General features: G+C 35.5%; 85 protein-coding genes, 10 long non-coding RNA genes and 1 other non-coding gene across 197 annotated transcripts; 50 read left to right on the top strand and 46 right to left on the bottom strand.

Annotated features, from left to right (window-relative positions):
- The first annotated feature begins 4,360 nt into the window (after positions 1-4,360).
- On the top strand, positions 4,361-8,885 carry LOC106159010 (5'-nucleotidase). Its single transcript, XM_013535165.2, has 8 exons — positions 4,361-4,531; positions 4,773-4,958; positions 5,448-5,642; positions 6,132-6,260; positions 6,628-6,747; positions 7,026-7,175; positions 7,422-7,625; positions 8,725-8,885. The coding sequence occupies exons 1-8, from the start codon at positions 4,429-4,431 to the stop codon at positions 8,883-8,885; spliced, it is 1,248 nt and encodes a 415-aa protein (XP_013390619.2). The 5' UTR covers positions 4,361-4,428.
- A 7,017-nt stretch (positions 8,886-15,902) lies between these two features.
- LOC106179316 (5'-nucleotidase-like) lies at positions 15,903-22,257 on the top strand. Its single transcript, XM_087001979.1, has 9 exons — positions 15,903-16,388; positions 18,415-18,628; positions 18,898-19,092; positions 19,498-19,692; positions 20,161-20,289; positions 20,754-20,873; positions 21,109-21,258; positions 21,420-21,623; positions 21,859-22,257. The coding sequence occupies exons 1-9, from the start codon at positions 16,023-16,025 to the stop codon at positions 22,062-22,064; spliced, it is 1,779 nt and encodes a 592-aa protein (XP_086858105.1). The 5' UTR covers positions 15,903-16,022; the 3' UTR covers positions 22,065-22,257.
- Positions 22,258-27,766: 5,509 nt separating this feature from the next.
- On the top strand, positions 27,767-32,356 carry LOC106159008 (ciliary microtubule associated protein 1A). Its single transcript, XM_013535162.2, has 4 exons — positions 27,767-27,994; positions 30,180-30,281; positions 30,643-30,753; positions 31,729-32,356. Exons 1-4 carry the CDS (start codon positions 27,940-27,942, stop codon positions 32,202-32,204), a joined length of 744 nt encoding a protein of 247 aa, XP_013390616.1. The 5' UTR covers positions 27,767-27,939; the 3' UTR covers positions 32,205-32,356.
- A 4,832-nt stretch (positions 32,357-37,188) lies between these two features.
- LOC147764072 (uncharacterized) lies at positions 37,189-40,379 on the bottom strand. Its single transcript, XM_087001328.1, has one exon. It carries the CDS (start codon positions 40,109-40,111, stop codon positions 38,459-38,461), a length of 1,653 nt encoding a protein of 550 aa, XP_086857454.1. The 5' UTR covers positions 40,112-40,379; the 3' UTR covers positions 37,189-38,458.
- A 787-nt stretch (positions 40,380-41,166) lies between these two features.
- On the top strand, positions 41,167-43,181 carry LOC106159014 (uncharacterized). Its single transcript, XM_013535172.2, has 2 exons — positions 41,167-41,199; positions 42,237-43,181. The coding sequence occupies exon 2, from the start codon at positions 42,270-42,272 to the stop codon at positions 43,179-43,181; it is 912 nt and encodes a 303-aa protein (XP_013390626.2). The 5' UTR covers positions 41,167-41,199; positions 42,237-42,269.
- Positions 43,182-43,337: 156 nt separating this feature from the next.
- On the bottom strand, positions 43,338-54,387 carry LOC106159013 (T-complex protein 1 subunit theta). Of its 2 annotated transcripts, XM_087012522.1 has the most exons (17): positions 54,212-54,387; positions 53,794-53,884; positions 53,333-53,412; positions 49,685-49,816; positions 49,483-49,552; positions 49,091-49,219; positions 48,627-48,688; positions 48,261-48,398; positions 47,948-48,019; positions 47,551-47,724; positions 47,136-47,223; positions 46,898-46,924; positions 45,680-45,795; positions 45,326-45,397; positions 44,800-44,964; positions 44,379-44,498; positions 43,338-43,943 (listed from the first exon to the last, which is right to left on the bottom strand). In XM_087012522.1, the coding sequence occupies exons 1-17, from the start codon at positions 54,269-54,271 to the stop codon at positions 43,878-43,880; spliced, it is 1,662 nt and encodes a 553-aa protein (XP_086868648.1). In that variant the 5' UTR covers positions 54,272-54,387; the 3' UTR covers positions 43,338-43,877. The 2 variants fall into 2 exon arrangements, with proteins under 2 accessions (XP_086868648.1, XP_013390625.1); XM_013535171.2 differs by lacking the exon at positions 46,898-46,924.
- Positions 54,388-54,480: 93 nt separating this feature from the next.
- Positions 54,481-78,476, top strand: LOC106159011 (macoilin). The gene is made up of 12 exons (XM_013535166.2): positions 54,481-54,710; positions 58,160-58,301; positions 66,824-66,950; positions 69,327-69,456; positions 70,037-70,103; positions 70,819-70,927; positions 71,227-71,620; positions 71,913-72,071; positions 72,430-72,612; positions 73,103-73,223; positions 76,400-76,574; positions 76,799-78,476. Exons 1-12 carry the CDS (start codon positions 54,631-54,633, stop codon positions 77,044-77,046), a joined length of 1,935 nt encoding a protein of 644 aa, XP_013390620.1. The 5' UTR covers positions 54,481-54,630; the 3' UTR covers positions 77,047-78,476.
- Positions 78,477-78,607: 131 nt separating this feature from the next.
- On the bottom strand, positions 78,608-86,484 carry LOC106159012 (lysosomal acid lipase/cholesteryl ester hydrolase). 2 transcript variants are annotated; one of them, XM_013535169.2, is made up of 11 exons: positions 86,313-86,484; positions 84,455-84,617; positions 83,428-83,629; positions 82,795-82,909; positions 82,309-82,459; positions 81,970-82,056; positions 80,832-80,987; positions 80,150-80,221; positions 79,787-79,858; positions 79,464-79,550; positions 78,608-79,069 (listed from the first exon to the last, which is right to left on the bottom strand). In XM_013535169.2, exons 2-11 carry the CDS (start codon positions 84,608-84,610, stop codon positions 78,923-78,925), a joined length of 1,245 nt encoding a protein of 414 aa, XP_013390623.2. In that variant the 5' UTR covers positions 84,611-84,617; positions 86,313-86,484; the 3' UTR covers positions 78,608-78,922. The 2 variants fall into 2 exon arrangements, with proteins under 2 accessions (XP_013390623.2, XP_013390621.2); XM_013535167.2 differs by lacking the exon at positions 86,313-86,484 and adding an exon at positions 84,827-84,992.
- A 4,657-nt stretch (positions 86,485-91,141) lies between these two features.
- Positions 91,142-97,353, bottom strand: LOC106151409 (gastric triacylglycerol lipase). Of its 2 annotated transcripts, XM_013524655.2 has the most exons (10): positions 96,837-97,353; positions 96,256-96,451; positions 95,463-95,577; positions 94,120-94,270; positions 93,700-93,789; positions 93,264-93,416; positions 92,989-93,060; positions 92,598-92,672; positions 92,275-92,361; positions 91,142-92,084 (listed from the first exon to the last, which is right to left on the bottom strand). In XM_013524655.2, the coding sequence occupies exons 1-10, from the start codon at positions 96,990-96,992 to the stop codon at positions 91,938-91,940; spliced, it is 1,242 nt and encodes a 413-aa protein (XP_013380109.2). In that variant the 5' UTR covers positions 96,993-97,353; the 3' UTR covers positions 91,142-91,937. The 2 variants fall into 2 exon arrangements, with proteins under 2 accessions (XP_013380109.2, XP_086868671.1); XM_087012545.1 differs by lacking the exon at positions 93,264-93,416.
- A 123-nt stretch (positions 97,354-97,476) lies between these two features.
- Positions 97,477-122,365, top strand: LOC106151408 (uncharacterized). Of its 3 annotated transcripts, XM_013524653.2 has the most exons (22): positions 97,477-97,920; positions 98,020-98,113; positions 98,659-98,756; positions 107,916-108,079; positions 108,707-108,925; positions 109,311-109,378; positions 109,573-109,645; positions 109,800-109,894; positions 110,031-110,107; positions 110,401-110,482; positions 111,180-111,276; positions 111,513-111,722; positions 112,039-112,209; positions 112,776-112,884; positions 113,196-113,330; positions 113,547-113,656; positions 115,827-116,012; positions 116,557-119,035; positions 119,329-119,458; positions 119,793-119,975; positions 120,331-120,422; positions 120,659-122,365. In XM_013524653.2, exons 1-22 carry the CDS (start codon positions 97,829-97,831, stop codon positions 120,840-120,842), a joined length of 5,148 nt encoding a protein of 1,715 aa, XP_013380107.2. In that variant the 5' UTR covers positions 97,477-97,828; the 3' UTR covers positions 120,843-122,365. The 3 variants fall into 3 exon arrangements, with proteins under 3 accessions (XP_013380107.2, XP_013380108.2, XP_086868584.1); XM_013524654.2 differs by lacking the exon at positions 115,827-116,012; XM_087012458.1 differs by lacking the exons at positions 97,477-97,920; positions 98,020-98,113; positions 98,659-98,756 and adding an exon at positions 105,484-105,639.
- On the bottom strand, positions 122,345-124,613 carry LOC106151410 (uncharacterized). Its single transcript, XM_013524657.2, has 5 exons — positions 124,466-124,613; positions 123,869-124,027; positions 123,626-123,730; positions 123,292-123,364; positions 122,345-123,100 (listed from the first exon to the last, which is right to left on the bottom strand). Exons 1-5 carry the CDS (start codon positions 124,562-124,564, stop codon positions 123,009-123,011), a joined length of 528 nt encoding a protein of 175 aa, XP_013380111.2. The 5' UTR covers positions 124,565-124,613; the 3' UTR covers positions 122,345-123,008.
- Positions 124,614-124,780: 167 nt separating this feature from the next.
- On the top strand, positions 124,781-152,896 carry LOC106151399 (DENN domain-containing protein 5B). 2 transcript variants are annotated; one of them, XM_013524641.2, is made up of 23 exons: positions 124,781-124,998; positions 125,916-126,025; positions 130,379-130,919; positions 131,848-131,973; positions 136,201-136,385; positions 136,794-137,652; positions 138,033-138,180; positions 138,391-138,481; positions 139,277-139,312; positions 141,006-141,131; positions 141,421-141,576; positions 142,166-142,262; positions 144,685-144,841; positions 145,168-145,296; positions 145,688-145,809; positions 148,110-148,255; positions 148,442-148,560; positions 148,838-148,935; positions 149,199-149,270; positions 149,644-149,726; positions 150,114-150,240; positions 150,702-150,870; positions 151,221-152,896. In XM_013524641.2, the coding sequence occupies exons 1-23, from the start codon at positions 124,902-124,904 to the stop codon at positions 151,402-151,404; spliced, it is 3,978 nt and encodes a 1,325-aa protein (XP_013380095.2). In that variant the 5' UTR covers positions 124,781-124,901; the 3' UTR covers positions 151,405-152,896. The 2 variants fall into 2 exon arrangements, with proteins under 2 accessions (XP_013380095.2, XP_013380096.2); XM_013524642.2 differs by lacking the exon at positions 139,277-139,312 and having other exon boundaries at positions 124,782-124,998.
- On the bottom strand, positions 152,893-156,186 carry LOC106151401 (inter-alpha-trypsin inhibitor heavy chain H4-like). The gene has a single exon (XM_087012493.1). It carries the CDS (start codon positions 156,040-156,042, stop codon positions 153,997-153,999), a length of 2,046 nt encoding a protein of 681 aa, XP_086868619.1. The 5' UTR covers positions 156,043-156,186; the 3' UTR covers positions 152,893-153,996.
- A 207-nt stretch (positions 156,187-156,393) lies between these two features.
- Positions 156,394-160,187, top strand: LOC106151404 (uncharacterized). The gene is made up of 5 exons (XM_013524648.2): positions 156,394-156,761; positions 157,261-157,406; positions 157,609-157,849; positions 158,224-158,352; positions 158,717-160,187. Exons 1-5 carry the CDS (start codon positions 156,515-156,517, stop codon positions 159,025-159,027), a joined length of 1,074 nt encoding a protein of 357 aa, XP_013380102.1. The 5' UTR covers positions 156,394-156,514; the 3' UTR covers positions 159,028-160,187.
- On the bottom strand, positions 160,188-170,269 carry LOC106151406 (TIP41-like protein). Of its 2 annotated transcripts, none has more exons than XM_013524650.2 (8): positions 170,246-170,269; positions 169,009-169,143; positions 168,514-168,693; positions 162,835-162,937; positions 162,462-162,593; positions 162,166-162,261; positions 161,390-161,452; positions 160,188-161,074 (listed from the first exon to the last, which is right to left on the bottom strand). In XM_013524650.2, exons 2-8 carry the CDS (start codon positions 169,119-169,121, stop codon positions 160,949-160,951), a joined length of 813 nt encoding a protein of 270 aa, XP_013380104.2. In that variant the 5' UTR covers positions 169,122-169,143; positions 170,246-170,269; the 3' UTR covers positions 160,188-160,948. The 2 variants fall into 2 exon arrangements, with proteins under 2 accessions (XP_013380104.2, XP_013380103.2); XM_013524649.2 differs by lacking the exon at positions 170,246-170,269 and adding an exon at positions 170,046-170,136.
- On the top strand, positions 163,373-167,398 carry LOC106151403 (uncharacterized). The gene is made up of 2 exons (XM_013524647.2): positions 163,373-163,470; positions 164,713-167,398. The coding sequence occupies exon 2, from the start codon at positions 164,745-164,747 to the stop codon at positions 166,668-166,670; it is 1,926 nt and encodes a 641-aa protein (XP_013380101.2). The 5' UTR covers positions 163,373-163,470; positions 164,713-164,744; the 3' UTR covers positions 166,671-167,398.
- A 4-nt stretch (positions 170,270-170,273) lies between the features above and the next one.
- Positions 170,274-182,523, top strand: LOC106151400 (putative E3 ubiquitin-protein ligase HECTD2). Of its 2 annotated transcripts, none has more exons than XM_013524644.2 (26): positions 170,274-170,455; positions 170,941-171,031; positions 171,214-171,306; positions 171,539-171,593; positions 171,794-171,850; positions 172,356-172,452; positions 172,745-172,860; positions 173,367-173,749; positions 173,958-174,186; positions 174,722-174,823; positions 175,638-175,727; positions 175,939-176,028; positions 176,348-176,556; positions 176,829-176,957; positions 177,313-177,424; positions 177,630-177,707; positions 177,927-177,967; positions 178,182-178,344; positions 178,677-178,794; positions 179,001-179,051; positions 179,492-179,679; positions 179,849-179,926; positions 180,182-180,250; positions 180,582-180,680; positions 180,885-181,096; positions 181,634-182,523. In XM_013524644.2, exons 1-26 carry the CDS (start codon positions 170,413-170,415, stop codon positions 181,752-181,754), a joined length of 3,114 nt encoding a protein of 1,037 aa, XP_013380098.2. In that variant the 5' UTR covers positions 170,274-170,412; the 3' UTR covers positions 181,755-182,523. The 2 variants fall into 2 exon arrangements, with proteins under 2 accessions (XP_013380098.2, XP_086868602.1); XM_087012476.1 differs by having other exon boundaries at positions 170,295-170,455; positions 170,938-171,031.
- Positions 174,930-175,227, bottom strand: LOC147764071 (Nuclear RNase P). Its single transcript, XR_015332597.1, has one exon.
- A 383-nt stretch (positions 182,524-182,906) lies between the features above and the next one.
- Positions 182,907-186,737, bottom strand: LOC106151407 (uncharacterized). The gene is made up of 5 exons (XM_013524651.2): positions 186,734-186,737; positions 185,211-185,366; positions 184,483-184,875; positions 184,102-184,281; positions 182,907-183,819 (listed from the first exon to the last, which is right to left on the bottom strand). The coding sequence occupies exons 1-5, from the start codon at positions 186,735-186,737 to the stop codon at positions 183,599-183,601; spliced, it is 954 nt and encodes a 317-aa protein (XP_013380105.2). The 3' UTR covers positions 182,907-183,598.
- LOC106151397 (uncharacterized) lies at positions 185,200-192,081 on the bottom strand. Its single transcript, XM_087001957.1, has 8 exons — positions 191,837-192,081; positions 191,078-191,316; positions 190,988-191,046; positions 190,480-190,956; positions 190,021-190,200; positions 188,380-189,805; positions 187,900-188,062; positions 185,200-185,366 (listed from the first exon to the last, which is right to left on the bottom strand). Exons 1-6 carry the CDS (start codon positions 191,948-191,950, stop codon positions 189,588-189,590), a joined length of 1,287 nt encoding a protein of 428 aa, XP_086858083.1. The 5' UTR covers positions 191,951-192,081; the 3' UTR covers positions 185,200-185,366; positions 187,900-188,062; positions 188,380-189,587.
- Positions 192,082-195,743: 3,662 nt separating this feature from the next.
- LOC147764070 (uncharacterized) lies at positions 195,744-198,839 on the bottom strand. The gene is made up of 4 exons (XM_087001644.1): positions 198,674-198,839; positions 197,818-198,018; positions 197,414-197,593; positions 195,744-197,182 (listed from the first exon to the last, which is right to left on the bottom strand). The coding sequence occupies exons 2-4, from the start codon at positions 197,984-197,986 to the stop codon at positions 196,965-196,967; spliced, it is 567 nt and encodes a 188-aa protein (XP_086857770.1). The 5' UTR covers positions 197,987-198,018; positions 198,674-198,839; the 3' UTR covers positions 195,744-196,964.
- Positions 198,840-201,439: 2,600 nt separating this feature from the next.
- On the bottom strand, positions 201,440-203,440 carry LOC147764069 (uncharacterized). The gene is made up of 4 exons (XM_087001744.1): positions 203,279-203,440; positions 202,346-202,546; positions 201,959-202,138; positions 201,440-201,728 (listed from the first exon to the last, which is right to left on the bottom strand). The coding sequence occupies exons 2-4, from the start codon at positions 202,512-202,514 to the stop codon at positions 201,511-201,513; spliced, it is 567 nt and encodes a 188-aa protein (XP_086857870.1). The 5' UTR covers positions 202,515-202,546; positions 203,279-203,440; the 3' UTR covers positions 201,440-201,510.
- Positions 203,441-205,728: 2,288 nt separating this feature from the next.
- LOC106151398 (uncharacterized) lies at positions 205,729-207,009 on the bottom strand. 3 transcript variants are annotated; one of them, XR_015331697.1, is made up of 3 exons: positions 206,774-207,009; positions 206,466-206,555; positions 205,729-206,210 (listed from the first exon to the last, which is right to left on the bottom strand). It is a non-coding gene; the product is annotated as an uncharacterized LOC106151398 (long non-coding RNA). The 3 variants fall into 3 exon arrangements; XR_001237221.2 differs by having other exon boundaries at positions 206,825-207,008; XR_001237220.2 differs by having other exon boundaries at positions 206,836-207,007.
- A 603-nt stretch (positions 207,010-207,612) lies between these two features.
- Positions 207,613-210,010, top strand: LOC147764068 (potassium voltage-gated channel protein Shaw-like). Its single transcript, XM_086997754.1, has 2 exons — positions 207,613-208,326; positions 208,638-210,010. The coding sequence occupies exons 1-2, from the start codon at positions 207,724-207,726 to the stop codon at positions 209,676-209,678; spliced, it is 1,644 nt and encodes a 547-aa protein (XP_086853880.1). The 5' UTR covers positions 207,613-207,723; the 3' UTR covers positions 209,679-210,010.
- A 603-nt stretch (positions 210,011-210,613) lies between these two features.
- On the bottom strand, positions 210,614-229,594 carry LOC106151411 (serine/threonine-protein kinase TAO1). 2 transcript variants are annotated; one of them, XM_013524659.3, is made up of 18 exons: positions 229,407-229,594; positions 222,517-222,747; positions 222,166-222,237; positions 221,823-221,924; positions 219,195-219,240; positions 218,740-218,889; positions 218,217-218,369; positions 217,780-217,955; positions 217,357-217,545; positions 216,803-216,988; positions 216,353-216,514; positions 215,970-216,104; positions 215,727-215,855; positions 215,204-215,401; positions 214,619-214,858; positions 214,115-214,327; positions 213,272-213,454; positions 210,614-213,033 (listed from the first exon to the last, which is right to left on the bottom strand). In XM_013524659.3, the coding sequence occupies exons 2-18, from the start codon at positions 222,646-222,648 to the stop codon at positions 212,770-212,772; spliced, it is 2,730 nt and encodes a 909-aa protein (XP_013380113.1). In that variant the 5' UTR covers positions 222,649-222,747; positions 229,407-229,594; the 3' UTR covers positions 210,614-212,769. The 2 variants fall into 2 exon arrangements, with proteins under 2 accessions (XP_013380113.1, XP_013380112.1); XM_013524658.3 differs by having other exon boundaries at positions 229,403-229,585.
- Positions 229,595-230,671: 1,077 nt separating this feature from the next.
- On the top strand, positions 230,672-238,384 carry LOC106151414 (uncharacterized). Of its 6 annotated transcripts, none has more exons than XM_087001120.1 (6): positions 230,672-230,834; positions 235,195-235,282; positions 235,434-235,769; positions 236,119-236,280; positions 236,644-236,731; positions 237,040-238,384. In XM_087001120.1, the coding sequence occupies exons 1-6, from the start codon at positions 230,802-230,804 to the stop codon at positions 237,470-237,472; spliced, it is 1,140 nt and encodes a 379-aa protein (XP_086857246.1). In that variant the 5' UTR covers positions 230,672-230,801; the 3' UTR covers positions 237,473-238,384. The 6 variants fall into 6 exon arrangements, with proteins under 6 accessions (XP_086857246.1, XP_086857250.1, XP_086857249.1 ...); XM_087001124.1 differs by lacking the exon at positions 230,672-230,834 and adding an exon at positions 233,577-233,864; XM_087001123.1 differs by lacking the exon at positions 230,672-230,834 and adding an exon at positions 233,579-233,939.
- A 4,137-nt stretch (positions 238,385-242,521) lies between these two features.
- Positions 242,522-251,229, top strand: LOC106156562 (uncharacterized). 4 transcript variants are annotated; one of them, XM_087000952.1, is made up of 19 exons: positions 242,522-242,648; positions 242,953-243,140; positions 243,380-243,457; positions 243,587-243,674; positions 243,928-243,978; positions 244,183-244,218; positions 244,401-244,459; positions 244,849-244,901; positions 245,203-245,330; positions 245,585-245,686; positions 245,961-246,040; positions 246,272-246,424; positions 246,824-246,957; positions 247,256-247,375; positions 247,682-247,711; positions 248,341-248,438; positions 248,762-248,880; positions 249,222-249,308; positions 249,611-251,229. In XM_087000952.1, the coding sequence occupies exons 2-19, from the start codon at positions 243,058-243,060 to the stop codon at positions 249,690-249,692; spliced, it is 1,581 nt and encodes a 526-aa protein (XP_086857078.1). In that variant the 5' UTR covers positions 242,522-242,648; positions 242,953-243,057; the 3' UTR covers positions 249,693-251,229. The 4 variants fall into 4 exon arrangements, with proteins under 4 accessions (XP_086857078.1, XP_086857076.1, XP_086857079.1 ...); XM_087000950.1 differs by having other exon boundaries at positions 246,824-246,999; XM_087000953.1 differs by lacking the exon at positions 247,682-247,711.
- Positions 251,230-252,628: 1,399 nt separating this feature from the next.
- On the top strand, positions 252,629-255,474 carry LOC106156571 (uncharacterized). Its single transcript, XM_087001726.1, has 2 exons — positions 252,629-252,751; positions 252,873-255,474. The coding sequence occupies exon 2, from the start codon at positions 253,195-253,197 to the stop codon at positions 254,605-254,607; it is 1,413 nt and encodes a 470-aa protein (XP_086857852.1). The 5' UTR covers positions 252,629-252,751; positions 252,873-253,194; the 3' UTR covers positions 254,608-255,474.
- Positions 255,475-257,826: 2,352 nt separating this feature from the next.
- LOC106156565 (rho GTPase-activating protein 190) lies at positions 257,827-300,698 on the top strand. Of its 13 annotated transcripts, XM_087001366.1 has the most exons (32): positions 257,827-258,001; positions 273,497-273,555; positions 274,033-274,108; positions 274,474-274,735; positions 276,401-276,544; positions 277,394-277,951; positions 281,215-281,887; positions 282,253-282,462; positions 282,663-282,956; positions 283,905-284,051; positions 284,325-284,442; positions 284,755-284,878; positions 285,473-285,674; positions 286,054-286,230; positions 286,480-286,746; positions 287,036-287,214; positions 287,427-287,637; positions 287,862-288,142; positions 288,700-288,909; positions 289,923-290,021; positions 291,006-291,103; positions 291,515-291,676; positions 292,061-292,211; positions 293,038-293,235; positions 294,031-294,192; positions 294,820-294,878; positions 295,180-295,344; positions 295,576-295,828; positions 296,207-296,338; positions 297,100-297,117; positions 297,607-297,712; positions 298,045-300,698. In XM_087001366.1, the coding sequence occupies exons 6-32, from the start codon at positions 277,543-277,545 to the stop codon at positions 298,232-298,234; spliced, it is 5,295 nt and encodes a 1,764-aa protein (XP_086857492.1). In that variant the 5' UTR covers positions 257,827-258,001; positions 273,497-273,555; positions 274,033-274,108; positions 274,474-274,735; positions 276,401-276,544; positions 277,394-277,542; the 3' UTR covers positions 298,235-300,698. The 13 variants fall into 13 exon arrangements, with proteins under 13 accessions (XP_086857492.1, XP_086857501.1, XP_086857491.1 ...); XM_087001375.1 differs by lacking the exons at positions 274,033-274,108; positions 274,474-274,735 and having other exon boundaries at positions 292,061-292,184; XM_087001365.1 differs by lacking the exons at positions 274,033-274,108; positions 274,474-274,735.
- Positions 300,699-300,818: 120 nt separating this feature from the next.
- On the bottom strand, positions 300,819-321,403 carry LOC106156567 (dynamin-binding protein). Of its 2 annotated transcripts, XM_013531876.2 has the most exons (19): positions 321,294-321,403; positions 318,409-318,686; positions 315,766-317,712; positions 315,425-315,510; positions 314,987-315,128; positions 309,319-309,551; positions 308,925-309,048; positions 308,519-308,610; positions 308,066-308,215; positions 307,548-307,653; positions 307,256-307,386; positions 306,924-307,028; positions 306,383-306,514; positions 305,856-306,017; positions 305,295-305,477; positions 304,506-304,685; positions 303,675-303,879; positions 303,151-303,425; positions 300,819-302,753 (listed from the first exon to the last, which is right to left on the bottom strand). In XM_013531876.2, the coding sequence occupies exons 2-19, from the start codon at positions 318,671-318,673 to the stop codon at positions 302,568-302,570; spliced, it is 4,704 nt and encodes a 1,567-aa protein (XP_013387330.2). In that variant the 5' UTR covers positions 318,674-318,686; positions 321,294-321,403; the 3' UTR covers positions 300,819-302,567. The 2 variants fall into 2 exon arrangements, with proteins under 2 accessions (XP_013387330.2, XP_086857505.1); XM_087001379.1 differs by lacking the exon at positions 304,506-304,685.
- Positions 321,404-322,946: 1,543 nt separating this feature from the next.
- On the top strand, positions 322,947-328,379 carry LOC106156568 (uncharacterized). The gene is made up of 3 exons (XM_013531877.2): positions 322,947-323,981; positions 324,450-324,870; positions 325,110-328,379. Exons 1-3 carry the CDS (start codon positions 323,836-323,838, stop codon positions 326,937-326,939), a joined length of 2,397 nt encoding a protein of 798 aa, XP_013387331.2. The 5' UTR covers positions 322,947-323,835; the 3' UTR covers positions 326,940-328,379.
- On the bottom strand, positions 327,476-338,197 carry LOC106156569 (uncharacterized). Of its 2 annotated transcripts, none has more exons than XM_013531880.2 (17): positions 337,853-338,197; positions 337,155-337,250; positions 336,871-336,924; positions 332,708-332,761; positions 332,457-332,508; positions 332,113-332,230; positions 331,740-331,799; positions 331,311-331,383; positions 330,845-330,914; positions 330,580-330,628; positions 330,228-330,313; positions 329,909-330,055; positions 329,550-329,654; positions 329,277-329,390; positions 328,904-329,034; positions 328,516-328,650; positions 327,476-328,085 (listed from the first exon to the last, which is right to left on the bottom strand). In XM_013531880.2, exons 2-17 carry the CDS (start codon positions 337,245-337,247, stop codon positions 327,861-327,863), a joined length of 1,566 nt encoding a protein of 521 aa, XP_013387334.2. In that variant the 5' UTR covers positions 337,248-337,250; positions 337,853-338,197; the 3' UTR covers positions 327,476-327,860. The 2 variants fall into 2 exon arrangements, with proteins under 2 accessions (XP_013387334.2, XP_086857514.1); XM_087001388.1 differs by having other exon boundaries at positions 330,845-330,916; positions 331,328-331,383.
- On the bottom strand, positions 333,593-336,852 carry LOC147764067 (UDP-glucuronosyltransferase 2C1-like). The gene has a single exon (XM_087001387.1). The coding sequence runs from the start codon at positions 335,717-335,719 to the stop codon at positions 334,118-334,120; it is 1,602 nt and encodes a 533-aa protein (XP_086857513.1). The 5' UTR covers positions 335,720-336,852; the 3' UTR covers positions 333,593-334,117.
- LOC106170801 (radial spoke head 14 homolog) lies at positions 334,228-342,771 on the top strand. 2 transcript variants are annotated; one of them, XM_087001391.1, is made up of 11 exons: positions 334,228-334,399; positions 339,368-339,474; positions 339,748-339,853; positions 339,998-340,084; positions 340,326-340,460; positions 340,657-340,733; positions 340,951-341,099; positions 341,333-341,449; positions 341,725-341,836; positions 342,085-342,147; positions 342,459-342,771. In XM_087001391.1, the coding sequence occupies exons 2-11, from the start codon at positions 339,382-339,384 to the stop codon at positions 342,540-342,542; spliced, it is 1,023 nt and encodes a 340-aa protein (XP_086857517.1). In that variant the 5' UTR covers positions 334,228-334,399; positions 339,368-339,381; the 3' UTR covers positions 342,543-342,771. The 2 variants fall into 2 exon arrangements, with proteins under 2 accessions (XP_086857517.1, XP_013406254.1); XM_013550800.2 differs by lacking the exon at positions 334,228-334,399 and adding an exon at positions 338,353-338,459.
- An 89-nt stretch (positions 342,772-342,860) lies between these two features.
- On the bottom strand, positions 342,861-351,441 carry LOC106170765 (uncharacterized). 3 transcript variants are annotated; one of them, XM_087001381.1, is made up of 15 exons: positions 351,316-351,441; positions 350,915-351,008; positions 350,559-350,657; positions 350,180-350,232; positions 349,889-350,069; positions 349,018-349,381; positions 347,936-348,710; positions 347,530-347,676; positions 347,206-347,310; positions 346,756-346,889; positions 345,539-345,737; positions 345,172-345,226; positions 344,076-345,013; positions 343,609-343,787; positions 342,861-343,320 (listed from the first exon to the last, which is right to left on the bottom strand). In XM_087001381.1, exons 2-15 carry the CDS (start codon positions 350,964-350,966, stop codon positions 343,299-343,301), a joined length of 3,303 nt encoding a protein of 1,100 aa, XP_086857507.1. In that variant the 5' UTR covers positions 350,967-351,008; positions 351,316-351,441; the 3' UTR covers positions 342,861-343,298. The 3 variants fall into 3 exon arrangements, with proteins under 3 accessions (XP_086857507.1, XP_086857508.1, XP_086857509.1); XM_087001382.1 differs by having other exon boundaries at positions 351,309-351,331; XM_087001383.1 differs by lacking the exon at positions 351,316-351,441 and adding an exon at positions 351,270-351,292.
- A 109-nt stretch (positions 351,442-351,550) lies between these two features.
- On the top strand, positions 351,551-381,180 carry LOC106170820 (chaperone Ric-8A). Of its 2 annotated transcripts, none has more exons than XM_013550831.2 (14): positions 351,551-351,727; positions 356,483-356,530; positions 357,640-357,865; positions 359,560-359,629; positions 363,448-363,523; positions 367,079-367,131; positions 373,892-374,072; positions 374,325-374,419; positions 374,725-374,908; positions 375,195-375,358; positions 376,142-376,224; positions 376,646-376,790; positions 377,510-377,629; positions 379,928-381,180. In XM_013550831.2, the coding sequence occupies exons 1-14, from the start codon at positions 351,647-351,649 to the stop codon at positions 380,052-380,054; spliced, it is 1,653 nt and encodes a 550-aa protein (XP_013406285.1). In that variant the 5' UTR covers positions 351,551-351,646; the 3' UTR covers positions 380,055-381,180. The 2 variants fall into 2 exon arrangements, with proteins under 2 accessions (XP_013406285.1, XP_013406271.1); XM_013550817.2 differs by having other exon boundaries at positions 375,192-375,358.
- A 36-nt stretch (positions 381,181-381,216) lies between these two features.
- Positions 381,217-383,329, bottom strand: LOC106170854 (succinate dehydrogenase assembly factor 2, mitochondrial). The gene is made up of 4 exons (XM_013550852.3): positions 383,154-383,329; positions 382,695-382,888; positions 382,398-382,507; positions 381,217-382,128 (listed from the first exon to the last, which is right to left on the bottom strand). The coding sequence occupies exons 1-4, from the start codon at positions 383,205-383,207 to the stop codon at positions 382,019-382,021; spliced, it is 468 nt and encodes a 155-aa protein (XP_013406306.2). The 5' UTR covers positions 383,208-383,329; the 3' UTR covers positions 381,217-382,018.
- Positions 383,330-383,742: 413 nt separating this feature from the next.
- Positions 383,743-394,739, top strand: LOC106170843 (ethanolamine kinase 1). Of its 2 annotated transcripts, none has more exons than XM_013550842.2 (8): positions 383,743-383,930; positions 389,379-389,638; positions 390,301-390,462; positions 390,977-391,119; positions 391,564-391,647; positions 391,974-392,137; positions 392,388-392,461; positions 392,719-394,739. In XM_013550842.2, the coding sequence occupies exons 1-8, from the start codon at positions 383,802-383,804 to the stop codon at positions 392,789-392,791; spliced, it is 1,089 nt and encodes a 362-aa protein (XP_013406296.2). In that variant the 5' UTR covers positions 383,743-383,801; the 3' UTR covers positions 392,792-394,739. The 2 variants fall into 2 exon arrangements, with proteins under 2 accessions (XP_013406296.2, XP_086857516.1); XM_087001390.1 differs by having other exon boundaries at positions 383,801-383,930; positions 389,428-389,638.
- Positions 384,137-386,367, top strand: LOC147764066 (uncharacterized). The gene is made up of 2 exons (XR_015331964.1): positions 384,137-384,375; positions 386,073-386,367. It is a non-coding gene; the product is annotated as an uncharacterized LOC147764066 (long non-coding RNA).
- A 1,091-nt stretch (positions 394,740-395,830) lies between the features above and the next one.
- LOC106170771 (transforming growth factor-beta-induced protein ig-h3) lies at positions 395,831-405,181 on the top strand. Of its 2 annotated transcripts, none has more exons than XM_087001385.1 (14): positions 395,831-396,379; positions 397,532-397,627; positions 398,520-398,642; positions 399,073-399,167; positions 400,085-400,251; positions 401,458-401,643; positions 401,936-402,086; positions 402,240-402,377; positions 402,576-402,791; positions 403,111-403,247; positions 403,520-403,702; positions 404,067-404,309; positions 404,652-404,730; positions 404,941-405,181. In XM_087001385.1, exons 1-14 carry the CDS (start codon positions 396,078-396,080, stop codon positions 405,162-405,164), a joined length of 2,340 nt encoding a protein of 779 aa, XP_086857511.1. In that variant the 5' UTR covers positions 395,831-396,077; the 3' UTR covers positions 405,165-405,181. The 2 variants fall into 2 exon arrangements, with proteins under 2 accessions (XP_086857511.1, XP_086857510.1); XM_087001384.1 differs by having other exon boundaries at positions 395,832-396,379; positions 401,455-401,643.
- A 109-nt stretch (positions 405,182-405,290) lies between these two features.
- Positions 405,291-433,434, bottom strand: LOC106173650 (uncharacterized). Its single transcript, XM_087001389.1, has 12 exons — positions 433,313-433,434; positions 432,722-432,959; positions 431,870-432,025; positions 431,170-431,359; positions 420,225-420,293; positions 419,635-419,766; positions 418,818-418,922; positions 418,412-418,539; positions 417,942-418,007; positions 407,417-407,513; positions 406,933-407,034; positions 405,291-406,527 (listed from the first exon to the last, which is right to left on the bottom strand). The coding sequence occupies exons 2-12, from the start codon at positions 432,880-432,882 to the stop codon at positions 406,468-406,470; spliced, it is 1,266 nt and encodes a 421-aa protein (XP_086857515.1). The 5' UTR covers positions 432,883-432,959; positions 433,313-433,434; the 3' UTR covers positions 405,291-406,467.
- LOC106170872 (E3 ubiquitin-protein ligase TRIM56-like) lies at positions 408,723-411,389 on the top strand. The gene has a single exon (XM_013550870.3). It carries the CDS (start codon positions 409,040-409,042, stop codon positions 411,011-411,013), a length of 1,974 nt encoding a protein of 657 aa, XP_013406324.2. The 5' UTR covers positions 408,723-409,039; the 3' UTR covers positions 411,014-411,389.
- Positions 421,532-431,115, top strand: LOC106173661 (uncharacterized). The gene is made up of 2 exons (XM_087001380.1): positions 421,532-421,741; positions 424,064-431,115. Exon 2 carries the CDS (start codon positions 425,719-425,721, stop codon positions 429,691-429,693), a length of 3,975 nt encoding a protein of 1,324 aa, XP_086857506.1. The 5' UTR covers positions 421,532-421,741; positions 424,064-425,718; the 3' UTR covers positions 429,694-431,115.
- On the top strand, positions 433,433-460,875 carry LOC106173663 (multifunctional protein CAD). 5 transcript variants are annotated; one of them, XM_087001360.1, is made up of 46 exons: positions 433,433-433,783; positions 436,941-437,210; positions 437,616-437,674; positions 437,904-437,987; positions 438,664-438,805; positions 439,106-439,277; positions 439,486-439,671; positions 439,921-440,022; positions 440,227-440,383; positions 440,682-440,813; positions 440,966-441,199; positions 441,473-441,694; positions 441,875-442,063; positions 442,346-442,579; positions 442,782-442,925; positions 443,189-443,356; positions 443,607-443,683; positions 443,995-444,241; positions 444,471-444,569; positions 444,774-444,875; positions 445,141-445,446; positions 445,792-446,010; positions 446,239-446,406; positions 446,589-446,771; positions 447,098-447,202; positions 447,450-447,725; positions 447,929-448,010; positions 448,293-448,459; positions 449,750-449,914; positions 450,199-450,330; positions 450,887-451,088; positions 452,435-452,550; positions 453,347-453,562; positions 453,898-454,192; positions 454,482-454,520; positions 454,813-454,875; positions 455,182-455,253; positions 455,903-456,093; positions 456,388-456,465; positions 456,761-456,902; positions 457,077-457,147; positions 457,329-457,454; positions 457,659-457,814; positions 458,072-458,173; positions 458,394-458,488; positions 458,965-460,875. In XM_087001360.1, the coding sequence occupies exons 1-46, from the start codon at positions 433,699-433,701 to the stop codon at positions 459,065-459,067; spliced, it is 6,975 nt and encodes a 2,324-aa protein (XP_086857486.1). In that variant the 5' UTR covers positions 433,433-433,698; the 3' UTR covers positions 459,068-460,875. The 5 variants fall into 5 exon arrangements, with proteins under 5 accessions (XP_086857486.1, XP_086857487.1, XP_086857488.1 ...); XM_087001361.1 differs by lacking the exon at positions 454,813-454,875; XM_087001362.1 differs by lacking the exons at positions 454,482-454,520; positions 454,813-454,875.
- Positions 460,876-463,789: 2,914 nt separating this feature from the next.
- LOC106173649 (C2 domain-containing protein 5) lies at positions 463,790-483,257 on the top strand. 5 transcript variants are annotated; one of them, XM_087001350.1, is made up of 31 exons: positions 463,790-463,962; positions 464,311-464,478; positions 464,800-464,893; positions 465,178-465,264; positions 465,628-465,668; positions 465,828-465,958; positions 466,188-466,283; positions 469,214-469,369; positions 469,569-469,629; positions 469,968-470,090; positions 471,689-471,885; positions 472,741-472,758; positions 473,434-473,531; positions 473,876-473,984; positions 474,297-474,411; positions 474,529-474,747; positions 475,250-475,342; positions 475,935-476,024; positions 476,196-476,256; positions 476,439-476,492; positions 478,409-478,483; positions 478,748-478,798; positions 479,364-479,465; positions 480,063-480,290; positions 480,558-480,638; positions 480,833-480,922; positions 481,187-481,343; positions 481,588-481,634; positions 481,752-481,874; positions 482,177-482,323; positions 482,491-483,257. In XM_087001350.1, the coding sequence occupies exons 3-31, from the start codon at positions 464,804-464,806 to the stop codon at positions 482,755-482,757; spliced, it is 3,207 nt and encodes a 1,068-aa protein (XP_086857476.1). In that variant the 5' UTR covers positions 463,790-463,962; positions 464,311-464,478; positions 464,800-464,803; the 3' UTR covers positions 482,758-483,257. The 5 variants fall into 5 exon arrangements, with proteins under 5 accessions (XP_086857476.1, XP_086857475.1, XP_086857478.1 ...); XM_087001349.1 differs by having other exon boundaries at positions 478,748-478,810; XM_087001352.1 differs by lacking the exon at positions 471,689-471,885 and adding an exon at positions 470,507-470,661 and having other exon boundaries at positions 478,748-478,810.
- LOC147764065 (uncharacterized) lies at positions 483,239-485,127 on the bottom strand. 2 transcript variants are annotated; one of them, XM_087001357.1, is made up of 3 exons: positions 484,960-485,127; positions 484,446-484,614; positions 483,239-484,075 (listed from the first exon to the last, which is right to left on the bottom strand). In XM_087001357.1, the coding sequence occupies exons 2-3, from the start codon at positions 484,611-484,613 to the stop codon at positions 483,410-483,412; spliced, it is 834 nt and encodes a 277-aa protein (XP_086857483.1). In that variant the 5' UTR covers position 484,614; positions 484,960-485,127; the 3' UTR covers positions 483,239-483,409. The 2 variants fall into 2 exon arrangements, with proteins under 2 accessions (XP_086857483.1, XP_086857484.1); XM_087001358.1 differs by having other exon boundaries at positions 484,980-485,091.
- A 119-nt stretch (positions 485,128-485,246) lies between these two features.
- LOC106173660 (kelch-like protein 36) lies at positions 485,247-491,652 on the top strand. The gene is made up of 5 exons (XM_087001354.1): positions 485,247-485,446; positions 486,087-487,171; positions 487,469-487,649; positions 488,046-488,269; positions 489,263-491,652. Exons 2-5 carry the CDS (start codon positions 486,146-486,148, stop codon positions 489,524-489,526), a joined length of 1,695 nt encoding a protein of 564 aa, XP_086857480.1. The 5' UTR covers positions 485,247-485,446; positions 486,087-486,145; the 3' UTR covers positions 489,527-491,652.
- Positions 491,653-491,826: 174 nt separating this feature from the next.
- LOC147764064 (uncharacterized) lies at positions 491,827-493,872 on the top strand. The gene is made up of 2 exons (XM_087001356.1): positions 491,827-492,045; positions 492,759-493,872. The coding sequence occupies exon 2, from the start codon at positions 492,774-492,776 to the stop codon at positions 493,662-493,664; it is 891 nt and encodes a 296-aa protein (XP_086857482.1). The 5' UTR covers positions 491,827-492,045; positions 492,759-492,773; the 3' UTR covers positions 493,665-493,872.
- Positions 493,873-494,232: 360 nt separating this feature from the next.
- LOC106173657 (uncharacterized) lies at positions 494,233-496,830 on the top strand. Its single transcript, XM_013554854.2, has 2 exons — positions 494,233-494,405; positions 494,940-496,830. The coding sequence occupies exon 2, from the start codon at positions 494,973-494,975 to the stop codon at positions 495,639-495,641; it is 669 nt and encodes a 222-aa protein (XP_013410308.2). The 5' UTR covers positions 494,233-494,405; positions 494,940-494,972; the 3' UTR covers positions 495,642-496,830.
- Positions 496,831-498,070: 1,240 nt separating this feature from the next.
- LOC106173655 (ribonuclease H2 subunit A-like) lies at positions 498,071-510,530 on the bottom strand. Its single transcript, XM_087001359.1, has 8 exons — positions 510,266-510,530; positions 501,153-501,224; positions 500,821-500,947; positions 500,381-500,468; positions 499,946-500,083; positions 499,463-499,544; positions 499,184-499,307; positions 498,071-498,432 (listed from the first exon to the last, which is right to left on the bottom strand). The coding sequence occupies exons 1-8, from the start codon at positions 510,390-510,392 to the stop codon at positions 498,267-498,269; spliced, it is 924 nt and encodes a 307-aa protein (XP_086857485.1). The 5' UTR covers positions 510,393-510,530; the 3' UTR covers positions 498,071-498,266.
- Positions 510,531-513,170: 2,640 nt separating this feature from the next.
- LOC112042335 (FMRFamide receptor-like) lies at positions 513,171-520,612 on the top strand. Of its 4 annotated transcripts, none has more exons than XM_087002070.1 (2): positions 513,171-513,595; positions 518,665-520,612. In XM_087002070.1, the coding sequence occupies exon 2, from the start codon at positions 518,666-518,668 to the stop codon at positions 519,905-519,907; it is 1,242 nt and encodes a 413-aa protein (XP_086858196.1). In that variant the 5' UTR covers positions 513,171-513,595; position 518,665; the 3' UTR covers positions 519,908-520,612. The 4 variants fall into 4 exon arrangements, with proteins under 4 accessions (XP_086858196.1, XP_086858197.1, XP_086858195.1 ...); XM_087002071.1 differs by lacking the exon at positions 513,171-513,595 and adding an exon at positions 515,024-515,132; XM_087002069.1 differs by lacking the exon at positions 513,171-513,595 and adding an exon at positions 518,138-518,416.
- A 1,756-nt stretch (positions 520,613-522,368) lies between these two features.
- LOC106177472 (uncharacterized) lies at positions 522,369-539,239 on the bottom strand. Of its 6 annotated transcripts, XM_086999448.1 has the most exons (11): positions 536,152-536,334; positions 535,554-535,615; positions 535,301-535,352; positions 534,484-534,978; positions 532,825-534,156; positions 529,035-530,072; positions 527,717-527,828; positions 527,352-527,460; positions 525,651-525,809; positions 525,217-525,329; positions 522,369-523,212 (listed from the first exon to the last, which is right to left on the bottom strand). In XM_086999448.1, exons 4-11 carry the CDS (start codon positions 534,839-534,841, stop codon positions 523,074-523,076), a joined length of 3,360 nt encoding a protein of 1,119 aa, XP_086855574.1. In that variant the 5' UTR covers positions 534,842-534,978; positions 535,301-535,352; positions 535,554-535,615; positions 536,152-536,334; the 3' UTR covers positions 522,369-523,073. The 6 variants fall into 6 exon arrangements, with proteins under 6 accessions (XP_086855574.1, XP_086855575.1, XP_086855573.1 ...); XM_086999449.1 differs by lacking the exons at positions 535,554-535,615; positions 536,152-536,334 and adding an exon at positions 539,200-539,239; XM_086999447.1 differs by lacking the exons at positions 535,554-535,615; positions 536,152-536,334 and adding an exon at positions 539,076-539,193.
- Positions 539,240-539,428: 189 nt separating this feature from the next.
- LOC106177474 (dual specificity mitogen-activated protein kinase kinase 5) lies at positions 539,429-549,648 on the top strand. 2 transcript variants are annotated; one of them, XM_013560256.2, is made up of 19 exons: positions 539,429-539,624; positions 540,236-540,284; positions 540,849-540,916; positions 541,175-541,244; positions 541,457-541,497; positions 541,854-541,915; positions 542,396-542,506; positions 543,093-543,132; positions 543,322-543,390; positions 543,884-543,965; positions 544,291-544,401; positions 544,604-544,677; positions 545,103-545,153; positions 545,399-545,470; positions 545,635-545,667; positions 545,983-546,030; positions 546,181-546,242; positions 546,452-546,497; positions 546,734-549,648. In XM_013560256.2, exons 1-19 carry the CDS (start codon positions 539,526-539,528, stop codon positions 546,851-546,853), a joined length of 1,308 nt encoding a protein of 435 aa, XP_013415710.1. In that variant the 5' UTR covers positions 539,429-539,525; the 3' UTR covers positions 546,854-549,648. The 2 variants fall into 2 exon arrangements, with proteins under 2 accessions (XP_013415710.1, XP_013415711.1); XM_013560257.3 differs by having other exon boundaries at positions 539,449-539,624; positions 540,240-540,284.
- Positions 549,649-551,699: 2,051 nt separating this feature from the next.
- On the top strand, positions 551,700-565,660 carry LOC106177466 (uncharacterized). Of its 3 annotated transcripts, XM_087018607.1 has the most exons (10): positions 551,724-551,889; positions 552,384-552,447; positions 555,358-555,577; positions 559,110-559,225; positions 559,490-561,489; positions 561,647-561,727; positions 561,957-562,076; positions 562,496-562,640; positions 563,084-563,197; positions 563,593-565,660. In XM_087018607.1, the coding sequence occupies exons 2-10, from the start codon at positions 552,420-552,422 to the stop codon at positions 563,667-563,669; spliced, it is 2,901 nt and encodes a 966-aa protein (XP_086874733.1). In that variant the 5' UTR covers positions 551,724-551,889; positions 552,384-552,419; the 3' UTR covers positions 563,670-565,660. The 3 variants fall into 3 exon arrangements, with proteins under 3 accessions (XP_013415689.2, XP_086874733.1, XP_086874744.1); XM_013560235.2 differs by lacking the exon at positions 552,384-552,447 and having other exon boundaries at positions 551,700-551,889; XM_087018618.1 differs by lacking the exons at positions 552,384-552,447; positions 555,358-555,577 and having other exon boundaries at positions 551,728-551,889.
- A 1,487-nt stretch (positions 565,661-567,147) lies between these two features.
- LOC106177458 (spondin-2) lies at positions 567,148-572,303 on the bottom strand. The gene is made up of 4 exons (XM_013560223.3): positions 571,920-572,303; positions 570,199-570,410; positions 568,230-568,680; positions 567,148-567,999 (listed from the first exon to the last, which is right to left on the bottom strand). Exons 1-4 carry the CDS (start codon positions 572,128-572,130, stop codon positions 567,788-567,790), a joined length of 1,086 nt encoding a protein of 361 aa, XP_013415677.1. The 5' UTR covers positions 572,131-572,303; the 3' UTR covers positions 567,148-567,787.
- A 9,400-nt stretch (positions 572,304-581,703) lies between these two features.
- LOC106177463 (putative E3 ubiquitin-protein ligase HERC1) lies at positions 581,704-625,193 on the top strand. Of its 3 annotated transcripts, none has more exons than XM_013560228.3 (78): positions 581,704-581,906; positions 584,385-585,197; positions 585,423-585,564; positions 586,072-586,170; positions 586,424-586,630; positions 586,960-587,188; positions 587,324-587,403; positions 587,601-587,697; positions 587,956-588,099; positions 588,382-588,509; positions 588,949-589,096; positions 589,269-589,440; positions 589,733-589,867; positions 590,090-590,255; positions 590,670-590,795; positions 591,141-591,320; positions 591,618-591,770; positions 592,036-592,168; positions 592,493-592,684; positions 592,961-593,182; positions 593,421-593,606; positions 593,826-593,940; positions 594,171-594,637; positions 594,888-594,974; positions 595,334-595,479; positions 595,848-596,129; positions 596,581-596,805; positions 597,126-597,246; positions 597,473-597,710; positions 597,977-598,170; positions 598,498-598,662; positions 598,950-599,056; positions 599,243-599,554; positions 599,843-600,082; positions 600,397-600,480; positions 600,733-600,958; positions 601,325-601,422; positions 601,696-601,859; positions 602,021-602,946; positions 603,152-603,377; positions 603,643-603,782; positions 604,172-604,288; positions 604,591-604,798; positions 605,120-605,283; positions 605,492-605,709; positions 606,020-606,122; positions 606,353-606,583; positions 606,855-607,046; positions 607,301-607,472; positions 607,759-608,047; positions 608,622-608,841; positions 609,097-609,406; positions 609,851-610,053; positions 610,206-610,223; positions 610,434-610,637; positions 610,964-611,088; positions 611,561-611,760; positions 612,047-612,146; positions 612,506-612,766; positions 613,132-613,230; positions 613,600-613,773; positions 614,019-614,151; positions 614,447-614,601; positions 615,023-615,211; positions 615,514-615,834; positions 616,259-616,414; positions 616,791-617,016; positions 617,286-617,530; positions 617,760-617,990; positions 618,475-618,644; positions 618,978-619,143; positions 619,426-619,502; positions 619,897-620,068; positions 620,510-620,590; positions 620,884-621,036; positions 622,010-622,143; positions 622,333-622,504; positions 622,871-625,193. In XM_013560228.3, the coding sequence occupies exons 2-78, from the start codon at positions 584,401-584,403 to the stop codon at positions 623,054-623,056; spliced, it is 14,874 nt and encodes a 4,957-aa protein (XP_013415682.2). In that variant the 5' UTR covers positions 581,704-581,906; positions 584,385-584,400; the 3' UTR covers positions 623,057-625,193. The 3 variants fall into 3 exon arrangements, with proteins under 3 accessions (XP_013415682.2, XP_013415681.2, XP_013415683.2); XM_013560227.3 differs by having other exon boundaries at positions 603,640-603,782; XM_013560229.3 differs by lacking the exon at positions 610,206-610,223 and having other exon boundaries at positions 603,640-603,782.
- Positions 625,194-628,516: 3,323 nt separating this feature from the next.
- LOC147764063 (uncharacterized) lies at positions 628,517-630,168 on the bottom strand. Of its 2 annotated transcripts, none has more exons than XR_015334967.1 (4): positions 630,040-630,168; positions 629,386-629,438; positions 628,832-628,914; positions 628,517-628,705 (listed from the first exon to the last, which is right to left on the bottom strand). It is a non-coding gene; the product is annotated as an uncharacterized LOC147764063 (long non-coding RNA). The 2 variants fall into 2 exon arrangements; XR_015334968.1 differs by having other exon boundaries at positions 629,419-629,438.
- Positions 630,169-632,011: 1,843 nt separating this feature from the next.
- Positions 632,012-674,152, bottom strand: LOC106177469 (cytochrome P450 3A24). Of its 4 annotated transcripts, none has more exons than XM_013560240.2 (14): positions 673,984-674,152; positions 648,008-648,085; positions 640,119-640,221; positions 639,790-639,842; positions 639,524-639,620; positions 638,927-639,052; positions 637,272-637,360; positions 636,977-637,128; positions 636,609-636,739; positions 635,919-636,461; positions 635,642-635,788; positions 635,004-635,092; positions 634,527-634,670; positions 632,012-633,925 (listed from the first exon to the last, which is right to left on the bottom strand). In XM_013560240.2, exons 2-14 carry the CDS (start codon positions 648,064-648,066, stop codon positions 633,667-633,669), a joined length of 1,992 nt encoding a protein of 663 aa, XP_013415694.2. In that variant the 5' UTR covers positions 648,067-648,085; positions 673,984-674,152; the 3' UTR covers positions 632,012-633,666. The 4 variants fall into 4 exon arrangements, with proteins under 4 accessions (XP_013415694.2, XP_013415696.2, XP_013415693.2 ...); XM_013560242.3 differs by lacking the exon at positions 673,984-674,152 and adding an exon at positions 661,843-661,990; XM_013560239.2 differs by lacking the exon at positions 673,984-674,152 and adding an exon at positions 654,357-654,518.
- A 580-nt stretch (positions 674,153-674,732) lies between these two features.
- Positions 674,733-687,889, top strand: LOC106177476 (uncharacterized). 3 transcript variants are annotated; one of them, XM_087013525.1, is made up of 24 exons: positions 674,733-674,891; positions 676,336-676,485; positions 676,881-677,034; positions 677,286-677,420; positions 677,715-677,796; positions 677,951-678,026; positions 679,359-679,426; positions 679,640-679,718; positions 680,048-680,166; positions 680,551-680,681; positions 681,115-681,194; positions 681,341-681,516; positions 682,030-682,145; positions 682,539-682,758; positions 683,160-683,195; positions 684,079-684,159; positions 684,395-684,487; positions 684,700-684,807; positions 685,137-685,289; positions 685,752-685,877; positions 686,384-686,573; positions 686,883-686,987; positions 687,127-687,217; positions 687,546-687,889. In XM_087013525.1, exons 2-24 carry the CDS (start codon positions 676,458-676,460, stop codon positions 687,613-687,615), a joined length of 2,517 nt encoding a protein of 838 aa, XP_086869651.1. In that variant the 5' UTR covers positions 674,733-674,891; positions 676,336-676,457; the 3' UTR covers positions 687,616-687,889. The 3 variants fall into 3 exon arrangements, with proteins under 3 accessions (XP_086869651.1, XP_086869640.1, XP_086869645.1); XM_087013514.1 differs by lacking the exon at positions 674,733-674,891 and adding an exon at positions 675,876-676,043; XM_087013519.1 differs by lacking the exons at positions 674,733-674,891; positions 683,160-683,195 and adding an exon at positions 675,876-676,043.
- Positions 687,890-688,551: 662 nt separating this feature from the next.
- Positions 688,552-691,820, bottom strand: LOC106177459 (UPAR/Ly6 domain-containing protein bou). Its single transcript, XM_013560224.3, has 4 exons — positions 691,654-691,820; positions 690,306-690,393; positions 689,951-690,124; positions 688,552-689,435 (listed from the first exon to the last, which is right to left on the bottom strand). The coding sequence occupies exons 2-4, from the start codon at positions 690,370-690,372 to the stop codon at positions 689,179-689,181; spliced, it is 498 nt and encodes a 165-aa protein (XP_013415678.2). The 5' UTR covers positions 690,373-690,393; positions 691,654-691,820; the 3' UTR covers positions 688,552-689,178.
- A 1,039-nt stretch (positions 691,821-692,859) lies between these two features.
- On the bottom strand, positions 692,860-713,949 carry LOC106177465 (TBC1 domain family member 12). 2 transcript variants are annotated; one of them, XM_013560232.2, is made up of 11 exons: positions 712,588-713,949; positions 704,144-704,392; positions 701,275-701,357; positions 700,311-700,428; positions 698,891-698,997; positions 697,696-697,779; positions 697,238-697,395; positions 696,410-696,538; positions 695,972-696,081; positions 695,511-695,614; positions 692,860-695,024 (listed from the first exon to the last, which is right to left on the bottom strand). In XM_013560232.2, the coding sequence occupies exons 1-11, from the start codon at positions 713,814-713,816 to the stop codon at positions 694,825-694,827; spliced, it is 2,571 nt and encodes an 856-aa protein (XP_013415686.2). In that variant the 5' UTR covers positions 713,817-713,949; the 3' UTR covers positions 692,860-694,824. The 2 variants fall into 2 exon arrangements, with proteins under 2 accessions (XP_013415686.2, XP_013415687.1); XM_013560233.2 differs by lacking the exon at positions 712,588-713,949 and adding an exon at positions 705,030-705,200.
- LOC147764062 (uncharacterized) lies at positions 708,734-712,579 on the bottom strand. Its single transcript, XR_015334119.1, has 2 exons — positions 709,642-712,579; positions 708,734-709,233 (listed from the first exon to the last, which is right to left on the bottom strand). It is a non-coding gene; the product is annotated as an uncharacterized LOC147764062 (long non-coding RNA).
- A 194-nt stretch (positions 713,950-714,143) lies between the features above and the next one.
- Positions 714,144-717,973, top strand: LOC147764061 (uncharacterized). 4 transcript variants are annotated; one of them, XM_087012031.1, is made up of 9 exons: positions 714,144-714,317; positions 714,822-714,940; positions 715,268-715,373; positions 715,610-715,662; positions 715,886-716,416; positions 716,751-716,866; positions 717,092-717,227; positions 717,379-717,461; positions 717,810-717,973. In XM_087012031.1, exons 2-9 carry the CDS (start codon positions 714,839-714,841, stop codon positions 717,844-717,846), a joined length of 1,164 nt encoding a protein of 387 aa, XP_086868157.1. In that variant the 5' UTR covers positions 714,144-714,317; positions 714,822-714,838; the 3' UTR covers positions 717,847-717,973. The 4 variants fall into 4 exon arrangements, with proteins under 4 accessions (XP_086868157.1, XP_086868140.1, XP_086868145.1 ...); XM_087012014.1 differs by lacking the exon at positions 717,810-717,973 and adding an exon at positions 717,607-717,688; XM_087012019.1 differs by lacking the exon at positions 717,810-717,973 and adding an exon at positions 717,607-717,688 and having other exon boundaries at positions 714,151-714,321.
- A 4-nt stretch (positions 717,974-717,977) lies between these two features.
- Positions 717,978-724,180, top strand: LOC106177473 (uncharacterized). 4 transcript variants are annotated; one of them, XM_087011979.1, is made up of 10 exons: positions 717,978-719,102; positions 719,583-719,711; positions 719,908-720,007; positions 720,345-720,378; positions 720,518-720,621; positions 720,856-720,910; positions 722,024-722,125; positions 722,313-722,566; positions 722,811-722,862; positions 723,065-724,180. In XM_087011979.1, the coding sequence occupies exons 1-10, from the start codon at positions 717,978-717,980 to the stop codon at positions 723,699-723,701; spliced, it is 2,592 nt and encodes an 863-aa protein (XP_086868105.1). In that variant the 3' UTR covers positions 723,702-724,180. The 4 variants fall into 4 exon arrangements, with proteins under 4 accessions (XP_086868105.1, XP_086868110.1, XP_086868117.1 ...); XM_087011984.1 differs by having other exon boundaries at positions 723,048-723,358; XM_087011991.1 differs by having other exon boundaries at positions 722,811-722,866; positions 723,065-723,238.
- Positions 724,181-724,712: 532 nt separating this feature from the next.
- Positions 724,713-734,737, top strand: LOC106177471 (V-type proton ATPase subunit B). The gene is made up of 14 exons (XM_087001672.1): positions 724,713-724,894; positions 727,841-727,896; positions 728,082-728,180; positions 728,445-728,538; positions 728,740-728,817; positions 729,509-729,648; positions 730,403-730,507; positions 731,131-731,228; positions 731,446-731,569; positions 731,802-731,952; positions 732,599-732,681; positions 732,919-733,023; positions 733,220-733,349; positions 733,639-734,737. The coding sequence occupies exons 1-14, from the start codon at positions 724,771-724,773 to the stop codon at positions 733,776-733,778; spliced, it is 1,527 nt and encodes a 508-aa protein (XP_086857798.1). The 5' UTR covers positions 724,713-724,770; the 3' UTR covers positions 733,779-734,737.
- Positions 731,560-732,714, bottom strand: LOC147764060 (uncharacterized). The gene is made up of 2 exons (XR_015332046.1): positions 732,550-732,714; positions 731,560-731,972 (listed from the first exon to the last, which is right to left on the bottom strand). It is a non-coding gene; the product is annotated as an uncharacterized LOC147764060 (long non-coding RNA).
- Positions 734,738-738,614: 3,877 nt separating the features above from the next.
- Positions 738,615-763,106, top strand: LOC106159387 (antiviral innate immune response receptor RIG-I). Its single transcript, XM_087001663.1, has 18 exons — positions 738,615-739,023; positions 739,380-739,721; positions 740,083-740,349; positions 741,615-741,956; positions 742,200-742,253; positions 743,400-743,621; positions 743,810-743,986; positions 744,196-744,353; positions 744,630-745,019; positions 745,263-745,425; positions 756,844-756,939; positions 757,101-757,264; positions 758,536-758,671; positions 759,246-759,485; positions 759,723-759,890; positions 760,272-760,739; positions 760,977-761,144; positions 761,526-763,106. The coding sequence occupies exons 1-18, from the start codon at positions 738,756-738,758 to the stop codon at positions 762,125-762,127; spliced, it is 4,425 nt and encodes a 1,474-aa protein (XP_086857789.1). The 5' UTR covers positions 738,615-738,755; the 3' UTR covers positions 762,128-763,106.
- On the top strand, positions 745,432-747,053 carry LOC147764059 (uncharacterized). The gene is made up of 3 exons (XR_015332044.1): positions 745,432-746,119; positions 746,627-746,727; positions 746,987-747,053. It is a non-coding gene; the product is annotated as an uncharacterized LOC147764059 (long non-coding RNA).
- LOC147764058 (uncharacterized) lies at positions 746,726-748,724 on the bottom strand. 2 transcript variants are annotated; one of them, XR_015332043.1, is made up of 3 exons: positions 748,191-748,724; positions 747,758-747,849; positions 746,726-747,525 (listed from the first exon to the last, which is right to left on the bottom strand). It is a non-coding gene; the product is annotated as an uncharacterized LOC147764058 (long non-coding RNA). The 2 variants fall into 2 exon arrangements; XR_015332042.1 differs by lacking the exon at positions 748,191-748,724 and having other exon boundaries at positions 747,758-747,864.
- Positions 762,845-765,249, top strand: LOC147764057 (uncharacterized). The gene is made up of 4 exons (XR_015332045.1): positions 762,845-763,008; positions 763,267-763,488; positions 763,749-763,826; positions 764,160-765,249. It is a non-coding gene; the product is annotated as an uncharacterized LOC147764057 (long non-coding RNA).
- A 922-nt stretch (positions 765,250-766,171) lies between these two features.
- On the top strand, positions 766,172-777,022 carry LOC106159386 (ATP-dependent RNA helicase DHX58). Of its 2 annotated transcripts, none has more exons than XM_087001669.1 (13): positions 766,172-766,490; positions 767,493-767,834; positions 768,109-768,162; positions 768,682-768,903; positions 769,363-769,520; positions 769,789-770,175; positions 770,432-770,594; positions 770,762-770,857; positions 771,021-771,184; positions 771,525-771,660; positions 772,275-772,514; positions 773,471-773,638; positions 774,577-777,022. In XM_087001669.1, exons 1-13 carry the CDS (start codon positions 766,223-766,225, stop codon positions 775,176-775,178), a joined length of 3,000 nt encoding a protein of 999 aa, XP_086857795.1. In that variant the 5' UTR covers positions 766,172-766,222; the 3' UTR covers positions 775,179-777,022. The 2 variants fall into 2 exon arrangements, with proteins under 2 accessions (XP_086857795.1, XP_086857796.1); XM_087001670.1 differs by lacking the exon at positions 766,172-766,490 and adding an exon at positions 766,776-767,164.
- Positions 776,672-793,416, bottom strand: LOC106159389 (sorting nexin-27). 2 transcript variants are annotated; one of them, XM_013535664.3, is made up of 14 exons: positions 793,137-793,416; positions 786,500-786,582; positions 785,854-786,002; positions 784,322-784,514; positions 783,751-783,818; positions 783,082-783,186; positions 782,576-782,654; positions 780,758-780,918; positions 780,421-780,510; positions 780,034-780,183; positions 779,709-779,837; positions 779,030-779,092; positions 778,685-778,728; positions 776,672-778,552 (listed from the first exon to the last, which is right to left on the bottom strand). In XM_013535664.3, exons 1-13 carry the CDS (start codon positions 793,394-793,396, stop codon positions 778,720-778,722), a joined length of 1,539 nt encoding a protein of 512 aa, XP_013391118.1. In that variant the 5' UTR covers positions 793,397-793,416; the 3' UTR covers positions 776,672-778,552; positions 778,685-778,719. The 2 variants fall into 2 exon arrangements, with proteins under 2 accessions (XP_013391118.1, XP_086857797.1); XM_087001671.1 differs by lacking the exon at positions 778,685-778,728.
- LOC106159385 (uncharacterized) lies at positions 793,409-814,899 on the top strand. Of its 4 annotated transcripts, none has more exons than XM_087001665.1 (23): positions 793,409-793,530; positions 797,075-797,166; positions 798,246-798,289; positions 798,865-798,930; positions 799,398-799,569; positions 799,781-799,867; positions 800,068-800,209; positions 800,571-800,603; positions 801,328-801,445; positions 801,787-801,937; positions 803,127-803,231; positions 807,678-807,797; positions 808,192-808,279; positions 808,849-809,511; positions 809,831-809,948; positions 810,297-810,414; positions 810,749-810,853; positions 811,095-811,199; positions 811,404-811,485; positions 811,653-811,727; positions 812,045-812,762; positions 813,192-813,330; positions 813,689-814,899. In XM_087001665.1, the coding sequence occupies exons 1-23, from the start codon at positions 793,467-793,469 to the stop codon at positions 813,707-813,709; spliced, it is 3,426 nt and encodes a 1,141-aa protein (XP_086857791.1). In that variant the 5' UTR covers positions 793,409-793,466; the 3' UTR covers positions 813,710-814,899. The 4 variants fall into 4 exon arrangements, with proteins under 4 accessions (XP_086857791.1, XP_086857790.1, XP_086857792.1 ...); XM_087001664.1 differs by having other exon boundaries at positions 800,565-800,603; XM_087001666.1 differs by lacking the exon at positions 799,781-799,867 and having other exon boundaries at positions 800,565-800,603.
- Positions 814,900-823,250: 8,351 nt separating this feature from the next.
- LOC106164220 (transient receptor potential cation channel trpm) lies at positions 823,251-840,318 on the bottom strand. Its single transcript, XM_087014109.1, has 18 exons — positions 840,167-840,318; positions 839,203-839,275; positions 838,558-838,658; positions 837,071-837,205; positions 836,505-836,558; positions 836,054-836,185; positions 835,582-835,602; positions 834,857-835,125; positions 834,275-834,503; positions 833,704-833,880; positions 833,069-833,305; positions 832,559-832,687; positions 832,058-832,306; positions 830,959-831,133; positions 829,691-829,814; positions 828,933-829,123; positions 828,231-828,363; positions 823,251-827,738 (listed from the first exon to the last, which is right to left on the bottom strand). Exons 2-18 carry the CDS (start codon positions 839,258-839,260, stop codon positions 826,061-826,063), a joined length of 4,092 nt encoding a protein of 1,363 aa, XP_086870235.1. The 5' UTR covers positions 839,261-839,275; positions 840,167-840,318; the 3' UTR covers positions 823,251-826,060.
- Positions 840,163-855,354, bottom strand: LOC147764056 (transient receptor potential cation channel subfamily M member 3-like). Its single transcript, XM_087014118.1, has 7 exons — positions 855,052-855,354; positions 850,411-850,490; positions 845,123-845,291; positions 844,634-844,847; positions 844,186-844,310; positions 841,460-841,631; positions 840,163-840,353 (listed from the first exon to the last, which is right to left on the bottom strand). The coding sequence occupies exons 1-7, from the start codon at positions 855,202-855,204 to the stop codon at positions 840,163-840,165; spliced, it is 1,104 nt and encodes a 367-aa protein (XP_086870244.1). The 5' UTR covers positions 855,205-855,354.
- A 551-nt stretch (positions 855,355-855,905) lies between these two features.
- Positions 855,906-865,669, bottom strand: LOC147764055 (uncharacterized). Its single transcript, XR_015334807.1, has 3 exons — positions 864,843-865,669; positions 864,325-864,428; positions 855,906-857,484 (listed from the first exon to the last, which is right to left on the bottom strand). It is a non-coding gene; the product is annotated as an uncharacterized LOC147764055 (long non-coding RNA).
- Positions 865,670-865,776: 107 nt separating this feature from the next.
- LOC147764054 (uncharacterized) lies at positions 865,777-872,503 on the bottom strand. The gene is made up of 4 exons (XR_015334813.1): positions 872,351-872,503; positions 870,078-870,140; positions 866,747-866,788; positions 865,777-866,161 (listed from the first exon to the last, which is right to left on the bottom strand). It is a non-coding gene; the product is annotated as an uncharacterized LOC147764054 (long non-coding RNA).
- Positions 872,504-873,390: 887 nt separating this feature from the next.
- LOC106164163 (rhodopsin kinase grk7-a-like) lies at positions 873,391-879,157 on the top strand. 2 transcript variants are annotated; one of them, XM_087001584.1, is made up of 9 exons: positions 873,391-873,552; positions 875,483-875,557; positions 876,046-876,152; positions 876,408-876,509; positions 876,681-876,822; positions 877,167-877,345; positions 877,625-877,744; positions 877,962-878,009; positions 878,596-879,157. In XM_087001584.1, the coding sequence occupies exons 2-9, from the start codon at positions 875,513-875,515 to the stop codon at positions 878,618-878,620; spliced, it is 768 nt and encodes a 255-aa protein (XP_086857710.1). In that variant the 5' UTR covers positions 873,391-873,552; positions 875,483-875,512; the 3' UTR covers positions 878,621-879,157. The 2 variants fall into 2 exon arrangements, with proteins under 2 accessions (XP_086857710.1, XP_086857711.1); XM_087001585.1 differs by lacking the exon at positions 873,391-873,552 and having other exon boundaries at positions 875,204-875,557.
- Positions 879,158-879,843: 686 nt separating this feature from the next.
- Positions 879,844-888,949, bottom strand: LOC106161584 (carbohydrate deacetylase). Of its 4 annotated transcripts, none has more exons than XM_087011965.1 (6): positions 883,639-884,007; positions 882,921-883,094; positions 882,302-882,447; positions 881,938-882,037; positions 881,410-881,581; positions 879,844-881,163 (listed from the first exon to the last, which is right to left on the bottom strand). In XM_087011965.1, exons 2-6 carry the CDS (start codon positions 883,090-883,092, stop codon positions 880,854-880,856), a joined length of 900 nt encoding a protein of 299 aa, XP_086868091.1. In that variant the 5' UTR covers positions 883,093-883,094; positions 883,639-884,007; the 3' UTR covers positions 879,844-880,853. The 4 variants fall into 4 exon arrangements, with proteins under 4 accessions (XP_086868091.1, XP_013394034.2, XP_086868081.1 ...); XM_013538580.2 differs by lacking the exon at positions 883,639-884,007 and adding an exon at positions 888,807-888,949 and having other exon boundaries at positions 879,845-881,163; XM_087011955.1 differs by lacking the exon at positions 883,639-884,007 and adding an exon at positions 888,571-888,800 and having other exon boundaries at positions 879,845-881,163.
- On the bottom strand, positions 884,167-888,483 carry LOC106164253 (uncharacterized). Its single transcript, XM_013542109.2, has 2 exons — positions 888,282-888,483; positions 884,167-887,213 (listed from the first exon to the last, which is right to left on the bottom strand). The coding sequence occupies exon 2, from the start codon at positions 887,204-887,206 to the stop codon at positions 884,534-884,536; it is 2,673 nt and encodes an 890-aa protein (XP_013397563.2). The 5' UTR covers positions 887,207-887,213; positions 888,282-888,483; the 3' UTR covers positions 884,167-884,533.
- A 1,480-nt stretch (positions 888,950-890,429) lies between the features above and the next one.
- Positions 890,430-892,912, bottom strand: LOC106161586 (uncharacterized). Its single transcript, XM_013538587.2, has 4 exons — positions 892,768-892,912; positions 892,057-892,274; positions 891,544-891,679; positions 890,430-890,974 (listed from the first exon to the last, which is right to left on the bottom strand). Exons 1-4 carry the CDS (start codon positions 892,804-892,806, stop codon positions 890,651-890,653), a joined length of 717 nt encoding a protein of 238 aa, XP_013394041.2. The 5' UTR covers positions 892,807-892,912; the 3' UTR covers positions 890,430-890,650.
- Positions 892,816-896,293, top strand: LOC106164205 (tubulin delta chain-like). 4 transcript variants are annotated; one of them, XM_087011947.1, is made up of 5 exons: positions 892,816-892,948; positions 893,378-893,439; positions 893,657-894,325; positions 894,532-894,696; positions 894,946-896,293. In XM_087011947.1, exons 2-5 carry the CDS (start codon positions 893,391-893,393, stop codon positions 895,338-895,340), a joined length of 1,278 nt encoding a protein of 425 aa, XP_086868073.1. In that variant the 5' UTR covers positions 892,816-892,948; positions 893,378-893,390; the 3' UTR covers positions 895,341-896,293. The 4 variants fall into 4 exon arrangements, with proteins under 4 accessions (XP_086868073.1, XP_013397489.2, XP_086868065.1 ...); XM_013542035.3 differs by having other exon boundaries at positions 893,378-893,487; XM_087011939.1 differs by having other exon boundaries at positions 892,819-892,948; positions 893,375-893,439.
- On the bottom strand, positions 895,825-912,548 carry LOC106164183 (matrix metalloproteinase-17). 4 transcript variants are annotated; one of them, XM_013542004.2, is made up of 9 exons: positions 911,325-912,546; positions 908,811-909,088; positions 906,228-906,412; positions 904,258-904,356; positions 903,902-904,063; positions 902,716-902,888; positions 901,043-901,187; positions 899,346-899,621; positions 895,825-897,861 (listed from the first exon to the last, which is right to left on the bottom strand). In XM_013542004.2, the coding sequence occupies exons 1-9, from the start codon at positions 911,460-911,462 to the stop codon at positions 897,614-897,616; spliced, it is 1,704 nt and encodes a 567-aa protein (XP_013397458.2). In that variant the 5' UTR covers positions 911,463-912,546; the 3' UTR covers positions 895,825-897,613. The 4 variants fall into 4 exon arrangements, 3 of the variants coding, with proteins under 3 accessions (XP_013397458.2, XP_013397449.2, XP_013397466.2); XM_013541995.2 differs by lacking the exon at positions 901,043-901,187 and adding an exon at positions 900,509-900,656 and having other exon boundaries at positions 911,325-912,541; XM_013542012.3 differs by lacking the exons at positions 901,043-901,187; positions 911,325-912,546 and adding exons at positions 900,509-900,656; positions 909,258-909,720.
- A 2,401-nt stretch (positions 912,549-914,949) lies between these two features.
- LOC106164145 (stromelysin-1) lies at positions 914,950-922,241 on the top strand. The gene is made up of 11 exons (XM_013541951.2): positions 914,950-915,989; positions 916,647-916,732; positions 917,518-917,657; positions 917,869-917,944; positions 918,166-918,302; positions 918,544-918,789; positions 919,075-919,245; positions 919,470-919,640; positions 920,048-920,172; positions 920,844-920,998; positions 921,265-922,241. The coding sequence occupies exons 1-11, from the start codon at positions 915,843-915,845 to the stop codon at positions 921,362-921,364; spliced, it is 1,554 nt and encodes a 517-aa protein (XP_013397405.2). The 5' UTR covers positions 914,950-915,842; the 3' UTR covers positions 921,365-922,241.
- A 2,385-nt stretch (positions 922,242-924,626) lies between these two features.
- Positions 924,627-929,436, top strand: LOC147764053 (macrophage metalloelastase-like). Its single transcript, XM_087011886.1, has 10 exons — positions 924,627-924,815; positions 925,043-925,116; positions 925,382-925,618; positions 925,970-926,106; positions 926,300-926,551; positions 926,903-927,046; positions 927,537-927,710; positions 927,882-928,006; positions 928,681-928,841; positions 929,060-929,436. The coding sequence occupies exons 1-10, from the start codon at positions 924,681-924,683 to the stop codon at positions 929,139-929,141; spliced, it is 1,521 nt and encodes a 506-aa protein (XP_086868012.1). The 5' UTR covers positions 924,627-924,680; the 3' UTR covers positions 929,142-929,436.
- LOC147764052 (E3 ubiquitin-protein ligase RNF10-like) lies at positions 929,171-932,307 on the bottom strand. The gene is made up of 4 exons (XM_087011972.1): positions 932,239-932,307; positions 931,889-931,971; positions 930,876-931,101; positions 929,171-930,515 (listed from the first exon to the last, which is right to left on the bottom strand). Exons 3-4 carry the CDS (start codon positions 931,099-931,101, stop codon positions 930,427-930,429), a joined length of 315 nt encoding a protein of 104 aa, XP_086868098.1. The 5' UTR covers positions 931,889-931,971; positions 932,239-932,307; the 3' UTR covers positions 929,171-930,426.
- Positions 932,308-932,653: 346 nt separating this feature from the next.
- LOC147764051 (macrophage metalloelastase-like) lies at positions 932,654-937,463 on the top strand. Its single transcript, XM_087011892.1, has 10 exons — positions 932,654-932,834; positions 933,035-933,108; positions 933,369-933,605; positions 933,963-934,099; positions 934,293-934,544; positions 934,896-935,039; positions 935,529-935,702; positions 935,903-936,027; positions 936,710-936,870; positions 937,086-937,463. Exons 1-10 carry the CDS (start codon positions 932,700-932,702, stop codon positions 937,165-937,167), a joined length of 1,521 nt encoding a protein of 506 aa, XP_086868018.1. The 5' UTR covers positions 932,654-932,699; the 3' UTR covers positions 937,168-937,463.
- Positions 937,464-938,234: 771 nt separating this feature from the next.
- Positions 938,235-940,603, bottom strand: LOC147764050 (E3 ubiquitin-protein ligase RNF10-like). The gene is made up of 5 exons (XM_087001943.1): positions 940,588-940,603; positions 940,290-940,319; positions 939,940-940,022; positions 938,896-939,121; positions 938,235-938,534 (listed from the first exon to the last, which is right to left on the bottom strand). Exons 1-5 carry the CDS (start codon positions 940,601-940,603, stop codon positions 938,446-938,448), a joined length of 444 nt encoding a protein of 147 aa, XP_086858069.1. The 3' UTR covers positions 938,235-938,445.
- A 105-nt stretch (positions 940,604-940,708) lies between these two features.
- On the top strand, positions 940,709-945,508 carry LOC147764049 (matrix metalloproteinase-18-like). Its single transcript, XM_087011819.1, has 10 exons — positions 940,709-940,885; positions 941,086-941,159; positions 941,420-941,656; positions 942,011-942,147; positions 942,341-942,592; positions 942,944-943,087; positions 943,578-943,751; positions 943,951-944,075; positions 944,753-944,913; positions 945,132-945,508. The coding sequence occupies exons 1-10, from the start codon at positions 940,751-940,753 to the stop codon at positions 945,211-945,213; spliced, it is 1,521 nt and encodes a 506-aa protein (XP_086867945.1). The 5' UTR covers positions 940,709-940,750; the 3' UTR covers positions 945,214-945,508.
- Positions 945,243-965,093, bottom strand: LOC106168177 (E3 ubiquitin-protein ligase RNF10). 3 transcript variants are annotated; one of them, XR_015334041.1, is made up of 17 exons: positions 964,921-965,093; positions 963,906-964,063; positions 963,397-963,584; positions 963,032-963,122; positions 962,430-962,614; positions 961,991-962,130; positions 961,231-961,343; positions 960,858-961,019; positions 960,242-960,572; positions 959,830-959,963; positions 959,407-959,524; positions 959,026-959,127; positions 958,711-958,869; positions 950,320-950,402; positions 949,940-949,973; positions 946,948-947,173; positions 945,243-946,587 (listed from the first exon to the last, which is right to left on the bottom strand). XR_015334041.1 is itself a non-coding variant. In XM_087011788.1 (16 exons), exons 1-16 carry the CDS (start codon positions 965,027-965,029, stop codon positions 946,499-946,501), a joined length of 2,388 nt encoding a protein of 795 aa, XP_086867914.1. In that variant the 5' UTR covers positions 965,030-965,093; the 3' UTR covers positions 945,243-946,498. The 3 variants fall into 3 exon arrangements, 2 of the variants coding, with proteins under 2 accessions (XP_086867914.1, XP_013402589.2); XM_087011788.1 differs by lacking the exon at positions 949,940-949,973; XM_013547135.2 differs by lacking the exons at positions 945,243-946,587; positions 946,948-947,173; positions 949,940-949,973; positions 950,320-950,402 and adding exons at positions 955,632-956,966; positions 957,328-957,553; positions 958,354-958,436.
- On the top strand, positions 951,077-955,898 carry LOC106168179 (matrix metalloproteinase-19). Its single transcript, XM_013547137.3, has 10 exons — positions 951,077-951,266; positions 951,468-951,541; positions 951,807-952,043; positions 952,398-952,534; positions 952,728-952,979; positions 953,331-953,474; positions 953,964-954,137; positions 954,338-954,462; positions 955,145-955,305; positions 955,521-955,898. The coding sequence occupies exons 1-10, from the start codon at positions 951,132-951,134 to the stop codon at positions 955,600-955,602; spliced, it is 1,521 nt and encodes a 506-aa protein (XP_013402591.2). The 5' UTR covers positions 951,077-951,131; the 3' UTR covers positions 955,603-955,898.
- Positions 965,094-965,286: 193 nt separating the features above from the next.
- LOC106168183 (uncharacterized) lies at positions 965,287-969,166 on the top strand. 3 transcript variants are annotated; one of them, XM_013547146.2, is made up of 8 exons: positions 965,287-965,424; positions 966,185-966,358; positions 966,747-966,851; positions 967,122-967,245; positions 967,433-967,683; positions 967,876-967,928; positions 968,123-968,209; positions 968,373-969,166. In XM_013547146.2, exons 2-8 carry the CDS (start codon positions 966,209-966,211, stop codon positions 968,578-968,580), a joined length of 978 nt encoding a protein of 325 aa, XP_013402600.2. In that variant the 5' UTR covers positions 965,287-965,424; positions 966,185-966,208; the 3' UTR covers positions 968,581-969,166. The 3 variants fall into 3 exon arrangements, with proteins under 3 accessions (XP_013402600.2, XP_013402601.2, XP_013402602.2); XM_013547147.2 differs by having other exon boundaries at positions 965,289-965,438; XM_013547148.2 differs by lacking the exon at positions 965,287-965,424 and adding an exon at positions 965,444-965,570.
- Positions 969,167-971,800: 2,634 nt separating this feature from the next.
- LOC106168175 (uncharacterized) lies at positions 971,801-983,431 on the bottom strand. 3 transcript variants are annotated; one of them, XM_013547133.3, is made up of 21 exons: positions 983,183-983,431; positions 982,238-982,381; positions 981,934-982,007; positions 981,514-981,647; positions 980,983-981,166; positions 980,462-980,748; positions 980,117-980,293; positions 979,643-979,809; positions 979,250-979,397; positions 978,844-978,999; positions 978,460-978,576; positions 976,972-977,474; positions 976,737-976,829; positions 975,891-976,248; positions 975,546-975,643; positions 975,105-975,250; positions 974,907-974,970; positions 973,966-974,287; positions 973,293-973,700; positions 972,738-973,040; positions 971,801-972,476 (listed from the first exon to the last, which is right to left on the bottom strand). In XM_013547133.3, exons 2-21 carry the CDS (start codon positions 982,373-982,375, stop codon positions 972,202-972,204), a joined length of 4,152 nt encoding a protein of 1,383 aa, XP_013402587.2. In that variant the 5' UTR covers positions 982,376-982,381; positions 983,183-983,431; the 3' UTR covers positions 971,801-972,201. The 3 variants fall into 3 exon arrangements, with proteins under 3 accessions (XP_013402587.2, XP_023933270.2, XP_013402588.2); XM_024077502.2 differs by having other exon boundaries at positions 978,460-978,573; XM_013547134.3 differs by lacking the exon at positions 978,460-978,576.
- Positions 983,432-983,538: 107 nt separating this feature from the next.
- On the top strand, positions 983,539-988,890 carry LOC106168181 (guanylate binding protein 128up). 2 transcript variants are annotated; one of them, XM_013547143.3, is made up of 10 exons: positions 983,541-983,762; positions 984,452-984,617; positions 985,053-985,183; positions 985,419-985,488; positions 985,628-985,797; positions 986,491-986,676; positions 987,104-987,216; positions 987,654-987,776; positions 988,012-988,107; positions 988,343-988,890. In XM_013547143.3, exons 1-10 carry the CDS (start codon positions 983,724-983,726, stop codon positions 988,347-988,349), a joined length of 1,101 nt encoding a protein of 366 aa, XP_013402597.1. In that variant the 5' UTR covers positions 983,541-983,723; the 3' UTR covers positions 988,350-988,890. The 2 variants fall into 2 exon arrangements, with proteins under 2 accessions (XP_013402598.1, XP_013402597.1); XM_013547144.2 differs by lacking the exon at positions 988,343-988,890 and having other exon boundaries at positions 983,539-983,762; positions 988,012-988,111.
- A 665-nt stretch (positions 988,891-989,555) lies between these two features.
- LOC106168190 (uncharacterized) lies at positions 989,556-994,495 on the bottom strand. 2 transcript variants are annotated; one of them, XM_087011827.1, is made up of 5 exons: positions 994,351-994,495; positions 992,633-992,898; positions 991,569-991,790; positions 990,692-990,962; positions 989,556-990,498 (listed from the first exon to the last, which is right to left on the bottom strand). In XM_087011827.1, the coding sequence occupies exons 1-5, from the start codon at positions 994,382-994,384 to the stop codon at positions 990,044-990,046; spliced, it is 1,248 nt and encodes a 415-aa protein (XP_086867953.1). In that variant the 5' UTR covers positions 994,385-994,495; the 3' UTR covers positions 989,556-990,043. The 2 variants fall into 2 exon arrangements, with proteins under 2 accessions (XP_086867953.1, XP_013402610.2); XM_013547156.3 differs by lacking the exon at positions 994,351-994,495 and having other exon boundaries at positions 992,633-994,029.
- Positions 994,496-995,317: 822 nt separating this feature from the next.
- Positions 995,318-1,008,614, bottom strand: LOC106168199 (E3 ubiquitin-protein ligase TRIM56). 4 transcript variants are annotated; one of them, XM_087011805.1, is made up of 4 exons: positions 1,008,482-1,008,614; positions 1,000,811-1,000,894; positions 999,464-999,607; positions 995,318-998,189 (listed from the first exon to the last, which is right to left on the bottom strand). In XM_087011805.1, exon 4 carries the CDS (start codon positions 998,042-998,044, stop codon positions 996,401-996,403), a length of 1,644 nt encoding a protein of 547 aa, XP_086867931.1. In that variant the 5' UTR covers positions 998,045-998,189; positions 999,464-999,607; positions 1,000,811-1,000,894; positions 1,008,482-1,008,614; the 3' UTR covers positions 995,318-996,400. The 4 variants fall into 4 exon arrangements, with proteins under 4 accessions (XP_086867931.1, XP_013402623.1, XP_013402624.1 ...); XM_013547169.2 differs by lacking the exon at positions 1,008,482-1,008,614 and adding an exon at positions 1,001,167-1,001,325; XM_013547170.2 differs by lacking the exons at positions 1,000,811-1,000,894; positions 1,008,482-1,008,614 and having other exon boundaries at positions 999,307-999,468.
- Positions 1,008,615-1,009,580: the final 966 nt, after the last annotated feature.

The following is a 1,009,580-nucleotide window of genomic DNA, read 5'->3' as shown; positions in this document are numbered from 1 at the left end:
CATTAAAACCTTGTTTTAAGTATTATATCTGCTTATGTTGGTGCCGAACCTGCTCCTCAGCTCTTTGTCTTTCTTGATGGAAGTGTTTTCCCAGCATACTGCGTGTGTCATCAAAGTTTTATGAGAAACGTTACGTGGCCCTACTGTAAAATACCTTCTAGCATTTATAAGCGTTGTCCTACCAGCTTATTGGCCGTATATTCTTACCGTATATCTAGGGTTTGAGCAACTTATAACTCATACGTTTACCAACGCACGTCTGAAACCTTGCGTTTGTCTGTGTACTATATGTATGCGTACAATGTATGTCTTTTTCTATCGTTGAACCGTTGTATAGAATTAGTATTTCTACAGTGCGGAGGGGACAGACATAAAATGGGAACAGAATAGTAAAATTTAAAAAAAGATAATGAATAATAATGAAAATACAATATCACCTAAAATAGAATATTAACTTGGACACAGTGGAGCGGTGGTCACTGCGATACACAGGCATTACAGCATGCTGTATATGGTCTGTCTGTGAACAAACGTCAGAGAAAGAGCTAGTTTTTTTATCGGGTGTGGAAAGCTTTGAAAACTTACAAAATAACTGTATATTATTCTTTAGCCTATCATTCCTTGGCCCCGGCCTTTACGTCCCTGGCATTATTTTTTAACCCGTTGCGGCGGGTTAAATGATAGCTATCTCAAGGTGCCTTTCGGGACAAGCTTTGCCCTCCTCTCACAACAATATACACATTGTCAAGGACAGTATACGCACAAAGGCCCGACGCCGTTTTTTTTTTCTTTTTATTGTTTACTGCAATTACTACCCTCAATCCCGAACTGAGACACTATAATTATGTGACTGAGTGAAAGACCTTTGCCTGGATTTTGGCCGAGTTAAGAGAGGCTGAGGAAGGACATACCTGTCAAACCTGTTTCTTCAAATTTCAAAATGAATTGTTTTTGATCTCTGGAAAGAAACGCATCGGTGATTACTTTTTAAGCCGTTTCGGTGGTTTGAACGATCGCTTTCTCGGTTCCTTTGGGGAGAATTTTACTCTCTGACAACAACCTACACAATCTTTAGGACAGTTTTCGCACAAAGAAAATAGTTTGTCTTTGGCATTTTTTTCCTTATTGTTTACTGCAATCACTACCCTCGATCAATAAATCTGGGAAAACAATAATATGTCTGCATATTGTCGCGTATGATGTTTTCGAGCGTTCTAACGTAGGGTAAAACAGAAAGGTGTAACGTATCGGGAGACTCCCGACGAGATAGGGAGTGTTTACAGGCATGTCCAAGAAGTGTATTCTTCTATCTTTGAACCTTTAAGTGAAATTAGAATTTGAATCTACAGCGCAGAGAGTCAAAACAGACACAGAATGCGAAAAGAATAGTAAAATTGAAGAAAATGATGCATGATATGATGATATTATATGATAATGATAATATCCAACTTAAAGTCTATTCTCGAGGTCAGTAGTGTTGACAGGTATGCTGTGTATTTTGTTGTCGGGTACAAAACTTGTCCCAAAAGAAACCCAGATACCAGTCATTCAAACCGGAGCAGGGGGTTAAAAAATAATGACAAATGCGTATTTTTCCAAAGATTAAAAAAACAACTCATTTTGAGAATAAAAGAAACAGGTTTGACAGGTTTGTGCTTCCCTAGCACTATATATGAAACGGGTTAAAAGACAATGACCGATGCGCACCAATTCAAAGATAAAAAACATTTTTATAAAAAATAGTGACAAATGCGTATTTTTCCAAAGATTAAAAAACAACTTATTTTGAGAATAAAAGAAATAGATTTGACCGGTATGTCCTTCCCCAGCACTATAAATGAAACGGGTGAAAAAATTATGACCGATGAGCATATTTTTAAGGATAAAAAACAATTCATTTTAAGAATAAAAGAAACAGGTTTGACGGGTGTGTCTTTCCCCAGCACTATATATTCTGCCCTCAGCTGGAATATTATTATCACAGGTTTTGCTTCAACCTTGTGCCCTTCTCTCGCTCACTACTTGGTGACAGTGCATGTACTAGTTGAATGTTTGGAACCACCAAAGCCAAAGTTTTACATAAAGCATTAGATATGAAAAAGCTGATCGTTTTAAGCATTTTTTTCACGCTGAGCTCCGGGTTTGATTTGACTATTTTACACACCAACGATGTCCACGCACGTTTCGAACAGTTTGATGGAAGAGGCACGCGATGCTCGGACAACGAAGCTCAAGCGGGAGTATGCTTTGGAGGAATCGCGCGTCAATGGACCAAAATTCAAGAAATTCGCAACTCTGAGCAGAACGTGATTTTGCTGGACGCCGGAGACCAGTTCCAAGGCACTTTATGGTATACGTTGTACAAGGGCAATGTTACAGCTTACTTCATGAATCTGTTTAGATATGACGCAATGGTAAGTGATGTTTCAATGTTTAATCTTCTTAATCTGCGGCGTATTGATAAATTGTAAAATCTTGGCTTTAAGCGATCTGTGTTTGGCACTTGAAATTCAAAGTTGCATAATGATTCATATTGATTTCTGAGACATTTTGCCAACCCCTTCTGGCGCAATTTACTTATCAAGAACGCTAGACAAGTAAAGGTACTGCACCATGATATACCGAATAAGAATGTTGATTGCTTGTTAGTAATGGAACATATCATTTCGTTTTATATAATTTTTATATATTTATAGATTACATGATCGAAACATTCATTATAATGCATTGATTTGGCTATTCATTGAGCCTTTCGTAGGCACAGGCTCTTCTAAACCTTACACTTACATCCAAGCTAGCTGGCTCGGCAAAAGTGGCGTAAGCTGGCAAGCCCCATATCCTCCCTCCCCCCAAATAGGAATAATAATTAAACCAAGACAGAGTCAAGTGAGATTTTTTAATCTCCATAAATCTCTGTACATGTATATCCTACAAAGTATTATTTCACTATACAATTCTCGCCGATGGACCATAGCACAGGGATCACGTGCAAAATGATCTTCAAATAATTGCACTCGCACTCTCAAAATTCAATTGGCGAACGCGGCGGGGCAAAAAGATCTCCCTTCTGCACTCCACCCCATTCCTTAGCGAAAGCTTTTAAAATCTAATTTTCACCACCTCCATTTCCATTACGAGAATGGCTCATATATTAGAAATTCAAAAACGGGGTACGCTGTAGATCGTCATTTTGTCCACGGCTCTTACTTTGAAGATTATATCAAATCATGAACCGTTTTGATTTTTAAGAAATAAATAAGTTGTTAAAATGATCTATACGGTATAATGTGGCAAAGTGGTATAATGATTCATATTGATTTCTGAGACATTTTGCCACTCCCTTCCGGTGCACTTTACTTGTCAAGTACTTCACCATGGTATATCGAATAAGAATGTTAAATGCTTTGAGTAATAGAGCATATAAATTCGGTAGCCTACAGGCGAGATCATCTCATAGCATTAACGTGAAATTCGAAATATTCCGAAATATGTATACAAAGTAAATTGCTGTTGCAAAGGTAAAATTTGCATCCAAGCTGGCACGGCAAAAGTGGCGTCAGCTGGCAACTTTCGTCGATGGACCATCATAGCACAGGTTTCAGTCAGGGGCGGATTGAGGGAAGACCAAGAAGACGGTCAGATTTTCAAGTTTACATTGACAAGTATCTTATTTTTCCTGCCGAAAGACGGTCAAAAATATAGGATCGATCAACAAGATTATTTGGAAGACTGTCTCTGCATCCGCCCCTGAACTTCACGCGCCCGTTGATCTTCAAATAATATAGATCGTCGTTTTGTCCATGGTTATTACATTAAAGATTCATATCAAATCATGAACCGTTTTGATCTTTAAGAATTGTATAAGTTATTATAATGATGCATCTATAAAGATATAATATAAAGATATAACATCTTATCTAAATTTTCGGCCCCTAGCTCCCTAGGCCTTCTTCGGGGATATTGGTCAAAACCCAGGCTCAATACCCTAGGTTCTAGATCTCCGTATTGCAAGCTCGATCTTGATTACATATATAACCCATATCAGCAATACGAAACTCTAGCCACTAGCGGCAGATTGAGGGCGTGTTTGTCAAAATTTTGCCTGGGGCGCTTCCATATTTGGAAGTCACAAGTCTCGTACGTCACAGATGTATCCGCTTGGGACACTTCCTTATTTGGAAGTCACAAACCTCGTTCGTCACGTTGGCAAAAATGCGAATCCTCCTCTATTCGGAATAAACGGGGAATTTTCAAAAACAGCGAATCCAAAGGAACGAAAGTTATTTGAAATCCCCAATATATTCTGTTTAATCTCAATAATTCAACATTTTAGGCTTTCGGTAATCACGAGTTTGCTTATTGCATTTTCTTCGAAACGTCACTTTCCCCGTTTTGAGTGCTAACATCGACGCCCAAAACGTCCCAGAAATGCAAGGGATGTATCAAAAGTCCACGGTGCTGAATGTGAATGGGGAACAGATAGGAATAGTGGGTTACGTGTTCAGATACACGCCTCTAGTTTCAAACCCAGGTTAGATTAATTTTTGATCTTCTAGAAACAATGTCCATATCATATTATACATATTTGTAAAAGGCCATATTCTGAAACCACTTTTTTTCAGACTGTATTAAGTCAATTAATTTTAATATTGTGATCGTCAGATTGTTATTACTATTATTATTGTGATAGTGCATACATGTAGCCTACATGCTACAATTTGATAAATACATGTTTAGGGTCACACACAAGTTTAGTTATCAGTTTTTTTCAGGCGCTTTAATTTTCACCGAAGAAGTGGCTGCAGTACAGGAAGAGGTTAATAAACTGAAATTACAGGGCATTAATAAAATTATTGCACTGGGTCACTCCGGCTTTCCTGTCGATAGAAAGATTGCTGAAGAAGTTGATGGGGTGGACATTGTTATTGGTGGCCGAACGAACACGTTTCTTTATACCGGTAAAATGCCTTTTCATTTAATTGACAGTGAATTTTTTAATAAAAGAGAAGATGGCACATTATAGCTATACAACCTCTATTAGGTGGTAATTGGTATAATGTTGAACGCATGTCAAAGGTTGAATTATAGAATTATCTCCATAACTTTGATATCTTGAGAACTTTGTTATTGGTGGCCAGGCTAACGCGTTTCTTTATACTGGTAAAATGTATAGATCTATACAGGTAAATCTTTTAATTGTCTTGCAAGTGAAGACTTAGATATAAGTGCAGATGACATATTATTGTCAGACAACCTGTAACAGGGTGTTATAGATATAATGATGAGCTCAATGCAAATGTAGAGTTTTCTTTGATATGTTAAGAATAATTGTTCATTAAATGAATACTAAATGTTAAAGGTACTTTTTTAAAGAATTTTATTCTCTCTCTCTGTCGCCATTGCAATATTTGCAGTATAACAATAAAAAGATCCAATTATATTTCCAGGCACTCCTCCATCCACGGAGCAACCCGATGGTTTGTATCCTACTGTGTTGAGAAGAAGAGGAAGCAACGTGCTGATAGTCACAGATTTCATGTTTGCCAAATATCTAGGTTACCTACAAGTAACTTTTGACGAAGCAGGGGAACTTACGTCATGGGGTGGCAATCCAATCTTATTGGATGAAAATGTTACACAAGGTAAAGTTATCATTGTTTAACTTTGAGAACAATCGAAGTTTTCTCAAAATAATAGAATAAATGTAGTTGTATGTTTTTCACAATAGTTTACCGGGTAGTTAATCCTTTTATCTTTTTCATTTTGAATATGAGAACGCCTTAAATCAAACACATAACATCGAACTTCTTGTCTGGAATGAGTATTCTGTCATCATTAATTCATAAATTGATGTCAAATAAAATGATTTAAAATAAGAACAATCGAAGATTTCTCATAATAATAGCTTTCGTGTTTATTTTCACAATAGTTTAATAATCTCTCAATTAGTTTAATTTTGAATGAATTTTAGTGAATATAAGAATGCCTTTCATTCACATTTACCTTCAAACTTCGTGACTTCAATGACCATTTTGCCATAATTAGTTCATAAACTGATATCTTTTTTAAATCACCCGATTTCTTCAAATTGTGCATTTTGTTGGCACTGTTTCTGTAAATTCCTGTTTCAGACAGTGGAATATTAACTGAGATGCAACCATGGAAACAACGTGTGGTCGATTTAGGTCAAACAAAGATCGGAACCACTTTGGTCGAGTTAAACGATGTTATATCTTGTCGTAGAAATGAGTGTAGTTTAGGTAGGTAGCGTTTTGTTCTCTCTTCTTTTTTCATGACCTCTCCTAAGTAGCTTTCAGTTCTGAGGGATCTATAAATGAGTAATGCGTCACTGAGTCGTGTGGAGTTCGACATTCGTGTTGTCTATGTCTCCGATGGTCTTGCAGAGAGTTTCTAATAATTCAAAGGCATTAATACCTGATTCCGTTATATAGAGCGATAGGGCAGGGATAATATTCTTTCCTGTATGGTGTATGGTGAGGTGCCAGATAATTTGTAAATTTTGCCAAATTGTCGTAAACGTGCTTTTTACACCCGAACAGAAACACCTGGACATAATTTATCCCAAATCTTTTGTACCTTATGATAAAAATACTGGTCATTTTAAAGGGAACCTCATAGCAGATGCATTGGTGTACAAGTATCTGAAACCCAATGACGGAACAAGGTGGACCAATGCCTCTATTGGAATGTGGAATAGCGGCGGGATACGTGAGCCAATTGAAATAGGTAGACGCCAACATGCACCTATATCTTATAGATACTGGTAGACGTCTTAGTCCTTTTTGCCATTACACTTTTACTTTTTCTTTGTCGTTTGTAAATCCTGAAAACCTGTGGGTTGGGTTAAAGAGCACCTTTATGCGTTTTTTTCCTAAAGCAATACTGAAACGTCAATTTTTCTATTAGAGTACGGTTTAGGAACTGTTCGTGATACTGGGGTACCTGGCTGAAATATCCGCTGCAACCATGTTTCTTTAGGATGAACATTTCTATTCTTATTTCAGGTGACATATTAGTGTCAAACGTCCTGAGAACTATCCCGTTCGAAAATACGGTTGACATTGTCAAAATTAACGGTAGTACCTTGTGGGCAGTCATGGAACATTCCGTTTCCTTACAAGAGAGTAATACGGGTCGCTTCCTGCAAGTCTCGGGTAATTGTTCCATCTCAGTTAAATATAATCGTTTTCATTTAGTTTCTATTAAGAAAGCTAAACATTACCCTTACTTAAATTAATAACCATATTTAAATGCATAATTGAATCAATATAAGGAATTTATGATATAGTAACAATAAGTTGCCGAGAATTTTGAAAATTTCTATAATTCAAAACATAGCAGTCCCTTGTATAATTGTGTTCTTTGTTTGTTTTATTTTTATATTGTTTGCCTATACCCAGGTCTTCGGGTTGTGTATGACCTGTCTAAGCCAGTAGGCAGGCGAGTGGTCAGTATTGACGTCAGGTGCGCTGACTGTACAGTCCCCGAGTTCCAGCCCCTCGTTAAGACAAAATCGTACGATGTGGTCACCAACACCTATTTACTAGAGGGAGGGGATGGTTTTTCTATTTTCGAAGACAACATATTGTACCGATATGGGATAGGTATGGTTGTTTTTCAGTTTCGAGTGATTTTAAGTGAAGTGTGCTTTCCATGCTTGGTCACACAAGAAAACATAAATTGCTGTGATTATGAATTATGATTATGTACTGCATACGTCTTAGAAGTCATTTTCACCCCTGTTTGTCTGTCTGTTTGTTTGTCATCAACATGACTCAAAAAATTATTAACCGATTTTGATGAAATTTTCAGGATAGGTGGGAAATGAGTTAACTTAGAAGTGATTAGTTTTTGGTGGTGATCCGGATCAATAATCAATCAATAATCAATAATAATCAAAAATCGCTGCCTTGGCGGAGGTCTGCGCTCTCGGAGTGCTTTTCTAGTTCATTAAAGGATTTATTAACCCTATATTATCACCCAGTTTTGAGTTTTATCCTGCATCTAATTATTCATGCTGATTTAAAATGCTGATTTAAAACAATGAAAAACCCCCTCGAAAATATCCAATATAAGCGTTAATTTTTTTCGTTCCAATGTATAAGCATGGGCAGCTCAAATCTTTAATCGTCAATTTAACGCCTTTATTTTTGAGGTGAGATAGCAATTTGTATGGGGTGTAACTTCATCCCTGAACAAGATTTTATCACGAAAAATGGCAGAGTTGACCAGGAGTGTATAGGCTACAATACTGTGCTGACATTTTGGTTTTCATGTTTTCGCTATGGAGTTAAGAGCTCCCAATTACAGATTTTCATTAAACAAGGGTATTATTTTGCTTTATTAACGACAAACCTGAACTTGAACTTTAAGAAAATCGCTGGCAGGGTTTTGGAGTACTTAATTGTGTTTTTAAATAGGCGTTGAAACGGCGATCATGGTTGCTCATGTAAAAGAGAAATTCGAGAAACCGATTTTTTCAGTTTTTACCCCAAAATCGCAATTATGACGTCCCCCGTAAGATGACATATGTATAAACGTTAATCAATTTAGTCACTGAACACTGAAGATTTATTTATTATCAAAAAGAATGTAAGGCAGTAAATATAAAAAATATTGGACGAAGGGTGATAATATACTTAAGTGTCATTTTAGACTCACGTAAGGCGCTTGTCTTAAATAACAAATTCCCGACTTTTTCAGAGGACTTGGATGCAGATGTTATGATGTCCTACATCACACAGTACTCGCCGATAATTCACGGGTTAGAAGGTAGAATTCGCTATGTCAGCGACATCAGGTGCAATTTTAAGAAAACACCGCCGAGGAGACCTGTAAATGTACCAGCACCGCCAGCACCGTAAAGGTTGGGTCACACTGCGCTTGCAACCTTTTGGCAACCTCTTTGCAACCACAAAATCTGGTGGTCGCTTGCGATCACTTTGCGACCTAATTTGCATATTTTGATCGGCAAGCAGTTGCTTACCGGTTGCAACAAGATTACAGTATGGTATCTGCAACCTCTTACAGACAATCCTCAAGTCAGAGGTTACCAGTCGCACACCGTTAGGCGAGCGATAAACAACCTGTCAGCAACCACTTGGAGACTGAAAACCGGTTGCAGGACTGTAGCGATCGCTTGCCAACTGGTAGCAGCAAGGTTGCACAGACTATATATATTTTATAAGTTGTGACGATAGCTACCTTCTCGTAAATTTCCCTCTCGGATGACAACAGAGGGAATATTTTAAACATTATTATACAACGATTGGATCCGTTCCGTAGCAGCTTCAAATGATTTAATATTTTGAATATTAAAGTACGATTCTGCTATGAGATTCTGTTATAACGTCACAGTCGATTTATGTACTACCAATATTGTCAAACTTACAATAATAAATAAGAAATATATTTGTACTATATATTGGCATTTATATCAAACCAGTGGTGTAATAAAACACATATTTGGATGTTTTTTCAGCCTTATTAATGTAATAATAGGCATGCACAGTTTCTTTTTTCAATACTTGGTCTCTTTGAGGTCGCAAGGCCTGTGCAGTTACGGTCACACTGAACAAAAAACCTCCTTGCGACTTGCAGCTGTCACCGGTTGCAGAAAGGTGGGCGACAAGTTGCAACAACTCGCAAAGTGGTCTCCAAATGAACGCTGGGTTACTATCCGGTCGCGCCGGTTTTCGGTGCAGCACCGAAAACCTCCTGGCGACCGAAAAGCCTATTTGTGGTATCCAATCGGTTGCTAAAAGGTCGCCGACTGCTTAGCAACTGATTTGCGACCGATTGTGTGGTTTTCCCTTTGTCTTTGTAGCCCCAAGCGTTACACTTACAATACAACATCATTAAATAGTGAAGGATCCTGCGGGTCATCAATTTGTTTCCGTCCTTGTGGTACGAATTCTAAGTACTGGGAGGAAGTTAATTTGTATTTATTTGACCTTCTTTATAATGGTGACACTGATTTACTGTTATAAAAATGCCTGACAATTAAATTTATTGTAAAAAGTATGTATCATACTTTGCTATTTACTTTTTTCTCTGCGCCCGCCTATTTGCTTAATTTTTCTTCCATTGTGACTTGGCAAATTATGACTTGGCAAATTAAAAAGTAAGATATTTCCGGCTGCTTTAGTCATTAAAAATGTTTCCAGTAAATTTAACAACAATAGTTGTCAAAAATTAGCCATGATATAGGAATGGATAAAAAGATAACAGTTTATCGTTTACATTGTGATAATCATTATTGATTGTTTTGGCACTTTCTTTGATTTGTTTTTAAAGTCTTTCAATTGTTGGTTATAGAAAAACTCGTCTTCCTTAAAAAAACTCAACTAATTCTTCTTCCTCTTTAATAGTAAATTTAGCCTCCCTGTCTCCTCCGCGTTCATCATCTTTCGGTTGATCCTCTTCGTGGGAAGCAGAGTCTGTGTTGGAACTTTGTGAAGAACTTTCTTCACGGGCATTTGCTTTCTCAAAATACATTCTGGCCACCCTTCCCACGCTGTTGGATGACATACTGGGGACTGAAGACACGGGCTCAGCGGCTTCTATTTATAACACTTTAAGTCAAGTATGGTGGCTGATAGGGACTCATACATTTATTTATTTTATTGAAAAAAAAAATACTTATGAAACCTTGTAAATGAATTTAAAAGGATGACAACAAATACAATCTACGTTTTAATAGAGAAATAACGACTTTTGTCAAGGTATTTAGAAAGCCTTAATGGCATGACATAAATGAAAAATATATTTATATGTTTAGTGGCCACCATCCTACGCTTATTTTATCACGGTTGCTTGCGACCTTCTCGCGACATGTTTTCGAGTGCGTGCGAGCTGTAAGAAACCTGTTAGAGACCAAGCGACTAAAGACCATTAATCGACCATGAAGTTTCAACCGCAACCTCCTTGCGACCTGCTGCCCACCGCTTGCAACCGGTTAGTAACCTGTTTGCAACTAAGCGACTAAAGACCGTCAATCGACCGTGCAGTTACAGGTTGTATGCGACTGGTTTTAGTCTGGTTACAGCGACCTACTGGCAACCAAGAGGAGACCTATAGGCAACCTCTCAGTTACCAATCGTTTTCATTATCAGTCGCACTGGTTGTCGGTGCAAAAAAAATGGCCTTCGTGTGTCAACGATCGCAGGCGACCTGTTTGCAACCTTATGCGACCACTTTAAAACCTATGGCAACCTCCTTGCGACTGAGGTTGCAAAGAGGTTGCCAAAAGGTTGCAAGCGCAGTGTGACCCAGCCTTAAGCACCGCCATTTGGCATTATAGGAAATTTCCTTCAGAATTTCCTTGGCTAGATGGTGTCTTACCTTTTGGCGTAGTTATGAAATCTTGAGAGTTTACTGCTAAGAATTATTGAGTTAGGCTAGGCTGTTAAACAGGCCACAGGTACCTTGATTACTGTCGCATTGTGTACTTCTTTTAAGTCCAATCTTAATCTTACAGATTTCTCACTTGGAGTCGTTTAGATGATTTGAGGTCTATTGCTGTAATATACATTCCACTGAAGCGAGTACCGACTTTCTGGAGTTCTAAAGATCTGTGTGTCTTAAAAGATGTATATTTAGTCAATTCTTACCCCAATACTATTTAAAGCAAGATAGAATTTATCAATATTTTTAAAATTAATTTAAGCTTTAGATACGTGGGTATAGCCCCCTATATTGTCTGAGTTTCCTTTATGTGATATTTAATGTTTTCAAACATTTGTCTTTTATTTTAATTAAGATAAACATTTAATCATTGTAAACAAGTGTACGTAAGCACGCGAATTGGATCATTGTACACTGTATAATGGACCAATCTACTTTTACGTGTTTGGTCTTACGTGCTTTAAAATAGCAATAGCGTGACAAAGACCCACATGGTGTAAAAGTGCATCGAGCGAGCTTCCTTTGTCACATACTCGAAGCATCGAAGGGTTTGACTTGAAAGCTTATAACTTCATAGACTTTTTAATCAAGTGTTCTGTCCAATAATTAATCTTTTTTTCACTTTGATAACATTTAATCAGATTTTTCTGTAAAGAGTACTAACATATACAATATAACATATCCAATATCAAGTCACTATTTTTCTTTTGTGGGCAGTGGCCCGGCAGCATTTTAATTTACTGATAGATTTTAATGCATTCCTATCTGATGCCATACATGTTCTTCAGTTTACTCGATTCTTTTGATTGATGAACACTAATTATAATATACAATGTAGTGTCCTTCCACATTCACCGTGTTATCGTTATAATTTTTATCCATGGCTTATTACTTTGTGGGTCCAATATGATCAGTTATATATTGTTATATCCCATTCTGTTTGATTAATTATGGCTGTATCATTTTCATAAAATTGGACATGGTCTAGATCAATATTGTACACGAATCAGGATTGATAACTTCAACGAAATCATGGCACGGTCTTTCAACATAATATTCAATGACTTTGCCATCTTTACATACCCTCGTCCCTTGGCACCTCTCTTTTCTGAACTAAATAGTGGAACTCCATTCCTTTATATCTAAATCTCTAGTTAAATCTCGAGCTGTTATTTTCTTGTAAAGTACTTCGATATAAGAAACAAAAAGAACAGCCACAGAAACGGTCTTGACGTTCATTTCTGATTATTTTTCTGTATCTGTGAGATCCCCAAGCATAAAGAAACGGGTTCAAACAAAATGAAAATCGAAGAAAATTGATGCAAGATACAAGTAAGCCAAGTAACTCATGTCTGGTCTAATTATTCCTAGTGTTAACGATGGAAAGCGACATATTATGTACATAATTAAGAGTATGAACGCTGTTTTTACAGTAAAAAGTTCTGCTTTCATCGATTGTTAACCTGAGAGTGGCGAGTCTGTGGAACATTGCTTTTACAGGAAATCTGTTCTTTGTTAGTATACAGTATATACTGGTACATGCGCAGGCCTGTAGCCAGCAATTTCAAAAGGGGGGTTCTTTTTCTGAAAAAGTGGACCTTTTCTCATAAAAACTTCATGTACCTAGATCAAATTTTACCCAGAGTGGACCTTTTTCCAGCTAAAGGGGCGGTTCTTTCGAACCCCCCGAACCCCCCTGGCTACGGGCCTGATGCGTAACAGATGAGAGAACTGGAGACGGAAATTTGTAAGCATAACTTTGATCGTATAAAAGTCCTGTCACATCAAGAGTAAAAGAGATTCGTGTGAGTATCGTATGTGAAATTCATAATACGTACAACTTTGCGCGTAAGAAAAACATCCCTTTCCATCGTATGAGAAATAATATTACAGGGCCCTGTCACACTAAGCGTGTTTCACCAATGTATGAGGAAATTTACTCATACGCAGACAAACACAAGGGCCTCGTTAGACTTACGTCGCATACGTTTCAACTGTGCAGGTAAACGTTGGTGTACGTTCACATACGCCGAAGAAGATAAGATTTTTGGAGAATGTTCAAAATCTTTCAGCGTGTACGAGTGTTTGAATCGTACGTTATCCATACGTTACGTAAACGATATAGATACGCCAGGCATTCTGCAGAATGCCGTTAAAATTACGATAAGTTAAGTTTCTCTCTCTATAGCTTGGCTTTGCATAACAATAAATAACGTAGTGCTCGTGAACGAGAATTAGAATTTCTACAGTATAATGAATAATAATGGAAATGCGATATAACCTGAAAGCTAATATTAACTTTGACATGGTTGTCTGACTGCGGTGCAGCGGTGGGCACTGGGTATTACGACATGCTGTAAATGGTCTGCCTGTGAACAAACAAAACAATAAAATAACTGCTTATTATTCCTTGGCTCTGTCATTATTTTTGATCCGTTGCGGAGGTATAATGATCGCTATCTCGGTTGCTTTCGGTGCAACTTTGTCCCTCTGACACCAACGTACATTTGTATTCGCACAAAGACCGGATGCTGTTTTGTCTTTAGCGTTTTCTCCTTATTGCTTACTGCAATCACTACCCTCAATCAATAAATCTAAGAAACTAATTATGTGACTGAGAGAAGGGGATATGTCTGGATTGTGGACGAGTTAAGAGATGTTTGTCTTACAGTTGACTTATATGAAGAAACGTACTTTAAATTTCCGTTTTTCGAGAAAAGGTCTCATGACAGAGAAAGGACGCCACATTAATTTAAACAAAGACCATAGATTTTGCCCAAATTGTTGAAGATTGTTGTAGAAGATGTAAATATGTTGTATAGCGATTTGAGGGGAGATACTTCTTAACAAGAAGAACAAAGCAGAGTAAAAATAAACGCTTTTCTGCTTTGATCATGTTTGACATTAGTACGGATGGCATCTTCTCACTGACAACATTTTAACCAGCGCATTTGCAGAGACAGAAGAGATTTGTTTCCTATGAGCTGAGGTTTGATTCAGAGTGTTGACTTAGAAAATAACCATTAAAATGCTCATAATATAATCACTTATAATCATTGATAAGAGAACTAGCTATTACGGATGTATATTATTATCACCTCCGCCAAGGAGGTTATGTTTTCACCCCTGTTTGTTTGTTTGTTTGTCTGTCTGTTTGTCATCAACATAACTCAAAAAGTTATGGATGAATTTCGATGGAGTAAAAAACTAAGTAAAGGACCGATTTTGATGAAATTTTCAGGAACTGTCAAAAGTGGGCCAAGGAACAGATTATTAGTTTTAGGTGGTGATCCGGATCAATAATCAATCAATAATCAAAAATCAAAACACTAAATCATTATAGAATGAAAATTTAGGGATGAAACGGCATTGGGTGGAGACTTTGCCTTGGCGGAGGTCTGTGCTCTCGGAGTGTTTTTCTTGTTGTGTATGTGACGTCCATGCACTTTTTCTGTGTACATATATGTACTGAGTACATTACATTTAAAAATAGTGGAATCGTATATTGGGTCGGATGCCTTGTACAATGTATAACAGAATAAAAATCTTTGTATCCTGATCATAAATATAACTTAAAAGCAAATACTAACTTTGGCACGGTTGTCTGACTGCAGTCGAGCAGTGGGCACCGCGATACATACTGTGGGTATTACGGCATGCTGTAAATGGCGTGTCTGTGAACAAACGTCAGAACAGGAGCTACTTTGTTCATCGGGTGCGGAAAGCTTTGGGAATTTACAAAAAAAAAAAAAAAATACTGTTTTTCATTATTTGGAAAGATACGCCTCGGTATCGTGCTGGCGCAAGACGTACTTGTCAAACCTGTTTCTTTTAATCTCAAAATTAATTGTTTCTGTGGTCGGGAAAGACACATTTTCCAAACCTGTTTCTTTTAATCTCAAAATGAATTATTTTTAATATTTAGAAAGATACACATCGGTCATTTATTTTTGGCCCGTTGCGGCGGTTTAAATGATCGCCATCTCTGTTCTTGACCACACACAACATACCCGTCAACACTCCCGATCTTATTAGAAGTTAGATTGAATTATCATTTTTATTATTAATTTTTTTCAAACGTAAGGTAAAACAAAATATATATCGGGAGACTCCCGACGAGAAGGGGGTGTTTACAGTCTGTTCAAGAAGTGTCTTCTTCAATGTAAAAAAATTAGAATTTGAATCTAAGTGCAGAGGAGCAAGACAGGCACAAAAATGCGGAAAGAATAGTAAAATTGGGGAAAAATAATGAATAATAAAGATGATAATTCAATCTAACTTAAAATCTAATTTAGAGATCTGGAGTGTTGACAGGTATGCTTTGTATGTTGTTGTCGGGGACAAAATCTGAACCTATATGATCCGAGATAGCAATCATTTGAACCGTAGCAGAAAAGATCGATGATGATCGATGCGTAACTTTCTAAAGATTTAAGATAATTCATTTTAAGATCAAAAGAAACAGATTTGACGGGTGTGTCCTTCTCCAGGACTATATATGCTGCCCTCAGCTGGAATATTATCAACACAGGTTTTGCTTCAACCCTGTGCCCTTCTCTCGCTCACTACTTGATGACAGTGCATGTACTAGAAGAATGTTTGGCACCACTACAGCCCAAGTTTTACATAGAGCAACAGATATGAAAAAGCTGGTCGTTTTAAGCATTTTTGTCACGCTGAGTTCCGGGTTCAATTTGACTATTTTACACACCAACGATGTCCACGCACGTTTCGAGCAGTTTGATGGAAGAGGCAAGCGATGCTCGGACAACGAAGCTCAAGCGGGAGTATGCTTTGGAGGAATCGCGCGTCAATGGACCAAAATTCAAGAAATTCGCAACTCTGAAGGGAACGTAATTTTGCTGGACGCCGGAGACCAGTTCCAAGGCACTTTATGGTATACGTTGTACAAGGGCAATGTCACGGCATACTTCATGAATCTGTTAAGATATGACGCAATGGTAAGTGATGTTTCAATCTTCTTAATCAGGGGCGTATTGATAAATTGTAAATTGATTTCTTTTTATCATTTAAGCGATTTGTGTTTGGTGCTTGAAATTCAAAGTTGCATAATGATTCATATTGATTTCTGAGACATTTTGCCAAGCTCTCTGGTGCATTTTACTTGTCAAGTGCGCTTGACAAGTAAAGGTAATGCACCATGATATACCGAATAAGATTGTCAAATCAGTAATGCGTCTTCCAGAAAAAAGGCATTCATGCATTCATATGTCGGCAGATCACATGTATACAATGTAGAGTGCTCTTCTAAACTTTACACTTGCATCCAAGCTGGCACGGCAAAAGTGGCATCAGGTGGCAAGCCCCCTTCCTCCCTCACACACGCAAAAGTATAATAAGCAAACCAAGACAAAGTCAAGCGAGATTTTTTCATTTTCATGAGTCTCTGTATCCTACAAATTACTATTTTACTATACAGTTCTCGTTGATGGACCATAGCACAGGGTTCAGTCAGGGGCGGATTAAGTCCGTCTTCTGGGTCTTCCCGAAGACGGTCAGATTTTCAAATTTGCATTGACAAGTATCTAATTACTTCTGTCGAAAGACGGTCAAAAATGGGGGATGGATCAACGAGATAATTTGGAAGAATGTCAGAAAATATCTCTGGATTCGCCCCTGAACTTCACGCGCCCGTTGATCGTCAAATAATTGCACCCACACTCTCAAAATTCAAGTTGCGAACGCGGCGAGGCATAAACATAAAGATCTTTTTTCGGCACTCCATCCCCATCCGTAGGCGAAAGCTCTTATTATCTGATTTTTACCGTTACGAACGTATTTCACCACTTCCATCTCCATTACGCACCCTGAGCTTCAGAGATAACTTGGCACTAACCTCTTCACAATAGCCTATCTTCATCGTGTCAAGTTGACACGATGAAGATAGGCTATTGTGAAGAGGTTAGTGTCAAGTTATCTCTGAAGCTCAGGGTGCCATTACGAGAATGGCTCAAAGATTAGAAACTTCGAACTCAAAAACGGGTATACGTTATAGATCGTCGTTTTGTCCATGGTTATTATTTTGAAGATTCATATCAAATCATGGACCATTTTGATCTTTGAGAAATAAATAAGTAATTATAATGATCTATACGGTTCTTACTTTGAAGATTCATATCAAATCATGAACCGTATAGATCTTTAAGAAATAAATAAGTAATTATAATGATGCATCTATGAAGATATACTATAAAGATATAACATCTAATCTAAGCTTTCGGCCCCTAGCCCCCTAGGCCTTCTTCAGGGCTTTGGGTCAAAACCAAGGGTCAAAAGATATGGGCCTAAATCTTGTATTAGATATTATATCTTTTATAGTAGTTCTTCATAGATGCATCATAATAATAACTTATTTATGTCAACGGTTCTGGAAATGGTAACCTTCATGTTGAAATTTCCAGTTTAATTGAATTTTAGCCATATAAAGGTTCTACGCTTATTGTGTGATTTCCAATAAATAAATAAATAAATAAATAAATAAATAAATAAATAAATATGCTCATAATAACCCTCCTAAGAATACTTTAAACCCCTTTATCACGGCTACTTTTCTGGGTCTGTCACTAGGCTGACATGAACCAATTATCCAACACGTATCACTCGAACGTATTTTAGTCTCCATCCTCCTCAATACTTTTTTGTAACTTAGGATGTTATACTCCATTTCTCATATCACGTACTATTCTGTATCTCATACCACTACTCTGTACGTAATAGCACTGTTGTTATCCATTATTTAAGAATCTTTGGGAAATGTTTGGTGTCAGTGACCGTAAAATGCAATAGAAGCTTTTACTATTACTTTCGACTAATTGGAGAACGTGAATCTTTGTCAATAATGCAAAACAAGCACTATGCGGAATAAATGGAATTTTTTCAAAAACAGGAAATCCAAAGGAAAGAAAGTTATTTGAAATCCCAATATATTTTGTTTAATTTCAATAATTCAGCAATCTTTGATTTTAGGCTTTCGGTAACCACGAGTTTGACAGCGGCATAGACAGCTTATTGTATTTTCTTCGAAATGTCACTTTCCCCGTTTTGAGTGCTAACATCGACGCCCAAAACGTCCCAGAAATGCAAGGGACGTATCAAAAGTCCACAGTGCTGAACGTGAATGGGGAACAGATAGGAATTGTGGGTTACGCGTTCAGATACACGCCTCTCGTTTCAAACCCAGGTTAAATTAATTTTTGATCTTCTAGAAACAATGCACATATCGTATTATATATATAATTATTATATAATTAATTTAATTATATATAATTATATTCTGACACCACTTTTCAGACTGTATTAAGTTGATTAATTTTGATATTGTGATGGTCAGATTGTTATTATTATTGTGATGGTTTATACATCCTGCAATTTTGATAAATACATGTTTAAGGTCACACACAAGTATAGTTATAAGTTTTTTTTTTTTTTTTTTTTTTTTTTTTTTTCCAGGCGCTTTAATTTTCACCGAAGAAGTGGCTGCAGTACAGGCAGAGGTTAATAATCTGACGTCACAGGGCATTAATAAAATTATTGCACTGGGTCACTCCGGCTTTCCTGTCGATAGAAAGATTGCTGAAGAAGTTGATGGGGTGGACATTGTTATTGGTGGCCGGACGAACACATTTCTTTATACTGGTAAAAGCTTTTGATAACAGCTTTTATTTTATTGACAGTGAATTTTTAATAAAAGAGAAGATGGCATATTATAGCTATACAACCCGCATAAGGGTATAATTGATATAATGTTGAACGCATGTCAAAGGTAGAATTATAGAATTATCTCCCTAACTTTGATATCTTCAGAACTTTGTTATTGGTGGCCAGACTAACACGTTTCTTTTTACTGGTAAAATGCATACATCTATACCAGTAGATCTTTTTTGTCTTGAGTTTTCTTTGATATGTTGATATGTCTTAAAAGAATAATTGCTCATTAAAAAAAATACTAAATGTTAAAGGTACTTTTTTTAGAATTGCATTTTCTCTCTCTCTCTCTCACCATTGCAATGTTTGCAATATGACAATTTAAAGGTCCAATTATATTCCAAGGCACTCCTCCGTCCACGGAGCAACCCGATGGTGTGTATCCTACTGTGTTAAGAAGAGGAGGAAGCAACGTGTTGATAGTCACAGATTTCAAGTTTGCCAAATATCTAGGTTACCTACAAGTAACTTTTGATGACGCAGGGGAACTGACGTCATGGAATGGCAATCCAATCTTATTGGATGAAAGTGTTCTACAAGGTAAAGTTATCATTGTTTTACTTTGTATTGTTTAAAATTAAAACAATCGAAGTTTTTAATAATAGATTGAATGTAGTTGTATATTTATCACAATAGTTTACCCTGTAGTGAAGCCTTTTATCTTTTTCATTCTGAATATAAGAATGCCTTAAATCAACACTTACCGTCAAGCTTCATAAATCAATGTCAAATTAAATCATTTGAAATGAGTAAAGTTTATAATAATAGCTTTCGTTGTTTATTTTCACAATAGTTTAATAATCTTTCAATCATTTTAATTTAGGACAAATTATACTGAATACAAAAATGCCCTTTATCCACACTTACTATCGAACTTCATGTCTCCAATGACCATTTTGTCATAATAAGTCCATAAACTGATGTCAAATTACGTCTTTTAAAAACTTTCGCCCGTTTGCTTCAACCTTTGCAATTTGTTGACACTGTTTCTACAAATTCCTGTTTCAGACAGTGGAATATTAACTGAGATGCAACCATGGAAACAACCTGTGATCGAATTAGGTCAAACAAAGATCGGAACCACTTTGGTCGAGTTAAACGATGTTATATCTTGTCGTAGAAATGAGTGTAGTTTAGGTAGGTGGCGTTCTGTTCTCTATTTCTTTTTCATGACCTCTCCTAAGAAGCTTTCAGTTTTGAGGGATCTTTAAATGGGTAATGCGTCACTGAGTCGTGTGGAGTTCGACATTCGTGTTGTCTATGTCTCCGATGGTCATGCAGGAGAGTTTTTAATAATTCAAAGGCAATATTACCTGATTCTGTTTTACAGAGCGATCGATAATATATAAGGTCGACAGCTGTGACGGGGAGGAAATTCCATCATGTATGGTGGATGGCGAGGTGACAGATACTTTGCAAATCTTGCCAAATTGTCGTAATCGAGTTTTTACACCCGAACAGAAACACCTGGACTGAAATTTAGGTACAAAAGACCGAATAAGTCTTTTGTACCTTAACTCTTATGTTTTTGCCTTTAAAATAAAAATTTAGTTATTTGCCACAGTGTAATTATGATGATAAAAATTTCCATCATTTTAAAGGGAACCTCATAGCAGATGCAATGGTGTACAAGTATCTGAAATCCAATGACGGAACAAGGTGGACCAATGCCTCTATTGGAATGTGGAATAGCGGCGCAATGCGTGAGCCAATTGACATAGGTAGATGCCTACATGTACCTATATATTATAGATAGACGTCTTAGTCCTCTTTGCCATTACACTTTCCTTTTCCTTTTCCTGTGCATTGGGTTTCTCTAAAACAATGCTGAATCGTGAAAGGTGATTTTTCTATTAGAGTACGGTTTATGAACTGTTCGTGATACTGGGGTACCATCTGAATCACCCGCTGTAACCATGTTTTCTTAGGATGAATATTCCTATTTTGATATTTCAGGTGACATATTAGTGTCAAACGTCCTGAGAACTATCCCATTCGAAAATGCAGTTGACATTGTCAGAATTAACGGCAGCACTTTGTGGGCAGTCATGGAACATTCCGTTTCCTTACAAGAGAGTAATACGGGTCGTTTCCTGCAAGTCTCGGGTAATTGTTTCATCTCAGTTAAATATATTTGTTTTTATTTAGTTTCCATTTAGAAAACTAAACATTTCCCTCATCTAAATAAATACCCAAATTTTATAATTCAAAGCATTGTATAATTGTATAATTTGTCTGTTTTTTTTATTCCGTTTACCTATACCCAGGTCTTCGAGTTGTGTATGACCTGTCTAAGCCAGTGGGCAGTCGAGTGGCCAGCATTGACGTCAGGTGCGCTGACTGTACAGTCCCCGAGTTCCAGCCCCTCGTTCAGACAAAATCATACGATGTGGTCACTAGCACCTATATACTTGAGGGAGGGGATGGTTATTCTATTTTCGAAGGCAACATATTGTACCGATATGGGATAGGTATTATTGTTTTTCTGTTTCAAATGATTTTAAGTGAAGTATGCTTCCCATGTTTGGCCAAACAAGAATGTGCTTATATCTTATAATGATACCACTGATATCCGTTGTGTCCAAAGAATATATGAACATATTTATGAATAGTGAACTGCATACGTTTTATGTGGCATTAATTTAAGCGTCATTTCAGACTTACTTTAAATGCTTGTCTTAAATAACGAATTCCTGACTTTTTCAGAGGACTTGGATGCAGATGTTGTGATGTCCTACATCACACAGTACTCGCCGATAATTCACGGCTTGGAAGGCAGAATTCGGTATGTCAGCGATATCAACTGCAATTTTCAGGAAACACCGCCGAGTGAACCTATAGGGGGACCTATAAGCCTACAACCACCGCCATTGGGCTTTTTAGGAAACTTCCTAATAAATTTTCTTGGCTAAATGGGGTGTTTTACCTTTGGCAGTGTTATGAAATTTTGAGAGATTACTGTTAAGAATTATTGGGCTTGACTTGGCTGTTAAACTGCTCAAAGGTACCTTGATTAGCACCACACCCGTTAATTCTTTTAGCCCAATCATTATTTTATGCATTACTCATTGGAAGTCGTTAAGATGAATGGAGTTCGATTGCTGTAATATACATGTATAATCCAGTAAGGCAAGTACCTACTCTTTGGACTTCTAAAGATTTGCATGTCTTAAAAACTGTATATTCAGCAATTTCTGCCTCCAATACTACGTGAATCAAGACAGAATTTATCGATATTTTTTTTTCAAAATTAATTGCAGCTTTGGATGCATGGGTAACCCTCTATATTGTCTGTGTTTCCTGTATGTGATTCATTAATACTTTTTAAAACTTCTATTAAGATTAACATTTAGTCATTTTAAGCATAAGTGCACTTAAGCACGCATCTTGGAGGATGCAATTATAGTATATTTGACCTATCTACTTTTACTTGTACCTACATATATCTCTTACTTGAAGAATAACGTGACAAAGACCCACATGGTATGCAATTGCATCGAGCGGGCTTCCTTTGTCACATACTCGAAGCATCGAAGAGTTTCTCTTGAAACATTATAACTTCTTAGACTTGTTAATAATCTTTTCTGCCCAATAATTAATCCGCTGCTGGTGTTTCTACCTTTTTCACTCTGAAAACATTTGATCATACTTTTTTTAAGTACTTAAGGATTCTGTAAGAGTTTATTATCATCAAGATACTGACAATGAGGTTTTTCCTGCATTAAATAATTCAATAATGCATCTACTTTTGTGTTGATTTCAAAACAATAAAAAACCTCGAAAATGTAAGATATTGGCGTTTATATTTTTCGCTGTATAAGCATAGGCAACACAAATCTTTTCTCATCAATTTAACTCCTTTCTATTTTGAGTTGAAAACAATCAGTACAGGGCGCAACGTCATCCCTGAAGAGGATTTAATCCCGCAAATTGGCATAGTTGACCAAAAGTGTATGGGCTACAATCTAGTGCTGTAATTTTGGTTTAAATGTTTTTGGTATTGAGTTATGAGCCCCTAATCACATATCTCCACTAAACAAAGGCATTATTTTGCTTTATCCATGATAAAATCTGTAACAAGCCTCTTAGAAAAAAACGCTTGCAGGATTTTGGGGATCTAAAGGACGTCATTAATTGGCGTTAAAACGGTACTCGTGGGTGCTCAGATGAAGGAGAAATTTGAGAAACCATTTTTCTCCATTAAACCGCCCAAATCACAATTATGGCGTCACTCGTCAAATGACATACAAATGTATATTTAGTCACTGACGACTTAAAGATTTCTCAGTTATCCAAAAGAATGTATGTATGGCAGTAAATATGGAAGTTTTGGCAAAAGCTGACAGTTTCCTTAAAAGTTTAAGATGTGACCATAATATAATATAATATAATATAATATAATATAATATAATATAATATAATATAATATAATAAAGGTCAATTTACTAAACTGCTGTGATATTTTGGGTACATAAATTTGCGTGTGTCAGCGACACAAGTAAAGCAACACAACAGCTACATATACCAATACAAATAATTGCAATTCAGACTATGTCGATTTACTGACAAAGTGCAAATACTTATAATGGCAATTACAATTTTACGTTCTTCTCTCAATAGCAAGCTGAGAAAAACAACGCATGGTCAAGTCTATTTTTTCTATTGAGCGTATTAGCCCTGCAGCATGGTAAAAAAACTTCTCCTATCGTATTTTACTGATAAATTTTAACGTAGTTAAATTTCATGGAATACATGTCCTCCAGTCTATTTGATTCTTTTGATTGATAGGTACTTTACCCAGATAAAATACAGTTTCCTCCTACATCCACCGTATTATTGTTATATCTTAAACGCATGGCTTATTACTTTGAGTATCCAATATGATAAAGCTATCTATTGTAGTATCCCCTTCTCTTTGGGTAATTATGAGTGTATCATTTTCACAAATTGCACATGGCCTAGATCAATATTGTAGGAGAATCAAGCTTATTGAATTTAACTAAATCATAGCAAGGTCCTCATCTTGGTGTACAGTGACTTTAACATTTTTACATACCCTCTTCCCTTGGAACCTTTCTTTTCTAAACTTAATAGCGGAACTTAATTCCTTGGTATCTAAATCTTTAGTACTGTCAAATCTCGAGCCGTTATTTTCTTGTAAAGTACTTCGATGTGAAGAACAAAAAGAACAGCCACAGAAACGGTTTCGAAGTTCATTTCTCACTATTTTTCTGTATCTGGGAGATCCCCAAAGATAAAGAAACGGGTTCAAACAAGAATGAAATTCGAATAAAGTTGATGCAAGATACCAGTAGGCCAAGTAACTCATGTCTGGTCTAATTATTCCTAGTGTTAACGATGGAAGGTAACATATTATGTAAACAACAACCAGCATAAATGCCGTTTTCACGGTAAAAAGTTCTGCTTTCGATTTTTTTCCTGAGAGTCTCGAGTCTGTGGAACATTGCCTTAAAGGAAATCTGTTCTTTGCTAGTTTACAGTATATAAATGCGTAACAAATTAGAGAACTGGCAACAGAAATTCCGCTAACGACTGGCACTATTGCCCATGTATACCAGCTTGATGGTTTTGCAAACATGAAAGGAGGTTTTTCGAGCCTGCCAACATAATGAAAATGAATGCAACAAATGTATCCAACGGATTCATGCGAAACCACAACGGTGGCAATGGCGATTCCAAGAGCGACTTGAAAGCCAGATATGAAGGCAATTTCTTTCATGTTTACTTGATAACGGTTTAAGTGCCCCACAGAACTCCCGACGGCTCTCGCCTGCACGCTGGCAATTACTAGTTTTGAAGTGCAAGAACATACCACAAGGAGCGGCTTGAGAAACGAAGTTGCTTTACAGAGAGCAGGTGGTACTGGAACACCTCCTTGAACAGTCAGAATGAGTTGGGCAAAATGCACCGGTAAGACAGTAGCGATCATCACCGTGTCCACTCCTGCGATACACGCCGCGTACATATTCAATGGTGTATGGAGTTTCTTGATTGTGGCTATGCTGATGACGGCGAGTAGGTTTGCCAAACCAAAGACGATGTTCACTGCCGAAATCACGGCGCATATCGAAAGAATAGCGGCAGTAGCTGGTTCTGATGTTGTAAGCCACCATTCTGAATGGTCACCATCCGTGGCGTTAGTTTTCGATGGTGGTGAGGGTCCGTAACAATTTTCGAAGTCCACGGTCGTCAGAGAGATGTTCTGCAAGTATGGCATTGCAGCGATATGGCATTGATCTGGTTCCCTAGGTTAGTGACGTTCCCGATTTATACATTACGTGAACTCCTGTATCAAAGAGAGCATAGAACAGACAAGGCCAGCAAAAATAATGAGCCAGACGACTTAACGATGAAGAATATATATTGCTTGGAGGAAATATCTTTGATTAAACCATGATCAAAGACCGGTTTGGCGTCAGACCAGCTAAAGAACCAAAAGCGATGCTCGTGCTATTATTCCATTCATCTCATAGGAAGCCTTAGGCAATTTCAAACTCATCATAGTTGGCAGTTTACGGAAAAATTGTGTAATGGTTTCTGCGAAAGAAAAGGCCAAAGGTCACGCCGAGATTAAAATCTATAAAATTCTCCTTTTATTTCTAAACCTGTATAGAACAATGTTTCTTTGTTTGCATTGACAATGCTTTATTTGTTTCTCATTGCCCATATGCCAATCCGTTCCTATTGCTTTAATATCTTTTTTTTACTGTCTAATGGCTACAATTGAAAAGAACGCCTTTTTTCTGTGTTCCCCTGTATGCTAATATCGATAAGAAATACATCATTTTCTATAATTTACCAAAGACCCTCTGTTGAACCCAAAAGCTGTCAGCCACCGATTACACAGGTTTCGGAAGTCATGACATTGCTCTTTGAGCGTGAAAATGAGAAGTTTTGTGGCCTCAAGAAGACGATGTTTTGATTTGATACGGTATCACCCAGGTTTTTTCGGTGCATTTATTTTTTTACTTAGGATGGTATGGTTTTATCGCTGTAGGAGTGGAAAAGCTCATCAGAAGCCATATAAGCAGTGATAGATGTAAACTGAAATTAAAACATTAAATTGAAAAATTAACACACTCACATGCAAAAGAAAAATACAAATTGGTCAGTTTTATTTCCAAATATCTCTACTTTTTCATGCTTTTATTCCTCTGACAAAGAAAGACGAGTTTCGTGTATTTATAATATTTGAGAATGCGAATGAAAAAAGGCAAAATAGTTTTGCAAAATAACATGAAATGTGAATAATACGAGATCTGGCACGCCAAGGCAACAGGGATAAAACCTCAAAGAAGCACTGGGATTATTGTGCGCCAAATTCCTATTAGTTATTACGCAAATGTGTACGTTATCGATCTTCGAAAATTTTTCATTACTAGCTTACGATGACATCGTCAGACTAGAGTTCAGGAACAGAAAAAGTATCCCCGAGAACTTACATGGTGTGTCTTTAAATAAAGTATGACAATTAAAGGTGTATTACGTGATTCAGATAAAGGGGTAATCAAATTTTGGTTTAAGTGAGTTTTAAGGAATTAAAAAGGCGATGTTAGGGATGGAAATAGTGCCAGTTTCATAATAGATAAGTATTGGGTAACTTGGACACCAAGTCATGTTTAAAATAACCTACATGTACGAACAGAGCTATTTGAAAATACTCACGGAGGCTCTTTGTGGCGAAAATTGAATAAGAGAACATTGGCCTCGAAGAGAAAGAATAGGGAAAATGTAATCCGTTAGACGTCCACTTTGTTTGCATTTTAGTTTTCCATTTTAAAATCGTTTTTAATTGGACAAACTATAAAGTCTTTGGAAGATTTTGTAATTAAAACATTGAATGAACGTATCTCTATTTGCATCTTATTTGATACGATTTTGTAAAGAGGTGGAAGGCTTTGGTCCATGGTCAAACCCGACAGACTTAAGACGGATTTTAAAACGAAGCAAATATGATCCATACGCTGAATGATACAATGGTCCTATTGTGAGTACACATATTTCAGATGAGACGATTAAAATGCAGAGTCAGCTTTGCGCCTACTTCAAGTATCCACTTAGTCAATCACAATACGGCTGCAGTACTTGATGGCAACTTTACTCCACACAAGTACCTCACAGTTCTTTCTTGTCATTAAAATGTCGAATTTGTCGTTTTACTCAGCGGTTTAAGTGGTTTTGGACAAAGCACCACTGACATAATTTCGGTTTGACCATACGGGCTGTCTATAATGTGACAATTACGTCTTGTAATTTCACAAATACTCCATGCTAGTTGCTATGTTCCCCACCAACGTATAAGGGGCTTTCGCTAATGACCTTGTAACTATAAACCGAGTAGGGCTGGAATCACTGGGTCTTAGTTCATTTGATCTTCCATCCATGTTTAATTAGGCAGGGCTTTTGTCTTTCTCTAGAGCATTTGACGTAATATCATACAAATTGCAAATCTTCCCATGCGGAAAGTTTGAGATTGCAGTCTTTAATACATATCGGTAATCGATTTTCCACAATCAATGAATTACAGATACAAGCCCGATTATTAGTAACCATCGATCTTGCCATATCTAAGCAAAAATTCGATTTTGGGGTGCGCGACCCTTACACGTGAAGTTGCCGCGGAACTGACAGGGTTGGTTGGAACGGAGGCAGGCCAATTTGTGGAGGATTTTTTTTCGTTTACACAGTACAACCAGCACAAGTTGCCACTGGTGAAAACGAAAAGAGAGAATCACTCAAGGAAGAAATCTCGTCCCTCTAGTCATCATGCCTCAAGGCTCGCCCAACCCAGCAGAGATTCGGATAGCAGCTGCGTACGGAGGTATGTCCTCTTTAATAATTGAGTTGGTGTAAGGACGAAGTTTTACCAGTTAAATGTCTTTTGCAATTAGTTTAATTAGATACCTGCTGTTTTACTATTCTGGCTATGCAAGCAACCTGTTGGTTACTGAAAACGTTACTTCGACATTAGTTTCATCCATTATCAGTCCTATTGATGAAGTCGAGGCTTTTTTTGTTCGAAGACATAACAAGTCAAAAATAAACATTGTTAACTATTTTTCAAACTGATATTTTAAATTCTAGTATTTACTGTTCTTGAAAATATTGTGTATTCCTGCTTGCTTCTTAGCATGGCTGCCGTTGTAATTACTGAAAAATTTGGATATGAAAAGGTGGATTTCCAATAGAGCAATCTACTTTTTAGGCCCTCTAATCATTTAACAAAGCGAAAAATGTTTAACAAATATTGGAAATCTATGATAGAGCACATGACGCAACTCTCTTGTATTTCGGCGTCTTTTTTGTGTATTTCATTTATTCTAATGGACTGGAATTTTGACAGAATCTACGTGTTATATTATTGTTCTGATAAAACAAGCTGATCTCAACAACTGCCTTAATTTGGCAGGTTCGACCGGTCGTGAAGCATTCATTTGATGAAGTAGTTCTGAATTATTTAGTTTATTGGTTTGTTGGCAACGTCTGCTGACAATACCTACAATATCTTAATTATATCTTGTTCCAAGAGTTTTGTCATCGTTGTTTTTTTTTTTCAAGTAAGTAATATACATCGTATCTTTATTTGTTACGTCTGGTGTTTCTTTCAGAATTTTTCTGATATTTTGAAAAAGTGGTTATGTCAAGAGTGATTACACTTTTTTGTTCCATATTAAAACGCATGTAATAATGTATTAACATGACATAATGTTCGTTCTCTTTCGATTATTCTTCCCATAATTTATAATAATTTACGCTTAAGGACTACAAAATAAACCCCTATAATAAAAAAGGGTCATTATAGAATAGCCGTTGAAAGTATTGTACATAAGTTGTATGTCTTTTGTCCTCCGTGCGTACCGCACCTATTCTTGTAATTTAAGAGTAGATAAAGATCTTTAGCAACACTGTTTGATAGAGTTCAGATAATTTGTCTGGGGTTAATTTTATCGTCCAAATTCTAATTATGAAGCTTTTTTCCTTTTTTTATTCTATGCATCAATTAAAGCAATTCGCTTATGGAGTTTTCTGTTAAGCAGACTAAGAATATAACTTAAAAAGCAGTGGTAGACAAAAAACACTCTGCATGCGTATTTGCGATATAAATTTGGGCATTTCATCTATGATAGTCACTTGTCTAGATACTTTCTGTCGTATTTTTAGTAGCATGAAGCGGTTACATACTTTATCTCAGCGGTGAAGTACTGGTTAATTACACTGAAGATCAATCCGTATAGTTGATCTCCGCAATTTCCTAGGCAACCACACAAGTTCTTGATGATCTAATTAAGGAGCTCGATCACACGCACACATTCACAGTGATCGAGTGGATTATGCCAAACCTGAATTAAAAATCACGCCTTGATGCAAGTTCAGGCATTTTTAAAATAATATGGCACTCACATTTTTGTGGTATGAGAATACCAGTTTCAAATAGAACCAGTACCTGCTAAGCCATTTAATGCAAAGTTGTTCATTTGTAATTTTGGCGTGTTGCTTTTATCGCGCCAAGCTGTAAAGCCATCCATCTTCTGAAATGCACTGATGGGGTGCATTGATGGGATGTAACGTGGGGAAAAAAGAAAATTTATTTAGTTCGGAAAAATAGAGAAATCAAATAGATATGTTAAATAACTTTGTTATGATATAAAGAACTAACAACGTACTTTCAGTCATTCTCTCAATAGAAACTTCGGCAGAAACGTGGTATACATAGCTAACTGCTTCAATATCTTCATTATTGACTGGATTGATCTGAAACTTACTTCATTGTTTTATAATGCACAGATTACCATTGTGTGAAATGTAACCAATTATCATATCGACCGTGCTGGCAAAGAACAAAGTCATAATATAATACTACCACAGTGGAATTCTACTGGGCATTCTACTTTGAATATATACGGAACCATATGTTAGACTAAATGACCCATACAATTGGCGGTCAACCTAGCAATTTGGAGGGACTTTTTCTCATTCTTTTTTATGTTTCATATTTAATTCTATAGGTCCAGGTCCCGCCTATATGTTGCCTCCAACCATCGGGGCCAACGGTCACGATCCAACCAGAGTCAAGAACCCAGGGTATTCATTTGGACAGAAGTTTGCTCGTAAGTTTTTTTTCAGAAATCATATTATGTTCACTATCAATCACAGGTACAAATTAGGCAGATCTCGTTTGTAATATAAAGATCATATCTTTATCACTTCATGGCAATGATCTTTGTTATAATATTGATAGGAGAAATGTTAGGGCCAAGTTGAAACCACAATTAATTCTTATTCCGATGCCTGTTCAGATAAAAATCAAAATCTTATCTTTTTTATTTTAATAATTTATTTATTCATTTATTTTAATCGTAAAAGTTTTCTTTGCTTCTTAGATTTAGCATTATTGTAAAGCTTTACTCAGAAAAAGATGATATTTTAAAGCAAACCTTTGCATTAATGCTTATCATTTTTCCTCTCCAGCTAATACGGACTGCTCCCCGGGACCTATTTATCATGTGAACCCCTCCCTCACGCGTAGAGGAGGCAATGGAAACCCCAGATATTCGTTCGCTGGGAGACAAAAGGAGCTATGTGAGTGAGGGGTATAAATTGGACATACCTGTATATCTTAACAAGTTCTCCAAAATGTGATCACTGAAAAAAGAGCAAAAATATAAATTGAAGTAATCTGGCAACCGGTGGCATTGTTTAAGGTACCCTACAAGTACCAGGTATTTTCCCGTAGAATCGGATTTTTCTTGAAAAAAAAAAGCAATTTTCTGTTATTCACGAATAGCTGATGGCTCCTATGTTTTATGTCATCTTAATCAAATATTTCACTTGAAGTCAAGTCTTACTGTACATTTCAGAAGGAAATAGCTACATCAATTTTTTAAAATTTTATTTTTATTTATTTATTTATTTATTTATTTTTTGGTGGGGGTATAGTTTTAAAGGTCTGAACTGGAAAAGATATGTATTTTGTAGCTTTGCAGGATATTTAAACAGCTGACAGGACATAAGCAAAAACCATGGTCGATATTTAGCTTAACTAGTTAAGCAAGATGAAGTGGATCTAAAATCCCTACTTAATGTTTGAAGAGGGATCCGTTTGCACACTAGATTGACCGAGGTGGCAGGCCTGATAACATATCTTGTTCAACTTACCTGAATGAGACTCAAAACATTCACTCATTCAGTACCTGAATGAATACAGCACATTGTAAAGATATCTTTTGGGTAGAAAGCGGGTTCTTTGTGCTTTCAACTGTGATATTGAGGACTTCATTGATTTGCCATTAATTGGCCTACTTGAAAATCCCAAAACGCAATGGGCTCATTATGACGATTCACTAACCGCAATCGAATCACCTACCACACTCTACTCATCCCCAATGAATAAAAGGAAAAGTAAAACGATACACAAGTGAACCAGTCCCAATTTTCCCGTTACGACAACAAACATCTTAGATTCCGTACAGAATCCATTGCAAAAAGGCAATAAAACAATAAATATAACTATACCTTTAGATGAGTAGCCTAAATATTTCCACCCTGTCATTGCAGCTAAATTCCATACTCCGGGTCCAGGTGCATACAACTGCGACAAAGTGAAACCTGTGAAAGAAAGGAAAGCACCTGCTTACTCCATCGGTCTGAGAACCCGATATCGACCCACCGACAACATCCCAGCTCCAAACTCCTACTCTGTTCCATCCACTCTGGGATCAAAAGTGCCTGACAAACGCGGAAATCCGAGCTTCACCATGACTGCACGAAACGCCAATTCTTACGACACGAAAACCCCGGGACCGAATCATTACAAGATTGTCGACGCGAGCGTGTATAAGAAACGGCCCGTGCATTTCAGTCTGAAAGGGCGCACTTCCCAGCCTGGGGACAAGACACAGAAGCCAGGCCCCGGGGCACACAATCCGCAGTTAGTGACTGTGCACATGAAATCTAATCCAAAATTCACGATGGGAACACGGCACTCTCAGTTCGTCATGCCTATGATCACATTGGCGGATGTGTCAGACTAACAAGTGGAACGGACTAGCTCTTTCTGTGACTTCTAACCTATATAAACTGCGATTAACTTTTTGATATAGCCTAATCATTGCTCAATTAATCATGACATCATCTATTTGTTAAAAATGCACATAATAAAATTGACTTATTCATAATTAGTGATCACTTTGGTTTGTTCGCTTTTACAAGAAAAATCCAGATCCTTGCACAACAGTGCTGGCTTCTCTCCTCTCCTAAAGGCCTACTTCCTGGCTACACGTAGCAACGCCAAATAAATCAGAAAACAAAAAGCAACAAACAAAAAAATTCTTAAAAGGTCATTTAAGTAGTTTTAAAACCCTTTTTTATTTTATACATTATCCTTATCGAAAAATGAAACCAAAATATACCCAAAGACGAACGGGTGGCTTTACTTTATCGAAATGTATCTTAAAATCAGGATATATTTTAGGAACATACATTTATTCACTTCACTCATATCGGTAAAATCTGGTTCAAGAAGGTAGGTGACGTGTTTATACTGCAACAGAACAGCTATGCACTTAAACTCCTTCCAAGAACTTAACTGCACCTGTTTAAAGAATAAAGAACATTAAATTTCGCGAGGTCATCATTAATTTCAGTCTGATACAAATCCTCTGACATTGTGAGTTAAGGCCAGTCGAAGTTCGTATTTTAAATCGTTTAAAAAACTAGATAAATACCCCTTGATCATATCAAGCTCATCGGTGTATTGATCACTCGGGTAGTGTTTTATTCCTTGATAAAATCAGCCTCCTATTTTTGAGCATGAAATAATAGCTAGATTTTTCGGAATGGATGTCGTTCTTTTTATTGTGTTAGTTGTGCCAGGTGCACAGTGAGATGTATATATGTTGTCCTTACAAACACATTCTTATTTTGGAAAAAAAGGAGTCACCCTATTTTGAATCAAAACAGTCCTAGAATAGTGTAGAGGCCTTTGTTGGCCGAAAAAGTCCATGTTTTACCATTGACATATTTGTTTGTGAATAAATTTGATCTGCTGTTTTCTTTTTCTGCCTCGGCACGCTTCAAGGTTTTCTAAATAAGCCAGGTCGCTCCGAGTCAAAGGGCCCATTACGAACAAAAATAAACTGAAATGCCAGATGATACGAGTTCAAGGTGATGCTATCAAGCATACATAAATATATAATAAGTCTAACCTGTGCATCAGAATTAGTATTTCAAGATATTCTAATGGATAAATTACTGGATAATGGTGTTACATGACAACATGAATTTAAGTCTGCCATTTTAAAGTAGCACTGTTAGCATTTCAGTGAATATTCCATTAATTTTTTATTTGCAAATAAAGACAGAGGAAAATCTTGTTTACGTTTAATCAGTTATAAGTAAACTGGAATTTACACGCTGTGTGGTTCTTTTTTAAAGTTTAAAAAAATAATATTTTCCCCAACAAAAAAGAAAGAAATGCGTGGAGACAGAGTACTGACAGGATAAAAAGTGAGGAGTTCATACTCAGCAAAGGCAAGGTGTCTGAGAGCATTATTTCCCCAAAAGAATTACTAATTAATATTTTAGGAGCATTTCACTAATTGAGCTGCAGAGAATATTACAAGTTTGATGATGCAACTCACCGGCTCTTGGCAACCCCGCCTGTCCATGTGCCCGACATGCCAAAAGCAACTAGAACCTTCTCATTTGTTATGGGAATACGTTAAACAAATATTTCATTTCAGAAAAACCCGAATGAGATATTCTAGAAAAATACTTTTAGTACGAAAAACATCTTACATTTTGCCTGATGTAGAATCAGGGGCATTAGTGATATTTATCAAACAAGGTGTGTTCTACTTAAGTCTCGGAACATACCCCCTGATGCGGATAGTATTTGTTTAATCCACTACTTTTCCTTTCAGCCAATGTCCAGCGTATTACAATCCCTGTCCATTATTTATGAAGGTCGAGTGGTCAGCAAATATTTAATAAGTTTCCCAACCTGTCTAAAGACACGTGTGCTTTCTGTAGTCTTCACTTGTGACAAACTGGTAAATAAAATTCGCCGTTTAAGTCCTTACTTTCTACGCTCGGTGTGTTTTCGGAGCCTTTCCTCTAGGCAGAAGGGGGTATTAATTTGTCATTAAATTTAGTTGTCAGTTAAAAGGAGAAAGGCTTCTTTATCTATGATAGAAACCTTGATACATCTTGTGTAAAATAAGATTACAATTGAGAAAATCGGGGAGAGCGAGCTAGACCAACAAATTTAAAGAAACTGACAAAATATGGCCCAAAAGGTGTAAAACGAGCGCATTCCATGCGAGGCGTCGTCAACCATTGCTTGAAAAACACTACTTACTTAGGAAAACACGTTCGAAAGTGCTAATGAATTAAACCTTAATCCCCATATCGCCTCTTGGGTTATTATTACCGCGTCAGCACAGTATTAACGCCGTTAGGCACGGCCCTTCATTAAAATGTTGCACCTTGCGAAAAGGTGTTATTGTTATTGTAATAAGTCACTCATTTTTCGCTTGTGTGTTCCAAATAAAAGATGTACGCAAAAGATCCGTTCACGGGTTATTTATTGTTTATTCGTGTGCGGTGTTCTCTGTTTTCCTTTCAAATACACGTTTATTTGAAATGTTTGGTGACGGTCAGTTTGAAGTATATAGTATTGCACTTGAATAACATACCATATTTTGTGACCTAATAGGTAACTGACCGTGACATCATTTACAAGGGAAGTGCCAGTACCTCGTGGTAAACATAAAATGTTATTAATTGTAGAAACAAAAAGCTTGCTTTGTTCCTAATAATTTTCACCCCGAATTGCAGTAGTTCCTATTACGCATTTACAGACTCGCTGAAAATTACGTCGTTTACATTGCCCAATCATTATGAGATATGGTGCATTTATTCACAAATGCAATTCAACACAACTGCCCAAATTCCATAAACCCTTTTCCAACCCAGACCACTAGGCTATATGTTTGTCCTGGGTTAAAAAAAAACGTTTTACCCTATCAGAATAACGGTGCTTCCAGTTTCCTCTTTTTGTCTTTGAATTTCCTTTTCCGAGTTTAATGTCATTCTTGATATGATGGTAAACATTCAATGTATCTCGCCATTTTGGGAATTTGAATTGATAGTATGACAAGGACTGGGAACATGTCTGCTCGACATTGCTAGAAATTAGAACTGATTTGCAAGGCCAAGGCCCACGACATTTTGACCTTGGATACCAGTTTTACATTTTCCCCAACAGTTCAAAGCGGTGTTAGTTCTGTCGTCTGCGCTTATTTTAGCAAAGCACCAAACGCTTCAGACGCTTAGTTTTTACAATACGAGTTTTATAACTCCTTAGTTTAATTGATATCAATTTGCAAAAATGACAGTGGACGCAGGATAGATATGCCAATAAATCGAGCTACCGAGACAAGAGTAAAACACAAAGGGAAATTTTCACTAGCTTTGTACAATATTTTGCACTTTTTCCACGTGTTTTATGTACACAAGGACACGTTTCTTTAATTGCGTTCTCTTGTGCTGGAGTGCACTCACTTAACAATATATGAGGAGCAGCTGTTAAGCAGAGCACCATTGTTCCTTTATTTCCGCAGATCTTGGAGATACACGGCTAATAAACTCCACGCCATTTGAGATAATACAAAAATCGATCGAAATTGTTATGAAACATATTTTCAAATTATAAAAGAAATCGATTTTAATGTATCTTCCGAGAGTTTTGCGTTGTTTATTTGTACCTTGATGTTTATGGGCCCTCATATAGTGATGCGTCGAATCAATACATTTTTCTAATGAAATGTCGGAATAACAAAATAATATTTTAGTTGCACTCCAGTGTGTTTTTATTACTTCAACAAGGCTACAATCAATCTTACAGCATTTCATCTACATTTCCGAGTGAACTGCAATAAATTGAGCGTCTCATCCATGAGAATTCCCCAGAAGGAAACTGCTAAAAAAATTACATCAATTCAGTTCTGACAGACGATGATGTGGTCCACGACAAATAACGCTGAAAATGTGAAAATAAATGGCCTTGGGAATGTTTTCTTACCATATACCGGCATGTTAGCCTGGACTTTGTTTCAATTCCCTTAATATTGACGTTGGCTGAACAATAAACGGACCTTCATCAAATAATGCATACTGATTTATTTTTTGAGGGGCGATCGAAAGTTGCATCAGTTTTATAATGGTCGAAAGCATGGTCTTGTTCTTATATTTGAACTACAGTTTCGATTTATTAACTCTGCCCCTTCCTCCAAGCAGAGATCAATTAGCCGTGTTGAATCAGTATTTATTAACATAGCCACTGAAAGGTGAAATGTCAGTGTTGCTTTATTACTGTGCACGTAACAGAACAAGACCGCGACTATTCCAATATCTTTAATGCAAAAGGCATTGTGTTTTGTATAAATTACAATAATTGCGCAAAACATTGACGCAAATGCACATGCCTTGGAGATGAAGTCTGACGTTTCCGGCTTTTTAATGCAATGTTCTCGTCAAATATTGTACAAGGAAAATGGAACGGTATGAGACAAACTGATAGGCCATATCCCTAGGCTCCCGTTTGTCTCAACTACAATAGTGACCATGGCAGTTACCTTACGTTTTGGCAAAATGCTTATCGTAGCCCTGGGTCCTGGACCTTTCTTATCAAAACGCATGTTTCGTTTCATTTAATAATATATGGAAATCTTATCAATAGATAATGTATTGAGAAGGCTGCTTAGAGTCCGTGGCGTTTTAAAGATTTTAATTTTAATCCTTATTCGACATACACTGCGAGCTAACTTGGTCTTCGTTGCCGCACGTTTATGCCAACATTGCAATTTGAAGCTGCTACTTGTTACTATTGTTGCCGCTAAATGTCACTGCCACTACTACTGCTGCTACGATGACATTGTGCATGAAATAGTCCTTTGAACCCAAGAATCTGATTTCAAACCTTTCAGACAAGATACAAAAACAGAAGACAAACGATAAAGGTTGCATAATTTAATATTCAATAACTGAATGTCGTCATATCACAGTTTCTGAGGACGGACAATTCACATACACGAGTAAATGTCATGGCTTGTACAACCTAATTACACAATGGAAGATCAAGATTTCAAAGTTTCATTAGACAAGCTCAACCAGACCTATGCTTTAGTTAACATGCGTAATTCATATGATTCAACACAAGTGGCCATTTGCTTCTGCTGGCATACCTCTGTGAGAAAGTATCGCTAATCAATGGCGGTAACTGCAATCACAATTTGCTATAATTAACGTTTTGTGTGAACCGCTGAATTATTAATCAAACCTATCAATAGTTCGAATGCTTAATTCCCTCAAATGTGTCTGATTTCAAACTTCTTTTCCTGGTCTTCGTTTCGATGGGATTCTTGACATTTAAGAGTTGTTCGAGTAAGTTGAAATTAATTTCATATCATTCCAACGTTCCATATTCTGTCATTAATAACATTAATTTCAAAGTGACCCGTATAATTATAAAATAGTCCATATTACTTTGCCTTACCATTCAGATTCGCTCTTTCGTGTCATTTTTATCAGAAATTCTAAAAAATGAAAACAAGATTGATTTTCCAGAAATAAAACTAAAACAAAATTATGCATTGTAAATGCATCTTAACACGATGTCTGTAACACAAATTGTAATATGATTTTTTTTTAAATTGAAGCATGACATGTGTCATGTGCTAGTGACATCACAAACACAAAATAATTGGCACAGGTGCTAGGTAGGTAAAAATCCTGTTGGCATATTATACATGTACATACTGAAAAGGTCATTGTCATGTTTAAGCATAATCCGAAACAATTAAAGATAAGTCGTCAAAATTTAAATAGAAAAGGGGTGAAAAAGAAACCTGTGAACACAGCTCGTGATACAAAACACATAAAAAATTGGCACGCGAATCGGTGTAATGTTCTGCACCTTTGATAGCGAAAACTGAATCTTGTCGCTTTTTCTTTGTACATAAATGCTAACTAGTCATCTACAAAAAAGGGAAAATAATCAAACTTGAGCTTAATATCAGTCACACAAAATATCATACTTCATTTACACTGATTATGTTTATATACCAAAAATGCATCCTCCCCACTCCCCTCTAAATGTAAAAAAAAGGGAAAGAAACAAGAAAAAAAAAACGAAAATGTGAAGATGAATCTCCATTTCTAATACTGAAACGTATTATCATATGTATACAACAGATATCACAGCAACAGCCTTCGTCATTAGTAATCAGTTATCACCTGATAATTCAATGGGAAGGTCTGTGCTACTGCTAACTGGTCTTGGTGTGTTTGTTGGGGTATCCTTGTTTGTTATGAATGTCTTACTGGTGACATGAGATTTAGCAGCAGAAGCTGCGCGTTCGCCTTCAATCGGATCGCCGTCATCACCATTATTATCTACCGGGATAACGTCAATTTCTAAATCGTCTGCTTTTTGAGCGTCCTCGACAGCGAGTTCTTCCAGACGAGCGCCTAGGTCGTTTGATAAAAGTTGAGCATGAGCTAAGTGATCGTCGTCCGCGTGACCGTCTACTGGACTTTGTATACCAGAGTCATGATTGTCCATTTTGCTCCGAGATTCTTGGGCACCACGGTCATTGTTTTCATCAATATAATCCCGCGATGTGGAGATTGCTTCTATTTCTGAGCGTCCTTTCTTTTGATTTGATTTTTGCCCCTGTATGAGCATCATCTCCCCCGGGGTAGGGACCCCCGATGTAAATCTTGGCTGTCCCGCCCTGACGGAGCCCGCGAGAGACGGGGGTGGGGGGTATGCAGTTTTGGTCTTCCTTAACTGCTCTAAAGTTGACTTCATTTCCAATGTCAGTTGCTGTTCGATCCCTAAAGGTCGACCAGTTTCGTTCATTACCTGTAAGGTATTCTGTATACCCCCGGTTCTATACGCGTCATAATCAGGATTTCTTTGCTGATGTTTTCGGCGATGTTGTCTAAAAAGTTGTTGCTGCTGCTGGAATTTTTTCCTTAATTTCAAAGGAGTGTTTCTTATTTCTATCAAAGGAAGAGTGTGAGATCTAGAAAAGTTTCCATCGTATGTGTACGGTGTGTGTGGGAACTCCGGGATACTTTTGCCGTAGTCTCCCATAGTCATGGGAGTAGAAGCTCCGTATATACTTCGGGCTATATAGTCTAGTTCGTTTGTCATGGACGTAGGCGGCATAGTGTACGATCTCTGGTAGGAGGTGTATAGGCTCGCCGGCAGAGATTTGAACGTTAGGCCGGGTCTAACTCTCCGACCCGACAACCGAATCATCTGCTGTTTGGCTATATCTTCATCACTCATGGATTTCTTTAGAAAACTGTAAGAGATATTTTCGCTCCTGCCAGTTTGAATTTCAGACAGAGTCGATTTCTCTCGGTCCGGTTTTGTAGCGAAACCGAATTTTGGCAACTTTTGGAACATATCTTTGGTGTGAGCCCGAGGGCTGCTGTAGCCACGGGGACTGACATTACTGCTACTCCGAGCAGAGTTAATATTCTTGTCCTCCTGCTCATCCTCCTCTGAGATAAATGTCTTCTCGTGTTCGCGGTGCGTGGAACCTCCGCCTATGGAACCGAGCATGTTACTCATTAGTTCCCTCTGTGCGATGAATTCCATTTTATGAACTGCCATAGCCGCAGCAGCGGCCGCCTCATTCTCTTGTGCTGCAAAACGTAACATTTTCGTCTCCCAGTAGTTTGGCAAACTTTTTGCCCGCCTCCACTCCTTTTGAACGAAAGGTTTCAGTTCCACCACTGGGAGGTCTGGGACGCTGGAGGGATTCGGTTGGCGACCCTCGGGAGGCCGTATTCCCTTTCCGATGGCCATGAACGCGTCTTGCCTCCGACTCTCAACCTTACAACCATCCCCAGGTTCCGCCATCTTGAGCAGAAAAAGGTTAAATGTTTTTAGGAGCAACTTGTTAAGTCTAACACCCCTCACAGGTGTTAATCTCTCCTAGTTGACCATCGACTGAGCTCTCCTCGATACTGCAAGTCCGTTTACATGTTACGCTAAGATGATTGCCTCAAACTTATGCGTTTTGAAGCCTATTTCTCATTCGCCAGCCATGTATTTGCGCAGGCATTAACATCACATTCTCGGCCAATACTCCACATAATACCGTCAACTTAAGCACAAAGCGCATAGGTTGCTAAGTATGAATGGGGCGACCCCTTACCCCTAGCAACAGCTAAACAATATGGCGGAGTGTGCTGAAAGCTTACCAAGTTAATCAACGATAACGCGCTATTGATATTCTAATGCAAACCGGCTTTGTTCTGTGACCTTTACGTGATAGAAATATAGGCATGTTGTTTATCATAAATAATCACACATGACCTCAATGCTGAATAAGTATTTTCTAAACAAGTTGCTTTTGTTCCTTCCTTCCTTTAAACTGCACAATTTTTCCGCCTTTGAAAATCCTTAGTTAAGAGATCGTAAAGTTCTTTTCTTTTTTATAATTGCATAACCGCTTTAGTTCTCGAAAAATAATGGATATTGCCATTTTGAGGAGGATGAAAACAATATAGAGTCTGCGACGTGATTAACTAAGGAGAGAAAAAGAAAAAAAAATAGAGAGAGGGGGGGGAGAGAGAGAGGGAGAGAGAGAGAGGGGTGGGGGATAAAAAGTGCGGCTGCTTTACTGAAAAAAGGAATGTACCTTGTTATAAGACAAAGTAGTGTGTTATATAGAGTGTTGCCAAGAGAGAGAAAAATGGCAACTTTATAGCATTTTGATAAAGTGACAATTCATACATATTCTTTGTACAGTGTCAATAGTTAAGCGTATGATTGACTGCAACAACTGTTTGCTAATCCTAATCGTTGGCGATAAAGCCTGAAAGTAATCTTGCGAAATGCTAATGATAAACGTTTAATTTATATGACAGCAACCAAAGACTTGAAATAAATCTCTTGCAATCTTAGTTTTGTCCCACTACGAAGCATTTTTGTTGGAGAACAAGGTGAGTTTTAAAATGCGTAAAAAAATGAAAAAGCTTTTTTTTTGGTTTGCAACTTCATGTAACAAGTCACAATATAATCTCAAACGAGAGAGTTAAAAGGGTACAGGAACGCTAAACAGCTAAGCTCTGGTGATTGTTGTTGTTCGCATATACAAGAACTAAATACACTTCACGCTAAAAATTCTAACTGTAGTGGTCGTGGGAAACTGTTTAGAAGCGTTTATGTACATACATATGTCATCTATGTCCGACATCAGTTGCACCGGTGATAAATTTCGCTACCGTAACAACAGACAAGATTAGTCGTGTATATCACAGATAAATATGTGGTCTTAGTGTGTATCTTAGCATAACTCAGTACACCTCTGCCAGATTGTTTTACCGTTTATCTGTGGATTTATAAATCTGAAGAGACACTTAAACGGAGTGCTCTCAGTAAATATATGCAATAGCGCTTACATCAAAGATATAAGTTAAAAAAAGGATTAGCTAAAGGGCTTACATAAGTGTTTAGTCTTAGCTCTCTCTCTCTCTGGTTGTGTGTGTGTGTGTGTGTGTGTGTGTGTGTGTGTACGCGCTTCCGTGTGTATTATCTCTTTTATTGCAAGAATGCAGCAGCTGAGCATCAGGTAAATGTCCCACTGAAGCAATCACCTTCTAAACAAGCCATCAGGGCCTGTGGGTGTTTTCTCCTAAATACTGGTAAATTTCAAGGTCAATTCAAATTTATAAGAACGATAAGAATCTAAATAGACTGAGTCATAAGAATATTCTTATTGACTTTTGTCATAACTTCCAAGTCACACATCCTTTGTTTAGAGATACGTTTTTGAGGGTTTTTCTTTTTCATAACTTATCAAATGCAAGCCATATGGCTCTTCTGAAAATAAATGAAAAAATGCAATTGAATATGTCAAGTCACAAAGTTACAGCCTGTTTACTGTTCAATATACTGGTTGAAGCTGGATAAGTCACACATTATTGCCATATGGCCATTTTATATGTCAAGTGACCCCATATATCAACTTTTCTTTCAGAGGTTAAAGCTCACTCTAGATGTTTCAAGAAAAATGGATACCACATTTCAGCAAGTGGGAAAATCACCAGTTTTTGCCTCACAACCAAGAAAACATCGACTGGGCCAGTCAAAAGCTCACATCTGCAGCCTTATAGGTGATCTGGCCTTCGAACAGTTTAAGGATGGGCGAGAAAATCTGTATAGAAACCGCAGAAAATACAGATTGCCGTCAAAATTCGGCCAGGTTATTGCCAAGCCGGACTTCGAGTCCAAATTTGTGGCCTTGAACAACGCCAAAGAAGCTGGGCGAGTCAAAGTGGTTCCGTGCCACGCGAACAGCGCGAAAGGCGTTCGCGGGGGTAGCGTAGGTAACTCAAGACTTCAAAACCTCACTTTTCCGCCTGTGTGCCATCGCATGACCAGCTCCTGTCCTTTGGTCATAGAAACTGGACATTACTGCGACGTGCTGGGGCACTTCTCCTGCGTGGACTGCAGCCGAACAAGAAAGCGTTGCCGCTACGAGGAAGGACACAGGCGCGCCTACGCCGGCATACACGTGAGCCCCAAATTACTTTGTGCGCCGAAGAAGATAGAAGAGCAGTTAATTTGGGACCTCCTGTCTCTCCCAATGGAGCGTACACCGCTACAAGAGGTACCCAGTGGTAGAACATGCTTTATGTGCCGTATGCGACAGGGAACCTTTACAATGCGCACACATTTCTGTGGCCATTTGGCTTCGGAAAATGATATCCTCTTACGTGTGATGAAGAGAAATTCCGAAGCTGCGGAAGTTAAGAGACAGGACACATGTATAGAAGAGGTGGCAAAAAGTAACAGCATTGCAAAGGCAGCTGTAGACTTGAATACTTATCCCGTGCACAATTTCGCTTATACCCCAAGAAACAGTTTTGCAGACTTAACGCCTGCTCCACCTATGGTTGATAAAACGAAGCAGAACTATTGAAAAAGACGCCATGAATAATTCCAACTTTTGCAAGATAGATCACTTTTAACTATTTTGGAATGGAATTTTACGTTTTATCAAATATTGTAACATGACTGTAAATGTAGCGGTTATTTTTCTCTCGACGTTCAAATAAAGTCATATTAAAAACAAATGTTTTAAGAAGTAGGTACATTTTTATTGGGAAAGCACGATTACAAAACACAGCAGGCACAGTTCTATTTCAGTCTATAAATAATTGTCATAATCTCAGCCACTGACTTGTATCAAAACCATTTCCATTCTCTATCTAATAAAAGAAAATTGTGCGAGTGTGAGAAAACAACACCCATTCAACACATATTTAAAATTGGCCAAATTTGTTCCTATTGACTTTTTGAAGTGAAAGTTGTTGACTAATGTTTTCTCTCATCCAGAGAGTTAAGTGATCTGATGCCCCAAAGGAATGCATGAATATACATTTATCACTCTCCTTCCTACAACATTAGGAACTCCCAAGCTCTCCTTCATCATTCCTAAGTCTGTTCTAGTGAACTAGAATCCTAGAAGGCATGTCCTGAACCAATTGCCAGTTTACGCATAGAACAAATTTCCATCCAGGTGTAATCCAATATATTCTTACATACTGTATTCAAGCCTTGGACACTTTCACAGTTTCTTACACCCTTTTTTAAAGGAAGATTCGTTTGGACCAATTTAATCTTCATCCCAATCTTGGTTCTTTTTTGCTTTGGGTCCTCCAGCTGCTTTGGCCATAATAATCTGGGGACAAAAATGGAAACTAATTAGTTAATTGAACATGGGTGTTATTAATTTCATAGTGGACCATGTAAATATCCTGTTGCCATCACAGCTGCAAGCAAGTTTTCTTGGTTTTACGTTAACCTATAGCTGCAGCATACAACAACTCAAGGTGTTTGTAAGAAACCCATAGTGCCTTCAATCTTTTTCTAAAATTCCATGAAATTTGAAACCACTGAATGAGTTAAAATTGAAGCACCCACAGTAAATCACCAATGTTCTCAACACAAAAATATTGTGAGAAAGAGGGGGGCTTTACAGAGAGTGCAACATCCTATCAATTGACATTATCCCACTGTTACATTAAATAGCACTGCTCTGACAAAACAATGGAACTGATCTGCTGTACAACAGCCTGTGGTTTATACTGAAGTATTACAAGTCTACAGTCCCTACCTGGTCCACTTTGAGCACAGTATTGGCAGCATTGGTGGCAAACTTCAAGCCCCAGTACTTGGTGGTGTAGAGATCAAGAATGTTGGCTTCCAAAGCATCTCTGATAGCTGCTCCCTCGCCCTAAAAAGTAACAAATTTCAACATAGGAATTCCAAGTTCAAACTGGTACTGGTTGTAAACTGCTATCATAAAATGAAAATCCAGATGTATCTAAGCTATTCTTTTAAATTACACTTCGATTTTATAATTCCTACTTCGACCTAAACACTGACTGCAAGAGATAAGAGTTAGATGAAAGCTTCCTGAACTAGTCTTTGGTATAATCTTACTAAATTTGAACCCATGCCTTCCCACTTTGTTAGAACTATAATTATTGACCCATCAAGTCAGTATCTTAAAATATCAAACATCAACAACATACCCCAATATCAAATCCCATATTTTTGCCTCCCTCTTGGTGGGCTGCATACAGCTTGGAGATGACCTCTGTCCCCTTGACGCCAGTGTTCTCAGACAATGCCTTGGGGACCACCTCAAGCGCCTCAGCAAACTTCTTGATAGCATACTGCTCTAGACCAGGACAGGTCTGGAGGGGAAAAAAAAGATGCAAATTTAATATGCACTGCTTCAATTACTATTAACTCTGCATAGATTAAAAAAAGTAATAATAATGAATAATAAATGAATAAATAAAAAAAGTTTTGCATATTATGCTTTCCCAGGTCAAGACAATTCATTAAACACATAAGTTTAAAATACAAAACTCAATTATATATAGAATGATACAGGGCAAGGATTTTGGGCTTGTTTCAGGAACAAAAAATACAAACATGTAAGATTTCATTACACAAATATTTCAAAATGATATCAAACAGAGACCCAACTCAGACCCAATCACCACCACTGCAACGAGATCTGCAGAGGATAGTAAAATTTTAAAACATTACCTCTCCATACGAAGTGAGCTGTTTGGCCAGCTCAATCTCTGTGGCACCTGCTCCAGGTAGCAAACGGTCATCCTGCAAATATAAAGAGGTAGACAAATTACATCAAAACAAGCCTATAGCTCTCTTGTAAATGTGCTAATATGAAATGTTGCATAAAGCATATATCATGACATTGTTATCACAGGACACTAAAATAGTTTAATTTCAAAGAAAATCAACACATTCACACTGGAAAAATTGCATTGTAATCAAATATGTTCAAATTTCAAAAATAATATCTCAAACCTCATGACACGATAGATTTTATTTCCTTTTTTTAAATGGTAGGAAGTCTTATAATGTGATAAAACTCACCTTGGTGAGTGCTTTGTATGTATTGACCCCATCATCTATGGCTCTCTCAATGTCGTCCATGATGTTATCAGTGGAGCCTCTTATCACAATGGTGGACACAGTGCTCTCAGCAGTATCTGAAAAATTAAACATGTTTGTATCTACCGTATACCTTTTTTTGCAACAGAAATATATTAATATAGCAAAAAGATCATGTATCTCTCACAAGGAAGCCTACAAACAAAACTGTAAATACTAACAACAGTTTCCGGTAGCTGAATTTGGATGCAACAGTTTCTGTAAAAAAAAAAATATGCATAATCCATTAAAAACATTAAATGATCAGCATCCTGAAAACTTGGGAAAAGCTGTAAATATGAACCAAGTCCTGCTTCAAAAAATTGCAATCACCCCACACTTTAAGGCAGGGGAGGGGGGGGAGTGAAAACTCTTTTGCTGCAAATGAAATGTTAAAAATTGGTAAACAAGGACTGTACTTATCCTGAAACTTCTAATTCGGTGTTATAGCCTACTGGGACAGCCTTGCATCAGCCATTACAACAAATGAGCAACAAATTACCCATGTCACTTGTACTACAAAATGAAATACATTGAACAACCCAAGAGAGATTGATTTACTTACACAGGAGGCTCAATGATAGGCCACTTAATCATAGCAACACATTACAGTAGTATTCACAAGCTAACTATACAGGATCATTTCAGGGTCTGTTAACTACCAACCCAGTAGCAAAAACTTATAAAAATGCAATTTGCTTTAGTACTACCAGAGTGAAGCAGTTTATGGATTAAATATAGATTAAAGATTTTGTTGAGGTAAAAATCACAGCGAAAATTTGGCTATCACACTTGGTAATTATGTCTATGTGGAGTAGAAAAAATATGTTTTGGCGAGTGCAAAATATTTCAGGGGAAACAAAACACTGCATGTCAATGTTAATACTTTAAGCGAATGTTGTCTGAAATGGACATATTCAAGGAACAACTGGAATGTAATATACCATAATCCAATACTGGTAAGCAGTGCTAATGAACATTATCCATAATGAAATGTGCACCCTACACAGTGTTAGGTAACATTGTCTGTTAAAGTGAAACAAACACGCAACATTATACAAAATGTTATGATCAGTAAGAAACGATCTATACATATGTAAAACCACACGCTGTTTGCAAAGAAAAAAAGTGTTCAAAACCACAGTTTTAACCAATGATTACCTTCAAAGCGAAGTGCAGGATTTAATCCTATAAAACAAAAGTGTATCAAAAACTCGATGCGTAACCAAAGCACAGACATTAAAAAACAAATATGTACCATTTTAAAGCAAAGAGAAGGGCTAGAAATTCATTTTCATTCATATATTTTTTTTAATTCTAGCACTTAGAAAGTGCTGAGCCAGCTATAGTGGGCAACAATGAACTAAATATCAAGTCAGTGATAAACTACAGCAAATACCTTGTTTGAAGATGACCACTGGAGTTTCGCCTATCTCATCTATGTAGACATGGTCACAGTGTCCAGCTTCTTCTGCCGTAGGGGCAGTCTGAAATAGAGGAAGAACGGCCATTGGACAGCGCAAACAAACAAGCTATACATCAATGATTTAACAACCAAGTGCTCCCAACATGTCAGACTTTTTTCACAACAAACATCACCAGTCATATATGGGTTAATGTCTCAAAATGTTTATCACTGTCAATAGTTATTTCATTTCAATAAATACCTCTGTAAAAATAGATGTGTTAAATTTGGCTTGCATAATCCGTGAAATTATTCCCCACAATGCTGTCTCTCATAAGCACTGTTTCTTATCCGAAACAACTTTATATGCTGGCAAAGATAAAAGTACTAACAAAATCAAGAGACTTACCAAGCGAGGTAGAGGAGTGGCCCCAATTGCTCTGCATAACCTCCGTAAGTCCCATTTGGATAACAATCTTACTACCATCATTTTGTACTTGTTGGCATAGTGGAGAGCCAATTCGCCAACTTTACCTCCAGACACTATCACTTTGCAGCCAGTCTCTGCAATGGCTTTAATTTGCTGGAGAACGAAAATATAATAAAGTTATCACTTAAAGTGTTGATGTGATTTGATAAAATGTTAATGTGATAGAGTTGTCTAGCAGTCCAGTTACTTAACAGCATGTAAATGGAAATTATAATACTTTTCATAGCTAAATGAGGTTTTATATCTAATACGGCTGGGGGGAAACCTGCAAGTCAGCAAACACCACAAAATAAGCCAAACAGTTGACCTTACTTACCTCTTCAATCTGGTTTTCCTCTCCTTTATTGAAATCCATCAATTCTTTAGCAGTCTTAATCAACACAGTTCCCTGAAAAACAATTTACGTGACATTTACTGCACCCAAATTGTCCTCTCACAGAACAAGCTGCAAGCACTCAAAGCATATCGCCCTCAACATCTCTCTTCAATCAATCTGTTAGTACAAGTTATGAGGTGAAAAACTGTACATTCCTTTTCCATTACATTAATTTTCATTTCAAACAATGAGGACTTATATTACACCTACTGTAAAGACACACGCAAATGACACCATCTCTGAACTGCCTTACCTTGGTCTCTGTTTGAATGATATCTAATGGGCAGGAGAAGACGGCAACTTTAGCATCTGATGCCTTGGTGACCTCTCCCTCAGCCTCACGCTTGAACACCATACCGCTGACAACACTGGAACTGTGTATGCCAGACCCCTAGGAAAATGATAACACTGATTAGAGTGGATCTTAATTAAATTAGAGCTTACAAGGAAGCAAAAACTGCTGCAATCTAATTTCTGTTAGAATAAGTGAACCCATAAAAAAATTAAAAATTAAACAAAACAAAAACACATACAATACATAATAAATAAATAATAAACTAAGATGCCACAAGAGCGACAAGTGCTAGATGCTACACATCAGCAGAAAAGTTACACTTACCAATATTTTACATACTCTAATATTATCAACGCTGAAGCTCAATTTGTTTTTCATTACTGATACTGAAAATGAAAGAAACACAGATAAGTAAAACAGATCACGAGAACACTCCTTTCCCCTTTTGTTCCACTTTTCAACTAGTTGTTGTAAAGTTTTGGTCTCTTTAAATGTATCCTAATAAGAGCTTTCGTAGTAGAAGATTCTTAAAACTCCTCAATGATTAAACTGTAAACAATAAATTTTAAACAACCACACAATACTGCATTTGTACTATCTAATAGTTGTGGCTCAGGTTGGCCTCTATTCAAAAACACGAATGTTCTGAATTGTCACAAAACCAAAATACCAACTATAAAGGTGCATTTAGATAAAAAAAAAAAACATGATTCACAATTAAAACCACCAGATAAAGCTGTCAAAGAGTTATAATCACTCTAGTTTGGTGGCACTTTCCTGATACTTACTACATGCATCTGCTATTAAATCAGCCAAAAAGTCTTCGTTGCCATACTGTTTACTCATCACAGAGGTGCGTATTGCCTTTATCACTTCAGACTTGTTCTTCATGTCCTTTACACTGCCAACAACTAAATCTGTAAATAATAAGTTACACACATTTAATTGGACTTGAGGATATTCCCATCTTGGTTTCATCAAAAAATATGTGGCATGTAAACAGTTTATCTTGGATCCATATGTCATTTAAACATAATTGTTATAAATATTTGGTATTGGGGCAAATCAATGGTGGAATATGAAAATGAAGACCAGTACTTTCTCACTCTTGCTAAATGTTTGCTTTTCATGTAAAAACATGTCAATGAACATAAACACACCTTTTGATCATTTCACTTACCAGGAATTATTTCTAAAGCTTTCTGGCAAGCAAGCTCATAACCTTCAACTACCTCTGTTACAGAAAGTCCCTGGAAAAATGAAACAATTACACTGAAGCAATATTTAGCATCAATAACAATACAATAACATAAATTTGACCATTTTCCACAACATGGTACATATATAATAAAATAGCCATCTCTAGTTCTCGTGATTCTTACCAATTTCAACAACTCCTCTGCACTTTCTAGTAAGGCCCCTGCGAACACTAAGACAAAGTTGGTTCCATCTCCACATTCTTGTTCCTGCTGCTGAGAGGCTAAAACCAGCATTTTTGCGGCTGGATGTTGTACCTAATACATAATGAGTAATATATGAAGTAATGGCAAATCATATGCTGCACTTAGTGCTTTACAATAAATACTTCCTGTTTCAAAATGAAAAAGAAAGGTTAATTAGACATGCTCTTACCTCTCCCTTAAATCAGAACTTGTCACAAGCTTTTTCCTTCTATATGGAATATTCAACTGAACAGTGCAAGAGACAACAATAAGAGTGCTGCACGGAAGGTATTATTTCTAACTTCCAGGTCCTCTTTAACATTTATGATTTTCTCCAATTACTCTGAAGTGCCAAATAAACGTGCCGGCACTATTTTTTTTTCGGAAATTTTCCACCCGGCACGATCTTATTCTCCCCGGCACGATTAATAATTTTCCACACGGCACGGTTATTTGGCACTCACTGTGCCGGTTGGAAATGTTGTTGATCGTTTCGGAAATGTTGATGATCGTTTCATTGGACAAGTTAATAATTATTAATGAACTGTCGCAAGCACTACACTCGAACTTGTTTTTAGCGTAAATAAAAGCCAGTGTTTCTCCAGCATATAACAATGTAAAGAGCGAGGCGCCGTGCTTATATTTGTCAAAAGCACCGCCTCGCTGGGCTGAATGGAACAAAAAAGTATATTTTCACTCATGTTAACTGAAATTTATATTTATTTCTAAGCAAATATGGCATTCTATTTACATACTGTACGTAATCCCATGCTTCTGAGCACTTGATTTAGTAGTAACGAAAATACGCATGCGCGTATGCTATCTCCCTGTGAGTGCCTCATTTTCGCAGTTCTGTGCTTTATTTGAAGTATACGAGACAGAGCAAAACGAGGCAACTCCTCTCGACAACATTTAGTCACATGTCACAAATACACTTTCTCTGTCACTTCGTCATGTTCCGAAATTAAGACCGCCTGTTGTGTTTTTATAGTTTACGTTTATTCACTGATAAAAATGGAGAAAATTAAGTGCACTTTGTTGATTTTATAAATTTGGAGAAGATTTTCTACCGATTTACGGGTTAGTTTTGTGAAAGCAGTAGCGTTGTAAAACTGGGTCACGTCAGTATTTCGCGTGCATTGAATATGAATTTCCATGAATAGAATCATATAAATGAACAAACAAAGAACTCAAATTGGTGATATGTGTGATTTAAATCTCTTTAATTCTGAAAAATTCATTTCACGGTGTTTGAAGTTGTTGATTATAAATTACATCTCAAACTACGTATAATTAGTAGCGGGAGTCGCTTTGCGCTGAACGACAGGAGAGAGAACATTTTTTGCGGCAGTTTTATTTAAGGATGAAGCGCTCCCACACGCAAAGTCAATTGACCAGTTACTTTCAGAAAGGTGAAAAATGGTAAGAAAAACATATTATATCACTTTTTTGGTCAATCCAAAAATAATTCAATATAGGAAGCCCTCTTTCTTGATTCCTGTAAGTATTAAAGCAGTAATTTTTTTTTTTTTTTAGTATGTTCTATAATTTTTGAAAGTTTAAATTAGCATTATAGGAACTGCAGCTGCTGAACCTTAAACTTCAAGATTGACTAAACTGACTGAATGCATAGACAGGAAAATAAATTTTGTCTAAACCTTTGTTATGCAGACTTTACGAAAGGCGTCGGACCGTCGGACATGCCTGGCAAATTTCGTCTCGGTCCGATAAAAATTCCTCTATCGTCGGACCTTATGTACGGCGAGTTTTCAAACTGACTGGAAATGTGTAAATATAAGGAATACCTTGTTGTTTCTTTTCTGGACGATATATTTTACTTCATTCGAAAAGAGACGGGGTGAAAATCTCGGGGAGTTCCCAGCTAATTATACATAATTTATTAACCTCAGTTTCACTCACAAATACTATTTTGTGACTGGCTGAGGTTGGGGGATTCCTGGATGATGTAATGTATAGTCTCGTTTTCGTTTTTGTAATACCCCTAAAAATGGCCGCAACACATGTGCTCGTGCTATTTGCGTTTTTACAGACTTGATCCTCTGTTTTTAGTCATTATCAGTCGTACACAGTACTCATGGATAAGCCTTTTGTTTAGAAAATGACTTTGTTGAACTTTAAACACTTCGTTGGTGCAAAGCGTGGCAAAAATGAAAACGAAGCGAGGAAGAGAAACGGAAGTTTACTAAAATTGGTAAGAAGGTAGACCCTGGCGGACTTATGATCTGTAGGAGAGGAAAATAGTGTGAGCCAAGTGTCAGGAGTACTAAAGTTTTTATTTTGATCAATAGCAACATAACTGTTACAGCTTTATTACGGGTTCTTAAAGTATGGAACATATGTACGTATTTGCATGTACCGTTCACCACGAATTGGAGAAAGAGCACATGAACTTGAGAAAAGCTCACCGTTTGAGTTTCTTTTTATAAAAAAGAAATAAAGTGAAGAAGGGACTTACACTCGGACTGGACAGTCCCTGTCAAAGCTTCAATTGGATGAAAGAGACCGCCTTACTATGCTGTTTCAAAATGCATATGTTATTGCCAAAAACAACGTGTGAAATGGTTATCTGATTAACGGACGTTTTTATGGACATACATTTGATATTACTAGCTACACATTCTTCATACTTGTATTGTTTTTAGTCCTTGTGTCATTCCACAATGTTTTTTTTCATTAAATAAAAAAACTCGTTATGCAAGTAATTTTTTGTCTATTTTTTTTCTTATTTTACTTTTTTACAAATAAATATATATCAAAAATTTAATATTTGATTTAATGTCAGTGATTTAAAACCTTAGAAAATACACATGAAAACATGTATAATGGTTCATATTTCTATTATTTTACTTCGGTCTGACAGATTTTGTTTCGGTCTGACAGAATTTTCAAGCTTGGCAGACTGAATGTCTGACAGATTTTTTGGCCTTTCGTAAAGTCTGGTTATGTGATTACTAAATTAATTCCTCAAAACATCTAAAACAAGACAATTCAGTGACACATAAGATGTAAAAAAAATTACATAAATACCCTAAAATGCACCAAATTGCACCTCCATTGAAAAAAATTTCCAGGGGAGCTTGGTGATAGAGATTACTCTAAATAGTTAAACTATGTGTATAAAATCAAAGGTAAATTTGTCTAGATATTGTGTTTTTTATGTTTAATAGTCAAAACATAATTTTCCCAGATTGTAATATAATTTAAAATTGCCATTACAATTATTCATTTAAATTATTAAAATTGATAAAATTTTCCGGGGGGCACAGTTATTCCGCTACGCACTGTTATTAAATATCGGGAATTTTTCCAGGGGGCACAGTTATTCCGCTAGGCACTGTCATTAATTTTGGAAAATTTTCCAGGGGGCACTGTTATTCCGGTAGGCACTCTTATTCGGCACTTCAGAGTACTCAATATCATTCAACCTTGAAGAAACTATTTGGAACAAAGTTTACGATTCATATATGATAATCAACAATTTTGAATAGATTGAGCCCAGCACAAGTTTAATGAATGTCATTTAAGATAGATCATACAAATATTTATCTTAGTGTGCTTTTAACAAACCTCCAACTCCCTTAGTATTGTGGCTGCATCATTTGTTACAAATAACTTTTCTAAATGATTGATGACCATTTTGTTTTGCCCTGAAAATTGAAAAGATTAAAAATTTTAATTGTTTAGTATTAGAGAAATACATATATAAATAAATAAAAATAAAAGGCATACATTAAAACATAAAAAACTAATAATGCACAAAGAATGGATGCTTCAAACTTTACATAAATTTAAAATAATACTAGTACATGAAAATGACATTCTAAATACCAGGCCATTTGTAAACAATAATACAGCATTTTTTTACCCATTTTGGAAAATTTGATAAAGTTGAAATTTATGCATTTGTAAATACCGGAAAGTAGTGAGCTAACAACACAAATTTCTAGAACATTCTTTTCTTAAACCCAAACTAACTCTTTCTCGTTCTGATACTTTTCGTTATAAATGATAAAAATACAACTCCATACCATGGGGCCCATAGGCTGATCGTGTTGTCTTTGCTAGCTCTCCACAAGCTTCTATATTTCTGTAAACTGCTTCTTCCAAGCCTGAGTAATGCTGTATAAAAATGATTATAATTCATTCTTCAATTTTTCATGTTGAATAGTGGATTTCAATGATCTTAATGCAACTCTATAAATCTTTATTTTGCAAATAAACCCACTATATGGACAAACATATTGGTCTTATTTAACGACAAGAACAATAGTTACGAATACTTAAAACGTCAAAATGCCAAATAAGGTGTTGACCATGTGCTATCTGTACTGCACGTGTTCTATTTGTTTCACCTATACAACTCCTGATAGTTTTTGTCTTATTGAGGAAATATATTAACAGCATCGCCTCACACTAAATATACACATTAAATAGTGTTAAACTCACCCTGGCTCCCTCTTTAAGCATTTGGGCAAAGCCCGGGGGTTTTGGGATATGCATCGCCATTTTCAGTTGCCTTGGATGTACCTAAAACAGAGATTGGATTCATGCTTTATCATAGCTAATTTTAAACTTCAGTAATAAGTTGACAAATAAGAAAATAACATTAAGCTTTTATTTTCTAAAATTACTTTATATATATCATATTACGGGTTTAAATTGAGCAATATCAAAAAGCATTTCATGATCCGTATTATAGCAAATTTCTTTCGAGTATTTCCGTTGGTGTCACGGAAATAAACGAGAATGGTTGCGCATGTCGATTAGCTGCGGAAGACTAGTATATTTGTAGCCAAATATCTGGACGATTCGAAGCAATTTAATTCAGTTGACAGGTGTATACTCATCGTTAGCTTTTGAAGAATATGAAGAGACGAAATGCCGAGTGCGGCAAGCTTCGTCGCCCGCTAAAAAGACCTAAGATTACAGAAGGGATTTACGGCAGGTAATAATCCATTTGTCTTGTTTTCATTTTCAATATGGCAGGAAGTCTAGTCGTGTGGTGCAACTAACCTGAATACAGTCCAAACAGCGCCCGAAAACACGTTTTTGACGAACATTACGTCTTTTTGTTATTATTCCGACTTAAGATACTTTTGATAAGGACATCAAGTGTGTAACATCGCTGATATTAATGGCTTATTTAGATAGGTCAAGGCAAAACGTAGCCGGCTTTCGTGGAAAAAATCTCATAAGACATAACTCCACCTGAACGGATGTTAACATATAACCTGTAATTTTGTGCAATAATATAATCTTTATTTCCTATGTGAAAATTGAAACAGATCGGAATAACATTTTCTGGTGAAACATTTTTTCCTTCAATGCTAGCTGTTTTAAATAAGAGCACCATAATCATTCATATCCCAATTCACCATGGTTACGTCTTGCTAAGAGGCTTTTTAGAAAACGTTGCCATTACTGTTGCAGTTGATTGAAAAAAATTTTAAGTAATGAGAAGTTATTTGTGAAAAGAAAATATAGTAATGGATATGAAGATGGTGAAATTCCTTAAAAGATATTCCTATAAGATATTAGAATAAACTTCACAAAAATAAATGTTAATAATTTTTTTTACAAGTTTATGGAATGGTTGGTAGTATTGTTAAGTTTTTAAGAAGAGAATCTGATCTTAAGAGATGATATTTTCATGGAGGATCAGTATTCTGAACTTAAGTTACAATGTATCAGCTAGACAACATACCATGTAAAAGATGTCTTCAATCTGTCAACTTTATTTGTATGTTTCGCAGTAAGGTGAGCTTTCATTTAAAATCACTTAAATTATTATTTATAACACATTTCTCTTCGCACTGAACATGTCTACATTGACAGCCGGAGAGACTCATTTGAAAACAAAGAAGCTTTTTGTTCCCGTGCATATCAAAATTATAGTGTAAATTAATAACAAAATTGATTTTTCCCTATTTACACCTTTGTCATGAACAAGCATTTCTGCATCAAATTGATATTTGATGAACCCTCATGATGGCTCCCATTATTTGGTCTAAGTTGAAAATAACTAAAGCTGTCTGTGATCTGAATGATTGCAATAAGCATCAAATATACAGCTAGTTCAAATACTAGTGTTGCACTAAGTTCAATCTGTTGATTTCACCAGTTTATTTCTAGACTCAGTCCTATCAAAAGCTTGTTTATTGAATTCTGCTTTTACCTAACATGTTTATGAAGTCATGATTTGGTCTTTTTTAAATATCTGGATTGAATCACTGCACTTATTATTAAAGATTTACTTCATAGCATATATAATGTATTTTCACTATTTCATTTCGATATTCACTTGATGTATCAGTATCTTCTGTATATTGAAATTACAATCTTGAATAGGCCAATTTAAAATCTAATTGGAATGAATGTTACCTTGTATGAACTTCAGAACTTGACTATCTTTATTTCACTATTTGGAATTTTTCAAAAATATACTGCTAGAAGATTGCTTTTTGTATGATTTTATGGAGGATGCATTCTTAAAGGATATACCAAAGCAATCGGGCATAATTTCTACTAAGGCAATCCATGCTCAGCTTACTTTTCATGCAAATATTTCTTGTGCCATTAGCTGAAAATCACCATTATCTGTAATATGGCTTTGTGAATAGGGTGCATTTTATTCTGTTACTATGGCACTATAGGTTTGCTTCCCTTGCAGTCATATTTTTTAGTTCAATGGTTTTGATTTATATCGAGTCATTTCATGTGAGATGCACGATGTGTCACTATGTTATTATATCTTATAAGTGCCTTTCTCCTTTATGTTGGCAATATATTGACAGCACACACTAATCCGTTTAAAGCTGTCTGGAACAAAGGAAGCAAGCAGCGTTGATATTAGCATATATGAAACAATTAATTTAACCAGCCATCCTTAAGTGCCAATATGAGAGTTGATATCTCAGTGTCATCTCAGTCTGCATAGCAAGCAGATGTATAATTGTAATTAAACTTATATCATATATTCATGAAAAAAGAGCCACATAAGGTTACCTTGATGAAGCTGTGTCTTATTCAGTAAAGAATATCTCAGAGTGAATGCTTTGTCTTTGTGGCAATAATGAGGAAAGTCCTTAATATTTAGAACTAAAGTCATGTTGATGAGCAAATCCTTATTAGCCACTGATTGTATGAAACTTATAGGTTAGAGCTATAAAATTAAACAGTTTGATATGTTTGATTTTAAACTCCAAACGAAAAATAATTTTGATACAACACATTCAACTGTTCTTTGAAAGTATATTTTATAAGGTATTTTTAAGGAATAAAAGTGGGTCAGTAATAATTGTGTCATTGTTCAAGTCACAGCTCTAGATGAAACAACATTTGTTACTGTACATAGTTTCCTGATTGATAATAACAGTAATGAGAGGTTGGTTGCTTGTATGTAGGTTGTTGAAGTGCATATGGATGGCTTTGACATATTATCAGGGATGTTATATTGCAGATGTCAGGCAACATCATTTAAGAGTGCTTGCTGGTAAAAAAAAAGTGCAATTATTGGTAATATCAGTGTGACTCTGGATGTGATTGAATTGGTTCTGATACTTGTTAATTATAGATTTTACACCTTAGTGGGCAGATTTTCAGGTGGCAGTTTATGCACAATGGGATCTTACTTTCTGGCATAGAGATAGAGGCCCTTTTCAGACACCTAAAGTTTGAATTGTCTACTTTAGAACTGTATTTCTATTACCATGCAATCTTTTTAGACAAAAACATTTTGATAACACTGCTTTTGAAGTTTTTTTTGTTTTTTTTTTTTTGTTTTTTTTTTTTTGCTATGTTCTGTGAATTTAAAAATTTCATGCAAATGTCAGGTTAATCATAAATATACTGGATCAGTGCCACACTTTTACACCCATTTTGACAGTTCAAAAATACTTTCGTATGTCAGGTACATAGAATATTTATCATTACCAATTAATTTTATGGTTTGTTTTTATCTTTTTATGATGATAGTAATTGTAAGCTTAGAGGTCAGGCCAGAGAGGGGAAATAAAACAGTACTGTTATGTAGACTTCTTTTAAGATCGGGTGAATTTTTTGTTTATCCGACACGGGTGAATGGTGTTTTGATCATTTACTACCTAATATTTTAGAAAAAATGTCATTTCTTAATTAGATTTTTTTTCTTATCTTAAATCTTTCTTTGGACAAAGGCATGCAGATTATTTTTTTTCATAAATTTTTCCTAATTTTTTCGTCATTCATTGGAAAATCGCTCTGTACGTCATTTACTGTTACTTGAAAAACCTGATTGTGGAGGAGTTTTTATTACAAACTGAATGTTCATGGTTGCAAAACTTAATTATAAGATTTAACCTGTATCGAAGTATACATTGACCTCCAGTTATTTATTTATTTTTTTTTTCATTACAGTGCTTTCCTGTACTTGAAGTTTCTGATGGTCTGGGGTCTGGTCCTGATGGCGGACTTCATTTTGGAATTCCGATTTGAGTACCTCTGGCCTTTCTGGTTGTTACTTAGGAGTGTACATGATTCTTTTAAGTACCAAGGACTGGTAAGTATTAGTAGAAGCCACAAACTACTTACCGGCAGTATCAGGTGGCCGTTAATTATTTGCAGTAAAAAAAGAGATTGTTATTATTTATTCTTATACTGCCTAGGTTGCCAGAACATGAAGTGCAGAACAGTGCCAAGCTGAATAAACCTACTTTGCCAAAGGCACAGATTTTCTGAAAAATTGGGTAGTCACGCTTAAAATTGTCTATTTGGCTGGATATCTTTAGGTTTAAAAGTGGGGATACTGTGCAGTTAAAGCAATGAAAAAACTGCTGTTAATATAAATGTCAAGCTTTTGACTAACCACCTTAATTGATTGGCTCAAATTAAGTAGGAGAAAAATGTGCACCTATGCATTTACTGAATTGGATGAACAGTAGATCTCAACAGTAAAGATCCACTTAATATGGCTTCAAGCCACCTACCCAAGGCTAGAAGCATATATAGATTTTGCTTTTCAGGATGTTCAGGTACAGGCATGGTATTTATGTAATAACCTGCAGGTTGAGCGATAACCTTTCCTACCTCTTGTAACATAGGCATTGTCTCATGCATATTAGTAAATTGATTTTGTATGGTAATGTATGTGATTTATATGCAGAAGGTTACCTGCCCATAAAGTACTTATGGTGATGGTTTTGTACACAATTGGACACTGTGCTATCTCAGGTAGGGTATATGTTAGGTATTATGCAAATGTGACAGAAGGAAGATGCAATTCCCAACATCAGTGGATATAAATAGCAAGTTATTTTATTATGGAAAATTGAAAGCATTGAATCTCTTTGACAGCCATGTCATAATTCAAAGCATGGAGTTATCCTTAAAGACATCAAATAAAACATGTAGGACCTACAGCTTGGCAAGCTGAATGTGGATGGGTATTTTTCACAAATGTGGAATGATTTATCACTTTACTTCTTTCTATCTCTCATTCAAAAGTGCAAAAGTTACACTGACTACTACATAAACCATCTGTAGGCAAAGGGTGTTAAAGATGAGTGACGGAGAATGTTGCTGTATAAACAAAAACATGACACTTCAGGAAGCTGCTCTTCAGAAAAGCCATGGAATTTTAGTAGAGTCAGAAATGTTAGCGTTAAGCAAAATGTTCCTTGTGGCTTAAAGAGCAAGTGTCTTAAAAGTAATTTCACAAAATGGACTAGACAATATTGCAGATGAGCAGCAGTAAACATAAAGTAGCACCATTCAGTTGGTCTGTACAGTTCTCATGCTTCTTCCAACATTATACATTCCTTGTTCAGACCATTTGGCTTTTGCTCTTATTCCATTTGTCTCTGTATTATGCAGCTGATAAATTACATTATTTTTAGTATGACTAACTTATTAACTGTGCAGAATAGAAATTGCCAATTTGTCATTGGTTTGGTTAATTGTATCTGCTGTGACAAGTTGATCGTGAACAGCCTTATTATTGCTGACTTTGGAGCTACCAGGTCTAGACATAGGGACCATTCTCACAGATATTTGGATCGATCTGTCTCCCTGGGGAGTCTCACTAAATTGCTGTTAAACTAACTGGCTTAAGCCTCTGTCACACTTTGATCGCATTCACAATGAGTTGAGCCATGGCTTTACAAATCCTGGAACTAAATATGGCATACGTACATGAAAGAAAAAATGCGCAATCTTTTAATAGTCTCTCTGCCTCTCGGGCCCCCCCCCCCCCCCCCCCCCCCCCCCCCCCCCCATGCATCATCCTTGCGGGGGTATGGTCATTGTACCACCAGCGTTAGCGCTGGCAGTACACATGGTTTCGGTCCCGTCCGGATCGTTCCGGAAAACTGTCTCTAATTCGGGAACCGTTAATGCTAGAGACCCATTCTTTTTTGCATTTTGTAGAGCATGTAAAGCCCACCACTGAGGTGGTCTCCGTTCTTTTGTATTCCAAACGGTTTTCGAGTTACGCTATCAAAAAGTACATATTGATGGTGAAAGCAAAATGTGCAGTACGGTATAGTCAGATGGCTAAGTACAAATTTTATCCAGAATTGTGCAATAGATGATAAAAGCATGAAACTTTCCACGATGAATAACCATTGGGTGTTCGTCTATTTTGGATCAGGAGGTTGACAAACACCCAATGGTCATTCATCGTGGAAAATTTCATGCTTTTATCATCTTTTGCACAATTCTGGATAAAATTTGGACATGGCGGCCTGACTACTTTTCACCATGAACTAAACTTTGCATATTTTGCTTCCCTTTTTTCTCCAAAACTGGCATAGATAGGTCCATAGTTACTATTGAAGTCATATACTGGCAATCTAAATGTGACCTTGAAATTGACCTTTGACCTACTTTTCACCATGAACTAACCTTTGCAAATTTTGTTTCCCTTTTATCTCCAAAACTGGCAGAGATAGGTCCATAGTTACTATTGAACTTGAATGGGAAGTCATATACTGGCAATCTAAATGTGACCTTGAAATTGACCTTTGACCTACTTTTCACCATGAACTGAACTTTGCAAATTTTGCTTCCCTTTTATCTCCCAAACTGGCAGAGATAGGTCCATAGTTACTATTGAACTTGAATGGGAAGTCATATACTGGCAATCTAAATGTGACTTTGAAATTGACCTTTGACCTACTTTTTACCATGAACTGACCTTTGCAAATTTTGCTTCCCTTTAATCTCCAAAACTGACAGAGATAGGTCCATAGTTACTATTGAAGTTGAATAGGAAGTCATACACTGGCAATCTAAATGTGACCTTGACATTGACCTTTGACCTACTTTTCACCATGAACTGAACTTTCCAAATTTTGCTTCCCTTTTATCTCCAAAACTGGCAGAGATAGGTCCATAGTTACTATTGAACTTGAATAGGAAGTCATACACTGGCAATCTTAATGTGACCTTGAAATTGACCTTTGACCTTCTTTTCACCATGAACTGAATTTTGCAAATTTTGCTTCCCTTTCATATCCAAAACTGGCAGAGATAGGTCCATAGTTACTATTGAAGTTGAATAGGAAGTCATATACTGGCAATCTAAATGTGACCTTGAAATTGACCTTTGACCTACTTTTCACCATGAACTGAACTTTGCATATTTTGCTTCCCTTTTATCTCCCAAACTGACAGAGATAGGTCCAAAGTTACTATTGAAGTTGAATAGGAAGTCATATACTGGCAATCTTAATGTGACCTTGAAATTGACCTTTGACCTACTTTTCACCATGAACTGAACTTTGCAAATTTTGCTTCCCTTTCATATCCAAAACTGGCAGAGATAGGTCCATAGTTACTATTGAACTTGAATGGGAAGTCATATACTGGCAATCTAAATGTGACCTTGAAATTGACCTTTGACCTACTTTTCACCATGAACTGAATTTTGCAAATTTTGCTTCCCTTTTATCTCCCAAACTGGCAGAGATAGGTCCATAGTTACTATTGAAGTTGAATAGGAAGTCATATACTGGCAATCTAAATGTGACCTTGAAATTGACCTTTGACCTACTTTTCACCATGAACTGAACTTTGCAAATTTTGCTTCCCTTTTATCTCCCAAACTGGCAGAGATAGGTCCAAAGTTACTATTGAAGTTGAATAGGAAGTCATACACTGGCAATCTAAATGTGACCTTGAAATTGACCTTTGACCTACTTTTCACCATGAACTGAACTTTGCAAATTTTGCTTCCCTTTTATCTCAAAAACTGGCAGAGATAGGTCCATAGTTACTATTGAAGTTGAATAGGAAGCCATACACTGGCAATCTAAATGTGACCTTGAAATTGACCTTTGACCTGAATAGGAAGTCATATACTGGCAATCTTACTGTGAAATTGACCTTTCACCTACCTTTTGATGAACTTTTGATATATTTTTTTGCATATTTTGAAAATTCTTGTTGATTGCATTTTTACAGCTTGTCAAGCAAAAGACTGGTGGCTGTGTCCCTTATTTTGTGTATGTGGGGGGTCTATACGAATGCGCTTGCTCCAGCTGTTGGTACAATATTCGGAGGCGGTATCGCCTCTCTGATCCTCTAGTTAAATCTCGGCTCCATTGGGAGCTAATAGCAATTTAGCGTGAACCCCTAGGGAGTTAAGTCGATCCAAATGGATCGATCTAAGTATGGAAACCCAGTCACAGAGCAGACTGTGAAGGCTTGAACACTACCCCTACAGTGAATTTATTACAAAGCATTTGAATTTATCATATTTTATGAAGAATATGTGTAAATTTTGCGTTTAATTTATGAAATCAGAAATTTTCTTTGAAACCTGTTTTAAGGTGTTTAAAAATGTCTCAAAGTTGTAATTTTTTACAGCAAAGCTTTTCATCATTTCCAATTCAGACCTTGGAAAAAAAGCATTTATAAAATCATTAGTTTAGATTTTAAAGTCCTTGCAAGGTCCAAACCATGGCATTATCCAAGACAATACTAATTTCTTTTGTGTTATGAAGTGAAAACTAAGCCAATCCTGTTGTTGTGCAGTTAGTTTATTGTTAATGTCAGAAAGGATGTTTTTAATGACTGGCCAGTCCTTTCTAACTAAATTATTTAATTATAAAGAATGTATAAGACCCCATTCCCATACCTATATTGATCTAACAGGATCAATTCATCTCCCAGGGGCTTCTCGCTAAATTGCTTTCAGCTTAAGCAGCTTAGATGTCTGGCAAGCCTACTGAAGCTGCTAAACAATAGTTAATTACCACCTTACAGCTTCAGTAGGCATGCCAGACATCTAAGCCGCTTAAGCTAAAAGAAATTCAGCAAGTAACCCCCTCAGAGATGGATCGATCCTGTTAGATCAACCTAGGTACTAGTATGGGAATGGGATTTAAAACATTCATTCCAAGTGCAAGGACGGGTCAAGCAATGATTGTGAGCAAGAAAAAAAATTTTTCTAGGGGAAAATTTGATTGGCAAGAAAGTCCCTCATAGGATTCCTTAAATATTTAATACAGTGATAACCAATAATGGAACGTTTGCAAAATTATGCTTTGAAGTCCAGATAAAGAAGGATAAATTGCACAAAACTTCTCTTTTACAGTCTGTTGATCTGTTAGCAGTTGTCCCTCGTTAATCAAAGTGCACATACTACTTGACTTGGGTGTTTGTGACAGGTAACATTTCATATAGTTGTGTGTTGCATGTTAGCAACACCAGTCTCTTGGACATAATTGCTCATGTGAATGTTTACCATTTTTGTCAGTCTGTTACACAGGTGCAGTACAAATTGGTCTGGTCGGTATTGTGATTTAGAATGTGTTTGCTTGCTGTTTTTAAGAGGGAGAGAAAAAAACGAGCAAGCAAAATGCTACTTTACATGTTTTGTGGTGAATAGCTGAAAGAAAAAAAAAGATAATTTGCATTTTGTATCTTTGTTGATAATTTATGACCATACTCTTTCAGTTATAGAACTCTGTTGGTTCTGATAATCCCTTGAAAAAGATTGGCCTATTAGCAATATGGTCTATGTTTTATTCAGTAGAATGTGTTTGCTTTGTTGATGTTTTTTATTACACAAACATTAGTATGGTTGATCTACTGGGATGTTTGTATTTCCTGGTGACCCAGTGACCTTTACAGGTAAAACACAGTTGATGAAATTGTATCCTCTAAAAAAGAAGCAAATACTATGGTCTTTCAATATATACAGTCCAATCCAGCCCAAACAAAGCTTTGGCGAACCAAATAAATGACATTGTAGTAAAAAGTGATTGAAACCATTTCTTCAGGAAATATCTTGCAGCAAAGTTTCAATTACACACTTGTCTTCTTATTGCACTGTATCACTGAGTGGTTCTTAAGAATCCTGCTGGATGGGCTAGGTGTGTTCATGTGCTCATATCATATTGAAGATGTGTGTGTATATGAAAGCTAGGGCCGCCTCCAGAATAACCTTGAAAGTTGCCTAGGTTAAGGTCGTGAAAATGTTGTTTACCTCAAATGATGTTGAGTGTTACATAATTTACGAAAGAGAATAATTTTTATTACATCAGCATCAGATTTTTTTCAAGGAAATATTGAATAGGTGGAGGGGTTTTAGTTTTTTATCTGGCCCTACCACATTCTTTTATATGATTTGGTAATCTCAGGGAATGATATTCTGACCCAGTCAGGTCCATGTTTTTTGTTAAGACATATTGAACAGATTAAAACCACATCAGGATTTCATATTTGATTGTTTAACATACTGACCAGTTATTATTCGCTAATAGAAAGTCTTTGGAAATTGGTCTAGGGCATAAGGTAGAAGAATGTGTAGTTTTGTTTGCATTGAATTCTTCACGGTAAGGTGGAGATTCAGTATTTCTATTGGTGGTGAGTATTTTAGAATAAGTACTGTTTGACCTATGATAAAAATTGTAAAATTTAGTACAGTCTTGATTTACATGCAAAGTAGTTAAATTTACCAAGCTGTGTGGAAAAGTGCAGGCCTGTGGCTATTGGAATGAGATTGAAAACCCTGACATTGGGGATTCAAGCTAATAATGATGGTGATTAAGTTGTTAAATGGCTCGTTTCTTTCCCCCCCCCCCCCCCAACCTTTCCCTCCTTGAAAGCCGTACCTGGTGTTTTCAATTTTCTAAAGTAGGCCCACCTGCCTGGGTAATACCAATGTTTTGCTTAGTTTGTCGCCTTAGTCTTCCCAGTATAACATTCACAATCGGGTTCTGTGGATTAAGGAAAAAGATACTCTGCACCAGTGGCTCTGCGTTGATAATGCGAAAGATGATTTGCTGTTAAATCTGATTTCGGTATTGTAGGAAGAATTATTTCATCATTTATGATATCACTTTGCTTCAAAACAGTAAAAGTGAATCATGAAAGCAAGTGCAGCAGCTGATATAAGTTTTGGGATGTGTCCAGGGTAGATTTTGTTGCACTGATAAAGATATGATATTGTCACAAATATGGATAAATAATATGATAATGACCCAAACTGCTACCATAGTTTATTTTTAGTGACTTGCATTTATCTTTCCTTATCATAGTTTGTCTTTGTTTTAATAATGATGATTCATGATTTTTGGGTAGTATTGCATTTTGGATCATGTTATTTGGTTAATAAAAGACTAAATTGACTGAAGTACACGTATTAACCTGAATTGCCCTGAACAAATGGTTTGTCGTGAGATGTAAATCTGATAATTAGTACCACCAGCGTGTACGCTGGCGATACTCATGGTTTTAGTCCCGACCCGTCTCGTACGGCTCCTGCGGCTCCGCGTTCTGGCGCCGGATACAAGTCACCGTTACCGCTTCTCCTCCTAGACTGCAAGGACCCGTGTCCCCATCTCTTGGCTTTAGGTCACATATAATCTCAACTTGAACCCCCTGTTTTTTTTGTCTCAATTGGTGTCATGGCCTGGGCGTGGCACTCGTTGAAATGCACCCTTGTCAAAATTTTTGAAAATTCAATGCCAAATATCTCCCAAACTGAAGGAATTATGGGAAAAATTTCTATAGAAGTCTGACCAAAAGTCATATGTGAAGATTCCAAATGTGCCCTTGCATTTGACCTTTGACCTTTATTTCAAGGTCAAATGGGCCAAAATTTTCAAAAAAATGGGAATTTTTTGCAAAAAAAATATTTGTTTCTGCCAGTTTTCAGAAACTACACAGACCTAAGCTCTCATATTACAGTGGTGGGTTACAATTAGGGACTTCTTTCATTTTCAAGAGTTTGGGGTCAATCAGTGCATTTTCACGGGGGAGACAGCCATTAGAAAATCTAATGGCAAAACTGAAAACTCTCCCTAATTCTTAAACCAAAAGTGCTGTAGACCTATGGTTTTTTGCATTTTGTAGAACTTGATAAGCGCAATACTGAAGGTGATAGACTTTTTTTAAATTTCGATATGGTTTAGGCACTATATCAAAAAGTACAATGGTGCAATATTCAGTTGTGAAAATAAAATGTGAAATACTCTAAAATTGGCAGAGATATGCCCATAGTTACTATTGAACTTGAATAGGAAGTCATATACTGGCAATCTAACTGTGACTGTGAAATGGACCTTTGACCTACTTTTCACCGTGAACTGAGTTTTCCGTTACGTCTCCAAAACTGGTCTATCAAACCATTTTTACAAAGGTTATGCAGTTTTTCGCTTCTTTTGGCATATTTTAAGAACTGGTTTATTGCATTTAGTTTTGTCAATCACAGCACAGGTGGTAGTGGTGGTGGTGGTGGCGCTTACTCCAGCTGGTGGTACAATATCCAGAGGCGGTATCGCCTCTCTGATCCTCTAGTTGTAGTAGTTATTATTAAGCCTTTGGTTTTGAAATATACTATCTTATGTTTTTTTTTTTATCTTTTGATTTTATTCTAATTTGGAGTTTGCAATTTATGTCTTGAAATCCATTTTAGATTACTAGTAATTATGTCAGTTATATATGTTGCATCCTGAAGTTAAGATAACTTTCAAATCAGCATTGATTGATAGAAAAGGACATAATTATATACATTCAATCTTAAATGTTTATTGAATAGTATATATGACCTTTGACAACTTTTTTTCTTTCCAGGCATTTTCCATTTTCTTCGTCTGCATTGCCATTACCTCGGATGTTGTCTGTTACCTGTTTATCCCAGTACAGTGGCTGTTCTTTGCCGCCAGTACATATGTATGGGTTCAGTATGTTTGGCATACAGGTAAGTGAAATAAATGAAATTTGGAACATAGAAGAAGTTTTGGTGGCTATTCAGCTTCAAGGGCAAGAGAAAATAAAACCTCACCTGGTTTTGTGCTAAAACTTTAAAATACTGAGGAATGGAACATACCCCTCATTCCCCCCCCCCCCCCAATCATGCACACACACATTGAATGTTTGAATATGACATTCAGAAGTCGGATATTAAATACCAAGTCTGAAGAACTGCTGTTCTAGCACGAAAATATTTGTTGAAGGTTTTACCACAGCCTGTCTAACTATCTTGAGAAAAAGCACATGGATTTGATCACGACAATTATACCTTACAATTTGAAGTTCAAATGCAAGAAGTGCAAGGAAACCTTGTGTCAAGCATATCTGTAGCCAATTTGGAAGCATTTGAATGAGAGCCCTTTATGTTTACCTTTGATAATTTCTTGAAGTATAGATAAATATATATTTAAATGTAACAGACTTGGTGATAAATGGCATACTTCATTTCCAACTCAATGCCTTGCAATCATGAAAATACTTTATGGTACTCTAAGGTCACTGATAAAGTGATTATTGGGATGCAAATGATTTTACAACCAAGGAAATGCACCCATAACTGAGACAGCAGGAAAATTTGGAAGTGGTCTTGTTTTTTATCCTCACAGAACTACGTTCAATTGCTTAAGGGCTTTATGGGGTTTATGTTGCTAGAGGACTTGCTGTCTTGATAGTTTAGTCAATTTTGGATAGTCTGAGTGTGAAGTCCTTTTAGTGTGAAGATCTTCAATTTGAATTAATGCAGTTGTCCTATTCTGTGTCAGGTTGGCTCCAGTTTTTTTTTTTTTTTTTTTTTCAGAATAAAAAAAATTGATGTTGATTTAATGCATGTCACTCTTACTGATTATGTCAAAAAGAATGATATGTGATCAGGCCAGTTGATTGCATAGCACTTGCACTAATTACAAAATTAGATTACAGGTTGGAGTGCAACTTGAGAGTATCTCAGTTTCCCCACAGAAAACATTCATTCATTTTATTTTAACATCATCTAGGCAGAGTTCTGAAAATTATTGAAGATGTACCTAAAAATACACTGTTTGAAGATCATTTTGCAGATATTCTTTATAACTGAACAGCAAGTTGAGGTGTCATTTAATTCACAGCATTCAAACATTATGTACAATATGCATTGCCACAGTTTATTGATGCTGTGCCAATAAATCAGTAGTTATATCAGCACTACTGGGGTTTAACATTGCATATTTACTGGTAGGTATGGCATACAATAAGCTGTACATGTATGTGGTGTGAAGACTACTACAATACCAAATTGAAAGTGAAAATCAGATCAGTTATCAGTTTTCTTTATTATTCACTAAAGTCATGCAATGAGTGATAGGTCTTCATACTGCCAAATGTGATTTTCCAGGAAATTTGGACACTTTTCCCTTAATATCAAGACGTAATCTAAAATTGTTTATCAAATTCATACATAATCCACATTTTAATTAAACAGCACTAATTAACACCTCATGACTTCACAATAATACCTGATTATAATTAGAGTAGAGAAGCCTGATTAAATCCGCTCTCGTTGGATTACTTTGTTGCTGCCTTGGTCACCTGCCTGTCAGGTGTCTTAATATCTAGTCCACCCTGGACTTTCTTAAAATTTGGTTAAATCAGTAAAAAATCTCCTCATATAGATGAAATCTTGAAGCGTTATCAACAGTGCTTTAAATTGCATGTGGTCACAAGTTACATCAGGTGACAAGTGTATTATCCACATAGTGTGGGTTTTGGTGGACTTTCTCCATGCATTTGTTATTGGTACGCAAGTTGCAGAACAGACTGAATTGGCAAATTTTTATGAAGCCTAAAATGTTATGATCGCACTTTTTAGGTTCTTTCATTCTGCCATGTGTTTGGATATGGATGTGATAATATAATAAGTCTGGCATTATAAAGTATTAGTAATCTGTCCAGGGGCTTTCCTCATTGTGTTTGGATGTGGCGACATAATAGATCTGGAGTTATACAGCTGTAGTAATCTGTCCAGGGACTTTCCTCTTCTTAATTAACAAGGTTGCTATCCAAGGAGCTCTGGTGTTTTATTATATCAAGGCAAATTTAAGGTGTGATGTGGTAAATGATAATGTGCATGTTGTTGTGTATGTCATGACAGCATGAACAGATTTAATATGAACCAATTTGTTGGAAATAAGCTTAATGATGCCTTGGCAGTCCATAGCATGTCGTGGACGTTTCTTGGATTAATCATATGACTTGAGGTTAAATATTTCTTTTAAAAAATTAATCATCTTAGTGAAATGAATGTAGTGGGAGTATTGTTTACTTTATTTACTGTTTCTTTTAATTTCAGAGAGGGGGATCTGTCTTCCCACTGTCTCACTATGGCTTCTCTTTGTCTACATTGAGGCCTCAATAAGATTAAGGGAACTTAAAAGTCTACCATTCAACTTAGACCTCTGTCGGCCATTTGCAGCTCATTGGTAGGTAGATTTCTCCAGTTTGGTTACACTATCCATATTGTGTCACTATTGCTCCCAGTAGTGATAGCATTCCAATTTGGATTGCACTGTGTCCAGATTTATATCAATAACAGTATCCACAGTAGCCTTATTAATTAATATTTATATAAATGAATAGATTTAGTGTCTGTCAAGTGCAGGGCTGACACATTGTCTGAAATTGATTGTGAAATGTACCGGATGAATTAACAGTAGCCTTTTGATTTCAATCTCATGGAAGTTGCATGCACACCACAGGTGATATTTTTATGAAGTGTTCATATTGCAAGCTTAGTGATTAATACATGCAGTGGCTTTACAAGATAACGTGTCATTTAAGCCACACTTTATAGATTTTGTCACAGCTTTTAGCTTTGATCAGTACAGGTGTTTTTGCCTCTTTAAGTAATATTAGTAATGTTAAATTAATAAGTTACCCCAAAGAAGTAGGGATTTTTATGGAAAAATAACAAGAAAAAATGTATTGACAAGCATGGTATTTGGCATATGTAGTGAATGTGACTGTTGCATTGTTTCATAATGTGTTATATTTCTATTTCAGTATTGGATATCCTGTAGTGACACTTGGTTTTGGCTTCAAAAGTTATATATCTTATAAACTAAGATTGGTGAGTATGATTCTGTATAAGTGTCTGTAGAATAGCAACGCTAATCTCGTGCTGCGTAGAAAATCTCATTAAACCCACTACTGAATTCCATGCCTTACTTTAGCCTTAACCTTTACTTCATACAGTTACCTATGCATTACTTACGGTAATTATTCATTAAAATAGAATGAAATTAATTAATAGTTTACTCCAAAACGGTGTTTGTTAGCAATACTTAAAATTGTTGGTTTGATAATCCTGAAAACTTGGCTGTATGTCAGAAAGTACATTTTGCAAGAAATTAAAAATGATAAATCTTGATCAGTTGAGGTATTGAAAAAAGTGGTGTTTGAAAATTTGAAGCAATTACCGTATCATATGTTCTGTAAATGTTAGAAATTGCATAACATTGTATGTGACATAACATGTACAGATAGAAAAACATGAGATAAACAGTTATCCATGATGCATAGCCTGTAATTTGCAAGGCATAGGTTTTGGTTTTTCTGGGTAACAGTAATGGCTTCTAAAGCTGAGATATCTTTGTGGTGTCAAGAGTGTAGGAAACCAACAGTCTTTTTGAAATAGTAATTCATGTATGCATCCATTCTATATTAAGTGTTGTTTACATTTTCTAAGAACGGCGTAGAATTCTGGTAAATTCTGTGTTGCTAAGAATTTTGCCAATAGCTCTTGAAAAACCTGATGTTAAGTAGGTATTTCTTGGCAATTTCAGCGTAAACAGAAAGACGTCCAGGCGGATAATGATTTTTATATGCAGCTACTGCGAAATGCTTTACCCCCTGAGCAGCAAAATGTCATACCTGCTGCTGAAAAAGTAAAAGGTGAGCCCAAGTGCAAGTTTACCACTGAGGTTACCCTTGCACAATTTTGTTGAGAGTTGCATAAATCTGTTGAAAAATCACTTTTAGAACTGTATATATTTATATTGACTCAGTTTGATGAGAATCTGTCGCGAAATGTTTTGAGTAAATGCAGTTAATCATGTCACTATGATGTGTAAACTATACCAGTCATTTGACTGAAAAGAAAATGAAATGCTTTACATTGACAGGATTTCCTAGAAGAATTGGTTTCCTAGAGGAATTTGATTTTAAAAATTTTATTGCTTCTTCTATTTCAGCATTACCTAGTAAAGAGGAAGTAATCTCCAATGGTGTGACACATGGAAAGAAAACACAGGTTACATCCAACAACAGCAGCAATTCTAGTAGCAGCAAAACAGACACCACAGATAGCAAGCAGCAACATATAGAAGATTTTGAATACATTGAACAGAGTCCATCAAAAAGGCCAAATGTCAATGACTACGATGAAAGTGTGGAAAATTACATAAATGACCAGCACGCAAAAGGATATAAAGCAAATGGCGTCACAAAAACGAGTAGCAAATTAAATTCCTCCAAAGATAATGTTGTTTCCAGCAGTTCGAAAAAAGGAAAAAGTACAAACACGTCTAAAGATAGTTCCACAACAAATAACAGTGTTCCCCTAGACAAGGATGCATCCTTGAATAGGTTTGTATTTCATTTTTCAAATTTGAATCATAAAAGAGACTTTTTTAATGTCGTCTGAAGCTTTGCAGTGATGTCTTAATTCATACTTTGCATTCATACCTTTATTCAAGTAGTGGAGCAACTAGAAATTATTTGAGCAGACACTAATGTGATTTTTTTTTCCACAAAAGGCCATTATAATCCCTGTCCAAACTTAACGGATTTTAATTTGGACTTCATCATTGATGTTATTTTCCTGAACCAAACAGCACTTCGTTTTTAATAGTCCAAAGAATAATGATATATTTCTCAGGTTGGAAAGCGATGTTAAAAAGTTGAAGGCTGATCTGCAGAGCAGTCGAAACACAGAGCAGGAATTGCGATCACAGATTAACACATTACTCATCGCAGATAAACACACAAAAAGTGAGATGAATCAGCTACGACAGGATAACGAACAGCTTCAGGCAAAGTAAGTGGTTAGGTATGGAGACTTAAGCAAGAAGAACAGTGGTAAAATGAGAGAAATGATGTTGTCGAGAACCCATTTTACGTAAGAAATGCCTACCAATTATGAAAATATGATGTCTGAATGTTCACTGGATTTTCCTGTATTCTAATGAGAAAATGTAATGAATTCATTAGTGGTCTGGTTATGAAACAGATCGCACAAAAGGGTCTTTCACATGCTCAGTCGTGTCTCCATTTTCTTGCTTGGTTTTGAAATGTGTAAAAACTAATTGAACCAAAAAGAGTATCATGCAGCTCGTGGGATGTTTTGTGTTATGTTAGCCATTTTAAGTGAAATCAGTATCTTTTCTTTCGTTAAGGCTACACAATCTGGTCACCAGTCGACAACAAGACAAACAGAATCTTCAGTTGTTGGAAAAGAAACTCCAGGAAGAACGCAAACAAAAGGCGGTCATAGAGACACAGCTAGCTACAGAGAGGAAGGCAAAAAAGGCTGAGGAGGCGGCAGCAGCACGGGCTGTGGCAATTGCAACTTCAACAAGGTGATTACCTATTTATTTGGAGTGTTGGTTCTGGCCTGAAAGATGTAGTTTTATGGAAACACCTGTGCAGCCATTGATAAAATTACACATCAAGGATCCAACATTACATTTGTTTATGTAAAAAAGGACAGATCTCTTCAAGTGTATTTTGTGCTTAAAATGTTTGGACAGATGGAGAACAACACTTATCAGTGGCATTTCAAATGGATTACTCAGGATTTTTTCTACTCAGTGAAAACATTTTACCCTTTAACGTTATATATTTGATGTTAAATCATGTGGATAAGACAAGAAAACCTGTGTAAGAAATTTAAGCTACCATTTGTCAGTCAGTTGACTTAATTTGTCTGCTGACACACCCAAGTTTTTGCCAAAAAAAAAATCATTGTTCTTTGGTTTGAATTTAATTAAAATTAGAGGTGTGTGAAATCTCTAGCACATATGTCATCCAGTTGTAAATACATCGTTGTGACAATATTGTCTGTTTTAGGGTTGAGTGCACAGAAAATTGCAAGGCACGTCGAAGAGATCTAGAAAATGATGTGAATCAAATACACAGGGAGTTAAAATTGAGAGAAGACCAATACAGGCATTTGGAGCAAGAGAACCGGGTAATTTTTCCCCGCACTTTTAAGTCTTAGTAATTAAAAAAATAATAACTGCTTTGGAAAAAATGAATCACTAAAAGGTTTAGAGTAGCTAACTATCAGCTGGTGTATTCTGAGACTAAGACCAGTGTTTGCCCATTGATTTCATTTTAGATCTATAATACACACATTTTTATGTACAGACACAGATGTGTCTGTACATATTGCCATCACCTGCGTCTGTCGTCGCCGTCGTCGCCGATGGCGATGCCGATGCCGATGCCGATGCCGTCGCCGTGCACTTTCCTTGTAAACACCATAAGTGGAAGGCAGTTTTACTTTTTGGCTTTATATTTACAGAGCTGATGAATATTCATAAAACGCAGGTCAAGTTCGAAAATCAGCATGATCGGGCCATTATTGTAGAAGTTATGCTGTTTTTTCACTTTTCAGCATATATGCAACCTTGTAAACACATTTTAAGGAAAACCGTTTGGCCTGTTGTCATGAAACTCACAGGAGTAATCAATCTTACTAAAACGCAGGGCAAGTTCGAAAAACCAGCATGATCGGGCCACTATTTTAGTAGTTATGCGTTTTTTTCATTGTTCAGCATATATGCAACACTGTAAACACAATATAAGAAAAACAGAAAGCCCAATTGTCATTAAACTCACAGGAACGGTCAGTCTTACTAAAACGCAGGTTGAGTTCGAAAATCAGCATAATTGGGGCATTATTTTAGAAGTTATGCTGTTTTTTCACATTTCCTCAGATTTCCTCAGATTTAATTCTTAGGCATGTTAATAGCCTTATTATTTAAGTAATAAGATACGTAAAAGTGTTTGTTTGACATTTCCTGAATCTTTACAACATTGTTAGTTGATTATGTAAAAATGATGGTAAACTTGTTATCGTGTATTGTGTAATAAAGTGTCAAAAATGGAAATAAACTCATATCATTGCAGTTTGTCAGATTCAATCATTCACTATGTTCAGAATCTCAGAATGGAAGAAATTGGACATTTAACACTGTTCTATTGATATTCTTCACATCTCATCAATTTTCTTAGTTGATCTTATAAAAATGGCAGTAACCTATTAATTTTGTTTTATGTTAAAAAAGTGTTAAAAATGGAAATAAACCCATTTCAGAACAGTGCAGTCTTGTTTACATTTTGGCATTTTTAAGGCGTGACTTTGAAGTTCCATCGGCCTAAAAACATTTGTTAGTCATGTTTACTATTTGTCCATGATACTAATATTTTATTATTAAAAATTGATGATCATTATGCTGTTAAACATTATGTAATATTGCATCAAAATTTGAAAAAAACCTATTTTGGGCACTGCTCCCATGATGACCATTTAAGAAAAACCATGTCACTTACTGTTCTCAAACAGTACAGTTAATATGTACAGATGTGTCTGTACATATTGCCATCACCTGCGTCTGTCGTTGCCATCACTGTCACTGTCGCCGGCGCCATGCACTTTCATTGTAAACATGATAAGTGGAAGGCAGTTTTACTTTTTGGCTGTATATTTACAGAGCTGATGAATATTCATAAAATGCAGGTCAAGTTCGAAAATCGGCATGATCGGGCCATTAATGTAGAAGTTATGCTGTTTTTTCACTTTTCAGCATATATGCAACACTGTTAACACATTTCAAGGAAAACCGATAAGCTTTTTGTCATGAAACTCACAGGAGTAATCGATCTTACTATAACGCAGGTCAAGTTCGAAAACCGGCATGATCGGGCCACTATTTTAGTAGTTATGCTTTTATTTTCACTTTTCAGCATATATGCAACACTGTAAACACAATATAAGAAAAACAGATAGGCCAATTGTCATTAAACTCATTCCTGCTAAAGCGCAGGTTGAGTTCAAAAATCAGCATAATCGGGCCATTATTTTAAAGAAATGCAGTTTTTTCACATTTCCTCAGATTTAATTCTTAGGCATGTAAACAGTTTCATTATTGAACTAATAAGATACGTAAAAGTGTTTGTTTGGCATTTCCTGCAATTTTACAACATTATTAGTTGATTATGTAAAAATGATAGTAAACTTGTTATCATGTATTGTGTAATAAAGTTTCAAAAATGGAAATAAACTCATATCATTGCAGTTTGTCAGATTCAATCATTCACTATGTTCAGAATCTCAGAATGGAAGAGATTGGACATTTAACACTGCTCTGTTGATATTTTTCCCATCTCATCAATATTCTTAGTTGATAATATAAAAACGGCAGAAAACTGTTAATTTTGTTTTATGTTAAAAATTGTTAAAAATGGAAAAAAAATACATTTCAGAACAGTGCTGTCTCGTTTACATTTTGGCATTTTCAAGTTGTGACTTTGAAGTTCCATGAGCCTGAAGACCTTTGCTAGTCACATTTTCTGAATATCCATAATACTAATATTTTATTATTAAAGTTGATGGTCATTATGCTGTTAAACATTATGTAATATTGCATCAAAATTTAAAAAAAAAAACTATTTTGGGCACAGCTCCCATGATGACCATTTAAGAAAAACCATGTCATTTACTGTTCTCAAACTTACAGGAAAGAAACATGGGACTAAAATACAGCTTCAGTAGGAAATACAGTCTGTTTAGTAATTCTTACTGCCAGTTAAACAGTTATTTTGTGAAAATTTCATTTTTCACATATTGGCATTTTCAAGGTGTGACTTTGAAGTTCCACGGGCTTGAAGACCCATGCTAGTCACATTTTCTGAAAATCCATGATACGTATATTTTATTATTAAAAATTGACGGTCATTATGCTGTTAACCATTATGTAATATTGCATCAGAATAGAAGAAAACACAATTTTGGGTGCTGCTGCCATGATGACCATTATGGGAAAACCATGTTACTTATGATTGCCAAACTTTCAAAAAAGAAATACAGGACTAAAATGCAGTCTGAGTTGGAAAAGCAGTCTAAGTGACTTCTTTTTCTGGAAGTTATACATTTTCAAAGTGTAAACTTGTCACATATTTTAATTACATTGGTATTACCTGTTGAGGATAATTAAAATTTGATGTTGAATTTGCAGTTTAACATAATGTACTTTTGCATCAGAATTGACAGTAGCCTATTTTGTGCATAGTTATTTCCTGTTTTTTGTCTGTACATTTGACAGCTTTGCTGCCTTGTTATGTTATGTATTTTCTTTTCAGTCCCTCCGCCAATACAAAGATGTTCAGAATGAGACAGAAGTCTTGATGTCTGCACTCGCAGCCATGCAGGACAAGAACTCTCATCTGGAAGGCAGCTTGAGTGCAGAGACAAAGTTGAAAATGGACCTTTTCTCTGCCCTTGGAGAAACTAAACGTGAGGTGGAAATTCAGAGAGGTATGTGAAAGCAGAGTCGGCATAGTTTGCCTCTTTGGTGTAAAGAACTTTTTAAGGGCTTTTTTCTTCAAGTTGCTACTCACTTTCTATAATAAATATTTAACTGTTCTTTTATGCATTATAAATGAGTTGGGTGCTTTTAAGATATTTAATGCCTGAGTATTTAAAATGGTAAGAAGTTAATTCATACAATATTATTCACGAAAATGTCTGCTATTTTTCAGAGTACATCAACCAAAAGGAGCGTGACATCAAAGAGCTTAAGTCCCGCATTGCAGAAGTCATGGCTCTCATCCCCTCCACATACTCCAACGGCTCGATTCCAGCGAGATCTGAAGCAAATTATTTTGCAGGGGGCGGCGGTGACTTCACAGGCGGTGAGCGCCATCTTGCCAACAAGTCCAGCCTGAACCCCCACGCTGCTGACTACACTCCTGTCAGCACCCCAGAATTCACACCTGTCAGTAAATGAAATGTCGTCTGCTCCGAAATTGGAACATTGGAATCTGATCTGAAGAAAACAGGATGGTCTCAATGATAAAATTTTGTTTTCTAAACAGTACCAGACTTTGGTATTTGTTTCTGATAATTTTTTTAATTTTTTTTTTTTTTATTTTTTATTCCATTGGATCTCCTCGTCTTCTTGATTAGTCATTATTTTTGTTTAAAATAATGGAAAGAGGGAGGGTGCTAGTAACATCAAGGAAATGAAAAATAGTAAGATACTATTGCTATGGTATTATAGGTTGTCAAGTATTAGATTATGCCATGATAAGTTTTTGATGTATTCAGCTTATGTCAGCTCTGGTTGTCTGTACCCATGCCATATCACCACAACTGTCCTTGTGAAAAATGGTCTTAGAATTAAAATCACCACTGCGTTAAGGTTAAGAGTTCAAATTTTATTCCAAATCACTTGTCTGTTTTGGAAAATTCACAAGTTTTTGAAAATAGCTTGCAGTTCAGTCCTACAGTTAGTGATACACAATTCAAACAGCACTGAAGGATCTTTCATTTATATTTCATATAACTGTACTTTGTCAATATAATTTATTTACAGTTCATGTTATTTGTTGTTTAACCTTTTCTTTTGTTGTTTGTAGTATTGTTGTAGAAGTAATACCTTGGATTGTGGTTAGCTGTTGTATTGGTTAAAACTTTTTCTCTGTAATTTAATTCTTATGTTACAAAGGATGGATCTTGACTGAATAGCAGCACTTAAATAAGTCAAATAAGAAGAGTGCTCATTGGGTGTTGTGGGTACTACTGTAGGTCATTATGAGTATAAGTAAACTTTTAAGACTACAGACTAACCCTTAAGTACTTTAATGAAGAAAAAACAAACTGCTTTTATTCCAAATTCTGAATGGTGCAGTGCTTATAGTAAATCTACCTGATAATTTAGCTGTGTATTTGTTCTGATTTTCAAAATTTAAGTTGAAATTTGACTAAATCCAGGAGATTTTTCTCTTCCATTTAATTCAATTGAAGTTCTGATTTTCAATTTATTCCCTTTGTCAATTTTTGTTTGGAATGAAGGGAAAGAACTGGGCATGAAACCCCATTATGACCAGGGCAAATTGGAAAGTTGGAAGTAAGAGAAAAAAAAAGATTTATTCAGAGTACAAAAGCTTCACATCATGTGATTTGACATGGGTACAGACTGGATTTGATGTTTGCTGTATATCATTGGGTCAGTTGAGGCATACATATTACGCTTGATAGTTTTGTGTGTTACAGGCCGAGTTTAAAAAAGGCCAAATGTACTATTACTACTTCCTGGTCCGCCAGAGACATGACAGGCCATCATCAAAGTTGTCTATTTTTGCTGTCATGATTGAAAAAAGTGGATGCTGTTTATTGGTAATAAATGGCAATAGAAACTGCAGTTGTTCATGCAAACATGGTGTTTTTGTGATTTTTGAAGTGTTTTGAGTTAAACAAATGGTGAATAGATGAGTATGAACACATACACTTTCTCAGAAATCTGTCAAATATGATGAAGGCAAAAAAGAAATGTGAAATGCACCAACTAAAACTCAAAAAAATAATTTGATGTATTAGAACCTGGCTTTTTTTCACACAAACCATATCAACGAAAGGATTACATTGATTGCCATGAGGTTATTACCTTGAAGCAAATGTGATTAGTGCAGTTGAAAAGTCATCCATTTTTATTGTGACATAAAGCAGTTTGAGCTTACTCCTTTCAGTTTTCTGTTAAAATGAATCATTGGCCCAAAAATTTTTCATGCTCAAGTTGTCATCTTTGAATAGTCAGGATACTTGCAGATTTGTCAACAGAGGCAACATTTTGTGATTGCCACTTGCCTCTTGTACCCTGTCTGCTAGTTTTGCTTCATGATACCTATGAGTTTATCATACAGCACACTGGGGGCGTCCATTGCCCAGATGAAGTCCATGTGCTCCCATTGGGGAATTTCTTGCGATACCTTGATGTTTGGCAGGAAAGGCACAAGAGTGTCCTGTACATCCTGCAAATGGACAGAGATGTTCAAAATTTGCAACATGTTGGGACTATTTTTGTACGCAAACTCCAAAACCCCCTACCTATCGCCACATAAGTACAGTTATGTAATTGGATAGAAAAAACGAAAGTGAAATTCTTTCAGATCCACTCAACTTCAATATTTTGCAAGACAAAATTTATCTTTTCCTACTATCATACCGATAACATAGAAGTTTGCCTGATCAGAGAAATTGCTAGAGACCTCCAAATTGGAAGAACTTGCATGAATGTGTACATTAAGTGAGATAAGATAGACAAGAGCAGTAACAGTGATTGAACTATCACAAAATGATAACAATTGGCTTCAAGCTGAGATATTTGCACATCAGAAGTATGTGAAAAAGAGAGCCATTGCCTACCTGTGGGTCAGCTAGCCAGTCATTCTGCCCATAATACAAGTATGTGGGAGCCTGTGCTTTTGCAGGGTCATATTGGGGGGCTGAAGACTTGAAACAAACTAAAGTTGCTGAATTGAAATAACATTTAGAATTGCCAGTCATTTAGAACTGAATTATAAATTTAAAATGTAATAATGAATGAAATCCAAGTGCAGGGGCAGGTTGAGTAATGGTTTATGAGTAGGACAAATTACCCATTTCTCGAGAAAAACTCATTTTGGCAGGTAAATCCCATGGAGATACTTTTTTGGGGGCTGAAACACTTCTGGACTTTTCTAGTTTACCTGATTGTAATGTTCCTTGTTTGCTGCTGCAGAGCCAAAGTCAAACATCTGGAACTTGCCTGATCTCGCCATCTAAAATGGAGGCACCATAGCTAAAATGTCTAATCACATGGCAGTAAATTATTGGTTAAAATACTACAAGAAAACTAACTTTTTGGGGCCGTTTTCAATCCTTTTCTTTAAAGCAAGAAGTTGTAATGTACTACCACATAGGCTGCCCCTATGCACATAAGATTTTTCCATATCCATATTCATATAGTATATGTTACTTAATCACAATAATAATGTTATCATTTTACCTGATTCCATCTCAAGACAAAAAACCAAAGCTGTTATGAATACCAAGTCTAATACAATACCTACTTGGGCATAATGCACCATGTTCTTCACAGATGTTCCTGCTGGCACGTGAGAAAAGTAGACTGGAGTTCTGGACTATAAAATGACATGAAATATGAAATAATTTTAATCATCCTATGCTTAAGTCATTTGTACCTGTGTTTTAAAATCAGCACTGAAGCCCTGATTGCATTTAAAAAGTAGATAGTGTACACTGTATATATCCAAATGTACTAAATTATTACCTCATTGGTAAAGTTGTCTACAATAACAAGGGGGTTGCACTCCTGGCCAATTTTAATGTGCATTGAAATCAGGGCACAATTAAGCTCAGCATCAGTGCTTTATTTTGAAAAGCCAAGGTTTGTAGTTACTCAGTTCACATATTATTCTAAGTGTACTTGTGTGAAAAAGACAAAATGTGAGGGCTATCAATGAACTCAAGGTACTTTGTCTTGGAAGTTCAACTCCCTTGAATAAAGCCTCTTCTTACTACACACAATTGCATGCATTTATACAGTCTTCAAAACACTAATAAAGTAAATTCCGAATACAATGTTTAACGGTCCAAAAATGTATAATGCATTTCACTTGTTGTTTCAGCTCAGATTATAAATGTATCTTAATAAATTGGCAATTTCTCTGGGACTTTCATCATGATTGCATTTTTTACTGAAATTTTGGAATATTTTTTCATGAAACTCACCACATTGAATTGTTTTGAATCAAATCCACAAAGCAGAAATAATATATTGGAACAGAGAATATTGATATCTTTATGACCACAAACTTCTTTGGAAATCCAGTCCATCAGCTTACTATTGGGTGCAAAATCCTTCCTTCCAAAAAGGTCAAAAATGTCCTGTTCAAAAGAAAATAAGAAATATTTTATTTATTGAAAAACCCAGGTGGACTTTTCCTAGTGTCATTTACAATTTTCTTATACCATTAAAATAGTGGGTTTTTTTAACTTTTCAATAAAAGGGAAAATGTATGATTAAATACCATCCTAATTTTCCACTGCAAGAAAATTTTATGCGGTTGTAATTCTTTTATCAAGGTTTTTAACCCTCAGTTTCAATTTCTTTCATTGAAATATTCCTATGATATCTTTTTGTGGACAATGGGCTTAACCCTAAACTACCCTCTACCAGGGTGGCAGATTATATCCGGAAAAACGGAAAAACACACAGAGCCAAATGACTATTTATCTAGAGACATATCTGTGAATATCTGTGAAAAATCAGTATGTCAGCCTGGTAGAGGGTAACCATAAACAAGGTTTTAAACTTTACACAGAATAATACTACCCTGATTTAAAAAATCATTCAAAACAGATGTGATGATACAGTTGAAGTTAGATTTTAACATTTTGTTGTGTCAATTCTGTGACTGATTGTTTAAGACTGGGTTCCCATACCTAGATGGATCTAACAGCTAGGATCGATCCATCTCCAAGGGATTTCTCGTTAAATTGCTTTCAGCTTAAACAGCTGAGATGTCTGACATGCATACTGAAGCTGCTAAACGATAATTAATTTTGTCCCCTAGCAGCTTCAGTAGGGGTGACAGACATCTAAGCCGCTAAAGCTGATTACAATTTAGTGAGAATCCCCACAAAGATAGAATAATCCGCAGTTAGTACAAAAGGGTCTGGAAATGGTCCTTAAGAGATCTGATAAAGGATGAGGAAGAGATATAACAGATGAAGAGAGAGTAAGTGGTAAAAACAGAAATAAAAAAAGAAGTTAACAGGAACAAGAATTTAAGATTTAAAAAAGCAAGAAAAGGATAAAAAGGCTTGGGTTAGATTTTAAATAACGATGGTCTGCTTTTTTACAAACCTTATCCGAGAAGTCAGATAACAGAAGTAAGGGTCCTTTTGCATGTGCAATGGTGGCCACAGGGCCCATAGCAATGAATGACTTAAACTGAAACATAAATAACAACAGTTATCACCTTATATTAGTCAAAGTAATAATAGTCGGTCAAGATTATGGACCATACATAAAATTTAATTGCTGTTGGCCACAATGGAATACTGTATATTCACCAACAGCATACTTTTTATCAAATTTAGTCAGTCCTAACTCGTAGTACATAATAATCAAAGCTGAAGCTGAAGCTTAAAATGTCAATGAATCATAAATATTTTTTTAAAATACTATTTTATCTTAAATTACCTTCTTGGCAAAGTCAGGGTTCTGTGAGGTGTGTGCAAACATAATCAGAGTTCCCTGGGAGTGACCAACATAGTGAATTTGACTGACTCCTGTAACCTTCAGTGTGTAGTCAATCATGGCTGGTAAATCATACTTGGCCATTTCATCCCAGCTAGAAAATCACAACCAGAAAATAGTGTTGCATATTTTGTAAATGGCTTATTGTCTTAGCTATTCTGAGTTTTAAAATGATGTTCAGAAAATTAAAATGATAGCCAATTATTTTTTATCATACCCATCACATATAGCATAATGAAGTGGTATAATACCACATACGCCACTGTTGGATACTTGGCATTAATCAATCCATCTTCCATATGAGAGAGAGAGAGAGAGAGAAAGTGAGAGAGAGCAGTTTAAAGTGTACAAACATTCAATAAATCAACTCTCTGATTGGAAAATATATTTCATGGAATATCTACATGCTTGATAACATAATATAAATACCTCCAGTCCCAGAACTCCTCAGATTTGGGATCATATTTTTTATGTTTGCTTGAGTATGTATTGCCTCTTACGTTACCCATCCATACATCAAAGCCTGCATCGGCCAGAAGATACCCTGCACAATATAATGCAACTAAAATAAATTCCAACAGTTTGATACAGATTTAATTTTAAATGTTAATCAAATTACTCACATAAATATTTCTAAAAATATCAAAAGGCTTGTCTTATTATGAAACACATTGAAAAAATATATCAAAGTAAGACAATTTTTTGTTACCCGAAAATTGCTAATATAATTCATTTTGAAATTTTAGCAAGATAATGATTAATATACTGAACTTATAAAAACAAAGGAAGGAAATAACAAGCATATTATAAATTCTCATTGAAATGAAATTGATTACAAATTTCCAAAACAGTTGTTTTGCTAATTATTCTTTATATAAACATTTCGCTTTTTAATAAAATGTAAATATAAAGAATAATTATAAAACCTCTTTTAATTCTGAATATTTATTTGCGATAGTGTTGTCAAATAAATTAATTAGCTAATTAAATATCAGGAGCCTTTTTTTAAAACTGCTTGGAATTGGAATAAATGAGGCATCTGGAATATGTAACTACAGTCACCTAAGCTTTCATTTCTTAAGTTAGTCAGCCACTGTGTGGAGGAGGCCACCAAGCCATGCTGTAGGAATACAGGTGGTCTGGGCCCAGCTTTCTGTCTCTTCTTTAAACCATGTGGAATTCTGTGAATGGTCAGAATAAATCCATCAGCAGTGGTCACTGTGTGGGTCTCACATGGATAGCCTTTGCTGGTGATAAGTTCTTCCTGAAATAAGTTAGTACATGGGGCTTTATAGCATTAAGTCATTCACCTGATTTTTTTCTAATTACCTTTTTTGGCAATGTCATATATAATTACTGACACATAGCCAAATGTTGGAGCTTGAGGGCTAATTCAACTATATTCTTTTATCAGGCAAAAGTGTTAGTGCTGTACAGTGTTTGAGTCCAGTCACTAATAAGTGGCAGCACTAATGCTGATGTGGTTGAAGTATATGTCACATGGCCTATCAGCAGTGCAGTTTTGGCAAGTCATCACCTGCACCAACTTTTAGGCAGATTAAATAACAGGATATAGACATCAATCTGTATAATATCCACAGTGCATAATATTCCTTCAGAACAACCTACATAACACTTAAATAGTCTACTGATAAATTTTGAAAAAGAGACAAACACATAAAAAAAATCAGAGATAACATTTGAGAACACAAGTGAACTTTGAACCATTCATATAAAAAAATCCCTTCTGTGTAAACACTGTTGACATCAACAGACAAGGAAATTGAAAATTAATAAAAAATTAAAAGAAACTTTTAAGCAGCAATGTTTAAAATCTGTTGTTATAAAATCTTATAAAAAATAACAAATACGATAATGCTATAATAATTCCTAGTGCCATAAAACACTTTCTGGTTCTTAAAAAACTTATAAGTATGAATTTTAATTTTTAGGTTAAATTCATTATTATATAATTAACACAAAAATTCAAACTTCAAAAATATCTGTTAAGTGCTAATTTCTGATATTTGATAAATAAAAATGATTACAAAATTTTCCCAGACTACATATGCCAAATGAAACAACTTACTGCATCCATATTGACTTCTGGGTCAACATGCACTGCTACTTGATTTTGTTTCCAAATTTCTTCTAACTCACGAAAAACGAAACCTCCACTGGCACAAATCACTAGTCCCATGTGGAACACAAACAGAAAGGAAAGTGTTTGCCCCTGCATCTTCATCTAAAAGCTACAAAAATTATTGAAATCCAATCAGTTGTAATATCTACTTGGCTTTAATAAAGTGAATAAATGCTATTATTTAAATACTTTTTAAGACTTTGGACAGTCAACATAAAAAAGCACCATATCGCAAATGGCATGAAAATATCAATGATAAATATACAAAAAAAAAGTTGGAAAGGAAACTAAAAGTTCGATAAGCTGTCATGCACCTACCTTGTGTACTCTTTAACTGACGGGACAGGGAAGCAGATAGGAACATGGGGATATCATGAAGTCTTATGACACATTGGCAGACAAGGTTACAGAAGGCTAATTTCCAGTCAAAATGGGTCGACCTAACTTAGTGTATGCTATCTCAGCAACCCAAGGGATTAAAATTTCTTACCATAGGAAGCCAATATAATCATAAACAAATACAATGGCCATGAGTGGGACATAAGAGACGCTACATTGTACACCTATGGTTATAAGTTGTTGTCATACTGTCTACTTTGATTGCAAAACAAAGACAGGATGACCCAGCCTGACTGGAAATACACCCTAAGTCAGGCTATCAGGTTTCAACATCCAATTGGTTCAAGCGCTGCTAGCTATTTATTATTACCGCTTTTCACTTAATTAATAACAGATTTCGATAATATGAATATAGATAATTTGAATTTATCTTTACTAACCATGTGCGGATGTGTTGTTATCAGATATGAAAATGTTCAAGCTGTTTATATATTAAACAGAACAAACCACATGGTTTTGAACGATGTTAATATTGAATTCGTTGATGCCCTGCATTGACGCAAAAGCATTATTAATACAGTGATACATATATTGGCTTCCACTTGCAGTAATATACACAGCAGACTTAATTTACTGATAAAAACAACAAATCAAGAAAGCTTATCTGTGCTTCATTGACCTTGAAAAGTAGACTGGCATTTACAGATCGGCAGACAAATCTTCAATATATGACACAAACAACATATATATATGACACAAACAACATATCTATCTTAAGATGGAGATGGGGTAGTACTGTATAAAATATGTGACTCGATAGGTGCTTGGCACCGGCGTGGTCAAACTACGCTCCTTTAATTTCTTAATTATCATCGCTGATTGCAGAGATCACCCTGAATTTCCCAGGAAATTCAGTTTTGCTTTATCAGCATGCATACGCTGTTTTCAGATATAATACTGGCTGAAAAGGCAGTCTAAATCAAGCTATAAGAGGTGTCAACTTGAACAGTAATTTAAAACTGGACAGGCCTGGTGATAGTGGAGAGGAGAATTATTTTTTCACACTCCTCTTAAACTCAGAGTGCCAAGTTGCTCTTTTAAATCTGAGGGCCCTTTACCAATCCAGCTGTGAAAGGACCCTCGCCGAATGCACCAGTTTAAACTTCCTGCCGTTGAGAGGAATACAGAAAACCTAGTGTTATATATTTTACACAAGACATTTCGTTTCACTATTTACTGTAGATAACAACAAAAACTATATAGACTATATACGGAACCTGTTGAACAGTTTGATCCAGCCTTTTTTCCCCTTACGTTTTTTGACACGTGGTCTAGGCCTACTTAAACATTTTGTCGCCAATTACTGCATAACTTCCCAAAGCTTCATAAGGGAGTCCAATTCACATATTCCACCCGCCCCTCCTTCCCCTGACTTGACCTGAGCGCACTTTTATGTAAGTTTTACCTGTATGACACAGTTGAGTGGCCGTATTAAAATCTCAGCCTGGAAGTAACATTCTTCATGCTGAATGTCTAATTTCCTCTTACTTGCCAAACTACTGACATGTGCTTCCTTTGGCTCTTACAACCAGTTTACTGCCAGCAAAGCAGCCCCGCCGATTCTGGTTGAAGCTAGGTTTGAGCAAGGAGTTATAACTCCTTGGTTTGCGTCGGAACTCACTTTAACCCGTCTTGCTTCCTCGACTTAAAATATATTTAATATTTTCCTACATACCAAACGCTAAGAACGAAACAATTTTGGCGGCTATTTTCGATAGCATTATGTTAAATTTGTCTTGCATACATACCAACATAAATCACAACAGGGCAAACGAATCTTAATGTATTTTTCTACCATGGCCCATAGGAGCCTACGCGTGCGTCTTTTAGACGCCCCTTTACATGCGAAAACGACAAGGCCTATGCCGAGTTCGTCTTTTACTACAGAGCTTTGAGAGCCGAAAATGACATGGCTGTGTCTCTTTCGCCACTTACTGAACTCCACAGATGCGAGATTGACACGACCCATGTCGCGTTTGTCTCTCAAATGACACTGTTATAAAACATGAAATAGGCATAACGTGTGATTTTCGCAGCTGAATAAGTAGACCCTTATAAACGAAGTTGACGTAACTTGAGAGTCATGTCGCTTTCAACTCTTACAAACCTCCAACAAAATCTATCTCCACACAGACGCGCGCGACATGTACTATTGGACATGGGTCAGTTGAAACCCTATTAACCTAAAGGGCTCATGTTACTTTCAGCCAACTCTTATATGTCGAATCCAATTAATTTGAAACAGTGTTGTGCTGTCCCAAAACATTTTTTTTCATTTGAATCCCATCATAATTTAGTGCTATCTAGATAACGGTGTGGCTAATTGCTTGTAATAATTATATGGCCTCATATTTTTATTTTCAAGGATTCAAATATAAAGGGTTTTAAGACGGTCCTTCTGTTTCAAATTAATTGGCTGAAAGTAATATGAGCCATTTAGGTTAATGTCGCTTTCAACTGACCCATGTCCAATAGTACATGTCGCGCGCGTCTGTGTGGAGATAGATTTTGTTGGAGGTTTGTAAAAGTTGAAAGCGACATGACCCTAAGGTCACGTCAACTTCTTTTATAAGGGTCTACTTATTCAGCTGCGAAAATCACAAGTAATGCCTATTTCATGTTTTATAACAGTGTCTTTTGAGAGACAAACGCGACATGGGTCGTGTCAATCTCGCATCTCTGGAGTTCAGTAAGTGGCGAAAGAGACACAGCCATGCCATTTTCGGCTCTCAAAGCTCTGTAGTAAAAGACGAACTCGGCATAGGCCTTGTCGTTTTCGCATGTAAAGGGGCGTCTAAAAGACGCACGCGTAGGCTCCTATGGGCCATGGTATTTTTCTTCCCAATGAGGTGCTGTCTGGAGGACGTGCCTTTAACTCCCCCCCTTCCCTATACAGACAAACACACTTTGACTCAGAACCAGAACTGAGATCACGAGATGGATATATATATATGTTGGGTTACGTTGTCTAGATAACTCTGCGATGAAATCTCTGATAAAAGAATGGCTGTTGGCTAAAACCCATCAAACGAAGTCAGATAAAAGTAAGATGGATAGAACTTGATATACAATGGATTTAGAGGCGCTGGTGTATCGTGGACTGAACACAGACAGTGCGGGGATGTGATTTTTGATTAACAAAATTGGTTTTACTCAATACAGAAAAGAAAAACAGAAAATTAAAAAGGCTTTTTAAGAACATCAATAATTTTATTTACTGTTCTGATGGGACTAAGTAGTACTAAATGTTATTCAAATAGAAAGAACACTGTCCCTTTTGACTTCTGAAGGCATGAATAATCTTTTTTCAGCATCAGCTTGCATAATGCGTAAATAAACATTGTTATGATAAAAGGTAATGCTGTATCATCAAAATTCACCATGGTAAACTTTTCAATTCAAGCTGATGGGGTAACAGTAGCGCTTTAAGGGTGAAACGGCAATAACAATTTTAAACAAATCTCCACCAAAACAGCTATCAACACTTATCATAACAATACGTACTACGAATAGCTACCAGGAAATTTTCTTGAAAGGCTGATTTTTTAGTTATTCAGTTAAGAGGGTAAATAATGCCTTTTTAATGAGACATCGTTAAAGGGTTAAACAACAACAATAAAGAAATTAATTAATTAATAGATAAATAAATAAAATTGAAAAATGTTCAGTCAAATGATGGCACAGGATTGTAATTCAAACCCCAGTCGTCAACCTTACACATTTTTATGATTATAAACACGCGAATTACAGAGTTACCGGAACCCGATCACTATAATATACCAATATACTTTGTGGCAAAATTAACGATTAACGCTAGACCACCCTGTGTTTAGAAGCGCGTGCAACGGTGAATTTTTGCTCCAATAGTTTTTATTTTCTTTGCACTAACATAAAGCATTTTACAGAAAAGAAAAAAATTACCAGATGTAGGCCTTTATCACATATCGAGCTCCCTTAAAATGACCCAAGAGATCAGACGTGTTCGATACCATTTACAGCGCACTACACTAACGATAAAGTAAAAATTCATTGTGGCCCTTCGCAGTGAAAAGGATTGTATTGTGCTATGAGAGCACAACACACGATGACAAATTGACATGTCGTAACTGCTGCGGTTAGATGAAAGGTGTCATTAGAACCAATTTGTCTTTACAGTGACAGTAATGCAAAATATTGTCCTTCATGAGATCAAGTGCAAAAATAATATTATATGCACGAACGGTTGAAAAAGAGCTGGGACTATGACATCTAGAAATGGTCACAATAGAACACGCACTGGTTACTTCAGTGTTTCAAATGCACAGAAAAAGTGAATAGATTTGGGTATCAAATGTGGTATTTCACGATTCTCTCTTCAAATTAAATTAAAAATAGAATGATATGAATATGATGCCGTCTTAGAAGATACATATTCCTTGAATTGTTGTCATTGGGCGCTTTGAAGCCTAGATTACATTTGCAACTGGCGCCCTACGATGAAATCGTATACGATTAATTGTACGTTTTTTTTTTTTTTTTTTTTTTTGACGACGTAAGTAGCTACGGGCTACGGCGAGTACGTTTACATTACGTGAGGGTGCCGTGACATTTCTCCAAAATGACCTTGAGACCACGTAGGAAAAGATCGGTTGCCTGTTAAAAAGTGATCGAATAGAGCCCTTTTAGTATAAGTGCAGTTGGCGTACGCCTTCCGTGCGGCTTCCCAAAGGTAGAAGATTGAGACGCTATCGGTGCAGCCCCCCCCCCCCCCCCCCCCCCCCCAAACGGACAATTCTAAATCATGCAAGCTAATTACTCCAAGTCTTAAACATCACAGCCATTGTTATGCCTCCTAAAACGACCAAAGGTGGAAGAGAAAAAGACCAACAACACCTGTCCAATCGTTGTCACGATTACCGCAAGTTCACCCATACTGCGCGAGTTCATCTACGATAATGACGGTACGGCCTACGGGCTAACTGCTAATTTGTCAAAAGTTTAATTTGTCAAAAGTTTCGTTAAATCGTAGAGGCTACGGAGGACGTGAATCCAAACGAAGCCTAAAGATTTACGGACAGTACACGAGCACTGTGTACTGATACACAGGGCAAACGTAATCTAATCTTTACTGCCGAACAAGCGCGATAAACTGTGTTTGCTATTATTTTTTACAAATGGAAAATTTGATAACAATCATTTTCTGATATACTGAAAATGAACAATATTAAAACCACACTGTGATTAAAATAGGTAAAGTCATTAAAAAGGCTGCGACGAAGAAGATCGTCGTTTAGTCGAACTTCTATTCACGACGTAAAAAAAACCTCGTATTCCTCTGAGAAATCAGACGCTGACTACTTGAGGTAAGATGAAAGTGAAAACGAACCCTGGAGTCATATCATCATAATAACGATGTAACTGAAATTCAAATTGACAGAAATCTAGGTTTACACTTCTATGGATATTAAAGTGCAGGCCCGTAGCCAGCAATTTCAAAAGGGTTTTTTTTTCTGAAAAAAAAGTGGACCTTTTCTCATAAAAACTTCATGTACCTAGATCAAATTTTACCAAGAGTGGACCTTTTCCCAGCAAAAGGGGCGGTTCGTTCGAACCCCCCCTGGCTACGGGCCTGAAGTGTTCATTTTCATCTTAAGATACACTTTTTTCTTTTAAATAATTTATTTCATTTTATTTATTATATATATATATATATATTTTTTTTTTTTTGGGGGGGGGGTCGTAGTTAAGACTCTTTCCCTTTTAGAAGACGAGTTCCATGATGGGAAACTTTGCAAGGTGAAAAATATTGGTGTTTTTACTATCATTTCATTACGTTAAAGTTAATTATTATTTTGAAATAATTACCAAAGAAATATTAATTCACAACGCAACAATAGCAAAAAAAAAAGTCTTTCAAATGACCATTATCCAAAACAAAAGACAGACCAAAAGTGGCTTTCATATTTCATAAAACCTTTTTTTCATTAACACAGGTATGTTATACTGATACCTATGTAATAATCTCTTGTTCATTTTGCATAGTTTTCTAAAATTTCATTCTAAGCCAATCACTCAGCATCGATTTCATCGGTACTTACTTGGCTCTAGAAGTATGCCAATTCCTTACAATTCTACTACAGAAGAATATGCGCTTGCAGCAACAAAACCTGCTGCAAATTAAGTGCCTTGACTATAATGGCATTTAACAACCTATAATAGTGGCATAAAAATATATCAAAAACAAGCAATCACCTGTTTGTCCAACTTAGAATTTAATGAAATAAAATACTTAAAAATTTTTCTCACAACAAAACAATTATTAAATTCATCATATAAATCTCAATGTTTATCAAATTTCTGATTTCCTTCCAGGATAACTACACAATACAGACAATTATGTATGAGTAATCTATTTTCCTGGAATGGGCTTTACTCCTACTTTTACATAAAGCCAATTCAATATTGCAATATTATCCCTGATTAAGAAAAAACTCAAAAGAATACAAGGAAAACAAACAAAAACTCACACATGGATGCCTACTAGTATCAGTACTCTCAGCTGCAACCTAAATGACTTATGTGTATGAGCATTTCCAAGTAATGTTAAAAAGAATGATGGCCTCCAGGGCGACCCACTTATTTTTACATTGGCTGTTTAAAATGAAGAAGTACTACTAGCAATATCCACAAAGCACAGTCTAAATTGTGCAAAATTGTCAAAAATTAATGCTGCAAGAATATCAAACTTAGATAAAATTTTTTCAGATAAATTTTCTGATTAATAAAAAACAGTGCTTAAATGCAGTATGATCATAATTATCAAATCTTTATGGTTGATGTACTAAACTTAAACAAAGAATATTTAATCTCCAGTTCTGGAAGACATAATCTGGTTCAAAATTTGACAAAATATGACTAGAGTTCTTATTAAATTGTTAATAATTATATTATTATGTTAATTATTACAATTTGCATAGAAATATACCAGTAGTTTTTAATCTCATTACATATTTTAGGCTTTGAGCATTTACTTTAAATCAATTATTAATAATCAATCTAAAGATTTCATAGCTTCAATCACATTTTTGTAGACAAAGTCATAAGCATCCATTCCCCAAATGAAATCCAAATGGTCAAATGAAGGGATAAGCTGACTGCCTTTGAGATTAGGTAGGAGTGCCATCAATGATTTGACATCCTAAAAACAAAAACATCCCATTTTAAAAATCACTTTTGCTGAGACAACACAAAATGTTTTGATAAAAACTATTCTTTTTAAATTTCTCTCTTCTTTCTTGACACACAAACAGGAGAAAAGGAACAGTTATAAAAACGATTTAAAACTTGTCATTCATTAACATGTTGCATCAGACCAAAGCTTAACTGACCTGCGGATCTGCCAGCAGATCCTTTCCTCCATAATACAAGTATGTGGGAGCTTGAACTTTCCTTGCATCATAATATGGAGGAGTGGACTGTGGAAAAAGCAGTATTAGTTTTCTGACATTTTCATCAATGAACTCCTATTTTCTTAATCCTTTGCAAATCAAAATGTGAGTCATTATTTTTCTCAAGTTTTTGTCAAGATGCAAAATATTATATCATGTTTGCATGTAATTACTGACTTAAAAAACAAACATGATGACAATCCCAGGGAGAATAAATAAATTTCAAAGAAAAACAGCCTTTTTAATAACGTTTTTAAATATACCTGTCCATTATAATGCTCCCTATTTGCTTTTGGTGATCCATAGTCAAACATCCGAAATTCACCGTGTATTACCATCTGTTCAAAATTAATAAGTTTCATTAGAAGTGCAATACTTTACAAGTCATTATATGAAAAGCTATGTTTTAAATGTCATCTGGTATTATGCCTCTTGCAAAACTAGTAATCATTTATCAATATGAGGTCAACCCCAGTTGCAATAAATTTAATAATTACCTATAAAATGTTACTTACACAAAAACCAAAGGTACTGGTATGGTAATATTGAAGTTATGAAACACAAGTAGAGCAACTATTAAACCCCACCATAAAAACGTTTTCTCATTATATGTGCAAGTGTAACTGTAGACATTATTCATAATCCGATACAAACCTGCTGAAAATGAATCATGTTTTGTGCAGAGGTCCCTGCTGGAGTATGTGCTATATACACTGGAAGACGAGTCTAAATATAAAGCAAAATAACACTACAATCAGGAAAACTGATGGATAAGTCTTAAATTTACAAAGATTTTATCTGTAAATTCAAAATATACTAGCACCAAAAGAGATAAATATTAAATATCATCATGCACTAATTTTAATTAGAGCAAACGGATTGTGAACAGGATGCAACATACTGGTTGACACAAAAATTGCACAACTTGCCATATTTAACTGTGCTTTGTCATAGCCGGCTATCACAAAGATGATGTCACTGCAGATAAACCTAGTTGCCTCATCACACACAGTCTTTGCCAAGAAATCTATCAACTCATTATTTGGCAAAAAGTCCTTTTTTCCAAACATATCATAGAGAATCTAAAAAGAAAACTGTTAGTATTATTTTGAATCTTTAATATTGATTTGGTAGATTTCTTTCTTTTCTTTAATGACTGATGGACTTAAATAAAGATTTGCAGCATAAAACAATTTGTCTGACATTATGAAATATGAGCATTATATAGCAATTTCAGTCTTGTGATCTAATCACCAACTTCACAATTAGCAAAAGGAAACACATTTAAATAGCAAGTTTTATATAGCTATATTTTATGTTAAATAAGTGGCTCCAAGCCCCATTAATGTTATTACTTTAACTTACTGCTGTTGGTATATCTGATAAGATCTTGAGAGGTATACTTTTCATATGGCCAACAGTAGCCACTGGACCAAGTGCATAGAATCCTTTCAACTAAGGATTAAGGAAAAACATTAAGGTAAACAAGTGGCACATAGAATATGCATTACTATTTAACACAATGAAATTGTATCTGAATAAAATAAGAAATTTCCAAAACTAATGATCAATGAAGTAAATCACCTTTTATTTGTCTTTAGTAAAAATCATACAAATGTCAGCAACATTTTCTGGTGGTCCACATCTTTAAAAAAAAAGCATCAATTATGTAATAAAAATGAGTATAACTGACTTCATGTGTAACAAGAATTATAAATTCAAATTGAAACGGAATTACAAATCACTGTTGTCAATTCAAGACTCAAACAATCTGCGGCAGCTGACCTTTTTGGCAAACTCTGGGTTAGTGGACATGTGGGCAAAAGCCATCAACGTTCCCTGTGAGTGACCAATGTAGTGCAGCTGACTCTGGCCAGTTTTGTTCAGGACAAAGTTTACCATAGCTGGGAGGTCTGAACTAGCATGGTGATCCCAGCTGAAATAGAAAAGTGGAAGTTCAGACACACCAGTATTCAAAGTTCAAGGTAGTAGATTTATATGGAATACTTTATCAAATATTTAAACATAATAACAAATTTCCAAAACAAAGAGGCCAACAGTAGAATTAAGAACAATTAAATATTTTGATAATTTATATTAATATTCTAGTGATATTTCTATTCATTATGGCTTACATATGCACTCATTGTTTTTTTTTCTATTATCTTGGAGTTCATTTCCAATCATATAATGATGGTTTTATCTCTGCAGACTATGTGATGTAAATTTATAACCAAGGGACCCCAATCTGATGTTCACACCCCATCTGTTGGCAAAAATAAAAAGAAAGTCAGAAATTGAGGATGTATATTTATATGTATAGTTATCTTGTAAACAATGAAAGAAAACACATTAATATAAAAAAGTTCACCCAATCACTTCCACTATCTAAAGTATATGGTTATCTAACCCTGCAGGTTACCACTTTTATCGTAAAAACCACCAACGTCACTGCTGCATATGTGTATTGTATTGCTACACTGATAACATATTTGGTTGAAATCATCAATACACAACAGCTGTGGGTTAATGGCTGGATGTCATTATCGCGAGGCTTGCTGAGATAATGCATAGTCAAATAAAGTTGTCACAAATGATTCTGAAATGTTTCCAACAGCACTTTATCAAATCAAAGAAAATTGCTTTTAATGTGGTATGGGTGACATTTTTACTGCCCTACTTTTTTCTGATATCATTTATAAAATATCCCATACTGATGCCAAGAGACTGCTCTAATAATAGAATTACTTCATACTGATTTAAAATTGCATTTGTAAATTAAGTGCTCATTTATTTTAGTTATTTTCAACAATATTAAGTGATCATTTACTTTAGTTATTTTCAACAATGAATTGGGTAATTAGGTAAATTTCAAATTAAAAACACCAAAAAATGAAACCAGCACACACTGCAAAACTGATGGGGACCCTAAAATATATTTGTAAAATTTGTAATATTTAGTATCCAAAATCAATTTTAAAGTAGACTTTGGTTAATATACTTCCTTAGTTGTGTCACACAATGGTATAGAACATTATATTTACAACTAAAAAGTAATTACTCGAGGAAAAATACAATTATAAATCCAGGCTACTTATGGATATTACCCTACTGCAGCTTTCACTTACCTAAAAGCCCAAAACTCCTCTGAATTAACGCTGTAGTTAACATGTCTCCTTGAATATGTGTTACCTCTTACATTACCTAACCATACATCATATCCTGCATCTGCTAAAATAAAGGCTGAAAGAAATGCAATATGTTATACAATATGCTGCATTATACATAAATATTAAAATCACTGAGTGACAGTACCGGTTTTCTCAATTCTCTAGTGCAATGTCTTATCAAAACAACTTGTGAGAAAAACAGCATGCTTTTATTAACTTTAAAGGTACATACGAACCGAGCATCGGTGGAGTGTGGATTCCCAGTAACACATGTAAACCACTTCTACTAGATTCTCATATGTCTCAAATAAATTCGACATGCCAAGGGAAAAACTGAATAGATCACTCGATCAGCCATAAAAGACCTTTAGACTGCTCCTTTCTTCAAATTTATGGTTGTAAATTTAACCTACTTCCGTGACCTACTTTCCTGCCCCATTGACATACAGCTTAGAATGCCAGCAGAAAAATCTGTTCAAACATCATATTCGGGTAAAATTAAACAATGCCTTTTGGTAATTCTCTTAGTTATACTACTAGAGACTATATGCTGGCATTTGGTTGGTTTTTGTGACAAAAAATTGACTTTGTATGCATCTTTAAATTATAGTTGCAATTTTGAAAAAAAAAATACTGATTCAGGAGGCATATTCAAATTCAAATTAAAATCAGTATAATGGAGGATGATGACATTTGTCAATAACAAATTGATCATTTATTTATTTTCTTGATTACTATCTTTCTGTCGTACCTAGGCTTTCATTGGCCAAGTTAGTCAACCAGTTGGTGGATGTGCATAATAAACCGTGCTGTAGGAATGCAACAGGACGTGGGGTAGAGGAATTTTTCGACCCAAATGGAATGCGCTGTATTCCTAACAGATAGCCATCTCCTGTTTTCACAGTGTATTCTTCACAGGGATATCCCTTGGATGTAATAAGTTCTGACTGAAAATAAAAATTTAACCATATTGAAAGTTATAAAATTTTCACATGAAAACAGCATGTCCACATTTAACCATGGCATTATCTAATATTCAATAAAATGCAAAATGTATGTTTGATAAGTTATTATCCAAAGACTCGGGAACATACATTAATCAAATTCTGGAACTTACATGGGCTGTCTCACCCTGACGACCTTTCACTTGTTGAATTTTACCAAGTACTGATACTAATTTGATTATTATATATAACTGATTCTAATTGCACTAGGTAACTAAAACATTTACTCAAAGAGACTGAGCCATGAGTATAAAGCTCCGGATTGTGACTAACTACCGGTACACTGTACCCGTTTAACTGGACTCCAATCCAACATCCAAAAACTTACCGCATTCATATCGATTTCTGGATCCAAGTGCCTCCACCTGCGTATATTTATTTGTTTAGAAATCCCATTGCCACTTTTCAAACCAAGTCCTGCAGCTGGTTTATTTGACCAACTTAACAGTATCACCAGAAAAATAGATGTCGACGGTTTCAACATCACGACACTTCTGGCAGTGTGGAGCAAGTTTGATTATGTCACATGACTATCAGCTGACCTATTGACCTACTTATTTCGTGTTGAAATATTTTAAATCTACAAAGAAATAAACAGAGGAGAATAACAACCCTGCCTTAGTTAAGCATGTTTCTCAACTTAGAATATAGGGATTGATGTCCTTGAGGAAAAATGAAAGTTTAGGTGTGGCATTATCACGCGCGAAACAAAGACCTTTGCTCCCAATTCTCATATTAAAGCCCCTAGACATTCCTCGTATTTATTTTGATAGAAACCATATTTTTGATCCAATAAAAAAGGCAAAGGATAAAATGTAACACCTCAAGGCAATATGGAAGGGAGCGATTTGCTTCTTTTGTTTCACTCTATCATTTCAAGGGCGCCGCCATTTTGTCAGTCTTCCTGACGATTTCTCATTAGAAAGGCACCCCCTCTACCGCACAATTGCTTTTCGGCATGTTCATTATGTTTTTTGTTACGATTCTGTGACTGCGATTCTCATATGGTTAATACGATGGGGCTTAATCAGCCTATCTGAGGCTGTATGAAGGAACGGTCGACGCAGTATGGATTTTGAAAGAGTGATCCTCAACTTGGATCAGCTTTATTTATTTGAAAATTAGGAGAAAGGGATTAAATCTAGCTGGAAAAGAAGGGTGTCCCTGAGAGGATTCCCCCTCAGACCCGAGGATTTTCCCATTATTTCAACCCGATTTTAGAGCACGGGTGGTGTTGTGAAAGCGAGTTTATAAACTTTAAGTGAACACATGTAAAGATCGGGATAACTATACCAGTCTTAGTGCAAAGAATTCGTTACAATGGCGAAGATTTTAGACAAAGACCCAGAGACTTACCGGAGGGAGTATTCCTGTTTTATCAAGGAGTTGCAGGAGTTTCACGTCAACCGCGGGTAAGCTCAACGATTCTATTTCTATTTTTATCGTAAGTTTGCCGATTTGGGAATCACTTTATTGTTCAGCTTAATTGAATTGCTTTCTTTATGACACAGGTCGCCGTTTTCAAAAATGCCGTATATTGGAGGAAAGGCAGTGGACCTTTATCTTTTATACAGCAAAGTCACTGCCATGGGAGGCTGGAATAAGGTACGCATGGACTGTCTTTTGAATTTACCTCCAAATTTACGCTTATTAATATCAGTTTACCTAATCGGTGAGATATATTTGATAGTAGTGGTGTAACCAGTGTAACATTGTAAAAAGGGGTCACTTTCAATTTGCATTCTGTAGTGTAGTGTTTGAGTTTTCAATTACTGTGAAAGATGGGGTAGCAGTTTGGGTTAGATAGTGATGTTGGAATACAGTGTGTACTACATTGGACAAAGGTATCACCAATAAAAGCAGCTGTGCAGTGTTTGTTTATGTTTAGGCGAAGTGTTACTCATCCCACATTGATGGGTATCTGTATTGCAACTGTTCAAGTGGACATGAAATGAAGGGGTGTCCCTAATAAAAAGTCCCATATTGCCAGTGCAAAGTCATATGTTTATTTCGTTATTTTCTTCATCAGTTCACACATCTGGCTGCTCATTTAACAAGGGCACTTATTACAATTGATTAAAGTAAAAGTGTTAAGATGTGAAATATTTTTTGGATTTGGATTATGTCGAAATTATACATTTTATGAATAGGTGAATGATGAATTTCGCTGGGAGGAGATTCAAGAACTGTTCCACATTCCCAAGTCTTGCAGCAATGCGTCTCAAGCACTGAAGCAAATTTATATCAGGTGAGTTTCAGTATTTTCAAGCTTAGTTATGATTTGTCAATGGTATATACAAAAAATTGAGAAGAATGATAGGTTATGTTATTTGAACAACCAAGTTGGAGGCAGTCTTGGTACATCCTTAACAATGATGTCTAAAAAAAGATTAATAGCAGTTTAGTAAGTATATTTATCATGATGTAACAAGTTAAACTGATTTCATTGCTATCTGATAAGTTATTTGATATAATATGTACTAGTAAACATATTAATTGATTATTTGATTAGAGACAATTTTCAACTAGAAGAGAAACATTGATAAAGTGTTAGGACGATTGGTTTGAAGTATGTGGACATTTAGTAATAGCTACAGCAATTTATGCTATAATTATCTGCAGCCACTTATATAATTATGTCTTATGATCAGCTAAGATTAATCAACAGATAGCTATTTATCTCACAAGGAAAATTACAGATTTTTATTTGGAGAGTTCATTGGTAAATATTCTAATATTCATTGTGGTGTTTGTATAAATGCAAAAAGAATGGACAGATATGTTGAAATATATGGCATTATATATCATTGAAGTGCAATCTGTAGGAAATAATGTTTTAGCATATTTATAATTGCTCTACGACGGGTCTGAAAATTCTTTGTAAATGTTTGTGACTGATATTTAGTGTTCATGACAACAAGGTTGGTCATCTCTTTTTTGTAACATTGATACTGTTGATTGTAAGGTATTTATTTCATTTGCACACTTCATTTCATACATCAAAAGATATTTCATGTGTAGGAGAAATAAGCTGTAAGGAATGTTATTTTTGTTTGGTCAGATAAGCTGGGATTTGATTTTGTCTAAGAATGGGTTCCCATGCCTAGATGGTTCTAACAGGATCGATCCATCTCCAAGGAGTTTCTCATGAAATTGCTTTCAGCTTAAGCAGCTAAGTTGTTCGGCATGCCAACTGAAGCTGGTAAAGGATAGTTACCTGCTAGCAGCTTAAGTAGACGTGGCAGATATTTAAGCTGCTTAAGTTGATAGCATTTTAGCGAGAATCCCCTCTGAGATAGATCGATCCACAGAACTTAGTACGATAGTGTCAGGAAATGGTCCCTTAGTTCCCAACTGTTAACTGGAATTGCTTTTGAACTTGTAACCCTTTTTTCGAATTTCTGAATATGCCATCAGAAGTTGCTTGTATCAGAGAGCTTTTAGAAAAACTCATTCTGAACAAAACATTCAATCAGACAGACTGCCTGCCTTGGTATAATTTATTTCATAGATAATGATGGATATATGTCTTTATGCCAGGTAAGTTTTTGGTAGCATCATTGAAGTCTTTGTGGCTGGAAAGACAGTATTGTGCCTTGGTCAAATTGAAGCAGCGTTTTGGAGTGTTTTCAAATGGCATCAAACTGGGTAGTTTGCAGAGGAGAGTTTCAGGTAGACCCATTCTTGTTGCTATAAATAGAACTGGGATTTTCCCCCACATAATGTGAAAAGAGATTACAAGCTTGCAGCACAGTTACCATAAGGAAAAGCTGTTGGGCTTTGTCAAAGAGGGTTTTTACAATTTTGGAAGCCAGTGTTCTTTTAATTTTTTGTAACAAGATACAATTACAAATCCTTTTTTTTTTTTCTGTGCAGTGTTCATGATTCATTATTATGCATTAGTTGTTTTTCCCCTTGTGACATTCTCATGAGCAAGTTCCACATTTTGTTGAAGTGACTCTGATTCAGTTTGTGATATTTTTTATTTTTCTATCATGGCTCTTCGCCATCAAGCATAAAGGTTTCTGCTCAACTTCTGTGTGCAGTACCTTAGAAATACTTTGTGTGCCAGGAATTATTAGCTTATAGATATATATATTTGCTAATTCAAATGAACTGTAGTGAAGGGAGAGTCTTAATAGATGTGTATTGAAGATTGTATCGTTTTATGTGCTGCACGACTTCAGAGCTGCATCATGTTAAAGTACAAGATGACAGATTAATGTATTATTTTTTCCACAGTTAATTGATTTTACTCCACAGGATGGGATATATAGAGCGTGAGTTCATCATGGATTGATTCACAGAAAGCAACAAGCTAACATTTTCTTTTTATTAGGGTTTTTAGTTTGCATTATTCACAGAGGTTCTTCAGAATTAGAGACTGCAATTTGATAATCTTTCTAGATTTCCTGCGTATATTTCCTAGTTTTTTTTTTTTTTTTTTAGCTCCCAAGCCAACATAGAAGTACAGGTTCTCTTTTAAGGGAAACTAATGTTATATTTGAAGTGCCTGATATATATTTTGCTTTCGCCTATATAGCAATGGAATTTCTTTTTTACTTCACTTGCAATATTAAAAAAGAGAAAGAATGACTGAATGATACTGTGCAGAAAGAAAGGGATAACTTTGAACTTTTTTCAGCAAAGAAAGAGATATCTGGTGAGACTTTAAGTAAAGAGAGGTCACTGATACAAATACTACTAGGGGGAGCGGATGCCATTTTTGCAGACTTTTTGGACTGTTTGCCACATATTGTGCAGGGCACTGTTCATTGAAGATTTTCATCTGTTCTTTGATGTGATTTATATTAATACTGAGATAATTTAAGTATTCTAATATGCTTGTTGTGGATTTTAGCATCTTGTAGAATTTATTTGAATGGACGACTGCTTCTGACTGCATCAGCCATGGTCGAAGTCTAGGTGATAAAATTAATATTGTTAACAGTAAGTAAAGGCTACAATTAAGTCTTGTAGTCTTGTTATTTGGACATGGTGGTATTGGTAAGATGAATTTTTTGTAATAAGAAATGTTGGAAGTCAGAAGCATGAAATGCTATGTTGTTTTGTGATGTTATAAAATATTCAACTTATTAAGAATTGATGTTGATGGATGTAGGCATGGAACTTCATATATGTACAGTGTGTGTGTATGTGTGTGTGTGTGTGTGTATGTGTTGGCATAATGTCAGAATTTGTTATTTGTCAAAGCTTTGCTATTTATATTTCTATACATATAGTCATTGGGATGTACTGTGTACTTATAACTGTGGGAGATAGTATACTTGTTTCCATGAAAATGAGAAATAATTCAAATTATCAGGGTATTATTGTGATTTCCTAGTAATAACTTCCAGGTTTTGTTGTGATTTCCTGTATAACCAATGCATGTCTCCAGTAAGTCACATTAAGATTCTTTGCAACACTCACTGCCCAGAGATTTATTCCTGAGGTATATTTACCACATAATTTCATACTCATTTTTTTGCGAATTGTCTGAGTGAATTCATGCCAAATTTTAATGCAAACCAAGTTAGCCAGACATGGTATGTTGTGCTTTGAGAGGCTTGTTCTGTAGATTTTGGATTATTTGAAATTTAGTAATAAGCCCAATAAACCATTTATCGACATGCAGATTGTAATGTAGTCCAACTTAATTTAACTGCCTTTTCACCTGACACAGTGGTCTGTAAGGGCTCATTCCCAAAGACACTGTCAGTCTATGTAGATCAATCCAACTTCCTGGAGACACTCTCTGAAAGCAATCAGTTTAACTGATTAACATGTCCTCTTGTTCCCAACTTTCTTGTATAATCACCAGTTTTTCTGTTCTACTCAATGACAGGAGGAGGCATTTTAATCTGCCAAATGATTGCATCCAGCAAAGAGTCCCCACGGAGTTGGATCGATTTACGTAAACCGGGAGTTTCATTGACAATGAGCCCTAAGACACACAAGGAGTGCTTTTGATGTGATCTTGAATACAATGTCATTTGCATAAGAAAAAGTTCTTTTCAATATGTGATCTATTGCACGCTATAACAGATTTATGATATTTTTGTCAAGTGTCAATTTATGTTTATGTCCAGTCAGGCAAGCAAGCTTGGTTGTTGAATGTAGAAACTTGGATATAGATGGATTTTCTATATAGAACTTGTTGTGGAAAGATGTAACTTAGTATAAATCTTATGTACCATTCATACAGTTTGTTGGAAGAAATTCCTATATATGAATTCTAATGAGTAATCCAGATGAAATAGGTGATAATGGATAGATATCAACAGCTGGATAACAAAGATTGACTGAATATAAATGAATTGAAATAGTTTTACAGCTCTCCACATGCCCATATAATACAATTAATTAATTAATTAATTAATTAATACAAGTAACAGCTGATTATCATCAGGCGGTGGTTTGAGTCAATGAATGCTTTATTATTTAATGTTTTTGTGTAAATGTTATTTACTTATATTGCTGTATTCCATGTTGCATATACCTACTTGTGTACATGGCATACTAGTGTATACATTCAGCATAGGGCAAGCCTCTCAGAGGATAGATAGCATTTAGCATCTCATGTTATCTGGCCAAGTCAGATGTGAAGGGAATATATGTTGGGTAGCTTGATTTGTACACTGGGTGAGGTAAGATGTAGCAGCTCTGGATAGCTGACAGATTGCTTGTTTTGAGAAACCAGTTTGACATGAATTTCTCTAGTTGCAAGTTAGAAACTGCAAGCAAACTTGTGGTAGTCATGTTTTTGAACTAAGAATGGTATGGAGGTCCATGTACAAGTAATAATTCATAGACGCATATCATTCATGATGATGCGTTATGTATGTTATTTTGGAAATCCACATTTTGACTAATCTATGCAAAAATATATGCTTTATCACTTTCTTACATTGTGCATTTTCTTATTAGTGTCAGTAAGACTTTGGGGTAGCGCTAACAGTGGCCTATATAGCCAAATGCTTAAACTGACCTCAATTGGCTAAACAAAGTAAGGTTGATTTGACTTCTTTTAGTCAATTGAAATCATTTGCAAAAAAAAAGTAATGAAAAAGTAGTGATTTGGCTAAGTGAAAAAATTGCTAGCGCTACCACAGAAGACAATGTATTACTCACTGCTCATTAAAAAGAAGTGTTAAGAATTTGTACACAAGATGTGTGCTTTGCTTGTTTGTTTGGCTTTTGCAACCTTTAGTCCGGGACAGGTATTGTGTGTTTGTTGTGCATGAGCAGGATTACAAGTTCTAGTAGATAAATTGACAACCAAATATGCGATATTGAATAGTGGTAAACCAAGCAAAATATCCATTTGACTTTTCTCTTTGTTGTTCACACTGTAAATGTAAATGGACCCTTTCTGTAGTTGTACCTATTTTCACCTACTTAGAAAGGCGTGTGCATATTTTGTAGACTAAGGAATATGAGCCCCCACTGGTGGTCGAAGACTAGTCTATTTCTTACTTGACTATGAAACTTTCCTTAATCATAAGCTGAAATGATTGTTGAAATACATATATAATATGGAGAGACCGATTAAGTGTATTGTTTTCTGTTGCTTTCAACTAATGTGGTGAACAGGATTGGTGTTTATTATTGAACAGTTAAAAATTAGCTGTCTTTTCGTTAAGCAAAATTTGGCCAAATGGCAACATTAAGTGTAGAGCACCCTAAGAAGCTGCCTGTAATACTTCTTTTCCATATGGACTGTCACTGTGACATAATTTCTTCTTTTTTTAATATAGACAGAGATGAGAACATAAGGTGATGTTTAGGTAACTTCTACTGATCCCAGTCTGTTGAAACGATTGTATGTAGTATTCAGGTTCATGTAGCATGTGAGCATATCACGCTGTGTTAAAAGTAGTATGCATATTGTCCCTATACATGCATTCATTGCCTGTGATCTGTATGACTGTACATTCGCAGCTGCACATGATTTTCTAGAAAGCAAGGTAATATTCAATTTGGAACCCCCAAGAAGGGATACAAATGTAGTGAGTGCAAGTTGAACCTGGCATTGAATAGCTACTCTGTGGTATCAGCATCTCTTGACCTCTAAAAGGTGTGTTTGTCCTTTATGCTACAAATGTGAGCTGTATTAATATGTGTTTAACATGGAAAGGGAGTCTTTAATCAGAGTTCAACTGTGTTTACATGTTAAAGTTGTTACCATAGGAATGACCTCTTTCGTCTGATTTGATACTGTAAGGGTAGTCCTGTCTCACTCCATGTACACAAAAAATACATGCATAGCTTCACAGTGTAATATTATAACGGTATGTATAAATATCAGAAAAATAAGTTGTGAGAATTATTTCATTTTGGTAGAAAGAATTTTAGATCCAACATGAGGAGAGATGTTTTTACAGGCTTCCCGGAGGATGGAAGAGTATTGGAAAATTGGTTGTTTGAAATGTCATTGTTTATTGGAAAAACAAATGCACTCAATCCACAGGTCTGTTTTTAAACTGCATTGATTTGTTGCTAATTAAGATGATAGGAGAGCTAATGCTATAGAGAATATTATTAATGTGGAATAGTTTTATATTTTCTGATCCGATCTGTTGCCTAATACTTTGAGGAATACATATGTGGCGCTGAGTGTTAAACAGCAGCTGAGTTGTCAGCCCAGCAGCAGTCCACCTGATTATTGCAAAGAGATGGACTTCAACCAGATTGATTGTCTGATCACTGGGACAAGTTGAAATCAGCAGAGCTGGTTTTGCCTTTGCAGAATAACAGTGCGTCAGAAGAAATGCTTAACTTTATTCTTATTCCATGGTGCGAAGTTGCCATCTTATCAGGTACAGTTCATCTAATGAAAGAGTTGATGCAGTCAGTTATTTAATGCGTAGGAAGTGTTAGGAAGTAATTCCAATCAGATTCCTGACAGTGTGTGTTATTGTGTGTAGGATCAATATATAATTGCACTGACTCCTGGTATAGCTTGGCAGCAGTTGTCTGTTTGTTCTATTTGGTGGCCTGTTTAATATTTCCACCTTAATCAGCTGTGTGTACTTGTACCTGAAACCAGTTGCGAGACCTTTGGTGTCAGTTCTTGGTATGGGGAGCAGTATTAGTTAAGTACTTTACTAGACAACCGTTGATTGTGGGTGAGTAAATAGGAGTAAAAATTTTGAAAGATTATATTAAAAATTATGTGAAGGGGAATATATGTTTTGCTGGTCTAAGAGAATTAAAAGATCTAGAAAGTTTGTTTTCTTCTTGCAGCCTGCAATTAGTTTTGATTAACATTTTGTATCAAACTGAGAAAAGGATCATTATACACAATGTCGTGATAGGTGATTATTGAATTGTAAAAAATTAGTTTGATGTCTGGCTTGTTTACGATTAATATTAGAGAGAGAGAACTAAGAATGTCAAATATAGAAATATCTTTCAAGAAAATTATTTACAGTGTTTTGATAACTTATTATATACTTTGCAAGAGTATGCCCGAGTATTGGTCTGTATAGTGACCTCATGGGTCATGTCAGCATTATATTAAAAGTTGACATTAATATTGGACAAGGTAGGGGCACATTGATGTATGTGTGCATGAGTTTAGTTAAGCTCAAATTCCCAATGAGAGAGAGATAGAGAGCATTTTATTATGCCAGTCTGACCAAACAATCTGCAGCTGGCAATTCCTGTGTATGTGAACCTGCATTTTCTTTGTGTTGCATATGTTAACAGAGTCATAACTGTTAATCTCACCTGTCCGAGGATGTCTTTGTTTGAAATCGTGACAATAAGCCTGTCAATGTAGGCCACGTTTAATTGTGTTATTATTTCTTGCTGAGGTTTTATGCTCAAAGGATTAAGAATTTCTCTCTGTGTGTCGATTTACCTGTAAGACCGTGGAGAGAAATGGTAATGGAGCTGTTGTTATAGGGTTGTTAAGAATGGAATTAGGTTGACTGTGATAAACAGTCACACTTAGGTCAAAGGTAAACAATTCTGTTTTGCTTAAAGTCACGTTAGGTCATCATTAGTCTGGTGACTGAGTAATTCATGATTTTTTAGAGGTTTACTTATTTAATCGTCTTTAAAATGAGGAAGCCTTATCCAATTGATATAAAGAAACTACATTTATGTTAAGTCTTTAAAATCTTTAGAGCAGTATAGTAAAGGCAATATTTTTATATGGAATAAGGAAGTTAACACCTGTTTATATCCTTGAATCCTTGTATGGGATCCTAGCTCTATCCAAGTAAAAATTATATTTTAGTTAACAGTTAAACACTAACACTTCATAATATTTTTTTCTCTATTAACAACAACAACAAAAAAAAAACATATATATACATATATATATATATGTATATAAATATATACTCTATATGCGTAATGTTAAACTGAGAAGACGGACTCATTGTTGTCCACCAAGGCTTGGCAAATTCATTTCAATTATGTGTTTGATATTTGTACAGCACAGTGGCATATTCATAGAGAAGGTCATTGTCTTCATGCAGAGCATCTATTTTCATAGTTGGTGACCTAAGATCATCTTGTTCTCAAGATGTGTAGTTTGATGCAGTTTATACACATTTATAGCAAAAGAGGTATGCGTAAAGGAAAAATCTGTCTGGGTTGATATGACGAGGAAAGAAAATAATTAGACTTTCCAGTCTGTTAGCATTATTAGCAAGTTGAGTGTCTGCATTAGGCACTGGGTGCACTAGATAAAAACAAACTTGTTTAGCTGAGCATAAAGCAGACAATATCATGCATACAGAATAAACTTGGGGGGAAAAAACAATCCAGGAAGGTTATGCACATTTAAAGGGAGTGCATTTGATGGTTCCACCTTAAAGGAAGATGGTTGATATGAACTGTTATTCTGAAATAATTATCATGAGACAAATAACTATATATTATATATATTTATATAATGTAATTATCATCATATTTTTACTCATGATTTTGTTGAGCATTTCAGTGCATCTTTAGCTATTTTATAGGTATAAAACACATAGTAGCAACAGTGAAACCAAAACAACATGTTAGACTGCATCAATCACCATTTATACTGCAGATGTTTTGAGACCTCTGGCAGAAAGTAGATAAAGTGCAGTTATAAAGTCTGAATCATTTCTAGAAGCTGTGCTATCCCACAACCTACCTAATCACTCATTGCATCAAACAGTTAATTTTAGGTTTAGATGAAGTGTGGGTGCCAGGCAAAGCCATTGTTTGGAAGGGATTTTTTATTTGCTAAAACGGTACTGGATGTGACTTCACATGAGAAACTGCTTTGAAAACAACACCCTATGCTCCTTCATTCACTGGTGCAATATGCTGAGGCTAAATTTTAATGGTGAATTTTTTCATCCAGGCACTTCAATCTATCTGTTTTTATAAAAGAAATGTCTTATTTGTGTTCTAGGTACTTGGATCTCTATGAAAAAGTACACTTCCAAGGAGAGGATCCAGATCAGCCCTATTATTTTGAGGAAGATGAAGCAGTGGCTGTTCAAAGGAGACCCAAGATACAGTCAGTTCATGGAGCCTTGTCTCTCAGATATAACTATAGGCAGCATGATGTGCCAGGTGAGTTTAGTAACAGAAAATCATTTTGTTTTTCTATAAAAATCATAATCTCCCCCCACATCCCATTTTTCTCTGTTTTTTAAATGTTGACGATATAAATGTTTAAATAAAATGATAATTCACACTTTTCTGTTGTGAAGTTTTAAACTTGACATTTTGGGTTAGGTAAGATTGCATTTTTTTTTTTGTTGTTGTTAAAATAAAAACTTTTAAGGCTAATTATGTCTTGATGCAGTAGAAAACCAGTTCAATGATGCCTTGTTATCACCAACATAAAGGATTAAATGTTTCACAAGATCTTGTGAGTGTTAGCCTGCATCACTCATACATTACTCCAACATTGTGAAGGAGAGGAAATTACATTCCAATGGCATTAAGCAATGTATTGCCAACTCATTTCCATTTTTGTATGGCCAGATGCACAAGTTTAACACATTTGATTGTATGGGTTTCAGTTACTGTGGAACCCCTGTAGATGATGCATGTCTAAATAGGTTGATAAAATAAATGCATCCTGTGCATTAAATTTTAAGCCAATTCTTGTCAGAAATCTATATTGAAATAGACATTAATTATGGTCATAGAAAAAGAAAATCACCAATTGCCTCATTTTATTTCCTGACCTAGATTCAATCCGTACCAACGTGGGCATGTCAACAGAATTTGCTGCTATAAATAATTATGAAAAACTTGAGAAATCTCTCCTGTCTGGGTTGCCAAATGAAGTAGACTTTGCCGTCAATGTGTGCACGCTCCTTTCTAATGACAGTAAGAGGACACTTAGATTAGACAAGTCTCCAAAGTTGCTGGCCTTACTGCTGGCACACACAGGGATATTTGAAGATGGTATGTGATTAACTTGGAGGTGTAGTAAATATTGTAAAGAATAGATTTTACCATGTGATCTAGATTTCTTTACTTTAAGATTTCTTAAAGTTAAATTAGCTATGTCTTGGTTTAGCCATGGGATATTTAAGATAGTTGTCAATACTACCCAATGTAATGTGAATGTTTTAAACATTTAAAATATGTTTTATAACTGGTTTACTCAAGTAGCCTGCATCCATATGCACCCTCATAATGTTGTGATGTCATTTTTTTTATTTGTACCATGTATCGCCTGCAGTATTCTCACTAATTTGGACAGAAATTCAGACTATGTGGGCTATTTTATGTTTGCAGTAGTATCTTGCCCTATAATATATTTAACTGACTGTGTTATTTCCAACAGGTGAAGATTCCTTGCGGCCTCTCTATGAAGGAGGCTGGAGACCTGTTGTGAAGAGAAATTTCCTGAAGGTACGTATGTTTACATAAGGTTGTGTATGTTACAAAGGCAATCTTTTCCATCACTAGGATATTTTTTAAATTGTGAAATAAAAATACTTGTTTCTTAAAGAATTAACATTTTGTCTGTCTTTCGGCTCTAAAGCTTAAAAACTTTTTGTTTTCTTTCAGAAGATTCCCAATTTAAATTTGATCTTTTTTTCCAGTTTTGGTATGATGCTGTGCAAGAAAATGATATCAGGGAGCTGATCACTCTAAATAAAGAACAAAGAGAGAAAGGTAACACTGCTTTATTTAATACAAATTGTGCATATAAACCTTGCTAGAATTAGTCGAATGTATTGCTTTATCCAATGCCCCCAAAATATGTTCTTATATCTAACTAGCACCTAATCCAAGTAAGTAAAATTGATGGTTTTTATTTTTTCTACAGAAATGTACCTCCAGAAAGAGTTTGTTGGGGATATGGTGCTGCATTTAGGACGTGACCTTGGTGTCAAGGATATTGAAGGTCACAGGGTGCTTCAGGTAAGATGATTACTTGTAGATTCTCATATATTTGGAATGTCTTTCTTTAAGTACTTTCAAAATTACCTTTCCATTTATATAATTTAATATATTTTGTTAATTTATATTGCATCATCCTATGTTTTTTCTTTTACAGATTGCTGTTATATTAAGGAATTTGTCATTTGATGATGAAAATGCTGCATTTTTAGCCAAAAGCATTTTGGCATTTAGGTAGGTAATTAAGATCATCCCATTAGTTTGGTGCTGTATAAGATGTATTTCATGATGCGGTGGTAATGTGTCTCAGGATGCAGACAGCCGTTTTATTTTACTGTTGAGTCATAGTTGTAATTTTTAAATTTGTCACCTGTATGGTTTCACAATCTACCTGTTATAAGGGAGCAATGAAGTATATCAGCTACCTTGACACATGCAGTGGGATCAGTTTTATATGTTGCACTATAGTTGCTTGCAGCATACAGAGATAGTGTATTTGATCATTGTTTTCATTATGCTTATTGTAGGTTCCTGCTATTGTGTTCATACAGTAAATACTTCTCCATAAAACAGTTGGCACTGGACACACTGGGGAATATTGCTCCAAAGGTCAGTAGTCTGCTAATGTCACATAGTCATAGGAACATGTTCATTTGAAAATCATTTCTGGTCGACCACATATACCATTTTGTTTTTTATTTCCCATAGATAAAATGTTTGAGGCAGGACTGATAATTAGCTCTTGTCTGGTATCCTGTCTAGCCTTGGTAGTTAAGTCCAGTATATATTATTTGTGACATTGTAGGGCATGATTGTTAGAGATTTGATCAGATTTTTGCTGGTATATTTTGCCCACACAAGCAGTGCTGTTGATAAGGCTACAGGAAACTGTAATTTGCCCACACAAACGGTGATCTGGTAGAGTTACAGGAAACTGATTCCCCTACTCAAAAGATATCAGTTTATACACAAATAAGCAAATGTTCCCAAGCATGACAATGTGACCCAGTTACTTAAAAAGTAAGAAAGAAATGAGATGGAATACACCAGTATTTTTAGGTTATTAAGAAGCAAATGTAAACATAAGGGATTTGTTGTGTTTAATGCAGTGCCACAAATTTTAGACACAAAGGCCATGCAGACAATGGAGATTGTGGGAATAAAACATTTCCTGTGTCAAATTGGTTGTCGTCAGTAATATAGCTTATAAAGATAGATAGATGTGTGTAAGAGACTTCAAATGTGCAATTTGGCAGACCAACTGGTATGATTTGTGTTTTGTATTCAGATTTTTTGTTCCTTCCAGATGGTGCTAGATCCAATAGATTTTGTAAGCACTCAGTTGCTGTTCAAAACCATTCATAAATGTCTGACTTCACAAGATAGATTTGAAGTGGTGCGAGGTAAGGAAAATTATGCCAACATTGCAGTGTAATTGTAAATGACTCTATTTTGAGGAATGAGGGAAATTGTGAAGTTTTTATTCGCAAACAAAGGCTAATGTAAGTTGTATAAACTTGAGCAGAATAAAAAAGGGTGATATGCAATTTTGGATACCATGTTCTTTTTATTAGCAATTAAAAGGTAATGATAATGCTCAAAGTAAGTGACTATGAATGAACATTTTGCTTTATTTTAGGCATGGAGATATTGTCCAAATTGTGTCAGGTGGATGCCAATGAAGACATTCTCACTGAAGGGTTAGAGCTTCCTGTATATGAGCAGATCGTGTCCATGTTAACAGTACAAGACATAGAGCTGATAGTCTATACCCTGGATGCATTGTACGAGTTGAGTGAATTGGGAGAGATTCCCAGCACAAACATAGCAGATGTCAGGTACAGCGTAGGTAAGTTCAGCAGCCTAGGATCATTCATCAGCATACTTGGTGTCTGTCCTTCTAATTCAGTAAAATGACTTTGCCTACAATTTCACACCCACTGATTACAGGCAATTCTTTGATCACATTTTCTCTAATCTGTTAACTATATACTAAAGCTTGGCTGGGTTTTTCTGTAAAAGATTTGATAAAACTAACATGTACAGGTTCATATGTGTGTAATTATATGTGCATATAATGTTTTTTGTATTTTTGCCACTGTTTACATGCGTTAAATTGTTTTTATCCATATTGTTTACATGGGATATCTGGTCCATTATTTCAGACACCTTGGTAAGCTTGGTCACTATAGAGGCACAGACATTTGGTGCAGGGGCTCTCATAGGAATCAAGGTAGTTGAGCATCAGGAGGCAGTGCCCTTCTCCCCAACGCCCCTTTCCCCTCAGCCACAGATAAGAACACAGCACTTGCCAGCTGCACAGATGCAAGTACAAAGTAAGGATATATATATTTCCTTTTAGTTGAGCTTTTATAAGATTGTCAGATCACATACAACAGTGATCAGATTTCTAGCTAAAAAGTTTGTTTATCCATTGGCATGTCACAATTTCTAAGTCCAGTGTCTTGAGAAAAGGTGAACTGGGGCCATTTAATTTGCTGCATGGTGGCATCAGCTTTGGCAATTGGATGAGCATTTCAGTTTCTCTTCACCTTATCTTCAGGTCCCAGATTTGTTGTCACCAGGCAGGAGCTTTGTGACCTATCACCTGGTTTGATACAGAGAATATTTTCAAATGTAATAGTGATAAATATGAAGTAGTTGTATTTTTTTTAAAATTGGACTACATTACAGTAATGAATTATGCAAGATATATGGGTATTGAATTGTTAATTTTTGTGGGGGTGGAAAAAATCAGTTTATATTTGAAGTGTTTTGTATTTTATTTTCTTGCTGTTATTCTTAAATAATTTCTTTTTAGTCAGTGCCAGATTTGTCAGGTCCTCATTTGATGGCCTTTTTTTGTGCATGAAACTATGACATTTGAATTTTACTTTGCCAGGGCCAATTCCTCAGGTGGCCGCTGCACAACAGACACAAGTAGCGCAGCCACAACTGCAGCAAGCTCAGCAACCAGCGCCTGTGGATAGGGAAGCTTTTGCTTGTAACTGGTGAGTCTAAATGATGGAAGTGATTTCAAATTAATTTAAAGGGTGGCTGCTTATACAACATTTGGCCAGTAGATAAATGATTGATAAAAATGAGGGGGAAAAAAACTGAGATGGGGAAAATTGTTTTCAGTTAACTTTTAAAAAGGTTCTGGGCGTGATTCCATACTCTGACATGGATTATTTCTAAAGAGGATGCTTTTGCTGTATCTTTTAGTCCTACATAAAAAAAATCAAGAAAGATTATTTTGTCACTGTCTTTAATGGCCACTTAATATGCTGGAGAGAGTGTAATATGTGGTTCCACACTTCAGGCTCCAGTGTTACTATGAGTACAAAGCCAACACCAGTGTGTCCAGAGTGGAGCTGTATGCAGACTTTGTGAACACTTGTCAGAAACTCAGTGTTGGAAATGTACTCCCTGCGCTGAACTTCTGTAATTGTGTTAGGTGAGATTTGAAAAAGGACACTTTTCTTATAATTTTAGAAAATGATTAAAACAGAGGTCCAGAAGATTATATATTTTTAATGTGTAACTTTCTATATCTGATTTGTTGATATTTTTGATTTAACATTTTACTTGTTTCAATTATGTTCAGAATCAAACTTAAATTTTATATATGATTATACAATTATAATAATGCACCAATATTATTGAATTGCAGAGTGGTGTTCCCAAAAGTGGAAGTGTTAAAGAAGGAACAGGATGGAATGGGGGAATTCCGCTATGGTGGAATTGGAAGAAAAATGGTGCCATTGCCTTTCCCTCCACCAGGTATTCATCTCAAAATTTGGCTTACAATTTTGAGGCTAATTTTGGTGTTCTTTTTCTGTATTTGGCTTACTCTGTTTGCATGCTAGGAGATGTGGGACTTGCTTTTTATTGAAAGAGATGTTAGTTGCACTTAAAAACACATTTGTATTGCACTATCTTTTACATATGTTGCTCTTGCTTATAAAACTATTTTGTATAAAATATGGCTTTTTGGTGTTTCAGTAGTGTTCGTTTCTACTTTGGTTCTATCTGAAGCTTTTAATGTACTTTTCAGTAACTCACATTTAAGTTTCTTTCTTAATGTTTTTTATGTACAGACACAGATGTGTCTGTACATATTGCCATCACCTGCGTCTGTCGTCGCCGATGGCGATGGCGATGGCGATGCCGGCGCCGTGCACTTTCCTTGTAAACACGATAAGTGGAGGGCAGTTTTACTTTTTGGCTTTATATTTACAGAGCTGATGAATATTCATAAAACGCAGGTCAAGTTCGAAAATCAGCATGATCGGGCCATTATTGTAGAAGTTATGCTGTTTTTTCACTTTTCAGCATATTTTTCACATTTCCTCAGATTCAATTCTTAGGCATGTTAACAGTCTCATTATTAAACTAATAAGATACGTAAAAGTGTTTGTTTGACATTTCCTGCATCTTTACAACATTGTTAGTTGATTTTGTAAAAATGATGTTAAACTTGTTATTGTGTATTGTGTAATAAAGTTTCAAAAATGGAAATAAACTCATATCATTGCAGTTTGTCAGATTGAATCATTCACTATGTTCAGAATCTCAGAATGGAAGAAATTGGACATTTAACACTATTCTATTGATGTTTTTCGCATCTCATCAATTTTCTTAGTTGATAATATAAAAATGGCAGTAAACTGTTAATTTTGTTTTATGTTAAAAATTGTTAAAAATGGAAATAAACCCATTTCAGAACAGTGCTGTCTTGTTCACATTTTGGCATTTTCAAGTTGTGGCTTTGAAGTTCCATGGGCCTGAAGACCTTTGCTAGTCACATTTTCTGAAAATCCATGATACTAATATTTTATTCTTAAAAATTGATGGTCATTATGCTGTTAAACATTATGTAATATTGCATCAAAATTTGAAAAAAACCTATTTTGGGCACTGCTCCCATGATGACCATTTAAGAAAAACCATGTCACTTACTGTTCTCAAACAGTACAGAAAATATGTACAGATGTGTCTGTACATATTGCCATCACCTGTGTCTGTCGTAGCCGTCATCGCCGTTGCTGGCACCTTGCACTTTCATTGTAAACACGATAAGTGGAAGGCAGTTTTACTTTTGGGCTTTATATTTAAAGAGCTGATGAATATTCATAAAACGCAGGTCAAGTTCGAAAATCAGGATGATCAGGCCATTATTGTAGAAGTTATGCTTTTTTCTTTCACTTTTCAACATATATGCAACACTGTAAACACATTTCCAGGAAAACCGACAGGCCTGTTGTCGTGAAACTCTCAGGAGTAATCGATCTTACTAAAACGGAGGTCAAGTTCGAAAATCGGCATGTAGCCCGAGTTGGAAAAGCAGTCTAATTGGCTTCTTTTTCTGGAAGTTATACATTTTCAAAGTGTGAACTTGAACTCTCATGGGCCTGAAGCCTTATGCTTGTTACACATTTTACTTTCATTGGTATTACCTGTTGAGCATAATTAAAATTTGATGTTGAATGTACTTTTGCATCAGAATTGACAGTAGCCTATTTTGTGCATAGTTATTTTCTTGCTTTTTGTCTGTACATTTGACAGCTTTGCTGCCTTGTTCTGTTTTGTTTGTTGATTCTGCTCTGTAAAATTTGATAGTTCAATTGGTATCTCTACATATTTGGACATGCTTGAAATATTATCAAGTTGGTTGAGATATTACCTACTTAAAATATTAACAATATTACCGTTTTATTTAAAAAGTTTTATAAAATGGTTTTCCTTTCTAAATGTTGAAAATGGAGCCATATGTGTTCCACAAGCATGCAAGATATCAATATAATATCAAATTGGACAGAGCAACTTGCACTTGGTGTCATTATCATGGATGAAGTGTTCACTCCACATGAACAGTCCAGCCATGGTGGAAACCTTGTAGTACACGAGTAGGGTAATATTGGAACTGTCTTTTATCTGTGGTTGCTTTCAGCTCATCTAACTCCACAATCATCATGTGCACTTTTTGCACCGTCTTCATCACACCACCACTCTGCAGGTCACATGGTAGCACCACCAAACCCACCACACCGCCTCTCTTCTCTTCCCATGCCTCAGGCGCAGTACCCGCCCAGGCCGCCATACATGGGACTACCGCCTGAGTACTCACAGTATCCAGGTTAGATTTTTAGTGGCTCTAAGTCACTTGAAAGGAAGGCAAAATATGGATGAAAACTGATCCCTGAGTTAGTAAAGTGGACAAAAAAAAAGGGAAATTTTTTTTTTTAATTTATTTATTTATTTATTTTTTTTTGGGGGGGGGGGGGGTCCACACAATGCAGATAGAAAAGAAAATGCTGCTGAAAATTTCTGATGCAATTTGTATATTAAGTTAAACTTCTGAAACTTGTGGCCGATGAACTGAGTCTTTTGTTGTTGTAGTTGTTGTTGCTGTGTTCCTTTGTAGATATTTTGTAAGAAGGGCCTGCTGTTCTTTCCTTGTTGCTTACCAACTGTTGTAATGTTCTGTACATTTTAGTGAATAATACATTGTGCAGTATATTGAGGCAGGGCTTTGGAAAACTTTTTTAAAAAAACCTGTCCATGGGGCTTCAGTGTATATAAAATGGGTATTAATGGGTGTTGACTTCCAAGTGATAAATTTTAATTGTCCCAAGGCTCTAATTATCCCACATAATACTTTATTGAAACTAATTTCTCAGGTATGAAGCAGCAGTCCAGCGTGGCACCAGGGATGGGTCCTCCTATTGGTCAGCCTGGGGTCAGCTGGTCATCACCAGGGGCAACAGCATCAAGTCCAGCAAGCAGCAAGCCCAAGTCTGCACTACAGCAGCAGCTGGCATCTCCTGTCCTGGCCAATCAAGGGGTGTGGCAGAGGCCAGGCCAGAATCATCAATATGCTTCCATCCAGCAGGCCTTAATGAACAGAGGCCCTACACCAAGTCCTACAGGGTCCCCAGCCCCACCTTCCCCAGGGCCCAACTCCCCACAGCTCTCCAGGACACCCACACCCCCTGCTGGACCTGGACGGCCTGGGGATTCTACATTAATCAAATCCCTGTTGGCCAATAAAGTGAAGATGCAGATGGCTGACAGGCACACTACAGTCTCGCCTACAGTGGTCACTGTCTCGAGTTCCCCCTCTGGTGCCCAGCCGCAGTCCATGCCACCCCCATATAATGCAAGGCACAATACAGCATCAGTTGGACAACAAGGTTACTATGGCAATCAACAAAACTTCCAACAGTTTCATCCCATGTCAACTCAGGGTAGCAGTTCCTATGGTAACCAACCACCACCTCCACAAAACAGTCAGTACCCCTCTCCTTCCCAGTGGGGGCAACCTATGGCTAATACACAGGGTCAGAAAAATGGGGTCAAAAGTCAGAAAAAGTCCAGACCAAATTCTCCACGTAATTCATCACCATCACACTCTGCCTCTACGCCTCCAAGTAGAACTAAATCACCTCACAGTTCATCTGAGAAAATATCTCCATCTCATGCAGCATCGCCACATTCACCAAAGGGAAATAGTCTTGAGGTTTGTGGCAGAGTTGAGAGAGCCAGAGAGGTTGTTATGCACTCTGATATGATTGTAGAGGCTAGAATTGAACGTGTTGAAAATGAACATGCTAGGTCAGATCAAGTCACTCCTCTCAGTTCTAGAACAAGCAGCTGCTCTGAAGCTTCTTCTGTTACACAAGTGGTTGGGGATACTGGCATAGAAGAGGCCAGTCACTTTCATCACTCAAATAATTCAGAAAGTGGAAAAAATGGTCCTAGTAACATTTCACAAGTAAGTCCAGCAGATAGACATTCGAACAGTAGTGAAAGGACTACCTCTTCTTTAACTGATAATGTTTCTGATGTTCAGAATAGAGTGAGTTTGAGAGATGAAGCAGAGCAAGCATTTAGACAAAAAGAGAACGATGGAAAAGATTCTTCTGAGAGGACAGAAAAATTAATAGAAAAAGATGCAGAATCTCATCTGGTCAACCATATTGCAGCTAACAAAGAGAATTCTGAGTCCAAGTTTCATGAAAATATTCTAGTGAATGGAGAAGTGCCCAGTCCACCTTGTGAACCAAACCTACCTCAAAAGGACAATCACAAAGTCATGAATGGACTTCCAGAGGGTGTAATAGATACAGGAGGAAAAGGAGATGATATTAAGAAACACACAGAGGACAAAAGAGAAATGTTGGAGAAATACTGGTCAAAGGAGCATGTCAGATTGAATGGTATTGTGAACCACATTGGCAATGGAGATATTTCAGACAGTGAAAAGAGAATGTCATATGAGGAGAAAAAAGATTTACTGAGAATGAGTTGTGAAGATCAAGAGAAATTACATTTGGTTAATCATTCAGGTGGAAAAGGTGATTCTATTGTTCAGGAGGAATTTTCACCTGCTACTACAAAACCAAAGCAAAATGGCTGTGTAGCTACTAAATCGGACATTGCAAACAGAGAGTTTATAAAATCTGAGCCAAAGCAAATTGAATCAGAGCAGCATTTATCTTCAGAATCTGAAAATGTTAATAGTGCCATCAAAGAGAATGACATTAAAGAAGGGGTGGAATTAAAAGAGAAATCAAAACACGGCAGTGTAAGTGACATTAATTCTGACAAGCCTTGTGTTGAAATTGCCATTCCACAGGAAACCTCACCAAAGGGAAAAGATGCTAATTCCTCTGTATATTCAGACACTAGTTCTACCAAACAGCCTGTGTGTGTGAATGATGCAAGTAACCCATGCACTAAGACTGAATCGGGTGAAGAAAAGGTGGTAGCTGAGGCATCCGAGACATCCATGCCAGATTCAAGAGTCTCACCAGAAAACATGGAAGTGGAACAATCATTAACTGAACAACAAACACAAAACAGTAATTCTGAACCTCAAACAAACGGTCCATCCAACCCAATATTGCCCTCTAATCCGTCTTCAACTGGAAATCCTGCAACTACCACATCACCACCAGCAGATCTTTCATCAAGTAGCTCCCCTAACCCAGCTAAGAAACGACCAGCAACAGAGGAAGGAGGGAGGACCACACCAAAACCAAAGAAGAAAAACAGAAGCCGAGCCAGTAGCATTGAGTCCAGGCGGTCTTCCTCCACCAGTATTTCAAGTCTGAGTATGGGACCAGAGTATATGTGTGAATGGAAAGGATGTGGAAAGTAAGTATTCTGTCAATAATACATTAAAGTGAAAGTTTGGCAGAAATTGAAGGTGCAAACAAGGTTAATCTTGCATACACATATTTTCAAAAAGATGATCTACTTTAAAATGGGGATATGATATTTAGTTTAAAAATTGTATATTATTGTAGAATATTTGTAAAAATCATTTCTAGGTTCGATTAAAGATTTTCATTCGAGACATTCTTTAGTCAGAGAAATTTGATCATAAAAATATAACCTAAATGTGCCCAATTTTGCTGTTACTAAACTTCTTTTATTTATTATTCCAGGGTGTTTGATTCTGCCAAGGCTGTTGGCCACCATGCTTACAAGTCTCACTGCCCTGCAGATGGCAAGTGCTTGTGGGAAAACTGTGATAACATACCAAGAAAGAAGTGGGCCCATGTGACACATGTGCAGGTATCAAATGAATTGAAAAAATATATGCCAGGGATATATTGTTATTGTCATATTTGATGAAGATTATCATAATTTATCTTTAAGGATACAAAAAGAGAAGTGAAATTTCATGGTTAACTTAAGTGTGAGAATTTTATTCTATCTGAAGGTTTTGTATTGTATCATCTTCAGTTGCACTTAACTTGAATACTGCAGACTTTACCATATTCTTTTTAACTTGAAGAATAAAGAAAAGAAGTTGACTCAGATTTATGAGTAAACTTGGTAACATTTGTCTTTGGATTATGTCATCAAAAGGGGGAAAATCTCATAAATTTTTTTTTACCATTTCCAGGAACGTCACTGCACTGAGCATGCCCTCAAAGCAGCAGCAATGCGGCGTCACCAGGTGGCTCTGACAGGAGCCAACCCACCCCAGCCTCCTCCACCCCCACCACCCGCCCACACATACCCAGAGGATGCTGCATGGCAAGCTATCAAGAGATTTGTCAGCAGAAGGCCTTATCCAGAGCTCACAGTAAGAATTGTTATTATTCAAATCTGGTAGATAATCATACAAACAGATACCTAAGACAAAAATCATGTCATACATCTTCAGGTATCACTATAAAGATTAATTTAGCATGCAGTTTGAAAATTGCATCTTGTAATCGAGTTGATTGCAGTGTAAAGTGAACAACTGGGGTACTTTAAATTTTGTATTAGTTTATTCAGATTATGGTATGTATTAGATGAACATGACCAAATAACTGTTAAACTTAAAACGTAGAATATATAGTATTTATCCAAAGGTATCATTGATAATTTGTTTTTTGCAAAGATTCTGTTTCCTATTTGATATTTGAAATCACAAAATTTGTCTATTTTTCCAGGAACCCAAGGAAGGACCAGTAACCAAGCACATCCGTCTAACATCTGCATTGATTCTCAGAAACCTGTCCAGATATTCTGCTCATGGAAGAAGGTACTTATATTTATTTTTACAAAGTATTTTCTTATGCAATGAAGATTTTCTTTGCTTGGTTTATCAAAGTTTCATCAATATTCACAGAATATTTTATACAGCCATTACTCTTGAACTTGTTAAATGTCTATAAAGAGCTTATAGTTCATTAAATTTTAGTCAGAAAAACAGTTTACAATTGATGTGATTGCTGAAATGTGAAATTCTTCACACGTTTTGTTTTGTACCTTTCTTAGTGTCCTGAAGAAGCATGAACACCTGTTGACTTATGTGGCAATGAGCAGTGTGGAGGCATCCACACCAATCTCTAACTGCTTATGGGAGATCATCACCAATCACTCCCCTTCAGTCTCCCAGGGGGGACAGATACCACACAGTCAGACCAATGCCACAGGACACACTGGAGTGATGAATCAGTGAACTCCATGAAGATGGGCATATATCTAGGTCTGGGTGGATAAGCTAAGATTTGATTATTGTGAAATCAGAAAGCACAAGGAGACTCTGATAGAGCCTTAGCAGGAACTTAGCTGTTGGTAACATCCATTGCGCCGGTCATTACTATATATCAAACTTGAAGGTAGAAAGGATACATTGGTGATACTTATATAGCTAAGGACCTAGGAAGAAGAATGTCTTGGGATATCACAAGAAAGATCAACAATATAGGCTGCATTGCAGGAGCTAATTGTGTTTCAAATCTGTCATAACTTGCTACTCATGCATTAAAATGATCAGTGGAATTGTTGTTTCCTGGTTATAACAAGGTCATTTAATTAAAGCTTGAGATAAGAGTTTTCCTTTGGAAAGGACCCTAAAGTCACTGTGCCAGAATAAACTCCGAACTGAAATATGGTAGGGGTGATGTAATACCTAAAAACTACACTTGCTGCAATGCTTCTATCACCTTCTTACATTTTGATATTTGTGGGCATTGTGATACTGCCTTATAGATCTAAATATCAGCTCTTGGTATATTGGTGCAGATGTTTGAAGCCTCGTAAAGACTGGTTACACTTTCAGTATGAGAAATTATGTTACCTTTTTTTTAGTCGGACATATTCAGTGAAAATTTTTTCTAATCTACAGGGTGACTGATTTTGTTTGGTGTTTGTTGCTTACTTTGATAGACTTAGGGCATAAGATAACTCTTTGATGGTCATATACTGGTTATGTTGGTATTGGTTCCCAGTTCAGTCTCGAATTTAGTTGCTGTTAATGGCTTGAGTATTATATTTTATTATTATTTTTTAATACATCAGCCATTTGTTATGTTGTAAATGTTGAAATGTGTGAACCAGCATGATTTGGTAATTAGAAAGGTATTAACAGTGCAGTGTAGACAGTGGGGTATAGATTTGATACTCTTATTAAGGGTCTGAGTGAGAAATATGCCAGGCAAATGGAGTGTCCAATTCACAGATTTTTCTGAATAATATGGAATTATCCAGGTGCAGAGCAATATGGCTTTGTAAATTTCAAGAAGTAAATATATTTTAGTATTTCAGAGAATTAGCTTTGATATGTTACATCGATGAATCCCATGCTGTTATATTTGAATTGCATTCATTGCTGTATAAACAAATGTTGCTATTAAAATTGTATATACAGTATTTTTGCACATAATTTGGCATTCCAAGCTATTTTGATAGGGATGCAAGTGCATTTCTCTCTTTGGACCATTTAATAGCACACAGAGTTCTAAGGGGTTTGTATATTATTAATTGGTAGTTGTGGATAAATATTTATGTAGCTGCATTTGAAGTGAGAACTAAGGGCTCATTCATCATTCAGGTTTCCAGTTTTCTATTTATTTATATTAAATAATTATGTTGTACTTTTTCCAAACTTACAACAGGAGTTATAGTGTTGCTGTGTATAATAGATTTATGAATAAATGTAAATTATTTGACATAAATAAATTCAAGCTTCCAATTCTTCCATTTATTATTTTTTTCAATGATTTGAATTGTACAATGTGATCAACATTGTTAAAATGTTCTAAATACTTATTTGAAAAAAACTACAGACAGCAGAAACTGTCAGATTAATAGTTTGCAAATAATTAACACTGCAAACTCTTGAGAGATGAGATCTATATTTTCTTGTAAGGCATTAATTAGGCCATCACTACTTACCAGTAGGCATTAATTGCCAATTAATGCCTTGCAACTGGGACATTAACAGCTAAATCTTCCAAATGCCATTTACTTCCATGGGACTTCATTGCAAGTTTTTTTTTTTTTAAATAAATACCAATATGCATGTTATCACAACCAGCTGCAGTTGCTTAAAGGCATGTCTAGCAAAGGAGGCTTTAAAAGTTTCACAAGGAATATTTGTTTCACAAAATGTCGTATACAGTCTAAGGAAAAAAGGCAGTTGTCATATTTATTGTTCTAAGTAATTTGCTTTCATTGGAAAAGTTTAAGAAAAAATTATGAAATTTATTCTGCATTATTACCTATATAAAGCTGCCTTCTTGTTTACCTGATCTTTCTTTGAGAGGAGCATTACTTATGTTATTCAAATGGCACTCCTGGATTAACCATTGAGCTAAATGTTAAGTTTGAAGAAAGTTTTATTTTATCCTGGAGGCCATCCCATCTGCCTTCCTCCCAGCACATGAATATGAAGATGAAACACAGATTGTGCACCGTCCTTGCCATCATTTATAACTGAAAAAAAAACATTAAAAAGCATAGGTATCTTCTTGCAAAATATTAAACCAATGTTAAACTTTTAAACAATTCCTATTACTTGTGTAATAGCTACAAGATGCATTTTATTCTAGATTTAACCTGAAATTCACTGGCGCACATACTGTTAGCTCTTTCGTTGCTACTGAACCTTCTTATCTGTAACTTACCAATTCTATAACCATTGCTCAACCCTTCAGAGACTGCACATTGCCTGGCTGTGTTCAGCAAGTATCCCAGGAGCTTTTAATGAAAATAAAGTTACTATTATTTCTTGGTTGTGATTCCCCACTGATTCCCCACTATTTTCAAAAATACAAACAAAGGCAGCATAAAAACACTGCACATTTTATTATTGTCATTGCATTATCAATAAAACATATCTGTCACAAAAACCCATGATCAGATTTTAGAAGAAAAACATTATTATAGATCAATAAAAGGTAACATAAATATCTAACAGATAAATAATGATTTTTAAAAATTGTCAACTCTGAGTAATACCTGTGTATCCTCATCTGTGGCTTTGCTGATGCCTATGATTGGTTCCTTGGGGATAACCAAAAAATGTACTGGTGCTTGAGGATTAACATCTCGAAATGCAAGCACCTGAAACCTCAAAATAAACTAAGAGCAATTATATGAATTCCGTGTTATAGACGTTGTTTGAATGTGATGTGCAGTGTATGTGTAAATCATTATAACAATCAGTAAAATAAATATAAAAAATATTTAACAAAGTTTCACCTTATCATCTTCATATATGATATCAGCTGGGATCGTCTTGTCAATTATTTTACTGAATATAGTTGGCTCTTGTCCATATTTTTCCCTGGCTGCTGCTGCCAGTTTTGCCTTCTCTACTTCATCACTTCCTGAGCTGAAAGTTCTGGTGGCTGAACATGCCTGTAAATTGATACAGAGAAGCTTCAGACATAGACATTATTACTGCCATGTTATGCCTAGAAGCTTTGATGTTCTCACAGCTTTATAATAAAATGAAAGGGCCTAAAAGCATATTGGGGGGGGGGGGGGGGGGGGGGTAAAGCAGGGAGGCACAAACGAAGCGTCATTTTTTTTTGGCAGCAAAAAGGCTAAATTCCTTACAGGACATGACTACAAATTTTCTGTCAGCTTATATGTAGAGTGTAACGTTTTAAAGTGTTTACGGGCTCTGTTACTTTTACTACTACAGCTAGTTCTAATAGTTATATAGTAGTAATGTTGATTTTATCGCTTTTATTAAGTTCTAGTGTGGGAAATGTCAACTCAGTCTCTGCATAAATAAAAAGGTTAAATATCTTGACAGCTTCAACACATTTAAGATCATGTGCACTTTAATACCTGTGCGGAAGCAGCTATTCCTGGAGTGACGCTTAACGCTGCTAAACAACGAAACACTATGTTTTTCTGCAACAAGGACGTGCTCCTGGACAAAGCCATATCCTCCAGATGGGGGTGGTGCAATATGGGTTAACCAAGATAAGACAAAACGTATTTCTTGCTTGCTTTCTTGAGCAACGAGCTGTAAAGGTTGCATTTTCGGAATGATTCAATAGAAAATTATTTTTCTTAAGTGGATAGATAGAAATTACTAGTTTTTTAATACATTTCACTTCCTTGTATTTTGTCTTGAATACAGAGGCCTCTAACGGGAGGAAATCATGACGCATTTTTCGTCAGTTGTTTGCGCAAGTCATAAGACAAGGCAGCGTAAGGATGATGTCTTTGGAAACTAATTCACAGTTATTCCCATTCTAAGTGTGGAGAAAGTTTAAGAATGTCCTCAAGTCCAGCAGGAGGGAGTCGGTTCGCCGATTACTTCGTAATAGCGGGGTTGGACCTTGCCTCTGGACTAGAGCCCGATCAGCTGTCAGGTAGGGAATTCCCGTTCCAAGTTTTGAACACAATCAAAGACAGACACCCTAATCTTTGCGCTAGATCTACATGCAGTCGTGTGTAGACGTGTGTACAATACTTACAGGGAAGATGGTTATTTTTAGACAGAATTTGTAGGGCTATCCCTTAGTCTGAACATGGTTTTTCATCTATATAACACTGAATGTGATTGATATACCATTGCATGTATCAGTGTAAAGATTTGTTTATTTTACTATATCACGTTTTTGATGACATTAAGCGCAGCCCAGATATTTCATAGGAGTTAGTAAAGGAGTAACAAGAAAGACTTGCTGTGAAACCTGGTATATGGCAAATACTTTTTAATGCGTTTTATACAGCATATTACATTATTATGGACAGCGTTTTTCCTGAACTCTTCAACAATTTTCATTTAAAATTTTGTTTCTTTGAGACATAAATTTACTTCCCAAAAATAAACAGAGTGGCCAGGCTTTATACCACTGGACAAGCTGGCAAATGCTAAGTTTGAACCCTAGTCTATTTATTGACAAGGGCAACCTATCTTTATATATCAATAATAATGTCCTGTGGTTAAATCAATATGTAGGGCAGTATAACTAGCTAAGATAACAGTAAATATCCATAGTTGAATATCATAGCAAGAGAGCATTATATTTATTTTCTGAATTTATCATTATTTACTGTTTGTTAGTGCTTACAGAATACTGGTAGTAGTGTACGTATTACGTGTCTGTTTGTTTACAGGTATTGTTTTGTTTTTTTAGCATGAATACAAATTTGGGTTAATGGGGACAGGTAATGAGTGGCACATATAGATCTACAGAGGTACTTAGTATAGCCTTTGTTAATGTATTATCTATATTTAGCATAGTTATTGATGGTTTTGGAAGGCATCCTGTTTTTATTCCAGGCGATAATCTGCACTGCTTGCCACTAGATAGACCTTACAAGTCCAAGGTGTTAGCACATTTCCCAGAAAATGTTCCTTGGAATCCATTCGATAAAGATGCAGTGGGTATGGTAAGTATGAAACAATTTCAGGTCAGGTTTTGAGTTTTTTTTTTTAATGATTAGTCTGCTTATTTGGCAGCAAAATTTACTCATACCTGACACATATGACATTTTCACAAATGAGAATCTTTCAGCAAATTATAAGACCAAAACGGGTTTTCTGTCTTCATAACATGTGAATCAAATGGACATCCTTTTTTCTACAGAATAATATAATCACTTTAAAATGTTAAGCAAAGACCAAGAAAAAACAAAAAAAAAAACAGTGTTTAAAAATTTTGTTTCCTGTTGGTTAACATGTTATCTATGATAACAGTGTGGAGCATGGTAAACTGAATGACAGCTGTGGTTTGGTTTGATATAAGTAGATATTTTTAGTGACGTTCAAAGTCGTTGGGGGGGGGGGGGGGGGGTAGAGAGCATGTTTCTTTCCTTTTCTAACTTCTTTAGATTAAACAATGTGTTTGGTTATGTAGTACCATAGTCCTTTAATAAGATCTTGTATTTCGCTGAAAAAAGTTTGTGTTTATTGTCTTCTTAAGTTGACAACACCCTCACTGTCACTATCTCAACCTGAGAGACAGGCATGCAGATATACAGTGGGTACGTAGAATAATATATCATTGTGAATTAACCTATAGTAAATGAATTTGTGATGGATATCGGGATGTTGCTCATGGACTGGCATGTTGATTAGTGTGAGATATTTAAAATTGACCAATGGATTTTTTATGTTTTAAACATGTTCATGGTATATTGTTCCATTGTATTGATTAGCAGAATTGCCCTGGCCTTCATAATGTAAACCAACCAGCTTTTGTAATACATACATGATTGATGTTGCTTGAATTTGCACATACATATTCTGAAAAATACTTCACCAAAGAATTCAAAAATTATGTAAAAAATTACTTTATCCAGAAATAATAATGCAACGTCATGATCATAACAATAATGTTGACAATAAGAATGATGATTATCATTGAAAAAAATAATAATGACAGTAACTTTGTTTGACCAGTTAAAGCCTTACATATACTGTTATGTTTCAACTTACATGATATCCCACCCATGTTTTTGCTCCTAGGTATTATAGAGCAAAGTGAAAAATGATCTGCTAGTTAGGTATATAGTCATCTGACATTTATAGTTTCCAGTCTGTCACTTATTTTTCAACTCCTGCTGTTTTGAAACTTTAGCTGAATACACTTTCCTGGTTGAAACTTAATACACTTTTCAAAAGGTTTGTTTACTTTATACACTTTTCGAAAGGTTTGTTTACTATTTTTATTTATGCTATTTCACTGAAAATAAATGCCATAAAAATGGGTAGTTTGGGAAGGTAATTGTAAAATAAATCATACAAAGCTTGTTTCTTCTAAAGTTATTACTCTGTAGTCCTATCTTTTGCTTATAGCAATTTAATTTATTGAAAAAAACTGTAATACTAATTCTTGATTTATTTATACAATGTTCTCTGCATATGAAAGATGTACACCAAATTATTTTACTGAAAGTTTTTGTGACTATAACTTACCACAGAACATATATGGTACCCGATTGTTTTAAACCTTAGGTGGTGAACAATTTGCATATGAGAATGATCTCATGAATATTTTGGTGAATTAAAATAGGAGGAGAAACATAGCATGTCATAGATAGATAGATAGATAGTTAATGTGTTTAGTAGCATTTAAAAAAGTAATTTGAACATCAGCTGAACAAATTTATTGTCCTATATGTTTTAATTAAAAAATGGTTTCTTAAAATTTACATGAACTAGAATTGCAGAATTTATAAAATTTATTATATTCCCAATATTACCACAGTACATCTTGTGTAAGTATTGTTGTTAAGTGTCTCTATTTCTTGTCTTTTGAAATGTCTTTTGCCTGCAGTGTTTTTGTTTGAACATTGGTACAGCTGATATAAAAGTGCAAGCAGAGAAAAGCAGCTAGAGAAGTGTAGTGATAAACATAGGTCCAGAATAAAAACACAGCTGCAATCAGAAATCATTGTATTGTGTGAAGCATTTGTTTTCATTTATCAGTACCATAGTTACATCCTGGAGTGCTTTATTTTAAGCACAGAATGCATTGCTTTGTTCAAGTGAGTTCATCTGGTACTTCCTGATTCCCAGTTGCAGGATATTTTTCTCAAAGAAAACATGTTAAAATATATTTGTAAATGTTGCATAACAAGAATATATAGAGGCAATTAACAAAAACTTATACTCTTATGTTGTTTCTGAATATTCTCTCAGATGAGTTCATGTTCCAGTGCTTATATTTTTGGTGCAGTCTGATGTCAGTGGCTATTGCTCCATCACTGAGTAGCCAGACAGATTGTGGCAATGTAATTGGACATAGGCTCTAGTGGTGCTTGATGTTAGACATATCCATCTTTTTATTATTGGCCTCATTTAGTGCACCCTTTGGTCATTATAAACAACATAGGCCTTAATGTCTCTGCAAGATGCAAGGCGATGACGTTCATCATATTATTCTCTTGGCAGACATGGTTTAGAGATTTATTTGAAAATTTTGAAAAGAACAGGAGTTCTCATTAGGATAATCAGATTCCCTTAGTAGTAACATTTTTTTTTTTCAAAATATATGTTTTTAATCAGAGAAATGAAATTTAGTGCCAATGATGCAATTTAATGATAGTTATTTAGTACAAGTACTGAGACCTGTCACATAAATATTACATATATATGCACATGAACATTGTTTGACATAAAAAATTTGAAGATGATTTAAGTATTCTTTTATACCTTAAGTTTTAACATATCACAATCTGGGGTAGCGCTAACACTCGCCAATTTAGCCAAATGCTAAAACTGACTTAAATTGGCTAAAGAAAAGGGGCTTGATTTGACATGTTTAAGCCAAATTATAACCATTTTGATAACAAATTGACAAAAATATGGTGATTTGGCTAAGTGAAAAAAATTGCTAGCGCTACCCCAGACAATGTATAGATATGACACCTCATGATACATAAAGGATATGAATAAACTTAGACATGTTTGCATGGATACCCTTACAGAGTATTTCTTTGACCCTGAGTATAGTCACCTGTCAAATCTCATACAGTGGTATTCATTGATATCCTTGCAGATAAGCCAGCTACAGTTATTGCTTTTGGTATATATTTATTGAATATTTGATATCAAGTTAGTTCCAAGTCAATAATTTCAGTTATTGCTATATCTTACTTTTCCTTGATGTGATTATCTATAGTAGTGGCTCCTATATAACCCACCCACCCATTGCCTTCCTGACATGGAACTTACTGGGAGTTCTTTTATATTTCATATTTATTGCTGTCTGCTTTTTATGCTTCTTTTTTAAAAGAATGTAAAAATGCAAGCAATATGTGTATTCTACTCTTCCGATGACATTTGATCAAGCAGAAGTTGTACAATTACAGCATTATTATTTTAAACCCACCAGAACTGAATATGTGTTGTTTCCTTTACCAGCACAGGGCATTTATCTCAGATAATACATATGATATGTTTTCCGGTGAATATTTCACTGCCAACAATAGGTTTGTTTTAGATGTTTCCTCTCCATTGAAAATGATTGTAATGGACTTTGGTCTGAGCCTCTCCCCCCCCCAATCCCCCTGAGTTTAAAATATACTAAGAAAGTAAATTATCAACAGTATTGACTTGTTTTTGTCATGGTTGTGTTCAACTTATTTTTCATCTAAATACATTTTGGCAGGTTGACTTGATTCTCATTGCTCATTAAATGAAAAATAATATGTACTTGGGAAGAAATATATTTTAGTACTGAAGATTTTGAAAACCTTGCCAGTGAATATCTAGTTAATCATTGACACTACCCGGTTTACATGCATATTGATTATACATCAGAATGCCACTGTGGCTAGGGCTCTCATGTATGGTCTCACTTGAACTATTGATTCCAAGCTTACTTAGTAGTATGATTCTAAAACATCTGTTGCTGGAATGGTATTTTTGGAGTCTTATGGCCCATAAACATGAAAACTCTTTCAGGTTTTGAGAATCAGAAAGCTTTTAAAGAGATATCATGGCAGTCATAAAATTTAAAACCTGTCGGTAGGTCTGAGATGTATTAATTGGTGGCCATTATTATTTACCATCTTAAAAGCAATGTATTTAAAAATATTTGAGAAATGGATATACAGCTTTGTTATCTGCTGATGACAACTGGGCTTTCCTTATTATCCCTTAATTATAAGACTTGTCCATCCGCTCATTAAGGGATGTTATTTGAGATTGATATGAAAATTATTTCTGGGATTTCAATAATCATCATATTTTGATATTTTGCCTACAATTACCCAAATTTGATTTGCTATTTGCAGCTTTGTCTACCCAAAGGGCTGACATTTCGCACCCTGAAGCAGAAACGCCAGCCAAGCTTCCACACCTTTATCATCACCAGGGAAGATGGGTCACGAACATACGGGTCTGCATATCTTTTTTACGAAGAAGTAGTCAACCAACAAATATGTGCTGCCATGAAGACATTACATTCGATGCACTTGGCAGAGCTGAGCAATGACCAGTCAAGGACATTATATTCGCATTTGGGTTCAGTGTACGATCCCAGCACCCCTCGACCACAGCGCAAACAACATTTGCAAAATCCCGACAACTTGTATGATATGGAGAAAGACCATTTGTTTGTCACCAAATGCATTTGTCTTCTGACTCCTCTCCCTTTTGTAGCTGCCTGCAAGAAGTATCTGACATTACTCCACATGGCTATCGCTTCTAGAGAACCCCCAACATTGCCACTGGAGAGTTATGTGTATAATGTTCTGTATGAAGTGCCTCTGATGCCCCCAGGACGGAGCCTCAGATTTCATTGTTTAGACAGAGAAATTGTGTGCCAAAGACCAGGTAATGGGCTATCTACTGAAAAAAAAAGATATTATGATTATTAGAAGTGAAGGAGTGTGATACTCTATTCGTAGGGACGTCTCTTTAGCTAGTGTCTTGAGATAATGAGAGAGAGAGAGAGAGAGGTATGCACTCTATTGTAGAATTCTGTTATGAAATGTTGCTAACCAGAATTAAAGAGAATTTGTCTCAATTTGTATGTCATTTGCAGGTTCTATAAATACCATTCTATTTTTAATTCAGTCATTCTTAAAGCAACTGCATAATTCATTAGTTTAATTATTTATTTATTTATTCCTTTTTAAGGTCTATTTAAGTATCAGTTTCTTGGATTCAAAGAGTGAAGAAGAGAGAATAATGCTTAGACATGTGCTTCTGAACTTGCAGATAATTTCCATTATCTTTAGATTAGCCTTTCATACCCAGTGTTATTGTCCATTGACATTTGTCTAGTTCAGCATCAAATAGAGAGCAAAAATGACCTTTTCCAGATAGAAACTGGGCACTTGCAATTTGTTCTATTACTGTAGACATTTGTAAAGTTTCTTTGAAGTGACACTGAGAGAAGTGTATGTGGGTGTGCATGCATGCTTCTGGATGATATGTAGAGTGTGTGTGGTATTTGCGAGTGCGGTGATTATTTATAAAATTATATGTGATTGTGATTTCTGCTTCATTGTCAAGTTAGATAAACTTTTATTAATGAATTAATTTTATGAACCTTCACATAGTTATGAAGCTATAATTAGAACTAGAGATTTATTGTTAAAAAGTACCAATTCACAAGAGGTGTTCCCTCACACTCATTCAGCAAAGGAATTCATTTTGAGTTTTTGAACAGCATATACTTGCATAAAAAAATTAGATCAAAAATGTGTGTATTGCACATGCTCAGTTTCAAACTAGATACTTTTCTTTTGCATTTCAGGTATTAATGAACTGCCACTGTTTGACTTTCCTCTAAAGGAGATGTTTGAATTACTTGGTGTAGAAAATGTGCTCCTTGTTTTCACCAGTATTCTCGTGGAAAATCAGATTTTACTGTATTCAAATGGTAAGTAGTCAGTCAGTCTGCTCATTGCCTTTTCTATGAAAAGTTAAACTTACACCTTTGAATAAAAATGAATGTTAAGAGCCCCTGGAAAAAGAATTCACCATTGTATGTATGAACATTTGGATATTTCAACCTGGCCATTCTGACCCATTTATAAAAACTATAATTAAATTTACCATTATGAATCACTTTTCAAACCAAAAAATCGGGGACTAGGTATTGACAGGACTAGACATATGCAGCAACCCATACCCTTCACACTAATTGTCAGCTTTATATTTCTTCTACCCATCGTACACTCTTTATCACAAGTTCTATCTACTGGTAATACTCTCTGTCACAAGTCCAGTTAATACTTATGAGGACTGGTTATGGAGGAAAGTTTCCAATAGATTCTGAAACTTAAGGTGACAAGCTGACATTCTCAAAAGGAATTAGTATTTGAATGGTTGTTATTATTGACCGTGACTTTTCCTGGTAAAAGGACAGTTAAGGGAAATGATTACTCAGTTACAATTCAAAGGGCTCTTGTTGTTAAAGGGCATCGGATATATTTCTTGCTCTTTAACACGTACACAAAGCCTCACACAGGATATTGTGTCTACAACAATCTTTTCAGTAATTGTTCATCATGACATTGTAACTGGAAAAGTGATCACTTTACAGAGCACTTTTTCAGAGAAGAAAATTGGCTGTTTTATCACAAAAGACCTGAATTCATGGAGCAAGAAAATTAAAAATTGATTCTCAGATATGTTACTCGTCCTCACATAAGCAAAGAATAGGAAGGAACAAAAAGAGTGATAATGAAAAATTATGACATAATCTCAGTGATAAATAGGGATGAATTTTTATGTAAATACCATAGGTTGATGAATCTTGGAAAAAAGGATTTGAATTGGTGAAATAACAGGATAATTGTGTATGCTTCGTGCTTTTGTCCTTAGATAACGTTATTCAGCAGCATTGATTGAAGGCTGTTTTCTTGCCCGTACATTGATTTTTTATGCTGCTCTTTCTATCCGGGGTAGTGCATTCTCTGTTTAATCGCAGATTGCTCGTGGCCTCTTTACTTTCCACACCGATTACGCTCAGGAAATTTCAATAGCCATACTAAGATGACTTTGATTCTAGTTTAGTGGCTGTGCCAACAACACTGGAGACAGTTTTCCGTGGGTTATTGTATAGAGAAGAGAAATTCATAGAATAATTTCAGACACGCTGGCACCATGCCTCCTCCCTGAACCCTGTTTTCTTGGTGCATTCTATTCTTCTTCACACTAAGCTGAACAGCGATGCTATGATTTCCAGAATGTTTGTCGTTATGTCCACTTTACAAACATCATTTCTCTTTTCCCATTGCTTGATCAAATTCTCCCAGATGATGACTTGTCATAGATAGTACTAATATCCCCATAAATGACCATTTCTGCCATTGTCTGTGTGTTTTTTCTCTGCAAGCTGGGGTTATTCCAGTTCACTTCATCGGACATCAGGTCAATCGTCAAAGGCTTAATGGGTGGGAGTTGTGATTTTTTATAAGTGGACCCCAGAAAAAATTATTAATTTACTTTTTTAAAACATTCATTGGTAGAGTTCTTTTCGAGTAAGAAGATGTATGGAAAAAATGAGTCAATAATAAGCAACAGTTATTGTTCACAATTAAACATGTTGCTTTTAAGTCCTTTTAAAGCAGAACTGGAGAAGTTCTTAGGACATATCTGCTGGGGCAGAGAAGTCCTGTGGGGCACCACACCTAAACTGCCTTTACTACTTGCTGCTGCAAATTGTATGAAGTTGGTATATATATCATGCTGTATGGCACTTCTTCATCATGGGAACATATGTTCTGTCACTTTGGTTGTTGTGAGGCTTTCCACAAAAGTATAGCAGAAAGGGGTTGAAATGTTAATAGTAGTAGGTTGCTATATATATATGAGTGCATTATCTGTGGTATTAATGCATATATGCACTTTCTATACTGGGATTCAAGGTCACCACCCTGGATATTTCCATAATTTGATTTTCTTTATTTTTGTTTTACATCTGAGTCCTGGGCCAAGCTCAGTGTTTCCCAGACAGACAATAATTCTCTTGAGTATCTTTAACAGTGTACTAATATAGAAGAACAGCAGGGCTCCCTCAGACTGGAGGAAATAATTTTCGATCATCCAGAACTGCTTAGGCGGCTAGGCCTAAGGTGTTCTTGGATAAACTGAAACAGATATACCTTTGTTTCTTTCTCAGGCTTTTGTTGTCTCAGCTTACAAATGCTGCAACATCAATTCATTTTTTATCTTAGGACTATCAGTAATGCTTCAGGTTTTATGGTTGCACATTCATGCATTTTTTTAAAACACAAAGTGGTTGTTAAATTGCTTCTGCTACATACTGATTACAAATAAGATACCATGCATGAAATTGTTGCTTTAATGCTTTCAGTAACATTGGATATGGGAAGACACATTGTAATTATGGTTCTATGGTTGTATTTTTGCTGTTGATGGAATTTTAGAAATAAAGGAAAAGAATACAACTCAAAAGTTGATCTGTGGTAATAGATTTTAATATCTGAATTGAGTTGATACAAAGACATGGAAATTGAATCCACTGTTTAAAAAAAATGGTCAAAATGCAAATGTTGAGCAGTAATTCTTGCTGGACAATGAAAAATATGATGAAAAAAATAATTTAAACCTTATGTATTTGTTTTAAATATATGAATTTGAATATGTTATATGGGAAGATATTTGTTTCCTATTTCACTAGCTTTTTTCCTTATGTTGAAGTAGTTTGCTGGGTTGTTTAAGTTGTTGATTTATGGTATTATGGTCCAATAAAAAACTCATTAAATACGCTTGCAATAAATCATTTATTATGTTTACTGTCTATAATGCTGGGTTGTTGGTAATTTTCAAATAAATTTTATGCATGCATCTCTCTCTCTCTCTCTCTCTCTCTCTCTCTCTCTCTCTCTCTCTCTCTCTCTCTCTCTCTCTCTCTGCATTTCACTATAACATGCTTCTAAGTACAACCCCCTTAAGTACCACACAGTTGTCAAAGGAGCCTTTCTCATTTCATTGATTTGCAAACTCTGTTTTCTGGTGAAAGCGGTATTTGCAAAATTCCTAATTGTTCACTTATGACCTTCTTACAATAAAACTGTCTAGGTTGCAATTTCCCAGAAAATCAACACACATTGATCTAGTCTTGGATGTCTCACATTTTCTTCCTTAAAGAGCTTATGTTATTGGCATTAGAAGGAACTGCCTCCAGATATTTTTTTCTGCAATGTCAGTGTTGGTGTCAGATTTGCTACAGCTGTTTTCTTTCTGTTCATACTAAAATACTTGAAAAGTGATATGTCAATAAGAGGATTGGCGTGGATGTGATCAACAACCCTGAAGCTGGATTAAATTGCAAAATTGGTTGACTGTCAAATATTTTATAAAGAAACCAAAGAAAAAAGTGAATGGTTGATTAATTTGTAAAAATGTCCATTTTTACTCTGGAAGTATAGTATTGCTAGATCCTGATATTCAGTAGAGTAGGCATTATATTGATGGGCATGATTATGAGATGGCATGCAACACCAATAAAAATGGATCACTTTAGAGACAGTTTATTATGTTATGCACAGGGTGGGAGAAGGGGATGGTAGTCTGAAGCCTTGATTTAGTCCAAAATTGGTTTGAATTTACCTTAAGTTCACCAATAATTTTTATTGCCTTATCAATGAAGTGTTCTGTCTAGGCTGATTTCAATTGCATCTAGAATATTTCTGTTCAGAGTGGGATGCCAATATGAATGTCTGTTACTGGCACCAAGTCAATTTGATCCCCCCACGCTTGTATGATTTTTTTCCACAGAATGATTATTTTACAACTCATTTGATGGCTGTCTTTTAATATTCTGACTTTTCTTGGAAGCTGTCATTTGAAGTCTCTGTGTCTTGTAGTGTTGCAAAATGCCAAATTATGCAATCTTTTGTTCAAAAATAGCTCCTTCAGCCAGAAGGCTGTCATAATGCATATAGCCAGCCTAATATCATTGTAAAACCTTCTACAGAGCATTTCATAATTTTTTTCTAGCCTATCCCTAATAACTTCCACAAACTGCGGTAATTTTTTCAGCAAGGCAAAATCTTTAAGTAAATTTCAAAGACATTATGAATTGCCACCAATTAATTTATTGCAATGAAATAAATTCTTCACATTTTCATTGCAGACTATCAGCGGTTGATGCTGGTTGCGGAGGGGATGACAACCCTGATGTTTCCCTTCATGTGGCAACATGTGTACGTTCCAATCCTGCCTGCTTCTCTCATTCACTTCCTTGATGCTCCAGTCCCCTTCATCATGGGACTACATCGCGGGAATGAGAACAGGTCACAATTACAGTTACCAGGAGAGGTGAGCAGTTGACATCTTAGGTCTTTGGCTGTATTTGAAGTCAATTTGTGGTGGGATAATTTAGTACCCGGGATCTCAGTGATTTTATCTTATTGTCAAAGAGAGCCAGACTGATGGCATTTGACTTGCCTCAGTGACAGTGACTATAGGTGGGACAGCAGAGGGATTAGATGAAAAATCCAGATCACTTAAGTCAGCTGAGATAGTCTGCATTAATTGAAGCCATCACATCATGACTAGAAAAGCACCTTCTAGCCGAGTTCAGACCAAGAATAGTTAAGACTAGAATGTTATATCTTGCATCATCCCAAGTTTTAGTGGAAGTTGAGTTCATTTCACATGAGTGAGATTATAGAAATTTTTAACATGTGTTACACTTTACAGACAACATTTTACTTCTAATTTCAGGCAAACATGTGCTTTGTGGACATAGACGCTGGCACAGTGGATGCTCCAGAAGACCTCCCCCAATTTCCACAGAGACAAGAACTCACTGAGGAGATTAAATCTATACTTGCACAGTTTGGAGTCATGGATCGTAAAGAAAAAGATGCAAAAGAAAAGGAAAGACGTGAGAGGAGAAGAGCAGCATCTCGATCAAGATCGCGGTCACACAGTAAGACAAGACAAGGAAAGGGAAGTTTTGAAAATGACTCTGGAATGAGTAGTAACGATGAGTCAGTTTCTAGTCCTTTAATGGCAGCTAACATTCCAGGCAAATACAATAGCCTTGAAAAGAATGACACTTTGGCCAAAATAATGGCCATAGCACGGCGGACAGGTGTCCTAGGCGACACAGAGGATATTCATGATGTCCTGAGTGACCGAAGGAAGAAAAAAGACAAGAAGAAGCCTGAGGATGAAATTGAAAGTGAAGACAATCACTTAAAAGACCTCAAGTTTAATAATGCTGTGAGAGAAGTTTTCTTGAACAGATTTCTTCACATATTCAGCTCATACGAAGCATTCATCATTCTACCGTCACAAGAGCTTGGTCCAGAAGAGTGGCTGACCAATCGGGAGTCCATGCAGAACTATGACAAGGCTGCTTTCCTCAGTGATCAGCCAGATACTTTCTTGCCGTTTTTGTGTCGATTTATTGAAACCCAGATGTTCACGACGTTGATAGACAACAAAATTCTTGCAATCTGGGAAGACTGTGATTATAATCTGCGTGTGTATGAGGCAAGGCTCAAATTACTTAAAGAGAAGTATGGCGAGGCCAGAACCCCTACTTGCTGTGATGCTTCAGTATACCAAGAGACAGGTTAGTCAGAAAAGGATACAGGACGCTACTGTTTGTATCTTTACTTGTCATGTGGGGTATATCTGAAATGGTGATATACTTGACATTAAAAAGACATGGTGGTTTAGTTATTACAATCTGTTTATGATCTTCAAAATGTCAAAGAAGTACAGTTTACATAAACAGTTGTTTTGGTTTTCATTCGGTCACAGATTTAAAGAAAGGTTTACTTCAAATTAAAAGATGACAAAATCAAATAATGGACAACTGAGAAAGTTATTAAAAAGGCTTGCTGACAATTTTTTTTTATAATATCTTGTTACTTAATCAAAATGAAGGTGAATATGACAGTATTTAGTCTATAAATGCAGTCTCAATGTGTCATTATCCCTTCATTTCAGAGGCAATAATAGAGAAACGTGGGATCCACATAGACCATTCTTCCCCCATTCCTCATTCTCTGGACGATGTCCAGCCTAGACCACATCACTGCGGCTACTTCCCTGACCTGGATGCTGTTGCCCTCAACAAACAACCCATTGTACAAAGGTAACAAAATTCTGAAGGAAGAGCATTGCTTTAAGATAATAGGATTTAGTTGCAATAAAAATATTTAATATACTCCCGTGAGTTGACTAGATTACCCTGTGTTTGAAATGGCTTTATGAAACTGTCCTTAGACCACCTGTTTTACAGGCAAGCCTTTGTGTTTACTGGGATATATGATATATTGAATATGATATCTTTTGATATATTTAGCAAACCAAAGAAAGACAGTGCTAAATGGAGGAGAAAAGATCGCTATCTTCAACATTCTGAGCACCTGCAACTGAACTCGGATCAGAGAGAAGTAAGCACATCATCTCCCCATTTTCTATTACATTTTAATCAGTGATTATTTAGTTTTGGTGATAAATGCATATAATTAAGGGGACTTATCCAGACTATATATTCATAGCAAATTAAAGTAAACATTACATACCATGAACAGTGTCAATTTATTATATGTGCATTGTAGGTTATTACTGTTAGCTTCCATTTGATTGCTGTGTAGAAAAGGCAGATGGTATATATATATACATTGGTTAACATTTCTTTTGGTTGATATAACAAAAAATGTTAATTGCTGGCATGGCTCAGTGCATTTAAAATTGATAACTGATGAAATAGAAGGCATAAGTATGATTTTTAACTTCTGACATCAAAGAGTTGATTCATTTAATGTCAGCTTAAATGCGCCCACTTAAATTCCAACTACAAATTAATTTATACTAGTGGCTTGCAGAAGTGGTAATCTCTTGGGATAATATCAGAAGTCATGATTTGTAACCTGAGAAAAATTGCGTGACTTTGTGCCAGAGAAGAAAATTGTTCAGTTTGAGGTTTATCATAAGTGCTCCTCACTGTGAAATGTCAGAATTCCAGTTGAACCCCCACATGACTATTATAGCTTTATGGAAAGGGTAAAATTGAAAGGAGATGACTTTGCATGCACAGCACTGAAACGTTCTTACATTGCACCATGATTGAAGACTTCTCAGTAAGATGCACATTCTTTGATGCACCTTCAAATAGTTCTAAATACCAGTAGAACAAGTAGAAAATTGCTCATTACTAACATGTAGTATCTTTTCATTGTACAAAGTTTGTCATAGCGGAGAAACACTTCAAAATGTGGAGAGTGAGTAAATATATTTTCCTGCATAGCTCTATAATGCTTCTTGTTCTATCCCCAACAATGTAGTTATCGTGCATATAGGCATCAATATCAAGTACTCTGTGCATGGTGGTATTTCACTTACTACTTAAATGTAGCAGCATCCTGTACATACTTGTATATTGTAGACTTCCCAAATTATCAACTTTTTATCTGAGATGAACTTGAATTGGGAGATGGTTTCTACTTCTAATTATAGCTCTTAGTATGGTTTTCTTTCGCACCAGACATTTTTTTTTTTTTTTTTTTTTTTTTTTGTGAAACTTTCATAGTAATAACTGTCATCAGTCAAATTTTTGTAGTGCTCTTCTCACTGTCTACATTGTAAAATTATTTCTTGCCTCAATCACACATATATTTGTGACATTTATATGTGGACAGGTTTAAATGTATGAGAAAAAGTCAAAGTGTGTGTCTGTGTGTGTGTGCGTGTGTGTATGTGTGTGTTTAAGTTAAAATAAGCATGCATGTTATTTACATACGTGTTCAGGAGGTCTGGAAGCTTGCATGTTTCTATATTTACTCACTAATGCCATCTGATGCGTGCCTCTTTATTCAGAACTCTACACACCACCAGCTTATACATAGGGCTTGGGATTTAACATTGAAATTATCAGCTGAACGTAGATCATCCTAATCATAGAAAAGGGCAGACACCTTGGCAAGGGCACAACATGGAATATAATTATGAAAAAAATATACCACAAGTATTCTTCCTTTAACACAATGTCAACAAAAATATGATTACCTATGCTTTTTTCTTAGAAATTTTCATTCAGCTTTTTCACACAATTACCCATATGAAGCACTAAGCCTTGGGGATTCCTGCTTTTGACATAGAGGGTCTAGATATAATCACATGATATTCTTGTCAAAATACAACCCAATGCCCAGGAGGAAGAAAGGGATACATTTATTGGAACAAATGCAGACTAATGTCATGTAATTAAAGATGAGGGGAGTCTAGGGTACTAAATAAAGGATAAGGGACAACGATGATATGATGGTGTTGCATATAATAGGGTTTGTATTTGATACAACTGCTGATGATAGCATAACCACATTGGTAGCATTACCAGAATATATTTATGGTATCATATATGCAGGGAGATGGTCATGATCAATAACCAGGTTTGACTCTATCATAGAGTGTGATTGTAAATGGAAAACAGTTATGCCAGCTCTGCGTATTATTATATTCAATTCACCTGCATTTGAAGAGTGAGTGAGTTCAAAGTAAATAATGTATTTTACATCATATCTTACTGTTTGGGGCATAGTAACTGTGTTAGTTTATATTAGTCAGTATACTTCTTAAATTCATATAAACAACATGGCTGCATTGGTTTAACCTTCCACTACCGTGTAGTCCAAGCTGTATACTTTTCTTATAGCCATTTCTTTTGTCTTGTGATATAGTAATGTTTCACTGAGTCCTCCAGTTTACACATTGCTAACACAACAAATTTGAAATAAACTCTTAGTATATTGAAGAAAGATTTTAAAAGATCTCAACAATGTAAGGATTATAAGACATGGACATTAATTAAATTCTTTTAACTGAGTGCCGAGAGAAAAAAATTAACTGCATGGTTTTAATGGTGTTATTTTTAAGTGGAGTATTCTTAAAAGAAGATGTTTTTCTCCATAATTTCAGAAATATATCCAAGAAGCCCGTGCCAAGATGGTTCGTCAGCCACGGCTGTCAGAGCTGGCCCAGACTGGGATGATGGCTACAAACTGGAAGTTCGTGGAAACACTGCTCAAAGAGGCAAAAGGAAAGGTATGTAATAGATCAAGTAATAGATGGAAATGCTGTTTGTTTCACTTATTGCCAAAGCCATTGAAAAAAAAAAGACGGTTAACGTTTTTAAAAGACTGGTTTGTTTTGAATATAAGAAATTTGGCTCAGACCCGGTATACATCGGGACAGTGCTAGAGAGCTTGGTTTGTCCCCAATGAGAGCTTTTATGCTTTAGATTAACTTTGTTTTTATTTATTTATTTTTCAAATGGTTAAAGTAAAGATGTAGGTACACAAACATTACACAGGTCATCTTTTGCAAATTGCAGACCAAGAGGATGTTAGTGGAGAAGATGGGTCAAGAGGCTGTGGACCTTGGACATGGTGACCAGGTGACACTGACCGGCGTGGAGGAGAACACTCTGATAGCCAGCCTTTGTGATCTACTAGAGAGAATATGGAGCCATGGACTGCAGACTAAGCAGGTACATTTGTATTAATTTAGGCCGTGCGGTTCAAATCGGGGGTCATTTAGTGATGTTGATGTAAGCAGAAATTGAAAGACACTCAGAGTTTTACTTAGCGAATGTTTTAGTCTTGTCATTTTGAAGACATAGTTCCAGAGTTTCATTAGAGATATAGTTACTATGATTTTGTTCAAATAATTTTATCTATTATTGCTTAAAAAGCAGTTACTGCAATGCATTGAATAAATTCTGTGTAAAATATTCCTACTAGCAATTGAACATTGATAAGTGATCACATGTTTCATTGTGTAAAGAACATTGATATTACTATTGTGTTGCCAATTTTGGAAAAAGTGGGGCATTTAGTATTATTTGTCAATTTTTTAAAATTGTTTTTACATTGTTTGCTATGCAAAGATATGTGATTCAGATGATTCAGAAAGGAAATGTAACGTAACCTGTCTTTTGTTCTGTTCCAGCTTGGCATGCAATCTAGAACATGATAAAATCAAAACTTAAGATGTTTTTGTTGTCTTTTTTTTTTAGGTTTGTTGTATTTGCCATAGCATTTTCACTTGTTTATTTTTCTTATTCCTTGTTTTTCCAGGGCAAGTCTGCTTTGTGGTCTCACTTGCTCAACTTTCAAGAAATAGAAGAGTGCAATGACAACAGCAAGCCTATTGATCCAAACTTCCTTACTCCAGGTAATGGAAATCCCTCTCTGGCTTGGAATGTGTTCTTATTTATATGTTATCCCCTAGAGGTTAAGGTACTATAATGAAAATAGCGCCTGTCCATTCAGTACATTACTGACATATTGAATTATATTGGTGAAATTGTAGAAGTTATAGTATTGATTTGTTTGAAATAAAACCTGGAAGGTCTAATTGCTTCAATTAGAGACAGATTAATGAATATGGAGGACGTTATCAAAGATACATTTTCAGAAGTTGATCATTGAATTTTCCTTACTAGTTGGTCTCAGAAAAATACTCAACCAACTAAAAGAATATAAAATGCTGCTGTATTTAAAAGTCTATACTGGTTGTATAACAAGTGTTTTAGGACTACAATAACTTTCCAATACCCATTGCCATTGAAACCAAAATTCTTGTAAAGTTTGTCATAGAATGTCTTGTTAATATAATGTAATGTCTCATCTTGTCTTGTCTAATGTCATGTTTCCAGTCAAGCTGGGCTGAAGCGCCTTGTTACAGCCTGATCTCAACAAGTCATCTGATGATGATTAGCTCACCATAGGCAACTTAAATTAACTGATCTTGTTCCCACAGTTGTTGTAATTAAGGCAGGTGGCAGGCTGATAGATAAGTTTCCCTGGGTGGGTTTATCATTATCAGGTGGTGCGAGATGGGTTGTATTAAGTTGGGAAGACTCAGCTCTGCTGGAAACCTGACACAGAATATATAGAAAAAAATTTGTCTATCATTACGTCTATTTATCCTTCACCATTGTGCAGCACTAGCGTGGTGTATTTTACGCAAGAGATTTCAGCGTAGGTTTGATCTAGATGAGTGTTAACCAAGTGTAAACCCCCTCTCCCTGCACACTCAAGCAAACACACACATGTGCGTGCACACACACATACACACACACACCTGTTCCATCCACCTCAGTGTCAAAGATGTTTGCCTTTTATTTATTGTATGCTGGAAGTTTTACCACAAACATACTGTGTCAAAGTCTGTGAAATGAGAGATTTCTGTTCTCCTTGTATTTTCAGCATGTGACAAAATAGTCTTGAATAAGCTGTTTTATTATACGTTTTTTTTTTTTTTTTTTTTTTTTTGCCATACATTGTCTCTCAAGAAAATGCACCTTTAGGATGTCCGTGGTCAGTTGTGACTGATGGAAACTATCCATGATATTACTGAAATAAAAGGATGACTCTCTCATTTCACAGTGCACCTCCTTATACATGGCTTATATTACATGTTATATAAAAAATGCATTGCATGACTATAAAGTGTTGCTATTGCTTTTCAAATATTGTTCAAAAAGTTGGCTCTGGATTTTAAAACAACTTCTGTTATTGGCACCAGGGTTCATATCGACCATCGATGTACATATGTCACTTTTGATTTTGAGACTGGTATGCCTGTTGTGTCTCTAAGGAATGGATTTTACCTGCTTGATAACCCAACAACCTTTCATCATTTTGGGCAGTTTTTGTTTATTTGATTTCAAGATCCCTCTGTGTCAGTGAATAATCTTAAGCTTTTGTTAATCCTTGAATTTTTTTTAGTTGTTTAGATAACTGGTATTGGAAGTTGAATCTTACTGCCAATTATGAATGAGGATACCGTAAAAAATTATAAGATTAAGTATTTAAAGGAAAGACAAAAAATCAAATGAGTGTTTTGTACACTGGTGATAAAAGTATATAAGTTTGAGAAGAAAAATGGTCAATGTGCTTGCTGATAAAAATTAAAATCTTGTGCTTCAACTGCATTTGGGAATGTGCAAGGATCCCCATATTGCCGTTATCTGTGCAGTTTGCAAAAAAATGTGTTAAGATAAAATCTGCTTATTGTTTTGATTGTTTGTCACCCAGTTTAGGTTGCTTCTCATCCATGTTGGTATCACCACAACTGAATATCTTTGTTTTGTGTATTTAGACTCATTGTCTTGGTCTCGCACTCAAACTGATAACTAAGAAAGCATTCCATCTGTGTATTAACAAAACACATTTTTGATAGAAAATTATATCACAAGGAGTGCTGTGCTATAATCACTGTTCGATGATTTGAATGAAAATATGAAGTCAATTGATAATCATAAAAAGAACAGTAATTCCCACATTACACTTGCAAGGTATAGATGGATTCATATACAAAGCTTGTGATACAACAAATGATATTTTTGAGTAATAATTACATTATCAAAATTACATTACATGCAGGAAGAGGTCAATTGAAGAATGATTTTATATACTAAGGAATACAATACAGATGACTTGCAGCCTTGGGATGGTTCACATAGAGGACATCAATGTATTTAAAATTTATAGGCGAACAAAGCAATTTGACTATTAAATAAGCTGTTCAGTGTGAAGGAAAAATGGCCTTTGATCACACCCAGTGACTGAAGAATTCTGTTCTATTTCAGATATCTCCACTTTAGCCTTGGATGGGGATGGTAGCAGATCAGGTACCCCAGAGGCCACACCCCCAGGGACCCCTAAGAAACACAAGAGAAAGAACAGCAGGGGGCCTGAACTCCCCACCCTCAACCCGCTCAGAGAGTCTGTCACCTTTGATATGAAGTATGTGACATTGTTAAAAAACATTTTTTCTCTAAACTTTAAAACTGCCCAATGGTAAATAGAAATTCTTGACAGTGTCAGTAATATCTCATGGTGTCAATTATCCTGAAAGAGGTCGTCGTTTGGTCACCAGGATGTATCAAATTCTATCCATTTGTATTTATATCAGTTGAATTGTGATAGGCTTATATCAAAATTCACTAATGACGAGCCTGAACTTCAGGTATCTAAAGTGTGGTATGGGTGTGTTTAGATTAAAAAAAGCATTAAAAAAGGCAAGTCATACCATAAACACATACTTATTTCATATTTGTGTTTCTTTTTAGAAATATATTAAAGATGAAGGACATCAAGACAGATGTAGGCTATGCCAGAGCTTGGGTAAGACTTGCACTGGAAAAGAAACTTCTCTCCAGACATCTGAAAGAGCTGCTGTCTGATACAGATTTACTGAGGTAAGCACTACATTGCTCTCTGATCATTCAACATAAGAATGAACATCAGATTTAAGACAGGGAGATGTAAACTATATGTGTTAGTCCAAGAGTTGTTTATTATCAGATTTTCAGGTAAGTCAATTTGGAAACCAAATTTAACATTGCCCTAACACAAGAAAACCTTTGAAGCTGCTTTTTGGAAACTGAAAATTAAACAAATATATGCAGTATATGTAACAAAATTGATCTTTTGTCTTAGTTTTGAAAATTCACCTTTTTTCCTTTTTTTTTAACACTGGTGAAAATAATATATATGTTTGACAAGGGACATGGTTAATGCTCTTGTAATAAACAGTAAATGGTATGCGTATAGATAACCATCAAACAATCATATATTTTTCTAATGCAGGAGCAGCTACAAGAGATATGCCTTTCTACGCTGTGAAGATGAAAGAGAACAGTTCCTCTGTCACCTCCTCTCCCTCAATGCTGTGGACTACTTCTGTTTCACAAACACATTTACAAGCACAAGTAAGAAGATTTTTATTTTTATGTACAGACACAGATGTGTCTGTACATATTGCCATCACCTGCGTCTGTCGTCGCCGTCGTCGCCGATGCCGATGGCGATGCCGATGCCGATGGCGATGCCGTCGCCGTGCACTTTCATTGTAAACACGATAAGTGGAAGGCAGTTTTAGTTTTTGGCTTTATATTTACAGAGCTGATAAATATTCATAAAACGCAGGTCAAGTTCGAAAATCAGCATGATCAGGCCATTATTGTAGAAGTTATGCTGTTTTTTCACTTTTCAGCATATATGAAACACTGTAAACACAATATAAGAAAAACAGATCGGCCGATTGTCATGAAACTCATAGGAGTGATCAATCCTGCTAAAACGCAGGTTGAGTACGAAAATCAGCATAATCGGGGCATTATTTTAGAAGTTGTGCTGTTTTTTCACATTTCCTCAGATTCAACTCTTAGGCATGTTAACAGTCTCATTATTGAACTAATGAGATACCTAAAAGTGTTTGTTTGACATTTCCTGCATCTTTACAACATTGTTAGTTGATTATGTAAAAATGATGGTAAACTTGTTATCGTGTATTGTGTAATAAAGTGTCAAAAATGGAAATAAACTCAAATCATTGCAGTTTGTCAGATTCAATCATTCACCATGTTCAGAATCTCAGAATGGAGGAAATTGGACATTTAACACTATTCTATTGATATTTTCCCCATCTCATCAATTTTCTTAGTTGCTCATATAAAAATTGCAGTTAACTGTTAATTTTGTTTTATTTTAAAAAAATTGTTAAAAATGGAAATAAACCCATGTCAGAACAGTGCTGTCTTGTTTCACATTTTCTCAGATTCAATTCTTAGGCATGTTAACAGTCTCATTATTTAATCAATAAGATACGCAAAAGTGTTTGGTTGACATTTCCTGCATCTTTACAACATTATTAGTTGATTATGTAAAAATGATGGTAAACTTGTTATTGTGTATTGTGTAATAAAGTTTCAAAAATGGAAATAAACTCATATCATTGTAGTTTGTCAGATTCAATCATTCACTATGTTCAGAATCTCAGAATGGAGGAAATTGGACATTTAACACTGTTGTATTGATATTTTTCCCATCTCATCAATTTTCTTAGTTGATCGTATAAAAATGGCAGTAACCTGTTAATTTTGTTTTATTTTAAAAAAATTGTTAAAAATGGAAAAAAAAAACATTTCAGAACAGTGCTGTCTTGTTTCACATTTTGGCATTTTCAAGTTGTGACTTTGAAGTTCCATGGGCCTGAAAACCTTTGCTAGTCACATTTTCTGAATATCCATAATACTAATATTTTATTTTTAAAATTGATGGTCATTATGCTGTTAAAAATTATGTAATATTGCATCAAAATTTGAAAAAAAAACTATTTTGGGCACTGCTCCCATGATGACCATTTAAGAAAAACCATGTCACTTACTGTTCTCAAACTTACAGGAAAGAAACATGGGACTAAAATACAGCTTCAGTAGGCAATGCAGTCTGTTTGGTAATTCTTACTGCCAGTTAAAATTTTTTTGTGAAAATTAAATTTTTCACATATTGGCATTTTCAAGGTGTGACTTTGAAGTTCCACGGGCTTGAAGACCCATGCTAGTCACATTTTCTGAAAATCCATGATACGTATATTTTATTATTAAAAATTGACGGTCATTATGCTGTTAACCATTATGTAATATGGCATCAGAATAGAAGAAAACACAATTTTGGGTGCTGCTGCCATGATGACCATTATGGGAAAACCATGTTACTTATGATTGCCAAACTTTCAAAAAAGAAATACAGGACTAAAATGCAGCCTGAGTTGGAAAAGCAGTCTAATTGGCTTCTTTTTCTGGAAGTTATACATTTTCAAAGTGTGAACTTGTTACACATTTTACTTACATTGGTATTACCTGTTGAGCATAATTAAAATTTGATGTTGAATTTGCAGTTTAACATAATGTTCTTTTGCATCAGAATTGACAGTAGCCTATTTAGTGCATAGTTATTTCCTGTTTTTTGTCTGTACATTTGACAGCTTTGCTGCCTTGTTGACAATTGAGCACCAACTTCATTATAATGACTTGTTTGTTGACTTATTGTCAGGTTAGATAATTTGAATTCCTTAAATACATGGCTGTTCATTAATGTGTAAATTCATTCATACTTAACAAAATGTACATGAATAAATAGACCTCGTCTGTTTTATAGTAACATTTATAACAAAATAGATCTGTCAGTTAGACTGTGTACTGAGAGTTATATTTCTATTTCCTTCTAGTCATCCCATACAGAGTGTTGATCTTTCCAAGTAGAAAGTTTCAAGGTTATGCTACCTCAGCCAACCCTTACATCTGCCTGGCAGGCAACCTGGGAGACACGGGGGTAGTCCAGGTGGCCAGACACACCCTGGAGATCTTAGTAGAGGTAAGTAGTATCATTCTTACTTAAGCTTTTTCTAAGTCTGACTGGCAGGCAACCTTTGAGTCGCAGGGGTGGTACATGTTGTCAAGCACACACTCCCTTTGAAGAACAGGTCATAGAATTTTACAATAAAGATAAATGCCATAAAGTATGTTTTTAATTGCCCACTGTAACTTTTGCCTAATTTAGCACAAGAACCTTGGCATGCTGACCACCCTGAGGATAGGCCATGATAACAGTGGAATAACACCTAAGTGGATGATAGAGCATGTCTTGGTCAGAAATGATATCACTGGACATACTTACAAGTGAGTTGTTTATGCTCTTTACAGAATTAATAGGAGCACAGAATTAGAATTATTTGTGAGATACCTTTGTTTTGTATTAGTTTGAACATAAGGATGTTGTATGGTATAGGGAAGAAGTATGGTCAGAGATCTTGATCAGACTTACAGTAATACACAATGTTCTGTTTAGTGTCTGTATATTTACCATCTGTGCAGACTAGATAATTAGTCTTTCTTCTTTTCTTCATTATCCAATACATGTTTCATAGAGTCAATTTGTGCATTTGTGTAATTTCAGGTTTCCATGTGGACGATGGCTAGGAAAAGGAATTGACGATGGCAGTATTGAGCGACTACTGGTTGGTGAGCTGGTTCCTCTCACAACTGATGGAGAAGGTAAGAATGTTTTCACTTACAGAAATATTACTTGGTTTATTGCTGTTTATTTTAAGTCATGTCAGTTTTATTTTAAGAGGTATATCTTTTCTCCACCTTGATATTTTAATGATGTAGACCTAAGTAGATAAATCTGAAAAAAAAAAAAATTAAAAGACAAGAAAGAAATCCACAAATTTGTTATCCTAGAACCTTAACAAACGCCTTTGTATACAGGTGCCTCACCTTAAAATATGTAAGATCACTTTGGAGTTTTTTTCCAGATCTATGCTATGCATGCAGCACTCCACCCAGGACAAGGTCACCTATTTTACCAAGGAAGGCACCAGAGACTAGTAAGTTGTTTTAGCCAGTCTCAGTGGATACATTATTTCAAAATTTGGAGACACATTCATGAAACTTATCACAGAATATTAAACACTTGTCAGATTGAATTTTATCTTTCATAAAGATTAATGTAATGAACAGGGTACTTCTATAGAAAGTATTCTATGTGTCTGTGATCTCAGTATCATTATTTAATTCTTGAAACAGCATTGAGTCAGATTATTTTCGTAGAGTAGAATTTTGACAACATATAGTGTGTAGGATCAAGTAAAGCATCTTTTGTTGAGCAGCACATGGTATCCATACTCGAGTAAGTTTTAAAATGATGGTTTGTATATTGTGCATATGCCACTGGTATTAATTTTGATATCTTCTTCTCAGAGGTCAGACTGCCAGAAATACAGCAGATGTTGGGGGAATCTGTCAACAACTTGGTGAAACATTACTACAAACCAGAAAAGGAGGTAGGGAGAACTGCTAGGCATTTTGTAATTTTTATTTTCATTCAGTAGGAGATACAGAACAAAGTTTTGTGTGTGCTGTTCATAGGTTACCCCTGCAATGTCATTGTGACCCATATCATCTCTTGGGAAAATAAACAATTTGTGTTTTTCATTCATGTATACAAGTGAGCACTGAATTCAACTTCACCAGTTTCTGGTTTCTTTATGTCAAGTACTATTCATAGCATGCAGTGCAGAATTTTCTTTTAGAAAAATACAGTCATTCCAGATGACCTAGTTTCATGTATGTCTCTTTGTACAATTTTTAAGTGCCTTCTTTAAAAAAGTGGATGTTTGCCAAACTTCAATGTACTTTGATAATAATAGTTTATTGATTCTTTTATTTAGCGAGGCAGCTTAACTTACCTGTTGTGTGGAGAAGGTGGGCTAGTGGAGTGTTTAGACAATGTGTTCCAGTATGGTTACAAATCTGCCAGGCTGTTCAGGAATAGACTATATGCATGGGACTACATAGGTCGGGTCTTTTTCCCTTAGGAAGTGATTGTGTCAAGGATTCCCCTTCGTTATTTTAGATAATACAATACAATATAATACCATACAATAACAGGGGCGGATCCAGAGATATTTTCTGACAGTGTTCCCAATTATCTTTGTTCATCCATCCTCCTTTTCTGACCGTCTTCCGACAAAAAAAATTAGATACCCGTCATTGTAAAGTTGAAAACCTGACCGTCTTCTGGAAGACCCAGAAGACGGCCTCAATCCGCCCCTGAATAAAAATGCAGTAACTTTCCATCATGTAAATGGACTTTGATTTTTTTATACATATTATAAATGTTTTATCAAGTTAATGCTGTGCTAAATATATTTGAAAAGTGAAATGTTATAATTGCTTTTAAATATTTGAACAAAGAGAGAGAGATACTTATAGGTGTTTAAAAAATGAGAATTTTATCCAGCTGTTCATGATTACAGAAAAATGCCAAGCTTACTTTGCCAGTGCATTGAAAGAGGATGTAAAAGTCTCCCAGATGAAAAGAGCAGCATACATGTCTTATTGCAATGTGGTTGCCAGGATAAATGAAGCATCACAGAGTGTAGGGAAAGATGGGAAATTTCAGCTCTTTGTGTGTGTGGGTCTAAGGTGAGCATATTCTAGGATCCATGATTTATTGTACTCAGGCCATATCCAAAGCATATTTGTAATTGTAATACTAGTAGTACTTTCTGGTAAAAGTGAACACAAGATTGGAATCCAGTCAGTCAATTTACGCAAAGATTAAAGATACATAGTGATTTCACATTCAAATATCTATGTTGTAATATTTTATTGGACTTTTGACTAGATATTATATATATGAGTAGAAGTTTCGAAAAAATGCAAACAAGTGTTTGTATACAGTTGTATACACTGTAACAGTACATGATTTCACATAATTAATGATAAGAAATACTAATTGTGATTTTGATGTTAAACATTTTTCAATCTTTCAGGGATCATGTTCTAGAGCGCTGGCTGCCTGTCATGGCTGAGGCACCAGTCACTGCCAGTATGTATGAGGAAAATTCCTTCATGAGAGAACCAACCTTGCTGAACTTTGTTGTTCATTTAATTCACTCACTCAGAGACTTCACAATAACATTGGAGGCATCTCTTGTCAAAGGCTTGGATGTTTAGAGCTTTTACTCCAATAAGGACATGGGTCAGTAAGTGGACATCGAACTAGAGAAAGAAAATTATCCTGATAGTGTAGAATGAAAAAGCACACTTCTCTTACAGTGGACTGCATGTCTAGACATTGCGGTGGTCAGTATGAGAGTGGACAATTGGCAAATTGCTAATTATAAGGCATTAAGGCCAGAGGTTAAGGAATTTTCTAGAATGATACTGAGTTATAGGATATGCTAACCCACCGTATAGTAATATTTTGAAGAACAGTGCATTAGTAGCAGTTTACATCTGGGCGGTTATCGGTATCTTGTTGAGGAATGGTGTCTTTGGTCTTGCCACATGTCGGACCACTGGTTAAGAAATACCAGGCAAATATAGCAGTAAAGGGTTTTACCCTAAAATGCATTATGGGTTTGAATTTTTTTAAGAAGATCGTTGCCCTTGTGTGATATTTAAATGTCTTCTTGTTTCATTTGATTTTTAATGGTGTTTAATCACAGAAGTGGACAAGATGTGATCCCACCTCCTAGTCCATGGTAAGATGACAGTGACTTAACTGATATTGAGATAGTTATGACATTGGGTTGGGTTTTTTATATGCTTTGAAGTGTTTGAATACTGATGAATTACTTGTCTAATTAATTGAAAGGCCCACACTTTTTATGTGATTTTGTTTAGCAGTTTTCTATATCGTATGACATCTGTTATATGTATAAATATAATTACAGACTGAACCAAAGCTGCATGGCACAGCTATGTTTAAGTTTAACAGCACAGTTAAGTTTATAGTTGAAGTCTTGAGGATGAGTATCCTTGCTCATATGATGTACATACTTTTTAAAGCCAGTATTACTGCCTCACAAGGGTGCTATTGAGATTACTTAGAAAATTGCCTTGAAAATGGTATTTCTCATTCATTCTGTCATTTTATTTGTGAATGAGTGGTTTAATGTGTTATTCTGTATAAGCATTTAAGTCTCATTTTATTAGATGCATTGGGTTGATGCAATATTGCAGTTTTATTTTTTCTTAGCGTCAGTTTGATAGCAATTCTGCTGTGAATGATAAATTGTATACCATTCTCAGTTCTCTTTTAATTCAATATTAAAATGTCATGGATTTAACTTAAAAAGTGAAAATAATAAGGGCAAAAAAGCACACATCATCTTGTGCACTTGACGTTCCTTATTTTCTTGTTATAAGTTATACCGCTTTTAACTTGCTTACATTAGGTGCTGTAAACAAAATCTTTTCCTCTCTGTTGAAGGTGAAGAAATATTTAATTTTGTCTTAAGACTTTTCTTGAGGATTTTATAAAATGATTGTTTTATTTATTATTAATGGTGATAACTATAAGTCTAAAATTACACTGCCAGAACAGTATAACACGATTCTAGTCATTGTGCTCTGTATTCAGTATGTTGATCTCTCATATTATCTCATCATTTGTATATAAGTGAAAACCATGACTGGCAATAAATTCATTTCTTAAAAGGCATTTTAAAATCTTGAAATTTTATTCACTACACCGTTTTCCTTCTAAAAAAGTTGAGTGATAATTTTTAATTTGCAGTGAAGTTTACATTATCAACATAAGATATATATATCCAAGCATTATCAACAATAAATTACACCTATAAAAATCATGGAATTTAATTACTAGCAAGAGATATGGCACAAAGACCTGATGGTCCAAGTTTTTTTTTTTTTTTTACCTGAAGTCCATTCAAAATACTTAAATGCTGATGCTTTGACATTTAATTTAGTAATTAACAAGTCCTTGTAAATTATCTAAGACATTTTCCCTTCACTCCTGAAATGTTTGTACAGCAGAGGTTTCAAGTACATGATTAGGTAATGTGCACATTATAAAACTTTTAAATAATTAAACATTCAAAAATAAATCTCTGTACAATAACTATTTAAACTGTCTACAATTTTTTACAAATAAAATTGAAGCTACAGTATAATTATCACAGAAGCACTTGATTAAGAAGTATACAGTATTAAAGATTTGGGGCATCAAACTAAACTGGCCAAATTCGGCCTTTCCTATCTTACACTCTTTATACCTCAGTGGATATCAATTACACACAAAATCTGGTGACCATATTATAAATGTTTCTTTTTTTCAGATGGATCACATTAGTAAGAATGATAAGCTGGTATTTAAATCCAGCCATATAAATCTATATCTGTAAACAAACATGTTGGATTCCATATCCTTTAGTGTGTAACAAGAACTTCATTCTGCTCCCATAGATTTCTGTAGGGATGTATTATGACATAAATATCAGCCTTAAACATCTTCACAGATTAGCTGCCTTCAATATTACAATGCTGTACATAATATATATATATATATATATATATATATATATATATATATATATATATATATATATACACACACACATAATTTTCTAATTCAAAATATGACAATTCTGACTTTAAAAGTGTAGTAACAGACACAATAATACATACACTATTATTTTATCTCAAAATAATAACTCATTTCAGCCACAACAGATAAAGAGATATGATTACAATGAAAGAAATTCAATTCATTTTCATATATCTAAAAATAATCCAACCTAATTAAAATCCCAGCTGGACATTTAATCCCATATAAGACATCACTGCGACAAAAAGAACAAGTGACAAACACTTGGTAGAGCTTCTAGATCCAGTAATACCAGTACCTTTACTGTTAATCCGACCACCAAGTGACTGAATAAATAGGTCTTCCTGATTCCTAACCTGGTAATCTGCCGACTGGACTACTACCATTGAAGTCAGTGGTGTCACAAAGTTGTACTCCAAAGACATGTTTAAAGCCTTGGCTTCAACTTCTTTTTTAAGCACATCATTATCACTGAGTGCATTCATCTGGTCAAGTAAGGAATTAATCTTTTTGTACGCCCATAAACGCTCCAAGAAGGCTTCATTGGTGCACGTTGCAGCGCTGCTGTAAAGATCAATGTTGGTCGTTTTTCCCTGCCCTGTTACACGGCTCTGCCAACTGCTGGGGCATGTTGGACTCTGAAGTTTCCCAACCACTACCATCTCACTGCCACTGAAATGGAGGCACTTGGTCGTGTTGCTAAGGCTGGTCTGGTCCACCAAATTATTGGAATACTCAACCTGGACACCTTTAATAAGAGGCGATCCCAATTGCCTGAAGAAGTTTTCCAATTCTTTGCTTGCCTCTGCGTCATCTGCTATGAACTGATATCTGCCACAATTTTCATAGGACACTGCCCTCATGAAGTCACTGTTCACTCCAGTCCCAAAACCAATGGAAAAAATCCCGATGCCTGTGCCACTGGTTTCTTGCAGGATGTTCTGTCGAATTACCTTTGTGTCGTAAACACCAGAAGTTGGTTGTCCATCAGTCAGGAAGACGATGATTGATGCTCTGCTACTGGGTTGGTTTTTCAAAGCCTGGGATGCTGCAACTAAACCACTGTTGATGTCTGTGCCTCCACGAGCCTTTATTTTTTCATTAGCAAATGACTTGGCACTGCTGATTCTCTCTGAAGTGGCCTGAACTAAAGACTTAGTATCAGGCCAGTATTCCAAAGTGTCATCAAACAACACAATACCAAAGTAATCCATAGAAGTGTCCAGCTGATCTAGTATGGCTAGCATGGCATTCTTTGCTTGTTCAATTTTCTGCCCACTCATGGACCCGCTAACATCGACCACAAAATATACCGATTTGGGAAGGGCATTAAGTCCTGTGGGAGCAATGTATTGGACAAAGTATCCACCATTTCCAACCAAAATTACACCACCATTATTGGTGTCTTGAAGCACGTATGTCACGATGAAATCACCATCGATCCCTTTGACAGCATTCTGAGCTTGTTGTTGAGCCACTGTAGGGCTGTACTGAATCTTCTTCACCATGCTGCTCACTGACTGTACTGATGCCTGGGGAAGAGAGGGCTCATCAACTTCCAGACTCGTAAGTCCCTGGGGTTCATCAATGTCCACTGCTATGGTCAAGTTGGCTACTGTCTGATTAGGGCGAACACTAATGATATGATCATACTTCCCAAGTTTGCGCTCCAAAAGTTCCTCATAGGTTAACACAAAGGTTACTCGGCTTCCAGGGGCAATGTTGGTGTTGACATTGAATTTTTTCCGATACTTAACAGTTTCTTGAGAGGAACCGGAGGGGCCTGCACTGCTCACCATTCCTGCATTCTGACTTTGATTTCTCGCAGCATCATAAATCTTCTGTGCCTCTGCTTTGGACAGGACAGCTGATGCATACCATGTGCCGTTGATTTCCATGTTAAAAGAAGAGATAAATGCCTCTTCGGGGATCTGAACCATGAAGGATGTCTCAGTCCCGTTTCCACTGGTAGCCCCGTTTTCCATGACACTGGTTATTATTGTCTTGGCGTAGTGAGACTGGATGGTTGAAACGACCTGGAGGTTGGTCATCGTCACCGCACCTGAGCTGGAGGTGTCCCTCTTACTTCTACTTCCTATAACATGGTTGTCAGTGTCACCATTTCCAACACGCAGAACCAAACTCACGTCATCATTAAAACGTTTAGAAGCAGCACACGTTACAAACCCGCTTTTAATGATGAAGAAGAGCACGAGCACCTGTTTCGCTGTTAATGACATTGTTGGACACTGAAATGGCTCTGCTTTTTACGTCGACCTGTTGAATTTCTAGACCCGTTTTCACGTCATTTTATGACTCGCTGCACCTTTTCATCCACTTTTGTAAACATTTCCTTTCAAAGTCACATGTAGAACGTTAGGTGGCACTGAAGAAAATCCAAAACACCAATATGAAACAAATCAGAAAGCGCAGGAATGCTACAGCTGGGTTGATAAGAAATCATCCAACCATCACATAACAGATACATAAATGGGCAAAAATGACAAATCATAATTCCACGGGCCATGTAACATTAACAACTCGCTTTCATACCCGAAGAACGGATTTGGCTTTTCTTGGGTTGCCAAGCACGTGGCTATGCGTATCTAACTTATGGCTAAAGCTAAACACGCCTGAAAGCCAAAGGCACCCAGCACCTGTGCTATTTCCCTCCAGTTTGTACCACCAGGGCGTTTTCATCTCGGTAGCATCATGCTGGCATCTGCACGTCCAGAGCAGAGCGTAAACCACGCTTTGTTGGGTTCTGTGCACACTCTAAAACATGATGTCAATGACGTTTTGAGGAGCGGACAGTACTATGTCACCGACGAGCTCGCGCGGAAAGCATATGATATAGACAACAGTCTCAACCACCTGAAGTTCGACCAAAATTTATTAGCTACATCCAAAGAATGGAAACAAGGGTTTGATCAGGACAAGCTTATGCAGGAGCACATGGGTATGCCCCCTAATTAATATTTAATATTATATTAATGTCTGTAATTGCAAGGCAATTAAGGCAACAGGTGCTTGGTTTGAAACCACATTAATTATTATTATTACCATTAAGTAACTGACTGGATTTTGCAGGTTTTGAATTTTTTACAGCGTAATACAACACCATGCTGGTTGAGCAGAATTGCAGTGCACAAATAATTTAGGTTTATATATATAAGTCAGCCCAGAGTAGTTAAATCAATATTAGATCATATGCATTGTAAATTGAATTATTGATGATAAATAGGATATGCGGTGAGTCAGTTATGTCCTTTTGGTTTTGATTGTAGTGGTTATTGAATAAACATTCCACCAGAAAACCTTATAGCAATTAATCTGTGTAATGCAAAGTGTCAGTATCACTTGCTTCCAAAGTGTTTGATCAATGGATGGATAGAGAGAAACGTTTTCCAATATGTTTCAATCCACACATTTAATTGTCACATTTTCTCCTTATGTAGGGGCAACCCATGCTGGCCAGCATGTTCAACAAGCTTTCTTTGACCTCAAGAACTCCATGAGTGGAAAGGCTTTGGATGGGAAGCAGGAAAATGAGATCCGCGAAGCACATCACTGGGCAGATAAAACTTTAGAAGCAAGTCAGGAAGTGAGTGTTGGAGTAGTTTTACCATTTGCTTTATAACTAAATGTAATTTTCCAATTAAAAATGATTCAATAAATTTACAAATATGCATGGAATGTAGACATATTTCCACCACTGATTAACATTTTATGAGTAATTTTTCTAATTAAGCAGTGTTTTTTCATTTGGATCAATAACTATATTTTCCAAATCTCTCATGTTCCAGGCACTGAGTCCATATGCATTGAATGCCCACAACCGCATCCAGCAATTTTCGGACCACATAGGTGTCACTGACCGTTTCAATGGGTACCGCCACATGCTGACCAGAGGTTCTCGGGACCCAGTGGTACTGGGCATGAGCTGGCTGGACACCAAGAGAAATGCTTATAACAGCAGTTTGAATGTTGGCTGGAGAGCAAACCATCCTAGCAGTGGGCAGCAGATGTCTTATGGAGCTGTCCCAGGTTACTTTTAATATTATTCTTATTAATTAAGATATATTCAATATTATATATACATGTACATTTATTTCAATATTATTATCTCAAAGAAATTATTTATCAATGGCCTATATTAACAAGGATAATTTGAATTGACAAAGGTGAACGCGTGCACAGACCTGCCATGTAATAATCAACTTAATAAAACGTATGGAGAAATTAAACATTATTTAAACCTGTAGCCAAGAGGCAAGCAATTTTGACCATTCACCAAAGAGTAATTAAAAAAGAAACTGTTAATTTCTAATTGTAATATACAGAGAATTACTGTATGGGGACTGTAGTTTTGAGCATTTTGTCAGTATGAAATCAAGATCATTATTGCTTCATTTCGGCAGGAAATCAAAGAGGTTACTCAACAGACAAGGGTCACATAGGCGCTAGAGAACTTCATCAAACATATATGGGCACAAACAAAAGCCTGCAGAGAAGAGTAGGATCCACTGGCGGAGAAAGGCAAACTTCAGGTATACATATCCCACATATTATCATATATGTAAATGTTATTTTAAAATTTGTCATGAACTGCTTTATATTATGCCAACATGTCAGCAGTTATATTGAAACAAAATACATATTTATGGATACTTAATTCAAAGAATAAAAACAAGGTACACATTTAGAAAATGTAGTTGGCAAAGTAAAATGCAACACAACAATATAAAGCTGTCATCACTGTTTTCCAAAGAAGATAGAATAGACAAGTACAGGAAGACATTCAAAAATTATCAATTCTCAAAGTTTAACATCATGGAATGATATTGAAATGTAATTTTTTTTAAACCAATACCATGAAAATGTCAACATCAACATGTTTTTTTTTATTTTCAGGTACCATGGATCACCTTCAAGCCTATAACACCACAATGATCACAGCAAATGGCCCCAAGACACAGAGCGTCCAAGAATCCTGTGGTATCAACATGACATTCCCAGGGAAGACGGAGTATATGGTCAGGTACAAGCGTCCACCTCTTGACCCAAAGACCAGTGACTTTCTTATCAACCCAACACCAAATTTCATGGCCAGTGGACGTCCACTCATGAAGGGGCAGTACGAGTCAAGTTTCACAGAATACCAGACACGCTTTGAATGGCCTGATTCAAGGAAAATTGTGAAATTGCCATGGTTACGCAAATAATGATCTCATTTGAAAAACTTATGATGATAATCTGCACATAGTGTAAAGATATTTTTTTACTCTACTACATTCCTTAATTTAAATGTTATTGCAGGTATAAGTGAAAGATGTTTTTGCACACTGTTGTTCTTTTCAAATCTTTAAGATGCTTTTTTTAATTACCAGTATCATGATATCCCTTTTCTCAGAAATGTATGTAGAATAAGCTTCTTCTTCTTGCAAATTCATTTCATACAAAAATGTTTATTTATTGTACAATTAATTTCTGGTTACTTTCTCCTTAGACCCATGGGTCCCAAGTTTCATCACATCTGCTAGTGCTCATATTCTTTAAAAGAGAGGACAACTTTGTGCCAATGCACCAATTTGATTATACATATTGGACTATAATGCTAAGAAGTGTACTGTACATACAATTTGCTTTATTTTAAGAGAATTTGTTCTAAGTCCCCCTGTGTCACATGTAGATATATACCAGTAGGAAATGTGCCTGTATCTTTATATTGCATAGGTCCACTAAACTTCATGGTCAAATGTGTCGATTAGCTTTAGCAAAACTTAAACATCATGAAGCATGGTGAAATTTCTTGCTCATAGATAACAAGCCAAGCTTAATAACTTGCCTTTGAAGGTAGACAGTTTGTACTAAAGTTAGTGCCACTGATACTTTATCCAACATGCATACAACAGTCTTTTTGAGCCAGGCTTTTAGCCTCCAGATAGTTTTTTGTTACATGTTATTGCCAATGCTGTGAATTGTGCTTAACAAAACGATGCCAAATTTTTAAATTTTTTTCTATTATAATATGGTTAACATTTTTTGTGTGACAAAAGTGATGCCTTTATGTCCATAATGAAAAAAAGCATGCTATATTTTTAGTGTTTACTCAGGTACAATGAGGATGGTTTGGAATGACAAAGTATTTTATTTCCAATTAAAATTTCTTTACTAGGGTTGAGTGATTAAATTGCATTTTAGAAAGACAAATGCATTAAATTGGTAATCAAATTTTTTTCTTTTGTATCCTCAGACACCAACATCATTTTTATAATATTTTGTCTGATGTCCAAACTAGTACCTCTTTAACAAAAATACATTTGTGATATAGTGATAACTAACATTTATACAAAGTATACAATAAATCAAATCCTGAAAACTCTTTGCTTGTTCTCACCTTTATTGTAAATTCATATCCTTGAAGAAATGCAAGTTGCATAATTGTTTTTCATCTCTTACAATTTTTACATTATTTCCATCACACGATACTAAACAAGAATAAAATTATCAAATATACTCCTAATACATAATGCTTTGGTCATCTAAGAATAGGATATAATTTCCACATAATTACCTCTCTTCAAATTGCATAAAAACTACCCCGAACAATCTTTGCAATTAAGGCTAGAAGACAAATGCCTGAAAGAGCAAAAATCGCAACTGTTAACTATGAATAATTCACCAGGCTCGGGACTATAGACAACAGAAAAAAGAAAGGTACCAGCTTAACTTATTCCTGCTCTTTTTAGGTAATCGTCCATTCAAAGCAGGAACAGTTATGTTAAAATTCTTAACATGTGCACACTGTTGATTGGAAAAAAGCACAGGTGTGCATGGATTAAGAAACACCCCACTAAACACATTTTAGAAGCACAGCAAAATATTTCAACTTTGCTATCTACTGAGACCCTGGGAAGAGGATTCACAATCCTCACTGGGGAAAATGGGAGGATGCAATCTCATGCATATGGTTTTACATGCAATTCACCCATAAACAGCATCAACAAGGTCATTTTATGAACCTGTTATCCCAACTCTAAACAAGACACATTTTTGATATGCTCTGCTATCAGAAACAGTCTTTCTTAATAGTGGCATTTTCCACAAATTATACAAGTAGATCTCCATTTCATGAAAATTTCATCATCTTGGTACTTCAGCTGCTTGTGTACATGAAACTTTGGGAAATTCTAACTTTTCATATCTATATTCTTTCAAGTCCAAAAAATTACTGACTTCTGCAGGATCTATAATAATATGAAGTGGTGCCTGGAAAAAATTAATCAAAATCATCATTTTAAAATAAGAAAATAATATTCAGGCATCATTTTCCATGATGTCTATATCTTAATAGTAATATATCTTAATAGTAATTTTCCATTATACAGATAACTAATTCCTTGTTCTCTTTTAAGAGAATTAAAATTTAATTAAAATTTCAAATGATAACAATTAAATATGTTAATTTATACCAGATCTTAAGTTAGAAGCATGTTTTATTTCAAATTAGGCTCACACATGTAAATATGTTTTTTTAGCTCTTTTAGCACTCTGAACATATAACTTGTTTCAGATTTAACATACCTTTATTTCTGTGAAGGGTTTCTCTTTGCAAGTGAATTCTCGTAGGATGTAGTTTTTGCCTCCCTTAAGAAAATAAACAGATGGATGTATTTACTGAAGTGCCCATTCCTACATTTTCAGTACTTACATCATAACACTTGGGTAAAAGATTGAGAAAAGGGCTTGGGAAGGGGGCAGCCGCTAAAGGCCTAATATACAAACAGGTTATTTGCAGGCCTTCCACCTGTACCAGTCTACAAGTAGATTCTTAAACCCCCTTTACACTGGAAGGTATCCTTTCTGCTTCCTTTGTGCAACCATGAAACTGGCATCACTGTGGTTGTAGAAAGGAGGCAAAAGCATGGCTTTAGTTGCAGAATGAATGCTCAACAATTGGCCAGTTGTTGACACATAAAGTATTTTTTTTATTCTCAAATGGGACCACACTACAGGATGAAGAGAGGACAGTGTCTAGTAGAAAGGGAACTTTACAGAAAGAAAAATAAGATACTCCTATACCAAATTTTATAAAGGGATGGACTGGAAGAATGGCAAGGGGCATGTTATATCACTGAAGTACAGAACTTCTGTGGTTTTATGAAGAGCCCACAGAAAATTATCTTTCAAAAATCTCTGGGAGGTCAGCAATTGTCTCTCCTAGCCCTAAGCAAATTTTAATCTCTTTAAACCACAAAATATGTCACAGATGCATGTTTAGTTTTATCACACACACTATTATAATGAGAGCTTAAATAAAATATTTTAGAATTATACTTCTTCTTTATTAAATTTCTCACCTCATGGTAAATCCTGGTATCATTCTCTCTTATGAGTAAGTTGTCCACCCTCAAGTAAAACCTTTGAAGGATGAAAAAACTAGAAGGCATCACCCTCTGAAATAAAAGAGAAGGGAATAACACAGTTATGGGAATACATTTCATTCTTTTCTATAGTACTGTTTTTCTGTAAGTTGGTGGGTTTTTTGCTGTTTTAAACTGCAGAAATTTTGATTAATAATTTAAATTTAATGGCTACAAAATTAAAATATACACACTGTATCTCCCAAAGGATACAATTTTCCACCTCTACTTACAATTTTCACACTTAACATAGAGCTTCCATTGTCTGACAGTTCATCTTCAAATAATAATAGATCTTCATAAAAATATATCTTTTCTTTAACTTTTAACTTTTCAAGGTCTATTCTTTCAGTCGTTTCAGTAACCTGAAAAACATTATCATCATCATCATCATCATAGCATTATTAATTCAAGCAGGTGGCTACATATCATTTTTCACAAAAGGTCATTTCTTGTGTTGTACTCTCTAAATTACAAAAAAAAAAAAAATACCCTGCTTTTCATTTATTTACTTGTTTATTTCTATATACATTTTTTAATTTGTGATTATTTTGTCATATTTGTAATTACAATATGTTTTGATATGAGAACTTAAACCTGTCTTACTTGCAATTTTGAATCTTCTTCCCCTAACAGAGTCCCTGTATAATTTGATGAATATGTCCAGTCATAAGGTTTGGCAATGTGGTTAATGTGTTCACAATCTGCCCTAAAAACCAAAAAATAAAACATATCAAAGTAGTATACTAGTATGTGCTTAGTAAGTCATTCGATCTTTTACAATAATAATAATAATAATAATAATAATAATAATAATAACTCATTCATTTTAACTGTAGGCAAAATGGGAAAACAATTTAACTTTCTGTCAATTATTTTGGTTAAAAAAACGTAATACAAAAGTGAAATACAAAAAATATGTATGACATTTAATGTGAATGGTGTTTTATTTCTAGTATCTTTGGACTGCTTAGTCAGAAATTGCACAACAAATGTTACAAGCCATGCAATGAACATGGTGTCTAAGAAATTTATTGACAACACCTGTCACTGGTTGCCCTTTTGTTTATTCAACTGATGCAAGTCCAAGCATGACAACAAACCCCAACCAATCAAATTGCATTAAATGTAGGTCATACACACTTGTATTGTATATGCGTACTCCAGCAGCATAGTATGACTCACAGCAATCTACCCTGTAGACAGACGGCATTTAATCAGTATCATGTCCTAATTTCAAAGGTAAGTGTACTACCAATGATGTTTTTGCAATGGCTGTGTGCTCGGGCATGTTTTTTGGATGAAATTCATGCCCTGTATGGTATATATCTCCTGGCATATCATGTGAGCCTTAACTTGTGGGTGAATTAGAATCACGGCAGTACAGTATCACAGGATATCCTGCACTGTACACATTTGTATTGACAAAGTTCAAAATAACTTAATCTCATAATGTAATTAAACATAACTTATGTTACAAATTTGACCTTCCAGCCAGTGGTGTGATTTAACTGATGTGATCACCATCCTTAGTACTTAGTACTTAATAGTACTTAAGTATAAAAACACTATTATGTTTGACGAGTTCATTAACTCAATGATTAAGCCTATATTTACTCTCTTAGAATTGGGTGAACTCAATATATGATATGTTATTGTTACGCCTATAACCCACCCATAGTGGCTATATCAAAGTGTTGTACATCAAAACTAAAATATTTTTCACAGCTGACCAGATAGCAATGGTGGATTCAGTAAAGGAACATGCTGGTCCTTCTTAAAACAGGATAGCTAGCTGTATTAAACAAATCCATGTGGCTTTTCCATCCAGATACCCTACATATTAAATTTTTTACATAGTAAATTTGTCCTCCTCCACTATTTTTAATATGCCTTCTTTTGCCCAGAAAAACCTTATGCCCCCCCCCCCCCCCCCCCCCCCCCCCCCCCCCACTTACAAAATCCTGGATTTGCCAGTGGAGTGTATAAATATCTCATTAACTTTGATAACTTTGTAATCATTTGCACGTAGTGAGTATGTTATTCATACTAACGTATAACTCAATTACTCAATTCTTATTCCAATTTCATCAAGTATTATAGAAAATCCAAATACTACTAATAGTAGGCTTCCATGAGTCACATAATGTAACGTCAAATGATTTAAAAAGAGTAAGTAGCAACAAAGGTCATACTTTGCACTAAATGCCTTTTTCTTAAACCAACTTCCATTTGATGATCTGTCAGGAGAAATTTCTAAATAATTTTTTTCTTTGCCATTATAATATGTACACTGCCATGGAGATCTAACTAGTGTATGAGGATGTTACTTATTTCTCAGATTTTTAATTATGATAAAGTATAATTTATAAGGACGCAATTATTCAAAATGGTTATTTATCTATTTTCAGAATGAACAGTTTTAACAAGAACTGGTACAAATTTTCAGTAATCTTAATCAATTTTAATTCTTTTCATTTACAGAGTTCTTTCATGTAAGGCAGAGCACATAGAAAATGGATTCAAGTCCCGAAAGAGACACCTCTGCCAATTTAGAACTATGGCGTGGTTTCCTGAAGCCTCTCCACATCACCAAGTATGTGGCCAAAATGCCAGAGCTCAAGATAAAGCCAGGGGAGATCAAGAGCCACTGCCTTGCTTCTGAAGTAGCCCTGAAATTAGCTCTGGAGGGAAAAAGAGAGATGGCACTTGAGAGAACCCTGTCCTCTGAGACAAACTCTCCAAGTTGTTCTCCACCAGAAAATTTAAGTCAAAATTCAAACAATAGTGGCGGAGGTGTGGGCACCAGTGGTGGACTGTTTACCAGGAGCCATAGTTTCAACAGAATGGGATTCAATTCACCAGATTCGGGTTATACCAGTGAGACTTCTGGGGAATATGTGTATGAACCTGTTACTTATTTCTTTAACAAAAGTCCAATAAAACGAAATGGACAGTCTCAAGGTAACACACCTGTGACAAAAGAAAAGACAACTTGTTCATTTTTTCATCCAAAGCAGGAATTGAAAACTGACAGTAAATGTGGTCTTACTTTTGAAGCAAACAGTACAAAACAAGGCGTGGATAGGACAGATTGTAGTAGCCACATATCAAACACACAGTCCTACTTCACCATCAAGCCAGAAGCTATGGCAGATGGAGAAAATTCTGATATTCAGATTGTGGAAGAAAAAATTGGTTATTCCCCTCACCAATTCCAACAAATGTACAGCACTGGTAAAGGGGACATAATCATTGAAGGCCATGATGGAAGAATCTCAAGAAGTTGTAGGCTTATCAGCAATGAAAATGAGAAGGTAAATCTGATGAGACAAAATGGACAGCCTGCAGAAATCACACCTCCAATGAAAAGAGCCCACTCAGATCCCTCCCCTGTCCACAACAGAGTGAAAAGGGCTAGAACTGATTTAAGTGTTAGACTTCGAACTCAAAACCAGATGGAGGTAGTTGAGGAGGAGAGTGGAGAAGAAGATGATATTGCAGAATTGGTCACAGAAACAGCCAACCTCTCAGCTTCCTCTCAGCCTTATGATGATCATGAGGAATTCAACTACTCCTCAGCTCTCTCTGCGCTAAAAGAAGGAAAAGCTGTAAAGATCAGTGCTGATAAAACACCAAAGCCAACCCGACAAAAAAGACCAAAAAGGACAGACCAAAATACCCCAGGAAGTGAGTGGGGGTTGGACATGTTAGCTAAATACATCAGCTTCAAACACACAGTACGGGAGCTCATCATGCCGTTTGGTATCAGTGTCAATGAAGAAGCCATCAAGTCAATTAGAAGAGAAATCAAGGCCAAACAATCAGTTTTGCAAATGGCTCCTCTGGATGGGTTTCAAACACAAACCCACTTGGAGCAGTTTAGTGCATCAGAAAATGATGCCAGGATCATTTTAGATACTATTCTCATGCAGCTCTGCCTCAATGTGGGTCTCAAGATGACCACAGAACAAACAGTGGACAGCACATGTATGCCAACAAACAAATACGACTACAGATTTTACAAGGATGAGATCTGCATTGGCTGTCTTGAAGCTAAGGGTAAGACTAACTTCAATGAAAAAGGTGCAGTGCAGGCCATCATGCAGCTATTATTACTTCAGCTTGAGAACCAATCCAAAGACCTCAACGTAAAAAGGATGCCATTTTTTAACATTCTCTCAGATGGATTTCATTTCATGTTTGTGCGACTAGAGGGAAAGAAGTTGTGTTTTGAAACTGATCAAAGTTCTCCCGACTCCTATGGTGGGGTGTTGTTAAGAAAGGCAGACACGTGGCGCTCCCTGGAGGATATTATGAGAAGCATTGCATGGTGTATGGATGAGTCGGCCAAAGCATCAGTGTATGCTGTAGAATCAGCCCAACGCAAACAGATGGCAGCCCAGGCTTCACCATCAAGCAGTCAACAACTGACATCATAAAGCAAGCCTGATGCACTAACTTCAAGTGTATCTCAATATGAAAACCCAATCCAAAAAAAAATTATTTCATGTTCAAATAAAAGGGAAGATTCACAAAATCTATGGCATTATCGCACACAGTGGGGAATAAAAATGAATGTAAAAGCCCCCCCCCCCCCCCCCCAATCAAATAGCAACAGTACACCTGTCAAATCCTGTAATAGACTTGTTAAGGAGACTTAGTGACATGGCCTGTTAGTCCCATAAAGTCAGTCCATTAGCTGGGTTGACAAATTAATTGTGAACAGTCCCTGACAGTAATACAAAAAATTATTCAACACCCTGAAGACGACATCAGCAATATTGAATTTCATTTATCTGCCCAATAATTTTATTAAGTTGATGGGAGAACTTTTGATACCATGGAAGTCTGACCTGTACGTTTTACCTCATTTTGTATAATTCTCATATTATATCTTTGCTTGGGATATATTTTATCAACTCAATGAATATGTTGTACATACAATGGCATGCATATTGTCAATTCTTGGTGTTACTGAGATCCAAAGACAGCAGGTAGCTATAAACCATCGAACATACCTGTTACTATAAAATGTTTCTGTAATTTATATTATTTATTTTCATAAAAAATTAAGACTTACTTGCAAATAGCAGGTGTATGTGTGTATCTGAGAATGCTTAGCTGTTAATAAATGACTGAATAAATACATGAAAATACATAATTAAATCTCAGTCAGTTTTCCATACAACCAAGCTACTTCTTAATACTTTCAAGTCAAGAAAGTAGAGTTTTCTTGCCACCAGCCAACTTAAATGGCAAACAAAAATTACTTGAATTCCTAATTGACATGATTAACTTTTCCAAGACTATAGAGATTAATACTGGCACGCCTCAGGGCTGCGTCATCTCGCCTCTTTTATATTCACTGTTTATATCCAACTGTGTTGCTTCGTATCCCGATTGTTTGATTGGTAAGTTTGCGGATGATACCACCTGCGCTGGCCTTATAAGCACTTCCGAATTTGATTATCGAAATCAAGTTTCGGCCCTCATTTCATGGTGCTCTGAAAACGACCTCGAGCTTAATGTTGAAAAGACAAAAGAAATTATTGTAGATTTTAGGAAAAAATCCAACAGAAATTAGCCATCTTATACTGAATGGTTCTGAGGTTGAAATAGTCAGACATTTCAAATTTCTTGGCAAACATATATCTGATGATCTTAAATGGCACATTAACATAGATGAAATTGTCTGTAAAGCTCAGCAAAGACTTTACTTTCTATGGCGATTGAGGTCGTTCTATGTTAACCAAGAACTGCTGGCAAAATTTTACTGGGCAGTGATTGAGAGTGTACTAACACAATTTTTCACCATTTGGTACGGTAGTGCTACAGCAGAGGACAAGAATCGCCTCAATTGTGTAGTAAAAACTGCCAGGCGCATTGTAGGTAGAGACTTGCTGTCAATTGAATGTTTGTATATGATACGAGTGCTTAAGAAACTCTGAAAGTGAAGTCAATCACGGGTGACCCTGGTCACCCAGCGAATAGCCTACTTATGCATATGTCATCAAGCCGACTATGGTCATTAAAAGCAACCTCCACGCGCACTAAAAATAGTTTTTATCCATCAGCAGTACGTATTTTTAATGAACAAAATGTATTTTAATAATTCCATTGTATTACATTTTATCGATGGATCATACCAATTTTCATTTTATACTTGTATAAATATGACAATAAATTATCATTATTATTATTATTATAAGTGCTTTAGCTTTAAGGTTTGAACAAATTGGCAAAAATGACATAAATGTTGTTATCATAAGTTACACAGCTGACCTTGCCTCTCTCCATGCATCTGCCACAGCAACTTTCATCAGATCATGTTCAGCATCTACAAGTCTCAGTGCATCCAGGGCATTGAACTCTATCCCAAACCCATCTGTGTGTACCAGGCGTAGCTTGTTGTTGGCAAATATCATTTCTGGAAGCTGTGGTAGTTTGAGCTCTGTTTCAAATCTGAAATACAGTATGCAAAATACATCAGTCTTTTCTATAACAACAGAAGCACAAACTGTTGAATATTACAGTAGCTTGTCGTTGACAAAGATCATTTCTGGAAGCTGTGGTAGTTATGCAAAATACATCAGTCTTTTCTATAACAACAGAAGCACAAACTGTTGAATATTTCATTTGAATATAAAAACCATAAAACTAAAAGATAATGGCAAACATTACAGATTTATGGCAGTGTCAGATATGAGTTTCCCCCTCTTCAATTTACAATATTCTACCTTAAAACTTCACCATCATAAAAAAGGGGACAGCACCCACCTCTGTCTCTCTGGTCCATCAGATTCCAGAATATGATCCTTGGTGGAAGTCACACACCATTGACCAAACTGAAACTCTTGCTTCAGAGGACCAGCTTTTGCTGTCACTGACATGATGATCAATTTTATGTATACTCTGAAATAACATGACTTTCTATAAATTACATTTTCATGATATATACTATGCTAACATATGAAAAAATGAAAATAGGAATGTCAACACCTGAATTTTCAAGCTACTGGTAGTTGAATCAGGGCTTTGATTTGCCTCAGTTTTCAGCCTAACATGCTTTGCAGATAAGGCGTCATTCAAACCTATGTATGTATTCAAACCAAATAAAAATATAATAAACTCTCAGTGTTTTATGTGACTTCATTTTCAATTGGTAGCACTGGTGTGCTTAACTGCATGGACATCTTATTCATCCAAGTTAGCTAGAATAAAAAGACTGAAACATCATCAAAGTGGTTCATAAATGGATACAAAAGAACTTTTAATCCAGATCTTATACTACAGGGTGTGTCAGAGACTGGACGGGGACATTTATAGCCTCAAGAGTTTATACCACAGAGTGGTATTTAGCTGTGGCAAGTATGTATCTACTCCGTTCATGAAGCATGTACATGTAACCTGGGGGTGTAGTATGGTGATAACTGAGACATGGCTTTGACTGAACACACTGCCCGACCTTTAAAGTGTACAACCTCCCATGAAATAATATCTACTTCCTTCTTTCGGTCTGATGTATTAATGATATTTAGTGCAAATTTTGCAAAGACAATGTACAGTGTGGCGATATAATCTAAAATAACAAAAAATTAATAAATGAAAACAAGAAGAAACATCTCCAGTGGCAGTGGCGCACAAAATATAACCGAGCTCAAATAATTTTCTCTTGAGCAAGAATCGTTCGCATTCCACAAGGTATTGGGTTTGCTTTTGAAAAAGAATTTTATACTGCCTAAAATCAAAATCATTAGCTCGGGAACGAGAATTTATTGATATTGTGCTAATATATCACATTTTCCATTACTCACCGTGCATTACAAATTAGGTCAAACTTACTGAGTTATAACATAAATGACCTATAGTTTTTTAATACTGTGTGGCCGTCTACAAAATTTCTTTTTTTCCTTACTTTTTATAATTTCATGAGATATAATGTAACCGTCATCAAAACAAAAACAAAAACAAAAAATGTTAAAAGAATATTGATGAAATGAATAAAAACATTTACCTTGAAAACTGTTCTTTATCTTTTCCTGCTAGCTCCATTCTCATCTCGCAGGTTGTCGTCGGGTACGAGATCTGCCAAAATTGTAACCGATGAATGAAGCGTACTTCGTTACATGTTACACCTGTGACAGAATTATGTGATCACTGAATTATTTTTTCGGTCAAATTATGGCCACTGCGGGCGTATTAGATGCTGAGATTCGAGATGCGGGTTTGTATCTCATCAAAATTCCTTGAAAATATTTTTGTAAATGCTTTCAGTGCAGTTACTAAAGAAGCTGAATATCGTGTACTATAATTTGTAAACATTGATTGCACCAGTATTGATATTGACGTTTAATTAATGGTGTTGTTGCCAAAGAACGTCTGATAAATTTGTTGGAGTGAAAGCAACAGGTGTAATATTTGTAATGATTACTTTGATAATAGTGAAGTTGACAAGAAAATTAACAAATATTTCAATCAGGCAATCATAAATATTCCATGCTACTGGGGTCCCATCCTCCTGTGGGAGGGGAAATGTAGACATATCCAACTATAATCATGTCATATTTTCTAAATTTTTATTTACGTATTATAGCTTTGTTTTTGGAGCATACTCTCTCCCTGATAATATGACAGATTGATTGTGCTTAGATCCTATTTTCCCTAGTTTTACATGTTGAACTTACTGACAATATTTTCGTTCCCAAGCAGAAGGTTTTGCTGTGCCCTTTGGTAAACCACCTGCAGCTCGAAGAGGTTCGCTGCCAAATGTGGCAAGGAAAAGAAAAGAAAAAATTTCAAGGTAAATTTATTGACTCCAACCTTGTTTATTCATATTTTATACAATAACATGTATTACATTTAACTTTCAGGTTAATTTCAAACGGTACCAGTTGTGGGTACATATTTGACATATCTCAAATAGTTTATTTTTGACAGAGGGTTTTTGTCATATATTCATGTTTAAAAGATATTTTTATCCAGGGCTCATCTGAAACTTCCTTTGAGTAATTCTATGACCAATCTTACTCCAACTAAGAAAAAGGAAGGTGCAGTTTTGGAAACGCTGAAAACCAGGTAATTTTTACTAAAATTAGGTTGTAAAAATCTGATTATGATACCCTATTTAAGCACAGTATGTGTATGTTTGGTCTGAGATAAGATGTCATTAATGTCTTATTAAAATCTAAATAGTAATTTTTTTTTTATTTATTTATTATTATTATTTTTTCTTTGATAAACATACAGATCTAGTTTTCTTTATATATGACCTCATAGTATTTTCACAGTTACACATTTGTCCTTTCAGAGCTGTGAGTGCCAGTAACTTAGCTGCTCTATCAGATAGCAACTTGTCTATAAAGGTAAAAGAATGTAAAAGTCTTACAGAAAGTTTGTGTCTGTTCATAAGATATTTGTTAATATTATGTACTCGTGATGATGTTGTCATTACAAATTATGGATTTTATATATTACATGTAGTTGCACATACTTATCCAACAGACAATTGCTGTGTGACTTGTTAGACTCAATTGTCACGGCTTTTCTCTTGTCTTCCTTGCAGGAAGCTTTACCTCCTAGAAGTTATGACAAGCCAAACACAGAAGGAAATGTTGCAAAGGTTTGTTATTATCTTGTGTCGAGGAGTACATGTGAGATAATTTAGTATACTATAATATTGATTTTATTAACCATCTTATTGTCAATGAATTATTTTGCTTCTGAACTGTTGCTGTATATCAAAAACATATTTTGTTTCCTTCACAATGTTCATTTTTAAGCTTAGTCTTCATGAACTTATGATAGATCCTGAAATTTTTATTTACCTGTTGACTGTTTAGTCTGTTCACTCTGACAGACTAAGATCCAATGCAACTATTTTCACATCTTCATGAACTGTTTACCTGCCAGATTTTTTATTTTTGTTTTTATTTATTTATTTATTATTATTATTTATTATTATTATTATTTTTTTTTTTGCTGATTTGAATATTTCAGATGTTTGATACAAAATTCTTTTCAGTGTATATATTAAAAGGAATGTATTCAATCGTTAGAAGCAATAATGTTTTACAGCCCCAGTTTTAATAAGGGTTTAGATAATGTTCTTTTGTTACTCCTTTCAGATAATATTTGAAGAGTCTGTCAAAACTTACTTTTATCAAATGACTGAAGGATGTGGAAATGATAATTGTAAAAACAAGTTTTGCAAAAGTTCTAAAGGTAAGTTTGCCACTTTTTTCTTCCTTGTTCGTCAAAAATCTCAGGTGATGCAAGTTTGAGTAATAGTCAGTTATTTCCTAAGTAATTTCATAAAGAAGCATTCACATTTTCTTAAATGTTCGGTTCAGTTGAATTCACATTATGTATTGTAAACGTTTCAAATAAATTTTTAGGGACAGCGTTAAATAAATTGTGGTAATGTTGGAAGACCACACAGAATAATAATCAGAAACACTTAAACAAGGCTATAAATTGATTTATTTTATTTTCATTTATTTATTTATTAATTCAGATGGGAAGAAGTTTGACCTAGCCACAGCTCTTGTGTACAGTGTGGAGCTGGCCTCCACCAACAGACCATTCATGTGTGCCAAAGACAGATTTAAGGGAAGAGTTATTCCAGATAGTGTAAGTTTTCACACAATATTTTTGAACAATTTAACTTTTATATTGATGATAAATTTTTTTTATTTGAATTATTGTATTATATAGTGGACAGCATGTTGACTGCACAAAGATGAGTGGAATCTTCTCTGATGGGGTTAAATGAAAATGCAAATTTTACATACAAAATAGTAATAATTGCTTCAATAAATGTTTTTTTTCTGTGGCTGCGTGAAAGTGTGTATTCTTAAGATAACTGATACTTGCTTGATATTAAGCCACAGAGATAAAAGTGGATAAACCGGCAGGATGCTAAGTTAAACCAGCATACTGTGTGAATAACCACAACATTTGAATAATTTGGATAGAAACTGCCTGCTTTAAATTTTCTTATGATTTTAAGAATATTGTAACACCAGTAAAAATGGACCATAATGGCTCATGAGTTAGGTCATGTTTCCACTTTCAAACTTTTTTGTGTAATATCATGGTTTATTTTATCTTATATTATTTTTATTTTCTATATTTAGATTTTAAAGGGAGATGATGCACAGGAACCAAAACCTTTCATGCAAGTATTATTGAGCACAACACCGTTTGACTCCTTGTTCAAGACACCCAAGCAGCTGGAAAGTGGGAAACCAACAGTTCAGCCATATGACTTACCCAAATTTGATGCCTCTACCTTATATCAGACCAGTTCAAATGTGCGTTACCAAGACTTACTTCCAAGGGATATGATCAAACAAAGAGCAAAAGACTCTGTGCTGCTGAATAGTTACAGCTTGACCAACTTGTCTAATGCTGGAAAGACAATTGTAAGCAAGACGGGAAAGCTGATAAAACAGAGTATTAGTTCAAGCTTTGGGAATGTGTTCAGAGGAGAGAAAGAGGATCTTTCTAACCAAAGCAGGTAACTTGAAGGTTCATGAAAAGTGTTTCTGTACTATTTATCCTTTTCTCAAAACATTGTTAAAATGGTGCATTGTATTAGACAACACATTTGAACTTGCCTAAGAAAGTGTAATCAAGTAAGAAATATGCTTAGAAGCTTGATGTTAAGTTTTTATTTTTTTATTATTATTTTATTAAATTTATTTATTTAACATTATTTTCTCTAGCCTGGACAGCTTAGGAAGTGGTGACTTTGGACTCCCAGGTTCTCCATGCAGTAATCTAGGTAGCTTATCTCCTAAGAACTCTAGCCCAATGCAGGTGTATGGCTCCAATGAAGATCTTGCTCACGCTCATGCTCAACTTGATGAATTTGAAAGACAGCTTAGTTTGGAGATGACAGTTGGGGACTCAAACGAGTTCTCTCTCACCCACCTGACATTGCCTATGCTAGAGGTATTCCTGAGACTCTTAAGACTTTTTAATAAAACTCTATTAAGAATTGGGTCATCAAAAAATTTAACAGTTTGGCAAAGACAATGTTAGTCTGATCCTAGCATTTTTATTTATTTATTTATTTATTTATTTATTTTTTATTTTATTTTATTTTTTTTTTTTTTTTTTGGGGGGGGGGGAGGGTGATACTTGTGATTTAAGACAAAGAGCAACCTTTCAGTTGAAGATTAATTTGTGAAAATATTATCTTTAAGGCTTTGATGTAAAATCATTGTGGTAGTATAAGTTTAAAGTTGATACCTACCAAAATGTGACTGACTCTATGGGTGTGTATGCTGAGAACACTAATACACTCCCTGTTGGTCACAGAGAGTAAAATGTGGATTTGCCGACAGGCCATGTGAAAGAACCTGTGTACTGTGCGATTGTCCACAACATTTCACTTTACATATTGCCAATCTATTGAACAGTGTTATAGTGTTATATTGCTTTTATGAATTTTTACAACCAAAAACTCTCTCTTCTCTCTTTGTAGGCTGCTGCTCAAAAATATGAAGAAACTTCAGATTCCTCATTTTTGCTCAACACTGTGAGAACTGTCTGCACATCTCCAGCATCTGTGAATAAAAGTTTTCTAGTAAGTAACTGTGCTTTTACATTGTAGATCTAACTATGGACCAAATACTAAAAATAACCATAGGCTTCACCCTATAATTATTTTTTAAGAATAAAAGGAGGGCCCAGGTGGTAGAGTAGTCTGAATTGAGTTATGATGCAGTGCATCATCTTGCATATTACACTTCGTCAGCCAGCCATGAACCTTTCCAACTAAGAGCACAGACATATGGCATCAACTGCCCACAGGGGTGGAACAGTATCTTTTGCCCAAATGCCTCACCCAGCCAGTTTCTAGTGGGTTCACCTGTCCTTTTAGACAGCCCCCTGCTAGAGGGACCCCTTCAAATACAGTAGGGGTTGGTGACTCTAGTCTCAGACCTTCCCAAGGGTGATGGGTACACCCCTAAAGCAAGCATTACCACCCAAGACATCATGAGATGTGGATTTGGGGGGTTTATAAAGCATGATAGTGAATGAATATTTCATGAAAGATGTGAAAGATCAGAATTTATTTTCTTGGTTTCATGTTTCAAAATTTCAATTGAAGAACATTTGCAACTGGAATAGTGTATGGGTATGCTGAATGTTTATCAAATAATTTTGATATATAGTTTTAAATTCTTTACTTGTATTTTCAACAAAAAATCTTACTTTTGACAAATAATTATATGTGCAGTGTATTTATTTGTATACATTATGTAGATTAATTGAAAGCAAAACAGCAATGGATTTCATAAGTCACAAATGTAAGAGCATGAAATTTTGCATATTTTTTTTTTTTTTTCACAAATTTCTCCTGTTATGTTACATTTATGAATTATGGGCTTTTTCAGATAAATGATCAGAAAGAGGCCAGTCCTACTAATTTGAACTTGAAAGCAGTAAGAGAGGCATTCACTTTGTTAATGACTTTAGCACCATTTGTAAGTAGCAACGCTTTTTTAAAATACTAACTTTAGGTGTAATTTAATGTTAACTATGTTTTATTATTCAATATTGTTCAAAAACAGAAACTGCGTCTTCCTTTTTATTAGGTGAATAAAAGATCTAGCTCAAAGTTTCTGCTGTGTTCCTTTCACATGTTGAGAAGATAATTAGATGGAATCATAATTTTTTGGTTGGTTTTATTTTCAGGATCAATTCCACTCAGTATTATCCAACTCCATAGACATATTGTTGACCACACTAGTCCAGCAGGGGATGGGATATATAGGGATCAATCCAGTGAGTCTGAATATTGGTTTTCTTCAAAGTTTCTTAAATTGAATAATGTATGAGATATGTCTTGTACTGTATTATAATTTTTAAACCATTGTGAGTTTGGTCTTCTTGCTTTCACTACATGTATTTATTTCAAGATCATTTAAATTGTCTTTTAATACAAGAATAGCGTAATAAAAATGCTTTTTCACATAGCCAGATATTTAGCTACACTCTTTAACTTTTTTCAGTAAAAATTGGCAGTTTCTCTTTTTTTTAACAATTAAGTAGGCAATTTTGTGCTTTATTATTGTTTTATTTTGTTTACTCATTTTTCTTAAAGATTTTAATCCTGTTGGAGTGCCCTCTCTTCAGAAAGAGAAGGAACCATGAGCTGAGACAAAAGTTATGTAAAGTAATAGCCAACCTTGGTGAGATGGGCAGGGTATCTCTGGTCAGAGCTCTGTCCACATATGACAGCGAGATCTTTGAGAGGAGAATCATGGGGATATACAAGGACCATTTCATGTTGTCACTGAAACCAAACCAAAGGTATTTTTTTCCATCTTAGCATTGTGCTGAGTTAATAATATGTCTTACTGCCATTGAATTCAATTAAACGAAAGGCATTTGATAGTGCTATTACTCTTCTTGGCTGTATACGAATCACATCATATTGAATTCCCTGTTATTATTATTATTATTTTTTGTTGTTGTTGTTGTTGTTTAGGCTTTGGAAATTCAAAATTTGGGCTTTCAAGTTGGTTTACCACTGACATTGTGAAATTTCCCACTATTAATTAAGTATCCATTTTATATCATAGGACCAATGCTGACCTTATTGATATTGCTCAAACCCTTGCTGTGTTCTTTGAGGCCAACCTATTTGCAGCTGAGACATGTGGGAAGCCTCTAATACCATCCAAGTTATTTTATGTCACAGAGTTATCAAGGTATGCAACATGTTATTTCAATTTTTTTCCTTTGTTTTACATATTTTCTTGACTCAGGAAATGCATGTGAGTCTCTTCATACATATTATGTAAGTTATCCATGTAAGAATCAGTCTTGCTGATATTTTTTAAGATGTTACAAGGAATCAGATTGTCCTTAGCTCACTGTATTATATTTGTTTTTAGCAAAATGAAAACTAAAACAGAGTGGTTGTTTCTAAAATTGATTATTAATTCATTTATTTGACTTTTGACCATTGAGTAAAATGCAATTGCATACAAACAAAATACCTCTATAAATGTTGGGGTGAACCTTCCATTCTACAAAGTGGTTTAAAATATTTTAATTTTTTAGGAAACTAGACTACAGAGCCGAATATGAGCTCTGGTACTCTAGAGGAGAGGGATCAGACCAGACACCAACAAAGCTGTGTCTTCTTGACTTTCCCTTCATCATGGACCCATCGGTAAGAATGTGCTTTAAAATGAGGGCAAGGAATCAAATAACATATTTTAAATTTTGCATCTTAATTGGCCTTAATAGCTTGGTTATCACAGCAAAAACGAATCTTTGGATTATAAAACCCGTGTTATTGAGAGATTGGTTTCCACTTAAATGCTGTTATTTGAATGTTTAAAGAGTGTTAAAAGTGAGTTGTTGCTTGATTTTAGTCCAAGGTCCATGTGTTACACTTGGATGCTGTGGTACAGATGAGGAAGGAGTACCAGGAGGCTATATTACACCAAGCTGTAAGCATGCAGAATGACTCCATGTTTAGTCAGTACAAAATATCATACCAGAGCTCTAATTGAAAGTAGTTGTTTTTATCTCTGTCTAGTGAAATTAGGCGTGATTTTTAACTTAACAGAATTGAAGTTTTAATGTGAGGCTACATTTCCACATCTCTCAGTGATCTCTATCAGTTGTGGTCATATTTTTTTAAAGGTTTATTATTATTTTTATTGTAGAGAGTGAACCAGGTGTTGAAGTATTTGAGAGAAGTGAACAGGTGAGAATTTTTTATTAATAATGAATTATATAAAGAAAATCAATCATTAAATTATTTAGAAGATCAGACTTCTATTTAACACTTTTATATTAGTTATTATTTTTACTATTATATATCCAAATACTCTATTCAGCAAATATTCCCTTGCAAAATGTGCCATTCAGGACACTTATTCTTATAGCTTCAACTTATGTGAAAAGATTTTTTCTTCCAGGAAGCCCAACCTTACAGACTCGGTGAAGTCTGCAATGTGTCCATATCTTGTACTGAATGTGAGAAGAGAGAATCTCCTGGAAGATGCTATCAATGAAATAAAACTGAAAGCCGTGGATCTGAAGAAACCATTGAAGATTAAATATGTCGGAGGGGGCGAGCAGGTAATTGTGGAGAAGCTGTGAAGAAATTAATTGCAAAACAGGCTGTAGAAATAATGTAATAATTCTAAGAATTTAATAAAGTTTAAAATGTCTTTTTTTTTATTCAGCTTTTATAGACCTTTCTTTCTGATCCTCTTCCAAACAAGTTGAGGAAGATTCTGACTCTTTGTTTTCATCAAAATGAAGTTAAGTGATCTGAGCCTGTGGCCCTTAACGAACATTTTTAAATGCAGTACACCCTATTTAAAAATATATGTTTCAAAAACTAAATTAAAATGTTATAATTTTCATTGTATATTCATATATTAATACTTGTTATACTTATCCTTTAGGGACTAGACATGGGAGGTCTTCAGAAGGAGTTCTTCCATTTGATCTGCCAGAAAGTCTTTGATCCTGCTTATGGAATGTTTGCTTACTCAGAGGAAACAAGGAGCTTGTGGTTTAAGAGTAAGTTGTTTTCAAGTGATTGGACTTTTATCACAGTTTGAGATTAAGCTTATGCCAGAGTAGACTTAGAATTAGATGTATTCTTACTATGATTTGGACAGGTAGATTAGGCCAAGTCATGTACGACACACAAGAAATCCTTAATGTTGCATATTATATTTAATGCATCCTGAACAATTGAAAGTCAAAATTCCGTCTTTTAACAGGTTCTGAGACTGACAATGAAGATGAATTTGAGATGGTTGGTATTGTTTTGGGTAAGTAATAGCTTTTATGGATCCACTTTGACTTAAGATTTAAATAGCCATATATTGAATGTGTCTATATATTCTAAGTACTGTCTGCATGTCTTTGCTGTCTGTTGTTCACTCTATATAATTTTGATTTACTTACATTGGCTCTGTTTGATATAAGAGGCAGGTTCCTGTCAAAAATCAGCATGATCTGATTACTTTTGAAGAAGTTATTCTTTACTGGAATGTGCCTTTTTATGTTAAAATGGATTAACATGAATTACTTTCTTTTAAGTTTCTGTATATTTGCCAACTTAACTGTCTATTTTTTCCTTTATATGGTGCGTTTTATCAAGTCATTGGAATGTTAGAAAAATTAGTGTGTTGTTTGTCAAACAGTCAGGTGTTGGAAAGGTTATTTTTTTAAAAATCCAGATAAGTTTTCTCTTACTCTTCCTCTCTAGGCCTTGCTCTGTACAATGGTGTGATACTGGATGTCAGGTTTCCCAATGCCTTGTATAAAAAACTGCAGGCCCTGCCACTGAGCTTGGCTGACCTGATGGATGCAGACCCTGCTCTTGGCCATGGTTTAATGGAGCTGCTGAACTACGAGGGAGACGATATAGAAGACGTGTTCTGTCAATCATTCCAGGTATGTTATCTCTATGGAATTTTCTGGTTGGTCATGATTTTTTTTCCCAACTGCTTCGGATTTTGAGTTGTTGCTTTGGATGATGCAAATTAATTCATGATTTAGTTGTTTGTACTTGTATTTTGTGTAATTAAACCATGTATTGATATCTTGTTAAATATTGCTGCAGGTATCCGTCCAGTCTTATGACCTCACCACAGAAGTAGACTTAGTTCCCAATGGAGCTGACATTCCAGTTACACAGAAGGTATTTATGACATTATATAAAATTTATGCACCCATTAACTGAGAAAATATTTGACCTGGGGAAAACCATTTGTTGACACAAATTTGCATAGGTGGGAAATACAGTTGACATTGGTCTTTGTGCAGAAAGAGTATTCACAATGTTTAAAATCTTACTGTTTTCGTAGAGTAATGTTTCTCACCTTAACAAAAGCTGTTTTATACAAAACCTGACATTGATTCTTGAATTAGAACCTAATGTAATTCAATATTTCAGAATAAACACCACTTTGTGAGAAGATATGTGGATTATTTACTCACTGAGAGCATTGCCAAACAATTTGAAGTAAGTTTATATGTCCATCTAAACTAGCTGCTGCATTGAATTGTTTCTTCCATTCTTTGGATAAAAAACAAACCAAGTAAATAAAAAATTGGAACCATTTCAATGGTAACATTATCAAAATAACTTTCTGTTTGTTTTACTATCTCTAGCCAAAATAAATCGTAATTAGAATAAGGTAATAGTTAATATGGTATAGAAGGACATCAAAATTTCAAAATACAGGAGCAAGATAGTCACTTCAAGAAAATGCTTTCATGCAAAAGTTCCCACCACCCCAACCCTGGTCACAGGATCCTCTTTGTGTGTGTGGTTATTTTATGATATCTTACAGGCTTTCAGCAGGGGTTTCCACTCTGTGTGTAGGAAGGAGTCCCTAGCACTGTTCAGTCCTGATGAAATAGAGTTGCTTGTGTGTGGAAGTACAGAGCTTGTAAGTACTGCATGAGTTTTTTAAGATGTTAAATGAAGATGTCAGAAAAAATGCAGCCTAATTCTGTGATTGTATAATAAGGGGAAGATGAATTTGTAGTTTTTTGTCCCAGGTTTTTGTTAAGCTTGCATTCAACCTTGAGATGTTGTTGACTGCAGCATGAATAAGTTACCTTATAAATCACATTTTGCCTTCATTCTTCAGGATTTTGAAGCATTGGAGAAATCTGCAGCATATGATGACGGATACTATGTGAGTCACAGGACAGTCAGGGCATTCTGGGAAGTAGTGCACCAGATGACCCAGGATCAGAAAAGGCAGCTATTACACTTTATCACAGGGAGTGATAGAGTCCCACTCAAGGGACTGTCCCATTTGCCAATAGTCATACAGCGTAATGGCGGAGACTGTGACAGGTAATGGTGGCGTAACACCCAGTTATAGATTCTAAAGATTTGCATCCAGTTTCTTACAGTGACAATGACAGTGTTAGGTAGAATTAACAATAATCAGTATAGATAAAACAGGTTTTTGTTCCGATATTTTCAAAGGTATTACATAAAATGATAAATTGATCTGATCAAGCAAACATCAGTGATTGCATCACCAAACCAGAGGGATAATGATTAATACAACTATGGTATTTCAATTTTAGTATATCTCAGTTTTATAACTATATAATATTATGTATAATATTATGTGAATAAATTAAATACTTACCAGGGGCGGATTTAGGCCGTCTTCTGGGTCTTCCGGAAGATGGTCAGATTTTTAAGTTTACATTGACGGGTGTATGATGTTTTCTGTCAGAAGACGGTCAAAAATGGAGGATGGATTAACAAAGATAATTTAGAAGACTGTCAGAAAATATCTCTGGATCCGCCCCTGCTTACAGTAACTTAGACTTGGCCTTGATCCCCCTGGCATGATCTTGTTCTAATTTATTTTTCTAGGTTGCCCACTGCAATGACTTGTTTCAATCGTCTTCTGCTTCCATCTTACGCCACCAAAGAGAAACTACAAAGTAAACTGATGGTTGCCATAGAGCACGGAAAGGGGTTTGGATTGACTTGATTGACAACTTACGGGTCTCTTTTTATCAGGCAGCAACATTTCGTCTCAGATGCAGCTGACTTTGTGATCAGGGGAAACAATTGTGTGTTTTATAGTGCATGTACTTGTTGCCTGCTTGTATAAATAACTATGGAACAAGACAAGAATGACATTTTTTCATTGGTTTGTTTGTTTTAATAGTTATTATTAATTACTGTGTGCAAGGTTCTCTTGCCAGTGTGAAGTGTAGGGACAGGGGTGAGATTAATTATACATTACTCATTATATCATTATAAATATGTTGTTTTTATTCAAATGTACACAAAGCAAAAGTTATGCATATGTATATATATTATTTATGCACTTGGTCACCAGCTTATGGTTGATGTGAATCTCACAAAAGAGCTTGACTTTGTTATTTAATTTATTTATTGCAGTGTTAAGGTTTAAGTCATTTTTGTTTAAAAAAAAGCTTGTTAAAAAGTGATTTTATATGAAATTTGCAACAGTTTATTTTATTTTTTCATTTTTATATACAGACACTGTGTGCGTTTGTATTTTTTCTGACCATAAACCCCAGTGACATGTCTGTAGGTTGTTCACCATATAAGTGCCAAACTGTATTTTTTTTTTTTTTTTTTTTACTTTCAATTTACAGAGTGGCTTTGTTTGGCAAAAAAATAGGTTCATTTCAAAAATCATGATTTTTTTTCCAGCTGTTTACCCTATTTTAAAAGTGCCAAACTTTACTCTAAATTCATGAGGAAATTTAGTGCAGCTTGAAAATCTGCAACATTTGGCAACATTTGCCCCATAAATTCCAACTTTAGTTTTACCTCAAATTTGCTAGATCTGAACCTTTCAGCTAGGACTTTTTTTTGCCATTAGTGTCTGTGTATTTTCCAGCTTTGCTGTCTTGTTAAATGAAGCCATCATTTGAATCAGCTGAATGTTTTTAATTGTACTTTTTTATATGATATAAATCATTGATGAAAATATTGTTCACAATGTGACAACCAGAACAAATTAAACAGTTCCGAAGTTTCTTAAGGCCAGACAAATGTGATAAGTTGTTTGAGGAATGTAGTCATTGTAAGTGAGGTTGGAACACCAAATCCATTTGAAAGATATGATTTTGAACAGGTGTAGCAGTTAAATTTAAAGGTCAGTTGGTATTATTTGTTATATGTATATATATTTTTGGAGGAGGATGTTAAGTCCACAGTATGGGATATTTTTTAACATAAAAACGACTGGATAAAGTTTTTTCCTAGGTTATTAAAAATTTTGCCATTAGCCAAACGAATGGCAGATGAATTTTTTTCTTAATTTTCAAAGTTAAATTTGTGTAATAGAAAAATGATCATTTCCTCAAAATCTAGGGCAGCTACATACTTTAATTAACTTATCGCTTTTTCTTGCCTTAATTTTTGTTGACCTTCATTGTAATTGAAAAAATGCACTTAAATTAACTTGCCAAACATTTTTCTCTTTAATAAGAATGAAAGTAGTGTGTAGTAATTGAAGAATTATGCATAATGAATATTATGAACAATACTTAATATTATTCTATATAAAGATGATTAAATACAAAATTGCACTATTTTTATACATAAATATTACGTCAAACTTCAGTCTGGAATCTCACAAGAAATAATACTGTTTTTATTTAGAATTGCTTTAAAGTGTTTTTTTAATGCAAATCACGCATGTTTTATATTCTGCGTGTTGACAAAAGAACCACACTGTACGCATTATGTCATCATAAAACAGAAAAATGTACTAAATCCTTATTTTGTTTTTGTTTATACGCTTACGTTGGTAAAACACTGCACGTGTGCCTACATATTTCAATTAAGTAGTTTTTATCCACATTTTCGGAGGCGAATAGAAAGGGTGGCCCCATATCGCGACATTTTTCTTTGTTCGAATAGTCTGCAGCGATTATGCCCTCCTGTAAATGTGTTGTATCCAATGCAGCGTTCTCTGTCAAAGCATCGCGTTGCACAAGTACTGTTATCCAAGGAGTACTGGACTGTGTAGTATATGCCAAGATTTTGACCCACTTCTTCTAAGTAACAAGAACCTGAAAAATATATGGCATAATCAAATGTACAATATACAAAATCATTTCAGCAGTAATAAACGAAATATCATCATGAAAACATCGTCACTGATTACAACATACGTGTGTACGTGATTCACGAAAGATGATCTATTGAAGCAAAAATATTTGAATCCATTGAGCGAAAAGAAAAAAAGCAAAGCTGCGTGTGAAATACGTTTTACTTGAGGGTTGTCTTCTAATTTTAAAAATGTAAAAATAATCTCCTAACTTATGAAAACGATATACTCTCTCACGACGTACTCAGGGCCTCATCCGTGCAGTATCTTCTGTAGGATATTGCAGAGGGCTCAACGTAGGGACTAAAGCCAAAGTGAAGGCAGTACCCATGGCCATAACCGTAGTCGCTATAATGTATTGTTGCGGTGCAGTGGAACGTGTTCTCCGCAAGACAAAATGCCTGACAGTCCGCCACGGTATACCCTTTGAAAGACAACAAACGAGTCATTGCGTAAAATATTTTCCTTTAAAAGACTGACTATGTTCTTTCTGTGACCTGCTTGTCTAGATTACCCAGTATCAACACAAGTTATCAACAGTTTTAGGTGTAATGAAATAATTAAAACGACTAGAGAATATGGCAAGATGGAAGACTGAAGATAGAGAAAATTACTTTTTTCTTACCAGTGCCACTATTATCATATTTAGCAAGGGAATTAGAACCATCGGTTGTGACCATATGATCATATGTATCGAAGGCAGAACAGTTTCCAGCAGCGGCACCAGCTGCATTGGTGGCAGTAGTGGAATAAGCTGAAGTGGTTGTAGTATCTGGTTGAGCACTGGTTGTGGTAACAACTGCTTCAGACCCGGATGTTGTGACATCAACTGGTTGAGCGCCGGCTATTGTGGCAATAACCGGCTGAATCCCGCCTGTTGTTGCTACCACTGGTTCAGCCCCGGCTGTTGGGGCAACAACTGGTTGAGCCCTGGCTGTTGTGGCTACCACTGGTTGAGCCCCAGCTGTTGTGGAAATATTTAGAGTGAAAGGGTAAGTTATTGCACAAGGATTGTTTGCTTATACAAAAAAATATAAACGACGTTGTTTTGGCCTACAAAGATATACTGACAGTTGCGTGTTTAACTTATCCTAAATCATAAGGAAGGGGTTGCATGCATTTAAATTTTAAATCAACAGGTTCTTGTTTAAAAGAAATTAAAATTTCAGAAATACGGAATAAACTAGGCCTATACTAAAAGCACATATACTATTCTGTACACTTTACTTTTTGCCATTTCACATCATATGGTTTGGTTGGGGTGAGGGATAAAATATCCTGTTTTTGAAAATAATAAAATGTAAATCATCTAGTTTACGGTATTCAATATAAAAGTTACCTTGTGTCGTGTACCCTTCGGTGACTGGAGATACTGCGGAGATTTTGCAAGCCGTCGTGGAATAAATTGCATATTTTCTATGATATTTTCTGCAAGCTCCTCCCGCAAGCACATCGACGCTGTAAAGTTTGCACTTGCTGCCCGACTCTTTGTATGAGAACGACTGGCAGCTAAAAAAATGGAAATGCAAAATGATAACGACAAATTATGTGAAAGGCATACAATATGTTACAGGCAAACTATATTAAAAGAAAAAAACTCGATATGTGAGAATTATTCTCTGTAGATTATCAGCACCCATTTAAATCCATCCAAAGGATCTATAAATGCGCTTGTAAGTATTGAATTTTCATTTTTGCCGTCTATAGTAAAACTCATTTGTCCCCATTTCCAAAGTGACTTGAACTTAAAATTTTATTCATAGAAACCTGTGGATTGTTTTGGAATTTCTTTACCTTGGTGGTAAAGGCTATGTAGGCTTATGGTATTTTTTTTTACAAATAACAAATATGTAAAAAAAATGCAATTACAACATCATGCATATTCTTTTTTGGAAGTCGCACTAGTAAAATAAATTAGCAAGATAATCAAGTGAAGAAACAACAGTCAAACTGGTCAAAGTTCACAGACACACCTTAATTCCAACGCCAAATAAACCTAGAAAAGCAAACGATTATTTGGTGAGTGCTTTCATTTCCCTTTCTCAGTGACATTATTCAGGTGCCATTCCACGATAGATGAGGTAAAGAACACACGTTTCTTTATGCAATCAGAAACATCATATCTAAATTCTATATTTGTGTTGGTCTGCTAAATGAATGAAAGATATGTGCAAATCTGTCGATAGGGATGAAAGGATGCAAGGTAACCGTAAAGCGTTTCTTGTGAGTGAACAAATTTATCCACCGCATCACTGAAATAAGCTATAATTAAGACTATCGATCGCTGCAAAACGTGGATAAAAGTCATCACCAAAGGCTTAATGGTAAGTTATTATCTGTTTATCATGTTTATGTTAAATTATTTCCTTCTCACTTCACTTAGCTTTGGTCTCTGCAACGTCAATATCCCTCTTTTAGTCCCTGTAACTTATATGGTAAATTGCCAGCATAAATAGATCAACTGAATACGATTTAATGATGTATAAGCGCGTTTTACATACATAAACACAATGAGTAAGTTATGATGTACCAGTTCACATAAGTAGACCTAAAGGCATAGAAGATAGTGAATTATTCAAGCAATATGTATAAGCAGTATTAAAGCACCATGAAACTGATTCAAGTTGCATTTTTGACACCTCTTAATTTAATGCTCAGTTAACTTTTTTAAAATCTATTCATTCAAAAATCAGCAAAAACTTTTAAGATGACAACTTGGTATGAGCTAAGAATGAAAGAGTATTTCATTTTGACTTAATTCATTCTCATTTTTTCGATGTCAACAATATATCATTATGGTGATAAAAGATCGACGGGGTGCCATCCATCCACGAGTGGCAGACTACGGGGAGAGTTGTTTTTAAACGTTTACTCACCCATCATTCCACATGAGATGCATTCTCTTGAAAAACTGAAGGATCTTTTCCAGAAAAGTTATCGTTTAGCGCCAGAAGTTTTCCGTCACAAAAAACCTACCATTCACATGGATGTGTTTGTATAGCTTAGGCCAGGTCTTACACGATTTTAATGCTAGATTTTAATGAATAGCTTCTCAATGTGTAGCAGAGGTTCCTTCGGCTTCGAAATTTGAATTATATAGCACACGAGTTGCATGAGCTTAGCACTCAAGTGTAACTGCAAAATGTGATGCTCTTTCAGTGAATCTTCTACTGCTTGTATCTGCGATTGGATGCATGTATAAAGAAGTTACCAAACAATAAAATCATCTAAATGTCTAATACAATATATGCAGCATCGTCGTTTCGCTTTTGATTTCGCTTATATGATTATCTTTACTTTACATGTTTTTAATATTTTTCATATTTAGGGTTGTTTTTATTGGATCTTAAAACTCATTTTAGAATAAGTATGAATTAAGTCAAATCCTTTAAAGGGATAACAACCGTTCGTACGATATCCATATTTCACAATAAATACATTGTAAATAACTCATAGAAATACAATAAATTCTATTTTACCCCCAAAACGGCGGTTAACACAATTATTTTCTAATTTCTGCTTGCCATCACATCACGCGACCTCCATAGATGGCTACACTCTGTAATAATCTCTTAAGAGATTATAACAAAAAACCAAACATTTTAGTAAAAAAACCAGACTTATTTTGAATGTGGGAATGGATTCATTTACCATTGGTAAGTATGGGAAAATTGTTCTTTACCCCAGGAAAATTCATTTTTTGGCCAAAATGAACAGTTGTCATCTCTTTAAGCGATAAAGCGGTAATTGCATAACATAGTCGTTTATTCCTTTACGACAGCTTGTAAGCACTTCTTGGTCTGTACACGAATGACTGGTCAGATATATCTCTCATGTAAGTGTTAATAAGTGAAAAAAAGAGCAAGTCAAATTTGCCATACTTTATGACAAAATAAAACAAAGAAAAAACTTATTACACCAAATTGATTTGGTTTGATCTACAAAAAATGAAGCTCGTCCATAAAATCTGCGCGCAATATCCTCTCCCAAAAAAGACAAATACCCAAAATGTATGTTAAAATGCATGCAAAACTCAACTTGCCTTTCGTCTTGTCCACACCTTTGCATGCAGTACATAACAGTTGCATCGTTGATCACTGTTAGCAATTGGTTACTGTGTCCATCCGCGGTGCAGTCTTGTAGCTTACAGAACTGTCGACACCCATGTACTACTGTGCCAGTGAGCAATACAACGGCAGAGAGGACTAAAATATGGGAATTACATACACATAAGACCCACATACATTTACTTAGGTGTCAAACTGATATGTTTTAAAATTATACTTCTATCTGCCAATGTGATGGACATCAAAAACAAAATGAATGAGAGATTTAAGTCTAATACAAAGAAGAAGAAAAATGATAAATGAACATTAACTGTTTCTAGATAAGATCACGTATGCATGAGACGCACATGACTTGCTTCATCGAAAGGGGAATAATCCTATTATAACAACGATTTCTTAATAGTAAACTTGCATGTTAAAATCAAATCTGTGCAACGTTCTTGCATAACACTTACCCAACAGCGGAGCGCTGAGACGCATTTTAGACACAGTGTAATCACAGTCAAGATCAAAACTGGTGTTTTTCCTTCGGCGCCCGAGTTTTAGACACCACACGAGTAACTGGATGCAAATTTCCTTTTCCTTGAGACAAAACAATATGAATTGATCATAACTCCCTAAGCCCCACTAGTGGCCACCGCCTCGTCCACTAATGGTCATCTTCCTGGGCTTTTTATCGATCTAGTCAAGGACCTAACACAAATAAACAGACGGTCAACGGAGTGTATGATTCCTGACTTCTGCCCTTAAGGTGTGCATGCAATCACTACGTAAATTGTGGAGTTGTTTATTGCGTTTTATAACTACCACGCGACTTGTTAGTTTAATCTATTTATCAGACTATCACTGAAATTTGTCTCGTTTATTGATTGTCGTTGACTGAATGGCCATGAAAATAATTGCATGAATGAACACTTTTTTAAATTGGTAGTTATCCATGTGTACATTTTGCAGTAAGAAAATATACTCTCTGCTGGACGTTATATATAGCATAGTGCGAAAGTACAAACAATACACGGCTATTTATTCTATAAAGTAGAAGGTCAGTAAAATAATTCCAACCCGAAGAATAACGCATAATTAACAAGTTATAAATAATATTTTATCATTACATTTATATAAGATAGTAAGATACAGAGTCGTACTGGTTTTTATAAATATTATGTTAAAAGTTGTATTAAATCTAACATTGCATAAAACTATTTTCATTAAGAGCTCTTTGAAGTGTGGTCTCTTTCCAAAATAATCCAATGTTGACAAAATAGTCGCACTGTATACATATCCTTATCTCAACACATCTAAAAAAAAACTAAATCTTTCTGTATGTAACTTGTACAGTATAATCTTCTTCGAGTTGCAAAGTGAAAGTGAAAGTAATCAGTATCGTCTAATTTTTCCACTCTCCGAGAGAACCTAGAAAGTGAAATTGATTAGAGTATGTGGAGTTTAAACGGTTGAATTCTGGTTGATTTTTAGTGGCCGTTATAACTGAAGTGTTGGATATTACTTATTTTTCATTCACTTAGGACCAAGACCCGTGATTTGGTGGGATCAAGGTCGAGAGCAGGCCACTTTGTGCAAGGAGTGTGTAGATGCGTTTGAGTATCTTGTCTTTGCTTATACGTTGGCGTATCTTCACGCATTTTTTCAACTGTGGAAGTTTTTATCCACATTTGCGTACGCGAATAGAGAGAGTGGCCCCCGATCGAGAATTTTTTCTTTGTTCGAAAATCCGGCAGAGATTGTACGTTGTAAATGTGCTGTATCCAACGCAGCGTTCTTTGTTAAGGCACTGTGAGGCACAAGAACTGTTGCCCACCGTGTACTGAAGAGTGTAATATGCGGAAAGATTTTGACCCAATTCTTCTAAGTAACAGGAACCTGAAAAGAAATTATGTATGGCAATGTCAGAGTTTGTCAGATTATATCAGAACACTGATTAAAATAATTACATTTTCAAGCAAGATTATTTGAAAAGCATCAAAAAAAAGCACGCTAAATACGTTTATTTTATAAAGAATGTAAAACTAAATATCCATCTAAAACAACGAAAACAGTTGCTTCTCAATAACAACGAAGTATCTTAACAGACGTACTTAGAGCCTCATCCGTGCAGTATTTTCTATAGGAAATTACATAATTCTCTGTGTAGGGAACGTAACCAAATAGTTGGCAATAGCCGAGGCCATAGCCATAGTCGCTAAAGTGATTCGCTGCGGTGCAGTAGAACGTGTTCTCCGCGAGACAAAACGCCTGACAGTCCTCCACGGTATACCCTTTAGAGAAAAAAACAACAAAGCGTTGCATTTAAATACACAAAACAAAAGACGCAGGTGTGCAAAATACAATTGTCTTTAAAAAACTGACAGTGCTTTTTTATCCAAGTTGTAGCAAGTAAGCTACATATTCAATAATGTATACGGCAGATTATCCAACATCAAGGCAAACCAAACACATAGCAAGCCAGTAATAACATTTTGGTGTAATAAGATTTAAGGTTTAAGAATATGGTAAAATAGAAAACTGCCGATAGAAAAAAATTAGACTTCACTTACCAATGCCACCAGAATCATATTTGGCAAGGGATGTAGAGCCATCGTATGTGATATGGTTTTCATACCTGATGAAGGCAGAACAGTTTCCAGCAGAGACATCAGCTACAATGGTGGCAGTAGTGGGACAAGCTGAAGTAGTAGTAGCATCTGGTTGAGCTCCGGCTGTTGTGGTAACAATTGGTTGACCCCCGGCTGTTGTGGCGACAACTGGTTGAGGACCGGCTGTTGTGGCGACAACTGGTTGAGCCCCGGCTGTTGTGGCAATGACCGGTTGAGCTCCAGCTGTTGTGGCGACAACTGGTTGAGGACCGGCTGTTGTGGCGACAACTGGTTGAGGACCGGCTGTTGTGGCGACAACTGGTTGACCCCCGGCTGTTGTGGCGACAACTGGTTGAGGACCGGCTGTTGTGGCGACAACTGGTTGACCCCCGGCTGTTGTGGCGACAACTGGTTGACCCCCGGCTGTTGTGGCGACAACTGGTTGACCCCCGGCCGTTGTGGCGACAACTGGTTGACCCCCGGCTGTTGTGGCGACAACTGGTTGACCCCCGGCCGTTGTGGCGACAACTGGTTGACCCCCGGCCGTTGTGGCGACAACTGGTTGACCCCCAGCTGTTGTGGCGACAACTGGTTGAGCCCCGGCTGTTGTGGCGACAACTGGTTGACCCCCGGCCGTTGTGGTGACAACTGGTAGAGCCCAGGCTGTTGTGGCAACAACTGGTTGAGCCCCTGCTTTTGTGTTGACAACTGGTTGAGCCCCGGCTGTTGTGGCAATGACCGGTTGAGCTCCGGCTGTTGTGGCATCAACTGGTTGAGGTCCGGCTGTTGTGGAAATATCTAGAGTAAAAGAGTGAAATTTGTTGCCCCAGGATTGTTTTCTCAAACAAAAGAAATCGAAACTACATTGGTCTGAATTAGATAGATATATTAACAGTTGCACGTTTTACGTATTCTAAATCATAAGGAAGGGGGAGGCTTATTTTGTAAAATAGCCTGTTTTTGAAAAGAACAAAATGCAAAATCCTTTGGCTGTTGGTTTTCAACAGGCCAGAACTCCGTAGCAAAGTAAAACAAACACATGGCCTCGCACATCATCAATGCAGTTAAGACGTCGATTACGTCAAAGCCAATTCAAAAATACGCATCATAATTTTTATCAAAATATTCAAATACTATAAAATTGTGATGTTTGCAACGTTTATAATGTTCCTACGCAAATGAATTAACTTTTTTGGTAAATAACCCCTTGTCTAATGCACTTTGATTATATCAAGTTGCGTTTGTTTTGTCGGAATCCCAAACCCTCCTGGAACCTACAACTAACCATTTTACATTTACGTAATATGTAAACATTCACCTTGTGCCGTGTATCCTTCCGTGACTGGAGATACTGCGGAGGTTTTGCAAGCCGCCGTAGAATAAATTGCATATTGTGTACTATATTTTCTGCAAGTTCCTCCCGCAAGCACATCGACGTTGTAAAGTTTGCACTTGCTGGCTGATTGTTTATATGAAAACGACTGACAGCTAAAAATGCAAAAGCAAAATGATAATGAAAATTTAATAAAAGGCATACAGTACGAGTTATGGTCCATAGCTAAGAATTTCTGAAAAATTTAGCATTATTTTCTGTGGGCCTTTCAACAAGTTATAGAGTCTACCTTATTCAAAACCGTTAAGAAAAATTCCGATTTATTGATTCGTTTATAAGTTACAAATTTCATTTTATCCGTCATAAAAGAAATTCATTAGCCCCAACTTCCATTACGTAAATAAATTAAAAGCTAAAAGATTGGACTTAAATGGCTTTATAGATAGAAACCTTTGAATAGTTTTGGGGTTTCTTTACCTTGGTGGTTACGAAAAAAGCGATGGTATTTCTTTTATAAATGTAAAAAATTGCAATTACAACCTAACCTCTTGTCTCTTTTGTAAGAAAGTTGCATAAGTAAAAATATTAACAAGATTCACAAGTTTAGTAACGACAGATTTTGGTCAAATTTCACATTGTGTTCTTCCTATTTAGTGACACATATCTTTATTCAAATTCCTTATAAACTTAGAAATATGTAAACGATTATTTTCTTAATATAGTCTACTACTGACATTTAAAAAAAGTTTAAGGTTATTTAATGAATAAAAAAGCAATTTTTAAATCCCGTTTCATTTTTATTTAAGAGTAAGTTTTACAATATGACCTAAACGTCTCACCAGACTCAAAATCTACGTCACAAAAGAATTTTGTCAGAAATGTGAAGATTTGCCATAATCATGCACAAAGCAAAACAATTGATCACTCACCCATAAGATGTGTGCAATACTAGGAAAATGCAATGTAATTCGCACTGACAAAACAATATCAAGTTTAGTGAGTATTTTCCTTTCTTTTCCTCGGTGATATTATACAAGGGCCATTACGCGATAGTTGAGGTAAAGAACACGTTTCTTTATACAAACGGAGAACTCGTCTCTAAATTCGATATATGCGTCGACATTATGTGTTGATCTGTTAAATGATACAGTGAATAAAAGTTTGTTCATGTCTGTCGATAGGGATGCAAGTTATTTTCATTCTATTTCAAAAACAAATTGGTGTTTGTGGAGATGCAAGACACCAGGTGAAGCGTATGTGACGAGTGATCAAACTCAGCCACCGCATCAATCTAATGTGCACTGAAATGTACTATAATAGAGAATATCGATTGCAGCAAAACACAGATAAAAGTTTGCGCAAAAAGCTTCATGGGACAGTAAGTTATTATCTGTTTATCCTGTTCATTTTAAATTACTTCCTTCCTTCTGTGTTTTGGCCTCTGTAACTACAATGTGCTTTTAGAAACTTTAACCAATATGGAAGATTACCAACACAAACAGATCAATTGAATGTGATAAAATGATGCATAAGCTCGATTTGCATGAATAACGCAAGAGTCAAATATAACGAAACTACCAGGGAGACCAGTTCAAAACCATGCAAAGAACTGATTTTATATCCAGTGGTGTTTAAGTCAGGGTTTTAATTCATTTGTTTGTTATACGTAATAAACAGTGAAATTTATTCAAGCTTTTTTATAAGTTAAAAGTTAATGTAGACTAGGGTAAAAGAAAATTGGCAATCGGTTTCTTTGACATCGAACAAGCAAACATTATGGACCTCGAGAATGTTGGTCTTAAACTTTAAGTCTCCCATCATCATTACAAGATTTGGGGGAACGTGAAAATTTGCAAAATTTAAAGAAAATAGCTCTTGTGATGTGTAGTAGAGGATCCATCTGTAAATTGTGAGTCGCCAAGAGTTCCGTGAGCTTAATGCTCGAGTGTAGCTGCAGAATTTGATGCTTTTACAGTACATCTTCTTTGGTAGTTTTCCGCGATTGAATACCTGTATAAAAAACTCATTACCTCCGCCAAGGAGGTTATGTTTTTGGTTCCGTTAGTTTGTCTGTCTGTCTGTCTGTTAGCAACATTACAGAAAAAGTTATGGACCGATTCTGATGACATTTTCAGGAACTGTCAGAAGTGGGCCAAGGAACAGATGAATAGTTTTTGGTGGTGATCCAAATCAATAATCAATCAATAATCAGTAATCCGGATCAATAATCAATCAATAATAAAAAATATCGAACATTTAGGGGTGAAACGGCATTGGGTGGAGCCTTTGCGCTCTCGGAGTGCTTTTCTAGTTAAACAATAAAACTATCCAAATGTCTAATAGAGCATCTTTGTTTCGCTCTTAATTTATAATAATAATAATAATTTATTGAGCACATGAAATGAGTGTACATTTATAGGCTCTCTACACTACTAATTATAATATACTTAAGTTTAAATACATGTACATAGTAATAATAAAGTTAAAGTATAATACCAGGTGTTATCTCAATTTGGATAGCTTAATTTTGCTTTAATTATTCTATTCTGTAAATGTTTCGTTTTTTTTATTATAGTTTTTAGTTGTTTAAATGCATCTTGAAATCGCATTTATGTTAAACACTTAAGCGGTAAATGCATAAAATAAGCAGTTATTAGGCTACCAAGCAACGTCAGTTTTAGTTTATATACGAACGACTGGTCAGATAGTTCTATTAAGTTAGTATTGATTACACTTGAATGCAGGGGCAATTCATAACAAATAAAAATTATTGATCATGTATTCATCAACTTATTACTAAATGAAAAACTAAAAGATAAAAAGAAATTTTGAACTATGTGATAAACACGTTTGCCATAACTTATGACAATAAAACAAAGAAAATATAATCTTATTATACCAAACTGGTTCGGTTTCATCTTTAAAGAATAAAGCTTTGCGCGCAATGTACTTTTTTCTTAAAGGCCCACTACCGAAATGTAAGCTAAGATATAAGCCAACTTGCCTTTCGTCTGGTCCACACCTTTGCATGCAATCTATCACAGTTGCATCGTTGATCACTTCCAGCAATTGGTCACCGTGTCCATCCGTGGTGCAGTCTTGTAGCTTACAGAACTTTCGACACCCATGTACTACTGTGCCACAGTGCAATACAACGGCAAAGGGGACTAAAATACAGCAATGACACCCGTGTAGAACCCGCATACGTCCGCTTAGGTATCAAAAAGATGTTTAACATTATATTTCTATTTACCACTATGAAAGTGACATTAGGAACTAAAGGGATGTGAGATTTAAATCCGATATAAAAGTTTCACGAAGCAAAAATGGTAAATGAACATGAACTGTTTCTAGGTAAGGTCAAGTAAGAATGAACCGCTCATGGCTTGTTCATCGAATGGGATTCTAATATTGCCAAAATAGCTATTTGTTGAAAGAAAACTCGCATTCTAAATCAAATCTGTGCAACCTTCTTGCATCACACTTACCCATCAACGTAGCACTGAGACGCATTTTAGACGCAGTGTACAAATTAAAGCCACAATTAAAACTGGCGTTTTTCTTTCGGCAATCGAAATTTAGGCACCACACAACGGGTAATTGGATGCAAATTTCCTTTTCCTTGAGACAGAACAAAATTAATTGATTACCGCATAAGTACAAACAGTGGTCGCAACCTCGGCCACTTATGGCTATCTTCTTGCGGTTTTTATCGATCTTGTCAAAGACCTAACTCAAATGAAAGGCCGTCAGCGGAGCGAGTGATTTCTGACTTCTGCCCTTCAGGTGTGCATGCAATCACTATATTAATTGTGTTGATTTGGTCATGGAATCACCGCGTCTTGTTAGTTAAATCTATTTAATAGAATATCATTGAAATTTGTATCTTGCGTATAATGAGAATTTCAGTCCAATATTTACTTCGTTGACTTGAATGACCATGAAATATGAGCGTAAAGATGAACACTTACTTAAATGATATTTATCTATGTGTACATTATACAATAATAAAAGATACTTTCTGCTTGACAATTTGTATGACAAAGTACAAATAATGCATGGCTTTTTCGCCGATACAGTAAAAAGTAGGTAAGAATAATTCCAAACTGATAAATTATGTTTTTAAACATAAAAAATTCTGACAATTCTGACAATTAAAATGAACATTGTAAATACTATTATTATTATATTGGATAGTAAGATGCAAAGTCGTACTGGTTTTTATACACAGATATTATGTAAAACAATTTAAGTATAGAATCTCACATTACCTCACATTCTCACATGGAATAATGCTATTTTCATTTAGAATTCTTTGAAGCCTGATCTTTTTCAAAAAAAAAAAAATAATAATAATAAAATAAAAAAATAATCCAAATCACGCAAGTTTTAAAGGCTGTATGTTGACAAAATAGTGGCACTGTACACATTTTCTCATCTGATCAAATCTAAAAAATCTTTTGTAATATTCTTATAATATTCTTATGTACATTAAAATCCAATTCAAGTCTCCTTAAAGTTATGGAGTGAAAGTAATCTATATCATCTATAAACAGATGTATAAAAAGGCTCATCACTTTTGTGGATGATAATAGGTAAAATACTCTTATGCCACAAACTGCATATTTACTCACGTGACATCTCTCACAGATGGCGTTGTGTCACATAGCGACAAATATTCTCGACTATGTGACACAATGCTATCTGTGTCACTCAGCACCTGACAAAGATGGCCAACAGTCAATCCAAATAGCTCACGTGAGTAAATTTGCAGTTTGTTACAAAAAAGCATTTTTACTATCAATATCATTTTATTTCTTCTCTGTCACCGAGATAATCTAAAAGTGAAAGTAGAATATGTGGATTGCCTAAAGTTTACACGTGTGGTTTGGATTCTGGTTGATATTTTTAGCGGCTTTTATAAGTGAAGTGTTGGATATTACACATTTTGCATTCGCTTAGGACCAAGACCTTTAATTTGATAGGATCAATGTCGATAGTATGGGACTGTGCATGGAGTGTGCACGTGCGTTGGAGTGTCTTGTCTTTGTTTATACGCTCGCGCGTGAAAAATAGTGCACGTGTGTCCAAATTTTGTCAACCTTGGTGCTTTTTATCCACATTTGCGGAGGCGAATAGAGAGGGTGGCCCAATTTCGAGGATATTTTCTTTGGAAGAAAAGTCGGCAGAGATTGTACGTTGTAAATGTGCTGTATCCAATACAGCGTTCTTTGTCAAAGCACTGCGAGGCACAAGAACTGTTACCCACCGAGTACTGAAGTGTGTGATATATGGAAAGATTTTGACCCAATTCTTCTAAGAAACAGGAACCTGAAAAAAATTATGCGTGAAATTGTCAGACTTTGTCATGTTATATAAACAGTAATAAAAAGTATATGATCCAAGAAAGAAAACATTATCAAGCAAGAATATTTGAAAACAATTGAAAAAATGCAACACGTGAAATATGTTTCAGTTCAGGGTCGCCATCTGATTTTATAAAGAGTAAATTAAATATCCATCTAAAGCGGCGAAAACAGTTGATACTCTCTTACGACGTACTTAGAGCCTCATCCGTGCAGAATTTTCTGTAGGAAATTACATTATTCTCTGCGTAGGGAACGAAGCCATATAGTTTACAATAGCCTAGGCCATGACCATGGTCGATTATGTGATTCACTGCGGTGCAGTGAAACGTGTTCTCAGCCAGACAAAATGTCTGACAGTTCTCTACGGTATACCCTTTAGAGAAAAACGAACAAAGTGTTACATTAAAACACAAAATACAATATTTAGAATTTAATTGTCTTTAAAAAAAACTAATAAATGTATAGATTATCCAATATCGAGGCAAACTAAACACATAGTACACCAGTTCTAAACAGTTTTAGCATAATAAAAATATAAAAACGGTTTAAGAATATAGTAAAATAGAAAACTTTCGAGGAAAAAACTATTTCACTTACCAATGCCACCAGTATCATATTTGTCAACGGAGCTCGGACCATCGGATGTGACCTGGTGGTCATACCTGACGAAGGCAGAACAGTTTCCAGCAGCTACATTGGTGGCAGCAGTGGGATAAGCTGACGCAGTTGTTGTAGTATCTGGTTGAACTGTGCCCGTTGTGGTCATAACTGGTTGATCTCCAGCTGTTGTGCCAATATCTAGAGCGACGATTAAGTAAAATTAAAACTCGGAGTAGGAGGAGGAATCCATAACATCCAAAATAATTTTATTTCTAAGCTTGTAAATGTCAGAAAAATGTCATAGATGAATGACCCTTTAAATGTTATATGGAAGTTGTCACGAAAAGGCTAGGCTAGGCCTATATCGTACGAGCGACAGATGGTAGTAAATTAAATTTTGTTCAATTAATATTAGCCCAAATTCACACTGGCAACAATATTACCGACTAGCAAAACAAGGCTAAGACTGTCCGCGCATAATTTAGAAAAAGTGAAACGAAGGTGGACAGAGATGTGAGAGTATACAGTCTGAAAGCCACGTGGTTTGTTTCTGTGTAAAAACAGCTGCAATTAGAAATAACTTTCCACAAGTAGTTGCTAATGTTTTTATTAATCCATATGTGCGAGACATCTCTAGGTGTATTAGGTTATGCCAAAAAGCATTGTCGTAAAACAAGGCCAGATAATAGATGGTTGTTTTTTCGGTTAAGCCTATGTATATACAATCCTTCTGTTTTGCCCGAATTATTTATAAATTTGTCATAATTTGTATATTATGGAATTCTATCTATCTATCTATCTATCTATCTATCTATCTTTACATTTTACATTAAAGTCATATATAAACATTTACCTTGTGCCGTGTTCCTTTCAGTGACTGGAGATACTGCGGAGATTTTGCAAGCCGCTGTGGAATAAATTGCGTATTGTTCATTATGTCTTCTGCAAGCTCCTTCTGCAAGCACATCTCCATTGTAAAGTTTACACTTGCTGACTGATTTTTTGTATGAAAACGACTGACAGCTGAAAAAAATAAATGCAAAATGATAATGGCAAATTATATGAAATTGTATGAATTAGTAATTGGACAGAGAATTTTCAAAGTGCTTGATGCAGTAAATTCCAGATGCCGTTTCCTGATTAAGCTAATAACCCGGTAATACCGAATGCCGTTTCCTGACTAATAAAAGTTTGCAACAGCCCACAAAATCAATGACTTAACCGTAGCCATAAAACGTGTTTCGCCAGAACTTTTCGTAATTGCAAACCTGCCATTTACATGCCTGTGTATAGCCGAGGTCCGGTTTTGAAAGATTTGGAGGAACGTGAAAATTTCCAAGATTTAAAGATAAAAGCTTCGCAATATGTAGCAGAGGATTCTTGGGCGCGTCCATCATCGAATTGTTTTTTTACGATGAATGGTTTATATCAACAATTGAGTATATATGTATACAGAACTTATCAGCAAAAAAACTATCCGAATGCCTAAGAGCATCGTTGTTTCAGAGTTGTCTGGTTTGATTTGAAAGAATGAAGCTTGTTTACAACTCTTGCACAATATATTTTTTTCATTTTAGGCACACGATGCAAAATGTAAGTAAAGATATAAGCCAACTTGCCTTTCGTCTTGCCCACACCTTTGCATGCAATCTATCACGGTTGCATCGTGGATCACTTCCAGCAATTGGTCACCGTTTCCATCTGTGGTGCAGTCTTGTAGCTTACAGAACTTTCGACACCCATGTACTACTGTGCCACAGTGCAATACAACGGCAAAAGGGACTAAAATACAGCAATGACACCCCTGAAGGACCCGCATACGTTCGCGTAGGTATCAAAAAGATGTTTAAACATTATATTTCTATTTACCAATATGAAAGTGGCATTAGGAACTAAAGGGGTGTGAGATTTAAATCCGATATAAAAGTTTCACGAGGCAAAAATGGTAAATACTGTTTCTAGGTAAGATCCAGTAAAAAAGAAACGCTCATGGCTTGTTCATCGAAAGGGATTCTAATACTGCCAAAATAGCTATTTGTTGAAAGAAAACTCGCATTCTAAATCAAATCTGTGCAACCTTCTTGCATCACACTTACCCAACAACGTAGCACTAGCACTGATATGCATTTTAGACGCAGTGTACAAATTAAAGCCACGATCAAAACTGGCGTTTTTCTTTCGGCAATCGAAATTTAGGCACCACACAACGGGTAATTGGATGCAAATTTCCTTTTCCTTGAGACAGAACAAAATTAATTGATTACCGCATAAGTACAAACAGTGGTCGCAACCTCGGCCACTTATGGCTATCTTCTTGCGATTTTCATCGATCTAGTCAAAGACCTAACTCAAATGAAAGGCCATCAGCGGAACGTGTGATTTCTGACTTCTGTCCTTCAGGTGTGCATGCAATCTCTACATTAATTGTGTTGATTTGGTCTTGGAATCACCACGCGTCTTGTTAGTTTAATCTAAATTTCATAGAATGTCATTGAAATTTGTATCTTGCGAATAATGAGAATTTCAGTCCAATATCTACTTAGTGGACTTGAATGACCATGAAATATGAGCGTAAAGATGAACGCTCTCTTAAATGATATTTATCTATGTGTACATTAGACAATAATAAAATATACTTTCTGCTAGACAATTTGTATGACAAAGTACAGATAATGCATGGCTTTTTCGCCGATACAGTAGAAAGTGGGTAAGAATAAATCCTAACTGATAAATTATGTTGTTAAACATAAAAAATTCTGACAATTCTGACAAATGAAATACTATTATTATCATATTGGATAGTAAGATGCAAAGTCGTACTGGTTTTTATACAGCATGTATTTATGTAAAACAATTTAAGTATAGAATCTCATATTACCTCACATTGTCACATGGAATAATACTATTTTCATTTAAAATTCTTTGAAGCGTGATCTTTTTCAAATAAAAAAAAATCCAAATCACGCAGGTTTTAAAGGCTGTATGTTGACAAAATAGTCGCACTGTACACATTTTCTCATCTGATCAAATCTAAAAAATCTTTTGTAATATTCTTATAATATTCTTATGTACATTAAAATCCAATTCAAATCTCTTTAAAGTTATAGAGTGAAAGTAATCTATATCATCTTAGACGTATAAAAAGGCTCATCACTTTTGTGGATGATAATAGGTAAAATACTCTTATGCAACAAACTGCATATTTACTCACGTGACATCTCTCGCTTGACCTGTCGTTCATTTTCATCAGTGAGTGACACAGATGACGTTGCGCCAAATATTCTCGACTATGTGACACAATGCCATCTGTGTCACTCAGCGCCTGACAAAGATGGCCAACAGTCAATCCAAATATCTCACGTGAGTAAATTTGCAGTTTGTTACAAAAGAGTATTTTTACCATCCATATCATTTTATTTCTTCTCTGTCACCGAGATAATCTAAAAGTGAAAGTAGAATATGCGGATTGCCTTAAGTCTACACGTGTTGGTTGGATTCTGGTTGCTATTTTTAGTGGTTGTTATAAGTGAAGTGTTGGATATTACACATTTTGTATTCGCTAAGGACCAAGACCTTTAATTTGATAGGATCAATGTCTTGTCTTTGTTTATACGTGTCTTGTCTTTGTTTATACGCTCGCGCGTGAAAAATAGTACACGTGTGTCCAATTTTTTTCAACCTTGGTACTTTTTATCCACATTTGCGGAGGCGAATAGAGAGGGTGGCCCAATATAGAAAATATTTTCTTTGGACGAAAAGTCGGCAGAGATCGTACGTTGTAAAAGTGCTGTATCCAATGCAGCGTTCTTTGCCAAAGCACTGCGAGGCACAAGAACTGTTACCCACCGAGTACTGAAGTGTGTGATCTATGGAAAGATTTTCACCCAATTCTTTTAAGTAACAGGAACCTGAAAAAATTATGCATGAAATTGTCAGACTTTGTCATGCTATATAAACAGTGATAAAAAGAATACGATCCCAGAAAGAAAACATTCTCAAGCAAGAATATTTGAAACCATTGAAAAAATGCAGCATACGGAATATGTTTCAGTCCAGGGTCGCCATCTGATTTTATAAAGAATAAAATTAAATATCCATCTAAAACAAAGAAAACAGTTGATACTTTCTTACGACGTACTTAGAGCCTCATCCGTGCAGTATTTCCTGTAGGAAATTACATTATTCTCTGCGTAGGGAACGTAGCCATGAAGTTGGCAGTAGCCTAGACCATGACCATGGCTGCGAAAGTGATTCGCTGCGGTGCAGTAGAACGTGTTCTCCGCAAGACAAAACGTCTGACAGTTCTCTACGGTATACCCTTTAGAGAAAAACGAACAATAAAACAAACAAAATACAACATTTAGACGTATAAATTTTATTGTCTTTTTTTTAAATTGACAATGAGCTCTTTCAAGTAAGCTGCATATCCAAAATTTCCAAATGTATAGATTATCCAATATCGAAGCAAGCTAATTACATAGTACATCACACAAACTTTCGAGAAAAAAAGAACTATTTCACTTACCAATGCCACCAGTATCATATTTGTGAACGGACCTCGGACCGTCGTATGTGACGTATTTGTCATACCTGACGAAGGCAGAACAGTTTCCAGCAGCTACATTGGTGGCAGCAGTGGGATAAGCTGACGCAGTTGTTGTAGTATCTGGTTGAACTGTGCCCTTTGTGGTCATAACTGGTTGAGCTCCGGCTGTTGTGCCAATATCTTGAGCGACGATTAAGTAAAATTAGAACTCGGAGTAGGGTCATTATCAGCAGGAGTCCATAACATCCAAAAATTATTTCTAAGCTTGCACATGTCAGAAAAAATGTCATAGATGAATAACCCTTTCGATGTTATACGGAAGTTGTGTTTTCACGAAAAGGCTATAGGATATGAGTACTTTCAGGGGTTACCAGACATCGAAAGTGATATCTTTAATGCCGACACCCAAAAACGTAAATCACTCGTACGAGCGACAGAGGGTAGTAAATTAAATTTTGTTCAATTAATATTAGCCCAAATTCACACTGGCAACAATATTACCGACTAGCAAAACAAGGCTAAGACTGTCCGCGCATAATTTAGAAAAAGAGAAACGAAGGTGGACAAAGATGTGAGAGCATACAGTCTGAAAGCCACGTGGTTTGTTTCTGTGTAAAAAACAGCTGCAATTAGAAATAACTTTCCACAAGTAGTTGCTAATGTTTTTATTAATCCATATGTGCGAGACATCTCTAGGTGTATTAGGTTATGCCAAAAAGCATTGTCGTAAAACAAGGCCAGATAATAGATGGTTGTTTTTTCGGTTAAGCCTATGTATATACAATCCTTCTGTTTTGCCCGAATTATTTATAAATTTGTCATAATTTGTATATTATGGAATTCTATCTATCTATCTATCTATCTATCTATCTATCTAAACATTTTACATTAAAGTCATATATAAACATTTACCTTGTGCCGTGTTCCTTTCAGTGACTGGAGATACTGCGGAGATTTTGCAAGCCGCTGCGGAATAAATTGCGTATTGTTCATTATGTCTTCTGCAAGCTCCTTCTGCAAGCACATCTCCATTGTAAAGTTTACACTTGCTGACTGATTTTTTGTATGAAAAAGACTGACAACTGAAAAAAAAAAGAAATGCAAAATGATAATGGCAAATTATATGAAATTGTATGAATTAGTAATTGGACAGAGAATTTTCAAAGAGCTCGTTGCGGTAAATTCCAGATGCCGTTTCCTGATTAAGCTAATAACCCGGTAATACCGAATGCCGTTTCCTGACTAATAAAAGTTTGCAACAGCCCATGTAATCAATGAGTTACCGTAGCCACAAAACGTCGCTTGTCATCAGAACTTTTCGTAACGGCAATTGATGCATCTGTATAGCCGAGGTCCGGTATTGATAGATTTGGGGGAACGTGAAAATTCCCAAGATTTAAAGATAAAAGCTTCGCAATATGTAGCAGAGGATTCTTGGGCGCGTCCATCATCGAATTGTTTTTTTACGATGAATGGTTTATATCAACAATTGAGTATATATGTATACAGAACTTATCAACAAAAAAACTATCCAAATGCCTAAGAGCATCGTTGTTTCAGAGTTGTCTGGTTTGATTTGAAAGAATGAAGCTTGTTTACAACTCTTGCACAATATATTTTTTTCATTTTAGGCACACAATGCAAAATGTAAGTAAAGATATAAGCCAACTTGCCTTTCGTCTTGTCCACACCTTTGCATGCAATCTATCACAGTTGCATCGTGGATCACTTCCAGCAATTGGTCACCGTTTCCATCTGTGGTGCAGTCTTGTAGCTTACAGAACTTTCGACATCCATGTACTACTGTGCCACAGTGCAATACAACGGCAAAAGGGACTAAAATACAGCAATGACACCCGGCCGTTTAGGACCCGCATGATGATATGTACGTAGGTATAAAATGGGTTTTTAATATTACATGTCTGTCTGTGAGTGTGTCGTTTGATGGTGACATCAAAAACTAGATGAATTGAGATTTAAATACAAGATACAAAAAATAATTTAAAAAAAAATACAAAATACGAAAAATTTCACGATGACAAAAAGCTAAATGGACTTTTACTGTTTCTAGTTAAGATCATGTACGCATGAGATACTCATGGCTTATTTCATCAAAAGGGATTACTGTTAAAACAGCTATTTGTTGATAGTAAACTCGCATTCTAAATCAAATCTGTGCACCGTTCGTGCATCACACTTACCCAACAACGGAGCGCTGAGACGCATTTTAGACGCAGTGTACAAATCAAAGCCACGTTCAAAACTGGTGTTTTTCCTCCTCCGAACGAGATTTAGGCACCAAACAACCAGTGCCTGGATGCAGATTAGATTTTACTTGAGAAAAAAACAATATGAATTGATTACTGCATAAGTTTCGACTTCGTCCCTAATGGCGCTCTTCCTGTGATTTTTTATCGATATAGTCAAGTACCCAACTCAGATGAACAGATGGTAAACGGAGCGTGTGATTCCTGACTTTTCTCCTCAGGTGTGCATGCAATCACTACATATTGTGGACTCGTTAAATTTCATTCTATAAGTACAACGTATCTTGTTCGTTACATCTATTAATCAGACTGTCATTGAATTTAATTTTGTGTCTCGCGTAAACTGAGAATCTTGTGCCATTTGGTATGAAATGAGTCGGAAGTGGATATACTTTCTGTATGTGGCTGTCATTTAAGCGTTTGTCTGTATGTGTATACACTGCTTTTTAATTTTACCTTGCTTACTAAGCCATTCAATACTGTTTTGACGCACTTGGTGTTGATTTATTTTAAGAAAGTTTATTATTGCAAAATGGTTATTTAAATCAATCGCTGTTATCCCTTTTTTCAAATTTTTGGTAATGAAAACAAAGCATAATACTGATTTTATGAAATACGTGCGTCACAATGTAAGGTGTATGTGAAAAAGTTTTCCCGAACATCTTCAGTTTGTCACAAAGATAATGTGCCGATCGAAATCTAACCTTAGAAAAGCATTCACGAGCTCATTCACCCAAATGATTCGCAGGATCAGAGATGTTTATACAATTTGGATTAAGTGTAACATAACCACGATGTTAATATTACGTGCTGTATTCAAGATATACTGGTCGTTACAAATTCATTGTTGGTTGTGTATTATCGGTAAATATCCAGTATTTTTTCCCCGTCATCAAAAAGCGTTGACAGTGTGCATTTTCGAATCTTACCGATTTCATTTTTGAAAAAGAAAACTTGCACACTTTTGAATATGAACAAAGTATCGACAGAGGATCAACAGGGCATTAATATGTCGATGAATGAAAACAAAGTCATGGCCTTTGAACACACAAAAAGAAAGGGACCAAAAGCAATATTTCATGAGCACGAAAGGCGAATGTTTCTAATGCTTTATTTGCGATCAACGATTAACTCATGTTTGGAATATCCTTCATGTTTAGACATTTTCATGATAATATATCTATAAACGAATTCTTTAAGATATTATATACCCTTTTAAATGAGGTCTGTACATATGGTTTAGGTAAATGAATAGCCGAGAAAGGTCTTCATGACTTTTAATAACTATAGGCCATACTAATGATCATTGATTGATTCGGTCAATCTCAATTCTACCTCATTGCATCAAACGGAATCATCCGAAGTATGACGGACGGCAGTCAGTTAATTATGGTACTTTGGGCAACAAAACGCCCACAGTTTGTGCTGAGGGACTTGGCAGTAGTAGCCAGAAGGACACTTCTGGGGCTTTTTGCAGGTCTCCCACCTATCAACGTCACAGCAAATTGGAGTGTCGTTCTCGTCTTTCAGTGGGAGACCACGTTCACCGTTTGGTTCCTCACATGGTATCAAAATACCTGCAGATATTAAAAGTGTTTCACTTACACCCCTTGAATTGAAGACAAAGTACCAATGAAAGTCAATGTTTTGGAAAGTAGCCAACAGACATAAGTGGTTTTTTAAAATTAAAGTCAAAGAACGTGTGGCTGTGATAATTTTATAGGTGAACTTTCTGAAGGAAAGTATACTTGCGGTTATTACTGCATAAGAGATGAAAATATGACAAGAGGTGAAATCCGTGTCCATGCAATTTGCATAATCGTATGACTTACCCATCACAAAGTTAAACAAGACAAATCCAACTATAAGATGGTATATCTTGCGACCCGCCATTTGATGTTGATATTGATGTACGTATTTCTCTAAAATATAGTAAAATTTGATGTATAATATCCAATGAAATCCAAGAGATAACGCATGTCTCCGGTTTACAACATCCATTTAAATGGTGACTAGTTCATGAATTTATTACTGAGACCAATGCAAACGCAGACATTTAAACTTTCTTAAGGGACTGGATGAAGTCTGTTATATAATATTATTGTTGTTTTCTTATTCGCTTATATATTTGTTTATTTACCTGTTTTGGAAACCAAAGCTTATAGTACCAACGACCACTAAATATACGTACGCGGTATATACCTATATAACTTGCAGGTCTTCTTGTTTATCACGCTGCTGACAATCTATCACGCTGCTGATAGCACTCCAACTATCTGTGTCTAACTTACAGATGTGATAGTTCTCAATCATCTATGTCCGTAGTACCTACTGAGATTGGGAAGCTTAAATGCTATTTTAACCCGGATACGTCTTGACATCTCAAGGTCTCTTAAAGACATATTTAGGATACAGTGCCCTACAATTCATTATAGCATTTGAGAAAAGATCCAGTAATGAAAAATTGCTTTATGTCCTAGTAATTTACACAAATACACTATCTATCTATGCATCCATCTATCTATCTATCTGCACGTAGGGTGGCGCGCACATTCATACTTTTGCCCATGCAAACGTACTGTAGTATACATGGCTATGATTATATTCTAATATAAAACTTCAAAAGATTTAAAAACAATGTGTTTAACCTTTGCCAAGCTATAAAGCAACACGCCTAGCTTTTATTTAGCGAAATAGACCCGTGGGTAAAGAGTGTTCGGGGGGAAGGGGGGGGGGGATCGAAAGAGTCGGTCTTTTAGTTGAAAAAAGGTCCGCTCTGAATCAAAAGTTGTTTTCGGTTATTTGTCATTTTTATGTTTAATCAAGACACCTCCTTTTGAAATTCTGGTGACATGTTTGCGTTGCGGCGGCTGCAAATGCTGGATTGGTATGGTAACGGAAATGTAGGTACAGCTGTGACAATACAGCCACAACACAGACTACAATACCAGGTACTCGGTACGGACGTCGCTGCATTACATGCAGAGTGGACGCATCTGCCCTTACAGAATTTTTTGGGGTCAAGACTTTTTGTATTAAATATTGTTTGTTGACATTACTTTTGAAGCAACTGAACAATGGACAAAAACAATGACAGAATACAGAATGGCAGAATATGGTAGTTTTGACGCTGTAAGGTCTCTAGAATCTGGTGTCTCTTCGACCTTTTTACCAGATGGAGAATTCTGCGACGATGAGGACATCGTGTTTCTCAACGTTGGTGGTGTCCGTCATGTTACCACCATTAAAACACTGCTTGGTCTGCCAGGTACCAAACTAGGCGATTTTGCCGCCGAGCTCCACAGATGCCGCGAAAGTGAAAGCCATTTTAACAACAATGTTAAAAAAAGAAAGGAATACTTTTTCGATCGTCACCCGGAGATTTTCAGTTATGTCTTGAATTTTTACCGGACAGGTAAACTTCATTTTCCCCATAATTTGTGCGGCCCGGTGATCAGAGATGAGTTGGATTTTTGGCAATTTGACGAGCAGCATATCGAACCGTGTTGCTGGGTTGAATACCATGCTTACAGTGAGACAAAAGAAGCTCTGGCAAAGTTTGAGGAAATCTCCGACAAGCCGGATGAAGAGAGGTCTGTTGTATCTTTTGATGTTGGCAAAAGCTTTTGGCAGCGCCTTCGTCCGGAAATATGGAGATTCCTAGAATACCCGCGATCTTCAATTGGCGCGCAGGTATATGTAACAGATAACATGCAGCTTTGCTATCACCGTTTGTTTAATAGAAGTGCCTAATTGTAGGGTTTAAGTTATCAGTTAAAAGTAGAGTGTCAAAGACTGTGGTTTGATATGCTAAATGTTTCATTTAACAAAGAGCAACAAGTGATTCTGCGCGCAAGAGTATAAGTCGAAAGCATACAAGTCAGAAAAGTTAGGTGGTTCATTTATTTTGATCAACATTTTTATGATTTACTTTTTTATCGCCATCACATAAGAGAGAATAAACACCCATTCAACTGTACTTTTTTCGTATTGACTTTTTTCAGGTATTTGCCATAACTTCACTCGTTGTCGTCTGCATCTCGATCATTGACCTCTGTCTGGAGAGTTACGAACCGCTCCGTGTCTATGAAGCCAAAAATGGAAGTGAGGCTATATACGTAGCAGGCATGGATGACCTCAAAGCAATGACACATGCAAGGCCTTTTGGAATACTGCTTTTCGTTGACCACGCTTGCAATATATTCTTTTTCTTAGAATTCTGCGTGAAATTTGCGTCCTGCCCAAACAAACTGCGCTTCCTTCGCTCTCCGTTCACCATTCTGGAGATGGTTTGCATTGTCCCCTACTACGTCGCTTTCCTATTGGTTGTTTTTCATCCAGACCCGGCCACATTATCTGGTTGGATCCATTTTCTCTATTTTTGGCGGGTTTTGCGTATCTTCCGTTGTTTTGTGCTCATGAAACAAGTCTATGCTTTGAAGATTCTGATTTTTACGATCCGCTCTAGCATCAATGAACTTTTCTTACTGATTCTCATTTTGGGTATTGGGGTAATCATTTTTGCATGCATAGTTTATGAAATTGAAAGGGCGAGCCTTACTGATGACGAAAATCAAATTAAGTCAATCTTTGTTGGATTCTGGTGGGCAGTAATAACAATGACAACCGTCGGTTATGGGGAAACTGTTCCAAAATCCACCTTGGGTCAGATTCTTGGAGCAGTTTGCGCAACGTCTGGGGTTCTGCTTATTGCTCTTACGGTGCCTATTATAGTGAATAACTTCACTTTGTATTACACGCAAGCCCAGTCAAACATAAAACTTAAGGAACGCAGGAACCTTACAACCAAACGCAAGGAGACGACTCTCGCTGTCCTAAAAGACCACGTGGACGCGCCTCTGACAGCAAAAACTCGCTGGAATTTGGCGGCAAGGAAAAAAAGGTCAGGTTCTGTGACCCCACTCACTGGAGGCCAAGATAAGCCCATGGAAACTGCGGAAATTGGTAGTAATACGGACGCTGCATCAGCATCTACGACAACTACAAATAACACTGTTGTGTATAGCTTAGATGGGACAGGATAAATTATAAACTACGCAAAATTGTTCACACACATATTGAAAACTGAACTTTTGTAACCCGTTCTTCTTTTTAATGTTCTATCGGTGACTTGCCTCTTTAAGGCCATTCGTTTGCAGTTGTCGTGCAAAACTTGCTACAACCGCATGCTGAGGGTTATCGTCCTTTCTTCAAAACTGAGCACTTAAATGCTTTCAAAATAGTCTTGAATTTCAAGATAATGCATTTTCATATTTGATTTCTTGTGATGAAAGGTGGCAGTTTATTTTATTTGTTCACATTCAGGTTATATTGTCCTGATAATTGATTAATAAGAGAGGTCTCGGGTAAAACAAAATGTCTGTTTCCGTCCACTCATTTAGTTTAAACATTCGAGGGGTATCATATTTTGAGATAACTAACAGTTTGAACAACCGTTTAAGTGTGCTTTGTTTACTTCTTTCGTGAGACATTTAAGAAGTAAATGGTTCGTTTTCGTGCGAGGTTAAGAAAAAACACACCAGGAGCTAGACTGAAAGTAGACCAAAAATTCACTTCTGAAAAAATCAAAACTTCCCGTAGAGGCTGTGGATTGGAAACCAAACATATCCTACATAATTTGAAACTACCACACTAGGACTTACATTGCAGTCCATATGAGTGTTTTTAAAATTCACGTACATGCTTTGATATTTTAGGAGCAAGGCAACAAAATGTGTTTTCAGCTATTCCATCTCACAGAATTAGCAAAGTCGAAGTTTGCCTGTAACTACACCAACAAGTACTTTTTAAAGGAACCAATCGCGTTTTGGGACCAACGCCCATCAATAGATATAACGAATTTTGAATAGTGACGCTGTACATTTGATTCTTAAAAACGCTTGCTCTTGACACAGAAAAGGGATGCAAAAATCAATATTACAATAAGATTATGACGTATATATAAAAACATACGCAAGTGTTATTTTCAAGGTTTATTTAAATATTTACTGCATGTAATTGCAAAATAATGTAACTTTATCCCAAGTTAAATAACTACAAGTTTAATACAGTTTTTAATGATCTACGTGTATTAAACTTCTGTAAATATGTAATGTACAGAGAAGTGCACTATATTACACGATATTTAAAACGAATTGTACATGTACCTGTACAATTATTTAATTAATCATACAGTCTTCACCATCTATCTCATATCAGTAAATAATACCCAACTGAAGCAAATAATAATTAAGTAAATAAATAAACAAACAAACGGTCTCCTCTCTGTTCCTGTCTTCAGAGGCATTTTGATTACCGTGATTCAAGTCCAATAATTCTCTCCATTCTATCATGAGTACCCCTACTTCTTTTCTACAGGCCACTTGATGGTTACAACGAGCAGATCATACACGTGTTATAATCATTATTACTAATGAACGTCCTGGCTACACACATAGGTAGACGTGTTAACAATCCAACAAGGCCATACCTTATTACCAATGGCTGTTTATATAAAATGATTGCAAGTAGCACCATGAATTAACTGTAAACAGCGGGTTAGTTTGTTCTGCTCTATATGGAAATCTCTCCCAGTTTGTTTCATATAATACAGTACAGGTTGAATTTTCTAAACATCAACCAACCCCCAGTGCTTATTCTCATACATATATATATCAAACATTGCAATTTTAAAGTCGACCATTTTCGCGTCATAGATGCGAGAATAATGCATTTTAGGTCTTGGGGTTGTTTTATGAAATAATACTGTTGTAGGAACATTCAAGAGATGTGACACTGTGACTTTTCTAATCTATTCTATAACTGCTTGGAAAGTTGGTGATAGTGTAATTAAATTTACTTATATTAGTTCATTTTGCAGATGGCTTCCAGAAAAGCTGGGACAAATTTTACAATATTATGATCTACTTTTAAGAGAAAACATTACTAAGCAGTTATATAAAACAGACCCGTCTTCAAACTAGTCACAGGCTAAGTAAGGCAATAGTTATTTCTGTTTAACAGTATGTTCAGCTTTATAATATTGCAAACATCAACTTCCTAAAATATTTAACAACCACTCATGGACCAAAATGAAAATTGCTTTCAAGTTGGATTACCCCCAGCTATAATTTGATATCCAAGCAAACTGACTAAATTATAACCCCTACATTTTTCCTTTTATGATTTCAAATGCAGCATATTTTTACATCACATATTACCTGGGGTTTGTTTATTGCACATGCTATTTATATTATAAACCAGCTGTACAAATACCATACTAATACACATTCAATTTACTGCTATAGCTAAGAGATAATTTATAGTGGACACTGGTATGATAATATTTCACCAATAAAATTAATCATTAGTGTCGAAATACCCACATATTGAATTTCAAGTAAGGAACATCTATTATGCTTGCTTTGTATACTTGTAAATTCAAGAGGTTAGAATGGCGTATGTAAGAATAATAATAATGATAAAGCAATCCAGGGATGCTCAAGTGTTGATGGAAGTGAAATCGAAGTTTGTCTGTAATTGTGAATACAGCGTGATAATGGGTTGTTTATATAGGCTGACACAAAAAAACATATCTACTACCAAATGTCTTGATTTGAACATTGATGAAGATGAGTATTAACATCACAGAGCCCCAGACCTATATGGAGCACATATGTAGACACAGGACTTGGCCAGTACATACGCTGCCAAAGGCAGCATCTTCATATATGCATTTATATACTTAAGTTACCTGAACTATACATAGCTGGTACAATTGGTATAATACAAAAAAAAAAGATGTCTACAAAACTGCCTCAGTGCCATTATTTGTTTAGTAGTGCCTTGTGGGAAGAAGTTATTTCAGGGAAAATTTCCCCTTTACCATGTTTTAATTATACCAGACAGTACTAGAGAGAGCAGTAATCTGACATCCACCCATATTGAGGGTGCTTCATCCTGAAAGAAGAGGCTTTTCAACCTCAGTTACATAGAGAATGGTTTTTCGTCTTCAAGTAAATACTGAGGAGTGCTTTTGTCCTCAGCCCAAATGTGCCAGGTACGTCACCCTTAATTCAATTACAAGGTGATTCCCCCTTACTGTCCAGTCTCAGCATTTACTATTGCTATTAGCCTTCATGTAGCCGACTGCTGCTGTTGCTGCCACTGGCTAAAAGAGCTGCTGCTGCTACTGGTGCTGAGACTGAGGACACTTCCCCTAATACTGACTTCGTCTTCTTGAAACTGCTCCTCCATAACTGACTCGGCAATTTCTATAGCATTTAGTCCCATAGTTGTCGTTTGTAGGTCAAACTCCTCTATCTCTTGAGCCTGGCGTTCATGGAGTTTACGCACTCTCTCTGACCTTTCTGCTTGGAATTGATTTATATCTTCTTCCATCTAAGGTGAAACAAAAAAGCATATGCCAGAGAAAAAATACACTGCTAGATGGCTATATCTGCCAATTCTTTTTAAAAACAGAGAAAACCAAATACTCAATTCTCAGTGGTATTAATAAGAATTCAAATCAAAAAGATTTAAATGCAAGCAATAGTTTCATAAGAAACTGCTTCACAGCATCACCCTGCTTGCTTTAAACTAATATACTTGCCCACTTTCATTCTGTTATGATTCTTACCTTCTGTTCTAAGAGAGCTCTCCTCAATGACACTCTCTCCTCTAACTGTTTCTTCTCCCTCTGGTGCTGGGCCTCCAGCTGCATTTTGATTTTACTTTGATAAGCCATCAGCAGTTCCAGCTCCTGGTCCAGCCTGTGTTTCAGCTCATTGGCTTCAGATATCTGGCATTCATCTAATTTAATCTGTAAAAGAAATACATAATGTCCTTATGTTATGTAAGTGTATATTTTGATCCACTTAACTGTAATTTCAAACAATGAAAGAATGGAAATTATATCACATACTAGACGAATAAAGTGTGATTCATTTCTGTTCTTTAATTGCACTTATGACATGCTACTAATTTTATCCTAATTATGTGAACTTTGAATGCCAGGTGTTCATAGCAATGGCAGTGTAAACCTCAAACAGCTGTTCAAACTGAAACATATACTGGAAATTAGTGGTGTGTACATTCAAACATGTTCAATATCCAAATACTAGAGTAATCCATTTAGCTAACACCTTGTGGTTTTCATGTTCACGATTCCTTTGTCATAATTCAAACATTCTTCTAAATGCCTTGTGACATTCTACTGTTTTAAAGTAAAGCTTCTAGCTGAAATAATAGCACTTTTTACAGACAAGTTGTGACAGCTTAACTAATCCTGTGATCATGTTTTCTAACCACAAGAGTCAACGGAATCAGTATGTCCCACCTACCACCAGTATAATGAAGGTACATGGCCATGCTGCAATAAGCAGTGGTGGGGATGGTAAGAAATTGTTATGACAAGGTCTGATGGGATAGACCCATCTTAAGACAGGTCGTAACTGAATTGGAACTGCAGCCTTGAACTTACATTTTGTTGCTGCAGCATCTCAGCAATGCTATTCTCATACTGTTCTCCTAGCTGAGCTATCTTTCTCATTTGTTCTTCCTTCAGCTTTTTGATCACCTGTTTCTGCTCATTTTTGGGAGTTGTTTGAAGAATTTGATCTTTCAGTGCCTTGTACTGTCTCTGCTGAATTTTTATGGTGTCATTGAATTGCTTTCTTATTTGCTGCTCTTTTTGCTGAAAACATTACAGTAGATCACATATGAATAAATACCCATTCAAAGACCACTCTTCATGATAAATGAATTATCAGTTTACAGAAATGGTTAACACTGTTGATACTGTGATATTTGTCTTATTTATTTATTACAATCAAACAACATTTAAAGGAAAAGAATTCAAAACATTTGTACTTGCTAATTTCAGCAGTTTAAGACTAATACTATGACTCAACTGCAAAACTTTAGTCCTTTGTAATCTTCAGTAAGATTTTATTCATACTTATATGGATCTATAAACAATTCTTACCTTCAAGCTCCTTGGCTGTTGCTTGACTTCTAAAGCATGTTTCTTCTTCAACTCCCTCTCCATCCTGCCGTTATATTCTCTCTGGTTGGCCAGTTCAGTCTGGTGTTGCTTGCGCATCTGGTCGTCGCGTAACCTATGCACTGCTGCCATCTGCTTGTATTCCAGATCCTGTGTGGACTCGTGATGCCTCAGCAGCATTTGGTGGGAGAACTCCAGTTGAGCTTGACGCCTACTTATTTCCTATAAAATGAAAAAATTAAATAAAATAAAATAAATAAATAAATAAATAAAATAAAATAAATAAAAAATACTTGTAATTTAACTAAAATAAATTGAGATATTTAAACCAAGCTTTGAACTTTTTTCATACCTTCTTCATACAATTTGCCCAAGATAGAGGAAGAAAGTAATCTACTGTTTCTACTGTTATTCAGATGATTATCTAGAATATTTAAATCTCCATACATTAAGCCTGAAACTACATTCTTTAGAACCCAAATTTCTGCTACTCTAACAAACATGCGTAAAATGTTGCTCTGAACTATCTTCACTTCTCCCAAACAACAAAGCCACCACAATGCCTACTTCGCGTAACAATTCCTGTTCCAGAGTGTGATACTGAAGCAGCTTCCGTCTTCTGAACTTGCGGATTTCCTTTTCTAATACGACCTTCTGTTGGTTGATCAGTTTGCCTTCCTCCTGCTGCTGCTGTTGTTGCAGTGTCTCCTTGTGTGTGCGAATATTCTCTTCACGAACCTTTTTAGGGGTGCCATCATCAATTTGCTGTAAATAATTAAAAATTTTGAATATAGTCAAACAGGTTACATTTTACAAATGAATCTGCTATAATCTTATTGTTGCGAAAGAATAGTTGACCTTTCAGCAAATCAATTGCCTGTCCCCAAGATTCCACAGAATTGCATTCAGGATATTAAAAAGAAATTCTTTTTAATGTATTATTTGAACTATATACAAGCTACAAAGTTAATATGAAGATATATGGTATCTTCTCTAAGTCATATAAGAAACTGCACTGTTTTTTTTTTTTTTTTTTTTTTTTTTTTGCATGTATGTCTACAAACTAATAATTCTAATTTATAAAACATACTTTTTTAATTTGCTCCTTATTTAGTTTATAATCTTTTTTCTGCTGTTGCACAAACATTTTCATATCCGTCTCCTGCTGCTGTGTTATGTTTTTCCACAGTTTCTTCTCTGCATTCTGGTTGTGTCGCGTCTGAAAAGAATATTTCATAAAAGATAAAAAATTTGTCAATGACAGAGGGTTTATTACACCAAAAACATTCAAAATAATTTTCTACAATAATCCAATAAATGTTGCTCAACATACCCTCCTGTCCAGTTCTCCAAGGTGCTTTGATCTCAGCTTTTCCAGCTCTTTTGTTAAGGTTTGTATTAAAGTCTCATATTCTTTGTCTAATTTCTGTTTGTGGTCTTCCATCTCAACTTTGAATTTACTTTCAACCTAAAAACCAGAAATATAATAATTTAGAATGCCCATGAATTTAACATGCTATTTATCACACAACAATGGATATATCTATCAGAGCAGTTTTTTTTTTTTTTTTTCAAAACTCATTCGCTTCACCCGTCTCACAAAAAGTATGATCAAAACAATTAGGTAAAGAAACTTTTACTTACTTATCCTATTTCTTATTTAGTCCAAAGTTTGTATGTCACCTAAAGACTTGATTTAAATATATCCCCACTAACCTGCTGTAATATCTTCTGGTGTTGTCTCCTCATTCTCTTGTACCCAGACATCTGTTCTCGTAACTCGTTTTCATGTTCATGCTCCTTGGCTTCTTTATTGAGTATGTGGGTCGTCCTAATGGTGGCAAAGTTATTGGAACGTTCTACACTCCCACTGGTGGCCTGGAATCCAGAACAGTAACAACACACATATTTGAATTCTTTTCTTTAAATGTGAGACATTTATATCCATAATAAAGGTCAAGCAAAATTTTCAATGCATTGCTTATTCCAATATTCTGTCATTCTGAGAGGTTATACGGCATTAACTATTTCTTTACCTTTACCAAAGCAGAACATAAAGGAAAGAAATCTTCACTACATGAAAATCTACACCAGATACATTTCCAAAATGATATGCACTAATTCACATTATGGACTCTTCATCACTTTTCAGACCAGTGCACTCACCCTAGATCTGGACGACTTGGTTCTAGGCCTATGAAGACTTGTAACTTCGTGATCATCCCCGGCCCCTGCTCCTGGAAGACTGTTTTGGCTACCACTATGGCTACTGATCTCTTCGCTAATGCTCTGTGTGCTGTTGATGCTGTTAGCACGGCTACTGCTGTTGTCACAGATTGAGGAGTCATCCTCCTGGAATAACAGAAACAATTATTGTAATGACTGCAATACCATTAATTTTGACAGTAAAAAAAGGTGTTTGATATCTGAATGTTTTGACATTGTGTGAGATGTGCATTAAGGCTAATTGCCAAAAAAAAAAAGAATTAAATTACTTAACAAACCACTTACAATTAACTCATGCAGATAATTTGTAACATAGTTGTCAATTACAAACTTCATCATTTCCATAGGTTCACATATATCTTAGAAATATTATAACCAATTTGGTTATTAATATTTTCAATGTTGAAACATTTTTCATATCTGATCTAGTCCTACAATTTTTACATATTACTATGCAACACTACACCCAATAATTCTACATAGAAGTATTTTACCTGTATATCACTTGACTCTTCTGTTATTGTTGAAATGGGACCATTCACACTTCTCTCTTCAGTATCTGCCATTAGAATTTTCTTCATCCTGCGATACTGTAAGTTATCTAACTCACGCACTGCATTCTTTGTCCTTTCTATTAAATCTGTGAGCACATTTGGAGGCCTATTACTTGTTATGAATGGATGCTGAAAATTAGACAGGGTAAGATGACTATTTGCTGTTTATGACCATGAAACTTCAGACCTATACTTAATATCTCTCATGACAAAAATCTATTTGAACACTATTCAAATACTGTCATTTCATCTTCACATCTTTATACACCAAACTACAATATTTTCATAAATAAATCAAACAGAATACTGGTTCAATAATAGGTTTCACCACACCAACTATTTTCAAACTGTACAAATCCCTACCTCTTGCAACTCCTCTGTAGTGGGTCTTTCAGTTGGACTTTTCAGTAAACAAGAATCTACAAACACTCGAAACTCCTCGGACCATTCCCCTCCAGATAGACTAGGCGAGTCATTTTGTGCTATATGATACAAGGCACTCATTGCATTCATGTTGAACAGTGGGGGCTTCCTCTCAGCTGAAACAAAAACTTACAAGTGTAAATACAAACATTCACCTTATCATCTATCTCAGATTTTAACTGTTAAAAATTTCAAAGGCATAAAGGTACCTGGAATATAACTATAAAGTAATTTATACTGCCTTACATCTGGGAAACAAAATGACTCAAAATTTCTGGAGATGTGGACTGTAACGATGTTGATGACTGGATTTCAGTAATCCACATTTGAAATACATACATCTTACTGCATTAGTGTGCAATTCAACCTAAACTTACCCAGTTCTATACATGTGATGCCCAATGACCAGACGTCCACTTTGCCATCATACTGACCCTCGTCCATGGCCAAGATGACCTCTGGGGCCATCCAGTATGGGGTGCCCACAAAACTGTTTGCTGGACACACTATGGAAGCTGAACCAAAGTCAGCTACATTGAAGAAAATAAAATTTCAATGTATTACATGTAACTTGAAATTATGAACTGTGACAGAAAACTGTACTGCAACATTTAAAAGACTGGATATACTGAAAAACTCTATGTGAAAATGTCTAATCACAATAATTCTTATAATCAACTGACTATCATTTTTTCAAATGTCAAGTTATTTCCATACCCACAAATTAAATATCTTAACAAATTTTAAAACAATTATTTGTCACATTCACCAATTCATTGATCATTTCATATCATTTCTATGAACTTAGTAGTTTTGAACTAAAAATGCAGTTGTCACACCAACTGTACAACCAAGACCAAATTTGTCACATTTGCCTACCACAAATTTGTCTCCACCTACCTAGTTTGACTATCCCAGCGTCTGTCAGTAATATATTGCCTGCTTTCACATCCCTGTGTATTCTTCCTAAGGAATGGAGGTAGGAAAGACCTAACAAACATTCTTTACATATGGCTCCAATTTCATCTTCTCTCAGAGGTTTTTTGTGCACTGCAAAAGAAAAGACACTGTGCATATAATGTCAGTGATATTAAACAGAAAAGTGATATCTGTCCACTTTATTTCACAGACATTGATATCAATAGCAATATTTTAAAGATTTTTTAAAATTATATTCATCTCTTTTCTTTTTAATTTTCTCACTGACACAACATGACATTTCAACTTCTACAGCTTAAAACATCTTTTAAATGATATTACATTTAAATTGAAGATGTCATTTAAAAAATTTAACACTACATAAATTAATCTTATTTATCTGATCTGATCCGTTTCACTTTTCTAATCCTATGTACCTTCTAGGATATCTGACGCAGAACCAACACAATATTCCATCACAAGCTGAAATATGAAATCACAGGTAACATTTTTCTCTTATCTCGAGTGTGTGTAAGTAGCAGGGTAAGTATTCTAAGGAGTAAAATCAAGTGACCTTATTGCTTCAAGACAAGGAAGCATTTACTATTGAACAGACTTTTGTAATTCAATAAGAAATTCTTTCTTATCTAAATTGCTTTAGTAGTAGGTGTGCCCAGGCTTTAGTTCTATAAATGACAAAAAAGATGATGTACAACCTCTTTAATATACATTCTGTGCATAGAAAAAATGTGAATAAGAAAACAAGGCAGCAAAGCTGTCAAATGTACAGACAAAAAGCAAACAATAACAATGCACAAAACAGGCTACTGTCAATTCTGATGCAAAAGTACATTATGCTTAACTGGAAATTCAACATCAAATTTTAATTATGCTCAACAGGTAATACCAATGTAAGTGAAATGTGTAACAAGCGTAAGGCTTCAGGCCCATGGGAGTTTAAGTTCACACTTTGAAAATGCCAGAATGAGAAAAATGAAAATTTCACATAAAACTGCTTAAATTCAATAATAAATGATAACCCATTTGAGCTGGCTTTCTAATTTGAACTGCATGCCAATCCTACAAATCATACTTGTAAGTTGAAAATAATAATAAGTAACATAGTTTTCTTTTCATAATGTTTGTAGTAGCAGTGCAAAAAGATTTTTGTCAATTTTGATGTAACATTACATAATAAATTACAGAATAATTATCACCAATTTTTGATTATTGACTATAAATAGCATGGACATGTAGAAAATTTGATTACCATTTGGCTTCATGTCCATGGGAGCTTCGAGTCCCACAATGAATATGCCAACATGATAAAAATGAATATTTCACTAAAATGTATAACTTCCAGAAAAAGAAGCCAATTAGACTGCTTTTCCAACTCAGGCTGCATTTTAGTCCTTTGTTTCTTTTTTGAAAGTTTGACAATCATAAGTAACATAGTTTTCCCATAATGGTCATCTTGGCAGCAGCAACCAAAATTGTGTTTTCTTCTATTTTAATGCAATATTACATAATGCTTAACAGCATAATGACCATCAGTTTTTAATAATAAAAGATCCGTATCGTGGATTTTCAGAAAATGTGATTAGCATGGGTCTTCAAGCTCGTGGAGGTTCTAAGTCACACCTTGAAAATGCCAATATGTGAAAAATTAAATTTTCACAAAAAACTGATTAACTGCCAGAAAAATTTACCAAATAGTCTGCATTGCCCACTGAAGCTTTATTTAAGTCCCATGTTTCTTCCTGTAAGTTTGAGAACAGTAAGTGACATGGTTTTCCTTAAATGGTCATCATGGGAGCAGTGTCCAAAATAGGGGTGTCTTCAAATTTTGATGCACTATTACATAATGTTTAACAGGATAATTACCATCAATTTTTAATAATAAAATATTAGTATCATGGATATTCAGAAAATGTTCCTAGCAAAGGTCTTCAGGCCAAAGGAACTTCAAAGTCACACCTTGAAAATGCCAAAATGTAGACAAGACAGCACTGTCCTGAAATGTGTTTTTTTCCATTTTTTAACAATTTTTTAACATATAACAAAATTAACAATTTACTGCCATTTATATATGATCAACTAAGAAAATTGATGAGATGGGAAAAATATCAATAGAACAGTGTTTAATGTCCAATTTCCTCCATTCTGAGTTTCTGAACATAGTGAATGAATGAATCTGACAAACTGCAATGATATGAGTTTATTTCCATTTTTGAAACTCTATTATACAATACATGATAACAAGTTTACCATCATTTTTACATAATCAACTAACAATGTTGTAAAGATGCAGGAAATGTCAAACAAACACTTTTACGAATCTTATTAGTTAAATAATGAGACTGTTAACATGCCTAAGAATTGAATCTGAGGAAATGTTTAAAAACAGCATAACTTATAAAATAATGGCCTGATTATGCTGATTTTCGAACTTGACCTGCATTTTAATAAGATTAATTACTCCTGTGAGTTTCATGACAACAGGTCTATTGGTTTTCCTTGAAATGTGTTAACAGTGTTGCACATATGCTGAAAAGTGAAAAAAACAGCATAACTACTAAAATAGTGGCCCGATCATGCTGATTTTCGAACTTGATCTGCGTTTTAGTAAGATTAATTACTCCTGTGAGTTTCATGACAACAGGCCTATCGGTTTTCCTTGAAATGTGTTAACAGTGTTGCATATATGCTAAAAAGTGAAAACACAATATAAATACTACAATAATTGCCCAAACATGCTGATTTTCGAACTTGACCTGCATTTTATGAATATTCATCAGCTCTGTAAATATAAAGCCAAAAAGTAAAACTGTCTTCCACTTATCGTGTTAACGATGAAAGTGCACGGCGACGGCGACGGCGACGGCGACATCGACGGCGACAGGGACGGCGACGACAGACGCAGGTGATGGCAATATGTACAGACACATCTGTGTCTGTACATAAAAATTGTTTGCTTTGAAAGTAACTTTGGCTGGCTGTTTTTATTTTATCTTATATCATTTTTACGCCTTGTAGAATGTGTAGTGATAAGTGTATGGACTTACCCATGCTGTGTGTTCTTTAAGATAGCACCCTTTGTAGTCAATAGTATGGTCATGCTTTAGTTCTTTCAAAAATCGAACTTCTTTTATAATATCTTGCCATTTCTGTAAGTAAGAAGAGAAAGCTCAGTTGACACACATGCAATGTACACACACTCTTGTAAGTATTGCTGTGAAAGTTATGAAAATTATAACTTTTATTAGTACCATATTACAGACCCAAAAGTAAAAGCAACTATATTTTTTACATAAAAACATGGTTTGTTCAAATATATATAACATTTTATCCATTGTGGTACAATTAAAAAAGTCCAATAATTAAATATCCAACTTTTAATCAACTTGCCTCATTAGATTGCTTTCCACTATAGGACATCTTCTTGACAGCCACAACTTCTTTAGTTGGTTCATGTCGGGCCTTGGAAAAAAAATTAATATATGTAAAATGTTAATCTAGAAATATCTGAATTAATAAAAATACTGCATGTCCAAACAGTGCGTTAAGATAGGACCAAAGTAATTCATTATGAGACTGACACCAAGATAAACATTTTCTCCTAATTGAAAAAACGATATTCAGTTAGCTTACATAAGAAGCAAGTTCCCAAATGTGATTGAATTTTTTAACCTGCTATTTTATACAACTGCACTTAATCTCAGTCTAAATACATAATCAAATCCAATTTATTATACTCACATAATACACAGCCCCAAAGCTTCCATGGCCAATTTCTCGCAGGTCCAAAAATAATTTTTCTGGGTCGTCAGTTGCGAAAAGTGCAGCAACCTCTGGGTCTTTAATGCTACCTGCTTTAGGTAGGGAAGGCATCACGAGGCGCTCTGACACAACAGGTGCCTTCTCTACCTGCTGCTCAAGTAGGACAGCCTACACTGTTCACATGGAGACATCAAGGATTTTGTTCTACAACTGAAAAAAAATGTTATATTTAAGTATAATTTTGTAATAATAATAATAAATGTTTGATATACCTATTCTAGTGGTTCAGCTACTGCTTTCTTTAGGAGAGACCCCCATCACCCTCCCCAATACACACACACACACACACACACACACAATCCCCCACAAATTACAGATATGTTAGTGCTGAAACATTACATCCCTATCCATCTACTCTTAATATGTTTGTCAGTTCAAAATCAAAATCAAAGAGATGACAAAGTGACAAACAGAGAGCACAAACCAATTTAGCTGCTCTTTGTTTCCACTGTGAATCTTTATAGTGAACTTCTGCAGTTCACTGACATCAAGACCTGAATGCATTACACACATGTACAACAAAACAAATAAATACCAATCACTATAGAAACACTGCACCATGTAGATGCTGGGGAATCCGATAAATACAAAAGGGGCTAGAGCGTGAATGGTTGGCCTTACTTGTTATTGTTCTTGTGACTGACGCCACAAGTGAACTTTGAAAACCTTGGGTATGGAATTAGACCAAAGAGTAAGAATTCGCTGAATAACTGCATGAACCCTGAATCAATGTCATTTGATCCAGGATATGAAACATTTAAAATCATCAGGTTATAAACACTCCCCAATATGGATCATTCAATGCTCATAATCTTAACATGCAAAAATAACAAGTCTTTAATGATCCTCATTTGCCCAGACTGTGACACAAAGACTGCACTCCTCTATCTAAAGCATTATCGATGCCATGTTATTTATACCTTTACATTCATATCACTACTGCACTCATGCAAACAGAACTTCATTTATTGCTAGAATCCCAACAATGTGGAGGTATCCCAGGCAGATCCCTGCGGGGTGTTTCCCTTGAACATCATTTGGCCTTCATAAAGAACATTTCTGGAAGGTTATTTATAAATGGAGTATAATCCATGCACTGACAGGCCATTCCTAATGGTCTTCAATATGGTAATGTGTACATTACAGGTTCAAAGAGATCCTGTACAAAGCCTTTAGTCCTTATAGGACACTCAAATATACAATGTTGCCAACTTCATGCAATTATGCACGTTCTTTCTTTCTTTTTGCTATTCAGCTGTTCTATTTACAAGTGTTTGTTTATTGTTTTTAAACAACATTAAGCATATTAAAATATGCAAAAAAATTATATTAGAGCTATACTGTTTGCAGCTCTGACTACAAATCACAGACCACATGTAATGCTACCCATCCCAAAGCAATTTGTTTGCCCTTAGTGCACACAATTTGGACTGTAACATATTAATTTGAAATAAGTTAACTATTGTTGATCATGAAAATAAATACTGTCTGTGACACCATAGATTTTACAGACAGCTTTGTGTCTGTACATTAGTAATCATTTGGCACTAATTATCTGCAGAGAACACAAAACAATTCTCAAACCCGTCACCTGATGTTTCCCCCAAATACCGAGGACAAGACTGAAAACCGCAACCTTCGCTTCACATCATTTGATAGTCTTCCCATCTTCCAACTCCTGCTTTATGAACTTCTGTCATCTTATCTGCTCATGCCAAACCATAACAGTTGAACTATATACAGTATGAACGGACTTCTTATTGTGACATTTATCAATTCTTCGGAGATAACCCACATGATCAATTACCTAAACAAGCCATCCTTTGTTTAAGGTGGGCTTACGGCAGTGGCCCTTGTTAGTCTCCAATGGTTTTAAAACAGCTATATGACCAGCAGGTGCAGCGAAGTTGGTTATCACAGACTCAACCAATACCAGTTATTTGAAAAGATTTTAATGACATAATACTACTTCTCATATGGGATTTGTGCAGCGTAGCTATATTAATTACAGGATCTCAATTACTATGAAGATCACTTAATTGGATTAGTATACAAAAGATTTTCTACATCAGTAACATTTGCCATTCTGTACTGGACTACATCACTTATGACTTCAATTCAGCAGGCTTTTTCCCATCATTTTCCATATCCCAGAATAATGCCATCACGTGGCAATCCTATCCCAAACCTACTGATAGAAGATTATAGGTTTATAGGTACCTTCAACCATCCTGTTAAATAACATTCTTTACCTTTGACTGCAGCTTAAAGAATCAATATGATTCTATTTTACTCTTTTGACTGTAGTTTAAAGGCTTAAAACACAATCCCCTATACTCAATGCAGGATGTATGACCAGGTGAATAGAACAGCAAATAAAGGCCTCATGTCACACCTTTTGTCACCTTGTTTTCTTTCCTAGTCCTCTGACATGTAGCCCGATCTGTTTGGATTGCACATTCCTGAAATTCAAGTGGCGTGTCCAAAAGAACAATCACAAACGACTAACTTAACACACTGTCACAAACAAGCATCTTGTGTAAGATTTGCACTTAAACAATACTGTCCTATTTTATAGGTGTGCCCTTCTTTAGTCATTGTTACTACCATGTAAAACCCAGGACATTAATTCTGTCATGTTTTTCTGCATCCCTATCTTCAGTCACTGTCCCACACCTTATTACTTATTGTTATTATCACTGAAAAACAAATGACAATGGCCAGCCTCCCTCCCACCACCAGCAAGAAAAAAAAATTACAAAACTAGCAACTCTGATAAGCAAAAGTGAAAATGTGTCGCATGTACACCATCACCAACATTTTGTTTTGCTTATCAGTGATCCAATTTCCATGCAGCATGTCAACTAAAAAGATGCTTTGTTGAATTTTTTTTACATTTTTTTTCTTTAAAAAGAGGGGGAGGGGCAGGGGAAATACCCTAGGGCTTATTTGACAATCCTATATATTGGAACTAAAGAGCTTAACTGTGAAAAACATTCTCAAGCTATTAGTCACAATACTTAAAATTCAAGTCAAAGTTAAAAACTTTAAAATACGCTCATGTTCCCCTGGATATCCCAACTGGAAACTTTAAGGTATATGGAATATCTTCTTGCCAATCAGTATAACTTCCAAAATTTAAGTATGACAAGGCTTTATATATATTGAAACCTAAACCGTCTACAATAGTCAGTGGTGCACAGAGTCTCGTTGGTGTAACCATTTGCTACTGATAAAAAAGACAATTTGCTTTTAACTTGTGGTTTTGAAAGAAGAACATATTTCTTTATTATAAACAAAACCTCAGCATTTTTTACCAACCAATTAATCTGTGGTGGAATGAATTTAACACCATTAGGAGAGAAAGCGACTTCCTATTATGATGGGTCGGCCATATTTGATCTGCGGATCAGTTCATCTGAGGATCATCTGTTCTGAATGGGCTCTTTGGTTAAGCTGTCACAGTAGAAAATCTGAAGGTTGTATTACTAAGCAAGAGATACAGCACTGTTTCTTTTTTTCAAGGTGTTATCAAGAAACTTAACTAATGAGATAATCACTGTCCAATTGTGTTATTAATTATGTATGTGAATTTGTTGCTGTATTTCATAAATTTAGAAAGGAGTTTTCACTTCGAGCTATCTGAAAAAGTTCATGTGATGTGATAGTCAAGTGATAGGAATCATGTGACACTTGGATTCGGGTATCAAAAGGCACTTTTATAGAGCCATTTCGACCTGTTCCCTCTTTTTTCATACTAAATTAAACTGTTTGTAAGTCTTGACGCAGACTTCTTTCCTTTCCTTTTTCCCTGTGATCAAAAACTGGCAATTTTAAAAAGACAAAAATATTGCAAGCATGTGCTTAATTGAATATTACGGAAATAAATCATGCATAATTTCATACAAATGCGCACAAACAAACAATTGTAAAGTACACCAACATAGTTCATTGCAGTACTTAAATATGACGTTAAGTCTTAAAGATGCTGTTGTACCAAAACCATGCAACATAAATGTAGGAATGCCACATGACGATCAGTGAATCAACTTTTGGAGCAAAGATAGTTATCATGTTTTACTGAGTGTTAAAATAGACTCAAGATTACAACGTTCAGGCTAGTGCTTCATAAAATTTGAACTTGCTTCTTTTTGCCTAACTTATAAATAAAATGATACCAACTTAGATAATGATTTTAGATAATAAAATCACCAAAACATATCCACAATTTTGCTTACACATGTCAAATTTCTTACATGTCTAAATAAAGCACCACTTAAACAAAAACTTACTTTAAATAAATAAATAAAATAATTTAATAAATTAAAAAGACATCTCTAGAGATCCACTTGGAAATGAATAAAACATATCCGATAATTTATCCCAAGATAATATTTTTCACTTTGGACTTATAATGAAGCTGGTATATAGCATCTGGTCATTTAATTGCTACAACGTAGATCACAGACTAAAAAAGATTAGGTTTATTCACAAAAAACACTAACATGGCATGCCACATACTTGATAGAAAATTTCAAACACCCCAGTATATCACTTAATCAAGATTAATTATTTTAAGCTTTTACCTCACAAAAATGCACTTTGACATGATACCAACCTAGTATTTGGAACTTCTGAGTCAATATTTGTACGTTTTATGTTAACAAAACACTGTTTCAAAGAATACCATTAATTCATTTTGTTCAAATTTAAGAAGTAATTATAATATAGCTAGAATAGACAAACTACCTTCACGGGTGATCAGAATACATAGGGACATCCATAGCACCTTAATTAGAACTTAAAATTTCAAACAGTCTGGTGACATATATTGGTTCATTCTTTGTCTAGGTTTGTCAGACTGTGAACATGCCAGAAAAGATTGGTTTGTACATCAAATGGACATCCCTTAAATATTAAATACCAACTGTGTATTTGCCATATAAAAAAAGGATCCAAAGTCAGGCCAGGTTAAACCAATGAAAACCCTTCACAGGAACAGAAGAAAATCAATGTTTCATCTACTGTGCCCTCAAGAGTCATCTTCTCAAACTTCAACGACCAAATAACAATGGATCTCTGATTTTTGCAAGAACTCTAAACAGATCTTATACTCACTACAGAAATGTATTTATAGAAAAGTGTGTATCTAGATGAGTTTTATGAATATTAAAAATTGTTATACTTGCTTGGACACAAGATCACAAAAGGCAGAATATCAATTGGTTCTCAGGTACAAAACATGTCAAAGCAACAGAACAAACACAGGACCCTTATCACAACCTAAAAAACCTTTCAAGTACTCTTTATTACAAATCTCTATAAAACATGAAATCTGTGATCAATCACATTTTTCTAGTATGCTTCCTTCAGAAAATGTCTTCTGTAAGCCAGTGTTCAGCAGTTCTCAGCAAACAAAATGCTTTGCTTCAAACAAAACTGGTATATCACTACAGAACATCATTACTATCTCTTGCATTACCACTGCTATAAACAATGCCATATAGCATGGACTTTAACAGCCGGCTTCTAACAGCAATCTGATCACAAATCCCAAGTCTAAATGTATTGATTCAATTCTAACCCTGAAGGACTGTGCAGAATCAAGATATGAACTTCAGACCATGTGCAGTTCAAAAATGGATACTGATATTGATGACTGGATGTGACCTCATGAAAAAATATACTTAGTAGAGCACCATACATACAAATACACAGCTGATTTCTATTACTTTATTCTTTGATTTTAAACATTTATATATACATCATACCAGTGCAATATATTATTCATAAAACTACTGCTGCAGAAAATGAATTGAATAAATCAACTGCAATCAAAATCACTCATATCAAGCTTTCTAGGAAAATTTTGATTCAATCTGATGTGTAACATCAAGTTTGGTATTATCACAACAACGTGAAATATAAGATTTTAGATCATTAGTATAAAAAAAAAGGGGGGGTACTTTAATAAATTAATTTAGATTGAAAACATTACAATTTCTCCAAAAAAACTGGTGATGACATGCTGGACTTACCATTAATTACTTTAGAGAACAAACAAGTGCAGTTTTAACTCTTTAGAAACGGTTTGGATTCTCAGTCAATATTGTACACCAAAAAGAATGTCATTCTTGGCAGTTGTCCATAATATGACGAATTCACCAATGTAACTACTGTCTGCTGCGACATTACAAACTGTTCACAGGCAGAAAGTGCAATGAAATGGTGTGATTGTAAGCCAATGTGTTGGACCTAATGGATTTTCAGTCCATATTAAACCAGACCAACATTTCCTGCTTAAGGTTTGGAAATTCCTTTTGAAATTAAACGAAAATAGATTTCAACAATAACAATCAGCTTTTTTTGGCCATTCATCTAATTCAATTTACAAAATCTATCAAACGTCTTTTTCAAATTAACTCTTATCACTTCAAACAGAATTGACTTGATTTCCTCAATGAGGAATGATGATATTTAGTTCCGTAACAGTAATTCTACAAGGTTCAATTATGTAGCATCGCCAGGGAGTAATAAAATATTCCAATTTTCATTTCCCCCTGACTTAAACAGCCATAAAAACATTTATTAGAGAATTTCTTCTAGTTATACATCAGAAATCCCAAACACAAAGCGATGAATTTTAGCTAGGTCTCGTGGGCTTATTAAAATAACTCTTTAAGAGTGGGCAGATAGAAACGGGAAACCAACCGACACCACACTGTCGAATGCTAGGGCCTTTGGATAAAGACTAAATCCTCCCACATGATCATTCTACTCTAATATTCAAGTTTAGTTTACGTACTTACTCCTCCCAAGGTTTCTTCCACATCCAATATGGCTGATTTTAGAGCATGCGCAGTAATTACAGACGAACTGCCACAGAACTTTTTCAGTTACCCCTTTTACACTATCTAATTACAATCATGGGTCTATGAAAAGGAACAGTGGTTATTCCAACGTCTGATATGACACTAAAGGCTTTGTAACTTTTTATTTAGTCTAAAGTACTTGTATGTGACGTCACCAAAAGGAATGTCAGTTTCCACACGGAGCGTTTGGTATTCTTGTTTCCGATTGGTTAAAAATACATTGGTATTTGAGACCGGCTAGATTGCTCTCAGGTGTAACATTATCAACGGCGGTTTATGAGTGAAACAAGTTATTTGCTCATGAAATAGAACCACACAAACTTGACACAGATTTGAACTTCTATAAACAAGCTATGACTTCAAGAGTGTTTTTGTCTGTTTTTGGAGCAGAGCAGCAGCAGCTAAAGTCCCTCGATCTCATGGGAAGCGGTATGATTGTGATAGCGCTGCTAGTTTCCAATAAATGCAATTAAATGGCACAGGCGTACACTAAAATCTGTCAGATTTTACAGCTTCTTTACCCAACACACACACACACACCTTTTTTTTTTTTTTTTTTTTTTTTTTTTTTTTTTTGTAAAATCGTGAAAACAATTTTGTCGTAAAGGGGCTAATTTAATTAACCAGATCAACTTTAATTAGAATATATGCCATATTATTTAAGTTTATAATTATTAGTTTTGTTGGAAATTATTTTTATAAGGGTTGTAGGGTTTTGTCCCTAACTGCATGGCCCTATTTCTACCGTTTTAGAGTGGAATGAATTTATAGGGCCTTTTCAAAACCCATATTTAAAAATGCTACTCCTAAATTGCAAGTAAAATTCATCGAAATTATAAAAAAAAATCGACTGAAAACTTCTGTCGACTTAGAATTGCTTAAAAATTGTTTTATCGGGCAATAGATCCCATGTGCAGATGTGCAGAAAGACTAAAACTAGCATCCTTTCCGGGGTCTATTAGTATGCATTTTAGTGATACCTGAAATTGTGCTTTCGTATCGCCACAAACACATTTCCTGTGATTGGTGGGTTACTTACATTTTTAACTCGTGAGGAACCCATAGGCCTAAATGTTGATAACAAAAAGAAAATAATTAAGACAAAAATAAACATGACTATAATCTAGACGAATCAGCGTTAAAGAAATGCTGTAAAACAGGGGCCAAGGTCAGAATGCATCTCAACAAATTTTATCCTGATCTCAGTAAAGTAAATAAGTGGAATAATAAATATAGGCCTACTGTAGAGAGCCCATTTGCGGTCAAGAAGGACCAAAAAGTTTTCCGTGCCTGAAGATCAGGGTCCCATACATCAAAAGGCTGGGTGGACCAATGCATAGATTGGTCTTTGCATACTTGTATAGTGTTAGTCAAGTGGCGGCTAATGTCACATCTCTAATGTCACATTCTCCCATTTCTAAATCTATATACGTGAGGTAATGCCGCCAACCCCTCATCCCAGATTTCAAATATTCAATTGTGGTGGATTCCTTGATTGTCGTCATTTTAATTCTTATTTGTTTAAATATTTGACTGCATTACCCAGGACAGATAGATCGACAAGGTAGGTTTGAGATCTAGGCCCGTAGCCAGGGGGAGGGGGGGTTCGAAATAACTGTCCTTTTTGCTGGGAAAAGGTCCAAACTGAGTAAATTTGATCTAGATAAACAAAGGTTTCATGACAGGAGACCCACATTTTCATAAAAAAAGCACCCACTTTTGCAATTGCTGGCTACGGGCCAGACATCAAATCTTGTTTATAGTTGTATGTTTATTCTTTTCTTTATGTAATCATTTAAATATTTCAATTTTGTCCGTTGTCATCTATTTCTTCATAAATCTTTTTCTTAATTGATCTTTACATGTGTCACTAAACTGTGTAGAGGATATATCGATCGACAGAAACGTCTTATCTTTTTCTCTCGGTAAAATAGTGTCGTGAAGAATTATTCGACGAAACTGCTTTGTTCTCACGGAGGTCCTGCTATGTAAACGTTCATGGTACTATTGGTAGAGCGAGCTCTTCTCTTCTTGCCCCGCACCAGTGCTGAGATTAAATATGGCCTAGACAAGGTACTGAATGTGTACACTCTACCAAGGTGACAGATTGATTTTCCACAGATATTCACAGATATGTCTATAGATAAATAGACAGTCATTTTGGCTTCGATTCAGCAAAAAATGTCCACAATAATGACTGCGGCCCTGGTAGAGGGTACTGAATGTGTACCTTCTGATAACAGAAGTCCGTGTAGTTTGTTACTAAATTGAATCAAACTATTTTATTCAATTTTGTAACAATCAGAGGCCCCTGTGATTGGAAGGTACTGAATGTCAAGCGAATTACAGTCGCTTAAATTAGCCCATAGAACCTATTACATGATGAAATACTGGTTTTCTACAGAAGTTGAAAATCTCAGTCCGTCATTTTTGTAGTTGCTTGGGATTTCTGAAAAAAAAAGCACGAAAAAAGCTGCTAGCATGTGCAGTGATAATGTTTTATGTGCAGTCGATTCAGAAGGATGGTTTTTAGGGTGTGGCATTAGCCGGCTCACATTCTTTCAGAAGTTTCAACAGAAAGCGCGCTGGAAATGGTAAGTCTTGAAGCCAACCCGTTCACGTGTTTAGAAAAGTTGAAAAAAATTCATGCAGTTGTTTTAGATATGTATTTGTGTATTTCAATCTGTTATCCCTGACTACAGTTCCCGTACACTAAAAGAGGTGGCTGTTTAACGAAGAAAATCTTTAATACATAAAGATAAAGGTTAAAAGGTTACGATAAATCCGGTACAAATCTTTACAAAAAAAAAAAAAAAAAAAACGTAAATAGAGAGAAAATTTCCAACCCGGGATCCCACTACTAATAATACTACTGCATTATCAGTATTAACAACTAATATTACTACTGTGTTATAATATATCTTATAGTGTTTGCATATAACTTATAACCTTAATTCTATGTATTTGATAAATGTATTAAGTTCGGTAACTTGTAGACCCATAAAGCTGAGTGATTTATATATTTATATTTATTCACATGCATGTCACATTAATAAATAAATAAATATTAAATGCTTAAAAATGGTGTTTTATTTTACCCATGACGGCTCAATTTACTGTTTACATGATTGCAAATAATCAGAATCATGAATTTACAGGTATCTGTCTTACAGGTACTTTATCGCTTAGTTTGCCAGTCACGAAATCAGACGCTTAAAATAACTGACAACCGACGTCTGAGTTTTAATAGAAGCTGTCATTTCTTCAAACATGGACCACCCATTGAATCAATCATGACTGTTTTTATCAACCACTATTTTTTTTATGAAAATGCCATTGCATTCAGTCTGCAATCTCTGACAACAGTAGCCATTCAAAAAAGTGCTTGTTTGGTTTAGAGTGAGTGTTTAAAAAAAAAAAAAAAAAAAAAAAAAAAAAAAAAAAAAAAAAAAACGCTTGTTAAAATCACTGGTGTAGATGTTGTTTTCAATTTAAAAGAGGATAAGAGGTGAAAATCCGCGAAGGAAAACCTCCAACAGGGATAAGACTTCAAATCCAGGAACATGATGTTTATACCGTGTTTTCTTTCGCAGTGTGTAAATTGTGAAAAGCACAATATACTGCTACTCTCTACCACAGGTTGATTTCTCACTTCTTGACAAAATTTTCTTCTCAGTTTAATATATGCCTTATTTAATACATTTACCTTGTCACTTCATTTACCAGTTATGAAATCAGATGCTCAGAATGCTAAAAATAAAGAACTACATGACGTCTATTTTTTGTCTTAAACCACCTATGTAAAATCAGGCATGACGTACTGTTTTATCGACATTTTTTTGAAAAATGTCATTTCATTTAGTCTGAATTCCGAACGTATCCCATGTCAGGTACAGCATGCGGCCCGACCGGCTATGATTTCACAGATTTCATTCATCTCTCAGTCTGTAAAAGCGGTCAGTATTATTTGTACACGTGCGTGCATAACCATATAAACTCTATACACTGTCTATAAACGGCTGTATAAAGTTGGTCAACAATGGGAAGGGCGTGCGTCATAATTTGCACTATATACAAACACATTGAACACAGAAGAGAAGGCTCGCGACCCATTTAGTACCAATGCCTTGTCCCACATAAACCCTAGACGACCTCAACAGCCACAATTACCGATCAAACTGAGCCGGCGGAAGAGGTTTTTGTCCTTCAACCACCCTGATTTTCTTAGGGAGTGCGGTGACTCACCAGTACCCCAGTTACATATCTGAATTGTGCTGTAAGGGCTGCAAGTGGACGTGATTCAACGTGTGGAAACCCACGCACCGTGACTTTGTATCTCTGCACGTCAATGCTTATTCACAGGGCAAGACCGTTCACTATAGCCACTACTATTTGGCAATTTTGATTTTGTGACTTTTCTTATAGTTTAGATCGTGTCTCAGGCACCTGCGTGAAGACTTTGAGCAACAGGTAAGGCATAAGAATACCTAAAATGCGTATTCTCTTTGACCCATACAGAGGGTCCAAAATATAGGGTATCATTTACATCTCAAAAAGTCATGTCCATTTTGAAGATTTTACAGGATTTGACCTGGTAAGTTATATAATGGTGGGTTAGATATTGGTCAACCTGCATATTTGACGCGCGAAGTCAGTGCTTCATATCACTGACGACCACTGAGAGAGCTGGGGTTAATATTCGGATATTAGATCAACCTTTATCTTGACAAAGACTGACTTTACAATAGGTATTAAGAACGGTGGTTACAATAGGCCCTGCTGCTGACATAGACTATTACACATATACTTTCACCTCTAAAGGGATTTTTAAAAAGCTTTGCACGCCGATGGTAAGTTTAGGATTGATTGGAAACAATGTGGCAATGGAATGCTTTCTTTTTTACGGTGTATTAAAGGAGGGGGGGTGGGGGCGTTACCAAATAATTCATAAAGATCCCCCAGATCCATCCCTTTTCCCAATTTCGTTTACATTGTCAGTCCCCTTACGAACGTAGGTGCATATTTTTGGATAATGTTTCAGCTCGGTTAACAACATCTGCTGTCATTGTCTTTTTAAGCAAGAAAAAAAGAAAAGGGGCACAATATAATATTAAGTTGGCTAGGGTGTTAAAATTCTTGCCAAATCCACCCCAAAAGCCAGTAACTGAACGAGTCATACAATAGCTTCATTCCACAGCGTCGCCTTGGATTGTCGCTCTTACTGGCACCTTGTACCGCGAAGGATGTGATTTCGTGATAATGAATTAACTTTTGCACGAAACAGAGATAATAAAATCTGAGTCACTATTTTAGTGTCAAGTTAAGCTGATGAGTAAAGCATTTAGTTCCGCTTTTCGGGCTTTTGTTTTTATTGGAGACGGGTTGATACGTGTTTATCATAAATAAGGAAATAGATAGGTATGTTTATGTTTTAGATGGCAAAGGATAAGTAATCAAAGTGTACGTTCCCATGGGCTGACCTAGATGTAGAGAAGTAAGGGCTGAGTATGTTTTGAGTGGTCCATTGTATGTTTGCTCTCCCACTTAACACCGGACACTGCTTGCGGTTTAAATGACATTACAGGTGATATGACGGATATGATAAAAGCGACCGGCAACGTCAGATTTCTGATGGCTCGGATGCAAGTATTTGGAGTCTCTCTCCTTTCTCTCTATTTCATATTTATGTAGTTATCTGTGAATTAAGACCGCCTTTTAATTTCAGGTACATACGTTGGATGTAAATATGCAGCTGTTAGCTTCAATTCTTTTCGGTCTTCTGCTCGTGCCAGAGTTGGTGGTAACAGAAGCAGGTAAATGTTTTATAAAAATATAAATTGCTTTATTTATTGAAATTTTATTTTATATGGCGGAATTTAATATCTGTTATAGATTTGCTAGTGCATTTGGCCTCTTTTATCAAATAATGAATAAAATTAATTAATGAGGTGAAATTTATTCCAGCCGGTCCTTGCAGTCGATATTACTTGGAGGGAAGCAATGAGGCACTGAAATTCCAGGAGGACAAAGTGTTTAAATACTATTACCTGCTTGATCCGCAATCCACGGGTGATCCTAGTCGTCCTTCTTACAAAAGAGAGTTTTTATACAGGGATATATTTGTGTTCTTTTTGGAGGGCAAAGGACAGTGGCTAGTTGGTAAAACTCTTGGGGGAAATAATGCTGGAATTTATGTGACTGACACAGCGCAGGAACCCCATTTGGTGACCAATACTTGGAAGTATTACAATGGCACGGATTTTGTTAAAGATCCTTCTTTGAAATTCACATGTGTCGCAGGTGCGTTTTGTAACCAAACTGTAGTTATTTACGCCTATTACTAAAAAACCCGGAACGTAATGTTTTATTAATAAGCATTAATTCTAAACGGTTTTGCAACAGGACATTAATAAAGGGAAATAATCACTTGCACAAAAATTTTGCAATTATGACCACGTGGTTTTTATGTAAATACTCTATGTTACCATATGTTATCTCGAAAAAAAAATTAAAATACGTATAATTCGCCCGTTTCGCGAAAAACGCATTTGGAACATCATCCTTGGCTTATAGTTTGGTATTGTAAACCTAGTTTCAGTGTCGCGTTGTGCGTATGCAGAACATTACCGAAGGTATAAATATCTTTCAGAATCTAGTACAACGTCAAACGCACCGCGACGAGACACTTCAACCACAACCAGTGTTCCGCAACCTCAAACTGTGGTGCCGGCATCGAACCAGAGCAGACAAAATTCCACAAGCAATGGGACTGTAAGGGAGTTGGAAGAGAAAATCGCGGCAATGAGAACAGGTGAGATGAAGCTGTTTGAGATAATTCTCTAGTATGGTAAATGTAAAAGTATTAGGGCATAAATGAAAAATCTAAAATACGACTAGGTAAAATTGATCAGTTGCTTAATGACCGATCCTGATTTTGTGCAAATCAATTTTTAATCCACACGTTTACAGACCGACCCTATTTTTAGACGGTCGCCACTTGTTAACCAACTTATCAGTTTTGTCTGGCCTTACTGTCTTTTCTCACTTTCTGAAATATTATTTTGCGAATATTTTGAAAAATCCATATGTATGGTTCCCATGTGTTTATACTAATTAAACAAGTTGAAAAACAATAGCATCACGCCGTCCCAACATAACTGTATTTTCATTTCAGCTACAATAGCAGCTGCTGTAATCCCTTCTGTTCTTTTAATCATCGTTTGTGCCGTTGTGGGATTGTGCTACTGGCGTGATCGTCGAAGGTACGTTTTATTTTCGGGCGTTCTCTTTCGCTGCTGTCTCTCACTTTTTACTTATGCCCTGTGATCATATGGATTCACATTGAGCCCGTATATACAAATACTTATATAGCTCATAGGTTTACAGTATAGACACATTAAATGAATGGCAAATGTGTACAATGAAAGTCACGAAACCTGAAACTCTGTGCAACTGGTAGTTTGGTAACACTATAGTTTTGTTTGAGATTCCATTATAAGCTGGTGCAAGCACTCCGCATTTAGTAAGTATTATTCTACAATTTGAAACGGTTTCTTCTTTTTTTCTACAGGAGAAGGAGGAACGAAACTCCAGTTTGCAGCATTGCGAAGAAACGACCATCAGAAGCGAATGTCTACACTGGCCTTGAGAAAAGTGACATGAAAAATGACGAACAGGGACACTACAGAGTTTTATCACAGTTTTCAGTCTCTGAAAATAACAAAAGTGACGATGAAAAAATTTCACCAAAGGATCCCAAACCTAAGAGGAAAACGAGACGTAAGGAAAAACAGACAACAGCGGACAAAGACGAACAAGAACAGCAGCAAAAACTGCCATTGAAACTTCAAGAAATACTGGATGAAACATCACAACCACATCACGTTGTCACAGTTGACGACAACGATGAAGGGGCATATGAAGAAATGAATCCATACGAAGGGGGTTATTTAGAACCGATGTCTACGGTCAAAAGTCACATAAGAAAGTTCGAAAACGTTTAACATGACAAACAGTTGATCGTTTGATCGTTTGGAATTTATTCAGTCGCAGACAGCAAAAAGACGGCCAAAGGGTAGTAAGGCTACTCAACTCGCTGCTCTGGCTAACAACACATGTCTACATTGCTTGCACATTCTATAATGAGAATATTATTTTCTCGTGAATAAGAGAAATCTGAGTCCAATACATACAGGTTTGTCTGAGGTACGTTGTGCAGGATTTTAAATGCAATGGTATTTACTAGATATGTAAATGTAAATGCATTGAGAATATTATGGCATAGCTGTGATTGAGGTTGATCAAAAAACGTGGCGACTCAATATTACTTTGGTAGGTGTTCGCATTCGAGCATGTATGAACGCGGTATGGCCCGGTGCGGTCAAATTCTACGAGGTATGATTATTAAGATTGTCTTTGTTGCTATGCTAGCAACATGTTGTTCTTATAAAAAAGTAGGAAGTTTTATTGTCAAAACATAGTGTCTTCACTTAGTTAAGATTTCGCACAATTATATGATGGCATTAAGTAGCTATACAATAAGTACGACTTAAATTGGTTATGGCTTGATTTGAATCAAAGTCATTTCACGGGCACTTAATAATTGATTTTAATGACAGGTGAAAAAAATACAGAAAATGGTTATTGTTTGCATCAGAGATCTGTATAAACATACATAAAAGTAAAGAAAAATAGGCCTACTATTTTATGAGGTATAAGTAATAGTTTCAGGGAGCTTTGAGTAATATGAGTAACTAAAAAAAATACTAACGAATCAACCAACAATATCTAATTTCCACATTTTCATATGTTAATTTATATTTTAATAGTTGATATAACATTTATGACTATTCATCGTTTATGCAAGTCCCTTTACAACATTTTACTGCATTTAAAATAAAATGATTTTATGAATAGATTGTCTCTGCAGACTTTTCAGTGGATACAATTGCTACAATGATATTAGATATTGCCTCACAAGTAAGAGCAAACCCGCTCTGCTATTTGGGCCTACCATATTTTTACTTTTTATATTCATGGTACGCAAGTTAACCACAATATTGGGCTGTCTCTGATTCACAATATCACTCAGGGAGTGGTTGAAATGGCTCTGAATATTGCAGAGATACTGTTTTTGGTTTGGTGGCAGTGAACACATCTTCCACATTCCATGTTTTGTTATTCTATTTAACAATGACAGTGTATATTACAAAAAAAGGGAATTTTGACATTTCAAGAAACACATTTTATTCGGTGTTATGTTAAGAAAGTGCGTTCACTCGGATTTGATGACGATGAATCACAAGATAAATGATGATGAAGGTTAGGCCTATCCATTAAACATTAAAATTAGAACAATATATCACCAACGGAATAAGTTATCTTTGCATCCGTGTTCAAAATAAGTCAAATTTAGAAACACTTTATGATGAATTCCACAAGTATGATATCAGTTTTAAGTCTGAACGAAACTGCATCAAACCACTTCCTTGCTGCACTATTTTTTCTTATCAAAGTGTACCGATAAACTCAAACAGTCGCAACTGTGTTCACTTTGTCCTCAATGGATTAACTAGATTTCTTAGTCCCATCCTTCCTTTTCGAGATATTCAAACAGCTAACCACGTGAAAGCCACATGCAAAAATGGTAAGTTGTAATCTATCTGTTGGTGATCCCCCCCCCCCTTTTTCTTTTTACTAATATAGCAATAAAAACGGTAATTCATCAAAATGAGAATCTGTCACATTCTCAGAACATCCATCTCGTATCTTATTGTCCATATTGGCATTATTGCACGAACAGGTGGGTCAGGTGTCCATTTTACTTTCTCCTGTTTTGAGTATTGGGCTTGAGAATACTCACATTCTCAAGATTTCCGTGGCAAGATCTGGGGGCTGTCTGCACGTCCGATTATTCGGGATTCTGTAGAACGGCCGCCCGTCTGCTTACAAAGCCTTGGGGCTGATGAAGACCTCTAGGTCGGATCTTCTTTTCTCTGAAATACTCAACGTGCTCCCCCAGCGATCTTATTGAAGAGTTTCTCTTGCCTCCTTGAAAGGAACGTTGAACACATGCAGGATCTTGCTTACCAAGTTGTGGTCGAGCCCCAATGTCTGCTGCGACGACATGTCTACCCAGTGGCCTGAGGACTTCTGGGCGTGGCTCTGTGGGGCGATGAGGATATCGGGCAATCGGGACCAAACTTGGGAGGCCCTGAGTGGCTATTCCTCTCATGGCTATTGGCAAGGGGCAGGGGTGTCTCCTTCCACCCTCCTCCAGGTGAGGAAGCCTCACCACAGCACCACTTTCCTTTCTGTACAAATCAGACAAATTAAAAAAAATAATAATAACAATATAATTGACTAAATATAAATTAGCAATATAGACAACTTGAATGCAAAGTGTACTTTGTATTGAAATTAATTAAGGACATAATTCCTGAATTAATTTCAATACAAAGTGCTCATTAAAGGTCACTTAACACTACACACAGAATACGGAATTTTCTGTCTGTTCACAACAATTGTGCTCAAAGTGGAAATGCTAATATTGTTTACATCGCTGTAAAACGATAAATATAAAGTTTGACATTAAAAAAAGAACAAAATATCTCTTACCTTGTTGGCAAATACCTTGAAATTGTTTTCTGCAAGTTATTCATGTTTTCACAATTATTTAGATAAATGTCAGATTATTGACGATTCAGTCGAACTATATAAACGTGAATATGACGTCACAATAAATTGAATGAGAATAACGCTTTGCTTTTCCGAGAAAAGCGTTAAAAGTTTTTCCAACCGAACCTTAGCTTAGCAAAAAGAATACTTCAGGTTATTATTGCAACCATTTACTTAAAAAACTATCAATATCCTTTAAATATTTTATCATTTAGACCTATCGTATTTCAGGGAGAAATGGAGTGAATTTTTTTTGTCTCCATTGAGGCATTGTGACGTCATGTTGTGACCAAGATGTAATAATGCCGATATTATTAGGTCTATAAAATAGGAAACTATTGTGACGTCACAATAGTTTCCTATATTATAGGCCTAATAATAATAACTATAACCTGAATTCTTGATTTTCAGTCATGTCTTTCTTATTGATTATTATTTGATGTCTCATCCTTATTGTGAGCTCTACGTCCAAACTGTAAGAATTGGTTGACAGGGTGAGAACAGAAAGCGAGAGAGTTGGTCTTTTTCTAAACGCTAAGTAAGCAAAGGTGATGAAGATACAGAGACACACTGAAGAGGATGTAGGAAACGGTCATATCCTGATCACTGCTGAGAAGGTTGAAAACGTGAAATAATTTATCTATCTTAGTGCGATATGCACTGATAAATCCGATGACACTTCAGATATAAAACGACGAATTACAATGGTCTGGAAGGACATAAGCATTTCTCTTAACACAAAGGAGACAAATCAGACAGGAAGAGATTAGAAAGTTTTGAATTATGGTGCTCTCGGCCTGTTCTTAGAATCAGCTGGGTTACCAGGTCTATGATAAAGTGCTGAGACACAGAGAGAAAGCTTACCCTTGTGGGACACATTCTGAGAGGCCAACAAAGGAAAAAAATCATTATTTATTAGAACAGTATACGGACCTCGGGACGCGGTAGACCTAAAACGCGATACAGCGACGATTTAACGGACCTATGTGAGTCCATGGTTCAAGCAGTCAGAATGGCACAAAATCGTAACCATTGGAGAGCTTTTGTTAAGGGGGCCACGGCTGGTCGGCTCCGACCCAACCGTTCATGATGATGATGATGACGACTTTTTAATTTTCATTCGCCGTGTTTTATTTTCAAAACGGCCATTTAATACAAAAATGTAGGAAATGAATCTTTCAAAACCTCCGATTTCTGTAAATATGTTTTTCTTCTTTTTTGTGGAGTAAAAAGACAAAAGCAATTTTTTACGAAACAAATTTCATCCCTTAGGGCTTCTGGGGTAGGCCCTACTGGTATGTACAGTATAATTCAAAAACAGCACAGATTAAGACAACATACCAATAGGGACGATTGAATGTACCGGATATACGGCTGTAAGTGACATAATAAAGGTAACACAGTCGGTGCTTGCCTTTTAGCAGTTAGCAACAGTAGCCTCGGATGCATGCTTATACAATAGCGCAAGTTGTTCTACAAGTTGTGTGATTAAATATCCACAAAATATGATTTCGGTACTAAAGCGATAAAGCTATGTAAAATATCCTTCTTTTTTTTTTTTTTTTTTTTTTTTTTTTTCTACGATTAAGGATTTTCGCGACAACCTGCACGAGTTCATCGAACAATTTTAACATTTAATTTTTTAGGCAGCGTAGACTAGTTATTTTATACCAGTATTTTGAATGCAAAACATGACTGAATATAGGCGAGAGGGACAGAAATACACCTTCGAACCAATTAATTTTCGTAGCAGTGAACCTTAGTTTTACTGAAATGTCGGAGTAACGAGGATTTTGGTTAGAGATAAAAATCGGCACAATGAATCTTTTTGTAGGTACCTGAATGACTTTCGGGTTAAAAACATAAAACTTATTATTCAGTATAGATTAGAGATTATTAAGGATGGGAGATGTTAATACAAAAAGACCAACAGGAGATAAATGTCACTCAAATGGCTGTGTGTACAGAGTGCAAGACTATCAAAAAACGTTATAGGCCTATATGTGAGAACATGGAAATGTATGGTGAAAACAAGAGCCATTTTTGAACGTTTTACAGTCTATACATATAGCTACCAAAAAGTATTTCGATGTCCAAGCAGTCTAGTCAAACATAGGCCTAATTACAAAACCAAGGAGTTATAACAGAAGGTTCTGTTATAACTCCTTGACAAAACTATAATTAATCTTTAAATGAACATTGGGGATCAAAATAATATCCACATTTGAATAATTAGAATTTAGTTTCGTTTAGTTTATTAATTTAGTTTAATAAAGAGGATTTATGAAAACTTTTAAAAAGTAAGGCTAGCTCCAAGCAAGGAGCTTCTGTCACAACTCCTTGCGCCAAGTAAGCCTACTACATCCAGGGCACTTCCTTGACCCGATTTGTCGGTATCGGAGTACACATTTATCCTTTTTATATTTGTAAACAAGATGGCGGAAGAGCTTCTAAACTTCGGAACAACTTGAATTGCACAAGTTTTAATTAGTTAAATTGCTGGTATGAGTTTTAAATCTTACGTCATATGTGCTAATTAAACTCGTTTTGGCCTTCAATTCATATAAACTAAAAACTAAGATCATATAATTTCTTTAAAAACTTGACACAAGAATCAATAACATTCCTTTGTCAAACGGTGGCACTAAATCGGGAAATTCAAAACAGCGATGAGTCAGAAAGTATTTGTGTATGGTTCACATTCCTAAATTTCCCCAACATCGTCCAGAAGAACTCGGTATTTGTGTTCTCAATGTTCTGCTAGTAAAGTTAATATGAACGCGCAATAACTTTTTATTATTTTCAGGTGTACTGTGGAGCTGGAGAAATAGCAATGTAAATGTGACTCTTATGAAATAGAACAAGGAGTCATTTGGTCAGTGTTAGGTCAATACATATATCATTTAAAATCATGGATAAGTATGAACGAATACACTCCATTGGAAAAGGGGCATGTGGAGAGGTGATGCTCGTGCGAAACATGACTACCAAAAAGTAAGTGTGAACTTTAAGCTACTGGAAGTTTAAATCTCCAGTCTTAATTGTCTCTGACCTCACGTAAGTTTGAGAAAAATATATAAGTAATAATAATAAATCAAGTGAGTTGCTTTTACTTTAAATATTTTTGTTAAATGTAGAGGTGTAATAATTTGCAAAACTGCAGAGATGATGATGCTGATGCTGATTATTGTATCCATGTAATTAATTTTTGTAACATTCTTGATATTATGTAGGATGTTAGCAATGAAGAGGATTGAGCTAGATGAGAAAAAGAAAACTCGTACAAAAGAAGCTGTTTTACGTGAGGCTAAGTAAGTAAAGAGAGAAAAAGAAACACACACACACATTTTTATTTTCCCGTTGAGTTATATTATATGTGAAATTAGTAAGGTTGTTGATTTAAACAATATATACATTACATTCTTTTTTTTATCTTACAGTATCCTAGCTGAATTGAAGCATCCTCATATAGTGTCATATCATGATTCCTTCTTTGATGAGAAAGAAGAATATCTCTATATTGTTCAGGTAAATTCATTGCGCTTTCTTCCTTTTTTGTTGAGCTCAGTGAAGTTTTTCCAGTGTTTTTATCTAATGTGCTAATGAATATGATTTTGTGCTGATTGTTTGTTTAGGTTTTTATCTTTTCTTTATCAGTCTTTTTGAATTGTCCATATATAATATGGTATTTTATGATTTAATGTTTTTTTAACTTTATGTAAATTATTAATAATTTAATTTTGTAAATTTAAGGAATAAGAAGGTATTTAATTTCTTGTAGGATTACTGTGATGGAGGAACTCTAGATGACAAGATTAAAGCTGCTGCTGTGGTAACCATATCATGCATTTTTGTATTATTCAGACATATTACATATTTAAAATACTTGTTCGTAAGAGTAAAGCTAAGTCATTGTTCTATGATAAATTTGAGACTATTATGCTGTTTTCATATGGGATGTATTAAGACCAAAATGAACAGTTTTCATGCTTTTTATATACTGGATATGATAAAATGAACACATTATTAATTTCAGACACAGTCCTTCTTCCCTGAAAAAGATATCATGCATGTAAGCATAACCTGGGGATCACCATATATGTAAAAATGTAGTTAATATTAAAAAACAACATAAACATAATGTATGATTATAAAGGTGTTTTTTGAAGAAATGATGAAATAGATAAACAATGTGTTCTTTGTTTGTTAGTTTTTTTTCTCAGGATTAAAATATATCCTGTTGTCTTTTTTCAGTGGTTTATTCAGATTGCAATGGCTGTTCAACATATGCATTCCAAGAAGATTTTACACAGGTATTAAGAACTTATTTTGGTCTAGATTTGAACTTATTGTTTGAACAGTCTAAGTAATGAATATGTTACATTTAAATGCATCTATAAAGATCTACCGTGTTTGGCACAATGTCTGAGCTTTTGGCTTGCTGCCTTCTTCAGGGACTCAAAAAAAAAAAAAAAATCAACCCTATAGACACCCATTAGAAACCCTAGTACAGTCCATAATTACTTATACCCAGAACCTCTTTGAACAGTCTAGTATCACAGTTGTGGTTTTGTCCTCTGAACAATGTAATTAAATCTTTAAATCCCTTTTTGGTGAAATGTCTATTACAAAAACTTGATTGGTCCATTATATTTGTTCAGTGTTTTTTAAAACTGATAAATTGACATATATTTCCTTTCAGAGATTTGAAAAGTCAGAATGTTTTTCTCACCAAGAAGGGTGTTGTTAAATTAGGTTAGTGAATTTGAAATATTGAAATTGTGCCTGAACATCTATTCTGAATGTTATTGATTAGCACACATAGACACACAAAGCAGTCTGTCTTGTAGAGCATTTGATGCATCAATATCTATTTGTTGTGAATCAGTTTATTTAGCCTTTTGATCTCAAGTATCAAAATCTTTATCGTTTGTCACCTTAGCAACATTTCATGGTAAATTATTATTGTATTTAATGTCCATGTGAGGTGTATAAATAAACAAATAACCTAGCATTTGTTTCATATATATATATATATATATATATATATATTCAGGTGACTTTGGCATATCAAAAATGATGGACAACACATTAGACATGGCCATGACTTGTGTTGGTACTCCATGTTACCTTAGTCCAGAACTATGTCAAGACATTCCATACAGCTCAAAGTCAGATATCTGGGTAGGCCAATATATTGATCTTAATTTTTAGGAGTGTGTGTGTGTGTGTAAAAATATGTCTTTTCGGTAGAAATACAATTGAGTCCTAGCAGACAAATACTCATACTAAGCAGTGTATTCTTTGTACAATGCATTTTGCTGTTTTTTTTTCTTTTCCTTTCAACTTACATTTACTTAATGAGAGATGAGGGTCATTTGGTACTATACTTCATACAAAATTAGCTGTTGATGATGTTGTCATGTGTTGTATTTCAGGCCTTGGGATGCCTTCTCTATGAAATGTGTGCCTTAGCTCCAGCCTTTGATGCATACAATCTGGTCAGCCTGTTCTATAAGATAGTCAGAGGAGAGTATGCAGTAAGTGATATTACATTTACCCCAAGAAGTCTATTTAAAATGTCTTCATATAGGCATATGCACATATATTTTGCTTTTCTTTTGGCAAAAGTTAAGTTTTTAAAAGTTTTGTTTTATGTTAAAAATATTTATTTGTTACATTGCATTTGTTGATTCCTAAATGGTAAGGATTATATTGATGTTTTCTCAATAGTAATTTTGATTACTATTATCCAGAATTGTTTGTGCAAGCAATTGTATGTCTTAATTGGTAAGTTATGTTAATTTATCCTAGGATGTTCCTGATATTTATTCTGATGCTTTCAAAGATCTGGTAAAAACCATTTTAAACAAGTCCCCAGAGGAAAGACCAAGGTAATATCTTTGATATACAGCATAAGTTTTTTGTCATGTCGTTTCCAAAATAATTATCAAAAATTTATATTAGTACTTGTGAAGCATTGCTTATCTGATTTAAAACTGATTTGATTGTTAAAAATAAATGTTATGGTAAATATCTGAGTAACAATTTTAAGATGTTTCATGTATATTATTTCTGTGATGTTAAAATGATGATGGCAGCAATTATCCTTCTTTATTTTTTAGTGCTAGTGCAATATTGAATCTACATTTTGTGAAAGAGCATTTATCTGAGTTTATAGAAGAGAAGGAGTATCTTCTGCAGCAGAAAATCATCAAAGATACATCCTTGCAATTTTCTAAAGGTGCTTCAAGTCGACCAAAAAGCTCCCCATTGAAGTAAGTTGTTGATTTTTGTATTCATCTTACTGTTATTTTTTTCATATTAAATGTATCATAATCTATATTATTGTACAATTTATGTAATTTTGTTTATAACTGTAGATTTCAATAAAAGCATCATTCACAAACTTGTGTGCTACAGTGCTTGATAACGTAAAGTTATATATCCTGTTAGCTAAAATCAGGCTAAGGAGCCTAAAGATTTTATAAAATGATTTTTTTTTTTCTTCTGAAAATGTCGACTTGCCTAGAAAAATGACGTAAAATCTACATCAAAATGTTCATTGTGGTTCTTCTGAACTCCCAGTTCCAACACGACCTTAAGTATTTGTTAGTTATAACCTGATCAGTATTTGACATGTCTGATATTAATATGCACAAATTAATGCAATTTAGCCGCAGCCTCTCAGTAGAACCCACCCCAGCCAAAGAAGGCCCGCGTCTGAGAAGGCAGAGGCCAAGTACAGCTCACCCAGACACAACCAATTCTTCTTCCTGTGACAGCAGTTATGTCAAGAGCAGTGGAGACAGTAATGATTTTTCTGTAGATGTGCTTTCAGATGTTAATAAAGGTATAATTTGAAGGACAATTATGATGAATTTAGTTGTTTGAAGTTTCCATTTTTGATACCTTGTGCTTACAACGTAAAGGCATCTTGAACCCTTAATGAAAGAAAAAATATATCTACATCTTCAGTCAAACTCTAGTCTATCTCTTGCCTATGATGAAATTTGATATGTTCGCATGAGCCTTGCACTAGAATCAGGGACAGTTTTTTATTGTCTCTCAGTCTTCTGAGATTGTTAACCGGCTGTTTATTTACTCAGACAGTGAAATTGTAGAAGAAGTACTGCCAGATGTGAAAACAAGTAATGAGGGAGAGGAGTCAGACTACTCAGATGATTTTGATGAAGAGGCAGTGAATTCAGCTTCAGATGTGGAAGAAGGTTTGTACCCTTGCTTGAGCTGTTATTATGTACGTAGATAATTTAGTATCACACACTAATAATGTATCACCAAAAAATTGCCAATCTAACATTGTTTATGAAGGCCTAGGGATGCAGGTAAATTTGTAGTAGCAAAGTAAACATTATGATGGTTATTTACATATTGCAAAGGCTTTCCATTGCCATAACATGTAAAACTAGAAGTTCAGTTGCTTCCATGGCATATAGTGTGCAATATTGAATTTATGTTGCTTGCTTCTTGTTATAACAATAGTGAAGCATTGTAAAACCATTTGTCCCTTGTAGCTTACAAGCAGATTCTAAGTAACATGGATGGTGAGTACGTGTGTATGCATGTTGACTTTCCTATGGCAAAATTTGATGTTAGCTGTCAATTTTAGAAAAAAAAAAGTATTCAAACTTCTCCAAAACAGTTTTCACCATCTTTCATTCCCTGTGTTGATCACAATTACAAAACTTATATTTCACAAAGTGTGGTTGTTAGATGTAAATGCATACTGGTACATGTTGCTCTTGTGATTTACCCAGTAGTAAATCTTATATGTGCTAACTTAATTGTGGTTAAAAGATTTTCCAAATTATTTAGGGCAGATATAGATATTTTATTTCATTTTTGAATGTGTGTGTCTTAAGTTTGGGATTGGGCTTACTTTTATGGTTTGATATTATGTTAAGTCTATTTATAAGAATGTGGCTATTTGATACATATGATTGAAAATATGAAAAGCCAGCAGTAATTATTTTAAAGGAACACTTAAGATTAAAGTAAAGACTAATAGAAAGCAGTAAGAAATGTAAACTTGCTTTTTGTGGCTTCAGTAAAGTGATCTCACACATCAAGAAGTAGAGCTAGTTAAGTAAAGTTTGCTGTAAATTTGGATGAAGTTATACATCTAGTACATGTTAAAATTCCTGTGTACAAAAACTTATCTTCTCTTTTACAGAAATTCCAGAGGAACTGCCAGAAGTTGAAGATAGTGAGAATTCTGACTCAGCCCAGGAAGATGACTATGATGATGATTTTGAAGATTATACAGAAGGGGTATGTGAACTTGATACTTTCAATCGCCTAACTATATGAATTATTGAAACTGTATGTTCAATTTACACAAAAAGAGTTTTATCAAATGTTATCCTTTACTTACTAAATATCCTTTACCTGTACTTACTGTGGATAAGACTACAGTTGCAGTAGAAAGCTTACTTCTTAAACTTTTATCCAAAGTTCACAAAATAATATCTTGTTTTTCGCAAATCCTCCCAGAATTTGCATCATTCTAGTGCTAACTCAATTGTTTATTTTTATTCACTCGTTCTGTTTGTTAAAACTCATTTACATGATACATTTAAAACAACTTATTTCAGGACCTTGATAACCTGTTGGCATCTGCTAAGGAAGCTAACGAACTCCCAGCAGGAAGTGATGAGATGATTGTAGATGAACATGGAGATGGATCATCATCCTGCAGACATTTTATTAGAGAGTAAGTTGATTGAATATTATGTATATGATATTGAAAAATTAAATTAAAAAATACTTCTTTGACTAAAATCTAGCCATGAAAATGAAATGAGGCACAAAAATACTCTACTAGTAATTGTGCAGTTAAACTATGAACTAAAACCTTTGGGATAATGAATATGTTTCAAATAGTTACCTTCATCACTAAGAAAAGTAAAACTAAACTTCCACATATATTAGATAAAATAGATGATTTTTAGAAATAAAGTTCTTGACAGTTATTTACTCCAAATATAAATGTTCACATTTTGTATTTTATAAAAAAAATACACCATTAAAAAGTTTTGTAATTGATCATTTCAGGCACTGCATGCAGGCTTTGGGGAAAAACAAATTTGAGGAAGTCAAGAATTTCTGTGAAATGGAAGGCATAGATGAGGAGGGATTTGGGTAAGTCTGAAAAGAATATAAAAGGAAACTTGACATAGGTTGAAGGATTTCTATTTTATTAATTCTTGGAAGTGTGAAAGAATTCAGTATTGATAAAGATTAAAGAGCATTTTCTATTTAAAAGCATCTAATTTGTATGCATTTAGCCTGTGTTATTTTTCTGTTACAAGTTAATACCGATAACAAGAAAAAAGTCATTCTTTATTAAAGCCCTTCTACATTTTGAGAAATAATAAAAAGATGCCCTTTTGTATACAATCTCAAATGAATAAAATCTCAATATATTTTTCTTTATTTTGCAGGCCAAAATTTGAACACATTGTGGGATCAGATCACATGGAAACCTGCTACTTACTCAATGAGATATGTAAGAGCAATTCTTAGGTGAAAATCTGTGATGGGAAGGCATAATAGAGCAAATATCAATATGGATTTCATGGTTACTGAGTTTTTTAAAATTCACTTGACTCTACCGTCCAGACAAGAAAAACTGTGAGTTAAATGAAGTGATAAGACTAAGAAAAAACACAACAAGTGCAAACCAGAATCAGGGTAGCTAAAGAATATGCCTTACCATATATATGACAGATCTGATGAATAATCTGTGTTTGCGTTTGTCGTATGATCTCAACCTTGAAGGCAGTAGCAGGCAGTATAAAATTATGTATATGTGCTGCTGGTAAACCTAACAGAATATGCATTTATATATATATTGTTTTAAGAGTTGTTTTGCATGTATTTACATGTACATTTTCAAAAAGATACAAATGTTACTTAAGAATTATTACAACTTGAAGGCACACCCGAGCTCTGGCTACTGCTTAGATTCTTCATAGTTTTCCTTGTGACTGAAATAAAAGTAACAGTAAATTGCTGCCTGCAACTTGCCATATCTGCTAGCACCTACTGGTATCAAACACGATAATAAGTTTAATATTGCCTTATAAATGGAATGTACAAAATTAATAATGGTTTTATGCCTCTAGATCATGCTCATGCAAGAATATTCAGTAGATTTTTGTGAAAACTGAAATATCCTCCCTCTTTCATTTATACCTCATGTGCATTTGTTTTGGCCAAATATAAATTTTGGACAGGGCACACAATGTAGATGATTTTTAAGATATTTGATTTACTCCTTAGAAATTTATCTTTAAAACTGGTATTTTAGCACTTGAAAGTAAATACTCTTTTTCAATGTTTCAAAACCTAGAAGCATGCGGATTTAAAAGGGTAAAGCCTGTTAATTTAATTCTGAGAAGGATTAACACTGTGATGATATTGTATTCATCAGCTTAGGTATAATTATCATACTGATATCTTTATTTTATATATTCCAATATCAATATGGATTCATATTACATGCACCTTGTTTGTACTAAAGGTGAATTTTTAGGTAATTTGCAAGTGTTATCTCGACTTACCCACATAGTTTGTTAAAGGAGAGAAGTAAATGATAAGTGCTTTGCATAAAGTGAATATATGCACTGGTACACTGTATATTTTACTTAAATTTGTACTTCTTATTCTGTATGTTTTTGTTTTCTTTTTGAAGATGAACATATTAACAAAAGTAGTTTGTTAAGAGCTGTTTTATATTAAAGATATGACTGGAGGAAAGTTTTGCGGTGATGAGAAGATTGCCTTTTAAAAAAGAAATCCAAAATTAAAAATGAAAATGTGCTCAAGTAAAGGTTGTATACAGGCTTTGTTTATATGTTTGTTACCTGATCAGCATGATCAATTATATAATGATTATTTTAATTATGAAGAACAAATTATACCTGTGTGATGACTGACATATTATAGAACTGTATGTGTAAATATACTATCATGTATATATTGTGTATTCTATTCTGTTACGACTGTAGTTAACCATGACCTGTCTGAATAAATGGACAAATAAAAATTTTGAATCTTTCTATTGTTTTGAATGATTTGATAGATTATAATGACAAAACACATTTTGATATTCCATCAATCCAAAGGTACCATGAATTTGCTCCCCTGTCTGCCGCGTTTGTGTTCATCGCACCTATATTGCAGGTTTACGAGTTTGACGCCCGGGATCCCTCAGTAATACGGTGTATAGAATGTTGTTCTGCATAATGTCATATAATTTTGTTTCAGACGACCACAGTGTGTTATTGCGAGACCTTCACTTGTCACCGTCTCTGGGTGCTTTACTATCGCTGTGCAATCTTTATCTGTCAGAATCTTGGACCCATTGTGTGTACGTAAGCTCCTTGAACAGGTGGAAGAATTATGACCAACCTTGGTCAGGCAAGCAAAAGTAATCGCAAAAATTCCTTAAAGGTTAACTACAGAAAGAAATCCACGGTCCAGTAATTCAAAATTAGCATAAAACCCCTGTATAAGTAGATCCACTGAAAATATATGAAGGTTTAATACATGTGATTGTGTCCCCTGGAATGTGTATCTATTTGGAGTATCAGAGGGCCTGATTTTTCCATGGTCACATATTGAAAAATGTTCCCATTATTTTATCTAAAATAGATGTAAGTCCCAACGTTCTTGTATTGCTTTCTAGACTATATTATATAAATGTATCGACCCGAGGTCGTACATTTAGACCCATGTAAACATTGCAAAGAATTTCTCCATTTCAATTTTTTGTCATATAAATTTTTTTCTAGATTATCAGTCCTTAGCATTTCTGACCAACTCCATTGTGACAAGCTGGACCCAAATTATTTGCTCCAGTCAGTCGGTTAATAAAGGATCCCATCACGCATTGTACTTTAAAAATAGCCTACATTGTGAGAAATTCGGTTTTAGATTGCCGGGCCTAATACCGGCAGTTTCAACTGAACATATTTACAACTCACATCTCTGAGTAAAAAGGTACAGTTAAAAGAGAGGGAAAGAGAGAGTAACGGAAATATTTTAAAAATTTGAGTTTTCTTATTACTTCAACTTTTAAAACTTTACTTAAAACGTTGACATTTTGCTCAGTCCATCAACTTTCTCATTGAGAGGAAAAATGTTTGACCCCTGTTAAACAGACGTATATAGGTGTGTGTATATACAATGCATCTCGTGACCAAGGATCATTTAAGCCCGATTCTGGTTGCTTGGGTAAATTATCATACATTTTATTTAAGTATGTTGGCCTATTCGAGAACTACCGAGAATAATAGCTTCCCAAACATGTTTATAAATGAACAGCATACAGAATGTCATAATTAAATATCTGTCTGGTTTGGAAACTGATTTTCTATGCATAAGAAATTCATTTAAGATTCAATCTTTGACAGCGCATATTCTTTATTTGACATTGATTTAAGGGCAAGAGCTAGTTAATTCATTCAGGATTTTTGTCAGGTGGTGACTCAGTTTTAAAATACTGGTATCATTCCAACCTCGATTGTTATAAAACAATCGGTCCATTGGAAGTATGGATGGTTTATTCACATAATCAGGTAATCTGTTTCGGTCAGGCATTAGCCTTTTTTGTCAAACTTATGCAATGTAATATATTGTCGTCCTCAGTGAACCTAGACGGCCGGAAAGACGTGCATAAAAACGATTTTTATATTGTAGGTCTATATGAAGCAGTTCAAGCGGGTCAGCTTCATCTCACGTCACTGCGGTGTGGATAGTACATAGCTGATCGGATGGTTAAACTAAGGTAACAGGCACTGTGAAGGTCTAGACGTACACAAAGGACGATAGAACGGCTGAGAGTGGACACGACAGAGTCATCAGGGCAAGGCTAAGATACGTGCAGATACTATGTTGCAACCATCAAAGTAGGACAGCCGAGGTTGCAGTCTGTCATTCAGAGGAAAGTGGAAATTTTTTCATTTATATCTAGATGCCGTGACGATTTTACCGATTTAAATCTGAAGGAGAGACAGGAACTATGTTCACATGCAAACGTTTACTGCGATGGATTTATCACCGCAAGAGAATAGTTAAACTGATATCAACCCCGGGTATACTGTTTGTGACATTATTTATCATACATGCATGGATTGAACCAGAAAACCACGAATTAAGGAACGCAAAAGTACTTGAACAAAAAGTGGATAGATTTGCCGCGGAATCTCAAAACGCAGATGGTCAAATCTCTTCTCTAAGAGCAAGTAAATTTATTATTGATAATGATAAGCGTTTAAATGAAGATCAATTGATAAAAGCAACCGAAAAAGGTGAACCGACCCTTATACAAAAACACACGAGTAAAAAGTTAACAACAAGTGCTTCGAAAGCAGATATTGGCTCCAACGTTCTTGCTGTAGGGACAAAGACGGCTGCTTTCTCAGGTAATCAAAAAGAAATTGAATTTCCTGTATTCTATGGGACGCATTCCGTCAAGAAGTTATTGAAAGAGGACAAATTACACGTGGAGAACGCTAACAATTATGCAGATACTTTTACGTACGATTTACAACCCAGGGAAATGTGTGCTCAGAATAAACCGTTCATGGTAATAATCGTCCATTCAGCACACTCAAATTTTCACCGGAGGAATATTATACGTCGTTCATGGGGACGCAAGGATTATCTCCCTGCAATGAACTTAGATTTTAGGGTTATCTTCGTACTTGGACAGTCTTCATCGCGCAGTGACGATTTACAGGTGACACACGAAGCGGGAGTATACGGGGACATCCTGACTGCGAATTTTACCGACTCGTATTTCAACAACACTTTCAAGCATGTGGCATGGTTTCAGTGGGTGTGCGCAAATTGTGATAAGGCTGCTCACATTCTTAAAGTCGATGATGATGTCATGGTTGACATATTTGAAGTTATTCGATATATCCAGTCTTCAGTAGAAGCTGTAGTTGCTAATTCCAAACCAAATTACATTCACGGATTTTTACACAAGAACCCGCGTGTGTTACGAGACCAAAAGAAGAAATGGCATGTGGATAGAACTCACTACTTAGATGATCGCTATCCCACGTTTCCCGGTGGTTTAGCTTATATTACTAATGTGGATACTGTTTGTAAGCTATATCAAAGTTCAAAAGTCGTGCCTTTCTGGCCATTCGACGACGTATACGTCGGAATCGTCATCGCAGTTGCAAAAAGAATTTATCTCAAGGATATATCAAAGAAATACAGCGTGTTTCACTGCTGTGCAAATATCGAAAGAGATTTTTTCTTAAAGCAGTTGTTTTTTGCTCATTTAAAGAGAGGAGAAAATGAAGCGATTGACTCAATGGTCAGTATGTACGACAGGCTTATTCAACGTGAAAAAGACTACAGTGGATTTCAAAAATGGGTTTATAGTGAAAATACACGATATCTAAGACATCAGATCTAAGTTAAATAGGTGCATAATACGCAGCATTATGATGATGATGACGATAGACATACAGAGTAATATATGGAATAGTTAATATATTTATATTTATTAATCACCAAGAATTAACCTCACATATAGCTGGTGAGGTATTTTTAACAGTTCTAACGATTTTTAAAAGGCTGTTGGGCATTGTAGTTTAATTTTTGATATTATATAACTTTTCTGTGTCAGATGTTGATATTTTAAATTTCACTTCCCGTGTTTGTTTAAAAGACTAAATGAACAAGTCGCACATTTCAACTACGCATAATAACCAATCTAGTCGTACTATAGTCGTATATGTAGGTATATGTAAGACAGGGAACAAATTAAAGGTAACACTATGTAATATGCTCATATTACTGCATTTATTATTCCAGTTGAACGAGCAATTGGAAAACATATTTTAAGTATATTGTAGATTATCCGTAGTTAGGCGAGTCATAATAACTTGCAGTTCGTAATTTATCAGAAAATCAAATACAATGGCGAAAACATCCATGTTTAAAATTATCCGTTGAATCTTGTCTATGGTGCTGGATCCAGCTGTAATACATAGGGACGCCAATAAGTAGTCCTCTAGTAACAGTATTGTCTATATATATGCATAGAAAACGTCGTTGGTGCCCCATCAACTAGTTAACCAGATAACATTTCTAGTCAATTATATCATAAAGCAATTTCATGTTAAGTGATCGATAAACACGCGATCAATTATTTTTTATTGATTTGAAAAGAAGTTTTCTGACAAATGTTTATTTATTAGGGTTCGAGAAATACGTTTCCCTACATTTTACATAGAAATTCTTAGAATGAAATAATAATAATAAAAGCATTTATTCCAAGCGTCATTTAGTTTTTATTACATCTGATACCCGCCATACCATCCATAGTTTAAGACCTAAATGGATCCAGGGGTTAGGGGGAGGGGGTAAGACCGTTTTTCAAAACAAAATCGCAGATCTAGCCTCCGCCCCGTTCCCAGAAAGAGAGAAACAACTCACAGAGTCGTACTTTGTAAAATGAATTTTTTCTTTTTCATTTTTATTCTTATTTTAGAACGAAAGGGTCTAAAACGGCAAGCGCCCTGCAACCGTTACATGAATCGAACTTTTTAGAAGAATAGACATTATTGAGGGACGAAAAAGCAAAAGAAACAGATCCAAATATCACGAAATTTATATCCTCTGTTATCTAATAAAACATTCCTTATTACTGCTACCCGCCATTGCTATATAAAAACACCTAAACAGCTGATCAAATAGATTTTGTTACCTCTCCGTGGACCTTTATTAAAAAAAAAAAAAAAGAAAAGAAAAACATAGACCATGCAAGTCCCAATTAACAGATATTGGGTTATTGTGCAAAATAGATTTATCGATCCTGGGTCCACGATTTGGCCCGTGTATACATACCAAATGTTTTGTTTTTATCGATATTAAACCGTATGATTTATACTTTAATTATCAGAGTGGCTGATCATTATTTAAGTAACGTGTGTTTAAGCTCATTGTTAATAGTGACTACATCTCAAGATGTACGACTGTAGGGCCTAACCTGAAATTTGGGGTATGTTAGCCAAGCCCAATTTTGTACCCTAGACATACCGTCTTTCCATTTAAGCTAATTATGACATGCTGACAAAAGAAAGAAAAAGACTGACACTACTATCCATGCGGCTTAATTAAACTCTATTGTTAATAGCTCAACAATTTGTTTTTTGTCTTCTTTTAATTATTAGGATAATATCTACAGTTCAAATGGAAGTGTTTCACTGAAAACTGAGATGACATATATTGTAAACCCATAGCAAGAAGGGGGGTGCTTTGGAGTTCACCTTGCCAAAATGCAAAATGGTTAGTACTGTGTAGAGAGAGTAAACGCTACAAAATGCCATAAAGCGATATATTAAAAGAGGATGTCTGGAGAGGAAAATACAACAGTAGCCTCTTTTGGGGTTAACCTCACACACTACATTTTTGTTCTTTAGTGGAAATCAGCCGGTTGAGTAACACGCATAAAACCCATAAGGACGTTTTTATACTCAATAAACGTGCACTAGATCAGTAATTCAGTCGGGTCACCAAGAATATCATCTCTCTCGTAGATGGATGGAAACGGTTGCTTTGAAGGGCGAGTAAGGTGAAATGATAGATATTTGCTGAAGAAAAGAGGCACAGGGGCGGATCCAGGATTATTTGAAGGGGGGGGGGCTTCAGCGGGCCCCGAAAAATTCTGGTATTTTAGAGGGCGAACGGTGCCATTTGGTACGGTTTAGAACTATGATTCAACTAGTCAAAATTCTAAGTTCAAGAGGGGGCCATTGGTGTGATTTTCTCAGAAATCGAAGGGGTGGGGGTGGGGGGTGGGGGGGTCAGGACCCTCTTGACCCATCCCTAAATTCGCCACAGGTATAGGCCTACGAGAAGAAGGATTACATGTATGACATCTATAAGAACGTTTTATTAATTTCATTGTAGAAAAGAAACTACAACGTTAATTACCATAGTTAAAAAATTTGCCGATATATCATTTGCCCATGCATCATAATGAAATAGGGCCTATCTATTTTAGATGTCAATAGGCCTACTGTCAGATGTTGACGCAAAAAATTCCAAACGAAAGAAATTCCCTATGGTCTCCGACCCCTTCTTAAAAGATGTTATATCCGGGATTTTCCCTCGAAATAGAATTTTCCTTGAAACAAGGCAATTTTCTCCTAATTACGAATTAACAATTTTCTTTCTTATTATAAATGATATTTTGTTCGCTTGGCCTAGGCCGAGGTAAGATTTAAGATAATGCTTGGGAAATCACAAAATAGAGGCAAAATAAAAGCAAAATAAACAACTTGTGTATGTGTGTGTTGGGGGGGGGGGGGGGAGGGGGGGGGGAGTGTCTGCACGAGCTCACTACACCTCCATTTCATTGCATTTGTGGAACATCATGACAGCATAAAATACTAGCAAAATGTTTTAGATGTGGTAAAATCTCAACAACCGCATTCAAAGGGCGTGATCACCATGTGAAAGAACGCTTTCTTTAGTTAGGGTGCACTTCTGGTGATATTATTTTCTATTTGCCATCACATGAACTGGATATCTTCTTAGAGTGGGACTAATCAATAAAACAATTTTTATCGGAATTTTCTCAGCTTTGCAAACCGTTAAAAGATGTACGAAACTAAATTTATTTTGACCTCCTAACTCTATATCCGGCAGGAAATCGGTTTTAACATGGCGGCGGAAAATTTCATGCTGCTAAACGTGTAATATTTTTATCTTAAAGAATATATCCAAAATCGCAAAAGAAAATTTCACTGTAGCCAGAGGATAAAGTATATCGTTGTGTTTCCATGCGGCTGATTTGCCAGGTACGTATCAATCGCACTCAAGAAGTGTACGCCGGTTGATGAGAAGGCTGGTCGGTCTCCCCATTATAGCACTTGCTGGCAACGCAAGCACATCACACCATGCCTTGTCCGCTCTAGTCCTTAAACCGCTCCGTTCAGGTATTTTACTAAGTACTACGAGTGAGATGTATATATTTAGGTTATATTTAAAGACGTAGACTTATGTATGTTTACTTTTATGTGAAAAATTATTAAGTTTTGAACGTATGTTAACTTGTGGTCTGCAGCCGCTGGATTTGGTTACCTCTAAGTTGTTTACATATTACAAATTAACTGTTTGGTCGTTTTTAAGCATTTTTGCAGCTACTATAGTTTTATAGTATCTCTTTTAAGATGTTAAAATATATCATCCACTCTTACTAAACACTGGTTGTGTTTAAGCCTGAAGGATTATGAATTTTACTCTTATGAGCTGTAATGAGCTAGAAGTTGAGGTATAATGTCCATTTTAAAGCATATTCATGAATGTAATTCAAGAGAAACAATATGGTGGGTCTTTTATCTCTCCAGGGGTAATATTGAATAAAAAGGGATTTTGACAGTGAAAATACCGGTTAAAGGATACGATTTTAAAGCAAATTGTTTATGTTAAATGTTTGAAAGGAAATACATTATGTGGCATTTTATTGAAGCTGTGAGCTAAAAACATAAGTTTGAGAAAGTGGACATGAGACTTATCATGCTCTGACTTCTTATTGTCTATGTAGGTATCTCCTGATGGCATGTCACACTCTGCCATGGTCAAAGATGGATTTTTCTCTAGAAATTCACAGATGTCTTTTGCTAATTCATGACACAATTCTTCTCTCAGATAGAGAAAATAAATGGTACTTGAAAAAGGAATATAATTGTGTATTATAATTATTTTGAGACTTGTTAGTTGAAAACTACCATTTAACAAAATTAATAAATTGTAAAACATAGAGAAAAATGAAATGAAAAGATAATAAATAAAATCAGTTGCATGTGACAAGGAGATACATCAATGATGAAAATTTCTTCACATGGCTAGTTAGTGAAGTGCTTGAAAAAGAAACATTATATACTAAGAGATTTCTATGCATTACTCCAGTATGCTGTTTCTTAATGAAAAGTTTGTTTTTTTTTGTAAATTACCTGCTTGATTGAATAGGGATGCTTTTCTAATCATACTTAAGAATTATTTTTAGTTCTAAAATTAATTATTGAGTCTGACCATGTTATGCTTTTGAAGATATAAGTCGTGTCTGAAACAATGTTGTCAGAACCTCTAAAGACAGGGAAATGTCAACTGTGTGGCTAGATAATTGTTAGTCTTATATTATGCGTTAAATGATTTCATGAACATTTAATGCATAACTTACAATGATAATAATACTTTACACTATATGTTAGATTTAGGTATATGTCACTGTTGTATAAAATGAAAATAGGAGGAAGAAAGTGAACTCACACCTTGCATTTCAGGGCAATAACACAATTACATAATAGACACCCAAGGTTTATTTAACATTAAGCTGTCAGCATGGCCAGTACACAAACACAGTACATCAGGCTGGGGTTTACAAGTGCACAGCTTTCACTTTGAAATTCTGGTCACTCCAGCATAATTTGGACAGTCTTGGGATAATTGGATAAGTGATTGGGAAGTTTTCTCCACCTTATTTGCCAAGCTAATCAGAAGGTTTAGGTTTGGTTTGTTTGAACAAGGTGAGAAGCAGAGTTTGTTTGGGTCAAAGGTTTTAAACGGTTTCTCCATTTAGCACTGATTGTGTAAATAAAGGCTACTAGTAGTCTTCTATGGGGGTCTATGTTAATGCAATTCTGTGTAATGTGATGCAATTTATCAGTCATGTTGAACAATTGTAGCATGTTTATTTGACAAAAGAGGATATCAACATGCATTTTTATTATTTTTCATTTGGATTTTTTTCTTTTTCTTTTTCTTTTCTTTTTTTTTTTTTTTTTTGAAGTGGTAGGTATGAAGTGGTAATATAATTTGGTCAGGTAGATTAGTTTTACCTTACCCTCCTGAGGACTTATAAATAAACCTAGTTTTTGCTAGTGATTAAATCCCTAAAGCAAATACAAATGGTTTGAGGTTTGTTAAGTATGAGTAATGAACATATTAAAGATACAGGTTCAGCATTGTTTTTATTGATATTTTTTTCTTTTGCAAGCTGTTCTAATATTATTGTCATACACTATTAGACAAACTTTCATTTTAGGGGCTTGTCCAATCAAGATAACACCACTTAACGAGAAAGCTATTCATTTACAGTTGTGACATGTGCTATAATATTGATTGTCAAGCTCAGAAATATTGGCAGTATCAGTCACATGTTTATTTCTCCATTTATATACAGCTATCCTCCCCCCTATAGCAAGCTGTGTAATGGCTTCGACTGGGCATGTTGTTTCAGAGAAAGACTATTTTTATCCATAGTCCTTGGCCGAGGGTGATTCATTCCTCTAATACTCTCACTAGTGAGGTTAAAATGAACATAACATTATATGCCCATAGCCAGTGGATGGTGTACTAAACAAAGCGTGCAATATGGAAGGGAAGTCAATAGAATTAGATACCACTCGGCCAACAGGAAACAAGCTAGTGTCATAACAACTGGGACCTGAGGTGAAAAGGTAAAATGTTAATGTGTTTGCTGTGTGTATGAATTACAATAGGAGGGAAACACAATGAAATAGCGGGTAAAATGGCCTATAAAGTATAATGAAGAAATTCTTAAATGTGCTCAGAATACTCTTGTGTGGTCAATAAATGTGTGTCTGATTTGAGTGGCATTTAATCATTATACAAATTAATTTAAATGGGAGAGTTTATAGCATGAAGATGGAAAGAAAGAAAAACATGTCAGACAGTTTTTGAAAGACTTGCGTACTGGCACAAAGTACTAGTTATTGACTTTCGTAAATGCTTTTTACCAGTTATGTAAAAACTGTGTAGTAAATGAATTGTGGCTGAGGTCATAAACTTACTAGTATTGGTCATCAGTGTAGTATAGTTCAATCTCCACAGGGAACAATGAATATGGCACTTTCATCCATAGGAGTTTTCCAAAAGATGAAAAAAAAAAACAAAAAAAAAAACAGCTGAATCATTAAATATGTTGTATTCATGTTGAATGTGTTGTATTTGTTTGCATTTAATACAATCACTTTTGAAATTTTTTCTCACAATTTTTTTTTATCATTGCTGAATATATATATTTTAATATGTCATGACTAAAGTCCAGATGTTTAACATGTTGAATGAATAATGCTCCGGTTTGTATTGACCAATTTTTGATTATGAGTTATGAGAAATGAATATAAATGGCATAGATTTGTAAACGGACCCTGGGAATTTAATGTCAGTGTGACAGGTGACCTGTGGTATTGTATTTTCCTTGCCGCCTCTCATTGCTGCTGCCGAGATAGGCTGCTTGCTGCACTACTACATACATTCAGTAGAACATTACAAGTCCATAATTTTATTGATTTTTGCTGGCATTCTCCACAGCCAGGCTCTTGTCATTGTATAATGCCATGGAATGCTTCCATGGATATATTATGTATGTCTTATATGGAATAGCAGCAACCAGGCTGTGGGAGAGAATAGGAGTAGGAATTGTATTTTTACCCACATCCAGATTGGGCTTGAAGAGATAGCCCGTGGCTGTAGAATTTCAAGGGGATAAAGGCAGTGTATGATAATCCCGTTGGAGATGTGATCATCTATAGTATGGGAAAGTAGCTGATGTCTTTGACGTCGCGGAGATGGCGGTATATATGGCTTTGGCATAGGTGTGGCCTCGGTATAAAATAAACCGTTCAGTTAGAAAATGCACTTATCTGGGTGGTAAGTAGCTTATTGCACTCTTATACAGTATATTATGTGAGAGATTGATGTTTATTGGGAATGATGCACAATGTTTTTCAGTTAAATTGAGGAAAAGACACTGAATTATATGGTCAGTCATAACTGGGTTAAATATTGCTTGATAAATATGCTGCAATGTTGAATTATGTAATTAGCCAGTGTAAACTGCTTGAAGAAATATTTTTTCACCAGTCAGTTTTAGAGAAGAATTAGATGAAGTTCAATATTTTCAGTCACATGAATGGTAAAGATTGTGACTTTTCAAGATCTGATCAGTGTATATTTAGAATATGTATGAATGGAGAAGGAATAATATGCTTGGGGTGACCTGGAGTGTGGATAGGCGCTGTTGATTTAAGGGCCGGAGTCTGTTTTTTCTCAATCTCGTGTAGTTTGTGTTCTTGTATCAACCAACGTGTATCAAAGGAGGAAAAGTCAATACAAGTCTGGTTAATACTAAATGGCAGAGATCTTTGTCAACACTGTTCATGGATCGGCTATTTTGATAAGGACGCCATGGTAGGCATTTTTCTGCGTAACAAGCAGTAATCGGCCTTATTTAGCATACATGTCAGCAAGATTTTATATTCTATTGAGGTGTAGACAATAATAAACTTGGTCGGAATCAAGTTTAGACTTGCACAGTGATTATTTGCCGGTGTCTAACTGAACCCGAAGACATACTTAGGAGTGGTAATAGGGCCTATGCAACCCCCGCCATTTTGCTCAGGCCTGCCTCCCACCAATTTATGAATGAATCGGGATGTGTATTGAATAAGGAGGAGGGGGGCACTGAATTGTGGCAGCACAGTAAAATAACACAGTCCCCATTGTAGAAAAAGAATTTGCGAACCACAATGCTTCTTGGTTTCAGGTAAAGGTAGGACTGATTTACAAAATTGTTGAAGAGTTTGATTTAGTGGTTTGCAAACAAATGTAAAAGATGAACTTTTCATTCATGAAGGTGGTGTAGGAATTCAAGAAAAACATCTCTTTTGTGGTCAGGTTTTGGTATATATGTCAGACCATGTTTGAAAGCTGATGAATGAGCACCTAATAGTAAAGATATTTGGTTAATAGTAGAGGGCTGTCAGGGATCATATTTAATTTGTAAAATACACCTTGAACATGGAATATCTTTCTTAGGATGGTCTTGTAGATTTTCTGCACCAGTGTCAGCAAACCACATTACTGGACATATTGGACAAGTAGAAGATGAAGTACTTAAACACTGATTCTTTTTACAAAAGTGGTGGCACTTTGTGGTTTACAGCAACTTCCTAGCCCCTGCTTAAACATATTTTTTAAACATATCACAGTATATCTTGTAGAGCTGCCAGTGCTTCCCTGTTCAGTGTCCCGTTTTCTATCTCCTCTCCCAAATTCACTATACCCTTATCCCCATTCCCCACTGATTTAGAAAATATCGTTTAAATTAGAGTTGTAAGGTATTTATAAATTTAATTTCCTATCATGTCTTATTAAATGAGTGTGATGGATTTTTCAATATTTAAGTGATAAAGAGAGAACTGTTAGCTGAAAAATAAATTGATCAACATATGAAGTGGGGAAATGTTGTTCAAGTGAAAAAGTCTTCATAGTGGGATTCAGCATTGATCTGGTGACTTATTTTTTGATACATCAAGTCCATATTTAGATCTCAGAATATCGATTGGAATCTATTATCACTGATAAACCTGAAATATATTTAGGGCGTGATTCATGATAAAGAGTTATGTAGCTTTATATCTCATTTAAATTGCTCAATTTAAACTGAATGCGTGAAGAAATTTGTGGGTCTGCTGAATGGGAACTTTTAATTTGATACTGTATTTTTTTTCCTTACTAAAAATGTAATTTTTAAAAAAATCACTTGAAACCTTTTGTTTCTAAAAGCAGCCTATTTAAAGAATGGCACATTCACACACAAAAAAAGAAAGTGTTGAGTTTCAAACGTGTTGTACCCACACTAAAGAATATACAGAGAGTGATGTACTTTAATGCTCTTGCGCATATTCATGTGATACTGTGTTATAAACTCAAAATAACCTTAGGCTGTAAAATTGGGGAAAAAAACAGAAAAAGAAAGTTCAACTATTGACTACAAATTATCATCAAGAAATTGGACTCTGTCATTCTTTACAATTTTCATAGATTGATATATAATGTTTAATAAGATGTTCTTTAATCTAACACCACCTTAGTAAATGGAGCATACCTGCGCAGAGGTGGACTACTGCTAGGCTGGTACCTGGGTCCTAGTAAACTTGTGTCTGACAGAATGGCAAGAAACTTCTGCTCATTAATTGTTTACCTATTTTTTACTTACCTTGTTGCTATCATAGAAGAATTTGAGTAGCTAGATTACGTTCTGTTTAGGTAGAGAGATTTTAAAATTGCTTGTTAGAAAATACTTGTCCAATTTGAAATTGTTCAAAATATTAGTTTCTAATGGGATTTTATGAATGTGGGTGGAACAAAGTATTATGTCAGACTGTTCCCTTTGTTAGGAAGTATTTGATATGTCTTGTTTGTTCTAAATGTTTCTATTTCAAGACTTATTTTGTTACTTGGAAGTTATGTAAGCATTGTTTTTTTAAAGTGAAAAAAAGCATCAGGAATAATTTTCTTCTAAGAAGATGACTCATATTTTTTTTTGACTACACATTTCAGTTTTGCTTGTAATTTTCTGACATAAGATGTTATCAGTACCATATTTCCAATAATTCAAACATTGGTTCATCTGATTGTTTGATTTTTTATAAGTAGCAGTCTAATGAGGTGTGTATGAGTAGTATTTCATCATGTGTAAAAAAAAACTTGATTTTATGAACTAGATTCTAGATTGATTTTGGTTTGTGGGGAAAAGGGGATTTTATATGGCTTAGTTGAAAAACCATGAACCAGGAATTTCTAATATTGATCAAGCATCATGGTTTATATATTAATTGTATGCCAAGTTTTAATGTATAAGACAATAGACAAAAGGTACAGTTATCAAGGTGGATCATGTTATCTCAAGTCTGTTTATTACAAGATGCCTGATTATAGTCAGTTAACCAAGAGGGGGTGGATAGGAAATCATCGTGTCATTTTGCTTGGCCCATTTTATTTGTAGGAAAGGTACAAGCTGTAAGATTGACCTCAAATAATGATTAGCCTCAAATTACTATCTTAGTTAGGACGTACCAAGTACCAATATTAATCCACCTTGACTGGAGACATGACTTGGTTCTAGTTCACCTAGTACATCTATGGGTAGCTCAGTTGATGAGATGTAATTCTGATAGTTTATCAGCTACTGTTACAGGAAGAAAGGTGCTACTTGGGTCACCACTCCTTGTTATTGAGAACCCTAAATTCTTGACCCGTAGGGAGGATTGTGTGAAACTTGGTGCACTGAACAGCTCGGGCTGATCATTCTTAAGAGAATATAGGTTGTAGGTATTTCTGTATTTGCATCTGTGCATGAATACTTCAGTGTGAAAAAAAAAAACAAAAAAAAAAAACAAAAAAAAAAAAAAAAAAAAACACCTAAATCCTGGGTAATACATTTTTTCATTTACCTCATTAATTTTCATAAGAAGTTTATGTGGTGATCAATGATAAATCATCTGATTATGATAAAGTGATAGTAGCATTATTACCACTTATTAAAAATTTACTGTTTCAAATTGTTAATTTTATGCAATTCTTCATATTTGGAAATGAATTCAGTGGTTAATGGCAGTATTTATATTGATAAGGTCTCTGTTGACCAGATAGAATACTAAGCCTGGTTCTTTAGAAAACAGTTCTTACCATATTGTATTATTTTTACCATATCCCCGAAAAATGTCAGAAAAGAAAAAATCACCTGCTAATTATCTTTAACACTGGATGAAAAATTTGCTTTATAAGCATGAGTCAAACCAAAAGAGAGTAGCAGATTCCATGTTAAAAAAGTGAACAGTGGAGAAGAGGTACACATGATCACAGTGACCCACATTGGGCTGATAGAAGTTTGCAGTCATGTTTTAGGCAGATGTATCGCTATTTTTTCTTAAATAGGCTATTCACATTAGAATGTTAACCGCAGTTGAGTTTACTCCGATTAAACCGCTGTCAACCAAACCGCGTTCACACTGACACCGGTAGCGATCAGTAGCGGTAGAATCTCAGCAAGCGTACTTCCTGTCAAGCATGCGCTTTTACTAGAATCTGTGAAACATGGCGGGAGCTCAAATGACGATACACTTGTGCGCATGCGCTTCACATGTAGACATCCGGTCTTGACCGCGGTCAGGAGTTTACTCTGATTATACCCACCTCACGATCTGGGTTTATTTTGACTGCGGTCAGGGCTACGTCGTTCGTTCACATAAGAAAAGTTAACTGCGATAGGACCGAGGTCAGGCCTTGACCGCGGTTAAAAGTGCTAGTGTGAATGTGGTATAACTTGTGTTGAAAGCCAGACTTGTGTTTTTTACAGGGAAACTGCTGTTGTAAGCTTGATAAGAAGGATGCACTACTGAGATGGATTGAAATTGCATTCAACACTCTTGACCAATTTGCTCCAGACACATTTTTTTTTTTTTTTTTTTTTGTAAATGAGTATGTGTATTATCTTATGTACCTGGTAAGCTTAGATAAGATTATATAGCTATTAATTATTAAACATGCAGATGATGAATATCCAGATCTTGAAAATTTACCACTGTTGAGGAAGGCAGGGATATGTTTGTTTGTTTCAGATCTGTACACATTTTAGTTTTAAATTATGACTTGGTCTGTAATCTAGCCTATCGTTATCAAGGAGATTGAATATTTAAGTAATTATTCTTGGAAACGCCACTTATTATCAACAGATTTATGACTTATTCGCCTTATGCTGAATTCTACTTAATTATCTAGTTATTCTTACACCTATTTGACAAAAGTTATCCCACTTACCCTCCATTCATATGTGTATATGTATTTGTTATTTCTGCTATCTCAGACCTCTTCCTAGATCATTAGATAGAGGAACTTAAAACTAAAGGGATTGATAGAACTAACATCAGGGATATGTATAGCTATAATACGGCCTTAGATTTTTTTTTTTTTTTGCAACTGAGGGTTGGGCTGCCCTTGGGGGCGCTTCTATTTCTTCACTTGGTATTTTTTTATTATCTTCTCCTGGACCATTTAATTGAGGAACTTGAAACTTTAGGGATTGAGAGACTTACAATTGGGGATATTCATGGGGCCTTCACACCTTTACTTACTTTGAATCCTTTTTTAGTCTACAAAATATATGTATTTATAGTGATTTCTCACAGTTTTGTGAAATTCAAGTCTCTGAAATTAATGTTTAGAAGACATGCTGTGAGTACTTTGAAATATGTAACGCATATGTATTTGTAATCATACATAATACCGCAACTTAATCAACTGTCATTGTCTCCAATAATGTCATGCATTGAGTATTTCATAGATCCTGATTTGACCAATAGACAAGCAACTCAAAGGAGATCAATTACGTTATCTCAGTCCAAGTGATTCTTCCACAGATCGAGCTACACAGAGATCTATATAGAAACCACCACTATATAGGGTAATATAGTCCAGAGATTACTCACAAAGTCCACAGCTAGTGGTTGTTCCCTAGGGGAATGTAAAGTTATGATGTATGCCTTAAAAGACCAAAATACATAATTGATGAAGTGTGCCAGAAATAATTTGCAGAAGGGATGACAGTGTTAATATTGGGATTGCATTTTTCTGTGTACATAGCTCCGCTGTGCTTGTACGCCTTGCTGTAATTTTTATATGACTAATTTTGCAGTCATTCTGATTCAGATTACATGCACATGGTGAACAAAAAATGTAACCTAGGCTTGAGCTGAATAGTATTTTAATTAAACTTGAAAAATGAACTTGTTGCACTATTTTTATTTAATTTTATTATAATTTGTTAAAAAAGTAACTACAAGTTACCTGTAAGTCAGACCTAGATATTTCTAAATTTCATCTCAGTACATACAGGCCCTATGTAAGCATATTTCAGTTAGTTCAGTTTCATTCGTTACTATTAGTTTGACTAATGTATGAATTAATGAACGAACCAATATATTCTTGATACTAAGAAGATCAGTTTTTGTTACAACTTGCTGTACATTAATAGGAGAGAGAGAAAGAGAGAGAGAAAAGAGAGGAGGGTGAGGGGTGATAGCCAGATAGTTTGATGACATAGAAGACATTTTTTCAGAAGAAAAAGAAAATCTTCAGTAGCACTGTCACAGAGTGGCTAGAATTGAAACCAGGTCAGCTGGGTTTGATGTTTTTGTGTACTCGGTTATCAACAGGAAGCACTGGGGACTAGTGGCTCACTACTTGCAATATTCATGTAACCTTACTCTTTGTACAACCACCGCCAAATAGTAGACCTGTCAAGCCTTCTGTGTGACATTATTAGAGAGTAGGCGTGGGGTGTTCTCACCCCACAAAATTACTGCTGGGTTATGGGATTGTGATGTAATGAAGACCCAATGAACTTGTCATATTTTATCAGAACTATCTGAAAAAAAATAAATAAGAAGAAGAAATTGAATGCAGTATATTATTGTTCAAGTTGGAACCAATTTTATTTCAACGTTGTTTCGAGTGAATGGTAAACTTAGCAGAAGTATTGCGTTTTCATAATAACCATTCGGCATAGTGACTAAGCCATTCAATATGACAGACAGCCAGGATTTAAGTCAGTTTTGTCTTCCTCTTTTGTACTTTTCATTGACTGTCAGAAAAGCCGTGAGGTCTACTGGAGTCCTTACATAAATATGACCAGTCCCCCTCCATTGGACTTTATCTTTGACTGACAACCCAGTATTGCACCTGCTGAGAAATTAATTTACAGTCAAGGCAAGTGGTCCCAGTTGACCCATTGATTGCAATACAGGCAGGCAGAGTCGAGCCTGAGAAGGGTGGGTGGAAATCAACACAGGAAATCAACGCAGTCTGACCTAGTTTTGAACAGCCTGGTGTGCTCTCAGTCATCAGCAATTGTTATCTCCCCTCTAAAGATAGTTTATACGGCAAGGAATACAAGGACTTGACCCCTCGCTTTGATGAAGAATCGTGCAGTAAGAGGTGGTGGCAGTGGAGGCCGAGGCAGAGGCTGGGCTGAGTCAGTCAGGAGATCTAGCATGGGTCTGCCTATTATTATATGAATACATTTTCATGCTGTATGCTCTCTTGTGTTTTGGAATTCAGTGGCTTAAACGTAAGTACATGTGTTATGTATTTAGAGGAGAGCCTAATAACATGTGCCGTACTGTACTATAGTCTGCACATCATCTTTAAATTATAACGCAACACATGAATGAATGTATGTATGTATGGTGGCTCAGGGAGTCTAATGGCAACTTGTGAATACTAGTACTGGTAACATGTTTTGCCATGTATAAGGTGCACTGTCTCTTTTAAAGTCCATACTCTTAACGCCAGGGCAATGAAGCATGTCATATTGTTGTGGTGATACATAGTTAATGCTGCTATATAGCAGGGCAGTGACCTGTGTTTCTGAGGAACATAAAAGATCGCACCATCAATGAAACTTAAAATCTATATCATAGCTTGCATCAAGAATTGATTCTTTGTCACCTAATATGATATGGGTTATATCATATATATATGGTTGCCCCCCTTGCAGTTTGTGTATTTTTGTATAGTGAGACATGATATGTGCTGAAATTCTGTGTTGCTTTGAACTTAAAAAAGATTAATATGCTTGAGTATCTCCTCTAAGTATAGAGGGAATCAGAAGTTTCTAGATTAATTAATGGTTTCTTAAAACTTAAATGCTTGCGTTTTTTGCAGAACCCACCTTATGCCATGGTAATTATCAGTTTATTCAGTTACTTTAAATATATATATGTTAAAACCAAAAAACAAACGCTCAGGCACGGTCAGCTCATGACTCCTATCTTCCAATTCAGTAACAGTTAACATAAACTGATCCTGGCATAACCGAGCTATTTCGAACAATAAATGCTTATATTGTGTTGGAACATGTAAGCTTGTACCTGTCAGTGATTTGGTCTCCAGTTAAGTTTACATTAGAATTAGTAATGTTAATTTAATGACAAGGTTGAAACTGCAGCAAATTATTTAAGTTGGGGACTGGATGTCTGTCCTCCATATTTATACTCATCATTCAGGCCTTTTGTACCCCCCCCCCCCATATGCTATTACCATAGAACACATTGTATGCATTACAATGAGCAAATAGAATATATACAGAAGGAGGGGCAGGGAGAGGTCGTAAAAAGAAGGGTATACTTAGTGTAGTCTTGATAATTACTATGATGGTCACATGCTTAAGTAAAGGTGATATTTACCTGAATGTTAACCTGTTATTTTTAACAACACTTCTTGTGGTAACTGTCTATTTGCAACAACAGTGCACTGTGTTTATCTGCTGTTTATAGTGAAGTGGTCAGTAGATTTACGCAAATATTTATGACCAGGGTTTTTCTCCAGTGCTTCCAACATTATTGTTACAGGATGCATAGATGTGTTGTTTATTATGTTGTTTACAATAAAATAGCTTCTGACAGTTAAAGAAAGATAATCAATAGTCAGAAACGTGTACATTATGCAATTTATGCAATCTTGAATGAGTTTCAATCCCATTTCCTTTAAGCGTAGAGTCCCTATATAATTTACACTGAATTCTGCTTTTAATCTCTCAACATAGGGACTCAAATAACCATCACCCACATGCCTAGCACATTATTCTAACCATCCTATTGAAGAAGCACATGTATTGAATATTTACTTAGGTTGTGCTGGTTCAGTAGAAAGATGACTTGAAGCTGCAGAGTTATACAGGTGAAGTTGCTTAATATGATACGGAGGTATCCTATAAGTGTCCCAGCAGTTTCTTTACGAAGATGGAGGTGACAGAAAAGGACTGCAATCTGCCGTGCATGATGGTATTTCTGGTCTTCCCTAAAATGGGTCATTAAATTGTTTTTCGATAACAGGCAAAGGAAGTGGCTTCCCTCCTCTCTTCGTATTTTGAACATCCCAACCCAAGAAATAAAGAAATAAAAAAAAAAAAAAAACAAAAGAAAGAAAACCAGCAACATGATTAAAATTATTGTTCATTAATAACATCTTCAATTTCCTGTCTATCCTCTAAACATAGCTATCTGGTGTTAGTCAGGTGCAACATACATCTTTAACGTCCTCAAAATAATCAAAACACGGCAATCATCGGATTATATTTATGATGATTGCATCACGAGCATTTCACATTTGATGGCAGGGAGTAAGGAAATGGGGATGGGTGTCCTGTTTATGTAGCTTAATGGACCTTTCCAGTTATAACAGTCCAGTTGTAAAGCTGTCCAGCATCTTGTGACCAGGTGAGTCTAATAGGACTTGACCAGGTGAGGTGTATGTAACTGGATCAGTTGGTTTGGGTCAGTTCCAGGAGTGGTCAAGCTGTCTGGAAGAAATGGACCCAGATGTCAGGAAGCCTGGCCACTGTCCAAGTTGCTATTAGGTTCATGAGGCATCTCTGGCCCTAAGGAGTTGGTATTATTAGATGTTCTTTTTTATCTAGGGGGATCATGCACTTTAATGCACTTGAATACATGCATTCGTGCTTGCGACTAAGGAGGAAAGTAGTGCTAATAATGCATTTGTGCTGAAATATTTCACTAACACGTTTGGGGACGCATATACACAAGTGCGGAAGAAAGCGCCCCAAATATGTCTACTACATGATGTTATTTAATTGTGCATCTGTCCTCACCACGGCTGTGTGATACAGTTTTCCGCGTTAGATTTTATTCAAGCTGTGACCATCCCTTGTGACGTCACCAAAGGAATTGAAGATTTTCTTGGAAGTTCCCCTTTTAATGTTTGAACTTTAACCATACAGTTCAAGGTTAAGATAACGTATCTTTATAAATGATGGGATTATATATTATGCCAAGTCTATGTTGGAAGTGTCAATATCTGGTGGTTGAAAGAACAAATGCCTGCATCTTAGCAAAGGTCATTATTTAAGTCTGTCTAGTCTGGTAGATAATGCATGTACATCATACTTTAAGAGGCAAATTGTATAGTTCATAATTTTTGTACCAAAATGTTTGGAAGTTCAGTACCATTATGTGGCATTTTTAATGCTTGTTAACAACACTTGCACTGAATTAGTGCTAGGATGAAATACTTGGAAAGTAGAGGTTTTGCATAGAGGTACATAATGGAAGAAGATTGCAATGAATTTTGTATTTCCCAAGCAAAGTTTATATATACATGTATACTATAGTGATACAGAAAATGAGATAAGATGTGTATAGTGTTTTGAATGTAAGAAAAGTGAAGTTGACATAAGGCATTTTGAAAGGGGAAGACACGCAATCAAACACATACATACATACATACATACATACACACACACATTCATACACACACTTAAAAACCTGTAATTTTGTATCAATATTTTGCTCCCTATGCAACAGAAGATTCAGATTTATTATCCAAAATTATACAGGTTTTTCATATCTTTTGCTACATTGATGATCCATTATTTCACAGCCTGTGTTTACACAGTGTACACAAGAGAGCTCTGTATCTCATAGCAGTGATAACTGTTATCTGTCTATACATTAACAAGGGTCATCATCCCCAAATATCTAACTGACTTCAGGGGTCAGTCTCATTATGTTTGGTTAGTCTATAATCAGTAGTCTGACCAGAGGTCATCCTATGTCCAGAATTAACAGGAGACAGGTGGGAGAGTTGGCAAGTTGTAGACAAATTATCAGCTTATCTGGTATTAATAGTCTGATAGTTATCAAAATGACAGTTATTTGTCATTCATTTATTAGACATAATGTTAATGAATAAACCATTCATTTTGCTTGTGTAAGTAGTGAAGTTGGGGGGGTAGTGACTGTTGCTGCGAGCTATTGAACTAACTTGCAAATGCACAACCCTATGAATAATCCAGATTTCACTCTGTTTTTTCTTTGCCCTTAAAATGTGATTTGATAGTAATATTTTGAAGTCTGTCTGAAATGTTTCAGGCAGGGCTGAATAGATTTCAAACTTTCTATAAAAAAATAATCCGTGCAGTGCAGTGGCATGTGTCATTAATACGAAAGTGCAGTGAACCTTCAAAGTTTGCTTGCACTTCCCCCGCCTACATAGAAGCTGTATAGTCCCTGCCAGCACACTATATGTTAAGACTACATGCCATATTATTTGGAAAATATATGACAAGTTTTCTTTTCTATTGGAATGTCATGTTTTCTTGTAGATCAGACATATTTAGATGGAGGGGAATTTTCCTCAAGGCCCTCCTACTATTAGTCATGACTATAATTGTCCGGCCTGTTTTATATGCTGGATGTTTGAATAAGTTTTGATTATGATATGCTCTTTGGCTGCTTGACTTCAAGGATGTGATACCATGTGGATTTAATTATGTTTTGAATGCCCTACTTAAAATTCTTTCATATGTTTGATGCCCCAGAAAACTTGTATCTTGTTTACTGTTATTGAAGCATATCTTATGTCAGTGTCATTGAAAGTGATCACAGTCACTGTTTTTGTATTTTCAGACCTTAGACAAGATAATTCAATATTACAAGATAGGGGGACACTAGTAAATCTGAAAAGGGTAAGCAATTTTCTTGTGAATTTTTAAAAAATTGCTCCTGTGAATATCTTAGTACATGAGAAATCAGTTTTTTATTAAGTTAATTAATTAAGATTACACACCATGTGTTAAATGAAGTTTCAGTGACATTGTCATTTGATGTCCACACTGTGAGATAATATAATTGTTATACCATAAATGTTTGTGAATATTGGATACAAGAGTGTTAAATAAACATATTACTGAATCCATTGTCTTTAATATCAGGCTTATTCTAAAATCCAGGAAGTCAGTGGACCTCCAAGAAAATACATATGGTTATAGTTGATAATGATTGATATTGGGTAGAACATTATAATGGGACAATGACAAGATAATTGCAATTTTATTAAAAACAGTCCATGGAATAGGAAGTGATTCAGCCCGCATGTATAATGAATGTTTACCTTCATTTAGACTAGATCCTGTGAGTTACTGTGTTAAAAAAAGCTTTTATAGTATTGTAGTCCAGAAATGCAGTCATTAATGCTGTGCCACAGGAATGGGGAAGTGACGGAGGAAATCATTCATAAGTGTAGGTCAGCTTGGTATGCCTGTCCCTGTTTACAACTGCTAAAGAAATATATATCAACAATATCAAATGTCTGATAGAGGGCAGTAAGTATTAGTGGGACACTCAGGGTGGGAATAGTTGAGAGACAAGGTCAAGGTCATTTCTTTTCTTTTATAGACTTCTGTACATCTTTTGCATTTGTCTCTTGGTCAGTTTTGATTCTTTTTTATAAAAGAAAAGGCAACCTTTTGTATTTCATGTGTGAAAGTGAAAAAAAAAAAAGCTGGACTGAAGATAGTACATATACAGATATTTGAGTTGACTTTCGTTACTGCCAGAAACTCAAGTAGCTGATAGCTGATAATTTCAACTTCTCTTACTGATAGAGGAGAGTCGGTGCCAATGTTGTGTCAGTCAGGGTGGTAACAGCTGATAAACCAGGACATTCCTTGGCCTACATTCCTATCTCAGACCAGAAACTGGGCTGTTAGCATTTGACTTGTTCCACTGTGATACATGATGAGGATTGATATTCATAAAGTGAAGAAGTGTTAAGAAGAAAGTGAAAAACCTTGGAATGAATCACCATGTTAGGTTCAAGAAAACATGAGTGAGATGACAGAATTCACCCCAGAGTTTTTGCTGCAGGTGGGTTAAAGTTGTGGTTTAGAGGCAGTTTCAGAGATAATAGTGGACATATGAGCATCTTGACATTTATACCACATGATGTTGCTTGACCAGTAATGACATGTGATATTTTTTTGATTCATCACAATGGTTACGGGGCATGGTTTACCACCTTAATAAATGTTGGAGTACTCACGTTCAGCTAGCTTGTAGACTGTTTATATTTAGAAGTTAGCAAGATTAAAGTTAATACCTTAGGCATTTTTTCGAGCTCATAATCAAGTTATCATTCAAATATATTTTTTAATTACACTTTTGTATCTGGAAATTCACCAAGCCCTTTAAATAACAAGGCGACTGAAAGAATTGTGAATCAGTTATGCTGTTGATAAGCTTAAGGCCCTTCATATGAAAAAAATCTAAATAACAGTTTAGTTCCTGCTTTGGCAAGTTAATCTTTACTCTAGTACAGGATGGCGTGCACTGTGGGGGCATTTGAGAGTTGGGCATCTTGTCTTTTTAAGGAAGTATGCAATTACAGTTGTTCAGTACAAAAAAATCATTTGTGGGGAACATGTTGTGAGGTTTGGGCTAAAATTTGTCCTGCCTCTAAGTAGGTGCTTTTTATGGGTAAAAAGGGCACTTAAAGCACAAGGACCATTTGTTAATGGACAATAACATCACCCCCCCACCACCACCACCACCACCACCACCACCTCAACACACACACACAACAAGAACAACAAAAAATGTTGCACACATGCTTTTGCAATGGGAATCATTTGAGACTGCCAAAATTCTCATAATTTAACATCAAGTGCGATTTCATGGAATATGAAGGAGAGTAGGTCCATATCAGTGAGTGCAGTGAACAATTAAAAGTTGACAATTTACTGTGGATATTTTTCTGGTTGTTTTTCTTCCCCTCCAAGTCTTGTTAAATAACAGTTTATTGCACAACAGTTAAAGTAAACCATGCTTTGTGTTTCACTTTTTCTTAATTGCTTTGTAAGACTTCCTAAGAGTTTTGTCCTTATCTTATTTTTTTACCACCTCCTCTACCTAACCAGTTAAAAAAAAAACACACACAAACACACACACATGTATGCACATATACACAAAGCAAAACAACAATCATTCTGTTGCAGTATAAAGTTGATCTGTAACAAAAATCCCTAAGATCAATATTTTAAATTGTGTATGTAAGTTATTGGTATATCATTGAACATATGACATAAAAGATATAATGACAAGGATTCATTGACAGACTTTTTTTCCATATAATCATTTTTTAATGGCTGTTGTGCATAAGTGATAAATAAAGTGGAGTGGGTAGTCGGTTGCTGTAAGTTATTGTCAGGAAGTGTTTGTGATTATTGTTGAATCCAGTATCATGACTCAGGCTTGTCACATTGCCAGTATCATTATTTATAAGATCTGCTGGGCAGATTCAAGTGCACAAATTATTGAATTTGATGAATTATATAGATTTATACTTTGGGATGACTGATCAAGTTAGATGTTCAAAAACAAACACTATTGGCAATGGAAAAGAATTTCTGTCTGCTTTTAAGAACCATTAATTTTTCAGTGTAACCCTGCACCAATTTTGGTTGTGGAACACCAATATGTTATGTGTTAGTTAACTCCTTTCATATTTTGATAATTGTTCCACATTCTTTTCAGAACTCAATGTGTGGTATGTGATGCTATTGGAGATTTGTGGTCTCTTCGAGTCCTTCTGTCATCCTGACTAGACTGCTCCAGACAACAAAATTAATTATCACAGGAAAAAATGATCATTTGTTTCAAGACCGCCTCATGATCCAGGTAAGATGTGAAAATTAAGTAAAGGCATCTTTCACTGAAATCAAGAGGTTATGTCTTCTTGTTAATATTTTTCCATTTGGAATCTTGATTTCTGATTTCTGGTAGAAAATGAATCCTTATTAAAGTATACAGTGAAAATGAAATACCGCAAGTGCAAACATCAGTGAATATTTGTAAGAACTTTTTTCAGAAATGACCAACATTAAAACTTTTTTGCTTTTGGTTCTTAACAGTAAAAATGTTTGAATATAACATAAAAAGTCATTTGATCAATATCATTTTTACATGCTATTGACTTCCATTCTCCCTTAAGTTTTCTATATGAAACAGAACTGATAAAATAGAAGGCTGTCAGAAAATTTAAGATTCTTATGTTATTGATCATCTTACTGTATAGAGATAGTTGGGGATAACCATGACATTTATCAATCTATATTTCACAGTTTGTGACTGGCCTCCAATAGTGTTGCCCATAATGTTGTATTTAGAACTATACAATGTCCAATGTTGTTTAACTTCTGAAATTACTTTTCTGGTTCAGGGTGACTGTATGTGACCAAGTGTTGGATAATCCATGTTTCAGCCCAGATGTTAATGTAATGGGCCTCTAAACAGCAAAAGGTGAAAAAGTACGATCATGAAATCATGCTGTGCTTACATGAGCCAAACATTTTCCCTCAATTTGCTCTGCTCTGGTTCAGGATGACTCTGCTTGATATAGGGCTAGATTAAAAGTATTTCTGGCTGCATATCAGTAGAACATACCCCTGAATAGACATTTCCCAATCCTGAAACAGTCCTGCAAAAGCTGGAAAAGGAGATTAAAATGGTATTGATTTCTAATTTCAGCTCTTTGACTTGAACATGGCTGGTCACACCAGACTGGTGTGCAGATAGAGTGCGTGGGGTGAGCAGCAGTAGTAGTGGAAGAGAAACTGGGAACCTATCTATCAATCCAAGTAGAGTCCATCTAACAACACGTTTCAGAAGGACTAAACATGGCCAAGAAGGCTGAGCACAATCGCACCTTTAATATCAGCGTGGTGGGGCTGTCTGGGACGGAGAAGGAAAAGGGAGATGTGGGAGTGGGCAAGTCTTGTCTCTGTAATCGCTTTGTGCGCCCTCTCGCGGATGATTTCTACACTGACCATATCTCGATGCTAAGCCAAAGCGACTTTGGTGGATGTGTTGTCAACAATGACCACTTCTTATACTGGGGCGAGGTGACCAAAATGGCTGACGACGGCTCTGATTTGACGTTTAATGTCATAGAACAGACAGAGTTCATCGATGATTCCTCTTTTCAACCTTTTAAAGGTGGCAAAACGGACCCATATTACAAGAGGTGTGCAGCTACCAAGGTTACTTCTGCAGAAAAGTTGATGTACATTTGTAAAAATCAGCTAGGTAGGTATTTTTCACTTTAATGTGATTGCTATAATATTTAGAGTGTGCTTACATTAGCCAAACATTTTGTCAAAATTAATAATCTTAAAGTCAGCAACTTTGATTAATTAGCTCTTTAGTTTGGGCATCATTTTGTACAATTTTTTTCACTGGCATCACTAACACTGCAGTGGGGTTTATCGAAACATTTACACGTGCACCTATTTCTCTTCATGTAAATCTGACAAAGAAAAAAGGAAGTGGATGCATGTTTGTGTGGGCATGTGCCTGGCTACGCCTCCATGTATACACTTATTATATATATATAACAAATCAAGGAAGTCAGATTTGAGTTGACGTGGTTTAAGGAAACAGAAAAGAAAGTCTATTAGAAGTAGTTTTTACCCACAGCTGTTACTCAGCATAGCAAACTATGGGTGGAGTGCTTTAACTTTGAAGTAATCGTCTCTTTAACTGATTTCATCCTTCGCAGAGAATATCCCGCCCTAGCTGCACAAATTAAAAAGTTTGCAATTCGCTTTTATGTGAAGGTAGAAGAGTGTGATTTTGTAAGGGTGGCTTCAGATTTTGTTAACAGTTCGGCCCTATGCATTGAATGTATTAGGGTTGTTATTTATTGGAAAGTCAGTGATAGGATGCCCAAGATACTCTTGATTAAATTCCTAATTAGGGTTGAAACACAAATAGTTACTTCATAATATATTGTATAAAATGTCAAATTAGTAAGCACAATCTGTTAATCTGTTTTGTCAAAAAAAAAAAAAAAAAAAAAATGCTCAATTTGAGTGAATCACTACATGCCCATTCTGTCATATAAATTCCTATAATTTCTCTTTGCCTAGAAAAAAAAAAGAATATATCTAGGTGATTGCTTTGGCTGTGGTAATATAAAGTTAACTGATACTAGATCTTCCTATGCTGGTCTCTTAGCTGCCTTTCACCCAGTGTCTTTTTTATTTTTCACCTTTGAATAGTGTGCATTGTGATAAAAGCCCTTTGCTATGACTGATGATCTCCAGGTGGTTATATAAGTTTTTGCCAACTTTTCACTTCTCTGGGGGTGTTGATCTGGTGTATGGTTGGGTGCTTTCAATAGTATTATGTGGCAACTGTATGTGAAATACACACAGTTTGGATCATGGGATCACATGGCAACCCCTGAGCATTTATGAAGAGGTGTTTTCCCATACCATAAAATGTGTCAGAAGGCTGTCATTCTGCAAACCCATGAAATAATAGGGTTGCTTTGGGGGATGTTAGAACAGTTATAATTCTTACACAAGCAATTCACGTGGGCCTGCGCATGCATACATGCACCCAAGCATATATATTAATACATGAAAACTTGCATGTACAATGTACACACACGCACGTACACACACACACACACACACACACACACACTAAATATTATAGCAATCACATTAAAGTGCTCACACATTTTAATTGCCATAAAAAAAAAACATACTTTGCATGTTTAGATCTAAAAGGGTATCACCCCAAGGTTTCAAATCCACATTCCGTTAGTTTTGTATCAAGAAAGAGCATGTGCTTGGAATGGTTGAAAAACCTCCTCAATGTTGTGATAGGGGTGTAAATGTCTTGACTGTTTTCATTGGAAGATCTGCCACCAGCCCGAAGTTTACATTCCTTGTTGATGTTCACATCAGAAATCTGCTAGACTGTAACATTATAGGATGAAACAGTTTTGTTGCTGTTTTAGTAAAAATAGCAGAAGGGAAAAACTCCAGCTGAAGGAAATGTAACATAGCCAGACCACCATTGTTCTTTAGGTTTATATTTTATTGGAATTTTGCAGGGCTTTTGCTGTTTTTTTATTGTGGATTGTCTTTTCATGTATAGATCAACTTAAGGATTAAGCAAGCGTATTGTGATAAAATATTTGTATTTAATTGTATTGCTGATGCACTGCAGTGCACTTCCATTTGTGTTGTCACTCTTATCTCTTTTTTGATGAAATATGAAAACCATTGGTGTAACTTCTGTGGAGTTAATAGATATTGCGTTTAAATCAAATTATAAATGAAGTGGGATAAAATTGCAATATGCTGCCAGTGGTGCTGGAGTCATTCCATCCTCTTTACTAAGTAGAAAAAGATATTCCACACTGTCTCATCATCATGCTGTTGTTTTTATTGCTGTAGGGGTGTCACATGTTTTCAGTTCATACATACATGCATGTGATGAATAGGTCATTTGACCTTTGAACATTCTAGTCAGGGCATTAGTAACCTGTATTAATAAGGTAAAGGAAATCACAACCTCAGATATCCTGATAAAATGACTGACCCCCAGACACACAGACAGACAGACAGACGGACAGACAGACAGACAGACAGACGGTCTGACAGATGGACAGATTAACAGAAAATGGACAGACATCACATGCAGATAATGCTGACAGAGTTTTTCTCCCATAGTTATTGGAAAAATGAATTTTAATATGTTTTTGATTAAACAAAAAGAAATTTTCTCTGTGTTGGCCCTCATTACTCACCAGTTCTTGGTAGCTAGATAACAGACCAGTATGGGGTTCCTAACAGTTCAATACCAAGCTTGATGAATCAACAAAAGTTTAGGGTGATAACACATGTTCTTATCAGTTTGAAGTCAATTGATAACAGCCCACGGAGCTACTCTGCATGCTTTATGTTTGATTATCTCAAGTTTGAAACACATTTCTATGAATCAGCATTAGGGGTGGGAAGAACTGCAACCGTGCTCTTTGTCTTCCATGCATCTTTGTTGTCAAATTGATGGAGTTGGAGAAAATACAAGGACTAACAGTTAGGTTATAATTTGATTCCTATAATACTTAACTGGAAAGAAGGCCCAGTTAAGAGTATACATTCAACATTAAAGCCCAATTGAAATATATATTAATCTTATTCACTTTTACTATTATTTTTTTAATGAACAAATGCAATAGATTAAAAAATGGAGGATTGTGCTTAGTAATGGGTGCTGAACACACCAGGATATAGCATTCTTTTCTGTTAAAAATAGTAATAGTTTTGTTTATATATAGTAAAAATTGTCTTAGAAGTAAAGACCTGGGCAGTATAAGTGTAAATTTATTTAATGTAAATGTAAATTCTACAATTCCAAAGTAGGCCCATCCTAAGTTAGTGTCATCAGAAATGATGGTACTATAACTTGTGTGCTTTGTTTATTTATTTGCAATATGCTGTAAACAGTAGAGATGTATTATAATGTGCAAATTTGTTTTGTATTTTTTTCAGGATTGGAGCATGATTTTGACAGGGTTCTGATGCCGGATGGCAAACTAACAGTGGATGGATTTGTATGTGTTTTTGACGTCAGTGATGTAAAACAAAGACCTATTGAAAGACAAGTGGAGTATGTTGCACTTATTCTTAACAGTCTCATGAAAACCAAAAAGCCAGTCGTTTTGGCGACAACCAAGAATGACGAAGTTCGCTCCCACAACAGCAAAGAGGCCGAGGCATTAGTTGCTAGGAAGGAATACAAAGGATCAATCCCAGTTATAGAAACTTCTGCCCATCAAAATGTCAATGTCGAACTAGCCTTTACAACTGTAGCACACATGATCGACAAAACCAGAGCGCGACCCAAACATGTGCCCTTTAGAGAGGCTGCGAAAGCCCGTAAAGAACTACTGGATGTAGCCAAGAGTGCGTACTTAAATTTACTAAGATCTCAAGTCCTGGACTACAAAGCCTTTTGGGGTAACGCAAGCAAAAAGTTTCAGGATAATCCCGATTTCATTCGATTTTTGGAATTTTTTGGGTCAGACAGTGCAAAAACCATTTTCAGGAGGCACACAAGACAATTGAAGGAGCACTTGATCAGGAAGAGGGAAGACACGTTCTTGAAACAGATCCCAAATCTGTTAAAGGAGTTTTTACCAGATCTTACAACAATAGGTGATAGGTAGGTAGCATTTAATTTTTTAATAGGAATAAACAGTCCCTTCCAAGAATAGTCTTTTATGGTTCAGTGATTTTTTTTTCTTTTGAAGATGAGTTTTAGAAAGAATGGAAAAATCCTTGAGTTCTTAGAAAAATTGTTGACATTTCCTCAGCACTGCTAGATGTATGTGAATTCCATCTCCCTTGGTATTTATGAAAGAATAATTAGGTTAATATTTTATATAAAGTACTTAATATACTCATCACACATGTAAACCACATATTGAATGTTGCTTTTTCCATTCCATTACTTGACATTTTAAATTGCAAAAGATACCAGATAGTTATTAGGAAAGTGTGTTAAATGTTTATCATTTCTACATCCAGGCAATGGGGCAGCTGCAGGAATTTGATCAAGCAGCACGGAAATTTCAATGACCATTTTGTGATGCTAGACCAAGATGTGTCTTGGTCTGACACAGAATACCTAGACAGCACAGACGAGCGTGTCCCCTTTACCTTACTTAGTTTCCCAGAGGCTGAGACTAGCTTTAGAAACCATGTCAATACACTCCAGGCTGAAAGTAGAAGGCAGGAGTAAGTATAGTCCACAGATGTCCTCTGCCTTGTATCATGCATGAATTTTAAGCATACAGGATGAGAGACTTTCTTATTAATTTTAGGTTTTCCTATTGCAGACCAAAAATTACAGTTTTTCATGTCTGTTGATCTAGATAAATTTTGAATGCCAAAGATGTTTTGCAGACTTGTAATTCTGTTTTCTTTACTATTTCAAGACTTCGAAAGCAATTCAAGCACATTCTAGAAGACAATCCACATGTTACACCAGGGAAAACATTACAAGAAGTGTCAATCTTTTTCCTCGGTCGTGAGAGTTACGACTCCTTATCTGAGGCTGACAGGAAAGAAGTCTATGACAGACATCAGCAAGAAATACGTGAAGATGCTAAAAAGGACTTTGTAGAACTTCTGTATGAGCGTGCAGAAGTTTTTGCGAAATATGATCCCAATGAAACCATTACCACTGAAGATTTGCAGAGCATTATACAGGAACTGAAGGAAGAGCAAAGGTGAGAACTGATGTTTGTATGTTTAATGTGATCAGCTTTAGATTTTATCCCAGGTATATGTAGTTTTTTATAAGGAAATTTTAATAATAAAAAAGTGTTTTTTTTTTGTTTTGATATAAGAGACATTCGTAGATAAAGCACTTGTCAACTACCAAGAGCTGGTACTTTTCTGCTTTGGTGAGTGTTAACCGACCAACTCCCCCTTCTTTTTTAAGCATTTAGTAGGTGTGCCAGTCTCTACTCAACTTGATTATAATGTCTGTGTGTGTTTGTGCACACCTGTGTGTGTGTGTGTGTGTGTGTGTGTGTGTGTGTGTGTGTGTGTGTGTGTGTGTGTGTGTGTGTGTGTGTGTGTGTGTGTGTGTGTGTGTGTGGTGAGCACGTGTGTGTGTGAGTGTGCAGGTTCCTTACCATTAGATACCTCACAAGTGGCCTTATAGTTTAATTTGATTATTCATGTAAATTTTAATAAAAAATGAACAATTACCACGGACGTTTAGAATAAAATTAGGAGCTTGCTGTTTAGATGAGAATACAGCATTTTGAATGTTAGAAACTTGCCTGAAATATTGATAAAAAAAGAAGCCAGCTGTGTCCTTTACTGTGGCAATATGCTGCCTTAATTAAACTTATTACACTTATTAAATTGGCAGAAGGTTGTATATTTTAAGCTTTACATCAAGGCCACTTTTTATAAAGGTCAAACCACAGTAGAAGTCAGAACATTGTGTCAATTAACCTGTATAACTTCATTATAAAGGTGCAAAGTTGTAGTGAAAGAGACCAGTGTTTAAAGGGAATTTTGTAAAATCTTGTAAATGGCAATACCAGCAGTGGTGGTTTTTCTCACTTTATGTATGAAATAAGGCATTGGTCTAAATGACCTGAACAGTGAGGATATAAAATGTCAAGAATTGTAAATTCATCATCTTTTTCCTCTATATATAGGTACAAGGCATTAGGCAAATTAGAAGAAGTAAGGAAGGTCATGCTGTTGAACCATCTAGGGTTTATCCAGTGGCCTTCTAAGGATCGCTGCCCTTTTCGAGACCACTGTATGGAGAATAGTATAGAAGCTACCTTGAAAAGGCATAGGCAAGTGTTTTTGATAGACCGATTTTTAGTTAATATCATTTTTTTTATTTATTTATTTATTTATTTATTTATTTATTTATTTATTAATTTTAGTTATTTCATTTTCCCTCTGCTTCTGTTGCTTGGTCAGAACATATGGGTTTGAAGGGCATCTTATTAAATAAAATCTTTAAAAGAAGTAAATATATGCTTTATGCATAAATCAATTCTCAAAACTAGAATAAAAGTTTCAGTAATCATAAAAAGTAATGTAGTCTATTACATTGTCAACAGGACTAAGTCTGGCAGTACCAGTAGCTCACAGTTTTTCCCAGACCTAGATGATAACAGGCTCAACCTTGTGTTGCTAGGGAGAGAGGGGCTGGCAGATGAGCTGGCTAATGACATTCGAGTAAGTTACAGGTCACAGTTTGGTATAATGTCTATATGAAGTGATTGTCAGCTGGTGTAACTTTCATGGTATCAAGCCATTGTCATTATGTCACTGCATCATGTCAGTCAACATGTATGATTATATATTGTAAAAAAAGTTCAGTCTTATAAAGTGGATTGACTAAAATTGAAAGTAATCACTTGCAAAAATTTTTTAAAAATTGATAGGTGTTTAGCATTATTACATTATGTTCAAAGATCATTGTGTTATTATAAATATGGTGTTGCTGATGGAAGAGGTATGCTTATCACAATTTTTTTCTGTATATAGCTACAGTGCATTGATGACGAGTTTGCTTACGAGGGCTGTGTGTTCAGCCTGGACTACAGACCAATAGATGGCGATGTCTCCCTGCCACAGAATGCCTTCTCTACAGCAGATTTCAGACCACATGGTTTGTATAGAAAATATTTTCCCTCAAGCATATAAGCAAGGTAGAAGCTTGCTTTTGGACTGAGTGTGTGTGCATGCATGCGTGTGTGTGTGTGTGTGTGACATGTGTGTGTGTGTGTGTGTGTGTGTGTGTGCGTGCGTGCATGCCTGTGTGTGTGCATGCATGCGTGTGTAGCCAGAGAGAGAGAGAAAGTTGCCTGTTGATACTTCATTAAGCACAGAGGGGGAAGAAGGAAGTGAGGATGATTGCCTATTAATACTCTGCTAATCATTATGGGTTTATTTTGACAAACTGACTTAATTGTCAAGGAAACTTAACCTTATTTGAATGGCTCTGTAATATTTATAAATGACACTGCTAATAAGTGTGGGTGCTTTTTGACAAAATGGTTTAATTACCAAAGAAACTTCAATCACACAATACTGAATCTTGTAGGATGCAAAATTATAAGGTGCAGTTTAGAGATCAAGTCTTCAGTCACTTACTAAGCCTCTGGAAAGAAGGGTTACACAAAATTAATTGCACTGGAGTTATCAGTTCTTCCCCCTTTTTAATTATCAAATTTACACAGAAAACTACCTTCTCTGTTTCCAGGGTGCTTTTGTGTGTACAGTAGCTCAGAAACCTTGGACTATATCAAAGTTAGCCTAGAAAAGACTTTACTACTGGACCTAGAGAGTGAGGAGAGACTTCCATTTCAAGGCCTGCCTCTGGTGATAGTGCTGGCTTATGACCAAGGGCACACAGAGAAAGGGTTAATGTTACTCAGAGAAGAAGGGCAGGAACTAGCTCAGAGGTAAAGTGATTATATGTCTTCAGATATTGCTATTCTCCTACTTCATTTATTCATTAATTTTATTATTTATTTTTTTACTACACTCATTTACTTTAAATGAAAGCAATTAAGATTTGTATGCATCAAAGTACTGCAAATAGGTCAATGTTCAGTTCAATTACTGACAGAAATGGTTGCTATTAGTATGTTGAATGTGCTTTGTATTTTTCCCTAAATTCCTTAAACAAGAATCTAAAAAAAAAGTAGAGACCCATGGAGTAATTACTTAAAATAGTTAGCAGGGAAAATATCCTCAAATCAGGGTTTATTTAAGCCAGTGTATTTATTCCCAAGGGAAGGGAAGAGGAAGAAAATCAAGTTGTTGTCATTTATTTTCCAGTTTGCGTTGTCCGTTCATCGACATTCCAGAAGACATGATCAATGAGGAGATGTGCAAATACAAGTTCCACCCAGTACAGATCAACCAGGCTCTCAATAAGTTAATGGACTGTGTAAGAGACAGACCGGGCCTGGGCAATCCTTACAGCATAGTGGAGTGTGCAGAACCAGATATCAGGTATTTCTTTGTTTTGTTTTTTTTTCTTTTTATAGAATTATTATCCCCTCCCCTTCCTCCCTCTATGTTACTACCACAGAAATGGCAAATACAGGTCAACAGAAATAGTAGAGCCTTTCTCCCTGCCCTGTAAGTTTTAAAGGGGAGATCGGATAAATCATCTGCATCTTTAAAGAATCATTCAAAATTAATCATACATTTACTATAATTGTGTTGAAAACATTTCTGTAAATTTTTTCTCGTCTCCAGGGTAGTGTTATGTATGATGTGTGGTGACCAGTACAATGTAGAACTTCCTCTCGGCCCATTCCTTGGCCATCAGAACTGTGTGGTCACTGCAGACAAGGAGAAATACCAGCTGGTCACTATAGAGACTTACGTTGGGGACTCGTGTAAACGGAAGGTGGAAGTGACGGTCACTTCGTACCATGGTGCTTCGCTACTTAAAGATGAATTTGTGCATGGGTTTATTTTAGTGTATTCTGCCAAAAGGAAAGCATCCCTGTCAACTTTGAAGTAAGTTCTTTTTATAAATATTACTAGTTGATATGAAATCAAAGTAAACTGTCACTGCATTTGATCAGTTTACATGTGGAATAGAAAAGAATAGACAAAGACATAAAATATTTGCGAATTTCTTTCAAATAAAGCATCTGGTTACATTTTTTCATAAATATATTTTAAGAATTACCATGATTCAAATATAGTTAAAGTTTCAGTAGGCAACTTTTAGGTTCTTCAGAAAAAAAGACCTCACCAGTATTGAATTTGATTAAGCAAATGCTGTTTCTCTTTCTAATTCCAGAGCTTTCACTGATGGCATTCCAAATGTGCCAATCCAGATTTTAGCAGTAACTGAAGGTGGTGGGGCCAACGCATTCTTCTCCAATGATTCCTCTCAGAATATCATCACAGAGGGCAATGCCATAGCAGACAAAGTCAAAGCTCATTTCATGGTCACTAGTCTTAATTTCCCACAACAAAGTAAGCAGTCTTTGGAAATCAAATTAACCTTATTTGGTAGATGTGATTTGCTTGCAAGTGAAATTGAATTGTAGTCTTCAAAATTTGTGTAATTAGTTTGAAATTGCCATGGCAAAAGTCTAGCAAATACAGAATTAATGATTTTTATCACTTTTAAAGGACATTGTGATTTTAGATGTGTATTTGAACTTTGAAATCCCATCTTTTTCCAGCTGCAGTTTTCAGCCCATTCTTAAAGGACGTCTGGGACAGAAAGTCTGATATTGAGGCCAGTTATGTGTTCTCTGGAGATGAATCTTACAACACAGTGCGCTCTGAGCCCAGTGAATCAGAGAGGCTAGTAGACCTGGACAGGAGACCCCCCGCTACCCTGCCAAAGCCATGGAGAAATGACTCGTACAGTGCTCCTAATGGCAGCAACAGGTTAGAGAGTTGAATGTAGAGAAGTGCCAATGAGTAGGGGGAAGTTGTATTCATGAGACTTCAAAATATGATAGCTTGAAGCAGATTATGAAGATAATTTTTTGGTTTGTTGATAAATGGGAGATTAATTATGAAGAGGCCTGAAGACCTGTCTATATGTTAAATATCTTTTACTTTAAAAATGGTATAAAATATTTGTTCATTAATGATGAACTTTAATTTAGCACCGAAGATTCGGAGCCAATCTACGACCAGCCAGCAGCTGGCCAGCAGTCAGACAGTGAGCAGGAGCGTGCTTCCTCCACCTCTCCGCCATATTATGACAAAGCTGGGGACAAGGTGTATGATAAAACGTACGACAAAGCGTATGATAAAACATATGACTCTGCTTATGGGAATAATATATCACCCTATGGGACTACAGAGACTGGGCCGTATAGTGAAGTGAATGCGGAGCCCTTAGTCAAACCAAGTCAGTTGAAAGGAAGGAAGAACCAGTATGCAGGTAAAATAGATTTAAAAAAGATTAATGAAAAAACCAACCCTTTTTTTTTTCAAATGTCTCTGATCAGTTATCAAAGATCTGAAATTATTGGCTGGACTTTTGTAATGGCCTGCGCAAGCTTTGCCAAAATGCTGTGAAAAAAAAAAAAAAAAAAAAAAAAGAGAGAAAAATGATGCATTTTGTGTATCTTTAACCTGAATTACTGCATTTTTTTTTGTTTGTTTTCAAGTTAAGAGAAAGTGTATGTCTACGTGTATGTGCGTGTGCATGTGTGATATAGCATTAGTGCTGCAAATGAGAGGAACTTAGCTGTCAGTTAACAACTAATTAACATCTCTATATGGGGCAACACCTTAACAGTGCAGAAATATAATTAACAAGCAGAGGACTAAAAATAGAGATTGTGTCTGTATGGCATGAGCTGCAATATGTAAAAGTTATTTAAATAACATGCTTAGAGCCATAGGAACTATGCATAGATGAAGTTTACACTTAGAGAGGGCATTGCGTTGTAGCACCTGAGCTGGAATTCCTATCAAAATAAAAATTATTTTCAGAGCACAGAAAATCTTGCCCGGTGGCTAACATCTTTGTCACCAAGAGTGAAGATGAGAATTTGCAGGCAATAGCTTCTGACGTGCCTAAACTTGAACATTCATCTACAGTAGATCAGATAGACCTAAAAGCCTCTGACCCTGAGCGCCAGCCTCGTTATCAGTTCCGCAAATCCAAAAGTATGCGTCTTGCATTGAAGGAAGATGTTGAAGGTGATCTCGCTGTGTTTGGGCAGCCTCGGTGTTCCCTCCTGATGTTTGTTTACTGCTGTTGTTTTTTTTCCATTTTTGTGAAATTTTATGTTGTTTCTTTATTGATCACTGATTTGTTTGAATTCTTTTTTCAGCTTTCCATGTACTGCCAGCAGTTTCTTTTATGTTCACATTTTGTGTCTCAGTGCTTTCCATTTAGTCTGTCTGTCAATTTTAAAAAGGTTCTTCTTTGTTTGTGCATGTTTACTATTAGATTTTTAAAGTGATTAATTAAAAAATATATATTTTTTTCTTATAAAATCTGACCATGCATAAAAGATTACCTACATGACTGTTTTCTGCTTTTATGTCTATCTTTAACTTTATTAAGTCTGTGATTTAGTTTGGAAAGACAGAATATTTGGATAACATTGACATGTTGTATTTGTAAAAGCTTCACCCTTATGTCACTACCTCCCTAATTTGTCCCACTATTTACTAGTTCATAAATGATAAAGTTACGATATGTAGTGAATAGAAACATTTATATTTATTTAAAGTCCATATATACATATTTGCACGTTATTTTTTATGTACATTAGCTAGAATTAAGATGTATTCATAGACATTTATTGTAGTTTTTGTTTAACTTCATCTCATATGAAGTCAATTATCACATGAATGCATGGTGTTTTGCAAGGGTCTTGTGTTGAACTAATGATGACCATTGTTAGGAACATGGTCGGAAGGGGGAAGTTACTGTTTGTAAATGTTTGAACTCTCGAGTGGCTTTCTGAACTCTGTCACGGAAGCTGGTGTTTTCAACTTTATTTCATCCAGTTGTATGTTATTCTTATGTTTCTTTGGATATCATACTTCAACATAGAACAATTTCACAGAATTGGAATTTTGTGTCGCACAAGTTTCACTTCATTTTTAACTGCAATTGCCAAATGTTGTGTGTTGTTGTTGAGGAGGAGGAGATTGAAAACCTTTTTGAAAAAAACTTTGACACCTTCCTCTTCACATATCAGGTTGGGCAGTTAATTCTCTGTATGAGAGTGCAGACGGCAGAAAACTCCAAAAAGCCTCAACTTTACCAGATGCTAGGAGACAAAGAGGAGATGAAGAGGGTGATTATCTTAATTATGTGTAGTGGCATGAGTATTCCTAGTTTGTATTTGTATTAGAAAAATCTTTCTCTTTGGAATGACATGCATGTCTGTTCTTCTACTTGGACGTTTTCTCTTGTTGTATCTCCTATCTTTTAATAGTGTCATGTTTGGATAGACTGAGGTGGTTATAGTAGATGTGTAGAGGTTCCTGTTAATTTTCATTTGGTTGGAAATTATATTCCTAGGTTTCTCTTCTGTATTTAGCTATAGAATGTTTTCTTGCCCATTGGGATGGATTGGATGGATTGCACATTGGTGTTTAGTGTCTTTCTCTGATGTTCCTTAATACACTGTTTTTCTCTCTTTCCAACTTTCTTCCAACTGTATCAACACTGTATTGTAAGTAAGGAAGTTGACAGTGTACACCTTATATGTGAATGTTTAAAATGCTAACTCTGCAGTATCTGCACTGTCTAACTTACATAGTCTGTGATATGTTGCACAGTTTCTCTCTTCGTGGTCCATGCCCTGCACAGTATATTGTGTTGCAGTTTGGATTTTGATTGTAGGTTTTAATGCATGTTTTTAAATACTAATGTGAATTATTCAGATAAGGTTTTTGCCGGAGGTATACAATGTGTACGGATGGGACATATTTTCTGATTTTGAATACTGCTTGCAGAAAAATGATGATGGTTGATTGTTATAGGCTGATGTGTGTTGTTGATGTCATAGTATTTCTAGTGTATTGTATTGCGTGGAAATATCTAAGTTATGAAAAAAGATTGTTGTATATTGCATTTCTATTCTCAGATACCCAACAATTGAGTTAATGACTGGATATTTTTATTTGCTGTGTGAAACATAGTTAACATCAGCTAAGAATGTTTCAGTTTTTGGGACTCACTATTATAGAAGCATAAGACCACATTTATTGAGACATTGGCTAATTTTTCCTAGTTAACAAGAGTTAAAGGCACTTAAATCAATTGTTTCTTTCAGACTGGGAGAACTCCCAACCTGAGGCACCCCAGTATGACTATGCAGGGGTTCGACTCACTAAATGGGCTCTAAGACCAAAACCTGCAACTAAACCAAAGGTGAGTGTTCACTAACATGAGAAGAAACAGAAATTAATCAGATTGTTTTGGTCTTGGTTATTGGTTATGAAATAAGTTGTATATGATAATGTTACTATAACATTGTGTAACACTATTACCTTTTGGCTGCAAACCTCTATAAGTTGGGATGCCACAAGAACAAAAATGATTTTTCTTATCAGATTCACAATAAAGAAATATGCTTTCAACTTGTAGTATCCAGTTTGAATTTGATTAACTTATTCAAGAAAAAAAAAGAGAAAGGGAAAGAATGAAATTCACAATAAAGAGATATGCTTTCAACTTGTAGTATCCAGTTTTAATTTGATTAACTTATTCAAGAAAAAAAAGAGAAAGGGAAAGAATGAAATTCTCATGAATAACTACCAAGTATTTTTCTTCTTCTTTCAGCCATTAGATTTGAACAGGTACCAGAGTGTCACAGACAGGTTGTCAAAGAACATGAGTCAGAAGAGACCAAAGAGAGACAGCGTACAGATGGATGGGAACAACATCCAGGCTCCGCTGGCCACCCCAGAGAACATCGAGATTGCTGATTATGCACAGGTTCTGGTAAGTAGGCTGTTGAAATGGACAGTCAATTACTTGATTATTTCAGTGGGCAAAAATTATTAAACTTTCAGGTACATAATTATATAATCACAAAATATTTCTATGTGGCATTTCGGGTGTTTTTACTGCATAGAATAGAACTATAGTATAGCCTGCTTTTTAATATTTTTTCTGCTCAATAGAAATGTTATAATTTTCAGAAATAATTTCTTAAAAAATACATTATCTGTACAGTTTTCCCCCCAATGAAAATATTGAGTAGTTACTCTATATCTCTATGTTAATAAAACAATCACATAACATGTGGTTGGGTGGGTGCTCACACTCAGTGAGAGACAAAGTTCTTGATTTACAAAGACAACATGTTTCACCTTATCTCTTCAGGATGCTGTGAGCCCAGAACACCCAGAGCACGACAACGACTACGCCTTGGTGCAGGACGCCCTGCCCCCTGGCAAGTTCCACAGAATACGGTCCACTGTGAAGAAACAACAACAAGATAACAAAGGTGACACAGTCAAATATGTCCCTCTAAGTATGTCGCCATTTTCAGTTCCTTTATGCATGCGGCTCATAGTTGGTATGGTTGCTTAATTTGTAAGGTTTATTTATATCTGGATTGTCTTGGGTTTGATGCTCATTTAGGTGTAGACTAACTACCCAGATGTCAGTCACCAAGAAAAATGGATGGCTTCTTTTATAAAATATTCATTTGCAACAATTAATACTCTGCTGTGAATAATTGATGTATTTATTTGATAGAATTACATCTAAGAACTGCCTTAATATCTACATTTTACATGTTTGATAAATACTTGAGATAACATAATTGGTATTTTTTGAGAAAATAAATCCCAAACCCACCTCAGATGTATTTGTCTAAGAAGCAATGTTTTTCAATAAAATTGGTGCTCTAAATCTATATTTCACTGATAGTCCAAGTCTGTATATGTTACCTGGTTTGTCCTAAGATAAATGGCATGGCTTACAGTTGCTTGATTTTAGTAGTTGGGTGTTTCTGTATATTTAATGAAAAATTTCATAAATGTTGACTGTAAGCTAAGAAAGCATAATATTTACCTACTTGTTATTAGAAACACTCATTATATGCTTAAACTGGTTCTGAACAGATGAACCCTTTTAGTTTGTTTCTATACATTTTTTTAAAATTAGTTTGTGTGGAATTAATTTTTTTCATTCACTCTTAGTTGACAGTGTACATTTTGTTTTAATTTCAACGCCTAACTTATATTGAAAAATCTTTAAAAAAAAAAAAGAGGACAAACATTGTCCAGTTTAATAAAAATTAATACTCTAGGACATATTTATGATACTGATATCAAGATCATTAACAATTTCAGCTGGCACAGAGTCCGACTCAGAATGTAGTTCACTAGAACGCCCCAAGCAGGACATCTATACCAGGGTGCACAGAAAGCCTACCCCACATAAAAAGAAACACAGGCAGCAGAGGAAGAGTGACCCATCTTATGATAAAGCACCTCTCATACCAGCATATACCCCTGACAGGCTGAAACCCCCTGATGAATACAGAAAATGTAAGTTTAAGCTGTGCATTTATTTATCTATTTATTTTGCAGTGCAGACCAATGGATTTATTAGATTGCTCTGTGTGAATTTATCACTTAATTACTAGTTCATTTAATGAATTTGATTGAAATTATCAATTTGAAAAATTGGGAGTTAGAAACATTTAAGACTAGACTAGTACAGCTTAATGATATCAAAAATTCAATTTTAATTAGATCTGATTGCAGCTCTGAATAAAAATGTCATACTGTATAAATGCAGATTAGAATGATATCTTTGGTGCAGTGTCTATCTTAATCATTTTGTATGATCTATTGTATAGCTTAGTGTATACCATATGGGAATCATTCTCCCACATAGAAAAACAACAGTCAAAGGTCAAAAACAGTCATTACACCTCTGGTTTTATTTAGGGTTAAAAAGAAATTAAAGAAATAATCATAGTAGGGGTTGTGAAGGAGAAGGGTTTACTAAATGGCTATACAATAATCTTACAAATTTGTTTGAATTGTAGAATAAACTTCAGTAGTCTCCACAGAGTTTACTAACCCCATTTACCAATCTTTACTTTCTAGAATATTTTGTTTTTAAAATTGTACTAAAATGTGGTGTTTGCTGACCTTTCTCTTAATCTGTGAATTCTTATCCTCGTGTGGATTTGTTATTAGGAAAATTGTACAAGTTGGTATACGTTCATAAAATTATGATTGGTCAATTTTTATTGGTCCAATGAAATCCTCTGTGGAGAATTTTGATTGGTTGATTAGCAGTAGCTTGTAGCGCGGCTTCCTCTCTTCCTGCAGCTGTGCAGCACTCGGCCTCGGAGGGCAGTGAGGGCACAGGAGATGAGTTACAAAACGGTAAAAAACAAAGGAAGAGACGATCCCTGAAGATCAAGAAAAAGAAAGCTGGTAATGACTTGGTCCCTCTTCTTGCTAGCAGCCCACCAACAGAAGATGTTTGGTGTAAGTAGACCCCAAAGTTGGGTGCTTGCTTGCTTCCTTCCATTTGACATAGGATGTGGTGATAGGTGAATGAAGAGATTAAGAGACATATACTCACTGGCAGTGTACTTCTGTAGAGATCGTATTGCTGATCATATAGCCTCAAATATCCTTGCTGTTAGCCCATTATTAAAAATGTATACAGAGTTATTAGTACATTTCTGGCCATGGGTTTACTGCACCTATGGGTGCATTTTTCATCCATCCCCCCTCACCTGCCCCCAAGTATGAAATTTATTTGGTATTTAGATATTCTTTGGAAGATCCAATTTTTTGGTTTTATTGAGTTGCTTTTTAATTGGAGTGCCCTGTGTAAAACTGACCTGAAAATGTATAATGATGACCTGTTTCTGTTGCGTCGTGATATTATTTTTACTTTACCCACTGGTTGCCCATGTGTAGGTCTTTAGCTGTTACAGTGGTGAATTTTTATTTTGGGTTTTTGCTCTAATTATGTTTTATGTGATTTGGTTTCTTTTCGTAACTGGTTTGATGAATGACATGAAACTAATAATTTTTAACAGCACTTATAACATTCCATTGATAAATTTCCAGCATATTATACTTTTAAATTAAATTTTATTCCAGTACGGAATGATTCAGTGGCAGATGAGAATCCATATGAAGACGTTAAACCTGACTCAAAGGTAAGACGATTTGATATTTTATCTTGAATTATAATCAATGAACTTTTGCTCTTTAAAAAAGGAACAGAGATTCAGACCAAAATTTCTTACTGAATAAAAATTATATATCTAGTAAGGCTGGAGGAGTTTTATAAGCTTAGCTGATTAATTGCTTTAACAGCTACGTTAGACTCCCAGACTACTGTTTGGCAAGTGGATGGGCCAATACTGTGATGCAATTTAACTACTACTATCCCCATAATAATTTCTGTCTTGTTTTAAATGATTAAATGATTAAATGCTGATTTTCAATTTGGTACAGCTTCCTTTCTCTGGTGATGAGCCTTGCAGAGAGGAGCTAGGAGACAGTGGGAGGTGGAAACCCTTCAACTTGAAGGTGCTAAGAAGGCAGGATGACCCTGAAAAAATGAGAAGGAAGGAAGAGAAGAAAGCGCTGGATGAGGAAAAACGGAGAAAGAAAGAAGAGGTAGTATGTCTATTTGAGCAATGGTTTTCATGTTATGTTTATTTTTAGTGGCAATTGATATTTTTATATTTGTTTGAACCAACTTGGTAAGATCATCTTAAGACCTTGGATTCATATTAGTGTCTCAAAATAATATTTTGTGTATATGCTTCTCAAGTGCTTAAATGAAACTGCAATGCTACTAGTTACAAAGGTTCACTTCATATATAACAATTAAATTTTTTTTCATAGGAGAGGAAAAAATCAAAATCTGTTGGGCGGTCCTTTAGAAGAAGCAAAAAGAAACCCAAGAATGCCCCAGGCAGTGAGATCACCACTAAAATGTCTCTAGATGACTATGTGCAAAAAGAACAACGCCTCATCCCAGTTTTTGTAGAGAAATGCATCATGCAGATAGAAGAGGAAGGCTTGACAGCCGAGGGCATCTACAGAGTGCCCGGGAACCGAGCCCATGTTGATTTACTGCTTGAAAAGTTCAAAGAAGGTGAGAATCCCATGGTGTTTTTTCTTAACTGGTTATTTTTGGTGCAAATTTGTTTTTATGGTGCCCCTTTACCTTGTCAATCTGTTTCTTTCATTAAGGGGATTTGTTTTGGCTTCTAAAGACTTTTAGCAGGGTGAATTTTGCTGAACTTGACAAGCAGTTTTCTGGGCAAGAATGGTGGTCTGGGTCTGCCTTGTGAAGCTTAGAGATTTAGTTGAGGGGGAAAAAAGATGACGATTGCAGATGTTAGAATGATGGAAAGCATATCAGTTTTGTTATGTTACATGTTTCATCTCATTGGGCAATAATATTTTTGAATTTTATGGGCGATTTTCATTATGGTGGAGATAATTTTTTTCTGTGTGAATGAATTTCCAGATCCCAATATAGACCTCAATGCCTTGGACATTCCCGTGAATGCAGTGGCCACGGCTCTGAAAGGTTTCTTCAGTGATCTCCATGACCCTCTCATACCCAGCAAACTTTATGATGAGCTCATACATGCAGCAGGTAACATAGTAAAAAATTTCATTAGTTGGGTTATATGCTCAGTTTTTATATTAGACACTTCATAATGACAGCTAAGATCACAGGTATTTGTACTTTAGCGTTTTCATGTCACTGAAGTCACTTACTTCAGTTAATGAGGCTATAGGTGGTATTCTCACTGGTAAGATAGCATGTAACTGTATTTTTTTTCCAGGGCCTGATTATTTTCCAGTTTTATATTTTTTCAAGAATTTTCAAATTTTTATGGGGGATTTTGGTGGAGATCATTTTTTGTTTTCTTTTTCTCCATTTCTGGTTAGTTGTGATAAATGAAAAGAGTTGATTTTGTCCTTAAACCAATGCATCTATACTTATTCAAGAATGGTACAGTGTAAAATGACATGGTGAAAGTTGTATACATAGACTTAGGGTGAGCGGAAAAATGGGAGGAAGAGAAAAAAGAGAATTTAATGTGGAAAAATTGGGTGTGATGAATCATTTGAACAAAGGACTTGATTGACATTTTGGTAGAATATTTATCCCATTACCAAGCATTGTTATATGTTTGATGAAAACCATGATAGAAAAAAATGTGCTTGTCCCTAAATAAAGCTTTGTGTCATCTAGGCATTAAAATAATCAGAAGTACAATCATAGAGAAAAAATTAAGTTAGAAAAGTTATTATTTGTATTTTATATGTTATTGGATTCAGCCTGAGGGCAAATGAGCAGCTTTCATTTATTTATCCCTATTGAATTTGGTGTTTCAAATTTGCGGCTAGTTTGGAAGGAAGTTGAAGGTAACAGTGTTATATGTATAAAGTTTATTGGGCTTATGTTCTGTTGTATTGAATAGATTGCTCTTCTTTATCTCTGTTTTTAATTTGAATGTATTTCCTTCATTCTCTTAGTGATTAGTTAAAGTGCAATTGGCATAAATATAATTTAAGAAAAATGCCCATTGCTAATCCTAGAGTTTAGCTGCTTTTATGTTTTAGGCTTGTGTATAGTTTCTGTTCATTAATGTTTTTTTATAATGAAATTTATCCTGAATGCATCAGAAATAGATGGTGAATATTTTTTGGCTGATTTTGTTATGTAGTTCAAGGTAAACTGATATTTTTTATTTAGATGCTTGGTTGAAAAATGTTTTTGATGCAAAACAAAACAAAACATCCAATTTTTTGCATTTTCAAATTCAATTTAGTTAGTAGCTGAAAACAATATGTTACTGTAATATAAACTGTAGAAAACAAGTCTTAGTAAATACAAATGTATCGTCATTTCAGGAATTCAGGATAAAACTGGTCGGCTGCTAGCTCTTCGAGGGGTACTTAAGAAGCTTCCTGCAGTTAACCATGAAGTGCTCAAATACTTAGCCACACATATGCACAAGTGAGTCTACCATTAAAAAAAAGTATTTCTTGGTACAGTTTCAAGGACTAGAAAATTGTCAAATTTTGGTCCGATCTAATTTTTTTATACAAATTTGTACTTTTTTGAAATTCTATGTCATTACAACTTGGGCAGTTTATTATAGAGAAGGTAACATGCAATGAATTTAAGTTTTTTTTAATAGTTTGAAAAATTAATTGAAAATTCCATGAATAACAACCCACAAAATTAACCATAGATCACATGAAATGTATTTTATCTGCAATTCAACAATTATCACATCTCAAATCAAAAGTGGTTTCTTATCTGTGCTTGTTCTTTCTTTTTTCCAGGGTCACAAAACAGAGTGATGTCAATTCCATGGACAGTAAAAATTTAGCCATTTGTTGGTGGCCAACATTATTAAGGCCAGAATTTGCCTCATTTGCTGACATGGCATCCAATGTTATGTCACTGCAAGACATTGTACAAACTATTATAGATCAACATGGGTTCTTTTTCTATGGAGAGAACGAAGTGTAGGAGGATAGTTTTGTGTTTAGAGCAAACCTCACAACAGGACAGCCAATTCGGGGAAAGAAGTTTCTTGATAAAAGGGAGGGGGATGGAATTCAGGAAATGTGACCAATGATGATTTTGAAATTCATGACGAGTTTTATATTCAGATCTGATCAAAAGCGTCTTCAAGATAATGGTTGCTGATTATTTGTTGGATGTTCTTCTCTGCTATCCAAGATATGAAATTAAGGATGTTTGGAGCCATCTTTCTCAAGAGTGGAAGTGACTGAGAAGTAGAGGATTACAACTGGATCTGCATATCTAACACTGGGAAAAAAAAAGTGAATTCAGTGCAAAAGACACAGGCTGGTTGTTTACTGTGACATGGAAATTTTTTTGTCATATTTTAAGAAAGATAACTGAAAATATAACTAAAAATACAGACATTTATACAAATTATTTGTATGTATGTGAACTTGAAAATTTTTGTAATTGTGAATCAGGATATTTTTTTGGGCTCGAATAGTCAGTTCAAACAATGAAGTGTTGATTTGTACTTGTAATAAAAAATCTGCTTCAACATTTGATTTGGACATAAATTACTGTAGGACTGCTTTTATTTGTGTGGTTCATGTAACACATTTGGACATGAATATTCCAGTTTTCACATCATTTTCTATTTGTCAACATGCATGTAAATGTATATAAAAAATTACTTTTTTTCTTCTTGCTTGTCGCGACTGCCATGAAGTCGCTATCTTCATCAGCAAATCACAGACCTATGCAGCATGGAATTATCTGCCATGTGCTTTAGTGCTTACTTACCTACACATTTGTAAATGTTCTACATACAAGGTTCATTGTCAAAACTTGCTCATTACTTCGCAAGAACCTTTATTGATTGATTTTATGTACCCCTTATTATAACTCTTGAATTATCCTCAATTTGGACAAACATTGTATTTAGAAGAATGGATTATGTGCTCATCTCCTCATATTTTTTTACATGTATCAAACTTGTTGCATTTTATTGTCATATAAAAATGGAATATTGTGTTCTGAGAGTTGGATCTGTGCACCATGGACTTTCTCTCAAATAGTGTTGGTTGGCATTTACTAGTCTAGCGAAGGTTCATCACAGGCTCCGAAACCCGGGGGGTAGCTTATCCCGATTATGTGCACTTGTAAACAGTTCACAAAGTAGTCATCTTTGTAGCATTGAAATTACATGGTGATTGTTGTCTTAGTTGTTATGGATCCAGTGTAATCCAAGCTTTGTAAAAGCAAAAGAGGAATTTCAAAGAGAATATATTTTTTCTTCCCATCTGTAGAAATTATTCTTGACTGACATTTCATCTGCAAACTGATGATGGATGGCCTTGTAACATTCAAACCTCAATTGTTCCCAGAATGGAATAGCTTTTACATTTGTTCTATGTGTAATTAGGTATGTGCAGTATAATTCATTGCTTAGGGTGCCAGAGGACACATTACTGGTGTCTGACGGGTCTGGTTCATTCGGCACGTGGATCCAGAAGTGTTAATTTCTGTGTGCCTCATTCTTCCACTGGTGCCAAGTGTAATTTGCATTGTACTAACCTATTCAACAGATGTATATGTTATCTTCAGTGATAATATGGAGCTGTTACTGTAAAGTATAATAACTTGTCTGGTACATGTCTTTGAAAGTGTAAGTGATGAAAGTGTATTGTCGAGATAGTTAATGAATGAAGGGTACCTGTTTGAGGTTGAATTCTCAGAAATCTGTAACTGTTATTTTTGATGTGTCATAAAAAAGGACTTACTTAAAAGAAATTTGAATTGCAAGTTAGCTACATTTTTTGGAAGTTACAAAATTTTGTGAAAAGACCTCGTGTTATACAAGTTTGTGACAAGTTATGGACTAATACCTCATCTTGCAACTTGATTACACAAAGACAATCACGACGTCAGTGTGTAGGAAAGATGAAAGTAGGAGTTTACATGGATATAGATCACTAATTATTCTGGCGTAGTCTGAATGAATGTGTGTAATTTCAGCTTATTTATACTTAAAAGTGTTGATGTTAAAGAAGTAGGGTAAAATTTTTTGCCAAATATGTATGTGCAAGTAGGGTATCTTATTGTCGCTGTTCATTTGCATAATTATACCTCTCAGCTTCTTGAGACTGGAATTGTACATTCAGTGGGCCGCCTTTTCTGTTTCTTCTTTTAACAGAAGTGGATAATGTTAATTTTTTGGCCCACAAATTTCTATGGAATATTCCCAATTCCAAATATGGGGGCACTATTTGATATACACATATATTATATGTCATAAGGTCATTTTGTATGTAACTCATGTCATTTTTTGCATTGTATTGCATTGCCTTTGTACACAACTGAAGATGTTCACAACTGTGTCAAGTGCTAAATGTAAATCCATGTGCTATGAAGTTGCCAAGCCTCAAAAATAAAAGGTAATTGAATAAAAAAGATTGTTTGGTTATTCTGAATGTATATTACATTGCTCAGAGCAAGAAGACCACCATGCAAGATAAAGATAAATGGGGAAGAGATTGACCCACACTCTTGCATAAAAATAAATAAAAAAAGAATAAGAGAAATATTCAAATATGCACATTTATTTCTCCATTCATAAATGAATGGTATTCTGGCTCCTTTCTATAACTGTGATAACTGCAGCAAAAAAAAAAACAACACTAAAAAGTTCATCCTTTCTTATCACTCCTGTTGTATAACAAATCCACTTGCAAAAAATGGATCATTATCTGAGCTTGCAATATTATACATCAGGTGGGCAAAAGCATACGTTCACAGGGGCACCAAATACAACACATGAAAAGGATAACTAACAACTTGCTATGTAACATTTGTTAATCAAGCCACAATACTAAATTAAAATATTTTATGTTTGAAACATTTCCTGATGTCTCACGGCTCCAACAAATGGGAACTAACAAAAGGCACTAGTTTTCCTTGCGATGTTTATGTCAATAAGGCCAATATGCTATCATAAAACATGTTTACAATAAATTAAAATTGATAAAAGGGCATGCTTTTTAACACCCTATAAAAATGACGAATTACACCATTTCTCTACATCTGTAAGCTATCTGGCTATGAATATTATGAAATATCCATTTCTATTTATTTTAAATCAAGATCAGTGACTTGAAAAGTGCATTTTATAAAAACAAACTTTTTGTTTCAAGACAACTAGTAAAACATTAAAACTACCCTGCTGCAGACCATGGTTACACTGAAAAAGAACTTAATGCACTTTGGTAAAATGTGTAAGTTTTGCTTATATATATACATGTATATACCAGCTTCAATGTTCAGAAAAAAAAAAGTAATATACTGTGTACTGTGCATAGATATGTAATTATATGATATGAAGCAATGCAAGAAGCATTACATCACATGCGCTGAAATATCACAATTGTATGTTTGCCACTGAAGATTGTAAAGATTGAAGTAAACACTTTCCTGTACCTTATCACCAGTTAATTTTAAATTGAAAGTGATGCCAAACATGTTCATTTTATTATTATTTACTTCGTAGTTACGGTTTTAACTCTGTTAAAATGATCTTTAAGTGGTACACAATAGGCTCAACTTTGAAAGAATACTTAAATAAAACTCTCAGTGTTTATCAGCACATTTATAAAGAAGTACATCTCTGAGTCAAATGTACTCGTTTATGACCAGTCTATATTCGTAAGCAAAAAAGTACTTTATTTTACAATGCATCAAGGAATAAAATGCAGTCACCTACACTACATGTCCATTGAACAATGATTCCAAACATGAAATGACATATAATTCTCTTCAAGTTGTACCACAAACTGCTGTGGACATGCATTGTCTGCCACAAATTAAAACACACTGCTCATTCATCTGAGCTTAAAAAACAAATAAGATACTACCTAAATTTGTTTTTGGAGTCTCCAATTTCTACAATCCATTGTAATTCTGGGATAAACTGGCACATAGAATAAACTAAAACCTATTAAAAAAAAATATGGTTCAGAGCATGCAGCATCAAACAAAATCTTGTTCAGGCACCAGAAGAGCAACTTGACTGCAATAACTTGTGCAGATGAAAGAGCAGCACAGCTAAATCTGCCATGAAAGCATACACATCTTTGATTCCATGTTAATTGGTGAACTACTGGTTAAATCCAGTACAAATCTGGACTATCCAAAGCAAAACAATTCATGCCCTATATGATAGGGCTTACAGAAATTATAATTTTCTGTCTGTATGTTTGTGCATTTTGAGGATGCAATTTTGTATGTTTATGTTTATTTGCATGTGCATATATACACTGTACCAGCACATATGCTTTCATCATGAAGGCTGGGATGTATAAAGGTAATTAGCAGGGGCGTAACCCTGTACACCGTCAATGTCTACCATCCACCAGTCTGGGTTGCCTTGTTCATCATACTTCTGTAACACTGTGACCGGCTGGCCTTCTCTCAGGCTGATCTCATTGCTGTTTCTGGCTTCAAACTGGTACTGGGCATAGTAATACTGAAATGAAAAAGCCATACAAGATTTATTTCTGAAGCAGAGTGGTCATCTCTCTCTCTCTCTGATTTCATTGGTATTTCTTGCTTCAAAGTTCAACTTTGATTCCAATAATTCTATACAGACAGAAAATAATTTGAGGTGTTCTGTTGAATATGACAAGTGTAGCATGATGTTTCAACTGGACTTAAAACCATCTCCAATCTCTATCTTCAATACACAAATCATGTTTCCAATAGCAGAAATTATACTGCTCAATGCAAAAGAACAATCACTTTGCTGAAATGTCACACATTTCTTTTACTATTCCATTTAATATATTTGCGTCATTAATATGAACACAATTTCACCTCCAAAGAATGTAAAACCAGCATGCTAATTGGAAATCTTTACAACATACCTGAGGTACCTGTGCAGATAGTGTTGGATTTGTATATCCTTCATATCCTTGAGCTTCATGCTCTTTTTCATATTGTTCGTACATATCACTGTATTTATCAAGTTCACTAAGGAAGTCCTCACTCTCCTGTCTCTTCATACTGGGTTGTGTTGGACTCAGTTCCATAAGATCTGTGGGAAAAGATGGGGTGGAGGCCCTGGGTCTCTCAGGGGAGGGGTAAGGGGAGGAAGACGCAAGTGGTGCCAGGCTGTTGCTTGGTACAAATCCCTTTATTGCTGAAACATTGAAAGGGGAACAATGAAATGCAGACTTGCAACAAAATCAGAATCTATTTGTTGTGAAACTTTATTCAATATAATGAAAGACAATAATAAAACCTGAAAATTATTAATTTATTTTTCATTTTTGTCAATGCCTTCTACAGATATACAGAATGTATGCTTCATGTGATTCCACAAGCTGAATACATTAAAAAAGTGTCACTTTTCACAATTCCAACACATTCTGCTCAGCACACCACTTACCTCCATTATCCACAAACCACTTGTCCTTATTCCCCATGGGATCCTGTTCCTTGATGACCCCCACAATGTCTCCCTCGGCCAGGCTGATGGACATGGCATCTCGGCTGCTCTGTGTCTGGGTCACGGTGTACAGTTTATCTGAGGGGTACTGCTGCCTCACTGACGTCCTCTGACTCTCCGTCTGACTGCTCACTGCAGGTAACTCCTGGCATAAAGAAGACTGCTTTGCATTTCACGATCTTGTGTTACTTACATTTGGCATAGTGTATCACATGACTGTATAGAACCCCTTTATACTGGACAGCATCCTTTCTGTGTCCTGTAGTACGACCCCGTTTGAGAGTACAAAAATAATATGTTACATGTCCACAACTGGCCAATCATTGAGCATTCATTTTGCAACCAAAGCAATGCTTGTGTCTCCTTTCTTCAACCACAGAGATGCCAGTTTCATGGTCGCACAAAGAACGCAAAAGGGATGCCGTCCAGTGTAAAGGGGGTTTAACTTCAGCTGAAGTCTTTTGTGGAGAAATATGACTGATTAATACTGATACAGCAATATGGGCCATATTTTTTGGTATTATCATGATGGTGAGTACAGACTGTTAATTTTGTCTATCAATTAGCCTTTGCTTTCTCTAGTCTCCTTGTGCTTTATTCAATTCTAAATGAATACCTTAAATGAACCATTCACCTATAAATAAGGTATTAAACAGAACACAAAGTTAACCAAAATTTTGATTAATAACACCCAATTATCACCCATGCAAATGTGGAGCCAAAGACATGAGTAACCATCCAAGTAGAAGCAGTGTTAATATGTCTGCTTACTTGATAAAACTTGGAATCGGATGGAAGCCTTTTTAGTTTCACATCAGGTTTGCTGTCTTTTCTTGAGCTGAATCCCTTAGGTACAAAACTGAGATCTGCCAACTGATCCACCACTTCCGCATGCGCTTGATTGAACATTTCCAGAACATTCTCACCACCCGTGCCATTCATTATGGGAAGCTGGAAGGTTAGCAAGCAACAGACTATATAGACCAACATGCAATATCATATGAGTGCTAATATACATCTCCCAATTCAAATGTGGATTCCTTATATGGACTTAAGGCATTAGAATAAGGACTTATTATTGCATAAAGATATAGGATGTGAATTTACAGCATTAGCAAAGACATTTGGAGAATAAAAATAATATAAGAATAAAGAGTATCTTAGATATGCAAATGGGTTCCTGAATATTTCATAAGGGTTAGGCAGTTTAATTGAAAATTAACCTAAAAAGTCTGGTTTCTTCAGAAAGTGACAGAGTTTCTCAATGTTAGAACAAGCATGCATGTGGTTTTACCACCACCACAGAACATCTTGGTGAAAATGTGTAAATTTCATTCTTTGACATCATCCTATGTGTGGTGATATCAATGTACTTAATTCAAAATTAGGGTTTTGGGTGGGAAACATGGACGATTTTCATTTGTATGTATGACAAATAATACACAGCTAGCTGATTAAACAATTTCTCCTTGCTAGCCCCTCGATTGATATACATGACAGTATGCATGCAATCATGTATATCGGGTTCATGAGCAGTGCATTTTCCAGTACATAACCTACCTCCATAAGTGGATACATGTGACGTAGGGTTCCTTCTATGAAGACTTTGTGAGCCTGCACAAAGCTTCCTATGCACTCGTTGAACAACTGTAAGGACATATTGGACAACTTGGGAAGTTCATCTAGTAATTGAGCATTCAGTGCCTCATAGTTGTTCTTTGCTTTTTGTAGTTGGTCTTTGCTCTGTAAGTGAATGGGGGAAATCTTATGTAAACATGTGACACGTTCTAAAGAACTAAATTCTGAGCTTGCGACCTGAAGTGAGCCAACTTCTAATAGCCAAAGTATTTGATCAAAATTTCGTTAGCATTTGAAACAGTTTGTATCCAGCTAAAAATTCTTGAATTAAAAATGTTATAGTCCATTTTAGTTTGTTACCTTTCATGTTTTTTTAAGCCAAATCACAATATTTATTAATGCTTTTCACATAATGTATAGCATAAAGGAAAATAAACCTACAGACATGCTTTCAGAAAGAAAGATTTATAGGGCAGGCCACACAAAACTAGACAGTCTGTCTTAAAACTGCTCAACACCAACTACTGAATTATTTACACACACCATTTTTAATCTCTCCTGATCCTTTGTACTTTTGACCTTGGCTGCCCAGCTATCGTAGTCCAGTAACTTGTCATCTCTCTTCTGTATCACATTCAGTGGACCGTGGAACATGGACAGTAGTTTGTTCAAAGGGATGGTCACTCGCCTCTCAACATGAGATTTCTGATGACAAATATAAGAGTAAATTTACTGTCAATTCTTAAAAAAGACTATACATCACTTATCCTAAGAAAATATACATAACAGATTAGTTTTGTTCATAAATATTACTGTGAATTTTTATTAAAGACTTCATGCACAATGCACCATGTACAATGATAATTTATTTGATCAAGAACTATCTAGAAACCCTAAAGCAAAATATTTATCAGCTCTTCCCCTTCATGCTTCCATGCTTTTGCCTATGTAAAAAAATAACATAAAATGTACAAAAGTAACTATATAAAAAACTCAAGAACAAAACATTCTAAACTTCTGTGCCTTGTCGTATTGAAAAAAGGGTCAAATAGAACATGACAAGTACTTACAAAAGTGAATATACTCTCATCTCCCAGCATCCTGAATGCTGCCCTATACTGCTGAACCTCCTGACAAGAGTTGTTCTCTGCATACAAATCTGATATGTCCTCTGCCATTGTTTCCTGACAACCCACACTTTCCTGTTGAGAAAATCATATATCATTCTAAAACTTTAACCATTTCACTATAAAATACTGAGATGACTTTTTGCTTTGTAGTTATTTTTCTAGTGCAATTTTGGTACTGCGGCTCCATTACATGCAAGTCATAGGCAAGTTAAGTTTACAACTAAACTTTTCAGTAGAGATTCAATGTATCAATAACAATCTTTAACTAATATAAAAGTAGATTATATAATAGATCCAATATTTAATCTTCAGTATATCTACTGACACCAGCACAAAGCAAATTAACTCTTCAGCAAATACATTTTTATACATATCACAATAAATAACTGCCCTGACATGTCTAGGAATAAGAAATAAGAAATACGAAATAAGTAAAGCAGTGCCATCATCTTAAACTTAACAACCAATAACTGTCGAATACCTGTAACTGGTCTATGTACTGTCCTACATTCCTCACAAACAGCTTGATGGCCTTTTCTAAGTTTCTAAATCTGATCTCTTCTTTATTGAACTGCTGGTCCTTTGTCTGTAACAGTTAACAGGCAGAAGTAGATGCAAAACAAAATGTGTGTTAATTATTAGCATAAGCAAGGTAGTAGTTTCAGAATTGTTTCTAAAAAAGCACCTGAACTACTTTGAAGACAATTTAGAGAAGTCATCAAACTCCATTACCAATCAAAGGTTATTAAAGCCAGCAAATGTCAAAGTTCAGGCTGGTGGGAATGTTTCTGTATCATTTAACTTCATTCTTACCTGTGAACTCAGTCCCAAATTTGAGGTTAACTTCATGCTAAGTCTGTTGGATTTTTTCATGATGGAATGTATTGAGAGTCTTGATATCTTATCGCTTAATTTGCTGTCAGCTTCTTTTCTATATTTGTAAACTGAAAATGAAATAATGAACATGAGAATCTTTCACACTTTGTTGATATCATTGGCTGTTAATCAAAACTAAATTACAATTTTACATGAAACTTCAAATCATAATCTCATACGTAATATCAGAATAGTGAGGATGTTTGAAAACAGTGAGTAATCACCATACCTAAATCTTTCCTCCTCTTGTACTCATTGATAGCTGTGGCCACATCAGTCATAGCATTGATAGCGGTCAGCAATGGAAACTTGTCTGGGTGAGAATCCTCTGTGGACTGAAAATGTACAGATAAACAGATATACAAATATGTAACACATGTACCTAAGTTCTTAACTTAATGCACAGTTATATTCCGAATCTGTGGTTATATCTTCCATTTTTGACCATTTAAGAATATGTACTTACAAAAGATATGGCATTCATATTATATATATGTGGTTTGCCCCATTTAAATGCAACACAATGCAATTCAATCTTTACTTAATAATACAGGTGTAAGGCAACTGATTGCATGGAAAATATACTACGTAAAGAAAGACTTGCCAAGGAAATTCAATCAAAATGACCCAAATCGCCTTCAAAACAAGCCATTTAGACTGATTATTTTGTGAAGTGAACTCACGGTTTTATGAGTTCATTTTATGACCTCAGAACCTCAGCTGAGTAGTTCTACAATGTTTATGTACCTTTAAAAGTTCATTGAGCAGTAGAGGATATTTGAGTATTCTCTGAACAGGTTTGATCAGTAAAGAGCCCAGGTCAAACACAGTGGTATGCTGACGGACTTTCTCCAAGCCACGGTTGAAGTAATCCTGAATATCTTGCTGTGACTCACACTGAAAAATGAATGAAAATGACACAAATAAGAAAAACAACACATGTATATATAGTCATAAAAGTGCATTTTTTAAAACTCCTCAATTTAAATTCCAATCTCTACTCAGTTTAATTGGAAAATTAGACAAAAACTTAACATAGGGAACTAAGTTAGTTGATGTTTCAGTTTTCTACTTGGTGAGACTAAAATCTGTCTGAAAGACATTGGTTAAGTTTATACATTACTCACATTACACCAGATATAAACATGTTTGACAACAGCTCAATGTTTGAAATGTAAATGTATGTTAAATCATAATCACCTTTTCTAAGAGAGCAAGTACATCATCATGGTTCCTGCAATACAAAGCATACACATGCTTCATGTCTTCTGCTATTTGGACAAAACAGTTCCCTGAAATAAGAAGATGAAAATAAGACATCTCAGAATTAAGTACATGACAACATGCACAATATATCTGTAAATAGCCTTTATTGAAAATTTTTGTCTACTGAAACCTGGATAAAAAATAAGCAATGTCAAGTAAAACATTGACCCCACAGTAAAGCAAGCTCCCCTTCCCTCTTTCTAGGAAAAAACTAGTTTCTGAAAATAACACTGAATAAAATTTGCATATCAAAACTAGAATTCTTGTAACTTAAAAAAAAACCCCACCCACACGCATGCATGCACCCATCCACACATATGCCAATTCATGGAATGCATACCTAAAACTTGCTCATAGAACTCTTTGCCATTCACAGCTCTCTCCAGCTGACTCAGCATTCTCTGGGAGAGATTCGCTACTTCTTCTATGTTCCCAAATAATGTTTCCATGTCAACATCCTTCATCTGCGCAGAAGGTAAAGAATTTTTGTTTAATACACTGTCGCTTATAATATTTGACTTTATAAAAGGCCGTAGCCATTACATATATTATATAGACAAATTGCTAAAATCTATCCTTCTGTTTTAATCACAGCTAATTTGGAACTTATTAAAAATGGATCTCATTCATTGCCCAGTGACTGTTTGATGCCAGAATACAATAGAACAAAACAAAAAATCATTTTCTTTCTTTAAAAAATTAGTTTTGCATGGAAAGAATGATCATCATTCTACCTTTTCTGAGGCAGGACTGAGAAATGCCTCTACACACAGCTGGAGGTCTTTCAAATATGCCTTCTCTGTCAGTAAAAGTTCTTGGATAACATTGCATCTTTTTTCTTTCATTTTCTGTTTATTTTCTTCATATAACCTCCTCTCCTCCTCCTTCCTTCTCTGCTCTTCTTCTTCCATCCTCTGTGCTTCCAGAGCTGGGTCAACCCAGTCTGGGTGAAGACGCTGGATGTTTTCTACGAAAGCAAAATTATCCAGATTAAACATCTTGTTTAAAACATCAGCAGCAGCATAACATTTTGTCCCTAAAAAAGGGTCAAAGTTTTTAAAAAATATATCTCTGAAATATAGGTATTTTTGCTAAAATCAACTAAACATCGTAACATCTGATGTGATGCCCAGATGTGCAGTACAGGTGTAGTGAAATATATAAACTGGAAGAGCTATGCTAAATTCTCATCTTCCTGGAAAATCTAAAACTGTAAATAGGCGCATAAAAATAGAAAGTAGAATTAAAATATAAAGGGCATTTCACACTCAATATTGAAAGACACTATCAAGAGTGATGTGAGGATTTAAATAACACTTGCCCTGATGAACAGTTGAAAACATCTATTACAAAAATAGACTTACTGGGTGAAAACTTTGTACATGAAACCATCTTAAAATACAACACAGTCCTGAATGTATTCTGAGAACTGAAGCAATCTTTATTTCACCTGTATAAGTGTGTTAACCTGAACTGGTTCAGGTCTTAATGACAAGACAAGGCAGCCACTAATTAAGTTGTCTTACCAACTGAAAGTTTACAAAAGACTTTATCCACAAAACTTCACCCAAATGAATTTGCTATTTTTGTTATCAAAAGTTAATATACAGGTAGAATTATCTCCCAGTGCTTGATTTGAACCAAGTTAAGTGAGACTTTCATTAATTTGGTCAGTCTACTAATGTCACTTACACCTAAACCAGTCAATGTTTATTTCTCTATACATCTGAATGAATTTTTTTTTTTTATCATATTCCTGAAAAAATTGCCAAAATAAACTAGTAAACTTGCACCCCTTTACACATAACTACTAGCCTTAAGACACCTGAACATCCTTGATGGGTGACATTAACTGTCACTTTTAACAAACTACACATCCTGCTTATAGGATTTTTCCTTCCAAATTAAGTAAATTAAATTACAAGCTCATCACTAGCACCCCATGTTAGCTGGCAGTGTAGACAACTTAATGACCACCACACTTTAATAAGCAACACTAGAGCCCATGTTACCCTTGTAATCTAGATAAGGTATATTTACATCCTTGTCATAGCTAGGTTTAAGATAAAATTTCTAGCAGCCAAACTAAAATTTCCGTCAAACCAATATGCTGAGCCAGATCAAAGATGAATATTGCAAATAAAAATAAAATAGTACAAAATTTTGTATTTCTTTTAGTCAAATTACAAAATGTTTAGTATTTGACTTAAGACTGTGTGAGCACAAGTTCAGATTGTATAGAAAAAAAATGAAATTGCCAAAACTGATAAGAGGGCGATTGAGGTAGTACATAAAAGCTTCTATATTGACTGGCACAAGTTACCAGTGGAAGTTAGCCAAATAACTGACTTGTACTCTACAGGTGTATTCACTTTTATTCATGATTATCACTGCAACACTGGCATTCCTGCACTTACAGATTTGTATGGCCCCTTTAATGTATTTTAAATCTTTCCAATGAGATATTCACACACACATACTTGGGTAATTTTTTTTCTTACTACTCACCATTATCATCTTCACTACTACTATACCACACTGCTGTGCTCATTGCTCTCAGGAGAAAAATCTTCACAATAAATTCTGTTTTCCTTGTAATGAAATGTATTTATAAATATTGGTGCTATTTTTCTATGAAAAAAATGTGGGAACTTGACTGTTGAACTGTTTTCCTCTTCATCTTACTGATGTCACAGCATATCATAACAATAAAAACCTAAAAATTTGCTCAACTTCCTTCAGGGCTACATTTTCCATATACCAGTTGCCATTTCTAAACAGTACAACCTGTTAACACACAACACTGATTAAAGATATATCAACATCATTGGCTTGTTTTCAGTTTTAGTAGGTCAGCCTCATGATAACATTACCACATATAACCACATTCAAATTCTTCATCTGGAATTTTTTTCTCTCATGATACATTATTGAATCAGTGGTGTTAAGAATTTGCTTAGAGTCCAAGTAATGCACCCAACACTCCCATATCAACACCTGACTGGGACACATTTGCACAGTGAATCATGATGCCTTGATGTTAATCCACCCTGCAGAGCATAACACAGTGAAACTATGTCCACATAGCAGTCCAATGTGAGACATCTTTCCAGACAGTCTTAAGTGAGATATCTTCATAGCAATTGATACTCTTTTTAAAAAGCACTTATAACACAGGAAATTCAGCAGCATGTCCTCCTTATCATCCACCCCATTCATATCTCTCCTTTCTTATGCAGTCCACTATCAAATGGCCATCAACTGTCCACTTCAACAGTGTGGACACAGTATGCATACCACTGCCACTGTCATCCTGTCAAGTAGGCTATATTACACCAGTACTGTCAAGGGCTTGTCACAATACCTTGACGACTTAACCAGAGTATGCTGTCAATGACTTATCATTTTTTTTGTAAAATGTTGGAATATGTTGAACTTTTTATGTTTTCTTTTTTTTTTCAATTTTGGGTTTGTATCTAGGGTATCCCTAGCAAGTTGGACAAAATGTATAAGTATCATAAAGAATGTTTTGATAACTTTGTGTACAAATAGCAATGTCTTAGAGATGAATTTGACATTGGTTCAAATCATTTTATTCATAGGTTTGAAATAAGTTTGGCTTATGTTTTCTAGAGGTTTTTAACTTATGGGTGACTTACTAGTAATTTGTATGAACTATTATCGATGATTACAATACATACCTACAACCTACAGCCTGCATTTATGTGGGAGCACACAAGTCATATGCTGGCACATACAAGACTGCTTCTGAGTACATTTACAACAAAACTTACCTACAACTTATTTGACATACGCCAGCATATCTACCAATTTTTGCAGGTTGTCACATGTTGAATAAATTGCCATGGAGTGAAAGAACCTTTACTATATCAGCAATATATAGTGGTGCTGTGATACATATTCCCAGTAAATCATTAATTAAGACCCAAAGTCTGGTGATTTTTACCCTACTTTTATCAATAACAGATGAGCAACTGTATGTATATATATAGACTGATTGAATAATTCCATAATCTAAAGAAAATCATGGAGCAAATCCCACTGTGAAAATCTATTAGTATTCTACCTTGGCCAGCACATATGATTGAGCCAATTCTTGATAGGGTGGAACTATAGTTAACCCCACCAAATTATTTAAATGAACTATTCAAGGAAACTGGCAAATCACATTAGGACTTGATTATCTTCCTATATACAGTCCATAGTAATCTGTTGAACTGTCCAGGAGTCAAATATGTGGGGTATAATAGCTTATTCTTCTTACATTTTTTACTAAAATAATGTATGCTTAACCACTTTGCACAATCAAGCCCCCCCCCCCCCCCAAAAAAAAAAATAAATAAATAAATAAAATAAATAAATAAATAAAAAAGTTAAAAAGATGTAAATATATCCTAAAGTACATTTTCAGCGGACTCTGAATAGTTGGTAGTTTAATCTCACCATGCTTTAGTTACTATAATAGTTGCTATTGCTATTGCTTATTAATAACCCTCCATCTTCCAGCAGTTGATAAATGAAGATGATGACCTAACATGCCAAGTCTATGCAAATAGGAACACCAGTGTCTCAGAATCATTTCATATACAGATCATGTTCACTGCATCTGTAAGTGGGGCAATTGATAAAAGATAATACCCCTGTTGTTGGCTTTCTTGATAATCCACCCTCAAACAAAAAGTATGTGATGTTCACGTAAGAAATGAGGTGGGCTCAATTACTGTACAGCAGCATTATATACCACAAAAGGTAAGTGTGCCATTTCATGTGGAAACTGTGACCATTTTGGGGGTATTAAGTTTTTAATTTCATCAAAATCTGGTAACAATAGATACATCAAGTTACAGCATGTTAAGTCATCTGACTGTGTTATTATGATCAGATATGTAATCAAGTCATGTGAGTGTCATAAATATCTTGGGGAGGAGGGAGGCTGTCAAAATATCAATTGTTATGTAATGGCTACTTCTGTGAACTCCAGTCATATCAGTCAAAATGTGCACAGTTAAACTGTCAACCATACAATGTTGTAACCTTGAGAGGGGCAAGACTATTAAATTAATATGTTTCAAGTTATATATAGTATAGGTTGACTACCAAATAATACTTGACATGTGTTATCTACTTGCTGTTATCTACCTGAAATCTTATATTGCCAAACTTAGTCAATAATACCAACTTAAATCCATGTTTATAAATTTGCTATTTTTCTTCAGTATGGTATGGGATATCTATACTATATTGAACATAATTCAGCAATTATGCAGACATTCCATATATTCATAACATAGACTGAGAGTGTCAAAAAAAAAAAAAGATAGAAACTTAAGTATTTTAACATTACAACAAACCTTGTGTATAGTTTGTGTGACACAGAACATGCAGTAAACCAGCAATGTGACAGTTGTGACAAATACAATCATTTTACTAGTAAGTACAGCAACCCCAAGCAACTTATCCCTACAGATATGTAGTATTCCACATCCACTAGGTGAATAGATACTGGCAGTGTCATTCTAACAGTCACAAGTGTTTTGAAGTTTACATGAAATAAAAAAAAAAATTATCAGACAGGCCAACTCTTGTACATGTCAACTATAACAGACAATACTCATTTTTTATGCTTGACAAATGGTAACACAGTCTCATTCTTACAATAAGAATGCACCACCTCAAATGAATATGTTTCATTTATCAACTTGACATTTGAAAAATACAGACCTCATTTTCATACCATGGCCTGAACTGACCTTGGCCTCAACAGTTTATGTGTTTCACCTGCCATCTTGGAAAACATCATAGTTGACTTGCATATTGTGGTTCCAAATACCAAATACATTTGAACAAACTGACCTTGGCAGTCTCAGCACGCCTTTAACACTTCGTCTTTACTATGTGAGTGAACTAACTAAATGAAGATAAACTAATTCCAGGTGCTTCATTTCATTAGTTCTATTTATTGAAAGCAATAAAAAGGCAAGTTTTTTTTTTTACACTACGACCAAAAAGACCTTGTGAGGCCAGTGCATAACCAGTTTCATTGGAATGCCGACCTTAACTGACTATTTGCATGTTACATGGCTTAAAACAGGTTTTATTTACATACTATGCCCTTAACAGTTCTAACTCTCAGTATTTTCAAAACAGCAGGATGAAAATGTGTTTCAGGAAATTGATGATGGCTCTTTACCCAGTATATGCTCCCTGTGACTATTTCAGTAAACAGAATACACATGATGGTAACATAGATTTTTAATATTTCAAAAACTAAACATATGATGCAGTTCACAGTGAACTGGAATTTAGTTTTAAATTCTTTCTTTTAACATCAGTATAGTCAGAATTCAGGTTCACATTTAAAAGATATGTCCTCAGACCTACCTCTGAGAGAGTTGACCTCAGCTGTGAGTCCTCTGATGTTGGCATTACAGTCCTCAATGTCCTCCTCAATGGCAGGTCTCTCCAGGTCTGTCTGGGCTGCCCTGTACTTCTGCTGCAGTTCTTTCTTTGTTTTGGTATATTGCTGAAAAAGAGGAAAAAATACTCAATGCTTTTTCTTGAAATAAATAAATAAATAAATAAATAAATAAATAAATAAATAAATAAATGAACAATTTCAGTTATGAAATAGACAAATCTATATAACAATGTCACACTTCTAATAATCTTACCTTATAAATTATCACCACTTTATGATGAGTTCCAGTAATGTGAATTTACCTACAGCAAACTGTTTGTAAGTTAATTTCTATATTTTCTACACAAGTTTTACTAAATTGGAACAAGATAGATTGCTAAAGTCATGTTGATGTTTCCTACCTCAATATCTTTCTGTATCTCTGCCATTCTGCTTTGCAAATCTGCCACCAGTGCTTCCTTGTCATCCTCATCATGGTCACCTACATCTGTAGAACATACCAAACAATAATTCTATTCTACCTTTTGTCAAACAGAAGAAAAAACTGAAATAAAAATGGTCGTCTAAGTTATAAATACAGAAAATATTCAAATCTCTCTAGTTTCATGATAAAAATTTTCAAAAAGTATTATGTATCAAAAGTACTTTTAAAAAATAAGCCATAATCTATTTTTAATTCTAAAAAGAACTAAGTCATAAATTAACAAAATTATAAACAGCATACAAATTAACACAAACACACCTGTTATTGAAGTATTTGGACTGAATCCTATAAAGTCAGTCAAATCATCCAGAGCAGAGTTGACCACTGGCTGTTGTGGTCTCTTTGGAGGGGACTTGGGGGTGTTTGTTTGAGGGGGCTGAGGTCGAGGTGGGGCCTGTAAAGGAGGGGCTGTGAGTTTAACTGGCGATGTTGAAGGTCTCAAGGGAGCAGGTCGGGAAGGGACAGTCCTTACATTTCCTTCTATCCGCAGTGGCTCTAATGGCTGCCTAGATGGAGCAGCAGCAAGTCGTGGACCTGTAGGTCTCGGTGGGGGGCCTCTCTTCACAGATGCTTTTCTCTGCTGATTAAGGGTTTCATTTTCTAAGTCACCACTCTGCTGAGCCACAGAGGCAGATTGTATGTTACTAGTTAATCCATTTGTGGTGTATTCCCCTGACCCTGCTGAATCTCTAGAATGGTTGCTTGTGTTACTGAGAGAGCTGCTGCTTCTTGACCTTGACTCCACTTCATCTTTGGCTTTTTTCATTTGATTTTTTACAATGTCATCTAAACTTGAGTCTATGGCTATGTCTTTTGATTCAAATACTTTTTGAGGTGGGGTCACTGAGCGAACAGAGGTCACAGTTGATTTCAAGAAAGGCTTTGGTGCAAGGACAGGCTTGGGCCTCAAGATTTCTGGTTTGGTTTTTATTGGAGGCTTTTTGGACAAAGGAGCTTCAACTTTCTTTTCAGTGTTAGATGGGCCAGAAATATTTGTCTTTGTATCGTTTTCAACTTTAAAACCATTAGAAATAGGTGCTGACTGAATCCCAGAGTTTGACAGCCACTCAGGTTCAGGGCCAATAAGTTCTATAAAGTTGATGGGGCAAAAGCCCGTGTGACCATCATCATGTCTAGCCTCAAACCAATTCCCATCCACTTTCCGAAGCACTGTCACTGTGTCCCCTTCTCGCAGATCGAGGTCATTTTCTGACTCTGCTTTGAAATCATACTTGACTAATCCATAGACATCCTCATGAGGTTCAGGGTTGTCCTTTGACGAGGGTACACTCCCAGATGAAGGCACACTTCCAGAAGAAGAATCATTTACAGGTGCGTTTTTGACCGACCATGTAATTTCAGGTTCCTTTTCAGTTTGGGCCGTATATTCAGGTACATGTTCAGTTGGGGGGGTGTATTTAGGTACACCTCCAACTGGGGTTACTGGCTCAAAATTGCCTTTTGATGTATTGTCATTGATGTCAGTGGTTGGCTGAGTGGATGAAACCACAACCTCTGCCTTGTCAGTTTTAGATACAGTGCTTTGGTAAGATTCAGCTGCCCATGGACAATCCACTATAATCTCCACATAACTGGCTGGAAAAACCCCAATGTTATTATCTATCACCCCTTCTATCCAGTCCTCATCCACATGTTGAAGTAATTCTACAATCTCATTTTCTTTAAATGTCAACTCATTTTTTCTCTCAGCTTTGAAAGGGTATAGCGTTTTTGCATAAGCTGTTATGCTTGTGTCGTGGGATTTTGTATTTTCGCTGGTAAAAGATGCTGTCCTATTCTGACCACATCTTGGAACGTAAGATTTTTCTTCCACAGGAAGGGAATCCAAAGCACTTCCATATTTTTCAATCACATCCACAAAGGCTAATGGAAACATCCCCACATCACCATTGCATTCTCCCATACAAAAATCCTCATCTAAAATTTTTGTGATATTTATGATGTCACCAGTCTGAAAACTCAATTCATCGTCTATTTGAGCTGTAAGGTCCATAAGAGCTTTGGCTTTTCCGATTAAATCCTTTCCTGTTTCCCCATCAGGTGGAGCACCTGTAGATTTTCGTCGGAGAGTTGGTCTTACATCTAAAAGTCTAACATGTGTCAGAGGGAAGATACCAGTTAAGTTTTTGACCTGGCCCTCCCACCAATTACTGTCTATCTGTCTCAAGCCTAAGATTATGTCACCTGAGGAAAAAAGAGAAAATGTCATAATTATAATAATATAAAACATTATATTCATGCAGAGAGTCATAAACTAAACTGAAACATCCACAGTAATGTGATGGGCTAGCATTTACATATCATTACTAACAAAGGTATGAAGGTGATTCCTGTCATGTAACTATTTTGGTAAAGCCAGAGGCATGTAAAAATGTGACTGCACAAAAATTGCTGTAGGTTTGAAAATAACATCTTTTTAAACTCCCTGTACACAGTCTATTTATAAATACAGTATGTACTTTATACAGGCCTGTTTAAATTAAGTGGAGTTATTTCAATATGAAGTGTCTGTGGCTTGTGTGACTACAGTAATCCTTTAATGACCCTTTCTTTTCATCATTAAAAAAAGCATTAAAATGTTCCTTATTATTTACATATGAATAACAAGGGTTTTTTTGCGTATGTTTTCACACTTGCTAGAGATAACCTACTTTTTCAATGATTTTGGTGAAAGATGAGAAATCTTAGTACAACAAAAGGTATGCTGCTACAAACTCCTAATCACATCTATACAGTAAACTGTAATGAAATTCAAATGACTTCCAATTTTCTACCAAAACTTTTTACAGTTATAACATTTGTCAGGTTTCACAAACAAACCAATATTTTCAGAAACCAGTCATCTTTTTTCTAATAAAATTTATTGAACAACAACCCCACCTCTTTCCAGAGGCAAATCCCCTCCTGTCTCTGCAGCAAAGTTCTCCACTGCAGCAAAAACTTTCTGGCCATCACTGCACTGTGGGATGGTGACAGGTTCTACAAAGCTGGATGGAAAATTGCCCTGCCTGTCACCAATCTCTCCTCTCAGCCAGTTGTCATCAACTTTCTGTATCACTTTAACTATGTCCCCTGGCCTAAGGGAAATCTCTCCCCTCTCTGTTGTGTCAAAGTTGTATATTACATGGAAGTAGCTACCTTCCATATTCCTCCATTAACTGAAATCATACATATGAGGTTAATTTAGAAGACAAACTGATACACAAGTGTTTGTGTTAAACTGTAAACCTATCTACATATGAATTGGTGCCTGTCCTCTATATCGAACACATATAATCTTTTATTGACTTAAGTCAGATTTGTGAAAGGTAAACTGCAAAATGTGACTGATTAACTGAATATATCAAGTAGACTGCAGATTTTATCCTATAGTACCTATATTTATTACAGTTAAAATCAAAATCACCTTTAGTGATCTTAATCACAATCTAAAATTCTTATCCAAACAAGTCAAGCCACATTATCATTTGTAGCAAAATATGTGATGCATTGTCTAGGAAAGTCTAATAACCATGTGCACTCACAACATACTTACCATATCACAGGCAAAATGAGGTTTACCAAATCATTAACTATTTATTGTTGTTAGAGATAATGCAATAGCAATTGAGATAACAAATGTCAGTGCAAATAAAAACCGTTCAGTAGTGCTGATACACTATTCTTATGTTGACCAACAAGTTAGGTTTCTTAGCTTATCTTATAACCAATATAAGTGGGATGACCTGGTCAAACTGATGTTTATTACACATATCACAGGAATTTTATCCTCCTGGCAAAATATTTCTACGACTTTTAAGAATTGTACACTGTAGCATAGTACATTTTAGCATGGGTAGTTCTTAACAAATTTTAATCTGATTTAATTGTGAAAATCTTACCATCTTTTTTAATTTTTGCCAAGTTTATAATTGATCAAATTCAACTTTCTGGTTTTAAATTAGCTAATAGTATATACTACCAAACTATTCGGCTAAAGATATTATATACTGTTCCAGTTGTAGATATTAAGTTATTTGAGTCACATTATAAGTGAGTGACCCAAAATAAGCACATTGACGATGACATTTGATTCTAAAATATTTGAGCTACAGTAGGATGCACAATGACCTGAGAGGAACTGACCTAGTTTTACAAAAAAGCCATTACACAATAACTCCTCTCCAATATTTAGATCTTTTATTCTCCTATGTAACTTTTTTGCAATGCAGTTCATGAAAGTAATAGTGGGGTGCAAACTTCTGATGCTGATTTGTATTTTCATAGAATAAGATGACCAATTTTTCAAAAAGAAGAAAAGGTGTTCTGGTGGGAATGAATTAAAAACGCTGTAAAAACCTATATTCTTCAGAGAATGTGTTAAGGCTTAAGTATCCTTTTTTTAATAGAGAAATATTTAAGTCTTTATAACAATGGCCCATTGTATAAATGCATTGCTATAAAAACCTAAATAGCCTTACATACCTCTTGGAAACATTTATAGTCCCATTAAGTTATACAATTATGGTGATGTAAACCATTTGTTCCATAGACTGACCATCTTGATACTAAATTGATATCATCATGCAAATCGGCAACTTAAAATTATTTTTACAGTAAAGATAAGATTCAAAAATTGTATTTTGAATAAGGTAGTGGTTTGTTAATAACTTGTTAGTAAAACCAAAATAAAATGTTTAGTATCATTTTTAAAAAGTATCATTTTTTAAAAAAAGTTTTATGATTCATAACTTGACTATTAGATCTGGATCAGAGATAACAAAACAGGTGATTGATTATACAATGCAGCCTATGAAACAGTATCAGGATATCATAAAAATGATTTTGATTATATTCATTAGGCACAGTATCAATTAAATCTGATATCTGACATAATAATCTTTTAGCATATACACATCTCATTAAAAATAAGAGTTAACTGTCACTTTACAGATTTTTCAGATTGTTGAAGTACAAAAAATCAAAACCAAAGTAATTGGCACATCCCCTATTACTATTATATGTTAAACATGCTATGACACAAACATGATATATTATCTTCCTGTCAAACATGATATGAGAAAGTTTTACTTTTATTAATTTATTTGTTTTTCTAAAACTTAAGTCTAAGGACAAAACTCCTCCCTGAAAAAGTAAAAATAAAACTATGGAATTGCCCTTATTCATAATGACAACCAGTTAACATTCAGATAACATATAAATTGCCTGTTCATTATATAGGAAGTGAAATGAAAATATGCTGTAAAATATATCATAAAAGAAATTTATGTACAGTGCATAAATGGCCAAGATAACTTCACAAGTCCCATGATCTTGAATTGTATCATAAATTTTCATTCCAAGCTTATTACAACTTTAAATACGATCCGAGACATTTAAAGCGATCCAAGATGTGTCTTTAGGTTTTTATTATGTTTTAATTTAAAACCAAGTCACGCTTCAGAGGTGTTATCTACACTAACTGTTTGTCATTTGTTACTGTTTTGTTTCCCCTGAACTGGATACATAGAAAAATTTAAGCGCTCGATTTTAAGCTCAAATTTAACAATTCTTAGCATTCAATAACACTTAACAAAGTTCTTATAACAGGTGGCTGATGTGACCAAACGATGATACAGGGTGGATCGAGTCAAACTGTGTACAAAATTTGATCCATATTTTAAAAATGTTCGACTCAATTTACGTACCTCACACTTGAACCCCTCGAAAAATCACACTTGACATGTGCATAACTCTGAAACCATGTCAAATATATCTCTACTTACTTTAAGAACTCGCATTCTTTGAGGTATCAACAAAGAATTTGAGTTTCGCCATTGTACCGGAAATGAACATATCGGAGCTCTTTCGGTACTAAAGTACAGTAAAATAAAAACATACCTACTACCTCCCGCGAGCCACAAGCGCTCTCAAGCATGTGCGTGGTGAATGATGTTCCCGTTCTCATTTCGTTTTACTTTATTTTAAAGGACAAGCATGGTGCTATATTTCCCAATAAAAACAATGGACCTCATTCGTTCAATAAAAACTGAAATTAACACGAAAAATCTTGGGCCCATCAGACAGTAATCAGAGACCGTAAAGAGCACTTTTAGCACGGATAGGATGGGCCAGGTTATCACATTGCATTACGTTTGCATTTTATTTTAGGTAAAACTTTCAAAGTAAACGTCGTAAAGAATCGAAGTCCGTCTTCCAACATTAAACCCCTTTCAATGCATTTTTATGCATTTATTTTTTCATTTCATTTTTAACCAAAAATCCAATTTTGTAGAGGCCCCTAAAAATTTCTCTTTGACCTACTCATATGTTTCATAATAAGCGTTGATACATTCGCTCATCGGCAAAAATATAAGACTAATTAAAAACCCTAAAAGAACCTAAATTGTAATCTACTCCCCCATCCTTCTTGGTTCTTGTTTTGCCTGTCATCTATTAATTGTAAGGCCTATTATTATTCGGGTTTTATAATAATAATATAATAATTATGGATCATGATCAAATCTATGGAGGTTAAAAATGCCACATTGTAAATGCAATATAGGCATATACTGTTGACTAGTCCCACAATTAGGCCTATATAACTCTAGATAAATTATGCACATCCTTCTGACGCAAATAATGTTATGGTTGTTTAGCCTACAAATGGTTGTAAAGAAATTTAGGGTGAAATTGTGTTAACGATGAGAGAGAGTGATGAGGGTTTAAATTTTATGATCCACCGCACTCCACCCTTACAAATGTATTTATTCATTTATTTATTCTGTTGAGTGTTGCATATGGTGTTTTATACATCTGGTTCTAACTGTTACAAAATATTTTTTATACAACCTAATTCTGATGTTTCGATCTTTGTTGCTTTAAGAAAAAGTAAGTTGAGATCAAAATCAAAATGCGTTGCTCATATGTTGTAAACTACATGTAAAGCCCTTAAAGTAAAGAGACACAAGTTAAAAGTATAAAGAATAAAGTTCAAGCATTTTATGTCACAGTATGTTATGATAAAGCCTCAATGTTCTATAAAAATATGTCATCAAATTATTTTAAAATCCAACCCGTTTTAGACGACGATCTGATCAACCACGGCGCTCTAAGATTATGACAGTAGATTATTAAAACCAGATTAATCAGGGGCGGATCAAGGATTATTTGAAATGGGGGGGGAGGGGGGGGGGTTCGGAACTACAGACCTTGGATGCGAAGCCGACCATCGCCCCCTTGGTGTGATTGATGTTCGGGGCCTGTTTAAAGACCCCGAAAAAATTTTGGTGTTTTTGGAGAGCAAACAGTGCCCTTTGATATAGTTTAGAACTATGATTCAGCTAGTCAAAATTCTAATTTCAAAAGGGGAGTAATATATTGATGTGATATATTTTTCAGAAACCGAAGGAGGGGAGGGGTCAGGACTCCCTTGACCCCCCCCCCCCCTCTAAATCCGCCACTGTTAATTGTTTTAGGGAAAACTGCATGTGAAACGAAAGACTGTTTAATTTAAATTGGTGTTAACCCCTCTCCCGCGCTGCAGGGCAAATTACCCAGGTGCTCTCATTATTATCTTTTACAGTAAGCACATATTGTTATCATTAAAACTCTAATAGCAAATAAAGCTAGTTTCTCCCGTCGCCTGCAGGTGTCGGTGCAAGCCATCATGCACCTGACATAACCTAAATCAGCTTTAAACGATAACAGAGTACGGAAAATCGATCACCTTACGTCCCTTCTTATCATACAACATACGCTTTTTAAGAACAAAAAATCTGCATATGAAATGCTGAAAATCGGTCATTGAAACACTGTGCTATTGACATTCTATGGTTGTAATAAAGGACCTCCTTCCGATTCTATTATGCCTGTTGTGGTAAAGCAAATAACTGACCTGGCCTAATGCCCAATGTTTACACAATTGACATGACTACACAAGATGGCGGCAGTAAGTTGGGATAAAACTGCTTGAGACATGCAAGACTGAAAAACGACTGTTTGCGGTCCTGAACACATCTCCAGCGATTTACGTCAGTTCATTAGACATCCAAAAGCAATTTTCGTCACAAATTGTTGTGTCAAGCCAGTATACTTATGCGAACGTTTTGCTTGAGGCTGTGAAACAAGAACCAGGGACCGGAGGAATGCGATTTCATCAGGTGCACCATGATGAAGCATTTCTTTAAATGCCAAAGCTCTAGGAGGAATAACCTGAAGTAAAATTAAAGGGTTTAGAGTCAGTAGACGATAACAAAATAATCTGGATATTACCGAATCTCTGTAAAATGTGTTCGCCAGATATTTCAAGCTAACAGAACTATCATCATGGCAGGGGATGTACGGGAACTGACTTTCCAAAATGTTCTGGACAATATTTTGAAGCCCGCTGGTGTTAAGGTGGGCGGGTTTCCGGATGAGATCTTCCTTGATATGAGCGAAGAAGACAGGGAAAAATGGCAGTGCAACATTTGGTAAGTTGTCAACCAGATACTCGACTGACTGGGCCTATTAGTCAGTCCATTTCTGTATCAAGAATCGTGCCCAACCGCATTATCAACAGTCAAGTATAATACCAGATGCGCATCATTCATATATATACATGTATAATAATCTCATGCTCACATACATTTCAGTGATTTATATGGCCACGAGACGAGTGATTAGATACCAGCGAATAAATATCATGAAATATAGAATGTTCAGTAATATGGACAATTACAGGCCTGCATTGATTGCAACTGTAGGTTGTTATATATTGGTTTTGTAAGCTAAGTTATTGCGTGATATCATAGCGTGATAAATAGACTAATGGATTGTCACACGGGCCTTTAATACTTTCGCCTCAGATTAGCAATAGACTCGAGGAAAAAATAAATAAAATAAAATAAAAATGAAAAATAAATAAATATTAAATTGGAAGTAATTTTCTTTCGTTTCAGTTATCTCGTAGCCAACCGCTGCAAGCAATGCCAAAACAAACACCTGTTTTGCGGAACCTGTATCTTTGCCTGGTCTATGACATACGGTGCAAACAGCGACAAATGCCCAGTATGCCGCGTAGTTCAAACAGATTATGCTGACAACAAAGAAATAGACAAGCAACTGGGGGATAAAAAAGTAAAGTGTCACGAGGCGACATGTTCATTCTCAGCGCCGTTGAAAATATTCTTGCTCCACAGTCACGGGAGACAGCAGTTTAATAATGATGATGTAGACTGGGCGAGTTTGCGGTCTCAGAGGCCGTCGCCCCCAAGAGCGGTGGGCCTGCAGTTCCCTTCGCTAGGTGGTCTTATTGTTTTACCAACGTTGGGGCCCGGACCTAGACAGCAAGTGACTGACGTTAGAGATCAGATCAGACAAGTAAGTGTTTAGCCTTTCGGGTTTTTTTAACACACAGTCATATATAATTTGACATTAATTATGCATTTTACTTAACTACATGATGTCCTTACACTTTTTTGATGAAATTCAAATCTGAAATTAAGAAATCATGAAATATGTGTCTATAAAAGAATATTGTTTCATGGCCAGGTGGGTGAGCGCTTAATTGATCTCAAGATTTGCTGAATAATCAACTGTTATGACAATGTTATTTTCAGGGCCGAGAACTTTTACAACAAATGATGACGCTCCTTCAGCTAGAGATGGCAATGCGCAGCCGTGCCCTGCAACGCTTCTCGGAAGCTGCTGATCCCAACGTCAGAATGCAGCGACTGGACGAAGTGATCTCCATGAACGAACAAATGGACGAGTTGGGATCCTTATTCCACGTATTGCTCAGCACACCTGTGAGACCAGGAACTCTAACCAGTAGAAACACCGGTGCTGGAGGAAATAGTGGGCCATCTCCCCGCGGGGCGGCCGCTGTCACCGCCCGATATGGTCGCTTTGGTGCGCTCGAGAGTGATAGCGACTCCGACTCGGACGCTTCAAGCGATTCGTCGGGGATCGTTTCCCGCATTCGACTGCAGGCAGAAACTAGGCGCTTCGATCAAACAGTAACGCGATCGCTTACATCAAACGGCCCAGGAGTCACTCCCGCCGCCCGAAACACCGGCGCATCTCTGTCCTCCTCCCACAATGGTGCAGGTTCTAACAGTGGGTGGGGCGCCGAGGCGGCGACTTACTATGGCAATATCGCATCTCATGAAGAATTACGGGCACGACGTAGGAGTGAAATAAGGGAGGAACTTTTAGGCACTTCTACGCCACGGGCATCAACAAACAATCCTTCAACAACATCCAGTACTTCTAGGCCCACTGGTGAGAGACTAACCTCACTGCGACGGGAGACAGAAGCGCCGAGAGCTTTATCTCAAGTTAGAGATGCGCCTGTGGAAATTCGACCGTCCCTAAATAACACAGCGTCAAGCCAAGTGTCGTCCACAGCCAACGCTGGAATAAGCTCAAATATCCGAGGCTCAGTCAGTCTTTCAAATTCTATCAATCACACGGCGACCAACAGAAGCAATCCATCTGCTACCAGTGAATCTCAAGCCCTTAGTCGGACAGCCAATGCCACAGGCCAAACAGAACAGCAATCATCATCTCCAAGACAAATTCAACCGACATCTCAGTCGCCAAGGCAGTTGCCTTCATTGTCACAATCGGACAGTCCCCGTTCGGATACCAACGCCAACACAACCTCAAACAGATCCATTATCCCATCGGGTAGCCGTGAACATCAAGCCGCCGCCGACGAGGTGATTTCTCCAAGACCCCCATTACCTGTCAGGCAGCGTATTCTTAGAAACAGTATTAATGAGTCTTCAAACGCGGGCACTGCCTCTCGCGAAGGCAATTCCTCAAATGGAGTCCCAAATTCAGTGGCTCGACAAAGCACTGAGGCTATTAGAAATACTGACAGTTTTGCTCTAAATCTAAGCGCAAACCTAGAGACAAGTTCCGCGGCAGTTCCAGGTACATCGCAGGAAAGCGGCAATGTCGCAACCGTGACCAGTAACGGCGCAAGTCCCAGAAGAGCAACAAAATACGCCCCACAAAAACGTTTCAGGAGAAATACCAACAGTAATGATCGCATAAACGAAGGACTAGCGGCTGCTAGACGTAGGCAGGCAGAGAGCCTGGAAAGAAATTCCAATAATGCGACAGGAACTACTAGTAACCGTCCCACGAACGGCGGACAGCGAAATGGAGAGATCGCTGGCACGCGCGGAAGAAATCCACGAATACGCGACCAAGCCGATCAAAACACACGTGTGGCTGACTATCACTCCAATTTTAATAACAGTGCAACCAACTCTAGAACAGAAACTAACCACACCCAACAAAGATCTCATACCCCAAGCCGTTCGAGCTCAAACGCCAATGGCAATTCAAGCCGGCTGCCTGGTACTGCAGGGCAGCTTCTACGCTCTCGCAGACGAAGCGAAATAGCTGAAGAAATGATGAATCTCGGCAGGCGTTAGGATGCTAATTGCATTAAAATGAAAAATGTTTTTTTTTTTGTGTGTGTATATAGTAATGCTACATTCCATTTGTAGAACAATTTCTTTTTTTCCCCCAGGTGCCAATGAATTTGCCATAATCATACGGCAATTTTGAAGTCGAGCATGACTATAGAGAAATGCTATTTTATTTTGTATGTTCACCCATTTTAATGAACTAAGCTAATATATAAATCGCCTTTGATGCATCAGAAATCGAAAACCTTTCCTAGTGATTTTGATACCAAAACATTCCCAGTTACTGTAAAGATTCTTCGGGTGCTGCTGACATTTAAAGTGTGACAAGGCCCGTTTCGATTTGCTTAGATAGCATGTTTGAAGGTAGGCTTTTTGTACTTGCTTTTATCCTAAATCACTCTTGATGACTTTTGAGAGTAACGTATCTTAAACTTATTGACAGCAATCTCTATACGTTTACGAGAAATAATAGAGTATGGCAGTGAATTTGAACTTTAAAACTGTGAATACACGTTAAATAAACTTTAATTCATTGACAATTTCAGAACTATTATTTATTGAAAACCGTACTAAATTCTTAGTACATGTACAACGTATCAACGAAACAAGCTGAGGGCAAACATGCGTGTTAAAAAAAAACTTACGTTTTGATTTAGCAATAAAGTGTGCTTGTTTATAAAAAAAAATCTCATTTTTAACAATACATTTTATCTTCATGAAATATAAATATTAAATTGATACATTACTATCTATATTCTGTAACACATTTTTGTATCACTGCTAGTTACATTTCAGTGAGCGGCTATATGATGCAGTCACCATGAAAATGACAGATAAAAGTTTCAGACAGCAAACTTTATAATACAACATTGAAGTATTCGATTTTGAAAAAGGTTCACTGGCATAAATGTACTTAGGAACAAATTAGAACATTTTCCTTCTATAAAATTCCTGCTCTGGGCTAGGGGAATCCACTGATGATCCAGCTTTGAGGAAAAGATCTTCAGCATTTTTCAGAATGTTAAAACGTCTCCTTTTTGTTGGAGTCCTCCATGTTCCTTCAACTATAAGATCATGATATGCCGAGATGTCCATTGTAGAAGGATCCTTCACATCAACATAGTCTAAAATGTCCAATGATTCTGGAAGCTATAAAAAACAATAATTAGGTTGATGTAAGATTCAACATCACAATTTACACTTCACGTTAAATGAAATTCATGAAGTTCAATAAAATAACCCCACTTGTAAGCATCAACTACCTTTTTCCAGAAGTTTAAGTTCTACAGTAATTATATATTGACTACCAAAAAGATCAAATTGCTTTCACTCCCGTTTCAGGAAAAAAAAAAAGAACACAGGCACATGAAAGAAAGGTTATACATTATGCAATGTATTGAATATTTTGTCAATATTGTCACCTTAATAAAAAACAGAACATGTCACCTGCCTTTTAAGTGTCAAATCAATTACAACTATTTACAACAACTGTAATCAATTCTTTAACTATTAAGTAATATTAAGTAACAGATCCTTTCAGACATCCTCCATGCACTTTATGTTGTAATACTATACTCACCGGATTATATAACCTGTCACATTGCTGAAGATGTTCTGTCTTCCATGATTGCTCCAAATGACTGGAGGCTGTGAATGCCCTTTGGTGGACAGGCTGCAAAGCTGCTGGGTTGATCTGGGTTACAACTGCAGCATTCTGAAACAGACACAGAACACAAAATATATCACAAAGAACTTGTAAAGAATGTAATTTTCACCTTATTCACATAGTAATAAAATGCTTCAATAATATGACTACTGTAACTGTCAAATGTAAAAGATGTAATTTCATACAACAATGAGAGTATTAATTCCTTAAAACTGTGTGATATGATACAGCTTCAAATTGTTTGTCCCTGCAAAGACAGATTCTTTGAAGAAATAAATAAATAAATAAATAAATGCTATACCTGACTAACTTGTGATGGTACATGCCATGTTTGTTGGACAATAGGATGATAGGCTTTTGTTTGATCCCTCATAAAACCTGGGTTGCTGGTATCAAGTGACTGATTAACATTTGTTGAAGAGGTAGCGAAATCTGAAATTTCAAATGTATAAACCCTACAGTTTAAGGAACAACTTTTCTGGGACAAACATAAAAGATCTGCAGTCCACAGCTACAAAATATCTCTAATCTTTCTTGAGAAAAAAAAAAATTCCCCTAGTCAAAAATCACCACTGGACTTGTCTCAGGGGCGGATTTAGGCCGTCTTCTGGGTCTTCCAGAAGACGGTCAGTTTTTCAAGTTTACATCAAAATTTATGTTGATAATTTACCTACCTGGTTTTCCATAGTACCTGGCTATATCCTGTGCTAGTTTCCTTTCATGAAACTCATTATTTTCAATAATAAAGGTGTTGGCATCTTTTTCTTGAGATTCAGTAAGAATGACATCTGGAAAAAATTATTAAAATACTGCATTTAAAAACATTTTTCACATCATTGAAGAAAATGTTTCAAGTCCTACTCTTGATAGGAAACTGTAAGTTTAATGATTAAAAAAAAAAAAAAAAAAAAAACACAAATTGTGAAGAGCATACTTCTTCCACTTACCAGTTTTGCCATTATGTTTAATTGAGTCTTGAGCTTGCCTTCTTTCTTCACTTTCAATCAATAAGGTCAAGGCATCTTTTTCTTGCGATTCACCATTGTCAATATCTGTTGAAAAAGTGATAACCTTTTACACAGCCACAATAAAAATTTCAAAGGTAAACCTTAATTTAAAAAACATCATTATTCTATGAAAAACAATGAAGTGCTTTTGAATTTTAAAATTAAATTTGTTTTTAACAATGTTTTGTATCATGGAATGACTTATCAATGTTTGGATTGTGTTTAGCTTCAACCCTGATCAAACTGCCTCTCATAACTTTGGTTTATAAAGGCATAAGTATCTTTTTCTTGTAGATTACCTAAAGCACCATCTATGGGAAAAGAGAGGTCCTTTTTTAATGTATTGTTTGCACTGTCAATATTTTGCCCTGGTAGGCTCGTAGAGAACAGCTGTGTATGTTGATCATTTTTAGAGGTTACTAATAGAGATGCATCTTTGTGAACACCTACAATAAAATAATTAAACAGATAATTTTTTTTTTGTGACAATAAATCTTATTTTGCCGCAGTCTCACACTGACAGTAAAAATTATAAATATTTTGCAAATTACGACTACTAAAGACATTTTACAAGATATGGCAAAAAGATTTTTCAGTTTATTCTTAAAATGGGAATACCTTTAGTACTACTGACTTGGCTGCTCTGACTAGATGCCCACACTGCAGGAGAGTTTGATATCACAGCTGCTGGACTGGGAGGTGCACTGTGGATTAAAATAATAATAATAATAATAATAATAATAATAATAATAATAATAATATAATTCCTAACTGTGAGACAATTTTCTTATGCAATAAAAAAAATTTAAAAAAAAAGAAAAAAGTAAAAGTAAAGCCTATGTTGACAATGGATGCATATACAAATTACATTTTTATCTAGGATCTTTATACAATGAAAATGATTGGAAGTGTGCATTTTCTTCTGTACTCTTATTCACAGTGCATGTTCAATCAATATGCTAAAACATACTTCTGTTTCAAAAGCTTGTTCAGGTCAGCTTTCACTTCTTGCAATAAATCTGCAAAGAAATATAACAACAAAATTTCTAGCTTTGTGGAAAATTATTCTTTAAGACAGGTAAACTATATCTGCTGTCATATTTGACATCAAATTTTGTACAATTATATCATAAGATGTGAACTACAATAGCAGTACCTTTCTTCTTAAATAAGTAACAAATATAAACTCTTAAAATAAATAATAAAAATGGTTACATTTATTAATAATAACTTACTTCTTCCATGGTAACACCTTGATGGTTTCAATTGCTTTGCCAAAGATGTGATTTCATCAATTGGTATAGACTACAAATAAGTTATAAAAATAGATTATTATCTAATATCATTTTAATATACTGGCTTTTAATATAATTTCCACATGTAGCTGTTGTAACAACCTTTGGTGACATGAAGGCAAAGAATCAGATTACCTAACTATAGATACTTCAAAATTTAGAACCACATGCAGTATAATATGTCTGGAGACTGCGATATTTTTAATTTTACGTGAAGTACTAAGCAAGATAGGTTTACAGTAAGAATCAAATTTCTCCTTTGGAGGCAAGCATCTGTCCATCTTAGACAATGACTTTTAAAAAGTAATCTACAGTACTAGTAATGTGAAAATAGAACCTCTGTCTGCAATTTATATTAACATATACCAGAAAAACTAAGCAACTTTTTAAAATTTATATTTCCGACCTTTGAAAATGATTCCTGACATATTGGTGAAGTGTTCTTTTTGCTTCTCCTCTGTATAAAAACTTCATCAGAACTACTTTTTTAAGGACAGGGAAAATAGAAACAGGATAGAGAAAAGAAGAATGCAAAATGTATATATAGCAATATATTCATGGAGAATAGATAACAAGACAAAGAGTAACCAGTTTACCAGTAGGAATTAGTTCAGGAAACAGAAAATGTGATAATGATATCATTATCAGAAATGTATTTGAGTGTATTTTGTAGGCCAAGGTACTGAAAAGATAATGCAATCCACTCCCACTCATCAAGAAAATAAATAAATAAATAAATAAATAAATAAATAAATAAATAAATAAATAAAAATAACAGAAAATTATCAATGAGACTTATCATAATAATTTTATCAATAACGAACACTGTACTTGCCTACTGTCACTCTCGGATACAGGGATTCTCACAGATTCCACAGATGTCTGAGATTTGTAGCTAAAAATTGAATATTGAAGCACAAACAATGAAGTACAGTTAATAAAATCAGCAATGGAAGAAAGCTATCTATAACATAATTTATGATCTGCAGTTTAAATGTTGGCAAAAACAAAGAAAAAAAAACTTATGTCATTTAACTTCTCCTTCATCAGAATTGTTTTTATTTTCATTGGAATTTTTATCAAAGTATTATTGACCACAAGAACTCTCTTACAGGGGGGCAATGGATATAATACAGAACAAAACCATTGCAGCATATCCAAAAATCTTGTTACCACAAAACTGATAAAAATTCTTTTCATGAACATACCTTTTTCTTAAACATGTAAGTGTCAATGGTTTTTGTAATTCAGCATCAGCAATGTCCAAGATTTTCATCAAGTCAGCATCTGCTTTAGCTTTGGTAGTTGCTGGGGTGTATATTGGACCTTACAAATAAAAACAGACACATGGATATAAATTTTTCTTATGTTCTATATCACTATTTTTATTTTCAGAAAGGACTTAGTGTGGCACAATACCTTTATAATTCTTTCACATCTTAATATTAATCAAAACTTTTTGTAACATGGTCACTTAAACAAAAATGCAACATTCAGAAAAAAAAACAACAGACAATACTTATCCTTATTATTTTCTTTAGAAATGACTCACCTCTATGTATTTTTCCAGACTTTTTCCCATGAGCAAATAAGCCTAATCTGTTCTGAAAAAGTAACCAGAAAATAAAATAATGTGGAATAATGTGATAAGGACAAAAATTATTATTAAAAAAGTATTATTATAAAAATTGAAATTATTAAATCAGTATCCAATGACATTTATCTCCTTAACATTACTCACTAAAGCTTCACATATTTACTATAATATAATAACCTTATTCACTATAATATATAACTACTTACTGTCAGTCTATTCTGTGTCAATGCTCCAGTAGTGGATCGCTCATTTTTGGCATGCTTAAAGTGGAATTTAATCAATAATTGATATTGATTTTATTAACATTTTAAATCCTCAAGACATAAAAGATGTCACATATACAGACAATAAACAAAGATATTCACAGCACAGATTAAACAGGATGTACATGAAATTAAAGATGGAGTTAAATATAAAACAGCAATTTCCACCTCAACAGGTGCGGTCTGCCTAAAAGACGTACAATTTATCCTGTTGACAAGTATTGTTGTCATCTGACTAACAATCAATACACATTACTGTTTCAGCACATCTTCGCTGTTTTAAGTTGTAATCAGTGAAATTCAACACTTCATATTACACTGGCATTATCCTAGACAAGGAAGGCAAGGCATATTGAGAACAGCAATTAATGAGAGAGAGAGAGAGAGAGAGAGAGAGAGAGAGAGAGAGAGAGATCCACTTTAGCCATAACAGATTTAACTCATAGAAGCAGTGACATTAAAACACTCTAAAAATAATGAAACCCCAGTTTAACAATGAAAGTGCACAAAATGTGCTTTTCATGTCAATTTTGACATAATATTACATAAGAGCAAATGACCACCAATTTTTAGTTATTTGCTACTTTTGTGGACATTCAGATAATGTAACCAGCACATCAACCCTGGGATTATGATGCCTGATTTTATTAACTGTATGTAATTGGTTGGATTTCGGTGCCTATTGATGAAAATTTCATCAGACAGGCTTAAACAAGTTGTACTTCATTCCTATAAGTTTGAGGATAATGGGTATCAAAATTTTTATTGTCTTTATCAGAAATGAGAGTGCCATTTAGAAAAAAGTTGGGTCGGGGGGGGGGGGGGGGGGGGAGGGCTAGGCCAATGATATTTTTGACTATCAAAAAGTCAGAAATCTAAAGATAGTTGAAAAGATTTTATTCCAAACTACTTTTCTTTTGGTCAATTTTGATGCAATATTACAGCATGCTTGACAGCATAATAACCACCAATTTTAATAATGTGCTATATTACTACATTTTTATAACAGGTATGATGTCCAATACAGATTTTGAAGAAAAGTCATAAGGCAAATGGGCAATTTAAACTTCAAATACTTGTTTTTTTCTTTAGTATTATTGATATATGTAAAGATAATAATTTGTTGAAAATTGTCACAAACTTCTCAAAAATGAAATGCTTCAAATTTACTACTACTGCTATACCATGTCTTCTTAAAATTCCATTTTTTTTATTTGTATCAGTTTTTTTCAAAATTTTTATTTAACAGAAATACCTTATTAAAAAAGAGTAATTTTCTTTCAGCATTTAATCACACAGATAAGGTGAAGTTGTAAATTTTATTTCCATATCAAGATCTCTAACTACAATAAATCATCTTATTTTAATTTTTTCCAGCACTTTTCTCTTACTACAGCAAAGTTTACATAAAATTTTACAACAAGCAATACAAAGTATCACCATTACAATAGCAATGCACAGTAGAAATAGGACCACATCAACAAGGTAGTACTGATACCATGGCAACTGTTCTCCAGCAGAGCGAAGGTATGAGCCGCCATGTTTAAGGACATGCTCAATCCAGGAGGCGGCCAGTTGTTGTGAAGTCATCGGCTGATCCCTATAGATGGCAGATAACTTCTTTGCAGCAGTCAGGTAAGTTGAGTTCTCGATCATGTCCTTGATATTGTTCACTAGTTCGTTAGAAGTAAAATCTACTATGTTCATGATTCTCGCCATTCCCTTGTTACGGGCTCTGTTGCCATTGTAAACCTGGTCCAAGAAAAGGGGGAACCCAAGTATTGGAATACCATGGTAAAGAGCTTCATATGACCCTCCATTGCCACAGTGGCTAATAAACAGCTTTGTATTGGGATGAGCCAAGAGATCATTCTGTGGAATCCATGGTAAAAGTTTCACATGTGAAGGAACCCGATTTGGTTTGGTGCCAGTAAATTTCCAGATGACTCCATGCTTGACTTGTGCAAAGACTTCCAGCATTTTGTTAGTGACATGGGTAGGAAAATAGGCAGCCCATGACCCAAATGAAACAACAATCACACCTTCTCTATGGGATTCCATGAAAGACTTCAGTTCTCTGGTCAGAGGTTTTCCAGGTCTGGTGTTCACTCCCCCAGCAATAATGACATTAGGCATAGTCAGCTGAGGATAGTCTAGAACAGAGTGCTTGCCTGTTAATACAAATAATTCAGAAAGAGCTACCAACTCTTTTGAACTTTTCATTGCCTTTCCTGGTAAATATGTAGTATAGTACTTGTCAGGAACTCTAGGTGGATTCCATGTCCATGCAGTAAGCTTATATATCAGCAGATTTGCTGTCCGTTGAAGAAATGTCATCTCATCTGAAAATGGGCTGACTGGATGAGGTATAACGGAAGGAGGAAGTGGCATCCCAGATATTGGTAACGGGGTAAAAGGGGATGAAGTGATGTAGCGAAGATTATGTTGATAAGGAAGCAGATATGCTGTTGGGAACAATAAAAAACAGTTGTGTAAAATTACCATGTCAATTTCTAAATCTTTTATTCTTTTGTGGAATTTTGTGTCGTTCAACATGTCTTCAGTGTACTGGGTACTGAACATTTCTCTCATCTTTTGTGTAAATTCCATCAGTTTGCGTGGTATAACTCTCTCAACTGGGTCGTCAAAAAAAGCCATAAGCCCATTCTTTTGTGCCTGTGATTTTTCAAATGTCATGGCATCTGCAGATCGAGTTCTGAAAGTCAGAATTTGTACCTTGCTGTCTACCACATTCACCGGCAGTTTTGCAGCAGCATGTTCTCCAATGACGAGATAAACTTCATGTCCCCTATCAGCTAGGCCCAAGAGAAGTGCTTGGGTTTTTATCAATTGTCCCTTCAATGGATAAGTTATACCCAAAAACTTTGCACTTTCCACATATTGGTAGCAATAAAGAAAAGACAACAAAAGTGCCAAATGCTTGTGAACCTCCATATTGCCAATGCTCCAATCCCATTAGATAGTTCTGGAAAGTTCCGACTTTTGCAACCCCACTACCCATATATCAGGTTATGAATTACATAGTGGTTCAATGTTTGTTTAGATTTTGCAGGTTAAACATATCATGTGGGATGCTTGCAGTTACATGTACTTCATGTGGGTTATTTGTTTTCAATGTCATATTATGCTGTGTAAGTTTTAAAAAATCTATACATAGTTTTTTTTTGTATTTAGTAATTATTATTCTTGTATTTTTGTGACATAAAATGGGGGGGGGGGGATCTCTCATGGACCATTAGAGTGAAGATGTTGAAGCTTTGGGGATTAATAGCACTATCATCAGGCAGGGCCATGTATGGGCATTCTGATATATATAAATATATATACATGTCTTTGGGTATGGCTGTACCTGAGGGTGAATGATTCTAACTGAATATTATTTGATAACAGGGACCTTTAAAATTGTATACACAATTAATGCACAGGCCCCTGTGGGAAAATTGACCAATCAACTTGTGTGCAATTTGGGATCTACCTGACCCCTTAAATGGTGACTCAGGAGAGGAGGATAATTGGGTGTGATCACTCAGCTGGGTATATGGAATAAATGGGAGGCCATGCTTGACTTGACTGTATTACATAAAATTGGAATCTGCACTACTTAATGCCTAGATGTGAAATTGCATCCAATGACCAACACAAAGTTTATTTCTGGCAAGGAAAGGGTTCCTGTTACTATGTGGTACTTACCTCAATTCCCACAGGGCCCAATACAATATTAATTTTGTAACAGACTACTAGCGTACCCTGTGGTCAAAGAGTAGGAAAATATGGCATTAATCAACATCTAAACAGAGAGATTCAAGAACAGCAAAATATTTTCTGCCCAGAGCACATGGATAAGGTGATGAGATTCTTCTGCTCGAAATGCCACATCCCCATTTACAGTCATTACAATGACCTACACCAGGATGGCCACAAACTTTTCTTTCTTGATAAGGTTGACAACATTGTAAAGGCATAATTTCAGACCAAATTATTTGGGGTGGAGAATATTTCCAAAATACATGAAAATAAAATGTATATAAAAAGCAAGTTCAAATTTAGGGTACATTTATTGGATCTGTAAGGTTATTCATACCTACCAGCAAAGGATCAATACAATCTGTATGTCTCTTATGCTCATTTGCTTTTGATCTCTGAAAATAAAGATAGAGATTTTTCAAAACTTAAAATTAAGAAAAATAAAAAGTCAAGCTTGTCACTTTGGTATGAATTGCAAAACACTCACAAATAATTTATATTTAATAATTAACCATGTATTAGACAATATTTGGGCAAGTAATTTGAAAATTTCAAAATAAATAAATCTGAATAATATTGATACAGATGTTAATTAAAATTACAATGCTACAATATTTTTTCAAACCTTTGCTTGAAGTCTGGTCCTGATCCTGTCCCTCTCTGCCCCTGTTTTCCTTCTTTTATGTTTGTGTTTGCTGGTTTCTTCATGGCGATTCATAGCCTATAGTATTAAATAATTTCCTTAATTGCCAAAGCCAAATCAAATTTTTAATAGCACACTGTTTGGTTCATAAAATAGGATAACTTCATTTTTTAAAATCAAATAATTAATTCTGGCCTATGTTATGAATGGTATAAATTATGATAGTATTTTTTATTATGGAACAGGCTGATGGCATGAACAAGTACCAGTATTTGGCATGTGTAACATGATCATACTGATGCCACCCTATTGTTTATAGTACCCCATTTGGTTAAATTTTTATACTAGTATCTATTTATACAATATAATCACAACAAACTCAAAATTTACATTTTTTATTCTTATTACATCAGACATACTTCAACATATTTCGGCAGATGTACCTAATTTAACATGACACATACCCCAGTATATTGAGAATATATGATTAATTTGTGCCTGTTTAACATAGAAGTACAAGGAATATTTCTGGCTACAGAAAAATGGAACAAATGCAACAAAGAGAAGTCAGGGAAATCAATATGAACACATAAATTGCACAGAATACAACTTTCAAATGGAATAAAATTCGATTGCAAACACTTGAACAGTCTTTTTAGTTTTAAACATGCATAACTTACTTTTATCCCGTTTGCATCGCCAGACAAAAGTATTTAATATCCTGGAATCTGTGACTGGGAATATCCTTGAAGTACTCACTACTAATCCCCTCACCACTGTACCAGGGTCACTAACACTGAAAATCTGGAAGGGTGGAGGGTCGAGTGATCAAATCTTAATAAAACGCATAAAAACAACCTGGATCCGCATGAATTAAATGTAGAAAAGCCAGAATTTCTTCAATATCAGAGTTTAAAAATCTTAGAAATTGACCAAAAAGAGCATTTTTTAAATTTCGGCGTAAGAAATGTCAATTCATAAGTTCCCGCATCGTAAGAGTTGGTCAGCTCTTTTGCTATTAGTTTATTTAACATTTGCTATTTGATACATTTAAATTACTATCTTTATATAGCTAAAATAATTTTTCATAAATTATGTTAATTCAAATTGAAAATTAATATTATGTTTTACAGTGTTAAATTTAAATCTAATATTTTCTTTTCCTCGAAAACTAAATTAAATGTGATATTTGAGGTTTCACGCGTGCGCACTAAGGAAGTTTATATAGCAACCACTGGAAAGAAAATCTAGGAATACTATTCTCGACAATCAATTAGGGTTTAAAAGGTATGTTTCCATACAGTTATACTATTGATTGCACACATTTACATATTTTAAAAAATCAGAAAGTTGGTATTGTTAATTTTTTGTTTTAAACATGTCAAATGAGCTGTTTACCTGGCTGAAAAACACCAATGATTAGAAAGGCCGGAGTCGATAATATATCGCGGAAAGGACCAAAATTGGTGTCATTATAACGGAGAGAAAGAGTTTATCACATCAACTTGGACTTTAAGTCCACTACAGTGTCTGCGTGTACAGCAGCATTGTTCAGATGGGTCCAGTTAAAACTATTCTGTTTATAGTTATAATTATTCTGGGAATTTTAATTTCATAGTGCAGTTTTAGCCTTTACCTGGTAACTTCAAATAGCATGATATTGCTTCTAACATAAAAGGCTGGGGCATTTTCAGTTATTGAGCCAGAGTGTCTAGAATCATAGTCACCTGCAATAAATGTCTTTGTATCCTTCATAGTTTTCCCAGTAAAGACAGCTGATCTTTTATTCTGAATTGTTAGCAGAAGTACAAGAAATAGAGTCTCAGAGGATTTTTTTCTTTTTCACAATATCAGCAAGTCAAGCATTAAAAATTGAATTCGAGAGATAAAAAATGTTTACATATATCGCTAATATATTTGTTTGCCCAAAAAGCTGTGACTGCTCTAAAAATCCAAGTTAGTAAATATCTTTCTCAAGCCCAGCAGACAAGACAGTCACACAGAACATGTTCCACAGTTTGTACACTCCCACATGTGCTTTTACAGTTTTCATAAGTGACCCTTTTTCCACAATAAAGTCATAAGCTAACAGAACATGTATTTATAAGTTGAAACCATGCTCAGTGATATACTAAACTGTATTGACTATTTACCTTTTGCAAATGAAACTACATGAATGATAAAACTTATTTCAGGGTGAAAACTAACAATGGCAGAAACTGTCATATCAGCCAAAATGCCCCCACACATAGATGTGACAAGAGCTCCTCTAGCTTATGGAGATCGAGCACTGCCAAGATTGGTAAGTCTATATACTTTATAGCAAATACTATTTAATCAAGCAGTGTTTTAACACACATGCACACACGCATGCACACACACACACATGGCATGAAATGCATGCACATAAAGATTGTTTCTTACTTTAGTTTAAGAAGTTGATCCTCCCTTCCTCTTTCTCAAGCACAAACATATAGGCTGGTGGTGATTTCATCCTTTTGAAAACAAAATTCACTCTATTCAACTAAATGTCATAGAAGTTTAATTTTCATTGTTATTATTATTAATTTTTCAGAACCGAGAGCTGATAGACCTAAATTTACTCACAAGGCAAAGAGCTGTCAGATCATTGTGTGACTATTTACACGACCCAGAACACATAGCAGAGGCTCTAAGACAAGGTATGCTCTTGATGTAAATAAACTAGTACTCTTGTTCTAAGTACACACAATGTCGTAAACTAAAAGAAGTAAGCAATGAGTCTTCAAACTGGTCCAAAATCATTGTCATTTTCTCAAAGATATAATATTTTTATTTTACCTCAGGAATTCCAGAAAGTCTGAAGGGCCTGTTAGATGATAAAGATGTCACAGTGAGACAGAAGGCTACAGAGTGTTTATACATTATAGCAGGTATTTATGTGTGAAAATACATCTTCGTGTTTGTTAAATGAAAATTAAAATACAATCTGTGCATATGTGTGTTTGCAGAGGGGTGGAATGGTATTGTTTTAAAGTTCAAGCAAACTGCCTTGCATTTCATTTGTAAAATTAAGCCATGTATTCAATATTGCTTGAAATATCTCTCAAAAAAGAATACCTTGAACTATACTGAGAGTAATAATAATCACACCTAAATCATCATCATCATTAGGTTATGCAGTTGGGAGAGAAGCATTTTTGGACCAAAACATCATCATTCCATTATCAAAACTTTTTGCTGACAAAGAAGATATTGTTAGAAAAAATGCACACAAAGCAATGGAAATGGTGTCAGAAACAATGACAGGTAAGATTGTTATTGATTATAAGTATTACATGTTATGCTTTTTCTAAAATATAACTATCATTCACATTTTCTGTAGCTGTCCCTTTAAAAACTTGACTGAAAGTTAAATATGGAAAAGTTACATTTTGGCACTCAGAACAGTCACTACATTTTGTGTTGCAAAAATGAATATTATTGTTATGTCAACATATTTTAGGTGCTGAAGGTATTGTGGAAGCAAATTTAGTTCCAGTGCTTGTAGAAAAGCTAAAAACGGAACATGATGAAATCAAGGTAAGATATTTTATTTCATAACTTTAAATGTGAAAAAATTGTCTCTCCCTTAAAAAAACAGAACCTTTTTTTTTTTTTTTTTTTTGCACCATTTAAGTCTTTTACACATAAAGTAATTGTGTTGAAAAGAACACTGATTTGCTCATGAGGCAATTCTGTAAAGCAAAGTTCTTTATATGCCATAGTTATGGATATGCTCAAACCTTTATCTTGCCAGGAACTTATCCTAGACACATTGCACTTCTGTATGCGTGTAGACACTGCACATGCTTTGAGGGCAGAGGCCATGCAGGTGTTTACAAACCATCTGCAACATGGGACACCTGTTATTAGGGCTAAGGCAGCTAGGGATATCATGGATCTAAGGCAAGATTTAATATATTATTTAAAAAAGAAAAAATTATCTTTGTTTCTTTTGACATGATTACTTGTTTCTTGTCAAACCCCATTTTAAAACCATTCGTTTTTAACTGTAAGATAAAACACAATTTCCAGACAGAGAATGAGAGTCACAGAAACCAAAATAATGCAGATGAAATCATTTTTTTATATCACAAGAGGACAAAAAATGTATGTATTGTATCTATTGATTCTTTCAGTGTTCCCCTTGATGGCAAAAACAAGGCAGTCGAGGTTGGATCTGTGGCTTCACTGGTTGAGCTTCTGAAAGATTCTGATGCTGATGTGAGAGCCAGTGCTGCAGGTGCAATAATGACGTAAGTATTGTACAACTGTTAGTGTTACAGCTTCAGCTTGTTACATACACACATACAAGTTTTCTTTCAAGAAAAAAATGAGAGAGAGAGAGTGAGTGAGAGAGAGAGAAACAATACTAGGGAAAACAATGTCATAACCTTGAAATGATATAAATGTTAAAGAACATGTTTCCGTCTCTCTTGCATTAGAAAGTGCACAACTTATTCAAAGAGAAAATTAATTCCCATTAATTGACCACACAATTTATAATATGGAAAATGTTCTCTCTTGACAGTATAACCATCACTACTAAAGGGAAATACACAGCATTGAACTGCAATGCCATTGAGCCATTGGTCAAACTGGTTGATGATGAAAATAGTGAAGTTAGAGCAAATGCCCTCAAGGTAAGTCATATCTTAGTCTGCCACAATAACACAACAGTTTTCCAAAAATAATGAGAATATTTTTGTCAAGTTTTTAAAAACCATTTTTTTTATGTGACAACTATTTCTTTTGTGGGATCATAAATTTGTAAATAACGCAAAATGTTGCACATAATTCAGTTGATAACTTAAGAGAATTTACACGAGACAAAATACCAATCATGTTTAACAATTTTGAATTGTTAGAAAAATATCTTGTAATCTTCCAGGCAATCACATGCTTAGCTGAAGCTCCAGAAGGCAGACAGGAGCTTTTGAATCACATTGATCAGGTAAATGCCTCATGATGACTAAAATGACCATGAAAATAAAAAAAATTGCACGCAGAACTTGTAGTCAGCCTGAATATTGATGATTTTCATGGTTAATTCAACTATGTAGAAATATGAGTTTTAAAGAATCATGTTGACATGTTCAAAAACAAATTATAATATAATTAGGCAATTAAATCATTTCTTAAAAAGTTACTTGCCACAATTTATGTAATGTCTTCCAATCCTGAAACTTTCCCATGGGTGTAAAATTGAAATGTACCTTTTTTTCTGTATTTATGGTGTATAAATGAGATTGATTGGCATTTCAGATCCGGAAGAGGACAAATGATGCAATTCCTGCAGTTGTGAAACATGCAAACATTGCTGTAAAAGTGATCACGTGGAAACCCTAAAGAACTACCTATTCTTATATTGACAGCCTTTTTATAGCAAGATGAGACTTAAAGCTAATATTTTACAGTAATTTTGACAGGGAAAGGAACAATCAGGACATTTATTGGCATGAAGAAGTTCTCAGACATTTATCATGAGACTATTAGCACTTCTGTAAAATTTATGAAATAGATCATGTGAACGATTTTCTCAGCCTGTATATTTGTAAATAAATATTCTATGTATTTATTATTGGTCTTATCATTCTCTCCTAGTAGACAATAATTTACCCTTACAGGTATTTTAAACAGAGTCAAATAAGCAAACAACATGAACAGTTTATAATAATAATAGTTTTATTGATGTGGACATTACAGGTACCACTTACATCAGTCACTCAATGCAACTGCAGTTCTTTATCAGGACCATCAAATAATATTCAAAATGTTCCAAAGCAATGTTCTGTCACCGTAAATCTTGTCATGTGGATGGTGACTTCCTGCCACCCTGCCACTGGTGACTCTGGCTGCAGAGTAGTAATTTGGTGATATCAAAATGAAGGCCATGTCCTATAAATTAAATTCCCTGCTACCAACTTAGCTGCTATTAACTAATCTTAGAATCAGTACGCATATTATGCTGTATTGCTGTCCTTCTTGAAAGCGATTTTGAATTTTTTTTTTACCGTCATTGGCAGACATACTTAAGCTTCAGATGCAGAATTTTCTTCAGGTGATTGACTTTGGGATTGGACTTCTCTGATGTGTTCTTTACTTTTAGTATTTCTGTTTCACATCCCTTGAAGAAAATAAAAACCATATCAAATTGTAGCCAACAAACTCAAAACTAGGGTTGAAGATATGCAAAGACTACAAAAATTTCACAAATACCATATGTATAAACTGACACAGGTCTAGATAGATGACCAATATCTTGGTGACCACAAGGACATTAAAAAGAGAGAAAGAGAGAGAGTGTGTATTATCAACTGCTGACGCTCATTGATACATAATGTTTCACAGAAGGTAGACATGTAAAAAGCTACACTGCATTCAGCAGACAGTTCATAACTAAATCCGTACTCACTCTAGCCTTATCTCCTCTGACCGCCTCTCACTGTACAGTAAAGCATCTCTTTTCTTCCTTTCTTCTTCCTGGGCTTCTTTAGCTGCTTGAATTTCAACCTCTTTTTGTACATTTTGCCATTTTTGTACCATTGAGGACACATTTTTCTTCTTCATAGACAACCCTGTTGGGAGCAGACCCTGAAAATGAAAATTAAGTTTTCATGGTGATTTCCGCATTAGGAAACACAACTTAAAAAATCAAAGGCTTAAAGTACCTTTGACTTATATTCATGTCTGGGGTGTAAAGCAACGGTTTTAAGAGAAATAACAATTGAAAGCGTATGTGAAATCAATGGAGACTGCAAAAAAAAAAAAATTTTTTTTTTTTGAAGTACCATGCACTAACATACAATAAAAATTTCTTCTGAGGCAAACTACCCAAGATTTTCCCACTATCTTTGCATGACTTTCAGTTTATATACTCACTTTGTCCTTTTTCTTTTTCTTCTTTTCCCCTTTCCCATGCTTATGTGTTGTAGAACTACTTGTTGCTGTATTGCTATGCTGAATTTCTTGTGGAGTTTCTGTCGATGTTAGAACTGTCTGTGGAGCAGATGCCTGCACTGATTTCCCCACAGTGGGTTGAGACAAAGCACTAAACTGTCCACTAGTATACTGTGTATTCCATGCTTCTCCAGACATAGTGGTAGCTTGAAATATCTGTGATTGATTAGCTATAACTCCAGGAGGGTTTGTAGGCTGGGGAGGCCTTGCTATGATGACACTTCCATTGCTGTCTGTCCCAGTGGAGCCAGTCACAAGACCTGAATCTGCCATGACACCAGCTTTATTATCTTGTGTAGTCATTGTTTGATAAAAATTGTCATAATCTGAAGAAGTTGGATGGTCTGGCTCATAAAGCTGGTCTACGTCCTGGCTGTCTGTATCAACATCCATATCTACTGTACCTGAAGATTCAGGTGGAGGGGGAGGGGGTGGCGGTAGAAGTACACTAGGCGGAGGGGGTGGAGCACCTGAACTGTACAACTGTGGATAACTTGAGTTTGAGAGAGGGGGAGGTGGAGGGGTATATGAACCTTCTGGGGGAGGAGGAGGAGGGGGATTATTGCTGCCTGAAGGGGGAGGAGGGGGTGGACTTGAGCTGGCAGGTGGAGGGGGTGGGGGTGGAGGGCTTGAACTCAGAGGAGGTGGAGGTGGGGGGCTGGAGCTGGGTGGAGGAGGGGGTGGTGGTTGGGCATCTGATTGATCAGGGGGTGGTGGAGGTGGTGCAGAAGTGTAAAAAGATGGGGGGCTAGGATCTTCTGTACCGGAGGAAAGGGGTGGTAGCGCTTCTGGATTGGTGGATGAATCCATCTTATCTTCATCCCCATCAACTTGGGAAACATCATATGTTGCCCGAAGCCCTGCAATTAATAGAAAAATATGCTTTGATAAATCCTTCATATCAAATAAGATATCTCATTTCAAATCACGATTCAAACAAAAATATATTTCTAAACTATCAATTGGTCATACATGTTCATATATTTACCTTGCTTAATATTATTTTCAGTGTACTTACTTGCCAAGGCACTCCCAACACCAGCTGGATAAGGTGCAGAATCAATTTGTTCAGCCTGGACAAAATACATGAAGACTTAAAGAAACTGATTGATTTGTAAAACAATCTGTAACCTTGACCCAATTTTTCTCATGAAATAATATAACATCCAATTTCTATTACACAATCAACTTTAAAATTCTAAAGGCATTCACATATTTCGGCAATTTATTTTTTTGAAAAAACTAACCCTGCCATAGCTTATTTCTCTTAATTTTTATATAAAATAAATGAAATATAGAAAACTTTTCAAAAAAGAGCCTATTTCTCTTAATTTGTACATGGAAAAATGAAATATAAAAAACATTTTAAAAAATTGAAGACTTACAGAAGAAGATGAAACTTCAAAAACTTGAGATTTCTCAGGATGCAAACTCTCCTCTTCTTCTGTATCATTATCGTCTACTTCTGTGGATGAAGGTAGCTCACTAGGTGTCTCCACTGGCTTCTGATCTTTACTGACATCTGGGTATTCCCACTGAGATTCTCCAGTAGTGCCATTCATGTAGAAGTAGCGCCTGTATGTTCTACATTATGTACATGAAAAAGAAAAGAGTTTCCAGGATAATTTAAAGCTCTCAATTTGAGCAGCTAGTTTTATATCTTAATATGCATACCACCAGATTTCTTCCAGTTTCACTGTAGAAGATTAAGACAGATCAGAGTGTGTATACACAAAAAGAAGAAACTAGTCTGCTCAATGAAAATATTCTGAAAAGAAAATGACACATTTCTGAGAACTGTCATCTGGATCACCTCTCTCAGATTCAGTTCTGCTGCTTTCATTTGTTTGGGTGATTAAACAGCTGCAATTTGTCTGAAAAATAAAATAAAGATACAAGCATTTAAATACAAAAACATATTCAGGTGCCTGTAAGTAGGCACCTTGAAGATTAATATTGAAATTTAAAAAGACAGTCTTGAGGAAAGCAGGCATCAGCTCTGTCCGTTGATATTAGAGCTGTAAGTATAGTACTTCTACCTGGTAAGCAACACATTTAACATATTAACACAATCTACCTCATCACATTGATATTAAACATTACTGGCAATTTTATTTTATTTACTCTCTTTACAAAATGTTAATATAAAACGGTTGTTGGTATTCACTAAGCAAAACACTGATTAAAACAATACATAAAATAAGACTTCATATGCTCTGCTTTTCTCAAGCCTGCACTTTGATACTACTCACCACCTTGTGCTTCATCTGTGTTCTTCTATCTTCAATTCTTCCAAGTTCTTCAAACATGGAGAAACTAGGCATGGGAGCATAGGGAAAGGACATTGTGCAAACTGCACGTGTTCATATACATAAACATATATAGAAGCAGTGTGCATGACACAGAAACAAGCAGTAGACAATACTGTCAATTTTAACTGGAATGTCAACTTGGGTCAGTGTCTTTACTCATAATCTGACTGGTATCACAGAACCATGCTACCCTACACTGCAATGTTCCCTTTCCAATGACTATGTTGTGGAATACAGCATCAATACAGAGGTCTGGACACAGAGGGAGAACTGAGATAAAATGGCCATACCTGTCCCAGTGACAAGTCCAGCCTTGTGGCGCTGCACTCTCCTCAAACTGCTTGAGTTGCACGTCGGCCTCTTTGAGTTTCTCTAGCAAGTGCAGAGTGTCCAAGGCACCATCGCGCCAATCTTGGAACCTTGTCTGGGTAAAAATATCAAAACATATACAAATGGATATATATTATCTAAATTTAGTCTAGAAACTCACCTATGCAATATTTCATAGGCCCATTTGGGGTGAAGAGAGACAAGGTATGCAGTTACTTGGTTCATATATTATTCTAAGTGTACTATGTGCGAAAGCAAGTTATCAATGAAAACATACTTGTGTCTTGAGAGTTCAACCCCCTAAATAATGGTCATTAACTAACAGCTTATAAAAATGGGATAACTGGATTATGTAACACAACAGGAGAAATTTCTGTTTATGAAAAGTAAGCACTTGGGTATAGGCTAACCTCAATCTGTACAAGCAATATCTGCAGTTTTGACAGTCCTTTGGTAGAGATGTCCAAGAAGTCCAGTTTGCTGGTGATCAGGTTGGTCAGTTCCACTATCTCAGCCTAAAGATAAATTTATAAATACCCAGTTGTAATGTCAAAAAACTCATTTCATTTTTATGATAGTGATAAGTAAATTAAAGCACAGTAAATTACGTTCACTGGTAGTATAATAGAATTGCACTTAAAAGAAATACAAAATGGTTAATATCTAAACCTACTGAACAAAGGATTAAAATCACAGCAGTCTTCACATGCATTTTTCACTATGCACTGCATTACCTTTGCTCTAACTTCTTCTTTTGAAGGTTTGAGCTTTTTAACTTTCTTGAAATCTGTTCTATCTTCCACTTCATCATCAGCTTCTCTCTTTCTGCTCTGTGTAGAACTATTGGAGAGGTCACCCTCATCTAACAATTTTAGTTCAGCCTTGAAAGAAAATCAGTCAATTGAAATATTTGAATTACACTAGTATCGTCATTCCAAAAAAACTTTTTATCATGAAGTATTTCCCAGTAAATATTTTCAAATGAAAAAAAAAAGTGCAAATATCTGCATGTACACACCTTACAAAGTTACACAAACTAAATTAGCTTGTACTGTTCCTTGAATGAATCACATTTTAATGTGGCCCTTTCATTAAAATGAAATGCTTTAGATATCAACTGCTGGTAAGTGAGATACTTGCCTTTTTCTTCTCCAAAGCTTTTTCAAGTTCTTCTTCAATGCTATCCTCATCGCTATTTTCAATATCTACCGACTTTTGAGAAGAGCTGGGTTCAGTGACACCAGTTGACTGAAATCCATGAAGAAACAATGGCAAATCATGCTCTTCAGTAGAGTCCACAGCACTGCTGTCTTCATACTTCTTATTATAAAACTCAAAATGTGTAAAAACTGGTGCTTCTACAGACTTATGAGAATCTTCTGGGTCTGTTTCCATAGGGTCTTCAACTTGACTGCTACTATCATCACGTTGTCCCTCTTTTGCACTTTGATCCTGAATTCCATCATCTCTTAACCCATCAGTTAATGCACTTGAGACTTCATTTTCATCCCCATTACTACCACTACTTGACACATCTTTTTTATAATAACTTGGTAACTGAGGCCCTTCAAATACGACCCCTATTTGATCAGGCAACTGTGGCCCTTCATACACAACCCCCATTTGATCTGGTAACTGAGGTCCTTCATATACAGTTTCAGTTTGATCAGGTGATTGTGGTCCCTGGAACTTAACCTCTCCAGTGTCTGGTAACTGAGGGCCTTCAACAATATCTACCTCTGACGGCATTTCTGGCCCTACTGCTCCTGCAAGTTCACCTATTTCCTCTTTGAACTTCAGATATTGGTCATCAGAAGATTGTGGGCTTTCGCCTGGAGGTGGGTATTCACCCAGAGATTCTATTTTTTCTTCTTCATCTTCTTCATTCTCCCCCATTTCAACTCCATCCAAGCCACTAAAAAGTGTGCATAGTCAGTAAAAGATACACATGAAATTAAATCACAGTACAATTTATTTCAAATAACATGTTTCCATGAAAGCTGATAGGACATAGACACTGTAGGCTAAAACTGACAAATTACTACTAAATGATAAATCATGAATGTACATAGGTTATAAGATAAGATAATAATATGTTGTCATACTAATGCATATACAATTGCAAGTATAAGATGAAAATTAATGTACACTCTTTGTCAAGTTTCATTTTTACAATCAAATGAACTTTTCTACTACATAAATCATCTTAGTTAAGCACTTACTTCCCATGTGCTGGTTTTCCACTTCTCTTCATGTCTGTTGCCTGTGCACTGTTATGCCCTGGAAAATGCTGCTCATTGGCTACCATGCCATGCTTACTGCCCACACTTTGATTACTGCCTCCTTTCTCCGTCTGATTGTTATCCCCTCCCATGCCCGGTACAATCTCTTGCTTTATCTCCAATGCACTGTCCAGTCCCATGGCTTGTCTAAAAATCAAGGCTTCTTGGTGCTGTTTCAGTAGTATCAGATATTGTTCATATTCAGCTGGCATCTCCCACTGTACTTCATTAGTAACAGTATGCCAGTAGTAATAATGCTGTGTGTTGTCATCATAGCAATGTTGCCATAGTGTTGTGGGTTCCTCTGCAAACAACATATAACATTATAGATAACATACAGGTGCCCATTTGTGCAGTAAAATGTGCTGGTGTTCGTCCAAATTATGCAAACTGAAATCATCTTATTTGAATCTTTTGCTGTATCAGTGTGTTTCAAGGTTCGCCTTTTCATGCAAAATTAATAGTTCTTCCCTTTTCCTCCATCTGTGAAATCCATTTTCATTTAAAAGGCAAAAAAGGCAATTTACATTTTAATAATATCATCTGTCCACTGATTTTGACAGCAAACAAGAGCTAGAAAAGCATCAAGAGAGCGCAGACCTCTCACAAGAAAACATCATAAATATAGAGTTAAGTTATCTGTGAGATAATACACTGTATGATAAATATTGTACCGTAAAATAAATAATAATAACAATTTCCCCAAAGCATCAACTAATTTATCCTTGTTTTGCAAGATTTTACACAAAATTCAAAGACATCTTGACTAACTTCCCAGCCATAAAGTAATCATTTATTATCATCATACTACCTGACACAAATGGAACATTTTCCTCTTTTTTCACTTCTACATGTGGCTGTTGCTGAACACTTTCATCAAGTTCACCACCCTTGTGAAATGTCATTAGTTTTGGCCCCTGGGGGTGTTTTGGAACTTCCTCTTCTTCATCAGGAGGTGGTGGAGGTGGCGGTTGCGATATTGCATCAATTTCCTATATGGTTGAAAGAAATCAGAATGGCATAGAGAATATCTAAATGTAACTTGGTACCTTGATCAATGCACAGATGAAAACAGCAGTAGTAAAAATTAATGTATACTTACGGCAAAAAAATTAGCAACTTCGCTGTCTATAACTTTGACCTGTCCATTGGAGGCTGAAATAGTAAATTATATTAAACAATCGTTTACAAAATATGTTACAAATATTTCATACTCCTACTTTTGTGACATGCAGATTCCTTGTCTTTGAGCTGATTAAATGCAAAGCTTTACTTCACCTAACTTTTTAAGTGCACATTTAATGCAATAACAGCAACTCAAGTTCAGGATTGATAACAGTGATTAAAATAATTCATGCAGTCAAATGATCTGGGGCTATAGGGGAGATAAGTTTTATGCTTACCATGTTTTTAACCCCATTTAAAACATTTACTACTACTACTCCTGAAAGAATGTTCATTTTGTCACAAGAATTAGTTACCTTTTCCAGATGAAGCACCTTCTGAATCACTGCCATCACTGTTATCTTCTTCATCAGAATCCATGTACTGCCCAAGCAGGCCACTTAGTGGGTTAGCACCTGCAACAGAAACCAGCATAAAATACATCCACTGTCTTTCATAAAAAAGGTGTAACTCAGAGAGAGGCATGTATGTCTCTATAGGCTCGTTCTGGCAGTATGTCATCTTTGAGTAAATTACGGTTAACTATATGTACTGATATGTAACTAGTATGGAACAGAGTAAGGTCATATACTGAGGCAAGGAAGAGAACTCATGATACCTGGGACGTTATACATCTGATGTATCTGATATAACTGATATACCCATACCATACCTTTGCTTTTTGGGCCAGACTTCATCCTTTCTCGATTGTCTTTTCTTCCCATGCACAATTAATTTTTTGGGATTCGATAAAAAGTATATATATCCTGAAAACAAAGATGGTAAGATGATTTATGTAATCAACGTGAAAGTACACGGGATCGACGAATAAAAAAATAAATACTTAAATTGATTCTTACAATATCAGATCGTCAGTCTAACTTAGACTCTAAGAGAAATTAAATAAAATGACTTTCACAGTATTGCATATATACAACCTCTTTAATAAAAAGTTCACCAAGAAGTCTAATACATTAGCAGCTTGTACTACAGTGTTCATTCGAAAAAAAAAAATAATAAACGTCTACCAATTTAAACAACGAACACCAAACAGGAACAAAACGAACCGCACACCTTCATGTCTCCATATTGTTCAATTGCATTTATTAGACATTAGCAAGACACGCCAAATTTGTGCTTGAAATAGGGCGAAACCTGTTCCCGACAATTAAAACAGTGCATAGATTCATATTTTAAATACGCAGTAAATAACTCCATGAGTTCATGATGTTATATCATTTGTCCTATTGTATAAGATTTCAGGTCTCTCTCTCTCTCTTTCTTTGGGGGCTTCTCTTTGATATTTATGCCAATCGCTCTAAAGCGACGCCTATCGGCAATTGTGCTTTGAGAAGAAGCTGTCATTACAAATGATGCTGGAATAGTGTGCAGAAGCCGATTTAACATGGATGAAGACTCACTCATTCGACTAGAGCAAGGGTCAGAGGAAGAGGTTTCTAAAGTGCTTACCCAGTTCAACGCAAAGGTTAGAAATTTTGTTCCTATGCCATTATCTTCCATCCCTCCTAAACACAATATTGTCCTTTTCCGCTGGCATTGAAATGATTGAATCAATGAACATCATTGCATTAACGACCAAGTCTTGTCGAAGTAGCATTGGGGAAGTTGTATGTTTGCCATTGTGTAGTGATCATAATCTACAGCATAGAAGTTAGATTATGAATTCTTTCCTACTTAGATCTAAGTAAGAAATCTTTCATTTTTTTTTCAATGTTGAGAAATATTGCCTCACTTGCACCAAGCAGCCATGCGTTGCCTCTCAAGCCCCCCCCCCCCCGCCCCCCGCCCCCCGCCCCCCTCCCAAAACGTCAATTCTTTTTCATACAGATACGGAAATGTGTAAAAAGTTAAATGACATGTTGAGGGGTAGTATCATATTAATACAACTATTGTCATATGATTTATTTTTAAAGAACTCTAAATCTAGTTGTGAAAAAGTGGTAACAGGGACCACATTTGAAGACTGTACATGTACTTTTATTTGAGGTGTCTTTTAAAGGTTTGAATTGGAAAAGAATGACAGCTTTGCAGGATAGACATAGAACACATGACTTTGGAACATTTTCAAAATTCAAATAGTGAATCTTTTACCACACAATCTCCTTTAAAATGTGACATATTTGTGTTCTGAAATTATAAATAGTGTATATACATAGCAGCTTAAGGTTCAAATTTAAAGCTATGTGGGCACTTGAACACACATTTGGATATTTCATGTCTTTAAGTAAGTAAGTTTGTTTTACATACTTATAACAGGTCAAAGTGACTGGATTAACCTTTTTTTTTGTACTGGCCTATTTCTGACTGAGTCGTTATTTTCTGCAAATAATAGTAGAGTCACTCTACTATTATTTGCAGAAAATAACATTTAATATGGAATAGTAAGAAAAAATAAAAATAATGATATAACAGATTCTTTACTAAAGTTGATAGAAATGTTCATGTATGGATTCTTCTAAGTGTATCAAGTGAAATGCTTTGTCACTAGTGCAGTAGTGGTTAATGATCATATGTAATCCTTCCCTATGTGAAACAAATTAACTTCTTTCTGCATTCCACAAGAACCAAGGTGTAACCAAATGAGAAACACAATCTTCAAGGAAGAATTGATTTTTCCAAGGCCCCAAATTGTTGAACAGTTTGCAGTTCCATTCTCAGCATTAGGCTTCTATGGTTATTTCTTAAGTAGCTGAGGGCCTTTGACTTGCCATTTAAGGTGTCTTTTTAGAATCCAAATCATGTTCATTACTGCTGGACATTTATAATCTCTTTAGGCTTTCACCCTGAGTTGCTCAGTCGGTGTTAGATGGTATAGGCTGGTTATCAGACAAACTATCCAGGGATGAATTTTTTTCCGACTATCTGTGGATTTCTGATTTTTTGGGAGCCAAAAATATCATTGGCAACAAAGAGATTTTTCCAACTATCATCAGATTGTGACTTTTTTGGTAGCCAAAAAGTCTTGTCCCTGACTTTCACCGATTTTTTTACATACAATTAAGTGAAAATGGTCTGCCTTCATATGACTTTTTCAATCATTTTATGGCTGAATTCATGACCATTTTAGACCAGAATTCCTCTGAAATCCCATCATTGGATGACTAACAGAAATATCCACTATCTCTTAAAACCTAGTCAGATGAGTATACAGTTTCAAATAGACCTACTCCAATTGAAAATTTCTAATTATCTGACATGTAATATGGGTATAATATTAACACAGAAAACAATTGACAGTCATCATTTGAAAAAATCTGCAGACATATGAGCCTGTGCCAGAATGCATTTACCAAATATTTCCCCTTGTTATTTTTTATAACACGTTTTTTTTTCATAAAAATGTAACTTGCAAAAATATTTCCACATAACCAAAAACTTGCAAAGATATTTCTACATAACCAGTTGGAATAAAATGACTTGCATGCACCAGTGAAGAGGAAATAATCAATTTTTCTTGTATGATTTATGTGGTGTGAAAGAAAGTCACTTTTTGTTGTGTCCAACAACAAAGTAACACAAGACATGGTAAAATATTAGTTAATTACAATAAGTTGGATAATGGATAGTAGTTTTAAGTTAATTTCAGTTTTAAAATGAAGCTTGTTGTTCTCATCCAATAAGTTATGTCATTATTGCATTTTATTAAAATCTGTATGTACTGCTTACTGTTGGACGTTACACTTGACTGATTGAATGTTTGGTTCATAGAATCACTTTGAGGTAAATAACAGGCGTAACTTGCTTATGCCAGGATGTAAATCTGTCATAAGAGTTAAAAAAGAGTTGAATTTTGTTAAATATTTTCTCATCAATCTGTTATGAGCAATATTGTGTCTATAGTAACATCCAGCATCAGCTGGGTGGCCAAGTTTGTCAATCATTTTCTCTGAAATACTACTTTGACATATTTGCATAGCTTGCAATACACAGAGAACATATTCTGAGTCTTTCAACCAGTAACATCCAGGAAGATTATCTATGTTTGCTAAAATTTTCTGTTTTCACTGACCAGCCCTGACACAGTTGCTAGCACAGTTGGGTTGACACATACCTAGTATATGTTGTTAAAGCTCACCCAGCTAGTTTTTCTCATAACATTTTTTCATCAAAATGTACAATAGATTTGTTATCTCCAAATACGGGGAACATATAATGTAAACAACAAGACAAATATGTTTTTATGACCTGATCAATGTTTTTTGCAGGACTGTATTATTCAGCTGTATCATATCAACTTGTATGTTATGTTTGATGAATAGATGATGACTATTTATTGAGAAGGCTACCAGTTTCTGTTGGCAACATTTTTCATTATCTCTTTATTATTACTTGTATAACTTTTGTTGGAATGTCACTGTGAATGTAGCCAGTGTTAATTATTTATTGTTTATTTGCTGTGAATAAATAAGGCAGAATTCCTTTAAAATTTAAATCAGAGACAAAGTTGAACTGACCTTAGCCTAGACATAAGGAAGCCCATATTCCTTACCTCAAAATCAAAACTTCAGAGTTGATGTTTATTGACTGTTATCTAACCCATTTGACCTTCACCAAATTGATTTAATAATTCCTGGGGCTCATGTCATGAAAAGCATTAATGATTGGATGTTGTACACATGCAGATTTAATTAGAGAAAGAAGATTGGGGAAAAGAGAGTAATTTCAAGCAACAGTTCAAAAAGGATTGTATTTTTTTTTCACTTAATCCTTTGAAATTGGTAAAAAAAAAAACCTTTCTGTATATTGACAAAGGTGGGTTTTGTGTGAATTTGATAAATCGCATTCTTATTTACATTTCTTCCAAATATTAAAAATTGTCTTTTAATAGTAATTAAAAGTAAAAATTCCAAGATTTTGCTTATAAAATGTAAATTTTTAAAAAATGAGCAAAAGTCTTGAATATAACATCCTAAAATGTGTACTTTCAATTCCTTTTGAAAAAAAATTAAAATTGGAGTAATATGGCAATCTCTAGGCTGTAACATTAAAAGCCTTGCTGGAATATTTTGGATGTTTTGTAATCTTTTAATCTTATTGTCTGGACATCCAAATAGTACAAAATTGCAGTAGTCCAGTCTAGAAGTAACCACAAAGGTATAACAGTAGTGGCAGATGATTGATTCAGATAGTTCCTTTTCGTGCCAATATTCCGAATTTAAACAAGACTTAGTAATGTTCATGGGTGGATCCAGATATATTTTCTGACAGTCTTTCAAATTATCTTTGTTGATTCATCATACATTTTTCACTGCATTCCTACAGAAAAAATTAGATACCCATCAATGTGAACTTGAAAAAATCTGACCGTCTTCCGGAAGACCCAGAAGATGACCCCAATCTGCCCCTGATGTTGGAGATCTGTCTTTTCCCATTTTTTTTAATTGCGTGCAGTAATGGATCAAAGGCACACCTCTATATATTTCTAACAGAATACTGGCTTTTGCTCACATAATGCAATTTGACAAGGAATACGTATAACTGTTCATTTGGTTCTTAAAGCAAATAGTTGAGTTTGGAATTCCAAAAACTACCAGTCAAAAAGATCAAACTGTCCATGATGTTGAGGAGAAAGGGAATGTGTTTGGATGCTAAATTTTCATGAATGGCACATTAAAGTTTGCAAATAAAAAAGAAAAAAACTACAGTCTAACACAAGTCAATCAATCAACATATCAATATATCAATACTCTCAAAGCAAACGTTTTAAGCTTTGTGATACACACCAAAAACAGGGATTCTACTTGAAGATCTCACAAGAAGACTTCACTTGTAAACAATTACTCAGCAGAGAGATGAATAATTATTTCATCTCCCTGAAGAGTTTAATGTAATTTCCAGTGTTAAACAACATTCTAGGGATGAACCTGTTTTACAAGTTGTAAACAATGTGGTCTGCAGAATTTCCTGTTCTGTGTCCAACATGTTTAATTTAGTTCACATTGGCAAAAGTTCTTGATAAAAATAGCATGCAGGGTCAATTTTTAAATTTCCAAACAGTTATACCTAGTAGGAATGAGTATCTGAGAATATTCCAGTTTACACTAACTTTTTTTATTTTCTCTTGTTCATCAATGCCAGTGCTTTTCTAAATTGTTTCCCCTTATTTAAGATGATACACTGTTTATCCCTTAGGATCTCTCCCAATGAATTTGTTTTTCTCCCTCATCCATTTTACTATTTTTAACTTGTTTAATTACAGTTTTATTAATTTTTTTTTCAGAATGCTCAGGTCTTTAACTTTCCAGATATTGACAAAGAAACAAAACAGGTAAGCAAATAGTGACAGGAAATATACTGATGCACTACATCTGTGAAAATTATTCCAGATTTTACAAGTAGAAGTAGACAGTGTTTTGACAGAGCAAGTATTATGGTTATTGTACGGTTTGCACTAGGTACTGAACTTAGGGGTCTTTGGACTTCTACTGACAGAAATGGGGAGAGGTTGTTGAAGAAGTCATTGTGTTCAAAATTTAGAGGTACTAGTAATTTTTTATACTAGTTAATGCTTCAGGGACCCTGACGAGTTATGGTAATGAAACACCTGTAAGGGTTCATTCCCATTGAAGCTGTCAGTTTACCTAAATTGATCCGATCCGTGGGGACTCGCGCTGAATGCAATCAGCTGACCAGATTAACATGCCTCTTGTATGTATATTTCCAACATACCTGTATAGTCATCAGCTTTTCTGTATTCTATTCAACATAAGATGGGGGCATGGTAATCTGTTAAACTGATTGCATTCAGGGCGAGTCTCTGCTGATTTGGATCAATTTATGTAGACTGATAGTTTCAGTGGGAATTGACCCTACATTGTCATGATGATCTACATATTATCTGTTGTTCAGCATTTGAACACATGTAAGCTATGGATGTAGATTGTGAGATTTCATGTTTTTCAAATTCAGTATATATTCATTTCAGTAAGTGTGTTCATGACATTAAGCGGTAATTTCACCACCACAGCAATATCAATCCTTGAAAATTCTCCAATTTGCCAATTAATTGAGACATTTTTGTATCATGCCTCATTAAACCTGTTGTAATATATACTAATCTTGCATGATAAGTTCGTGTTATGTAATGAAATACACTGATTATGACAGGAAACAATTTCAAAGGAGAATTTTCAAGTAGCAATGATGGTGACTATCTTGGTTTCTGTTATGAAGCCATTTTTTTTCAAATGAATCCATTTTGATGAAGGCTTTGATCAAGCTTGTTTTGCCTGAAAAACAAATAACTTTTTGAAGTTCTTCAGCAAGAATGAACTTACTATTTACAAGGAAAAAAACATTAATTTTTGTTTAAGCCACGTTGTCATGTATGTTAAGTCCTCTCACTGGAATTATAAAATATCCTAATTTGTCTTTCAGCAAATTGTTAAAGTAGCCCTTGCTCATCTGAACGACCCCACATACCAAGAAGCCTATGTCCCCTTTCTAGAGACCCTGAGGATTCTAAGCCGGGACAAAGCTGGTCTGGAAGCACTGACTACAGATGAGCTGTTGAAGACAATGGTCAAACTGGCTGGATTAGAGTGCTTCTCTCATGAAGAAGGTGAACAAGGAAATGGACCCAGTCAACAAGGAAATCCCCAAGGTAATGGAAAGACATCAAGATGATCCAGTTACCCTGAAAAGCGTGGGTTTATACTATAGGAAATTTGTGTTGCTGATATGTTGAACAAGTACAAATTGACTTTATCGTCATCATTGTGGAAGTAAGAGTAAAACAGTTCTGCATCACTTATTGTTTTTTTTTCTCTTTAAATAATTTAGCAGGACATGATTTCATTTGCATCGCCACATTGACTTTATTTGAAAGTGTGGGAGTCTAATGCATTTCTGATATGAAGAAGTGTAATGATTATGAACATTGTCATAAGAGTAGAGATAGTATATCTTTCATACTGTATAATATAAGAAATGACTTGTTAGAGGTTACCAGTTACACTGATACAGTACATTTAAACGCACAGATTTCTTTATTTGGCATAGAGCCAGTTCCAAAACATGATATAATGAAGAAGAAGAACTATTCATTTCAGTGAATATATTTTAATCTCATACAATTATTTATGGAAATAGAAGTCATTCACGAGGTGGCAGTTGCCTTTCTTATTGAAAACAGTTTGTTGTTTTTCTTTAACAAAACTTAACTGCATGATAAATTCCAGTTTTAGCAGACCTAACAGAAAACTACATTGATGGAATGTGTGTCATATGCTGTACTTGAAAACCCTCCAGTATGTAAGATATGGCAAGATAATTAACACACACACACACACACACACACACACACACACACACACACACACATATGCACACACACACACACACCTTTATCCACGAACTTGCAAACACAAGAAATTCACTTGCAGATTTTCTCGAAAAGATACACCAATACATCATATTTGATCTCTGATCCTACCTAACACATGGAAGATTGAATGCTTATTAACTACACTATATATAAATCTTTTATAAGGCTATTATACATAAGAGGAAATTGCTTGAAAGCAAATATTCAGGGGTTTATAGCGTGCTGGTAATATCCGTTTTTTTTTTCTCTGTGAAACCTACTGAATTTGATTACATACTTGACTCATCCATGTACAGCAAATAAACATATGTGCCATTAAAAGGTATTCTTTATGCAGCTTCAAGAAGACAGTGCCGCCATTGTTGGATTGAGACTTGCACTCAGTATGTAGGGCATTCTTAAATAATTTAGGAAACTTTCCCTCATTGAAACCAGCAACAGACCTGTCTTAGTCTCTCACTTAACTCCAGTACCTTAATGGATGCATAAAGCAAGGGTCATAAAATGTCTGCTTTGATGCACACATTGTAAGCAAGAGAGTAATATGAGCCATGTTTTAAATGTTTGATGTATTCAATCAAAATGGTCCCAGTCAATATAGGATGATAATCAGTTCTATAATGTTCTATAGGTATGCTTGAATCAGGTTTTGAATTCATTGGTTTAAGTACGCTGTGAGAACTAAATTATACGCATTTATAAATGGTAAATTCCATGAAAATATTTTGCTTATAATTAAGTATATATATACTATTTAGTATTTTATTTACTAAGTTACTAAGTTATAAGTTATTATTTATTTATTTATTTTTTGGAGGAGGGATGAAGTTGTTTGTCATGTTCAAGTCTTATTATGTATGAAATCTGAAAAAGAACTAAAAAAAAAACTGCTGTATGTTTTATAGAACTCTTACTGAATTTGGCCAGGTTTAAACCATTGTACATTACAAGTATTATCATTTTATTTTCAGTGGTCATTGAAGCTCAGAAATGTTTGTGTAATCTCATCTTTAACAGTTCCAGTGCCCAACGAATATGCTGGTAAGTTTATAACCATGATGTTTGAGAGAGAGAGAGAGGGGGGATTTTTTATGCAGTAAGCATGCATCAATGCTGGCAGTCGGCCAGTATGGTCCCTGTGAACCTAATGTTCAGCCAGCAGCACAGACATTTGAGTGCATTGTCATTTTGTTGCCAACCCACAGATAATTCGATTATTGTGCAATATATTCCCTTAGGAATCAGCTAGCCCAGGTTCCATAGTTTTGTCATGTCCACAGACTTTGTGCTGATGAGTATCATGTAGGTGGCAGATATAGAATGACTGGCATTCTTTGGCTGCAGCCAGCATTGTTTTCACTAACTTTTTTATTAGACTCACTATCTCTGGGCAAAGGCTTAAAGAGTCAAATTCTCAGCATATTAGGCTGTTGGGTGATTGAGTTAATTCACGCTCCTCATTGTGACACTAGTATGCCATTTATCTGTTTCTTGGAGTCAGTTCAAAAAGTATTTTAGTTAATTAAAATGATGCCGATTGCAGCGTTGTTCTCCTACTTGACCATTAGTATTTATGCTTTCTTAACTGTGTGTGTCCAGAGGTGATGGGCTGGTGATAAAAAATTTTAACTCCATGGAAAACCAGATGTGGTTTCGCAGTGCTGTTTAAGTATGTGACTGTAGGCTCTAGATACAGATATATGAGCCAACTTTTCAGTGGTAGAAGGTATCCTACCCACATTTGAAAATTTCTTAAAGTCGTATCTTTATCCTGAAATTAATCTGAAGCTTACCTAATGTTGTTATATTTCCTTCTGAACCTTAGATCCTTGCAAGGTCCATGCCATGGTATCTGACTACTTTATGCAAGAAATAAAAGTGTCTATATTATACATGATATAAGGTCAAGATACAAAAACAAACATTTTGTGTGTGTTATGATATGAAAATGAGACCATTCCCGATTCTGTGCGATTTGTATTTTTGTGATACCGATTGTCAGAAAGATGGATTTCATTCTAAATGACTGGCTTGTCAAAAAAGTATTTGTTTTCTTTTTCTCCAATGTAAATTGCTTGGAATTTTTGATGGGATATGCATGTACCAGCATGAGGTTATGCAGTGCTGTTATAAACTTGCTGATGTAACAGCATGCTGCGATTATATGGGTTTAAATAAAAAAGTATTGAAGTTGATGATAAACTTAAAAAAAAAAGAAATGTTAGTAATTTAGATATGGAAACATTTGTTGATGGGATAATCAACAGTCAGTTAATGGTAGCACTTTAAAATGTTTTGTTGAAGAATGTTGCTATGAACAGTGCATGTGTTTCATCTTTTTGAGTTGCCCTAACTGTGCTGTGTGATACTGATGTTGTTATTGGAGATTTTCTTTTTCAAAGCTACAGCTTTGCTTCAATGTCAAATTTGACTGCATGTTACAGACGGTTTCTCTATTTCTGATGGTTTCTTATTTTTATGAACAAGATTTTCAGGGTTTCTAGCCCCTCTTTCTGATTATTTTATCTAAAAAGTCCGTTAAAAAATAATATTATGAAAGTGCCTTATTTTTTTTTAGAATAAGGTAAGCTTCTTGGCAAGTTCCACACAATATACATCCAGTTATGATATTATCCTAAAGGTTCATTTGATGCAACATTTAATCATTACATCTTTTGGCTGCCTTTATTACCTTCAATTTTTTCAATAGGAAATGAAGACGTTGAGGCAGAAATTGTATAGCACCTCACTCTAACACACCTGTACTGTGTGCCATAAAATACTTCCTTTTCATCTGGCATTCAATGTAAATCTAGTGCGTTTTTCTTTTCAAACCAATTCATTCTGTTTAAGGATAGAAACTCGTTTGTTATGACAAAGATATGTCTTGCTCTTCAGAGGGCTTTTATTAATTAATTATTGCCTTCAGCAGGATGTTACTTATTTCTGATACCATTTGATAATATTGTATTTTTTGTCATTTCCAAAGAAAAAAGGGTTAATGGAATGACTTTTTTCTAATACACTTGTAAGTATCGTTTTCTTAATGTTTTTTTCATTATTGGGGATTTTTGTTAAATCTTTCAGTAATCTTAGGTTTGAACAATACATAAAGCCAATATGCAGTCTTATATTAGTTTTTTTTGTTGACTTTCATCATCAGAAATATATAGCCTATACAGTGTGAACTGTTACCCAGCCTATACATAATGGTTTGATTCAGTGGTGGCCTGGGAATATAATGAAGTGCATATTGCATGACATTTTAATAAGTCCAAAATTAAATAGATTGCACAGAATAGACACCCTGATCAGTTGAAATAAGATCATTAAATGTTGCCATTGCATTAACCCACTGTTACTATAGCAATCAAATTGAATATTCACTTTCGAGGGAATTGATGGACAAAATTTTCATGGATATTATTATCAGCCTGTGAAAGAGCAATCCTAAGCTATAATTAACGGGGACTGTGTGAATTTGTATTGAATACATGCAAACAATGTGGATAATGTTTCTTTTATAGGGTTGTTATATATTCAGTAGAAGTGATGGCATTAAATAAGATGCTTTGTGGATATTCTGTCAAGTTATGATTTTTCTGCTTTGTTTTTGACATACCTGTATGTGCCTTCAAGAATTGTTGCTTCTCGAAAAATACAATTATATATTCTGATATGAAATTCATTGCCAATTTTCTGTTATCTGGTATTGATTTATAAATTTTTTCATATTTCTTTTTGGAAGGGGGATCCTACGAGCAAAGTGCCTCATAGCTGACACGTGAAATCTATTGTTTTGTGGTATCTGCTTTTGAAGCTGTTTTGGTAATCAGTAATTTAAAAGTGAATATAGAAAATGACATTATGTAGAAAATTGGTTTTTAAACCCCATAGATATTAGTTATCAGGATATTTTTTCTTATTTATATAATACCTAACCTTAACTGCACACTGACCAGAAATGGTTTTGTTACAAAATACATTTGGCCCTAGAAGTTAGTAAACCATGATCACTCTTGAAAAGATCACAGCTATCAGGAGACGGTTATTGATTTGTGGTCAGGATATAGTTCCAAGCAATATTGCTTATGCTTTGCTGAGATTTCTTTCCCCTGCTTCTGGGCTGTAGCTACTGTGATATGTCCATTAGGTTGTCCATGTGCTTGGCAGTGATATAAACAAAAGCTTTAGAGAGATGCATGGCCCTGGCAGAGACAGAAATAAAGAATATCTTTTTTTGCCATATGTTTTGGGGAAAATGTGTTAGGCAGTTTGAAACCATAAGAATCAGACATTTTATATCTGTATCTTTTACACCTGAAGTCCATTATGTTTGTTGCCTTGGTTTGTTCTCAGGACTGCTTTGATATAAAGATATTAGGTAGTTTTTTCCAAAATTGCTCAGTTTGTCAAGGGAACCATCATGTTAAAAAAGGTGTTTGTATAGGCTTGCCATATAACACATATTATCAGACCATGAAGTCGCAATTTAAGTTAAAAATATGGCTATGGAAATCACTAATTTGTGGATCCAAGTCACAAACAGCAATTATCACCTATGAGGCCTGCATTACACTCATCCTTTAACCTGCTTTATATTTAGATCTCTTTGTGAACATATTCTTTATAGTGAGGATCCTCGCTTTTTTAAAGTCATTATATTTGAATAAGAATTACTTTGAAATTGAATTTGCATCAATATTTGTAGATATTTCAATCATGATGCTTGATCTGTACTATTGAACATTATATTTGTTCTATCTTGATTTTTTTCTTTTTTTCATAGAAGGTGTTTGTGTCTTTTTCTATTGCATAACATGCAAATGATGATTATATTGATGCATTATTTTTTCTAGCAACAATGGTTGTGTGGAAGGCATTGTTCAAAGATTGAAAACTTACAAAGATCCAGAACTTCAACATGAAATAAAGGTTAGTGAATTAAAGTGATAATAACTCTTCGTTTTGGCCAAAAAATGAATTTTCCTGGAGTAAACAACAATTTTCCCATACTTACCAATGGTTAATGAATCCATTTTTACATTCAAAGTTAGTCCCTGGTTTTTTTCTAAAAAGTTTGGTTTTTTGTTAAAATCTCTTAAGAGATTTTTACATAGTATAGCCATCAATGGAGGTCACGTGGTCTAAAGACAAGCTCAGATATCAAAATAATAGCTATAACAGCCGTTTTTGTGGGAAAACAGAATATATTATATTTTTATGAGTCACTCACAATGTTTTTATTGTGAAATACAGATTTCATACGAAGAGTTATTATCCCTTTAATAATGCTTCATTTACAGGAGTGTTGATGGTTCTCCTTTGCCTAGTAACCTGGAACTGTCTCCCAATAACCAGTTAGATCTGTTGGCCAGGATTGAAAACTTTTTGCCCTATGTAACATTGTGCTCTTTATGGTCTGGTATTGTTTCAGAAGGCTCTCTAGACCAAAAACCTGTAAAAGTATAAAGTCATTGATGCACTGACATTTTTTTTGTATGTTAAATTCAGGAATTGCAAAAAGACCATGAAATTTGAAATGGTGACGGCAACTAATAAATGGCGAGTGATGATGATGAGCTTCAACTAGTCCATACCAAATTGAAAAAAAAAAACTTTTAAGCAAAATGTCTTTCAATGTTGCATTTTAAGTACATGAAAGGTATGACAGTTTCATTGGGTAGAAGATTAAAAATGCGATCAAAATTCATTTTCAAAGAGTATTTCATGCCAAGATCTTTAAGTGCTGTACTTTTGTTATGGAGTAAAAAACCAGTATCAGGACATTTCCGGTAAATCCAACCTGATGGCCAAATCCTCCCAGGTTTTTACTTCATTATGAAGCATATGTTGCCCTATACTTCTCGCTGCTCAGTAGCAATTTCTTTTTGCAGTCTTCTCATTTTGCAAGTAATAGTCAGTAAAGGGCTGCATCGTACATGTATACTGTAATAAATCAATTCAGATCAAAGCATTGATGATTTTGGTTGCATTCAACTCTGATTTAATCAAACCGTTTGCAGAATACCTTCAGGAAATAGAAGGTTGGTATGTATCCACTTGCTACATGCTTTTTAATTTAAATGGTTGGATAATTATAGGATACCCCTGTATGATCCAGATGTTCATAACAATCAAACTGTTAGTTCCTGAAATTAGTCCTAAAACTGCCTAAGTGAAAACTGAGCTGAATGATTCCTGTGCCATGTCAGTGAAGCAACTACTTACGAATAGGTGTGGCACATTTATGTCATATTTTTTTACCATATTTAAATGTCAGTAAGTACAAGTGATGGGTTGAATTTCACAAATCAGTGATTCCTGTGGTGATGATGAACATATATGATGAAAGATTTCAGATTTCATGCTGTTCCTGTGCTTCTCTAAATTTAAGTAGAAATTTTAACAAATATGGCACTGGCAGTTCTGCTATAAAAAAAAGCATTAGGATAGTTCAGATATTTTTTTAATATTTATGTTCTGTTATGAGATGTTATTCATTAATTTTCATGCTTGAATAAAATTAATAAATTGATAATGCACATGAGTGCTATTCACTCTTGGCTGTGGCTGCATTTCCAGATTAATTGTGACTGAACTTCGTTTGTTCTATCTCAGCAGAACATTACATATACAGGCCTTGTAAAGAAATTGCAGTTGTGATCCTGAGCCACAGGTTTGTGATCTTGAATGCTGAATTAATTACTTGAACTGTGATTTCTTGGAGGGAACATAAAAATATTTGTTGTACGTGTCACAACATATATCGTGAAGCACAAGTCGGCTGATCTTCCTGTTCAGCCCATTAGAATGTGCCAGACATTTTCGAGAAGGCATTACTCCCATATAATTACATGCTATTGGTATAAATAGTAAATTATAAAAATACATCAGTTTGATTTGTTTTATACTTTTACTGGGCCTCAGTGTGAAAGTCAGGAATCCTTTCTCTTTCATCATAGACAAAGAAATTGGAAAAAAACGTTATTCTTTTTCCTCTTCCAAAACCTTTATTTGAGGTTCCTTGAATCTTTTGAGGTACGTTGAATCTTTTGTTCAAAGTCAAGAAAAAGAACCCTTATGTAAACAAGGAGAGGCCTGAATAAAATTGGCCATATTGTTTGTTCAAGATGTACATTGCGATGCTCGCAACATGACATGAACACAGTTCAAGGCATTAATTTAGCATTTGCAATCACAAACCCACATCTAGTGATCACTAATATAAATTATTGGTTATAAGATCTCATATAATCCCTCACCATAGGAAACTTATCCAATACCTGTGTGGCCCCAACCACCATCAATGTAAATAAGACCTACAAGTATTTTGTTTGATTAGTTCCACTTGCTTATCAGACAGTATCACACCATATGCTAAGAAAGCACTACTAAGAATGAGAAAGCTACTGTGACTATAGCAATATCCTAAATGACTTTTTATTTCGTCTAGAAGACATAAGAAACAGCAACTGGTGTCAAGACATTCCCCACACAGCATTAACTCAAACAATTTATTTTTATCATAATATGAAAACTGCGAGGCTGTATATAAAGTACACTGATGTATTATAGATTTACTTTTTTTATATGAGTCTAACCAAGCATGACTTAAGTGTAGCAATTAACTATGCACATGCACAGTGCTCATTTACTGAGAGATCACAGTTTTTTTCTCAGTATCTGACAAGATAAGGCAGCCTGCTGTCACGTCAGGCTCTTAATTGGTAATCTGGCCTGTAGGAGACATCACTTTTGCTCTACTTCATCGGCTTAATGTATGAAATGTGTATAATCTGTGGACATATTTAGGTCTGGCGCATAGAGATTCTTTCAAAGGTGTCTACATATTTCTGATGTTTCAGTTGAAATTAACTTGACCCCTCATTTATCCATAAAAAATAAAATATATTCAGGGCGGAGATTTTTCTGACTATTGACAGTTTAGACTTTGACAATGAACTGGAGATATTTTGAACGAGTGCTCTGCAAAATTAACAGCAGGTTATCACAGTATTACGTTTCTTTTCAGTGATGTGAGAAAGGTATTCTTTTTATCTAGATGGCATTTTATAAGTTATGTCAGAGGACCATTTTGAATGAATATCTTTGTTGTATTTCTTTGCTCTTTTCTCTGCTCATTAACTTGAACATGTCTAAATGTTTTGACCTTGAAAATACCCAATCAACATTCTGCACTCTACACTTGCACTCTGCCAATCATAAGCAGAATGTTTTAATTATACTGGCTGTTCAGATATAAAGCTCGTCATTTTTTTTTCTGAAAATTTCTTGTTTTACCCTTTAGTAATATTGCTTTCATGTGAGAACCATTTATTTGATATGTACATATAACTGGAGTACTCCCAGTGACAGAACAACAGGCCTTTGGTGATCATTACCATATGCTCTCTAAAAATGAACATAATGTGTATTTTATAATATTTCAACTTTAAAAGATGATTTTCCTATTTTTGTTCTTTTCAGTTCTTCGACATGAGAATGTTGTTCTTGTTGACAGCCTTGTGTGCAGATATCAGGTATGCCTCTCTGACATCCATGTAGTAATAAGCGGCGGTAATGTTTCAGTAGTAATAAGCAATAATAACATGATCACTCTCTTGAGTCCATTGTAATTAAATAAAACAGATAAATCAACTGGAAGGAGCATTGAGTGCCGAAACCGAAGAGTTGACATTTGGTTAGCTCCTTGGAAATATTTATAGATTTGTCTGTACACAACTAACTCAAGAAGGTTATTCACTTCTTTGCATGAAATGAATTGTTTTACAGTTTAGAAAAATTGATTAATGGTAGCATATAAATCTACATTAGCGAGATTGATTCTAGATATTTGAGTTTCTTTTGATAGATATAAATGAAGAATTATTTGCAATAGTGCAGCTTGATAATTTATGAAATTAGTTCTTTGTGTTGTCAGTTGAAGAAACAGGGTACCAAGTATAAACCTTTATTGATATTGAAGGAAAAATTATAATTTTTATGTACAGACACAGATGTGTCTGTACATATAGCCATCATCTGCGTCTGTCGTCGCCGTCGCCGTCGTCGCCGTCGCCGTCGCCGTGCACTTTTACCGATAACACGATAAGTGGAAAACCATTTTGCCTTTTGATTTGAAACTTGCAGAACTGATGAATATTCATAATACGCAGGTCAAGTTCGAAAATCAGCATGATCGGGTCACTCTTAGGGAATTTATGCTGTTTTTTCACTTTTTTCAACATATATGCAGCACCGATAACACGATAAGTGGAAAACCATTGTACCTTTTGACTTGAAACTTACAGAACTGATGAATATTCATAATATGCAGGTCAAGTTCGAAAATCGGCATGATTGGGCCATTTTTAGGGAATTTATGCTGTTTTTTCACTTTTTCAGCATATATGCAGCACCGATAACACAGTAAGTGGAAAACCATTTTACCTTTTGGCTTGAAACTTACAGAACTGATGAAAATTCTTAATACGCAGGTCAAGTTCGAAAATCAGCATGATTGGGCCATTTTTAGGGAATTTATGCTGTTTTTTCACTTTTCAATATAAATGCAACACTGATAACACAATATAAGAAAAATGGATTGGCCAATTGGCATTATATTCACAGGAGTGGTCAATCTTACTAAAACGCAGGTTGAGTTCAAAAATCAGCATAATCGGGCCATTATTTTAGAACTTATACTGTTTTTTCACATTTCCTCAGATTCAATTATTAGGCATGTTAACAGTCTCATTATTGAACTAATTAGATGCGTAAAAGTGTTTGTTTGATATTTCCTACATCTTTACAACATTGTTAGTTGATTATGTAAAAAAACATGGTAAACTTGTTATCATGTATTGTGTAATAAAGTGTCAAAAATGAAAATAAACTCATATCATTGCAGTTTGTCAGATTCAATCATCCACTATGTTCAGAATCTCAGAATGGAGGAAATTGGACATTTAACACTGTTCTATTGATACTTTTCCCATCTCATCAATTTTCTTAGTTGGTCATATAAAAATGGCAGTAAAATGTTTATTTTGTTTTATGTTAAAAAAGTGTTAAAAATGGAAATAAACCCATTTCAGGACAGTGCTGTCTTGTTTACATTTTGGCATTTTCAAGATGTGACTTTGAAGTTCCATGGGCCTGAAGACCTTTGCTTGTCATGTTTTCTGAATGTCCATGTTACTAATATTTTATTAATAACATTTGATGGTTATTATGCTGTTAAACATTATGTAACGTTGCATCAAAATTTGAAGAAACCCCTATTTAGGGCACTGCTCCTATGATGACCATTTAAGGGAAAACATGTCACTTGCTGTTCTCAAACTTACAAGAAAGAAACATGGGTCTAACATACAGCCTCAGTAGGCAATGCATGCTGTTTGGTAAATTTCTCTGGCAGTTTTTTGTGAAAATTTAATTTTTCACTTATTGGCAATTTCAAGGTGCAACTTAGAACCTCCACAGGCTTGAAGACCCATACTAGTCACATTTTCTGAAAATCCATGACATGTATATTTTATTATTAAAAATTGATGGTCATTTTGCTGTTAAGCATTATGTAATGTTGCATCAAAATAGAAGAAAACACAATTTTTGGTGCTGCTGCCATGATGACCATTATGGGAAAACCGTGTTACTTATGATTGTGTATATATATATATATCAAACTCAAAGATTAAAAGTTTGAATAGCAGTTTCTTTGGAATTATATTTACCTCTGCCAAGGAGGTTATATTTTCACCCCTGTTTGTCTGTCATCAACATAACTCAAAAAGTTATGTACCGATTTTGCTGAAATTTTCAGGAACTGTCAGAAGTGGGCCAAAGAGGACAATAATAATAATCAACAATTGCTGCCTTGTAGCTTTAAACCTACAGAACTGATAAATATTCATAATATGCAGGTCAAGTTCGAAAATCAGCATGATCTGGCCATTTTTTAAAAAATTACTTGTTTTTTCACTTTTTCAGCATATATGCAGCACCGATAACACAATAAGTGGAAAACCATTTTACCCTTTGGCTTGAAACTTACAGAACTGATGAAAATTCTTAATACGCAGGTCAAGTTCGAAAATCAGCATGATTGGGTCATTTTTAGGGAATTAATGCTGTTTTTTCACTTTTTTCAGCATATATGCAGATCCGATAACACGATAAGTGGAAAACCATTTAACCTTTTGGCTTGAAACTTACAGAACTGATGAATATTCATAATACGCAGGTCAAGTTCGAAAATCAGCATGATTGGGTCATTTTTAGGGAATTTATGCTGTTTTTTCACTTTTTTCAGCATATGCAGCACCGATAACACGATAAGTGGAAAACCATTTTACCTTTTGGCTTGAAACTTACAGAACTGATGAATATTTATAATATGCAGGTCAAGTTTGAAAATCAGCTTTATCGGGTCATTTTTATGGAAGTTATGCTATTTTTTCATTTTTTAGCATATATGCAACACTGATACACGATAAGTGAAAAACTGTTTTACCTTTTGGCTTGAAACTTACAGAACTGATGAATATTCATATTACATAGGCAAAGTTTGAAAATCAGCGTGATCGGACCAATTTTATGGAAGTTATGCTGTTTTTTTCACTTTTTTCAGCATGTATGCAATACCGCTAACGCATTTCAAGAAAAATCAATTGGCCAATTGTCTTGAAATTTACAGGGGAGATCAGTCTTACTGAAATACAGATGGAGTTTGAAAATGGTTCAGTTTTGGTGAAGTTATGCCTTTTTTTGTATATAAGTGTTTTTTTTTCCTTTGATTTAATTCTTAGGCATGTTAAGAATCTCCTCTGTGAACTAATTAAATATGTAAAGGTGTTCTTTTGACATTTTCTGCATCTTAACAATATTGTTAGTTGATTATATAAAAAAGATGGTTAACCTGTTATTGTGTATTATATAACAAAGTGTCAAAAATGGAAATTATAATAAACTCATATCTTTACAGTTTGTCAGATTCAATCATTCACCATGTTCAGAATCTCAGAATGGAGCAAAATGGACATTTAAAATTGTTCTATTGATATTTTTCCTATGACAGCAATTTTCTTAGTTGTTCATTTAAAAATGACAGTAAATTGATTATTTTGTTATATGAAAAAAAAAATGTTGAAAATGGAAAGAAAATCAATTCAATACAGTTATCTTTTGTTTACATTTTAGCATTTTGAAAGTGTGTCTCTGAACTTCCATGGCCTTGAAGACATTTCCATGTCACATTTTCTGTAAATCCATGATACTTTTATTTTATTATTAAAAATTAATGGTCATTATGTTATATTGCATAAAAGTTGAAGAAAACCCTAATTTTGGAAATGGCTGCCGGAATGACCATTAAGGAAAAACCATGTTACTTATGATACTCAAACTTACTGAAAAGTTTCGTAAGACTGATGTGCAGTTTGTGTTGGAAAATCAGTGTGATTGTTTTCTGTTTTGGAAGCAATGTAGCTCTATAGAGTGCTATATGGGGCTACTGTGTATGGATGGTGGTAATTGCCCCTTGGGATAGTCACAAGCTAAATTCAGAGCTATAAAATCATTTGCCTAATTGATTTCCAAGTGCCCATTAAATAAGATTACATAAAACACACGCTGAGACTTCCCAGTAAAGTCCCATAGGTTAAGCTCTCTTAACTGTGTCACATAATTAGGAATCTATGATAATTATGCAGGTAAATGTTGTTTAATATTGCAAATAAGTTAACAAAACAAAACAAAAAAATAGATGAATAACAGTGTCTTATTATCCTCAAACACATTGGGGTTATTCATATCATGTTATTACAGCAAGATTAAAAGTTTGAATAGCAGCTTTAATGGGATATTTTTGTGTTTTCTTTTTAATTTTTTTTTTTCAAACACTGGCATTTTCAGCTCCCATCCACCTGAAGCTCTTCACATTTTCTGTATTTCCACATAAGCAGTTGCATTGGTTTTTATGTCTTTAAACATTATGTAATATTATTTTATGCACTGTCATCATTATTTAGATATTGGGATTTTCATTATGTGAATTTGGTCCTGAAACTGTAATCTTATTGCAGGGTTGGATTGAGGCCATCTTCTGGGTCTTTCAGATTTTAAAGTTCACATTGATGGGCATCTCTTTTTTCTGTTGGAAGACCATCAAAAATGTAGGATGGATCAACAAAGATAATTTGGAATACTGTCAGAAAATATCTCTGGATCAGCTCCTGTTATTGACGATGTCACCTGTTGTGCATGATTAAATTTCAGCGTTGATTGACAGTGCTATTGTAGGCATCAAAATTGACAAAATGAACCATTTTCTGCATTTTTATTTTGTGTTTTTGTCTGTACATTTGACAGCTTTGCTGCCTTGTTATAATACAGATTCATTAAGAAGAACTTGCTTACAAAACCATTTCTTGTCAATGAGTGATTAAATTATTTTTACACATTCAGTCTTTGGCATTTATCCTCTTTGCCATGGCTTGGTTTGTAATAGTATATATTTGCTCAAGCAAAGTCACCTACTTTTCATCAGTCAAATTATAAATTAGTTTAAAACGATTTATGTTTTTTCTTCAACCAAAGTGAATGATCTTTTGATGCAAAAACTCCGTATTGTGAGCATTGGTAAGACAAACTGCTACACAGATGAAATTAGATCTTATATTACAGTTGACCAAGCATTGTCATAGTATATATCTGCACTGCCCACATTGATTCTAGATATCAGAATTTATTTCCATTCCCACTGGACTATCTGGCTCTAGTCCACTCAAGCTTGAAGATGGACCATTCACATTATGAAGTCTAACCTATTGATCTCGTCTGAGGCCTCCGTTTGACAGATAGGACTCAGATGACTACTTATTAACTGTTCATGCACAACTAGTTTGTGCTGCGCTGTGAGATTGGTTCAGGAAATACTCCCAGGCTGTGTTTACATGAGGGTTAGGAAAAGTGAATCTGAATTGGGCATATGCCAGTGGTTTCATCTAAAGCTTTTTGACTACTTTTAACTTAGTTTTGAGGTGCACTTGTTACCACCAATGTGACTCAAGAGCCCAGGAATTTATCCACTAGACAAGATGCTGTGCACAGACTGGCTTGATTATAAGTAGCAATGCTGCATCATTTAAACCAATACAAATTCCACTCTCCAAGTGCAGTATGAACACTTCCCTAGATTCTCCATGCTTGTAGTCAGAGCCAGGGATGGGGGGTGGGGCACTCACGCAAAGCACCCTTTTCATCGGAAATTGGTTCATTCTGAATTAAAATTTGATCTAGATTTTATGTACTTTGAAAGGAACATCTAGGTTTCGCATTATATGGGTCCATTATTTAAGAAAAAGAACCACTCCTTTGAAATTATTGGCTACAAGCCTCTCCTGAGTCATAATTTGCTAATAGTTAGTTTTTTCTCCTGATGTGCAAATATATCTTGATTTTAAAATACATGACTGTGAGTGAATGACCTAAGTCTCCTTTGGACAACCTTTAAAGCAGACATAACCTGATTTTCTTGAGCAGCACAGGTTTCAGTTGGATTACTGCAAGCAGCTATATCATTTAACTGCAAAATCTGATTGAAGCATAATAATATGATGACATTGTAGGCACATGAGTTCAAATTTAAATACCTCCAACTGTTCACACTCTCCACCATTATATACACTTCATGGATTACTGTGGACTAGTGGATTAATGTGCAAGTTGGACAATTAACTTGACCTTTCTAGCGTGTAGATCACTTTTCAATTAAGATGCTAGATCTTGACAGATATCCTTTCATATTGTAAGCTTCCTATATCCATTGGGTAGGCATGGCATTTTTTCTTTGATTCACTCAGGTTATCACACATCAAAAGGCACTTAATATGAATTTAAAAGCCTTCATACTTGTTCACAATTGTCTGTCTGGTTTTTCTTCCTCTTTTTTCCCCCCTAAATATGTTATTAAAAATTCTGTGGAGTAAAGTATGGACATTACAATATAGATTACAGCCACTTTCATGTTGCTGTTACTCTTTTAACACAAAACAAAATACTTATGTTTCTTCTTATTTATGGATAGGCTCATCAGCTTGGTGTATATATGATGCAGTAAAAAAAAATCTCCAAACAAGCAGAGGAAATCTAACTTTATTGCAATTGCTGCAAGGCAGCTTCCCATAAGATCTTTGCTTTTATTAAAAGAACTTCATATGTACATGTATGCGACTTATGTATTTATAACGTTCACAGGGTTATGAAAGTCTTGTATCTGCCCATTTTATTATCTTTCAGACCAAAACTCCGCACAGAACTGCATGGCTTAACATATCTGATAGAGGTGCTTGATCTCTGTCTCAAGGATTCAGCTGAACAAGGTCTGCCCATGTCTGATGCCGATGTGGACCTCTGTTGTGAAGTTCTCAAAATACTCTTTAACCTGACAGTATCTATGGATAGATTTAATATAGATGAAGTAAGTGTAACCAGAATGATATAAGTCTAAGTCAATTTTGTTGAATTTGATATTTAGATCACAGATTGAGATACTGTAAGCATGTCTCGTGAATGATGTTCAGAAATGTGTATTATGTAATTCATAATAACAGTTCATTGATCAGATAGTTAGTTGTTGTTTGATTGATTGCATCATTTAATCCTACAAACACCTGAACATCAGTTACAACTACATTACTTGAAATCCGTTGATTTGAATCTGATCTTTTAGGAAGAAGAGGCACATTGTCTGAGATTAGTCAGTCTGCTTCATGACCTCCTGGTTTGTAAAACTGTCACCCCAGAAAAAGGCGAAGAGCTTGTCAGGTTTGTGCATTTCAGAGAGTGGAACATTTGCATATTTTTTTTGACTTGCCACATATCTTCCTGAATTAATGGGGATTGACACTAAATAATTCAGTGTTCATTTGGCTGTCTGTTCTTTTTTAATCATTATTTTTTAGTGATATCTGGTATAACATTATGCAAGGCCTTTCACCTTTTTTTGGATCCTTTTAAAAAATTGTACTGTTTAAATCATGTATAAAATTACATTTCATATGGTCCCCTACATCTGAAGATGGAAAACATTATTGACCAAAAAATGGGACTTTTCTCTTCTGATATTGTAGCCACACGGTAAATCTCCTGACCAACATGCCACGTGCCAGCTATGAGGAATTGCTCACTCCAATCAATGAGGGATCGTCTGCTGCTGCCTCTGGAGGAGCAGAAGATAACAAGCTGGAGTATGATGGGAATAATGTGGATGCTGTGGTCTCCTTACTACAATTCTTGGACAGACGATTAGAAAGGGTAAGTAAAAATCTGTTTTTTTTTTTTTTTTTTTTTTTTTTTTCTTATGAGCAAAAGTGCTTTCTTAGGATAGCAAGTAGGTGTAGTGTTCTGTTTTTGCCTTATGTAATACCTGGTAAAGAAATGCTACGCTTTGCAAAACAAGCATTCTTTTTCATTAAGTCTGAAAATCTTTTGAACATAATTGAAAAAATTCACTGGTTCCTCACACCTCTAATAGTAAATGTACAGCATTTTTTAATCTTTACAGTATTCTTTGTATTAACAGCACAATTCTTTCCAGCAGTCTCACAAGAATATCAAAGAGAGCCTCACTCCCATTCTCCACTGCATGTGTGAGATCTGCCGCGCAAAACCTGTGATTCGCAAGTTTTGCCGCCTCAAGGTGCTACCATATTTAAAAGATGAAGTAAAACATTTGCCAGGAGAAGGAGATACCTTAAGAAACAAGTAGGTTGTTTATTGTGTTGTGGCTGGTGGAGAGAAAAAGGTTGTGTTTACACTAGATTGCAATGGACTGAACATGAAGTGTGCAGTAATGCTTGTAATCAAATATCAGGTTTTCATAAAGAATTAATTTTTTGGAATATGTTACTGTAAGAACATATAGCATCACATACAGCTGATTATCTGTGCTTAAGACAAGCAAAACAGAGTCTGTCATTTAGACCTACTACACTTTACTTTTCTGACTTGTGTGTGAACAGAATCTTAGCTCTTTCCCTCTCTGTGAACTGGGAGGATATCCAGTATGTATGGGTTTTTGAAAGCATGCTAAAACCTCTCTTTTCATGCGTATTTCAAAGCCAAAGGTTAAAGTAAATCAATAATCAGTCCCCTTGGAGTTAACAAATTTCCCACTAGATAATGTACATCAGCTGGTTATGCATACCTAATGTTTTGGATATAAGAATTATTAGGTGCATCGAATCAGTCTCAGTGCAGACTTCTCTCCTAATGTATATCTTTATATGTGGACCTACACTATTTTAGACCAAGACTTATTTGAACTAATTGAAGCAAAATTTATTATTGATAATTGTTATTAATCATAGAATTTCTCCAAGAAAACCACATTTAATGGATTCTACACTAAATAAAACAGGACAAAAATTTGTAGCTTTTTATACGGTTGACTGCAATTAAGATTTGTTTATATATGTCACATAGCTTATCCCAGTCTTATGTCAACTGTGTCTACTCACACATACATTTAAACATTTTTTATTTTAGATTGTGTCGTCTGCTAACATCGCCTATCACAGAAATAAAAGAGTTGGCTGCAGACTTTTTGTTTGTACTCTGCAAGGAAAAAGGTATGGGTTGGCAATCACCAGTTACTGTCATGTTCCGTACAGTAGGTGGTGCTGTTATTAGGCAATAAGTATGTTGTGTTTTCATATAAAAGCCATTCAATACTATAGAATTTTTCCTGTTGGTAATTTTGGAACAGTTGCTGATATTTTTATGAAGAGAGAGATGATTGGGTAATACTGTGAAGTATATGCACATTAATTTTTGACAAGATTTTATATGCAGATTTGGTGAAAAAGTATGTTTGAAGTTTTTCTTAATTAAATCAAGTGCTTTGAATGAAAAGTTGACTCATCATGCTTGGCGATTTCTTCTTACTGATATAATTTCCTATGGCATGCTTATCAACAAAGAATCATCTTCCAACATAAATGAATGCGCAGATTTTGAAATTACTCACTGAAAAAATAAAAACCTTTTCAGTTGGCCGGATGGTGAAATACACTGGGTATGGCAATGCAGCTGGTTTGCTGGCGAACCGTGGCCTAATGTTGGGAGGCAGAGGAAGTGGGGAGTACTCAGAATCCAGTGACTCTGACACAGAGGAGTATTCTAGGCTAAGAGATCAGTGAGTGCATACTGTAACAAGTAAAAGTAATCAACAAATCACTTCCAATTGCATCTCATTTTATGCTCAGTGAGTGAGACCATGACTTAATGAAAAAAAAGCAACCTCACTGAATCATTCTGATGATGTTGTTAGAAGAAATATTATGACTAATAATATTATAAATTTTGGGTTGAAGAAATATTTGTTGAGTCTCAGCCCTCAAGATTTCATTCAAGTAAAAAAGTAACACTAACAATCTGAGAACACATTTTGTGTAGCATGGATCTGATTGTTAAAGAGCTCATGTAATCAGATACCATTTTGTATACAGTACATAGAATTAAAACGTATATATAAGTCAATCTATACCTTTCAACACCAAAGTTAGGTTACAGAACAAGTGTGGTTGGGGGTAAACACGATATTAGAATTTGTACTAAGGCTCATTGGAACCATTTGGATTAGTTCATTAATGTTTTGTTTCTAATTTGTAAAATCAGAAATAAATCCTGTCCTATGCAAACTTAAGTTTCGTTAAATCTTGGCCATAGGTGGCAATTTCAACACTTGAAATAAATTGGATTCATGTTTATCATCATTTCATGATAATATTCACACTAGCTCTTTGCTGAAGTCAATATTCAATTAAAACAATTAAAATGTTTATTTAATATATTTGAAAAGTTTAGAAAATTTTTTATGTTCTTTTTAAAAGTCAATTTGCTACTTGTTTACAGAGTCAATCCAGTGACCGGGAGGTGGGAGATGCCAAGGCCCAACCCAATGGAAGGAATGACTGAGGAACAAAAAGAATATGAAGCAGTAAAGCTGGCAAACCTCATGGAGAAATTAACACGGTAAATTAATGCTATTTATTTGTTGTTTTCAGTTGTTTTATTATAAGTCACTCATATTTTTAATGTTCAGACACAATGACACATGCTTTTATTTGCATTTCTCTTATTTTCTGTTAATTCTCGAAAAGCACATTTTTTAGTGTTTTTAAACTTGATGAAGCAGTCATATCTGGATAAAGAGCTGAAAAATATTTCAATCGATGTCTCAAGAGAACAGTATGCCTTTTTGTTATGTACAGACACAGATGTGTCTGTACATATAGCCATCATCTGCGTCTGTCGTCGTCGCCGTGCACTTTTACCGATAACACGATAAGTGGAAAACCATTTTACCTTTTGACTTGAAACTTGCAGAACTGATGAATATTCATAATACGCAGGTCAAGTTCGAAAATCAGCATGATCGGGTCACTTTTAGGGAATTTATGCTGTTTTTTCACTTTTTTCAGCATATATGCAGCACCGATAACACGATAAGTGGAAAACCATTTTACCTTTTGACTTGAAACTTACAGAACTGATGAATATTCATAATACGCAGGTCAAGTTCGAAAATCAGCATGATTGGGCCATTTTTAGGGAATTTATGCTGTTTTTTCACTATTTTCAATATAAATGCAACACTGATAACACAATATAAGAAAAACGGATTGGCCAATTGTAATTATACTCACTGGAGTGGTCAATCTTACTAAAATGCAGGTTGAGTTCGAAAATCAGCATAATCGGGCCATTATTTTAGAAGTTATACTTTTTTTTCAGATTCAATTATTAGGCATGTTAACAGTCCCATTATTTAACTAATAAGATGCCTTAAAGTGTTTGTTTGATATTTCCTGCATCTTTACAACATTGTTAGTTGATTATGTAAAAAACATGGTAAACTTGTTATCATGTATTGTGTAATAAAGTGTCAAAAATGGAAATAAACTCATATCATTGCAGTTTGTCAGATTCAATCATCCACTATGTTCAGAATCTCAGAATGGAGGAAATTGGACATTTAACACTGTTCTATTGATACTTTTCCCATCTCATCAATTTTCTTAGTTGGTCATATAACAATGGCAGTAAAATGTTTATTTTGTTTTATGTTAAAAAAGTGTTAAAAATGGAAATAAACCCATTTCAGAACAGTTCTGTCTTGTTTACATTTTGGCATTTTCAAGGTGTGACTTTGAAGTTCCATGGGCCTGAAGACCTTTGCTAGTCACATTTTCTGAATATCCGTGATACTAATATTTTATAATTAAAAATTGATGGTCATTAAGCTGTTAAACATTATGTAATATTGCATCAAAATTTGAAGAAGCCCCTATTTTGGGCACTGCTTCCATGATGACCATTTAAGGAAAATCATGTCACTTACTGTTCTCAAACTTACAGGAAAGAAACATGGGACTAAAATACAGGTTCAGTAGGCAATGCAGTCTGTTTTGTATTTTTTGTATTTTTTGAATTTTTTTTTTATTTTGGCAGTTAAACAGTTTTTTGTGAAAATTTGATTTTTCACATTTTGGCATTTTCAAGGTGTGACTTTGAAGTTCCATGATCCTGAAGACTTTTGCTTGTCACATTTTCTGAATGTCCATGTTACTAATATTTTATTAATAACATTTGATTGTCATTATGCTGTTAAACATTATGTAATGTTGCATCAAAATTTGAAGAAACCCCTATTTTGTGCACTGCTCCTATGATGACCATTTAAGGGAAATCATGTCACTTACTGTTCTCAAACTTACAGGAAAGAAACATGGGTCTAACATACAGCTTCAATAGGCAACGCAGTCTGTTTGGTAAATTTTTCTGGCAATTTAACAGTTTTTTGTGAAAATTTAATTTTTCACTTATTTGCATCTTTATTTTCTGTTTTTTTTGTCTGTACATTTGACAGCTTTGCTGCCTTGTTTCTGTTATATAAAACCCAAGCTAAATGATAATTCTTTCTTATTTAAGGGTGCATTCCCATAGATTTTAGATCGATCTATCCACTTAGGAAGTCTCACTAGATTACTTTCAGATAATCCAGTTTAAATGTCCGTCCCGCCTACTACAACCTGTAAGGGGGTAATTAACTTTCGTGCCCGCTCGACTGACAGCTATTTAGCGTGAACCCCCAGGGAGTTAGGTTAATCTAGTTGGATCGATCTAATCTCTGGGAATGGGGTCTAAGTCTCTTTTGCTTCTAGATGTCTCATTTTCAAGCCTGAGAGAAAGAAAACAGATTATTAAACCATTTATTGAAGTCCTAGCAAAGTTGATACTTATAAGTTAACATTTTGGTTTTTACATCAGGGATGGAGTGATACAGCCCAGTCGTATTGGTGAGGATGGTAGACCACAGCCCATCGAGCATGTTCTAGAGTTGACAGCAGGACTGGAGGCTGCACAGGGGCACAATGATGATTCCGATTCTGACTAGAAAACATGATGGTGAAAAGAATATGCAGAGAGAATAAAGTAGTGTGTTACATCGAAGTAATACTTTGAGACTTCACATTTATTTTGTCAGAAAAAAGAAAAATGCACCATTTGAAAGAAACTGACTTCATGTCAGATTTAATCATGGAAATTGAGATTGTCGCTGTTCTTGTTTTCTTCATGGACATGACTGATCTCTCCTATAAACCACTCTAGAAACTGGTATCCAAGAAACAAGCAAAAAAATAGTTTCTTTTGCCTACCATTGTAAGAAGAAGGGTCATTATGGAATTTTTAACATCCACTTCTGGATAACAGATGTAAGATTTGGTATCTTTCTGTTATCATAGTTAAGATGAGTAAATTGCAGTTTCAAGATCCTTGGAACATTGTACAGGGGTGTTACAATTACACCAAACTAAACATTTATATGTAATTAAGAACCCAGTGGCCACTTCTTTGTTGTTGTCGTAACTGGATATTGAATTTTAGGATTCATTCGTATATTGTATTCTTTAAAGAGTTGCTATCATCCCTCAGCTTTAACCAAGCACAATATACTAGTTCTCATAATATTTCTTCTTTGTTTGTAATGTTAATAGATATACTGGTGAAGCCAGTAAATTTCTGTTGTAAAATTCTGCTTTAATATCATGCTGTACATTTTAACAATAGTACACCTGTATTCAGAAAATGGTTAAAGCAGTCAATATTTCTCTTACAATCTTGTCTTAAATTAGAATGGATAACCTTACATTTGTTAAATCTTATCTTTCCTCGAGAGAATTAGGTGAAATTTTTTAACATTTCCATTTGGGTTTGAAAAGAAACTCCTCAAACTAAATTTTATGCCAGCAGCTTACACACTGAAATCAAATTGAAACTGCCTGTGACTTGCTTTTGCATGTACTTAAATTCTGTTGTTACCTACAAGTCTGTTTTCTTGTATTTTATTTCTAGAGGCAAATTTCTATAGCATAATTTGCTTTAAAATTTATCCATTTATCTCATGATAGCTGCAGCTTTTTTTGTTAAGAATGTAATGAATTATTTATAATTAAAAGTAGTGCTATTTATGTAGTAGACATTCCTTTGTCTGGTGTAATAAAATTTACATTTACAGTTAATGTAGTTCTTTTTGTGATGAAATTAATACAACAGAATAGAAGCATGAGAAATTTTATTAAATAAATAAAACTGTCACTTCCTACTCACTCATCAATGCCACATTTATACTAAACGAACAGGCATAATAAAAATGCAGTCCACTGAAGACATCCATCCATCCCTTTTTTTTTGGGGGGGGGGGGGTCAATCAGAATATACTACATGTAAATCCATGTAACATACTATATAGTAATAGTTCACCTGGGTGCCACTGCTCTTTCAATATTAAATATTATAATTACAAAATTTGTAATCAAGGATGTTGTATTGCTTTGAAATTTGGTGGCCATACAGCTGTGTTCAGAGCAACTGGACAGTGGGCTGATGCTATTTGCCCGTGTTTTTGATGCAAATATGAAACCAAAATGTATTACTTGACGGACCTCAAGGCTAGAAAAACCCATAAACATGTCAATGTAGATGCAGCCTTCACAGTTACATTCCACATGTTTTTCTCTTGATGTATTCTGGGTTAAACTTGTGGTAAATTTGTGAAGTGCAAACTGCATACAAAGCTATATGCACCAACCACACAAAATCCACCTTGTTTGAAATAATGATGCTGTTACTTTAAAAAATTATGTTTTTCTTAATAATAGTAACAACTGCTGTACAACAGTAATGTTGTTCCTTGAAAAAACAAGCATCATGCTAATATGCTGCACAGTGTATATATCCGAACCCCAAATAACTTCCCAAGGATAAATTATTCAAGTAAACAGCTGTGCAATATCTTGGCTCCAATGCACACCATACTTAGTACAAAATGATCATAACAAAACGAAGAGCTTCTTTCCCTCATGGTAAATCAGGCTGTCTCAGTCTTTCTTCCCTGTTGTCATTTTTTGTGTGTTCCTTCAGCAAGTCCATAATTTCATTTTCATATTCTGGTGGTGTGGGTTCAACACCTGAAAAAAGTAATATGTGTGACAACTTTATAACATGAAATACTTAGCAAAAACTTAGTCTATTAATTTAACAATTTTCATGATAATGTACTTCAAAGACTTAATTTCTGACCCTAAAAGTATGTTCATTTTACTTCAACTAACAAACTTATTTGAACGCTTTTAGTAAAATATTTCACCTGTTTTGACTTTTTCACTAGGGGGAGAATTAACATTGTTTTCAATATGTAATATTATAAGATATAAGAATTAAATATTTTAATATTTACCTGTTATCCAGTAATAAATATCCCAGTCATTATCTGGTTGGTTAATGAGGTGGTCATACATTTTTAGTTGCCTTTCATCAAAACCATTTAGATATTTGGAGGCAAAGGTACTGAAAATAAGGATGAAAAAACCATAATATGACCACTTCTCTCTCTTTTTTCAAGTTCCTTCAAACAACCTAAAAGGAAATGATTACATTCAACTGCTCTTTCCTGAACTCAAAGCTAAGCCTATTCCTAGAGTTTATTCATGTGAAAGTTGCTACTTAAAGCCATGCAGTTATTTTGTGGACTCACCTAAGTAAAAGCCCATTCTCTGACATCCCCCTTTTCCTACTTTGATAGAGTAACCGTGCCCTCCTTTCTTCTACTGGCTCATTCAGTTTCTCTGGATAAGGTGGTATGGGAGGAATCTCCATCATGGGATGTATGATGTTTGGCTGGTCGGACTCCGATGACATGAGACGTATGTTTGAGAATGTTGGTTTTGCCTACATTACAGGAAGAATACAAATATACATGGATGTAAGGGTATATGTACTCTACTCAAGCAATACATGAAATACAAATAAGCCTGAAATGACAAAAGTGTGTTCCAACACAGTGCTTTAGTCTTGACCTTCAACTACAGTACTGCCGTACTGTAACGTACTGCAGCCTTAAATGTTTACGTTATCACAATAACAGTAAAACACACCATTAAGTTCCATAATCTATGCAAAAAAACAACATCAAATGCCAGTATATAACATATACCGTTTTACATCGAAGAAATCCAGCCCTAACTGCTGAACACATTCTTTTAGCCATTCTTTCCACCTTTCGTAATGTGCATCTGTGAGACGGCTTCACCTAGTCACCTTGACCTAAACATCTCCGTCAGCTGTCTCGATATCAATGTAATTTTAGAATAATGTTTACTGGAAAACGAGGCTGCATGTTGTAAACACGGATTTCCCGGGATTTCCCACAATTTTTCAAATAAATAAATTAATAAATTATTTCCAAAATGATTTTATATAAAAATGCCCAACACAGCTTATTCAAAATTTTGTCAGAGTATGTATTTTTCTGGTGAATAAGATAATATTGCACTTTCGCCTTCATCGTGCTTGTCTTGTGACCTTAAAGCACTAGATCGTACCAATGCGGGCTTGTTCAATTTATTCAGGGAGGATAGGGTTTAACGTTACGATATTTTGCAAACAAAATAATGGATAAAATTAGATCAAATGACAACAATTTGGCTTTCAATTTTTCATATATCTTTCAAACCATTACTGATATTCCTGGTTTGTCTTATCATCTTGGTATGCCTAAATGACTGCTTCTACAAATGTACTTCTCTTCCTTTAGGAAAGGTTCATAGTTCAGGTCAACCGCATATAGTTCACATGAGAAAAGATGTCTGAGCTAGAAGCCGGTGTCCTGCATGTGGACATGAAAATTGACGATAAAAATGTATCTGAAGGAGCGATGGCACTTTTACAAACTGTGAAACCCAGTTGGAAGAGCGAAGATGTGAAAATTAAGGTCTGATTTAACGAGCATTTTTATTTATTTGGCAACCAAGCTTACTTGCACGGCTGCTAGCTCACCTGTACAGGTGCAGACGTTGTACGTTAGTGTCACTGTTAATGTTATGTCTACCCCGATATATACTCATAAGCGAAATTGACCTGCCACAGTGTTAAGAAACTGAGGGTCCGTGACTCAGACCCCCACCCCTCCCCTCCTCCGTTACATTTATCTTGGACCTAAATAGAGAAGGACAAGTAACGCGGAGAAAGATCAAAGGATAATCGGCTTAGCGCGAGCTCTTCGCGAAACGATGTGCGTTCGGATCACGTGACCTCCCGTACAGGTAGCGAGCATATCGCGGCTGTTGATGACTTTTTGTGTCATTTGGACAGGTAGCTGGTGATAACGCGAGGAAAACGTTCGGGTGGATGAGTCAAGACACTTATAGAGATAAAATGTAAGTACAATTTCTTTTGCTATTTTGGATGCTAGATGAGAATAAGGTATGTTTGTTCATGGAGGAATTCAAAATGCCCAATATGGTGAAGGCAATCGTGTTTGTTGCCGTAAAATGAGTGTTTAAAATTGTACAACTGCGGTGTCGAATACTTGTCTTTAGCTATGATCCGATAGAAAAATATTTCTAGTCTCGAAATTTTACCTCTATGTAAAGAATTAGCCATAGATGCGGCAATAATTTAACCTCAAATCGTGTTTTGAATTGAAATGACGCAATTCCTCTCCGATTTATTCGACTCGCCGACATCGTTTTAGGTCTGGTATTTTTTACGTACGGTTTAGATAAAGGTGGCATCAACACCGCTGTGTACTATATGTATAGGTTTATGTTACTTGCTTAAGTGAGCCCGAATTATGGAATGATAATTAATATTTTTAACTCTTAATATGGGCTCTCGTTGCAACATGGCACCACACATGCAATTGTGACACACAAAAACGCACCTGTGATCCTTTTAATATCCTTTTATCAAAGTTGACATTAACACTGCTCTGAAGTATAAATATATTTACACATTACCGGCTACAGTCAGCTCCGGTCTGAGAATGATAATTATTATTTTTATAACTCTCAATATGGGCTATCATTGCAATATGGCACAACACATGCAATTATGACACACAAAAACGCACCTGTGATCCTTTTAATATCCTTTTATCAAAGTTGACATTAACACTGCTCTAAAGTATATATATATTTACACATTACCGGCTACAGTCAGCTCTGGTCTGAAAATGATAATTATTATTTTTTTGACTCTCAATATGGGCTATCATAGCAATATGACACCACACATGCAATTGTTACACACAAAAACGCAACTGTGATTCTTTAAATATCCTTTTATCAAAGTTGACATTAACACTGCTCGAAAGTATATATATATTTACACATTACCGGCTCCAGCCAGCTCCAGTCTGAGAATGATAATTATTATTTTTTTAACTCTTAATATGGGCTATCATTGCAATATGGCACCACCCATGCAATTGTGACACACAAAAAACGCACCTGTGGGCCTTTTAATATCCTTTTATCAAAGTTGACATTAACTCTACTCTGAAGTATATATGTATATTCACATGACCGGCTAAAGTCTGCTCCAGTTTGAGAATAATAATTATTAGTTTTTCATTTTTAAATTGGATTCCCTAAACAGAATAAAGACGATTGACAAACACCCTCATTGGTCTTATAGTGAAAGTGTATATGTGGACATGTACACATGCAAAGTTCATGATTATATTTACTTGGGTAATGGTCATAAAAGTAGATCTTGATCACATTTGTGATAAGAGTCTCACCTCTGTAATTGCCTTGCTACATTGCATTATCTTGTTATCAGGTGCTTGAAATCTTTGAAATAATCCTAAGACATGCCTTTGGATAGCACCTAGCTGGCTTTATCAAATCATCAAAGGGCCAGACGGCTTAGTTACCTGGCTGATAATGATCTAGAAAGTCCATGCCTAACAAGGGAAGTAAATTTAACTAGAGGGAAAATCTACCTGACAGGTAGAATCTTGAGATGCATTTGATAAGGCTTACCTGTGGCTCAAATGTCCAAGTAGAAGTAAAAAAGGCAATTGTCATTTATAGTAGTTTGTGATAAAAACATTCTTATTCTCTTCCAGATTCTCTCCACAAGGTGCCAGAAAGTTAAAATTGGACAATGCACCATTGCCCAAGAGGAGACTCACTAATTAAACATTTGGACAGTAATTCACATAGGTCAATGAGAAATTAGTTTATACCTTTTATAAATAAGTTAATACTACATGGATACAAATAGGAAAGAACTCATGACTTTCACAAAAAGAGACAAGACAAGAAAACTGCACATGTATTGTATATTCATCATCACTAGCTTTGTAACAAGCATTTTAAAATTTTAATGTTTACTTTTATAATAATAAATATTGGAATGTACTCAAGTTGTTTTATATTTCCTATCTTATAATGAAAAAAAAAATCAAATGTAAAAAACATGGATTATATGTTTAGACACATATATTTGATATAAATTGATTGAAATTGCATTGAAAAACAATTGATTGAAATTGCATATTCAATTACCTCAGAATACACTAACTACAGGTTTAAAAAATCTGATCCTGATAAAATTCATACTCACATTTGACATTGACCCTCTTGCAGTGATATGCGTCTTATTTGTCAAATCTTTTATTATTTAAAGTTGTGTAAAAAAAAAAGGAAGTGAAAAGAAATAAAAAGAAGATTTTTTATATCAAATATATGTATTTTTTATTACCATAAGATCAGTATTGGTGAAATTAATCTCATATTGTAAACGAGTAACTTTTAATGAAAAATAAAGCAAAATATAAATGAAAGATAGTTGCTGAATGAAAAAAAACAAATATTATAAATACTTATAATAAGTTCTTGAATTACGACTGCTTTTCAGTAACTGAAAACAGAAAGCCATATTTTGGTACCTGGTGTATTATTTTCTACCAAACTAATACGACAAATCTGACTCTTAAATAACTAATTAAAATTAATGTAAACCGAGATGAAATTTCTAATTAAGATCTTAATTGCGAAGTGAAAAAACCCAAATGTTATAAATGCACACGATCATACTGCCTGTTTGTTGAAAATCTAGGTAATAATTCAAGCTGTAATTCTACTCTTCCTTTTGAGAGACTTTCTCAATCCTTTTTCTTTCGTAGATGCAGACACAGATTCTTGGTACTTTTCTTTAAGCTGTCTGCGAAATGAGTGGCCCCTAATGGTAATATATAATTTCACAAACATGATAAAAAGGTCCATTTTTAATTTGTCTGATTCACCAGCAGTCAGTTCTTGTGTAAATTTGATTGATCTTCCGGGGTGTCACAGCTACTGGTACATGTAGGAATGAGATTTCCGGTCGTTGGGTGCGTATTCCTGTCCTGTCAGAGACTACCTCACGGACAGGGAAAGGCAGCAGGTATTGAAGACAAACTTCACACCCCGTTTTTATGAGGTAACGGGGAAAAATGCCGAAAACCCCTCAATAAATTTCCACGTGTTGACGGAAACCTGTGTGCTCGCAACTGCAAGATGGCGGCAATGCTGTATCATAGCAACCACGAGGGACTGCGAGAAATTGCGTTATCAATGCAGAGAAACAATAGAAATGCACTGAAGCACAGCGCGCGCTACCTTGATAATAAGCTGTTCAGACGCCCGTGGAGCTATCAAAACAGATTATGTGAGACAATAGGCGAATGTTTACCCGAACGCACATAGCTTCAAAGGAAGATGCCGCGTTTCTTGTCCTTCTCTAATTAGGTCCAAGCATTTATACAGGTAATTGAGTTAGAATCTTTGGGCTCCATTCCCAGTGACACTGTCGGTCTTCAAAGATTGATCCAACTCTGCAGGGATCCACTAAAAGAAATCAGCTTAACTGGATGACACACCTGGATGACTCTTCTTTTCAACAGGAGGTGTGTTTATCTGTTAAGCTGTTTGCATTCAGTGAGTGTCCCTGCAGAGTTGGATCAATCTACTGCATGGTTAGTATGTAGACTGATAGCTTGTCATTGGGAATGAGCCCTAAGATGAGGCTTCCAGAATTGTTCAAATCAGTGGGAATTAAAAAGGTGCTGTATTACTGTGGACTCTTGTACATGACATCTGCCTTTACATTGTACTTTGAAGTTTTTATATGTATGATGCATTTGAAGCAGGTTAATGTATCAAATCATTGGCACTTAACCCGATCAAATGACACCCTTATAGTTCCCTACAGCATAACTCATAATAATACTAATTGAGGATCATTGCATTCATATTTCCAAAAAAAAAAATGTTATGAAAAATTATGCTGTTTGTTGCACATGCAGTAGCAACGTGTCATATATTGCTAAGGTGTTTGGTGGATTTTTACAATCGGGAGGGTTGGATGAATAGCCAGATCAGATTTACAGTAAATAGCTAGGTCAGATTTACGACCAGAAAGCTGATCTTACTTAGTGATAAATTTGGTGTATCCTTTGGCATGTGGGCTTAAATTGTTTGAGATGTAATTACAAGACACTGGTACTAGTGATTTATATGCTTTACAGGGGATCTATGTTTGCTTCATATGTAATTTTAAGATTTATACACATTCAGCATGCCAACAGCCACAGGCAAAAGAGCCTGGGTAGCATTAAACAGTATGCTACTCACATATGCATGCACAGTGCTTACAATGTTCATACATACTCATTACTCCCACAGTCAGTTGAAAAAAGACAATGTCAAAGGCTGTATTTCCAGAGCTTTTAGATCGATCTATCCCCGTGGGGAGTCTCACTAAATTACTGTCAGATAATCCGGCTTAAATGTCCGTCCCACCTACTACAAGCTGTAAGGGGGTAATTAATTTTCATGTCCGCTCAGCTGACAGCTATTTAGTGTGAACCCCCAGGGAGTTAGGTCGATCTAAAGTAGATCGATCTAATCTCTGGAAATGGGGTCAAAGTCAGCATTTTGATTCATATCAAGTTTTAATTTTTAATGCTAAATGTAGCAGAACAGCACCGATTACTTTGCTGTGGTATACGCTTGATAATTAACAAGTGTCTGTGATTCCATATGATTGGTGAAACCATTTCTGATCCTTTCATTTGGTGAACCCAAATTCAGTGAATGCAAATTAATAATATACAATATGTAACAACAGAATAAACTAAATTTATGTTTTCAACATAACTGAACAATTCAAAGTTTCAAACTCAATGGCTGCAGCAAAAGCTGTCATGGTAGAACACAGTTGTTATTACATGTAAAGAAGGTAAACAGAAGATCATGTTATCATGATAATGGGTCATTACCATCAAGGTGCCACACATTTTCTACAATGTCTGAAAAGCATTAAACAAACTCTGTGTAATCAAAAAATTTATAATGAAGCAAAATCTGTACCATTTTAAATTTTACAGGTTTTCACAGATGGAATAACCAACAAACTTGTTGGTTTATACCTTCCAGACAATCCTAGCGACACAGTGTTGGTCCGCATTTATGGACAAAACACAGAGCTGTTTATAGATAGAAAAAAGGAACTCCAAAATATGGTTTTGCTCCACAGCGCAGGGTGCGCTCCTGAGGTGTACTGCTCCTTCAATAATGGGCTGTGCTATGCATTTGTTCCTGGTATTGTTGGAAATAGAGATTTGGTCAGGGATGAGAAAGTCAGAAAGTGAGTTGTGCGCAGAGCTGTTTATGTTTGCGTGCTTGCATGTATGTGCATTGATACATGTGCATGCATTTAAGTTGCATTTATTTAATTATTTGAATTGCACATTTTAAATAACATTTGTGAATGTATAAAAAGAAGTCCCCAAGCTTATTTAAAGAATTGTATTTTTTGATGTTTAAAGGTTAATATATTAGAATGATTATCCTTGCTACTGTATTCAGTCGATTATTTAAGAGTTTGGATAATTTCATGATTATCTTATGTGTAGTTTTTTCTCTAAGTTTTGTTGCAGTTGCTTTTTAAGGAAGGCAATAAATCAAATGAACCGAAATTTCCATCATGAAGTTTGACTTTCCATAGACGATCACCATAGTTTATATAATGATCTGTTTTATCAGTTATCCTAATGTTGATATTGTTGTTTACATATCTACTAGTACATGCAGTTATCTTATGGAAATAATGTACATGTATCTACCTTCAGAAGGAAGTCACTCGATCAAAACAACAGAATTTTCCATCATGTACTCTAGTTTGACTTTCCAAAGATAATGAACAGTAGGTAAATAAACTCTGTGCTACAGTGTATCTATTCATGGCTGCTTGATGGTGCTGTTATATCAAACAGTGATATTATGGTGATATGGGTATTTACTTTGTAGGTTAATAGCCAAGGAGATGAGTAGAATTCATTCCATCCAAAATGCAGGCAGCATCAATGATAAAAAAATAAAAATCTCACCCGAAGCTATGGTGTTCAAGAAAATCAGGTCCTGGTTAGAACTGGTGCCAGATCATCTTGACAATACAGAGCAGGATGAAAGGTTGGAAGACATCACATGAAATAAAATATTGTTCCCTTTCTGCAATGTGGTGGAACTGTTATCTGTTGTAACTGAACATTTTTGACTGACAAAGTACATTTTCCATAAACTGTAGTCTTGTATTGCTGTTCTTGTTGATATTGTAAATTTTTGTCAAGGAACTTTTCTACAAATTGTATAGGCATTCTCCTAAGGATAGCTTTATTTGACAGTTAAAAATAAGATTCACAACTAAAATAAACAAATCTGACTGATATTTTAAATTTTATATATTTATCCTTGCTTGGTCTTACATTTTGTGAACATGAATGTGTATAAGTTTTTTAAAAAAGTAACAGGATACTGCTCACTATTCGAAATGACCTGCATATTGACTTACTGCTATTGATCTGTACTGGGTTTGTATTTGATTGTTGTTTAATGAAAAAGATTAAATCAGATTACTTATGGTTTTGTGGACTTTTTTTGTCAGATAATGGATTCATGAAATATATACATTTTGCTCTTCAACTAGATATCAAAGAGAAATCAAGAAGAGGCATGAATTAGAAGCTGAATTATCTGAGCTCCAGGGACCATTAGAGGCTCTTAACTCACCAGTGGTGTTCTGTCACAATGATATTCTCTGTGCTAACCTTGTGTATGATGCAAGTCAAGGTACTTTAAATAAGAGCATCATTGTTGTATTATAAATATTTTTGTGTGGTTTTCAAAATAAATAAATAAATAAATAAATAAATAAATAAAAAATAAAAATAATAATTTGCATTGCTTAATATGCATTTTAGCAATGTATCTTTCAAAGTTTTTTAAATGTGATTTTTTTCTTTTGATTTTAAAGGGATAAAAAGAGTAGAATGCACTGAAAGATAAGATACATTTATAAAACTTTTGATTGGTTTTGATGAAATTTTAAACAAAGTGGATACCAACTTACTTTTGCATTAAGTGCACATTGATAATTAAGATATAATGGTCTCAATTTTTTTAAGTTAAGAAATCAATATATTGTGTCTCAAAAAATCGTAGATTACTGTCAGTTTTTGACTATTTTATGCAATATTCACTGACTGAATATGTATATGCAAATTTCATATTTAGATAAGGTGGTGTTCATAGATTATGAATATGCTGACTACAACTATCAAGCTTTTGATATTGGAGATCACTTCTGTGAATTTGCAGGTACTGTCCACTTTCCTTCCCCCCACTCTATTTTTCTCCTTTAAAGTGTATATTACATATATGATAACATTTTTTTGTATTTTAAACAAAGTTACTGTTATTTTTAGAGACTCCAAGCACTTTGAGATATTTTTAGTGTACATAAAAAAGAGAATAAATGAAAATGAAATAAAATGAAAAGAAAAAGATTGCTTCAAGACTTCTAATGTACCTAAGAAAGATAATGATAAATAAAAATTAAATAAAATGAAAATAGAAAGACTGCTTGAAACTTTCTTGGTATAGTAGTTACACTGTCAGATTATTATTATTTTTTAATTCCTCAGGGGTGGATGATGTTGACTACTCTTTATACCCTGACAAGGACTTGCAGCTGCAGTGGCTTAGAACTTATCTAGAATGTGAGAAACAACTCGAAAATCTACCAGCAAGTGATGTGACTGACAAGGATGTAGAGATATTATATGTTCAAGTGAATAAATTTGCTCTTGTAAGTATATAATATATTTATATATTTGAATATAACAATTTACATTTATTAAACCTGTGGTGGTTCAATTGATCATGAGAATGCATTCAACTTAATTGCCTGATATTCTAAAATTATTCTTTTTAATTCTTTGGGAAAATATAGAACAGTACTGCCGTGTCTTTTTTTTTCAGTCATAAAGCTCCACAAAAATATCTTGCACCTTAAATATTGCATTTTTATGAGTATAATGTTCCCCCTTTAATTGCAGCTCGCCCATTTCTTTTGGGGAGTTTGGGCTATCCTTCAAGCAAGATTCTCAAACATAGAATTTGACTTTGTTCAGTAAGTTATATTTCTTAAACTACATTTGTTACTATTTTAATTAAAAAAATACCAACTGACTATATCATTACAATATCAAACATTTTTTTACATTCTGTTGTTTTAACTGATTTTTATCTGGAAAAGATTTTGAAAATTTGAATAGTGTGTTTTCATGAGCATTCATCCTGGTTAAAAAAAAACGAATCGATTGTATTTTTATGTTATTCATAATTGATATCTATTTTATTTATTATGTTATTTATTTTAATTTTTAGATATGCAGCACAGAGGTTTGGAGAATATTTCAATAGAAAGAATGAATTCTTAGCTCTGAAACTTCCACAGTAAAAAAAATGTATATCAAGCCTAAAAAAAAATATTGGTACAGATAATAATAATGACAGGTTTCTGTGGAACTCATGGAGAAAGCAGGTGTACATGTAGATAATTGGAAGTAAAATTTGCACAAATTGTATAATTGTGATCATGGCGTATTGATACAAGTATTTTTTGTATAGTTTCTTGCACAAAAGCTCCATGCTCATCATAACATACTGACATGGAAATCGTATCCCTGGCCTCAGTTGTTTAAGGCAGAATACAGGTACTTACAAACGCAACAATCAATTTTGCTGGCTATGTTCTACTATATAAAATACAATGCTGGCTCCACATTTCCAGTCTTGGAGCTCAGTCCAGATGGCTCATCTCTGTAAACCATTTGAATACATTTACCTCACCATAGTACGCCATTCTAATGACAAATGATTTCATTCCACATAAGTTGTAGTGTTTGCATGTACTTGCATGCGTGCATTGGAGGCATATGTGCTTCCTACAGTGAACTGTTGTGATCATTTGAGATTCATATTGACTGGATGTTAAATATGCTGGCCTTATTGCACTGCATTTATTGTAACATTTATTTAGCTTCTACTTTAAGGGATATCTTTACTTTATACATTTGGTGTCAAGTCTGTTTTGCACAATTTACATATATACTGTTGAATGATTTGTACATTTAATTGTTATGATTTTGGATAATATTATTTTGTAGTGGTTTTATCATGTTATGAACATTTTAAAATCTTGGATAACAGTATGTTGATGTGTAAATTAAATCATAAAAATGGTAACAAAATTTGTCCTACTTAAATCATAGAACTTCTGAAAGGATAACAAGGTATTTAGAGTTGTATAAATTGGACTTAAAAGGACTGTTTTTGATACTTCAGTGAATGATGGAAAACCATGATCATCTTGACATTTTTTTTTTTGTAATAAACAATATTGATAAAAAATCATATTGATTTTATTGGGCATTTTCCTGAGCTGCACTTTTTATTTCCACTTTGGACTTTAAGTGAAAGTAAGTTTGATGTTAATATTACGCTTCATTAAAGACACTTGTCTTCTCCAAACAAAAGGGCAATGGTTGAACTGCACAAATACAGCCTTTTCTGTTTAGTTTTTTCTTATCTTTAACTGAATGAAGTGTCTTAGTTTTAGTTTCAGTTGCTGATGGTGACTTATTTTAATTTATTTTGTGCTCTTTGGCACCATTCAAGTAAACTATACATGGTTATGGAAATAATACAGTTTTTAATTGAATGTGAATCTCCAATTAGGATGAATTAATTAAAGGTGCTCAGTGTAGGCTTTTCTCTCCAGCAAAAAACTCATACTTAACTTATTTTCTTGAGGTACATGGTGATTTAACTCAACATACTGACCTTTGACCCTCCTTTCCAGATGTTAACATCCCTTATCCTATACTAGAGGGCGAGTCCTACAAATTCTGCCATACATTCGAGGACTGACTTTCATATGTTGTGCACAATTCAAAACTGTCAATTAAGATTTTTTTTTTTTTTTTGCTTGATGTGGTTTAAAGTATTACTCTTCTCCCCTGTAACTATTTTTTCAATTGAATATTAGAATACAAGATCTCATATGGGACTCATATGGTTATTATAAATGCTGCTGAAGGTATATTGTGGTTGGTGTGCCTGTGTGTAGCACACATTCATGGTATTAGTATAACACATGCACTAGAACTTGTGAAACACAATATCAGTGAGGTTTAAAACAAATGTTTTGCAGATGTGGATTATTTTTTAAAAAGTTCAGTTTTTGTTTGCTGTAAGTAGTTGGTTCATCACTGTCCAAACAACTTTATGTAGTATAATTACCAAAAAATTAGGTAGATTCATTATTATAGAACACAAGAAGAATTACATAACAGAACAGAAATCAAAACACCCACTATTTTATTAAACTTTGCTACATGAAGCAGGCTAATGTGTTTGGGGTAATTTCTCAATGTGTGATGTTAGACTACAGTCTATATTTTTTTCAATCTGTATACATTCCCTTAATGTTCCCCAGAGCAACTGAAGATAAGGTGAAAATTAAGAAAAACAAATGTTGGCTTGCATTATATAGTTTACTGTAATTTCATACCAGTATTTTCCTCATTCCTACTGAACGATTTTACTAAATATTTTTATGACTTTTTTCTTAGATATGACTTTTTTCTAAGATACGAAATCAAGCACAGTTGGAATAAGTGCTTGTTGTGTTATTACAGCTCATTATAGCACAATGTGTGGGGGAGGGAGAAATAAAACCTCACTATATCAGAAATTAAATCTTACTTTATCAGAATACCATATTTCATTTCACAATCTAAGATCTGGGTCCAGCCTGTACCAGGACCTATTGCAGTAATTGAGCACATGCGAAATCCATCAAGTTTCCAGAATAAGCTGGCAGCTGCTTTTGTTGTGAATTTATATGCTGTTGTTTTGTATGTCCTGACTCCAACTCTGAGGCTGGAGTAGGATGGGATGTGCTTTGTGGAGATCTCTACCTAACCCAAAAAATTATCACTGAGATATGAAAGAAATGTGAAAAACTGGATTGTTTAATTGCAAAATTATGTAAAACAAATCCACTTGGAGGTCATATTTCAAATGAGGTTATCATGAAGGTGGTTTGTTGATAAATGAAGTCAGAAATCATAATTGATGGCTTATGTGCTGTCTTATCTTAAAGAAGTATGGTAGAATGTTGAAAATAGGATTGTTAATAGCATGATTCAGTTTTTTATTAAACCTCAGATGATGAACTGATGATATTAAGATTTCATTTAAACTGTATTCATACAAGTTAAGGATGTTTCTGATTACTGATTTAATCATCTTTTCTCTCAGTTAGTGCATGCTGCTCAAAACATTATGAAAATGTTTGGACAGATTTTAAGCTGAAAAAGAAATTTTTGATGGTTGGCACACATGGACACCCCCATAAGGGATTTGATGCAAAATGATACCTGCCATGTACAGTGTGAGAGTCAGCTGACACTTCCTCAGTGTGTGTAGACAGTATTTAAGCTGGGAAACAGAAGTTGTTTGCTGCCAACTTGCCTCTTGTCTTATCAGAAGGGTTCACACTGTGTGCTTTGTGCAGAAATCATTCAAGCCATTCTGTTTTGTTTGAGACAAGGGCAAAACAAAGACACCACTTGGACACTTTATTAAACATCATTAATTTTAAGCTTTTTCTTTTCGGGCAATAGTTCTAAAGTGTTAGACTTGGGACAGTTGTACAACTCCAAGCTTTTGCACCTACTATGAATACCAGCATCTTGTCTGTGTTAATTCTAGTTATTTTGGTGGGAGTTAACTGCGGATTTCGGCCACGAGGCTCATTTCACAGTGATGATGGAGGCTGGGATCCAGATAACTGGATGAAATGGATCCGCAACTCTGAGCGCCGTGATCGTGAACGAGGAAACAGAGGGAACAGAGGGGAACAGCCAGGAGAGTTGGACGAGGATGAACTTGCACCAGAACTTTTTATACCTACAATAGAACCGCTGCCTTCTACTTCAGAACCAGATGTGAACTTCAACATTAAAGTTGGTGGACTTAAGTGAGTATATTGTCTTTTGATTTTTTTGGAAATTTTTGGATATGTCATTAAATTGTGGGAATGACTTTTCATTGAAGTCATTCCCACAATTTAATATTAATAAAATAATTTTGTGCCTGATTTAATTGTTTTTCAAATTGATTTCAATCATGTGGTGACATGAAAGTTGATATCTACTTCAGAAAGTGAATATATATACAATTTGAATTTGTGGAATGGTGATTTTCATTACATCTTGATTTGTGTACATGTGACTTGTGTAGATGTATATAGCCTTAACTAAATTTGCTCTTTGTCAATCTCTGAAGTTTGCAAGTATCATACATTATGAACCAATTGGCTTTAATAAGACTTCTTGCCAAAACTTTTTTAACTTTCATAAGTTAATTTAATCAACATATGTTTGCCAATATGTTGTTCAAAAATTAAATTTAATTTAATTTAAAAAAAATGGAAGAATATCCTGTAAGCATGAGCTCCACATACATTTCTCAGTTGGCCACAAAACAAACGTTCAGTCACGTGCTGTCCACTATATGGTAGGTTGGTATAAACATACCAAAAGTGTTTTCATGGAATATGTTCTTGTGATTGAGAAAACAGACAGACTTAATTGGAATATGTGATCATAAGCACTTTACAATACTGGTAAATGTTTCAGCACTCTTAAACACTGCGCCACTTTGATCGTTGCTTTCTAAATTGATAATGGCTTGTGCTGTTTTTGTTTTTTCAACCCTGTAAAGTTTCTCAAAAGAATGCCTATGTTAATTATGCTATTTCAGTAAATGTTGTGGCAATGTGGCAAACTGCAGGAATATGCATTGGCTATCCATTGACAACATTTAGTTGCTTATTGTAACCTTCATTTAGAAGCTATGTAATTGCAGTTGCAAATGACCATGATGTTTCAAAACCTTATGTAATATTCCAATGCAAGTTTTCAAAATAGTTGTGTCTTACTGTTCCTTAATAGTCAATGTTGATTTGATTTAATTTGGTAGAATCAGAATTTGATTGTGTTAAACCTTTATTTTATTTTATACATTTTACTTTTTTGCAGAAATTGAATATTTAGTCTTGATTTGATTAAATTTGGTAGAGTGTTAAAGCAGCTTTGTACTGGTATATTTTCTTTTTCTTCCTTTTCAGCCTGGGATGGGATAGTATTTTTTCACAACATGAAGGGAAATGGCCAAATATCTTTAGAAGAATATTTAGTGGTCCACCAAAACCCTGGTGGAAAGGGTGAGTTTAAGGATATGTTTTGAACTTTTTTTTAAATTAGAGGATTTTGCATCTGAAATACTTTCTTTAACTGCAGTACTTGTAATATGGTCAACTTATTGTATATTATACAATAGAATGTAGAATAAAAAAAAAACGCTAATATAAGTAATATAAAAGATTTCATAATATGTTTTGTAATGTATATGTATTATTCCTTATTGAATTGGTTTGTCACTGACATATGAATACAAAACCGCTCTACACAATAAAAAAGAAAGAAAATTGTGTCCAAAATTAGTTTGAAAGAAGTTTGTGAACAAATAACATCCGTATGTTTGAGAATATCTTGTGCTTTATTCACAGCACATTAGTGGGAAACTTAAGTAATTACACAATTGGCTATTTTTGGAGTTTTTCTATTAGGAGCTTAAAAAAAAAAAAAAACAATTGCGAGTTAGTTAGATGATATTAGTTGTTATTTTAATATAGGAGTTCAACAAATTTAAGAATTGCAAATTTTTAAGTGTTGGGGTATGTCTTCACACTTTGTTTATCATAGTGTATACACATGCGAACATGGGTAATATCAAAGCTAAGAACACACACTTGGGTATAGGGGCAGTTATCTAATGAAACTTCAATGGGTCCTTATCAAATTTCAGTTATAAGACAATAAGCCTATTGTATATCATGTGAAAAAATTATCCAAATATTAAACATTTTGATATATAAGAAAATAAACCAAAACAAAGTCCTCTAGTTGATATAAATGATTTTCAGAGGCAAACAAATAAAAGTGTTGAGTTGTTTTCCCTTTGCTTCTTTGAAATAAAAACACCAACACAAAAAGATTTAAGTCCAGTATTCAAGTTCTCTGCTTCTAGTAATCTTAACCATTGCAATTTTTTAGACCTAATGTGTGTGTGACAAGGGAAGAGAGGAACGAGACTGTTCCAGGTATTGTGACTCACCACAGAGTGTTTGCCAACTCCTACTGTGACGAAACAGAAACATCATACAAGTGCACTACAGAGTAAGAAAAACTTGTTCACTTATAGTTTCTTAACATATTTTTTATTTGTTTTATTTGTCATTAAAACTATTTATTTGTTCATGATTCAATCGTGCATTCATTTATTGATTTTGATTCTTTCTCATGCCTTCTTTTTTTTCTTGGCCTCTCACTCTTTTACTTTCTGTTTTTAAATATTAAAATAGTATGCATCTTTTGGTGAGTATTAAAGCATGCACTCTGACCACTGGGTTACAGTAGTCTATTACAAAATAATTGCATGGCATACTTAAATTCTGTATACTATTTTAGAGACCCCTGATATCAGAGGGTAATAAAAGCACAGGAAGAACTGTATTCTGCTATCTTGTCTTCAAAACTATAAATTAACTCCAGCAAACTGATCTGGCTTCAATTCAAGCATTACCGTCTATGAAATTGCATTTCACAGCGTCACAGTCTACGGTATCAAGAGGTCATTTGTTGTTACCTATGAATGTTGCCATGGTTTTGAAAAACCAGCAGGGGCATCTGGATGCACTAAGAGTATGTATAAGTTCTTGATGTTAGCAATATCATTATGTATTATTAGGAACCTATATGATGCTAGATTTTTTCTCTTTTAAACTGTTGTCTTATGTGACATTTACCAGTACTTATGGCTCAGAACAAACAAACAACAAAAAAATGAATTAAATAATAACCAGTTTGATCTTTTTGTATTAATTCCTGTTCATTCGTAGTATTTTATTTTCATTGCACAAAAAGGAAGAGAGAGACTTCTTTCCATATTATTAAGCAATTTGAGAAAAAATTAAATAATATTAAGCAATTTGAGAAAAAATTCAGTGTGTCTGTAAATTGTGAGTTCAAGGGGGAGTAGAGCAAGTGCTGCCAAACAACCAGTGCATCTGCCATTTCAGTGCAGAAAAAAATAATATCTGGGTGGTTGACCCCCCCCCCCCCCCCCCCCCCCCCCCCCCCTCAAATTCTGTCAAGAAAAGTTTCTCTTTTTTATCTGAAAGTTTACTTTCTGCCACATGGGATTGTCACTACATCCCTTTCACATTTGAATAAAAAAAACAACAGTTTATAAATACTTCATTCTGTTTCCTGTGGAGAGTTTTAACACAACTGACTGTGCTTTTAAGTACATGGTTAAAAAAAGAAGGCCTAAAGATTTCTTGAAAAAGAGAAGAACGAATGTATAAAAAAGTTTTGAGTGTTTTCAGAAGATCAGTGCCTGACTTAGAAATGCTAGTTCTATTAGTTAAATGTATTTAATTGGGATGAACATCATATCAATTTTTTTTAAATGGCCATTTACATTTGAATATTTCACTTTAAAAAATGAAATGTTCTAACATTCTCTATAGAATATATAAGTTCCATTTTAGACTAGTTTTTTTTTTTATTTCAAGAAAAACTACATTTTGTCACTCTGAGACCTTTTTTTATAATAGAATTAGTACTGAAGAACTTGGTGGAGACTGCCAGAGATCTGGACTCAGATGAGTTCTTAAGGGCTGTGGACAGTGTTGGTCTAACAGATACCTTGAAAGTTGAAAATCTAACATTGTTTGTACCAACCAATGAGGCTATCAAGGCATACCTGGAGAAAGACTCACAGGTAATTATACTTACTGTATCCACTGACACACTAAGGATTTATACTTCCTCCGAAAATTTGGGGCGGGGGGAGGAGGAATCTAGGAAGGACATTCTCTTACTTTCATTTAACATATTTGCATGCATGCAAAATGCAAAAAATAAATAATTAATAATAATAAGAAGAAGAAGAAGAAGAAGAAGAAGAATAATTAAATATTAATAATAATAACGTAATGTAAGAAAAGCTTAATAGTGTTTCCTGTATCACTGTTGGCCCCCTGGTTAAGTCAATAATAATCTTCACTGTAAATTGGTTTGCTTTCTAGCATAAATACTATTTGGATACTATCTTGGCTAAATTTTTGAAATTAACTTTGGGTTCTTTTAAGTTTTATAAACAAAACCATTTTAAAATTAATGCTTACTAGGCTCATGTTTTTTTGCTTAAGTTGATTTCATATTATAATCAACAGGAACTAAAGTGCGTCAAATGCTGTATCAGATCAAGGAGTTACAACTGTTGTAACTCCTTGATCAGATGTTTTTTTATGAGAGAAAGATGGCTGTGTAGATACTGCATTTGGTACTTCACCCTTTTCACTGATACAGTTTTACTTTTGGTTAGAAAAATTAATTCTAATAGAGAATTGACTCTTAAAGATGCTGTTTTAGATTATCTAACAGTTTTTTATAGATGAAGATTTATTGGGTGTATTTGGCAAGAGAAATGTTTGTCAGATGTTTTTAAGTGGAAAAAAGCAATTTTTTTTTTGGTTTCATTCCGGCATGTGTTCTTTATAAACCTTGTCTTGCAATAAAAAGGCCCATAGTTTTCAGACATCTGGACCTTTCTACATGCAAAAGGTTGCAGTGACTTAATGGCTGCCATCCAATCCTTTCTTCTTGAATAACATCCTAGCTTAAAAACATCTTATGAAACAACCATGAGTCATTTGTCCAAAATCCAACACTGCTTGCAATATTAGGAACCTTATGTAAGTAAAAGAGGTTTAAGGAAATAACATGCTAACTTTTGAATTGGCTTATCAGAAACAAACCATTGCAGCTCCTAATACAAATATATATACTTTCTCACAGTCCTAGAAATAAAAGTTGTTATTGGAAAAGTTTCAAAATTTAATCAAATTTAAGCAACGCACACTCTATCAAATTTAAAGAAAAACTATAGTAAGATATAAAAGTAAAAGGTTGCATGTTTCAGAAGCTTCTCCCTGGTGTTATATTAGTGGACGGGACCCTTGCAGAGATGGCCAGTGACCTGCGGGCAGTACTTGAGGGCCATGTGGTGCCTGGCTTCCTGAAATCAAGCAACTTCACTGATGAGAACCTTATCAGTACAGTGCTGCCACCTGTCAAGTTAAGGACCAACCTTTATGATGTGCCACGCAGGGTAAGATGAGGACACATCCCAGTTAATTCTGATAAAACCAATACTATTTTCTTAATTTTAGACAATCAATTATGACTTCTTTCATCTTTAAACCTTACAAATACATTATCATAAAGATTTACATAAAAGTTTTCATTTACAATTCCATTTTATAAGTTTTTTGTACACGTACACTTAACCAGTCAAATAACAACTCATTTCAATTTTAACTTTTTTGTGTGCTTTATGCAATAATATTAAATTTCACAATTTACTGCAAGCTTTATACAATCCATTATTTACTTCTTTCCAGTTAACCACCATCAACTGTGCCAAGGTGCTGTCATCTGACCACCAAGCCATCAATGGGGTCATTCACAAAGTGGACAGGGTCCTGAAGCCAGCCACAGATACTGTTATGGATATTGTTAGCAAGAACCCAGAACTTAGCTCACTCAAGACAGGTACAATATAAGAAGGACAATTTTTTGTACATGTATATATTTTGCTGAATTTTGGGTAATCTACTGCAAATTTATTTGATGTTATTTGAAGTTAACTCTGAACTTAAAGTTATATTGACATCCATAACTTTAGGAATGAATTGTGTCTTTCAGTCCTTGGCAGTGCTGGTCTGGTGTCCACTTTGAAGACTCCTGGTCAGTTTACCCTATTTGCACCAACCAATGCCGCCTTTGCCAAGCTGCCCCCTTCAGCCAGAGAGAAACTCATGAAAGGGGAGAACTGTTTGAAAAGTAAGAAGATATTATAAAATGACTCTCAAATTTTGAATTTTTCTTTAATATTTCACACACTTTTTATGTACATGTGTCTAAGTTAATTTTATAAAGAACCATATTATTATGGGATGTTGTAAAATAAGATGCGTCTAGAGTGACAGAAAAGCTTTAGAATACACAAATTATTCACAAGTTTTTTTTCTTTAAAAAAAGATGTCCTGAAGCACCATGTCCTGTCCAATGTCATCTGCTCTGGCATAATGCAGGGGAAGATCAAAACACGTAATATAATGGATGACTTTGTCAACATCACTCGAGATGAGAATGGCAAGGTGTTTGTGGATGGCACAGCTCAAGTGGTGGCCACTGACATCATGGGGAGTAATGGAGTGGTGCATATCATTGATGCTGTAATTGTGCCAGACTCTGGTATGTTTGGTTAATTAGCTTACTAAAATACAAAAATGAACATTTCACTATGAAATTCTAATATATATTTATCTTTTAAATGTTAAATTGATTAATTTATTTATTATTTTCATAAAGACTAAATCTCTTTCTATTTCTTGAAAACTCAATTTCACAAGGATTAGTAAAAACTGCCCTCTACCAGATTGATTTTTCACTAGATATGTCAGTCTAGTTCCTGAAACAATTTTCTGGAATTCTCGCACGACTGAAAAGTGCACAAAATTAATCTGCAGACCTGGCCTGCTGGAGGATAAGTAACACAATTTTCTTTGATTAGGCTTGAGTGTGCTAGATGTGTTAGAGAAGCAAGGTGCTTCACAACTAAAACAACTGGTTGAAAGTGCAGGCCTTGCAGCAGATTTGGAGAGGCTGACCAATTTCACCCTCTTTGCTCCAACTGATGAAGCTATTCAGGTAATAACTTCAAATGTGTCAATTATGAATTATGATCTAAATTCTCAATAATTGCACACAGTATTTAGCATTTGGAATTTTTCATTAAAAATTATACCATAGTGTTCTGTGTCTGAACAAGGAGTTATAACAGATAACTCCTTGGTCTGAAATAATGTCAAATTCTAAATCATATAGGGCAAATTGTAGATTACGCTAAAGACACAAATATGCACAAAATGTTATTAAATTTTAAAGTCTATCATGAATACATGCACAAATTGAATTTCCAGAAACTTCCCAGAGATGTCAAAGAAAACCTGCAGCGTGACAGGTCTGCCTTGAGGCAGCTGCTGAGATACCATGTGGTCACACCTCGCTTGGGTTGTGCTGACCTGAGAGGTGGCCAGAATGTTACCACCGTTGACCACACTCCAGAAGTGCCCAGCACCATACAGATTGGAGAGTATGCTGCGGTGAGTTTTATTCTGGGGGCTAAAATTGTCTTCTATTTAAATGCACACTGTAAAAAAAAAAAAAAAACACTGAATAGATTGTGAATTATAATAAGCATATGAAGTGTTTTATGTCTTTAGATTAGATTTAAGAGAAAGTTTTTTGTTGAGATATAAGAGTTTTTTATTACTCTGAGTAACGTTTGGAAAAGAAAACAGATTTTCCACTACTAAAACTGTACCTTGATTAGGACTGTTAAATGTTTTTGATATCATTATAATGCTTAAGAATTGTTGTAGTAAAATTGCATCTGTAGTCTGCATAATAATTTTAACAATATGTAAATATACCATTAAGCACTTAGACTTTTAATTTTCACCATAGTTTCCATTTGGAGGGGCCTACACAAAGACAGCCCAGTGTGCACCCATTGCAAAGACTGACCTCTCTGCTTGCAATGGTGTCGTCCACTTGCTTGACCAGGTAATGACACCTCCCAAAGAGGATATGTTCTCCTTCCTCCAAAAAGATGCCCAATACAGTCGCCTGGTGCAGCTGATCACTAGAGCTGGTTTAGAGGATACTTTGAGAAGAGGTCAGCTGACCATCTTTGCCCCAACCAATCAGGTAATATGTTTTTCTTGGATGTTTTTAGTAATTTTGCAGATTCTGTTTTTTTAATCATTTTCCCTTTCATTTTTTTTTTTTTTTTTTTTGTGATCATTGATTTTTAGATACTCGTTAGCATATCTGATGACTGTAACTCTGGCTGCCAGTGTTTTGTGCATTATCCAGTACTATTAGTGCAGATACACCCTAACGAAAAAGTCCTATAGGATCCTATAGGAAATTGGGCCAATTTCCTATAGGATCCTATAGGATCCTATAGGACATTTTCGTAAGGGCATGCATTATAATATAGTTTTGCATCAAGTAAATGTAAAAATAATTAAACCAAACAAATTCCAGGCTTTGCGATATGTTGACGGAGACTTGCTGGAGGACCCTGAGGAACTGAAAGCTCTTATTCAGCGCCATGTTTTGCCAGGTATATAGATGACAAGGGTTATAATTGTAAATAGATAGGATATTCCAAACATTGCCCCATTTAAAAAGAGTGTTATTTCGGAAATTTTACTGAAATGTACATAGTCTGTAAATTCTTATTTTTAAAGCAGAACAAGAAGTGTTTAACATAATAGTGATATCACCATTTTTATAACTATATGGTACTTATACATTATTTCAATCATTCCAGAGGTTCTGTGTTGTGCTGGCATCTACAAAAGGAGTTTCTTTCTTCGCCAGCAGGTGGAGACACTGGGTGGCTCCTCCCTTAACTTAAATCGTAATCGCAACGGCACACCAGTTGTGGAGGATTCTTACATCACATCATGTGATCAGTCAGCAACCAATGGGGTGATTCATACTATTGACCGTGTGCTCACCAAAAGGAGTTCTGGTTGGCTTGGGAAAAAATAGGAAAAATATGGCTGGTGTCCAAATGATTTATAACAGCTTGAGAAGGACACACGCTGCAACTACATAAAGAACAATTACAGGACATGTTATGAGATAAAGTAAAATGACACCATGAAAAACTAAATGTATTCAGGAGAATCATTTACTGGCCAATTCATTTATTCTAGCTAGCATGTAAATTCCTTCATCATTCCAGCTTCTAATGATATGATATTGAATAGAAGCATCAGAATATTGTAAAGGAATTGTAGACAATCAGCCACATACTTAGTTTATCTCATCTTGAAACTAAGTTTTTAAACTTAAAAACTTCACCTTAAGACTATGCAGAGAGACCAGACTGTTGAAACAGATTTTACACCAATGTTTAAATTCCATACAAGGAACACAAAGGTGAAAAGTGAAGTGAAGCAAACATTGAAAGCTACATGAAATGGACCTGGTACAGTAATAGGTGAAAAGGGCAGTTTCTTTTTAGTGAGCAGGTCTTACTTTTATTGAAAGGTGCTACAAATTCAATATATAATAGTAACAATATTCATATATATGTATTATTATCAATTAACTGTAGCAAATAAAGCAATTTTTAAAATTTATAGCAATATGGAAACTTAATTGCCTTTCATCATTATTTACATTAAAATAAAAATAAAAGATGTTTTCACAAATTATAGAAAAATTACACTCATTTTTACAGAAATTAGTCTTTACAAATATTTTTCCTAACTCAACATATATATATATATATATTAAATCACAACCAACTGTCAAATTTAAAGTTACAGAACTGAACTATCAATGACACTGATAATTGTTTAATTCTTAAACCATTATCAAAAGTTTGTTTAAAAAAGATATGTTGAATACTGAAGCATATCTTATGCTTCAATTTAGTTTATCACAGACTATCAATGATTTTTGGCACAAATACCTTCCGTATACACAGAATGATTACACTAGCTGACATCACTACTAGACAGACACAGAGATTGTCTGGCTACTTAAGTCCCATTAACAATCTTTTCCCAGCTTTCCATGGAGCATGCAATTTGACTTCTAATTTGCATCTTTCTAATAAAACTGGTAGTACAAAGAAGAATAACTTTTGAAGGCTTAAATTGTAAGGAGCTTTTCTAGCCCTCTCGAATGCATCACTTGCCAATATATCTGTCATTCACTGATATAGATTTTATGGTCCATTTTTTCCTCTATTTGTAAAGAAATCCTTGTCACTGGAGACAAGTTGTGCAGCCATGGGAAAGAGTGACATCATTTTGAACCCATGTATACCCGTTAAAGCTGACTAAAATTGGTTCAACTTGGCCTGTTGTTTTGAAAGCTCTGTGGTTGCCAATCTAAGGATCTGATGTAAAAAAAAAGATGAAAATAAAGATGTTTGAAAAGATAAACTGACATAAAACAAACAATCACTCAAAACAGAATCTTTTCAGCCAAACTTGGAAAAGATAACAGACGAGTTTATAGATGACTTGCTCAAAACATGTGAGTGATAATATTAATTTTAAAAATCTTCTTAATTCTATGTTCAAAACAGGAAAAAATGTGACCAAAAATTTCCTGTACCAATAGAACTCACCTGGTGGCTAGATTAAAAAGCCTTGAAGGAAACCAAGCATGTCTTAGAGCACTGAATATCAATTATTACAGTCATCTCATGACAACAATATTAGTTTATTTCTAGTCTAAGTGAGTCCTTGTGTGAATACAACTTAGATCAGAAAATGTAACAACTATACCCTGTACCTACCTCATCTGGATTAGTGATCCCTGCATAGTTAGGTTTTTCTCTTGCTGGCTGCAATGGTGGAATTGGGTACAAGTCTGTATCTCTCCTCTGCCTGGCCCAATCCTTTAAAAAAAAAAAGAAAGACTGATGAGCAAAATTGTTCACTAACTTTGTAGTTTGATCGTATATGAAGTCTGATGAAGACCTATGTCCAAGTTTGCTTGAAAGCTAATGGCATGAAAGTATTTTGGTTTGTGTTTGATAAATAATCATAGTAAGAAAGATTGATGTTTTCTGTTAATGTAACCACTAATATTCTGATGTTCTAAATGTGTAGTTTTTTTTTAAATGTTCGTAGTGAATGAGCTTCACTTTGCTTTAAATATAAATTGAAAAAAAAATGCTTTAGGGGAAAAAACAGCACCTCAAGTTAAGCACTGGAAAATAGCCTGGTGATAAAGAAGGCAAAGATGTGTTTTTTTTTTTGTGAAAATTAAATACACACCTGATCCCAAGGTTTTGGTTGTGGACTAGCTAAAGACTCCCTGAAATAATGACCATCAAAGTTCTTGCTCTCCTCTGAGCTCACTTTGTCTAAGTACCTGCATAAAAAAGCAATTCAGCAAATATGAACATGTGATAAACTTTTAAGAAAACAGGACATACTAAATATATTTCTTACTACTTTCAATTTCAAATAAAGATGAAAAATAAATATTGTAAGCTGGCCATCTTTCAATTCATATGAACAATTATAACTATATGTAGATGATTTACATACTGAACAAGGCAGCAAAGCTGTCAAATGTACAGACAAAAAGCAGAAAACAAAGATGCACAAAATAGGTCATTTTGTCAATTTTGATACAATAATAAAGAATGCTTATAACAGCACAATCAATGCCAAATTTTAATCAAGTCTTACAGGTAACATGGGCAATAAGAATTTAGTTTCAGGACCATGAGAGTTCATAATGAAAATTCCAATATGTGAAAAATGGTAACAGTACACAAAATAATAATACATAATGCTTAACAGCATAAACACCATTACTATTTTTGTTTATACGGAAATACAGAAAAAGTTACTTGTACAGAGCTTCAGGTGGATGGGAGTGAAAATTCACATCTTGAAAATGTTTGAAAAATGAAAAATGAAAAAAGAAAATATAACAAAAATATTCCAAGAAAGCTGCTATTCAATCTAGCTGTATTAACTTTTCAGTCACAAGTACTGGAGTGAAAATGTCATTTAAGAAAAAGAATAAATAAAAAAGACCATATATATATATATATATATATATATATATATATATATATATATATATATATATATACACACACACACATATATGGTCTTATTTTATATATACATATAAATAAATAACTTCCAGAAAAATGTTCAAATACAATTTGTACTTAATCTGTGCTATGAATCAATGCGACTGGTTCGAGAATATAAAGCCTCTAAGTTTCATTTTCATTTATTCCATTCGCAGTGAAAAGTGAGCGGCAGTGACCACAGACAAATGTTGTGGCTAAAAATGTGAAGAAACATTGTCTGAACATGAAAATTATTGGACAACCAAGACTTGTAAACCTGCCTAGACATAACGTAAACATATATTTAACTTTTACCTTAAGAGAGAAAGATAATAACAAATAATACTTATTCTCCTGCATGTGACGTAAATCGTGTACAAATCACACAAGCACATACATACAAACACACTCTTCTTAAACAGTGCCCTTAACCTGTTCATTATATAAATACAGAAATATCATAAAAAAATATCTTTTGTCCTAAAAAGGCTTATTTTTATCATATCACGAGTTGTATTTATTTGATAACACTCTAACTCTCCCTCTAAATATATTAAGTACTGAAAAAATATTAGGTAATTAAAAACCCACAAAACCCTAATTATATGCTTGAATCATAAAACACAGTGAAATATAAAACATACTGTTGTGGCCTTAAAAGTATGCCAACTGGGTCACTGATAAGACAACAATTATAAATCTGTCCAACACATAGATTCATTGTTCATTCCCTGCAACTGGTTTATTGATAAGACAAGATAACTGCTCTTCATACCAGTAGAACAGTTCACTCCACGCCCCCAAGATGGCTACAGCTCATGTAAGCAGAGATGTCAAAGAAAGCCTACAGGTCAAAATAGCTGAACATTTTGTCACCTGTCCATTATGCCTTGAGGAGTACAAAGATCCGACAGATTTACCATGTAGGCATACATTTTGTAAGGGTTGTCTGAAGGACTATATTCCTGACTTAACACCAGGAAGTAAATTCCAATGTCATGCATGTCAGAAAGAAACTGAAGTTCCTAAAGATGGACTTGAGGGCTTCTCTCATAATTTCTTCATTGAAAGCTTGCAGGATACTGTACTTCAGTCACCACATAAGCAAAAATGTAGCTTTTGTGCCTTGTCTTTTAACACTAAAACAGTAGCTACTTCAAAATGTATCACCTGCCATGACTACCTATGTGAGAAGTGTTCCCCATTACACTGTGGTACCAAGTTCACAAAAGACCATAAAGTGTTCACTTTCCAACAGATGCAGAGCAAAGAGTACCAAAAAGAGATCCAAGAGCAGCAAAAGATTTTCTGCCCAGAGCACAAAGATGAGAGGATAAGATACTTTTGTTCAGACTGCAATGTCCCCATTTGTCGTGACTGCAGAGATCTACACCATGATGGCCACAAACTTATCTCCCTTGAAAAAGCTGCAGAAATTGTAAAACCAAAACTTCAGACCAAATCTCTTGGCATACAGAGAAAACTTGCAACTGGTGAAAGAAAGTTAGCTAAAATAGATAAAACTTTGGCAAAACTACAAGAAAATGAAAGCTGTGTTCAGCAGCAGATAAAAGCTCGTGCAGCTCACCTACGTCAACTGATAGAGCAACGAGAGAAGAGATTACTACAGGAGCTTCATCAAACCATGAGCACTCACAGAAATAATTTGCAAATTTCCCACAAGAACTGCAGTGCCATTTGCTCCTCCATCAAGACCACAACAGATGTAGTAAAAAACATCCTTCAGCATGGTGCCCCCATAGATGCCCTCATGTTACAACACCAACTTGGACAGAGACTAGATGAGCTACAGTCCACTTCAGCTGTGGAAGAAATGCCTGATGAAGTAAATCTCACATTTTCCACCAACACAGAAGTGGACCAAGAGATATCCAGTGGGGCTGGTCTGGGGAATGTGCAGGTATCTAGACAACCAGCTTTGCCCAAGATCAAACCAAAGGCTGAATCTAAGCTGGAGTTTGACACTGGCATTACACCAATGGACATTTCAGCAAGTCCAAACAGGGAGTATGTTACTACACATCTCATAGATAATGAGGTCAAGCTTTTTAGTTCAGATGGTACATTTAAGAAGAAGATCAACAGTGTCTCAGACACGCAGCTGAAAAGTCCAATAGAGATCTGTCACTTCCCTGATGGAAGGATGGTTCTATCTGATAAAGACAATAACAAAGTGTTCATAGTGTCACCACAGTGGAAAGTACAGCAAACTGTAGATATCAACAACCCATGGGGTGTGGCTCTCAATAACAACTGCACTAAGATTGCTGTGGCACAGGGTAGAGTAAAGTCTGTGAGTGTGTTCAGTATTGATATTAAAGGGAAAATAACTTTAACTGATGTGATAAAGGACAAAGATGGGAAACAGTTGTTCAATGCGCCATGTGAAATGGCATTTATGAGCAATGGGTGCCTTGTTGTCAGTGATACATCACCAAACAAACTTCACATCCTAACCCCATCTGGTGACCAACTTTATCAGTACACAGGACCTGATAATCAGTTAGGTCGACCCTTTGGTGTTTGTGTTGACGAATATGACAACATACTGGTTACAGATCATGATAACTACTGCATACACCTCGTATCCCCAGATGGGAAGTTCATCCAGTATATAGCAACCAAAACTGATGGACTATATGAACCATGGGGATGTACCATCAACCAGGATGGGGATCTGGTCGTAACTCTACCGAATGGGACTAAACTTGGTGGGAAAGCGAAAGTATTCCAATACTTGGAAAATGACATGCTTTAAAATGCCCAGAAACTGAACAACCTGTGGTTTGGTTTTCTGGTGTATTTTATTTTCTATAGCAGTGATTTTATGGCTGAATTACATTTCATAAACCTATTTATAATCAATTCATGCCAAAGTTTGGTGATAAAAAAATTTAACTATTTTATCCCCAATGAGAAAATACAGAAGGACATTTTGTAATGTATGAAGTACAAGAAAAAGAAATCTGTTATATAAAAACTATTTTTTTTTTCAGCTTAAAATGATGAAATACTCAGAATATGCAGAAGTGAAAATGATAGGTATGACTGATGAGTTAAGTTTGGTAGTAAAAATTAAATGCCTTGTTGGTGCATATTTTTTCTTTTCTTATTAATAAATATAAGCTATATAATTTTTTTGTTTCATAAACTAGCTTTATTTGCTCTGAAATCATTAAGATGATATGTTAGCATATCCCATTTGATGCATTCAGAGCATGTCCGTAAGAATAAAAAATACAGAAAATGTACAGAACTTCAGGTACATGTAGATGGGAGTTAAAAGTCACATTTTGAAAATCCAGCTGTATTAACATGATATGAATAACCCCACTGAGTTTGAGGATAATAAGGCACTGCTATTCATGTATAGCATTAATGTTGGCATTATATAAATTTTCTTCTTTCGTAAATTTATTTGCAATATTAAACAACATTTACCTGCATAATTATCACCAATTCCTTATTATGTGACACTGTTAATTTAGAATTGCACAAACTGTATCTGGCAGAGAGCTAAATTGATGGGAGTTTACAGGGAAATCTCAGCATGTGTGTTTCATGTTATCTCATTAAATTAAAGCAATAATAACTCTTCCTTTGAGATTCAAAAATCCGCAAGAAATACATTGCAAACAATGTATGGAAATATATTCTATTGCATTTTACCACTAAAACGGCCGTTATTGTATTAAAACTAAAATCTGTGCTTGTCAGTAGGGCTTTCGATGCCTTTCTTCCCAGTCGTCAAGGCATTCGTTGCCAATGACGTTTGGGTGTCACGCGGATTCTCGCGTTCATTCGAGACCAAAATAACATTTGGTGCCAAATGCTAGTGCAGTCCGCAGACGTAAGATTGCAAGATTTTGTACAGTGCGTCAGATAACGAACAGCCCAGAATGGCACACATTGTGGATATAAATGCATTTTTAACAAAAAGATGAATATATCTCATGAATCTTATATTCCCAGCGGGCACTCAACGTTGATTCAACATTGAGGATAGGTTGAGATGATGTTGATCCATCAATATTGATAGATCAACAAGATCTCAACATTGAATCAACCTTTTCTTGTCAACCAATTGTCAATGTTGATAGATCAACAGGGTCTCAACATTGATTTAACCTTTCTTTGTCAATCAATTTTCAATGTTGATAGATCAACAGGATTTCAACATTGAATCAACCTTTTCTTGTCAACCAATTGTCAATGTTGATAGATCAACAGGGTCTCAACATTGATTTTACCTTTCTTTGTCAATCAGTTTTCAATGTTGATAGATCAACAGGATTTCAACATTGAATCAACCTGTGTTTGTAAACCCTTTGTCAATGTTGACATATCAACTGGATCTCAACAGTGGGCCAACCTTAACTTTATAACCTTAAAGTGATAATAACTCTTCGTTTCGGCCAAAAAATGAATTTTCCTGGAGTAAACAACAATTTTCTCATACTTACCAATGGTTAATGAATCCATTTTTACATTCAAAGTTAGTCCCTGTTTTTTTTCTAAAAAGTTTAGTTTTTTGTTAAAATCTCTTAAGTGATTTTAACAGAGTATAGTCATCAATGGAGGTCACGTTGTCTAAAGACAAGCTCAGATATCAGAATAATAGCTATAACTGCCGTTTTTGTGGTAAAACAGAATATATTTCTATGAGTTATTCACAATGTCTTTACTATGAAATATAGATCTCTTATGAAGAGTTATTATCCCTTTAATCATAACCTTGATAATAGTTTTAAATGATTATCTCACTAGAGCGGTATGCATAGGGGTAATTACCCCTCATAAAATGCTTGTTTTACCCCTTTTTCATTAAAATTAATTTTGTGAAAAAAGCGATCGTCAGTTTTTTAAAAAACTTTCCACGGGATATATCTTTAAGAAAAAGAAAAAAACAGGGTCACCAGCCTTACTTTATGGCAAATTGACAAAATTTTACTAAAAGTTGAAGAAAAAGCTTGAAAAAGCGAAAAATGCCTGTTTTTCTGGAAATTTAAGTTAGCTTTGAGAAAAAAACTAGACTGGTGACCCTTTGTTTTTGTATTCTTAAAATTATCTTAACTACCTGATGTGACGTTATAATTATTTTAGTAAAGCTAATTTGTTGTTTAATTTTTATGAGTAATTACCGTATGTGCCAGCATACTTGTATAATGTAAATGAAGTGCGGGACTGTTATTAAGTGCGAGACTCCGGATAACATGAACTGATGCAACACGTGAGTGTGGACAGTGTGTAACACTTTTACAGTACAAAAACTGTACTTTATTAACAGTACTTTGTGAGGCCACACTATCAGGAGGATCGTTCAACAGATAAGGACATGGAAAACGGTGACATTGCGTCTTCAAAACCCAGCACTATCAGGAGGATCGTTCAACAGATAAGGACATGGAAAACGGTGTCATTGCGTCTTCAAAACCCCACACTATCAGGAGGAACGTTTAACAGAAAAGGACTCGTAAAACTGTGACATTGCGTCTTCAAAACTTAACTGTCTACGAATCTGTTAGAATTTAACTGTATTTGACAAATGTTAAAGTTTATGCAACATGATAGTATTACATGTAGTTAGTTTATGTAGTGTATGTCCATTGTTTGTAATATATTATATTCATAGTTAAGTTAGTTGTTGTTTGTGTTTTTTTATGTTCGGGCTGTTTTGGTCCGTGACACTGAGCATCAAACTGGAAAGTTTGAAAAGAATCTGACGACCCATAGGTGGATACAGGGGCCGGTCCCGGGGTCTGGACCCCCCCCCCTTTTCTTCCGAAATTACCTTTTTTGTAGGTAATTTTCCTAATTTCCCCCCCCCCTTTTCAGATCTGAGTCTTTTTATTTCAAGAAATGCTTGATATCTTGGAGAACACCTTCAGCCATCAACCAAATTTCAATCAAATATCCTGATAGCCTAATTGATATATCAACGTTAATTCAATTTTCAAATTCAACTTTATTTCAACATTGATTCAACATTGAGGTATCAATGTTGATTCAACATTGATACCTCACGGTTGTTTCAACCTTGATGGTTCAAGGTTGATTCAACATTGATACCTCACGGTTGTTTCAACCTTGATGGTTCAAGGTTGATTCAACCTTGATGGTTCAACGTTGATTCAACTTTCATAGTCAACGTCATATCAACAAAGTTTCAATGTTGACCATCAACTTTGATTCAACTTTGATACCTCAAGGTTGATTCAACCTTGATGGTTCAACGTTGATTCAACTTTCATAGTCAACGTCATATCAACATAGTTTCAACATTGACTGTCAACGTTGATTCAACATTGATACCTCAAGGTTGATTCAACCTTGATGGTTCAAAGTTGAGTCAACTTTCATAGTCAACGTCATATCAACATAGTTTCAACGTTGACCATCAACGTTGATTCAACATTGATTCAATGTTGATTTGCCCGCTGGGTTATTGTTATATACGTATGTTAAACTGCAAATTCAACATCAAATTTTAATTATGCTCAACAGGTAATTCCAATGTAAGTAAAATGTGTTACAAGCATAAGGCTTCAGCCCCATAGGAGTTCAAGTTCACACTTTGAAAATGTATAACTTCCAGAAAAAGAAGTCAATTAGACTGCTTTTCCAACTCAGGCTGCATTTTAGTCCTGTATTTCTTTTTTGAAAGTTTGGCAATCATAAGTAACATGGTTTTCCCATAATGGTTTTCATGGCAGCAGCACCCAAAATTGTGTGTTCTTCTATTCTGATGCAATATTACATAATGGTTAACAGCATAATGACAATCAATTTTTAATAATAAAATAAAGGTATCATGGATTTTCAGAAAATGTGACTAGCAAAGGTCTTCATGCCCATGGAACTTCAAAGTGACACCTTGAATATGCCAAAATGTAAACTAGACAGCACTGTTCTGAAATGGGTTTATTTCCATTTTTAACACTTTTTAATATAAGATGAAATAAACAGTTTACTGCCATTTTTATATGATCAACTAAGAAAATTGATGAGATGGGACAAATATCAATAGAACTGTGTCAAATGTCCAATTTCCTCCATTCTGACATTCTGAACATAGTAAATGATTGAATCTGACTGATATGAGTTTTTTTCCATTTTTGACACTTTATTACACAATACACGATAACAAGTTTACCATCATTTCTACATAATCAACTAACAATGTTGTAAAGATGCAGGAAATGTCAAACAAACACTTTTATGTGTCTTATTAATTAAATAATAAGACTGTTAACATGCCTAAAAATTGAATTTGAGGAAATGTGAAAAAACAGCATGACTTCTAAAACAATGGCCCGATTATACTCATTTTCAAACTCAACCTGCATTTTAGTAAGATTGACCACTCCTGTGAGTTTAATGACAATTGGTCTATCTGTTTTTATGTACAGACACAGATGTGTCTGTACATATTGCCATCACCTGCGTCTGTCGTCGCCGTCGTCGCCGATGCCGATGCCGGCGCCGTGCACTTTCCTTGTTAACACGATAAGTGGAGGGCAGTTTTACTTTTTGGCTTTATATTTACAGAGCTGATGAATATTCATAAAACGCAGGTCAAGTTCGAAAATCAGCATGATCGGGCCATTATTGTAGAATTTTTGCTGTTTTTTCACTTTTCAGCATATATGCAACCCTCTTAACACATTTTAAGGAAAACCGATAGGCCTGTTGTCATGAAACTCACAGAAGTAATCAATCTTACTAAAACGCAGGTCAAGTTCGAAAATCGGCATGATCGGGCCACTATTTTAGTAGTTATGCTGTTTTTTCTTTTTTTAGCATATATGCAACACTGTAAACACAATATAAGAAAAACAGATAGGCCAATTGTCATTAAACTCACAGGAGTGGTCAATCTTACTAAAATGCAGGTTGAGTTTGAAAATTAGTATAATCGGGCCATTGTTTTAGAAGTCATGCTGTTTTTTCACATTTCCTCAAATTCAATTCTTAGGCATGTTAACAGTCTTATTATTTAATAAATAAGACTCATAAAAGTGTTTGTTTGACATTTCCTGCATGTTTACAATGTTGTTAGTTGATTATGTAGAAATTATGGTAAACTTGTTATCGTGTATCGTGTAATAAAGTGTCAAAAATGGAAATAAACTCATATCAGTCAGATTCAATCATTTACTATGTTCAGAATGTCAGAATGGAGGAAATTGGACATTTGACACAGTTCTATTGATATTTGTCCCATCTCATCAATTTTCTTAGTTGATCATATAAAAATGGCAGTAAACTGTTTATTTCATCTTATATTAAAAAAGTGTTAAAAATGGAAATAAACCCATTTCAGCACAGTGCTGTCTAGTTTACATTTTGGCATATTCAAGGTGTCACTTTGAAGTTCCATGGGCATGAAGACCTTTGCTAGTCACATTTTCTGAATATACATGATATTATTAAAAATTGATGATCATTATGCTGTTAAACATTATGTAATATTGCATCAAAATTTGAAAATAAACCTATTTTGGGCACTGTTCCCATGATGACCATTTAAGGAAAACCATGTCATTTACTGTTCTCAAAATTACAGAAAGAAACATGGGACTTTTAAAAATACAGCTTCAGTAGGCAATGCAATCTGTTTGGTAATTCTTTCTGCCGGTTAAACAGTTTTTTTGTGAAAGTTTAATTTTCACATATTGGCATTTTCAAGGTGTGACTTTGAAGTTCCACAGGCTTGAAGACCCATGCTAGTCACATTTTCTGAAAATCCATGATACCTTTATTTTATTATTAAAAATTGATTGTCATTATGCTGTTAACCATTATGTAATATTGCATCAGAATAGAAGAACACACAATTTTGGGTGCTGCTGCCATGAAAACCATTATGGGAAAACCATGTTACTTATGATTGCCAAACTTTCAAAAAAGAAATACAGGACTAAAATGCAGCCTGAGTTGGAAAAGCAGTCTAATTGACTTCTTTTTCTGGAAGTTATACATTTTCAGAGTGTGAACTTGAACTCCTAAGGGGCTGAAGCCTTATGCTTGTTACACATTTTACTTACATTGGAATTACCTGTTGAGCATAATTAAAATTTGATGTTGAATTTGCAGTTTAACATAATGTACTTTTGCATCAGAATTGACTGTACCCTATTTTGTTTTTTCCTTCTTTTTGTCTGTACATTTGACAGCTTTGCTGCCTTGTTCTTATATTGTGTTTACAGTGTTTCATATATGCTAAAAAGTGAAAAAACAGCATAACTACTAAAATAGTGGCCCGATCATGCCGATTTTCGAACTTGACCTGCGTTTTAGTAAGATTGATTACTCCTGTGAGTTTCATGACAACAGGCCTATCGGTTTTCCTTAATATGTGTTTATAGGGTTGCATATATGCTGAAAAATGAAAAAACAGCATAACTTCTACAATAATGGCCTGATCATGCTGATTTTCAAACTTGACCTGCGTTTTATGAATATTCATCAGCTCTGTAAATATAAAGCCAAAAAGTAAAACTGTCCTCCACTTATCGTGTTAACAAGGAAAGTGCACGGCGCCGGCATCGGCGACGACAGACGCAGGTGATGGCAATATGTACAGACACATCTGTGTCTGTACATAAAAATAATGGGAATGGAGAAATTATATCATAAGGGAGCACTGCCTACTCAATAGTATACTGTGAGTAATGCACACTTACCCTAAACAAGCCTCCATGTCATTCTTCATTTTCTCTTCATATGCATAAAACTCATCTTGTAGAGACCTGAGATTACAAAAATCATTTAAAACACAAGCAATTTCTAATTGTCTTTTTGTGAAGTTAGATATTTTCTATTGTTTTGCCAAAGTAAATATCTTAATTCCCTTACAGCATTGAAAATTGGTATTAAATTTCTGATATATATATATTTTGTATATAAAATATATATTAGCTGAATGAATTGTTATTATTATTATTATTATTATTATTATTATTATTAAATATTAGAAATATACAATGTTCATATCTGGCCTAATGGAAAAGACCAAATGACTTCGCCAGAAACCACATTATGTCAAGTATACCAGTATCTATCAGAACAGTAAGTGATCTCAAACAGTCTCCTTCCTGTTTAAATCATGTTCGATGAGAATACAACGAAGTCCAAAAATGTTTTAAAGCCTCACTTTATCCTCTGCTGCAAAAAGCTCACATTCTCCTCCATCTGCTGTCTCTTTGCTTTGATTTGGTCATGAAATGCCTGGGTAGCTGCCCCCTTCAAACCCTGCATACTATCTGTGTATGGACCATCAGCCTGTAAAAGATGAATATTTATCTCAATTATATCACAGCATTAGCAACATGACAAGATCAAAACTTTAGAGGCACTGAACTTTCCATAGCTAACACACCTCCACGAAAAACAGCATGTTTAAGTTCTTGCTTTTACTTTTTTGCTACCACTGAAATATTAGTCACATGACTAAAATATGATAAAACCTGGCATATTGTTCTTTTAAAAATGAAAATTAGCTAACTCATACTGTCTGAGACTGTCCAGTATTTTCTTAAATGTACACTGTAATCTATTACCTCTATCCTGGGTGGATTTCTGACACTGATATTGTCCAGCACCATGACTTGTGAGGCATCAAGTATAGCAGCCTGATACAGGTTCTCCCTTTCAATTGGATTTCCCTGAAACATCATAATATGGAACTTTACAATAGGCAAAGGAATTTAGGAAAGGAATACAAGAATATATGCACACAAAAAATGACTATATAACTTAAACAATAACAATCCAATCAGGCTGGAATTCAAACTAGCATTTTAGTCCTACAAATCTTTAAGAAGAATACCTTGTCACATTGTGTCTGCCCATAAGCAGTATACTGTAGTTATGTAAAATGAGAAATGTATTAGGGTGTAGTAAACACATATAAAATTAAATATATAGGGCATTATCTAAGTGATGCACCAACCCATCAGTATAGCTGAGGTATATTTGCATGCTGACTTGGTAAAATCACAACTGGCATCTTGCAAGGGCAGACTTCATATCTAGACTGCATGACATGCAGTATCGTATATATGCATAAAGATATGTTCACCCCAAGCTGACTACTGTAACAGCTAGGCATAGACAGCCTTTACATTCAAACGTCATACCAGCTGGATCGATCCAATTATGCGGAGGATTTTGGATAAAGTGCATTCAGTGGTCTCAGCTTAACTGTCTCCCTGAGTATCTAGTTTTAACTAGTTAAAACTACTTAAAAATTATCTGCCAGCAACTCTAGGATGCGTGTCAGACACTGACTGCACTTAGGGAGAATCACCCTTAGAGTTGGATCCAGCTAGTATGAAGGGTTTATCTGAATGCTCTCAAATACAGTACATGACTTACATGTAAAGTTATAGACTGTAACTTGTGCAGATGTCTCAGCACCTCCCCTGTGGTCTGCAGGGCAGAGATATGGTTGTCTGCAGCATTCAGGATTATCAGGTTTCTGGAGCTCAACAATGGAACAAGATCAACCTGAAAAGGGAAAAGCTTTCCTCATTCAGATTTATAACAACATTAGGAAATATTTACATGATATAGTGACAACAATGTTTCAAGCATGAGATCAAAACTTTAACCTTTTAGACTCACTCCAAGCAGAAGACGGTTAAATAACTTTCTCAAAATAAATAAATAAATAAATAAATAAATAAATAAATAAATAAATAAATATTAATAATAATAAAAATATAAAAAACAACAGTAGTAATAAATTGAAAATAAAATTATAATACTAATAAAAATCTTACTATTAGTGCCTCACATAAATGCATTTAACATTTTTAAAAGAACCTTTTACTTAAGGATCAATATGCAGAAAAAAAACAACTAAATTTACTATCAAATCACAATCATATCATAAACATTTACTTTCATTAAGAAACCAGATAGGAATTACAGAATACACCACCATGACAAGAACTATGTCTTACAATTTGATTCCTCTGTACATATAGCTCTCTTAGCCTAGCCAAGCCTTGTACTCCATCCAAAGACTTGAGCTGAAAAGAAATCAATTATAACATTGTTTTCATTTTCTATTTCTCATTAAAGGTATGAATTATTTGAAAATTAATTTATAACTTGAAACATCTCAACTTTCAGTCGCTTTTAGCTGATGTAGAAATATCTGTAAACTGTACATCCAAAACCTTGCGAACTTTGTGGATTCAGAAATTTAATTCAACTGAATCTTATTCTGTATCATATGTCTTTTTTTTTTTTGTTTGTTGGTTTTTTTTTTTTTTTTTTTTTTTTTTTTTTTTTTTTTTTTTTGTTTCAAATACAATAATATCAATACATGAGATACTAAATATGAAAAACATAATTATACTTTAAGCATGCCTCTATGAAAATCAAATTACACGAGTCACACATGCAACATATACTATACCACAGAGAGACAGACATACAAATTGCAGTATTAAAACCAGGGGAATATGTGCTCTTACTCTAACATATTAGTCTACAACTGATGATTATTTGTCTGGAAGATCACACACAAATGTTTTGCCATTTGTTGAGTCTGAATCTCCAGGTCCACTTTTTAAATCAGCTTTTAACATAATACATTGTCTGATAAATCAACAAAAAAGATATCTGATTTGCAAAAAGTAATAAATGTACATCTGCTGCAATCTGCATTTTAGATTTCTTTCACCATATTATGTAAGAGAATGATTTTGTTGAGGCTATTAATTCAATATAATAGTAACAATAGTAATCTGATTTCTACCTTGGTGACAGAAATAACACAGTCCCAGAAAATGAGAATTAAAATCAAAGTGACACTGTGCAAATGTAGCTTCACCATGAATACAAATGAGGTGCTTTTTGAGATACATGTATACATCTTTATAAGAATTCAGGCTACTGCTTTTTGCAAATGTTCTTGCAACACACACATACTTATGATTTAAGCCAGTGAAGAAATACATTTGATGAAAAAATAACCAATTTAAAGGTATATGTTATTTTCAAGATGTTATATTCACCATTAAAATTACCACAAGACAATTTCATCACAAAGGTAAAACAACGAGTCTACAAATATATATATAAATTCATGCCCACATGCCACATTTCTTTTAAGGTACTAATCAAAATATTTATCCTCATTACTAGATTGAAAAATACACTTTACTACCAAAATATATAAATTACACAGATCAGACCACATGCTATCACAGTAAAAATAAACTTTAATATTTTCTTGATTTAATCAGGGGCACGAGTCAGAGGCAGCCATGCATACAGATTACTGGATAATAAATGGGCAGTGCTAAGTTCTACGGTATGCTCAGTCTGCTGTCACATGCAAGACTGATGAAAGACTTATTGCATACATGTACATAGACAGTAGGAGATAACAGCTGGCATGACTGTATCACAGGTGAAAAGGTTTTAGTGGCACAGAGAACAGAGAACACAAAATGATCATTTGGAAAAGGTATTGTGATATCATTTTACTCTTTTTAACTAGCGTTACCTTGATTAGCTGTTTTAGTAGTTTTCCTGGTTGGCTAAAAACATTTACATTTTGATTTAATGTTATATTAGATAACGTTTGTACAGTGTACTCTTAGTACTGGCATGGAACCCAATGCACAGAACTAGTATCCAAGATCTATCTTGGATCCCTGCATATAAGAATCTTTCAGTGAACTTTAAACAAACCTTCAGAAATTAAAAAAAGGAACAAATCAGCAACAATCAAATATTAACTATTTTATAGACTATTATCAATACCCCCAAAAGTCCAAATTTGATGATAAAGATATGAAGCTGATTAATGGACAAAGTTCCTTAACTGAAAATAAGACCTTGTAACAAACTGTAATTTGGAGAAATTGTTCAATAAAATAGTCTATTGGCACACTGTATATGCACAGCCTTTGGTACTTACATATATTCATGATGCTTCAAAAGTTAGTAAGAAGAATAGGGGACCATATTTGTTCAATATTTAAGATAGTTCTGTTTTTTATAGTCACAATATGACTTAAATAAGGCATTTTCAATGAAGTACATTTCATCTGTCAAATAAATAAATATAAAAAACAGAAAATAAAAAACACCAAAATTCCAGATTATGTATTAAGGCTGCAATTGACATAGACCACAATAAATTAGTGGTCGCACCATCAAAATTAATAATAAAAAAAAGAGAAGTTTAAATCGTACCTTACATTAAACATTAAAGCAAGAGTACTCTAGCAAAAAATGCCATTCCAATCCACTTCAACTATTATTCATCCTAGTAAACCTCTTCTGCATTTAAAACTGACAGAATATCAATACATTACACAATATATCACTGTACCTAAGTCTATAAACTTCACTGAAAGCAATTCCTAATTACTTTTCTTAATTAACACAAGGTCTCTAAGGAGAGTTCAAAGTCATTAAGAACAAAGGCACTTCAGCAGCACACTGTTGCTATACACAACTTACAGCCCCAATGCATTCTCAACTGGATGTTCAATAAAAATAATTAAATAATTCATCTCTTTTATAGCATTCCTTAGTCACTGTAGCTAATTAACAAAACCCCTCAATATTCATTTCTTATTTTCAATTACTTCACTTACAGGATAGTTATTAATGTTAATATATGGTAATTAAAATACCAATTTATTATAATGGATAAACTTCAGTCTTTTAAATATGTTGAACTTAATTTCTTTATATCATTTGATTTATTTCTTTAAAATAAAATTGAATATCTTATGAAGTACATCTTTCTAAAATAGGCCTAAACATGAGATATCTAGAGCCCATTAAAAAGCAACTCACAAGTAAAGCACTGTTACACTATAAGGGTATCACCATATTTCATGTTGCTAGCGAGTCACTATAAACATACATGTACACGCAATGTTCAATTTGCCACTGAAGCAGATATCTGAACAATGGGATAGTGTATTCTTTAATTTGACTTTTATTGTCCTAATGATGCTAGATAAACAATAAAACTCAGCCTGTAATAGTCTTCTGACAAAAATGACCACTAGTCCATTTGTTCCTACTTGACCATTCAAAATCACCTAATATGTAAAAATGAGTTGAGAAACATAATTCACTGTCAAGACATGAACAATTATTTAGCAAATTTGTTTTTACAAAGACATTTTATCCCTTTTACTGGCTGCTTTCTGCAGCAGTCACTATCCAACCACATGTCTGAAATATGCTACTTTTTTTACTTTTTTTTTGCCTACCTTTTAAAGACATGAATAATGTGGAGAAAATAGAAATAGGTTTTCCTGACTTGCCTGAAAACACAACTTAAACCTGTTTATATTTTCTCCACATTATTCATGCTGTCATGTCATATGCAGTAGAAATATGAACTTTTTGTAAGGTTCAAGGTGAACACAACTTGTCTTGAATCTCAGACTTTACAAACTACTTTTTTTAAAGACCTTGTTATCATTTACAGCTCACTTTATGACATTTGTAAACTCTCATTTAAGTCAGATATGTTTATAAAAGGATTTTAGTAAATAAACAGAATTAAAACACTGAAGGTATTTCTCTTGTATAAATTATTGGGATTAATTTACATTCTATAGGGAAAACACAAATGTGAATTTTGACACCATTTCGTGACAAGGAAATAAAGAAAGGCGCCTTCTTTAAGATAAGATGTTTCAAAGATATTGACATCAATTGAAATATTAAATTTGCCTTTAATAACTTGAATATCAAGGATAAAGTAAATTTAAATTTCAATATAAAGGTAAAATGTATGTCTTTTCTTTGGTTTCAGATATCCAAAACATATGCATACCAGACGACAGGAATAGAAAAAATCCAGTGTCATCAAGCTGCTGTAATCTCTGTGTATGTGGACATTTGAATTTCTTCACAGCAGACAATGAGATCTAATATATAAATCTGCTTCGAGGCACAGAAAGGACTTCTTATCAGCTGAGGCATCTATATATGACACCTTCATTACTTGAGAGATGTCATTAAACTTGCTGGGGACAAACTTAAATGCATGCCTTGTGTTACATTTCCAATTTGCACCAAGAAAATTGTAGCTAAATTTTAATAGTACATTCTTCTGGTTACAAACTCAACAGCTATATCTGCAAAACTGTGCAAATGACATTGGCAAAAAGAAAACAAGTCCCCGGCTCTCTTGTCATTTGTATATCAAACTATCAGAACAGCATTTTGGAGATGATCATACAAAAAAATGTCTGAATTTCATCAAGCTCTTTAGCTCTTTAGATGTATATCGAAAAAACATATCAAAACTGAAGCCAGCTTCAATGACCATGATGTCTCATCCATGATAAGACGGCTTAATGTCTTTTCTCTGTATCTAGTCCACCAGCTGTGACTCAAGCAGGCATTTGTTGAAGGGAAGATAATGTATGCTGGCTAGGAAAATTATTCACGAACCGGAGATCTTTAATGAAAGGTGTCAGACAGAGTGGACATTGTGGGCCAGTGAGTGGACAAAGGCAGTAAGGGGTTAAGTAACAACAGTCATTTTTCAGCAACACTGATATTCATCTTGACCCAGCCTTCATGACATGTATCACTAATTATTAAAGCCTCATGCCATGAAAAGGAAAGAAAAGACTTAATGGGATTACAAAGGGATCACAATAATTTAAGTGTGGTGTTTTAATTCCTGTAAATATACATATTTAAGACTACTGAATGGACAATTAAGGAAGATAAAGGGTCCTACAAAACAGGAAAACACAGCATAAGTGACTAACAACACAAACACAGGTGACCTGCAACAGTTTCAACTACCTGTGTTATAATACAGCATTTAAAGGAGAGGAAGGGGGTATGATTTCTGAAACTGATGCCTCAGGACATCAGCCAAGACTGACAGGTGAAAATAAGCATGCGACAAGAGAATAATTGTCCAATACACAAGGGATTATATAAACTAGCTTTGAAGACACAGTTAAGTTACACCTGAGGGGACATGCTAAGTGAGCCAGTTGATTACAACACACTTGGATATAAACTACAGTGGACCTCTCAGTGGGAGAAATCTGAGTACCAAGGGAGACTGCTAGGACATTAAGCTGTACCCTGGCAACAGTTTACATCACCTGCTGGTACAATAGCCTTTACTTTTTATATTGGAGGGCAAGCACTTTAGCCATTATCATGGATTACCTTTACATTGAAAGAAACAAGACATTGCTTTGGAGTACTAGTTAAAACATAAACTGAACCTAAACTCAAGACAGAGACTCGTCAAGGTACACATTTTCTTCAACAACTTATTTAAATTCCTATTAAGGGATTTCTTACCGCAAATATCTTGAGGTATAGAGAGGATTTATAGACTTGGCTAAAACACCCACTGTCATCTGACAGCCACAACACTACTTGTCAAGGTTGAAAATAATAGCTGGGAATACTTTCAACCGGATACCTAGCACCATGAAAACCTTGTGGACTTGGATTAGCCTTTCACCTATGATTATTATTATCACTATTGTACTAAATAGTGCAGGGACAACTGAAAGTGCCCTTCTCTGTCCCAAAGAATGCCAGTGTGTGGACACCTCAATATCCTGTGCTTATTTCAATGTGTTCCCAGGGGTGTTGCTCATGAGTGAAGATGCTGCGTCAGCTGTCACAAGCTTGGAGGTGACATGTGACACAAGTGTCAGGTACCTTTTGAACCTGACAAGTTCAGAATTTGCAAAATTTACGAAGCTGGAGAGTCTCAGAATTAAGACCCAAGGTTTGTGTGCTTTGAATGATGTCGGGAACAATTTGTTTGTTACAATGACAAATCTGATATTTTTGGAAATCAAAGCAAATGACACCAGCCAAGTCCAAACAAAATTTCACCCCAGCACTTTTGCTGGCTTGACAGCTCTGGAAAAAATGAGATTCATCCTACCCAGATTCCAGTATCGTTATATTCCACCCTTCATGAAAGATCCCACAACTTTTCCCTTTTGGCCCTGGGGAGATGTGGAATTCCCAAAACTTCACACATTAGAACTAGCTGTGAACACAGGACACGGGGACCAGGAGTTGTGCAACAACCTCTTCAAACCATTCACCAGGGTAAAACAAGTTGTCCTCAGATTACCAGAAATGAACCTAAAACTGGGATGTCTGGAGAGCATACAAAACTTGACCATATGGAATGCTGATAATTACCTAGTGACTGTGGTGAATTTTTATCTGAATTCCATACCATCCAAGGATTTCAGTTCCCTGACAATATCTAAGGTTTGGAGATGGCAGTTTGGAGGTACTTCCTACCAGCCAAAACATCTTTTAAAACGCCTCCGCTTACATGTTGGTGACTTTATACGCATGCCTGAATATGTCAAAAGGATGAAAACGTTGACACACCTTGAGTTTACCCAGCAGAGTTATGAAGATATGACGCACCATGACTTCCTCTCCCTTACAAACCTAGAATATCTTGATCTCAGTTATAACTCTGTAAGGATAAACAAAAGGCCAAATATGAAGCCCATCTTTGACCAGAACAAAACAGCTTTGGAATATATTGATTTAAGTTACAACTACCTGGGAGGACTTGATGAAAACCTACTTAAAAGTCCACCTTCTCTGAAATATGTCAATTTAAGCCATAACCTCATAAACACAGCTGACTTGGGAGTTTTACAAGGCAGTCCAATCAAGGAACTAAATCTTGCTTTCAATAATATTGACACACTGACAATTAGTGGTACCATAAACTTGAATACATTAACAATCCTGAATTTGAAAAGGAACCGTGTACAAGCACTGCCAGTTAACCTGTTCAGAAGCGCACCAAATATCAGGTATCTTAACTTGGCCAACAATATATTTCAGACTGTCCCTATAAACATCACAATGTTGGAAAGTTTAGAATATCTCGATTTGAGGGATAATCCACTCACTACATTTGACTCACACAATTTGGTTCAATTATCCATAGTAAGTCTACAAAAACTCCACCTGCCTCTCAAAAATGTGCACTTTCTAAAATATCTCTCTGGTGAGGAGAGCAAGACCCTGGAGATATATCTCCATGGAGACAACCTGGATTGTTCCAAATGTGAGAGTGTCATGGCAACCTATGCAATATTTAAATTTGGCTATCTCAAGACACAAAATGTGTACTGCAGAAATATATCATCTTCCTCTCCTGCAGCAGGACGAGATATTCTAGCAGCTGGATTTGATACTAAAGAGCTTGGGTGCATCAACTATCAGAGTTGCTTTAGTTCATGTAACTGTTACTGGCATCAGATGAAGGGACAGGTCTTCCGCGTTGCGAACTGCAGTGACAGTTTCTTAACAAGTCTGCCCAGAAATTTCCCCAATGATACTACAGTGTTAGAAGTTCAGCGAAACCAGCTTGAACGTTTCCCCAATATTGCTCTGCCAAATCTCTGGATTCTTTCCCTGAAGGACAACAGCATTACGGAAATCAAAAATGAAAGCTTACAACATGTTCCCAACCTGCGTTATCTGAGCTTAGAAGGCAATGGAATTACTCACATCCCAGAGGGGTTCTTCAACCACACCCCTCATATGATCACAGCTAATCTGACAGGCAACCCAATAAAGTGTGACTGCAGTCAGAGATGGATAAAAGACTGGATGCTTCAACAAGAGAAAAATGACAGAACAATATTTGTGGAGGCATTCTGCAGCAATAGTTCTGGTACAGTAATCAACATAAAAGATTTTGATTTTGAGGAGGCCTGTGTCCCTCAAGCTCTTAAATATATCAAGACATTTGACTACGTGACTTTGCTAGTGGTTTTAGTATTGCTGATAATAGTTGCTATACTGATTCTCTTGATTTATATCTGCCGTAAAGAGCTCCAAGTATGGATCATTAACAGAGGGTGGTGGAAGGCAAACATACTGACAAACTCAGCACAAAGGACATATAAGTATGATGCCTACATAGCATACTGTGACAACAATTATTCAATAATTCGTGATCATTTCATTCCTCGGCTTGAGCAAAAACATGGCTACAGACTTTTCATACGAGACCGAGATTCCGAAGCAGGCCAACCAATTGCAGAAAATGTCGCTAATGCAATCAGTAAAAGTTATTGCACCATAGCATTGTTAAGTAATTCTGCTATGGAGAGTGAGTGGTTTCCAGTGGAGTTTGAATTAACTCACAGTTTATCTGTAGAGGACAAAAGTCGCCGTCTAGTCATTGTGAAGGTGGGGCATCTTAGTAAAGAGGCCCTGAAAACACAGAAAAGTATCCAGTTGTACCTAACCACCAAGACGTATCTAAGTTGGACTGATCCCGATTTCTGGGATAAAATGCATAAAATATTGCCAGACAAACCCCACCCTGTATTCATGGGTAACGAGGCTTACACAGAAGACACCCCAGACAATGGAGTTCGTAGAGAAAATGATTATGTTCAAAGAGAGGGCTCGTATGTTGCTGCTAATGTTGACGTTACTGTTGATGATGATTTCACAGATGATGACGATGTACACAGTGATCACTCATTTGATACATACTGTAGTGGTGACAACATACCAGGCCATGCTATTGTCAATGACAATTATTATGTTAGTGACAATGATCAAGCACATGGCAATAATTATGATCATGATGCAGAGAGTGACAAAAGCAGCACAGCAGCTGATGTGGAGAATAATTTGTTTAATGCTGAAACTGAAACAACAGATGTCAGTGTTAACAACCTAGACAAACCTTATGACACCCATGTCCACGCAGATGCTCAACCTCAAAACGTCACCACTGAACTTGAACCCGCAACAGACATCCTCAGCAACAGCGACAGTGACAATACAAAATATGACAATGACAAAGATCCACAGACATTACAAGATGACAGAAAATCCATGAATGATTCCCCTAGTGGGAGTGAAAAAAGTGACAGTCAGGAAGAATCAGAGACTCCTGAGTCTAGTCTGACTGGATCACCGGTGGTTGAAAAAGACTCCCTTGGTGTTGGCACACCGTCAGGCAAACTAAGTGATAAAGAAAGTGACAGATACAGCTCACTTTCCTCCCTTAGTCTAAGCCTTGATCTTGATGAGAGCTTCTCTCAGTTACAGGTTGGTAACAACCTGGACAATTCTGGAGATGTAAATGGCATTAACAGCAATGGAAATACTCAGATAGACAACAGTACACACTTAACCCTAAATGGGCTTAGCAATGCAAACTATCAAGACAAAGACAATGGTAATGACATTCGAGAACAGACTGACATGACTCATGGTAAAATGGAACAAGAAATGACCAATTCAACAACACATTTAACCAACAATATAATAACTAAACCAGTTGCTGCTCCCAGATCACTGAATGGCAATGTGTCGCCCATAAGAACAGAAGACAACAGTGTCAGTCTCGGGGTTGATTACAGAGAAGATGCCATAGAGGTGTAGCATGCACAGATTCCATTATATAAAAGTATAGGGTGGGGCAGGAGTAACCTGCAATCTGTGGCCTTGTTATAGTGGGCACTGGGTGCACTATCTTTGTTACAGTTGCTACAAAAGTTCATGTTATTTAAGTTTTTCCAATGCGATTGTTAAACGGGAGAGACACGTTGCCAGTTTGGAAAGAGATTGTATCATCTCTGGTTTCCATTTAATGCTCTGGTGGTAAAACATGAAACCTGTCATTAAGTAAATTTGTAAAATGACAGAAAGCAAGGCCATACCTTATGGCTTTCTTCAAAGGGATTCAAATGACACTATTCACTATATTCATCATTTAAATAATATCCCCATTTTTACATTGTCATTATATATTTCACTCAATTATATATTAGTTTTTATCAAAATAGAATCAAAATAAAGTTATTACATTAAATAACAAAGAGATCTAATAAAACATTTTTAACATATCATGTAATGCAAGTCCACTTTGTTTGTCATTCAAATAGGTGCTGATTAAATTAGTATAATATAATTTTATTGTCATGTTTTATCCATCATTAAATGGCAATTTGAAATGAATTTCAATTTAATGACTAATAAATCATGATATGTTAGGTATAGGTAAGAAACAAAATGTTTAAAGGAAATGTAACCAAACTATGAATTAAAACAGTCCTAACATTAATAGGAATTTACATTGTGAGTTATAATCAAGGATGTATTTGTAAGTCATACTTGTAATGTTTAGTACCAGTATGCATATTAATTAAAGACAGATATTTGTGTATTGCTCTTCATGGACTTGGAAACTTCTGCAAAACAACATGAAGTTTATAAGTTAATGAACAGAACAGTGAGTTAATAAACAAAACAGATTTTTAAGAATACCCACTCATTCATTGTTTTATATGTATACACGGGAAGATACAGCAATAAGAAGATAAGAATCTGATGAATTTGGCCACCTTCAAGACTCTTATCCAATTCATCACCCATAGAACAATAACACCTACAGTGTCAATGCCATACTGGTACCAGTAGTTTACATGATGCAGCCATGGGTACTGTAGCATAATGGCACATCTGCATATTTGAAGCAGCCATAAATATGTAAAGTATGAATGGAACTCCATTGCCCATTAAATCTGATTATATACATGATACCGCATAGGGTCATAAAAGATAATTTTTATCATGGTTGTAATTTTGGCATATATCACTAGAAGTAAGATCAAGAATTGATAGCTATAAGATCTGACATGGATATTTGAATTATACCATGCCATTGCTAAGTTTGGCATCTGGGAATATAAATTGATGTTAAATCTAAATTTCATCTTACCACAGTTGTTTTTAGATGAGAATGCATATTTTGTAAGAATAAGCATTTTTTTTCAGAAAATAAAAATAAATTAATAAAGGGTCCACATTGTCTTTACCTTATTATTAAAAAGAATTAAATATCCCCCATGTCTTTACCTTATTATTATTAAGATATAATACAGTCAGATTGGTCAAGGTGGGCATCATGGAAATATCCTCTATCTCATTCATGCCCAGGTTCAACTCAATCAGGTTGTAGCTTCTTTCAAGGCCATCCAAACGCTTGATAAAGTTGTGAGAAAGATTCAGTGTCTGTAGATGAGATAGCACCTCTATGGATTCAAATCTAAAAAAAAAAATAATAATGAAAAAAATTATGTACGATAGAAGAATAAGTATTTGTTGATACAGTGTTTGGCAGCTTTAGTGATTGTTGAGTGTGTGTCATTCTCTGACAAGATTTGTGTTCTGTAAACAAAACTTTCCAGGGGTAAAGTATGCTTTTATGACATTTGTAAAGAAGCCCATTCTGTCATGTTTTTGTCCATACATGATGAAAGTAGATTTAACAGATTCTAAATGTGTTTCTCCTCTAACACAATTGCTGACTACCAAACTTTTCTACATGTATCTCATTTTCTCAAAAATAGTAAGCACAAATTAAACATGTTCTGATTACTGAGAGAGTTTTGATTAGAATTCTTTTTAACCAGGTTGATAACTTTATATGTTTTTCTTTAATCACACTGCATTTAACCTGAAGTGTGTATTGAAAATGAGAAACGGAGAAAAAGTTCAATCATAATAAAACAAAAGTATGTACATTGTACAAATGTATGTTGGAATGTACAAATACCTCTGAATCCTATTTAGTGATGCATCCAATACTCGCAGGTGTTTCAGTGGGTATAATGCTTCATAATCAAGATTTTGCAGCTCATTCAAAGAAAAATCTGCTTTGAGGATTCTGGAGGGTTGCTCAGTGATAGTAGCTATCCTTGGAAGTGGTTTGCTGAAGGAATGATATGTTTACACTTACATATATAATAAAAATGATTTAAGTCTAAGTCTAACAATGAAGTCAAACTCCATCTACAGGACATAACCCAGGACATAAATATTGATTTTTGTATAGTCACAAAATTTAGTGTTATACAGATTGTCTATCCATGGCCATATATAACCAAATCCTCAAAATTGTTATTTTTTCAAGATTAATCAAAATGTGATATGACAAAATATTGGGCAAGTCCATACAAATAGAAGTAAAAATCCATCAGATGGGTAAAACCTTGGTCCTACATCTAAAATGGGTTAATTCAGTATAAACTACCAATTAAATCACCAAAACCTTGATATTTCCCCCCATGATTCACCCGTAAAGTTGATTACAGTGGTTGGAGAATTGACTTGTGTTAATTGGTTCTCAAAATAAATTTAAAAAAAAATGAAAAGGATGTCTTGTAGGTAGATAGATTGAATTGATCTATTGTTCATGAAAAAAACATGCAATTAAGTAATTGACTGCAATTTTCAACTTCAACATTTTTTTTCACAAAAATAAAGAAATACACCTACTAGTACAATGCACCTTTCCCTTCCCATGTTGTGAGCCATTTTATATATAAATGCATGTATCTTTCATTTCTTATTTAAATATGACACATTTCCCCTGTAACCGATAGTGTATGTATTCAACTATTTATACCTCTCATCTCCCCAATTAAATCCCCACTTGATCCGCTGTATCTGGCACATGCGTAGGTCAAGCTGGTAGTAATGCCCCCTTCCAACATCCCACTCTGAGGGGACTATGGGGAGAGTGGACAGCTTCTTATCAACAAACTCTTTACTGATAGTGGAAGACATGTTGAGTTGCTGCAGTATTGCTCCAGTTAGACTTACATGTACCAGTACTATGTTGAATCTGATTTACACCACGTACACTATAAATAAATGAGAAGATTTAATAAATTTCTAAACTCATGTCTTGCATGGAAATGATATATATAAATCAATGACTATATACATATATTCATCGTGTTCTTTGCAATCAAACACACTAACTATATGTCTTCAATGAAGTTCAAACATGGATTGTTTACATGTTGCCATGTCTGAAATTTCTTAGTAGGGCAAAGCATTTGAAATTTCAAACCGATCATTAGGGTTATTCTTTTCAAATTGGCAATGCACAGTAAATCAACACAAATCCAGTGTTAAAAGATACATATTGCAAAATTCTGAAATAACTTCTATTGCAGATACACTAAATGCCAAGAATTTTGCCAAATAGTACCCATCATCTTGTCTCCATCAAGCAGTGCGCCATATTGGATGTTATTACAATACTCGCAAATTATTGGACGAACAGGCGCACCTTCCACTTCGCGGAATACGGCGCGAGCCAACCAGTGCAATGGCGGACGTCCATTGATCCAGTTTTCTCTCCACGTGTGAAAAATATATTTGGCCGACTGCTGCGGAACAAAGCCTCCGATTTCTAAGAGAATTTACAGACAGGTTCAGGAAGATTCAGAGAAGCAATAGGATCATTTTTGGATAGATCTGTAGTCGTCGTACAAAATACTCAGAGTTTTATTTGTCGCACATTTTCTTAGCGAAAATCTTTGCAAAACAACACGTGGTGTTCTAAAGGTTTTTTGGTGCAAACTGCGGCTTACAATGGCGGCTAATTTGATTTTAGAAGATGGTACTTCTTATACTGGGAAGTCATTTGGGGCTGAAATAGACATGGCTGGTGAAGTTGGTATGTATTGAAAATGAGTGAAATGTGATGAATTTATTAAAGAAATGTACACAGTGGGAATGGGCGATGCTTTACGTACTCTAGTACCGATAAGCCATATACAGAGGTGTGATTTAATTTTTTTTGCAAGAGCTGTATTTGGGAAACACATTCCTGAAGATTTATCATAATCACATTGAAATTTTATTCTTGAGTTCTATTAATTATAAATATTGTTTTTATTTTACTTTTATTTTCATCTTGAGAGAAATTTACATGCTATAGCCAGTGCTACGTACATGTACAGTACATAATTGTATTAAATACCTAACTTTTGACATACAAAATTTTAGAGAGAAAATCTTTATATGGGCATTTTTACAATCCTGGGCTCCTTTTTTTCCCACCAAGGGTCAAAAATAGATATCATTATTGTGTTGAAATTTGTACTTTTCTTGAAAGTATAGACCTGAAGGGTATAAGAAATGACAATCCCGAGATAAAACCTTGTGTATGTATAAAGATATGATTATTTGAATTTTGAAAATCATTTTTTTAATTTTCATAAGCTAAACCTTAAAGTGTGTGACTTTTATGATAATTTAAGGTATTGATCTCCAAAAAACCACTTAGTTTTACTCAGAGAGTATTGCTCTTTTATGTATTTGCAAAAAAAATGGATGAAAATATCCAAAATTTGACAAATCAATGATATTTTGTAATTTTCCTGTTTCAGTATTAAATGTGACTCCATGAAGTTATTGATTCTGAGATATTCTGAGGACTTCTGTACTTCACTTTACCTTGCATTAGTTCTTTATGTTGTGCTTCATGATTGTGTAAAATATTATTTTGCACGGACATGTGTGCTAATTGCAGTGTCATGTTAAAATAAATGTCCTTTCCGAAACAGGGATGATTCGGAAAGGACATTTTTTTAACATTTATGATATTGTTCTAATGTATTGTAGTATTTGAGTTTTTAAGTTTTAGGTAAAGTCTATGAATAACTGGGCAAAATAGGTGGAAGCTGAACTAAAATTGAAGTTTTTTTATTACATTTTGTACTTGTTTTGTCTATTCTGTACTAGTAATTCACTACTGGAATTTTATTTTATTAAATATTGATTCTGAGATATTATCCAGGTATTCTTTACGCCATTATACCTTATTCCAGTTTCTTTTGTTACAGTTCATAGCTGTATAAAATATTATTTGACAATGTCAGATTTACAAACAGTAAAGACATGTTTAAAAATGTCCTTTTAGACATGTCCTTGTTTCGGAATGGACATTTATTTAACATTTATGAAATTGCCTAAGATCTCATAGTATGTTGGTTTACAAGGTACAGGTGAAGCAATCATTGGACAAAATATGAGTTAACTAGATTAAAACTGAACTGTTATTACATTAATTGGTCAATTTGGATAGTTTTTGATTCTTTTTTGAAATGTTACTCCATTAGTATTTGATTATGACATAAAATAGTCTTCTACACTCCATTATACCCCATTCTACTTCCTTTTGTTACAGCTCATAGCTGTATAAAATATTATTTGACAAGGTCAGGTTTAAATTTAGCTTAAATTTAGTAATTACATTTTTAAATATGTCCTTTTAGGCATGTCCTGTGTTTCGGAATGGACATTCATTTAACATTTACGAAATTGCTTAAATGATATGTGTGTGTGTGTGTGTCATGATATATGTGTATATATATATATATATATATATATATATATATATATATATATATATATATATATAAATAATCACAGGAAGTTAATTAAAACCTGTCTGCCTGCAAGTGCCTCTGTAAACTGCCAGTGAACTGAATCTCGCAACTTTAACGTGTAGCCTCATAACTATTTTCTTATACTTTTATGTACATCATGAGTAAGCAATATTTAAAGTAAGGTAAGCTATATTATTCAAAATTATATTCTACATAAATTTGATGTGCTTCCCATCATCCTCTTCCTCATGAATAATTAATAGATGAGCAGACCAAAGAGTAAACAAGTGTTTTAGACAATGTGTTAAAAAATGTCTTTTCCGATACAAAGCATCAAAATTGCCTATATTTTCATTTCTACTGATATAATCTCTTCAATTAATTGTTAATTTAACTTTGAAATACACGAACTTTGGGAAAATATGCAATGGAAGTTCTAGTAGATCCAAAGAAAAGATGCTGACTCGCAAAAATGAATTTTTTTGTTGAGTATATATATAGAAATTTAAAAAGATGCCATTGAAGAAATGTTTTTCTATTATTTTTATGTCATATGCATGATGCTCTAACAGTAATTTGCTCATGTCAAGTGAAACATACAGCATTAAAGACAGAATTTTCTCTATTTATAACATTGGCAATGTAAAGGCACTTTGTTTCGGAATGGACAATTTTTTAACAAGCATCTCAAAAAAGGCCACAGTTAAATGGGTTTCTGTGCACTGGGGTTTTCTTATATAAAAATAAATATCACATGTCCTGGGCTTTAGAGAAATATATATTGTTACAGGCTAGGTGCCAACATGTTCTTTTTATGTAAGAGAAACCCAATGTTTCGGAATGGACAAATTTAACGGAAAAACACGGTAGGGTTATTTTGCTCTCCATGTCAAGCTCCAGAATCATCGCGCAGATTTCATTACTTGATACAAACAATACCAATACATCCAAATAATGATTAGGATGGTTAATTATACTGTATGTTTTATGATATATTTTCTGAAAGTAATTCATTTTTGTTTCGGAATGGACATTTCGTTTAACGGAAATACCAGCATGCCATTAAAATACTTTTTTTCTAGGATACACCTCTCTCCTGTTAATATTTAAACTTTTTTGCTTCCACCATACTACTGAGTGTTTTATAATCAAAAAAAAATTCAATGTCAAACACTGTTTTAATTTATTTCAGATTGCTTTTTATTTCATATGACTAAAACGGGAAAAATTTTTGGTCATTTTTCGGGCTTTGCTTTAGCATAATTTTGGACTCGGTGGTGATATTTGGTTTCTATTTTCAGTGTTTATCTTCACTTACACCATTCTCTCACATAGTGATAAAAGAATTCTTTGATCATATGTATGTAATTTGTTAATTAGCAATATGTGGGAAAATCTGAAAAGTGCCCAGGATTGTAAAAATGCCCATATCTTTTTCAGTATTTCAGACAGGTATGGTTGGCTACCCGGAATCTCTAACAGATCCGTCTTACAGCTCACAGATCCTTGTTTTGACCTATCCCCTTATTGGGAACTATGGCATTCCAGACCCTGAGAAGGATGCTCTTGGACTGAGCAGATGGTTTGAGTCGTCCAAGATCCATGTGGCAGCTTTGATTGTGGGTGACTATACAGAGGCCTATAGTCACTGGAGTGCCAAGAAATCTCTGCATGATTGGCTGAAAGAGCATAATATTCCAGCCATTTATGGTATTACATGAAGTTTGCATTTATAGTTGTCTTTCTCTGTTGATATATTAAAAGATTACTGCCATGTGTATATTTTAAACTACATTACAATATATATATATTTCTGTTTTAACCACATGCATACATTCCTATTCTCATTATTGTAAAGATTTTTTATGCGAAAAGGAAAAATGGCAATATTTTAAAGCATTGTGAGACCTGTTAAAAAAATTTAGAGAAGCTTTTTTTTCATTGCCTGCTTAGCATTTTGAAAATTATCTTTAAACTATAGTGATTAAAAACATGATGCTAAGTATGGAAAGGTGGGGATATTTATTATCAATTAGTGTACTGAAAAATAAGATGCTCTTATGTAATTTAAATGGTATGTTATTCATTCGTGTCTTTTTTTTTTCTTAAAATTAGGCATTGACACAAGATCTCTGACCAAAAAAATCAGGGAAAATGGGACCATGCTTGGAAAGGTATTTGTTGATGTTAAACTCCCAATTTTAGAATCAGTGTTAGGACAAACATTGTGATATGCATCAGTTCAGGCTTAATTGTAAAGATTTCTTAATTTTATATTTTCAGCAAATTTACATATTCAAATGATAGAGATTTAACAGTTTATTACCACAGAACAAAACTTGAGGATTTTTTCCCAAATGTAATGACATAAGCATTAATACTATTTGAAATTGTTATTAAAAGGTTATTCAACATGCAACAAATCCAGACAGCATTCCATTTGATGACCCTAACATCAGAAATCTGGTGGCTGAGGTCTCAGTAAAGGTAAGTGAAGGCATGGCAAGACAAGGAGCAGGGTTGTCAAAGTCTTCTGTTAATATGTGTGCTTAGCATTTACTAAGCATATGTATCAGTTCATTTGGTTTTCATTTGCTGTTATATTCTGAATAATATTGAACAACAGGTCTGTGCATTTTGGTATTGTGATGGCAAATCTGAGGGAATTTTTTTCCACTGTCAGATTTCAATCTGTGATATTCTGAAAATGCTTTGATACCTGCATAGATTTTTAAGATGTTTGAATAATTAAATAATAGGGATCATGAACAGGTTTATATAGCTGAAATTTAGAGGCTTATGCTGGCAGTATTGTGTATTTGATATTATTTAGAATTGTCAAGAAGATATTTAGTAAATGCTGTAAATATGATATTGTATAAAAATGTATTTTATTTTGAACATCTTTCCTCTTTGATAAGCTTATAAAAACAAGTGGCTTCAAAATTATTAACATAAAATTTCATTAATTGAATATTGAATTAGAATGTATTGAGCCTTTTTAATGCCCTATCAAAGCATCATTTGAATTTAAGATTTGAACGCCATCAAATATTGTTTGAGGAAGAGCAATGTATACACCAGTATCAATTAGTGTATTGAAAAAGATGCTCTTATGGTAATAATGGTATGATATTCATTATACGTTTGTATTTTGTCCCAGGAACCAATTGTTTATAACCCAAAGGGAGATGTAAAGATTGTTGCAGTAGATTGTGGGATCAAAAATAACCAAATTCGCTGTCTCTGTGAGCGGGGAGCATCAGTGAAAGTGGTGCCTTGGAATTATAAATTAGAGTCATCAGGTAAGAGTAGTCTTTCTTTGATGACGTATTTGTCACAAGACTGATTTGTTTGTAAAAAATACATTTCTGATAAATACTGAAATATTTAGTCAAATTTTTATCAGTTTATTCTTTTAAATTTTATTTTGAAATGAACCACAGTAAAACCACTGTTATTATGTTTTTGTGAAATAATGATGGTGCCACTTTAATGGGCTTTATTGCATACAAGTGAAAATAACTCACCTTTAAATTTTTATATAATGTATACTATAGTGAAATAATTATAATGTATAACTGTGTTACAATAACTTTTTTCAGAATATGATGGCCTTTTCCTCAGCAATGGACCTGGTGATCCAAAGATGTGTGCTGAAACCATAGCTAATATAAAGAGAGTGATAGAAGAGGAAGACAACAAGCCAGTATTTGGAATATGTCTTGGTCATCAGCTCTTGTCTTCTGCTGCAGGGTGCAAGACCTATAAATTGAAGTGAGTGTGACTTGTCATTTTTAAAAAAATTAACTGACAACAATAAAATTTAAAAATCTTTTGAAATGCTTTGTTAAAATCTCTTTATTGCTATTTTAAATCTAGTGGTCAGGTTTCTCTGTCATATCAAGTGCAGCTTGTACATTAAACTGAAACTGATTGAAAAACTTTTACTAAAAAATCAAATAACTGATATGATTTTCTCTAGGTATGGTAACCGTGGGCATAACCAACCTTGCACACACACCAGCAGCAAGAGGTGCTTTATCACTACTCAGAATCATGGGTTTGCTGTTGATGTTGAAACCATGCCAAAGGATTGGTCCATACTTTTCACCAATGAAAATGATAAGAGCAACGAAGGAATAATTCACAATTCCAAACCATTCTTCAGGTGAGAAGCAGAAAGGAGATTTTGCCTTGTTTTAAAAGTATGATTTCAGCTTTTAATGTTGTAACAAATGGATAGTTGGTTTTATATATTTTTTTTATTAACAAGTAACTGGAAACAAAGATAAAACTGTATGCTTGAGGCTAAGGTAAAAAAAAGAGGTTTCCTGATTTTTTTACTAATCCGTTTTTTTTAATACAAGAATGATATTGCAGTAGAAACCATTATTTTATAACATTTATCCATGTTTAGTGTCCAGTTTCATCCAGAGCACATGGCAGGTCCCAGAGACCTAGAACTGCTGTTTGATGTCTTCTTAGATCATGTCAGGATGCACAAGAAAGGAAGAGATGAGTAAGCTACTTTTTTTCATGAAATGGTCAGTTCTGAAACTCACGTTTAAACCAATCAAGTTGTGATAGCATCATATCTGTAGAATTCATTCAACTTTTTATTGAATGAAACATGGTAAACATTTAATCACTTTTATATTTGACATGAAATTTGCTAATCACTTTTTTCTCTCAGTACATGTATTTATGAGCAATATATTTTCAGTATGTCAATCAATGACAGAATCAACCATAAGCTGGCCTACACCCCTCCTCCACATGTGCTGACCAATGTGATGTCCAAGCCAAGGAAAGTCCTCATCCTGGGGTCAGGTGGACTGTCCATTGGTCAGGCTGGAGAGTTTGACTACTCTGGATCTCAGGTAGGAATATTTAGGGATTAGTAGATTATATATATAGTTTGTTGACAACATAGAAGAATCTAATGGATAACACCCACATGCAAACAGATACTTTCTCTGAATGTCAATTTAACCAGTGATATGGGGATTCATTATTAGGTATAACTCATTACCTTTTTCATAATTTTGACTTTCATTATGAATTGTATTTTTAATTTGATCTTGGTATAAAATATAACAAAGGTGATATGTTAGTGTTTAAGTTGTGTAATTTAAAAGTAAACACTGATGACAAAAAGTGCACATTTTGTTATTGCAGGCTATCAAGGCATTCAAGGAGGAACGTATCCATACTGTTTTGATAAACCCAAACATTGCTACAGTGCAAACCTCAAAGGGAATGGCGGACAAAGTGTATTTTTTGCCTCTTACAGCTGACTATGTCACAGAGGTAAAAAGCCCACGTTGTTGGATTTATTCTTTTCTAAACTAACATGGTATCTGTAGTTTAAGAACGAGATATGTTTTACTGATTAATGTGAATAAAAGTATGTTGCTACAATTTGTTAATCAACGTAGAATTAATGTCTGTATTGTACACAGGTCATCAAAAGTGAAAGACCAGATGGAATTCTCCTTGCCTTTGGTGGCCAGACAGCTCTGAACTGTGGAGTGGAGCTGAAAAATAGGGGTGTGTTTGAAAAATACAATGTCCGAGTTTTAGGCACACCAGTGACATCTATTGAATGGACAGAAGATCGTAAAATTTTTGCAGAGAAGATGGAGGAGATCAATGAACATGTAGCACCCAGTGAAGCAGCTTATACAATGGAACAGGTAAAACTTTTGTAATTAGTTTTGTCTTAACAAAAGAAGGTTAATGAAGTTTGAAGTTCTTGTTGAAATTTTGCTGAAAAAGAATTGTTCTTATATCCTAATCTCTAATAGTAGAGGACTTGTTTGGATGATTGAATTTATAAGGATCAGTTTTTTATTTTCCATTTTTGCCTTATAAAACATTTTGAAAAATTAAACATTTTTTTTCTTGTCATGTTCCTGCTTTGTTTTGACCACAAGTACATTTACAGTGTTTACTGTGTCATTTTGCAGGCACTGGAGGCAGCAGAAAAACTGGGCTACCCTGTCATGATCAGAGCCGCCTTTGCCTTAGGTGGCCTGGGATCTGGGTTTGCCAATAACAAGGAGGAGATGGCCTATCTCACCAGCATGGCATTCAAACACACTAACCAGGTGCTGGTGGACAAGTCACTGAAAGGATGGAAAGAAGTGGAGTATGAAGTGGTCAGGGATGCCTATGACAACTGCATTACAGTAAGTCATTTCTTGGTTCAGGTGTACCCAAGCTTGCATAAGCAATTTTCTTCACGAAAAAAAAAAAGATTTTATTTTGCATTGAAAGACGAATTGAATAAATTCCACTTTACATTTCTGCAATAGTAAGTGATTTTTTCACTTACCTTGTGTTTTTTTTTTTTTTTTTTTTTGGTATAGGTTTGTAACATGGAGAATGTTGACCCACTTGGAATCCACACTGGAGAGTCCATAGTCGTTGCTCCCAGTCAAACGTTGACCAACATTGAATACAACATGCTGCGCTCAACTGCAATCAAGGTGATCCGCCATCTTGGGATTATTGGAGAGTGCAATATTCAGTATGCATTGAACCCAGAATCTCAGCAAGTGAGTAAAAAAGTTCTTTTTTGATGTCTTTTGCATTAATTAAGTCAGATAAAATATTTCTTAAAGCTTTGTATTATGGTGGTCATGACAAAATGTGTTTAAATTGTAAGAATTCATTTGTTTCTCTTTCTCTAGATCATCTCAACTTCTTTATATCTTGATTGTTAAGCAAGGAGTTGATTCATGGGTTGGTGAACAGCTAAAAGAGACTTCTCTTTTACAGCCAAACTGTTTACTATCAATAAATGACTCTGCACTTTTGATATTACATTTTTCCTTCAGTATTTTATCATAGAAGTCAATGCCAGACTTTCCAGAAGTTCTGCCCTTGCCAGTAAAGCAACAGGGTATCCTCTAGCCTATGTAGCGGCCAAGTTGGGAATGGGCATCCCTCTGCCTGTGCTGAGAAATTCTGTGACTGGCTCCACAACTGCTTGCTTTGAACCAAGCCTGGATTACTGTGTGGTCAAAATTCCTCGCTGGGACTTGAAGAAATTTTCAAGAGTTAGCACAAAGGTAGATGATTCTTTAACTGATTTTTTTTTTATTTATTTTAATACCACAAGCTCATTATGAGGTTAATGCTCATTATCAAACAGAATATTCAGATCTTTTCGATAAAGCAAACCAAGCATTTAAGCTTCTATTCTTGCATATTGCTATTTCAAATTAAAAAAAAAAAATAGTCAATGACGTGGCACCTTTTTAATTTCCATAGATTGGCAGCTCCATGAAAAGTGTTGGAGAAGTAATGGCAGTAGGCAGAAAATTTGAGGAAGCCATTCAGAAGGCCTTGAGAATGATGGACGAGAACTGTACGGGTTTTGATCCCTACAAGAGCAAAGGGAAAGTGTCTGAGGAGGTAAGTTACATATGGTGCATGATATTTCAAAATTTGTATGGGACTTCATGTGTGATATACTTTTAGTGTGGCTTTTATACAAAATATGTATATGGAATGATTTGGTAAATTTTTACCTGATCACCTGATATGTGCTAAAATATTAAAATGAATGCCCCACCTTACAGCTGTGATGAGCATGTAATTAAATGTCACATTTCCTTGCATTTTACTGCATTTCTTCCAAATGATAGGATAAAGGCACTGTTTTTATTTTATATTAGGAACTCTACAACCCAACCTACAAGAGGATTTTTGTTTTAGCAGCAGCCATACGTAATGGTTATGACACTGAGAAACTCTACAGCTTAACCAAGATTGACCGCTGGTTTCTTCACAAGTTTAAGAACATCATTGACTGTGTTATTCAGTTGGAGCAATTCAAGAAACAGGTTGTTATCTTTGTCTGTGTGAATAAATCAGTGACTAAAGATATTTTGCATCAAGTATTAAAAAAAGTTACTATAAGTTTCTGTTAAAGGCGTGCATTTAAGTTTTTGAAAATGATCAGTTACTGTTAAAACTCACTGAGGATTTTCACCAATATGAAAAATACTTTATAAATATGTGTGAATGAGAGAATTTTCACAAGACCTTGTCAAGTGTCTGTTTTGTGTTAATTATAATGGTTTTTTATGGCAGGATCTGACCCATGATCTGTTATTTGAGGCCAAGCAACTTGGATTTTGCGACAAGCAGATAGCCAAATTCACTGAAAGGTAAACAACATAAGCATCAAATTTATAATCGGAAGTGGATGTAACAATCCAGGTCAAAGTTTTCTTTTCTTCTTGTCTAAAAGCAAATTTATAAATTAAGTCCCCGATATAATCTTTCAAATGATTATGGAAAATCTTGAATAAACTCAAACATGTGTGAACATTATAATGGTATGATGAATTAAAGGTTATTAAGCTAATCAAGAAACATCATAAACAAAATTTATACTTCTATCTTAACTCATATCATGATTTTTCCATAACTTATACTTTATAATAGATAAACAAATGTAAACATATGAATATTTTAGCACCGAGCTAGTGATCAGAAAGAAGAGGATAGATTTTGGTGTCACTCCCTTCATCAAGCAAATAGATACAGTGGCAGCTGAATGGCCTGCTTCCACCAACTACCTGTACCTCACCTACAATGCAGCAGCCCATGACTTGGACTTTCCAGGGGGCTATACCATGGTGCTGGGTTCGGGGGTGTACAGGATAGGCAGTAGTGTGGAATTTGATTGGTGTGCTGTTGGATGCATCATGGAACTCAGAAAGGTGAACCCCAAAGTTTAGTTATGCTAATACTTTGGCACTTCCATGCCCACATTTATGTCATTGCTGTTATTATTCACCTGAAAAATGATATTTGATTAGTATCAACATTATTTAGGATCATTCACTTTATAATACAAAAATCTAAATGTTGTTCATAACAAGAATAATCAATAAAAGTTTCAAGCTTTAATATTGTCAGATTTTAAAAATATTTAAATGATAAATTTAGCTTGGCAAGAAGACCATAATGGTGAATTACAACCCAGAGACAGTGAGCACAGACTATGACATGTGTGACAGGCTTTACTTTGATGAAATCTCATTTGAGGTAAGAGGATTAAGGGCATAAAAATATGTTTTTCAATAATTCATACACTTGTTGGTTGAAAATGCTTCAATTTTTGGAAATTCATTTATCTTTAAAATTATCTATTTCACTTTGGTCCAAGTTTGTTAAATTTTCCCCATGAAATGAACTACTAGTAGAATGGATGGAGAAAAACATGTTGATGTGATATTACTTTTTCCCTAGACTGTTATGGATATCTATAACATTGAAAACCCAGAGGGTATCATATTGTGTATGGGAGGCCAGCTGCCCAACAATATAGCTATGGATCTGCACAGGCAGCAGGTAATGTAGAAATTACAAAAGATACTTTTATATTTTGATCATAGGAAAAGTGGTTTTTAGCATCTGCTATGATAAATTTTGTTTGATCTTTTTTATATGTAACTTTGAGAAATTAGCAATGTTTATAAGCTTTTTTTTTCTTAAAATTTGCGACACACTTGTTATTATTTTTTGGGGGGCAAGAAGACTTGTGAATTCATTTGCACTGTTTCAGTTACTGAACCTAAATTTTCAATGCCCAAAAACTACTTTTTTTTAACAAAAGGCAAGAATACTGGGTACCTCAGCAGAGATGATTGACAATGCTGAGAACAGGTTCAAGTTCTCAAGAATGTTGGACAACATAGGAATCTCACAGCCGCAGTGGAAGGAGCTGACAGACCTTGCCAGTGCCAAAGCCTTTGGAGAAAAAGTGGGCTACCCTTGTCTGGTTCGTCCATCCTATGTGTTGAGTGGAGCAGCCATGAATGTTGTCCATTATGACTACGATCTTGAGGCGTATCTCACCCAGGCAGGCCGTGTGTCTAAGGAACACCCTGTTGTCATATCAAAGTTTATTCTAGAAGCAAAGGTAATATAAACTTTAGTTCAAATTGGAGGGGGGATGTTTAAAATGAAAGAAATGACAGATTGACTTTGACGAATTTCATTATTTTTTGCTGCATGGAGAATAAGTGGATATGTATTAGTTGAGAATGATGATATTAAAAATCAGTTTTATATGTTGCATAAAAATGGATTCTGACAATTTTTTACATGATTGTGCTTCTATAGCCATTCTTGATTAGCCATATGGGTATAGAGCAGAAGTTACAGGTTTAATAATTTAATGTGATTTGAAACACAACTGTGGAATGGGAAATTAGCTAATAATGCTTTTTGTTGTTGTGTAGCTATTTTAAATTTTCACTTAAAGGAAATAGATGTAGATGTGGTAGCATCAGATGGTGAGGTGATATGCATGGCAGTGTCCGAACATGTTGAGAATGCAGGTGTGCACTCAGGTGATGCCACACTTGTCACCCCTCCACAAGACTTGAATGAAGAAACTCTACAGAAGATCAAACTTATTAGCTGTGCTATAGCCAGAGAGCTAGAAGTATCTGGTCCATTCAATTTGCAGCTAATTGCAAAGGTATATTTAAGAGGTCTTTTGCTTCTCATTGTAAAAAATGTACTAAGGCTGCAACAAATGATGAAATGCATACTTAATTTGTAAGTCCTTAAAGTCTGAAACAAGCATATGCAAATGTCATAGAATATTTATTCATTAATTTCTAGATTTTTGATTCTTATGATTAGCTGTTTGTCATCTTCATCATTAGGGTGAAGGTGAAAAGGTAATTAATTTTTTTTCTTTCAGGACAACCAACTGAAAGTTATTGAGTGTAATGTCCGTGTGTCCAGGTCATTCCCATTTGTCTCTAAGACGCTGGGTCACAATTTCATCGCCTTGGCAACGCAGGTCCTTGCTGGCCAGAAACCAGAGGCTATCAATGTTCTTAATGGAGTTGGAAAAGTTGGTGTGAAGGTAGGTGATTGTGTTAAGTGAAAGTGAAACTTCAGAATCCAGATTTAATTTGTGATATAAAATGTTACAGTTTTTTCTTGTTACTTGTCTGAAGAGAATGAATAATGGTTCAGATGATTTGTTTTCATTTTTATTGTGTATATGTATTTTTGACAACTTTATATTTTGTATTTTTTCTCTAGGTGCCTGTATTTTCTTATGCACGCCTGGCTGGAGCTGATGCCCTGAAAGGAGTAGAGATGGCAAGCACAGGGGAAGTGGCATGCTTTGGAGAGGACAGATATGAAGCATATCTTAAAGCCCAACTCAGCACAGGATTCACCATTCCAAAGAAGAACATTCTTTTGTCAATTGGAAGTTACAAGGTGAAGATTTTTTAAACCTTAGTTTTGAACTTCATGAATTTCAAAGCACTTGTATTTAAAGAAAAATGCTTATAGAATTGAAATGAATACTCACCTTTACCTTTTTATATCAATTACAGGTCTAGTGTTTTATTTGATTAAGCAGAGATATTCTTCTGCAGAATTGTTTTCCAATCTTTCAAAAAAGTTTAAATGCAAAAACTGTCTCATTTGCACATAGTAGTTAGATTACTGCATGAGTTGAAAAAGCTACTGAGGTGCATGAGGACAGGGAGCCTGAAGAACAAAATCAAAGCACACTATAATGTTTTCTTTTCACCATTCAGAGTAAAAGTGAGCTACTGGGCAGCGTCCGCACCCTGGAGAACATGGGTTATCAGCTGTATGCTAGTCTGGGCACTGCAGACTTCTACTCAGAACATGGAATAAAGGTAAGCATGACCATATTATGCTTTCAATTTGTAGATGCATTTTGAAATGTTAAAGAGATGAATTCCTTGTTTAGATTGATTTTTTCAAAGACTTGGAGATGTATGTAAGTATCTTTATTTATTTTGTAACAAGGTAATAATTTTCAATGTTTGCAATGTTTCGTTGAAAGGTTTCATTTTCAGAGGTATCACTGTATACAGTTTCATGTGTATGAATCCTTAACAGTGACATGGTTGTTATTTCCAGATCAAGGCGGTAGAGTGGCCGTATGAAGACAATGGTGCTGCTTCAGCACCAAGAAATGGTAGTGGCGATGATGACCGCCGCCGTGATGACCAGAGAAGCATAGCAGACTATCTGGCTGACAACCACTTCCATCTGGTGATTAATCTTCCAATGAGAAATAGTGGAGCTAAGAGGGCTTCCACTTTTGTCACCCAAGGATATCGCACAAGACGCATGGCTGTGGATTACTCTGTGCCATTGATCACAGATATCAAGATTGCCAAGCTCTTCATTGAGGTTAGTGGAGAGTCACCTCAGGATGAGGAATTCATTATAAAGTTTGTTCAAATAAAATATACCAAAATATTATATGCAATTAGTATGATGGGTTAAATGAGAAAGAGAAACTCTATGTTGAAAAAAAATTACTTGAAAGAACATGTGTGAGAAAAACTTATGATGTGTGATAGATATAATAAGTTTTTGTGTGACCTTTTCAGTCCCTGAGAAGAATTAAGGGTCCTCCTCAGTTGAAAACACATGTTGACTGTATGTCTTCTAGAAAAGTTTTACGCATTCCAGGTAAGAGCTTCTGAAAAAATTTGATTTCAGAAGTGAAGAAGGAGGGTTTGTTATATTGTAGCAAGTAAAGAATTAAAATTATACACTGGGCAATTGATGCAGTTATTTGTGTGGTCAAAAGAAATAAAAAAAAAATTATACATCCACAATGATTAATTGTAAATATGGGATACCCAATTACAAAACCCATTTGATAAGGGGAAAATTTTTACAGTTGCAATTTCCATAGGAAAAGTGAGTAAGAACAAATTGATCATTAACAATTAAATCTAATGTTCCTAGGACTGATTGATGTCCATGTTCATCTGCGTGAGCCTGGTGCCACTCACAAGGAAGACTATGCCTCTGGCACTGCAGCTGCTCTTGCTGGAGGTGTGACCATAGTTCTGGCCATGCCTAACACACAGCCAGCAATTGTGGACCAGGCTTCACTGGTCCTTGCTCAGAAGGTAAAATTATATTTTTTTCATTTTAACTTTGGAAATCATCTTGGATTGCCTAAAATGAGTGTGTGCATCATGACATCATGGGAGAATCTTTTAGGAATAACAGTGAGACAAATGTGGCAAGCTGCCATCTTAGAAAGCAATACAAGAGTTACATGCAAAACGTGGTGAAGACTCTAGTTCTTCAGAACTGGGGCCGGTTTCACAAAGCAGTAGTTAGTTAGCGATCGGTAGTTAGCCTATTGCTAGTTATGAGTGCCGTTTCACGAAGCAATCGCTAGTTCTTGTCTCGTTGTTACCTTGGATATTTAACGACTGGTCAGACCAGTCGCTAACTCTAGAGTTTCATTGTACGCATGCGTAATAAATGAAATAAAAAGGTTGCTTAGGTACCGTTGTTTGTCGTTTGTCTTCGTATCCAATATGGCGGCTAACTTTCTTGCTAACCGTACCGCCAGACGGCAACGTAGACTACGACGTTTTCATGAAAGGCAGAATCTATTAGAATATACACATGATGATGCAATTTACGAGAGGTTGCGCCTAGCTGTGACAAAAAGAGCGGCAAAAAGGTGGTGGAGATCCTTTACGACGACCTCAAAGCAGACGTTCTTATGCATTTCCAGCCACCAAAAATTGGAGAGTTAGTGCTTTCGTGACACTTTTACGCAAGAGTTCCACTTCCGGCAGACGGTTTCGTATTACGGTGAGTAACGAGAGCACTAGCGACCGAACTTTACGACTGAACTTAGCAATAAGTTAACTACTGCTTCGTGAAACACCCCTCGAGAATTGCTAAGTTTGCTCGTTAGCGAGATAGTTCAGTAGTTAATTGTTCTAACTAACTACTGCTTTGTGAAACCGGCCCCTGAATAGCTAAATAGAAACAGTTTTTTCAAGACTGAATAGCGCTATCCTATGGATAACAATATCCAGTGGGTAAAATTGTTATCCTCATTACAGATATCTAGAGGATAGCACACTTTTAACCAGTGGACAGCAATATAAGAGACCAAAATAAGTACCCAGCATTTGTGAAACATCATTTCAGGATAATATGTATTATATAAATATTATGTTGTAAATTGTTTTGAGACGTTATGTGTGTTCAAAGATATTAATTCAGTAGAAGGATGAACATTTTAAATTCCCTAAAACTATCCTTCTAACTGACTTGATATGAAAATATGGTTTGAAATCATTAATAATCAGTCAAGCAGTTTTCCCTTGATTAAAATTGAAACAAAAATGTGAAAATGTAAAGCTTGCAAAATGCCCCCATTTTTCTTTCAGCTTGCCAGACAAGGTGCCCGTTGTGACTATGGCATTTACCTGGGAGCCAGTGCAGAGAATGCTACAGAATTACCAGCTCTGGCTTCAGAGTCCATTGGACTGAAGATGTACCTGAATGAGACTTACACCACACTCAGATTGGATGATGTCACTGTGTGGATGAAGGTAAATATGTGAGTTCGAATGCATGCCTGTGTGTATGCAAGCAGGCACACATGCACAAGGGAATGTTGGTACAGTAGTGCTCTCTTATAAAGATAAAGCTTTCAAGAATAATGCTATTGATGTTGGCAGTTTGCCTTATAACTGAATTTATTTATTTATTTATTTATTTATTTATTTGAATAAGATTTCTTGGGTTTTTCAAAGGCTGTGGTTGGGTAAACACTTACAGGATTCAATGCCACAAATGACCATTTTATGTTGTGTCTGTAAATTGTCTTCTCCAGCATTTTGAGAATTGGCCCAAAGACATGCCAATTGTGTGTCATGCTGAACTGAGGACTGTTGCGGCAGTCCTGCTCTTGGTGGACCTTTACCAAAGACCTGTGCACATTGCACATGTGGCCAGGAAGGAGGAGGTGAGAATTTAAAACGAAACGTATGAAGCCTTTAGAAAATTTTTTTATTTATTTTTCTTTTCATCAGTCCATGTCTGCTGTCAAAATAGACTTTTTCGAAGTCGGTGGAAGGGCAGATATGAGAGTATTCACTAAATAATATAACTTACATCATGCAGTATGTTCTGTTTTTTTTTTGGTTCCATTTGTCGGTCTGTGTTAGTAAGCAGCATTATACAAAATGTAGTGGATGGATTTTGATGAAATTTTCAGATATTATCGAGAGGGGACCCCGTAAAAAAGGATTAGATATTGGTTGTGATTTTCTTATTAATTAATTAGTAAATAAGTAAAGACTGTCTCTCTATTGCAAAAAATTATGAAGGGATTTTGATGACATTTTCAGGATTAGAAATGGGCTTGTTTTTTGGTGATTACTTTATTTTCAGAATTGAGCTGCCTTGGTGGAGGTCTGTGCTCTCTAGTTTTTTTCTAGTTTGTTTGTATACCACCAGAAATGAGAAATTCACAATTTGAGTGAAATCATTTTGAATGTGTGATTTTTTATTTTTATTAGATTCTCATCATCAGAGCAGCTAAGGAAAGGGGACTCCCTGTGACATGTGAGGTAGCCCCACATCACCTGTTTTTGACTGCATCGGACATTAACCGGATTGGTGAAACAAGGGCCCATGTTCGGCCAATGATTGCCAATGTGGAGGATCAAAAGGCATTGTGGGATAATATAGACATTATTGATTGTTTTGCAACAGATCATGGTGAGTGTTCAACACAACATTCACCAATTAATGTTTTATTATGGAAAATGTATGGTAGCTATTCTTGACTTAATTATTAGAATAAGACTTTTGGAATAAGACATTATTACCTAGGCCATGGAGGTTATGTTTTTGTTCTATTCTGTGTCTGTCTGTCTGTCTGTAACCAACATTATGCAAAATGTTACAGATGACTTGCTATATGAAATTTTCAGAAACTGTTGGGTGTGAGCCAGGTAACAACCGATTACATTTTGGTTTTAATCCATTAATTGATTGATTTATAATAATTAGTAAATTGTTTGTCCGTCTGTTTGTATGCATAAAAATTACACAGATTGATTTGAAATTTTCAAGATATTGTTGGGAGTGGACCAAGTAACAAACAAGTATATTATCATTATTATCCATTTATTAATAATTAACTTGTCTGCCAATAATCAACATTATGCTAAATATTTTGGATGGATTGAGAGGAAATATTCAGAAACTAAGTAACATAAAAATTAGATTATGGTGGAAATCCATTACAAATTGATTGGTAATTTGTTAGTTAATTGTTTGTTTGTCTGTCTGTTAGCAATATTATGCTTGAAAATAACACAGATTGAGATGAAAATTTTAAGAAACAGTCAGGAGTGAACCAAGTAGCAAATGATTAGATTTTGGTAATGGTCCATTAATTAATGATTAAGAAACTATTCGGAGTGGACTTAGTAACAAACAAGTACATTTTCATTCTTATCCATTAATTAATAATAACTTGTCTGCCTGTCAGTAATTAACATTATGCAAAATGTTTTGGATGGATTAAGAGGAAATATTCAGAAACTGTTGGGGATGGGCTAAGTACGGTAAAAATTAGATTTTGGTAGAAATCCGTTACAAATTGATTGAAAATTAGTTAATTGTTTGTTTGTCTGTCTGTTAGCAACATGCTTGAAAATAAAACAGATTGAGATGAAAATTTTTAAGAAACAGTCGTAAGTGAACCAAGTAACAAATGATTAGATTTTGGTGATGGTCCATTAATTAATGATAAATTAGTTAATTATATTTCTGTTTGTCTGTCTGTTGAAAAATTATGCAAAATGTTATAGATGGATTGAGAGTAAATTTTCTGAAACTGTCCGGTGTCTATGTTAGTGATCCATTGAGTAATCGATTAGTTAATAAATTATAATAATAACTGAGCTGCCTTGACACAGGTCTGTACTCTCTGAGTGCTTTTCTAGTTGAAGAATGAAAACTTTTTTGTGTGAACATTGTTCAAAACAATATGACAATATTATGAATCTACAAAGCATTCTCTGTAGCAAATAGTTGAATACATATTTTTTTATCAGCCCCACATACAGTTGATGAGAAGAACAACCCCAAGCCTTGTTTTGGTTACCCTGGCCTGGAGACCATGTTGCCTCTATTACTTACTGCTGTCAATGATGGACGACTTACAATGGAGGTGAGCAGAAAGATTTATGTAGTGAAAAACTGTTTGGTTCCTTTTTTTCTGATGAACAAATATGCTTTTGTGCTTACATATTTGATGAAATCACACGGTTACAAAATCTGCAGTGCTAATTTCCTTTCTATAGACAAGTGCTAATATAATCTTTTAAACCTTTGCCATCATGCAAAATGCTTATATAACTTTTATTTGAAACATTGCAACCAGAAGTTGAAGTTGCACAGATAAGTGAGCTTGAATAAAAATTTTAAATATTTACATAAAATAAAGGATATACATTAAGATCATATTGAAATAAAACACAGACCTCTAAAAGTTAGATGCAGAAAAAGGGATAAAAGTGTGTAGAGTTGTTAGGTCTTGAATTTTGGCACAGATTTTATAAAATGTGTTGTCATAGATTTTGGTTTTGTGGCATTGAATTTTTTATTGTTACTTTTTGTCCAAACAGTGATTTCATTTCCGCATGTTGGATGTTACTTGTAGTATCAAAGTCAGACACCTCAAACACAGTTGTATCATCCACAAACATGTAGTCTGGACCACCAATTAAATTAACCTTAAGGCCGTTGATCATGGTAATGAATAATAATGGGATAATGAATAATAATGGACCCAACAGGATTTAGGTTATAAGAACTATAGGTTCTAAATATTTTTTTTAGGTGTTTTGAAGGTGAAAATTACAAATTTGGTAGAGAACAAATATTGTGTTACTGTTAGCCGAGTCCCTTGGAAAATCATCTGTGTGCATGTTTTTACAACAAAAACTCATGTCTTGGTTTTCCAGGATATTGTCACTCGTCTGTACACAAATCCCAAGAAAATATTCAATATACCAGACCAACCAAATACATATGTTGAAGTTGACATGGAGACTGAGTGGACAATCCCCAATGCTATGAAGTTCACAAAATCAAAATGGACGCCATTTGCTGGCATGAAAGTGAAGGGCGCAGTAAGGAGGGTGGTTTTGAGAGGGGAAGTTGTGTTCATTGATGGTGAGGTGAGAAAGATTGAAAAAGAAACTTTTCACATAGTTACTGTAGTGTATTGTGCTCATTTTTAGTTGATATTTTGTAATAAATTATTTCAACTATTTCGGAACTTAAAACTTGATTTGGCTAATTGTGTTATGTTGAGCAGGCTTCTATTTTTGTAACATTGAATTTGGGAATAAATGATAGCAAAATTCCATGTCTCTTTTAAGTCATTCTCTTCTGGTACATGTTTCTTAGTACTTGCATGACCCTATTTCATTTTAGAATCAGATAAAAACAAGATTTATAAATTAACTTTCCCAACCATTCTAGTTAATAACATTTCCTTCACATCTGCTAGGTGTTAGCCAAGCCAGGCTATGGTATGGATGTTAATCTCCTGCCAAAAGCACCCCACCAGGGTCCAAGACAGCTACTGGGTCTAGCTGGCAAGCAACAGGGTTCTCAAATGCCTGTGCCGCTTACAACAAGCATCCCATCAGTGCCTGGGGTACTCCCTGGACCCTTATCTGAACCAGCAAGTCCCATCAGAAAGCATGTTGACATTCCTAAGTTTCATCTCCCACCAAAGATGTCACGTGCTCTTAATGTAGATGTGATGTATGGAAATACCACTCTGCATGGAAGTTTGTTGGGTATGCTCTACTACTATTATTGTTCTTCTGACTTTTAATGATTTTTATTGTTTGCGTTAGTATGGATCTATTCATCAAGTCAAGAACCGTGTAATGTGAGTGTTTTTTTTCCTGAATCAGTGTTTTTTTAATTTTTCTTAACATAGTTATGTTAGGTTTGTTTTGCTTGATTTGACTGTTTGTGTTTGCACCTTCATGGTGTTGAATTAACTCATGACTGTGAAATGTTGGATTATTATAAGAACTGTTTTAAAGGGTTTGTGTGTGCATATTTATTTCCCTCATGCAGACAAACCTGTAGAAGGACATCTGCCAGAATTCAGAGCAGGTACCAGTGCATGATTTCTACCCATTTCTTTTTAACATTCTATAATATTTCTTCTTCTTATTTCGTCTTTGTAGCGGTCTCATCATAAACCTTTGGAAAAAATGTCATGCATTTGTCTCTCTGAAATGCATTGCCTGACACTTTCTATCTATCTATCTATCTATCTGTTTTATTAATATCCATCGTATATTGCATTTTTAGGTTGCATTCTTCAATCTGTTTCCAATTGTTTTTTAAAAAAAATTCTGTTTATTATGCTTGGTCCTCTGCTTTATTTCTTATTTATGCACAGATCCTTGTAGCCTTACTTACAATACTACAAACCATGACTTGATGGAACCTCCACCTACGGGTGGTAAGTGAAAACTGCATGCTGCATTTTGGAAAGTGAGAGTCATTGTGATCATGCTGTGTACAAATGCATGTTCTGCATGAAACAATGCAGTCAATTCAGTATTGTGGGTACAGACTTCTGTTAATGCAGCATAATCCTGATTTCAACTTGAAGGAAAGAAAATATAATATTTGGGTAGTCCATTAGGGCAGAAAATGAGGAGTAAGCATTCTATTTCTTATTTCCTGTTTTTTCTCTAAGTGCTTGATTTATGTTAAATATACTTCTTCTATTCTTTTAACCATATCTTCTTTGTTGACTAATCAGTAGTACGAGATCCTTGTAGTTTACTACCTGGGCAGATTATGGCAGGTGCTGAGGGTATTATTAATAGGACAGGTAATTCCACTGTAAACACATTTATGTGTGGACTTGAGTATTTATTTTCTAGTAACTTCATTACAAAAATCACTTTGAATATTTTTCATCTATCTTCAGTTTATTATTCTTATTTTTTTTATTATTTCAGTTTTTTATTCAAAATGATGTATAATATATTTTAGTTGACTGTCTTAAATGTATTGTACTGTACTGTGAAATTAGATTTTTAAAGGATTTTGACAGCATGCCTTTTATGCAAAAATATAATAAAGTAATTTAAAATTGCACAACTTAAAACCGTAAATATTCCTATAACTCAAGACTCACAAGAGCCAGTTTCATAATTATTTATCTACACTATTTTCTAAATATGTCTTCTCACACAACCCTTATTATTTGAATGCTTTTTCCCAAATTTGCCTCAATATAATTTGAGTAGTTTGACTCTCATATCATGCAAACCCAAAGGTAGTCTTTTAATATAGGGCTAAAAACTGAATTATGTAATATGGGTCCCTATGTGGTCTGGTGACCGCAACTTGCAAGTCAATTGACTATATCTGATCAACTCGCTCTCTCTGCTTATTCAAGGAATGTGACCAATTAATTTCTTCATTGTGTTATATTTATCATATATATATATATATATATATATGTATATTTATAGATCTCCACACACCAGGAAGTAGAGAGACAAAAGAGACCAGTTCAGGTGGAGGTGGTGGTGATGTAGTTTTGACCAGGAGTGGAGTGACCCCTCCACACCCCTACTATGCCACGCCCACCTCCACTGCCCAATACATTTCTGGCATCACAGGACAGCATACGCTGTCTGTGCATTCCTTTAACAAGGAACATGTGAGTAGAAGCAAAAGAATAATAATAATAATAATAATAATGAACTTCTATGTAATAATTATAAGATTTTCAATGATAAACATTTCTATACAAAGAAAATGATCGAAATGATCTTTTGCTGGCATCAAAGGCCCTTAGGTTTTCCAAAGGTTCCTATCCATTACAATTATACATTTATATATTTTTTCATCAATAGTCTCTCCTAATCTGCTAGGATATTAAAACCCCCATTTTTTAATTATTTTTTTATTTGTCCGCAGCATTGTCTCATTGCTGCTTGTGATCTTATTACAGCTCCACCAGCTATTTAACTTGGCCCACAGCATGAGAATTGCAATTCAGAAGGAAAGGACACTAGACTACATACTGAAGGTATTTTAATATCAAACTGCTTTGAAAAATAGGGATGATAGAAATTAAATTTATCTTTCATTAGAAATAGTTCAGAGATGATATTTTTGTCCCTATTGTAATTTGATCACAACACGCATATGCATGCATCCTCCAAAGAAAGATTTTTCCTTCAGTTACATAAGAAAATAAAGAATCCACATTTGTTTGTAAAAAATGGAATCCCATTTAATTTTTTGTTTAAATAAATCTGCTATATTTTGTAAATTAATGCAAATGTCTTTTCTGTATCATGTTACCTATCTTTGTAAAATAGGGCAAAGTCATGGCATCCATATTTTATGAGGCCAGCACTCGTACAAGCTGCTCCTTTGCAGCAGCGATGCAGAGACTTGGTGGGAGCATCATTGGAATGGATTCCAGCACATCTTCTGTGACGAAGGGAGAAACCTTGGAAGGTATTTTACCCTTCTAGCGATTCTCCATGTGTTTAAAATGATTAAACTTTGTTTCTTTGTTGCTCCATTATGAGTATGTTAATTTCAGAATGCTTTCCTTGTACTGGTAATTATTTTCTCAGTGATTTTAACGTAAGTATTTAAGTATTTCTCACAGCACTTTGGATATTTCAGACACTCTTCGGGTTCTGGCTGGCTACAGTGATGTCATTGTACTTCGCCATCCAGAGGTTGGAGCTGTCACTGTAAGTTGGAACTTCATTTAATATGCCAAACTGCTGCATAGCTTTCATTATTTTGCAGGATTTTTAAGAGGTAAATAAGATAAAATACTGAATTCCCTTACAGCATAAATATGGCATCCATTGCTGTCACCATGCAGTCACTTTATTCCAATACAAATGCATCGTGTATTTTTGTTCACAGAGAGCAGCCAAGTTCAGTCGCAGGCCTATCATCAATGCTGGAGATGGATCAGGAGAGCATCCTACCCAGGCTTTACTGGATGTGTTCACCATCAGAGAGGAGATTGGTACTGTCAATGGCCTGACAGTAAGTAGAATGAAGCATTTTGGAAAAGGGCGACGTGAAAAGTCAAATTATTTTTTACCTGAATTTTCAAGCTTCAGTAATATTTTTACCACAGATAATTAAGTTAAAGTTATCGTATATGAAACTTTAAAAACCTTTTTGCACCTTCATATGCATATTGTCAGTCTAGATCATATGTCACATAAATAATAAAACTTGTTTTAGGTAACAATGGTTGGGGATCTGAAGCATGGCCGTACTGTACATTCTTTGGCACGCATACTTACCCTGTATAGAGTGAAACTGGTGTATGTTTCTCCACCAAACTTGAGAATGCCTCAAGAAGTTGTAGAGTATGTTAAGTCCAGGGGCATAAGGCAGGTAAGACAACATAACCACCGTGGCACAGGTGTTGATACTACGTATTACAGAAATTGAGTTAACATATGACCCTGAATTATAGTTGCACAATATGTGTATCTTTAAATATCCACCATCACGAGTAAATCAAAACCACCACATATCAATAAAAGGTAAACACTTCACATGTTACATGTTTGATACCTGGCCAATTATTTGTGCTATCACAAATTAATAAAAACTAAGTGTATTTAAATATCATGGAATATTTAATTTAGGAAGAGGCTAATGCCCTGGAGCAGGCACTGCCTGAGACTGATGTCCTCTATATGACCAGGATCCAGAAGGAAAGGTTCCCATCAGAAGAGGAGTATAACAAGGTGAGCAATCCATTTTATTTAGTTGGACTGAAAAGCAGGTTACGTGTAAAATCCTTTATATTAGGTTTGGGGGTATTTTTTTGTTAATTTTTTTCAAGAAAAAAAATCTTTTGTGGCAATAATGCTTACCTGAATTATTCTCGTTTAGAGTTTTTGATTTTTTTTCCTATCTAAAAGCAAGGAAAAAGCTTATCTAAGTTAATATTGTTATAACTTTCAGTCCTGCGGTCAGTTTGTGGTGACCCCACAGTTGATGACCAAGGCCAAAAAGAAGATGGTGGTCATGCATCCTCTTCCTCGGGTATATGAGATTGAGTAAGTTGGGACTTCATACTACCACAATTTCTGGTCTTGAAGACCTTTAATGATTATGATCTGTGACATTTACTTATATAGTTTTTTATTTCAGTCAAAACCTAAGAATAGATGTATTGTACTCCAGTATTACAGTTTTCTGGGTTCTGCATTTCAATGTTCAAAAGTTTAATTTTATGAAGTCAGAAAACAAACTGCCATTTCTTTTCCTGCATATTAAAAAAAGTTAAATTTAAGGCATGTTATTAAGCACTATAATCAGATGAAAAAGTTATGTAATCACTTACATGTAAAGGTCTCCTTCAGTAAGATATATATTGTAGCCCCCTCTTGGTAATATTCTTATGAAATCTATAGCTATTAGCCGCACTGCATATGCACTTAAATTAAGCAATCTCTGACAAATATTTGAGAACACTGTGTTACCATTAAGAACTAAATTAACTGTTACGTCTTTTTCTCCCTCTCCTTTGTAGCCCAGCATTTGATACAGATCCAAGAGCTGCATACTTCAGACAGGCAGAATATGGCATGTTTGTAAGAATGGCTCTGCTGGCTGCAGTCATGGGACGGTTCTGAAGATGCTGCTGTAGCAAACTTCTATGGAAACGGGAGTCTGAATGAATATAGTTCTATTGACATGTTTGTTTTTTTTTTCATTTAATTGTCTCACAAAAAATTTGCCAACGTTAAGATTTGTTGATTATGAGCTTTTGCTGCTTCATTAAATGTTTATCCATGAGGAAATTGCGTCTCTTGCGACACAGTTTATGTGTAGCACAATCAGTATTTGTTGCTTTCTCAAAGATTTCTGATAGGCGCCAGTCAAATTGTAGTGAGTGAAGTATATTTAAAGGTCACACAGCACCTGTTTGCGATGATAAAAATATATTTTTGTCAGAAGCTGAAATTTGATCAATTTTATTTAAAAACGAGATGATTAAATCTTTCAAAGCCAAACTGCATACTATGCCAGACAGGCTTAAAAATAATAACATGGATAATGGAAACAGTTACCCCCAGATGAAATGAATATTTGAAGGACTGATATTGCAAAGAACCTCTCAAAACACAGTAATATTAAGTATCAATTACATGTTTGTTTATTTTTAAAGTAGATTGTGGACAATAGGTCTTTGATTTAGTATTGTGGAGTTTGTATTTCAATTGTGGAAAAAAATTTAAAAGAGGTTCAGTTAAACAAAGATTTCCTTGATTTCATTTCTCACGCTCATGTTGTTGCAAATGTTTATTACTATGTAATGGTGGGTATTTGTAGATTTCAAGAGGAAACTCTGAAATTGTAATCAATATCAAAATGAAACTTACAAAAAATTTTAATGACTAATAAGCAAAAATTTAAGACCAGTGCATAATAAAAGAAGAAAACAATAACGACAAACAAAATACATTCATTCTCTAAAATCTGTGGTATGGTTATCTTGATAAAAGCAATATTATTAATTAACAAAAAATATTGGAGCCTCAAGATCTCCAAGGGTTTGCTGGTCTTTTATCTACGCTGTGCGTAGCTCTGAAATTATGACAATTAGTTTGTAGTTCTACTCTAGCTGACAGTAGCATGGAAAATGTCATTGATTCTTTATAAACATTATCCTAAGTTTTGTTTTGTTTACTGAATGTTTTTCAAGTATTGATCTTTAAAGAGATATATTTACCTTGTCAACAATGTTCAGTTGTTATTGATTTGACAAGGAGATGTGACATTTAAAAAATCTGTTTGATTGTTCAATTTTATAGAAAGATATATTAATAAAGAATAGGAATCTCAATTAACTATTTTTGAAATAAAAGAGAATTAAGGTTGTAAAGAACCCTAAAGTAAAATTATTGTTCAAAACGATATAAGATTAAGGAAAAGGGGACCATGCCTTCCCAACTCTAAAGGTTTTTTACAACTTTAACAATATTACAATAGTGGTCAATTTTTCTGTAATAAAGTGAGTTTGGTTAAATATTTTATAGTTAAGTCATAACTTTTGCCAGTTCAGAATACACAAAGATGACTTTAATTTACAAAATAATTATAATTTTTATTTTCATAGGTGTAGTATTGATGTTAACTTTATAAAAATGTTCATTTACAAAGGGTTTTGTTGCCCGTTTACATTCACTGTGCATAATACTGAACTTACAATTATATAGTTCTAGCCCAGCTAGAAGGAAATGAATTTTTGGGTTAAAACTCAACAAATTTGAGTGTTTTGTTTTTATTTTGTATTTCTCACAGGGTGACCTTTACAGAAAAAAAATGTTTATCTTTACAACAGAATTGTTTATTTTAGGTTGTAGTTTTTTTCCACTGGAAAACTTTGACGTTAAAAACAATAGATATAAAAGTGATATGAATAAAAGATAAGAATCTCCATTTTGTTATATTTTGTTAAAATCTGAAACAATATAATAGAGAAGGATCTTTAAGGAACACATTTTACATTTGGGAATGTGCACTAGGATTCTTGGTATTCAGTCATGTTTTCTATTGTCTTCCATAAAATAGATAAAACGTAAATTAAATGAGTCTTAAATGAACGAATAAATATATTTTTTTCCTTTAAAAGAAATGAACGAATAATTAATTATCCATTTATTTCAAACGTATTAACCCATTGTAGCCCTCGTCATCAAAACAAACGGCAGCCATACTGGAGGGAGACCGGAATCGTCTGCTGCGCATGATCATGTCTACATGTACAAATTAATATTTTATTTCTGTGTTTTCTTTGATATTAAACCGAGTAAAATGATGAATTACTGCAGGGTATATGATAGAGAGAAGATAACTAACTTAACAAGCGTTCACAGGTGTAGGGACGAAAATCGTAAACGGAGGAGAGACCGAGGAGTGGCTTTGAATCAAGACTCGATCATCGGACAAGTAAAGGATACAACTAATTTATTTTACAGCAAAGAATGAAGACCCAGCTGTGCAGCCTTTACCATAAAAGAAAAAAAAACAGTAGAAAACCAAAGACCGAGGTGTATAAGTTTGGAGCGCACGTACACTGCATGTTAATAGTGCCCGAAAAGGTTGGGTGGAGAGTGTGTTGTAAAAACGTGTGGAAAACCCAGGCAAGGTTTCGACTTTCATTATGAAGACTCACTTCATTGCCTTGGGTGTAATTTGTTATCAGTTATGGTGCTCTTCGGATTTTATCTGCTGTCATCTACCTCTTAAATACCTGGTTAGCATTATTGTCAATTAGTATCAAGGCTACAGTACAATGTACATTTGAACACAGCTCAGTTGGGCCAATTAAATCAATTACCTGTGTCATGTGTATTTGGAAGTTAGTGGCTTGATTTTAGATTTGGTGTAGTGTTAAGAGTAAATCTGTTTTGTAAGTATATATTCTAGCTCAGGTATCATTTAATTGACATATAACTTAATGAAATGAATTTGAAAAATGTTAAATTCTGTGTTTTCCTACTGTATTTCAAGTTACAATATGAATAAAAATAACTATTGTTACCTTTTTTTTTGTTAATTTGCATTTAGGAAATTGATCTGGCATTTTCCCACCAAGCCACACTGAATGATTGGGTGCAAGTAAATCTTGATTATCAAAAAAAAAAAAAAAAAAAAAAAAGAAAAAAAATTATAATAAATAAAATAAAATAAAATAAAAACAACAACAACAACAACAGGTGACAGGTACAAAAAGGCAGCTAAATGGCACACAAGGTAGAAGCAGCGAAATAATATTCTTATATCTTTGTGACCAGCTGAGGAGACAGGATCTGAACATCAGGAGAGTGAACTTCAGTGCATGACAGGAGTTATTTAATTGGATTTGTTTGTTTATTTAATTGTTCATTTGTCGTTTAAAGTTGTTATCCTGATAGCTTGCATACAACAAGGATAGGTATTCTATTTATTTAGAATTGTGAGCAGAAGCACAAGAAGGAATGAAAACACTTTTTCTTTCTCATATTTTTAAATGCTAAATGGAAAAGTTTGCAAGTAATATAATACTTTGTATGTTGCACTTCTCACAGATGGTCTGATATGCAGAAACAGATGGCTTTCCTGTATCAAGAAAAGATTTAGCTCTTGTAGGTTGCACATTTTTTAAATTGTGACCACCAGTTGTGGAATTCTCCTAAATGAAATTACAAACTGCTTAGTAACACCATCTAAGGACTTATATGTACATACCTACACACAATTATTGCACACAGCACATATCAATTGTGAGTCTTCAATCAAGCATTTCTCTAGACATAGATAAAAATATACCAAACAGGTTTCTCAGATTATAGTGACTTGATTCGACGTAATATGCTCATGTACATGTTGCACTGCATCATTAAAAGTATGGAAATATTTTTCATGTCAGTGTTATCAACCGAAAGGAAAGGGACCCTGATAATCTGTCATTGAATTGTGCAACAATGTCAACAATGTTTTGCATTTTATGTTTACTTTTATTCATACAATTTAAAATGTGCATTTTCCTATATTTTTAATCAAATGAAGATCAATTCATGAACTGACTTGTTGTTATGCTACATTGGATATCATAAATTAATAAGTTTTAAAAATGCCTTGCTTCTGTGAATGTCTGGACTAATAATAAAATGCTAACAATGTTGCTAATGTGAATGGTTGAATTCATAATAAAATATTGAACTCTCAAACAACAGTCATGTTACATGTACTTCCTAATGAACCAAAATGAAGTACAAGAATGCTGAAATAATTTCTGACAGCTTCATTATGTTCAGTTAAATCATATCTGACAGCAATATTTCTTGTTATATAACTTCTTCTTATATAAGAAAACCCTGCATACTGTCTTCTTTGAGTCCTAAAGGGTCGATCCCAATGGTCAGCTCAAATTTCTCCTTTCATCTATCCTTTATGTAAAAAGTTGCTTCTATGAAAAGTTGAACTTATGATTACACATTAAACTCTCTAAAACTATTAACTGTTATTATCCAGTGAGCAAGAAAAATGAAGTACAAGATAACTGAACTAGCTTCTGACAATTCCACGATGTTGGGATAAGTCAGGATTTCTCGTCTTTGGAATGTCCTGAGTTTATATGGGTCAATCACGCTGATCAGCTGTAGTTTTCACATGTATATACACTTTTCCTTTTGGTGTACTTGATCGCAATATGAAGTTTAGTTTATTTTATTGGGTTTACCTATATTTACGCTACTAATCCCCGTCGCTCTTTCCCTCCAGTATGGCTGCTGGACTAGTGTTACGGAGCAAATATGACGTCACTGTAATGGGTTATATACGAACGAATGAAAATTAGTAATTTATTTCAGTTTAACCAATTTTATGTTGAATGGAATGCATGAAAGCACAAAACGGACATAATTCCGATCGAGAAGAAACACCGAACGAATAGTTCACGAATGGAATAATGAGACTATAATTTCGATGAAGTCCGTCAGGTGTCAGCAAAAGTCAAGACAAGCGGAAATGGAAAACAAAGGTAGGTCGTGTTTCTGTTGACCTGTGATATGTTACCCCTTTTTCCAAATAGCTAAAGTATAACTTCTGTGCATCAATCAGGAAACAATTGGATACTTAGATAAATAGCTGCAGTTAAATAAGTTACAACTTTTGGTCTTTGTTTATAACGTTAGTATGATCACTCGATCTTAACGAGTTCTGGAACACCTGCAACAATGCCAAATTAATATGACAGCGAATCCCGGCTTAATCGGTATTTTATTGATGATATGTTATACATGAAACGAATGATACAATAAGGTTGTACAACTGCAGTAATCCGTTATTATTTTTGATGCATGAGCATAACATCAGACGATCATTTCAGGGGGTTACCCTCTACCATGCCACTGATACCATTAAACTGTTACTAATACTGTGTCAGATCCATGAGGTATAGATCATGTACTGGTGGCTTAGTGACACTGATAGTGATATGTAGTGGTTATGACCAGACCTTTATGACAACAAAGATACACAGATAATTGACATCAAGGTATGCAAAACACAATTTTAATGGTCTATAAAAAGGATCAAGGGTGACATGAAAACTGTTTAAATAATTTAACCTTTTGCCTTCTTTTATCCAGTTGTCATCCAATAACTTCTATCTGACCCTGTCATTAAACCTATTTTCATGGTAATATGTGTGATATATTGATATAACAATTTTTATAGTCCTATACCCTTGAATTTGACTGTATATAACTTACATTTATTTTTTTGGTACAAAGAAGACATACTGTACATACTGTAAATCCTATTTTTAAAACCAAAATGATATATTTCATATTATAACTATTTTTTATATATTTAGCAAGATGCCTGCTAAGGTTAAGGTCCGTATCCTCGGTGGCCGAGGTCTCCCCATCATGGATAGAGCTAGTGACCTGACTGATGCTTTTGTTGAGGTAAGTAGTGTATTAGCATATCCTTACCACACTGGATTGCTATGGTATATAAAGATAGGATATACTTTTTCAATCTGTGATGTTAATTACTGGTCCCACACTAAATGCAAATGCAGCTGAAATTAAACACAGTCTTAAAAATTTTGTACAGTTACTAGCCAGTGTTTCTGCTTTGTGTCAGTATATCAAACTTTCTATATGCATGCACAGGATTGTGAGCAAAAGAAAAAAATGTGGTCGAAGTTTCATAATCATTTGTAAATATGTGTACAATGGGATTTCAGGTAAGGTTTGGAAATGTTACCCAAAAGACTGACGTTTTCAGAAAATCATTAAACCCTCTTTGGAATTCTGAGTGGTTCAGATTTGAGGTAGGAACCTGTGTGTGTGTGTGTGTGTGTGTGTGTGTGTGTGTGTGTGTGTGTGCTTGTAAGTGTGCATGCATGTGTGTGATTATAATTATTTTAATTTTAATTACAAAATAGGATTTGATGTAGAATTTTCTTTGAGTATCTGCTTGTGCAGATTATAGAAGTTCTAAAAGTAGTTATTGGTAATATTATGATGTTTTGATCTAGACTAATAAATGCAGTCTTTTCAATTCCAGGTGTTATCTCTAATTTCTAAAACGTACCAAGGATTGGGATTTTTATATCAAACAACTTGTTTTCATGTTAATTATAGCAATCCAACTGTTAAATGTTTTCTGATAATTTTTAAGACTTCTCTTGTAGGTGGATGATGAAGATTTGCAAGATGAACCACTGCAACTGCGGTAATATAATTTTAATCAACTTTAACAGGTGTTGCGTCATATTGATTTGTTTTAAACATACTGATAAAAATAAGGAAGATGTGTGCAAATTTTCAGGTGTGGTGGCTAAATAGATGAAACATATTATTTTTATTACAAAACATATACTTGGCCTTACAGAGTGCTGGACTATGATACATACAGTGCCCATGATGCCATAGGGAAGGTTTACATTAACTTAAATCCCCTGTTGTCCAAAGATAGTGCATCCTCAATATGTGGATGGTTTCCAATCTATGACACCATGCATGGTAAGCAGCAGCAGTTTGTCCAGTATGTAGTGTTTGAAGTTTATACCACTTTGGGCATTTAGTTCCAAGATTGAGGGTACAATAATTGAGGTAGAAAGTGAAGTTTTTTATTATGCACATAATTGCATGCTGTAAACCCAAGCATAATCAATATGTATAATATTTAATATTTAGATTTTAGAAGTGCATATAAGTGTAAATGTACATACAAATTAATTATAATTTTCAGGAATCCGAGGCGAAATAAATGTGATAGTGAAATTGGAGCTGTTCACAGATGTCAACAGATACAGACAGTCCTCCTGTGGAGTTCAGTTTTTTGGAAGTAAGATGTCTGAAGATTAATGCTTTTAAAATTCAGTTCCCCTTTAATTTTGATATTGATCATAAAATACTTAAGGTATTAACATTATTTTTTTTATTAAACAATCAAGTTTAAAAAATGTAAAGGAAAAACTGCAAAAATTCCAATGAAGGGCAGTGAGATCATGCTGGAAGTTTATTCAGATCATGACTTCCAGTAAATTTTTTCAAACATAGGCTCCTTGGGTAAAATCGACAATATTTTTTTGAAAAATAGAAAAGGTGTCTTTCCAGCACTTGTTCTTATAGTCTAATTGTTTTGTCATGTTTTTCTGATTGTTTGCCATTAAACTGGTGGTAGGTGTGAGCATCAGAACTATTGCCATGCTGAATTTCTTTTTTTCCCAAGAAATGTACATGTATTAAATAAGATGTGAATTCATTTTTATGTACAGACACAGATGTGTCTGTACATATTGCCATCACCTGCGTCTGTCGTCGCCGTCGCCGTCGCCGGCACCGTGCACTTTCCTTGTAAACAGGATAAGTGGAGGGCAGTTTTACTTTTTGGTTGTATATTTACAGAGCTGATGAATATTCATAAAACGCAGGTCAAGTTCGAAAATCAGCATGATCGGGCCATTATTGTAGAAGTTATGCTGTTTTTTCAATTTTCAGCATATATGCAACCCTGTAAACACATTTTAAGGAAATCCGTTAGGCCTGTTGTCATGAAACTCACAGGAGTAATCAATCTTACTAAAATGCAGGTCAAGTTCGAAAATCGGCATGATCGGGCCACTATTTTAGTAGTTATGCTGTTTTTTTCATTTTTCAGCATATATGCAACACTGTAAACACAATATAAGAAAAACAGATTGGCCAATTGTCATTAAACTCACAGGAGTGGTCAATCTTACTAAAACACAGGTTGAGTTCGAAAATCAGCATAATCGGGCCATTATTTTAGAAGTTATGCTGTTTTTTCACATTTCCTCAGATTCAATTCTTAGGCATGTTAACAGTCTTATTATTTAACTAATAAGACATGTAAAAGTGTTTGGTTGACATTTCCTGCATCTTTACAACATTGTTAGTTGATTAAGTAAAAATGATGGTAAACTTGTTATCCTATATTGTGTAATAAAGTGTCAAAAATAGAAATAAACTCATATCATTGCAGTTTGTCAGATTCAATCATTCACTATGTTCAGAATTTCAGAATGGAGGAAATTGGCCATTTAACACTGTTGTATTGATATTTTGCCCATCTCATCAATTTTCTTAGTTGATCGTATAAAAATGGCAGTAACCTGTTAATTTTGTTTTATGTTAAAAAAATTGTTAAAAATGAAAAAAAAAAAAAAAAAACATTTCAGAACAGTGCTGTCTTTGTTTACATTTTGGCATTTTCAAGTTGTGACTTTGAAGTTCCATGGGCCTGAAGACCTTTGCTAGTCACATTTTCTGAATATCCATGATACTAATATTTTATTATTAAAAATTGATGGTCATTATGCTGTTAAACATTATGTAATATTGCATCAAAATCTGAAAAAAATCTATTTAGGGCACTGCTCCCATGATGACCATTTAAGAAAAACCATGTCACTTACTGTTCTCAAACAGTACAGTAAATAAGTACAGATGTGTCTGTACATATTGCCATCACCTGCGTCTGTCGTCGTCGCCGTCACTGGCGCTGGCGCCGTGCACTTTCATTGTAAACATGATAAGTGGAAGGCAAATTTACTTTTTGGTTGTATATTTACAGAGCTGATGAATATTCATAAAATGCAGGTCAAGTTCGAAAATCAGCATGATCGGGCCATTATTGTAGAAGTTATGCTGTTTTTTCACTTTTCAGCATATATGCAACACTGTAAACAATATACGAAAAACAGATAGGCCAATTGTCATTAAACTCACAGGAGTGGTCATTCCTGCTAAAACGCAGGTTGAGTTCAAAAATCTGCATAATAGGGCCATTATTTTCAAGAAATGCCATTTTTTTCACATTTCCTCAGATTAAATTCTTAGGCATGTTAACAGTTTCAATTTTTAATTAATAAGATACGTAAAAGTGTTTGTTTGGCATTTCCTGCATCTTTACAACATCATTAGTTGATTATGTAAAAATGATGGTAAACTTGTTATCGTGTATTGTGTAATAAAGTTTCAAAAATGGAAATAAACTCATATCATTGCAGTTTGTCAGATTCAATCATTCACTATGTTCAGAATCTCAGAATGGAAGAAATTGGACATTTAACACTGCTCTATTAATATTTTTCCCATCTCATCAATTTTCTTAGTTGATCATATAAAAACGGTAGTAAACTGTTAATTTTGTTTTATGTTAGAAATTGTTAAAACTGGAAAAAAAAAACATTTCAGAACATTGCTGTCTTGTTTACATTTTGGCATTTTCAAGTCGTGACTTTGAAGTTCCATGGGCCTGAAGACCTTTGCTAGTCACATTTTCTGAATATCCATAATACTAATATTTAATTATTAAAATTGATGATCATTATGCTGTTTAACATTATGTAATATTGCATCAAAATTTGAAAAAAAAATATTTTGGGCACTGCTCCCATGATGACCATTTAAGAAAAACCATGTCACTTACTGTTCTCAAACTTACAGGAAAGAAACATGGGACTAAAATACAGCTTCAGTAGGCAATGCAGTCTGTTTGGTAATTCTTACTGCCAGTTAAACGTTTTTTTTTTTTTTTTTTGTGAAAATTTAATTTTTCACATATTGGCATTTTCAAGGTGTGACTTTGAAGTTGCACGGGCTTGAAGACCCATGCTAGTCACATTTTCTGAAAATCCATGATACGTATATTTTATTATTATTTTTTCTGTTTTTTTGTCTGTACATTTGACAGCTTTGCTGCCTTGTTTAAAATGTGTAGACTAAGAGTTTTAGCATGTTACCTTACAGGTACCTGTGTTCCTTATGGCTACAGGGCTCAGGCTATCTATGGGTTTGTGGAAGAGTTAGTGGTCAATGATGACCCCGAGTATCAGTGGATAGATAAGATAAGAACTCCAAGAGCATCAAATGAGACCAGACAGAGGCTGTTCTCAACTCTGTCAGGTGAATGTCCTATTTTTTAGTTTTTCTTTGTTATGGTAATCACAAATGTCTGCTTTAGCTGTGTTCTCATGGTCATAAACTTGATACATTGATGTTAAAGGCTCTTGTTATTTATTTGTTAGTTTTGTTTCTTGTCATTGTTTGAATTATAAGCATGATTTTTCTTTTCTAATTGCATTAATTGTACTTTAATTTTTAGGAGAGCTCCAGCGCAGGATAGGTTTAAAAGTTTTAGAAATGGGTGGGAATGCCATCATCGGGTGAGCTGTACTACATCAATTTGTTAAAGGATATGGTGCATGAAAAGTATCAACATCTTCCATGTGATTTAATCAAACAGTAAATTTTTTAGAAGCTTCAGGGTAATGTCAGTACATGTGAAACAGCAAACAAATTATTCAACTGAAATATGTTTTTCTATTGTTTCTTATGTTATCATAAAAATAATATCATTGTTTTCTTCCCTGTGAGGAATGACATTTTTATCACTTTCATGAACTGATGAGTCTGTCAAGTGATCAGTCATACTTAGTCCATTAAGAAACAATTCACTTTTTCCACAATTTTTTTTTATTCTAACCAAACCTCATTTTTCCAGCTATAGACAATGTTTTGACTTGGAAGGAGAGTCGGGTATTGTGGTGAGAGGCATTGGGTCAGCTGTCTCCATAGTGAAGCAGGTGTTGTTGTCCTCTCCACCCAGTTGTTCACCAGTCAGCAAGTAAGTGTCTGTAGTATGGAGTAGTTAAGATCACCGAGTTCTGCAGTTTATCTTTGGGTGAAAATGAGGGAGAAGTAGTGAGAATGGTTGGGAGGTGCATATGGTTCATTATGGCATACTTTTTTTCTTTGTGTAACCTTTTTATGTATGGTTTATATTTACACACAACTTTATGACAGTATGTTAATGTTTTTCTTTTTTTCTTTTGATCAGATGTGGTAAATAATGAAAGATACATGTAGTAAGACATGGAAGTTTTGTAGTTTTACTGTAGAAATAAGTGATAGGCCAGTTCCACTTTACCCATCATTGATAATAAAATGATCTGGTACCTAAAGTTAAAAGCTGAAGTTGGTAACATAACACTCTACAAATGTGTTACAAATGAGACAAAGATGAGCTCATTTGCTGTTTAGCAATGGATCTCAGAAACAACAGCAACAGACGCAGCAGCAGAGAGTGCCTGATGAGGTGACCTCTGACCCTGTTGGAGGTGCAGCTAGTGCAACAGATAAAGGGTCAGATAGTTGTGAGGTGAAAGAGGAAACAGGGGTGACCGAGGAGGGCAGTGGTGGGTCAACTGGTCACTTGCTGGCATGGCCTTGTTTAAAAGTATACTAGTGCATGCTGATCATCCTGTTATGTGTTTGCCTTATTTGTTTCTTGCCTACAGATATGGTTCGTTGTTGGAATGATTTATTTATGTATTTATTTATTTTATTTATTTATTTTATTTTTATTTTTTTTTTTTTTTTTGTAGTTTTATTTATTGTTGGTCATCTTTTTTGTGTATTATTATTATTATTATTATTATTATTATTATTATTATTATTGTGTTATCAGCATTTCCCTTGCTTTATGACAATATGATTCTGTGACAGTATCTTCAGATGTAAGCTAGAGTTGAAAGCTTACAATCTCTTTAAATAATTACACTGTATGCATGTTGTTCAAGATTTTGAAATTGAAAAGCATTTTTGTCTATACAGACACTTCTCAGAAATGAATAGGAATACAGCCGTGAAAAAGAAGTACTTTTTTTTACACTTTTTCTACTTGTCACCAGAGACATAATAATTACAAAGATTGATTTAGCATTTCTGCAAGAATATTCTTTTGTGGAACAAAGATGCTTTGCTTAATCAAATCCGTTGACATTATAATGGTCATTAATTGCAAGTTACAATGGCAGTTTCTCAAAATTTTAGCTTGATTATTTACAGTACTTAAATGAAACAAATGTCACTGAATCATTTTTCTCATTTTGTTTGTGCATAAACCCTTTGGTTTCTCTTTGATATTCTGCATTTATAGCAGTTTTTAGTATCTGTTAGGTATGCACATATACTTTATGTTAGATGGGATTAGCTTATTTGGCCCTTTCTTTGACACCTTGCAATTTTCAATTTCAGTTTGGAGCCAGTCCTAGCATCCTCTTTTTCGCCGCCACAATCGCAATCCCTGCACACCAATCGATCTTTTCCATTCTTTCGCAGGTCTAATAGTACCCCCAGTACCTCAATAAAGCCAGCGAGCAAGATAAATTACAGTGACCCAACCACACCCACCCGCTTAGCCAGCCCCTTCTTTGCTTTCAGCTTTGTTGTGCCTGAAGAGAGTGCTGTTGTGACAACCACTGCAAATGTTGCCAATGTGTGTGCCACTGCACCGCCCCTTATGGCTGGCTCAGCAAACCCCTTTAAACTGTCCACCTCCCCCACTGCAAGACCCCCGGGACAAGGCATGCCTGTGTTAAGTCGAAGATTGTCAGACTCTGAGCTCGGGTCTCCTAAAGGTATTGTGCCATGCTGCTTCAGTGTACTTGTTTGTATTAAGGCATCTGTATGGGTTACTTCACAGTGTTTTCCCCTTCTACTTTGTTGGCCCTGACATGCCTACCTATTTAATTCATAAAACTTAAAATAGAATGCAGTAGACTTTTTCTGTATCTTTGCCATTGGACAAAAAGATATGTTAAAATATGTCTTAGAGCTACAAAGAAATATTAAAGGGGAAATTACTGTAAAATGGCCCATAAACTGATTTGAATTGGTTGTAGGTAAAACTTTTTGTTGTCTTTGTCACTTTCTAAATGTATTGGACCTGGTATTTCTGAACTTATAGTTAAAATACAGTAAACCATGAGATACTAAAGACACATTCAGTTTGTTTTATTAACGAAAAAGTGTTAGTTTTTTTAGATTGATAGACATTTGTCACCCTGAGATTACTGAGGCCTCAACTCTGTTATCAGCATTTATTTCCAGTTAATATCTATGCTTATAATAGAGATGAATTTCCAGTAATTTCTGTATGGGTGGGATAAGATAGCATGGATTGAATAAGGTACATGCTTCTTGGTATTTGGGACTAATTTTTTAAACACCACCATTTGCATGTTATGATGTTCTCTGTAGTGATGATGAATTGAGATGTTCTAATGTGATTAATACTATAATTTGGTATTGTTTGTTTTAACATAGAATATTAAATATTTTGGAACCACATGCATATATGTAATTCATTGTTACAGTATTTGAAAGCATCTATGTAGTTTTCACCAGGTGTCATTCTATTCTATAATAACTTGTTAGTGCATGTCATTCAGTAAAATATTAGGATTACAATAAATATTCCATTCTTTATTCAGGTATTTACACATCTAAAGGTAAAGACTATGTCAGTGTAATCATAATTTTATACAATCTAGAGAATTGAAGTGCATTTTGGGGGTTGAATTTTCATTACTTCAAATAATATTGCTATCATATGTGTCTATTTCATTGTGAAAAATAGCCCCTTCTGTAAGATTTTTATTAAGTAATCTCACAATGTGATCACAAATTTTTATCAGTATAAATTTTGTCATTCAGTTCAGCTATATGTGTTGCTAAAGACTGATTCAGAAGACAAGAAATAATAACAAACCTAATGCTTATTAAGCTTACATTTTTAAATGTTTTTACAACACAGCACATTATTTTTTCCACATATTGCTTTAGTTTTAAAAAATATACATTCCAAGATGATATTTTGTCTTAGTCTTCAAGTCAAATACTTTGCTTTATATATAACATTTAGCACTTCATTTATTTTGTCCACGTTATCAGATATATTGTTTTTAAGTCATTTAGTCATTTATAAATACACTTATTAAATGAATTTCTGAATTGATACCCCTGGTAAACAATTTATATATATAAAGTATGTGCACCTATCTCTGCGTTTAAGTTCAATGACATTAAAATTCTTGAATGTGTGTGTATGTCTAAATATGCAAGTATTTTATGATGAATGACGATTGATGTTGTCTGGGGTACTAATTCTCTAGTACTTTATTTAGGAAGTTTGACAGGTAGCAGTGGCAGTGGAGCAGATAGTCTTAGTGCCAGGATACCATCTCTCAGACCGTTACTGCCACCACAGAGCATAGAAATTTTGGTATATGTGATTTATTTCCTATATTTAAGAAATTTTTCTCCATAAAATTCTTTTGACTTATTGTGTTATAGAAGGATGACTGTTTCTTTATTTCTGAGAACTGAGAAGGTGTAGTTTTTTTTATCTTTAGGAAGGCAAAAAAGTAGTTTGTTAAGTACCTGCCATAAGATGAAATTAAATAAATTAGTTTTATTTCCTATGATTGCTTATCTATTGTATGTTGCATATATTGTGCATGGAAAAGAAATTTAAAAAATAATAATAATAATGATAATAATACTAAATGAATAGAATAAAATGAAATTTGGCTAAGTGAAGGTATATTTCCATCTGATTTTTTTCAGGAATACCCCTTCTTCACCATAACTTCATTCCCTGCAGGTTTTATAGTTCACCTGGGTGGTGTTGTATCAGCCAGATCTGTAAAACTTTTGGACAGAATACACAATCCAGGTACTCTTATTGTTAGATTAGAGACTCATCATATTTGAAAGTGAATTAAGTCATGTTTTAAGCATTCATATATATGTATGGACACTGAGTAATTTACTTATTTACTAGTTTGAATTTAGCTGTTTTAATTTAGTACAATTTGACACAGTTAAATGATAAATAATGAACTCCCATCATTATTCATTGTGTTTATTTAATTTCAAATTTGTGTCTGATATTTTCCACATGAGTTCATCAATCCCTCTGCTTACATAAATTGACGGGAAACAGTACTATATGCAAACAGGTAGTTTCAACATTTTTATCCTCCAGAGGAGCCAGAGACAAGAGATGCCTGGTGGATAGAGATCAGAACTGAGATGAGGTCACATGCCAGAGCCATGGGATGCCATGCTGTGGTGGGATATGTTGAACACACAAGTATATGGTAAGACACTATGTATTTGATCTAGACATTGTTTTGTATCTGAGACTGCTGAAGTTTAATATATAGCTGACAGGATATTATAACAATTTGTTCACTTTCTTATTTATATTATTATAGTGATGAAATCATAGTCCTATCAGCCACTGGCACTGCAGCAATAGTCAACATGAGTATGGAAAAAGAACAACTACGAACCCAGCAACAGCAGCAGCAGTTACTTACCATGTCACTAGACAGGACTCTTTTTGACAGAGAGAAGGAAAAGGAAAAAGATAAGAAACTCCATATTGATGTCAACCTGGCCAACCAGCAAAGAGACCCTCATGGATCAGAAAGGTCAGAACTAGGCGTTTCTCATTCAGCCATGCACTTTTTTCAGTGGTTTTATTTTTTCCTAAAAATCTATATTGAAACAGCACTACAATAACAACAATTATTTTTTAGGTGAAAAAAAGATCAAGCACTTTTTGCCGAGGAATCTAAAGCTTGTCAGAAAGTTTTTCGAAAAAAAAATCATAATTTTGTTATGATACACCCTGAACATATTTTGAATAATTGAATAATTGGCATTTCTTTTCTTTAACATATTTTATCAATGCACTTTTATCTTACATCTCATTGCACAACACAAGTTTTGAATTTTCTGTATATCAGTGCATTTTTTATTCTTTTACTGGACTTTCAAAGAGTAAAGAGTATAACACAAACAACATTGTGTCCTCAGCACAGGTTATCTAGTTATAATTTTTGCAGGTCCAACAAATAAAAATTGCATATATTTCTTAACTAGATGTCTTATAATCGCATGGAAATTTTGTAATTGACTTTCTATTTCCAGTGATGATGCATATGACTGTAGCCTGTGCCATGTGCCATACAATGAGACATCAGCTCCTTTCCCCGTCAGCCTGAGCCGCTGCACTATATGCAAGTGAGTTATCCCCCCTCCCCAATAGAATTATTTTGTATTTATGATCTCATAGTGGTGTTTCATGATGCCAATTTTAGGTGAGTTTAATGAATAGAAATAGTATTATTTAGTCACCATTTTCAGGTGGGATGTCAAGTTGCCAAATGGTAGAAATATGGACAACTACTTTTATTTTGACTACTACTAGTGTGTAACCCCTTACTTAAAAGGAAGTAAAATATTTTGGCATCAAAATAGAATAGCATTGTTGTATCTTATACTTTGTTTTGAATGATTGAAGAAGGTTAAATTAACTTTGGGCATGAAAAGAAAAGGGGTAAAATGTGATTAAAAGCTGTTTTAATGGAGCTTTTGACTCAGGAAGCCTTCACAGATTAGCTACGTAATTGATTGAATTGAATGCTTATTCAATAGTTGATATTACTCTCCCACACAGATGCCCATTCAATAATAACATATGCCACATCTTCATTATTTTTCTCCTATGACAATAGAAGATTATATATGGTTCAGTTATATCAGCAGTATTCTTGGAAGTGAAAAAATCTGGATGTTAATTATACTTCTCACATTGTGTACATCTTCCCGTTAGGCGTGGCAAGGTACCTGATGTGCTGTTCACCACAGTGGAGCCCCCAGTAGAACTAGTGACAGTAGGAAAAGGTTGTCTGGTACAGGCAAGGTATGGACTAGTTAATTTTGATATCATCACAGTTAACATACAGCTGTATCTCAATTCCCATAATATTCTCGTTTGATCAAACTTTGAACACTATGCACATGTATATTTATTCTTAATAACTAGTTTTATACAACTGTTTCCTTTTTATCTTTCATACCATTCCTATTTTAGGATCTGTCGACCAAAAAAAGAAGCAAAAGCAGGAGAATCCAACGCTAAAGAAGTCAGTGACGTAAGGGACATTTATTATTTAGTGATCAAAAAGGAAATATAAATTAAAGATATTATTAAGAAAGAAGTACCAGATGCTAAGGACCAAGATTTGACATCCATGCTCTTAGAAAGAGAGGTTTTTTATCTCCATAAACAGGTCCTTATAATGTTAATCCTTTTTAAATGTTGTTTTCCTTTTAGAATTTACCATTCATGGAATATGAACTTCACAGTCAGCTTATGAACAAATTGAAAGTAAGTGATTATAAAGTACCAGATGTGTTGTTCACCACAGTACTGTACTTATACAGAGACTGATAAATGCCTGCCAGTTAAATAATATAGAATAATAAAGGGAACCGGAGAAGATCAGCATTGGTCAGAATTGTGCCGGAAGTGACGTGCAGTGGTGTTAGAAACGAAGCTGAGTGGTCATTTTAACATAGAGGTGAACGGCAGTGAAGACGGGTTGTCGGAGGAAAAAGAAGTTTTCTAAACAACATGGTAAGATAACACTTTTTCTTTACGCATTTTGGGCAGAGAAAACTTGTAGAAATAATAAATGCATGATATGAAAACGTGACACGAAACTTGAAGGTGCAAAATCGTGCTTAATTGGCGGTCAACTTGTTTTAAAATGAATGCTGCATCGACCGCCATTGCAACAAAGAGTGTAAATGGAAAATAATTCCCGGGAGGCTGTAAATCGTTGCCATGAGGAAATTTGGCATTAATATAATCCGATATGTCCATATCTAAGTATTTTTGGGGTGTATGAGCTGCAATTAGAACAAAGTTTTAGAGGTCTTGAAGGACCTTGTGAAAACAAGGAAGTAGTTCGTAACTAACAAGTGAAATGTACCGATCTCTGACTGCTGTGCACAGCTGTATCTTTTTTTCAATATATTGACGAATTTTTGTCACAGGACAAATAAAACATTTCACTGACAAGATCTTCCCAAAAAGACAAAAAGAGAATTCAGGTGAGCTGACAGGTAGTAATTAAGACTAGCTCAAAGTACTAATAATTGACATTATTATGCAATACTCAGTTGGTAAAACGATTCTCACAGATAGATAACATGTAACATGACCAATTTCTATAGGCTAATGATTGCCAGCCTGAGGAAATTGATTGCCAGTCTCTTTTGTCAGTGATTTTTAACTCAGATAAGAGGCTGTCAGAATGTCACCTTTGTCTTGGCATTTGTCACTGATTAGCGCCTTCCCCAGTGTAAAAGGTATATCAGTGTGATCATGTGTGTGGAATTTCATGCCAGATGGACATATAAAGATCTAAAAATTCGTCAATATATTGAAAAAAAGATACAGCTGTGCACAGCAGTCGGAGATCGGTACATTCCACTTGTTAGTTACGAACTACTTCCTGGTTTTCACAAGGTCCTTCAAGACCTCTAAAACATCGTTGTAATTGCAGCCCATACCATAAAACACCCAAAAATACTTAGATATGGACATATCGGATTATATTAATGCCAAATTTCCACATGACAACGATTTATAGACTCCCGGGAATTACTTCCCCTTTACGCTTTTTGTCGCGCTGGCGGTCGACGCAGCATTTATTTCTAAACAAGTTGACCGCAAATTAAGCACGATTTTGCACCTTCAAGTTCCGTGTCATGTTTTCATATCATGCATTTATTATTTCTACAAGTTTTCTCTGCCCAAAATGCGAAAAAAAGAGAGTTATCTTACCATGTTGTTTAGAAAACTTCTTTTTCCTCCAACAACCCGTCTTCACTGCCGTTCACCTCTATGTTAAAATGACCACTCAGCTTCGTTTCTAACACCACTGCACGTCACTTTCGGCACAATTCTGACCAATGCTGATCTTCCCCGGTTCCCTTTATTGAGCAATAAAATTTATGCAATACATGGAAGAACAAGGAAGCTTGAAAAGGTTCAAGTAATTTTTCAGGTTGGATCTTGACACTTTTTCAAGCTGTTTCAGATCACACCACAGATATTTATGTGTATTTGTAAATGCATGAAAAAGGCACATATGCACGCGCGCGCGCACACACACACACACACACACACAAAGATATTGTTTTTTTTTTTTTGGTGGGGGAAGGAAACAATTATTCATTTTGTCCATATTTATTGAAAAATTATTGTAATATATGTGCAATTACTTTCTTCCCCAGGTAAAGGGCATGAATGCACTGTTTGGTTTGAAGATTCAGGTGGAAGTTGGAGAGACTATGCTGATAGCTGTTGCAGTAAGATTTGCTTACTTAAATTACCTACTTATATTCCCTTTATGTTTTTGAAAAAAAATGGTATCAAATAGTTAAATTGAAATACTCAGAATTGTTTCCAAACATAGATAAAAAGCAATTTAGCTAGAAGGCATTTTGTTTGAAAAATATTTTTTGTGATTCACAGCCAGTGGAGATGCCAGTTGGGATATGGTATTTTTGCTGTTAGGAAATAATTTTTATGTAATGATGTCTTGCTTAGAAATTTTCTGTTTTTGTTTTCAGACTGCTACAGCTGCTTATATTGCAGCCCTACCCTCACCCCCTGTACCAAGAGTAAGTGGCAAGGTATGCATGCAAGATATCTTCTAATCTGCTAATCTCACTCCACTGTGAACAGTTTACCTCCAAAAGATTACATACAAATTTTCACTTTGACGTAGCACTGTATAACACAGATTGTATTGGGTTTTCAATTTATTGGTGCTTGGGCTGTTAATATTCTATTTTGGTATCATAGGTTTTAGATTTTGTTTAAGAGCTTCTGAAAGAACTGAACAGGAAATGTGTGCAAGTCAGAGGGAGGAATATAATTTCTCATAATGTAATGAATAATTGTGCACAGAAATAACTTAGATACATTTAGCAAATGCATGTTAATGGCAGGGTATTCAGAGTAAAATGGTAATATCCCTAGGTTTGTTTTTAGTTTCAGGTGTTAATTTTTTCTTTTTGATAATAAATTTACTGACATTCACCATTTTCCTTGCGCTACAACTTTCACAATTCACAAGCTGACATGACTACCAAATTATCCAAAGTGCCTGCTTTCACATATTACTGATTATTACAGTGAACATTGTGATGGTGATTAGAGACAAATTCTTTTACTTTAATTTAGGAAGACAATTCCAGGGACAAAGATCTACTTGATATACAAAAGAAAATTGTTGATACTGTCAATAAAAATAAGGACCGCTATGAGTTGAGTTCAACAACAACAGTAAGTGCTCTTTTTTTCATTACATTAATTAACTTTTAAGTTAAAATTAAATTTTAAATAAAATTGTAAAAATATAATAGACATTTTAATTGATGTTTATAGTCCACTGCTTTATTTATTGCTTGACACCTTCAGGCCCGTAGCCAGCAATTTCAAAAGGGGGGTTCTTTTTCTGAAAAAAGTGGACCTTTTTCCATATAAACTTCATGAACCTAGATCAAACCCAGAGTGAACCATTTCCCACCAAAAGAGGGGGTTCTTTCAAACCCCCGAACCCCCCCCCCCCGGCTACGGGCCTGCTCCTTTGACTTTTTTCATCTTAGAGCAGTGTATTGACTGTAGATAGGATAAATACATTGGTGCCTTTATAGGCATTTTCTTATATAAAATTTCTTTTCATTATGTATTTTGTTGCTTTGTTATCTTATGTACATATATGTAATGTATATAATTACTACCACACTGCATGGTGTAATTGGCTGCTATATTTAATTATTTTGTAGAAATGTTAAGTTCCTACATTGTTCCAGAAAAATCTCTGTTCATTTATGCATATTTGCAAGGTTTCAATTGAATCCACTTTCTCTCATTTTCCAGGACTCTTACTCAGAATCTGGCTCCAAGGGTCCTCCCAGTGATAGTGAAGAAGAGCTGTCTGAATTGGACATGTCAGCTGGCAATAAGGACACTTATATCATAGAGTTGGATGATGCCGAGGATAAGGCTGTGGTCTCTGTGTTATTTGACAGTGAGGTCCCTGATGGATTTTATGCATGCAACACTGAGTTCATGCCTGGACTGTGTAACCTTGTCACAACACTGCAGGTGATTGTGTGTAGCAGAATGAGGATTTCTTTCCTTAAGTATTTTTCTCGAGAACAAACTCTAGAAACAAAGGCCTGCTAGATATGCAGAAAAAAATTATTTATGTAATTAATACTGATCATTGCATATATAGTTTTAATATGTAAGTGCCTACTAAAAAACATAATTGTTGATGTGTGTTTGGAAGCATATTTGCAGTGCTTTGAGGTTGATTAGTGTATGTGTGTTAGTAGCATATTTTTAACAACACTGGTTCATTGTTTGTAGATGTTCACAAGAGTATGGAGGGGAGAGGTCAAGGCTAAAACAAACCAAGAATTCTCCAACATTCTTGAAGGATTGATCAGAGTATGCTCATATTTAAACATTTATGAGAAAACTATGAATATAACTTAAGCCATACAAAATTATTTAATTAAAATGGAAACATATTTTTGGTTATGTATACTTGTTTTACCGCCATGAGACCCCTGACTATATTTTAAAGAAAAAAATATATTTTTATGGATTGTCATTCTAACCATCTTTTTTCACTCTTAAAGGGCATATTTTTCAAACTTCGCAAATTGTCCCCTTGTGTGGTATGTGACTTGTCCTTTGACTTGGACTTACCAGATGAATCTTATGTTCAGGTAGGTAAAATAATTCAGTATTCTTAGGTGATAATGTTATAAGTTGTTGGCAAATCCATTGTTTAAATAGTGTCTGGAACTGATGTCGCAGGATGGCAGACTGAATTAACTGGCCAGTCAGTTTATTCTAATAATTGACTGTTAGCCAACCAGTCAGAAATTACCTAAATCCTGATCATGTAACAATTTATTTTATATACTGCATGTTAGCTTGGTAAGGGAAACTGATATTTATGTTAATTCAATGTTTTCTATGTTTGGCAGGTTGCTATCACAGCTATTTGTGCAGTTTTTATTGAACAAGCAGATAGTGTCTCCCTAGATTCATCGTTAAGTCAAGACAAGCCAATTTCCAAGTCAGAAGCAGACGACATGATGTTTCACATGGAGGAAGATGGTGTTGAGAATGTTCAGCAGAGAAGTATGTTTAGTAACAGGCATGGATATTTTATGCAGTTTTCAAAGGTCAAAAAGTAAAAAAAAAAATACATACAAAGCCAGAGTAAAGTTGGGAGGGCTAAAGTTCTACCATTTTCCTGAACTGCTGCTCACATCCCTGAAGTAAACTGTAATAATAATTAATTAGTCAACAAAGATAATTTTTTTACAAGTGTATAAACAAATAATACATGGAGGTTGATTTATCTCAACAAAATATTTTGCAGCAAGGAAATTATCTGGTCATGGAGACAGAAGAAGTTGGATCCAGCAGGTATTATTCTACTTTTCATCTATGGTATTACTTCCAAATAATTGGAACTTTGGAATAAATACTTTGTATTTTTCTCACTTTTTAAAAAGATTAAATAATTTGGTTTACTTTTTACAGAAACCAATTCTAAAGTATGGAGTGGAGCTGACACCTCTTAGCTATATACCAGGTGGAAGAATAGATACATATCTGGGACATCTAAATTTTTTCTATATCAGAGAAAGCACTTCACTACGAGAAGTAAGTCAGATGCTTTTTTTTTATTTATTTCATCTTTAGAGAAAACATTTCTTTCCATCTTGAATTTTTTTTGACCAAGAAGTGACATAGTAGAGGAAAAGATGAAGCATTGCTTCAGACGAATACCTGTATACCAGCACATATGGTGTAAAAGTCAGTTTAGTTACATGTAGTACATTTTAGCTCATTTCTTACTAATAAAAGTGGTTTTAAAAGCAATGTAATTTAATTTTATTTTTATAATATTAAAATATTTACATGAAGATTAATCACTAACAAATTTTGTCATCCATCATTTCCAGAATGGTGGCCTGAGTGGCTTCATGCACAGCTTTATAGCTGAGGTGATGGCTATAGTAAGAGCTCACGTGGTTGCCTTAGGTGGGAATGCAATGGTGGCATACAGAATGAGTGAATGTGTTCTGTTGGACAACCCTAACCGCAACCAGGTAGACTAATTGGATAGGCAGTTTCCTATGAATTTTTCAAGTTTTAAACGTTCAGATGGGCTGTAATGCAAGTTAACTTTAGCTTGAAAGAAAATGTACCCTAGTGTCAGGTTGCACTGTATCCATTCAACAATTATATATTATAAACCTAATATTTTTTCTCCCAGGGCCAATGTCTCATAAATGTCAGTGGGGACGCAGTTCAGGTGATATATGATGCAGATATGAACCCAGCAATACAGCTAGCAGCCATGGCATCAGCCAAAGCAGACTCGCCATCTGACTCCGTCAAGTTGTCCACTGAAGGAAGACAGGCAGGACTACTGACAGTGGACATAGCTAAGGCTAACAGAAGGGGAGGGAGAAGCCCTGTTGTCAGTCCAAATCCAGCAGGAAGACAGGTCCAGTTGGCTTCACTTGTTACAGATGTGTAACAGTGGGATTATGTCATCAATTCCGTGTTATCCAGTCAAGTTTTACTTGGCTTATCAGCATTGTTTGATTATGGCAACATCTCACTTTACATATCATTTGGCAGCATGCCACACAGATGCATAAGTTACAAGGTGCTCTGTTCAAAATCTGAAGTTTTTAAGAATTCTTTAACGTTCTTTATGTCATTCAGAAATCCAAAGAAAAGGATAAAGATTTTAAAATATGACTTTTATGACAATTTTTAAAAATTAATTTTAAAAACATCTTTTGGGCATGTGAATTAATCTGGTGTTTCTTAAAAAAAAAAAGGATAATTATTTATGATTTTGAAAAATGTTCCAACAAATAGAAATTTGTCTCATTGTATTGTAGCTAATTGAGAATTGTAGCCTTTTTGAAATTGTGCTGTACATTGTACAATGTTTTTGTAAATAGCAGCATAACATTTTTACTGTACTTTGTTGTAAAAATATTGTGCAATAAAGAATTAAACAATTTATTGAAGGCTCTTCATGTCATATATTTAAATGCTGATTAGTGCAGTTTCAACATTGATGGGTTCACAAACACGTGAAAATACTCGTCTTAAATGAATTGCAACAATCTTCACATGATTTGTTGTGCACTTGTTTGACCTCCAGACAAACAATTTCATACTGCTTCAGTCCCACTGGAGTCGCTGATAATTTCTGTTCTGATTCTTTTCATTCTTTTAATAAATAACCGTCGTCTTTGTCTAAATGTTAAACCATATTCCTCCTCAGGAGTGTCATATGCCAACACCTTAGATGTACTTTGTGATGAAAGAGGAGAACTTGTCATAATTTCCCTCATCAACTTTTCTTTTAATCTTGTAGATCGTCTTAATACTGGACTGTGATTTAAAGTATTTGACAGTCTGGTGTCACATGAATGGGATAACCTTTTAATCAAGCGAAGTCTTGGGGGGTTATAATTATTTGATCTCCTAAATACTGGTGATACAAGCTCACTTTGATCTTCACTTTTTGAGGTATTGCATAAATGTTTCACTGAGCTTTTGGCAATTTTTAATTGCATTTTATCACTTTCATTGCAGGCATCTTCCACATCACTTATAGATACATCCTCCACAGGAGAAGGAACTTGCAGTGGTTTATCCCCAACAAATTGTAGTGGTATCATTCCTTTTGGGAGACTCCTATGAGATATATTTAAAGAGCTACCCGAATTTTGTCTACTTCTTAGCCTTGTGCTTCTTCTTTGTCCAGATCTGTGTCTAGATCTTCTTTCACCATTACCTTGTGCTGCTAATCTGGCAGGGAATTGTGGAGAGACCTTGAAGAGTGAAATATTTACAATCATTATTTTACCAAAAAATTGTATCAGAAGCACTATTATAAAAGTTATTTGTTTGATAATAAAGAGGCCATTCAGAATGAGAATAGCCAAGCGCTAGCTAGGCCACGACCTAAATATATGAAAGGAAGACTGCTTAATCCTGTAATGGTCTCTTTGCCTCCCCCACGCCTCCCCATGCGTGTCCCTGCAGGGGCACAATTATTAAATCTCGGCTCAATTCAACTGGTCGATTGCTGGCATAAAATATTAAGACATAAAAAATTTTGCTATGATTATTGATTTCCATTTATCAATGTATATCAATTACTGATGTGATTGGTAAAAGGAAAACTAAAACAATTCATACCCATACAGGGTTTACTTCATCTGCTGGTATGGTCTTAGCAGTAGGTGGATGATCACTTGCATACACTGGGGAGGGAACATTACGCAGTATGCTAACTGGACTTTCCTCAAAGAGCAATGGTGGTTTTCTGTGATCAACTGATTTCTTTCTTGTCCTGCGTCCTGGCATTCTACAAAGAGGAAATTGATTTTTTGAAGCTTGTTTTTTCTTAAAACAATAAATCTACACCAACAAATGCACAATAACCTTTTACTTCAACAACAGACTAAATAAACATTTGATTGATTCATTTGATTGTGAAAAGACTATCGTAATGTATACTGTAAGACCGAAAAGTGAAGCAAAGGCAAAACCCACAGGTCGCATGCTAACTCACATGATACATAAGAAGAAACTATCTTGGCAGTGCACAAATTTCAAATCCAAGAGAATAAAGTTTGAACACTCAAACATTGAGACTCAAAAAAAGTTAGTAGAATGCTTATTAACAATTAAGACAACACATCAGCCTTACTTTAACCCTTTGACTTTTACCTTATGACCAAATTTTGCTGGATGTTTTGACACAAAATCAACTTCCCGGTGTTTTAAATTTTACGCCCTTGTAACCTAATGTTAGACGTCTTTTGATAAGTCAATCGTTTGGGCTTCCCTTATTTTCGACCAATAGAAATCTGTGTACTTCAGGCGTGTCTCGTGATATCTCGTGAAAAGACGCAAGTCCAATGTTACAACAAGATTATGCACTAACTCAACGGTTAGCAGATAAAGTAACATTCAAGAAGCCGTCTGCAGTACATTTTTGATATATTACCTTTTCAATATTTTAAAATGATTCAAAAGTTACGACATGTAACTGTTTGATAATTTTCGAAACTTTTCGAGAAACCAATTTGTAACTTTGCCTATTTGGTAAACATGACGTTAGGCACGGTGTCTGGTAGATGTCTAGACGACCTTTCATGCAAGTACATGTAGATTGAGAAGAGTAAATAATGGTGGTATGTAGTTATCTTTCTTTTTTAAACTGTCTTTTTTTAGTGGTGTAGCATGATTTAGCTTTTTTTTCATGTCCCAAATGCTTTAAGTGCGTTCTCTTTTTGAAGGTTGACCTTAGACTCAGTCAGTGGGGCGAAATTCTATGGCATGTCATACATTGCTTTGTCACAAATTCCCAAAGATGAAAGGAATGTGTTCACCTACTTGACTCTGAGGCAAGCACGTATAACACACACACACACACACACACACACACACACATATGAATAGACACTGAAAAGGTGTGCTACCGCATGGATAGAGAAATAAAAACTTGGGTATACATGTACTGAGTACGATCGAGTAGGCGTTGTTTGTCTAGATGTCATTGTGAGTTTTGCCTCAGTGTAAGGCCTTAGAGTGAGGCAACCAGAATCTGCAATGTGACCGGCACAAGTGATTTAGGGCATATTTAGACTACAGCTAAGGATCTCTTGTTGATCTTCATGCTGTTGAATTTTTTAATGTACAATATATATCATATGCAGTAATTATATAGACACATTGTGAAAAATGGGGTTGTGTCATTCTTTTAAGATTTATGTTTGTTAATTATGTGACCTGTTTTAATAGCTTCTTAAAATTGTTTTTCTTTAATTGCAGGGCATGAAAACATACATGTACCAGTATATGTAGCCCATCAGCCTTAAGCAAAATGCAATATGGATGAAGTAACAGTGGTGACATCAGATGGCAAAGCAATTTCAGCAACAAAAGCACTGCTGATGTCTGAAAGCTTATACTTCCAGGCATTATTCCATAGTGGGATGCAAGAAAGTCTTCAGGGAACTATCAAATTAAGAATGGTGGATTCAGACACCATGTTCAGTGTAATGAAGTTTCTCTCAAATGGGAGTATTAATATCACAAAAGAGAACATTGATGTCCTATATGATGCTGCAAGTTACCTCCAAATTCCAACATTGATCAATCTTCTTGAGACCTTCATCATTGAGAATCTGTCAATGGAAACTGTCTTTGATTCCTCTAACTTGGGTTTCAGATACTCGAGTAGTGCTCTCAAAGATGCAACAAATGAATATTTGTGCAGACATTTAAAAGAAGTCTCAAGGCAGCCAGAATTCTTGAATTTTGAGTGGGGCCAGATTGAAGCCATACTACGGAGTGATTACGTTGAAGTTGACACAGAACTGGACTTATTTAGAATTGCTTTGAGATGGATGAGAGGAAACTCAGAACACACCAAAAACCATTACGTCCAACTCATGAAATGTATACGGCTTCCACTAATAGCAGAAAAGGATATCATATCTGATATACAGCCTTTATCATTCATTCGCAGAAATGTAGAATGTAAAAAAATTATTCAGGATGCACTGGATTATCATGAGAATCCAAGATTGGTCCATAAACTGAAGGTTCAATTACGAAACTGTGAACCTGTCATAATGACAGTAGGGGGAATGACACGTAGCTGGCAAGCTTCAGACAAAGTGAAATGTGCTTTTGTTGAACACATTACTGGAGACTATCTTGAGACGAGAAGCTATACTTTCTTTAAGAATTATCCTCAGTATAGAGCACCCCAGTGTTTCTATGAGCACAGTGCATGTGTGCTTGACAATGTGCTGTATGTGGCTGGGGGACAGAGTAACTACAGCACGGATGGAAAGTATGCTCATGCCCACATGTACAGATTTGATCCAAGGTTCTGCACTTGGACCGAGGTAAAGTTGTTTATAACTTGTAAAAGATTTAACATTGGCGTGTATAAAGTAGCTAATGCTACATTGAGTTTTTTAATGTCAGTATAAAGTTTTTGTTCAAGTTTCAATTATATTCATCAAAACCTGAATGAATAGTTACAGAGGATTTACATACATGTCGTGTCTCTGTTGTTGGTGAGAAGTTAAGAGTATGTTCTTCGGAGGAGCATTTTCATAGAAAACTGAAAAAATGTCAGTTAAAATACATGTTTCAGCAAATGGAATAAGCTAAGTTTTTATCCCCACAATTTCTTTTAGTGTTCCCCAATGCAGACAGAGAGATGTCTGTTCACCCTGACTGCAGTGGCTGGCAAGCTGTATGCTGTGGGTGGCTCTAACAGTGTCCATGTGGAACTGAAAACTGTGGAGTGCTACTCTCCCCTTGAAGACAACTGGCAACAGGCAGCACCCCTTGAGGTCGGGGTGCATGAGCATGCTGGTAGGAAATAAAAAATGTTATATTTTTAAAATTAATTTTGTGAATAAGTATAAAACCTGTGTGACCTGTACATATGTTTGCAAACTGATATTTAAATATTTGGTACACAGTAAGAGGATATGTGCATATCACCCTGTCAATTGGCAAGAAAGTAAGATTTCATTACCTGAATTTACCAGCATACATTGAATATGCAGGTATATATATATATATATATAGTTGACTACAAATCATGTCTGCATGTGTATATGAAACAAATTCACACACACACACACACACACACACACACACACACACACACACACACATATAATACTATGAATTAATCTTTCAGAGGTGACAGCCTCTCAATCCATTTTTAATGAAAATCTTTTAAAGCCATTTTCCCTCTCTCAGCTTGTGATTACAAGGGTCATCTCTACGTGTCTGGAGGTTTTGGCTACAAGAACACCACCCTCTGCTATAAACCTGAAGACAATGAGTGGACATCAAAAGCACCTATGATAAAGGAAAGGTCTTACCACAGCATGCTAGCAGTGGAAGACAAGATCTATGTGCTTGGTGGGTGTAGAAGATGTGGGCCAAGGACACCAGAGGATGATAATTTGGAAGATTTAGGGGTATGTGTGGGCACAGTCTATATTTTTCATTATAAGGCTCACAATGGATGAGAGCCTATTTATGACTCCTCCATCCCAGATTACCCCAAAAATTAGTCCCAACTTTGCCAAACTTTTTCTATATTGCAGAAAAATTCCCTAGAAATTTAAATACTTTTCTTAAAATCCAATGAATAGCCAGGCTAAAATCACTGAGAAAATCAAGATCCCTGAACCTATTTTTGAGTTCTAAATAATTGATTTTTGAAAATCAGGGTGATTTAGTAATACGTAAACGTATACGGTGTTAATTCTCATACAGTTTGTTTCTCCATTACTACAAAGTTTCAGAATGAGAATCTCACTATGTCTAGCTTAGCATAGTAATATATAATTAATGTGATTATCAGAGTAAATCTTCATCAGCACTGTGTTCCAGCACAGGCATCCCCAATAAGTTACTAAGTGGGGTTATTAAGTTTGTAAATTTGCCCTTTATAGTCTGATAAATAAACAAGAAATAAAAATTACTAATATTCTAATATTTTTGGCTCTGATTAGATCTGTTAAAATGTCATGTATTAGTACACTGAATGTATTGTAGACTGGTACTCTGAAGTATTTACTAGATATGAACCCCATTTCAGTTCATGTTGTGGATTCTATTATATACAGTTTAATATGTATACAGTCTTCCTTAGCATAAAAATGTTTGGATTGCCCGTGGCATCATTTTCTTATACTTAAAACTGTGTATTAGAGTAAAATTATTTTAAAATCAAGACCAATTTTTAGGCTAAAATTCTTTTGTGAAACTGGTCCTACATGTACATGTAGGTCTTTATGAATGTGTCCAACCATGAAGAGTATATAGCAACCTCCTGCATATATGGCACTCATAATAAATATGGCACTCATAAATATAATTATGCATTTAATAGTCAACAAAGTGTGTTTTCAACAGTGTGTTTCACAAAGAAACCTACATTTAGACATTTTGCATTTATATTTCAGTGTGAGGTTTATGACCCATTGACAGATCAGTGGACAAGTATTTCCTGGATTCACCAGAAACTGAGTTGTACCGCAGCTGTGGCACTGGACCAGAGCATTTTCTGTTTCGGAGGATACTCGTTTTTTCATGTCAAGGAAGTAAACTTAGTTCAGATATGCAATACTAAAAAATTATCCTGGAGCAGCAAGAGCATGTGCAGGAATCCTGTTAATTACTATACTGCTGTACTTTTGTGGATGACCAATGCCAGTTTGAAGCATTGAATGAGTAGTAGCTAGAGTACATATGTCAACCAAATGTTTTTCAAATTCCTGATTTCCAATATCTGACATTTGCAAGATTTCCCATTTTCAGTTACTCACCAAAACTTTCCAAAATTAAGCCTACAAATCTTTCAAAGCTGTTAAAGTGAATATTTTACGTATTACTAAAATTTGTTTTGGGGAAATTATTTTTCAAAATGATCAAAATTCATATTTTTTACATTTGACATGTAATAGCCATACATCAGTTTATTTGGAGATTTTGATGGCCATATGACACACATGCATTTATATATTTTGAGCATTCCATAAACCACAAAGGAGTCTTTCAATAATTATTAATCTGCCTCAGTTTTTATGACTAATCTGTGCAGGTTTCAAGGACTGATCCATAGTTCAAGTACCTCTATTTTTCACTTTGTCATTTTTAAATTTAAATTATTCTTTGGGAGGAGGAGTTTGGAAATGGCTAACTACGTGTGTGCAGGGGCACATACATACACGTGAATGTGAAACAATGACATTGTTAAAACTGTGAGAGAAAACCTCAACTAGCAAACAATTTACCTCATCTTTTTCTAGGCTCTCTGAATTTCTATGTGATGTGTACACACATGTGCTCATTTTACACATTTGTTGAAAGTTCAATTTCCTTTTTAGTCTGATATTTACCAGCATTATCATATGGTAACGTTATGGTTATGTTGGTACATGTACATGTAGCATCCTGTGCTGAGTGTGTGATTTTGATGCAGTGTACATAAAGCACTCTAGATAACACCTTCCTTCAACTAGCAATATTTGACTTCTTTTTGAAAAAGTCAACACTAACTGTGCAATAGTGTTAAACGTTGTGTGTTCTTAAACTTGGTATAAGATACACTGGAAAGATTTAATTTTCATAAAAGGGTGGTTCTATTTACGTTTTAGGAACCCCAGTGGCATTAGTGCAATTGCATGCTGTCTGACAGACAACAACAGTTTTCTCTTTAAATTATTATTTTTTTCAGTGGATATTGGTTTAACTTCAAGTGTGGTTGTTATAACATGTTTTAATAGTTATATTGTTTAATTGATTTGTATGATAGTCTTATGAAAAATTGTTAAAACAGTTTGTATACGTACATGTATCTAGTTTGAAAGTGCTGTTGCTTAGCATCAAATGTTTACTTTTGTTAAGTATTTTTATCAGACTGATTGAAACTAGGAATTGACACTGAGGCAGTTTGACTATTTGATAGGTCATAGCTATTGTGGTTTTTAACATTTCAAGCTTAAATGTGAAGTTGTATGATGTTAGTAATTGTTAGGGTTTTTTTCACATATCGCTTATGTTAATTCATAATTAACACTTTGATACTGTTGATACTCTAAAAGTTTTGTTTTGATAATTTAAATTTAGCACCTTTCTGTGTTATTGATGGAAACATTTAAAGCTATGGTCATGTTTGACATAATATTAATTCTTTTAAAAAATGTCTTGAAATAATAATGATACTCATGGCCCAAGCAATAACTCATTGAAATAAAAAATAATTTTGTAATGTATATCTGATAAAATAAGTGTTTTAAGTATTTTCTTTTTCTATTTTATTGATGTAAAACTTGGGATTGGTACTTATTGACTTATTTAATGTGATACATTGTAAATGCCTGAATAAACATTCAAAATTTAGCTTATTCAATAACAATTTAATAGATGTAAAAATAGATATATGTTACTTCGACAGGCAAGGTGAGTGTAAAGTTGGATTGGCCATCTTGTTTACTGCCTCAATTAAGTGTTATCAAAATTTGATTCAAGTTCCTAAGAGTATCCCTCTTTGTGCACAATATGGCACATATTAAAACTGAATAAAGCAGTAAATGGCCTGTAAAAATCACTAAACTGTTAGTATAGTTATATTGTATTCTATTTATTTAAGACACTATGAAAGAATTTAGCATGGTTTCAACATAGGTATTACACTCAAGTTGTTTTGAAAACGGCATTTTGTAGAAAAGGTGTTTTTCTGTTTTTATTTCTTGAGCATATGTATAGCAACCAGGCATCTAAAACTGTTATCACAGAACTTGTGGAACATTTTTTCTCCTATTGAACCATCAAATTAAATTAGCTGCAAATATTTTTCTAGGACTTATTCTATAGTTACTAACAGGTGTACTGATTTATTTTTATTGGAGGTGCAATATAAACAATCTCTGTTTATGGACTAAAAGTGTTTCTTTAGATTGGCCTCTGTATTCCCCCACATTTGTTGAGACAGTATTGTGAAGTTGTTGTTACAATCGTGAATGGCTAGCAGGTTAATTCATGTTAATCCTGAATGGAACTGTGTGGTCACCAAACATTGCACTGGTCCATATAGTCTCATTAACTGGCATCAGTTTCAAATGTGACCACTCCTAAGGTTGTGAAGTATTTGTTACATGATAAAGTGAATTACACAAAGGTTGATAATGACAGAGGATAAGAGGAAAAAATTCCCCGAACAGAGTATTGAAACTGTCTGAGGAAGGTAAGGTCTATTCTTCTCCATTCCCTCCAAGACTTGTTTGATGCTTCTAGTGAGTGTCTGTAGTATATGTAAAGAAAAAAGGGCAGTTGTTTAAAAAAAAACCAAATGCTCTTTAGATTCACAACTCTGAAAGAAAATGGTAGGTGATAATTTATAATTGTGTTCATCAGTAATTTATTTGACTTTGATTTAATCATTTCGGGCAGTAACAAGGAACTGGATAGAAATATTTCAAGAAATGTAGTGAAAATAAGCCCAAGTTTAACAAAGAATCTCAAGCTGGAAATCTTAAGTTCAGTAGTGATTTTAGTTTATTTGCACTTGATGCATAGAACTACATTGGTTGTTTTTTTTTTTTGTTTTTGTTTTTTTTAATGTGTTATGTGTATCACAGTGCAATTTATTTACATTGAACCCTAAATGTGGCAATTTTTTTTTTTTTTTTTTTTTACCAGTGAATTCTGCCAAATTAGAAAAATTAGTTGAATCACTTTAGATGAAGGCATAAAAAATACCTGTGGTTCTTTCAACATCAGATTTTTATCCATTCAAGCCTATTAGAATTGCATATTTTGAAAAACAAGCTGAAATGATTTACTAAAAGAAATTACCACTGTCAAAAGGGCTGCATTTGTGCATATTCTATTTTTTAGCACTTCAGTATTGGCAAAACACCACTTCTAATCATACATAAACACTTTTACTCATTCCAGACATATTTGTTGAAAATGCAGAGACTGCGCTACAAGCAATCAGCATCCGTCCAGGACAAACATGTATTGTTCGAAGTGATGCATTCCCCAATCAAAAACAAGCCTTTATTTTCTAAACATGAACGATTAAAAAACGAGTGTAATCAGGAGGTGAAAAGACTTGACTATGAGAAAAGAACACTTCTTCACATATTAGAAAGAGACCAGCTGAGTATTGAAAACAGAAAAAGTGTTCATGACAGGAGTCAGAGTGCCAGTTTAGTACCATCTACTGACAAAAAATTCGGTCAGTTATATAGAGATGCTCCCCATAATTCATCAGATGAAATTGGATCTAGACCAAGGACAATGTTCAGCAGATCAAAATCATCACAGGAGTCTTTACCACCATTACACTCTCATGATAGCATCGGTAGACAAGGGAAAAGTGTAGAGAAAAACTTTCTTTCTATTAACCGTTCTCATTCAGTGTGCCCTAATATTGTCCGTTTGCAAATGTCCCAAAGAACAAGGGAGGACATTTTGGCCATGTGGAGAGAGCAAACTGGAATAAGAAAGACTGACACACAGGAAGAAAAGACAGTTATTAACTCCTGGGACAGGACAAATGATGGATCTTCTAATGGCATAATTGATAAATCTTCAGGGAACAAAAACAGTGATCCCTCTGATAGTGTAGGTCCTGACAAAATGAAATGCTTTCGTGAATTCAATCCATATGAACAACTTCTGGAGACTTGGACATCCTTTGCCTTACGTCCTGACTTGGAAGGACTTCGCAAAGTGGCTCAGATGTCTGTAAGATTACGAGGAAGAAGTAAAAACTGGTTGTCAGAAAGGCAAGATCCTACTGAGCTTAAAAAGATTCAGAAAAAGATGAAATTGCTTAAATTGTTGCAGCCTTAAAGTTAATTGGGCCTACAATGTACATTATGTAAGCAAAACAAAAAGTGACCTTTATACAGCCCCACAAAATGTGCTTTACTTATTACCAAAAGTCTTGATCATGCCATATAGTTTTATCACTAGTACTCTAATCATTCATATTACCATAATTTTGATTACCATGGTCATTTAGTTACAGTAAAATCAAAACCTCACATTAGAGTGTGGCAAAAAATGAAGGAGATATAAAAAATAATAACTAAATAAAAATTAAATGTCATAGTGATCCATACCACGTTTTTGAAAAACACTTTCCGTTATAAAAAGTGGTGAGCTTAATTGTTTTCTGGGCTACGTACAGCCCGTACAAATATGATCTCAGATCATAAAACGCGATTAAAATACTGCACATTGAATATCACTTTGTGTAATGGTCAAATAAATGTATCTACAGTGCAGAAAGTAGATGTAAAGCGAAACAGTCAAGTTAACTTAATTACATATACATACAAGTATATCAGAAATTGTATAAATCAGAGAAGTGTAACGCATGAAACTTTTTGCTGCCTATTTGCCTGATTTTTCGTGTGCGGTGCGAGTAACAATCACGCCTCCAACTGTAAAAGAACTCTCTGTAAACAAATCACTCTAAGATTTGGCCGTGCGGTACTTCAATATAAAAGCTTTTAAATTACCTGCCACCTCACACTGCAATAGTGCGTGGTAACCGGATTATGCCATTTCACCGTTAGTTACTGCTGGGTACGTATATCTATATTTGAATTGTACCTTAGTTTAAATATTCTCTCTCTCTCTCTCTCTCTCAAGCAAATACCGGGTACAATATACAACGTGTTACAATTCTGTACAACACACAACACAATTATACTGTATGTTATACTACAATATAACTCATTACGATATGGTACATTGCACAAGGCAAGTTTTTGCTTGTGAACCTGGTGAACCATGCAACCGTACATGCATATACAACTGTACCTGTACTTGGTTAATTGAAGCTTTTACATTAAATATTACATTAAACATTTTTAGCAGGGTCTTACATGAATATGTAATACTAGTTGCCATAGTAAATAGCATCTCTCTTTTTCTTTATCTTTCCACAAACCCTGACCAAAACAACATTTGTACTGTACTTGACTGCTGCTCTAGGATAGCATCATACTGGTATACATGTACTATATATATATATATATATATATATATATATATATATATATATATATATATATATATATATATATATATATATATTAATTTTTGTTCTCTTTACAGCATGTCACATCTGTCTTCCGTGATTGAAATGTTATGGGTCAAGAACCTTCCAAACAACTGAGAAAAGCCATTAATGAAAATGATATCACCAGAGTGAAAAACATTTTAAGTTATGCAGGCACAAATGCAAAGGATCTTTGTGAAGAGCCGTTTGAGCTGACTAACTGTTTATCATTCTGGCCTAAGTACAGCAATGCCTTGCATTATGCTCTGTATAAAGGCCACTTGGAAATTTTGGAACTAATCCTAAAGGCTGGTGCAAATGTCAACTCCACTGCTGTCGATCTTGGCTGGACCCCCTTACATGTCTGTGGCAGATATAACTTGGTAGATGCTGCTAAATTATTGTTAAGTCATGGTGCTGATTTATATGCCTTTGATAACAAGGGAAGGTATCCAATACACAGCGCATGCATGTCTCCTTATGTATTTGACACATCGCCCATAGTGGAACTCTTCCTTGCAAGTGCCCCTTCTGGGCCCATTGAGTATGCTGGTGCAAAGGATTTTTCTGGAAAGACCCCTCTGCATGAGGCAGCAAGGTCACAGAAAGTGGTTGTGATTGGTGTATTGAAGAGGGCAGGAGTGGACACGGAGGTTAAGTGTAGCAAAGGTCTTACTCAAAGGGATGAAGGGAAGTGGTACCCCTGGGTTTTGCAGGCGTTAGATGAAGATGTAAAAGAAGACATGGAAAAAGTGTAAATTCCGCTTGTGATACACTGTATATTGAATCCTTTATATATAGATTTAGTCATGCCAATATTTCAAAATGAGTTGTGTGTGTTAGAATTGTAGCTACTGCTATGAAATGTATGGAGTTTAATCTGAAAGGCAAAGTCAAAGTTGGTCTGTTAACAGTAGATTTTGTACCTGCCCAATGCTTGCAGTTTTGACCCTGCTTGGAAAAACTGTATGCCCTTTACTAATGCCCTCAAGTGGATATTGGATAATGAATATTTATATATGTAGAGGTATTCCATGTCACAAATTAAGAACTAATGGATTTTTAAGCATTTTACTGTAGATTTCTCCAGTTTCTGACTTAACTTTCAAAGGATTGAGTTTTAAAAGAGCTGCCCTCCACCTTTAACATTCTGAACTTGTCAATTCATTTGATGTTAGAAACTGCACCCGAATCAAAATGTTATTTTTACGAAAAAGGAACAGAATTTTATTTTATATGTTTAGACATTAATTAGAACTTGATTAATCAGAGAAATGTCAGTTAAATAGTAACATGAAAAAGGGAATTATGTATATTTTCTTTCCATGAACATTTCCACGTCTATGTGTAAATTTATCTTTGTTCTTTCTCTTGATGAAGTGAAGGGTTGGTTAGTACCAACCAAGAAGAGCTCCTTACTAATTCAAACAAAACATTCAGACAGTGGTGCTTAAAAGTCTAGTGGATTGAATCCAGTTGGTTAAAACATTTTATCCCATATGATTTATACTGGGGGTGGGGGGGTAGACAATACTTAATTGTACATTCCTGCATTATGGCATGTAAATATTGTCTTTCTTTGTAGTCTTCTTTAAGGAAATACAGGATGTGTGCCATGTTTAAATACAGCTCTAAAAAGCTTCTAGTCTGTAATAATTTTTTTAATCGAAGATCTGTTTATTTTTTATATTGTACTGAGCAAAATCATGTTATTCAGGATCTTGCTTTTTACAATTAAATTTTGTATCATTGTTGTAAATCTAAAAATACAGTGCAGTCTTTATCCAATATAACAAAATGCTGATTAAGTTTTGGAGTACATTTATGTAAACTGTTTAATTCTTTTTTAGTAGATTATACTTAATCATTTTTAAGATTTGAAAGTACAATATCTGTGATATCATTTGGTGATGCCTTTTGGTGGTATCAATAAAATAAAAATTTTAATTGTTCTGCTCACAATTGTTCTGCTGTGGTGGTTTTTCTCTTGATGTCACAGAAGGAGTACTGCATGTGTAATGAAATTGATCAGAAAGCACACAACTTGTGAAAATGCAAAATTAGTTTTTAAAACCCAAATAAATTAATAAATTTATAGAGTACACTTATACAAGACATCTGATAATGATACCTCATGTTTAAATGACTCTACACTGTATTATAATTAATAGTTTTTTACTTATATACAATATCAAACAAAAATAACAAATGATTATTTTTTCAATTTGAAAAATTAGTGATTTTACAGATTCTGCACTTTTTTAATCATAACTCTTTAACATAAGGACACTCCTTTCAAGTGGTACAACAAAACTAATAGACTACTACTACTGCAGACTACCTGGACAATGAAACACTTTTCCAGCAGACATGACATACAGGGGCCGGTTTTACGAAGCAGTAACATTCAAACACCTGTTTCAAGGTCCCTCGTAAACAAGAGACTATTGCCAACTGGTTATTTTGCACAAAGACCAGTAAAAAAAAACTCTCTTTACTGCAGGTCATATACAGCAATGTGGGCAACGGGCACTGGACCACGTGCATTTGTAGCCAAACCACTGGAATCATGTCGTTTTCAGTGATGAGGACAGATGTGAAGTTTTTAGGGATGGCAGTCGAATCCATGCCTGCAAGCATGTACAACAGGCATAAAACAATGCTTGTGTACTGCCTTGGGTGCAAGCAGGAGGTGGTAGCATCTCTGGTGCCAAGAGCCAGTTACTTTTTCTATAAGGCAACCTGAACCAGGATTCCTACAGAGACATTCTACAGCAAACAATGCTTCCCTTCACCACCTTCAGGAACAACTTTGAGTACCAAGATGACAACGTACCCACTGTTTTTCTTCAAAACCAAGGGGTCCAGCAACTGCCTTGGCCTGCAAACTCCCCAGATTTGAACCCAACTGAAGATCTGTGGGCGAAAGTCACTCACAGAATTCATAGCTACTATCATTAGCCGTAAATCATGATGAACTATGACAGACAATTATCACTGTGTGGAATGATATCCCCATCCAAATTTGAGAAACTTGTAAAAGGATATGCCACGTGGTTGGAAGGTGCTGCAAGCAGCTGCGTAGCCAGGTGTACTGCCAGCATTGGGCTGGTGGTACGAGCCAAAAACATAGTGAATTTTTCCATGTTTTTTCACTAAATTGAAGACATGTTACATAGCATGTACATAACATTTTACAAAACGTTTATTTCAACATTTCACACATTTGATAAATCCCACATTCTGAAGCAAAAAGGACACTTTATAAACATTATTCATAAGAGGCATTTCAATGATCTCATATAGCAGCTATCTTCCAGTTTATGTCACCTTTTTAATTTGAAATATTAGGTCTCTCAAGGGGACACTCACAAAAAAAAAGACTAAAAATGTGTCATATTTTTCAAGCATCTTTCATCAAAAAAGGAATGTTTTTTTGATCTCTTGTTTCCTGTCTCTTCACTTTTATAAAATGTGAAAAGAGAATGTGTTCCAGCTGAATCTTTTTTTCTTTTCTTATCATTTTGGTCATCATCATCGTCATCTTCCCTGCAATGAAATAAATTGAGATATTTACAGTATAGACAAAATGTCATGAAAAATAAGTTCCTGTTGATTCAGCAGTTTATGAAATGAATGGTAAAAGGATACATCCCCCAAATAAACTTTACAGTGTAAAATTGGCAATGAAAAATCAAAAGCAAGATTGTGTCAGTTGTACTGTATTCTGGGTTCTTCCACTTCACTATTTGATCTGACCAAAATATGGTCCATGTTAAGTTTTCTACTTAAAAACCATCTAGTAGTTTGCTAACTAATGCCTCTTCTGGACCTAGGTTTTTAACAAACAAACACATTGAATGTGCATCTAAATTATCTTTTCTTTTTGCCTAAAACAATATCTACATATAATGAAAATTTTTATGCCAAAAAGTTCAGCACTTAAACACTTGAAATATGAATGCAATACCAGTTGTTTAGAATGTTTGAATGCATAAAATACAGTGAGAAACTTAAATGTCAAAACTTTTCTCGGAGAAATAAGCAAATATAACTTCAGCACCAAGGTAAATGTTATCCAAAAGCACTAAGTAAATTACTTACTGTACACTAGTTTTTAAGTTCTAAATGTCTAATTTTTACCATCAAAAGTGAAATTCACAATTCATGGAGAGTAATTCTGTGCACAGTTCTAGATAAGATCAAGCTCGGTAATCAAGGGTTAAGTGTTGAATTTCCAAAAAATCAATTTTTGCAATATAAAGTTTCACTGCTCATTATGTGCCTTTAAGTCACCTACCATTTCACAGAGACAGCATTTTTCTGCAACAAAAGGTCTGCAGTCGACCAACTAAAACGCACAAACTGAGGAAATCCAAACACGGGGTCAAGATAATCAGTAAGGAATTTCTTTGTTGCTGGGTCTGAAAAAAATTGGACAAAAGATTACACAAATGTTAAATTTACATTTTAATTTGCATAAAGCAAAATAAAGGCATGTATTAAAGAAATAATATAAATCATATTTACAAAGTGTATCTCAAAACTGTATTTCTCTGCACTTAAAAGAATCACTTACCCCCAGGATAGCCAGACCCAAAGTTTTCCACTGTAATCCCCTCTTTAAAAGTCCAGTTCTTGACTGCATTATCACGAGCTACCTATATAACATTCCAGAATTGCATCATGTTAATGCAGAGGCATTACAAATGATATTATATGATATGATAATTTTAATGAGGTCAAAATTCCCCATTAGAGTTTATTGAATCCTTCAAATTATATCTCAAACTAACCAACATATGTGCTATCCCACCTAATTGTTACCCAAGTTTTAATTTCAAAGTGGGCTAGCTTCTTCATTTTCAAATTTCCACATATGCCCAATTATATCATATGTGTAACACAAAAAATGGAGAATTGAACTGAAATGAAGACGGAGATACACATTGCATCTGAAGCTGTAGGTCACATATCTGATGCACAAATTACTTATCTTTAACTTTTTTTGCAGAGTAGTATAGAGAAGAGAATTGTAATAGACCAGTCTAGTCTTGTTTACCTTCGCACATATACTTGCAGCACTAACTATTGGATAAATGGAGTCGGCTTTCTTGGCTACTGTTATGTCCAGATCTGGAAAGATGCCTTTCAGTTTTGCTTGATACTTTGCTGGGTCACCTACTGTGTCAACATATACCTGAAAAGAATGAATGATTATATTTATATAACTGAATACACAAGTAAATAAATATTGGTAATATTTGAAAAAAAAATTTGAAATTTCATAACTTTCAATGTGATCATCTAACCATTAACATGAAATCCTTCTGACAAGTCTGGCGTCATTTCTGCTCAAAATGAAATGGTAAGGCTAAGTCAGGAGTTACGAAGTGAAAGAACAGAATATCGCAGTGTAATACATATAGTTATTTTCATTTTATGATATATCTATGGCTCTATAGAAATGTACTGATTTGCAAAAAAGAAAACATACCTCTTTTAAATTTGCACCTTTGTCAAGGACTTTTTGTATTAAACCTATAGCACAATCATGTGATAGGGCATTAAGATTATACTTTGACCTGAAATAAATTACACTAATTATATATATATAATAAAATAACCAGATACACTGTCAATGCCCAATCTTATCAATGACTTCATAAATGTTCTAAAATTTCAGTCTTAAAGTCATTTTCATTTTATGAATCTTTAAGTTATTGATTTTCATTTGACTGTACATGTTAAAATCCAAGTACGAATACATGTAATTATAATCAAGGGACTTGAGTAAACAATATACTGACAAAATACAAAGTTTACAATTAAAAACGACAAAATAAAACTAAGCTGATTACACAAATGTCAATTTGAAGGATGCGTTGTAATTAGATTCAAGTACCATTTGTTATCAATACTAGTTACATCCATTACCTTCGTAGCATGCTATTAGAAATAAAGTTTGGTGATAAAATTTCTATCATCCATCCAAGGACATCAGTTGAATCTTTTATCTTTTCAAAAAATTTTTCTCTTTGTTCTTCATTTAACACTTTAGAATCTGAAAAAAATAACAGTTGACGGTTAATACTGACAATATTAAATAAAATTATTCCATTTAGCTCAAAGGTCAATAAAAATATTCTTCAGAAACCAAAAATGCTATTTATTAGGCTAAATGCTATGGTCAAAACATCAATTTCATGCCGTTTTGCCCATAAATATGAATCCACTGATGAACTGTAAAGCAGTTCAATAAAACCTACCCGCAAAACCCATCTCTTTCAGCTGATCTTTAAGTGAAATTGGACTGTAGCAGGTACCATAGACCATAGGACCTAAAAAAGAAAACATAGTATTTAATATACAAGATAAAACATACTGTAAAACAGGCATGTTCTAAGGATAATCTGTTTTTTTTTTTTTTGTTTTTACTACATACGGTATTGAATTTACCCATGTATATGATATCAGTGACATAAAGTAAAAGTGATTACCTGGTCATATTTTCAACAAGGCAGCAAAGCTGTCAAATGTACAGACAAAAAACAGGAAATAACTATGCACAAAATAGGCTACTGTCAATTCTGATGCAAAAGTACATTATGTTAAACTGCAAATTCAACATCAAATTTTAATTATGCTCAAGCAGCACCCAAAATTGTGTTTTCTTCTATTCTGATGCAATATTACATAATGGTTAACAGCATAATGACCGTCAATTTTTAATAATAAAATATACATGGATTTTCAGAAAATGTGACTAGCATGGGTCTTCAAGCCCATGGAACTTCAAAGTTACACCTTGAAAATGCCAATATGTGAAAAATTAAATTTTCACAAAAAAACTGTTTAACTGGCAGTAAGAATTACCAAACAGACTGCATTGCCTACTGAAGCTGTATTTTAGTCCCATGTTTCTTTCCTGTAAGTTTGAGAACAGTAAGTGACATGGTTTTTCTTAAATGGTCATCATGGGGGCAGTGCCCAAAATAGTTTTTTTTTCAAATTTTGATGCAATATTACATAATGTTTAACAGCATAATGATGAGTATTATGGATATTCAGAAAATGTTACTAGCAAAGGTCTTCAGGCCCATGGAACTTCAAAGTCACAACTTGAAAATGCCAAAATGTAAACAAGACAACACTGTTCTGAAATTTTTTTTTCCATTTTTAACAATTTTTAACATAAAACAAAATTAACAGTTTACTGCCGTTTTTATATGATCAACTAAGAAAATTGATGAGATGGGAAAAATATCAATAGAGCAGTGTTAAATGTCCAATTTCTTCCATTCTGAGATTCTGAACATAGTGAATGTCAATGATTGAATCTGACAAACTGCAATGATATGAGTTTATTTCCATTTTTTGAAACTTTATTACACAATACACGATAACAAGTTTACCATCATTTTTACATAATCAACTAATAATGTTGTAAAGATGCAGGAAATGCCAAACAAACACTTTTACGTATCTTACTAATTAAATAATGAAACATGCATGTTAACATGCCTAAGAATTAAATCTGAGGAAATGTGAAAAAACAGCATTTCTTCAAAATAATGGCCCAATTAAGCTGATTTTTAAACTCAACCTGCGTTTTAGCAGGAATGACCACTCCTGTGAGTTTACTGACAATTGGCCTATCTGTTTTTCTTATTTTGTGTTTACAGTGTTGCATATATGCTGAAAAGTGAAAAAAAAGCATAACTAAAATAGTGGCCCGATCATGCCTATTTTCTAACTTGACCTGCGTTATAGTAAGATTGATTACTCCTATGAGTTTCATGACAACAGGCCTAACGGTTTTCCTTGAAATGTGTTTACAGTGTTGCATATATGCTGAAAAGTGAAAAAACAGCATAAGTTCTACAATAATGGCCCGATCATGCTGATTTTCGGACTTGACCTGCGTTTTATGGATATTCATCAGCTCTGTAAATATACAGCCAAAAAGTAAAACTGCCTTCCACTTATCGCATTTACAATGAAAGTGCACGGCGACAGTGACAGTGATGGCAACGCCAGCCACGACAGACGCAGGTGATGGCAATATGTACAGACACATCTGTACATATTTACTGTACTGTTTGAGAACAGTAAGTGACATGGTTTTTCTTAAATGGTCATCATGGGAGCAGTGCCCAAAATAAGTTTTTTTCAAATTTTGATGCAATATTACATAATGTTAAACAGCTTAATGACCATCAATTTTTAATAATAAAATATTAGTATCATGGATATTCAGAAAATGTGACTAGCAAAGGTCTTCAGGCCCATGGAACTTCAAAGTCACAACTTGAAAATGCCAAAATGTAAACAAGACAGCACTGTTCTGAAATGTTTTTTTTCCATTTTTAACAATTTTTTTAACATAAACAAAATTAACATGTTACTGCCATTTTTATACGATCAACTAAGAAAATTGATGAGATGGGAAAAATATCAATACAACAGTGTTAAATGTCCAATTTCCTCCATCCTGAGATTCTGAACATAGTGAATGATTGCATCTGACAAACTGCAATGATATGAGTTTATTTCCATTTTTGACACTTTATTACACAATACACGATAACAAGTTTACCATCATTTTTACATAATCAACTAACAATGTTGTAAAGATTCAGGAAATGTCAAACAAACACTTTTATGTATCTTATTAGTAAAATAATAAGACTGTTAACATGCCTAAGAATTGAATCTGAGGAAATGTGAAAAAACAGCATAACTTCTAAAGTAATGGCCCGATCATGCCGATTTTCGAACTTGACCTGCGTTTTAGTAAGATTGATTACTCCTGTGAGTTTCATGACAACAGGCCTAACGGTGTTCCTTAAAATGTGTTTACAGGGTTGCATATATGCTGAAAAGTGAAACAAGGCAGCAAAGCTGTCAAATGTACAGACAAAAAACAGGAAATAACTATGCACAAAATAGGCTACTGTCAATTCTGATGCAAAGTACATTATGTTAAACTGCAAATTCAACATCAAATTTCAATGATTGAATCTGACAAACTGCAATGAAAGGAGTTTATTTCCATTTTTGAAAGTTTATTACACAATACACTATAACAAGTTTACCATCATTTTTACATAATCAACTAATAATGTTGTAAAGATGCAGGAAATGCCAAACAAACACTTTTACGTATCTTATTAATTAAATAATGAAACTGTTAACATGCCTAAGAATTAAATCTGAGGAAATGTGAAAAAACGTCATTTCTTTAATGGTCCGATTATGCTGATTTTTTTAACTCAACCTGTGTCTTAGCAGGAATGACCACTCCTGTGAGTTTAATGACAATTGGCCTATCTGTTTTTCTTATATTGTGTTTACAGTGTTGCACATATGCTGAAAAGTGAAAAAAAAGCATAACTACTCAAAAAGTGGCCCGATCATGCCGATTTTCGAACTTGACCTGCGTTATAATAAGATTGATTACTCCTGTGAGTTTCATGACAACAGGCCTTTCAGTTTTCCTTGAAATGTGTTTACAGTGTTGCATATATGCTGAAAAGTGAAAAAACAGCATAACTTCTACAAAAATGGCTCGATCATGCTGATTTTTAAACTTGACCTGCGTTTTATGAATATTCATCAGCTCTGTAAATATACAGCCAAAAAGTAAAACTGTCTTCCACTTATTGTGTTTACACTGAAAGTGCACGTCACCGGCATCAGTGACAGTGACGGCGACGACGGCAGATGCAGGTGATGGCAATATGTACAGACACATTTGTACATATTTACTGTACTGTTTGAGAACAGTAAGTGACATTATTTTTCTTAAATTGTCATCATGGGAGCAGTGCCCAAAATAGTTTTTTTTTTAATTTTGATGCAATATTACATAATGTTTAACAGCATAATGACCATCAATTTTAATAATAAAATATTAGTATCATGGATATTCAGAAAATGTGACTAGCAAAGATCTTCAGGCCCATGGAACTTCAAAGTCACAACTTGAAAATGCCAAAATGTAAACAAGAGAGCACTGTTCTGAAATGTTTTTTTTCTCCATTTTTAACAATTTTTTTAAACATAAAACAAAATTAACAGGTTACTGCCATTTTTATATCATCAACTAAGAAAATTGATGAGATGGGAAAAATATCAATAGAGCAGTGTTAAATGTCCAATTTCCTCCATTCTGAGATTCTGAACATAGTGAATGATTGAATCTGACAAACTGCAATGATATGAGTTTTTTTCCATTTTTGAATCTTTATTACACAATACACGATAACAAGTTTACCATCAGTTTTACATAATCAACTAATAATGTTGTAAAGATGCAGGAAATGTCAACCAAACACTTTAACATGTCTTATTAGTTAAATAATGAGACTGTTAACATGCCTAAGAATTGAATATGAGGAAATGTGAAACAAGACAGCACTGTTCTGACATGGGTTTATTTCCAATTTTAACACTTTTTAAACATAAAACAAAATAAACAGTTTAATGCCATTTTTATATGATCAACTAAGAAAATTGATGAGATGGGAAAAGTATCAATAGAATAATGTTAAATGTCCAATTTCCTCCATTCTGAGATTCTGAACATAGTGGATGATTGAATCTGACAAACTGCAATGATATGAATTTATTTCCATTTTTGACACTTTATTACATAATACACTATAACAAGTTTACCATCATTTTCACATGATCAACTAACAATGTTGTAAAGATGCAGGAAATATCAAACAAACACTTTTACGTATCTTATTAGTTCAATAATGAGACTGTTAACATGCCTAAGAATTAAATCTGAGGAAATGTGAAAAAACAACATAACTTCTAAAATAATGCCTCGATTATGCTGATTTTCGAACTCAGCCTGCGTTTTAGTAAGATTGACCATTCCTGTGAGTTTAATGACAATTGGCCTATCTGTTTTTCTTATATTGTGTTTACAGTGTTGCATATATGCTGAAAAATGAAAAAAACAGCATAACTACTAAAATAGTGGCCCGATCATGCCGATTTTCGAACTTGACCTGCGTTTTAATAAGATTGATTACTCCTGTGAGTTTCATGACAAAAGGTCTAATGGTTTTCCTTAAAATGTGTTTACAGGGTTGCATATATGCTGAAAAGTGAAAAAACAGCATAACTTCTACAATAATGGCCCGATCATGCTGATTTTCGAACTTGACCTGCGTTTTATGAATATTCATCAGCTCTGTAAATATTAAGACAAAAAGTAAAACTGCCCTCCACTTATCGTGTTTACAAGGAAAGTGCACGGCGCCGGCGACGGCATCGGCATCGCCATTGGCATCGCCATCGGCGACGGCGACGACAGACGCAGGTGATGGCAATATGTACAGACACATCTGTGTCTGTACATAATAATAATAATGATGATGATGATAATGAACCTATTTGAAGTCTAAAATCTGTGAATAGTCATTCTATGTCGGAGAGTGTCTCCGTTTTGTCCTATATAGTTCCCACCGCATCCACTGCAAGTCAATACATAAATTAAATTTAAGCTAGTGCAGGAGAATGTTTCTATTCAAGGGCCATCATTAGAGGAATTCAACGCAAACAGGGCTCTGCACCTGTCGTCACAGAGGTCAAGGAGGCCCGAATTTGAAAATTAACCTGTCAGACTCATTGTGTCAGGTACCACTGTCAGGATTGCCAATCCACTTGTTCATGGATTTAGAAAAAAATAAATAACTCAAAGATGACAAAATTAACACAATTGATTTTTTTATACATCAGTAAAATGTAATGATAAAAATTTGCATATCCAGTGGTTCAAAATTTTTCGTTAATAATGGGCAAGTTGAGGCAGAGAAAGGGCAAGTAAAACAAGACAGCACAGTTCTGAAATGGGTTTATTTCCATTTTTAACAATTTTTAACATAGAACAAAATTAACAGTTAACTGCCATTTTTATATGATCAACTAAGAAAATTGATGAGATGGGAAAAATATCAATAGAATAGTGTCAAATGTCCAATTTCCTCCATTCTGAGATTCTGAACATAGTGAATGATTCAATCTGACAAACTGCAATGATATGAGTTTATTTCCATTTTTGAAACTTTATTACACAATACACAATAACAAGTTTAACATCATTTTTACAAAATCAACTAACAATGTAGTAAAGATGCAGGAAATGTCAAAAAAACACTTTTACATATCTTATTAATTAAATAATGAAACTGTTAACATGCCTAAGAATTGAATCTAAGGAAATGTAAAAAACAGCATAACTTCTAAAATAATGGCCTGATTATGCTGATTTTTGAACTTGACTTGCGTTTTAGCAGGATTGACCACTCCTGTGAGTTTAATGACAATTGGCCTATCTGTTTTTCTTATATTGTGTTTACAGTGTTGCATATATATATGCTGAAAAAAGAAAAAAAAGCATAACTACTAAAATAGTGGCCCGATCATGCCAATTTTCGAACTTGACCTGCGTTTTAGTAAGATCAATTTTTCCTGTGAGTTTCATGACAACAGGCCTATCGGTTTTCATTGAAATGTGTTTACAGTGTTGCATATATGCTGAAAAGTGAAAAAACAGCATAACTTCTACAATAATGGCCCGATCATGCTGATTTTCGAACTTGACCTGCATTTTATGAATATTCATCAGCTCTGTAAATATAAAGCCAAAAAGTAAAACTGCCTTCCACTTATCGTGTTTACAAGGCAAGTGCACGGCGCCGACGGCGACGGCGACGACAGACGCAGGTGATGGCAATATGTACAGACACATCTATATATATTTACTGTACTGTTTGAGAACAGTAAGTGACATGGTTTTTCTTAAATGGTCATCATGGGAGCAGTGCCCAAAATAGGTTTTTTTCAAATTTTGATGCAATATTACATAATGTTTAACAGCATGATGACCATCAATTTTTAATAATAAAATATTAGTATCATGGATATTCAGAAAATGTGACTAGCAAAGGTCTTCAGGCCCATGGAACTTCAAAGTCACAACTTGAAAATGCCAAAATGTAAACAAGACAGCACTGTTCTGAAATGTTTTTTTTTTTCCATTTTTAACAATTTTTAAAATAAAACAAAATTAACAGTTTACTGCCATTTTTATATTATCAACTAAGAAAATTGATGAGATGGGAAAAATATCAACAGAGCAGTGTTAAATGTCCAATTTCTTCCATTCTGAGATTCTGAACATAGTGAATAATTCAATCTGACAAACTGCAATGATATGAGTTTATTTCCATTTTTGAAACTTTATTACACAATACACGATAACAAGTTTACCATCATTTTTACAAAATCAACTAACAATGTTGTAAAGATGCAGGAAATGTCAAACAAACACTTTTACGTATCTTATTAGTTTAATAATGAGACTGTTAACATGCCTAAGAATTGAATCTGAGGAAATGTGAAAAATATGCTGAAAAGTGAAAAAACAGCATAACTTCTACAATAATGGCCCGATCATGCTGATTTTCGAACTTGACCTGCGTTTTATGAATATTCATCAGCTCTGTAAATATAAAGCCAAAAAGTAAAACTGCCCTCCACTTATCGTGTTTACAAGGAAAGTGCACGGCGCCGGCATCGGCATCGCCATCGCCATCGCCATCGGCGACGACAGACGCAGGTGATGGCAATATGTACAGACACATCTGTGTCTGTACATAAAAACAGCATAAGTACTACAATAATGGCCCGATCATGCTGATTTTCGAACTTGACCTGCGTTTTATGAATATTCATCAGCTCTGTAAATATAAAGCCAAAAAGTAAAACTGTCCTCCACTAATCGTGTTTACAAGGAAAGTGCACGGCATCGGCGACGGCATCGGCATCGGCGACGGCATCGGCGACGACAGACGCAGGTGATGGCAATATGTACAGACACATCTGTGTCTGTACATAAAAATCAAATTACTTAATTTCTATTTTTATACATTTTTATTAACCGTTCAAAAAATACTGTTCACTTTGAATAGCAGAGGCACTGCCAAAAGTCTGCACTTAATAAAGAGAAGATGTTGAAAATCAAAGACTAATATTGGGGGCAGGAGGGGGTACAATGTACCCTCTGATATCAGGGGCTTCTCAAATAGTATACAAAATTTAAGTATGTGTCCCCATGGGAAAACATCCTATTTGACTGTCTGGTGTTATATAACTACCCCATCCCTACCAAACCCTTAAAGCAGTGGCTCAGCAGCAGAGGGGAATAATTGCAGGGTTCTGTGTAATCACTCGATCAGCTGGGAATCTGGAGTAACTCTAAGACTGGGTTCCCATCCCTAATTCCATCTAACAGGATCGGTCCATCTCCATGGATTTTCTCGCTAAATTGTTTTCAGCTTAAGTGGCTTAGATATCTGGCACGCCTGCTAAAGCTGCTAAATGATAGGTAATTACCCCCTGTCAGCTTCAGTAGGCTTGCCAGACATCTAAGCCACTTAAGTTAATTGCAATTAAGCGAGAATCCCCTTGGAGATGGGCCGATCCTGTTAGACCTTTCTCTACTACCATTATAGTTCAACATTGTTTCAACGTTGAAACAAAATGATTTGCCAGCTGGTAAGGTCTCATAAGGCTATGTTCATGAACTAGAATCGCCTAAATATCTCTGAATATCCACGTCCTGCCAATCTCTGTGTGTCCTCCCGCACGAAAACGAAATAGATACTCCAGCGCAGTAGACTACTGCAATCATACTGCAAACATGCTTCAAATCTGCTTCGATTGGGGAGCTAATTAGCATATTTGAAACATGCTTCTATCATGTTGCAAATCTACTGCATTAATGCTCCTCTTCTGTACAACCCTATGTGATTTGTGAAGTAGAATTGCAGTAGGCTATACTGCATTTCTACTGCAAATATGCTCCACACCACTACTGCGTTAATGCTTCTTTGCTACTTCGATACTACTGCATTTTCGTGCGGGCGAGTCCATTGCACCTTATAATGTGTAAATCCAATTTAAAGTGCTTTTCTTTTTCGCTTAGGCACTAGGACGATAAAGGACGATATCTCGACTACCACACGAGTCACAACATGGTGGGGTGAAAAGGTAGCTGAGATATGCAGGGAGATATGCAACTGGAAAAAAAAAGACCAAGACTAGCTTTTTTGTCCTAGTGCCTAAATGGACATGAAAGTACTTTGAATTGGGTTTACACAATACAAGGTGCAACGGAGGACCCACAGAGATTATTAGGATGTGGATATTCAGTAGTATTTAAGCACCTCAAGGCCCACGTACATTTTGATAAGGGAGGGGAACAAGAATAATTACAGTGGATTAGACGATGATAAAAGGGGTCAATATTTAGCACACACACACACACACACCCCTTGTCTGACTCCATCATACCTACCCAAAACTGGCCCCCTTCCAGCTTCGTCTATCCCCAACCAGCATGGTTCCCTTTTGGCAATTTCTGGTATATCAGAGCCAACGATGCAATTACAGCTATTGTCAGTTTCGAAAGCACTTAAATCCATTTCACAATACCGTGTGTCTCTGTGAGATTCTCTTAACAATAAAGCAAATAACAAAATATAGTAGTTAAGCAAACATCTAAATGTTCGAAGCCTTCTTGCTAGCCCCCGTCCCGCGCAAACAGTGGTAATAACTATACATCGATTGAAAGAAATAATTGTCAAGATGGGCTACAACCTGTGTGTGAAAATAGATTTATAGGTGTGTCCAGGGTAAGATCCAGGATCAGTTGAAGGGGGGTCCGCGAATGCGGCAAAAACACACGAACAAAGGACTTCATATTTTGCATCACTACAATTAGCACAACTTAAACCATCACATCTAGTATAAAACGTTCTAACAATGTTATAAAAAAAAAAGATATAGGCCCTATGTGTCGGTAATCGGCGACTAGAGCGATGAGGATTTTACCCGACTTTGAAATTACCCAAAAATACCGACATGATTATAAGCTTTAAAAAACCTATAAAATAGACTTCAATTATGTAATAAGGTTTATCAAAATTATTAAAAAGGTGTTTTCAAGTAATCCTGATAGTTGATAGTTGATGAACTAATGGATTGTTTTATCTTCATTTTAGAAAATTCATTCTAATAAACTGCTTACAAGGTCAGCTTACACAGGAGTAGTGAAATGGTTTAGCAGTGAAGACATGACTGAAGCAAGTAAGGTTTACTAAAATAAATTTTCAGCATCAACTCAAGCCTTCGTTCGCCATTCATGGAATCAGAAGTTAGGTTTATAACGCGAACTAGACGCGAGGCGTCAATGATGTACGAATCACATAATTTTGAATTTCTCATATTCTCATATATATATATATAACAACTTGTACCAGATTTTCGACGGGTCTTTTATGTGGTCAGGCCCTTGATAAAACGTCGAGGTTCACACGAATGAGTACATGTAACAAGGACCGAATACAGTTTGGTGGGTTCTAGTATGACTACTGAAAAACGGCCACCCTTCGTCTCTTTATTTATTTTGTCGACTGACTTATTTACCAATCAGACTGTAAACAGGGGCGGATCCAGGATTATTTGAAGGGGGAGCGACGACCTCAGATGCAAAGCCGACCATCGCCCCTTCGGTGTGGGGTTTGGGGCCTGCTCAAGGTCCCCGAAAAGTTTTGGTTTTCTGGAGAGCAAACAGTGTCCTTTGGTACGATTTAGAACTATGATTTAGCTAGTCAAAATTCTAATTTCAAGAGGGGAATATTGGTGTGATATATTTTATCAGGACCCCCCCTGATTCCCCTCTTAATCTGCCACTGGGTACATGTAGGTCCTGGGTTAAACAAAAAAAGTTCATGGAAAAACAGGGGATCTGACCAAATAGCACACCAGAGGGGTGTCATAGGTTGTCACATCTATCACAACCTCATTCCCTGATGAAGACTGACTGCAAGCAGACGAAATATTGGCTGGTAAGACCAGACAAATATATAAGTAGCTATAGACTAAATTAAGATTCTTCACAAGTTTATTACAATAACATTGCTAATGAAACTGTTTTACATTAAAGAAAAATCGTTTACATTTTTTCAATTAATTTAATGAAAATACGGAAGTTCAAAAATTCTGAAAACATATGCATCTTTATTGACTTTAATATATCTCTTACTAGTTGCTGTAGGGCTATTTTTGTATTAATTGCATTATTTATATTTTTGTGCATTGTGTGTAGCTTGCATTGTCATCAGTTATTTTCGCACCGCTTACTCGATTGCCTTTCTACATGTAGCTTTTTGTCTAAGGAAACGACAAACCTCTCAGCCAGAGAAATAAATGTTATCAGTCAGTCACAGTAGTTGATTTCGAAACCTATAATCGCTGCTGTATTACTACTTAAAAATCTTCTGAAAACTTTCAATATTTTACACAGAAAAAATGATTTTTTTTTGTTTAGATAAGTAACCGTCTAAGTTTCAGCAAGCAAGAGGTGGGAAAATTTAGGTCGTTGCAACAGAGATCGCAGCAAACGCAATATTTTCCATGTTGTTGGAACACTTTGCACAACATACCTAGGTCTCAGGCATGCAAAATCAAGCCCAGGCCCGTAGCCAGGGGGGGGGGGTTCGGGGGGGTTCGAAAGAACCGCCCCTTTTGTCATGAAAAGGTCCATTTTGGGTAAAATTTTATCTAGGTACACACAAGTTTCATTGTAAAAGGTCCATTTTTCAGAAAAAGACCCCCCTTTTTGAATTTGCTGGCTACGGGCCTGAAGTCCCATCAAATTAATGATTAGTGTGATAGGACCCAGTTCAAAAGTTATTTGGTATTTTCTTTTAACGGTGTTTAAACCCGATGTCGAAGTAAAAGTTAGATTAACTGTTTGAGTTCGCGATTAAAACTATATCTGACACTCCTATCTGAGGACTATTTTTACTTTACGCTTAGACAGGCATGTATGGTAGGGGGGTTCTCACGGAGCCATTTTAGCTAATGATTCTTGTTACAATGTTGTTGTCTAAATTTACCGTTGTATTAGAAATGTATATTTAGCCATCGAACCCCGAAACGAGTATTCTCATCTTAGATAGTTAACATTTATTGAAACACATAATCTCCTTTAAATATGAACGGTGAATTGTAAAGATAAATTCTTTCTTGACACAAGAAGTGCTTATTAAAAAAACTTTTCAAACCTATCTTTCGACGTGACATATGTGGACATTTTCGTTATTCGACCTACCAGTGCGCATACACTTCGCGGTATCTGTAATATCGTTTATAGAACTGATGGATTACAGCTAGGAGTCCCCGTTTCGAACCCTTTGAACCTGCTATATATAGAGTAATGAAAGAAGAAGTGATGAAGTTGGTGAAAATCATCCCCCCGTCCTTGTGTGATCCGCCAGTACAATTATATAGCTACCGAGTAATAAACGTTTGCTGAGTGGGAAATTACTGATATATTTGATAAAATGCCCGTTAATGACAGCCGATTTGACATACGTCCCCGTGCGGTAATGTATTCCATTAAGAATGCGAGCAAAGAGTGTGCTGGGGTATGCTTTCCTACCAGCTTGCCTAGATTATAGTTGATCAACCGGGAAACGAACCCACCAGTTTTTAACTGGACGACCGAAGAAGCCACTTTTTTATCAAATAGATTCCAGGGTTCCACAATACAGAAAATACAAGATCAGCTACCTGTTGGGTTGTCACAGGGGACGTTAACGATACTTGGTGGAAGAATCAGGTAGGCCTTACGTCTTTGAAGATAACTTATTTTTTTATGATGATAATCGTTCCCAGGATTTACATGTATCAAAATGAGAAAGATAAAAGACCATCAGGACTGTTTTTCTTTAACACAAATTAGAACGGCTCTTTTGCATGTTTCGTTGCACCTCATTTTGTCTATGAAGCGGAAAAAAACAACCTCATACTTGCATTGACACAACAACCAAATATTGCTACATGTTGATTTATTAATCAGTTGATGTAGAATGAACGGCAAACTTTGGTAGAAAATTACGTTGTAATTCAATTTGGAATAAAAAGCAGTTTCGAATACTGATTAACGATACGCGTGCTGTGACAAGAAATGGCATATGCACTCAAGCGGCTATTTCAAATTAACGCTTTCAAATAATTAACTCTCATTTTTTTCATGTCAACCTGAAATTGCAGTTAGATCTATATATTTTTCGTCTTTGCATTCTGATTCATGCTTATCACATGGTTACAGCTTCACAGCTGCGAATCCCATTCCGATGTAATTGCGCCACATTTTCACATTAAAGGTGTAAGGGTATATCACCCGGGGAAGTGAACTCTAAACAACATCCAGGCCTACAAGTTAATAGAAATTATATCTATATATATAAGCCTATATTGGTGTGATCCGTAGGCCTTACGAACATTAGTTCAATAGATCGTATATATGGATCACACCGATACATATAGACATACATAAATTCTATTATCATGTAGGCGTTGATTATTTAATTTCATTTCAATGGGTGATATACTTTTATATCTTAGTGTGTGTGTGTGTGTGTGTGTAAAACAACAACTTGAGTCGTTGGGAAACAGTGTTTCATCAACCGTCCGCTAGCATCCTGCGTGTTTCGGTTAATGAGTAAAGCGTCTTCAGCACCTGCTATCCTGCCCAAAATTACAATCTCAGCAATTTGGACAAATAAACGTCGTAAAGCTAAGAAATTCGGATGCATTCCACCCTCTCCCCATCTATAAAAACATTTTCGTAATGCTATGACGAAAAACTGTCTGCTCATCGTGAATAACGTTCGATAACAATCTAAAGTGGAAGTCATTCTTCGGAATATAATAGAAAAACAACAGATTCCACCTCCCATTTTTTTGGTAGGAGAGGTGAGGTGATGATTTACGGTGCTCCTTAAATCAAATGTGGTGATTCCCTTTTGGCCACCCCGAGTTTCAGAGGTCCCAGCATAGCTCAAACGTTTTACACTGGGTTCCCATGCCTAGCTCGGTGCATTTGGATCGGTCTAACTCCCTGGGGAATCTCACTAAATTGCTATCAACGTAACCGGCTTAAATGTCTGTCACGCCTAGTAAAGCTGTTAGGGGGTAATTATCTTTACCCCCTAGCTGATTCGGTAGATCGATCCAAATATCTGTGGGAATGGTCCCTTAGTTACATGAAACGACAGAGGTGTGTGCGCGTTGACAGTAGAGAGGTGAGATTCCTGGAACCTCTAAACGGTGTGAAATCTAAAAGCTACTTAAGCTACTTCACCGCAGTTTCCGTAAGTGTATTATTTTAGCAACAACAAAGTGCAATTCCTTCGAAGTGAATGTCATTACTCATGTGGATGGTAATGAAGTGTGTGATTTATGTTTGAACATCATTACTTCCAACTACATCCTGTAGTTCGAGAAGGTATAAACATCTTATATGTTAATAAGTTAATGAGGGCTCTTATTCAAATTACATCTCGAATTAACATCATCTGAATTCAGTTCAGTCAGGCATTGCTATGATAATCTATGCTTGATTTAGTTCAAGAACACATGGTTTCTGTCCAGAAACAAAATGCTATAACATGCTCATTGCTTTTCTCCGGCCTAACACACTACTGTATTACTGATAACTAACAAAAGAGGATGCGTAGGTATATCTATGTAAATATTACAATGTTAGATATTGGGCTTTATAAATAAAAAAATCAGTATCATATATGTACCACTTGAGTCTGCCAATCTGAAAAAGTCAAACTATAGGCAGAGGATGATGTTTTGAGACTATTTAATTGCATCGATCATTATTGGATAATTGGTCTCTCAATATAGTTCTTTATAGCAAATTAATACTTCATGAGTAAAGGATGTTTGAAAAGTTGTCAGAATCACTAAATTACAATACGTAGTGTAGGAATACCCAAGTCGGTTTTGTCTACGGGGGCCCGTCTCCGGGTAGGAAGGTCACTTCACCCTTGGACCTGGGACTGGCTTGAACCAGGTTATCTCAGGTATTATATCTCAGCTGCCACAGTATCTTATATGCAATAATAATCATTGGTTGGAATATCAAAAAGTCAGCAATGAAACATGAAAGTAAATGCTTGGTACGCCAGCTATCACCTTAATTTTTATCCCCCACACAACCTTTACTGGTGCGACAGTGATAAAGCTTCGATGTTATTGATCGTCTTATATTTTCGCTGGAAGCTTCATCAGTAACAGGTTTTTCATCACACAGTTAATGTTTAAATCGTGCTGTCTGTCTCTTCATATTCTGTCTTTAGTAGATCTTTTGGGACAGAAACTAGACGCGTCAAGAGATTTTGAAACACCTTGATTTCCTTAAAGTTTCTGAGTAGCCGTTTTTTTTACTGCGTAGCGTGTATTTCCTCTTCGCACAGTAGATCTCAGGCTTTTATTTTTTCAACCTTTAGCTTAAAATAAGATGGCCATAAACTTGTGAAAATGGTGACATTTCATCGATTGTCTTTTCTACGTCAATCGGGGCCTCACGACCGTTGGTGCACATACTTAAAGTTGCTACCCTCAATTTCCATTCTTCATTATCCTCAGTTTCTATAATATAACTTCCCCGAAACAAACCCTGCCCTGTTTATTTGTCGATGTATACGTGTCATGTTGACTTTAACACCGCTTCCCAATTTCTAACAACCAACCCATGCCAATTTTGATTTTAGCAGAAAAACTACACCCCAAGGCTTATTGTGCTCTAGACATTATTAACGCTATAATGCACTATTTTAATAAAGATTATCAATTTTATAGCTAATTTGCAGACCTATTTCGAAAAGTATCATTGACATGAACGATAAAAGGTGACATTTTACGCTATGCGTTCGTTACGACTCCATACACCTTTAAAACTTATTTTCGCTTTTCTAATTTGATCACTCAATTTGAGGTTGATTAATAGTTGCCCTTTGCTTTGATCCTTTTAAAAGACCGGCTAAATTTTTCGTTTTGCACAAATTTTACTGCGTGATAAAGAATGCAAAGTAACACTAATATACACCGATCGACATCACATAAGCAATGCAAAAGAAGATTGAAAAAAGTGACATCTTGAAAATGAGGAAGCTAAAATGCATTGTTTTATGTGTCAAGGAAGTTGATTCATCTGAGCAACTGGCAGTATTGATTGTCAATCAAAACTTCACACAATGTACGTTTGATTAAAAAAAATCCCACAATATTTCACCTTTGTAGATACCATGATCTTTTTAAGTTTTTATGTTGGCATGTTTCATAATTAGACTTTCAAACACAGAAAAGACACAAAAGCTTCTAGATGAACATGTATATGCAGAAATTCTTAGCACCTAAGTTTTCAGTGCATTTAGTAGGTAAGTTTTACATTAAAATAAAAAAGTGTGGGCGTGTGTGTGAATACAGCCAAATGATCAAAAAAGTTGATGCACGGGATTTCTTTGTTCATTCATAGATGGTTGCAACAGTCACACCGTCTGATAATGTCTGATAATGTTTGATGTTCGGATTTACTACTGGACGCCATCTGTATGTAAACTCATGAGTATTGTGGGTTTCTAGGAATAGGCCGATTTGGTAATTAATTGATATTGGGAGCAAATACGCCGTAAAATATTATCTGAAAATCAAAATTGAATAACAGTCTCTTAGCACGTGAGTTTCAGTGCATACGATCAATTTCTTTTTACGTGTTTATCTTTGTTCATTGTTATTTTTCTCAGAAAATTGACACAGTAGATAAATGATGGGTCTAACAGGAAATATGGAGGAAAGAGTAGTAAATTACTATGAATAATGTTTTGAAGCGATGCTTCCTTACGAGCGGTTTATCCCGGGAAAAAGTACAACCATGCTATCAATACAGCATCGAAAAACGTGAAGAATTAGCAGTGTGTAAATGTATGACTCAGCATCTGTCATATTAGCCGATGGTTAGACCTATTTGCTGTTTATTTTTTATAAGGCCAATTATTTGGGGAAATCAATGATTGTGGTGAGATGGCTTTAGGTATATCATGTTTTCTTCCTTTCTTTTTGAAGTTGTATATTTTGCAAAATGATTTAAACAGGAAACAGATAAAAGAAGCCAACTTACATAACCTATCACCAATCACGCATCTGAAAAAGGTAGTTTCTGATAGTAGTGGTGTTGATAATCCACAACCATTATTTGAGATATATGTATATGCTAACAGATACATTATATGATCTCATTCGATGTCGAACTAAACCGCGTTCGTGCCGTGAAGTGTCCTTTATAGTAACGAGTTGTGACGATTAATCGGGCAGAAGCAAGTGCTTAATTTCCCCGACCAATCACTGAGGTTCACTCGAGGAATTAAGCAAAATGCAATCAATATTCAAAACGTCAGGCTTGAAATGTCATTTCGTCTCTGCCAACTCCGACGGAAGCGCTTCCCTACTGAGATTACCTCAAACCATTATTTCATAAAACTGTTGGATGAAAAAACTGGGAATTCTGAACGGAAACCTGGAGAATTGATGACGTTATTAAGGTCTCGTGAAAGTGCTATAAATTCGAGTGGAGAATCGTTTTTAGGTAAACGTTTGGTACTTACACTGGAAGAAAGTTTGTGACAGATTGTTGTGTAAGCATCATAGATTAATAGCAGTGGAACTATTCTCAATACTGCAGCATACAATAATACAGGCTATATACAGGATGATAAGTAAACCATTTGAAAAAAATTGGGACAATAATTGTTTCAGATTATTATTATTTTTTACTTCATCTTATTATATTATATTATTATTTTTCTGTCTTTTTTATTCATTGTTTCCTTTCAGAATGGACTCTACACTCTTCAACAGCAGCGTTGTTTTCAACGAGGTTCCAAACATCACCCTGTCTCCCAACCAGTCTGTCGCTAATGCCTCGACTGCAGCGGAAGCAATGTCCAAAGCTAACAAGGAAACTATGTTCTATGTGAACACCTTAGCTGGGGGATCACTGAGCGTGTTCGGAATCCTTGGTAACATTCTGGTTGTAACCGTGTTAACTCTAGACAAGCCAGTTACGTCCACCTCCATAATGCTACGGGGACTTGCGATATCCGACACTCTTTTCTTAGTAACCACATTCCTTTATAAACCCATGCTTGGTATATACGTCCATCTTGGAGAGGCCGAATTTTACGCCAAATATACCTATACATGCCTGATACAGTATCTTAGACCAATTATGTATAGCTTACAGCATATAAGCACATGGATCGTGGTCGCCGTAGCCGTGGACCGATATTTCGCTGTGTGTCGCCCACTGCAGAACCTTAGCCGGCGCTATGCCAATCGCATACGCCCCTGTCTCACTTTGTTGGCCGTCTACCTTGGCTGTTTTATTTTTAACATTCCGCGCTTCTTTGAATATGAAACAACGGTGATACAATACAAGAACAGAACCATGTGCAGTCCCAAGGAAAATCAAAGTGTCAGACAGAACAAATTTTTCATCATCTTTTATTGCTGGATTTTATATTTTCTGATAATGTACATAATCCCCATAGTTACAGTGACTGTCATTAATGTGAAGCTGATCCTGTCACTACGTCAGGCACGTAAGCAGAGAGCAAATTTGAGGGGACACGCACCGCACGCGGAACGCGAGGAAAACACCACCCGCTTGCTTATCATTGTGGTCCTGGTATTCATTGGGTGTCAGACACCAGATTTTGTATTGCAAGTAATATATTTTATCAACGTTATCAATCCGTTGAACATTAAGTCGGCTCTTGGGGTGTTCAGCAAAGTTACAGACACGTTGCTCACGTTTAACGCAGCGGTGAACTTTCTCATCTACTGTGCAATAGGAACAAATTTCCGGAAAACTCTTACGGATCTTCTGATGTGTAAGATTAAGACAAGAAAGCGCAAACCGCATTTTTTATTAAAGAATAAACTTTCATCTAAAGAATCCACCGTCAGTACCACCTGGCCAAGCTCCCCCACCTGCCACATGCCGTCATCAAGAAAGAGCAGTAACAACACTAGCAAAGATGTCTCTGAAGTCTACGTACAAAACCGATCGAAGTGAAAAACTGTAGGAGAAGTGACGAAATGTTGGAGAATGGATGAAAAAAGTTAAACGAGAAAAGTGCGAGTTGATGGTGCAGTTGGTGAAAGAATAATTTATTAAAATTATTTTTAGGCCTATAAATATTTATTGTCACTATACCCCGCTGTATCTCTTGCATTCGATAGTGGAGAGAGATTCTGACAGTTATGAAATAATGTTGAGCTTTTGACATTTAGATAATAAAAAACGCACAATACAAAGTATTGAAAATACTTTTCAATTTACTCGACACTGTGTGTATTTAACATATATGAGTATACCCTCTTAGTATTATGTGAGCATGACGTCATGGGTTGCATGCATTCCATATAACAAAAAACATGTTCAGTAAATTAAGTTGTAATATATTTTAGACATATCTCATAGGTGAAACGTTTCTTGGTTACTTTATTGACTTTATATTGTAAACAAAATAAATCACAATTTGAACAGTAACCTCCTATTGGTAGGTGTGATATTCTTGCCAACGGCATCACTAGGAACATTATCGAACAAGCTTCTTTTTTTATTTCCAGACGTAAAATAACTAAGCTATTGATTGCAGTCTATAACACCCTCCAAAAATTGAACACAAAAACAACTTCATAGTAATATGATCCTATAATTTCCGAGTAAATCGGTGTACGTGAACGTGCCGAATCTTGGACACTCACAGGTGAAACTGCTTGCGTAACTCTTAGAGGATTGAGCCGTGAGCTGCGGCAGCATTTAGAATCAATAACATTTTTCATTGTCTCTCACGATTAATTAATTAATTTTGGAGACGGAAAAGCACTGCTAACCTTAGAAGTAAATAACCAAGGCCTAAAAACCTCATTTAGCAAATTGGCACGATTCCCATTATACAGTAAGTGTTCCAAAAAAGTGATTCCATTAACCTCTGTGATATATGATATGATATATGATATATTTGAGATGTAATAATAATAAGAAGAAAAAGAAATACAACAACAAGACAACATAATTTTCAAAAGTGAAAAAACGCGACAACAATTATCTTTACCAATAAGAAGGAGCAGATACAGCAAAAGCCAGAAGCGTTTCGATTTGATAGATATTGCATAACAGAAAACGCAAGGCAGCAATGAGTGGCGAAAGTTTTTTTGTGGTTCACAATAACGGCTGCAAAGGGCGACCTGACGAGTCTGTCATGCACAACAACCATCGCATTAGTTTAACTAGTCATCCAACATAACGCGTATTGGTAATGTATTTCATCGCAATGCCAAGAAAATGTTATGTATAATTTTCGAAGAATCGCTTAATGAGAGAGAACATGCTACACATTAAACTCTAACAACCATAAAGAGATTGAATAGAGTAATAATTTCCAATGAAATTCACCCTTCAACTACTACATTCTTTTGCGTAAATAAAACATTTACCGTGTATGCTACCTCATAAACAAATAAGCAAATGTCCTTTGAAACACTCATAAGAGAAGTAGATACCACAGACGCGACAGAAATTGCATTGCTTTTAAGCAATTGCAAAATTCATTTCTGGAAAAAAAGCACCACTCCTCCGCTTTTTTAAACGATGTTCATGGTAAACTTTATTTCAGCTACCCCCCCCATATATATATATATATATATATATATATATATATATATATATATATATATATATATATATATATATATATATATATTATAACCGATATATATATATATTAAAACCGATTTAGAACAGATTGTGAACACTAAGAACCTGCCGTTTTCAATATTTCAGTCGGTGAGGATGCCTCGAACCTCGAGTGCTAGCAGAAATAGAAACAAATGTTAAAAATCTGGCCAGGAAGCATTTTTACAATTTCTAATCCTATCGCTAGGCGCATGAAATTGGATGAAAAAAACGGACCAGCTTTTGTGTGATTATTCGGAGTAGCGTATTTCCCCCCATCAACGGAAGGAGTAATTATTGTAGACAATACCCATTGATCCTTACAATTGGTTCTGCCCTACACCCCATGGAAATCACAGAAGAAACTTCATACACATCCTTATTTTAGGACACGATTAGGATTCATGATGTCAATATTGATAAAGCAACAGTTTATTTTCCCGGTGGAATGCAGTGCAACTTTACATTAACTAGGTACAGCTCAGATATGCTTCTTGTTTGATTTAAGTGAGCCTTTGAGAGTATACAATATGATTTCAACTACAAAAGTTTTTTCTAATCAATAACGCAAATTGGATTGGATATAACTAAAAAAGTAAAGTCAGTCAAATTATCAGACCGCAAAGCCCATCTTAATTAATCGCATTTTTTCCATTTGCTTGTGAAACTTGGTTGCTTTAAAGTTCATTAGTTAATTGCACTTTTATAACCATTACAGCATTTTAAAGACTGTAGGGTTTTTGCCAAGTGAAGGATATTTAATATTTATATATAACATGAAAAGAACATATGCTAATAACTTACACCAAATATCTAACTTTATTAGATCTCAGAACCAGGCAACATTATTACAAAGATGGAGGCATGTTTGACTGGTTTTGCTGCTGCTTTATGTTAAAACGTGCTGGTTTCTGGAAAGGCCATCAGATACTGACTTGTTCACATTGGTCAAACATGTTATGCCATAATCACGAAACACTCCAACAAATGACTTAATGCACTCTATGAAGCAACAACAGATGATCCAATTATCCTCCACTTTCAACATACTGTTGCAAATGCAGTCAAGATAACGATGTTTCACCGAATTACATCACCTTAGATTAATGGGCATCTGTCTCTTTCATGCATATATAAACTTAACAAATTAAGTAATGGAATGGAAGGCTCTGGCTATATCTGGGTCAGTTCAATGTATGTTATGTACGAAGACAGGTAAAGGCCCTACTTAATCACCAGAGAAAACACCATATTGTTTCCATTTTCATATAATCAGTGACTTTTCCACATTTGTGAAATGATAATGAATCAAACACATTCAGATCCTACATAAATGAAAAGACCATTTCCTATTTTATCATTCAACATCCTCTTTGCCCTCCATCTGCACAGGTTCTGTTAATGTAAAATAATAATAATTACACTCCATAGACAATAACAGAGCTTGTGAATGTATCCGTAATGTTTTAAGTAACATTCGATGAGTTGTAAAATGTGGACATCAAGTGCCATCCTCAGTGTTGCTGGAAGTGGACTGATTAGTATCATTACTTTTGAATGGTTTCTTGGTTGAAGTACTGGCTGTTGTGTTATCTGAAACCTGTACTATAGACTGCAGTCGAGAGAGGTGGACCATGGCTCTGGAATGGAAAGATGATAAACTTTATTAAATATAAAGCATTGAAAGTGATCTTATATCCATGTACGTGAGGTCTGATAAAACTCAATATTGGCCTCTGACATATTCACCAAACATATAATCAAGAAGTTATAACTTCTTGATATAATGTAAGATGCAATTTGTGGTCTTTGACCAAAGAGTGTGAAGGAAACATTATCAATCAGACAATTGACCAATGACATTCAGCTTTTAAATTATATAATAAAATAATTATTGACATTCGCTTACAGCCAAAGTCAATTATTGTATTGAATAAAATTTTTACAATGCTAAAAACAACCTTTATTTTTTGTAAAAGATCTTTAGTGTACAAAATCAAAAGAGAGAGATAGAAACCAGAAATGAAATTTTAACAATATCTTAATACATGTAAATGAGACATATAAATAACCAAAACTGATCAACTTAAGAGAATATCATGGTTTTATGCCATAAGAAAATGGTATCATTACTAACTTCTACCTGTGTCAGAACAATAAAAAAAAGTATTAAAGAAAAAATTGGTTGTATATACTTCATACAAAAACAGCAACAACCAAGGTCAACAGGGTAGGTAGAACTGGTGAAATCAGAGCACACTTGATTTATGTAAACGTTCAGAATAATGAAATAATGGACACATCAAAGAGAATACGATATCAATGATGTGATGATATCATTTTCACTGGCTATGATTGATTATTATAAAATCTGTCTACTACGCAGATATAGCCTATCCTTTTCAAAGCATAAGAATTTTTTATCAATGGCCAAAGATATCAATTAAAAAATAATAATAAATAAGAATAACAAGTTTGGGTAATTTAACAATTTTAGATATTTAGCTGTCAAAAATAAAAAAGTTTGAAACCAAAACCGACTTTCACTTTGCATTTACCATTTCAATGGCAAAGTACAAATTTATTTGAGAAAACAAATTCAGACATTCCTAGAAAGAGTAGTGTAAAAAAAGAAATTGAAAGGTTTTTACTCATTTGTGATATCTTGTCATTATCACAAATATATCCCTTGAGAATGAATAATGATATTCATCATTTGAATGAGAAAAATAAATAAACAAACCCTGCCCCTTCCTCAGCTCCTAACAATGATTTAGATTGCAATTTAACCACCATGGGCAAGGCATCACTTAGTCATGCTGTTGTGAGTAATTCCATTCCCATCAATTCCAGAACAAGTTACAATTCATCAATAAATTCAATTTGTGATGTCCATCAATTAACAGTTAAAGTCAAGAAGGCAGGAAACTACTTACGTGTAGCAATAATCTAAGATGATTCTATCACTCTGTGTGTTAAAAACAAAAGGGCATCTTCATTTTATCACCTGATAATGCATTTAATTAGCAAATTCTCAATACAAAAAGCAATTAACAAACCTAGGGGGAGCAGTTACGTGGGAGAAATAATTACTTCCATTACTGGTTACAGTGTATGAAATAAGCTAATTTGCTCTTGTCATAATCTGTTGAGAGGAGCATGTTCTGAGAGAAGATGTGGAGAAAAAATTCTGAAACTAAACACTTGTCTCTTTCATCTAATTGATCATTTAATTAATCACTTTCATTTACCATTTTGTCATTTATGCAAATATATTATTCGTTTTTGAGAAAGCGAGAGAGACATGCATTTAAGTGACGATGATGATATGAGAGAGAGAGAGAGAGAGAGAGAGAGAGAGAGAGAGAGAGAGAGAGAGAGAGAGAGAGAGAGAGAGAGAGAGAGAGATTTTATAATTTTTTACATTATACGTACATGGTTGTACATGGTTAAAGTTATAAAAACTGAAAATCCTGAAAACGTAGCTTGCAATTTTTCATTGCATTTAGGCCACATTAAAAGTGATCAAAATTAAGACTGAAAATCCTGATATCTGGCATAATCCTAAAAACTTTCACCCATATATATATATATATATATATATATATATATATATATATATATATATATGGTATTTTGTGTACCTTTCTAGTGATTTAGTTCCAGGTTCCCCTGTGACCTCCATATTTAACTTTATACTAGTGATGTCCTGAATCTTCACTGGAGAACTCTGGGTTTTGCCAGTGCCAGCTGTCTTCTGCAATATTGTAGGACTAGTATCAGATGTGGTTGCGAGGTAATCACCTGTCTTACTGATCAAAAGTCATTCACATGGAATTGTTATTTATTCTTGATTATGGTAGAAAACTTTAATGGCAAGCAAGATGGGCTGGTAACTAGTAAATTGGCTGTGTCCTTTTCCTTTCAACCCCTGGTGAGATGTTAGCTGAATATTTCAACTTAACTATTACATTAGCACTAACAGCAACCAAAAAACCTTTTGGGGACTTACAAGACAACAAAGTCATCAAAACTCTTTAACAATAATTGTCACCAAATCACAAATATTAAAAATTACCATTAAAGATGATGAATTCTCTTTATCACAGTGTTCTTCTACTTCTTCCTCAACATCCTCTGGGGTTGTAGCCATGCTCTGCATTTTAAAAAGTATAGTCTTCAGAGCTTCCATGGACCCTGGTGTGTTCTGGCCAGTGAGACGCGGGGAGGTAGACGTCTGAAACACAAGGCTGATAAACTGATGACACATTTATGGAAGGACAGAATCTTTAAGACGTGACATTAGAGGAATATCTTTGATGGAAATTGAAGAATGTTGCATAAGCTAAAGCACATAAAAAGCAGGTTTGAAATTAAAAGTAAATTTCAAAAGTCATTTCAAATGGAGTAAAAATAAAACAAAAAGATGAAGAATTTGCTAGATAGCTAGATATGTTTTTCAGTTTATGTTATCAGACACCAATCAAAATGTCTACTCTATTCTATTCACATTAGCAGTAAATTGAGTAATTCGCCTGTATAATCTGTAATAAATTTCCTTGCCAAATTAAGAAAAGATTTATTTAGTGCACAGAAGACTGGTCATTAAGGCTAATACTTCTTTACCTCTGTTGATACAACATGAACCAAGAACAATGGTTCAAAGCACTTCTCAGTTCTCAGTCTTATTTTTATGTGCTGATTAAACTTGACAAAATTTGATGAAAAACATACAACAACTTACACAATACAGCCATTAATTTCATTGAAGGTATTTTTAACAATGATTATCAAATACAAAAGAGGTAAGTGTTACAGGAGATTTTGCCCTCTGCTCAGATATTTTATGTATCTAAAATGTTTGATCCTATTGCCAAATTAATGGGCAGGTAACCTTCATTATTTCCCTGCAACACGAAACTGTTCAGATATAAATAATAAACTTGTTATTCACTGTAATGCTTGCATGACTACAAAAGCAAGAAATATCTAAACATAACTTAAAGTTAGGAAAGAAAAGAACTTGAGTTATAAAAAATGAAAAGGTTATGTACCTTGTGAAAAAGAACCAAAAAGGAAAAAAAATAGGTCATCAAGTAATGTCATTGGAAGTAAGACAATCTTCAATAAATCCATCAATGATATTCCATCTCATTGCATTAACATCACCAGTCTTAGCAGTGTATCTCAGACAATCCTGGATAAAATCACGAATAATGTTGCGTTTTGCGGATTGCACTCTGTGGTGCACCTATAAAGAGAAAAATCGGTACTCTAAAAACTGTGGTTGTGTAATGAAAGGGGTAAGTGATCTACAATTTCCTTACAACTTAAACCATTTCAGATCTGGTGTTAGATGTTTGCTATTTTATATCAAAGTCAACAGCATCAGAGATAAAGCAAGACAGAAGTTATTGTCCAGTGATGGACATTATGTTTATCTCTACAAAAAATAAATAAATAAATAAATAAATAAATAAATAAATAAATAAATAAAAATAAAAAAGGGGTAATTCAAAATCAAGAAATAATGTTTTACTATTTTTCTAAATTGAAATCTTGTATATTAAAAGTCAAACTGAAGCTGTTTTTACACATGGGCAAAGTGTGATCAAATTAACTTCAGCATTAGTGGTGGTCAGATGTGATATTGTAATTATATAAGCACATTCCCCATACTTATTTCAGCAAGATAAAAAAAGTAACTCTAATGACCAATACAACTAACTGTAAAATAACAAACCACTGTTTTTGTAAATAAATAACTCTTTTTACCAACCTGTTCATCATTCAAGCAATCTTGTAGAAATTTATCCATAATTCTTCCTCTCTTAACTGATGTTTGCCCTTCAGAACCTGTTCTTTCTTCAACATATTTTGGAGCTTTGCTGTAAAAGAATAAGGGAATACTAAGTACTGTATTAATTATTTCAGCTAATTTATCACTTTGTTCAAATAAAAGTTTTCTCTCATAAGTCCCTAGGAATTTTTATCAAAGCATGATCACAGTTAAAAATAAAGGGAATAATGCTCTCTGTCCCAATAAACCTGTCAAAATATAAAGCAAAATACTGTATTTCCATAAATATAACAGCCCTAATAACTTACAGTACAATAATTTACTTCCATACACTATCTACTCACAATGGCACAGGTAGTCTTTCCCAGGACCTGTCCCCCTCCAGTACCACATCAGTCTGAGGACTATCTACATAGCAACCCTGCTTAACCTCACCTGGACCCCCAGGACTGTTCTCTACAAAAATTCCATTATAGACATAAAAATGCAATACATATAATTCTTTCATACTCACATATTGTTTTTAAATTTTTTCAGTTAAGGCCTTCACCAGATGTGCAATGTGCCCATTTATTATAATTATTCCTTCAAAACAATAGCTTGGATGTATTTTTCCATTGCCAGTGATCTTATATGGTGACATGATAGACATGGGATAACTGGAGTGCAAATAACTCTGACTTTAGCTGTGGTTTTGATGAAGCCATTTTAGTAACAAATTAACATTTTTACATTTTATTGGCTGCTGGCTACATACTTTGCTTTAAACTTTTTAAAACAACATTTTAAAAACAGTTCAATGCTAAAACTGTAAAAACAATCCAACGCAACAGACTGTACACTGACATGTCTTATAGTAGCATATCCTGTTTTCCCATGATTGATTCAACAGTTAATTGCTAATGAACACGGAGGTAGCATGATTTCCTGTTAAGTTAAATAACAGGATATTTTCAATCAAATAGATAAAAGGTTATCAGAAAATTGTTTTATCCTTATTAGTCCTAAAAGGTGGAAAAACCACAGTTATTCTGTTTCTCTATTAAATGTATAGGGCATGATTTCATGTTTAATAATGTAGAGAGTACCAAGTCATGCTCTATGTAAAGAAATTCACTTAAGTTACACAATAATGGTTACACAATAATGTGGAAAGTAATCATTTAAAAGCATTCTGCCATATAATCTATAATGCAGCTTTCTACATAAACTTTATCTTTCTGGAAGCTTTTTTTGCCACATTAATGCAAGTAATTTCAAACAATATGCACCACAATGGAATTTTCATAGGAATTAAAACTGTTGTCTGAGTTTTTGGCATATGGTAAAAGTTGCTCTGAAGAGAGATTTTTGCACATAATTAAATCGGCCACCAGGCTATAGTCCGAGATGACAGTCAGTAGGGAATGCCACAGCTCTCTATTATAAAAACAATATCTATCAATAACTCCTTATCCAAATTCGCAGCAAAACTATCACATTTATCAACTTTGCTCTCCCATTTTTAATTAAAATCTATTTGACTGATGACACTCCAAAATATGCCATAACAACAGTCTTGGTGCATCATTTCAACTATTAACATCACATTTCTAGCTGTTTTTTTTTGATGACATGTATCAAACACAATCCCATTTTGAAAATTAATCGCTTTGTACTTGCCTTTTCTACCTGAGGAACTTGATGATTGTGATCTGCTGGCACCTTGCTTCTCTAACACATCTAACGGTGCTGTGGCCTTTGAAACCCTGTACACGCCAGTGCTGCTGTCACTGCCATCTGAAGACGCTGAGTTGGGATACCTTCTTTTATAGGTCTGCTGCTGTGGCATTGGATGCCCTGATGACCACTGTCTCCCGAATGTATAAGCATTTCCTCCTTGTGTTGTTGTGGAAGAGAAACTGTGGGTAGTTGGCAAGGTCACAGAGCTTGGCACACCAGCTGAGGTGCTGCTGCTACCTTGGGTGTACTTAGACCAGTCTGTAAGATATTTCTCAGATGGGAAGTCATAGTCTTTGTTGAGTTCTCTCTGTGTGTACTTCTTTTTATACCCCGTTGTTGGTTGCTCTCCTGCACCTTTGCCCTTGTGCTGATTTGCTTGTAAAGATCTACCTGGGTATTCTAGTTCACCTATCCAGCTTGGTGGTGGTTTACCTTTCAATGAAACTTCAGCAGTGTGGTTACCTTGTCCTATGCTAGTATACCTACTGACTTGCGTAGACTCAGTTGCCATACCCTCCCTACCTCGTAACTGTATTGTTCCATAGGAAGACATTAATCCGTCCTCTTCTTTACTAGGTACTGCAGTGTCCTCACTGGTGTCATCTGTTAGCCACCTTGAAGAAGACTTGACTTCTTTATCTTGCAAAGTTTGAGCACTTTGCTGAGGTGACAAGTCATAGAGGATGGTGGGCACCTCAGTTATCCAGCTAGGCGGAGGATGCCAAGCATTTGGATGCTGCATCTGTTCAGTCTCTGGTACATCAGTGATCCAACTGGGTGCTGGTCTCCCCCCTTGTGCTGGTGCAGGTGCCCTGGTGGGTTCTGACACGTCAGTGATCCAACTGGGAGCTGATCTTCCCCCCTTTGTTGGGACAGGGGCGGGGGGATCTGAGACATCAGTGATCCAACTGGGAGGAGGTTTGAAAGCCTCGGGAGGCTTGTAATCTGTTGAGGTAGGTTTTGATGAGGACCTTGTTGCTGTAATGAAATATACAGGTATTCATATCTAAATAAAAAACCGTTAATCATAAGTAGTCTTCATAATTAATATAAAATTTCATCTAGTAAGATGTTCTTTTTGAATTCAGTCTTCAAAAAGCCTTTGCACACAAAAATCAATATCTTTGATAACCTTATGTTACATTAAAGGGTTTGCTTCATGCCGTCAGAATGGCCTGAACGGAACATATTCTTCAGAAAACATGCCCAACTAACGATATCTTTATCCAAATACACAAATTAAAAGCTCATTTTGTAAATTTTTGGCTTTAAAAAACGTCCTATTTGCTCGGCCTGGGAGTTAATGAGCTATGTGGTCACGTGGTCCAATGACGACAATCGAGCCACTGGAGAACAGAGCGTGCTGAGCTGTCAAACTGAGCTGCATTGTCCACCTGTAAGATGACTTCTCTGGCTTCTGATAAAAGTTTATACTCATTCAAATCTCTTACCCGAGGGGTCTAAATCCTCGTGAAGCTGTGTAAAACCATTTCCCGTCTAGTCATTTCTTTAACAAGCATTTCATTATGGTTATCCCAAGTTGTATAAAACACTGCATTTGAATGAGTTAAGGGAAATGTTGATTATTGCATATGAGGTCCATGTTATTTGTGAAATTCAATTTATTTTATTAAACCGCTGACACTCCGTCTTGCATACTTTTATTAAACTGAGGTAAACAATGCCTGTTACCTTTACAAGTCCTATCTTAATCATCCATCTACCTGGAACTTCCTTTACCTCTTAATTAGAGGGTTAAATGGCATTCAATTTGTCTTGCTTGTATCGAACGCACTCTCTATCTAAGCTTTACTCCAGTTATCTCAGGTAAAAATCTACCTGTGCGTTAGTTACAAAGCGCAGCTCCCGTAGACCTGGGGGTACTAGATAAAATCTGAACACCAGGTTTATCGAGGAGCTAGAGAAAGAAAGGAAGAATTTTTCCTGCACAACTTCATAGGAATTTTAACACGGACTTAATCCAGCTTAGACCTCCAAACTAACAGGGTGACATGGGCAATTTTCACAAACAAATCATAAAACTATATTTCAGTTAACCGCCTTTAAAATAAATATACCGTTCTGGGTAAATTAAAATAGTTATTAAATCGCAAGAATATTTTTGACTTAAATGATGATTTTATTATAAATGGAAATTAAGCTACTATATGAGGTACATTTGCTGTGATTACGCTGTCCTTCATGTTTTGCGTAAGTCTACATTTTGCTGTATGTGCTTGTAATCTTTTTAAATATGTGCGTACAATTTTTGCAGGTCTGGTTACCCCCCTGTTATGTGATGAGAGTATTAATTTGGCAATTAGTTCCTTAGCTTATTTGAATAGAATTGCAGTGTAAAATTTTCAACAAGATGTTGGCGAAGTAGCCCATTTCTCTTTGTAGGTATTTCCCCCGTCAAAGTTTGTCTAAAATTATCTTTCAATCTTTACTCTTTCAAAGACAGTATAAAGTTACCTGACATATTTTCGTGTAAACTTAATGACAAGCCAAGTGTCTCCAGTTCATTCCGTACTCAATTTTACCCAAGCAAATTTTTTTCTTGAGTAGATCTTTATAGCACGGTGTTATAAGTTTACAAGATACCCTGAGAGCAATTTCTTTTATTTATGTTCGCGACCGTGTTTGAACTTAATTGTTTAAGTATTGATATTTAACGTCATTTACAAATACCAATAAAATAACCCCATGAAATAAATGAGATATATTGACAAATATGAAAGCCCACCAAGACGAGTTTCATACCTGTTATTACCTGGCTTGGGAATTGCAGCGGTGCATAATTAACAGGTTTGTTGTAAACGAGCTTTTGGTCAACTACAAAGCATTTAAAATGCATCAGCAATCAGTAAGTTTGCCAACTGATGACAGTTAATCTGAAAGACTACCAGCTCTTGATATGATCTAAACCACCTGAGGTGACCATGATCTAGAGCATCGCAACTATTGTCACCGAAGTTAGTAAGTCACGGAAGACCGTCACAGACAAAGAAAGATTGTCAAAGAGAGCTGCAATTTTGGTGAATCCCACGGCAACACACCGAGGCATAACGAAAATTCCTCAACTCCGTTCAACACAACTTTCCTTAACTTCTACGTCTGTATAGTATGCACCATGCAGCTCAGTTGAGTCTCATAGACCTTTATCGTGATTGTCGTCACAGTACCACGTGACCCAGATCTGTTGCTTCATTTTTGCATATTGAGGTGAGGTTTACTAAAACGCTTTTTTTTCTACTAATAGATTGTTTTTATAATTTTTAAATGGCGGGGATCGATTAAAACATACCTCTAGTGTATAGATTGAGTGCTGTATCTTCAAAATTCGAGAAATGGATTTTTACATGAACATTGTCCTTTAATGAAGTACATGTATCTTCAAAGTTTTTCATTAAGAATCTTAGACTGGGTTCCCACAAATTTAGATCGATCCATCGAGGGTTCACGCTAAATTGCTGTCAGCCAAGCGTGCATAAAAGTTAATTACCCCCTTAGAGTTTTTAATAGGTGGGACAGACATTTAAGCCAGCTACACTGACAGCAATTAAGTGAGACTTCCCACCGGGATAGATAGATCTAAAAATCTGTGGGAATGCAGTCGTATGCATTCAAATATGTAATATCCTATACTGAAGGAGTAACTAGCTATCTTCTTTAAAATCAAACCAATGTATCATCTATACATTATGCAAGGTACATGTGCTCAACAAACCTAGAGTATGCCTGTCTTTGTCTGGAACATCAGGGTTCAAACTTGACGGCAACCTGTCCTCTGGAAGTGAACCTCCTTCCTCAAGGTCAGAAAAGGAAAAGGAGTCCTTGGCAGTTTCCCTTACACGATTCTTATCCATATCTTTTATTTTCCCAATGTTATTACCGTTGGATGCCAGATAACTCGGAGTATCCGTAACATTTGTTATCCAGCTGGGTGGGGGCCTCCCTCCTGCGAGTGGAGATCTTTCTTCACTATCGTCATCAGCTTGTCTTGCAGTCACTGAGGGGCCCTCACTGATAAATGGATGTTCAGGAACCTCTGTTATCCAGCTTGGTGGGGGCCTTCCCCCTTCAGAAAAGTTAGGAGATCTGAACCCCAGAGGTCCTACTCCAGGTGGAGAACCTGGGAGTTCATATTCAGCAGGCAACTTTGAGGGTCTCTTCCCTGAGGTTGGGTAAATCTCATCTTCTTTTGATTTTCTCAATAACCTTAACTTCCTTCTGTACCCTGTCACTGTGATCTCAGTATGGTCTGGAACATCTGTTATCCAGCTAGGAGGAGGTCTCCCACCAGGAGGAGGGAAACTTCTACCCACTTTGAAATCTGCATTCACAGGAAACTCTGGAACATCAGTTATCCAGCTTGGTGGGGGCCTTCCACCTTTTGTCTTAGGATGATCCGACTTGGGACGAAGAGAGGCACGTGCCTGCTGTGTGGGCTCTTGGTATGCAGACTCATGAACATGTCCTCTATGGGTTTCATGGCGAGCAGATTTTTTGTGTTGATAATATTGTTCTTTAAAATTATTTAAAGGTATAGTCTGGCTTCTGTCATGGCTGTCGTAAGGGAGGGGATGTTTACCTTTGGTATCAATGCTCTCTGGGGATGGATCTGGACTAGTTGTATGATATTTATGACTGACCACAGGTTTTCTGTTACGTACACCATCCCGACTGCCTGACCTTTCACCTTCAAAATTCTGTCTGGAATGACCTTGCCTTGACTCCTTATTGTCTGTTCTTTGAATTGTATGGCCAATACTACCTTGATCAATTCTGTTGTGACCCAGGTCTTGCAAAGTCAGCACTCTCGGGTCATCATTTTTTTGATAGTTTGTCCTATATGAATACACGTGTTTCTTGTGAGTCTTGTGTCTTATGTGTCTGCTGGAGGTCAGAGGTGGGATGGAGACCAGCATGTCAGTGGAGAGGCTGTCTAAATCACTTGGAATGTTACTCATGTCCACTTCACTGGATGTTGAGTCGCTGCTGTGCCTGTCTGCAGAGACTTCATGGATAACCTTAGCAGACTGGGTCAAAGCTTCTTTTACTGAAATGTGTCGATGTAAGGATTTGAATACTTTCATCTAGGACACAAGTTTTGAGAGAGAGAGAGAGAGAGTCACAAAACATTTCAAAACACACCTGAATTTCCATTTTCATGATTACTTTCAGCCAGCGGGTTAAATAATCTACCATAACCAAAAATACAAACTATTTATGAATTTTTCTTGATTTGATTAATTTTATTAAAACTTAATATCTGGGTTAGATGAAAATCATGCATATCATTATGAAAAAATGCCACCAGTTTGAGTAACTCAATTCATATAATCTACGAGTGACAATTTAAGTTTGACAGTTAAATATTCATTACCCTGTCTAATTTTCTCTTCCTCTTTCACAATCTTCTCAAAGGACTCGTCCACCATTCTCTTCATGTCATACAGCCTCTTCTCATCTCTAGTATGCCTTATGCCAGTTTCCAGGGACCTGTTGACTGTCTGGGATAACACTGTGGGTGGCAACAAAAGGTTATTCACCTGTCTTTCATATTTCACTTTTGGGGATTTGCCCTCAAAATCTTCAATGTAAGCTTGCAATGCATCTGAGGCTGAAGTGAAAATCTTTCCTTGGTAGTCCACAGTGGGAGTTCTTAGATCTTCCATATTCAAGCTTTTTGCACCTGAGCCGGTGTAGAAAGGATGTCCCTCAAGACGTAACGGAAGAGACATGATCTTAGCTTGGATTTTTATATAACTACTGCATCAAAAGTGGCTTAATCCCAACATGCTACAGCAGCGTAGTCTGAATGTTCTCTTTTCCATTTCAATCCATTTCTTGTTCTGCTTTATATCCTCCTTGGCCTTAACTGAAATGTGAACAATTTATATATATTCCAGTCTTAAAGTAAATTCAGCTTTTAAACATAGCAGATGAAATGCACTTACAATTTAATTGCTTCGTGACTCAAACTTTCACCAATGTAAATTTCCTCCTTGTTGCCAGTTACATTTACGAAATCCCAATTTAACTGTCACAAACGGTCAACCTTTTGCAATTTAGCAATCTTCATAAACTAAATAAAGGTACCTCATCAACTGTTCAAACACAAGGCCATTGACAAAATTTGGTGTCATATTGCTTCCTTTTACTCTAAAAAAAGTACTGAACAAACAGCAATACAAACTAACCTTTAGTTCCCTATTCCCTTCAGAAGGAAATATTTTGAAATCACTGCCTGCCCTATGAATACAAATGAAAAGGCTAGGTTATTTCAGATGTCGCTTTACTTTTTCAATTTGAATTTCCCACAATGCATATTTTTGCAATGAAACAGATCCAGCAAAATAAAGGCTTGCTCACTGAAGCAACATAAATAAACTCAGCCCTCTATTGCATATTTGACTTACAAGGCTTTAACATTACCAAATTTGAAAGGCTCACCTGGGTGAGACGTGTTGAATATTATTGATCAAATCATTGTCAAACTCTATATGAATGTAGCTCTATTAGAGGTGCAGACATGAAAAAGAACAGTTTAGCTAAATACACAGTTCATGTTTTGTTATCAAACATCATTTCTAAAGAGGGCATCTCTAAGTACACATGACTATTAAGAGCTGACAGCCTATAAAGCACTCGATAACATATATTCAAGCAGGATAAAATACCATACATTATTTGAACATCATTTTCTTTTATTTCTAATGCAACTTCGTGCTTATCTTAATGTCTATTAATCCATACATTTCATACTGAGACTGACAATCATGCTTCCTTTTTTTTCAAATGTTAACATTCAGTTTCTCATATTGTAACTTTTAAAAAAATTAACACCACAATCACATTAAAGATCTGATCAAATTTGCATTTTTATGGAATGATAAAAAACAAATGTGCTATGTTACAATACTTTTATCCAAAACAAATTAAATCATTCATTAAAGAAAGTTAGTGGAATTCAAATAAACAATTCAAATAAATGTTGTATTGTTAACAATTACTATTACTCAGTATAGAAAAAGAACATTTAAACCAAAACCTTTCCTCAGAGAGCACTCTTCTCAACTCCACTCACAGTTGTAGCCAAAATTCAAACTGCTTCTCAAGCGTACATAAGACATTATAAATTAGGTAAGAATAAAGGTGGCACCACCTTAGTGTACATTGTGGTTGGACCATTGTTTGCCGTGTTAAATCCTGGTGCTGATACTGAAGTTATGGAAGATACTTCTCTTGGTGTAAGCACACACATTTATCTCAGCGGTCTCTTTCGTAACACAACAAACAGGATTTAACTACCACTCAGTCAATCCAAATGAGCATAGTAACTAGCCCCTTATAATATAGATATTGACGCAAACACCACTGTTCTTATCTTTTCTGATAAAACTTGATGAGAATTTAAGCCGTATGCAAATACCCACATTTCTGGACAATTTCTTGTGTTCACAGAGCTTGATTACTATCTAAAGTTATTATAAATCATTAAATCTTGTGACTTTTTTGTATTAGTTTCATTAATCCAGCCAATAAGACCACTCCAAATATTTTAGGTTCTGAATAAGTGAATCATATGTTACATGTGAAACCAGTGGATGATATGAAAAAGAAACTTCGGGACTCTATTCTAACAGTGCCCCTCCCCCCCTCTCCAAAGCAAATGGATTAAACTGCACTGCTTCCCTTGTTCAGTTCAGAAACATTTGCTCCATTAATATATAAGGTGAAAAAGTAAGATAAACAAAAGGTTGTCATCGTTCACGATTTGTTTAATAACTAAAAAATTCTTATACAATGGGCAAAAGTAGTTATTAGTAAAGTTCTGAACTGCAAGCAAAGTTTTGTTCACAATGATGTGACAAGTTGGCAGCAAGTTCTGGTAGAGTTTGGCCAATCAGGAGGCTTCTTACAACACAATGAAATGAATCAACACAGAGCCCTATTTTAGTACATCTTTTTAAAAGCTTTCCTGTCTTACAGTATGAAAAATAATCATACTGCCTACCATCTTTTCTAAAACAAATATTGGTTATTTGAAAAAATAAATATTTGGTTGGTAGACATTTATGCCATAATTCAAAGTGTCTTTAAATACAATGTTGCTCTACAACTAGCTAGACAGATGGTATTGTGCACTCTTTTTTAAGCCAAGATTCCATCAAGCATTTAGTTAAGATATCAGTATATTTTTGTTACAAAATGAATACAAAAGACAATGTTTCATTACTTTAAATCACTTTGGTGTAATTTCAAGCAACCAGCCTCACCCAAAAAAGTATTTTGCCAATTTTGACTTCTTTCTCACAGTTTCTAAACTCACTTCCAGTGCATTAATTTTTTTTTTTGACAATTTAAAAAATACTTTTACAGATGGAATACAATGATTCATGATCTGTTATCCACACATATTGAATAGAGAGCACTACAACCCCTAAAATTCTACAATATTTAGTGGTTATATACTGTATCTTTAACATGGAGTAAATTGAATAAAATGAGCACTAAAAGGTTAAATAAATTAAACTGCCTGCCTCCTTAGCAGCTATATATATATATATATATATATATATATATATATATATATATATATATATATATATATATATATATATATATATATATATATATATATATATATATATAGTACATACATTAGTGCCTGACTCAGTTTACAACAATATCAAGATCCAAACTAGTCACCAAATCTATGACCTCAATGAGAAGATTATTCAGGATCAATGCAGATCAAACTTGTTACAATCATAATTTTAATAGTTTCACATAATTACTTATTTCAAAGGAAATTTATACACTTTACAAATAATCTGACTGCTGACTGCTTTAGTAGGTCTCCCTTACTACCACAAGCGATAATGAGCATTACCACAACACTGTGGATACCTGTGTGTTTCCCTGCATACTGTCAGGTTACCTCATATCAATACCATAAACCTCGATGTATTCCTTAACCTGTGGTAAATTACTGCACATAATGTTTTTCTTTATGTTAGATCATCTTAAATATAACATGCTATTGTTTTTGATTCCTAAATTGAAGGACATAAATAGTTTATGCCTCTTTAATAGCACCGATTCAACCTTGTCCACTGTTAGTGATTATCTTTGAAAAAGGTACAAAATTACTATCAGTCTGCCCCACCAACTGGATCACTTTACCAAAATGACAATCACATATATCTAACCATAGGCTTATGAAACCTAGGAGTATGGGCACTGATAGGGGTAATCATAGACAGGGGTAGAAACAACCATTGTTCAGGTTGTGGCTGCTGGAATTGTTCCCCATAAAGTTGCACAAAAAAATGGGTACCTGCCTATAGACACATGGAACTATTGTCTAAAATCAGTTTGAACAAGTGTCTAAAATCAGATTGAACACAACTGAACATTGACCTAAAATAATATCATAGTTGTTCATTTATAAGTAAGCTACTACAGATAATGCCAAGGAGATCATCATGAAGACCACGCTCCGCATCTTCAACTCCAATGTGGCATAGGTTCTGCTCTAAGGCTGTAAAATGTGACTCACAACTAAGACAATGCTGCAGAAGATTCAGATATTCTTCAACACCTGTCTGAGGCACATTTGCAAGATATGTTGACCAGACAAGATCTGGAACAAAGATTTGAGAAAGAGAGCGGGACAGGAACTTCTGGCCAAACAGATTCTGAGAAGGAAGTAGAGCTGGATCAGACACCCTCAGGGAACCAGCATCCAGCCTCACATGACAGGGCATGACCAAGAACCCCCAGGGCAAGAGACAGCAAGGCCATCCTCAAAACAGCAGGAGGTGAGACACTGAGGCAGAACTAAAGTAACTAAAAGTGACGACCTAGCAAGGTGTGTTAGCTGTGACCGGCCAGTTGTAACTAACAATAAGTGATAACGTCAAGTGTAAACTGAATTTCTCCTTATGATTATGAGAACTCTTATCTTACCTCTTTCACTTATCCTATCAAACCTCAAACACTTAAAATGTTCTTACACATAAAAATTAAAATCGATTGGCAATTCTACGAGTGCAACCCATAAAACCGATTACAGTTCACGAAGCATATTTACCTCTTCAAACATGGCGCTTCTTGTAAATATGACTAGTTCCTTTTTAAAACTAGTCGTTTGGGTGGAATAATATAGAATTTGCACATAGTATTCAATAAATACATACAAATAAAACCATTATAAAGAAAAATTTTGTCATTTATTACATTTTATGGCCAATTTACATTTATAAGCAATACTGATATCAGAATATTTCGTTCTATAGAACCAATCAACAAAGTCACTACCGCTTCATAACGCCACCTATCCCTGTGTTAACCATGGTTTTTTTCAGGAAAGGGAAAATGTCTAAATAGTCAGAATTGTTTTACTAAAGAATTTCAGAGATGGAAGGGAATAATTTTGTGATCAGGATCAGGACAGGTGAAGGAGAAGACATGGAATGGATGGTGAACCCTTATACAGTCACCTTTCACGAGGCGCTGGTAAGTTAACACACAAATCGGCCCTGCCATGTACAATGTATACAGTACCAGTACGTGGTAACGTTGTGTCCATACGCCCTAGTAGTAGGATTAATTCTTTTGCCAGTGTTAGATAGTCAGTAAGTTAGACATGATTATTTGCCTTTGGTGATGAATGCAAAAGGGTGGCTATTGCATTTTTAAACATTTGCTGTAATGTATGCTCTTTCATTCCTGCTGTAGAAATCAAGATGATAAATTTTCTTAGTTTTGTATTGTTTTCTTTTCCAACATCAGTCAAGTTTTTTGAATATTTGCACTGCAAAAGTTAGACTCGGAAAAGAAGCTGTGTAAGCTAAGAATGGTCAATGTACTAGACAATAAAATTTTTAAGAACTGTGCGAACACTGTTCCTTGCATACACTCATCCAGGTACTGCTGAAAAACCAAGTGGCTGATTAATTTGAGTAGGTTAGTGACAAGTGTATTGGGGTTCAATGCTTAAGAACCACACTTAGATCACTTCATCTCTCCTTGTAAATTGAATATCCTCAAATGACATAGTTGTTGACTTAAGTCATTTAAATACAGACATATTATGTGAAAGTGACCTAGTGCACGTTATGCTTCAGGAAGTGATGACCAGAGTTGTACCTCATGCCTCAATATCAGCATTTGACTGTAAGTAAACCTGTTGCATTATTGGCTCTTAAAAATAGCGTTTGTCTTAAAGATACAAATTCTTTGATTCAATCCAGTATACATATTTACTCGACAGAATCATTGAAAACAAATAAAAATGATATCTTGTCTGCAGTGCAACTTAAAACATATAGTGTATATTTAGTATTGTAGAAGATCTACACTGTATGTTTCACCATAAAATAAATACAGTACATTGTAAACAACTGAAAGAAATATAATACATTCTTTTTTTTACCACAAAAACAACAGTTATAGCAATTATTCTGAAATATGTACTTGTCATTGGACCATGTGACCTCCATAGATGGCTATACTCTGTAATAATATTTTAAGAGATTATTACCAGAAAAAAAAACTTTTTAAGAAAAAAAAAACAGGGACTAACTTTGAATGTAGAAATGGATTCAGTTATTATGGTAAAATTGTCCCTGGAAAGTTCATATTTTGGGCAAATGAACAGTTGTTATCCTTTTAATCAAGTGTAAACTGAATTTCTCTTAATGATTGAGGAGAGGAATACTTATCTTTTGGTATTTTCAGATGAAGATGAAGATGGGGACAAGATAACTGTCAGAAGTGATGATGAAATGAAAACCATGATAGTCAATGTGAGTTTTGTTATTGGTTGTCTGTATGTGAATGGTTCAGATGACCTGTATTTGTAGTCTTATTCTGGTATTTTATTGTATAATTTGCATTGCAAATTTTTCTTAAGTTTTAGTAAATTATGAATTCATGTCAAAATGAAATAATTTATTTTTGATTTCTGTATTGTGTATGGTATAAATACTTCATGTCATGAAAATGTAGAATGTTTGTCATAGATTAAGTGTTTTTATTATTTCACTTTTTTTTTTCAATTTCAGTATTTGAATTCTACAAATGAAATAGCAGCAACAAGTGGAAATTTACAGCCCTTAGTCATTTTTCCAAGAGGTATTTTTTTAAATAATTCACTTATAATTTTATAACACTAACAGAGATGTGATGAATATTATATACATAATTGTTTTAAATTGTATTATGAAAGCATGTTTTTTTTCTTGTGATATTTCAAAATAGCTGCCGTAAATAAAAACCTTGCCATATACTGACATCGATAGTATATTTTCAGTTTATCTGATTAGTTTGTTTTATCACTCTGTTAGCCAGCAAGTCCTCTGATAAAAGAAACATACATGGGTTGAAGGTATGCATAATTGACAAAGTTGTGAATTGATATAATGATCGCTGCATTTTTTTTTTTCATTTTAGAGATTAATGATACCTGTAAAGTTTCTGATAAAAAATCTTATTCCAGTTTTTTTAAGGAATTAAAGATATTTTGAATTATTGAGAGAGCAAGATATTAATAGCAGATAAAAATTTTAATGTAAAAGAATCAGTTGTGATAAAAAAGCTCACATAAAAGAATATGTGCTTGACTGTTATGTAGATATATATCACAATAACTGTTTTATTTCATTTCAACATATGTAATAGATGTAACATGTAAGTTCTGTATATATTTAATATGCATTAGTATATATGTATTTGTAACTGCAGGTAAAAACAAAGAGTCCAAATGCTGTACCAGCAGGAGACCCAGGCATTGTACATGGTAGTAGGTAAGATAAGACTGCATGTGTAATATTAACCATTGATCCCATGTCAAATAATAACGAAATTAAGGCCAGGCTAGTAATGTTTTGTAGAAAATGCCAACTATTGATCGCCATTGCTATGCCAGCAAAATTGATCAAATTGGTTTTGGCCACTGTTTCTGTTTTAGCCCTGTAGATCCTAAGACCTGGTTGTCTCAAAGATCCTAATAGCTCTTAGAATATAATGAGAAGACTGCCAATGGTCACCCTCTCGTCTTTGATTTAAAAAATTGCTTTTTTGTACTGTGTGCAATGGGTAGAAAAAGACAAGAAATGATTGTTTTACACTAACATATTATGACAGTGGCCCAAATGTATTGTCATTACTTACTGCTTTTTTATCATAAAAATGATATTGTAGATGGTGTAATATTATAAAATATATATTTGGATATCAAAACAATGAAATATCATCATAATCTCATCTCTTTTCTTTTATTTTAGGAAACAACAGGCCAGTGATCTACAAGAGATCTTGGCCTGTGGACATATATCTGATGCACACCTTCATTACATTGAGATACTGGGGAGTGGTAATGGTGGAACAGTATACAGGTAATTAGGACTGGATATTTTTTACATATAATGATAAATGTCACCTGCTCCAGGAGTTAGTGTGTGAGTTAAAGTTTTATTTTCTTGTTGGTGATATATCTTGAAATTGTAGACCGTGATATTTTTATTATCAATAATAATAATAATAATGCGTATTGGCACTGGCACAAAGTTTGAAGAAGCTATGCGCTAACTACATACCTGATTTTGAAGTGGTATGAACACAGAACTGAGAGGCCATGTTGTTGTCTGCTCAGAATGTGATCATGTTGTTGTACATATAAATTCACAAGAGAAAACAGTTTAAGACCACTTGTCAAATACATGACAAATCTGTCCACAACTTCCAAAGAATTGTCTAATGGCTGAGACAGTTCATAGATAATGCTGACTGGGTGGCAATTATGCTGGCTAGTAGCCATCATAATTTTATTTTATTGATTAATAATACAGTGACCATTTCACTCATACTTCCAGTAAGTGATAAAATTAGTTTGTAACATTTCAGTTATAGACTTAGTGTGATTCTGTGGGTACTAGTATATTATAATCAAATGATCTTTTATCCTTCTTTTTATCCCTTTAGAGCCCAGCACAGACCAAGTGGTACTATTATGGCTGTCAAGGTAGGTAGATAAATTTCCATTTTGAGATATTTCAGTTATCATTCTTCAGTTAATTTAATTCCCCAATCACAGTAAATGTATGTGTAAAAGAATTTTGACAGATGTCCATGATAAGATTCTTAATCTAAGGCTGATGTTGTTGGGAGACATTTTGGTAAATAACATGTTTTATCTGTGTTTTTATCACAGGTTATTCCCCTCGATATCACCCCAGAAATCCAGCAACAAATTATATCAGAATTAGAAGTTTTATACAAAGTAAGTAAAGCTGAGGCTATATTGACAATTTGCTAAATATATCAAAATATATTCGTTGCAATTATTTCCTTGTTACATTGCAAGAATCTTATTATTCTTGAAGTGCTTGAGCCTAATTTCATTATTGTACCACCTGCTTGTGGCCATGGGGAGGTTATGCAAACAAATTTAAGGCCCAAAACTGATCTGACCTTTTTGTCCAAAAAGTTAGTCTGCTGCAGTTCAAGATAAGTAAATAGTAGTCAGATGATTAGTCAGTGATCTGTCCAGTCGTCATTTGGCTTGAGGCTGGACAGCTTTTTTCAGTGCAATTATAGCAAGCAATTTCAAAAAACATACCAAGCTGGTGATATGCATTCATATCAGTTGCCTTTTAAAAAAATCAATTTCAATATAAATATCGATGTTTTATATTTGTTTGAATAGCTTGATACCTTAACTGCGTTTTCTGAAAGTCATATAATTCATTGAAGGCATTTTATTTTGATTTCAGAGCAATTCTCCTATGATAATAGGATTTTATGGTGCTTATTTTATTGAAAATAGAATTTCCATTTGTACAGAATTTATGGATGGTAAGACTTCCATTTTCAATATTTTGTTAAAGCATCATCTAAGAATTTTAGTTATTTTCTATTTCTTTACCACATACAATGAAGTTCAAATGTTGATGAATATTCTGGCTTGGACAAAATGGGTTGTTTGTAGCAAAATGAAAACCATTATTTTTTGGATTTTTCAATTTTAGTTTTTATTTTCTGGTGAAGCTGGTGAAAAATGAATGCTTAAAAAATTTATATTTTTCCTATTCTGTACAAATTCTGTACATATCAGTAGATAATTTACATGCAAAAACTACTGTAACAATAAAATTGTTATCATTGATTATACTATTTCCAGGAGGCTCATTAGACAAGTATGGCCAAATTCCTGAAACAGTATTAGGTAGAATGGCAGTAGCAGTAGTAAAAGGCTTACATTATTTATGGAACTTAAAGATTATGCATAGAGGTATGTATTGAATTATTGAAAGATGGAAGCATTTTCCGAGACTTCTCAGAATACAAAATTCTTGTTTTGACTGTTATTTTTTCATTTAATTAAAGATTAACGTAAATATGTATTTCCAAAAAATTGATATTACATTAATTATTTTACAGTCAAAAAATTGTTTTTTGAAATGAAATATAATCAAAAAATGTTTATTTTTCAGATGTCAAACCCTCCAATATTTTAGTCAACACACAAGGACACGTGAAGCTGTGTGATTTTGGAGTCAGTGTGCAGGTATAGCTCAAGCGCAACAGTCAGGAGGGAGTTTTATGAGGAGTTATTCAGTTTTGATTTTGTTTCTCTTGTCTTTGCTGTGAAACTTTTAGTCTACAGGTGTCCCTTTGAGCCACCAGGGTGTAAGAATCTACTGGCCCAAAATGACAACAGAAGTTGGTATCAAAACAAAATTAAAAAATTATTTTGGCCCAGTTGCAATTTCACTGGCATTCACTGTGGGGCCAGTGTTATTGTCACTGATCAGTTTTGTCTTTTTACTTTAAACACACTGTTTCTTATTTATTTGAATACTTATGAAAACTTCAAAATGTTTATTTTGAATGGTATAACACTGGTTTTTGCTTTTTAAATATTTTTGAAAACATCAATATATTTAGTGTTAAAAGGTAATTTTAATGTTAAAATGCATTTTTGTTTTTCAGTTAGTAACTTCAATAGCCAGGACATACGTAGGCACTAATGTGTACATGGCAGTAAGTATTTAGTAATTTAGTAATGTATAATCTTTTTATCTTTACACCAGAGTTTTTAAAACCCATTTTGCTTTGAGTTATTTAAAGAAGACTACATAACACTGCAGTTTTTAAGGTTTCACTGCTTGCTTTACCAGAAGTCTGTGGTAGGATTGTTTATATACAGAAGATTCATTAGTTTTTTTATTGGAAAATGTTAGATATAGCTTACTGTCTATACATATGTGTATGTCTCTGAATTTCAGCCAGAAAGATTAGAGGGTAATGGCTATAGTATTCACTCAGAGGTGTGGAGTTTTGGGCTATCTTTATGTGAGGTATGTTTTTTTTTTTTTTTTTTTCTTTAATGAAAATCCTTAACCAGGTATGTTAAATAGATTTATTCAGTGAAATTTATGTCAGGTGATTTCTTCATGACTATTTTCATGTTGTGGGTTATTGCAACAATTGCTCTAACAGCTAAATTATTTTGTTCTTGCAGTTAGCTGTAGGCAGGTTTCCTTATAAAGCACCAGTAAGTAGATGTAATATTTTCAACATTATACCAGATGTGTAAGTTTAGAATGTATTTTAATTCACATAAATTTTCATGTTGATAATGGCAAAAGATTGAAAGTTTTAGTTAACTTCAAAAACTTGTGATCACCAAAAGCAATGAATGAATGAATGCAAAAATTTTGTAAATATATTGAGGGTATTACAAGGTGTGTATCAAGCCCACTCTAATATCAGAGTGGACAAATGTAATTTCACTTTCTGCAGGTGATTTAAAATTTAGGCTTTACAATTTATGTTATTTTAGTAAATATTTTCCTTTTTTCTTTTCTAGGACCATTCAAATTCAGCAATTGGGCTATTAAATACAATTGTGAAAGAGGTATTGTATAGAATTTTGATATAAGTTATATATTAAAAAAAGCTGATTTAATTTTAAAGAAGTTGAGTTTTTATTTGAAATTATGACACTCACTCAATTCATTAATATAAAAGAAAGACTAAGATTTGTACCTGTGTCCTTTGATTTCAGCCTCCACCTAGACTTCCAGATGGCATCTTTTCAGAGGGGTTTATAGATTTTGTTGCCTTGTGGTATGTACACATTAATATGCGTGAACCGATAATAAATTTTTACCCTTTTATTAATTGATAAACAAATAAGGTGACAAGTTAATTTCATAGTCTTTGGTGCTTCTTTACTTCAATCCATGTTCTTTAGGGCAATAGAAACTTAAAGATTAAGGTTATCATTATTTTGCTTTGTTTTTATTTTTTATTATTTTTTATTTATTTATTTGTAGTATGCAGAAAGATCCAACCATAAGGCCTGCACCAAGAGACCTTCTGGTAAGTTTATTTGGTTTTGTTCAAGTGTGTATAGGTGGTTGTGCTAGAGGATATTTAATCAGTTGTACCAGGTACTGTAAAGGAGTATGTTTCATTTATAATACATCTCAACTAACACAATTTCTTACTGTCTGCAGTTTGACTTGACAGCTATGTTAAGCAAACTATGCATTTTAGAATATTTAATCCCAGTGCCCAGAATTGGTTATGAATATTTTGAAATATTGTTTTTTCAGCAACATCCATTCATAGTAAAAAATGATGATGGTAACACAGAGATAATAGCAGCTTGGGTTGGTGCTAAACTTCAGCAAATCCAGCTACGGAGAATTGCTCATGCAACAAGCAGTGCATAAGTTATTATCCAAAGAGTGGCAACAAGGCCCAAATATGCAGATGTAACATCTTAACAAAACAAGTGACTGGCAGTCAGTATTGGTTGCAAAGCACATCACTTACAAGAATGTTTCAGAACACATGGAGAAAAATGGACTATTTGGGAGTTGCAGAATCATTTGCAAAACTTCTAAGGGCTATGTGAGAAACTGATGTTTCTGGGAAAAATGTAGCTTCATGAAGAGGTCCTGCTTTTACAATTACAGTTGCATTAGACATTCTACATAGGGGCATGAGTAACAATTTTATTATGTTGACGATGATGACTGTGATATTTATTTTTGGGTGAGCAGTGTAATGTGAAACACTGGGTACGTCATTTTTTATGATGTGAACTAATACTTTATTAATTAAATTTAAGACTTGAACCAAGATCAGGAATATTATACTGTAATGCTGGCCTATGGTGAATGCTGCCTTTAACAGGATTATCATAATGGGGATTGGATGTAGCTCAGTGATGCACACTGGCATTTTTTCCAGTTACAAATACTTACCTTTTTGCAAGAATTTAAAAGGTTTGTCACAAACTTGACAAATATTGGAATCTGAAATTTACTGCTTAAAGCACAGTAATTGCTTCGTAGTCATACTACTGTATTATTTTGTGTGACATTCAAGACCTTTCTACAAACATTTTACCCACATTAGAGACAGTGGTCAATAAACTGGAAATGCATGTTATATAAAGGCAGTGTCAGTAGAAAAAATTTGGGTCACAGAACACTTTTTCTTTTATGATGAGAAATTGAGTATTGTTCTAAGAGGTTGGTTGGTTGTCAACAAATTAATGAGTGCTACTTGTACAATATTCCTGCTTCAAAGTTGTTTATTAAATTATTATAAAGGTTTTTGTTTAAAAGGCATCCATCTGATTTTTATCTCTACTTACGATTTACTTACTGAAACCTCTGGCTCATAACTTAAAACATACCTAGATGTGAAAGAATGATTTTCTTAGCAGTTTCTATGTGTAAACACGAGATTAAACAAAAATTGAATAGGTCAGGTCTTTGAGAAAAGGGTGTACTGGCATCATAATACATACTTTGGTAAACAGGAATTGATTAGAATTAAGCTGATGTGGTAAGCAAAAAGTGAATTGCTGATTGTGCCCTATTATCTACAAGTATGCTTCATACCTACATCACATATAAATGTGCCTGAAACTATTCATATAATTTCAAAAAAAATAAATTTTTTATTCTCCATTTAAAATGAAATAGCATTTCCCCTATGATAAAACAGCATATGGTTTTTGTTTGTATGTTTTAAACAGTGAAGGATACTAGTAGTCCAATTATTGCCCAGGGATTGAACATGTTTATTGAGACATATTTATTTAGTTCAATACCTTGTGAAGTTGGCTGAGCTTGAACTGCAGGGTTTATTGCCATATCTCATTCAGCAATGAGTCGAAACTTAAAAAGCTCATAAAAGTGACTATCACATGCATATTGATTTGGTTAGCAACTTCATTTACAATAAGCAATTAAAGACACTAGTTTGAACACGTATTGGAAAGCTAAAGCTGCCACAAAGGCAATACACATTTTAAGGTGTATGAGTTTGGTATAAGAAGACAATGAAAAAATACAGCCTTTTCCAAAAGATGTTGGAGGATGGTATCTTAGACAAAATCTAGCTGGCTAGACCTGATCAACATAGTGATATCAAGAGTGGTTTTATAGATAAGACTTAAGTCTACCTTCAGTGTAATCTAGCTCATAAACGAGTTGTAACTTAGAAACATGTAAGCTCCAAGGTATTTATATTTTAATGGTTTTATAGCATATTAAACTAAAATCATAACCTTGGGATGCAGATGTACAGGAATGTTGTTTTAGTAATGGCAAGCAATTGGCTACATTGACTGAACTTGATCTAAAGTCATACTGGTTATGACTGTAGAAACTTAAACACACAAAAATTGGTTAGTTTTCATCACACTAAACCAAGTAGCAGTTAATTTGAAGGATACTGTCTTAATTACTGTTATAATGATATACAGAATTAACGAATTATAACTAGTAGTAGAGCATGTTGATTTAAATACAAACATGGTGGACAGGCCCGTAGCCAGCAATTTCAAAAGGAGGGTTCGTTTTCTGAAAAAGTGGACCTTTTCCCATAAAAACTTCATGTACCTAGATCAAATTTTACCCAGAGTGGACCTTTTCCCAGCAAAAGGGGCGGTTCTTTCGAACCCCCCGAACCCCCGCTGGCTACGGGCCTGGTGGAAAAAAACATTTTAAATACATCGTTATAGGCTATGTATACCATGATTCATTGATACATAAATAACCTGCATACACCTGTATATCAGTTATGCATATTCCATCAATTGAGTGAAACAATTGGAAAATTACTGTTGGTGTGGGAAGTTGTCAAGACCAGCATGTGTCATTATATGTGAATATAATTTATTATGATGCAATAAGTGTATCCACTGAATATGATAGTTTTAATGAAAAATGGGCTTGCTGCATGCTTGTTCATGTACAAAGGTGCCATATGCTCAATTGTCTTTATTAAGGAACAGTGTTCTTTTAAATGTGTTCTGGTTAAAATGATGAAAATCTGTCAAGTAACTGCATGGTGCAGATCAGCATTGGTTTATATGTAAATGGGGTTTGAGTGTTACATAGGTCAAATAAACCAAACATGAGTGTATTATTTTTGCCTAGATGGGTTATCAATGTAATAGTGGAGTGGACATCTGGCTTCAGAATAAAATATGTGTTGAACAATTTAATGATTATAAGAATAATTTTCTCAGCATTATGCTTCAATTCCTTAATAATAATACATTAGGTTTTTGACTTGGATCACATCTTTCTCTCCTGATGTTTCATATTAAACCACACTGCCCCATTCAATTTTTCAATAAATTCTTTGGTCTTTAAATTTTTCTATCTGATAATCATTGTTATAAATGGTTGTACACTGAAAGATTACCAAAAAAGGTAGTAGAGGTAACAAAGTTAATATCGAAGTCACTGTAGCATAATAACCTCTCGCCTTTAATTTGACAGTGATGGATGGCCTCTGTGTGGTAAACAGCATTTTTAGATAAATTGATCAATTTGACCAATGTAAACACACAGAGTAAGTTCAGCTCAAAACAGACATGACTTGTATCTGTTTATGCTAATTAAATCCATAACGCATGAAAAAGCTTCCCTTATTATATATTTGTACATTGCTTTCAAATTTATGAAAACAAAATTATGATTCTGTAGATAAATATTGTCAGTTATTCTCATCCTGTTTGGTAAAATAACAAAGAGGAACTATTTACTTTTAAGCTCCAATGATTTCACTCCTGACTTTTATCAAAGCCCTAACAAATGAGATTATATGCATTTACCAACATGTATAGAAAAATGTTATTCTTCATTTTTGAGGGCAATGTCTGTAAGGATCATATATGTATGAGCCACCACAAATATTAAGTCACCACAGACTTACTTAAATGCTGCATGCACTTGCACCTATATATAACTGTGCAGTCATTGTTATTGCATTGATTCTTCAATTCTCCATGCTCTGGCATTTCCTTATTGTATTCAATTGATATGAACTCCAAAAACAGGTAAAAAAAACATGTATGAAATACTCTGGGTTTTTTTCAATGGCTGGAATTATTTTGCTTGACAATGTACAGTTGATATGTCGGCTTTAGTATAAACTGGCATAATGGGAATTATTTCCTTTTCCAAGCTTGTGTATTTAATTAACTTGAAGTCCAGGTTAAAATAACATGTAGCAGTTAGAGGTCCAAAAGGTTGGTATTATGTCTTTCTTACAAATAATACCTTTTCTAAGAGTGTATCTGTGATGATTTATATTGCTTTTCCATTCTAATGAAATATTTTCCTCTACCTAAAGATAAAAATTACATGTTGCATTTATCAATTAAGATTATCATATCATTTTCTTTATTATCATGTTGTAAATGGGCTGTCCTAAAAAATATTGATATTATACATTAAACTAAAGCTCTGAATCATGCCTGGTTTACTGTTGCTGTTTACATGTTGCATTTATCCATTTAGACTAGATTATTATTTCACTTTCTTTAATATTATGTTGCAAATTGGCTATTCTAAAAAAAGATTGCTATTATACATTAAACTACAGCTCTGAATCATGTCTGGCTTATTTTCTTGTAATAAAACTTCTGCTGTAAAAGAAAACAGGGCTACTCAGGTTGTAAAAATAAATGACGTTATTTATGAAAAATATCTGGTCAGAAGCCATTTTATTAACCACCTGTCTGACAACCTGATTAAGGCTTTTATTAATTTATTATTTTTTTAATGTCAGAATACAGAAAATGAATAGTTTTAACTATTAAAATGTGTTAAAAGAAAATTAAGTTTTAACTAAAATAAGCCCTCTTTTCACACATAGTAGTACGTGCACATATAAATCCACCCCTTCAATTCATTTTGTAAGATAAATTGCAACTTGTAAAATACAAATGTCATGTCATCTTCTCAAATTCTAACGTCTCTTAGATGAACACAAAAATAAATCGTTAGTAAAGTACTCTCCCAGTGCAAACAAAATATGTAGTGCTGTTTTACTTGAAAACATGCCAAAAAATTTTTTTCTGGCATTGTTCATTTGAAATAAGTCTAAAAGGTAAAAAAAATTCCTTATCTTCCATATGAAATTTCATTTATTTCCTAGTTTTTCTGACTATACGGACTAGCCAGAAGTTCGTGTGAAGAATGTTTAAACAGTGAGTTATTTGCATAGTATGTAACGCCACGAGTGTTTATGTCCTCAGAGTTCAGAGTTCACGTGTCAGCCAGTATAACCTTCCACTACGCTACAGCACTGCGCGCATAGGACTGTCGCGTTTTGTGGCTGCCGGTAACATTACAAGTGTCTTTCTCGCTTGCTGAAGCCCTAGCCTGCATTAGGATGGACGCGAAGTCACACGTATTACTGGCTGCTCTCATGGGTATTTTGGCAGTTTCATTTGGTGAGTTTAATTGTATGATGTGTTAAGTTTTAATTGTCAATAAATTGGGTTGTACAGTAACAGCTTCTGTTATACAATTGAGGTTCTAGTGAATTCTTAAACAGATCAAGCGTTAAATCGGGTGTTATAAATGCGCGTCCGTGTCACAGATAGATATCATGAATGTCATGAATGTTCAGAAGTGGACTACGTACTCATTACACACTTGATTATTTGCAAACGTAATATTACCACAAAAGCCAAAATGTTATTCTCCAGGCAAGCCACGGTGTGATGAAACCTAACAACCTTATCGCTTCTGTCGTAGCACAAAATAGGTTACTGAATATGAACACTTTAGATTAAATGGCAACTTGGCTGTTACAAGGAATTTTATGTCCGATTTGCTGTTGTCACTAAACGTCATGTTACTTTTTGTACGTGGAGTTAATGGCTTGTGAACTTTTCACGTAATTCACCTGTCGTGTGTGTTTATGCTTGGTGTTTTGTTACAGCTGCAACAAAGTGTCACTTTTAAAGCCAGTTAGGTAATGTGTTGTGATCTACAAGCACATGCAGGTAAATACAGTTTAATAATATGATTATATAAGGCTTTATACTCTGTAACTGTACAGTTAGTGGAGAAAGTAGCAGGCTGAGGACTTCAATAAAAACGATAGTAGATAATACCTCGACTCAACTTGGATCAAAGATACAGTATGTTACTGTTGATATAACAGATATTCATAACATGAAAAAAAATAAAAAAAGGCAAATGCTTCAAGTAGGAGTAGAAAAATCATTGGTAGGTAGGCCTACATGTGTAAGGATGTAGATAGGTAACTTAATAACACCACATACTTGTGAAATTTGTAACTCTGAATACATGTACAGTACACCTACGAGTAGTTCATGCAGGATCTTATCCAATTAACATTGAATGTGTTGTTGTTGTGATTTAATTGTTTATATAACTTTATTATTTAGTTTGAAGTTAACGTTTTTTAAAATGGTTCCAGTTACATCTGTTTCTAACACTCCAAAGCATAGAGTATATGACATCGCAGATAGTTGGACCGTTTTTAATGAGACCTTTTCCTGCTACCGCAGCTTGGACCCATTACATATTATGGGTTCGAGTACTACATGAATTTTTATTTAAATATAACCATAGGCAGCAAATGAAATCCCTCTGTTCTCAGTAGATGTGGCAAGCTTGTAAAGATTCAGAGAACAGTTGGATTCTCTCTCCCCAGGCTTCATCAAGGTCTATGCCCATGACCCTAACTCCCACCTGATAACAGAATACCACCCTAGCTATGATCTGTCTGTAGAGATTTTTTCCTGAGTGTCAGAATATGTTATTGTCATTGTTGTTTACCTAGTCATTGTTATGGCTGGTACAGGGACATTTGCCTTATTGTCATTGTTTGAAAGATATGGTCACATACTCTCACTTGTGTACTACATAGCGCTTATCAAAGGACTATTGAACCCTATGAGAATACAAGCTGTTAATAATTTTTATATAGAATGTTTTCATGTTGGACCACCTTAGACCTATGACTGGAGGGGAATTCTGTTTGTGTACTCTGCAAGATACTGATCTCTTAGTCAGACAATTCATCCTTTGTATTGCTATCTGACCAATGCACTGCCACCTTGTTGGAAATTTATGTATTTATTGTGAAATTAATTTTACTCTCTAGCCTTTAAAATGGACCAGCCCAGAGTGAAGAATGTTTTGCTGCAGATTTATTATTGTACATTTTTTCAAGCAATTAATGCTATTAAAAATATACCAGCCTTAGTGCTGAAAGTGCAATACAGTAACGGATGCACAAGATGGAGAATGGTGTCACAGTGGACCGAAAGCCTTCTATTTTTTCCTCCGTTCAAAAGAAAAAAAATTGATACTAAATGAAACCAAACAATTTTTCCACCCATGCCCTCATATCTGTACATATTGCAGTAAAACTGCACTTTTTAACTATTTTAAAATTTGTCGTTCAGCCAAGCAGAATTTTTTTTTTTGCCTCCCCCCCCCCCCTTTACCGAAATAGTTTGCCAGCCTGTTAGATAACTGCCCACCTGTTTACCCATATTAAAACTGTATGTTGCAGTGATGTAACCTGATAATTTATGTTTAGAGGCGGGGCCAGAAATTAAATTCAAATTTGCTAGATGTCATTTCCCTGTCACTATGTGGGCAGGATCAAGAGTTTCACTGCTGCAGTCAAGCAAGTTTCCTTTGTTTACACAGTGTCTGTTTGTTATTGTTTTAGCTTTAACCGTAATTGTAAGTAGTAGAATTGGATTCAGTGACAATATTATTTTTAGATATGTGAAATCTGCTTTGTAATCTCAAAAATGAAATACCAGGATGTGTCAGACTTACCAGTCCAATATCTCGTACATGTAACACATGTGGAAGAAATCCACTCTCATGAACACTGCAGAAAAACAAAGTTGTGGCAGGGTACCCTGTTAAAACATTGCTGCTGAATGCGTCACTGAAGGGTGGTGCATTTCTTATCCTTTTTAAGGAGAATTGTCACTGTATTTGGGGATTATGGGAAAGCAAAGAGCAGCTTTAGATGGGTTTCAGGTGTTAAACTGTCTGTCTTTTTGATACCAATCCCTTCAAACAGAAAATCAAATTTTGTAGAATTTGTGGGAAAACCCTTAGATTCATTTCTTGTCTATACATTTAAATTCACAGAATTATGCGACATTTAAAAATGAATTGAAAATTCTCACCGCACACAAATATCCATCAGCTCCAGTACTGTACAAGTATTTACTATAATAATAGGTCGGTAATAAGAATACAGAACTTGAGGTACCTTCAGTGTTAATTCTGTTTATACCATTGTATTTTTCTTTTCTGGGGGTATCATATTTTTATGTTAAAAAAACGCAAACAATCCAGACAGTTTTTATTGGCCTTTTTAGTTGGCAATCACATCCAGGTGTCACAACCAGAAAACTTTGTCCATCCTAGAACTTCCACTGGGGCTTCTTATATCACAAAAAGCATTCAAGTATTAAGCAACATAACTATGGCCCTTTTTCAAATTTCAGAGGTGCTGAATGGTTACAATATTTAAAAGACATAACAACATAATGATGGCCCTTTTTTAAATATAAGAGGTGCTGAATAGTTACAATATTTAAAAGAGATAACAAAAGATACATGTCTTCAAAATTCTTGTGGGATTGAGGTTTTATTTCATATGTGATTGTGTTGCCTGTGAAGTACAAGACAAGAATACATTCCATTCTGTGACCGGTATATTATGGGTAATATGTGGATAACTAATGATACAAGTACCATATGATGATTAATGAAAAGGACGTTATGATATTATATAAACTTACAAAGAGTTTTTACTTTTATAACACTTGCACATATTATTATGAATGTAATAATATTTTTAATATCTCAAGTCTTTTATTTTGAGACTTTTGCCTTTTATTTTCTTTTAGGAATGGTTACAGGTGTTGATACTGAATGCACTGCCGTCTTTAGTATGCAAGGTGTCACAGGCAATATAAGTTTCATGCAGTCTGCACAGAGTGGAACAGTCTCCATTGTTGCTCATTTGAATGGATTAAAAACAGGAAAAGAATATGGCTGGGAGGTTCGCCAATTTCCCACTAACTTTGACATTGCCAATAGGTGCTCAGATTTAGACATCGGTAACATGTAAGTAAAGAGTAATTTGATGGCCAAATATATTTTGCCTCTTTTTTTTTTTTTTTAATTTCATATATTTTACTTAAGAAAAATTTTAAAAGCAATATTACTCTTTGTCACATTCCTGTTTCTTATTCATGTTGTTTCACAAATCTTTCTTCTTCTTTGCCTTATGACAGTCTTAACCTTTCACAATTTATATATTGATGTCCTAAAGGCTACATATTGTCTGGATGTAGTCTGATAAGTCAGCTGCCCAGTAGAAGAAAATCTGCAGCCGTATATTAACACTGAAAAATGGAGACAGACAGGGGTTTGAAAATAATATGATCCCACTAAAATTATTAGTGTTGGAACCCCTTAAGTGTCTTAAAAACAGTGCAAACACTCCCCCCTATGCAACCTGTTAATAAGTGACAGGTTAAGTGTGGGCTAGCTGACATAAATGACCACAGTTGAGCATTTAAACAGTTTAAATCCTGGTCACCTGGATTAACAAGGACAGAAATTGATATTGTATTTGGCATGTCTCACACCTACTTTACAATTAGATAGCACAATGGTTTCATTGAATTTTTATTTGTGAAGGATGATATTGTTGATGATATTGTTTTGTCATGTCTCACACCTGTTTTGCAATTAGGTACTAAGTTATTTTATAAGATTTACTTGGCATGGAAATCACAGAAGTGCCAACAGATTCTAAGCTTGTATAAAGTCTAACGCACACCAGCTGTGAAAGGTAAACCCTGTCATTTGTCACCAAACTGATGTCTGCAGCATGATGTCTCCTAGCTGTTTCGTACCTGTCTGTGAAATTTAATCTTTATGACACATCTTTCCAAAGTGTGCATGTATACCATGAAGAGACTATACTCGAGCAGATAACATCAAATCAGAAAAGTTGTCTCAGGGTGTTGTTAAGTCCATCAGATGTGAACTTTTAAAGATAACTTTTGAGGGCTTAAGAGTGACGAATTAAATTATGGGGATAGAAGTCAGAGACCCCTCTATCTAAATGGACATCTTACATGGTGGTTGAGCACTACAAAACTATCATTGTGTATCAGTTGGCCAGTCTATTAGATAATGCCAAAAAGCCAGTGATAAATACATTGCCACATTACCCCATTCCTTTCATGCTGCATGGTAGTATTATAAATGCCCAGAGCCCATGTATGTTTGGAAAGAAACATTCTGCATGGGTGTTGACAGGGGGTTAAAAATCATGTATATCTATTATTTCCTTGGTCAGTGTGTACTTACTAGAGATGAAAAGAGGGAAAAGTAGAGGCAGGCTGACGGTTAACAGGACAGTATTTGTATGAAAAGCTATAAATTAGATCATACATGTATGATGGATCCCAGCCTTAACAAAGCCCCCACAGATCTAAGGTTGTTCATGGTAAATAAAAAATCTGTTTACCACAAGAAAATTCATTAAGCATATGAGTTTTTCACAGGAAAATGTTAAACTGCTCAGTGGTCTTATATTTAACTCGTTACAAATTTTGTTGTTGGTATAGAGCAAAAACAGATTATTACTCACCTTTTTCTCCTGTATTTTTATAACTATATAATTATAGTTTAACATGCAAACAACACAGTAAATGATGTGTATTTAACAACTTTGCTATATCATATATTTGAGTCAATAAAGATTTAGTGTTTTTAGAATAAAAAGGATGAGACAGATAATAGGAAGGCTAAGTCAGATGGAAAGGTAGTTTTAGTACACGGGGAGTCTTTGATATGGATGACAAATCAGAAGAACTCCTCTTCCATGCGATAAATTGATCAAGAAGATAAAGAAGTCACATTTCTGAAAACAGCCTGATGTTTTGAAATGCCTCCTTTAAAAATATATATATGCTTGACTTGGGTTGCAATGTGTCAGTTTCATTTCAAGAATCTAAGGAATTTTTATTCTGAAAGTTTAGTGGCCTGAAACTTCATTGACCCAAAGGCTTATTTTAAGGTTACTTAGGTGGTATGATAACAATAATGATTGTCTGTTGAAGTCGTCAAGATTTGATATTTGTACCCTCAAAATTCATTGTCATATCTTCATACCAGTGCACAGTGACACTAATTTACCAACATTCAAACTAATGAATCCTTTGACTACAAGCTTTCAGATAAATAAACTTCAGAACAGTTATTAAAAATCTGTAGCAATTTTCCATATTTTTCAAACCAATGAACCTCTAGACTAAGAACCATTTTTAGACAAGCTGTTGGGTTGCACTTTTAGATTCAACTACATATTTCACTAAGCCTTGCATCCCATTCTGCAAACATGCAATCTGAGAATGTTATTGATTTTTAGATAATATGGTGCAGTGATGATTTCTATTGTAAATCACTAATATTTTAATTGATCATTTAATCAGTTGTTATTGGTAAGATTTTCAATACTGCTCCATTTTTATAGTTCTTTTGTATCTTTGATTTTTGAATTTATTTTATGAATTTTACAAGTGTTTATTATTGATATTTATTGATTTCGTTATTGCCTTATTTTTAAGTTATTAATGAATTTATTTTATCATTTTTACAAGTGTTTACTTTTTATATTTATTGATCTTATTATTACCTTCATTTTTTCGAAGTGTTACTACTAGGATTCATTTATTTGTCTGTTTAACACATTCCATGATCTTTCTCACAAGCCACTCTTTAGCATATTTTAATTTACATAGGGCAGGCATGCACTTGATGTTAGACATCTGTTTCAATTACAAAAACAATGCACTAATCTAATTTACAATTCAGCCCATAGAATACTGATCAAAGGAACACTTAATCTTAGGACATTTTATTCTGTCCTGGGTACAGTAACTGATATGGGTGGTGGACTAGGAGCAAAGTGACTATTATTGTGTATCTAAATAGTGAAATGGCTTAGGTAACCTGGCATTTAACCTGTAAGTGGATCTTGGCCTTTTGTATCATAACTACTCATAAACCAATTATGTGTTATATGATCTGGATATAATTGTGATAATTTGATCTCTTGTGAGTACTGCTGCACTCTCATATACTATATACTAGATGGTATTGGGATAATAATACATATCATAGCTAGGTATTTTCTTTGATGGTTTTCATGCTTTGGTTTCAACACCTATATTTTGTTACTTGTAGTTTTGGTATTACTCAATATTTAATGGATGCTCAAGGCTGTGCCTTTTACAGTTGTCAGTCAACTTCAATGAATCCTTATATACACCAATGCCTATGAAATGTGATATGAAATTATGCACCTTGACAGTGGAATTTTGTAAAAAAAAATGTCTTCCTTTTACATGTTACAAAATTAAATAGAAGTTAACTGAGCATGAAGCATTCCCGATTCCTTAATATTAAATTAATATAGCACAAAACTTTGGAGGGTTTAGAGGAAAGTTTACCACTAAATGTGTATCAGTATATTTTTGAAATTAAAACCTTTTGGATATTAAACCATTCATCTTAATGCAAATACCATATATGATTTGTGATGATGATTGCGTAAAACATCACATTACTAATTCCTTAGGCTGCCAAATGGTGGAAACCTCAGTGATAGCCATGGTTTCTTGACTCCATCAAACCAAGCATCTGCCAGCTACAGTGACAGTAGTCTACACCTCTCTGGAAAGGACAGCATAACAGGTAGATATAAAATCATATACTGATTTTATGTATTGAAACAGAAAGCAGGAACTGTCAAATTTATAATAAGGTTATTTAATTTAATTTTATTTATTTAATTATTTATTTTTATTATTATTATTTATTTTATTTATTTATTTATTTTTTTTTTGAGAATTCTTTTCACCATTTGATTAATGTTTGCAATAATTGATTAAAATGTCTTGGTGTATGAACCCAGGTGTTGCCTTTGAAGTTGATATTGTACATGTATATATATTCTAGGTCGCACCCTTCGTCTGAGTGCCACTGACGGAACCCACACAGTCTGTGCTACAATACAGCCCACTGGTATTGTGAAGACAGTCATGGTCAGACTGCCAGGACCAGTGGGAGGCACAATTTACTTCCGTGAAGATACAAGCAACACTAGAGCAGGCGTCGCCATCTATGCTGATCTATTTTTCACTGATTCCACATCAGCACCAAGCACAGCATCATACCTAAAGATTCACTCCAATGCAGTTGCTGCTGACTTGACAGAGAGTAAAGCCATGAGTGAACGCTGTGCTGCCCTAGGTGATGTGTACAATCCTGGTGGGGTAACTGGGACCTGCAGTTCATCAGACCACAGCTCTTGCATGGCCGGTGATTTGCAGGGGAAGTTTGGAACTGTTGGTATTGGACTGACCAAGTCCAGTCAGAAGACATTTGTCACTGACACCAATCTTGCTCTCTCAGGTTCCAGTTCTGTCATTGGAAAGTCCCTGGCTGTGTACTCTGCAAGTGATGCAATTATTGCCTGTGCCAATATTGTTGAGGTTGTCCCAAAGAATGTCTCTGCAACATTTAGCATGAGTGGAATGAAAGGGTCTGTGCGGTTCATGCAAAATTCTCCATTGGACCCAACAACAGTGACTGTCAACTTCCAGAACCTTCAGAATCTGGCTGGTGGTTGGCACGTCCATGCATATCCATTAGTTCCTAAAATGTTTGCTGATGATTTCCAGTGTAGCGGCAAGGATGTAGGCGGACATTGGAATCCCTTTGGTATAGATCCAAGTACTAGCCCAAGTGCAGGAACTGGTACCAATGATGAATACGAGGTTGGAGACCTTAGTGGGAAATATGGATCACTGGCCAACATGGCATCTCTGATGGCTGCTGTCTACATTGACTATAACCTGCCCCTCTTTGGCCCCAATAGTATTATTGGGAGATCAGTTGTCATACATAAAAATATGCCAGGTTCACCAAGGTGGGTGTGTGCCAATATTGACTATCCTGCAGAAACTATAACAGCCAAAGTAACATTCAAGTACCCAGTTATTGGAGAAATAATTATGCGCCAAGAAAAGAATAACCCACTCACAGATACAAGCATTTTTGCCAAGCTTGGTTATGCAAATGGAATGACTGGAAGCTCTGGGCACAATTTTCATGTGCATCAAACAAAAGTGAGTGAAGATTTTATGGCTGACACAGGACGTTGCATGTCTGCTAAGGCACATTTTAATCCATATGACAGTTACATGCAGGGCAATTATGCCACTGAGTGTTCAGAGAACAATCCACTGCGATGCGAACTTGGTGATCTGTCTGGAAAACACACCACACTGAGCATTGGGGATTCCTCTGGAGGTTTTACTCATGCGTTCTTTACTGACATTCTCCTCCCTCTATCAGGTCCACATTCTGTGATTGGTCTGTCAATGGTGATACATGTTGGCGCAGGAAGATTAGCGTGTGGTGATATATATGAAGTCAAGCCCATGGTGGCTGAGGTCACATCATGGAGTGCAGGAGGGCCAACTGGAACATTCACTTTCACTCAGAACTCCATGTTTGATATGACTGAGGTTTCTATCAACATGGCCAACCTTGGAGCCAATGCAGGAGGGTACCATGTACACGTGCTTCCAGTGCCAGATGGCATGAACAGCCCATGTTCTAGTAAAGGGGTACAGGGGCATTTCAACCCCTATAACATTACTGTGGCTAACAGTCCTGCTGCAGGAACAGGAACAAATGATGAGTATGAGGTTGGTGACATGAGTGGAAAGTATGGTATGATGAATACCATGAATTCCATGGCAATGGTGAAGGAAGACAATAACTTGCCACTTTTTGGACCACAAAGTATCGTTGGACGGTCAATTGTTATTCATAAAAGTGACAGCTCGGGCTCTCGCTGGGTATGTGGAAATATAACTGCTAAGACAGGGACCAAAGTGGTAGCCATTGCTACCTTTGATGCTGGGGTACTTCGCGGGTATATAAAGATGGTAAGTTGAAAGGTTATATTATGTGGAAATGTGTATAGATTCTTTTCATATAACAAAGAAAGCCTAGTGCTTCATTTTAATGCTTTATCACATATATGAATTAGAAAATAGTTTCCTATCTAAATCCTTGATGAAACTTTTTTTTTGTTTTTTACAGCATCAGATGACATATACAGATGGCAGTTTCAGTGACACAACAATTGAAATGGACCTGAAATATGCAAATGGCACACAGACTGTGAGTTATTGGACTTTTAACACCACTAGTACATGTTATATTAATGCTGTCTTCTGTTGAATCTATTTAATTCTTGAATTCCACAAATATCAGTGGGACTTGCAAATTTGTGAATTGTACTGTATTAACTATCATGCTAGCTAAATTTTAGCAGGGTTACCTTTGAATTAGGGATTATTTTGAATTATGTTTATCTTATTTATTTATTTTTTTATTTTTTGTTTTTCAGACAAATGATCATAATTGGCACGTACATGAGTCCAAAGTTGGAAGTGACGGTACAGTTGCCTTAGACAAAAGATGTAAAAGTGTAGGTCCACATTACAACCCTTACAGAGTCAACACAACTGTAAGTATTTCTATATTGGAATTTGTATGAATTATTACTTTCTTATAACAAGGATTTATTTGATAAACATTTAACATTGCAAAACTAAAATTTATTAGATAGATTTTTTTTTCAAATGAGTTGCTCTGTCATCTGAGTGATCTGCTAACAATACATTAAAATTTTTGAAATTATTTTATTCCTACACTTTTCTGGGTTAAAGAATGATTTTGTCTGAAGCCAAATGGTTGTTTTTCATTGTTCAATTGTTTGCATATAAAACTGTTGTTAGTTCATCTGTCGAGATAGATTGATGAAAAACAAGGTTTAATTCTGAAGACTGGGTTAAAGTTACAAATTTAAAGTATTACAAACATTTTGCTACACAGACAACTCAGTAATGACTACTTGAGACATCATATTGTAATATACTTTAACAGGGAAGTTACAGTAGTGACTGCAGTTTTTCCAACCCACTGCGCTGTGAGATGGGAGACATATCCGGAAAGCAGGGACAGTATGATATAGGCAGTGGAAGGGTGCTGTTCAATGATGTAGACCTGCCTCTACATGGAAAATTTTCAGGTAGGAGCTGCTGCTTTGTGTGGCCTGCAATTATTTTCCCCTAGTCATTCTTATGGAAGAGATACGCCATGACTCTGCAAGGTGTATGGTATAAACATGACTGTGAAGCAAAAGTGAATGTCACATTCACCTTAGCTTGCTGACTGATTTGCATCATGACAGATGTTCAGAACCTGAGATATGGATGTGGTATCTGACATTCATGCATGGCATGCAGATATGTGTGTGTATGCAAGATACACAAGGTCTGTGCCTTTTGTACTTGGCATCCGTTTTCAATTTTGATTTTAAAAAATTCACCATAAATATGCATTCTCCTGATGCATCCCTAAAACTATGTAGTACTACATTTACCATCCTTTCTCAAATAATAAATCCTGGATAATATTTTCGAAGCAATAATTATTACACTGTTACAATAATAAATGTTATTATTTCCCCAGTAATTGGCAGATCTATAACCGTCCATACAGAGAATGGAGGTGGTGGCAGGTTAGCATGTGCTGACATTATAGAAGTGAAAGCACCTACACCAAGTCCAAACACTGATAACACAGGTGAGACAAAAAGCAAACTTCAATACAATAAGTTTTGTTGAATATGTAAAATGAAGCCCCTCAATTTAAAGACAGCTGTTGTGCTTATCACACAGCAACATTGATTCCAATAAGTTTATCATGAAGTTATGTTTAAGGTTTTGGTGTGTGCTAAAATAAGGTGGGTGTGAAAACATTAAAATAAGGTTTTTAAATGCAACTGTATCCCTGGTGCAAAATCTTCATCTTTGGTCTGTTAAAAATTAAGTAGGTCTTTGGTCCTTTCTTCTACTTATCAAGAGCCTATTTAATGTGCAATTTTTAATGTGCAATTTATTGATGTCAAGAAAGTTGACATTGAAATTGTACAATTAGGTACATATTCTGTCATATTTTAACATGCAATTTGTTATTAGTTTCAGGAGCAGTGACTTATAAATGGAGCTTGGCAGTGATGTTGTTGTGTTTGGTTGTGATGTGCTGGAACATCTAATGCAATGCAGACATGACTAGGAGCACAACACAATGGGACTGTATTTTAATCTGAGACTTTCAAGGTTTTGAAATTGATGGATGTTGTTTCACTGTTATATGATCTTTTGTAAAAACATACTACATAGATATATCAGAGATTTCCAAAGAACATAAAATACCATACGGTATTAACATCATAGACCAGAGACTTTTTTTAACATATTCATGTTTAAGAACATAGAATAATATTTTACTATTGGTGCTGTTTTTAGGTATTTCCCACCTATGTAGTGCATTGTTTGAGGCAAATGTCCTCAGAGAGATTTAAAGCCCATTTTTAGGCTGTTGTATTGTTAATACATTAGAAATATGGTTTATTCATTTTAAATTGGGTTTTACGCTGTTATTATTGTCTACGCACAATGTATTCTTGTAACCAGGCATGATTTCCATTGAATGACTTTTCTGTGGTTTGAGTTCAAGAGCTGGGTAATCATTGCCAAGTGATTAAACTCTAAGCTGCCTTAACCACACTTCACCCCATTACAACCACAATAAAGACGTTGGCTCCGTTTTGTGAACAAATTTGTCATACCCTGGGGAAAATAAGTTCCAAATCCTTATTTGGACATTATGGCATTGTTTTGCTCAATAAGAATGTTGAAATGTGCAGGTTTCATTTTTTTAAATATACATATTACTGTATTTATATTTTTGCTCAGTACTTTTACCACACAACGTCTTGAGTTGAACAAAAAATGAATTAGCACAATCCTGATTTATCTTTAAGTTTGATTAAAGCTGAAAAAAAAAATGCTGGGGGATAATTGTGTTTGGAAAGGGAGGCACAGTAAAGCACTTTTTAGGATTGTTCTTATGTGAAGTATATATTGGGACTAGACAGCTTGATTGATAAATTTAGGACTTGATCATCTATGGCATTGTTGTACTTGTATAGTTTCTTTTCATGCAGTCACACGCAACACTTGGCAGTGTTGCCAATATGTGTTTAATAGGGTAGGAGTCGCTGTCTAGTCCCAGACAAAGCTGTAAGTGATACCGATTCTGAATTCACCTGTGGAAATGTGCGTATGTCTCCATAGATATTTGTGCAGCAATGAACTGTTCAGCCACGTAGTACTCAGGAATGGTTGTCTGTCTGATATATCCTGGTGTGCTCAGTTTTTGAGAATCCTTGTTATAATTTTAGAATGAAAGGTTTAAATGCTCCTAAGATTTACCTAATTGCCACGTAGGTTGTGAAAGTGGAATATGCCAACATTTTGCCATTGAAAAGGCTTGAGTAAAAATTCCATATTTTTATTGGTGGAAGTGTAATGTATAGATGTTTAATATATAGCTGGAAATTATAAATTGTGTATGTATATTGTCAATTATTCTTATGTATATATTATTAACAGCATTTTATGTAAAACACTGGAACTAATACCAGTAACTATGCAATTAGCTGGACAATTTCTCTGAATTGTTTTGATATACAAGGCATGGTTTACTTTGCATTTCTGATGTTTATGTAAAAGAAATACAATTGGTGTATAAATCACGAAATGCTCAAATCATTGTCTTGACTTTTTTTTAATGTGTCATTCCGAACTGATACGCAAGAAAACTTAAAAGGTTTGTTTTATTATATTTAGGAGATATTATGTGAAGGTATCGAATGCACTGAAACACTTGTTAGCTTGTTTTGTGCATATTTCCTGACATTTATTTCGCCTTCTCAATATTTTCTTGACATTTCGCTGCAGTTTATCCGATGGGTGCGATGACCTTTCATCATGGCTGTTTTGATAAAAGTGTATCTGTCTTAACGAGCCATAATGCGACGATGGCGCGATATTATTTTTAAGAACCACTTCAAACGTTGTGACGAGCGTAATGAAGAATAATAGCTGTGGGAATAGTTTGTCACTTAACCAAATAACTCGTCGCTGAGAAAGCAGTGTGCTTTGGAAGGATATTGCTGATTAAAATGTATGCTTTTTTTCACAGAGGTCTTTTTTTTATAGAGCGTCTTTGATGAGTTTGTACACAACGCTCGGTTTATTTAGAGCTTCCTCATTCTTTTCAACAATTACTGTAACCAGTCTATTGAATACATAATTTGCGTTTTTTTTGCGCAAGGTCCGTGTTTTAATTAAAGTGCATCTCGGGGCAAATTATTCCAGTCTCTGTTATTTAAGTCCAGGCCAAGTTACTTATTTCAGGCTACTTGGAGGCGGGACAGTTGGTAACCTTTCTTCGCCTGCTCCCACTTTCATATTTTACAGTTCAAACGCTTGTCAGGAATTGTTGACTACTTCTTGGCTCGACCGCACTTCGTCTCCTCATTATCGCACAGAATTCTAACTCTTGTCCAAGTTAACCTCGCCGAGATGTACATACAGTCCAGTCTGTCTACTGTAATGGATTTCCTTTGCGACATTTCCTTTAATTAGGAAAATTAAACATACACTGGCACCGTTGCTCCTGATGTCTGCCTAGAAACCTTTCTTAATTACGGTAACTACCTGACAATGGTCTAGACTCCTGTCTGTATATTTGATGGGGCATTTCATCAGGTGTGTTGAAAATCGCTTTTTTTATCGGTGACCTTAGCTAAATTGTCAATACAAAGGTGAATCCAGGGTAGGGAGAAATGACGGGTACGTGCCCCCCCCCCCCCCCCCGCCAACTTCTGAGGTACTCCCTTATCCCCTTACCCCACCCCCCACCCCCTCACACAAAAATACTATATATAATTTTAAAAAATCGGGTAAAAAGAGCGAAACTGATGCATTACTTTCATTTGTGTGCCCAACACATGAGAGTTTAAGTGTCCTTGTCGACTGCTTGATATTTGAAGAGCGAATCAAATTATTTTTTAATCATTGTGCCCCCCCCCCCCCTCCATTGGATCCGCCAGTGTTATATGACAATTTATGACCCAACCCAGAGAGCCAGACAAACCAGGCCCGAAAGATGTGGTGTTCTGGAGGATTCGTACCGAGCACCCTTTTGTCTCTGACTAAAAAAATTGATTCTATACCATTATGTCAAAAAAGGTCTACCTTTCACAAAATGAAACGCCACATTAAAATGACAAGGTACAGTCCTTCATATCGCGTCAAAGACAACATGAACATATTTTTCGATGATATTTTCCTTTTGTGAGAGAAATGACACTTTCAAGACTATTCCTTGCGATTTACCGGTTATAACTTGCTGCCATAACGGTCTATCAAGTCATTATTGAGTTTAAATCGATTTGCTTCATTGCGGATTTAATCAACAGCACGATGATTATCGCTCAAATCTTTGTCTATTTTATGAATTATTTCCGACAAAAGTGTTTTCACAATTGATTTCTCGGAATCAGGATTCCCGAAATTCTCATAGCCTACAGTAATTAGCCCTCGTGCGTCATTTCTTGCGTGAACGTGTATCATCATGCACTGATTGATGGAAAGCGGTGGGATAGAACAAGGGAAACGATCTCTATTAATAATGTTTATTTCACCAGTTCAAACGAAATTATTCATCAATATTTACATCTTCTGTACAACACTGCCATAAATAACCTAAGCAAACTGCTTGGAAAAAATATGTTCTCTTAATATTTACATATAGCAATTCATCATTTCACCTTTACAGTGTTTTAACAGTAAAAGTTCTGTGAAATGCACCTAGATAAGAAACAAGAGTCAATTATTCTCATCTTGGTTCAAAGGACTGAAGTCTTAGTAAGAACAAAACAGCAGTTGCTGCTTTGATATTGTTATAATAAATTAAACGCGGTTGTCTAAATTAAGAATGCAATAATCAGCAACTTCTCGCAACAAACCCAACCCCTATTCATTCATCAATTAAGCCTTCTGCAGTTTCCTATGAGATCGGACTGATTGCTGTACAACAGCATGCAGTAGAACCAGCTACTGTATAATATTCCACAATTACTTTAAGGTTTCTCATGAATGACCCGTGTCGAAAAGTCACGGTCTGAAAAAACAACGGCCTTCTGTTGGAACTTGCCATATCCTAAGTGCGTGGAACTTACACACGAATCTCTTTCGATGCGGGTCATTAATGGCCGTTTTCTGCGTGTCGTCTCCTTCAACGAATCCGATTCTAATGGGCTTAGAGTCCAAACCCCTTGAACCTGAAGTGATTCCACTTACAAGTACGCATGCTGCCACATGTCTCTTCCTCTTTCAGAATTGGGCAGGTGTGACCACCATTTTGGCGCTCCTGGACGACTACCCTGTGACGCGTGCGTTTTCCAAAGCCGCAGGTCTTACTACAGCCGCTCCAGGCACCCCAGTCAGACACAATACAATCCAGAGGAGTAACTGTAAAGATAAGCCAATGCATCCTTGTTATTTTCTATTTTCAATCATTTTTTGAAAATAAAAATTTAATAAGATTAAAAGTGACAGAGTGACAGAGAAATATCCACGTGATAATATTTTTTACTTAAAATGTTTCATTTTGCTATGATAGATCTTCCAATTAAACCCAGTCTGAGACCAAACAGCGTGCACTAATTTTTTTTTTAATTTGCTTTGAGATAAATACGTACACTGAGATTTGTCAGCATCCATTGCGTCTAAGTCGTTGCCATGGCTCTCATCCTCATGCTCTTCGTCCTCCACATCATCATCATAATAGTCAACACTGTCGTCAACATTTCCACCTGCGTTATCCTCATCCATTGCATCTTTTGCCACTTCCCCATCATCGTACACACGGACTCTTTTGAAGATGAGATGGCCAATGTGAGGTAGTTTCGCCAAACGGGGATAGAAGAATGGATTGGCCGGGTGGTTTGGGTACTTTGAGGTGATGCGAAAGATCTTCTCGTTTTCTGGCCAGTCCGGGGAGGTAAAGGTAAACCCCCTATCAACACCGGCGTCCATCGGGTCCAGGTCCACTTTCACGTCGGTGATCCACTCTCCGTTCTGGCACAGATTTATGCTGTCGACTCCAACGAACCAATCCGGGCTTGGGATCAGTTTCGCCATTGCGGAGACCTGAATGCAAAATAAGTCATTTTAGTCAGAAATAAATTTTCTTATAGTGATAAAAAGCACAATTAATTTTCGACAGTAACATCGCGATTTTCAAGCTTTTTAAAATTGGATAACCATCACTTGCATTCCCTGATAGTTGTTTTTTTATTATGAACATCTGTCTTGAGGCATTATTGCAAGGAATTGTTATACATCCTGTGATTTATATGGTTAAATCATCAACAAATATTCAAACAACATCAATTGCAGATTCCTTAGTTGCCAGAGTGGTGCACGTTCACTCTGTGTTGTGTTGGAGAATGTTGGTGGGAACAGATTGAGAAACTTTTTAAGCATATGGCCGTAGACAAAACTTTTCTACTTTCCGTAAATCAGAAATTTCAACATGGAATTTCGCTTTACGGCACGTGTTCCGTGTGTGGCAACGACAGGCTAGGGCAGTCAGTTAAGAGTTGCTATGACGGCATGTTGTAGAATGTTTGACTTTCCAAACAAAAAAATGGCATGACGGGAATGTTTGATGTTTCGAGCATGAGAACGATTTGACGTAACAACTTAAATCAAAAATTCAGACCCTGTCCATCTGCTTGGAAAGAATTCCAACAGCGAACATCAATCCCATTTGAAACAACAAACGGCCTCAATGGCATGTAAAGAAACCATAACATTATGTTATCACTTGTCTCTGACCAGGGCCGTATATCGCAGCAATTTCCTTAAAATTGGCCTCCCCCTTCACCCCCTCCCCCCTTTGCCACCTCTCCAACAATACCATATATATTAATGTTTCCTCAAATATATGAATCCCACTCGTTCGTTTTATGTGAACAAAGAGAGCAATTCAACCAGTTAATTTTGCAGCCAAAAAGAACGATAAACATAAAGCAACAACGTTTAGTTCGGAAATTACGTTGCAATTTCGCAGACGACATTCGCCTGTTGGATGGTTATGGTTCACTCGTTTAAGTTGTAAGTTTTCAAAACGGACGTTTCAGCGACGTTTCATGCCGTCACAACTTAGACATCGGAAAACAAGCTTTTCAGAAGTGCTAACATGAGTCATTGAACTCGGGTTTCGTCGAACATGGTTTTCAGCATTACTTATACTTCTCATGTTTTCGACCAGGGCTGGACCAGGTTAGGACTTTAACAATGCACATGCCGTCTGCAAAGGCTCAAATGATGTGAAATTATAAAGCGTTTGTACAGAGCGCTGACTCAGCTAATACGCCCTTCTGCATACGTTCATTATGACGTGCCGCTGCGCAATTCAGATTCACACACGAAACAGGTTTCCCTTTCATAAATGCAATATTTTGGATAGCAAATTAGATTAAAACATCCCAATTGTTCTTTAATGAACGCCCATAATATACCTCCCAACTGACTTCTGGAAACCATCGGTCTAGGGTTAAGTCAAGCTGGTTTAATTAGTGAATGCACAGACGGCTAGGTGTGTGTGCGTCATCTGTGTTCATGGTAACTGCTTTATTGTTGAATGATTTTGCTTTAAATTACCTTAGGATGCATTGGATCTGCGTAAAACTTTGTAACAGAGATGCCGTGTCCCTTTTGGATTCTTGGTCCATTGAACACATCAAAGATCCCGTTGAATCCCTGTGCTTCTTGGTCAAACTGCATGGTGCGGCCCGTCTTTGCGAACTCTTTGACAGCTTTGCTAGCATATTTTCCTTGTGTCCAGAGAGAGTATTTTGAGTCATGGCTGCGACCTGTAAATAGGGAAACTTTGAGAAAAACCTTCGAAAGAAACAAAAATCTAAAGAAGAAAATGATGGTTAAAAAGAGGGAAATGTACTTAAAGAGGCAGATAACTGCTGCCAGACGAAAATTTAACAACATTCCAAGAGCATCTGTTACAACATCAATAAACGCTTAATACCCATCAACAGTGCACATATTACATTACTCGGTTATTTTGCCCACATGATTGATCGGTCTTTTTTTCTACTTTCCACTCGCTTGCAGGAATCAGCGTGCAGTTGAACGAGTTCAAGAGTTATGGAAAACCAATATAGTCGACTAACAGGTATTACAGGTGTGACGGATTATACAACTGCTGCCGTTGTTCTATCCCTAGCCTCCAGGCTACATTAAGAGGACTGCTGGTAAAAAATTAGGCACCAACAGCAGATATCAATTTATTTCCTTTACACTTGCGGCACATGACAATACAACATTGTTTACAGTACTCTGTGTACAAAGTAATAGTTTTTTTCACCAACAGCATCCACGTTCTTTGGCAATGCGCTTTGATGGTCGGAATTAGGTAATGCGTAGGTCTATACAATAATTTCAATGAGCAAATTTGGAAAAGAGATAACGAACTATACGCTGACATGTCTACCTTTCAGACCAATTGTATTTAGGCAGAACTTAGTTTGCGGTTCCGGCTCCTCGTCCATTCAAAAATTTAGATTAAATTTTGCCATAAAAAGCGTCATTTTTTCTGTACTGCCTTGAGTGGAGATTGGCACAATGTTATGTGAATGGGAGGCTTTATTCCGAGCGTAACTGCGATACCGTTTTCTACCCGTATCAGCTTCTTAGTGCATATCGAGTGTCGATGTTATCTTACTCCTTTTCACCCAGCGTTTTTGTTCGGCACGACAACCGGAAAGATTTCAGTTGTAATACTACGGTCGTTTAAGCCATAAATCGTTAAACATGCCTAGAGACAATGAGCCATCAACAGCAGGAACACGACTTTCATTGACACTCGCTACACAACCGTATCGTACAATTGTTCTGTCTACCGACAAGTGTCTCACTTAACTGCCGCATGGAGAATCGTGTTACACAGTCAGAAGCTTTACAAATGTGACGTCGAAATGCTAAGTTTGCCAGGTTTTTCAACCACAAACTATTAATATACTATTAGTATTATATTCAAGCAGTGATATCACGCATCCAACTTAGATTTACAATGTAAATCTGGGCGGCAAAGCATTTCATTTTCTTTTCAAAGCCCATCTGATTTAGAAACCCATTTCAATACTTAACTATCACAAAACTTTTTCCAGCAACGAAGGTTCAGAAATTGGCGCACAGTTAGGCACCTTTTAATAAGGAACACCCTTGTAATGAAGTCTAGGAATACCATGAAACGTATATTACTTTGTCTTGCGGATATGGATAAAATTGAGCAAGGTTTCTAGATTACTACTAATATAATACGATATATATAATAATATAATAATCAGTTTATGACAAATACTCACCAATGAGTTTTGACCACTGAGCGGGAGGTCTGTAAAGTGGAAACATCTTAGGAAAAAGCTTCTTGTTCCACTTTGCCTGGAATGTTACACTGTAAACCGCTACACCTTTTGCCCTGCATTTTTCTTCTGGTGTCTTCCCTGGGGTAGGCTTTGCAAAAACTGTGAAACTCGAAATACATAGAAAAACGGCGATTGCTGCTACTGCTTGCATGTTGCGTTGCTCAGTCACTGAGGCGAAGTCTTGCTAAGAGTAGAATAAATATCGTCTAGTCTGGATCTGCTCCTTTCTCTGGGATGTTTCCAGGTTAGTATCTTTCGATCGACTGAGGTGCTTGAAGTTCTTGCTGCTTATTTATACCCTGGTAGGCCCTCATCTGTTCAGTATGATTGGATTTGTCACCTCGCACTTACTACATCATTCATCGAGCAACAAGCAGTCTGTCATACATCAAATTACGGGAACGCTGATTGGCTAGACCCGGAAGGGGCACAACCAATAGAGAAAAAAACAGCCAAGTTCGTAGTACTACAGATACATAGATTTGGAGAAGTGTAAGTTTTTCTAGTTAAGTTAGAGGGCACATTCATTTTTGCATTTGACTTTAAAACAAGATTACTTTATTGCTTCAGCAGTGCATCCATTGTCTGAAGAACATAAAACAAAGTTTATTTCACCCAAATCGCCCAAATGTTTTATTTGATGCAATTTTTTTCTTTACTCTGTCATACGAATGTTCAATGAACGAAATTCCAAACTGCTTTTAAGCCTTTTAACGACCGACAGATTGAGTACTCTTAAAAACAGGACAAAATCTAGTTTTGGACGCAGACTTCACAAATGTTTTAAGCTCTGGTGATGTCTTTTCTAGTGCAAAAATCACTTTTACTGAGCAACTAAGCACACAATTAATGAGCATCAAAACACCCCTCAGGGTTGCTAGAAAGACAGTTATAAACGTTAACGATACAAGACAAAGAAGCTTTAGGGCTTTTTCTCCTTCTATACGTTCATTGCGAAATTTTCAAGTGACGAGATTTTTAAATCATAAAAACAAATCCCCTTTAGAAATATTATTTTCTAGGTTAGGCAGATATTCTATTTAAAACAATAAATTCACAATAGTGTAGCATTGAAAGCAATATATTCCCACTGGTTAATGTACTCTCAGACAGATAAAGAACATGGGAACGAAAAATGGGTCTGTTATGTGAGCCCTCCCAGAAATCAGCGTTTTAAGTTTAGACTGAGGTAACGGTGCGATCAAGCGTTGTTAGGGGAATATGTTCGTTTACACCCGCTTTACGTTAGCGTTGTGTATGACTAGTACTGTGTTGGGTGGTAAATGTGCGTGAAGCGGCATACATCATTTTTTGTGGTTAGTGTTTGTTGTTCGCGTCACCTAGAAAGTCTTCCGACTCAGCTGCTACTGTCATTCCAGCTTGTCCAGTTAGAACGTCACCCGGTGTGACTGGTCCGAGAATTATCAGTGAGTATATTTTAAGCCACACTATCCCTGTTTCTAAAATGACCAACACGCTGTTTCCGTATTATTGGACATAGGCCTACCTTCTCAGAACACAATGCAATAAAAATAATGTTATACTTTTATAGAATGTTCAGGGAGCGGGTTAAATCTGACCATACTTTACCGATTTAGTACGTGAGACTTACTTTTCCCACTCCTAAACTTGTAGATGGATAGATGGATTCATACACGTGACAGAGATGGTGTCGCTCAGTTTGCCGCCCTGTTAGCTTCCGTGGAACTAATTTTGGGACAATATCCAGGGGAAAAACGTGCTCACAAAGAGAAATCATAATCGATCACTTATTTCCTTTGTTTTACAAGACATGCACAATTAAAATTTAACTTTTGTTTAACTTTGAAAATGGACATATTCGTAAGTCCCCTATTTATCATCCACCTTCCTTGTCTTTTATGACTTGCGACTTACAGCATCATCCAGAAGTCATTTATTTTCTTTTTTTTTACTGAAGACCCAAAATGTCGTCTAACAGTTAATTAATTTTATTTTTACAAATAAACAATAAGTAAGGAATACGCATGACCTACGTCACAGGGACGCGACAGAACTTTCATGTGACCCGCTGCGTCTTTTCTCACGCGTTCTGATAGATAGTGTTTTGAAATATTAGAGCTTGTTAAAGTCGTTTGTTTACTAAAGTTTGATCCCCTGAGAATGATAATTTATTTTGATGCAGGCGTATTTCTGAAATCTCACAAGAAAAGTCGACAATTGACCTTTTTTCAACTTTTTCCTGATTATCCTGGGATCTAGTTAACTCTGCCATGAAGTTTTGGTAGCTCTTAAAACGAACCTCTCATTAATCAAGGAGCAAAATCCGGTCGCGCCGCCCCTAAGTTCAAAAATTCCTGGGCACAGAACAACCAGGGCCTATTTTCCTATACAGATCTTTCTGATCTGGAACGCAGAACAACTTCTTAAACTTTTTACAACTTGTCATACGAAATGAAATATTGAACTCTTCCGGGATTGTAAACTAGTTTAAATTCAACGTCAAATTCTGTAAAATTAATTTTCAGTTAACTCTGCAAGCAGGAATTCGTGGACATAAATGCTTGTCTTTTTATCTGAATGTTTACATATGCATTTTAGAGATAAAGATCGGAGTATCTTAACATAGTTTAATCACATGTGCACACATCAAATGAAAAAGTATATAGAAAACGTCACTTACGTTATTCAATGCTTCTGACATCATCAAACTAAACTAAAAAAACTTATCTATGCAGTCAATTCGGCGCGGTGTTTTTATTAAGCAGATTGAGAGCGTCTACTGAGTCGACTTCATAACGGTTTCCATCAAGAACACTAGATGATTGTAAGGCAACCCTGAGAACACACACATTGAAACAGTAGTATCGCATGATATTGCCACGACAAGTAATCAGTTGAATTTGTGTTCTCTAAGCGGTCCTTGTCTGCGACTAAGTTTGCCGTGAAAGTGACGGAAAAGTAATTTTGATACACCAATTTGTAAAACGAGTCTGTGGTCTCGTGTAAATTAAGTCCTCAATTGTTACGTACGGATGTATCTAATATGTTTTATTATTCAAAACACGTGACGAGGAAGGGTTCAGGAAAAAAACACAAATGAGTGTATGAATGTAATTTAAGCCAAACCATATATACAAGAGGCCTATTTCTTAACTTTATGAAACCGAGAAAAGAAGTCGCTTAGACTTAATTAATCGATACAAGGCAATTTAAAGATAAGAAATCAGTTTAATCCATCTTGTTTATTTAATCAATGGGATAACATCCAATTGTAAGCTACGTTACTCGGATGGGCGTGTTCAAAGAACGTTTGTTTTCTGATCAGATAATGGGTCAACGTGACTTAGAAACGGCCCTTCTTGAAAAAGAAGAAAAAGATTCTAAGAAAAAGATCAAATGAATTATTCTGAAGTCTCTCTCTCTCTCTCTCTCTCTCTCTCTCTCTCTCTTATGTGCACAAATTTTATGTACTATAAAACTACCCTCTACCAGGCCCACAGATTGATTTTTCGCTAGATATTAAGAGATATGTCTCTGGTTAAATAGATGGCTAATCTATGTACTGTCAAAAATGTCCACAGAATAATAACTGCGGCCCTGGTAGAGGGTAGTAGAGGGTAGGGTCCTACTATATAAAACCACAACCGGACACTCCATTAGAAGATTTCGGATGTTGCTATACATGTATACATGTACCTAAGCGTGTTAAATATCGAGAGCACCACGAGGGAAATAGAATACTAAATTGATTCTGTATCAGGGCATAAAAATCTTGGCAAAAGCAGCCCAAGTCCGGTGGTTCGTAGTATCATCATGTTTTTCTTTGACTCGAATTCTTCAAATGGTTAGATGGTATCATGATCGACAGAGGAACTTTACAATTCATTCAATACACTGTGTTAACCCGATAAGTTCACAATCATTTTAAAGGTGAGCTAAATATAGTGCAAAGTCACATAAAACACGATTTGTTATCGAGACTAGAGTGCAAAATCCGTCAATACGAACACTCGTAAATCTGTGTCAGCAACAATGGGTGAAAGATAATGGACCACTGTTCTTGGGTGTCTGTTTCATTTTTGTCAGCTTCCAAAAGTGATTGGCGTGAAGTGACCTTGTAGTTTTTGTACTTTAAAAAAGGGTCAAACACACGTGTTGATTGGAACAATAGAGATATTAATCTCATCTGATATATTGAGAAAATTTAACCAGAAGTCAAGTTTCTCACACAATGCGTTCTATAAATCAAATTTGGATATTCGAGACGAGTGTGAAATCCTTCAGATAAGGCTTTTCACTAAAAACCTCGTGTACACTTGATTGGATTCAGACAAGTAACATGGCATCGCAGATCGATGCTTATGTTTGGGAATTTCAGCCTGTATTGATAATGGGGCGGGTAAAGTAGAACCATAAATAAGTGATCAATCCTGGTATTCTAATACCAGTTAAAACCGCATAATTTGACCCTCAATGTGGCCACCTGTCCAATTTCGAGAAGCCCTATTAATAACTGGAACTTCGCAGTAAGGCCTGAGACTCATGCCTGTCTACACGCGAATTCAGTATGCATCATTTTTCGGGTTCTAAATCGTCGCTTTCAGCCTCTAGAGTAAGACAATACGTGCCTCCTCCCTTGCCCGGAATAAAAAAGATCGAGTTACTTGTTATTTATCAAAACTTAAGAAACGTGCTTAATGTATTGTTTTCAAGGTCTAGCACACATTTGTCAGGGTAGTTATCGAAAGCTTGTCACTCAGCCACCCGTAACACTAGTTTGCGTCAAGTGACAAGAAACAATTTCATCGGGTGTTAACAGCAAAACCAATTTACAAAAGTGGACCTGCGCAATCTGTCTCACTTTTCTTTTCTTTAACATTACGTTGCCATCTACTTTTAGTGGCTCTTACACGGTTACAAAAGAACTGTACAGAGAAGAATAATTCACAGATATTATCTTATCATTGTTAAAAGAGTTAAACTACACCAGTCCTATATCATTTATGTTCTTCAATCAAACCCTACTACTTTTATATTTAGGTGGTTAAAAGCAGATTTTTCAAAGCAGACATTATTATTTTGTAGGTAATTGTCAATGAGGTGCACCGTCTAAATGTATTCTTTCAGTAATTACAAAAAGACACAATAAAAAGTCTTGCAAAAATTAACAAAGAAATTAATTTCCTCAGATATTTTCATAGTGAAACTTCGGTATCAATATCAACGCAACGCCCTAAAGTACAGCTGTGTATTGCTACCATCTACCAGGGTGGCAGATATTATAGGCAAATTTTCCAAAAGACATTGTAGGAAAACCACAAGCCCGTGAAAAAGGCCAGTAACCTCGGTCTGTAGTAGTAGTAATATGCTCTTGATGGGCTTCACCCAATGTCTGTCGCATCTGGACATAAAATCGCCATCCAGAAAAACGATAAAGCAAGGGTTTCCCAGCAGGTTTGAAATGGAAAGCATGTTATTTCATGCTAGAAAACAACTCAATTTTCCGGTAGGCCTATGCCCCAGAATTAAAGTCCAGGTACTCTGCAAGTTCACTCAGGTACTCATTATTACTGGGTTTTAGCGCATTATCGTTTCCATCATTATGGAAAAGATAAGTACATTGATATAATACTGCAACAAGATACTAACCCGACGTCAAACTTGCGTTATCGAATTAACCCTGTTTGATCACGTCGGAGTTGATGAAGCACATTTCCCGCTTGTTACGTCTACGGTTTCTCGAAAAAAAAATGTCCAATTTCCAGGTTCAGAGATGTAAAATCAATGGGGTTCTCTCCGGATTGACAAAACGGGCATTTAGGGACTTTATTTCAAAACCCATCGAACCTGCACATAAAAATTAGTTGAGAGGAATCACTGTATCACATACTATAAAACTGGAATTTTATAAGAAAGCAGAATGGATGTAAAGTTTCATTATTGCATAATACTGCGTACTGGGCACCCTTTATCAATGGCATGTTTTTTTCTCACAGTAACGGGGCCCACCTCGACGGACTCACTGCACACGAAGTAAGGGCTGGACTCTAGTAGCTACATCCAGGGGTTTTAGTGCACCACCTGGTTGAACCAAATCCTCGGAGTCGAGTGTAGGCGCACAGAATGCACGGGATAGCATACGCTGCTCTCTTTGATCTTCATTTGTAGAAATAAATGAAAACTGACGGCAAGCAGCAGATAGGGAAGGAAACAATAGTGGCTCACGTGCGCCACGGATTTTACTAAAAGGTGGTACGCATGTGTCTCAGTGTATGCTAGTAGTTAGGTTCATCATGAAAAAAAGTTCATGCCGTGAATATGGAATTTCAACGCAAATTTTCTTGTAAAAAGTATCTGTCAGAAACGTTTAAAAGTTGAGGAAGGGTGCGTGTTAACGTAATTCCCTAAGCACCTTAGCAGAGCTGGCCTACCAGGTGGTTCTTACACCGCTCTGCAAAGTTTATATGGTACAGCATGGGGTTTACGAGACATCAAACACCTAACTCTGATACGCAAAATAAAAAACACGCACACTAGAGAGGAGGATTACAGAAACTGCCCTGGGAGGAAATCTTAACGAAAGCTCATTGGCGTACTAAGATATAGGAAGTCTTTTCTTGCCAAAACGACTATCATATCTGCTTACATCTCTTTTAAGTAGTTATTATTGATGACACGCTGTGTTTTCCAGTAAAAACATTGTAACACCAAGCCCCCAACCATCCTCCCCGCCATGTTCAGCCATTACAACTGCCCTTTGCGTCTGTTGCCACAGCGGCTATCATTAATATAGGGAGATCTGTGCGGGAAATAATTTGCACTTAATGCTACCTGTCTCCTATACAGGGGTAGCAATAGGCATTTCACATTTAAGTTATGCTACCCCCTCTCTTTATGCTCCCTCTTTTCTATCTATTATTCCATTCCTCTTCTCTCTTTCCTCCCCCCCTTTAACAAACCCTCGACTTTTCTCCCCAACAAAGCCTCTAGCTCCTCTTTTCTTTCCTCCCCACCTGTCTCCCTTTCTCTCCTTCTCACTTCTTTTCTATCGTCCCTCTTTATTTTGATGCTGTTATTCTGCATCACCTACTGTAAGCTATCAGGTAGGTGATCTGAGTGCAAAACCTCAAAGCCATGGCTGGCAATGCGGAACATCCCCTTACCCTGCAGGACGCCACTTACACAGGCAACACACCTATTCCTAAATAACAGCCACTAACATGTAAGTGTAGAAAATACTTGAAGGAGATCATACATTTTCATATTAGCGATCCTCCCCCTCAAAGATGGTCCCTTTGAAGTGATGTAAATATTTACTAAAGAGATTAATTGAATTGTTTTTCAAGTTGTTTTATTTATTACAACAAAAAAGGAGGATAATATAATAACAAAACCCACTAATTTAAGCTGATTTAGAAATTATTTCACAATTTTTCTAATATTTCCATAAAAAAGCCTCTCAAAAAACACGAGGGACCTGTTAGAACGATTAGGAAATTGTTCGTATTATACCAGCTTAAAGCAGCGGTGGAATTTGAATGGACATTTGAGACTTGTGAATGATCTGGGTCGTTTTTTACAACATCTACAGACATCAAGGCCACAGAGGGCGCGCTCTGTCTGAGAAAACAAACCAAAACCATCATCATGAAACACAGCCTTCCCAGCAGGTCGATGAAATTCCAAGCAGTTAAATTTATGGTCTAAGAAATAGAAGATATTGGCTATTGCCCATTGTATATAAATAGAACATTATGTGTCGAGTTCCGTGTACTTTTCTTCACGGGTTGTATCTTTTTGAAGTAAGAAACCTCCATAACACAGTATGAAAATCAGATAATATCTCTCAGAGAAGAAAATATAGCTTGGTACTTGCAATGTTACGCAGATTGAATGTATTCTTGCCGCAGGGTCTTATCTCGGTTGGGTTCTGGAGGATATTAAAATTCCCCTTTTTTGCAGATACATTGGACGCAGTTACGTGAATAACGTAAGCAGTATGCACAACACGTTTTTATCTTTTTCCCACGTAGGTACATTTACAAAAGCAAACCCTGACGATAAGCAAACAACTTAGAATTAAAAACTAACAAATCAACAAATAAATATACACACGAACATAGATAAAGGGAATCAGCGAGCAATTGGGTGAAAAAAAATCAACATTAACAGAACCCAGAAGTAAGTGGAGGTGGTACTGGGAAATCAGAAGTTGCATTCTATAACATCATCAACTCCCAAAACGCACTTTTGGATCAGAAACTTGAGATTATAGAATTAAGTTCTTATCGATCAACGAATCAAATTTGTATGCTCTTTTTCATAATGTACATAGCTACTGATACAAAACCGCTAATATCCTTGCTGTCTACATTCGGGGTTGATTAGAAAGAAGGAAAAATGATTAAAATAAAAGAAGGGTGGTAGGGAATTGCCTTTTTAAAATAATTAAAGAACAATTTACAGTGGTAAAAAGTCGATAAATTGGACATGAATTCCCACACATCATTCGTATAATGCATGTAATCTTTCCTACAGCTACATAATCAAATTCGCTTTGCTATTAGAATGAAAAAACAAAGGGTACAGTACCAATATTACGTAGGCTTTCAACTGCAGACCCTGGTACCATAAAAAGATTACTAGAGAAAGAATAAAACGTTATAAACGCTTTTTTTTTTTTTTTTGCGCGTAGAGCTTACGTTCCAAGTATTTCTATACATGCACAGGCTTATCCCATTTCTATTGCGTCACTGCACAGTGGCGGATCTAGGATCTTGCTTAGGGTCACTGATGGGTGAGGGAGGGGGGAGAGAGAATAAAACTTCTTATTTATAATTTTAATTTGTATCTTTTTGCTTGTGATACTGATTTTTGAGGGGAAAAAAAGGGGGATACGGCCATTGACTGCATGGCGAAATAAAGTGACATTTTAATTATTAAAAAGTCACACCGTGTGGGGTTTTGACGTACAAAATATAGGCCTAACTGACGAAATCTTCGGGAGTCGTGAAGAATCCTATAATAAACAGCCCTATTGCTCATAACTCTTTAGAGTTGTATACCTAAAGATGGCATGTGAGAACCTTTAAGCTTGATTTCAACTTGTAGTTTTTAGGCATGTGCACTTTATCCACTCGTTGTAAGTCATGCGAACTGTTACATGCATCTCTTGCTATTTCTTTCAACTTGATATTGTCATTTTGAGCAAAATTTCTCCTTTCATCATTTAAAAAGGGTTGCCAAATACATTGGAGATATAAGAACAGACAATTTAAGACAACTAAAACCCCATGTGAACTGCTGTCTCATTTTCTGATAGCTCACGTGACATACATATAATGTAGACCCTAGCCCTAGCGTACTTTATGATATACTTTAATAGTAAAAGTGTCCTTGTTTAAAATTATTTATATCACTCAATTGTGCACTGTCTTCAAATAATAATTTAGAGGAAGAAAGTTTTTTCCTGAAGTTAGTAGCCTAAGGAGTCGGTATTAAAAGTTTCCAATGAAGGCATACTTATTAAAACTAATGGGAATGCCTTTTTCCATTTGAAAAAATATTATATGCCAAAAAAACTAATTTTTCAAAAATTAGGGTCGATAGTGCTCTCTCACTTAATTTTTCTGGGCTAACTTGCGCGCGCGCGTGTGTGGAATGGGGAGGGGGGATCATCCATGATATCAGCCTACATATCATCACGTGAGCTGCAACGCATGACAGAGACCGGAAATGCGTGAGTGGAAGTCTTCAATCAATGGAGTACGGAAATAGCGTTTGGACCTAGGAAAAACCCAGTGGGGAAAACCCAAGAAAAATGATACGGGATAAAACCGAAAAAACGAAACAGATCTTGTTCAAAATATTTTAATAATCGTAATTTTGTTGCTGCTTTATGATTTTAGTGTGAAAAATCTGAAAACTGGCCTCTTAAAGACAAAGGTAGGTGGGCTAGAATATCAATGGACCTCTTGTTTTCATCGTGATTTTGTTCGCTACGACAGCGTTTTCTGTCAGTCAGTCTTACACAATTGCTATAGTCTTCCTATATTCTATATTATCATTGTGTTATCCTCATTAAAGTGCATGAATATAAGTTAAGTCATTCATAAAATTCGAAATGCTGTTTGAGTATCATGCAGATGGAAGACTGCTGCTTTTTAATAATAATAATAATTTATTGAGCACTAAAATGTTTCAGTACATTTTGCAGGCCCTCTAAACTACTTGTGTTATACGTACAAGTAATATATATCTAGACCTATTATCACACTTATGTGATATCAGGCTTACAAATGAAATTACATGTTTCATAATTACGTTATATACGTAATCTGCAGTAACAAGTGGAAATATTACTTATAAATGTGGGAAAAATAAACTGTGATGAAGAAAATAATAATAATAATAATAAGATAAAAAATATCTATATTACATAATGACAATTACATTGTTCTGTATTATGGTAGACATGCTCATTATTATTGACAGGCTAGTCTTGTTTTAAAGGTTTTCTGGATGAAGTGAGACACGGTTTTTAAGCAGTGTTCACTTTGAGGATTGAGAATCCAGACAAGTTTTTCTACATCAGATGACAATTAAGGCGGTATCACTTTTACTTATGTTCACATGCTCATTACATTTTAGTAGGAAGTGCACTTCTGTTTCAACATCATTGCAATATGGACATTTTCGGTTTTCTACTGGTTTTTTGGGTTTCGTGTAACAACCTCTTTCGATTTCTAAGTCATGGTCACTGATTCGAATTTTTGCAAGTGTTTTAGAGGGATTTTATTATGAGGTATTTTTCTGGAGTGTAGGATTTCTTTATTACTTTATAAGTTCTTAGTTTGCTTTTGTTGTCACTGTGCAAATCGGTCCAAAAAAGTTCTTCAATTTTTTTATTAACATGTACTTGAAGTAAGTTTGGGTCTACAGTGCTTAGATCTGTTGACAGTCCCCAGAGGTCTGTAAAAGTTTTTAGAGAGCTTGACCAGCTAGGGCCTTTTGAATGGAATTCTTTTTCATAGATTTGTTTCACAATTCTATTTGGAGCAGGTTCTTTGAAACGAATTTGGTACTTTAAAACATGTTTAACAATATCTGTGTAGAGTGGCAGCCTTCCAAGTTCTGTCCTACTTGCATTGTTGCTTGCATATTTCCGTACACCAAGAGCCCACTTACACGTTTTTAGATGGAGCTGCTCAAAAGGCATTTTATTCATTTTTTGGAGAGAGATTTTCTTATCTCTAAATAGTTCCTCTGCCCAAACTTCACAACCATACAGTAAGATTGGCTTGATGGTTTTATCAAAAAGTTTCATGTATAGAAGGGGAGAAGTTATTTGGTGTGAGGAAAGTGCTGTTTCCAGTGCAAAAGATGCTTTCATTGCATTTTGTTTCAGGTTTTCAATTGCTTTTTTTAAAGACCCCGTATTTGTGAAGGTTATGCCTAAGTATGTGAAATTCTTCACAGGTTGAAGTTCTATGACCTTGTTATTTATATAGAAGTTAATATTTTTGTCCAGTTTCTCTTGTTTGTTAAAGATAACAACCTTTGACTTTTTCTCATTCACCTGAAGCTTCCATTTTCTGTTTGAAGTGCTGTTAAAGGGATAATAACTCTTCGTATGAGATCTATATTTCACAATAAAAACCTTGTGAATAACTCATAGAAATATAATATATTCTGTTTTACCACAAAAACAGCAGTTATAGCTATTATTCTGATATCTGAGCTTGTCTTTAGACCACGTGACCTCCATTGATGGCTATACTCTGTTAAAATCTCTTAAGAGATTTTAACAAAAAACCAAACTTTTTAGAAAAAAACCAGTGACCAACTTTGAATGTAAAAATGGATTCATTAACCATTAGTAAGTATGGGAAAATTGTTGTTTACTCCAGGAAAATTCATTTTTTGGCCGAAACGAAGAGTTATTATTGCTTTAAGTGACCTTGTAGTCCTTCCTTGGTAGTTGACAACAGGACAAGGTCATCTGCATAGAGGATGTGGTTTAGGCCATCAATTGAGCAGTCCTTATTTTTGTTCTTAAAGATTTCTTTGATATCATTGATGAACACATTAAAGAGGGTAGGGCTTCGATTATCCCCTTGTCTGATTCCTATCCTTTCCCTACCCTTCCCCAACAGAGATGCCTAATCTGGTGTTACTGTACATTGTTTTAATGATGTTGTAAAATTTTCCTCCTACTCCAGTTTTGAGTAGTTTCAATAGTAGGCCCTTGTGCCACACAGTATCAAATTGACGGCCCCTCCTTAATATGTTAATAACCCTTTGGTGTTTTACTGGGATGCTTTCCCTATCGTTTTGTGGGTCCTAGACTTGAAAGAAATATTTTGACAGTGGTTCATACAGCTAGAAATGTGTGAATTATTCAAAATAATATTTTTGTTTCAGACCAGCCTAAAACAAAATGGCTTCTAACCCTCCGGTACGTCTGAAATGGCTAGAGCATTTTCACCCATCTTGGGTAAATGAAGATTGTGAGACAATGGCAACCAGGGAGGGAACTGCCAAATTGTATGAGCGCCTTTTGATGAATAAAGAAGTGCTCACCTTGCCCCAGCATATATTGCAGCTCAAAGGACCAGTCCTTCCAGATTTTGAACAGGAAGCTCCCTCTTTAGAAGAACAAGAACATTATCTTGATGCTCTTTTGAACAGTCAGTTGTCATTAGCAAGGGTAGTGTGTTCTGATTCGCCATTTGCAGCAGTGCTGCAAAAAAGACTTGTTGTCCTACAGCGTATCTTTCAGGCCATTTCTAGTAAGTTCCACGGAGGACGGGAGCAGAAGGTCAAAGAACATCAATCCAGAAATGGTGGAGAAAGGGGAGAGAATGAGGAAAGGCAGCAAGTGGTGGATAGGACCCCAGCTGGAACATCCGCACTTATTCATATTGGTGTAAGAACAGGACTGAGTCTACTGTTTTCTTTGCTGAAACAAAACTGGACTCTCCAGGCCAAACTTATGACCACTGGTTCTAACCTTTGCCAGGATGTCCTGTGTACTGCAGCTGATGTGATCCTGTCTTTACCTTCCCTGTCTCTTGCCAATGAGAGTAAACTGCCACCTCTTGGAGTAGAGTCACTGAACCAGGTGACTCAGTTTCTTAAGAGCACCAGTATGCCTACTTCTGGAGCTGATGTTAGTGGAAGAAGAGTGGCATCAGAACTAGTGCTTGCCTTGGCCTCCCAGAGAGGATCTTTGAGGTGAGTATTTTGTTTTTGTGTACTTAAGATTAAATTCTGTTGACATCTTGAACTGTACATGTTGTTGCATCATTTTATTTCTTCCATTTTGCAATTTAAAACTCCAAAGCTTTCTACATATAATATAAACTAATGGCATTATTTACTGTGTAATAAGGTAATTTTGGAACTGTGTTTTTATTTGAAAGTAATTTTATTGTCTTGGATTGTGTGCCTCATTTGCAGATTTCTCTTAGAATGGGTTGAGCTAGCATTGTGTGTGTCAGCAGCTTCCAGGCATGAGACAGACAGCACAGAGGTAGAACAGCCTGGGAAGATCAACCATTCCTTCTTCCTCAGTATGCTTGGACAGATTGTAAAGTCTGCTGTGAGTGAATGCAATTGGCTTTAAACATTAAAAACAAGAATTTGAACATTGATATTTAAAGGTATTGGGGAATTTTTGTATCAGAATGTAGGGAGATTGTGATTGATTAGCATGATATGACTAAACAGTGCTATGATGCTCATGGCAGAAATATTGCTATCAGGGTAAAGTGTCTTGAATGAATATTATGAAATTCAGTAAGGAATTGATTGTGAGGCATAAGTTTTAAAAATGTGATAAAGTTTTGTTTTATGGAATATTCCACTCACTGATTTATACCCTAAACCTAAATCTGTTGTTTTCAGTTAGCATTTTAAAATCCTTTTCAGCACATTTTAAATAATACCCTTTTTTATTAATTTATTTATGTTTGCAATGAACAAAGGTACATTGATAGGACTGCTCTCACTGGATGCATGTGTTAAAGAAGATGGTCAAATGCACAAAATGTTCTTTCATAGAGCCTCTTAACTGCATGCCTTATTAACCACTATGTTTTTGTAACAGGGAGGTGTAGAGAGGAACATATCTGGGCAGTCTAATATCCAAGAAGACAGCCAGGGTCTAACCTCTCTCTATGGGGCTGCTGTGTGCTTGATGGAAGAGGTAAAAAAAGAAATATTAGATAATTTTCAATTGGATAGCTTGATGTGCATTTATATTTGTTGCAAGATATAGAAGTTATAACTTTTTTTCCTCCAGTTATAACTTAACATTAAGTTTAAGAAAGTAGTACAATATGATGATAAAGAATGATGTTTGAGAATTTTAGCCCCCTCATATATATATAAAAAACTACAGTTTAAAATAGGACTTAGGAGAATAGCAGATACTGACAATATAATGATATTTGTTTTAGTTATGCCAGCTAGCCTGTGACTATGCAAGATGTTGTGTTTCTCCTGATGAAAATAAGAACAACCCCATGCAGGACCCAGCCTGTGGCACAGAGGGCTCTGAAGTGTTTGTATGGGGAAGTAACAGCAGTCATCAGTTGGCTATGGGTAGTCAGATGGAGAAAGTGCTGACACCAAAATTGGCGGTTGGCTTTGCTAATGCACAAGTGGTAAGTGTTGGTTGGATGGTATTGTGATATATTGTGCAAGTGTGACAGCATATCCTTAGCACTGTGCACATTTTGCAAATATGTACATATACTGATGCACTGTGTATCAATCTTTGTCATGGTAGTCAAGATTTTAAACCCTTAAAATGCAGAGTTCTTGCATAGTTAGTGGACAACAAAAACTATTTTGATGAATCCTATTGTTTAATACGTGTGCAGATCAGACATAAAAATATACATTTATAAATTTTTAATTATTTAAATTACATATATTACATAAAAACAAGATTATAGAATTAAAATGGTAATATTTACATATTTTTGTGTAGTGTGAGGCTGGACAATATTGCTCATTTGTCATATACCAAGACAGCTCAGTGGCAGCAGTTGGCAAAGGCAGCTATGGTCGTCTTGGCCTGGGAGACTCCAATAATCAATCCACACCAAAGAAGGTGAATTATGAAGGCAAGAAAATTAAAAGAGTGTCCTCTTCTAAAGGATCTGATGGACACACACTGGCTCTGACAGCCGACGGGGAGGTGTACAGCTGGGGAGATGGTAGGTGGTCTTCTAAAGATATATTGAAAATTAGTTTGTTTTATATTTTATTATATTATGCTGCAAATATCAGAGATTTCTAATGGGAGTATTCTTTTTATATCATCTCTTATCAAAGGCATACTTTTTTCACAGGTGATTATGGAAAGCTTGGACATGGCAACACGGCAACTCAGAAATTCCCTAAGCTAATTGCAGGACCACTATCTGGCAAGGTAAGGTATTGTTTTATAAAATAAAGTTAGAACTCTAACTTGCTTACAAATGTGTCTATCCTTAACATGGATACTAAGGTTGATGGGTCTAGGCAACAATGTTGAGGTGATTTTTTTACATTTTTTAAAATGGATTTGGGCCTTCATTTTATACTGCTCTTTACTTTATTTGCACTATGAATACTGTGTCATTTCAGGTTGTGAAGTGTATCTCTGCAGGCTATCGTCACAGTGCTGCTGTCACTGAGGATGGGCAGCTGTACACGTGGGGAGAGGGACAGTATGGGAGGCTAGGTAAAATATGGCTTCACTTGCTCCTTTGCTGAAATCAGAGTTTTTTAAGGTTATGGCAAATTGTAATTAAACAACATTGAAGTCTGTCTGTCTTACTGAAGATTGGTATTATTAATATAAATAACAATTCTTCTCAATTTTGAAGACAAAATATAAAGATCAACTTATAATAAAAAACCCCACAAATTAAAAAAAAATGTAATATTGATATAATTTTCTTTGATATAAGTGTGTCATGATTTTCTGTCTCACCCCCAGGTCATGGTGATAGTAACAGCAAGCACCTGCCCACCCTGGTCAAGTCCATCACAGCTGTGGGACAGGTGGCCTGTGGGAGTTCCTACACACTGGCCGTGTCACAGGATGGACGCACTGTGTGGTCATTTGGAGGAGGTGATAATGGTAAGTGATGGATTCTATAACATAATTTGGCATTTTTATGCTAGATTCATTTGGTTGTGATTTTATTTAAATATATTACCATATACCAAGACAGCTCAGCTTTTTCCAATTTGAATTTTCCCAAACAATATTTTGATTTTTATTATGAAATTTGATTAAAAAATTTCTACTACAGATAAAGTATCTATTTCTATATGTGGAAGAGAAGTATCGATTTTGAACAGCATCCAAAATTAAGATGATCAAAAGTATACATTAAATCTTCTTGGAACTTTGTTTCAGGCAAGCTCGGCCATGGTGACACCACTAGAGTATTCAAGCCTAAGGTCATAGAAACTTTCATAGGTCTGTACATCAGGAAAGTGGCATGTGGGAGCCAGTGCAGCCTGGCTCTGACGTCCACTGGACAGGTGAGTGGTGAAATGTAGTATGTTTTCTATTATTAAAACTGCAGGTAAATGGTAGGGGAATATATAGTGACTAAAAAAACTTTCTTTGCAATGTGCACAACAAAGTTAATAATATTTTGTTTTTGTGTATTGAATGTTCTTTTTATATCATAGAAAATGTATTTAAATGCAGAATGTCCCTTGCTACATGAATTTCACAAAATTTACTTGTGTGCTTGATATTTCTTACCAAAGATTTAATGAATTTGGTTATCAATATTTATAGATAATGTCATGGTGGGTATACAGACTGTACATATCCAGTTTCAAAGGATACTTTATTTCTAGAGAATTCTGTATATGTGGATTATTTATTGACTTCTGTCCTGTTAGATAGGTTGATTTTGTTTCTCAGAATTATTTTCTCTTTTCATTATTTGTCATTACTTTGTTCCACTAGGTGTTTTCTTGGGGTACTGGCTCTTGTCTTGGCTGTGGTTCAGCAGAAGCCACCTCCATGAGGCCAAAGCTTATTGAAGATCTGTATCCCAGAGCCAGGATTGTTGACATTGCTTGTGGGGACACACATTGCTTGGCCCTTGGTCAAGGTATGGACCGATATTCTTGAATTACCTTAAAAGGAACTGCTGATAATTTAAAGAAATACATTTTTTGCTACGTAAATGTTTAACAGCCATTGTATACCTTTAAGAAAAGTTATGAATTTTTAATGTGTGCAATAATTAACAGGATGCAAATAACTAATGTTTGTATTATCAGACAATGAAGTGTATGCCTGGGGAAACAATGCAATGGGTCAGTGTGGACAAGGACACACACAGAGTCCTATCACAAGACCCAAGAAGGTGACTGGATTGGAAGGTACTAGTATTCACCAGATCTCAGCGGGGACATCACACAGTGTTGCATGGACTGCTCTGCCTACTGACAGGTAACTTCTGACTTTCTTTCTCTATTCTAAACATACACGGTTATTTTATTTTACTTGTGATTGTACAAAGTGATTTGTAAACAAATGTTTGTGAAAAGAGTTTTTTGTATATTTATAGATTTTAAAGAAGTTTTATAATGAATGCTGTTTTAAGGCTTGGGATTTCATTTCATTTGATCATGTTTTTTTTTAAATTGTTCTTTGTATAAAATCATATATGGAATAATAACAATATTGCATCCTTGATCATCACATAAGTTTTAACAGCTAGGCAAATGGCTTTTGTTTTCAGACAAGTGGTAGCCTGGCACCGTCCATTCTGTATGGATCTCCAGGAGGGTACCTTTTCCATGTTGAGACTGTTTCTGGAGAGGTACTGTGAGGGTTTGGATAGTGAGGAGCCTCTCCCTCCATACCCAACTAAAAGGTGACCTTTCATGCCTCTATTTTCTTTTTTTTTTACTTTCAAAATATACAATAATTTGTATCTTATTTGTGAACTCTTTTTAAAGTGTACAGCTAACAATGTGACACAAAGTTTATATGTGTATATGCATAAATTATTATTATTATTATTATTATTATTATTATTATTATTATTATTATTATTAAAATTTCTCATAAAACGAAAAGTATCATATATTTCCAGTGCTCATGAAAACTTTACCCTGCTGTGCCTGAAATTACTGTCCACTCATCTGTCCCTGGCCCTGGCTGGTGGCATGTCCACCTCTGTGCTGGGGAAAGAGGCCAGGCCACTGAGAATGCTGTTGTTTAGACTAATGGATTCAGCAACACCAGAAACTGTCCAACAGGTAGTAGGCCTTTTCGTTTGCTAGAAAACTTGTGAGAATTGGTGAGGTGGGGCTAACTTTTCAGTGATATGAGTGAAACTGACTGAGAGTGTGCCTGGAATGGCAGTGCAGGAGTGACTTGCAAAGCGTGAATTGGTGAATTTGTATGTAGAATATAGAAGAAAATATTATCCAGGAAAAAATCTGTGGATAAATTCTGTCCGCTTATATTCATTGCTGCCTACATCCCTAGTCTGCCATTATGTCAATTTCCTCAAAACCCTGTGAAATCTCCCTTGATTTTACAATACATTATTGGACTTTGTGCAAACACAGTTGATTCCCAGTCTCTTACCTGATTTAAATGACATTGGCTGTGCATAAACACCAATATTTGGAAGCAGCAACCATTGCAATGGTTATTGAATATTACAGGCTGTGAGTGAGACTCTGTCAGTGGGTGCCCCTCTCCTGTTGCCTCCCCTACGTGAGAGGATGGAACTCCTCCACTCCCTGCTGCCCCAGGGACCAGAGAGGTGGAACAGTCTCACCAAGGGACAGGTAAGGAGCACAGTGCATGTACTGTATAAAAGAAGTTTGCTACATATTGGAAACAACTTATATTTGTTCTTAAGAAACATTCTAGACTAAAATGGAATTAAGACAGTTATTACATTCTTGTGTGGTTTTCAGTTCTTTTAGTAACTTATTTACATACAGTTCTGATTCTTTTATAAGTAGTACAGTGAAGTTACTAAATATCACTGTTAAAATCAAGATTTTGTGGTTTTAAATACAAAAATTAAAAAGAAAGAACTTTGAATTATTCTGATGGCTCTATGTATTGTGATGTCCTCCACATCTATTGACCACATAAGGCTATGATAATATCATTTCCATACACAGAGGATGCAGCTGAGCATCATATTGACCAGTCTGCAGGACAACTGCCACGTTGCCTCTCTGCTGGGGTTTGGGTATGCAGTGGACACCTCTGGCCAACCTGACCAGATACTGGTCGACTCGGACATGCACCTAGCTGAGTTACTCATGAAGACTATTCTCAGGAATCTTAGTTTTTATACTGTAAGAAGATGGTTTGATTTGTATTAGGAATTTATTTTCTCTTATTTGTTTTGTATTGGTGACTAATCAGGGTGTATTTAGATATTTGAACAATTTTTCAAATTTCAAACCCAGAAATATGTCAATTTTTTAAATTTTTGTCCCATTTTCAGTTAAAAATTTGAATGATAAGATGAAAAAAAAAGATGGGACACACAGTATTTCAGTTTTTGAATCTCATCAAATTATCATGCAGAAAGCATCTTGAGACACGTATGATATTAGTGTTAATCTTGACATCGTCATAATCATTGTCAGATGGAAGTCCTGAATGACTTGGTGGCGGCTGGAGAGAAAGAAGAGAAGCCAAGTGAAGACCTGGGACCACCAGCCTGCCTGCAGCAACTCCTGGGTTCAATGCAGAAACATGTGCTGGCTTATTGCTATGTCAACTCTACAGATGAGTCATTGGTAAGAGATGAAGGGATATGTTACCTCATAAAGTGCCTTTGATTGATAAAGGAACCAAGTTTTCTCCAGCACAGTGTGCCTATTTATGTATTAAGATGTACTTGGTACTGATGGATTTGAAATTTGAATTTATGATAATGTTTGATATGTTTAATTATGTTATATTATGGTTAATATCTTTATTATTTTTATCAATACATTTATGAAGTTTTGACACAATATGGCATATTAAGTAGTTAATACTAGTTATGTTCAACTTTTCCAGACCTCTCCAGCCTTAGGTTTGCTGCACAAGCATCTGTCCCTGATGCTGCCCTTGACAGGAGAAATTTTCCAAAAAGCATGGTCTATTCTCATAGACCATGGTCAGTCTGAAGAGCTGCTAAATAAGATAAAAGGTAAAGAAACAACAAAATAAAAAAAATGAGGATATCCAAAACTAAATTACACGATGAAAATCAAAGTTTTGTAGCAAAAAAAAGTTGATAATAAGGTGCTTTGTGCAACCACCACTTCAAATTGATTGTTTCTTCTTTAACTTTAAAGTGTAAATTTTAAGGCTTTAGTTGATGGAACTTCAAACAGGTACGGAATTTATGAAAAAGTTGAATATTATTAGAAGTTATTTACTGATTTTTTTTATTTTTTTATTTTTATTATTATAATTATCATTATCATCATCATCATCATACCTGACAATCCTCCTTCAATTCTCTTCCCAGATCTTCTCTACAGTTCCCAGGCCGGAGCCTTACTCTTCCAGATGATCCACTCACTGCAGCTCCTTCCAGTGAAGACCATTATTCCTATCCTACATGATCTCCTGGCACTACTGCCTATTATAGACAAACTGAACAGACTCCTGCCTGCAGCTACAGTGGTGGAGGACCAGGAACTGGGCTGGCCACTTCACTGTAAGCTAAGTTTATTTTACCATTTTGGTTTAGCTTGTGGCTACATTATTTTACAAAAAAAACTGAAATTTTCACTTATAAGCTTGAATTTTAGATATATTCAGTCTGAATCTGTAACTCAAAGGAGGGGTTGAGGGTGAGGGGAGAGTAATTGATCCCATTATTCTTAATGGTACTTTCAAATAATCCCTTTAAATAATCAGTGGTTTTATAGGTTATAAATGTTTCACTATGGAATATTCTTCTCTATTTTATAATATTCTTTAATATCCCCAGCTACCCCTGAGAGTGCAGATGCCTCTATTGTGCCCCTCACCCCTCCAGTTCAGTCCTGGGTGTGGCTGGTGGACCTGGAAAGGGCATGTGCACTGCTGGTGGGGAGGTGTATTGGAGGTATGCTGATGGGGGCCCCCATGTCCAGTGAGGAGAAAGAGACAGCTGGCTGGCTGCAGGCACACTTACTTAGCAACGGTCTGGAGATGTCTGCTGAAGAACTGGGTGAGGAATATTTAAGAATTAAGGAAATACTTAAAATAAAATAGTTGCATTTGAAAGTAGAACTTTTGAATTTCAAAGTTGAGAATACTGGTACTGTAGTTTTTATTAACAATGATTAGTTAATTTGTTAATTTTGATGAGAAAGTTGTATGCTGCATCCAAAATGAAAATTGCTTAGACTTGTGGTTATGGTTAATAATGACAGTAATCATCTTAATTGCTGATAATTGTATTTTAGACAAAGTCTTGGATTGTGTTGTCACTTCTGCTATAAGTGGTTGTGGGGACTCGGAGGACAGCAGCTCTGATGTACAGATACCACTTTCTGGAAAGATCCCAGTTCTTTTACAAATAGCGCAGGGCCAAAACACTGGGCCAGCTGCTGATATATGTCAACAAATGCTGGAGTATGCTCGATCAAGAGGTGAGTAATGTTATATGTTTATTATGAGTACAGTTTGGTGAAAATTTGATTCAAGACTACCAGCTCTCTTGAATGTCTGTTGTGTAAGAATTTGTAAGTTTTGGTCCTTAAATTTTTCTAGTAAAATGGTGTACATGTGTTAAATGCAATGTTTTACAGAAAAAAAAAATGATGAAGAGAAATGACAAATTAAATGCACATTTTTTCCATGCCTTTCAGAATGGGACTGTACAGAAGAAGAGGATGATCCACTACTTACCACAGTATCCAGATATACTTTGGCTTGTTTCCTCAAACACACTGATCTACTGAATCAGACTGTTTCCTCTTCCAAGTATGACTTTTTCATTTTTTTAATTGAAAATCAGCAAGGTTAGGACAAAACTGCAATTGAAGTGAACAATATGCCAAAATATAAAGTAGTTCACTTATGAAAAATATAGACAGAAGCTATTGTTTTAATTGTATTATATTGAAAATATACAAAAAGTTGTTATAATTGATATCATTGTACATGCTTTGGCATCATCATTAGATATATATTATGTAAACAATCAATTTCAGCACTGTCCCAAATAAGCAAATGCTAGAGATTTACAAAGCCGTGTTTAAGGTTCGCCAAAAACTCATGACCATTAAATCGAGCCAGCCAGAACCTGGAGAGGCCCAGAGTCAGCCTGTTGTTGATGAAGGGGAAAGAGAAGAAGAGACAAGAGGAACACCAAGGGACTCTATGGAAAACAGAGAAGAGGAGGAAAGGAGCAGGGATGAGGAGAGGGAAGAGCCTGATAGTAATGAGATAGCTGGGGAAAGAAGGAGAAGAGAAATGAGAGAAAGACTTCGTGAGCTGGCTGGAGAAATCATGGGGGCTGAGGACAGGCGTGAGAGAATGCGCGAAAGGGAGCCAGAGAGACTGAGAGAAAGGGAGAGAGAACCAGAGGGAAGAGAAGACACTGAGGAACCAGACACACAAACAGTTAGAGATGACTGGAAGAGGAAAAGTAAGCAGAAAGTAAAGGGGAATGTTTTAGGTGAGCATTATTGGATGAAATTCTAATATATAATGTAGAAATAATTCTATTAAAGTACTAGAGTGAATCATTTATACGAGTTTGTTTATATTATTGTATATTAGAAGATAGTATTTTTCCTTTCAATTATTTAAACGATTAATAAACTATATATGTAAGCTGAATAATACCGCACCCATCTTGCTTTAAAATTAATTTGGTTTTGTTATATGGACACGGCTTGATTGTACATCATTCTGATTCTTTTTAGATGCAGCAAGTAGTTATGAGGCTGTTTGTAAGGCTGTGATAAGAAGATGTGCCTTGTTGCTCTGTGGAATAAAAACTGCTCTTACAGGTAAAATATACAAAAATCTCCATCAGACATGTTCCTCTCCATTTCTGAGCCATTTGGATTGTGCGTAATGGAAAAAATCCTTTCAAAATGCTAATTTTGATATACCATGAACTTCTGCTGTATCTCAAAACCTTCAAATTCTTTATCTGTCAACCCAGCTTTAACATACAATTCTTCTTTCAATTACGCTCTTGGAACAGGGAAATGATTTTCATGTATATGTATTGTATTTAATTGGGTAAATTAACATTATCATAATGTCTTATTGTTATTCCAGAGGAGTATATGTGTGAATTTCCTACTAATTTTGTTGTGGTATTAATATAACTCTGCTATAAATTGTTATATTGTTATTCCAGAGGAGGATTTGTTCCCCTCAGTACCAGAGCATGAGGAGTCGGGTAACCTGGGCTCCCCTCTGGCTATTGCCAGGTCTGGCAGTCACCCACAGCTGAGCCAAATGTGGCAGCACAACCGGATGACCACATTGTCTGACACCAACACTGTATGTACTGTCAGATATTTACATCTCCTGTTTTGGGAACTTTTTTGTTTTTCCTTGTCAGATAATTTTTAATGGTGGTTTTTGATTTGTTAAGTTATGCTCAGAGATTGTCAAAATCATGATTTGTATCTTCTTTAGTCAAATTTGTTTATTTGCTTTGATAGTTGTTTTAACAAAGGGTTTTATGAGTATTTGTTATTGCTTAGAATATTGGTATGCCTCTGCACAGAATTGTCATAAAAGCATGGTTTCAAGTGTAACAGTCACACAACTGCAAGTCATGAATTGCTAGCAAGTTGGAAGAATGTTGGATGCTTTAAAAGCACATTCTTGAAATTAAATCCATGTCATTGCATTTCATCTTAAAGGAACAGTCAGGAGTACAACAGATGGGCTCACTACAGGCTGTCAAAGAAACATTGAAGAGACTACGCTGGAGACGTGATCGCCTCACCTCCCACCACCATCCAGAATCCGACTCTCATACCATCCTGAAGACTGTTCTGAAAGAGTTGACACAGTTTGTATTGGATGAAGGTCTGCCAGAGAGTGTGAAGATGATTTCTGGGAATGTAGAGGAAGAACTTGGAGCCAGCACAAGACCACAGGTTATTGCTAGGGCTATGGAACACCAGCAAGTTAGGGCAGAGGTATGATGGATTTTTGACGTCACACATTGAGTGATTTTTTTTTTAAGCTAGAATATATGGTAATGACTCATTTTTTTCAATGTGTTAATTTTGAATTTTACAAAGACTGTTTTTTAAGTCATAAATTTTTAACGTTAGAACATTGTTATTGAGTGTCAGCAACAAAATTGAAAAGAAACCTTACAGCTACCTTACAGTTTTATTCTACACAGTAATAGTACCACAAGTGAAATGTATTTCAATGATTCTGAAATTATGTATGCAGAAAATTGATAATTTTACCCCCTTAAAAAGATTAAATCATAATCGTATAATTCATGTGGGGTATTAAGTATCTTAACAGAATTTTTTTTGTAAAAGTAGAATGTGAAAGATGTTATCTGAAGAAGAAAACAATACAAACATATCTGACATGAAAAATTCAGTCTTATGACAATGAAATTTGTTTCAGTGTCGCATGGAAGCTTTGAACCAGATGCTGGAAATGCTGTCCCCAGACAAGGACGTCAGACAGGAGAGTGGTGGTGGCAACACAGACAGCTTCTCTGCCTCACACCCTGTCATGACCGTCACCTCCTTACTGACCTCTGTCCACCTCCAGATACTGGCCGGCTGCTTTGATCTGGGTGTCATGAACAGTGACCACATCAATGACTGTCATATATATCATTATCAGGTAACTGTCGTGGTATTGACAGAATTTGTTTTTGAAAAAAAGCTCACATTTCTCAGCCCAGTCAGTGACCGTTATGGCAAATGGTCACTGTTTTCTGTGACAAAAGTGGATTGTTCTAAAGCCATTAGACAAATACTACATGCTTAGAACTCTAGAACTAGATCCAGTATTTTGTTCTTCAAGCACACAGCACACAGTTTGAAACTGTCAATAACCAATCAAGGAAATCAACAATGATTCATAGTTATCAACTGTACATACATCAGTTATAGCTTCTGATTTTGAAATTATTGTGAAATGTGATTTTGTGATTATTTCAGGATGGAGTTAGAGCAGCTCCGGCCCAGAGTCAGCAAGAAATCCAGTTTGCTGTGCATAAAATTTATGAATTGTTGGTGGAAGCTCTAGACAGGCAGGAGAAAATTGGAGGAGTGAACAAAGGTAGGTATCTTTTATTGCATCTAAATGCAGCTGTAAAATGTGCGTTGATAAGGGGATAATGGGTATATTAAGGGTATAATTGAAGATAAAAACCTATCCATTTGAATTTTATTAAGCGTCATTTTGCTTAATTTGGAGCAGATGCTGATTCATATGTACTTACTGAATTTTAAATACACTTTGCAAGTTGACTTTTCTTTTTCTAATTCATATTTTTTTACTTTAGGAGCACAACAACGGCTAACACTTGTGACAATCTTTGCCCTGAGTGTCAAATATCAGCCAATAGACATATCACTAGCTGTGTCCACTGGTTTGCCCCAGATGTTAGTCAAGTTCTGTAATTCACTGTTGTCCTTTGTCCGGCCACTACAGCCAATACTTTACAGTGGACAATCCCAGCTGGATATTGTACTAGAGGTGGCCAGTATAAGACTACTGCAGATACTGGCAATTACCGGAGGGTAAGTAGTAATCCAATTTCACTTAATGTATTTGTTAGTTGAGTAAGAATTTATTAAGAATTTATTATATAAACTAAGTAATCACTTTTGTATTGAATTGTAAATCAGAAACATTCCATATCTTCCATGGGTATATCAGTAATTCCTTTAAGGTAGTTCATCTTTTCATGTTGAAGTCCACCTTACCAGTGTTATATCAAGAGGGTAGATATACTCTACTTTACTTTGGCAAGTGGTTTATGCCAGTGTTATTTTTTTCCTCTCAGGACATATGCCTATAAGTTAAGCAGCAGTGTCATCCAAGCCCTGGTGGACATCTTGCACATGCAGTTACAGAAGCTGTTGGACTGTGCATGTGGGAAGTTCCTGGCAGAGAAGTCCCCAGCAGGTGGAGCCACTGGTCAAGACAGTGAAACACAGACAACAGAGGCAGAGCAGGAGAGGATAGAGGAGAAGAAAGGTAAAGCAGAGAAAAAAATTATTGAGGATAACTTTGATACTCATGAAGATAAATAATTTCTGACACAGAGATAATGTTTGGTTAGATTTTTGCTGTGAAATGCCAGCTATTCAGAGCAATTTTATAACTTAAGGATATAAAATGTAATTTAAATTATACTGAAAAGTTTATCGAAGCTAAAATGTATTCACCTTTGATAATTTTCTATATTTCATGATCTTGTATAGTGATATCAAACGCGAGTCCTTCCATTTACAGTGATTCATAATAATATGAAATTGGCACATTCTACGCCATCTGTTTTGCATATCTTCTTTCTCATGAAAGGAATTGATGGCATGGTGGAGTTCAACATCAAGGTGTCTCAGTCTGCCCTTGGTGATTTTCTGGTGTTCCTTCGGCGAGTGGCACTCTCCAAATCTGCCCAGGTTCACTTTGCATCCAAACAATGGATTAATGTGCTGTTGAGCATAGCTGGTCAAACTGAAGAAGGTAAGATTTTCAATTTAATTAAAATGTTTTATGAATTAGAAAGTTCTGAGTTATTACACTAAATCTGTTTTGATTGCACATTGAAAGCTTTTTTGTTCTTCTGTGGTCAGTAGGAGGCACAACAGGCTGTTTTACACCTATAGGACTCAATGTGTACATGGTAAAATGCTGTCATTTTGAATGAGCATTTAATTAGATATTTGCACACAATGATTGATTGAATAATTAAATTCTTGAGAAAGTTGAACCATGGTATTAATTCATATGTTGTTGTGTCTCATCTCAAGGTGTTCCAGTAGTCAGTAATTTGAGGTGTCGTCTGCTGGCCCTTCATCTGCTGGAAACAGTCTTACCTGCATTTAACACAGACACAGAGATGGAGCAGATGAAAGATGTAAGTAACCAGAGATACTGACAATATGGATAATCTTTGATATTTAACAATTTCAAGTGAGGTAAATATATATATATATAAGACAGCTTCCATCTGCCACTGTATGTGATGAATACCTGTTAATATAAAATGATAAGAAAATTATATTACTGGAGATGCAATAAACAGAAAACCCTCTCATTTTAGGTTGTAAACCAACTGTTCCACAGTTTAACCCAGAATATGTGGCTGACTCCATCAGTGGTTGCCAAGCAACACACCATCCAGAAAGAGAAAGAAATGGACCAACAGTTAGAACTCTTCAGCTCAGAAGATTCTGTTGCCAAACTGAAGAGTGGCGCAGTGGAGGAAGTGATGGCATCCCAGGAGGCATTGTTTGACCCAGATAAAAGCTTGAACTGCAGCGTTGAGAACGGCCATACTTTAGTCCATGGAGCTGGAGGAAGGGGGTATGGTTTGGGGACCACAGGAGTTACTTCAGGGTGTTACCAGTGGAAGGTGGGTACTCTGCTTGCATACTAGGTCCATCATAAGAAGAAAAATTGAAAGATGATCATTTTCTGGTTGGGCATGAGATTAGCAATGAGAAATGGGAGAGAATTTTAGTTGAAAGGGAATTTGATTTGCATTAAAAAGGAAAGATGACAATTTTGCTTTCAAATTGATACATTTTGCACTGTGGTACATTGTGTTTCAGCTCAGTTTTAAAACAATAATAAAGGTATAAATGACTATAATATTTTCACAAGTATTTAATTTTGTATGCCAATATTATCTTCATGCCAGTTCCTGATTGTAAAAGAAAACAAGGGAAATGAAGGGACCTGTGTTGGTATCTCCAAGTGGCCTGTACAGGACTACAGCCACCGTACCACCTCTGATATGTGGCTGTACAGAGCCTATAGTGGGAATATTTACCACAATGGAGAGCAGACCCTGGCACTGCCCTCCTTCACTCAGGGGGATTACATCACCTGCATACTGGATATGGATGCTAGGACATTGGCATTTGGGAAGAATGGAGAGGTAGGATATTGACATATGATGCATATGGATATGTAAGATACAATGTGTGTGACCCCTGCAGTCAAGTCTGTGGTGATATTTGGCATATTCATACATGTCAGTTGAGAAAAAAAGAGGTCAAAATTATGGTTCCTGTAGCTTTTTCTTATTATAAATAATGAACAGGTGCTGATAGAAAAAAAAAGAAAAAGATTACAAAAGAGCGATCAAGATTATGGTACTTGTAGCTTTTTCTTATTATAAATAATGTTTGGGTGTTGATTGCGCACTGGTCAGCTATTGTTGTATATACTGTTATGTTATACCTCTTACAGGACCCAAAGATAGCCTTTGAGGACATTGATGGCTGTGAACTCTTCCCCTGTGTTATGTTTTACAGCAGTAACCCTGGTGAAAAGGTAATATTTATTGTTGGTTTTCTTTATTTCTAAGATAAGAAAGATAAAGAAATACAAAGTTACTTACTAGGAATTGTTAATTTTTTTATGTCTAGACTGATATAGAAAAAACATGTTACCAAGTTTAAGCTTATGTATCAGTGAACCACAATACACATGCACAGACAGACACACAAACACACACACCAATAAATACATATCTGTTAGATTTTATAGGAAAATATCAAAGTCATACCAACCTTTATCCTCCAGGTCAAGATCACAGACATGCAGGTGAGGGGTGCTCCACGTGACCTGTTGCCAGGCGACCCCATGTGTGCACCAGCAATGGCGGTGATCATAGAGTCCACAGTGCATCTCCTGCGTGTGCTGCACCTGCTGGAGGGATGGGGCAGCACCATTAACCTGTGCCTGCTGGACAGACTGAAGATCATTAGACAGCTCATTAAGATGCTGGAAAAAGAAAATGAAAAAGATGGTAGGTTTTTATGACTTCTCTCAAAGGTGTTATTATTATTATTATTATTATTATTATAATTATTATTATTATTATTATTATTATTTTGTGATCGTTAGGCAATTATAAAGATGCTTGAGAAAGAAAATGAAAAAGAAGTTGAAAATTTGACAACTTCTATAGAACTACTTTACCAAAGTTGTCCTCAATTAATATATATGTTTGCTTTGGAGTGATTATATTCTTACTTATTATCCCAAAATCAACTCAAAATGGAAAGTCTGTGTAGTATATTTCGGTTGCAGAAAGTATTAAGATGAGCAACACCATTAGGTAGTTTTTCCCTTCAATAAAGCTGTGTACTGTTTGGTTTTGTTGTTCCTGTAGGTTCTCCAGCACCAGATGTGCCTCTGAGACAAGAAGATGGAGCTGCTGCAGATGACAACTTGGAGCAGGAAATGGCAGTGGAAGCTCTGTGTAAAGAGGTACATTTGTCTCTCTTCTAGTATTTATAAAGTTAATGTATATTTGAATGTTTCTGGTAGTTAGAGTAATTTATTCGCATGCAAGTTTGCCAGCTTCATTTGATATTTCCATATCAATAAGGCATTACTTAGGGACAGTTGTGTCACTTTGAAAAAGAAAAAGCTGTCACACATCAGATCTGAAGCTCAAAGAAGGTTCTGAAAGATAAGGGGTTGTTTCATCATTTTAAAAGTATTTTGTGTAATATCAACCAAATGAACACTATAATCCAGGTGTGGCCAGCTCTAGCTGTTATTGGAGGCACTGACCGAGGTCTGAGAGTAGGTGGACGCTGTATTCACAAGTCTACCTCCAGGAAGGGGACACTACTGGGAGTGGTCAAGGATGGCTCAGACTATGTGAAGATACAGTGGGATGACAGTGATGCAAGCACAAGGTAAATTTCTTAAGGAAAAGATAATGGCATCAGTGAAGAAGATCTTATGTGCAGCAGCAGCTTGTTATATTTAATTCAAAAATTTGTATTTAAAGCATAATCTATTCAGATGATTTGAAACAAGTATACACAAAGCAAGCTGTATGCCATTGTATTTCCAGCGATGCCCCTGTCAGTCAGCTGGAAGCTGGGGAGTCCACCACCTTTGACATGAGCAAGCTCTCTGGTCTTACCCCAAGCCTTGTGCAGGATATCATGGCTCTTAGTGCCATCACAGAAGACAGGATAGCTCTGGAACTGAAGAAAGTTAAAGGGGAGTCAGAGGATGGAAAGAAGAAAAATCAGGAGGACTCAGGCCTTCACAAGAGCTTGGAGAAAAAGCTGGATGCTGACATAGCTCAGGTGCTGGCAGATGAGAGCCCTGAGGATCATAATGCTGACAAGAGACAGGCCACCCAGGACAGATCTAGTCCTGATCAGAATTTGGAATCTAGTGGGGAAACCAAAGAACTTACCAGACACATCAGGGGCCAGTTGGACCAGATATGTTCTCAGGTGGAAACAAATGTGGAGACTATCCAGACTTTGGCTACACAGATGGTCTCTGGGGTCATGAATGAAAATGAGGCAGAACAGAGTTTGGCTCCTGACGATAGCAGTAGCACAGCAGAACCCAAACCAGCAGACCAGGCAGGGTCAGTCGTGAGTGGGAAATATACACAGACTATGGGAGCTTCAGAGCTGAGAGCACTTCAGACAGTCTATCTGCACTCTGGTGCTCTCAAAACATTAAGTGCAATATTGAGTTGTAGCAGATATTCAGAAATGCTCCTTGTGCCAAAATTAGACTTGTCCAAGGATATGAAAGACCAAGATGATGCCCAGCCCTCCACCAGCCAGGAACCTGGGTTCAGCATGAAGGACACTCTGAGGAATATCATGAGGCAATTGGTGAAGTTGGCAGTGAGTCCCTCACCAATCAAACGTGTGGTGAGCTTGGCAGAGCTGGAAAGGGCACACGTCATGTTATTCAAAATGGCTGTCACTGAGGCTTCTAAAGAAGGGACTGCTTTCAAGGCTAAAGAAGGTGAGGATATATTAAATGCATCCTGGTTTTTTAAGGACTCTCACTTGTGAGGCAGATTTTTGTTTTGTTCATTGGGCTTCCAGCTTTTTTCTGAAAAACTACATGATGTAGTGGGATAGAAAATGTACAAAGCAAATCAGCATATTAAATAAACATATGTACCTACCTCTTAAAGAATTATAATTTATTTTCATATAACCAACAGAACAGTTAACAGCTTTGAGGAAGGAGCACAATAAAAAGAACACAGTACAACAGAACACTGAAAACTCCATGAGCAGCCACAGAGGCAGTGGTCCGAACTTCCAGAACAGACCCTCCCACTTGGAGATGTGTGAAGACATGCGACCACGAGACATTGGGAGACACCACATGCGCGAGGCACTGTTGCAGAGGCTGTTACCACCTATGGCACGCAGAGGACAATCACGGTAAGGCTACGATGTCTTGGTGGAAAAATAATAATAGAAATTACAGCAAAATACTTGGGATGAAACTCTTTTTAAAACAAAAATTTATATGCTGTTTAAATTTGTTTCTAAAGTGAAGTATTTCTGACCTACTATTAACAAAGACAAGAAGACAAATTCATATGAAAACATTCAAAGCACAAATACATTTGTTTAAGAGGGACTTTTACCATCTTGGCAGCATCTGTAAACCCTTAAAACATTGACATTTTTATTGTATTAGCAGAATGGACATGCCCAGAAGACTGCCTCCTTCCTCCATATTTCAACGTATTGAGAGGTCACGCAGGTCCATGTTTCCGCCATTAGACTCCCCAGAGGACAGTTCTCTGTCCCCATCAGCACGCAGAAATGGAGGACGAAAATGTAGGGCTTGTTTCATTATAGTTGTAATGGATATTTTTTGTTGCCTGCCTGATGGGATCATGAAAATATTGTGGATATTGATGAGAAAAAAATAAGTTTACAAATCATTAAAATTCTGTTTATTTTGGTAACACATTATCAAATACTTTAATAAGTGATTAAAGAGAAATTGAAATTTGAACTCTCCACTTCTTTCATGTAATTTGGGATGTATTTCTTCTTGTTCTGTGATCTAATGCATGATACAAGTAGATAACCAAGTGTAATTCATCTACATTTTTATCATAATTGTATGCTACTATAGCAACAACACTACTCACTTGGTACTCTGGTGTGATACTGGAAAGATGAGGATATTAAAGATGCAATGATATCATCATATATTTCAGTTATACCCCAGCCAACACGGGCCAGGTCTCCATCCCCACCACCCCCTCCTATAGCAGCCCCTCTTCTGGAGATGGGCTTCAATGTTAAGCAGATCCAGAAAGCCCTGGCTGCAACAGGTAACCAGCAGGCTAAATACAGTACAAAATGTTCAAGTATATGTATAAATATGTTGGTGCTCCTTAAAACACTTACGCAGTAACACAGTGAATTGACTGGAATAAGTCTGAAATCTTTTAGTTCCCTAGTGAATTCTGTTGGGTGTAGGGATAAAAGAGATATAAACAGATTTACAAGAACAACCAAAATGTTGTTGTTTTTTTTGTTTGTTTGTTTGTTCTAACACTGACAGAACATTTATAATGCATATATATATATATATCCTCCGATTTCCATGTGCTTTGTGTCTTTGTGTATCCAGGCAGCAGTGGGGAGATGACAGCCCATGGTGTTAACATGCTGGCCACTTGGATGCTGGAACACCCCATGGAGACTGGAGAGGCTGAGGCTTCTGAGGAGAATAGAAGCAGACCTTCCAGGCCAGAGGGCACCACTGAGGCAGCCAGTAGGCCTCAGTCAGGGAGCAATCCTGGAGATAGAGATAGAGATAGAGACAGAGACAGAGAAAGGTAGATAGAGATCATCTTTGAATTTTTTTTCTTTTTTATTCGGTATACTTAACTGTTTCATTTATTTATTTTCTTATTTTTTGATGAGGTAATGTGTAGGTTGCCCTTATTTCATGATTAAAGTTTGTGTTTCTTTTTATGGTAAAGTCGAAATATAATGCTGTTCTTTTACATTAATGTTTTGTATGTATACTTTCAATTGAGTGGCTGGCAGTAAATACTTTCGAAATATTTTGTGTTTCAGTTGTTCTGCCTTAGCAATTTAAAAAAATATTCAATACTTTGAAAATATTTCACACATTTAATTTATTGAAATTTCAGAATGGAAAATTCAGAAAGTGGAGCCAGATCTTCTGGCTTTTTTGAGTTCATTGACAGAGAAGAGCGAGAGGGTACGCTGGCACCACGGCCACCTTCCCGTCTCCGCCATCCCGCAGGGGAAAGATCTCTTTCAGATATCAGAAGTTTTCTTACCAGTAGAGCAAGTAAGAGATTTTAGATGACAATGTTCTCATTTTAAAGGTGTTTCTTATAAGGCTTGTAAGAATCCCACCCCTATATCCCATATTTTCTTGGGATGGAACTCTTTATCCAGAATGATTTTATTCTCTGAAAGTTGGCTTATACATTCAGCAAAACCAATGCATGTAGGTAAGTGAACTAAGCCTACATTTCATTTCCCTTTATTTTTAGGTCTTCTGTCCCGCGAGTTTCGAGAGTTGGGTCGCTTGGGAGATGATGAAAGGGACCGTGAGATGGAGATGGAGAGGCGAGCTGAGAGGGAAGAAAGGGAGAGCCACCCTCTGTATGACGACCTGATAGACCTGGAGGATGTGATCAGTGATGATGATATGATGGAGGATTTGTTTGGCATGGATGCTGAAGACAGAGAGATGCTCAGTTTACTGGATGTATGTAGATATTGGGTTACAGCAGATATAACATTCAGAATTAAAAATAGCTTAGTGATTTAGTTATTTCTTCATTACAGCATGCATGGAAAATTAAAGATCATATTTTAGACCATGAAAAAAATCCAACAGTAGATTATATTTTGTAATCTTGTATTTGCAACAATTGTATTCAAATTTTTATTGACTTAAGTTCCTTAAGATGAATTAAGATAAGTAAGATATTTGGCCTAAAAGTAAAGATGACAAATAAAAAGCCTAACTCAGAGGTGGGGAGTGAATTAGTAAACAGTCACACTTTTTGTTTCAGCGCACAGATTTTGAGGAACCAGAGGTCACCATGTGCGAGTTGTGTGGTAACAAAGTGACTTACTTTAACAAACACATGAAGACCTCCCATCCAGGTTGTGGAGGTATAAAATGGAATGCTTCTGATTCATTTTTGTATTACCAAAGAGGATTTTCAAATTTTTGCTTGATATTTAAGTAACAGATAATCAAAAATCTCAGATATTCAGTCACATTGTATGTGGAATGAAGGCAGAGGTAGATTTTTATTTTCAAAAACTGGGCTGATATTAGATACCCTAGTACAAAATATGCATATGATATAGAATGTAATATAAGGTAATGTCTGTTACAGGTTCCTGTGGAAACCAGGGCTATCGCAGTAATGGAGTGTATGTGGATGGCTGGTTTGGTGGCACCTGCGGATCTGGGAACCCATACTATCTCATGTGTTCCAGCTGTAGAGACAAGTACCTGTCTCAGCTAGATGGCAGTACCCCAACAGGCCCCAAGGGATCTGGTGTACCCAGGACCAGAGGAATGGTGGTGGCACCTGATCTAGTAGGTCCAGATTCTGTACAGGAAGGTAAGAGACATAGAGTTTGCTTGCACAGAATTGTCATCAGGATTATTGTGTGTTCAGATGGGTTATATGTCAGTGGACTACTTATATGTATGTGTGAAGATGTTTGGTCATGGTTTGTAAAATTCACCAGTAAATTATTATTATTATTATTATTATTTATATTATTACTGGTTTTTGCCCCATTAGAGGATATCATTTTTATGTCCTCAAATTTCAAATTGAAAACTCTAATCTATGCATATTGATACGTAACTTTTATTTTGTCAAACAGATGATCTTGACTTAATCCCTGATGACACGGACCATGCCACAGCAGGCACAGAGAGCTTTGAGTCCATCATGGGCTCCCTTGGTCTAACTGAGAGGAAGCCTATACCAGAGTGTGTGTCTCTCAGTGAGCCAGACCCCCTGGGGATCAATGCTCTCGCACAGGAGGAGGCAGACAGCATTGTGGCCTCTATCAGTGAGTTTTAGAGATCTATAATTGTTTTTATTTTATTGTTACTCACTCAAGGCTTCTGAGAATAAACTCTATAGTTGTCTTTGTCATACGTAGTAATATGTGATAATAAAGTGATAACTGAGTGATAACAAAGTGATAACTCCTTTGAACTGAAGTATAGTAGCCCATAGGCTAGTTGACTTTCCAGACTTAGCCATACATTATGAAAGGCTATTCTTGAAAAATACAGAAATATTGCTTATCATCCATTTTAGACACAAGATTGGAGAAGAATGACTTCATCAAAAGAAAAAGCCTGGGTGAGCAGGCAGTGTTGCTGACAGAGAAGGCAGACAGGATCACAGCACTGTACAGAACTACTAAGGCAGCACAGGTCCTGTTAGCAAGAACTATGGTGATGAGGGCACTTTCACTGGTCTCTGTTAGGTAAGGCAAAGTTTTTTGAGAATGTATAAATGGAATAAATATTTTGTTTCAAACATAACTTTTATCATCATTTTCAAGTTGATAAACTGTTACTTCATATAAAGCTGTTAATGGCAGAATGTGTATTAATTTGTCATGTACAGTTTCATGTTGCCAGTAGTTTTTTTTTTTTTTTTTTGATAACAGCATGACAATTTGTTACATGATTCATCATTTCATACTTCATTTTTGAGAACAATTATTAAGATAAAAGAAAATAAGTGTAACAAGTGTAACATTTTTCCAGTGACACAGCCTGCAGTTTATCAGCAGGTCTCGAGGCCATGGGTCTGGCAGACATCCGCCTGGTGGTGCGACTGATGTGTCTGTGTGCCGCGGGGAGAGTGGAGCTAGTGAGCACTCCGCTGAAGGAGACAGTGATTTCTTCTGGAGGGGAAGGCTACAGCTCCATATCCCGTGCCGCTGTCAGTTCCACCAGTCCTGCTGCCAGCCTGGGGTACCTGAGTGGTGCCATTGGTGCCTTGGTACAGGACCACCCCCAGTCTTCATCGTTGCTGGTACAGCTCTGTAATAAGGTATGTAGAGCATGGAATCCATGGTTGCCTGTCCAAATAGACCTCTTCTAGATTAATGATAGACATACTCTTGACTCTTGGACTGTTGTGTAATGGTTTGAGACGGAATTGAAATATTCCACCTTTTACAACAAGCAGACCATTTCATAAAGGGAAACGGGAGATTTATTCTCTCAAACGTCTGATGCAAAGTTCTTTTGAACTGAAGACGTGGGCCCAATGACCTTTCTAATTAAAACATCTCTGACAATTACTTATCACGATGCTGTCATTGTGAACAAGACGGCAGTTAGAAGAAGTCCTTTTATAGCTATTACCCAGAATTTACAAAGTTTTATATTGTTCATCTTTAGAATATATGAATTTTTATGATAGATGATATGAAATTATTCAGGGAGTCTTAAGATGGGACTGTGGGTATTATAGATGAAGACTTAATTTCTCTGACATGCGTTTTCTTCTTTATGGCTGTTTGAAGTTTTGAAATTATCATTTTGTTGAAAATGTCAGTATATCTATCTTGTATAAGAATATTATGCAACTGCAACTTTTAAATGTTATAATCTCCATTTAGGAATTAATGTCAGCAGCAATGGGCATGAACCTGGGGACCATTCCAGACCCCAGGTCTGTGAGAAAGCTACCTATCCACTTGAGACCAGAGAATCTGCCAGAAAGCAGGGTCCTGACTTCTCCCAGCTTTGCTGTGGTGCAGGCTTTGGTAGCTTTGCTGGCCAAATGTGATGCCACCACTGCCTCTATGAGCCCAAGTTCTTCAGATGATTCCTTGAAAGGTAAAATTTAGAATAATGAAATTAAAGGAAATGATTTGAAGATTCTTTCAGTGAATCCAGCTTCTCACTTTGAAATGTTTATCTTTTGAGGAACCTGAAACAGCAGTATTGTTTATGTATAGTTTTAAACACTAAATTTGTTATGCATTTAGCTGATTTGAATCAGCACATTATGTAATTATACAAAATAAATACAAGCTTTTAACGTTCCTCAAAAATAAAATCATGCACTTTTTTTTAATCACAACATTCCAGATTTCTCTGCCAGTGGAGGTGCTGTGCCCAAAACTCCAACCCCACCACTGATGCCATCATTACGACCCCTCCATCTGACCAATGCCCTTGCAGCATGTGTGCTTTCTGCGAGACTGCCCTCCCAGCATCGCCAGTGGGCAGCCCAGCAGTTGGTCCACACACTGGCTGCCCAGAACAGGGCCATGTGTGCTGTGAACATGGTGGATTTACATGGAGATATGCCAGCATGCTCCACATCTAGGCTTGAGGCACACCAGAATAGGGTGACCAACTGTACATGGAATGCTAAGAAAGGACTGCTGGCAACAAGGTAAATGGGATATATGATGTGCTCACATGCTGGTTTCTTATCTGAGTGAAGGTCAATATATATATTTGTAAAAACTCATGTTTTGTTAAACAGTTTTATTAGCTTAGTGTTTTAAATGGCCCAATGAAGTTTCAATTGTCAATAGCTATAGAAAAAAATTACCAGCCAATATTTCATCTACTGCAGACTTCATCAGGGAAATAAGGGCTATGATATGATTTGACAAATGTAACTTTATTGGTCCAATAGGTGTTTTACTTGTGCATTAGTAAGTTATTAGAGGGTGGTTTGTTCCAGGATTAACTTATCTAAAGAATTTGATTAATGTCAAGAATAATTATTTTGACTGTGAAGCAGATTTTTTCTACTCAATAAATTGTTTTATGTTTATATTGTTTTTATTTTCTGTGTTCACTACTTTCCATGGACCTGTTAATTTTTCAGTGGTTATGATGGCACAGTTCGCCTGTGGAGTCTACCGAACAAGACCCACCATGTCCTGCAGCAGACGTTCATCTTCAGTAAAGGAGAGTCTGTGTCTGGAGAAGAGCTAGATGGACAGTTACTGGACAAGGTCTGTTGGAGCTCCTCTGGACGTTTGTTAGCTGGGGCCATGGAGAATGTGGTCAATATTTGGGCAACAGGAGGTGAGACTTGCCTTGTGTCAAGTTGTGTTATGTTATGTTATGTTGTTTTTAGTTGTGTTCTTGTATTGCATCAAGTTTTGTTGTGTTGTCTTTTGTGATGTCAGTTTCTTTGTATTGAAAATTATTAAGTTTGATTTTTTTCCTTATTTTAGTTCAGGCCAGCAGGCAAGGTAATAAAATTATGATAATAATTTATTGAAAATTTACAACCTAAATTTAAAGTTTTTAAAATTTTAGACACAATAAATAATTGTTCAAAGAGACATTTTAGGATGAACATATGTATATGTATATATACATAATCCACAATGTCGTATTTTTCTTTTGAAAAATAAAAAATATCCATCACTGTATATTTACTTTGCTAAATATGGCTCCAGGAGGTATTGCTCAAGTGGACATCCAACCTCACTGGGTGACTGCCCTGACGTGGCCTGAGAACCGTGGCCTTGGGGAGGGCTGTATGGGTCTCAGTACAGACACTCTACTGGTGGGAAGACTGGACGGGTCAGTGGCGGTCATTGATATTATGGACACTTCTACTTTATCCAGGAGGGAGTTGGTGCATGCATCTAGGAAAGATGGTAAGATATTTGTTATGATTAGTTAAGTGGAGAATGTCACAAGCATTTTTTTTTAAACAAAATATTCATTTGGAGATCACTTTGGTTTTGATAGCTCAAATGCAGATATGGTATTTCTCAGATGTGTGCATTGCATTTTTTTTAAATCAAAAATATAATAGTTTGTGTCATCCACAGAAATCACCTTAATTTTTTGTTGGCATAAAGGAAACTAATGTGTTTTGCATTCCTTTTGTACATTTTAAATATCTAATTATCTTAGCTTGTTTTTTGAAAGGTTACAAGTTTTTCATAGATAAGCATATATGTCCTTTGTTTTCTTTCAGTATCTGTGACAGCTCTGGCTTGGCATGATGAGAATAAGAAGTTTGCTGTAGCTTTCTCTGATGGTGCTATCTATATGAGCAACAGAGATGACTATGAACAACCTTATACCATTGAGGCACATGAGGTGAATATATGGATGGTACAAACTAAAATTAGTAATGTGATACACTTATATTTTTATTTATGACACAGAAATTTGTGATATTTTAAAGAAATGCTGTAAAGCTTGGATTAGAGTTAAATATATGTTATTCATTACTCTTCACTATTGTTGTACATAAATTAGCCAATACATACATAGCAGTCATATTTGCAGTACAACAGTTTCTGGAGATTATTAGACATCGAGATAATATATTTACTATGATTTTTTTATCCTGGACTTGTGTGATTTACTGGAAAAAAATTACATTATTGTTCATGTAAGCTGATGAGTGACCCATCAGTGAGCAGCAGAAGTCTTTGCAATGACACAAGATTGTCTTTGTTATATTTATATGTCAAGTAAAAGAATTAGACAGATTAAATAATTATTATAATGAGACATTTGTATTGCTGCCATTTTTAACACACAATCTGTCCATCTTTTCCCCCAGCACCCCATCTCTTGTATCCAGTGGGACCCCACGGGGCGTATCCTGGCCAGCTGTGCCACAGAGGAGAACCTCAGGGTGTGGACATACATGTCTGAGGTGTGGGTGTGTGTCCACACCCTTCCACACACTGCAGGGGTCACTGTGCTCGAGTGGTGCCCTCTGCTGGGGAGAGGAGAAGAACCCAGGCTAATGTTAGCAAGGTAAATCCAACTGTGTCAGACTCTGTGATTGTGTTGAAATATGAGGGGGTGGGTTTGATCTAGAGTTTTATCTGCTACATGTAGTTTAATGATTTGATTTTACTTTTTTTTTTAATATAAAAGTTTACATTGCCGAGATAATACAAGTTGTTAAATTTATATTGTTTAAACATTGAGGCACTTGTATATAAAATTATTTACTCTGTTTTTGTAAAAGGTGTTAGCAACATGGTCACAAGCATACATAAATGCACTACTTATTGACACACACCCTCTGTATTTCCAGTGGCTGCACCAATGGAGAAGTGTCTGTGTGGACACTGCCTCAGCCTGGAGCCACAGCCATATTGCCTGAGAAGATCCAACCTGCTGCTGACACTGTGCAGGTGATTGACCATCTTTGTGTCTATACTTTTAATATCATATTCACTTAGTTTATCAGACTGAACAGTTGGGTCACAGTGTTTTTGCTGTAGAAAATCTTACTTTTGTTGTATGTGTTCAGTGTCTTGGATTTTTATTTACTGATTTCTAAAACATTGACTTTGTTGGTAGAAAAGTTAGTTGTAAAAAATATTTTAGTCTCTTTACAAATGATTAACTTTTTTACTTTCACTACAAAAGAGACAACGAAAAGCTTATATCATAGTATTAAATTTGTTATTTTACAAAGAAATACATGTAAGCCTCCGCCTATTTCAACTACAAAAATGTCATTTTTCAATGAGCTCATTTGTTCATACAGCACCAAAACAACACTGGAAGGATAGAGAGGAGGGACCAAAACAACACAGGCAGGATGGAAAGGAGCGACCAAAACAACACAGGCAGGATGGAAAGGAGGGGCAGCAGCAAGTTCAACTTAACCTCAGATGAGCCAGGGTCTCAGTTAATCTTCTCTCTCAAGGGGCATGGTTCCCCTGTCTCCTCACTGGCTTTCAGCCCCAATGCACAGACCCTGGCCACTGGCTGTGTCAAGGGATGGATGAACATATGGTCTCTGCAGGTCAGTATTTCTTGTAGGGTTCATGCAACATATTTATTTAGTTGTTTGTTTGTTTTTTGTTTTTTAATTTTTAATGCTGCTAAAAACACTTGTATTATAAATTACAATCATTGGATGACACTGCTTATTTAAAATGTACAGCTAATTTGAAAAAGGAATTTTGTAATTAAAAGGAGTTGGATTATTATAGAAGTCTGTTAAAAGTGGAAGGTGAAATTGCCCTCTTGAGAGTCTTTTAAAACCACTCTATAATTACACTTATTTCCTGCATTAGGATTTAAAAGATGATTCTTATTTTTATAGTGCATAAACTTTGATTCTAATTATCACTGATGTATATTAAAATGAACTATTTAAAATTTCAGGATGGGTGCCTTCTTCAAACTCACACCAACTCTGGGAGTACACAGAGTATCTGTTGGTTTGCTGAGCACAGTGTGGCTGCCTGTTTTAACAGAAATAAGGCAAGATTACTCTATAAAAGACATACAATAATATTGATATATTTAGTTTAAAGAGATTTGATATAGTGCGCATTTTCTAATTGGTGTAATCTGACTTTGCTATAGTGTATTTTACTTTGGTAGTAATAAAAAGTGCTGGCAAAGTAGTATGCGAGTGTAAAAATTTCAGCATAAGTGCTGCTTCTGTTGATATTGTCAAAATAATCAAAATGTATATAATGTATTTAAAAAAAACATTTGAGTCAAAACATTTTATTTTATTTCATTCAAAACATACTATGTGTCTTCGATTTTAAAAAATTAATTGTCATAATTGTTGAAAAGATGTGAATCTGTCAGTATTAATTTATTGTTATATTTTCATAACAGGATGTGATGATACTCCATTATGGCTCTGACACTATGAAAAAATACAGGGTCCTGGGAGCGGCAAGAAAAGCTCTAAAGCTGCAAGGTTTTCTCAACTTTACACAAACACCATGTGTACGGGGTTTACTTCAGAGACTGCCTCTCCTACTGCAAGAGCAATATATGTATGAAAAGGTCAGTGACGTGTCTGATAGCTATATAGCTAGTGCTTGGTAGAATATTTGATTAACACAAATGGTTCAGAATATTTTTAAATATTAAAATAGATGTCAGATATGATTTTATGATATGAAATTAGGAATCTTTCAAAACTGATTCTCTTGACAAGGACTGGCACAGTGTCCGTGAAATCATGCACATCATCTGCAGCATATCTTGCAATTTACTGAAAAAGAAACTGTCATGAATTAATTTTCCAGCCCAAAGTGACCAGTGGTGAGCAGTTAGTCCACAGCAAGTACCTGCAGAGTTTGGCCGCACTGTCTGTTGGACTTCAGCTTGACAAAGTGTTGTGTCACATGCCATGTCCACCCCATCACATGGATAAAGCTGGTAAGTATGTCTTATTTAGGTTTTATAAAACATTTGATCCATGCAACTTATTATTATTATACAGAAGTAGTTATAAACAAATTGTTTAGATTTATTTTCTGGTCATTCTGGTCATAATCAGTTACATACAGTTTGTTTTAGATTACAAGCAACGTGGGGTATACACAATGTTTATTTGTATTGCAGCAATCATAATAACAATAGTTATAAAAATAAAAAAAAAATAATAATAGAAATAATAAAAGAGGAATTCTTATATATCAATATCAATGTCATATTATTTGATGTCTTACAGATGCCTCAAAGCCTATGATGGAGTGGCAATGGTTACATAGTTTTGCCACAGCCCTGAGAGCAGCCGAGGCCCTGTACAGTCGTACCCACATGCCAGAGTCGTTTGGTGTACCAGATACACAGGGGAGGACAGAGGAGGAGAATGAAAAACCTGAGGTGGGTGTTCTACAGGATTTCATTGAGATGCCTAAGGCTTTATATTATAAGTTATAGAAGTTATATAAGTTATAGAATTTAATAAAAGAATGAGCTCCATTGTTTGATTCACTCATTTGTCCTACATCATACAAGAATGTGAAATATTTAGATATAAACAACAGAAAACAGAGATAATGTAGGATAAGATAAACCTAAAATATTGAGGCCTATTGCTTTTTTGCCAAAAGATACATCATTCTGCAGATAAACAGGAAATATGAGCATTTTTTGTATTTCAATAAGTGGAAAAAAAGTTGCCATTTTGCTTTAAACTATCTGTAGTAGTCACTCATAGGTCTGAAATGCAGGAAAAATGGGCAAAGTCTGATTATTCTTTTACTTTTGTAATAATTTCACTATTGTCCCCTGTCTTGTCTAGAACAATGTGTGGGACCTCCAGATGGACTGTCAGATCATGGCCTGGGCAATCCAGCGGCCTGAAGACTGGCAGCTTGGTGGGAAATGTGAGGCATACCTGTGGGGCAGTGGCCGCCATGGACAGCTAGCAGAGGCAGGCAGAGGGACTTTGACAGCTCAACATACACCTTCATTTTCTTGTGCTCAGCAGGTGAATTTTAGTTTAATTAATGTTTTTAGTTCATTATACTTTTTTCTTTGGAATGTAGACCAAACAAAGTTCATTACTGTGGTGTACTTTTTTCGTCAGCTTAACTTTTTGAAAAAAAAGTAGTATGTGAATTTTTAATATAACATTTGGAATTACTCATTGGAATTTATTCAGAATATCATTATTTGTATGAAAGTATATTTGTTACTAAATGTTTTGAAATTATATCACTCTATTAAGTATATTTTTACTAGATATTTTTAAGTGACTTTGTAACTCTCCATATTCTTGTAAATTTTCAGATTGTATGTGGTCAGAACTGCACGTTTGTAGTCCAGAGCAATGGCAGTGTCATGGCGTGTGGTGAGGGCAGCTATGGCCGCCTGGGCCAGGGCAACTCGGACGACCTCCACTCCCTGACTATAGTCTCTTCACTTCAAGGCTTCGTGATCACTCAGCTCTCTTCCTCAGTGGGCTCTGATGGCCACAGCATGGCCCTCTCAGAGAGTGGGGAAGTTTTTAGCTGGGGAGATGGAGATTATGGGAAACTGGGACATGGGAACACAGATCGTCAGAGACGGCCTCGTCAAATTGATGCTCTTCAAGGAGAGGAGGTGGTGCAGGTATAATATTTTGATATTCTTTCATGATTTCAAAGGAATTTTTGAGGTTATAGTCCACCAAGTTTTATCATTATCCTGAATGTTTAGTGAAACTTCTTTGATTGGTTTAACAAAATATTTGATTATTTATAGCTAAGCAACTATTTTTAAGATATATTTCTTACTAACTGACACCTGTTATTGTGATTAAGGCCACATAAATTCACAAAAATTGTTTATTATACATATTTGATCTTCCTGATTTTAAGATGTTCGATATTTCATTGTTAATATTTTTTAAACATGATTTTAATAACAGGATAAATTGTAGGAAAAACATATTTCCTATTTTGATTTCAGAAGGATTGAGAAATTGGCAGAATACATGTTTTCTAGCACTTACATGATTTTAGAAAATACATTTACACCTTTGTTCATTTCCCAGGTGTCTTGTGGCTTCAAACACAGTGCTGTGGTGACAGCAGAAGGAGAGTTGTTCACATTTGGTAATGGAGACTATGGACGCCTAGGACTGGGCACAACAGCAAATAAAAAACTGCCAGAGAAAGTGACAGCTCTGAAAGGATTTCAGATTGGATATGTATGTATTTCTTTGCCTTTAAATATGTATACATGAGTGTCATTGAGATAGCAAAGTAACATGTAGTTTAGTTTTTATCAAGTCTTTGATGATATTGGAAAGGAAGTTTAAGTTAATTTTGGGTTAATGATATATTATTTGCCAGAGAATTACCAAAATTTGCCAGTATTCTCGATGGGGTATTCCTATTATCTTGATTCCACTGTTTAAAAAAACAATTGGAATTTGATATGATGAGTTTTTTTGTTATAATAATAATAACAATAATGAATATGATGATGATAGCAATGCAAATAATCAATTGATATAAATACAAGATCATTAATTATCCAAATATAACTGTTATAAACGAATATGGCTACTTCTTCTCCCTCAGGTTGCCTGTGGACTGAACCACACACTATGTTGCAGTGTGGATGGAAACACGGTCTGGGCATTTGGAGATGGAGACTATGGCAAACTGGGACTGGGGAACTCGGCACCAAAGTCCACACCCACCAAGATTGAAGCCATGAACGGCATGGGTGTGAAGAAACTAGGAGCTGGTACCCAGTTCTCTGTGGCTCTTACCAAAGATGGAAGAGTTTTCACCTGGGGACAAGGTAACACTCCCTCCACACTCACTCTCTCTTCTTCTTCCCTTGCTCCCCCTATGAACACAAATGCTTGGTATATATTTTAGAATGAAAGAACTGTTCAGAATACTTCTTTAAAAATTTTCATTTATACATTATAAACAACACAATTTTGTTTAATTGCACTGGTTACTGATTAGAAAAAATATTTTTACTGATCTTACCGTAACATTTTTGACCTATTCACCATATATGTTATATGTACAGTTAAATAAGGTAAATTCTTTTGTCATCAGACCGTCTAATAGGGCAGCCCGAGAACCGTTGCCGCAGTCACAACAAACCCCAACAGGTGCCCACCTTAGCGCCATACTTTGTGGATGACATTGCAGTGGGGGCGGAGCATACCCTGGCTCTGACCAGTAGGAGCGTGGTCTGGGGGTGGGGCAGTAATGGTGATGGACAGTTAGGCCTAGGGCACACCACATCTGTCAGGGAGCCACATTTGGCACCTTCTATGAATGGGAAGGGTGCTAAGCAGGTATGGAAAATTGATTGATCACTGTCTCACACTTTTGTGTAAAGTACTTCATTAAAGAATTAACAAGTAAATTTATTTTTATAGGGGAAATTGATTTTTGATCAGATTGATAAAAGGAAATTCATCTTGTAGATATCTGTGAGAAAACTTATTTCAATATTACTGATTAATGAAATTCTAAACAGGTTAAGTATGATAGATATTCATAATTGTGTATTCTTCACTGTAGATTGCAGCAGGGAGAACTCACAGTGCTGCATGGACCACTCCCCAACCACAGTCCCGGTCCCCAGGGGCGCCACTCCCCCTTCAGCTGGGTAACCCAGGCTCCATTCCCCCACAGTACACAGCCCTGCAAGAGAGCAGCATTGAGGCCATCAAGGGTAGACTGAGGGTGCTCCACCATTTCTCTGATCTCGTCTACTCTTCTTGGAGGCTCTTCTCTCTGTCACCATCACAGGTAAGATGTCCAGTTCAATGAGTCATGTCTAGGGTTACGTATTCATTCCATTGATTGGTTTGTTACAATTACAGTGATATCTGCTTGCTCAGATGTGGACATTATAAAAAATGTATGGTTGATAAAATCATTTTGACGTATTTTCTAATTCTTTTGTAAGTCTAAGTTTAAGTAATGATAATAAAATATGATTTTTTTCCCAATTACTCTTCCCTTGCCTCTCAGCACTGTGTACAATGTAAAATTATAATGCAATGAGTAGTACTACAAAAAGAATTCATGAAACAAAGCTGTGATTAAAAACTAAACAAGAAAATTTTGTAAAAATGGTTGAAAACTGAATTATTCTCAATTATTCCAAGACAAGTTTGTTGAAAATAGTGTTCAAAATATAGACATTTGGCAGTGGCACTTATGATATGTTAGTACACATTCACATCATTGTTCAGTTTATTTTTAAATAAATTTCATATTTAACTTGCAGGTTGGGACAAATAGATTTATGTCAGGTTTGAATGGCCTGCACCAAGGCAGCTTGCGGTCCATCCTGGCTCCCCGTGTGTACACCCTACCTATGGTGAGAGCTATAGGCAGGACCATGGTCCAAGGCAAGAACTATGGACCTCAGATCACAGTGAAAAGATTGTCTACAAGGTAGAGATCATGATTTTTCATGTGTGTGTTATTTTCAATGTTAAAGCACGGCCCAGCATTGCTTTCAAATGCCTGAATTGTTCATTGTGTCAAACTAAGAAAGTGCAACTTCAGATTAAGTTGTGGTTATGTTTTTATATCAGGTTTAAATAAGAGGCTAAATCCAGATGGAATGTTTTATGTTTCAATAACAGTAATGAGAACAAAATTGGTTAAGAAATAATGTTGTCTCTCTCTGTCATCTGTTACATGTGGATACTTCATGTGGAATTCACATTATGTAGATACTTCACCTAGAGTTTAATCATAATATTATGAAATTTTCAATTTCAGAGGAAAGAAGTGCAAACCTATATTTGTCCAGATAGCTCGCCAGGTGGTGAAGCTGAAGCCAGACGACCTGCGTCTGCCAGCCCGTGCCTGGAAAGTGAAGCTGATTGGAGAGGGAGCAGATGATGCAGGTGGGGTGTTTGATGACACCATCACAGAGATGTGCCAGGTAATAATTTATTTATTTATTTATTTATTTATTTATTTATTTATTTATTTATTTGCTAGACTGTTATCTGATCATGAAATGTGTTGAAAAGTTCAAGTCTGACTACAAACTTTTTGGGGAAATTGGTTTTTCCTTTGTCTTTTGTGCAATGATAGGTCAATGACCATATTTAGAAAACATTTACCTTTTTTATCCCAAGTGAACATTTTGTTAAACTGTTACAGTGCAGTAATAATAACAACTTTGTGCCCTGCACATTCCTGTATGTTATTTTGATTACAGGAGCTTGAAAGTGGAGCTGTGCCACTGTTGATCCCAACCCCAAATGCTGCCAATGATACTGGGTATAACAATGACAAGTGAGTAATTGTATTATTTTAGTATCTGAGTGTTTCTTTATGTTTTGGAAGCCCAAGTAGCAACAAACTGTAGTTATTAATGAGGATGCCTGTTATCACGGTTTTTCTAAGTTTAGATATATAGATCTGTATCATATCCCCAGGATGGGTTTTTTTTATAGTAGTCAAAATGTAGTTAAACCTTGTGAGGTTAACCCTTGCACACCTTTAACAATATTTTCTTTAAATGTAAACCTGTTAGCTGAAAAAAAAAAGAAAAAATACATACTATTTTGCATTCTTGATTGGATTTTCTGCTAATACTCTCAAAACCCCCATCAAAGCACTAGTCTTTCCTCTTACCTCTTGAAAATTCTTTTCCTTTAAACTGACTTTCCCTATGTCATTGTCTTAGGTTCCTCCTGAACCCCTCCCTGACTTCAGAGGAGTACCTGTCCATGTTCAAGTTCCTGGGGATACTGCTGGGGGTGGCCATCAGGACCAAGAAACCTCTGGATCTCCACCTGGCCCCCATGGTGTGGAAGGCACTGGCAGGCATGCCACTCACTGTGGAGGACCTGGGAGAGGTAGGGCAATATGTGATACATATACACTATGCATATACTGTTACATGTACACCATGAGTCAGTGAGATATATTTGATGTACATAAGTGCAAAGTGTGAGTGGATTCTGGCTAGTGGTGTCTTCAGTCATCCACAATTGTGTTAGTGATAACATAGAATAGATTTTTATGTAAGGAATCTTAAAAAAGAATGATTGTATCATAGTGTGACCATACCAACCCTGAGCCCAGATTCCATTGAATGATTCTATTTTTGAAATAATGTTGATCATTAAGAGAGAATATAACAAAATAGATTAAAGTGCTTGAAGATGATGTAGTAAGGGTTTCAAGGCATATGGCATTTATTTTCTTTAAACTTATCACTTGCATATACAGTCAGTGATTGCAATGCATGGTAATATACAAAGACTTCATATATACTGTTTTCCTGTACTCTATAGGTGGACCTGTTATGTGTACAGACACTTCATGGAATAAGGGACATAGCAGAGTCTGGAGTTACGGAGGAGACCTTTCATGAGGTAGTTAATTACTAACAAAGACATTTTGGTTGTAAAAAGGGTCTCTGAAAGTGAATTTCAAAAAAAATCTATCAAATAAAATTGTTAACTGAGTGTAGACATACAAAGATCAAATGTAGTTAATGTTGATCTGTTGAATAAAAACTAAAAACCACGGTTTGATACTGCAAAACAAGAAAACTTGCCTATATTAAAGATGAGCTATTGGAATTTTATTTATTTTATTTTTTATCACTAAACCTTGTTAACCCTAGTTCTTGTCATTTTGTTAACTCCCTGTCGCCTACTTCCAGGTAATTCCCCTGTATTGCTATGAGGGCCAGAGTGCAGACGGAAGGTTTGTCCCCATTGTTCCTGGCGGCAGAAACATTCCCCTCACCTTCAGCAACCGTCTGGAGTATGTGGAGAGAGCAACCTACTTCAGGCTGCATGAGATGGACTTACAGGTACATATTGCAAGTTAAATTGACTTTGTTCACAACAGGATTGGCTTAAACTAGATTGACTTAACTGAGGTTGCCAGGTACCTACCCTAGTTTTCAGACCCAATGAGTGCCTGCTTTTTCAATGGATGTGGAGATAAGACATGGAAGAAGCTGGCACACATCAGATCTCAAACTCAGGGTACAGGTAAACAGATTCTTTAGTATGCTAATTTGTTATAGGAGATCCCTATGTTATCTGTTTAAATGGTAATATTATTTGAATTGCCTCTGGTTTAACTAAGAATTATTCTGAGCAGTGCCATTTGATATCAAATGTGGTATACACTGATGTAGTGTAATGATCCTTAAGGCAGTGGTAACCACTTGGAGAAGATATCTGAATGAAATGGAACGCATGTTTAACTATTGGCTAAAATAATTGTAGCGAATGTCAAAACAAAATATCCACTGTAGGAATAAACATTTATTTACACTCGTCTAGACACAATATGGTGACGGTGAACTGAAATATAATTGAAACAAATGAAAGTGAAAGAATAAACAAATATAAATTTCATCTTAATACAAATATCACAATGAAGAAATTACAATAAAACACATACATCAAATAACTAAAAATACATACATAACAATGCTGCCTCCACTCTTTTGCGTACAGTACTAGGCGTGTTCCAACCATCACAATACATGGTGACGTTTTATTACCACTCAACAGAACACCAATCATCCAACATATGAGGGTGCCACTTACACCAAGACGAGACAACACAATGTAAACAAGACAAACAACACAAACAAACAAAACAAAACAAAAATTGCCGACGACACTATCAGCAACAATAATTTAAAGACAGATAATAGTTTTTATTATTATGCATTGATTGTGATTTTCACAAATAGATGCTCTTAAGTTTATATTGTACCATCCTTGATCTTGTGAAGACTTTGATCAATAAATCAATCCTATCTGCAGATTTCAGCAGTGAGAGAGGGGATGTCATGGATTGTGCCAGTGCCTCTGTTATCCTTGCTGACATCACAGCATCTGGAGCAGCTGGTGTGTGGTATGCCAGAAGTCTCTGTGGATGTCCTCAAGAAGGTAGCCAGGTATGTCGCTAGCATATGGTCAGTGGGGACTTGCTGCATTCATCTATTATTAGGGACCACTTTCATAAAAAGATTTTTAAACCAAAAGTTGGTTTTCATGTTTTAAATCTTAAAAGATCCAAATTTTAGTCTGCTTCAAGAAGAAAATATGTGTCATCCCACAAGTTTTCTTCATCCATTCTGCTCTAGGTATCGCGAGGTGGATGAACACCATCATTTGATCAAGTGGTTCTGGGAGATCCTGGAGTCCTTCACCAATGAGGAGAGGATACTGTTCATGCGGTTTGTGTCTGGTCGCTCTCGGCTCCCTGCCAACCCAGCTGATATCTCTCAGAGGTTCCAGGTTATGAGGATAGACAGGGTAAGTGTGCAAGACCATGAAAATGACAAAAAAAAACACTGAAATATGAGAACTTTATGTCCACATTTCCTCTTAAATCTATAGGAAGACATGCTGATCTGAACATCAAGCCAGACTTATAACTAAGTAGTTTAGTTACCTATAACTAAATTATTTCAGTTAAGTTGAAATAAATATCCAATGCAGGGCTGGTTTGAGCAATGACTTTTGAGTGGGAGAACATAGCTTTTTTCTTTTAAAAATTCTATATATTGCAAAAAAACTGAGACAGGACATCTTTAACAAACCATTTCATTTTTTTTTCTTCTCTAAAACACTTTTTTCCCAATGCAATTTATTTTCTAACACATGATATTCCCATTGCAGGGTCAGGACAGTCTTCCCACAGCCCAGACCTGCTTCTTCCAGCTGCGACTTCCACCATACACCAACAAGGAGATCATGGCTGACAGACTGAGATACGCCATCAATAACTGTCGCTCCATAGACATGGACAATTACATGTTGACACGTAATGCTGACACAGGGCAAGTGTCTGATGATGAGCAGTAACCGAAAAATTTATGTGAAGAACTTATTTTGGTTGAAAACAAACCATGACCATTTTACGGAGCTTTGTTAGTATCATATTAACTTTTTTCTATTTTCATTTAAGTTTTATTTTATGGAATTTTCACCGCGGTGAAAATAATTTTCACCGCGGTGGAAAATAATTTACACCGCGGTGGAAAATAATTTACACCGTGGTGGAAAATAATTTACACCGTGGTGGAAAATAATTTTCACCGCGGTGGTAATTCCTGGCCATCTCGGCCCCGGTGAGGAATAGGTAATGAGAACCTTACATTTGCCAGATGCCGTCACGGTGCATGCTATTGTTACATACATACAAGTTTGGTGGATCTGTTCGTGGGGCCACTGCCGTTTATTTAAGTTTCCCATCTATATATTCCCATCTATATAATTAAAGTCCCGCTCGCAGTTTTATGCAAAGGGAATCCCATTGTTATTACTAAATACTTAACGTTATTTTTGGACAATGTATTTTTAAATATTTGTGTGATGTGTTTGTCCATAGATCTTTTCTTAATAGATGTAAGCTCGGTTTCTACGGAGAGGTTCTTTTCTACCAATATCTCCAATAATACGCAAGTTATTATAAAGGGGAAAGCGACGTACAACATTTCGGTGGTTTTAAGCTATTCGAATACTGTCCGCTTCCTCCACATTCCTGGGATGATTGGCACATAGACCGGTTAAACCGCGTGCATGTGCATGTGCTTGTCTTTATCAACTTCCTTCCCTGACATCTGGTAAATTTTGGATTCGTATAACCTACATGTATGCATCACCCGGGCCGAAATGGCCAGGAATTACCACCGCGGTGAAAATTATTTTCCACCGCGGTGAAAATTAATTCTCACCGCGGTGTAAATTATTTTTCACTACGGTGAAAATTATTTTCACCGCGGTAGAAATAATTTTCACCGCGGTGAAAATTCCATAAAATAAAACTTAAATGAAAATAGAAAAAAGTTAATATGATACTAACAAAGCTCCGTACCATTTTACTGTTAAGACATTCTGCAGTTTCATAGTTAACTTTTCCAGATGTGCTATAATATTGTGAAGTAATGAATTAACATCAGTGTAGTGATTTGTTTTTTATATTGTAGTCGTATCTCATTTAGAGAACAGGTGGAAAGTATAAAAAGTCACATGCACTAATATATATTATATGAAAAAGAATGCAGAGACATATCATTTACAGCAAATGTAGTTTTAGATAGAAACTCAACAATAATTGAGGTACATATTTGTGATAAGCTTTTCACAGAGTTGAAGTATGTTTTCTTTTAAAGTTATTTAGATTTTTTTTGGCAATTTTTAAAAATAAAAAGAAGAAAAGAACTGGAAATGTCTTGGATGGAATGTCCACTCAAAATTTATCACACCACTACAGATTGGGATTATAAGATATGAAAATTGGCATATGTATAATTACTAGATACTTACGGACATTTATTGTTATTGAGCTGTGAAAAAAGACAATGTGTAATTTCTCCTTTTTGAAATTATATATTTTTATTACTGAAGTCATTTAGTGTGCTTGAATAGGAAACTTATATGGAATATTGTATTGAAGCTCTTCATTTTTGGAACATTAGTTGCCTTCTGTAATGCTGTTTATTTTTTATGTTGACGTGTATTATAGTATGCAGTATGCATGGATCCTAGAGGTTTTATGTTCAGATTTAGTGTTTTGCTGTGAAACATTTAGAACCTTATTTATGATGTGTTGGGTGCTACAGGGTATATACGATTTACACTCGTCCTCTTTAAATGTTAGATTATTTAGATATTTATCTGATTGGTAATAAGATTAACTGATTTGATTTGCTTTTAGTTCAAAGACAATTTCTTCTCGTGTGATTTTGACTAACTTGGAAGTCTGTAGCTCAACCAGATATTCAGAGCACATTGGCTAAAACATTGAGGGCAAACAGATGAGTTGTACTCGCGATTTGCAGCAGTTTTGCTCTTTGGTTCCTGGTCGAGTGACTAGAACTCTTGTTATGTATTTGTAGTTTTTACTACACGCTTTTCAAATGTAAGTATATTTGACTTGGGAGCAAGTCTTAAGAATCGTTGTCTGTAAGAAATAAAAAGAACAAACATAATTAGACAATGCCGAGAGTATTGTTTCCCTTTTTGTGTGTTTTTTGTCCTCGGCTTTTCGTAAAACATGACGGAAAAATAATTGAAATAGAACAAAGTTCCCCTATCGCCCCTAGTCGAGGGGACAAGGGAAAATCGACTCTCGACTTTCAATGCAACTGCTGTTTCCAGTATATTGTGACCTCCGTTTTCGGTAATATTTTTCGGAAAGAAAATTAGGATTGCATTAAGTTGCTTGAGAAAGGTCCAGCTATAGGTCTGTGAGGCTGGACAACATTTATTAATCGAGCAGCATTTGATGATGGTTTAAATGCCCTAAGGCATTCCACGACTATAATGCGTTTTAGGCATACCAAAGCTACGTGCATTCCTGGATTGAGTAAGTCGCAATATGCGGTCACTATTTGACTTTTGCAAGTACAATATTGAGTTCTCTTTCACATATATTTCGGTGATCTTTGAAAAAGGGATGATAATAATTGTCGTAATGGTCAATGCAAATTCAGCAGGTGTGACGCTAATACATCCCTCTACCTAGAATAAACCAAGCCATTACGATTACCATGACAATAGACGGGTGCGCGTGCTATCTGTCTAAACCAATGACCATCCGATAGTACTGAGTGGATACAGCATTAGGTCTCTGTGAATTCAGCTGTGAAGGATCGCAAGGCATTTCTGATTGATTTGTTTTAACAAATTTGTAATTTTTAAAAAAATTACATATACCAATCCAGAGTTCACGAAAAAACTAACTTTTGTGATAAAAACCATAAGATCACATACAACATATATTCGCCTTTCCCCCGTTTCTCGTGAGAATGGTTTTAGAAACAATTCCCGTTCCTGTTGCAATTTGCATAAGAATAGGTCGCTCACGGCAGTGCGACATCTCTTCTTGAATAGTCACTTGACAGTTGGACCCCGTAAGGAGAAGACGCTTGGTTTGTGTGGTGAAGTAACAAGTTGTGAGCTTTCATTTAGTGTTGGAAATAATATCATGTAAGTAACGTTTCTTCGACAGTCATAAATTACCTGCCTGATTTAATCTGTGGTCTCTTATTTTCTTATTTTGCGATGTACCGTTCATTGCATATGATTTTTTCTTCATGAGAAAACTGAAACGCACGTTCAATAGCGAATACAGGTAGTCGAGCATGGGGAGGACACAGTTCCTCTTTTACCTTTTGAGATACCCCTTTCTTCTCCTTTTCCCTCCAAAAATACCCTAAAGACAAACTGAGCAATATTTTATCCTTTTGTCTTACCTTGAGCAAAGCGAGTCAATTTTTTATCCTTGGATCCTTCATTGACTCTCTAATTATTTTTGCTGGTTCACTATTGTAATCATATCTACCCTACGGTGGGAACGTTTAGAGGGTCTTTTCTAATGATCACTTTCCAAAACCATGAATAACGTATAACATTGGTCGAATTTTCTAACCATTCTTTTCATCTTGTTTTCTTTGTAAGAGAAAATGGTTTACTTCACAAAAATACATTGATTGAAATTTTTTTTACTTGAACTACATGCCATTTTTGATTAGATTTCTCTCAGTTTCACTGTTCGGCCTGTCTTAATTTGAGCTTGTCCATGTTTATTCACATTGGAACGACGTTATCTCATTTAAGTTATTTTCTTCTTCCAGAACAGACATCTCCCGCATCGAGATACTGTAAAATATCCAAGAAGCCAGCCAGCCCTTTGCTCGAATTTACGAACATTATTGCATCGAATACTAGGTCAAAACGTGTCAGACGTAAATTACTTAAAAATTGTCTAAAATTCCACAATAAAAGTTGAAATAATCGGATTGTGTTTTTTTTTACATTTCTAAGCAATGTTCACAAAATGCATTACATGCCATATTTATTATATATAAGTATTTTTCAATGTTTTTTTAGTTTCTATTTGACTCGACATTTCAATTCTAATTCTGTGTGTATTATATCTTTTTTGTTTGTTTGTTTGCTTTTAATACCGGCGGAAACTTTTCACGGGTTTAGCACGTACACTAGCTATAAAAAGTTGACTCAATCAATGTGCTCGATTTTGCTTTTGCAAACTGCATATCATTGAAATTTAGTGAGCGGAATCAGTCGAGCACTAACACCAGCAATGGCTTACCAGTACTTTTGTTGTATGTAGCAAATGTAGAATTGTTTTTCATAGCATTTTAAGAAAGATATAACTTTTTGTAAAACATGTTTTTTGTGTAATTATGATAAATAATAAATGTATTTATGGTGAATAAATAAATCTGAAAAGTTGTTCCATTTTGAATTTAGAATGAGCATCCTGACCCAAAATCTATGGGTGATGACCCCTTTCATTTGGTAGTGACAGACGGGTCGTGTCCATTTTTTTAAAGAGATGTTGGTTTGGGCAAGTCCGTTTGCTAACTGCGGTTAATTGGACCGAGGCCATTCAGGTTGGTTGAGTGCATTTGAGGGGTGTTGGACGAGTTAATTTGATTCAAGGGGTGCCAGGTAGGGCAAATCCATTTGATTCGAGGGGTGTCAGGTGGGACAAGTCTCTTTCATGAGAGGGGTGTCAGGTGGGACGATTCTATTTAAGTTAAGGGGTGCCAGGTGAGACGAGTCCATTTAACTTAAAGGGGTGTCAGGTGGGACGAGTCCATTTAACTTTAAGGGGTGTCAGGTAGGACGATTCTATTTAAGTTAAGGGGTGTCAGGTGAGACGAGTCCATTTAACTTAAAGGGGTGTTAGGTAGGACGAGTCCATTTAACTTCAAGGGGTGTCAGGTGGGACGAGTCCATTTAACTTCAAGGGGTGTCAGGTGGGACGAGTCCATTTAACTTCAAGGGGTGTCAGGTGGGACGAGTCCATTTAACTTTAACTGAACTCGGGATTTCAACAAATTAGTTTGGCACGTTCAAAAGCGAGAAACTGTCCACTTTGTGATCAAACAAAATCAGTAAAATTCGAGGGAAAATGATGCCAAGGAAGATGAAGGGTTCACACAGAAGACGATTTACGCCAGTTTGTTTTAAAGACTGTTCAAAACCATCATGAGAATATTTTGCAAATCAAATCTATTGCAAAGCCAAATTTGATAATCCTTACAAAGTAAAGTGGATTGTGAACAATTTATAGGTTGGCGGTTATCTTTTGAAAACATGCCTCCAGACGTTTTTGAAATTTGAAAATCTTGAATAGAATTTAGTATATAACGAGCCTAAACATTTACATAGTTTACAAGGGTCCATTACAATTTCAAAGTTGAAAATATTCAGGCACTGTAAAGATCATATTTACATCTCCGGTTTTGAAATTGCTTGGAGATTTTTATATAAACATAGGTTTCCCCATTTTATTTATTGTAATTGTTATCTAATATTACTACGCCACATTAAAATTACAAACCACAGAGAAAATAATTTATTCAGTTCATTCAGATGGTCAACGAGCGTGAGTAGGCGTCGGGTTCCCGAATACAACCAAAAGATCAAGTTTCTTGCAGGCGTATGATGTGCAATTTCTCGAAGAAGGCGGAATTTCTGAAACATAGAAACGTATAACGTTTAATAAGTTTGGTCTATTGTCTATGAATAGACATGCTCTTAAATATAACTGATGTATAATATATTACAAAAGAAAGGATGCCCTCAATTGAAATCACTTACATCTCTGTTGGCTTGCCAAAATTCAGTCTCAGCAAGCACCGTGCAAAAGCAATGGCTGGACTTACCTCATGTCAAATTATGATCTAAAATAAATAATATTAAATTGCAATGGTCGTTTAGTTAGTGCACTTACTATTGAAACTGATTATTCATAATATAATGGCTATGCATTATATGTTTGTCGGATAACAGCTCATTGCTAACCATTTTGATTTACTGTTTCATAGCAGAGCAATGACTGACCATACATGTATGAGGGGACCGAGGACTGACAATGATGCCATTCACAGTTCTTTTAGAATGAACAAATGAATATGTTTCACATAATTTGGACGCAAGTACGATCAAGTTAAGTTTTTTCAATATAAAATGTAATATTATGTGTAGATAGTGGTTAAATGTTTCAACAGTAAATGACACACTTGACACGGAAGAGAGGTTATGTTAAATATCTGTCCATCTTTTATTCCAAGCATTTTGTGTGTGTGTGTGTGTGCGCGCGGGAGTGGGTGCTTGCGAATTTGTATGTTTGTGTTGAGATACATGAAGCATACTTATCTTTGAGGAATTTATCGAAAAAGACTTGCCCTTCATGCCGAAGTTTCACCTGAAACAAGCAGAGAAACTTACTTCGGTTATAAACTTACGCTTTTACGCCTTTAAACGCCAATGGATCGGAAACACAACGATGTTATAACAATCAGTAGCCTATATGTAAACGTGGCTGCGTTCCTACTTATGAAATACATATGAAAACATTTTCACTTCGCATAAATGGTCTTTCAATTGTCTATCAATGTTGATACGGTTTCTTAAAACGTAATGAATAGCAAACATTCTGAGATTTTTCTCAAATGTCAGCTACAAGTACCGTTTTTCCTGTATCTTCCCAATCCGAAATTGTAACATTAACCGTAATTTTTCAGAACCAATATATTCTTTTAAGACCAACATAATAACAAACATAATGGAGCCAAGACACGTTTCTCAAACATTTGATGACGTTTTTTCTTCTTTAAATTGACTGAAACGAGCGCAAAATACACTGAATGTTTTCAATCTCAAACTGTAACACATAACAATTGAGCATAATGTTGCAGTGGCACGTGTCTGAAATAATTGCCGTACGTAGGCCCGGTTACCCTTTTCATTTTTCGTTCCTTCGGTAACTAATGACAGAAATTATTTGTATGAATAATGATACTTACAAGATATATTTTCCCCTACGCTTGATAAAAGCTGGACCAAGATATGGTTCATTCTACGCCTGATGAAAGCCACCCATATTCTTGCGTCTTCTCTTCACGGTCCCCAACTGTCAAGTGACTATTCTGGAAGACAGCTCAAACTGGGAAGGTCCACTCATTGTTATGTAAATATCAACAGGTACTGCTCATTACAGGTGAGAAGTTTTGGCCTTATGCTATACTCAAGACAAAGGCAAACGTATCTGATCTGACAGATTGTTTGATAAAATTAATTTTTATTCTTTTTAACTACAGTACCACATTTATTGTATACAACCATTGTGAAACTACTGAATATTACAATATATTAATAAATGCGCCACGATCTAACCTATACTTTACGTTGCACCAAGTTCTACAGCCGTGGGTTTAGGTAAACATTCCAGTGCACTGTCTATCATCACAATGAAACCAATATCGAATATCTGAATCAGAAATTGAAACTGTCACAAGGAAACTAATACGATGGTTTGTTTGATTGTTTTTAAATTTCATATGCATGGTTTTGTTATAGTTTCTAATAAACCTAATTCTAGGAAACGGTATTAATGTCAAATAAACAAAATATGGCCAAGTTATTCACTTGTCATTATTACCATTATTATTATTATTATTATTATTATTATTATTATTATTATTATACTGATCATTTTCTGTCAGTCAAACCAAAAATTGGCTGACGTAATTTATTTCCAGTTAATATCTTCTTAGTTCTAAAATGCAATGGATTGACTTCACCTGAGGCCTACGATTGCGCTAGATCACCTGTCGCAATGATAGATTCGAACATAACAGGCAAACAACTCGCTCATATCGTTTAATTTCTTTCAATAAATATTCAAATGCGAAACTCATTTTGGGACAAACGTTCAGTTTTGAATTCCTAGCGGATAGATATTCCTTTCAGCCACATTTTTATTATATCAGTCTGTCTTCTTCTCGTTATTTTTCATTATTTTGCCCGGGGCGTGAAACCGTACATTTCCTCTTAAAACTACACAGATAGCGTCGATTAACAAGACGGTCTCCGCCCTTTTACCACCGAAGCGCGCAAATTAACGACCAAAATACACACCTGTTTCCGATTTTTAATATTGAAAGCTGAAACTTATCCTTTCTACTATTTTCAACTTCAATCGACAGATTAGATATAAATCGAATTAAAAACCATGCGTTTTCACTAAAGTGCATCTGATTTTTATTTGTATTCAGTCAACCTCTTGAAGTGGGTTGTATTGGCGTTATAGGCCGACTAATGGGTTCGTTTTCATCGCCAGCAACCTGTCTTGTTTACTGGATTTGTGTCTGTATCTGTTTGAGAAAAAAGACCGAGAATATTTCAACAGGGTACTGTCAAATTGTGCAGTAGCATTGATGTTTTTGGTGTATAATTTACTATTGTTAAAGGTTCAAATTTATTAAATAACTCCTGTAAATGAATGGGTAGAATAATAATCATGCACACAGATTCAAAATTTCAAATCAAGTTCTTCTTTCGTTAAAACTGTCGTTAATAGTTAAGCCTTATTTAATTTGTAATTAACTGAATAATGCATCTTGTACCTTGTATCTGTGTATTGGCAGTACCCTGTTTTTTAAATCTTTTTCTTTCAAGATCTTGTCTCTCAACAGTATTGATATAAACAGACACAAAAAGAAACGTCGATTGGCGTCCTGATAGATAGAACTGTTCATTCGTTGATATTTTTCAATCGGTTTTATGTTTAATAAATATATTTAACATCACAGAAAATGCGACTTGGATTTTACCATGGGTCCACGCCTTGGACCTGTCTTTTTGATAGATAAATATACAGATGTCATTTTAAAACACACATCGTGTTTTTTCACTTCTGTTCTGTCTTCAAAACGTTAAAATGGAAAAAAGAAATCACGTTTAAGTGTAACACCCGTAAAAGCAAAACACTGCAGATCTTGTTCATAGAGTTGTAATTTATTCAACAATACATTTTAATAGACGTTAATATATTATATATAAATGTCATAGTCAAAAACATTTACACATTTGTGCTTAATTATAACGAGACCCCATTTCACGATATGCAGTTAAAAAGGAAAACTAAAGGACCCATGGATGTGGACAAACAACCTACAAGAACTTGAGGTAAAATGAATCAGCTATGGAAAATTGGGATATTTGTGCATCTTCACCTTCATCTATCTTATAACCAAATTCTGTGACTGAATGGCAACTAGGGGCGTATAGCAAACATACATTTATTTTGCACCATGGACTTTGATATAATGCGTAATGCACACTACCTTTCAAACAGAAAATGACATGCAGGCGAGAGACTACAAAATTACAAAAATATATTCATCAAATAAAATATCATTAATTGTTTGTTGATGTACAGTTCATCACGCTAAATGTTATATTATACAGAAATCATTTCACTCATATACGTAAGTTCACGTTTATATCATTGTCTTCAATATACATTTATTTGCATTGATGCTATGTCTACGCACCCAATTCAACATCTATAAATATGACATATATAAATAGCGCATATAAATACGATAATTTTTTAGTGGATTACTCTTTTGATTTTTTCATAACCAAACCCATTGGTAGTCGTAATGAGGTAGGTCAAATTAGCATCAACATACATCGGGGAAAAAGTTAAAAAAATAAACTGTCGTATTGACAAGAACCAGAGAGTTAATAATTTCTTGACCAACTTTGTATGAAACATTCATCGATTCATTGCTTTGGTCTAATTTTTCGATGCAGATTCGTTTCTGTTCAGTTAATTTGAATAAATATAACTAGCAGTGTCAGTCACAAAGAGTCCTTTGGCGCAAACCACTTGGTGACAATTTAACAACTTTTTTTTCTGTTAAATATTTGCAAATGAAAATGGAAATAATTTATCTGTTAGATTTCAACATTAATTCAAAGGTCATGCTTTTTTACGTTGTAATCCACTAAGCTTTTCCCTGTCAGCTAAAGCAGGGAAAGATTAATACTGACCAGGATAACGTTTCCACTTTTTAAGTTATCCCAAAAAGCAGGAGCCAAACGTCGTCATCTATATAGGCATACGAATACATCCACACGTATAATTAAATCTTTGGCATATAATTCTACAATAAATAAATATACAAAAAAAAAAAAAAAAAAGATTAATGAATCAGAAAGTATCACAATCCATAAGTTGTGTACGTTTTTGATTTTAACAACCATTTTCTTGCACCTGATAATGAATAAATGCATGCAGTCAAGAAAAACAGTAACATATGTCCAATACTGCTTTGAATAATTCCCCCCTCCCCCATAAAATTCATGGTCTGTTGTGACGGAACAGACCACTTCATCCAGATTTTCACCTTATTTGTGCACGTGAACACAGCATGGCAAATTCTTGTTCTTGATCCTCTCTCTTTCTTAACAATCGCCTCTCTCTAATGAGCAGATTGTTAAATTTGTTTGTTTGTTTTGTCTATTTCGGACGGTCCTTTAATTTGCATTATGCTCTGCCACTAAACCCTTTGGTGTAAGTTAGAAATTGAACTGTTAAGAGCTCCGCCTTAAGACTCTCTCGTAGTTTCTCTCCCATAAATTCAGTCTGTTGCGGGGATCCTTCTCCGCCTCTCCATCGAAAGCACAATGTGTTCCAGCGGTACTATGGCGCCCCCTTCTCTTAGAGTCAATTTCTCGGGTGTGTTCACACTCTTATTGATTGTGTACTTCTGTAGCATTCTGACTAGCGTAATTTTCATTTCCATCAAAGCAAATCGCATGCCCACACAGTTTCGGGGTCCAGCCCCAAACGGTATCCATGCTAAAGGGTGACGGTTGACTTTGTTTTCAAGGCTAAATCTGCAACGAAAAAAATACAAGAATTTGAAATGACTGCGAACATGTGTGGATTATTTCACGGCACGTAAAATATCTCACACAAGTGTTCGTTTCCACAGCAAAGTCCCAAATATCTAGGTGTCTTCTACACAATTTTTTTCTTCGTACCCAAAAAATTGCAACTTGTACAATAAATGAACTTAGAAAGGGCAATGAACTTCTAAGGACAGCTATAAACACACCAATCAATATGTACATCGTTACTTGGCAAGAAACGGATCAGTGGGCAAGAAAAATGTTGTAATTTAGTTGAAGTGTGAATTGGGTGTGAAACTAGTATTAGCACCGTCAGTCCCGCCACTATAGACAGTTTCTTTCTCATATCACGATTTTCCTAAGCCATGGAGCTTATTAAGTATAACAGTAAAAATAAAAAACGTTCGACAGATCGTTTAAAATCCATTAGATCACAAAGAACTAATGTCGATCAATATCGTTGCTGAGAAGAAACGCCCACACGTAAACATGCTACATAGCATACAAGACCCAGGACTGTCCCTCAACATGGAAAAAATAATATACATAAATACAAGTATGCCACATTGGTAAACAAAATACTCACCTTTCTGGGTCAAATGTATCTGGGTTATCTCCCCATACGTCTGGGTCTCTATGAATTGACCAAACGTCTGCTTGGACGGTGACCCCCTCGGGTATACTGATTCCGCTGACCACACACGATTCCATACACCTTCGGCTAATGAATCTTAAGATATAGAAAAAAAAAAAACCATTAGTATGTACTTATTTCATGTTAAGTGTGATTTCGATAGCCATTTTAAATGGCATGCCCGTTAAATTGTATTCAGGTTTTGTGATATTCTTGACAAATATGACTTTAATTTCAGCTAGAAACTTAACTTTAATTTTTTTAAATTTTATGAAATATAAATCAGCTTTTATAATATGTCCATGAAATCAGGTGATCACCAGCATTTTCTACGCTTCATGCTGCACGTACCCTTATTCACTGGTATTTAATTTTTTTGTGACAAAAATCAATTTTTCACCAATATGCATTATTGACCTAAACACTTACAGTGCTGAGATGGGATATAACCTTGAAGTCTCAGAGATCACCATATCTAGGTAAATTAAACGAGTTACGGTCTCGTATGTTGGCACTTCCTGAAAAGAGAACAACAGATTATAAAAGATGTCTACTTGAGTACTGATTGTCCGGATTTTATTTTCACTCGTTATTCAAAGGCAATTTCATATCTGATGTGTTTTCGACATAAAGCAAGGGAAGAACGTTCAAACTCACTCGAGTTTATCTGAAACTGATAGATATAAAATGGCATGTTTTCATTTTCATTCTGGACCAAAAATGTATCCTTCCCTCAATAACCGATTTTCTGCTAAACAATTTAGACCCATTACTACTATGGGTATTGCTTGAAGCTGACAAAACTGTAACTGGACTACGAACACAACATAAGTGCACACGCTGAAGTTCACATTAATTTTTTTAGGAGAAAGGAAATAGTATGCGATTTAAGAGGAAAATAATTGCTTCAATGAAATATGTTAGGAAGAATTAACATTTCTCCTACATCCTGAAGGATGGGAAAGCATTTACATTATTTGTATACAACATTATAAATCAAATGGTGGTGATATATCCCAATACAACCTGTTAAACAAAGTTTAACTAATAAATAAAAATGTACTCACATTTTCTTCATACTGTTCGTCAATTTCTGCCAGCAATTTGTCTTGTATTGACGGGTTCATTGCTAGTTCGTACAGCAGAAACTGCATCAGGGTATTCGAAGTTTCATAACCAGCTAATAGGAATAGCACGCTTTGGTTCTTTATTTCCTGCAAAATTAAAAGAAACAGTCATTTTTGGATGACAGCTTTTTCCTTTCTTAAAGTAAGGTGGCTTCATAAATTGAATTGTGCACATGCGCATCGCAAAGAGGACAACAAACAGAAGAACTAGATTTACCTCTTTTGTGAGTCCTGATTTCGTTGGCTTTTTTTCGTCAAAAACTTCATCACTCAAATCAAAATTTACGTTGCTATGGGGACCCGTCGTGACGCCATTTTTAGGATGGCCCCTTTCTTCGTTGATTCCATTTGTGGATGCGTTCAAACTAGTAGTAGTGCCGTTCACGTGACCATTACTGACGCCACTCACGTGACCATTGGTGATACCATTCACGTGACCATTGCTGGCACCATTTTTATAGCCATTAAGACCATTTTTATGTCCATTTGAGGCCCCGTTCAGATGCCCATTAAGATGTCCATTCGTATGGCCATTGGCTAGGGTCTGATGTTCACTGACGTAGCCATTGACGTGTCCATTTGTGTAGCCGTTGGGAGTGCTGTAACGGTTACAATTGAAGTCTGAAGAGCTACTTCTGCTGCGCTTATCTTCAGTGGAAGAACTCTGGTCTGACGTCATGGTGAGTTGAGATGTGCGCAGTTCGTGAATTGGATACTTCTCTGCATCGATCATTAGTTGCAGGAGATCGACGCGACGATGCTGTTTTGTGTAAAAGAAAACATAATTCAAGTATATAAAAGATAACGATCGGCTTACGTTTTACGTGTCAGCATTACGTAAGTTTATATCATTTACAGCAATATTTGAAACACGATCTAGAAAATCGGTGCCAGCACATGTACTTACATTTTGATCTTTTCGCCTGAGATTAATGACTTCTTCTAGTTGCTGAGCGAGCCATTTAAAGGCATCCTCTCGGAACATGCCCATAAGTTGGTGCATCCCCCACCAAAACCGGGATAATTCTGGGAACAAAACTAAAAAGCAAACAAACATAATTATTAACAAACAGCTTACTGTATACCTGTCTCTACGTTGCTTACTTTGTTAAAGGAAAAAAATTAAAAGGCCTGCTGACTCTCTCGGCAGTTATGGCTTCATATCGTGTTGAGTATTAGCAATTGTAACTTTTATATAGTCAGATAATCTCATTTTATGGGCGCATATGGTATGTTGAATGTCAAGTTCAGTTTATAATGATCAAAATAACTCACTGGCAGTAAACAAAAGGAAAGGTCTTTCTGTTGCAATTTCAAACAATTTAGCTGATCTTTGTAAAAATGGATGGTTTGGTTGCTGCTGGCATTGTATTTCCACACCAAACGCGCACTCGCTTATCACATCCATTGTCAAACGCTTTGTTAACCTGGAAATAAGTGCAAAAAAACGTATAAAATCATTTTGATTATTTTTTGCTTTTAACAACACTAAGGAATGAAAAACGGGCACAACCTTAGACTAAAATTGTGATACTAAAGGTAATTCATAAAGTGTGAGGCATTTTCTTACTTTGTCAAATCAACATCTGTCGTATTTGTTCGTTCTTCTTCAATCTTTTCCATAAATACGTCAACACATTTATTGACCAAAGGACACATCTGAAAATCAAATTAAACAATTACTCAACATATTCAGAGAGCAGTTGTTGTCTAGCCAGTCTTTCAATTTGGAAAACAGATAAAGCAGCCCTAGGTGTCAAATTATATTTTTAGGAAGGATTTCTATTTCGCAAAGCGTCATCAAATTTTTCGTTAGAGATATTTGATACAGAAGGGGAAACAGAAATCTCTTTGAAGAATTACAGTGTCTCCCCTCTTCTCTAGTTACTTGGGTTGTCTGACAGGACAATCAGAATTGATTTTTCAATACACGCTGGGAGGTCATGTCGCTTAGTACCAGCATGAATTATATGAACGTGTCACCAAAAACACACAACCAAAAAAAAAATCATAAAAAGACTAAAAGGCTAAACTTTCTATATAAACTTAGATACCCCTGATAAGGATACATTTCTCAAGCGTCTTAACAACTCGCACTCCCATGGACTTGCATTCTTAACTCATAGATGGTTTGTGAAATTCTAATGCAGCGACAAAGTGATATTTATGTAAGGTATATTTTATGGGTATAAAAGAGTTAAAGAAATCTTGACTTTTAATTAATGCATAAGTCAGTCGAGTATGATGGAAATGCCTAAGATAAAAGAAAACAAAATGTTGTAACTTGTAATCCCGACAATTTTTCTGCCCAACAGACTTGTGTCAAATTCGTACCTTAATTTATTCACCACTGTCAAACTTTCAGTCAATATGTCATTTTCATAATATAACTGGCGTCACATTAACTTTTAACACGATTTAAGTTCAAGTTTCGGGTATCAAAGAATATTATATCGAGCTCCCTTTAAAATTTCTGGCGTCTTTTTAACTTTTAACTCTTTTTACCTCAAGTTTCGGATGTCATTGAAGCCATTACAGATATCATTTCTACAGTATAACTGGCGACCGTCTAGCGTTTAAGCCCCATAAACGGTAGGTTTCAGTTAACAACAAATACCTATCCTTTCAACACTTCAATGTTACACCTGGTGTTTCATGTGTCATTGAAAAATTTGATGAATAACCATCATTATTCAAAGAGTATACATGTTTCTTTATTGAATAAGTTCGTCGATTTGCTAAGTTGAGATTGCATTCCACGTTCATTTTCTGCATCCAGAATTTTTGAGAGTAAAATGATAGGCCCTAATGTCGTTATTCGGACAGTGACTGGCCAATGACATCATGGCCAGTGAGATGTTCTACAAATACAACACGATTCAAGAACGTAATGAAAAAAGTAGGGATGGGGAGTTTACACGTACATAAGCGACGGCAGGTTGCAGTCCTTGTCTGAATGGAATCATTCCACTATTACTGGCCTTGTTGCAAGTAACGACTATATTATAATGTATATTGGGTGAGAACAAGAAAACTGGATTATAAAAGTGGCAATAATGCATACAGAATATGGTAGTCTTTCAGCAAAAAGGAAAAAAGAGGACACCTAGGAACTTGATGGGGATCGGGGGTTGAGCTCAGTGTGTCAAGAAGTTTCACACAACTGAATAAGTTGCAGCAATTGTACATAGTCGAAGAAAAGTCATTTCAGACTTAAATATTTACCTGTTTCATTTTTGATGCACTAAAAGTTGGGTTTATTATCGTTCTCAGTCTCTTCCAGCGGTCTCCGCGTGTAAGCAGCATATGGCACTCTCTCCCGGTGTCAGGATGCGGTTGCAGGGGAAACAACTGGAATTATTGATATTTCGTTAAATATGCTGAGATCTGGTGATCATGCTGACCGCAAATATCTGACGCGGATATAACACATGTAAAACATGAAACATTATGCAGTCTACACTGACAATGGTAATCTAAATGATTACTGAGAATCGACCTTTTTTGCATTTACGTATTGTAAACCGATAAAGCATCAGTACGCGAATATTCTTCCTTGTTTGGTTCTTAGAATATTCAATAACTGTTCGAAAAAAGTTACCATGTTGCAACTCGCATAAAGGTTAAATTTCAAAAGGAAAAAAGCATCTTCCTGGTTTGGTTTGACGAATATCCAATAACTGTTCGAAAAAAACAATCAAGTTAACATTACGTCAAATCGGTGAATCTCAGTAAATAAAAACACTTCTTTCCTGCTTGGTTCATGAAGAATTCACAAAATGTTGAAAAAAAAACATCACCAACGTTGAAGGTACGTCTTACCTTTCTGCCATGAAAATTGCTGAACTGCTTTATAAAAACTTGCTTTAGTATTTCCAGATCGGACGTTACTAAGACTGGGGTGGAGCCTTCGTAATACCTAAAACCGATTCGTGGAAATGTTTGTTAATATCGATGAAACAAGGCAGAAGATTGTGCATAGAATGAAATTTATAGATTACCACTATTGCATTAAAACTTTCATCCCATAAGTCTTCGCTGGGATGATTTTTTTAAAATAATGAGAGAGGGAGAGAATCTAGACCTACCCATACACCTTCCCGTATTGTTTCGTCCATTCTCGATATCTTTGGTACAATAACTGCAACAAGTAAGAGCAGGTTTGATGGCAGATGATCTCTATTATCTATACTGTGTTCAATAATATCGACACGAATAGAACATAATTTACAACAAAAGGCAGGATTTAATACAATGCAGAGTAAGAATAACAATGAAAAGACTGAATGAAATACAAATGGCAAACCACTTTTTTTCCCTCAGCACGACTGATGTAATGTCGGTACTTTAACAAAACTGGTTACTGGGAATGTTTTTTTCATTGTTTATTTTTTTCAACAATTTCATAACTCAATACCTTTTCTTCTCCTAACTGATGTAGATTGCCGAACAGAAAATTAGGTTCGGGTCCTTTAATTCCCATCTGTTTGAAGATGTTCTGTTTACGTTTTCTCTTGTACCTAAAAGGATAAAAATACCCACATGCTGATAAACGTCATCACTAAATCATCCAATCAAATTCATGCTGCAAATGGCAAAAAAACTTTCAGACCAATCAAAACGGTGTAAGTAAATGACGTCATGAAGATATCACCTTTTTCTTATTTGGGCCGTGAGTGGAATGGGTCATCAGGAGACTGTTATTGCCCCAGTGCATATCGATTAAGTGCGTGGATTAATGCAGTATTGTTTTTCTGTCAGTACGCCTACATACACATCTGCATTCCAGAGCAATCGACCAAGTGCATCCCTATCTATACACACAAAAGGTTGTGCGTACCGTACACAACCGTATTTAACGAGACAATAATTCAGAATTCCGCTACTATTTCTCCCCTTGGTTAAACGCGAAAAGGGGTTATTGTAAATAGGAAGGAAGTGTCGGCGTGTTACAAGGGGCAGATAGCTCTCGTGAGGGAAATGGGTTAGGATGGGCTTTTATTTCCAAACGCAATGCATCAAGGTGTACATTGTGCGCGCCAGGTGTTTCAAAATTCTAAATCAATCGGTTCCTTTAAGTATCAACATTAACACTAATCGCTTTGCACTGCCAATATATCTCCACTTCGTATTCATACGACTGTGCGTTTACGTTCCTCAATGCACAAGGTCTTCACCTCTTAACTTACTCCATGTGACATAAACTTGAGCTCCAGCTATGGGCATTTACCGACGATTAACGGACAAAAAGCTGCCGCATCACTTTGAACTCTACTGCTCTTTGGAGTTACACCTTTTTCGTGTAATGTGTCATACATGATGAATGAATACCTTGAAATGAGATCACCGACGATAAACCTGTCACCCGTGCGCCTTCAAATTATTATTTCTCAACCGATCACATTAGAGGGAAGTGACTCAAGTGTCAGACTTTTTCTTAAACCTCTCGACATCAAAGCCGTCTAGTGTCTCAGATTCATTCAAAGTAGGAAACGGAGTAAATAATCGTTTCCACATCCAGGAGTAAAGAAAGATAAGCGCCCGTATCGATGATTATGATAAGAAATGGAGAGGGTTGGAGAAACTAGGATAAGACGTGCTGCTGTGGTATTTCGCCTTACCTACAGCAGCAGGTGAGAACGCTCTCCTTATGCACTACATAGAAACCTGCCAACTCCGGGTGCATTTAGTTCAATAAGGACAACAGAATATATGATGCTACGGATAATTAAAGCACACACACACAATTAACCAGATCGCGCTGCAAAACTGCAATACCGCGTCTGTTATAAGACAGGGCCGTGGGTATCAGAATAAACAACCTAGCCGAGGTTTCATTCAGGTCTTGTTTACTACAAAATAAATGTGTGGGGTTACAAGTGAAATCATTTGTTAGGCTGCGTACAAGAGGCAGATTTCAAAGAGAAAAACAATCACATCTCCCCCTGTTGACCGCAGTACATATGGAAAGGTGCATTTGTAAGCCAGCAAGTGGCGGTAAATGCGTTTTCCAGATGGGCTATGGGGAACACCTGAACAGCGACACTACTTTTTGATATTAGTAGTACTAAGTGATAGATGTGGATAAGGATCAAGCCATCTGTTTGGTGGAAAATTTGGGGCACACGGGTGCGCGGTTCTGTTTTACGTATGAACCGGACGAAATGGTTCAGAAGTGTCAGAGGTTAAGATTCCATCGATTGGTTCACTTAACCTCTGACCACGAAAAATGCTTCAAAATTTAACAAGCAAAATGGCAAATCTGGCGTCCACATACTGGAACGCATGCGACCCAGGAAACAAGTGTTATAATCATCTAAATTTAGATTAGGTCAATTTCTGTAATACTTCCTTCTCATGTTCATTCAATTTCATTTGAACATTCCAAATTCCTTTAGTCACGTATCAAAACATGACAAAACGCTCACCGACGTCATGAAAAAAAATCACATTGGTATTGATATCTGCCTGGTATAAATTCTGATATTTTTTTTATTTTCGTTCACAGGAACACGTATCATGTGCGTTTGTGTATGTGTGTGTGTGGGGAGGGGGGTAAAAATCCGCGGTTTGCACTCGTTCCTGCTATGCATGATAACTTATTGCTGCTAAACTCATCAAAGCGAAATAAACAAATTTCCCTAATCGCTGTAACATGTGCTGAATATCGGCGTGAAAATGAGACCAAAAGAGACTTGCTAAAAAACAATGCGTGTCGATCGCTAGTTAGGCCTATTCCTCTAATCAAAGTAGATACCACAACGCATATTATCAATTACCCGGCGAAGATGGGAAAAGTTTAGAGTCAACCGGTGCAGTGTACCTTTGTTTATATGACCTTGTAATAAACTTTACTGTGACCATAACTGGACAAGAGAGGGTAGGAAACCTTCAGTCAAACGATGACCAGTTGATGGACGTTTGAATCAATCCTCGAATGACAAAAATAAAAACTTTCTGATGACAAACTGAAATAAATTAAAAAGGGCAAAAACTGGTATCATCAAACGCTTGGTTTTCTGTGCTTCTCTCAAATTTGGGGCATTACGTCGGTAACAAGGTCGGCTATCAATCTGAGTGCAACGTTTCGTGCCGGCGCGCATACTACTATGTATCTCACATGCCTTCTACAGTGTCACTCGGTGCATTCTTCAATGACCAAAGCAGTTAAGGCTTGCAGAGTGTTTTCAAAGCTAGTTGCAACGTAACAGGTCGCTATAGGTGTTGGGGGGGACCCGGTTCGGGATGAGCAGCCATAGCAAGCGAGGTTCGCTTGGTGCAGGGTCTGAAATAGTTACCAGTTACCCCGTGTTGTCCCCTTGCGCCGTTTTCAGACCACGGCACGAAGGACAAGCACAGGGAACTAAATTTGGAGAGATCGGAACTTAGTACTTTCACGGTGATGCGTCAAAACACTGAATACACTGAATAAACACGAATGTTTGGAACCCTTTTCTTTGTTAATTGTTTAATTAGTGTTATCAAATAATTACACGCACTTAATTTGAATAAAGGAGTTAACCATGTTTACATAGCTGCACCCGTTTGCTAGGAAATATATTTGAAAATACTTTCTTTGCATCCAATGTTTACAAAGAGTTTTGGCGATCATCGCATACATTTGTTTATTTTCAAGCAGTGCAATTCGTTGGTCATTTCTTGAATAGGACTGGGTAGCTATAGGGGTATGGCCCTTGGCAAAGTAAAATACCTAAATATTGAAGTAAAAGTTTAATATTAACGGAACAAAAATAAGCAATAAATATATACATAAGCCAGGCAGCTTCACTTGCCAAGTGTATCGTTATGCAGATAAATCTGATATTTTGTTGGAGCTGGCTCTGATTTGTAAGTGAACTTTAAGTGAAGTATTAAGTAAACAGACATTTCGCTATGAACCTGGCTTAATACCGCAAAGATCTGATTAACAACACGTCAAACCTTTTTAAAAACGCTGAAAGCTTTTCGTGGTACACATTGTACCATCATTATTCAATAAAATTCCGATAATTTGTTATGGTTTTCTAGAAATATTTTCCTCCAGGCCTTTTAACACAAAGCCATTGTGTTGTTTATCGTGTGTTATACCGTTGTCCTAACCTTTCTGCTCTAAAATTCAGTTATCGTTGAAAATATACGCACAACTCGAAAGCAAGCAACGTATTCCGGTTAACAAAAGGAAGGCCTGATTTACGACACGTTTTGGTTCTTACTTAATAAAAAATTGGCTTGAAAAATTCGTTTCAAAAATCAAGAATAACATCGTGTTCCGGTACGGGAAGGAAACTATTAAAGGTCGTGAATTGCCGAAATTGTGTCCACCCTTGGAGGCGGGATGCATACGTGCAAGTGACCATACGAGATTAAAATGATATATCGTGTAAGTTTTCCCTTCACAGGAGGGAGGGTATGTCTAACCTGAACAAACAGTATCGAGTCTGTAATATGCCCCATAACACCCAAGTAATTATAAAAAACAGCGCACTTTTCACCCCAGCAGCTTTTTAAAGCTTTCACTGTTACATATTTCTTACATGAAGCTATTCTGGGCTACAAAACATGATTAGTACAAGTGTTAAGACGTCTGTGAAACGTTAGGCAACACAAGTTTCCATTACCAACAATGATAATTGAAAACATTTTAAGTTAATTAGCTTAGGCTTTTCTTTTTCAAATAGAATAAGAAACAGCATTCTGGCTTGTTAAAACTAATTTTCTGTTATTGGCTTACCACAAAAACAATATAAATTCCCTTTACACAAATCGCCACTTTCATCATCAGGGCACCTTCACCATCTTTCCGACGGCCGCGCAGCCATATGACTTGAAAAGAAATGTATTTTATTTTCGCGAAACTATTGTCCTTATATATATAAATATTCGTAAGTTAGCTGAAATCTGTAGTGAATTTCGCTTGATGCGGTGATACCCCTTCCTCAATAATCCATACAGTCAGCTGTGGCGCAGTGGACGTAGATATTTATTAAAGGTTTCAGGTGGTTTAGCTCTTAACGCTGCTCCGCAATTAATCATATCGCATCTCTTTTCGAAGATCCACGTTATAAATGCCAAAAGAAGTGATTATGTGAGAAAAACGAGTAGCTGAAATGCCTCCTGAGAATCTGCAAGGTCGAAAAGGGCAACTAAAATGTCGATTGTTCGCCGGGTACTTGGATCACCTGTTGCTTGTGTGTGCATTTCTCACCGTGGTAATTAGAGTCATCGATCAAGCTGTTCAGAATTTTGGCACTTTGTTTAATTAATGTTTTTTATCTGATACAGAATGAGTTTCCCAGAAGTGGTTAACGTATGAAATAAAGGCTGAAAACATTACATAACAGAACATTTTGAGCTGGTAGCAAAAAACAATAATATCGTATACGTATTCAAACGTTGTGTTATTTTTACCAAGAAATTGGAAGTGAGGATTGAAAGGGCTTAATTTGAAAGGGAAAATATACTAATGTGAAGTCAATTGTCTCTAAGACCTGCTGGGCATAAAAGTAGAAGTCAGAGTTTGAAATAGTTCTCATGTTAAGTCCAAAGTAGAAAACGAACACGGGAGATGATTTCGGCTCTAAGCAGGGGGCGGCGAGAGGTGAGCGGGTAAAAATTGAATGGGATGTTGCCAGCTGTCAAAGTCCCGCAGAGAACCATGGTCAAATCTCCCGGGACGCTGACAGATCCCGCCAGAGCGTCTCAGTCCGCTAGTCGTCTGCCTATTGTTTCTTCAAACATTGCGCAAGGGTTTAATGGTTTGTAGGAAGTTTGCAAAACTATGAAAAAAACTATTCATCTGTTGAAATGTAAGAACAAACGTGGTCACTTTGCGCGGCTTATTATTTTATTATTATTGTTCATCGTTATTATTATTTTTCTGGTCTTTTATCGTTACATTTTGTAATTCCATTCCCTGGTTGAAATTCAATGAGTTTATCTCTGACATTTGCCATTTCTCGTATCGCAGGGAGTAAAAATAAACCAAAAATACTATTTATAAAATTGTGGTATTGCTTTCTACTTTGGCACTTTCCTCAACTGCGGAATCTGAAATTTGCGTGATCCGCTACTCTCGGGGATACACGGCAATCAGTTTTACTTGAAAATAGTCATTTAGTATTCATTTCTTCCAATTTAAACCAGTTCTTTCCATAGGTTCAGCATCATCACGGTCTATTATGTGCCAGTGGATACAATGACTTCATGCTTCGTACCTCGTTTAGTTAGAGGCTTCGTCCTAATTTGATCAAGCCTATCGGAGCTGCCAGAAACGCAAATGTGCGTAAAAATGACGGCAATTCTGTTGACACTATCGGCATTTCTTCTCATAAATCTCATGTCACACACGAGTGCTGCCCTTGCATCAGCTGGTGCTGAATTCACTCAAAAAAGCCTGTTTACAATTATAATTTGTTACTTAACGACCTCTTGTTTTTACTTTATTTGCTTGGATCAGCGCACTGGTTTTGTGGGGAATTTAAGTAAATCGGGTCATGACGCTTTAAATGAAATTAAATGAAGTAGGAGTAAGGCGGAGCATGAAGGCGGAGAAAAATCTATATTTTTACACTAAAAAAGGAAGCCAGGCTCACTAAATCTAAGCTATTTCTCTCAATTTCCTCCCAAATGGCAGTGTTTATTTCTGACGAAAATAATCATTTGCCAATAGATTAAATGGAGAATAGACCTAAATGTCAGTATCTATGCTGGGCGCTCTGGGCCATTTCATCGTCCCTGGTTAGTACTTAAGAGTGTGTTGGCGGGTATTCTCATCCCGTAAATGTTAATGGAATGACTGTGGATGTTTTGGAAGTTTAATGGGTGATTTACTGATTGTGTGTAACCACATTTATTGTGGCGAGAAACTTAGGGCCATTTTACATAACACCAAACTCGGTAGAAGCGCTGTGAGTAAATTGGTCCTTAATTTCTGATCTCAAAAGGAAGGGGGATGGCAGTGCCCGCTCCCTTGCCATATATCAGGGACATGGAGTCATTGTTGTTTATTTCTCGGCCTTTAATAAAGGCAATAAACTTTCTTCTGGCGTCTAAAGGGGAAGGTTCAGTGGTCATCAAGGTCTGTCAATTGTCTTTACATGGCTCCACGAGACCACTTAGAAACAATGGGAAAACTGCCTTAAGTATCTCGCGCGGTGGTGACCAACGGTTTAATGCTCCTATTAGAGCTAATAAGAGCGATCAAAGCAATCCACAGTGCATATTGACTGCCCTAAGTCCTAAAAGATTACGACAAGTGAATTATAAACATTTATGTTTCACATTACTCTTAGAAATCTCCATGGTTTGTTTTCGTGTCTTGTGGTGAAGTGGAGCGCTATTTAGGGCGCGTGAAATGCACTCGGCGAATGCCAAGTGCATCCTACCCCGCACCGCTGACACGTGGGGACCGTACCGAGGTACGAGAGAATTCCGATTTCAGCAGGTTATTTACCTAGACCGTGAGTGCAAGTGATCCCGCGTGCGAACTGCCTTAGAGGTCATCGAAAAAAGTGTTGTCTTAATGATGAATCGATACTGAAAATGTGGGGTTGAAAACCAAATCTCCAAATCCATCCGTGAAGCTCCTGCCAATTAGTTGGTAATACACCAAGGGGGAGTTATAAGCAGTTTATTTGTGTAACAAGGTTTTTGTGCATTAGCGTGCATTAGTTACAAGGATCCATGCAAAATCCAATTAAAGGCGCATCCCTTTGGTGAGCTAATAAATGTAACTGATCGGAAAAACCCCGGCTGATAAGCCAGATGACCAACGGTCACTTCCCTATTAATTCCTCGGACGTAGGAGAGGGATAATCGATTCCCTGTTGGTTTCTATGTATATTCACGCGTGTCTTAAAAAGTCGTTTAAACCCGCTAATGCTATCATTCTGTTAAGTAAAAGAAATAATATAACTAACATGTACGTGTTATAGCATATAATACTCTGAATCACTAGTGATAAAAGTTTGCACCGTGGAGCATAGAATGAGAAACCGAAATCTCGGACACGAGCGATGCACAGACAAGTGGCAAAATATTGTGTAACCGACACCACCCTAATGAACGGTTTAAGAACCGAAGGGCAAAATCATCACACCTAGATGACATGGCTCTGCTCTGTCGACTGTCACTTCAGAGGCCTATATTGTGTTTAAAGGTGTCTCGTCAAGAAAGTAAAGCATCGAGAGGATCAAAAAGTCCTGTAATTAATTCTCACCCTCAACAAAAAGATCCATTCATATATATGCATTATTACACATAATACGACTGCTTGGCAAAAAGGAGATAAATCTAAGTTTTACTTACCAATAAAGGCAGCTTAAGCCTATAGCTCCTACCACCAAAACGACCGTGATGACCCCCATTTCTTCTCAGTTCGCAGACCTAAAACAATTAGAGAGAAAAGTGTTATCGCGTTTTAAGTCTAAGATGAGATGGTATGTCCGCATATAATCCGCTATCTCCACCACCCGACTGAGCGTTCACTTCGGGTGCGATGCTTTTAAGTACGGTGACACACCTGACATGGATTACCGTTTTAAAAAATAAAGATACCCACATCACTATAAATAGCCAAATTGACAATTAAGTAAACCTGGGAATCCTTTCCCAATTTCAATCTAGAAATAACGGAGAAACGCACACAAGTACCACTTACCAAAATGTGCAATTGTAGCGGAGACTTCGATAAGACAATGCCTAACTATTACTTGCGCAGGAAAAAAAATATATCACAGCAAAAAAATCTTAGCAGCAATAAGTTAACCGAGGGTCGACGTTTTATCTCTACATATGTGGTATACTACTGTAGACGACTATCTATGACGGTCCGTCCTTTCTGTGCACCGTGGATGCACAATCTGATCCCTCCACTAAGAGCCCCGGCTTATAAGGCCCGCTGGTTTGACAGTGCTAGGGGTGCAGGATGGAACCAATGGTCTGAAAGCTTCCTTGTGGTATGTTAATTGATCAATTTGGCACAGGTTGACAAGCGCTCCGCCTCGCTGGGGACTCCGAAATGATGAGAACCACTTACTGCATGCGCACGCACTTCCCCGTGCCCTACACACACTTTAAGGACAAAGTGAACTCGTCCAAAAGGTGGTGGGGTTAAGTACAGCCCCACGGCCATGCATCATTGAACAGAGAACAAATATTGCTATGCACAGTGTGTTAAAGATTTAAGTAGGCACGTGCACGAAGAATTATACGCTACTCACATTTACACGAAAAAAATATATGGAAATAAATCGAGTGAATGGCCCCCGGAGTGGGTTTTGTTAGTGTTATCGCTGTTGTCTGTTTCGCACTCATGACGCTGATGATGTCCTTAAACTGCATTACCAAAAATTGGCTTGTTATCATCTAAAGATCAATTTTAGCATAATATCCTTCGAGATTTGCCTTGCTCACTGCCAAAACAGTAGAGGTCGATAGCACTTAACTTTTCTCCGGAATGTCTTAACAGACACCTGCCTGCTCATCTAGTGATTTGCTCTTGGAGGCCTTTGGCACATCGAAAGTGCACGCGCATTTTTGCGGAGTCCTGCAACTTGCCAGATAGGATGTTCAAAATGCAACAGAATCCTTAGTTAAACGCGCGCTGATTTTTGGACAATCTACCAGTCGATTGATTGGCATTTCTACAAGCTAAGTTAAGATTCCCTCACGTCTATCAAAAAAGTCACTGCCAGATCCTAGTGCGTTTTCTATACGGGATAATACGCTCTCAGCACCCGAGCCCACCCCCTGTGGGAACCCTAGTTTAGGATGGGACGCCAGGGCATTGAGCGTGCCACCAGCCGTTGCCCATCACCTCGGACACCATCTCTGGGGCTCGGACCCCCGGGGCGCGTACCTCGTGCGTCTCTTTTAAGAGTATTAGCGTACCTGTCTTAGTGCACGATGGGGCAGTTTGCTGAGAAAACGCATTTCCGTGTTCTAACGTACGGCCGGTCAATATACAAGCTTTAGTGAAAGCGTGTACACATGCTTTGTTTGTTCGGATTGTAAACTGAAACCGAAGAGAAACTTGTCGCGTACAATTACACCTTTGTTTTCCCAGCGACCGTCACAAGATGATTGACATACACCTTCTAGTCTGTTCCTCTTGCAAGCTAGAGCTCGCCGCACTTCAAGTGTTCGTTTTCTCCATTGATGGCCAGGTGCATTATTCATTTGCTAAAAAAGCTTTATTTTAAAGAGGTGTGTTAAAGGAAAATACGACGCAACAGTACTGCCGTCATGAGAGCTCTTGAGCTGTATGAAGCGATAGCAGCAAGCAAACGCAGACCTTGTATCTGAATCCTTTTAAGCACTTAGGCTCATAAAGAGAATAATGTCCCAATTTATGGAGAATTGCTTGTATTTGAAAACACTCCTCGGCCCGTTTAAAAACCCCTGGGTAACTTTAAGCGGATTACATGATTTCGATCGCTCACGGGTCTTTACGAACGATTTGTAATGCAAATTTCTCTACACTAAGTAACCCTCTTCTGTAGAGGCACACTAAAAGAACATTATTTGAGTTCGTTTTTCTTCATCAGTGATTCTTCACCATTTCTCCTATTAGTTAGTAATTTTTCAGGGAGTCCGCCTGCTTACTAAAACTTGCCGATGGTCTCGGGGGCGGATAACACGATTTAGAAATGTAAGAGCCTGTCGCTTGCCATTTATCTCATTCTTTTTTGGGAGCCCTCCCCTTTCTCCCCTATTCTAACCTGATCTCAAATAAAACCATTCAAGATAAAATAACATGGCTAATCATTCCATGTTTAATTATCTAATCTCATTACGTGTGCGTGCTTGTCTGTGGCGGGCCCTGTTCTAGCAGGGCGCGTGTTAAATGGCAACTCTGGACGTCAATGATTTAGGGATGGTTTGCCTTGGTTAGTCGTCTGGAGCCCTAGTGGTGGTAATGTGGAGACCGTCACAGACCCTACCGTGTACGTGAGCAAATGACTGCGGTTTTCGTGGCCTCTGAGGTCAGAGGAGAGGGTTGTTTGCTTCCAAACTCATCTAGCCTTGTCGTATAATTCTGAATGGCGGTTAGCAAAACAATTTGATTTGTTGAGTACAATTATGTGGTAAATTAGCGGTGGATCAAATCCAAGATTTTTTTGACGAATTGAACTGTCGACGTTGTGATATGGTTGTCATTTGGCGCCCTCGTAGATCTTTTTGTGACAGAACGTGTTCAATAGGAACATCTGCGCGTGAGTGCGTGCAACTGGGTATCTATTTTTGTGACTTTCAGACATATCTGCATATATCTGTTACCAAGAAAAATCAGAATATTGCGTTTACATTTGCACCCGAACGATCACCCCCAAAGGCTTTTTTCTTTTTGTTTTTAGCAAAAATCTTCTTTGATGATTTCTAAGAATGAAGTGGTCAAGCCCAGATTTGGGTAGAATAATTTCACAAATCGTTCATTCCTGATAGCATTCGAATGACTATGTTTCTTCCCCCACGTAACGTCACAATACCATTACCAGCAATGATCAATGCTTCACAGTACTTTCTATGGTGCTTTCATGCGGAGTGGCAAACGCACTCAGTTGACCCGAGTTTAATCTTGATTTAATTTGCAGATGTTGCGTCATGTTGGCTTGGACGGGACATCGATACTTATCATTTGCATTCTTGTAATTATTATTACATCTGGTCATCAGGTCCACAACAGGCCATCCTTAAAACTGGCCCAAGTGCAACTACTTACTGTCCTAATCCCTAAGCTACAGAACGGCACGCATCACGCGGACCAAAAACGCAACGCACTCATCTTTCTAAATAAACATAATAAACATTTTCTACACTCGTCGTTTTAGGGAAATAACAACATGTGTTTATTAGTCAGTTTGAGAAATATTCCTTTGCTCTGCGTGGTCCGATCCACGTTCTAACACAAGGGCAAGAAATGTGACCTACGAAATAAATTGGATTTTTTTGTATTCTGCCACCTCTCTTATCTTTCTTCCCAGCCTTACCGATTAGCGAAAAGTCATTTGATCGTCGTCACTTATTGAAGAGAACATGCCTCGCACTTATTAAAAACAATTTGTGTCAATCAAAATTATCTAGATGGATTAAGCGGGTGGGTTTCGAATCCTGTGATTGACAGTCGGTAATTACGAAGCAGGCATTGGTAGCTAATACAAATCGGAGCCTTGCACTAGTATTTTGGCGAGCTGTCTATCACAAAACTCTTATCAGTGTCGATGTTTGTCAAACTAAGATGATATAAGTCACAGTACGTTCCTAACATCAGGTTTATTAAAATAAACTCTTACTCTAATTACAATAAACTCGTCACATTTAATGTTTCGCATTGATGTTAATTTGAACGGCCTCGTCCACCCTACGGCTCCCTGGCCCCACCCCCCATTCTCTAGAAGTGTGCATTATCTTTCTAAGCGTCAAGGACAAACTTAATATGATAACTAGGTGTCATAAAAAGTTCTTGCGTACTCCCCCTTTGTAATTATGCCACATCGGGCTGCTTTTATAGGCCCTGTCATTTATATTAATGCTCTTTCACGCGCCTGAGATATCCATCAACGTGTGATTATGAAACTCCCACCAAACCCAGGTCCCCACCGCCCAGACATGATATCCCTTTTACCTATGCCACCAAGCGAGATCAACAATACGAAATCTGTTAATGCCATTAGAGTTTTATAGAGTGATTTTGTCAACTGAATACAGTCCTTACATATCCTTAATACACTTAGCACATTGCGTTAAGCTTAAAGCAATTTTATGGTCTTTTCTTCCGCGGTTGTACAACCATTGCCATGTCCGAATAGTCAATATTGATATAAATTTGGTCAACTTCTAAATGAACCCCCGTGGCAACCTGTCAACCCCGCGTTGCATAATTTTCAAGACACCGCTAAAGAAATAAATGCCTTATCGCTCCCTCCTGCCTATTCATATTTATGGTTTATTGAGATATTCGATAGAAAGAGCAATTTGAAGCAAGGGCAAATAGTGGAGACATCTTTTGCGTAGTGCCTTAGGGCCAGCATCCATTTGATAACGTCAACTTTTTTTGGCAGTTGTATACATGACAACGTATAAGTATCGTATCTAAGGGTGGGGGCCAGGCAAAGCTTTCAGTTTCTGGCATTGTTATGTCGGCAACGTGCTCCGTTGGTATCTATCTCACGTCCTATCGGATGCGCTGCAATTGTCGGCCATAATTCAATCAAAACAAGATGTGAGCCACTGAATGACTTTGAGCCCAAACGTGGGGTAGGTGTAACACAACCTCGGCCTGCCAACATGTCAAGATAGCAGAAAGAACAGCCTATGCATGGCATGCACTATCCAAAAAGGTCTCAGCCTTGTAAACACTGGGGTAAATATCAGAAGTGAAAAGGTTAATGGAACGTTACATTTCTTCATCAGGCGCCGGTCACTTCAGCCAAAAACAAGTACATTTTTAATCCTTAATATCGGGTACTTACTTAACTAGATATTAGAGGGTATTTATCATTATTTTCTACCATGGCTTTTATGTCTCCCACGCCCCTCTTGGACAGCAGTAACTTTCCATTTGAGGTATAGACCCTGTATGGTTATTTAATGAAAATGAGCAGCAGAACAAACACCTTAATCCAACATCAATTTGATTAAACGCACTGAACTTTCCTAATCCCTGATAATTAACTTGCTGATGAAGCCTGCGTTACGCTGTGATTACACGTTTGCTCCCAAGACACAAGAAAAGGAGAACCGCGAGCCCCTCGAGGTGTAGAATGAGTGATGGGGTTAAAGACTTCAGAAGGCTTTCCTTCGTCAGTTTCCCGTCTTCTACTTTATGAGGACTAATAAGGAATTGCGCTGGATCTGAAAAGCGTGTTTCTTGCCAAATATCTGACTCAGACGTCAATGATTGACAACTGGAGTCAAACTCGTAACTTGAAATGAAACATGTCATAAAATGTTGGTAGTAAAAACATTTGCTTTTGGTAAAGAAAACAGAAATTTATATCACTCCAATAATAGGTATGGTTCTAAGATTTTACAACGGACGTAATTCAGCGTTGCAAAGGCATTTTCACATATAGTCGATATAATCAAGCAGCAAGAAAAGAGACTCAGGTTTCCCTTAAGGTCTCTTGCACCTTCCGCCCCGAGAGTAAAAGAGCTGTCATATCATTGTAAGGCAAATATCACCTCAGACCCTTAGATTATTACTTGCTGATAAAAATGGATTGTTATTTGAATGGGTTTTATAGTACTACGCAAAAAAAAAAAAAAAAAAAAAAAAAAAAATGAAGGCGGCGTGATAACGCGATTACGGGTCTTCGCATCAAACAAGACACTTGTTGATCTTTTTTTTAGAAAAAAAGTGTTCAGTTGCACTTACAACCATCGCACATTTTCTAAAAATCTTAATTAATTCAATCACTCCTTCAACAGTACCGTAGATGAGTATGGATCTTAAACCACACAAATATCTCGCCCCCTCCAATCTGGTTTAGATCTTCAAGTGCTGCACTTTGATAATATAGTTTACATGTACGCATGTTTTATCTGAGAGTTATTTGATTTAATTTGTTGTAAACAGAAATCTCAGGAGCGTACCTCGAAACCCCCTCAGTTATAATCATTACACGGTAAATAAATGTTTAAAAAGATAACTTACGTCGGCTGGAGTAAAATAAACAGTTGTGCTGATTCTTCAAGAGAAAATGCTGTCATGGACACGAATCTGCGGTGTCTTCTTTATATGATAGAATGCGACAAACGTAGTGCTACCCCTGTTTGTCTATCAAAGCTTAAATATACACCCCATCCGTAGAGGCTTGTGCATGCTGGGATACAAGGGTCATTCGGTGCACATTCATTAAGGTGCGATTTTAATAAGTCAGCCAACAGTATACAAAGCTTTCGCACACGGTGGTCGACACGCGACAGATTTCATGGAACGGGTAACGCTTGACACCTCTACATTTATTTTCCTTAGCGGGTGTGACGAACCCAAGGTTAAAAAGCACTTCATTGTTTCCAGTCACTTGCTTGACGGCTGGGCTTTTAACAGTCCGGCGATATTTGGACAGCTGGGGATGGACATAATACCCTCAACTGACTCTAACACCTTGTCGGGGTCGGTCATTTTAACGTAAAGCAAAGTTCATTCCATGACCATGCACAAGTACCTGTAGCATACAATCAATGCTTTATTACACCTTGTTTGGCGACTGTATCAATAATTTCGCGCCCCTTCGTGACTTTAATACAAGGCTCTATCCAAAACCAATAAGCAAATCATCAGTCATTAATTAACTTCACCACCTGAATCTGTGCGTGCCATTTAATTAAAGTGCGCACACATTCGCTCATAAACCCAATGCCTTCTGCTCGTCCCCTACGTTCAAATTGTTACTAAGGATGGCGTGCAAAGGGCTCATCTTTTTTCCCAACCCCATAAGACATCTAGCGTGTACAAAGCACAGTTACAAGGAACTACGTCAAGACTGACAGGGTAAACAAAATTCTGAACTTGTTTTATACAAGAAATTATCCTTCTTTGCGTAATTGTTTTCCAGTGCTAAAAATGCCCTCTGTTCAGTGTATAAATGACTAATCGGTGTAAGGAACCGTGAATACGCACGCAACCTACATAGGTAAAAGTCAGTAAAATACAAGCAGCGAGGAAGTTTGTACTGAAACCTCGAGTAGGTGGTTGGGTTACGCTAATCATCTAGCACTTGCCCTCTGTTTACTGCACTCTCTCTTTCAGTCCTTCATTAATATCGAGAATCAGCCCCTTCTGAAGTGACTTCTAGACCACAGGAATGCGGATATTTGAGCTATGAAGTATTTTTTCCCGATCGTTGATGCACTCCGGTAAATATTTGTACAAGTCTTCGCGGTATAGTATGTTGCCAGAAAACATTCATGCTCTGTCAGTGTTCTGACGCCTCGGTTCATGAAGTGTAAAACCATTAACAATTTGTGTAACTACTTTATTTGATTGCCCAATAACCTAAAATAAAACGAATTACAAATATATGAATACATAAAACCCAAACACGGTGTCAGCACTCCATTTCATATGAACCTTGGCTTGCCATATCATTCTAAAGGCGGCAATAAGTCATTCATTTCTTATTGCTCTTTTATTTCAAAGTCATGGCAATATATGCTTATCGTTCCTCTAAGTGGCCAGCTACTTGACTCTCAAAATATTAGCGATGATCGTAGTGTTTTAAAAGATATGAGGGACAAGCTGACGACGCTAACAAGTTTGTTTTGACTAGTAATCTGTCGGGTTTTCAAAACACGTGCCCTGGCCCTGGCGTTGGACCGGCAAGATCATGCAAATATTGGGAATGAACATAGACGTACAAAAACGAGTATGAAGTTCTTTATTTGATAAAATACCATAAATTGATATCAGTTCCGAAAAATAAATATGTTCGTGCGTTTGATAAGGTTTACAAAAAATTCATCCCACATTTTCTAATGTAATATTGATAGAACGAGTATCGAGCGCAAACTAATAAGATTAGCCTTTCTACATCGATACGCAATAAAAACATGGATATTTTGACCATGTAGTTTGACAGTATTTTTCTTCATGGCTGTTGTGGTTACTTCGAGTGAAAACAAAATGCAGTGTTTGAAATAAGCTTGAAAGCCATCACAGCTAGCTGGTGGTCCGCGAATCGTGTTCTCTTTTCTAAATATTATCATATTTTTCATCAGACACTTGTCATGCGGTGTGTTTGTTTACATTCTGCCATCATTAGAAGCTAATCTTGGAGGCCCTGCTGAGAAATCTTGTATAATACCGTTCTCTCTGACATGAAGACGATGGCTCGGGGAGAAAAGTCCACATACATGTAGGCCTACAACAGTACGTTGGAAGCTAGTTCCTCATGAAAATCACGTGCTCCTCTACCTGTGTGCCTTGGCTTGCAGGGTATGACATAGTAAACCACGAGAAAAAATCTTTGGGGGGGGGGGTTTCTCACATAATACCTAGTGCACTAGGTGATACTGTCGTTATGACAACAGAGGCCCCATAAACTCAGCCCAGGGGAAATTCAATTTTAGTCATTTTGTTGCGCATAGTTGGATAAATAAGTTCGTTTTCACTGCCCAAAATCGATCTATTATTGACAACGGAATAAGTCTATCCCGAGTTCTCACCAGAGTTTACGTTCACAGATGAGCGAAATATGTACGCGGCAGAAGTGTGCGCCATATCTCGTGTTGACTGTACATGGCATAAGCAGAACAAATATTTGAAGATATAAAAGCGTCTTAATCGACTTGCTTTGAATCCGCTGACACTTGCCATATATAATGACACAATACAATTAAATCGTTAACCGTAAATCCGGCCGAAAGACCACCGATATTATCTGTTTGATCGAGTGCATTCTCGCGGACATCGATCCAACAGCTTTAATCGCCGATTTGGGGAGAACCTATAAGTTTCACTGGTTAAATCTCTATAAACGAGGGAATTAAGCTTAGAACAGTGGCTTAAATATCATCGGCGGTTAAACAGATCATGTAAATGTTAGAAAATGATTTACGTTAACAAAGTCGCCAATTAAATGTACCTTTAACATTCTCAGTGAACATGCCCATTTTTGATTTGGATAATATTATATTGTGGAATCCTAGTATATATAATTTGAATTAAATCCATGGTAATAGGAATTTTTCTGCCTCATGTTCATTGCCCGGAAACACGAAAAATACCTATCTAAATATTTGGAAATATATCACAATTCAAACCCACCCTTTAAGATGTCAAAGCGAAAAAACAACATACATGTACATACTTATGTATATACTTAAGTATCCTGTGCATATCTGAAATGTCTTTGGGATATGAAAAAGGAAAAACAATATTGATTTAAAAAATACTTACGGGCGCTAACACTTTTCAGCACATAACATTTTGGGACGTAGGCGTCTAAACACAAATGTTTATCGAAGTGGTGAAAGAAGTTCCAAAAATATTTGTTGTATATTTGGACGTAATAACAAACTAAGTGTGCTTGGTTACAAGATATTTCTATCTTTATTTATCAGAAAACAAGGCTAAGAAGCCACCTTTAACGAAAACAATGCCCTTGTGCTACAACTGTATGTGACTTCCACTGGCCGTATAGTAACCATGCACTGAGATTATTTGTCGAATCAAAATAGGATTATCTACTTCTTTTGAAAAGGTTTATTTCAAACCCTTTTCTTGTCAGAACTATGAAGTGAGTGAGCATACATTATCTCTATGTAAATTACTTATTGTTTTGAAATTCTTAAACCAGTGTAACACATTCAAGTTTGCCGTAGCGGCTGCACCGCTTTGCGAACTACCTTCAAATGTAAGAATTTGTTTGTTTTTTTTTCCTTTCTACTGTCTGCGGAACATTTGCCTCTTAACTATACAACAAAGCATAAATCCACTTGTGAAATGATAAAATAATGGTGAAAAAAACCTGCCAAGGCATCATAAGGCCACCGTGATGAATCAGACGGCAGATCGTGTGACAAGGACCCATAATGCACACCCTTCTAGATTTCCAGAATTCAGCTCATTATCAGGGGTAAAATATTGATTATAGTCAAACCTGGCAAAATTATAGGGAAAACTGATAAGAACCCACCCGCATGTCGGTAAGACTTGTCAAGATCTGTCATGGTGGAAGAATCAGGTGAACCGACAGTTATTGTGTGTGTGTTTCACAAAATAAGCAAATACCCGAATTATACACATCTCTGGAGTCAAATTCATCAAAGTTTCATACAAACTATACGCCTTGAAATTCAAGGGTTCAGAGGTTTCCTAAATAATTTCAACCAACAAACAAAAAGCCTTATTTGAAAATTGAAGTTTTTTTTTGGAGGGAGAAAAAATAATTCATTTGGATTTGCACCTTCCCATTCACAAGATAAATTGAATACACAAGAAATACCCCACAAGATGAAATGACGTATGTGCAGGAACAGTGCTTACATTGGCCTTCCTGTTTATTTGTGTTAATTTTTCATGACTATGTATAGGCTAGCATAAAATATTATCGGATTTAGAAAAATTAAGATACTGTGGAAGAAAATTAAACATAACATGAAAGCAGAAAATGTGTAGCATCCAATACGATTTGACCTGTCCCTTCTCCATTTGTGTTTCTCCATGCGAATAGCAGTTATAACACCTAAATTAGCGCTAAAAACAAAAAAGGGAAGGTTGCGCAAGTCTCACTCCACCCTTTTGCTTTAATTGAAAGTTTAACAGGCATTTGTTGGTACAAGTAATTTAATTTCTCGTCGTCTTAAATAAAATGCAGTTTCCCTTCATTAAGGTCGCACTTCAAGCGTCACGGCAGCTGCTAATTTCAGAACTGCCATTAACGTATGGCTGTGTTGCATGCTTGTGACACTGCACTCAGTGTAGTGAATTTTTAGCTAAAGCAGAGCCGCCTTTAACACATAAAATTGATATTTTAAGAAGCGAAAGATTCGATTATCAAACTGATTGCAGTGAAAAGACCATTTGAATGGGTTCACGCTTGACGATCTGTAACTTGACAAGAAAAACTACGTGACATTATCAGAAGACACGAAGCCGATAGGCTGGGAGTTTTTTTCCCAAAAAATTTCACCCTGAGTTTGCGTAGTTTCTGTTTGGGCCAAAATTGTGCTTCGCTTGTAAAACATTTGGGAATATTAAGTTGCTATTTAATGTCATTGTTGGGAAGTGAAACTGAGTAAATTATGAACAGAGCTCAGTGAAAAGAGCTGTGTTTATTATCTTATTAGCTTTGAAAAGTTTGACATTGCAGCTAGAGCTATGGGCAGAGTCAGTTGTTAATCCCTATATTGTTTTACGTGTATTTCAACACGCACTTGACATGCAATGGGACCTTGGAAAAACTTAGTCTATATAGACAACCGGGGGAAGCATAGACAAAAAGAAGTCCATGTAGGTATGTCCCGAACAATAGTGCGTGCTACGTACGTGAAATACCGTGCCAACTACATGTATGCTGATTTTCCGTGACGACGGTTATGCTGGCCAGTTCACAAAATATGTGAGAAGTGCAACGCCTAACAGCGCTCATTGGGGAGACCGTCTCTGAGGAAACAATAATAGATGTCACATAACATAATTCGCCCCTCCCCCCCCCCTCCACCCCGAGTCTTTATGATCAGTACCTGTAAAAATATAAAGATCTCCTAGCTTTTTTGATTGGCGGTGAAGCGGGAAAGTAATCCCCAGGCCGATTTTTTTGTCATGTTGACTGCCATGCCAAAATATGTGCTTTATTGCAGCATTTACGTACAGTATGTTAAATCAACACCCCTCCATCCGTCGCTTTCTGCATATGGGACCGAACCGACGGCGGAGCTATGACTCCAGTGTGGTTAAGAAAGACATTGGCTAGTCTTCATTTGGTGGGATATAAATGTCTATCTGTGGTGATACTATAAATCAATCCTAAACCGCAGGAATCGCTTAACCAGGATCCAATTTATGTTGGATCCGAGGTCTTAGGCGCTTTTTATCATACAAGGTCTTATAAGGCAATCGTGCATGTGTATAAATATATATTTCGATATTTGTTCTTGCTCAATCATTCCTCGCCTAACTTCTTAACTTCTACAATGCACATATATCCTCGCGATTCTTTCAGCACAATTTGCCGGAGTTAAGGATAATTTTTGCCAGTGATAGGAGAACCAATGATAAATGAAGCTTTATAAATTTTTCCAATGCCCAAATACGTTTTGTAATTATTTAAGGCGGAGAATGAAAAACAACATGCTAAGTTTTAATCAGTACACACGTGGTTTTTAATGGACCAGGGGTGGCGATTAAATGGGTTAATGAAGTCACTAAGATTTATCATTATCAGGATGCCCAAGTAAGCGCTACCTGCGTCACTCTATTGTAAAAAGGCACATTAAATAAAAAATAAACGATCTATTCTATCTTAATCATCCGCCATAGGCACGTCACTCTCTCTGCAGACAGGGGCGTTGGTACCTGCCAACTTTTTATCTGATCCCCCAAAATGCTAACAGCTGGAAATGAGTGTTTATATCAATGTCGAGATGATTGAAAACCATCGTTTCTGCAGAATCATTGATACAGCTTTATCAATGGAATATCCAAAGCAGAATAAATGGGGAGTGGTCGTTGCCCTTCTGGCAAGCATATCGTCTGCCACAGGGGCACAAACGCGAGTAATTTTGTTTACAAATTAGGGGAAAACTTTATAACCCCGTGTCACGAAAGAATACAAAAAAACGCGTTAATGTGACAAAAATAGGTTGAATTGTGAACTCTGTTCGTTGTGTGTATCCAAAACTAATATTTATCAGGGCGTTAGCTATAATAAAGAATGAATCGGACCGGAACGGGGTCATTTTGACAATAAGTGAATGACTACGGTACGGTTTCGTCATTTTCTGCCAGTAGTTAATATGTACATCCGAATCAAAATTGATTTTTTTCAGCACTTTGAAACTTTTAATCACATTCTTACCTGACGCAATAACGTTAAAACTGTGATTTACATCACGTATGTAAAAATTAATTCGCTATCTTATTTAGCAAGAGATAAGGGACAGTACCTTTGTTTCTTATACTGACTATTAGCAACAACCAAGAGTTAATGATTTCCTGTATTGTGTGTATTTGGTTGTACGCAGTGGCCGTACATTTAGTTAATAATTATTTGGTATTCCGTTAAATGGAGCAGTCTAGTAATTAAGTTAAGTGCCCTAGACAAAAGACCTCACCCTAGCCCTGTAACCCGTCCTAACCTTGCGTAGCGATAACTATTTCTAGTCTGGATCAATGCCAGTGGTGGAGTTTCTGATCGTCTTTAACCAATAAATTCAACAGGTCATTTATTATACGCAGAACCTGTCAACAGCTAAAGTCAATTCGATAAGAAGCGGACTTGTCGACCTTGAGTACCTCTGTAATAAACTGCAGAGTAAATCGGTCACAATATCGACCCGCTAATCAAAAGAAAAGTCCTTGCTACAGTGGATTACCCTATTGTTTTATCGAACGACCAAGGCTCGCGCGACATGACATCAATGGCGAGGAAAAAAACGCCACCGGTATTCTGCACCGGTAATTTTAACCAACTCACCTGTTTTATACTACGGCCGCCCACTTGGTTGAAGGCCTTCGCACCAGTTACCTCGTCGATGACCGGGCGGGACGAGTGGGCACAAATTAACTATGCACTTTGGGACTCTCGTTAGTATCTTATAAGGCGAGGCCTCTCCCGTACCAAATGCACCGACTGTGCCTCTCGCAGGTCTTATTGTATTTGCCTATGATCCACAAGCAGTAAATAATTTTAGTATTTAAAAATAAACAGAGTCGAAATGGACTTTACTTAAGGGGAGCAAAGTTACCCGGCCCTTTCAGGGAGAGGCTAGAGGTGATCGGCAGTGGACAAAAGGCTCATAAATTCACAATGCCAATAATAATAATATTTTGCACTTCATATTTGCCCGAACTCGATTCAGCATTAATTGAAATTACACCATGATTAAAGCCTGATTGTAAGCAAGTAACACTGAACAACTCGTGTAAAAAGACACCCGCCCGCCTAGGCGTCACTTAGCTTGTGCTACCCTTTATGAGGGCAAATTAGACAGAAACACTATGCAAAGTTCACGGAGACAACTGTTGTTTTAAGTCGTTTCACAACATCAAGTATGAGTTATTTAATACGTAATCGAAAGAAAATAAAAGCATATATTAGGAACTTAATATACCACAAAACTAGCTCTGATGAAACGAATATTGAGACGACGAAGCTTTACAAAATTTAAAAGAGAATTATGACATTGGAAGCATTGCCAGGGGGTTATTTGGAAACGGTAGTTAAAATGATAATGAAAGTAATTGGCGGTGAAAATGAGCAAAAACTTTATTGAACCTCGTTCAGTGGAAAAACTTTTCTTATGCGTGTTAGGAGGTCTGTTGCGATTGACCAAGCCTTTTATACCACACGTAGTTTAATCTCTCTCTCTCTCTCTCTCTCTCTCTCTCTCTCTCTCTCTACCAGATTAAAAAAAAAACGTTTTGAAGCAGCTCGTTAACGGCAGTCGCCAGCTTCGTTAAGAATTATTCTCCCTAACTTCACGTGTCTGCGTCACGCTTGTAAAAAAAGGTCGTCTAGTACTGCCCTATCTAATCCACGCTGAGCCGGGTACCTGTGCAATTCGGTTCGATTAGATAAAAAGTGACGCCTCACTGACATCAACACTTGACAAGAGTCAATAGAAAAGAAAAACATTAACTTCGATCTAAATTCAAATCTAAAGTGGAATCCCTTGTAATTCAGTCAATGCCTGTCGTGGGTCAACTGTACCTGGTTGGGTGCAAAGCGATTTCGCTTGATTCGCATTGTGGCGAATCAAAAAGTAGAATAAAGACTTGAGACTAAGAAATTATGGCAACCTCCTCCTCGTCAAGTTAATGCTAGTTCAGAAAATCACACGTTTACAATTTGCTGAAATGATTTCGGTAAACAGGTATTGTTCGAGACATGCCGTAATACGCCTTGGTGGTGATCGGTGCGCTTTCAAATCGCGTTTCGTGTTGACAGTCAAAGATAAACTATACTAAGGGCATTGTGCCCTAAGTACGATGCGTTGTGCCTTTTCACACCCCATATTCTATCATTAATAGACTCTTCATAAGTCAGGAACACTTTGACTGCAGGCAATTGAAAAGAAAATCTCTAGCATTAATGGTAATAACCTTTGAAAGAACGTACCTTTGTATGACTTATTGTTACTTTCGGCTCGCAGCTCACAAACGCAGGCGTAAGCATAAACTATTTCCCACATCCCATAAAACCTGCTTGAGATGTGAGGGGTATTTCAGGACTGAATGCTCGCACTACCCTCAAATTTCACCAAATAACCTTAGAGAGCACTCATTCATCGCAACACGAGTCGGGTTTTCATTTCTATAAAAAACATATCTCAAATATCATTTTAATATGAAAGTAATGTCCTTACGCCTTTTTTTGAAAATGTGTACTGGTTTCTACGACTGCAATTTCTAACAACCAGGTTAATTTCAGTCTTTTTCAGTACAAGGGGACATTAAGTACAAATTCAAGCTTAAGTGTGATCAGATTTAACCTTTTTGTGTTTTTTTCCTGATAAGTGACTTTTTAATGATACACAAAAAATGAGTCAGTGTATAACTACCCCCTCCTTAAAAAGCGGTGTTTTAAAAGTATATCACCTGTTAATGGGACAAAGGTGTAATTGATTAAATGGAAATATTAACCTTTCCACCTCACTTCCTTCTGTTCATCTTTTAATACTTAAAAATCGCTGGTCTTACACGTGCGTTCACCAAACTGCAAGCACTGGTGTTACATTTGATTATTGTACAACTATATAACTAAAATGAAAATGCATACTGTCAATACTTTTTGGTAAAATGCAGGTCTCCATGTAAATGGGTGCTGGTCGTGACAGAAACTATAGACTACCCCCCTGTCCACTCATGGATGCCACTTCACAAATAATCCCTGCAAACGTCCAAAACCACACAGCCGATTCGTTCTTCTAAATCTATAAAGGGCATTCTCACTTTCGGGTGATGTGGTTTTACACTGCATTATGCCGTTTGAACGGATTCAGCTGCCCATCAAATTTAAAGTCCCTCTAGTGTATTACAACACCATAGCCCACACGCAGTATGACCAACACGGATGGACAGAGTGACCGATACATTACGTGAGCCCTCAGGAAAGTAACCAACCTACCACAACTTACTCTAAAATATTTTTTTCGTTGAGTAGTGAATGAAATAATTCCCAGATGCCCAATGCGGCGAACCTCCTCAATCTGCCTATCCTCATACCTCTCGTTCAAAAGTAGCTAAAATCGGAAGAGGTCATTGGCACTGTATCGACCATTTCTACGATATAAAGTATTAACAAACAAGTTGTAACCTAGTGAAATGTTTTCCTAACCTCCACCGAGGTGCGTTATTGCGAAGGACCAAGGGACAATGAGGGTGACGTTTGACCCCGAGGCTGTCACTGGGCGGCACCTAACAGTATCAAGCGCCTTTACACCACGGAAATATTATCATAAACGTAGTTTATGTAATATTATAAACAAATGATAACTGTAATTAGGACTGGAGTCTGGTTTAGGACTAATGTGATAAAAGAGGTGCCTAATTCAGCGCCTCAGAGAGGAGCCGTTCTTATAGATTAGGCTCACGGGTAGCTTCACTCGCTAAAATGAAATGTTGTTCATTTTCATCAGCTGATTGAATATATTTTTGATTGAGGTTCGACGGGCGAGTGCACTTAGTGAAAACTGACTATGTATGGTTTCATTGCACTCAACTGTCCTCATCTACTTTGTTGACTTTTTAATAAAGTTGCTCCGTCACATTTCTTTAACAATTTTGTCAATATTAATTCTTGAATGGATATGTCAATGAAAATCATGATTAGCTCATTTTTCAGCGGTAATGCCAGGGTTAACGAAGGATAACAAATTTTCTTAAAGCTTGTCGAAGAAATATTGACCCATTTCGCCCCGCCATACCGAGCATTTTTCTCGTTGACAGGCAACTGTGTATGGCTTTTCTGAACAGATCTTACCTAATCTACACCACGTCATCACCTTGTTAGATTTTTGGTATCAATTAGATGCCCGTGGTTTTGCGGGTTTTACAAGGCCCTGCCCTTCGAAGAATGCATGCAAATTTTCCTTTACATGACACAAGCATATTCAAGTCAGAAGGAACATTATGCTGGAATACCGTTGACTGCATTCTCCTTCATCAAAGATAACACTACAATATACTTTTACCTGAAATACTGTCCGAATCTTGCGGAACACCTAGCAAAACATCTTCTATGCCCGCGGGGCCTTTCATTCGATGCCCGTGCTGGCCGGGTACGACTCGTTTCACTGGTGACAAATCAGCCTGGGACTATTAATAAAGGCCAATTCTTGAAGCCGTAGATCAATCTATCTCACATTTCAACGGTTAACTTTTGAGTTCAACTTTTGTTAATTTTAATCAAAATATACAATCCTTTTAAGGGTTGTCGATACTGCATCGAACACATGCTATAAATAAATACTATTGTCACTGACTTCAGGGTGGAAGTAATTAAATTTACTCCAAACTTGATTCATACTCTATTTCATAGTAGCATGAGGCAGTGATTGAAAAACAAATTTGCTTTCAAAATCGCTTGCGTTCTTGAAATAGACTTTGAATAATCACATTCAGAAAATGACTTGCCAATTCTGTTTACTATAAGAAACGCGATATACAGTTTCCCTGGTATAATAGATTTCATGCATAAACATATAGTTTTGTCACGTTCCCGATGGCAGAAAATAGGTCTGAACTATTGTCACCAACATGCCGATTCTCAGATATGTGATGCCTCAACAATTACATCATAAGAATTTCAGTTCTTCTGAATATAAGACGTCCGCTGGTCCAGCCAAAAGTACAGCTCGTCGGGAACACGGGTTACATGCATCGATACGAATACCAAATGTCCAATTAACCAAAATGAAAAAAAATTATACGATTTTCAGTTTTGCATTTGTAATTTCAAAACATATCTTGTGCACTTTTATATATAAAAGAGAAAATAAATTTATAACCATCCAGTTGATGAATACGTCTTCAAGTTAATATTTTCTGCAGCACGGTTTATATCCTAAATTCAGGAATAATTCTTGTCTGGTTGCATATATCTATACAATTAAGTCCAACAGGTATTTCAAACAGACTTAAAACTGTCTATCGAGTGAAACTGTCACTGTCACTTGTCTTTGATCATCAGGAGATGGAATAAAAATCAGCTGTTTTTCGATTTCCCAGGATTTTCCTACATTGTATAAGTATACGAACCCTAAATAACTAAAAAAAAAACGCGTTTTTAATATTACTGTTTCTTACCTTGTTTGAGCCAGGATATCCGCTTAATCTCATCATTTTCACTGACATTAAAATCAAGTTATTGGACAAGATAATGGTTTCGTTGCTTTAGAAGGATGTAGCACTTGATACTCAAGCACAAGCTTTTTAAGAGAAAAAGGGGAAGATGGAAAAAAAAGAAAACCCGTAACTTTAACCAAAGATCTTAATATAGACCCCTATCAATTAATTACCATTATATGACACAGAAAGGTACCGAAAAGAATATGATAGGCAAACTTCTACACAAGTGTTGCCAGGAACACATGCGTACATGTAAACCTTTATGAATCAAATTTATATTCAAGCTCTTTGACACGGGCAGGCATTTTTTGACCTTAGTCAGAACCTGAATAACGTCTGATGTCATTCTCTTCTCAGTGAGCCATAAGGCACGCTGGTTTTTGTTATTGGATATGCCAAGAACTAACACTTAAATTGAGCATACAGGAAGCATAAGGGTACAAGTGCTCTTTTTTTCGAGACACTCTAGACAGGGTCACACAGTTGAAATGTAATAAAGGTCTTTGACTGTTATGGCCATGTTGCACTGCTAGGACTCAGCAAAGAGATGGCATTCCCGGATCAAAATCACTTTATGCACTCACAGTTTCATGTGTTATAATGTGGAAGGCAAAAAAATCGGCATTTCTTTGTATGAAAGTTAAAGATAAAACCCCGAGTGCTTTTACACGTGCAAAAAAAGTGATGCGACCCACGTGTGTGTTTTGGGGTCATAGTACTGACACTAGTCGACCTTTGCGCAGCAAGATCAAGACATTAAGCTCCAGTTTTTCGTGATACGAGTCAAAAACATTAACCCTATTCATGAATCATGATGTAAAAGTTAAGCAAAATATCTCCGCATTGTAAAATAATAAGCATACTTTGTGTCAATTACGACACCTCCCATATAGTTTTGAAGAATATTTCTACTTCCAAAACGCCCTCCGCCTACTAAAAATAAGCTCAAATAATTGCAAAACCGTGTAGGATAATTTTACAAAGTACAACAGCGTGGTTTTAAGCGCCCACCCCTTGTGCGAGTTAAACAGAGTTAATCTTTGCTGAATAATAACATGACTTGTAAAAAAATATACGACCTTTTTTTCTCATCGGTAATGATGCAAGGCTTTTCACTGCAACACAAGTATGGCTTTCGTAGAAATTATTACTTGCGTTTTTTAGATGTTGTATTCTCTTACCATTTTGCGCACTTGTAATGAGGGAAATTTTGGAAAGAATCGAGCTCATTACATCATAATTAGTCTTTTTTGTACAGAGAAAATCGTGATTTACACGTAAGTACGTCATGCTTTTATACTAACATCATAAAGCATGAATACAATTAGACATAATTTAAATTTCGGAAGAAAGATCAAAAACATGGATAAGGTGCATGTATCACAAGGATAGCATTAAATTTTTAACAAGTGCCCTTTATTTGTGGTTGTGTTTTGGACTTCATATCAAAGAAAAAAAATGGAGAGAAAGATGAAAAAAGTAGACTTTGCTCCGAATTGAACTCCAAGACTTCACCTTTAAATGTATTTTCATTAAATGTCCTAGGTTCACCCTGTTGAATATACACACAAAAAAGGGTGCACAACTTAGGTTAACAATACCACGATGAGTGGGATTAAGAATACTCTTAAAGATTTTTGACATGTGCATCATATTGGTCGCAAACCACAAATGGAACGTATCGATGCAAATATTCTGGGGACTAAAATGGTCGTTTGATTTCAGATTACATTAAGGAAATTCAAGTATTTCTTTTTTTAGTCAAAATCTGGTTTTTGTTTTCGTATCTGTTTAACTAAGCCAACATGTTCATCTTATATAAATCAATACACATTTGAATTTTTATGGCATTTTCAAATTTGATAAAAACAGTGAGATACTTGAATATGTAATAAATCATAAGCTATACAAAAGCAGCGAAATGTGTTCATATTAGCCCGAAAATGACCTGTTGCAGCAGCCTTAAGTCTGAACCTCTTATGAAATATTTTCTACAAAAGTTAATTATAGACACACTATATTAAATTAACCTGGGCTGGCAATCAAAATATCTTTAGCCCGAAAATTAGTCTAAACTTAGGAGCCACAAAACTTCAAAAATCGTGGTGGTTCCTACACGTACACTGTAGGTCGAAACGCCCCTGGGGTCTGTAATAATTTTTCAGTTCGGCGTAGCTAACATCTTATAACCAACAAACTCCAAAATACAAAAAAAAAAAAAATGTTTTAAAACCACATTCTAAATCACTCGAAATGCAACAGTGACATTTTGTATTTTCAGTTCCAGTTAAGTTTTTTAGACAGTAGTAAAATGCATTACTGCATTACGTTTGAAGTATGTATCAAATCTAAGAGCATGAATACCAACCTCTAAGCTAATATTTAGTACAGTTTTCTTAACACATAAAAAACTACAAGATCATTCAATTGAGAGAGAGAGAGAGAGAGAGAGAAAGGGAGAGTTTACTCTATTTAAAAAATTGTTTAAGTCGAAATAACACTGTAGACTAAGCAATTTAAGTATATACAGTCGTTCTTATATGAACATGAGAAATGAATCTGAAAAAAATTAACAATTGAACTTCTTATCGTCTAGTACAGACCTAGGATTTTGCCTGTACTAGAAAATGGACACCTATTCACTCTCTCAATGGATCATTTTACTTCTTGCAGACGATATAGATTACAAGGAACGAAAGAGTAGATTTTAAAGAAATAAAAAGGAATAATATATAAATTATTAAGGGTTCATATAACTGTGGACAAAAATGTTAAAATGTATAGGCAAGGGGGGCAAGAATTTATACAAGAATAACGTTACCTAACATGACACCGGGTTATTTTACATCGGTGTTCAAAAACATAAAAGCGCAAGTAAGCATTTGAGTAACTACTTCCTTGGGGCACTCTAAAGCCGAAAATCTACCATTTTCTCCCTTTGTTAATAGAAGAAAGAGGAAAAACAAATACAAGACACTTTTCTTCTATAAGCTGCGAAAAGCGTCGTAAAACCCGGGTCAAATTCGTGAATTTTCAAATAAAGTCACTGATCTTTATTTACTCTCTCAATACGAAGGAGAGAAGGTAATTATCCGGTTTGGTGGGGACTTACATGCTTTGTTTGTCGAGTTTGTAGAGGGAAAGATCATACCCTGGTTCCAATCATTAACCTAGTATAGAGCCCTATCAAGTCTACGCACAGGAAATGGTGGATACTGATCGTCTGCTACAATATGCCGATCAATCAGTAAACTGACCCTATGAGTTAATCAATCACCTAGTTTAAAAAAGCATCCAAATGTTTTTTTCTCCTTTTTTCGGAAGGGAGGTATTTTGGATAGTTTGTAGTTCGACGTGTTTATTATTGGACGTCCATGATCTTTACCGTCCTCAGCCTCACGACAAAATAATTTTACAAATAATTTGAAATGGACAGATAGGCAGTCTTGCACAGTGAGCATAATGTTCTTGTTACAAGATATCTGCAAATAACAAAATAATCGTACGCGTGATTAAGGTGAAATGACTATATCTTCCTTGACACGGGGCTGACACCAAAGTTGAGATCTATAGGTCAAAAGCCAGACCAATCTAAATAGGCTTCATCCAGTGTTGATGCGGTAGATCCTGTTCCTCGACTACATAACATACAAATTATGCTTTTTTTCCAATGCCTACCAGTCATTGCAATCTTCAAAAGACCCTAAATCCATTCCAAAACAAGCTTGGTAGGCCCCACGATGTAAGATTTAACGTTAGTGTAGGTAGGGTTAATAGATTTTGCGGACAGTCGAAACCAATCGACATTTTGCGTGTTGAAACAGTTTGCAACCCATCCGTTTTATTGCCTAAATGTGCTCGTGTGAATACATCTTTTGATTGCATGAGGGGTAGACAAGTCACAGTCATTTTAGAAGAAAAGTCGGGTTGCAGTTGTCAGGTGCACCTTTTTTTGTCGACGACACGGTATGCTGGCAGGGTCTTTGGAAGTGAAACATTATCGTGCTGCTATTATTATTATTATTATGGTGCGTTGGAAAAACGACGGGCTCGAGAGAGAGAGAGAGAGAGGAGCAAATTTATGATAACTCGGGACAAGTAAAGCACAAGTAAAGACCTGTTTCTTTGTTTTAACTAATAAAGAAAGAGGGGGGGGGGTGTTTTTCTTCTATTCAGTTACAAAAAAAAACCTATCACCATGGTCTAGAAAAAATTGTCATTACTGTCATAAACATTACTACTGTTGTTTGAATGGGAATAAATCATATATATGTCAATTGCTATTCCAATGTCAAACGCCGTATATAAGTCAAATGTCAGAATTTCATAGAGTGATAAATATACCCATTCCATATTTGCAGACGGGCACATTTGAAGATGCCGCATTTCTGTTAATTTATAGCCGCTAAACATGTCTCTGTGTCCAGTGCAGACTGTAAGGCGACTTTATAAGGAGCACATTACGTATATTAGGCAATTAAATTAAAGTTTTATGTTTGATGACAGAAATATTGAGAGAATGAAAGGAAGTGTCTGTCAGAAGATTGGGCAAAGTAGCACAACCATTTTCCGCCTAATACATAATATTCGAATACTTGAAAAACTGCCCATTGTTATCTAAAGGCAAGTTCTGAGACAAAAGTGTCAGTGATAATAACGAGAAACTTAAACCATTGTTAAATTTGGGAAGACAAATCTGGGTTTTCAAACATATTGCTCATCAAAAAGTGACACGTGATTAATAACAAAGCAATTTCGTTTATATAAGTATACTTTTATCATTAATAATAATTTATTTCGCAGCTTCAAACACTGGCGTGTGAACAACAAAATCACGACCCTGAGATAAAATCGCAATTTAAGAAGTCCAAAAACTTGCGAGACAGATCGTCAACTAATGGTAAAGCAGACACCTAGGCGATACCATGTTAAGATTGGGATTGTACCGCAAATGTGGCAATTACATCGTAAAAATCTGCCGGTCCCTGGCACTGAGCCTGGCACGGCTGGGGGAGGGGGCAAGCCTACACATCGCGGGCAGGCACGCCGGGTGGGGCCAATCTACCGTGTCCTTGTAGGCGCTTGCTTAATTGGTGTTGTAAAGATTGTAATACGGAATGATTTATACTATTAATTTGTCATCCTCTCAAAACCGGCCTGGCGCGCCTTAGCACCTTTTGTTTCACGTGGGTGGGGATATAGGGGGCAGCTTGCTCTTAATAACATCGGTGATCTAACAACGATAATAGTTAAATACCAAAGAAAATGTCAGCATCCACTGGTTTTGTTCAGTAGAATGTTTACCTCTTTTTTTTTGCGAATCAACTGACATGTTACAAGTTACCGTACTGGGTATATGCATTTTTAAGGGAAAGGCACAATTTCCCACTTTGAAGTGATATTATTGTCACAAATACTGGTTCAGCTGGAATTGGCGATTTCTCCTTCAGATCTGACAGCTCTATTAATACATTTGAGATAGGCCTAATTATCACTTATGCATCTGACAGGCAGAAAAAAAACACGTCTAAAAACTGTACCATAAACCGGCACGATTCAATTAAACCTACGGGTAGATGTAGCGATATTATTAGATACAAGATAAAAAGTTTCTAAACTTGGGAAGATATAGGACTACAATGACCGATCACTGATTCAAGTTTATATTGATAAAATAGGAAAGATAAAAAAAAACTGATGTACCGCTATCAGATTAATAACTAAATTTTGCAGTGAAAAAAAAACCCTCCTGCACTGGACCTATAAATTCCGTGTTTTCAAATCCGGGCCAGCGACATGTGGAGTTAGTAGGTGGAAACTATTAATCCATAAATCAATGTTCTCTTTTGTCTTTTGTACTCTTACAAAAATGACTCGATGCACAGAGTGATGTGCTTGTTTTTATTTATTCACTGAAACATAGATATGTAACAATAAATGGGATGCATTATGCGTCACGAAGGGGGAACAGTGCGATATCTTTGTAGGTTAATAACAGCTGAGAAAAATATACAACTAACCCCCATTAAATTGCAGGTTTCATAACTTCCCTATCTGGAAGTCTCTCCCTAATGTTAAGACGCTGCTAAGATAGGTATCTTAAACATTTAAGGATGCAATCAGTAATCGCTAAAAATGATAGGTTAAAAGCACGACCTTAGGCTAAGCGCGGGTCCTGTGTGGGGAAAGCAGGAGGAGATGTGGCGCAATTAAGACTGTTTCATGTTTCGTAATCACTATAGATGAAAGAGAAAAAGGGGGTTGTTTTATCGTCAACTTGCTCTGCAATTTTATTTCGGGATATTCAAGATAAAATCAAAACGACGTCTTGGCATATCTCGTGAAGGAACTTCACACGAAAAAGGGCGATGTACGGCTATAACAGCTTAATTAAGGGTATGTTGCCTTCAGCCTTTAGCATAAATTTCCCATAGAGATCTTTTCGAGACTATGTGGGGCACGGATTTTTCTTGTTTGGTTCTACAGTGTGGTAGTGCCTGAGAATAACCCATTGTTACTAAATGCACTCTAACCTTACATTTTACTACGAGCAGAATAAGTAGACAAGTGACACAGCGTCGGCTGAAAACGCTTTTAATAGGCTTATCATGAAGAGAATAAAATTTGACCCCTGCTCAAAACCTACCCATCAAATACGACCCATCTCTTGCGCGACTGAAACATTTTCATTTCCTTTTTAAGCTCCAGATAACAGCAGAAATTCTATCCAAGACGCCAATTGCAAATTACATTGCACAGACATTGACAACGATTCACTATTAATTGATATCCAATGTAAATAAATAATATATCAAGTATGTACTCTGAAAACGTAGGGGAGGGGGAATGCACTTGATGTACATTTCAAGTACAGTTTTTTCCTAGTTTGATTTTTCTTAGTCTCATGACCTTTCAAATAGACTGTTTGACTTCTATGAGTGGCTAACCAAGCACGGACACCCATCTGTCTTCATTAACCGTCTTCAACAGTATTAATTGTTCGAATAACTTGTGCACTTGTTTCTGTATCGAGCGAAGGTCAACGCAATTAGAGTAATTTTCTTTTAAAAAATGAGTGAAGTAATACGCATCATCTGGGATTTAACTTCTAGGGACCGGCTTATAGCAACTACACTGAGAAAACAGACGCTGAAGAATTAATCTTAATAAAAAAGACCTTTAACATCCACTGTATTTGATTTTTTTTTCAGTATTGGTTTTCCATCGATAATATTCACCCGAGATTATGGTTACCAAGCTTTCTTACCTTTTTTGTGAGGATTACTCCATAAATTGCTGTATTTGATTCCGAGCCGAAATAGTAAAGGTTCCAACCAAGGGGAAGCTCATAAGTCGAAATGATAAAATGCAATATTCCGTGTCCATCCATTTCACACGGTTAATTGTGTTAATTGCCATAATGGACGAGATAGCAGATGGAAGCGTTTGTAATTAAAAAGAACTTATTTAACTTTATTCAAATCAAGTCGGTTTATATGAATTTAAGTGTTGATTTCAGTTTTTCTTTCTCAAAAGCAATAGTGGGAAATAGATGGTGTTTAAAATCGGTGACATTAAGTTAAGAATAATTGATGTATGATGATAAAAAGCATCGCGTCAAAAGAAACATAGGTGCTAAAGGATGACAACTCACGTGAAAGAAAAGCTGCAATAAGCTGCATGATGGCTCTTAAATCAACAAGCCAGGATGCTGAAAATGTCAAAGAATTGCGCAATTATGGCTTGATATAAAACACGTGAGCATCTCTTTCTCTGAATGAAAGAAGTATAAAAAACTGTTTAAGAATTCTTCAGTAACTGAGTTCAATTTTCTAAAAAACGCACCAAAAGACTCGAGAGTCTTTGGTTGCCGGGGTGAAACGGTTCAAATAGGAGAAAAAACGTTGCTTTTTAGTACTCAAATTAGAGAACGCTTAGAAAAAAAGCGCATTTAAGATATCTCAGTCTCGTTTCACGTCATGTATTTTGGGTGGAAAACATCAAATCTGTCAGTTCTAATTGCGGCTTACACTGAAAGCAACATTAGTCGTCTGCAACTTCACAGAGTTTGTAGATTGGACAAACAATAAGGTTTTGCGATCCGTAGCGAGCCACGTGTAGGCTGCTAACGTCGAGAGAAACAGATCAGGGAGTTCAACTATTGATACGTCCTGGGTAATGTCCATTTTAATTTGTTCCTTTTTTCAGCTGATCTAAGGGGAAAAAACGTGTTTGCACTTTATTCATGGATCTGTATGGTTACTTTAACCACGGAATACTTCGGTTACTAGGTCATATTAGTACTAACCAGTGAGAGAGAGAGAGAGAGAGAGAGAGAGAGAGAGGGGGGGGGAGAATTGGCATTATTATCGACAAAAAAATGAGACGTTCCAAATAGGCCTACTGTACAAATACTGTTTTAAAATGATGAATGGTCATTTTTGTGGGGGTTAACTTATGACTTATTTGAAATGCTAAAGAGAGAACATGCTTCTTGCTTTGTACACAGCTACATTTAGGCCAATGTGAATCTAGTCAATCTATTTTCCCATTACTTTCTAATAGGCCTACATGTATCTTAACAAAGGGCTCAGTCTTTTTCTTTTGAAATACAAGGTTGTTAATTCAGTAGGGTTAAAAACTTAGTTTGTGCTATGATTAGGTTTTACCTGATCAAAAGCATCATGACTGTATATGTAAACCACAGATTTACTTTTTTATTATTCATTTATTTGGCTACTTATTCCTTTAGGTCCCTATCTATTTGCTAATATTAATTAATTAATTGATCCATATTTTATTCCATTTTGATTAATTTGATTAACACTTCGGTCTCTGGCATTTATTTACATCTTTTAGTTCGAACCCCTATCTCACCCAACTCCCCTCCCCTACACATGGACAAATTATGATGATCCTTGACAAACAAATCTGACTCGTAGGGGCCTAAAATGAGTCAAATGAATTTTTTTCGTTGGACGAACAAACACGAATTAAAAATACCAACAGTCACAGAAAAATCAGGCCCTGGTGTCCAACAGTCAGAATTATGAACGCGGTTGGATATGGTGGACCAAAAAATAAAACGCAATCATGCTGTCCGAAACGCAATCCAAATTCAGCGGAGCTCACTAGATGGCAGTGCAAGAGTGCATGGCTTGTCTTGGCCTCCATAGTGAATTTGGTAAACAACATGGCGGATTCGAAGTTGTTATGTTATCATCTCAAGTCTAGTATTATTTAGTTCAAAGGAAAAAGACAACGAAAAAGTTATGGATACCACGTTAGCACTAAGAGCCTCTACCGCGAGGGAGGGCATGTCTCTGGGTAAGGGTTTCCATGCCAACAAAGCATCAGTTCTGTGTTTTTAGCAGGTGCCGTCAGGAAACTGTCGATTCTGTATTATTGTTAAATACATTTAAGTTACATTTAAGTTATTGTAAGTGTTACACTGCCACGCTGTGCCTTACAGAATCAGAAATAATGACACTTGCGTACATTTTAACCCCCCAATTGTGATGAGTGACTGGTGCTCCTGTGATTATGGCGGTCATGTATGTATAAACTCCTCTAGATCTCTTTATTTGCCATATTGATGTTGAATGCTATTTTTTTTCAGTGAATAAATATGAAGCACTGCTTATAGAGCAAGGCAGCCCAAAACCATCACAAGACAGGGCATTACTGGTGTTTCAGGCTCTGGATGACTTACTGCCACATTTAGGTGTATTTGCCAAAGTAATGAAACTGATCAGGGATGATTTATATGGTAAATAGTTTATTAACTCCTACTTTTTAAAAATATACTAGACATAAAACTAAAACAGTATTTTAAATTAAATGAGCTATGAACACTGATTTTTTTATCACACTATACATGAATTTGGTGTGTAAATTTTTGAGGGATGAACTGGCATTTTTGTTTAGAATTATTCTTTTTCTTCTGAATACTACGGTACTTGTACATAAATATATTAAAAAGAAAAGAAAGATTGGCCAAGCATTTAGCATTTAATTACTTGCTTAATTTAGATATTTATAATTTTTTTTATGAGGGTAAAAGCATGGTGAGTTTAATTCATGCAGTGTGTAAAATATTATAAAGATGTGCTCACCTTATTGTCTATCCATACCGGTAAAATGGTTGTACATTCATTTCTCCAGATGCTGTGTACAGTAACAATTTTACAAGCAGTAAAGATGCAGAGTCTTCCTTCATCCAGAGAGTGCCACATTTTAGCCTGGTTCAACAGGTTTATAAAGAGAGACATGAAGCTGCTGATGAACTGCGAGAACAACTGGAAGTAGTAAAAGAAAAGTAAGAGATAAAAGATCACATTGCCATTCAATTTAAGAAATTCATTCACATTATAAATGTCTGTTAATGTTTTTTTTATTTGGAAATTGTAGATTGTAGTATCTATTTTTTCACCCTTTAAGGATTTGGCAATATCTCTCTTTGCATTGCAACCTTGTTTCTACATTTATACTTTTTTTGGACTGAAAACCAGAGAGTCGTTTGTACCAGTGGTGCAATGAGCTAGTTAAATATTGCTATTTTTCTTGCAGGTTGTTTAACAAGCACAAATTGTATGAAGGTGCTCAAGACAACATATCAGAACTTAAAAATGAGATTGAGGAACTGAAACAAACAGTAGCAAACCTGGAGGATGAAGTGGAAGACAAGAATGCAGACATTAAAAGGTGTGTGCTTTTTAAACTGCATAGTTTAAACACACACACGCATGCACGCACTCATGCACACACACACACACACACACACACACACACACACACACACACACACACACACACACACACACACACGCACGCACACCTGGCACATGCACACACAAACAAATTTGGAGAAAAAAGTGATGAAAAAGTGGTGATTTGGCTAAGAGAAAAAAATTGTCAGCGCTACCCCAGCTTCTCATATATATATATATATATATAATAAAAACTTATATGTATGTACAATTTGCTTTATGTTAACAGATTAGAAACAACTATGGGTGATGAGAAGGAAAAGGCAAACATGGAGAAGCATGGCTTGAACTGTGATATAGCAGATCTGAAGGTAGGTGAATTTCAACAGAAATGTGTGCAGGTCAATGCATCAGCCACAGTAATAATGTTATAATGTGTGTGAATTATGAAGAGTAAATGGAATAAATGATAAAGTTGTGTGGATAAAAAGATGAATAGCACTTTCATTTTACCTATTTTTACAGGAAGATTTGCGAGAAGCTAAGGAGCAGATTGCCTTTTTGAGCAAATACAAGGAGGGATATGATAATTTAGAAAAGGGTGAGTTGCTTTTCTTTAGATAAGGCCACACTTTTTTAATTTTATGGATGACATCCTGCGCGCGCACCGATTTTCGCCCGTTCTCCGAAAAAAAAAAAAAAAAAAATCCCCCCCCCAGCCCCCTACGAAGTCGGTTGGCGCAAACGTCGTTAGTGAATTTGCCAGGAAATGAGCTTTCTGCGCATGCGTATTATCGCCACGTGGAAATGTGGCCGCTTTGCCGTCAAATTCATCTCTAGGATAACTTTCAAATTACACGACAATTAAAGTCATAAAGAGAACGGGTGCCGTCGTTTTGGATTGGTATGCCATTGATATTGGGCATGGAGATATCACCTTTTTACAATTGTGCGAAAGGCTGGCGGCCGCCAGCGATTATCGCCCGAAAAATTTCAGTGACATTCTGTACAAAGCAGCACATAGGCTACCAGGTTTTCTGAGCGAAAAAAAGGGTCGACAAGGGCGTCGAGGTATTTGGTGGGCTGAAGGTCGGACAGGCCAACTGACAGTTTGGCCGTGTGAGTCGAAGTAGACAAAATGGCATCGTCCGAAATGACCTTTAAAAGATTTGGTAGTATTAAGCATATCTTTGCATCATTTTTTTAAACATTTCTGTGAAGTGTTCAAAATGCTTTAATATTCTGAGAATACGAATAAAGACACATTGTTTGTTTGATATTTGTTTTATTGATTGCTATACCAACAAAATGCATGAAATAACCTTAATAGATTTTGTAATAAAAAGTATATCTATTCATGACTTTTTTTTACATTTCTACAAAGTATTCACAATGCTTTAATATTTTGAGAGCATGGATAAAGACATATTGTTAGTTTGATACGTGTTTCTGTGGTAAAATTTGTGTTTCCAGCTGTGTACTGACAGCATTCCTTTACTTAAGCAGTATTTTTTTTTTTGGACCGTTTTTTTTTTTTTTTCGCCCTCTCGCACCGATTATGGGGTACCCAGAGGATGTCATCCATAAAAATAAAAAAGTGTGGCCTAATGCACATTGTATGACAAAGAATTTAAAACTGAATCTGGTCTCTATATGACCCAGACTAAATGGCCTTTCATCACTTCATCATTTAATCTAAATAAAATTGACTTTCATGATTCTTTTATTTCATTTTTCATATCCAAAAGATAAATCTAGATTTGACATTTAAGTGTATTTTAAGTTGTAAACAATTTGTTCTTTAAAGGAACTTATTTTAAAAAGATAATGGAAGGTTAAATGCCTTATAAAGTCTTGATCATAAGACTTAGTCCTTATTTTTTGATGTTGTGAGTCTTTTATACTTGAATGAATCATAATTTTCATTTTGCAGCATTTACATTCAATCCTAGTGTGGAAGATTCTGAAACATCTAAGAAACCAGTGATAGCAACAAGAAGGGTAATTAAGAGTTACTGCAGAATTTATATGTGCGAAGTTATGCATGTATTTGGTACCATATCATGATGTCAAACTATTTTTGTAAAATGTTTTATTGTCGGTATGAAAATATTCCATGTGACGATTCATAATCAAAATATGCCAATTTAAAAAAGATATGAGGATACAAGATAAAATGATAAAACTAAAATATTCAGTATTTTTTTCTGTCAGGCTCACCTCATCAACAACATAGATGCTGCCAGCAAGCTAGAAGAACAACTGCTTACAGTGGAAAATGCCATTATAGATGGTAATTTTTTGTAAAAAAATCCAATTGAGTCACTGGTTTATATATATTTATGTCACATGCAATTTTTTGTGTACTATGAAAAAAATATTAAAGGCTGTTTTGAAATGACGATGATAATACGACAAAATGTACTTACTGAAAAATGTTTTTGTTTTTTTGTTGCTGAATTTGACAAGTTTATGGTGCAACACAAACTAGACTTTGCATAGTTTTTTCAAAACTTTCCTTGTAGTACTTAAAATACAAGTAAGGGGAGGGGCCCAGGTGATCAGATATGGTACATGTATACCAAAAATTTACCAAATCTCTCTTTTTTTTTCATTTTGCAGAATTTGACAAGTTTTTAGAGGAACACAAACAAGAATTGGTTGGGCTGCAGTTAACAGACAATTCCAATGACAAGATGTACTATAGACAAGAACATGAGGTAGAGAGAGTAGATCAAGATGTGAGTGAAATAATTGACAAATTTTATGTTTCACACTTCAGCACTTTACATGTATGTAGAGGCTCTACAAATAATTGTGTATACATGTATCTTTTACTTTGTTTTTGATATTATACTTATGAAATATCCCATTATGTTTATGGACTATTAAATGTTAAAATAGTATGTTATTGATAAAATATTTTTTTGGGAAATGGAGATATATTGCATGGAAAATGTTTATTTTCCTTTTTTTCTTTTGCCCCTTAATCATTATTTCATTATGAAAATTAAGAATCCAATCATTTCTGTTGTCTGAATCACAGAAAATTTCAGTTTCATGCAGATGTTGTTTTTTTATTTTATTGATGTAGGATAATCAAATGTAACTTAATTTTATTTCAGCTGTGGGTGATGCAGGAAAGGTTCAAGAAGTCAGTGGATGATCTGAATACAGAACTAGAACTGATAAGGCAGCATAAGAAGATGCTTTTAGAACAATTGCAACTTCTAGAAGAGAGCATTAAACCTGAAGAGTAAGTCGTATGGTTTAGGTCAATGTGTGTACCCTGGGCTTAAGATCTGTTGCCTGCAAGCTTTTTCATTAGAAACTCAACCTCAGTATTAAGCCACTTATTGGATAGGCAGATGTGTGAAAAGAAGAAGCTGATAGGCATTGGATCTGAAGCTTAAGGTTTGTTAAATATGACCAATAAAAATAGGAGTGCATTAAAATTAATTTCTTCAATTTTTCATGTGGGTTGTTTTGACACTGAAACTAAAAATATTAATGATTTAAAATGAATTAAAATTAAAATATGGGATGTTTTGACAGTGAAACTAAAAATATTGATGATTTAAAATGAATTAAAATTGAACCCACATTCTACTTATTTTAACTGCTATTGCAATTGAAAAAATTTGTTCTGAAGAACTAGTTTGGGATATAATGTGTGGGTTGTTTTATAGAGAGGGAGATGACATGGAGGAAGAAGCAAACAAACCAGAGACCACAAAGAAAAAGGAATCCAGACCTGGAACTGGACAAGGTATGTGGGCTATAATTATAAAATTTTAGATGAAAACTACTGCAATACATTCATGTACAACATGTATCTTAATTGATTTATAATGAAGAGAAAAATATTTAGATCAAAGAAAAATTTACTGGATCAAAATCTGTAATTTGTTTCAGAATCTGTCCTGTCTGCTGGTTTAGTTGATGAAGAGAAGGATGACGGAGCTGACCCCTTCATCCCACATGAGCGGATTTTTAGCAAATATGCGGCCATGATGTATTCTTCCTCAAACAAGGGCAAGAACTGGCATGAATTCCAAGCTGCAAAGTTCTGTCCTAGCTGTGGTGAAAAGGTGATTTTTTTCTTTAGAATAGGAAAACTACATGTAGAAATAAGTGAGACAGTTAAAAAAAAATTTGTCCATCTTTCTGATTTATGTTTGTATAGGGGAAATCATTAATTCTGGAGTCATTAAAATATATTTTTGAGTAACATTTTGGTCTTAATTTCTGTTTATAATAGAACTATAAGCCTGCTTTTCAGTTTTATTGCTTCCACTTGAAGAGATTTTGTAGATTAAAAAATTTATGAAAATTCATTATCTGTAAAATTCACAATTTTTTGCATTGAAAAGGTTGAGGCATTACTGTAGTTTATTCCAGAATGTCATTATTTTTTGTGATAAATTAGAAATTATTAAAATTATTAAAATTGTCTATTCTGTTGTGGGTTTTGTTTGTAACTTTCAATAATTGAATTCACTCATTTACTGAAAAATGCAGTATTTGACTTAAAGAACAAATGTCCTAAGTGATGCTGGAAGTCATTGCAATATACACAAGTATTTTCCTTATTTCTCTTTCAGACCATATTCTGTCCACACAAGATACCCACAGATGAAGTAGTCCTGAAACTTCCACATAACTGCACTCACATCAAGATCACAAGACCAAAAGTCAGGATTAATCAGGAATTAATAGAGTGCGTCAAATACGTATATTAGATATTTCATGTTCCTTGACTTTTTACCCATGGGGATCCATTAAAGATACTTCAAACAGGCCTGTAGCTTGCAATTTCAAAAGGGTTCTTTTTCTGAAAAAGTGGACCTTTTACCCTGAAACCTTTGTGTATTTAGATCAATTTTACCCAGAGCAGACCTTTTTGTGGCAAAAAGGCAGTTTGTTCTGCCCCCCCCCCCCCCCCCCGACCCTCCAGATTCGGGCCTGTCAAACATAGGCTTAGTTTCTTCTTTTAGAAATGATGATTTAAAAAAAAAATACCGTGTCTGTAAATTCACAGTTTTCCCCATGGAAAAAAGATTGAAAAGATTTTATTTTCTTTGCTGAATCTTTTCGTGATTGTGCATTTCAGAGAAATCCTCAACCGCCAAGAAGATTTTATAGGAACTCCTGCAAGTATAGGTGCCTCCCAGTCACCAGCAGATAGCAGGGAAGGTAGTGCCAGTCCCAAGATGACCAGGTTTAGAGCCATGGCTTCTATGATGGGAAAGATAGAGGCTGGGAGGAGAAACGAACTGCTGGCTTCCCTGTCCACTACAAGAACTCCCACCCCCGGATCTGAGGCACACATGGTGGGTTCATTTACAGCAAATTGTTGTATGATATTAGACAGCAATTTCAGTGGGGTGGTCTTTTATGAAAGATGGACCTTTTGATACCCGTTGTTGACTCAAATTGCATAGAGGAGATCTTTTCTAGCAGAAAGGAAGGTTCTTTTCAATCCCAAACATTCCTTATGTTTAGTTATACATGTAGGTAGTAAGCACCTTTTCAAAGGCAGCAAAATATTACATATTGCTTAGGCAATCTTTCCTGACTTTTATTTTTGACTTAATTGTATATTGAAAATGCTATACATTGCTATATTATATTTCAGACACTGCAAAAATTATTATACTTGGTGATATACTAAGGAGGCTATTTCATTTTTTGTTCTGATTATAATAGTATATTACTTGTACATTTTATTCAGCCAAAATCTGCAGGAACGGGAACTGAACCATTTATGGTAAAACTGGCTGCATGTATTTCAATTTCTTCTAACATCTAGATGGGTCTAACTTAGTTTCCTGTCATAAATGCAATTATTTAAGGATTTGTTTCAAAATGTTTTTATCTTAATTGAAACTTACATGCTGGTTTTGCTTTATATGTTTACATATTGGTACTATGCTCAAGAAGAGTACTCTGCTTATTCCTGGTCTTATGGTGAACTTGCACTCTACCTATGCTTTCTATTTTCTTTTTTTTTATGTAAACAGTCATAGCAGATATTTATACATATTAACTTGTATATACGGTAATAACAAAAATAAAAGCCAAATGCTAGTAGGGTAAGATATGTGGAAACACAGATAACATTGTTCCTACATGTATACACACCGTACAACAAACAACCCTAAATAGCTTCTACTGGAAGAGCTATGGATGATTTAACCCTTATATGTATTATTATTAAGCTTTTATATAAATTTAAACCATAATATTTACTTTTACTTATTTTGGCATTGATTTCATTATTTATTTAATGGGACACATGGGTAAGAAAGGTGCTTTTTAAAAGCTGTATAGAACATTTTATTTTGCCATTATTCTTTGCTTGTTTTGACTGTGTGGTTTATGTATTCCATTCAAATCTGCATTTTGTTTGTTAGAATTCATTTCAGAATGTCCAGACTCCTCTTTATATGTTTTGTCCTTTTAATCTAGTTTCATATAAATCAAGATGTCACAAATTACACACATTTTACATTTTTTGTACAAACCTTCAATCACAAACTAATCAATCAGAGACGCTGTAAATTTATGAACAGAATTTTTTGTACTCGTATAATGTATATATATATGTTTATGTTATTGTTTGTATACATGTTTGATATGGATTTTTTCAGACTAATACTATCTCCAAATTATGGGATGATTATAAGGACAGAACGCAAATAGAGCGCATCATTCCTTTGCCAATGGCTTTAGTAAGTCGAACTGAACACACACAGATATAATAATATGATTTCCCTCAAGATACATAGTTTTATTGTATATCATGTAATCAACAGCAGATTATCACTCGAAAGAAAGGATTTATGTTGACAGAATCTGTAAATTTGGCATATGTTCTTCTTGATAGACAACAATTTTTAAAATTATGTAATACACTTTCAATTCTTTGGAATATGATAATATACATTTTATCTTGGCCATTTGCAGGACCATGCTGTGTCTCTTATTCAGCAGTTCTATTCATTTGTTCTGTGGCAAGATGAGGCTGGGTCTGAGGAAGAAGGATACTTCTCTATACTGGTAAAGAAACAAAGGGAGAAACAGCTTATATTTGTCTACAGTTTATCTTATAAATTTCTTTAATCGAAATTACTAAATACGCACACACATACACACATGAAAATAATTAATATTTAATTAATATGCTGTTGTTAAAAAATAACCATTTTTAAAATAAAAAAAAAATATATTTTTTTTAGCCTGTAACAATGTGTCACTGCTCTGTATTACAGGACAATTTATACTACTTCATGTCAGAGAGGTACATGAAAGAAGACATTACATACTTAACAACCCATGATTTGCTGTCTGCCATAGTAGATAACCTGAACAGTGACAAGGTATGCTGTAGTTTTTTTTAAAAGAGATATCACATACTTGATAAAATACCTAATCCTGACTCATTAATACTTTTGTGATAATGTTTGATTTGTTGGAAAAGTAAGTGATTTGTGCTTTTTGTTTTGAACCATATTTGGACTGTGATTCTATATGTATGTCTCTCTCTTTTTCTTTTGGGAGAGGGGGGTCATTTAATTACCTTTCTATACATTTTAAACTCACTGGTGCACAATTCCACAGAACTTTTTTACGTGAAGATGGTGAGAATAATATGGATAATGTTTTTTTAACATATCGTAACATTTTTTCCTGCTTATTGTAATTTCAGACCATTCAAATATTTGGCCACACATTGATTGGTAACCTAGATGCCTCCTGCATCCGCTATGTTCTACTGATAGCAGATTTTGTCAGCTTGGTGGATTGGGAAGAGGTGGAAGATTTCAGGGCATTTGCATCCATTGTGTTTCCTTTCTTACAGGTGAATACATGTAATAACCACTGCTGTGCCATTTCAGTATTAAAATACTGAAATAGTTAAAGCCTTTCACTTTGATATTGTTGTTTTTGCCATAAGGTCCTTTAAAAAGATACATAATAATCAATTTTTTATAGTTCAGAATCCTCAAAAAATTGAACAGCCAACCAATGTGGCACCTCCCTAGCTTCAGTGATACAATTAATTTTAATGGCTAGAGTACAATAATGATTAAATCTGAATATAAGGAGTAAAGTCAATTTGAGTTAACCTAAGTACTTGAAACTGCTGAGGCATGTTTGTTATAGAGATTAATAATCTCTGGAACTAATGGTGGTAATGATCAACAACCAGATTTACTCTTATTTACTCATCTAAATACAAGCATAAGTCTAATTTTTTTCATGAAGAGTGATATATCCAGGTAATGTATTGCTACTCCTTGTCTTGTTTTTTGGTTCAAAGGAAGACGACCTGGAGACTCTCCACATGGGCTACACATCATTCAGTGAGAACAAGATTTCCAAGAAACGAGTGCTGGATTTCCTGATGTACATTATTCTCAAGTACAGGGAACCAAGGTTCCAAGATGTATGTATTGAAAGGGTAGCATTGCTAGAAAGATGTTTTATTTAATGAAATTAAGACAAGGAAAATACAGTATGGGTTGCATTATAAGTCCATAAAAATATGTTGACCTGCTATTCATCATGTTATTTATAATATAATTACATCTAAAATCTAAGAGAAGATGCTTTATTCAATATAATTAAGACAATGAAAATACAATATGGGTTGCCCACATTTCAAGTTCATAGTACCATGTTGATCTGTTATTTGCCATGTTATTTACAATATGATAACACAAACCAAAGGGAAATTTAAATCTTAAAATGCATAACAAATTTATAAATGATAACAGTTGTCAACCATGTTTTATCACAATTTCAAAACTGATTTTTATAAATGATTTATCAATGATAACAGGAATAGTTGTATAGATAGAACACAATCTACACAGGATACATTTGCAACAAAAATAAGTTACAGAAGCAATTCTACACTACAAAATTATATTCATTTCATGTTTTTTTCAGATGGAAAATCGGTTGCTTGCTTTCCCTGCCAGAGAACATGGTCAGATGACAGAACATGAGTTTAATGAGGCAGTGGAGAATTTGGTTCCCCTCCACAGTGAGAAGTTACGAAAGCGTCTGTTTTGGGAGGCAGAGGCACACGTTCAGATGGATGACATGCATGATGTTGTGCCTGTCATGAGACTGGCCCGTATCCTTTTGATAATTTTAGAAAACACATTTATGTCAAAAATATATAGGATAAGTTCTGTCTCCAATGTACAAAAAAAGTAGAATACTTTTAATATCAGAACACAACAAACATATATGACTACAGGTTATGATTGAGCAGGGGGGGAGGGCGACAACCATTAGAAGTGTAGAAATATATATTACATGTGCTTAGGTACAGCAATACAGCTTCAAGTTTGATTTAACAAGCCTGTGCCTTTTAGTGGTACAAAATGTATGTATACATGATACCAAGGTTGTTATATAAATATCCCTTAACGTTATCCAGAAATTTCCAGCTATCTGGCATTGCTGCAGATAGCACAAATCATCAGACAAACCGTAGCTGATAAAGTGAAAAAGGCAAAAATTAGGACAAAGGGAGACAGAGCACGTAAGTTACATGTTTCATCAGTTCTAATTGTTTTTATTTCTCCTTCATAATGGCACATTTTAATGCATTCAGACCATAAGAAATTATACTTTCATTTTGATTTTTAAAAGGATGATTATATTTACTTTTTATGTTCCAGCCACCAAGGTACAATCTGAGGCAGAGAAGGCTGCAGAGAACCAGATAACAACTTACTCTGATATCAGGAAGATTGCTGTCAGTGTAGCCAGGTAGACTCTTGAAACTTACAGTACTTTTAAATTATTGGTGACAGATTATTGCATCATTGAAATTAGATAGATGTGTCATTGAGTACTTTGTTGGTGGATTCCATTTTTAGAAAGTTTTAGACGTTAATATTTGACTATAATTTTTAAAGGCCAACAAAGGAAAACAGCTCTTGGACATAAAAAGCTAATATTTATAAAAGAGTATGTACTAGTATATGTTACAAAAAAAACCCCTATGAAATAACTCATGTTTTTATTTGTTTAAAATCAATAGTGAAGACTTACAGAGATGGTAATAAGACTTAAGAATTTTTTCGGTTATTTTCAGACGCAAGGCTACAAGGAAGAGAAGAGAAGCAGAAGATGCAGAAATGGATGACACACAATTCTACAGATGATGAAGATTACTGGATAAACAACTACAAAGAGCCAGAGGTTGGGAAAAATTAGAAGGGACTTTTTTTGAAAAAGGCATTTTCTTTAAATTAGTTCTTTTTGGATGCATTGTAAATATAAAATTGTACACTACTAGTACAGTATTTTATGGAATACACAAGTGTGTAACTCTCCATTCATATAACTGATTTAGTCACGTATTAAACGCACTATTTTTATGACAGAAGAATATGTACATGCAATTTTGTGATATAAAATAATTCAGAGAGAGTGAAAGATGTTTTCTTTTTGATTTAAGACTTTTGATGCAGTGTAAAACAAATTGTATGAAAAGTACAAATAGCCAGCACAAGCCAACCCTATGTGTAATTCCAACATCATGTTGTCGATCCAATTTACTTTTTTAACGTCATTTTGGAGTAAATCCCAAATGTACGAGAACTCCCCCCCCCCCTCCCCACACACACACACAGTGAGTACCTATCTGATCACGTAAAGTCCGAAAACTGAAACAAGTATTGCCTGTGGTTTTCGTGTGTTCAGCGTGTGTTAACTTCTATACAAAATTATGTCTTCGTACCTCCGAGTGCGGTTCGGGTGCTATCGTGTCACCTTCTGTACATATCGTTCTTGCCTCAGCCATGGAAGCATATCTATGCTCCCAATGCTTCTGCTGGGACCATCTTCGCGCGAATTTCAAAACCCCATGTTCGTATGGCCATCTGATGTCAACGTGGGGACTGTGTTACGCCAACCTAATGACTTGTCACTAGGCTGAAGGTCATGCTGTGGCCAGGTAATTTCACTTTTTTGCTGCGCCCTGAGGTGATTTTATCACAAATGAATAAATGCCAAAGATCACCTGAAAAAATCAAAATTTTACGTAGATCTACTAGTTTTTTGTAATATTAATTATAAAAGGCATCGAACGCCAGAAGGATGTATTAGGTTTATTTTAACGACAGGAATACATGTTTAACCCGTGCTTCAAATAGTTCTATCTCGTAATAGTTCAAATGAAATATGTTTTAGTTTAGGGTCCAGTAATGATTATTGGCTCCTAAGTTTTTGTTACCTTGTTTTCAGTATGTTTAGGGCCATTTGTTTTGAACGAATATGGCATACATACCGCCACTTTTTACCAAAACTTCCTTTAGGATGAGCGTGCACTAATTCATATCATTAAAACATTATATAAATACATGATAAAAGTCTGAAAATTGAACACCTAACATGAGATGAAAATGTTAAGTACATGCATAAAAACGTTCTGTTCGACTACGAATCACAAGCACAATCTCTTAAATAACAATATACTGTATGTACAAGATAGCCATAATAGGCTTTAAATTGTTAAAATGTAATTACATCGAATATTAAATCGAAAGTTATTTTACCTATGTGAGACCTGTGCCTTCTAAACTCGAGATTATGCAAAATTTATTTGTGCTGTTGTACAACCATTTTTGTGGTTCTAGTTCCAACGAAACAATGTAATTCAAATACACAGCAATCTCATCCAACACATCGCTCTAACCAATACATTTTTACATTGAGTTAATGTCTTAAGCAACATCTCGATTTAGCAGTTTGTATGCGATGATTCCTATCACAGCAGTGAGGGACACGTAGGGAAACAATCTTCCCCCCGAGTTACACCCGTCTGTATTGCAGGACACGACACAGCCGTCCATCTCGGTACCGTCCAGAGAAATGCGCCGTATCCAGCCACAGTGGCTTACGACGTCGATCTCCGTCTCCGAGGTAGTGCCCCCACTGTTTGTTACGCAAGTGCGGACCGTCACGGTGTAGTTATTAGGCTCTGTAATGAGAAATGAATAAATGAATGGATATTTGAAAAATAAAATGATGGTGCGAAAAGCATGCGTCTTGAGTATTTGAGATTGATGTATGTAGTTTAAACGCTTACTTATTCTGAACATCTTTAAGAAAGACCTTTTGTATGTTTTTTTTATTGATAATGAGTGTAAAGTGTTGGTGGAAAAAACCCATCAAATCAATTCATCTCGATTTTGATACAGCCCCCATCCTTCCACAACATATGCTATTCACTTATAACGTGCACAAACGTGATTTTGCAAATTGGCCGCTTTATTTGCTCGTGTCAGTTTGATTCATTGGTTAAAAGGCATGTTACGTAAAAAAAATTATATGAGAAGTGATATCCAGAGGGTATTTGACAGGAGTCAACAAGGTAATGGTTATGGAAGTTTGGTTATAGTTGGGAAAACGTTGAAGGCCTCAGAATATTCTTGGAAGTAATGGTTTTTCTTTTACAAAATCCTTTAACTACCCCTTAAATCGTTTAATACGAACCATCCACGCCGATGAGTTTAATACAGGACGTTGCCGGGAAAAGTCCGTCTTGGTCTTTTCTGGACCCCATACAATCTGGCACATAATAACTTCCATTTAAAGGTTCAAATTTATCCTCACAGGCAGGCTCACTGTGATTTATCGATGTACACACGTAACAACCAATTGTAGACACTGTAAAACAAAAATACGCGTTTTTTATGATTATTGTTTGTTTACATTAAAAATATAACTCACATGTAATTATTGCATTCGCTTTTCTTTCAAACATTTCGAAAGGTGAAAATATAATCTTACAAAACAACTCATTTAATGGAAAATACTTTTTTTGTATCTGAAAAGTGAATTCCCCTACCTTTACCGACGAGAAAAAACATATAACATAGCGTAATAGCGACGCCCATTACTAGTGAACGTCCCATTTTCACATTATGTAGTCATATCTGAAATGAAGAAATGCACTTTTCTATAACTGCCACTGTTTGATGCATTAAACAACAAAGAATTAAAAAAAAATTACAAATAAACTTACAAATAAAAATTGCAACATAAAATGGGTATCGGTACGTTCAAGATTACCAAAACTAACTCAAAACTTTACAAAAATCGTTTAACAGCCAAATGTGGCAATTCGCCCCCACCCATATCTGAAACTGATAACAAGTAATTAGATCAAATAACGATGTACCCAAGAGATTTCTATCTAGTCCCAGTTATGAAATCTTTATTCTCAATCGACCGATTTCTCTCCCCAGTGGCTCCTACTCGAGAAACCGATCCCACGCTTTGATTAAGTCATCTCCATAGTGTACGGTACCCACTGGAGTTAATAAGTTTCAAACTGTATCTGTATTGATTTTTGACAAGAGTGGTTAATCGTGTTTTCAAACAAAGTATTAAAAACAACATTGGTCAGAGGGCTAAGTATATGGCGTATGGTCAATACGTTTCTGTGGCTTATTATTCTATTATTCTGAAAACGTGCAATAGAGGCAAATTAAAGTAAATAAAGCAATGTGCTGCTGTCCATGCTTTATTTCCAAAGCCGTAAAAAATCCGCAGACAATCAATGTAATCGTAATCAAAGCTCTAAATGTGGGCCGAAATGGCTATGGTAAAAGATTTAGATCCACCAGATTTTATGCGGATATAAACGCCTAATTATAATAGATAAACTCTGTGCTTGCTTTTTTCTATTAAAAGACTCACTGCGTTGTTCAGGATTTTCTCGTTTTTCGAGGTGGATTTTTTCACAACTAACCCTATTACTTATTCATAACATGACATTTCAGCCCCAGAAGTCCAATGAATAATAAAACTCGCTTATTTAACACAGGTAGGCCTAATTCGTCTTCATACTCACGGTAGGCCTACATAGGCTCTAGCGAAAAAATCCCAGTCTTAAAACTGCAGTTGTAGACATGTTATAAAATGAGCAATATCTCACGTTATGTGCCAATTCATTTTAACCAGCAATGGCATTTTAGTATTACAAAATTCAACATTGCTGAAGAAATCATTTGTATATTTTGTAGGGCCTACCAAAACACTTTGACCTAAGGCATTTCAACAACATAACTTAAGCAATATATATAAGCATATATACAGGTGAAGCCGAAATACGCCGAGAATGATGCCGATGGCAGCATGTAAAACATCCCAAACCTCTAATAGATCACTACACCAGTCAAATAAATACTCACAATGCTTCCATGGAAATCCGCTATTTCGAATTCATGGTCTAGAATGCGACAAATTGACCGAAATTGGTGATATCTATTAGATATCAGAATCAGTCTGGCTGTTTAATTCCTAGAAAACAATATGGCGGCTCCTGACTCCTAGAAATCAGGTATAAGCTGTATTCAGGTCAATGTAAATGCGGGATGCGCACAGCAACTTCAGACAAAAAATCAATAAACCTAACCTTCGCACTCGTCTAATTTCAACGCTCTCACATTAGCAAAAGAGCGCCATCGCGTATGGTAAATTATATACATCTTCTAGGGGCCATCGCGTATTCCAGCTTCTCCTCGGTTTAATTTTCATTTATGAAAATAAAAAGGTTTGAACGCAATCAAAAGGATCTACTTAAGAGCTACTTGGCATTCTTTGTCGTCACTGAACACGATTCCCTACTAGGCATAAACTGACAACTTTGAAACATGCAGTTAACTCATTTCCTGGTAGCTCTTCAGGAATGCCAAAAGTTTCCAGTTAAGGCTTTATATTTCAATTTCATATTTAATAGACCAGCGTAGTCAGGCCTACCCAACTACCAGACTCGGCACCTAAGGATCCTGAATTAACCGGTATATCGGACCACACTACCCGTTTTCAAGGTGTGTGTCAGATCGCATTTCGGAGTATCAGTCAGAACACCGACAGGATGAGCCCTGGCATGCTCTTCTGTCACTTTGATTGGATAGTAAACGATTGTCGTAAAATCGCTATATGATTTTAAAACCGGGCGCATAAATTTGAAAGCCACCTAAATGAACCTTAGACTGCCACATATATCTAATACAATGCAAAAAAGCCCTATCAAAAGTGGTTAAAACATTCAAACCGAATGTCGTAAAGTCCCCATATACCCCCATAGAGACAAAATATAGTACTCTAAAGTAAGAGTACAGTTTCAGGTTGTTCAGCCGAGCGTGGATGAACCCGCAGCCGTGCTACAAAATTTGTTCTGGGGTATGATACTCCGAAATGCGATCTGACACACACCTTGAAAACGGGTAGCGTGGATATACCGGTTAATTCAGGATCCTTAGGTGCCGAGTCTGGTAGTTGGGTAGGCCTGGTAGTTTTCACATAAGCATCTGACCCTCATTTCATTTCTTTTGGTTAGTAAATTTGTGCATTCACTTGTTAATATTTTCTTTAAAAAATAATAACACCAATAATTAAAGGAAGTATTGAGGTTGTATTTTTCGTTTCATCAAAGTATGTTACAAATTCTTCAAATAGTTATCAACAAATATTCATCAATATATATATTCAATGTCAATTGCAAATGACTGGGGTACTCGTTTTATATAAAACAAAAACAGAAAAGGGGTATAAATGAAAGGAGACAATATGTACAATAGTGAGACTAGTCCAATGACTTTGTGACCTAATATTGTGACAATGACAATATATATATATAACACAATGACAATGTATTACACAACTGATATTTGAAAAAAAAATCTGTTTAGAAATTACAATTGGCAAAGTAAACTTAGTAGAACTACTTTTTATGGTCCCCTGGAAGATTAAGTTTGAATTTTTACACCTATGACCTGACCATTTTGTTTAAATTTGTCTGGAAGGGACATATTTCACCTAGGCTGTACTAGCTAATAATGAAACTAAAATTACAGATACAAATGCTAAATGACAATGGATTACAACATACAGATGAAGAGTTACCAAAAATCATGGAAAAACTGATAATCTAACTGAAGCCAGCAACTTACAGATCAAAACCATTCAAGAAATATGTGCTTCTACACTTGCCAGTAAAAACATTTCCTTATTTAGTCAAAATAGATTGTCTCAAAATTTATGTAATTGCTTATGTGTATTAACAATGGAAGTAAAATTTGGTAGTGTCAATCACAAAACGAAGAACAGTTATTCCAAATTTGCTTGTGCATTCCATACAAAATAAACTTTCAAGAAGACTGATACTTCTTTAAAATTCTGTCCCCTATTTTACCTTTTGGTGCAAAGTTTCTATAAAATGTCCTGCTTAAATTTCACCATCTATCACAATGTTTATACATTTACTTTGGGTTTCATTAGCCTGTTCCTATGATCTGTTCCAGTCAGTTTGAATTTTTCTCTCTTTCCTTGCATAGTCAGAATACTTAATATTGAGACTACTCAACAAGCTGCAATTCCTCTATGCCAAATTAAATTTAAAATTGATTCTATTAAAAACATCACTACTATTTAATTTATGTCAAGTAATATTGCATACTGCAATTAGTAATTGGGGGCACCTATAAAATAGCAAAAGCCCCTCTTGCATTGATAATTGTTCACACATCACAAAACATGCTTTCACATCATATACTATCATCTATTCATTGCAGGTATTACACACACTGCCACACTCTTCTTCAGACAAGAGACAGTTTCACAAGAATCTCATATTGGTGAGCTTAATCCTGAACATGATAACATTTCATTTAAATAGTGCCAGTGAAAGATCCTTCATTACAAACCAATACTTCACAATTGTGTTCAAGATCACACCTAATGCAATGCCATGGTCTGCATAGCACCTTAGCATATTTTCCATCAATAAGATGCTGATCAACTCAAATTACACTTTCAACTATACATATTTCTCATGGTCACCTATATTTAACACAGCCATCCCTATGCTAGCTTTCTTTAAATCTACATGCAAGAAATGGACCATGGGCCTCTAAAAATTATAGAACAGTCAAATGACAAAATACTGTCCATCTGCCTACTTTCCATTCTGTTATTACCAATTTTACTACTACAAATTATTGCACAAGCCAAAGTAAAAGCAATAGCTCAGTCAAGTGCATTGTGCATAGCACCTCTAGCAAAACATACAATCAAATACTAATAAAAGTGAGTCTTATTAAATATCCCAGACCACAGAGGTCTTGATATTTCAACCCCTGCCAGTGACCTGTTCTACACTCTGCATCAAAAAAAGGCATCTTCATTTTTGCACTAGCAATATCATGGTCCCCGAAATTGCACTCTAATGTGTACTGAGATCATCATTATGGCCTACATATGTGATGCTGTCTCTTCAAGGACTCTCATAGTCCCTGTTGTCCTGGAATGGAAGTCCTTCAAGGACTCTCCTCGTCACTGTTGTCCTACATGGAGCTCCTTCAAGGGCTCTCTTTGTCCCTGTTGTCTTTGAATGAAGTTAGCACCTGAGAGAATTTCCTTTTGTCTGTGGACATGCAAATTGTTTCTATGCACCTGAACAGTTTGCTGGCTGCTATGTTCTCTGGTAGCTTGGTAAGGAACTGTGCAAGGTGGATAAAATCCATGTTGAGCAAAATGTCTTCATACAGTTTCAGTATACCTGTAACAAAAATTTTACCACAATTACATAACATGTATCATATAAATCATGGTACCATTGACAGTATGTACAAGGCTTAATTTTCTTTCACTATTTTATTTATTAATTTCTGGCCGATTCATTTTAGTGACTGTGGAAATATGACAGCAGGGACCTTGTTTCACAAAATATCTTTAGCCCATATGTTGGCCTAAACTTTTACACCAACATTTTAGTCTACTTTGCTCTAAGATAAATCGATTATGCCAAATAAAATATATCGTGGAAGAAATTAATGCTGTTTTAGACAAAAGTTATTCTACCAAAGTGAACTTTTGCAGATTTAGTCCGATTTGAAACAGGCTAAAAGAATGGTCTGGAAATTTAGACCAACATTTTTGTCCAAAGTTCTATTGTTGATACAGGCCCTCCAATAGAAGAAGTCATATCACTCGGATTTAGTCACCCAATTAAACCCTGGAGAGAGACCTATGTGTACTGGCTTACCTAGTGCTGTCCTGAACAGGAACTCCTCTCCATCTCTGCAGAACACATCCCAGACACGACTGGCCACATCTAAGGGAAGGGACTTGCTGTACAGGGTAAATATCCTGGGGAACCAAGCATTACAAACTTATTCCATCAAATAATGATATTTTCAAGTGGAATAACAAAATTGTTATGTGATCATTTCCATACTCAACACACCATTCCAATTTAACAATTTCACACATTATCAAAATTGTAATTTACTGATTTTTTTGCCCATTTCTTAGTGAGCGATAACAAGGATATGGATGCAATGGTGACACATAAACGGCAAACTTACACAATATTAATCTTATCTTTACTCGTCTTACTTATGGTTGACCCCTTACTCCCCATACTTCACATAAGTGAAGCTAAACCAAGTATAAAAACCACAAAACCACAGACACAAAACTGACCCTTTAGAAGTTTCCACTTACCAGTCAATTATGTACAGGTCAGGGGTGAGGTTCTGGTTGTCAAAGTGAGAGTAGAGGGTGGGTAGATTCTCCTGGAAGAACACCTCATAGGCAGAGAAGTAGGCTTTCATCTGAAATGTGTAACAAGTATTACATGAAATCACAGTGTCATTTTGAGGTCTGAAAACCAAAGTTAATTTCTAGCAGAGTTACTCGTTACAAATTATCTTTTATTTCATCTCATTGCCAGTCATTTACTTTTAAACCAAATATTTACAAACAATTTTAAGCACAGCACTGATTTCAATACAACTCTGTTATTCATATTTTTTTTTTGTTCAAAATGCTAATATGAAACAAACAACAACAACTAGTGGATAACATGACCAATTATTCTATTTAGAATAAGTGATTTATTAAATTAATATTACCAGTCTTGTAGAAAGGAAATGCACTTACCACATTTTCATCAACTCTGAAGAAGGCCACTTGACATGGTTTATTGAGTAAGTTAGCAAAGCAGATGAAGGCATCGGCCACGTCCATGTTGAGAATTAACACTGCTGCCAGAAAGGACATGCCCTGGACCTGAATAAAAGCATAAAGTTCAGTGCAATGAGGAAATTAATATTTAAATTGGGATACTGAACATAGGGGTAGATGTTTTGATTCTATCTGAAATCCACTTTTGCCCTTAAATGTTTACTAGCAAAACTTCAGCATTTTACAAACCCAGCTAGAATAAAAATTTTGACCATGTTTAGTGGAAAAGACAAGTAGTATGAGGTCAGATACCATCAAGTTGACAAAAGATTTACTAACAATTCATCAATATTAGTAGTCCTCTTAACATGTAAATGGTCCATGGACCCTCACCCCAACTGTTAATTCCTTTGAACATGAACAGCACAATATGGAGCATTTATTGTGAGAAATCACTCCTACATCAAAGCCCAGGTTATAATTATACTACCACCCAAGGGTAAAATTCATCAAAAGTATTGGAAATGTTTCTAGGAAAAACCAGTCATTTCCAGCATACAGACAAAAACAATCTGACACTTCAAACATACAGACAAAAACAATCTGACACTTCAAACACAAATAGGTCTACAACTATTGTTATATGGTAACTCTAATGCAGCATAAGGAGTCGCCTCATATAGAAAAGATTTAAACCTCTACTGAATAGAAACAATACAAATAATTCCTAGAAATAACCAGTGAACATATTTTCCCAAATGAGCCACAGAAACGGAATATATCAACAGAGAAAAGTGAACTTACATAGCCTACATCAGGTCTGTAGCAGGCATATGCCCCCAGTAGACTATGTAAAAGGTCATGGTATGGACCACCCTTTTGGAATATACAGAGCTGAGGAAAAGTTCTGGACACATCCAACTTAATCAGTTCAACACTGGCTTCTTTGCAAGATGCTGGCTCTGAAATTTTGAAATAAAAAAATTAAACACAATCAGGTTATACTAACAAGAAACTTATTCCAAAACGTTCATACCATTTAATATTATGCCATTATTTTTCTAATATAATTTAATTCACTTTGAGTATTATTGAAAACTGATCCTGTTTCGGGTGTAATCAAGTTAAATTTCTTAGCTTTTAAGTATTATTTAGCTACATTAACCTGTACACATGTAGGAATGCCTAGATAACCTTAAGCAGCTTTGTTAAATGGATTATGTTCTGATAAAAATTATTCATTGTCAAATATTCATTAATACCTGTTGTACTTTCATTATCATCCCCAGTTTCTGCCATCAACCTAATCCTGTCCTTGGCTCTACTCACACAGATTTCATACAGTTCTGTAAAAAAACAATAGAAGCTTTTAGGGCTTGAAACTATTATCTTTGCATTTAAAAGCAAAAGTAACTATATCAATAAATATATTATTACTTTTATTGACAGCTTAAAGAGAAACGGATAATGGAAATGAGATTACTTCCCAGCAAACATTTTCTCTTGTCAAATTTTCATAAAAAAGGCAGTAAAATCTGACACTATCTTCAGGAAGAATATGGACAGGAAACCCTGTTGAGAGCACGCCCTTTTAACGCAGCCATTTAGAATTCAGAGGAAAGTGCCATTCTTGTGTGGGCCTCAGATAAAAGTGAATGTGCAGTGTTAACTTTCAGTCTGACATAAAATAATGATCAAATTTTCATTTTCAGTGACATACACTTGAAAATATGATAACCTTGAAACTTAAATCATTTATGTTGTTACAAAAGTGGCAGAATTGGATGTAAAATTGAAGACCTTTTATACATGAATTTTTTTTTTCCTTTTTGATTCTGTTATGTGAAGACCGGAGATATCAGTTTTCCAAAATAACAAATTTTCAAAAGGTTAAGCCAGAAAAATCTGCTCAATCAGGCATTGTATGAAGTCATGTATAGCCCACGTCTTCATCTCAAATAACAAACTGACATTTATTTCCTGTACATATCTGATGATTTCCCAAAATGTATGTTGTTGGATGTATGTGATTTGTGCTTTATAGTAAAACAACATTCATGACTTAAAATGATAAAACTGTGTGATGCCATAGCAACTGAAGTATCATTACCTATGGGTTTCTAGTAACAGTGTACATTGTTTAAATGAATAATGTAGAGGTACATGTGACCTTTTAGTGTAGAACAAGCATTTTGAATAGTGTAGTGTAGTGTAGTATAATATAGTATAGTCTAAACATTTAGTATAAACTAGATTCATAATAGACAACCCCTAGTATAAGCCTATGCCATTTTTATCAAAAATCTGTCAACAAAATACACAGGGATGGACTGCCACTGTGTGAAAAAGTCTGAAAATATACTGTGCGGTCCAGACAACCCCCCTCCCCCCATTTTTATTGCAGACCCAAAAAGTCAGAAATCCGAGGATAGTCAGAAAAATCTCATCCCTGAATACCTTGAGTGAGGTTGAGGTCATTCCCAATGGCTAACTTCCACAGTTTCCCACGCACACACGGAGGAACACCCTGCCACCATAGGTCACGGGCCTTCTTTGAATTTTTTCTGAAGAACAAAATATTATTATGAAATGCTCAATTTCAAACACTGATAAAACCACAATAATAGCAATGGTAATAGTTCATCATTTACATAACAGGAAATGAAACAATTTGACACTAACAAAAATACATTTACGATAATGACCGATTTTTTCAATGGGGAAAATTTTTGTAATCTTTAGAGAAATATATTTGTGTAGCATTTGTGGTGTGCTTACAGCACAGAAAAGAAATTAAGTGTAGCCTGCCTGTCACTTTGTTGCTACTACTCAATAAGAATGTTCTAATTTCAAGCATCTTTGATTTAAAAAAATACAGTATCTGTAAAATTCAAAATTTTCTTCCATTGAGAAGATTGAGTCATTATTGTAATTTTTTTTTTACACAAGTTTTCAGATAGAGTTATTAGGTTATAATAGTACATCTTGAAACAATATCCAAGCCCACACAATGTGCATGTGATGACCCATCTCTTACAAACAGTTAGGCAGAATTACCACCTACAAAGCTTTGTTTTCCTACCTATCTCACTCTGGTGAACACAAGTTTATCTAATCTGAACTCCAGGTCTATTGTTACATTACTATCTGTAACTGAATATCTCCCATGATAACAATGTAAATGTTTGTTTTACATTTCATAATCTGTAAATGTGCAGCCAGGGTTAACAAAATAAGGCTCCTGAAATCCCACTATTTTCCATATAAACATATCATCCTGAGTGGGTAATTTTTCTGGTGTGGTTAAAAAAATTCACCCAGAGAGCACAGAAAATTTTTCACAAACTTAGCCCAATGAATATATAGAATATGTTTAATATGTAATAAGTATGGGTCTAAAAAATTAGCCACATTTTTCTTGCTAAAAAACAGACCCAATATTTAATTTAATATTGTTGAACTAGTACTTAGGATTGATTTATTTGGCTCCAAGTAATAGTACAATTTAGTTTAAAAGTTTAGACCAATTATCAGGTTAAAGTTCTTTTGTGAAACTGACCCAAAGAAGAACTTAACTATGGTCGCATTTGGAACAGATGACTTACTGATCCACAGACTAAATGTGACAGACCTCACATCAAAGGAAGCCGTTTAATCCCTTGACGGTCTCTCCATCTCCACATGTCATTAAATGGATCAAATCTCGCCTCTGAGATTTAATTGCTAGGCCCCTGCAGGGACGGCACATGCGGAGGCGGGGAGACCATTAGGGGACTATCAGCAGCCACCTTTAAACTGGGTCGGCCATATATGATCCGCGGATCTGTAAGTCCGAGTCATCTGTTCTGAATGCGACCTATGTTTGTGGTTTACGTACAAATTATCCCAGTGAGGCAATATCTCTGTGTTCCAGACATGGACTGCTGCTGTCAGTTGTTCTTCCAGTTTCAACTGTTGCTGAAGTTGCTTCTTGCGCTGCTTTGCTTCCTTCAGTTCTGTAATTTTTCAAAACTTCAAATGAAACACATTACTTTGGTAATGCACCATCATTCCTGACCTGAATCTAAAATGCTGCTGCGAAATGCTTTTAACAATTTTTTTTTCATAGAAGTACACAAAATACATAAGTGCCATGGGGAAAATAAAATGCTATTGACATCAGTTAAAATGTTCCTAAGGTCAGCGTAAGCATGCTTGGTGAGCCAAATAAGCCTTCAACAATGAAATACAACCTAAAGACATGTGGTGTACTGAGGAAATGGGAGGCCATGTGTAACCTGGCCAGCCTTAACTGTTGATAGGAAAGCTTATGATAGATAAACCACTGAGGTGAATTTTACTGGAGCAAAGTTCTCACAACCTATTACAGCTCCATAAGAAGAAAGCTTCCAAACTAAGTACACAAATGTTTATCAATACTGAAAATTGAATGGGCCAATTTCAGGACAGAATTTTCTGAGACCAACCTTCTCCTGTTACCAGCTGTGGGTGTTTATAAAAATATAGACTGGCTGGGTTTGTGGAAGTAGGGAGTTTTAACTGAGTATATTTGTACAACATTGGGGATGACGGTTTACCCTTATGCAAGGAATTTCAGAAATGTTCACAAAAAATTCTTCAAACAATGGACAGTTGGCCACTGGCCATGTTGTACAATTTACAGGACGATATGTGTTGGGCAGATGTAATAATAATTTTTTTATATCAAAAAGAAGTACAGTGCACATTTCTGAAACTGGCAAGTGAACAATTAATATAACAGTGTATTCTTTATCAACTTAATTTACACTTTGATTCACCTGAATATAGAATTATAATTATTTTGCTGAATAAAAACTAACCTTTTTTCCTTGCAGCTTCCACCATAGCCTCATATTCCAGTCTGTGCTTTTGTTCCTCTTCAGGAGATTTGGCAGGGAGGTGTCTGGAAAATTCCAAAATACAATCCCTTAACTTAATTGAAAAAGATACCTTATCGATGCCTATTTTAATACTGCAATCCATAAAATAAATAAATAAATACCAACTTCAACATTAATGGACAAAATGTACATCAGTCTCACCATACTGTTGCCTATTACTGTTAATAAAAAATATCCAGGGATCTGATATTTTGTTGTGGCTATCATGATTATATAAAATGTCTTAAATGTTCATGCAGCATCAGCATTGTCTGACAGAAAATGGCTTTTGGAAGCTTTGGGGAATTGCAAATCTAAAATGTCTGGAATTTCTTTTTTTTTTCAGAGCAGGTGGAGGAGGGAGCAATTCTCATCAGAATGTGCCAATTGCATGTGCAGCTATCCACAGTATGCCTAGACAGAAATGGAAAAAAATCTTAAGGAAGAAACAAGGTTGGACAGAGGTTAAAAAGAGCCCCTAAACTTAAACAGGATCAGCCCTTCGTTAACACTTATTTCTTTTATCACATTATCTATAGGAAATGTAAGCTACTGATGTAATGGTACCAAGTTTAATACGACCTCACCTGTAAGACATTAATCACTATCCACGCCATATTTATTGATGTAATGCTATTTCTGTACAGCAAGCATTTTCATGTAGCATACATTATATCAAGAATGTACGATTATACATATCACTACATAGGAATTTGGAGAACCCAAGCATGTTAAAGAACAGCCAAGAAGACTAGCTTCAAAATAACTGGACACCAAATTGATTTTAAAACTGATATTAATTCTTAATAGCTGTCCACTGTTTAGATACCTGATCTTTTACATGCCATTATTACCTACCAAGTGGATTTACCCATATATTTTTTATGCAATTCAATTTAGATAAGCACTACATGAAGGACTTATAATCAATATCACAATCAATGAATTCGTTCATAATGTTATGCAATCTGATAATCACAAGGCCTTATTTGATATAATGTCACTGTTGATTACTGGTAGAACATTGGTGCCTGGGAATCAAGAGGGCCAGGGTGCATTCTTGACACTTCATACTATACGGGATGTGTATATAAAAAACAGACTATCCAGTAATTGCTAACAAGTAGGATATAAATACATATTCCAGGGATGGAAAGTTAACAGAAAATGCAAAGACTACAAAGAAAGTTCTACAAATATTTTTTTTTTTAAAAATCTGCTACTAAAAAGACTGTAAGACAGAGTGCTATCACTTAGTTGTATTTGAATTATAAATAAGTTAAACAATGAAAGCAAATGAAGACAGATGTTTAAAATACATTATTCTTCATCACTGCCTTGAAGAGAGGCCATGAACCCATTTCCAATATGGAATGTATAAAGAAGCACTACTTCAGTCTTGTATCTGTCATCTTGTAAAGAATGCGTATCAGATAAGAATCCTTAATTTGCAGAGTAGCGCTGCAACATCATAGGAAAACTTTTTATACAGATGCTATCATCATCTTACACTAGTATCAACCGCAACCATGCAGCTATAAAGTAAAACAACACCAGGGGTTTTAATTCTTAAGGAAAAACAATTACCTGAATTTTATACTTCAGCTAAAGGAGACTTATGTAAATTTGCCAATCAAATTTGATTTATAATTGATGTTAAGATAGATAGACTAGCACCCCTTGTTACTGAAGGCTAAGATTTGAAGGAGCTTATTAGTGCTAGTACAACTTCAGGTCCAGTGTGTGCCAGCCTTTTTTTCATTTTTAATGTGCCTATATGGAAGGTTTTAAATGAAGTAGCTGGCTCTGAAACATCTACTAGGTGATCCTTATTCCAGCTACTCATTCACTATACCCAAATAAGTATGGCACTTGATATCTTAAATTAGTGTAAATTACGGGAAAAAAAAGAGAATCATTGAGAAGTTAAAAAACCAGGTTAAATTTTATGTCAAATATATCTAAATTTATTCAAATTGGCTGCATTTATTCTTCATAATACAAAATGATGATACCATGCAACTATTATATTAATAGCATCACATCATAGCAAGATGTTGTTTTACATTACATCCATTCAACTTACATATTGTGTCTTGAAAACTTAAGAACCTAAATATATTTTTACAAAGCAGTAGCTAATATGTAGCACTACCAAGAAGACATGCTAAAGTGCATGCAGTTAAAAAGGTTTTTGAAAGCATCACGTCTATCAGGTTCAGATGTTTTTTCTCTGGGTACAGGTGTGCAGAGACAGATACTGTATCAATGTTATGTCAGCAATGCATGATGATTCAGTGCCATCACTGGGAGATGATTTCTAAAGGAACTACATTGTGGTGTGTTGCATAATGTTTCACAGCTAGCTTTTTTGCTCAGGGAACTGAATTTTAAACACCAGTTGCCCAACAACACAGCAATTAGTTGTGCCAATGCATGCTGGTGAAATTTTGTAGCCATTCAACCAAGCTGTGTGATCTGTACTCTGCTGTCCCCTGTATACACAATACAATGTAAGAAAACACAGATGATTATTTCTATATGCTATTGATTTTTCGAAAATTTTCTGTGGAGAATACATTAGCTTCCAAATTAATTGATTCCAATTTTCAAGGCAGAAAGCAATAGACATTCTCTGACAGAAAATGGGAAGCCAATTCCTCTAGGAAATAACCTTGGGCCACAAACAAAAGAAAACATCTCACTTTCCCAGAAAGAACCATAATTTGAACTGGTATTGCTGATCAACAACTAATAAAGACTTGTGTGTGTTTTTTTGTGTGAATGCTACATGGCATATTTTACTCACATTGGGCGATTCTCCAAGATTAGTGCTGTTGTAGAGGCAACTTCAATGTCCTTCCTGAGTCTCTCGGCTGGTTTATTATGCAGCAAGCGTTGACGTGCCTGGTACTCTGAAGAAATCTGCTGTGGATTTTTAGGCGAAGTCTCCTTAGGGGGGACTTTCCCAAACAACTTCCAGCCAGGTGCACTTTCCTGTACCACTGTTTCTTCTGATCGTTCTGATTGCTGCTTTGGTTTTCTGGAGAAAATACCCCTAAGAAAAGAGTAACAGAGAACATTTTTAAAAAACGACTTTATGACAAATTGAACTTCATGGAATCTTAAGATGGGGATAACAGTTCTTGTTATTTATTATTATTATTAACTTGTTTTCTGAAAATGTGTGAAGTTCTTGTAAATGTGCAGTGAAATTGAAGTAGCAAAAGCTAAAACATTACAACAAGAAAATGAAATAAAAACGTCATACTTATGTGTGTTGTTCTTTTGATGCAGCGGTAGGGATTTGGTAGGGATTTTAATATGGTAAGGTCTACCATTTAACTTCCCTTAGTTGGGATAACTATCTTTAACTTAACATAAAACTGACATTTGTTTCCACTAGGCTCACAATTCAGTTCAGCTTAAATTGTCATTAGCAGAGATTTACTGGACATTTAAGTGACATGTACCAAAGGACACAAGCATTTTTGTTATTATTTACTAATTTTGATTATATAATATATAATCAAAATTAGTAAATAATAACAAAAATAATATACACTTCAAATGTGGAATGATCCCCAAGAAAAATACATGACCTTCATATTCACTTTCTTATGTTTAAATAATTAAAGACCTACACCCTAGAACCCAAAAGAACAAAATACCATTTTTTTTTTCACAAAACTTACTTGTCATTCTTTTTAAAATCTACATGGAGAGCCACAAGTCCAAGCATTGTAAGAATATATTCATCAGCACTTCTCAACACCACAGGCTCTCTATCTTAAAATGACAGCCTTAGATGGACCATCCTACTACTAAGGAGCATGTTATTGAACAAGACAGGTGCAGCAGTATGGCTTACTCATGCTTCAAAGTACAGTGGCAAGGCACATCTAGTGACATAATTTGGAAGGAACGCCATAAAAATACAGGTTATCAAGAACTTGTGGATGTAACAAATGGCACTCATTTCAGCCCACATAGTCCATATTGCTAATAACAGGGAACCCTTTCAAACAAGTTTCAGTACTATTTGGGCTTGTTTTGGCATCATGTTCAAGTATGTGTTGACAATTCTCTTTGGAAATGTAAGAAATTTTATTTTTTTGATAATTTTATCATTTATGTTGTTAATTTCTTTATTTTTATTTTGTTGAAAATTATCAGCTTTTTTGTCATAAGAATTTTTATACTAGAGTGAACCAAGACTGTCATTATTTTTCAACATACTAGTTGTTCTAACTTACTGGCATTTTTACACACTTCATGGCATTTTTACACACTTCATATAAATTCATCTTTTTCAATGCTTGTTTATTAATATTATTAATAACCACACTTGATTTTAATTTGTTAAATTTCATTGTCAGATCATATTTATATTCATTTTATACTTTTTATTAAATATGACAATAAATTATTTACTTGTATAATAATTATTATAATAGACTTCATGATTTTGATTTGAAAAAGATAATCCTTAGATCGCATTCACAACGAGTTGAGCCAGGATTTACAAATCCTGGGGACTAAATATGGCGGACGTACATGAAAGAAAAACCGCCTAATCCTTTAATAGTCTCTCCGCCTCTCACACGCCTCCCCATGTGTCGTCCCAATGGAGCCGAGATTTTAATGACTGTCCCCCCGCAGGGACGACGTGTGGGGAGGCGTCACACTTCTCTTTCTGCTGTTAATACATGTACCTCATTAAGTTTTTATACTGATATATATTTCATCCTACAAAGCAGTTTGTTTTTTTTTTTTATAAAATTTAAAAATTAACCACATGCTCTACTGTCATCAGCTTACACATTGATACCACATTTTTGCAAGTCACAATCCCACAAATGGATCATTTCCAAATATTTCTGGAGTAAATCAAATATAAATGAGATGACATCATTAAACGCTGTTCAATATTCAATCATGGTTCACTATTGATACACTTGACGTCAATAACCGTAAGGTGATGGATCTTTAGTGACATTCAAACAACATGAGTGGGTGATGATTATACACCTAGGACAAGTGATATAATGGACAATGAAGCAACCATAGGAAACAGCTAGACTCTGTTTAAAAGAGAAAAAAACAGAAACCAGGAGAAAAAATCAACATAACCACATTACCAGAAAAAAGGATTGTTCTTTGTGTTTCATGCATAGGAAGTATGATAAATTTGCATGCTGGCACATAAAGCTATCTTAATTTGTTGGTTTCAGATACGCAATTTGTTGTCATCAACCGGCATGTCAATACCAGTGTGATATCAGAAAATAAAATGTTCACAAATGACCTTAATATACCAAAGCAATGAAAGGAAAACAATATATTTGATAACATAGAATTGCTTTGGTGAAAAGTCATTTGGATGAATAAGACCCCATTCCCATAGAGACGCCATCAGTCAACCCAAGTCTGCAGGGACTGTTGCTAAAAGCAATCAGCTTAACTGAATGATATTTTTCCTCTTGTTTCCAAGGTACTGTATTCATAAAATCACAAGCTTTTTTGTATCATGCTTAACGCCAGGAAGAGGCATGCCATTCAGTTAAGCTGACTGCAGTCAGCAAAAGTCCCCCAAGTTGCATTGTTCCACGTAGACTGATGGTGTCTATGGGAATGGGGCCTAAGAGTAAAGAATCTTGACTACAGCTCAAGACTTTTCCCAGAGAGTCGTCCAGCTGTCATTTGGACAGCCTCTGGCCTCTAAAGATGGCCTATATTTTCAACAACGGTTGGAAGGCTAAATGGAATTTTTGGGGAATGACGTTATATTTGTAGTTTTGGATCCCTGTAAATCGGTAAACAATTTACAGATCATCATTTTGGACTCCTTGTACAGCAACTCCTTAGGAAATCCCTGCTCCAGTTACATATCAAATTAACGTCAAATTCCTGAATACATGTTGTACAACTCACTGTGGAACATATTATTAAAATCCATTTTGAAGCAAGATGATCTAACAATCCTGGGCCAATGAACTCCCCCTTCCTTCTTTTGGCAATAAAATCCTCTGACAATTCTCAATCACTTACTTTCAAACTTTCTGTATTTTTACCCGTTTTATCTTTTTGTGAGAACAGTGCAATGAACTTACAAAACAGTATATGGAATACAGTTAATACTTTATTGCTAAATCTGCCAAAGTTGTTTTAGCCTGATAAAAAACAATTTCTATCTTGAGATATAAGTAATCATTACTAGTGGTACACATACTTCCTCAACAAACTCTGCACTTCAATGATATTATAGAAGATATAGTAATCTCTACTATCTCAATGAATTCCCCACTATATTCTAAAAGTATATGCAAATGGGCCCTTAGATAAATAGTTTTCTTTACAGCATCTGTGAAAAAAAGGTTATTTTTCAGCATAAGATCCTTCTAGGTGACTTTTTACAGTAACTAAAGCTCTCAGCATTGGCATGCCCACTGGTGTAAAGAAAATAACCATCATCATAACTCATTGCTGGCTAAAAGGGAAGCATCAACAACCTTGACCAGTCCTGTCTTCTACATAATAAATATGCTGGGAATGCAGTGGAAAGGCAATTTATTAAAACAAAAGATGGACTTTGGATCTGGTTACAGCTAAGAATGCATTTATTTGAAAGGAACACTACATAAACTATTCTGATGCATATCTCAACAGACAACAATATTCCAACCTAGACTCCACACTAATAATCCTAAAGGTAACCTTGATCATGATGGAGATTGTATCTGCTACGTATCAGCACTGTTGCAAGAGCCAAGTTGCAGTATTTGTATCAAAATCTATACACATAACGAAAACCTCATCATGCATGTGCATAAAATGCAGTGCTTTCCAATACCTGTTTGTCATTAATTGGGTCTGACAATTTATCAATAATATGTGTACATGCTATAATCTAATTGTTCTATTTAATTTCAATTGTAAATTCCTTGTGGAGAAGATTCCTCTGGTTGCTTTTGTATTTACATATCCCAATCCTTCAGTAAGATTTAGAATTTCTCCAAACACCATATACGGAGTGCCTCTCAAAATGAACCCTAAATGTTAGGCTCCAGCAAACCTGCAAATCATTGTTTCATAAACCACAAACGTTTCAAAGACTGACACTAAAAATGATAAAGATATATTTGACTCTGCCATCCCAACCTTGAACACTCTTACAGACATGCTGAAAACTTTTCAGAACTGCCGGACATTCGGACCGGCAGTGATGAAAACTTTGCCGGACCGAATGGACTTTTGCCGGACCGAAAATGTCCATTCAATAATGGAAACGTTTTGTTTGCATAGTAGTACACAGAAGTAACTCTTGTAAATACATATTCAGTAATACTATTAAATAATTTGGACATGTTGTAAATTAAAAAAAAACAAAAACACACACTTGTGAAGCACTGCTTTATTGTTGTACTCATTTCACAAGTTCCAGGGTTCATACAGGCCTTTAGAAGAGCTTGATTTTGTTTCTTCCTTTGAAAGTCCTTGAATTTCACACTTAGTCCTTTGTCCTTTCATTCAATAGTGCACGTACGGCTTAAAGAAATTCATCATATATTTCACATCCCTGTCATAAATTTAGGTTAATTATAAATTTTATCATGATCAATTTCTCAAAAAAATTAATATTGTTTCAAATTGAAATGAATTTGATAAAAAATTAAATGAAAAAAACTCATTTCCACTGTTCAACAGTAGCAAAATTTGCTCTTGGTCAATTTCTCCTTTCCTTGAAAATAATTTGCAAATTTTGATGCTACACAAACAGTAAAGATTGTAGTCCGAATGGGAGTGCCAATGCATGAAACATGCTAGCCACTTCACTGTATCTGTCTCATCTGCATGGAAACGAACGGCTTCCTGGTCAGGACTCGACGATATCATAATCTAAAATAATAAAAATGTACATACTGATAATATGAAAACTGTAACTGGTACTGGTAACAGGTATCGCGTTTATGCTTACGGGATATTTAAAATCTGTGAACCATTATGTTCATACACCACGGATCGAGTTTTTTCGGTAGGTTCGAGGAAGCGACCGAACTGTCAAACTTTTTTTACGTAAAACGTCGCAATGCGGAAGGCACTGCCGCGTATTAGCTGAATGCAAACGAAAGTACCCATTAGTTAAATATCGTTACAATCACCATTGATTACGCATAATATTCAGTCCTATAATTCTGAAATCGTTTTTACTGAGTGAATCGGGTGACCTCATTTCCATGTAGGCTAGGCCTACTATCAATTGACGCTTTTTTCTACCTAAAAGAACGAATAACGATGTATACGTACCTTCGAAGGTCAGGCGTCATTATCCTTGGTTCCTATATGAATAATTGTTCTTGAGAAAGGAGTCAGGCGTCCAAGTTAAGCAGTAAACATTTTTTCCTGCATGTTTACGTGCTTGGCAGCGTGGACCGCCCTCTTGATAGCTGTCTGTGTGTCGCGGCCAACATACCAATGACCGGGGCGCGTAATTATCGAGAGCAGGGGGATTCCCCATGGGGAAGAACCCATTCGTTTGAGAGAGGGATAATACGATTGGCTAGCGTACTTTGTAAGTGAATGTGACCGAAATGTGGTCACTTTTACGTGTCACTAGATTAGTAAATGGAAGAAAAAATGATGTGGATTTTATATAATTTTATTTCTGAAGCACATCGAACGCTAACTGTTAATTCAAAATGGCGGCTCTTAAAACTCTTGTCGGTCCTTTGGACCGACAAAGTACAATATTTTACCGGTCCAGACAAATTTTGCCGGTCATGACCGATCGGACCGACAGTTTCAGCATGTCTGTCTTATTATTTATCTGTGCCCTAATGACATGTACAAAAATAAATATCTGACATTCAAGCAAATGAAAAAAGTATCCTTTTATGAAGTAATGTCCATCTTGGGGACTGCAGGCTTGCGAAAATAAGATTGATGTTTTGGCATAAATATGTGTACATGCCCTACAGAAATCCCATCACGTGTCCCTACATTATTTCATCAGGGTGTATCATCAATCAGCATGCAGGCCAAGCAGACATGATGTTCTATATATTTTATACTTTGTACTGCAGCAATTTACTATGTAAATACTGTGTCACATTATGAAAATAAAGACCAAGCATGACAAGACCATGTGATCTACATGGAAAGGAGAGTGTTCATGGTCCAAGTCTTCATTTTTTCCACGTCAAGGGTATTTTTATTTAGCAAACATACAATTCCAATTTTGACATTTTACCTGTGTTTTCAATGATGCACACGAGCTTTTTTATTACTTAACAATACCACACACTTCAAAGTCCTTAGAAAGTATTTGTTGTTTGTGTTTTTGATCAGATCTAGCGATAGCGTGCTAGCTATGTAGACAATGGCAAAAAAGCGGGTTCACCTGGTGTGAAATGCTGTATACAATTTTGAGTCATCCTTCAATGCTGAAACCAGCATATCTGATCTAGGAAAAAACCCAAAGAGCAAAGTGCAATGAATTTCCTTCAAGCTTGTTGATGACTACTCCAAAGGGAATTTTCACATTCATTTCTCACTGAACAAAAAGCTACTTCTTAATAATGGTAAACTGAAACATGTTGACCCAGTAGACAACTCTCGGGGAGCTTGTTTTGTGATTTGAGTAAACAAAATTTATCATTCTTTACTTTCCCTTTTAATAAAAACTCTCTTCCTGGTTTTAATGGAAAGGGAAGGAACCTTGTCTAAATGCACCACACAGCACGCATGTTTATCTGAAGAGGGGAAAGTAACACCCTGGGTTTCAGAGGTCATTGATAATGGGATTAAATTTCCAGTGATCTCCAATGAAAATTTTGAAACTCAGGGTGGGATATCTGGATAAAATCAGAATTATGCTTTCCCTGAAAGAGGGGGAGGGGGCAAACTGTAAAAAGGCCAGAAAAATGAAGGCAAATGTGAATACATAGACAAAAACCTGCTTGAAGAACTGTCTATAGATTTCTATCTACTCTCAAGTCAAGCCATACATTTGAAGAGGTCTGTGCACCAATCATTACAGAAGCTTTAAAAGAGTATGACTGAGATAATATGCTACATAACATCTCCTTCAGAACCACCTAGTCTAGGATATTATGCAACTTGTCCTACATTAAAAGTATCATCAACAGAGAAGCTAATGTCCTAAGGCAAAGATGTCATTAAATTTGTAACTTAATCTTACAGGCTTTGGAGCTCTCATTTTCCTTGCAAGACTGGCTTATCTAACTGGACTGAAAAGATCTTGCACAATATTTCTGCACAAAGACTACACCTATACTCTCTAATTTGACTGATGTGGAAATTAGGAATACGGGGTGTACACCTCCATCTAATAACATTCAACATACACTTGGACAGATGGGCAAAGAAAACTGTCCTCCAAGTATTTGGAAAATCCATTTAATGCACCAGTGCCTTTGAATAATCCCTTTTTAACTTCATACAACAAAGGTGTAGGGTCACATCAACAGTACACGGCAAAGTCAGTTACACAAATTATTATGACAATTGTATCATCAACTTGTATAACATTTATATATTTTTTCCTTTATAATACTCAAAATGTTTCTCTGAGAGTACAAACTTCACACACTTCATTAATAATTAATCAATGCATCAGAAAGAAAGAGCTTTCGGCAATTTTTTTCACACAAACTTATCTTTGTGTACTAGGTTTAAACCAAATTTATGGTTTACTTATAAATTCTAGTTAACAATTAACTTCAGAAATAGCTCTAACTTATTATCTTAAGGATGAAACTGTTTCATATGCCACTGTAAACAATCTTATTATGGTCAATATACTGCAAAGATATTGATTTTACAGTAGTTCTATAGACTTGACTTAAATATCACAAGCAAGCTGCAGATACTTTCAAAATTATAGGACAGGGTGCAATTATTCTAACAATATACAATGCCTTTATCAAGAAGGGGATCTGTCAAATTTACATCTATTTTAACGGAGGGTGGAGGTTGTGTGGGGTTTGGTGGGATGGGATGGTTAAAAGGCATCTAACAATGTCACTGATAACAGCACAAGAAATCAACCGCAAATAAAATCAGAAAATTTACTCCTTCCTGATGCAGTTGGGCTCATACTTTATGTTTTAATCAATGCAACTCAAATGCAATGGCAAAGGCAATACATTTGAGACATTTTTGCATTAATTTATGATAATAGCAAAACATCTTTATTACAATGAAAAAAGTTTGGAGGTAAACAAAGTATACCTGGTGAAAAAACTGCCCAATCCTAGGCCCCTTCTCTTTGGCTTGGCTCCTTTGCTTATATCAATTCCACTATCTTGGGATGTGTTTCGGGTTTTCTCATACGAGTTCCTAGCATGCAAGTTTATGTCCATAAAACCAGCCTCATCAGTATCAACGATGCTGGCACCTTGAAAGCCATGTGCATCTTCACAGATGGATGAGAAATCGGTCCCTGTGCCAGTGCTGAGACTAGATAAACTGGAGAATGAAGCTGCATCTGCTTTGAAAAGGGAATTGTAAGCAGTGTCCCTGTCCAATGTAGAGTCTGGGCTGGTTTCCATTTGATCAACCACTTCCGAATCACAGGTAATAGTCGACAGGGTATCAGACAATACCTCATTGGTTTGTTGGAGAAGACATGAATCTTCTAACTGAAGTTCAGATAGACCCATTTTGCTTTCATTCTCCACATGACTACTTACAAACTTTTCTTCTTTCTTGCCATTTTGATCACAGTGGGTCGCAGGAGTTGGTGTGCACTTTATGGCATTATTATTATTTACAGTCAGGAGCTGTCTGGTTTGAGGTATGTAAACAAGTGGAATTGTCTCTAACACAGCAGACAATCTACTACTACCTTGGTTAATTTTTAATATACATTCACCTAGCTTTGGACTTTGTCCATCATGTGATGTTTTTAGTAAATCATTGCCAAACTCCTTGGTGTTGGAACATTCAAGTTTGTTCAGTCTGTTTTGTAAATCTATCAAATTGACACAACTCCCATGGACACAGTCTTCTTTCCCGTGTCCGCAGTCCCCTCCACTGCTTTGCCAGTCTGTGTCAGACAAATTTGGCAAACTATGGGAATGTTCCTGGTTCAGATTAATAGTTTGGAGTAGCATTTCTGTCGTTTGTTTACCTTCGGCGGTTATCTGTTTATCAGAACCCAAAGCACCTGCACCTAGCCTCCTGTTGACAAAAGGTTTCCTATTATTCTGGGCCTTTAAAAGCTCAACGTTGTCATCATTAGAAAACAGTGAGAGTGTTTGAACGGTTTCTTCCTGGTCTTCAGTTGAAAGCAGCGCCCAGGCATCTGCAGAATTTGACGAAGTCACATTCATTCCTCGCAGTGACAGGTCATTACCTCGACATCTCGGTCTCCCATCTCGCGGCCAAATACCGTCTGACTGGGAACGTTGAAGCTCCCTTTGACTCCCATCCCCTACTTCAGTTGGGGAAAGACGCATTCCCTATATGACCCCCGTTGTCATTAAACCATTCTCCTTACGAAGTGTACTCAATCAAGGAAGTTTTTATGGAATGTTTCCCAACATCATTGTCACTACCGCTTGACACCCAAAGGTCAGCTGTTATGAATCAGTTATGCATGTATGAGATCAATTTCCCATGATGCATTTGTGAAAGTATACCATGTGACTAGTAAAATCAAAATATAAATGGATATAGAAATCAAAATAAGTTAATCACACAACATTTAATACTGCTAAATGCAAATTTTATCAAGGAATGTAAATCATTTCATTTTTGACTAAAAATATTAATTTTACCCGTGATGCTCTTTAAGTCCCGCCATTTTAAAATGTGCAAACTGGCATCCGGTACGACAGCAACACTGCCACCGCAAGGAAGCATTTGGTGTATTTTTATAAAAATGTGACCTAGTGATCAGTGTGATTGCAATCGATGCATCAACCGACTTATCTTTTTGATTTGTTACACGCCTCTAGGTAGGTAGGTGAACCGCTACACTCAGAATTATCGAGTGGTTTCACTTAAATTAAGCCTTGGCAAGTTTCAACTCGACCTTTTTGAAGCCAGTTTCGATTATAAAAGAGTCGACATTTTAATAGGAAAAACTGAATTTCAGCTAAACTTTTCTAATAGGAGTTTGTTCAAGACTGGTCACCGGAGTAGTCTGTATCAGGAAATGGAATGTCATTTCCAAAATGACTTCTGTAATCATGTAAAATTTCTTTGTTTAGTGTAATGATCTCTACTGCGTAAAGAACCAACGCTCGGCTGTCACCTTGATTGGTTAGAAATCGATTGCCATAAAATTGCTACATGATTTGTAAAATTTGGTGCATAAAGTAAGAAAACCTCATAAACCTTATTGTTTGTAAATCCCACTCAGACTGGAGATTCACGATAAATGTTTATGAAGTCTTCGTCCTTTACAGTTTTTCACAAGCTTTATTCTCAATATGTGGCATAATATGACTCGATTACAGATTGACAGAATAACAACATGGATCCCCGTAATATCAAATGTAGACAGTCACTGAAGCAGAAAAGAATGCAAGAAGAAAAAGACAATGGTGCTGAGGAAGATGAAGATTCTGAAAATGATGTAATCTATACATTTTGTTGTATACTGAAATTTACTGACTTCTCTAAGAGACCTGATATATATATATCTATAATGAAAGAAGACATTTAAGTTGGTTGTTGAAGGTCACTACATGTTTTAAAAATGCTTTTTTACAAGGGATAGTTACATGTTACTCTTTTATTTCAAATGAATCAGATCCTCACAAATAAGTAGTGTTAGCAGGTACAGTTAATCCTTGACAACTTTATTGAAATGAGATAATGATATGTTGTGTGAAGATTTTGCATGGAAGCACTTTTTTTGCATTCTCTTGTTTATTCATTGAAGCATATGTGGAAATTTTAGATGGAAATAGTTATGATAAGGGAATCACCCTTGGATCGCAGTGGAAGATTGTCCAGAAGAGGCAAGGCAATTGATAGGAAAAAATTGGTTGACCAGGAACTGCAAGGTAACATCATAATTCAGTAGCAAATAAGACTAATAAAAATTGAAGACACATCGACTGAAATTTTTTTTGGATGTCTTGGAGGTATATTCAATGTTATTACTGGTATACATATCAGAAGAAGATTAGAGATGGAGTATATCAGGTTGATCTTGTTTCTGTATATCTTTAAAAAAGTATGAGTGTTATCTTGAACAGTGACAAACTGAATAAATATATTCTGTCATAATTATTTTCAGCATGCGGTATTGATGCAGATAACCTGGAAGAGGATGAAAAAGAAGAAATGATTGTATGCAGTATTGAAACTTTATTTTGATAAAACAAATTTTGTTTTCAATTCAGAAAAAGAATGTTGACAAAATTATTTAGTAATCAGACAGTCATAAAGATCTAAGAAATTTTTGTTTTATGACACCTATGTTTAGTTGGAAGTACATAAAAAATATTCCACTTGCAATGTACACATTAATTTATTTGTGTTTTTTATATTTATTTATTTAATTTTTTTGTAGAAAGCATTGCGTATGTCCAAGCAGCAAGCAGCTAAAGAGGAAAAGTACAGAGAACATGTAAGAGACCAAAAAATGAAAGTAGTAAGCCATCTAAATGCCAACATTAGTGTGCAAGAGTCTCAGTCACTTGAAGAAGGTGGTGAAAAAGATTCGAAGCAGTGCAAGTCTACTGAGTCTGCTCAAAAACAAGAGCAAACATTGGGAGCAAGGAGAAGTAATAGAAAAATAATGCAAGTTTCACAAATCCAGGTCTCAGAGTCTAAACAAAAGGATGATGTAGAGGAAGAAGACATTGTGATGGAAAAAATTGTTCCAACAAGGACTGTCTCAAGGCTTTCCAAGAAAATTATAGCAAAGGAAATGAATATAAGTGCTTCCACAGCTATAAAGCAAACACAGGGTAATACTCCAACTTCACAAGAGAAATTAGAAAAGGATGATGGTGATGATGATGATGATGATGCCACACAGCCCATGGACCTAGAGGACCTCTCCCCTGATTTATTTTCAACACAACAGGATGACCAGCAGGTATACTATATGACAGTAAGACAGGCTTCTTTTACCCTGCTTAAAAATGAAATGGAATTTTAAAAAGGATTTATCAAAAAAGAAAAAAAAAAGATCAAAGGAGCTTGTGAATATTGATGTTTTAGGTTATTTTGTGTAGCCTACTGATGCACATGATAATTTTTCAATGTGGAAAGTAAAAAACTACTTATAATATGAAACTAAAGGCAAACTTGTGGATATCAAAATGTATCTGAAAATACAACAAACTTTTGTCGTACTATAGGAACTTTACAAAGATGCTGTGAGAGAGACATTTTTTATGTTATGACTGTGAACTTTATATTTTACTTAGATTGGAGGTGAGATAAAGTCTGTTCCAGAGAGTGATGAAGAAACCTTGCCACCTAGCCCGAGTCCAAGGGGAACTGTGGAGAATGTAAATACATCTGAGACACAGGAATATAACAGGTTTGGGGGCCATATTAGATCTTGATGAAAACAAGGAGACTGTAGATAAACAAAGATAGAAGAATGAAAAAAAATGTCTGAAACCGTTTGATATATTGATGGAATTTCTGCAATAAGATTACAGAAGAGGTGCAAAATTTAATTCAATAACTAACATGGTAATAATGTGATAGAGTATATTTTCATGAAAATAAGTGATAACAAATATTTATGTTTCTTATATAGTCAAGTGTGTCCCAAGGAAGATGGTGATACTAAGGCGCAGCCAAGAAAGAGGAAATCAGATGATTCTGATCAGCAGAAAGCTGCAAAGATTTGTCGAGGAGAGGAGACCTTTAGCTTTAGGCCTCACTCATCTGAGGTAGGCTGCATAAGATAATTATCAAACTTTTTACTTTCAAAATGATGCAAAGTTTTGAAAGAAAAAAATTAAGACAAGTTGTGCAATGTATATCTTAAAATTTTGATTCATCAGCATGTCTTAAATGTGTCATTTTATTATTTTCTTATAGGTATCTAGTGGAACATACAGTCCAAGTGAAAGTCAGGAAACCCCAACACCTTCCCCTGTGACTGTGAAATTAGTAAATCAAAAGTAAGAGATGTTTAGTATAATTTCTTTATGAATTCTCTTTTAAAATTGTCAAGTTCAAAATATATTTGCTTTAAAGGTATGTAAGACTGAAACATTGTGAAAAAAGGGAAACAGAAAATTAATACTATTTTTCATCATATTTCAGAAGTCTCAAAAGAAAGGTAAGTTACGTTTTTATGAATAATAATTTTTCAGAGTTCAGTTACTGGTAATAGTTAAATGAATATTGAATAAGTGTCTAAGTTTTTCTAAATGCTTAGTTATATTTGTTAAATGCTTGTAAAAGTAAGGTGATAAAAGAAAAAAAAAGCTAAAATGCTGTTACTGAAATATTGGATTCTTTTTCAGCTTCTGTATAAAGGGCCATCCTATTTTGCACCAGTAGGTGTAGATCCCTTTACTTATACAAAAGTCATCGTGCAGTTGTTTGATCAATATAGAGTACTGTTGCGAGAATCCCAGCACAACTTGACTGAACAGTTGTCTTGGGGCAAGCCTGTTGAAGTAGGTAGACATATGGAGAATACAGTGGGACTGTATAAGCGTGGAGGTGAAAAAAATTTGAATTTTGGACTTGAAGAGGAAAAAGATGTGCAAGATGTGGAGGATGAAACTGAAGTGGAAGAACCTCAAAAGGTTCAAAAGCTCCGTAGCATTAATCCAAATGTCCAGGTTGACTCGTCACAGTTAAAACAAACATCCAGGCTGCGTGGTAGACAAAATGAACCCTCATCAACTGCAACAAGTAGTAGTAAATGGACATATGATGAGAAATATGTATTCCCTGATGAGACAAGTGGTGACATGGACAGTGAATATAGATTCAGGAGTCTTGGAAGAAAATCTAGAAAACCAAAGATAAGAATAGATGCTGAAGAGGATCTTCCAGAGTTAATAACTGATGACAGTGCTCAAGGATTTCAATCAAATTCATCTAGTCAGGATAATCCAGTTCCTCCTGCAGATATCAGTCATGAAGATAACATGTACAGGCAGTTGGGGTTTGAAGATTTTGAAAACTCAAATGACATCCCAGTCACAGTTCAAGAAGAAGGAAGGACAATTTCAAAGAAATGTATTTCTCAGAAAAACGAAAATAACAAACCCTTAAGACTGTCAAGATCAAAATTATCCACTAGAAAGACAAAGATTGAATTGATTGAAGAGACTGTATCAGAATCAGTTATAGAAGTTGAAAACTCTAACATTGCCAAAAAACCAAAGCTAATAGAAACAGAAAAATCTGTTGACATGATGACTTATGTCCAACCTGGTGAAACACTTGATGTCGATGATGATTATGATGAGAATTATGATGACTACTTTGCTGGTGCTAAGCAGTTAGTTGTTACATCCACACAAAAGTCAGAGCAAACAGGATCAGCTTCACCCATCTTTTCAGGTGACAGCAGAGATTTCAGCCTTGGAGTTTCTATCTCCAAGCATTTCCCAGCATTGTTTGATAGTTTTAATGAAAATGATGTTGATGCTGGCATCACCAGAAGGAGGACATCAGCCTTGAAGTCTGAAGATTTAGATGTGCCATTAGCAAAGAGGACTGCAAAAAATGTCTCTAAAAATGAAATTAGAGAAGATGAAAAACTGATAGAGGAAAAGTCTTTGTCAAAACAGCAATGCAAAGTGAGTACTGTGAATTTCTTTCAAAGTGATGGAAGTATTTAGTTGACTAAAGCATCAGTACATCTCTGATGACAGATGTAATATGTACAGTTTGATTTCAGGGTATTTTAAGAATTACATAAATTACGATAAAATAAGTGATTAAGTTTGTAATGTTAGTATCTCCAAAAGAGAAACTTGGAGAAGGGACATTGTGTCATTTTCTTGTTTAAAACCAAATTATGTTGTACAAAGATGAGTATTTCTTTCGACTGTCAGTGGATTTCCAATTGTTTGGAAATGGAAAAAATTTAATGTGCCAAGTTAATTTTAGTGAAGTTTAAATTCTTGAGATTTAGCTCTAAGGTTGTAGTCATGCATAACACATGTGCTATCCAAAAAGGCCATTTTCCAATTATCATTTTTTTTTAAGTTTGCAAAATGGATTTATTTTGTTCATTTTATGTAGTCTGCTTCTGAATTGTTTTGAAATTTGTCTAGGGAGAGACCTCTGGAGAAAATGATGTGAAAGTTAAGGGAGATAAAGCAAAATACAAGCCAAAATCCAGTGACTTTCATTCCCAAGATGATAGGCAACTTTCTCAAGACGATAAAAGGGAAGTTTCAGAGGTAATGAGCAAAACAGATTTTTAACATTTATTTTGTATCCTTGGATCTTATTAGTACTAGTAAGCATGTGCTTATAATAATTGATTTCAGTAGTAGGTTTCACCAAGAGGAATATATTAACTTAAATTGTCCATTTAATATTGCATTAACCACAAACATAAATTAAACCAAAAGAAACTTTTGATTTCTTTTCCAGGACCAGGATAGAACATTCCAGTGCCCAGTATGTGGTGTGTACTTCCCCAAGACTAGGATTGAAGAACATGTGGATAGGTGCCTTGATGGAGCTTCAGAAGGTGGGTGACATCAGAATGAAAACTGTTGATTTTCAGAGTGAAGAGGATTTTTTGTTCTGTCTATATCTTTTTTTTTCATCATTCATTGGCATTAATATTAAGCCTTTTGAGGACATTTATGAAACTATTTGATGAAAATGCTTCGTCGATATTCATCAAGCAAGACTTGTAACTAGCAAATTTAGTATAAGAAGGTCAGCACTATGAAAATATCGCATGATAGTGAGTATGAAAAGGTATTTCTGTTTTGAAAGAGCACATTGGTTTTTGATGTTTTTTTAAAACTTGAACAAAAAATTACTAATTTTTTTTTTAATTTCTCATTTTTTGAATTTAGACATTGAAGAAGACAGGGGGGTCCATGTAGTCAGGTATGTAAGCCATTAAAGTTCAAAAGTGAATAATTTGTGTAACGTTATGTTTTGGATTTACCTTATGACATATTTCATCCTCAATATCCAAATCCATAGTCTCTGATAATTAATCAAAAATAATTTTATTAATATCTAGTGAACAGTTGCGTGTTAAACCAGTTGTGAAGACATTTGAAAGAAAAACAGTGGACAATCCTCCAACAAGAAGTAACAATGTTGAACAAGACTTCATTTGTCAAGGTAAGTTGCTGATTGTGTTTTTATGAATGTTATTGATCTGCTTGTTAGTTGAGCAGGATTTTTTTTTGTAATGTAAGCTCACATATGGTATAAGATTGTCATTTAAGTGGATGAATCTGTAGGGTCATTTGAATTATTTTGTTTAATTTGGCTTTCTGGTTATATTTGTAAAAGTTTTGACTTATCTTTATTAGGATTGTATTTATTAAAGTAATATTTTTTTTCGTTTTGCAGATTCTGGATCAGAAAGTGATTGGGCTGATGGCAAAGAAGCAAAAAGAATGATAAAGTAAGTTTATTTTTTTTATAAAAGGCCATACTTTTTTATTTTTATGGATGACATCCTCTAGGTACCCCAAAATCGGTGCGAGAGGGCGAAAAAAAAAAAAAAACAGTCCAAAAAAAAAAAAAAAACTGCTTAAGTAAAGGAATGCTGTCAGTACACAGCTGGAAACACAAATTTAACCACAGAAACACGTATCAAACTAATAATATGTCTTTATCCATGCTCTCAAAATATTAAAGCATTGTGAATACTTCGTAGAAATGTTTAAAAAATGATGAATTGATATACTTCATATTACCAAATCTATTAAGGTTATTTCATGCATTCATTTGGTATAGCAATCAATAAAACAAATATCAATCAAACAGTGCGTCTTTATTTGTATTCTCAGAATATTAAAACATTTTGAACACTTCACAGAAATGTTTAAAAAATGATGCAAAGATATGCTTAATACTACCAAATCTATTAAAGGTCATTTCAGACGATGCCATTTTGTCAACTTCAACTCACACGAAGCAGCTAAACTGTCAGGTGGCCTGTCCGACCTTCAGCCCACCAAATACCTCGACGCCCTTGTCGACCCTTTTTTCGCTACAGAAAACCTGGTATTAATGTGCTGCTTTATACAGAATGTCACAGAAATGTTTCGGCCGCCGCCAGCCTTTCGCACAATTGTAAAAAGGTGATATCTCCATGCCCAATATCAATGGCATACCAATCCAAAACGATGGCGCCCGTTCTCTTGATGACTTTTATTGTTGTGCAATTTGAAAGTAACCCAGAGATGAATTTGACAGCAAAGTGGCCGCATTTCCACGTGGCGAAAATACGCATGCGCAGAAAGCTCATTTCCTTGCAAATTCAATAACAACGTTTGCGACAACCGACTTCGTTGGGGGCTGGGGGGGGGCTTTTTTTTTTTTTTTTTTTTTTGGAGAACGGGCGAAAATCCGTGCGCGCGCAGGATGTCATCCATAAAATTAAAAAAGTGTGGCCAAACCTATATTTGTGTGTTATACGTATCTGGAATTGATTTTTTGCAGAATAGTTGAATGGCAAAGGGAAATATGTTGACACTAAGCTGTTATTTTATTTTGGTGATTTGTTTTAAAGGGATGATCTTAGCAGCAGTGATGATTCCATAGATGACAGAGCAATCAAACCAAGAAAGAATAAAAAGAAAGAACAATTTAGTGAGAGGAAAACACAGAAGAGGTATTTAGTGTTTAGATGTCTTTTTCATTCAAGTCTGACAGTGTGGCATACTGCCACTTCTTTTCTCCGTGTTGGCTACATCAGCTGACATTTGACTTCATTGTCTTGTACCAAAACTTTGCACTTGATCATAAAGATGAACTCTCTATGCAGCTATTTTATTAGTCTTTTTCTCTGTACCTTTCAGAGAGCCCACACAGGCTTGCATAATATGCAATGCAAAGGTGCCCCAGTCCAGGTTTGAAGAACATGTAGGTCTCTGTTTAGATGAACAGGAGAGAGGGCAGCAGGTGCAGCCAGAACCCAGAGTGACTAGGCAGGCCTCGCCCAGATTGGCACAGCAAAGAAAAAAGAAGCACCAAGAGGTTAAAGGTGAAGAAGGCATAGGACACAGTGGACAAAGCACAGGGCAGTGGCTTAGTACAGACAAAAATGATAGTGGTGGGTTTTCTTTACTGGTAAATTTTGGGACTTTTTTCATTGGTTTGAGGAATCAGGGTTTATATTAAGTTGTGACTTTTTTTGTTCTCATTGCCCTTTTCTTTATAGACAATTCATTATTTTTGTTCTCATTGCCGCTTTTTTTATAGACAATTCATTTTATTCCCATGTTCATGTCATATTATTATTTATATGTTTGTGTTATTCAACCTTTATATCATTACTTTTTCTGTTTGGTTTGCAGATGACTTTGTGGAGACAAAATCCTTGTCTAGTGTGAAAAAAAGACAGTCCTAGTGAGTGAGTTGACATTTTCCTCATCTGTGGTCTGTCCTACTTTATATTGATTTTGTGATACTTGAGTTAAGTCATTACTAAAAATCATTATGGAAATTACATGCATGATTTATTTATTTATTTATTTATATGAAGTAGTTGCAACTTCTTGCTCATTTATGGGAATGTTCCATTTCCTTATTAGCTGTGCCCATATTTCAGTGCCAATGGTAAAAGCCTTAAACTGCAAGCAAATGCTGCAACTAAAACGGTTTGTGAAAAAAACAATGACACTGACAGAGTTAAGAACATGGATAATGAGGGTGAGGAGGAAAATGCACTTGCCGTAAATGAGGATGAGGATGCACTGGCAGAAAGTGAGGAAGAGGATGAGGAGGAGGATGAACTGGCAGTAAGTGAGGAAGAGGATGATAGTGAAAACACTGGATCATCTGACACTGCAACGGATAGCTCTGACTGTGAAATAATTGAAAATATTCCTTTAAAACATTATTTAAGAGAAAAGCCAGATAAGACTGAAAAGTCTTCTTTCAACTTTGAAGAAATTGAAAACTCTCCCATCAAAAGTTTCAAAAAGATCAGTCATCAGTCCAGTACTCTAATAGATTACAATAACCAGTTTCGTAAATCAGCAAGTGGTGTGAAAAGACGCTTAGTAGATGGCTCTAACAAAGGTCCAAGAAAGCGAAGGAAAGGCAGTACACAGGGCAGGAGAAAAAGAAAGAGAAAAAGGAAGAGTCGGGGAAAGACTGGAAAAAATGTCACTCAAAATATGGAACAGAAAAAGAACTTGCCAGTTGCTACCAAAATGGAAAATTGGGTTAAGTGGAAAATGTGACAAGGGGTGTTTCTTTTAAGATGATAAAATTGAAGTGCCAATCAACTTATAGTTAAAACTTGTTGCTGATCTAAGATCTTCTTTAAGACCCAAAAGTTTTAAAACTGTTGAGAATATGAGACTACCCTACCTGCGATTGTTGGAAATAAATTGACATTATTGTGACACACACATTATACACTGTGCAGAGGATATCTCCTCAAGCAAATATGGCATATTGGCACTGCTTCGATATATACACGTATATGTTCCATTTGTTTACGCTTTGAAATAAATTTAATAAACCTTCTATAAATACTTAATAGATATAACACACCTATTGTTCCATTACAACTTTGAACTGTACAATGCATATGGCTAGTACATGTTATTGTATACGAGTTCCAGAAGTTTAAGTGAAAGAAGACCTGGTGGTGTTATTTATAGTTATGTTAATGTATGTTATTGATAATAATAAAATTGTGATTACAAGTCGTGAAGTACTTTCTTACAGTTACTTACATCTTTTGTTTGACAGTTAAATTTAATTTGAAAATTGCATTTAAAATTGTTTTTACATTAGAATTAAAAAATGAAAGAAAATTTTATTCATTCAAATGCAAAAGAAGTGAAGTTGTAAAAAAGAAGCAGATTAAAGGATGAAAAAGTTTTCATTTATGTCTCAAAAAAGTCTGTAATTGCTCTAGATTTATATGCGGGAATTCTGAAAACCTGCTGCAAAAAAGCCAAGAATGGGTAAGCACTGTCACGCGCTACAATAGACATTTCGAATGATAAAAATAATCTAGATACTACAGTATTTCCATGTAAAAATGAACGAAATTGTGTAAAAAATGGGATAGCATGATATTGTTTCAGAAAAATCGGGGAGAAAAAGCACTTTTAATACGTAGATTTATAACTAAGATTCCCATTTACGTTTATGTTACGTAAGTTCAGTTTGTCTAGCACCACTCGTATCAACGCGGAAGGGGGGAGGGGTGACACACGGAAGTCCGTGTCCGGAAGACCATTTTGCGCAAGTGCAGTGACCTACTTTTTTCCATCACATGACACATGACCTGTGAAAATGGCGAAGACAGGAAGAGACTTGCTAGATCTGTCGTCAATGAATGGGCCTTTAAACGATGCTGCAGCACAGAAAACACACCAACTCGCAATAACAAGAGACTATATTTCTCAGCCCAGGTTGAGTAAGTATTGAAAGTGCGTCCATAGTTTACTTTCCAAGAAAGCGTTGTGTCATTGAGCTAGTTCCCGGCGTCTCACGACATCAGCTAACATCGTTTTTAGTGACTGAAAATGAAATTTATCCTGGCACAAAAACACCTGAGAGAAGTAACTGGATCTTAAATAGATTTCTGGACTCAAGCTTGTTTTTGCTAGTAACTGTTGCATTTAATCTAAAAAGGAATTAGATTAATTGTGGGTGACATTTTGGGTGACAAGGGATCATGTGATATTGACAAGTCGATACTACATGGTAAGGTTCAGTCTCTCTAAAATCAATGAAGATGTATAGATGAACGGGCATTTATTTAAGATATAGATGTTGTCTTTAGATGATGTCACTCAGTACTTGTATAATGTCATTGGAAGTTTATCTGCATTCCATTAAAGAAGTGATTCAATTATAAAAACCAGAAACTATATTTTAATTAAAATTAACCTTTTTTTTAATGTTACATTTATGAATTATAATATTTTTACTTTTTAATATTTTAAGTGTAATATGTAAATATTATTTGATGCAATTTGGTAGATTTTCCTGGAAATTTATTTATATCATACCAACAATTATACTTCATGTTGCATGATTTTATCTCAGTTATATATTTTGTCTGTTTATTATACCATGGTAAATGGCATTTTAAGCCATTTAAACTTCCAGCAAGCCATAAGACATACATTTGTGCATACTAAGAGGGGTGCAATAAATTGTGTGGCGTGCAGGAATCAAGCCTCTACCACATTAATCTTGGGTGACAAGTGTGACTTGGGGGAAAAATTTAGGGTCTGGTACCACGTGAAATAATGTCCCATAGAACTGAAAAGGAGTAACAGTGACTGATGGCTAAAAGCATTGAACCCAAAATATGATATAACATGCTTGGCTGGGGTAGCGCTAGCAATTTTTTTCGCTTAAGCCATATCACCACATTTGTCAATTTGTTATCAAAATGGTTATAATTTGGCTAAAACATGTCAAATCAAGCCCTTTTTCTTTAGCCAATTTAAGTCAGTTTTAGCATTTGGCTAAATTGGTGAGTGCTAGCGCTACCACAGCTTGGTATATGTCCATGGTATTTTAACTGATCTGTTTTCAATAACTTAACTAAATTTAATCAAACAAGGCTCTGTCACACAATGCATATGGGCTGTAACTTGCTAGTTGTAAATGGAGATTACATAGTTTCAAACACCCTATCTGTATAAGTTGAATGTCTGGTTTTGTGACACATGAACACTAGTTAAATTTGTTTTCGTGAGATTGTTATGATTTACATATAAAATATGGCAGTTATTAGTGTCATTAGCAATTGATTTGTTTAGTTTTATAACTTGACATTTTGCTTTGGACTTGGCTGAATTTCAGGGTGAGCAGTTCTTGTAAACCTGCAATGTTTTTATCAAGTGCTTTTGGCTTTGTCTCTTAAATACATCATTGAAATTTTTTAAACATGAGCTTTCATCAGAATTTCAGTATTTAATCACCATGAAATAAGAAGAAATGGACACATAAATGACATGGAAGTAGTTTTTGGAAAAGCTATTTTGGCTATTGTGTAAAAGTTACATAATCACAGTGGTCTAATGCATGTTAACAGATTCTCCTATACTTAGGATATAGAATTATAACCATGTGTGTTATGGTTAACTCTAGTTTTGGATTTTTTTTTCTTGCGGGGGGAAGAGAGCAGCTTGGTTAGCATGATAAACAATTTGCCATTCTGCTGTATAATTTGAAACAACACCAGCAGTATTGCCCGAGTGAAGAAAGTTAATTTTGCTGATAGGAAATAGAACTTGGGTCTTTTTTAACAAGTAATATAGTTTATTTTCTATCAGGAACTATTAAGTTCATTTCTTTTTTGCATTCTGTCGGAAGAAACATGTAAATATTTTGGTGTACTGACAATATTCTCTTCATTCTTTGGAAAAGGTCTCTTAGTATTTGATGGCAGATTGTAGAACAGTGGGGTCACCTTGAAATGCAGTTGTGGAAAAATAGATTAAAATAATTTACGTACAGTTCATGGAAGTCTGTGATCAGTTTATCTATAGGTAAGCCCATTTCACGATGAAGAGGGTTATTGACATTTTAACCGACATTTTGTGAAGAATCAATAAATGGTTGGGAAAGCTGTGTGTTAGTGACTTAAGGCTATGATATCTTGAAAACGATTGATGAAGCAGTTTATCCTAAGCATTTCAGTTGGTTATAAGGCCAGTTTTTGCTGCAAATTGTGATTTCGTTTTTGTGATTCATTGCTTTTTTTCCCTAAAAAGGTTGCTTTGTTTTGTATTTTAATTCATTGGTCTGTTTTTCTTGCGTGTAATGTAATTCTTCTATATACTTGAGATGATATCCTTGCATCATTCTGCCCTAAATCTAATTTGGGTGGTTCTTACCTGATGATATAGAAAAATAAGACATGGTGCATTAATACACAGTTTGCTTATAAATCAATTGCAATATCCCCCTGGGAAGAATTTTTAGATTAATATTTGCACATGGTAAATTGATGAAGAGAGGTTCTGGAAATTGTTTCCTTTTTATTGCCTCTGGTTATCCACTCAACGTGGCACTAATAAGTGCAGCTGGCTGGTAGACCTTGGTAATATATATATCTGTGTGTGTCAAATTGGAAATAATTTGGCAATAATAAGCTTAGAATTGGGTGATACACCTCTGTTTACCATACTTTTTAAATGAGTGTGTTCTGTGAAAGATGTGTTGATGACTCTCCATTATGCTGTTGTTTCCTTAATTTTTATAATGCAAGAGTCGCAAAGGATATCTTCATGTAGTTAAGTTTTCCAGGCATTTTTGATGTCACTCTATGTTATTATATAGTCACCATCTTGTCTTAGCATGTTTTAGTTACTGTCTCATGCTACTTCTATTTTTAATCCAGCATACAAGACAGTGTCTGGTGTAAATGGACCACTGGTTATCTTAGATGATGTCAAGGTAAATTTTGGACCCATAAGTAACTTATAAAAGCAGAATTCTTGTTAATTTAAAAAAAATTGAAAAATAAAAAGGCAGAACTTATTTTAAAAAAAGAATCAACATTTAGTTTAAGAAGTTGCTGAATTTAGTTAGTTTTTAAAACACATTATTCAAATTTACCCTACTATTACCTTTTAATTTAGTTCCCCAAGTTTGCCGAGATTGTCAACTTGACCCTGGCTGATGGCAGCACTCGCAGTGGGCAGGTCCTGGAAGTCAGCGGTTCCAAGGCTGTGGTTCAGGTGTTGTCTCCTTAGAATATTATCTCTGTTTTATGTATTACTTAATCTTGATATGAGGACTGCTTTTAACAGTTTAAACTCTCTTAACCCTATTAAAAATCATTAAAAAGGTTAGTTGATTTGTATTTTATTTAAATCTAGGACACTCAACCTTGGTTTTATATTATTTTATATAAGAAAACTGTGGGAGAAAGTTCTTTCAATTTGAATAGCAACGTGTTCTGCTGTATAAAACATAGAAATTACTGTTTTCGTTTAATACAGGTGTTTGAGGGTACTTCTGGAATTGATGCAAAACACACCACATGTGAATTTACTGGAGACATTTTAAGAATGCCTGTATCAGAGGACATGTTGGGTAAATTCTTAATGCTAATATTTTTTTGCCAATTTCTAGTATTCTGCTATATGCAAAACCATCATCCTTTGCTAATCTTAATCAATTTGATCAAAAATTGCAGATTCTACATACTTAAATAGTAATTTATAGTAAGAAAGTCACATGCCAAATTTTATGAAATCTTTCTGACAATTTTCACAATTTTTTATCGAATGCCAGGTCGTGTCTTTAATGGTTCTGGTAAACCAATAGACAAAGGGCCTCCTGTGTTAGCAGAAGACTTCTTAGATATACAAGGTAAGTCTAATTTTCCTTTGTGTAGATATATAAGATGGTTGCACATTTTTAATATCACATGTTCTCATTACTGAAATTATTTCTTGAGAAAATTGAAAATGATGTATGAAAATGAATTAAACGGGAAAGAGATTGAGCACATTTAAGCTATGATATATATATATATATATATATATATTTTTTTTTAATGCACTAATACCACCTCTGAAGCAGGTTTCAGACGTACAGTTAAATCCTTGTCTGTAGACCAAACTAAAGGCCAGCCTGTGTAATGAAACTGCTAAGTCATGCACAACCTTTATAATCCCATAAATCTATGTAGTAAAAAAATATGAAACCATTTACAAGCTGCTGGCTCATTGAATGATGCATAGTTAAAGCTGCATGCTTTATTACAAATAATAAAAACTGCAGGAAGGATGCAAAATTTTAAAAGTACTTGTACATTTATTTCACCCTTTTCATTGTGCTGGTATTTTGTATGTAATGCAAGCCCATTTTAAGCCCATTCAGTGAGTAGAGCAAATGGTGCATGAGTGCTATTTAGTATTCAGTACAAGTACACTAGAGGAATTGAAGAACATATTCTGTTGCAATTGAGATAAATCACTGTCTGTGCTTTAACATTTTTTTCCAAAGCTCTTCTTTTTGTATATTTTTTTATTTGCACCTTTTCCATTTTCTTTTTTAGGTCAGCCCATCAACCCCTGGTCACGTATCTATCCCGAGGAGATGATCCAGACTGGTATCTCAGCCATTGACTGCATGAACAGCATTGCTCGTGGGCAGAAAATTCCTATCTTCTCAGCTGCTGGGTTGCCACATAATGAGGTATAACATCTAGTTCTTGTTTTACTTTTTAAGAAGATTTTTTAGAATGACCAATTTTCAATTTTCCAAAATTCAAATAATTTTTTTGAAAATATTTTGCTGAGTAAGTACTATTGTTGAACATTTTAAATACTATTGTTGCTTTTTAAAAAACAAGACATATTTTAGTAACATAATTTGATGATTCTCTGTTATTAACTTTTAAATATCTCATAATTTAATGTTTTAGAACAACAGAATTTTTAAATTTCCTACTCTTGAAAAATATTGTCAAAGCTCCTACAACCTGTTAAATCAAATTTGGGGAAATAATCTTAATTTAGGCATCATTGTGTGTGGATTAATATTAAGCTGATAATACTGATTGGCGACGATAATAGTATCACCATTATATAAAAGCTGATTAGTGCTCTGTTTACAAATTTTATCATCTGTGTTGCAAATTGATTAGAGTGGTGGGGGTGGATCCAATCCTTAATTCTAAAAACATGCGTTTCCACAAGACAATATTTTACATGAAAAGTGATTTTAATGAGAAGTTTGTCCAACCATTTGCTAGTGTTTTGAAAATTTTAAGTATATTGACTAATGATCAGTGAAATAAAGTAACAAAAAAATATTTAAAATGAATTTGTCAGCAATAAATAGTAATTGTGAATGCATTTTTTAAAAGTAAGATGGATATAGAGAATTTCATTGTGAATGCAATATACGCTCTCTTTGATATTTGCCATTTACTATTTCCCTATCGTAGATCGCTGCTCAGATTTGTCGCCAAGGTGGTCTGGTCAAGCTCCCAACCAAGAGTGTTATGGATGACCATGAGGACAACTTTGCTATTGTATTTGCTGCTATGGGTGTAAGTGATTGACTGCTGTATTTAAATATAAAATTATACCAGTGTATCCCAAAAACTTCTTAGCCTACTGGTCTAAAGCAGAAGTGGTGGCTACTAACTGAATAAAGTTGCACAATTTGCATAAAGTGATGACAACTCTTCGTTTTGGCCAAAAAATGAATTTTTCTGGTGTAAACAACAATTTTCCTATACTTACCAATGGTTAATGAATCCATTTTTACATTCAAAGTTAGTCCCTCTTTTTTTTCTAAAAAGTTTGTTTTTTTGTTATAATCTCTTAAGAGATTATAACAGAGTGTAGCCATCAATGGAGGTCACGTGGTCTAAAGACAAGCTCAGATATCAGAATAATAGCTATAACTGCCATTTTTGTGGTAAAACAGAATATATTATATTTCTATGAGTTGTTCACAATGTTTTTATTGTGAAATATAGATCTTCTATGAAGAGTTATTATCCCTTTAACTGGCCTGGCTACTATTGTGTATTTGTCGTAGGATCAGATTTAATGGCACAGACTGTTATATTCATTGGCACTTAGCTTTGAATTACAATTTGTAAGCAACTTCTTGTTGTATTTCCTGTGATTGTTTAATGTAGCTACTGCTCTCTTGACATTTTAGGTGAACATGGAGACTGCTAGATTCTTCAAACAAGATTTTGAAGAGAATGGCTCTATGGAGAATGTCTGTCTGTTCTTGAATCTGGCTAATGATCCCACGTAAGTATTATTTGATTACTGAAAACCATGATTTTAAACATTCTGAAATGTTTCAACAAATGCATTAGATCAAAACAAAAAGGAATTGTAACGAAGTTAAGAAAAATTACAATTCTGAATGGATTTCATGAAGGAGCATAATTGGTTTTAATTTTTAAAAAATTTCTTTACTTGAAAGTTTGACAGTTTACATTATATATTTAATGTTGGCTTTCAGGATAGAACGTATTATCACTCCTCGTATTGCTTTGACCACAGCTGAGTTCTTGGCTTACCAATGTGAGAAACACGTACTGGTTATTTTGACAGACATGAGTTCCTATGCAGAGGCTTTGAGAGAGGTAAAAACATTGTCTATTTACAGTTCAGCTGAAAATTATGTTGCTCTACAGGCCTGTGTAAATAATAGACCTTGAAGAGATGTAAAATTTTACAATAAATTGCAATAAATTACAATAAATCTTTTTTTAAATTTTATTTCTTGTTTGAAAAATTAATCTACTTCTTTTATCTGCCTAAAGATCCTTTAACTTGTTAAATGCTTTTTAATAACTTTTTAGTTTGTTTTCTTAGGTGTCTGCTGCTCGAGAGGAAGTCCCAGGTCGTCGTGGTTTCCCAGGTTACATGTACACAGATTTGGCCACTATTTACGAGAGAGCTGGTCGTGTGGAAGGACGTAATGGTTCCATTACCCAGATTCCAATCTTAACTATGCCTAACGATGGTAAGTGGAGCTGGGATAGCCTGAAAGACAGAAATGTTGTATAGTGTTCATTGCCTGAGGATGGTTGAAGAACTTGAATAATAATTATATTAAAATAATTTAAAAGTTATATGTTAATTTTGAATATTTTTCATCAGCTGTGATAAAATCAGTGACTGTCTTGTAGTTTCTGTGCTTGTCTCTGTAGAAGTACTAGGCAAACACTAAATGATTGTATTTTCAATAGCTGTATTTCACTGATTTAAGGTGGGACTGTACCCATATAGGGGTAGATAAAATAGATAAAATCAACAGTGTCTTAAAGAAAAATCCACGGACCCCTTTTTTGTAGTTTGGTCAAGTGTTATAATACCATTAATAACATGTTTATAACTGTCAAGGTGCCTGTGAAAATCAGGAAACCAAATATAATGTTTTTGACTCTAAAATCACATGATGAACTTGGAGATGTGTTTCAAGCATAATAAGATGTTTTGCAGATACATTAAATGAAAGCAGCAGGAATAAAAAAGCTAAAACATTTTAGATAAAATCTCCAACCTGCAGTCCTACCTTAAGAAACTTGCAAAGTAACTGATGTGTTGAAAGTATACTTGCTTAATGCTGCTCATTTTTGTCCACCCCAACCATTGGTTTATTTTTCCAGATATTACTCATCCCATCCCTGATTTGACTGGTTACATCACAGAGGGCCAGATCTATGTAGACAGGCAGCTGCATAATAGACAGGTAAGTATTGATCTTTGGGAGGTCATCTGAAATGGCTTTTTATTAAGAGAAAAGTTTGAGATATTTTTCATTTAATATACTGAAGGATACACTACAAAACTCCGGGTTGAAAACAACAACTCTTGAAAACAACATTGAGAAAAGATGAAATTATGAAATGTTATCTCTAAAAATATTATTGCATTCATTTTATGCTTTTTTACAGATCTTTAGTACTACTATTTTTTTTAAATTCAGATCTATCCACCAATCAATGTGCTACCCTCACTGTCTCGTCTGATGAAATCTGCCATTGGTGAGGACATGACAAGAGAGGATCATGCAGATGTGTCTAACCAACTGGTGGGTAGAATTTACCATAGATATATCATTTTGTGATTTGGAAAATACAATATTTAGAAAAGGAAATTGAAGTAAAAGGTGCAAGGAGACGGGTGAAAATCAATTGTAAATGTCTGCATGTGTCTTGAATATGGAGGAAAAAAAGTGGAGCTTAAGGCAACCTTGGATTGTGAAATGTATTTCAATGTTTTTCCAGTATGCTTGCTATGCTATTGGTAAGGATGTTCAGGCTATGAAGGCTGTGGTAGGTGAAGAGGCTCTCACATCTGAAGATCTTCTTTATCTGGAATTTCTCAATAAGTTTGAGAAGAATTTCATCTCTCAAGGTGAGAATTGTATTCAGTGAAAGTTAAAAATACAAAACCTTAATCCAATAGTGCCTGATATCCCTTTAACAGTTGTATGCTAAAAATCGCTATGCAAAGCTGTACAATTTTCAGTCTGCAAACTTATTTTCAATTTTTTCATTTGAGTGATAATGATTATAGAGATTGTTTGTGACTATTTGATCAGCCATGTCAGAACATACAAAAAAGGTCTGGTCAGATTGTCTTTATATAATAGCATTTGGAATATGTATAGGGTATTGTTATTTAAACCAAGCTTTGTTTTCAGGTAATTATGAGAATCGAACCATTTTTGAGTCATTGGACATAGGATGGCAGCTGTTGCGAATCTTCCCGAAAGAAATGTTGAAGAGAATCCCACAGAAAACCTTAGCAAAGTATTACCCCAGAGATGCTCAAAGAAGTTAATCATAACTGCATGTACACACTACACAACATTGACATACTTAATGTTGAAAAGAACACCCGTTTTCAAGTGAACGATTGCAGGGGAATATACATGTATTGTAAAGGGAAACCTAACTTTAACCTACACATAGTGTACATCATAGACTGAAATCACTGCAGTATATGGTCAGTAGATATAAAGAACACGTCTTTCTTTATGTATTGTGTTAATAGTTATTTAGGGGAGGGGGTGTAAAAGTGGGAGGTAGTTAATTCAACCAGTAACAAGGTTCAGTTATGTGTCTACCATATGCATGGTTACATAACAGCTAAAATATATGAGAAGGAAAGAGAATGAGACAGTGTGTCATGTTTTTGTTTCGTCTAGCAGATGTTAAAAATGTATATAGAGACGTGAAATAAAATGTGGTTGTGGTTAGTAACTGTGGTGCAATGGGCATCTTGATGTTATCAATCATGTTGTCTAGCTTTTCAGCTGCTTGGCTACCTGAAGAGAGAAAGAAACAAAACCAAATGATTTTCTAATAGATATGTCATAGGTTATCATTCAATAAGTATAATGTGACAAATATTACATACTTTGAAATATGCCAATGCTTTCCTTTAATATGTCAGAAATTTTGTTTATTATGTGAAGTGCAATATACACATTTTGTAAAACGCAAAAAATTTCCTTTCAGTAAGAATTTCTGACAAATCTTTTCTTATATGGAACAATTGTGTGGGCTCTAAATTAATCTTAAACCTAAAATGGTCCATCTGCATCATGATGGTGAAGATACATTACTTGTGAAGCTGGATACAAATATGGAAAGATTTTGACTTTGAAATTTAGTCCTAATAAAAGTTAGTAATTAAATGTTCATGTTTGTATTATGATATGTGATGTCAAAACAAGAATGGCTTAAATACTGGACTTGTACCTGTAAATACTATAGACAATAAATTTGTGGATCAAATTGCCTACTGTCATTTTTAACACTTTTCAAAAAGGGGTGTGGTTGTGTGTATGCATGTCTCCTCAATAAACAAGTCTCACAGGCCCAATGAAATTGTGATAATCCTTTTCTCAAAGATTGATTTTTGTCTGTAACGCATCTTGTGAGATAAAAAAAGATGCATAGTTATATGGCAAATGTGAATCTTACTACACTTGTTGAGGTTGATGTATATGGGCACATGTATTGTTGTCTGGCAACTGGCATCAACTGAAAAAAAATCTGTTTATAGGTTGATAGCGATCTTAACTTTTTGTAATAATTCGTCTCCTGTTATAGGTTTATTCCTGTTGTTGCCCCCCCCCCCTCCCCCGACACGATTAAAAAAGTTTGTAGATCCTTATAAAATATTTGGTTAGCCCATGCGAAGTCTGGCACTGCTGTCACCCTCGAGATACATGTCTACTCTTAAAACGCGTCAGGACAGTTATTTTGTAATGCTATCATTGGCTAAATGATTTTTAAGATTAAAATTTCCATTAAAGTTTCACTCTCGATTTGTGTGCATGCAGATATGTTCCGAAAAGGGGCCGTAGCGATAGTCCGAAGGTTCAATAGTCCGAAGGTTCATTGGTCCGAAGGTTCAATGGTCCGAATGTGCATTGAAGGTTCATTGGTCCGAAGGTTCGATAGTCCGAAGGTGCATTGGTCCGAAGGTTCATTAGTCCGAAGGTTCGATAGTCCGAAGGTTCGATAGTCCGAATGTAGGCCCGCTGTATAAGCGTATAGTGAATTACATGTACAGGGGCGGATCCAAGATTATTTGAAGGGGGGTCCGCGGATGCAAAGCCCCCATCCCCCTTGGCGTAGGATCTAGGGCCCGCTAAAGGGCCCCGAAAATTGTTGGTGTCTCAAAATGACCACCTATTTATCTAGAGACACATCTGTGAATATCTGTAAAAAATCTATCAGTCGCCCTGGTAGAGGGTTTAAAAGTTAGGTCTGCACGGGCAAAAATAACGTCAATACTAGCATATTACATTAGTTACAAAAAAAAAAAAAAAAAAAAAAAAAAAAAAAAAAAAAAAAAAAACAGATCTTGATGTTTTTCATGGGATTGGAAGTTGACGATATTTAACTGCAAAGGTTTATTTTGTAAAATCAAATGGAAATTTTCTCACGAGTCACGAGTGTATCTACTTTTTGCATAGTACGTTTTTCTTCGTTTAAATGAATTTGTTACAAAGACAGCATTTTTGATGTTGTTCATCAGATTAGAAGTTTAACTGTTTTAGAATATTTCAACATGTTCAAACTGCCTTCTCACTTGTATTTTACGTTTAATAAATAAATAGATAAATAAATAAATAAATAGGCCCACCGGGTTGATATGGCGTTGCCACATTTCTATTTCAGATTATAAACGTTTCAGCACCTTCAGTATTGCTGGGGAAGAGGGGTTGGAATTAAATATGTATTACTATTTGTGGATATTTGAGCATATTACTGTATTCTGATACAATTTTTATGTTTAAAGCCCTATAAGGGAAAAGTTTGTTTTCGTAAATGCTCGTAATTTTTGTTTATATGCCAAGTTTACACTCCAGTTAATTCATCCGAACGAACGGAACGGCCGTTTTTTTTTTTTTTTTTTTTTTTTTGGGGGGGGGGGTTAGGGTAGGGGAGTGGGCTGTGCGAACAACAACATAGTTTGTTTGGAAATGCAATTATTCTATTACTTTTACATAATTTAAAGCAATAATAACTCTTCGTTTGGGCCAAAAAATGAATTTTCCTGGAGTAAACAACAATTTTCCCATACTTTCCAATGGTTAATGAATCCACTTTTACATTCAAAGTTAGTCCCTGGTTTTTTTCTAAAAAGTTTGTTTTTTTGTTAAAATCTCTTAAGAGATTTTAACATTGTATAGCCATCAATGGAGGTCACGTGGTCTTAAGACAAGCTCAGATATCAGAATAATAGCTATAACTGCTGTTTTTGTGGTAAAACAGAATATATTATATTTCTATGAGTTATTCACAAGGTTTTTATTGTGAAATATAGATCTCATACGAAGAGTTATTATCCCTTTAAGTAATGTGTAGGTTAGAAGAATTTGAATTCTAATCATAGTATCTTAAGACATCGTAAGAAACTCAAACTAATTGTAAAAGTGCTCTTGGATAATTTGGATTGATGGACTGGTAAAGTCAGTCCAGGAAAAATGCCGTTTACCCGTGTGAAATTTGTTTTCTAAGGGAGTTTGCGCCTTTTCAGAGCTTACCATACCTATACGGTAATAAATATCAGGTTGTAATTAAATCATTAATTAAGTGGGTCAGTACTAGCAGTCAGACTATTACTCGAAAGCCCCATACCTGTACCTCGAGTTGATATCGGCATTTTACCCAGGCCCATTACGATGTCAGATATATGGATCTAGCGGTACCTGGTTCTAAAGATCTAAAGGTTTATAGGAATCTGTTGGTGGATCTATCGGCACGTAAATTTAACGAGACGTAAATCTATTGAGACGTGTATATCGGGACGAATATTTTATTAGAACGTTTATCTATATGGCAGACCCCAAAATCGCACGTCTTACTTGCGAGATCTACGAGATGCCAGTCTAGGTGAAGAAACGGTAACGGTTAATTGTATCCCCCATGACGCGGAACTGGCGGAGGCCTTACGAGATGGGTCGGGATTAAGCCCATGTCTATACCGCCACGCTCACGCTGGTGGTACGGTTATTGGTCGCTGGAGGGTGGAGTTGTCTGTTAACTGCCTTTCTTGAACCGACCTATTCATCCAGTCTTGAAAAGTCGATTATCACTGATTTTTTACGAAACTGTTGACTTGATATTCATGAGTACAGGGTGGACGTGAACCGCAATCGGTCTCTAGAAAAACGGGACTCTCCCGCAATCCAAAAAATTTCGTAATTGAAACACCCGTTTTTTTCTTTTGAAAATAATCAGTGTGCGCTTAAAGGTAGCCTTGATGGAGCGTAAAACCACTTTTATCAGTTTCTTATACAATTCAAAAATAATAGCACAGGCCATTTGATTAAATATAGGCGTCCTCTCATTTTATGCGTTCCAATCTTTATTCAATATTTCATGTGAAACATGTATGGTGTTCATGAGTTGGAAAGGGTAGCCATTGCATATCCCCAAACTTCCCCACATTGTAAAGAGTAGTTCACGGAAACAATACGACCTATATGGATAATTTTCACGTGCGTTTCGGTCGCACTCAAAACGAAATGATAAAGTTTCTAGAAGCTGAGTTCACACGAAAGTTAATCACCCCCTAGCAGTTCCAGGATTGCTAATCTGATTGCATACAGTGAGAATCCTGGTGGAGTTGGATCAATCTACGTAGAATGATAGTTTCGTTGGGAACGCACCCTAAGATTCCGTTTGTAATTATAATTCTTAAAATCGAAGAACATCTTAAAATGTTTCGGACTATCGAACCTTCGGACTAATGAACCTTCGGACTATCGAACCTTCGGACTAATGAACCTTCGGACCAATGGACCTTTAATTTTCGGACTAATGAACCTTCGGACCAATGAACCTTTTTGTTGAAAATCTGATGAAAAATTTACGAATTTTCGGACCAATGAACCTTCGGACCAATGAACCTTCGGACTATCGAGACGCCCCCTTCCGAAAATATACATGCGCACACGTTACAGTACATATACCATGATATACCAAACATACTCAGTCGTCAGCAAAATCGATCTACATGCAATTGTTGTACAAAAACTCATGTGTTAGAAATCTTATTCATGGTTTCTGGTACTACACGTTTATGTTAGATGTAACATAAAACATCAAAATTAAATTTCTTTCGCATGAATTTTCGTAAGTTAATCAAAATGATGCCAAAAATAGCACTGAAAATTTCCTTACTTTCGCCCCACGCAGGTTCATTGGCTACTTTTGATCATGTGGCGGGGAATCCCCTTTTGAGAAGATCGAAAGTTTGGCATTTTGGTGCTACACGTCATTTTCCATCGTAAGAATGGGGACGTTGGGAGAAGAGAATAGACAGTTTTCACACAAAGAACTGCTTCTAGTATTCCAACCAGCGTTTGTGAAGAATCTTATCCCGTCACATCTTCTGCCTTATCTCCCATTCCTCCGTGAATCTCTAAACGAAATCCGGAGAGCAGAAAGGATCGTCTCAACACAAAAAGCGGTAACGGTGCTTTTCGAAAAGCTGCAGGCAGTGGATGAAGAGAAAGAACCAGAGTGGTTTCAAACATTTCTCGGTGCACTGAAATCAGCGGGTAACGCAAACGCATATTTTAAATCATAACATGAATTCTACATGTTGCTTGTCTACATAAGATAGCAGCATTTGTGTACTAGTAGATAGCATTGAGGGTACTATAAGGTTTATCTGTTATCAAAAAAAAAAAAAAAAAAAAAAAAAAAAAAAAACAAAAGTACATGTATGTAAGGCAGTAAATAAGGGGTTTTTGTCGCTTACAGTAACCTTAAAAATTAGAGATACGGGGGGGGGGGTTATGATAGCTTGACTACATGGTATTTTGATCTTTATACAGAGTGAATGTGTGCTATCTATACACCGTATCGTACCTACATGTAGATAACCTGCCTTCATTATTTAATTTATTTGTAGAATTTCATCCCTTGGCCAACCTACTGCAAGACACTTTGACACATTCACCAGAGACAGATGAAAACTGCAAGCATATCATCAATGTATTCACTCCTCTTGTCTATACAAACATAATGCCCAGTCATGTTCTACGAAATCTTTTTGCTAAAGGGGTTATCAGCCAGGTTGACAAGGAAGAAATTATGGTTGAAGAAACTAATCATGGCCCCCAAGCAGCGTCCATGGTGCTGATAGACAGAATATACCGTCATAAGCCTGGCTGGTACAGAGATTTTTTAGAGGTATTGGAAGCAACTGGTTATGAACATCTTGTAAAGGAAATAGATCCAGACTTTGTTTCAGGTAATGGTATATTGCTTTTTATAGTCAAACAATTGGATTCTATTTTATTTTTTATTTATTTATTTTTTTTACTGAAATAAAGATATTAATGGAAACATAATTAGACAAACTAAATGGTTATTTGCTATAGCTGAAAGCCAGATTTTAAAAGACTCAAACTACAATCTACCTGTACATCTATAAATATTGTGGATTGCTAGTCTTGTTTTTAAGTGCTCTGTACCAATGCAAAACTTGCTCAAATATATCTGAATGGGAAGATGAAATGAGCAGTAGAAGCTAGTAATAGCATTGAGGGGACATTTGGGTGATAACACTAGTAAATGTAATTAATTGGTGCTACATGTCATTTCCACCCCAGGAATGGAGACGTTTGAAGAGGATAGACAGTTTTCACACAAAGACTTGCTTCGGGTATTTGAACCAGCGTTTGTGATGAATCTTATCCCATCGCATCTTCTGCCTTTTTGTCCATTCCTCCGTGAATCTCAACACGCAATCTTGAGGGCAGAAAGGACCGGCTCACCACAAAAAGCAGTGAAGGTGCTCTTTGAAAAGTTACAGGCAGTAGATGAAGTGAAAGAACCAGGGTGGTTTCAATCATTTCTCGATGCACTGGAATCAGCGGGTAATTCATATGTGCTTTTTACATCAGAACATGAATTGTACATGTAGGTAGTCTACATTAAATTTTTGTGTTGATAGCATTGAGGGTACTGTAAGGGTTTGTTATCATCCAGATACCGAATATGAGTTATTTCTTGCATTCAATAATTCAGTAATACATATATCTTTGTGCTGATTAAAAAAAAAAAAAAACCACCAAAATTATAAAATTTCAGCATTTATATTTCTTGTTGCTATGTATAAGCAAAGGCAATTCAAAGCTCTCATTTAAAAGTATTTACCACTACCAGATAGATTCCTAGCACCAAACAAAACCACTCTGAATTTAATCTAAAACAGAAATATTGTTTGGTACATATGGGGGCAAATGTTTATTGAAGAGACAGGTTTCTATCTACATTGGCTAGGTGCTAGCAATCCATTTATTTGAACTATTTGTTTAATGATGTAAACTAAAGGAAATCTTTTTATCAAGAACTACGGGTGTTTTCTACCTAGGAGGCATGGCCTTGTTGCATGGTACACGAACAAGATAATAATTTATTAAACCAATAAAATATACAAAATGCATACTATTGAGCATCTTTTGCTTTGTAAAAGCATTTATGTTATGAATTCCTACAATCTTCTGCATGAGTGTTGTACCTGATGTTGATATGAGATTATAAAGTTAAACATAATTTAGTGCTTCATTTCATATTCATTTGCATGGGAATGTTGCCTGTAAAAACTACAGTATGACAAAGTTGTACAAGTGTATGTACCTCAGAGCATGAAATAACAACATTGAAAAGAAGCATATTTTTTGGTTTGAAATATAATAAAATCAAGTAAACGATTAAAGAAATAGCTGCAATGAGGTAATAAATACCAGGGAGTGGCATGAAAATGATTTTAAGCTCAGCTTTATTTTACAGATACATTATTTAGTTTAAAAAACAAAAAACAAAACATTACAATTGCCAATTTTATCATGTTTATCAGTGGATGTGAGGATGTGAGGTAAAAGAGAAATTTGATATTCAATTTTTACAACAAAATTGCAATTATGACATCACCCGTAAGATGATATGTGTAAAATTGTTAATAAATTTAGTCACTGAACACTGGGGATTTATCTGTTATCCAAAAGAATGTATGCAAGGCAGTAAATAGTTTTTGACAAAAGTTAACAATATAAAATGAGAGTATAGCATTTGTGTTTTCAACCATAATGTTTTGAATGTTTACTTTAATCTGCCTTTATTATTATTCTATTTTTTGTAGAATTTTTCACCTTGGCCAACCTACTGCAATACACTTTGACACATTCGCCAGAGACTGATGAAAACTGCAAGCATATCATCAATGTATTCACTCCTCTTCTCTATACAAATATAATACCCAGGGATGTTCTACCAAATCTTTTTGCAAAAGGGGTTATCAGCCAGGTTGACAAGGAAGAAATTATGGCTGAAGAAATTAATCATGGCTCCCAAACAGCTGCCCAAATGCTGATAGACAGAATATACCGACATAAGCCTGGCTGGTACAGAGACTTTTTAGAGGTATTGGAAGCAACTGGTTATGAACATCTTGTAAAGGAAATAGATCCAGACTTTGTTTCAGGTATCAGTATATTGCTTTTTAGCATGTTTTTATAGTCAAATGAAAAGGATCCGATGTTTTTTTTTTTAATTGAAATTAGGATTTAATGAAAATTGTGATTAAGGCAAACTATTATTAAAAAGTGTATTTTTATTTGTGTGACTTAAAAAGCTGTCTACATATATATAAATACTGAGGATTATATTATATGTTATATTCATTTATGAGTCATTAACTTGACAGCATTTTTGATAAATGCTACAGGTGTAAAGGAGACCCTAGATGCTGATGGTGCAAATGGGAGTGGTGGAAATAATGGTAGGTAAATTTATACAATCATTTGAATCATTTTAAGTTGCAAGCTCAAAGGTGGAGAGAATGGTATTTTAACTTGTATAATTCAAATTCTACAAGTTTAGCGTATAAAGTAATAATATTGGTGCTCCCATGCAATCATGTGACAGCTCCATTTACACAGCATAACACCTATAGTATCTGTTGAAGAAGGCAGACAGATGCTGCTGACAGCAGGGGTGGATCCACAAATATTTTCTGACAGTCTTCCAAAGTAACTTTGTTCACAAATCCTCCATTTCTTCTGACAGAAAACATTAGATGCTCATCAATATAAACCTGAAAATTTTTGACTGTCTTCAGGAAAACCGAGAAGACCACCTCCATCTGCCTCTTAAACAGTTCCATGTGGAAAACCCCTTAAGACCATCCCGGGCCCCCACATGACATTAAATAACTTTTTATGATAAAATAACCCTAGGGTTTTCGGCACAATGGGTTCACATCTTTGGATAATGCTCTCTGTAATCCTGCTACAGAGATTCCAAGGTTCCTTGTCTTAAACTCTGCGCACGTAAAAGAATGAAACGACTCCATGTTGTAACTTCAACAGAATATATTTTGCTACACTAACAGTTACATATGGTACAAGCCTCTCTCTCCTCCTCTCTGTCTTCTATCCAGTCTCACCTATACATATTACTCTTCCATCTTCTCTCTATATTTAAGTTTACAGATTTTTATACTAAACTTTATCAATTAAACTGTCCATCACATAACTTATAAACTGATTGGTTACTTCAGACACAAGTCCATTCCTCATGGTGGGCACTCCTACTAACTCTCTGTTACCAAGCTCTAACAGAATACTGGCTTCAAAACAAAGGACATTAAAATTTGAACTGTAAGGTGTGAAGTATTACCTGAAGATACTTATACAACATGGCTTCCCATGTATGAATTTTATGAAACAATGGCTTCCTCTGATTAAATTAATGCTACATCATGTATGAAAGTTTTAAAAGTACTAATTTCATTTTCTCTATACTATGGTTACTGACGTCCAGTTGAGCATAATTGCTAAGCAGATTGTGTGATCTGGGTTTAGTCATGTACCATTATAAAAAGGATGATCATTATGATATGGATTAACACTTTTTTATGTTGTAGGAAAAGAATCGGAGGAAGATGGAGAATATTCTGGATATGTTTGTGAGGGTGTGGAGAAGCTTAACCTGACTGGCAGTTCAAGCAGTGGGAGTGACCACTCACCAGGACAACATCAAACTGCCCTAAAAGAGATGGACAGCAGTAATGAAGTAGACTTGAGAGCTTCAGTGAGAGGAGCAGGGGAGGATGGTTTGTCATACCCTGTGCAAGAGTCACCTCTAGGTAAAACTAATATACATATTATTTATTAGATTGCATACATTATTATAGAATAGGTAAAAATCAAAATTAAAAGGCAGTGGGGTTGAAAGTAATACTGTAGAAAACCCTGTTATAATCGCTTTTTTGAAATGCAAGTAAAACATACAAACTGTTAGCATATTAGTAGTTATCATTGCTTTTTAACACAGAAACTGTAGATGAGGATATCAGTCAGGAAGCCCAAAACCTGGGAAGTTTGGAGGAATCTGAACCAGCAGAAGAACCAGTTATAGAGGTTCCAAGTAATGATACAAGATCCTTTGAAGTTGAACCCCTCATACAAGCTCCAGCTCCAACTGTCTCAGATGATGAGAAATTGTATAGCAGTAAGCAGTAGCCGATTTTTTTTTTGTGAATCTCTCAATGCTGGAAAATGTGTATCACTGCTGGAAAAGTAAAACATTTATAAGATTATTTTAATAACGATAATTAATAGAGCTTTTTTGGGTGGAAACAGATTAGCAGGTTTTTGAGGTGAGGTCACAAACTTTTTGTTTTGATTTGATTTATTTTAAAATGATTCATGTTATTGTAGGAACAGCAGATGAAACACTATCCAGTTCTGAGCCTTCAGATTTAGAGTTAAGGAACTATCAGAAAGAGCTGGCCCAGCCAGGCCTTGAGGGGAAGAATATTATTGTATGTGCTCCTACTGGGAGTGGGAAAACTCGTGTGGCACTCGAGATTACCAAGGTTTGTCAAACCTATATCGTTCTCTCTCTCTCTCTCTCTATATATATATATATAATGTCAAAGATGATACAAAAAAAAATATTTCTTCATTTTTAAATTTAACTTTAAATACTAACATCCATGGACCGTATTAAAACTTTTTGTGGCATGGATCCAGTTGTGGACAATTTTACCAAGGCCCTTTGGAAGCTTGTGGTGGCCAAATCATGTTTCACATAATGCACTTGAATCATGAATGTTATTGATGTTCTTTATATTTTTTTCTTCAAAATACAGGAACATCTAGATAAAGCAGACAGAGGACAGAGAAAAGTTGTATTTCTTGTCAACCAAGTGGAACTTATGCAACAGCAGTTAGAAGTGTTCAAGAAAAACCTCACTGGCTACCGCACCATTGGTTTGAGTGGAAATGTAGATACAAAAGTACCCTTGAGTGAGCTTCTGCCAAAGAATGACGTTATTGTTTTAACAGCACAGATTCTGCTTGATCAGTTGAGAGATAATTTATTAAAGATTCATGATTTTTCTCTCATGATATACGATGAATGTCACCATACCAAGAAAGGTCATCCATACAACAATATTATGGCCTTCTACATTGACCAGAAACTAGGCCCACCAGATGCTGACTGGCACCCTTCAGCAATCCAGGAAAGGTTGCCACAGGTAAATTTTAGTCAACAACTATTTTTATGATTTTGTCAAATATTTTTGCCAATTAATTTGAAGATAATGTATGCCAATCACGTTTTTCAATTGATAGACAAAATGGCTAGAGAAGATGAATCATACATATATGAGATTATATTTACTATTAATAGAGTTCTACTAAACAAACTTGTGGACGTTACAGTGTATGTTACAGAGTAATTTTTAAATTGTAATTGAAATAATATTATGATTTGATAGGTTGTTGGGCTTACAGCCTCTTTGGGTGTTGGGAAGGCTAATAATAATGAAACAGCAATAGAACACATTCTGAAATTGTGTGCTAACTTAGATACAGAGGTGTTGTCTACAGTTGTACAACATGAGAATGAAATGCTGCAGTACGTGAATGTACCCAAGTCAGGTGACTTTAACCATTTCTTTCCATTTTTTATTATAATTCGGCTAGAATAAGAACTATGTATAACTCTTTTACTGGAACTTGAATTAGCAACCGACCGACGTTGCAGGCTCAACTTGAGATCTTTAACAAGGTAAATGACCTGGATGGACTGGTCACCTGATCTTTTGTCAAAGGACTAGGAATTGTAAGTCTCCAGTGCCCCTTTCCAAATGTACAAGAGTTTAAACCTGAGGCCCTCTTTCTTGTTCAGTTTTGGATTTTCAACCTGTTCCCAAATAGCTTCTAAATTGATGGCACATTTGCTTCAGTTTGCCTCCTGATCAAGAATGGTTAAGTCAAGAGATGTCATCTATCGTGTGACCAGTGGTTTTGGTGTGTCGTAAATTGAGAAGTTTTGCAGTTAATTTCTACTGGGTCTTCTTTGGTTGTGTAACTCATTCTGTTAAAACTTGTTATGTTTCTGATCAGTCTGTACGTAGCACCACATACAGCACCATACACAATGGGGCTATACGCGGAGCCGTTTGTCCTAAAGAGGGCGCTGGGGTAATAGTGGTTATTGAAGATAGCCTCGTTTTCGCGTCCGTGTAGAAATGGCTTTAGAGTATGGGAAGCAAACGGCGGCGAAGTTAAAACTTACACTAGTTGAAAGAGGAGCCTCCACTAGAGGAAAGAAACAGGATTTGGTAGAAAGGTTAGTGTGTTTACTTATAAATGTGTCAATTGTATCATTAATATTGAAGGTTTCGCGCTCGAATCTTCCCGTAAATATGGGTTTCTGTGTGAGCTCCCTGTCAAAAGCCAGGTGTAAGCGGCGGCTAGTTCCGCACTACTAATATGCCTAATTTATTACTATATTTCAAGATAATGATATTGTCATTGCGTATTTCCATATTCCGAGAATATAGTGAAGGTATTATGTTTAAAATATGTTTTTTGTAGGCACTCCTAGTCGATAAAGGACCGTTCGTTTCGGTAATCAAGTTTCGTGTACCAGGTCCGACATTTAACACATGCCTTGTGTCAACACAAATTTGTAAAGGGGAAACAAGGGTTGATGCGTGTTTTATGTCAATGACAGTTGACATAACTAAGTGTAGATGAGGTAGACAATCAAAACAGTGTTTGCCAAGAATGTTAGCATCGTTTTGTTAGCATCATTGTTTTTTTCACTCCCTCATAATTGCATTGATGTTGGTAGGTCACAGAGAAGGAAGTGTCAGAACTTGAAAACAGAACTAGAGGCCAAAGTAAAAGTCGAGTGTGGCATGAAGAAAGATCATGGAGAATAACAGCATCGAGGTAGGTGTGCAAACGAAAATAAGTTTGCTTGTTTTTTACTTGTTCAAATGTCTTGTATCAATATCATGTCCTAGCTTGAGCTACTATATATACCTGTAGTTGCATTATAATACAGAAATACAAGTTGTGAGATGATATATCATGGTTTGAAGGTCAACATTTAATCCTATGAATGTACAATTTCATTTTGCATTTGGAATACAAATTGAAAAAAACAGTAAAAAAACCTATCTCACTAATTTAATTTTATCATTTTTAGGTTTGGTGATATTTTGAATGCAACCGAAAGACAAGACAAGGACAAATTATGCCAGTCACTGTTGTTTACCCATGAAATCAATACTCCATATTTCTTAAAATTTACAGACATATAGTCGTCAACAATGTCACGTTCTGGCCAAATGTTCATTTCACTGAGTTGGAAAAACAAAGTTGATCCATGTGCTTATTATTTCTGACACCGTTGTTACCGATAGCTTGAAACAGAGAGCTAAATAATCGTCAAAGGCTTGTCTCAGTTTCATAATGATCAAAAAACATTGGCCCTGGTGACAAACATTTGAAATTCAAGTGGTGAGCTGCTGGCCCAAGGCCATTGAAAAACAACATGAAATGTTCAATATGACTAAATCCAGTTTGATACTGGACAGCCTTTGCATTTTTCTGGTACAGCATGATGCTTTCTCTTGTGTCTGATGGTGTAGTGATATCACACTAGGAAGCTGTACTTTCTTTTTGGCTCTCACCAGTGCAGTCTTCATGTTTGTCTGCCACTGCTTCATCTGCTTGAGACTCATCCTATATAGGATACAACAAAAAATAAATACATAAGTAAATAAATTACACAAAGAAAAATACATTGTTAATTAACACATAAAATCTGTGTAGATGACAGAAATGACGCAGATCTGACTGCCTCTTGTCCCCTTTAGTCCGTCTCTAGTATTTTTAGTATTAAGAAAGATAATTATACAAATAAAAAGAAACATTTTATTTATAAATCTGTTATTATATCATGTGTTATATTTACCTCCACTTCATCGGATCTGATACTTTGCGAATTATTAAATGGAAATATGGATGGTAGGCCTATCGTTCCTGGCTTCAGTCTTTTTCTCTCATCTGCAAAAGGAGTGCACGTAACGATTATTAATACAATAAAAATCAAGTTGTCCTAATTTGAAAACGTGGCCTTTAAAAAACCTTATGTATTATCACATAAAAACGAAGAAATAATTGTAGTGGCTGGTCGGGGTTGACCCGGGCTCGGTAGCTTAGTCGGTAGAGTGTTTTCTCCCCCAAATCGCTACATAATGTTAGGTGAAGAATGTCTTAAAAATTAACATTCTAAGCACGTTAAACGACACAATTATTTAAACATCGATAACAAAGACCTAATGAATAAGTTGACAAACTCATTATTAATACTAAAAGAGACAACAGCAAGTAGGCCTACAACTTACGTAGAAGTGTAATCTTCCTCACGAAAGTGGAGGAAACAGACTTTCTCATGTGCCTTTGGTTTCCATAGTGTTTTTGATGAAGAATCAACCCTCCTGATGGCAACTCTCCACTGGTAACTCAGCTTTGTGTCTTTCGGAAAAGAATGACCTGCTGTTGACGATGTACATTCCGGAACACAACAGTATCCTGGCATTATTTAGAGCGATATTTACAGCGTCAGATTAAAAATGAAACTGCAAACACACGAGAAAGTACGCGCATGCGCAAAAGTACCCCAACTAAAACACGCGCGCCACCCAGTGGTGACAAAAACTGATAGCCCCATTTTGAATTTTTTTTTCAGAGATTGTCTTTAACTTTTACAAGTTTTCCTCTGAGTGTATTTGCAGGTTTGAATGATTTTGGGTATCGATATGATTTAAATGGTGTTTCAGTTTGTCAGATAGTCCAACTGTTTATGGAATGGTTACTTGTATGTTACAGTTATTCCCAGGGTTAGTGGATAGACTTTTTGAGAGCGTTCACATCAAGAAGAGCCGAGGTCTAGCAAGGCAGAAACCTAAATATGGCAGACCTACATGAAAGGAAGACCGCTAATCCTGTAATGGTCTCTCTGCCTCTCTTCTCACACGCCTCCCCATGGGTTGTTTCTGCAGGGGCACAGTAATTAAATCTCAGCTCAATTCAACCGGTCGAGGTACAACGTGTGGGGAGGCGTGTGAGAGGCGGAGATGTGAGATGGGACTGCCCATAGAGCACTCAATTGTCAACAGATACATGTCAAGTGGTTATAGTATTGTGCCATGAATTTCGAACAGCTCTTAAATTCGAACGATCTTAAAATTGGCCGTCTGGAGTTTTTTAAGGACCATGAATTTCGGCCAGTGAGCAATTTTGCGCGATCTTGATTTCATGAATTTCGTACACCTTAAAATGGGCCATCGGGCTATTTCTGCACTCATAAAGATCTAATAGTTGGCAATGTTGCCCTAGCATACCTTTACCTGAGTACTACGTGTGCAGCCCAAGGTGCAAGATAACGATCGGTACTGTTAGCTTAGGACACTAAACAACATTGTCATCACCATTCATTCAGATAACAGGAGAATCAATTACTGTCGGGCTGTTGTTTCTTTACCGCAGTGCTCGGTGTGAGATAGCGATCGGTAGTTTTGCTGAGGCGCACAATAGCATTGTTAACAGTAGAGACTTCAGTAACAGAACAAAAGAAGCAATATTAAGAGCTGCAATAAAGATTACCATTATTGCTTTCTTGTCTCGCTCAGATCGTTCACGATCTCCCGCTGACGATCTTCCGCTAATGAAGTCCCTTGAAATGTACAAATGAAATGAAAATATTTTAAAAAATTATAAATTTCAATGGGGAGGGAGGGTTGAAAACAATCGATAACAATCTTCCGCTGACGCTCTTTCGCGAACGAACTTCCGTATGCTGTCTAGGGGTAGACTCTTACTCTAAGCATTCTCTAACAACGCATAGAGAGCAAGGTCTGGTGGTATACATGATCAGCAGGGGCAGACAGAAGCTGTCTTCTGGGTCTTCCAGAAGAGGGTCAGACTTTGTAAAGTTTACGTCTAATTTTTTTCTGTCAGAAGACAGTCAAAATTGGAGGATGGATCAATATAGATAATTTGGAAGACCGTCATAAAATACAGGTATCTCTGGATCTGCCCATAATCATTGCAGTGACATCATATGAGGTAATAGTTTCAGATTCATTTAGTTTATACCCTTTTATTATGTTGAAAAAATCTTATGTTCTTGATATGGTGGGGTGATTTACCTCCTATTGGATCTAGAATTGGCGTACTTGGCCAGATTATAAGTCACTAAATTAACATTACTTACAACTGACCTCAGGGGGATTACCTCAGGTTTATGGATTTTAGGGATTCCAAAGAAAGCTGGTACTGTTGGTTCCTAGTCTGAGTCCAATTTCCTCTTCACTTCGAAGGTTATGAATTTCTCCTTATTAAGTTTACTGGCTTAAATTTTGTCATTTGTTGTATGTATTTATTGGTGGGATTGTACGTAGCCTAGTGGATTTTATGTTTTACTATCAGTAAGGAGATTGTTTCCCTTACTGTGATAGTCTGATTTGTTTGATAGATCTATACATTTTCCTTGATCTGTTGGAATGATTACAATGTTTTTATCCTGGCTTAGATTGTCCGCCTTCCTGAAGGCATGACCAGCTAGTTTCCCAACAAAAGAGGAGTGCGCTAGGGTTATATCATATCCCAAGATCTTTTAAACTTATACTCCAAAATGATCCTGAGAGATCTCGAGGATCATCCAGAATGAGTCATGGTCAATGGTGTCCAGATAAACAATCTTTGCTATGCCAAGGATACAGTTCTAACTTATTAGAGTTAGGGTCTCCAAAATCTTTTTGACGCTACTGTTGCCTCCAGTGAACATCTTGGACTACGTACTTGTCAACAGCAAGAGAACAAACACCATGGTGGTTTCAAAGTCAGAGGTTGCCCTACTTTGCATATTGCTATATGGGAACACTCCCATTGTCTAGGTCTCTTCATTCAAGTATCTATGGACCCTAGTGACTTCCACCCAGCGGGCAAATCAACATTGAATCAATGTTGAATCAACGTTGATGGTCAACATTGAAACTATGTTGATATGACGTTGACTATGAAAGTTGACTCAACGTTGAAGCATAAAGGTTGAATCAACCTTGACGTATCAATGTTGAATCAACGTTGACGGTCAACGTTGAAACTATGTTGATATGACGTTGACTATGAAAGTTGACTCAACGTTGAAGCATAAAGGTTGAATCAACCTTGACGTATCAATGTTGAATCAACGTTGACGGTCAACGTTGAAACTATGTTGATATGACGTTGACTATGAAAGTTGACTCAACGTTGAACCATAAAGGTTGAATCAACCTTGACGTATCAATGTTGAATCAACGTTGACGGTCAACGTTGAAACTATGTTGATATGACGTTGACTATGAAAGTTGACTCAACCTTGAACCATCAAGGTTGAATCAACCTTGACGTATCAATGTTGAATCAACGTTGACGGTCAACGTTGAAACTATGTTGATATGACGTTGACTATGAAAGTTGACTCAACCTTGAACCATCAAGGTTGAATCAACCTTGACGTATCAATGTTGAATCAACGTTGACGGTCAACGTTGAAACTATGTTGATATGACGTTGACTATGAAAGTTGACTCAACGTTGAACCATAAAGGTTGAATCAACCTTGACGTATCAATGTTGAATCAACGTTGACGGTCAACGTTGAAACTATGTTGATATGACGTTGACTATGAAAGTTGACTCAACATTGAACCATCAAGGTTGAATCAACCTTGAACCATCAAGGTTGAAACAACCTTGAGGTATCAATGTTGAATCAACATTGATACCTCAATGTTGAATCAATGTTGAAATAAAGTTGAATTTGAAAATCGAATTAAAGTTGATATATCAATTAGGCTATCAGGATATTTGATTGAAATTTGCCTGATGGCTGAATGTGTTCTCCATGATCAAGCATTTCTTGAAATAAAAAGACTCAGATCTGAAAAAGGGGGGGAAATTAGGAAAATTACCTACAAAAAAAAGGTAATTTCGGAAGAAAAGGGGGGGGGGGGGTCCAGACCCCGGGACCGGTGTACCATGAAAATCTGACTCCCCTAAAATGTGACTCCCCAGTCAGATTTTCATTATGAAAATGTGACTCCCCCTATGAAATTTTGACTCCCCCCCAAAAAAACATTCATTAATCTCATTTTATTTGAGTAAATGACTATGACTTTGTAGTATGCATAATGGATGATACATTGGAACTTTTTTGTAGTTTGCAGGTGAAAATTTTCATAAAAAAAAGAAAAATTAAAAATGTGCACATAATGAAAATGTGGTTCCCCTATGAAAATTTGACTCCCCTACAAAAAAATCTTCATTAATCTCTAATTAATTTAGTATATGACTGTGATCTTGTAGCATGTAAAATGGTTGATACATTGGCACATTTTTTGTAGTTTGCAGTGAAAATTTTAATGAAAAAAATGAGAAAATTAAAAATAAGCACATAATGAAAATCTGACCACCCCATGAAAATTTGACTCCCCCTCCACAAAACTTCATTAATCTTATTTTATTTTGAGTATATGACTGTGATCTTGTATTATGTAAAATGGTTGATACATTGGCACATTTTTGTAGTTTGCAGTGAAAATTTTAATGAAAAAATGAGAAAATTAAAAATGTGCACATAATGAAAATCTGACTCCCCCATGAAAATTTGACTCCCCCACCACAAAACTTCATAAATCTTATTTTATTTTGAGTATATGACTATGATCCTGTAGCATGTAAAATGGTTGATAATTGGCACATTTTTTGTAGTTTGCAGTGAAAATTTTAATGAAAAAATGAGAAAATTAAAAATGTGCACATAATGAAAATCTGACTCCCCCATGAAAATATGACTCCCCCTCCACAAAACTTCATAAATCTTATTTTATTTTGAGTATATGACTGTGATCCTGTAGTATGGAAAATGGATGATACATTGGCACATTTTTTGTAGTTTGCAGTGAAAATTTTAATGAAAAAATAAGAAAATTGAAAATGTGATAGGACTGTGACATGCTTGGTTGTAGCTTATTCATATGTCGTAGCTTAAAGGAAAAATATTAAATATGAAACATTTGATTTGTAAAATGGGTCGTCAAAGTCCTATGGGCGCAAGAATGCATACTTATTATCCTTTTTGCTTAATTAACCCCCATCTTTCATCCAGCTTTGGGGAAAATAATGGGAAAACAAAAGCAAGTGTTTTGTTGGGTATGCTATATAAGAAGAATTAGATAAAAAGGCAATGGGGCCAATTTCTTGCGTTAAAAATGTAATGTTTTGACATGGGAGTGCAAAACCTACAAGAATAAAGATGGATACTTGTTTTAAAAATATTGACCAAAATTTTCATCATCAATCTTTCAAATAATGACAAAATATCCATCTCTATGCAAACTATGTGGAAAACAGTGGTATGGTCACTGAATATAAAATAGGTCCTTTTCTCCATGGGAGTCCAAATCTCATGGGTGTAAAAATAAAGATTTTCATGATTTCTTTTTCATGCTTTCACTATTTTATCATCAAACCTTTAAATATTTCCAATATATTTTTCATAAAGTATCCTAAAAGAAAAGGTGTTGAAATGATCATCAAATATTAAATAACTTTTTCATAGGGGAGACAACAGGCGATTAAGTGGACATTTTTAATTTTCTTATTTTTTCATAAAAATTTTCACCTGCAAATTACAAAACAGTGCCAATGTATCCTCCATTTCACATACTGCAAGATCACAGTCACATACTCAAAATAAAATAAGATTTATGAAGTTTTGTGGAGGGGCAGTCAAATTTTCATGGGGGAGTCAGATTTTCGTTATTTGCTCATTTTTAATTTTCTTACTTTTTCACATAATTTTTCACCTGCAAACTACAAAAAAATATGCCAATCTATCCTCCTTTTTACATACTACAAGATCACAGTCATATACTCAAAATAAGATAAGATTTATGAAGTTTTGTGGAGGGGGAGTCAGATTTTCATTATGTGCACATTTTTAATTTTCTTATTTTTTCATTAAATTTTCACTGCAAACTACAAAAAATGTGCCAATGTATCAACTATTTTACTTACTACAAGATCACAGGCATATACCCAAAATAAAATAAGATTTATGAAGTTTTATGATGGGGGAGTCAAATTTTCATGGGGGAGTCAGATTTTCATTATGTGCTCATTTTTAATTTTCTTATTTTTTCATTAAAATTTTCACTGCAAACTACAAAAAATGTGCCAATGTATCCTCCATTTTACATTCTACAAGATCACAGTCATATACTCAAAATAAAGTAAGTTTTATGAAGTTTTGTGGAGGGGGAGTCAAATTTTCATGGGGGGAGTCACATTTTCATTATGAAAATCTGACTGGGGAGTCACATTTTCATAATGAAAATCTGACTGGGGAGTCACTTTTTCATGGGAGTCAGATTTTCATGTTACACCGGGACCAGTTTGATGCTCAGTGTAACGGACCAAAACGGCCCGAACATAAAAAAACACAAACAACAACTAACTTAACTATGAATATAATATATTACAAACAATGAACATACACTAACTACATGTAATACTATCATGTTGCATAAACTTTAACATTTGTCAAATACAGTTAAATTCTAACAGATTCGTAGACAGTTAAGTTTTGAAGACGCAATGTCACAGTTTTACGAGTCCTTCTCTGTTAAACGTTCCTCCTGATAGTGTGGGGTTTTGAAGACGCAATGTCACCGTTTTCCATGTCCTTATCTGTTGAACCATCCTCCTGATAGTGTGGCCTCACAAAGTACTGTTAATAAAGTACAGTTTTTGTACTGTAAAAGTGTTACACACTGTCCACACTCACGTGTTGCATCAGTTCATGTTATCCGGAGTCTCGCACTTAATAACAGTCCCGCACTTCATTTACATTATACAAGTATGCAGGCACATACGGTAATTACTCATAAAAATTAAACAACAAATTAGCTTTACTAAAATAATTATAACGTCACATCAGGTAGTTAATATAATTTAAAGAATACAAAAACAAAGGGTCACCAGTCTAATTTTTTTCTCACAGCTAACTTAAATTTCCAGAAAAACAGGCATTTTTGGCTTTTTCAAGCTTTTTCTTCAACCTTGAGTAAAATTTTGTCAATTTGCCATAAAGTAAGGCTGGTGACCCTATGTTTTTTTCTTTTTCTTAAAGATAACCTGTGGAAAGTTAAAAAAAAAAAAACTGACTACCGCTTTTTTCACAAAATTAATTTTAATGAAAAAGGGGTAAAACAAGCACTTCATGAGGGGTAATTACCCCTATGCATACCTCTCTAGTGAGATAATCATTTAAAACTATTATCAAGGTTATGATTAAGGTTATAAAGTTAAGGTTGGCCCAATGTTGAGATATAGTTGATATGTCAACATTGACAAAGGGTTTACAAACACAGGTTGATTCAATGTTGAAATCCTGTTGATCTATCAACATTGAAAACTGATTGACAAAGAAAGGTAAAATCAATCTTTGAGACCCTTTGAGAGATCAACATTGACAATTGGTTGACAAGAAAAGGTTGATTCAATGTTGAAATCCTGTTGATCTATCAACATTGAAAACTTATTGACAAAGAAAGGTAAAATCAATGTTGAGACCCTGTTGATCTATCAACATTGACAATTGGTTGACAAGAAAAGGTTGATTCAATGTTGAAATCCTGTTGATCTATCAACATTGAAAACTGATTGACAAAGAAAGGTAAAATCAATCTTTGAGACCCTGTTGATCTATCAACATTGACAATTGGTTGACAAGAAAAGGTTGATTCAATGTTGAAATCCTGTTGATCTATCAACATTGAAAACTGATTGACAAAGAAAGGTAAAATCAATGTTGAGACCCTGTTGATCTATCAACATTGACAATTGGTTGACAAGAAAAGGTTGATTCAATGTTGAAATCTTGTTGATTTATCAATATTGATGGATCAATATCATCTCAACCTATCCTCAATGTTGAATCAACGTTGAGTGCCCGCTGGGCAACGCCTGTTGCAAGACACATCTGAAGAAGGATTGGTCATACAAAAAATGCACTCTCCTGTGTCTGGTCAACTCTTTTGCATGATATGGCTACAACTTGGGCTATTCCATCAGAAGAGGAATTGAAGAAACTCGGCCTTAGTGGTAGAATACCTGGCAAGTGCCGAGGCAGACAATGAAAGACCTTCCTTGACAATTTTGAATTGTCAACAAGACACCTTTGTTCTATGGCGAGAAACAGAAACCTTTGGCAAAATATCAACATTTGTCAAACATTGCATGGGTGATAGCACATGAAGAAGAAGAAGATTGTTAAGATCCTTTATTTCTTTTTGCCTTTGGGATATTAGCATGGGGTAGCTTTGTGTTGCAGATAGTTTTTGTTCCCTTTCATGGATAACTGATCTGCTTGTGATTATTCCTAGCCATATGACAACAGTTCAGGTGACCAGTCCATCCAGGTCACTTACCTAGTGAAAGGTCTTAGGTTGAGGCTGCAACTTTAGTTAATTACTAATTTTGGTTCCAGTATCAGAGTTATACAGAGTTAATTCTCATTCTAAGACTGCATTCCCACAGATTTAGATTGATCCATCTGGATCAATCTAACTCCCTGGGGGTTCATGCTAAATTGCTGTCAGCCAAGCGTGCATGAAAGTTAATTACCCCCTTACAGCTTTTAATAGGCGAGGCAGACATTTAAGCTGGCTAAGCCGACAGCAATCTAGTGAGACTCCCCAGGGGGATAGATCAAATGAAATATATGTGGGAATGCAGTCTAATTCTAGTAGATGACTTAAGACATTCAGTCATCTATATACAATGTATTATTGAGAATTTAAAAAAATTCAAATGAATAAATCCTGGTGCTTACATGTAAACTAGTAAACTACTAAAATTAATTATTTTATCTCATTCAAAAGCACTGATGTTTTATATATTGGTGAGGAATTTAAAAAACGAATACTGTTTTGTTACATTTCACAGATATTGTTCCTGTTGGTGAAAGAGCCATGGATCCTTTCAAAGATACCATAACTGGAATAATGGAAGAAATTGAAAATAAAATTAAGGATCTGCATGGTAAGTTGCAGTACAGCTTTATACATTTTAAGACCATTTGAATTAAAGATTGCAGGCAGTACATTAACAAAAGTATAACAGCATTTGCATTAAAATGTAGTGACGTGATGTAAATTTTTCTCCTATATTGTTGCTTAAAAAATCCAGCATCAACATTTTAGGTCAGCATCAACTGAAAGAGAGAAGTGCAACAGATTTAGATCCCCCTGCTGATAAAGGAAAAGGCCCCTATACTCAGTGGGTCCATTCACTGAAGAAAAAAATTGCAGTTATTGATGAGCAGAAAATACGGTGGAGTTGTTTTGCATGCTGGACAAATCTTTTGGTACTAGTATTGGTTAACTGTTCAGAATAGTAATAAATTAACATCCACTAATACATGATTTCTTTTTTTAATGAAATTTAGGTGAAATTAAAATAAATGCTGGTAGTTAAATTTTCATTTTGAAAATATTGAATTAGATTACTAGCAAAACCATGTTTTAGAAATAAAATATAACTTTTCTTTGTTTAAAATCAGATTAAATTAAGATCCAGGGCTCGACACTGCATGTTGCCTTTCTGCCTGTCCCAGATAGATAGGAATTCAGTTTAGATAGGTGAAGTTGCAGGGTGGGCTGTCTGACTGACAAATCATAGTATTTGAGAACAGAAATTTTGAAAACAAATAATTTTCATTATATGCTAATGTCTCCTTGGGCTGCCATTTGTATATGAATAGTGCCAGCCAGTTACAGGTGCTATAAATAGATACTGTGCTTTCACTTCAAAGCACATGCTCACAGCATTATCGATTGAGTGACATCATACTGTAAGCTGAGGTGATCATTTTTATAGCTTGCAAGGTCACTGCATTGCTCAAGTGCACTTTTCAGAAAGTTGGAAGTTGTGTTTTAAAGTTGTTTTCAAATGTCAATTTTATGCTGTTTTATGATTAAAACAATGTAAAACCACACTTCTGTGGAAGATTAAATCTTCAGGAGTTTACTGGTGTGGAAAACAAACTTTTCATCTGAGAATAAACCCACTTTATTAGGGTGCATTTTCCGGGCCCAGATGGAACATCTTGGTAATTTATCCATTCTTGATTACACATATTAATTTACAAAGTTTACAGAAGAGAGACAGTATGAATGGAAAAATTATCGATTTTGTTGGACAGGTTGGATTCTAAGTTGGGCAGGTCAAATTTTTGACCACCTGGTCATAAAAGTTAGAGTCGAGTCCTGAAATTGCAAATAACTGTGCACTTTACCACTGACTAACACTAGAAGTCTATCACTTTTTAGTTTTAATGGTAATGGTAAAAAAAATGATACATGTAAAATGGCCCAAGTAAGTTTCATGTGTGAGATAATACACTATCCCCCTGAGTGATACATGCCAGAAGATCTTGAGCATTATTGAGAGACGTCAATTAAGGCATATATCAAGAGAGGGTGGCAATATATTACTCGACATTCATACTGAGAGAAAGAACTTGCATCTCACTGAAAAACATCCCTGAAACCAAATCATATGTCTCTAGGTGTGTATTAGGTTTTATTTCAGAGGCAATACATACTTAGGCATTTTTTCATTGATCTTTGATTTCAGACATATCATGAGGCCCTATTGATAAATGAAGACAGCAGAACAATAGATGCACTTGATTACATCAGAAGCGAAAATTCAAAGAGATCCACCCATAGAAATTTAGATATTGATAACTGGCTTCAGCAGTTATTTCAAGGTAATTGTTTGATATTACCTGAGGACCCTTTCAAGTAAAAATATATGTGAAAAATATCAGTCTATATTAAGTCACTTACCCTGATAAAGATCAAAGACAAACCATTATTGATAAATTGTTCATTATTCTATTTACAAAGTTTTCAAAATATCTTCTGTACATGAATGTCAACTGCAAGTCAAAGTAATTATCTGTAGCAGCAGCATTATGAAGAAAAAACAAATGTCCCAGCAATTAAAGCATAGACTGTGAACACCAATCTTGTGTCATTACATTGAATGCAGAAAAACAAATGTTCATATTATGTGGTGGGGTTACCATAACTCGATCGCTACACTACATGAGTAGTCTAAGCCTTACTTCATGCAGTGTATTGTAATACATACCATTTTTAGAAATGAGCCTTATGTAAATTGTTACTTCTCATCTCATTTGATTTACTTTTTTTAAATGTTATTTCAGCCTATGTATTTCTTTGGTGCTTATTATTGATTTGCTTATTTTACAAATGTGAAGTAGTAAATTGAATAGTATTAAGAAGAATTTTTCTTACATAATTTTCTGACTGTTGCAGAAAAGGAGCCAACCATCAGTGAATTTGCTGCAAATGATACTTTCAAAAATCCCAAACTTGTGAAACTTGAGGATATGCTCCGTAAAGCATATGAAGAAAAACCAGACTCCAGGGGTATAGTGTTCTGTAAGACACGAGCACTTACTGAAACCTTAAAAAACTGGATGTTAGAAACAGAAAGTCTGAAAGCATTGAACCCTAAATGCTTAGTAGGAACAAATGCAGCAGTTGATAAAAAAGGTAAGAAAATTATCAATGGTGAAGATGGATCCCAAGGGAGGGGTGTCATAACTATCACATGCCTTGCCTTTAACATATGAATATCCTTCCTTTCTCCCCCCCCCTCCCCCAAAAGGAGACACATTATTTAAAAAAAATGCTCTCAAATGTTACATGTATTGAACATACTCATTGTACATACTTCATTAGATTGTTTTATGAAAAAAGTCATTTAACAGACAAATTTGTGTATTCTAGGAATGACTTCAAGCCAACAAGTGGACGTCTTAAGCTACTTTAAAGGTGGAAAAGTAAAACTTCTCATAGCAACAAGTGTGGCTGAAGAAGGTTTAGACATCAAGCAGTGTAACTTGGTTATCAGATACGACTATGTCACCAATGAAATAGCCATGGTGCAGGCAAGGGGTAGGTTATATTTCAAAACTTTTTTGCAGTGAAATTCTTCTAAATCAATGTAGTTGACACAAATTCAACCTCAAGGGCAACATCTTTATGCAGAGAAAATTGTTCTTTGTCTGCTGGTTCTGAAAATCTAATACATATAAATGTGATGTGCAAATTTTATGTTTGGTATATGATATTAAGAAATAGTACAACCTTTAATTCCATGCATTGCCTGATATGAGTGCCATTACTTCTTTAGATCTGAATAGTTCCTATTTTCTTTACCAATTGTTTAAAAAACTTCATTAAAAATATAGTTACCACAGTTTATCTCTATCAGTCTCAACTATGGTAGCCTTATTGAACAGTTATTACTTAAGTTGTACATACTGACAATTGTAGGCCGAGGAAGAGCAGAAGATAGCCAGTATGTTCTCATAGCAGGCGGGAAGGGCACTGCTGAAAAAGAAGAATTGAATGTTATTAGGGAATCAATGATGAAGAAAGCTATTCGTGCAGTCAAACAAATGAGTCCTCAGGAGTTCAAAGACAAGATCTGCAGGCTTCAGGAAGAAGTAAAAGATGAGCGTATGATGCGGAAAACTGCTCAGAGAAGAGCAGCAGCAGAAGATGAACATGAGCTCCGATGTTTGAAGTGTGATGTCTTTGCATGTTTATCTTCTGATATCCGTGTCATTGAAAAATCCAATCATGTAGTGGTTGATGAACAATTTATGACAAGAGTGGAAGTCAAGCCTCACCCAAATAGCCAGAGATATGGGAATATGGAAAAAACCGGCAAACTGCACTGTCACATTTTGCTGCATTTGTTCCGCTTAGTAGGAACAAATGCAGCAGTTGATAAAAAAGGTAAGAAAATTATCAATGGTGAAGATGGATCCCAAGGGAGGGGTGTCATAACTATCACATGCCTTGCCTTTAACATATGAATATCCTTCCTTTCTCCCCCCCCCTCCCCCAAAAGGAGACACATTATTTAAAAAAAATGCTCTCAAATGTTACATGTATTGAACATACTCATTGTACATACTTCATTAGATTGTTTTATGAAAAAAGTCATTTAACAGACAAATTTGTGTATTCTAGGAATGACTTCAAGCCAACAAGTGGACGTCTTAAGCTACTTTAAAGGTGGAAAAGTAAAACTTCTCATAGCAACAAGTGTGGCTGAAGAAGGTTTAGACATCAAGCAGTGTAACTTGGTTATCAGATACGACTATGTCACCAATGAAATAGCCATGGTGCAGGCAAGGGGTAGGTTATATTTCAAAACTTTTTTGCAGTGAAATTCTTCTAAATCAATGTAGTTGACACAAATTCAACCTCAAGGGCAACATCTTTATGCAGAGAAAATTGTTCTTTGTCTGCTGGTTCTGAAAATCTAATACATATAAATGTGATGTGCAAATTTTATGTTTGGTATATGATATTAAGAAATAGTACAACCTTTAATTCCATGCATTGCCTGATATGAGTGCCATTACTTCTTTAGATCTGAATAGTTCCTATTTTCTTTACCAATTGTTTAAAAAACTTCATTAAAAATATAGTTACCACAGTTTATCTCTATCAGTCTCAACTATGGTAGCCTTATTGAACAGTTATTACTTAAGTTGTACATACTGACAATTGTAGGCCGAGGAAGAGCAGAAGATAGCCAGTATGTTCTCATAGCAGGCGGGAAGGGCACTGCTGAAAAAGAAGAATTGAATGTTATTAGGGAATCAATGATGAAGAAAGCTATTCGTGCAGTCAAACAAATGAGTCCTCAGGAGTTCAAAGACAAGATCTGCAGGCTTCAGGAAGAAGTAAAAGATGAGCGTATGATGCGGAAAACTGCTCAGAGAAGAGCAGCAGCAGAAGATGAACATGAGCTCCGATGTTTGAAGTGTGATGTCTTTGCATGTTTATCTTCTGATATCCGTGTCATTGAAAAATCCAATCATGTAGTGGTTGATGAACAATTTATGACAAGAGTGGAAGTCAAGCCTCACCCAAATAGCCAGAGATATGGGAATATGGAAAAAACCGGCAAACTGCACTGCACAAAATGTGACAGTGCTTGGGGAATTCAGTGTTTGTACAAACGTATGGCATTTCCAGTTCTGAAACTAGAAAGTTTCTTGCTGGAGGATAAGAATGGAGACATAAAAATGGAAAATAAGTGGAAGGATGTTCCATTTAAAGTGCGGAAATTCACTTCTGAGGACTGGAAGAAGATTGCAGCCAGGCAGTAGATACCTAGTTGGTAGCTTTTTTGTTAAAACAATACATACTGACCAAATTTATTATGAGCTTCGGTTCTGATGGATGTCACTTAACAATTCTTCATTATTAAACCCACATGTGTGTACACTTATTAAAATGTAAAAATGAAAAATCCGATCTGTGTCATCTGTGATACTCAGGCTAATTAATATTACCAACTGGCAAAGAAGGAAATTGGGACAGTAACTTTCTTTCAATATGAAAATGATCAATGCATGCAAATGTAGTCCATGATAACTCATAATACACCAACAGATAAACTGACATTTGTGCTGACTGTATCGGTACATAATCACTGCTGCAGTAGTATATTTGTTTCACAAAAAGATCTATAAATTTTTCAAAATTGAATTTTACAATTTAGTCAATGAATACAATCAAAGACAATTGTCCCACTTATTTAACAGGGATGATGGAAGCTAGGTTAACCTTGCTGAAGATGTGGGACAATTTGTTAGAATAATTCTCATGAGAGGTAAGGGAGGCCTTGGTTCACCGACCTTCACATTTCTCACCAGTATCCGTAGTGACATATAATGGACATTGAAAGTCCTGACCAATGGCTGGTGAATAGACAGAAAGCTTGACTGACTTTCAGAATAATTATATACAATGCAAATAAGGTTAAGACTTAATGAATAACACATACATGTATTTTGTGTTGTGAAAATTTAAATTCTGTAAATTGCTTTGGATCCAAGAACAGCCAGTATTACATGCCTGAATTTGAACTGTGTATGACATTAGACAAGAGAAAAAGAAGCTTCTTAATTGTCTTACCAATGTGAGAAAGGTGTAGAAGTCATTTTGACAGATATGATCAAGTTCTTGTATCTAGGCTTTGAGGGAGGTAAGAAGTGTTTAGAGCTTAGCTGAAAATCGTATTGTGTACATAATTCTTATAGAGAAATAATTTTTGAATAAATTGTACGCTCAACAAAAATATTAGTTCTGAGCCTTCAGTCTTGTATATTGAATCAGTCTTTTTTTTCTTTTTCTGGTTTTCAAATTCCCTCTGCCACACCACAAGGTCCCTGAACTTGTAAAAGGTGTTATTTTGATCTTTTATATATAAAAGAAAGTATATTTAGTTATTTTTGTTTTATAGGTGTCTGCTGCCCAAGGGGAAGACCCAGGATGTTGTGGTTTCCGAGGTTACATGTACACAGGTTTGGCCAACATCTGTGAGAGAGAGCTGGTTACGTGGAAGGACCTGATGGTTCCATTAATCAAATATGCCTAGTGATGGCAAGAATAAGAGCTGGGAGAGGCTGAAAGACAGAAGTACCACACAACATATTTCTCTCCAGAGGATGACTGGAGAATTTGAGTACAAATTATAAAAAAGTAATAGTTCATTTTGTAAATATTTTCATCAGTTGTGGTAAAATTAGTTACTGTGTTGTATTTTCTATGAGGCTACCCACATTCTCTGCAAAAGGTTACTACACAAACACCAAAATATTACAGATCAATAACTAATAGTTGTAACTGTATGTAAAGAAACTTAGATGGGAGCTGAATATGTTGAAAGTGTGCTTGCTTTATGATCTCATTTGTGTGGTCCAAATCTTTTTTTTATTTTTCCAGATATTACTCAACCCATCCTCAGTTTGACTCGTTACATCACCAAGAGCCAGGTATATATGTAAACAGCAGAACAGACAGGTGAATACTGGCCTGTGGGAGGACATCTGAAATGACTTGTATGATGCATTTTTCCATTCTTTGGACCTTTTATTATGAGATATTTTCATGATATTATTCAGTAAAGGTATTGAGGGGAACAATACGAAACTAAGGGTTGAAAATAAATACAACTGTGTATAAACATTGCAAAAAGTGAAAGTATGGATTTTTTTCTTTAAGAATTGTTTCATTCATTGATGTTCTGGGTTGCAGACTTCCTTACCAAGATCTGTTTAATTTGGTTAATTGAAGCATTTTTATGTACAGACACAGATGTTATTTATTGTTATTTAAATCAAGCCTTGTTTTCAGGTAATTATGAGAATTGAACCATTTTTGAGTCATTGGACATAGGATGGCAGCTGTTGTGAATCTTCCCAATTAAAAGAAATGTTGAAGAAAATCCCTCAGAAAACCTTAGCGAAGTATTATCCCAGACGCTCAAAGAAGTTAATCAAAATTGCATGTTCTAAGTTGAGGAACACACTACACAACATTGACATACTTTATGTTGAAAAGAGCACCTGTTTTCAAGTGAATGATTGCAGGGGAATATACCCCCGGTACATGTATTGTAAAGGGAAATCTAACTTTAACCTACACATAGTGTACATCATTGACTGAAATCACTGCAGTATATAGTCAGTAGTTATAAAGAACACGTCTTTCTTTATGTATTGTGTTAATAGTTATTTAGGGGAGGGGGTGTAAAAGTGGGGGGTAGTTAATTCAACCAGTAACAAGGTTCAGTTATGTGTCTACCATATGCATGGTTACAAAACAGCTAAAATTTATGAGAAGGAAAGAGAATGAGACAGTGTGTAGCAGTGTATGCAGTCAGTGTCATGTTTTTGTTTTGTCTAGCAGATGTTAAAAATGTATATAAAGACGTGAAATAAAATGTGGTTGCTTTTCAGCTGCTTGGCTACCTGAAGAGAGAAAGAAACAAAACCAAATGATTTTCTAATAGATATTTCATAGGTTATCATTCAATAAGAATAATGTGACAAATATTACATATTTTGAAATGCCAATGCTTTCCTTTAATATGTCAGAAATTTTGTTTATTATATGAAGTGCAATAAACACATTTTGTAAAACGCAAAAAATTTCCTTTCAGTAAGAATTTCTGACCAATCTTTTCTTATATGGAACAGTTGTGTGGGCTCTAAATTAATTGTAAACCTAAAATAGTCCATCTGCATCATGATGGTGAAGATACATTACTTATAAGGGTGGATACAAATTTGGAAAGATTTTGACTTTGAAATTTAGTCCTAATAAAAGTTAGTAATTAAATGTCCATGTTTGCATTATGATATGTGATGTCCAAACAAGAATGGCTTAAATACTGGACTTGTACCTGTAAATACTATAGACAATAAATTTGTGGATCAAATTGTCTACTGTCATTTTCAAGTTTTCAAATCTGGAAAAAGGGTGTGGATGTCTGTATGCATGTCTCCTCAATAAAACAAGTCTCACAGACCCAATGAAATTAATTGTGATAATCCTTTTCTCAAAGATTGATTTTTGTCTGTAACACAACTTATGAGATAAAAAAGATGCATAGTTATATGCCAAATGTGAACCTTACTACACTTGTTATTGAGGTTGATGTATATGGGCACTTATTGGTATTGTTGTCTGGTAACTGGCATCAACTGAAAAAAAAAACTTAATCTGTTTATAAGTTGATAGCGACCTTTATAACTTTTTGTAATAAATCGTCTCCTGTTATAGGTTTATTCCTGCTGCCCCCCCCCCCCCCCATGATTAAGAAGTTTGTAGATCTTTATAAAATATTTGGTTAGCCCATGCTAAGTCTGGCACTGCTGTCACCCTCGAGATACATGTGTACTTTTAAAAGTCATTTTGTAATGATATCATTGGCAAAATGATTTTTTAAGATTAAAATTCCCTATAAAGTTTCACTTTCGATTTATATGCATGCACAATGCAGATATGTTCCAAAATATACATGCGCACGCGTACTACTGTACATATACCATGATATACCAAACATACTCAAGTCTTCAGCAAGATCAATCTACATATGTATTTGTTGCACAAAAACTCATGCGTTAGAAATCTTATTCGTGGTTTCTGGTATGTCTTACATGTTTTGTTAGATGTATCTGTTGTATCAGAAATAAAACCTATCAAAACTAAAATCTTTCATGGGAGTGCTATATCGCATGAATTTTCGTGCTAATCAAATTTATGCCAAAAATAGCACTGAAAACTTCCTTACTTTCCGCCCCCTTTCCACACGCAGGTTCATTGGTTACTTTTGATCATGTGGCGGGGAATCCCCTTTTGAGAAGATCGAAAGTTTGGCATTTTGGTGCTACACGTCATTTTCCATCGTAAGAATGGAGACGTTAGGTGACGAGAATAAACAGTTTTCACACAAAGAACTGCTTCAAGTTTTCGAACCAGCGTTTGTGAAGAATCTTATCCCGTCACATCTTTTGCCTTATCTCCCATTCCTCCGTGAATCTCTAAACGAAATCCGGAGAGCAGAAAGGGACGTCTCAACACAAAAAGCGGTAACGGTGCTTTTCGAAAAGCTGCAGGCAGTGGATGAAGAGAAAGAACCAGGGTGGTTTCAAACATTTCTCGGTGCACTGAAATCAGCGGGTAATGCAAACGCACATTTAAATCAGATCATGAATTCCAAAAGTTTTATGATAGCTTGACTACATTACACATTTTTAACTTATACAGACTGTGCTATCTACACTGTATCGTATCTACCCGGTACATGTACCGGTAGATAGGGCATTGCCTCAGTATTAGGCTTTACTGTCTGGAGGCCTCACACTGAGGAAAAAGAGGGAACATCTGTGTAGTGCAATTAACATGTAGTCGGTGTTAGAAATTAAGGCTGGACCATCTGCCCGGGGCTGAGAAGTTTTCCCACCCGTTAGACATTCAAGCCAGCTACTTTTCAAGGGTTACATCCCTATACATCCCTGCACTGATACTCTCCAGCACCTCTACTCCCCTGCACCCATACATCCCTGACCAATACTTCCCCACACCAATACTCCCCCACAATCACAGATATACTGAGGGGGAGTATTGTTGCGGGGGAGTATCGACATGACCCCCTTTTCAAGATGGCTGAACTTTCGGTCCAGCAACTAATTTTCCTAAGAGGCAAACACTGCATGTAGTATTAACTAATGGTTCTATTTCACTGAATGGTTTTAAGATTTATTGGTTCACAGATTCATACAGTCCATACAGATTGCCTTAAGATGTTTCCCCTCGTCAACTTTATTTTTCACTGAAAGATCCTAATATACTAAGTATGTTCTGTAGTAACTCATATTTGGATGTGTACAGGCACATATATCTATCTGGAATTAAATTAACCCAAACTGCAAGAGAGGTCAATGTGGTCTGTTTTACACCAGTATATCTGAGATTTCCCTCACTATAGCTGCAGCAATAAATTAATAATCATATGTAAGTTTAAAATTGAAAAGCCCTGTGTCATGATCTCCTGGATAATGTGATTATGACAGCATATTTGAAGTTAAGCATAAAGTGAGGATATAGCAGTTTTGTGTTTTTCAATCTTAATGTTTTGAATGTTAACTTTGATCTGCCATTTATTATTTTCTTTATTTGTAGAATTTTTCACCTTGGCCAACCTACTGCAAGACACTTTGACACATTCGCCAGAGACAGATGAAAACTGCAAGCATATCATCAATGTATTCACTCCTCTTCTCTATGAAAAGATAATACCCAGGGATGTTCTACCAAATCTTTTTGCTAAAGGGGTTATCAGCCAGGTTGACAAGGAAGAAATTATGGCTGAAGAAACTAATCATGGCCCCCAAGCAGCGTCCATGGTGCTGATAGACAGAATATACCGTCATAAGCCTGGCTGGTACAGAGACTTTTTAGAGGTTTTAGAAGCAACTGGTTATGAACATCTTGTAAAGGAAATAGATCCAGACTTTGTTTCAGGTATCAGTATATTGCTTTTTAGCATGCTTTCATAGTCGAACAAATAGTACGCTTTGTTTTTTACTGAAATTAGGATTTAATGAAAATTGTGATTAAGGCAAACTAAATGGATGTTTGCTATTATTGAAAGGTGGATTTCTATACATATGACTTAAAATGCTGTCTACATATATATATATATATATATATATATATATAAACACTGAGGATTATATAATATATTATATTCATTTATGAGTCATTAACTTGATAACATTTTTGATAAATGCTACAGGTGAAAAGAAGACCTTGGATGCTAATGGTGCAAATGGTGGTGGTGGAAATAATGGTATGTAAATTTATACAATTTTGAATCATTTTAAGTTGCAAGCTCAAAGCTAGGTGAAGAGAATATTGGTATTTTAAATTGTAGAATTCAGATTGTCCACATGAAGCATTAAGAGCATAAAGTAATAATATTGGTACACCCATGCAGTCATGTGACAGCTCCTCCATTTACACAACATACATGTAACACCTACATGTACAGTATATGTATCTGTTGAAGAAGGCAGACAGATGCTGCTGACAGCAGGGGTGGATCTACAAATATTTTCTGACAGTCTTCCAAAGTAACTTTGTTCACGGATGCTCCATTTCTTCTGACAAAAAACATTAGATACCCATCAATATAAACTTGAAAAATTTTGACTGTCTTCTGTAAAACTGAGAAGACGGCCTCCAACTGCCTCTGAACAGCTCCAGTTGAGCACAATTGCTAAGCAGATTGTGTGATCTGGGTTTAGTTATGTCCCAATATAAAAAGGATGATCATTATGATATTGATGAACATTTATTCATGTTGTAGGAAAAGAATCAGAGGAAGATGGAGAATATTCCGGATATGTTTGTGAGGGTGTGGAGAAGCTTAACCTGACTGGCAGTTCAAGCAGTGGGAGTGACCACTTACCAGGACAACAGCAAACTGCACTGAAAGAGATGGACAGCAGTAATGTAGTAGACATGAGAGCTTCAGTAAGAGGAGCAGTGGAGGATGGTTTGTCATACCCTGTGCAAGAGTCATCTCTAGGTAAAACTCACATACAAATTATTTATTAGATTGTCATACATTATTACATATAGAATAGTCAAAAATCAAAATCAAAATTAAGTGGGGTTGAAAGTTATGGAATACCCTGTTATAATTGTTTTTTGAAATGCAAGTAGAACATACAAACTATTAACATATCAGTATCTATCAACAATAATACAAGCTCCTTTGAAGTTGAACCCATGATACAAGCTCCAGCTCCAACTGTCTCAGATAATGAGGCATTGTATAGCAGTAAGCAGTAGGATGTTTTTGTGAATCTCTCAATGCTGGAAAATGTGTATCATTCCTGGGAAAGTAAAACATTAAAAAGATTATTTTAATAATGATAATTAATAGAACTTTTTTGGTGGAAACAAATTAGCAGGGCTTTGAGGTGAGGTCAAAAAACTTTTTGTTTTGATTTGATTTATTTTAAAATGATTCATGTTATTGTAGGAACAGCAGATGAAACACTATCCAGTTCTGAGCCTTCACAGTTAAAGTTAAGGAACTATCAGAAAGAGCTGGCCCAGCCAGGCCTTGAGGGGAAGAATATTATTGTATGTGCTCCTACTGGAAGTGGGAAAACTCGTGTGGCACTCGAGATTACCAAGGTTTGTCAAATCTATATCTATAATGTTGAAGGCGATACAAAAAACATTTCTTCATTTTTGAATTTAACTGTGAATACTGAAACCATCAGGGGTGAAAGACATGGACCATATTAAAACTTTTTGTGGCACGGATTCAGCTGTGAACAATATTACCTAGGCCCTTGATCCTGACCTTTGGAAGCTTGTTGCGACCTAATCATGTTTCACATAAAGCACTTGAATCATGAATATTATTGATGTTCTTTATATTTTTTTCTTCAAAATACAGGAACACCTAGATAAAGCAGACAGAGGACGGAGAAAAGTTGTATTTCTTGTCAACCAAGTGGAACTTATGCAACAGCAGTTAGAAGTGTTCAAGAAAAACCTCACTGGCTATCGCAGTATAGGCTTGAGTGGAGATGCAGAGGCTAAAGTACCCTTGAGTGAGCTTCTGCCAAAGAATGATGTTATTGTTTTAACAGCACAGATTCTGCTTGATGAGTTGAGAGATAATGTATTAAAGGTTCATGATTTTTCTCTCATGATATTCGATGAATGTCACCATACCAAGAAAGGTCATCCATACAACAGTATAATGGCCTTCTACATTGACCAGAAACTAGTTCCCCCAGATGTTGACAGCCATCCTTCAATTCAGAAAAAGTTGCCACAGGTAAACTTTGGTCAAGAACTTTTTTGTTTTTGTCAACCAGTCTTTCCAAAAGGTACATGAGGATAATCTTAATCAATCATGTGGTTTTCAGTTGGTTAACAGAATATGTTATAGCTAGAGAAGATGAATTATATATCCAAGTTTACATTTAACAAATCTCAACTCTAAGTTGTAAATATTACAGTGTATATGCATGTGGAGTATGCTGTAATGCAATATAATGCAATATAATCGAAATTATACTGTGACTTTCTAGGTTGTTGGACTAACAGCTTCTCTAGGTGTTGGGAAGGCTAAAAATATTGAATCTGCAAAAGACCACATCCTGCGATTGTGTGCTAATTTAGATACAGAGGTGTTGTCTACAGTTGTACAACATGAGAATGAAATGCTGCAGTACGTGAATGTACCCAAGTCAGGTGACGGAAATCATCTTTCTTCCAGTCATAACTTTATGTTTAATGTTTTACGTTTGGAGTCAAAATTTTCAAAATTATAAAACTTGGTTCATGCAAGCAAGTTAACTAATTATAATGAAATTCATTTGTTGACCTTATTGATGTTCATTTCCATACAATTGTCACAGATATTGTTCCTGTTGGTGAAAGAGCCATGGATCCATTCAAAGACATCATATCTAGAATAATGGAAGAAATTGAAAATAAAATTAAGTATCTGCATGGTAAGTTGCTTTATAGCTCAGTATATTTTAAGGCCATATATATTAAAGGTCATAGGCAGTACATTGCAAAGAAAATGCCAGTAAAACAGTATGTACTTAAAATGTTGTGTATGATGTTTATGATATATTTATATTTATTAAAAATCAGCATCAACTTTTTTAGGTCAGCATCAACTACAAGAGATAAGTGCAGCAGATTTAAATGCCCCTGCTGATAAAGGAGAAGGCCCCTATACTCAGTGGGTCCATTCACTGAAGGGAAAATTTGCAGTTATTGATGATCAGAAAATACGGTGGAATTACAAATCCTGCTTGACAAATCTTTTGGTACTTACAATTGTTAACTGTTAAGAATGCTTGTTGTATGAATTTACAAGCAACTGATACATGCTCTTTTGTAAATGAAATACAGGTAAAATCCCATATTGAACACTATCAGTTGAACTTATATTTTGAAAATATTGAATATACTGGGTTGTGGTACATATGAGTAAACAGCAAAAACATGATTTGGTAATAATTAGAAATGAAGCTATTTTTGGTTATGATAAAATTGGTTTTAACAAAATGCAATTTGCCAGCAGTCAACAACTGCTACATTGTGTTATCAGTATAGTACTTATAGGTTTTTAAAACTGTTCATTAATGAATAACTTTTATTTGTCAGACATATCACCAGGCACTTTTGATAAATGAATACTGCAGAACAAAAGATGCTCTTGAGTACATCAGAGATGAGAATTCAAAGAGATCTACTCGTAGAAATGTAGAGATCGATAACTGGCTTCAGCGATTATTTCAAGGTAGTTGAACAAAGATATAGGCACAAGGGTATACCCTTTCAAGTACCAACAGATGATATTTGAAAAGTAACCGAAAAGTAACTAAACGACAGACTTAAGTTAAAAGCATGCTGTCATAGACGAATTGATCATTATGTATAATTACATACTTGTGTTGTTCCTCATGCACAATCCAGAGTAATGGGTAGCAGCATTTATGAGAAAAAAATCTGAGGTGTGCACTGTAAACATCTTGTGTCAATTCATGGCATAACGTGAACTGTATTAAACACTCCAATGCAGTTGTGAATTTTTGAAAATTCTAAAAAATATAAATTTCCCTAAAAATTAATTTGCCCATTAGTTAGACTATTATTTGAACTTTTGAAAATAAAAAAAAAAAAAAACTATTTTGTCAGTTTTAAGATAAAGACCCAGCCTCTACCCTAACTTCTTAATTAATCTTTAATTTTAAAAGAATAAAATTATATAGCTCTTGCCTATCATCTAATTAAGTAATATACATGCATATTTTTTATTCTAATGCCTACTGTCAATTTATTTAATTTACAAATGTTGGGGAGTAGAACTGAACAACTAGTGTCAATAAAAAGTTTGCTTTCTTGCTTTTGCAGAAAAAGAATCACAACTCGATGCCATTGCTGTAAGTGATGCCTACCAAAATCCCAAGCTTGCGGAACTTGAGGATATGCTCAGGAAAGCATATGAAGAGAAACCAGACTCCAGGGGTATAGTGTTCTGTAAGACACGAGCACTTACTGAAAACTTAAGGTGCTGGATGTTAGAAACAGAAAGTCTGAAAGCACTGAACCCTCAATGCTTAGTAGGAACAAATGCAGCAGTTGAAAGGAGAGGTAAGAAGATTATCAGTGGTGGAGGTGGAGATGGGGGTGTCACAGCAGGCACATTAGTAGGAACAAATGCAACAGTAGAAAAGGTTTAATACTAGAACCACTATCAGGCTTGAAAGTTTATTAAAACAACATAAATAAGTTACGAAACTATAATAAAGTACATCAACACGTATGTGAATGAATTGCACCACTTCAGATACAGGTAGCAATTATATTACTTGGTATACTTTTGTATATTTTTGGTATAAATTTGCAAGAAGGAATTGTAGTTTGCAGCAATATTGCAGTAAACTTGCTGCAAATTTGCTGTGAATTTGCGGCAAACCTGATATTTTGCCAAGAAATATGTTTCCACACAGTCTTTCTCTCCCCTCCCCAACCCCCCCCCCCCCCCCCAAAAATAAAAAAAGTATTATGTGTGAAATGAGACAACTCCAAGCACTGTTTTAACCCTGTAACCGGCATGATATTAATATTGTCCTTGTGTGCCTTTTTTTTAGCAAATTGATACACTTTTTAAAGAATATTAGTGTCCCTTGTTGGATTGTCCACAAAATTATGATAATTTTAATTAAAATTCACCAGTAACAACTTTTCTCTTTATTTTAGAGTGGGTATTAAACCAAAACATGCTTACCAAGTCACTCTTAATAAATCATGCCAATACATATAAAAATATGTATTTAATTGCACAAGGTCATACATTTAGTTTGGCTGTACTGGTAATTTTGTTGAATAACTTAAAATTTAGAGGAGCAAATAAATTTCCAATGTGTGCATGACTGTCGGGAGAGGGGGATATTTGAAGATGTATAAAAAGAAAACTATACATCTTTTGTATAAAAAATAAACTCATGTAGTTCTTGAGCATAGACATACACATACTCCTTATGATTGTTGTACATTAACTGAAACAGCTGCAGCCATTTTTAATAGACACTTTGTGTGTATTGTAGGAATGACTTCAAGCCAGCAAGTGGACGTCTTAAGCTACTTTAAAGATGGCAACACAAAACTTCTCATAGCAACAAGTGTGGCTGAAGAAGGTTTAGACATTCAGCAGTGTAACTTGGTTATCAGATATGACTATGTCACCAATGAAATAGCCATGGTGCAGGCAAGGGGTAAGTTATATTTCAAAATCTTTTTTGTACAGACACATATATATCCTGTGTCTGTCATTGCTGTCGCAGGCCCAATTGTTGTGCATTTTCAGAAATAACAGGATTAGTGGAAAACTTAACTTTTGTCTTCAAACTTACAAAACTGATAAATATTCATAAAATGCAGGTTGGTTCGAAAATCAGCTTGATTGGGCCATTTTTTTCCAAGAGTAATGTTTTTTTTTTCTGTTTTTTAACAGCATGTATTATACCATGTGCACATTTTGAGGAAAACCATTAGGCCTATTGTCTTCATACTTACAGGAGTGATTATGTTACTTATGTTCTAAAATTAACAGTAAAGATTGATAGACTGAATTACAGATTGAGTTGGAAAACCAGCCTGATTGCATTCTTTTTCTGCAAGTTATGCATTTTTTTTGGTGATATTTTTTCATTTTTCACATATTGACTTGAAGCCGTAGATCTGTGGTAGTAACATGAATAGTAGATGATTGAAAGATGGTGGTGATTGTGCTATTAATCATCATGTTATATTGCATCAAAATTGACAAAAATATTTTGTGCATTGCCACCACAAACTCTATGAAAGCAGTACTCTATTACTTATTATTTTGCAACTTTGGAAATCTTCTCAGAGAGGGAGAGGGGGCATTCAAGGTTTTTGTGTTACTGGTACAAGTAGCAATGAATCCAAGCTCTATGATTTACAGTAACAGGCAACATCGTTTGTGCTTGTTTCAAAAAATCTTATTTCATGTGTTTGCTGTTTATGATGTTAAAACAAGATGTAATTTGCATGCATTGTCCACTATGAGTATTTTTCTTTATATATAATATTTTTCTTTTTTTATTTTAAAGTATTCATTAAAAACTTTAAATGCCTCAGTTTATCAACTATAGTAGTGTACTTTGATATTACATATTGACAATTGTAGGTCGTGGAAGGGCAGAAGATAGCCGCTATGTCCTTCTAGCAGGGGTGAGAGGCACTGCTGAAAGAGAAGAAATAAATATAATTAGGGAAATAATGATGAAGAAAGCTCTACTTGCAGTCAAAAAAATGAGTCCTCAGGAGTTTAGAGGCAAGATCCACAAGTTTCAGAAAGAAGCAAAATTTGAGCGAGAGATTTTGAGGACCACTCAAAGACAATTGGCCACTGAGGATGAATACGAACTGCGATGTTTGAAGTGCGATGTCTTTGCTTGCTTCTCTTTTGATTTCCGTGTCATCGAAGGATCCCATCATGTGGTGCTTGATAAAGAATTCATGGCAAGAGTGGAAGTCAAGCCTCACCCCCATGGCCACAAATATGGGAATATGGAAAAAACTGGCAAACTGCACTGCAAAAAATGTGACAGCGATTGGGGAATTCAGTGTTTGTACAAAGGTGTGGTATTACCAGTTCTGAAAGTAGTAAGTTTTGTGTTGGTGGATATGAATGGAGAGAAGAAATGGGAAAAAAAGTGGAAGAGCGTGCCATTTAAAGTGCCGGAAATCAATGTAGAAGACTTGAGGAAGATTGCAGCTAGTCAGTAAAAGGCTTAGCAGTGAACAACCAACTTTCTTTTGAGCATCAATTCCGATTTGTGCCAGCTACTTTATTTTGAAACCTGCACATGTGAAAATTTATTAAAGTATGAAATGAAAAGGCCAACTTGTGTGGTCTGTGAAACTCAACTGGCTAGGAGGGAAATTGGGACAGTTCTTTAGACATAAAGATGATAGATGTATGTGTCATAGTGGTGATTTCACGGCCAAACTTCATTTTAGAAACTTCCACATTTAAATCAAATTAAATCAACATTTGGTAAAGATTGTTCAGATGTCTCCTTTATAATGATATCATATGAATCTGTTTATGTATGTTATTCATTGGAAAGAACTGTAACCAAGTTTTAAAGGATGTTTTCAGTTTTAAAAGGATTGAATAACTTTATTTACGGCTTCATCCCCAAGTTGGAGTTTAAAGCAGTCTGACTTTAATTATGTTAAAGGTCTCTAGTAATATGTATTAATTCTGTTAATTGACTTCAATATCTCTGACTTGTTTTAGGAATCACTGTATGTATTTTGTGTGTATTAGTATATAAGGAGAAGAACTTTGTATTAGAGATCAGAGATTGGAGATCAGAGCTCGGAGTGAGTTTGGTCGGTCAAACCGATAGCTGGATTGTCCCTGCTGTCTTAGGAGACTCCAGATCTCTCAGTCAGAGAAATAAACGTAAAGATCAGTCATTTTGTAGTTGATCTCTGGAAAACATATCACTGCTGTTGTGTTACCTGCTGGAGAAGTAACTCAGACCAAGTGTCCCCCGTGATATATGTTTGTAAATGTAGTCCATGATAATGCGTAATACACCAGAAAAAAGCTTGTATTATTTGTGCTTACTGAACTTGGTCACTGCTCCATTGATGTGTAAGTTTTACAAAGAAAAGTTCCATGATTTTATAATTTGAAAAAATGGCATTTTACATTTTGATTGATGGAAACAATGGAAGACAAATTCTTATCATATCTGATACTATATCTTTAGAAGTACATGTAGCTTTTAACATTCAATCAAGTTCAATTAACAAGATTGATAAGAGTACTTAAAGAGCCATATATTGTTAGTAATTAAGGAACTCTTAAAAATGACATCACATCTCGAAATCCAATTCATATATACTATCACAATTATTCATATAATGCGCATTTTGAAAATTTACTAATAAAGTTTAAATTCTCAATATTAGCTGTGTGCTTTGGCTCCAACAACTGCCAGAATTCTATGTATGGAATTGAGTCCAAAATGGATTTAAAATGTGCATGAAACTTCTCTTAATTATGAAAAGAGGAAAAGAAGCATTTTGGAAAAGAAATGCCCTTGGTTAATGGTTGCCATTTCAACAATGGAGTGCCCCTATCATCATCTGCTGACACGGAAAGTTCTTACTTTCTTTTCGCTTTTTATCATTTTGCAAGTAAAAATCTGCAATGCTTTTCCTTTTTTTCTCAATCTGGATTGAAAACAAAAGTAGCAGCAAAGTTGATTGTCTTAGGGATACCATTTATTGCTTGAAACTTTCATGTAGCTTAGGAAATACAATGTATAATATATAAACATGCACCTGGCATAGCAGAGTAGATCAAAATATACAAACCTTACTATGATACAGCTCCAATACAATAAGCTATGGTCATTTGTCTGTCTGGTTTTCTAATATCAGATAATGAAGGAGTTGGTCTTTCTTTGTGTATCATTTTGTAAACACTTTCAGTTGCAGCTTATATACTGAGAAGTGAGCAAAAGCAACTTGATATATTTGCACTTCCAGCCTATCAAAATGTTTGGCAATTAATATTTCACTGATATCAATAAAGATGTCTTTCCTTAAAATTTGTCTAAGTGGATTTCTGAACAACATATAATGTAAATAATTTCACATATAATTACACCACTTTTTTATTTTTTAAACCTAAAACAAAACAATGTTAAACAATGGGCTAAATAATATGCATATAACTTGCATTTAGGCAATGCCAGTATAAAGAATGTATAAGTAATGTTTTCTGTACAATATATTGTATTAACTGACATGCACCATCACTTTTTGGAAAGAGTCTGATATGGTTATTAACATCTTAAAGGCTAACAATGCAAGATAGACCTTTACATAGCATGGAATTAGTTTTCTTTAAAATTCCAGCAATTTTCCCCTTATCAGCAGTCTATTCTATCCAAGACCACTGAGAAAATTATGGTCTATGAACTCCGTTTCAAGCTTTAAAATTCTATACTTACCGACCAATCCCCATCTCCAATGCAGGAGTGGCTACAATTTTTTTTAAAGAGTATCAGCTGATAGATAATAGTTTTGGCAATATGTCATACCTTGGTGGTAAGGGGAAAAGCTATGAAATTTTCTGGAAAAGTGTGTGTGTGTGTGTGTGTGTGTGTGTGTGTGTGTGTGTGTGTGTATATATAATTTTATTTATTTATTTTTTTTTTTGCTTTAAAGGTCTACTGCTTGTGTGCCTTTATCCTAGTGTACTACATCAGGGCAATGAAGTACATACAATTACCTTTCTTACAATAATTTCTTGTAATAGAATTACAAGAAAAGTATCCTGACACAGCACTGTACATAATGATCATTTTATTCACCAAACCATTTGTCACAAAGACAATTTTTTTCTTTTTCTGTTAAATGTTTGTTAAATATTTGATTGTAAAATATGTAAAGAGCAAATTTTACTTATCAGCAGCGAATAAATATCTTGTCGCAGCATATAGAACTTCATAGGTGTACCACCATATATTCGATTTGACAGAATTTGTAAACCATATTGATTAGACTGATGCACTTTATAACTCAATCCCTTAAAGACAAAAAAATATGTGTGTAACTAATATTACAATAATTATAACTTCAAGACCGGCATCAGGGCCAATATGGAAAAATTACCAAGTGAACCTGCAAATCTGTTTTGGTCAGGGCAACATTTTCTACATATTCCCAGACATTTCAAAAAGTTCCAGGACAATACCAAAATCTTGTGGTATTGAATATTTAATATCGAATCACAGTCCTGTCAAATGTACAACAATTGTGAATAGGGCAACAAATATTCTCATTTGCTGGATTTCAGATTTGTGGGAAAAATGTTTCATTGACTGAATTAATTTCCATCCTGCAGAACGTACAGACTATAGTTGTACAAAATTGAGTGCATATACATGTACATGTTTATGACAAAACACAAATATGTAATACCCAGTACATTTTGTGAAAAAACAACATTTTAGTTATTAAATAAATTTTAGAACAATTTGGCATATATTTTTGTATAACAACAAAAGTATTTAGTGGATCGGTTTGACTTCTTCCATGCTCTATTCTCAATGGATATCTGATAGCATGTCCCTCTGCGAAAGAGAAAAAAATCAACATTAAATTCATGACAAAAGTGAAAAGAAATCTGAAATTATTCATTGAATTTCTTGCCTCATCAATTTTTATAGGAAATATTTGTAGAGAAGTTTATTTATATTTCTCACCTGTGTTCCAGCAGAGTTCTCATTCTATCCAACCATTAGAACTTCTAAATAAAAAAGTGGAAATGATATCCACATTGAGTCTAGCCCTTTGTCAATCTTTAAGTTAATTCTAAACAATTTCTGAGCCGTTTCTGAATGAGATTAATTAGAAAACTAGCTGTTCTCATGCTTGTGGCATATTAACTTCTACTTGACTACTGTAACACACCTTTCTCCTACTTTTAACATACTTTTCTACATCTTATTAGTTGAGTACTTTTCAAGTTTACACTTTACACAGCATATCATATATTGACACTTAAGTAAGGACATCAAAAGACATGACAATAAAAAGATTCAACTTACCTCAGTGTCATTCCATTCTAGTTCTGTGAAAATCCTCTCAAAGCACTCATACATATACATGGCCTAAAGAAAAGAAAAATGTAGAGAGTGGCCATAACAGTGGATAGTTTTTCATTATGAAATAAAGAGTTTCAAAGTTTTTGAGTTTCAAAGACCTGGTCATTATGAAATCCTTCTTGGTTGAGTAATAATTCCCAGCATCAAGTATGGTGCAGCTTGGGTTGTATTCTCCCCAGAGATATGAATAAGATTCAGGATTGATACAAAAGATCCATAATAACCATGCATATATTGCAACCAAGCAATAAGAGAATATTAATGTGCACATGTGTGTGTTTGTTCTCAAATATGATTTCTCTGTATTTATCCAACTCATGGGTTGCCATATTATTTAAGAAAACACAACATTAGAGGCAATGGCTTTAGTGCCAGGTGGGGAGGACAGCACCAAAATCATGGGCAGACACACACCTGATAAGAATATACACAGGCTCTAATAGTGTTTGTACTTAAAAATCATCTTTGAGATGAAAATTATACAGCCAGCTTGTTTCACAAAGAGAGGAACAAGCCACACTGGTGCAAACAGTATACTTATTGAAAGATAAACTTTCTTACTTTTTTAGTTTTGAGCACATAAATTTATCTGTAATACTATCATCTTAAAATAAAAACTTACATGTGGAGATTGAATTCGCACCCATCGTGCCTTTTTGCCCTCTCTCTCATAATAAAAATTGCATGTCATTCCTTCTTCATCAAACTCATGCTGTTTTATGCAGCTCCATGGAAATTCAATGACTTGAGTCTAGAAAAGAACAATTCTGTAGTTAGTTTCATGCATTGAAAAAATTCACCAGCATTCATTTATACAAAACAACACAAATTTGCACAAAACAAAGAAGTTACGGATTGGCTTTCCTCAAACTAAACTCCTCAACAAAAGACCTAAAAATGCTTAGTTCTGTTCTTTCTTTTCCAATCAATTCTCCTCTTCTACAAACCTCTGGTGATCCATCTTCTTGACAAGCTTGTAACTTCAGGTTTTCCAATGAAAATCTGACTATGACATGTCCTTCCTTTTTAGCATCACAAGGACAGTGGGGGAACACAACTTCACCATAGCCATCCAGGTGACGGACAATCTTCAAATACTGAAAGGGTAAGCACAGTGGGAGTCAGTTACTGCGCACATCTATAATTCAAGCACATTGGGACTTATGTTCGACTGTGCAGAAAACAATTCCACATTTAAAGTAACAAGTGTCAGCCTTGCAAGATAATGTACCAATCATTTAAGTGGCTTTTATTTAAAATAACATTATGTGCAGAGATGCAAAGCTTTTTAAAAAGATTCTTTTCTGTTATGTCTGTGCATTGTTTTAATATACCTCCTGCTGCTTATTCGCTTGGTGTAAGGCCTTGAGTTCATAAAGTTTATCTTTTGATTTGATAGTGCCCCTGCTGACTTCTTCATGTGCCTTCAACAGAACAGAAAACAGGTTATTAGAGGGAGAACACTTCCAAAAATAACATTTATATGAAATCATACAAGGGTGCTGAGATACTTTTTCTGCCAGCGCTCTCCTGTAAAAAAACTACATTTTACAGATGGGTACTCTCAACCAATACTCTGAATTTATCAACTTTCAGATGATTTTTTAGAATCTTACAATTTCAATTTAAAAATATTCACTTCACCGCACACACTAGGAAACAGTAGAATACCTGATGAAAAAAGAAATTCACGGCCATCTCATCATGACTAAGACTCAACTCCCTTGAGAGAGTAAACACCCATTTTTTTAACGCAATGCAGGTGGCTTCTGCTGTACTGTAGTTCTGTATGTACAAACTGTGGGGGAAATCACTGTACAGCAGCTTTCGGTCTGAAATGAAGAAATAAGAGATGCCCAGTCTTTCTGGCTATAAAAAAGTTTGTTAATCAAATCAAACTAAACCAAGTAGGATTTCAGTTCTTCAGCAATATTTTAGAAAGCAATTAGCTATTGCAATTGTCCTTGGTATTATTAACCCCTTACAGGTGAAGTTCTTACCAAGTGTGTACTTTTGTTGTCATGAGGACTCACATGAACCCCCTGGAATTTATACTAAGATCTACCGGCTCATTCCCAATGAAACTACCATTCTAGCTAGGTCAATCCAACTGTGCAGGGACTCTTGCTAAATGCAATCAGATTGACAGATTAGTATGACTCCTTTTTCCATTGGGTAGAATACATAAAAGCTGGTGAGTATATATGTACATTAGGAAGATGAGGAGGCATGTATGCAATGCATTCAGGTAGACCCCAGTGGAGTTGGATCGATCTAAGTAGAATGATAGCAATCCCCTGCATCTCCCAAACAACATCAAATTCCCCAATGAAGAAATGCCAGACAGAAACACAGTCTTCTTGAGCACTTGCATCATATCTTGCCAAAATGGATCACTACAGATTTTTCAAAGGGTATTGACAACCTTCACAGACCAATCAATACCTAGAATTTGTCTCACCCCTACAACTCTTAGTCAGGTGCAGAAACATTATGACCAATGCAGATGACAAAGCAGAAGTGCTTAGAAGAATAGGCCAAATGTACAGGTACTTTTAAAAATAAGGATGCCCGTCATGGACCATTCAAAGGTTAAACACCAAATCAGTCAATTAAAATTAGAATTGATTTGAGGGAGCAATGAGAAATAGAGAATAAAAAGAGAGATGGAAATCAAGGGACATATCCCTCCCATATACTGTATATAAATCATGTTTAATGTGACTGACATCAGCTGGGAATTACATTGTTCTGCTGCCACTGATCAAGTGAATGATGAAAATTGCATACAAAATATCTTTCAATACAAGCAAATCGAATGCTAAGAGAGAGTAATGGACACAATATGTGAAGAAAATGAACAGTGAAGAAGGGGGGGGGGGGGGGGGGGGGTAAGCTTTGCTGACCTGATCCATCACTGGGGCCAGTTTCTGAAAATAACCTGAGACAAATATTTGCTCTTAAAATTTTAGGCTAAGATTTCAGTCTAGTTTTTATTCTGGATGATTTGATGAGGATTTAATTTAATGATTTCTTTCTTGTTACAAAGCAGGTGCAACATGACATTTACTTCTACTGCTATTAATTTGTCCTGGGTCAAAAAGCACTTTTTCCAAACCTTAGAGTTAAGACCCAATTAACCCTTCCCAAGCTAACTAGGGAGTTCCAATGACAACATGAACACAGTGAACGATGCCATTATAGACAAATTAAACTGTTACACATCAGTTGCCATCAATTTCAAATCTGACTTGAGCAAAACTGTCAGATAATGGCGAATAAAAGTAAAGATCTACTTCTTATAACTGCATATATGTAATAAATAAATAAATAAATAAATAAATAAATAAATAAATAAATAAAAAGTCAAATATGATGAAACTCTTTAGTTAACAAGAGTACTTTCTAAGAATTGTTATTGTCAACATTACTTACATTAAACATTATGCTTTAGTATATTAATATCAGAGCAAGAGCAAATATTCTCACCAAATGTGTCATCCAATATTTCAAATAAATAGAAATACTTTGCGGTTTCATCTGTCATTCCTAGTTTCCGAACCACTGCCTGAAACCAAATACAGATCATATCACACAGTCAGACTGCATTATTGATTCATTATCCAATACTTTTCCATAATCTAATTAATAGACAAGATAATTTAATGCCTTTTTACTTTGGTTTCAGCTATAGATATAAGCTCTTCCCAGAATGTTCTTCACTTGAGCTTCCATATGATTATATCTTTTCTAAAATCTTAAGCTGCTGTATTCTTAAGGGAACTAATCTGTCTACTTCAGAAGCACAGTTCACATATCTAATGCTGAAAAACATTCATGCAGACAAAATCAATATTTTCCACTTGGATACACAATGATTTTTTTCACATAAATATTTTTCAAGTAACTGAAGTTTAAACATGTCTTTGTGCTACAAAATTCATTATCTGGATTCAAATCAATCCTATCCCCCCCGAAATAAAATTATTTATTACCTCATAAACTTCATCAGTGACACTGCTTCTCTTGATTGCAACTGTTAAGACTTTCCTGTCTGGTAATAGCACCTTAAGTTCCACTTCATCTGCAGTACTGCCATCCTAAAAATCATATATGACAAACTTGTATAAATCTAATATCAATGCCCTTTTAAGTCCAGTTCAAACTACAAGAAATTCAGAAAAGAAACTGCCCAAAAACGTGTCATCAGATTAGGGAAACTTTTTATAATGTGACCAGCAGATAACAGGAGTTGGGCTGTTTTTAGTTTAAAACTATCTTGGTGTAAACCAAACATTAAAGCAAAGCAAAATTGGTCAATTTTACCACAGGCCAAAAGAAGATGATTGCAATGCTTCACATAGAGGTCAACGTGGACTATGCAAAAAGCAACACAGTCAACTATCAGTTGATTCTGTTATGAGTATTTGTAGATGGCTATGCACTGTAATAGTCACAAATGCACATAAATACTACTAATTATCTGCATACGTAAAGAGAACATTAAGGGTGTGACTGGTTTTGGTGCTTATGCTGCAAGATGCTTTTTTGCTGTTGAAATGTCTTAACTGCATTACAGGAAATAATCAATATAGTTAGTTCTGAATCAGTATCTTGTGTTGACTCATTTACGACATTTTAAACATATTTACACATGTACATACCTGCTCACTGTCAGGGGCCAAAAATTCTTGCATAATATCACTTTCACCTATAACACGGACTGCCGTTACTGAGAAAGACAAACAAATAATTGTAACAAACAAATTTATTACACTGATATTATTGGTTCTGCACATTTCTACAATTTATTTTGTTGAAACTTATCAAAGCTTGTGTCCATTCTCTATTTTACTATAACTGTGAACCAGAGGCATTTAGCATCAAATACGTAGTCTTCATAACAAGTTGCATGTGGACAAATTTTCTGCTGCATGATTGAACTCTATTTATCATCATGCAGTATTAAGAATTGAGAGGATATTACGGTTCACCTGTGAGATCCCTAAGGAAATAGTAAAGGAAATAAACGCAATTTGTTTCAGAATGTACATGTCTTGTTCTGGTAATGTCAACATGGCTATCACCACAGGTAGATATTATTGGGCAAAGACTGAAAAGTGATTGTGTATGGAGGGGGGGGGGGGGGGGGGGGGGGAAGAGAGAGAGAGAGAGAGAGAGAGAAAATTGCCAGGAAAGCAAAATGGACAGAAAATTATTTTCACATCTTATTACCTTTTTCGACATATTGCTCGAGTCCTCTTCTCCTAGCATCTAGCTGTTGTTCAGAAAGCTTCAGCGGCCATTTGCCCGGCATTTTGGGGAAATTAAAATCGGGGAACTCTCTTTTGAGTCTATTATGAAGATTTGCAAATTCTTTATACCTTCTTGAGCAAAGTTGTCTGCCAGCCATATACAAATTGTATGCCTATAAAAGAAAAAGAAAAGTCACATTAATTTGATAAAACCAATAATATATTTTGCATAAATTTTTTTTAATAGAGACAGTAATGCTGATGTTGCTACTTTTCAATGTGCAACATTATTTGTACACATAAACTTCTAATTCAACAATCCACATAATTTCCAATAGTCAGGGATGAGACTGGTGAGAAGTGAAAAAATCTGAAAATTTCACAGGGGAGCCTAGGCCAATGATAATTTTGGCTCCCAAAACATCCCCCTATAAGTCTGACTCATGAATAGTCCTGAAGATTTACTACTTTTCAGAATAAATCCCGGAAAGAAATTGCCATACTAACGGTCCTTGCTTCTAGTTTCCAAAATCCCTTTCCATTTCAAGTTTTTTTTTCTTTAGAAAATTATGTCTCTGGGAAAAGCTAAGAATAATCTTTTTCATGATATGGGTTTTTTTTTTTTATTTTATCTAATAATAGGGGAAGGGATGCAATAATTTTTGCTTCCTCTGGGATTCTGAATCCATTTACAACAGAAGAAGATTTGTTCCTTTTCTCTAACTCACTTCCCTAACTCACAACATAACATTACCAAGACAAATTGCCAAAATGCCAGGTTTGAATCCCCTCAATTCCATGACTTAGTTCACCTTTACCACAGCAATCTTCAATTTCAGATATACATTTTCAGAGATAAGTGCTTTACAATTTTTCCATTACTTTTCCTATGTTTAGACTATTTTCCAAGAAATTATACACCTTTTTCCAAGAATCATCAAGGCAGTTTCAAAAACGAGTAATTAAATCGCTCCTACCTACCGCAGCCACTTTTTTGTCATTATAATTAAGTTAAGTGTAATTTTGCTAGAAATTGGAAAAATGTTAACCTAGTTTTAAAAACCAACCATGCCATGTTGAGCCTTCTTTGATCAGGTTTTATATTGTGCTATGGTGTTAAAAAGGGTCTTGGTGATGTAGACACTCAAATAGCAAAGATAAAGTTATCCCTGAAATTTTGCTTAAAATCATAAACTGAACACATTACAACAAATAATCAATACGTTTTATTTAGCTCCTACTGCCAAGACTCCCTTTACATACCTTCTTTTCCTGACTGATGTAAGCAATCCTTCAAGAGCTGCATTCATAAGATTTCAATTATCTTTGACTTTTCAAGTAAAACTCAATAAAATTGATATCCACAAGTATAGGAAATTTGGAAAAATTTATAAGGTACCTGACAAAGATTTATCCAGATGTATTATAATTCAATACATACATCATTCTTTCTTCATGGTGAGCCAAGTGAAAGAAAGAGAAAAAAAAAAGAAAGATTAAGAAAAAACTTACCACATATCTTTCTCCATTACTTTCTGAGTAGTTATAATCAGGAATTGATATTGGAAGTGATCGTTTTTCTGAGTAGTCGATCAGAGAATGTCCTGAGGATTCATCGCTTGGTTCCAATTTTTCTGCTACCTGCTCTGGGACTGAAATAACTGAATTAAAATATTCAAATTATTTCACTATATTCTGATATCAATCTATTCATATTGGTATAATGCTGTTCTCCACTGACTTAGATCACAAACAATAGTGAGGGCACTGAAAAACTTCTATATATATCTTAATTATTTGGAGCGTTTGATGTTACGAAAGTGCTGTTTTTGTATATCATTTCTAAGTAAAACTGTTTTGTATCCCCGTTTAAACTTCATTCCATATTTAAAATTACTTTACAAAAATCATTAAATGTGTACAGTTTGTAGCATCTTTATATCGCTCACAAAATACAACAAATTAATACATCATTTAAATTAGGAAACAAGACAGTGATAACCTATATCACCATTATATATCACATATCAATTATCTTTAACAACAAATGCCAAGTGAAGGGCACATAGCATCAGGCATGCAAACTAATGTGATCTAGATAACAAAAAATTATAGCAATATAGCTTGTAAGTTGTAATCCATACATATGTAAATCTACCTGTCAATGTTAATGAATCTCCTCCTGATTTGATAAGGTCTACAACCTGTTTGTGTGTTGATCCTTCTACAGATTCACCATTTCTAGCATAAAAGAAAAATAATAAATAAAAACAAAAACATATCATATACAGTGAAATCAAACTACAACTATCAATGAAGGTGAACCTGCCCTCCCTTTCACTGTATCATAAGAGGGGAAATTTCCATGGTATATTAACTTGATACACACACTCACACCATGTGTGTGTCTGTATGTGTGTGTATTTTGTTGTAAAAGACTGAAAACTGTAAGAGATAAGACAGCCAGAAAGACATGCAGAGAGAACTATGCAGTGACAGACAACCAAATTGACAGAGGTAATTAAAAACATTTAAACTGATTTTCAATGTCTTAAGTAACAATGGAGTAAGAAAGGGACTTTGATCTTGATTTATGAAAATAACATACATATTCCATTTCTGATTGTCCCTGTAGACAGGGTTACATTTTACCATCATCAAATCCTAACATTTCAGGTCATGAGAATGAAGTTATCTATATCTTCAATTGGGGAAAATAGCAAAAGCTATCTGTGACGCAGCTGATTGGATTTATAACCATGCTTTACATGCTCTGAAGCTGCATTTCTGCTCCATATGTTACAGATAATGAACTTGGGGTACGTGCCTGAAAATAAGAGACAACAAGATCACGTTGCCATTACCTCATCCAGAACACAACTTTCGCCACAATACGCTGATTGGATTTCGCTAATAATAGACTTGAGTATAGACATGCAAGGAACTGAAATCAAGAGAAGATCAATGTTCCTCCTACAGAGAAATAATACCACAACTAAATTTCAGTGAATCCAAAAGACAAAAAGTGCATGACAGATGTTTATATAGAAAAAAAATCCCTTGAAATTTCAGCAATTTTTCCATTATGACCAAGGTCTGCCCTATCCAAAAACTACTGAGAAAAATATTATCTATAAAACTTTTTTTATCTTCATGAGTGAAATTCGTTAGTCTTTATATTTTTTATGAGAGCACAAAAAAGTAGCAACTTATTGTTAAAAAGACACATAAAATGGTTATGGTAGTAAGTGGAAAAGTACAGAAATATTCAAGAACATTGACTATTTGCTCATTCTGTGCCTTAAAACCACTTTTCTTCAATCTTGGTCAAGAACTCGTGCAAAGACAGAAGTCATTACAGATTTATACCACACCATCTATCAACCAAATCCCTTTTCACCATAAACACGCATGCTGGCAAAGAAGGTGCCACAGTAATCAGACTGTTGGAAACCCAGAAGTACAGTACAGCTTCAGCTAACTCAATATCAAAACATGTTCATCAATTCAGAGGCCTGCTGGGCTTGACTTAGATTACTTAACTTGGATAGTTGACTACATAATTTCTATCTTGCAGTTTTGTTCCTTGAGTTGAACATTTTATGAACTATGGACCCAAAATAAAATGTAACTGACATTGAAACCAATGAGAGTGAAAATGCATTGTTAAGACCACCCTTTTAAGATGGTTAAAAATATTTCTGGGGCCATTTTGACTTGTTAACCATTGTTTTTAACTTAACAAACGTATCATGTTGACTGTTTTTGTGTATTGCAAAAAATGATAACAGGCATATGTATAGACACTGTAGTGATAGAAATTCACAGAGATTCTACACAGAGATTCTTGGTAACATGGTAACAAAAAAGGCTTCAGAACCCATATTACATCTGTTATGTGCATGGATGGATTTTTCAGTGTAGATTTAACATTGTCAGTATGCTAACCGGCAACTAATAAATGATCATGACATATTTCATACTATGCAAGAATCACTGATAAACAAGCTAATAGTATACAAAACCAAAGTCACCCTGAGTATCAAAGTACTGGTGGAGATACTCCTCCATGTAGCTTTGACTGGGTTCCCACATATTTAGATCGATCCATCTGGACTGACCTAACTCCCTGGGGATTCACACTAAATTGCTGTCAGCTTCTGGGAGCCAAAGGCGCACAAAAGTTAATTACCCCCTTACAGCTTTTAGTAGGTGGGACAGACATTTAAGCCGATTAAGATGACAGCAATCTCGTGAGACTCCCCAAGGGGATAAATCGATCTAAATATCTGTGGGAATGGTCTCTTAGATCCTGTTCTGTTGCAATAGCTGTTATTATGCTATTCTTTTAAAAAGTCCATTTTGTTTTATTTTGTGATTTACTTCTCAAAAACTAATGTTGACACTCGTTTATTTAATTTCTCATAATGATAATTAAGAAATTAGCCCTCCCCCAAACACACTCACCATTTGATATAAAGCCCTTATTAATGATCAAAATCTTTTAACTTTAAATATGTCAAAGAAAAAAGTAAACCAAAAGTAACATTCCAGTACATGATATTCCCATGAAAAATGCACCTCCAATAGAAACATCAACTGATAGGATAGTTTTCACATCACAGGCAACACAATTGAGATTTTTTGTCAATAAAATATCCCAAAAATCTGAACACCAGCCCTTGCCTTGATTATCCGCCAAATGGTCGGCATGCCCATAAACTCAAAAAAATTCAAGCTTATTCTAAAATTTAGGTTGTAAGTTGTCACTTATTTTAATGTCTCTCAAAATGGTAAGTTAATTTCAATCTGACATAAAAAATTCTAATTGTTTTGGTTACACATTATAAATGATGTCAATAAATAGAAGAAAGAAAAAGCAAATAATAATTATTATTAAACAGCAAATTAACTAATCCTTAAAATATTACCTGGTAATTTATCTTAATATAAAAAAGTGCTGATGAAATTACAGGGAAATAACAGTAACTGTCATTATATGCTTCTCAAAGTCTTTTTTTCCTGTTAATTATGGCATATCTAATTTCGAAGTTCAAGCTTGGGTTGACATGACATGACAGGCAACTAATCTAAGCTGTCCTATTTCTACAAGTGAAGTTTGATGTGTTCAACTTTGATGAAGCTGACAAATTAGAGATAAAGGATTATATGAAACAATGACAGGCTAACATTGTGTTAAGCACAGACAAATGTCTCTGTTATCCACCCGCTGCTAAAGGCAAAGATTACGCTGTAGCACTATGCGTGATAACAATGAAATGCCTTACATTCACTTTACTGCAATCAATCAGGTACTATATGAAGCTAAAAAAAATTAAGTCTGTATGTGTTAGTACCTACGGTTGCTTCTAAACTTCTAAAATGAATTGTGCCTACAGTATTTACTAACCAGACAGTTGCAAATAATAAAAAAATGCTATTTTAATAATAAAATAAAAGTTCTGTAATATGACCTCTCTTCATAGTGCTGAATCAGTCATTATCTTAGGGACTGCATTTCGTGAAATGCTGTGATCAAGTATTTACTTCTTGAAGTGATAACCTTTTTTTCTGTGAAAAAAATTGCCTGGCCCATGGCGGCACACTAAATATTCCCAAGATGCAAGAGGTTATTTACATCTGCAGTCTGTGAAAAATGCAATATTCTTTTTAAAGTATTTATCATCAGTTTCATTCAAAGATTTGGTTTGTTTCTGCAAGCAGCCATTGATTAAATCTAATGAAGATGAATAGCAAACAGATGCATAAAAAAGTTTATGCTATGGTATCTAAATTCAAAAATTATATCATCATTTGTTAACAGTCCCTTAAAAAATGTTTCTTTGCTGTATGTAGGCCATGCTTCCTTCGTAAAAGCACATTGCATAAATAAAACAATTGAACAATTCTCTCCCTATTGCAGTAGAAAACAATGATAGGATAGACTAAATCATTTGCTCAGAAAATAATCACTCAAAAGACTGAAGGAATCATATAAAGAAATGACTGTCTGCCAAAAGCAAGAAAAAGTGTTGATTTTAAAAATATACTTTACAAAACTAAGCCACAATATTTCAACATCAGGAAAATGTTAACCCTGTTCTAAAGTTCAAAGACCACATAGTCATTAACTATGTAATGTCTGTAACAGGATGTTGAAATAAAATAGTAATTGAAATATAGGATCCACAGCCCTCTGGAATTTTAGGAATATAACTTAGAAACACAATGAAAATACAGAGATAACTTAAAACTTTCAAAGGCCTTGTTTTTCTAGTATTTAATTTTCACTTGTTCTATATCTTCATTACAGTTTACTTTCTTACACAAAACTGAATAACTTTTGAATCAACATTCTTAAGTATTGCCTACAAATCATTTGTGTGTGTGTTTTCAGAAGGGGGGGCTATTAATAAATGTTGTTCAAATCAAATAATTACCAAGTATAAAATCTAGAAACAGTCTCTTCCTCAAGTTTTCTTTGGGAGGATTCTTTTCACAAATATTTTAAAGAAGCATAGCCAGTAAAACTACTAGTATACATCCATACTCCTTTGTTCAGAAAACAAGTTGTCATTGACCATAAGATCAACAAGTCTCTATAAAACAATACAAACCTTAAATGGCAATATGAGAACAGCAGACCTCAGCAATGTAATGTGAAAATGTCAGAACATGTAAATTAGACAGACAATGCAGACAAACCACATTTAAAAACATTTATAAAAACCCCGCAAAGAGGATAACTATTCATAGGAACATTTTGTAGACAAACATGATGTCAGTATTGAATGAGAATCAAATCAAAGGGTCAAAACTACACACCAAAATTTAAAATATTTGTGAAAAGAATCCTCCCAAAGAAAACTTGAGGAAGAGACCAATTTACAATGACTTTGTTAACTTAATTCATATTATTAGAGCTTTTGTGTATTTCATAATCCAGTTGCATACAGTTTGCATTCTCATCACTGATACCAGTGACAGACACTATCATTTTCTTAAAAATGGGAATATTGAACTGGTACCAATATAATATACTGCCTACTGACATGCAACTTTGTGACTCACATCATATATATATATACTCATACATCTTATCTCAGCTGAAACTTATAATTTGCAAATGAGCATTTGTAAAACATTCAATATAAAATTTCTTTGATATCTTACCACAACTACATATATATATAAAAAATATCATGAATATCAAATTTAAAAAAAAACTGAAAAGAATTAACAACATGCCTATTGCTAATATTAAGGACATATTCAAATAATATTCTGAAATATATTTTATATATCAAAATTTCCTAGAGAAATTTACAGTAATTTCTCAATCAGTTTTCATGCTTTCAGTTATTATACAAAGTGAAGCAAGACACAACAACAACCCAAAATTCCAATTTAAGCAAATATTAAGACAACAATGTTAAATGTAAAAGCCTGAAAATGAAACACATATCAGTTACCTGACCTTAACATTCTAACTTGATGCAATGTTAATGATAATATATACTTCACAAAGAATGAGTACAATAACTTTTTTTAATAAAAAAGCCATTCATATTCATTATAACAGTTAAAATAAGTATATAAGAACCTTAACTACATAAGAAACTTACTGCCCAACAAAGTGCAAGAATGAGAAATAGTGTACTAGTATAGAAATATGTTTCTGTACAGTTACTATTAATGGCTTTTCAAACATTTTTAATTCACCAATACAGTTTTGGGTTGTCCTAGGCTATCTTTATACCCAAGCATAGAAAGATTGGTAAATTTTTAATAGTTAAGTTGCTCCAACATGTTTTAGTTACATCAATAAAGTACTATAAATATCCTGCAGATACACAAGTGGGCGTGCAATTGACATCATAGCTGTCCCTGAGATGCATACTCAGTACATATAGGGAAGAAACAGCATAATTAGGAGCAGGATGGCTTAGAGTTTTTTTTAACCTAGGACAAATTGTGAACTATTAAATTCCAGATTAAAACCAAAAGAATTACCCTGGATAATTAACTATGTAACTATAGACTGGTAACGACACCCTAACTACCTACATATGGTATATGCAATTACAGTAGTAATAATACTGTACAAAAACAATGACATTTTCAACAATCACCAAGTACCACCCAGACTAGCAGCATATCTAATCAATGTCTTACAAAACCGTGTGTGTGTGTGTGTGTGTGTGTGTGTGTGTGTGTGTGTGTGTGTGTGTGTGAAATAAATGTTTGTAATATGAATCCCAACTTTAATTTTCAAAAATAAATATCAATTTTCATTTCTCATTCACAACCAAAAATTTCCTTAACATTACATATGTCATATTGAAACACCAATACACTAGTTAGCCCATGCACAACAGTTGTTAAAATATTTTCCTTAAAACTATAAAAGAAATATATTTTGATATAATTTTGCATATAACTGGCCTGGATAACATTTACTGAAAAACTTTAACCTACCCAAAAATACTAATTAAAATGTTACACTGTTGTTAAAAACCTCAGACAAAACAAAATATTCAAGAATTTTAAAACTCATAATAATCTAAATTTATATGTTATCACCGGTTCTTATAATATGCATGCATGTTGCTTTAGTCTATGACCTAAATCAGTAAGTGTAAACATGTTTTAATCGGGTTCAATCTTCCAGGCCATCCGTTATACATTTCCCCCAGCATCATTCAGTAAAAATAGTTGAAAAAACTTGGCGCGTCAATCAGGATGAGGGTTGAGGTTAGAAAAATGTAGAGAGAATTCACCAACTGACAACTTACACTTCTAAGATCCTGTCCCCTTTCCGTATCCCTGCCCTCTCGGCTGCTCCTCCCTCCAACACTGCGCTAACGTGTTGTAGCGGTGCATACAGTTCGCCATTAATGCTTTTCAGCTGTCCGCCTTCACTGACTTGGCCTCTGACATTAAAGCCAAACCCTGTTTCAGTCTTAGTAATTGTAACAACTCGTGGACCATGAATAACATCCGAATTTTGAGACACAGGTGAACTTTCCTCTTCGCTGTCCGCCATACTTGTCATGTGACCACACTTGACCTAATTTCTGAGCAATTTTGGCTTTCTGGCACATGTTGTGAATGAAGATTGAAAGATGTCATGCGAAAGATGCTATGAGCGTGAGAGCACGCTCGAGTGCAGAACATGTGCTGGTCAAGGTACTTCTTTATAAGGCCCTGTTAGCATTTAAGCTTTGAAGTGCATGTTTTGAAAAACTTTTGTTTAAAAACCCACAAGGAGCAGCTTCGTCTCATTGCTGGCGCCATTTTCAACTTGTGGTTTTTAAGTCCACATTTAAATCTACGTTAACCCTGGTTATAGCTCCTTGGTAGTGAATTTTATAGCATGATGGATGTGACCTGGCAGTGTCTAGTAAATGCACAATGCATGACTCTCGTGTGCATTCTTATTGCCTTAATTTTGTATGGTATTTTTCACTCAAACACTTTAAAGCACATTTGCTGTTTATAACAATGGCGGGTCGGGGGGGGGGGGGGTAAGAAACGGGGTATCGTGAGTCGTGCCCTCCCCCCTCCCCAAGCTTCAAGGGGTACCTACCTTCTCCCTTTCTCTGTTTTAAACACTATAACAAGCAGAATGATACAAAAAAGCAATCCATTATGTACAGTAATTTTACATCTATCTTCCTTGCCAATTTATGTATTCATGTATATATGGGCATTTTTACAATCCTGGGCTCCTTTTTTTCCCAACAAGGGTCAAAAATAGAAGTCATTTTTGTGTTGAAATGTGTACTTTTCTTGAAAGTATAGACCTGAAGGGTATAAGAAATGACAATCCTGAGATAAAACCTTGTGTATGTATAAAGATATGATCATTTGAATTTTGAAAATCATTTTTTTAATTTTCATAAGCTAAACCTTGAAGTGTGTGACTTTTATGGTAATTTAAGGTATTGATCTCCAAAAAACCACTTAGTTTTACTCAGAGAGTATTGCTCTTTTATGTATTTGCAAAAAAAATGGATGAAAATATCCAAAATTTGACGAATCAATGACATTTTGTAATTTTCCTGTTTCAGTATTAAATGTGACTCCATGAAGTTTTTGATTCTGAGATATTCTGAGGACTTCTGTACTTCACTTTACCTTGCATTAGTTCTTTATGTTATGCTTCATGATTGTGTAAAATATTATTTTGCACGGACATGTGTGCTAATTGCAGTGTCATGTTAAAATAAATGTCCTTTCCGAAACATCCCTGTTTCGGAAAGGACATTTTTTTAACATTTATGATATTGTTTTAATATATTGTAGTATCTGAGTTTTTATAAGTTTTAGGTGAAGTCTATGAATAACTGGGCAGAATAGGTGGAAGCTGAACTAAAATTGAAGTCTTTTTATTACATTTTGTGCTTGTTTTGTCTATTTTGTACTAGTAATTCATTACTGGAATTTTATTTTATTAAATATTGATTCTGAGATATATTCCAGGTATTCTTTATGCCATTATACCTTATTCCAGTTTCTTTTGTTACAGTGCATAGCTGTATAAAATATTATTTCACAAGGTCAGGTTTAAATTTAGTAATTACATTTTTAAATATGTCCTTTTAGACATGTCCTTGTTTCGGAATGGACATTTGTTTAACATTTATGAAATTGCCTTAAGATCTCATAGTATGTTGGTTTACAAGGTACAGGTGAAGCAATCATTAGACAAAATATGAGTAAACTAGATTAAAACTGAATTGTTTTTATTACATTAATTGGTCATTTTGGATAGTTTTTGATTCTTTTTTTAAATGTTACTCCCTTAGTATTTGATCATGATATAAAATAGAGTCTTCTACACTCCATTATACCCTATTCTACTTCCTTTTGTTACAGCTCATAGCTGTATAAAATATTATTTGACAAGGTCAGGTTTAAATTTAGTAATTACATTTTTAAATATGTCCTTTTAGGCATGTCCTGTGTTTCGGAATGGACATTTATTTAACATTAACGAAATTGCTTAAATGGTGTATATATATATATCATGATGTATGTATATATTATAGATAATCACAGGAAGTTAATTATAACCCTGTGTCTGCCTGCAAGCGCCTCTGTAAACCGTGCCAGTGAACTGACCTTTGCAACTTTAACACGTGTAGCCTCATAACTATTTTCGAATACTTTTTTGTACATCAAAAGTAAGCAGTATTTAAAGTAAGATAAGCTATATTATTCAAAATTATATTCTACATAAATTTGATGTGCTTCCCATCATCCTCTTCCTCATGAATAATAAATAGATGAGCAGACCAAAGAGTAAACAAGTGTTTTAGACAATGTGTTAAAAAATGTCCTTTCCGATACAAAGCATCCAAATTGCCTATATTTCTATTTATACTGATATAATCTCTTCAATTAATTGTTAATTTAACTTTGAAATACATGAACTTTGGGAAAGTATGCAATGGAAGTTCTAGTAGATCCAAAGAAAAGATCCTGACTCGCAAAAATGAATTTTTTTGTTGAGGATATATATAGAAATTTAAAAAGATGCCACTGAAGAAATGTTTTTCTATTATTTACATGTCATATGCATGATGCTCTAACAGTAATTTGCTTATGTCAAGTGAAACATACAGCATTAAAGACAGAATTCTCTCTATTTATAACATTGGCAATGTAAAGGTACTTTGTTTCGGAATGGACAATTTTTAACAAGCATCTCAAAAAAGACCACAGTTAAATGGGTTTCTGTGCACTGGGGTTTTCTTATATAAAAATAAATATCACATGTCCTGGGCTTTAGAGAAATATATATTGTTACTGGCTAGGTGTCAACATGTTCTTTTTATGTAAGAGAAACCCAATGTTTCGGAATGGACAAATTTAACGGAAAAACACGGTAGGGTTATTTTGCACTCCATGTCAAGCTCCAGAATCATTGCGCAGATTTCATTATTTGATGCAAACAATACCAATACATCCAAATAATGATTAGGATGGTAAATTATACTGTATGTTTTATGATATATTTTCTGAAAGTCATTTATTTTTGTTTCGGAATGGACATTTCGTTTAACGGAAATACCAGCATGCCATTAAAAGACTTTTTTTACTAGGATACACCTCTCTCCTGTTAATATTTAAACTTTTTTGCTTCCACCATACTACTGAGTGTTTTATAATCCAAAGAAATGCAATGTCAAACACTGTTTTAATTTATTTCAGATTGCTTTTTATTTCATATGACTAAAACGGGAAAAATTTTTGGTCATTTTTCGGGCTTTGCTTTAGCATATCTTTGGACTCGGTGGTGATATTTGGTTTCTATTTTCAGTGTTTATCTTCACTTACACCATTCTCTAACATAGTGATAAAAAAATTCTTTGATCATATGTATGTAATTTGTTAATTAGCAATATGTGGGAAAATCCGAAAAGTGCCCAGGATTGTAAAAATGCCCATATATAAAATGATTCTCCCCTTAGCAAAATCCTATTTGTGTTTTGTATGAATTCTTGTATCATTCCTCACTCCAATAAGTTTTCTCCAGCACACTAAAGGTGTTGTCTTTGTTTTTGCCAAAATAATGATAAAAAGATAAATGAAGAATTTTATCAAACCTTAGCAGAAGAATATTACATATACAGTTGCTTTTCATACAGTATCTCAGTAACATATCTCCTTTAAAAACTTTCATTTTGCATATTACATCTGGGCTGAGATGGTCTCTTTATTTAAGGTGAAGAACCTGTTAAGTATTGTGAGGAATGTAGCAAGACTGTACACTTTGGACGTTTGGGCAATCACCATCTGATGTCCACAGAAATGAAGGTTAGAATTTTTTTTTAATTTGTTTAACTGGCTCGTTTAATGATCAGACTTAAAATAAATGAAACTATCAGAACAAAAGCTTTCAAAAATGTAGCAATAACAATTTTGGTGACATAAGTATAATTATTTGTCTGTATTAATAGGGAATAATGTCAGAGTCCCTATTTATAAAATTTGCTATGAATAGTTATATTGCTAAGTGTGTACAAATATATTTATTGTACCACCAGCGTTAGCGCTGGCGGTACACATGGTTTTAGTCCCGTCCGGTCCGTTCCGCCGGCTCCGCCGCCATGTTACCGTTACCGCTTCTCCTCCTAGACCTCCAGCGTTAGCGCTGGCGGTACACATGGTTTTAGTCCCGTCCGGTCCGTTCCGCCGGCTCCTGCGGCTCCGCCGGCTCTGCCGCCATGTTACCGTTACCGCTTCTCCTCCTAGACGGTAAGGGCCCCCATACCCATCTCTTGGATTCAGGTCACCTATAATCTCAACTCGTTCCACGTAAAATTTGGGCTTTGTCGGTATTGGGGTCTAGGTGTGGCACTCATTGCAATGCACCCTTGTCCAAAAATGGCAAAATTAAATGCTAATTATCTACCCTACGGAAGGAATTATGGGAAAAATTTCTACAGACGGCTTTCCAAAAGTCATATGTGTAGATTTCAAATATGCCCTTGGATTTGACCTTTGACCTTTATTTCAAGGTCAAACGGGCAAAAATTTTCAAAAAAATGAATTTTTTTACGAAAAAAAATTTATTTGCGCTGTTATTCAGACACCACACAGACTTAACCAATAATATTATTGGAAAATGTTACCCTTCAGGTCATCTTTCATCTGTGTGAATTTGGGGTCAATCGGTGCATTTTCACGGGTGTAGCGGCCATAAGATACCGAAACTGAAAACTGTCTCTGTCATTTTTATAGCTTGTCAAGCATAAGACTGGTGGCTGTGTCCCTTATTTTGTGTATGTGGGGGTCTATACGAATGCGCTTGCTCCAGCTGGTGGTACAATATTCGGAGGCGGTATCGCCTCTCTGATCCTCTAGTTTTTATAAATTTTTCTTTTGTCTTGTAGAAAAAGAAAGAAGATTTACAGACAAAGATAGGAGAATTTTCAAGGTCATACATTTGAGATGTTTTTGTTATGTAACGTGAAAGTATTATTTAAGGTATCATATATGCATTTGGAAATGTTTCAAAGCCATTGATCTTTCCAAAGCTTTAACAACAATAAAATCCTTCAAATAAAAGTAGATTAGTAATGTCAATATTTCCTGAGCTTTAGAGCCTTGCAAGGTAAATAATCTTGATAATGACATTAGAAACGTGAATACATTTGAAAGGTAAGTCATCCTATTTATGTTTTATCAAAAAATGAGGATTATTATTATCATTATTGTTTTAATAGTCTTAATTGATTTAATGTTTTAGTGTTATTTTGATAGTCTTAAAATAATCTTTTAGATTATTTATTCAATAAATGTTTCATTTATGTACTTTCACTAACCTCATGAGGGACATGGGTAAGATAAAATTTAAATTGACTATGTTTTTACCTTTAATAAATAAATAAAGTTTAATAAATAAATTAACAAGATCAAAGATTTGGCATCTGGCAAATTCCCACAAGAAATAAATTAGTTTGAACAGTTGCAGAATTACTGTATGTTATTTGAACAGCATTTTATTTTCAGTTTAAAGGAAATACTCGAGATCAGGATAGAAGAATTTAAAATCATGATCCAAAACCTTAATGATAAGTAAGTGTGACTTCACTTTTCCTTTAGTCATCCATCCATCTGTTATTCTTGTACTTGTGATCAAGTGTAATGCATATTTTAAAAAGCATTTTCATTTATTTCAGTGGATGTTTCTTTTTGTCAATTTTTTTTTATTTTGGACCTAAACCTACTGGCCTGATTGTGTAATGTGAATGATGGTATCCATTGGTATTCCTTAAAATTATCATTATGGTGAAGTTGATTTCATTAGATTTGGTTAATTAGTAAGCAAGGTATCTCAAAAAGTTCCTCATAAATTGTGGTGTAATGTTCAGGATAAACAGTTATTAAAAGAGGGTAGAAGTGATTACAATTGAAAGTGGTTTCCATGTATTGCTTAAATGATTTTTGAATTTTTTTAAATTATGATTTATATTTTGCCTTGGCAGAGGTCTGTGCTCTTGGCGTGCTCTATAGATATAATTTTATGTGTGTTTTCTTAACAGAAATTGGAAGGCAGAAAGAAGTATAAAACAGATGGTCCAAGAAGCACAGCAGAGAATAAAGCTTAAGGCCAAGGATGTGATCAAACAGTTCAAAGATACCACCAGTGAAAAAATCTCTAAAATTCAGCAGTGCCAAAACATGTGCCAAGAATGGATTCAAAATGTGTCTAAAGTAAGAAATTTACGAAGGATAACAAAACAAAATGGAGAAACATAAAAGTATATAAGTATAAATTTGTTGTTAAAGCCTGCCACACTGTGAAAATGTTAACTAGATTCAAATAATTGTTGATGAAATTTTTTTGAGGCAAAGATAAATTTTGAACATCATAGTCATGTTTAGTCAGATAAGGTACAAATCACAGAACCTATGTGTATTTCAGGTGAGTTTGGAAAGTGCCCAGTTTATGGAACAGCACCCGTTTATGTCAGAAGAAGAAGAATCTAAAATGGAAGAGTTTAAAAATTCTGTAGGTGCTAATTTTCACTTTAACTACAGTATACTCAAAAGTCTTTGTGGATGTGCATGTGTTTGTGAAATGGAACTGTTTTACCTTCATTTAGTCTGTTAAATAGTCATGTGCAAAACTTAAATGATATTGCAAAAATCATTTGCAGCTGAAAACATTTTAAGGATTAAAAAACACTTCTTCCTTTTCTTGGATTTCAGCTAGTAACATTTGACTCTGATGTGCTTGTGGGAAATCTGCCTTCCTTAGATCTGGGACTGGAGTTGAAACAGGAGGTAGTATCACATATCATGGAAGCCATTGATGGCCTGAAGGCTGTTGAGGTTCACAGTGAAACAAATTGTGAGTCTTAATGTTGGATCATTTAAAACTTTTCAGTTTCTACACAGACTTTTGAAAGCATAGCTAGGTGAGAGCTTTCATCCCAATTTCAAATTATGTAGAAGTTAAAAAGTTTAAAATTGTTCAATGTAAGTGACAAAACTACAGGTTAATTTTCATCTGATAATTGTGAGTATGTGTAACTATGATATGTTTGCGATATTCTCTAAGGTCATTAATAACATGATTCAGTTCCATTTTTAGAGATCTGAGGTGCTTGTACTGTTGATCTTGGTTTGAATAGGTTAACTTCTTTAAATTTGAATGTCGATTTCCAAGATTGATGAGCATATGTTTTCCATTTTGCCTTTTTCAGGTTCAGACTTGAAATTTGATACAGAGCCACCACAAGAAGGTAAAATTTAAAAAGCTTTGATTTTCACTGCTGTAATTGTTCAAATAACTAATTTTTAATACTGTAAAAAACAATTTTAAAGCAGTTTGGTCTAGACCAGTCACTAATGTTTAACAGATAGACAAAATATAAGTTGCTCATATTACAATTCAAAAGAAATCCTACATATTCTGATTATTTTTCTGACATCACACCTGACCATTGTAGCCATACATCAGCAAACCGGGGATTCATACAGCTTTGAAAAGTACTTGAATTTAGCCCTGCACCTTGAATTTAGTTAGTGGCCTTGAAGACTACTTAAAATTGCTATTAAAGTAATAAAATTGCTTGAAAAGTATTCAAATTCAATCATGTAGCAATTTGTCAAAAATTATTTCAAATCTTTTAAACCTGAATGTAGACATAATTCACAGGAGGGGAGAATATCCTTAATGAACATCATATAACTTTTTTTTATTTTCACGTTTCATCATGGACATTATTCAAATGCAAAGTTTATTTGAAATATTACTTGACTATTTTTTAGTTAAGTGTGTACACTTATAAATGACAGTACATTGCCTTCATTTGCATTCAGAACCTCCTTGAAAAGTACTTCAATTAGAGTTCAAAAGTCCTTGAACTTGTTCTTAGCATTCCAGTATGAACCAGTGACTATGCATTTTATAATTAGAAGTGCCATTTTTATTCAGTTCAATTTTTTCTTCTTTTTTTTCTTCAGGAGATACAATGTCTGTGTATGTGAACAGTCTCCTCAGTAAACATGGCCACTTCTGGGTACAGCCAGACTTCTCCAAGCATGCCTGGAATACTCTGGAGAAGATGTGCATAGCGATTAGGTCAGCAAACCTGGCATGCTGCACTTGTTTTAGAGATGCATTTCAACTTATGGTGTTATCATATTGCAGTATATTTATGTTTTACAGATATACAAATTATTATTTAAAAAATTGGATGGTTTGGATAGAACAAAAATCTACACAAGTAATATGTAGTATGTGTGATGATTATTAGAATACTTCAAATGCTGAGCTTGTATGGTAGTTGATAAGCTGAAAAAAGGATTTGGAATTTAAAGTAAGCACTTTATTTATTTATTTATTTTTTTGTGTTTTGTCAAATATTCAGCATTGGTAAGAAATATTTAATATTGGCCCTACATGGAGGAATTTCTTTTCAGGTTTGCATTTATAAAACACCAAGACTGGCAGACGTATGCACAGATGGATCCAGAGCCACCAGAAGTTGGACAGCTGTGTTTTGCGCGCTTCAGTGCAGACAACATGTGGTACAGAGCTAGAGTGGAAGAGCTTCCTGTTGGAAAAGCAAAGGTTTGTGAGCAAAGTAGTCATTGAGTGTTATGAAGATTTCCCTTAGTTTATCTCATTGTGATTTACATGATGATTGGATAACTTTGTCTTTTATCAATTCTACTGGTAGCTGCAGAGACTTGCTTTACATAGGAGGGTGGTAGAGGGGTAGCAAGCTCCCTCAGAGGTGTATGGTTTAATAAGTACAATTCAAGGAGGTTTAAAGCATGTGTAGTGTTCTTATGTGGGCTTTATAGTCGTGTACCTTTTTTCCCCCTTTTGAGGGTATGTGGTAGGACATAGCATGTTGAAGACAGATGCTGAATATGAAAGGGTGAATAAATAAACTGAATGGAATAATTATTTGTTTCACATAGCTACTTCACTCAGAAAATACTTAATGAGATTAATTTAATGTTTTATATACAATACAATGAAGAGACAAATTGTGCCAAAGTAAGTTATATGAAAAGAAGTATTTAACTTCTCCAAACAAGAAACATGAGGCAGATAAGAGATAATCACTAAACAGGTGAATGTTATGGATTAATGCATCCTGATACTAATTTCTTTGAGCTTGAAGTAACTAGCAAGATAAGGGGAAGATTTTGTTTAGGTAAAACTATCTTGTTATCTATGTTATAAATCTTGGTACATTGAAATTTTATATTTGGAAAAAAAAAAGATTAGTGGAGGACCTGGGTACAACTTGGTCCACATATTCGCTAGACCTAATGAATGCTGTCACATCTTTTACTTAAATGCTTTCATTAAAGTATGTTTGAAGAAAATGCTTCCACAGTGACTCAGCTTTGTACCAAATAAACTTTGTCATATTTGTATCTTTTATTTCAAGATGCAAACTTACATTTTAAACATTTGTGACATGTACTAGTACAGATTTCTATGAATGTTGCTTGAAAACAAAACTAAAATAGAAATAAACATAAAGGAATAAACTGCATCCAAAGAAATTGGTTCTCCCATTAAACTTGTCGAAATACCAACCACCCTCCCCTCTCCTCCCCTCGAAGAGCTCTTTATGACTTAAATTATAGCCCATTTTGTGTGTGTGTGTGTGTGTGTGTGTGTGTGTGTGTGTGTGTGTGTGTGTGTGTGTGTGTGTGTGAATTCACAAAAAGTAATTATGCATTTGCTGCTCAAAGACATCGTTCAAACAGACCCAAATTTCTTATGCATTCTCTTTCAGAAAGGAGCTATGGTGCGTTTTGTAGACTTTGGTAACCTTGAGTTTGTACCCTATTGTTTTCTTCTACCATACAGAGATGGTGTTTTGCCTGAATTGCCCCATCAGGTATGTACAAATTATTTTTATACTGACAAAATTAGTATTATTGTGTATTAAAGTGGAAAATGCTCTTTAAAATCCACAACGCATGACGATACTGAATTATAGTGCATTGAAGTTGAATTTTGATGATATTGAAATGCACATATTTGGATAGGTTTAATATTTCCAGTGCAATTGATCATTTTCTAGTTAATTTAGAGACAAAAAGGTTTTTAATATGTTAGGTAAAGAGTCGAGTCTCTTGATACTGTAAAGTACGTTATGCGTCATTGAATTGCGGATGACAGTGCGACAAAGCTGCATTAAAGGCTTTGGTTGTGCGCCAAATTCTGGAAACTGGTTACGTGGGATGCCATTTTGTATCCATTTTATGTGGTAACTTGGAAACCTGTAACCAGTTTCGCACAGAAGCTCCAACAATGGCAGAGTAGCACTAACTGAAATTCTTTCATGCTGAAATAATTCCAGCACCATGTTAGCAATTATCTCCAAGGCTTCTGTACTGTTTGCAGCGTGGATGAAGGTTTCTAAGTGTTGGGCTGGTATCATGTATTTAGTATGCATTGTGAATCGTGTAAAAGCCCAGAATTTTTCAACGTCCATGAAAAAATGTTTGTTGGTTAGTCCCGTAGGATCAGCTCCTCGTTCCAGTAATGGCGGCATGAGGGTTGGGAAATAAGTGACTACAGCATGCAGTATCATGGCGTGCATGTGGATGGAGTATGAGTGATGGTGAACTGAGTGAACTATGTTCAAAATTGTAGACAACTCCTGAAGATTGGGATCCAGGCACGTCGTGATGACATCGAAAGGAATGTTTTGTTGCAAATTCTCCTGTAAATCGGCCATCACTATATCCTTGATTATGTTTACATCAGTAGAGCATTGAGCTTGCAACAGGGCTACAACTAAAGGATTTGTTCCATCAGCAGATAGGTCTGCTCTGTCTTCATCTTTAAGTACCATTTTAACAATGTTGATTGATTTTTCGCGCACAGCAGTGAGCAGGAGATGGCGCCAGAAGTCAGGGGTCAGGCATTGTTGCTGTTTAGCTGTTTGAATGTAAGTGGAAACTGTATTGGTGTCATCTGCAGCTATGGCTGTCATCACTGTGGGGCACATTTTGTGCTTACTCCATGACTTCCCCATTGTAGCCTATAAAAAAGCATGTATTCTGGCATTTGCAAAAATTAATATTTTAAAAACAGGATTTTACTCCCTTTACTTAAATGAATAGAATATAACCAATTGCAACATTAATCTGAGATTTTAAAATTTCAGTTTACTGACTCAAAATAATCATACTTACTTAATCAAGTGTTACAAAATCAATTTTGTCTCGTTTGTATTTTTCCCATGAAGAATTTACATAATTCAAATACCTTTATGCAGAGAACAATAGTGAAAATAGAGTTAGTAACAGGAATTTAGATAACTCTTTCAGCTTTATTTTAGATAGGATACATATGGCAAAGTTGTAAATGAAATTTGTACTCATCTAAATGAAAGCTTTTTGGCAAAGGAAAAATTAAGCATGAGAATGCAGTTTAGGATGCTGTTGACATGCATTATGAACCTAATGTGGTAAATTTTAATTTAAAAAGTTAATTTTTTTATGCAAAAACAAATTTATCTACAAGATATTTTTGCAACAGTACATACCTGTTTTGCATACCAGTGTACCTGCCTGTCACGGTCTCACCATCTGTTTGGTAACATTCCCTACATCCATTTTATTATATGTAAGGGGTGGGCAGTTCCAACAGGTGGACGTGTTTGGTAGGTCAGTTTTATTTACTTTAACAACAAATGATTTTAAAAATATGAATATCCTTAAATGGAAGAATATATTGAAGGAATGCGAGGTTTTGTGAACTATGTGTATAAAAAGACTTTATGGAGATTCTGGAATTTATATGCACGTTAGATGAGTTTTTATGGAACTGATCAAATTTTGAAGAAGCTGAAGCAAATATATATCCACTTCCTGGTCTGCCTTTTATCCCTCTTTCTGGTCTTATCCATATAAGTATTTATTTAGTGTTTATTACCTATGATAAAGAAATTAACTGGTTCTGGAAAGTCTACTTTTTTGTATAATTGAAAGCTGCTTCATTATCAAAACTTTCTTCAACCTTCCTAGTGAGAGGGAAGTACTTTTTTCCCTTTATAAAACATATGAATACTGAAAGACTGGTACTTCATTTATCTGTAGTGTTTTTTTTTAATTACTTATCTTTTTGATTATTTTAAAGTTACAGTAAGGCTATCTTATTATTTAAGAGTGTGTATGAATTGAGTCTGGTCTCCAGTATTTGCCCATGTCTTCCATATCTACCACTTGCTCTTCAAAACCCATAACTGCTCGGATGTATTTTTTCTTCTTTGGTAGTTAAGTATGAGTTTTAGTTTTGTAATAAAGAAGAAATAAGTTCAGATTTGAGATTCATCATATAACTTGATATTAGTTAATGCAATTATATTCTTTGTGGTATGTTGCATGCATCATTAAAGCGTCTGCTGCCAAACTGTGGCCCCTGCTTTTAACCCCTACTTTTAATTTACTTTTAAGTTTAATTGATTTCCTAATTAATTATTGGGAGGTTTTAATTGATAAAAATGCAGTTCTTGTATTTAGAGCCAGTTATATTGAAATATTTCTTCAAATCTTTTGCACATTTTGTGGTGAAATTCATGCACTTTTCTATTATTCCTTTTATTCTTTGTTTCACTTTTAGTCGAAATTTACTAGTGTAAGTGACTTAAAGGTCAATTTCTCAAGGGATCCTGCATTCTTGTACCTAAAAGTATGGTTTCAACGTATTTTCAATAGCCAAAATCATTGTGCAAACAATATAGGGAAAATCCCACCAAAACAAAGAGAACAAAAAACAATTGTGCAGTGTGAATGTTTTGATGAAAGGATTTAACCAGCAGAAATTTTAGAAGTCGAATTTGGCTATGCTCTGATGTTCCTTATGAATGCATAAAATGGAACCACCTTTAATGTGGAAAATTTCAAATTTAAATTGTCAAGGAAGTAATAGAGAATTTGGAAGTAAAATATTGGGAGAAATTATCTGGATATGTTGTATGGTTATCAATGACAGAAACCTTACATTTGATCAAAGGTTGCAAGAAAAATTAGTAAAATTTGATGATTTCATTTGGAGCAAATGAAATAATAGGGTACTTGATGCATTACAGACATCAGACTGACGAAAGAGGATGATGCCCACATCTAATTTTTTTTATTTGCAGACACGGATGTGTCTGTTCATATAGCCATCCCCTGCGTGTGTCATTACCTTGTGTCTTCAAACTTTCAGAACTTAAGAATATTCATAAAATAAAGGTCAGTTTAAAAGTGAGCTTGCTCAGACCATTTTTCTAAATGTAATTTTTTTTTTTTTTTTTTTTTTTTTTTTTTTTTTTTTAGCAGATATGCAATAAAGAGAACACAAAGTGGAAAACTGTATAATCTTCAAACTGATCAATATTTACTTACAAGAAGTTTAATTTTAGGGTATTCTTCTATTCAATATTAATATTTACTAGAGATGTTATGTTTTACAGTGCCCTAATACAAAAATACTTTTTTTTTTTACTTTAAAGTATGAGACAGTCCTGTCTCCAGTTAAGAAAACTGCCATTTCCACTTTATTTTTAACCATGGAAAATTACTTTCTGTTTGCGTATTATTTTTAAAATGGGCTCCTTTGACATGGATATAAGTTGATATGATAAATTTCATAAGTATATGTATCCTTTCTGTTTTAGAAAACCTTTGACCTTTAATGACTTTAATTTGTCTCACATTTTAATATTTGTCAACAAATCAAATGATCCTTTGAAAAAACTCACCGAGGTTTTCTGTCAAGTTGCTGTGCATAATGATAGCACATGATGATGTCTGACACATCTGTTGAATGAGTATTCAAATGTTGATAGGCATTAGTGGATCAGAGCATTTAACTGATACAGCAGTGGTTTAAACAATGGATATTATCAGTGTGTAATGACATTTATCAACCTTTCAGTAAATAATGTGTGGTGGCTTTATTTCCCTGTTTTAACTGCTAAGAGTTGATTTGTTTGCCAAAATTTTTAAACAACACCAACTGAACATTATGGAAAAATAAATCTCTCAGAATAGTATTGTCATGTTTTTATTTGGTCATCTCAGGGATCATTTAGGGCACACAGAAATACAAAAATTATTTCCCATCGCACATTTTGGTGGATGAAGAAAAAGGGTTAATGTTCATTACCATCATTTCTTTTTTTTTTTCTTCAGAACAAAGCATGATATCCCTTACATGTGAACTACAACTACACAATACAATGTATATATTCATGCGTTATCTGGTATTTGCTTTTTGATATATGAATGGCGGATCTAATTTGACTTCTAACTCCATTAATATGATTCCATATTGTGATTTTTAGGCATTGGAATGTTGTCTCTTTTCTCCAAGCGAAGAACAGGAACAACTCCCGACTGATGCAAGGTGGTATTTCGGAGACAGGGTCAAAGGAGAGCAACTTGGATGTCAGATCAAGGAAAAGGTACGGAACTCTGATAACCGTTATGATCCAAGACTTTGCTTGTAAGTGGATTTTATTCATACGTTGAAGACAAGTGCAGCACAGAATCCAATAGGTACAATAACATCAGTTGCCATATGGAACAAGGTGCTGCATATGTTAGAAAGTTGATTAATTTTGTTTTAAAATGCCATGGCACAGCACAATTGTTATGTATCTATGAATATTTGTAACACAATTGTTTATGGTCAGAGCATTTGGCCTGAAATTTCTTAATAGTTACAGCACAATATGCAATAATTGGACATTTATGTCTTTTTGTAGCAAAATTGGCCCATGTTTTGTGTTTAAATTTTATTATTTATTATTATTATTATTATTATTATTATTATTATTCGTTTTTTGGTATAAAAAGGTGACAGCTGACCATTCAGATGTGTGGGTGGTTAATCTATACTTAAATGGAGAAGAAACCAGCATAAATGAAACAATTCTAAAGAAAAGTATGTATTGACAGGTGAAATAGGTTATATTATATTGCACGGTGTGTCCTCCCATTTAGCCCAAATAATAAAATGTTCAGAAAACCCTATTTTTTTCCTGCGGGATAAGGAATTTGGTATATTACTTTCCTTGAAAGAAAATAAATTTCCCTGAAAAAAATCATAAAAATTGATTTCCCTGATTTTAAAATAGATTGTTTGTATTGTGATTATAATAAATTATCAGGGAAAGATACGAAGTGAACTTGAGAAATGAAGCTCACTGTTATGAAGTATTAAATTACTAAAAACAATGAATTTTACTAATAATGTTTGAGATTATTTTCATGTTGAAACAATGGATTTAAGGCAGAAACAATGGATTTAAGGCTGAAACAATGGATTTAAGGCAAACATGGACGTGTCAATTATGTCAGACTGGACATGCCAATTATGATAGAACCATGGACATACCAGTTAAACAATTTGACCAATGTATACAGTGGTTAATCTGTCTTTCAAGACTTAAGGCCTTTTTCCTCACTAGTTATATGGAAAGAAAAAATATTGAAAAATGATTTTTTTTTCAGTTGAGGAGAACAAGCAGGTGAAAAGTGAAGGAATCATGTGCCGAGATATTCGTCTGCTAGAAAAGAAAGAAGACGAGGCAGATGGTATTGTAAGTATACGTCACACTGTGAATGGGTCAGCAGATGCTGTAAAAGACGATGATGTAGATGCTGAGCCCTCCAATACTAGCATTGAACAATGTCAGTCAGAGGAGGTGGACTCTATGCCAATGCTGGCTTCTATTGAATCTAACAGCGATGACAATACTGCAATTCAAAGTGCTGCTTCAGCCACACTGGATGCAGAGAATATTACTACGCCCTCTGAAAGTGCAAAAGAACAAGAACTTTCTCAGTGTGCATCTGATTTGTCTGAAAAAGCAGAAGATGCTGAGCCTCCAGTATCTGACTTACATGTATCAAACTTTGATGAAGAAGAAGAAGTATCTCCTGTATTACCTGTGGATGTAGCAGAAAGGCCACCAATATCTACAGTTTCTGATGAACCAGATGTACAAGAATCTCACATGATCAACATAGAGGAAGAGGAGGAAAAACAGCTGGACATAGGTGAAAGCAATTCTCATAATGGGGCCTTTGTGGATAAAGCCTTCTCACAAACAGACAAGATGGCTGCAACATCAGAAAATTATCCAAAACTTCAAAACATTCAAATGGTGAAAGGTAAGCTGAGTGATCACTGATTGCAACCCTCATTCCATTGTATTTACTGGTTGATGAAATTTTTGTATATATGGGATAGATCTCTTTAATGATTCTTTTCTAGCTAATAAATACAGAAAATGAATCTTGATAAGAATCTGATTCTTTGCCATGTGGTGTTTACAAGTACATGTACATGTTTATAAGTTAGTCTTTATACTAATACTACAAATAGAGTTTAACTGAAATAGAGGAGACAAAACAAACTTGCAGGTGAGTGTGTGTTTGTGTGTGCTTTGTTAGCTTTTGACTTGTCAACAAAAATTCCACATATTTTCAGATGCTACTTTTAAACTGCGGGTAACCAGCCCCCTGTGTGTAGACGGCACATTCCAAGTGTCCCTCATTTATAACCAGGAAATAAGGGAAGAGTATGATAGGTTCCTGGAGGACATGAGGTAAGAGCTCCAGTCTCTTTAAAATCATTATCATAATGTTGGAAACTTATGAGCCTCCCAAAAGATTTGACTTTCTGTGATGATACAAAAGTTACTTTCCTGTTGATTCAAGAAATTTGTAAATTAATGACTGTGATGAATTGCCCTTCAAAATCCATTCATTATTTATTTAAAGTTGGCAGCTTGATTATGTTGTGGTGTGTTAGTTTTCTAAAAAATTCTCTCTCTCTCTCTCTCTCTCTCTTTCTCTCTCTCTCTCTCTCTCTCTCACATCACAGAAAGTACTTCTCTGTAGGATTCTATTTGAAATATTCTATTTAGCTCTATCTATTGCTGCTTTGATTTCAGTTCTCATGCAGAGCACAGCCAGCCAGTATGTGACAATGTGTCTATGGGACAGCTGGTGGCAGTGCAGTATGAAGACAGGTGGCAGAGGGGGATGATGAAGGATCACGATGTTGGACAGGTGAGCAGACACTCTAGATTTTCCTGATTTTATTCAGTTTCTTTGACAGTGTCTTCAAAGTAACAGTTAAGATGAGAATTATTTGCACATCCCTATTTTGGTGTCTATCAAGTCATCATTCTTGGGGATAAAGAAGGGAGGAGGGCACAGGTGTTGTTGGGGTGTTTACTCACACCCTCCTTGACTCACAGCCTCACACCTTCCCTTTTAAAATGTAAACAATTTGGTAATTTGTAATTTACTTCCCCCCAATATCTTGATGGCATTGTGACCCATGACATTATTATTATTATTATTATTATTATTATTATTATTATTATTATCTGGTCCCCAGGGCTACGTACAAATACAGCTGGTAGATGATGAGGGTCAGGTTGAACTCATCAACAGGGAAACTATCAGACTTCTTACAGATACATACAGCCTGCTGGCTCCTCAGGTAGATAGCTTCCCAACATATAGACTCAAAATTTACCTCAAAGTTTTTTCAACAAAAACATGTAAATGTAGATTTGGTTCATTTTTGTTTTATGCCTTTTTTCTAACATGGGTCAGTTGAAGCAGAGAAAGTTAATTGTTGGCCTATGTAAGAGAAATTAATTTAGACCAGTTAATGTGCCATTTTGTTTCATGTTGTGACACAAAGTTGTTTCAGATATGTAACTGTTGGATTATTTCAGTCTGTAAAGTGCAGCATATCCAAAGAGGAATGCCCTGTTTTCTCTCATCGGGCGAGAGATACATTTAAAGCTTTAGTTGAAGGGAGTGAACTTTCTGCCTTTGTCGTAAGTACATTAAAGTGTCAAAGTTGTAAAATCACAAAGTAAAAAGTTGATAAAATCAAAACATTTGTTTCGTTTTGATGAATATCAATTTTAATCTACAAATAACATTTTGAAGATATTTTTATTTAGATTTGATGTATATGTAGTAAGTCTGGAGTATTTGTGGCCTTTCAAAACAAACAAGTTTACGTACCTATTTTCCAGACAAAAGTTGTGCCAAACATCCAGACTTATGTTCAACTTTACAGTGGTCATGTGGACATCACCCAGCAGCTTTATGATGCAGGTAAGAGAAAAATGTGTCTAACCATGTATAAACCTTACATGTATAGCTGGTAGTTTTTTGCCTTAGAGAAAAAGGAATGTTTTGACAAAGTTAAGCTTCAGAAATTGACCATTTCAAGGTAATGTGGCAACAGTGTAGTCTAACTTTATTTATTTATTTTTTGTTAGAGCTTTCAAATGTTCAGGAAAACCATACTAGTCCAGACTCCACAAATGGAGTAGAAGTGCCTCACCAGCAGAACAGTAAGATTCCTTGATAAAGAAGCTATTTTTTCTGTTATGAAATACTGTTAGTGAAAAGCTTGTGTCACTTTGCTGAATTCTTAAAAAATAAATTGATTTTAGTCAGTTAAAAATACAGATAATAATACAGATAAAAAGTAACTGTATAGAGGCTGGCAAAGAGACTAGTTCAGAAGTTGTGGAAGTCCTAGTGAAAACCAAAAGGTGGAACAATTTGTGTGGAAAATAATATTATAGATGGACTGCAATAATTCTTAATTTTATGTCAGTGTTCTTTATTGGCTATTTTAAATGTTCATGTTTTTTTTCAACTCCAGACTTGATGCTGTACGCAGAGAGAGAACCAAGGCCATTGCTGGGTGCAGGACAGCAAAACCTGCCTGCATCTGCATGGCTGGATGCAGGGGCAGCGCCTTTTATCCCTGCGGAACAGACAGGACCACATGCACCACCTGGTGGACATTACCCTGGACCACACCTAGGACCTCACCCTGGCCCTCTCCATCCTGGGGCACACCTGACCAGATTGCCTTTTCACCTGCCTCCTCCAAATATGAACCATAACATGCCACATAATTTCCCCACTCTCCTAGAGCAGGGACTCCACATGCAGCAACTGCAGTTATCAGCTCATGATTCTCGTGAGTCTGGTGCACCTAGGTTTAGATCACCGCCTCAGATCTACAGAGGGGATGAAGGCTCAGCACACCGCAGTCCACCTCAACAGAACACAGAGCGGTTCCCATCTGACAATAGAGGTGGCGTGGTTACACAGGCACGAGAGGGAAACCCTGCGCACGGAGATCAGTATCAAGAGATGCCAGACAGGTGCTACACCACACCCCCTGCTAACTGGCATCGAGACAGGAACCTGCATAACACCACCAGAGGGCAGGGTGATCATCAGCAAGATGGGGGAGATGGATATGATGACAGTGTGTGGGATGAGGATAACATGCCTTCCTTCCCATTTGATTTGAATTCCTCGCCATCATCTGTAACGAGTGACTTAGGACCTCGCGCTTTGATGCCTGGGTAATTATGGATTTTGAATCAAAATTGGTAATAGAAATTTGATTTGTTTGTTTGTATAGCACATTTTTCAAATGATCTAAGATGCATTTACATTGAATATAGGTAGACCTTTTTGAGGGAGGCCGTTCTCTGCAAACTTAGTATTTTTGTGACTTGTAGGTAGCAAGTGTAATCCTTCTTTGCTTCATAATTGGACACAAGTTGTGAGGAGGGAAAAAAAATAGTACATCTGCTGTGCTAAACTCATTTTAACCATGCTTCCAGAAGAGAGAGGTTGCACCAAGGAAAGTTGACATATCTTCAGTGTAAACTTGCCTTTAGGCATGTGAGAATGCACTGCTGTACACCAAACTCTTCTGAGAAATTTCTCATAGCGCTGGGTTTGTGCATGTGATATCCCTCACATTTTTTGTGAACTTCATATTTTAGACATCCTGAACATGTCCCCAGGAGTAGAGATTTGGAGAGCAGGGACCTTAGCAATTTCAGGTGCTTTGGCTGCCATAAATTAGGCCATGTTCAGCGTAACTGTCCACTAAAGAGAAGTGCAGGCTTCCACAAGTATAAGGTGGGTGTCTGAATGAGATTATTGACATGGTAATAGATTTGATTACATATTGTAATGATATTATTTATTTGTGATGAAACCCTTCATTCTGTTCATCATGATACATTTATAAATATTTCGGCGGCTGTTAGCAGATGCATATAAATAAAAGAGGCACGTACGCTTCTTTCTATGCATCTGCTAACAGCCGCCGCTTGTGAAAATGCTTGTGAAAGCATGTCATTGATGACAGTTGGGTATTGAGTAAACATTTTAATCAATTTCAATGTGCCAGACACATTAAGAAAGTAAGTAAACTGAGCAATGACAGATCTTCATGAGATTAATAGGCCATGTTGAATATTTTTAATGATTTCAGAGCAAAGGGAAACGCCACTAACTTGGAGAGTTCAAGTGGAACTCCATTCCACAGGGCTTATGAAAACGAGACCGAGCTCAAGCATAAGAATTCTGTCTCTTCTTTTTCTACTTATAGAGTTAGGTATAATTTCAGTGACACTGGGTACTTTGTCATTTATATCACCAAGTTGTTAAGTTGATACGTATGCTTATTCTTCGCTAGAGAAAGCATGTTTAATCTAGAGATGGTATTACCTACAGTGTTTGAAGAACATCACTATATTGTACTTCTGGTTAAGAAGAGTATTTAGAGAGAATTATTCAAGTTTATTCATTTTGACCATATGGTGGTAGCAAAAATATTGATAGAAAAGGAAATTTAAGGATATCTGTATGGCATTTGTATTTTGCAGTGGCCAACCATTTATCATAAATTGAATGATATTGATTGTTTTTTTTTTTTTTTTCTTTTTCTTTTTTTTTTCTGGAGAATAGCAAAACTTATTTTTCTGTTGAAAGTGAAAAACTGTGTAATAAGAATATATTTGTCTTTACTTGGAAATGGACAAAATGTTATTTTCCATGGCTATGTTTCCCTGGTTTTGTTGTGAACATGCAGTTCTGGTTTTGTTATAGACATACAGTTCTGGTTTTATTGTGGAAAAACGGTTGTGGTTTTGTTGTGGACATTCATTTCTGGGTAAGTGCATTCCATTCTGGTCATAATTGTATTCCAAGAGTCATTGACATTATGCTGATGAATTTGTAATGTACAAGCTGTACACTTTCCCTCTTACAATTGTTTTGTATTGGTGCTTGATATTAATGCTCAAAATCAGTATTATCATTGTGGGGTCTGGTTTTTTTTTCTATTTGAATTTCATAGTTAAGGTATAATTGTTCTTTTGATGTTCAGGTAAACTGTTTTACAAGTCAGCATTGCTTCTAAGTACACATGATATTATCTAAAAGCCGTCATAGATTTTAAGTTGATATCAGTACTTCTGCTAATTGTTCAAGGTTTTTGTTTTCTAGTTTAGTGTGTACACTTGCTTTGTCCACAGTAGTGCAGTTGTTATTGAGGAGAGTGTTGAAGACATTTGATTGAACTTACATTGTAAAAATGTTATATGTAACTTTATATTTTAATACTTTGATATTAGTTTGTAATAGTGTCTTTTTTGGTATTTTAGTAAATAAATGCACTCGAACGAGTTCACCAATTACAAATGAGTGTTCATATGCAGCTACCTACCCTTACTTATTTTTAATTGAAATATATAGTTTAGTAAGGAACATCAAAGATAATGAAGAAATTAAATTAAATCTGATTCAAAAGTCAAATAAACTTGGTTGCTACTAGCATTTGCAAGGCAAAATGAATAACCTACCAGATTAATTTTTAAAAAGAAACAAAAAGTGCAATTTTTAAAATCCTTTAACTATCCAAAAATGACTCAAAAATAACATGCTAATGTGTATTTTTTAATAGCACAGAGAATTTAGTTGAAGACTGTTCACAACCAAGTTGATCTGCAGACTAACTGAACTGTGGATCAAATACTTGAAAGCTTGCCATGTAATCCCCTTTTGGATTCCATATTTGAAACGTGTCTCAGTTATTACGGTAAAGTGCCATGAATTTCGAACGGCTCTTGAATTTCGAACGATCTTAAAATCGGCCGTCTGGAGTTTTTTCTGGACCATGAATTTCGGCCAGTAAGCAATTTTGCGCGATCTTGATTTCGTGAATTTCGTACACCTTAAAATCGGCCACCGGGCTATTCTCGCGCTTATAAAGATCTAACAGTCGGCAATGTTGCCCTAGCGTACCTTTACCTGCGTACTACGTGTGCGGCCCAAGGTGCAAGATAACGATCGGTACCGTTAGTTTAGGACGCTAAACAACATCGTCATATCCATTCATTCAGATAACAGGAGAATCTATTAAGAGTTGTACTGTCGGGCTGTTGTTTCTTTACCGCAGTATTCGGTGCGAGATAGCGATCGGTAGTTTTGCTGAGGCGCACAATAGCATTGTTAACAGTAGAGACTTCAGTAACAGAACAAAAGAGCAATATTAAGAGCTGCAATAAAGACTACCATTATTGCTTTCTTGTCTCGCTCAGATCGTTCACGATCTCCCGCCGACGATCTTCCGCTAATGAAGTCACTTGAAATGTACAAATGAAATGAAAAATATTTTTAAAAATTATAAATCCCAATGGGGAGGGATGGAGGGTTTAAAACAATCGAGAACGATCTCCGGCTGACGATCTTCTGCAAACGAAAGCCACTGAACGAGTATGAGTTTTCTCGTTTCACTCGGATTGCGACGCTGACCATACGAAAATTGCGTTCTGTCTCACCCTTTGGCTTACGAAGTCTCTTTAACAAATATGAAAATTGCCTCCTGGTCTCTCTCGGATTGCGAACGATCTCTCGCTGAAAATTTGAAATTTTCCTTTTTGTCAATCAGCTTTGTCAGTTGCCGTGCGTATGAAGGTCCGGAAGGTGTCCCCTTTCACAAATTGGCCTGTAGTTTGCTTAGTGTTTTGTACCGCATGAAGCTCACTCTTGTCACTGCTGCATACGGCGTGGAATGTGTATCTTAAAGTTCATAGAAACATTTTATTGTGTTTTGTAAGCTTTAGGAAGTAGTTTCGTCGTGACTGAATATCAGCGTACACTACAAAGTAGTACCATTCATCTGTGACGCATCATAAAAGCTAGGTACGTCAAATTACTCTAAGAAAATTTCTTACAACGTCCACGGCTGTCCCGACAAGCCAAGACGTCATTAAAAAAAAAGTCGCAAGCCGTCTAGCCGTCTTTGAAAATATAGGCTGTCCGGTGATGTCAGCGGCCGTCCAAATGACGGCTGGACGGTTCGCTGGGAAAACCCTTGCTCATAAGGGTATATTTATTTAACTAGGGGCTTACTGACATCACCCAGCTTACATGCGGGTGCATGCCTCCCAAAATTATATTAAAGGATAAAATTGTAATATATCTAAGTTTAATTGTTTCTAAATTTTGTAAAAATTGCCCATGCCACCCCGTTATTTTGGAGGGTTAAGCTGGATCAAGTCCGTGTCAAAATTCTTTGAAACTTTGCAGGAAAAATCAATCTTCCTTTGTTTCTCTGGCTCCTTGTTTAACCCGATGATCAGATTTATCTAGTGCCCCCAGGTCTGCTGGAGCAGCTCTTTGAAAATAACACACAGGTAGATTTTTATCTGAGATAAATGTCGCGTTCGATACACTCAAGACAAAAGCTACCTGTGAGCTGAAGGGCACTTTACCCTCTAATTAAGAGGTAAAGCAAGTTCCAGCTAGATGGACGATTAAGATCGGACTTCAGATGGTAAGGAGTATTGTTTACCTCAGTTCTGTGAAAGCATACGGGAAGGGTGTCAGAACAATGGTGCATATATAAATTATACAGAGAATTTGTACATTCAGGTGACGTTAACTTATAATCGAAGGGGATTTTCGATAATATTCCTTGAAAAGTACACTAGATTTATAGAGAATAATATCATGGTTTGCCAAAAAATTATATGCGCACAGTGTATCCGTGCGTATGCCTGGTTACGCCCCTGTCGCAAACCAGCAAACCATATCCTGCTGACTACATGAATATTGCCTTCTAGCATGGACAAAAAGTCCAAGCTTCTATGCTTGCTCGAATCGCTGACGATCTCTTGCTGACGAATATAGTAACGAAGTCCCTTGAACTAGTGTGGAAATTGGCTTATTGTCGCGCTCAGATCGCTCACTATCTCCCATTGACGATCTTCCATTCCCTTGAACGAATATAAAAACTGCCTTTTCGGTTTACTCTAGATTACCTATCTCTCGCGTTTGTTTGAAGATGGTTTCAATGACAAAACGTACACGCTTTTCAAATGCGTACTTTGACGCAACTATGCGCCAGGAAATCAGTTGCTGCTGCTGGTTAAGATTGGGTTGCCTGAGCGAAAAAAAAAAAAAAAAAAAAAAAAACGGCCCTGCACCCCCCCCCCCCTAAACCTAATATATTTGATCGCAGACAACAATCAGCGGTCATCTTGGTCACAGCGCACGACGGAGAGAGACCGTAATACACAGTTCGGCTGCCGTGGCGAAGGCTACCTGTGCGCCGCACATACCGATCTGCGGTCGTAGTGGCCTCCCCGCACGGAGGAGAGGCCGTAGTGCCGAGGCCGGCTTCTGCAGGGAAGGCTACGTATGCGTCGGAGACACCGACCCGCGAACGGCGAGATGAGGACGCATCCGCGCGTAAAGCTCCGCCCGACTTTAACGGTAAAGGCAACGAACCTGGTCGCGGAAGACACTTATCGCAGATGAAGGCTACCTGCACGTGCGCCATAGACACTGATCGGCTGTCGTCTCGGTTTCAGTGCACGGAAAGGAGCAACGGAAACACTAAGCTTTCATAGTAAAGGTTATCTGGCCGTGGCAGACGCTAATCGTCGACCGTCTCTCCCTCCGTCCACTCCCGTTCTGAGCGCCAGGATCGTTTTTGAAAAACGACACAAGTTTCTGGCTGCCAGAATCGCTTTGAAAAACGACACTACTGATAACGATGCTGTTTCGCGGCCCTAGACAACAGTACCGCTCTATCTATGGGCCATACACAGTGATCGGGTGAAAGTACGTGTATACCTTTGGTCGCAATTACCGACACTCACACATCATACATTACGGTAACTCTAAATAGATCGTCGGGAGAAGAAAACAGAAGGCCTAGCGACGAACAGACAACTTCCGGTCAAAATTGACAGAATTCCATGAAATTCGAACTTTCAGAAGTTCTGAGCACCTCCATTTCATGAATTTCGGCCAGAACGATCTTTTCCCAAATTTAATTATTTTCTACTGTTCGAAATTCATGGCACATTACCGTATGCCGACCAACTTGGTTATGAAGCTTAAGGCCCTTTACACAAGTACAGTAGGCTATACATCACACAATAGCCAAACAATGAAGTCGTCAATCTCTCAAAGTGGATCCGTCTAGTTAAAGGTTATGCCCAGTGTTAAAAGGGACTAAATATTTTTAACACGACCCCCCGATTGTTATGTGCAAAAAAGGAAATATTCATAAAAGTAAACTCGGCTTTACCGAGGGACCTTCTTTAACACCCTGTAGCCAAAAGGAATCGTCGTGCACGTTGATTGCGGTAGTGAAGTAATATTACGTAGTCGGCTTCTCTAACACAATTGACACCCTGAAGAGAAAACCTTGGTGTCGTTTAAGTTTTCAGTTGATTCTACGTCTCTGACACGATGGACGCATCGTAAATAAGGTTTTTATTAGTATTACTTCGTTTCAGGGTGTGACGAAAAGAAAAAAGTATAAACAAAAAGCAAACATACAGTGAATTAAACATTATTTATTTTATCATGTCTGAGTTATCCCTCAGCCTATTGTTTATTTGTTTCCACATCAAGTTAATTAAGCAGGATTTAAGAAATAGGAAACGGATTGAAATTTGTGACAATCAATGAGGGTTGCTGTACATGTCCTTTAAAAAGCCATCTGACCACTGGCCTAGATAGAGATCAAGGTCATTTATCTCATAACTTGGCGTGTGGGAACCCTTCCCAGAAAGTTATATAACTTCAAAGGGAGATGACCAGTTGTCAAGGATGACCAGGGAAATGACCAGTCAGTAAAGTAAAGAGTACAAGTGCCGAGGCATCAGCAAACGCAGGGATGATATTGATAGTTCTGGGGACAAAAGACAGTTTTACTTGCATGTAAATAGAACATATTCGAGTTCAAGACAAGTTCATGAATACGATGTTTGACTTGGATTGTGGAAAGGATGATGATTCTTGGTGAAATAATGGGAATACGACCACGTGGACTTTGAGAAAAGAGTGCGGGGACTTTCCTTCACGTCCTTGGCTTCTCCTCCCGATTCAGCTGAACGCCTACCCTCTACCAGGGACACGGGTTGATTTTTCACTAAATATTCACAGATAATGCTTCTGGCTTAACGATGTTTCTTTTGTGCACTGTGACAGAGGAAATTATCTGCGCGACCCTGGTAGAAGGAAACAGGTATAATGGAATATATATATTATACTTGGTGAAACACTTAAAAACTTGATATTCAACTGGAAGGACTGGCAGCGTACCCCTGTACTTGGTTTAAAATAATGACATTGAACATAAAACACAGAAGGCGGACATATTCATGAAAGTTTCGATATGCGTCATCTAGAAAACTGTGATTAAAAGATTGTGATTTGTTTACACGTAAGTAAGCTAGTGCAATAACGTAATTTTAATGCAAAAATCATTCTTTTAGCATATTATGCTATACTATCATTTGAGACCTCAAATTCTGTTTGACTTGGATTAATTTGATTAGATGTCTACCATTCAATGATTAAGACATTTTTTCGTTAAATAATGAGATCATTTGTTTCTATGTGTCATTTTGTGAATAAACGTCAGCGAATTTCAACCCTTTTATCATTGTTATCTAGCATGTGCGCGTTGGCAATATTTTAACTGCGATTATAATGCAGATATTGAATTGTCTCAATTATTTTACAAGTGTTGCATTTATCTTTCAACATTAAAAACATCAAAGAACCTCTCGGTTAATACGCTGTCAACGCCTTGTAAAAATTAAAAAAGAAAGTTCTAACTTAAGTATGGACTAAAAGTGACTTCAAATGTGGAATAAATTTGTCAACTTTATCGATTTCTGCGACATTTTTAAATTTTAACTTAAGCAAGGAGTTATAACAGATATAACTCCTTGACTTAAGCTTCAGTCTATATTAAAATGAAACAAAAACCCGAAAAATTAATATTATCGAATCATTAGTAAAAAAACGCATAGGTTATGTTAGTTGGGTGAATAGAGGCACTGGTATCGTTCTAGACTGGTCTGCTATACCAACAGGTAACAAGGAGTTCCTTTTTGTAAGAAAAAAGTGAATATTCACCCCGTAACTATAAAGAAAAGATCGAAAGTTTAGGGTGGGTGGTTGGGTGAATAGACGAACCGGTAACGTGCCAGACTGGGAATCAGAAGAAGACAGGATCGCATCCCACGTTCATGTAAAAATAATTGTACATTTGACTAAAAGGTTTCCCTTTTAGCGTGCGAAATGCCCTGGGCCGGTAGCTAAGTTGATACGATAGCTAACTCTAAAGTAAAAGAGCAGGAGGTCGAATAGCACTAAACCAGATTATCTTTTTCATCTTTATTAATATTTTACTTGAGCACTGATGAGAAAGTAACAAACAAAACGATGTTCTCATATTTGAAAAGATTTTATTTTAATTCAACGATCAAAATAATATCAAGATATAGAGTAACGTGTCACTTCAAAGTATATACCAGGCGCGAAAAGGAGTAATAATCCAATTAATATTTTTTTCAATGTGGTACAAAACATATGTACATTCATTAAAACTATCAATAATATATTGCACATATTCTGTAGAAACGACCACGGATTGAAAAAACAACAACACATAGTTAGGCGCCATTTTCTTGTTCTTCTGCAATTAATATCCAAATCTTAAGGATGAAAATTTTCGAGATAATTAAAATTCTGTGGTGCAAAACTTTCAGTGATTACTTTAAACTTGATTTTATACGAAGGTTGTGCCCAATTGAAAAAACTGCAAATATTGTTCAATATCCCGGGGTCGTCGTCTATGCATAAGTTACTTTCACGTCTCTCAATGAATGTCATTGAGAGACCATTAAAGGATTACACGGTCTTCCTTTGATGTAGGTCCGCCATATTTAGGCCCCGGCCTTGCTAGACATCGACTCTTCTCGATGTGAATGCTCTCTTAGACCTTTTAGTTCACGAAGTAAATATTTTATATCACAGGTAATGAATCGAAACAACGTATGTTTGGCAGAGACCTACAGATTTTCAAATATAAATTAAAATGTTTTAAAATCTAGCAAACTTCCTCGAATTAGTTGTGGCCGTTTTGTAGGCCTAAATAAAAATCGATAATAAGGACTTTTGTCACTCGAAAGTTTTGATGTTACAAACATACGAACTCCGAAGTCAGTTTAATTCCTACACAAGCAATAAGTAGGCCTACATGTACATGTATATGTGATAGAAGTACAGCGTACCTCTTTTAAATTGTGATTCTAAAATATTAAAAGTATCTAAAATATCTAAAGTAAGACGTGGACTTTTACTACTGTTGCATTCCAGATTAATTTCGTATGCACATTGCTTTCGCATAATAAAATGAGTATTATTAAAACGATTGCTTAATTTGTATTTGGATTTTTGGAGCCTCCGTTGCAAAGAAATCTTCATCTCTTGCCGACCGGGGACTGAAAGTAGATAAAAAATCAAGACCAATAAGAAATGAATTATACGAAAGCTCTAAAGACAATGTAGTAACAAATCTCTTCCATGTATTGTGAATGCCATGTGTTACTGCTTCTGTCTGTAATTTTATTTTCCATTATATTTCAAGTATTACATCAAATATGGTTAAACATTACGAAATACAAAATCAACTGAATATTCGAATTTATCTGTCAGATCAGACAAATGAAATATCAAAAGAGCCTGTTCAGTGTGAGTGATCGCCGAGTGATTACATGTAGATTACTGATTGTGCAGAGAACCTTATACATATGGGTGGAATTCTCCATCTTACTAGAAAGTTTTGCGCCCCATATTTGTCACGGTGATGAGAAAAGCAACATACAATCTGTACTTACAAGTTGTAGTGCCAGGCCAAGCAGGCATCACTGAATATATCGTGTTTGTTTCACGAGAATCAGCACCACATCCCGAAATTTTGTCCACCACATGACTGTCTGAATACTTGTCACTTGAAGTTAGTCTAATTTGAATAACAATGCTTTTTGTAAATTGTAGGTAAAGTGGAACGCAGGCACGATTGTGTTAGAGAAGACCAAGCTGTGAGCTCGACACACTCAATTTTTAGAAAGGCGCTTCACTAAAATATTCAACTTTTCCCTTGTAAAATGTTTTACCCCATCTCATTTCTGTCTCCTTTCTTTTAATTTAGTGCAAAACAGTTGAGATACCATACGCTCGCCTTTCCCTATTTTTGACCATTTTTCTTCAATTAGAAATAAGCCCCATAGCCAGAGCATAGACCCACCAATGACACATACGTCTTAATTTTACCTTTCTTTTTATCATAATAAATATATATGCAGGGCACAGAGACGAAGAAATTATCTTATTTTGGTCACTGTTATTATTATTTTTATTAGGGAATAGGGTAAGAAAAGTGTACCTCTCAAGCTAAGGAATGGGGTTATGTAGTAGTACCCTTCCCTGGTGACTCCAATGTCAAAAAATCAGACCAAAAAACGTCTTTCCAGTTACTTTGAAATTAGAATTTTAACGAGCTGAATCAGATCTAAACTGTACTAAATGGTAATGTTTGCCCTCCAAAATTTTTTGGGGACGAGGGTTGGCTTCGTTATTCCTAACAAAAACTGGACCCCCCTTCAAATAATCCTGGATCCGCCTGAGTATAAACTAATTGATTTCCTCTCTCATTCTTCAAAAATGACATGAACAACTAACCTTCAAAAAGTTTTAATAATCTTTTTAAATGGTACACCATGTTGCACATAATGTAATTCATTAGAGGTAGCATAACATAGTCAAGAGACATGAATAAAAATAAGTTTTTAGTGTCAACCCATGTTCAACACTTCATAGAAGACAAAGGTAAAACAACATATTGTAACATAAATGGAAGATTCTGCCTAGTGAAGAAAATGCCTACAATAAATAAATAAAAATATTATTTATGGTAAACCTGAATAACTGCCCTTTCCCCTAGATACATGAAAAATGAAACAAATATCCAGAATTCTGCTTACAGCTGTCTAAATGGATGCTTAATGATATCTGTCATGTATATCGAAGTCATGGGGATCTTCCAATATTGCCCAGTCTTGCAACTTGGCTCAAAATCAAGGGAGATCTCACAGGATTTGGGAGAGAATGGAGAAAAAAATATAATGACAGACTAACAAATGCAGTGTGAAAATAAATAAAAGCTGACCGACTTTATCCATGGACATGGTTGTTTCTCGCACTCTCTCTAGAATTAATCTATTATTCAACACTACTAATCCACCATGTTTTGTGAACACTACTAATCCACCATGTTTTGTGTATCACTTTTGCATCACTTTCTAAGACGACATTCCCCGTGCATAGTGCCTTATCACTAAATAGTAAACCCCACCATTTTACTCCATCAGATGCCGAGAGCCTCATTCAGGCTCTTGAATTATCCCCATTGATATCCTAAACTAGTCATACCTGAACTACCCAAAATTACCTAAAATTACTATATGACTAGCAACAGCTGGACTTACTACACAATGTTTCTATTACAGTGACAAATTGATGACTGGTAGACGGTCTGGATGCACTGAAGAAGAGTGGCTTGTTGGTTCACCATGTCCCATATCAGGCATGGAAGATAAAGGATGAACAACTATGGAAATCAGGGTACTGCGTATGAATTTAGCACATTCTTTAACCTAGTTCTGTATAGCCTTCAACAGAACTTGTATGTCACTTAGTTATATACACAATTATGTGAAATAGGTGAATAACACAGGATGGAATATTACTTACAATACTTTTTGTACGGTCTATCACAAATTCTTCATAATATATTAAATAGTCATTATTTTGATCAACTTGAATTATTAATTTCTTCAAGCACCTCTTCCATTAAATATGACACATAAAGTGAACAAGAAAAAATGTGTTAAGATAATTAACAACACTCAGACATGGGTTGCTTTAGCACCCTTCCTCAACGAGAATTACAATACAAAAGTCATCTTCTGTATGTTTGTTCCATGCTCATTAATAAATAATTAAATACAGGTAAACTGATGTTGTGCTATTAATAACTTTAACTCATCTCAAAAGTTGCTCAAAGACCATCATGGAGTCTTGTATCCCTGGAAAAATATATTCATTGACATATAAAAGGTGCTGTGACTGAACAAAAAAACTTTAATCCAATAAATTGCAATCATGTGCATAAAGTTACTATTTATACCGTTCTGCTTTAAGAGAATCATTTCATATTCTTACTAGATTCCTAATTTTTACCCACCATACTAGATTCCTAATTTTAACACATTTTTCTAATATAGATGGTGGCAATTCAATACACACCACGTAACCCATTTCAAAGGTATATACAGAGATTCTTCATGAGGCAAGTACATGGAAATAAATTTCTTTGCACTCTAAATATCTAACACACCCCCAGCAACTTGGTCATTTCTTTCTTTTGCAACACCTCTAAAAGACTTGATCTTTACTTTAAGTTTGATGCTAACAACAATTTTCACTGCTTTGAAATATATTGAAAGGGTACACTAGAAAAAAATGAAAAAGCAGCAACAAATAAGTGAAAAAACTTATCATTTTTGAATGGAGGCCTTAAATAGTTATAATGGCTGTAAGAATGCAGAACTTGAACACAAAAGTGAATTGGACCCATGCGTTAACCTTTGTGATTTAAAAACACACAGTGATTTATTGAAAATAACTATTCACAAGATTCAGTTTTCACACTCAAAATGTATTTGATATCCTAACTAGATCTCAGGATGTTGATTTAGATCACAGAACTGAATGCATGCTTCAAATGTCATTTCTATTCTATTACAGTAGCTACACCCATTCTTTGTTTGGATATTGAGATAAAGACCTAAGGAAAATGTAATGTGAACACACAACCTGACATTTTTGAAAGAGGTGCACTGCCTCCCCCCATCATCTGCCACCTTCAGCACTGAGCTTGGCTTAATCTGCAAACTGCAATAACTGTCAGATCTCTGATCCTAACAACACAAAAAATTAATCCACAATGCAATGGTTGGCACGTATGTGAAAATGCACCAATTGAATCCAAAAGCGACATCAAAGTACATGTAAGTGGGACCCTATATTTGAGCATATGTCATACTGAAAATGCACAGGTACCTGAGGTTAATAAAAAGCAGCACTGCAGAGATGTTACAAAAAAGAGTAAATATATTTAAAATAATTAATAGTGACAGTAACAATTCCATTTTTCTACCTGAAATTTGAAAAATGGGTCAGATTTGAAATCCTCCCCCCCCCCCACCACCTTTATACACAAGCACAAAAACTGAACTATTTAGATCAAGCAAAATCCATTATGGCACTTGTCAGCTAGATCATATTCAAAATTATGCTTCACTGCATATTCAATATATTCAATCAGTCTATCACTTCAGTTTACCATACACAGTATGTAATAAATATTGTACCATTTCTAAAATGATAAAAAAATCACTATTAATTTTGTCACTACTTCCCTCTCCTAGCATACCTTCTCATTCACATGGCTATCATCTACACCATTTGATGTTGAAGAAATGTCAATCTGCACCTGATTATTACTCGTTACAATATTTACATCTCCTACTTGGAGATCTAACTGACTGTCCATTTCCACCTCACTATTTCCATGGTCACCTTCATTAACCGTCTCGTCACTGCCATCCTCCTCCATCTCCTTCCCACTGTCCTCATCAGACGAGTTCTTGGCCTGTGCTGGTATCAACTCTTTATGTACTAACTCCAGCTCGCTCAGTAGAGAGTCACTCAGACCTTCGTTCTCAGAGATAGAGATTTGCCGTATTCGACAGCGTATCACAGGCTCCATGATTTCATGTTCACTCTCTTCAGCGTGTTTCAACACCTTCGCCTCTACGATGATGGCGTCCTTCTCAGGGCTCCCACCCTTCGCCTCCCTCAGTTCATCCTGAGAGTCGTATGAGCTCATGGAGAAGTGTGGTGTCCCTGGAATGCTCTCTGGACTACCTTGCTGGACATATGAGGTGTCGATGTCATCAGTAATACTGGTGTACTCTGCCCTGTGCTGAGACAGGAAGGGGGTGAAGGCTGGAATCATGGTAGTTGGGGCAGGGGTAAAGAAAGTGCCACCGACAGCAGAGTATGGCGAAGAGTATGGCACATAATATTCTGATGCGGGGACACTGGTAGGATATGGCACGCCACTAGCGGGATAACCTGGGATGCTAGTGGAATAAGCTGGGACAGTGATGGGATATGCTGGGGTGTTGGGACCATGTGCTGCACTACTAGATGGAATGGATTGTGGATGTTCCTGTTCATCTCCTTTGGATGGAGCCTTCTTTGGTGAAGAGAATTCACCACTAACACCAAGACCTTGCTGATAAGAAGGAGTCAGGCTGGGTTTCAGTGAAGCTGAAGTGAAAAGAGGGGGCTCTTGAATAGAACCTTGGGTCATTCTGGAGGCATTCCTGACAAATTCTTCCATGGCTGACTGTCTGAGAAGCGCACTGTTATTACTACTATTATCTTCCTTCCTTGCTGAAGACTTTGGGACTGAAATCTTCTGCAGAGCTTTGACATGTCTACGTTGAAGTAAAGAGGTATGTGCATATTTGGGATCAATGGTTGGAGCTTCATGGAAAGAGGATGCAGATTTGTTGTAGTAGGGCCTTGCATATACCACACTGGCTGGAGCACTGGCCTGGCGCCTGAACAAATGTGGTTTTGTCTGGGCTGGGCCCATCATGCTACCACCAAATTTTACACGTCTGCCAAATTTTTTCTTCCCTCTCCCTGTTGCTGCTACTGCTGTTGTTGTTGTTGTCAAAGTTGCCTCAGATGTTGCCTCGGCAACTGTGCTGGTCACAGGGGCCTTCACAGGGAATGAGACATCAGCACTGGTAGGTGTTTCTGTGCCCTGTGATGAGGTCTCTTCCTCCATGACCTCGGTCATTGGACTTAAGTTACCACCTTCTTGACTCAAAACAGGTGGAGTTATGAGTGACTGAGTACTAGTGGCGACCTCTGCCATCGCACGCTGTAAATTGGCAAGGTTCTGTGCAGTCTCCAGCAGCATTTCCTCCATCTTGGCCATCCTGAAGTCCACAGCCTGGATGGACAATTTTACTGCACTCTCCTTCTGGTTTAAATCATCCAGTCTCAGGGCCATGTTCTCCACCCTGAAATATGGAAATAATTTTTTGTAATTTTGTTCTTCTTCTATATCTTGTAACTTTGTACAAGATATATGGAAATAATTTTTTGTAATTTTGTTCTTCTTCTATATCTTGTAACTTTGTACAAGCTATCTATGGAGTCAATAACCACTTTGCTTCAATTAGCTTTTCTTTGATTTAACTCTGACATAACAATCAATCAATTTTCTCATTTCAATCTTTTCTTTATTCAGATAATATAAAAATAGGTTCTATAAAAACTTCTAAAGAGACTTACCAGTTACCAATAGAAAATACTTGTCTATTAAAATTTTCACTTACATACATACCTTACATACAGTTTTCACACCTATCTTAATACAGGGCACTAGACAACGTATGCATTTACATAATGTACTTTTTCAGTAGTGCCAAAATTACTGGCTATATTCAAAACCTTAAAAATCCAATAGGTAACCATTGAAAATGCTACTGCCATGATACACTGTACAACACCTGTCATTGGTCACTCTGATCCTCTGCTCTGTGGATGACTGGAGTAAGTTCTCTTTTTGCCTGAACAAATCCTCCACACAATCTTCCTCAAAATCATGGAGAACTTCAACATCTTCCTCATCCAAGAAAAGCTCTGAAGAAAAAACAATTAATTTTCAAGTCATTGAAAATTTGGAGTATTTCGACGGCAAAACTGTTTTCAACAGAATCAGTGCATAGCACAGCATCAGTTATTTCACAATGATACATGTAACTACATGCAGCAGCATATAATAAAAGAATTTCAAAATTGTCTGCAAGAGTTTACTAAGTTTTATAATATATCAAAACATAAATTAATGTTTTTTTTTATTTTAGACAGAACTCTGGGTCACTCTTCTTGATGTCCTTGATTCACAGTGTATCTTAGTATTAAAATACATGCAGACACATAAATATATGTACACACATAATGATCATAGGGTGCTTTCCCAGAGATTTAGATCAATCTAAAGATTAAGTTTTAGATCGACCTAACTCACTGGGGGTTCAGGCTAAATTGCAGTCAGCCGAGCGGACACCAGAGTTAATTACCCCCTTACAGCTTTTAGTAGGCAGGACAGACGCTTAAGCCGGCCAAGCTAACAGGAATCTAGTGAGACTCCCCACAGGGATAGATCGATCTAAAATTCTATGGAAATGGGGTGATAGGTTTTGACTTACTGAGGCCATTGTCATAGATATCCAGCTTTCCCTTGCACCTCCTGATGACATATTTGACAATGAGATATACATGGCTTAAAACAATGAATGGAGGAGGCAGCAAAGGTTTCTGTTCATTCTCTATCACCAGGGTGTAGCGCAGGAATTTCCAGATCTGACGAGAATTGGCATTTACTCGGTTGAATGTTGAACTGAAAATTCATAGAGATAAAGACATCATTCTCTCACCTTTTGCCAGTAATGTATACGTACTTGTTTTTCAGAAAAGTCCTAGATGTTAGTTTAACAGATAATCACTTTCAAGTCATTATGAAGGTTTTCAAACAAGAATTTTGTTCAGTGTACAGCTTAAAACAGCCGAGTTACATTATGTATACAAATCTGCTTTTCTCCCCCTCCCCCCCTTTTTTTTTTTAATATTGCTATGTATACAATTACAAAGAAATTCTGTACGAATAAAATATGCAAACTACAGAAACTAGCTATAAAATGAAAATTGTGAAATGTGCTCAAAATAATTTTTTGTGCATAAAATGCTCACTTTAACTACTGGTAAAATGAGAATTACAGTGTAAATGAGATAAGGCAATTAGTACCAAAATCCAATTCAAAATTGCCAGTTAGTATTGAATCAGAAAGCACCACTATAAGTAAAACCATTTTAAGTAGTGTAGGTTGTTAAACTAAGATATTGATGAATTGACCTCATTCTGCTCAAATACCTTACAAGGCACTGGACAGACAAAGCATGCACTTACTTAAATACCGCAATAAGCAGGTTAAGGAGCAGTATATTGGCAACCAGGAGAAAGATGGACATGATAGCTGGGAAGACCCAGTGTCCGTGTATACAGGGTTCCTCATTACTGCCACCGCAATCAGCTGCAACAAACAAAATTAGACCTATGAAATTTATGCAAGACACTATAACTAGAAGTGCTGTTACAGGGAGGGTTGGGGGTGGGGGTACTGCAGCGCCATTTATCTATGTCAATACATACTTGAACACAGCAATGAGAAGACTAAGGAGCAGGATATTGGCGACCAAAAGGAAGATGGTCATAACAGCTGGAGTGACCCAGTGTCCGTGGACACAGGGCTCTTCGTGTGGTCCACCACACTTAGCTACAAAGAGAAAGTTGGGTTGAAGACATCTACTGTAGATAGAAAAACACAAATATAAAAAAAATATTATTTCACAAACAGCAAAACTGCAGACTTGTTAATGAATTAAAGTAAAGAAGGCCTTTAACTCCATAAAGTTGGTTTAATTCAGAACTATATGTATAATAGTAGTTCCATGACAGGTTATGATGTAATCATTCTGATACATAAAGTGAGTTTTCATGTTCAGGTTTTAAGTTAGTCTCAATCAAATTGCTGTTCATCCTTTAACTATCTAAAATGCTACTGGGAAATACACTACATGTAATTATACTAGAGCAACAAAAAAGAATCATCCAACCTGAACACAGTCACAAGTAAGGAATATGTATTTTAAACATACCAAAAACACTCTCAGATATTAAACGACAAAAGAGAGAAATATATGATTTTGTCAAAATTAGGGTTTGTTGCACATTTTTAAAATTAACTTAACATGTCTGGCCAAATTGTATATCTGAGGACATCTTGAAAGGAAGCTAATAGATCAACTGTAATATTGCAAGAGATTCATTTATCCTCACAAACTCACAAAATTCTCAAAATTATTTTTTTTTACCAAAATAATCCAAATCCTAGAAGCATTCTTTGGCTATATGCCATTTGACTTCATATATTTCACAGTATCAGAGTACCACTGCTGTAGTGCATAAACACTAATTTTCCAAAATTTCCTTTCAAAAATTTCTATTTTATCAAGACATGACAAAATCATCATTAATGTAAATGGTTATCATCATAATAATTGTATGAATATTGTAAATATGCACAATAAATAAACTTAAGTTACTAAATTCAAAGAATAAACAATGCTAGAAATGACTATTAATACCCCATCAAAACTAGTCAGTAGAAAACTTACGATCAATCTTATCAGCATACACTTCACCATATAACATGAAGTAAGGCTCCAGAAATACTTCCTTAAGAATATTCCAATTTGGTTCTTCGTTGGGAAACTTGATAGCTTGGCGACACACACCAAAGCTCATGAGCACTATCAGCAATATCACAATAAAGTTGATCATGTCCACAACCTGCAAGACAAGTTGACTTCAGTGGAACCTGGGTTTTGTAACCCACTAGTTCATTAAGCAGTGTGTGGCATTCATTTATTTGTAATTTTCCTCATAATTTAAATTCAAATCTTTAAAATGTCTGTAGATCAATCTTGGCTGTATCATCTCAAGTTAACTTAGCTGTATTTGTTGCTTTGACTGGATATAGATCCAAAATGTTTCAAAATCTCAAGTATTGTGAGGAAAGCAAAGTAACGTTACACGATATATGTGATCTGCCATGTTTTTGCCTTGATGTCACCATGTGTGTATGTGTGTGTGTGTGTGTGGGGGGGGGGGGGTGGGGGGGGTGGGGGGGGGGGAGGGGGCCAGTCACTAGGTCAACTAGGACCTGTTGTACAAAAGTGCTAGAGCACTTTTAGACCAAAATATCAGTCTACTTTGATACAAGAAAAAATTGGTAGTACAAACATATGAAATACCTCTCCCACTTTAAAAAAGGAGAGGGCTTATGTTTCAGCTTATGTTAAGTTATTGCGTCTTATTGGAGTATCATGGATGCATCTTGAACTGAAGTAGACCAAATCTTGAGACTACACTATTAAACTTCGTAAAACTGGTCCCTGAAGCTCTTCTGGATGACAATGTTCTATTCAACTAAATTTTTTGAAACCGATTCTTATTTGTAGAACAAATAAAAGAACTTAAGGCTCATTCCCAATGAAACTTATGATCTGTGATAGTCAATCCAACTGTGTGAGGACTATCAGTGAATGCAATCAGGCTAACTTGGCATAAGGTTGAATAAAGAAAAGCTGGTAATTACACAAGTACAATTAATGTAAGCAAGAGTCCCCCTGGAGTTGGATCCATCTGCAAAGATTGATAATTTCATTGGGAATGAGCCCTTAAATGTGGTGAATAAAACATGTAAGTACTCACCATTTTGCCCACCATCATAACATAAGGACCCAAGTGCTTGCTAACACTGAAGATGTCTAGAATTCTTATGTACCAAAAAATGATGTCCACACTGAACACCACATGGCCGTCTTGAATGTAGGACTCCATATTGCGCAGCACGGCACCAATTATATACAGGACAATGGCAATGACATCTAGGATGTTCCAAAAGTCTCCGAAGAAGACTGAAAATTTCTGCAATGCTTTTACTGGCTCCGATGCTATAATCTGACAAATATAAATCAGAACATATGAATCATTTTACAGTATCAAGTATTAAAGCTAATGCTTAAATTGAACTGTTTTGGTTAAAATGAAAAAAATTAGGTAGAACATTTTTTTTCTTTTTTTTTAATTGCAACAGGCTCCTACATTTTCAATATCTTGCTGGAAAAAATAATTTTCAAATTTACTCACAGTTCACTAGCTCTTTTATGTACTGAAAAAATCATTTATAAATCATCATGATTCAAAACATACCTCTCTTGCTTTATCAATGGCTAAAGTAAAGATGTAAGCCATGACGTAAATCTCTACCCATGAAGGCTTTGGTGGAGTTTTAACCAGAACAACATAATTGAATGAAGCTAGGAAAATGACATAGGCCATCTGGAATTAAAAAGCATACACATGTATCCTAATGACACATACAACAAGTACATCATTATCCAATGTTCCTAAAGTTTCTATGAATGAAAACTGAGTAGATAATATACTGCCTGGAATATTAATATATTCTCAGTGAAATGCAGTGCACTTTTCATATGTGTCAAACACTAGGTAACATGAGCAGCATACCATTCATCTTCTTCTTCATAAATCTTGAAACAAGTTTTTTTTCTTTATGACAAAAAAAGAGATATTCTTGAATTACAAACCAAACAATAAGTCATACACAATTTTGATCCACCATCTTTTGTTGTGATTGCAAGCTTGAATGGCTGAAAAAACTTTTTTTGAATTCATACTTCTTTCTCTATGCCTGCTTACCGTATGCAGCCAAAACTTGGTGATAGGAGCAGCATAAAACTCATACACTTTCTTCCCCACTCTCAATGGGCTCTTTTTCTTCATGAAATCTGTTACTCTATGGACTGTCAAGGCACTCTGGTCCAACAGAGGACCATTAGAGTTCACAGGGGGGCTGACGGGACTGTTGACAGGGGAGGTCACTTCTGTGGCATCTGCTGACCTGTCCAAGTTTTGTCCTTGACTGGCATTGATCATCTGGAATGTTATATTTGTATCTTAAATAATATCAGTTGTATTTCTGTTACTTCCAGAGGCATAAATTCCAAAATCAGAATGAAAAATTAAAACTTCTTGAAGTACTGACTGTCATGTTAACACATATAGAATTTCTAAACACCACCCTTTGGCAAAAAGTTTTTTTTAATATTCTTTAAAAAATCTTGTCAACATAACATACCAAATAACAGTAACTGGCAAGCATAACTTTTTTCAAAACTTAAGGCAACATGTTTTCATATTATTCAATAAATAAATAAATGAAATAAATAAATAAATAATAACTTTGTCAGCAAAATAACTAAACAACCATTGGTGATGAAAAGTAATTTTCATTTATGGTGAATAAACAATGAATTCAGAATGTATATACTTACCTCCATCTCAATGTCCTGCTCACCATATGATGACCTGCGGCTGACATTGGACTCTGTGTCAGAGTCCTCGATTTCCCCAATGTGCTCCTCCACAGTCTGTGGCATTAACTGCAGCTCCTCCTTACTTTTATACTCCAGGGCAAGCAGAAGAGGGGGGATTAAAATACCCATCAATACCTGACCATCAAAAGAAATCAAGAAAAAATTGGATTATGATAATAAATTGAATAAAAAAAAATGTTGCAGTCTCTTGCAGACAAATTTGTTCAAACATAACAAACACACTCACTGCACCCTGAAATTGGCTTCGACAATATTTTATTTTATGCGGAAATGTGACAACATTGAAATCAAACACATAAGTAATTTTTTTTACTAATCCAATTTGATACTATTTTCAATATTGATCATTTTCTAGTTTAAATCCCATTCAAAATCTCTTTCAGTATCTGTATATGCTAAATCATTTTTCATACTATTCTAAACCCCTTTCCATGTAAAAATCAATCTTGATCATTTTCAAAAAATCAATTTCTATTTTCCAGTCTGCTTCTCTGGGTTATAGTATCACCTTCAACACTGTGTACTTCCTCATGTTCAATCCTCCCATCCACATATCAGTGAGCAGCATCTGGCAGCAGGGGTGGGCCAGGAACTCCCTGTGGACGGCTGACACAGCCAGGCTTAGGCAGGTCTGGTTACTCCAGTTCTTCAGTTCATAAGTCAGTAACTGCTTGGTGGCATCTGCGTCCGTCTTGTAGCACACCTCCAGGAGCTCCATTGTTATGTTCTGAAATTCCCTATAAAAATCAAGATGACAGTTTATATAATAATTACTTACTTGTGCAAAAAATAATCTCAGGAAAACAGGCACATAAAAATTGAATTCTAATTGCTATATGATATGTACAAAATAAACAAAACTAATATAAAACCTATACACTTTTTAATTTTAGATCCAGAATTTTCCTAGATTATAATATTTCAACAAACAAGCCAAAAATGTACAAAGAATCTTTTAATAATCTACTGGAACAATTAAGGCAGAATAAAACAATGGACAGTAGATTTAGACAAATTTGCCAAATTGCCCAGTCTGACATTTGACAACAGAAGGGGCCAGTGCCGACATTACAAACTAAAAAGCACTCACTTCGAATAAGTCCGTAACTCCTCAAATATCTCCACCTCCAGGTCGTCCTGTTCCGCCTCCCGTGTCATGGTCTTATAGATCTTCAGAGCCACCAGTGCTTTAGCCATGGCCTCCTCTCCGTGCTGCCACATACACATGGCCATCTTCTGCCTCTTCATTAGCACGGCCCAGACCAGCAGCTCATTGAATGGGTACTTGAACACGTCCTGGAAGTCTATCAGATTGCCAGGCATGGGGACTGTGGCTAAAGCATTGCTGATGTTGTGGCCCTGTTGTGAATGAAATGTGGCATTAATAACGATGCCACTGACAAAGTATGTGGATTTCTAACATTAGGATTTATGAAAATAAGTGTGATATAATGAAGCTCTGAAACGCTTTTAAGCTTAAAAGTTAATCACTTGAATGAACTGGCTGATGTGTATATAACAAATATAATAGCACAGCATCATAGTTCATATCATATCTGTTCATTTCTAGATGGAAACCTGGTTGAAGCTTTTCTGAACCAATCAAATGACAAGTAGTAAAAACAATACAGTTATGTGCAAAGCGCTCTTGTGCAAGGGTAACACTTAGCTTTTGATCAAATATTGGTGATAAAACAACCTGCACATTTGTGAGCCACGTACTGCAGCCTTGTAGGTAAAGGCTATAAGCAAATGTATCATTTTTTAAAAATCAGTTACAGTTTTAGTTTGATAAAATTTTTGAAGGGTACACACCTGAAAGATCTGACTAGGCGACTGGCAAGGGTGACAAACAAGAAAAGAGAAGCAAAACACAATATTATAGAATACTGTATATCAGCACACAGTGAGAGATGTAGACTGCACAACATATACATATTTTATAAAAATATATGAAAGTGTACATGTATATTTGCATACATAAAGTGGTTCTGCTTTACTGCTTTAAGTGTGTGTGTGTGCAAACATGCACACGCACGAATATGTGCAATCTACAACTCTAAAACATGACAACAATATATAAATGAAATGCAAAATTTTAAGTGACTATCAAAAACATAGCCTTTAGCCATCAAACTAACATATTATATTCAAAGTGCATTTGGCGCATTTTAACAGTAGCATTAACTTTGGCAGTGCGAAAGGGGGAAAAACTGTTTCTAAAAATGAAGATTACAACATTTACAGTGCAAAGTGCACAGAGGTTACAACATTGCATTGCCACTACCTTCTTCATCATGGCATTGTAAGTAGTTCTGAACTTCTTCCTGCAGTATGAGGCTCGGTACGCCCCTCCCATCAGGTAGTCTATTACCTGGCCAACTTCCAGGAGTGTGTAGTGGGCATGCTCGGGGTGTTTCTGAAAAGTTGATTTTGTTCCTCTGTTAAATCTACCTTCAGTAATGATGTACTGAGAATTGCAAGCAAGGAAAAAATATAAGTTGTACTTTGATATCAATAAAATTTCATCTCAAACACGTAACCATTTATCTTGAAATTCAGTCACAATATGAATCTATATTTTATTTATTACTCTGAGTCAACAAATCAATACATTACAAAGATCATAGCTTTGTCACAAATTTGCACCATTTTCAAAGAATCTTCATAATCTGCTGGAGGAAATATTAAGCAAAATCTTAAAAGCATTTGAGTATTGATTTAATGTGAGTATTTACCTTTTTTAAGACATTAAAAGTCCTAAATGGAACAGAAGTTGGTGTGGCTTGCTTCTGGAAAGGAAACAGAAGGAAATAAAATAGCTTTTCTTGGCAGCAAGAATTCCAGACATTTTCCTTATTCCGATATTAAGGGTCATTCATTTTTATAATTGTTTTCACAAGTCTGGGGGAAGGGGGGTTAATGCCCTATATGCACTTTTGAAAAAATAACACAAACTATGATCTTCACCCCCAGGAATGTGCTGGCAAAGGTCATTGTATTTAGCTTTAATTTATACCTTGTACTCTCTGAAAGGGGATGGGGGTCTACTTTTTGTAGACTTGGGAAAACGATGATAAAAATGGATGGCCCCTAGTGCCATTTTCCCAACAAATGTTGATTAATCAGCATATTATCTTCCCCACGTTTTACTTCACATTCACAATAACAAAACCTGAAATCTATAAGGAATATAAATGAACTGATAATTTTTATAAATTTCTGTGTTAAAAGAAAAAAAAAAGAAAAAAGAAAGAAAAATTACCCTTGTGCTGGAACTTAAATGCTAAAAGTTTAAACTCACAATATTATAAAGTTCCTCCAGCCTGGGTATTGTAAGAAACTTCTGCATACTGACTCCATTCTGGAGCAACAACTTTACAAAGTCTACTCTATCATTGGTCAGGGCATCCATCATGGCATGTTCAAGTGCTCCTTCCTAAAAAGGAAATTTTGAGAATGGTTAAAGTCCTCTTGATGCTGAAGTTTAAGCATTTTTTATCTTGAGGACCTTGTATGACATTTAATTGAGTCAAGTCAACTTTCAGTTCCTACCATAAATATAAAAATGGAGATAATGGAGATTATACATGTACTTATAAAAGTAGACCATTTTCAAAATGAAACTGGTAAAAAATTGGAATTAAATAGAAAAATAAAGCTTAGACATTATTCACTGAAATATTCTCTGAACAAAAGCAGTGAAAAGCTTGGAATTAAATTGAAAGATAAAGCTGAGACATTATTCACTGAAATATTCTCTACAAAAGCCTTGTCCATTCTCAGTGAACTTACAACCATCACATTGTCATGTGGTCAGATCTCTAACATTAGACTAACTTATATGCCTTATGGTGGCCACTATCAAGTCCAATTGACCAATTACAATGAGAATCCTTTATAGCAGCATTAAATATTGTAAAAAGTATTTGTTGAGGTGGGTGTTCCTTCACATTTAAGCCTAAATATTCTGTTTTTCTTCCATAATTTATTAAGCAACATCCTGAAATAAATCTCTCAAATCAATGTGCTCCTTAACAGACAAGGATAATATTCCGAGTATGATAGAGTCATGCCATTTAAGATGACTGATCACCAGGCAACAAGGGTTTCAGAAGACACTGGATAGTCACCTCTCTACTATCTCCTTATCTCTGTGGTTTCCAGTGTCTGTAACCCAGAGTGTCACCAAGTGACAGCTAAACCAAAACACAACGGCTAACAAAGCATGACATTTTCACAGTGTATATATTTAGAGAATTTCTCATTGAACAACATACATACACGTACCAGACTAATGAAGCAATTTAACTTCAAGGTAAAACATGTAGAAAAACAGTGCACACTTTGTAGACTCTGTATTGTGTTGAGCCACACATTGAGGATCAAGTTTAAACAGCATGTAAACCCTGTGGGAGTGAGGATTCATCTTGGATTACCATGCATCAAACCCTCAATAACAACAACAACATCACAGCCTTTAGCAATTCTAATCTACCAAGAGAGATCTGCCAAAGACATTTAAATGCCAAAATCGTGTTCATATCAAGACTAACTTGGACCAGAAATTGATGCAGCCAACAACCAAATGTTTTAAACTGTGTTCACTTCAAGAATAACTTTAACGACTAGAATGACCAGAAAGTACGTTATTGAGGAGGAGAGAGAGAGAGAGAGAGAGAGAGAGAGAGAGAGAGAGAGAGAGAGAGAGAGAGAGAGAGAGAGAGATGCACTTTTTCAGAAAAAAGGACCCCTTTGAAATTGCTGGCTATACATGCGCCTGTCACTTACCGGCCATTCCCGTCCATACACAAAGATGTGTTTTTTGGCAATGTCCACCCTGTTCCAGGTTAGTGCTAAGCTCAGTTGGTCTGGGGCACTGGCATTCTGACCTGAAACAAGGAGACATTATAGTCCATATACAGCTTTTAATTAATTTAGATTATTACATCAGGGATGTATAGGGATCCAACCCTTCATACACATACAATGTATTCAAAGTTTTAAAATAATACAAATAGCTTTTGTTTCAATGGTGCTGTCATCAATATATACAGAAATTGTATTAAATGAAAAGGTGTGGCAATTTATTTCTCTTTTTCTCTTAATTCATCAGAAAAACTGCAACTCATCATAATAACTAATTGTCTTTGAATGTAATTTATCTAAAAAACAAAGCATGGGGTTCTATTTTGCGATTACTTTGCAAACAGTAAAAGCACAGACAACTGCGAAATACCACTACTATCTCACAACAAAATTCATGGTTTCACTTAAACATCATTGGTTTTAGCCACATACCTCTCTGTATAAGATCGCTTTAAGGGATAACTATTCCCAATCATTAACCATTCATCAAGTCTTCCCAGACATGTAAAGAGTACTTGAACAGCTAGATGGTTTCTTGCAGTCTGGTTTCAGAGACGGGTTTCTTACCTTTCAGCAGTGCAGTCAATATGGCCAGATCGATGTCTGTATTTTCTCCTTCTCCCATTCTGAATACTGTGATCTATAAACACACAGAGCAAAAAAAATTATTAAACAAATACAAATACATAACAGGAAATTTTGCAGACAAAATAATAAAACATGTATGAATATTATATCTTCAATACTCCAAACCCTAATGGCAAAATATTCTGCAACTGTAAAAAATAAATACTTCTTTCTCATAGATATTTAAAGTTGATAGCAGTGTATAAAAGATTAAGGTGAACAAGAAGTATTTGAAAAATGAAAAAAGAGAAAATTCTTACAGTAACTCTCTAAGAAGCTTTTTCAATTCAAGCCACACAGAAGAAAAGATGTAAGTTATATTGAGGGGAGAAAGCAGTTGCATAGAGAAATATACTGTGGAAAAAGTCCATTAAATATATCTCACCAATTCTTTCTTATTCACTGCTAACATTAATTCCATGTAAAGTTTCTCAGATTCCTCCTTGTTGTATTGGAAAGTTTTCTCTATTGTAAGAATAAGCTGGCTCTTCACAGCTTCAGGCATAGTACTAAAAAAGTAAGTATCTATTGAAAAATCTCTTCTTCCTAAAGATGAACTACCAAAAGTGACTTTTCTTACCTTAATCTAGTAAGTTAGTTAGTCTTCTGATGTAAACCAAATAATAAATAAATCTAATTGCATCAAAACTGAAATAACAAAATCATGGTGCCTTATTTTTACCATAATGACCTAAAGCATGCAATTCCACAAAGCTGTACCAAATCAGAAGACTAAGCTTAGAAGAATAAGGATAGAGAATCAGCATGTCTTGTCAAATAAAATGGTAAGACCTAGCTTGCTCATAAGTCTAGACAGTTAAGGAGATTAGGATATTGACAAAGTTTTAAAGAATTTTCAACACATAGTACCACATGATGTGAAAAAAATTGACCCAAAGCTCACCCATCCTCATTTGCATATTTATGAGTGAATGCCAGGATGTCTGCTGCCCTCCCACTCCCGTCACATATGACCACAGGGATTGGAGGGTCATCTGTCACACAGTCCAGTACTGTCCGAATAGTGTTTGTACCTCCTTCAAGAATCAGAGAAACCAGAGGAACCCCATGGCCCTTCACGATGCCACCAGCTGGAAAAACAGTATTTGTAGCATATATTTCTTTTCCTCCTTTACTTATTTATTTATTTGCTTATCTATTTATTTTTTTGCAAGCTTGATCCAGTTGGGCAATAATCATATAAGCAAAAATGAGTATTAACAAGGAAAAATGAACAAAGTTCATAAAACAGGGAAATTAAGCATAAATGAGGGCTAACTGGCTTATAAGAACTAGCAGCACTTCATAATTAAAACCGTTACAGTCATACAAAGAGCATTAGCTTTTTGTACTACAAAAAATTACTTCTGGGATTTTTTCTGGAACTTGCAATAATTTCCAAATTCTCATGGAGACTGAGATTGAAGAATTGCATTTGTCAGGACATAAGGAGCAATTAAAAGGGTAGGTTAAAAGATCATAATTTTCTGAGCAATTTTGGATAAAGTACGCCTTGCTGATAAAGAGAAAACTGCGGAAATTTCCAGGAAAATTAATTTCTTTTGCTACATAAAGAAAGGTCTAATGTGCTTTGAATGCCTATAAACTTGGCATGTGCTGATACCCATACTAAACAGGCTTCAAACAAAAGAGAACCTGTTAGATATTAGTTTGAAACTGGGAAAATGTCACTGACTGTTAGAGCTTATTAGTATTATATTCATTTTTCATTTCCTATCCCAAAGTAATTTCACCAAGCCAGGTCTATAGTATAATATCAAACACAAAGCAGGAGTAAATGAATTTATTGCCAATCTATTTATGAATGAATGAATGAATGGCAAGAACAGATCATCAGTGCCAACCATGACTTGTGATGAATATTAAAATAGTCATGAATGTAAGTGCTTTAGGGTCAATAACCATCTCCCTTGTGTCACGCAAAAAACATCTTTTTATCTGCAAAGATTGATCTGTTAAGAATTGACATCAAAACATATTAATTCATAAATCTTGATAATTCTTAGTATTTTTTCATATACATAAAATAATATGAATACTATGCATCCCTGTGTGAGTGCATGCATGTGTACATGCATTCACGTGTGTGTGTGTGTGTGTGTGTGTGTGTGTGTGTGTGTGTGTGTGTGTGTGTATCTGTACATACATCAATGTCTGCGACATCAACACTACGTACCACTAGTGATCTTCTGCAGTGAGATGACTTTCTCAAGTTTCTTCCTCAGCTGTATTTCTGCGCCATACTTCCCGACTGTCCCATTATCCACCAGAAAGAAATAGGAATGATACTGGTTCAGCACAGCATAGTGGCTGTGTGATGGAGCTATAGCGTGATATGGACGGACAACCTGAAGAATGAATGTTGACCATCTGTTATCCACAGCCATGAAAATACACCAAAAATGTGCACCAATATAAGGAACAGGTAGAGCAATTAACCGAGTACATTTTCTCTATAAAAAGATGGATCTACATGAGAATAATGCAGCAGTGGGAGCAGCATGCACATTCCTTTTACAATGATGGATTGTAGACCTAATATATTATTGAAATGTATATTGGCTCTCATATATATATATGTTTATATATATATATATATTGTTGGAAATGCCAATAAATACCACCAATAATGCACCAATAAATAAAAAGTGCACTAAAATGTTAATGGCAAAATGAATATTCATTATCATAACAATTACAAAATCAAAGTAAATTATGAAAAAATGCCTGATTCATTCACTACGCCCTTAATTCAGTCATTGATATAAATTACCATGATCAAATTTGTTCATTCTTGGTTGTAAAATGAGCATTTCAAGTCAAACAGATGGATAGAGAGATAATTATGACACATGCTTCAAACATTTATTGTTACAAAACATGGTATCAGCAACTAACAAACAATTATTCAACCAATGTACTACTTTGAATTATGTTCATGTATAACAAAAGAAGAACAAACACTTTATCTGTGCTTTGATTTATATTGTTTAAATTCCAGAACATTATTGCCACTTGAAAACATACATAGGAACAGTAAATACATTGTATAGAAATGCTTTTTAGCTGTAGATTTTTAATTCATAAGACTGAAATTAGGAACATGCTGGTTTTGTAATATTAATGTCACCTCAACTGGCTTCAAGAAACACAAACACATATCTTGAATAAATTATTTGAATGCCTTCCACATCCTTCTGGTGTGATATCCCTTCAAGGAGGTAGTGGATAATGAGTCTGACGCAATTAACAGGTTAACATCATTAGCACATCTCTTTATCACTCTACAGTAATCAGGGATATGACTTTTAAGTTCCTTAAAAGTCGGAAATCTGCTAATAGTCTGAAAAATATTATTACTGTTGTAAGTGCCAACACCAACCAAAAAGACGATAGAGGGGAAAAAATCTCATCCCTGTATTATTATCACATTGGCATGACAACTTCTAACTAACCTAGGAGTGTTCATTCTTTGCCACAGTTCCACAAGTAATGTTAATTATTTCTCATAAATATCACTGGTGCACACTTCTGAATGCTTGTTATCTGGACTAAGCCCAGGGTTCACTGATGCAAAAGGCACAATAAGGACTAATTGTCTGTAAAACACTCTTCACCTTACATTAACCTTCAACAAGGAGTGCTAATCCTTTCCTGGAAATTTCAACAATTTTTGCTTCAGGTAGCGTCCTTTTGCTACACTATGCAACAACCTCACAGATTAGCGTCAGGAGCTGGTGCTGGAGATCAATCAATACAAATCGGTTTTATCAAAAACAAGGTGCCACAGCAACAAAATTTGCATGGGTACCTATTAATTTTTTTTTTTTTGTTATCTATCTCTGCCTATGTACTGGAGAGCATGTGTAGGAGATATGGACTCTGAATGCACTTCATCTGTGAGGAAAATGGAAAATATACGCAAAAACTTAAATTCTCCATTGGGTTCTATAGTAATTGAATCCAAAGTTCAAATCACTATAGCAACAAAACTTACATGGGTACCTATGAATTTGTTAATCTTAAAATGGATGCAACTGTGTCAACTGTGCATGTAAAAAATTTCAGAAAAATTACCTTCATCACCAATTCAATCTAAAACCTGTGACAAAAATGTGTTGAGACTGATACAAAAAATGTATATTTTTATGGTAAATATTAGGAATTGTGAGTTCAAAAACAGGTTTACAGATCATAACTTTCTTTCAGTTGATAAAGGGAAATTTTGCTGAATTTAGCCTCTTCTATTTGGTTACGTAAAGGTCGCAACCATGCATTTCGGTATGCTTTTTAAGTTTTTAAAAAATATTACTAAAAATGACAAACACAGAATGCCACACTGAATTTTCAATCTTTTTTCTGATTTAATGAACATATAACTGAATAACCTGCATTAGCAATCAAACAAACAAAATATATCCATTTATAGAACGTTAGGCTATGGTTCTATGAATAGATAAATTTTCTTGTAACATTTTTTTTTTACTTTTTAGATAATATGATGGTAGTTGCAGTAAGATTTTTGTATTTGTAAGTGAAACATTTTTTTGTATTTGCTCTGTGATATTTGATATCATATACCATGTGCTATCAAAATTGAAATTGTATTTTTTACATTGTACTTATTATTATTATTATTATAACAACAATAATAAGTATATTGGGAATGTTTACTGATAGTCCCTATTAGTGAAAGATTGTACTTAAAATCTTTTCAACAAATTAAATATGTTTAAATGACTAACAGTAACATGGCCTTTTCTTCAATAAAAAACTCGCAAAAGCCAATTAAAATAAAAAAGAAAAGAAAGAAAGGTCCACTTTTCAGAATATCTTTGAAACTGCTGGCTACGTGCCTGTTAGCACATACAATTTCAACACTCAGGCAAATAACAGACTTACATCTTTTCCTATCAACTCTTGTCGGTTGTGGACGATTCCCCAGGGTGCTATACCAATAGTTACAATGTTATTCCTTGTTTTTAATGACTGTTCTCCTATTCCTTCTCCAACATGTCTCGTTACACCTGAAAGAAGAGTTTTGAGATTAGTGTAGAGAATATATACAGCAAACAATAATTTGCAAAAATAATAAAACACATCAATACTGAGATTTTAAGCAATAGATGATAACAAAAAGGCAAACTCTGTGACAATGATGAATGAAGATTTTTGTCTATTTTTGGTTGACAGGGTTTTCAAAATACCTTTAAAACTCACCAGTGCTGGTTCTACATGTACCTGTGACAAGGAGTGATGCCATAAAGACAAACAGTGATTTTAATTTGAATTTTCTTCTTTAATTATCGTTGGTTGGTTAAGGTTTCAGAACTCTCTAGCAGAAACCCACCAGTATTGGTTCCCCCGGTGACAATCCAAGCACCTGTGGTATTGGCCGCCTTGAGAAGACCTTTCCTAAATACCCTCTTCAGCTTGGGCTGGAGGTCAAAGTTCACTATGCCCCCATGGACCGAGATGAGGAGCTTTGGGAGCTCCAGGCCCCAGTGCTTGGTGAGGAGGTGGAGTAAAACCTCTGGCTGGGTTTCATGGGACATTCGTACATACTGCAAAAATGAACCAGTAAATCTTGTTATTTACTTGCTAATCTTCTTGTATCTTTTCATATATGAACTATATAGTTTTTAAAGGAGTTTAAAATTATCTCCAGTACCATGAGCACATATTTGAACATTTTTTAATATTTTAACAATTTCAACAACATGAAAAAATCAACAACCAGAAACATTTTTTGCCTAATTTTCAGTTCTTTAAGAAAAATATGTCAAGGTCAATATCATGTTGAAGGTCATTCTGAGGGTCAACATAAAGGTCACGTCACCTGGGCTTTGGTAGGATGTGGCCCGCCTTGGAACTCCAAGGTGCCAAATGCATCTGTGGGCAACAACTGTGTGTGTTTCCAACAGTCCCAACGCACAGAAGAATCTGGCAGCGGCAGAGAGATATCTGAGGTGACGGTGTGATTTTTCTTGGCACGCCCACATCCACATCTAGAATAAAAAGAATTTTCCAGCAAGTCTTGTCATTCAACTTGATTCAAGGGTTACTGCAAAAGTATCATTTCTTGTATACACAGTGTGATTCTTCTTTTTCATGTCTAGCCATTCAAGAATATTTGCTCATCGCTCATCCATGCATTTAAGTTGACCTTTATGTTTTGACTTTTCTATAACTGTACAGGGTAGATATCAAAAGATCATTCTGAAACATCCCATTACATCTGGCATTTATGTTTTGTTATTATTTTCCTTTATTAAGTAAGTACAGCATATGCAATTATGTAGGAGATTCTGATACTTGATGTGTTAACCTTTTTTTATATACACTGAAAATTCCACACAGTTAATGGTACATGCTTTCAATACCCCAAGCCAGCACTTTAAGTAAAATGAGGTCCACCGATGGGAAGCCTAAGCATGATAAAACTTAAAAAAATAAAAAAAAAGTCAAATCTACGGGCAGGCTTAATAACATATTATTGATACACAAAGTGCAGCTCTACTAATGCAAATCTGCATGACTGTATCACTTCACCTATTGCTAATACTGTGAGGACAAAAAGTAAATTAAGGTAACTGTGATCGTCAAAATGGCAGAGACTGTAGTCTAGAAAATTACCCTCCAGCCAGAATATTAGAAGTCTAGCTTACACCACAACAGTGTATACTTGACTTGCAAATGTATTTCATATACATCATGTACACTTCACTTATTGATCTTTCCATGATGGTGATTTAATTATGTTATAATTGATAAGGTCTGCTACATGCTGCAGAACATCAGACACACATGTACACACTATAACACAAGGAGTGGAAAAAGTTTTAAAATCTGTAAGCTATATGGCAATCATTTACAGAAAACCATGTACCATAAAATAACCAAAAAAAAAAGTGTCTTTACGATGACAAAAACATAATGATATACACATAAATTAATTAAGAGGGCATAAAGAATTTTAATACTCTGTACCAGAAATTAGCTGGGTGATGTCATCATTTCTGAAAACTCTGCCTGCAAAAATTCTTGCTGGACACATGGGACAGAAATGTGCACCAAATTAGCCATAAAAATATCAGCAAATACCTTGTGAAAATAAATTTCTCTGCAGCCATGGTAGAGTGGTAGTATGTTTATTTGTTATGCACATCTGCACTACATACAGTAGCGGTATGACTGACAAGGTTTGATCCTTATTTACACATTTAAAATAAAAGTTAAGAAGTTTTTAAAATGCAGTTCACATGACTTTGAAAAATAGGTCAAGGAGAATCATCAATATCCACATCTCACAATATATATATATAAACTGATAGAAAGATATGTCAAGGGCTTTGTGTACGAGTGTATGAGTACTAAAATTCATAGGAACTTAATTATTGAAAGCTGTAGAAGCAGATTGCATCCACTGATGAAAACATTGACAACCCCTCTGCAGTATATTCACCTGTCTTTTCCTATGGGGAGTATAAATACTGCAGATATGGCAGCAGAAGTATAATTAATATTTGGTCTTTCCCAATTTGGTTCCAAACTGCCATTAATTCCCATTCATATCTGCTATCTGGTATCAGCAGATATTCCTTATCAAACAGGAAATGTGTTAAGGGAAAAGCTGAAAGTGAAAATTAAATTATTCCTTGTCTGTTATTCCTACCACATACAAAAATCAATGTCTGGTAAAGTGAACAGACCAAAATTATACAGCAGACATGGTGAAGTGGGGTGAAAGGTCATGGTGCCCTTAGCAAGTTAATTGGGATGATTACAAAATGTGCAATAATATGCCAACACACACAGACTTAGAGAAACAACCACTTATGAATGCCCCAGGGCACTTGTACAATGTGTAAAAGACTTACATATTCATTTTTTCCAAAGCACTGCAACTTAATGCCTTGTGTTCTAATTTAAATGGCTCAATCCCCACTCAAAGGAAACTTAAAATATTACAAAAAATAGACAATCAATATTTTCAATATATTTCATCCTAAATTGAAATGCCTCAGAATTTTTTCATTTTTTTGGGGGGAATATCTAGCTTTACAGCAGAACTGTTACCATGGGTTACTTTATATAATGATCAAATCATTTATAAAAGAATACACATAATGTGTGTTTGTGTGTGTGTGGGTGGGGGTGGCAGAAGAAACTTAAGAATCCTTTAATTGGCAGGTGGTTGAAAGACTTTATTTGCCAAAGTTAGTTGGACCAATCTCTCAATATTATTATCACTTTTTTCAACAATAATTAAGAAACAAGGTATGGGGGTGGAAGAAACTCTACACCAACATATTGCTTCAACTGAAATGTGGTTGAAAGACTTTATTTGCCATAGTTTTCTTAATATTCTGAGCTATTCATAGAAAGATAAATCATATGAGGGTGTAAGAAGCTTTAGACTTTATAGACAGGTGGCTGTACCACTGTATCTACTAGATATCACTGCCACTGGTCTCAGAATCTGCCCCCAAAGGCAGAATCAGAGAAAAAAATCTGAATATCAGCTTAGGAAACAGTTGGCATTAGGCTTTATATGACTCTGGGCCAAAATACAACTTGAAGATCTTGACTACAAAATATATTACACAGTGTACATGATCTCAGATTTAGGACAAATTGGACTTATTTTTCTCATGATACCTGCAGTTGCATTTATTTTCTCACTGAAAGTGAGTCCTGATATAAATATATCTTTGTTAAGGAAATGGAACTTGCTTATTTTCAGTTATCAAAAATATTTGTCTAGAACAGACTTAATGTCAAATTAAAGATTTAAAGACATCGTGCCAATGCATTTTTATGCAGTTGCCATGGCTTTACATTATACAAGGTGAAAAAAAAGCAGGTTGGGTTTGATGTTTTCCATGCAGAACTAAATGGTGCTCAATCTTTGAAATAAAAGGAAATTTCAAATGGCTGACAGGATATGCAATCACATGGACAGATTTAACTCAATACATCAATCCAAAATGTACCTGGGAACTACCCAGGCTCAATCTTATAAATAACTTGGCAGTAATGCTGGCAAATGTACAGACAGAATCAAAAAGATGAGAGGACAGAGAAGCATATCGTGAGCATATTGCAATACACTAATTTCTTCCAAGATTTATACTGAAGTCATCAAACTGCACAAAGAAAAGATTAGAGTTTCAGAAGTATTTAAGTTTAAAGGAGCATAGCAATAAGTGTGAAGTGTTATTGAAAAATAAACACCACTTTCATCGTTGTAGATTTCTGAATATACGAGTTACCTTAATATCAAATGCCAAAGAAGACTTTCTGTCATTACTTAAAAAAAAAAAAAAAAAAAAAAAAAATCAAAAACATAATGGCATTGGCACAATGGTGAATTTTCCACCCATATTAATGCTAAGTTCCATGCCTGCAATCCATGAACATAGAAATTATTTGCTCCCTTTGAAGTTTTTCTCTTGGTTTGGGGTACCATACCGCTTTGACAACTTTGGGCAACTACTGTATAAGTGAATCTCATTTAGTTTTAGAGATAAAATCAGACCTTTAGAAAAAGAACAATTCCCTGTAAAAAAAAACTTGGTCAAAGGCTGAATTAGGGGTGACATTTTGGATTTGACATATGTTAATTAAATTTCCATTCAACTTCATTAGTAACAATGTGATCAGCTCTTACTTTAATCAAGTAAATGTTGGCATGCATGATCCCCCCAAAAAATACCTGTTTATATTCACAGTGGCATAGGAAACAAGTACGTGGCTCTATCCAGACAACTGTTTGAATATATCAGGGATGAATTCACATTTAGACAATACCATCTGAATTTTTAAAATAAGTTTGGACAGGCATTTTATATCAGAGTAATAAAAGCTTCCTGGCAATAAGGTCTCCAAAATGGAAATGGTTTGTTCTGAGAAAACTCCCTAGAGTACCTGCTATATTATTAATTGCATATATCAAAATAAATTATAATATGATGAAAATGCAAACCCACTGACTATATGTTGGCTGCCTTACTTCATTATCTCCACAATTAGTATAGCTCATAACATGCACTTTGTTGCATTGCTATTCAGCTCATATAAAGAGTGTATGATACTCAACATTGGTGTTCTGAGATTTAGAATAAAGAAAAAAATATTATAGGTAACAAATTGTAGGTTTCAAAAGTATTCCCCACCTGAAATATTATATTTGCCTTTTCCTAGTTTTCCTAGTTTTCATGCTGTTTTTTACCCCTGCCAAGGAGGTGATGTTTTTGGTTCCGTTAGTTTGTCTGTCTGTCTGTCTGTTAGCAACATTACAGAAAAAGTTATGGACCGATTTTGATGAAATTTTCTGGAACTGTCAGAAGTAGGCCGAGGAACAGATAATTAGTTTTTGGTGGTGATCAGGATCATTAATTAATCAATAATCAATAATCAAAAATCAAAAAACTAAATCATTATAGAATGAAAATGTAGTGGTGAAACTGCATTGGGTGGAGACTTTGCTGCCTTGGCGGAGGTCTGCGCTCTCAGAGTGCTTTTCTAGTTGATAAGGCAATGATTTCATGGCAAGGCACATATTTTTTCCATTGATAATGTTCACAAGAACCAACCTTCACCATTATCATGAAAAATTGCAATGACATTTTTAAGTTGTTTGGGTTACATAAATGTCCTTCTTTTACAACAAGATCTTTTACTTTGAGTTATTCTATGATGCAAAAGGAAGAAACATGAAAAACAAATGAAGCCAATTCCTTTTCAGGGGGAAATCTCACAGTATCTCCATATCACTTTGAAACAAACAAGGCTTCTAACCTATATTTGTCTCATTGCCTTACCATGTGATAAGGCTGTGTTTGATGCAAATTAAAAAGAACTACTTCAACTTATGTACACGTATTCCAATTTACCACAAACAGTGGGTGATCAGTCAATTAACCTATCAGATTGATCAATTTTATTCCTTAAGTCTCTTGTGATTCCATACAAAATCCACCAACACAGAATGTCAAGAAGTCTGCATCATGTGAAAAGAATAAAATTGCAGAATTGGATATGCTAGTGAGTTGATGCAACATGGGATTCAACCATTGAATCAGTACAAACTGGTAACTGGATCTGACCATCTTAATGGCTTACCTGTTGGGATCTTTTTGACTTCTGACAAAGCAAATGCATTCCCTCTTGAAAAACACCTTCTCAATCCACGACTTCTGAGCCTAGAAAACAAGAAAGTATAGAGCATAAAAAACATGATAGGAATATTTCAGAAAAACATTGATGGACTGGGTATACTGTCAAACTGAACACTGGCCTTCATTCAGCAGTTGATATGTTGAAGATAAAAAACATATATACAAAAACATATTGTAATTCAGTTCAAAGATTCATCAATGTTCTTTATAAAAAGTGAAAGACCCAGAAAGGACTATTTTTCATTTTTTGAATCATTAAGTTAACTAAATGTACACAGCAATGCAGCTGCACAAGAGTTAAAAAAAAAAAAAAACTCATGACATATTTTCACGATTAAAAGAATCAATCATTTCCAGCATTATACATCACACCATTGCCTATCATTCAGCAGCCAGAACTCTGAAACAATTCATCTAAGCTTTAATTTCAACACCACAATGCAAGACTAAATGAAGCAATAAAAGGAGAAGAATCATGCCCTCAATATTCAATTAGGGTGCGAAAACAACACCATAGCAACACTTCAACTTGAATTTAGCATGAACATGAATGCTTTATTTAACACACATACACCCTAATACAGAGCAGCCTAGACATATCTAGCTAATCCACTATATTCATTATCTATGCCTACTCTAAATTTTACATATGCTCCTTTTTCTCCCTTATTTCAAATCTTCACAAATTTTGTGTTCACGTTTTGCCGTCTGATAAGACAGACGCTTCATTCACTAGAATCATAAGTACCCTCAGCACTCAAACTGGTGGTACTATAAGGGTGATGACACCTGTATGTTGTTTAGGTTACATTAACATCTGACTTAAACACTATCTTTTATTGCGAGTTACTTATGAGAGCCATGGGAAACAAATTCAGGATTAATTATGTCACTTAAGGCGTAAATTTAATTTAAATTTATTATTGAAGAGGGGAGAAATAAAAGAAAAGATCACTCACTGTGATTGGGTAGTATAAAAAAAACAATCAGAGACAAAAATGTCCCACTGGTGGCTCGCAACACCATCCAAGGAAATTCTATCACCTATTACTTCCATATCTAATATCAGGTCCCCTTAATTAACACTACCATACTTGTTAAATCACTGACTCAATAACAGGACAAAATTTCAATTACCACGCTTTCTGCTACAGACTTGCACTGTGACTTCTTGGACGTTCTTCTGTCACAGACCATGTGGACAGTTTCACTTAGATAAACCGATCTGGAGTCCACAGACCAAGAATCCATTTCACTCAAAGAGAAGTCATCCATTTTCTGCTGCTTCTATTCAGGCAAGAAGGTCATCAGCCAAATGTTACAAGTTCCAAGGGAAAAAAATAACCTCGTTATTTGTACTATGTAAATCTAGAAGAAGACCCCTTTTGTTCCATCTTGTTCCACGCAGATGCCTCGATTTAAGTAAATAATCTGCTCACTCGGTTTATAGAGCAAAGAAGCATAAACATAAGGTAAAAATATCTCTACATTTTTCACAATCAGTCATATCCAATGGCACAATTGCAGTCTATCAGCTTCCTATGATTGTTCACCCACTCTTGTAAGTCTGCACTGTAAAAGGATCCGAGCTTGAAGAAATAATGACCTACTCAAAAATTAATTTTCCATGGAGCCTTAATAAAAAAACGAGATGAACACCAACAGTAGATGGTATTTTCTTGCTTTTCACCAAATACCCATCACAACAGAGTTTGTCAATCATCCTCAAGGAACCTTTTATTATTTTGCAGCAGTTTACTGTGGGGAAATGCATTGTGCTGTAAATTCTATCATTTTAGGTACTGACTTCTTTTCACTTTACATTGTCATCTTGACACTATAAAAAGATTTGGACTTCATGAAACCACTGACACAAATAAAGTAATTTTTACTGCAGCTCTAATCACTATCAACAAATTAATCATTGGTTATTAAATAATAATTTTACCAAAGTGTAAACTATTCAATTCACAGTCTGTTGGTGCCTTCAAGTAATCTGCACATTTTCAATTTCTGAAGACAAGACAAAAATATTACACAGGGTTTCTCTCCACTATGCATCTTTTTCCCATAGCAGACATTAAATCTCAATGCTGAAAGCAACCAATGTACTTTTTAGCAGGTGCCACAGAAATGATACTTTCAAAAATTATTTCTTACAACACAAAATACAAATTTCCAATATTTGTTGTCAACAAGTCAATACAGGCAACAGAAGCATTATTTCATTTTTTTGTCATGAATTCTCCATTAAACTAATCCATTTATCTGAGTGTGTGGAAACAGTATTATGTATTTTTCACATCGATACTACCTAATGATTGTCCCTAGGGCAAATAAATTTCAGTCCTACAGCATTTCTCTTTCAGAGCACTCACACAACACCCGTTTAACTAGCTTACGGTATACAATGAACAAGGCAGCAAAGCTGTCAAACGTACAGACAAAAAGCAGAAAATAAAAATGCACAAAATAGGCTACTGTCAATTCTGATGCAAAAGTACATTATGTTTAACTGCAAATTCAACATCAAATTTTAATTATGCTCAACAGGTAATACCAATGTATAAAATGTGTAACAAACATAAGGCTTCAGGCCCATGGGAGTTCAAGTTCACACTTGAAAAATGCCAGAATGAGAAAAATGAAAATTTCACACAAAATTGCATAAATTCAATAATATGTGATAACCCAATTGAGCTGGCTTTCTAATTTGAACTGCATGCCAATCCTAAAAATCATACTTGTAAGTTAAAAAAAAAAAATAATTAACACAGTTTTCTTTTCATAATGTTTGTAGTAGCAGTGCAAAAAGATTTTTGTCAATTTTGATATAACATTACATAATAAATTACAGAATAATTATCACCAATTCTTGATTATTGACTATAAAAAGCATGGACAGAAAATTTGATTACCATTCGGCTTCATGAAACATCTGTGTCTGTACATAAAAATGGAAAGAGAAACTTGGAGTGAAGCCATATGAAAGACACTATATGACAAATATCGTCATTCCAGAAAGGCCACCATGGAAAGCAATTTCCCCATATCATCTATTTCCATTATCTGTAATTAAGTGTTTCTATGCAATTTATTATGCTTTATCATGCAAATATCTTCTCATACCTCAAGAAGAAAGAGCAACTTCACCCCTTTGAAATCATCATTAGACTGATCAGAGAAACATGTAAAATACATTATGAGAAACAAATGATTGGAAGTATATAAAACATATCATCCTTCTTTTTATATTAAATAAATTGAACATATATTTCAAAATTCATTCCTCTGTTTTCTTCATCATACTGATTATTATTTATTTATTTAGATCTCCAGAAGGTTGACCCCTTTTTTTTTCAAAAATGTATACAGAGATGGTATATTTAAGGTAACCACGGATACTGCTTTATACTTAAATGATATTTTTTATTTAAAAGAGAGACAATGTGCATTACTTTTATATAGCAGAAACTTCAACAATTTTCCAGTGATCATCATGGTGTATCTTATTCAAATTTATGTACTTGTACTTTATTTCTGTGCATTGTTTAGAATGTATTTATTGTCAATGTGGAATTTTGTATCTCATATGAAGTGCTGTTATCCCTTTAATTGTATTCAAACAAATAATGGTAAGATTTTAAAAACACTTACATAAGACTTAATGTGATCTGAATTTGCTACTTTCTCCTGTTCTGACTTCACCTTGTGGTTGGTCATGAGCATGGTAAATACTATTGGTCTAAGATTATTTTCACTTTGAGCTGGAAGTGAGCATAGAAATGCCAATAAGTTCTGTTCTTTTTCTATATTTTTATTTTTTAAGGTTTTAAAAGGCCAATTAATTTGAAAGGGAATTTGTATAAGTATTCAAAACCAATCTCCTACGACACACAAATATTATCAAATTTGCTTCAAACCTATCTCTGCCTGTAAGCTATTCAGATGTTCTCTGTCTTTAGCTTGCACCATCCTCAATGCAACTAGTCTAATGCAAATCATTTTCAGTGACATGGTAAATCAATCAGGAGATGCACAACTGACAGCACATTACAAGGAACCAGTGAGAAAAAAGATGCATGAAAGATCAGCCTTTCCATCTCAAGTCTTAAATCTCCTTCGTATTGAATTCCCAATCAGATTTTAAACATGATCGTCTAACTGTTTCAGAATCACAAAAAGAACAGTATCTGAAGAGATAAGGACACCCCCATGAAAAACATATTTGACACCATTCATTTTAGGCAAATTTCCTGTCAATCAAGCAGTGACCACATAGTGCCAAACATACAATGTATATTGTCCACCAACCAACAGTAGCAATGCAGACACCAAGAACCATCTTGGCATAAGAAAACATTTTAATCTTGTGATGGACTTGTGATGATACCAATCTAGAAGTGTTTTTACTGATGCAATATTTAGGCATACCAAATAGTAAATTAAGCTATCCCCTCTCCTGAGGACACCAATCTCCTTAATTGCACATCAAAAATATATATATATATATATTGACAGTCTAACAAAAATGATGCATTTTCTTGATAAGTATAAAAAAAAAAAATGACAGTGAAAATTTTACCAGCTCTGTCACGTGCACGGCTACACTTTGTGTCATCTTCATGATGTCCAGATAGGACTGTCGGATGTCCCTCAGTTTATTCAGGTCCATGCTGCCATTACAGGTGCAGAGTTGAGAACAACACTTCTCCTTGGGGGAATTTGATGGGCTCATCTCTGCCGGGATACCAGTTGCAGGGTGCACCAGAGAGGTTTATGAGCCATCACCTACGTAAATATGGACCTCGTGCATTTTACGACACGGATCTTGGTGCATATTATAACACGGATCTCGGTGCATGTTACTGGGAGGTACACAGTCACAATAACATGTCCTTGGCTATTTCCTCACAAGAACCCCTCAAACTGTTCCTCTTCATAGAAAATTGTCAGGTTGAATCATCTTATTTCCATGCTGCTTAAGCTGGCCTTCAGAGGAATTCAAGGTGTCAGTAATGCTATCTGAATGCCAAACTAAAGATTGATTTTGGAAGCCCAACAGTAACTAACTACACCACATATACACACTGGTATTCTGGAACCTTGGAAATGAACACTCCCCATAGTAGCTTTTATGTAAAAGATGATGTAACATCAATTTGGCAAGGCTCTGTTTTTTCTAATAAATAATATATCAATTAGGCTGAACCTAGTGCATGCTCTTTTTTGCTTTAATAACAAATATGCAAAATGAGGCACTATTGCAGGATCTGAAAAACATTTATTGCAAACCAATTTCCTTCTTGAAAGAGATGTATTGGCAACTATACCAATTCATTGATTGACAGCTTATCTTCCAGTTCTTTTTTTAATCTGACAAAGCCATCTCACAAAATTCCATTTAAATCTATGAATTGAACTTCAGTTTAACTGATATTTTGTCATCTACAATAGTTCAATAAAGATGTCTATGCATCCAATCAATTTAATTTGAATGTAGTGTCATTGCTTCAATTACAAGATTTACTAATTTGTGTTATCCTAAAATAATACACATTGAGTATATAATTATATGAACCCCAGCTCTATATAAACAAGTTTATAGATTCCTATTTAGGTAAGTGCACATTTCAGGCCAAATCAATAAGTACGTGTGGAAAAAAAGTGGATTGATGTAATAGCAATCAAGAGTGAAAGATCCTGTCTGCATCTCCCAGTTTTGCCTATATGCTGTTACAGCAGTTTAACACAGCTACCACACTGAATAAAGCCTACAACTTATTCAACCAAGATGAAGTCAATTCATTTCAAAAAATTTTTTTGATTCAACTTTTTCAACTACTTCTTATTCTTTTTCACTTCTTTTAATTGTTACTTTTAAAAATATTTTTGATAACAGCTACATGTTGAATTCTTTTTTTAAGGTTACCAGCAATACAGTTGGCTTTGTCATTTCAGATGCATCATTTTTTGCATTAACATCAATCAAAAATAAGTCCAATAAATGAACAAGAAGAATCATAATTATTATTTTTATCCATCTTTAATGATAGATTAAAAAAAGATTGGAGAAAGGATTTAAAGCTTTCCACTGCATACAAACCTTGACTGGATCAATTCATTTACCACTGATTAGTGAGACAACAGGAACACGATATACTAGATAAATACACAATTTTTCTCAAAATGTCTGCAATATATAAAATACCTTTATCTCACTAAGCCACTTGCTGTGGCTTTATTTAACCATTCTACTAACGTTCAGGTATATTCAGTTAAACACAAACAGATCACCTGGGAAAATAAAGAGAGAGAGAGAGGTAAAGTGGTAGTCCTCTCAACTTTCACACACACACACACACACACACACACACACACACACTAAAGTGAATCTAGGGTAATTTCAAACGTCCATATCCTTAAACTTTCAGTTCAATATACCTTTGTCTAATAACATAGCATAACACTATTTGATCATGAAATATTATTTGTATTATATGTACAAAGTATTAGCAGTAAAAAAAAAACATTACCTCGATAAGTTCAGCTACAAGTAACTGTCTGATATCCATATTCCCTCCTTACATCAAAGTTGGTTCCCATGTAAGGTCTATATTTGCAATCTATGCACTACACATATCTCATAACAATAAGTTATTCTTCTTGCTAAATTTTAGTTCTGGTACTTTATATCTCTTCCTTTATCCAATTATCACCAAGTTTTTCCAGATGACCCTCTTCTGACCTTCAGCGTACAGATTCACATCTCTCACATGAACTGGCAAAGTCTGACATTCTGTATAATTATTTTGTGTTCTTCTCTCAACAGGTGCCCCAAAAATACAGTACTGGTACTTGTGGGCCAAGAAGTGCCTTAAAAGTGAGTCTGTTTCACAAAGATCTTCAGTCAAATGTTTGTCCCAACTTAAAAAACACTAATTTCTGTCTTCTTTGACTAGGGCAGTAAAGTACTTTTTTTTACCATAATCCAGGCCAGTAAAATAAATTTTCCAAACTAAAAAAAAAAAACATTAGTGGGTAAATACTTCTGTTTTACCAAACTATGAAGATCTGCCTTAGGTCCAAATAGCTTGAAATATTTGCGTCATAAGTTAAACCACACTTTGACTGATGTCCTTATGTGAAACAAGACCAAAAACTGGACCACAACAGCAGATAAGACTACTGTGCGTGTACATGTGCCTCATGATTATATCTATCCCGCTTTTCTCCTCAGCATTGGTATATAGGGACCTGTGGCATTTCAGAAAGGAAATTAATTTCAGTGTTCTTAGAATGCATTGCGACAGTCATTAATATATACTGTCTAAAAAATTACCTTTGTGCAGCTCTGAATCTACTACAATCTTCATTTCAAATAACAAAGAGCTATTTTCTGTGCACATCATTCACTAATCAGACTAACTGCCATCACTTCACATTACTGTGAGATTCATGTTAACATTTTGTCTTTGATGAAAAAAAACGCTTGAGAACATTATGTCACAAAGAGAAATCACTTCCACACTGATGTGACATTTCAGTAATGTTTCAATCTAATAATTCACTAGTCTTGTGTGTCAACCACATTGGTGGCACGTCCAAATGTATTGGTTTCTCTCGTGCTCATCTGGTTTGTTAGAGTACTTGGCTTTTATTTTTGCCATAGAAAATATTTGATATTTGACTGGCATGATGTCGTTTGGCATATTTTGAAAAACTATATTTCGGCATTTGCTCTGCATAAAAAAAAGAAGTTGAACTATAATAGTGACACCAGAATTTACTTGTATACTATAATGTAGGTATAAATATTTGTTTTTCTGGATTTATTGAAGATAATATACTAATTCGGTCAATTGAGGTAATGAATTATGAGAAGTTTATTGTATTTCCTTCTTTGAAATTTGATAACAATGAATTTTGTACAGAAAACAACAATCAGTGCATAAGAGTGGTGAAACTGACACCAGGTATTGTACCACCAGCGAGATTAAGTTCATTCAAGTTTATTGGTAGCTATGGATCTATCTGTTTTCACTGTGGAGAAATAAAGGTTGCTAAATATGCAAAGTGCATTTCATGGCAAAAAGAAGGTCAAAGGTCAAATTCATGGTCACAAAAGATTCCCAATATATGACTTCCTAAATATATTCAAGTTCAATAGTAACTATATCTCTGCTAGTTTTGAAGATACAAGGGTTAGAAAAATTAAAAGTGCATTTCATGTAAAATGTAGGTCAAAGTCAAATTCAAATTAAGGTTACCAATATACACCCTGAGCTTCAGAGATAACTTGACACTAACCTCTTCACAATAGCCTATCTTCATCGTGTCAAGTTACCTCTGACGAAAATAGTTTGACCTAGTTTATATAAGCCAATCGAATCCAAGTTTCAAAATTTTTCACCAAAGTTTGGTGAAAACGCTGATTGGTTGACCGTCAATCGGTAATCCTCGGCTGATTCCGCAAGCTCCATACTAACAACAAAGTTATTGTCGAGTGCGGAGACATCTGAGTAGTTCCGAGTGCATAACCGTACACAAAGAAAGCATGGCGTCTCCTACGAGTGACTACGAAAAATAATGTGTTAAGTTATCTCTTGATTCTTTGCAAAATATGAGTATATCGGAATTAAAACCAGAGCAGTTTGAGGCCCTGCATCATTATCTACTGAGGGATGATGTATTTTGCGTGCTGCCCACAGGTTACAGCAAGTCCCTGATATTCAGCCTTATCTTTGATTGGTCCGGATTTGAACAAAGCGCGCTTTGACTCGTTCGCGTTCATTGGCTAGATCGTTCAATGAGTCATTGAGTGCGGGATTTAAATTTGATTGGCGGGCGGCGGGAGCAATCGAATGTGGTCAGAGGTAACTTGACACGATGAAGATAGGCTATAGTGAAGAGGTAGGTGTCAAGTTATCTCTGAAGCTCAGGGTGCCAATATATGATTTGCTATTCAAGTTCAATGGTAAAAATAGGTGTATCCATGTCAGTTTTGTAGATATAAGTGTCAGGAAATCTACAAAGTTTATCTCAGGTTGAAAAGAAAGTTAAAGATCAAACTCAAGGTTACATTTAGATTGCCAATGTATGATTTGCTATTCAGCTTCAATAATAATCATGGGTTTACCTCAGCCAAATTTGGAGATAAAAGGGTAAGAAAATATGCAAAATTGTGCCTTACTTCAATGTTTAATTAATTTATTCCATTATAGTAAACAGACCATAGAACACTTTAGCCTTGGTGCCTTAAGGACATTGTCACCCCAAAACTTCTCCCAAAACTCCTTATTTACTGCCTTACATACATTCTTTTGGATTATAAATAAATCTTCAGTGTTTAGTGACTAAATTAATTAACATTTACACGTCATCTTATGAGTTACGTCATAATTGCGATTTTGGGATAAAAACTGAAAAATCAGTTTCTCAAATTTCTCTTTTACCTGAGCTCCCACCCTCACCATTTCAACACCAATTTATTGACACCATTTAGTACTCCCACACCCTGACAGCGAATTTTCTTAAAAGTCTAAGTTCAGATTTTATCATTGATAAAGCAAAATAATGCTTTTGTTTTAATGAAAATCTGTAATTAGGGTATCATAACTCCATAACAAAAACATATAAACCAAACTGACGGCACAAGATTGTTGCCTATGCACTCCTGGTCAACTCTGCTAATTTTTTTCTAATTATTTGCAAAAAAAAAAAAAAAAAAAAAAAAAAAAGCTGAATTCAAACTTCCTGAAGATGACTTTTTCTCAGGAACATAATTTCCAGCACAAATGAAGTTCTTTAGAATTTTTGTCTGGATATCCTTACTTCTTGAAGAATATTAATAAACAAGACAAAGAACCTTGACCAGATAACAGTTCCCAACAGAACATGTGGTCCTGTCATGGGCCCTGGGTACATTTCAGGACAAAAGTTATTAATTTTTTTCACAATCCAGTTACTTAAAAAATGAGCCCATTTTTTAACAATTGGTGCCCAAAATAATCACAAAGTTCAAAATCTGCTTAAACCTATGCACCACAATGGGTAATTTACATTGATAAAAGTCGATTCTAATCTATCAGAAGATTCTACAATATCAAATTAAATTAACTGCAACTGTTTGTACAGTTTGGGGTTAAAATCCCTGAGGGTTTGTGGGATTTATAAGACCAAATTGCAAGGATTAATTTCCCTGCTTGTTCATGTCCAACCAGAGTTTCTAGTATCTTAAGGTGCACTGTTCAGATGACTCTATTACAAATTCAAATAGCCAGTCTATTTAGAAGTTGGCCACTCAAAATGTTGCAATACAGCATGGTGCAAAATGTGAAAAAGGCCATAGATAAACTTGTGCTAAATGCTTGTAACTTTTGTGTGCTGACAAATTTACAAAATTATCATGTGATGAATATATATTTGGAACCATTATATTCAATTTTCATTTAAATTTATCAATAAATCTGCCCTCTTTCTTTTTGCTTGTTACCAAATTCAAGATCACTTAATTCCAACAAACCAATGAAATATGCTTTCTGAACTATATGTTCCTCTACATCTAATCAACTGGTATCTACACAGCAGCTATAGTTTGAACAGCTAATTTTAGCAGTAACTCTGCGAACAAGCATATCAGTCTCTGCATCAAGCTCATAATCAAAGCTCACAGCAATAAAAAAGATGCATGGATGGAAATATCTTGACCTCATGCTTCTTTCCGTGATATCATTCACTTCTTTCACCTATGTCTAGGTTATCTGAGGTGAAATCTGAACAGAACCACAATCTTCAAAGTAAAAGTTATATACCCTGTTAGCCAAAATATGACTAAAACAACTTTGTATAAAACTGGTTATTATAATATTATCCTTTATATTATGTTCATGGACATTATTTGTCTTCAGAAGAAGTATGATCATCTTGCTGATAATGTCATATCAGTGTTTTGGAGGTAAAAGTGGTACTTTGGGTGTCTTGATGTTCTTTACCACCTCCGTCCTTATCAGAAAAATGTTAATGGCATATATAAACTGTACATGAGTACCACTAAGGGCTGCAACAGATATTCTTAAAAGCACTCTGCTCAAGAATAACCCTCATTTACATCAATTTTCAATGGACCTTTAAAAACAAGATTGCTTAAAATTGGGTTCGAAGATGTTATCAGAAATATTTGGCACCAAGTTGTTCTCTACACTTTTATCAATAACTACTGTGGCACCAATTTTTGGGATTTTACTGCAACAGTAACTGAATTTTCCACTGAGGGGATTGCTATCTACGGCCAATTAGAATTATTGAGGAGTGGCTGAAAAACATTTTCAGGTACTTGGTAAAAATGACACTTCTGAACGATGACAGCTCACCTGGCATCAAAATATTGATCCGCATAGTCATTTAAGATATATGCAAAAATGATAAACTGATACATAAATATGAAAATGACAGAAAAAACTAAAATTTGGTCACATAATGGCATATTTCAGAGTACATAACCTTAAAACTTTAGACAATAATGTGGAAGCATTACAATTTACATGTGAAACTGACAACAGCATCTGAAATATCCAACTCCCAGAAACACATCAAACCAATGACCCAGATAGAGCCTACCTCTACGTATATCATTGAGCAAACCACCTGCACAGCAACAAAACTAGTAGCCATCACATAAAAGCATGTACTACATGTATATACACAGTCAAGGGAAGATGGGGTAGGGAGGTATGCACTTCACTATGTACATACTTCATATTCCAAGGATGGACGGCTCCCCTGAAAAGACTGTAATTTTCACACATGTCATGTATTATTATATATATACAATGTATAGAAAAACATTGAGAAAATACAGTGAATCATTACAAAAGATACAGTAAGCTCAATACTTGACATTCTCACATTACCGGGGGCAGTTTAAAAGTACAAAGCAGTATGAGTTATATTGCTTCAATGCTGACACATGAATAAGATTTCAAAAGCAAGCAACTCACCTCACTATCCAACACTCATACAAAATAAGATTAGAGAAAAAGTGATGATAGTTACATTATTTATGCAGGCAAAGGTTTTAAGGTACGCAACTGGTGTTTGACCTTTATAGAACGAAACATTTATTTTACTGGAAATTAATTTTTTTTTCTTTCAACCACTGAAGTACACCTTAGTCAAAACCATTGACAAAATTCAAACCCTTGATCCAATTTGTCTAGAGAAAGAGGTTTGAGAATTTTACTTTTAACTGAAAAAGAGAAATTAAACTCTCAAAAGTGGGTCATAATTTTTTCAACAATTTTGGATTTAATCATATGTCATTTACCTTGATGATAAAGGAGAAAATGTTAAATAGGCTGAGCACACTGTATGCTTTGAAGGCACTGTTGGTGGACGTGGTGAGTCTATCATAACAAGTATAAATGATATTTAACAGGATATAATGATAAATTTTCCCTGATAGAGAAATGGACTTTCCAACAATAATATACACTAAAATGGCATTATAACAACACAAAACAAACTTGAAACTGATCATATTTCCTAGGCAATTCCTTTTTATTTATATCCCAGGCAATCCACTAAATAAAATATATCTCATCAAAAAGCTCTTTTTTCTTCATTTATCAATAGATATATCCTGAAGTGGTTCAGAGATGATCCATGACATGGAAATCGAAGAAGATAAATCAAACCTTATTTCTTCTCATCAAGGGAAGAATCAAAATGGATTGGTACGGATATAAATAAAAAATTAAAGACACATACGTGCAGGACAATATCTCAATTACGACCCAAAGTAAATACATAAGGAGTCACTTAGTGTCATGGGAACGATGCAATACTCAATATTAATTTGCATCCCGCAAATTTCATTTCCATCAATTTAGCTACAATTAACTTGCCACCACTTTGACCTTGCACAGTTTTATTCCTCAGCAACTTATTAGAGAGACAAGGTGCATTCCAATGTACTTTGTAAAAAAAAATCAATTAACACTAGAAAAGATAGCAAACTGTTATTGTTATTATTGTTACTCAGTGATGAAGTCCAGGACTTCTGGATTGTGTCATCTAGTTCTACTCTGACAACCGCCATGCATCTTCCAGGGATAGGAAAAGCAAAAATATTGAACAATAAGAATCCCCATCAGATTTGCATGAGACAAGCTTGGCCAACATTCCCTTTCCTTTCAGCCACAGGTACCGTTATGCACACTACAAACCATGTTATCATTCATAAAATTGTACATTATAGTCCTTATTTAAAATCGTAAAATAAAATATATATATTAAACCATGCTTCTCTGTATGCATATATGTGGAAGTGACCCCACATGCCATGGCACACCAAGTCATCATCCAGGGGGCATGAAAAAATGCCCTTTTTACATATATAAAATGTTCTTTGAGAATAATTCTAACCATCAACTGCAAAATGTAAAAATTCTACTAAAGTGTGCATGCATGCGTGAGTGCATACATATGTGTACACCTACTGTACAGAATACATATATGTGGAAGTGCGCATACATGCAGGGCACACCAAGTCATCCAGGGGGCTTGAATAAAAATGATCTTTTAAGAATAATTTTATCATCATATGTATATATACAAAATATAGGAATTCTACTTAAGTCTACTATACATGCATCTTTGTGTGTGTGTATGTAAGTGTTTGTGTGCATGCTTGCTTGCGTGCGTGAGTGCATGCGCCTACAGTATAACACAGATGATATTCTATCTAGCTCTCAAGTCCTCTGTATATGCATATGACTGATATTAGGACTCCACACTGCACAAATAATGACATTTCGCTTCCTAAGACATCAACCATTTTAAAATAGAATATACCCACTTCTTTGGTTCTCCCAGAAGCAGAGGATAGGTCCAAGGAGCTCATGGAGTCCAGTGATCTGGACAGTCTGGGCATGGTCAGCATGCATCAATTCCCTCCCACACCTGAAATGAAAATGACATAATTCATTACTTTAGGCACAATTTTCACTTTCTCTTTTGTACTCAACAGGCTTTATCAATTTATATTGATTTATTATTAAGATAGAGGCACATTGATAAATGAAAATATGCACTGAAGTGTGCTTTTGATAAACATATAACTTAACCCTTTGAAAAAACTATTTGTATTGTCTTTATAGTTAATACAAGGTACTTAAGAAAAATAGTCATTACATCTTATATGTACAAAAAATTACACTTACTTTACGCAATAATCTCTCAGTCTAAAATCAGATATGTGATACTGCCTTTACAATATTTTTTCATGTGACTTTTCACAAGTTACTGACTCGATAGTGCCTTTTCATAGTTTCAAAATTTCCAAGCATAAAGAAATATAATGAAATGTACCCATACCAATTTTGCTGGAAGCACTTCAATGAACTTGTTCTATTTGTGTAATACATAAATCACTACCCAACTAATATGTGACTTCAGTAATATTCAAGTAATATATGTACCTCTGTCTGTAAATCAATCATATGTCTAAACTGTGTCTGTCCTCTGGCTACTTAGAAATGAGGAAATGTCCAGTCTGGTATAATACAATAGGGTCCACCCAGTGATACAATATATAAAACTGCCCACTGCCCAGCAAGTGAACAAAGGATTATTTTAGGAGCTTACACTCCTAAGGTTTAGTCATGCCCAATGCATGCACAGGCATGACTTTAAATTCAACTTGTACATGTAAAGTGATTCTTTTTCTCCTATATGCTCTAATTCAAATAAAACCACCAGAAACATGCCAATGCTTTCAAGACTGCCTATATATGGTTCACTTATTTAAATGACAACAAACAGAGATAATGAAACGTTTTATGTCCCGAGGGTTAAAATTGCATTTTTTTTTAAATGTATACCGTCAAAAGGCTTTTTTTTTCAATCTGAAAGGACAGCTGGATTCAATTTACTATCAAATCCAGTAAAATATTTAATATCTAAAAAATTCAATTGAGAACTCACTTACAAAAGCAGTATCCTATAGCTAGCTTTTCTAAGCAAGTCGACTTCAGCATCTAATCAAGTGGAAGAACATCATTCCAGAATATGGATTTTCAGTATTATGCATTAAATTCTGCCTCAGAAACTGGATTTCAATTAGAGGTTATCAAGGAGAACTTTCCAAATGTACACTAGCATGATATGTAGCTAATAAAAACATACTTATTGTTTTTTAACAATTGACCTGTACATGTTAACCAGTTATATTCATAACACTGTCAATCAGACATTTCATTATTAGTAATAATAAACTGCACGATGATTTCTAAATGACTTTTAATGGTGAATTAGTGCAAAGCTAACATTTAAATTTCAAGCGTATCCAACTCAAAATAAAATCTGTTACATTGGCTATAACTGCAAGGTCAAACATGAACTGGAAATAGTAAAATTGGTGTAATTAAAATATAAGGGTATTCGAAACTTTAGAAATCTATATACATGTATCTCATCCCCTAAAGAATGAGGTAATTTAAATATAGCAAAAAGTTAATTGTTTCTTAAGAGACTACGTATGTTTTTTTTTTATCCCAGAGACATATAACACCACTGGAAAATCTTCAAAACCATCAAAAGGAAATGTTTTCTACAAGTGTGAATAATACTTTTTTATACTTTCAAGATCCTCCCACTTCTCAATTTTCAAACTACATTTGGGTTTATTATCCAGGCTAAAAATAAAGCCATATTAGCAGATTAATTATACTTAAATACATGTAAATGCTATGAACCAATTCCTTCTGACTCTAGATAACTAAACCAACTGAAGATGAACACAAGTTCCATTATGCCACTTTGGCCTTCATTAAAGTAATCCAATAATGCAGTAAGCACTCCAATCTGCAGATCTGCACCAGACCAGCTATTGTATCTATTGGTTAATTAAACTGTTCCAATTGTAAGAACTTTAAGATATTTTCATGGTAGACATCTGGCAATTTTTAAAAGAGGTGGACATATGAGCACAAGTAATTGCAGGAAATTTGTCATCAATAGCTAAAATTATGACTAGACTTTATGTGAAAAATGTATATTTGCCATATCAGAGACAACTCTAGCATTTTATATAATAACTAATAGCTTGGTATGTGCTGTAAATAAAAATAATTCCTAATTATAGTCTGATATCCTGTATATGGTACTGAAGAACCCTTAATTGCCTCAGTTATCACAACCTGCATGCTAATATAATTATTCAAGCACAATTATATCAAGTTCACCAGTTTGCACTTACAAAACGAAGTCATTGTACATACCAAATTGTAATTTGCAATTGCAACTGCCTTATCCCATTTGATCTGAAATGTATAGTAGTATATACCAAAATTGTGTATTTACAAAAAATTGATTTAAACTAGAGGATCAGAGAGGCGATACCGCCTCCGAATATTGTACCACCAGCTGGAGCAAGCACATTCGTATAGACCCCCACATACACAAAATAAGGGACACAGCCACCAGTTTTGTGCTTGACAAGCTGTAAAAATGCAATCAACAAGAATTTTTAAACTATTGCAAAAATATATATATGGTACAATCAAATTTAAGTTCTTCATAAGGTAGGTCAAGGGTCAATTTCAAGGTCACAGTAAATTGCCAGTATATGACTTCCTATTCAAGTTCAAGAGTTACTATGGACCTATCTCTGTCAAGTTTGAAGTTAAAAGAGAAAGAAATTAGCAGAGTTCAGTGCATGATAAAAAGTAGGTCAAAGGTCAATTTCAAGGTCACACTTAGATTGCCAGTATAGGACTTCCTATTCAACTTCAATAGTAACTATGGACCTATCTCAGCCAGTTTTGGAGATAAAAGGGAAGCAAAATTTGCAAAATTCAGTTCATGGTGAAAAGTAGGTCAAAGGCCAATTTCAAGGTCACATTTAGATTGCCAGTATATGACTTTCTATTCAAGTTCAATAGTAACTATGGACCTATCTCTGCCAGTTTTGGAGATAAAAGGGAAGCAAAATTTGCAAAGTTCAGTTCATGGTGAAAAGTAGGTCAAAGGTCAATTTCAAGGTCACATATAGATTGCCAGTATATGACTTCCTATTCAAGTTCAATAGTAACTATGGACCTATCTCTGCCAGTTTTGGAGATAAAAGGGAAGCAAAATTTGCAAAGTTCAGTTTATGGTGAAAAGTAGGTCAAAGGTCAATTTTGAGGTCACATTTAGATTGCCAGTATATGACTTCCTATTCAAGTTCAATAGTAACTACGGACCTATCTCAGCCAGTTTTGGAGATAAAAGGAAAGCAAAATTTGCAAAATTCAGTTCATGGTGTAAAGTAGGTCAAAGGTCAATTTTAGGGTCACATTTAGATTGCCAGTATATGACTTCCTTTTCAAGTTCAATAGTAACTATGGACCTATCTCTGCCAGTTTTGGAGATAAAAGGGAAGAAAAGTTTGCAAAGTTCAGTTCATGGTGAAAAGTAGGTCAAAGGTCAATTTCAAGGTCACATTTAGATTGCCAGTATATGACTTCCTATTCAAGTTCAATAGTAACTATGGACCTATCTCTGCCAGTTTTGGAGATAAAAGGGAAGCAAAATTTGCAAAGTTCAGTTCATAGTGAAAAGTAGGTCAAAGGTCAATTTTAAGGTCACATTTAGATTGCCAGTATTTGACTTCCTATTCAACTTCAATAGTAACTATGGACCTATCTCAGCCAGTTTTGGAGATAAAAGGAAAGCAAAATTTGCAAAATTCAGTTCATGGTGTAAAGTAGGTCAAAGGTCAATTTTAAGGTCACATTTAGATTGCCAGTATATGACTTCCTATTCAAGTTCAATAGTAACTATGGACCTATCTCTGCCAGTTTTGGAGATAAAAGGGAAGCAAAATTTGCAAAGTTCAGTTCATAGTGAAAAGTAGGTCAAAGGTCAATTTTAAGGTCACATTTAGATTGCCAGTATATGACTTCCTATTCAACTTCAATAGTAACTATGGACCTATCTCTGCCAGTTTTGGAGATAAAAGAGAAGCAAATTTTGCAAAGTTCAGTTTATGGTGAAAAGTAGGTCAAAGGTCAATTTTAAGGTCACATTTAGATTGCCAGTATATGACTTCCTATTCAAGTTCAATAGTAACTACGGACCTATCTCAGCCAGTTTTGGAGATAAAAGGAAAGCAAAATTTGCAAAATTCAGTTCATGGTGAAAAGTAGGTCAAAGGTCAATTTTAATGTCACATATAGATTGCCATTATATGACTTCCTATTCAAGTTCAATAGTAACTATGGACCTATCTCTGCCAGTTTTGGAGATAAAAGGGAAGAAAAATTTGCAAAGTTCAGTTCATGGTGAAAAGTAGGTCAAAGGTCAATTTCAAGGTCATAGTAAGATTGCCAGTATATGACTTCCTATTCAACTTCAATAGTAACTATAGACCTATCTCTGCCAGTTTTGGAGATATAAGGGACTAAATGTTATAATTTTGGAGTTACCATAATGTGCCTTAAATTTCGTACAGAAAAAATTAATTAAAATAAAGAAAATGTCATTTTGGTCAAAATTCTTGAAATAGGAGGTGCTCTGAAGTTTCAGAAGTTCAAATTTGATGAAATAATGTCATTTTTGAACACAAGTTGTCTGCTTTGCCAAGCCTTATGTTTTATTTTTCCAGAGTTCAAAATTTATTATCCATTACCGTACTGCACATTTTGCTTTTACCACCAATATGTGCTTTTTGATACAGCGTAACTCGAAAACCGTATGGAATACAAAAAAAACGAGACCACCTCCAGTGTTGGGCTTTACATGCTCTACAAAATGCAAAAAAGAATGGGTTTCTAGCATTAACGGTTCCCGAATTAGAGACAGTTTTTAGTTTCGGTATCTTATGGCCGCTACTCCCGTGAAAATGCACCGATTGACCCCAAATTCATGGAGATGAAAGATGACCTGAAGGGTAACACTTTCCAATAATATTATTGGTTAAGTCTGTGTGGTGTCTGAATAACAGGGCAAAAAAAATTTTTTTCGTAAAAAATTTCATTTTTTTGAAAATTTTGGCCCATTTGACCTTGAAGTAAAGGTCAAAGGTCAAATCCAAGGGTATATTTGAAATCTACACATATGACTTTTGGAAAGTCGTCTATAGAAATTTTTCCCATAACCCCTTCCGTAGGGTAGATAATTAGCATTTAATTTTGCCATTTTTAGACAAGGGTGCATTGCAATGAGTGCCACACCCAGACCCCAATACCGACAAAGCCCAAATTTTACGTGGAACGAGTTGAGATTATAGGTGACCTAAATCCATGAGATGGGTACGGGGGCCCTTACCGTCTAGGAGGAGAAGCGGTAACGGTAGCCATCCGGCGGAGCCAACGGAGCCGGCGGAGCCGGCGGAACGATCCGGACGGGACCGAAACCATGTGTACCGCCAGCGCTAACGCTGGTGGTACAATAATTATTTAAAAATCCATTTTCTTTCAAAGACATGTTAGTTTCCCTTTTAAGGAGTGGAATATGTATTCATGTCCACACAAAGCAATTTTACAAAAAATTAAAATGCTAAAAGTTTGTGCTACCATTAAAAAAGCCACAATATAAAGGTATTTCTTTACATTAAGATTCACTCACCTTTGGTATTCTGCTGTGGATTAAACAGTTCTTTAACACACATATTCTGTTACTTCGTGCCTCCTTAATTAAAAAAAAAATACACATATTTCAAAACAAGCAGACTTTTGAACTGATTTTTATACTTTTTAAAATTACATCTGATATATCTGGAATAATAGTAGAACATGACATCATGTTAAGCCAATATCATCCATTTCTAAATGCTTACAATTATGATATGCAGAACTAGTGTCCGGTATATAATTAAATGTGCAATAAAAACATTATATGGGGTGGTCAAAGAAAACCCTACCCAAGTTGATCGAGAGCATCAGAATGGCAAAGCTGGCACAATATATTGTACCACCAGCCACATTAAGGTCAATCACAGACATGCTGAAAACTTTTCAGAATGGCCAGACATTTGGACAGGCAGTAATGAAAAATTTGACGGACCGAATGGATTTTTGTCGGACCGAAATCACTCTATTCGTTTGAGACAGATACTAACAGTAAGATTAGGTAGCTTACTTTGTTTGTGAATGTGATAGGTTTGAAATGGAAGAGAAAACGCTTTAGGTTTTAAATATTTTTATTAGTGAAGTATGTCGAATGATGACTGTCGATTCAAAATTGAGGTTCTTAAAACTGTCGGTGCTTTGGACCGACCAAGTTCAATTTTTTACTGGTCCAAACAAATTTTCCCAGTCATGACTGATTGGACCGACAGCTTCAGCATGTCTGCAATCAAGTTAAATGGTATGTTATAAACTATTTCTGTTTTAGTTGTGGAGAAATAGGGACTGGTAAATATGATAAGTGCATTTAATGTACAATTTCCTATTCAAGTTCAAAAGTAACTATGAGTGTATCTCTGTCAGTTTTGGAGATTTAAAGGCCAAAAAAAAAAAACTGCACTTCATGGTGGGAAGTACCTAGTAGTTCAAATTTGGAATCATTCCCAGAACCTATCGTACTAACTGTGGATCGATCTATCTCAGAGGGGATTCTCGCTTAATTACACTCAACTTAAGCAGCTTAGATGTCTGTCACGCCTACTGAAGCTGCTAGGGAGTAATTAATTATCACTTTGCAGCTTCAGTAGGCATGCCAGACATCTAAGCTTCTTAAGCTGAAAACAATTTAGCAGGAAACCCCTCAGAGATGGATCGAAGCTGTTAGATCAATCTAGGTATGGGAACCCAGTCTTTGAGTTTATCTCTGCAAGTTTTGAAGATATATATATATATATATAAGGGCCAGAAAATTTGCAAAGCTCAGATCTTGGTGAAAAGTACATATTGGTCAAAGGTCAAATTCAAGGTCATATTAAAATTGACATAATTTATATAATTTGCTATTCAAGTTCAACAAGTAACTATGGGTGTATATCTGCCAGTTTTAGACATATATATGGGTAGGAAATTTTGTAAAGTTTAGTCCATGGTGAAAAGTCAAGAATGAGTCAATGAATGAGTCAAGAATTTGCTTCCAGCTGAGACTAGATTTGGGAAGTTCCATCCACATCTGATATATTACATGTAATAATGTAGACCCTATAGGCCTACACAATGCCACAGTGAAGACAGTGAATGCAATTTAATCGCTCAACCACTAGTACAGTACAAAAGAGATAGAAGAAAGAATAACTTATATGAGTGAAGGGGGTACTGTAATCATGTGTATGTGTCAGCTGATGTGTACTAGCAGATCTGACAAAAACCAGTCTGAGTTACTGAAGGATTATTTTTAGTCACCCAAGATAACCAAACCAGTCATAGAATGACGTCAATTTCAATGGGTCAGAAGCAACTGTGCTAAAAATATGAAAAGTTTTACAATTTGGAATGCAGTCTATTTCCAATTTAATTTTTAGTTTGTAAGATTGCACGATATTTCAAAGTGAGAATCTAACAAGTGTGGTGAGGGTACATGTACACCCTATGTGCAAAATCAACAATTGCCCGTGTTACCAAGTTACTGTTTCAGCATATGCACTACTGGTATGCAATGTCTCTTGCATTCCTACTCATGTTTTTTTATATTAACTGAGCTTGGTAAACTATTGAACCCAATATTCTGAAAGAAATTGCAATTACAAAAAAGGTAAATAACCGTGGTAAAAGCTGATCATCATAGACTTTCCAATGGGAGCGAGTGTCCAGTTTCGACTCAAAGTCAAGAAACTGAACATGCATCGGGGGCATGAATGGTAGATTGTCACTGGCTGGATATATTTTCAATTAAAAAAACACTGCAAATAGGTGTTGAAAATGAAATTTGTTTTTTACCTTCTTAACAACTCCCCAAGTTTCAACATCACTGTTCAGTGAAAAATATTCATCTGGTCATATCTTGTATGCGTTTCACGGTCCACCATGTTGGATTCTCGATTGCGGTAGAGAAGACTGTTAACTCGGTCAAATCAGGTCAAATCAGGTCAAATCGCGAAGACCCAGATATGGGACATCCTGAACTTAGAGCGATTGGCAGTATCAATTTTGCAGTATTTCCCCCATAACTCTTTGATTTTCAATTTTTTTTTTCAAATTAATTTCTGTGGTGACTTTGACCAATGTCTCCGCTACCCAATTAGGCCTAGATTCACTGGCCTACATGTAGATCTAAATTAGTTAGAAAAGGGAATTATATAGTCTTTATGCCTTCCAAATATTATGAGAACCTAGGTTATCACTGTGGTGAATTAAAAATTAGTAAGGAAACTCCAAACTAATTTTTAATTGCAGATGTAGGGGCCTATTGATCCAAGTCACTACAGAGGTCGTAACTTAATTTTGATTAGCATTGAAAATTGGAGAGTTTATACATGTATATAGGGTAAAGTACCGAGCGATACATCAATTAACACAGGGCGAAAACGTCAACTGGCAAAATCATCTATCCTTAAAGTTAAGAATTAAACTAAGATTTAAAGTGGGAATTAAAAATAAACAAGTAAGAATGGTTAAGTAGACAAATAAAAGGTAACGTAAAAGCTAGATTAAATAATATAATAAGAATAATAATTTTTCAACGGCCCTTACCTACGACAAGAAGTTTTTTTTTGTTCCGTTAGTTACTTAGACTCTGGAGATAAACCGACAAGTGATCAAGAGGACTTGGGAAAATGGCGACAAGATCGAGTTTGAGAATCTTTATTACAACAGCAATTTTAGCTCTAAGAATTCAAAATGATATAGCTCTTTCAATGAGGGTCCCATAATGGGGGGGGGGGGGGGGGGGGTCGCAGTTCACGGAAAATAAAATCATCAATTCACGAATCACAGTGAACATGGACATATTTAGGTCCAAGCAGTGAATAAAGTTTGATTCATATCTCACTGATTATGAGGGTCGAAAATCATGAAAATCGCGAATCACCTGGTATAATGACTTCGTTTCAGATAAAAAGCCGCAGTCACTAGTCTCGGAATGGGATCACGCTAAATTAGGAACGTTTCACGCACCTCGGGGAAAAAAGTGGCTTTCACAGGTAACAAAAATGCACAACGGAACCCTCGGATTCGGGTGCTTCAAGGATCACGCTAAACACCCAAACTAAATATAGAGGTGGATTTCACATTCTGAAATATCAAAATAATAAAATTAAGTGCATTGGAAGTTGTATTCAATTTTTTAAAACATATATGTATACTAAAGAAAAAATCCACGGCTCTCTCAATTTTACATAGATCTACTTTCAATTTTTACCATTGCTATAGGCCTACATTATGTCAGGAGCCAAATGGTAGCGTATGTCCCGGTAACATATGTTATAATTTTATATTTTTATATTGCGTTCCGATATATTTTGTAGTGATTCAATCATGGTAAGTTATATATGACGCATGGATGCTTTTATAAATATTTTAAAACTGTAACTCAAGGGGCTTTGCACCATGGTTAATACTACGTAACAAATGTTCCCCCGAAAATTAATTTGTCAGAAAGTTTCACCTTGCCCAAGTAGGCTACTTGGTACAATAGGAAACAGGTTTTTCTGTTGCTGACTGAAAATATTTTTGATGCCATGATAGTTTGACATTTCTGATATAAAATTTGGACCACGAATGGAAAATAGTTTATTTAATGCTCATTTTACTGTCAGTGGGGTGTATCGCACCCCCCCCCCTCACCCCATTTATAACATTCAGTGACAAGCAAACTTAAGTCATTTAAAAAAAGTAACTGCTCTATACAGAAGATTATCATATTTTTACAACGTAATACTTAAAGGTGAAATATAGAAGAAAAAATGGTGATGATTGAGTTTTTAAAATGAGTAAAACGTTTCCACAGACCGTAAAAACTGGTCTCACACTGAACTGCTGTCCTCAAGTTTTCTTACCCTGTCACGTTATATATGAATATTTTACGCTGTGTGTCGAGATGCCACAGTAGAAAAATGCCATTGAAATGACTGATTTAAATGCATCATAGTTTATATATAGTTTAATCATAATTATCATAATTAGGCCTATAACCAAAATTATAATTATAATTATAATAGTAATTATTATTGTTAAGCTTTACTATATATGTTGTACTTATGATACCATTTTGAAGAATGATATCCCAAAATTTATTAAGGGTGTAAGTTTTCCCTCCGGAATGCGCACCCAGTCGCAAACAAAGGTGAGGTGAGGTGATTATTCTGCATATTGACAAAAAACTACATAGACTAGACGAAGAATTGGTTCCAAGAAGATGCGAGCTGTCAATCTATTTTGAGAGGACAGCCTTTAATTATTAGTGCCTTTTTTAACGGAATTCTAAAGCGTATATTTCAGCTTTAAATTCTATTCATATCTATTCAGTTAGTTAGTTTATGCTGCGCACGTCTAACATGATACTTGAAAAATTGGTTTTTACCTTTTTCCAATACCAGAATACGTGCATGTGTGAATCACGTGAAAAAAAAAATCCTTTTAAGGTAAAACAAATTGTGACGTCATTGACCCCTGCCGTCGTTGCGTAGTAACGCAAAATCTATCGCAGACACACTGCAGCGCAGGCGAAAAAAAATGCAGAGATTTTTGTTTTACTAAAACAAAGCAAAAATGATAATTACGTCGCAAATGGCCTTTTTAGGCATGAAATGCATCTACAACTTTATTTTTCACAAAGAAACATTTGAACTAGAATACGAGGTGAGTTGCTGTTTTAAAAGGAGTAAAAAGGGAGAGTCACAAGCTCGGTTTGTATGAAACTTTGTAAAAATATTATGTTAGAGTTCTCTTTTTACCAGCATTTTGCTGACATTAAACAAAATTATATTTGCATAATTGCAAAGTGGAACTGATTTACATGCAATGTGATATAGGCCTACACTTCAACCTTAAAGGTAATCAAAGGAAAATAAAAAATAGTTTCGAATTTCAGAAGTATGGATAACGATTGAATATCTTTTAAATAAAATCCAGGTCGAAGCTCTTTTCCAACAGGATGACACGATGCTTCCGATCTTAGGACGCGGAGGATTCGGCACAGTGTTCAAGGTATTGTGAGGTTAACAAAAGTTATGTTTGGGTAATGGCAGGAGCGACAACAGTAGAATAATATTACTTGGAGTAATGGCCATAGTTATTGTAGAAACAGTTATGTTCATAGTAACAGCACAAGGAACTTTGGGCACACAATGTTTCCAGAATTATAACACTTTCGCTTAATTGCGAAGGAATACCATATCTAAAAACCATCTCCAGAATCAAGACCAATAAACCCCTTCTTTAGTTTTAAGCTATTATTTGAGTCACTCTCGTGATGGAGGCTGATATACATATATATCAACGACAAGAATAAAAATTAAGAGATCGAAAAATTAGTTTATAGACCGAAATCATATAATTTCGTTATTTAAGGTTCACTGTCTACCTTGCCGATAAATGGAATAAAAATTATTTTACTATATCAGATACTAAAGCACAAAGCAGCGTTCAAGCAAGTATATCCCACTTTTAAAACATTCCAAATATTCTTTATTTAGTTAAGAAACAACCTGGCTATGAAGGTGCCAAAATGCATGGAATACAGCTACCATATCCGAGAAGAAGTGATCGTTATGAAGCTGGCGCACAGCGACTTTATTTTGGGGTATTTGAACTGTTGTATATATTTGTAACCCATTTGAAAATTTTAATTCATTTACACGGTAGTAACCTTTGTTAAATATATGTTATATTTTAAAATGTTGATACATATCTTCAGATGTCTTAAGATGATAAACAGTTCATGCGAGGTTCTAAAATCATATAACAAAAAATAAGAGTGTCAGTTGAGACAGAGACTCAGCTGGCGTAAAAGAAATTGAAGAAAGATGTTTAAATTTGTGAAAACATTTGGTTCCAGGCTTGTCCATTCTTTTGGTGTCAGGCCAGAGCTAACGGTCTTGATTTCGGAAATATGTCCAATGGACCTGGAGGCCCTACAAGAATACTGCGAAAGAAATTTGTAAGTTTTTTTTCTTTTTGCAAATGCGCAGATTACTTTCATATTCTCTAGTCTCCTTTTTTTTAATGGCAAAGATATCCATATGATTTATATAATCCCCAGAATAAACGCAATTTTCCATATTTTTGACTAGAGAAGTTAATAATAGAGTTACTTTAATTCTTTTTTTAGCGACGCAGTTCCTCTCCGGATGGTGCAATTTATTGCCACGTGCGTCTGTAAGGCAATTGACCATTTACACCAACTGAAAATGGCACATTTCGACTTAAAATGCACCAATGTCTTGATCAGTCAGCAAGGGATCCCCAAACTGGTGAGCTGTTCGCTGGCAACATCTTTGTTCGAAAAAAGTTTGAATCTGAAAAAATGCTAGATATCATTTTATTTCTATTTTGATATCTCTCCGATAAATTTTATTGGCTAAATAAACCCTTATCTTATCTTTTATCGATATCAGATAATATGTTAAATAATAATTAGCTTTTCGATCTAACTGGATTTTTACGTCCGTAGCATAGCACATGAAATGGAGATTATGACCGACAGAACTTGTTATTCAGTTTTCTTAGGCTTAAACGTTAGATCTTGTCTACGCTATATACTCTCTTTTGTTCTCTCCTTTTTTTTCATTCATTTACGAATATTTATGTTTTTCAGTGTGATCTGGGGTCGGCTCACCCATTGACCGAGGATGGGAAAAGTATTTGGGGACCGGGATTGGTGAACTTCACCCTCCTTAAAAACCTGACCCCTGAAGTCCTGACTGGCACCTCCGCCTCCTGGAAAGTAGATTTCTATGCTCTTGGTGTCATGTTGTTTGAGTTACTCGAAGGCAGGTAAGAAGGGGACGTTCGAAGTTACCATGATTCAGAAACTGGTTGCCATTTTGGTGTCAATATCAAATATTTTGAAAGACTACTGGACCAAATACACACTAACCTCCGCTATTACTGCGAGTAAACTTAACAGGTAGTTATAATATAGTTTTTCATTTGAAGGAAAATTGCATAATTATAGAAATGGAGCATTTTGCATTCCATACCTATCAGAATAATGCATATCAATGAATATCTACTAGAAAGACGATTTCTAATAAGTCTACTCGATCTATTCAGACACCCTCTGTGGATTGAAGTTCCCAGCAAGCGTGAAGCCACTCGGAAAATCTTGCATGGAACCATCATCTACACAGATACGGATTATGTCTTCAGGGACCTTATTGACGGTCTTGTTTGGTGTGTAATACGTTATTGTGACTATTAGTAATCTTATGTGATGTATATGTTTGAATGTTGGTTTATAACTGTGAAAAACCTTACATATTTTAAACCCAGTTTATGCATCGTTCTGTTTGACATAAATGTGAATAATGTTCACATTTAGTCTTTTTAAAATGTCTAAAGATTTCTATACGCCATGTAAATATCTAAATGCGTTTTCCCTTTTTTTCAGTAACTTGGACCAAAGACTGGACAATATTGATGATATCTTATATCATGAGTAAGAATCATTGATAATTTTTTTCACTCAAACATTCATGAAAGCTTCTTTATCATGAGCCAAACTTTCTAATACGCATCAATTATTTCTTGCTAATTTTGAAAATTTGATCAGTTAATCTTATTTATTATTTTGTTTTATTCTATTCTTTTTATTTATTTATTTATTTATTTATTTATTTATTTATTTATTTGCTGCAGTTGGCTATTCGACTATTACGTAAATGACTTTCCAGCCGACTTGGTCACTTCTCCCATCTTGAGCATTGCTCAGGTAAAGGGTCGCTTGAACTCTTTTTTTTTTTTTTTTCGCATAAATGCAGCTCCAAACAAAATTAATTGGCCAAATGAATGGCAAATGAGATAAACCTGGACCGATTTAAGTATATTTACATCAATAAAAACAGCGAAATGGCAACGAAATTGTACGTGACGGACACAAAATTCATAGCTTACAAATGTTTACTGCAGAACACCAGATGCACTGTTGGTATAACATATTTGAATTCTGTATTTTACTTTAGCTAATTATATTCTTTTCTTTTATTCTTCAATTTATTATTATCATTATTATTTTGTCTCATTAGGAAGTTATGGCCAACGATGAGTTAGTTTTAACACTTCTGAATGAACGCAGCAGAAGCGTACACAATGAAACCAGTGAATCCGACTCCGATTTGGCGGACATTCTGGCCTTTTACAACGAAGCCAGCGATGGCTAGGAGACTTCTGCCGACTGACACTTCACTTTCAACATTTATTATCAAGCAGCTATCTCTATAAACTTATATTATTTACAGACGTTAACAAGTGTAAATCGGTTTTAATATAACATGAAGTCGTGGGCAGTATTCACATAACAAAAGTATTGCAAGTACCTCATATTATCCATATTGAATGTCAACATTTTGAAAATCTACATAAAGTGGGGCTATATGCATGACAGATACAAGTACATAACAGAGTATTGATATCATGGGTTATAGGTTAATTGCTTCCCACTACCTTCTAATTTTTCCTTCTTGTGTATTTTTGTTGCATTTTTAGAATGCATTGGCCCATTTTTTAAATATATATACGTGCCAAAGCAAAATATTGTAATATAAGTAGTATTTCAATAATAAAACAGATGTTGAGAATTTACCCAGTAAACAAAAGTACAGGACACAGAAAACAATGTTCGTATATGAAATTATTTACAGGACGCGGTGCCTGCACTGCTATGAAACTAGTGTTCGTTAAAACGCAAATATTCCTGTCGGGAAATCTGGGAAATAGGTCTACATTTGCTCATGATGTTAAATGAGAGGCTCGACCAGTTAAACCAAAATGTCTTAGGGCGCATTCCCATAGATTTTAGATCGATCTATCCCCGTGAGGAGTCCCACTAGATTACTGTCAGATAATCCGGTTTAAATGTCCGTCCCGCCTACTATAAGCTGTAAGGGGATGATTAACTTTCGTGCCCGCTCGGCTGACAGCTATTTAGCGTGAACCCCCAAGGAGTTTGGTCGATCTAGTTGGATCGATCTAATCTCTGGGAATGGGGTCTTAAACGAAACTCACATAGTCGGCAGAAAGTGACGCATTGTAATTTAAAATATTTAGTTATAATATCAGTCTAACCTAAACGCGCTTTTCCTACGAGAGATAAAAAACATTCGTACTGTAAATTATGAAACCTTGTTTTTATTTTTTTTTCTGAAAATTATTTTCTATAACGGTAACAACAATAATCTAATGGAAGCTAACAGTACTTTTTCTGTACATATAATCACTTTGGTCTGCTAACACCTATTAAATAAAATTGAAAACTGGGTATATTACGAGTAATACTGCACCGTTCACCTACCTTAACATTGAGGATACTCACGAAAAAAGCACTTAAGGCAATTTTGGGAGAGGTTTAAACAGCTCTTTAAATATGAAAACGTTCATTTTACAAACAAAATATATTGCAATAATGAGCATATAAATTATAAACAAGTTGTAGAAAGGCTTATGAACTGACAGAAATCGAAAACATAAAATTAGACAAATTTAGTTGCATATGAAAATAGAAACTTGCACGTAAATCAATTGGTATCTCTGTACGATTATTTTGTCAAAGCTCCGAAGTTGGTCATCCCTACAAATCAACCGACAAATGAATATCTCTCAGGCGGAAGTCTTTGCAAGGTAACAAGTGAGACTAGAAGGAGATGTATGTTGCAGGCTATGGTGGGGAATAATAACAGCTATTTTTTTTTCTATTTTTTTTATTTCTCATCTGTATCTTATTTTTCTCAAGAGACCCATTTTTTATTGGAGACCTTCACCAGGATCACCAGGTATGGGTTGAATGGGGAGAGGGGGAGGTTAATAATGACAGTGTTTTTTCATTTCCATGGACCTAGCAGAACTGATGAAAGTCTTCACAAGGAAAGTTGCTGATTACACTACATGACCTGTGTATCAGTGTGTTTCAGTATCCTGTTTTAAATAACTTTGAAATGAAATATTCTCTACACGTATCACAAAACTTATATTAAAGTAAATTTACATTAAAAAAACAATGAATAGTGGTGTATGTCTTTGCCACAATCACAATAAAATGTTAAAATATACACCTTTACTTTTTCTGTATGTCTGATTATTCTGAAAATGACATAATGATAACAGAGTTCCACTGATTTCAAAACTAGACTATTTCATAAAAAAAAAAAAACATTGATACAGGTATTGTATACTATTGGCAAATTACAATAGTTTCCTTCAAAGTAAATGAGATCAGTTTTTTTGTGTTCCCTGGAAAATTATGACAATACTACTGCATCTCTGTTTACTTTAACTTCATGCCTTTTTCTCACAAATCTTGAAATGAGATCAGTTCTATACCTTGCTCTTCATAGAACTGTCTCATGGCTGGACTTGTCAGAACTTGAACTTCATGCAATCTGTCTGCTGACTTAGCAAAGTCATCTGGTCCTTGCCCAAAGCCACCTTGGGGGTCTAAATTTGGATACCCAGGGTGGACCATTAGTTCACATGACACCAAAGATTTATCGTTATTAATGTTATTATCTGGTGAAAAAATTGCTTTCAGTGCACTCTGGATTCGTTCCTCAGTTATTTCATTGCCCATGGTGGTCATGCCCAGGAAATGATCAGTTGACCTGACAATTGAAATAAATCAGTTGTGAAAGCTGAAAGGATAAGACTATGAATGGAAAAAAGAATTTGCCGTAAGGGTCACATCTTTTGTTAAATATATCAACCTAAAATAACTTTCTCTATTTATTTATTCCATTAATAATTTGTATACCAAATTTTAATGAAACGGAGAGTCATTTAAACCTTTTTCAAAGAGTCTGGCTTCAGGCTCACTTTAAAAACTGTCTGTTTCTCACAAAAATCCTCACCTGATTCCACTCTGATAAAACAATTCCTTGGTTTCTACTGCACTGTTCACAACTGAAGTGAAGAATTGTTTCCAGTCACTGGGAAGCCAGGGTGCAGAGAGATCCTCCACTGGAAGTCTGGTGCATGAAATTTTGTGACTAGATAGGACTTCAGCAAACACTTCCCTCACTCCTGAATAATAGGAGTCGAACACTTTTATATTTACCAGGTATTTAACAGAGATGTCACAAAAACACAGAGATTTAATTGGGTCTACATAAAAAATATATCTACCAGTTTTATAACTGAACCTTACATTAAAAATTGTATGTAAAGCATTATATGTTAACAGGATTTTTCACTAGAATTTGGGGTTCATACTGGACTAGTAAATTTGATATAATTTTCAAGTCACATTAAGTCACTGTATAGAGGGTCTGCCATTTTTCCAGATAGTATGTCAAGGACACCCCCCCCCCCCCCAAAAAAAAAAAAGTTGCACTTGTGTAAACCATGCTACTGGCCAACAAGTTCTGAAGGCTACCTACCATCCAGGGTGTGGACATGCTGATGTCCATCTACATGATGTGGAAGATGACCACACAAAGACTGGAACTTCTGGAGCTGACTTTCTAATTCTAACTTCACCTGCAGTAAAAAAATTCCAATTGAAATTAAATAATAATTCTGCATGTGTGTGTGTGTGTGTGCATGTGTGTATCATCCAGATCACACATAATTCTACCTTCCAATTAAAAGCATTGCTTTATATCTATTTGATACAATCCAGGATCAGAAGCCATAAGGATTATACCAAGTATAGCATTTTTCCAATAAAAAAGATGTAAGCTCTCAAATCACAAAAATAAATTACATAATTTAACTGAAAAAAAAATACTGAATGACATTGACCTCTTTCATATCCACTTTCTGTGCTTGTAAAGCTTCTCTGAAGCCCATCTTTCCTAACATCATGCCATTTGCATCAGTGAATGTGCAGCCACTGGTCTGAAGTGACTGGCAAACTGGCTGCCCCTCAGTCATGTTGAAGTGTAAACCTGCCAAAAAGTTATATGTTAAGATTAGAGTAAAATAAAACCAAACTTTTATGTAAAAATATCAGTGAAGTATAAACATTAAGTTGTAGTCAAATTATACCAAAGTCTGCTGTTTAAATATCAGTGAACTATGGTATCATAGCATCATAAAACAGACTCATTATCTTTGTTTGTCTCTATACGTTCTAGGTCATTTCTTGAAAGGCACATATATGTATGGAGAGCATAACATTGGTTGATTTCAATTTTAATCAGAAATTGTGGATTCTGTTATATAAACAATCTATTTTGGTCGACATGAGTTGTTAGAAATTTTGTGCTGTTTTCTATTCCTTGTTATTATATATTTTTTTCAACTTAAAACCATGAAAACTATGTAGAAAAAGCAAATGAACCAGTTTTTCACTAATTTGACTGGTCTCTGCACTGTGGAGTTGTTTTAAATATCCTACATTACCTCCACTTTCACTTACCAACAGGTATATTGTACTCAAAGATAAGTTCAGCAGCTTGTTGGGCAGCTTGACCACTGACCATCAAGGTCGTACTTGTAACAGCCCCTGCCTTGTAACATTCTACAATGCCCTTGTTCCTCTCCTCACAGTAACCAAAGTCATCAGCATTGATGATAAGATGCTTCTTCATTCCTGCAAAAAAGCAGATTCAGTATTTAATTAAATTGATTACAAAAGGGAATATTTGGATCAATCTAACATAACAGTGGCAATAACTGAGAGAATGTCATTTATATAGCCATTTTGTTTTATCAAATAGATAAAATGAAGAGAAATCATGAATACTTAACTCACTATTTACATTTTAAGTCACAAAGAAGTAAGAAATTCTGCTACTTAAATCAAATACAGCAATTAATTGCTTAAAAGCATTATATGTGCATTCATTTCTCTCATCCACAAATACACACAAGCAAAAGGGACAGCACAGAAGAATTTTTTTTTCATATTCCTAAAAGGCAAATGGCTATTTTTCATGGATTTCCTAACATTTTGAAAAAACAACCAATACTCTGTGTTGTTTAACTTTGTATGAATGAGGAATAATAATGTTATTGGTAATTTGGGATTGGTGACAAAGAGTGGTCATAATTGTATAACAGATATGTCCATCAAACATGTCCTTATGGGGAAATCATTCATTACTTGATTAAGTTACTTATATATATATACTCACTTTTCTCATAACAGGAGGTACAGCATGGGAGAAAATTGTTTTTTATATTTTTTTAATGCAAATCATGATAATATTTTTTGAAAATAAAGCAAATTCATTTCAGAACTTAGTTGACTAAAGGTTGATTGTTTGGTTTTAATGGGAGTCTTGTCTAAGGGAACATTTAATACAGTAATTTTTAATATTGGCTGCATTTCCCTTGATAAAGTCATTCTTTATCCATCAATTCTTTTCTTTCTCATGAACTGCACACAGTGTGACGAGAAAAAACTGCTGCACAATTGAGACCAAATATAATTTTTTTAGGATTAAAAAAAGTTGAAGAATACACAATAAAATAAGACATAAAAAACAAGATCACAACTGGCTAAATCACACATTTCCCTTTTTTTAATATTGAACTTTCCAGACAAAGAAAGTTGGTACATAGTAATTTATAGGTAAGTTTTTTTTTTTTTTTTTTTGCTTGAATTTAACTTTTTCCTAAAGAATACAAAGAATACAAAGTCTCCAATCAATATAGCACTATTTTGTTTTTTCACTCTTTTTATTCATTTATCTATTTATTGTTAAAAGGAGGGCACCATGCATCATCAAATAGAATGCATGCACAAAATATATTTAAAGACCATCCCCAAAGTAAAAAATTAAAAATAAATAAATAAATAAATGTGATGTTATCAACAGTATTTTAATTACAAGCATGATCCCTGTTACAGTTTTTGAAATGACAGCGAGTTCGATAAAATGTTTTATGTATATTCAAGTATAATTAATATCCAATCATTATATGTGGCAAATATCATAAATATTCAAATATTATATATAGCCTTGTGAAACAGCCACTAATAATTTGTCAAAAATAATTCTGTATCATTTATCGGGATCCTCTAGATTACAAAAACTGAGTGCACCACAGTAAGTCATCTGTATGAATTAATGGTATTGTTGCCTTGTTCATGATGAGACTGAAGCAAAATTTGCAAATAGGGGAGTTTGCATGCAAAGAAATGATTTTCTTGTATGGGGACATCTGAACAACAAATCTAGAATGGTCAAGCTCAAAATTTGTAAGAGTGCGATTGATGAAGTCATCTTTGTTGTATTGTGCTTGCATACAGATGACACATGTAAACACCCCATGCTGAATGAACAAATCTTGATGCACTGAACATATTGGGAGCTCTTTGTTGGTCAGCTGAGTGTACTCTTTCCTAAGCTGCATGAAGTCCATAATCTTTTTGGATGATGCCGGCACAGAGTGTGCTTTCTCAAGGGCTGCCTGGATTTGTTTTGCCGAGTAGAATTGAATGTGCATAACATCTGATGCTTTCAGTGCAGGACACTCAAAAGGATACAGGTCCAACAATGCCATTTTTTCAAAACTACAACTGTTAGTTGACAAACTTTCAGGTTGTCCACCTGTCACATTTTCTGCATTGAGCAATGTATTGCTCCATCTATAGTTTCCTGATATTTCAACTGAAGGCAAGTTAAAGATATGTTGATCTCTGTTCCCTGTATCACTTCCATGTAATACAGTTTCTAAGGAAGACCTTGGCTGCAAAGACTCCCTCTGGGCTGATATATGCGCATTATCTGTCTCCATGTCAGCAGTGGTCGAGTCGGCAGTTTCCTCCTTAACCTCCACCTCTGAGATATTATTAGTGTCAATTATTGGCCTGTGAATAGCGTTGTCTTTCTCCAGGTTTGACACCATGATTTGATTCTGCTCTGAACTCAAGAGTGACACACGGTTGACACAATCCTCTGCAGCATAAGAAGCAACCAGTCCAGACTTTGTGGGGTGACTTAACAGTCCACCATTAATAAAATTTGAATTATATTTGGGCTGGCTGATTTCTCCCACAAAAGGACCAGCTCCTACTGACTCAGAATGCTCCTGGTTTAATGATGGGCTTTCTGTTTCATCGTCAACTGGTTCGCATTTGATCTGGAACTGACACCAGTCTTCTGACTGCGTGTTTACTTCTGTGCCTTGGTTATCACTACTGCCATTCATACTTGGTGACATTCTGTTAATGCCAACTTGGTCAGATTCTCCAGTGACTGTATGTTGGGACGGATTTGAGCTTCTCTTGCTTTCTATGACTCTAGGCAGAATTATCTGTCTCCACAGACTTTTTAAAGTTGAACCTTTGTGTTTTTCTTTTGTCTCTCCTGACCCAGGATGTGAACTGACATGATCACTTTCACTGTCAGAAGGCACAAAGTCGTCACTCTCATCTTCATTTTCTTCTGAAGCAGCCAGTGTCAGCACTTTTTTGGCTTTTTCTTTGGCTTGGCGAGAGAGTCTCTGCACAGCACTGTTAGGTGATGAGGCCAACACATGACCAATATTTTCATTATCATTTTTCTTTCTTGGCCAAAGATGGGGACTAGCACAATCACTTCCACTGTCAGAAGGCACAAAGTCATCAGAGTTGAGATCCTCTTCATCTGTGTCAGCCACAGTTTTCACTTTTTTGCTTTTTGCTTTAGCAGATGGTGTCGGAGCACTCTTTTTTTTAACTCTCCTGCCTGCAGCATTTTTCTTCTGTTTACCTTGTGAAGGGAATGGGGTTTTAACTTTCAGAGGATCTCTTTTGGCATCAAGCAATTTTCTCCATTTCTCCATGGCAGATGGCACTGGACTTACATTCTTAGCAGACTGACTCAGCCTAAGGAGCAGCTCACTAGCAGACCCAGTGTCTGCACCTTGGGGTTGGATGTTTCCTTTCTGTAAGGCGATTGACTGCATCAAAGTTGATGCCCAAGGCAGGGTGGTAGCGTCAAGTTGTCCAACATTCTGTGTACTCTCTGCCTCTCTTATCCTCAATGAGTTAGTGAAACTCGGACTTTGAGAAAAAGGCTGGGACTTTTTGGTTGTGGTGGCACTTAGTAACACAGCACTGAGAAGAGGGTGTGTTGAAGTGGTACACTGGCCACCATTACTGACAGATTTATTCACCTGTGGATTTGGTTGTGCTTCAGGGTTGGATATGGTTTTTTCAACATTGCCGTTTTCTTCCAGTTTGATGTTCTGCTTTTTCTCTGGATAAGAGTCCTCCAAATGACCCATTTTTCTTTTTCGGTCCTCCTTATAACTTGAAAAGGGGCTTTCTGCTGAATTGTCACCAGTTTCAATTAGTTCTTTGTTCTGAATAAAATCTTGTTGGCTTGTGTCATGATATTCTGAAGTTTTCTTTCTCTTGTCCATAATCATTCTTTGTAAACTGCTATGCATGCTGGCTCTTTCTTCATTTGATGGCTGTTTGGGGGAATCAAAGGAGATAGCGCTACTGTTATTGTCAGACTGTTCTAGTAAATTTAAATTGCCATTTGATTTTTGCAGCATAGAAAGCAGAGTGGTATGCTTTTCTTCTAAAGGTGAACTTCTATATGTTGTCTCTGATTTTGAATTGATAACATCTATCATTTGGGGGAGAAGATGTGGAACATCTAGGCTGTCATACTCTTGTTTTATTTGAAGTAACAATGAGTTCACAGGATCTTCGCTCTTCTGCCAGTCTTCTTCTTTATCTTGAATTTCTTCAGCAGAAGCCATGGTTACTCTATCAGGAAAAGAAAAAAACTTGTATAATGAAGTGACTATTACTATGCCTGTTTATTACAAAACTTATATCAATACAGCATATATGGATAAATGTTTCAAAAATATATGCCAAATAATAAATAACTTAATAATTATTAAAATAGAATAAAATGATGATCGATTCAACTATATTTTAGCACCAACTACTAGCTGTGTCCAAGAAATTAATAAGTTGCCTTAGCAAGGGTCTCCCGAGTGTTTTTCTAGACTTTACTTTTCTCTTTACACAAACATCCATGTGATTTTGAGCCAAAAAGTCAGTTGGCAAATTTCCTGAATACCCTCAACAATTTTCTTCCCTTAAATGAAATTTTAAATTAAGAAATAAAGTATAAATTTAGATTTATATTTATCATTTTTCTTTGGTTTTCTTTAACAATAAACCCATAGATTGCTTTCTTTTGGAATTAAAATGCAATTTTAATTTTTACGGTTTCAACATTTATTTTAATTGTCATTTAATTTGGCATATTTTAGGAATATTATATAATAGATGGGAAGATCTGAGACAAAAGTTTATCTTATGTCCTATCTTTCTTTCTTCCCTTAATCTTTGTGCAGCAGTGGTGTTAAAGTTAAATTAACCTTTTATCAAGTGCGTAAACAATTTTATCTTACTACCAGTGTAAGATAAACATGCTGGCCTACTAATATGAACCGGTTTTGTGCTGCCCCCTGCAGGGCAACCCCAACTACAGGGACCATGCAACACTAGCAGGCCAAAATGATCACTGTGATCATGGGACGTAGCCATGCCCATTCATCACAACTTAAAAACTTATTACATATTTCAAATCTGATTTCAGTGATGACAGAATAGCTGTCACATCATATACAACGATTGGCTATAGTAACGTTATTCCGCCAAGCCATGGTTATCGTTAATTTTCACATCCTGTTATTGTAATATGTTATTTATCTGGGTCGTAACCTTATATCCACATTGAGTGCATTTCTTTGCAAGCAAAGTTCAGAATTGCTTTTCACAATGCCTAACTAAACAAAATAAATTGAAAAGAAAAGATACCTAGAGTTCAATTCAGGTTTCCTTTCTCTGCCGTAGTCAAACTTCAACCTGCTGCTGCCGTGCCATTTGCATGACCTCGCTCCATGACCTTCGTCTCGTAGGCAAGTCCTTGAACCCTTGACCTTTACCCTACATTTGCTCTGTTACGATTAGATGTTTTCTCCGTAGTGCGAGCGTTACATTGCCAGATATTAAATCGATTAATGTATAACTTTTACTGAATCATTTTTTAAAGCTGAAATACATGGAATTGAGACTAGATACTGTATCAGTTAAGGGGCCTGTATACCTACGTGTTGTTGACCGCTGATTGACTTGCCCAGGTATCTCGAAGACGAGTTACTTTTAGGTTATTTAGGGTCAGTGCTTTCAGCCCTGCACTGTTATGTAGTTCACGCGCGGTTAACAGGACAGGTTATTTAACCATCCAGGTTTCGCTATATATAAACACTGGAACCGACTGCATGGAAAGCACTTCCCCTTTGTTCACACTTAATTGGGTCGAATCTTAGCGGTTTAACCTACCTCACGCACACACTGATCATGACGGATGACGATTGCCCTAGATATACTTATCTAACTTGTTAATTCTTGATTAGGCCCAATATTAAACAATGGCCTTTCACTCCAGGTACATTGTACTTGAATGTAAAAATGTGTGAATTTAACAACGTTAGTTGTAAAAATTTGCAGAGAACTTATTAAAACAGAGAAGCATTTGTTAAATTCAGTATATTGCCTACTTGTAAATATAGGTGTAAAACCTGTCATTTCACAAACGATACATATGGGGGATATGGTAAGTAATGCGGGTAAGTCAGCCTAATGCAAATGCTCATTAGGGTCATATAACAATGTTTACTTCTTTTTTTTTTCTATAAAAAAAATGTTTACTTCTTTTGTAGGCCTTTTATATATACTGGTATAACACCAAGTTTACATTTTGTACAGCAGTATGGAATCAATTCTTTTAGATGGCATTGGCCCCATTTATGTAAATTATATGTGCCAATTAAAGCATTATGTCATCATCTGATATGTTTCAAAGCTGTCATATCTGGGATATTCTGGACTAATCTAATTTGTCCTAAAAAAAAAAAAAAAAAAAAAAAAAAAATTGGTGGTGGCTACTGGCTGGTCACTTACAACTGTGCACCATGCTCCCCACATGCTTCATACCAATCAACTTTGACAATTACCTAAGAGATTGCCTCACATGCCCTATGTCTTCCAACCCAGCACAAACGCACACATACCAAAAAATTTAAGGGATAACAACTGTTCATTTTGGCAAAAAAAAAAAAGAATTTTCCTGGGGTAAACAGCAGTTGTCCCATACTTACCAATGGATAATGAATCCATTTTGACATTCAAAGTTAGTTCCTGTTTTTTTTTTTTTTTTTTTTTTTTTTTTTTAAAGTTATTTTGTAATAATCTCTTACGAGATTATTACAGAGTATAGCCATCACTGGAGGTCACGTGGTCAGATGCCATGCACATATTTCATATTAATTACTGTAACTGCTGTTTTTTTGGTAAAATTAAATGTTATATTTCTATGTGTTGTTTACAGTGTATTTATTGTGAAATGTAGATCTCATACGAAGAGTTATCTCTTTAAATATATAAAATAAAAATAAAAAACAACGTTGCCTCATTTAATTACGAAATTAACTGTTTTTAATGCTTTGGAAAGAAATGCCACTTTTTTTATTGGAAAAGCAGAAAGTAAGATTTTTATTGCTTTAACATTTAAACACATTGAAATATGATGTTGGTTTTCAGTAATCAAATCCTAGCCAATGGCATAGATACCTAAGGAACCATTCCCACAGATATTTGGATCGATCTACCTCCCTGGAGAGTCTCACTTAATTGCTATCAACCTAACTGACTTAAATGTCTGCATCGCCTAATAAAGCTGTTAGGGGGTAATTATCTTTACTCTTGCTGATTCGGTAGGCATGACAGACATTTAAGCTGGATATGTTGTTAGCAATTAAGTGAGACTCCCCAGGGAGTTAGACCAATCCAGATGGATGGATGTAGGGATGGGAACTCAGTCTAAGAGATGGAATCCCTCTGGGTGAGCTACTCATGGCAATGTGGCAAAGTGGGGTTATATGCAATGGGTATCCATGGAGACCATTTAGTCTTAATTCAAAAGATGAACTTTATTTGGCATGGGATTTTAACAGAAAATAATAACAATATTATTAACTTTTCCCCCTCCAAGTTAAGTTTACTGTTTATGATTCCAGTGCTCAGTTTCAATGTCAATGATCTACATGCAATATATACAGCATGTACTATGAACAATGATGAGTTTTAACTTATTTGTGTAATTTTCGTCAACTAAGGCCAGGCTGCTAAGGTGTGTAAAAATATGGTTGCTTTGGCTTCCATTTATATCCTTTATACTTCTTCCTGTATTTAATGCTAGTAACAATAGTGTCTCTTCCAGGAAAAGCAGATATGCCTCCAAATTTTGTGTCAGTTTCTGGATGAAATCGTTTTGGTTCTAGTTGAATATGGAGATTCCTTGGCAGATCCAGTTTGGCCAAGTCCTCATAAGCAGTAGTGTCTCTGACAGGAGTAAGAAAAAAATCGAGGACATCTGCCCCTGTATTCATATCATGCAGACTTGTGTTTGAGATGGTATGTCCGAATTCTTCTTCACACTTTGTCAACACCTGTCATAATGAAAGATAAATGGAAGAGTCTCAATGTTCAGAATTAATATATTTAAAAGAATTATTTTTACACTTTTAACATGATAAAGGTGAAACTACATTGATGAAAAGGGGTTCAACTTACCAAAAACTGCAATCTTTAGCTAAAATCTCAGAGATCTCTGAGTGATTAAAATTCTCTAAAACAATAAAGACTGTGATACTTATCTGATCAATGGTATGACAGGGGTTGGACCCAGGATTATTTGAAGGGGGGGGGGGTCAATTTTTCAGGAGTGACAGGCCTCAAATGCGAAGCTGACCCTCGGCCCCCTTGGAGTGTTTTGGAGAGAAACTGTGCCATTGGAGCAGTTAAGAACTATAAATCAGCTAGCCAAAATTCTAATTCCAAGAGGGGATATATTAGTGTGACTTTTTTTCAGAAACCAAAGGGGGGTCAGGACCCCCCTGACCCCCCCTCTAAATCCACCACTGTATCAATTGCTCAATGCATTACTGAGTCCATGATGAGTGGAATTCCTTGGGAACCACTTGATTTACATATAACCCAAGCTTAAATAAAGGGGTACCTTGAATTTAAGCAATGGGTCTGTGAGTGGCTTTTCTGTCCAATCAGAGGAATCCCCATATACTTCTTTCACCAAAGTCTCCAGTCTTTCTCTGACATTTTTTGGTGGAGAATAGCCTCTGTTTGTTGATGTTGAACTGAAAATAATAATAATAATAATAATAATAATAAATAAATCATAAATACAGACTAACAGTAATGCATTGGTTTGGATTTTTTTCAATGCTTAAAAACTTGCAACCTTAACAATTACAAGATATAAAGTGATATAATGTAACTGGCAATTTATTTATTTAATTAGCTTTTTTCTATTTAAATAATTTCTTAGAGGGGGAGGGGGTTTATTTTCCATAATATGTAACAGATTGAAAGAATGTTCATTAAAATTGAATATAATCAACAAACTGATTTTTCAAACAAACATATATCTGTTAACAGAGAAATTAAATAAGATTCAGATCTCAATGCAAAGCAAAATCTTCAAAACAATTTTCTTCAAATGAATGTCCCTTACCTTTTTCCTTGCAGAGACTGAAACATGTTATGTGTGCTTATTCCATCATGTATAAAATTTTTAGCCCTTTTCTTGGCTCCTTCTTTGTCCTGTATCAAGGGGACTTTCCACTTTTGTGTCTCATCTTCTTTCTTTTCTGAATCCTCAGCAGTTTTATTGGCGAGATTCCATATTCTCCATGTTGACCGTCCTCTACATGGATATACTGAACTATTGTGCTTAAATTAAAAAAAAGACTAATAATAATTTTAAACCTGACTGACAACAGTACACTTCAGTCAACATTATCACATGGCCAGTTTGTGCTCTTTCTGGAAGAACCCAAATTCCAACTTCAGTTATTTTTTATGTTTTAAGCGCAGAAAATGACTATTTTTACATAACAACACTTATGGGACCACAGATATAACGGACGTGCCTGGGACTACCGTCAACTTTTGTGTGAATGACAATTTCGACCTTTGACTAGCACTAGTTAAAACTCTATCATTAACTTGGCAACAAACAACGAATCCTTAAACACTAACAGAAGTGACTACTGATTAACTTTGATATTTGATGTCACAAACACTGGAAGTAGAAATTGAATTAACGTTAATGTAACGTGTAGTTTCATAAATGCAGGTCAATTTTTACTATGAAGCTGTAGGAGTGATATTGGAGCAAAGCATGAGGTTTTTGAACTTCGTGTTTAGATTTTTGTACACTTACCACAGAAACCAAAATTCGATGGAGAGTAGTGGACAGCATTACGATGCTCACGTTTTCCGGGCACACGGAAATGTCTGACTACGCATGCGGGACGTACTATATCTTAGACTTCCGGATTTTATAAGAAACATTGCGGGAAGTATGAAGGCGAATAGCTGTTAACCATAACTTTTCCAGCTAAGTAGGTTTTGGTTGAATATGAATATAATGCTAAGAGATATAAACCACATTTGCGACCTGATCCTCTTGTAGTTTGATTATATAAATCATTTAGCAATAAGTTAAGATACATACAGTAGGTATCTCTCTAAATTTTACGACAGAGCTAAGCATTTGCATTACACATTGTAGTTGTACTATGTGAGTCACTATAGCACAGTAGGAGCCACCTGTCTTTTGTAATGCAAGGGACTTGATTCTTTTTGTACAGATAGCCACATATCTGAGAATGGATAAACCGTTTTAATACTAAAGGTAACTCCTATAGATCAAAATACTTATATTTTAATGACATGTACAGTAGGGTCCATACAATCATACATGATTTTCTTTTTCTAATTAAGTTAGTGCATTGCAATTTTTTCCCCAGATAATTATCTAATTTCAGTAGTGAACAGGCTGTCATGCCTCTTGTGACCCTCCAGTTAGGACAATGTGGGAACCAGATAGGAGGTCAGCTGTTTTCAACTATAATTGAAGATGCAGACTGCAAACATACAGGTTAAACAGCATTCTGTGTTCTCAACAAATCATTCATGTTTTTCATCTTTTTTCAATGTGCTTTTTAATATCAAAATGTCATTTACTTGTGGTAAGCATATATGATTTTTTAAATACATACACAGTTTGCTATATATTTATTCATTCATTTATTTATTGCACTCTTTAGGTGTAACCAAGAAAGAGAATGACAACTACTTGGAGGCAGTCAACGAAAGGTTCTTCGTGGAAGACAAACATGGAAAATTGGAAGCAAGGGCTGTGATGGTTGACATGGAAACAAAAGCAATTTCCAAGACAAGACTAGATGCCAAGAAGAGTGGGAAATGGCATTACCCTGACAAGCAACAGTTCTGCCAAAAGAAAGGTTCAGGGAACAATTGGGCTCACGGGTTTTGTGCACATGGACCTAAAGCTCATGACGATATCATGGCTCTTGTGCAGTCTGAGGTCGAGAAATGTGACCACTTTGATGGTTTCCTGACTCTGATGAGCTTAGCTGGAGGGACAGGTTCTGGTGTCGGTGCTTACATCACACAGTGTCTCAGGGATGAATATCCACATTCTTTTATCATGAACCAAGTTGTATGGCCGTACAACACAGGAGAGGTCATTGTGCAGAATTACAATGCGTTGTTGACATTGTCGCAGCTTTACCTCTACTCTGATGCATTGCTTATCATGGAGAATGATAAGATTCAGAAAATCTGTTCACAGTTGCTGAATATTAAACACATTTCATTCCAAGATATGAATACAGTAATTGCTCATAAACTGGCTAGTTTTCTTCAACCCACTGTTAGAACAGAAGGCAGTCACACTAGGCAGAACAGACTAGGTATATTTTATTGACATTTTCAGGGATTTCATGATTTTTGTTCCTTTTGGTAAAAGTATTTGGTTCAGTTGACCCCACTTTTTTGTACTACTCACAGTTTGCTACCATTATATTCATGCTGCAGTGATACGGAAAGACAAACTCTCATTATTTTCGGCATGTTCAGTGTTGCTGGTTTAACAGTTCCCCATGTTTTTTTTTTTCAGGTGACGTGCTGGAACACCTAGTTGCCCACCCAGATTACAAGTTGCTGAGCTTGCTCAATATCCCCCAGATGTCAGAGGCAGCATTGCAGTACAGCGCATACCAGTGGCCCGGGCTTCTGAAACATCTTAGACAGATGCTCATTGCAAATGCACCCATGGAAGAGGGTTTGTGTAGCTTTTTTTTTTAGCAGCAGTGTGAAAAACTTCAAAATAATGCAGAGACACTTTCTTGCATACACACATGCATTCTAGACAGGTATTCGTTAAGTACTAAAATTTTAGAAAAGATTTAAATTGAAATGGAAATCTTTGTAAACAATTGTTAAATTATTCAAATGAATGGCAAAAATTATATTGCTAGGTTTAATTCTTTCAGGCAGATATATTTATCTGATTGTGTTCATTTTCACATAGGAATCGACTGGAATGTGCGTGTCTCCTCTGGTGCAATCCGGAATCACAACTTCTCACTGGCCAATCTGCTATTATTAAGAGGAAAAGATTGCAACATGGCTGATGTAAGTGCATTTACAGAACCAAAACTGTATACTGACTGGATACCGTCTGGCTGTGGATTATTAGAATGGAAGCAGCCAAGAATGTTTTGTCAGTATGAGAAATCTGCTTCATTACTAAGCAACAGTCAGACACCAGTGACTCCATTGAACAGCGTGCTTGAGAAATCGTGGTCCATGTTTGGAGCAAGGGCTTTTGTACATCAGTATATTAAATTTGGTCTAGCTGAAGAAGACTTTCTAGACAGTTTTGCTTCACTGGAGCAAGTATTGAAAAATTACAAAGATCTTTGAAATGAGTAAACTTTTCATTAAAATATGCCCTTCTTTGTTTTATATTCTTATAATTAAGTATTTAAGTATTTTATATCTTTTGAAAGTGTTGGGATATTAGTAACATATGTATTACCAGTATATTCCTTGTCACATGCAGATAATTTGCAAATAATTTTAAGTTCATTCCAATACAATTTACCATTTTAGCAAGAGAAATGTTGAAGAATGTCTAAGCATGAAATTCAAGATAAAACGTGATATTTTTGTAATTTAATTCCAGCATGGCATTTTTTGTTCTAATGATTTCAGATTATGATGCATTGTCCAGAAACTATTGGAACAAAAATTCAATATTTCAAAACACAATGGTTATTTCCATCAAGTGGGGAGTTGTATTTTAGCCCTTTGGAATTGATGGTATGGTTGTGTTATTTGTCATTTATATATGTAACATGATAACACCACAAACAAATAACAGTTATATAAATCAAAAAGCATGACATAAAGTCATAAATATTATTTTATTATTTCTAGCTATGAACTATACAAGCAAGCATACCTTTGGTAATTGCTGCACAATTAGAAGCTTTTAAGCACCAAAGACTTAAATTTTCTGAACGTTCAATAAATATATATGTAGATATAACATGGCAGTAGATTTGAGCAATGGAAATGGCAAGATAACCAAGTAAAAACAATGGAGGGAAACAAGATCCGACTTTTGCCTTTTGTCTTCTCTGATATTCATGGTCACATATCTTAAGGTCTCAGCAGTGTTTATTTGAGGTTTTTCACCTTAATTAAGTAATGAGTATTGTTAATCCAGTGAAATGCATGCAAATCTTGTGGATACTTAGTCATTGATCTGCAATAATAAAATTAACTTTGAAGTAAATTTATGATAACAATGTTACAGCCAATACATTTTATACATATATATTCATATATTAATAAAAACTGCAAGACGTTTACTTTAATAATTTAGTCCACATTACAATTTAAAATAAAAGATGTCATTACTATAATTAAAACAAAAATGTAAGTTGAAATCTGAGATCATTCAGCAGTTGAAGAGAGCCCATAACCGATTTCTGCTCTTGTTACCTCACTCATAAGGTAATTTTTGCAGTCCTTTTTTAAAACTAAGACTGACTTAAAAGATATGTACAAAAACTGCTAAAAGGTACAACTGACACAAATGATATCATGTTAAAATTCTATGTACAAACAATTCAAATAAATCTGGGAGTATGTGCTGAATCTTAATGGAATAAAATTATAATAATTCAACAAAGTGGAACTTAATGTAAAATAAATGTAAAATAGGTACTTATACCTGTAATTTATCAAAACAATAGCACCACAACATCAGGGTTCCTGCTGAGAGTAAGTTAACTCTCAATTGGATAACATGCAATTCAAATGATGAATATCTGACTATTTACTAGTATACATACTTTGGCACTTTATAGAAGCACATGACATGTGTACATGCACTTATTTTTTTACATGTTGAGTATTTTCCAGGTGATTTTGCAACTCTTGTTAAATTCCAAAATATCTAGGACTTGTTGCAATGGGCATCATTGTTGAAAATGTTCTTATAAATCACTGGTGCACAAGTATAATCTATAATGATCTGAATGAGTAGTGTTTAGAAGCGTGATGCTTACTAAATATTGTGCTCGTTTATTTCAGTGCACATACAAAAAATAACCCTGCATTACCTGTATTGCTACGCTAAAAGTGTACTTAAATATGTGTCTATGACATGAAAATTCACTCCCACAAAAATTTTCTGTACTTGTCTTTGGCATCATGACTGGTCTTATTATGAAATGGTTGTCCTGCACCATAAAACAACTAATAGCAACAGTGCACATCTAATTTTTACCATGCAATTTATGCATCTTCATTGTGTAATAAACAATCAACAAAATTATGATTTTTGGTTTACATGATTCTGATATGTATTTCAGTTGACCTCTGGGCTACAGAAAAGCTCTGAAAAAAACCCTGGCTCTAAATAAATACTACGCTGTTTAACTCCCACCTCCCCTCTAAAATACTTTGCGTACACATTTTCCTACACAATGGTAGTTAACAGTCTGATTCCTATGTAACTGATCATGATTTGATAGTATGAACTGTGGCCATGATGACTTTCCCAACTGATCTTAAGATGGTTAGAAATGCACATGGCACATTAGGAAGTCAGAATTCCTATCAATTGTTTCAAAAGAAACTTAAATTTAAGTACATAATACTGTTAGTAAAATATTAAGTATGTTTCACCTTAGTTTTGTAAGAAATAAATGTAATGTTAAAAATAACAGTATCACTGGACCTATAGAAAGTTTGTAAATACTACTGCCTCCACCTACTGGTGCTTTTGTATTTGATTCAGTTTCTGATCGTGTAGAATTGAGGGGACATCCCATCCACTTTTCTGCAGAAGGTTGGGGAAATTGGTCTTCAACTTTCATGAGTTCATCATTAAACTGCCAGTATTGGTCTCCCTTGAAAAAATATGTTACACCTGGAAAAAGAACAAGATGAAGGATTGTACAAATTGGTTTATGATTTTGCATTTTTCCCTTGGTTTTCAGACTGAAAATAATATTTAACAATCATTCACTGCTTTGCTTTACGTCTGATAATTCCAGTAATTTATAAAATCGAATTAAGAACGCATAATGATTTCAATTAATATTATTTTTTATTTCAAAATCAGTTTTGTGTGTTTACTAACTTCAATGGTACATATAGTACAGACTATGAAATCCAAACTGAACCACTTAATATTAATGCATTAACTTAAAAACTATTCTTCTCCCCTCATGTTCTGCTTGGAAATTCCAGGATCTCTTGATATGTGTTTATATATCATTTTATTTGTTATTCTACAAATGTTTAGATTTTATTCCCTCACTGCCCAGCGGCAAACGTTTGGTTTGGAAGTTCTGGCGCAGGGCCACCAGGTAGATGGTTTACAAAATACAGTGGTTGATTTAGTCACTGCAGCACAAGACTGATCTTCTGTTTAGTCTCATTATGTATACACTGTCAAAGCAAAGGCTTCACTAAATTGATTGAGCCATACTTTGCAGATTACTCATATCCCCAAGCTGTCATATATAGTACATGTACGGAAGGATGCAGCATTAGACAGTCTCGGTCTTTTATGGAACAGTCCACTGAGGTTAAATATGTAAAAACATTTTGTAAAAGTCATAAGCCATGTCTTAATGTTCCAGTACAGGATTACCAACTCAATGCAGTTCACTAATCATTGCAAATTTTTGCACTAATTCTATTAATGCATAAAGCTAATTATATATCAAGCTCTTTTTTTATTCAAAAATCAGTAAAATATCCATAAACATGCTGTAAATGTGGCCCTGATTACTTGTGGTCATTTATGGGGTGTAGTGATTTAAACCAGAACCCTCTCACTTCCTGTGAACATGATTTTCTCTGCTGACTCAGCCAGGAAGACACCATCAAGGTGGAGAGATAAGTGCAACCATCCTTCCAGATTGAGAAAACTTCTAAGTATCTCACTGGTAACAGGACTTCCTTGCAAGTAAAAAGGAGGATCTGGTAATAAAATGTTTTATTGCTTTTTTGTCCCTTGTGCATTTTTAGTAAAATGGACCCTGTCAGTTGATGGCAATCAACATGGGCCATTAAAACTGAAGCACACCCAAGAATTAAATTTTTTTTTCATTCAGATAGGGCTATCTTCATGTCTTTCCATTTTTTCCTAGACCTATACCACATCTCCCTATGCTCATCTTCTCACCAGTAGTAACATGAGGTCAGGAGTAGTCATTTGGTTATATTGTGTGCCCATGGAAACTTGAATAGGGATGAATTTTGTAATATCATAGCTGTTGTTTTTTAGCACTTTTTACTTCCTCAGCGCCATGACTGCTTCTTTCCAAATACAGCATACTTTTATTTTCAAAATATTATACTTTCTTTTTTTCCAAGATACATTATTCTCAAATTATAACATACCGTCCCAAAACTGGAAGGCTGCATCTACTGGGGTCGGCACTCCTTGCCATATCCCCATGTCCCGTGGGTAGTCAAAAGGCACCACCCTCTGCTCCTTCTCATCCAACTTCCAGTACATATTGCCTGTGATGAGATATGTTCTGCTGTTATAACTCCATGTGAAGACGGCATCAATTTTCTCTATGTCATTGGGTAAACCGTAGTCTGTGATTGGGCGACCTTCTTCTGGAAAGCCGTGGACTAGTTGGTTTGCATTGAAAACATAGTAGCGATTACCTAGAGAAGGAGACAAGAATTTTTGTGTTAGCTTGATGAGGACAGTTGACTGAAAATGGTGATTAAATTCTAAATTGAAATATCTTACATACATGTATTTTTAATGTATATTTTTACTTGTAACTAAATAGACATTTTGGTCATTACTGTCCATTTAATTTATCATGAAAATAGTATATAATCAGTTGAAATTCACTTAGAAGATCAATTTTACATAAATGTGTAGGGTTTGTAAACAAAAATTCTACGGGATGATGTTAATTAAAATTCTAAACAGGGTCAGATTTTAATTTACAAAAAAAATTTGTAAAAAGACAACTAGTGCCTTCAGCTAAGTATAGGAATAAAATATCACAAGCTTCAAAAATATTTAAAACATTCTATTATAGGTATAATGTACAGTACTTCTACTGGGTTAGTCATGCAACAAACTCTGATATCAAAGGTGACCTGCAAGCATACAGATATCTCCAGCCAAAAATGCTTGATGCATATAGTTAAGTTATCAACTTTTCTTTGGCATGAAGCACGGACTTCTGCAAAAGCTGCCAGGCTGTCTGCATAGTGTTGTGCCAAAGTTGTCAACATCATTATTTAAAACAATATATTCACATACTGTACTGGAAACTAAATATGGCTGAAGACTTAAGCTGTTTGCAGCATTTGGCAGATATGTTTTTCATCCAAACTAAATTACTAAGTACTAGGTGACACAATGGAGCCATCTGCTTAACACTCTGAAATAAACAGGGTTAAAAAACTAAATGAGCAAATTCTGTGATATTAGTAAAACAAACAAACAAACTTGGCCTAAGTGGTTCAAAAACTCATGCAGTAGGCCATGCTAGCTGGCATCTTCCTCTAATGTTCACACCATGCCAATATACCTGAAAAGAATATTATTCTGTGATCTGATTTTCTCTCATACACAGCATCAATGTATTCTACATGATCTGGCATTCCATACCACAACCTATGGAGGCTTAGAGGGGTGTTGCCATCAAGGAGCCCTTTCTGGTCTCTGCGCCAGTTCCACTGAAAGAAGTCAGGGTTAACAAATGGTTACAGAAAGTTTATTATACAACAGCATGTTACAGTTCCAGATGCCTGCGGCACAGTTCTATCAAAATGGGTTGAAAACGGTTACCTTTTCTCTTCCTTTTTGAAAGCATGATGCAAAGATGCATCTTTTTTGACTAATTCGAGTTAAAATATAAACTGAGAACAAATTGATGTTTCATTTCAATTTACACCCACAAGGATATTGCATTTTAAATTACATCTTGAGGTGTTTAACCCAGTTTGATATGACTGTGTTACATTTGGCAACAGTTAAATAAATTAATTCACCAGACCCTCTCTGTGGTAACCATGTGTCTATATGGATATCACAGTTAGGTTTACTAGTGACTGTATCATACCTGAAAAGAACACTAGTTTTTTATCCTGTGGCCGTTCATAGGCACAATTTATTGTAGCACCATCTGGGATTCCCTTCCAATACATGCTGGTGGATATGGGTTTTTTGCTGTAATACTCAGCTGGACGTTTCAACCAAAAAAACCACTAGAATATAATCAAAGATGTGAGGAATATTCTGATGAAATAAAAAAGAAAACTTTTTTGTGTTGATTTGCTTATAGGTCAAACTTTTTCAGTATGAGAATCGGGCAAATATTTAGCGTATGTGCCATTTGGAAACTTCATACACCCCATTTCCATAGATTAGATCGACCTACTTTAGATTGACCTAACTCCCTGGGGGTTCACGCTAAATAGCCGTCAGCCGGGCGGACACGAAAGTTAATTACCCCCTTACAGCTTGTAGTAGGCGGGACGGACATTTAAGTCGGATTATCTGAAAGTAATCTAGTGAGACTCCCCGCGGGGATAGATCGATCTTAAATCTATGGGAATAGAGCCATATAATTTTTCTTTTTCATTATATGGACCGTTGGAAGAAGAGAGAGAGGAGAGCTCTGCTGCTTGTGTTGTAATTATAATCTTGCTTAGCAGACCAAATCTCTGTCACCCACAGTAACACTGGTGCTTATAACTTTAATTATTATCAGGTGATTAACTTTACTAAGTATCCCTAAGGCGTGGAACCAGTCTACTTGTATTGATTTTCCACTGCATCATTACAATATCATTTCAGCGATCATAAGCATCGACCTTCCAACCCAGAACTCGGAGAAAAGACCTGTTTACTTAAAAACTGTTACAGTAAATTGCTTTTGGCTTCTACTTTTTTTTTTTCATATCACAAACTGTTTCTGTTCCTTTCAATGGCATAAACAGCTATTATTTGGTCAGTTACCCCAATAATCTTATTAAGTGATTCATGATTTTTGTATCTTATGGCTATTTCAGCTAATATTCCTTCTGAGAAACAACCAGCATCAACCAAGTAATTATATTATTTGATAGCATAAATTCCACTGACTATCACACTTCTAATGTGTTTATTCAAGGTATATGATGTAATAAATGTCAGACATAATTAAACCTGTCTGTGTTTAATTGATCATACATGTCCCAGAGGGATAAAATTAGGTTTGAGTCATCTTCTTACATCATTGACTAGCCATTGATATCTCTTCAATAGAACATTATCTAAGTGTTTCATTGCATTAAGTATAATCATGTGTTTTTTATTAAAGAAGGCTATAGATCTTTATCACATTTTGGTAAAAATTACGTAGGATGAAAAATAATCTTTAGAGCTGTTTTAACTAGAAGTGAAGATCAGGCATTACTGTGAACGAGATGTACAATCTAACTAATGAAACTAATGGTTGTAATTAACACTGGAGTGATGTAAAATGTTTATTTTACAGTTCAATCCTTTCTTATGTTGCATGTATATTTTACAGACATTATAAATGAAGGAAGTTAAAAAATTTGGCCATTAACACTATATATATATATATATATATATATATATATATATATATATATATCGTCATTTATGTTTACTGTTAACGAGAGTTAAAAGATAAAACATCATTAGTTTAATACATCAAAAGTTCCTTGTTTCTAAGACTTTTTCTAACAAGCCTGGACATACAGAATGAGGCACAAGGCAACTTACCTTTCCTTTGAAAATAAATATCTCTCCTCTTATCAGAGCAATTGCATCATATGTAGTATCACATGTCAAAGGGGGTGAGTTCTTGTCCCTGGGTTTAGGTGTGGTGGGTGCTTGTGTCACCGGTGGTGAAGTAGGGGGAGCCACAGTTGGAATGACATCAGGATGAACTTTTCCTGTAACACAGTTCAACACTGGCTGTTAATATTGTAAAAGTAGAACTCATGTGATGATCAGTTGCTCTATATATAGTAAATGTGTAAATGGTTTCAGTTTTTATTAGGTACCATTTAAAGGCAATTTCTGAATAAAAAACACTTATTATGCATTTAAAAAAAAAGGATGTAAAATATCATCTGAATTAGCTAGAACATTATTGCCCAATGGTCAAAATATTTAAAATTTTCTGCAGACACATCAAATTTATGTCTGTGTTGTGTACATGCAAGAGTGAGTGATTGAGGTGAGGGGCGGGGGTGCTTTAGCACACTGCATATACTGCAACAAGTAATTTGACCCAGTGGCCATGTTGATGAGTCATTACTCCCTGGGTGCAGCTTACCACACCATCTCTGATCTGCACTGAGTGACTGAAGTACAGTCAAGTACAGATTTTCTCAGTGTTATTTCAGTAAAGTTACTGTAAAGTGTAGCATACAGACTGGAAAGTGTTATTTTAGTTAAGTAACAGAAAACAACTCCCTGTGCTGTGTCCCATCATTACCGCTTTTTTAGACGGTACTTATTGCTTTATCACAATAGATCTTGACAGGTGAAATTGCCAGGCCCTATCCTTAAGGAAGCACACACTTGGGTATTGTTGAAATGCCTATGCTAGTTAAGTGTGGAATAGTACCTATTCTGTAATATGGATTGACTTGGTTTTGAGTCTTAATTTATTGGGAGAACACCATCTTGTAAGTGGCATGGGAAAAGTAAGTAAGGTATCTGTCACAAAAGTTTTTTTTACCTGAATGTGTTATTATAAAATTTTGTTTCTTCAACCTTTGCATTGGAGAAACGTTTTTTTCTGACTGAGACTGATGTTGATACCAGTATGTTCATGAAACTTAAAGAAGTTTTTATTACTGACAAGACAATTATTTGAGTTAATATGTTCAAAATGCTATTATCATTTAAAATCATGGTTCTAATTAATTGTGTGGTACATCTACGTTACTATACTCACCATATAATTTTGATATGGCTTCAATATCATCAGAATGAAAACCAAAGTTTGGACGGTTGTATTTTTTATACCATGGAAACATAATGGCATTTCTGACATCACTATGTGCTAAGCCTAGGGCATGACCAAATTCATGCACAGCAACAGAAAACAGATCTGTACCTGAAAACCAAGTTAAATTACATAATTATATGATATTGTTATTACTTGTTGGAGAATTAAATATATTAAAAGGTATTGCAGTACTGTAGTATGCTGAGCATCAAGTCAAATTAAAAAAAAACTTTGTATGCTTCATAATCAGAATCAACAGTGACACTTGACATTATTTCAATTTGACAACCAAGAATACCTACCACTTTGATGCTCTTCTGTGACCCATCTTTCATCATCATCAAAATGTGTGTCTCCACCATTGTCATCTCCAGGGAAAAAAGCATGTGCAAGGATGCCACCTGGTGCAAAAATATATTGCCATTAAGTAGTGAGAAATTCATTGAAAGAGAAAAGTAAATACAGATACACATATGAGTGTATAATAGATAAATAACTGTGTGTGTTAATTGACTTTATTTCTAAATGACAAAGGTATATGTGTACCAGATTTTAGTGCCCGTATATTGCAACTGGGCATATCGTGATGATTCATAGTTTTTGCCTTTGATCTCTAGTTGTTTTCACGTGCTAACTATGCAACTGACCACATAGCCAAGTATTCCATGACACACATGCCTAAACTCTGACTGTTGAACTAACAAACAATTCTACATGTTCACATCTGAATTCCAGATGAAACCACTGAGCACTCGCTTCCAGACAAACCTTTTGCCTTTTCAGAAACGGAATGAAAGCACAAGTTACAGTTTCAGAAACAGGACTAAAATCCACTAAGTTTACATTCATGATTGAGTTAAACCCAACAATTCACTTGCACCAGAACTGAGAGAAAAACAACCTAAACAGATAAGAAATTCTCGAAAATCTGAAACGGTATTCAAAGCCAACGTGCCAAGTGGTTTGGTAAAAGCCGTTTTGCAAAGATTTTAATTATAAAAACAAACAATTTTTGGGTCAGTTGGATCGCCTTTGAGAACTTTGCAGTACGGACAGTCGCGGTAGCATATTTAAGATACAATTTTACAAAATGCAGGTTTCCAAACAGGGAGTACAGTTTTCAAAGGTAATTGGAATCAGAGCGAAAGCAAACAACTGCCTGGTTCCAGTTGCTGCACTGACATTTCGAAATAGCGGCATCGTGAGTAGCACCGCTGTTTTTGTAATGAAATAGATATAAACCATCTTTCAAGAAGCAGGCTATCTGATGGGAATGATTGAGGTTATTTATTCTTGGGTATTGCCACAGGCTGCGTTCTCTTTTAAAAGAGCACTCATGCTCTGACGCTGTGGTAGAGTAGGTCACGTGCCGGCGTTTTACCACTTTTTACCACACGAACTTTAGAGGTGGTTGCTTTCATTGCAAACAATACCTTTTGTTCAATCAGATTATAGAGTCGTCATGTAGTAAGTGTACTATGAAACCCATGCTTTTTTTTTCCAAAATACGCCTAACGACACAGAAACGTACACAAAAAATCAACGTTCACAGAAAATCAATGTACGCAGAAAATAAACGTACACTGAAAATGCTATACACTAAAGAACTTGGAAAAAAGCCAAGACTGTAAATGTCAATGGAAGTTTATATCCCATGGGTAAATACGACATCCCCGGTATTGACATAAAATCATCAGTTGTATTTTCATCTTAACTCCGACTGACATGTCGTTTTAAACGCTACACGCATGAGCCTGGAGCGTTCATGGTAACGGCTGCCAAATGCTATCCTGTGCGCTCTACTTTGAAATGGAGAGATGAATGGGGGTTTGTTTCAAGTCCAGACAGTTGTATGGAGTGATTCATGGGCTTCGCCACGGGAAGCGAGGATAAATACAGATTAACTTCTTTTGTTTCAGGATTTGCAGGACATTTAGCGGGTAAAAAACCGAATCCACAGAGTGCCTGCATGGAGCCCGGGCACGGAGTATCAAGCCGAGCAGGGCCTGTGCTATAGGTTACTGCCTATCATATTACCCTTATATACGTCAAATGCCGCATGATCGAGATATGGAGAAAGTGGTCCATCTAAAAAGATGGGTTTGCGCCTTTCTTTTTTATAACTCTCAGTCGTTACTGTACGTTTATTTCTAATCTGAAAACTGAGCAAGGTTAATTGCCTTGATTTCAAAATAAATAGCCCCTCTAGATTTTTTCTTTCCTCTATTTGTTTCCTACAGGGACGATCCAAACGACAGTTGTTACTACCCACCTCGACCATCAAACGGATAACCGTCGCCATGGTAGTTTTTGCCGAATTTGATCTTGATGTCCGCCTCCCCGGACAGCTGTTCGGTAAATCTAAGTGTGGTCACCTTCTCCCAATGTTTCAGTGCCTGGGTGATGGCATCTCTGGTCCGTAAATAGTCTGACATCACGTTGGAGTATGTTTCAAACCTGAAATGGCAACATTGATTTGGGAATCAACTTAATTTATTAATTTTTTTATCAATATCCATTTCCAACCCTGTTATCAAATTCGTGTAAAAAGCTGAAAAGTTACATTTAAAATAGGTTTTATTCATTTTTATTAATCATGATCCTTTTTTGACCAGATTTCTTTACATACATGTACAGGCCTACCTCTACATGGTATTTCTTGAGAAAAGCTCTCATTACCCATTGGGAAAGAAGAGAGAGGGCGAGCAATACCTAAGTCGTCATGGTGATTGACGTTTCAGTTCAATAAAAACGCTGAAGTTTAAAGTTTTCGTTTACTTGATAACACTTAACAAAGGACATGTCAGCACTCCTGTCAAATATTTCTGTAATGTGTGACATTGTCAAGCTTTTTTCGGTCTAAGCTTCGGATCATATTTCGTTTCAATATAACAGGAAGAAGCTTGGTGATAGACATGACGGCGGTAAAGAGCATAAACGGATGCGTCTTTGAAGTATATTTTAATCATGAGCAGGTTATTTCTTTTGGTGTCTGGGTCAATATGCAGACATTAACTAGAAAAAAATATGTACAAATGGTTTATTTATTTTTCCTCGTGACGTAAACTTGGAGATATTTATAGCGACGGGTAGATTGGTTTTTACTGACTTTCGAGTGAAGTTCAACAGGCACAAGGTCTGGAAAGAAGCTCAGCTTTCCTCGGCTGATATCAGTTTATTTATTCTGGAGCATCGCATTACATGGCTTACGACAGTGACTTGAGCCATATCATTGCCATGTCTAATTGCGTCTTTTCATTGCTGCTCTTTTTCTTTTCAAATTAGCTGTATACTGGTCTAACTCAACTTTTTCGTCCTGAATTTTATTATGATGAAATAGAAACGTGAAGGGTGGTCACTTCAACTGAGTGTTGAAATTCAGCAGTATTCTTATGTTCATTTATAATGTTCTTGATAATATGCATTTTGTCTTTGTCTTAGTTAATGAACTATTAACCTTTTTATCTTTCTTAACCCAAATGATTGTAGGTCTACATTGATTGTAAGGATGATGTCAAGAAAGCTTTGCCCTGTATGTAAAGGATGCTGACTAATAGACCACTCTCATTTCGTTGAGTGTTTAGTTGACCTTAATTTTCACTTTTCTTATTGGTTAACAAACAGATAAATTCAGTTGAAGTTCCAACGGCCGGCTATTATTCAACCTGCAAGAATAACTTCGTTCAGAAAAAAGTAATAAAACGAAACAAACTTTATTACTGATTTAATTTTTGCTCCACACCTTATGGTAAAAATTTTAAATGGCTCACTCTTAAATTATCGTATCTCATTCATTAATTTATAGCAGGGCCTATCGCGGGCTATGGCGTTTCCTTTGAACGGACGCCTTGCCTACATTTTTGAAGAGCATTTATTTCCTACAAGGCGGAAAGCGTCAATTCAACTGGAGAATGCCTTGTTCTGTAAGTTAAATTAGCACACACACCCCAACCCCAGATTTTTTTGCGTTGCTCTCTATCATGTTGTGTTTTACGTGCAAATGAAACGTACGGTGTAGGCATGTGTGGATTTCTAGATACACACTAGTCGGGAACTCCCAAGAACAGGAACGGATGCACCTTATCAAGACGGAATGCAGGAACACCGTTCTTCAGTAACAAGATGAAAGACAAGTTTTCAGACTCTCCCATTTCTCACCAAGGTTGTCAGATATTTCGGAGTGTGTTTGTTGTTAATTTGAGGTACAGATAGGACCAGTTGGAGCTTTTCTGCTAAGTTTGCAAGTCACGCCAAAGTCGTGCAGATATGGTGTATTAACAATAAACCATAGCAAGAGCGACCATCTGCAGAATTCTAGGAAAAAACTTCGTTTTTGCAGCTGATTTTGCCACTTCTCTTTGATCTCACTCGGTTGATTCAAGAAACAAACCCCCAATTGCGCCAAATTGAGTCAAGTGTTTTGGGGTTGTGCGCTGCAACTTTCATGTTTTGATTGCTGCTGCTAATTTTGCCGCCATTTTTGCAGCACTCCTATGCCTGACGTCACAAGGGCGGCACCCTATGTGCACCCCGTGTACGAAGCAACTTAACGAACACGTGGGAAACTTTGTTGATAGAACCGCCAAATTTACCTCCTTCATGCAGGTTGTGATGACGTCACTATTACATCACAACCCACTGATTGAGGTAAACGTGGCAGAAACAGCTCGTGGAAACTCTCAGCCCAGAATGGTTTAAATCTACTGAAATAAACCATAATGTAAAGTACCACTGCCAGGCTAGGATACAAAATTGACTCTGAAAAGTTTCAACCCATAACCATTTCTTAATGTCCAGATTTTTAGTACCACGCCCAAAAGCGGTCGAGCTTTCCAACGCGGGAAAGTTGCCTCACCTGTAAGTTAAATGTCTCTTTTTCCACTTGGACGGGCCAAGTATGTATCTTCGCCGCCTCCGTCTGCTGTAACGGTAGCCTGGGCGAATATCTTGAACCCCACACCTAGGGGCCTTCATCTGAGCTATGGTGGCTTCGTCAAGGTAACCAGTTTTGTTGAGCCCAGCAAATTGTTGGAAATCTCTGATGATAGTGCCCAGTTCTTCTGCAGTTCGCAGCTCCGCCCTCCCAGATTCCATGTCCGAGCTGGGGAGGTAGCCATAGCGAATGAGGAATTGCTGAAACGTGGAACAGAAATGGGTTACTCCACAAGTAATGCAAGTCTGACAATCAGTGCAGACTGTTTCCACGAAAATGGAACGCTAATTTGGGGAAATTCAATACAGTGATCTAACAAATCTCTTTCATGAAAGCTCGCTAGTGGTTGCGCATTGGAACCGTTCTTACCGGTGTGACCGGTGCGTTCTGCAAACTGCTGGAAACGCAACCTTACTTGAGTGGAACAGGACGATTTATATTCTAGTTTATTAGGAAGTCCTGCCGGGAAGATAAGGAGCTTGCAGTGCCCTAACCTCTGGGCTATCTAGATAAACAAACTCGTAAGCTCAGTTCCTATTTCCTCTACTCAAACAAATCTTCCGTCTGTCTGCCAGCAAGTTAAAGCCGAACCCTCTGGTTAACTTGAACTCTTTTGGGATCCTCTAGCCATTTCGAACACACATACACAGTATACAGCATGTACATACTTAAAGCATTTAAAATTGTAGGCAAAGGGCGTGAAATGAAAAATCCCCTCTGTTGCACTGTAAGACGATATCCAGTCACCATAGCCAAGGCCGGTCCTTAATATCTGCAGGCGCAAATAACTGAAACTCTTTAATCTGTGCTGAGAAACCAGAGCATCAATGCAAACGGCTGTGGCTATCTGCCTCTGACGCGTTTGGGATAATATTTTCTTTCTCAGCTTGTTGTCGCTTTTTGAGTGGTTGGCTGGATAAGATTCCTTAAGACTTTGGCATTTAGGCCATGGGGAAACCACATGGCCGATGAAAGATAGACACTGTCAGAGCAGTAATTCTGCGTTACGTAATCAAGCACCCGTGGCATTTGTTATGAGGTAATTTATTGCTAAGTTTGCTTAGGCTGTCCACCATCCCAGAACTGCCTGTATGTCAGGTCATACCCTGGTGTTGTTCCCAGCAAGAACTCCCATTGAACGCTGTCCAGGATTAATTACAAACCCTTCTCCCCCTGGGTGTGGTAAAACAACCGCTCTGGCTGAACAACTGGACGCGGCGCCACTAGTTCAACACAGCGATATCTAACGGGCACCTGTCTCTTTAAACATGTACAAGGGGACGGATGGGGGGGGGGGTATTTATTGTATATAAACGCTGCTAAATTAGACATGTATTCTGGCATGTCTTAGAGTAAACTTGACAGCCTAAATAACAAATAAATAAATAAATAAATAAATAAATAAATAAAATAAAAACTAGGCCTGGGGATTTCTGTCCCTCTTCAGAGTGATTAAAAATCTACGAGTTCTTTACATTTTTACTTATCATCAAGTTCCTTATCAAAGTTCACCGAGGAAAAAAAATGACAAGATTCGCCTCAAAATGATCGCATGATTCCAGTGGGACCTTCCCCCCTCATTTGAAACCCAATAAACAACGGACAATAACAAGAGTATTCATAAAAGCCACAGATGATATATGATCGAGTCTTATGACCGGTTCTGAGGTTCAGGGTGTATAGGCCATAAATTACATTAATTGGATTTTAAAGGATTGTATTTAATAGCTGTGCTTAGTCACATACATTGCGCAAGGTCGTTTAAGTTAAAACATCGAAAATCACAAACTTTATAGCTATGAAATCCGGGTTAGTGAATAAAAGGCGAATATGAAATGTAAATTGAGGTCATACTGAAAAGTTGGCTTATGTGTATAGCATAATATTTGATTCAGATGCATATTGAACATACATGGCTCCGGTCATTATCAAATCGATATAAGTGAGAGAATACTATTTCCTATTAAGTGCAGTAGGTATTATATCGTATACACCAAAGCATTATGAATTAGTAGCAACAGCATAGACAACGAGCTTTGGTACAAGCGACATCGATTCAGAAAATTACGGACTTACATGTGCACATACACATGGAATCAATATGCATTACCTAGTATCGGGAGAGTTGTCTGCTTAAATCGTCTGTTAAACCTTACAAGTCTGCACAGTGCAAAATAGTCTGGCCCAAGCCCATTTCTGAGCGAACTTTTGGTTCAGTCTCGAAATGAAATATTACGTTACGCTAGACTAATCTGGACCTTTCGCTTTCCATGACATACGAAGTGTATGCAATATGAGCATTTGGCTCTCAGTCCATTTCTTACGCACGGCACCTTAATGTATGGCCTAAAGAATAAAATGCGCTGTCTAATCGACATAATTTAGTTGAGCAGCAAACGCTAAGTGTCATATCGACATACCTAATACTGAACTTACCAGGCCTTCATGAAACACGCTCGCGTTCCCGTTGCTGATTATACCGTCTGCTGTGTGCGTTTCAGAGGTTCTGGCGGGAACTAGCAGGAATAACAGGAAATGGAGCAATGCCCCAGCAAATTCAAGCCAGGCAGGCATCTTGTCTTAATTATCTGCTTTCCCCTAGCTTCGTTGTAACTGACTCATATAGTGCTGGGAAAAGAACGGCACAACGCTAAGCGTGCCCAGCGCTGAAACCGAATTCAGCTATATATATTGCGTATGATTGCCAAAAGCTGCTGCTGGTGTGCTACATGTACAGGCTTTTTCACCGTACCGTATACGTTTAACATCCCGTTCTGTGCAGTGGCTTCGATATAGCCTTCCCCCTGACAAACCGTACTACTGTGTGTTTATACAAACCGAACATGTAAAACACATAAAGCTAAATTAGTTCTGACTGGAATCCTAGACCGCTTTATCCGCACTATGAGCGCGTGAGTTCTGGCTTCAAACGTCGTCTGCGAAGATAAAAATCAAACCCCTGCAAGCGTCTTCTTGGCAATAACTCTTTGTTGGTCAGTTTCCAGCGTCCTCTTGTCACAATGATGGATCCTTCCTCTTCTTTGTTGTGCTCTTTATGAATGATGTCGTGTATAATTCATTAAAATCCTATTAGTACAACATGTGTCATCTTCCTTGTGGGTTGTCTAGCTAGTAGGGGATGGTCTGCTAACTGTCCTAATTCCATGAATATGCATTGTTGTCGGAAATCGGTTTTAAAATAATACTTCGACTACTTTGGAATATTGCAAGACAATTTTGAATTAGCACAACGAACGCGATTTATATTGCCAGTTTTTACTCCTAACTTTCACTTCAGTCTCTTTTTCTCTCTCCGAGCATCTAGCTCACATGTGCAATCTATTAACAGTGCATTTATAAGGCCGTTTCCGGACGGGTTGTAAATAAAGCTATCCTTGTGCTCTACTCTCCGCTGGCAAAGTGTGACGTAAACATTCATCTCACACAGAATTCAATTAGTGTATATAATCCCAGCTCGCTCTAATTAGCTTTAGCCGGGTCGGGGCTCAGTGATACAAGTCAGATTTCAGTGAAACCATTCTTTCAATATTGCGATGTGTCACGATGGATTGTTCTTCTTTGTCAAGCATCCTGTGAGAGATCTTCCATTTCCTCTAAGTGGTGCGATCAGTTGCAGCGACGTCCAGTATTGTTACAAGTCTTCCCGCGGGAAGTAGCTGCCAGGGGAAGTATAATATGTGACAACTTATCCTGCTGTGATGCGTCATACTTACTGAAAATTCACAAGTGAATATTGGGTCTGTTCTGTTTTTTTCAATTCATAATCCCTGCGAAATAAACGCCTTTGGTGCAACGATTGATTTTGCTGGGTGTTATGTTGGCTTCGATGCACCCCCGTTTGGTCTCTCCTGGTACGTTAAACAAACTTAAGATGCTAGAATACAAAAGTAAGGTTACACACGGGAATGGATGAAGGAGCATAAAGTCAAATGTTCAGCTGTCTGAGTTAAAAGTCGTGTTTACTGTTATATCCTAAATTTGTTTGTATGTCAAATCGAATTGTGTAGAATGAGAGTCAAGTTGTGGAGGGAAAGGAAGGTTGCTATAGCACCATCCTAGATATTGATTTTCGCTTCTGTTCATTTCTACAGACAATGCACCGGCTAACTCAACGCTCAGCGTGAATCATTGTTCCGCTGATTTACATTTATCGCGACTTTTAAAGAGCCATTCTATCAAATGTATGGCAAAACATGGGTTTCCCTAGGCAATCTAAATCTCAGAGCTCATTTAAGATGACAGATTTGCTTTGTTCTTTATCATGAGTGTCCACTGCATTTCTGAATGATCGCATCTCTGTAATCATTCAAAAGCGAGTCGATTGTCAGATCTTGATTGTGTTAGAGAAGAAAATTGAAGATTGCGCTTCATTACAGCAGAATTATAATTTTTGTAGTTCTTGCAGTTGTTGACATTATTATTATTATTATTATTATTATTATTATTATTATTATTATGCAGTGACCTAAAAGTAAAATATCTGTGTTTACATACACGACATGGAATAATAGAGTACATGTGATATAAGCATAACTTTGCACTTAATAAAGACTACATTGTTGCAAGAAAATGCAACCCCTTACTAACTACGTATAACAAAAATTCGTTTGGTATCGATAATTTTTAAAGATAATTTTAGTTCCTAAAAAATAGAAAATGAGGATATAATGTATAAGAATGGTATGGTGTACACTATAGTACACGTTGAAGGTGGGATCTGCAGATTTTACAGTGTTGGTTCACCTGATTGTATTTGTGGTGAAGAATACCATGGCCTGTGACTTACTTTTGAGGGTTAAATATATAAACCGTTTCATTTCCCAAAGTGCATGCAGATTTTGTGTGATTAAAACTGGACATAATGATGTAAAATAAAAAGGGTTGGAGCTTTGCTGGGTAACATTTCCCCCAACGAAACAGTGACAACCAGTAACAGTAACAACCAATGACAATCTCCAGCCTAAACTGGTAAGAGAATATGTGACGCAACCCATTGGATTGCTTTCGCGGAGTGGTTTCTAATTCCTTTAGTCACAGCTAACGCATTGTTAAAGTCTGATCATCATTTTTGCATGAAATAATAGTTATAACAATTGTTTTGATTATATTTGTCATTGTGATGCATTAGACGAAGGAAAAATAAAAGAGCATCATGAAAGACTAGAATGAACACTTCAGCTTGCTTCATGTGACGCATTGTTCATCAAGTAGGTGCCTAAGTTAAACAACTTAGGAGAGTCAACTAAGCGCTCATTTTACTCTCTTTTCAATACTCCCTCTGTTTTTTTTCTACGATTTCACATTTAAGCATCATCAAGCATCTAAGGAATTTCGAGTACCGTAAGCCAAGAGAGGGGGGGGGGGGTGACCTACTCTCACCATTGTGATTTTGATAAAGGTTCAAAATTCGTTACCTAATGAAAAATGATTCATAGCAAGCAATATCGCAATGTCATGTGGGTGTCCTTTAAGTAATCAAATCGCTGAAGCTAAACTGATACACGAGCTGAATCGTCCAGAAAGTATACCAGGGCTTACTATATCTGACAGGAAATCCGGCCTTTAATATTGCAATACATCCGTATTAAAGGTGGCGAATGACAAAGCCTGTACATGTGTCGGAAAGTGCGTGTTGTAGTCCAGAAGTGGCGTTTATGCTTCGCGCAAGCAATAAGATTGCGGTAATTTTGGAGAATGATTCAATATAAACGATGATAACACTGTTTACCACAGTCACCTCCACTGTTTGGCGCTGATGGTGACAACTGAAATTTGTATTGGTCACTTTCTGACCGTTTTGTAATTTTGCGTTTTATATTATTATTGTATTATTTTTATGTAGAGTGAAATTTCGCTCATACTCACTTCAATGAATTCTTTTATGCATAAATTCATAATTTTATGTGCCCAAAGCCAAAAAATTAGGTTGAAGATTTTTGTAAATCGTTTTTGTCAAACGATAATTCTGATTCATAGCATAAGGTTTTTATCTCGTGTATAACTGATCTAACAAGAGTAATCCACAAGAGTTTAGCTTATCCCTAATAAACTCCTATCGTGGACAGATATTATAAGTACAAAATTCATTCTTTTTCTTGGCAATCATGCTGTCTGCTATATGTTATTTTAATAAAAATGTGCAATTTTGCCTAATTCACAACATCAACAGTCCATAAAACAAGAACGGGACAATTTACGGCGGCATGTCCGTTTTTTATTACATGATATTTGCGGTAAGAAAAATTTTTGTTTACTGTAGTCTACACCGACCACACACACTCTAAGGTTTTGTTACACCTAAGCAGAATTAAATCCGATGGTCATTGTCAAAAATTGTGTCACTTTCTTCCGGATTATTGTTGATGGTCTATTATTAAGACGACTTTGTGCACCTGAAATACTTTCGGAGAACATTCTTTTCATATTGTCTAGTTCTGCCATTCATATGATATCACATAGTTGTCCAGTTACATGCGTTTCAAGACTGTTGAAAAGAAAGAATGAGTAAGGCCAATAATATCTTTCGAACCTACATTTCAAGATAAGTCTATCAAAAGAATTTACATTAAAGATATATAATGCAAATATAAGTAATATTTGATCACATAACGTGTCCCTGTTTAATAGTGCGCCTCATATGACAAAAAAAGCTCGTTTCATAATGTCGGTTACTCAAGTTTTTGGATAGACGTCATTGCTTCACTTCCCACTGGTCGCTGGGTCAATCACAAGCAACCCACACTCTAAAATATTTACAGAGTAAATATGTATTGCTCTAATATTTAGACTAGGGGGGGCGAAATCTGACCTCCTTAAAAAGCAGAATACACTTAAAAGGACGCAAGGAGAGAAAAGAATCAGTTTAGTATTCATCCCGTTTCAGTTTGAACGCGGTTATAGCAGTTTAAGTGAAAAAAAGAGGAAAGCAACAAAATGCATGTTGCTTCCTTACGGTTGACTGTACATGTATTGTGGTTGATCTATTTTGTAAATCTTGCTTTTGCGGCTAAGAAACTTGAAGGTGAAGAAGAAGTGAACTCAAGGGATATCCGTTCTTCAGGGAACGCTTTAGGTTCAGTGGTGAGTCCTTTTCCTGGATTTTTTAAAGTGAGAATTAAATTATGAAGGGACGGTAAATTGGTAAATTTGTCAGAATAGTTGCTTTCATTTAACCGATATTCTCGTTGCGCTTCTTTTGTATTTCATTGGGGTTGGCGATACCTAGTGGGCTTAATATAGTTTTTCTTTTTATCGTCATCAGCATTTGTTGGTCAGTATCTATATCTTATCTGATGTGATCCAGATGTTCATTTTCTTTGGCGTGGCATGGCGCTTCTTTGATATTCTTCATCTTGCTACTAAGCTCTGTGATTCCCATTCCTTAGTTTTGAACTGAGAAAAATGATGGGTCAAATTAAGTTCAAACTGTTTGTTATAAAGTTAAAAATAACACCAGTCGTTCATCTTAAGAACTTTTTTCTTTATGTCTTTCTTTCTACAAAGTGGGGAGGGTCAAAAAATAAAACATCGTTTAAGGACGAAAAGCTGTCTAGTTCAACTCTGTTTGCATATAGAATATATCGCCCACTTTCTTACAAACAGTACAGTTTTACCGCTATACAGGCGATTTTGAATAAATAGGAATGTAATCTTGGATGTTACTAGTATCTTTGTTTGTTCGCAGACGCATTAAAATCATATATGGTTATTTGTATCCTTTACGTCTCTTTTTTTAAGAGTTTCCTTCAGAAGTTTGGATATCTGCCAAAGACGAACAGATCTGATGGTTACGTAGATATTTCAAGCTTCCACAGAGCACTGAGGTAAGTACAGAAGGTAGAAAGAAAAAAAAAACACAAGAAGACCATTTACAAATAATAAAGATCACAGATTATTGAAGTTGTCCTTATTTTTTCACTTCTCAGCATTACACTGTTTTAAATCATGACTAGCACATTCTGTAAACGGCATTTGATGAGTAGCCGCTTTCTTTGGTTAGATTATGGCACAGTGCCCTATTGCTAAAGTCATCGAACGCCATGGCGTCAGCATCCAACGTTACCTTACACAAAGTTGGTCCCTGCCCAGCGTTATCTTTCTACTCAAATAGTGAACTGGACACGAAGTCAAATATAGCATGGCTATTTTGTGATTACACCGGTAATAAGCCCACCGACATGTCTATTCTCAGCTTGAGTAGTCTAAATCTACAGTTTTAGAAAATCGGTTGAGATAAAAATATTAGAGGTTGGCTTTTGTTTCCGCATTTGGCTATTTACAAATGGCAGTTAAAAAAATAACAGGCAGAGTTTTTGCATGTGTTTCTGCTATATTCTCGTCTCAGGGTATACATTTGTGGCGTCTGTAGTGCACCCTGTATTATGCAGGTCTCTGATTGCTGTAGTGGCGAATTCCCAGTGACTTTTGAAACAAAGGGTATTGTTGGGGCAAACATTTAATCTGCTGGGAAGAAAAACAAAAACAGACATACTGGAAAGAAAGAATCTAGGCTCATTTAAAAGAGCATACTGAAAATGCCAAAAATACATTGGGTTTCACAATCTGATGTGAAGTGATACATGTATACATAAATACGTTTTTCAATCAGGCAGTTCCAGCGAATGGCGCACATCCCAGTAACGGGTGAATTGGACGCGAAGACGCGTGAAATGATGCGAGCGCCACGGTGCGGTATGCCAGACATGGACAACTCGGACCCCAGGGGCCCTCAGCAGTTTAGAGCTCAAGGTAAAATAACAAGGTTTGGTAAAAAAATGCTGACTGAAATCAGAAGATGGAAGCGCGCATTGCCACTAAAGTCAAAGATCAATTGCATTTTTTATATAAAAAAAGCATAACTTTAATGCAACTGTTATTCATCGATATTATGATTTTTCTTTTTCAAAAACTCTAATTTTCAATTTCTGAAGTTTTACTATAATGATATATTCTACTTCAGGTTCAAGATGGCGGAAGACGGACCTCACGTGGAAAGTGATAAACTATTCACCGGATCTGAGCCAGGGAGTACAGAGGTAACCACTGCTTCCTTCAAACACTTTGTATTGAATTCCTTACGCTTGTGCTATTTTTTTAACTGATACGCTTTTCCTTTTTTTCAGAACATTTTTTTCGAAAGAAATAATGTTCAATGTTTTTTCTCGTAATATATACAGTATATTAAAACATATAATTGTAGTAAATTTTCACGCGAATCATGACTAATCTATACCGTTTTTCTTAACTGCATTTTCAGGCGCGCGTTTTATCAAGCATTTGAACACTGGAGCAAGGTGACCCCACTTACATTTAGAGAGACTCGTGGGACAGCTGACATTGTCATACAATTTAGCAGGTACAACCATGGTGACGGATATGCTTTTGATGGAAGAGGTAATGTATTTCGAAAATTTGCTAAGATAAATAGACTCACACAAACACACACACACACACACACACACACACTAATAAGATAGAGAGGGGTAGTTTGCTGTCCTCAACATTTTGTCTCTTAAATCAACTGAGAACATATCTATGAAATTCCAAAAACATACATAAACAAATTATTACACCCAAGAATAAAATGCATATTGTTATTTTTCACTTCCATAAATGTAAGATTATAACATTCCAGGTGGAATTCTTGCCCACGCTTTCTTCCCCGAGAACGGCGACACACACTTTGATGAAGATGAAACGTGGACGGACAATACGGACTCTGGGACCAACCTCATGATCGTAGCAACGCACGAGTTTGGCCACGCTCTCGGTCTCAGTCACTCCGAGGTGCGGGGGGCACTGATGGCCCCATACTACCAAGGATTTGAACGGTCTTTTGCCTTACGGGCAGATGATATTCGTGGAATTCAGAGTATTTATGGTAAATTTAGTTTGTAAGGTTTAGTTTCTAAACATTGTTTTTTGTTCGGGTCATGCTATTCATTGCTGTTAAAAGTTAAGTGATTTTAATAACGTGGGTGAGTACGATCTTCAGAACGCTTACATTCACGAGCGCGTTATTTAGCAAGCAGGCAGGCAGTAGATAGTAGATAAAACGATATCCTGGCTTCGAATTTGAAAAAAATATCCTCAATTCAATTTTTTCTTAAAATTCCTTTTCTTGTTACCTTTGTAATAATGAAGAATTTCGTATTTATGCCAAAAGGTCCCAGAAGAACCTCAGTGGTCACCAGGCGTCCAGTGCCACGCGTGACCTACCGCCCTCCAGTACGTCCAACAAGACCGCCTCCACCGCGACCCCGCCCCACACAGCCGCCCACTGGAAGAACACCGTCATGGTGTCGGGATTCTTTTAAGTTTGATGCCATTATGGAAGGTTTGTAGATATCATGACTCATTTGAATTAAAGAAAACATTTTTTGCTTGTGGAGTCGTATAATTACACCTAAACAGCTCTAATTTTGGTACGTCTTCAAAAACATCGTTTTACGTTTAGAATAAGTTATACGGTCTTTAAAACCCATAACTTTTTTAATATCCTTTCATTAATATACCACGTTTAAAGCATTGTTTCTTACACTTACCATTTTTCTTTCCTAGTGTCTTCCTCTGTTTATTACGTGTTTCGCTCACATCGTGTGTTCAAGTTGAATGAGCGAGGGCTGATGAGGGGGTACCCCAAACCTATCAAGAGTGAATTCCCTAATGCTCCAAAGAACGTGGGGGCGGCAGTACATTCTACGAGGACCAGATATTCATATCTCTTCAAAGGTAAGAAGGAATCCTTCATAAGACAATACTAAATAGCATATTTCTGTATTCTGAAGTATATCGAGGCATTGAAATTGTATTCTGAAGTTTGTCGAGCCACAGAAAGTAAAAATAAGTGACTGGTTTGTGGAAAATAGCTATAGAATGAATCAGTGATATATGAAAGTGTCCATAGTGTATTAATTTTTTTAATCATTTATGTTTTCTTATCAAAGCATTATGTAGATATTTTTAGTCTATGCCAATTATATCAAGTTCTTATTGTAATGGTTTTAAAAACAAACGTGGACATGCCTTATAAAATGTTTTTTCTTGTAATTTACCCATCTATTTAAACTGTTTCCCCCCAAACGACTACCACTTGTATATTTTAATCTGTACTCATCTCATGGTTATTTTGATTCCAGGACGCTACGTCTGGAGATACTACGGAAATCGATTCATCTCCAAGACCGAGATTCGCGACCGACTGTACCCTCGCTCTCCTCAGGCTGGTCTGGTGTGGTCCAACGGCAACATCTACCTCTTCTACGTGAGTTATCGTACCTGAAAAATGTGAAATATTATGACGAGGGCATTTTAGTTCACTCCTTATGCCAATGTACACTTGCAGATCCAGAATTTTGCTAAGGAGGATGGGCAAAAGAACAAATAAAGTTTGTCGTGCGAAAATAAGCAAATGTAAAACATATCATGGCACGTGTTAGAGAAAAAAACTTATTTTGTCTCTTTTTTCATTTTGTAGAGAGGGGAGTAAAGGATGAGGGATTGTGCCCCCCCCCCCCCCCCCCCGTATCGATCCGTCAATGGGTCAAATGACTACAAAAATAATGGCAAATGATGCCACAAACTACTCAACCATCATTATCTCCCCTACCACAGAAATAATAGAGACACTTCTTTTAGACAAATATTCAAGAATTTCCATTTCCATCAATCAAATTTCTCTTTTTCTATAGAACCAAGTATAAGTTTAAACAGGAGTGCGATTCTTCTATTTATTATTTATTATCCTCATTTATTGTATTTCATATCTTCTGGGGGTATTATTTGCATTTCAATCAGCGTGCTATATTAGGAGTACTACTGTTATTTTGAGTGTACATTCATACATGTTGCACGCTTGTTTGGATAAAACCTAGGGTATAATCTATCGTACTTTATTATATACGTATTCATACATTGACATGTTCTTCGTTTCAGAACTCTTACTACTATCAGTTTGATGAAAGGGGGCAAAGAATTGCCCCTGGTTACCCTAGGTCTATTGGCTCATACTGGAGAGGAATACCCAGCAATGTGGAGGCGGCTGTGCTGTCCGTACGAGACAGATATACCTATTTCTTTAAAGGGAAAAAGTAAGTTAAGTTTAGTTACATCATTTCTCGAAAAATAGTACTTGTACAGATATTTTCTGCTTACCCCATGCCTATTGTCATTTGCACCTTATTTATTCATTGAAAGGACTGTCATCCAACGCGTTATCAAGATTGCTTTCTTTTTTTATTTCAAAAACCTATAAACATCGGAAGAACGTCCAAAGCGTACATATGCATGCCTTTTTAACTTACTGAGACCCACGAATGGTCTATAAGGTGATAACTCTATTATTTGTCTCTTGCAGTTACTTCAAATATGACAACTACAGGAGAGCGGTCGTGCGGGGTTATCCCAGGAGTAAAGCTTCTTCCTGGATGGGCTGCGGTAGAAGCACTCCAAAATAATCCACACCACACGTTACCAAGCCGGATTTTTTTCTTATCTGGAAAAAGTGACTTAAATTTGTAAATAGGTTTTGCTCAGATATATTTATAACAACGAATGGTGTATGCCTGTGTTGAGCGCAGGTCCTTTTCATTGATGTGTTTGAGGATATTTTGCTATGAAAAAAAAAAAAAAAAACACTCTTGCTAAGGCCAGTATGTTTCTTTAAAAGAAAATGTGTCAGAGAAAATCTGAAAACAAAGTAAAGTTGATAATTAAGCATGTTATGTTACTGTAGTAAAGCTTGGGCTCGTGAATTATGGGTCTAAGAGCACAGGGACAACCCATGGTCTTTCTTGTCTTCAATATACCTTATTTTGTTTTAGACACCATTTTTTAAATTGGTATGGTATAGTTATTAGGAATTGAGGATTTGACACATTGGTGGTTGGTTAACACTGTTTAGGACACTAGTCATTTTGTCAATTATTTTTTTTCTGCGCTTAGATCCCGTATCCTGTTCCTTAAAACGGAACTTCAACATTATTTTAAGTATTAGTAACGTGGACCGAGACCATGTGTTTTTTTTTTATAAAACTAAGCATCTCACGGACAATTGCGAGTGTCATTAATACTATAAAAGTGATGGCGAATGTACACCTCCTATAATGTGTTTTATAAAAGTAAGTGTGACTCGACCATGACGGGGGTGATTATCAACAGCGATTTCTGCATTGAAAAGAGTGTAAAACATACCCCTTTTCATTTTACCAAGTATCGCAAACATTCTAAATATGTATTACACACTGCAACTTACAACTGAAAACATATTATACATTGTTATATTGATATTTGAAAAGTTTGTAGACAAAATACATGTAAAAATATCTGTTGGAACTGTTGTTGTTGTTGTTGTCTCAGTTGTTCTGCGTTGCATTTTGCAAAAATTGCACAGAACTCCTGATCCTTTGCATCACTACAAATACTTTTTTATTTGAACATACACATTTTTATTAGAACTTGTACACAGTTAAATCTTTATAAACGGATTGACCTAATACCTTCGTTTATCATTTGGTATAAAAAATTTTCCTAACAGACTGCATAATTTCTGCGTTCTTTCAGATCAATCTTGATAAACATTTTCTGAAGTTGGCGCACATTTGCTTTAAAAGTTGAAAATACCAAATTAGGCACACGTTGATGCTATAGAAACCAGCTGACGTGTGGAGCATTGCGTTATTCTGTTTTGCCATAGAGACCAACTGATGTCGGAAACACTACGTTTGTTTTTACAGCTAGGATTATCTGTGTTCAAGGCCGAAAGTCTGGACGCCATTAACACAACGCGGAAGGTTACTGACCTCAAAAAAATGGACTGTCAAAGTGTTGGAAAACTACGTTAAGAGCTTTCTTTCCTGATAATGGAGTTCTTTTTTTCTTCATCTTTTATGTCAATATTACACTTGTGCAATGTTGAATCATGGTTTTTCCAAATCCCTTCCTCTCCTTCCGAAATGGAAATGAGAATTTTCAAAAATCAGTGAACTGGTTAACTTAAACAAGCGAATTCTAATGACTTCCTGATGTTAGTTAATCGAACATTACTCTGTTTTGTTCAATGCCAAGGCTTTTTATCAAACTCTTTGTGACACTTGTAAGAAAATTAGGTTCATAGTTATTTTTATCTAGTTTTAAAAGAAAAATAAACGTTAAAATGCAAACCTAATGTAGCATATTTATTTTATATTCGTCGAGTTTAGTAGATTTAGAGTACACACACACACACACGCACACACACAAACACACACACACACATATGTATATATACAAATAAAAGGGGAAAAGAAGAAAATAAGTCAGCTTTACAGTCGCAAACAAATAAAGTAAACCTAAATATAAGTAAGCCTTTGTTGCTTCCTCTCTCTCTCTCTCTCTTTCTCTCTCTCTCACACAGACATCTAGCCAGTAGGGGCCTACATCTCTGATGTCTGACACCTATTAGCGTGCAATTTACCTTTATGATTGAATTTCCCTTCATGCTTCCTTGTTCCAATCTACGGCATTAGTTTCTCATTAAAGCTCCCCGAAAATCAGGAATGAATAAATTAAATTTGATTTATGATGAATAGGAAATTCTTAACGAAATTAACTTGATTTATTTTGATTTATAAGTGACAATCAACACCCACGCTTTGACTTTCGAACATTTCTACGTAAAGACTGGTAAACTTTGGTAATATCTTCACAAGTTAATTTTTAAAAAAGTATGTTATATTTTGTGCTTGTGTTATCATTTCCAGAAATGCTAATTTTGTTATATAGAGTGTAGGCAATAAGTTTTTCAAAAAAAGATGACATTCCGTGCTAATTATATCCACACACTTACAGTTCTTAGGTTTCAGCTCGAAAAAGTTGAAGGCCCAAATTGGGAGGAGGGTGTTGAGACTTGGAACATGCTACCACAGTCTATCCAAAAGGATTGTTCAAGGTATATGTATCCTGGGGAAATATTTCATATTTTCTATCATTTGTCTCCTTCTCGTACCCCCCCCCCCCCCAAAAAAAAAAAAAAAAAAAAAAAAAAAAAATCCTGGACCTACCTATTTGAATTCCGTACCGTGAACGTCTGTACTAGCAAGATAGCAAATATACAGCACAATTTGTTAAACTAAAGCTTATACACAAGGTCATGGATCTGAATTTTGGTGTAAATTAAGAGAGACAAATGAAAAAAAATTGAAAATGTCAATAACACGGACATCAATTTGTCTGTGCTTGTGTGAAGTATTGGCAGATTGGTGCTCTCTCCCTTCCCTCATCTCTCCATCTCTCTCTCTTTGGTAACATAGTATGCTATCGTGAAATGAAATGCATTCAATCAGGGTGACTGTTATTTTGGCTTTTCTGATTGTCATGTTTCCTCAATTCAGACACGTTTTCTTTTATGGACAGCAAGTGTTGTGTTGCAAACCACAGCCGACTAAAATTAGAATAATTACTACATACTATTCTTTATAAAAACATAGGTATTCTAGAATTTTAAGTATCCGGCATGCTGAGCCAAGTCGCCGTAAAAGACACAAATATTTGATTTTCAATAATATGCTTCAGCTGAAAAACTTTATTTTTAACCAGGTAGAACGTAACGCTAAAACATGCGTCATCCTGACCCCCACAGACGTCCATACCGCGGCTTTTTCATTGGTTAAAATCATCGTACTGTTGACTCAGATAACAAAAGTTGGCGTTATTTTCAGGCTCCTGGTTCATATAAGAGGACCAAAACAGAGACAGTTGAGCAGTCTTGATTGCACGTTCGAAGCAAGGAGAAAAATGAGGGGGGTTGCGCTAACGTTGTCCTGCTTTACCTTCACTGTTCTATTTGTAGCAATACAAGGACAGAGCTTACTGGATAAGATTCGTACTCGAAATATGATGCGACAAGTGAATATGAATGATGATGACATGGTAAGTCCGGACCTTCCATAGAATGGCAACTGAATTTGAAATTAAGAACAACTTTTTCATTTTAGATGCTACTTAGATTATAAAAGTGATTTAAATCACGGATGTTTTGAGCCAAACCGAGCATCAAGAAAACGGCCTTATTTATATTATATTTTACCAGCTTGTTTGAAAAAAGCAGTTGCGTATTGCCGTAAGTCTTTAATTGTATACTTTTTTTCTTTTTAAAGTCATATCTCGATCAGTTTGGGTATATGTCAGGAGAAGGAGAAATGAGCACTGAAAAAATGCGGACAGCAATCGAGTAAGTAAATTACATAATACCGGGTTTCAATAATTATATTTCAAAAATGTAAATGCAAATTGATCAATGTCGTATTTTATGCTCAAATTTTGACCTCCATAAAAATATACATCCAGTTAGATACTGGGATTTAATTCATATATCAAAACGTTATATCTAAAACCTGAAGATCGTTACGATGCTCAAAACTTAAGTTGCGAGGGTGTCTTTCAATTTACGTCGTCATATAAAACGTAATTCTGAACACAAGAATTTGAAAATTAAGGAACTTCCAACGAATGGCTCACATCCGTGTGACCGGCCGCATGGACTTTCGCACACGCCTCATGATGAAGATGCCTCGGTGTGGAATGGCTGATATGGGGCCTGACAGCGAGATGGGGGCGTCACAGTATGGTGTTAGGATAACTAAAAGACAAACCAGAAACGGCGGATGGAGGAAACGAGACCTTACTTGGAGACTGGAAAACTTTACACCTGATATGGCTCCTAACATCCAAAGGTACGTGTAATTCTATCGTCACTATTATTTTTCAGTTGCTGATTTGCTTAAAATGCCTAGTATGATTGGATAAGATAGTTGTCTTTGTATTAAATCTTACAAACCCTGAAAAAAGCGCTAAATAATAATAATAATAATAATAATAATAATAATAATAATATTTTCCATCAATGAAATGAATTAAAGAGACAAATTCGATGAACAAAATTTTATCTGTGAACAGCTATCGCTCATACATATTAATTTTCTTTTCACCGCATTATTTCATGAATCTCGTCAAGTTGGTTTTGAATATTTCGATCTCTGATAAATTATTATTTTACAGTTTTTTCTTTTCCATTTCTTTGACAGAGACGCTTTTAGGAAGGCCTTCAAACACTGGAGTGACGTGACTCCACTTACATTCAGAGAACTGCAGATTGGGGCACCGGGCAGATCCGACATCCGTATTCGGTTTATGAGCTCTGGGAGGTCCTTTGGAAGAAGGGGTAAATAGTTATTGACACTTCATATGATGAAGACTGTTAGTTTTGATAAACTGACAAGTTGCATTTTTAACATGGAAAGACACCATCTAAATGTTAAGAGTAAATATAATTCAGTTTTTCATTATCTGATATGTACTATGAACGGCTGTTATTCCTTTTTATTGCAAGTCAACCCCCGATTATTTTATTCAAGGAGGTGTTCTGGCATATGCATTCTTCCCAGAGAATGGCAACACTCGTTTTGATGAAAGCGAGCGCTGGACGGCCAATAACAAGCCGAGAGGCGGGATCGATTTGGAGATTGTGGCCACTCACGAGATAGGCCATCTCCTCGGCCTGCCGCATTCCCGAGTACGTGGAGCTGTCCTTGCACCCTTCTACGGGGGTTACGAACGCAACTTTGCGCTGCGCAGGGACGACATTCAGAGAATCCAACGCATATATGGTATGCATGTGTGATCTTGCTTAAGTCACATTCAAGTTTCAGGCTTAAAGTCTTTGAACCTGTTTGGTTAAAGCTGTACATTACTGTCAGGCAGTTTCAAAAGAATTTAAGCAGGATAAAATTCTTTGTCTAAAAGTTTTTTGCCAAACTACTTGCTATTCTGAGATACTAGTGCATGACAGACACGGAAATCATTCAATTGTAGCATTTGCTTAAGAAATATTGTTAATGCATATTTCGTGAGATATTGTGTCTTTTAGAAGTGGGAAATCGACCACAATCTTAAACGCTTTACGACTGCATAACTATTTATCAATAGCCATTGTCAAATAAGAAATCTTTTATTTCTAGGGCGTAATACTCGGCCACCTACTCCCCAACCTACTGTGAGGCCCACCCCACGTCCCACTCCACGGCCCACCAGAGGGCCAACCACAGGAAACGGCAACAGATCACAGTGCTCCAATAATTTCAGGATCGACGGCATGATGGAAGGTAAGAACTATAATATAGTCCAATACTCCATTTTTTTATTGTTTCGTCATAGTCTGCTCGACATTTCTATTTCTTGACATGCTATTATTTATTTATTTAAGTACAAGTCTTGCTGCGGTGCTTTCAGCAAGTTTAAGGTTTTTCGCATTTAAAGAGAAGATATGCCCCACTTGAACAAACACGTAAACACTTTGCATGGTTATCAGTCTAACTTGAATTATACTGCACAGTTTCTCTGTTCAGACCAGTCAGTTAAGAAAGGACCTTGTAGTGCACAATGTCAGTTTCTAAGTGTGAGGTTTTAGAATCAATAGTATACATTATGCATTAATCGACCTGACTAAAAAATATGCATATTCAAAAGAATGTAGTAGGTACTTTTAGGTATAAATGCAGCACAAATATCTTTTCATAGATCTTTTTAAAGTTTTGAATCACAAAGTCTCTTTTAAACTGAAAAATTTTCAAAGATTTTATTTCGTATTTTCAGTATCAAATTCAAACTACTACGTATTTAGTGGGAGTCAGGTGTACCGTTTAACAGCACAGGGAACAGTGGCACGCGGCTACCCGAGGGCGATCACTGCCGACTTCCCGAGCGCACCAAGTAATATTGATGCTGCCACCCATTCCGATAGAACTGGCTTCAGTTATTTGTTCAAAGGTGCACTTTTTTTATACTTACTTAGAATGAGAGGGAATATTGGCTCGAATAAAAATATCCATGATGTGTGTGTGTGTGTGTGTGTGTGTGTGTGTGTGAGAGAGAGAGAAAGAGAGAACTGATCCCTGTTCTAATGATACAAACAATTAAAACTCAAGGTTTTAATTCCAGGTAAAAAACTGTTCAAGTACAGAGGCAACACACTTATTTCTAGGACAACAATCAGTGATCCGAGGTTCCCCTCAAGCATACAGGGAGCCTTGACTTGGAGAAACGGGAATTTGTTCATTTTTAATGTAAGTACGATTGGCGTATGTCATTATTCAAGCATAATAAAAACACCAGATAACCACTGAAATTCTTGGCGAGAATTAGAAATAACATTTTCCTTCATCTGTGACTTAAAATGCATCTGAAAAAGTATGCGTCCGATAACCGCTTCAAAGAGGGTAATACAAAATACGCATGCATGATGAAAACGTTTATTTATTCAGCGGCGATTTCTGGGGATATATGATTAAAACTGATTCATTAAAAATATGTTCCTTTATACAGTGCATTAGCTTGAATAAAATCTTTCGTGGCCAAAATAGGACTATGGCTTGGTTCCGATCATCATCAGTTCGAAGTCGATTTGAACAAGCCGTGGCAGCACATGTACCTCAGGTTGCATTCCATGCACGATTTTGATATTTGTCAATAACAGCAGGCATTTCGCTCCAAAATTCATTTTATATACTTGAGGTATTGAAGTATTCCAACAAAGCGCACTTTCCTAGCTGTGTCGTATGAAATACAGAAGGGGGGGGGGGTGGTAAAGAAAACAGTTATCCTTCAGTAACCCAATTTTTTCATTTACCTAATAGTACTCATTGTGAAGCAAGAAGCCCAATTTAAAGATACTTCTCCACATTTTGAGCTAAAAACTCCCGCTCTTTTCTAATGTTTAAAAATTTCTTATTGTTTGTAGGGGAACCAGTACTACCAGCTTCTAGAAGGGAGAGATAGCATGAGGATTGCTCGGGGATATCCCGCGCCGATTACGAGGTACTGGAGGAACATCCCGGGTGATTTGGACGCAACCATTGTGACAGACGCCAACAGATTTTCTTATTTCTTTAAAGGAAACAGGTAAGTAGTTTATTGTATAATCTTCCATTATTGGATAAATGGTTAACGCCCCCCCCCCTTCCAAGGTAGGAAGAAAGCTCAGTTGTAAAAAGTCCTTCAGATTAATTTGCCACCTTAATACGTATTACATAACGAGAAAGAAAGTGTATTACTGCAGTAATCACAGTCATTTTCTCACAAACACAATCTTTATAACATTATATTCGCTCGTCTTTCAGTTTCTACAAGTTTGACAACCGTAGACGAAATTTACTGCCAGGCTATCCAAGAGCCACAGGACCAACATGGTTCGGGTGTTGAGAAGGAACGAGTTACTGAAAACGCTGCAGTTATAACTGTGTAAAGTTTATTGATCAGATATAAATCCCTGTACCACAGCCTAAAACAAAACTCACCCATTTTGTTATCATGATGTAATCATGCCCGACTACAAGAAAAAAGCAACAATTTTGTTTTCAACAAGCTCAGTACACAAATTCAAGAACCTGCATAATGTCAGGTTAGAGGAACAGTTTCTTAACGTCTATGATTAATTGTATTGCAAATACAATGGATAAGAAATACAATGGATAATAAATTATTATTTTTACATATATATATATAGATCCTGCGTTCATCACTGTGGAAAATGAAATCATGCAACATCTCATTTCACGTAACATTAATATTCAAAATTATTTCTACCATTTTTGGGTGGGTTATGTATCCATTTGATATGTCACAAGCAAAAAATTCAATTTTCAATTCTGGAAAAAAAATTGCCCATGAGTCCTGGAAAATAATTGCACAACTAAAAATATACAAACGTGACCAGTAATGGTCTTTTTCCTCTCATACTGCTAAAACCTACAGCATGCCTTGGTTCAGGAAAGGGGGGGGGGAGAGTAAAAATCTACCCCTCCCCTCTTCTTGATAACATTACATTTTACCATCATAAGACAAAAAGTAAACATCATGTGAAGCCAACACTCAAAGACAAAAGTAACTTCAAGATGACAAAAGCCTACAATGTTTTTAACGTCTATCAACGCATCAACTTACAATCCCCGTATGCATATTGAAGCAGCTGCATAAACTGTGCAGGATGAACTTGGGCATACAAATCCAAGCTATTAGTTTTTCCAATGGGAATCCTCCAAGAAAGCCTTAAAGGAGCCTGTAAGTACTGTGTGAGGTCATGCGAGTCTAAAGTATGTGCAAGAATCCATGTGGGGTGAGGTAAAACAACCTCTCAGCAATAAGGGTGAACCTCTATGCACACTGAATGTCTTAGAAAACAATTAAAAAAAAGTATCACACAGAACATGGTGACTATGTGCAACAGACTTAATTCCACAGAACTTACAAGAAAGAACCCAGAAAGATATCAGAAGATAAAATTTTGTCAGCTTTTATTTGTTGCTGCACTGCCCTCACTAGTCTGTCATTACTAATGATCCAACCTCCTCTTACTTGTATGCTAATTTCCAGGACTTTGGGCTATCTTGGATAATTGGCATTTTGGTAAATATATTTACAGCATTGCTGTCTGTGCTGTTAATTCAATTACAATCAAACATGGTATAATTCTCAGCCTGTGTCCCATCTACTTTGACCGTGCCATTGAAGTGGAGAAGAGCAACGTTTTTCCTTTCTTCTTCTTTTTCCCAGTAGTTGGAGCTTCCTTTGGAATACCTGTAAAAATGGGTAAATTGTTAAATTTTACAAATCACATGCTCACCATAAAATTCTTCAGATAATAACAAATCACATCTAATAAGCTAGTCTACTTTTGAAATACTTGATCTGAACAACAAACAGTTAAATACATACACATAAATTGGGGAAAGTGTACATTTTTTATTGAACTGGTTGAGAAATGCAAAATGTTGCTGGGATCAAACATTACCAAAAACAGAAGGATAAATCAATTTCATTCATCACTAAATCTGCCTACAAGCGGTCTTGGGAGGGCAGGGGTTAATTTTCATTACATTTCTACAGAGCAATACTTATAAAACAAGCCAAGAGAACTTTTCTCAGAATTGCACTTACCATTATTCACAGCTACTTCCACAGTGCCTGGGCTATCTAGTTTATCCAGAGCAGCTTGAATGGCATCCCCAAATGACGTCTGGAACACTGGCACTGGCACCCTGTCCTCACTGTCACTGTTCTCATCTGACCCAGGGCTGTGGCCGGGGGGTCTGGAGGGGGTGCTGGACGTCTGCACTGGCCAGGCTGCTACTGGATTGGGCTTGGCCTTGCCAGCCTTCAGCATCTTCAGCATCTTCATCTTCATCATCATCATCATCATTATCATTCAACCTTCCACTCTATATGTGAACAATTTTTAATCTTAAAAAATTTTGATGTACGATCTAAAATTGGTATTAAATACAGGAAGAAAAGAAATGGGAATAACTACCACACCAGTAAATATTAACACCAAAAAGGACGGATGGTATTTATCTTCAGCCCATTATATTAGCAACCATTCTATCAACATTCCTATTTTTTTTTTTTTTTTGCATCAGATGTTTTAATGATATTCTTTCCATGCATTCTTTCAAGTTTACTTTCATTAAAAAAAGTAAATAAAAGGTACATAAAAGTGGATTTTGGTGCCAAATTCACATTTAATGATTTATTCCAGTGTAAACAGCATTTTCCCTGGATTTACCAACCTTAAATCTTCCTTTCCTGACACTCACCATAACTCTGTAACTGTTTTGGAAAAAGCCAAAGAACAAATCCCACATTAAGGCTTTTCATTTTTGCCATTCATTTCCATCGACTCGACTTCCAAAAATTGCGTTCTTTTCAAGCTGTGTCACAAAGGCTGACTGCTGGGGTTGGACAGGGGGCGTTAATATCATTACTTTTGTGATACTGATGTAGGCCATTTACCTGTCATTTTCTGTTTTAATAGTTTAAACTGTCCTTAGACATGTTCAACAGGCAGCAATCCAATCTTTGAATGCATTTTGAAATCCTACTTTGTGTAACTATTGAACAATTAACTGAATATGCACCACACTAAGGTAGTTATCAGAGTGAAAATGTACCTGTGCAAAGGAAGGAGTACTTGACTGACCATCATCACTGATTGGAGAACCTGGCTGAAATTCTGCTGCAAGTGGGTTCAGTGCTGAAATGAAAATGAATTTTACATAATTTTATATTAAAGGTTTATTTTTTATAAAAGTAGTCAACAAAATTAGTTGAAATGAAGTATACACTATATTCTTTATCTTGCTCAATTAACTGGGGTAGAAAATTGACTTGCAGCGATGAAGTCCTTCAATCAATAAGAAATTGTAAGAACTCCAAGCATGTGCAGTAAAGTGATATCCAGTGTAGGTGCACATGTACGCCTGAATGCATGCCTGTGGGTATATTGGCAATAACAACTTACTTGACAGAGGACTTCCAAAGGGTGTGTTTGCTGATTGTCATATTTCCTCAATTCAGACACGTTTTCTTTTATGGACAGCAAAAGTGTTGTGTTGCAAACCACAACCGACTAAAATTAGAATAATTACTACATACTATTCTTTATAAAAACATAGGTATTCTAGAATTTGAAGTATCCGGCATGCTGAGCCAAGTCGCCGTAAAAGACACAAATATTTGATTTTCAATAACATGCTTCAGCTGAAAAACTTTATTTTTAACCAGGTAGAACGTAACGCTAAAACATGCGTCATCCTGACTCCCACAGACGTCCATAACGCGGCTTTTTCATTGGTTAAAATCATCGTACTGTTGACTCAGATAACAAAAGTTGGCGTTATTTTCAGGCCCCTGGTTCATATAAAAGGACCAAAACAGAGACAGTTGAGCAGTCTTGATTGCACGTTCGAAGCAAGGAGAAAAATGAAGGGGTTTGCTCTAACGTTGTCCTGCTTTACCTTCACTGTTCTATTTGTAACAATACAGGGACAGAGCTTACTGGATAAGATTCGTACTCGAAATATGATGCGACAAGTGAATATGAATGATGATGACATGGTAAGTCCGGACCTTCCATAGAATGGCAACTGACTTTGAAATAAAAAACAACATTTCATTTCAGATGCTACTTAGATTATAAAAGTGATTTAAATCACGGATGTTTTGGCCTTATTTATATTAAATTTTACCAGCTTGTTTGAAAAAAGCAGTTGCGTATTGCCGTAAGTCTTTAATTGTATACTTTTTTCTTTTTAAAGTCATATCTCGATCAGTTTGGGTATATGTCAGGAGAAGGAGAAATGAGCACTGAAAAAATGCGGACAGCAATCGAGTAAGTAAATTACATAATACCGGGTTTCAATAATTATATTTCAAAAATGTAAATGCAAATTGATCAATGTCGTATTTTATGCTCAAATTTTGACCTCCATAAAAATATACATCCAGTTAGATACTCATATTCATATATCAAAACGTTATATCTAAAACCTGAAGATCGTTACGATGCTCAAAACTTAAGTTGCGAGGGTGTCTTTCAATTTACGTCGTCATATAAAACGTAATTCTGAACACAAGAATTTGAAAATTAAGGAACTTCCAACGAATGGCTCACATCCGTGTGACCGGCCGCATGGACTTTCGCACACGCCTCATGATGAAGATGCCTCGGTGTGGAATGGCTGATATGGGGCCTGACAGCGAGATGGGGGCGTCACAGTATGGTGTTAGGATAACTAAAAGACAAACCAGAAACGGCGGATGGAGGAAACGAGACCTTACTTGGAGACTGGAAAACTTTACACCTGATATGGCTCCTAACATCCAAAGGTACGTGTAATTCTATCGTCACTATTATTTTTCAGTTGCTGATTTGCTTAAAATGCCTAGTATGATTGGATAAGATAGTTGTCTTTGTATTAAATCTTACAAACCCTGAAAAAAGCGCTAAATAATAATAATAATAATAATAATAATAATAATAATAATAATAATATTTTCCATCAATGAAATGAATTAAAGAGACAAATTCGATGAACAAAATTTTATCTGTGAACAGCTATCGCTCATACATATTAATTTTCTTTTCACCGCATTATTTCATGAATCTCGTCAAGTTGGTTTTGAATTTTTCGATCTCTGATAAATTATTATTTTACAGTTTTTTCTTTTCCATTTCTTTGACAGAGACGCTTTTAGGAAGGCCTTCAAACACTGGAGTGACGTGACTCCACTTACATTCAGAGAACTGCAGATTGGGGCACCGGGCAGATCCGACATCCGTATTCGGTTTATGAGCTCTGGGAGGTCCTTTGGAAGAAGGGGTAAATAGTTATTGACACTTCATATGATGAAGACTGTTAGTTTTGATAAACTGACAAGTTGCATTTTTAACATGGAAAGACACCATCTAAATGTTAAGAGTAAATATAATTCAGTTTTTCATTATCTGATATGTACTATGAACGGTTGTTATTCCTTTTTATTGCGAGTCAACCCCCGATTATTTTATTCTAGGAGGTGTTCTAGCATATGCATTGTTCCCAGAGAATGGCAACACTCGTTTTGATGAAAGCGAGCGCTGGACGGCCAATAACAAGCCGAGAGGCGGGTTTGATTTGGAGATTGTGGCCACTCACGAGATAGGCCATCTCCTCGGCCTGCCGCATTCCCGAGTACGTGGAGCTGTCCTTGCACCCTTCTACGGGGGTTACGAACGCAACTTTGCGCTGCGCAGGGACGACATTCAGAGAATCCAACGCATATATGGTATGCATGTGTGATCTTGTTTAAGTCACATTCAAGTTTCAGGCTTAAAGTCTTTGAACCTGTTTGGTTAAAGCTGTACATTACTGTCAGGCAGTTTCAAAAGAATTTAAGCAGGATAAAATTCTTTGTCTAAAAGTTTTTTGCCAAACTACTTGCTATTCTGAGATACTAGTGCATGACAGACACGGAAATCATTCAATTGTAGCATTTGCTTAAGAAATATTGTTAATGCATATTTCGTGAGATATTGTGTCTTTTAGAAGTGGGAAATCGACCACAATCTTAAACGCTTTACGACTGCATAACTATTTATCAATAGCCATTGTCAAATAAGAAATCTTTTATTTCTAGGGCGTAATACTCGGCCACCTACTCCCCAACCTACTGTGAGGCCCACCCCACGTCCCACTCCACGGCCCACCAGAGGGCCAACCACAGGAAACGGCAACAGATCACAGTGCTCCAATAATTTCAGGATCGACGGCATGATGGAAGGTAAGAACTATAATATAGTCCAATACTCCATTTTTTTATTGTTTCGTCATAGTTTGCTCGACATTTCTATTTCTTGACATGCTATTATTTATTTATTTAAGTACAAGTCTTGCTGCGGTGCTTTCAGCAAGTTTAAGGTTTTTCGCATTTAAAGAGAAGATATGCCCCACTTGAACAAACACGTAAACGCTTTGCATGGTTATCAGTCTAACTTGAATTATACTGCACAGTTTCTCTGTTCAGACCAGTCAGTTAAGAAAGGACCTTGTAGTGCACAATGTCAGTTTCTAAGTGTGAGGTTTTAGAATCAATAGTATACATTATGCATTAATCGACCTGACTAAAAATATGCATATTCAATATAATGTAGTAGGTACTTTTAGGTATAAATGCAGCACAAATATCTTTTCATAGATCTTTTTAAAGTTTTGAATCACAAAGTCTCTTTTAAACTGAAAAATTTTTAAAGATTTTATTTCGTATTTTCAGTATCAAATTCAAACTACTACGTATTTAGTGGGAGTCAGGTGTACCGTTTAACAGCGCAGGGAACAGTGGCACGCGGCTACCCGAGGGCGATCACTGCCGACTTCCCGAGCGCACCAAGTAATATTGATGCTGCCACCCATTCCGATAGAACTGGCTTCAGTTATTTATTCAAAGGTGCACTTTTTTATACTTACTTAGAATGAGAGGGAATATTGGCTCGAATAAAAATATCCATGATGTGTGTGTGTGTGTGTGTGTGTGCGTGCGTGCGTGCGTGTGTGTGTGTGTGAGTGTGTGAGTGAGAGAGAGAGAAAGAGAGAACTGATCCCTGTTCTAATGATACAAACAATTAAAACTCAAGGTTTTAATTCCAGGTAAAAAACTGTTCAAGTACAGAGGCAACACACTTATTTCTAGGACAACAATCAGTGATCCGAGGTTCCCCTCAAGCATACAGGGAGCCTTGACTTGGAGAAACGGGAATTTGTTCATTTTTAATGTAAGTACGATTGGCGTATGTCATTATTCAAGCATAATAAAAACACCAGATAACCACTGAAATTCTTGGCGAGAATTAGAAATAACATTTTCCTTCATCTGTGACTTAAAATGCATCTGAAAAAGTATGCGTCCGATAACCGCTTCAAAGAGGGTAATACAAAATACGCATGCATGATGAAAACGTTTATTTATTCAGCGGCGATTTCTGGGGATATATGATTAAAACTGATTCATTAAAAATATGTTCCTTTATACAGTGCATTAGCTTGAATAAAATCTTTCGTGGCCAAAATAGGACTATGGCTTGGTTCCGATCATCATCAGTTCGAAGTCGATTTGAACAAGCCGTGGCAGCACATGTACCTCAGGTTGCATTCCATGTACGATTTTGATATTTGTCAATAACAGCAGGCATTTCGCTCCAAAATTCATTTTATATACTTGAGGTATTGAAGTATTCCAACAAAGCGCACTTTCCTAGCTGTGTCGTATGAAATACAGAAAGGGGGGGGGGGGGGGGGTGGTAAAGAAAACAGTTATCCTTCAGTAACCCAATTTTTTCATTTACCTATATAGTACTCATTGTGAAGCAAGAAGCCCAATTTAAAGATACTTCTCCACATTTTGATCTAAAAACTCCCGCTCTTTTCTAATGTTTAAAAATTTCTTATTGTTTGTAGGGGAACCAGTACTACCAGCTTCTAGAAGGGAGAGATAGCATGAGGATTGCTCGGGGATATCCCGCGCCGATTACGAGGTACTGGAGGAACATCCCGGGTGATTTGGACGCAACCATTGTGACAGACGCCAACAGATTTTCTTATTTCTTTAAAGGAAACAGGTAAGTAGTTTATTGTATAATCTTCCATTATTGGATAAATGGTTAACGCCCCCCCTTCCAAGGTAGGAAGAAAGCTCAGTTGTAAAAAGTCCTTCAGATTAATTTGCCACCTTAATACGTATTACATAACGAGAAAGAAAGTGTATTACTGCAGTAATCACAGTCATTTTCTCAGAAACACAATCTTTATAACATTATATTCGCTCGTCTTTCAGTTTCTACAAGTTTGACAACCGTAGACGAAATTTACTGCCAGGCTATCCAAGAGCCACAGGATCAACATGGTTCGGGTGTTGAGAAGGAACGAGTTACTGAAAACGCTGCAGTTATAACTGTGTAAAGTTTATTGATCAGATATAAATCCCTGTACCACAGCCTAAAACAAAACTTAACCCATTTTGTTATCATGATGTAATCATGCCCGACTACAAGAAAAAAGCAACAATTTTGTTTTCAACAAGCTCAGTACACAAATTCAAGAACCTGCATAATGTCAGGTTAGAGGAACAGTTTCTTAACGTCTATGATTAATTGTATTGCAAATACAATGGATAAGAAATACAATGGATAATAAATTATTATTTTTACATATATATATAGATCCTGCGTTCATCACTGTGGAAAATGAAATTGTGCAACATCTCATTTCACGTAACATTAATATTCAAAATTATTTCCACCATTTTTGGGTGGGTTATGTATCCATTTGATATGTCACAAGCAAAAAATTCAATTTTCAATTCTGGAAAAAAAATTGCCCATGAGTCCTGGAAAATAATTGCACAACTAAAATATACAAACGTGACCAGTAATGGTCTTTTTCCTCTCATACTGCTAAAACCTACAGCATGCCTTGGTTTAGAAGGGGGGGGGAGTAAAAATCTACCCCCCCCCCCTCTTCTTGATAACATTACATTTTACCATCATAAGACAAAAAGTAAACATCATGTGAAGCCAACACTCAAAGACAAAAGTAACTTCAAGATGACAAAAGCCTACAATGTTTTTAACGTCTATCAACGCATCAACTTACAATCCCCGTATGCATATTGAAGCAGCTGCATAAACTGTGCAGGATGAACTTGGGCAAACAAATCCAAGCTATTAGTTTTTCCAATGGGAATCCTCCAGGAAAACCTTAAAGGAGCCTATAATTACTGTGTGAGGTCATGCGAGTCTAAAGTATGTGCAAGAATCCATGTGGGGTGAGGTAAAACAACCTCTCAGCAATAAGGGTGAACCTCTATGCACACTGAATGTCTTAGAAAACAATAAAAAAAGTATCACACAGAACATGGTGACTATGTGCAACAGACTTAATTCCACAGAACTTACAAGAAAGAACCCAGAAAGATATCAGAAGATAAAATTTTGTCAGCTTTTATTTGTTGCTGCACTGCCCTCACTAGTCTGTCATTACTAATGATCCAACCTCCTCTTACTTGTATGCTAATTTCCAGGACTTTGGGCTATCTTGGATAATTGGCATTTTGGTAAATATATTTACAGCATTGCTGTCTGTGCTGTTAATTCAATTACAATCAAACATGGTATAATTCTCAGCCTGTGTCCCAACTACTTTGACCGTGCCATTGAAGTGGAGAAGAGCAAAGTTTTTCCTTTCTTCTTCTTTTTCCCAGTAGTTGGAGCTTCCTTTGGAATACCTGTAAAAATGGGTAAATTGTTAAATTTTACAAATCACATGCTCACCATAAAATTCTTCAGATAATAACAAATCACATCTAATAAGCTAGTCTACTTTTGAAATACTTGATCTGAACAACAAACAGTTAAATACATACACATAAATTGGGGAAAGTGTACATTTTTTTATTGAACTGGTTGAGAAATGCAAAATGTTGCTGGGATCAAACATTACCAAAAACAGAAGGATAAATCAATTTCATTCATCACTAAATCTGCCTACAAGCGGTCTTGGGAGGGCAGGGGTTAATTTTCATTACATTTCTATACAGCAATCCTTATAAAACAAGCCAAGAGAACTTTTCTCAGAATTGCACTTACCATTATTCACAGCTACTTCCACAGTGCCTGGGCTATCTAGTTTATCCAGAGCAGCTTGAATGGCATCCCCAAATGATGTCTGGAACACTGGCACAGGCACCCTGTCCTCACTGTCACTGTTCTCATCTGACCCAGGGCTGTGGCCGGGGGGTCTGGAGGGGGTGCTGGACGTCTGCACTGGCCAGGCTGCTACTGGATTGGGCTTGGCCTTGCCAGCCTTCAGCATCTGAAATTGAGATAGGGCATCATCATCTTCATCATCATCATCATCATTATCATTCAACCTTCCACTCTATATGTGAACAATTTTTAATCTTAAAAAATTTTGATGTACGATCTAAAATTGGTATTAAATACAGGAAGAAAAGAAATGGGAATAACTACCACACCAGTAAATATTAACACCAAAAAGGACGGATGGTATTTATCTTCAGCCCATTATATTAGCAACCATTCTATCAACATTCCTATTTTTTTTTTTTTTTTTTTTTTTTTTTTTTTTTTTTGCATCAGATGTTTTAATGATATTCTTTCCATGCATTCTTTCAAGTTTACTTTCATTAAAAAAAGTAAATAAAAGGTACATAAAAGTGGATTTTGGTGCCAAATTCACATTTAATGATTTATTCCAGTGTAAACAGCATTTTCCCTGGATTTACCAACCTTAAATCTTCCTTTCCTGACACTCACCATAACTCTGTAACTGTTTTGGAAAAAGCCAAAGAACAAATCCCACATTAAGGCTTTTCATTTTTGCCATTCATTTCCATCGACTCGACTTCCAAAAATTGCGTTCTTTTCAAGCTGTGTCACAAAGGCTGACTGCTGGGGTTGGACAGGGGGCGTTAATATCATTACTTTTGTGATACTGATGTAGGCCATTTACCTGTCATTTTCTGTTTTAATAGTTTAAACTGTCCTTAGACATGTTCAACAGGCAGCAATCCAATCTTTGAATGCATTTTGAAATCCTACTTTGTGTAACTATTGAACAATTAACTGAATATGCACCACACTAAGGTAGTTATCAGAGTGAAAATGTACCTGTGCAAAGGAAGGAGTGCTTGACTGACCATCATCACTGATTGGAGAACCTGGCTGAAATTCTGCTGCAAGTGGGTTCAGTGCTGAAATGAAAATGAATTTTACATAATTTTATATTAAAGGTTTATTTTTTATAAAAGTAGTCAACAAAATTAGTTGAAATGAAGTATACACTATATTCTTTATCTTGCTCAATTAACTGGGGTAGAAAATTGACTTGCAGCGATGAAGTCCTTCAATCAATAAGAAATTGTAAGAACTCCAAGCATGTGCAGTAAAGTGATATCCAGTGTAGGTGCACATGTACGCCTGAATGCATGCCTGTGGGTATATTGGCAATAACAACTTACTTGACAGAGGACTTCCAAAGGGTGTGTTTGCTGATTGTCATATTTCCTCAATTCAGACACGTTTTCTTTTATGGACAGCAAAAGTGTTGTGTTGCAAACCACAACCGACTAAAATTAGAATAATTACTACATACTATTCTTTATAAAAACATAGGTATTCTAGAATTTGAAGTATCCGGCATGCTGAGCCAAGTCGCCGTAAAAGACACAAATATTTGATTTTCAATAACATGCTTCAGCTGAAAAACTTTATTTTTAACCAGGTAGAACGTAACGCTAAAACATGCGTCATCCTGACTCCCACAGACGTCCATAACGCGGCTTTTTCATTGGTTAAAATCATCGTACTGTTGACTCAGATAACAAAAGTTGGCGTTATTTTCAGGCCCCTGGTTCATATAAAAGGACCATAACAGAGACAGTTGAGCAGTCTTGATTGCACGTTCGAAGCAAGGAGAAAAATGAAGGGGTTTGCTCTAACGTTGTCCTGCTTTACCTTCACTGTTCTATTTGTAACAATACAGGGACAGAGCTTACTGGATAAGATTCGTACTCGAAATATGATGCGACAAGTGAATATGAATGATGATGACATGGTAAGTCCGGACCTTCCATAGAATGGCAACTGACTTTGAAATAAAAAACAACATTTCATTTCAGATGCTACTTAGATTATAAAAGTGATTTAAATCACGGATGTTTTGGCCTTATTTATATTAAATTTTACCAGCTTGTTTGAAAAAAGCAGTTGCGTATTGCCGTAAGTCTTTAATTGTATACTTTTTTCTTTTTAAAGTCATATCTCGATCAGTTTGGGTATATGTCAGGAGAAGGAGAAATGAGCACTGAAAAAATGCGGACAGCAATCGAGTAAGTAAATTACATAATACCGGGTTTCAATAATTATATTTCAAAAATGTAAATGCAAATTGATCAATGTCGTATTTTATGCTCAAATTTTGACCTCCATAAAAATATACATCCAGTTAGATACTCATATTCATATATCAAAACGTTATATCTAAAACCTGAAGATCGTTACGATGCTCAAAACTTAAGTTGCGAGGGTGTCTTTCAATTTACGTCGTCATATAAAACGTAATTCTGAACACAAGAATTTGAAAATTAAGGAACTTCCAACGAATGGCTCACATCCGTGTGACCGGCCGCATGGACTTTCGCACACACCTCATGATGAAGATGCCTCGGTGTGGAATGGCTGATATGGGGCCTGACAGCGAGATGGGGGCGTCACAGTATGGTGTTAGGATAACTAAAAGACAAACCAGAAACGGCGGATGGAGGAAACGAGACCTTACTTGGAGACTGGAAAACTTTACACCTGATATGGCTCCTAACATCCAAAGGTACGTGTAATTCTATCGTCACTATTATTTTTCAGTTGCTGATTTGCTTAAAATGCCTAGTATGATTGGATAAGATAGTTGTCTTTGTATTAAATCTTACAAACCCTGAAAAAAGCGCTAAATAATAATAATAATAATAATAATAATAATAATAATAATAATATTTTCCATCAATGAAATGAATTAAAGAGACAAATTCGATGAACAAAATTTTATCTGTGAACAGCTATCGCTCATACATATTAATTTTCTTTTCACCGCATTATTTCATGAATCTCGTCAAGTTGGTTTTGAATTTTTCGATCTCTGATAAATTATTATTTTACAGTTTTTTCTTTTCCATTTCTTTGACAGAGACGCTTTTAGGAAGGCCTTCAAACACTGGAGTGACGTGACTCCACTTACATTCAGAGAACTGCAGATTGGGGCACCGGGCAGATCCGACATCCGTATTCGGTTTATGAGCTCTGGGAGGTCCTTTGGAAGAAGGGGTAAATAGTTATTGACACTTCATATGATGAAGACTGTTAGTTTTGATAAACTGACAAGTTGCATTTTTAACATGGAAAGACACCATCTAAATGTTAAGAGTAAATATAATTCAGTTTTTCATTATCTGATATGTACTATGAACGGTTGTTATTCCTTTTTATTGCGAGTCAACCCCCGATTATTTTATTCTAGGAGGTGTTCTAGCATATGCATTGTTCCCAGAGAATGGCAACACTCGTTTTGATGAAAGCGAGCGCTGGACGGCCAATAACAAGCCGAGAGGCGGGTTTGATTTGGAGATTGTGGCCACTCACGAGATAGGCCATCTCCTCGGCCTGCCGCATTCCCGAGTACGTGGAGCTGTCCTTGCACCCTTCTACGGGGGTTACGAACGCAACTTTGCGCTGCGCAGGGACGACATTCAGAGAATCCAACGCATATATGGTATGCATGTGTGATCTTGTTTAAGTCACATTCAAGTTTCAGGCTTAAAGTCTTTGAACCTGTTTGGTTAAAGCTGTACATTACTGTCAGGCAGTTTCAAAAGAATTTAAGCAGGATAAAATTCTTTGTCTAAAAGTTTTTTGCCAAACTACTTGCTATTCTGAGATACTAGTGCATGACAGACACGGAAATCATTCAATTGTAGCATTTGCTTAAGAAATATTGTTAATGCATATTTCGTGAGATATTGTGTCTTTTAGAAGTGGGAAATCGACCACAATCTTAAACGCTTTACGACTGCATAACTATTTATCAATAGCCATTGTCAAATAAGAAATCTTTTATTTCTAGGGCGTAATACTCGGCCACCTACTCCCCAACCTACTGTGAGGCCCACCCCACGTCCCACTCCACGGCCCACCAGAGGGCCAACCACAGGAAACGGCAACAGATCACAGTGCTCCAATAATTTCAGGATCGACGGCATGATGGAAGGTAAGAACTATAATATAGTCCAATACTCCATTTTTTTTATTGTTTCGTCATAGTTTGCTCGACATTTCTATTTCTTGACATGCTATTATTTATTTATTTAAGTACAAGTCTTGCTGCGGTGCTTTCAGCAAGTTTAAGGTTTTTCGCATTTAAAGAGAAGATATGCCCCACTTGAACAAACACGTAAACGCTTTGCATGGTTATCAGTCTAACTTGAATTATACTGCACAGTTTCTCTGTTCAGACCAGTCAGTTAAGAAAGGACCTTGTAGTGCACAATGTCAGTTTCTAAGTGTGAGGTTTTAGAATCAATAGTATACATTATGCATTAATCGACCTGACTAAAAATATGCATATTCAATATAATGTAGTAGGTACTTTTAGGTATAAATGCAGCACAAATATCTTTTCATAGATCTTTTTAAAGTTTTGAATCACAAAGTCTCTTTTAAACTGAAAAATTTTCAAAGATTTTATTTTGTATTTTCAGTATCAAATTCAAACTACTACGTATTTAGTGGGAGTCAGGTGTACCGTTTAACAGCACAGGGAACAGTGGCACGCGGCTACCCGAGGGCGATCACTGCCGACTTCCCGAGCGCACCAAGTAATATTGATGCTGCCACCCATTCCGATAGAACTGGCTTCAGTTATTTATTCAAAGGTGCACTTTTTTTATACTTACTTAGAATGAGAGGGAATATTGGCTCGAATAAAAATATCCATGATGTGTGTGTGTGTGTGTGTGTGCGTGCGTGCGTGCGTGCGTGTGTGTGTGAGTGTGTGAGTGAGAGAGAGAGAAAGAGAGAACTGATCCCTGTTCTAATGATACAAACAATTAAAACTCAAGGTTTTAATTCCAGGTAAAAAACTGTTCAAGTACAGAGGCAACACACTTATTTCTAGGACAACAATCAGTGATCCGAGGTTCCCCTCAAGCATACAGGGAGCCTTGACTTGGAGAAACGGGAATTTGTTCATTTTTAATGTAAGTACGATTGGCGTATGTCATTATTCAAGCATAATAAAAACACCAGATAACCAATGAAATTCTTGGCGAGAATTAGAAATAACATTTTCCTTCACCTGTGACTTGAAATGCATCTGAAAAAGTATGCGTCCGATAACCACTTCAAAGAGGGTAATACAAAATACGCATGCATGATGAAAACGTTTATTTATTCAGCGGCGATTTCTGGGGATATATGATTAAAACTGATTCATTAAAAATATGTTCCTTTATACAGTGCATTAGCTTGAATAAAATCTTTCGTGGCCAAAATAGGACTATGGCTTGGTTCCGATCATCATCAGTTCGAAGTCGATTTGAACAAGCCGTGGCAGCACATGTACCTCAGGTTGCATTCCATGTACGATTTTGATATTTGTCAATAACAGCAGGCATTTCGCTCCAAAATTCATTTTATATACTTGAGGTATTGAAGTATTCCAACAAAGCGCACTTTCCTAGCTGTGTCGTATGAAATACAGAAGGGGGGGGTGGGGGTGGTAAAGAAAACAGTTATCCTTCAGTAACCCAATTTTTTCATTTACCTAATAGTACTCATTGTGAAGCAAGAAGCCCAATTTAAAGATACTTCTCCACATTTTGAGCTAAAATCTCCCGCTCTTTTCTAATGTTTAAAAATTTCTTATTGTTTGTAGGGGAACCAGTACTACCAGCTTCTAGAAGGGAGAGATAGCATGAGGATTGCTCGGGGATATCCCGCGCCGATTACGAGGTACTGGAGGAACATCCCGGGTGATTTGGACGCAACCATTGTGACAGACGCCAACAGATTTTCTTATTTCTTTAAAGGAAACAGGTAAGTAGTTTATTGTATAATCTTCCATTATTGGATAAATGGTTAACGCCCCCCCCCCTTCCAAGGTAGGAAGAAAGCTCAGTTGTAAAAAGTCCTTCAGATTAATTTGCCACCTTAATACGTATTACATAACGAGAAAGAAAGTGTATTACTGCAGTAATCACAGTCATTTTCTCACAAACACAATCTTTATAACATTATATTCGCTCGTCTTTCAGTTTCTACAAGTTTGACAACCGTAGACGAAATTTACTGCCAGGCTATCCAAGAGCCACAGGACCAACATGGTTCGGGTGTTGAGAAGGAACGAGTTACTGAAAACGCTGCAGTTATAACTGTGTAAAGTTTATTGATCAGATATAAATCCCTGTACCACAGCCTAAAACAAAACTCACCCATTTTGTTATCATGATGTAATCATGCCCGACTACAAGAAAAAAGCAACAATTTTGTTTTCAACAAGCTCAGTACACAAATTCAAGAACCTACATAATGTCAGGTTAGAGGAACAGTTTCTTAACGTCTATGATTAATTGTATTGCAAATACAATGGATAAGAAATACAATGGATAATAAATTATTATTTTTACATATATATATAGATCCTGCGTTCATCACTGTGGAAAATGAAATCATGCAACATCTCATTTCACGTAACATTAATATTCAAAATTATTTCTACCATTTTTGGGTGGGTTATGTATCCATTTGATATGTCACAAGCAAAAAATTCAATTTTCAATTCTGGAAAAAAACATGCCCATGAGTCCTGGAAAATAATTGCACAACTAAAATATACAAACGTGACCAGTAATGGTCTTTTTCCTGTCATACTGCTAAAACCTTCAGCATGCCTTGGTTCAGGAAAGGGGGGGGGGGGAGAGTAAAAATCTACCCCTCCCCTCTTCTTGATAACATTACATTTTACCATCATAAGACAAAAAGTAAACATCATGTGAAGCCAACACTCAAAGACAAAAGTAACTTCAAGATGACAAAAGCCTACAATGTTTTTAACGTCTATCAACGCATCAACTTACAATCCCCGTATGCATATTGAAGCAGCTGCATAAACTGTGCAGGATGAACTTGGGCATACAAATCCAAGCTATTAGTTTTTCCAATGGGAATCCTCCAAGAAAGCCTTAAAGGAGCCTGTAAGTACTGTGTGAGGTCATGCGAGTCTAAAGTATGTGCAAGAATCAATGTGGGGTGAGGTAAAACAACCTCTCAGCAATAAGGGTGAACCTCTATGCACACTGAATGTCTTAGAAAACAATAAAAAAAAAAGTATCACACAGAACATGGTGACTATGTGCAACAGACTTAATTCCACAGAACTTACAAGAAAGAACCCAGAAAGATATCAGAAGATAAAATTTTGTCAGCTTTTATTTGTTGCTGCACTGCCCTCACTAGTCTGTCATTACTAATGATCCAACCTCCTCTTACTTGTATGCTAATTTCCAGGACTTTGGGCTATCTTGGATAATTGGCATTTTGGTAAATATATTTACAGCATTGCTGTCTGTGCTGTTAATTCAATTACAATCAAACATGGTATAATTCTCAGCCTGTGTCCCATCTACTTTGACCGTGCCATTGAAGTGGAGAAGAGCAAAGTTTTTCCTTTCTTCTTCTTTTTCCCAGTAGTTGGAGCTTCCTTTGGAATACCTGTAAAAATGGGTAAATTGTTAAATTTTACAAATCACATGCTCACCATAAAATTCTTCAGATAATAACAAATCACATCTAATAAGCTAGTCTACTTTTGAAATACTTGATCTGAACAACAAACAGTTAAATACATACACATAAATTGGGGAAAGTGTACATTTTTTATTGAACTGGTTGAGAAATGCAAAATGTTGCTGGGATCAAACATTACCAAAAACAGAAGGATAAATCAATTTCATTCATCACTAAATCTGCCTACAAGCGGTCTTGGGAGGGCAGGGGTTAATTTTCATTACATTTCTACAGAGCAATACTTATAAAACAAGCCAAGAGAACTTTTCTCAGAATTGCACTTACCATTATTCACAGCTACTTCCACAGTGCCTGGGCTATCTAGTTTATCCAGAGCAGCTTGAATGGCATCCCCAAATGACGTCTGGAACACTGGCACTGGCACCCTGTCCTCACTGTCACTGTTCTCATCTGACCCAGGGCTGTGGCCGGGGGGTCTGGAGGGGGTGCTGGACGTCTGCACTGGCCAGGCTGCTACTGGATTGGGCTTGGCCTTGCCAGCCTTCAGCATCTGAAATTGAGATAGGGCATCATCATCTTCATCTTCATCATCATCATCATCATTATCATTCAACCTTCCACTCTATATGTGAACAATTTTTAATCTTAAAAAATTTTGATGTACGATCTAAAATTGGTATTAACCCTCAATCACCTTTCAGGGGCCTCGCAGGCCCGGACCCATGTATCTTTTGCTCTCTCTTCGTTCGCATGAGGTTTTGAGCCTGTTCCTTTCATGTAATCCTCAAGCAACTTATACCCCATCAGTGGATAAATAATTAGTTTTGAAATAATTTACAACATATGTAGAAATTAACTTTTCCAAAAGTTAGTCCCATTTCCTGGAAACCGGGCCTCTTAGGCCCGGTCGCTTGATAATTTTACTTCTACATGGGATAAATAAGTCCATGTTACCTCAAATAGCTTTGCTATAAAATGTTTTACACAAGCAATATCATGTGTGCTATGACTATCAGTATGGTCAATGAAATCTGCCTGTGAAAGATTCAAGACCTGGAGAAATTATTATTTATGAGTAATCGGTCACCTTGGTCACCTGATATGCAGATATCAGTTTAAATCTATCATTATTACATACATGATAGACAGCGCTACCTTTGCGAAACTTTTCACTTTGAGAAAAAAAAATGTTTTTCTGCATTTTCCATACACAGTGTATACTCATGCACCCAGGTGGAGGTAAAGGGAGCAAGGGACTGGTGTAACATGAAAATCTGACTCCCCCAGTCAGATTTTCATAATGAAAATCTGAATCCCCATGAAAATTTGACTCCCCCACCACAAATGTTCACAAATCTTATTTTATTTGAGTATATGACTGTGATATTGTAGTATGTACAATGGAGGATACTTTGGCACTTTTTTTTTAAGTTTGCAGGTGAATATTTTCATGAAAAAAATATGAAAATTAAAAATGTGCACTTAACCGCCCATTGTGTCCCCTTTGAAAAAGCTATTTATTTGATATTGGATGATCATTTCTACATCTTTCCTTTAAATTTACTTTATGAAGATTATATTGGAAATATTTGAAAGTTTGATGGTAAACTATTGGGTGAAAAAACTAAAAAAAAAAAAAAAACATGAAAAATAGAAAATTTAAAATGTGCATTTTATCACCCAATAACTCCCCTATGAAAAAGCTATTTATTTGATATTTGATGATCATTCTGACATCTTTTCTATTAGGATACTTTATGAAAAATATATTGGAAATATTTAAAAGTTTGGTGATAAAATAGTGAGTGAAAGAATGAAAAATAAATCATGAAAATCTTCATTTTTATACCCATGAGATTTGGATTCCCATAAAGAAAAGGACCTATTTTATATTCAGTCACCATACCATTGTTTTCTACATAGTTTGCACAGAGATGTACATTTTGTTATTATTTGAAAGTTTGGTGGTGAAAATTTTGGTGAATATTTTTAAAACAAGTATTCTTCTTACTACCTGTACAGGGGCGGATCCAGAGATATTTTCTGACAGCCTTCCAAATTATGTTTGTTGATCCATCCACCATTTTTGACCGTCTTCCAACAGAAAATAATTAGATACCCGTCAATGTAAACTTGAAAATCTGACCGTCTTCCGGAAGACCCAGAAGACCGTCTAAATCCGCCCCTGCTGTAGGTTTTGCACTTCCATGTCAAAATGCTACATTTTTAACTCAAGAAATTGGCCCCATCGCCTTTTTACTGAATTCTTCTGATATAGCATACCCAGTATTTTACCATTCAAACTTTCAAATATTTCCAATATATTCTTCATTAAGTATCCTTAAAGAAAAGATGTCAGAATGATCATCAAATATCAAATAGATAGCCTTTTCATAGGGGAGTCATTGGGTGTTAGAATACAAATCTTTAATTTTTCTTATTTTTCATGTGTTTTTTATTATTTTTTTCACCCAATTTTTTAACCATCAAACTTTCAAGTACTTTCAATATATTCCTCATAAAGTATCCTCAAAGAAAAGATGTCAGAATGTTCATCAAATAAATAGCTTTTTCATAGGGGGGTCATTGGGTGTTCGAATATAAATCTTTAATTTTTCTTATTTTTTAATGTGTTTTTTTTTATTATTTTTTTTTTCACCCAATTTTTTAACCATTAAACTTTCAAGTACTTTCAATATATTCCTCATAAAGTATCCTCAAAGAAAAGATGTTGAAATGGTCATCAAATGTCAAATAAATAGCTTTTTCATAGGGGAGTCCTTGGGTGGTAAAATATAAATCTTTAATTTTTTTTTATTTTTTCATGAAAATTTTCACCTGCAAACTAACAAAAAGTGCCAATGTGTCCTCCATTATGCATACTACAAGATCATAGTCATTTACTCAAATTAAATTAGATTTTTGAATGTTTTTTGATGGGAGTCAGATTTTCATGGTACACCGGGCCTCTGAGGCCCGGTTTCAGGGTTTACGTAGGGTTCCATTTCCTTGTGGATGAGGGTTAAATACAGGAAGAAAAGAAATGGGAATAACTACCACACCAGTAAATATTAACACCAAAAAGGACGGATGGTATTTATCTTCAGCCCATTATATTAGCAACCATTCTATCAACATTCCTATTTTTTTTTATTTTTTGCATCAGATGTTTTAATGATATTCTTTCCATGCATTCTTTCAAGTTTACTTTAATAAAAAAAAGTAAATAAAAGGTACATAAAAGTGGATTTTGGTGCCAAATTCACATTTAATGATTTATTCCAGTGTAAACAGCATTTTCCCTGGATTTACCAACCTTTAATCTTCCTTTCCTGACACTCACCATAACTCTGTAACAGTTTTGGAAAAAGCCAAAGAACAAATCCCACATTAAGGCTTTTCATTTTTGCCATTCATTTCCATCGACTCGACTTCCAAAAATTGCGTTCTTTTCAAGCTGTGTCACAAAGGCTGACTGCTGGGGTTGGACAGGGGGCGTTAATATCATTACTTTTGTGATACTGATGTAGGCCATTTACCTGTCATTTTCTGTTTTAATAGTTTAAACTGTCCTTAGACATGTTCAACAGGCAGCAATCTAATCTTTGAATGCATTTTGAATCCTACTTTGTGTAACTATTGAACAATTAACTGAATATGCACCACACTAAGGTAGTTATCAGAGTGAAAATGTACCTGTGCAAAGGAAGGAGTACTTGACTGACCATCATCACTGATTGGAGAACCTGGCTGAAATTCTGCTGCAAGTGGCTTCAGTGCTGAAATGAAAATGAATTTTACATAATTTTATATTAAAGGTTTATTTTTTATAAAAGTAGTCAACAAAATTAGTTGAAATGAAGTATACACTATATTCTTTATCTTGCTCAATTAACTGGGGTAGAAAATTGACTTGCAGCGATGAAGTCCTTCAATCAATAAGAAATTGTAAGAACTCCAAGCATGTGCAGTAAAGTGGTATCCAGTGTAGGTGCACATGTACGCCTGAATGCATGCCTGTGGGTATATTGGCAATAACAACTTACTTGACAGAGGACTTCCAAAGGGTGTGTTTGCCGATTGTCATATTTCCTCAATTCAGACACGTTTTCTTTTATGGACAGCAAAAGTGTTGTGTTGCAAACCACAACCGACTAAAATTAGAATAATTACTACATACTATTCTTTATAAAAACATAGGTATTCTAGAATTTGAAGTATCCGGCATGCTGAGCCAAGTCGACGTAAAAGACACAAATATTTGATTTTCAATAACATGCTTCAGCTGAAAAACTTTATTTTTAACCAGGTAGAACGTAACGCTAAAACATGCGTCATCCTGACCCCCACAGACGTCCATAACGCGGCTTTTTTCATTGGTTAAAATCATCGTACTGTTGACTCAGATAACAAAAGTTGGCGTTATTTTCAGGCCCCTGGTTCATATAAAAGGACCAAAACAGAGACAGTTGAGCAGTCTTGATTGTACGTTCGAAGCAAGGAGAAAAATGAAGGGGTTTGCTCTAACGTTGTCCTGCTTTACCTTCACTGTTCTATTTGTAACAATACAGGGACAGAGCTTACTGGATAAGATTCGTACTCGAAATATGATGCGACAAGTGAATATGAATGATGATGACATGGTAAGTCCGGACCTTCCATAGAATGGCAACTGACTTTGAAATAAAAAACAACATTTCATTTCAGATGCTACTTAGATTATAAAAGTGATTTAAATCACGGATGTTTTGGCCTTATTTTTATTAAATTTTACCAGCTTGTTTGAAAAAAGCAGTTGCGTATTGCCGTAAGTCTTTAATTGTATACTTTTTTTCTTTTTAAAGTCATATCTCGATCAGTTTGGGTATATGTCAGGAGAAGGAGAAATGAGCACTGAAAAAATGCGGACAGCAATCGAGTAAGTAAATTACATAATACCGGGTTTCAATAATTATATTTCAAAAATGTAAATGCAAATTGATCAATGTCGTATTTTATGCTCAAATTTTGACCTCCATAAAAATATACATCCAGTTAGATACTGGGATTTAATTCATATATCAAAACGTTATATCTAAAACCTGAAGATCGTTACGATGCTCAAAACTTAAGTTGCGAGGGTGTCTTTCAATTTACGTCGTCATATAAAACGTAATTCTGAACACAAGAATTTGAAAATTAAGGAACTTCCAACGAATGGCTCACATCCGTGTGACCGGCCGCATGGACTTTCGCACACGCCTCATGATGAAGATGCCTCGGTGTGGAATGGCTGATATGGGGCCTGACAGCGAGATGGGGGCGTCACAGTATGGTGTTAGGATAACTAAAAGACAAACCAGAAACGGCGGATGGAGGAAACGAGACCTTACTTGGAGACTGGAAAACTTTACACCTGATATAGCTCCTAACATCCAAAGGTACGTGTAATTCTATCGTCACTATTATTTTTCAGTTGCTGATTTGCTTAAAATGCCTAGTATGATTGGATAAGATAGTTGTCTTTGTATTAAATCTTACAAACCCTGAAAAAAGCGCTAAATAATAATAATAATAATAATAATAATAATAATAATAATAATATTTTCCATCAATGAAATGAATTAAAGAGACAAATTCGATGAACAAAATTTTATCTGTGAACAGCTATCGCTCATACATATTAATTTTCTTTTCACCGCATTATTTCATGAATCTCGTCAAGTTGGTTTTGAATATTTCGATCTCTGATAAATTATTATTTTACAGTTTTTTCTTTTCCATTTCTTTGACAGAGACGCTTTTAGGAAGGCCTTCAAACACTGGAGTGACGTGACTCCACTTACATTCAGAGAACTGCAGATTGGGGCACCGGGCAGATCCGACATCCGTATTCGGTTTATGAGCTCTGGGAGGTCCTTTGGAAGAAGGGGTAAATAGTTATTGACACTTCATATGATGAAGACTGTTAGTTTTGATAAACTGACAAGTTGCATTTTTAACATGGAAAGACACCATCTAAATGTTAAGAGTAAATATAATTCAGTTTTTCATTATCTGATATGTACTATGAACGGCTGTTATTCCTTTTTATTGCAAGTCAACCCCCGATTATTTTATTCAAGGAGGTGTTCTGGCATATGCATTCTTCCCAGAGAATGGCAACACTCGTTTTGATGAAAGCGAGCGCTGGACGGCCAATAACAAGCCGAGAGGCGGGATCGATTTGGAGATTGTGGCCACTCACGAGATAGGCCATCTCCTCGGCCTGCCGCATTCCCGAGTACGTGGAGCTGTCCTTGCACCCTTCTACGGGGGTTACGAACGCAACTTTGCGCTGCGCAGGGACGACATTCAGAGAATCCAACGCATATATGGTATGCATGTGTGATCTTGCTTAAGTCACATTCAAGTTTCAGGCTTAAAGTCTTTGAACCTGTTTGGTTAAAGCTGTACATTACTGTCAGGCAGTTTCAAAAGAATTTAAGCAGGATAAAATTCTTTGTCTAAAAGTTTTTTGCCAAACTACTTGCTATTCTGAGATACTAGTGCATGACAGACACGGAAATCATTCAATTGTAGCATTTGCTTAAGAAATATTGTTAATGCATATTTCGTGAGATATTGTGTCTTTTAGAAGTGGGAAATCGACCACAATCTTAAACGCTTTACGACTGCATAACTATTTATCAATAGCCATTGTCAAATAAGAAATCTTTTATTTCTAGGGCGTAATACTCGGCCACCTACTCCCCAACCTACTGTGAGGCCCACCCCACGTCCCACTCCACGGCCCACCAGAGGGCCAACCACAGGAAACGGCAACAGATCACAGTGCTCCAATAATTTCAGGATCGACGGCATGATGGAAGGTAAGAACTATAATATAGTCCAATACTCCATTTTTTTATTGTTTCGTCATAGTTTGCTCGACATTTCTATTTCTTGACATGCTATTATTTATTTATTTAAGTACAAGTCTTGCTGCGGTGCTTTCAGCAAGTTTAAGGTTTTTCGCATTTAAAGAGAAGATATGCCCCACTTGAACAAACACGTAAACGCTTTGCATGGTTATCAGTCTAACTTGAATTATACTGCACAGTTTCTCTGTTCAGACCAGTCAGTTAAGAAAGGACCTTGTAGTGCACAATGTCAGTTTCTAAGTGTGAGGTTTTAGAATCAATAGTATACATTATGCATTAATCGACCTGACTAAAAATATGCATATTCAATATAATGTAGTAGGTACTTTTAGGTATAAATGCAGCACAAATATCTTTTCATAGATCTTTTTAAAGTTTTGAATCACAAAGTCTCTTTTAAACTGAAAAATTTTTAAAGATTTTATTTCGTATTTTCAGTATCAAATTCAAACTACTACGTATTTAGTGGGAGTCAGGTGTACCGTTTAACAGCGCAGGGAACAGTGGCACGCGGCTACCCGAGGGCGATCACTGCCGACTTCCCGAGCGCACCAAGTAATATTGATGCTGCCACCCATTCCGATAGAACTGGCTTCAGTTATTTATTCAAAGGTGCACTTTTTTATACTTACTTAGAATGAGAGGGAATATTGGCTCGAATAAAAATATCCATGATGTGTGTGTGTGTGTGTGTGTGTGCGTGCGTGCGTGCGTGTGTGTGTGTGTGAGTGTGTGAGTGAGAGAGAGAGAAAGAGAGAACTGATCCCTGTTCTAATGATACAAACAATTAAAACTCAAGGTTTTAATTCCAGGTAAAAAACTGTTCAAGTACAGAGGCAACACACTTATTTCTAGGACAACAATCAGTGATCCGAGGTTCCCCTCAAGCATACAGGGAGCCTTGACTTGGAGAAACGGGAATTTGTTCATTTTTAATGTAAGTACGATTGGCGTATGTCATTATTCAAGCATAATAAAAACACCAGATAACCACTGAAATTCTTGGCGAGAATTAGAAATAACATTTTCCTTCATCTGTGACTTAAAATGCATCTGAAAAAGTATGCGTCCGATAACCGCTTCAAAGAGGGTAATACAAAATACGCATGCATGATGAAAACGTTTATTTATTCAGCGGCGATTTCTGGGGATATATGATTAAAACTGATTCATTAAAAATATGTTCCTTTATACAGTGCATTAGCTTGAATAAAATCTTTCGTGGCCAAAATAGGACTATGGCTTGGTTCCGATCATCATCAGTTCGAAGTCGATTTGAACAAGCCGTGGCAGCACATGTACCTCAGGTTGCATTCCATGTACGATTTTGATATTTGTCAATAACAGCAGGCATTTCGCTCCAAAATTCATTTTATATACTTGAGGTATTGAAGTATTCCAACAAAGCGCACTTTCCTAGCTGTGTCGTATGAAATACAGAAAGGGGGGGGGGGGGGGGGTGGTAAAGAAAACAGTTATCCTTCAGTAACCCAATTTTTTCATTTACCTATATAGTACTCATTGTGAAGCAAGAAGCCCAATTTAAAGATACTTCTCCACATTTTGATCTAAAAACTCCCGCTCTTTTCTAATGTTTAAAAATTTCTTATTGTTTGTAGGGGAACCAGTACTACCAGCTTCTAGAAGGGAGAGATAGCATGAGGATTGCTCGGGGATATCCCGCGCCGATTACGAGGTACTGGAGGAACATCCCGGGTGATTTGGACGCAACCATTGTGACAGACGCCAACAGATTTTCTTATTTCTTTAAAGGAAACAGGTAAGTAGTTTATTGTATAATCTTCCATTATTGGATAAATGGTTAACGCCCCCCCTTCCAAGGTAGGAAGAAAGCTCAGTTGTAAAAAGTCCTTCAGATTAATTTGCCACCTTAATACGTATTACATAACGAGAAAGAAAGTGTATTACTGCAGTAATCACAGTCATTTTCTCAGAAACACAATCTTTATAACATTATATTCGCTCGTCTTTCAGTTTCTACAAGTTTGACAACCGTAGACGAAATTTACTGCCAGGCTATCCAAGAGCCACAGGATCAACATGGTTCGGGTGTTGAGAAGGAACGAGTTACTGAAAACGCTGCAGTTATAACTGTGTAAAGTTTATTGATCAGATATAAATCCCTGTACCACAGCCTAAAACAAAACTTAACCCATTTTGTTATCATGATGTAATCATGCCCGACTACAAGAAAAAAGCAACAATTTTGTTTTCAACAAGCTCAGTACACAAATTCAAGAACCTGCATAATGTCAGGTTAGAGGAACAGTTTCTTAACGTCTATGATTAATTGTATTGCAAATACAATGGATAAGAAATACAATGGATAATAAATTATTATTTTTACATATATATATATCCTGCGTTCATCACTGTGGAAAATGAAATTGTGCAACATCTCATTTCACGTAACATTAATATTCAAAATTATTTCCACCATTTTTGGGTGGGTTATGTATCCATTTGATATGTCACAAGCAAAAAATTCAATTTTCAATTCTGGAAAAAAAATTGCCCATGAGTCCTGGAAAATAATTGCACAACTAAAATATACAAACGTGACCAGTAATGGTCTTTTTCCTCTCATACTGCTAAAACCTACAGCATGCCTTGGTTTAGAAGGGGGGGGAGTAAAAATCTACCCCCCCCCCCTCTTCTTGATAACATTACATTTTACCATCATAAGACAAAAAGTAAACATCATGTGAAGCCAACACTCAAAGACAAAAGTAACTTCAAGATGACAAAAGCCTACAATGTTTTTAACGTCTATCAACGCATCAACTTACAATCCCCGTATGCATATTGAAGCAGCTGCATAAACTGTGCAGGATGAACTTGGGCAAACAAATCCAAGCTATTAGTTTTTCCAATGGGAATCCTCCAGGAAAACCTTAAAGGAGCCTATAAGTACTGTGTGAGGTCATGCGAGTCTAAAGTATGTGCAAGAATCCATGTGGGGTGAGGTAAAACAACCTCTCAGCAATAAGGGTGAACCTCTATGCACACTGAATGTCTTAGAAAACAATAAAAAAAGTATCACACAGAACATGGTGACTATGTGCAACAGACTTAATTCCACAGAACTTACAAGAAAGAACCCAGAAAGATATCAGAAGATAAAATTTTGTCAGCTTTTATTTGTTGCTGCACTGCCCTCACTAGTCTGTCATTACTAATGATCCAACCTCCTCTTACTTGTATGCTAATTTCCAGGACTTTGGGCTATCTTGGATAATTGGCATTTTGGTAAATATATTTACAGCATTGCTGTCTGTGCTGTTAATTCAATTACAATCAAACATGGTATAATTCTCAGCCTGTGTCCCAACTACTTTGACCGTGCCATTGAAGTGGAGAAGAGCAAAGTTTTTCCTTTCTTCTTCTTTTTCCCAGTAGTTGGAGCTTCCTTTGGAATACCTGTAAAAATGGGTAAATTGTTAAATTTTACAAATCACATGCTCACCATAAAATTCTTCAGATAATAACAAATCACATCTAATAAGCTAGTCTACTTTTGAAATACTTGATCTGAACAACAAACAGTTAAATACATACACATAAATTGGGGAAAGTGTACATTTTTTTATTGAACTGGTTGAGAAATGCAAAATGTTGCTGGGATCAAACATTACCAAAAACAGAAGGATAAATCAATTTCATTCATCACTAAATCTGCCTACAAGCGGTCTTGGGAGGGCAGGGGTTAATTTTCATTACATTTCTATACAGCAATCCTTATAAAACAAGCCAAGAGAACTTTTCTCAGAATTGCACTTACCATTATTCACAGCTACTTCCACAGTGCCTGGGCTATCTAGTTTATCCAGAGCAGCTTGAATGGCATCCCCAAATGATGTCTGGAACACTGGCACAGGCACCCTGTCCTCACTGTCACTGTTCTCATCTGACCCAGGGCTGTGGCCGGGGGGTCTGGAGGGGGTGCTGGACGTCTGCACTGGCCAGGCTGCTACTGGATTGGGCTTGGCCTTGCCAGCCTTCAGCATCTGAAATTGAGATAGGGCATCATCATCTTCATCATCATCATCATCATTATCATTCAACCTTCCACTCTATATGTGAACAATTTTTAATCTTAAAAAATTTTGATGTACGATCTAAAATTGGTATTAAATACAGGAAGAAAAGAAATGGGAATAACTACCACACCAGTAAATATTAACACCAAAAAGGACGGATGGTATTTATCTTCAGCCCATTATATTAGCAACCATTCTATCAACATTCCTATTTTTTTTTTTTTTTTTTGCATCAGATGTTTTAATGATATTCTTTCCATGCATTCTTTCAAGTTTACTTTCATTAAAAAAAGTAAATAAAAGGTACATAAAAGTGGATTTTGGTGCCAAATTCACATTTAATGATTTATTCCAGTGTAAACAGCATTTTCCCTGGATTTACCAACCTTAAATCTTCCTTTCCTGACACTCACCATAACTCTGTAACTGTTTTGGAAAAAGCCAAAGAACAAATCCCACATTAAGGCTTTTCATTTTTGCCATTCATTTCCATCGACTCGACTTCCAAAAATTGCGTTCTTTTCAAGCTGTGTCACAAAGGCTGACTGCTGGGGTTGGACAGGGGGCGTTAATATCATTACTTTTGTGATACTGATGTAGGCCATTTACCTGTCATTTTCTGTTTTAATAGTTTAAACTGTCCTTAGACATGTTCAACAGGCAGCAATCCAATCTTTGAATGCATTTTGAAATCCTACTTTGTGTAACTATTGAACAATTAACTGAATATGCACCACACTAAGGTAGTTATCAGAGTGAAAATGTACCTGTGCAAAGGAAGGAGTACTTGACTGACCATCATCACTGATTGGAGAACCTGGCTGAAATTCTGCTGCAAGTGGGTTCAGTGCTGAAATGAAAATGAATTTACATAATTTTATATTAAAGGTTTATTTTTTATAAAAGTAGTCAACAAAATTAGTTGAAATGAAGTATACACTATATTCTTTATCTTGCTCAATTAACTGGGGTAGAAAATTGACTTGCAGCGATGAAGTCCTTCAATCAATAAGAAATTGTAAGAACTCCAAGCATGTGCAGTAAAGTGGTATCCAGTGTAGGTGCAATTGTGTACATGTACGCCTGAATGCATGCCTGTGGGTATATTGGCAATAACAACTTACTTGACAGAGGACTTCCAAATGGTGTGTTTGCTGAAGAGGAGGTGGAAGCAGTGGTCAAAGGAGATGAGGACCTCAGTCCAGGGCTATCAGTCAGAGCTTCACTGTTGCTGTACTCTGGGAACTGGGACCTACTTTCCAGTGGTACTCTCAGTTCTGGGTCTAAAACAGAGTAAGCTTACTTCTGACACATTTGCCTTAAAACAGGTTCACAGTTCCAGAAAAATACCAAAAAAAAAGATCACAAAAATAGTACCCTTTTGGATGAAAAGAAAGCCAAATTTACTAATGATGCATAAAAGAAAAGCTTCCACTTACAAATTCCATATTTTTTGTTTTCTTCTGCTTGGATCTTTTTCGCTCTCTTGTGCTCCTCCCTAGCTTTCCTCTGTCGCATTCTTCTACGGTGATCTATCTGACCTGTGAGCCAAAAACAAAGCAGTGCAACATTTAAATAAAATATGTTTATCAGTTTAAAATATAAGTTAACAGTCTTATTCCTATATATATGTTAAAAGTGCACCGAATCAGATGACCTTTTACATCATTCACCATTTTGTGTGAAAACAAATGTCATCATTAAGAATAATGGAACATATATCATCATTTCCTTTGTAATATTGAAGTAGCCTATTTCTAAATATTAGCATGTCTTACAAAAGTTTGAATTCAATGATTGAAAGGCTTCAAAGATTTTACCTGCAAATTTCTTAATAGTCTCTTTGGAAACTATTGGCGATTTCAGCGCAAGCTCTGCCACACTGAATTCACAGGTAAGAGGCATGTGGCTCAGGTATCGCAGACGTTTACGCAACTCCTGCAATAAAAGTCAAATGGTATCAATATGACCACAAAATTTCACCTGTCCTTTTCTAGACAAAAAATGAATAATATTGAAGGTAATGAAACCTGCCTATAATAATTCCTCCTGCCTTTTATAAAAGACAGGCATAAAAAACTTCAATGTAGCACTCTATCTTACAAGCATTTACTGCTTTAAAGATTACACAACCATATCTCTGAATTAATTACCCATCACTTATGACTATCATGCTCCCATAGTTCACAATATGCCTTGTTCAAAAAAAATTTTTTGGAAGTCTGTGTTCATAATGTTCATACCTCTGTCATGAAGATTCCCTCCATGTCCACAATGGAAGCTGTGATGGTTTCAGGACAGTTCTCCAGACTACCATACTCCTGGACCAGCATTTGGATGTTCAAGGAATTCATGTAGATATTCTGGCCATCAGAAGCTGGTGAACACAGATAAATAGGTTGAAATAATTGTATTGAAGTGTTTCATGGAGTCAAAACAAAATTTGTCCACAAATTAAAACATGCATTAGATATCATTGGATACAATGAAAGTTATGTTTGACTTCAAATAGTAATCACTATGATGATGCCCAAGATATAAAATTCAAACTTCTTTTCAGTAAAAAAAAAAAAATTGTTGATAAAAGACTTTTTGTTAAAACCAGTCTAGGTTCATGAATTAAAGAGAAACTGCACTTTTAAAAAATCCCCCTACCTTGATAGAAGTAAAAAAACTTCTGTGCAGACTGTTTAGGTGCTGGTGGCAGGGCCAGTTCCTCGGCAGCCTCTTCCACTGTTAATTCCTGGTCAACTGGATTCTCAACCAGACAACTGTCTACCATAGGCTGCCCACTGTCCACTCTAACTTCACCAATGCTTGCACTGTGGTCAGCACTTTTGTCTTCCTCCATGTGTTCCATATGTTGACTTGAGCCATTCATTTCAGAGCTGTCTGAGGTGTTTGTGTCCATGGCAGTGGCAGCAGCCTCTATTGGTTTTTTCTCTTCTTCCACATCATCAAATGCCGACACATACTCAACAACATTCTACAAGATAAACAAACATCAAGTGACTAGTCTGGTCTGTGGCACTTGTAAAAAACTATCATTCTTAATATAACAGACACATATTTACACTGAAAACTGAATCAAACATCCTATACCAAACAAATTTCTTTAGACAAATGTACAGTAATGTGGTAGTATGTAACTACTTTTTGATGAACAAATTTTCAAAAACAGTGATCACACAGAAGATCACAAAAAAAAAAAAAATAAAAATAAAAAATAAATAAATAAATAAAAAAATCAGTTAAATGACTTCATACCGACCTCACTCACTACTTTGACAATGGGCACTACCTCCTCCTCTTTATCCTCTACAGTCAAGTCTGACAACTGGAGTCTTGTTGTCACAGCTTCAACCTCAGTCTTAACCCCTTGTTTACTCTTTAATATCTCCAATGCCCCTTCGATAAAGGATTCTTCCAAAGTCTGAAAAATTTACAATGTTAACATCATAATGTATGTAAAAATATTTTTTAAAATATAAAAATAACTTCTTGTGATTATGTCTTCACTCTACATTAAGTGGATTACCTACTTTAACTATGAGCTCTGTACTGAACGAGAAAGAATGTACAAAATCCAACAAGTATGAATAATAACATTAACTAAATCTGAGCAGACCTATACTACAACTTACATCTGTTTCCTGTCCCATTTTTTCTTCCAGTGCCAGTTTTTCTTCATTTATCAAGTCTTTCACAAAACTGCCTGATGCCAGGAGCAGTTTACCAAAATGTGTATCAACCTTATCTGAAAATACATAGTTAACTGCTTATATTGTGTATTCAAAGTACAGTGTGGGATACTCTATAATGACATCTGATAAAAATTGCTTGTTCATAAATGCATATACATATAAATATATATATAATATATCAGGTATTAGTAAAAAGCCATGACACACATAAACTTTACTGGATTATTATATTACTAATCTTATGATGCTGCCAATCTACCCTCTACCAGGGCGACTTGCAGATTTTTCACAGATATGTCTCTAGATAGATAGATGGTCATTTTGGTTCCAAGTCACCCTGTTGAGAAATACCATGTGGAAACAATTATCTCTGCGCGCGCGCCAAGGGCTTTGTACTCGCTCTGCATGAGCTGAGCTTCCAGTCTAAGGCTTTTCACAGAAGAGCAAGTGATTAAAGTCAGAGCAATTAACTGTCTTGATTGCTGTCAAGCAGACTTAGACTGGACCTGCTAAGTGGCAGTGCCTGAGCAGTTATGCAAACAATTATCAGCCATGTAATCAGCCTTGAGATTTCTCAACAGGGTGACTTAGAACCAAAATGACCATCTATCTATCTAGAGACATATCTGTGAATATATGTAAAAAAAAATCTATCAGTCGCCCTGGTGGAGGGTACTGCCAATCCCTGAACGTAACTTACCATCAACTCTGTAGGGTCTTCCCTCTCTGGGTTCCCACTGTGATTTTGGCATTGCAAACGTAGTTCCCCTCTCCTTTTTCATCAGTCTCATTGTTATCTGGTCACCAGGGCTGTACTGGTGGACTGACATAGCTGACACACTAAAAAATGCAGGTAAACCCAATTAAATTTCAAGAGCAATATAGCAGGGAAACAAGAATTGAATAAAACTATTTTTGGGGCAACAAAATGTTGAATAAAAAATTTGTAATGGAAAAAACATGTGGCAAGGTTTGGGTGTGTATATTATGGAAAAAAGCAGAGGAGCTACATATAATTTAAGTTTCCACAAGGCTTGGGTTAAGGCACCACCTAAGAAATCCCACTATGTATGTATAGAATTCATGTGATGTTACAAACATAATTCACAAGTCTACAACATGTCCATCAAAGCGTTCACCTTTTTAAGTCTTCTTTATGCACTGCCTCATAACAAATAGGGCACTTGTTCCAGGTTTTGTCTGTCAAAGACAGATAGTGCAGCATGCAGGTCCAGCAGTAAATATGGCCGCAGCGGGTTATCTTGGCTGCTACAGGGGGATATAAACAAATGGGACAGGAAGGTACCTCAAAACTGAAAATTCTCTGAAAATAAGGGGTAAAAAAATTTGCACTTAATAATGTTGTAAACTATGGAAAGCATAAAAATCAGGAAACTGCTCAACTGAAAATCAAAGAAAAGCAAAATTGTGATATTACTCATTTCACTTGAATGTGTAAAACCAGTTTCCTTTGCATTCGTATATATATATATATATATATATATATATATATATATACATTTATATATATATATATATATATATACATTTATATATATATATATTTTATATATATATAAAAAATGTGATACAATTTTTCTATAGTACTTAGACAAAAATTAACTGTGCAGAAATCCAACTGCAAAATGGGGGAAATAACAAACTGTATGAATGTGTTTACATTAATGTAAATTGAATATTAATTTTTCCCTCATTTTCATTCCTAGTATATAATACTCACTACTTGTTCAATATGTTCCCAGCCCACCAAACTGTCTGGATCTACTGCATTCAAAGTGTAATCGCCATCAGTTGACACAATGAACTGGCAACTAAAAATAATAAATTTACAGAAGTTCCCCATCATCATGCAATTAGGCAATAAAAAACCATTTTATCTTAAATATATGCAAACAAATCTGAAGAAATATAAACATGCTACATTCCCATAAGTGATGGCTTAACAAAACTGCCAGACTTGTCCAGCTCATGCATGAAAGTAAAGTCTACTGCTGTAATGACTCCAATGTTCCACTTGGTTACGCTGTCCACCAATTACAAATATATGAAATGTATGCTAGAGTGGTCCAAAATGGGTCAACTTACTTCGCCTGTAAGAACTGCTCCTTGTTGTATCTAACCTTCCTACGACCTGCATTAGTCCTTGTTCTTGCTGAATAGTCTTGCTCACGTGGGGCAAAAGTAAAATTCAGTAAATGGTTGAGGTTGGTCTTTTTGCCAAAGGGCCTCAGAGCCGAACCCAACTCAGGTCCAGCCCTGTCCTCCTTTGCTACCTGAAAGTTTGACACATTTCATTTTGTCCTTAAATTAGCAGCAACACATCCAAAACATTGACACCTAGTGCCATTTAACAGTAACAAGTCATAATAATATTACTTATATATTGATATATAAATAAATAATATTTCAGGCATGTTCACCTTCCATTATCACATAAATGTAAAACTTAAGTATGTTTAAGACCAAATCAAGTTACTAAATTAACAATTATAACTGAGTATCTGTGGTTCAAGTTCTATTTTTCCTTAACTTTTTTGTTTGGTTGTAGTGGAGGTGGTCATAATATTTCATTTACGGTCTTCTAAAACACTCACCTCATCCCTCTGTCTGTTATGTTTGTTGCCTCTAGATTGAGGTCTTTTATCAGAAAATGCTTTTGACTTCTGCGGCACAGGCTGTTTTCTCTGAAATCCAGGCTCTTGTTTTGGTCTGTTATTTCCATTGTCTCGTTTTCTAGTCTGTCTTCCATTATCTAGAATGAAAAAAAAATCTGTTTTGAATTCAGTTGCATATTTGCAAAGTAACTGAAAGCAAAAAGACAACAATTTACATGATTTGCTATGTACACTGAAAATAAAGACACGAAACCCAGATTCTAGGTAGCTGCATATGAAAATTTGCAGCAAGGTGTAGAAATCTGTCAATAAGTGAAAGTAAGCCTTCACCCAATTTCAATTCACATGGTTCATACATGTCTAGTCCGTATTTAGTTAAACCCACAGCTCATCTCAAAGCCATTTTCCAGTTTTCCAGTCATAATAAGGTATTCCCCTTTCTAAGCAAGAAAACTAATGTCAACTGCAAGCCAACAATATCCAAATAATAACAGATGTTAATTTCCCCTTTTCTCTATAATAATCTTTCACTTAAATTGTTAAACAGAAAGGGAAAAGTATAATCAAGGATATCAGTCATCCAAATCTGTTGCTCAATCACATGAAATCCTCATTTTATTAATGACCATGACCTCCATGGAATTTGATCAATATATGAAAATACAATTAATATAAAACTTTAAAAATTGCAAAACTGGAAAGTTAACATTTCTTACCGAAGTCAGAATGACTATAACAAATCAAATTAAGTTATTATGGAGAATTATAGGGTTTTCTCTTTTCTAAGTTAAAGACAATAATTAAGGGACACAATCATACAGCCTACATATAAATTATGACATCCTGTTAAAACCCTGTCAAGTACATTTTGCTTAAAAGGTTGCACTGCACTAGACCAGCTGATCAAGACTTCACCTATCAAGACTCTTATCTCTCTATACCGTTAAAGCATAAAGTAGAGAAAATGGTTAAAGCTAAGATCATGGGAACCGACCTGACTTCCGGTTGCCCGAATCCGACCCATTTCCTTTAGGTGGGACAGAAGAAGCCCGGTTGTTGGTTTTCCTGTCCATATCTTCTGTTTCTTCTACACTCTCTTGCATCTACTTCAATATCTGAGTAAGACCCGAAGGCCGTTCCGTTGCATGAGCAAGGACCGACAAAATTCTGAATGGCGACCATGTTTAGAACTCCATCTCGACCAAAACAAACAAAATATAAGCAATATTTCGCCTTCTGTAGCAAAATAACAGCTATGAAAGTACAAAATACAGATGCAAAAAAAGCACCGAGAATGCTTAGCAGAGGATTTACCCCCTGTCGCCCACTTTGGACGCGCGAAAAAGCTGCTGGAAAGCGCCTAAGAGAAAGTGGGTCTAACTTCTGTAAGACCCAACTCTGACTTGCCCGGATGTTACTTCCAAGTCACGAGATTTATCGTATAACGAGATTGCGGTAGTTTCAAATGAAACCAGAAGAGTCAGATGCTTACTTAAAGGTAAACATTGTTAGGTCAGTAGTCAACAACTTACCTGAATAGTTCTTATCTTGAATGGACTTTGTTTTTAAGACTTTACATCACCTGGTCTTAATAGAAGTAAAAAATGCTAGCCGTAATACCTTGACTGGTAAATTTGAAAAAAGGTACTGTTAAAAACTTAGTTTAAAAAAGTTTGTCTGTACAATGGATTTATTTATGACTATGAGGTTGATCATTGTCATTGATGAAGAGGAATATAGTTATTTGACTGCCTATGTCAAATCAAAGAAATCAGACTTTCTTTGTAGCATTGTCAATGTCAGGGGAGAAAATTCGAACGTCAGTTTAGGAAACTGAAATTAAATAATCGGAATTTTAATTAAATAAATATAGTCTGCCCTACTGATATGAGATTAAAATAAGTTTTTGTTAATTTTAAACCTTTTGAGCTCTTTAAAAATTTTGCAAGTGCATACTGTATACTGTACTGGGTGATGCTGAAAAAAGCAAGGAAAGGCATTTTCCTTTTTCTTTTCTTTAAGGAGGGGGGAGAAGGTGTAACACTTTTATTGCAGTCTCATTGTTTTGAATAAGAGTAGTGTTGGTTAAGATAGGTTTCTGTTAGCCAGATAACCGTTATAATAGTTTGCCTAATAATCAAGCTATTTCAGTTATTACTTGTGCAATAGTAAAGAAGAAAATAGTAGAATTGTGATGCTGTAAAAGTGCAAGAATAGAAACAGAAAGTATATTGGATTTCATATTTTAATGTCTTTAGCATAATTAATGGAAATTCATAGAAATGGCAGTCACCAGCCCTGTACAGCATGAAGGTTTTGGAAACTTGGATGAATTTGACCAACCTTCTCCTCTACGCAGTGCATACTGCAGTCAGATGACAGAGGATGAATATGAGGAACAAACTGCAACAGAGACAGAGAAAGCCCTTCGGGTATGTATAATAATCCAGAGCATTACACCTTAAAGGTGGATTTTTGCCACAAAAACTGACCAAATGACACCTTGCAGATGTAAAGCTCTTTTATGGCTGATTGAGTGATTAATTTGGTAAAGCCTTTGGCTCATCGATTTAATTTGAGTTGCATGAGAAACTAATAGAAACTAGTATGTGTTATAGGGAATCCACATTCACCACATATGTAACTTTAAAGTATCCTAGACTATCCTGGTTGCTTGTTACATATTCTATTTAAGTTTATAGCTGGCTGTGTAAGTAATGAAGTCTTTTGTTACAAAGTAGATGTACATGTACGAGCAAAATTTAATGTCAAACAAATTCTGTATGACTTCTAGACTAACTGATTCTACATCTGTTTCAGGAGCTTATACAGCATTTAAAATCTGATCCAGTTACTTATCATAAAATTTTGAAAAAGAAAAAACAAGAAGAGATAGAAAATTCTGGTGTATTTTCTTATTTGAAGGTAAGTTCAAACTGATCTATCCAGTCCTGGGTAATTTACCTCATATAGGGAACTCATGTTCATCAGTAAACTGGATAAGCTGTTAAATTTTACATGGTCACATTAAAAGAAATTCTTTATACTAAACCTTTTAGTTTAGCAATATGTATTGCATCTGTGCATCTCATTATTGTATGGTGTAACGCAAAAGATTACACTTTTTAAGCTAGCATCTTTATGGATTGATGGATGATGTAAATATTAACAAAGATTTTCTGTTTTATTATTCAGTGTAAACTTTTTATGGCAGTTCAAGGTGAGAATTATGTAGAAAATATGATCACTGAGGAAGAGAGTAAACAGAAGCTGAATGAGTTAACATGTGGCATGGAGAAAGCTTTTGAATATGCACAAGGTTAGTTTCATCATAGAGTTAAATTTTAATATGTAATTTAATTGTCTATGTTGCATTTTATTTACAAATTGATTATTATTTTAATTTTGTGACAAATTATAAAAAAAATTTGAATGCTAAGGATAGAGGTGTTAGATTAGTGGCCAAAACCAGAAAGAAATATCTGTCCATTTTTCTGTTTATGCAGAGGCCAAAGGGAGACGATTTTCCAAACGTATTGCAGCTAGAAAGTCCAAGCGTGCATCTTTAAATGATGAAAATACCCCAACAGGGAAAAAGAGCTTCCCTCCCCCTCCCTGTGTTCCTCCTCCACCACCCCCTGCTTCTATACCCCCACCACCACCACCCCCTCCCCCTTCACAGAACCCCATGTTTTTGATTCAGCAACCAACTCCACGCCGGCCACTCACACCACTGACAGATAGATTGAACATTCAGGTAGGATGGACTAATTGTAGCATGTGCAACACTTAAAGCTGATCAAAACACATGCTCACACACACACACACACACACACATTTCCTTCACTTCTTGAAATTCAATCAGAACATTTCTAAAAGTTTTTAAGTATGTTTTTCATAGAGGTGTAAATATAGAAACTGTTTAAAGCCCGTCAAAATTTTTTTTTAGACTCCTCTAAAGTCAACAGTAACCAATCTTAAAGAGAGCAGCAGGCTTGCAGGGTAAAGTATATACTTTTCAACTGATTTGATTGTCTGCAGTATGTTATGTTATACGAATGAAAATATTTGGAAAAGTTGTGATATGTATTTGTCATTGCAGTGTTTTGTGCTGGTAGACATGTTTCAGGTGTCATGATGTGTGGGTAGAATTTTTTGTTTTGTAGTTGTCTTGAAATGCGAGTTTATATTTTCAGTTCTACCACCTCACTGAGCAGCATACATAGTGAGCTGTTGTCTGTGGGATCAAATCCTATGAAAAGACTGAGGGCAACTGGAGTGAAGTAAACCTTTACCTCAATAATATTACTAAAATACTGATATTTGCAAGAGGCAAAATTACATAAAGTTAGTCTGTTGTGGGAAGTAAATTAACGGTAACAGATTAACTCGAATACATTATTATAGATATGAAATTAATGGGAAGGACAATTTAAAATGTTCCAGATCCCCAGGAGGAACACCTCTGAACAACCTTAAGCGGGTGTCCAATGACAGTGGAGCAGACTTGAATTGCACACCTAGTAGAGACTCCCTTCACAGGGCTTTTGTAACAATTATGAAGCAAAAGTTCCGCAATGTTCGCACGCCGAGCCCAAGTCCAAATTCACTGTGCACTAGTGTGGTCAGCCCTGTCAATACTTTCAGCCCTTAGAGATGAATGTGAAGAGATTTATATTAACACTAATCTTGCTATACCAAAGCAGATAATTTGCTATACCAAAGTAGATAATTGTATTACCAGTTGATAAGTATTTGAACAATGCCTTTTACTAAAGCCAAGGACCAATTGAAATAGACATGCGTGCCCACGCAGTTCGAATGCTAACTGGGAATAGTGCTGAATGTGGTATCAGTTTTTTACCAGACACTTGTGCCCCATTTATAATGTAGTGACCTGTGCAAACAAGGCTATCTTCAGGAACAGAAATCTACAGTTAGCCTTATGGCTATGATTCATCACCAGTTGTGCCCACATGAAGTGGATAAAAACTGGAATATCTTCTTCTCTCCCATCCAATTAATAGTGCAATGAATGTAAGATGAAGTTGATAGTGTATTGATACTACTTCAAGTTTCCATCCATTGGGTATAAGAAATTGCTTTATGGCACCAAAGGTTGTGTATGCTAGTGTAAATTTTTAAAGTTTTTGTGAAGTTTGCACAATGCTGGTGTACCCAAAATTCTGCAAGTTACAATCACATCTGAAGATAAACATTAAAAAGAAGTTAAAAACAAACACATAGTTATTTTATTATTTTTTTATTTGATCACAAAGTTGAACCATGTAATAATAACACTTATCAACCTCATGGTGGAGAACGGACTCAAAGCCAGTCTTACAAGACTAGAGCTTGTAGTGAATGAACACGTTTGCTGAAAATAGATTGGCAAAATGTATCTTTTTGCTTATCAGATGCCTGTATCTGTGAAAACATTTTGGTACCAAACTGATTGCTTGGAGTGTCCCTCCACCTTTTGAACAATTTTTTTTAAAATTCATTACTTTCTCTTCAGCATCTGTTACCAACTTTGAAAAAATTGCTTGGAGTGTTAGATCTATTGAATAATTTTTTTTTTTTAATTTCTTCACTTTATCTGTAACCTTTCTTACTCTCTCAGAGAATGTACATTTCATGTATCCTGGCATATATAATTCTTTGATTGCAGCAATTTTTTGTCAGATGCTATCATCACTGCAAAAATTTACTCAGTTTACAGTGTTTCAGACCCTTGTGATTTAACATTTGCTGCCGTTTTACCACATTCACTTGCTTAAAAACCAAGGAGTGGACTGCTGACATAGTAGCATGTTTGAGAGCAGACTAGTGAACACACACATTGTACTTTCCTCCCTTCTACAGATTTGAGTAACATTTTCATTAGTGCAGATCCAAAGCAGACTGCCCCATTTTCAATTTTTTTCTTGGCATATCTCGTTTTGAATGTAACCATCTTTGACTGGATGTGTAACCTTACAACAACCAGACTTATGCACTGGGTAGTTCCTTTTTAGATAATATCAAACTTTCTCACAATTTACTTTCAGTTATCCACTTGAAGTAAAATTAACAGAAAAAAATATATATACATAAAAGAAAAAAAAATCAGGAAAAAATTGCTAAGGTGAGAAGTGAAATATGTACAAAAAAGTGACTGCCACAAACATTAAACCCTAACTTAATAGACACTTGTAGTTTTTCAAGATTAACCACAATTTCACACACACATAGTTAAAGTTTGAAGGCAGTGCAGAAATGCCACATTTAGTAATTAAATATTAGAGGTTTACAAAGGCAAAACTAGAACCTGGCAAATAAAGACATACATAGACTCAGAATAACAATGCCTCAACCATAACACTTACTTTTACACTTACTTTTGTAATGGACAGAAATTACAAAAGCTTTTACATCAGTTTCACACAACTTCGTGATACAATCACCTTTCAATCTTACACAGACAAATTAAGGGTTTTGTGATTTAGCAAAACCTGTTGTTTGTAACTATATACAGTACAAAATAGCAACACAGAAAGACGGAATTAGCAATTGCACAAAACATACTAAGTTCTTTAAGTCTATTGCAGAACTTTACCATATGATGGCAGGTTTTCACAGATACTAAACAGTGTGTACATCTTCAGTGTAAATAGGTATTAAGCAGTATTATGTATATGCAAATAAACAAGACAACACACAAATGACAAAACAAACAAAAACACAGGACATGTAGTAAAGAACACTATTTTTTTTACACCATTCAATCCACACCATCCATCCAACTGTTACTTTCGGACCTAAATTGGCACATATCATCCATCGAGAATCTAACAGAAGCAATATACAGCAAACAAGCTAAATATCCTACTGTCCTATACATTTATGCACTACACAGTTTTCATGCCCATTCAACTCTCTTAAATATGTACACCTGAACAAATCAAATCAAATTGCAAAACAAAAATTAGCCTCTCCTGTTTGCTATGAGTAATTTAAATACACAAAATAATACAAAAGGACAAGACATAAAAGAGACATTTACATGACAGTTTGACATGGAAGTTTTTTTTTACTATTCACACACACACATCTTAGTCTCACATACTCTCCATATATTGATTCTGATCACACATGTTATTAGACAGCTTACTTTTCACTCATTCAGTAACATAGATGCTATGTATTTAGATCATGTACCTCACTTCTGTACAATAACTAGTCCGGAAACTTGTGTACCACAACAATTCTACCATCTTACAGCTAAATACAAAATGCATTATATACAGCTTGCTCGACAGTCATAAACACTGAATCACCAGTATCAATAATGGATTACACTACACAACATGACTAGATTTTAAGATTTGACATGTTATTACATCTCCTGAACATACTAACCAAACCACAACAGTTGCAACTTTATATACTAGGCAGTACAATATACATATTTACAACACTACAAAGTATCCAGGCTAATTTTTCCTCATCTGCAGATTTCCTATGCACTCTTTCTCACTTAATTTTCCAGCTTTTACTCTAAATTCAAAAAATAAATAATCTGTCTTCAAAAAATATTTCATTTGAGTTCTATGCTTATGCTAATACTGATGCATCTGGTAAGCCAGTGAGTAAGCTAACATTCTGAAACTTTCAGAATTGGCCTGCTTTACTCGACACCCATGCAACTCCCAGCACAAATAACAACACTATGACAGGCTGATAAGTGAAACTTCCTAATTGTTTCTCCAAGGAACCTTCACATAACAGTCACTTCAGATTCTTCATAGTACTGTTTAAGGAATACCGCAAAACTTATTGTAAGACTCGATTCCTTTTTTTTTTGTTAATTCCAAAAAATAAATAAATAAACATGATCCTGCTTAGATAATGCCTAAGATTTAAACATGTTTAGAGCAGCAAAGTATTCTTGATTCCTTTCAGTTAGCAGGCATGAATGGTCTCATTTTCTCTGCAACATCTACATTTTCCTCTCCAAAATTAGTTGACGATTCATTTTTAAAAAAATTCAACATTAAGCATGACACACAGGCAGTATTAGTTTCAGTATGGATGTTCATTTATCAAGAAGCAGCCATTTCCTTTTGATCTCTCCTGGTTTGTCTGACATGCCCACTGTTTTTGGACACAACCTACAAAATTCTTTTTATCAGCCACACAACCAATTTCAAAATGTGACTTACAATGAAACGTCTAATCTTGGGGCAGTTTCATACAATGACACCAATACATAACGTATCATCCCATTATCTTCTCAATGTGTTACAGTCTGCTGCCTTCTCTCCAGCTCATCCACAGTCATCACTCTCTGGCCCTGCTGTGGGAGTGGTGGCATCTTGGGGAGCTGCCCAGGGCTGTCAGTGCTGCCAAACAACTTGGCCAAGTTCACACCTATATCTCCACCTGGTCTCTGCTGTTGCTGCTGTTGTTGGTGCTGTTGCATGTTCAGCATGTTTGAGTTGTGCTGTGGGAAGGGGTGGTTGCTGCCATGGATGGCTCGACCGGGAGACATTGGGCCATTGACAACATCTGAAACAAAGCAGGATTCCAAACATATGAATATGAAGACCATTTGTATTTTGCGATGGCTTTATTTGAGAAATATAATTCATTGATGCAGTACTCATTATCCAAAACAGTGATAAGCAGAGATGCTCCACATCTGCCAGTTCTTTTAGTTCAACCAAGTGTTTAGCCGTGCATTAACTGAACAGAAGAAAAAAATTGGAAGAGCCAAAAACCTTTCACTGGATTTCGACTGCTCTCTTCAAGCATAATAATCCACCTCACCTGGTCTATTCTGTTGTGGAATCATAGGTGTGGGAATCTGTGGCTGAGGGGAGTTGTTTCTCCCTACAGCTGCGTTGACAGCAGCACTGACCACAGCCGGGTTGGCAGACATGGGAACACTGTTAGAGAAGCCAGGCCTGGGGGAGGCCACTTTGCCTTGCTGATAGCCTGCAGCTGCTGCTGCTGCCCTGGATGTCTGTGCCTGGATCAGGCTCTCCAGTACTGCCCTCTGTTGGACCTGCTGCAAGGCTGCCAGCTGACTAATCTGAGTCATGTTCAACTGGGCCAACTGTTGCTGCAAACCTGAAGTATTAGAAAGACACGCATATTACATCAATTACCCATCATGCTTTCATTTAATGAAAAAAAAAAATAAAATAATAATGATTTAAGCAATGGGCAAAACATTACATTTATTTAATGTCAATTATTATTAATGTCAAAAAAAGTTTTTTTCAACTTGCACATACATATAATTCACTTTGTAAAGACCTGGATGTATTAAAAGACTATTGAAATTTCTCAGAGAAATATGAAATTGACAAATCTACAAACCTCTTGCTGCTGCCTGATTCAGCCCAGCCTGCTGCATTCTCTGCACCAAAATTTGCTGTGCCTGCTGTGCTGCCACAGCCTGTGCCTGAGCCTGGGCAGCTGTTCTTTGGTTTACTGCAGGAGACCTTCCTGTTATTGGCACAGGGATAGCATTACCAGGAGATACACCACTTGGCATAGAGCGAGGAACACCTGCTGAGTTGGGGCTAACTTGCTGCTGCTGCGGTGATTGTTGTTGTTGCTGCTGCTGCTGTTGCTGCTGTTGTTGTTGTTGGAAATGCTGTTCAATGAGTCTGTTGATATCTTGACTTTGCTGGCCCTGTTGGTTTCCCCTGTTAATCATGTTTAGAATGTGCTGACCAGAGAGCTGCTGCTGTCTACCTGGACTGCTTGGACTAGTTGGGTTGCCTGGAACATCAAAGTAAAAACAAATGTGTTTAAATTTGTTTTCGTATACTCTCGTTTAGATATATATTAGTAATTAAGAGCCATCCCCACTCGGCGATCCAAAAGTTTAATCGTGACTATCAGAATTCAATTATAACACAGTGCAACACAGAGATCAACACTAATTAAATAAACTTTCACTGTTTTTTTTTAACTTTTTGACACCAAAACAAAAAAACTTTCACACTTTGCTGATAATATATAAGATAGCAAATTGTCAATATACCTTTAACAATGGGTCGACCTGGTGCCTGTTGCATCTGTCCTTGATGCAGCATGTTCATCATTCCTTGTCCCACTAGAGGGCGTGGCGGCTGTTTGTTTTGTTCCATAGCTGCCGCTGCCATCAGGTTAGCTATGGGGACAGGTGCTCTTGGAGTCTGAACACTGGACTCTGCCTGGGAAGATGGAATCATCATGGTAGGTGCTGGGCTCTGTTCATTACCAGGCTGACCACCATCTTTGCCCTGTTTCTCTTTCTCTTCTGCTTTATCTTGCACCAGTTTTCTGATCACAGAGGTGGGTGTAAATGCAGCAGAGACTGGTGGCTTAAATTTAAAGGCATAATAACTCTTTGTATGATACCTATATTTCACAATAAAAACCTTGTGAATAACTCATAGAAATATAATATATTCTGTTTTACCACAAAAACAGCAGTTATAGCTTTTATTCTGATATTTGAACTTGTCTTTAGACCACGTAACCTCCATTGATGTCTATACTTTGTTAAAATCTCTTAAGAGATTTTAACAAAAAACCAAACTTTTTAGAAAAAAACCAGGGACTAACTTTGAATGTAAAAATGGATTCATTAACCATTGGTAAGCATGGGAAAATTGTTGTTTACTCCAGGAAAATTCATTTTTTGGCCGAAACAAAGAGTTAATATTGCTTTAAGAGACTGTTTTAAGTACAAAACTGATGTTTCTCCCATAAACATTTGAGTACATGTTACACACATTGCTGGATTGCTAAAAGATCTCATAATTAAAATTTGGCCTGGAAAAAATACAATGGGTAATGACCTGATAACTTATTCAGTTACAGAAGTGATAATTTCCAATATAAAAATCAATATTTATTTGAAGTATGACACATGCAAATATGACTGAAACCACAATATTTGTAACTGCATTTAAACACATGTACAAATTTGTTTTTTACCTTCTGATTCTGTGGTATCATAGGGGAGCCAGCCATACCAGGTGCACCAATAGGAGATTTACCCCTGCAATCAAATCAAAACAATTACATTCAATAACAATATAAATTATTACACAGGATATACAGAAAACATCATTTTAACTAAATATGATAGTCAGCAGTTATCATGTGAATCTCTAGGGACAAAGCTTTATTTACCCTTCAGTATGCTGTTTCTTTAGAAATCTCTCTCTTTGATCCTCCAATTGTTTTTTGAGCAGTGCATTTTGCATTATGGCTTGAGTGTGAGCTGCCAGCTCTTGTGGTGATGGCACACGGGCCAAAGAAGCAGTTGGGGTTGTGCCCTACAAAGGGTAATGTATCACATGTATAACAATTATGACATATGTACAAAATCCATGGCTGAAATAGTCTGGAAGAGTTCAATAAGGTCCCAATACTCCAATTTATTGATTTAAGACAGGTCTCTGGCTCATTCTCTCCCTCTCTCTCTCACACACACAACTATTCTAATATCATTAAAAATCTTCAGAATCTCCTTTCAGTTCTACACACTAAAATTATCTGTGTATCAACATTCCTGTTTAGATGTAATTTTTCAAAAGAATATCCCAGCAGGATGGCACCACATCAGCTCACCTGTACAGTTAGATTCTGACTGAGCACCTGCTGCTGGAACTGTGCTGGATGTATTGGAGATGGGGCTCTAAGGTGCATTGGAGGCTGAGAACCAAACACTGGAAATAAACAAGGCAAAAAACTTTGAAAATAATCCTGTGGTACATTTTTTCCAAAGAGTTCATTTATGACGTATGTTTGACATATTTCCTTCATATACATTGCTGCCCAACTTACCCAATTTTTCTTAATATTCAAGCAGTAAATATTGTTCTGTAGCTGTAAGAAGACATTTACCTCTATGGTTAGATATGCATAAGTGGTAAATCTAAGTCGTGCTTAAAAGAGGACAATTCTGGTACTTACTGACTGGGGATGGTGCCTTAGGAGTCGACTGGCGCTGCTGCTGTTGCAGTGCTGCTTGCTGAGCCAGCTGCTGCACCAGTTGAGGTGGAGATGCCCCACGGGGCTGCTGAGGCTGTGGTGGAGCCCCTGGCTGGGGAGAAGCCCCTTTGGTTATAATGGTAGGGTTTTTCTGAATGAAGTTCCATATGGCATCATGTTGTTGTTTTGCCTGTTGGACCTTCTGTTGAAGGGAGGAGTAGTGAAGTGGAGTGGCTTGCTGTTGTTGCAGGTTCCTCATCTGGTTCTGATGGTGCTGCTGTAATTGCTGCTGTTGCAAGTCTTGCAGCTGCTGGTGCTGCTGCTGTGCCTTCATCAAGTCCTTAAATGACAAAATGGGAGTTGTTTGGTTCAGAAATTAATCTAGGATTACAAACATTATGAAAGGATTTGTACATGGGGAGGATTTCAACATGGAACTGTTGATCAGGATTAGAATTCTTTCATTATATAGAAACAAAAGTGATCTATATAATTTGCTTGACCTCTTTCACCAAGATATTGCTTGAATCACTTTTCAAAATACACAGGCTATGGTTCTTCAAGAGAAAATATTGCTTTAATTAGTAGAAGATTTAGATGTTAAGGCACTGTTAGCATGTTCTCTGTGTAAAAAGTAGGTAGATGTCTTGGTTATGCAGACTAAGTCAAAAACACCTTTTTTCTAGGTGATACCCTCTGTCAAAGCTACAGCTTTAAGAGGCATCACATGAGAGGGTTTCAAATTTCACACAATCCCTGTACACATCTCACTCAACTTTCCAATGAATGTCTTTCACAACAAATGAAAAGAAACCTTTAACATTTTACCTGTATAATTGCATTTTGTTGAGCTTCTTTCTGAGCATGGTCAATGAGTTGTTGGGCTGCAGGTGGAAGGTTGTGTGGTTCTGTCATAACAGCCTGTTGAAGAACAAGATAAACATGTACTACAATAAATAATACACACAACTGTTCTAGGGTTTTTGTTGTTGTTGTTCTATGATTTAGTAAGACAAATGTAAAGTGAATTAGAGATACCTTAAAAACAAAATTCCAAACTTACGTTTGTTGGCATCTTTGGTGTTTCACTCAAAGCCCCATTAGCCTTCATAAGCCCTACCAACTTGTTAAAGGCTGTCATATCGTTGTTATTGGGAGAACCTGTTTGGTTCTTAGGTGTGCGTGTATCCATAGGGGGTAGCATGTTCTCACTGGACATGCCAGGGTGCCCTGGGGTGCCCCTTTGTGGCGGAGTGGGGGTTGGCTGAGCTTTGGCCAACTGAGAAGCAATGAACTGTAGTTGTGGTGAGAAACTCTCTGGTGGTGGCTGCTGTTGTTGCTGGTTGTGATGGTGTTGTTGCTGCTGTTGTTGCTGGTTGTGATGGTGGGTTTGCTGATGCTGTTGTTGCTGGTTGTGATGGTGTGGTTGTTTCTGATTGTGCTGCAGGGGGATGTGGTGCTGGTTCTCTCCTGGCATCTGTCCTGAAGCATTACCACCGCCAAGTACCATCTTCTTCAATCCAGCTTCAAGTTCCTCTGCTGTCATCACTTTTTCCTTGGGTAAACCTGAAATGCATAAACAAGAAATGAGAGGGGTTTGCAGAACCCTTTAAAGATACATGACCCCTTTCATTGAAGACTTAAAAAATACTGCTATCCGTTTTTCAATACCATTCAGACATCCTTTATTACATTCACATGTTCAAGAACAAAACAACCCAGACCAATGACATGTATGCATTCACCAAAAATAAAAAATAATATTCAAATAGTACAGCATCTATCCTTAGTACATCTCAAACTGCTCTGCAGATGGAGGTCCATTACAGTTAATATGTGTATAATGTGTGATGTTATCCATGTGATGGCATCCATCAGTAAACTTATAAGGAGAAAATGAGATTAAGGTTTGTAAATTCTTTGTCAAGATTTACAGAAAGTAATAAAAGTAATTATTGGAACTATGGGTATTATACTGCCCTGATACATAAAACAGACAAAATGCTCATTGTTAGTACAAACAGGAAGGTATAAAGGCAACTGACATTTACATCACCCTTAATTATGTCTGTCACAACTACGTTAATGGTTAGCAAGACACCTACAAAAATTCAGGACTTAGCAGAAACTTCTAATAGTAAGGTCAGAGTAGATATAGAAGTTCTAAAGATTGGAAACCACATATACTGGAAACCAGCCTTGTGTGAAAACAAAAAGTATTGCATAAAATTTTGCATCTTTCACTTGCTTAATACATGGGAAGAAAATCTGTTTCAAAGAGTGATTCAAATGAATAAATCCATACATAGTGTTTTTTAACTAAATCAGCCAGTAAATAAAATTCTAATTGTAGAAAAAATACTTATATTCCAAAAAAAAAGGACCATGCGTTAACTAGCACGGGTGGCTCAAACAAAGGAATTTATTCACCACCACCCAAGCAAATACTGCAGCAACTATATAGATTAGTCAGAGAGACTAATATGCAAGCCCAGCTCTAAGCGATCTACACTACGAAAGCATGGGGAAGGCACTGCCAGGGGGAACTTACTCTGTACACTAGGATGAACAAAGCTAGGACTTAGAGCCTCCGTTTTATTATCACCCATTAAAAGAGCTTTCAAGTTGGTTTCTGCTTCTGTGGTACTGTTATTTCCATGTGACTCTGCTGAAATTTTGGGCAACATGGACATTTATCACCTTATAAACAACTATGCAACAACACAACATGTGAAAAACATTGTCTAGCATAGATGCAAACAAAATTTTCAAAACTTAAAGTGAATAGCTATACACAGAGTACAAATTTGTGCCAATGCTAAAGTGACATACATAAAACAATTAGAAAGCTTAATCATATTTTTTCAATTTCTCTCTTACAACCACCCATCATTTTTTTTTCTCTCATAACCCTGTAAAGAGACCCAGGCTTTACCTTGCAGTCCTCCTCTCTTGGCAGCATGGTGCAGCATCTCTAGGATGTTGGGTTGTTTGGTCTCCTCTGGCCCATGTGAAGGGGCATGGAATGGTACACCATCCAAGGGAGGGGCGGGAGAAACTGTGGGTGGGCTCTTCTGACCACTGATGAGATCTGGGAGAGAAAGTTACCCAAAGTTCTCACTACAGAGCCACACAAGAATCATACATCTAGGGGGTTATAATCTGCTTCAAATTCATGCTAACTCCATTTTTATTTTTAAAAAATCCAAGCCATTTTAACTGTATAATCTATTTTTATCTGTGCACATTTGGCGCCTAAAATAGCATGAAGGGAAGAACTCAGAAACTAGAGTTTGCAAATATAAATTTCTTACTCATTAAAGATCAGCAATCAAACAAACCATTTAAGAAACTGAAATCCCCATCAAGGGATGATCGCCTGCTGTTGCTATTGCTGTTTCCACCACCTTGAGCCTTGGACTGGAACCACTGGGAAAAGCGACTGCCGGAAACCTGGAGAACTTGGTCTGGTTTTGGACTGGTGGACTCCTACAAAAAAGAGAGAATTCAAGTTGTTCAAGTTGATCTTTTTGAAGAAAATGATGAAAGACAATTGAAAATAGAGCAATCCTACTAAACATGTTATCATGAAACTAACTACTTAGTTCCAACTCCAGTAAGAACCATTTTTCAAATTTCAGAAGATTACAATCAATTTTTGACAGGTCATAATGGCAAATAGATTGTTCCAAAATGTACATGAAACTAGTGTTGGAAACAACATTTTTACATACCTGCACTTCTAGATTAGACTTGAAGAACTCGTTGATATCAAACTCTGGCACAGCGTTCTCTGTGGCAGATGGGACGGCCTTCTCTGGTTCAGACTGAGGAGATGGTTCGGGTGAACTAGATTCCTGGGTCTCTAAGCTACCATTCCTGTCCTGGACATTCACGGTTGCTGTTAAAATGTGGATGAATAATAAACAATGTGATGTAACTTGCAAGACAATTCAGAAAATAAACATTCTTTGCAAATAACGGTGTGTCATGTGCTGTAAAACAACACTGAAATTTAGACTTTTTCAGTAATTGGTGGTAGACAAAAATACAAGAACAACATATCTACTCCTTTCAATAGAAAATACACATCACAGATTTTTGGCTATACAAGGATACGTGCCAAAGATGACACATATTGATCCAGGTTCATTTAACATTAAAAACTGCTTTGCAAACCCCCAAAATTGATTTAAAATATCACTTACTCAAATTTTTCGGTCCATCAACATTCTTCTCTTCTTCATCTGGTGCCTTTTCATCATCATCATCAGAAGTCCTATCAAACCCATGGAGTTCAATTGTGTCAGACTGACTGATAGGACCCTCTGTGAACCACTCCGGTTGCTCAGGCTGTTCGTTGTAACGGAAACTTCTTGCACGATCTGTGACAATAACATGACAGTTATACAAATTATCAATAATATATATATATAGGTTATTAATAGGTTTCACATGTATTTCGCTTTACTTTAATTATCTTTACGGAAATATCCCATCCAGTTAAAGACAAGAGATACCTAAAGCAAAAGAATAGCCTATCTTATACTTACTGTATCTCCTGTCTGGATCATCATAACTTCCACTATCTCTCCTGAAGCGTTCAAATCTTCTGTCATCTCGATCACGATCTCTGTCGAAACGGGAATCTCTGCTATCTCTACTGTCTCTCAGGTTCCTACCATCTCGAAGATCCCTACTGTCACGAATGTCCCGGCTATCTCGAATATCTCTACTGAACCTGAATTCTCTTCTATCCCTGTCATGGTCATATTCTCTGTCCCGCTCTCGGTCAAGTTGGATGCGACCACTTCCTATTCGCCTCTGGTCATTTCTAGGTCTAAATAGAGAGAAAATTTTAGAAAAGACACCCAAATACACTTAAATTTATAATTCCTGACCACATACTCGCATAACAAAATCAAACGAAAATGGGGGATTCATTCCTAACGAATTCATACCATTAACTTAAATCTAAAGTAAAAAAAAAATGTCATTTTTGAAAAATATGCCACTTGATGATTACAAAGCACATTTCTAGGTGCATTTCTTTATCTCAGTTTTAAAGAAGTACCTTTCTCTGTCCCGATCCAAATCCCTGTCTCTCTCCCTGTCTCTGTAGTCCACACTGAGTTGTCTTTGAGGCACAGATGGAGATGGTGACGATGTCTGAGTCACATGGCATCCTGTTAAGAAGCTACGCCTCTGAGGACTCAATACAATACCACTGTCTTCTTGCTTTACTCTTTCCTTGGGATCTAGAACAATTAAGTGGTATTAACATTGTTAATTTTACTTTCTATGTTACTCTGAACCCTCCAGCATGCAGGTTGTAAAAAAAAAATTTAAGACAGGTTTACATTGCAAGTGACAACTGTGAAGTGAAGAATCGGTTTTCAACTTTTCATTCAACTAGTGAAGCCACATATATTCTTAACAAAACATGGCACTAGAAGAAAGGTTTCTTTAAAAATATAATCATATTTTGAAATGGCCATTTTTATCAATGAAATTTGAATACACTGATAACAGATTAAGGAGAAATTTACTACAGCTCTTGTCAGATACTTGGATAGGAGTTCCAAGATTAACAAAAGGTTCTTACCAGCAGGTCTCTTCAGTGAATCACGGTCAATATCAGCTGGACGTTTTCTTCTATCTCCCAATGTCAATGGAGAGTTGCCTCGGGAACCTCCAAATGACTTGAACCACTTTTCTGGATCCCAGTATCCCTCTGGCCTACAATAACATAGAACACTTACTAAGGATCTCTTACTGTACCTTCTGTGAGACATATCAGTCCTAGAGACAGCATTGATATCAGCTTATTCTATTCAAAATTATGGGTTTGGGTGGGAAATGTACAACTTCCCTTTGTATGTATGACAAATAATGCACTACTACCCCCTAGTCTGATGCCTGTTATCGCATATATCAGGCATTATTTAGTACATAATTACACTAGCAAAACAAGTTTAAAATTTTAAAAATAATATTATGATAACTTAATAAAATGAAGACTTACCCGTCATATTCTTTGTTGAGACAGGTTGGCCTGATGTTTGCTGCACTGCTATCAGCAATTTTCAGTAGAACATCCTACAAAGAGAAACCCGTTATCTACAAATATTCTGAGATCGTCAACAATTCAGTTTTACTAAAATGTGTGCCCTTTGGTGTATGTACTTTTCATGTCCAACTGAATTTGTTACATGACTGGAATAAAATATGTATTATCTATAGTAGAGTTCAGTGCAAGTAATAACTAATGAGAACATTTAATCAAGCTTATTCAAGGTTCATATTGAGTTAATTTTCTAACAACTCACCCGAGAATATTGATGTTCTGGCAAATTAACAGTAGGTGATCCCTCTTTGGAACTATGTTCCGATTTCGATTGGTTTTCATTTTCTTTGTTACCTTCTAAATCACTCAGAGCGACATCTATCTCGGATTTCTTGTCCATTCCTTTCTAATAAGATAAAAAATAATTGGCTATTATATAGAAAGAAGAGGCAGCATAAAAGACAATTATTTGAAAAGATCATACATTAAATTAATACAACTTAATTTGACAAAAACGCCATCTTCCTCTACAAATTTTTGCAGAAAATGTTGAAAAGAATTGTCCTTTAGTGTAATACACATCCAGATCCCATCTTCTCACTGGCAGTGAACACATTTCCAATGGAAAGAAGTATTAAGTTGGGTAATCCTGATATAATTTTAAAAACAAGTTGTCAAATTGCACGTTTTACAAAATGGCAGAAAGGGCTTTTAAAAGTAGGCATCTGTATTCACCATTTGCCATTTTAATATTTATGGCTATCATAACTCAAACTGCACAGTGTGACTGCATATAATTACGTGATAACCAACTGCTAGCTGTACTCTGCTACAGTGTCATTCTACCATCTCCTACTCGTCCCAATAAAATACTGCAGACACCTGCACCATACTTACATATACGGGTAAATGAGTTTTTCCAAAAACAAAGGTTTCTTTACATAACTTCAGGATATGACAAATGACACACAGTCTATGGTTGACACATTTCCGTGTATGACTGTTAGAAGATGTGGAAATAATACTCTCGAACATCCCAAACTAAGCTATAACTGCTTTCAAAAGGAAGCAAAATTAACTATGCAAACATGCACTAATTAGTAACCAATACCTTATTCACCATATCGGAACTCAAAATTACTAGCCCAACTGTCCATTTAATTAAATAAAGGTAAAAGTCAAAGATCCCAAAATCAAAACAATGTACCTCCACGTTGCTGCTTTTGCGGAGAAGATACTACAATTTCGTGGACCAGTTTTGCTTAAGTCAGACTGTCACTCAACACGTATTGTTTCTCCCCGTTTCGGTAGCTTTTCTATGTAGTATCTGTAGCAATTATAACGATGTACTATGAAGCATACTGTTATTAATTCAAGTTTTTCAAACGCCTCCGAAACACTGCAAGCCTTTTGGAAAATGTCGCCTGGGCACAAAGTCCCGGATGCACACCTGCGCATTTGACTTTGACCTTCGACCTGCCAAAAAATAAAAGCTTAATTGGTTATACTTCAGTCTAGAATATATTTGATTGATGTTAGTTAGTTAAATGATAGTGAGCTATTGAACTTTTGAAGTGAATAATTCTGCACGCTATACATTTTCCACATGCCGAATGTCTTGACAGTAACTCTTTACGAACAGGAAGTAATACTAACACTTCCGGGGGTCATTCAAGTGTTCCGCCATCAACGTGCTGCACTTGCCATCTGTATGCTTCATTTGCTACTGTTTCAAAGCCATTACAACAATGAGTGCGCTTCAAAAGATAGCGGAGATCGAAGCGGAGGTATGGTGTACACATTAGTATTAACGGCAGATGTATTTCTTGTTTTATTGTTAAAGTTTTCATTGGCGATGTTGTTGGTATTTTCAACCATTACAGTATATTTCTCTTTACACTTAAAACAGAAATTATCGATGCCGGCGGGATACGCTGATTTGGTTGATGCGTATATGTGCACGTAACTTATAACCTGCTACCGTATGTCACGTTCCGGTATGCTACCTATATTTTGAACCAGACCCCACCCCACCCCACCTCCCAAATACACATACCTCAGGAAAGGTAACACATGTCAAATGCTTTAGAATTCCGCCGGCCTCTATATAACTCTTATGTTCGATTCTTTGGCAGATGTTAATCCAAAGTTCTGCATAATGTGCATTACCATTATATTAATCATACGTATAATATGAGTTGAAGGTTGTAAGTTATGTAGAATGACCATAGATAGTACAAAGTTTTGAACATGTGTAAGCACTCCTATATGCTGTAGTTTCTGATATACTGTATATTATATTTAAGCACGGTGATTTATGTGATAGCTCTTCTTATTATGGTTTCTGATATTTACTATTTTTGTTAACACTTGAAGGCTATAGATGTATATAAATGTAAAATGACCACCAGAGAGCATGCACACCTGCCTCGATGAAATTTAATTCAAATAAAATGCATTTTGAATTTTTGACTAGATGGCCCGAACCCAAAGAAATAAAGCAACTATGGGGCATCTTGGCTTACTTAAAGCTAGATTAGCAAAGTTGAGGAGAGAACTGATAGAACCAAAGGGAGGAGGTGGAGGTGCTGGAGAAGGATTTGATGTAGCAAAAACTGGAGATGCCAGGATAGGATTTGTGGGTAAGAATAGGTTAATGACTAGGTAATATGAGTATGTATGTCAAATCAAATGTACTCTTTAAGATGGTTATTGCATAGTTTATAAAGATAGTGAGGTTAATATATAAATGGGGGTTTATAACCATTGATGATACTAGTTTATTTAAATTGTTTTCTGTCTAAGATTTGTTGTTTTTGATAAGCTGTAAATCAAAGCCTGTGGGGAAGAACATTTTTATAGCAATTGATCTCTGTTGTGATATAAATAGGACATGTTAAACCAATAATTTATTTTACAGAATGCATTTGTAGCCTGTTGCTCCCAACTTTATTTTTCAACTTGGTCATTAAAATGATTCTGGTCTGTATTAAATGAGCTTCATACTATATATTCAAGGGAAAAGCTGAATCACAGCTTTGTTTGAAAAGTTGTAATGGTGCTTTTTTTATCTTTAGGTTTCCCATCTGTTGGCAAGTCCACTTTATTGACTAATCTGGCTGGAGTTTATTCTGAGGTGGCTGCTTATGAATTCACCACTCTTACTACTGTGCCTGGGGTCATCAGGTATAAAGGTGCTAAGATCCAGGTAAAACCTTGTTAGATGTTTGTATCTCAACTCAGTTCTCCACATCCTAATTCCTCAAACTGATATTCATGAGTTAACAAGTTGAAGTATGTCTTCATAGATAGATATTAAGAAGTTGCTCTATTTGTCAGTAGCTTGGTTAATCAAGTTCTTGTTGTCAAATATGAGACATATATATACTATCAATAGAATAAATGATGATGTTTATCATTTAGAGTGGTACCTTTCATTTTAGCTTTTAGATCTCCCAGGTATTATTGAGGGTGCTAAGGATGGTAAAGGAAGAGGAAAGCAAGTAATTGCAGGTAATTCAATACATGTCTCTCTTTATTTAGCCGGAGAAGAAATTCATAATGTGAAGAAAACATTTGTTGTGAATGTATTTTTAGAAATGTATATTTTGGCTGTAATTTTTACTTGTGTGTGTGTAATTTTTGTTTTCAGTTGCAAGAACTTGCGGTTTAATTTTTATTGTTCTTGATGTCCTCAAGCCACTACAACATAAAAGACTGATAGAACATGAACTAGAAGGTTTTGGGATAAGACTTAACAAAACTCCTCCAAATATTGTGTTTAGGAAAAAGGAAAAAGGTGGAATAAATTTACAGCAAATGGTAAGTCACTTAGAAGAATGAAATATAGAATATGAATGGTGAAGGTTTCAGCCATCTTTTTTTTAATGGTTGTATCTGTGTCTATAATGCCATTTTATATGCCATTGCCATTGCCTTTGGTGTCTGAAACATGTTGTTCACTCTTTGACTACTAAAACATTATTGTGTTGCCTTAAATTCCCCAAGTGGTCTGTTTGGTAAAAAGGCCAAGTTCGTTTCAAAACCCATGATCAGATTTTTTTTTTACAGTAGTTTTTAGCATTATTTTGGAAATATTTTGGCATATTTGGGTTTTACTTCAAATTTTCTGGGGGGGAGGGGGGGTGTGCACTGTTAAAGGGGCAGGTTCTTTTCAAAATTAGCACGATCATATTATTTTTATAAAAAAAATTGATTTATTTATAAAAATTGTTTGGTATCTGTAGGTTCACAAGCTTTGATTGTGTCAGTTTTACTTAAATTACCCCTAAGTTATATGTACAGAAGCAACCAGTAGTTAAAACAATGATTTTGATAAAAATATAAATCTATAGCCTTTATTAATAATTTTTTAATGGAAATTTTTCATATCTTGTCTGTCTTTTCATATCTTGTCGGTGTTTCTATTTACATACATTTTGCTTTAACAGATGCAATATAAACTGAATAGGTGATGAATAGATATTCACATTAAAAGACATTATCTGCTGCTAGGTTCCCCAGTCTGAGTTAGACGCGGATGTTGTGAAGACGATTCTGGCAGAGTATAAAATACACAATGCAGACATAACATTGAGGTACGATGCCACGCCAGAGGACTTGATAGATGTTGTGGAAGGCAACAGGGTTTACATACCTTGCATTTATGTCCTCAACAAGATAGACCAGATTTCCATAGAGGTAATCTTTCTGAACCCATATGTTTCTTTTTGCTAAAGATCGGAAGCTTTTTTAACACAAAGATAATGAGAAAATTGAATGTTATGCTGGATCTTACTTGAAATGTACGGTACTTTGTAATTCAAGTAAGTTCCAGTATAAGATTCAGTTTTCTCATTTTCTTAGTATACAACTGGTTGAACTAAGACATTCACTTTTTGACACAATTTAGGAACTTAATAAATAGATTAAAACCCTATTTTTAACATCAAATGTCATTTTTGAGCAAATAAAAATCTTTATCTTAAAATGTTTTGCACATTTGAATAAGAATTGATCGAATGATGATATTTCTGTTGTAAGACATTAAGTGGAAAATTGTTGATTTCAGTGTTCATTTGTTACAATTATCTCAGAGTCTTCCTTAGCAGTGATGCATATTTTTCAGGAGCTTGATATAATCCATAAAGTCCCCCATACTGTGCCTATATCAGCTCACCACAAGTGGAATTTTGATGACCTTCTGGAAAAAATGTGGGAATACCTCAATTTAGTTAGGATGTGAGTATTTGTAGCATTTCAAAGGTATGGGAATTGTTTAAGAATTGTGGATCAGTAGATATTAATTTTATTATTATGTGTTCAATTGAGATGATATATTTAGACAATTAATTCCTTACTGAAATCAAGACATTTCAACGAAGACAGTGTAGTTCCCTTGTCATGAGTGACCTTTGCTAGTCCCTGATGGACAACATATTCATTTATGTGAGCAGTAACACAACATCATCTTTCTTTTAACTTTGTGAGTACGGTATAAAATCTGAGAAATTCATACGATAGATTTTGAATTTTGTGGTTCCTTACTTTACTGCAACTCCTCCAAGATCGCTATTTATTTTAAATTTTTTGTAAATCTTTGGTCTCTGATACGGAATATCTGATGTTTGGAAGTCTTAATTTTCACTAGACTTAGTCCTAAACATTATTTTTTACAGTTACACCAAACCGAAAGGTCAGCTTCCAGATTACAGGTCTCCTGTCGTCCTAAGGTCTGGCAACACCTCTATAGAAGATTTCTGTAATAAATTACACAGGACTATCATCAAAGAATTTAAATAGTGAGTACTTATAAACTTGAATGTTTAATGTTTCAGAAAGAAGCAAAAGCTATAAAGGATTAAATGTAAATGATATATGTTCCAGTAAGGAAGAAGGGGTGCTTTTTATATTTGGGAATGGAAGTATTAAGATAAATGGAAATTATCTATTACTTTTGATTAATGTGGTCCTGTGATGTTTGTTACTCTTTACCCTTTTTATCCACATCTTAATTGCACTTTTACATTATTCTAGTGCCATAGTGTGGGGCACCTCGGTAAAATACCAGCCTCAAAAAGTAGGCAAAGATCACATTTTGCAAGATGAGGATGTGGTACAGATTGTTAAAAAGTGAGTGACACTATAAGTGGTTTCTGCTTAATCAGACAAATATTTTTAAATATTTTTAAGAAGTAAATCTTTGTAAAAGACATTTGAATGGGAAAGTGATAAATAATTTAAATGGATCAGCCATTTTACAGTATTTCGCATATGGCAGGAACAAGGACATTTTCATACAAAATAGATCATTTGATTCAAATAGCATTAACAAAAAGGACCGATTGCAGCATTTTTCTTCTTTTAGGGTATGATCCTGACGGACATTTAAACAGAATATGGCTTTTCTTCTGAAGACTTTAGATCCCCAAAACCTCAAGCTATTGGGTGTACGTTTGGACATGGAGGAGACATTGTTTACTACTGTTCAAGAGTCAACAGTGGAAACGAACATAAGTAATCAGATCTGTTTCTAAGAAAAAAGCCTCCATGTAAAACAAAGAGTCAAAAGTACTATGGCTTTTTAAAACATTTTTTGCTATAAAAAAGAAAGAAAAAATAAATTCTGCTTGGTTTTGAAGCAACAGCATTACGTATCATTATTTTTGAAAATGTATGATGTAATGCAATCGGACACACTATGGTATCTCACAGACTGCTGGCAGTTAAAACATTGCGGGCGTGGAAGGAGCTGTAGGGCAAAAATTAAGTACTTGAAGTTGACATCAGTTGTCAGGGATCTTAGCTAGTGAATGTAATTAAGGGTGCAAAAATATGCATGTTTAACTGAACTTCATTCGTCTCTGACACTAGTGAAAGAGCATAAAATAAAAATAAATTATACATTTTCCTTTATTTCATCTTGCTTTTTATTTAACTGTCAAAAAAGTTGGTCTTCAAATCAAGGATGAATTAGATGTTAAATTTAGTTTAGTTTTTCAAATCAAACTACTAGTTCACTCATAAAAACTTCATAATTACCGTGATTTTGAATTGTTTTGACCTGTTCTTTGAACTCTGAAGAATATTTCTTTAAGAAGTCTCTTTATACTTAGACAAATTCATTTGCAGCATCATTTAAATCATGATTATGATGTTTATGAATGTAAAAGCAATTGGATATTAAGCGTCTGCTGAGATACTGTCCAGATTCAGATTTTCTACCCGTCTCAGGGTACTGAATTTTTTTACACAGCATTTGCTGCAGGCATGGTTAACACACAGGCGGTCCTCGGGTTTTGCTAAGAGGGGGGGGTTTGAGAAGCTAGGATTAAATAATGACCAGGCATCACGTGGCATATATAAAACCATAGAGGAGGATGAATAACTACATGTTGACAAATTATTTGGTTTTTGTCTTGTTTTTCCTGATAATTATTTTAAGAATTATTTTAAGACTTGAAATTTAACAATTAAAATTGTCCAAGTTATTGTGACCTGTGTGTTGTCCAATTTGGGAGCAGTAAGATATTTTTCTTGTGAGCTCTCAAAATTCTAACAACTCATAGTAACGCAAAGCGTGATGTTGGTATAAAAAGTTGTTTTATTTATTGGCCCTTTACACTATTTTTATACTACTGTGCTGTAGCCTATTTTGAAATGGGTTAGCACGAAGGCTCTACGGAAACGTCTGAATTTTAAAAATTAAAGAAACCTGTCCTCGATTGTAAAATGCTGACCAACTGTTTTCCGCTATTCAGTTTGTGCCACTACACATTTAAGTCTGTAATGAAGAACATGAACAAATACTGCGTTTTGTTCTCTCCATGATAATGACTTGTAATGGTCCCTGTCCTGTTTTGACGGCTTCTTTCTAATCTAAAGGCATTCATTTTTGTAGCTGTTCGCTTCATAAAGTAAAGAGAATATCCGAATTGGATGAAAATTGCTGCCTTCATATCTAAGAAAAAATATTAAAACCTACATTCCTTTTGCTTTTCCCTGAAAGCTTTACGTCACTTTTAAATGGTATATCAAATGATCAAAACCGTGGGCTAAACTGATTAAATTACTTGTTCAGAATTTTAAGCAAATCGTCTGATTTGGCATAATATTTAGGGACATTTTCTTCTTTGTCCTTAATAGTCAGGTCTGCGCCTTTACCCACGAGCAATTTCGTAGTGCCAACTTTATTCTTCTGAACTGCTAAATGAAGTGGGGTGTATCCGCTGGCGTCTACGGCGTTAACATTTGCCCCCAACTCGATGAGGACTTCTGCAGCCTGCGTGTTTCCTTCTTGCGCCGCTAGATGGAGCGGCGACCATCCAGGATGGTCCTGGATATTAACGTCTCCACCATTGTTATGGAGGTATCTAATCATGCTGGAGTGACCGCTTCGTGCTGCCTCGTGCATGGGAGTCTTTCCGCTGTTTTTCCTGACGTTGACGTCTGCTCCGTGTTTAAGTAAAACTTCTGCTCGCTGTTTTTGCCCGTGTCTGGCAACAAAGTGGAGTGCAGTAGTACCTGAAATACAATTATATAAAAAATTCTTTCATTAAAAGAAAATGAAATTGCCCCCTTTACCGATTGAATATAAGAGTCAATTTATAAAATTGTCCGGATAATTTTTATTCTGTAAAAGCAAAACTAGTTAAGGCGCTAAAAACTGCTTATTTCGCACAAAAGTTCACTAACCAAATTCATAGGATTAACTAACCTTTTTGATCTCGATGCTCCACCTTGGCCCCCCTCTCCACTAGCATAGTAAACACTGGGGTCGTGTCTAAGTACGACTGGGCACACTCCTGCATGGAGCTACGACCGAAATTGTTGACTGCATCTATGTCGGCTCCGCTGTCCAGCAGAATGCGGCTGCAGTCGGTACGCCCATTCTCTGAGGCCTTGTGGAGAGGACTCTGCAGGTATTTGTCCTGGAGGTTGACATTAGCCCCGTTGTCTACCAAAAGCTGCACCACATTGGCGTGACCCTGCAACGAATCTTATATTGATGAGGATTTCTTTGAAAATAGGCCTATATGTATAACTATTTTTCATAACTATATTTATTTGATTTTGTTTGGGATTTGGTTTGTAAACATTGACGTGTCCTCATGATGTTTTAAAAAATGTGCGCTCTTTGGTGCGCAAGTTCATCAACTGTCAGTAGGCCCTATTTTTCGTGTGGATAAATGTTAAAGATACTTGAGAATAGGTACAACTTAACGGATCGAAACAATCGAAAGTGTTTGAAAAACTATTATGAAACAAAACAGTCATCTGCTAAAGGCTCTGTCACACCTAGCGTAAACAGATACGTATAGTGACATCGATTATGCGCACAACTTTAAACGTAGGAAATCACCGTATCAGCGTATTAAAATGATAAAAGATATAAGCAGCGTATGCAATTGTTTTAGAACCGGCGTATGCAAACGCACACCAACTTTTGCCTGCGTACTCGAGGCGTATACGGCGTAACTCCAACGAACCCATTGCGTTTGTCTGCAAATGGGCAATTTTTCTCATACGTTCGTGCTATACGCTAGATGCGAGAGTGCCTTAATCAAGCTGTCTGCCTGTAACATTTAACCTACTTGCCAAGCAGCCTCATGAATCGGTGACTTGTTCTCCTCGTCTACAATATTAACATCTGCTCCTTTGGAGACGAGAAGCTTGGCCGAGTCAAGATGGCCGAACTTGCAGGCTTGGTGCAGTGCAGAACAACCGGCTGGAAACACATCCACGCGTTCTCCTAGGCGTTTCTTTACATTCTTCGTTAACCTCAGGTTCACGTCTGCCCCTGTGTTGACTATTTCCTACAAAGAAACCATTTTGATAAAGCCTTTGTGTTCATCCTGTAACATTCTACAACACTTGTAAGATCATAAGTCATCAGTTTTTATACTTTGCTCTGAAACTGGTAAAATGTGACAGTGAAACGTGACTTCTGCTTTGGGATCCTCCTGCCTAGCATAACCACTCCCAGCTTTGTGCGTCGAAAAGGTATATAATACGCAAGTAAAAGGTGTCGACGCTTCTGTTCAGTTTTCGCATACAGTTGTAAAGGGAGCAGCAGTTATTTGAACAAAAGAAAGAAAAATCAATTATTGCATTTGCTGGTGACGGCGGGGGATCTTTAATGAACAATAGTCTATCACATACGCACTCTTAATAGGGAAATTAACATTCAGGTAAAACGCATGATCTTTCTGAATTGATTCCCACCAGACCATATGGAGTTTAATGCCTGATCTTTGAAGTTCTCTCCAAAACCTATCAACCTAAGCACTGTTGCATTTCAAGGTCAATTCAGACCACTGTGATAAGAAATGTAAAACAAAAATATCGTTTGTTTGCCTCTCAGTCATCCATCGCAACAGCTTTGTACCTTGTTTGTATGCCATATGATAAAATATAGAACAGCAACAAACAAACATATGGCATTTGTATTAGCAAAAGTTTCATAATGTATTTGAAACTCTGCAGCACATATGTACACGCACATGTGCGCCTTTTCCAATGGTTGAAAAGGGCATTAGAATGTGTGCTGGGTCGAGGAATCACTTTTACCTCTCTGAAACACAAGGTGATGGATGAGATAAAGTGAAGCAGATGTTTTTTGCAATCTGCAATTATTACCAGAGCTAGCCATACTTACCTCTACTATCGACGTAATTCCTTTAGCCGCAGCGGCATGGAGCGGTCGCAGCCCAAACTTATTCTCCATCTCACATATTTCTTTAGCCCATAATACATTGTCCCTAAGGATTCGTGTGCATTTTTGGTCCTTTTCCATCACCACAGCTTCTATGAAGTCCTCATTGACCTTTTGGAGTGCTTCAAGGCTAGGCCTTTCCAGCGAATCAGATGGCTTAACAGGTTTTTGTGCCATTTTGCCCAACGGTGGATGTATCTCTGTGGCGGCTAAGAAAAGCGTGAACGACTAGTCCTCCTTGTAAAGTCGCTTTCCAATCTCCCTATTTGGTATTTTGTTTATACGACGTTTACACAGAGAGCATAACGTATCATGCAACTGGTGTGTTCGATAATTTCGACATTTTAAACGACTCCGATCAAAGCAAAACCGACGCTTGCTTATCGATGTATTGGAAGACCACTTGTTTAGTTACTGAAGTGTGCAGAGTTAAATTGGAATTTCGATAGGGGCTATTGATTTTATAACAATTTCATTGTAAAGTCGTGTTTTCTTATGGCCTTTTATAGCTGCGTCACCTGTTACATCACACTAAGAAAGTCCTTGTTTCATGTTTGAAGAACTTTGACTAACGATATGTGACTTTTTTTTCTGCACAAATGAAGTCCTTCTTTTGATCAAAGTCAGCAACTTTGATAAAGTACATAAGGTATGCATCATTCGATACGATACGATAGATATTTGAATTGAGCAAATGTATACGAATCAAAATCAGGTGAAGCCTTATTGCTCGCACTAGTTCAAGCAAATGGTGTCATTGGTTGTATTTTGAGGCCATGTTGTATATGTCAAGTGAGGCACAGGTATTTGCGATGTAGCTGTTCTATGAGATCAGCTCATGTGCTTTTATGTTTCGCCATGCATTGCGAAATACACGTCGTCTTCCATGTACTCTCAAGTGAATTGATCAGATCGTTGACATACACCCACAAAATGCTTTACAAGAGCGAATACATTGATCTGCGAAGAAAGTATTTAAAAACTACTATTGATAACCTTTGGAGAATCGAAAGGTGTCGGTCATGCGCCTGCATTTTACTGGCGGTTTTTTGTGCTCTCTCTGAAACCGCACGAGGTATTCTTTTTATATGTTCGGTCAATTACTCAATTGTTCTCTTAAAAAGCGTGAAAGAATCACCTAAGTGCGACACCTTCACCCAACTGCCCCTAAACCTTTGGTTGTTTGGTTAGCCCTGTCCTGTACCAAAGTGTGCAAGTTACCAAACTAGGGTCACAAATGTGATAGATGAGATTGATGCGACGGTGTGGTTATTGAGCGCTATACCACTGAGCGTGGGTTTTAAAATGCAATTCAGAAACAAGGATCAGGAAAAAAATACCATTTTTTATTTATTATTATTATTTTTTTTTCTTTTTTTTTTCTTTTTTTTGCGTGTGTGTGTGTCTGTCTGTGTGTGTCTGTGTCAAAATCTGGTCTCTTTGAAAAGCCGGGTTGACACTGTATCCACGAGGAAGCAGAACTTAAATATTCAGTTTCTCTAACCCATTTCATATTTCTCAAGCGCTAAACAATTAAACAAATCCGCGTCATAATCTCTGGTAAAGTGATACCAACCTTAAAGGGAAAGTGAAACGAGTATGTCGTCTTCATATTAAATGATAAATTAAAACAATTTCTACACAATAAGCTGAAAGCGTACCTGAGAGCTTTCGTCCTAACACTTGGGACTTCATCAGTCACACTGAAGTTGCAGGACAGTGTATAGTGCGCAGTTTAGTGAGAACTGTTCAATATAACACTGTCCCAGGGGTGAGACAGGTTGTGTCTCACCCGTCCTTGTTTAGTATATGGTTTCCTTCACCCCTCGATTGAACCACAATGGGTCGAGGTCTAAGACCTCCACATTGTCCCAACTGATGTTGTGTTCAGGTGCCTCAACACTGATGTGTCGAGAAACCTCAGATGGGTTGGAACAACTAGGTCTTCGGTGCCTTTAAAGACCTCTCAGTCTCACCAATGTATGTTTGGTTGCACCCACTGCCGTCATGTCCTTTGCATGGAATTTTGTATATGGGCCCGCTGATGTCCTTTTTGTCAGTTTCATCCTCAGGGTGCCAAAGCATTTCCGGATCCTTCAGCGTCTGATGTGGTTTAAAGCTGACGTTGACTTTGTGCTTTTTGAATATGCGCCTCAGTTGTTCAGACCTACCCCTCACATTAGGAACAACTATCGAGCCCCTCCCTTTGACCTCTGGATGTTCGTGAGAGGTCTTATTCTAAGGTCAATCTGGGTCTGTGGGTTCTAGGAAACTGTTGGAGACTTTACTAATTGCCTAGTCTGGATAGTGACATCTTTTCAATGCATCATTCACACAGTTCAGTTCTTTACGTAACACAAGTGTTGGGACGAAAGCTCTCAACTAATTGTGTAGAAATTGAAGTTTTAAATATTGTCAATATGAATAACACTACTACACATATCAACTTTTATCAGATATAAGTCGTCTCTCCTTAAATCTAGAGAAAGACATAATCCAGTTACTTGAACAGTCGTACTGGCATCTTTATAATTTAAAAAACATGGATAAGTGTTGGCAAGGCCCTTTTCATAATGATGTATTAATCATATTATTTCCAATCTGCAAAACAATGAAAGACAACTGATAGATAATTCATCTATTTGTTTATTTGATTCTCAATTGCAAATATCAATACTAATTTTACGTCTACCTTTATATATCTTTATTTGCACCGTGAAACCAAATATAGCTGCATGAAAATGTTACCAAAGCGAGACATTTCTAGGTGTAGTAATCAAGCTTGGGTGTACCAACTAATTATAAAGAATTTACTTGTCATTACTAATTGGATTATTGGTCACATACAATTATTATTATACAGTTACTAATACGCACTCATTGTAAAAAGCACCTGTTTGGTTCGTTGGCATTTACTTGAATTTAATTGAACGAATCTGAAATAAGATAATATCATTGCTCAATACTGTACCATAGGCACAATTACGTGTAAATATATAAACTACGCCTTCTCTGACGTATACACATAAATCTATATATAATTTTCTGTTCATAGTATACCGAATACAATTTTCTTAATACTATATAAAGCATATCCCAAAATATCTCACATAGCCACTAGGTCCTTAATTAACATTCTACTAAATATCATATTCTGTGACTTAATATATACATATAATAGCATTCTGTATATCATCATATCTGTGAGGTATTTTAGGTTACGCCTTCTCCTTCTAACTTGGGTTTAGATACACAAACATATATAAAATCTCTTCAAATGAAGAGGGCTAGCGTGGTTCGCTAGGTAAAAGTATGTGGGGTCAGTTGAATCACCGTCACTGACACTGCAGCTGGTGCTTTTTTCTTTGGATCGTAAGGTCCCTCTAGTATGCGCTTTCGGGTACGTTTCACTCATAACTTGCCTTCGTTTCACTTGGTAAACTAAAGACGACGCGGGGTCTGTTCTTTTCTCTGATCTATTTGATTTTGATATGTTTGAAACTAGAAGGAGGAAATTGCATCGGATCGGTTGAGATCGGGTCGGTCTACATCAACAGCGACTCTTGGTGCCTCGAAGACACTGCTATCAAACATGTGCGGCGTCAGAGTTAGATGCTATCGTGATGGCAGTCAAGAAACCGTACATTTTTCTCTATTCTTTTTCTTCTCAGACGCACCAGTAGCGTCCGTCGGAGACGGTGGCGCCTCCTGTCATGGGCTGGAGTTGTCTTCTAAGCTGTCACCATGATAGACCTGGCTCTGACGCTCCACACGCCTGAAAGGTGGAGGGGGAGATGTGAACTCTCGTGACTTGCGGTTGCTCTCAAAACTGTCGCCTTCATTGCTGGCCCGATTCATACGCCGTCTTCTCTGTCGTCTGGTTACACGACTGTCTTCCTCGTCTTCCTGTTCGCCGTTCTCTTCGCGCATGCGTCTAGCCTGGCGTCTGCGCCGTTCCCGTTCTTCCCGAGACTCTTGAACGAGAGATGACTCCTCGGTGTCGGGGATCAGATTGACCGTCACGTCAACGACGTTAGCTGAAGTATTTTCTGGTGAAGGAACATCCGTTTGAAGTCCCACGGTGATGACGGTCGGCGGCACGGTGGCACAGTTTTTGTCGTTGGTGTTCGGTTTGTCGGTCATGGTTGTCTTTTCGCAGTTGGAAGCCGATGTGATGGAAGAATCTGTCTGCGTGTCAGTGGTGCGGACTTCTGGCTGTTCCTGCATGTCTCGATACTCGGTGCTTGAACTTGAGGAGAAGGCTCTCCTGGCTCTGATTTTCGACATGGACAAGGGGCGATCCATATCTTGTATGTATCCCATATCTAGGGCTCCTGGCACGAACTGCACCTGCTTTCCTACAGTTGGTGGCAACGGCTTGAGGTCAAGATCAGATAAATTTCGCAACTTTTCCTGTACTTGATTTTTCAGCAGCAGAAGCTCAATATCCTTACCTTTGAGAATGAGCTCGGTGAGATTACACGTGCTCTTGAGACCTTCCAGTGTGATTTGCATGTCTGCCTTGCGATGGATGAACTCCATAAGGGCTGGCCCGTATAGGTTGTGTAGCTCTTCTATAAGCTGTTTCTCTCGGGTTCTGATTTCTGAAATGAACTGGATGGAGACATCTCTGATCTTCTGTTCCGCCTGCTTCAGAGACTTGTCTGCTTTTGCGAGGGTGTCCAGTTGCTGTTCGTGTTTGTCCAGCTTGTCCTTGCACCCGTTCAGAAGTTTCTGAATGGAGTCTTTGTACGTCATGACGGCATCGCTAAAGTTGGAGATGTCGTGATCCTTGTGCTCATTGAAGGTGCACAGCACACAGACGCACGTCTCGCAAGGCTCACAGTAGAAACGCACCACTTCTTCAGGGTGATCTTTGCACTCCACATCCTTTTCGATTTCCACGTCGAAAATACTGTGGTTTTTAGTGACCTTGGTTTCTCTGTGAACCTCAACACACTGCTTACACAACAATTTGGCACAGTCTAAACACTTTGAGCTCGCTTCCCTATGTTTCTTGGCCACTAGTTTACAGATATCGCAAAAAGGAAACTTTGTAGGCTTTTGGCGTGTGATGACTTCTGTCAGGCTAGCAACCAGGAAGTTGTCTGGAAGCGCTTTTACCCCACCTGTCGGAAGATGGGTCCTTTTACGACACAGAGGGCATGTAAAATCTCTGTACTCGCTGTACTTCTTGTACGAACTTTCTGACATGGCATGGTTCTCGATACATGACTCGCAAAATGTGTGCAAGCAGTTGAGACTTTTTGGTTCTTTGTACGTTTCTAGACATATTTTACACGTCAGAAACTCCTCGTTGATTTCCTGAGCTAGTTTTCCTGCAGAGTTCGCCATCAGGATGGGGGTGTACTCTTTTGTGGGCTCTGGGCTGTCCGACTTTTCGATGTCACTGGGAGAGATGCCTACTGTGTACCTGCGGGAGCGGTACGACCTGCGATCGGGACTAGGCCGATCTGAATCGTTGCTCCCAAGGCCCAGTCTGAAAATGATAATAACATGCTTGGTTATATATATATATGATTTACCACCTTAAGGAACTATAGTCATACCCACTTAGGTAATCAAGTTAATTTTTCAAATTATTTGTCTGTGTATACGAGTTTTTTATTCGTGCATGTAAAATATATGAAAAGTTTCAGTTCATGTTTTCATTATTTACTTTTATTTAAGCCAAAAATATTACCTGATATTACTGTCATGTTATGATTTATGGTTATTCATGCAGTTAAAATATCTCGTACACAATGTCCACTATCAACTCAAACAAACTTTGTGCATAAAAATTGAAATCTTGTGCATGTACTTCAAACGTTTGAGGCATTTGCTTTTTGTCATATAATACTGCAATTAAAAGAGTCGACAGCCCAGCACATGCATTAGACCACGCAGATACTAAAGGACCCACTCAGAATGAATACGGGAATAGGAGCAGTTGCTTGGATTTGTACCTAAATAAGAGCAGAAAAGTGCAAGTCATCGCCAATGTGCGCATGCAACACGCTTTATTTGAGTGTTATGGAAAAAATAGCCAGTAAAAACTCTTTTGACCACGTCCTGCTGGGCCTTGCATGCCATCCATGCCTCAGCCAGCTTAGCAAAGTGTACCTTTACACGAAGCACTCAAAACCGACGTGTTACCTTCAGACTACTTACACTGTGCTAGATAAAGAAGGTACCTGGATGTCGAAGGTAACGCCAACAGTACCATCGCCATCCATTAATCCCACACGCAAGATGTACAACTATATGGCATACATATACGTAACAGCGTGTAACTACGAAAGGGATATATATATATATATTTATATTATTTAGGTAACAGTTCTAGATATCTAGGATTCTAGAAAAGGTTTCAGTGTCACAGAAAAGGGTTAGATAGGTAAGATGATGTGACAGTTTGTATATGTTCACAGCAGTTCTAAAGGGACTTGCGTTGTACTCCACCGAAACCTACCTGTCTCGGTACGGTGAAGTTTCAGTCATGTTTTAATCCAGTGGAGCATGTGATGGCGATGATAGTGATGGAAGGCTGAAGTATACAGTAGGTCATAGACAGGTCTTAGAATAGGACATCGAATTTCATATAATCCTATTACCTCACTGTATTGTTTGGTAAGGGTCCAACAGAAAAAAGATCCCAACAGAAACAATCTGTCAGAACTGAACAAGGAACCACGGGAAAGGCACGTGATCAGATGGTTTTAATGACGTATTGGCTTCAAATGCATGCGCTGGGTGTCTTTGAGGGCTTACTTGGCCGCTCTTCGATCTAATAACGCCAGCTTGATGAGTTATCCTTCTGTTTAACTTCCGTGACAGCTTAGAGCTTGTTACGTTGTTTAAGGTAGGCTATCCGCGGTTGCCAGACAGTTGACAGTCCACAGTCGGGTTCCTTCCCTAAAATTTATTAAAACAATTGTTAAATCCCGTGAATGTCAGAGAGCATCATAGATAACTTATAAAGACTCTTATAACTCTTAAGAAGACTACAAAACAAACTAAAATTGAAATTAGTATGACTTATTGGTAAAAAATATTCAATAAAAGGTATTTTTTACTCCCGAAGTACGCTGTTGCAAATTGCTAGAACATCGAGTTGCGTTTACAAAAACATAAAAAAAGTTCTCTCAGACGGCACCCTGTATAAAAATAACACGTTATTTCCGAGTATCATTAAGCGGTGCAATTTCTCACCTATAAATAGCATTTCGGATGCTTATTGCTTCAGGCATCTGGTGTCTTATGAACATATTTACCTACATTACACAGTTGGGAGTGAATCACAACTGACCTCTGAGATACACACCTCTAAAAGCTTCATTTTTGTTAGTTCTGCGTCTGCTTCAGATTGTAACATAACCGTACTAAGAGATGAAAAGTCAGTTTAAAACCACAGTTTCTAAATAAATAAGCCCGTGCTCCTGTTTGAATTAGTTTCTAGGAGGCAAAGGTGGATTTGGCAATATGACTCATTCATCTTCAGAGATTTCTTAGCAATACTGGCTGCCAACCAAAATACCTCAAGCAAATGCTTTAAACTTTACCAAGTTGTTTTTACTCCAGGAATTTCCTTTGTGAGATCAAATTACTGAACTCTGATGAACTTTTCCGACAGGTATTTATCTTGGTCCATGCAGGTGTATCGTCCTGGTTACCTCCCTGTCTACACGCAATTCTAATTTGCAGAGAAAAGGCTTGTATCATGAACACGCATGTTACGATGACAACACACCTCATCTGACCATTCAAGCAATCATAACAACATTTTTTATCACAAGTTCCTGTTCCTATGTATTTTACTTATATTTTTGCCATAAAAAAGATATTTTGGGCTTAAAAACCATTCAATTCTAAACGGCCGTCAAAGAGAACCCACAATCTACGCATTACTTTTTCATTTGCGCTTGGCCTTATGTTAACGTGCCAACTTTTTAATGAAGCAGATGTTTCACCACCACGGAAATGCCGGTAATGATCCGGCACAGAGGGATTTTTTTGGTTGAGTCCTGTGTAGCAGAAATTGTGAAAAAGTTTAGCTGTTTAACAAACACACACAAAAAAAAACTTTTCCATATCCAGACTACTGATCAAAATTCATACCTTCTGTGCGCGAAAAATATGTATTTTCTGACCTCCGAAGTAGGGCCTCTTAGGATGGGGTTATGGCCGTCCTTTTTGACGACTCTGAAATGAAAAAGATAAAGCGTTAAAGGGCGTCAAAAGACCGACCATTATGACCATATACCTAAAATGAAAATCTTAAAAGATAGAACGTTAAAGGGCGTCAAAAGACCGATTATTATAACCATGTACCTGAAATAAAAGTCTTAATTTCAAGCACATGTCACAATTAACTACCAACAGACAAAATCTCATTTTGATTTTTGTCCTTTTATATTCATTGTAAAACCTAGTTTTCATTCTTTCCGTACTTCCCTAATTCAACTAAACCGTACCTGCTGAAAATGCTGTGTTCTACCTGAGAACCCGAGAAAATGTTTACCCCTGCAGGTTGAGACTGAAACTATATAGATACTGAGCCACATATCTAACGATGACCAATCACTGACGTGAATCACCAGCATAATTAACTCCTCCACTATGACGTCACAGATACACACGGTTCCAGAAAGGTCGTTGATATTTTTAGATTTACCTGTGTGGATACGTGTGGATTTCTATACATTTGTCATAAAGTCAGAAGCCAAACACATAGATAGCTTTCACACAAATTCAACGTTTCTCAGATTCTCTGCTAAAATCGTTTCAGAGTAGCTGGTTTGGAATTCTGCTGGAATCTGGTATTCCTTGTTTATATTACAGAAGTTTAGACAATCTGCCATCGTGCATCTAACATTGCCCCTTGCCTGGCATGATTTTGGGACGGAAAAATAGAAGATCATGGCTGTAAGGCATCTGTGCAAATACCTTTCACCTGAGGAATTGAAAGGGGAAGGAGGTTTATGACAGCAAAAGCATGTTATGCTATCAATACACGTTCAAAATTCACTCTGCTTCTATTGAAATTAATTTTTCATTCAACCATTCATCTTTCTTAGAATGTGGAAAACAGACATGCCCAACCATTATTTTCCCCTTCTTTTGATAAGAAAGAAGCTCACAAATCACTATCTGTATGTGACGAATTAGCAAATGAATATCAGTGTCAATGATACGGTCTTCCACCAGAGCCAGCAAATAAGGATTTCGCAACCGCCCACCTGTGCATAAAAAGTGCATAGCAAAAACAATGTTAATAATCATGCAGGTTTATCATTACCTCTAGCAAGGTCAAACCAATATATCATACGCCCACCACATGTTGTTCTTGTTAGGTTTTTGTTTACAACTCATTTCATTGTTTGTGTGCTCTTTTTGTAAAGACATCAGATAAAGATGTGCACACTTAATCGTCTTTACTTTTCATCCGAAAAAATTGCAGGAATCCAAGAACATGGAGTAAACATCCTATAGTATCCATGCACCTAAAATCACTCACTCAAAAATATAATGATAATGTTCGACAAATAAAAAACAAGGAATAACGAAAATAGAGAATAGATAATACTAGTAGAAAAAAATGAATTGCTAGGGCTATGTAAACTGTCGATCCTAAAAAAATGGTAATGTAGATTCGTTTGAATGAGTACCTGTCGCTGGGCCAGGAAATGTTGCGTTATACACGCTGGCATAAACCATGTACACAAATGTAAGTGTGCTAATATATGTTTTGTACCCCTTTAATGATAAAGTGCGCAACCTGTATCTGCATGAGTGTTCACCTGTTCGCTAAGATAACCTATTTTGTGAAACATGGTATACATTAGCGAGAATATGTAATTTTCTTTATCAGAAAGAATTTGTTAGTGCATAGAATAAAGACTCTTCTTTGAGGACAACTAATTATATTTTAAAAACATTTTTATTAATTCATGGAAGTGGAACATCTTATCTTCTTGTATTGAATCAGTCAGGCTTAAGCTTTAAATTTGGAATTCATGTACACGGACGGCTGAACATGCAAAACTGGTCAAGTATGGGTCATTCCTGCCAACGAATACCTAACTCACCGGCCAGACAGCCTTAATTCAGGGATGGTATTAATAGCTCTGAAAATGTCAGGAGAAACTATCATCTTCCACATCGTCTGATAGAGAAGTTTATCCTACCTGTAAATTTCTACTCGATTAATGACCTTTTAGGCAAAAAAGTATTTTATTCTAACTGACAAGTTTCATCCAATCAGGGCCAATTTCAGAAGAACAAAAACAAATCCTAAATGCCAAGAACCTAAGGGGAACATTCAAGACGAAGCACGGCGATGTTTCATCTTGAAAGGACTGCACGACACGTAAGGGCTATCAAAAATTAAACTTTCACCGAAAATACCAACCATGCTTTTGTACATGTTCCGTGTTTTGCTTGTGTTCAACCAAAAGATGTTAAACTTACAAAAACAACATTCGTTTCATGAACTCTGAGAACAGAACTTTACCTGGGCAGGTAGGGTATACAGGCCAAGACCTCCTAAATGATTTTGCCTCATCGCTGGCGCCACAAGAGTTACAAAGTTAATTGAAGATGGTGACGAAAGGTATTCTGTATCATTTGGAATGTTGATATCACTGATTTGAATCAAATCGATCATGGTATCTTAACTGCATTGCCAGTATCCTACACTGTGTGAATTTCAATTATTCCCTAAGTTTTCGTCCCCATTTTGTCTGAACCCTTCCCATTTTAACGGTTCATCCCATAATCAAACCCAACTCTAACTTACTCTTATTTTGACATTAGATGAAGAAAATCGACGTTGTTGATTTTTTCTGTCAAAATGGGCAACGCCCTTATTACTAGGTGATAATTTTCCTTGTGAGTAGATCAACTCATATATACCGGGTATAAGCATTTATATAAAAGAGGAATAAATTATTGATATACCAGCATAAGTTTCATGCTCATATTTGCCGGATATTTGCTACCTAATTAGTTTGGAAATTTTTCATTCATTCTCACCATGAGGCAGCCCTGTTGACTTTAACTCATCCCAAGAAAATATATAAGCCGGGGTGGTTGCCAGTCAGGTGTCAGCGCATTCAGGTGGAACTATTTTTAAATTAGTCTTACGGGGAGAGGTCTTACTCATTATCAACCTGGCTAAAATATCAAGACAATTTAGTGTATAAATAGATAGGACGTCGAAGTGAAGACTTGAAATCAAAATAGGCGTACCTTAAATTTTTCCCTGTGCGCTGTTTTTTCACAATTTTGTTATCAACTGATGTTACAAAAAAGTCGGAGAAATAGATTATAACTTAAGAGAACATATTATAAGTGGGCAGAAAGTTAGTTATATTAATTATTATTTCTGTTAAAAAATTCAACGAATTAATGAGAACAAGTTTAAGTTTTTACTTATAACTATTATTTTGTTTTCAGTCAATCATTAAAAATTCTGATAAAAGTGTGGCTGCTCTTAAAATTGGTGATCCAAAACGATGAAATAAGAGTTATCAAGGTCAGTATCAGTATATATATACCCTATTGTATTAAGTTCCAAACTGTTTGCTAATATACTTTCGGTAACTGCTTTGTTTAGTTAATACGGCAGAAGGCTGATTCAGCAGTTCAACAGTCGAAGTCGACATTACCAATGCAACTGTAGTGATTCATGTGAAAATCTCACACATTCTTATCTCACCTTCCTGTCGCACTCAGAGTTGGCAATGATTGTATTTTCTACCTGAGGATATATTTATTTCTTTGATCTTACAATGCAATCCGTCTCACCTATTTTAAATTAATACAGAATGAAAATCCAAAAGTCCTCTGTGGGCGTTTGCAAAAACGAGCTCGCGAGTGATTCCGCATGCGTTAAGTCAGAAGGAATATTATTTCAAAAATTTAACGTTACATATGGGGCCCATTAAGTTCCTATCCTAAAACCTGTGAGTATTTCTCACTCTTCGTGAGGACATAGAATAGTGCTCAATTTCAGACGAAACATAAACATGAAGGAAACAGCATTTGCAACAAATTTGTAGGCAAATGTCAGACATCGCGTGCGCTTGCTTAATTTCCCACTGTTCTCAATCTGTTGCGTTCGGAGAGAGGTGTTCGTCTGGGCCATCCAATTACTGCTTACCCAGTACATACAACCCTGCAAATTACCCATATTGCTGCCTTACAGTATTTACACCTCCTTCAACCTCTCCAAAGTTTTGTTTTCTTAAGTCAATCAAAACCTATACCCTCCCTGCGTGATTCTTCTCGACATCAAATATAGGACAGACGTTCAATTTTGTTTTTACCAGTCCGGGAAATATTTCGAAATCATTTTCATAAGTTACAGAATTACTTCAATAAGTGTGGGTTTAATGATGTTACTTGGTCGATCTCAGAGTGGTTTTATTATGTGGCCAAATCGACTAATGCATACTCTCCCATAGCCTAGCAATATGCCAGCGAAGTATTTTTTTCTCATCTTAATCCTACCTGCTTGTCTATCCCCGCTCTTGAGCACCTCTCGCAATAGGATGCCCTCACTGGCTAAAATAAACTTTGCTTTCTTAAATATGCATTCCAAAATCCATTGTGTGATCGACTGCTTGGCATACAATCCGTGTCTTTCTATAAAAGCTCATTCCAGAAATTTTGCCCAACAGGTACCGATATCAAATTATTCACTAGAAATGATATCCCAAAAAGTGCACCTCGTTTGTTACAAAACAGCTAAATTGGTCGTAAACTATCGTGTATTTTAGTAAAATAATGACTAGAAATCGATGCTGTATTGAGGAGATATATCCTTTTCCTTAACACTATATATCCCCCTCTCTCTCTCTCTCTCTCTGTGCATTTGTGTTGCTAACTACATGTACATTAGAAGAAACTAATTCCAGCGACAATTCTTCCTTTCCAGAAATCACTCCCAAATATATTTTGGGTGTCTTTTTTCTAAATAGGTATAGGGGGGATGTTTCTGTTCAGTCTGTTATCTTTTTGTTATAGTCACAGTTAAGGTCCTATGGAAGCGTGTAAGGGTCACAACACCAACACCAAAAACAAACTTCACAACACCAACACCAAAAACAAAGCTCACAACACCAACACCAAAAAGAAAGCTCACAACACCAACACCAAAAAGAAAGCTCACAACACCAACACCAAAAAGAAAACTCACAACACCAACACCAAAAACAAAGCTCACAACACCAACACCAAAAACAAAACTCACAACACCAACACCAAAAACAAACTTCACAACACCAACACCAAAAACAAAACTCACAACACCAACACCAAAAACAAACTTCACTTTAAACAAACCCGAGTATCATGTCTGCATTAGATAACCACTCTACTTGACCCACTTCAGTGGCCATTAAAGAACAATCAATTGTGAAGTTTAAGGCCCTTTGATTGAACAACCATATTTTCTCCCATATTTTAGTTTAGAGGTAAAAACTAAAATAGGATAGAAAATATGGTTACTTCGACTGCTTGGCACGGCTGTCTATCCTGCTTTTGTGAAAAAATCTTAGATGATCTAATTAAGATTAAAATAGACCATTTTCTCTAGAAGGGTTGGAATTGCCACTACTCTTTAATATGCAACCTTGACAAGTGATTGATTGTTCTTCAATGACTACTGAAGTCGGTCAAGTTGGAATAGTAACCTGGTGCAAACATAATACATATGATTCTCAAGATTGCTACTAGCCTCTGTGTTTAAAATGCTCCCCGTGCTTGTTGTTGCCAAAGCAACCAAAGTAACTATATTTTCTTTCTTATTTTAGTTTTTCCCTTTAAACTAAAATATGTTAGAATATATGGTTCTTCAATCAAAGGACCTTAAACCATTGCAAGCTAATTAACTTCGAGACACTTCTCGGGCTTAACATCCAGAAGTCACACGTACCTCACTTCTGAATGTTAAATCGTTTAAGTCATGTTTATCAACTTCTGTAGTTGAGGCTGATGCCTGAATATCACATAATCAGCGTTCTTCGACAGAACTATAAGTAAAACATGATTTTTGAATAATTGGCGATCCTCAAATGTAGCTGGGATTGATTGATATGTAGAAATAGATTCAGAAATTGACACTTGACTCTTACTTTGTTCTACGTTACGTTATTATTTCTACAAGGACCACACCTTACATTACTGGTGATCGAGCTTTATTTTTATAAACACTGTGCCTCAACAGCCGCACAGCTGAATACGAAATCTCAATTAAGCTTTATTGTGTTAAAAAGTAAGACACAAAATTAACATCTTGAAGGGTTGGAACTGCCTCTACTCTTTTATGTGTAGGCTTGACAATTGATTGATTATTCTTTAATGGCCATTGAAGTGGGTCAAGTGTGAGTGGTCATATAGTGCAGACATTATACGGTTTACATGATACTCAGGTTTGTTTAAAACGCTCTTTGTTTGGTGTTGTGAGTTTTCTTTTTAGTGTTGGTGTTGTGAGCTTTGTTTTTGGTGTTGGTGTTGTGAGTTTTCTTTTTGGTGTTGGTGTTGTGAGCTTTCTTTTTGGTGTTGGTGTTGTGAGCTTTCTTTTTGGTGTTGGTGTTGTGAGTCTTCTTTTTGGTGTTGGTGTTGTGAGCTTTCTTTTTGGTGTTGGTGTTGTGAGCTTTCTTTTTGGTGTTGGTGTTGTGACCCTAACACGCTTCCATAGTCCAATCGCCAGACAGGTGCGCAGACATAGGCCCCCTACATAAGGAAATGCTGCGTAGATTTCGGTTTCCAGAGTTCACCGTCTGCCTTGTAACTGGAAAACATGTTTTATGTACGGGCAAGTACTCCAGAATACCCACGTGAATTCAATTGTGGTCACTTTTAAGTACATATACATATGGTTTATATATGTAATAACAGAACTGAACTGCGATTAAGCAGCTTTTAAAAAGTGGGAGTGGCAGTTTTACAAAGTCTCAATTGTTCCTAAGTTAACATCTCTCCACCCTTCTGAAATATAAGGTAAGCCTACCATGAAATCTCACCTCTACAAGACTTTCCAGCTTTGAAGTCAGGCTTGCAGAGAAGCAACACCGCTGATGGACACAACCAGACTTGAATAGTGGCGTTTGGAAGACTACTGCATTTTCACAAACTTCAAACTTTCACCGTTGGAATGTATATGGGGTCAAGGGCATTCAATAATTAGTTGAGCTTTAAGCTTCTCAAAACACACACGCACCTTGAGTAAATATAGTTTAATGGACGTTATACGCTCTTGTTTGGATAGCATATAAAGGGTATATTAGTAAAGTTCTGCCATAGCAAATATATTACCACACTGAGATTACCTTCCCTTTTATTCCAGTTCGCTTGCCGTTTTCAATCCGATGAACTAAATATGATGTGTAAAGTTGAATATTTGTAGCGGCAATCCCCGACATCATTTGATAAAAAAGTTTGTATGAGAATAGATGTGAAATACTACACCTGAGCTTTTGTATTGAATTATTTATAAAATGAAGATAAATAAGAGATCTGATATGAACTTAACGGGGTTCCACGAAGGAAAAAAAAACACATTCTCTTGTCTGTTGGGATTATATGTACTTTACACTATAATATTACACCCTCGAAAAAAATATCCTTCCGTGATTCAACAGATATAAAGCTTCATTCTGTTGCCGTCTCTCGGAGAGAAAATCTTAATATTAAACTGTTCTCTATCTACGATATCACATATATGCCATACAGGGTTCATACCACAATTAATATTTTTGAATAATATTCAGTAGATATACATACCAGAGCTCTAAGTTTCTGTATTATAGGAGGATCAGCATAATTGAGCGCTTCTCTCTCCCCCAGCTGCAGTGCCAGACTCAAAAACTGCGCACGGGACACATTTTACTCTCCTTGCGCATGCACTAAATCACTGTACCTGTATACTGCTCTTCGGCCCACTCAAACGCCATTTAAGGCTTGTGTGAGTTTATCTTGTGACGTCAGAGAGGGCATGTGCTGTGATACCCGTGTATATTTGAGCCTCTTTTCATGGGAAGGCTCACGCTGTTCAAGAGGTTCGGGAGGCTGTAGTTTGAACTACAGGTAAACGCTTGACAGGGATTAGAGCAGGCGTAGATTACTATAAAACAGCTGGAAACCCGTGCCTCATTCCACATACTTGATTAAGTCAATGATAGATCAGGTGAATATTGAGACCACACCCGCACCCCGAGTCATATAATCAAGCACTCTCTTTAATTACTCTTTAATGATATGCAGCATTTATAAGCAAATTGAAAAAAATATATATATTATAAGTGCCTTTTTCTTTTCTTTCTTTTTCATCGTAGTGTTCTTAAAACTGATGTCAAACTAATTTAATTAAAGAAAAGTTTCTTTTTAGTTAAAAGCAACACATAACACTTTATCACTATGGTTATAATGAATCGTCATTGATCTTAACCTTACGCATCGTTATTGTTCTAACCATTATATCTTTCATTGTCTAATAGAGTCTATTAAAACCCTGGAATAGTTATAAAAGAGAATTTGAAAGCAGAGGCTGATTCATCTCATTACTGCCCTGATGACCTGCTGTACGTGTATACCAATGAGGCAACACCTGTGAATGCGTTTTCACACCCAGAGTATGATTGTGTTTTTGTTACAGTACATTCGTCTGATACACCTGGCTTATATTACAACTTCATGGAACTTTTTTAAAAACAGTTGCCATTGTCTGATTATATAGCTGTCATTTAAGTGAATGTTATTTTTTTAAACATGTAGTTTACCTGTAATTCAGGGATCACATAAATTGTTTACGTCTGACTATTTTTGTTAATAAATACGGCATGGATTGTATGCTGAGAAGTTGGTCTTATTTGGACTGTTGTGT

The sequence above is a fragment of the Lingula anatina genome, chromosome 1 (assembly GCF_051362555.1).
Source record: "Lingula anatina isolate TDL-2025a chromosome 1, LinAna3.0, whole genome shotgun sequence".
NCBI lineage: Eukaryota > Metazoa > Brachiopoda > Lingulata > Lingulida > Lingulidae > Lingula > Lingula anatina.
The sequence above is the reverse complement of the archived record's forward strand: the minus strand, read 5'-3'. Positions and strand labels throughout refer to the sequence as shown.

Bases quoted from the DNA above. Each gene is read 5' to 3' on its own strand.
- LOC106159010 (XM_013535165.2), top strand. From the start codon at position 4,429: ATGCAAGGGATGTATCAAAAGTCCACGGTGCTGAATGTGAATGGGGAA. The intron at 4,959-5,447 runs GTAAAATGCCTT...TTATATTTCCAG, and splicing joins GAACACGTTTCTTTATACCG to GCACTCCTCCATCCACGGAG. The intron at 5,643-6,131 runs GTAAAGTTATCA...TTCCTGTTTCAG, and splicing joins GGATGAAAATGTTACACAAG to ACAGTGGAATATTAACTGAG.
- LOC106179316 (XM_087001979.1), top strand. From the start codon at position 16,023: ATGTTTGGCACCACTACAGCCCAAGTTTTACATAGAGCAACAGATATG. The intron at 18,629-18,897 runs GTTAAATTAATT...TTTTTTTTCCAG, and splicing joins GCCTCTCGTTTCAAACCCAG to GCGCTTTAATTTTCACCGAA. The intron at 19,693-20,160 runs GTAAAGTTATCA...TTCCTGTTTCAG, and splicing joins GGATGAAAGTGTTCTACAAG to ACAGTGGAATATTAACTGAG.
- LOC106159008 (XM_013535162.2), top strand. From the start codon at position 27,940: ATGCCTCAAGGCTCGCCCAACCCAGCAGAGATTCGGATAGCAGCTGCG. The intron at 30,282-30,642 runs GTAAGTTTTTTT...TTTCCTCTCCAG, and splicing joins ATTTGGACAGAAGTTTGCTC to CTAATACGGACTGCTCCCCG. The intron at 30,754-31,728 runs GTGAGTGAGGGG...CTGTCATTGCAG, and splicing joins TGGGAGACAAAAGGAGCTAT to CTAAATTCCATACTCCGGGT.
- LOC147764072 (XM_087001328.1), bottom strand. From the start codon at position 40,111: ATGGCGGAACCTGGGGATGGTTGTAAGGTTGAGAGTCGGAGGCAAGAC.
- LOC106159014 (XM_013535172.2), top strand. From the start codon at position 42,270: ATGGATACCACATTTCAGCAAGTGGGAAAATCACCAGTTTTTGCCTCA.
- LOC106159013 (XM_087012522.1), bottom strand. From the start codon at position 54,271: ATGGCGATGCATATCCCAAAACCCCCGGGCTTTGCCCAAATGCTTAAA. The intron at 49,553-49,684 runs GTAAGAATCACG...TCATTTTTCCAG, and splicing joins CAGAGGAGTTGTTGAAATTG to GGACTTTCTGTAACAGAGGT. The intron at 46,925-47,135 runs GTATTTGCTGTA...TTTGTTTTATAG, and splicing joins AGTGGTCATCTTCAAACAAG to GATTAAATCCTGCACTTCGC.
- LOC106159011 (XM_013535166.2), top strand. From the start codon at position 54,631: ATGAAGAGACGAAATGCCGAGTGCGGCAAGCTTCGTCGCCCGCTAAAA. The intron at 54,711-58,159 runs GTAATAATCCAT...TTTTCATTACAG, and splicing joins ACAGAAGGGATTTACGGCAG to TGCTTTCCTGTACTTGAAGT. The intron at 69,457-70,036 runs GTAGGTAGATTT...TTTCTATTTCAG, and splicing joins CGGCCATTTGCAGCTCATTG to TATTGGATATCCTGTAGTGA.
- LOC106159012 (XM_013535169.2), bottom strand. From the start codon at position 84,610: ATGAAGATGCAGGGGCAAACACTTTCCTTTCTGTTTGTGTTCCACATG. The intron at 83,630-84,454 runs GTAAGTTGTTTC...AACTTATTTCAG, and splicing joins CAGAAGTCAATATGGATGCA to GAAGAACTTATCACCAGCAA. The intron at 79,859-80,149 runs GTAGGTATTGTA...CCTCCATTTTAG, and splicing joins ACATGGTGCATTATGCCCAA to ATGGCGAGATCAGGCAAGTT.
- LOC106151409 (XM_013524655.2), bottom strand. From the start codon at position 96,992: ATGTTGAAACCGTCGACATCTATTTTTCTGGTGATACTGTTAAGTTGG. The intron at 94,271-95,462 runs GTAAGTGAAAGC...TTTCTATTTCAG, and splicing joins GAGGAGTTTTGGGCTTTTAG to CTGGGATCACCATGCTAGTT. The intron at 92,673-92,988 runs GTTTGTATCGGA...AATTTTGAACAG, and splicing joins ACATGATTCATTTTCAGCAG to ATGGTAATACACGGTGAATT.
- LOC106151408 (XM_013524653.2), top strand. From the start codon at position 97,829: ATGGCGAAGATTTTAGACAAAGACCCAGAGACTTACCGGAGGGAGTAT. The intron at 112,210-112,775 runs GTAAGGATATAT...TTACTTTGCCAG, and splicing joins TGCACAGATGCAAGTACAAA to GGCCAATTCCTCAGGTGGCC. The intron at 113,657-115,826 runs GTATTCATCTCA...GGTTGCTTTCAG, and splicing joins ATTGCCTTTCCCTCCACCAG to CTCATCTAACTCCACAATCA.
- LOC106151410 (XM_013524657.2), bottom strand. From the start codon at position 124,564: ATGGCTTTGTCCAGGAGCACGTCCTTGTTGCAGAAAAACATAGTGTTT. The intron at 124,028-124,465 runs GTATTAAAGTGC...ATCAATTTACAG, and splicing joins GAATAGCTGCTTCCGCACAG to GCATGTTCAGCCACCAGAAC. The intron at 123,731-123,868 runs GTGAAACTTTGT...TTGAGGTTTCAG, and splicing joins TCATATATGAAGATGATAAG to GTGCTTGCATTTCGAGATGT.
- LOC106151399 (XM_013524641.2), top strand. From the start codon at position 124,902: ATGTCCTCAAGTCCAGCAGGAGGGAGTCGGTTCGCCGATTACTTCGTA. The intron at 144,842-145,167 runs GTATGTGACATT...GTTTCTTTTTAG, and splicing joins TCTGTCACCTTTGATATGAA to AAATATATTAAAGATGAAGG. The intron at 149,271-149,643 runs GTAAGTTGTTTT...TCTTCTTCTCAG, and splicing joins AAGGAAGGCACCAGAGACTA to AGGTCAGACTGCCAGAAATA.
- LOC106151401 (XM_087012493.1), bottom strand. From the start codon at position 156,042: ATGTCATTAACAGCGAAACAGGTGCTCGTGCTCTTCTTCATCATTAAA.
- LOC106151404 (XM_013524648.2), top strand. From the start codon at position 156,515: ATGCTGGCATCTGCACGTCCAGAGCAGAGCGTAAACCACGCTTTGTTG. The intron at 157,850-158,223 runs GTTACTTTTAAT...TCATTTCGGCAG, and splicing joins GTCTTATGGAGCTGTCCCAG to GAAATCAAAGAGGTTACTCA. The intron at 158,353-158,716 runs GTATACATATCC...TTTTATTTTCAG, and splicing joins CGGAGAAAGGCAAACTTCAG to GTACCATGGATCACCTTCAA.
- LOC106151403 (XM_013524647.2), top strand. From the start codon at position 164,745: ATGGATTCAAGTCCCGAAAGAGACACCTCTGCCAATTTAGAACTATGG.
- LOC106151406 (XM_013524650.2), bottom strand. From the start codon at position 169,121: ATGTCAGTGACAGCAAAAGCTGGTCCTCTGAAGCAAGAGTTTCAGTTT. The intron at 168,694-169,008 runs GTGGGTGCTGTC...ACTGTATTTCAG, and splicing joins GATGGACCAGAGAGACAGAG to ATTTGAAACAGAGCTCAAAC. The intron at 162,262-162,461 runs GTAAGTAGAGGT...CTTTTATTTCAG, and splicing joins CTATGTTAAGTGTGAAAATT to AGGGTGATGCCTTCTAGTTT.
- LOC106151400 (XM_087012476.1), top strand. From the start codon at position 170,413: ATGGCCACTGCGGGCGTATTAGATGCTGAGATTCGAGATGCGG. The intron at 176,958-177,312 runs GTATGCAACATG...TTAATTTTTTAG, and splicing joins TATGTCACAGAGTTATCAAG to GAAACTAGACTACAGAGCCG. The intron at 179,052-179,491 runs GTAAGTAATAGC...CTTCCTCTCTAG, and splicing joins GATGGTTGGTATTGTTTTGG to GCCTTGCTCTGTACAATGGT.
- LOC106151407 (XM_013524651.2), bottom strand. The intron at 184,876-185,210 runs GTACACGACACA...TTTTTGTATAAG, and splicing joins GTATCTCCAGTCACCGAAGG to CAAACAATCCTTGTGCAATA. The intron at 184,282-184,482 runs GTAAGAAAAAAG...TGTCTTTCAAAG, and splicing joins ATATGATAATAGTGGCACTG to GGTATACCGTGGCGGACTGT.
- LOC106151397 (XM_087001957.1), bottom strand. From the start codon at position 191,950: ATGTGCTTGCGGGAGGAACTTGCAGAAAATATAGTACACAATATGCAA. The intron at 190,957-190,987 runs GTTGTCGCCACA...GGGGTCAACCAG, and splicing joins CAACAGCCGGGGGTCAACCA to TTGTCGCCACAACAGCCGGG. The intron at 190,201-190,479 runs GTAAGTGAAGTC...TTTTCTCTAAAG, and splicing joins ATATGATTCTGGTGGCATTG to GGTATACCGTGGAGGACTGT.
- LOC147764070 (XM_087001644.1), bottom strand. From the start codon at position 197,986: ATGACCACAACGGGCACAGTTCAACCAGATACTACAACAACTGCGTCA. The intron at 197,594-197,817 runs GTAAGTGAAATA...TTTTCTCTAAAG, and splicing joins ATATGATACTGGTGGCATTG to GGTATACCGTAGAGAACTGT. The intron at 197,183-197,413 runs GTACGTCGTAAG...AATTTTTTTCAG, and splicing joins CTGCACGGATGAGGCTCTAA to GTTCCTGTTTCTTAGAAGAA.
- LOC147764069 (XM_087001744.1), bottom strand. From the start codon at position 202,514: ATGACCACAAAGGGCACAGTTCAACCAGATACTACAACAACTGCGTCA. The intron at 202,139-202,345 runs GTAAGTGAAATA...TTTTCTCTAAAG, and splicing joins ATATGATACTGGTGGCATTG to GGTATACCGTAGAGAACTGT. The intron at 201,729-201,958 runs GTACGTCGTAAG...TAATTTTTTCAG, and splicing joins CTGCACGGATGAGGCTCTAA to GTTCCTGTTACTTAAAAGAA.
- LOC147764068 (XM_086997754.1), top strand. From the start codon at position 207,724: ATGACAGAATACAGAATGGCAGAATATGGTAGTTTTGACGCTGTAAGG. The intron at 208,327-208,637 runs GTATATGTAACA...GACTTTTTTCAG, and splicing joins GATCTTCAATTGGCGCGCAG to GTATTTGCCATAACTTCACT.
- LOC106151411 (XM_013524659.3), bottom strand. From the start codon at position 222,648: ATGCCTTCCCTACCTAAAGCAGGTAGCATTAAAGACCCAGAGGTTGCT. The intron at 216,515-216,802 runs GTGAGTGCACTG...TCTGGATTCCAG, and splicing joins CCAAGTCGTCCAGATCTAGG to GCCACCAGTGGGAGTGTAGA. The intron at 214,859-215,203 runs GTAGGCATTGTG...TTCATTTTATAG, and splicing joins AACAGGAATTGTTACGCGAA to GAAATAAGTAGGCGTCAAGC.
- LOC106151414 (XM_087001120.1), top strand. From the start codon at position 230,802: ATGCATAGATTGGTCTTTGCATACTTGTATAGT. The intron at 230,835-235,194 runs GTTAGTCAAGTG...TTTTAATTTCAG, and splicing joins TCTTTGCATACTTGTATAGT to GTACATACGTTGGATGTAAA. The intron at 236,732-237,039 runs GTACGTTTTATT...TTTTTTCTACAG, and splicing joins TACTGGCGTGATCGTCGAAG to GAGAAGGAGGAACGAAACTC.
- LOC106156562 (XM_087000950.1), top strand. From the start codon at position 243,058: ATGGATAAGTATGAACGAATACACTCCATTGGAAAAGGGGCATGTGGA. The intron at 243,979-244,182 runs GTAACCATATCA...TATTAATTTCAG, and splicing joins AGATTAAAGCTGCTGCTGTG to ACACAGTCCTTCTTCCCTGA. The intron at 247,712-248,340 runs GTGAGTACGTGT...TCTCTTTTACAG, and splicing joins GATTCTAAGTAACATGGATG to AAATTCCAGAGGAACTGCCA.
- LOC106156571 (XM_087001726.1), top strand. From the start codon at position 253,195: ATGTTCACATGCAAACGTTTACTGCGATGGATTTATCACCGCAAGAGA.
- LOC106156565 (XM_087001365.1), top strand. From the start codon at position 277,543: ATGGCCAAGAAGGCTGAGCACAATCGCACCTTTAATATCAGCGTGGTG. The intron at 284,879-285,472 runs GTTTGTATAGAA...CTCTGTTTCCAG, and splicing joins AGCAGATTTCAGACCACATG to GGTGCTTTTGTGTGTACAGT. The intron at 286,231-286,479 runs GTATTTCTTTGT...TCTCGTCTCCAG, and splicing joins TGTGCAGAACCAGATATCAG to GGTAGTGTTATGTATGATGT.
- LOC106156567 (XM_013531876.2), bottom strand. From the start codon at position 318,673: ATGGAAGGTAGCTACTTCCATGTAATATACAACTTTGACACAACAGAG. The intron at 315,129-315,424 runs GTAGGAAACATC...CCTCTTTTTCAG, and splicing joins AGATACAGAAAGATATTGAG to CAATATACCAAAACAAAGAA. The intron at 306,018-306,382 runs GTAAGTACTTGT...ATTTGTCATCAG, and splicing joins ATGAGAGTATATTCACTTTT to AAATCTCATGTTGAGAGGCG.
- LOC106156568 (XM_013531877.2), top strand. From the start codon at position 323,836: ATGGCAGGGGATGTACGGGAACTGACTTTCCAAAATGTTCTGGACAAT. The intron at 323,982-324,449 runs GTAAGTTGTCAA...CTTTCGTTTCAG, and splicing joins AAATGGCAGTGCAACATTTG to TTATCTCGTAGCCAACCGCT. The intron at 324,871-325,109 runs GTAAGTGTTTAG...TGTTATTTTCAG, and splicing joins TTAGAGATCAGATCAGACAA to GGCCGAGAACTTTTACAACA.
- LOC147764067 (XM_087001387.1), bottom strand. From the start codon at position 335,719: ATGGAGGTTCACAAGCATTTGGCACTTTTGTTGTCTTTTCTTTATTGC.
- LOC106156569 (XM_013531880.2), bottom strand. From the start codon at position 337,247: ATGAATCGCCATGAAGAAACCAGCAAACACAAACATAAAAGAAGGAAA. The intron at 332,762-336,870 runs GTAGGTATGAAT...TTCCACTTTAAG, and splicing joins ATTGTATTGATCCTTTGCTG to CATGCCAAAAATGAGCGATC. The intron at 331,800-332,112 runs GTATGTTCATGA...TTCAATTTTTAG, and splicing joins CTTACATGTTTAAGAAAAAG to CTACAAATCTCAGACATCTG.
- LOC106170801 (XM_087001391.1), top strand. From the start codon at position 339,382: ATGGCAGAAACTGTCATATCAGCCAAAATGCCCCCACACATAGATGTG. The intron at 339,475-339,747 runs GTAAGTCTATAT...TTAATTTTTCAG, and splicing joins ATCGAGCACTGCCAAGATTG to AACCGAGAGCTGATAGACCT. The intron at 341,100-341,332 runs GCAAGATTTAAT...TGATTCTTTCAG, and splicing joins AGGGATATCATGGATCTAAG to TGTTCCCCTTGATGGCAAAA.
- LOC106170765 (XM_087001381.1), bottom strand. From the start codon at position 350,966: ATGGGAAGAAAAGACAATCGAGAAAGGATGAAGTCTGGCCCAAAAAGC. The intron at 347,311-347,529 runs GTAATGCAGTGC...ATTTATCTTTAG, and splicing joins AAGAAGAAGTTAGAGCAAAG to GCTGAGATAGTGGAACTGAC. The intron at 346,890-347,205 runs GTTAGCCTATAC...ATTTTTACCCAG, and splicing joins TATTGCTTGTACAGATTGAG to ACAAGGTTCCAAGATTGGCG.
- LOC106170820 (XM_013550817.2), top strand. From the start codon at position 351,647: ATGGATGAAGACTCACTCATTCGACTAGAGCAAGGGTCAGAGGAAGAG. The intron at 357,866-359,559 runs GTAATGGAAAGA...TTTTATTTTCAG, and splicing joins TCAACAAGGAAATCCCCAAG to TGGTCATTGAAGCTCAGAAA. The intron at 359,630-363,447 runs GTAAGTTTATAA...TATTTTTTCTAG, and splicing joins AGTGCCCAACGAATATGCTG to CAACAATGGTTGTGTGGAAG.
- LOC106170854 (XM_013550852.3), bottom strand. From the start codon at position 383,207: ATGGCTAAAAGAATGTGTTCAGCAGTTAGGGCTGGATTTCTTCGATGT. The intron at 382,508-382,694 runs GTGAGTCCACAA...CCTTATTTTCAG, and splicing joins GAGAATGGGCTTTTACTTAG to TACCTTTGCCTCCAAATATC. The intron at 382,129-382,397 runs GTAAATATTAAA...TACTTTTTTCAG, and splicing joins TATTTATTACTGGATAACAG to GTGTTGAACCCACACCACCA.
- LOC106170843 (XM_013550842.2), top strand. From the start codon at position 383,802: ATGTCTGAGCTAGAAGCCGGTGTCCTGCATGTGGACATGAAAATTGAC. The intron at 392,138-392,387 runs GTAAGTATATAA...CTTTAATTGCAG, and splicing joins AAGTGAATAAATTTGCTCTT to CTCGCCCATTTCTTTTGGGG. The intron at 392,462-392,718 runs GTAAGTTATATT...TTTAATTTTTAG, and splicing joins ATAGAATTTGACTTTGTTCA to ATATGCAGCACAGAGGTTTG.
- LOC106170771 (XM_087001384.1), top strand. From the start codon at position 396,078: ATGAATACCAGCATCTTGTCTGTGTTAATTCTAGTTATTTTGGTGGGA. The intron at 401,644-401,935 runs GTAAGATGAGGA...ACTTCTTTCCAG, and splicing joins TTTATGATGTGCCACGCAGG to TTAACCACCATCAACTGTGC. The intron at 402,378-402,575 runs GTAAGAAGATAT...CTTTAAAAAAAG, and splicing joins AGGGGAGAACTGTTTGAAAA to ATGTCCTGAAGCACCATGTC.
- LOC106170872 (XM_013550870.3), top strand. From the start codon at position 409,040: ATGGCTACAGCTCATGTAAGCAGAGATGTCAAAGAAAGCCTACAGGTC.
- LOC106173661 (XM_087001380.1), top strand. From the start codon at position 425,719: ATGAAAACCTTGTGGACTTGGATTAGCCTTTCACCTATGATTATTATT.
- LOC106173650 (XM_087001389.1), bottom strand. From the start codon at position 432,882: ATGTCTTCCACTATCAGTAAAGAGTTTGTTGATAAGAAGCTGTCCACT. The intron at 431,360-431,869 runs GTATTTGTACAT...TTTTTTTTTTAG, and splicing joins TCACTAAATAGGATTCAGAG to ATTTGAATCCATAGAGGTGC. The intron at 406,528-406,932 runs GTAGGTACAGGG...TTTTTACATCAG, and splicing joins GGATCACTAATCCAGATGAG to ATCCTTAGATTGGCAACCAC.
- LOC106173663 (XM_087001360.1), top strand. From the start codon at position 433,699: ATGGCGGCTAATTTGATTTTAGAAGATGGTACTTCTTATACTGGGAAG. The intron at 444,876-445,140 runs GTAATGTAGAAA...TTTTAACAAAAG, and splicing joins TGGATCTGCACAGGCAGCAG to GCAAGAATACTGGGTACCTC. The intron at 456,466-456,760 runs GTATTTTAATAT...TTTGTAAAATAG, and splicing joins CACTAGACTACATACTGAAG to GGCAAAGTCATGGCATCCAT.
- LOC106173649 (XM_087001349.1), top strand. From the start codon at position 464,804: ATGCCTGCTAAGGTTAAGGTCCGTATCCTCGGTGGCCGAGGTCTCCCC. The intron at 469,370-469,568 runs GTGAATGTCCTA...TTTAATTTTTAG, and splicing joins GCTGTTCTCAACTCTGTCAG to GAGAGCTCCAGCGCAGGATA. The intron at 470,091-471,688 runs GTAAGTGTCTGT...CTTTGCTTTCAG, and splicing joins AGTTGTTCACCAGTCAGCAA to CTTTGTTGTGCCTGAAGAGA.
- LOC147764065 (XM_087001357.1), bottom strand. From the start codon at position 484,613: ATGCCAGGACGCAGGACAAGAAAGAAATCAGTTGATCACAGAAAACCA. The intron at 484,076-484,445 runs GTATGAATTGTT...TCACTCTTCAAG, and splicing joins ATGAAGTAAACCCTGTATGG to GTCTCTCCACAATTCCCTGC.
- LOC106173660 (XM_087001354.1), top strand. From the start codon at position 486,146: ATGGATGAAGTAACAGTGGTGACATCAGATGGCAAAGCAATTTCAGCA. The intron at 487,172-487,468 runs GTAAAGTTGTTT...AATTTCTTTTAG, and splicing joins GGTTCTGCACTTGGACCGAG to TGTTCCCCAATGCAGACAGA. The intron at 487,650-488,045 runs GTAGGAAATAAA...TCCCTCTCTCAG, and splicing joins CGGGGTGCATGAGCATGCTG to CTTGTGATTACAAGGGTCAT.
- LOC147764064 (XM_087001356.1), top strand. From the start codon at position 492,774: ATGCAGAGACTGCGCTACAAGCAATCAGCATCCGTCCAGGACAAACAT.
- LOC106173657 (XM_013554854.2), top strand. From the start codon at position 494,973: ATGGGTCAAGAACCTTCCAAACAACTGAGAAAAGCCATTAATGAAAAT.
- LOC106173655 (XM_087001359.1), bottom strand. From the start codon at position 510,392: ATGGATTTAAGTGCTTTCGAAACTGACAATAGCTGTAATTGCATCGTT. The intron at 501,225-510,265 runs GTAGGTATGATG...TTTCTTTTTTAG, and splicing joins TGGAAGGGGGCCAGTTTTGG to GTCCTATGGTCTATGGTACC. The intron at 498,433-499,183 runs GTAGGTGACTTA...ATTTCATTGCAG, and splicing joins AATGCTGTCTCTGTGAAATG to GGAAGATGACGATGATGATG.
- LOC112042335 (XM_087002070.1), top strand. From the start codon at position 518,666: ATGGACTCTACACTCTTCAACAGCAGCGTTGTTTTCAACGAGGTTCCA.
- LOC106177472 (XM_086999449.1), bottom strand. From the start codon at position 534,841: ATGTCTCTTCCGTTACGTCTTGAGGGACATCCTTTCTACACCGGCTCA. The intron at 527,829-529,034 runs GCAAGTACAAAG...GAATTTTTGTAG, and splicing joins AAGTTCCTCAGGTAGAAAAG to AGAACAGTCCTGGGGGTCCA. The intron at 523,213-525,216 runs GTACACAAAATA...TTTCCATTCCAG, and splicing joins GGAACTAAATCACTAGAAAG to AGCCATGGTCCACCTCTCTC.
- LOC106177474 (XM_013560256.2), top strand. From the start codon at position 539,526: ATGGAAGGGAATAATTTTGTGATCAGGATCAGGACAGGTGAAGGAGAA. The intron at 542,507-543,092 runs GTAATTAGGACT...TTATCCCTTTAG, and splicing joins AATGGTGGAACAGTATACAG to AGCCCAGCACAGACCAAGTG. The intron at 543,133-543,321 runs GTAGGTAGATAA...TTTTTATCACAG, and splicing joins GTACTATTATGGCTGTCAAG to GTTATTCCCCTCGATATCAC.
- LOC106177466 (XM_013560235.2), top strand. From the start codon at position 551,829: ATGGACGCGAAGTCACACGTATTACTGGCTGCTCTCATGGGTATTTTG. The intron at 561,728-561,956 runs GTGAGTTATTGG...TTTGTTTTTCAG, and splicing joins ATGCAAATGGCACACAGACT to ACAAATGATCATAATTGGCA. The intron at 562,077-562,495 runs GTAAGTATTTCT...ATACTTTAACAG, and splicing joins CTTACAGAGTCAACACAACT to GGAAGTTACAGTAGTGACTG.
- LOC106177458 (XM_013560223.3), bottom strand. From the start codon at position 572,130: ATGCAAGCAGTAGCAGCAATCGCCGTTTTTCTATGTATTTCGAGTTTC. The intron at 568,681-570,198 runs GTAATTTAAAGC...TTTTGCATTCAG, and splicing joins CAGATCCAATGCATCCTAAG to GTCTCCGCAATGGCGAAACT. The intron at 568,000-568,229 runs GTACGTATTTAT...TTATCTTTACAG, and splicing joins GGATGCTGACAAATCTCAGT to TTACTCCTCTGGATTGTATT.
- LOC106177463 (XM_013560227.3), top strand. From the start codon at position 584,401: ATGGCTTCTAACCCTCCGGTACGTCTGAAATGGCTAGAGCATTTTCAC. The intron at 591,771-592,035 runs GTAAGAGATGAA...CAACTTTTCCAG, and splicing joins ACTCTACAGATGAGTCATTG to ACCTCTCCAGCCTTAGGTTT. The intron at 622,505-622,870 runs GTAAGTGTGCAA...TTCCCATTGCAG, and splicing joins AGGTTATGAGGATAGACAGG to GGTCAGGACAGTCTTCCCAC.
- LOC106177469 (XM_013560240.2), bottom strand. From the start codon at position 648,066: ATGGGGGTCATCACGGTCGTTTTGGTGGTAGGAGCTATAGGCTTAAGC. The intron at 639,053-639,523 runs GTAAGACGTACC...CAATAATTCCAG, and splicing joins GCAATTTTCATGGCAGAAAG to TTGTTTCCCCTGCAACCGCA. The intron at 635,789-635,918 runs GTAAATCTAGTT...TTAATTTTGCAG, and splicing joins AATCAGGACTCACAAAAGAG to GAAATAAAGAACCAAAGCGT.
- LOC106177476 (XM_087013514.1), top strand. From the start codon at position 675,989: ATGGATACCACGTTAGCACTAAGAGCCTCTACCGCGAGGGAGGGCATG. The intron at 677,797-677,950 runs GTAGGTGAATTT...CTATTTTTACAG, and splicing joins GTGATATAGCAGATCTGAAG to GAAGATTTGCGAGAAGCTAA. The intron at 686,574-686,882 runs GTATCCTTTTGA...AACGTTATCCAG, and splicing joins GCCTGTCATGAGACTGGCCC to AAATTTCCAGCTATCTGGCA.
- LOC106177459 (XM_013560224.3), bottom strand. From the start codon at position 690,372: ATGGGACGTTCACTAGTAATGGGCGTCGCTATTACGCTATGTTATATG. The intron at 690,125-690,305 runs GTAGGGGAATTC...TTTGTTTTACAG, and splicing joins GTTTTTTCTCGTCGGTAAAG to TGTCTACAATTGGTTGTTAC. The intron at 689,436-689,950 runs GTTCGTATTAAA...TTCTCATTACAG, and splicing joins TAAACTCATCGGCGTGGATG to AGCCTAATAACTACACCGTG.
- LOC106177465 (XM_013560232.2), bottom strand. From the start codon at position 713,816: ATGCGTCTTTCCCCAACTGAAGTAGGGGATGGGAGTCAAAGGGAGCTT. The intron at 700,429-701,274 runs GTTAGTTTTTAT...GAAAAATTACAG, and splicing joins GGAAGCTGCAAGGAAAAAAG to AACTGAAGGAAGCAAAGCAG. The intron at 697,396-697,695 runs GTATTAATGAAT...TCAAAATTTCAG, and splicing joins TGATAATGAAAGTACAACAG to AGCCAGCATCTTGCAAAGAA.
- LOC147764061 (XM_087012014.1), top strand. From the start codon at position 714,839: ATGGATCCCCGTAATATCAAATGTAGACAGTCACTGAAGCAGAAAAGA. The intron at 715,663-715,885 runs GTATGCAGTATT...ATTTTTTTGTAG, and splicing joins ATGAAAAAGAAGAAATGATT to AAAGCATTGCGTATGTCCAA. The intron at 716,417-716,750 runs GTATACTATATG...TATTTTACTTAG, and splicing joins CACAACAGGATGACCAGCAG to ATTGGAGGTGAGATAAAGTC.
- LOC106177473 (XM_087011979.1), top strand. From the start codon at position 717,978: ATGGAGAATACAGTGGGACTGTATAAGCGTGGAGGTGAAAAAAATTTG. The intron at 719,712-719,907 runs GTAATGAGCAAA...TTTCTTTTCCAG, and splicing joins ATAAAAGGGAAGTTTCAGAG to GACCAGGATAGAACATTCCA. The intron at 720,008-720,344 runs GTGGGTGACATC...TTTTGAATTTAG, and splicing joins CCTTGATGGAGCTTCAGAAG to ACATTGAAGAAGACAGGGGG.
- LOC106177471 (XM_087001672.1), top strand. From the start codon at position 724,771: ATGGCGAAGACAGGAAGAGACTTGCTAGATCTGTCGTCAATGAATGGG. The intron at 728,818-729,508 runs GTAAGTCTAATT...TTTCTTTTTTAG, and splicing joins AGACTTCTTAGATATACAAG to GTCAGCCCATCAACCCCTGG. The intron at 733,024-733,219 runs GTGGGTAGAATT...ATGTTTTTCCAG, and splicing joins CAGATGTGTCTAACCAACTG to TATGCTTGCTATGCTATTGG.
- LOC106159387 (XM_087001663.1), top strand. From the start codon at position 738,756: ATGGGGACGTTGGGAGAAGAGAATAGACAGTTTTCACACAAAGAACTG. The intron at 745,020-745,262 runs GTAAATTTTAGT...ATGATTTGATAG, and splicing joins TCCAGGAAAGGTTGCCACAG to GTTGTTGGGCTTACAGCCTC. The intron at 756,940-757,100 runs GTAAGTTGCAGT...TCAACATTTTAG, and splicing joins TAAAATTAAGGATCTGCATG to GTCAGCATCAACTGAAAGAG.
- LOC106159386 (XM_087001669.1), top strand. From the start codon at position 766,223: ATGGAGACGTTAGGTGACGAGAATAAACAGTTTTCACACAAAGAACTG. The intron at 768,904-769,362 runs GTAAAACTCACA...ATGTTATTGTAG, and splicing joins TGTGCAAGAGTCATCTCTAG to GAACAGCAGATGAAACACTA. The intron at 771,661-772,274 runs GTAGTTGAACAA...TTGCTTTTGCAG, and splicing joins GCTTCAGCGATTATTTCAAG to AAAAAGAATCACAACTCGAT.
- LOC106159389 (XM_087001671.1), bottom strand. From the start codon at position 793,396: ATGACAAGTATGGCGGACAGCGAAGAGGAAAGTTCACCTGTGTCTCAA. The intron at 782,655-783,081 runs GTAATAAATAAT...ATTTGGTTTCAG, and splicing joins TCACTGATGAAGTTTATGAG to GCAGTGGTTCGGAAACTAGG. The intron at 779,838-780,033 runs GTTTGTAGAAGA...GTTCTTTTCTAG, and splicing joins AAGAAGATGGATCACCAGAG to ACTCAAGTCATTGAATTTCC.
- LOC106159385 (XM_087001664.1), top strand. From the start codon at position 793,467: ATGTCATGCGAAAGATGCTATGAGCGTGAGAGCACGCTCGAGTGCAGA. The intron at 801,446-801,786 runs GTCAGCAAACCT...ATTTCTTTTCAG, and splicing joins AAGATGTGCATAGCGATTAG to GTTTGCATTTATAAAACACC. The intron at 812,763-813,191 runs GTAATTATGGAT...TTCATATTTTAG, and splicing joins CCTCGCGCTTTGATGCCTGG to ACATCCTGAACATGTCCCCA.
- LOC106164220 (XM_087014109.1), bottom strand. From the start codon at position 839,260: ATGGGAGAAGGAGAAAATACAGACATCGATCTGGCCATATTGACTGCA. The intron at 834,504-834,856 runs GTGAGTGCTTTT...TGATTTTTATAG, and splicing joins GAGTTACGGACTTATTCGAA to GGAATTTCAGAACATAACAA. The intron at 833,881-834,274 runs GTGATACTATAA...TTTGATGGTCAG, and splicing joins GGAAGTACACAGTGTTGAAG to GTATTGATGGGTATTTTAAT.
- LOC147764056 (XM_087014118.1), bottom strand. From the start codon at position 855,204: ATGAGCCCATCAAATTCCCCCAAGGAGAAGTGTTGTTCTCAACTCTGC. The intron at 850,491-855,051 runs GTAAAATTTTCA...CTTGTTTTCTAG, and splicing joins CCGTGCACGTGACAGAGCTG to GCTCAGAAGTCGTGGATTGA. The intron at 840,354-841,459 runs GTACGTAGTGTT...CTGTTTTTCCAG, and splicing joins ACTGCAGAAGATCACTAGTG to CTGGTGGCATCGTGAAGGGC.
- LOC106164163 (XM_087001584.1), top strand. From the start codon at position 875,513: ATGCTTCCGATCTTAGGACGCGGAGGATTCGGCACAGTGTTCAAG. The intron at 876,510-876,680 runs GTAAGTTTTTTT...TTCTTTTTTTAG, and splicing joins GAATACTGCGAAAGAAATTT to CGACGCAGTTCCTCTCCGGA. The intron at 877,346-877,624 runs GTAAGAAGGGGA...CGATCTATTCAG, and splicing joins TTTGAGTTACTCGAAGGCAG to ACACCCTCTGTGGATTGAAG.
- LOC106161584 (XM_013538580.2), bottom strand. From the start codon at position 883,092: ATGAAGAAGCATCTTATCATCAATGCTGATGACTTTGGTTACTGTGAG. The intron at 881,582-881,937 runs GTAGGTAGCCTT...CCTATTATTCAG, and splicing joins GCATGTCCACACCCTGGATG to GAGTGAGGGAAGTGTTTGCT. The intron at 881,164-881,409 runs GTGAGGATTTTT...TTCAATTGTCAG, and splicing joins TTTTATCAGAGTGGAATCAG to GTCAACTGATCATTTCCTGG.
- LOC106164253 (XM_013542109.2), bottom strand. From the start codon at position 887,206: ATGGCTTCTGCTGAAGAAATTCAAGATAAAGAAGAAGACTGGCAGAAG.
- LOC106161586 (XM_013538587.2), bottom strand. From the start codon at position 892,806: ATGCTGTCCACTACTCTCCATCGAATTTTGGTTTCTGTG. The intron at 892,275-892,767 runs GTAAGTGTACAA...TTTTAATTTAAG, and splicing joins ATCGAATTTTGGTTTCTGTG to CACAATAGTTCAGTATATCC. The intron at 891,680-892,056 runs GTAAGGGACATT...TATTATTTTCAG, and splicing joins CAGTCTCTGCAAGGAAAAAG to TTCAACATCAACAAACAGAG.
- LOC106164205 (XM_013542035.3), top strand. From the start codon at position 893,391: ATGCCTCTTGTGACCCTCCAGTTAGGACAATGTGGGAACCAGATAGGA. The intron at 893,488-893,656 runs GTTAAACAGCAT...TGCACTCTTTAG, and splicing joins TGCAGACTGCAAACATACAG to GTGTAACCAAGAAAGAGAAT. The intron at 894,326-894,531 runs GTATATTTTATT...TTTTTTTTTCAG, and splicing joins CACTAGGCAGAACAGACTAG to GTGACGTGCTGGAACACCTA.
- LOC106164183 (XM_013541995.2), bottom strand. From the start codon at position 911,462: ATGCCTGCCTGGCTTGAATTTGCTGGGGCATTGCTCCATTTCCTGTTA. The intron at 904,064-904,257 runs GTAGGTATTCTT...CTTGGTTTTCAG, and splicing joins CACAGAAGAGCATCAAAGTG to GTACAGATCTGTTTTCTGTT. The intron at 897,862-899,345 runs GTATGTTATAAT...TTCTTTTTCCAG, and splicing joins AGCCTTCCAGTTTTGGGACG to GTGTAACATATTTTTTCAAG.
- LOC106164145 (XM_013541951.2), top strand. From the start codon at position 915,843: ATGCATGTTGCTTCCTTACGGTTGACTGTACATGTATTGTGGTTGATC. The intron at 915,990-916,646 runs GTGAGTCCTTTT...TCTTTTTTTAAG, and splicing joins GGAACGCTTTAGGTTCAGTG to AGTTTCCTTCAGAAGTTTGG. The intron at 919,246-919,469 runs GTTTGTAGATAT...TTTCTTTCCTAG, and splicing joins GTTTGATGCCATTATGGAAG to TGTCTTCCTCTGTTTATTAC.
- LOC147764053 (XM_087011886.1), top strand. From the start codon at position 924,681: ATGAGGGGGGTTGCGCTAACGTTGTCCTGCTTTACCTTCACTGTTCTA. The intron at 924,816-925,042 runs GTAAGTCCGGAC...TTCTTTTTAAAG, and splicing joins ATATGAATGATGATGACATG to TCATATCTCGATCAGTTTGG. The intron at 928,842-929,059 runs GTAAGTAGTTTA...CTCGTCTTTCAG, and splicing joins TATTTCTTTAAAGGAAACAG to TTTCTACAAGTTTGACAACC.
- LOC147764052 (XM_087011972.1), bottom strand. From the start codon at position 931,101: ATGCTGAAGGCTGGCAAGGCCAAGCCCAATCCAGTAGCAGCCTGGCCA. The intron at 930,516-930,875 runs GTAAGTGCAATT...CCATTTTTACAG, and splicing joins GGAAGTAGCTGTGAATAATG to GTATTCCAAAGGAAGCTCCA.
- LOC147764051 (XM_087011892.1), top strand. From the start codon at position 932,700: ATGAAGGGGTTTGCTCTAACGTTGTCCTGCTTTACCTTCACTGTTCTA. The intron at 933,606-933,962 runs GTACGTGTAATT...TTTCTTTGACAG, and splicing joins ATGGCTCCTAACATCCAAAG to AGACGCTTTTAGGAAGGCCT. The intron at 935,040-935,528 runs GTAAGAACTATA...TCGTATTTTCAG, and splicing joins GATCGACGGCATGATGGAAG to TATCAAATTCAAACTACTAC.
- LOC147764050 (XM_087001943.1), bottom strand. The intron at 940,023-940,289 runs GTAAGTTGTTAT...TTTTCATTTCAG, and splicing joins CTTTGGAAGTCCTCTGTCAA to CACTGAACCCACTTGCAGCA. The intron at 939,122-939,939 runs GTACATTTTCAC...TCTCAATTTCAG, and splicing joins GCACTCCTTCCTTTGCACAG to ATGCTGAAGGCTGGCAAGGC.
- LOC147764049 (XM_087011819.1), top strand. From the start codon at position 940,751: ATGAAGGGGTTTGCTCTAACGTTGTCCTGCTTTACCTTCACTGTTCTA. The intron at 941,160-941,419 runs GTAAGTAAATTA...TTGAAAATTAAG, and splicing joins AAAATGCGGACAGCAATCGA to GAACTTCCAACGAATGGCTC. The intron at 944,076-944,752 runs GTAAGTACGATT...TATTGTTTGTAG, and splicing joins GGAATTTGTTCATTTTTAAT to GGGAACCAGTACTACCAGCT.
- LOC106168179 (XM_013547137.3), top strand. From the start codon at position 951,132: ATGAAGGGGTTTGCTCTAACGTTGTCCTGCTTTACCTTCACTGTTCTA. The intron at 952,044-952,397 runs GTACGTGTAATT...TTTCTTTGACAG, and splicing joins ATAGCTCCTAACATCCAAAG to AGACGCTTTTAGGAAGGCCT. The intron at 952,535-952,727 runs GTAAATAGTTAT...ATTTTATTCAAG, and splicing joins GAGGTCCTTTGGAAGAAGGG to GAGGTGTTCTGGCATATGCA.
- LOC106168177 (XM_087011788.1), bottom strand. From the start codon at position 965,029: ATGCAAGAGAGTGTAGAAGAAACAGAAGATATGGACAGGAAAACCAAC. The intron at 963,585-963,905 runs GTGAGTGTTTTA...TCAAACTTTCAG, and splicing joins ATAACAGACAGAGGGATGAG to GTAGCAAAGGAGGACAGGGC. The intron at 961,020-961,230 runs GTAAGTTGTAGT...TAAATTTTTCAG, and splicing joins AAATGGGACAGGAAACAGAT to ACTTTGGAAGAATCCTTTAT.
- LOC106168183 (XM_013547146.2), top strand. From the start codon at position 966,209: ATGGCAGTCACCAGCCCTGTACAGCATGAAGGTTTTGGAAACTTGGAT. The intron at 966,852-967,121 runs GTAAGTTCAAAC...TTTATTATTCAG, and splicing joins GTGTATTTTCTTATTTGAAG to TGTAAACTTTTTATGGCAGT. The intron at 967,246-967,432 runs GTTAGTTTCATC...CTGTTTATGCAG, and splicing joins AGCTTTTGAATATGCACAAG to AGGCCAAAGGGAGACGATTT.
- LOC106168175 (XM_013547133.3), bottom strand. From the start codon at position 982,375: ATGGACAAGAAATCCGAGATAGATGTCGCTCTGAGTGATTTAGAAGGT. The intron at 974,288-974,906 runs GTAAAAAACAAA...TTTAAATTTAAG, and splicing joins TGATACCACAGAATCAGAAG to CCACCAGTCTCTGCTGCATT. The intron at 973,701-973,965 runs GTATATTGACAA...TTGATGTTCCAG, and splicing joins AGGTCGACCCATTGTTAAAG to GCAACCCAACTAGTCCAAGC.
- LOC106168181 (XM_013547143.3), top strand. From the start codon at position 983,724: ATGAGTGCGCTTCAAAAGATAGCGGAGATCGAAGCGGAG. The intron at 986,677-987,103 runs GTAATCTTTCTG...CATATTTTTCAG, and splicing joins TAGACCAGATTTCCATAGAG to GAGCTTGATATAATCCATAA. The intron at 987,777-988,011 runs GTGAGTACTTAT...ACATTATTCTAG, and splicing joins ATCATCAAAGAATTTAAATA to TGCCATAGTGTGGGGCACCT.
- LOC106168190 (XM_087011827.1), bottom strand. From the start codon at position 994,384: ATGAAGTCCCAAGTGTTAGGACGAAAGCTCTCAG. The intron at 992,899-994,350 runs GTACGCTTTCAG...CGCTTTTCTTAG, and splicing joins GTTAGGACGAAAGCTCTCAG to CCGCCACAGAGATACATCCA. The intron at 991,791-992,632 runs GTAAGTATGGCT...GTTTCTTTGTAG, and splicing joins GAATTACGTCGATAGTAGAG to GAAATAGTCAACACAGGGGC.
- LOC106168199 (XM_013547168.2), bottom strand. From the start codon at position 999,193: ATGACTGAAACTTCACCGTACCGAGACAG. The intron at 998,190-999,164 runs GTAGGTTTCGGT...TATCATTTTCAG, and splicing joins ACTTCACCGTACCGAGACAG to ACTGGGCCTTGGGAGCAACG.